This window comes from Canis aureus, chromosome 34, assembly GCF_053574225.1.
Source record: "Canis aureus isolate CA01 chromosome 34, VMU_Caureus_v.1.0, whole genome shotgun sequence".
NCBI classification, from domain to species: Eukaryota; Metazoa; Chordata; class Mammalia; order Carnivora; family Canidae; genus Canis; species Canis aureus.
In genome coordinates, this window is record NC_135644.1 from 17,171,457 (window position 1) to 18,100,320 (window position 928,864).

The 928,864-nt window shown below is 40.4% G+C and overlaps 5 protein-coding genes, 5 long non-coding RNA genes and 2 pseudogenes across 32 annotated transcripts in view; 4 read left to right on the forward strand and 8 right to left on the reverse strand.

The window, feature by feature from the left end:
- SPC25 (SPC25 component of NDC80 kinetochore complex) overlaps positions 1–4,699 on the forward strand; it is a 13,793-nt gene extending 9,094 nt beyond the window's left edge. Inside the window, exons 6-7 of the mRNA XM_077882989.1 lie at positions 1,961–2,059; positions 4,386–4,699. Coding sequence (XP_077739115.1) covers positions 1,961–2,059; positions 4,386–4,510 — 224 coding nt within the window. The 3' untranslated portion in view covers positions 4,511–4,699. The remainder of the gene's footprint in view (positions 1–1,960; positions 2,060–4,385) is intronic.
- A 14,387-nt stretch (positions 4,700–19,086) lies between these two features.
- NOSTRIN (nitric oxide synthase trafficking) lies at positions 19,087–75,132 on the reverse strand. Of its 9 annotated transcripts, none has more exons than XM_077883633.1 (17): positions 74,837–75,112; positions 65,020–65,105; positions 63,871–63,982; positions 54,591–54,674; positions 51,631–51,693; positions 51,352–51,433; positions 48,242–48,304; positions 45,487–45,585; positions 41,140–41,265; positions 32,699–32,797; positions 32,478–32,603; positions 28,099–28,207; positions 27,130–27,218; positions 24,237–24,362; positions 23,228–23,342; positions 22,042–22,131; positions 19,087–19,306 (listed from the first exon to the last, which is right to left on the reverse strand). In XM_077883633.1, the coding sequence occupies exons 2-17, from the start codon at positions 65,063–65,065 to the stop codon at positions 19,170–19,172; spliced, it is 1,566 nt and encodes a 521-aa protein (XP_077739759.1). In that variant the 5' UTR covers positions 65,066–65,105; positions 74,837–75,112; the 3' UTR covers positions 19,087–19,169. The 9 variants fall into 9 exon arrangements, with proteins under 9 accessions (XP_077739759.1, XP_077739758.1, XP_077739761.1 ...); XM_077883632.1 differs by having other exon boundaries at positions 63,871–64,009; XM_077883636.1 differs by lacking the exon at positions 19,087–19,306 and adding an exon at positions 19,313–20,454 and having other exon boundaries at positions 63,871–64,009; positions 74,837–75,123.
- Positions 54,701–58,964, reverse strand: LOC144304962 (large ribosomal subunit protein uL4 pseudogene; annotated as a pseudogene).
- Positions 75,133–88,041: 12,909 nt separating the features above from the next.
- Positions 88,042–91,466, reverse strand: LOC144304507 (uncharacterized). The gene is made up of 2 exons (XR_013371454.1): positions 90,713–91,466; positions 88,042–88,450 (listed from the first exon to the last, which is right to left on the reverse strand). It is a non-coding gene; the product is annotated as an uncharacterized LOC144304507 (long non-coding RNA).
- A 2,379-nt stretch (positions 91,467–93,845) lies between these two features.
- Positions 93,846–395,748, reverse strand: CERS6 (ceramide synthase 6). Of its 2 annotated transcripts, XM_077883581.1 has the most exons (11): positions 395,450–395,748; positions 302,923–303,028; positions 291,165–291,295; positions 226,725–226,782; positions 172,490–172,540; positions 168,628–168,720; positions 151,425–151,553; positions 148,367–148,473; positions 102,261–102,417; positions 101,697–101,720; positions 93,846–99,439 (listed from the first exon to the last, which is right to left on the reverse strand). In XM_077883581.1, the coding sequence occupies exons 1-11, from the start codon at positions 395,617–395,619 to the stop codon at positions 99,287–99,289; spliced, it is 1,179 nt and encodes a 392-aa protein (XP_077739707.1). In that variant the 5' UTR covers positions 395,620–395,748; the 3' UTR covers positions 93,846–99,286. The 2 variants fall into 2 exon arrangements, with proteins under 2 accessions (XP_077739707.1, XP_077739708.1); XM_077883582.1 differs by lacking the exon at positions 101,697–101,720 and having other exon boundaries at positions 395,450–395,746.
- LOC144304609 (uncharacterized) lies at positions 128,655–141,450 on the forward strand. The gene is made up of 3 exons (XR_013371542.1): positions 128,655–128,901; positions 133,778–133,970; positions 138,120–141,450. It is a non-coding gene; the product is annotated as an uncharacterized LOC144304609 (long non-coding RNA).
- LOC144304932 (uncharacterized) lies at positions 394,709–513,567 on the forward strand. 4 transcript variants are annotated; one of them, XR_013371934.1, is made up of 5 exons: positions 394,709–394,988; positions 399,147–399,204; positions 400,926–401,045; positions 401,480–401,659; positions 404,681–405,677. XR_013371934.1 is itself a non-coding variant. In XM_077883583.1 (3 exons), the coding sequence occupies exons 1-3, from the start codon at positions 394,759–394,761 to the stop codon at positions 513,499–513,501; spliced, it is 357 nt and encodes a 118-aa protein (XP_077739709.1). In that variant the 5' UTR covers positions 394,709–394,758; the 3' UTR covers positions 513,502–513,567. The 4 variants fall into 4 exon arrangements, 1 of the variants encoding a protein (XP_077739709.1); XR_013371935.1 differs by lacking the exons at positions 401,480–401,659; positions 404,681–405,677 and adding an exon at positions 471,761–472,127; XR_013371933.1 differs by lacking the exon at positions 401,480–401,659.
- Positions 513,568–520,511: 6,944 nt separating this feature from the next.
- On the forward strand, positions 520,512–836,836 carry STK39 (serine/threonine kinase 39). 11 transcript variants are annotated; one of them, XM_077883571.1, is made up of 18 exons: positions 520,512–520,578; positions 605,966–606,078; positions 619,741–619,849; positions 623,240–623,381; positions 624,316–624,371; positions 647,058–647,167; positions 647,391–647,492; positions 649,604–649,737; positions 659,503–659,551; positions 659,655–659,720; positions 713,281–713,403; positions 713,497–713,526; positions 721,268–721,330; positions 723,089–723,156; positions 775,178–775,230; positions 779,404–779,472; positions 822,485–822,549; positions 835,310–836,836. In XM_077883571.1, exons 1-18 carry the CDS (start codon positions 520,527–520,529, stop codon positions 835,382–835,384), a joined length of 1,479 nt encoding a protein of 492 aa, XP_077739697.1. In that variant the 5' UTR covers positions 520,512–520,526; the 3' UTR covers positions 835,385–836,836. The 11 variants fall into 11 exon arrangements, with proteins under 11 accessions (XP_077739697.1, XP_077739704.1, XP_077739699.1 ...); XM_077883578.1 differs by lacking the exon at positions 520,512–520,578 and adding an exon at positions 545,895–546,031; XM_077883570.1 differs by lacking the exon at positions 520,512–520,578 and adding an exon at positions 546,678–546,949.
- LOC144304933 (uncharacterized) lies at positions 570,790–573,564 on the reverse strand. Its single transcript, XR_013371936.1, has 3 exons — positions 572,899–573,564; positions 571,769–571,928; positions 570,790–571,005 (listed from the first exon to the last, which is right to left on the reverse strand). It is a non-coding gene; the product is annotated as an uncharacterized LOC144304933 (long non-coding RNA).
- LOC144304930 (glyceraldehyde-3-phosphate dehydrogenase pseudogene) lies at positions 576,462–577,563 on the reverse strand (annotated as a pseudogene).
- Positions 766,252–767,310, reverse strand: LOC144304622 (uncharacterized). Its single transcript, XR_013371549.1, has 2 exons — positions 766,768–767,310; positions 766,252–766,590 (listed from the first exon to the last, which is right to left on the reverse strand). It is a non-coding gene; the product is annotated as an uncharacterized LOC144304622 (long non-coding RNA).
- LOC144304934 (uncharacterized) lies at positions 806,946–819,311 on the reverse strand. The gene is made up of 4 exons (XR_013371937.1): positions 819,103–819,311; positions 810,569–810,626; positions 809,360–809,534; positions 806,946–807,096 (listed from the first exon to the last, which is right to left on the reverse strand). It is a non-coding gene; the product is annotated as an uncharacterized LOC144304934 (long non-coding RNA).
- Positions 836,837–928,864: the final 92,028 nt, after the last annotated feature.

Below are 928,864 nucleotides of genomic sequence, written 5' to 3' on the forward strand. Positions count from 1 at the left end.
TTTTTAATTTTATTTTTTTATTTTATTATATTTATTTTATTTTTTTTATTTTTTATTTATATTTATTTTTATTTTTTTAATTTTATTTTTTTATTTTTTAATTTTATTTATTTTATTTTATTATTTTATTTTATTTTATTTTATTTAAGATTTTATTTATTTATTCATGAGAGACACAGAGAGAGAGGCAGAGAGAGAGGCAGGCTCCATGCAGGGAGCCCGACGTGGGACTCAATCCCAGATCTCCAGGATCAGGCCCTGGGCCCAAGGTGGCGCTAAACCACTGAGCCACCCAGGCTGCCCTGAAATAAGCTTTTAATAAAAAGTATTAACCTTTTGATTAGAGGGAAATAAAAGGTCTGACCCTGCATTTTTTGATCCACTGGACTTACTGTTATCCTGAGGTACGTTTTTGAACCAGAAAGCTTTAAAATTATTTTAGATTTAAAAATAGATAGAACTTTCTCATAGCCCTCAAAGTCAGGAAGTAATGTTTTTTAAAGAAGAGAACCCAGATCAAATCCTTCAATGTCTTATAAAGTCTTTTTTTTTTACTTGACATGCATCCCTCCCATAGCTATTAACACTTCAAAAAATCTAGCTTAGTGGGGACACCTAGATGGCATAGTCAGTCAGCTAAGGGATGGACTCGTGGTTTTGGCTCAGGTCATGATCTTGAGGTTGTAAGATAAACTCTACATTTTTTATTCTGGTAAAACTATATTACATATAATTTACCATTTTAACTATTTTCAATGATAGAATTCAGTGACATTAATTATATTCATAATGCTGTGCAATCATTACATTTCCAGAATTCTTCATCACTTTAAAAAAAAATTATGTACCCATTAAGCAATGACTTCTTACTCCTCCTCCCTGAACCCCTGTAATCTCTAATCTTCTTCCTGTTTCTCTAAATTCACCTAAGTATTACACATAGGTGGAATCATATAGTATTTGCTTTTTTGCATCTGAATTATTTTACTTAGCATGTTTTCAAGGTTCATTCATGTTGTAGCATGTATCAGAAGTTCATTCCTTTTTATGACCAAATAATATACCATATTTTGTTTATCTAGTCATCTGTCAGTGAACACGTTATTATCACCTTTTTGGCTGCTGTGAGGGATGCTGTATAAATATTGGCAAAGCTTTCTGAGTCCTCATTTTCAGTTCTTTGAGTATAATGGAGTTATAATGGGTCATATTGTAATTCTTTATGTAAACTTTTTGAGGAACTGCCAAACTGTTTTCCACAGCTGCGCCACCATTTTACATCCCCGCCAGCAGTGTTCTAATTTCTCCACGACTTCTTCCACACTCTTCTTTGTTTTGATTTGTTTTGTTTTGTTATAGCTGTCCTGGTAGGTGTAAAATTATATCTTATTGTAGTTTTGGTTTTCATTTCCCCAGTGATTAGTGGTGGTGAGCATCTTTCCATGTGCTTATTGACCACTTTTTATATTCTTTGGAAATACCTATTCAAGTCCTTTGTCCATTTTTGAGTTGGGTTGCTTTTCTTTTAGTTCAGTTGTTTTAAAAAATATATCCTATATATTAAATCCATGTCAGAGATATGATTCCAAATATTTTTCTCCCATTCTGTGGGTTATCTTTTCACTCTGTCACTAATACCCTTTGAAGGACAAAAGTTTTTAATTTTGATGAAGTCAAATTTATCAGTTCTTTTCTTTTGTTACATGTGCTTTTAAAAATCATATTTAAACTACAATTCATTCAAAACTAATTTGTAACTTGTGCGTTTGGAGGCTTGGTTAAGTGTATATATATTTATATACGTATTTTTTTTTTATTTATTTATTTATTTATTTATTTATTTATTTATTTATTTATCAGTCTGGATATTAAGGACAGAGGTGAAAAAGCTCACCTCCACTGAGAGCCTTGACACAATAAAATGTCTTCATACCAAATAATTTTTAATCTCTCTTTTCAGGTGATAAATTGCAGTTCATATTCACTAATATTGACCCGAAGCATCCAGAGAACCCATTTATGTTTTCCCTCCACCTAAATGAAGCAAGGGAGTATGAAGGCATGTATTCCTATCTCTTAACTGGTATTTAAGATCAGCATCCCCAAATGTTACTAATTCCGCATATAAAGTAATATGAAGGAAAGTAATTCCCACAAGGTAGTGCTTTCTTTGCCAGTCTCACCTCATGGGATAGTGTCTTCTAAAGGCTGTGAGTGTCACTTTGATTTATAGTTATTAGGTGGGATCTTTCTCTTCAGGATGGCATAGTGCCACAGTGGAAGAAAAGTCTTAAAGACCACAGATCACTGCATTTCATACACAAGTATGAATTATCCTTTTAGAGAACTTAAAGCTAAAGCTATAAAAGATAAAACTATGTAAATGTGAATATTATAATTTATTCAAGTAAGTGATTTTAAAAGCAAATGGTAAGTCATTAGAATGTGATAATTTATTTTCCTAAAAATCAATTTAAGAAATATTACCCTCTCCTGAAAGATCCCACACATTGATAATTTAGCTCACTTACTGATTCTCCAGCAGGCCAGGAGGTCATCAATTTATGGGGAATATATATGATTGATAGTAGGGAGAGCAAGAAGAGAATGGAACTATATCTCTTTTTTATTCTTCTAATACCCCTTGTAAACTAATTTTTCATTTATTGGAATTCAGGAAAATGGTTCTTAGCTCATTAGACCTGTGTTCTCATCTTAAGACATTTAGAGCAGACACACACTCAGGAGAACTGCTGACTTGGCTCCCTCATATGCCCTGGTGACTTGTTCCTCATCCTCATGGAATTTATATTTTAGGAATGTATTTTTTTTTAAAGACTTTATTTATTCATCAGAGACACAGAGAAAGGCAGAGACACAGGCAGAGGGAGAAGCAGGCTCATGCAGGGAGCCCGATGTGGGACTCGATCCTGGGTCTCCAGGATCAGGCCCTGGGCTAAAAGTGGCGCTAAACCGCTGAGCCACCCGGGCTGCCCTATATTTTAGGAATCTAATTCACATACAGATTTTTTTTCTCTCTCAGTAAGTATCTTTTAATGACTGCTAAATTTTAAAAAGCAAACTCAGGGCGCCTGGGTGGCTCAGTTGGTTATGCGTCTGCCCCTGCTCAGGTCATGATCCCAGGGTCCTAGAATCAGGCCCCACATCTGGCTCCCTGCTCAGCGGGGAACCTGCTTCTCCATCTACCCTTCCCCGGGGTTGTGCTCATTTTCTCTCTCAAAAATAAATTAAATCTTTAAAAATAAAAAAATAAAGAAAAAACCAAAAACCACATACCTAGATTTGTATTGTTCTCTAAATTGTATATAATCTCTCTTGCTACATAGTATCACAGTATTTGATAGTGTATTAAAATAGGATCTACTGTGTGATTTTGAACCAAGTGCTCCTTGCTTTTCTTTCTCTTGTGGTCATGTTCTTGTTTCCTAAGCAGTCTTAGGCCAAGAGCTGGAAATCTGACATGATTGAATTTCTTCTCCTTGGACAAAGGACCAAATTGTTGGGAGAGAAAGCTGGATCATTCCTTTCCTTTGACCACCCTCACTGGAGACTTGCTCCCAAGATGTACCATTTTGTATAACTACATGTGAAAGCCACCATACTGTTATTTGTGACTTTGTGTCTCATTTGATTAGTAAACCCTATAAATACCACTTTTAGAATAGCAATTACATTTTTTTTTTAAGATTTTATTTATTTGACAGAGAGCACAAGCAAGGGGAGTGGCAGGCAGCAGGAGAAGGAGAAGCAGAGCAGGGAGCCCAAAGTGGGGCTCCATTCCAGATCCCTGGGATCACGACCTGAGCCGAAGGCAGATGCTTAACCAACTGAGCCACCCAGGTGTCCCACAATAACATTTCCTAACGAAAAATTACAAAAGTTTAAATTTTTCCCCATAATTATAAATTACTAAAAGTTGGCATTGAAAGCTCTTTTTTTTTTTTTTTTTTTTTTTGATCCAGTGAATGGAAACTAGAAGTCAAACCAAAGGTTTAGAGAGAAAACTGATTTAATGGTTTAAAAAAACGACTCCCCTGTTAAAACACTTTAGGTAAAGCAAACTTATAGAAAGATGTTGGGAAGTGGCATTCTGTTCTTCATCAGTAAGCTCTTCAATCCCTTGACTACCATCTGTTTAAATTTAAAGTAAGATTGTAGTACTTAAGATTTTAATATTTAGAGATTAAACAAAGAACAGGTCCAAAAGATAGTTAGGATATGAAAATCTAGTGTATCTATTATTCTGTGCTCAAAGCATTTCTGTAAAATGGAATTGAAATTATTTGAATCAGATGAAAGCATCTAAATTAGAAACACTTCTCCATAAAAAAGTCTCATTCAAATTATCTTCTTTTTCCTTCTAGTGTCAGATAGTTCTCCTCATCTTGAGTGCCTGGCACAATTTCAAGAGAATGTAAGGAAGACCAACAATTTCTCGGCTTTTCTTGCCAATGTTCGGAAAGCTTTTATGGCTATGGTTTATAATTAATGAATGTATGAATAGTGTATAAAAACTTTATTTTTCTCCCCTATTGCATATCTCTCTTTTTTTATCATCGTGTATCTCTTTTAAAAAGAATTCTCATTACCCATTGTTTGCTTATAATTTCTTTGTATTTTTGTAATTTCTTTAAATTATTTTAATTAAAATCTTAAGAAATAAAGTTTATAAAGTCAATTGTGTTCTTTTTAAAATGAAAGATAGTATACTGTGTATGTGTGTGTGTGTGTGTGTGTGTGTATGTATGCATGTATATTTTTTAATGGCAGGCATGGGTAGTGTAAAGGCTAGCCTGGGTATGGGAATTTATTCAGCTGACCTGTGCCTCTGGTTTCCAAGCTTTTTAAGGTCATGGAGTAGTAATACCAAAAAATTCAGAATGTGGGCCCAACCCAAGGTTAGCAAGTTTTAAATGTACTTGGCAAAATAAATACTACTAAATACTACTATCTACTATTATTCTAATATCCTAAAGGAGGTAGTATTTTTTTTTCCTCACACCAAAAGGAATCTATAGGTAAAGTAAAGGGCAAACCTTAATATCAGAAGAAGGTTGGCAGGATTCTACTAAGATACTCAAAAAAGGACACGTTTCTGAAAACCCAAATGTAGAACATTTACAATCCTATTTTCATTTTATAACATTTATACTGTTTAATTGTGGTCTGGATTTAAGTTGTACCAACTTGGAATCTTCAACACAGACTAGAGTTTAAATGTCAACTTGTTATAAGATTCTCTTTTTGTCACTATCCTTTACTTGTGAACTTAGTTGTTTTGTTTAAAAATTTTATTTTATAAAGAGCAAAGCAGGAGGAGCAGCAGAGGGAGAGGGAGAAGCAGGTTTTCCACTGAGCAGGGTGCCCAATGCAGGGCTGGATCCCAGGACCCTGAATCATGACCTGAGCCAAAGGCAGATTCTTAACTGACTGAGCCATCAGGTGCTCCATGAATTTGGTTGTATTTAGGTATGCTGTCTATAATGAAAGTCACATAATACTGTTTCAGGATATCTTGGACACAACTAGAAGCCATGGAACAATGGCCTCCATGCCTCCAATTCCTTCTGCTACTCCCCAAAGTCAGATTTTTCCAGTCAGTTATCTGGAAGGAAGAGAGTTTCAGAGCACTTCCCCTCAGTTCCCTCTTGTGCCTAGTACTTGGCTCAGAGCTCTGCTCACCATGATATAGCAGAATTTATATGAGAAGAATGCTACGGGTTGGTGAGAATGTTGTCACTGACCCATCCCAGTGTGCGGACCAGCTTTTAGGAACCATTGATGTTCTCTCTGCGGAGATAAAGGCTAATGAACTGCCCTAGAGATTGGAATGTGTGCTACTAACATTTTATTTCTTTAATATTAAAAAGTAGGTAAATATTAAACAACATACTAATATACAAACAATGGGCCAAATCAAACCTCATATCAAAATATGTCAAAACAAAAAAGATGGGACCCCTGGGTTTCTCAGCGGTTGAGGATCTGCCTTTGGCTCAGGGTATGATCCCAGAGTCCTGGGATTGAGTCCTACATCAGGCTCCCTTCATGGAGCCTGCTTCTCCCTCTGCCTGTGTCTCTGCCTCTCTCTCTGTCTCTCATGAATAAATAAAATCTAAAAAAAAAAAACCAACCACCACAATATTCCAAAACCAGTGAGATGCAGCAAAAGCAGATGATAGGTGAAATTTATCCTATATTGTATTAAGGGAAAAAAGCTCAAATAAATGACATTATACTCCAAGGAACTAGATAAAGAAGAAATAGCAAATTTAGTAGAGGAAGCAAATAATAAAAATCAGATATAAATAGAATAGAGACCAAAATAAGCAATAACATAACACTGGAAATAAGGACCAGTTTAAAAAAAAAAAAAAATTGGCAATGCTTTAAGCTAAGAAAAAAAAAAGAAAACCCAAAATGAAAACTAAAAATAATATAGCAGATGCCACAGAAATACTTAGTGTGATAACAGATTACTATAAACAAATCAGTTAATTTAGGGGAAAAAAAAGCAGATAATTCTTAAAGATGCACAAGTTACCAAGATTGAATCATGCATGAATCTTGAATCTAAGAAATAGGAAATCTTAGACCAATAACAAGAATGAAAGTTAAATTAGGAATGAAAATCTCCTAGCACTGAAAAGCCCAAGACTACATGGTTTCACTGGTAAATTCTACCAAACATTAAAAAAATATTGAAACATTTATTAAAATATTTATTAGAATCTTACAAATAATGAAATACACATTCAAAGTCATTCTATAAGCCAGTATCACCCCAATACCAAAGCAGGGTAAAAACAATACAAGAACAAAAAGGTCTAATTTGTCCCAGATAAGTATTGCTATTCTGGTTTCCTCTGAATATCCATTTGCATGATATATGTTTCTCCATCCCCTCATTTTCAATCTGCAGATGTCTTTAGGTCTAAAATACGTCTCTTGTAGGCGGCATATAGATAACTTTGTTTTGTTTTTATCCACTCTGACACCCTTTGTCTTTTAATTGGAGCATTTAGTCCATTTACAAAATAATTATTGATAGATACGTATTTATTCCCATTTTATTACTTGTTTCTGGAGATTTTCTCTGATCCTTTCTTGTCTTCATCACTTTTGGTCTCTCCCTTGCACTCACAGTCCCCTTTAATATTCCTGCAGGGCTGACTTAGTGGTCATGAACTCATTTAGTTTTTGTCTGGGAAACTATCTCCTTCTATTCTGAATGATGGCCTTGCTGGATAGAGTGTTCTTGGCTGCAGATTTTCCCATTCATCACTTCGAATGTATCATGCCGCTCTCTTCTGGCTTGCCAAGTTTCTGTTAAGAAATGTCCAGTTAGCTTTATGGATTTCCCTTACAAGTTAAAGATTTCTATTGTCTTGCTGCCATTTTTTTTTTTTTTTAGATTTTATTTTTTTATTTATTTGACAGAAAAAGCACAAGCAGGGGGAGTGGCAGGCAAAGGGAGAGGGAGAAGCAGTCTCCCCACTGAGCAGAGAGAGCCCACTGCAGGACTTCAACCCAGGACCCTGGGATCATGACCTGAACCAAAGGCAGCTGCTCAACCAACTGAGCCACCCAGGCATCCCTATTGCTGCTTTTAAGATTTTTTTCTTTATCATTAAATTTTGAAGATTTAATGAGAATATGTCTAGGTGTTGGCTTGCTTTTGTTGATTTTCATGGGAATTCTCTGTGCCTCCTGGATATGGATGCCTGTTTCCTCCCCAGATTAGAGAGGTTTTCTACTATTATTTCTTGAAATACGTTTTCTGCCCCCCTTTCCTTCTCTTCTTCTGGGGCTCCTATAATATAAATTTATTACATTTGATTGAGTCACTAAATTACCGAAGTCTATTCTTGTGTTGCATAATTCTTCTTTCTTTTGTTCAGCTTCATTATTTCCCATTATTTTGTCCTCTAGGCCACAGATTCATTCCTCTGCTTCTTCCAGCCTGCTGTTCATTGCATCAAGCCTGTTTCCAATCTCATTTATTGCATTCTTCATCTCTGATTCTTTTTAAAACTCTTTTATTTCTGTGGTAAGGGTATCATTGATGTCTTCTATTTTTCTCTCAGGCCCAGTGAGTATCCTTATGATTTAAATTCTCCATCAGCACGTTACTTATACTTATTTCACTTAGATCTCTGGCTGTGACCTTATCTTGTTCTTTCCTTTGGGATAACCTTTTCCATCTTGGCATTTTGTCTAAGTCTCTGCCTTCTTTTCTATGCTAGAAAAGCCAGTTATGTCTCCTGCTCCTGAAAGTAATGGCTTTATGAAGAAGAAGTCACGTAGTGCCCAGAGCCTGGCACTTTACAGGGTGTCTCCGGTATATGCTACATGCACTCTGCTGTTGTGTTTTGGCTGCTCTGTCCTCAGGCCAGTGGTCTGCAGAGGTTCTCCTTGACTGCTGTGGGCAGTGTTTGATCCCTGGCCTGAATGTGGTGAACTTTAACTAGGTGTGCTCTAGTCTGCTTGTGAAATGAGACCTGACACTAATGCCACCAGAACTGAGGCCTTACGGAACTCTCTGGACAGGGGATTTTGTGTGGGCATAGGTTTGTGCTAGTCTTCTGGAGGAGCAGCCTACCACACTGGGACGGAGACAAGCTTGTCTGAGAGGGTAGTCCCACTAGAGCATGGGGTGAGGTGGGGGACTTAGTATAAGCAAGTTAGTGTCCAGAATAACCTGCTTCTCTCAGGTGGCTCTGTGTTTATGCTGAGGAGTAGAGCAGGGAAATGGCATCAGTCAGCTCCCTTGTTCCTAGAAAAGCATCTAAGGCTTGTGCTTAAGAAAGTCCTATCCCATTTTACCACGGGCTTGGCCCAAGGTAGTATTTTAACAGTGGCAGTATAATGAGCAAAAATACAGTTTTCCTAAGCAGATCTTCACATTTGGCCTTATTTCTTTTGATATAATGACATTTAAATAAATACATAAAATCACATCAAAACTCAATTTCAGTTTTTGTGGACCTAGCTTGATTTGGAGCTCAAATTATATTAGCAGGATCCATTGCTTAGCTGTTTTTCTGGGTTAAGGCCCTACAGGGTAGACGCCAGCAATTTCAAGCTTGTCCCAATCCCTGAACTAATCACTGGTGATCACAGGGTAAATAAAGTACATACTTTGGATTAGACTAGCTCCCTGCTGAAACCCAGGTGTGGAGGCAGATTGACCTCAACAACAGAGCCAAGTAGGAATGTTATAGTTCTCTAAGGGAGAAATTAGATATTTCACATTAAAAAAAAAAAAAAGCAGATGACTACTACAGTGAGCATATATTTACTGAATTCCCTACCTAAAATACATCTATAAGGAATAAACAACAAACTTGAAAGATCTTTATTCACTGAAACTAGAACTACAAACTCTTTTTTTTTAAGACTTTATTTATTTATTTGACAGAGAGAGAGCACACAAGAGAGGTCAGAGAGAGGCTCAGGCAGAGGGTGAGGGAGAAGCAGGCTGGCTCCCTGCAGAGCAGGGAGCCCAATGAGGGGCTTGATCCCAGGACTCTGGGATCATGACCTGAGCTGATAGCTGACACCTGACTGACTGAGCCACCCAGGCGCCTCTCATACCACAAACTCTTGATGATATAGTATTTTGAACCACACAGTGGAGAGGACATTGACCTGGCTCACCTTGGCAAGAAACTCTGGAGGATTCCTTTCACCTGAAAGTTATAGAAATGAAGATTGGGGATGAGAGAAGAAATGAGTTCTACTTAAGGCCCTTTTCTCTTCAAGGGCAGCCATGCTTCATTTCTAACTGGGGTGGAGGTAGGGCAAGATCCAGGGAACAAGACCAGGTATCAGGAAAGTCCCCAAAGGACAGTGTAGGAACTAGCTTTACTCCTGGGATCCAAAGAAAGATGTACAAAGAAAAGTTCACTATCATAACAAAACAAAGAGCCTTAAGCCGTGGAACTTTAGAGTGATTTGTTTTCTCAGCTGGGAAGTTGATTCATTCTAAAATTGGAATTGGTTAGGACTGGCCACCTTAGAATAATAGTGATTACTTTTTAAAAACCTTTATGCCCTCAGTACTGTTCTAAGCCCTTTACATATATCTACTCATTTATATTTCCTCATTAACCTGTGAGGTAGATCCTAACCATAACCTTGCTCTACAGATAAGGAATCCAAGGTACCAAAAGTTTAAGCAACCTCAGGTCACACAGCTGGTAAGCTTTAGAGCTGGATTTCATATACAGGTGGAAGTCTGGCACCTAATCCATGAGCCTCACCTGGACAGCACCTTATGCATTTCTGTGCTGTATTGCAGGGAAAGTATGTGAAGACAAATTCTTAACAAAGATTCTAAACAACTTTGAACTTCAATAATATAACTTAGCTTTTGTGCTTCTATAGAAGTATAATGATTAAGAGGAAAAAAGTAAGCTGTCTTAAAGGAAAAGAATATATTTTGTCTAGATGTTTAGGAGATAGCTTCACTAAAATGACAAAGCAGCCTCACATTTCAAGGAAACAATGAGCAGAGTACATGGCCTTTGGGAGCTGGATGGCTCCCTGAGAGCAGTCTCTAGGCCTGTGGACTACAGTCATCAACCCAGGTCATTATGGAAATGTCAGAGGGAGGACTGTTGACTAATGCAGAAGTCTTTATCTGTTCAAACATAAAGATTTTCATTTTTGAGGGCCACTGTGTGCCAACCAGGAATATTCTGGAACTGATATTAATTATATCAGTTAATTAAATTAATTAATTTAATTTTTTAAATTAAAAATATATGCACAAGCAGTAAAGTTGATTGAAATGGAATCCAAATATATTTACTGAATTCCCTACCTAAAATACATCTATAAGGAATAAACAACAAACTTGAAAGATCTTTATTCACTGAAACTAGAACTACAAACTCTTTTTTTTTTTTTAAGACTTTATTTATTTGACAGAGAGCACACAAGAGAGGTCAGAGAGAGGGTCAGGCAGAGGGTGAGGGATCAATCAACTTCAGTAAAGTTGATTGAAATGGAATCCAAAAGGAGTACTAATCTAGTCCACATTTTTTAATAAAATGAACAAATGAGATCTTTAAAAGTTAAATTCATTTACTAAATTGTTTAAGAAAAGGAATTGGCGGGGATCCCGGGGATCTCTCGGTGCATGGAGCCTGCTTCTCCCTCTGCCTATGTCTCTGCCTCTCTCTCTCTCTCTGTGACTATCATAAATAAATAAAAAAATAAAAAATAAAAAAATAAAAAAAATATTAAAAAAAAAAGAAAAGGAATTGGCACAAAATCTGCTAGAATGTTCTAATGGATTAAAAATTTCAGTTTCCCACCTAAGGAGGATTACAAAGTATTTTCTTCCAATTCAGAACATTCCTGTACGGAGACAATTAGTTCTGTTTTGATTCGTGTACCGTGACAGTGAATTGCCTATTTTGCTATCACCTAGCATAGTGTCTGGCACATAGTAGAAGCTTAATAAATATCTGTTAATGTTGAACACATTGTGCAGATTCAATAGAAAATTTAATAGGAAATCAAAATTATACCTCTGAAAAAGAGCTGACTTGTTCAACAATACCTGCAGGTGTGTTGCTGCTATGTTCAGTCATTTTTAGATGGTAAAGATGGCTCTACAGGGTTTTCCTCTTTTATTTTTTTTAAAGATTTTATTTATTTATTCATGACAGACACAGAAAGAGAGAGAGGCAGAGACACAGGCTGAGGAAGAAGCAGGCTCCGTGCAGGGAGCCGGACGTGGGACTCGATCCCGGGTCTCCAGGATCAGGCCCTGGGCTGAAGGTGGCACTAAACCACTGGGCCACTGGGGCTGCCCGTTTTCCCTTTTTTAAAAGATCAATTTATTTATCTTAGAGAGAGAATGAGAATGGGCAAGTGTGGGGAGGGACAGGGGAACAGAGAGAGAGAATCTTCAAGCAGACTCCCCACTGAGTCCAGAGCCTGACACCGGGCTTGATCCCAGGACCCTGAGATCATAACCTGAGCCAAAATCAAGAGTCAGACACTTAACCACCCAAGCCACCCAGGTGCCCCTGCGACCGGCAATTCTTGACTTAATGACGAGCTAATAGAGAACAAGATTCTTTCTGAATAAAGATAAGGGTTTTATCTAAGTAGAAATAGTCTACTTTTTAAGTAAACTGGAGGAAATATAAGCTATTTAAAATAATCTCCTTTCTTGGTATCGTTAAATATGTCATGGTGAGAAGTATAAACAACGTACAACACGATATGACATGAAGAATGTTTAGACTTTAGACACATTATTCCTTTCTCTTAGCAACTAGCTGGAAGCAGCTGAGGATAAGGCCTTTAACTGGAAAGACAAGATATTTGAGACTCAAATAAATGTGGTCTGTGTAATGGTAAATCTTGAATACTCTAACTTGTTTTGTAAAAAGTTCCATTTTCCAGGATCAGAATGGTATTGTGGAAAAATCTGAGAATTAAGATGTGGTCCGGTCTACGGGACATGACCTTAGGCAAGTCATTTAACCTCTTTGAGCATCCGCCATCCTGTACTATGAGCAGTTTCCCAAACTTGCCAGTTTACTTTCTGTTGATCAGGCCAAGGAAGTTCGCTTCTCTTCTAGGTTAATTAAAAGTAATTACCATGAATGTTTGTTAATGTTATGTTTTTTCTGCATCTTTATAGCTTTTCATCTTCTGTAAACATGGTGATGTATATCAATAGATTGTTTTAAAATGTTGAATCAACCCTGCCTTCCTGGAATAAATCCAGTTTAGCCATAATATGCAATTCTTTTTTTTAAATAGCATAAGATTCCGTGAATATTCTGTTTTAAATGTTTATATGTATAGCCAAAAAAATAAGATTGGCTTATAATTTTCCTTTATATGTTAACTTTGGTTTTGGCATCAAGTTATCCTAGGTCCTAGACCCTTGAAAATAGTTCAGGTGTGTTCCTTTTTCCTATTTCCTTAAAAAGTCTGAATGATATTATCTGTTTTTGAACTCACATAAAACTATCTGGGCCTGTGCTTTCTTTGTAGGATTTTTTTTTAACTACTCATTGAACTTCTTTTAGTAATTAAATTATTGAGTTATTCTATTTCTTGAGTGAGTTTTGATAATGCATGTTTTTTGAGAAATTTGTCTTTTGGGCTTGCTTTCTTTGCAAATGAATTGGTGTAAAGTTTTCGATAATATATGGTTAGCTTTTTGGATATCAGCTACAGCTGTAGGCTGTCCACTTTTTCCTTATAAATAACATTATTATTTATGCTTTTTTCTCTTAATCTTGCAGAGGTTTGCTTAATTTATGAATCCTTTCAAAGAACCAAAAGATAGCTTTGTTCAGTATTTTATTTTGCTCTATATTTCATTAACTTTTGCTGTTTACTTTCATTTCTTTCCTTTCTTTGGGTTGATTCTGCTGTTGTTTTAATAAATCCATAGTTAGGATGCTTCGTTCATTAATTTTAGCCTTTCTACCTTTCCATATAGCATTTTTTAAGCTGCTTTCCTAGAACTACAGGTTGTAATATGTAGTAGCTTTCTTATTTTTTATTTGTAATATTTTCTCATTTCCATTAAGATTTCTTCGTTGACCATGGGTTATTTAGACGTTTATGTGTGCGTTTTGTGTGTGCACACATACATGTGCTTATGTGCATGTAGGTGCACATATGTATGTGTTCTCCAAATGCAAGTGGTTTTTAAATTATCCTTTTCTTAATGATTTCTAACTTGTATCGTGGTCAGACAATTCTAGAGACTTGCTCTGTGGCCTAGTGCATGGTCAATTGTTGTACGTGTGTATTTTCCAGTGGTTAGGTGTGGTGCCTTCTTTCTCAGCTTCCGGTGGCTCTCCTCACCTTTTTCATTTGCCTAAGTGCTCCTCAGCTTTCCCCGACCTCCTCCATCCTGATTAATGCCCCTCCTAAATGTTCTCATAACCCTCTCGATGTGCCCCCGTTATAGAATTTATCACATTGTATTGTGTTTGTTAACTGTTGTGTCTCCCTCACCAAAGTGAGACTGAGGGCTCTTTGAGGGAAAGGACTTGTTGTTAAGACCTAGTATTTAAGTGCCAGATCTATAATATTCCAGGCACTCTGTACAGTAACTTCTTCTTACCTTTTCAAATTCAGCTGAAAGACCCTACTCTTGACAACGGTGATGTGAGAAGGCTAGACTATTCGGCCCCACAGAAACCATATGTAAACTGGCAAATTATTAAAATGACCATTTCAGGATAAGCAACAACCATTTCAAAGGCAAGGAACAACCTGGGAAATGTTTATTCATGAAAACCTGCTAATGAATTGGATGAGAATGGCAAATTCATAGTCAACAAGCACATGGAAAGATGATCAGCATCATTAATCACTGGGGAAATGCTAATTAGAACTACAGTGAAATTAAAATACACCTGCTAGAATGGCTATAATTTAAAAGAGTGATATTATCAAGTACAGACAAGGGGATGCAGCCTCTGGAATTCTCATACATTGCTGGTGGAAATGCAAAATAAAATAGCTACTTTGGACAACAATTTGTAGATTGTTTTTAAAGTTAAATACACAGTTAACAATTCTACTTCTAGATATCTACCCAAAAGACATGAAAACATTTCCCCCCAAAATTTGCTCATGAATGTTTGTAAAAACATTATTCATATGACCAACAAAATGTTGTAGTTGCCCCCTTATCCATGGGGATATGTTCCAAGACCCCCAGTGGATGCCAAAATTGTATGTAGTACCACACCCATGATAAAGTTAAATTTCTAAATTAGGCGTAGTAAGAGATTAACAAAATAATAATAGAATAATCATAACAACATCTATAATGAAAGTTCTGTGAATGAAAGTTACAGTCTTTCTCTCTCAAAATATCTTACTGTGCTGTACTCACCTTCTTGTGATGATGTGAGGTGGTAACATGTCTGCGTGATGAGATGAAATTAGGTGAATCACATCGGCATTGGTGGCGTGGTGTTAGGTCACTATTGACCTTCCGATCACAGGTTAGGAGGAGGTTTATCTATCCGCTTCCAGACCATGGTTGGTGGAGTAGAGAGTACAGAAGAATGGAATGTGAGGGAAGAGCTGTTTGCTTCTCATTCTCTAGTATCAAGAGAGGCCCCATACCAGGCTTTCCTTTGCCAATGAGATTATCAAGTGAGTGGCTGAGAAAGAGGAAGGAGTCTCTTGGGAGAGAGTGTAATGTAGAGTCCAAAGTATTCCTTTTCCCCTGGACCATGGTCAACATGAGAAAGAAGAAGAAAACGGGCCTGTAGGTAGAGCAGCCCCTGCAAGGGAGAAAGACTTCTTCGACAGCGTCCCCAACACCACTCATCTTTAAAAACTTATTAGATCAGGAGCACCTGGGTGGCTCAGTGGTTGAGCATCTGCCTTTGGCTCAGGTCATGATCCCAGTGTCCTGGGATCAAGCCCTGCATCAAGCTCCCCGCAGGGAGCCTGCTTCTCCCTCTGCCTGTGTCTCTGCCTCTGTGTGTCTGTCATGAATAAATAAATAAAAATTTTAAAAATAAATAAATAAAAACTTACTGGATCAAAGGAGTTTTGATGTTTTGGGGTTTTTTGTTTGTTTTTGTTTTAGAGCTGACTCCCTGGGGATATGGTATTTCTCCTTCAACAGTGCTCCTTCCCTGGAGAGTCTTCTGTAGTTTAGACAACTATTCTCAGGATTCACTCGAGTGAGCAGTGGTTCTCAAACTTAAACTTGAGTTACAATCACCTGGAGCGCCTGCTAAGCCACAGATGGCTGCATTCCTGACGGAGTGTGAAGTGGGAGCTGAAAATCTGCATTTCTAACTTAGTCCAGGGTTCCATCAATGCTGCTGGTTCCAGCACCGCACCCGGAGATTGCGTGGAGTAAGCTTTCAGTCTTTTGCCCCAGTGTCAGAAAAACTCAAGTTACAAACCAGTGAAACTGAGATGAGCCACGCATTTGCCACGGCAAACCCCAGTCCCTCCTAGGCACTCCCTGGTGCGACTCCCTTTGTGTCCTCAGCTCTCCATGTGAGCCCTCAGCTGTGACACCGAGGCCTCTCTCCGGCCAGTTGAGCTTGCTTCCTCTCCCAGGTCAGCCTCTCCTTATCCCACAGTTCCTCTGAGAAAGAGTGTTTCCCTGGAATTCTGGGCAAGTCTCTTTAATCCAGTCCCAGGCCAAAGCTGCTTTCCTCCTATTCCCAGGTCCCCAGGGGAGGTGGCCACTGGGCTCTCCCCCCAGGCAGATCCCCCAGCTGCAGGCACCCACGTGCATCAGCTCAGTGCGATCTGGGCTCCCACCTGCATGAGCACAGCCTGGCTCCCCGGCTTGCTGATCTCTCATCCCTGGTGCTGCCCCGTGGAAGGCGTGGGACCTGGCCCCACCTCCGGATCGCAGCTTGCTGGAATCTCTGACACTGTCCATGCAGCCCCATCCTTGTAGCTCCACTCCCTCTACAAAGGGTTCCTGCTCTTCCCTTCCCTTCCACCCTGGTCCAAGTTCAAGTACCACCTGATCTTGACCCCCCCACCCCCCACCCCCAAGCCCATCTTCCCAGGGTTATCCACTCTTCCTGTGTAACACTACAAAGGACAATAGGACATGTCATTTGATTCTAACACACTTTTCTTGTTCTAAGTCAGGCTGATTACCCGCCAAAGCCATCAAGACTCGGGGAGGAGGGGGCTTTTTTGGAGAGAGGAACAAAGTTACACTATACTCAAATTACTTATCAGTGAAAGCCGTATGATACTATGCAATAAAATTTACTTTACCCCAAACTGGATATTATATTACTTTTTGATAGATCAAAAGGCACTTTAAATGATTAACGGGGTTTTATTATAAGTGTTAATTATTATGGGTAATTGAAAATGAAAAAAACGAAATTAATAGATCTTTCTGGTTGATAGTATGATGGATATATCAGCTTGTATTCTATTAGAAAGAAGATAAAGTACAATAACGCCTTCTGATGTTTTCAGTGAAAATCTGGCTCAGACCTCCACTGCTTATATTTCAGGCTGTCACTGTTGCTAAAAATTTTCCTGACATATGGAACTGGATAGTGGAGTATAATTATGCAAGCCCAATTAAGAGTTTAAAAGTATTAATATTAAAAGTTATTTTATTCTCTGTGGAAGATCTGTGTACATCATTAATCTTCACAATCTTAAATTTTTATCGAAATGTAAAGGATACCATTCCCACTTGTCCCATCAGAAAATTCTTGCCCTACTAAAAAGATATTCAGCAAGTCTATCCTACCCAACTATATTCGTACATATACTTTGACATTATTTCCTTGAACATTAAAAATTATATGTCACGGATGCAAAAAGAAGTTGCAGCAATGTTACAAAACAGAAAAGCCATTTATATTTTCACAGCGTAAAATGGATTTACGAAAGTAGAGGGGCATCTTTCTTTGAAAATTGCTTCCAATGAGTTTCAGGGCCCAGCCACCATTATCATCACTTTTTCTATACAAATGATCCGTTGTAGGCTGCAGTCAATTTCTACGCAATTTTTTATACATCAAGGCTTAATGGAAAGAAGGAAGATGAAGAGGAAATATAAATTCAAATTTTCTGTTCATGGTCTAATGGCCTATTATTCAGCCAACTTTCTACATGTAGAAAGCCTTCATTAGTACACCATTAAGGATGACATTAAAACTTCTGATCTGTTCTTCTAGGCTGTAAGTTATGTCTCACATAACAAATTTTACTCGAGCTCCTTCAGGTCTGGTATCTCTATCTATAAATACCTCTATGTGTTCATTATATCCTGCTATAGGAGTGTAATGGCACAGAGTATAAAAAATATATGTACCTTGGCTTGAAAAACTCCTTTTTGAAAGTGTGAAATTTAATAAATAAATTAAAAAAAAAAAGAGGTAGGTGGCACAAGAGTAATGGAATGGATTTTAATTACTCTAATGTCACACTATTTGGCACAAGAGTAAACATGCCTGGATGCTTCTATCAACACTTTAACCCTCCATTCAGCTGAGTGTGATCTCCAGGATGATTTAGGTCATTATCTGATAGATGCTGCTTGCACCACTTCTCTCCATTCTAAAATGTTCTCCTTTGGGAAAAATCTGAAACGTACCCTCTCTAGTCTCAATCTTTTCCCATTAAAGGGCATTTGGGGAAACAGCATGACACTGCTTCTCTCTAAGTATTCCATTTTAACAGTAAATGTTGGTTTCTAGAACTTTCTAACCAGAGAGACTCATTAGCATGTAAGGTTCCTCTCACTAAGAAATTGCTTAGGGTATTCCTTTCATAATGACCTACTAGGGAAGTGCACATTTCTTATCTCGAAATTGGTATATGAAGTTTCCGAATGGACAAGGGTGCAAGAGATTTCAGGCACTATCTCCTTCCTAACCATTTCCTATCCACTTTGCTCTTGCTCTCAGATCCTGAGCCCTCACTTGCTCACCCCTGACCTTACTTCTACGAGCAGTTCTGGTTGTGCGTAGGTGATAAATAAGAAGCCACTGCCTTGGAAGATTATTGTTGGCTCAGGATGAAACTCCGTTCCACACTGAGCTCCTCCGCCCAGTCTCGAGATCTCTCATCTACCATGCCCTCATCTGCTCATAGGGACTCTTGGCCTCGGCTCTCGATCCTTTATTGTCCCTCTCCTAACCTGGGTCTATCTCCCTGGGGTCTTACCTGGCAGGCTCTGCTGAGCTCTTCATCTCCAGTTCTTCCTCACCTCCCAGGCCCTTCCGGGCACCCCCCTGACCCCCGGCCCAGGCCTGCTCTGGCCTGTTGCCACACAACCCAGTGGAAAAGGACATCAACGTTCTCACCTCTGTTGTGCCCCCAGAAAACTACGTGAGTTCAGGCAAGGGGCTGAAGGATCTGAACTCTGCCTCTCTCCCTGTGTGACACCAGGGGCTGTGTCGGGGCATCTCTAGGGTCTCTTAGGAGTTGAAACTCTAGTTGCCGCAGGGCCTCTTTCCTGCCTCCCTGTGCTCTCCATCTTCTGACTCTGTTTCAAGCAAACACCCGGGAGTGCAAAGTGCCGTGACGCGCAGGTAAGACTCCATGATGTACTGTAAAGGTGACAGCATTTATCTTTATTTTCAGTGCACTGTACGGGTTACTGAGGGGGGCGGTATGGTCGGACTCTTGTCTCAGGCCTGGGTGGCCGGGCTCCCGGCATCCCAAGGGAGCTCCTCCACGTAAGCAGCAGGAAAGTGGCCCCTTTTTCCGTTCACAGATCCAAACCACCATCCTTCTTCTTGCTTCCTGTATATAGTCACAATGTCGCCTGTGAAAATGCACATTTAGTTAGACAAACGGGGCCCTGTCATTTAAGCACATCCCAGGGACGCCCGGGTGGCCCAGTGGTTGAGCGTCTGCCTTTGGCCCAGGGCCTGATCCTGGAGACCCGGGATCGAGGCCCACGTCGTGCTCCCTGCATGGAGCCTGCTTCTCCCTCTGCCTGGGTCTCTGCCTCTCTCTCCCTCTGTGTCTCTCATGAATAGACTGGCAAGCCAGTTTTAAGGAGATGCTGTGTTCAAGGACTTACTTGGCGGCACTCTCTGCACGCGATCCAGATGAAGCAAAATGTACTGACCACCTGGGTAGAGGCAGGCGGAATGCAGAGAATAAGGTAATGGGGCAACCAACTTGTGGCATGAGGTAGTTTCATTAAAAACAGAATCCTGTTTCCCCCTCGCGCCGGATGGCTTACTCTGGATACAGCCTGGCTTGTTAGCAAACTCTTTCTCGGTGTCTGTGTTTTAAGGGTTTCTCATGTTTGTGGCCGAGATAGTCCGGTAGGGTGACTATTATGAGTATGTCTCAGCTACCAGACTTTTCTTTAGCTCAAGACAGCTTCTCTCCATTACATGTGCCAGTTTTACAGTCCAAAGTTCCAATGCACAGCTTTGCACAGGATCATAACTCTCCATTCAATGACTTAGATAACTCGAATCAAATATTGATTTGAAGACCCTACTTTTTAAAGCAATGATTCAAATCCATAGAATTCCTAAGAAACACGCGGCCCTTCTCTAATTCTCTTTCAAAAAATACTATTATGATATTAATAACCCTAACGCTTAACCTGCTGCCCCAAATCCTCTGGCTAAGTCCTTCTCTTGTAAAAAAAAAAGTTCTTTCCCTCCGGCTGCTGCCTGCACATCAAAGCAGAAACTTCCTCGCGTTCCTTCAGGATCCAACAGCTCTTTTATCTTGAGCATCCTTCTGAGGTAACTTTTCGATCTTTCTTTCTTTCATTCTCCTCCCCAGTTATTTTCTTTCTCAGGCAAAGGAGACTGTCCACCCTCCTTCTTTCTCCTCTTACTCATAAGTCACTTTTTAGTCTTACAGGAGATCATTCTCAGCCTAAGGTCTACTCCAATGAGTCCTCTCAGGTCAGCAGATCTCAGGTCAGCATGTTGACACAGCCTACTGATAGGAATTCAAACAAATAATTTTAAGTCTTGTTGCCAGCTTCCCGAAGTCTCCAATGGCTCCTTACTTACAGAACCCACTTATATTATAAAGTATAAGTAGACTTTGCTGCCAACAGAGAACTGAAGACAAAGAAGAGAATCAATTTATTGTGTAACTACGTAACTCAAACTCAGGCCCTCGGGTCTAGGTGGCATCTGGGAAATGCGTTTTTTATTCACAAAGAAAGTGGGAATACAACACTTCTCTTACTCACTTACTGCTGCAGGTAACCCTAGGATGACATCATGAGGAACAAGGTGACTTCCGGAACACTTCCAACTTTTAAATAAGGGCAACGTTGATTTAAGATGAATGGAGGACAGGGTTTATTTTCTATTTCCTTTTCTCTTATCTTTATTTATTTCTGAGCTAGAAGGAAAAGTAGTTGCTGGAAGAAATCTGACTGGCAAACTGAAAAGGAAGCACCCATTAACCGATAGCAAATATGTGGTGTCCCTGTTGTACAGCTGCAAAATGCATCATGACTTCCTGTTGGCTCTGGGTGCCACTCCTGCTCGTAGGTAATGAGCTCTTTCCCACAAACACAACTCTTTCTCACTAACCTTTTGACTTCCGGATCTCTGCCTTAGTTCTAACATCCAAACATGGTTGCTAAGTGGACACACAAAGAAAGTTGAGGCTAGTGACTTTCTTATTTAATGTTGAGGTCTACACTAACCATGACGGCGTACCCTTCCATGTTCAACAAAAATCTGTGGTACAGGGGGTCATTTCCTAGATTGGCCATAAAACACTTTTCTGAGAGGCAAGTGGGAGAAACATTAAGCTGGGAGTCCTCTGACCCTGCTTCTAGGACTCACGCTTAGCCTAAGCCATGAAAGGAAACCATTTCACATTCCTGTGTGTTCAGCTTTCTGAAAAAGAAAAAGGTGGGGCTACCTTTCTAATAACTTTCCATTCCTGACACTCTACCCCAGGTTACCACTGTGATAAGAAGCATGACTCTGGGTTTCTGAGTTCAAAGCCTGCACTATCACTTCCTGCAACTTCAGCCAAAGTGCTTAACCTTTCTATGCCTCAGTCTCCTCAACAATAAAATGGGGATAAACAATAAAACCTGCCCCCCCAAAGGGCTTTTATGAACATTAAATGGGGCAATGTGTTGGGATGCCTGGGTGGCTCAGTGGTTGCGCGTCTGCCTTCAGCCCAGGGTGTGATCCTGGAGTCTCAGGATCGAGTCCCACATCAGGCTCCCTGCGAGGAGCCTGCTTTTCCCTCTGCCTATATCTCTGACTCTCTGTGTCTCTCATGAATAAATAAATAAAATCTTTAAAAAAAAAATAAACGGGGCAATGTGCTTGCAGCAATGTCTAGCACTTAGTAAGATTCGAATGAATGTTAGCTATTTTTATTGTGTAACTTTTATCTTCGATGAGCCTTATCTTTATAAGGATGATTATAAACCTGAGATGATTTGATGTTGTAGTCGCTTGTAAGGCTGTCATAACAAAGACAGAGTTTTATTCAAGTGAAAGATCTCAGCATGGTAAGGCAATCAAACTATTTGAAAATGATTCTTACCTTTCTCCAAGTTTAATTCATCATCTTGTCTGGCTTGAAAAGAATATAAAGCCTTGCAAAGACCACTGCCAATCTGGACCACACCGGAGGCTGAAAGTTGGATCCAGTTATAATTACTAACGCTGCATCAGTAGGCAAGATGAACATGACGGGAAGCTCTTGAGTTATTTAACAATGTGGTGCCCAGCCTAAATATACTGACATCTTCTCAAAAGGAAAATTTATAATTTCATGTAATATTCATTCGTTGGTGTAGGAACCATTTGTGACATACTACTATGTGTAAGGACCAGGTATATTATATAATCAAAAACTATATGATAATGTGGAAAATAATAAGTCTGGAGAAAAAAATAATAAAGATGATAATTTAAAACTGTTTCCCACATGAACTTCTTTATCAACATCAGTTAGCTAATATATGTGGTAGTTGAGGCATATTTTGGAAAACACACACCAGTTTTGCCATTCAGGTATAGTTAGGGGCCACTTAGAACCCATGCTTGTTTCCATCACCCTACGGTTCTGATGGAACTGTTTCTTAAACAATGTGATGATGATTATTTCCTACACCATGTGGACCATTATGTCCCATCCTGTGTTTTCTGGAAATTCTTTTTGCCAATTTCTCGTCAAGAAACTCAAGAATGAAGGTTAAGGAAACTATAGTTAAGCAAGGGACAATGACACGTGGTGTGTGTGTGTGTGTGTGTGTGTGTGTGTGTGTGTGTGTGTTGAAAGGTGGGTGTAGGTTGGCAAATGGCTAAGGTCAGGGGGCTGAATAAAAAGAGTAGGTAGGTCTTAGGATCACCATGTTTCTCGCAGAAAGGACAGGATTTCCATGGAAGTTTGGAAGAGGCTGTGGAAATAGAGCTTCTCACCATGGTTCAGAGGTGAATGTACAGACAACAAATTGCAGACTGTCTGAATAACATGGATGCCAGTCACCTAGGGGACCTTCCCATATCATACATTTCCCCCCCAACCCTCCGCTTTTTGACTCATTCCCACATTTTGGATTCCATCTGCACAGAAAGCTACAAATGCTAACAAATTAATCATTCCTAACTGAAATGCAAATTTCTTTGAGCTGATATATGCCCATGTGACTGTGAAAATAAAATGTAAATGTCACAATGCACTTTACCCATAGAACCCAGCCCCGTCATTGTGGGTATGGGATTACCTGTTGATGAAGAACTTGGGAGTCTCTGCCCCCCAGAAGATATTTTGCTCACAACGTTCTCTAATCTCTTCATCAGAAAAGGCCGGGATATTTTTACATAACTATGTGTCTGTTGCTGTTTAGTTAAAAAAAAAAAAAAAGTCATTTTAACAGTCCCATCATCCAAAGTATTTGCGAGAAGTAACTCTTCTGCAACTGTTTTCCTCAGGAATTTGTTTTTTAATTTTTGGGAGGAGAGTCTATCTAAACTCTACTATAAATCTTTCTTGTTTCTGAAGCCATAATCTTTTCAGAATTAGACAATTACCGTATTTTATAGCCTGTGTTTGCAATCCTGACCTACAACTCAAGGTCAAATAATAACATTCATAGCTTTACTTCCTCAAATTCAACTTTAATTGGCTTTCATGCAAGTGAAATTGCTATGACTGTCTAAATGATTGAGATGGTTTTAGAGTTGAGTCTCATGGAAAGAAAACCATCCCTTTATCACAAGATGGTGACAGCTCCCTCTTCTGACAGGAAACGGAGAAGAGCTGCAAGCAGGAGCTACCCCATGTGTATTCACATGCTCATCATCAGTTCCTCTAGTGTATCACCGGCAAAAATACACAGGTGTGAAGTTTTTAAATTGTACTCACGCTTTACCCGTCTCGTATACTATGTTAAATGGATGGGACTACTGCATATCACAAAATCTTACAATTTAGGTCTGTATGAAATTTTACTTTACAAGCATATTCAAAGAATAAAGGTATGAGGAGGAAGAAGGAATGCAACGTGTTATGAGCTCCTCATATTTAGTCTACCAAGAATGTATTCATTTGTGATTAGCTCTTGTTACTGCACTCGAAAGGAATACAAATAAGTTTATCTTAAAATGCCACAGTTGGGATTTGGATATATGGCACACATGGTTCAGAATAGCTTTTTCTTGCCCTGGTACTACTTGAAGCCACTCCATATAACAAGCCCAGTCAAGAAATTATGAACAATCTTAAATTTTTACCTTTTCTTTCCACCTGAAGATGGAGTTACTACAGGGATGGCTGGGCTGAGGTCTTTGCTCAAGTTCTGCTAACACCGATGCCAGTTTGTAGGAGTTTGCTTGCAAAAGATCTAGTTTCAGATTGGTCTGTGGATACATCATTTGGCCATGTGAGTAAATTTCAAGAAAATGAAGCACAACTGGGCAGGTAACGGGATATCAGGATAACTTCCAAGGTGACAAGGAGGTCTAGAAAGGTACACATTCAACTCATGCAGACAGGTGCAGAAAATGCTAAAGAGAACAAAAAGTGGAGTCTTTAAGCAGCTTAAAGGGAAGCCTTAGTTGTGGAGTGCCCCTTATTCTGTACTCTTCTAAACACAAACTGGAAACCTAGACAGATCAGTGTTCTGTGGCAACAAACAGCATTTCTCAATTTTCTGTTGAGGAGTGAGAAAGGGAATAGTTAAGTGTTGATTATAGAAGGCAGGCTTTTGAGGGCTTCGAAGAGAGGCAGTTGAACATAGTGCCCAGCACTGTGAACATAACCAAACTGGTACTAAATAGGATCAAACTAAAATGGTGTGAGGTGGGCTTTGTTGCTGTTGCTGCTGATGTCACTGTTTTTCTTAAAAAGGTGAGGTCTTACATTACCCAAAACGTTTGTAGTTAACACTTCTGCAAACTGGAAACAATATTCTGAGGTATTTGGGTGTAAAAATAAATGAAGCTAAAGATACACTCCTAGTTCTCAATTTGACCTCCTATTCCCCATTTGATCTTGTGCTAGAAACTTCATAATAGCTTCTTTTTCAAGCTGTGTTCAGTCCGGGTAAATCAAATAATGGAATCTAAACAATGGAAGGGATCTACTTATCCCATCTCTTCCTCACCATTATTTCTTCCTTTTCCACACCTCCAGCATGGGGATTCCTGACCCTAAGAGCCCTGCTGAGGGCCACAACCATAGACTGAACATCTCTGATCAATGGGGAACGATCCACTGCATCATGGGGTGGGCTTACCTAAGATGATGAAATCAAAACCCACCGCAGACCGTCCACCATTAGACCTGGTCTGCACTGGAGGCCGTCATGGGGCAAGTCTCCTTCTCGTCTATGTGATACGCTCCTTCCCATACCTGAAGACACTGTCTACTCTAGATACATGCCATTTCTGCAAAAATTTCTCACAGAACATGCCTTACCAACATTCTTGCTTTAAATATGGCACTCGAAGGACCAAGAGACAATGAATTAGGAAGAATTTCAATGAAACAGAGTTTCCTCCTGCAAGAAACCTTCCCTGGGTAACACAAAGTCTACCCGTAGTTGCCCTCCACCAGATGCAGGGTGTGTAATAACTGAGTTACATGCGTGTTTGGCATCCACTACTTGAAGGTTCATGTTGGCTCCAATCACAAACACCATGGGTTCAGGGGTCAGACCCTCTCCGACCTTGCACCCTCTGCTGTGTGAATCAGGCCAGAGTGTTCCCAGATGATCCCAAGACGTGTTCTATGCTGGTAATGACAAAATGCTATGCCAGAACCACCAAAGAAATCAACTTAGAACCTGACACCATCATAAAATGCTCCATATATGACATTATTTTGGTAAATATTATTTGCATAGACCATGTAAACCAAACATTTCACACCGTCACAGAAAATGTCCGACTGCCCTGTAATTTCATACGAACTGCCGCCATGTTGTTAGGCCTCTGTTCCCAAGTGAACAGAATTCAGGCCTTTCTTTTCACGAAGATTGTTAGGTTTGTTTTTACAACAGCTCCCTCACTAAAGGAGGCCTCTGCTGAAAAATAGATTAAACTGTACCTGGCTATATTGGCCTCCTTTCCTCCAAAGAACTAGTGGAATTGCCTGTTTGGACACAACTCTTAGGTACCTGCTCTCGCAAGAGAATTGGTTAGGCTACAGTCAAGGTATGAACAGCTGGCCCAGCTTCCCGTGTCCTTCAAAACATTGCTAAAGTTTTTTTTGTCTCTTCCTGAATTCTTCTCAGGTATGAATCCCAGTCAACTTCCCCCTCTCTCTAATCACAGCAGAAGACCTATATCTAGCCACACACAGCACCTGTTTGTTTTTGTTCCTGTATAAAATCCACAGGCCTTTGCTGACCTTTCACGGTGGCTTCCTCTGGAGCATTGTCCACTGCTCCCCTCCGTGGGACTGCTGTGGTCCAGGTGCTCAGCAAACAGGCCCAGAGGTGCCTCTCCCTGCCCTCTCCTGACAGTACCCCCCTCCCCTCAAAACCACCCCAGCCTCTAAACTTTTTTTCCCCTTTTCTCAAGTTTTTGCCACACACCCCAGACTACCCTCTTCCTCCTGTGGCCACAGTTTTCTTTTGTCCTGTTACTTTCAGAGGCTCCTAAAAGGAGGGGGATAAATGAACAATGGACTCTTAATAGTTAGCAGGATTTCAGCTCTCCTCTGTGCACGGCGCTGGCACTGTCTAACTCACACTGTATCCCCACAACAACCCTTGGGGGTAGGTACCGAGAAAACTAAAGTTGCCCAAGTCCCTGTAAACGGCAGGGTGAGATCCAAATACCGGCCTTCCCGAATGCAGGCCCTGTGCTTTTGATCACTTTTCTTAACCGGGTTAAAGTACACAGGGTTTCCAGACCTGCATGGAATTATTCTATTTTGGGGAATTCTATTTCAGGCACAATTGGTTTCCTGGAAGGAGGCTAAAGCAAACATTTCTAAGTACAATTTTTCCAGATCCCTCAAACTGCTCGTCAAGGAGGCAACTATAGAAGCTCTGACCAGATTGTTCTGTATCATGAGAAAAGAAAAGCAAGCAGAGGTCAAATGGGCCCAGAAAACAAGCATTCTAAAAATAACTCTTTCATCATTAAATCTAGGAAAGTGGACTCTGCAAATATTTACCTCATCCATCAAGGCTGCTGTGATTTTTTGGCTCTCTGCATCTGGGAAGGTGGAGTCCTTGGAGTAGGATTTCAGCATCCGTTCCAGGCCTGACAATGAAATCATCCTCTCAGTCACCGCTGTCCATCCTGTCCTGGAGGGACACAGCTGAGAGGGGGCATGTGCTGGGGGAGCCTGAGCCCAGAAGGGACACCGAGAGGATACCCCAATGGCTGACGCTCTTTCTCTTTATCATTGTTCCCGACTTTTACTGAAGGGGTGGCCTGTACCTTCGTTTAATGAAAGTTGAGAAATTCTGGTGCTTATAAAATCTTGATTCCCATTTTTCAAGATGAGCTTTCGAATCCTCCTTATGGACCCAGTCCATGGTCGATTCCCCAAACCATCACAGTGTTAGACTCTCCCTCACTACAGAATTTATGTTTCTAAACATTTCACTCTCTTGGATTTCCTATCAGGGATTACATTTCAATGCTTTGTTCCAGTCCATGTAAAATAAGCTCTACATATCAGAATCACAAGCACGGGGTTGTTTTTATTTTCCATATCACTCCAGATCTGCTTCCCATTCTGACATCCCTAACTCATTTAGAAGGATAGCTTCAAAAGGAGTAAACAAGAAAACCAAAGGCTGTGTGCAAAGGAGGTTTACCATATTTTAAGCCAAATGAGCTGTCCCTCATTCCAGCCAATTTCAGATACACGGCAAAATGCTATTATTTCTGGAAATGGAGACATAGTGCTTGCATAGCTCTCTCAAATGGACCAAAATGTCATTTTCAATCTGTTTGCACTCCCCTTTCTCCTTTCTCCTTTTTCTTTATTCACACAAATTAGGTTTGATATATGAGTCTTTAAATTAAGTGATCCCTGCCCCAGTTAGCAAAAATGGAATCACCCGAACTCTGAATGAAACCTCTAAGTAGAATACTTTCCCTTATCAGGCCATTCATAGATATAATTACACACCTTCCCGGTCTCTTAAGGCTTTTTCGATATCTTTTTGCAGTCTCAACAGTTTTGATTTCAGTGAAGACTCTTGTCGCTCTTTATTCATTGCATTGTTGCGATCTTCTTCCTTGAGGAGAAAAAAAATGCTTAACAATTTAAGGAGAAAAAGTAAGGTTTGCTATTCCTAGTTGCACTGAGTTTTCACTGACAGCTGTTTTAGTAGTAACTTGAGGGAAGAAAAAAAGTAAAGTCAGGAAAACCTTTGGTTTTATACAGATTGCTCTATCTGTTCCAGACCCGCTTAATAGGAGAACATCTTGTCCATAACTTGTAAGTACCCAGCTGAGCACTTTCTTTAGTAGAACACATCCTTGTTGGAGAAAGTCTTATTATAGTTATTTCATAGTTTCTTGATAAGTAAATCTATTGGTTGGATACTTTATGGTTTTATCTTGATTCAAGTTAGAGTTCTTTATTTTTTTTAAAGATTTTATTTAATAATTCATAAGAGACATGCAAAGAGAGACTGAGACCTAGGCAGAGGGAGAAGCAGGCTCCCCGCAGTAAGCCTGATATGGGATTCGATCCCAGGACCCCAGGATCACACCCTGAACTGAAGGCAGATGCTCAACCATGGAGCCACCCAGGTGCCTCTAGTTAGAGTTCTTTCAAGGTCCAGATGTGGCCTCATGTGTTTGTCTGGAACTTGGAATGGAACAAATGTTCATCGTGTTCTGTTCTGGATTAGCTGGCCATTGAGGACACATGAGCTCTTTCCAGAATGCGTCTATAAGTTAGTCAGGCCTTGAGCATAACATTCAGACTCCTAGCCTTTCAAGGCCACGTTCATTCATGAGTGGCACAGACAGGAGTGCCTGATTCAGCTGGGGCCAGGACATGGAGGTTTCCAGGGGGCTGGGAGACCAAACCAGAATTTTTCGGTCAGGGGTAAGGAGAGCAGAAGGTTCACTGAGTAGGAGAAGTGGTGCAGCAAAGGGCAGAGGGAGAACTGCAGGATAGGTACCGGGAAAAATAAAGGCCAGTTGCTTGAATAATCACAGTGGAAGGAAAAGTCATCTTAGTAGGTTAGGCCAGATTTTCAGGCTGACGTAGGGATCTTATCTATGAAATGTGAGAAACTGTTAACAATATCCGAGCTTTCACATACATAATTTCAAGGGTCGAATGAAAAAAAAATGAGGATGTCAGGATTGGGTGGGGAGGTGACTGACTGTGAGTGTAGTAGACAGACAAGGAGCCCCTGGAGAAAGAGGGGACACTGATGACTGGAGACAGAAGTAGAGGAGTCAGGACTCTGCTGATACAGAAGGAGAAAAACTAGGATCCTGAAAGCTGAGGGAGAGATTAGCTTTAGATCCACCGCCCTGAAGAAGGGGAAGCGTGAGGAATTAGGGCAGAGCCAATAGCCTTTATGGGAATAATTAAGGTATAGATTAAAATATTTTATTTACACATTGCGAATTACATATTATAAAAGTTGACATCTAAGAGCACCTGGGTGGCTCAGGGGTTGAGCGTCGGCCTTCGGCTCAGGGATCAGGGTATGATCCCGGGTTCCTGGGATCAAGTACCACATTGGGCTCCCTGAAGGGAGCCTGCTTCTCCCTCTGAGTATGTCTCTTTCTCTCTCTCTGTGTCTCTTATGAATAAATAAATAAAATCTTTTAATAAAATAAAAGTCAGTATCTTTATTACATGTGATCCTTGCAACTTTATGATATTGGTTTTATTTTCCCCATTTTCACTGTGACACTCCGAAAAATACATGAAGACCCAAATGAACCAGTTTGAAACCCAGGTCCTCTGAATCCCAGGTCTCTTCCCAATCTGCTACTGCACAGGCCCGGGCCCCTGGGGGCCGGCAGCCCCCACACCAGCCCCGGCTGACCTGCAGGCTGCCTAACTCCAGCCCTCAGGCCATCCTTGCTGGAGAAATGCCCATCATAATCCGGCTCTGGCTCCATGCCAGGCCCAGACTGCATCTGGGTTGTTTGGGGAGACCTATTGTTTACAGATGTATTTCCAGAAGGGCATCACTACTGGCACAACTCTATACTGCTATCCTGTAAGTTTCTTAAATTCATCCTTCTCTTCCAAAGATTTTCAAAAGATCAGTAGTGAAGGTGGCATATGAAACTGCAGATACAATCTCCTTTATGGTAACATCACGAGTATTTTCACACTGGCCACCAGCCCCTCGGTATCTGCACTCGGATTGTTCTTCTGTTTTACCCTCATCCATGTACATTTCTTGGCAACCAGATGTAAACCAGCCTACACTTATTGCCAATGTTTACAAAGTCAGATTTGGGGCGTGTTTTGCTTTGAGGATATTAAGGAAATTCCATTTACCCATTTGGAGATACAGTCCATTCTTTCAGACAACAGATACACAGTCATCAGCTCCAGAGCACCGATGTTCCACAGAAACCAAAAACTCCCATGGGCATGTCAATTCAAGATAAACTGTCATGGTTGCCTCCTTACATTTCACTAGAAGCCTCGTCAAATTTTCAAGGAGAATGATCCCTATTTTACTGACAGGTTAGTCAATAGGGGCACTTTCATAAAAAAGTAACAAACAAATTTTATTGGACATTTTTCCCATCTCAGGGGTCACCTACACTATTTGGAAGGGGGGGGGGAAGAAGAGCACTTTCCCTGTGTAATCAAATCTTCTTTTCCACTCCCATTGCTACCTTGCTTCTACTTCAAACACACATTGCTAATTAGCTTCACATTTGCCAGAGGAGGAAAAAAGATTTTTTTTTTTTAAAGAATTAGGCCTTTTTTAAGATGTTATTTATTTATTCAAGAGAGACACAGAGACAAGCAGAGACACAGGCAGAGGGAGAAGCAGGCTTCATGCGGGGAGTCTGATGAGAGACTCAGTCCCAGGACCCCGGGATCACACCCTGAGCTGAAGGCAGATGCTCAACCACGGAGCCACCCAGTGCCCCAGAAAAAAAGATTTAATTAAAGAACTAGGTGGCCACTTACTGCTGTTTGGAGGGTGGGGAAGGGAGAGCTGGGCAGGAGCCACTGCTGTGTCTAATCTAATTGCCTTTCCTTCTCCTTCATCTCTTGTTCCCTGAGCAGGATCCCTGGGATGTTGACTTCAGCTACACTTTTAAGCCTATAGGAGGCCGTGACCAATAGGCTAGTTCTCCGGACCGGGGGGAGAAGGGGGAATGAACCCTCCCAATCTGGACCTCCAAAGTCTGGATGAAATACAGCAGAGGAATCCTTCCTGCAGATTGTGGTAATTAATGAGCAGTTCCTAGAACACTACAATTAAGACTAACAAGAGGGGAGCAGAGGACAATCTTTGAGGCGTGGCCCAAGAAGACAAAGAATTTCCCCCAGATGTCAAAGGAGTGAGATGCCTGGGTTATGACCAGGAACACAGATTGGTTTTTAGCATGTTCCATATAATAGTAGAATCACCCAAATGCCTTGAAAATAAGCTTCTGTAAGAGGGTGTGAGGTTTTCAAAGGCAAGGATCATGAAGAACACTGATAATGATTCCCACCTTCAAGGAGTCTTCCTTTCGTTTGATCCCCTCTACTTACACTTACTGACTTGTCCTCACACTGTAGGGCTGCACTTATGGACCGGGTTCTAACAAATAGAATACGAAGAGATGTCACTTCTGAGGTCAGTTCGAAAGACTACAGTTCCATCTTGGACGCTCTAGCTCCATCTCTTTTGATCACTAGTTTCTGGGGGAAGCAGGCTGGCCTATTGTGAACTCCCTGTGGAGGAAGAGCCCCGCATGGCAAGGAGCTAGTATCTGCAGCCAGCGTTTCAGCAGGGACCGGAGGCCTGCCATCAGCCACATGAATGAGTTCGGAAGCAGGCTGTCTCCCAGGAGAGCCCTGACACATCCGCACTCCTGGCTGACACCTCGGTGGCAGCCTTGTGAGGGACTCAGAGGCACCCAGGGAAGCCACACTTGGAATCCTGACCCACAGAGACTGTGAGATAGTAAGTGCTTGTTTTAACCTGTTAAGTTTGGGTGTAATTGTTATGCAGCAATAGACAACCAAGAGGATATACAGTGATTATTTATATTTATAGGTCATGAAACATGCCTGTCTGGCATTGCTCTAGAAGACCAAGCAGAACGATTCAGTCTAGAATCCCTTTGGACTTTCTTCCCTTCTAGAGAACACCAGAGACATATTCCTATTGCCTAGTTTGTAAACCACATGCTGTTTCTTTTTTTTTATTTATACAGACTATGAAAAAAATCTATTTTCATTACAAAACAAGATATCTCCTTTACAATTGCTCTCAATTTTCTTCCAAATGCATCCCTCAGAATATTACTAAGGTTCCCCATCAGTGGAATTTTCTTCCACCCCATACTTACAAAGTAATCTGTTAATAGGAACTCAGATTTATTTTCTGTGGACGAAACTGCAGTTTCTTCCATGAGAGCCTGGATATCTTTTTCAACATCTATCTTGCTGATGGCACAGTGAATCTGCGTGTGGCACTGCAATGCCAAGAAAGCATAACAAGGTTACTGGAGAATGTTTCCTGTGAGTTCTTACCATGCTTATCAGAAATAGAGAAATCCGTACTACTCACCGTGGTCAGGGTTTGGCCAAAAACAGAAATATGTTGAGTGTACTGGTTTAAGTTATTGTACAAAAGTTTAATTCTTTCCTTCTCCAGCTCCAGGATGCTCTGAAAAGGTCGGAAAAACCACATAAGATTTACCAGTTGTGGAAAACTAAAGTCACCCACCCAAGCACTGACATGCCCCAAGTCTGAGTGAAGTTTCATGTTAGTGCCTTTCGATTATGTCATACCCAAGATGTCCAGGCCAGGAATGTGATTTGGTACGTGTCGTGTTTGTCTTTATTTAGGGTTGGTCTAACTCACAAAATTTCCCCAGGCTGTTTTGTCCCAAAAGACATATAGGCTGATGTTATGTGTTACCTGGCTTTCACAAAGAAAGGGGAGGAAAGAAATCATTTGAAAAGCTCCTCTGGGTTCTAGGAGAGGAGCACAATGCCCAGTAAAAGCCATGTCTACGTCTTAGAAATGCATTCAGATCCTAAATATTTTTAGAATTGTTTGTGGTGCATACAAAGCATTCTGCTAGTCTCTGCCAGGGAAAGATGATGAACTGCAAAATCTCTGCTTAAGGAAACTATTTGACAAGAGGAGAACCCCAAAGTCTGATCAACTCATAATCCTAGCCTAAAATTAGGCCTGGGGGATCAAAGACCACTGCATGAAGGTGGGAACATAACCTCTCCACTTGGTGTGAAATGATTAAAATTCCACTCTCAGAGTTTCACAACTTGTACCTAGGAAGGTAAGTAAGAAAGTGAGGGATGTCACATTTCCCATGTTACTCATTGACATTTTAGAAAAAGTTAGTTATTCGACTTCGCCACTCTTTGCTAGCTGAGCTGCTGACTGGTTATTTTGAGGGTATGCGGGGAAATTCAGCAGCTAAGCGGGGTGTGAAAGGGTTGGGCCAAGGGGCATTCCTAGGCCAAGTAGGGGTGGTGGGAGGCTGCTGGGTACGTGATCAGAGGACTTCGGGCTTTAACAGAGATGGCAGGTGTCCAAGGCAACATGCTTTCCATCCCATTTTTGTAAGGACAAGGCCCGGGCATTCCTCCTTCATCCAGGCTGGTTGCTCTCATCATGCCTGCCATCCCACCCAATTCCATGTCACACAATAGAGAGGACTCAGCTATACTTTTTCATGAAGAAGGCTTTGGGGAAATTGGTGGGTAGCATTACCATAGGAAGTAAGAAGACTGACTACGTATCAAGGCCTTTGGTAGGGTGGGGGTATGGGGGCAGAGTCACAACGATCATTGGGTTCTCCCATCTGCCTCTCTAGCACATCTGCAGGACCTACTGGCCCGATACAGCATGGTGGCACCTTATATCTCTGTGGTAGACTGTATTCATATTCAGTTGTTATTTTATCAATGGCATATGGTCACTTTAAACTTTTTTGGGGATATATTTTACTTAAATTAATTAACATATACTGTATTATTGGTTTCAGAGGTAGAGGTCAGTGATTCACCGGTCTTGTAGAAGACTCAGTGCTCATTACATCACGTGCCCTCCTTAATGCCCGTCACCCAGTTACCCCCATTGCCCCACTCCTCCTCTCCAGTGACCCTCAGTTGGTTTCATATGATTAAGAGACTCTTAATGGTTTGTCTCCCTCTCTGATTTTGTCGTTTTATTTTTTCCTCTCTTCCCCTATGATCCTGTTTTGTTTCCTAAATTCCACATGAGTGAGATCATACGATAACTACCATTCACTGATTGACTTATTTCACTTAGCATAATATCATCTCGTCCATCCATGTTGTTGCAAATGGCAAGATTTCATTTTTTTGATGGCTGAGTAGTAGCCCATTGTATATATTTACCACATCTTTATCCATTCATCCGTTGATGCACATCTGGGCTCTTTCCATAGTTTGGCTATTGTGGACATTGCTGTTAATAAACATTGGGTGCAGATGCCCCTTCGGATCAATACATTTTTATCTTTGGGGTAAATACCCAGTAGTGCAATTGCTGGGTTGTAGGGTAGCCCTATTTTCAACTTTTTGAGGAATCTCCATACTGTTTTCCACAGTGGCTGCACTAGCTTGCATTCTCACCAACCCTGTAAGAGGGGTCCCCTTTCTCTGCATCCTCTCCATCATCTGTCATTTCAGACTTGTTAATTTTAGCCATTCTGACTGGTGTGAGGTGGTATCTCATTGTAGTTTTGATTTGTACTTCCTTGATGTTGAGTGATGTTGAGCACTTTTTTCATGTGTCAGTTGGCCATTTGTATGTCTTCTTGGGAGAAATGTTTATTCATGTCCTCTGCCCATTTCTTGACAGGATTATTTATTCTTTGGGTGTTGAGTTTGAAAAGTGCTTTATAGATTTTGGATACTAGTTCTTTATCTGATGTGTCATTTGCAAATATCTTCTACCATTCTGTCAGTTGTCTTTTGATTTTGTCAAGAGTTTCCTTTGCTGTGCAAAAGCTTTTTATCTTGAGGAAGTCCCAATAGTTCATTTTTGCCTTTTAAAATTTTATTTATATTTTTTAGTTGTGGTAAAACTTGCATAACATAGAATTTACCATTTTAACTATTTTTAAATGTATACGTCAGTGCCATTAAGTACATTCACATTGTTGTGCAGCCTTAATTATCATCCATCTCCAGAACTTTCTTCATCTTGCAAAACAGAAACTCTGTACACATTAAACCAAATTCACCGTTCCCCTTTCCCCTAGGCCCCTTGGTAACCTCCATTCTACTTTATGTCTTCTATGAACTTGACTACCCTAGGCATCTCATACAAGAAGAATCGTAGAATATTTGTCCTTTTGTGTCTGGCTAAGTTCATCTAGCATAATGTCTTCCAGGTTCATCCATGATGTAGCATATGTCAGAATGTCCTTCCTTTTTAAGGCTGAATAATATTTAACTCTACGCATATACTGCATTTTGTTTATTGGTCTACACTCATTTTAACACTGTTATTAAATGCAAGCAGTAAAAGGCTCAGGCAGTAACTATGAACATCTATGTCAATCACACGCAAATTCCAATTCTATGCCAAGTGTCCTGACACTCAAAGCAGAAGGTCAGAGCTCTGCTTCCCCATGATCACTTCTGTATTGGGTCAGAAGCTGCTCAACTTTTCTAAGTTGGTGGGAGCTAAAACTTTTGTTTCTGTTCTTGGTCCCTTGAGTCTTTCTTCAGTATTGCCAGGCACCAGCCATTGGAAAGTGGTTATGTGCTCTCACATAGTGAGTAAAGACTTAGAAGAGTGGCCTATCCAACGTGTTGCTTCTTCAAAGGTCAGAGATAGATGCTTCCTAACTAATATATAAAACAAATTCTGCTCAGTTGCTTGAACCTCAACTGGAACCATCTTCAGAAAGAGACTTTACACCTTTGAGAAAGTTCTAGAAAGCAGCTGTTCTAGTTTAGCACCATGAACAAAGGACAGGAGAAATAAACAAAAGCTGGGTTTTAGGAACACATTGTATCCTAGTGGGCAGCTATGTCCTTATTTTAACAGGAGCTGAGCCACCAGTATCAATCTGCTACTAGAATATCCAGGAGATGGAGGAAGGTAATGGTTGGAGGAGATGGTAATGGTTAAGAGATTTTAATTACATTTCAGGGAAATCATTAAAATGATCTATGTTTGCTCATGAAAATAGGCAGAGATAAATTCCACTGTGCAAAGGGGAAATCTATATCTCATTTAATGAATTATTGCTTTCTATTATCTTGTTCTCTTTGTATAAAATTGGCAGTAGAGAAGCAAAATACTCTGGAGAACATAAAACTGTTCTCTTGTGCCTTTATGATAGCACATATATGAGAGCGTGGACAGAGTTAGCAGGGAACAGCAGATCTGGAGACTGGTCGGGGCCCAAGGACCGTGATCATTCATACTTTTCATTCATTTTTTTTCTGTCCTGCTGTCCTGTCCTTGGCAGGACTTCATTTTCATCTAAATTGCTTCTATAAAACTGATCAAAGAAATATCATGTTCTTTCTAGAGCAAGAACTCTCAAATTTCAGAATGCTTAGCAATCACCTAGACCCCTTCTGAAAATTATTCAGAGGTTCTGATTCATCCCTTTTAGGGAGGTGCTCAGGAATCAGAATTTTAACAAGCACGCTAATTGCTTTGAGACATTGTCCTGGGACTCTAAAGGGCCACAACAAAATTTAATTTGAAAAGTATTTATAATTCTTCCACCCAGAGATAACCCGTAAGCATTTTGATGTATTTCAGTCTATCTAGGTATGTGTGTATGTACTATTTTATTTTTCTAGTTACCTAGCAAATTATTCACATTGGTATCGTTTTTTCACTAAACAGTGTACAAAAGCGGTTTCTCATGTTGTTCATCTCCAGAAACATCATTTAAAATAGTCCACTGTGTGGGATTGCACACAGCACATTTGATTCATTTAGTCATCCCCTAAAGGTTAGCCATTTGAATTGTTTCCTCCCTTTTGCTTTTAATGTATTTTGAACAGAAATTGGTTTTTTAGCTATTTCCTCAATATATATTTATAGAAAGAAAATTATGTTTTTCACTACGAATGCTGGGAGAGAGTCAAGCCCTACTGTCCTGGGGAATCCGTTGTATGCCGTACATGTCACCATCTCCCCACTGCACCTAGAGAGGTTCAGTCACCACCACCCCTGGGGGAGCTGTGAAAACATTCACTCAGATTATTTTCTGTGTTATGTGGTTCAGATGAGGAACACTGTTGAGAAGGCGAATATTTTTAATGCTCTTGACACGTACTGCAAATGCCTCTCTAAAATAATTCCTTGAGTGCTTACTGTCGGAACCAAACACATGGTTCTTGGTAATTCTTAGTAGCAGGGCTATTATTTTTCAAAATATATTATAATTGCTTTCTACCAACTGAATGGTTTATTCTTGGAAGGGAGGAAATGTGACTTGAGCATAGTATGATTACAAATAGTAAGACTGACATGTGGTGTGTGGAATTGGTTTTATTACTTCATAATGACACTTGAAACTTGACATTTCTCAGTATCTAGTAAACTGCCTTGAACGCAGCTCAATGAATGTTCTCTGAAAGAATTGGTAAATCCAATTTGGAGGGAAGAAGGGGTAAGAGGATGCATTATGGAGTGTTTAAATGAATTCTTATATCCCATTTTCCACAGAAGAATGGTGGGAGAAGAGAAGGGAAAATGAAACTGAACAACTCTTGTCACATTTCCACATCTCACACTTATAATAAAATCCCCCTCGAATTCAATTCAGCCCACTTTTGTTATGTCTTCATGAATATAATATTCTACTTCTGAGTTTGTAAACAATAGAAGATCTAGAACACACAGTGTAATATGTGAGTCAGTCACTTGGGGCGGGGGGGGGGGGGCAGACTGAGGGTACCCAAGCCAAGGGAATACGAAGTAAGGAATCGGTCTTGGTTAGGGCGAGGCGAGGATGTCTTGGCAGAAGTAGTCTCAAGTGGGTCTACAGGGCTGGGCTTGTGCTTGGGAGGCAGAAGGCAGCTCTGAGGGAGCCACAATAAGAGAAAGTATGAGAACGGAGAATGGAAAGAGAGAGGGGCCGGCATGGCCTCTGGCACGGTGGCAACAACAAACCAGGGCAAGAAGGGTGAAAGGAAATTTTTCTTTTCCTTAAGGAGATTCTGATTTTTAGTATATTCTCCATGTGACTTCGATTCTAATAAAAAAACAAACAAACAAACCAACCCTAGGCTTTTAAATATTTTTAAAGCTAGTTGAAAGAGATTTAAAAAAAAAAACTTCAAGTATAATTAACATACAGTGCTGTACTAGTATCAAGTATACAAGATTATGATTCAACAATTCTATATATTACTCAGTGCACATCACGACCAGTGTCCTCTTAATCCCCTTTGTCTGTTTTCCCCATCCCCTACTCACCTCCCTCTGGCAACCGCCAATTTGTCTCTGTGGTTAGGAATCTCTGTTTTTATTTGTCTGCAGAGACATCTTTTGAAATACAGATAAATATATATCTTGTCACCATCAGGGAGACTTTGTAAACAAAAAAGATACTTCCAGGATGTTTTAATATAAAACTTGGGGCTGCTGAAGGAGGGGTGGGTTGGGAGGAAAAGTGTAGGAGGACCCTACCAGGAAAAAAGAAAACAGAAAAAGGAGAGACAGACCTAGTAAGCGCCTCTGAGAAGGGAGTTGGTAATAGCAGTACCTGAGCCGTTTTGAAGGTCAGCTGGAGGTCAGCTATGCCAGACATGCTGGCTGCCATACCAAGTAAGAACCATAATGATTCCCCATTGCTATGACATGGGGAGATGAGGGGGGTGAAGACATGGAGGTTAAGTATTTCTCTCATAGCCCTTGAAGGGCATCTGGAAGATGGCCTGGGAGCAGCAATTTCTCTCCCATAATCTAACAGGGTTTCCAAGGAAGTCAGCCCCTGTGGAAAAGCCACAGGTCCACTGAGAAGTCCCAGGGGGTGAGGCAAGACCAGAGGCCAGGTTGGAGAGCCAGGTTTCAGACGGACAAATGTGGAAATGAAATCCTTGGGCCCGGGCACCTGGGTGGCTCAGCGTTTGAGCATCTGCCTTTGGTTCAGGGCACGATCCCACGGTCCTGGGATTGAGTTCCGCATCGCACTCCCCGTGGGGCCTGCTTCTCTCTTTGCCTGTGTCTCTGCCTCTCTCTCTCTCTGACTCTCACGAATAAATAAATAAAATCTTAAAAAAAAAAGAAATCCTTGGGCTTTTCTCATTTTCATCTAAAACCTATCCAAAATAAGAAAGGAGAGTACCAGGATCCTATGTTTGAAGGCATAAATTAAAGAAGGGTTTATTCTAATTTCGTTCTCTCCTTGACTAGTTTTCATCTCTTCTTTAATTTCCCCACTCTTCCCTAATTGCATCTATCCTACCTTGAGAGCCAACAGCAGCAGATTAAACATGCTCTTCAATTTCCACTTGCCTAGGTCCTATTAGCGCAGAAGCAGAGAGTGGAGGTCAAACTGGGGCATCAGCCTGCCTAGGCTAATCCTGTTGCCATCCTGGGCAAGATACTTCATGTCTCACTTCCTCACTATAAATTAGGAATAAAATTATGGCCTCATCATGATGTTGTGATGGATACAAAATAGAATGCAGTGAACTGTCCATAAGCAGCACCTGTCTCATTATCACATTACTGTGCTTATCAAATTGCATCATGATTGCCTCTTTTTGCAATTGTACCTTGCTTTAAACTTTTTTTTTTTTAACTTAAAATGTGGAGGAAAATAAACCAAAACATTCATGTTCTTAACACCCAGAACTGAAAATTATTTAAGTTGGACATCTTTATGTTGACTTAAAAAACAGAGAGCTAAGCTATTCAGATTATGGTAGTTGGAGTAATTTCTGAGCCTGGGTTTGCTTTGTCCTCCCCATCAGGTTGTCCACACACCGTGTGGCTGTATGTGGCAGCTCTGTTGAATTCTCACCATTTCCCTCACGCAACACAGATTCAATCTCTATGTATAAGTTTACAAACACACACACATGAAAACTCCCTGTAATTTGGGATGTGAGTTTTTTAAATGCTTTAACTTATATAGAGTGTATAAATAGCATTCTTTTCTACAACATCATGTTTTTGAGGTTGATTTGTGTTTATATATAGTTTTAATTAATATTTATTGCTAGATATTGGTCTACTTTTTAAATTAGAGCACGTTTAAAGAGTAATTTCTCTATTGATAGGAAGATTGTGTACATTTTTTCTCATCATGCAATTATAAACAATTCTGCAATAAACATTGTTATACATCACCACATTTGTGATGTATACACGCACATTTCAGTTTTACTAGATACTCAAGTTATTTTCACTCGAGAAGTATAAAAATTCTTGATTCCCAGCAATTCTTGTTGGGCAACACGGGATATTGCCACTTTTTAATCTTTGCCGAATGATTGAGCATCTTTTCATATGTTTATTGGTGATTTTGATTTTCCCTTTTGTGATCTGCTTGTTCATACTCTTTAATTTTTATTGGATGATTTGCCACAATTCCTTCTTTATACATCTTCTTTGCTGCTAAACTGTACACCTCCCAAGTCGAGATGGGATCATTGCTCCAGCGGAACTCTGTAAGTGATTACTGTATAAATGAGCTCTCAGGCCTAAAACTCATTTCTGAGTATCGAATACTCAAGCCTTAATTTACACTTCACTTGGACAGCACTTTTGGAAGTTAGCTGAGTGCTATTGTGTCCATTGAGGATTAGAATTTGGCCAATGATATTCAGTAAATATTCACTGGTTATTGGATCCACAGAGCAATGGAAACAATTGGAAGTTACGTGGTCTCTCCAAAGTCACAGTAGGAGTGAGGGTCATTACCAAGGACAGAGATCATCAAGTCATGTAATTGTAGACCTGACCTTCATTTTCAAGGTGTCACAAAGCTCCACAGAAGAAGAGAAAATTGCCAGCAAACGACTCACCTGGTAGCAGTTTTCCAGGGTATTTTCCCACTTCAGTCTGGCAGCACAGCCAGCTAGGTTTTTTTGGTAGTAGCTTTCATCTTCTTTTGCCAATTTCTCTGTCGATTTTTTCAGTTTGCTGAGGAGCTGAAGGAAAATGTCATTGTTACATACTCATTAACACATTTGTCAAAGCCCTTGGTGATCCCAGGTAAAGGACTGCATACATCCCAGTGATATGGTTCCCATCTCCCAGCTCAAGTCAGCAGCAGTAACTATAGATGACAAAATCAAAAATCTTTCTCAGAGAAAAGGCATATTAGAGCTGAAAGTAGACCTATGGGTCTGTCAGTATGATTCCTTCCATTGTTCACATGAGGAAACAGAGGTCCTTAAGTAGGATGTGATGTGCCCACGTTTATCGAATCAAGGAGGAGGCCAAAAGACTGGGGAGGGAAAGCAAGTCCAGATTGGGAAACTCCAGCTCAAGATTGTAACCCACTAATGATTCCTGTACTCTTTTTTGGTAAATCCTCTGTGTCCCAGCATCTCTTACCAGGACAGGAAGAGATTGCAAAAGTGCATAATTTTAGAACTGGCTCACTCACTGGTGAAAGGCCTGAGGCACAGGCCAATGTTCACTACAAGCTGTGGACTGCCCAACAGCTGCTTTCCCCTCATCCTGCTCCCCAGTGATCTGCTCCTTCACGAAGAACCCCCTCTTGCCAGCCACCAAAAGTGGCCATTCTGATTATGAAGCTCGATTATGAAGCCCTCCAGAAAATCAAAGTGATAATAAAACTCTCTGTAGCGGAGTAGCTAAAACTGATTCTCAGAATGCTCAGACAAGTAATTCCACATCTTTGAGAACAAAGTAAGTTGTTGTACATGAATGATTCTCAAACTTGAATATGTTAAGGAAGGACGTGGGTACTTATAAAATTGCAGATTTTCAGGGTCCCACAAGTAGCAATACTGATCTAGTAGTTCTATACTGGGATAAGGAATTTAGAATTTCACTACCTCTTTAGGTGATTCTGATGCAAATAGATTTCAAAGCACAGTTCAAGGAGCACCAAAGATCCCTCTGACTTAAGCAGTTTAGGAGTTTCAAGGACAAAGGCTTTTAAAAATGACCTTCTTTATGCTTACGGACATTTTGACTAATGTTTTAGTAATGAAGGACGGTCATCCAAATGGTGAATATTAACACCACTTACTTTATTATTCCAATTGATGTGCTAGCTGTTCAACTGTCCCTTGGCTCTGATGTATGACTTACACAGGACACATTTGGTTTTGTATATCAGGTGTAATGAACCACATTTATCTGTGGAAACATGAGCTTGTGAATTTTAACCTGATAATAATAGATTGAAAAAGCTGAAAGTGTGCCATGGCTATCCTTTGCTAAATCATCATCCTTAGATTCAGACTTTATTTGAGGTCATCAGGAAGCCTCTATGGCCTTTAAAAAGAGAATCATATGCTCATATTCGAGTTTCAGAAAAGTCAGAGGAGTCCATAGATGGGAAATAGATAGAAGGAGGCAATGCTGAAAGCCAGGAGACCAATCTGCCGAGTACTCCACACGATGGTGATGTGGGTGGGCCTGGAAGAGAGCAGTGGCAAGGGAGAAAAGCACAAGCAGCAAAGTTCAAGAAGTATTTGGTTCAGGAGGTGTAACCTCGAGGATATGTTAGATGGTAATATTCAAAGATATAGAAAACACAGGAATAAAAGAATATTTTTGGTAGAGAGAAATGATGGTTCCAATCTTGGATGTTCAGTTTGAGATGCTAAGAGGCAGTTTAGAGACTTGTTGGGCTGGAGACATAAATTGGGATATTATCAGCCTGGATATGGTAGTGGAAGCCTTGAGAGTATATTTATTGAGTACTGCCTATTTAGTGAGTACCTGATTTGGAGAATACTGTGTCGGGCCCTGGAAGTACAACAATGAATAAAACAGAATGAGTCCCAGAAGAGAAATAATCAGGAAAAGCAATATATAAAGGTCGGGAAGAAAAAGAGAAGTCCATAAAACATTGCGAGAGAGAAAAACCAAAAGAATAAGGTGTTGCTGAAATCAAAAGACAAGAATTTTCTAGAAAGAGGAAGTCAATAATCCTTAATGCTTCCAAGAAGTTAAATAAGATAAGGGCTGGAAAGTACACATTGGCTTTAGCAACAAGGACGACATTGTTTTCCAAGCAATAACACTCTTCGTAGAATGGAGGAGGAAGCTTGGTTGGTGTGGATCGAGGAGTGAACAAGGATTTTCATTAAATCTTATTGAGAAAGGAAGGAGAGATGATGAAATCTGGAGAGGAACAGGAATAGGGCCATGGAAAGGTGTCTCCCTGACTCTTCCTACTCTCCCAAGATGGGATGGAGAGGGACATGTGGACTGACGAGAAGTGACTATTAGAGAGAGGTATGTCCAAGATACAGGCGAAAGGGAAACAATCAAGGGGAGCATCTCTGAGAGGCAGGATGGGCTGGGAATCCAAGCACACAATAAAGAATTGGCCTGTCCCACTGCACATTTGACTTTAGTAGCCAAGTGGCTGAGCCAACTTCTATTTACTCTGTGAGGAAGGAGGCAAGATAGTCAGTCTGCTGAGAGTGGGTGGTGAGGATGGAGGTGTGAGAAGAATGGAGGTCTAGATCCGCTTCTGCTGAGAACAGGAACACAGGAAGGACTGAACAGGGCAGAGCCAGCTCTGTTCAGGTTGGAGATGATGGGCACTTCTTCTTCTTCAAAAAAAAAAAAAAAAAGCTACCAGATACGGCGATGAAGATGGTAGGGGTCTTGATATAATGACAGTCAAGGTTCCATGGTTACAGGATCAGTCAGAGGAGGGCAGAGGAAGACCATGGGCTTCGACCTCCCAGGGAAGCTGCTAATGAGGGAAGGAAGAGGAAATCCACCAGTTAGCCGCCTAGTGCTTTTCTCTTTGTTACTGCTTGACATCAATGAAGAATAGCTTCTAATGAGGGCTCCCAAGGCTGTGACAGGCCCCCGGTGCTCAGCACTATAGCATACCCTGGTGCCGCCTCCTCAGAAGCTGCCTCATTATTCAATACTTGTTATGATCATTTCAAACTGTGAAGATTGACGTGGAAAGAAATAAGAACGTTGTAAAATGTTGCTAACAATGAACTTAAGTTATTCAACTAATAGTTTGTTCAGACGAAATGATAGCCTTACTTGCAATGATGATTTTCTTTTTCTTTAAGAATGTCTTGTGACGCTGTGGCCTGCATTTCCTTAGGGGGACTCCAGCTTTGGGGGAAGATACTGACCATTTCAGATGTTTCCAATTTGGAGCACACACCACAATAGGTGGGCAAGGTAATCTATCGTATCTCCAACATTATTTGTGTTCCTTTTTGCCTAAACACAAGCTTACTCTTATTTGACATATAAGTCTACACTGGTGCCCACTCATGGACAAAGGTGTGCTTCATTGGGGGGGGGAGGTGGATGTGAGTTTTACAACCTAAGGAACTGACATGGGCTCTTACAAATGCCTTCACTTTCGGTATCCTGGGACATGTGGCCATCTGCACGTGTCTGGGGTGTGGGGATTTACAGATTTATTATCTAGCTTTAATCAGGTCACACACACAAAATTAACAAATATCTTAAAAAGATTTCTGCTAAGCTGTACATTGACATGAGTATTGCCAATGAAAGCACAGGAAAGCCACAAGAAACTGTGAGAGCTGATGCCTTCTCCTGCTCCCGGTTATGTGTACATAACAAAAACTGGGATGATCTGGTGAAACCTGAAAAGTTAACCAAAAAAGCTTTAAAATTATCAAGAGGACTATTAGAAATATGAATTTACATTTACTACGGTCAAGGCTAAACCTTGACCAAGTGCATATTTTGCCTGGAAATGTCACTCAGTGATCATATGAGGGCATCATGATTAGCTAATCGTTTAAAATATTATTTCATCTTCATCTCATCCTTCAAACACTTTTTTGTGTCTTATAATGTTCATAACATATTAGTATAACAAAGTACTATGTACGGTACACGATATTGGTAAAGTACATTATATAATTCATTATATATGTACATATATTTTTTACTTACTTGGACTGAGAGTATTTAATAGGGTCCCTGTGGAAAAATTTGGACACCCTTGGTCTAATTTATCATCTGTCAATAATACCTTTTAAAAATATATGTGGACCAGGAAGGATTTAGGATCCCTCTCATAACTGCGCCACACGACAGCTCTGCAGAGACCCCACACAGAGCAGCGAATCAGCCAGTTCTCTTGTGTTCATAGCTCAGAGGAGGAAATCCATCTCTAAGCCACATGCATGCAGCCGGCCATGACGGGTTACCTTCTGCTTCTCCTTCTTAGTCACAGTTTGCTTGGAGCTTTCTACAAGATGGGAGAGTGCCTCATGCTTCTTGGTACTAACCATTAATTTTTTTTTGGCCTAGAGTCAAAAATATACAAAAAAAGCAAAAAGGGCTCAGAAACAGATATCAAGAGAAAACCTCTTCTGTCCTGGAACAAGTCATGTTCATGTGCTAGCTTAAAGGACTGTGTAATTCCAGTTCTTTATTTCTGCCCTGACCTCAAAATCTGCCTGGAACATCACAGTGGCTAACATTTTGCCCTGAAACCACTGTATGTTTTTTCATTATATCGAGTACACTCAAGAGGGTTATACATTTCTCCAAATCACAAAGGCCCACAAGCCTCCAAAACATTGTTCTAGCTAGCATCAGGAAGGGAACGGCTTTACCACAAAAACATCGCAGCAAACATGGAAGACCACTTGCATCATTCTTTTAAATCGGCCTGGGCCACAGTTGAGGTCATTTTAAGATGCTCTCTTAAAACTTACAGCAAAGGGGTGATTTCATTCCTGATACCCAGGCTTCAGGGCTGCATTGGCAGTGGGGGGCAGGCTTGCGGGGTTGTTAGGAAGGAAGAAGCATTCGAAATCCTCCTACTCAAACCTCAAAGTGGGTTACGACCCAGGTGATCGTTTCCTATCCTAAAGAGTTCCAACTTGGCAGAAGCTGGTGCTCCAGAGATAAAATGAACAAACAGAACTTGGCTTGAGTTGGATCCAGCCTGTTCAGGAGCTGGGTTGATTGAAAGTGTGTTCAGTTTTGCACATCAAGGTCATAAGGACTGTAAAACCAGGTAACGAAGGAAGAAGCTCCCTCTCTCTTTAGGAATCAGAAGCAAAGCCTTCCAAATGTCTCTCAACCCACGAAGCTTCTGCAAAAGTGAATTCAAGGGACAAGGAGCTCAGGGACCCTCTTTCTCTGCCTACAGTCACATGGCCACAGAGAAGGGAGAGCATGAGGGAAGCTTTGGGAACTTTAGGGCTGCCATTTCTGTCTCCCAGATAGATCACACTTCATTACTGACATGCTGAAACCCTTCAATTGTAACGGGGGAGAAAATCATTAGAGCTCAAGAATTTTATGTTCTCCAATTTCTCTGTCACTCTTCATAAAAAAAATAAAATCGTTGCAGTTAGAGAAATTACTTGGTGGCAACTGGGAGGCAATTATAGCTGCCGAGCATGGTTTCTCTCTTTCGGTCCATTATCTTGAATTTCCCGTGAAAGCTGAATATTTGGAGAATGGATTTTTAAAAACAAGTTCTGTTTGGGGCGCTTGGGTGGCTCAGTTAAGCATCTGACGCGTGATCTCAGCTCAGGTCTTGATCTCAGGGTTGTGAGTTCAAGCCCCATGCTGGGCTCCATACTGGGTGTGGAACCAACTTAAAAAAATTTTTTTAAACAAACTCTGTTTAAGAAAACTCATAAAATCAATCAAGAGCAAAACTAAAACTAAATGCCTGGACAGTGATTATGGGACTTTTAAACGTTAATTATAAAAGTGATTCTCGTGAGCATTCTTTTACCAGTACTAATGTTGTGGGTATAGAAATCCATTTATCTCAAACATTTCTTATTAATGTCCTTGGTCTTATGGAGTCCTTGATTTCAGCAGGAGCTTCAAAGGCAACAGTGAGGGCTGAGTTGGGGCTGCCTATTTTTGAGGGTCTCTCTGGTTCTTGCCACTAGCAGCTGTCTGCTGGGGAAAGTTCTCTTTGGGCACCGACAGTCTGGAGATGAAAAGGGAGTTCAACTTTTGGAGCACAAGTTCTCTCAAAGGGGGAATCAGTGGGTTTTCTTAGCAGAGTCCTTCTCTGCTGGCCTCTAGTTCTTTCAACTTGAATTCCTCCTAAACGGGATTGTTCTAGAATTATCTTCTGTACATATATATGGGTTCCATCTGTTATTCTCTCTGCATAAGAACCTGTAATGATATGCTCTAAATTCTCACACCAGATCATAATTCCTCTCCCTAGAATTCATTTACTGTTTCCTGCCCATATGTTATCTAGCCAACTACATTTTAAATTACTTGAAAATAGGAACCATGTCCTAGTACAGAGTGGAGTACAAGAAGTGGACCATACATATTTGTGGAATCAATATATGTATTCCCCTTTACATATGGCTACTCACCCTTCACAGTACTCCTCTCACTAGCGAGACAGAGATCACGAACGCCCTTCTACAAATGATAAATCCAAAACTCAGAGAGCATTTGTCACTTGCTCTAAGTTACAGATTATACAGAGAGGCAGTCAGTGTAGTGTAATGGGTAAGAGTAATGACTCTGGAACCCAACGACTCGTAACAATTCTTGGTTCAACAGTTAACCAACTTTAGGCAAATTACTTATCTCTCAGTGTCTCAGTTTCCCCACCCATCTGTCAAATGCTACATGCCACATTGGGTTGGCTTTTTTTTGGTGGCAGGGGGTGGGTGGTGGTGGTGTGGCGGTTGTTGCAATGGTTGAATATATAAATATATAACATTTGGCACACAATAAATGCTGTCTGTTAGCTATGAATAATAACCATATTTAGAGCCCTGCTGTGCTATCAGTTTAGTTGAAAGATATATCTACATAATAATTCAGGTGAGGAAACATTTTTCTCTGCAGTTAGCACTCAGAAATACTAACACCAAAACACACAATCACATTTGTGCAAAAGCAAAAAGATTCAGTCCTAAAAACTGAGTTTACATAAATGGCATTCATATGTATACTTGCCTTGATTTGTTGATTCCAATTGCCAATGACAAGATTCGCTGCGTTTTCAACTTCGTTATCAAGCTAGGAACAGAAAAAAAATAAAAATGATTTCTTTTGCTGTCTTTCTGTTGAATCACGGTGCTGGCTTGTTTGTTAATTCTGGTACAATCACTATCACAATCCATAGGAATTCCAAAATCCTACAATGGACGTATATCCTGAGAAAAGTAGCCAAACTACCTTTCTCTCATGTCAAAAATCTCTGGACAGGATTTAGCTTGAATGCATTTGGTAAAATAACCCTTTCCGTGTAAACCAGGTAACTCTATATAAAAACTTGTAAAAACATCAATGTGCACAACTTGCATGGAGGGAGTCTTGTGTGGTTTGGGGTCATTTCCAGACCTACCACTTCTTCAGCATCATTCCATGTGGCCCAAACTTGAGCACCGTGACAATCCATACGGTCCTGGCCATGCTAATTCTAAGTCTCTCATTACCCTTGAAGTGAATACTGTTGTAATTGCAGAGATTGAATTCTTAATCATAATTAACTTTTCTCCTGCTTTTTTTTTAAGATTTATATATTTATTCATGAGGGACACAGAGAGAGAAGGAGAAGCAGGCTCCTTGCAGGGAGCCCAGTGTGAGACTTGATCCCAGATTCCAAGATCCCAAGACCTGAGCCGAAGGTAGATGCTCAACCACTGAGCCACCTGGGCATCCCGTTTTCTCCTGCTTTTAAACAGCCAGAGGGATGGTAACAATAATAATAAAAATATATCTAGGCAACCCCCTCAAGGAGATCAGACTTAAGTGAGAGCGAACCTTTTTTTCCTGGACCATAGATGTTTTTTTCCAGGCCCACAGATCAGCAATCACTCAACTGCATGGGATGCCTAGCAATGCCTCCATTTTGTCCAACTGATTGAATTTGGAATATACAATTTATTTTAACAAGCACAATGAAAATAATTTTGGGCATTATGTCACTTTTGACTCTACGTAAAATGCAGAACAAATTCCCTTCAAAAAAAAATTCTCATCTTCCCTTTTTTTAAAATAGGCTTCATAACCAATGTGGGGCTTGAACTCATGACCATGAGATCAAGAGTTGCATGCTCTACTGACCGAGTCAGCCAGGCATCCAGAAAAAAAAATTCTCCTCTTTTATCTTCTGTGAGTGAGTGGACCAGGGTGGTAGGGGTGCAGCGGGGAGGGGCAGTGCTGAAATAAAGACTATGAAACTGGACCAGCAGTTTGAGGGATCACGACATTAATTATTCAAAGCACTATGATAATGACGTGTTACTGTGCCTAATTTATGGTAAGTACTAAGGAAATGCTAGTGATAATCATATTATTATGGGATATGAAAAACACTTTGTAATTAATGAAATACATGACTGGTGTTTGGTTTTTATTAAGTTGGTTTGCAAAGGTGGAAGATTATATTACTTAGTAATAATTACTATAAATTTCCCTCATCACCCCAGCCCTCAGTAGAACATCCATTCTGGTACAAACACACATATGTCCACACAAACATCAATTCCATTTCCTGACTCACTTTAATGAATTTGAATAAAAATGTTTTTATATCATTTCTCTTCCATCAGGGCTTTTACAGATTCCCTCATCTTACTAATTTATTACCTTAAGGAGCTCCTCTATCTGGCTGTGGTCACTTGAAACCGCCCCTAGCCACTACCCCTTCACAAAGGGCCACCAAGGGGTGACTGCTTCTGAACTTCTTACCTGGACCTGGCCTTGACACAACTGGGACCATGACCTCACCCTATCGGAATTGAGTTGTGTTTATTAAACATCCCTTTATGTCAACTAAAAATATATTTTAAAGTGCTTAACGACAGTATAACACTCAAATAAAAAGAAAAATAAGTCTATCAGAGAAAGACAATTATCATATAATCTCACTCATATGTGGAATTTAATAAAGAAAACAGAGCAACATGGGGGAAGGGAGGGAAAAATAATAAGATGAACTCAGGGAAGGTGACAAACCAGAAGAGACTTTTAACTACAAGGAACAAACAGAGGGTCACTGGAAGGGAGGGGGGTGGGGGGATGGAGTAACTGGGTGATGGACATTAAGGAGGGAAAGTGATGTGATGAGCACTGGGTATTACAGAGGACCATGAGTCACTGACCTCTACCTCTGAAACCAATAATAAGTTATATGTTAATTAACTGAATTTTAATTTTAAAAATCTATGTTAAAAAATAATAAAAAGATGAAATTGTCCTGGAAGGAAAGAGACACAGGAAGACTAGACAATATGCTAGACTAGAAGACCAGGTGCTCCCAAAAGAATTGCTTAATTTTGTTTTTTCCCTTTTTTCCAATTTTAAGACAATTTGAGGACTATATCTATTATTGCCTTTACCTGATCTTAAACTGTTAAGCACAGAAAAACATGTCTTTTTAAATATTGCATTTATAATTCTTCTGTTTACAAAAAGAATAGAATGATGAATAGAATTCATTGAAAAACAATGGAAATATAAAAAGTGCCCTAAAAATAAGATGAAAATAAGCTTGAATTCCACTATCTAGAAATAATTCTTATTAACATTCTGGGGAGATTCCATATATTTACTTTACAAAATGGAGATCGTTTTTATTTAACACTATATAGTGAAAAAATTTCCATGTCATTAAATTTTTCTGTCACAAGATTTTTACTGGTTGCCTAATATTCCATTGCTTGAATTTATCATAATTTATTTTCGGATGATGAAGAGGTTTCTGGTTTTTCAGTATCATAAACAATGCTTTAACAAACATCTTTATACATAAATCTTGAGTTTTGTTTTTTTTTTAAGATTTTATCCATTTGTGTTTTATGAGAGACACAGAGAGAGAGAAGCAGAGACACGGCAGAGGGAGAAGCAGGCTCCATGCAGGGAGCCCCATGAGCGACTCGATCCCAGGACCCCGGGATCACAACTTGAGCCAAAGGCAGATGCTCAACCACTGAGCTACCCAGGCATCCTGAATTTTTGTTTCTTTTTATGACCAATTCCTGAAAGCTAGCATCACACTCGATCACGGTTTATTCCTTGGGTTAAAGACAGAAACTTGCTTTAAGATAGATTTAACTCACTGATTTTCTCTTCTTTTCATGTACACTCAGGACTTGATGAGTTGGTTTTATTGCTTCCAACTCAATTGCTTTGCCAAGTTTTCTGGAAATAGAACATAAAAGACACACAAGCATAGTATTAGGATTTATATCTACTTTCCAAATTATTTTCTGGGGAAATAAAACGGCGTGTTCTAGCCTATCTATTCAGGACAAGTTTGGAGAGGAATATTTGTAGCGCCCACTGTAAATGTGCGTGCCTCCCCTTAGGGTTGCAGCGAGCCCGGGTGGAGCACTCACTGATGTAGGTCCGCCGCTGACTTCATGCCCTCTGAGACCCAGGCCCAGGCACTGACGAGACAGCTGGAAGCAAAAAGGGGCGGGGGGGGGGGGGGGAGACAAGAGTGGGGGTCATTTTTCCAGTAAAGTCTGAGAAATACAGCATCACCTCTGATTCACTACATACAGAAATTGCACTCGTTTCCCTAATCTTATTTCAATTTGTCCACAGGACTAAATCCTGCCAACTTATTGACTGCACTATAGTCGTTACATATACGGCTTTTTTTCTGTCGTTTTTCATTTCGATTTTCATTTTCCATTTCATGCCTGTAGGAAACCAGGGAAATAAAGTAGCCAAAGGTGATCAAACATGTGGCCTGGGTGGAAGCTGGTGTGCGAGGTAGGGGTAGGGAGGCCTAAAGACACCCTTAGCAGGCTCATTTCACCAGCGAACAAGCCGAGCTGGGCTCAGAAGAGTCAAGTGGTAGAGGACCCAAGGGCCCTGGGATGTCCCATGTGCTGCTCTTGGGGCTGGGGCCCAGCTACCATTCCCTGCTGGCTCTTAGGACAACAGCTCATATATTTTGTCATCTCATAAGCAGGGTCTCCATTTAGCCAAAGGAGAACACTGCCCTCTCCTAGGGGCCCAGGGTGGGGATGAGGAAGACTGATGCTCTAGTCTCCCAGAGAAGGGGCATAGCTCGCAGCAGCCCACATCACTGGCCTTCAGAAGCCAGAAGGATCAGTTCAATTGCATCAATAAACCTCAGGAACAGAGGCCTGTGTAGACGTGGATGGAGGGGAGGGGACAGATCCGTGCCACTGCTGAAATCAGGAGGGTGCAGAGGTTTTGCCTCCAAGTGGCTTAGCCTGCACCCTGCCGTCAGAGAATCGGAGAGCTAGACCAGAGGGTGCCAGATTCTCTGCGCATCCAAAGCCAGACACAAGACCAGAGACGATAGACTACTTAGTATAGACTTCCTGTTATAGGAAATTGAAAAAAGCACAAAACAAATCTGTCTCGATAGGAAGTAGATCAGTGGTTGCCTAGGTGGGGAAAAGATTGCAAATAGGCACGAAGAATCTTTTGATGTGATGAAAATGTCTACGTTTTGATTTGGGTGGTGCTACATAGCGTATACATCTATCAAAATCAACCAAACCATACACTTAAGAAGGCTGCTGGTTACTGCATGTAAATTAAACTTTAATAGAGTTGATTTTTAGAAAAGGAACCCAGGCACCCTTTGGAGAAGAGAATCTGGCATTTGGTCCTCAGAGGAGCTGAGCAGCAGAGCAGAAAGTCTAGAGCTTCGGCCTCAGAGGTGTCTGCGTCTTTGTTTCCTGTGTGACCTTGGAAAGATCACTTGATTTCTCTGACTCTCGCTCAACTGATCTTTCAAAATAGGAATAAATCGGGTTATGTATACAACACAGATTTGGGTATGGATAAAAGCCCAAATTACTGTTTATTATTAAATATTATTGTAGTAATCCTGGTTAACCAAACTTTCTGGATATGTCAACTCTTTGGGAGCATCCATGCCAGATGCTAGGATTGCAGCACAATTAGACACACGTCCCTGCATCCCTACACCTCTCATTCTTTAGCAAGTAATTAGAATCAAAGTCATAATGAACCCCATGCCAGGTGTTAAACACATTTGTTGTATTATCTCATTTAATCCTCGTGGCAATTACATGAGATAGGTTCTATTTCCATTTTAAATACACGCCAAGAGATAAAATAAATTGCCCTAATTCACCCACCTGATAAGGGGTAGAGGTAGAATTTAAATCAGGGCAGTGTCAATAAAGTCTATACTCAACCGTTCTGCTATACTGGCTGCTTTGCAGTCTACTTACTAAAAATCAAGCTCAAAGTCAAACAATTTCAAAGCCATTATTTGCTGTTACAGACGATGCCTAAGGAGGAGTAAGAATGTGAGATCCAGAAGGCTTCTTCTTTCTTTCCCTCTCTCTTTCACCATCAAAAGAGGTCTTTGCAATGGCACTGCCAGTTTGCGGTGACATCTGCGAGCATCGGTCAAGAAGCTTTGTAACAAATTATCGTTAATGGACCATTTTTAGAATATCTTTTAGAATATCCAGTATCTTTCTTCTCTCCCTCAAAAAGAAAAAAATCAACTTCATTCTGAAATATAATAAGGAAAATGTGAAGCACCAGTTTTTCAGGACCTGATGTGCTAATCTCTACATATATGATCTCATATAATATACACCCCCACACACAGACTTGCGCACATATGCACAATGAAATGCATGGCACTACTCCATCTAATGTATGAAGGAAATCAAGGCGCAGGGCGGCCCGGATACTTGTCAGAGGTCATGGAGTTGAGATAAAGCAGGATTCAGACTTCTTGACTCCAAGACCTTCCAACGAAATGGCACTGCTTCCAAAGTAACATATCATCACCGAGGCTTATTATGGATACAGGCTCAGGAGTCATAAGGGCACCAGATTAGTCCAGTTCTACCGCTTATTATCTGTGTAATTGGGGCCATCTTCTTAAACTCTCCAATCCTCAAGACCTGGTCTGTAATGGGAACAATAATAAGACTTGCTAAGAGTTGCTGAGAGGATTAAAGGAGAGTATCTGTAAAAGCACTTAACGCAGGGCCTGGCACACAGTGAGTGCCCAAGAACTGTAAACCAGGCTTCACATTACGCACCACGTTTTGTAAGAGGAAGCTGGAATCGTACATATGTCACTTTTTATAACTTTTTTTTTTTAAGATTTTATTTATTTATTCATGAGAGGCAGAGATGTAGGCAGAGACATAGGCAGAAGGAGAACAGGCTCCCCATGGGAAGTCAGATGCAGGACTCGATCCCAGGACCCCAGGATCACACCTGGAGCCAAAGTCAGACACTCAACCGCTGAGCCACCCAGGCGTCCCACTTTTTATAACTTTTAGTCATCATTTTTGCCTTACCTGTGTCATATACTTACTTTTTTTGTGTGCTCTGTAATACTTTGCTGAACTTGACTGCCAGTTTCTGAAGTCCTTTGGCATAGCTAATCTCCAAGTTTGCCCTATTAGCAAAGGGATAATTGATGGATAGGATGCTGTGGCCAGATGTCAAACACACACACACACACACACACACACAAATGAGTGAGGGCTCAGGCTGACGATGCAGTGTCTACACAAAGAAAAGAGATAATTTCTTTACTCTAAGGATCCTTTTGTGAAATCCTTAAGGATCTCCAAAAGGACCCTACAAAGGGAAAGTTTTTAATTTAACCTCCTTGTACACTTGTGTTATGGGTTGAATCGAATGCCCTTCGTACTCCCACAAAGATGTTAAAGCCTTTACCCCCAGAGCCAGTGAATGTGGCCTTATTTGGAAATAGGGACTTTGCAGATGATCTAACTAAGATGAGGTCCTCAGGGTGAGCCCCGATCCAAGATGGCCTTAAAAAGAGAGGAAAGTTGGACATAGAGACCAACATGTGGGGAGAATGCCATGTAAGAGATGAGGACAAGAGATTGGAGTGATGCATCTACAAGCCAGGACGTCCCAAAGATTGGTGGCAAACCACCAGAGGCGAGAGAGCGGCAGGGACCAGATTCCTCCTCACAGCCCTCAGAAGCAACCAACCTGGCCAACGCCCGATCTCAGACATGGTCCAGTCTCCAGAACCATGAGACAATACATTGCTGTTATCTAAGATGGCCAGTCTGCCATGGTACCCTGTGATGGCAGCCCTAGCTAACTAATTCCCGGAGTAAGCAATGGAAGGCTTTCCTACTTACTCTGGGACATCAGCACCATCGGGTTAGTTTTGGATGATAATAGCTGGCAATAAAGTGATAAATTATGATGAAGGAGTAGGGTTTTTTTTCTTTCTTTTGTTTCTCACTGCCCTTGATCAAGTCTTTATTCAAAATTAGCTGTCTGAAAAGACTCCACATTTACAGAAGAAACAAATGTACATTTATGCAGCGGGCTTCTTGTCTTTGGGGTGGGTTTCTTTTCTGCAGGCCTCTCAGCTGCTGGTTTCTGGGTCGTGGCAGCCTTTTCCCCACCGAAGACTTCTGCTCCTTAACACCAACAGGCGTCTTTCCTTTCCTTTCTTTCCTACCACAGGCTGCTTGCTGGGAAGCCCCTTCTCATCTGATCTGGCTTCTAGTGATGTTGCTGCCATATGCACCCAGAGTGTGTGCCGCCTGACCTGGCGGAGAACAGTGTTCAGGCACGTGGTCCTGGCATATGGGTTTCCCATCAACAGGATTCTCAGGTTCTTCAGTGGATTGTTTTTCAGGACTCCAAGATGAATCTTCTTGCGTGGTGCTCGGAGGGCTCTGTGGATCTCTGGGCTTTTCAAGATTTGGCTAAGGTGTGTATCAAGCATCTTGTGCATGGGAAGGGTAGTCACTCTTGAGACAGGAAGCCTTACACCAAGTGCCATACAGATCATCTAACTTGCAGAAAGTACTTTCAGTCCAAGTCTGGAAACATCCCATATACCCACCATGAGGAAGTTTCAGAAGGTTTAGTTTGCTGACATTAAGTAGAGTAATTCCAGGGATGTTTCTGAAGGCCTTGGTGACACCATTGTCCTCATTATAGATAATGCAGGGTCGCCCACATTGGATATGATGATGGTTTCCCATTTTGCCATTTCCAGGTCTCATGTGTTGACACACATACTTTTTTGATATCATTCCAGACCTTAAGTTTCTGAAGAAGCAAAATAGCCTCCTTGGTCTCATTGTAGCCTTCAACTTAATTTTTAGCCACCAAAGGGAGTTTAGGAACTTCCTCAGTACATCCTCCTTTAGACAGGAGCAGCTCTGGTAAGGCTGAGGCACCCAGGGCACAGCAGATGACATATCGCTTCTGGATTTGTTCACTCTGTGGTGCCAATGGTGCCAGATTTTGGATGGTGCAAACATAAGGATCCCATGACACATATTTCCAAAAGTACCCTGGCTGCAATAGTGAATCCCAGTGCCTCAGGATGTGGGCATTCAAGCCATAGCTCTGCCAGTACGCGGACACTCAACACTTGTTTGAAGCCCTGCTAATTCACGAACAGTTGGGAGGCTGTCTGTTGTTTTGGCACAAGTTGGTGTGAACAAAGTTCACAGTCTCTGGCGGAATGGGGGCCTTGAACACAGTAGGCAATGTGGCATTTTTGCCAGATGACTCCCCCTTTGCAGAATGCACCGATGCCAAAGGACGAGCACACATCGTGGCAGGGAGAGGAGAGGGCCGAGCTCCTCTCAACCCGGCGGCTCTTCGAAAAGCAAGAAGTAGCTTTTTAATGGAGAAGTGCAGAAGTGGACAAAACCAGATTTAGAAAATGAATTTCTGTTACTTTGTATGCAGGACAAGACCCAGTAGGGAATCTGGGCATGCCTCCAAAAGCAAACTCCTTGGTTCTTTTGAATAGATTGAATCACTGTTATCTTAAGCTGATTTTACCGTGTCCTACTTATAGGCCCATCTATAGATAACATAAAGACATACTCTTATTCATCTTCTCACTTTCACTAAAGATAACACAAATGTAGGAAATTAAGTTCAATTTGTATTGTTTTCCTTCTGAATTGGGACCAGAGCAGGTTTTTTGTTGTTGTTGTTTTTGTTGCATAGATTTTAGTCTTTGAATTCTTTTTTTATTATAACATATCTTTAGAATTATTTATGACTTCATTTCATTTGAAAAACAATCCCAGAGCTCCCTAGTAACTAACTTAATACCTGCATTTTTTTTAGTGCAGTGAAATTAGATTCAGTGTTATGGATTGAACAGAGAAAGATAGCTCTGTTTCATAAAATGGAATCCAGAGAACATGAGCTATTGATCTATTGCTAAACTTCTATTCAGCTGTCCCTGTTAGTAAAGCTGTGTTCTCCTTTTTTAAAAAATTTTTACCACTTTTTGAAAGAAAGAAGGTCACTGTAGAGTGCATGTTAAGGCCTAGGTGCAGAAAATGACATTTGGAATCAGAACTTGCCCAAGAATGGAGTGGGTATGGCAAATACTTTAAAATAATGAAGCCAATAAATATCTCATTCCATTTAAAAATATTTTTTTCTGTGCTCTAGGAGTATGTTCCAGTTGATAGAGAGAGAGAATGCTGGTCAGCAGCAAGCTGGGAAAGACCATCACCTTGATGGAACCTAGATGCTCTAGAAGCCCAGACCTCCACTTCTGGAGTGGCGTTAGGCACTGCTAAAAGGGAGTAATCACACCTACCTCAAGAGGTTTTATGATGATTAAAATGTGTGATCGAAGCCTAGGAGGGGCTGAACGACTAGATCAATTGCTGGACTGACCTGTATAACCTGACTCCTGGCTCCCTCTCTGATTTCCCCTCATCCCCTTGCTCCTCCTTAGTGGCCTAAGGCCATCCTGCCTCAGGGCCTTTGCACTTGCTGTGGCTGGGTAGTTTTTCTGCTACATAACCACATGGCATCTTCATATAAACCCTAACAGGTCTTGTGCAAACAGCACTAGCTCAGAGGCTACGCTGTCACTCTCCCCTATGGCTTTATTTAACTCCTAGAATTTACCGCTCTCTTACATCACATGGTTTCAGTGTATTTCTATGAACAATTCCATATACACCTCTGAAATGTAAGCTCCACAAGGGCTAGGATTTGTTATGCTCACTGCTATATCTCTAGACCTAGAACAGTGCCGGCACATAACAGGCACTCGGTGTGTATGTCTTGAATGAATAAATCAATGAACGGACTTCCCATCAGATCTTGGCTAGAATTCTTACCTGGTCTCTGCTATATTTGTTTTTCCCACCTTTGAAAACTTTAAACCATTTAGATATATTCCTGCCCTGATGCATCGCTCAGGGCTTTCTAGCCTTTACAGTAGCTAGACACAAACCCTGTCCTAGTCCATCGCTAACCAGAGGGCTTTCCAGGACTTTCTTTTCCAGCTTTCCATTCTTACTTGGAAGCAGCACAGAAAGCATCAATATGATGACGCATTCCTACTGCTCAGCTCCGTGCAAGGCACAAGTTCCTAATAAATAGTAATTTTTCTGATTATCACATACCCAAAGTATCTCTAAACACTCTGAACACCCCAAATATACAGAGATGGGAGGTATGGGGGAAAGAATCCACAGTTTGCTCATCCACCAGCTCCAGGACAATTCAGCATGGCTTCTAACAGGATAGGTAACGCCGTGGGGCACAGCCTTTTCCTCGGAATTCGGTTTCACTCTCAGAATGTTCTTGCAGGCTGTCCAAGGAGTCCCAGGGGCCAAGCAGACAAAAAGAGGACAATTGCCAGAAGGAAGTGTTGCTTTCCTTAAAATTGTTAACTTAATCAGAGTCACCTGGGGGGTGGGGGGAAGCTGGGCTTCGGTGTCAAGAAAGGAAGAGGGTCCTGCTGGCTTTGGCCCTGCGCGTTGAGCCCCCGCCTCTGCTCCAGGCCCCAGGCCCCCCAGGGCTTGGCGGGAGCTCGGGGCACCGCAGCTAGAGATGCGACTGCCACGCACAGCACCGGGCAGGGTTTGTACTTTTTCAGTGTGGGGCGGTGCTTAAAAATTTCAGGTTTTTTTTTTTTTTTTTTTTTTTTTTGTCTCTGGACGAATGTGTTGCCATCCTTTGTGATGCGTGGCTGACACTTGGCCTGCATTCCGTCTGCGCCGAAGCAGCGACAGCCAAGGTTTCCCCGGGCACTGCAGCGCGCCAGGCACCGACCCAAGGGCTTCAGGTCCCGTCCTCCTTAGGCCGTGACAACCCCCACCGGGCTGGCCCCTGTCCCCGACCCGTTGCGCGACACACGAGCTCAGCCCGTGCACCTGCCTGGGGCTGTCCAGGGGACGGTGTGGGGGCTCTGGGTCCCTGCCTCTGCAGGTGGGGGGGGGGGCTGCAGATGCAGACGGAGGCCGAGACCCCGGCGGCGGTGCCGGGGTCACCGCGGGGGACCTCCCTGCACCCCGAGCCCAGCTGAGCCTGTTTCCAGGCCTGGAGGCGGCGGGAAGCGGGGAGCCGAGCTATCAGCTGTCACCCCTGCAGCTCCCCGAGGCCAGGCCCAGAGGGACGGGGCACCACACCGTCCCCGCCTCTCCACCTGCAGCGTGACCGTGACCGTGACCGTGACCATCCCCGGCGGGTTGTGTAGACCGAGCTTCCGAACCGACCTAGCAAGGCTGCCAGCACCTGCTCTTGCATTTTCCACCCTAATGACCCGGTCAGAATCCTGAGCGGAGGCCCCTGCCAGGGGGAAGGAAGTGAAAGGCAACGGGTCAGGAGGATGGGCGTGGGGGTGTCAGGAGGATGGGTGTGGGTACGGGGAGGGTGCCTGCGGCCTGCGGGAAAGGCCTGCATCTTAGCAGAGGTTAAGGCGAAATCCCTCCCCAGAGACACCTGCTCCAGGAAGCCGTGATCCAACTGGCCAGCACAGAGAGCTTTTGCTTTTACCAGTGGGAACATTTGTAAATCGAAACAAACACTGGCATGTGGCTCCTCTGAGCTTATGTCTAATTGTGTGTGTGTGTGTCTCCTTCCAGAATGCCTGCTAGACAGAAAGGAACTGACCCCGAGGTTTCCCCAAGGCCAAGGTGGCAAGGTCCCCCCCTACCTACGTTGGTGTCTTCTGGATCCTGTGAAGGGAGCTGCTGTATCATGACGCCCCGCGTGCAAGGGGAGCTGAGAGAGGCTGGGTGAGCCTCGGGACTGAGACAGAGAATCTCATTCTCTCATTAAGATCATCAGAAACAAGCTTGTAAGAACGCCGCCGTGCTTGATGTTCTAGCCCTTTGGCTATCAGAGAGGACAGGAGTTGAGATTTCTTCTCCAAGCAATTGTCTTGGCACATGTAAAATTGATGATGTGTGTATATACGCATTTCAATGGGTAACTCAGGCTCAGAATAGTCCAGGGAGCCCTAAAGATCCCGAACCAGGGAAATGGCATGCACTGATTTTTAATCCATTTATATTCTGATTCCCTCTCAGCATGTGGAGCCAGGTCAATAAATTTTCATTAGTGATAATGAGGACCAACCAATAAGTCAAAGACCAACATTTGTCTTAGATTTTAAAATAGATTACACGTTTGAAAGAAAGGAGAGGGGGAAAAATAGGTGGCACCAGATTCAATATTTTAGATAGAGCACAAATTAAACTGTGAGAATATAAGTGACCCTGTCACCAATTTTAGCAGATCCTGCTCTAGTACAATTAAGATGATAAGAAGTGATACAAAAAGAAAGGAAGAAAGAAAGGCTGTGGCTGGCCCCTGTGTCTATGAGGAACTAATTAAAATTGAACGAAAGCTTTCTTGAGCTTGGAAGCAGCAGGTGACAGAGCCATCCCTTCATTAGGAATTAAGAAGGAATTTTAGTAATCTGCAATCTTTGTTCGCGAATCATCCCCATTTCTGGTTGCCTACTTTCCACCAGCAGCACCTTCCAGCGTGGGGGGCTGGTATGCTGAGATTTTCCACCCCAGGCTTAGCTGTCGGCCTTTTGAAAGACAGGCCCAAGCCCATCATACAAATAGGCTATATTTAAAAGTTATTAGCCACTTAAAGGACACTACTATACGGAGGCCCTGTTATTCAAGCTCAGGCTAGCCTGCCTTGCCCACTTCCTCAGACTGCCTTAATTCTGGCTGCTAAGAACGTTCCGAGAAGTTGAAATGGGAGAAGCAGACCTGGACGACCCCTCCTTGGGTGTCCAGGGTGAAAGTGCCGCTCAGTTGCCACCCATTTCCCGCCCAGGGAGTGCACAGCTCTCCCTGGAACTTCAGATTCTCCATGCCTGGTAATTCCTGAACCAAGTGAGGTCAGTGGAGCCAGGTGCAAGTGCTATCTTGGGAGAAGGCAGGAAAAATGGACAAGAAGGGCCTTATTCCAAACTTTTGAGCCCGAAAACAAAATTTTATACAGAATCTTCCACATCATAGAAATGCTCTTCTGATATCATGGCAGTAGCAGGACAAGGGAGCTGAGCCCTGCCCATCTAACTTCTCCTCACTCCCTGAAGTGGCCCCTGAGGGCTCCCACTGAATCCTGTGTTACTAGGTTTAGATGCTACTGGGCTTAGCGGCCACTGCTGTCCCTTCCCATGGAGGACCTTAAGACTCTGAAGGGAGCTGGACCAGGACCCTTGCACACGTTGGAACACCCGCAGTGGTGTGCCCCACACTGCCTGCCCACTTGGCAGATGCCCTCCACCAAGCCTGGGCAGAAATCAAAATGGATCTTCTTTCCCACATCCTCATTTGTATATTATGAGTGGATGACAGCACGTTCACACTGCACTGGGTTGTGAGAATTAAAAAAATAAAAGAAACCAAGTATAAGGCACATGTAACACAGTGCCTAATCTGAAGATTGTGCTGGAGAAATGGTGTCTGCAGTGTTTTTGTCCTTCTTTTCTAGCTTTTGTTCAAAGTAATATTCTATTTACCATGGAAGTAAATTTCTTTGGCACTTATCCCTCCTCAGAGATAGCCTAACTTGAACTTCTTAAAAGTGATGAGCACCTGAAGTCATTCCTACATTAACACACTCATTCACTCAGTGAACATCCATGGAATGTCTGCTCTGTGCCAGGCTCTGTGCTGGTCACGTGGGATACAGAGACTCTCAAGGAGTTCAGCCTCCAGTGGAGGAGACAGGCAAGTGAACAGATTATAACAGTATAGGGAGGTAGGATCTAGAGCAGAGATGAGCACTAGTTCTATGCATCTCTGACGGGTGCCATTTTGAGATGGGAGGCTCACATGAGTGGGATAACCAAATCTTGAAGATGCATTGAATGGGGACTGGTAACCAAGGTGAAGAAGTGTCTACCAGACAGAGGATACAGCATGCACAAATTCAGGGACCCATGATGGTGGGTGGGAGTTGATGGGAGGAGTGGAAAGGACCCATGGTGGGGGGCAGGGGGGGGCAGTGACTGCCAGTGGTTGAATAGATGCAGGGGCTCATGGATAGATGGAGAGAGACAAGCTGGATAAGAAGCCAGGGCCTGGATCTCAAAGGTCCTTTTATAAAATATCATGAGGGCTGAATTTTATACTGAAGGTCTGGAAGTCATTGAAGAGTCTGAAAGAGGGTCATGGCCACAGAGTGGAAGATGCATTAGAGACACAGGGACAGGGCCCTTGCCAGCTCCCTCGTCCAAATAACTTTGTTTGGATTAGAAAAAGGAGATCCCCTGAAAAGACACAGCTCGGAGCCAGGGTGCAAGGCTCCAGGATGCAGAGTGGGTTAGATTTCTGCCTTCATGCAGCCCCTCAACCAGGTGCCTTTGTGCAGTATACAACCTATGCAACTTCAAGACGGTACTCCTAGACAGAAGAACAGGTTAAGAGATTTTTTTTTTTCCAAAACAATGACAGAGGTCATGAAATGAGAAGAAAGCTATAGATATAAAAGGTGTTTAAAAGAGAGAAGCTTGATCTTGAGGTGTGATAGAAAAAGGAGTCATGGGTGGCTCCCAGGTATTGGGCTGATTGGGTGGGCAGAGGTCCCACCAGACACCATGGTGAAAAGCTTTGGAGAAAAGCTGCTAAGCTCTGTTTTGGTTAGTTGACTTTGCCATTCCATGGGACACCCAGATGGAAATATCCAACAGAGTGTTGGATATACGGCTTGGAGTACAGATAAGACATTTTGCCTAATAATACGCATGTGCAGGTCTTCAATAGGGAAAAAAGAGCTGAAGCTGCTGCGGAAGTTAAGATCACCCAGGCCAGTGGTGGGTTAGGATTTATCAAGGTTTCATTTCAATCATTTCTTCCTTTGCTGACAGCATCCGCAATGAACCCTGGAGGGAACAACAACCAACTACACTTCCTTCCTTGTTTTACTCTTTTCTTTTTATTTATTTACTTTTTAATGTCCAGAGCAGTGGTATTTGCAATTTGAAAAACCGATCTTAAGCTTCTTTACAGAGGAACAATTGATTTTCCCATGAAAGCCTCTTTAAAGCCTAGCGGTGAGGGTGCAGGGGACCAAACCTTCATAAACAGTTTCTGGGCATGTGCCTTTGTCCCTTAAATCCGATCTGTGATTGTGTTAAAGTGAACCCGATGACTGACATCAGGCATCCTAGGAGCTGCTGTGTGTTTCTGGCTACTACAAACAAAGGGAAACTGAAGCCCCTAAACGGATAAAAGAAGCTAAGCATGACCACGAATTGCAGAATTACCAGGCAAAATGATGTTTCGGTAACAACTGCGCTTTTCCGTGGCCACCAATTAGAGCAGCTGAGCTCGGAGGTGCAGCATTACCTGGACTTAAAGCTTGATTGTGAGGCTGTCTCTCGTAGCCAAGTGCTAATGCGGACCTGCCATGCAGAGCCACATTCCAGCGGATTCGTAAGCACCATGTCTGGAGCTGTTGCTATCCAAGGACAGGAAAGACCTTGCTCTAGTAATGTAGGGGTGATAATAAGAAAATAAACCCTTAACTATCTTTCATTTATTTATTCATTTAACCTACAAGTACTCACTGAATGTATTTTATGAGACCGAACCCTTAGTTCAAAGAAGCCCCGTATGCTCCCTCACTATATCTTTTATTACGCTGGCCAATGGATTTGTCCTCACAATTTTCTATGTCCTAACCTTCGATGGAAATGCCCTACTCTGCGTATTCCAAGAACACCCTTTACTTGCCTGATGGCAAGATTTTATTTATTGATTTGACACAGAAAGTGAGCACACAAGCAGACAGAGCAAGGCAGGGAGAGGGAAAAACAGGCTCCCTACCGAGCAGGGAGCCAGATGTGGAGCTTGATCCCAGGTCCCCAAATGACGTAAGCCGAAGGCAGATGCCCAACTGACTGAGCCACCCAGCCGGCCCTAAGCAGGAACTTCTGTAACTTTCTTGACTGAGTTAAGGGTGCTCGTTGTAGCCTAGTCACCACCTTGAGGCATGATCACACCCAGTATTGAGACAAGGTGATACTGCAAATGGTCACTTTTCATTCATCAGACATTTATGGAGGGAGTCAAAAGCCCAGACTCTAAACACTCAGGACACAAAGAAGAGCAAGACGTAGCCCCTGCCCTTGCAGGGGAGACAGAAACGTCAACTCATACCTGCCATCCCTGTGGGAAGCACAACAGTGGCGTGCACATTAGGCACCACGGAGCGCCCCAGGAGTGGGTGATAAACTCAGTCTGAGAAATCAGAAGAGACTTGACTGAGCCCTCCCAAGCAGAATTACTTCCTGTTGTTTCCTGATTTTTGTGGTACCCAAATGATAAATGTGCAATAGTGGAGAATCACCCTTCAAATCAGTCTCTCAAGTACCAGAATATAACATCGAGTTCTGGAAGGTAGGACAGCTTGTAATCACTCCTCCAGTCACATCACTAGCTGCAACTAAAGAGGAAGAACTGTTTATTGCAAATGCTTTTTTTTTTTTTTTGTACCTTTGCTGAAGAATGGATGTGACCTGCTTGCAGAAATTCTCTCCATTTTGAGAAAACTCCTTTAGGTTCTTGTACACCTTATTATACTGAAAGAGAAAAGAGGTACACAAGGGTTATGAGCATCTCCAAAGATAGAACTCCTATGAATTCAGACTGCTCCGTAATGATGCCTGTCACTGTAAATGATCGTGCAGCTACGGGGATGCATGCCTTTTGGAGGAGCTCCTAAAATAAAGATTAAGTCTCTTCTGCCTGGATATGAAATATCCTGGAGAACTTCTCAAAAATAAAGCTAGTCTGTCTGTTTCTCCCCAATGACTCAGCAGTGGGGTGATTTTGAAGTTTGATTTCCTGTCACTTCCATTGTTCCCAGAATGGTTAAAAGTACATTCTGAAATACGTACGCAGAGTAATCATTTTCTGCCTCCCCGCCCCCCCAAAGCTTCACAATAATATTCCTCAGTGTCAGACCCCAAACTCACTCAAGTGAATGTGTTTTGGGGCTGAGATACGAAGATGTAAGTGAATAGCTTGTTAGTAAACTGTGTCCCGGTCCCCCTGTATCTCATCTAACTCTAGTAATGAGAATGTTATAGCTATGAGTTGAACATTTTTGTTGCAGGAAACTTTTATATGTGTATGACTAAGCCTCTAGAAATTCATTTCTATATGAATTTAGTCTACAGACACAAGAATTCCAAGGAGAAGATTTTGTCACTTGATGTAGCACTCCACAAGGTCACTCTCAAAGTTCTACTCGTAAAGGTAGCATTGATGACAATAGGTTTTAAGTGTTCAAATGGAGAGACTAAATGTGAATGAATTCACAGCTTTCCTGACACAGAGCAGCCAAGTCAGGTGGTGGGACAGTCCCCAGCGCACTCCCTCAGAGTTTCCATCTGGGACATATGGTATCTCATTGCATTTTTAAAAATGAAAATTTGCAGAAGAGGATGAAAGTTCCCTATGAAACAAGTGCGTGCCATAGCTCTCTGCTCGAGCGTGTTCCAGCACTCAGGGGCACTCAGCTGGGCACGGCGCTGAGAGCTCACACTGGGTAAGCACTACTACGCAGCCTGCAGGGTCACACAGGAGAATCCTCAGGGCCGAGGTGACCTTTCAGCTGTCACAGCAGGACCCGGGGTGTGGTGCTAGCAGAGTAGCAAACAGAGGACATGGGGCCATGGAGGAGGAAAGGACGTCACGAAATGACCTGACCTGGTCCCTCCCTTCAGGGCTGGAAAGAACCGATACCTGGGATATTAGAAACACAGTCCTCTAGAGACCAAGTTCTTTCATCTTTATGCGGTGGTTTTACTCTCCCCTGAACTTAGCACAGAAGGCCAGGGCAGGTTCTGGTAGACACACAGGAGCAGTAAACAGCTTCTACGAAACTGCCTTGGGCTCAACTGTGGTCAGGGAGCAAAGCTCTTTATAAAGACACGGTTAACTCCAGAAGCGAGGTCTGCAACGTCGTGTGACTGCAGGCTCCTGTCAGCACCCGAGAGTGAGGGGGTGTGGGGTGGGGTGGGGGCGGCCAGATGGGGAGACGCTGTTCCAACAGCTCTGGGCCCACAGGCCACATAGTAAGGGTTAAGCTGAAACAGGGATTGGCATCTGAAACATGAGTTTCTACAAACAATTGTAGCAAACAATTTACAAAGTGTAAAGCTCTCTGCAGAGCCAGCAAAACATACCTAGAGTGAGGCTGTCATGAGGAAAGGATTCTCTTGAGTTATGAGAGTGAAATCACTATTTGACAACCAAGCCATACAAATAACTCGGCAGATGAATGATAGGATGTTACAAGGCCTCCTTCCTCCCCTTTCAGGTACAATGGGAAAGTTTAAGCGAGCACCTTAAAATGGTTTAGCTTTTTTGTTTGCTCCTCTGTTGCCCACATATTCTCACTGAATGGAGTTCCTCCTGAAGCTTTTGTTTTCTTCCCACACCACCAAATAACGTCCCACAAGTCACACAGAGGTATCATGAGAAAAATATAGGTAAATGTGTAGCTGGGCACATGCCCCTGGAATAAAGTGATTTCTCAGTGTCTCTCCCTTAGGTGTAGCCATGGAACTAAATGCTTCCCAAAGAAACATGGGTGAGAGTTTTGTGTGGGATTTCAGTGAAGTCTCCTTCCTCCTCTTTCCTGACACCTGAACTTAGAAACGATGGCTGCCCCGGTGTGTATGGCAACAGTGTCCACAGCAGCCTAAACATGGAAAGAGCCCAGATGTGCATCGACGGATGGACGGATAAAGATGTGGTGTATCTATGCCACGGACTACTACTCAGCCATCAGAAAGAATGAACTCTTACCATTTGCAACGGTGTGGATGGAGCTAGGGGGTATTATGCTAAACAAAGTAAGTCAGTCAGAGAAAGACAATTACCATATGATCTCACTCATATATGGGATTTAAGAAACAAAGCAGCTGAACGTGAGGAACAGGAAGGAAAAAATAAAATAAGGCAAAAGCTTTCAGAAAGGGAGGCAAACCATAAGAGACTCTTAACTATAAGAAACAAACTGAGGGTTGCTGGAGGGGCAGTGGGTAGGGGGATGGGGTGACTGGGTGATGGCATTAAGGAGGGCATTTGAAGTAATGAGCACTGGGTGTTATATGCAGCTGACGAACCACTGAATTCTACCTCTGAAACTAATAATGGTGTGTGCTAATTAAACTGAATTTAAATTTAAAAGAAAGGAGAAGAAGAAGAAGAAGAAGAAGAAGAAGAAGAAGAAGAAGAAGAAGAAGAAGAAGAAGAAGAAGAAGAAAAGGAAGGAAGGAAAGAAAGAAAGAAAGAAAGAAAGAAAGAAAGAAAGAAAGAAAAACAAACAATGGCTGATGCTGATGCCATAAGGCGATCTTGAGGATAGATGTCATGTGCTAAGATGGTAGAACAGAAAGAGAAAAAGAGCCTGGGTCCCTGATGGCCCTGGGGACCACCACACAAGCCCCTCAGCTCTCTACTCTTAGACTTAATTTATGTATGAGAGAAATACAGTAAGAGAGGTTTTTAAAAGCCACTCTTATTTTTGGGTTTTAAAATGTGCAGCTGAACATAGCTCTAACTCATACACAGTCTTTTAACTTTTTATTTTAAATTATGAAACATTTTTATGTTTCATAAAACAATAATGATGCAGATAATAATAATGATACCCATTATGAACTCACTACCTGAGTTATAGAGATATTTAACACTTTGCTTCTGCTTTCTCTTTTAACGACTGTTTTTTCCCTTTCATAATTTCTTTGGCTATACTTGGGCACTTATTCTTCCCCATGAAGATTTATCTAATTACATTTTTTAAAAATCCCCGTTGGGATCCTAATTGGAATTGCATTACAAATATATCATTTGAGGAAATTGACTTTTTTATGGTATTTAGACTTCCATCCAAGGGCATAGTAAGTCTTTTCATGTGTTCAAATCTTATTTTATGTTCAATAAAATTTTATGATGTTCTTCATAAGTCCTATAGCTTTCCTATTTGATTTATTCAGAAATATCTCACAGTATTAAATTGTGAGGTTTTTTTTTTTTTAATGTAATGTCCTATCTGCTTTGCTCTCCTATGTAATGTCCACATCAAAGCAGAAACAAAGACCCAACAAAAACACCAGGGGACCATGTCCCACAGAGAAAGATTCAAATGCATGCTTGCAGAGTGAGCTCTCCTGCTCTGAAACACTATGAGGCTGGGGCTGGGGCTGGGGCTGGGGGAAGACAAAGCAGAGACATAGATTAGAGGATTCTGGAGGTTTCAGAGAGGAGTGAGAAGAACCTCCCATCAAGAGAGCCAGGAGCTCAGGGAAGGGACTCTGAGCTGAGCTGTCCTAGGGGATGGGCCCACACCAGCACCATCACCTGCAGAGTCTGCATCCAGAAGTCCTGGGAAAGAATAGGGTTTCTCAGACCCCATGTGTGAGGATGGGGGCTTGGAGGGGAAATCTTGCCCCTAGTGAATGAAGGTGGAAATGAGCAGAATCAGTCGAGAATTTTTCTATGTGCTCGGCTGCAGGGGCTGCTGCATTTCTCAAATTTATCAAGTCATCAAAACTCTCCAAGACATGTTTTTAAAATACTGTATCCGGGGAACTTGCACTAGGAGGCCAGGCAGCCCTGAAAGTTTTTAAGCTATTGATCCAAAACTCAGTTGTTTTGGGGGGAGTTGGAGACCTTGGGAGAAAATGGAGAGTCCCTGTTTTTCCCCTGTAATTCAAACTCAACTTTTTAAAGCAAGAGGCTGCTCAAACAAGGCACAGCTTATGCTTCAATTGACCCTGGAAGACGATTTCCTGTTACTTAACAGACTGGTACTTCCTAACGTTTTCACATCATGGCACACCTAGAAAATCATATTTGGGGGCACCTGGGTGGCTCAGTCAGTTAAGCATCAGACTCTTGGTTTTGGCTCAGGTTGTAATTTCAGGGTCTTGAGGTCAAGCCCCTCATTGGGCTCCATGCTCAGCATGGAGTCTGCTTAAGACGTTCTTCCTCTCCCTCTGCTCCTGCCCCTGCACACACACACTCTCTTTTTAATTTAAAAATTTTTTTAAAGATCTTCTTTATTTATTCATGAGAGACACAGGAAGAGAGAGAGGCAGAGACACAAGCAGAGGGAGAAGCAGGCTCCATGCTGTGAGCCCGACAGGGGACTCGACCTCAGGACCCCAGGATCACGCCCTGGGCCGAAGGTGATGCTAAACTGCTGAGCCACCCGGGCTGCCCTCTCTCTCCTTTAAATAAATAAATAAATATTTTTAAAAATAAAATAATAATTAAAAATAATGATATTTGTACTGGTTCAGTATGTGGTAAATGGACAAAGTTGTTCAAGGCAGAGGACCTGGCCTGTGATCTCTGCCCCCCAGCCATATCTTGCCAAGATTCATGTCTCAAGTACACCCATAACCCATCCACCAGGGTGCCCGAAGCACACACTAGTCCAGGACTCCTCAATACATTATGTTGTTGTTAACTTAGTAATCGGATGACAGCAGGATGTTCTTATTACAGCAATGGAGAAAAATCTTTATCTTTGACCCCATGTGCCGTGTACCAGACACTCCTCGACAAACCCTGATCTACCCTGAGATAAAGGTGACATTGGTAAATAAAAGAGTTGCCAAGAATACTCCCATTAGTGCAGCATAACCCTCTCTTTTTTTCTTTAAAGATTTTATTTATTTATTCATGAGAGACACAGAGACAGAGGGAGAAGCAGAGACTCAGGCAGAGGGAGAAGCAGGCTCCTTGCAGGGAGCCCGACATGGGACTCGATCCCGGGTCTCCAGGATCACGCCCTGGGCCAAAGGCGGCACTAAACCGCTGAGCCACCCGCCGGGCTGCCCACATAATCCCTTCTTTACAAAGAGTGATTCTGTACCCTTCATCATGTACCATCTACTCAGACTTAAAGACAAAATCTGTGGAAAGCAGACTTGCATAAATATCAAAGCAGAACCAGCACAGTCTTGTGTGCCTGTGTGTGTGCGCGCGCGTGTGGTGATCAGAAAATTTTGGAACATATCTACTTTGAGGTGATGAATCTCTTGACCTTGGCTTTGGCTTCCCCTTTGCTATCCTACCTCTCCTTCCCAACCCATTCTCATTTACCAGAAAGGCCACTGAAGGGATTCCATGGATCACAGCTTGAAAGCCAATAAAGTCTAATCCCTTTATTTTATACTTAAGCAGCCAAAGAGCTGAAAGTAACTTCATTAATTAAGGACAGAACCATGATTAGAAATATTAGGTTATAAATAAATTAAAAAAATAAAATAAATAAAAAGGGATCCCTGGGTGGCGCAGCGGTTTGGCGCCTGCCTTTGGCACAGGGCGCGATCCTGGAGACCTGGGATCAAATCCCACATCGGGCTCCCGGTGCATGGAGCCTGCTTCTCCCTCTGCCTGTGTCTCTGCCTCTCTCTCTCTCTCTGTGACTATCATAAATAAATAAAAAATAAAAATAAAAAAAAGAAATATTAGGTTAGCCAATCAATTAGAGAAGCCATCAGAAATGCATATATTTATTTATTAATAAATATATAGCTATACATTTATTAATATATAGCTATAAATTAATAAAATTATAGCTATACATTTATTAATAAATGTATAGCTATAAATTAGCTATAAATAGCTAATCAGTATAATTGCACTAAGTTTACTCAGAATAATAGTTACCTTTAAGTGTTATAATCAGTACAAATGGCTTCCTAATGTCATCAACCAGCACAAGAAGTGTTTTCTCTAGTCAAAATCCTATAGAAGGTGAATTTTTGGTGTTCTTTCCCCACCCATTGAATTTTCAAAGTACCCATCCTTTACGCATATTCATTCCAGGAAAAGAACCTACTATTGATCTTACATCTCCATATGCATTTTTATTAACACGCTGTCTCTCCTGGGTCTCATTAATTCCTAGGAAAAAAGTTACGTATTTTTTCCCTGATAAAGGGAGCTCAGGCTAGTGGTGGAATATTTGGGACATTTCTGAGCCCCTAAAAAAACTGTTCACAAAGAAAACTGGTACACACAGGCATTTCCCATTCGGTCTTTAAAAAAATATTTCTGCCCAACATTTGTAAGCAAAATCTGTTGTATAAATGTTGTCATCACCAAAAATGTATCAATCAAAGTAACGGGCATGTGGAATAATTAGATAACTTCTAAACGATATAAAATGCAGTGTATCAACCCTGGATTAGCTGTTCTTTCTGATTTTCTACAATTTGAATAATTAAAATTAAATTCAGTTGTTCCAGAAAAGTTCATTTCTATTCTAGATGGCAGTATGGAGAGTTTTTGGACAGTGATATCCTCATAGTGTTTTTTTTTTTTTAAGATTTTATTTATTTATTCATGAGAGACACAGAGACAGAGGCAGAGAGAGATGCAGGCTTCCTGCAGGGAGCTTGATGCAGGACTCGATCCCAGGACCCCAGAGGTCACAACCTGAGCCTAAGGTTGTGAATTAAGTTAAAACCCATTTAAGCTAAAGCCATTTAACTTAAGTTAAAACCCATTAAAAACCAATTTATATTATATATATTAATAAATAAATAAATAAATAAATAAATATTCAGAATTGAAGTACATTCTAAATTTCTTTTTTTTTTTTTCTGATTGCAGGGGAGGTGGGGGCACAAGGGGAGGGACTGAGCATGGACTTAAGGCCCATCCCAGGACCCAGGGATCCCAACCTGAGCCCGAGGCAGATGCTTAACAGACTGAGCCTCCCAGGTGCCTCTGAAGTAAATTTTAACTTTCAGTTAGAAGTTAGTAGAAACAAAGAGGCCGTGTTTTTCCCATTGAATTTCAGGTAACCACGGATTTCCATACATGGATCCGTGGGGCCGAGAGAGAGGCAGAGACACAAGCAGCTCGGCTAAGCTGTAGCTAAGCTCGGCTTCACGAATGCTGTTCGTGCAGCCCCGGGGAGGGAATGGGACATCTTGCCGGTGGTTAAAGCTTGGGGTTCTTTGCAGTTTCCCCCGAAACCCCCCAGGGTTCAGGAAGCATTCATGGGCAGCCAATTCCTTGGTTTTATTCTGTTGCCAAACTGCAGCTTCATCTTCCTACATTATTCCCCAGCACAAGCTAGAACTGCCCCAGGAAATCAACGTGAACCCTTGAAAATGAAACAATCGCAAATAAACAAAGATTCCAGTTTAGAGGATTTAGAAACCCTGGCTGAAGGGATATCCGCCTCCTCTGGACTCCCACACCACCTTCCATGGGTCTGGGCCCAGAGAGAGAACCTTCAAGCTGTGGGCAAGGAGTCCTCGCGGAGATGCTCAGCCGAGGGGAAAGAACCCCTCAGATCCCTAGGGAGGCCGCATGAGGGGCACCTGGTGGCTCAGCGGTTGAGCTCTGCCTTCAGTCCAGGGCCTGATCCTGGAGTCCCGGGATCAAGTCCCACGTTGGGCTCCCTGCATGGAGCCTGCTTCTCCCTCTGCCTGTGTCTCTGCCTCTCTCTGTGTGTCTCTCATGATTAAATAAATAAAATCTTAAAAAAAAAAAAAAAAATAGAGGGACCACAAGGCTGACCCATGCATGTGGTGATGGGTTATCTTGGGGGCTGCTCAGATGGAATCAGATCTGCTGACCCTGGTCTGAAGGCAGCCTTTGAAAAGGACATTAGGCGACTAGTTGTTGTTGTTGCTGTTAACCGGATCCCAGTTTCTCTCTCTTCTATCTCACTCTTCACATGGTCTTCACTTTCTTCTTTGGTGCCGGTTGGAGCCCAGTTGTTGCCTCCACTTACCCCACCCCTGACTCAACCACCCTTATGCAAAAATACGTCATCAAAGTATCAGTGGGAAGAGAGCAGAGGGGTTAACACTTGGTAAGGCGGCAAATGCAAAGAGAGAAAAATAAACAGCAAATACACAAACAATAGAGACTTAAAAAAAATTATCTGTTCTTACCAGTGGAGAGAAGATTGGGATGGAGGAAATTAAAGGGGAGAATTTTCAGCCTTAAAATCTATATACAGCTATATTGTTGGAATTTGTTTTTGCATCAGACACATATTTACTTTTGTATTTCAAAAAAGTAGACAGAACCTGCTATTTTATCGTCATTATTAATAATAGTAGCCATTCTGCCTTCATCTCATTTAGCTCATGTGATTCATGAACTCCATTTTGTGGGGTGGCACTTACAGCTCCACCTTCTCTAAACCTGTGCTTTGTACATTATATACACAAAAATGAAACTAATAATTCTCTGTCGCTCTTCTTCTTTATGGCTTTATTGCAGCCCTCATTTATGTTTCTCCACAGTTTGTTATTGTTGGGTGTTTTTGTTTTTTTTTTTTTAATAAAACACTTGAGGGATGAATGCAAATCCTTGCTTCCGATGTCACCGATTTTAGTTTTTTGCCACCCTTTCCTGGGCTAACATAACACACTGACGATCGACTATTTGATGTCTACAGTAGATACACCCCCACACGCTTTAATTGCTCCTACTTTCCTAAATTTCATCTCTACTATTGCTGTTAACCTCACACACTATCTCTGGATTTTTGACCAATCTTCTGTTTTGGGTAATACCCCCAGGACTAAACAAACATGTTAGTAAACTTGTCTGAGAACCACTATATGCCAGGCAGAGTGGGGGACCCGTCCTTCCACTTACAGGCTTTGCAATCCTTTTTTTCTTTTTTTTTAAATAAGATTTTATTTATTTATTCATGAGAATACAGAGAGGAGAGAGAGAGGTGGAGACACAGGCAGAGGGAGAAGCAGGCTCCATGCAGGGAGCCCGATGTGGGACTCGATCCCGGGACTCCAGGATCACACCCTGGGCCTAAGGCAGGCGCTAAACCGCTGAGGCACCCGGGCTGCCCAGGCTTTGCAATTCTTGACTCTAAATGACATGGGGAAATAAGCCAAAAGCTTCCACCCTCATTTCATTCTCAGAGCCCCAAATTGGCTGCAGGATCTGAGTATTTGTGTCGCCACTCTACACACGATGTTGGCACCATTGGTGTATATCTTAAGAATGTTTTCCAAACAGCCACCATCTGCAAGCAAGTATGATGCTATACCCACTGGAAGTTTTTCCAACAACATGAGAATAAAAGATGACAATTAACCAGCCCTGTCATTTGCTAGAAAGGATTGTTTTAAATCAAACCGAAGAAAAGCCACAAGACTTTTGTATCACAGCCAATGTCTAAACATGTTTGCCGAATGTCTCAAATTTCTTAAGTTAAAACCCATTAATATACAAACCTCCCCTCTGAGGCCACCCTCTCACCACAGGCGCAAAACCACACTGAGCTACTCACCGAGCAATCTGCCAGTGGGTCCCTCATATTGGAACGTTTGTCCTTCTGTCCTTTTACTTACGTTCCAGCATTCAGCACTCAAGAAACTACAATCAAGGTTGGGTGTGTCCTGGGTTTCCCGTATGCAAAGGGCCTAGAGAACGTCAGTCCTTGTCAAACACCCTGAGGAGGAAGTCCCAGCCCTGGACTTTCATCCCGTTTGTTTCCTGAAAAAGCAAAGAACTGCTCTGGGTCAAGAGAGCTGGACTGAGATGCTGAGAGTGACTTCTGTAAATACTTAGAGCACAGAATATTCGAGTCCTACACTGTGTGACCTCTCGAGAAGGCCCAGAAGCCATCAAGTGTCCCAATAATTCGAGTGTTCGGGGTAGATAGGAGGAAGCATGCTTTCCCGGCCTGCTGTATTTACCACATTTTTAAATTTTCCGTATTTCACGATGCTTTGGCATGTGCGGGCCTTTCAGACCTGGGCAGGGACCGCCCTCCCTACAGTTAGCCAATTCCTGGAGATAGCAAACAACTGGCCTGTGAGCGTGACTTTGATATGCAAACTGACCAATCCTGAGCTCAGACCCCCAACCACCAACTTTATCTAACCCTCACACAGAGTCAATATTCCACCCCCCCCACCCCCACCCCCACAACAAATCACCCCAGGGTCAGGTACTAAACAATTAGGGCCACACCCACAGAACTATGACTGGAGTGCGAAAATGTCTAGAAGAGTCCATCAGAGAGCCAGGTACACACTGACCACTTCACAGGGCCTAACTCAACTCAACCCTCACTCCCAACCCAAGAGGCTAAACTATGAAGTTAGGAAGGATTTTCCTATGTTCACCTTTACTTTTTTTTTTTTTAATTATTACTCAAAAGGGTAAACAGAGCTAGAAATCAACAATCAGCAACTGGTCATTTATTGCTTTCTCTGCACCCAGCTGTCAATCCTCAGATTTCCAGCTGACGGCCTGTTGCCTTTCGGTGGCCATTTGCTGGAATGGGGGCAGCGTTCCTATGACCCCCAGGCCCCGGGTCCGAAAGGAGCTCCACCAGGAGAGCCCTGTGGAACATGCTAGAGCTGCCTGGGGAGGGGGCAAAGTCTGATCATCTGCCCTAGGTATGCAGGCTCCATTCAAATCGGAATGAAGAGGAAGGGGTCACAGAGGAAAGAGAAGCTGCCCTGCAGTCAGAGAGGAGCAGTCCGTGGTCCGGTGCCACGACCCGCACACTGAGCAAGGCTCTCCTCTTAGCTTCTCCCAGGGAAGGTTACCACTGGAGGGTCCAACACTGAGCAGCAGCAGCCAGGGTCTAGAATCCGATAAGCAAGCCGGCGTTCTGAAAGCCGCATAGAGACAGGGTGTCCGCTGAAGTTAATGTGTCATTCGGATTCCCATGGGAGGGCTTCCCTGCCACCAGAGACTGCAGACAAACTGGGCTGGAGCCTTGGTCCCAGGGCCTGGGGCAGCTCAGCATCTTCCTTCTGATTCCAGAGGCCCTGGGTCTCATTTCAGCCACCACTTGGTCCCAAATGGGGAGACTGGCCTCCCTTGCTGGTTTGCACAAGAAACGCCATCACACCACGCTTCCTGGGACCTCTGTGGCCCTTTCAAAGATGGGTAGGGGGTTGTGGCCCCCACACTGCTCACGTGTGTTTCTCCCCGCAGGCTGACCAGCGTTCCCTTCGGCTTCCTGGACACCTGCTAAGCTATCTTCTTGCCACAGTAGCCTTTTCACGACTGTTGTAATGGCAGGCAGCAGGGTGTTTGGGATGAATCTAGACTTAACTAGTTTGGCTATTTGTTGAGCTTTTCAGAGAGGTGTTTGAATCTGGAAAAAATAATAGATATAGATATAGATAATAGATACAGATTTAGAGGGTAGAAAGGATTGTATCAGTTACCCGTTGTCACAATGATGCCGTGTAACAAACAGAAGACCCAGTGGCTTCAAACGGCAGAGACCTTCCTTAGTTTACAAGTCTGTGGTTTAGCTGAGCGGTTCTTCTGGTCTCCCTGGTAGCGCTCACGTGAAAGCAGGTCATCCACACGCCCTGTTGCTCTTGGCTGGGCCTGGCAGCGTATAGCTCCTCGGGGTTCTGCTGGGCAGGTGGTTGGCTGTGGGTTGAGGCAATTTCTCTTCAGCCCGGTCGTTGAACCTGGACTGTTCACAGGGCCTGCTGAGGAGCCGTGAGTGAGTGACAGCACCCAAGGCTTTGGGAGGTGCAGGCTTAGGACTGCCACATCATCCCTTCAGCCATACCCGGCTCTCCAAAGCCAGTCACAGGCACCCCAGAGGCATGGAGGTGGGGGAGGTCCACCCCTGGATATAGAAGAGGCAGCGAATTGGGATTAGGTTCACATTAAATTCGCCAGGATGGTCGGTCAACATTTATTCTTGAATGACTAAGAAGATAAAATAGAAAAGACAGTGGAGGACATGGCTGATATTGGTCATCCTCTCCCTTTCCCCAGTTCAGCCTCAGGGAACATGTTTGGGACTCCAGCAGAGCTTGAGTTGGAGAGAAATAAAGAGTTAATTCTCTAAGGACTCTGGACACAGACTTGGAGATTCATTCTTCCCTCCCACGCTCACCCTGGGGCGGGGGGTAGGGGGGAGGACCAAGTAGCCCAGTAGGTTCTCTATGGTGTCTCCAGCACCCGAGGCTATGACTGGTGAGGCACCTGGGAGTGAGGACATCTGTCTCTGCACCTCTGAGTGGGGCTCCTGACCCCCAGAAATGGTCCAGGGAGACCAGGAGGAAGGAGCTGAGTTCCTGTGCGAGCACGAGGGAGAAGAGCCTTGTAGTTTTGGAATTAATATTATGGGGGAGGAAGCATTTCTGCCCCCTTCAAAGTCCTTCTAGTTGCACTAAGAGTCACACTGACATGAGACAGGATAACAGGAGAAAATCAAATTTAATAGTAGCATACCTGGGATGCCTGGGTGGCTCAATGGTTGAGCGTCTGCCTTCGGCCCAGGGCGTGATCCTGGGGTCCCAGGTTCAAGTCCCACATCGGGCTCCCTGCATGGAGCCTGCTTCTCCCTCTGCCTGTGTCTCTCATGAATAAATAAATAAAATCATTTTTTTAAGAAAAAAAGAATAAAAAAGAGTAAATGTTTGGAAAATCAATGTTTGCTGGGCCGCTCAGGAAGAGTGAAACAGAGAACACTTCAAACAAACAGGGCTTATTAGGCTCCTTCCTGTCTACCATCCCTTGTTCATATCATAATGCAGTCATCTATGGCGATGGCTTTCTTCCTAGAGCGGGTCCTCTACCTAGATTCTTTGAGGCAATTGTGGGGGAAGGTTAAAGAGCTTTTCCTGAATCTGCTGGGTTTTGATTGCTTTTTAACTCAAAATCATCTTCCTGTCAAGTGGCTCATCCTGGGGTGGCCTGTCCTCAGCTCCCATCAAAATTAACATAACTCTGTATCTTTAGGTCCATGAGAACTATATACAGCAAAGCATCTCATGGAAGGTACTAAAATATTTGGTTCCCAAGGCATCCTTTTAAGTTCTTTGTCCTCAGGTTTGTCTCTGGATTACACATATTCTCCGGCTTCTTTCCAGCCCAGTCCTCCAGCCTGACTCCCTTCCTGACTGACACCTCCGATGCTAATCTTCCTGCTTCCTTTCCCTCCTCCACTGAGCATTCGCATGCCTGGCATGGCATCTCTGCAGAGAGAAAACCTGCAGTGGACTCCCTTGGGTCGAGCCTGGAAGCCACTCCACTGTACCCCACTCAACCCATTTTGCACTGTCTCCAAGGGGAGTCAACAACACGAGTAACATTTGTTTGTTTGCTTTTTAAGATTTTTTTATTTACTTATTCATGATAGATATAGAGACAGAGAGAGGCAGAGACACAAGAGGAGGGAGAAGCAGGCTCTATTCCCGGAGCCCGACGTAGGACTCGATCCCGGGACTCCAGGATCACACCCTGGGCCAAAGGCAGGCGCCAAATCGCTGAGCCACCCAGGGATCCCACATTTGTTAACTGCTTATAAGCAGTTGTTGGGCGTTGGTAATTCAGAAACAGGGGCTCAAATGTAATAGAGGGTAAGGGCAATTCATAACTTGCCTTAAAAGTTTCTTTAGAAGCCAAAGCATGTGGGCAGCCCCCATGGCTCGGCGGTTTAGTGCTGCCTTTGGCCTGGGGCATGGTCCTGGGACCCAGGATCGAGTCCCACATCTGGCTCCTTGCAGGGAGCCTGTTTCTCCCTCTGCCTGTGTCTCTGCCTCTCTCTGTGTCTCTTGTGAATAAATAAATAAAATCTTTAAAAAAATGCTTTGGCATGTAAAGAATTGGAAATGGCACAAACATCCATCAGGAGGGACCAGTGCAGCCACTGTGGTAAAAAGTATAAGGTTCCTCCAAAAATTAAAAATAGAAATACCAAGTGATCCAGTGATTTCCTACTAGGTGTTTACCCAAATCAAAACACTAATTCAAAAAGATATATGCTCCCCTATGCTCAATATAGCTTTATTTACAATAGCCAAAATATGAGAGCAACCCGTGTCCACCAATAGATGAATGGATGAAGAAGATGTGGTGTACACACACGCACACACACACAGTGGAATATTAGCCATAAAAAAGAATGAGATCTTGCCATTTGCAACAACATGCTAAATGAAATAAGTCAGATTAAAAAGACAAATATTATATGATTTCACCTATAGGTAGAACCTAAAAGACAGAACAAATGAAAGAACAAAAAAAGGCAGAAGACCCATAAATACAGGAAGGGAAGGGGAATGGGAAGTACAGGCTTCCAGTTATGGCATGAATAGGTATAGGTCACAAGGATGAAAGGCACAGCATAGGGAAGATAGACAATGGCATTATAATAGCCATGTAGGGTGACAGCTGGTAGCTACACTTGTGGAGAGCAGGGCATATCATATAAACTTGTTGAATCAGTATGTTGTACACCTAAAACTAATGTAACATTGTGTGTGAACTGTACTTCAATAAAAAATTAGTTAAACAATATCACAACCTGGTCAAATACTTTATGGGAATATGAGCTCACATTTAGAGGACTTACCATCTGTCAAGTGCTATTCTAACTGCTTTATCATATTAACTTATTTAATCACCATGACAATCATATGAGATAGATCTGTATTCTTTTCATCCTTATAATACATACATGGACACCGAGGCATAGATGTTACCAGCTAAACCCCAAGATCTGACCTTACTGCTGACCTGCTTGTACCCCCCCACTTTTGTCCCACATCTTCCCTTAAGCTCTTCCTTCCAGCTTATCTCTCTCTCTCTCTTTTTTTTTTAAGATTTTATTTATTTATTCATGATAGACACAGAGAGAGAGAGAGGCAGAGACACAGGCAGAGGGAGAAGCAGGCTCCATGCAGGGACCCCGATGTGGGACTTGATCCCGAGTCTCCAGGATCACGCCCTGGGCAGAAGGCAGATATTCAACTGGCTGAGCCACCCAGGCATTCCTCCAGCTTATCTCTTAACTTGGAGAAAGGACCCTATAGGTGTAACATCCCAGAAGGGAAACTGAAACTACCTCTTAAGCAATAACGACTGCGAGAGGAAGAGCTCTGGTGGCCCGGACCACCTGGACCAGTTTTAGCTAAACCCCCAATTCTTGGGTGTGCAGATGAACCATGGGGTGACCTCTGGGATGACCGACAGTACCTTTATCTCAATGTTATACTAAAAACTCTGCCCAAGGAGGAGCACAAGCCTCATTTACATAACGTACAATGTTCCTTAAAGCGCACATGCTACCTTATGCCTGCTTGTGTATAGGAACCCATTCACCCTTGTTCAGGGAGTCATGGCTTTGGAAGTTATTCCCTCATCTCCTTATTGGCTGCAAATAAAGTTTCCTCTCTGTGACAACTCACTTGGTATAGTTTCTCTCTATCGCTCGTAAAAGAGAGAACACATTTTGGTTACACAGGATGGTTAAATGACCTACCCAAGGTCATCAGTCAGTAGTGGTATAGCTGCAATTCATCTGACCTCTAACAGTTCCATGTTTAATTATTACGCTCCACTGCAGGTCAACCCAAACAATGGGATACAAAATACCAAAAATTGAGCATAGAATATGAAATATTTAGTTATAGTACTGACTTAGGAGATAGGTTGCAAAAGAATAAGTATGATTCTAGTTTGATACACATATAATAACAAAAGATCTAGACACATATATGCTAGACAGACAATAGCATATCCCTGAAAGTTGAGACTATGGAAGACTCCTACTTGGCATACTCTTCTGTATAATGTTAAATTTAAATCCAACATGCACTGCTTTAGAGACAAAATAAGACAACACTAGGAGAATAACAGGCTAACTTTAATTTCTAAAAAAGGAAAAACTGGTAAGTGAAAATGCTGTCAGCAAGCCTTGTTTTGTTGGCCTCGCTGACTTTTATTTCTCTCCAAAGCCCAGCTAGTGTTATTTTTCCCAGACACACTACGCTCTTGCCTTTGTATACCATTATCCATCCCACATACCTCTTTTGATTCATTTATCCCATTGAATTGAAATGATTAGTATAATGCTCTGCTTCCCACATTCCTCAGCCAGCTTTTTATAACCAAGTGCCTGGAGCAAGGAAATGTTCAATAAATACTTGTTTTCATTTCACTGGATTCCATACTGAGAAACTGGCCTCATTAGCTAGTTCCTTTCCATTGACAAGACAGGGAACGTTGCTGATGGGCAGCCCTAGATCTTCAGTTCTCAGGAAGCGGAGTTCAAAACATTGAGGCTGAAGATAAGTGTGACCTTCTGGGCAGGAACTCTAAAATGGGAAATGGCCCCAGTGCACTTGGGAATCTCTGACACTCTTATTAAAAATGGCCTTGACAAACAGGAAACTGAGAAGGAATCAAAAGAATCCCCAGGGGCCACTTAGAGAACTTTCTTGGAGATTTATTGGTTAAAAAGATATCAACAGATGAGATAAGAGTCTTAGAACCAAAGATAAAATCAGGGTGGCCCCATGCTAAGAATACATTTGAGAAACCTGAAGTCTAAAATGAACTAAGTTTTGAAAACTTTGCTGAGAATGTTCACTATTTCCACAGCAAGGGGAATGTAGAGGGACAGCCCCTGAGCTTGGGACAGCTGACCTGTGTCCCCAATGACAGAGCCAACAGGAAGGCTGAGCCAGGCTGCCAGGTTCTAGAGGTTACCAGGTCAGGCAGAGAGGCTGGCCGCCGAGCACCAATCTTCAAAGCACCTTGACATAGCTCGCCACGGCCATCCCAATTCTGAGTCCTGGACGAAGCCTACTCCCTGGCCTGTTCGAGCCGACTGAGGACCAGTACTATCTTTGCTGCCGTACCAGGCACTTGAGAACCACGGACAGCATTTACGAGACATGACATCACTCCCACCCATCGGCCTCAGAGAGCAGCGTGGAAGCAATCTCGTTCTGACTAAATTACTTTTTATTTTTAGTCTCTGGTTGCTTCAGTGATTAGTTTGCTTAATTTCCATATCTTCCCAAAGCTGAAAAATACATTTCTAAAGCCTTGCCTTAATGCATACATTAAAAAAAAAAAAAAAAAGTAACTTTGCCCAAACCCTCAGGATGGGAGAAAAAAAAAATCTAATTTAGAAGCGCTAATGAGTGTTTTACACTGTAACAGGAGCAGGGATGCACATAGAGATACTGTTATTGTTGACAGCCAGCCGGATTTGTAGCATCTCAGGTAACTCTTATGCTCAGTTTCTATTAATTATATCATATTTTAAAAATTGCAAAAATAGGTGTTTTACCACTTTCCACATCGTAAAAATACCTAATTTTCAATCAAAGTCCAAATTGTCATAAGTAACTTTATAAACACAAACTAGCCTTGCATTCAGTGTGCTAGGGCGAATGGTCACTGTGCACGTCCGAGTTTCATATATATTCATTTAAAATCTCCAGGTGTTAATAGAGAATAAAGATGAAACTAAATAGACCAAATTGCCTAAAACAAATTAGCATACGTTTACTTTTCCTTAATAAACCATAGGAAATGAAGACTAATGGACAACTAATTAATAGTCGAGTCATCCTACAACTATGATCAATGGCTTTAGCTTAAAAAAAAAAGCATAAGAAGAATATTTTACAAATGCAGATTAATCCAAATTATATTACAGCTTCATCTGATCACCTATGTTAATATTCATGTGACATTACTTACATTTTTCTAAGCTCACCTAGGGCCAGTCTTAGAGATTTCAATTAATATGCACATCGGAATGGCCAGTATAGGGCTGCTTTAATCTCCATTTGGCAGCTTTGCATATGTAAATAAAACACCACCTGCGGGATTTATTTGCCTTTCCCCCTTGGTTGCATATCCAGGCTATAAATCATCAATTTATAGTTATTTCCTATAAATCACTGCCAGATTATGAAGATAGCATCTCAGAAAGAAAACAAAAGTACTCCACATGGTTATTGTGATTACTTTTGTACCAGGAGCTGAGGAGCTGGAGATGGGCATGGAGAGCAGAGGGAGCTTTACACATCTGGAATTTTATAGGATGTGCTTGCATTATCTATTTCACGAGTATGCACTAACTTCTTTTCTTTTTTTTTTTATACACTAATTTCTTTGTCAAAGCCACCGCATACCTCTGGGACGGAGGGCACACAGTGTTTGGAGCACGTTTACTCAGAATTTAGGATTTTGGCTGCTTGTTTAAAAAACTGCCCCTGCTGTCTTCCTACTCAAATTTTTTAACCCCTTAGTCAGCTTCTCCCACAACTCTTCTGAAATGGTTCTCCAGAAAAGTCACTATTTTTGTCATTTTGCATCTCTGTAGCATTTTATAAATTGATAATTCATTGATGATTACTCACTCACTCACTCACTCACTCACTCACTCAGTGAGGTCTTTCTGTAGCTCCCTGTGTACATTATGAGGTGTACAAAGATGAACAAGCTCTAATCCCTCTTTCATGGAACTCAATATGATGAAGAAGGTTATATTACACTGTGATAGATTATTTTTTTAATGTTATTTATTCATTCATGAGAGACACAGAGAGAGAGAGGCAGAGACACAGGCAGAGGGAGAAGGAGGCTCCCTGCAGGGAGCCCGATATGGGACTCGATCCCTGGACCTCTGGATCACACCCTTAGGCCCAGAGGTGAAGGCAAATACTCAGCCACTGAGCCATCCAGATGCCCCCCACTGTGACAGATTATATAAAAGAGACACAGGCAGAGGGAGAAGCAGGCTCCATGCAGGGAGCCAGATGTGGGACTCGATCCCGGCACTCTGGGATCACGCCCTGGGCTGAAAGGAAGCGCTAAACCGCTGAGCCACCCAGGGATCCCAAGTTGAGGCATTATTAAAGATGATTTCTTATTACACGTATAAGGCATCAATGAATACAACTATTGTAATTCAAAAACTTGCAAAAGCTAACACAACTTCTCTACTCACGAAACAATTTAGAATTCTTGAGAAGTTTTAGCTAATGTATTTTCTTCTTTCACTTAAATTTCCCTTTAATAGGGCTGAGGGAGACATTTTATATTATTAGTTCATTGCCCTTGGAACTCAAGGATGGTATTCTCATTTTTAAAAAGTATCCTTACTGCATCTAATTATCTGAAAATTTCTCGAGATAGTATTAGGGTTTTGAAAACAAACATATTGATTTTAAAAATTATCTCAAAGTTACAGGCAAGTTGCAAGTTCACAGAATTTTTTCCTTTTTTTTTTTACATCTTAATATTTAGTATGTATTTACTACAAACAAGAACATTCTTCAACAAAACCACAACACAACCATCAAAGGCAGGAAATTAACATTGATTTATTACCACAATCTACTCCTCGGTTCCACCAATTGTCCTAATTACGTTCTCTATGGCAACAGGATCCAACTCCCAATCCTGCGTTGCGTTCAGTTGTCACGTCTCTTTAGTGTCTCCTTCACCCCGAAAGGTTTTCAGTCTTTGGTTGACTTTCATGCCATTGACACATTTGAAGATCGGCAGTTAATTATTCAGTAGAATGGCCCTCATTTTGCATTTGTCTGGTATGTGCCTCTTTGGCAGGAATGTCACAGAAGTGATGCTGCTCCCTTATTACATCCAATCAAGGGACTCATGATTTCATTTGTCCCATTACTGATGGCAGTCACTTGATTAAGATGGTGTCTGCCAGTAAAATCTGGCTGTAAAATCACTACTTTCACCTTTGCGGTTAATAAATATTTTGTAGGGAGTTATCACGAAACTATGCAAACATCTTGTTCCTCATCAAACTTTGGGTTCATTCATTTATTAATTTATATGAAGTCACAGTTTCCCTTTTTATTCGGTGCAGGATAATCAGTTGCTAGGATTAATTTTGGGGCACAAACGGCTCAGATTTGGCCAGTGAGGGGGCACTGCACCTTGGTTTTGTGTCCTTACACCATTTTCCCATCATTTTTGGAGCACTTTCTTGCTTTCTGGCTCAAAAAAAAATCCCTTTCAGTCTGTGCTTTCCTGCCCTGTCCTCAATTAGGCCACTTCTTCCAAGGAGGCCGGTTCCTTTTAGTGGAAAATGGACTTAGGATGGATTAGAAACCAAGACGGGGGTCCTCGGTGCGCTCCCTGGGGAGGCAGTGATGGCAGGCCCTCGGGGGGACAGCTAGGGAGTATAGGGGGACCCACTCCCATGTTCATCCGGATGTGCTTACGTCAGCACCTCTATTGATAGCCACCTATATGTTGACAGCCATGACTTAACCTGGGTACTTATAATAATTTTAATCCAATACTAAATTTAGTCCGTTTTCTCCCCCTCCATGTATGTATTCCCTTTTCTAGGGGTGAGAAACTGACTTCGATTATCCTTAATATATTATGTGTTTGTTCAATTCCCCTGCACGCAGGGATTGTCCCACTGCAGCCACTCTGACTTTCCATGGCCTGACTCCCCATGCCAGGCCGCTCCTCGGCAGCACGCCCGCATCATCCTGCTTAGGCTCGACTCATGTTGGGCCTCCCTCTGGACACCCTCTTCACCCCACCCTGATTCTCCATGCTCTACTATCCTCCTCTGCTGACACTTCCATAACCCCACCTGGCCCCCAGCACTCCACTCTGGGCCACCACGAGTCCCTCACCTGCCAGAAACAACCACTCTGCTTTGCCCCATCCCAAAGCTTTGCAACTGAACAGTTCTGGAAGAGGAGGGAGGGAGAGAGAAAGAGGCAGAGGGAGGCTGAGCATTATCATTAACATAGTGCGTTTCTTCCTATCTTTGTCATCACAGAGCTCGTTCCTGGCTTACCTTGTTCCTCTGTCCCTCTAGTGTAGACATGTCCCGAGGTTCTGCTCTAGTAGGCAAGGGAGAAATGCCTCAAATTCAAAATGTAAAAATTAGCTCATTTTTTTTCCTTCCAAAACTTCTTTAGCTTCCTGAAACTCCTATTTCTGTAACTATATATGTTCATTCTACTAGCACGTCTTGAGTGCTTACTATGTAGCAAATGTGTTGGCTAAGGATCCAGATAGAAAAAGCAAGTTCTTTGCCCTCAAGATGCTTATAATCAAGGGAGGGGGACTGTGATAAACACTCTGATGGAGTCCAATGACTGCACCTTTTCTTCCTTAGGAAAAGCACCTCATTCCAAGTGACAAAGGCTTTCTGAGAGGAGGAATCCCTAAGTTAATCTTGAAGGCCATATGAGAGTTAGCTCGATGGAAAAGAGGACAAAGGTCTTTGAGGCAGAGTGAGGCTTATGTGCTGGAGATGTCACATGGCACAGCCCAGTTGAGACCACAGACTTGGAACCTGGGTTGAGGGCCGTGGGGAGGGATGAAGATAGAGTGAAGGGTATCAGTGGTCAGGCCACGAAGAACCAGAGGCTATGCTATGGGATTTCCTGGTCCACACCATGCCCTCTGTCTGAAACACCCTTCCTCTTCCCATCTGACTCATTCAAATTCATTTTTTTAAAGATTTTATTTATTTATTCATGAGAGACATATATAGAGAGAGGCAGAGACACAGACAGAGGGAGAAGCAGGCTCCATGCAGGGAGCCCGATGTGGGACTCGATCCCGGGACTCCAGGATCACACCCTGGGCTGAAGGCAGGCACTTAACCGCTGAGCCACCCGGGCTGCCCACCAAATTCATTTTTGGCTTTCTCCTTGAAATCTTTCTCATCTGATTCTGAAGCAACTTCTCTCTCCTCCAAAATTTCCTGGCAATCACTATCCTAACAATAGATTTGATATGATGATGATAATAATGTTATGTCTGTAGAGTAATTATCATTTTCAAGAACCCTTTGCCTTCATCATGAAGTTTGATCTGCATAACCGACCAGGTATCATTTCCTTCAGAGCCACCTTGGCCTATTAAAGCTACCAGCGCTCGTGCTCAGCCTCTCTGACCAGCTTGAGAGTCCCTTCGGTCCGCAACTCTGCCTCTGGCTTCCCTGCATCTCTCACGACGCCTAACACAGCAACGTCTCGTGGACCGCTGGTGCTCAGTACATGCGCTGGCTGCATCTTGATGTGCCTCCTCTCGAATCCATTAGCATCGTGGTTGTGTGTGTTTCCAGCCGGCATGGTAGGAACCGTTCACACGTCCTCAGAAATGACTTCTAAGTGAATAACGAAGAAACGGCAGCCCTGGGAGTTTAGCAAGTCAGAGCTCTGTTCTATAAACAGTCTAGTGCCTTCAACACACAGAAAAAAACCACTATTTTTTCAAACTCCAGGGACTCTTTTGAGCTCCTCTTTAGGGATATGGCTCCAAATGGCCTAGCATCCTACATACACATTGTTTGCTGGCTGGCTAACTGGGTAGTTAGTAGCATCCTGCGTCAGCAAAACTAACCGCAGCCAAGAGTTTAATCCTGATGAATCTAATTAACTGCTATGACTCCCAAAGAGAAGAGTTGGTGGCCGCCCTTTTATTTCCAGTATCTTTCTCATCTGTAGTACCCCATCCCTCACTCACCCCACCCCTAGGAGTTCTTCCCTGTGAGATTTCCAGCTCATTCTTAAAACCCAAAGCACTACTCTGGGAAACGAACTAGGGGTGGTGGAAGGGGAGGTGGGCGTGGGGTGGGGGTGACTGGGTGACGGGCACTGAGTGGGGCACTTGATGGGATGAGCACTGGGTGTTATTCTATATGTTGGCAAATTGAACACCAATAAAAAATAAATTTATTAAAAAATAAAATAAAATAAGACGCCTAAGTGCCAATTTTATTAAAACAAACAAACAAACAAACAAACAAAAAAACAACCCCAAAGCACTAAAGAACTAGTTTCACAACCTGCATATCATCATCTATCCTTCTCGTCTGCAATGAACTGAATTCTTGAACTGCTTGAATTGATGCCTTGTGTTCTGGGCTGTTCTTTGACCCTTGCAAGCTCCCTGGGTTAGGTTGGAGAAGAAGGTGTCTGTTTCGTGAACTGGAATAAGACGGTGAACTTTGGCAATTGAATTCAGTCACTGATGTATTAGATTTATTGAAGATATTTTTTTCTGAGAAGGTCTCCTGGCGTAGTTGAGAGCACTAAACATCATAATCTCGAAGAGAGAGAAAATAGGGATGAAAACCACAGGGGTGGAAGTCTGAGATCTGTAAGGAAAATTAAAGGAGGTAGATAAGAAAAAAGCCAAAGACAATTCAAACGCAGTAGGAATCTAAGCAGCCTTCAGAGACAAATGCAAACAGTGGAAGAAGCATAATGTACTAGGAAGGTATGTATAAGTTTTGAGATCAATTGGGTCTGGGTCAAATCTCAACTCTACTGCTTGCGAGTAGGGTGACAGACATGAGGTCACTTGACTTTTTTGAGCCATAGTCCCTGTGTCCATAGGTTACAAGTGGTGCCGGTGTGCAGGTAAATGTTTAATGACCGGCTTACCCAAATAAATAAACCCATGAATAAAATCCTGATTTGCTGGGAAACCTGGGTGGCTCAGTGGTTAAGGGTCCACTTCAGCTCAGTTTGTGATTCCTGGGTCCTGGGATCAAGTCCCGATTCAGGCTCCCCATGGGGAGCCTGCTTCTCCCTCTGCCTGTGTCTCTGTCTCTCTCTCTCCCTCTGTGTCTCTCATGACTAAATAAATAAAATCTTAAAAAAAAAAACAAACCTGATTTGTAGCCTTTGCTGATTCCCATGGAGTAAATACTCTCACCACGGCGGATCTCAAGTTACCAACGCTACGGCACTGAACACAGAATTAGGAAGAAATGCCTAGTAGCACATCACCTTGAGTATTTCCATCAAGCACATACCATATGTGTAAATACCTCAAGAGCATAAGCAGTGGGAAAATGTAGGAAAGTAATTAGATGGTTTTGAGTATTACCTAAATTTTTAGATATAATTAAAAATCATAAGTTTGTATAATTTCTAATAATGTTAGTGTAATAACCAGCTTGCAGAATTTCAGAATATTAAACAATAAGTTGATACAGCTTTGTTCGGGCCACTGTTACGGCGCTTTCAGCTGTGCTTCGATGTTAATGAATTAATAATATGTATTAAAACGTCTTTAAACAGGGCAGCCCGGGTGGCTCAGCGGTTCAGTGCCGCCTTCAGCCCAGGGTGTGACCCTGGAGACCAGGGATCGAGTCCCACGTCGGGCTCCCTGCGTGGAGCCTGCTTCTCCCTCGGCCTGTGTCTCTGCCCCCCTCTCTCTCTCTCTCTCTGTGTGTCTCATAAATAAATAAAATCTTTAAAATAAATAAATGAAATGTCTTTAAACAGAAGCTTGGATAAAACAAGGTTATATCTTGATTTTTTGATAAAAATGTCATGACCAGAGGGTTATGGGAACCTAAGCCTGTATTTCTCATGGAAGCGATGCCTCACGGAGGCTTTCTAGAAGGTCACCACTGCGAATAGCAAGAGTGAGGTGCATCTGCCTTTTTGGGGTCGGCTTGGTTGGGTGGCTGTGCTGGGCCGGATGCCCGCCAGGGGGTCGCCACCGCACTTCCCGTGCCCAGGGGGTGGTGGGGGTGGTGGGGTGAGGTGGGGGGTGGTGGGGTGAAGGGGTTGGGGGGTGGTGGGGTAGGGGGGCGAGGGGGTGCTGTGCCCAGCCACGCAGGCTGGGAGCCCTGCGAACAGTGAGCATTGTCCGAGGCTCGCCTCCTCCATGTGATCACCCACCAGCCCCCCGACCCTGGGGTGCCCAGGGCCACCCGGGAAGGGCGCTAAGCAGCAACAGGAAAGAACGACATTCAGCCGGGGAGTCCGGCCGCTCCCTCGGGTCCCCCTGCCCATGAGGGCCCATCTGTCAGCGGTTTTCCGGCCACTTTCCTCCGAGGCCCCCGAAGCCTTTCCTCCCGGGGCTCGTCACCTCCTCAGCAGAAGCTTCCACCCCTCGTCCTCTGCTCGGACTTCGTTCACTGCCTGTGGGTTGAACCCTCAGGAGCCCTTAGTCCTTCCTGCTTCCAGTGGCCACCTGCTGCCCACGGCCCAGCCCGCTGTGTGGCCCTGTGCACCCCCGCGCGCCCCACCGGGCCCCACCCCAAGAGGCTGGAGCCCTTCTTTCCATCGCGGTGGGGCCGGGCCTATGTCTCCCTCCTTCAGGACGGCGACCCCCCGGGCTATGCTGCTCCCTGCTTGGATTCCTGAAAGGACTCCCATTACTCTTATTCCTAGAACTTGCTCCCCTCCCGCGGGAGACAGGCCTTATATGATCCGACCCTTCCTAACTCCCAACGCTGTCACCCACGCTCTCGCCTTTGTTTCTTCTGCTTCATCACATCGGCCCTCTTGCTGCTCCTTGAGCCTCCGGCGTGTCCCCCCTTGGAGCCTTTGTGCTCAGGGCCCGCTGCCCCGCGTGACCGCTCAGGGCCGGCCCACGCAGCCGGTGTAGGCCCGCTCACCTGTCCCTGGGGGGTCAGAGGGCCCGTCCGAAGAGCCCCGGCCGTCACCGTGCAACGCTGTGTTGCTTCACTAATTTTGCTCTTGCTCCCAGTGCGAAATCGCCTGGCGGGGCGGGCTCTCCCCGGGGCCGCAGGGCCCAGCCCGCCGCCTGCGCCCGGGAGCTGGGATCGCGGCTTTGGAGGGGCAGGGGTCCCTTCCCCCCGGCTCTGTGTGGGCACATCCCGAGGGCCCCGGCAGGAGGCTGCACACGTGACTCACGGCTTATGGCAGAAGACGGAGGATGCGGACTTTCTGCGATTAACAGCACCCTTGAAACTTTGGTTTGTCCCTTTTTGTCGGAAAAATGAGACTAGCATGAAAATCACATCAGCGGTGAAAAGGAAAGAGGCGGGTGAGGTAAAGTGAAGCCTTCCGGGGAGCCCGACCCAGTAGGAGCGGCACCCGCGAAAGGAGGGCTGGGGCGCAGGCGGGGACGCGGAGCGAGACCCCTGACCGTGCAGCCCCGCCTCAGCACCGGCACCGGAGGTCCTGGGTTCAAGGCTCCCGGTCTGCGGTCTGGGTTCCGCGGCCCGAACAACTAGCCCTCACGCTTTTTGTTTTTTGCTTTTTTTTTTGCTTTCTTTCTCTTCCTAGGTCGTCTGTCGCACGAAAGCAGAAAGCACACCCGTGCTCGCCACCCTGTGTCTTCAGGGCCCGGAAGGATTCCCGGCGCCCTGGGGTCCCCCGCGGGGGCGCGAGGGCGGCGCGAGGGCGCAGGCGCGAGCCGAAGCCTGGCTGCTCGCTGGAGCCTTGGCCACAAACGGCCCTGCCGTGCACACGGCCCCACGGTGCACACGGCCCCGCCGTACAATATCCCCGCCGTGCACGCGGCCCCACCATGCACACGGCCCCACGGTGCACACGGCCCCGCCGTACAATATCCCCGCCGTGCACGCGGCCCCGCCGTTCAAGTCAAACAGGCCAAGCCAAGCTCTTGCCTAACGAGCTGCTTCATGGCGCCTCGGCGGCTCCTCCCGCCGCTCTCCAGCAGCCCCGCGCTCTGTCTTCTGGGTTCTTCCGCTTCTAGACACTTCTGCAAGCCCAGCCCCGCCCCCCCCATGCGCCTTCTGCGCGCTCAGGCGGTGGCCCCCCTGCTGGGCCCGCTGCAGCCCCGGGGCAATGCGGGGTTCGGGGCCGGGGCCGGATGCTCTCTCCCGAGGGGCCGGGGGGGTGGGGGGAGCCGACGCCCGACGCCCGGAGCGTGCAGCTGCGCGGGGCCCTGCGCTCCTCCAGCACGGGTGCGCCCGGCAGGCCAGGCCCGGGGGGCTCGGGGGGTCTGGGGGGCCCAGGGAGGTTTCAGGGAGCTCCGGGAGCCTGGGGGTGTTCCAGGGGGCTCGGGGATGGCTCAGGGGGGCCCGGGGGGTTCCGGGGGGCCTCAAGGGTTCCGGGGGGCTCCGGGGTGTTCTGGGGGCCAGGGGGGCCCGGGGGCTCTGGGAGAGCTCGGGGGGGGGGCTCCAGGGCGCACGCGGGCTGCTCTGCCTGTTCCCCCCCAGCTCCCCCCAGCTCCCCCCAGCTCCCCCCAGCTCCCCCCAGCTCCCCCCAGCTCCCCCCAGCACCGACACTTCTGGGCTTCCCAGCGGCAGCCTCCTGGGGGCGGTCGGGGTCTGCGCCCCGCAGGGCAGCCCCGGGGGTCACAGCGCCCCCGCCTGCCGGCCTCGCGGTCTCCCACTCTTGCGCAGGCCTCTCACCGCTGTCCTTTTTTTTTTTTTTTTTTTAAAACACTGATTGATTCATGAGAGACCGAGCGAGGCAGGCCCAGGCCGAGGGAGGAGCGGGCTGCGTGCGGGGAGCCCACGCGGGGCTCGATCCCGGGTCGCAGGGTCACGGCCTGGGCTGCGGGCGCCGCTCACCCCCGCCCCCCCCGCCCCCCGCCCCCCATGAATGCTCCTGGCGGCGCCGGCCCGGCTGCCGGACGTCAGGGCTACCCCCGGCTCTGGAGACATTAGCAGAAGAGCAGCCGGGGAAGAGGGTGACCCAGGGGGACAGGGAGGGGGAAGGAGCCCCCCGCCCCCAAGCGGCCGCGGAGGGCCGGGGGGGGGGGCACACGGAGAGGGATGCTGGGCGGATGCTTCCTGCTGCTGCGCGGTGGCCTCTCCTCGGTGCTGCTTTTTATACTTTGTAAAAATCCGTGCGGGCGGGTATATTTGTTCTCTCTATAAATAATATTTAATACTTTTTTTCCAGAATGAAGCCCTGCATGAAAGCTAACATTAAAGTTTTTATGTCGGGCGCCTGGGGGGCTCAGCGGGGGAGCATGTGCCTCGGGCCGGGGCGTGACCCCAGGGTGCAGGGATCGAGTCCCGCATCGGGCTCCCCGCACGGAGCCTGCCTCTCCCCCTGCCTGTGTCTCTGCCTCTCTGTGTGTCTCTCATGAATAATTTTTTTTAAATAAAGTTTTTATGTCTTAATTTTCAAAGAGGATCTGTGACTTATATATATATAACATATAAATGTTTTAACTATGCTAAGTTACTATTTAAGTGGAGCACAAGGTATCAGATGGTGAAGTTCAGACAACAGGCCACAAGAGAAGTTAAAACGCAGAGGTTTATTATTCACGGGTCACGGGGGAGGTACACACAGCGAGCCCCGAGGGCCTCGCAGGCTGAAGGCAGAGACAGGACCTGGGGCACCTGCCTTTATTAGGGTCCGCGGGTACAGTGCTTCGACTTCCTGGGCTAAGTGAGGCTGGATGGGTCAATTCAAAAGAGTGGGGTTTTGGCAAACCCCGTGGCGCTCTCATCTAAGGGGCAAGGGGACATTGAGGCCCCAGGAGGTCGTGGAGACTGTTGACCCAAGGGCTGCTCCCCAGGACGTGCACCTGCTTGAGGGGCGAGGGTCAGTTCAAGGTCCCCGCAGGCCACCTTGCAAACAGGATGGATGCTCAGGCAGCAATACTGTGGGGCAGCTTGGCTAAGTTCCTGACAAAATAACATACATATGTAACATATAAATATAATACGACCTGGGATTTAAGGGAAGTGAGCCGGAAACTGGCAGCATGATGTGTGCCCGGAAAGAACTGTTGTCCAGGATGACGTGACCTGTACCAGCACAAGCGGAGTAGCGCTGACAAAAGAGGTCATTTACACGTTCCTCTTAATACTTATCTTTATTATGAAAGTGTTTCCAAAGTAAAATGATCCTCATAATAATGATTGCTTCCAGAGATCAAGAACGAATAATTATATTTTCATATAAAAATCAGCAAAACACAGTTAACAATACATAAAATAATTCTAATTGGCTAACAGTACATCATTCCACTTCTGACAGAGATGCTCAAGCACTGAATTGTCTCAAGAAAACATGTAAGAGTTTGTCACCTATCCTATTTCTCACTGCAAATTGAAAAAAAAAAAAATCAAATCCCCAAACGAACCCTCTCCCCCTTGCTTGACAACGAATGGCTACGGAGGTGACCGATTCTGTGCACCCACCAAAAGATGATGAGAATCACAGGCTTAGAAGCTTCACGAAACTTTTGGAAATCAATCTTGGAGGGGGGGATTCCATCTTTAAATTAATGAATCCTTAAGTCAAAGTCCCAGAATTGCCACATAACTAACTGTTCCTATTACAGAGCTAATTTATCTTTGGCAACTAATCTTTAAAAGCCTCTAATTTCTCAAGGGCAGTTTTACAACGACAGTTTAAAAAAATTACTAGAGATCCAAGAGAAAAAAGATGATCTGTATAAAATCTAATTTTTCACTTAACACAGAAATCATACCAATAGCTGTTGTCCCTGGTTTCCAGGCCATGCCACATATAGCAAAATAGGAAACCAAGCTTTCAGGGGCACGAGACTTTTTAAGAAAAATGGAATCAGAGAAAGAAGAGTGGTAAAGCAACGGATCCAAAGTCTTTTGGGAAGTTGATAGCAGATAAGTGACAATATTTTGGTTTCCTCTTATCAAGAGTTCCAGGAGGCTGAGAGGAATGTGGGTGGATGAGATGAGCAACACAGATCTTGGGCTAACCGTCCCCTCCCGTCAGTTCCTGGCAATCTTGATAAGAGTCTTGTGAAGACACTGTAAGATGTGCCATCTGGCTGCAGAGACTTTTACTTCTTGGATCTGATGGGGTCTTAGCTTGTGGCCACTTGCTAAGCCATTCCTTTCAAAGGCTTCAGGCTGAATGAACTTAAGTTAGAAATAGCTGGAAAAGGCTAAGGGTCTCCTTTGGGTGTCCACGGATCTTACAAACTGTTACTTATGATGCTTTATGTTTCCTAGGTAAGTTTTCGCCAAGAAAACCAGCATCGGGTATGCTCCCTCTGAGTACCTGTTAGAGACATTACAACAGCATAGAGTGGACACACGGGCCTCCTCGCGTCTACTAGGCACCCCTTAGGGGAGGGGAGGGGACCATGCACACAAAGGCAGACCACAGCGTCCTCTTCTGGCCTGCTACAATCAAAAACTACACAGTGTGGCCACAGTAAACCAGTACTATCTGCTGCATGTGCATGAATTCAAGAATTGCTTATGGTCACTGAGGGGTTTCCTTTCAGGAGCAGCACGCTAGGCAGCAAGTGCAATAATCAGAGCTAACTGCATTTTCTCTTCCCATACAAGTTACTTAAAAACTAAGTGCCTTGTCATCACTTTTTCATCAGGCTGACTTTGATCTAATTTGTTTTTTTCTTACATTTCAGGGATACTAATACTTATCTACAAAGCAGGAAATCAGCCAAAGGAAAAAAAAAAAAAGCTAATTAGTATCTTAAGACCTCAAATATCCCAGAAAATGTAAACATTTAACCTTTTATTTCCAAAGGATTTCTTGAAGCCTCTCTGGACATAACGACAGCATCACATACACAAACAGAATCTCTTAACACCTTTGGAATTAGTCTGTACACTGCAAATTAAGAATACTCAAATATTCAGGCAACTTTGGCATTAACATTTCTAAGAAAGCGACAAAAATAACTATCGATACAAAGTCATGAACAGAAGGAGAACAATCATGGGCATCCACAAAGTTCTCTCTGAAGGGCTCTTTTGCAAAGATTCAGGAGAACTGAACCGAAATCTCATTTTTTCCTTCAGCCTAAATAACAGTGAGGTTCAAATACACCAAGTGGGAGGTCCAGACCCTTTCTGCCTAAGGTAAAAGCATTCAGTTTGCTCAAATGCAACCTCAATCAAATACTCAGAATGGGATGTTGGCAACAGAACTGGAGATTTTGAGGTTCACCCACGATTTTGGATAAATGCGGTCTGATTTTATCTCAGTGAAGAGTTATTTCTCTCACCCAACTGCTTGCTTTCTTTGGGGAGCCTACCCACCTTCCTAGTTCATCTTTGTCAGTTACTTGTTCCATTATCTGATGGTACCTCAGGACACCATCTGTCTCGCAGCCTGGCAGGAGATGGATGTTAATAAAATCTTGGGGTGAAACAGCAACCAAATTCCTTTTTTCTGACATTCACCTTAATCATCCCAAATACTGACAGTTACTCCTCTATTCTCCACATGTGCACCACTGAATTTGGAAATGTGAACTACATTTGGCTTATATGCTGACCTTAGGCCCTCTGTGATCTTAGCCTAAGGCAAGAGGCTGAAAGGATCCTACCAGTTTCAGCCGGGTGAGTGGCACGAACAGGAAGTTGAGAGGGAGGTGGGAAGTTTCTACTGTACACGGTGGATGGTTTTTAATGAAAAAAAATATGGATAAGGATGAGTCAGTGCTATTTTGGTTTTATCATGTTTTTTGGAGAAACATACATGTAACGTACATAGATCACACATTTTCATGTCATCTATTGACCCAAGGCCAAATTCTACTTGACTTTCTACTTTTTTCTCCACTAAGAGATCTAGAAAAGCTATATAGCATTAGAGAATAAAATATTACTTTTTCTAGGCTCCTTCCTACACACCCCTTGTTACCCTGGAAAGGTTTGAATACGACCAGGAGGAAGGAGGTATCGACATGGGCTAAGTTAATTAATGGGAAACAACACTTTCAGTAACCTACAGTTGAATATACAAAATACACTTCCAAAGCTATGGCCTGGCACAAGTAGAAGATAAGATAACTCACATATTTTTTTTCTCTCAGTCTTATCATGCCACCATGGGGGAGGAGTAGACAGAAATATATTATTTTTCATCCTAACAGGTCTACAAACACCACTTTGATTAATCAAAAAGAACTCTCTGCCCTAAAATGGAAAAATGAAATAAAAATCTATGGATACACTGGGGACTGTATTAATGTATCGGTCACTGAGGCTCTGAGTATTCTCAGTCCTCCTTTGAAGTGACTTTTGGGAAAAACAAAAGATTGCTTAGATTTGTATTTGCTGAGGACAGACTCAATTTACTTCATTTCATGCAACTCTGCTAAACAATTTGCAAGCCGATCTTCTGAAATTATTCTTCTGTGGTAGAGTATCAGATGATCCAAATGTGAACACACTGTGGTTCTCTGGTTTATTTCTCCCGTTGTGAGGACTTGCTCCAGACACTAAAGCAAGATACAATTCACTCTTCTTTTCCATATTTTAGTTGATAAGAAAGGAAACTTTCACCTTCTCAACATTTTTTCAGCTACATAACATGCTTGCTGCTACATTTTATAATATCTGCCTTTTAGCAGATGTTCGGATGACGAACAAGTGTTTTTGATGTTTTATGACTGGTCTCAAGCCATCCACAAATTATACTCCTAGACATAGCCCTGTTTTGTGAAATAAAATAACAAGGCTTTATGAGAATAATTAGTTGCATCGTTTTCTCAATCAACAAGCAGATATATGTCTAAAGCTCTTCGATTATTACTTATGGGCTTTACAGAAACAGACTCATATACAGGTGGGGAAAGATTTAATAACCGGTGTGAGGTTTTGTTTGGGAGTATTATTTTGACTATTAACTCACAGGTTGCAAATTGTGGGCACAAAGATTTATTTCAATGTTTTCAAAAATTTGAACGGCCATAAGAAGACATGCACTCCCTAGGATTTCTGCTCCTGTTGTCTTCAGTATCATCTGACTCACAGATTTATGTTACTACCTTGTTTTCGACTCTTGTTTTGTGTATGAAATAAGTGTTTGTAATACCTCTTTATTCCCTCTTACTAAAAGTTGGAAGAAAAGAGATAAAATCTTTGGCTTATGTGAATGGTTTTCTTATTTATACATACATAACACTGCCAGGTAGGAGACTACAGCAACTTATTTTTTGGCAATCTTCCTCATTGCTGATATTGCCATAGTCTGGCATAATTTTTATCTTTTCTTTTTCTGGAAATAGCTCTGTTTGAATAAAAATTCCTGGAAACTGAACAAGTCTTCAAAGAAGCAAACCAAAGGACTTCAAGTGCAACACTGCTCAGTTTCTAGCAACAGGAGAGTCACTATGGGTCATATTTAAGGAGAAAAGACAAACAGTAAAATCGTCCTTCTCCCGTTGGCTTTATTTTGTTCGGAAAAATCAAAACATCAAGATCAAATACTAGATAGGCACTTCCTCGAATGCCGATTGCAATAAAGTGCTTTGCACTAGAGGTGACCTTTGCCAACTGTTCAAAGTCTCCTTTGCTGTGCCAAATTATACTTAGCTTCTCTTTTTCATGACTGTGGTAATTATGGGGGTAGTGCTGAAACCTGGTTGAAATCAGCTGTTCTCTTTCTGTTATTCTCAGATCACAGGACAAATTCCCAACGGTAAGAGTGACTTCACTGGTTTCAACGATGACCTTACGCAAATGTCTTCCTTCAGAGGCAGAGCACTGACCTCATAATAGGGAATAAACAAAGAAACAAAAAACCCCTCTGTAACCTTCAAAGTTCACCTCCAACTAGTTACCATACTCATTGAAGACATCTTGGCCATGTGCACAAGAAATAACGTCTGTTCCAAAGCAATTCAATACAAAACAATTTTTTCAAGTTCTCAAATAACCATACTGTTTAATTTGAAGTGCTAATTGACCATGAAGAGTGACAATTAAAAAGCCTAGCTCATTCTGTTTAAACTTTACACTGGGAAAATGGTCACTGAGACTATATAGGCAATTTCAAAACAGGCACTGTAACACAAAGAAAGCAAACCTGTTTGGAGCAGTACGAGAATCTTGCGCTGGGTTTTGCTTGCTCTAAGTGACAAATAAAGCTGATGCTCCTATCGAACTGAGTTACAGCAATAGAAAGGGGTAGAAGCAGATGGCACATCTCCCTCACTGTCATGAACCCAGAGAGTAAAAGGAGTGAGGAAACCCTCTTTTGTCCGCAGATTTACAAACAAAAATGAAATATAAATAATATTCTAAGACAGTACAAATGCAAATACTGTTCCCTTGTGTCAATTACATACAGCATGCCTACATATAGAGAATGGTAATTCTTCTTCATTCACAGACAGGACATATGGCAGTGCACTATTCAAAATGCTTTGATAATCCTAATTTTTGTTTCTGGTGCTGAGATATAATGAAAGGAACTGCATTTGCAACTTATTAAATACTTCCAGGAACAAACAGTTCACTTTGTTCGGGACTTGTAGTTTTGAGTAATTAATCATCCACGGAGCAAGACCCAGTCAGGAGGTACCCATTGGTACCACTGGTCCCATTGGTGGTAGTCGCAGTGTGGGGGTTCTTCCCTGGAGGTTCTGAGTCTTCCTCATCTGAGCTAGACTCAATATCACTTCGATCATCCTTGGACACCTGTGGAATACAAGAAGATGAATGTAACCGGCTCCTAAGGAATCATTAAGGTACAGCATGGTCAGAAGTACATGTACATGAAGGGACACAGAGCCAGATGTTAAAAATCGAAGAAGACAGGAACACTGCCACGATAGTTAGTTCTCCTTCAATGGAGATATGCAATCTGAGTGACAAAGTCAGTTATCAAGGAATGGAATGGAGATGGATTTAGGCTTCACAGGAGCATGTCCAGACATGCTGACTTCTTTAAGGTACCTCTGGACAATGAGAATGTACTAGACCATTTTGGGAACCTGCTGGGTAAGGTCTAGTTTAAAATACTTCCCCCACAAAATCTATTGACCAGATCATCATGAATGGGCTTCCATTGTTCCAAAGTTCTTCAATCCTCTACCCAGTCTCATTATATAATGAGGATGGCAAGCTCAGGCACCAGCATATGCATTACCATAAAGGACTCCCCCCCAAAAAGTCACAGTATAGCAAGGAAGTAATTTAGGGAGAGATTAAGAAAACACTCAACTACTTTTAAAATTAAATAAAATTAATTTAAATTAAATATTAATTTAATTTAAAATTAAATAGTTTGAACCTCCTACTCTGTCTAAATGATGTTAAGCATTTTTACCGAACAGGCCTTAAGACCTCTGAGTAACTGAACACCGTTTACTTATTTTCTGAGTGGGGTGGCAATAGGGACCTGGGGACCTGGCTTCATAGAAGCTTTCCCAAATCTAGTTGCCTAGATTAGTTTCTCTAAGAAGTGCATCGGTAGTCTCCTGAAAGGTGTATCAGAATGAACTGGGGGCTTTTTTCCCCCATCACATCCTCTCTGTGCCACCAGTGGCCCCAACTGGAGAAGCGACCTGTTGCTGCAGGACAACACCATCTCTGTCCAGTGGGTGGGGACAAGGTAAGAGCTCAGAACTGTTGCTACTTTCTAACCAGAAACAACCAATCAAATAAATATGGTAAAAATGGACTCTATGCCAATGCCCCTTGAGAGGAGACTGAACACACAAGAACCACCTCCAAGATGATTTAGATACAGAAAGACCAAAGGGACTGAATTATTTAAGATACTTGAACTTAAAAAAAAAGAAAAGGCAAATGTGGGTCACCAAGACAGCATAATAGTAAAGCTTCACTACACTGAGAAATCCACTGGTCAAAAGCCACTAATAAGAAAGAAAATGCCAGTTTCAGAGAGTGACCGATTTACATTTGCATGCTTAGTAAGATTATTTGCAATTGCATTTGGAAAAAAGTCTATACTTATGTTACTTTCAAGGAAGGGAATAATTTAAAACGTCTCAAAATAACTCATAGAAAAACAGAGTCCGTAACCCAAGGCCAAGATGAATCTAACTGTCGTAGGTGAACTGCAAAGGCAGTTATGATATTCTGAAGCCTGACATCCGCAATGAAATTAACAATCGTCTCTCCTTAAGACTGAAGGAACAATCTGGAGAGAAGACCAGAGGTCTGGTGGAAACAGCAATGCAATAAGGATACAAGTAATCGAATCCACCTGCGTCCTCAGTTACTGGTACCATGCTGATAGCATTGTGTATGTTGATGTCATTTGTATCCAGAGGAGGAAAAGGAGTGTTTTTTTTTTTTAACAGAAACACTCTGTGCTCATTTTAAAGAGTAAGAGGTCACAGGAAAAAAAAAAAAATCAACTTCCACCTCTAAACAATTAATTCATCAAAATATTTTGGATTTGTATAAGAGCTGATGCTGAGAACTGGCTGCACAGTACGTGATTGTGATGTCCTGAGCCCCATGGAAGGGGCCAGCTCCATTTACCTATTATCTCACCGAGGACAAGGTGGTCAGGGCAGACCAGGGCAGACCTGTGCTGATGCACAGGCCTCCATTCTGGACCATGGGGATCCTCTCTGCAATTTAGTTCTGCTTCTACTTCACTTTTGTCTATTTCTGTTTTTTTATTTTATTTTTATCTTTTTATTTTTTTAGCAAACACGTTAAACACTAATGGAAATATTCCTCTCCTTCTGTTGGAACATTGGAAAATTTAGCAGAGTGCAAGCTCACAGAATGGGTCTTCAGTGAGCTGTTTCTAGTATCCTTTGTACCTGGTGGGAGCTACAATTCAGTTAAAGCCTCTGGCCAGTGCCAGCTGATTAGCTAGAGCAATATGCAGGGGAACAAAAGCATCTGAGGGCCCCTCCAACAGGCTGAAGTGGCACCCAGAACAAGGACAGAGAGAGAGGTATGAGGAACTTACATGTAAAGGGTTCCACTTCCCAGCCTTCCACGGTAGCAGAAGGAAGAGAATAAACAATGAAAGTAAGAAAATGTCATAGAGAATGTTCTGGAAAAGTCACTGCTCCCAAGAAACATTATTTGAATCAGCCTCATGAGTCCACATTTAAACAAAGAGATTTAATTAAATTTTCTTGGAAAAATCATAAATGGGGATATTGCATCAAGCAACCCTTCTCATAAAAGGGAAGACGTTATTAAATTTCTGTTCGGTACAAGTTTAATCAGAGAAGGATCATGGGAGACAGAGGGAGAGAAAGAACACAACAAATAACATGGCATCATTAAACCTAAAATTATAAATCCAGATCGGTGGGAGTCATCAGCCAAGCAATGCTACAACTTAAAAAAATTAAACAGAAGAAAATGAAAATTTGGTTTGTGTTTCCAGGAGTTCATGATAAATTAATGAAGGAAAACATACAAGTTTTCATGAAATTTGAAATAACAATGTTATTGTTGATTAGGAAGAACCAAAACACCTAATTTTCTGGGACATATCAGAAACAGTTAAGTCTGACCTTACCTTGCCTTTTGAAATAGCTTTGCAAGCTATTTTTACAATCAAGTAAGACCAGAAGCAGTTCAAGCCTTGGATTAGCAACAGCAGTAGATTAAAAACCCACCAGGAAGGGTAAGGTCCAACGATCTCCCAGCTTTCAAATAATGTGGTATTTAACACCCTAAGGGAAAAAGAGAAAGTGATCACGGAACACAGCTTTCACTCTGCTTTCAAAGGAACTTCATTTACTGCACAGAATCTCAAAGCCAGTGATACCCACTAACGGTCCCACCCTGCAAGGACTGTCTGAAGTCTGACCAAGTACCTAGGAGAGTCCTCATTGGAACGATTTCCTGGTGTCCTAACATTCATTTAATTCTAGCCTGAACCTGCTTCCGCTCCTCTTTCACGGGCTGTCATTTCTTCTGTTAATTTCCATCATATATTTGGTTGTGATTCTCTCTATTGCTACTTGTTAAAAGGCCTGTTCCGTCTTCAAAGTTACTTTTGGTCTTTAAGGGTGAGGAATACCATTCAACAACATAACAGTGCAAGAAAAAAAAAGGTTAACTAATTCCAGAAACGCTCGTTAGTAAGTTTAAACTGTATGTGTAGTAGCACAGTGGTGCTTAGACCTAATCCCTGTCCTCAAGTGGTTTACAGTCTAGTTGGCGAGACCCTACAACATACTTAATTCTGTAAGCCTTCCTCTGGGAAAGTGACAATTGAAAGATACCATTTTGAAGTGATGCTTGAGATGAGTATTGGAATGACTTTTTAAAAGATTTTTTATTTGAGGGATCCCTGGGTGGCGCAGCGGTTTGGCGCCTGCCTTTGGCCCAGAGTGCGATCCTGGAGACCCGGGATCGAGTCCCACGTCGGGCTCCTGGTGCATGGAGCCTGCTTCTCCCTCTGCCTATGTCTCTGCCTCTCTCTCTCTCTCTCTCTCTGTGACTATCATAAAAAAAAAATAAATAAAAAAAAAAAAAGATTTTTTATTTGAGAGAGAGAGAGAGAGTGTGTGTGAGCGAGTGAGCACACAAGCAAGGGGAGGGGCAGAGGGAGAAGCAGATCCCCCAGTGAGCAGGGAGCTGGACAGGGGCAGGTGGGCAGGGGCAGGTGGGGAGCATGGGCTTGATCTCAGGACCCTGAGATCATGACCTGAGCAGAGGGCAGACACTTAACTGGCTGAGCCACCCAGGCACCTGGAATGATTTAAAAAAAAAAATTTGGATATAAATGGACATCATTTTAAGAGTGTATACATGAGGTAGGCAAACGTATTTGAAGTAGTTGGTTCTCTCAGTAATCTACCGTCAGGCCAGGATGGAGGAGCGGCCACCTGGGGCAGGTACATGACGGCTGGTTTCAGTGCTGTGCTCTTGTCTCTGCTCTGCTTTCTCCTATGCCTTTAGAAGTTGATTCATGCCTCTTGGACTCCGTTACTGCCATAAGAGAAGCGCGGTGCCCACAGAATTTTGCAATCACTCTGGCTTCCTTGCTTTCCTCCTTAGCTTATGGCAGGACTTTGGAGATCTAAGAATGTTGGCAGAACTCATCTAAGTGTATCTCCACCATCTGCCACTGCAGCGCTTGCTGGGACCCTGCCGGAGATGCTAGGTGGACAACACTTAGTGGCTAAGGGGTAGGGATGGAAACCTTGTAAGACACCGAGCACTCCTGCAAGAACAGAAGGCAGGTATACAGAAAATTTTAATATAAGAAAGAATGTGATGAGTGCTTTGAGAGAGGTTAAGAAAAGTACTTTGTCAGGTCACAAAAGGAAAAAACCTCCCTTGATGTGCAGTTGAGATAAGAGGAAAAGAGAAAAGGAGAGTGAACAGTAGACCCAAACAGGCTCCCCATCCCTAGTTTCAGCAACCCACGTTTACAGGCCAGAATGAGATGCACAGAGTGTGTCTGTAATCCTGTCACACTGGTTGTCTCTCAAGAACAATGAACAATAAACATGGATGCTAAAATCTCAAAATCAATAGTATGGCATTAAATTTGACAATTCATTACAAGTACATTACTCTACATTATAGAATTCATTCTGGTGGAAGGGGACAATATTAGGAAATCTATTAATATAAATGTATTACACGCCCATAGGCCAAATTGGGACAAACCTAATTATTTAAAAAACACTGAAAGACATTTGGTAATGTTCAATTCCCCACTGCTGATGTTTAAAAACTAGAACTAAAAGGATTTCCTTAATATGATTTTTATTCAACTCGTCAGCCATTGTCATCATATTTAACAACACCAAAACACTGCCTTTGTAATCAGGTACAAACCACAGCCAGCCAGCATCACCAGTATTACTTAACACTGTTTGGAAAGTTCTGGCCTTGAGTATGGTAGAAAATCAAAGACTTCATTTCAAATACATAAACATTAAATTTCTATAACTGTTTTTTTTTTTGTTTTTTTCTTTTCATTTTTTTAAATTTATTTTTTATTGGTGTTCAATTTACCAACATACAGAATAACCCCCAGTGCCCGTCACCCATTCACTCCCACCCCCCGCCCTCCTCCCCTTCTACCACCCCTAGTTCGTTTCCCAGAGTTAGCAGTCTTTACGTTCTGCCTCCCTTTCTGATATTTCCCACACATTTCTTCTCCCTTCCCTTATATTCCCTTTCACTATTATTTATATTCCCCAAATGAATGAGAACATATAATGTTTGTCCTCCGATTGACTTATTTCATTCAGCTATAACTGTTTTTGAAACAGCAATCAAAATTTCCAATAATAGGGAATGGTTAAGAAATTAGTTTTTATTCTTATTCCAGAAATTATGAACTCCCTCAAGAATTAAACATGTTTCAAGAGTTTCTTATGATAGAGAAAAATATGTACTATCACCTCAACTTCATAAAATAAATACTGTTGACCCGTGAACAACATAGGTTAGGTATACCAGCTTTCTATGCTGTCAAAAATCTGCGTTTAACTTTTGGCTCCCCTAAAACTTAGCTACTAATAGCCTTCTGTAGGCTGGAAACCTTACCAATAACATAAAGAGTCAATATACATATTGTATATTGTATGTATTATATACTGTCTTATTACCATAAAGTTAGCTAGAGAAAAGTATTAAGAAAATCATAAGGAAGAGAACATTTATTTAAGTACTGTATTTATTGAAAAAAAAAATCCATATGAGTGGGCCCATGCAGTTCAAACCTATGCTGTTCAAGGGTCTACTGCAATTGTACATATATGCACACACACAGAGAAAAAAATTGTAATTTCTTGAAAGGAATTAAAGCCATTATAGACTTTCTTTGGTACATTAGGGAACTTTGCATTTTCTTTACATTCTTTTTTTCTCCCCAAATCCATTACAAATAATTAGAAAAAGCCCCATAAGTTATTTGTAAGAAGGAGTACATTAGGATAAGCCTATATTCTAGCCTTGTTTAGTATTCCAAGAGACAGCCATCTTTTAAAAAATTCATTTATTTATTCATGAGAGACAGAGAGAGAGAGAGAGAGGCAGAGACACAGGCAGAGGGAGAAGCAGGCCCCATGCAGGAAGCCGGACATGGGACTCGATCCCGGGTCTCCAGGGTCAGGCCCTGGGCTGAAGGCGGCACTAAACCGCTGAGCCCCCCGGACTGCCCACAGTCATCTTTTTAAACACCACGTTGCAAGCCAGAGGACAACAGATCTAAACAGGGCTCAACTCCATGGCAGTAAGGGGAGGGCTCACACACCTTATGCTTTTCTATCTCCAGCACCTTGCAAAACACCCAGGAGTAACATGCTCACTAGACATGTTGGTTGATTGTGTGTTTGTTTAGCAATCAAGTAAATAGGCATGTACAAGACAGCTTTGGAATAAATCAGTTTTATTCCAGAACTAGCTCTGCTTCCTGATACAGTATATGTTTTGACATTCAGAAGGAATCTAATTTCATTTGAACAGAAAGAGGTCCTGCAGAAATGGCGACAATGACTGCATTATGCTATTCATTAGAAATTTGAAAATCCTTTGCTGGATTATAGGTTGAGAGCCTTTCTCACCATTATGATTTGCTTGGCTTAATTTGAACAGGTGTCATGCAGTCACTGGCGACATGGCATTCACATTAATTTCTGAAATATGACATCAGAATTCATAGGCTTTGCCATGACAGTCGGTGGCACCTCTGAGATACTGCTCCAAAGTAATGGGATTTCTTTGAAAATTGACTTGGATGCCTGCAGAGACACTTGGGAAAATACAATCAGTGCATCAAGTGGCTATGTCTCTCAGTGAGAGAAGCTTGGTAAGGAAAACAATATGTTAGGAATTTAGACTGGGGAGAGGGATATCATTTTGCCAACTCGACTCTGAAAAACAGCAAACCCAGGAAATGGGGCCTTTGTTTAGCTACAGAATATTTGATAAAGAAATTATTCTTTTTTGGGCAAACTGTTGAAATGGTGAGTGCAAGATTTTCTCCTTTCTCAGAGGTGAGGGTTAGGAGTATATATATACTTTAATGATGCTATTGCAAATTCATGGTGACAGAGTTCTAAAGAGGGGTTAGATAAGCACTGATAGAGGGAAGCTTCCGGGATGCAGGAAATGTTCTAGATCTTGATCTACATGGTAATTATGCAGATTATACCTGCATAAACTATAAATGTAAAAATGTATCAAGCTAAACACTGAACAGTTATGCACTATATTACATATGTGAATTATACATCAATAAAATAAAATGGAAAAAGTCCTCTGCAGGCCAAATGCCACCAAATTGCAACCTCTGGCTTGCATAATTACCCTAATACGTACGGTATTTTCCCTCTACAGTAATTTGGGTTTGACATATGACTTCTAAGAAAATAGATTTTTTTTCCTTTCCCAAATAATAGCCTACAGCGTCAACCCTCCTGCCGCTGCTCAAATCATGTGGTGGAGAGGCTGGAGGCATTAAGGCACCAGAAAGGGCCATTTTTCCTTTTCATTAATTTAGGCTCACTTAGCCACTAGATGGCACATCACGCATGTACAAAACATGCTCGAATAGGTCTATTCTGCCAAAACTGTCTGCCAAGGTGTGGATCCAAGGACAGAAAGCACTGGATCTTTGGGTTACACTTCGACACTCTCCTTTCTAAGAATCTTGCTGAACAATGGAATGAGGAAGCTTCAGTCTGCAGTTATTTCTTTCTGCATGATTCTTGATGCAAATGCATGCCTGCAGGGCCAAGAGGAGCTCCCTGCAATTCATTGGTGATGTGCAGATGCACCAGTTACCACCCCAACAGATTAGCCTTGATGAGTTATTTTAATGGATGTTTAATGAATCATAACAATTTAATTTGACTATGCCTTAGAGTTACTTGTATTCATGCTTACCTTTTATGCATTCTTCATATTAAATTAATTATCACAGAAATACTATTTAGACTGGGGGCGGGGATAGATACATGCATGCAGAAGAGGGAAGTTTACAACCTTTTTGTTTTAGCAAAGAAAACACCATAGTCTCATTTTAATATGATATTTAAGGACTTATATTCTAAGCACTAATGTGACTTCTGCTTTCTCCTTAAGCCCCAGAGTTCTTTTTTTTTTTTTTTTTTTTTTAAATTTTTATTTTATGATAGTCACAGAGAGAGAGAGAGAGAGAGGCAGAGACACAGGCAGAGGGAGAAGCAGGCTCCATGCACCGGGAGCCCGACGTGGGATTCGATCCCGGGTCTCCAGGATCGTGCCCTGGGCCAAAGGCAGGCGCCAAACCGCTGCGCCACCCAGGGATCCCAAGCCCCAGAGTTCTGATAAACAGCTCAGTACAGAAGGACCTCCACTGTTGTCTCATTTGGAAAAGCTACAACCAATGTTTCTTCACTCTTCTTTTTTTTCTTGTTGTTTTTTTTTTGTTTTGTTTCTTCACTCTTATGACTGGCATCTTAAAGTTTAAGTTTGTTATCTTTAATATGTAAAGGGAATGAACATTTTCACTTTTCACTTTTGCTCTAATCTTACTTTTAAAAAGCCAGTCGGAGAAGGACAAACATTATATGTTCTCATTCATTTGGGGAATATAAATAATAGTGAAAGGGAATAGAAGGGAAGGGAGAAGAAATGTGTGGGAAATATCAGAAAGGGAGACAGAACGTAAAGACTGCTAACTCTGGGAAACGAACTAGGGGTGGTAGAAGGGGAGGAGGGCGGGGGGTGGGAGTGAATGGGTGACGGGCACTGGGGGTTATTCTGTATGTTAGTAAATTGAACACCAATAAAAAATAAATTAAAAAAAAAAAATGTGCCAGTGGGCAGCCCCAGTGACTCAGCGGTTTAGCGCCACCTTCAGCCCAGGACCTGATCCTGGGGTCCTGGTATCGAGTCCCACATCGGGCTCCCTGTATGGAGCCTGCTTCTCCCTCTGCCTCTCTCTCTCTGTCTCTCATGAATAAATAAGTAGAATCTTAAAAATAAAATAAAATAAAATAAAATAAAATAAAATAAAATAAAATAAGCCAGTAATTTAGAAGTAGGACCATATAACGGTAATTGAGATGTTAAAGATGAGAGGCCCAGGTGCTCTCATCTTGTGGGTGAGTTACAGAGGGGTGTTAATGAGGAGCCCGAGCTCCTGGCCACTGCAAGCGACCACAGGCTTTGCCTCACTCCTTCCTTCACTCCCACCAAAGAGCTCCATCTGAGCCCTGGGTTGGGGATTTCTGAAATGATCTATGTAAAAACCACAACAATAATTGGAACCATATCTAATATCCAAAGAGAGCCAAGACTGCTTCTCTAGGAGAATCAGGATCAGGGTTTCAGTTTGAGCAAACCTGTGTAATGCAAGAGAGGGTAGATTAGAAAGTAAAATTTGCTTTAGAGTCAAAGTTAAGGTGTTCTTTACTTCAGAGCAATTGAATGGTCTTGGTTTTGCTTTCCCAGGAAGATTCTGGTATGTTTCATGATGTGTGTTTCTCTGGCATATGTTTTCATTTGAACCTACACAAAACATAAATAAAACGTAGATTTGACCTAAAGACAGTCTAATAATCTGCTGGCATGTTTCATTCATTTTAAAATAGACGCTGATAGGGATGTCTGGGTGGCTCAGCGGTTGAGAGTCTGCCTTTGGCTCAGGTCATGATCCTGGGACCCGGGATCGAGTCCTGCATTGGGTTCCCTGCAGGGAGCCTGCTTCTCTCTCTGCCTGTGTCTCTCTCTCTGTGTGTCTCTCATGAATAAATAAAATCTTAAAAAAAATAAAATTAAAAAAATAGATGCTGATAGATAAGCATTTAAAATTTACTCTGAACAGAAATGCTGGGTACCTAACACCTGAAAAAAAAGGAGTCTCATAATTAATTCACTGTGATAAGCAACCCCTCTCTGTCCTGGTCCTCCTAAGGTAATAGAAGCGCCCGGTCTCAACAATTATCTTCATCTAGTGTTGAGTAGTCAAGGCTGCAAAAGGCTTAAAATCATGCTTATTTTCTTTTAACAAGGCAGTCTCACCAGCAGCACAGGTTTCTCCAAGACACCACTGTTTGTGGGCAAGCGTCTTAGGAGGACAGCTCTGGATAGCTTGTAGCCTGAGTACCTCATTATTTTGATCAAGAGACTTACGACGTCTGTATCAGAGAAGCAATTTCTCTCACAGGAAGCTAGAGTTCAACACGGATGAACCATCTATCTTTCATTCAGCAATGGACGTACCTGGTTCTGCCTATATTTCCATTAGAATGTGACACAGTGGGGCCAACTCATGTATTTTTACTTTTCAGTCCTAGCCTAGCCAGACTTGGGAACTGGTCACGTAGACTCTTGCAGGTCGTGACTTCTTGGCTGTGGCAAATGTTTTTCTCAAAATTGGTCATTGCCCTCTGGGTGCTCCATTGCTGTTTGCCTGACCAACCCCTCCACCGCCTGGTCCGCTTGTCTATCTTAATCATCTGCCAAACTGAGTCTCTAGCCAAGGCCACGTTCTTCGGGATGTATTCTGATTCCAACATGGTTGCTTTCAACCCTCTGCCTGGTTCTTTGTTGCCCTCATGCCCCTTAAAACAGACTTTTGCCTGGTCCTCTATAGCTGTTCTTTACTGAGTAATTACTCTGTGCTGAGTACTGTGCCAAACATATTTACATATTTTGTTTCACTTAGTCTTTTCAACATCCCTGTGAGATCACTGTAGAATAGTAATACTTACACTAGCTGGTATTTATTGAGCATTAATTATATGCCAGGAGATGGGGCTCAGGCTTTATATGGGCTCACACAATCCTAAATATTTTTTTGAATTGTCTATTTTATTTTATTATTTTTTAAAGATTTTATTTATTCACGAGAGACACAGAGAAAGGCAGAGACATAGGCAGAGGAAGGAGAAGCAGGCTCCATGCAAGGAGCACACCCTGAGCCAAAGGCAGATGCTCAACTGCTGAGCCACTCAGGCGTCCCTGATTTATCTATTATATAGATGAAGAAACTAAAACACAGGAATGTAAGTAATTACGCCAAGGTCAGATTTAGTAGGTGGGGGCCAGCTGGGATTTGAGCCTACCTGACAACTTGTCTAGGCCTTCAGGTCCTGTCATTCCTATGGTCTTTATTCAGCAACCCCAGACCTTTCCATAGTCCTTGACCCTTGGCCCCGGTACAGGGTCAACCACTGCCATGTTACAACAGAAAAAGTACACAAACACACCTGCTGTTCTAACATTTGTGCTTCCCGTGGCCTGTCATTCCCTGCTCTTTTATCCTGGAATTTTTATCTCTCGGGGTCACCACCTGCTTTCTGATAGCCATACCAGGCCCCTCTTGCTTAAATGACCCATTTAGCTCATTTAACTGTTTTTCCCATGTGACCCACCCCAATCAAATCTTCAATCCTGACAGAATGATCTCCCTTACTGAACATCGCATAATGCCTCTATTAGCTTGTCACGTATACGAAATATTTAAAAGTGAAGATCTTGTTCTCAAAATGGGAGAAAGTGGGAGAGACAGCCTTGTGCCTGCTATCTCTTAGACATCTAACAGAGTCTCAGATTCCAAGAAATGATTCTTCCAGTTTTCTAAAAGAGTATAAAACCAGGGGAACCCTGGGTGGCTCAACGGTTTAGCACCACCTTCGGCCCAGGGTGTGACCCTGGAGACCCGGGATCGAGTCCCGCGTCAGGCATCCTGCATGGAGCCTGCTTCTCCCTCTGCCTGTGTCTCTGCCTCTCTCTCTCTGTGTCTCTTGTGAATGAAAGAATAAATAAATAAATAAATCTTTTAAAAAAAATAGTATAAACCCATCACCCCCATCATGACAGGGTTAGGATGAACCAGGCTCTGAAACCTCCCCAAACCTGCCCACTCTTCCCCTTAACGGCTGCTTTTTGCTCACGTCCATGGTAGGGACCGTTCCTCGGAGAACCAGTGATGGGAAAGTGTGGAACAGGAGAACGTCACTGCTTGCCTTGGGTCTCCTGGCCCTTTCTTCCCGATTTCCTTCCTCTGGGGATCTGAACAGCATTTGTTGTAGCAGTGAGAGAAAACGAGGACCAAGCACCCACCAAGGTGGACTCGGCATGAGACATTCTGTCTTCCTTAGTTTCTGAGTCTAATCAATTAAGTCAAAACAGAAAAGCCTGACCTTTCTTAGAGTTCATGAACTTGTTCCTGAAGGAACCCACCTGGGCTCTGGTGGCCTTATAGGACAGCGTCACTTACCATGTGCTACTTAACAACAGAACCTGGGCCGGTGTGGTTACTTGCTTCTTGGGAATGGGTGTCCTCCATTATGGCTTTCCACTTCAAGTAGTGGCTGAGACCTGGGGCCATTTGTATTTTCTCATTAGCTTTTTAAATAGCAACATCTGTGTGGGAAGGGCTGTTAGGTCAAAGAGTCTGCAGCGTGGTGGGTCTGTGGTTACTCCCTTGACTGCAGCCCACGGGAGTGATGTGGTCTACACATTCCCTAGCGAATGAAATGAGGCACACAGCACCCACATTCACACCTATGTGCTGGGATTTCTACGTAGAGATTTAAAATGAGCATCTCCAAAGACAAACAGTGAGAAAGCATTAGTAAAATATGTCACCATCTAGTCAACTGAATGATTTAAGAGAGCTTGAGTAACAGTAATTCTTACATTGGAAAGATGTTCAAAGAATTTTCATGTTTATTACACTTAGTCTCATTAATAACCTATAAGGTTGGTAGGTCAGATACAATACTGACTTTTCGGTCAAGGGACCAGGATCTCAAAGGCTTATTTAATTAATCAAGGTCACAATACTTTATTTGTTTTTTTTTTAAGATTTATTTATTTGAGAGCAAGAGAGTGAGAGCAAGCAAGTGGTGTGGAGGAGCAGAGGGAAACGGAGAGAGAATCCCAAGCAGACTCCTCGCTAAGTGCAGAGCCCGAGATCATAAACTGAGCCAAAACCAAGAGTGAGATGCTCAACCAATGGCACCACTCAGGTGCTCCGGTTTTCAATTTAAACATATTATCTCTTGGCCTCCTCTTTTTAAAAATTACATCAAAACAGAGGATGTGTACTCTTCATAAAACTTATGAAGCAAAAAAATAGCTAACAGGGAGGTTCAGAAGACATCATGTTTGGGATGGCAGGCTAACAAGACAGGAAGAATGCTGTCCCTCTGCCTCTTAAAAATCTCTTGAGAAGGTTCCAGTAGAGGTTTGGCTCCGGGATAATCTCCATATTTAATTATTCTGGGATCTAAATCCACCCATTTTGTTTAGAAGCTTGAAGAGAGTTCAGCAGTATCTAAGAAATTATGTGTGTACCACAGGTATCAGAACTTTGGTCAGCCCTACCTTCATTAGCCTAGAAGCCAAGTTGTAAGATCTCTCTGTCCTATCAAGAAGTTTTCCTAGAGTAATGAGTCAGATAATAGGTTAATCTGAAATCACCAAAAAACCCAAAACAAACAAAAAACCCCCTCAAAACTGAGCAAATATTAATTCTATATTTTCAATGAAAAAAATACATCCTCCCTAGTGTATACATGTGTCCTCTGGCCCTTTAAGAAAAATAGGCCACTCACCTAGTGTGTGCCAACTGGCTGATAGGTCCAAAGATAAGCTGAAGAGTATCTTGTTGCCAAAAAACAGACCCTCCTTCCCTCCTCCTCATTCCTGATTGACTTCCTTTTTCTCATATCTTAGGTCTTCTTAGCTCTGAGATTCTGACTATAATTACCGCTTCTAACTTCCTGGACCACATATTTCATGTGTGTTTCCTCGGTGTTTGATGCCCGGTTTCCCAACCCTCTGGAATACTCTGGCTTCCATGATGCTCCCTGTTCTAGGTATTCCTGTCCTGACTCTGACCTGCGTCTTCTCCACATTAAACCATGCCAACTGCTTCCCCTTGCCTGTAGGTAGAGAGAGAGGATACAGCAGGGCTTCTTGCGGGGGGAGGGGGAGGAGGGGAGGGGAGGTGGCGGGGAGGAAAGAAGGGTGTGGTCTCTGACTCCTATGTAGGTTGCATTAAATCTCACTTCTAGTAGCTCAGTGTGTGGGGATATGATTTGGTGTGTGGCATTGTGACACATGTTGTACTGAATTCTAATGACCTCATCTCTGGGAAGTGTTACTAGTACCTTTATCATCTGTTTCTGTTTTTACTTAAATGTTTCTAGGATTCAATCTTTAATGTATCTTCAGAAAATATTCCTGAGAATTTTGAAAATGCTACTGCAAAGAGAAAATGTATCCTAGGCCTGCAGCCATTTTTTTTTTAAAGATTTATTTATTTGTTTATGATAGACATAGAGAAAGAGAGAGAGGCAGAGACACAGGAGGAGGCAGAAGCAGGCTCCATGCCGGGAGCCCAACGTGGGACTCGATCCCGGGACTCCAGGATCGTGCCCTGGGCCAAAGGCAGGCGCCAAACCGCTGAGCCACCCAGGGATCCCCTAGGCCTGCAGTCTTAAGGGACACTACACCATATATTTGGTTGGCAAAGAGATACAGTAAATGTATCTGAGTATGGTGAAATAAAGAATTGCCTCCCTAGAGTGAATCAGTTACTAAAACCAAGATTTAAGGAGCTGAAAATCAAGGAAAACAAGCAAATAACTGCTCCCTCCCCCCCGCCCCCAAATAAAAGGAGGAGGTAAGAAAATGGGAAAAAAAACTCTAGGAGAGTGAATGAAGAGATATAGTCAAGAAAAATTTGCTTTTGCAGGTTTCTGAAGTTTGAAGGAAAAATAGCAAATACAAAACTATGCATTGAACAATAATAGGGCAACTGATGAACAAAAACATTTATTATAATCATAGCATTCTGGCTAGAAAATGAATTGAAAACAATGTTAACTACTGAAATTGAATTAATGTTAACTATTGGACTTACTTCCACAGAAAAGACATGCTGGGGGGTGTGGGTGGGAAGCGAGCTTACTCAGAAAAGAATGGATGGTATTGAGTATGATGTCTGAACCGTAAGTCTGAACACTTGGATTCTATGCTCAGTCTTGCATTCACTGGTGCTATGATGTTGGGAGTCTCCCCTGCCCACCCAAACCTAAGATTCCTTGTCTACAAAATCAACCTAGGATAAGATGATAACTAAAGGTTCTTTAAACTTTAACATAAATATCCACCCAGATTCTTATTTTTTAGATTTAGCTATAATTTTACTTTTTCTGATTATTTTCTCCACGTATAAGAGAGCCCACATGCATAGGTGCATTTTTCTAAGTGAGTCACATTCATTTCTCTGAATTTAAAATTGAACAGCTAAGGCCAAAAAAACCAGGGAAAGCTTGGTTTTACTTGTAGAAATATGGGGAAAAGTAAGGAAGTAGAAAACAAGGCAAAATGTATAGTCTCATTTTATGTCCAATGAAGGGCATAAAACTTCGAGAAACTGTTATATTGACGACAGCAAACTTGCATAATTGGCTCTAGTGCACTCTGAAACAGTGGGGACAGCCCTAGCTTTGGGAAAGCAGGGCTATTTACTTATTTAGAATATTTTATTCGTAAGAGACACACAGAGAGAGGCAGAGACACAGGCAGAGGAAGAAGCAGGCTCCCTGCAGGGAGCTCGATGTGGGACTCGATCCCGGGACTCCTAGGATCTGAAGGCAGACTCTCGACCACTGAGACACCCGGGTGTCCCACAGCAGGGCATTTTAATCAGAATACAATGGCTACAGGAGTTCCTTAGTAAGCACTCCACTGAGTTTTTGTTGGGGCTGCCAGCTAGGTGCCCAGGTCCTTGCTCGCACACCATCAGTTGGTTCTCTGTATAACCAGGCAGTCAGGAACACACATGGCTGGTGACTGGTCATTGCAAGTATATCCACAGCCCTTGGCTCACACTCCAAGCCAGCAAAGCTGGAAGCTACCAACAACTTGTTTTACGAGGTTGCTCTCGTTAATTTTCAATCTGTGTGAAAGACTTGAGGCACAGACTATATAACTTGATGCCACTGGACACATACCACCATCAAAAACAGTATTCTTACAATTTTTCCCCCTAAGACTAGTATATACCTCTACCTTACGTTCAGTACAAAAAAAATGAAATCTCCAAAATTAACCAGACATCTTGGGTCTTCCTTCACCAACCCATACAACTGTATCCCTGAGTGGGAGTTTAAGATAAAGAAGAGCTTACAAAATAAGCACGGGAGAATAGACAAATACACTGATTGTTAGGGTTGAGTATCTTATTATAATAGGCATTTCAGGCAAAGGGAGTATTTTGAGCAAAGGCTACTATAGCCTGAAAAGCAGAGTGAACACAAGGAATCCTGAATAGCTAAACTGGGTACCTATAAGGCAGTCATGAGAGAAGGGACGTTTAGTTGGCATGACTGTGTGGAAGGCCTTTCTTGCTAGGAAGAGAAATTTGAACTTACAGTGGAAAACAAGGGAATGTTTTGGGCGATTTGGGTGGAGCTGGATTAAGGTCTTGATCTAAGAAAAGCCTCATAAAAACTGGGATGGTTTCCATCAGGAGAGAGAGGGTGTCTGGGGATGCTGGGTGGAGGCTACCACAGAGACTCTGGCAAGAAGACAACAAGAGGAAGGGAGAGAAGAGTGTCTTTGAGAAACTTAGCTGCTCTTCAGAAATCATGCCAAGGGACTGTAGTTCATGGAAGCAAGTACTCCAGAATGGTGCAGAGCAGTGGGAAAGGGAAAAATAGGAAGAATGAGGTTTTTCATGTGAGAATAAAGCCCTGATTTATTTTTATTGAAACAGCACTGGCTCACATAGGATTTACACCCCATCAACCAGTAGTGCTCTGCATTCTAGCGGTGCCAGGCCACATCCTCAGCCACATCCTCAGTCCTCTTCTCTTTAGGAAGGTGACCAACTCATCTGTAGCAACAGGTTACTAGCATCATGGTAAATGGTAAGTTTCCCGGCCATATTCAAGGCCTCAGATTCTTTTAACCTGATACTTACTGTTGTAACCTCACATGGTGTGTGGGCCTATTAGTATTAGTTCTGAGGTAATAGCATTTTTGATCAGGGTCATTGCTATCGTTGATATTTAGCTGAGTGACACACACCTGTCTTTTGCATAACATGGAGACAACCAATGGGATCAAGAGAAGTTTGGTTAATTATTGGTAACCAGAAAGTTAAATGGAATTAATTTTATTTTTATTAAGTTCGTGCTGGATGTCCAATACTGCCCCCACTGTGTGTGGGGGGTCCATATTAGTGTGCCTCACAGAACTCACCATCTAGTTGCGGAGCAGGGGCTGGAATATAAATTGGCATTCTGTATTTTGTGGGTAGTTTTATAACATGTATCGAAATGTGCACATCTACTGAATCTGTGATTCTATTTCTTTTTTTCTTTTTTTTTTTTTTTTGTGATTCTGTTTCTAAACATTTATCCTAAGGAAGTAATCAGGGATTTGTGAAAAGATTAAGCCCCAAGGATGTTCACTTAAATATTATTTATAATAGCACACTGCTTGAAACATCTTAAATAATGTCCCAAAATAGGACACTCACAAATAAACAATGACCTTTTCATAAGACGAAATACTCTGTAGCCAATAAAATTATGTAATAGAAGAACATTAATGAGACAGAAAAATGCTTATAGTAAGTACAACTGTTAAGTGAGAAAAGCAAAGCTATAAAACATTATGTGCAGAATGATCCCATTTTGGTCAAGAAACATAATTTTAAGCCCATGAAATGTTAGAAACAAAGATACAAATTATGAACAGTGGTTGTCTCAGAACTATGGGACTGGGATTTCTTTTCTTCTCTGTGGCTTTTCAGATCCCATACAATTTCTATAATGAATATTTAACTATAGTATGTAAAGAATCACATAAATAAATTTAATGTAAGTTACCATTTTGAGTAAACCATATGAGAATGGTAATAGAAAGTTAAGTGCCAACAAAAGCCACTAAAGTTCTTAACGGGGGCAAAGAGTACATAGATTTTCCCAGAGCCACATGGATTTCCCAAAAGCCACCTCCGCTAAGTCTTAGAGCAAAGGGGGGTGCGGGGGGCAGCCTGTCTTGGCCAGATGTGCTTCTGCTCTGGACGAGGAGACGGGAATGGGCAGCACTCGTCCTTGGTGGCACCAGCTGCTGCCCGCTGCCCCCTCAGCCTGGCACACTTTATGTGAGTGGAGGACATGGTGCTCTCTGGGAGTACTGAGGAGGAGGGAGGCCAGGGCAAAGCAGGGCACCCCAGCAGTGCCAGGATCCCTGCTTATCTGGGACGGTCTGTTCACAGCATTCACTCCAATGACAGATGCTTTTATGACAACCGAACAAAGTAAGGAGCTCTCTGGAGTCATTCGTCATCATGGGTGAGGGGACTCTGAGTGGGTAGAGGGGTCAACATAAACACACCTCATTAGCCCATTTGATCTCTCTTGTCCCTGCAGTATGGCTGTGTTGGGATGTCTGGAGCTGTTGTCGGAGTTCCTGATATTTTGAGCTTAATAACTGGCTTAAGAACTATGAAACCTGCCTGGCCTCTGCACTCACCTTCTGTTATTTTCTTATTTCATGGTTTTGTGGAAAAATGGATTTTACAAGATACAAGAGCTTCTGGAAACCATGGGTACAACATCCATACAATCTTGTCTTGAGGGGCAGGGGGGAAAGGGTCAAGGGAATGGAGAAAGAGGGAGAAGGGGGGATGGATGATGGGGGAGAGGGGATGGCTGGGGAAGGGAGCCGGAGAGGAGTGAGAGAGCAGCCCTGCTCCCTGGAGGCGGAGGTGTTACGGGTGTCTGTACCTAGCAGGAGGGCTAGGCCTTGCACAAACTCAGCTTGACATTTAATATCGCCGCATTTCTGGGATTAAATGTTACACTAATAAAAAGACAAACAGTCGGGCCTTCGAACTCAGGAGGGAGAAGTGCCTGTGCAAAGCTCCCTTCCCCTGTAATTGCTAGGATGGGAATTTACCTGCTGTGACCTATTTGCTGGCAAACTCAGAGAGGGTGTGTATTCAAACAATTCACCGAGGAAGGAAGAAATAAAAACCCTTTGCCTTGGAGAGAGGGAAGGCGCAAGGAGCAAAGCCAGAGCCCTTGTCTGACTCCAGGGGCTCGCCTCTCAGCCTGGGCATGTAGGCTCAGGAGCTGGAGAGCAAAGGGCTCTTTTGCAGAAATCCCCACTGCAAACACATCAAAGTAGTGGCCCTAGGGGCAGCGGTTTTATTTGGTAAAACTCCTCTTTGAATACTTAAAAGATGGTATACAGTGTTGGTGGTGGGGTGGGGGAGGCGGGAGTTCATCTAAAAAGCAAAAAATCACCACCGGTGGCTCAACGGTTTAGCGCCGCCTTCCGCCCAGGGTGTGACCCTGGAGACCCAGGATCCAGTCCCACGTCATCGGGCTCCCTGCATGGAGCCTGTTCCTCCCTCTGCCTGGGTCTCTGTCTCTCAATAATAAATAAATAAAATCTTAAAAAAAAAATCATCTCGCTGAAAGAACAAGATAGTCTATCTGCTTCTACTGGTTACGGAGTTTAATTGTGCTTATCCATTCAACCCAATTACTTCTTCCCACAGTCCTCCACAGTCCCCCACCAAGAACAGAGTCTGACAGTCAATGAGCCGGAGGAGGCTGCTGCTACTCTTACGGACAGGATGGCCACAGCCACACCTTACATCACAGAGAAGTTTCTTACACCCCCCCGCTACCTGGGTGTACAGGGCCTAGCACCCTGGCAGGAGGCTTCGGTGGCATTCAGGTAGCATCTGAGCATCACTCACAAACGTCACAGATGCTGATGAGACAAGCACTACATCCTGAGGGGAAAAGTCGGCAAAGGATATGAACAGACAGTTCACAAAGGAAATACAAACACAAATGGCCTCTGAAAATGGGTGCAATGTTCCAGGGCGTTTATACTCCAACACATACAAAATTAAAGCAAGGGATACGTATGCTAAGCTTCAGGGCTGACGTGTGCAGCTTTCAGATGATTTGGCAAATGTAAGAGAAGTGCAGTGTGTGTGAAGGCAGGCAATGGGTCTCGCAAGTGCTAACAGCTGATGAATGCAGGTGAGGAGTACATGAGTAGTCACTGCATTTTTTTCAGATGTTTTATGGGTTCGAACACATTCAAACTAACATGTTTATTAGAAGAGATAACATTTAAAATAGAAAATCATCTGATGTGTATAAAAGAGAAGACAAACCACTGTGTTTTCAAACATAAAGTGAAGCAACACCCGTATGTGGCCAGTCAGAGCATAAGTTGGTGAAATCTTTCTAGAAATTCTGGCTGTACATATAAAGGATATTTTTAGATGATTCTTTATCCTCATACATTTATACTTGTAATTGCCTATGTTTAAAGAAATACATTATCAACAAATTTAAAATCAAGAATGTCCATGGGCTACTGTTTTTAGTGGCAAAAAAAAAATACCCTCCCACAAATAAATGGTTAAAAAGAGACATTTTCTATACTTTACAAATACAGAATAATTAGAGAAAATACTTCAAAGTTTTTTTTTTTTTTTTAAAAAAACAAACAGTTTTTTTCAAGGTGATTATGTAAGAAAATATCCTTTCAAGTCAGTTCAAAAACACCTATTTATGTTCTGCTGTCCGAGGGGGAGGAGGCAAAGCCCCATCCTCAGTGCCTTAGCAATGCCCGAGGTATGAAGACAGAGTGGAATGTGAATGTGAGCCATAGTGGTTTGTTTTAGGGTTCCATTCCTAGGAGCTAGTATCCTTTGCACGGCATTCTGATGCTACTGAAAGCACAAATCCAAGAAGGAAAATCCCAGGAGGCCAGAGGGGCCTCAGATTATTGTGCCCAGTTCTTAGACTGAGCTCACACTTGCAACACAAAGATAGAGAGGTGAGCTTCCACATGCACTTCTGTCCTGGGGCCCCGAAGGTGAAGGCCAAGAGTCTGGGGGGATGCATGTAACATGTGCTCTACAAACACCGTTTTCTTTTTTTAAACAAATACTTTTGGTTAATTGATAAACATGCATATGATTTCTGGAGTATGTATACTCCAGAGCTTGGGTAATGGGTAACATCGACTGAGAATGCTCAAAATCAGCTTTTAATTGGGATGGTGTTTTTCAAAGTAAAACTAATCCTCCTTAATAACTCAGAAACCTGGTTTCTCCATTTCCCACCCTGTGCCATGTGCTTCAAGGAGCCAGTTCTCCAGGCCAGCCATTCCCCAGTCTGGTGGCTCACTGGAATTCCCTGGGGCGGGGTGGGGGTGGGGCACCTTAAGAATATTAATGGTTGTGACTAGCCCCCAGACACTAATTTCAATGGCTTGAGGTTGGGCCTGGGAGCTGGAATCTTTAATAGGTTCCCCATGACTTCAAAGTGCAGACAAGTGTGGGAACCAATACAGGAGGGTTTTGTTTTGTTCTCTATTTCCCTTCGGTACTCGTTTTTTAAATATCTACGAGCAATTCTGAATAACGTTTTACTCACCCATTTCTGCTGTCAGTAGACATGATGATTATGGCTCATTTGTGATTCTGCGGGGCTGAAGGATATTTACCAGGCCATGTGTGACATGTTGTAAATTTTGTTCTCCTCCCCCACTTTAATGAGGACAATAGAGTCCTAAGTATAAGAATTCTCAATGTTGGAGGTTTCCAACTGCCTCAATTTGAGATACTTGAGGACCTCACTCTTTGTAACTCCTTATTTCCCCCTCAAAAGTTATGTTTAACCTCCCAGGATTTTGTAGGAATTGCCCTTTGAAGAGAGCATGAATCTGTACACTCATTCAGACAATAAAGAGAGCCCAGTGCAGGGGCACGAGAGTGTCTGTATGGACAGATGAAAAAGCCAGAAAAGATGATGGTGCCTTTATCCTTGTCCACACGTAATTCATATCAAAAATGAGTCCCAGTCACAAAACTGTGTAAGAAAATTCCTAAGAATTCCTTTTCCTTTTTGGCATTGGGAATCAATGTCCTAAGCATACACTTCATCAGTGTGTTAGGTGAATGTTTGTGATTCATCACCCAGTTGTGAGGACTTGGGTCACCTAACATCCATGCTGCTAAAGAGAATATGTTCACTATAGATTTTTACTTAATAAAAATATTCTCCTTTTTGACCCAGTCAGTATTATCAAGTTGCCTAAGATATATCACTGGGCTTATCATGTTTCAAACACCAGAAGAAACTGGATAAAGGGGGAATTTTCATGTTGATTTTTGAGAAGCCACTTTTACAAGGCTCCAGCAAGTAATACAGAATCTCTTTGCCTTCTCTGAGCTGCCCTCTTATTGAAATGGCAAGTACCACCGGGATACAGAGCTGCCATTTCATTACCCTACTTCCTATTACTGGGAGGGTTGGGACTGACCCTAAGGAGTATGAGACCCTGTTGCGAACACTGCCCTCCTGGCCTAAGATATAAACAGGGGAAAATCAGTCCACCTGGAATGGTAACCAAAGTCCCAAATAAGCAACCATCCCGAGGAGACAGGTGTCAAAGGCAGCAAGGAGCTGTCCTACTTTTCTGTAGCAGTGATGCTAAGAGGTTTCAGGGACACTCATAGCTGTCAGAATGACTATCCTGCTTTTTTTTTTTTTTTTTTTTTTAAGATTCTACCTATTTATTCATGAGAGACACAGAGAGAGGGAGGCAGAGACATAGGCAGAGGGAGAAGCAGGTTTCATGCAAGGAGCCCAATGCGGGACCCGATCCTGGATCCCAGGATCAGACCTTGAGCCAAAGGCAGATGCCCAACCACTAAGCCAGCCAGGTGTCCCGACTACCCTGCTTTAAACCTACTAATCATCACCCACTGCAATTAGAATAAAATCCCAAACCATCCAAAGGCCCACAAAAGTCCCTAATCTGGACCTCTTTCCTACCTCTCCAAACTCAACTTCTACCCCTCTTCCACATGTTCATCAAGCTTCTTTCTGTTCCAGGAAGTGGCCATGCTGTTCCCACCTCAAGGTGCTGGCACTGGTTTCCTGTGCCTGGCCTCTTCCTAGGACTTGTCCTGTTGATGTGTGTCCCTCATTTTAGAAATTTTCGCACAATCTCCTTGCCTCCTACTTTAAAGCATAAGCCCTCAGAGTGCAATGACAGTATTTCAGCTGCTTTGGATCTGCCAAGGCATTTATAAATCATATAGTATACTAGGTGTTGATAATGGGGAATGCTTCATCAGTTCCCATTCCAAGAAAACTAGCAGCAGGCATGGCCCTCACTTCAGCAGCCCAGAGCATCCCTGCTGGATACACTGATTTACAAGCACAGACAAAACAGGGCTGCTCCTCACACTTGCCTGCAGTATTTATACCCATAGGCATAACTTTTCAGTGCACTGTGCCTTGATAATTGTTTTTGGCCTGTTTACTGCTAAGGCTTTAGTTTTAGCAAAAGCATTAGATACGCAACAGAGAAAAGAATGGGAACATTAGGCCCTTGAAAATAAAATTATTAGAATGTTAGGCAATAAAGGGAATGAAATCTCACATTGAGGCTAATACAAAGTGACTTTGGAAGCTGTTTCAAGTGAACACCATAACAGGCAGAACTGAAGCAAACTGCAATACCAATGAAATGCTAACGCTGTGCGTTTTTATCATTATCCACTGTGATTTGTTTTCCCCCCCGCAGAGTAAGACAAATGACAGTCAAGTCAAAGCTCACATTTTTTTTCCTTAAACCCCTGACTGAAGTTGGGCCCTCCACAAAACTGTGGAGCTGCCAAGCATGTGCTCATCCTTTGAAATAAATACAATGCTGAAATGGATGTTTTCAGATGCCAGCTGTATAACATTGGGACTTCTATGTCATTTGCATACACCTGTACCAAACAGCTGATGCTTAGAACACTACTGCCGTGGCTCCCTGCAGCACAGTCACGTCCACGGGCTTGGATATGGAAGGGGACATCCCTTTAAAGTGTGCCTGCCTGAGCTGGGGGCTGTAGTCCCCAAATCACAGTTATCTATTTCTATGTAGACTTCGGTTTCATTACCACCTTACTCTAATGAAACAAATGAGCACACGGTCAAAATCATGCTTATGATTCTCCACTTTGGTTTTCCAGCTAAGTTTGTTTCATTTGGTTTTGAAATGCTCCTACCCATACATACAATTGCCAACTTGGCACCTCCTCTTGGATATTTATGAGGCACTTCCAAAACCAAATTCGTATTTTCCCCCTCAAACCTATTCCTATCGTAAATGACACCATTACCACCACTATGCCTATTAATAACCATCATAACTGCAGAGTCATAAAATTGTTTTTATTTCCAATTCTTGCAGAAGAGGTTACAGTGAGTAGGTTAGTCAGCTGGTCATACAGACAGAGAGAGCCAGGATTTGAACACACACCAGGTTTAACAAGAGTCCATCCTGCTAACCACCAACTCCTTACCTTCAGCTAATGGCTTTAGGCCTCACTGGGTGACCTAAAAGTCAGAACTGTGATATCATTCTTTTGTTATACTCCTATTTCCTTTAACCATCCCTTAATAACCAGTGTGCGTACATGCTCTATCTCCTAAATTCCACTGTAGCCCACTTACTTCTGGCTACTACTACTGCTGCTACTATTCTATTTGAAACTACCATCACCAACTCCTCCCTCACCAGTTGCCGTGACAAGCTTCTAACTAGTCCTCCAGTCAGACCCTGTTGCCAGATGACCACAAACAAAAAGACAATGTAAGCAATGAAATCATATGGCACTATTTGGTCAAAAGTGGTCAACCGGATGATCCATATTATTTATACTTAAAAAATGTAGACTATTCTGTGAACAATTTTGAGACCCTTTAATTCCCAAGAAGGTGCACAAACCCCCAGTGGTCAAGCTGACTCTGACTCATTCTTCAGATGGTAGCTTCAGATTCATTCTTTGGGGATTTGTTCTGTTACTCTCAGAATATGCTCTCAGAATATGTTACATCCTCACTGCAACCCATATATTTTCATAATCCCAATGTAATGGTGTGACTGATGTCTGCCTTTCTGGGTTAAAAAGCTTCATAAGGGGGTGCCTGGGTTACTCAATAGGTTAAGCATCTACCATTGGCTCAGGCATGATCCTGGGTCCTAGGATTGAGCCCTGAATTGGGTCCCTGCTTAGTGGGGAATCTGCTTCTCTCTCTCCCTCTGCCTGCCCCCCCACCCCCACCCATCTTGTACATGCTCTCTCTCTCACATGAATAAGTAAAATCTTAAAAAAAAAAATGAATGTTTTATATGGGTAGGGACTGAAATATTTGCCCTTTCCTTACTAGTCTCAATTGCCTAGCAGAGTGTTTGGCAAATAGGAAGTTTGCAAGTATTTGTAGGATAAATAGAGTTTTTCCATAATTAGAATGGCTTTAATATTTTCTAATTCTGAAGGTACTATGTATCATGTAGAAATTGCAAGCTATCTAGGAGAAGTTAAGAATGTAAAGGTCAATTCCTTCCCATTTCTTCTTCAAACTGTGCTTGATCAATACTTATTTTTACCTGTTGTGAACCAACTTTGCGTGGCTTAGACAATGTGCAGGTGATTTAAAGTCCATGGGATTTCCCCTCATTAGGCACCAAATATGCATAAATCCTGAAAACAAGACTAATCTTTCTCTCGCTTTTTTTCTTTTTCTTTTCTCCACTGTGGGTTTCAGCGAGTTGTCCAATACCAGAACTGAGCACATGCTCCTTGTGGCAGGGGTATTGCATGCATTTTTATATCCCTGGTGGCTATCCCTGAGCCTGGGTAAGTTTTTGATAATTTATGCTTGGCTAGAAACAGAACCTTATGAAATTTTCCTTGACCCATAACCTATTAAAGCATCTGAGATGCAAATTCTAAGTTAAAATGTTCTGTTCTATGCTTATTTCAAAGTCCATCCCTCAATGGAGAGTTTGTTTAATTTAATATATTCAAGTTCCCTTCTGAGGAATGATAGTTAACCTTAAAACTTAGTCTGCTTCTAAACTTCCCCAGTCTTAGCAGAGCACACCTGTCAAGGTGTTAAAAATACCAGTTACATAACAAAGGACAATTTAGATGCACTGCCAAGAACAAAAAGTAGCTATTTTCTCTTTGGTTCCTGATGAACTGCCATTGTTTATTGTTTAATAATCACCACCATCTGCCATTTAAAATTTTCACACCATCTGTCAATACGGCATCTCAGAGTAAAGCTGATTCACTGAGCTTCTCCTTGTTGGTCAGCCATAACAAGCCCACTGCACAGAGGACTTGACACAAGTCATTTGACTTCCAACTCAACTTCCTTAAGTCAAACAATTCATAATCTGCGTCTCTCATCCTGTCTACAAACCAGAACTAAATTTCATATTTCGGTTTTTAATTTTTATTACAGAAAATGTCAAATATATACACAAGGGAAAATACAATAGTATAAAGATCCCACCACCTACACACACTTCTCAGCAGCTACATCAATGACCAATTCACGGTCAGTGTGTTTTCATCTCTCTCCCTCCCTCCACCTACCCTGCCTTATTTTGAAACTAATCTCAGACATGGTATTATTTAGTCTATAAATATTTCTAACTCTTAAAAAAAAAAAACTAAACACGATGCCATTATCACACCTAAAGACATCAGCTATAATTCACATTCACCTGTTGAGTCTACTTTGCTCCTGCTGCAAAAATGGATCTTACTGAATATTTTCCTATAAACAGCTTAAAAGCCCTTTATAAACCATACACATGCTGATAAACTATTATGATCTACTTCTGGGGCAAAGAAAAAAAGCTTGTTTCCTGAATGCTGCTTAATACTGAATTTGGTTTTAGGAAAGAGGTTTGCACATTATATTCCTTTATTATTCACATGCAAGGTAAAGAACAGAGTTACTGGCACCCATACTAACGCTCTTCTTTTTGAACCTTACCTAGGGTTACAGGCAAAGATAATTTCATGCTGAATTTCTACCACACATCCAAACAATTGGCTTTAGACACTGTGACCATTCACTTTATAATCTCACATCTCCCCTAATGATTTTCCTATGAATATTGGTATTAAAGAATCTGTAAGAGGTAGATCTTTTTCAAAAACCAAATGCCACATTTTTCTAAAGGTTACTGCAGGTTTTTTCCCCTTATACATAGAGAAAAAAGGACATTTATGAGATGAAGTGTCTTTCTATGAGCTCAATATTGAATTTTCCATTGTTGGTGCTCAGTCTCTCCTGGGAGGCTCTTAATTGAATCAGTCTTGAAAGGTTTTCATTGTGTTTTTCCTCGGGCTCTCTTATGGATTACAGAAGCATTCATAGTGAGTACAGCTCTAATGGAAGATGCTGTCACCCCATTACTCAGTCTGGTCTCTGTCACAATTGCTCATGGCTCTTAAGAGGCTGGCATGCTATCAGGTCAAAAAGAGGTCAAGGTAGCCAGACAGGAAGCAATAGCTCTTCACAGGGAACAGGAAAACAGTGGTAGAGAGAAAGCAGTGGTGCAGCCACCAATAACCCCCTTAGCACAAATTCTAGATGAATTCGCCCAAGCACAGCGTCAGACCCAGACATTTATCCCCAAGGACTACAGGCAAGGTAACAGGATAATGATGGCTTCTGTGGGTAAGGCAAGGCAGGAGTAAAGGAGCTCATGGGTGGGTCATGCGCTAGTGGCATGGCCATCGGGCTGCCACCTGCACACCAGAGTGGTCTCTACACCATTTTAATAGGAAAGCTTCAAAGGAAAATGCTAGCTATCAGGAGCTAATCCTCATCTCTAACAGACTAAATGCTGCAGCTTGTAATTTTTTCTGTTCTGCTTCACAGAGTCTGACTTTTTCTTGACTTGAGCCTTATTCCCTAAAAGAATCCTCCTCTGCCTCAGTACTCTCATCTAAAGCCGGCTGTCTGATAATGCCTTCATCTACATATGAACCACCATTTTCAAATAAGCTAGAAACAGTGCTATACAGCACTTTAAACATGTTGAGGCCCTTTTACATGCATTCCCATTTGATACACACCAAAACTCTTGCCAAGGAAAGCTTTGTTATCCTCACTTATGGTGCACCGTATAGCAAAAGTAGGGAGAAGGGTGGTGATTTCAAACTCACTAAGTAAATCTCCAAATGAAAACTTGAATAGGATTCTTAATTACCAGTCCAATATTATTTCCCTGTTACCTCATTTAAGTCTTTTTTTTTTTTTTTTTTTTTTTTAAACAGCCTCTAGAACTTTGGGAAAGAACCTTCCAAGACCCTTGGCTGATGCGAGTTCAATAACACATTGTACGCATGTATGCATACACTCATACATTTATACACACTGCTCTGTCATTATTATCTGATTCAATTGGGAGTAATATTTTTAGTAATTAAAAAAGTAGCTTAAAGAGGACAATAGTTAAAATGATACATATGTACCTTAAAGGTGTGTGTGTGTATATATATATATAATGAGTGTATATATATATTATATATATATATAGAGAGAGAGAGGTGTGTGTGTGTGTGTGTGTGCTGTCACTCACCAATTTTTTTAATATAGGGCCAAGGGTTTTCCTTTTGAATGTGGGCTCACTGGTGGACCTTTCTTACATTCACCGTTTTTGAAATGCAAAGTCTATAATTTCCACTTTACAAGGGAAAACTAGAGGGATGCCTGGCTGGCTCAGTTGGTTAAGCATCTAATTCTTGATCTGGGCTCAGGTCATGACCTCAGGGTCATGAGATTGGGCCCCACGTGGGGCTCTATGCTCAGTGGGGAGTCTGCTTGAGATTTTCCGACTCCTTCGGCCCCTCCTGCTTGTGTTCTCTCTCTCAAATAAATAAATACATTTAAAATGGAAAACTTAAAGCCACCTTGGGAACAAGCAGGGTGCAGAAGCGTTCTGGATTTTTATGATCTGCCTCTCAGTCTTTGACTGTGTGCCACCTATACATAATTCAATGGCAATTTTTAGATACTTGCTTCTTTGTTTTTACAATGCATTTAACTTGATTTTTATAGTTCCAGAAGAAGCCATTTTGGTTTTGCACTTAATAGTTAATATTTTATTATACTGAGTAGTAAAATCACACATTATATAACTGGCACAAAGAGGTCTGCGGGCAACTATTGGACTCTTGGGAAGCACATGACTCTTCCACTGGAAGAAGTTTGCAAGCATTTGCTGGAGGAGTAGGTGTACTGCAAGTTCTCTGGATGTCATGGGCATGCCTCCATGGGGAAAAGAAGAGTGTCTCTTCATTTAGGGGAGAGGGGCAGGTAAGTAAGAAATGGCTATGTGTTTGTGTTATCTTTTCCTGGGAAGCAGTGCAGTTTGGTAGAAAGAACAGTTAGTAAGAAGACTATCAGAGGGGGCATCTGAGTGGCTCAGAGGTTGAGCATCTGCCTTTGGCTCAGGTTGTGATCCTGAGGTCCTGGGATCGAGTTCTGCATTTGGCTCCCTGTGGGGAGCTTGCTTCTCCCTCTTCCTATGTCTCTGCCTCTCTCTCTGTGTGTCTCTCATGAATAAATAAATAAAATCTTTAAAAAAAATAAGACCATCAGAGTTGTGGCTTGGACTCTGAGAGACTTCAGGCAATGTAACTTTATCTAGGACTGAGTTTCCCATTAGAAAAGTAAGAGAATGGACCTAAGTACTGGTTTCTTAGAGCACTGGGAATGAGAAGGATTCTTGGGCCTGGATTTGGCCCAAAGGGAAATGAGGCCTTGACAGATTGGCAGTGTCTGCTATCTGTGGTTAAGGCTAAGTGGTAGAGCACACACACATCTTCCTGGAGCTAGATAATCACGATCCCTGTGTAACCAAAAGGGCACAGGCTTCAGGTTTGCATTTGTGCTCTCCTGACCTTCAGCAAGTTAGTTACTTCTCTGAGCCTCAGGAAAGCAGGAAAACTCTTTGGAGACCTAAGATATTTTGTATCTAAATGCTACCCCTGGACTCCCCTTCACCCCAGGCCATCACATGTTCCTTAGTTTTTGATGACATCCTGTAGATCCTGTCTTCATATTAATCGCATGGATATAAATTGTCCATTATATTATAATCCTATTGTAAGGGTTTATAATGAAATCATACTTTAAGGGTAAGAAGTGTGTCTTCTTTTTTAAACACTAACATAATACTTGGTACAGTGTGTGCTCAGTAAATGTCAAATGGATAAACAGAACCGCTGTTGTGAGAATCAAGTATAGTGTGTTTAGCACAATGCAGACAACAGGTGCTCAGTAAGTGCTAATTTCCCTTCCTTCCTAAATCCTACCATCCTGGTTGACAAATTCCATGTACATAAAGAACAATATTTCTTTTTCTCTTTTGCTCTTGTATAGCACCTATGCTGTAATGTACTAGATACTTGAGAAATGCTGTAGAAAAAGCTTTGAATGAAGTGTTACAGCATTATTTGACCTTTCTTCTAGCCCCACATAAAATATTAATAGAATATAGGTGCTTGACTAGTTCTCTGGTTTAAAGTATGGTATGAAGATGATTTTAGTGTGAGATGAGTATTTATTAGTTATGTATTTATGTGAACATGTATTTCACAAAAACATTGATGTTATTAATCCTTTTTAAAAACATTTCAGTAGTGATACAAGATACAATGATTTTTTTAAAGATTTATTTATTTATTTAAGAGTGAGTGCAAGAGCCCAAGAGAGAGGCAGGAGAGAGAGAGAATCTCAAGCAGACTCCCTGCTGAGTGTGGAGCCTGACTTGGGGTTCCATCTCATGACTCTGAGATCCTGATATGAGCTGAAACAGAGTTGGAGGCTTAACTGACATCTACTGAGGTACCTTAAGATATGTAATAACTCTTTCAAAGTAAACTGAACGTAAAAAGAAATGAGTCTATTAAAAAAATAAGCAAGTAATAATAGTATGTGGTTCTGGTACAAATCATAATTTGTTAATAGTCAAGGTTTAGGAAACTTGAAAGCAGCTAAAAGCATGAGATTCTATAGCTAATCTGAACTTTGCCTTTCCTCAGTTGTAAAGAGAAAAATTCTCAAGTTATCTGTAAGCCTTTGTCATTTACTATAATTAAAATTAAAGGGATATACAAGAAAATGTAATCATGCTTGACATAGCCTAGGCCTGTATAGTGGAGGTTATAATTTTCTGTAGTCTATATATTGTAAAGCCATTTTCTGCTAGGAAAATCACTAAAAATTGGAATGATGGCATTTTAAAGATGATAAAATCTCGTGATGTTTTATAAAACAGCATTGTTTCTAGATCTTCACCCTCTAAACAACCACTTAATTCAGTGGTTCTCAACTGGTGCTGATTTTCCTCCCAAGAGATATTTGGTTATTTGGCAACATCTAGAGAAATTTTTGGTTGTCATAACTCTGTGTGTGTGTGTGTGTGCGCGTGCAGTGTATACGTGCTACTGGCATCTAGTGAACAGAGGCCAAGGATGCTGCTGAACACCCCATCATGAATAGGACAGTCTTCCACAACAAATGTGGATGACTTATGAATACCCTGATCTAAAACCCGTGAGTGAATGTCTAAAATGGTTCTGATGAAAGTTTTTAAATATCTACTTCCAGGTTTATTTTCAGAAAGCAATAGGGGGAAAAAAGATCTCAGAATTTTAACATACATCCACCTCTCCATTTTTAAATTTTCTCCATTTAGTTTTTGAGAATAAGTGAGTTGGAAAAGCACCTAAGTCATGGTATAAATGCCTACCTTCAGTTTATATGTCAGTTCAAGATATCAGCTTAGGTGTTCTAAGTGTTTTCTACTTTTTATGACAAATGGCCTGGCATCCATGTGGGAGGAAGGAAGGGATATGTCCGTGAACCTAGTCTATATCCTCAGCAGTCCCCTGGCACTATCTCAGGCATCTTATAGATAGTGAACAAATTCTTACTGTGTTTTATGAAATACTGGATGATGGTAGGCTATCTACAGGAAATCAATTTATTTAGGCTTCTTCCTAAGCCTCCCTTCCTTTCCTTCTGAGCTCTGTCAGTCTGGAAAAAACATTTCTTTTCTTTTTTTTTTTTTTTATTTTTTATTTATTTATGATAGTCACACACAGAGAGAGAGAGAGAGAGAGAGGCAGAGACACAGGCAGAGGGAGAAGCAGGCTCCATGCACCGGGAGCCCGACATGGGATTTGATCCCGGGTCTCCAGGATCGCGCCCTGGGCCAAAGGCAGGCGCCAAACCGCTGCGCCACCCAGGGATCCTTGGAAAAAACATTTCTTAAGTGCAATTGGTGACAAGGTCTCATTAGTATTTCATACTCTGTGCCCAGAAACCATTTTAGTCCAAGGATCAAACTCTTAGAGCCCTGAATCAGTCTGATTATACATATGTTCACATTTGATCTAAATAGAAGAAACAAATTAGGGTGTCATTTCCCCTTTTCCCCCACACACCTAAGGAGCAGACCATCTTTGTATAAACTTTTAGGAAACAGAAACGACTTAGGTAGGTATATACTAATTTATAGGCCTAAGTCTATGATCCCCCCAACTGAGTTAGCTACTGATTTTATATACTTTTTTTGCAGGAGTAGGGGAGAAATTTGTCAAAGGCGTCAGATAACATTAAGTTGCATTAACACAGAGAGCTGTGAATGAGCCAGGCACAGAGCTGAATAGTCCTGTATTGACTGAATAATCAAAGTGCTGCACTGTTCCAATGAGGAGGCGTGAAATGTAAGGATCAGTCCTGCCAACCGAGAGAACACATACTCAGTAAAGAACTGGTTGGTTTGGGCACAATGAATGTGCTTACTGCTTTGATCCATGGTTGGCTGATTTTTAAATCATAAGGCCTAATTTTTTTTTTTTTTTGTGAAGATTTTTGTGCTTTATACTTAAGGAGCTGAAATTCTATAGCGTCATTTGCTAGGATACTGATTATGTATAAGTGGGAGATTTTTTTTTTTTTTTATCAACAATAAATGTCTTACACTGTGAAAATAGCAGCTTGACTCCCACATTCATTTAGCAGCAGGAGGCATAAAATGGATTGGCCCTTTTGAATTATTCCAGAAATGTGCTCCAAATGCATATAGATAGATCACTAAATATAAAGCTAATTGCTTCTTTGTTTTGCTTTATCCTACTGCTAAGCAACTTTTTAAACCAAACTGTCTGATAAAGAATGGGCTCCTTCCCATCAGTGTTCTTCAGAATAAAATTAAGTCTGTAAGAAAGCAAAGCAATGTGCGTTCCCAAAATACAATCTGATGAACCCTTTTGACGACTGAAATGTATAAATGATGGACGGCCAAGTGCTGCCATTTTGACGTGCATGGGTCTTTTGTTCCTAAAGGACCTATCAGCCATGAGGAGGGCGGTTAGCTGGCTCCGGCAGCAGGGCCTTCAGAATCTGCCACTGAGCTGAGGCCTGGGGCCTCTCTCTCAGCCAATGACCGAAGATGCAGGGGCATCAGGGGCCCCTTTCTTTCCCACCCAGGGCTCCTCTCACATGCAATCAGTGTCCTGGAGCTCTCCATTGGGCTGGCCGAGGCTGTCAGGTCTCTATCACTGTTGGAAGTTCCGTCGGCCCCACTGATGCTACTTTCTCTTTATCTTTGACAGGTGTAACCACCTAATTAGCCTCTAGTGCTCCTAACTCCATCTCAGTAACTGCTTCTCAGGGGACCCAACTGACACACATCATTTCGATGCTGCTACCAAAATTTGGAAGAGGGAAAACTTCGATACTGCACTTTGAGCCAATGCCCAATGAGCTGCAAACTCTTCTTGACAACCTTGACCATCAACATTAACAACTCAGTTTGTATACTGTTTCATGATTGCCCAAACTGCTATATCTGTTCTCCATGGGCAGTAGCAAAATCCCTCTGGTGTTCCAAGCCAGTAACCATAACCATCTCCTAGAACCCTTAGAATTAATTCTCACATGGCTAGTAAGAATTCCCAAAGAGGATTAGCTTTATTCTCTGTCAGGCAATGTAGAAATTGGTTAGAAAAAGACTTTCATCTGAACAGCAAGATGGGCTGCCTTGAAAGATATTAACTGCCACTTCCCCATGAGATTTAGGGGATTAAACTGATTAAAGGAAAAAGCTCTCACAGAAAAGTGAATCAATGCAAACTCACTAATTTGAACCAATTGTTTACTTTCAAATTATGTTTTTCAGTTGTTCTGCCTCCATGGACAGGAAAGCATGCATCTCTTGCACTGTGGTAAAATATTCTACTTTAAAGTATTTCCCCAACCCAAGCACTTGTCTGCCTGCTGAGGAAAGAATGGAGTCGCTTAAACCCTTTCCAATAGGAGGAAGATGGAAGGATCTCTGTTTCCTTCTGTGATAAATAATGTGAAAACACAAGGTAAACTCAGAAATGAAAACAAAAATCAACACCACGAAAAAAATACAAAGCCTCCCAATACTGGATTCTTCCTTTTACTTGGTCCATCCTGAGAATTGCTGAACTTTCTCCACAGGTTGAATCTCATGGCCAATCATGTCAACTTAACTCCTTTTACCCCTTGGCTGAAGGCTGGCCATTGATGCTGTAACAATCCCCACCTGTTCCACCCTACTCCTTTGCTTGCTTTATTCTATTCCCAGGTTATACAGACAGGATTTAGAAAGTCAGAGAACACTATACCTACTCTACATTCTGAGTATAGGAAGTCCTCCTATTTGAAGGCACATTGCCAATAAGAAAGGGCCATTTAAAGTGAATCCAACCAACAATCAACAAAACTAAGATGCAACCTTTGTAATGGGAAAAGATATTTGCAAATGACATTTCGGACAAAGGTTAGTATTCAAAATCTATAAAGAACTCATCAAACTCAACACCTAAATAATCCAGTTAAGAAATGGGCAGAAGACATGAATAGACATTTTTCCAAAGAGGACATCCAGATGGCCAACAGACACATGAAAAGATGCCCAATGTCATTCATCATCGGGAAAATATAAATCAAAACCAAATACCACCTCACACCTGTCAGAATGGCTAAAATGAACAACACAGGAAACAACAGACGTTGGTGAGGATGTAGAGAAGGTGGGAACCCTCTTACACTGTGGGTGGGAATATGAACTGGTGCAGCCACTCTGGAAAATAGTATGGAGGTTCCTCAAAAAGTTGAAAATAGAACTACCTTATGATTTGGCAAATGTACTACTAGGTATTTACCCAAAGGATAAAAAATATTGATTCAAAGGGACACATGCACCCTGATGTTTATAGCAGCATTGTCACAATAGACAAATGAAATAAAGAGCCCAGATGTCCATCAGCTGATGAATAGATAAAAAAGTGATACACACACACACACTCAGGAATATTACTTAGCTATCAGAAAGAATGAAATCTTGCTATTTGCAATGATGTGGATGGAGCTAGACGGTATTATGCTGAGTGAAATAAATCAGCCAGGGAGAGGCAAATACCATATGATTTCATTCATATGTGGAATTTAAGAAGCGAAACAGATGAACATGGGGCAAAAAAAAAAAAAAAAAGAGATAGGCAAACCATAAAACATACTCTTAATTATAGAGAACAAACTGAAGGTTGCTGGAGGGGAGGGAGATGGGGAGAGGAGTTAAATGGATGATGGGGATTAAGGAGGTCACTTGTGATGAGTGCTGGGTCTTGTATGTAAGTGATGAATCACGAAAGTCTACTACTGAAACTAATATTACACTATATGTTAATTAACTGGAATTTATATAAAAACTTTAGAAAGGAAAAAAATTACAGGGAATCCACTTAAAATGGAATGTAAATTTCATAGAAAAATAGGTCAATCAAGATTTTGAGAAATGAAATAAAATTCATGAAAATGAATCTATTTTATTTTCCATTTAATCAAACTTAGGTTATAATTGCGACTATGTTCTAATTCTTAGAACTAAAAATGAATGAAGTGTTGATTAGGAGGGTTGTGTAATTTTCTCCAAAACTAAGTTGTAGTAGACTATGACCATTTTACAGAAAATGCACAATTATTTGAGGGCTTCAGCATTTCCCCAAAGGTCCCTCACATCCCTTTGAAGTTTGTATCTTTCCTTTTTGAAGTACCTATCATGTTACCATCCCTGCTGATTTTCCCTTTTCCAATTGTCAAATGGTCTTGCCAACTCCTTCTTTAGCAATGGTTTTGGTTTGTTTTCAGCAGAGCTCTGACATCACTTTCATTGACTTCATGAAATCTTGCATATTGTATATTGAGTATAGTTTCACTTGGCAACTGACTTGCTTTGCTTTGGCACTAGTTTGGTGAGGAAGGCAGTAATGGTATAGACAGGAATATTTGAGAAGGGCACTAATTTTTTAATTGGTCAATTCATTACTAAGTGCTTCCTTGTTAGAATGAACTTTTCTTTCTTTTATAACCCCCTAACTGCTAGAAGCCAGTTAGTAAGATCCCAGGGAGTCAGAATTTTTGGTACTTCACTTCGATTGATCCTTGAAGCTGCTGTACATTCTTTCAGACCTAAGTTTTAACTGGAAAATCTTTTTTTTTTTTAAGATTTTATTTATTTGAGAGAGAGAGAGTGAGAGAGAGCGAGAGCAAGAGCCTGAGTGGGGTGGGGGGGAGAGGGAGAGGGAGAAGCAGACTCTCTAATAAGCAGGGAGCCTGACTTGGGGCTCTATACCAGGACCCTGGGATCATGACCTGAACTGAAGGAAGACACTTAACCGACTAAGCCACCCTGGCACCCCTAAGTTGGAAAATCTTTATAAGTCATCTGAGGCCTAGAGATACTGAGTCATCCCAAGCTCAGTGGCAGAACCAAGGCTAAAGCAAAAGTTAGCCTACTCCATGGCTTTATTCTTCAGACCACACTGCCTATTAATCCTCCATATAAAATGAATGAAAGCAGAGAACACTAGGAGAGAAAACAGAAGATGTATTTCTATTCCTGCCCATGATGAACACACTGTGGCCCTGGGCAAGTTACTTAACTTTTCTGGCTTTCAGTTTTCTCTGAAGTCTTATATAACAGAAAATAGTTATGGTTACTGGTTTGGGGTCCCAAAGATACCACGAGAATTTTGCTACCACCCATTCAGGAAAGTCATATACCAATCTGGGCAGTCACTACACAATACAAAGAACTGGGTCACTGATATTAAATGATCAAGGTCCCTGGGAAATGACTGCAGTTCATTGACCACTGACTCAAAGGGCATGACGTCCTATAATCGTTCTGTTCTCATTCCCCAGGACCTCTCACCCAAATCCCAATGAAATCCTCATGTTATGATCAAGTATGACCACCGTTTTCTCGTGAAGAAGAAACTGTATCAGACATCAGATGTATGTCTTTGTCATGTGCACACACCCCTCCATCCCAGTCTTGCACTCTTTTCTCTGTGCCTCATACTTCAGAAGGATAAACTTCCTACTTTCAGAAGGCTGTCCTTCCACCTGGCTGTTAATCCCTGAGACCCTGCTTGCTCAGTTTTTCCTGTTCTTTCTTCATCATCAGTTTCCTCAATCTCTTCCTTTACACTGATACAAGGAGTCACAGAAGTCACCTAATTAGAACCAACGATGGATGCTTGCCTCCCTTCCTTTAGCTCTCGGAAAAGCACGAGTCTCTCCTTTAATTCATGGGTACTTCACAAACACCTACAAGTCCTCCCTTTTCTGTTTCTAAAAGGAAGCACAGATGTCCAGTATTCTATAAAAATCTTCATGTGATACTGTATTCAATCTAATGATCATCTTTCTTTCTATACACTGCAAACTTTTTAAACAAATTGTCTGTGTCTACTATCTCTTCTTGCCCACCACCCACTTGTTATCTCCCACCCCCTTAGAATTCCTTGCACAGATCACTCTACGAAAATTTCTCACTGGAAAATCACCTACTCACTTGTAATTGTGAAATCACAGAATCAAGGAATTTTAAGATACTAATAAAAATAAAAAGAAATTTTAGAGCTGGAAGATATCATTGGTATTTATTCCAAGTCTCTCATTTCACAGATGAAGAGCACACACACAATTCATGTGACTTCTTTCTCATTTGCCTTGATCTCCCTTGTAGTACTTGATATTGTGAATTTCTTTCTTCTGAACAACATAGGTTAAATAAATAAAATACAATCTGATTTTTTTTCTGATCAGTTCGGAAGAAAACCTGAGAAACTTTCCTGAGGATAAACTACAATAGGCACGAGACAAAGGTGACCATTACATGTGCTTGTTTCCGTTTAGATTCTTGGGTGAGGCCCCTATCACCCTTCACCTCCCCCTCTAACCATCACCATGTTTTAATTTACTTTAAAGCTGTTTTCATAATCATCAGAGGCTTTATTTTTTACTGAAATAATTCAATATAAATGTGCTTTGTCTTTCTGCGCTGCTGGAGCTCAGCTGCTTATACCTTTAGAACAAATAACTTCATGTTTTGTTCTTCTACTACAATATATTCATTTGGTTATATCATAACTCTGGTAACTAGTGTACCTTAACATCAAACATTTTTCTTCCTTTTCTGATAGGAAAGTACACCGTTTTTTACTGCCAAGAAGTTCTCAGATGTAGAAACAAGAAGGAGCCAGTCATCACTGCTCATGAGAACAGGGACATGGTGTTAATTTGAAGAAGGAAAACTAAGCTCTCTTCCCACTCTGCTTAAAGGAACATAGTCTGAATCCATTCTCAAGTGCTTTGGAAATCTTCTGGCTATTTTCAAGGTGCTCAAGATCCAGCCCAGGGAAACATATCCTGACCATGGGTAGAAAGGACGGTGTGCCCATTTTAGACCGATTTGTAGCAACAAGACTCTCCAGGTACAGAGAGTGCCAGCAAAATACAGTTTTAATGAAATGGTTAGCTTTTCATATAAATGTAATGGAATTGCCTTATCTGAAATCTCAAAGTCATTAGGGGCAATTTATGAAGAAAATATATCATTCAATCTTATTCCTTTTGCAGCAGGTAGCAATCAATAGTCTCACCACTTCCTAGTTACTAAAAAGAGAAGCCCCATAAACTCATGGAAGCAGCTGTTGTGATATTTACTTGATGCTGATAAGAGTAAGCAAAATTTCATTATATGATATATATAAAAATAAAATATGTATCTATAAATATATTTACTTAGATATAAATATCTATAAATATTTATGATGCATATGTATTTATGGATATAAGTAGTTTATATGTACATATATATATAAAAGATGTACTTCTATATGATGGAGCACTCACTTTATTTCACCTTCTTTTTTTTATTTTTTATTTATTTATGATAGTCACAGAGAAAGAGAGGGGGGGGGGCAGAGACACAGGCAGAGGGAGAAGCAGGCTCCATGCACTGGGAGCCCGACGTGGGATTCGATCCCGGGTCTCCAGGATCACGCCCTGGGCCAAAGGCAGGCGCCAAACCGCTGCGCCACCCAGGGATCCCTATTTCACCTTTTTGTGTGAGGAAAAGTAGGCCAAAAGATAAAAATATGCAATGATCCTAGTTGTGCATGCAGTTATTTTCAGAATAAGGCAACAATTTCATCGTCTTACCCTAACTATTGAAGGATGGATAGAAATCAAGTTAAAAAGAAAGAGTCACAAGTCAGTATGTCCAGTGTGGACCACTCCAAATCCATTTTCCTACATTTTACGCCTGAAATAGAACTTTTCCCAAACTCTTACTGTGAGAGAGCAGGTTGGGTTGGACAAATTATGGTAGGGGAATTAGGGAGGATATGTGGCCTCAAGAGAAGAAGGAATTTAAATAAACATTATTCTGGCATTCAGAATATTTCTTCTTGATTTGGGGAGAAAGAAGATACTCTATTATACTGAAATCCATAAACAAACTACCTGCCTAGGGCGAACACCTTTATGAAAGTGAGTTCCAAATGAAGACCTAGCATAAATCATAGAGATGTGTTAGGGGATAAATCAACACACTTACAGCACACATACAGTGCAGCCCTGGGCACTGAGGAGGAGAATGAGACACGGTCTCAGCGGTTGGAGCTCTCTTGAGTGAAGGGTGGCCAAGTAAATGATGGTTACCAAACAACATCAGAACAGTGCTTCAGGAAGATGTTATATGGTGGCTACTGAGAGTAGGGGACCCCAACATCTAATTAGATGTTTGAAGGGGATGAGGTGGACACAATGTGAAATGAATCAATCATATGGCTAGGAACAGGAAAGAGGGCCAAGTGCCATGAATAATTCACAACTGAGGGAGAGATTTAAGCTCTGTTTCTTCTGTACTTTGTTGCAGCAGCTTTAACCTATTTTGTGAAGCACCTAGCTTATTTGTGGAAGATATTCTAGATGTCATGGATAAGGAGAGGGTTCTGACTCTTTTAAATAAAGGGCTGGCTTTGCAAACTGTGCTTTTAACATAAGGTAGAATGTTAAGAGAATCTCTTCTCTGGGGAAGAGAGGTGATTTAAGAGACCAGGACCTAAAGAAAAATTCCTTTAGTGCTTCCTGGTGGCTCCTGAATTGACTGAATGGGCTGTGTTCACACAGCACTTTAATACTAACTTAAAATATACACTGCTTTACCAAGGTGCCCTTCCGTAGCAGACAGGAGATAAAACAACCCATGTCCAAGAGATTAAAACAGGAACAATTTGGTAGACTAAAATCTTGGTCAATGGAAATATTTTAAGTTAATGACAACCAGCAAATTCTCTTTATTTTGTTTTGTTCACTTATTATTAGTCAAAAATCCTAGGAAAAAGTCACTGAAAAATATTTTACTATTATCGGATGGTTTATAACCTTGTACTGCTTCCAGTTAATATCCTTACCACCAGCTATGATGGCAGAGCACTGCAGGTGACAAGATAGGAGACTAAATTGGAACATCGGTGGCCCAAAGCACTCCCTGGCGACTATTTTGGGAAATAATCCCCAATATTTCCTTATTTGATTAGCACACGCTACTGTGCAGTAAAATTAGAGTTAACAGCCTATTGCACTTCATTACATACATTTTACTATATATACGTTTCAATGAGAAAAACTAAAAATGTTAAGTAATTAAAATACTACTTCTTTATTTCTCAGAATTTTTAAAACATTTGGAATTGTTTCTATCTGGCCATTCAGAGAGGTATGGACAAAGTTCTGAGAATGAAAGGACACAGCCAGGATGGCCTTCACCAACAGTAGCATGGAGCCCTATACACCAGGATTCTGCAGGGAGGTTTCTGGAATGGTGCGTGTACTGGTCCACACTGAGAAATAGGCAATGGGTGGTCCACAGCTGAGCTGTTGAAAGGGACATAGCATGCACAGAGTGGCCAGTTAGCAGGAGAGATCCAGGGAACACAACGGGGAGCTGAGGGAAAGTGCTGGAGGAGAGAAGCAGCCTGGCACACAGCAGCACCTTATAATAACATAAGAGAATGGAAAGAGGGCAGCCCTGGTAGCTCAATGGTTTAGCGCCGCCTTCGGCCTAGCTTGTGATCCTGGAGTCCCGGGATCAAGTCCCATGTTGGGTTCCCTGCATGGAGCTTGCTTTCTCCCTCTGCCTGTGTCTGTGCCTCTCTTTCTCTGTGTCTCTCATGAATAAATAAAATCTTAAAGAAAAGAGAAAGAATGGAAAGTGCTGATACAGGGTTCTTCATCTGTTAACAGGATTTTCCACAAAGCATCACTCTCAACTAAGTGAGCTTCTTGATCAAATACAGAATTTGCAAATCTCTAGCCCTGGCGTTAGACTTTATTATTATAATACTCAGATATTTCTAAAACAAATGAGATGGCCATACAGAATTTTATGAGACTTTGAATAAACATATATTTTTTAAAAGATGTATTTATTTATTTTAGAGAGAGAACATGAGCAGGAGGGGCAGAGGGAGAGAGAAATTTCAAGCAGACTGACTCCATGCTGGGCGCAGAGCCTGAAGTGGGGCTCAATGTCACGACCCTGAGATCACGACCTGAGCCAAAACCAAGCTAGATACTTAACCCACTGCACCACCCAGATGCCCCAATCATATTTTTTTTCTTCTTCCCCCAGCAAAGGGTTCCCTGCAGTGACTGGGAGGGAGGAAATAAACACTTAAGACATTAATTCTGCACAGAGAGCATTACTAGGATAATGCATTTTGTTGTTGTTGATTCAACTCACAAAAGGAAAAAGCTTACTTAATTGGGAGCATAAATCTTCCCATCTCACATATAATATTAAGAATACCTGTGTTTTTTGCTTAAGGTAGACAAAACTTCCAGAGAACATGCAAAGGCTGAATACATGTAACCCATCACTCCCCCAACTGTCTCTTTTTTTTTTTTTCACTCATCAGACTAATTTGCAATGGTCTAGTCTAAGAGTTGCCAAACTTCTGTGAAGAAACAGCTGGTAAATATTTTAGGATTAACAGGCTATATACTCTGCCCCAACTACTCGAGCCATTATAGTAGAAAGCAGCCAAACACAATATGCAACAGATGATCAAGGTTGTGCTCCAAAAAAACTTAATTTATAAAAACAGGCAATGGAACTGATTTGTCCTATAAGCCTTTTTTTTTTTTTTTTTGACTCCTGGCTTAACCTTTCAATCTTGAAATTATATAAAAATTATTATGTTCACATGAAAAGAAACAAAACATTTCAAACAGACTATTTCCATCCATCTCTACTCAACCTTATGAAGGTATTAATGCCAATACACATATTATTAAAAACATACTAAAGTATCTAATAGCTGTAAGATTTCAGATTTCATCCTTTATCTTTAAAATATATTTAAAGCAGACCAGCACCAAGGAAAATGTCAGAGAAATCTTTCAACGGAGTCTAGAAGAACAAAAACAAAAGCAAAAACCCAGCTTTTCCAAATTTGTGAACTCTGAGACTAAGCTTCTCAGATATTCAGAAAAGCACATAAGCCACAGTACTTTGGTAATGTATGTCTTGGAAAATAAATCAGAGAAGATGATGATATTCCCACATGCATCTGGATGAATTTCAAATCTTATTATGGAAAATGGTTAAAGAATGATCTAGGCTCTTTTGTAACATTTTTTTCTTTTTAATTGCAGAAACTTTCAGAGAGTACAAATCAAATAATTCTACTTTGCAGGACAGACATGCACAGAAAATCCACCTTCTCAGATGTCACATGCTTCTGTCTGAATAACAGCAGACCACAAAAGATACATATTTGGCTCTAAACTTCCCATAGCCAATAGGTTAGCATTTGGTGGGACATGAATGGGAATTTGGAAGGTCATCATTAGGACACAGGGAGAGGTTCTGGCAACTGTGGTATGCCCATTCATTTCTGGATAAAGACCTGTCAATCTGTGACTTGTAGCAAAGAACTAATCTGATGTCTATATGCATTTTACAAAATTCTGTGAGATTCTGTGAACAGTAATGGTCACTTCTGGTGATCAGTATTGTCACTTGGAATTTGAGGTAATAATGCAACCTGGTGCATATCTGATGTATGCTCACTGAGTACTGAAAAGAGAATTGATTCAAACAAGATATTCTGAATCTCATAACTGGAGAGAGCAGGTCATAATTTTATTTCAAAACTGTCTATGATTATGGCTTCTTAATCTAGACTAGTTGGAGGCTATAAAATGTAATAAAAATTTCTAGACACTTGGCCATAATGGGAATTTCCATTTTTAATAGTAATAGATTTTTAAAAATCCTTAATATTTACAAAGTACTCTCGTTACGCAACACCACTACAAGCAGCATTTCATTTAATCCTTAACATTTTCTGGTAAAGTAGGTGGAACAATTACTACTATTCTGATTTTTCTGATAGGGACATAGATGTAGAGAAATTATATACCTGGTCTTTAGACATACAGCGAGGGGGGAGAACTATGACCCAAAGCAAGTAGTCTTTCTACTGACTGCATCATGCTACTTCCCGGTCAGGATTTTTGTAGATTTGCCTTTTTTGTTATCCTATATCTAATGTACGGCTGGGGGATGATGATGCTTACAATATGGTGTCTTGGCTGGGCCGGAGTGATAAAAACAATCATTTTGAAATTCCTCTTTTTTTAAATATAACAACTACCAAAAACGTATCTCATCAACAGCTTTATGGTCTAATCCTTAAAGAAGATCATATTGTATTGTATTGTTGAAATGAACTGATGTCAGGAGAACAGAGTCCAGAGAGATGGGGTCAATCATTGACTAAATGAAGTGGTTTTCTCTGTGTAATAAGGGAGAAATTGCCCCTATTTATTTCACAATAATTTAAGAAGCTCAACTAAGAAAACAGATGTGTGACTATTTAGAATGAAAGAGTACCTAATGTACCCAACTGAGTAGCCATTGTGGGCCAGGCATTGTGATGCAGGCATGGCATAAGGATACTACTGGCCACAATCCACTATGTGCCAGTTGAAACCACAGCTTTGTAAAATATGGGAAATTGTTAGGAATTTAAGGGATTACACAGAAATGGAGGTGAGGAAAGACAGATGCAGATCAATGAAAATGGTAAGAGCTTACAATGATGGGTTTAACCTCAAAAATGGTAAAAACACCAACTGTTCAACCACAACATAAAGGCTAAAAACACATAGACTTCTGAGTAAATGCAGCAACATGAAACACATAATTTGATTTCAAAGATTTGGTGTGCAACAAAAGAATGCAAATATCAGTAATTTTTAATACTGATTACATGTTAAAATGATATTATTTTGGATATACTGAGTTAAATAAAACATGTTTTACAAAAAGATGTCTTCTTGTCTTCTTACTTTTTTAAGGTGGCTACTAGAGAATTTAAAATTACCGTGAATTATATTTTTGAATTATATTTCTGTTGGACAGTGCTGCTCTAGAAGGATGTATTGTGGCCGAAAGAAAAATCTGGGCAGTGGATGATCATGAAAAGGCTAATCATGGTGGATGCTGTCTTGGTGATACATGGACTGAAGACACAAGAAAGAACAAGCTGAGTGTTATTAAGCACACAAATTACACAAATTCTGATGGCTCATGTGGGAACACAAGTATAGTCAGGAGGAATCTGGAAGATATAGCTGGTGATTCCAAAGTAAATGGACTGAAAAGTAAACAAAGTCGAGGGCTCATAGAATGGTTTTGTTTCATCTTCCACTTGAAGCACAAGTAAATGAAGGAGAAAGAGGTTTATAAAATGCTTGTTAGAAGTGAAGTCCAATCTGCCTCCAGTACCTTCCCTCTGGTAGCCAGTGACTGTTTCACACACACAATCTCTAGGTAGTATAATGCTCTAGTTAGCTGACAAAGCTGCTTAGTACACTCCACCAAATTACTGAACACTGACAATCCAGTTATCTTATTTATCTCCAGAAAATGTTCAGAAAAAAATTTATAATCTCTAGCCCTTTTCCCTGCCCCCAAATTATGAACCAGAATAATGAAAGGACCTGTTGGGATTCCACTGTAAGTGCCCCAAGGCAGGCCCTGTGTCTAAATGAATTCTCAGTACCCAGCCCTTACTGGTGACACAGTAAGTACCCCATAAGTATTCACTAAATACATTTTTAAAAATGGTGGTATACTGAAGGAAAAGTTCACACCTAAACAATATGGAAAGGCTAAGACTGGAAATTTTAGGCTGATAAGCTCACTACTGCACATAGGTAATCAGATGGATGAGGGTGAGTACCTAGAAATAAAGAGCCAGAAACCAATAAGGGCCTCCTAAAATTAAGTCATGCAGGATAGACCTCATATTCTTTTTTTTTTTTTACCCTGCTTCTACATGTCCAGAGGATGTCTTAAGCAGCACAGTAAATTTTGACTTTCAAAAGGCCTTTGACAAAGTATTTGATTATATCTTTAAAAAATGTGGAAAAGTAGCAGACATGATGGTAGAGCAGTGATGAGACAGTAACAAGCAGAAAAATCATAAAGACTGGCAGTTGAGAGACTGAGGCCAACCCAAAGAGATTCTTCAGTAGTGTACCAGGAGTTCCTCTGGGTCAAGTTTTTTCTTCAGTGAGTTATAGGAAGCATGAAAGGCATATACTTAGGTAGCAGAAAGATGGGAGGGATGAGTATGGCACTGGATGTAGTCCAGAAGACCTTAATTGGGCTAGAGTATTTGAAAACAGCATTGTAAAAACTAACAGGAATAAATGAATGCAGTCTGTATAATTTGGTATACAAATAAATCATAATAGAAATAAAAATACAGAAACATGAGATAAATTTAGGACAAAGGAGATCTAATGTGGTAGGAGCTCAGACGTTTATCAGATCACCAACAATACAATGTCTACATGCTTACAGCTAATGGCAAGCTCCATTAAAAAAAATGCAGTTCTAAATAAAATTTGTTTTTAGTTCTCTTTATTTTGCACGAGGCAGTCCACATTTAGAACATCATGACAAGAGGAATTCTCAGGAACAAACAAAGGAGAGCAAACAACAGGCAGGAATAATTGAAGGGATTAAAGATGCTTTCTGATGAAGAGAAAGCCTACAGACCATATGTTAGAGACCTTCACATTCTTAAGAGTTTTTAATTCAAAGTGGCAGGGTACACTCAGTCTGTTCCCAGAAGCCACTTTTTTGAGGAAGGGAGGGAATCACAGATCTCCTTGAGAATTAGATAAAGCCATACATCCTCCCCTCCAGGAAAAAAATACATACACAAACATGCTTTTTATACAATTTCAGGGGTTTCTAAATGGATTAAGAACCTTCAGCTTGTAAGTTATAAAGACCCAGGTTTCTGTTTCATTTAAGAAACCATTTCTCCTTCCACTTCTAAAGCAATACTCTTAGACTAGGGACATTGACAGAATTCCTATCCTGGGCACAGGGAGTAGAAGAGTCTTGAGCTGATGACCTGTAGTCCCTTCCCAATTCCAGGATTTTCTAACCTAAAAGGATTTTTAAAAATAATTTCACAGTATTTAGGGAAATATTTAAAACACTATTTGCTATTGTTATTCACACTATAATTTTAAATGCTAACATTTCTCATTATACTCTAGGAAACAAAGGTCGTTCAGGCACTAATGCAACTTATTAGGCATATCTGAAAAGGATTTCATTCACTAGATGTACAACTACAATGGGATTGGGTATAGAAATTATTTCTTGTATTACAAACAATAAAATATTTCTCTCCACAAGTTGCCTCTCGAAAAACTTGGCTCCATACGGGGTGTGTGTGGGGGGGTTGCTTGATAGTAGAAGTTCTACAACATTTGCAATGTAATTCTTTTGTATTTGGGTTACAAGGATTTTTCCAAGCAGCTAGGTTAAGGCATCATTAGAGGGGATAGCTATGAGTTATCTTATTGGTAGCATTGCATAATTTCTATATTCTGCAGTCTATGTTCTAGGCAACTCATTGCAGTCTAAACCTAAAGAGCTTTTTTACACATTAGCTAGAGGGAAGGAGAAGGGGTGCATCTAATTTTAATTCTACCCTCAAAGGGAAGTAAGCAAATCAAAGTACTTGAGCATAATGCTTATTTATTTAAAACTCAGGTTCTCCGAAGTCCTAGGTAAGAAAAACTTTGTATCATTCTCTTTAAGAAATATGTCCTGGACTTTACTCAAATTACTTCTATTTAAATGCTTACCACTAGTTCTGTTAATAATCTTGAAAGAGCCCCAATTCTGAAATAATTGCAGATACATTATAGGAAATATTACATGTGTTTCCTACCTACAAGCATATAGGACTATACTGAGGTTTTATAAATGCTTGTTGCTAACGCACAATGTTGCTTCTTGAAATGATTTTCATAATAAGTCTGAGAGCCTCAAGGAGAAGGGGTGTGTGTGTGTAATTTGTTTATGGAATTCCAGTGATAGACATACTCTCTTAAAAATCCCAACTTTATTACGGTTATTTTTCTATTGGGGCAAGTTATTACTGCATCCCTTAATTTCTCAGCTTTTTCCAATTTCCATTGCTTTGATTTCCCATTCAAATCAATTTCTTAAAATGGAAAAGAAAATCTGCCATCAGTGGTAGACTTTAAGTGATATTGAGGGCTCATTTCTTTTCTAGTTCAAGTAATAGCCTTCCAGAAAAAAGATTAATGACATTGGACCTGTTTGCTATAGAGAGAACTGTCAAATTCTATCAAAATCAGTCATATTGTTTCCTTAGCTCTGAGCAGAACAAAAGACATTCAGATATTAAGAGGCCATAGGGAATTTCAGGGGTTAGTTTTAGGTTGTACTTTCCATCTGTTTTAGCTATAAATACAGCTGATGAGGAGAATTACTGACGACATGGTACTCAAACTTCAGTGTGGAGCAAAACCACCAGGAAGGCTTTATCAAAACAGATTGCCAGGACCCAACTCCAAAATCTGTGATTCAGTAGGTCTGTGTTGGGGCCCAGTAACATTGCTAACAAGTTCCCTGGAGATGCTGTTGCTACCAGTCTAGGGACAATGCTTTATAAGCCCCTCGTACAGGAGGATCTCTGATATAGAACTGGTTGCAACATCATTTTTCCTTTATTTATTCAAACTTTCATAGCTAACGGTTTCTGATTCATACTCTAGTCTGAACCCCAAAATGGCACATGGCTTTCTGTTGTCTCCAAACCTCTGTAAGGCACATCCTTCTCTAACAATCCTGCAGAAAATATTAGTAAAGAGTACAATATTTCTGGAAGAGGATATCAAAGCCATTTCTCAAGTTCCTCCCCCACTTTCTTTAAACCTCTTACTAAATATTTGGAATGAAATTCAAAAGCAAAATAGTTCATAAAGTCTATCTGGAAGGGGGGACTCCATCAGAATGAAGATTTATACTCACCAGAGAGGAAATATACCCAGTCGTGTGGTGATAAAAACCATAGCAAACATAACAAACAGAAGATCACAAATTTTCTGAAATTTGGCATAATTTGCCATTTTGGCAGCCTGTGAAAGGAAGGAATGTGATATATTAATTTAGTTAAACTGGTAAATGAAAAGCTTCTTTCAATATGTATGAGTCTCCTATAAGATATAACTTACCAGATGAATAAAATTGCCTGCTACTTTGAAATGTCATGCATCATGCATCAGTATTTATAAATTACCCATAAGTTGACTGAAATGTAACATTAGCTAAAAGTAAAACTACTGACTGTCACAGATTTAATAAAACATTCAACAACCTGAAAAATTCAATTATATGGTTGATCTCAGGAAAACAGAAAAATATGAAAATTCTTGCATTATAGATGACATTAGCAAGCCAAAGACACCAACACAGGAATTTGGCATAACAGGTCAAAGTGAAAGTGCTAGGTAATCCTTTAAAACTCTCTAATGAGTCCCAAATACTGAGGCCACAAACTTTATATAAAATATACGGACGGAACCTTGTTTCATTGTTTTCTCCTTTCTACTTAGAAATAAAGGTTTCCCTTAAACAGGCACAAGGAATATTCTGGGGACACAGTTTCTTGGCTTATTCTTATAAATTTAGAAATAAAGAATATGTCAAGATCATGTTATTTCAATGAATCCATTTAGGTATAATTTTCAAAGTTATGTTAATGGGTCATCTTCTAGATGAAAGTCACTAAGTCACTAATGTTCCAAGTGTCTGTGAGAATTACTCTAATAATTTATGATAGTAAGTTAAGTGACCACTTTTTAAATTATAAATTAGGGAAGAAATTACATCCCTTTTCCTAATGTCTACACTTTTTACAGATGATTCTAAGTAACAACAGGTGACACTGAAAACATAATTTTGCTCGATCACCTTCTTTTTACATTTTCACATAGAATTCACACACACCCACACACAGGGTTATAAACTGAAGATGTCTTGCTGAATTCATAACATTATTTTCTACTTCTTAGAAAGTTAAATTAGCTGAGTCAAACTTGAAAGGACTGTTGATAATATCCACAGACGCTACAATTTTGTAGCTTTAAGTAAAACATAGAGCTATGAGAGCAATGGATTCCTAAGAAAAAATATCTCTTAATTGAGCAGAAGCCAGAGTTCTCAACTTTTAATTTCATGAAGACTTTGAGTATGACATCATGAATTATAGTAAGAAAAAAAGCATCTTCTGCTTCCTTCTGCCTAAACAAAATGGTAAGCCATTTTTCCCTTACATTCATTCAACAGTATTCAATTAAAAAAAGCATCAAACATGGAATTTTTCTGAATGTCTAGGTGATAGATCCCACTTCAAAGAGTTGATGGTTGACATATCTCATTACTTGAATATTCTCAAGCATTAGTATATAATGTAAAAAAAAACATGTGATGAAGAATATTTGCTTTTAAGCCAAATGACTGGCATTTCTGGATTGTTTTTCTTTTCTGGATAAAGTGATAGACAAAGATTCAACCAGCTATTTCCATAGACATTAAAGTTGGCAGATTGTACAGGAGTGATTTCAAAACTGTAGACTGTATAAATCTCCACTTTCAAGCATACTCAGGGCTTAACCGAGTGATTACTGGTTTTCAGGAAACTGCCCTTATACACCTATAATACGTGTATGTTTCTCCTTTAAAAACTATGCTAAATAGAATTTAGCTTAAATCACTTAAAAAAATCATAGTGTCACATTATCATCTGACATATCTAGTCCAGTAGGACTGTTTTTCTCTTTCACAACCTTCTAAGGTGCAGAGTTTTTATTTTTTACTTTTTAAAACATTTTATTTATTTATTCATGAGAGACACACACAGAGAGAGAAAGAGGAAGAGAGAGGCAGAGACACAGGCAGAGAGAAAAGCAGGCTCCATGCCAGGAGCCTGACACGGGACTAAATCCTGGGTCTCCAGGATCACGCCCTGGGCTGAAGGCAGTGCTAAACCGCTGAGCCACCTAGGCTGCCCGGTACAGGGTTTTTAATGAAGCGTTGTATATATTTCAAATCGTGATTAATTATCTTTTTCGTAGATTCAATTTTATCATGTGGAATTTCTGTTTATCCTGTAATAATGAGAGCATCTCTATATTCACAGTGACAGTATATACTTCAAGGCGCAGAACTGTGGGCTGATAAGAATAAAAACTCAGAATACAGATACTAAATGAAATTTCTAGAAGAAATTTGTACTCTGGTAAGTTTATCTTTCACCAGTTACATAAATTTCTTAACATGAAGTAAAAAATATTTTATCTGATTATATAACACTACTGGTTGTATCTCTTCATATGGGCCATAATCAAGAATAAATACTACATCAAAATTTTCCTTGGGATTTTATCTTTTGAAATATGCTAGAAGGATTTTCCTTTCTTTTTTTTTTTTTTTTTGTTACTTTGATAATCCTGAATGATAATGGTTTAGAAAGTTAATCAGAATACAACCAATATTTCCTCAAATACTCTTTATACTTATATTTGGAGAGAACAGTTTTTATATTTAATTGATAATTCATATACATTTTCACTGTAAAAATATTAGGATAAGATGAATATTGGCAGTAAGAACTATGACTAGTAATTAATTTCATCAGGATGTACAACTACCATTAATAACTAAATTGAGTTACATACACTTCCCAGATACATCAGTGTGAAACTTAAACACCAGAAACACAACCTATTCATGTAATGATTTTCCAATTGTAAAACATTCATTTCTTAAGTGTGGGACAGCAAAGGTTTTATTATTCCACTAATAAAGAATGCTAAGATGATGAACATTCTTTGCACAAAAATTAATGGACTAAAGTCTCATTTTACCAATTTAACTTAAAAAAAAAAAACAAAACACTTTGCAGTTTCAAATCCATCATATGCTATCTTTCCCCAGTGCCATCTAGAATAACATGGAAGAGCAGATGGTCTTGGAGATTTCATGAATTCTGGATTTCAAACTCTTAAAGATGAAAGGAAACTTTTACCTCTAGAAGAACATCAGCTGAATCGTGAAGACAGAGGACCAGCGTCCCTACTCGGGCCATATTGTTGACATATGAAAAGGAAATCAAGAAAATAGCTACAAGGTGATGCAGGAACATAATGCCAAAGTCCTTGAGGAAGGAAAAACACAGCCATGTTAGTTCTTAGAGAACAGCAGTATTTCCATTCATCTCTTCCACTATTCAACAAATAATTCCTAAGGTTCTTAACGGACCTAGCACTGGGACTACTAAAATGAGTAAGATGTATTTCCTGCCCTCAGGGAGCTCACTACAGAATGGCAGATACATACAGGGATCCGTGACTATGGAGGATGTGATAAATGCCAAGACTAACACCAGATATAAAGGGTGTTTTGTATGTAAACCAAGGAATTTGAAGCTATGGGAGAAAATGCCTCAGAATTTCAAGCAAAGAAAGACATTACTTGGATTTGTACTTTAGGAAACTCTTTTGGGCAGCATCACAGGTCCAACGGAACCACTTCTCTGACTATCGTGGCTAGGGATTCTTCATCCTTCTCCTGGAATATGTCCATTGGGGTGTTAAAATAATCCTAACATGGCTCTTCTGAAGAATCCTATACAAACAAACTCTAAATTTTAACCTTTACCTGTTCATAGTCATTAGAAAAAGTAATGATTGGCCACCTTTATTTTGGTCAGTTTCAATGGAGCTGGCTGTTGGCCCACAGGAGATCATCTTTCTCTGACACTGATTTATCTCCTAACCATTTGGACATGGTTTCTTATGATATGGAATTTCTGTTGCTTAGAAATACAGACTCTCATTTACTAATATTTTTATTCTGTTTATTTTTAAGATTTATTTACTTGAGAGAGAGAGCATGCAAGTGTGTGAGTGGGGGGAGGAGCAGAGAGAAAGGGAGAGAGAATCTCAAGCAGACTCTTGCTGAGCTCAGAGCCCAATGTAGGGCTTGATTTTGTGACTCGGATCATGAATGAGCTGAAATTGAGAGTTGGATGCTTAAGCGAATGAGGCACCCAGGTGCCCCTTTGCTCATACTTAAATCTATTTCTTCCAAATCTATTACTTGGACTTCTCTGGGATTTAAATGCCAAGATTGGTGTACTTAAAGCCTTAGAAAAATAAGGCTATTCATGAAAAGACAAATAAATTAGCCAAAATGAAAAGCTATTATGACATTGAGAGAGAGAGAGAGAGAAGCACACACACACACACACACACACACACACACACACACACACATCCTCGTTATTCAGTAGCTATTAATGTCATATAGTTTTGGATTTGAAAGGTCAAGCTCAGTGACTTTTAAACGTGTTTGAAACATTTAAGCAATGGCCTTTGTTTAGATCTTGCAAATAACTAATGATAATCTATAAGTAATGAAATATTGCTATTAGGTCTTTGCCACTTATTTCATTGTATAGTTCCTATACTGAAAAATTTTTTAATTATTTTGTTTTAATTTATATAACATGAACCTACAAAGCTATGGATATTTATACTGTTTAAATTCCTGTGATACAGAACCCTTAAAAATGTCTTTTTATGTTTTACAAAACCAAGGTTTAAACAATGATGAAATAAAGTTAAATTTGTACGTTAAACCCAAAAAAACCTTACAATGTTTCAGTGATTCTGTATGTACTCTGGTAAATTTATCCAGAGATTACTTTTCTGGTTGGAAAGTGCCAAACATTTACTGATAACCATACATATTGAGGTATTACTAGGATAAACAATGCATTGGTGTCCTAAGTAAGGTCAAACGATTTTAAAAATGAATTGCAACTATTTCTCCTTTTCAACTAACCTAGTCTCCACATTAAGCATGTTAAATTGATGGTGGATACCACTTTTGAAAAAATCACCTCAACAGTCCATTCCAATTGCCCACAGCAGAACTACAGAATCAAGTCTTGCAAACTATTGACCTACCACTATGCTCCTTCCTTCAGAACCACATTCACTGTACGGTTTTCAGCTCACTGGCAGAAATAATGATCATGCTATTAAATGAGTTTCATGAGTGATCATGTACAGACTCAACAGTTTTACCTACTTCTGATTTTCTGATATTCTTGTGGGATCTAGGATTTTCCTAAATCATTAAAGTTGGACAATACCAAAATGCCTCAGGCATACAATGAAAAAACTGCTCTGATAATGTTTTCCACCGGAAGGTGAAATATCTTCTCTCCAGGCTGTTATTAAAAATTTATTAGGCTCCATTAACCTGGAGTATAGTGTTCTACCAAACAATAGCTACTTCAAAACAAAGCATTCAGTGGAACTAACCCATCAACCAATATTTTAAACTGTTTCCTAAACATAATTAAACGAAAACATACCACACTGAATCCAATAGTTCAGTGAGTTTATGTTTGCCTACGCTCAATACACAGATTTAAAGTCTAACCAGCTGAGTACCTAACCAGAACGACATTTTGCACATTTCCTATTGTTCAGCCCTGAATGACTGCTCTGGATTACTGAAAGAAAACAAGAGTTTTTTTTCTCTATATAGTTAAAAAATGAATAAATATAAATTGATTAGAACCTTACGGGTGATTAGGACCATTTTATAAATTAAGTTTCCTAATTTGTATCTGATAAAAATGTCAATAAACAACACAAAGCTTCTGGCCATATAGCAGGCATCCCTTAAATACAAAAGCCTTGTTTTTGAGACAAAGTTTGCTTTGTGAAGATGATTTCTGCATGTAAATCCCCTGGTCCTGGAAAACATTTATTACTGAGAGACTCAGAGTTATGCCCATGGCAGAAGACCAATTTTCATTATACAGTCATATCTGTATGAATATGAAAAAAGCATGAATAATGAATTTTGTCTTTTACATGTCTGCTTCAGAGAGCATTACAAATACCTTCAATGAAACCATAAATCATTATTTTCTGTGTTACATCTCCTTACCTTGATACTTTTCTTGAAGTAGGCACTGAGTTTGGTCCAAATAACAGTTTTTAAATAAATTGTCAACTCGGACCTTATCAATGCAGGGTAGGAAACTCCCTCCTTAGGTCTGTTATTGCAGAAAATGACTGGTGTGTAGGTAGACACAGGCATGGCTGCAGGAACCTTAGCATCTTAGGTTGAAGAATGTTTTTCTGCATTTTTGGTGGCAGCAATTAGGTAGAAAGATGATGATTTCTTCTTGGCGTTCAGACTGAGGATTGATTCCAAAGACCTTACTGAAAACAGACCGGTCTGGCCACCTGTTTCACTGGTGTGCCCAGCCTCCTGCTGTTCCACCATATTGTTTCTGGGTATCTTCACAGCCAAGATTAAGGGCTCCTTCTATGTTTACTGCTAAATATAGACCCTGACCTCAACCCTCATTCCAGTGGCTGTTCCTATGTTAATTATCAGAGATGGAGGCGGGGGGGGGGGGGGGGGGGGGGGGGGTATGTAGTCATGACTCGAAGTCAATTAGAATGAGTCTGTAATAAAAGAATTCAAGGAAGAGCCATCCATTTTAGAAACTGCTAAGATGATGCTGTTTTTTTCCTTATTACATATTGAATGGCATTTAGAGAACCTAGAATAGCCTCTTGGTCTGTTATTTGTAGCTTCTACAAAAGAAATTCCTGGATTCATGTAAAATTCCAGTTACTTAAGCTCCATTGCCAACTGTTAGAGTGGGAAATGGCATCCTTAATTCGGTTCTCCAGGGGAATTTTTGCAAAATAAAATAGTGGTTAAAGGTCAGAGGGATCACCCTCATGAAAACATAAGTCTGATGTTCTATATGATGGAATTCCCTCTGCAATAATTGGGATGCAAAGATTTGGAAATAATGCTCTGTCTACAGGAGGCACCAGAAATTCATCTTCATGTATAAATTTTTATGAAAGCAAAATCAACTCATTTCTCATTTGGGGAAAAAAATCCTCAAACAATAAGAAACTTGTTCCCTAAATTCCCATTTGCTGGATAAAGTATTCATAATTTTATATAGTTTCTTTTGGGAATAATCTTTGCAACAAATAAAGGAAAATAGTGGTGAACCTTCTGAAAACAGAAATAAGAAGACCAAGATTTTAAGTGATAGCTGATTGTGTATGGATAGTGAAGAATATGAAATATTTCTAAAATGCAGGCAAAGAAAAGGCTCTTCCTTCTCAGGTACAAATGACATGTATTAGCTTTCCTGAACTAAAGAAGTAAAATTAACAAATATAATAAACTTATAATAGAAAATTACCTGAATAGAAATCAGGTAACTAGCACCAGGTTACCCATTTAATAAATTTTCAACTTCTCTAAGGAACAGAAGGACAACATCATAATTTATTTTTCAGAGGGCGAGAACAGAGAGGGAGAGGCCAAGGAAGAGGGGGAAAGAGACAGAATCTTAAGCAGGCTCCACACCCAGCACAGAGCAAACGGAAGGACAGGGGTTCAATCTCACAACTCTGAGATCATGACCTGAGCCAAAATCAAGAGTCAGATGCTTAACAGACTGAGCCACCCAAGTGACTCGGCAACATAATTTAAAACTGATTTCATTATACAGCAACTGCAAAACAACAGTTGAAAGCTCTCATGGCTGTTTTGTTTGGTTTTAAATAGTTGTTGTTGTTGTTTTTTTAATTTGAACGTTCAAGGTAGATAGAAAATTGTGTGACTTTTGACAAAGTAACATATTGTTTTTTATAGAGATCAATAACAAACTGTCTTCCCATATTTTCACTGGGATTTTGCAACCTGAAGGTAAAACTCAGAAAGTTGGAGACAAGCACAGCTGTCCAGGAAGTGGACTACTAGCACATAAGTTGTCAATGTGCAGGAAAGAACGGCCACTCAGGCTCCATCTCCACTGTGGCACAGATGCACAGATGGAGGCGAGGAGGATTTCAGACAAAACTTACATATGGCAAGAATAATCATAGGTACTTTTTCCATTGAGGGGATACGAAAATAGGTTCTCAACCTTTGGCTATAGCTAAAGTCCTGACTAAGAGCATGAAAAAAAAAAATATATATATATTTAAATACATTTTAAAAAGCTAAGAAACAAAAGACTAAAAATCCGTGTAGGTCTTGAGATGATGACTAAAATAAAAATATATTCACAGTGATTTACAAAAATCAGTTGATTCTGATTTGCTCCGTATTAGGCAAGTTGAGGAAAATTATACCTTTCTCTTACCCATATGTCATGTGAAAAGTTCACATAATGTACTTAAAAGATATCAACCTTTGGGTACTTAGAGTCTCCGTCAATTTATTTGGGTATTTTATTTTTAGCTGGCCTTGAATGTTGGTATACTATAAAGAAAACTGGCTAATCGTGCCATTTAAAGAAAGATATTTCAAATAACAAAGCTCTTCAAAAATTGTAACTTGAATTCACTTTAGTTCTCATGGAAAGCCTATGCTTGCTAGGCTTCATGGGAAAATCTGGGAAGGGATAAAAAAAAAAGTATGATTGATTTGAGAAATATTTGTTTAGTTATAAAGTATTCTGGCAGAAATTATTCTGTTATCCCTTCTCTAAAATTCAACCCATGAATAAATCTTCATTTATACTAAATCTACAGTCAAGTCTATTTCAACAATTTTCAACAATAGACTAGATTTTTCCACCTTTGGACTAAATATATACAGACTGAGGTCTTTGCAGATGGTAACTAACTGTCACATACAAACATCATTCTAAAAACGGGTGCCAACACATTGATTAAAGACATCTGAATTTATTAGTTACTATGAAATTATTTTAAAAATATGTACTGGTGTGACGTAAATACCTCTACCAGCCATTCTCAACTCTCAAATCCTCATTATTCAGCAAATAGTACATCTCGGCTACTCCACTTTAGAGCAGAGAAAGGTACAATATGGCCCTCATGCCAAATCTGGCTCTCCATTTATTTTCGTAAGTAAAGTTTTATTAGAACACTGTCACGTTTGTTTGTTTAAACATCGTCTATGGCAGTGTTCTTCCTACAGTAGCAGAGTTGAGTGCTTGCAACAGAGACTGTGTGGTCTGCAAGTTTAGCATGTTTACTATCTGGCCCTTCACAGACAAGTCTGATGGCCCCTACCTTAGAGCCGCATCTAAGGACATATTACGGGAAACTTAAGTCATGGGAGCGGAGATGTGACAAATACATTGTCATGTCCAACTTCATCACATTTTCTTCCAAAAAAGGATGTGCAGGAGATTTAGTTTTCATAGCTATTTTGAAGTAATGTGTAAAATACTACTTTTAAGATTCAGATAAACTAAACTAAAATTCAGATAAACTATAAAAAAAGTTTTGGCAGATAGGTCTGTTGAAACTCTCATGATAAATTAATTACAACTACAACTTCAAGAAGATTTGAAAATCAAGAAGTTTCTTCACTGGTTTCTTAAAACAAAAGCTGTCTGTCTGGAGGCAATATGACTTTCCCTACTGCTAGATGTGCCATTACTTTATAGCTTCTGGGAGCATATATAAAATTAAATAAAGAACCGCTGTCTAAGCAGTGTTTACCCAATCTTTCTCCTGTGTAACATTTATGGTACCATTTCAAGATCAAGAGCTCATAATCTTGTCTCCTATGAATTATTTAGTTAATATTTAATCTTGAATTGATTTTATTACTGTGGAAAGGGATACAATAAAATTTTATTTGTAGGGCAGAAAACAGTAAGATGGTGCTACGAATTCCCTTCCAAGGTGCCTGGCCAGAGAGAAGAACTTAATTTGCAACTCCCTGGAGTCCTCTTTTCATGCTTTCCTTTCCTTTCCCCATTAAGAGTACATTCTCCAAATACACTACGGTTTCAAATGACACAGATATTTTTCTTAATTATATACACATTTTTTTTTCTCCTTGAACTTTGGGTTTTTAGAAATTTTCATCACTAGCAGGCTTGCCAAATCTCAGGTACCTGTAGTTGGAGGCCTTTTAGAGATGCCTTCTGGGCTCTGTTTAAATTACCAGTCATAGTCACTTGTACAGCTTTTAATGCTAGGAGGTCGCTTTTGAGACATTTTAAATATACCTGATATAATGGTCTTAAGTGGTGCACAGGTTTACAGACTTGTTCTCTCTCTCTCAATATTCCTGAGGACAAAAAGCAATGGCAACACTTAAACCCATCTATGTTGAAAACATCCAGAATGATCAGTAGGGGGCAGACTGTGCTCAAGTAAAATCAGAAACATCCCAGGACCTGAAAGCCATCACCTTCATATTTACTACAAAGCCCTTGAGGCCCAAAATGACAATGGGCAATCAAGAACTCAATTTTGTGCTTTAGATGAAGATGAAAAATGTCTCCTTCAGGTCAACTTAGTTGGGACAATGCTGTAAGTTATCAGAAGGGGTTCAGAGGAACTCTGTTACCATAAGTCTTATCTCTAGTCTTCTAACTCCTCTTCCTTCAGCTGCCTGCACTCCCCACTCTTCACAAACAGCCAGAACTCTATCTGTAGAATTCACCTGTCAAGCTTCTTCTTGCCCCCATACAGGCCTCTGGCCATGCAGTTATTTATTTATTTATTTTTCTGGCTGGAACCTTGGTATTTTCTCTTGTCTTCTCCAAGCCTAACTCCATTCGGACTACCTGGTGAACTCCTTTCTATCTTCCAACAACGCCTACTAATCCCCATACTCCAAAGGCTCTGCTGACACTGTAATTTAGTCACATGAAGCAAGTATTACTAGAACTGCATTTTATAAAGAAACTGAGGCACAGAGATGTTATGCAATTATTCCAAAGTCACATAGTAAGAACAGATCTGGCTTCAGAGCCAGATCTGAAGTTGGTTGTGTGTTAGTTGTGTGTGACTCCTAACTACACAGCAGGCTGCTGCTCAGAAACAAATGTGAAAAAAGAGGACTGTGAGGAAGGAAGGGAATCACAGAGAGAGGATGCTTCTGAAAACACACAGAAGTGAGAGACTGACAAATAGAACATGGTCCATATCTGGAAAGCAGGAAGAGAAGAGGATCAAGAGCAAATGTGCAGGGTTGGCCATGAGTGGAAAGGGTGCCCTTTCTTAGGAGGGCAAAAGGAAGGAAATGGGAAGGGATCTGTTTTATTTATGGAGATAGAAACAGAGGGGATTTATGAGTCAGGGAGAGAGCTAGAGCTACAATAAACCATCTTAGGATGACTTGAGAGAAACTCCCCAGAGGCAGCTGAACCACTGTACCTCCCAAATGAAAAGCAGAACCTTCCAAGTGCCAATGGCACCTCCTGCGAGAAGGGGGGTGGGGGGCTCCAGAGACCCTAGACTTAAAGACCCAGAGCCTAGACCAGCCTCACTGTATAGATCCTGGGATGTGAGTCTCTCTGCAATGCAGCAATGCTGTGGCCCTTTGCACTGTACTGGAAGAAGAGGCTCTCAGCTGTCACCCTCCTGCACTGTGGACAGCAGTATGTACTGCTGCCATGCCCCAGGACTGTCCAGTGCCCAGGAGTCAGACTGTGACATCTTTTTTTTTTTTTAATTTTATTTATTTGAGAGAGACTGAGAGAGAGAGATATATATAGAAACAGAGATAGTGAGAGAGCAAGAGCCAGGAGGAGAGGGAGAAGCAGGCTCCCTGCTCACTCTGGGCTCCATCCCAGGACCCTGAGATCATGACCTGAGCCGAAGGCAGATGCTTAACCAACAGAGCCACTCAGGTGTCCCTTGGACTGTGACATCTAAAGATGCTTAAGAGCCCTCCTCTGGCAAGGCACTTGGGAATTTGATTGCCAGATTAAGCCACTAGTTAAGGCAGCCTTTCAATAAAACTCTATAAAATCACCCCATAAAACATTTCTTTTCCAGAAAACACCGTTCCATTGTTCTCAGCCTGCACACAGCACTGAGTTGAAATGTCCTGATCACAGGTGGTATACCTTATTAAAATCAGCAGCCTCTTCTTCCCTTCTTATATTCTGAAGACACAGTAGTGAGAAAGATACAGGCCAAGGCCTAAGCATCAGGGAGATCTGCCTCAGAACCTGGATGGATCTACTCCAATCATAAATGGGAATATAAAAGAGCAACCCTGCACCTCTGTGAAGGAGGTGTTAAGTGGCTTGCCTGACTGTCTCCTAGTAGAAGCTCTGAGGTTGTTACACAGAGAGAATGCCACATCATGCTCCATCCCTCTCACGATCACCAGGTACACACTGGCATGGTTTTAGTTTTTCAAACAAAGAAAGGATACACTGATACAAGCTGAGGCATTACCTTGGAAGTCCTATCTCTAGAAAATACTTAAATAACCTACACTAGCAGTTCTCTCATGTTTTGGTCTCAGAACACTTTTATATTTTTAAAAATCACCGAGGACACCAAACGTGTTTGTTGATGTGGGTTATCTCTACTAGTATTCACCACATTAGACATTAAAACTGAGAAATTTGAAAAACACTTATTAACTAAAGTCTGTTACATGTTAATTAACATAGTTTCATGAAAAATAACTACATTTTCCAAAATTTAAAAAAATGGTGAGGAGAGTGGCATGTTTTACATTACTGCAAATCTCTTTGATGTCTGGCTTAAGACAGGAGAGTTGGATTCTCATTAACTGCCTATACATTCAATCTGTTGCCCTAAGTTACTTTGGCTGAAGTATATAAAGAAAATCTAGTATCAAACTGTGGGGAAAGAGAGAAGTATCTTAATAGTCTTCTCAGGTAGTTAAGAATATTCTTCTTTGATATTGTACCAAAATTTGACAAGTGGGATACTGTTAAAGGTTAGGTACAATGTAGAATCTAAAACCATATAAATATCCTTTTGATATTTTTTTACATTAAAATCCTTTGGTCTGTCTTGACCTTTGAATAGATCTTTTACTCATATATATGACTTCGTAGCATCATACATTAGTCATTTGGAAAATACTGGTTCACTGAGTCAGTATTTTTATTTTTATTTTTTATTTTTAAAAAATCTTTTTTTTTTTTTTAAGGTTTTATTTACTTATTCATGAAAGACACATACAGAGAGAGGCAGAGACACAGGCAGAGGGAGAAGCAGGCTCCATGCAGAGAGCCCCATGCCGGACTTGATCCTGGACTCCGGGATCACGCCCTGGGCCAAAGGCAGGCACTAAACCACTGAGCCACCCAGGGATCCCTGAGTCAATATTTTTAAAAGTCACTTTTATTAATATCCCTACCAATCTCATTATATAAGTCTTTATGGATTGAGATGCTATCAAACTCTCACTGGTGGATACAAGACTTCCAAAAATCTAATTTTGCTCAGAAGCTTGAATTTTATCATTGACAACAAATAACGTCAATTTTTTTCCTGAAACAACTCAACAAAATCAGTTTATGTATTTAAAAAAAAAAAAATGAAAAACACATAAGGTGGAGTAACCACAGCTTGTCAGTCATTCTTCCCAGTAAAAATGAGACTTACGGGAGAAAAAAGCTCAGAACACTTTTATATTTTTAAAAATCGCCGAGGACATCAAAAAGTGTTTGTTGATATGGGTTATCTCTACTAGTATTCACCACATTAGACATTAAAACTGAGAAATTTGAAAAACACTTATTAACTAAAGTCTGTTACATGTTAACATAATTTCATGAAAAGTAACTAAATTTTCCAAAATTTAAAAAAATGGTGAGAAGAGTGGCAGCTTGTTCAGCTCTTAACACAAAGCACCACGTGCATATGATTTTTTTTGAGACACTACACATAACACGGAAAGGCAGCAAAAGTTCTTTATGCCTACCTCCCATTTTATCACACAAGATGCTTTTAAGTGTTTACTCAAGAATAGAGATTTAATAAAATTAACAGTTTTCAGTGCTTCATCAGGAGCATTCATAACTGAAACTGACATTTTTTAAAAAAGATTTTATTTATTTATTCATCAGACAGAGAGAGAGAGAGAGAGACAGAGAGAGAGAGGCAGAGACACAGGCAGAGGGAGAAACAGGCTCCAGGCAAGGAGCCCAACATGGGACTCCATCCCGGGTCTCCAGGGTCACACCCTGGGCTGAAGGCAGCGCTAAACTGCTGAGCCACCTGGGCTGTCCACAGTTTTTCTTTCTGCAAGCATGTGGCGATGAAGAATACAGTAACTACTAGTACCGTTTGGGGCCACCGCCTGCAACTTTGCCCACTATTACTTCTGGACTATGAATACAGTTTCAACACAGTCAGGAAGGCAAATGTCATCTTAATATTATTATGAAAATAGTTTTCACCTTGCAGACCTCTATGGGCCACAGATTACACTTTGAGAAGAGCTGATCTAGAAAAATTATTTCCAGATATTGCTCAAGAAAATGATAATTAGCCAATATTATTAATAACAGCTATGCTAGGCAGGATATACTAGATTATGTGTCAAGAACAAAGCACTTCAAATTTCAGTGGTTAATTTATTTATTTTCTTTTTTTTTTTTTTTGTTTTTTTTTTTTTTTAATTTATTTATTTTCTTTTAAGATTTTATTTATTCATGACAGACACAGAGAGAGGCAGAGACATAGGCAGAGGGAGAAGCAGGCTCCCAGCAGGGAGCCCAAGGCAGAACTCGATCCCAGGACCCCAGCATTACACCCTGAGCCCAAGGCAGATACTCAACCCCTGAGCCACCCAAGAGTCCCTAAAATTTCAGTGGTTTAAAACAAAAACGTGTTTCCTATTCACTGCATATGACCTGGGGGTGGGGGTGGGGGCTGGTACTCTGCTCACCATAGTCACTCAGGGACCCAGCTGATGGAGCAGCTTCCAACTCAAAAGTTACCAATCATGATACTACAGGGGAAAAGAGACACTAGAAGGTCTCATCAGTGATTAAATACCTCAGAGTGACTCAAGTCAGTTCTGCTCACAGCGTACCCATCACCAGGGCCCATCCAACCATAAAAGGGGGCTTGGCTGAGCAGTACAAGTGCCTGGAGGTAGAGAGATGGCAATATTTGGTGAACCATGTTAATTACCGCAGTAATAACTAACATCTATTGGGCATTTATTATGTGCCAGGCACTGATCAAAGAGCATGTATTATTTATTTATGCTCACAATACCCCCAGGAGTTAGTTCTATGAACTCCATTCTTTGGATCAGGAAATCAAGGCACAGAGAAGGAAAGTAGCTTGTTCAAGGTCATACCGCATTACCATTAGTGTTTTTTTTTAAATAATAAATTTATTTTTTATTGGTGTTCAATTTGCCAACATACAGAATAACACCCAGTGCTCATCCCATCAAGTGCCCCCCTCAGTGCCCATCACCCATTCACCCCCAAACCCCACCCTCCTCCCCTTCCACCACCCCTAGTTCATTTCTCAGAGTTAGGAGTCTTCATGTTCTGTCTCCCTTTCTGATATTTCCTACCCATTTCTTACCATTAGTGTTAAGCAGGCATATGGACTCCAGAGCCCATGCCTTTACCTTTTAATTAACCAAAATTACAATAATTTGTGACCAATGGCTTTGGGGGTTTTATTTGTTGGCTGGATTTAGTGCCATGTGTTGGTTCAACCAAAGTTTGGTCATTATATGCTAGGTAATGTTTTAAGCTCTATTCGTCAAGCATCATACCAGACAGTATTCATGGATATTATTTCATTTAATTCCATGCCAGCCTGCTTCCTTATAAAGGAGATTACTGCATGCTATTCTTTCACCTTAAAACTAATTGAAGCAGGGAAGATCTGGAGCATTGCAAGACCCTATTCACAGCACAGGTGCCGGGTATTCTCTGAAGAAGTTACCAGAGAGTAAACACAAGCCAGTCAACAAGTTTCTTGCTAAACGTAATCATCATACCTCTCTCTGTTAGGAATCTTTTACAGGATGTAGTTTTTCTCAGGTTAAAGACCAAAAGAGCAACAAGCTGCTTTCACCAGCTGGGCCCTGGAACCTGGCCATGGATGATTTCCTACAAAGGACTCTGAACACGAGCGGGGTTTATTGGCCAAGGGCCCAGGCTATCAAGCCAAACAGCAGCTTAGTTAAAAGGGACATAGGGCTTAGACATGAGCAAGCTGTTCTGGGCTCCAACACATTTATTAGTTTCCCTTGGAAAATTTAGATGTGCAGGAGAAATGCTCATTGTGAACAGGTGCTAAAGAACAGAATTTCAATAAAAATTAAGCCTTGGGATATAAATGATGTTTCAAATAATGTTGAATACTGAGAATATACCTGATGTTCTAATAAGATCCCTTAACAATTTTGTTCTTACAGAGAAGGAAGGAAAATAGGTAGAGAGGGAAGGAGAAACAAATGGAGGGAAGAAAGAAGAAAAAGGTAAGTAAGGTAAAATCCTCAAAATATCTTGGTAGCACATAACAGAATATTTAAATTGTAAGTCCAAGATACCAAATGACTTTATCTGGGCTTGTCCCTTCACTCTGGGAAGGTTAATAATAATATATCCCATCACTGACTAAATAAGTACCAACCCCAGGAAGGATCAAGAGAAAGGCATTTTTAAATACCAGGTTCTATTTAGAAACAGAGCAACTAAGAAAAAAAGTTGGCAATCCTAGGACACTTCCAGAGGAAAAGAGTTTATGGATAGAAAAGCCATTTTAGAAAGACTTATAAACTCAATGGGTCACAAAAAAATGATTTCTAAACCTCACTTCAGCTATTGATCATTAACAGTTTGAAGCATGCATTTGGATTCAATGTTTATAAATCCTGGTTCCTATTTGAAATGGCCATTCAAGTTCATTGTCATTTAATAGGGAAACTAAAAGAACATTCTTTATAATGTTCTATTAATAATCCTAAGAAAAATCTTCGCTACTGGTCAATGGTGTCTTCATACGGCTCTAGTTCGTAACGAGGAAGTAGGCTGTTGTTATAGGGTTTAGTTAATAGTTGGTAGGGATAATGCAAGATAGGGAATGTATCTGGTTGCCAGGACATTCGATTGATCCTCGCTGATGGATGGAACAGCAGATTGTGCAAGCCCTGGAGCAGTACAGAGAACAACCAGGGACCCGCAGGGACAGTTTGCATGGTGCAAAGGAGAAAAGCAAATGCTACGATTCACTAATGAGAGATGGCAACAGAGAAGAAGGCTCTTCATATTAAAATGCATGCTGAGCTATACATAGGTCTGGGAAGTGTGTGGTGGCTAAATTCCCATTCTGTGCAAGACAGAAGAATAAACCAATGGCACCAGGAATGGACAGAGGTACTCTGACCACCTGAAGAAGGACGAGGTGCCAGATGTCTAAAGTAAGCTATTGGTGTTGATTAAGGAAAAAAAATGATGCTTCATTACTAAACATTGACAATATGTGCAGGCCTGAGATCAACTCCACGGACTTCACTGTAAAATTACCCTTTTTTTATACATCAGTGGTTTCCACACTGATGCAAGATATATTAAGATCTTACAAAATGATACACTGATGCAAGATATATTAAGATCTTACAAAATGATACACTTCAACCCCTGAATATCATCCACTCAAGGTAACTATTAGGTAATGATCATTTGACTTAAAACAATGAAGACTCTAGGCATTCTCTTTGCTCAGTGAAAACATACATTAAATGCATATTGAAGGGGACCTGGGTGGCTCAGTTGGTTGAGTGTCTGCCTTCAGCTCAGGTCATGATACTGGGGTCCTGGGGTGGAGCCTCACCTTATGCTCCCTGGTCAGCGGAGAGTCTGCTTCTCCCTCTCCCTCTGCTTGTGTTGTCTAACTCTCTCTCAAATAAATAACATCTTAAAAAAATAAAATAAATGCACATTGAGAAAGTTCAAGCAAATGGAAGGGGGTTTGGTGACTTTTAGGATAGCAATGTCATGCGAGGACTAGGCTCCTGGGAGCCAAGTACAGTTATAGTCTTGCTTTTATTAACCTATTTGACTCTAGATGGCACACCTAATTCTCACTAAGCAAAAGAGAAACCAATAAATGGCAAAGGGCTGCAAAAGGCTTACTGCCTCTAATGTCGGGAGCATGGCAAGGAAAGATAATGCAAGAATTGTTTACACGTCTAATCTCAGAGTGAATCACAGAACCTTGCTGGATAAACTTGGGCTCGGATTCATTCCCACCTAGCACAACCTTGAGAAATATACTTAAACTCACTATATATCAATTTTCCCAGCTACAAAATGGGAATCTATTCAAACCTCCCTTTTTTATACATTTTTTTTTTTTTTGGTAGCTACCTGGAAAAAGTGCTCCTCAAAAGAAAAGAAAATGCACACTATTCAGCTTTATAAAGTAAGGGCATTCTGATACGTGCTACAGCTCAGACAATCCTGAGGACATTTTGCTAAGTGAAATAAGCCAGCCACGAAATGACAAACGTGGTATTATTCCACTTATATGAGGTACCTAAAGTAGTCAGAATCACTGAGACAGAGAGAAGAGTGGTGGTGGCCAGGGGCCGGGGAAGGGGACCACAGGAGTTACTGTTTAACGGGCACAGTTTCAGTTATGCAAGATGGAAAGACTTCTGGAAACCGGTTGCACAATAATGTGAACGTGTGTAATACTGCTGAAATGCACGCTCAAAATGGTTAAAGACGGTAAAATTTTGTTTTGTATTTTTACAATTAAAGGTTTAAAAAAATAAGTAAAATGCACAAGAAGCCGAGCACAGAGGAAATAACCAGTCTACAAGTACTAAGCATGTGAGTGAAGAAGACTTTTCATATAAGGCAGATAAGATCCAATCTGATTGGCATACCATCACTGAAGAATCTTTAAACCTTTCCATAAAGGGATCCACTGTGACACAATGATTAAGGAACCACTAATTATAGTTGTCAACGAGCTATCTGATAGGCCAAGCTCTAGCCTCACACAGGGACCTTCCCCATCTGAGAATCAAACAACATACATATATCATTAAGGCTGTGCAGCCACATAAGGTAGGAGAGACAGCTGTTTGCCAGCCAAGAAAGCCACTGCTGTAGGCAAGTGGAATGCATGTACCTGGGGAAAAGGCACGCAGGTACCAGGGCCAGGGACTCTGACATGTTCTTCCTCAGCTGCTTGGATACCACTTTGCAATTTAGCAGGTTACTGATCTAACCAAGGATGTTATAGTGTTACCGGATTGTGCTCCTTGGCAACTCACAGTTCTGTTTGCAGAGGAGTTTGGAAGATCTTCATCAGTAAGTCAGAAGACATTCTGATGAGTCCATTTATTCACTCATCCCAAACTTTCTGATCCTCATCACAAGCAGGTACATTGGGAGTCATGATATAAAGACAAACATATTTTGCTCTTTAGCCCTTTAAGGCTAGGGGAGGGACAGAGGCAGGCCACCAGATCCAGTTCATTTGGGGATGTTGTATTTTCATGATGTATTTTGATAGTAGATAGCTCTAATTAAGGAAAAATTCATTCATGGGGCTGGACCATTGAGAGTTTACTCTTTCCCAAGGGTGACAACTACAGTTAAAAAATACAATATGTAAACAGTGGGCACTTGTAAACTAAAGGAGTGGCCAAAACTTTTGGGGGAATTGAATTAGCCTTCAAAGAAGAGATTACTAGGTCGGGTTTGGGAGGAGAGACATAAGATGTGTTCTAGCCAAGGCAAGGCCTTATAAAAAAAACAAAGGTCCATGAAAAAAATTATGTCTGAACAATGATGAAAAGATATTCATAGCTAGGATGTGTGTGTGTGTGTGTGTGTGTGTGTGTGTGTGTGTGTGTGTAGGACACAAGGAGGGGTGATGAGACTGGAGAACTGGCTTCAAATCATGCTGACAACCCTGAATATTACTCCAAGTAGTTTGGCTTTGTCTTGAGGGTTTTAGAAATATAACTCTTAGGTGGCAAATAGGCAAGAATAACTATTTAGATAGGCGGATCATTAACTCTAATTAAGAAAAAATTCATTTGTGGGGCTAGAACACTGAGAATTTACTCTCTCCCAGGGGCAACAAACACAATTTTTCTTCATTATTTAATTTGAAGAACAGAGGGCCTTGTGAACCAGACTGAAGAAATTAACTGCTGTTAAAGATTCATTGATATTTTTTTTTTTTTCTTGGAGAAAAGAACACTAGTTTGGAGGAAGGAGGAAAGAGAGACTATGAACAACATACAAAGCACCACAAACAAAATAAGGAACTTCCTGTAGAAATGCAGAAAGTAGTACAGCCAGAGAGCAGATGGAAGTGAGTGCCTCTGAGACTCTACACCCATCTTCCAAGGGCCATTAAGGACACATATCTGCAAGCACTTTACAACATAACCACTCTTACCTTTCTTTTGATATCAGTGAACTGGGAAAACATTAATGACCAATAAAACGACAGCTCCAGGATATAATAGTAGTGAAGGTCAGTTGTGAGTGGCTGAGGATCAAAGCAAAAAAGGAAAGATTAATAGTTAATAAGAAACCAATTTGTGTCCCAAATATCTTAAGCTCAGAGCTGAAAAGTGACATGGTCTTGTGCTTCTTCAAATTCCAGCCCCATTCTCTCTGTGGAGAAGAAGGGCTTTGAAGTATGCCTTTAATCCACAGCTTGATGGCATTAAGTTTTGTTTCATCACCAACCAAAAAAGTGTCATTGAGTATGAACATTTGGTACCAAATTCACTATTTAACAATAGGATTTATGGTTCCTTGACATAAGTATCTGTAAGATTCCTTGGGCAACCTGAAACAAAACAAAACAAAATACATACACAAAAGGAATAATCCTGGAAAGTGCTATGAGATTCCACAGTACAGGAGCAAGGGAGGTAGGTGATAGAACTGGGGTGCCAGAGGGTCACAGAGGCAGAGTTTCAAGTTCTGCATTAATCGGAGCTTTCTTGTTATTAGGAAATGTGCTGTACATTGCAAATATCAAAAAAGACAATTTAAAAATATTTATTAAGAGACACAGGGATAAGGAAGCTGCCAAGAAATACCAGGCTAGGCCCTCAGCCAGGAAATTTGAGATCAAGTCTCAGCTCCATAGTTTAGTAGGTATAAAATTTGGGCCTTAGTTTACTTATTGTAGAATGGAGGTAAAACCTGTTCTATCTGCCTCAGAGGTCCAGGAATGGGGAGAGGCTCAGAGAGGCAGTAGAAGTCAGGAATATTTATTTTGTTTACAGTGCTATAATGAAATGTCTTACTTTGCCAGAATGAATGAAAGTCCTTTGAAAAGCATCATCTCCATGCTACCCACAATGTGTAATAGCATATCCAGTAACTACGATTGAAATTTTAATGCTTTGTGAACCAATAGTAGCATAACAAATGACTTTCAGGAGAAAGCTGGCACACACTTTACTGATTCTACCGACTAATTTATGCATTGGCACCAAAGAAAAACAGTTGTCCCTCCCACTGATCTTTGGCAACAAAATACATGAGGGGACACGATACAGACCCACCAGCAATCCCAAGCTCTGAGTGACAATGAGCATCAGTGTGTTTATCAAGCTCAGCACACTCTGGAGATAATATATTTTCCATTGAATTGTCCTTTTAAAATTTGCAAGCATTAGCAATAATAAGGGATGGGTATTCAGGTCAGACATATGGCAGCAATGAAGTCTAAAATATAGGGCACTGGCTTCAGGACCCTTGGAGCCAAGGTTAAATTTCAGTTTTAATGAGATTCTCTGCAACACCACCTGTGAAAAGCCATGGAGGGCTATGAAGACAAGTGAGAGTACATCAAGAAACCACAGGGTTCATAAGAGAGCATCACATTACAACACTATCATATTCATGCCGTGCTTTGCAGTTGACAAAGCTTACCCACTTGTTAATTTCTTTGACTCTCATAAAAATCCTATAAAATTAGTACCATCATTTTCTAGATGGTATATTTGACAGGAAATTGCTGTCAGTTAGTGTGGACTGAAAGGTCAATCATAGCTTATGAGGCTCTGTGATCAACACAATAGGGCTTCTCATTCCCAACTCAGGCTCTTTATGACAAACTATACAAGCCCAACTAAAGACCACTTTCCATTGATTAAACTTAAAATATACACATGTATATAAAGATCATCATATAATAAATTATGTATTTACATATATAGTCTTATACAAGCAGCAGTGTGCCTTTAATAAAATTGCAACAGACCACTACTTTTATCTAAAAGACTGTTCAATTATTTAACATACATGCTAACTACATAATAAATATGCTTCATGAGCATGATCTGTCTTTAAAAGTACTTTTAAGGCTTGAGATTGACACTGAACTGCAATCTACATATTTATGGAAACATAGCTACTGACAATGCACTTTAATTGCATGTGTAATAGTTACATGCTGTTTAATTTTTCCCTATACCTACGAAAAGACAGAGCGGATTTTTTTTATTAGAATATGGAGTTTATCTAAGATGACCACTCTTCCCATAAGAGATTGTGAATTAATTAGTCCTAGATTTTGGGGCTGTATGCCAAATTATTCATTTATGAGTGATGATGCGTTATTAGCAGAAGATAATCTGGATCTGAATCCCCACACACAGTATCTTTCCTTCCATACTAATGATATTTCTTATTTTTAGTTTTTATTTTATTATTTTTTTAAGATTTATTTTATTTTTAAATAATCTCTATACCCAACGTGGGACTCAAATTTACAACTCTGAAATCAAGAGTCACATGCTCTACCAACTAAGGCAGGCACCCCAATGGTTCTTATTTTTAAACGTTAACTATCCACCAGACTCCAATTTTCATGTTAAATCTATCTTTTTACCTGTGTCACGGTCTGCAACGAAATTTTGAGCCACTGCCCCAGCAACTAATTATCTCAGAAAAAAGCAATTCCTTAGCTCCAGCCATAAATGTGAAAGTTATTTCAGACTATGCTATAGTTATAAAGAAGAGTGGGTATTAACATTTCATGTGACATTTGTCTTAACGTTGCTCATATGACAGAGTTTACCTCATAAATGCACCTGCTACATCAATGTACGAGTTACAGTTTCTAGAAGGCTTTGATGTTTTTTTATAAATAGAATTCTAGATATATTTGGATTTTTCCACTCAGTATGTCATTACAAGACACAAAGAGAGGTATAATCCCAAATATTTAAGGTAGGAAAACAAAAGAATTACAACTGTACACAGCAAGTGACTGGTTTCAATGTTGTTTCAGTCTCTATCAGAAAGCCCTGGAATGCTCAGTTTTCTCAGCCATATTGCTTGTTTACATTCTTTTCTAATCCGAATAAACTACATGAAAGAGATGGAAATGCAAACTGGAATTCCATTTCAGTGTGTCCCTAGCCCTTGCTGCAACACTGAATGTATCAGAGCAGATACAGAGCATGCTTGCTCCTCATTAATTTTATGCACATCAGAAAGATGAAATTCCTCTAAAAAGACAACCCAAAGAACTGCAGTCAAAAATCCAAGGTGCCTATTGTAACGTATGTCTTAATTTTATCACCAAAATGCCTAGTTGCATTTGATTCTCTTATATAACATATTTCAATTAAACTAGAAATTCTATAAAATTTTCAGTTAAGAAATTACTAGAAAAGACCCAGCTATGACATTCAAGTAGAAGCCGATCTGAGGAACAAAACACATGCTAATATTGAATTCATGGACAGAGGCAAAGGTATGATGGGTGCAGGGATCTGAAATGTTCCCTTTCTGAGATATCATTTTAATCTCATTTTTGATGATGGTTTTAAGTCTAGTGTAATGATACGATTTCTATGCTCAGGGAAATGGTGCTTGATTTACATACTTAGAGACTGCTCTGAAGCAAGAAAGTGGCCTGAACTCCTAATGCTCCCCACAGCCCTATACTTGACCTTTGCCTGCTTGCTGTCCAGACAGACCCTTTCTGGTGTCAGGTCTTCAGGTCCTCTGCAGTGATTATACATAGATCAGCTGTTAGAAGCAGGAATTGCCCAACTATCGAATTGACTGCATCTTACTCTCCAGCAAATGCACCCACCAGCTTATTCCATTTGCTAAAGCAAGTGAGCTTTGATTCTGAACTTCTCTGAGAACACAAGCTACTTCCCTTAACCAGGCTAAGTCTGCATCAAACAGCAGGGTAGTGTAGGCAGGGGCCTAAAACTATGAATCTGACCTAGGGAAGATATTCTGGATGTGTAAAGACCCAGAAGGTAATATTTTCTTACCTGATAGGGGTAGTTGTACCAGCAATGCCTTGTATTCCACAACCAGGGGGTCTGAAAAAAATGACAAACACAGTTTACAGGTTTTGGAAATGAAGCAGGATAAGAGATGTTTATGACAGATTCTTGCCCCCAATATTTTGGGATTTCAATAATATACCTGTAATGGGAACTGAAGGACTTAGCTAGAATTAGGATATTAAAGCATTTAGTATTCCATTATACATTCTCTCTGGGTAATCTTCTAAACTCAATTGGTAGTATTTCTGTGATGGAGTCCCCGCTGGTGTTTTTTTGTATTTAGTTGGTTACACAGACACCTTCCCACTATTTAACCAGTCTCTGCAGCAGAGCCTTAAAGGGTCTCACTTAGACCAGATGCAAATCATCAATCTCACTATTATCAATAAACAATGCTGACAGTTGGTGCAAACTACTTTGAAACTCCTCCAACCTAAGGCTGCAAAGCAACCTTATCAATCAATCCTTTCATGCTTTGATGACTAGTGGTTAAGTAACAGGCAGGTATACTGATTTCAGTAGAATGGCCTAGACTAATTCCAGGCCCGAGGGAATTAACCTTCACAGCCCACTCCATCCCCCAACTCAAGGCCAAGGTCTTCTAAAGACAAAACAATCATTCTTAATTTGACAGCAATCACTAACCTTACAACACTATAAAATCAAATAGAACAGCTAAGTGTACACACAGATTCCAAACATTTATAGTAAGCAGGGAGAGACTGGCATAAATTTAATCAGGCTGCTGAACAATCCAATGACACCAGCACAAACTTTCTCATATTTTCGCATTAACTTTATAATTCTTTTGCATCTCTGACCTACAGTTATCAGCATCTTGCAGCATACATCTACATACATTTGGTCCACATCTGGATGTTTCTTATTAAGAAATATAATCTATCCTTAGCCTAGTCCATGTTTATGCATCTCAAAATGATAATATTATCATTAAAAGATTGTTAGATATATTTGTATGGACCTAACCTCCTTCCTTACCTTGTCCCAGATCCTATGAGATTAAAAGTTGCTGCTGTCTGCAGTAAGATAAGGTACTTGTCTCCCTGAGAGGTACAGATACCCTGTCATCCTATCATCAGCCTCATCAGCCTTGCATTGATGAGGATGATGATGATAACAATGTTAGTATTTGTTCAGTTATCCCTATATCCACACTTTTTTTTTAAAGGCTTTTTCTCCATAATCTGTTATTTACTGAACCAATTAAAAAGTTGTTCAGGTCCAAACTCCCTTACACTTTTAAAGGCTCTCATATATGAACTCACTTTATCCTTAGAATAGCTAGTAGTGTTCGGTTCATTTTATACTTAGGTCAAGTGAGGCCCTGAGTCTGGAAATAACTGTCCAGGTTAAATAGCTGCGTAGTCCCAGAGCCAGAAATCAAACTCAGGCTCTTTGGTCTCCAACCCAAATGTGACTACTATGCCCCCTGCCTCTCGATCTAATAAAAACTGAACCGGCCTCGGTACAGGGAGCCGGACTGAAGCAAAAAGCCATTCTTGGCCCTAAACTATCCTCCTTTCATTAAAGCACTACTGATTTGCCTTTCTTTTTCCTGGCTTTGCCCCTGGCTACCTCTTCAGCGCCGTACTTGTCATGTAACCTCACTGCAATGTAACATCCTGGGTGCCTCAGTCGTTTGCTTATCTGTCTCCTCCATTTCTCTCACCTGTAACCTTGATGTGTATTACTGACCTCCCTGACAGAGCACTTGTGAGGATCAAATGAGAAAGCATGTATAAAAATACTTTGGAGGCTTCAAAGTTTATTATGTTGTTGTCACATAGTTATATGAACACATGTCCATTGAGGAAGACACAGAAAATAATGAAAAATATTGTGTATTTTCATCACTGTTAACATTTCATGTACAGCCCACTTTTGGTCTTTTGTCTATATAATACAGATATAAACATAGATTTATTTTTAATAAATAAATCACATAATTTTTAAATGTGGGCATAATATACCAAAATCTATTTTAAAGTATAGTAGGAATGTTAGTTTTTGCCCTTTTGCTAATAAAGCTGTTTATTATTTCAACAATTAGTTGCAAGTCCTGGAGGGAAAGGTATGTCATATGCAAATGTTTACACCCCCAGCACCTACCCAAATTGACAGTTTAGCATTCATTTAGTGAAATGCCAATGAAAAGGAACACAGAGGGCAGCCCGCCTGGCTCAGTGGTTTAGCACCGCCTTCGGCCCAGGGCATGATCCTGGAGACCCGGGATCCAGTCCCACGTTGGGCTCCCTGCATGGAGCCTGCTTCTCCCTCTGCCTGTGTCTGTGCCTCTCTCTCTCTCTCTGTGTGTGTGTTTATCTCTCATGAATAAATAAATAAAATCTTTAAAAAAAAAAGAAAGAAAGAAAAGGAACACAGAACTAAACGCAAGGACTATGACAACCCCCCCCCAGCATTTTTCTGAATATACTAGTCTCAAGCCAATGGGGCAGGTGTGTGCTTGCCTCCAGATGTGGTGGGAATCTCTCCCTCTGCAGTCACTCCTAGTCACAGGAAGGAGAACAAAGGTCTGACTCCCAGTGACCTAGAAAAATCCATTATTTAGAGCTTTCCTTCCTCTGTTTCTTGGCTTCTCTGTTTTTTCCCTAACATGCATGATTTTCCCTCTGTGCATCATAGACGTACACCACCTAGACCTCTGTTTCTATTATGTGCCGAAACTTGACTGACCTGCAGAAATACTGGATGAGTCTTTGTTTCCCAGTGGACCCTGCCCACTTGAAACAAGAACAAAAGGCCTAGATATCATGAATTCGATGGAGCTACCAGGGCCCTAGCTCAGCCTGCAAACTTATTTGCCAAACAATTTAATAAGTTTTTTCAAATGCACTGCATGTCACATATATCTCTCACTTTGACAATGGTAGATATGAATATCATCTTCTATATGTGTACCACATTTTTCTGCGGTCTCAAGTGATGCACCTCCCCAACACTATGAGACACAGAACAAATATAAAGGTCATCTTTCTCAATTACGGATTAGAAAACTTAAGTTCATGAGAAGATGATTTTCCTAATTTTTGTAGTTCAACATTTGTGTATAAATCTGAATTAGCTGTTTATAATTTATTAGTTTTAATTTCTTTTATTAGTTATAATTTCTTTTATCTGAATTGATACCATGGAGCTATCTTTTCTTAAAATCAATTTTTCCATTTTCCGTATTTTTTTTTTTTAAGATTTTTTTTATTAATGATAGTCACAGAGAGAGAGAGAGAGAGAGAGAGAGAGAGAGAGGCAGAGACACAGGCAGAGGGAGAAGCAGGCTCCATGCACCGGGAGCCTGACGTGGGATTCGATCCCGGGTCTCCAGGATCGCGCCCCGGGCCAAAGGCAGGCTCCAAACCGCTGCGCCACCCAGGGATCCCCATTTTCCGTATTTCTAGGTATCTTTTTCAGAATCATTTCCACATTTATTTGAGATTAAAATCTGCATATTCCAACATGCAAATTAAATAGTAACATAATTCAAAACATAAAAAGCTGAAATAGACATTAAAAAAGAACACTGGTAATTAAAAAAAAATACACTGAAAACCCTCCATTGAGAATTGTAAGCCTAGCATCTTCCTAAATAATAATAAGTCTGAGCTTAGAATAGTGCACAGCAATTCAAGCACATTTTTCCAGAAATAAATATGCCTTTTTCATATGGTATTACAAAATCAAGTCATATTATCAAGATTGGAAAATCTAAAAACCCAAGGAGTCTCCAATCTTGTCATTCCAGTACTTTCAGATTCACATTATTCTGTTATACACATACACTTAAATAATGTCACAAAACACTTCACAGATTTCAAAGTAATTTATACATACTCTCTTATTTAATTCTCACAACAATACTATAAGCGCTCAAACTAACATAGCCAGCAGATACCATAAGAGACAACATGCTGGCCTGAAGCTTCTCAAACCATTAAAATGTAGGTTCTGATTGAGTAGGTCTGGCTTGGGGCTGAGATTCTACATTTTTAACAAACTTCCAGGCAGTGCAGATGTTAATGGGCCTTGGACCACGTTTTGAGTATTAAGGTGGATGGGGAAACTAAGGAGATACCTACCATCTTCTCAGTATTTACCATGTGCTGGGCATCTTTGCTACGCCCTTTGTTCCAATATTCCACAATTTAACGTTGGGTAAATGAATGAATGATTTCTAATGTTAATAATAACAATTTGAGGCAGAAATGGCTAGTAAAACAATACTTAGCTAGAGACATTGCTTCTCAACCAACCTCCCTGTTTGATATAACCGCAGATCTAAGCTCTGGTGGAAGGGATATGAGCAGAACTCAGGTGATGCCCCTAAAAGTTCATGTGAATGAGGTCCCCTCACCCTTTCTCCATTCCTACTGGAAGGAGGTCATGAAAACTGGAGCAGTCACCTGGGACCCTACATCTGTTTCTGTTGAGGCTGGTGTCAGAGGACTCCTACCAGGCCCAGTCTACTTGGATTGTATGTGTGAAAGGGACAAATTCTTACCATTTTTCTCATATCTAAGCTACTGGGTTTTCTTTAAAATATATATATACATATATTATACACATACACACACACATAAAGCCTGTATTCTCACCAATATACGCATCAAGGCAAGTATTGTTAATTGTTTTATAAACAAATAAGTGATCTCAAAGAGGTACCATAATTAATTGAAGACTACTCAGCTGATAACTAGAAAACCTAAGATTTAAACCCAGGCCAGCCAGATCCTTCCACTTCCCTTCCCTGTGGTACCCTGGGTACAAAGAATGGGTAAGGAAAGAGAAACAAGGATGCCTGCGTGGCTTAGTGGTTGAGCATCTGCCTTTGGCTCAGGGTGTAATCCTGGTACCAAGACTGAGTCCCACATCGGACTCCTTGCGGGGAGCCTGCTTCTCCCTCTATGTCTCCATCTCTCTCTCTGTGTGTGTGTGTGTGTGTGTCTCTCTTATTAATAAATAAAATGTTAAAAAAAAGGAAAGAGAAACACCATGGGCATTTGGAATTGATTACCCCTCATTGAGTTATTACATTTAAAAAAAGAATTTCAGGTTAGAAAGGGCCTCCAAATCCTGTTTAACCTACAAAAGAACCCACATATAAATATGAGTAATCAGGCTTCTCACTTTTGAGTTCCACGTTTATCAATCACTGACAAGATCCCTCAAGCTTACTTCCTGTTTTTTTTCTTTGTCAACAGAAATTATATCAATTTTTGTTTGTTTTAGGATCTGCTATGAATTGAATTGTGTTTCCCCCAGAATTCATATGTCAAAGCCCTAAATACCTAAGGGCCTTCAGGAGGTAATTAAGGTTAAATGATATCATAAGGATGAGATGATAATCCTATAGTGAAATGACTGGTGGCCTTATAGGAAGAGGTGAGAGATCTTTCTCCCACGTGTTCAGAAGAAAGGCCATGTGATGAGAGCGGTGAGAAGATGGCCACCAGGAAGACAGGCAAGCCAGAAAGAAAGCGCCCTCACCAGATATCTAACCCTGCTAAAACCTTGATCTGGAACTTTCAGCCTCCAAAAGTGTGAGAAATAAATATGTTTTGTTTAAGCTGCCTTGTCTATGGTATTCTGTTATGACAGCCAGAGCTAAGACAGCATCTTAAGACAATCCTTTATAAACGTGCTTAAACAGCTATTAAACTCCACATCAACTAATTTCAATTTAAGACTTATGAAACATCTGAACAAAACTGAGATGGACCATAATGCTGTGGATAAGAAATGATTTCTAACACACTCAACCTAAACCACAATGTATAATGGGATTTTTCATTATATTATGCACATCTGCTCCCAGACACATCACTTGAGACACAACTCTGAGGCAAGCGCATCCATCAATAAGGCTGTGTGTCCCATGAGACGCTTCTGTGGTTCTACTTCCCATGAGCAAACCCAACCCCAGCACCAGGATGGAAGTCAGAAGTGCCGTGTGTAGGGGGGTGCGAGGGGATATCATCCTATAGGTCTCATTTGCATTCTGACCATATGCCTTAGACTTGTGTATAACTAGTTTTTTTTCTTAAGAGAAAAGTAGAGAAGCCCTTTTAAGGGTCAGGAAATGTGCACTTTTATCAGGTATCTTCTTTTATCTGCTGCTCTATAGAGGTTTCATTATGAACAGAATTAACAAAAATAGGTCAGATCTGATCATTTTACTTTACCATCTGAAATAAGATAGGTTTGGTCTTTGTTTGTTTTTTTTTTTTAAGTTCCATTTGACATACTCCTTAAAAATAATAGTTAAAAAACCCCCACCAAATCTACCTTTCAGGTTCCATGCCACCTATCATGAGGATGGGTCAATCATCAAAAATCAAGGAGGCTTTGCCAAGCCCATAGAATGGACAACACTAAGAGTGAACTAAAATGTCAACTAGAAATTGTGTGATTATGTGTCTGTATAGGCTGATCAATTGTAGTACATGGACTGCTCTGGTGGGAGATCTGATCATGGGACCGACTATGCATGTGTGGGGAAGGGGGGATATGGAAATCTCAGTATATGCTCCTCAATCTTATTGTGAACAAAAAATTGCTCTAAAAAATAACTGAAATCTTAAAAGAAATCAAGGCAAGTAGGCTACCTCAGATTACTCATGTTTACCACGTCACTATAAACCTAAAGTAACAATAGAGTTTGAAGCAAAAGACCAGAGAAAAGAAAGCTAGTTAACAAGTGTTAAATGTAAATATAAATATATATACACACACATATACACTTTTTTCCCCAAGAATCAGTAGGGACATATAGCTGAATGCATAGCAGTTCATTTGAATTCATAACTATTCTGATGTAATAAAAGAATAGGAATCACAAAAAGTATTAAAGAAATTTTGATTTATCAAGGATGTGAAAGGTGTATGGGTCTTTACCCAAGGACAGCATCTTAGAGGCAAAAATTTCACCTTTTCACTGATTTTATCCAAACTCCTATATGGCTTTCAGAAAGCCTGGCTCAGACAACTGACAGTCAAGGAATACATTCTAAGAGACACACTGGCCTCCACATAGTTCATGTACCAAATACAGAGCCTAGGACTGTGTTTTATAATGCCAGGAACCTAGATTCCTGAACTATACTGAAACCAATTTCACTGAGTGACACTCAAATCTTACACCTTTGGCTTATTAAGGACTTACAGTAAGAAATAAACATGACATGCCTGTAATGAATTTATATTAGAAAGGTTACCACTAGTCTACCCTAAGCTGAATGTATAAGTTCCATGACATTTTTCTTTAAAATTGAATTCAAGGGGAAATAAACACTTCCTCTTTGTGAATGCTTAGCATGTTTCCTCTTACCAAATGAGAATTACATTATCGTATTACTATCTTTTTACCTTGGTTTTGGGAAGCTGAAATTGATTTCTAAAGTTTAGTCACAGCAACTGTGATTGTCCCTTAACATCTTTGCTTACTTTTCCCTTTATGTGCAATTTTTGATGTTAATGTCTATGTTAATGTTATTGTACAAACATTGCAAATTCTTTTCAGAAATCTTCAGTTATATGATTTAAATGTATATAAAATCAAATCTATTCAAAATAAGCTACACTTTTAATACATACTGTAAAATAACTCAGAATGCAAAGAACTATTTCATGCTTGATGAGTATAAATACTGATAAATTGTGTTTGGGATGAAAAGAATGAAGCCAGAAGTTTGTCAGCATGAAGGTGCTGCGGGCCACGGGTGAGCAGTCTGGGGTGCTCCCCAGAATGCAAGACTGTACCTTTTCCTTCTTTCCTAGGTCAGTAGATATGGGACTATAAATCTGCAAGGCAGAATGGTGACCGCTCCCCAGAAGCCCCTGGCATCTGCATTACTCTGAAAGCTCTCGTGGTGTGCAAATGTAATTTGGACTTGACCTCCATGTCATTATATAAAGAAAGCAGCCTTCTGTATTGATCAGGCTTTAAAAAAGATACTGGGCTTCAAGACCTGGTCAAGCTGTGTCTTCAGCACATTCAGCAATCAATTTAGAAGGTAATTTGCAGATCTGCCAAGCGTACATAAATAGAAGGATTTCCTTGGAGATGAGCCCTGAGGTCACTGGGTCTCTATGAGAGTTTAATCATAGAAACAAAGAGAAGAGCAATGTGAGTAGCATTTCTATGCCTTCTACAACCTTCTAGCCAGTGGTTCTCACTTCTTCTGCCTCTGCTCAGCTGAGGGACTCCACACATACCCCACAGTAACTGTGGTTGTAATTCTCAAGAGTGGGGATCAGAAAGCTTTAAAGCCATCTATCCCATTGATTTGGATGTGGACTGTCTCCTATACCCAGTGAGGATCACTGCAAAGCAGAATGGACTGATTAATTCCATGTTAGGAAAAGAAACCAAGAATAAAAAAAACCAGATGAAGGAAAAAGAAGATGAAAGAAAATGAGGTGGAAAGACTTGGAGGTAACTTGGTCTTTAAAATCAGCATATTCTTTGACCCAACCTTTGCTGAAAAAAATTTCATTAGATCCACATGTAAAGTCATTTGCACACGGACTTCCAGTATAATTCTTTTCCTAGAAATGATACACTGAAATAAATCTAATTGTTCAATAAAATAAAATAGTTCAAATAAAATAAATCTAATTGGTATGTTCTTAGCTGGGATTTTGTGGGAGCAGATTGAGACGAGAATGTGGGTAGAGGCTGTTTGAGAGGTGATCCCAGAACACAGAACTGGGAAAATAAGGAAGGTGAGATAGATCAGGAACAAGCTGGTTACTTACTGCTGCAGGCAACTGCATCTGAATTCCAGTGGGGGCTTTAGCAGAATGGATGTAGCATGGATCTCAAAACTGCCCCAACACAGGGCTGGGCGCTAGGGCATTTATCCACCAACTTTCATTCCCCACTGCTTGAGCCTTCCATATGAACTACCCCATATTTCTAGGGTGTACTTGCCTGTGTCTAAAAGACCTTTGCAGCTTTGGAGAAAGCAGAGCACATAAAGCACAGCTTGCATTTCATGTGGAACAGGGTGAAAGGGGGCATGGAACTGTGTACACAGCTGGGCTAAATCAGGTGGGCTAAGGGAATGTAACTGGCATATTTATATTTGAAGTTAAAATTAGATTATACTCAGAATATACACTATACCTTATGTTTAAAGTAGTTATATATTTAGACAAAGAGACACGAACACACCTATATATACATGCAGTATGTCTGGCAGGATAGTTACCAAATTACTGATTATCTCTGAGTAATGATTTCTTTCTTTCTCTCTTTCTCTCTTTCTTTCTTTCTTTCTTTCTTTCTTTCTTTCTTTCTTTCTTTCTTTCTTTCTTTCTTTCGAGTAATGATTATCTCAGATGACTTTTACTTTGTTTTTGATGTTTGTATATTGGTACTAAATTACACAAGAAACTGTTGCTATATTTTTTCTGCAATGAACAGGTCTTATTTGAATAATAAAAAGTAGCCAAGTCCATGTATTTTTAACAGGACTTTAAAAAAAAAAAGCCACACTTTTGCTCTATATTTACAAACAACATTAGGAGCATAGTAATATACTACAATCCTCAAATTATTAATTCAAATTAACTTTAAACTAAAACCTAGTATGTGAAATAGCTGCCTTCAGAATATTTACATGTTGATGGTGATATTTTGAGTATAAAAAATTATGAGTAATCTAATTATAAATTCTCAATTAAGAGAAAATAGAGGAAAATAATGAAATGAGCAAATAACATGAAATAAACTTTGCATTCATTACAATGTTGATCAATCACTTTGCTACTTACCCGCTTCCTCCCACTCTGAAGATCTCCATCAACCTCTTCCTTACCACATGTAAACCATTTTGTCTCTGGCCTAATATCTTTGTGCTAATATTATTGCACCCTCCTCACTCACTCTTTTAAATATTCAGTGAGTGGCCATATTCATTATGCCATGAATTAGGCATTCTGTTAGTCACAAAGACACAACAGACAAGTTCTCCACTCTCAGGGAACTTACCATCTCCCAGAAAAACAAAACAATTACAACAGGCTACAATAGGAGTAAACACAGGATGCAGAGGAAGGGTACATAAAAAGACACCCGGCCCCATCTTGGAGGGTAAGGTGGAAGAGGGTAGTTCCATTAGAAGGCATCAAAGTAGTTGAAGCCAGAAGGGCAAGCAGAAGATAGTCAGTAAACAGAAGAACATAGACTTCATTATCCTTTAGGAACCATGTCATATTTCCAACATACACTGAAATTAGTCCCAAGAATCCAAAAATCATAGAGTTAAGTAAAGATAAGTAGAGAAGATTCTTTTCATCAAGGTGGTGATATACGATATGTAATCAGATAATCCATAGATGTGGGAAGAGAATAAGGATTATTACCCTTTGAAACAATATAGAGACTTTCAGGATTTTCACAAGTCAATTTCTTTTTAATAAATCTGCCCTTAAGCAAGGGTCTATCAATATATATGAAACAATATAGAGACTTTCAGGATTTTCACAAGTCAATTTCTTTTTAATAAATCTGCCCTTAAGCAAGGGTCTATCTTTTTAAGAATCAGCATTTGAGAGATCCCTGGGTGGCTCAGTGGTTGAGTGTCTGCCTTTGGCTCAGGTTGTGATCCGGGGATGTCAAGTCCCACACCAGGCTCCCTGCAGGGAGCCAGCTTCTCCCTCTGTGTATGTCTCTGCCTCTCTCTCTCTCTGTGTCTCTCATGAATAAATAAATGAAATCTTAAAAAAAAAAAAATCAGCATTTGAGAACACTTTAAAGAAATTATATAAGAAAAGGGTGATAAGCCATAGCTTGTTTTCTTTCTCTCTTAAAACTATTGGCTTGATTTTTCAAAAAAATTTAGCCTAACGTTATCTTGTGACCATGCTTATGCATTATATCTGAAAATCTACAAGTAACAGGCTAAATATGAATCATGAATCCAAACATGTTAAATATAACTAGTTCTATGCTTCCTAATCTTCTAAACTGCCAGTATTCTTCTATCTAGATATGGCCATATATGGCCATGAAAGACACATATTTTACATGAGTGAATGTTAGATCAAAAAATTGCATCACGCTATCATTATTGGAGAAAACTGTAGAGAAATCAGACACTTGCAAAACTGCTGAATTCCTGCAATGTTCAATTACATTAATAGAGAACACTACTTTTATGAAAGGCAAGGTAATCCAGAAGTAGGGAAATAAAAATTCCTTAATTTCTCAATCCCTGAAAAATACATTATAGGGAAGAGAGACTCAGAAAGGACACAAAAGTTCCACTGTCAGGCCTTAGCCTGCCATTCACCAGCTAGGTGACAGTGGGTTAGTCAATTCATACATCTGCTTGCTCATCTGTGAAATTAGGAGTTGGACTGTCTAATTTTTATGAGCCCGTCAAGCCCTACATGTCACCACTCCCTCTGCCACCTTTTATTTCTCCCAAGACAAAATCCTGGTTTGCCATGCTCTGATCATGTTGCAGCTTCCAACACCCCACAAATGGAAGCCCAACATCAGAGGGAAAGGCTTTTTTTTTTTTTTTTTTTTTTGAGGGAAAGGCTTTTTGTCTTCTTTGTGGAATGACTCCAATTATCCACTGCAATTCAGATTTTTTGAATTACTAACAAAATTAAGTCACTTTTATTAAACACAATCAGAGCATTATTAGTAATTGGTATAATAAAAAAGCTCATTTTGTCCAATTTTATGATCTTTGAGTGATAGTCATAAGTAACTGTTTTCTGATGTGTCCTGTATATGTGGGGCTGAAGTTTTATATTATGGACGGTATTGAAGATTTAAATTTTCTAAATTAAACAACAATGAAAATTTGATGATGATATTTTAATTCAGGAAAATAATTACTCCTCTTTCCTTACTGCTACTTCCATATATTAAAATTTAGAAGGGAACTCACAATTCAATTTACCATTACTCAATACTATTAGGCCAAGTTATTAAACTATACCCTTTAAATGAGTGATACATCCTTATATATTATTTATCTTCTAATTAGCATAGAGAAGTTATCTTTTGTATCTTTTGAGTTGCTGAGTTAATTACAGAGAAGAACTGATCTTTATACAGCTAAGTTTTGATCATCAGTTTCTGATTTTAATTAAGCCTGTCTTCCTGTCCTCCTAGATTTTGATCTTCCAAAACTGGGTAATGATTTGGGAGGGGGGGCAGAGAGGCTGCAAAATATAAGTAGGATATATCAATGCAACTGAATTATATCAAAGGCCTAAGCCAGCAAAATAGCAGTGGCTTTCTGAATATGAGAAAAAAACTTTCCTCTTTTTTTTTTTTTTTAAAGATTTTATTTATTTATTCATGATAGTTACACAGAGAGAGACAGAGAGGCAGAGACACAGGCAGAGGGAGAAGCAGGCTCCATGCAGGGAGCCCGACGTGGGATTCGATCCCGGGTCTCCAGGATCGCGCCCCGGGCCAAAGGCAGGTGCCAAACCGCTGTGCCACCCAGGGATCCCAAAACTTTCCTCTTGAAAGAAGAACAAAGCTAGAGGAATCACAGTTCTAAATATCAAGATATACCACAAAGCTATAGTAATCAAAACAGCATGGTACTGGCACGAAAGAAAGAAAGAAAGAAAGAAAGAAAGAAAGAAAGAAAGAAAGATCATTAGAACAGAATAGAGAGTCCAAAAATAAACCTATGCTTACATGGTCAATTAATCTACAACAAAGGAAGCAAGAATATACAATGGAAAAAGAAATTCTCTTCAATAAATGATGATGGGAAAACTGGACAGCAACATGTAAAAGAATGAAACTGGACCACTTTCTTACACCATACACAAAAACACAAAAAGGATAAAGACCTAAATGTGATACCAGAAACTACAAAACTCCTAAAAAGAAAGGATAGGCAGTAATCTCTTGGGCATCCACCTTAGCAATATATTTATAGACACATCTCTTTAGGCAAGGGAAACAAAGGCAGAAAACTATTGGGCCTACACCACAACAAAAAGCTTTTGCATAGCAAAAGATATCAACAAAACAGAAAAAGGCAGCCTACTGAATGGGAGAAGATATTCACAAATGACATATCCAATAAGGGGTTAATATTCAAGATATATGAAGAACCCGTACAACTCAATACAAAAATAACAACAATAAACAATCCAATTAAAAAATGGGCAGAGGACCCGAATAGACATTTTTCCAGAGAAGGCATATGGATGGCTAAGAGACACATGAAAAGATGTTCAGCATCACTAATCATCAGGAAAATGCAAATCAAAATCACAATGAGATATCATCTCGTATCAGTCAGAATGGCTAATATCAAATAATAAGTCCTTGGCAAGGATGTACAGAAAAGGGAACTCTTAATATACTGTTGGTACGAATTTAAACTCTTACAGCCACTGTGGAAAACAGTATGCAGTTTCTAAAAAAAATTAAAGATAGAGGGACATCGGGGTGGCTCACTGGTCAAGTGTCTGCCTTCAGCTCAGGTCGTGATCCTGGGATTCTGGGATTCTGGGATCGAGTCCCACATCAGGCTCCCTGTGGGGAGCCTGATTCTCCCTTTGTCTCTGTTTCTGCTTCTGTCTCTGTGTCTCTCATGAATAAATAAAGTAAAAATATTTTAAAAAATTAAAAATAGGGATCCCTGGGTGGCGCAGCGGTTTGGCGCCTGCCTTTGGCCCAGGGCGTGCTCCTGGAGACCCAGGATCGAATCCCACATCGGGCTTCCGGTGCATGGAGCCTGCTTCTCCCTCTGCCTGTGTCTCTGCCTCTCTCTCTCTCTGTAACTATCATAAATAAATAAAAATTAAAAAAAAAAAAAAAAAAGATTCTCTCTCTCTCTCAATCTCTCTCTCTCTCTCTCTCTCTTCCTCTCCCCCTCACTCATCCTCTGTACATAAACAAACAAACAAACAAATAAATAAATTCTTTAAAAAAAATAAAAATAAAATAAAATAAAAAATTAAAAATAGAAATACCATACAATCCAGTAATTCCACTACTGGGTATTTACCCAAAGAAAACAAAAACCAGTAATCTGAAAAGATATACATATCTCTATGTTTGCTATAATTCTAGAGTAAACATAGCCAAAATATGGAAGTAACCTAAGTATTCATCAATAGATAAATTGATAAAGATGATGCAGTATGTACACATACAATGGGACACTACTCAGCCATATAAAAAAGAATGAGATCTTGCCATTTGCAACATGGATGGACCTAGAGGGTGTTATACTAAGTGAAATAAGTCAGAGAAAGAAAATTCCATATGATTTTCTTTATATGTGGAATCTAAAAAACAAAACAAATGAACAAAGAACCCAAAACAAAAAGACTCATAAATACAGAGAACAAATTGGTGATTGCCAGAGGAGAGGGATGTGAGGGGATGAACAAAATTGATGAAGGGAATTAAGAGGTACAAACTTCCCGTTATTAAAAAAAAAAAAAAAAGAAAAAAGGCTATTTTTCTCCATGAATAAAGAAAGCTCTTAAAATCAATTAGATAGAAAGGCTGGGTGATTAATGAAACCGGCAGGATATTGAAAATGTAATCTTAAGTTCTCTATTTACCTAGAAGCAAAAACAAGACTGCCAAGTAGCCCCACTATATCACTGACCAACCTTCCTATCCAAATAGAACCAGATTCCCTTTTATCTTCTGTTGTATTTTTGAAACGCTTCTTTGTTTTGTTTACCTCAACACCTATTGAATTTCTGAGTTCACCAATGTCTACAATATTAACCCATCAATGTTTACTTTCTTATAGTTTGGTAAATGCTCTCATTGGGTTGTACTTATTACATGCCAAATAGCCAATTTTTTTTTAAAGATTTATTTATTCATGACAGACACAGAGAGAGGGAGAGAGAGAAAGGGAGAGAGAGAGAGAGAGACAGAGAGAGAGAGAGGCAGAGACGCAGGCAGAGGAGAAGCAGGCCCCATGCAGGGAGCCTGACATGGGACTCGATCCCAGGTCTCCAGGATCATACCCCGAGCTAAAGGTGGGGTCAAACCGCTGGGCCATCGGGGCTGCCCTAAATAGCTGATTCTTCAGGCTCATCTACTATCAATCACAGAACTTGCCTGTGCAAACAAGTGAAAAACAAGGTTATTTATTGTACTAGAAAAGGGCAATACTGACAAAGGCCATAAGGTTGAACCAAGCTGGAGCCACAGGCCTCCAGGCTAAGGTATACCAATAACCTGATGATTTCAGTCTACAGTTCTGGAGGCCACGACTCAGAAAATATGCGTGAGGTAATCTTTAAATGGGAAACAGTCACAGACAATGACATTTTACTTGTTTCAATACAAACAACTTTAGTAACTGAGCTGAGAAGACACACTCTTCTATATCATTGGGAAGTATTATCTCACATCAAGCTAAGAGATTAACTATCCTTTAATGGATGCATCAACTGAATTAAGTGACAATGGTGCTTTAGGTCTTCAATTAGAGTTTCTAAGATACTCTGTTTGAAGGGGTTTTGCCACTATAAATATATTTTCAAATCCATAGGCATATCTCAGTTTGCAGTGCTTAAACATTGCCAGTTACCAATCCTATAAAATATGTGCTTTATAACATAAACTGAGTGAGATTTCATCAATTTACCTTCTCCTTCTAGAACATCCTGAAAGAATTTTGCCCGGTTTTCTAAGCCATTGGTTTCAAATAGAAATAACAGACACCTTTTACCAATAGTATTAGAATTGTATTATATGCAGTTATTGTTCCAGTGATATTTAATCCAAGATAGAGACTGTAACAGTAAATAATGCGACTGACTGATTCTGCCCCTGGAAAAACTAAGAGGACACCCAAGGAGAGGAGAATTAGTTAGTTCAAAGAGGAAGTAAGTAATCAAAAACTGCCTAAATATAGGGAAGATTGGCATCTGCAACAAGCTCCAATAACAACAAAATGGAAATTTAAAAATTAAAAAAATAACAAGATGGAACTAGAAGGTCAGTTGTACGTGGATTTCCTTAGTATAAGATTATGTTTAGTGAAATGACAGCACTGGAGCAATGGTATAAAAATAAACTGAATGCTAGAACAATTAAGTTTCTAATATATTCTTATCATCAATCATGCAATAAAATTTATTTATCTAGCAAATGGTCTGTGCCAGACCATGTTCTAGGCACTACACATTTAGGGATGAACAAAACAAATAGAAGATCACTGCTCTCACCGAATTTACTTTCTGGTGGAGGAGATTACCAAATAAACAAGATAAATGAGCAAAAACACACAGTATTTTATATATGATGAAGGCTTCAGAGAGAAAATCCAGCAGAAAAAGGGATGTAAAGTGTCAGTGGGTGTGATGGGGAGATGATGACATTGACAGACTGGCCAGGGTGGGTGTCACTCAAATAGTGACTTTTGAGCAAGAGCCCAAAGGAAATCATTCTATCCTTCTAGCTTTCACTATTCTGTTTTGCCTACATTACCTTCTAGTTCCTACCTTTATTTATATGTAAATAAAGTAAGCCAGTAACAGATGGAGGGAAAGGCATAGAAAAGTGAAGAGGGACATTAAGCTTTTAACTGGCAGTGACTTCACTGCTGCGTTCTAAAGCTCTGTTTGTGTGCCATTTGCGAGTATCAAGTTGCATCCTTGCTAATTCCTCGTATGACTTTCCTGGAAAGAACACTGAGATGAGGGGAAGTGAGAAGGGATGGGAGGAAGCTGGCCAACACTGGGATGCAGACCTTAACAATGCTGGCATACTCTGGCAAGCTGGAGAAGAAAAGGGAATAAAAATACTGCAGAAAAAAATCTGCTAGGTTTTTTGTTTTTGTTTTTGCATGGACCTGTTTCCCCATTTAAATTGACATGCTGTCAGCCGAAAAAATAGTGTGACTTTGTTTCAATTCTCTAAGCTCTAAAATGGCCATAACGATCATTGTACCAGGTTTTCTATAACTGAAGCAATAGAGAGAGGCAAGAATTTTAACATAAAAACATCTTAGGAATAGAAGTCATTGATTTTATTCCTTAGATTACCCCAGTCGCAACATATTGTGATTATGGAAGACAACAACAAAATGGGTAACAGAGAAATGAATTCATGAGAGACATTATACACATAATCAGAATTCTGAAGCTGTGTTTTTACATCAGAAACACCATATGATGAATACTTAATCCTTCAGTATGCTGAACCAGTAATCAAATCCTTGTAGTCTTTAAAAAAAAAAAAAAAACTGCTGTTCTATATTATACCTTCTTATATTATCACTAGGTTGATCCAAACCTCTTAGGACACTTTCCAAGTTTATGTCTCAGAATTACCCAGGAGCACATACTTTCATAAAGTGACTGTTATTCCTAGGAAATACGTAAGGAGAATAATCATTTTTAATCAAGTGCGGTCAATTCTTGAACGCAATGATCATAATCACTTTTATTTTTTAACTTGCAGATTCCTGGGAGCAACTCCAGACTTACTAAAATAGTACCTTTGAGGGGTTAGTGCTCAGTTAACGTGTAAGGTTCACAAGCTCCCCAGGTGACTCATTTGCTACCAGGTTCAGAGCCTCTGCACTGAGGTAAACTGCTGGAACCTACAATACCTACAATCCATCCTGAGACAAGTGAGGCATTCTATGAAAAAGCAGCTGGTCACTACCTAATATAGCTGCTCTGTATGTTCCTACCTTCCTGTGACAAACGATGCTTGGGTTCGAAGTATCTGAACCCAAGTATCTGAACCCACTTCATGTGACTTGACAAGTCAAGGAGTAGAAAGTGAAACTATAAAGGGAACATACCATTTATTTTAATAAACATACTTTCTGGAATAGCAGCCACACACAGCATTAATATCTGAGTCCTAAAAGAGACACCCAATAAGACCAGTAAGAATAGGCTTATTCTGCCCAGAAAAAGAGTTTTAATCTATCCTGAGCAGAGCCACTGTCCTCTACCAGTTGCCTATACCAACATCATTCTCTCTTTTCTCCTTAGAACCCCAATTTTCAGATGAGCATATTGTCTCCTGAAAATATAAAGAAGACATTTCTCAACCTTCCTGCAGCTACATGGAGCTTTGTGTCTCAGTTCTGGAGTGAAAACGGTGTGTGGGATGTCTATAAAGGCTACTTAATAGGAGATGACTCAGCTAGCAAGCAACTTTTTAACTGTTCACTTTTCCTTCTTTTGGGGGTATTGTTTCATCAACATGACAGCTGGAGTTCTAGCAGCCATTTCATCCTGGAAATAATCTTCAAAACATAAGCTGAGCACTAGTGTAGTGGAGCAGAAAGACATAATATCCCTGCATGGAGCCATCATATCTGACTCTATCTCCTTCCAGACTTATTTTACAAGAGAAATAAATCCTTTTTTTAATTTAAGCTGTTATTTATTTTTTATTTTTTTTGCTATACGCTCTAAACCTAATCCTAACTAAAATAATAAATAGAGAGGAATACCAGGGGACATATGAAGTCAAGAAGAGATTTCAATGGTATAGAGTACCCATCCTATGAATTCCTGATATACTGATATTGCTTCCAGTATCCATAAAGAGCATGTTACATATGGACAGCTTTAAGCTTTTAAGAAGACTTCATTGTATTCACCCTCATTTGCTGAAGCAAAAAAAGTAAAATAATTTACCTAATCTCTGTATACTGAAGAATAATTCCTGCAGTTTAATAGTGCGAAATCTGATAAAAGATCAGAGCTAAAAATGGAGGGAAGGAGATGAATGAGGGTTCCAGGCCACAGAGTCACTGGTATATATGCTGGCCATGGAGAAGAAGGTGAAGAGAAGTGAAGACAAACCCAACATCCTCACTTGGTTGGCTTCTGCAGACGGTGATGTCTATAAATAAGATGGGGAATGCCAGAGGAGGAATAAAGGGGATAGAGATGCAAAGTACAGGACAAAGTCAGAAAACAGGTTGGGAACCAGGTTAACTTGCTCTCTGTCTTTTAAAAACACTTGATGATCCCACACTAATTGCTCCATAAAGCCCAAGCTCCTTCCTGTGATTTCAAGGCAACTTGACAACCTGGCTTCAACCCACCTTTTCAGATTTGTCCTTTAACATCTCTGTCTCTTCGCCCACGAGGCCCCACCAAATACAAACCTACACTATAGTCACTTATGACTGCTCACAGAAGCCTATGCGTATTTTTTTCATAACACGTATTTGCAAATATTTGTTTACTTGTCTGCTTCCCATACTCAACAGAACTATTTGAGGGCCTAGCCTATTATCTTGGATATAGCACATCAAAACAGATAAGTACTCCAATACCTGTTTAATTAACACAGAGGCTCCCACGCCAACCCTCTGTGTTTTTGCTTACTTTGTTTCCCTTATCTGGAACAAAGAAACCAATCAATGATGACCCTGGATTGTCAGGGCTGGGTGAATAATACAGTGGTGGTTTTTATCTAGAGAGACCAGATCAGAAAAGGAGAGAAAAAAATTGCCAAATAGCGATCAGAAAAAGGAGAATTTTATACAAAGAGGTAACAAATACACCTAAGTCTCTGATAGCTTTTTATTTCATGCAGCAAAATACATCAAGAGTGTGGAATCAATAGTTCATGTTTGGTATAGGAAGGCAGGAGCAAGACAAGGAAGAAAGCACTGGGGTGCTCAAGAGGCAGGACGAGGCTGGATAAAGAAAAGCATGACAGGAAACCTCTCTGTGCAACCAGCACAGTCACATCACAAAACAGCCCCATCAGGAGAAGTGGGAGGCAACCAACGATATCAATGGGTCAATGGATAAACAAACTGTGGTACATCCACACAACAAAATATTATTCAGTGATAAAAGAAATGAGCTACCAAAAGCCATAAAAAGATATGGGAGGAACCTTACATGCATATTGCTTAAATGAAAGAAGCCAATGTGAGAAGGCCGGATACTGTAATTTACAGCTATATGACATTCTGGAAAAGGCAAAACGATGGAGATGATAAAGAAAAAAAGCAGTGGTTATCTGGAGTTGGAAGAAGGAGGGAGGGATGAATGAGCAGAGGATTTGGGGGGCAAGTGAAGCTACTCTATAGGATCCTATAGTGGTAGATACACAGCATTAAGCATGTATCCAAAACCCATAGAATGTACGACACAAAGAGCAAAACCTAATGTAACTTTGGCTTAATAACTATAACAAAAGTAACACACTGTTGGTGGGAAATGTTAATAATAGAGGAAGCTGGTGGGGATGCTTCAAGGTTTCTCTAAGCCTAAAACTGCTCAAAAAACACAACCTGTTACATTTTAAAGGATATTACCTTGGAAACTTCATGTCATTTAATAACTAACTCAGGGAAGCATTTTGTCAAATGTTAGAAAAAGCAAGCAGCTTGGAAGACAGGATAGCATATTTCAGAGTAAACTCTTTGAGCAAGGGACATAACTTCTCTATTTCTGTGAGAATTTGTTGAGTGACTACTGCATGGCAGTCCCTGCTGTGGGTGTGGGGCAGACAGCAATAAACACACAAAGACACTTGGTCTTGTTGAGCTTCTATTCTACTGTGCAGAGACAGACAACAAAAAATAAACCAACAGAGAAAGTGAATTATATAACATATGAGAAGTCAGTGAGTGTTAGAGAGAAAAAGGAGCAGGTAAGGGGAATCTGTGAGGGTAAGGGCTGGGGAGTCATTTCCTCGTTTGCTAAAGGGGATATAAGAGGCCCTACCATCTGTGGGTGCTGTGGGTTCCGTGAGACCTCCCAATGTGAAGTGCTTAATGGTGCCAAGCACATAGAAAGTGCTTAGTCAGTAAAGGTGACCTCTTACTACAAATATTGCTAAGCAAGAACTTAGGTAAATTGCAGGAAATTTTTAAATAACCTTTATCATACCCATCATATTTTCAGTCCTGATTTTTTTTTTTTCCAATTGCTGGAGTAAAAGCAATGATCATAGTCTGAGTAAGAGATTCATAAACTTCAGGAGATATGAGCACTCACAGAATTTGTGGTTGTTTACTAGTAAAAACCATCTTTTAATTAGCCATTCTACTCACCTCTGCCAAGAAATCCCTTACATAATCATATGGACAGGTCTTAGAAAAGATACTGGCAACTGTACGTTAGGTTTAGTTGCCTAGGAGAGAACAATTCAAAGCAACAGGGACTTAAGAAAAGGTCGAGGCATTCATTTGTTACATAAAATGTCTGAAAGTAAGCGAGTCGGGACTCGTATCATGTTTTCCCAGAGTCTTGAGGGACTTGCCTGCCTCCTGGCTCACTGCTCTGACCCCTGTAGAATGTGGATCTAGTCCCTGAGATCCAACAAAGCTGCCAGAGCCATCACATCCACGTGGTAGGCAGCAGGAAGAGATAAGGAAGGCCTCGTGTTTTTCTTTGATGAGATTCCCCAACAGGCACTTTCCAAAGCAATTCTTCCGTATGTTATTAACCAAACTGCTGTCCTGGCTCCCAGCTGCAAGAGAGGCAGGTGTTGTTTCACTGGCAGAATTGTGTCCAGCTAAGAGGCAGGGGGAATGGGCTCTGAGAGGTAGCAGCTGCTTTTCAGAGGAATGAAGCACAAAGACCATCCTACTTCTCCAGCTGGCAAAAGGAGAGCACCCACAGCTCCCACGTGAAGGGAGAAAGATCCTTTCTTTCCGTAGATGTGTGTGGTTGCTAAGAGAGAAGGGAATTTGGTGGTAGTAGCTTGTTACAAAACAGCACCCTTCTTTGTGTGTGAGTTTTTAAATAAACTGACCCAAACTCTATTAAACACAAAAAGATTTCAATAAATTTTAAGACTGAAGAAAGATTGAGAGATTTTTTTTTTAAGTTTGCGTTCTATATACCACTACAAGAATACTTAAGTAGCTTATGGTGAATCCACATAATGGTTCATTATCCAATTGTTGAAATAATATTTTCAAATGTTATTTAAAGCCATGGGGGAAATGTTTGCCATGTAAGAAGTGAAAAGGCAATGTAAAATATGAACTCTGCAATATATGTATATGCATGAAAATAAAGAAGTCAATGTAAATTAACTGTATGTAGATTCTAAAATCTCTCTATAGAAAATAAGTTGAATTTAAAATAATTGTTTTAAAAATTCTGCATTCCAATACCAGTCTGAACTCTAGACTGCCTTCATATTTTCCCATGATGTTTTGCAGTATTTTAAAATTATAATCCTTATATAGAATTTCAAAAGTCCAAAAGCCATGAATCACCAACCAAACTAACAATGCATTTTAAAAAGTACAATCACATCTAACTTTGGGGAAAAAATATTCTGCAAGTACTTAAATGGTGAAATGGCAGCATTGATACATATAAGTAGCCCCCAAAGCATCAAGTTTTCAAAGAAAACCACACAGTGCTAAATAAATGTGAAATTATACCAACTTCCTAAAGATTTGAACTGAAGCCAGCCCTATCTTTACCGAGAAACTAAAATACTAACAATATTTATCATTCTCATCCAATTTCAGGCTTTCATTTATCATCAGGATTATTTTTTAAGTCCTCAACCTTATTTTGTTATTCTTGGCTATGTCTGACCAGTCACTACACATGGCCTATTTCAGAAGTTGTCAAGTATCTACTATGTGTCAACATGTTTGGCAGGAGGCTCCAAAGACTTTAATAAACCATGTTCCCTGTTCAAGGGAGCCTACCTTTCTTTTCAGGATTTTGGCTACTTCAGCTGCTCCCTTCAGTCAGTGCCTTGTAGCCAGCCTTTCACTAGCTCTGTTCTTCCTGTTACAACACCCCTTCCTCCCACTGTTTTATTTACTATTACTTAATAGTACAATTGTGCTAACCAGAAGAAATGACTGTGTAAAATCCAGAAATCATTTAATAGAATATAAAATATAAAGAAGTAGGGGAAATGCGGTGGCTCCAGAATGTCTTTTTTTAACTTGGTAAGAAAAAAGCAAATTCTAATTAGCAAAAATAAAAACAAAAGCCAGGGTAATAGAAATAAGAAAAACTATAGATAATTTAAAATAGAGATACCATTGAATGGTACACCAGGACTCAAGGATCTCAGCTGCAAATAATTATTATTGAGCCCTCACTTACTGTTAACAGGCTGTCCTGATGCTTACGCCAGCTATTTTACTAGAGGGCCAAATACTCTTATTTCAAAGAAACAGCAATATATCTGTAAACCAATCTATCTGCATAAATATTGTGATAAAAATAATCTAAAAACTATCCTTTGATCCTAAGCAATATAACACAAAAAGACAGCCAGAAAAAAAGGAGCCTAAGCACACTGCCGGTGTAACATTTTTTTCCCCCATCAAGTCCAGCTGCACGTAGCTTTCTATGCAGACGTTCATACTGCATCCCTGTGGGAAGCCTGCGGTATTGATTCCTCTATATCTTGTTACGCTGTGTATTTGGCTCTCCTCGGGGATTCTGGTTTTCAAAGGTGCCAGTGATTCTTAGCTAAATACCCCTGATAACTTTACATTGCCTGCCCTAAATGCAAGAAAGACAAAATATAATTCTCAATCTGAAGAGTGAAAATGTCAGGATTAAATTTGGTCTCAGGAAAAAATAACCCTCCGAACTACTAATGAATAACTGGAGGGAATACAAGCAGAAGATAAGAAATGTAAAGTATCTTCCCAAATCCTCAAACTGAGAGAAAGGTTTGTCAGTTAGAGATGAAAAATGTGGACCACTGTGCTCCTTTCTATTCATCGCCTACAACCTGTAAATTAGAACCTGTCTACCAATGGTACATTTGGTACTTGGGAACTTACTTATAATTAATAGACATCATAATTCTCCAGCTGATAGTCTAGCAGGTAATCTTATATGCTTAATTGAAATGATTTCTTAATCTTTATTTCACTTAAAAATGTAATTAAGGACATCAATAACAGCAAATTTAGCATTTTTCTAGCATAGTGTTATGATACGACTGTACTTGAATTTCATTTGGTTTCTCCTTTTCCTTTGTCTTTTCCTTTCTGCCTCCTCCCATGGCACAGATACCCCAGGACTGCTGATGCTAAGAAGCAACCCAGACAACCCTGGCTGTACACAACCATGACCCTGACCTCTACTCCAGATAGGAATCCCCTGCATATTTACTGTCTGGACTCAAAATGCACCCTTCTTTGTTCTGTTACAGTAAAATCGGGAGATATTTTCTAATTATCATGCCTCTTTGTTTAAACACCAGATTTCAAGGGATCCAAAGCATGTACTCTGGGAGAGAGGTGGTCAATTTTGAAATTGCTCTAGGTCAAATATTTTCATTCCATAATGCAACAAACATACCTATTAAAAAAAAAAAAGAGGCACAGATAGGTTTCTCTTTCAAAAGAATCCTTTTGAACTGAAGCAAAAAGAAAATAATGAAAAAAGACAACATGAGAGTGACAGACTGTGGAATGTGGAATCTGGAGAAAGTGGACACACCAAGACGACGGCATTGCTATTACTTTTCTCGCAGAGAAGATGTGCTAGTCGAAGATTTCCAATTCCCATGAACAAATCAAAAAAGTCACAGTGGTCAAAATTTTAGGAACACATTTTTTCTTACCATGTTTGCTTTATATTCCTTACAGAAGTTGGAACACAGTCTAAAAACATTTAGACAAACATTTTTAGACTGTGTACTAACCCCATCACTCAGAAGAAAAAAAGAAAAAGAAAGAAAAGCTTCACTGTGACAAGGCAATGCTAGTTACAAGAGAAAAAACTACCAGGAACCTCATAAAAAAAGAGAGAGAGAAAGATTTTTAGAAATTGGGAAAAGAAGAAAACACCATTAGATCATAATCAGGTGCTGTGATAACGAACATGAAAAGAGTTTTTTCAAATCTCCTTTATTTGAGGCAGAGGAGAAAGGGCAGAGTATAAAGCTAGGTTCTAGAGTCTTTTATCTGTAGATGCCTTAAGGGCAGAAACACTAACTTGATTGTAGTGTCCCTAGACCCCAACTCAGTGCCTCATACACAGAGGCTGCTCAGTAGATGTGTGTTCAATGTTTTGCTGAGTGAATCTCCCAGCCTGTAAACATGTACGGGAATTTTCATTTCTATTCCAAAGTCTTTAAGGACCCATATGCCCTTGTTGTTGTACTGGTAAGAGAGAAAGCATAGGTTCACTCCCAATAAGCCATTTCCATATTCTTATTCCATCTAATTTTCTCTTCTATTAAGTAGGAAATAATGTGTCTTCTTGGCTTTGCATCATAATGCCACACTCAGGCTCGATTTTGGCTCTTTTATAGAATGTTCTATACAAAGGAAACAGCATTCACTTCTTCATCTGTATGTTCTCTCATTAGGTTGACTGCCTATTGAATGCTCATTCTATGCTAGAATGAGCACCAGGAACACTGGAACACTGTAATGGCCACCCCACAGTTCAGGATTGCAAAGAGATTCATAGCACAGGTGATTTAAAAACAAACAAACAAACAAAAAACATGGAAAAAGTATTTTTTTTTTTCGAAAAATAGTATTTTAATTAAGGTAAGACATCATGAGGAATGTTAACACTGCATACCTTAGAGAGATGGTAAATGTTGGTTGGGGTTAGAATTAACTTTTATATACACATATTATGATAATTTCTCTAGTTAAAATAGAAATTTTAAAACAATGTGATGAACAATATATATTAGCATAATTTCATTATTTAAAATAATGCACATATATACTGTTCATGCATAAAATGTCTTCTACATGCTCAAGAAGTACTTTAAAAATTAGAGGTAGAAATTGGCATGGGACAGAAGGAAGGAGAGTTTTCATTTTTATGCTCTTCTATACCATTTGAGCTTATTTCCATGTGCATGTATAATTTGAATTTTAAAATGACTTTTTAAATGTGGATTTAAATAAAAAGAAAAGCAAAGGTAATGTGATAAATTAAAGGCAAGGCTGACAAAACCATAATGACACACCAAGGGAAGGCTATAAATACGATTAGCATTCAGTGGTAAGCTTAAAATAGAAAGTTTATAATGTCCAGGAAATAAAAATAGCCTAATTTGCTCAGGGAATTTACCTATTCTCAACAAGAACCGAGAGAAATTTTTTATAGGATCCTTCACAAAGAAGATACTGGGTGACATAGAATATCCTGACATTATTCTCATAACCTTCACAATGACAGGTTTTATAAGGCTGCTTCTCATTTTTATTGAGTACAAATTATAGACGAGGCATTGCTCATTTAATTTTTGTAATAAGGCTTTTAAGGTAGGTCTAGCTAATCTAATTTTACAGATAAGAAAAACAAACCGAGACACAGAGAAGTAACTTGTATTGTGTCAGACATCCAAGTAAATGGTAGAACCAAGACTAGTTCAGCCAAATGGCTTAGCCCACTCCTAACTGTTGCATTGTATCATACCACATACGTGTCAGTCAGTTCAAAGTTCCAATCTCTACTGCTTACTATAGAAGAGCTTTACAATATTTAGGTCTCTTCTAGATAATGAAATACTAATGTCATGTAAAAGAATGTTTATTCCCTATTTTTAGATTGCAGAGTGATGGGGTGACCAGGGGAGGGCTTATATCCAATAACTAATCACCTCATGTCGAGATGAAGAGGCATCAAAAAATGGCTCCTAAAAATGTAAATTGCTCTAAAAGGAGAACATTTCTATTGGTTCTGCCTCTCATGACCTGCTATGGTGTAAGTTCTAGATAAGAGCAAAAAACATGGTCTGTGTTCCGTTATGCAGCTTGGTCTGTAGCAGATCTCTGAACTCAGCCTCCCTGCAGAAGTTCTGTGGGACTTCTTCAAAAGGGGCTAAAACATCTAGAAGGGGTCTAGGGAATACACAGGGTCAAAAAGTCCAGTGGCACTTCCTATAGCTTGGTCTGAGAAATCCACATTTGTAATTTGTCAGGCAAGCAGATTACGTAACACTTAGATGTAATGTACAATATGCTAAAAGGAAAAAGTCCATAATTTGAAGTGAGTAGAAATGAACTGCCTTACAAACACATGCCACGCTGGATATGCTGATCTATCTTATCAGACTTAAAGTAAATCCCTTGAGAACAGAGATGGTATCTTATTTATCTCCATATATACCTAGCACCAGCAGAGTATTTGGCAAATAGCAATTCGATAGTTTAATGATCCAAATGAATTGAAGGCATCCTGATGTTTCTCTAGATTGAGGAGAAGAGATGGGGAAATCATATTCTCACAGCATATTTGCTGTGTTCCAACTCAAAACAGAGTATTTTTACTTCTCAAGCAAATATAAACATGATTACAATAGTATTTTTAGAGACTAAAAAGGCACTGTTACTTTAAAACATAATCTATATGTGGTAGATTATCAATGGACTATTACTCAGCCATCAAAAAAATGAAATCTTGCCATTTGCAACAATGTGAATGGAACTGTAAAATATTATGCTAAGCAAAATAAGTCAATCAGAGAAAGACAATTACATGATTTCACTCATATGTGGAATTTAAGAAACAAAACAGAGGAGCTTAGGGGAAGGGAGAGAAAAATAAAATAAGATGAAACCAGAGAGGGAGACAAACCATAAGAGGTTCTTAATCATAGGAAACAAACTGAGGGTTGCTGGAGGGGAGGGGGTAAGGGGGATTGGGTCACTGAGTGATGAGCATTAAGGAGGGCACGTGATGTAATGAGCACTGGGTGTTATATAAAACTGATGAATCACTGAACTCTACCTCTGAAACTAATAATACACTTTATGTTAATTAATGGAATTTAAATAAATTTTAGAAAACATAATCTATGCCAAAGGCAAGTTCCACACACATTCTTTGGTTAGTTCTCTAATAGTAACGATCATTTTGAAATTCTTCCTGAGATTAAAAAAAAAAATGGACAAAAACCAGTGAAGAGTGCTTTTAATTATGATCATTTATGTTATGGGCTTTTGCAGCATATGAGAAACTCCTAGCAGGGGAAATAGCTATGGCCTCAGGGATTTTTTTCTGGCCAAATCTTGAACACCTCATCCAACAGATGGTCCTCCCAAAGACATCAGCCATTCAATGAGTCACTGCCTCCCACACAACTGGTTTTAAAAGAATGGTAGCCAACAGTATGCACAGTGTCTCCCATAGCTCATTGACCAAGTTGGAAAACCCCATTATTAAGGATCCATTCCTTAAGGATAACACCATCTACTTATTTAAAAAAAAAGCCAATTGTCCTAGGAAGATTAATACAAACCTATTATCAGCCACCAACACAAGGATATCAGAACCTTACTAAGGACAATTGAAAGCAAGGCCCTTCAAGAATTAAAAAAAAAAAAAAAAGTTTCAATGAAAGATTTAGGAAAGAAATAGGTGCCTAGTGGCAGAGATTATAGCCCCAGGGTTCTCTCTCTCTCTCTCTTAAAATTTTATTTATTTATTCATAAGAGACACAGAGAGAGAGGCAGAGACACAGGCAGAGGGAGAAGCAGGCTCCACGCAGGAAGCCTGACATGGGACTCAATCCCAGGTTTCCAGGATCACGCCCTAGGCTGAAGGCTGCGCTAAACCATTGAGCCACCCGGGCTGCCGTCCCCAGGGTTTTCTTAATTTGTTTCAAGTGACCAAAAATTCTCCTATTATTTTATGAACTATCAAAATGTCTTCAAAATTCCAACATATTGATATTCAAATTATATCTCCCAGAATACTTTTGTTCTTAGGAAAAGCATATATATTTTATGTTATATTACATATGTATTTTATATAATACACACACACACACACACACACGATACATTTTTTTGTTAAGTCATGTGTTCTTAGTTTTCGGTTAGAAAACCAAAAATGTTGTCCCCAGGAAGCTAGGTATATGGTCAATACTCAGAAAAATAAAACAAGGGTGCAGAAAAGGGAGGTCATATGACTTTAAAAGCAAATTGTTATTCTGAGTGAAATAAGTCAATTGGAGAAGGACAATCATCCTATGGTTTCACTTACATACAGAATATGAGAAACCGTGAAAGGGACTATAAGGGAAATTCGGAGGGAAACTGAGTGGGGAAAAATTAGAGAGGAAGACAAACCATGAGAGACTCCTAACTCTGGGAAACAAAGGACTTCAGAAGGGGAGGAGAGTGGGGGGTTGGGGTAACTGGGTGATAGGCACTAAGGAGGGTACTTGATGGGATGAGCACTGGGTGCTATACTGTTTGTTGGCAAATTGAATTTAAATAATAGATAGATAGCAAATTGTTTATTTAGTCATTTTTCTCCAGGCAGTCCTGCTAACAATTCATGAAAACATTCATAGGGCAATTCCCTTCTTTTCTCATTGGTTTCCCCTTTGTATCATGTTTATCAATTGGCTCTGTTTGAACACACCAGATATACCATACATACTCTTTAGGTACTCCAACATGAGCTGCTGAATCGATGAAATGAGAGGGTATTACCAAAATTTCCTTCCCCATTAGCATAAACCCTAGTTTATGACACAGCTCGCCCACTATGGTGAAGTTCAGAATAGTTTCTCGACAGAAATTACCAACTAGTCCATGCCTCTGCCAATGACCTGACATTTCCACTTAGAAAGTACATTCAGTTATCTTAAGGGATCAAGTGTAAACCAAGGAGTGATGAAAACTCTTTAATGAGAATAATTCTAAATTCTTCTTCAATTACCTTAATGTATGAAATATAAATATTACATTGACTTTTCTAGGAAGTTCATACTACTGCAATAAAACTGTGATAAACTACACAAGCATATACAAGTAAGTACTGTCATCTGGTCAGCAAGAGTAAAATAGGTGAACAGGTGAAATAGCTGGCATTGTACACCTTAGAAAGAATTCTTGGGCCTCTAGAAGTTCTTGGAATTCTGACTCCTGAGTCTTATTTTTCCCAACTTTGACTCTGCATGCTTTTGATTTTTCTTTTCATTTTACATTTTATCAATTCTGAAGACTTAATGTTCATCCTGAGACAGGTTCCTTTTTTTTTTTTAATGTATATATAATCATAGCTCCAGGGCTTTCACCTGCTACAAAAGGAGAACTACAAAGCCAGAGGAGTTAAGAGTCTATCATGAAAACATACCCTATGTAGGTAGAATAAACCATAGAGAATCCCAAACTCCTTGCTAAACCCAGGTGCCTGAGAATCTTCTTGGTTGGAAACTTCTAAGTGTGCATTTATCCCTTTAAAACTTTCACATACTTCTCACTCTGTACACGAGTCAATACAGTATGAGTAGTATTATCTTTGGATCAGTGACCACTTTGGAGTAAGTGGCCGCCACCATCAAGATAGAATCTCTCTTTCTAATATTCTAGGATCTATTTAGAAGGAAAGGTCCATCAACCTTGATTAGACTAAAAACTAAGAAGCCCACAAGCAAACATAGTACTTTCTTCTCAGAGGCCAAAAGGCACACTGTCCTGATTATTAAGCGTGCATGGCAGCATGTAATACCTAACATAGGATATAACAGGCTTGAGTTAAAACCCTAGTTGTGCCCAGGAGGTGTGAAGAAAGAACCATGGTCACATCAACCTCCCTGGCCTTCAGACACTTCATCAACCACAGAGTTCTTGAGATTATCATTAAGAAAATACGGTCTGTGCTTTGTAAAAGTAAATGTGTTCTATAAAAGCATGAGCTAAGCATTAGGATCATTACTGAACTTCAGTTAACAAAAACTGAAATGTCACGACATAAAATATATTTCTACACAAAATTCTACCCCTAACTGATGGCGCGAGTGTTCTTAGAGCTGGTTTTGCACTGGCGTGGCCACCATGATTCATCCGTATGCCTCTCTATAGGTCTTGCCTCATGAGTTATGGCATACATTTTGAAAGTGTACAGCTCACAGACCATTACAATAGATTGCACCCATAACCCTGACTTTAGTGACATTTTATTTCAGTAACAAAACCCAAAATCCAGTTAAATCATTTTTAACATTCTATATATTACCATATCATGTTGTAATTTCTTTCCCTAGGCTCTGATATCTTTTGATTCCTGAGATGCATAAAGAATCCGGGTTTATTCGTTTAAGTGCTTAATAATTTAAAACCAAAGGTTTCCAACTCTAAAATTCATTAGGAAGATATACTGAGGGAGACGCATTACAGAACAGCTGATAATGAGAGTCATCTCATCCCAGTATCCTTTCTTTCCAACATTAACACGGTGCCAAAAAAAGGCCATCTAACAACCACTTCTAAGCAGATGATATTCTAACTATTTGTTAAAGAGAAAAATTTTGCATGTCCCAGGGCATATTGCTAAGGCAGAGATTTGTAAGTTCCAATTCACTTATCGGTTTTGGCAGAATTTGACTGTCACAGTTGTTAGCTTTGTTGGCAGAAGACACCGCTTCTCTGCTGCAATAGTCTACAGAAGAGATATTCTAGATTGGTGCTAAAACTAGGGAGGCCAAGTAACAGTGAGGAGGATTTTAAAAGTCATGTGTAGCTGATAAACCTAAGGACGTAAGAAGTAATTGAAAACAATAACTCACAAATATTTAAGATAATTAAACTAGTGCAGCATACCACAAAAGGTCCTCAGGCCACATAATTTTAAGACAAGGTTTTTAAATATTTTCTTCCAAAGGAGAACTATAATCCTCTCCTTTGTACTGCAAGAAAAAAAATTCCACATGTACACGAATGGCCTTGTTTTATGAATAGTTCCCTGATGCCATCAAGATGGCTGTTATTTGTGTCAGATCCATCTAGCTGAAAACGTAGCCCATCAATAAAGTGGGGCAGCCACTGGAAATGGTAGCTGTGGTGAGCCCTGTGGGGTGCATCCTAGGGTTTAAATCTCTTAGGGTTTTACTGGATAAAGAGTCATTTACAAACAGAACATTTAATATGCTTCATTATTTTTCTGAGGGACTCACAAACCTTTATATTATTTTCTTTCATTATAATAAAAATATTGTTAAAAATATTCTTTCATATTTCCCTTACTTCCAACAATCTGATTATGCTTTTGCACAACTACTTTTAAAGTAGTTAAGACTTCATGTCCATATAATTCACTCCAAGAATCTGAATAATCAACACATATAAAGGATGACTGTTGGCCAAAGATGTCTATGGATACTGTCAGTATCAGATGGAAAAAGACAACAGTTACCTGGCCACAGAATTAAAAAATGTATCCTAGTTATTTTTCCAACATGACTTTTCATTTAATTTTTAAGGGATGAAAATGAATGAATGTGAAGGAGGGTATATATCTGTGTGTTTGTGAGACAGAGCAATAGGGAGAGTGTGATCCCTTTAAGACAAACCCAAGAGGCTCCCTGTGTGCTTAATGGGTTGGTAAGGAGGGAAGAGCCAGATTCCCTAGGATAAGTTTGCTTGCTTATGCAATAATAAATGGGGGGGGGGTGTTGTTATTTTACTTATTTATTTGGTAATCTTAGCCATCATTTTAACTATTAGTAAATATTCAGGTCTATTTAAACTTGAAATACAACTAATTTAAGGATGACTAAAAAAAACAAAAACAATTAGCAACTCATTTTTTTCTTTTTAATATCTCAACCTGTTCATTCAGTAGGTAAGGACTTGGGACCTAAAAACTATTAATGAGCTATGTGATTTATTAGACATGCTTGAGTTTCTGTTGAAAATAAGGGACCCAAGCCCAGATAATGGCTACGTGACCCAACTCCTATAATCAAGCAATAAATCAGTTACTAAACTAACAGTTCTTTACATTTATCAACATTATTTATAAATTTGCTCTTAATCATTAGATAGTACTCTGTTTTTAGAGGCAACATTTTGATTGTCAACCTGAACAGAAGCAAAAATCCACAGGTCGACTGGCAGCAGAAGGTGACAATTTTCCTATTAATGAAGCTTCTGGCCACAGATCAACTGGTGACCCTAATGACTCGTTTCCTTGAACCAAGTTCTCTTATGTCATTAGCATCATCACTGCATGTTAGTAAATGTGACTGCAAATTGCAGTCACTTAGAGCCACTTTTTTATTTTAATTTTTTTTAAGATTTTTAAAATTATTTATTTATTTATCAGAGAGAGAGAGAGAGAGAGAGAGAGGCAGAGACATAGGCAGAGGGAGAAATAGGCTCCATGCCGGGAGCCCGATGTGGGACTCGATCCCAAGTCTCCAGGATCACACCCTGGGCTGAAGGCGGTGCTAAACCGCTGAGCCACCAGGGCTGTCCTAGAGCCACTTTTTAAACAGGTCTTTCACAAGGTCTAATTATACGAGGCTTGTTGTGAAGCTACAGAAAAATAAATGAGATAATGTATAAGGAGGCTTGGAAGCAATAACAAACCATACAAAAATACTTCACCAGCTAAGAAATTATCAATCCCTACAGGAGCAGGGCTTTGTTTCATGAACTGCCTGGTGACTGGGATATTAGCCATTCTTTCAAAAGATACTTATTCGTAAACAAGATCAGGGCATAGATATATTAGATTGAAATCACACTGAAGTCACTTATAAAACCCTATGCAAGTTCTTTCCTTCTTTCTCTTCTTCCCTCTAATTCACAGAACTAATTTCTTCTTGTCCCAAAGGTGATGGAAGAGATAGTTAACATGCATGTGAATGGCTACTGTGGAAGAGAAACAGACTGTATGGTCCTCATAGACAATCCTTAAGAGGAGGAAGAGAAAAGTGCTATCTTCATTAAGACTCGAAATCCTCATTGAGAATGGAGCTGGGATTGTACAAACCTGCATTGTGGCAACAGGTCCTACTGTAAAGTATCACAAGCCCGACTTCTTTTTTAGCCATCTCAGCACTGCTAAAGGTAAGTCATTTTAGGGAGTCTGATTCTCAGCACCTTTGAGCTTAAGGAAATCTACCGCACAGATCACACATGCCTCCCAGAAAGACCACCTTGTCCTTCACAAACAAAAACCCTTCTCCCCAATATTCTCGCTTTCCTTTCTCTTACCACCCCAGCTCCTCCAGCCACACCTCACTACTCCTCACCCACAGCACCTCTATCCAATCCACAGGGTTTCTACAATCCCCAAAGCAGAAGGAAATATTTACTTTTACCTATATTGTTCAAGAAGAATGATACTGATAAAAATGGGATATGAAGCAATGAACAACTGCTGATGTTCTTACAAAGTTGACCTTATTAGGTACCAGGAAATATAAAAATACACATTCAAAATTGTACGGAATTCCTGCGAAAGAAATTTTCGTGGTAACTGAAGGGTCACACTAATGTATCACAGAGCTACATTCAGCACAGATCTAGTAAGCGGATTTCCAGCAAACCCTCACTCAAAATTATCACTGGGAGTCAGATGAAGTAGATAATAGCCACTGGCTACTGCCTCAGGAATGGAATAAATAGATAAAGGGGGAGAAGATATTTTAAGTTGCCCCAGGATCTCTCTATGAATTAATTTGGTGTTGATTTAAGTGCTTTGGGAATTAGGCTATTTCATTTAAGGATGGCATTGATATTTGCTGGTAAAGCCCAGGCAATGCAAAGGAATTAACAACTGATGAGCCATTCTCAGTGTGCAGAGCAGGAGGGAAGACTATAGAAATAAACTAACCGGCTCTGCCAGTGATTTGCTGGTGAATAGACAGACAATATAACAGAGTGGAGAGCACTTTTCTCACTGGCTCTCTACTGGGACGACTGGACACTCCTTGACATTTGTGACTCCCGTACCCCTCTCCCTCCCTCTCATGAGACACCAATGCCAGTGCTTGCAGGAAAGAACGTGGAAAATCAAGAAATATCCTATCCAAATGGACAGCTGTGTCTTTGGCTGTTACCATCTACTCCCCTAACGTCAGAATGAACTCCAGAACAAGCAAACAACTACACAGAAGACATTAGTATGTGCAACTGCAGCTCCTCTTTTAAAAACTAAAGAATTCGGGCAGCCCCGGTGGCTCAGTGGTTTAGTGCCGCTTTCAGCCCAGGGTGTGATCCTGGAGTCCCAGGATCGAGTCCCATGTCAGGCTCCTTGCATGGAGCCTGCTTCTCCCTCTGCCTGTGTCTCTGCCTCTCTCTCTCTCTCCCTGTGTCTCTCATGAATAAATAAATAAATAAAATCTTAAAAAAAAATTAAAGAATGCTCCCTTTCCCATTTCTTTATTCCCTGCTCTATTTTTGAAATTTGTCTCATTTCTTAATACACTTTATGTGACATATAGCATGACCATCAACCTCCTGGACAAACAGCAGATCTGTTCAACAACTATTTGTTGAGTATTTATTTTCAGGAACTAACCTGGAGGCACTTTACAGTGAGGCTGGGATAGCACATGGGGGACCATGTGACAAGTATGGCGATTGAACTCTTCAGTATCCACCAAGGGGGTAGAGGGTGTAATGGGTGGAGGAGGCGGAGACAGGATGGGTAGCCCAGAGGGAGCTGAGGCATGGGAAGAGGCAATGAAAGGAAAGAAAGCTGAAGCTTGAACAAAGACTTCTGTGATCGGCAGGAGTTAGCCAGGTCAGGAAGGGGTGACATCATTTTTGTCTACCACTGGAAAACAAATGACTTGTCACCAGGGCGGAAAAGCAGATCTCTCCCGTTACAAAGTGAAATGTTCTACTTTCTAGTACAGTAAGAGAAAAGCTTTTATCTGTTGAAAAATATAAAAATAGGATTTCTGGAAACCATATGCTTATGCTTATATAATTTTAGTAGAAATTAAACACTTTAAAACTAAAAATATTCCTGCATCTTTTCATTTCTCTCCCATCTTTCCTTGCCATAAAATATCCACATTATGACATAATGTAATATCAGTGAATAGGTTTGCTTTTTAAGATCTGTCTGAACACTGCGATGGACTATTTTTACTAAGAGAGGACATTTAACAGTCACCAATGTGGGAGAACAATCACATGACCCGGGGCTGAATGCCAGCTCTGCCACTTAAAATTACTTAACCTCTTTGAGATGGTTTCCTTTATCTTTTAAATGGGATAATAATACAAACCTCAGAGGGCAGGAAGAAAAATCAATTAAATACCACAATACAGGGCTGAGCACGGAACAGCACATGGCAGCAGGCTGAGGAAGTGTGTGGGTGCCATGGCTGAAATAGCCTTGTTTCTCATTCCCTAAAAGTCAGCTGCCTTCTCTAAATATCACACAGCGAAGTATATGTTTTTTCTTCTTTGTATCTGTTCTGGTAGTAGCAAAACAAAGCATATTTTAAAATTTTTTGTATTATATACTAAGCATTACATTTTTCAAAAAGTAAGGAGTTTTTGTCTCTCAAAAAAAAAAGTATTCACTATCTTCATTGAAATGTGTATATCCCTTGAATTCTCCCCCCACCCCCCCTTGCTAAGTTAGCGACTTTAAACGGAAAAAAAACCCCTGTGGAAAGCATATAACAACAAGAACAGCTATATTTTTTTCCAGGTAATAAGTAGTCATTCTTCTGGAAAACAGCAGAAATCTTTTTAAACTTTCACTTTTTCTTTTCTCTTATAGAAGTAACTTTTAAATACACCAAAAACATGCTGCCTGTCTCCTCCTTTCTCTTTTAAAAAAATTCAACATTATCCCTTCAGTACTGGAGACGCCTTCACAACAGCAGGCATTACCTGTTTGAAATTGACCTCCTGCCAACTTCTTGGGGCGTACCTGACACCCAAATCCACAACTGATATGCAAGAACCAGTTTTCACCAGCTTATGGACCAAGGCCACCGACGGTGATGGATATCAGGACTGCTGCAGTGGCCAACACAGGGCCCCTTGCCTCCAGGTTTTACTGCTTCTAATTCATTGCTCACACCGCTCCAACTCTAGGTCAATTGTCTGTCATCTCTATTCTTTCTTACTAAACAGGAGCCAAGTTCCTGAACTGGGGATCATGGCCTTCATCCACCTGCTCCATCTCTCTCTCATCATCGTCAGGCTTGCTGCCTCCTCTCCTCTCCTGCCCCCGAACACTAACATGTACACACACACACACACACACACACACACACACACACAGGTTCCAGCCTTACCACTTTCTATTCTTTCCCAACACTGCTCTTCGCCCACTATCTCCATCAGCTGAAGCTTCCTTCATCTTTCATCCCCAAACCACATCCCTCATACAGTCCTCCCTGAGCATCTTGTCAGAGTTCTCCCTTCTTCCTTCTCTAATCTTAGGGGTCTGCTTGTACCACTATTATAGTACTTTTATCACGTGCTGCCTGACGCCAAATGTCCTTGTGAGCAGGTCAGATTTCCCATTAACCTGTAAGCTTTTTAAGGATGAGGAATATGTGGCCCTTCCAGAGAAAACCTTCAGATTGTGTGCTATCCCAGTCCTCCATGAACATTTATTGCAGAAGCAGATGTGTTACCACTTGCTAATCATCTCCAGGTTCATACAAGAGGCAACCACAAAGTGATTCCAACTTCAGATGTGGCAAATGGTATTTCTCTCTGGATATACTAGTGAATGTTGTCTGAGAGATCAAGAAAGACAGATTTTCACAGAATGGTAGGCTAAATAATGACTTCCAAAAATATCCAAGTCCTAATGCCTGAAATTTGTGAAAGTTACCTTATATGGCAAAAGCAACTTGTCGATGTGATTAAGGTAAAGATCTTAGATTGGGGAAGTTATATCCTGTTTTATCTAGATGGCCCTAATCCAGGTGTCCTGATAGGAGGGAGACAGAGGGAGATATGACTACAGAAAGGGAGTAAGTGACATGATGACGGAATCAGAGACTGGAATGACAAGCTTTGAAGATGAAGGGAGAGGCCACCAGCCAAGGAACACAGCAGCCCCAGCACCTGGGAGCTGAAAACACAAGGAAACAAATTCTCCTCTACAGCCTCTTGATGGAACCCGCTCTGCCAGTACCTTGACTGTAGCCCAATGAAACTGATTTTGCACTTCTGACTTCCACGAGTGTAAATTAATAAATTTGTGTTGATATAAGCCACTAAGTTTGTGATTACAGCAGTCATGGAAAACTAACACACACATTAAGTGAGTGTTTAGCCTTTCTGGGCACCATACTGTGACACAGTAGCTCTCAAGGTGAGGTTCCTGCACCAGCAACACCATCATCACCATCTGGGTACAGGGTAGAAATGCAAATTTTCAGGCTTCATCCAAAATTACTGAACCAAAGCTCTGAGGGGAACACTCAGCTAAATCCATGATGTAGTCTTCGGTTGATTCTGGGGTATGTTCAAGTATGAGGACCATTCCTGAAACATTTTCTCTTTGAACTTGGTAATTAACGTGATATCATACATTTTAGAAGGATGAAATACTCTACTAGAACACCACTTCCTTGAAACAAATGCTATGACAACACAATGTGGAAAGTGGCAAGGACATCCTAAATATATTGCAGCACAAATAACCAAAAAAGTCTTAAAATAACACAAGAAGCTACTACCAATATCTAAAGTCTATTTTAAGGTTAAAGGTTTGAATGAGCAACAGTCAGGTATAACCGTTCACTGCTAAACTATTAATTACTAAACAAAATACTTTTTCTTAGAAGCCAAAAAGGATTTAAAATTAATGGAACCACAAACCAGTACTTTTTCTAACAATGCCAATTTCTCTAATATTATTCAGAGGAAGTCCATTTTGAACTTCTATCAAGTTCTTGGCCTATATAATTGCTACAGTCAGCACATGAAGATAAAATGTCCAATGTTATATTTAGTGTGATTTTTTTCCCTTTAAATTCAAGTATATGTCAGGAGTAACTTATAAAGGGGAAAGAATAACATTCCCAACATGATATCTAAAAAATGGTCATTAGGCAAAACTTCTGCATAATATTATTATACAATACCTATTTTTTTAGAAAGCCAGATTTCATACCACAGGCATCTATTTATGAAATGAATAAGTGAAGTCGTATTTTAATAAGAGATGATCATAACAATCAATTAGTATCAAAGCCTAAACTATTTTTAATTTCATTCATCTAAAGGGCTATTTAAGTTACATAAGTAATCTACAGTACTGTGTTTTTCTTTGTGGCATTATTTGGTAACCTGAATTTTGCCAGTCTCTGCTGACCACATTCCATGCTTATCAACACTTCTTGCACTGCACAGAAATCAACTAGAGGAGTCTGTTCTCTGGGATTAAAGGGCTGGTTAACCAGGAATAGCAAGTGGGGAATCATTTCCCTGCCTAGGATCATATAAATTAGGTCAACAGGACCCAAGTCAAATTACATCCACAGCATTTATTAGTTTTGTTTTTACCATGGCTCTGTTTTCATAATTGACATGAAATGAAGATAATTAGTAAAAAGCACCACTTTATCAGATGCTTTACACCTTCAACAACTAGTTTAAAGAAAAAAACTGAGGTTAGGTTGTGAGGAGCCATGATTAGAGACAAAGTGAAAAAAGGGCTGCTTCTTGATTCATGCTTCACATGCCAATGGTGCCTGCATACACACATACACAGTGCACTGCAGTCTAGTTATTACCTCCACCTTTTGTATTGGAAAGCTGGTGCCAAATATAATTTGTCTGTTTATGCTGAACACCATGCACCCTATTATGAAACTCTGTGTTATGATACTTTATCATTTGCTTTTAATCTCCTAATCAAGGATCTGCTATGGAGAGAAGTACACATCCACAAAGGAGAAGCTGATACTCACAACAGGGCTATTGCCTGAGAACAGACTATGTTTACTTATGCTGTGGTTACTAAACGCCCCCCTAGTATCCAAGTCACTATAGAGATAATTCTTAGAATATTACCAGTTAATGGCCTTGAGCGATAGGGGCCTTGACTCTAGAAGTTAATATTTTATTTAATTTTACTGCCAACCCTATGTTGGTTAAGAGGGTAACTACAAATGAAAAAAATGATAAAAATTCTCAGCTAATCTCTATACTTGATTGGTCATTAATTTTGAAGTTCTTTTCCCAAAAAGTTTATTTTTATTTTTTTAAAAGATTTTATTTATTTGAGAGAGAGAGCCAGCATGAGGAAGCAGAAGAAGCAGACTCTTGCTGAGCATGAAGCCAGACTTGGGGCTCGATCCCCCAGAAGCCTGAAATCATGACCTGAGCTGAAGTCAGGTACTTAACTGACGAGCCACCCAGATGCTCCTCCTCCAAACTTTTAAATACAATTATTACAAAATAGCAAAGTTTTCCATGGTGAGGGAGATATGTAAAGAATTAGGGCTGAATAATTCTTTGTGTAAAGATGAGGAAGACCGTTCTAAGTAAATCCAGTGATAATAATGTACCCGGTCTACTTAGGACAAGAATATTTGGAGCAGTGGAAAAGCATACAGGCTGGGGGACCGTTTTTTTTCCTACCTTTGTCTTTTGTCAGAGATGCTGATGATCAGAGGAAACGCTGGGAACCTGTTCAGTGAAGTTTCTATGGAAAGGCAGAGTAGAAGCCTCAAGAATAAATCAAGAGGGCAAATATACACAATGGAGAAAGAGTAGGCTCTTCAATAAATTGTGCTTGGAAAACTGGATATCCACATGGAAAAGTATGAAACTGGACCCTTCACAAAAATCAACTCAAAATGGATTAAATCTTTAAAAATAAGACCTAAAACTATAAAACTCCTAGAAGAAAATCTAGGGTAAAAGCTTCTTGGGGCAGCCCAGGTGGCTCGGTGGTTTAGCGCCGCCTTCGGCCCAGGGCCTGATCCTGGAGACCCAGGATCCAATCCCACGTCAGGCTCCCTGCATGGAGCTTGCTTCTCCCTCTGCCTGTGTCTCTGCCTCTCTCTCTATGTGTGTCTCTCATGAATAAAAAAGTGAAAAAATCTAAATAAATAAATAAATAAATAAATAAATAAATACTTCTTGATATTGCCCATGGCAATAATTTCTTGGTTAGGACATTAAAAGCACAGGCAACAAAAGCAAAAATGGACAAATGGGACTACATCAAACTAAAAGCTTTTGCAGAGCAAAGGAAATTATTAGCAAAGTTAAAAGGTAACCTACAGAATGGAAGAAAATATTTAAAAATCACATACCTGATAAAGGGTTAGTATCTAAGATATATTAAGAAACTCCAACAACTCAATAGCAAAACAAACAAACAAACAAACAGATTTTAAAACGGGCAAAAGACCTGAATAGACATTTTCCCCAGAGAAAAGGTAAATGAAAAGATGTTCAACATCATGAACCATCAGGAAAATGCAAATCCAAACCATAATGAGATACTACTTCATACCTGTTAGGATGGTTATTATCAAAAAAAGCAAAAGGTAAATGTTGGCAAGGATGTGGAGGAAAGAGAATCCTTGTGCACGGCTACTGAGAATGTCAGTTGGTATTTCCACTATGGATAAAAGCATAGAGATTTCTCAAAAATAATATGACACAGCCATCCCACTTCTGGGTACAAGGGGCTCAGGAGAGGAGGAATTAGAGAAATATATGTAGTTTTACTTATGCAAAACAAATAATAGTAAAGATCTACTGTACAGCATAGTGCATATAGTTAAAAATACTGCATTATACTCTTAAGTTTTTTTTTTTTCTTTTTGAGAGAGAGAGAAAGCAGTGGAGGGGTGGGGAGAGGGAGAGAGAGAGAATCTCAAGCATGCTCCATGCCCAGTGTGGAGCCCAATGCAGGGCTCCATCTCACAAATCTGAGATCATGACCTGAGCCCAAATCAAGAGTCAGATGAATAACCAACTGAGCCACTTGAGCACCCTGTACACTTAAAACTTTTAAAGGGTAGATTTTATGTTAAATGTTCTTATTAAAAGGGGGGGTGGGATCCCTGGGTGGCACATGCAGTGGTTTGGCGCCTGCCTTTGGCCCAGGGCGCGATCCTGGAGACCTGGGATCGAATCCCACATCGGGCTCCCGGTGCATGGAGCCTGCTTCTCCCTCTGCCTGTGTCTCTGCCTCTCTCTCTCTCTGTGATTATCATAAATAAATAAAGAAAAAAATATTAAAAAAAATAAAAAAAAATAAAAGGGGGGGGTGCTTGGGAGGCTCAGATGGTTAAGCATCCTACTCTTGATTTCAGCTCAGATCTGGATCTCAGGGTCATGAGTTCAAGCCCTGTGCTGGGCTCCATGCTTGGTGTGGGGCCTACTTAAAAAAAATTTTTTCTTTTTAATAGGGAAAAAGGATAATTCTAGAGATGATAGGAGTTTAGAGTTTACAGCATTGTATATGGTGATGGTTTCATGTGTACACAGTTATCTTCAAACTCACCAAAATGTATATATTACATATGTCCAACTTTTTTATATGTCAATCACACTTCAATGAAAAGTAATTATATAAAATTAATAAATAAGAATAAATTAGTTAGGGACATCTGGGTAGCTCAGTGGTTGAGTGTCTGCCTTTGGCTCAGGGTATAATCACGGAGTCCTGGGATCAAGTCCCACATCAGACTCCCTACAGGGAGCCTACTTCTCCCTCTGCCTCTCTGTGTGTCTCTCATGAATAAATAAATAAAATATTTAGAGAAAAAGAATAAATTAGTTAAATACCTAAATGTAGAGGACACTTTCATAGATACAATACCTAACTGGAATTTGAAAGTGAGGATGTTGGGGCAGAGAAGGGTAAAGCAGGACTACTGGGGAAGAACAGTGGTTTGAGCAATCATGTTGCTTGCAGTGGGTTAACAGGAATAGTAATATAAATATCCGGTGGTCAGGCTCTGAGGGCAAGGATTGAGGATGTAACTTCATGGCAATTCATAGTTAGATGATGCTGGGAGGGTGGAGGTAATTAAAATGACTCTCCTTTATCCTTAGTTCCCAACTCCTAACCATTCACCACTTTGGGTATATGGAGAAAGTCAGGGAACACAGACAAGACATGGAGAAGAGTCAGAGCCATAAGTTAATAAGATGAAAGACTGTAGACTGGGGTCAGGGAGGAGGAGGGATGCCCGTTCTAAACAAATACCAGTTATCTTTACAATGAGGACATGCAGGGGAACTAAGCCATCTTTTCTTTAATGCAAGTCAAGTCCTTCCCAAACACGTTTCCAGTTTTATTTTCTGATTTCCCTTTCTGTATTCTCAAATGGACCCCTTATTTTCCCAGTTTGCTCCATCTAAGAATGCTTTCACCAACCCCCCTATATCAATATCAACCTATTCATTAGGGTTCAAATTAAATACAAATACTACCTCTCTCCAGTTTTTGTCAACTCCCTCAACTGGACGCCTTTTCCATGCCCAGGAAGAACCCTATACTTCTGTCATTTGTCACAAACTGTATTTATAGAGAAATCTTAGCCCCTCTGCCAAATTATAAGATCCTTAAAGGAGAGAACCATGGGCTCCCTCACCTGTGTCTACAACTATGTCTTGGTATAGTAGATATTTAATAAAAGTTAGTTAAACTCAATTAAATTCCTATGCTACTGATGATCCCAGGAAAGGGAAGCACAACACTAACATTAGTTCAAGGACTCAGACTGCCTTGCTAACTTCCTTTTCCATGATGCTTAGAATAGTCCCTATTCAAAGGACAGGTGCTCAATAGGTACTGAATGAAAGAATGAACAAATGAACAGAGATCAGTATTTCCCAGTGGTGATACACAGAGGCTCTTAGAAGAGGCATGAATGGAATGTTTTTGATCTTTCGCTGCCTGTGCCCACATTTCCACTCAGCAACACACAGCAACTGCTTATATGGCAGCTATAGGATTATCAGAAAGCACTAAGTTTTTTTACTTGAAGTATGAATTACATACAATAAGATCTAAGTACCAAGAAATCTGATGCATGTTTACATATGTGTACACTCAAGTCACCGTGACCTGATCAAGATCTAGAATAGTTCCAACACTCTAGTACGCTCTTTCTTGCCCACTCCCTTCCCCTTATAAAACTACTTCTATCAATACAAATTAATTTTGATGGGAAAAAAAGTTATCTTATCCTTTCCACTGTTTACTGCATGATGGAAGTGTGAATTCCTGGAGGACAAAATAGCCATCTTCTCTGTGCTTTAGAATAGTCATTTGAAGGCAAATGGTACCACAACACCTCTGCTCAAAAATCCTAAGCAATTAACAGCAGTGGCCTCTAGCAGGCAGGCCTATTCTCGTGTGCATTAATAAAGGAGAAGGGCACAAAACTAAACACTAAACTGTATGTCCCACCTTACAGCAAACTGCAGTTGACCCAGTATGCAGATGCTCTCTGAACCAGTTTTCTGGAGACACACGCAGAGCTGTAATCAGAGCATGAGCTAGTCCGATTGGGATGCCCGCTGTTCTGCTCCACATCAGATTCTGTCCTAAGTACCCATCCTCCCATCCTCAATACACACAGACAAAACTGGTACTCCCTGAAGAGACAGAACACCAGTTTTAGAAGCAGAAGTAGAACATCTCATTACTTCTCCCAGAAAGCTATTGTTTTTAAGCAATGAACATCTGGTTTGTTTCATTACTGTTGATGAGGAAAATGCTGTATTATGATGACCATTGTATGTGAAAACCATGAGCTCTCAGATTTTATTAAAGCAAACCTTAGTAAGAATAATGCTTTTCTTGTTGAATTCAGTAAAGGATTTTTCTTCATGTCAGATGATGATTCAGCTAATGCAGAGTGAATGTGCAGGTACAGATTTTGATACATGGATCAATATTTCATATCAAATTACCTGAACTCTTCTGAGAGTGACTAGTTTTCTATTCCCCATGGAAACAGGACAGGAATACTAATGTGATCCAGTTCTCAGGCATTGCCCTCAGCCAGAGGAAGCCTGTAGCACTAGCTTTGTTACAGCATATAAATGAGGACCAATGTTTCTCACAGTTAGGCTCAGCCCTAAAGTTTTGAGAAGTATGAGTCTATGCCTTTAGAGAACTAATAATGAACATCTTATGTAAATGAGTGTTATTTTAGTAGCCTCTAAAATAGAAGCTAGCTTTTTATTTTTAGACTTTTTACAAAGTTGACATTTTGTTAAGTGAGCTAAAAAAAAATAAGATTCATGGTTTGATCAAGCACCAAATCCACAAACCCTTGTATAAATAATTACATAAGAGAAAGAATCATTTAGTAATACTTGTCACTTGTACTTAGGAATCGACACAAGCATTTTCTCCTCCTCCCACAAAAATCCATTTCAACTTCATGAGCTCCTGCAAGTCCTGAAATCTTTCTATCTCACCACCTGCAGGAAGTCGTTGGTGTGAGATGTCATTCCTTCAACACAAAGCCTGAACACAAAGCGAAGACAACCTGGGTAAAAGGCTTCTCAATGCTCTTTAGAGAGAAAATTATAGATACCCAAAATTAAACTTCTGCATCTCATTAAAAAAAAAACTATAAGCTATAACCTCAGTGCTGATGAAATGGTTTTATTATCTGAACCTTTTAATTTTTCTGAGGCAATGAACAATTTCACCTAATGCACATTCCCTTAACTGTAGAGCATACAGAGCTGTCCCAACCAGCTTCTTACTGTGAATAGTATATTAATGGTTTGCTAGTCACATTGTAGAAAGTAAATATCATAGAAGGGGAGAAAAAATTGCATTGCATAATTACATAGGCTTGTGTAAAAAGGGACAATCAATCCATACCCATTTTGAAAATTAGCAATTTCTGTTGAGATCCAAAAATACCAAGAATGCAGCAAACCAAGATGCAGCAAGCCATCAGCTTTGCCGATGTGACTTCATTTGCAAGTAGATAAATAAAAGCAAGAATAATGCTTAATTGGGGCCTTTTGAATACAATCACTAAGTTTAACTCTGCAGTCTTCTTAAAATTTAATTTAAATTCAATTAATTAATATACAATGTATTATTAGTTTCAGAGGTGGATTCATCGGTCTTACAAAAAACACCAGTGCTCATTATACCACGTGCCCTCCTTATTGCCCATCACTCAGTTACCCCCTTCCCCCCTCCCCAATTCTGTAGTCTTAATATAAATATAGTCATAAGACACAGTCTTTGCTTTTTCTTAAGTGATCAGTCCTTCTCAGTCCAAAGATCCACTGAGTCAGTAAAGAAGCCTGGATATAAGTAGGCCACAACATCAATGATATCCACATTTAAATTCCAGCCCTGTAACCTTGGGCAATTATTGATCTGTGGTTAGCCTTGGTTTCTTCATTTATAAGGATGAGAAGTTATGATTTATAACACACGAGAAATGAACACTATGTGATCAATATAATGCCTGGACCATATAATGCAGTATAGCTATCATGACTTTGATTATGATATGATTATTTTCAGTGATGCAAACTTTTATCCTGGTTAGGTCCAAGGCCAATAGTGTTTCCAAGTCATTATCCCACACCAAAAGGGGTGGGACTTTCATTATGAGAGTGCTTACGGAAGGAGGAATTCCAAGTTATGACCTGACACGGGCCACATAAATCTGCTATGGAAACAGAGCTTGAATCTCACCAGAATTCCACCAGAGACTAAAAAAGCTCCTTCAAAAGTCAGTACTAAGACATTCTGGGGCATCTTGGTCAAGATGATCACATAAAAGGAGCCCCTGGGAGAAAGAATATTCAAGGACTTGGGCAGTGACAAAGGATCTTACCTGGCTAGGAAGCAACACATTTAAAATTTTCATGTAAAAAAAAAAAATTAAAAATTAAAACATTTTAAGAAAATATTAAGTTTCATGTCAAGGGATTATAGGAGAACTAGGCATTCTAGCCCCCAACAGAGCCCACCCCCCAATCAGTAACGAGTGTTATGTCTTACATTTTCAAAGAACTTTAGAGCTTCCACAGCAATCCTACACAAAAGCTGAGGTCAGGGCAAGCATCATTTTCTCATTTTACAGATGAGAAAAATGAGGTCTCAGCAAAGGTGCGATTAAGCATAACTGGCAGAGCCAAAACTACCACCTCAATCCTGACTTCTCACTTAATATTCTCTTACAGTGATGCGTCTTTTATTTCTTAATAAGGTGAGTTGACTAATTAAAATAAATACACTTGAACTGCTAGATATTTGAAGTTGTTTTCCAAGTCTTGTTATTGTTATTTTAACTTACTTAGAAATTCTAAAGACCACCTGTCTGGCTTCTCTTTTTGCCACAGGCAAGTCAATCCATCGTTCTGAAATTGTTTCTTCTTTTTTGAAATGAGAAATTTGAGATGGTTGATCCTTAGTCTATTCCGCTGTTCATATTCCATTTCATCTGCAATTCTTACAAAATTATTTGATGGTGCTATTAGGTGAAAGTTAAAATCTAGGTAAAACTCCGAATGTCGAACCTCCTTCAACAAGGGGCATACTCCAAGCAATTTCAAAGTTTTTTAAACGACACAAAGAACAGAATTTAAGAGGGACACATATTCTAATGGCTAGACAAATTTTATTTTCACTGTCAAGATGGGCAAAATGGTAACAATTTTGCTGTTTCAATTTCAGAAAGAGTCCAAGCTAACCAATAAGTGAAAGAGTAAACACTGAAGCCTCATACCATTGGAACACTTTGTGGCCTTGTAGAACCTGAGGAAGTATACCAAATGAATAATGAAACTATGAATAATGAAACATATAATGAAACAAATGAATAATGAACTATGCCTTCATTCTGAGCAGACTAAGACAGTCTATGAGAATGCGCAAAGTGCTCATTTGGCCAAGATACTACTTTTCAATGACGGCTTTTCACCCCCTAGTCAGTCATGAAGTATGTGGCAACTTGCATATTTAAAAAATGTAATAAAATAAATTGCAACAAGTTGTCAGAGTACATCAGAGAATGCAATACTATGGGAAGGCTGGGAGAGGCTGCTTATTAAGATACTGCCTCTCCTCTCAGAGCTGGCACTCTGCAAACTCCAATTCAGCTAGCTCTTGGTTGCTGGTCCTTTGTAGAGCTGAGCCTCTAAGAAGCTCTAGAGGGAGGCTGGAAGCCTGCAAGAGGAAGATGGTATGTGCTCCTGTCTCTTAGGCTTCCTGTTCTGGCCATCACTTCTCCCCTGCCCTTTCAACACCCCCCCACAGCCCCCAAGCGATGCATCTTCACCCCAGCACTGGCAGTTCATTCCAATGGCAACAGCAGCTTGCAGTTTGCAGTCTGTCCTCATTCCCAGAACCAGCCTCACTGTGGTCTCTCAGACACTCTAGCTGGTGGAACTTCTTCCCCCTTTGATGTCCTGCTCCACGGCTCCTCCTTCAAGCTTCTAGGTTCTGATAACTCACGTGTTTCCATGAAGCCCCTGGTCCTCTGAGAGGTACCTTCTTCCTGCCATAACTATCTCCATGATACCTGGAGTGCACTGCATATCCAAGTACTTAGAGTGCCAGTCCTTGAAACGGTTGTTAATGTTTCAACAGAATGTAAATTGACTGCATCACTAAGCATAGTGTTTAGTTCAGCAGACTTTTTCTTCATAGATAGACTTTCTCAAAAAAGAGGCAGTGAGCTGATTTACATTCAGGTCAAGTACCTTATCTCATTGCAGACTAGTAGGAAATAGTCAGCAGATCAATTACTTGGAGTAACACGCTCTTAGTGGCTCCCCCACTTAATGATCCTTTAAATTACAGTCACTCCTAAAAATAACTTCTGCACTTGGTGTCTCATAATGGGACCCTGACTGACATAGAAGTTAGGTATAGGTTATATTTGAGCAACTTGTATTCTAATTATATACATGCATGTGTAAAAAATGGATTGTTATAAAATGTACCATATGATCACAACGTTGAATATACACTAGCCTCACATATAGATCATAAGAAAAAAATATTTACCTAAATCCCAGCTGTACATCTATCTCCATTGCCTTCCTATGACACTATATTTAAAAAAAAATAGAGAAACTCAAGGAAAAATATTCAAAGAACTCCACCCAGTACAAATTTCCATCTACAAAGGAGAAAAAAAGGTAACAGTAAATGAGAGGTAGCTTACTCTATTTTGTAAGGTTTGAATGTGGTTTCTTTCAAGACTCAGGAAAATGTGTTAATTTGTGTAAGTACATTGTGTGGTAAGATTTCAGAGTGCCTGAACTAATTCTGGGTTTTCTTTTAAAAAGTACTTGCCCCTGCCAATCAAATTTTGGGCAGAATTGCTTGCGTCTGGCAATTACAGGAACAGACTATTGAGATAGGTTTATCTTTCAACTATTTAAATATTTCTTACTAAACTAGCAATAACTTTACCTAATAGTTCACTAACCTGTCTGAAAGGTCAATGCCTTCTAGAGTTGGCTTCATGATCAAAGTCAATGCTATCTATAAAGGGGGTTCTAAACTGAGAAAGCAGAAAATATATACACATACCTGCACATTATCACCTCCCTGTAAAATATGAGGTGCATTCTTTTATCTGTCATCATGAAACTACAGAAAACATTTTGTTGATTTCATAGCAACATATAGATGAACACACATACTTTACAGGGCGTCTAGAAATTTTGAAAACACAGGGCCAATTATTTCATTATTTCTTTTTAAGATTTTATTTATTTATTCATGAGAGACAGACAGACAGACAGACAGACACACAGGCAGAGGGAGAAGCAGGCTCCATGCAGGGAGCCTGACATGGGACTCGATCCAGGGTCCCCAGGATCAGGCCCTGGGCTGAAGGCGGTGCCAAAGCACTAAGCCACCAGGGCTGCCCTATTTCATTATTTCTTATAGAGCTATTCCTAAGTGACCTACAGTTTATCACCCAAACTGGGTAGATTGTTTTTTTTCTTTTTAAAGATCTTATTTATTTATTTATTTATTTATTTGAGAGACGGAGAGAGAGACAGAGAGAGACAGAGAGAGCAAGTGAGCAGGAGCGTGAATGGAGGGAGGGGCAGAAGGAGAAGGAGACTCCTCACTGAGCAGGGAACCTGCCAAAGGGCTCCATCCCAGGACCCCGAGATCATGACCTGAGCCAACGGCAGCCACTTAACCAACTGAGCCACCCAGGTGCCCCCAAACTGGGTCATTTTGAGTACAAGGGGGGAGGTAACTGCCTAGGACCCTAAGATATAGATTGTCCGGTCACCCTGCTCATGCAACTATAACATAATGGAGATTAAGTCAACACATGTTAAGTAAAATGAAAAAAAAAAGTATGATAAATAGTACTCTATGCTTCTCAGTATCCTCATGTAAAAACATAATTTCTATGTCACACAGGATCTTATTCTATGATGTGTCCTTTGACATTACTCAGTATAGCTAGAATATTTGTAAAAATAAAGCACATGTGGCAATCGTGAGGACTGTGCTTCTTAGATCTTGGACTATTAGGAGGGTAAGTGGCCCAGGGCCCAGCTCCTGTGCTCTAAAATCCACAGCTGCATTTGCATGAAGGCCATATTGCCCATAGACTGCTTGCAGCCAATGACTGAGCACAACAGGAATACTAAAATATGGTCATTTCTCTCAGGTCATGATTCCGGGGTTCTGGGATCGAGCTCCGCAGCAGGCTCCCCGCTCAGCAGAAGTCTGCTTCTCCCTCTCCCTCTGCCCCTCCTCTTGCTCATGCTCGTTCTCTCTCTCAAATAAAATCTTTTTAAAAAATAGATAAAATAAGGCCATTTCAGGGAAACTTAGGTCTCCTCTGATGGCAACTATGGCTCTGGGACTCTGCAACTGAACTTTCCCTAGAAAGGCACTGCAGTCTTGGAGATTCACCTAACCTTTCCTCCTTCTCTCTTTCCCACACTGGGGGTCAGTCTTACACTGTGATCTGAAGGCTCTTCCAGTCTCTCCAACACCCTCCCCATTTTTGGTCACAGGCATTTCCCTGAATCAATTTCTTGCACATTTAATCTCTTCTTGGCATCTCCTCATAGGACCCAAAATAAGCACAAATGTCTACTGGCATAAATCTAGTTTATATGTATTCTAAATACAAAGAATATTTTAAAACTGAGGGCATTTGAATCAGTCACGTTTACACACTGTAACTCTACTATAATGTGGTGAACCCAGAAAAATATGTATCTTCTCCCCATATGATTAAGCCAATTCAAATTGGAAAAGTTACAAGCATTCAATAAAGCTTCAGTACTCAGCCTGAATTTATTTCAACATGGCAGAGAAAACCAAAGCTATTCTTGCACTAGAGAATTGATACCTCCCTGGCCTCATCTATAAAAAGAGGTGTTCAAAAAAAAATAAAAAATAAAAAAAATAAAAAGAGGTGTTCATATGTATCATATGACAATTTGATACATATGATACATACATATGACACATATGTATGATACATATGACAATTTCTACATCTAACACTCTACGGTTTTCACAAAAATTATTTATTAATTAATTTGTTTTTATTTTTTAAGATTATTATCGTAGGTACATGGTGCTTTGCATTTGATAAATGCCTCTAACTGAATCTTTAACAGAATTTCAGGGTAGAAAGGGTTCTAAAGTAACTTAATCTCCCCTAGGAGATGCATCAGGTTCATTTGACATAAAGGCAGAAAAAAATTGGGCAGTGCAAGCTTGCTCAGGTATTTTTCTAATAGCCCATGTAGGAATAAACATTTTAAATGCTGGGAGTAAGAAGCAGCTGTGGCCTCTCACACCTCTTAAAATTGGTTCACTGCCCTGCTATTTTATTTAAAACACTTAGAGTGTTGTAAAAATTTGAATTATCTTATTTTGATTATTTCTGAGGCGGACAATACATATTTCTTCCTCTTGGGTGAGATGGGCAAACACACTGTCCATCCCAAGAAAGTTAATAGAAAATATATTTTAAATATCCATTAAAGAAAGTACTTAAGGTTCTATAAATGGTAACAATGACTACATGAGGTCAAGTCAGCTAACTTCACCAAAGAAGGAAGTCATTTGGAAATCATGCTGAAGTTAGGGCATGCTGGTCGAGCAGAGAAAGTACTGGATTAAGAGACAGCTAAGCATGTTTCATTTCAGATTCAGCTTTTAATAAACGAACTGTGTGACCTCTGTAATGCTACCTATCCTCTCAGGATTTCTGCTCCCCAGCTGTGCAATAAAAGAGGGTTGGACAAGATGGTTTATGAAGTCTCCACAGCTGGTTCAGTCCCTTTCGTGCGTTTTTGTCCCACACATGATAACTAACATCAAATTACACACTCAACCAAAACTGAAAGCTTCTTAGTAGTAGAGGAAGAAACCCCAAATGCAAATAATTGCCAAGAAGAACATCTAGTTTTCTTCCCACTTTTTAAGCATTTGTTGTAACTAGATGCATTCTGAAAGGGAACCAGGACAGGGGCACCTGGGTGGCTTAGTCAGTTAAGCATCCGACTTTTGGTTTCAGTCAGGTCATGATCTCAGGGTTGTGAGATCGAGCCCCATGTCAGGCTCCCAGCTCAGCTCAGAGTCTGCTTGAGATTCTCTTTCTGCCCCTTCCCCTGCTTTCGCTCTCTGAAAGAAAGAAAGAAAGAAAGAAAGAAAGAAAGAAAGAAAGAAAGAAAGAAAGAAAGAAGAGAGAGAGAGAGAGAGAGGGAGGGAGGGAGGGAGGAAGGAAGGGAGGAAGGGAACCAGGATAATTTAAGGAAAAAGCAATTTCCAAGCAAACATTCCACCAACAGGCCCTCTTACTGCCTTCTACAGAGCCACCCAGGCCTAGAGGATAAAAGCTGATCTTGTTCCCTTTGGTCCATTTAGGGACAGAGAGAAGCAGAGCTAAGTGTCAAAATGCTTCCTGTTCTGATGAGAGATGGCCAGGCTTGCTGTAGAAGGGCTAGAGACCATACCCTGTAGATGTAGGGAAGAGGGCAAAAAAATGCTTCTGGCTCTCACCATCTCTCCTTGCTTACCGTAAAAGCCCTTCACCCACAGAACCCAACAATGAATTCCAAACTGTGACCTCTGTTAGCGACTCGCCATTCCCATGAAACACAACTTTCCCTCCACGGCTGACATTCCAACAAAAGCTATTTCCTTTTTCAGGGCAGTGACGTTGTAAGCACAGGAGCCCTAAGTCATTCTTTCCATTTTCTCTCTATGTAAGTATATTTGAAAACTAGAACAGTTGGGTTCCAAAATAGGCAGATTCCACCACATTTATGTACCCCAGTTGAGAATTTGGTCATACTCCGCCTACAGAATGAAGTTCATCCTTTTAAATCTAGTCAAGTGGTCTCTGGGCCATGTAGCCTTATTAAGTGAAAAATCAGTGTAGTTATTAAAGGAAAAAACAACAAGAAAAAAGAATAATCCTTCTAGGAAAATATGACATTGGGTACAACTATTTATGATAGAATTTGCCACAGGCAAACAATATCTTATAACTCCGACCTTAAAACTAAAAATGCATTTGCAAATTTTCACATCAATATTTACATGAAAATTTACTGGTAAGACATGACACTGGGCACAATGCCCTATTTTGAGAAAAATTTTCTACTAAAGATAACATTGATTTCACTTTAAAGCTTAATACTATAAATTTTTTAAAAAATAATTTCCAACTTTCTGCCAAATCAGTATGACTAAGAAGCTAAGTTTCCTGAGACTTGAATTTAAGCAGTATAACTTTTAATAATAGCATTCAGCATTGGAATAACCAGGAAAAATGCTAAGGCAGCCGAGAAGAATTACTTTCATAGCTAAAAGTGCCTCAGTTTATGCAAGAATAGCAAAGTAGGGGATCCCTGGGTGGCTCAGTGGTTTGGCACCTCCCTTCGGCCCAGGGCATAATCCTAGAGACCCAGGGTCGAGTCTCACATCAGGCTCCTGGCATGGAGCCTGCTTCTCCCTCTGCCTGTGTCTCTGCCTCTCTTTCTTTCTCTCTGTTTTTCATGAATAAATAAATAAAATCTTAAAAAAAAAAAAAAAAAAAAAGGAATAGCAAAGTAGTAGCAGAGGAAACACAATCTATGAAAGGAACTCCATTTTCCACCAGCAGCTGGTGTTGCCTTGTTAATACCTACGCAAGACACTAAAACAATAATTTCTGTTGGTGAGAATTACAGTGATAACACACATTACAACAACTGATTCTTTTAATTGTGGAAACTCTTAACTTCTTTCAAAGCATAATATGGATTTTATAAGGCTTCTAATGCCCATATAAGTAATAAGTAACCAACTACAGTGGTCAGAGGACTTGCAACATCTTTCACTGGCAAAATAAATTATTTTCAAAGATATTTTTGGTATATACCTAAAAAATATTTACTACCAAAGATAAATTACAAATATTTTCTGAGCAAAAGAAAAATGCACAAATGTTCTTAGGAGGCCTGTTATGATTGTTTAAAATACTACTACTGTCACACATAAAAAATGAGACATAGGTTTACAGTTATATACGAATTATATAAAGTAACTTGACAGATCCTACCTTTTTTAGGAACCGGACTCCATAGGTAAATACATAAAGGGAAAATGAAAATCTCCACCTGTAGAAGTTTAAAAAAACATTCTATGACAATCAGTTTATATCTTTCACAGCATAGTATTCTGAAACATGTGAGTGAAAAAAGTCTATTGAATTTGCCCCCCCCCCCCCACCACTCCAACCAGGGGTTAAGCTTAATAAGCAATTTCAGTGTTAGCTGAACACATTACACTCATGTGCATGATTTACTGCAAAATCTTAAATATTAATAATTCATAACAAATTTTCTTCCAGTTTCTGTATTTGCCCATTTGTTAATCTTCTCTTTCTCCAACATATAAATTTCCTCTTGTTAATTGCTCATGAAGGGATACAGTTCAACAATATAAAGATACATAAGATTGTTTTGAATTCTTTGTCTAATTCAGATATTAAGTAAACAACTTGACTTATCTGAAGTTCATATTCAGTTTAAAAATAAAAGTCTTGGTATGTTTAAATCAGGTTAAGATTTTTTTCTTCATCTTTCAACAAATACTGATTGACATCTTTGTGGATACTGCTAAAGGAACCCATTTGGAATCTAAATCCTCCATCTGATGTACAGCTGTTAACAACAACCTTACATACCACCGCAAACTATACGTCTAGCTGTTAGTTAGTCTTTCAGGTTTTTAATGAGGAAAAACATTTTTGGTTCTCTTCAATTTTAAATGATTCAACATTTAAGTCTTAAAATATAAGACTTTATGTAGACAGTGATCACGTGATGTTCGGGGGTGGGGCAAAAAGCTGAAGCCCTACTTTTTACCCTATACGAAGATAAACTGTACTTAGATGTAAGACCTAAATTTGAAAGGTGAGGGATCCCTGGGTGGCGCAGCGGTTTGGCACCTGCCTTTGGCCCAGGGCGTGATCCTGGAGACCCGGGATCGAATCCCACATCGGACTCCCGGTGCATGGAGCCTGCTTCTCCCTCTGCCTGTGTCTCTGCCTCTCTCTCTCTGTGACTATCATAAATAAATAAAAATTTAAAAAAATTTAAATTTGAAAGGTGAAACTGTAAAACTAACAGAGGAAACTGTTGGAAGGTATCTTTGCAATTTGGAGATAGCCAAAAACTTCTAAATAGGGCCTTCAAAACTGCTCCTTAGAAGAAAATGAATGCATTTGATATCAAAATTAAAATGGACTTCATAGATAATAGATGAGGAGATGTTTTTTACAATATCAAAAATTATTGGGACAATGGAAAACACTGAATATGAATCTCAAATTAGACTTTAGTGTTATATAAATGTTAAATTTATTGAGTGGAGGGATTGTATTACAGCCCATGTAGGAGAATGTCTTTGTTTTTAGGGGATTTAGAGCGAAATATTCAATGGTAAAGTACCTGAAATTTTAAAAACATACACATAAGACTTTGTATAAATATAAGGACTTTATATAAATTATATATTATATGTATATATGGTTACTACAAAAAAAACTCTTACCCTAGTACCCAATTCCCAATTTTATTTCTCATATCTTCTGAGTGTGAATAGCTATGCCTTTAAAAGCTGTCTACATTTCACCAAATAGCATTTCTGAGGCTATGTTGTTAGTAGCACTTTACAAGTTATAAACAATCACTAAGGAGAAAGGGACTAGTCAATTTCAATCTGTCAGGAGGCAAACTGCTTTATGTGTTTGCAAGCCAAGTAAAATTTTCAAATAAGGTTAAAAAAAAAAGAGGGGGAAGAGAGGTGATTTTAGGAAATGATTCAAATTGTAGACAAAATATTTTAGAAAAGATGACAGCTTCTGCAGGTAAGAGGAAAAGAATATTGGTAGGGGGCCCCTGAGAGCTGAGTAAGGCTCAACAGCAGACACAAGTGTCCCTCAGTTTCATTTCTGGGCTGACTGACCTTTCAAACATCCTGGAATTCAAACCAGAACTAACATTTAGAGAAGAGCTTTGAACTTTATGGTTGAAAATCTTCGACTCATAATTCATAAAACCTGAAGTCAGGAAGAAACGATAAAAATGGACAGAAGCAATATAATAATTCAACAGAAACTTCCAAATGATATAGAAAGGCCCTCTTCTAAGTAAAAGTTCACTTACAACAGTAAGTCATGGACTTAATTTTAACCACTTCTCCATTATTGATTTTTTGGTGGTTGTGGATGAGAGTATAAATTCTAGATCAGAAGTAAAAACCAGGAGCAAAATTAAGGCTGTGTGTGTAACTTGTGCAGTCACCATAGGGTCCCATGATTAGTTTTAATGTTTTGCTGTCACTATCTTGAAATTCTTAATAATTGTTGAACAAGGGGCCCTACATTTTATTTTGTGCTGGGCACTACAAACTATGTAGCTAGTTCTGGTTGGGACATGCAGAACCTCCTAACTTTGAGCATATCCATTATTCCTTGACTCCAGTTTCATCTCTATAATGAGAGAGTGGGTTTATATTACACTCCTTTGATATTATGGCCCAAAGATTTGGTGGCACAAGTAATCTCCACTTTTCTCCAGTTTCTTCCATTCCCCAAAGTATTAAACCAACTTGCTTCATGCATATACAGGTCACTTTTCTGGCCTCTGAAGGCAACTGAATTTGCAACTCTTCGATTAAATGATTTATAACAGCTGTTTCAGCTGTAAAACTCTCCTGTTAGTAAGCAGTGATCAGGCAATTTTTATGTATAATAAAAACTTTATGGAAGTCATTGGAATTCCTATAATCACTTAATATACCTACATTTTATTTCCTCACTAAATTGACCCAGTTTTCATAAGGCCTAGGTTTTAATACAGGACACGGATGCCTCCATCATTTGAATAACAATTTGTGATGAATATTTACGAGACAGAATTTATTTGCACAAAATATCTGTAGGAAGCAAAATTTTCAAGTATACTGCTACATGCATAACTTTTTTTTTATTTGTGTAGTTTTATAGAAGTTACAGTTTTAAATGGTGTCTAGCAAATTTCCTGATGTATATAGTTTCCCCCAACCTTCCACTAAAATATCTATAAAACAAGAGGTAAATAAAGGTATATGCAATCACAAAAAGAAATAATCACCTTCAAGTTATTGCAAGAATCACAGAGCAGAAAACAAAGAATAAAATTAGATTTTAGAAACGCAATTCAAGGCAGAGAGAAACAAACTACAAGTCCTGAAGGAAGTAGGAAAATCTTAGCATATCTCCCTTTCTCCGCTTCTACCATCTTGGATACAAATGCAACAATCAGTATCAGTCAGACACCTGCTCTTGGTCACGAATGGGGCTTTTTGAGGCAGAGGAGAGGCCCCTGACCTTAGCAGTTAGTTAAAAGGTGAGGAGGAAGATAGGGAAATATGTAACACCCTGGAGTTTCAGTTGCAGAAAAGCAAATTTAGAGACAAGATGATCTATGGTGGTATGTATTCTGGAGGTTGGAGTTCTTAAGTAATCCATATAGAGAGTATGGAGAACAAGGCATTAGCAATTGCTGGTTTATATGGCCCCAGTGAAAAGGGGCCAGGGCCTGTAAACATCAACTACTATAAGGTCTGAGTTCTAAAAGAGGACTTTTACTAGCAAACAAGAGGATGGGGAGGGGAGGGCGCAGGGCATTCCATGTACCCTCTCTGTGACCAGGCCTGGATGGATATTGCCAAATTCAGGAATGAAAGTAAGAGCTAAATTTCAACACAGGTCTACCAAGAAGTGGTATATAAATATGGAAAGAAAAGAGCATGCTAAAAATTAAAAGGAAGACCTGTCTCCTCAAAACAACTCCCTAGAGGAACCAGATGTTAATTTTTAGAAAAGTATTTGGCATTGTTAATACGATACAAGAAGACATGTCCCTTAAAGACAAAAGTAAGAAAGCCATAAATCAATAAAGGACTACTGGGTATGATAAAAAGAGATTCTAAGAGAAATAAAGAAGCACTACAAAGATGTTAAAAATGGAGTGATAGAATATTACCCACATGGGGGGAGAGAGAAAAATGTAGATGTGTACTATGTAAAATTAAATCATTGATGTACAAGACAAACACCCTCTTATGGCCAGAGAAAAGAACCAATAGATGAAAGACTAGATCTGAAGGACCAGGAAAATCAAGGCTAATTATAGTTGTTTCCAAGAAAACACAAGTGCAGAACTGAAATAGAATAATTAAAGACCGTAAAAAAACAAAATCTGAACTGAAAAAAAGAGAACTCAATTATATTCCAAATAATATCAATTCAAAGCCAAATTCTGACAAAAGCTATGAATCCCAGGGTTAAAAAAAATTCTTCGGGTGCCTGGTGTCTCCAGTCAGTTACGTGTCTGCCTTCAGCTCAGGGTCATGATCTCAGGGTCCTCAGATTGAGCCCCATGTCAAGCTCCCTGCTCAGAGAGGAGTCTGCTTCTCCTTTTCCCTTTGCCTCTCTCTCCCCCTGCTGTGCTCTCTCTCTCTCTCTTTCTCGAATAAATAAATAAAATCTTTTAAAAAAATTCTTTAGTACCAGGCATAAAAGCAAAAATAAGTCACCATCAAAGAAACAAGTGTCCATTTGGTCATAAATTTCTCCTCTGTATTCCTAACCTACACAAGAAAGGCAAGAGTCAATCAGAGGGGGCCACTGCCAGCCAAACTGCCTTTCATTTGTGAAGGAGTAGGAAAAGCAGTCTCACATATTCAAAGGCTTTGAAAATATATTACTTATTAACCTTTACTAAAAAATTACTTATCTCGTTTCGAACCCGTCAAGATACACATAAAAATTAAGAATTCAAAAAGCCTAATTTTGGAATAAAAGGATTAGGGTTAGTAACATAAATAATTGCCCTAAATTTCATTGCCAGATTAAGTGCTATTGCCCTTTGGGGACAATGTAATTAATATAAAATATTGAACAATAACCAGGGGATAAATCCTTAGATCATACTAATGAAAGCAGGGGATGGAAGCATGAAAGGAAGCATGAAACTTATTCTTACAGAGAAATTTTAAAAGACACTGTTGTTACAGTAATATTAGAAATATAGTTGAACCTTGCCTTAAAAACTTAAAGCCTGGTTGAAGGTGGTTGAAGGTGGTTACCTCTGTGCCTTTTAGGAATGTAGCACTAAACAGGCAGAAAAGGAATTTTGTTAAGTTCCCAAGGCCACAGCCCCAGAACCACCACTCCATTTTAGAGTCTGGAAAGGAGAAAGTAAGTGTCAGCCTGACTGGCAGAACCAAGAAGCTGGATCCTAAGGTGTCAGCAGAGGAGCTCAGAAGCAGCACAGAGCACCAGAAAGACTCCAGGTGAGGAAATGACTGCAAGGCTGCAACCTCTACTGGACACAGAGGCCAAGGGATTAGCTTACCCAAGGCTGAGTCGCTATACTGTTGCTAAGTGGCAAAACCAAGACACCAACCTAGCTCAGCACTGACTCTGAAGCCCCCTTTCAAATCCCACAGAATTCGAGTCCATTTCTTTTGCCTAGAGAAGTCAATATGTTCCATTACATTTGCTTAGACATGGAAACCTTTTATATCCATCAAACCTGAAATTTAGAATGGAAAGCTAGCAAAAACTACCACCCACTGAATCTGGTTTATTGTCCTTATACAACAAGGCTGCTGAAAGGGCTCTCTGTTGAAATCAAGACTAATAAAATGTGCCATAAAAGTACGGAATCAGAGTGTTGACATCTTGTGTCTTGCTGCCAGGTGTCACAAATGGCACCAGGATCCTTATCTCTAAGAGGATGAAGCAGGGAAAACATCCAGAGCAGCCCCCAGAGCTCAACTCAGCATACTGTCCTAGATGGAGCAAGGCAGGCATATGGGGCCATTTTGCTTGCAACAATTATGGAGTACTTCCTCTATTTCACGAGCTGTTCTAAACACTTTACAAACAGGAAGTCATTTAGTGAAACTATTCCAAACAACAAAGTAGGTACTATTATCATCATGCCCCCTTCTCCCTTTTTTTTAGATGAGGAAACAAGTACAGAGTGGTTTGCTAAATTGCTGAAGGTCACATAGCTCAGTAAGGGAGAGACTTAACCATTAACCATTAGGCTATGTGCTACCTCTTCCTGAACTGTATACTCCTAAAAACTGAAGACAATGTGTTCAGCTAAAATACTGATTTTAACCAAGGAGACGTTAAGGGACACCACATAATGAGAATAGTCTCTGTCCTGATGAATAGAAATCGGCTGCTTGAAAGTTCGGAGACAGGGAAGGACTGTACTGGTGCTTTTATTCAATACGAGGGCAGCTAAAATAATACAGAGCTTGCCATGTAGGGTCAACGATAATGACCAGGGGGCCAGTCTCCATCTTAGCCATCCTTTCTACCGGCTAAAATACTATTCCTCCCTTAAGGATTTATGTCAAATGCTAGCCAGTCTATGAATCCACCTTTTCTGAAAGTTGCAACACTGAAAGCACTGTGAGTCTCTCTCTCTGATGGTGTGCTCTTTACCCATCTACCTCATCTTTGATTACAGCCACAAACCTCTGACTTGCTCGGGAGTTCCAAGTAGGTAAAACCGAGTCTTAAGTATCTTTGTACTTCTGACAGCAAACATAGTGTCTTGCAAGGAACAGCTCCTAAACTGACGTCAGAATTTTTATTAAAGGTATAGGTACTCCCTTTATTTTACTTTCAAGTTTATTTTAACCAAAATAGCCCATAATCTAATAATGTTATCAACTACTTCTAGGAACTGTGCAAAAATATAAAAAGGAAAGGGGGGGATGACATGCCAAATATTGCTAATGCAATTTTTTAGATGACCAACATAATAGGAATTTGAGATCAAAGACAGCCAGCTCCAGAACAGTGTACATAATGAAAAATATTGTTATTGAGTGCAATACTCGGATACAGAGCAAAAAAAAAAAAAAAAATCAGCATATAGTTCCTTTAATTATTAAATGGAATTCATTACTTTTGAGACATTTCTCATTTTAGCTGTTCCATCATCTCAACAAACAAGGATTAACTCATGTCTTATCAAATACATGAAGAGAAGTGAGGTTGGGCTTGTATCTTTTCTTCCATAAAATTTAAGATTTAATATAAACCATGCCATTATATCTTGCAAATTATTACAGATAAAGTAAAATTATGAGAAGTGAGAATAGATTTTGAAATAAATAGACTTTATTATGTTGATAATTTAAAATACACAAACCTACCCTTTTACCTCTAAGCACAAAGTAGATTAAATTTTTGTTTCTCTACTAAAAACTCATAGCTGATGACTTTCCTAAGGTACTAACAAAGCTACGGCATAAACATATTCATATTTTATCATTTCCCCAGTCAAGTACAACTGGATTTCTAAAACATTTCAAAGGGGTTTTTGTATTATATCTGACATACTCACTTCCACAAAGTTTTGAAGTGAATTATGGTTTCAAGCTTAATAGCAGAAAGTCTTCCTTACAAAGTAAACAGTATTTCTACTTACAAGATGATCTTTGAGGATCATCAATTTATTTTTAGAAAACAATATCCAGCATCTCTTGAGCACTTACTTTATGCCTGGTTACCATCATTCAGAGTTTTGTATGCATTACCTCATTTATATTTTATGAGAACCATATGGGGCAGATGCTACTGTCGCTTCCATCTTGCAGATAAGGAGAGGCGACTTAGGTAATTTGCCTAAAAACACAGTTGAGCAAGTGGTGAATTTGGTATTTGCATCCTGGCAGGCTGATTCCAGGGACCATGTTTCTCACTACTAAATACTGCCTCTTTAATACAAAAATAAAACTTATTTTTTATGGCAACTTCTCTCCACAGCTTGCTCTCTTTCACCATATTAACACAAAATCAGTGGAATTACTCTGACACCTGCCCACCTCCATTTCAGCTCCTTTTCTATGCTAAGGCAAGAGGGCACATGAGACTTCCCCGGTTGTCTCTGCCTTTCTCTGCATAATGTAAAGCACATACTCAAAGTGCTATGACTTAGAATCCTAGTTGGGGTTAGTGTTGTGAACGTAATGCTGCTTACCTTAGTGGGAAAACAGCTCACCCAAGGCAAGTTTGGTCTTACGGGTCTTACAGAATATCAGTGTATTTCTGTGCACACTAATCAGAGGTAACCATCCCCCATTTTTGTATTTCCTCGAAACTGGGGTTCTTCTTAACTAGGTAGGGGCCCCTAGGAGTCCATCCCCACCCTTGTTCTATAGATGAGAACACTGGGTCCAGAGAATGGTGCCACTCCCCTATACTCTCAGGTAACTTGGTGAAAGAAGACAGGTCTCCTTCATCTATATTTTGTGGCCTTAACGTTAAGACTGGACATGGATGGCCGCACTCTAAGTTTCAGAAAATACTCAACAGACACCAGGTATTACTGCCTATTCTCTGAGGAAGCAGAGTAATGTTCATTAGTGTATAAATATGGAATTTCACGAATTAAACCAACACCTAAATTTTTTACAGACCCACAAATTTCAGAATTCTATTTGTCTGTTTAGGTGACTGGTTGATTGGCTGGATTTAGGGGTTTGTAGAACAAAATAAGGCCCTTGATTAATTGGCATTGATAGGACTGACAAAACCATCAGACATCACTGAATCATGTTAATGATGCAGACACATATTTCTTTCTGGCTCCACAGGCTTTTAGCCAAAGTGCCTCCCTCCAAGAATTAGTTTTTTTACCTACAGGGAGCAGTATCTGGTGAGTGAGGGATAGACCTCAGACTTCGTTAATGACAGGTTTCATCTTAATATATTTTTTTAAGGCTGTAACATATTTTGGTCAGTATTTTCCTTTCAAGCTGTTACTGGGATACTAACTTTATTACCTGCATGTAATAGAGATGTTCATCAACTAGGGGGATTAGAAAACATCCTCTGTATCTCAAAGACTAAAAAAAAGTTGGGATGAAAACTGCCATTTTTTGGAAACTCTGGGATACAATCTAAATTCCCAGAATAGCTTTCAAACTTTCATTAGTACAGGAGTCCAAAAAGAAAACAACAACAAAAAAAAAACCCTTGTTAGGAGAAAAAGATGCTACTCATCCCATGGACTGACTGCACAGACTTGAGTTCTAGCCTCAAAGCAAACATTTCCTGAAATTATTGCTACTTCTATCAATAATTTACTCTGTGACTCCAAATGGTTTTCCTCATTTGCTGAAGGCTCAGCTGTTTCTGTTTGAGAAGCAACAGACTTATCAATGCAAAGTCACTGAGGTTGGAAGTAAGTCAAACCTATTCACTTTTCATTCTCAGGTCAAATGAGAACGTAATTTGAGCAGAAGAGTCTTCGCTAAATCACTGATTTAAAAAATAAATTAAGCCCAATGTAAAGTTTAGTAATTTGTAAATAATGCTATATATTTCAAGAATGTGTATATATATATTTATATACATTCATATACATATGCACACATACACATATATGCGCATCATAAAAATAAAGAAGGAAAAAACTCACCAAATTCAGGATAGAGATTATCTCTGGAAAGTGAAGGAGAACAGAAAAGGAGTATACAGGGAGCTTCAGCTGCTTCCGTAATATTTTAATCCTCTAAAACAGGATTAGAGAAGCTGAGTGGGTCCTTGCTATATTAGTTATTAGTTATATTATTAGTTATATTATATTTTAAAATATTTCATTATAAAAAAGATAGTGTGAATAAGAATTAGGCTCACTGAAAACATGAAATGACTCTATCTTTTCCTTCTCCCAAACCTGGAAACCATGAATGACTTGTTCTTTTTTTTTTTTTTTTTTTAATGACTTGTTCTTTATGTCATCACCCCAAGCATCCTTTTCTCAGCATCATAATTAACTGTACTCTTTTCCTGTCATTACATTTGTAGTTTTAGGGCTAAACTGCCATTGGAAATATCATATGCATTTTACATTTAGTTCCAAATCTACTGCGTTCAATTTCTTAGATTTAACTACTTTGATTTGGATATTTTTTCTTATGCTTTATTTCAAGCTCTATTCACAGTTAAATTATATCGATTCTTTCTTCAGTTTTTTTTTTTTTTTTTTAACTGGGGTCCATCCTTTTCCTTGTCAAGCACCTAGCAAGGGAGAATTCGGCATTGCTGGCATCTGTCCCTTCTCAACATCAGTGCCGATCTCCTACAATCTGCACAAAACACATCTGCCAAAAATCAGTGTCTACATATTACACTTCTGTTAGGTCATTCTGCCTATAAAATATCTCTCATTGCCCCTAGAATTCCCTCGAATATAGACTCAACTTATAATTGTGAGCTTAACATCCATTGGCACTCAAATTTGAACGGCCACGATTTGCAGAAATCAGGAAAAGATAAATAAGCATTTTCCAACTAATGCTTGTCTAGGACTAGGATTAAAAAAGGAATAAAACCAAGACTGCTCCGCTGTTGCCAAAAATAAACTCAGTCAATATGACTTTGGAGCATGCACTTGCAAACGTCACACTTCTTCAGTGTGTGGTTGAGGCAAAACAGCCAAATATTTATTATCATCTAGAGTAAAACTAATGTGATTTGTTCCCTGAACATCAAGTGCTTTCATAGTCTCTGTGTGATTTTTTTTTTTTTTAATATGAAAGCAGACAGAAGACAAAGAGCCATTTGTTCAGCACTGATGCTGTGATTGCACGGGAAAGCAGAAAATAGGAACTAATGGTACTTAAGTTTTCGAAATGTACTTTTGAGTTTAAGAAAGGAATGAATCTGACCTTTTCTACCGACCTGTTTAGTGTTAGTTTTCTGCCACAGGCTCCAATACACATCTCATAACTGGATGCTGGACTGAGCAGCACATCTTTCTCATACATATCAGTGGAGCTCTTTGCTGATCCCTAAAGTCTTACCTATGACTCCAGTATAAGATGTCTTTGGTTTAGTCATCTGAAAATGGGGACTAAAATACTTACTTATCAGAGTTCTTAGAATTCAGTGGGAAGGCGGGGGGGGGGATTAAAAACAGAGAGACCGACAGGAATGGATCCTAGGTCCCTGACTGGGCTCATTCGTAATTTATTTGCCCTAAGAGGGCAATAACATGCAAACATTTAAAATATCTTACCTTCTGGATCTTTTTTTTTTTTAAATCTTTTCTTTTCTGCCCATGCCCGCCCCATCTCCCATCCCCCAACTCCTTCAGCCTGTTCACTGCCACATTCTCCTTCTGGACTTTTAAACAGTCTGTGAAGAATATGTAGTTGTACATATAGATACAGGTATTTAGGTATATTTGTACACATAAATTCACACATGTATATTATGTAAATATATGCATGTCTATGTATGTATCACATATGGATGAATAAAAGTTAAATCCATGAATGTCAAGGATCTTCCAATCAGAAACAAAGACAGATACGTAAACTTCTGACCTACTGTCTTCTACTTGGGAGAAAGATGTTCTTGCTCCTTCCTCTTTTTTAGAGAAAAAGACATAATCAGATTAACAATCTGTCATCACTGAGGTTTTTCCCAAAAGAGTCAGTCAACCCACACTCCTACATAGAAGAATAAGCCATTTCACAAAATTGAGCCCAGTTAACACATACAGCGACATTCTTGGCTAACTGGTTGGCACCATGTGAGTTGCGTGCTGATTGAAAGAGTAATGAGTGGGCCACACATCAGCTATATTCACACGGCAGCACCTCATGTTTTAAATAACTAGGACCCTCTTTTCACTGTGAGCATGGGGATGTGGTGAGAGTGAGCTGCCCACTTTCAAGCAGCAACATAATCTCTCGTACTGGCTAGCAGTACACAGCATCCCACACTAGCTGCACAGCTCTACGAGACAATGGGATAAGCCTGAGATTGCAGCTCAGGAGACATGGTAATCACACCCCAATCCCTACGGGGTGATCTTGGATAAGGTTAAGTCTCTCTTCTGGGGAAGCAGAGAGACCTTTAAGATCTCTTTGACTTCTTAAGCTTTGAGTCTAGGTCTACTATTGTGATCCTACAACCTTTGACAAATGGGCCTCTGTTTTGCCTGAACCACCGCTGCTCTGCTCTTTCACTCTCTATTCCCACTTTGCTGCCTCCCCTGCCTCCTGCACAGACTGCTTGTGCTCCTCTCTGACATCAGTGACACCCTGGCTTCCATCCCCAAACTCTTTTTAACTCCATACTCTCCCTGGAGCTGAACCCACCCACTCTCCATCTGCTGTGCAAGCATTGCATCGAACCAGCTTCATAACCCTGGACCCCCAAAAGGCAGAATGCTCAACCAACACAGGCACTATGGACTCAACCCTCAAAATCAAACATGGGTTCTCTTTCTTCCAGAAATCCAATCTGTTTCTGGCCTTCCATCTCTGTCAAGGACAGAGATGCTCCTCTCAGCTTCCTATCCTTAATGCCTCCTCCTCTTTCAACCACTGTGTCCCATCGGTCATCAAATCTCAAAGGTCTAACTATGCCCCCCACAAGTGCCTGCCCCAGTCCAGCGCATCTAGTTTTCTTTCTCTCATGGTGGATTAGACTTCACTAAACTCCACAGACAGACATTGAAGCCAAGGTGTCAACTGATTGATTTAATCACGAGAAAGAGAATAGTCACACCATCTAGAATATTTCTTTTGGCATGAATGATAGTTTCTCTTCCTACAGGCAAATCTATGCAGAAATCTAGAGTACAATCAGCAGACTGATTACAAAACACAGAAACAAAACAAGAAAAGTTGGTGATCTTAAAATGGCTTAAGGCACTGTCACCAAAAGCAAGTCTTTCCAGAAGCCAACACTCTTTTCCCCCAGTGCTTTAATATATCCAGCCAACCTGGATCTCAGAATGTCCTCTACAACTGGGAAATTATAAGCCTCTGGGCCCCTACCCTTTATTTCTTTTTATTTTTTTAAAGATTTTATTTATTAATTCATGAGAGTCATAGAGAGAGAGAGAGAGAGAGAGAGGCAGAGACACAGGCAGAGGGAGAACAGGCTCCATGCAGGGAGCCTGATGTGGGACTCAATCCTGGGTCTCCAGGATAAGGCCCTGGGCTGAAGGCAGGTGCTTAAACCACTGAGCCACCCAGGGATACCGCCCCTACTCTTTCTTTAGCTGAGTGACGCTAATCAAATGTTGCCCTAGCCAAGCCTGGAATCACCTCTTTAGGGTGACCTAACTAAATCTCATTCCTGATCCATCGTGTGAGAACTCTATCTTCTTGTTTATTTTCATCTTAACCCTATTTTTGGAAATAATGAATACACAGTTGTCTCCATGTATTGCCTATAAATATTACATTTCCTGGGTAGCAGGGCTGCCTTTCATCTCATGAATAGCCCATTCACATTTATGCCTCAGTACCTTGTCTCCTACCTTTCTCCTCTCCTGGGACTGCTTTTCCTCTTTATCCAACTCAACTTTTACTGTGATCTTTCTGAAGTTTTCTCTGGTCTCCACCTACTAAGGCAGAAGTGTTTGTCTCCATTATATACTGTTCTAATATTAAAAGAGTATATGTGTGTGTGTGTGTGTGTGTGTGTGTATATATATATATATTCTAGTTATCTTTTAAGTGACCAACAACCAGATGGATCTTCAGCTCTGAGGGAAAAATCTGTGTCTTAGATCTACCCAGGACCAACACCAGGGAGGTTGTGTTCACATAGCCCGGGTTGGAATTCTGTGTCCATAGTTTCACACAACCTGTGTGGTCTTGGATATGCCCTTTGCCTCTGTCACCTCATCAATAAAACAAGGACAATAATACCTACTTCAAAGGGTGGGGGTGGGGATGAAATGAGGTGATCCCATTTCAACACAGAACACCTGTCCAATAACTCTTAACTATCATTACTAGGTATATATAAGCAGGCATATGACAGGCACTCAATAAATGATTTCTCAGTGAAGTGCTATGATACCTGCAGGGGCCTGTGCCCATGCTAGGCAGACTACTAAACTATAATATGACTCTAGGAGACATTTCATACTACACTTGAAGAAAATATAGGTGTAGAGGAGGCTCTCATTCTACGACAGTGGTTGAGCAGTAGGTCATGTAAATGAGAGACTCTTTGTTGCTTCTTTATCAAATGTATGTGTCAGGATTTGGCTGACTTCTTACTTTTCCCTTGTTTGCAGTTTTAAAGTTATTTAATATTTAATGTTACAAAACCACTTGAGATTGCTACTACACTAAATCTGCACATTGTACAAGCAGCTCTGAAAATGTTAGAGGAGTAAAATTTAGTAGAGCTGGGAAGTGAAAAGTACAGCAGTGAATTTCCATGGCAATGTGGTGTTATAAATAAGATATGATATGGGGAGAAATCGACCACTGAAGACGTACAGATGAACAAAATGAGTTTATGTTTATTCATGGACTTCTAAACTCCACTGCACTCAGATATTTTATAGCCACAGAGAAAATATCTAAACTTCAAGGTCATCATCTGAGACCTTTAAACCTGAAGGCTCTAAACAAGGATCTGCAAGCTCAATCCTGTAGGGACCAGGCAGGTCAAGTAAATAAGGAGAAAGAAGGTCAGGCTTAGCTCTGGGTAGTAGGATGAATGGCTGCTGGTACTCTGGTTCTTGGCAATGTGACAGATGGGGCCAAGGGCTGTGGCAGTTTCAATATCCCATTGAAATAAGAGCCAGTCAAATGTCAAGAAAAAAATGCAAACTCAAGTATTGCCAGGTTTTTCCCATTTTTCAGAGAAATCTGGCAATCTGATATTTCAAATACTTTTTATGAAATCTGTTTTTTTTTTTATAAACACTGGCAATTAACTCATTTAAAAATAAAACACCATGCAAGCCAAACAAAATACATCTTGCAAGCTGGATTCCACTTGAGGTCACCAGTTCACATCTGATCTAAGTTTTTTTACTTTTATATGTGGCACAGATAGGTTGGATACGTTATTCCTAAGTATTATTCTCTAAACTATGTGAATACAGTATAATAGAATTCTCTGCTTCCCTGACACATGGAATTCTCATGGGTAAAATTTCATCCCCATTTTCTAGTGACCTAATGACCTATTGCTCAGTTCTTAGAAAATGTCCAGCTAGTAGAAATGCAGAGACATCAAATCTAAGAAATTCTACTCCAATTACGCTAACAAACAGATACCTTTTCATTAAGGAAAATACACTGAAGATTTACTGAACTTCAAGATCTATTACAAGATGCTGGGAATATAAATACAAATAAGTCATGGTCCCTCCTCAAGGCGCTGATGATCTACAAAGCTGTTTCCTGACTGGGCTACAGACGAAAATCTAAGGAAGCATTACCTATTCTGAGGAGTCATTCACATCCTTTGTCCACACTCCTGGTTTGTGACCAGGTAGTAACCTTCATCTCAAGATTACTGTACCCATGTGTCACTAGGGAAACGTGCCTGGAGAACTGAGTCTCTCCATGTCAGATCTGGAATTCTTGTTAAGATGGAGATGGTGTAACACCTTGTCCCTTTTCTGGGTGAGCTGGGGTGAGAGACTGTGGGATAGAGATGCAGCACGGGACCAATAGAATACAAATAGAGAAAGTCCCATTGGGTTCACTAGTATCCCCAATGTAACATGGAGGAGGGAGAAATGCACAGGGCATTATTTGGCTACAACACAAGAGGAAAGGGGGCAGCCATTCAGAGTCTGGAGGTCCCTGTGCCATTTTAGTGGAATAGTAGAGGAAGAGCTCACGGGAATGGAAGCTCAGCATGGCAGGGCCCATGCTGGAAACTTTTTGAAATGAACAGGACTTGGAGCTAAAGTATTCTTGACATAACCAACATTTATCAGAAAGAACTATAGTATTATTCTCTTTCCTTTTCAAATAAAAAATGTTAGTAAAGGTATATTGATGTTCACACTTTGAAAAACAAGGAATAATTATGACAAAAATATCAGATGGTCAAAGTTTTAATCATAAACATTTTTTGAGTTTGAAAATGTATAAAGAAAGAAGAAAGGCATGGGGCATGGGCCATTGGAGGTGTGAGAGGTGAGATTGGTAGGAAATGTACACCTAGTTATTATAGCAAATCAATCACTCCAAGCATCCCAGCATCTCATAAATGATGGCATGTATTAATGAGAAAACAACTCAAATTACAAAAATAGAATATATTTACAGGTTTTCTAGAACACTGACACTGTGTAATTCAAGGCAGAGATTTACAATCATATGGCAAATTGATTCTCAAGTGGTTCCTTGTAATCAAATGTACATATTTGGGATGAAACGGCTAATGTAATAAATAAGACATTCTCTGCTCCACTACATGCTTTAGAGTAACATTATTTCCTGGTGTTATAAACGCTCTTTCATGTAGAACTTCAGGCAGAATGGGAATAGCACCGCCAAGAAAGAGATAGAGAAGCAAGCATGTCTCTGGTGAAAGAATGGCGTGCAAATTTTCTCAGAACCAAATCTAGATACTAGGACTTCTTTCTAGAGGTGTAAATAATTTAAGCCTACAGTGTCCCTAGAGTTGGTCTCTGCCTCCAAGATTTTGCCCATTTATAGCCAGACTGAAGTTCCTAAAAGAACAACTCTCAAGACACTGTTAAGAATAGAGTTTAGCCTTCAAGGCTTTCAGTAATCAAAGCCCACGTTCTGATTCCTGCCTTGCTCTCCACTAGTTCAAGATCTGTGTCTCCTGAAACATCAGATCTGGGCCTACTGCCTTGACTATCCTTTATCATCTGTCCAAAATCAGCCTCCTCTATAAGGCCCAATCTATCACTTCTCTCCAAAACTTTCCCTTTCTTCCCAATCATGCTGTGCTTTCTCCCTCTGCAGAAGATTACAGGATTCTTTTGCCCTGTTAATCACTGCCTCCTTAACATCAAAAACAAGCCAACAAACAACAAAAAATGTCTACTGACCACCTGCTATTCTCCAGCCACCGTTAAGTACAGCAGCATATGTAATTCCACTTTCTCTATCATAGCAACTTTTCCAGACACTTGGTATTTGCTCCATAAACAACTCAGACTGTGGCACAGAACAAACATGGCTTGTGGGACAGGGCACAGCTGGTAAACAGAAGAGCTGGGAACTGAACTCAAGACGTGCCCCATGATGTCTGATGCTGAAGCTTGTTCTTTTTATACAACAGGACTCCGCCGAACATTTAACAATAACAATGATACTAAAAATGACAGCTAACCATACTGGGTGGGTACGCAAAAAAGAAAAACCTCCCAAAGGTGTGACACTATCACAAACCCTACCACCAATTCATTGCAGGGGCTCCACAGGCTCCTACAAACATCAGTTTGGGGAAAATAATTAATATGAGAAAAAATATTGGAACCTAATTTCATGTCATGAATTCACAATTTACACTTCAAGATGCACTGCCCTTCAAATGACACCATTAAGAAAAGACATAAGCCACAGTCTGGGAAAAATGTTTGTGAGTCAAATATCTGGTAACAAATTTATATCCAGAATACATAAAGAACTCTTAAAACTCAAAAGAAGACACATCCAATTTAAAAATGGCAAAAGATCTAAACAGCCATTTCACTAAAGAAAACATACGAAAATGTCCAATAAGTTTAAGAAAAGATACACATTATTCATGAGGGAAATAAAAATTAAAACCACAATGAGATACCAGTTAATATTCAGTAGAATGGCTGTAATCAAAGACACTCCCAAGTGTTTTCTAGAACACTAAGATTTATTGCTGGTAGGAATTGGAAAATGCTGGTAGGAATCGGAAAATGGTGCAGCCGCTCTGGAAAACAGCTGGATAATATCTTAGAAAGCTAAACATAAATTTGCCATATAGCCCAGCAATTCCTCTTCTAGATATTTACTGAAGAGAAATGAAAACACAGGTCCACACAAAGACTTATATGTAAATGTTCACAGCAGCATTATTCATAATCGTCAAAAAAACAAACGGTCCAAATGTCAGTCTACTCAGTTGATGAATGGATAAACAAAATGGGATATATCCATTCAAATCAAGTATTAATACATCCTATGAGCTATATGAAACCCAAAAACGTTACACGAATTCAAAGAAGTCAGTTGCAAAAGAACATCCACGGTTATGATTCCATTTATATGAAATGTCCAGAAAAGGGCAAATCTATTGAGACAGGAAATAGATTAATGGTTGCCTGGGGGCTGAGGGGAGAAAGAGGGTTGAGAGTGAGAGCAAATGGACACAAGTGTTCTTTGTGGGATGGTCGTTCTAAAATTGGATGGTAATCCTTGTACAACTCTGTAAATTTACCAAAAATAACTGTGTGGTACCCCTAAAATGGATGAATTTTACAGTATAGAATTTATACCTCAATAAAGCTGCTAAAACAAATAACAATGCCTCAGCTCTCAATAAATGCAGGACTGCCCACCCTAGCTGCCTATCATCATTCTGTCCTCTTCACAAGAGAATCAGCTCACAACTAGGTTCTCTCCCTGATGTATTTAAAAGCACAGAACATTGAAGAAGAGAGAAATGGTGCCCCAAGTATCTCATAATGGAAGCAAACACTTAGGGAATGTTCCATTCAGTGTGAGCTTAGAGCCAACTGCCTCATATGGTAGGCATTCTAGAATTCTCTTTGGTACATTTCCAATATTGTGAGGACCACTGGCTGATTTTTAAAAAAGTATTGTACCCCCTTCATTAGCTCCTGAAAAGATTACAAAAAACATGAGATGTTACTATTGAAATATAGGTTTTAATACCTTAGAAAAAGAATTTAAAGGAGTAGAACCAACAGGTACGAATATCTGTTATAATCAACATCAGGATACATGCTTGATTTTCCTGGACTAGAGGTTGGCAAACTTTTTCTGGAAGGGTTAGATAGTAAATACTTAAGGATTTGTAGGCTAACAGGCAAAATGAAAGATATTACATAAGTATTGATATAACCCCTTAAAGTGTAACCACTTAAAAATGGAAAAAACCATTCTTATCTCACAGGTCATACAACATCTGGTAGTAGGCCAGATTCAATTGGCCATGGTTTGCCACCTTCTGGCCTCGACACACTCTATACACACAAACATGAATATCACACCACACCAATATTTTCAAATATATTATCCATGTAGAATTAGCACTGTGTGAAGCCATGTTCTTTGAACTCATACTGCTTACTTACCACTTTTCAGCTAGAAGGGAAACAGGACTAAGGGAAATACGTTTGACATCTTTTTTACCGAATTTTTTCCATTTTAATTCCAAACCATATCTAATAACAGCTCTTCACAATTCCACTGCACAAACCAGAAAAGCTTTTTGTTTCACTACTTATCTTGGGTCCTAAGTGAGTGTTGAGATCAAGATCTAGAGCCAGACATAGATACAAACTCTACACTTAACAGATCATAACCAAGCCAAAGACGAAGCTCACCTGCCTAAACAACATTTCTTAACCTTAGCAGGCTCGAGGAGGCTCCTCATTCTGCGTCTCTACTAACTCAGTCTCCTAATGACCAAGGTTCTTTGGGAATGAGGCCAACAACTACAGACCAGCTTTGCTTCTAAAGACGCCACATCATAGAAGCTATAAATACAATCAGCCCTCTCACTGACATCTGTGACAGAATAGAACCTTAAGACACTACACTTGTAGAAAAAGGTGGTAAAAGGGTGCTGAGAGGCTGCTGAGAGGGCTGCTGCCAGTGCATGGGAAAAATGGACTTCAGTGAATATGGCACATCCACAAACATTAAAATCACTGGTAAAATCAAGGCGTCATTTAGCTAAATTGTTGGATTTTTCTTAACTGTTCAGAATCGATGCCCAGATACTGATCTACCTACATGCTTATTGGTTATCATTTCTGTATTTGTCTTCCATAAATGTTACAATATTCACTGGGGTACCCAGAAGCTCTTTTGAATCCCTTACTTACCAAGAGAAAACACAAAAAGCCATCCATCTAAGTCACTCAACACGATTCTGTGAGGCTGATGGGAAGGGAAATTATCAAATACGGAAGGAAGGTCTGTACTCTTCCCACCTACAATGTGCCTTTGGATACATTTTACTTCTCTTTTCTCTAAATAATAAGATATTCAGCAAAACCACCATGGTGTTACAAACATCACCTGAATATCCAAAGGGGTCAGAAGATGAGTTCTGTGTCTCAGACCTTCAATAGAATAGATAGATCATTGTTACCAGCTCACTATAGGAGGATGTTGAAGTGGAGGGACAGGACGGTTTTTCCAGTCCTTCTGAACTACACAGAAGCAAATAATCTACACATTTCACAAAACGTAAGTTCACAGACTACATTAGCTGTAATGGCTTTCCTGCTGATTTAGAGATTATTCAGTGCCCTAAAGAGTTTCCCTGGAATTGCAGTGTTGTAGGAAACATTCTTCTTGAATGGTGACCAGCTCAGGTCTAAGAAGCTGTGTCTGGGAGTCAAATATTGTCCAGATCCCAAGGAGTGACTACCAAGGTCAAGCCCCAAATTCCATTCCCAGATGCACACACAAATAACATAATCTTGAACTTCACTAGATCAGATTTTACCCTGTTCTTCCTTGATGTTAACTCGTGAGATTAATGACTTCAAGTTAATTTATATCCATTGATGTAGACATATGTAGACATATTTATTTTTCTCTGCTCCCAGGGAGCAAACAACGTATCTGAATTCTTAATGTAAACCCTCTAATTACTAACGTTGTATAACTGAGTACTGTGAAATGTTATTTAACTACACATTCCTCTGTAAAAAAAAAAAAAAAAAAAAAAAAAGTCTATACATATATGTAGGTTGATCTGGGTATTTTTTTTTATTTATTAAAGCTATAAAGACTTGGGTTTAATTAAAGCTATTGCTTCTAGAAATGGGCTAATATTTTAGTACTCATACATTCAGTAATGATGCTGAAATTATAGAGAGTAAAGTACTATAGCAGGCAGATAATTTATATCTTTTCTTGAGTAGCACTCAGATTTATCTATTAAATACATCCATGTTCTTTAATTTTTGCTAAACTAATTTTCAATATGCCACTTGATCTGAAAAAAAGTTCTGAAATCAATTTCCTTGTTAAATGAAGGGGAAAAAAAAAGAATCAAACAATGTTTATATTACACAATACTCTTGGTATTTGTGACCACCATTTTCTGTCTCACTATTACTATCAAAGTATGTACACAGCATACTGACTGCCTCCTTGAAGCCTGTCTGAATCAACTTTGTTGGCTTGGCATTTCATTTAAGGTATTTATGACTTTATGGCTTAGAAGGGCAGTAAATTTTACTTCATCTGTGCCTCCTTTTCTGGAAGTCATTTAAAATATTCTATTTCTATATTTTAAACTTCAAACTTGCACACAAATATAAGACCTGTGAATTACATTTTTTTAAAAAAGTACCAAGGTAAGGGCAAGAAATTGGCATCTAACTGAGAATTTTCTATTTCCTCCCCTACAAAATGAAATGGCTGGACTATATGTTCTCTAGTGCCAGCAAACTATTTAATCAGAATTCACCACTGGTCTTTGTCTTCAGAGAACAGAAGTCAATAAGCAACCAGCAAATGAGCATACAACACTGCCAAAAAAACCACAAATTAACCTTAATTTAAGTCATAAGTTAACATCAAGAAAAGACACAGAGACTCTTTATTGAGAAATAAAGATTTGTTGAGAAATAGAGATTCTGTGTTGAGAGCCACATTGTACTGCAGGCTAGTTCAAAATTGTTTCCCAGATTAGGCCATGACCTTCTGTGGGAGACTGTGCTGACATCTTTTATGGAATTCTAGATGGTAAGAGAAAGCCACCTGTTCTGTCAGCTGACAATGGATATTTTTATCTACCTTTGTGAAGGGGAGTACATTTGGCCAATCTGCCTGGTTGAATCACAGGGCGTAGGCTGAAGTGTAATAAGTACTAGGTGGTGGGGAGTGTGAATAAACGGATAGACAAGCTTCACATGTCATGGTAATAATTCCACATTTCCTCTGGAGAGTGGAGGAAACCAATCCATGAGGTCTGTTTGGGTGGGATGTTTCTAGACACGCTGCAGATATTTTGTAGGATATTGGTAAACAGATGGGTTTAACTTTGCCCAGTACCATAGAAAAGTATGAACTGGACTCAACTGCTATTTACATGTGAGCATTATACAGGCATAAGATCAACTTAATTCACCTTCCAAATTTAATGAGTATAGGACACTGAGCACAGGAAATGGAAAAATGCCTTTAAGGAATATACAGTCTAAAACCTCCAGTCAAAGGGGAAAATGGAACAAATATACAAATAATCACAATTCAGGAAGCCACATGAGATAAATACCAGTAAGGTGCCTTCAGGTTTCAGATGATAACTGGCTGAACAGCAGAAACACAAAACTGAAGGGACATATGAAAAAACCTTGGACAACAACATAGACTTTGCGAGTCTCTCACTTGAAGAGAAGTATGGATGTTTCCCAATCACAAGGTGAGAAGTTGGATAAGTCCATGATTAACTGGACCCCAGTGTCATTTATAATGCTTATGGAAAGAAGGGAGAAAAGGAAAGAGAAGCCTTCCATGTGCAAGTTACAGACATTATAACAACCCAATGAGGTTAGCATCACTATGTCACCAGTAAGTGGGTCTCAGAAAGGCTCCCATGAGGGGAGGCCAAATTTCAACCCAGATGAATCTGACTTCAAAGCCCACTCCGGTTCCAAATCCATACCAAATGCTATCAGTATATGAAAAGCCTACTAATAGAGACAAAAAGCTTTGGTTAAGAAGCGTTTGACTATAAAAATGCAAATATCCTTGTGTCAAATTACACATTAAGGCATTATCAAGTATAAAAATTAATTTGTAAGGAAGCTAGAAGTATACCCTTGAAGGATAATAAAGGATTGGCTGGAGAGAAACAGGGCCCAGTTAGAGATTTCTGTGTCCCTCCTGCATGCCAACTCCTTGGTAGCAAGAGAATTTTAGATAAAAGGAGATACTCATCTGTCAAATCTAGTTTGACATAGTAGAAGCAAACTGTCAGTCACCAACATAGGTATTAAGTATTTTTTCACATGGCTAAAATAACTTTAAATTCAAAACACAGCTTGCTTTCTTGCCTCTTTCCTTCCTTCCTCTAAAAATCCTTCAAGGGCAAGGAAAATTCTCCCTAATTCCATGACAAAGTCAAAATTCACTTAATGGTCACAATTATATTCATTCTTCTTTGAAAAGTGCCATGTTCACAATCACCTACTCTATTTTCTTTCCACCACTCTGAACTCAGTCCTTATACTTCCCTGCTTACAAGCATTTACTCACACCATTTCCTCCAATGAAAACCTCCATTTGTCACCATCAAAAGAGCACGCTTTCTCCAGAGTCCATCACAAACTGTGAGGCTTGTCCTGATATCCCCAACCTGATGTGCACACTCCCCGCTAAACTCTGAAGAGCTTACTTGGAAATCTTATTTTGCATTTATTTTTTCTCCTTTGCATTAGAGTCATTCTTATGCTTACTAGAAGTGTGCTAACCTCTTTTAAGGGAAAGAGCTTGTCTCTATATCACCACCTCTACTTCGTGCTTATATTCAGAATACCAGATTTGTGATACTTAAATTTATCCAAAATTGCCAACCAGGTTGTACATGTAAAGTTCAAAACAATGTTCTTAATAAAGTGGGTGATCCAGAAGGGTTCACATGGTTCTCACACCATATCTAGAAACCTCTATACATGTCATACATAAAACTACATATAAGTCTCAAATAAATGTTACACAGATCTCAGATGAATACTAGCAAATTATGTCTTCCTAAAATTACTTCTAGAGAACAATGTTTTTTAATATAAAAAATCTGGGAAGGGGAATTAGTAAACTACTTAAATTCAGAAGTCAGAGAGAGATAATAAACCCTGAGAGTTCACAGTTGTACTTACCCTGACAATGTTCATTTTAAAATATATTGATGTCTCCTTTGTTCTCAAGTGTGCTTGCATTCTTATTGGCAAAAGTAAAATGCAGAGAGGAAAATATATAAAGGATAAGAATTTACTGCCTTTCTTCAACAAGCAATGACTCACGGGAAGCATCTCTAGGATAATCACCCTTAAAACACATTCACAACTATGCTTTACGTGTCCCTAGAAGGAATGGGAATGAGAAATAGGATTTGAGGGGATGGAAGAAACAAAAACCACGGTGCACCTGTACTAGTATTTTTCCTCTACTCAGAGAAGCTGCCTGGTTCCTGTGTTTCCACCTTCTACAAGGTGACCACATCAATTTGCTTAACTCATAGAGCCTCAGTTTCCTTAAATGTTAACAACGAATCAGAGGAGAAGAAAAGGAAAGGGAGGATGATAAGGTGAGAATCCTTCTAACTCCTCAGTGTACATTCCAGGGCTGTTGAGACAAATTAGATAATGCCCACGAAAGTCCCTTGAAAATTACAGAGCAATACAAATGTCAAGTGACTGTTAGTACAAGATGCCCACTTACTCTCAACCTCTCCTGACACTTGAGAAGAGAATTATCTCAAGAAAATGCTCAGATTTTGTATTAATTTTTCTATGTCATATCACTGTAATACTAGACATACCATTTTAAATGGAAATGGTGGATCAAGAGATAGATCCGTTCTGGAGAAGTAGAGATTAATGAAATCTTATAAGTAAAGTTGTTAGTTTTTCTTTCTGTACTGCTTAGGAATTGAGATCTATTTTTCCATTAAATTCTGTAGTCTCATTTTCTAGAATGGCATTGTATCTTGGATTGTCACACATTAACTATTATGGTTATACAAGCACCATATGGGAACCACTGGCTTACTTAAATTCCCTCTTCTTCCAGTAAACCACATCTTTGCAACTATTTTTTTCATCTTAAAAAATGTATAGCAACATGTAACAAGAAAATAATCAAATTTGCCAGTTGATGTACAAAAAAAAGAAGAAAACCTTTGGTTAACTAATATGCCACATATACTGATGATTTCTTTTCTCTCCTCCCAAAAGAAAGAGTTGCCATATATTCAAGTCCTTGAACAGTCTCTAATTGACAGAGGACTCACGAGTGCTTTATTTTAAACAAAGAAGTATTCTTTGAATGAAGACATTCAAATCTGAAACAATCTCAATCAATGGTAGTTTGGGATGACTAAAAAGGTCAGCTGATGGAATCAGTTATTTTAAGAAAACAAAAAATTTAATAAAAAATTATGGTCATTATCTATATGGTTATCACTTCACATTTATTCATATTAGATGCCATTATAAACAAGCCTTTTAAAGATCTCTTTTAAGATAGCACGGGGGTGCCTGGCCGGCTCTGCCAGTAGAGCATGCAACTCTCAATCTTGGGGTTGTAAGTTCAGATCCCATGTTAGGTATACAGATTACTTAAAGTGAGTACAGAAAATGGTTAGATTTTGGAGACCTCCAATATATACCTATAGGGGTGGAAAAAAAGTTTGAAATGTGTGCTAGGGCCTTGGATAAAATCCAGAAGTAATTTCATACATGAATACCTAAAACATGAATGTCCATGGGAGTGAAGAGACTAGTATTCTGACACACTGACTACAGGACTTCAAAGTAGGTCCAGTGACATCAAAGGCATGATGTCAAAGATGCAAATGTAGGCTTTGAATAAATTACTTCACGAAAGTGAACAGAAAAAAACATTTCTCAATAAACACATTATTAATATATGTATGTTATTAGTGTACCTCCAAAAGTACATGTATTCAGGGTGGTCCTGAATATTTTTTATCTTACTGGAAACTGGGGGACCCACCCCTTATATCTAAGGGTACCCTTTGCCCATGTATAGTATCTGGCAGTTGAAAAAAAATAGAAGTCGATTTCCCAGTGGTGTGAAAGTGAGTCAGTGATTCATTAGAACACAGAATTCAATGCTCAGTTACTAGAGCTCAAAAGACATGGGAACTGAGCATTGTATTATAAAGAAACCAGATAGACTATTTACTACGTTTGCTATATTTAAAAAATTTTTTTTCTAAAAAAAAAAAAAAAAATTTTCTCACACTCAAATTTTCTACTAGAACAAAAAACGAACATACAAATAAAAAAAGGTTGCCTTAACTCCAGAGCATTGCTATTAACTCCAAATTTTGTGTATTAACATGGCCAAGGTCCTAAAACAATAGTTCAATACATCAAGACAAGAAAAAAAGACACCGAAATAAACTTTGAGTTTTTCTTTTAACCTCACATTTTCCACTCCAGTTGTGTTCTTCAGGGGCCATCCATCTACATTTCCCTGGAGGAAGCTTTCTTGAGGGAGGCCAGCAAGTTAGGTAAGAACTAGCCCAAGGGCCTAACCTCCCCATGGAACTTAGCCCCCAACCTATCAAGGTCTCATTTCACATAACCTTGTGATCAACAGTGAACTGAATGCCCTCACTGAGATCGAAAACCAAACCCACTTAATTCACAAGAAACGGAGTTTCTTCCTTTTGTGACTCACGAATAGAATCCAAACCTATTAGCTAGATGTGTGAGAGCTTATCAATAAATACTGAGTTTTGGCAGCTCTCCTAAAAGTAATTTTATAAGTTTTTCCATTTGGGGCACCTTTCTCTTACATCTGGAAGAAAAAACGAAGCCCACTTAGGACTATTTACATGGACCAATAAAGTCTGCCAAAAAGAACACACATAAAAGTCTTCTCTTTCATCTCCTCCAGGAATCTTAAATAACTGTGTAAACAGCAGTATTACTGTTTTGCCAATTATAAGGCAACATTCATAGGACTCAAACATTAGATGTTATTTAATGTCTGTATTTAAAAAAAAAGGTGAAGATGATAGCAATTCAAACCATTAAAATTCATTTACTGTAATATATCTAAATGTGTAAGAATAATGTTTTATGAGAGACACTCTTCATAAGCGCCCCAGCTTTAGATTAAATTTGAGTTCATGTTGTAATGCTATGTCATTCACATCAGTGAGTTAAAGTTGGTATTATAAATAATCCAATGTCAGGAGACACAGGATTTAAAAAAAGAAGAAGAAGTAAAAGGAGAAATGAATGACTGCAATTATGGCATTTACACCTCTGTCTTTCATTCAGTGATTCCGAGAGTGTCCAAAACCTCAACATTTAATTGAACCTTGGTCTAAGAACTCTCCAGCAGAAAGCATGGGGAAGGGAAGTGTGGGCTAAAATCGCAGACGAAACAATAATTCCTCTCTTCACACTGAAAATGTTCTCCTAAATCTCAGCACCTGACAGGACTGAAGTGGAATTATTCTGAAGCACTGCATGTAAATACATCTGCTCCTCTTTCTCTGGTAGGATGCTTCCCCTGCTGAGAGCCAAAGAAACTGGATCCAGCAAACTTTCCTAAAAGCAACCATGAAATGACTTGAAAGTAAGCGTGCTCATGCACGGGCAGCCTGCCCTCCTCGGCATCTTGACTCCTGGCATCCAGCCGTCCTACAACATACCCTGCAGGGCTCGGGCAACGTCGGTCATTTGGGGCCCTGACCTAAAAGCCTCTTGCAAGAAGATGTTTACTTAGCAAGATACTCCTTTAAAAAAAAAAAAAAAAAAGATTTTATTTATTTATTCATGAGAGACCCAGAGAGGGAGGCAGAGACATAGGCAGAGGAAGAAGCAGGCTCCCTGCAGGGAGCCCGAGGCAGGACCCATTCCCAGGACTCTGGGATCACGCGCTGAGCCAAAGGCAGACGCTCAACTACTGAGCCACCCTCTCTCTCATGAATAAATAAATAAGTCTTTAAAAAAAATAATTGTGAGTTTATATTGCTTTCTTCATTTGATGAATAAAGAAACCGAGGATCAGCGATGTGAAGTGACTTGCTGGGGAATCACACAGGAGCTGAATCCTGGAGCCCGGATTTACGCCCGGAGACTACAACAGGGCCTGAGGCAGAGCACAGACGCAGTTAAGTACTTTTGAGCGAATGAATCTTCACCATTCATGCTGCCTTGCTACATGATAAGTATACCTCTTACCAGTAAGTCACGAAATGAAGCAAGCAAACACAAAGGGATTTACATAAGATATTAACAAAAAGGGACTCAGCAACTTTTATAACCACTGCCTCAGAAATAACTCTTGTATAACAGCAGTATTTTCACAAAGCATACTTCTTTTTCTTTATTAAGGGGAAAAATATTCAGGAAGTCATCTTGGTATAGATACACAAGCCTAAAGGCACAGACTCTATAATGAGGTGGAGGGTTTTAAAATAAAACAAACATCTGATAATTGGTAATCCTGAAAGTACAACTAAAAGCAACTGGGCAGCACCATTCTTTTTTTCCATTCCTCCTTCTTCTTCTTCTTTTTTTTTTTTTTTTTTTTTAGATTTTATTTTAGGTAGTCATTCATGAGAGACACACAGAGAGGCAGAGACACAGGCAGAGGGAGAAGCAGGCTCCATGCAGGGAGCCCGATGCGGGACTCCATCCCAGGACCCCAGGATCATGACCTGAGCCCAAGGCAGACACTGAACCAGTGAGCCTCCCAGGTGGGGCAGCACCATTCTTGGAGCTTGTTGACCCATAACGCAGAGTCCCAAGGCACACGTGAGAATGGTTAGGACTCACTCAAGTTGGCAGGGCAGCTGGAATTTCTGCACTACAGCAAAGAAGTCTGACTTCGTTTAGGATCTCATGAATCACTGGAAATTTTATGCAAAGTCAGGAGATACATATACATTTTTCTAGGAAAAATTTTTTTTATCAGATTCTGAAAGGGAATAGAGACCTTTACAAAAATCAAGACGTACTACAAAGTTCTGTAACATAAAAAGAGGAAGAAAATTCCTGATTGTAACAAATTGTTTACAGCCAAAAGACTTATAACAAATGATAGGATATGGACTAATGTCTTCTATATCTAAAAAGAAAAATACTACTATTCCAATATAAAAAAAAAACAAGATAAATAATTCAAGGGAAGAAATCCACATAATTAACTAAAAGTAAATAAAAATCAAAATTGTTTTCTTCATAACATAATGTAACTTTTTAAATACATCATATTGACAAGGAGATAGAAAAAAGTAATGCTTTCAAGCACTGCTTATCGGTATAAATATGGAGAGGATATGAATTTATATCACCTTTTTGTTGTTTGCTTGTTTTGCCTCTTATAGCTTTTTTTTTCTTATATTACTGTAAAATTTCAAAATTTTCTATTGTGGCCATGTGAAAAAAAAGGTTATTTATTTATTGAAAAAAGGTTTAAATTCAAAAGGCCTGTGGTCAAATCCAGATTGTAGTACTGATTTTATTTATTTTATTTTATTAAGTAGGCTCCAAACCCAGCATGGAGCCCAAAGCAGGGTTTGAACTCACAATCCTGAGATCAAGACCTGAGATGAGATTAGCAGTTGGATGCTTATACAACTGAGCCATCCAGGTTCCCCTCCAGCCTATAGTACTGAAGGCAATTCTTTCAACCTCTCTTTTCCTCAGCACCATTTGTTAAATGGAAATATTACTTGTAACTAACTATACCAGTGGATTTTTGTGAAGATTCAATTAGATAACATTAAGAACTCAGCACAGCTCTTGGCAATTGTAGCCTCAGTAAAATTGCCAAAAGTCAAACACCCAGGCATCTACATATGCACAGAGCCCACATGCACACACATATACCCACAAACCATTACTTAAATTTCACTGACAAGTATCATCACCCTCCCTACAAGGCACCATCTGCCTCTCCAGCCTCACCTCCGTTCCCACGGCCTGAGTTCCAACCAGCAGGCAGGTCCAGGCTCTCCAGGCTGTGCCTTGGCTCATGTTCTTTCCTCGCTAGAACACTCTTACCACCCTTTTCTACTTTTTGCCTGTCAAGATTCAATCCATTTTTCCTGGCCTATCTAAAACAACACTACATCATCATGTCTTTAAAAATATAGCTCTCAGGGTGCCTGAGTGGCTCAGTCGATTAAGTGTCTGACTCTGGGTTTCAGCTCAGGTCATGATCTCAGTCAGGGATCAAGCCCCACGTGGGGCTCTGGGCTCAGTGCAGGGTCGGGGGAGAGGGAGTCCGGGGGTCTGCTTGAGATAGTCTCTCTCCTTCTGCCCCACCCCCTGCTCTCTTCTCTCACTCTCTCTCAAATAAATAAATCTTAAAAAAAAAAAAAATAGAGCTCCCTCCGTTTGAAGCCCCAGGGCCTTTTATAAATACAGTACCTAGCACAATGCCTGGTACAATACACATTTTTTTCATTTTGGGGCATTTATTTTATTCTCATCTCATCCCTTGTCTCCAAAATCTAAAGTTTCATCAGAATTGTCTCCCTTGGGGCAGCCCGGGTGGCTCAGCGGTTTAGCACCTGCCTTCAGCCCAAGGCGTGATCCTGGAGTCCTGGGATTGAGTCCTGCATCGGGCTCCTTGCATGGAGCCTGCTTCCCCCTTTCCCTGTGTCTCTGCCTCTCTCTGTGTGTGTCTCTCATGAATAAATAAAGTCTTAAAAAAAAAAAAAAAAGAATCGTCTCCCTTATAGGGACACCTGGGTGCCTCAGCGGTTGAGTGTCTGCCTTTAGCTCAGGGAGTGACCTAGGAGTCCTGGGATCAAGTCTCAGGTCAGGCTCCCTGCGTGGAACCTGCTTCTCCCTCTCCCTAGGTCTCTGCCTCTCTCTCTGTGTCTCTCGTGAATAAATAAATAAAATCTTAAAAAAAAAAAAGTATTGTCTCCCTTACATGTGATGTGATACCCAGCTGACAAGCGCCAACACAAAGTGAAGAGTTGGGTGGCTTTACTCTTAAAAGAAGGAAAGAATACCTCAACCCTGGTATTCCCTATTCTAATACCATTTTGTAGTCCAGCATTGGGGGATCCATGGGGAACACTTCATTCTAGAAATGTTTGTACTTCTCTCTCCATGGTCTCATCTAAAATCTAAGGATAGCTGGGAAAGTCTACATTACTATTCCTTTTGAATTATATTTGTCAGAATTCAGTGTTTCAACCTTTAAAAAAATTTTCTGGAATCTGCTGTTTTGTATCTTTATAACAATAAAATTATGCCAACAAACACTCTCAACAAGGGAAAAATCAGTTGCTGGGGACACTATGATAGCCAAGAGTTAAAATGATACAATTTAAGTGACTATGGAAAAAAAAAAGAGGTCAAATAAGAAAAAACAAATTTTCCTCAGTGAAGGTTTTACTGAGTAAACTATGTTGATTTTAAGATAATGTTAAGGATAGCAGTTGTAGGTGTGTCTGAGTGGCTTAGTCGGTTAAGTGTCTGCCTTCTGCTCACTATCCTGGGGTCCTGGGATCAGGCCCTGCATTGGGCTCCCTGCTCAGGAGGGAGTTTGCTTCTCCCTCTCCTTCTGCTGCTCCCCCTGCATGTGTTTTCTTGCCCTCTGTCTCAAATAAATAAATAAAATCTTTAAAAAAAAAAAAAAGATAGTGGTTGCATAAGCATCACTCACAGAATATTTCAATGATAAGCCACATGTATACTGGTAACGCCACTAACCCAAAATTACTGACAAGTGTTATTTCATTTAAATGCCAATAATCTCAACTTAGGCATCAAACTCTCATGCTGTCAATTTTTCACAGCTACTAGTGAAGAAATTATTTTTCCTCTAGGGACAATGTGAAGTTTCATGCTGTGGACGATGAAGTCATTTGGGTTTTGCTATCTTCTAGAGACAATGGAAAATAGCACCAACAATATTATGTAAAGATTTATGAATTATTTTTAAATCATCATGATCTTTTTAGAAGTTTAGTTATTTTGATTAAACAATTAAATTACTTGGACTCTTTTCCAAGGACATGCAAAATACAGGAGAAAAAATACACACAGAGATGCTCATAATTCAGAGATGAACCTGACACCTGAGTCATTTAAGGCATTTATAATAAGAAAAACTGAATTAAGAATGGTCCTAGAGGGGATCCCTGGGTGGCGCAGCGGTTTGGCGCCTGCCTTTGGCCCAGGGCGCGATCCTGGAGACCCGGGATCGAATCCCACGTCGGGCTTCCAGTGCATGGAGCCTGCTTCTCCCTCTGCCTGTGTCTCTGCCTCTCTCTCTCTCTCTCTCTCTGTGACTATCATAAATAAAAAAAAAAAAATTAAAAAAAAAAAAGAATGGTCCTAGATAATAACAGAATAACAAAAAAATTCTTAGGACATCCATTAGATGCAATATTATATAGCTACTTAAGCAAACATTTAGAAAGAAAGAGTACTGCCAAGGGATGGTCATGACATGTGAAGCAGCATTATGCAAATCACACCTGTCCTTCTGTAGGTAGAGAATACAAACAAGTTATTTTGATTCATTCTTTTTCTAGATTTTCCTGGTTACGGATTTGGGGGGAAGTTCCTCAGGTTCTTGAAGTCTCAATTTCTCTGACTATAAAATGAGAACAGCAGCAACAACAAAAAAACCCAGAACCTATCATAGATGAGCACTGTAAAACCTAAACAAGTTAATGAATATAGGATACTTAGCTCAATGGTGGCCATTAACTCACAGTACACTCTCAAGTCCAGTGCTTTAAAAGAGTGAGAGATATAATTGTATATGCACTATGATACCTCAACTATATTAAAAAACAGAATATTATACATTGAAAATTCTTTAATTATACTAAAATATTCCTCCCATTTTTACTTTTTTATGTTCCAAAATTCTATAATTTTTATATATTCTTACATAATGGGGACAAAAAGCAATCAATTTTACTTTAAAACCATCTTCAGGAGGCTCATATTAAAAAATATATGTGCATACACATACACATTCATACACATATGTGTATATGTTTGATAGTTTAATTCAAATATTTTTATTTAGTAGTAATTTTTCTTTGATAACATTATTTATGTGATAACTTATTTAAACTAATTATTCAGGTTAAGTTAGGAATAACCAAAAGATCCAATTAATCTGTACTATTCCAACAAAAGGACAGGTTTTACTCTTCTAGTCCTTTGAACCATGACCATGACCTCTTCCAGCTGCTCAGGTGAAAGAAATTTCAGAGCAAGAAAGCTCTTGGTAATTGGGACAAACGCAGAGGGTCACATAATTTAGCTGATGTGTTGGGCCCCCTGAAGCTATGCTTGCCCACCTGATACTTCTCCCAGGCTGGGTCCCAGTCATCTACTCAGTTGCCAAGTCTTCTGCCAGGGACTGCACCTGTTTAACAAACCTGAAGCAATCAAGTTCTTTCTTCTGGCTCGGTCTTCTTTCAACTATGGGCTGTGTGAGTCAGCGTTAACTTGAGGACCACACATAAAACATATACAGCCTTTAACGTATTAATTCCATTTTTATTTTTATTCTGCCAAAAAAACTAACATGAAATACATACATAAGAATATTCCTTGAGGGGGATCTGGGTGGCTCAATGGGTTAAGCATCTGCCTTCCACTTGGGTCATGATCCCAGGGTGCTGAGATCAAGCGAGTCACACTCCCTGGTTAGTGGGGGATCTGCTTGTCCCTCTCCCTCTTCCTCTGCCCCTCCCCTGCTTGTGCTCTTTCATATAAATAAATAAAATCTTTTTTTTTTTTTTAAAGAATGTTCCTTGAAGCTCTTTCTAATGGTTATCCCAATAAGGAAATGATAAATAAATCGACCTTTTGCAAAATGCAGTCATTAGTCAAAATGAGGTACATCTATATGTACTGACCTAGAAATATTTTTTTTAAGATTTTATTTAATTATTTGAGAGAAAGAGAGCGTGCACACAAGCACAAGTGAGGGGAAGGGCAGAGGGAGAAGCAGACTCCCTGCTGAGCAGGGAGCCCAACTCAGGATGCATCCCAGGACCCTGGGATCATGACCTGAGCCAAACGCAGATGCTTAATTGACTGAGCCACCCCGGTGCCCCAAAAGATATCTTTAATAAACAGGTGAGGAGAAAAAGAAGTACCAGAATGAAGTGTAAACCATGAACCCTTTAACAATTACACACACACACGTTTGGAAGGAAACACAAAACTTATCAGAGATCAATTCTCAGGCATACACGGGATTGGAAGTAGGGGGAAAGCTCCAGTTGTTATCATAAGCACTTCTCCATTGTTTTAATTGGCTGTAATGCCTGTATAATGAAAGAGGCTGTGGTAGCAGGAAGGTAGGAGCTCCAGCTCCAAAACTACCCTGCCTAGACTCAATCCCAGTTCCACTGGGATGGGTGGTGATGATGGTGGTACAATATGAATATACTTAATGCCATGGAACTGCATGCTTTAAAATGGTTAAGAAGGTAAATTTTATGTTATGCCTGTTTTACCACAACTAAATTTTTAAAAATTGAATTAAAATAAAGCCATTAGAGTAGTACCTTGCCCAAAGTAAGTGGTCAGTAAATTTTAGCAGTAAGAGTATGATACTATCATTATATTCTACTTTTGCATTCTTTTTTTTTTTTTTTAAGATTTTACTTATTTTTCATGAGAGAGAGAGAGACAGAGAGAGAGACACACAGGCAGAGACACAGGCAGAGGGAGAAGCAGGCTCATGCAGGGAGCCCGATGTGGGACTCGATCCTGGGACTCCAGGATCACGCCCTGGGCCAAGGGCAGGTGCTAAACTGCTGAGCCACCCAGGGATCTCTACTTTTGCATTTTAAACATGAAACTAAAAACGTAGGCTAACATGAAAATCCTCACCTAGCCAGAATTCAAGTTCATTTCAATAATTTTATAGTAATCACACTAATTTTGCAAATTCCCTGGCCCATTTGATAAATGCCTTCACTAAAGCTTCTTTTCTCAAACTGCACCCCCTCCCGAAGGCAAAGAAGGATTTTCACAATCAGAAGCTGACACCAGCTACTACCGACGATGGCTAAAAGAAAATAGAGCATTTAACACAATCAACACTCTGCATGGAGGCAGAGGCCAAGGAAACGCTCACTATGCACAGGCCCTTGGCAAGGAACAGCACTATTCTGTTTTCCACTCCATCTCTATCACTTAAATTGGTGTGTTCCAGCCACCACCAAAATAATAGCATTATACTACCATACTCAAGTAGCCAACACAGAATATGATCTCTCTAGTTAACTGTTAACACAGTATCATGAGAGCCATAGAAAATGGTAATATGCATCCCTGCATGGAGAAAGCAAAACCAAAAGACATATTGGTTCAGATTCAACTAACATTTATCAAGCACCCTGTCTCCAAGAATATACACAGAAATCTGACCTACTAAATTATTTAAAGTTCACAACTGCCTCCTTTAATATGTAACGTTACTCCCATTTTCTAAGTCAGGAAATTCGTTTGGAAAATTAAGTGATTTCCTCAGAGGCATGTACTAATAATTTGGAAGATAGAATTAAAACCTAGGTTTCACAACTTCAAAATCAATGATAATGTGCAAAAAACATATGGAAAATAAAACAAAAAAATGGAATGGTTCCTAAATAGTAATTTTGACTACCTGTCTACTGATGGGTAGCTTCACAGTTAAACATTTTCAACAAATGTTGAAATGTTTTCCTTTTAAAACTTCCCTAAAGGTACATAAGGAGGAAAAAAATACATGGATACCTCTTTTATATATTTACACAAAATCTGATTTGCAGTTATCTCAATCTTCCAAATTTAACTGAAATAAAATGACTTTCATCAAATGAATGAGGAATGCTTTACAAAATTTTAAAAAATTTTATAATGGGCAAAGGTGGGGCACCTGGGTGGCTCAGCAGTTGAGCGTCTGCCTTTGGCTCAGGTCGTGATCCTGGGTCCTGGGATCAAGTTCCGTATTCGGCTCCCTGCAAGGAGCCTGTTTCTCCTTCTACCTCTCTCTCTGCCTTTCTCTCTGTATCTCTCATGAATAAATAAACAAAATCTTAAAAAAAAACAATAATGGGAAAAAGAAAGCAATGGTGTTTTAGTTCTGATTTTCTTGAATTTTAAGTCAAAGTGTCATATTTGACTATCTAAAGGACAGAACTTATACATGGTAAGCTTTCTTTTCTTTTTGAAAGTACCTTAACCTGCCACTAGCAAGTTATGCCACTCAAGATAACTTATATTAAAAGACCTAAATACCTTTCTGCAATTGTTCCATGAGGCTAAATATTTGGAAGGATCAACCAATACAGAGATATCTTCTACAAAGAGCCACTTCTATTTCTCCAGCTTTAGGTTCCCTGGCCCAGGCACAGCTGTGCTTAACATGGGAGAAGATCCTGGGTAAACCACACTGCATGTTTCCTTTTCTAACTACCCAGTATTTGAACCTAAAAAGAGTGGAATTAAAATAATGACTGGACAGGGAGAGAAGTTATACCAGGAGATGTACAGTCCCAATTTGCAAAGGCTCAACCTCACCTACTTCCTAGGTGGGCTGGAACTGTATTTTCATGAGCCCCTATTTCTTCTCTCTGACATACCTAACAACCACATTCTTCCAATTTATTTTCCTTTTCCTTTTCCTCAAACCTGAGGCCAGAACATAATTATCACAATGACTACAACAAGAACAGATAAGAGTTTATATCCATGGAGCCTTGTTACACCACAGGCACTGAGAAAAGCCCTTTACCTGCATGATCTGCTTGATGCCCACAGTATATATGGAGAAAGGAAGTCTTATTGAAGCATAAGTGGTTTGGTCAACCTCACACATCTAGTAAGTAGCATCTTTGAAGCCAGATCTGTCTGACTTCACAGACTGGGCACTTAATCATTAGGCCATACCTTTCAGTGGAGACACTGATTGGTGGAGAATGTAGAACACAGTGTTCTTGGAGGGTCAATAGGCAGTTCCTTGAGTGTGGTCTGTCACTATCTCTCCTATACCTAGCACCCAGCAAGTACTTGATGAGTATTTATTAAAGGAATGAAATGACACGGTGATAAGGACAGTGACCGAGAATCTGGTCTTAATCTCACCACCCTTCAGGCAGGTACTACTGCTTAGCATTCTACCAGCATGTTTCACCATTGTTATTAACAGCTGGGCCCCAGACAAGCAATGAGTCATGTATTTCCTGAAACAGGTCAAAGAACACAGACCACTTGCACACTCACTACCAATTCAACTGGAAGAATCAACCACTTTTTGTAGCACAGTAGAGATAGATTTGACCTTTGTTTTTGTTCAATTCTTAATATAGGAGTTAAAATCCTGGTATTTCTTTCTGTCAATTGCTTCCATTTAGAGTATTCCGAAGACTGACAGGGAATGCAGCCATTGATCTGAGGATGTATATTTATCCTTACATATTTTCTAATTCCTTCAACCATTTCAAAGGAAAATCATCTAAGCTCTGCTTTTCACCACCTTTGCATAAAACAAAAAATAAACAAACCAAAAAATATTTCTAGCAGCTGTTTTCGTTTGTTAATGAGTAGGGTAGAAAAAAGGAAGACCGAGCCCCAAGTTCTCCATAGCAAATTGCCAATTAGCACCTCCCACGCCAATGAAATAATGTCTTGAAGTACGTGAATAGATTTGACCTAAAGAGTGTTATCCAACTCCAAGTGACTGATACCAGATCACTGTCTATTTTAACAGAGTTGTTGGTATAAACTGAAGAGTCCACAGGAGCCTATGATAAGGGAGAGATCCCCAGTGAAATTGGGAAATTGTGTAAAAAGAAAGTAGGAAATGTGGTCAAATTTAGTCTTGGTGAGATCCACAGAAGCTCTGCACATGTGCTTCTATGATTTGGTCATAGATAAGTTAATATGCCATTACTATGTTTCTCTCTCTTATATATGCCACACACACAGACTGTACTGTGATGCTTTTCTGTGAACATATGAAAACCATCCGCAAAGGGTCTGGTATTTTCTATATAACAGGCGTCAAAAACATGGGAGGTAAGAGACCTAAAAAAAATTTTTCTATTAAAGATAGAGTCTCATTGCAGCTCACTAGGAATACTCATTATGTCTGTCACTCCAAAATTTAAAAAAAAAATTTTTTTTTATTAAAAAGAGCAATACCTTGAAGACAGCTTTAGAGAGAAGTCAACCCTAATGACAGCTTTGCTAGAAATTACTTAGGAATTGGACTCCATTAAAATTGACTTTTAAAGTTAGGATCTCAGTACACAGGAAGTATAAGTATACAGGAAGAAGCAAGGTATCAGAGTCCATCACATGCAGATTCTGACTCGTTTTCTATACATACACATACTACTTAACCTTTCTGAATTGAGATAAAATTATGTTCCCAGTGGGAGTGTTGTGAGGATTACATAAGATGACATAGGTAGAGATCCTGGTCCATAAAAGGTATTCGCTGAACGTTGAATTTATGGACTTTGATGGCAAAAGGCTGCTAAAATGATCACTACTACAAACTCCTCAGCACAGTCAGCATTAATTTGTTGAATCAGAGAATGCATTCCATATCCATGGATGACAAACTATGATTTATCTGGATGGCAAAGCAAATAATTATATTAATAAACGAATCTTGCAGCCTTTCAACGACAGATTCTAGGCAGTCCAGTCTCCTGAAGGTCCCACTTTGTGCTACTTATCCTAGTCTCGAACTTCAAACAACCCTATCAATATTAAGGGCTGGCATTTTGGGACTGTTCTCTGAAGGCCTAATGACCAGTGTGGTCTACAGCCTGGGGAGGCCACCCACAAGGTCTCAGCTCACTGTATCTGGTTCACCTGCAGCCCTTTCCTCAAAGTCAGAAGAGAAAGGAAATGGGAAGGAAGCCAGAGAGGCTAAACAGATTCTGTGGTTGGCTGAAAAAACAGCAGCAGCTGGGCCTTGCCCCCATCCAGACGGGCCCAGGATGTTTCTTAAATGACAGAACTAGAGTGTTTTCTTCTGCACCATTTTTAGTTGGCTCATTTCTCTACCACTTTTCTGGGGCTGTCTCTATCTTACCTGGACATGCTTGGCAGTCCCCATACGCTACTTGCTCATACCTGACTCTACTCCCTTCTCTACCAGCTCAGATGCCACACTGTCACTAATGTGTATTTCTAAGATGCAAAACTGTACCCAAGATTTCCATCTTCTAAGAGATTTTGTGCCTCACACTACAAACTGGATCAATCTGTGTGGCATGTAACCAGCATTTCCCAAACCAGCTAAACGTGATTAAATTTACATTTGCCAGTGCATTACTTTGTAAGAGCAAGGCTTGTCTGCATTATTACCTGGTGAGTATCAGACAAAAATCTTTTTGTCAGGTTATGTTAGTACACAGCAGAAAACAATGTGGGCAGATTTCTATCTTCCATGTCTTTGAAAGGCCATGCCCCTCAAGACCTCTCTCTCTAATACCATAATTGTACCCCATGGGTGCTTGGCATAGATGGCTATTTCCCTGACTCATAGGAAAGTTGTTGTATGCAGTTTTAGGAAATTGCTGTGGTTAAAACTGGAAGTCACATTGGATACAAGGCCAAACCAACCTTGTTTAACTTCACATCAATATTAAAATGATATATCACATAAAAGTGTAGGAAAACTCTAGTTTTCTTTTTTTTTTAAGATTTTTTATTTATTTATTCATGACAGACAGAGAGAGAGAGATAGGCAGAGACACAGGCAGAAGGAGAAGCAGGCTCCATGCAGGGAGCCCAACGTGGGACTCAATCCTGGGTCACCAGGATCATATCCTGGGCTGAAGGCAGCACTAAACTGCTGAGCCACCCGGGCTGCCTAGACTCTAGTTTTCAAAATGCTTTATCATATTCAAAACTTTTGTATGCATAGCACACGTAATTTTTTTCTCAATAGATAATATTTATTAGATTTAAGGTCTCACTAATACTTCCTTTTCCAGAAATAGCATACTTGGCTATTCAGACCAATTCCTTGCTACCCTGACCAATTAAAAACAACTAAACTTCTCAATTAAAAAAAAAAATCCCTAAAAGAAGCTGAGGTGACAAGATAGTAAGAAGCTATTAGGGAAAAAAAATCTGAAAACAAAACAAAACAAAACAAAACAAAAAAACTTTAGTAACCTAAAAGACCTAAATAGAATATCACAGTTCTTTTCACCTTGAGGGCATCTGCCATAGCCAGTAGTCTGGGTTTCTGTTTTGGCAGCTTTCTGGAGGAAAGGGAAGAGTCAAGGCCTGAGAGCCCACCCAAAGTGAGGTCTATTATAGAGGGCAATGTTCACATAAGCTGGAACCCAAAAGATTATATCCACAGGATGGGTATGACCCACACAGAACCCTCTTCCTATCCCTAACTCTGGGGAACTGGAGGGATGTAGCCTTGGCACTAAGAAAAAGAGGGGGGAAAAGAAATGGGAAAACAATCCCATGATAAATTATGGTCAAAGACCCACAACTGTCACTGCCTTGGTGGTCCTGCTCATCTTTAACCATGGACTCTGTTGAAGGTGATCCTGGACTGGTAGTATCTGAAAATGTTTCACTGAACCTAAGCAATATAGTCTCCTTTCTAGGCCTCAAGAATCACACCAGCAATTTTTAAGAACAAAGAGTAGCACAAAATTAAAGCACACAGGGAAAAATGTTACCATGACTCAGAATTAGTAACAGACCTGTTGATAATGGAACTGTCAAACACAGATTATAGAACAGCTATGTTTATTCTCTGGAAGAGAAGAAAGACCAGGTGAAATGTACCTGCCAAGAATAGAAAATGGTAAAAAGTGACCAAGCAGGTTTTTAAAAGATCACTTCCACAAATAAAAAATGTAACCAGATTAAAAAGTAGGAGGAGAAGGAAATAATAAATTAGAAAGGATTAATAAGAGAAGGAGTGATTTAAAAACTAGGCTAGATGATATCTAATGTTCAGCCAGAGAAACAAAAAAATGGAAAACACGAAACAGAAATTAAGACACATTGAAGATGGTGTGAGATGGTCTAAGATACATTTAATTGTTGCAGAAGAAAAGAGATAGGATAGGGAAGAGGCAATATTTGAAGAGGTAATAGTAAGAATTTTCCAGAACTGATGAAAGATAGCAATCCACAGATTCAAGAAGCCTAGTGAGCTTTAAGAATAAATTTTTAAAAACAACACTTATAACACTGCATAGTGAAAATACAGAAAAACAAAAAAGACTAAGAGAAAACCCTTAAATCCTAAGGGTGTGGAGAAGGCATTACCTTCAAATGAATGACAGATTTACCATCTATTTCTCCATAGCAACAAATCAACTTCTATATAGCAACAATGCAAGCAAGAAGACACCACACTGAAATCACCACTAAGCAGAAAGAAAGAACTACCTATCTACTATTCTCCACTCAGAGAAAAAAACCTTCAAGAATGAGGGCAAAATATACTCCTTTTCAGACAAAACAACAACAACAAGAGATTTCATCTCTGGGAAGCTTCAAGGATCTTCAGACAAGAATTAAGTGATTCTAGATGGAAAGTCTGAGTACAAAAAAGAATAAACAGCAAATAAAGTGGCAAATATGTGTGCAAATTTAAAAAGAACACTGACTCTAGGTTCTTTATGGGGAGTAACATCTCTAAGGCCAAAAGACAGAATAAAAGGCATGAAAACATACCACAAACCAGGAGTAGGTATATGGAGCTAAAAGCATTATACATATCTCAGATTTTCTGGGAAGCGGGTAAAAAGAATGAATTAACCTTCGATTTTGGTAATTTATATAAACCCATTGTAATTTCTAGAGTAACTACCAAGTAATTAAAAACTGACCTTATAATTTCAAAACCAGGAGGGAAAACAGAATCATAAAAATGCTAAGTGCTGAAGTGAAGAAAGGAGAGAAAATGAAACATAAAATGGACAAATCAATAAAAAGCACAAACTAAGATGAAGGTTTAAAAGCATTTAAAAGTGATATTAAGCGTATGTGAGTTAAGCTTCAGCAGAAAGACAACAAATATTTTCAGACAGAATTAAAACAAAATTCTACCATATGTTATCCACAGGAAACATATCTAAGACACAAGAATACAAAAGAGTTAAATAAAAATTTGGAAATAGATGTACTATGCAAATAATCATTAAAACAAAACTGATGTGGCTGTATTAACAAGACAAAATTGACTTTAATGTTAAAAGCATGATCAAATATGAGAATCACTTCATATTAATAAAACATTCAATTTACCAGGAAGTCATTATAACTTTAAATGTTTATATACCTAAAAGCATAGCCTAAAATATTTTTAATGTAATAATTGACAGAATGACTAGAAAAAAACAGAAAAATCCATAATCATACCAGGTTTTAAAAATTTCTGTCAGCATTGAGAGAATAAGTAGACCAAAGAAAACAAAACAAAACAAAACAAAAAACCAGTAAGAACACAGGAGATTTGAGGATCATGATTAAAATCTTTACAAAATAGAAATATATACAACACTGTAACTAGCAATTACGGAATTCACACTGTTTTTTAACCTACACAAAGGACCTTTATAAAAATACACCATACACTGGACTTTAAAACAATCTCAATGAATTTCTAAGGAGAAAAATCTTACAGAGAATCATTTACCATGAGTTAAAAATCATTTTAAAATAAGTTAAAAATGTCTGCATATTTCAAAATTGAAAACAGGGACGCCTGGGTGGCTCAGCAGTTGAGCATCTGCCTTTGGCTCAGGGCATGATCCCGGGAGTCCCGGGATCGAGTCCCACATCGGGCTCCCTGCATGGAGCCTGCTTCTCCCTCTGCCTATGCCTCTGCCTCTCTCTGCGTCTCTCATGAATAAATAAATAAAATCTTTAAAAAAATGAAAATTGAAAACATATTTCTAAATAATTGCTGTATCAAAAAATACTAAAAATAGAAAATAGTAATAAAATACTATGTATTATTAAAATTGTGCGTTATAGTTAAAGCCAAGCTAAAAAATGGGTTTATATTTTCAAATATATCTATTAAAAATACTTAAACATAAGTCACAACTCAGTTTCATCAATGAGAAGAATGCAAATTAAAACCACAACAAGGGGATCCCTGGGTGGTGCAGTGGTTTGGCGCCTACCTTTGGCCAAGGGCGCGATCCTGGAGACCCGGGATCGAGTCCCACATCGGGCTCCGGGTGCATGGAGCCTGCTTCTCCCTCTGCCTGTGTCTCTGCCCACCCCCACCCCCCCGTGACTATTAATTTTTAAATAAAAATTTTAAAAAATTAAAAAATAAAATAAAATAAAAAATAAAACCACAACAAGACTAGTAAATAATACAAAATGTAAGAACACCATGTTGGCGAGAATGTAGAGCAACAGAAATTCCTGCACACTTTGAGTAGGGATTTAAATGTGTACAATCCCTTTAGAAAACAGATTAACATTTTCTCTAAGTTTGAAGATATATAGCCACTTTTAATACAGGACTAAGTATCTCAGTTTGCCTGAGATAATCACTATTTTCACCTATTTCCCTGATGTCAAGTTTAGCACTTAGTCCACACAAAATTGTCCCAGTTGGGGGAACATTTATTTATGGTTACCCTATCTACTCCCAAATTCTCCTATTTATTTATACAGTAGAGATTTCATGATGGTATGCCCAGATATTATGTTTACAAGAATGCTCACAGCATTATTTCTTAAAACAGGCCCAAGCTGGAAACAGCCCAAATATCCAAAAATGACGGAAGAGAGAAATATATTGCAATATGTTTATACCATGAAATACCACATAGTAGTGAAAACAGATGAAACACTGCCAATTGCACAAACACACAGCAGCCTGCATAGGCCTTAGAAGCACCCTGCAGAGCAAAACAGGCAAGGCACAAAAGAAGATAATATATTATTTTACTCATACTAAGTTTAAAAATAGGCAAGAAATGAAACTATGTTGTTTTGGGATACATGTATAAATGATCAGACTGGAAATAAAAGAAAATGAGTACCACAAAGTGATGTAGTACTTCTTTCTTGGAAAGAAAAGCAGTGCTGTGATCTAGAAGAGATTCCTGGGGCGGGGGCGGGGGGGCTTCTAGTAGCAGCAGCCAAAGATGTGGGGCAAAATATGTCCAGAAAGACAGGACAAGAAGTGCAAAGGCCTATAAGGTAGGCACGGGCCTGGCAGGCAGAGAGCACACCGATGTCACTGGAGCCTAGTAAGAGAGGATGAGGTCAGAGACGTAGACAGCCAAGACCCAGACAATGCAGTCTTGCAGGCCAGGCCGACCATATAGATCAGGGCTCTTATGGGAACTCCAGGAGGGTTACACCTGTGCCACAGGGGGTGGCATGATGAGAGGAAACCTCACAGAAGGCACCTGAGCTGGACTTGGAAGAAATGAAAAAGAGTTAAAAGCAGAGAAAAAAAGCGGTTGAGGGGGGGAATAGTGGGACAGAATGTGTGAGAAATAAGGGCGGGGATGCTGAGGCAGAATGTGCAGAGAACTTGCAGCAGTTACTTCTTACCAAAGCATAACATGCAAGCTCGGGGCTGAATAAGAACTGGTAAGCCCTGTGAACTTGAGGCCACTGGGAACTCATCAGGCCATTTTTAAACCTTTGCAGGCCCTAGTTTGGAGGCTTTACCCTAAAGCATATTAATAAAGCGTATTATCTTATATCTACGTCCTGTATATTAATGTTTTGTCTGTTAAAGTTTTTAGTAACTTTTATGACTTCCAGCTTAAGGAGATGGCAAAATGTCTATCATAGTTGAAGCCAGATGATGGATACGTGAAAATTCATTACATATTCTCTCTTCTTTGGTGCATATGCTAAAATTTTGATAATAAAAAGTTGAAATTAACTGAGTTATTTTTTTGCTAGTCAGATTAAAACTTTATTATATTTATACATTATTTTTTTATTCGAGTTGAGCCATTAAATCTGATCTTGCAGACATTTAACTAAACATTTAATACTATTAGGTAAAAAAAGGATTTTATTTTAAATAATTATCAGAGGCATAGATTACTTTTTAAGTATCAAAAAAGTTACACTCGTGGGCTTTTATGAAAATGCATCCCTTACAGTTTTTGATTTGCCTATTTGATTGTCTTCCCAGTGAATTTCTTCTTTTTTTATTTTATTTTATTTTATTTTATTTTTTTGAATTTCTTCTTTTTTTAAAGGAGTAAACTTGGATCTAACACACATAATGGGGATATGATGTGTATATAATGAGAAAAAAAAAGGAGAAAGAAAAAAAACACTGCTTTATTTTTCCCCTCTCTTCTCTCTTATTTATATGCAGATTTGGAAAAATGGCTAGCTAGCTGCAGGCATATCTGGATGTGTTTCTTAAAATTAAAAGCAGAAATTAAATAAGAATACCTAATGCATCAAATCATCCAAAACTCAAGAGAAATCCATGTGGCAGCTTAAGAATCTCCAGCATGTGGTACAGAATTTCTTAGGACAGAAGGGAGTCTGGAATAGAACATCATCCAATTTAATAAGAATTTACTACCTCAGCAGCTCACAGGATAATGAACTAAAAGACACAACAGTGCTTGTTAAGATGGGGACATTTTTCTTAAAGGTAACCTTACAAAGAATAGGCTCCATGGGTCCCTTTTGTCCCCTCAGTCTTTTCCAAAGTTGAGACTGACTGTAGGATATGACTTGCCCTCCCTCCCCTAGGAAACATCTCCTGTAAACACGAATGTGGAAATGATAATGGAGTAAGTGCGTATTAGTTGTCTTAGCTCTGGCTATTCTAATAAAATATCATCAACTAGGTGGCTGAAACAACAGACATTTATTTCTCATAGTTCTGGAAGCTGGGAAGTCCCAGGTCAAATGCCAGCAGATTCAGTGTTGATTCAAGACCCCCTTCCTCATCTGCACGTGGCCACCTTTCTAGCTGTGTGTGAGACAGAGAGAGAGAGAGAGAGAGAGAGAGAGAGAGAGAGAGAGAGAATGAGAGAGAGAGGACTCTGTTGTCTCCTTCTTCTTCTTACCATCACACACATACCACCCTCATGACCTCCAAATAGCATCACATTTGAGCTTAGGGAGTCAACGTAATGTATTTTGGAGAGACATAGTCATTCAGTCCCTAACACTAGTTAACACCAGTTGCAGTCTGGTCTGATAAATAAATGCCTGAGGCAAGGATCTAAAGCTTTGCTTTTAGCTTAGCTTTCCTGTAATGAGCCATTCCCTGCACTATGAGGGCTGATCCCAAACCAGTACTTTTTCTTTTTTAAAGACTTGCACTTATTTGTTTGTTTGAGAGAATATAAGAGAGAGAGAGAGAGAGAGAGAGAGAGAGAGCGCATACACACACCAGTGGGAGGAGGGGCAGAGAGAGAACAAGAAACAGACTCTCCCCTGAGCAGGGAGCCCAATGCAGGGCTCAATGTGGGGCCTGATCCCAGGACCCTGAGATCACGAGCTGAGCCAAAGGCAGATGCTTAACTGACTGAACCACCCAGGTACCCCCCCAATCAGCAACTTTTTGATGAGAGAGGGTGATCTATGGGTGATCACACTCCACTGACACTTCATTCCTAATGCAATCTACTCATGCCCCTTACTGTTCTCACTGCCTGCCACGCCACACACAGATAAACACACTCCAACCAGAGAAATTAATAAATACACTTCAAGACAATTACTTCACACTTTCTCCTCTCTCCTCAAAATGGTAATACCTCCTACTCTCTTATTGCTCTCTGCTGATTACCCTGTTTCCTAATTCACTAAGATTAAAGAGGCAGTCTCTTGACTTGCCACAAGCTCTCAACATGACTCTACCTGCCTGCATCCTGTCCCACATACTCTGGCTTCCCTCCTGTGGCCACAGAGAGCTGTCTACACTCCCATCCAAGACAACTGGGACGCGTGCACTACTTCCCAGCTGCTGCTGTCTAGGCAAGAATAGAGCTCTTACCTCTCTCGCATCTTCAGTTTCTCCCTCTCCTCTGGATCATCAGTATACAAACATGCTATAATGGCTCCCCTTAAAAAAATCTTTAGGGGTGCCTGGGTGGCTCAGTGGTGGAGCATCTGCCTTTGGCTCAGGTTGTGATCCCAGGGTTCTGGGATCAAGTCCCACATCGGGGTCCCCACAGGAAGCCTCCTTCTCCCTCTCTCTCTGTTCTCTCTGTGTCTCCCATGAATAAATAAAATCTTAAAAAAATAATAAGAATTTAAAAATTAAAAAAATCTTTGACTTCACATTCCTCCACCAATTACCACCCTTTCTCCAAACCACCCTTTTACAATACACTTCTCGAGAGTCCCATACTTCAATTTCTTTCCTCCCATTTCCTTTTGACCCCTCTTAGATGGAGGTTTCACTGCCACCACTCCACCCAAACTGCTCTTGTCAAAGAGACCAGGGACTTCTGTGACACCAATAACCACATCCACAGGTCACTTCACCGTCCTCAACTGCCATGACCTATCAGTAGCATTTGATATGGGGGATCGTTAACAGGTTCTCTTGGTTCCTCCTACTCGCATGTCCCTCCTTCACAGTCCCTTTATTGGCTCCTTTCAACTTTGCCATCCGAAACACGAGCTCAGTTCTCTGTCATCCTCTCTACTTACCCTCATGCTCGCTCTTGCTGACCTCACATGCCACCTCTTCACTGAAAATTGCCACATTTATAGCTGCAGCCTCGTCTCTGAACTCCCTATTTATACACCCAGCTGCCTCTGGCACCCCTGTCGATGGACACCCAACAGACAGCTCAAGCTTGACGTGCCTAATATTCAGACCCCAGCCTTGTTCCCAGACCTGTCCCTCCCTCACCTTCCTCAACTCTGTAAACTGCAACACCTTCCTTCTAACTTCTCAAGCCAGAAGCCTGAAGGTCATCCTTAGAAACCTCACTTTCTCTCACACCAAACAACCAGCCTCTAAGCAAATTCTGTTTCCTCTATCTTTGAGGTAAGTCCTATCTGAAACTTACATAGGAGGAATATTAAAGCAAGTCTGATGTAATGGCAACAACGGACGAATCTGGGTGAAGTCTATACAGAATTTCTTCACACTGTTCTTGAAATTTCTCTGTAAGTTTAAAATTATTTCAGATTAATGAAGTGAAAGAGAAACATTTGAGAGACATAGCAACCAAATACAATGAATGAATCGTGACTGGATTCTATTCAGAAAGAAATACAGATACAAAAACCATCTCAGGGAAGGCAACAGGGGAAATCTGAATTTGGTATGATGATGGCATTCCGTTTATGTAAGAGAACAACCTGATTTTCTGCAGATTTATGCTGAAGCCAAAGTCTCATATGTGTAATTTACTTTGAAATGGTTCAAAAAAAAAAAAAAAAGCATAGGTAAATACATCAGATGTTGATGACTAAGTGGGGGTTCACTAAACTGTTGTTTTCCTTTTTTATGGTAGAAATTTTTCAAAATGAAAAGTTGTTTTTTTGTTTTCTTTTGTTTTTTTTGGGTTTTTTTGTTGTTGTTGTTGTTGTTTTAATCCTGAACCTAAACTCTTCTCATTATTTCCACTACCACCATCTTGGTTCAAGTCACCAAGAATTCTCCCCTGGATTATTTCAGGAGCTTTCTGCCTGGTTTCCCGTGCCTGTTTCTACCTCCCCACAATCCAGTCTAAACATATCAGCTGGGGGATCCCTGGGTGGTGCAGCGGTTTGGCACCTGCCTTTGGCCCAGGGCGCGATCCTGGAGACCCGGGATCGAATCCCACGTCGGGCTCCCGGCATGGGGCCTGCTTCTCCCTCTGCATGTGTCTCTGCCTCTCTCTCTCTCTCTCTCTCTCTGTCATAAATAAATAAATAAATCCTAAAAAAATAAATAAATAAATAAACATATCAGCTAGTGTGAACCCATTAGGATGTTACTCAGACCACATCACTTCTCAGTCTAAAACCCTCCTATAGTTTCCTTCTCAGAGTAAAACAGCCAAGTCTTTCCAGGGGTCTACAGGGCTCTGTACAATCTGTCACCCCCTTACCTCACCTTCCACTCTGCCCCCAACATTCTCCCTCAACCCGACACCTGAGACCTGAGACCTCCCGCAGGCCAGGTGCACTCTTCCTCAAGGTATTTGCAGTTGCTCATCCTCTGCTGCATGGGGTTACCTCACCTCCTTCAGGCCTTGGTTCAAACACCATCTTCTCAGGAATGACTTCCCTGACAATCTGTAAATGCTCAAACCCACAGATACTCCTGATCTTGCTGTCAGCTGAATTTTCCTCCACAGTACTTCGAGCCAACTGCTATCTTATATATTTTATCTATTTGTCTACCATCTTCTCCCCATTGAAATGTAAACTATGTCTCAAAGACATAAAGGAGTGCTTGGTATATAGTAGATACTCAAAATACAGTTGGGCAATACATGAAACAAAGACATGGCAAACAATCCCTAGAAAGTCATTAACCCTAAAATATGTGTTAATTCACTCTAAAAAACCTTTATTGGGTACCTTCCACATGCAGGGACAATATTATATGGTGGCTATTCAAAGGGAAGATGTTCTCTTTGCACTGAAAAACTTGATATGCTAGCAGATAAAAAGAAGTAAAAGTGGGGTACCTGGGTGGCTCAGTTGGTTAAGCATCTGACTCTTGACTGGCTCAGTTCATGATCTCAGGGTTGTGAGATTAAGCCCCACATTGGGCTTTGCACTGAGCATGGAGCCTGCTTAAGATTCTCTCTCTCAAACTGAACTCCAATAAAAATTTTTTTAATTAAAAAAAAAAGATTCTCTCTCTCTGCCCCTCCCCCTCTTGCTAGCTCTCTCTCTCAAAAAAAAAAAAAAAAAAAAAGAAATATAAGTAAGAGAGTTGTGAACTCTTCCTGTCATTATTAAAGGGGTACATAAACATGGGAATTATCAGTTCTACTTGGAGAAAAAGAGATCGAACTATGTGCCTCCTTCATGGAGTAGGCGAGGTCACACAAGTTATAATGATCTGTTTCCAAGTCTGCTCTCCAGCAGACATTAAGCATGGCACCTGGCATAAATTTGTCACTTAATAAATGCTTACAGTTTGCTGAATGAAGCTGAACAAAGTCTTAATGGTTGAGCAGCTATCTGTCAAGTCAATAAGGCAGCAGGAAAAGTACTGGAAGTGGGGGTAGGAGATTTGCAGATGGTGACAACATGAGCATAGGCCAAGAGGCAAGAACAAGCATGGCACCACCACCTAGCAGTACAAGCCATTTCTGTAAATCCTCATGAAATTCTTTAAAAAAGCTAAAACTTGTTTAAAAGCAAAGGAGTTCCTTCTTTGCTTCAGTGATAATTATAGTGCCACTACTAATGATCATTAGTATAACAGCTAACATTTATTAAAGTGTGAGTGCCCTGTATGTTCAGAACAACATTATGGCTCCATTTTTCAACCTAAAGTACTATATTGACTAGTTAAGTTTCAAGAATTGGAATCTGAGCAAGTTGGTTAGTGGTAGAAACAGGCAAGTTAGGCTGGGACCCTAGACTCCTACGTCAGCTGGGCCTTGTGTGCCCGGACTCCTTTTCCTAAGATATAAACCTCCTAGCTCCACCACAAGGGTCTTATCCTACTGTTCTAGACAATTAAGACCACGGTTTCAAACTACACCCTACTTTAAAAGTCGGAAAGCCAGAAAGCCATGTTCTTACTCCAACCACCAAGAAGCTTTCCTTTAAAGAAAGTCAAGAATTTGAAACTAAAATGAGCTTTAGTTCCTTCAACAAAAGCCATCACATCACACCTCCCAAGTAATTACATCTTCAGATATTTGGGGATTTAATAGAAATAAAGCCTTGGATAAAACACATGGTGGTAGTATGGTACTCCAGGGTATTAAGCAAACTTGGAATGGTATTATTTGACTAGTGGGGGAATTCAATTCATTTTCCCAGCCTCTAGCACACAGAGATTCAAACTAATCTAATTACTTTTCCTGAGTTCTTACAATGTGGTAGGCATATTCTAAGTGATTTATAAGAATTATTTTATTTAATTGTTATAACAACTCTATTAAGGTTTTTAAGATTTTTAGCTCTGTTTTAAAGATAAGGAAACTGAGGTTTAAAGGGTGAAGCAAGGAGACACTGTCATTTACCCATCAAGGGAAGAGGTCCTGGGGCACCTGGTGGCTCAGTCAGTTAAGTGTCCAACTCTTGGTTTTGGCTCAAGTTATGATCTCAGGGTCATGATATTGAGTCCTGCCCCAAGTTGGGAATCTGCTGGAGATTCTCTCCTTCTCCCTCTCCCTCTGCCCTCGTGTGCTCTCTCCCTCTCTTCCTCTAAAGCGAACAAATAAATCTTTTTTTTCTTTAAAAAGGGAAAGAAGTCCTAATTTTTTTTAATTTTTATTTATTTATGATAGTCACACACAGAGAGAGAGAGAGGCAGAGACACAGGCAGAGGGAGAAGCAGGCTCCATGCACCGGGAGCCCGACGTGGGATTCGATCCTGAGTCTCCAGGATCGCGCCCTGGGCCAAAGGCAGGTGCTAAACCGCTGCACCACCCAGGGATCCCAGAAGTCCTAATTTCCATCTAGCATCTGATACAGAACCCAGCATGTAGTAAATGCTCAAAAAAAAAAAATTTAGATTTTAGTACACTAGAGGTTTAACCAGGATTCATGTGAACCCTTCATAATTTAAGATACAACAATATTTTCTTTTGAATCAATTAAATTGAAATGAAATGATAACCAAAGAAAAACAGGAGTGTCCACTGAAAAATACATGTAAAGAACAACTTTGGAGGAAATTCTGTATTTGGCTACTTCTTGAGATCTGTATGTGCCTAGTGCTAACGGTGCAGACTGGAGCTTCTCAGATCTCAGAAGTCACAGCATGGATCACAATCCCCACACATAAAGAATGTCTTACTGCAAACAGTATCCTGGTCTTCAGATCACTGGGCTGGACCTGATGTTATCTGGAAAGCACATAGACTATCCCACCACTCCAGCCCCTCACTTAACCCAGTTCCCACCCTTCCACCCACAGAGAAGAAAGGATGACAGAAAAGAAAGATCACCGATGGCTCTGGATGAAAGCTGGTTTCACCAAATAACTCTACTTGGAGTCCCAACTAATGTTCCCCGTAAGTAAGGAATTTGCATGCACAGTGACTCTCCAAGCACCCTGAACAGTAATAAACAGTGAGGCTTAATGTAGGAAGTTCTGGCACAATCCCAGTACAAGATGGTCACTTTGTTATTCCACAGATATTACCAAACAAATACTGTGCTTTTGAAAGATAAAAATTCTACAAATAAAATTCAGTATTTTTTATACTTCAATATTAATTCTGTCCTCAAATCCATCATGAAATGCATTCACAAGATGCTGTTTACATTGGCCAATTCTTATTTATCTCCACTTTGGTTTGCTAACCCACAAGTACTCATTACAATACAATGACTCAGCCCCATCCCCAGGGAGAGCTAGATGTGTCTGTGACTCTTTCTAAATTGTTGTGCCTTTTCCCCTCCTACACTCTGAGCACCAGAGAACACTTCTGTCTTTCCTGCCTTTAAATCCCCCAGCACCTAGCCCCTACCCCATAAAGGTCCTCTGTAAACCATTTGGGAAATTGAGGTGAATTAAGTCCTGTGGGTACATGAATTTTGCTGGATTTTCTGGGGGCAATCTTGATTTCTAATATTCAATTGCTCCAAATCATGAAAGCACATTCACACTCTTCTGACTGCACGTCCTGATCTGTTTTGTTTTTTTAATTTGAACCTTGACAGCAGCATGCCAAGTCAATGGCGTACTACCAGTTATCATGGGTCCCACACCCGATTTTTTTCTCTGTAAAATATGACACGGTTGATAAAGCTAATAGTGAGGTGATAATGTAACATGGTTTTCTTTCTTTTTCCTTTGGATGTTTAATTTTTGCATGTTTGCATGGGAGGTGGCAAAGAAAAAGGAAGAGGTCATTATGCTGGTTCCATGCACATTATCCTTTTCAGAAGACAAGACAGAGGCTAGAAGACCAACATCATATAGAACACAGGGGCCTGCTGAAAATCATGTCTATTACATATCTAATCAATGAGAGATTTATGTTTGATGAGCAAGTTTTCTTTCAACAAAAAAATAAAGGAGTTCAAATTGAGTCATACACTGGTAAAACGCGATAGTAGTTAAGAGCCAACTCCATTTGTCACTGAGCCACGCCCTTAGTAAACATGAGATTTTTGTGAAGGCAGGACATTTTAGAGCAGATGGTTGGAGGGTCCTAAATACGTAGACAGGAGAGTGTAGAAGGAGATGCCCACAGCCTGCACTTGGTGTTATGGCTATAGCTGCCTCTTGGTTTCCCCTGTCCTGATTTTCATCACTCAAGCTGAAGGGACTTCCTCCAGCCCACCTTGTTCTTCAGGCCATTTCCACTCCCTGGGGCAGCCTTTGGCACCCTTGTTCTCTTTCTGTACCTGGCCGATGGAATCATCCTTAAAAATTCAGCAGTGTCACCTCGGCTAGAAGGCCTTTCCTACTTCTTCCCTCCCACCTTGATCTTCCTAGGACTATTTGAAAGACATTAAACTTGAGCTGCTTCTTAATTAAATTCAGCCCGTTAGGTTAGTCCCTAGAGGTTCAATGCAATCCCTAATCTAAATAATTGATTTATTCAGTAGACATTTATTGGGCCCTTATAAAGCACCAGGCATTGTGCTGACCCAAGGGGATGAAAAGATGAATGAGACAGTCCCAGCAGTCAAGGTGCTGGACAGTTTAATAGCAGAGAGAAATGCAAACAGTGAAATTAAAAAGTCTCCAAGTGAAGTGCTCTAGTATAACTAAAGGTGCAACTGGTGTGCCAACAAGATAGCAAGGGAATTTAATTCCAGTCTTATAAACTGGAGGGGGAAAGGAAAGGAAACGATGATGAAAACACCCAGGTTCCCCCTTTCTACATTTGCTCTGAATATGGTAACATGTAATGTTCGTGAGCTTTCTCCCACAAGCCCCTGGACTGGGGCAAGCCTGGGTACAAATCCCAGTTCTGTCACTTACTAGCTGAGTGGCGCTGAGTCACCACTCTACCCTGCTTTGCTTCAGTTTCTTCAGGAGTTAAGAAGGGCATGTGACACCTAACATATTACAGAGGGTGGCTGTGAGGATTAATTGTAAAGGCCCCACTACAGTACCCAGAATATAACATAATCTCCCTAGACATTCCTTTTCCCTGCTTGGGTCTGGGCTGCTTACCAGCATTAGGTGCCCACTACATGTGCAAGAAAACTAGCTGTTACTTAATTGTATAGAAGATGAAGATATGCCATTTTATTACATCAGTAGCTAAATACAGGAGTTATCAGAACCCAGCAGGATTAAGTGATGTCTATGTCTTGTGCACTAACCTTTAGTGCCAATTCTGCGGCTAGCCTTAACTGTGGGTCACGATACACCCTATGTAAGAAGCTGCACCAGTGGCCTCACTCACACCATATACTCTGCAGAACGGTATTAATACCCCTCTACATAGCTGAGCCCTAAGAGCAATATCTAGCCTCCCATCAGTTGGCAACTGCTAAGAGTTGGAATAGAGGCAAAATAGGAAATATTAACCAAATTTAAAGAGATTTTTTCTAAAATTCTTTAATTCTCCCAAATCACGACAGCCCTCTAGGCAAAGCCAGCAGCTCAACTTGCATTTAAAAATGAAAGTAAGGGGATCCCTGGGTGGCGCAGCGGTTTGGCGCCTGCCTTTGGCCCACGGCGCGATCCTGGAGACCCGGGATCGAATCCCACGTCGGGCTCCCGGTGCATGAAGCCTGCTTCTCCCTCTGCCTGTGTCTCTGCCTCTCTCTCTCTCTCTCTCTCTGTGTGACTATCATAAATAAATAAAAAATTAAAAAAAATTAAAAAAAAATAAAAAAATAAAAATGAAAGTAATTGGCCTTAATTGCTTTTAGTTAAGTTTCCGATCTCACAAAGGCCTCATTTATGAATTTAGATTTGGGAAGGTCCACACATACCTAAGACCTGCTTCTCCAAAAGGCACTTGGAACCTACCCAAATCTTCCAAAAGGGGAAATAGCTATGCTTCCCATTGCTCTGTCCAAGTGCCTACCCCCACAGCTACATCTTTATACACAAACACCTTCGGCCCTCATCAGTAGGTGCTATATTCAAATATCTGGAGTCATGTGCAATGTACCAAGTTTTAAGACAATTATAGTCAAATTAGTAATGGTTGAGGGTTCTATTAAGCCTCCTGTCCACCCCTGGACAAGGTCTGTGGCCCCCACAGAAGAGTAAGTAGTCAGGAGGAAGCAAAAGGCACCTGCCCCTAAAACACCAGGAGGTGGAAGGGAGAGAGGGAGGCAGGATGGAGTAAAAGAAGAACAGAAAGAGAGGGCAAAGCAGACTGGACTTCCAAGAAGCTACAATGTGCTTCCTTCTCAAACAATCTAAAATATGGTTCTCCTGATGGCATATTAAGATACAAGACCAGAAATCCCCACAGCTGGGGCAATAAGGGAGAGGCTCTAGAAAAGAAACCTTTTCACGCAAGTAACACAGGTTCTATCTCCCTGTTGAAGGTACTGAACAACTTTACTAATATGCCGAACCAATTGTCCCTGTGAGTCCCACAAGATCAGAAACTGTTACTTAACTTTGCAAACCCAGCTGAAAGGGAAGCGGGCACTAAGGGATGCACATTATACCCATACCCTCTCATTTAATCCCCAGAATGACTCCATAAATAGGAGTTCTTTCTCCTTTTACAGAAGACACACCCGGGACCTAGCAAGGTTAAATAGCTCATTAAGGGTTAAACAGTTTGAACCTGGACATGAACCAGGGACATCTGATTCCCAGCCTCAAATCTGTTCTAGATCAATACACCTTCACCTGCTCATGGGAGGTAACCAATAAATATTACATTTAACGGCAAACCTATACCCAGAAGCCAGGCCGACCGCCTAGGGCCGACGGGCTCTCCCGGCCCTAGCAGAGGTGCTTGCGCTGAAGCCAGCCCCGCTGGGCTCCAGGCTTTGTTCCTCTCTCCCCACCGGGAGAGGCAAGCTGTGTCTTCCTCAGAATCACCTGGGCAAGATTTTAGATCTCTGTGGTTCAAAGATATTCACCGTGTGTTCTGACATTTCTCATGCGGTGCTTCAAAAGCCTTGGCTTCTGGCGGCACAGCGGGCACCATTCCCTGCTGGTGTCGGACACCTTTCCTCAGCCACTTCTGTGACACTGCTACGCAGCAGGAAGCCAGAGGGTCTGCCTTCTGAGCTCAGATGGATTTTGCATCTTTCTGTGTGTGTAAGTCAGGCCCCGGCCGACAGTCCTGTGAATCCACAGGATTCCACTTCCTTGGAATTCCACAGAAATAAGAGGGTTTCGTTCTGAATTAAGATCCTGTTCTCCCTGCACCTTCCCGAAGCTCTCCTCCCGCAGCAACAAACACCAGAGCTGCCTCTAGCAGGTAACGCGCCGACAGCTCTGCCGTTGCACGTTTTGACAGACTACTAGCTATTTGCTCCTGCTCGTGTTGCACCAGCTGCACTACCGACAGACAACACGGCGGGGTTGACGGCAGCTGGCATTTCCCGCCCCCGCTGCGCAAGACACCTTTGTAGGCATTTCATGTGTTAACCCGCATGGTCCTCGCAGCGACCCTATGGCGTGAGCACTACCAATATGAAGAAACGGAAGCTTAGGGAGGCCAAACAGAGCTCCCAAATATCCCACAGACTTTTCTGAGAGGGAAGACCCGAACTCAGGCTGCCCGGCTGGCTCCAGAGCTCACCCTGCTGTACCACCACCCTGTGCTGTCTGCCAGTCTTGCTGTAAGGCCAGTGGTGAAACCATGAATATCTCTCACTCTTGTGTGAGCGCAGCACAAATTTTATATTGGCTTATGTGTGATTTCACTTGCCAGGAACACTGGGCGAATGCAGGAATGTGCTGAGTCGACCTGAGCGAAGAAGGAAATACCAAACACGCACACACCCCTCTCAAACATCCCCATGTTACCTCAGTTCACACGTTATGGGACACATCCACCCAGTGTCACAGCTTTGTCTCAAATTTCAGACCCCCTTCCTTGTACCACTTCACAGAAACTTCCGAGCTGTAACTCTTCCAATGTTCCCGTGGGCTGAACTGTGTCACCCCAGAGTTCTTAAGTTGAAGCTCTAAGCCCTAAGCCCCACCATGATTATATTTGAAAATATATGGAGGCAATTCAGGTTAAATGAGGTTAGAAGAGTGGGGTACTGTTCCGATATGACTGGTGTTCTTATAAGAAGAGAAAGGGACACTGAGAATAAACAGGCACAGAGGAAAGACTCAGTGAGGACAGAAGGGATATTCCAACCCTGAGACACTTTGATCTTCAGCTGCCAGCCTCCAGCACTGTGAGAGAGAAATTTGTTTTGTAAGGTGCCTACTATATGGTATTTTGTTATGGAAGTTCACCCAATACACCAACACTGACTTCCAAGTAAACTTCACGTCTTTTTCAAGATAAAATACCATATTCATTATAGTCTTTATGTATTTCTTAACTACTTATACTTAACAGCACAGTATAAAACTGTGCTGTTCTTATTAGGTTCCCATCTCTTTTTTAATGCCGCTGATGCTTTTGACTGTTGTGCCCTGACTGATTTTTCTCATAAATCCTAGGTTGTATTGTGTTGTTGTACAATTTCGCACAGTGTGGCAATTTTTAACAATGTGTGTGTCAGGCTACAGCACAACTGACTGTACTGCCACTAAGCGAATCATGATTTATAGATCCTAAAGGTAAAGCATGAAACATAATGTTCCCATAGCCTTCTTCGGGCCCTATGATGAGGCAGGTTTCATAAGGAAATCTCAAGAAGGGCACACACCAAGCTGAGATACACAGTATGCATGTATATCTGTGTGAGCACATGTATAGAATACAATCTTATATAAGTAGTAAAATCTAAAATATTTATTTCTGGGTGGTAGGCTTTGGAGTATTTTTTCCCCAAACTTTTGGAACATTATGTGTACCTCTGCACATACTCTATAAATCAAAGTTGATTGTAATGATTTTCATGATTTTGTTCTAAATCAGAAATAACTTTTAAAATAGATCAAACAAAGAAATGGTATATAGATTCAAAAATGGCAGACAAGAATTAAGAACACTGGGGTTAATAAATTCAATTATTCCTCTATATACTCTAGTTCTTTTCATCTCCATCCAACTCCATGTTGAATAAAATTCTTGGAAAAATTATCAACAGAGCTTTGCGGAACTTAGGATTTAAAGAAAACTGATCAGCAGTACCTAATCTGTAGCCAGCTTGACCAAAGTTTGGCCTCTCTGATATTTTTAGCAAAAATCTGCTTTCTTTAATTAGCCAGTACACATGAATGAGAGGCCTCACCATATGCCATCAAGGACTGTGAGAGGCTTGATCTAAGTAGAAAACCTGAGTTCACATGCCACAGATGGCAGGGGTGGAGTAGAAAGAGGGAAAAGGTTTCAAAAGCTAACTTAAGGCAAAAGAGCAGACTGTCTCATAACACAGTTCATCAATCTTCAGAATTTTTGTAGGGGAAGTGATACCATCTTCAGAATACTAACAACTTCAAGAGGGCCTGATTGAGTTAAATGAAACTGCACAGCATCGAGGCACCACGTGCCAGGAATATTAGAGATAGGCATTACAGAACTGTTCTAATGGTTCTGTTTTATGGCAGTACTTTGCGCAATGGATGACTGTGTCTTGTGCTCTAAGACCACAGTCTCTTTCCTGAAACTTACAGAAACTATTCTAATGCTTCTGTTATATAACAATACTCTGTGCAATGGATGACTGTGCCTTATGCTAAAGACCATATTCTCTTTCCTGAAACTCTTGAAAGAACTGCTAATAGTACGGTAATCCCAAAGCAGGGTTTAGCAAACTACAGCTCGCTTGCCAAATCCAGCCTGCCATCTGTTTTTGTACAACCCATGAGTTAAGAATAGTTTTTAAATTTTTAAATGGTTGAAAAAAATTTAAAGAATGCTTCATAACATATGAAAATGATAAATTCAAACTTTGGCATTCATTAATAAAGTTTTATTGGAACACAACCACATATATTTGCTTTGTCTATGGCTGTTTTTGTGCTACAACAGTGGAGTTATAATTGCGACAAGGTTTGTGTCTAGCCACTGACAGGAAAAGTCTGCTGATCCCTCTCTCTTCCTCTGCCTCTCCCCTCGCTCATGCTCTCTCTACCAAAAGTTAATTAATTTTTTAAAAACCTAAGAGGTTGTATGATTATGATTATGGCTTTTATGATTTTATGATTAATTTCTTTCCAGACTCATGATCAGCATCAACTCATTGCTAATCATGTATCATAGTACTGAAAACATGAAGATGCCATTTTTCTACAAGATAATATTTTCTTACTCTCTCCTTCAAAAACTGCATCTGTCTTCAGCGGAACTTTGGTAGTAACTTTGGTAGTAAATAATGATCATGTCATGATCTGAAGGTGAAAATAATCAAAACTGAATTTTCTCTTTGGCAAAAGTTTGCCCTTGGCCACAGTGTGGAGTATATAGAAGATATGACAGCAGTGTACAAATATTCAGTCAGTTTTCTTTTGCAAACCAGTGATGGGGTTATGACAACTTGTTGAATATATTCAGCATACAAATTTCCTCAGATTAAAGAATGATTTGAAAATAAAGGGATATGAGACTTTGCTTGTTCTCCGCACAGCCTGTTCTCTTTTCCGCCTCAATCATTAGGCTTCACTTTCTTACTGAGGTCACAAGACAGCACTGCTGACTTGTCCAAGTAAAAAGCTACAAAATAAAAAAGCAGTGACTGAATGATAGCCTGAGGACAACTGGTTAGACTCCTCGTTTCTCACTGCTGAGTTCAGTGGAATCACAAATTAGGATCATGGGGCTTCATTGCAGAAATAAAGTCACAATATCAAAAGGTTCCCAGATTTTGGTCAGTCTGCTGCCTCTGAACAGAAGCATCCAAATATGGCAGCATCTAAGGGTAGTTTTAATCAGCCTCAACTCTAAAATGAAATTCCTAAAGAAAAGACAATTTTGGGTCAGCATTTTACAAGGTTCCATATGAGTAAATGCCAATCCATGTAAATTAGTACTAATCTATAAAGAGTAATATTCCTTGCCCTATATCTTCAGGTTATGATATGGGAGATTTATCTGTTCAGTCAAGTGGAGATTGCTTAAATGAAAGCCATATATAATATTTACTCCCAGGCAGGTGCTATTAAACGCACTGCACAATATTTAAAAATGATGAATGCACATCGGGCACAAAGTAGAGGGAAGCCATTCATTCTGAAAACTTATCTCTGCCCCTTCCTGTTTCATCCTGCGGATATTTTTTTATTGCAGATATTATTTACTTTCCTATTATCCTGATGCAACTGTTGGAGGGGGAGAGGCAAAACTTCAGCAGCTTCAAAGCATGTTCCCCCAGTTAAATGGCTCCCATTTAGAAACTGTTCCTCTGAAAATTTATCACAGGGTATCTCGTTTTTATAAATTCTTTACTCCCTCTTGAAAATCTCTATTTCAGTTGCCAGTAAAGATTTACATGATTTTGGAAGAACTATTCATCAAAACTAATACAGCGGTGAATGACTGACATCAAGCACGAAGGGGGGGAAAAAGCATGTCAATGTTTCAACATATTACTTGTTGAACAACTTCTACTCAGTTCATCTGCATTAAATGGGTGCGCCAGAAGTTGGACATGCCAGCAGATGGTTACAAGCATTGTTTGGCATGCATATTGCTGCCATTCCACACTGCTTAAAGATGAAACACCATTCATTCCCCTGAAGAGACTCTTTTCTAAAACCGTGATTTAGATAGAACAGAAAACCTACAGAAACTGTACATTTGGGCCTTAGACCTTCAAGTCCCAAATCTGTGTTGTCTTGCTTGCTAATTTGATTTTTAGTATTTTTGAACAGCAGTCATCTCTTTTCAGAGATTTAATGCTTCTTAACCATGAATGTGTGTGTTGTAAGTACTACGGGTATTTCTTTTAAGACATCCATGTCCAGACCTCCCTTAGTCACCACACTAAATCATCCATCCCAGGGTGGAGCCTGGGTGTGTATATTTTCAAAAGCTTACCAGGTGATTATGCAGTGCACCCCTGGTTAAGAACAACTACTCCAGATCATTTTTTATACTGATGAGCAAATAACTATGACATACAAACGTGCCTATGATGACCAATATAATTCTGCTTTATTCCTCATAGCTTTATCTAAATGTTCCCTTTTGCCACCCTATTCCTTCCTCTGAATCTCTTTCTTTGGATATAGTCTTGGAGCTTTCCATAGTTTGATAATTTTCCTAGACAAATTTTAGGCTAAGTCAGTGTGTAATAGTCACTCCTCATTTGGAGAGGCAGAGTGCCAACTTAGATCAGCAAATCCTTCCAAAACAATGCCACTATAACTTACGGTCATTTAACCAATATTTATTCAGCAGTATATATGTGGTGGTAAAGGCTAAGAACACAAGAAAAACAAAATGTGGTTCTTGCGCCCTCACAGAGCAAGTATTCTGTAATTAGGGTAAAAATATACGGACAAGTTAAGAAAAGTTAAATAACCACATAAGAAAGCATGTGATTCCATATTAAATTACTAGTACTTACAATGAGGACTCTAAAAATTTGAAAAAAGTAGTGTTCATTCCAGACATTCAACAGTCATGCCACGTTTCTGAGAGGGCCTAGGGTTTGAAGAATTACCCAGGTAGGGGAGAGATGGGCAGGGCAGAGGGTAGAGGTGTCCATGTTAGGAACACAGCATAAACCAAGGCAGGAATGAACAAAGAAAGTATGGACAGTGAAAAGACAACCTTCTGGTAGGAAGAGGTCATTGATACCAAATGCATGAAGGCCAGAATCTAGCAAACAGGCTAAGGGGACTAATAATTTATCCTATAGTTGCAGAAGAATCATCGAGGTTTACAAGCAGCAGAATATGAAGATTGTACCATTTTAGGAAGTTTTTTGTAGCAAAATATATATGAATGGGATAAATAATGAGAGCTATGAGAGCAATTAAGATCTGTGCCACAGCAGTGGCTTTACAAAGAACTAATGGAACTCAGTAAATGACTGGTTTGAGCTGCTAGTCTGTAACAGAATGGAGGCATGCCAACAACAGAAGGGAATTCAGCAGGGGAAGCAAGTCAGAGTTGCCTGTTGGGAGAGAGCAAAACGATGCCTCAGAAGAAACTTCTTCATGGGACAAATGACTTCAAAAGACTTTGGCAAGAGGAAATAACTTCTGCAAAGAGGATGGAAGGTAAAGTGGGGGGAAATAAGAGGCTAAAGACTGAATTTGGAGAAGAAGTCCAATCTAAAAAATGTAAAAATACAGAATAACCAATACAACAGAAGCCCTTGGAAGGGCAGGAGAATCTAGTGGCAATCCAGAGGTTAAGGAATAAGGGAGATCCACCCACAGTGGATCTTTCTCCTCTAATCTGTAGTTATTGACTGTCCATACCAATTGTTTAGCCCCCACACCTGTCTGTTGTATGATACCACTGATGTACACAGTCAGATATTTCTCATATCTCCTTGACACTATTATAATAAACTTCTTTTTTTTTTTTTTTTTTTTAAATTTTTATTTATTTATGATAGTCACACAGAGAGAGCGAGAGAGGCAGAGACACAGGCAGAGGGAGAAACAGGCTCCATGCACCGGGAGCCCGATGTGGGACTCGATCCCGGGTCTCCAGGATCGCGCCCTGGGCCAAAGGCAGGCGCTAAACCGCTGCGCCACCCAGGGATCCCTATAATAAACTTCTTAAGGAAAGAGATCATAATCGATACTTCAGGTACCATCTCTCTCCTGGCCCCAGTTGTACCTTCACATTACCATGCCTTTAGCAACCATTTAGAAATATTTTTAAGGGCAGCCCAGGTGGTTCATTGGTGTAGCGCTGCCTTCAGCCCAGGGCGTGATCTTGGAGACCTGGGATCGAGTCCCGTGTCGGGCTTCCTGCATGGAGCCTGCTTCTCCCTCTGCCTGTGTCTCTGCCTCTCTCTCTCTCTCTCTGTTTCTCTCATGAATAAATAAATAAAATCTTTAAAAAAATATTTTTAACTGATTATAAGTGTGCAGATAAAGGCCAGCTGAACTCAGGGACAAGACATAGATACTGGTATAGTGTTGAGCCTTACTATTCCAAGTGTGGTCTGTGGACTGGTGGCTTCACCTAAGAACTTGTTAAAAATGCCACCTCAGTTGCCATTTCACACCGATTGAATGACAATCTGCATTTTAACAAGATCCAGTGACCAATTCCTCTACCTACTGGTATGTAAACTGGTATAGACTCAGTATAGTATAGAAAGGGCTAGCACTGATACCAAAGTTGTTAGTTGGAGGAGGGGAAGACACACATGAGTTTCAGCATGTGGTTCCTATGCCAAGACCCAGCTTCACCCCTGCTCAGACCTGGAGTCCAATGAAGGAGCCCAGGTCCTTTGCATATACAGTGGGCCAAGGCCAGGAAGCAATTCCACCTTTTGATCTGGAGCCCAGATGCATAAATCCTTCTTCCATAAACTGCCACCAAGTTCAATTATAGGAAGGGCTTTTCAGATTGTATCTACTGCTTTGTTTTTCAGGTTTTATAAATATTCTGACCTCCTCAAGATCCTGGTTGTGCTCCCCATATTTATTCAGCCCTACGAATTTATATTATTCTGCCTCTCACTCATGTTTCCCAGAACATTCAGTTTCCCTCTAAGGTTTAGACTGCAACTGCTAAAATACTTTTTTGGCATAATTGAAAGCTAAACCTGAAAATGCAACAGAAACAGAAACAGAAAGAGCCAGCAACAAAAGGAGCAACATCGACAGCCCTATTGTTCAAATGACCAGGTGTCAGGAAAAAGCTCCCGAAGGACAGAGCTGTTAGACAAAGACACACTCATATCCCAAAGGATGAAGACCAAGTGGACCAATGAGCTCAAGGCACAGCATCTTCTCTTTGTTGAAAATGTGCTCAATGCTTCAGCATTTCTTTTTCCAACTTTCCTATAGGTTAGTGTATTGAGTGTCACTATTTCAAAATAGCACTGTGCTAGTTCTCTGTGAGTCTTTTAGTTTTAACAGCTTTATTGATATATAATTTACACACAATAAAGTTCACATTTCAGAAATGGAAGAGATCTTTATTCCATCCCCCACCTTAAAGGAATGCTTCATTAAATTCAACCATGGAATATAATATAGTTATTTCTTAAATCTTCAGGAATATGGGGCATCATCATGACTCTCTGATAATACATCTAACATCTCAGCTTTTACCAGTGGAAAGAACATCTTGACAAAGTCCCCTCTATTAAAATTCAAACCATTAAGTCATGACTTTTAGTGCCATATTTCAGAGGTGGCTGGCTGGCATCACTGCAGGCCCCTGTAATCTGCCTACTTTGTAGGAACTCCACGAGAACGTGAACTTCACTTACTGAATCCAAAGTGGAAATCACAAATCCTTACAAACTACTATTCCCCCAATTTTTTGTGGACTATTTTTCTACCGGGTGGCATGCTTTTTTAGGGGCTGCTGGAGCCTGCAAGAAACTTTTATTTTTAACCTCGGGGATAGGATGAGTACTTAAGCAGTTTTTTTCTTTCAGAAAGAAAAATAGCAACTTACATGCTCTCGCAGAACTTCCTCAGTGTGCTTGGCTTCTCCTGGTTGCATCTTTGTCGAAACCAGCGTTGAATGCTGCGAACGTCCCAGTCCAGCTGCTTGGAGAGGCCTTCCAGTCTCTTTTCATCAGGATGCTATGAAACAAGGTACCAGCAAAATCATTTTCATCTTCACTATAAACACACCTGCCTTTGTCTAAATTGAGATTTTCTTCCCCCTATACTGACTACTTGCTACTACTGAGCACCTAGTCCTTCCACTAGTAGCATGAACATAAATAACCACTTAGGACAGAAAAAAATCACTCATTAGGAAACATCACTGAAAAATACGAATCTTGTTCTGATGCTTGCACTTCCTATCAGCAACAGAGATGCAATGAAACAGCCAACTGGCTGGGTCAGCTCCATTAGCCTTTAAGGAAGGAGTTAGGTTAAGGTGAATTTGTGAAGAGGCATCTTTCAAAGTTTTTACTTTCTCAGGAAAAAAAAAAATGCTATACCCAATTATCTCAGGGTAAGTTAGGAGAGACAAAAGCATGGAATAATCTCAAGAGACCTCACTTTAGCCTACAGCACCAATTCTATTATAAAACACGTGTTCTCAAAAAAAACAAACAAGCATGTGTTCTCTTCGTTCCTCTTCTCTCTCTGCTCTGCTGTTCACACATTCCTCTTCTATCCCCCTTCTTGGCTATTCCTTTTGACTAGATGCCCATCAAATCTTTCCAATAACTATGCATGACTTTAAGACACAAACGTGGTGAAAAGGGAAGAGACCCTACTTATGTCTCGCCATAGGATGATACTTTTCTCTTTTCTCTCACTCATTTCTATAACACTATGAAGTGCCAACCAGGTTCAATTCCTCGCTCTAATGACCTCTGAGCCTTGGTTCTCTCATCTGTTAGGGCTTTTTATCCACCTAAAGAGGACTGTGGTGAAGACCAAATGTAAAAAATTGGTCTAAGACTTAGTAAGTGTTCATTTCTCCCTTTTCTTATCTCTACTCTCTGATATGTTAGGGACCATCCTGCCCACAATTATGTGAGCATGTCCTGCCACACAACAAACTAAGCTGAGTTAGTTCTACTCCTTTATTAATGCATCTTTCCTTTATTGTTAACGAGATGTTAGTGATCAGAGGAAATAACCAAAAATGGGGTAAGGGAAGGCAGGCTGACCAGCTTCAAGTTACGAAGGTGGGATGTACATATGACACGTTTTCAAAGAATCTCAAGTAACTGAAGATGTCAGATACACAGGGGATGCAGCAAGTGGCCTCAGTGTTGTGACTGAGGTCATAAAACATGCTAAGCTTGTGTCTGTAAAAGTCCTTTGCCCACTTTCAGTGAGATGTGTACTGTAACGTGTTTTTGTTTTCAGTAGTCATGACACCATCTACCATCTACACTCTCCTTTTGTATCTATCTTAATTAAAAAATAGGGAAGACAAAAATTCACATCCTACTATACACCTTGGCTATACCATTTTCCTAGAGGAATTAATCATTAAATTCAATTTGTTTTCTCAGCTTATTGAATAGGTAAAGCATTCACATGGTTCACAAATTAAAACAAAAAAAGTTTTACCTTCCCATTTTATTCCTACTATGCTCTGTCTTCCTACCAGCTAATCAGTTATTAAATCAGTTTATTTTCCAGAGTTATTTTATGCAAATATAAGTAAATTTGAACATGTATTCTTATATCACTTTGCCAAACAAATGGTTGCACACTACATGTATTACTCTGAACTTTGAGCTTTTTACTTTACTATGTATTTTGGAATACCTCCATATTAAAATATAAAGAATGCCCTCCTTCTTTTGTAGAATTGTCAGGATATACTATAATTTACTTATCCACTCTCCAGTTAATGGGCATTTAAGTACCTTCTAGACTTCCACTACTATAAACAATGCTGTAATAAATCATCTTGTCATAGAGCATTTTATACAGGCAGACATAGAGATAAATTCCTGGAAGCAAATGTAGATCAAAGGCCTATGCATTCACAACCTTAGATATTGAAAAATTACCTTCACTAATGATTTTACCAATTTATACTTACACAAACAAGAGTGTGCATTTCCCAGTGCCTCACCATGATCAGATTTCTCAACTTTTTCCCAGTCTGATAATAGTGTCTCAGTATAATAGTGTCTGATAATAGTGTCTCAGTATATTTTTTAACTTGATTTCTTTTTTTGAAAGAGGAAAAACCATTTTCTACTTCCTTTTAATGAACAATCCTTTCATATCGATTGCACATTTTTTCCTTTGTCTGTACCATAGCATAGGTTGCATAATTTGTACCAATGTCTTTGTGTTTTAGAATTTGCCATGGGTTTTCTGCTTGTTTTTTCTTGAAGTTTTTAAAAAGCATATATGAACTTCTCAGTTTTTTTCTGTTATAACTTCTGAATTTGGGGTCATAAGAAAAATTTTCCCTACTCCAAATGTTCGAGAAATTAATGTAGGGTGAACTACCATGTTTACCCAATTTGTCTTTTGTATTCTTCAAAATTACCTACTTATCTTGCACATCCTTGTTACATTTATCCCTAGGAATATTATCTTTTCTGGTTTTGTTCGTGGTAACTTTTCACTTGATTCTTTTACTTTTCCAAGTATGCAGTCATATTATAACATGTAACGAGAATGTAAGCTCTACAAACAAAGGAGATTTTTAGTATCTTTTTTCACCTAAAATATAGTAAGGACTCAGTGAATTCAAACAGCAATAGCTTCACCTCCTCATTTCTAATTTTTATGCCTTTCTTTCTCTTATCTATTCACTATTTCTGTGTAAAACTGAGCACAATGCAGAGTAGTGATTATAAGCATCTCCATTTGTTCCAGACTTGAGTGAGAATACCACTGTTTCTCATTAAGCAACAGGCCAGATTTGGAGCTGACACACAAATGTGTTTATCGTGTTAAGAAAAAGGTAACTTGGTTTTAATCACAATAATGGTAGATTTCAGCATCCATGCAGATGATTACATACTTTTTCTCTTTTGATCAATTATGACGATGTATCATATACATTTTTGTAATACTGAATATAGGGAAGGCCTTGCATCCCTAGAATAAATCCTCTCTGGTGATGATAAATAATTCTTTACTGTGCTGCTAAGTTCTGTTTACTAATTTTTATTTGGGATTTTTTTCATTGATATTAGTAAGTTCGGTTTCTAGTCTTATTTTTTGGGTTTAATCTGTCAGACTTTATTGTTAATTAATGTTTTATTGCTACATAAAAAGAGAATTTGAATGACTTTCTTAATTATCTATGCTTTAATATAGTTTAAAATAGCATTGGGATTATCTGCTCTTTAAGAGTGTGTTAGAATTTTTCTTTTGAGAACATCTGAGCCTGCTACCTTTTTGCAGTTTAGCTCTTTGATTTTGATCTTTATATATACATGCAGACAAACATATATATATGGGGGGGCATGGAGGGAGAGAGAGATAGTTGGTAAATTTTATTTTCCTAGAATAATTTGCATTTTACCCAAGTTTTTATATTTATTTATCTTACATTTTATTTGCCACATTAACAGAAATATATCCTTTTTATTTTCCTCCATTTCTGTGATGTTATAATGCTGCTAATTATTATGTTGTAAATTTATGCTTATTTTTTTATTGGATTAGCTGACTTTCTGTAAAAAAAATTAAACAGATATTTTTGAATTGATCTTCAATTCTATAGTTTAAACACAATTTCTGCATTTATTGTTAACTTTTGCCTTCTGCCTGCCTTCATTTTGTTTTGTTGTTCTTTTTCTAAAGTTTAGAGTTTAGAGTTAGAATAGCAAACTCTATTCATCTGAGCACTGCTTTGGCAGTACAAATGAGTGAGGCTTTCATTATCTCTGTTACCAAATATTCTGAAATTCTATTTTTTATCCAAGAACGGATTAAGATTAGGAAAGCAAGAGATTTTCTGTTTTCTGATTTCTAATGTTAAGTTGTGCCTATTTTTAAAATTAGTGTGTATTTATAATAAAGGTCAATTTTTGTAAATATTTAACAGGTACTTCTAAAGAAAGTATGGTCTCTACATTCAGAATATAAGGTTCTAAATGTACCACTTAGATCTCCCTCATTAATTATGCCTCTTAGAATTTCTATCTTCTGTTTTACATTTTGTTCACTTAATCTGTCATGACTGAGAGGTAAATTAAAATCTCCTGCTATTAAGTTATTTCTTCTTTCATTCTTTTTTATGAGTATATGGATACACTGACATTCAATGCATATTAGTCATAACCACTTTATCTTTTTTATGAATTGTATCCTTTGGCAAGAAAAAGCCAATTTTTCATTTCACTTAATACTTTTTGGCCTGGCTTCCACTTTTATGTAAAAATAAAAATCCTACTTTATTATTTGTATTTGTCTATATACTTTTACTCATCCTTTTATTTTCAATATTTGTATTTACTTTATCTGAAGGTGTCTCTATCAGCTATGTGACCTAAATCTGTATTAGTTTTTATTAGATGATTCAAGCCCATTTACGTATATTGATATAACTGATAAGTTTGCTTACAGTTCTGTCACATGAATTGTTATGCTGTTTTAATTTTTAAAAAAATTTAATCTTGGCAAGCAAATATGGCTTATTTTCCTTCCTTTTTATGGGTAATTTTTGTTCTAGTGGTTTTCCATAACTGTAATTATGTTTGTTTTCAATCAATAATTCCATATGAGCAATATTCAAAATTAGTATGTTTCCTCTTCCTCCCACTTAATACTAGATGATAATTTTATCTCTTTTACAGTTTACTCTTTTATCGTTTAATATGCTTGTACTTCTATTACCCAATTTGGCTGCTTAAACTGATTGGTTTTGACTCCCACCTCCTAGAGATTATGCAATCACTGAATTTATTCTACCTCCTGCCTTCCTTCCCCTCCCCATCTCAAATACTGTTAGTTGTATCACTTCTACAATGTGAGAACATAGAATATTTACATTCTGTTGTCATCCTACTCCTCACATTTAACGGTTTAAATGTATTCAAACCTTAATGACACTCCAGCAACATCTTCATTGGCTGAAATCAATGATTATAATAGTTTTTCAAAAAGGACTCAGGAGAACAATTCCCCCATTTTTGCATGTTCAAATCTGTTTGTCTTTAACTGTTACAGAACAAAAACAATTTGCCTAAATATAAAATTCTTAGTTCACATTTTCCTTAAAAATGTTGGAAATAGTGACGCCTGGGTAGCTCAGCAGTTGAACATCTGCCTTAGGCTCAGGGTGTGATCCTGGGATCCAGGATTGAGTCCCACATCGGGCTTCTTGCATGGAGCCTGCTTCTCCTTCTGCCTGTGTCTCTGCCTCTCTCTCTCTCTCTCATGAATAAATAAATAAGATCTTTTTTAAAAAATGTTGGAAATGTTTCTACAAAGAAGACTAAATTCATGCTGATATTTTTTCCTAAAGAAATGATTAGATATTTTTGGTTGTCTGCTCAAAGAATTCTTTTAATTTTCAAGTCCAGTAATGAAAGCTTCTTGGGTCAATTTTTACTATATTTTCATTAACATATTAAAATAAATCTCTTGGTACGCCTGGGTGGCTCAGCAGTTGGGCATCTGCCTTTGGCACAGGGTGTGATCCCAGGAGTTCTGGGATCAAGTCCCACATTGGGCTCCCTGCATGGAGCCTGCTTCTCCCTCTGCCTCTGTCTCTGCCTCTCTCTGTGTGTCTCTCATGAATAAATAAATTTTACTTTAAAAATAATAAATAAATAAACAAACAAATAAATAAATAAATCTCCATTTATTTTAGAAAATTTTCTTGAATCATATCTTTCAATATTTATTCTACTTTACTTTTCCTTGAGGGATTCTAATAAGGCAGATGTTGGATCTGCTTGAGCTATATATCTAATTATTTTTAGCTCTTTTTTGTTTCATTTAATTCAGTTTTATTATTTCCATCTCCCGCACTCCTTGCTGAATCTTCGGCAATGTCTAGTGTTTCCTGTGTTCTTTCCGATTTTGTCTTCATTTCTGTGCAAGTGTTAGTACATTTTCCTGACCCTCCCAGCTCACACTGCATCTTTCTCTGTTGACCAACTATTTTTTCTTAGGTCTTACATTTCCTTTTTGCAGTCTTCCTTCACAGAGTTATTGCTTTTTTAGTGGTTTGTGGTTTTTTTTTTTTTTTTTAAGATTTATCTATTTATTTGAGAGAGTGTATGAGTGGGGGGAGGGACAGAGGGAGATGGGGAGTGAGAATCAATCTCAATCAGACTCCTCGCTGAGTACAGAGCCTACTCAGGGTTTGATCCCATGACACTGAGATCATGATGTGAGCCAAAATTGAGTCAGGCACCCAACTGAGTGAGCCACTTAGGCACTTCTATTTTTTTTTTTAAGTTTATACTAAATTTTTTTTTATTTACTTACTTTTAAAGATTTTATTTATTTATTCATGAGAGACAGAGAAAGAGGCAGAGACATAGGCAGAGGGAGAAAAAGGCTCCCTGTGGAGAGCCTGATGTGGGACTCTCCGTCCTAGGACTCTGGGATCACGACCTGAGCCACAAGCAGACGCTAAACCACTGAGCCACCCAGGTGCCCCTAGTAAAATATTTAATCACAATTTTCATTTGCCCTGTGGCCTCATTTTTCTAGTGACAATTTCTGTTAATAAACATTGCTTTACATTCTTTTTTTGTCTTTGATGCTGTGTGTTCCTTATTATTCATCATTGAGTGAACTGATTTCTTTGACCAGCTCCTGGTAGTATGTGGAGCAGGGTGAGTGCTCTTGCAGTTCAGCTGCCACAGAGATAGACTGTCTCCTGAAAATGTGCCATCCATATAGTTTTCTGTGTACTTATTCCAGTTATCTGAATTAAACTGAGTCCAGGAGGACATTTGCTGGCCTTGCTCCTATACCTAGTGTTACAAACAGTGGTTAGGGCTTTTGTCTCCCTCTCATTCAAGAGTTGTGTTTTTGCTGGCTTTAGTGACAGCTACCCCCACTGGGCCCTCCATTCACACTTCTTGTTCTTTACTTCCTCCTACTTGGCTTCTGCCCAACCCTCAACTATTCTTTGTTAGCCTTTATATACATTTTGAAATTTAGAGGTATGTATCTACTAGTTTACCAAAAATAAAATTTGGGTGATTTTCTTTCTTCTTTGTGTGTTTTTTAATTGTTTTGCATTTTTTAATTGTTTTCCTTAGTTTATTTTCTTTTTTAAGATTTCCAAGGTGACTGGGTCAGTTAAGGACCAGACTCTTGATTTCAGCTAGGGTCATGATCTCAGGGTCCTGGGATTGAGCCCCCTGTTGGGACGGTCCCTTGCCACTTCCTCCACTTGCGTTTTTTCTCTCTCTCTCCCTGCTGCTGCTCTCTCTCTAAAATAAATAAATCTTAAAAAAAAAAAAAAAAAAAAAAAAAGATTTCCAAGGAAAGAAATGAACAATGCTATATAGACATTTTTATTCCAGAAATACCTAGGTTGATTTTAATATTCATAACAAATACTGGAAGGGAAAAGGAAAGTAAAAAGGAAAGAAAGAGATGGGCATAAGAGGATAGTAAGAGAGAACAAATTACAGGAAATTTGCCTATAATTTTAAAAATACAGAGTAACATACCAAAAGTGGATGATGATATGATTTCTCTGGATCATAAAATCTGGTCTCACAGCTGACATATATATTTTTCCCTCAGTGGCTCAAGAATTGATTTGATTAGAAAAGTGAAGCTGTGGGGATTATACATATGTGCCAATAATATGGCAGGACAATTCCCAAAATGTAAATAAACATACTTAAGTAAACAACTCTACACACAAATTTATTTATACCAAGTATACAGAAAAATAGACAGACATTACCTCAAAAAGAAAGACTGTTAACACAAAGGGATGCAAATTCATCAGATAATTACATAGATGAGAATTACAGAGTCAGGGCTAAAGATAAAGAGATCCACATTCAGAAAGGTCCATGCTTTGGGGTTTCAAGCTCTATGGCTGCTATCCAAATTCTTAATAATTTTGTCATGGAATCGGTATTTTGTATATTAAGTCCAATGAGACAGAAGAACATGTGTCAGGGGCTCAGTCTTGGCTCACACACAGTCAGTCCTACCACTCCCCCTAGACAAGTTCTGGGGAACTTATTTCTCTGTCCCGACTCCCTGAGCTCCTGAAGCCTCCTCCCCCTTCCCACTCTGTCTAGTAACTACTGCTGCCTCAGGTGGAAGCATGGAAAACACTAGAGTCAGGTGTGTGTACCCCACAGTGTCTCAGTATGGGACATGGAGGCAGCCACCTGCACCCTAGGCTGGGTATTGTATTTGATGGGTGAATCAATGGGGACGAGCCTCTTGCTTACCCCAATCTCTTCTGGCCAGAGAAGGGCAGGCATGTCAGGTATTGTATTTGATGGGTGAATCAATGGGGACGAGCCTCTTGCTTACCCCAATCTCTTCTGGCCAGAGAAGGGCAGGCATGTCAGCCTAGTGACTGGCAAGAGACAGTACTCAGCAGGTGGTGGGCTCTGTGTACACAAAGTCAGAGGACTGGGTTCCAGGTACCCGTGAGGTTCTGTACTTGCTTTTCCTAAGTATCCCCATGCCTGAGGGAGCAAGACATTGAATAGCAAATACCAAAATACCTTGACCTTGACAAGTCAAGAAAAAGAACCTATGGAAGAAAAGAAAAAGCTTTATATTTTTATGCCTTGAAGGGTATTTTTTTTCATACTTTTTAAAAAGGAGACCCTGCATTTTCATTCTGCACTGACTCCACAAATTATGTAGCCAATCCTATATATACAGAGCAGATTTTAAGGGTTTTGAGAGTGCATCCCTACACATTTGAAAGATGATAACCATGCCCTACTCCAAAGGTGGTCTGGAACCACAGTCAAGGCCAGGTTGGTGGATGATCACTCAAACACATACAAATACTCTGAGACTCTCCAAGTCCTGCTACTCCTATTCTGGTCAACTGACCTGTTACTTTCTTATATCATAAATAACACTGGACAACTATAAAGAATTCAAGGAAATAATGTTCCAACTTTTGCTACATTTATATTTAACACATGAGGCTTCTCCTCTAATCATGTAAAAATGTCCAGTGAATCACCTTGGAAACTAAGAGAATATGATTAAAATTAGCTAGAAGCAAATATTCTCTAGAGCTGTCAACCTGAGTGCAAAATCCTTTTATTATCTTTATGGGGCAAATTTCTCCAGTAACCATAATAAACATAAGGCAAGGGAATAAAATGTCCACTGCAGAGTTTCTAAAGGGAGACATAACATTTGGGTAGAAAACTCATTTCATTATGCATTTTGAGTAGTTCACAAGGTGAATACAAATATATTATAATCTCATTTTTAAAAAACCTGATAACTTCTTACCCTTCTGCTGTTTCAGAGGGAAAGAAGTGTTTCTTACAGTAAATTGGTATGTTAAATGAAAATACAAGTTTTTTCTTAATATTTTCTCCCTTAAGTACTGTATTGTGCCCCTTCAGGTTAAAACTTTGTAATTTAAAATCTTCCTATAATACTAGCAGAAGAGCTTTTTGTAAAATCTCATACATTCTTCTCTTCTTCCTAGCAGCGGTATAAAAAAATACCTAGTGTTTTCTTCTACCACTCCAAGAAAAATACCATTTGGTGGGGGGGAGGGGAATCTTAGAGAATCTTAACAGAAATAAAGATGATAAAATAAACAAAAATGTTTGAATATTTGAATTAACAGGTTTCAGACAAGAAACAAGGAATGCAAATGGTTAACAATACAAATACCAGAACAGGAATAAAACTTAATACTGTCAAATCACATTTTAGAAGCCTGAGTAATTGTCCCAGAAAAATGAAAAAGGGGAAATGAATCATTTAATATACAGACAACAACACTTCTCCTAGAATGTTACACTTTTCCTGGTCTTCTTTCTTATCCACACCAGAGGACAAGATAGAGAAACGTGTAAGAAGATACTTGGATGCTATGATGTGCTTCCTCATGGCCTGAGATGGAGGGTTTGTGGCTTCCATCTTTCTCCTCCCTTTTTATTTTTTTTTTAAGATTTTATTTACTTATTCATGAGAGACACAGAAAGAGGCAGAGACATAGGCAGAGGGAGAAGTAGGCTCCCTGTGGGGAGCCCAATGTGGAACTCGATCCCAGGACCCTGGGATCATGACCTGAGCCAAACGCAGATGCTCAACCACTAAGTCACCAACCTTAGTCCCAACCCTTCTTTGTTCTTAAGTGTTATCTATCAGCTGAGGAGCAACTATCTGCACCCTGCCCTGCTCTGCTCCCCCAGATCCTACTTTGGACTTTAACTCACCACAACGATTATCTCTTTTCCTATTTTCTCTACAGTGAATCTGTGACTTAAAACTCTCCAGACCCTTGTCCTTCATTCTTTCATGTTGCAACTCTGCTGTTCTTCAATTGTTCCCTCTTTTGTTTACATCTGCCTATGAACCATAACTGCAGAAACAGAAAGACAATGCTATAAGCAAATGGGCATTTTTTCTCACACCTGCAGGTGTACCACATTTTATTGCACTTCATTTATTGCTCTTTGCAAATCACTGCATTTTTTACATATTGAAAGTGTGTGGCAACCCTGCATCGAATAAGTCTATCATTGCCATTTTTTTTTTTTAATGGCATTTGCTCATTATGTGTTTCTGTCTCATGGTTTGGTAACTCTTCAATATTTCCAGCCTTTTGATTAGTATTATATTTGAATTGCTGCCATCTCTTGATAACACCTTAATGGATAAGAAGTTGCTTCTTATGAATGAACAAAGAAAGTGGTTTCTTAAGATGAAATTTCCCCTTGGTGAGATGCTGCAAAGATTACTGAAATGACAAGAAAAGATTTAGAATATTACGTAAACTTAGTTGATAAAGCAGCGGTGGGGCCTGAGAGGATAGATTCCACTTTTGAAAGAAAGGTAAAATGGCATCAAACAGCATTGCTACTTATGCTATCCATGCTACAGAGAAATTTTTCACAAAGGAAGAGTCAACCAACGCAGCAAACTTTATTACTGTCTTATTTTAGGAAGTTGCCACAATCACCCCAAACTTCAGCAACCACCACCCTGATCACTCAGCAACCGTCAACATGCAGACAAGAACTTCTACCAACAAAAACATTACAACTTGCTGAAAGCTCAGATGATGGTTGGCATTTTTTTAGCAATAAAATATTTTTAAATTAAAGTATCTACATTTTTTTTAGACATAATGCTATTGAACCCTTAACAGACTACTGTACAGTGTAAGCATGACTTTTATATGTACTGGGAAACCAAAAAATTCATTTGCCTCACCTTATTGTAATATTTGCATTATTGCAGTGGTCTCAAACCAAACCCACAATATTTCTATGGTGCGTCTGTACATTAATTATATTCCTCAGGTCTACCTTGTCATCTCCGCAAAATCCTATCCAACTGTTATATATGCTGTTTCATGTCATGTGAGAGTAAGAGAGGCACAGAATTAGATGAATCAGTATCTAATCTAGACTGTTCTTTACAGACAAGCATCTAAAATCAATGTTAGAGTAAACAAACAGGTCTCAAACATGCCCACTATTATTCAGCTTCTACCCAGCTTCTTTCAAGCATGAGGATGGGCAATTAGTTCTCAAACTCAGGAGAGAAGGGATCAAATACAGATTAAGAATGGTGGTCATGATAATTCAAACCATACAAAAAGATAATCATACCTTCGTAATTGCAGTGAAGACCTTTTCCAGAATGGCATTTGGCTGGGCAATTTGTGGTCCATTGGCCTGGATGTTGAGGGCTATGGCACATGGTTTGGCTACAAATCTTTAAAAAAAAAAAAAAAAAGAAAGAAATAAAAAGGTCAGAGGAAGTCATTCTTTCTATAACTGCTCTTAATGTCACCAATTAACTACATATTACTCAACTGTCCCAACAAAGTGCTGAGCGAACATACGTTGGTCACTGTAAAGCCAGTTTAACTTTCTTTCTTTTAGTCCTCCAGCAGTAACAGTAAAAAAGAAATCCTTTTATAACATTTAAATCTCCTGATCCTTAAGTTCTCATAAGACTGAACAGGTAAAAAGACTACCAAATCACATATGTGACAGAAGTGAAACAGATAAAAATCATTTTAAATGATTTGTTTTTCTTACTAACATCCGGCTAACAATTGTCATTGCTCATGTATTTTTGCTGTGAAAAAGTATTTGTGAGAAAGTATTTACTAACCATCTGATTATACATGGAAAATGTACCTTTGATCACCTCTACATCATAAAATTGGCCATTTTTGTCTCTATAATCAAAGCACACTATATTCAGCCCCAATTCCTTATGGCTTCTCAAAATTCCTGCTTTATGGTTATTTGTGTCTTTCTCATACAGAGTAATGAACGATGTCAGACAGTATGATGTCCCAGACAAGTTGAAAAGTCTGCAATAATTACAAACATCTGCTACACTGTTTTATCCTAAGCAAATGACTATGTCAAGAAGAATGCAAAGACATAACTTCATTTCTGGTCATGTTTGATATGTGAATGAGGCACTGAAGGAATAGGAGAGGGAGGGCATGGGGCGCCAAAGGTATGGTGACATCTCTAAAGCTTTTTTTTTAAGTACTTATAACCTTAAGAGCTGTTTTAGACTAAATGTTCAAGAAATAAGGTTTTGTGATTGTTTCTCTTCAGTAATGACATCTAACATTTATTTTTTATTTAAATTCAATTTGCCAACGTATAGTATGACACCTAGGGCTCATCCCATCAAGTGCCCTCCTCAGTGCCTGTCACCCAGTTACCCATCCCCTCACCCTCCCACCCTCTAACATTTTCTACTAATACAGTATAATATAATATCCGATGAAAGCATTACCCAAATTAATTTAATGTTGGCCAAAGGCAACAACTGATAAATGTACAAAACAGATCAAGAAGCCTCTTTAATATTAGTTGATGAGATTAAAGGATAGTAGACAAAGGAATTTTTTTAAGTGGGACTAATGAAGTTTACATATATTCACCACATAATACCCTATTGGATCCTATTTCAAGTTAAAGAGAAGACATTTATTCAAACAGGAAAATGGAGTGCTGTACATGCAAGCCTAAACCAGGAAAGAAATATACAGAAAATGTGATATTAATAACCGTTTCATTGCAAAAAAAAAAAAAAAAAAAATACCTGTTTCACTGGGCTTTCTGAGACAAAGTTAGGAAGAAGGACTAACCACCCCTCCTCAGTATGTAAGTGTTCTAGAATCTGAAGTTTTCCCCAAACTTGCGTTCTCAGTTCTTTTTAATGTAAAGTGTTCTAAGATATATTACCTATTCCCCCACCTTCTTAAAGAGAAATGTAATCTTTTTCATTCTGGGTCTTTACTATGAATAATCATGAAACTATGGCCAGAACTAGTGGGGGGGGGGGGGGTGAAGTATGATGGGTAATGCCCATGGAAGAGAGTCCAGAACTTGTTTTCTTTTCTTTTTTTTTTTTTTTTTTTTTAGATTTTATTTATTCATGAGAGAGAGAGAGAGAGAGGCGCAGAGGGAGAAGCAGGCTCCATGTAGGGAGCCCAACACGGGACTTGATGCTGGGTCTCCAGGATCAGGCCCTGGGCTAAACCGCTAAGCCACCAGGGCTGCCCTAGAACTTGTTTTCTTGACAAAGTTTCCTGCTTTGTGGTTTTTTGCCTCCTCTTTGATAGAAGTGTGAAAAGATACATTACAAGGTCCAGCAAGAGTGGGGAAAAAAGGTAAAATAGCAAGATTAAATTGGTATAAGGGCCAACATCAATTCATCATGGGTTGCCTTTATCTTACCTGCTGGATTTCTCCCCAGCCTTCTCTCTTCTTCCCCATCCCCACAACTTCTAAAACAATGTTCAAATTTCCTTTCTGAATTTGCCATCATCCTTGTAATATCCTTCTATTCTAGTACATGGTCTTTTTTCTATCTTCTAAAGAGTTAAGAGTCTAAATGCAGAGGATGATAGTTTCACCTCTGCATACACCATGACAACGCCTAGGCTTACACATAAGGAGGTTAAGAAACATGATCAACTGGTTATCTTTAGTAAATACGTCTTCATTGTTGCTACCACTGTTTTGAGTGCTGTTTACAAGTTAACAGACCTTCTCTGTGGGCAAGCAGTAAGAGAGTCAAGAAATTCAGTCAACAGAATTTATTCAAAAGCCACTTCTTCACCGTTGCTATCATCCTGCAGTAACTCAGAAAACACATTCCAAAAGGTTTTTTAATATCTATTATGCAATACAATGCCTTACACATTTCTCTTCTTCTTAAGCTTCAAACCACTTCTTAAAAACTCTTCTCTAAATTTCAAGAACAAATGCAACAGCATCTTGAAAAAGGCATATTCCATGATCACCAAGCTTATCAAATTTTGGTAATCAAAATTATCAAGTAAATATGTTGCTCTGTAAACCGATTTTTAAAGTGAATTCCAAAGGATAGGGTGGAAATAATCTCTACCACTATCTGGCTGTGCCATCGTAGCTGCAGAAATCTCTCTGTGCCTCAATCTACCCATATACATGGAAATTTAATAATAGCTATTATTATAATAATAATATAAATTGCATGTACAAATACACATATATGTTAAAACATGATGTCACATGGTTTCTTTGTCCAAAACTTTTGATGTGCGACATCTGTATGGTTTCAGATCATATAGTATTTACACATCGTGACTTCTCTGGGCCCAGAGAAGCTTCAGCTACACTGTGCCATACCATGTCTACCCAACACATTCTAACAGTACCAAGCAAACAAGCACAGAAACTTAAACAGGCAATTGAAAAAGACAAGGGTCATCAGATAATCACTTGCCTCAGTCGAAGCTACACACATGGTACTGGTGTTAGCTCTATTACCCCTCACTAGGCGTTTCCATTTCAATTTATCTAGTATGCACAGCCAGACACTTAATTTCCAAGATTTAAAAAACTTCACAAGATAGGCAAAAAACATCTAATTTGAAGTCTCAAATAAGAGAAGATATGTTTTTTTATTTTCCTAACAGTATCCCTAATTATATGAAAATACAAAAATTTTATTTGTGCTTATTCTCCAATTTGTGAATCAAAAAAAAAAAAAAAAAAGAATTTGTGAATCACTCCTGGGCATTTTGTTTTTTCAGAGACAGTATTAAACACCAAATGAAACCCATGACACAACTACTGTCATTTTGTTACCTGGTGCTATAGTCCATTAGAGAAAAGGTGGATTTTTTTTCTTCAATGCTGGCTCTAACAGAAATAAGTTCACCGAAGTTGTCTTTCACAGGTTTGTAGCGACACAGAGATAGATGGGGAACAGGGGGAGGGGGCCTACCTCCAAATACAATAGTTAAAAGGAAACATGTACTTCCAAATTTTGATGATTACCTTTACCAGGAAATGCTCACCTAATTACTTTTTTATCAAAGGTAGCAACACTGCCTTCACAAGATCAAACATTCATAAAGTCCTTTCATGTAGTAGAACATATGTGCAAGGAAACATAATAAGGATGTGAGCTTTGAAAAATACTATTCTCAATTTAAAAGAGAAAATACCTAAGACATTTCTACTTTTTAATTCCATTTAACATGTATTTGTATTTTTTTATTTTTTTATTTTTTTAGATTTATTTATTCACGAAAGAGACACAGAGAGAAAGGCAGAGGGAGAAGCAGGCTCCCCCTCTCTGATGCAGGACTCGATCCCAGGACCCTGGGATCACGACCTGAGCCAAAGGCAGACACTCAACTGGTAAGCCACCCAGGCATCCCTATATTTGTATTTTAAACATGAATTAAACATCTTTGCACAGAGCACCAAAGTAAGCTCTGGGCTGGGATGTGGATAAAGGTACAACAAAACACAAAGTGATCACTGTACTCAAAATGTTTATAATATGTTAAAGGAAATTAATTTTAAAAATAAATACATGTTTAGAGGGTAAATATTAGTTCCAATCACTTAATACCATGTACTCTTCAGGGGGGAACATGGCCAGAAACTTTCAGTTCTTTCCAACTCTAGCATTTCCTGCACTTTTCAAAATAGTTGTAAGACTACAGTGGAGTATACAGAAACCTACACATGATATGAATGCATAGAATTAAATCACACACACACACACACACACACACACACATGCACGCACAAATGAGCATAAGTACATCTGGAGAAATCTGAATAAGTTCAGCAGATTTTATAACTGTAAACATCCTGGTTGTAATATTATACTATAATTTTGTAAAATTTACTATTGGAGGAAACTGGATAAAGAGTACATGAACTTTCAGTGTATTACTTCTTATAATTGCATGTGAATTTGTAACAATCTCAAGGAAGATTTCAATTAAAAAATAATTAGAAAAATTCTGTTTTTGCAGTATGGAGCTCCTCAAAAAGTTAAAAATAGAACTACTCTATGACCCAGTAATTACACTACCGGGTATTTACCCAAAGAATATAAAAATACTAATTCAAAGGTATACATGCACCCCAATGTTTATAGAAGAACTATCTATAATAGCCAAATTATGGAAACAGCCCAAGTATCCATCAAGTAATGAATGGATAAAGAAGATGTGGTATATTTACACAATAGAATATTCCTCAGCCATAAAAAAGAATGAAATCTTGCTATTTGCAACAATAAGGATGGAGCTAGAAACAGCATAATGCTAAGTGAAACAAGCTAGTCAGAGAAATACAAATACCACATGATTTCACTCATATGTGGAATTCAAGAAACAAAATAAATAATCAAAGTAATAAAAGAGAGAGAGAGGCAAGCCAAGGAAACAGACCCTTAATTATAGAGAACACACTGATGGTTACCAGGGGGGAGGTGGTTGGGGATACGTATGGATGAAATAGGAGGTGAGGATTAAGGAGGACACTTGCTGTGATGTGTGAATGGGATGTACAGAAGTGCTGAATCATTATACTGTACACCTGAAACTAATATAACACTGTATATTCGCTAACTGGAATTTAAATAAAAAATTTAAAAAAGAAAAAGATGGAGCACAGAAAAAATGTGAAACTGGATTATCTCTATTACTAAAAAAGACAACTTTAAAAAGATGATAAGCAGAATTTAATTCATTAGCTTTAGTGCTTCTTTGTGGGATTTGTCTATACCTTTAAGTATCTTTGACTTGCTATAATAAATCCACAATTAGGACTAAAATAGTTTTTATGTGAAGATTGAGGTTCTAATACACTGATTTTTTTCATCTTTAAAAACTCTGTATAACATACTAATCCCCCTTAAACTAAACTACCTAGGGACTTAGGAGAATGAATAAAAGCAAGTAGACTTTGGAGAGGAGTTAAAGGTAGGAGCGGGATCCCTGGGTGGCTCAGCGGTTTAGTGCCTGACATCCGCCCAGGGCATGATCCTGGAGTCCTGGGATCAAGTCCCACAACAGGCTCCTTGCATGGAGCCTGCTTCTCCCTCTGCCTGTGTCTCTGCCTCTCTCTCTCTCTCTCTCTCTCTCTCTCTGTGTCTCATGAATAAATAAAATCTTAAAAAAAAAAAAAAAAAGATAGGCAAAGCTACCAGCAGAGAGTAAGTTCCCTGTCTATTTATTTATGTTTATTTTGCAGCTCTGCCCTGAGAATAGACACAGTCACAGTAGTAGATGAAACACTGATAGAAAAACACACTCTCTAGCTGCAGGAACCACAGGAAGGAGCCTGGGAAAAATCAGAGTGTCTAGGGAACCACGAAAGGGGAAAAGCCAGAGAAGCCACTCCCTAATTCTGTATATAAACAAGCCAAGTTCTGGCTGACCTGTGAACTATGTATGTACAAGGTAAACTGAAAGCAGCCAGGAGCTAAGATTTAAAGAACTGAACTGAGGCCAAAGCCACTATTCACTGCAGGCATGATAGGCTACAATTTGAATCCAACTAAGTAAATCACCTGTTAACACAAAACATCAACACTTTTCAGGGCAATATTAAAATAAAAACCTGAGAATCTCCAAAATTTAACCTTCAAACTCCAGGATCAATCTAATACATTGATTAAGAGCAAAGGAAAATATGACCCACACTTATGGGAAAAGACATACAAAGATATTCAGTGAACTTGAAGGTAAGTCGATAGAAACCATGCAATCTGAAAAAGAGGAGAAAAAAAACAATGGAAAAACAAACAGACTTTGAGGGCCTATGGAAAAATTTCAAAAGGTTAATGTATGGGTAATTTGGGTTTCAAGAAAAGAAGGAGACAAAGTGGGGAAGAAAAAGAAGATATTAGAAAAAAAATACAGGGCAGCCTGGGTGGCTCAGCAGTTTAGCACTGCCTTCAGCCCAGGGTGTGATCCTGGGGTCCTGGGATCAAGTCCCACATCAGGCTCCATGCATGGAGCCTGCTTATCCTTCTGCCTGTGTGTCTGCCTCTCTCTCTCTCTCTCTCTCTCTCTGTCAATCATGAATAAATAAATCTTTTAAAAAAAGAAAAAAGAAAAAAATATAGTTTGCAACTTCTCAAATGTGATAAAAGATAAACAGATTCAAGAAGCTCAAGAACCCCAAAAGAATAAGTCTGAAGTGAAGAAAACCAAATATAAAGAGAAAATATTGAAAATCACCAAATGGGGAACCTGGGTGGCTCAGTCAATTAGACATCTGCCTTTGGCTTAGGTCATGACCCCAGAGTTCCAAGATCGCTCCACATTGGGCTCCTTGCTCAGTGGAGAGTCTGCTTCTCCCTCCCCTTTGGTCTCTCCCTCTGCTTATGCACACATACTCTCTCTCTCTCAAATAGAAAGAGAAGAGAAGAGAAAGAAGAGAAGAGAAGAGAAGAGAAGAGAAGAGAAGAGAAGAGAAGAGAAGAGAAGAGAAGAGAAGAGAAGAGAAGAGAAAAGTCACCAGACAAAAATGGCACATTATATACAGGAAACAATGATTTGAAAGACAATGGACTTCTCACCAGACCTTATGGTGTCTCAGTGATAATGAAACAACATCTTTAAAGTGCTGGTGGGGGAGGGAAACTGGTCACCCCAAAATCCTATGTTGGGCAAAATTATCCTTCAAAGAATGGTGAAAGGAAAACTAAGGCAATTTGTCTGGCACCAGACCTCTACTTCAAGAATACTAAAGGAAGTTCTTTAGGCTGAAAGGAAGCACAACCACAGGAAAACTTAAATCTTTAGGAGTGAATGGAGAACATCAGAAATGACAAATATGTTAGCAAATACAAAGGTACTTGGAACTGCGACCAATTAATAATTGATGAAATAACATATATTCCACCCAGACAGTGCTAGAAAGGAATCTGATTATGGACAAGTAAGCATTCCAAGAAAGGACAACTCTGGAGAGGTGATTGCTTCAATCCACTGCTTGACTACCAACACTTCCATAGACTCCAATATTCATCAATAATGGTATACTGTGGCTAGAATCACAGTATTAAAAATTTAAAACTTCTAAGACCGGTATGGATCAAATTTTGAAAGTTAGTATGTAGGTACACGTTCAGACATACAAGTACACCTGTGTCTGTACAAGCAGGCATGTATGTATGACTGTGTTCCATAATCCTAAAATAAAATGTTTCAAGAAAACAAATATTTACTGGAAAGATCAATATGGAGACAGGAGACTAATGCTTATTGACAGTTACTATGCGCCAAGTGTTTTGCAAGGTTTTGTTTTTTAAGCCCAATAAAAACTTTCTGAACTAAATTTTAGTCTCATTTTATAGAAATATAAAGTATATCTCAAAGATATACAGGATCTGCCCAAGGTCTTAAAACTTGAAGTAAATGGCTTAGATAAGATTTAACCCCAGCTAATCCTAGCATAACCTATTCATAAAAACAGTATTTCCCTTTCCTTAAATAAAAAAGGTAAGTTGATTAAAGACACCTCATTAAAATTTTGTGATATTATATACTTTTACTCAGTAATCCCACTTTAAGGTATTTATCTAAGAAAATCTGTCAAAAAAAAGAAAAAGAGCCATAAGCATAATGACTTCCATGCATTTTATTTATAATAGGGAAAAATAGTAAAGAACATAATGATTCACTAACAAATGACTCACTGAGCACCTTCGATGTGTCAGTTTTGCTCTAAGTGGTGGGAATGTAGCAGTAAACAAAGTCCCTTTTATGGAGCTTACATTCTAGTGGGGGAAGGGAGATAAAAAAATAAATACAGCAGTGTATATTACACCAGACAGTAAAAAGTACTAGAGAGGAAAGTAAAGCCTGCTTATTAAAAGGATGGGATGGGGCTGCAATGTTTAATAGACTGGTCAGGGAAGGCTGCTGAGAAGGTGAATAGATTCCTGATGGAGGTAAGGGAATAAACCAGGAAGACAAATGGGGAAGAGTATTATGGACAGAAGAGCAGTCAAGGGCAAAGGTCCTGAGGAAGGAATATAACTGAGGTGCTGAAGGACTATGAAGACAGAGCATGTCAGGTAGGCAGCTGGATAGAGTAGTCTGAAGTTCAGGAATGGTTTGGGCTCAAGATACAAATTCAGTGTCGTCAACATACAGATGCCATATAAAGCCTTAAGACTAACTAAATCACCTGGGAAGTGAGTATAAGTATATGAAAGAGGAGGTTCAAGAAATAAGCCCCCCCTGGGGGGGGGGGGTGGCACCTGGGTGGCTCAGTTGGTTAAGTGTCTGATTCTTGATTTCAGCTCAGGTCATCATCTCGGGATCATGAGATCAAGCTCCATGCTCAGCAGAGTCTGCTGGAGATTGTCTCTCTCCCTCACCCTCTGTTCACCACCCCCACCCCCCAACCCCTGTTCACATGCTCTCTCTAAAAATAAAAAAAATATTTAAAGAAAGAAAGAACAAATGAACGAACCCTAGGATAAGATGACTTCAATGTTTCATGTTTAAGTAAATTAGAGTACAAAACCTCCATGTAACAATACTAGCTATTTAAAAGAATACATAAACTATGTGGACCATGAAAATTTATAATACAAAAGTAATTTTAGAAAGCAAGCTATAGGGGTGCCTGGGTAGTTCAGTCGGTTAAACATCTGACTCTTGATTTTGGCTCAAGTCATGATTTTGGGGTCGTGAGACAGAGTCCCATGTTAGGCTCCATGCTGGACAGGGAGCCTGCTTGGGATTCTCTCTCTCTTTCTCCCCCTGCCCCTCCCATCCCAGCTTGTGCATGCATGTGTACTCTCTCTCTCTTTCTAAAAAAATAAATAATAAAAATATAAATAAATAATAATATATTAGATTTAACATAAATTAATAAAATAAAGCAAGCTATACATTTACAAGAATGGATTTAGAAGGCATAATGTTAAGTGAAATCAGTCAGCCAGAGAAAGTCAAATACAGTATGATTTCACTCATATGTGGAATTTAAGAATCAAAACAAAGAAAAAAAGAGACAAACCAAAAAACAGACTCTTAACTATAGAGAACAAACAGATGATTACCAGAGGGGAAGTGGGTGGGAGGATGGATGAAACTGGTGATGGGGATTAAAGAGTACAGTTATGATGAGCAGTGAGTGATGTATAGAAATGTTGAATCATTATAATGTAGACCTGAAATGAATATAACACTGTACGTTAATTATACTGCAATTTAAAAAATAAGTTTAGAAGCTCCTGGGTGGCTCAGTTAGTTAAGCATCTGACTCTTGATTTTGGCTCAGGTCATGACCTCAGGGTTCTGAGATGAAGCCCCATCTCATAGGCTCTGTGCTGGGCATGTAGAGCCTGCTATGATTCTCTCTTTCCCTCTCCCTCTGCCCCTCCCTCACCTCTCTAAAAATAATAATAAAAAATTTTAAATAAATAAAATTTTAAAAATAATAAAAAAATAAAAATCAGGCTACATATACTAAAAGGACAACTATAAAACAAAACACGTAACAGAACAAAATCTGAAGAATAAAAAATGGTCATGTTTTAGCAGAATTTAGCACTGTATTTCTTCTGTGTTTTCTTTGTTGTTGGGCAACAAAACCCAGGTGGAAAAAGGTGATGTAGTTCATAAAAATACAATGAACTTAAGGGTAAAAGAGAATTATGGACAGGGCCAAGACAATTGCCAACTATACAATGGTCAAGTTCTCCAAGAGCTCAAAAATGCTTATTAACTATTAAAATTCTACTAAGCCTTCATTTTTGTAAAACTTGATTTTAAATGTGGTGTACACTATAGAAAGTGTAAAAGTAACAAAAAACACCTAATAATATTAAACATCACCAGGAATGCCATCACCCAAAGATAAACATTCATTGCCATTTGAGCATTCTTTTGCTACTGCTACCCCACACATTTCAAACATGTTTATCCTTTGTTTACTGTATTTTTATTAAAAATTAAGTCACACCATATATATTCAGTAATCTTCATTTCCCCATTCTAAATATTTCTCCCAAGAAATTACATACCCCTGTAAAACGTGGTACTTAATGGTTACACAGACCTAAGTGTTCTCACATTTTGCTATTGTGAAGACTCTCTCATGAAATAGCCATTAAACCCTTTCTGACAGTACAAAACTCTGCTCAAGTCCAATTACCACAATACAAATTCAAGCAAAGATGAATATGAAAGATTAAATTCTTCAAATTGATTTGAAATAACTGTCATCTCAGGATAATTTTCCATTGTTCCATGTGCTGATCTTTACTACTTGTAATTGTGGATCACCCCTGCAAATATTTCCAAAGCTTCAAAGAAATCAGTCATAAAGTTTTGAATAGGAAAATCTCTAGACTCCTCTACATTCTGAATTTTTATATTTTTAAAGATTTTTGATGATCAGTAGAAAAATGGGCAATCACAGAAAATAGAAATACCAATAAACATAGAGAGTGATATTCAACCTCACAAGGAAAATGCAACAATACCACTTTACAACCTTCAGGCTGGGTCTGACAATATAAAATATAGCTGAGGATTTGGAAAAACAAGAATGCCAATAAACTGCTATGGTAAATGAGGTAAATAAATACAAAATTCGTTAACAACAACCAATAAACATATTAAAAGATGATCCTTCACACTTAATTTTTAAAAATTGGTATCAAAACACTGTATCATTTTCACCTGTAACATCCATACATTTTTTTAATTTGGATAAATTTCAAAACTAGTAGGAGTAAAGAAAAACAGGTACTCTGATAAACTGCTGATGCATCTCCAAACTGGTACTTAGAAATGCAATTTACCAGAACTTAACAAATTATTAAAATGCCTAAGCTCTTGTGTGCTTTACTAGTTATATATCCTACTAGAAATTTACCCTACAGATATACTGGCATTTTTTTTTAAATGAAATTTTTTGAAATACTGCTTGAAATAACAAAAAAGGCAGGAAACAAATACTTATCTGAAGGATACACAGGAAATATGGCACATCTATACAATGGAATTCTATAGGGTTATTAAAATGAGGTAGATTTGTTGTGCTTCAAAACATAACAGTGAAATGTAAAATACAAGATACAGAACAAGTATTACCATACTTGTTTACTTAAAAAACTTTTAGGGGCACCTGGGTGGCTCAGTGGTTGAGCATCTGCCTTCAACTCAGGTCGTGATCCCGGGGTCCTGGGATCAAGGCCCGCATCAGGCTCCACAAGGGGAGCCTGCTTCTCCCCCTGCCTGTGTCTCTGCCTCTCTCTGTGTTTCTCATGAATAAATAAATAAAACCTTTAAAAAAATTTTATTAGGAAGAGTAGTGACAAACTATTAATGATGATAATCTTTTAGATTAATAAGACTGATTTGCATTTTATACCTTTCTGTATTGTTTAGGTTTGTATGTATGTATGCTTTATATTTGAGGGTAAATAATATTTAAATGCCTTCAATCAATATTTAATAATGTAAAAAATGCTCAGAGGCAAAAGGTAAGGCAATGTTTATATGATAACTACTCATAAATATGTAGAAGTTTTTTAAAATTTTGCTTAAATTCAATTGATTAACATATAATGTATTATTGGGGTTTCAGAGGTAGAGGTCAGTGATTCATCAGTCTTATATAACACCCATGTTACATCACATACCCTCCTTAATGCCCATCACCCAGTTACCTCATCCCTTAATCTCCCCCCACCCAACAAGGGTTTTGTTTCCTAGATTGAGTATCTTACAGCCTGTGTCTCTCCCTGACTTTGTCGTTTTATTTTTTCCTCTCTTCCCCTATGATCCTGTTTTGTTTCTTAAATTCCACATATGAGTTAGATCATTAGACACATAAATTTCTGACATATAAAAGAAATTGAAAATATGCTAAAAGGTTAACATGCCTACTGCCAGGTAAAAAGATTGTGGCTTACTTTAACATTCTTTTTTATGCTTTCCTATATTTTCAACATCTTAAAATGAGATTTCAAATACCAAAAGTAAAAAATAAACATCTTTAAAAATAGAGATGAACAGAACCGTTTCTATGCCAGGTAAGATGCAAAACCTTAATGACACAAAAACTGAATATGGAAAGCCCTGAGGCAGCTGCATTTCAGCTAATTCCATAGAGCTCTTTAAGCAAAGGGCCCCATTGTGAATGAGACAAGGAAGAGAAACAGTAGGTGGAATAAAAATAAAATGCCATTTCAGTACCTTGTCAAGTCGACAAAGGATGAAATTTAAGTCAACGGGAGCACCAAAAGATACGAAACTATGAAACTGCTTGAAATTACTTCAAGAAAAATGTTACCAACACTAAATAAATACACTGGGAATTTTTAGATGCCACCAGGAAATAAATTGCTTCTGCCCATGCCTGCAGACACCACAGAACTTCTCTATTTCCTCATCTATATAATGAAAACCATAATTACAATCTATCTCATGCTGGGAAGTATTTCTAAATCATTGGCATCTTGAGACCAATTGGAAAAGGGATAGAGATGGGGGACTGTGGCACACAGAGTGGTGTACATGCAGAAGACAATTTTACAGCATCATACAGTAGAAAGACAAATTCCTTTAGAACAAACCCACATCCACCATGAATTTGCTCTGAGCCTGAATCTTGGAAAGCTGTGTAATATTTCTGAACCTTAGTTATGACATTTATAAAATGGGAGACAATAAAACCTACCTTGCAAATTTTATATGAACACTGAAAGAATGATTATAAACCTCATACCACGGTGTTCAATTGGCTAGTCTTAAATGTTCACATTCTAAGAAGCATTCATTTTGCATATTAGGAGGACCTCTGGTCTGTGCTAACTGGTAACCTGCCATGAGAAATGTGTCACAGGAAGAACATAAAGATGGCAAAAACTCATAAAAGAGACAGAAAACTTGAAAGCTTCTTACGTCACATGCTTTAGCCTTCTTCCTCCAAGCCAGATTTTTTCTCTAAAGACATCATTCAAAAACTTCCTTTGGGTATGAAACCCTCCTGTACATTTCTTTGCAATTTCCTGTGAATCTATAATTATTTCAAAAGAAAAAGAAAAAAAAAGAAAAATCTTCCTTTGGTATCCTATTTTAGTTTTTCATCATGTTTGACTCGAAATATTCTTCCTGCATAATTTTTTCTTGCTGAAATGTAAACCCATTTCCTCTTTTCTCAGCCCTCTGGAGAGATCGGTACAGTCAATAACCTCTCCAAATACCCGAAAACACTGATTAAGTCATTCTGCGTTCTTCTCTCTTCAAGAATCAACAGCCTGGATCCTATAAATCTTTCCCTGTCCATCTTTTTCTGACTTTAAATTTTTGTTCTTTTTAGACTTCAAGGATTCTTTTTGGAATCTAACTTTATCCTATTCCTTACGGTAGTGGAAGAGACCCTCAGATAATGGCTGCTTTTATTCATAAATAATCATTGGCAGAGACTTTGTTGTTGTCAAAAAAATTCACAAGAAGCATTATAAAAATTACAGCTAAATCATAAATACCTGGAGTAAAGGGACTTGTCAATCTAGTCCACACCAGCCTTGTCAGAGTTGCAGATCAGAAACTGGAAGGCCATCAAGTGCCATCAGCTATGAGATGAAATCCTTGGAAAGCCCAAGTTGACCTGAGAAATGTCAAAACTGCCTCTCCTTGTTATGCATTTCCAGAATTCTAAAAACAAAAACTTTGGACTTCAGACATTTCATCATGAGCTCACTGCAACTACTCAAGAAGCAAAGAATCTAGCCTTTACAGATATAGTTCATAAAAAGAAACTGTGTCTTAACTAAAAATACGCCTCTATATTTTGCATAAAATAAGAAATAAAAGGCATTAGAAATATTTATAAGAAAAATCATATAGTGTTTATTTATGTATGAAAATACCCTTGTAGTTAGGAAAGCCTTTAACACATTACCACTAAGCTGGTATTTTCATTATGATACTGATAAAATTACCATAATTGTCAATCCCCCCTCTGGAATATTGCACATGTATGAGTAAGGTATTATATCCAATCCCTCTTTTGGGATCTAATGTAAAGTAAGTAAGGCATTATTTTTAATCTGCTCGTCTTTGTGCATTAAGAATGATGCCATCTAGACCTCTCATTCAGGGATATAACTGCACCTCACAGAATCTGTCGCTGTCAGCTCTGCCTCTTTACCTCATTGACTGCAATTTCGGCAATTCCATCTCTAACTGCTGCTTCCAGCCTAGTCTGTCAGCTTTTGACACTTCTCACAAATCAAGAGCTCGGCCAGAGAGCCTCGGAACTCCTTGCAACTGTACCTCCCAGCACTCTTACAGATAACCTTCCATGTCACTGTCCTCATGCTCTCTCTGTGACGGGGTTTAAGTGCCCCTGATCACTCATCTTCCTTAGCTGACCAGTTGAGGAAAACAGAGCTGCAAGAAGCAGACCTTCAAGGCCTGCAGACAGACTGTCTTACAGGACCTTATTATTGGCAGATCTGTCTCAAGGTTGGCTCCAAAGCAAAATGCGAGATTTTGAAGAGTTCCAAGCCTTCCTTGTATGCATTAAATCCTTTCATTCTACATTTGCCAGGTGCCTTACAGTTCACCATGCATTTTCATCACATTTCATCTCAGTCAACATTCCAAATATCTCTAAGGGATAAGCAAACTCACTTTATCACTGTTCTACAAAAGAAGACTTCAGTGTTTCCATGACTTGAAATACACACTTAGGGGTTAGAGATGCATGCCGATACACACCCCTCTCATTCTATTCCAACAACTGCACTCATTCAACATTTCTGCCTGGTTGATGCTATTTACACATGCTCGCAGGTCTGTGAACAGTTCTTCTGGCCCACATATCAATGCCATAGGGATTGTCCTCTGGTGCTCAAAACCACAAAATTTGATCATCAATAAATGATGCCTGGTTTTATTTCTGATCTACCACTGAAGATTTCTGGGACCGTGCAGAGGTAAAGGATAGTGCCCTTTAGTTTGATGGCGGATCACTAGGAACACAATGACTTTACAGAATTTGAAAACAGACTTAGCAATTCATGAAGGAGAGTTTCCTAAAGGTCTTCAATTAAACTCATGATCGACCAATATGCTAAAATCTCCTCCAGAAGAATTTGAAGCCTAACACACATTTTAACACCAATTACATCATGTGCCTATTTCACCAGCCAAAGATAACTGTGAAAAACAGAATGAGACAGAATGAAGGGTAGTATCATTCACACAATGACAGTAATAGAGAATGATTAAGAAAGCTGACTTTTGGGGCACCTGGGTGGCACAGTCAATTAAGCATCTGACCCTTGGTTTCAGCTCAGGTGGTGATTTCTGGGTGGTGAGATCAGGCCCCGCATCAGGCTCTGCTTTCAGCATGGTGTCTGCTTGAGATGGTCTCCCTCTGCCCCCCTTGCTGCATGTGTGCACTCTCTCACTCTCTCAAAGAAATCTTCAAAAAGAAGAAAGTAAGCAAGCTGACTCAACATCAGCAAAATCAGTCTACTATAACATGGTAAAGGTTGAATGGGAGCATATGTATCACACTGAGCACGATGCCAGGGCAAAGCAGGTACTCAGTGACTGGTCTCCATCACCTCCCAGAGCCCCTGCCCATTGTCACTTACAGGGACTACTATGGTTTCAGCAAACTCCTTCATACATAGACCAAGTCTAACAACAGCATTATAGTATTCATTTAATCATCTTAATAGTTCAATTCAAGGCCTTTTTAAAAAATTACTCCTAATTCCCTTAACTTCATTTGACCTTGTAATTAGTATTCCCTACAATTTAGAAGTGAGAAAGCAGAGACCCAAAGTGTCGTTCCCAAACCTAGAGTCAGAAATGATGCTAGAGCACACGGCTTCCCTTAGGTGGCCACCATTTCCTGTTCTTCTCTCATACAAACCATGCTATCCCAGGACTGAACTGTGCTATGAAAACGTGAACCTAACAAATCTGCTTGCCATTCCCTCAAGTTCTTTTCTGACTTCTGCCCACCTGCCTGATGTCAGCAATGGACAGTGTGTGTTCAGGTCGCACTCAGCATAGCTTAGCAGTTCTCCCTAAGACAGTGTGTATCTGTGAGGATCTCGTCAGGAAGACAGAAACCACAAGTTATTTTAACAGAGAAAGCTTCATGTAAGGAACTCCTTATACTGGTACAGGAGTACTAAAAGACACAACTGCAAACCCTGAGATGTGACAGAGGAAGCAACAACAGCCAGCAGCCCTAGAGGTGTGGGAACAAAGAGCACAGGTTGAGGGGCAGGGGTTACCCCAAGGCTTGACCCAGAGCCTTAAGGAAAGGGCAGCTTCCAACTAGGGATGATGTCCTGGGATGGGGGTGTGGGGGGCATGATGCAACTGCTTCCGGGAATGCTGTGGAAAGTCCGAAGCCACAATCAATGGCTGAAAACAAACCACCTCTACTGGGGGAAGAACTGCTGCTGAGGTGACAGTGTCAGGAAAGGAGGTAAACAGGATAAGCACGTCTGGTCTCCCTCCTCCAGCCATGCCGCCTCCCTCCAGCGTATTGGCAGAAATTATAGGGAGAAAGCTGGCAAGGGAGAAAAGGCGGTTTTTAGAGTCTCAGTCCCAACACCATAAATAAAATGAGAAGGGTGGACTGGTAGCTGAGAGATGATGGCTCAATTATCAGCACAGAGTGTTCTTCACATGCTCAAAATCTTAAGTCTGGGGATGCTCCTGCCAAGTGGACATCATTGTCATTCGATTTTTTAGCACAGCTAATACAAGGTCTGTTGGTGGCTGCTGATTAAGAAGCTAAAAAGATGGTGATTGGCCAGGACATGTTTTTCTTGCTCTCCTACTCAAAACTCTCTGCTGTCACACCACTGGTACATGATGCGGAAACATCTGCATTCCAAAGAATTTGCTGTTTATTTTAAGAAGCCTCATCATATAGAAAGAAGCTAAGTGGCTCTGGAGCTAGGCTATCCTGATTTGACCACTTACCAGCTGTGAGATTATGAGGTTAGTTGTTCCACCACCCTGAGCCAGTTATCCTGTGATGAAATTATACTAACCTGGACCACATGACTTATGTAAGAATTAAAGAAAACGTTAATGTAATGTGCCTGGAACATAGGTGAGCAAATGCTGGTTTCATTCCTTTTGTATGAGAAAAACACACATCAAAAGGTTAAAGAGCTATTACTCATCTGCTTTTCTTTTTTGAGATCTTCACCTTGTCATTTCAGTTGGTCTAAGATCTGCATGTGATTCTAGGAGAGCAACCGTTACTGCCAGAAAACCTAAACCTAAAAAGCAACGTAAGCTCACAAGATGAAAACAAAGCTCAAATAAGAGGTAGAGAGACAACTCTGAAGACAGAAAAAGCAAAACACAGCTTACTCATATGGAGTAAACAGGAGAAAACAGAATAAAATATGTACTCGGCTCTTGATTAGGAAACAAGCATTTCCCATGAGAGACGTTTCCATTTTCTTAATGCAACCTTCTATTATGAAAGCAATGGATACAGATCCATGTTATTTTTAAAAAGATTTGTAATCTCTTGATGTACTATAAGTCTTCCATGGCCACAACCCCAGTGGCATCATGAGAAAGCACAGTCAGTGAGCATAATGGTATTAAACCTTCAAAATTTTTCGATGGGAGCATTTATGAGAAATAACCAAATCTGCAAGTAAACATCAGAGCTCAATTAAATAAAAGAACATGAAGGTCATTTCCATTTAAAGCTTGGTAGTAGATTCGATCAATGAAGTGTTTTCCTGAGGGGCAAAAGCTCTTAGAGTGAGTTAGATGAGTTCTTATTTAAAGACCTGCAAAGAAGGGTCACAAAATGTTAGTAACTATGCTATAAAAATTGAAAGGGTATATTACCATGAAAAAAAATTTTAAGCAAAAGTAACTTTTTCTTTGTATCCTTTGGGGATTTACAAAATAAAATTATTTCAGGGGAGCTCAGAGTGACATCCTCTGCTCTAATTGCCCCCCTGGATGTTTAAATTTCCTCAGGCCTCAGCATTCCCAATGAGCTCTTTAGCCCCGTTATTCATGCACCATGCACCAGTCATTGGTGTCGCCTGGGAAACACTTTCATGCAGAATCCCAAGCTCAACCCCAGACTAACTGTATCAGATTTTGTTTTAACAAAAATCCCCAAGTGATTCCTAGTTTGATAAGCATGTTTTAGCCCAGGGCTTCTCAAACTGTGGACTAGCAGCATCAGCATCGCTTGAGAAATTGTTAAAAATGCAAATTATCGGGCCCCACCCCAGCCCTACGAAATGAACAACTCTGGGGGTGGGATCTAGCAATCTGGGTTTTAACAGACCTTCCAGGGAATTCTGATGCCTGCTGAAGCCTGAGAACCACAGTATTAGCTTAGACTTGAACAGACTGGTCTCAAGGAATGAAGGATTCTCTTGCACCTAAAGCAGCCCATTTCACCTATGGGCAGCACAATCAGAAAATTATTCCTTAGATATGAGGCCAAGTGCACCCCCTCCCCAATAACTCTATCAGCTGGACTTTTCCTACCAAGACGAAAAAGACAACAAATCTCAAACTTTCTTCCACCTGTCAACCTGACAACATTCATAATCAGGTCAAGTTCTGAATCTTCTTTTCTACAGGTAAATGTCTACATAGATAGAGAGGTAGATATAGTTCATTTATATGATATAAATGTACACAATATGGTAAAGTATTTTGCTAAGAGTGAATAAAAACATGTTGCAATTAATTTTGCTGGGTGTGATAATGTTATTTTAACTATGTTAAAATAAATCCTTTTTCCAGAGAAATGCATAAAAGATAGCTTTTATATACCTATAGTATACATACATAAAATCTCATAGTAACTCAGAGAATAATAAAAGTATCATCTTTCTCATTCTAGAATCAAATGTCAACAATCAGCAGCTATATTAACATGGAGTTTTTGGCAGCCGCTTCATTCACCCGGCAATGATCAATCCAATCCCCTGGGTGCTGTATCAATACTACTGTTTTTTATCTTTTTATTACACAGGTGTTTTTTCCTTCTGCAAATACAATTCTTTGAGAGGTCACTTGGCCCTCTCTGTTCTTTCTCCAACTGTCTCCAGTCCCACCTGTTTGGCCGCAGTATGGGGTGGCATTGTGCAACTTGGATGGATGCTTCAGGGAACTCTTGAGACTTTGCTCCATTTATTTCACAATCTCCACTGCTTTTCATTAATTTCTTTCCATACAGAAAAATTAACTCGAAGATTGCTCTAACTGTACCAAAAATAACTTGGTATGGTTTATTAAACATGATTCAAAACAAAGCCTATGTAAGTCATCAGCATTATAAGGCCTACCACAGCTCATTGAGCTTCATGATATTATCACATCCCATTAAGAAAGCTGGACTTGTGATTCGAGGTCCTTTGGGACTTCCTTTAACTTAAAAAATACTACCTGTACCTACATATTACAAACAGACCTCAAAAACACACATGAGTTCAAAGTTCAATTTTATTTTTTTTTATTTTTATAACATTTATTTATTCATTTGAGAGAGTATATGCATGGGCATGTGCATGTGAGCGCGAGTGGGGGGAGGGGCAGAGGGAAAATCTTTAAGCAGACTCTCCACTAAGCACGGAGCCCACCGTGAGGCTCGATCTCATGATCCATGAGATCAGGACCTGAGCCAAAACCAAGAGTCAGATGCTTAAACAACTGAGCTATGCAGGTGCCTCATTTTTAAATGTTGTTGGGAATGGCCCCTGGGTGAGCAGAACACAAGCATACTACCCAGGAAGATAGCCTTTGGAGAAACACCAAGTACTGTACCTGGCATTTAACAGGCAGGTATCCAGAACACACTACGTCACTCTTTCATTTGTCTGCTACCATCACTGCAGCAATGCAGCCACCACCATGATGTGTGTGGGCTTCAAACACTTTCCACCATTACCACCGGTTCTTCTCTTCATACACCTGCTATACAAACCCAAGGTTTTTTATTTTGTAGGTCTGAAGGCCACTGACTGCCCACCTGGTGAAAACTCAGTGCCCATCTCCACTGCTATCTTTTCCCAAGATTTTCTTGAACCTCTCCATTCCTCTCCAAACCTTGCTACAGTATTGCATTTGTACTCCTTTGACACTGTTCATATTCCACAGGTCACTATGCCCATTTGGTCACTTATTTTCTCCCCACCATCAGGCAGTGAGATCCTTGATGACCCTGGCTCACTTGTTCTCTTCTCCAAAAGCCTGGCACATGCTACCACATACACAGTGTTCGACCTTCACCTGACAACCACCCCTCCCTTCCTTGCAAATGAAACACCTCTTTTATTTTGAAACACACCCATGAACTCTGACTGATCTTAGACAGTCATGAAGATCAGGTTTTTTTATTCTCCAAATATCTGCTTTCTGTTTCGCTAGCAGCTACTGGGGTGTAGAAGAGACTGAGAAAGTTTCCTCCCTGATAAAAGGTTTCTTTGTCCACTCAACCTCTTTCTTCCTCTTCCTTCCTGGTTGTGAAAGGTAGTGTTTGGAGCAGTGGCAACCCTTACGGGATCAAGAGGTGATAATCTTGAAGACATAAACCAAACATTGACAATGGCAGAACAGAAAAGTAAAGCAGAAAGGGCCTGGGTTTCCACTGGTATTGTCAAGCTATTACATCTAAACGAGAAACCCCGACACACCATGCCTTTTGTTATAGAAGGTCATCAAATGACTTTTTCATTTTAGCCAATGTCAATCAGGCATTATTACTTTATAAGCAAAACATTTCTAATATAGCTATTATTCCTAATATATAATAAACATTTAATATTTACTGAGATGTTCTGGAGTTTAGTCATTCAAGTAGTTGGAAAATACACAAAAGCTCATGGTCTCCCACTGCTACCATTTTCTCCCACTTCATTCAAAATCTCACTTAGATTACTGGAGAAAACCACTTCCTAACTGCTACTGAATGCTGACACTTCAAGCATACTAATAAAATTATTTTTAAAAATATGACAGGAAAATGTTTGCTCAGAAGGGATTAGGCTCACAGTAACAGAAAGGAAAAATCCGTAAATGTGCAGTTCGAAATGACACCTGCTTTAGAAGATAATTCTTAATTTCAAAATTGCCAATACTTTGCCCCAGATAAAGTAGCTGGGCTGTCTTGAACACTCCACAAAAACCTGCTCATCCAGCTCTTGGCCACCCATGCCTGTTACACAGATCTCAAAATCCAGAATTTTAATTGCCATAGGGTAGTGGCCCCTTTCAGTACTCAAGAACAATGCTATGCAACTATGTCAGAACACATAGCTACAAAATTTTCAATTTGTCAACAGGGCTCCAAACTAGGGAAAGTCTCTCTCTCTCTCTCTCTCTCTCTCTCTCTCTTTCTCTCTCTCTCTCTCTCTCTCTCTCATTCTCTCTCTCAAACATACATACATACACACACACACATTCTTATAATAAATTCCCCAACTGTCTCAAATCAATCACTGCCCAGCACAGAAACCTTAGAGATAACACACTTACTAAAAGTGGCTTTTGTTGAAGGAGCTGGAAAGGCAGGAACAACCGCTACATGGCTTTTTCTTTTTTTTTTTTTTACCTTTGAAAAACTGCCTCTCAGAAATTATAAACTATTTCCATTCAAAGAAAATTATGCTCAGGGAAGCAAAGCCCCTTAGGGCCTGAAGGTTTCTGAAGGCTACCCCATTTTTAATTTAGATCCTTCCATTGTTCCTGTCAGAGATGAGTGATGTCTTAGCTCCCAGACCTTGGAAACCTTCAGTGGGGGAGCCCACAAGCTGCAGGCCGAATTCTTTCCAACTTCTGGCCTTACTAAGATCATTTATTAGCTTAACATGACAACGCCTCATCTTTCACCTCTGACTTAGTGAGAACCCAAGAAATGTTTGGAAGTGCCTCCATTCAAATGCACTCAAGAAGTCCCATTAGTAACTCTCCCTCAAAGCTCTGTTATCATCATCATCATCTCTTCCTCCTCCTCCTTGTCCTCCTCCTCCTGCACCTGGGGCTTGTCAGTGCATCAAAGCCACTATTGTACTCTATTTCATGGGATCCTTGTGATAAATCTATCAGGTCTTTGGAGGAGGCATTCTCTCTCTGTTAGAAAAGAGAAAAACACGGCCCAATTTTGAACCAAATCAATGAGGAATAAATAAAAGTTTCGGTTTCCCCTCTGCCCTACACTGACTGTTACATTTAGCTTATCAATTACCACTCTATCAGGCAGTATTAGCATCCATCCAGGCTGGTCCTTACAAGCTTTAGGAAACTATCTGGATCTCCTCTGCTGCTTTCCAATGTTATGACTGTATAGCTTTATCATTCTTAAATTTTGTCTATCAGATCAAATCTATTTCCCTGAAGAGCTAAGCTTGAACCAATTCTGTCAAACTTAATTTAGTAATCAGCAGAAAATGGAAACAGAAAGTATCTATAGGAAATAGAAAATATTTTAATGCTTTCATAAACATAAACAAATGGTACTCATGTAGCAAAAAGAAAAAACATTTTGAATGTCTTCCCAAAATGTATCCACAGTATGTATTTGAAAGTGTACCATAAATGTCCATTTCTTATTTTAAAATTTTAAGACAACCTCCCTTTGAAAAGAAATCTCCCTACCTCTCAACATATTTTTCTCTATATGGCAGAGTATTGCCAAGACTCTGTAATTTCAGATGTCTGGTCACTATGACTATTTGAAAAATGTTGTCCAGGCCAGCATTCTAGTGAATACCAACCAACGCCAAAACATTTACCCATATTTGTAATGCACATAAAATTATTCTTTTTTTTAATTATTCTTTAATTAGTTAACAAATATTCATTGAACATCTACTATGGGTGCCCAGATTTAAGCCCTGAGACATGCCAGTCACAAAAGGGCAGGAAAGGATAAAGAGTGGGAAAAGGGGGGGAGGCAAGAGGCAGGGAGAGAGAGACAAATACATACACAGAGTTTTCCCACAAAGTGTATAGTAAGTCATGGGGCACCTGGGTGGCTCAGTGGTTGGGCGTCTGCCTTCAGCTCAGGTCGTGATCCCAGGATCCTGGAATCGAGTCCCAAATCGAGCTCCCCAAGCGGAACCTGCTTCTCCCTCTGCCTATGTCTCTGCATCTCTCTGTGTGTCCCTCATGAATAAATAAATAAAATCTTAAAAAAAAAAAAAGGTGTGTAGTAAGTCATTTAGGTGTTCACTATGAAATGATAAGAAATCCCAAAGATTTCAATAATCATTTCTCACACACAAAGCTATTTTTATATTCTTAGAGGAAGAGTTTTAATGATGATCTTACTACACAATTAATCAGTCACAATTTCATAAGACCCCGAGCCCTATGTTATTGTTAAGAGGAGGAATCAAGAGCAAGACTCCCCATCCTCCAGGACTCAATTGTATCCCAGGTCCAAACAACCAAAGATGAGATGATTAGACTATCTAGTAGAGGCTGCCTTACAGCACAGAGATGGGAAAATAAAGCCAAATTCTCAGATTTGGGCCCAAAACTAGATTTCCAATTGAGAATAAACCAACAATGACTAAATTATGATGCATCCTTTGATGTCCTTTAAAATGGTTATGTGTTGGGGCACCCGAGTGGCTCAGCAGTTGAGCATCTGCCTTTGGCTCAGGTCATTTTCCTGGGGTCCTGGGATCAAGTCCCACATCAGGCTCCCCAAGGGGAGCCTGCTTCTCCCTCTGCCTATGTCTCTGCCTCTCTCTCTGTGCCTCTCATGAATAAGTAAAATCTTTAAAAAACTAATAAATAAAATGGTTATGTGTTTTTAACACACAAAACAATCATCCACTGAAGAATTATTCGTAATTATAATTTCTGCTGTTTTGCTGTCATACATTAACATGCCACTTCAATGCATTAAAAACATGCATCTTGGGGTTCCTGGGTGGCTCAGTCCTAGGTAGATGACTCCTCATTTTGGCTCAGGTCATGACCTCAGGGTCCTAGGATCCAGCCCTGGGTTCAGTGGGGAGTCTGCTTCAGGACTCTTTCTCCCAGACTGCCCTCCACCCCCGTCCCCTCTACCCGTTGCTTACTCTCTAAAATCAATCAATCTTTTTTTTTTTTTTTAAATGACATGCATCTTAATTTTTTCTTTAGTCTGGCAGGAACTTATGGCAACACTATTTCATATATACCTGCCAAATAAAAAGTGGAAAGAACACTTTCCCCAAAAAATTAGAGGTTATCTTCCAACAGATAATCAAGAAGGGAATGATCTCTTGTACCTCCACATTCCCTGTGGTTTATTAGTATGGGCTGCTTAAATTAATCCCAGTTCCAAAGGAAAATTTTGCAAGATCTTTAATAGCAGCAACAACAACAACAACGAAAAAAAAAAAGATACACGTGTCTCTTCCTTTCCATGACACTGAGGCTATTTTTGCCCTAATAGCCAAACAAGAGGTATTAAAACGCCTCAACATCCTCCTTAAAACCGTACCTAGCACTTTGCTTCCACAACCACCATTCCCATCCCACATATTTCTCAGCGTGTTCCTAAACCTCAGCAGGCATCCTCCTGAACTTGACCTTTAACCAGAAAAAGAATTGAACAAGAGACCAAGTTCTGGTTCCTTTGGGCTAACAGGGGAAATTTCCAAACGAGGTGTTCCTCCTTTCGTAAAATTTCCAGAGTCCAAACAACACCCATCAAACATTAAACCCATTACCTAACAGTAATGAGGGACAGAACAGGCACATGCTTACACTTTCTCTTCTCTTCATCTTTTAGGACAAAGTACTATATATTGATAGACCTGAGATCATGACTGCAAAGCTAAAAGACGCCAGAATTCAATCCACAAGAATTGCTCATAAATGAAATGGGCTGCCATAACACAGGAGAAGCAGTATGTCTAAAGAACCTGTATGGGTTTCACAGGTGGGTGACTTGGCTTTGAGTCCCAGCCTCTTCCAGTCTAAGGTCACACATCAAATAATAACTTAATCTCAGTTTCTTCATTTTGAAAATAAGAACAGTTCCCCCAATAGCTCTGGGCCAGGCACTCTTCTGAGCTCTTACACAAACTAATTCATTTAATCCTCAAAACTATCCTTACCAATGAAGAAACTGAAGTACAGAGATTAAGGAACTTCCCCCCAAGGTCACATGACAAACAAGTATGGAGCTCCGATTCATTTAGATGGCTTTAATCCAGAATCTGTGCCAACTGCTACACAGTTACTATATCACACAGCTATTAGAGGATTAAATGAAAGAATGTACATGGTACATGAACAGAACACAGCTACTCAAAAACATTATAGCTGCTACTGCAGTTAATTATTGACATTAAAGTAACAATATTGCTTATTATATATTTCATAGTATATAGTATATATGATGGTACTATTAGTATTTAGCTACCTAATGTTAGACATATTCAAGCAGAAGCTAGATATCTCTCCTGAGTGATCTCTAGAATTCTTTTCCATTCTGACTTTATTCCATGATGGGTCACAGTCTGGTTCCTTAAACTTTCTTTTTTTTTTTTAAGATTTTATTTATTTATTCATGAAAGACACACAGGAAGAAAGGCAGAGACGTAGGCAGAGGGAAAAGCAGGCTCCAGGCAGGAGCCTGATGTGGTACTCGATCCTGAGACCACGCGGGATCACGCCCTGAGCCAGGGGCAGTTACTCAACCACTGAGCCACCCAGGCGTCCCTAAACTTTCAAGTAAAATGTTATGACTTCTCAGATCCATATTCATCCCATGGAACAGTCCTCACAACCCCCTTAGCACCTGGAAAACCTCTAGTCAAAGAAAATATAGGTAGTTATGAATATTCTGGAAACTACACCTGCAAGGGAGTCTTGACTACTAAAAACAACTTGGCCACTGTTGCAAATTGCAAAATACAATATTAGCAGTCAATAAAAACATGCTCTAGATGAAGTTCCAGCTCCACCTGAAGATGATCCAACAAAATGAGTTTGAGTTTCTTATTTCTTTTCCCTTATTTTAACTGCAAGAGACAGACATCTCCATGAGCTGGTGTTTCTCCAAAAAAAGTCACCAGGGATGAGATCCCTGAAAGCTAGAGAGTAATGTCAGCTACAATACAAGTTCTTCAACAAAACTGCCTCATTACAGATTCTCTTCTTGGCACAACTTGTACTCTTAAAAATAGTAGCCCAATTTCACAAGCAAATTGGAACCTACTGATCCTGACTTCTACAGTACTGCTTTCCTTCTGCTGCTAGCCATGTTCAAAGTATGTTTCTTAAAATTACTTGTCAAATCGTCCTTTTAACAGGGCCAATTACTTTCCTCCTGAGACAAAAGCATGAAAACGAGGAGTCTTGGAAAACAAGAGAATCATCATTTTACTGACATGTTTGCATGAACATCAACTTAGAGTGGTTCCTACTTACCACATCAACTCCCCTTCCCTCCATTCCATTATTTTGAAAGATGGTAGAGCAAGGTCATCTGTAAATTTATATATATATATATATATATACTTATATATAATGTGTGTGTATATATATATTTATATAATGTGTGTGACACACATTTTTTTTTTTGACAGAGAGAGAGAGAATGCATGAGCGGGGGTGGGGGAACGAGGGATGGGAACGGGAGAGGGAGAGAATCTTAAGCAGACTCTGCACTGAGCATGAAGCCCTACACATGTACAGCTTAATCTCACAGCCCTGAAATCATGACCTGAGCCAAAATCAAGAGTGAGGCAGTTAACCATCTGAGCTACCCAGGAGCCCCATCATCTATAAATTTAAAGAGAATGTTCATATTAGAAAGTTTTTTTACCACAGTGACCACATGGTTCAATAATCAAAAATTACATTTGAAGAGAAAATCAAAAATTACTTTAATAGTTTATACTCGGACTTGGACAGACATTATAATTTAAGCAATACAATTATGTTTTTGTGTGTTTAGAAATATAAGTGTCAAAAATACGTAACTGTCATTTCTCAATTACAAAGTTATGGATTTACACTCTCCTGCAATACTTAAGTACAGACAACTGAACTATTCAGTAAAACAATTAAATGAATTCATGTTCATGACAATGATCATTTTAAAGGTTATTCATGGAAAAAGTCTGAAGTACTAAATTTTCATTGTATTCCTATTTTCCAGCTTCCAGTGTCAGAAATCAATCAGAAAGAAGTTTAAATTATGTTTCCACTACACATACCTGCATGGGAAGACACACATTCATGGACTCTGTGCACAGCGGTAAAAGGAGTAAGAATTGAAACCCAGGTGTGCTTCACTCTGGTTCTGATGATGCTGCAAAGTCAGTCTGGATATTTTGGCCAACTGATTCACTTCACTATGACACAGTTTTTTCAACTGTGAAACTAAGGTACCAGATGATCCCAACATGTCCCCCTAGTTATATAACTGTTCTAAAAGGTTCTCATTTCTTCTCTTCTCTTTCTTATTAATAACTAAATTAATTTCTACTAAACAGACTCATTTTCACTTTCCACTACCTACTGTTCCTCTTTAATTGAAGAGTTCTTTCCTTAAAACAAAAAAAGTATTACTAAACCAAGAAGCAGATTCTTATTTTCCATTCAATAGCATTGGTTTCAGTGGCTTTGAAGAACACATTGGCAAAGTAATCAACTTTTGTCCAATAAATAAATCTCCCCAAAGTCACTTTAATTTGTAATTGTATATCATATTCTCAGGGTGTGTGTGTGTGTGTGTGTGTGTGTGTGTGTAGTCCTCCAGGACTGAAGGGTATGTATCTCCCCCGATGCCTTTTTCCTTTAGCCCAATCCTGAACTTTTTTTTTTTTTTTTAAAGATTTTATTTATTCATGAGACACACACAGAGAGGCAGAGACACAGGCAGAGGGAGAAGCAGGCTCCCCTTAGGGAGCCCGATGTGGAACTCGATCCCAGGACCCTAGGGTCACGACCTGAGCCAATAGCAGACGTCAACCAGTGAGCCGCCCAGGTGCTCCCAATCCTGAAATTTCTATCAACAAAGGAGAGAGCTATTACCAATGGTTTTATCCAATTAAATATAGGAAAAACAAGCCATATCAGAGGTGAAGAGTATCTTGGAATAGTTGGCAGCAATGGGAAAAGCAAAGGAGACATCCCAAGAAAAAGAGATAGCACAAAGAGCAGGTCTGTCTTTCCAGGAGTGGAAACTGGAAAGTGGATGACTACACTTCTTGGAAAATTTTTAAGGCCAGAGGGAGCAAATATTGGTTTAGAAAACCGGCCTGGTAGACTATGACTGTTTGTAACTAAAATATCAAAAAGCTTTTAGAAAAGCATTTAAATTTTTTCAAAAACTCCTGTAAGGATATGGTCAAACTGAAAATGACAAATGACAACACTGTAAATTGCTGTCCTTTTCCTTCTTCATTGTCCTTAGATACAACCCTCAAGATTAACAACGCAGCATAAAGCACAGCCTGCTTTCTACTTTGTGTTTTCGGCCTCGCTCTTCATACGAGGAGGAAGGGAACACAAGGGGAGGACGGTGGCAAGATGATCTCTAATTGAACCACTGCCTTACTCCTCAGTGATGGTCTAGCTCCACTTCAAGCTAAAGTCCCAAGGCATCAAAACCAAAAAGAAAAGGGTGATCAGGGGGCAGGAAGCAGGAAACAAAGGAGAGGGAAGGAAAGAAAGCTAACAGAGAAAGTGTGTTATTAAGAAAGAAGGACGGTCTGTGGGCTCGTTACCTGGTTCTTGGGCTAGGTCATTCTCCTATATTATATCACAAAGCTTCTCACCACCACCGAGAGGTATGTATACCTATGTCCATTTTACAGATTGGAAAACCGCAGCTCAGAGAGATTAAAAGCCTTGCTGAAGTTCACACTGCTTGGGTGGGATTTCAGCTGAGTTGTGGCTAAAGTCAGAGCTCATCCTCTACGAAGCAAGGGAGGGAAGAAATGACTTCAGAGTAGAACCACTGCACGTCTACAATACACTGGATTCTGTACATTCATCATCTGGACAATGATCACGAGGTAAAAAATCAAATGCTATTAGTTTCATTTTCCAAATGAAAAAAGGTGGGCCTGGAAAGGCTAATTGGCTCAAGGTGGTGACAACTGGCAAGTGGCAGAGAGGGCATTCCAAGGCCCAAGTGGGTTTTGTGCTGTGTTTCTTAAGGAAAAGATCACAAAAATTACAGGGGGGAGCTGCTGCCTACACCCAGGATAGGCAGAAAAGTGCTGTGTCCAGGTTGTGACTATTTCTTCTGGTCCTCTGGAGAGGGCTGACAGCAGCAGCTACAGACCCTTCAGAGCCACCTTCAATACTCATGAGGCAGAAATCATAAATAGTGATATCCACACAGAATGCTACCACCCTGTGCAAGCTCATCACCACTATATCAAACTCTTTGGGGGCAATAGGCCTGAAGGTAGGCATAGTCTGCTCAACAATTCATGGAACCCCCATTCCAAGAAAACATCTCAACCCTGACACATCACCAAGTAACAGGTGTTCTTAGCTATTGAGTCACATAAAAACATGGGCAGAAATGTGAAAAAAATATAGCCTCTCCCTAGCAAGGTGGGAATAAATTCTTACCCGTTCTAATGTAAAGAAGTTTTAGGAGGAATGGCTGAAGTATGACTTATTAACATTACTGAGACTTGTAAGCTCAGAAGTCTTTCTACTGATGCAGCAACAGGAAGCAAAGTCTGTCCAGAGAGCTACAAAATTAATATTTCCAGAGAGCTGCACACAATGAATATTTTTCCCCTTCCAAATACGGTTTTTACCTTTTGCCATGTATTTTGCTGGGGTTTTTTTCTATCAATGTGAAAGAATGCTCTAAAAGTCCCTAGTCTTTTAATTACAGAAGTAGAAACGTTTATTAATTTTAAGTGACTCTAAATACCTCCAAACAGGGGATCCCTGGGTGGCTCAGCAGTTTAGCGCCTGCCTTCAGCCCAGGGCATGATCCTGGAGTCTCCGGATTGAGTCCCACGTCGGGCTCCCAGCATGAAGCCTGCTTCTCCTCCTGCCTGTGTCTCTGCCTCTCTCTCTCTCTGTCTCACATGAATAAATAAATAAAATATTAAAAAAAAAACCTCCAAACAATTTTCCAGGTATCAATAAGAGAAGCCACAGTATAAGATAAGAGACGTTGTTACAGGGAAGCAACATCTATAAATTGAAACCTATACTTAGAGGGTACAGAAGGAAGACAGATGAATGTCTTCAAGTTTTTTACTTGACATTTCAGAAATCATCCACTTAAAAGTTTATAACGGGGGGAAACAAAGCCAGGAATACATAGGTATGTTCAAGTTCTACTGTTTCCCTGTGGTATTCTACAGTCATTTCTTCCCAAAAGACAGGGGAGAATCAGGAAACTGCCATCTACAAAAGGTAACAGCAACAAGTGTTGTAGACACTGTTTGCAAAGACCAAGTACTCAACCACCCAAGAAAGAGAAGCAATAACTGCAAATCTCAGGTGCAAAGAGCAAGAATGCAAGTACCTCCAGCAAAATAGCAGCAGCAACAGCAGAAACAAAAGCCAGGACCAGAGACCAGTCCTCAGACAGTGCGCCAGGCACCTCAGCAGGGACTCACCTTTGTTAACCTGGCATTCCAGTGCCTCAGATTCACGCAACCCCTCTCTGCTGGCCCTTTGCCAACTTGGAAATCCCCACAACAGAATTTACTTCCTCTAAAAATAACCAGACCTGGGAGATTAAACACAAAAATCCCAGCCATTGTCTCTAACAACCTTCTGGTCCAGGTTTGGCCCCACATCGTGTGACTATCCACAGAGCTTTATCCCTGACGCTCCCCAGTGCCCCCTCGGAAATAAATAGGTTGCTGCCATTTGCCTCTTGCTCAGCCATGAGATTTCCTCTGGACCAGGCCTAAGCACGGTGTTCTGGCCAAAACATTAGAGCCCTCATCACAAAGAGGAGCTAGGAATTACAGAAGCCCTTAGGTAGGGCTGATTCTCTAGACATCAATGATTGTGGAATCTGAAATCAAGGAAAACACTGAACCTGTCTATTGGTCCTTGAAAGCACCATGAGAAGACATAGGAAAACTATATATTTTTGTGATATTTATCCATGTGGTTTGTACTAGAGTAAATTCATTTTCAGTGCTGTTGATGGGTTTCAGGGCAGGCCACTCCACAATGTGCCACTTTGGCATATGGATTATTTCTACCTGGAGACAATCAAGGCCCCATAGACTCAAGATGAGTCTTTTACCTCCCCATAAATGCCTAAAGGAATTTAGATAGAGGCTCTGTACCAGAAAGAGAGCTATTACCAGAGAAAACTGTTTACATCAGAAAGACTTCTCTGCATCGCATGGCAAACATCTGTTTACCAAACATTTACTCTTCCCAGCTTTCTGTGAATTGTCTTCCTTCTCTTTGAAGTCTCAGACTCCTCCCCACTTCTGCTCAGCTCAGGGTGGCATATAAGCCACAACTGCCTATCAGGGAGCCTCGTACCTTTGGGGTTCCCGTATATACAAAATTAGATTTGTCTTCTCCTGCTAATCTGTCTTATGCCAATTTAATCATTAGACCAGCCAAAGACCCTAGAAGAAGGAAAAAAAATCTCTTCCCCATACTTTACATAGTATTCCATTGTATAAATGACCCCCAAAATATTAAGCATTCTACTATTGGTGGAAAAAAATTTAAAAGGCAGCAATGAGCACATGTGGTATGCAAGTACGTGGGCTTACAAGTGTGCAAGGACAAATACATGTGTTCGTTATTGATAAAATGTAAATGAATTCCAGGGTAATAAAGATCATAAATCTCTTTTTTTCTTTAAGATCATAAATCTCTTGATCATAATCCCTTACTCGCCTCCTGTTGCCCCTTCGTAATACTTTGGAACATTGTAATTTCTCCTTCTTTAGCATAACGAGTAGATGGTCGAGAATGCATTTCCTGCTCTACAATGCATGTTCAGAGTGCCCAGGGCTGGACCATGGTAGAGACACGATCATATGTCCAATGGAAGGAAAGAAGGGAAAACAGTAGGAAACAATGAAGTCTTCAGAAATATCTCCTAAAAAAGAAAGACCTTAGACAGGGCCTCAAGAGAATGATTATAAAAAGCATTAAGAAAAGTGAAGATATTTCTGGTAGTTTTAGCAGCATTTTTAAAGCAATGGAAGATGCGTTTAAGTATGCTTGGCAAAGGGGTTGGTTAGGGAGAAAGGAATAAGCTCTGGCAGTTAAGAGCAGTGTCTGGAGTCCTCACTCTGTGCATTAACCCTTTCCTGGAGAGCCTGTCATCCCCATCTGCTACTTCCTTGGGGCTACAATGCCTAGAGCAGAATCCCTGCCACTTACGAGCTGTGTGGCCTCAGGTAAGTAACTTACTTTACTTCCTCAGTTTCCTCTACTGTAAAGTGAGGATGATGTAATGCTTACCTCACAGGGTCATTGGAAACATTCACTGTTAATATACATACAATTCTTAGAATGGCATTGGCACACCATGCTTAACTAATGTGGTATACTTTACTATTCTTGCTATCTTTTAAAACTGGCTAAGAGTTTCACTTCTCCCTGAAATGTTTCCTAACTCATGCCTAGCAATACTGCACCCCCCCATGTGCCCTACTTAACTGATCACAGCACTTACATATAAATTTAATGCACTTTATATTTGATTCTAGTTAGTGATAAGGGCAGTACTTTACCTGTATGTGAACCCTCAGTGCTATAATTTAAGGAATCAGCTTTATCACCAAGGCAGCTAATTTAAAGTTTGTGTGTCATCTGGGGGGGGGGGGGGAGGAGTGGGAAGACGACAGTAGAATCTGGGGAAAAGGAGGTTCCTAGAGAAAAGTACATATGCTTGGTCCCTTTGGGCCTAACCCAGCTAGGGTGTCCGGAGGGGTATATGTTAAGAAACAGGCTTCTAGGGACCCCTGGGTGGCTCAATGGTTGAGTGTCTGCCTTCAGCTCAGAGCATGATCCCAGATCAAGTCCCGCATCCAACTCCCCATGAGGAGCCTGCTTCTCCCTCTGCCTATGTCTCTGCCTCTCTCTCTCTCTCTCTCTCTCTCTCTCTGTCTTTAAAAAAAAAGAGGCTCTAAGGAAGAGTATGGGGTAATTCAACAGGTCTATATCACCTGTAACATCTATAACTTCTCATATGAGAAGCAGATGTCATCTTGTCTAAACATCTTAAGCTCTCCACAAATGCAATATACTTCTCAAGAGGTGGTGAATTTCTCATTGTGGTAGGTGAACTAATGATGGCCACAAAGTCTCTGGTCCTCCTCCCTTCAAGACATGTGGGTCTGTGGTCCCTCTGCTCAGATATGGGAGACTCTGAGAGTGCTCTGGTCAATAAGATGCATCAGAAGTGATGCTGTGCCAGTGTCTGGGCCCAAGACTTAATAGACTATCTACTTCTTATCAAGTTACCAAGGGATAAACCACCAAGTGCAACACCTACCTATTACGAAACTATCATGCTGTGATGATGCCTTAGCTACCCATTTGGAAACCACAAGGAGAGTTGCCTCAATGGCTCACAGCTGCCAGCTTTCCCAGCCCAGGTGTCAAATGTGTGATTCAAAGAAGCCTTCTGCTATCCCCAGCCTTGGCTCTCTACTGACTCCAACTGCATGAGGAACCCCAGCCAAGAACCACTGAACAGAGTCTTTCAAGCTCAGGACCCTGAGAAATAATGACAAATTTTTGAGTTAAGCCACTAAGTTTTGATGTGGTTCATTATACGGCAATAGGTAACCGGATAACCAGATCACTCATCACTGGAAGTGTTCAACAAAAATTTATCTAGTCACAGGTATTCTGGAGAGATTTAAATATAAGATCAAGGCAGGGACTACGCCACCTGTGAGTTCCAGCCCAGAGCTAACACAACTCTTGATATTTCTTGATTTACATATTAGTGCTCAACAATATGTGGCAGATCTGGGACTTAGAAACAGATTTCCTGACTCCCAAGGAGCCTTAATGTACATTGTTCCATCTCTAGCTTTTTTAGTTACTGAGCTCTGCCTTTCACAAATGAGAGCACCATGAAGCATAATACGTTGATAGAGTACCACTATGTACATGTCCTTATATACACCCACATGCTATAAATAAAATGCATTATTTGAAAGGTTAAAATTAAAACATAACTTTTTAACCAGAATTTTTAAAAATAAGGTTGAAGTACTCCTTTCCTTTTTTTTTTTTTTTTTTGAAGTACTCCTTTCCAATGTTAGAAAACTCACTTTGAGGATGCTCACCCAAAGCTTATATTCAGAATCAGTGACTTATAAACTAACAGCAATCATTATTCACATAAAGGAACATCTGAAAGAGAAAATTCAGGAGATGAACTTATATATGCTATATGTTGCTAAATGACAGGCATATGGCTCAAATAAAAATTTTCTGACAAAAATAAATTGTGTAATGTAGTATTCTAGATTGTTTCCCTGATTAAAAAAGAATGCCAGTGGAAACAATGGTGAATTCCAAATATAGTCAATAGTTTAGTTAATAGTATTATAGTAACATTAATTTCTTAGTTTTGACAAATGCATTATGAATATGTAAAATGTTAATTAACATTGGAGAAGGTAGGGAAGGGTACATATCATTGTAACTTTTCAGTATAATTCAAAATAAATTATTTTTAAAAATAGAAAAAACAAACCTTACTCTGTACAGGCCATAAGACTAATAAACAGGAGATATTTTCATATCTGACCAGTAATCACTTAACTTCATGCTTCTATTATTCCTTTCTCTTAATCTATGCCAGTCAAGACTTAGAAAACCCTTCCTCAATACAATTGTTCCATTCAGCCTTACCTGTCATCTTAAATTCTTTCCAAAATTCTTTTTCAGGGTGCCTAGATGGCTCAGTCAGTTAACTGTCTGACTCTTGATTTCAGTTTAGATCATGATCTTAGGGTCATGAGATTGAACCCCATGTCAGGCTCTGTGCTGGACATGGAGCCTGCTTAAGATTCTCTCTCTCCCTCCCACTACCCCTCCCAGCTGGCCCCACGTGTGCTCACATTCTATCAAAAAATAAATAAAAAACAAAATTCTCTTTTTCTTGACACACAACCCCTTAGACAATTTAAAACCAACATAGACTAGGCTAGTTTCAATTTCCATAATACTTTCTACCTTATTTTTCCTGTTTAAATCTAGAAGATCAGGACAATATTTTATACCACTGGCAGGAAACTGTTATATTTTTTTTATTCCTAAAACAAATTACAAATATTAAATAATGAAAGGTAGTAATTATACCACCTTATATTTTTAAGTCACAGCTTTAAAAGACGACTTTATACTCAGGGGCACCTGGGTGGCTCAGCCAGTTAAGCATCTGCCTTCGGCTCAGATCATGATCTTAGGGTCCTGGAATTGAGCCCCTCGTTGGACTCCCTGCTCAGTGGAGTGTCTGTTTCTCCCTCTTCCTCTGCCACTCCCCCTGCTTGTGATCTCTCTCTCTCTCACCCTGCCCCTCAAATAAATAACATTTCTAAAAATGAAAAATAAAATTTAAAGACTTTATATTCAAAATAGTGGGTTAATCTCTTATTTTCATGTCTTCTGACATCCATGATTAAAACGATAGGAAAGAGGGGTACCTGAGTTGCCCAGTCAGTTAAGCACTGACTTGATTTTGGGTCCAGGTCATGATCTCAGGGTTTTGGGATTGAGCCCCATGTTCAGTTCCACGCTCAACACGGAGTCTGCTGGAGATTTTGCCCCTGTCCCTGCTCTCTCTCTCTAAAAAATAAATAAATCTTAAAAAGTAAAAATAAATAAAATGATAGGAATGGCACATACAGACCAACAAAAATAACAATTAGATTAGGAGACAAGAATCTATAAGCAGAAATTTTCAACAACAAATTTCTGGATGACAAATTTAAGAGAGCTACTCACTGGGAGCAGGCAAAAGAAACCACAGCCTGGAGCACTCCAAGGGAGATGGCAGTGGGGTAGACAGGAGCTAATCAGCCTCACATAAGCTTATTCTCAGGACTTGGCAAAGGCAGGTACAAAAGGACACAGCATAGGTATGGGGTAGTCTGTGATGTTCTTGTATTCAAAACAGAAGCTCTTTTTCTACCCAACCCTTTAAGTAAAATGACCTAAAAATGACTAAAACTTGTTGTTTTCCTCCGGGGGTGGGGGGGGGGGAGGGGAGAGAAGAGAGAGAGAAAAAAAAAAAAAGAGAAGTTACAGCATTCAGGGAGTCAAATGTCAATACATCCTCCCCATTCCTTAAATGTGAGCTGAGCATGGTGACTTCTTTTCGAAGAATAAACTATGGAAAGCGAGACTAACTTCATAGCAGAGAAACCTGCAGACGCTATTTCAGCCAAATGATCAAGATTAACTCAACAGTGGAATGAACTCTTGATGTAATGGGATGAGAATAGCTCTTTACCTCTGTGTCCTCCTCCCCAAAACTCATAGCCCCAGTCTAATGATGAGAAAAACATCAGACAAACCCTTAACTCCAGGACATTCTACGAAATACCTAACCAATCCACTCCTCAAAACTGTCATCAAGAACAAGCAAAGTCTGAGAAATTGTCACAGCCAAGAGGAGCCTAAGGAGGCCTAATAGCTAATTGTAGTATGATATCCCGAATGGGATTCCTGGAAAAGAAAAATGACATTAGGGAAAAAAAAGCTAAGGAATTCTGCATAAAGTACGGATGTCATTTAATAACAATGTATCGATATTAATTCATTAATTGGAACAAATATACCATACTAATGTAAGATGTTAACAATAGGGGGAACCACTCAGCCCAGGGAGGTATACTGACTACCTGCATCTGTGTCTGCATGTGCCTGTGCAATGGCTCCTGGGAGCATTGCCTCCAGCAATACCTCAACTCCTCAACTTCCTTAAGCTCCACAGAGGGGTCGCCTGGGTTGTCTGGGTATGTGCATGGTTCTGGAAATGCTGCAGGTGAGAGCAAGCACCAGGGCTACTTGGTGGTGGCCACCAAAGTTTACATCCTGTAGAAGTACCATATGGTGGCCATCATCTGGCTCAAGGACCTGCTGAAGCAGACCCTAGCTACAGGCATGAACCACAGCCTCCCTGTCAGGCCCACCAATGCCAAGGTCAAGGGGGCTCCTGGCAGCTTCAAATTAGTTTCCAAGCACAAAAGCAAAGTCCAACCCAGGAAGACAACCACCATGACAGCCCCCTGGAGACCCCATGAGGCCAGGGAGAAGGGACCCAAGAAACCCAGCAAGGCAAAGAAGGATCCTCCCAACCCAGGCAAAGTGAAAAGTGGGCGAGAAAGAAAAGGCAAGGGAGAAAAAAAATAGGGGAACAGTCACTGGGATATATGGGAATTCTCTCTACTATCTTTGCAATTTTTCTATAAATCTAAAACTATTCTTAAATAAAAAGTTTATTTTTGAAAAAGTCAACAGACTTCATTCTTGTACACACAGCTGCCAATTAACTTTATTGTGCCAATCTCACATATGCGGGACAACCAAGGAGAACTAAATATTTGAGGGAAGACTGCAAAACTGAAGGGAAAGAAAAACATAAACCAAAAAATCTAACCTCCTGAAAGAAGCAGAAGAAAATAAGAGAACTATAAAAAATTTTTAAGTAGTACTCTCATAGAAATTCAAGAAGACATGCTATGCATAATATATAAGTAAGATTCTTTGAAAAAAAATCAGAAAATATGAAAATACCTTTAAATGTAAAATATTATAATTGCTGAAATTTTATAAGAAACCAATAGATTTTAGGGGGAAAATTCAAAGAAACATTCCAGAATGCTGACCAAAAAGGTGAAGTAATTTTTAAAAAATAAGAGAAGGGTTATTGGGATACCTGGGTGGCTCAGCAGTTGAGCATCTGCCTTCGGCTCAGGTCGTGATCCTGGAGTCCTGGGACCGAGTCCCACATCCGTCTCCCTGCATGGAGCCTGCTTCTTCCTCTGCCTATGTCTCTGCCTTTCTCTTTGTGTCTCTCATGAACAAATAAATAAAATCTTAAAACAAGAAAAAAAAAAAGGGAGAGAGAGAAGGAACTGGGGAAAGGGAGACTAAGACAGTCCTGAGTCTTTTTTTTTTTAAATAAAATACAAATAAAAATTTTACCATTTAACTATTTTTAAAGTGTAAAATTCCGTGACATTATTAAGTCATCCACATCATTAGACAGCCATCACCACCATCCAACTATAGAACTCTTTTCAACTTAGAAAACTGAAACTCTATACCCATTAAAAACAATAACTTTCTGGCTGTATGAATTTGCTACTTGAGGTACCTCATATAAATGCAATCATATAGTGTTTGTCCTTTTTGACTGCTTTATTTCACTTAGGAAAACATCTTAAAGTTTCACCCATGCTGTGGCTTATATTAGAATTTCCTTCCTTACAGGAAACAACAGGTGTTGGCAAGGAAGTGGAGAAAGGGAATCCTCTTGCATTATTGGTGGGAATACAAGCTGGTGCAGCCACTCTGGAAGACAGTATGGAGTTCCCTCAAAAAGTTAAAAATAGGGCACTCCGGGTGGCTCAGTGGTTTAGCTCTGCCTTCAAGCCCAGGGCATGATCCTGGAGACCCAGGATCGAGTCCCATGTCAGGCTCCCTGCATAGAGCCTGCTTCTCCCTCTGCCTGTGTCTCTGCGTCTCTCTCTCTCTCTGTGAATAAATAAAATCTTTAAAAAAAAAAAAAGTTAAAAATAGAGCTTCCCTACAACCCAGCAATTGTACTAGGCATTTTCACCCAAAAAATACAGTAATTCTTATTTATTTATTTATTTATTTATTTATTTATTTATTTATTTATTTATTTTTAAAGATTTTATTTATTTATTCATGAGAAAGAGAAAGGCAGAGACGCAGGCAGAAGGAAAAGCAGGCTCCATGCGGGAAGCCCAATGTGACTCGATCCCAGGACTCCAGGATCACGCCCTGGGCCGAAGGCAGGCGCTAAGCCGCTGAGCCACCCAGGGATCCCCAGTAATACTAATTTAAAGAGATACATGCACCCCAATGTTTATAGCATCATTATCAGCAATAGACAAATTATGGAAAGAGCCCAAATGTCCACTGACTGATGAACAGACAAAGAAGATGCTGGTACATATACACAATAAAATATTCAGTCATCCAAAAGAAAAAAATCTTACCATTTGCAATGACATGAATATAGGAGCTAAAGTATATAATGCTAAGTGAAGTCAGTCAGAGAAAGACAAAGTATGATTTCACTCATCTGTGGAATTCAGGGGACAAAACAAATGAACACAGGAGAGAAAAAAAAAAAAAGAGGGGAAAACCAAAAATCAGACTCTTAAAGTAGGGAAAACACACATGACGATTATCAGAGGGGAGAAAGGCAGGGTGGTGGGTTAAATAGGTAATGGGGATGAAGGAGGACAATTGTGATGAGCATTGGGTATTATATGTAAATGTTGAACCACAATTCTACTCCTGAAACTAATATTATACTGTATGTTAACTACCTAGAATTTAAATAACAACTTGGAAAGGAAGGGGAAAAAAAGAATCTCCTTCCTTTTTATGGTTAAATAATATCCTATTGTTCTAAGGTAGATAGATAAATAGATATAGATATATATACCACATTTTTCTATCTATTTATCCATCAAGGGACACATGAGTTGCTTCCACCTTTTGGCTAATGTGGAGACTGTATCTTAATTGTGATAGTGGTTATACTACTGTATGCATTTGTCAAAACTTATGGAACTGTACAATAAAAGGAATGATTTTTGCAGTATGTAGGTTATACTCCAATAAAATAAAACTTTGAATATGAAAGAAAAAATAAAAAAAAATAATTAAAAAAAAATGAAAGAAAAAATAAGGGCCACCTGAGTGGCTCAGTGGTTGAGTGTATGCCTTCAGCTCAAGGCGTGATCCTGGAGTCTGGGATCAAGTCCCGCATCAGGTTCCCTACAGGGAGCCTGCTTCTCCCTCTGCTTGTGTCTCTGCCCCTCTCTCTGTGTCTCTCATGAATAAATAAATAAAATCTTGAATGAATGAATGAATGAATGAATGAATGAATGAATGAAAGAAAGAAAGAAAGAAAGAAAGAAAGAAAGAAAGAAAGATAGATTGGAGAAGCTCTAGCAAACTGGAAAGCTTCACTTCTAGAAAAAAAGAACAAGGACTACCATTATTTAGTAGTAACACCAGAAGCTGCAGCAAGTAAAATTTCTAAGTCCTTGGACTGGCAGGACCCACAAATGGTCAGCATGATGGAAAACCAACTCTTGTCCAAGCAAACCATCAGAATAGCAGTAAGATGTACAAAGGACACAGAATCAGACTGTCCGAAGACTTCTCATCAGCCACATTATAAGCAAAAAGACAATAAAACAATGCACTCAAAATTTCAAAGGAAAAGGATTTTCAGCTCAGAAACTTTCAGTTAGCCAAACTATCAACTCAATGAGAGATGACAAGTAGATAGCTAAAAAAGCAAATAAAAGGAAAGGGGCACCTGTATGGCTCCATCAGGGAAGCATGCAACTCTTGCTCTTGGGGTTTGAGTTTGAGCCCTGTACTGGGTGTAGAGACTACTTAAAAATTTTAAAAATGTTTGTTTGTTTGTTGTTTGTTTAAAACAAGTAAAAGGAAGAAACACAAGAACCCAGACATTTACTTTTTAAACATCCTTCAGTAAAAAGTTAATTATTGATGTGATAGCAAAATGTAAACATAAAGCTTGAAAGAGGAAGGTAAAGGATCCAGGAAATAGTGGATCTGACCAGGAGAGAAATACTCAATAATTAGTATCTAAAAAATATATATATATATCTAAAGGAAATAGCTGTGTAGCAGACCTATTAAATCAAGTAGTCCAAACTGGGACAGGAAGGTGAAGAAAGGCAGGAAGAGCAAAGGAAACTTGAGAAATTTAGTACTCTGGCTCAATCTGTGGAGAGAGAAAACAGTAGAATGACTAAGAACATGGCCTCTATGTCCAAGTGGCCTATGTTCAAACCTCTGTTTCAGCTCTTAGCACTGTATGACTTTGAATGATTTACTTAGCTTATCTTTATTCCTTGGTCTCACCTGTAATAATTCCCATGTCATACGTTGTTGTGAGGAACAGATTAATCAATGCATGTAAAACACTTAGAAATGACTTGGTGCTTTAATCTCTTACTAAAAGCTGGCCATACTGATGGTAGAAAAAAATAAGTAAGCAATACAAATTTTAAAATCATAAACTTCAGGAAAAAGGGAAATAGCTAAACAGCTAAACAAGGAGGGAAATGTAATCATAGTTCCTGGTTTTATAGAACAGCACTTCCATATTGATGAAAATATATGCAGTGATTATTAAATCAATAATAAAACACATAAGCAGGTAGGGGGAGGAATGAACACAGTTCCCTGGTCATTACTGTTCTAAATGTTATCTGGTTCCTAGAGTCAGTCTTTAAAGAAGACAACTCTACCAAGAGTGAATTAGTCTGAACCCTTATAGCCAGTTTAATTACCATCTGAAAAAATAAACTCTGAAATCAGCCCAAGACAGGTAAGAGACATATAAAGTCACCTAAAGGAGCAAAATGGCCCCTAAATCTAAAACCACTTAACAGCAACCTGATCTGAGACACTAAGGTATCTAAAGGGTATGTGGATGATGCTTAGAGAATAGAAGCTTAGAGGGAAGGGAGGTAGATCAGAACCAGAGTGGAAGTGTCCATTCATGCCTTCTCCAGGGAGAAAGTGAATTTGACTTGAATGAATGTGCTGTCCTAAGGATGCAGGAAACCCAATCTTTTATATATTATTTGCCAACTTTAACTTAGCAAAACCCAATTGTTTCAATTCAGGAGATTGCTATTTTACACAGATTTTGCTGATTCTGCTACAGATACCATACTATGTACCCTGAAGTTATGAATCTGTTCTAACTGATGTCACAAGCCTATTGTAAATCAATACTTCCCAAAGCCATCAGCTATTGGAAAAGGATTTATCAGCTCTTGTGTTTTCTCAGGCACAGGGCATATTCCTTTTGCTGCCATGTACCTGGGACACAGCAGCTCAGGGTCAATCAGAGAAGACAGATGAAAGCCAGGAGGAAAATCAAGAAGTAAGTGCCTTCAGGCTTAGTGATATGATTTTAAATAGGCAACTGTCTAAAATAGAGGGCACAACCTCTATGTCACCTCATTTATTACATATATGTTAAATTTATCTAGTACCTATTCTCCAGAGTGCTTAAGGCACGGCATCAAGAATATCAAATTTGAAATACCTAATAGTTATGAATATGAACGGACTCTCTCAGGCAAGGAAAGTAGGAGGAAAGAAGAGAGAGGGAAAAGAAGAAGGGAGGGAGAGAGAGAAAAAGATCTTTCTTAGAGCAGAATGCCAGCTGAACAATGGAGAATGGATCACGGAAATAGAAAGTAACTGCCATAGAGGTGGTTGGTTCAGGCGGGAGTTGTCAGGTCGGTGGAGATCTGATAAGGAATGAGATGTTTGGCAAAATTCTGGGGAAATCTGCCGACAAAATGCTAATCCACTGCAAAGAAAAGAAAATAGTAAACTTCATATGAAAATAATCTGGCAAGCACTAACGCGACCAGGTTGGTTAGGCTGACATCACCAGTGGCAGGACAGGGCAGCATCTAGTGCCTCTGATGTGATGCCCAAGGACGAGCCCAGCATCATTTTTTGTGGCATTCCACCCCGAATGCGTTAATGGAGTCTGGTCAGGTAGAAAGATCAGAAAGATCTCAATGCTACAATATTAAAGGCATGCGCTTTTTAAAACCGTCAAGGAAAAAAATAATAAAATAAATAAATAGAAATAAAATAAAACCATCAAGGATACAAAAGATAGGGAAAGACTAAGGAAAGTTTCCAGATTGAAGGAGTCTAAAGAGCCGTGAGAATGCAAGGCAATACATATTCCTGGACAGGATCTTGGACCAGAAAGGAAAAGAGCCACTGTTGAGTTTATCATGTTGGCACTGCAAAGTGAAAAGCCCGTTTCCTCATGCGGAGTGCCATGTGCTAGCTGTGTAGAAGAACAGCCCTGTTTGGAGGAAACATGCACTGAAAGTGCTTGGGGGGAAAGTACATCAGGTCAACCTGTAGCTTGTTCTTATAAGGTTAAGAAGAAAACTAATGATCTCTTTCTCTTCCTCTCTCACACACACAGAGAAAGAAAGTGAGAGAGAGAGAGAACACACACAGTGGAGCAAATCCAGTAAAATTATTAACAATTGAGGAATCTGAAGGTAAAGGAGTTCTCTGTTCCATTTGGCAATTTTTCTACAAGTCTGAAATCATTTCAAAATTAATAATTTGAAAATTAATCTCTTGGGGAAAATATATTATTATACCCTAAATAATACATGCAATTGGAGATAAGAATGTCAATAATGAAAATGAGACTAATTTTTTAGCCACTGAAACTTTCTTTACAAGAGGAAAAGTTAGCATTCTAATTGGCTCAAATCTGCTTTAAGTGGAAAAGTGCCTTATTCCTTGTGAAAGTTACTATATTTTTGGCTTTCTAGTCAGAGCTTTTTTGAAGACTTTGAACTAACACAGAAAGAATCAGCTGGTGAATAGCATCAGAAGGAGCAAAAGTGGGAGTAAATGATCTTGTGAAGTCTATTCCATGAATCTGGCAAGTCTGACTCATCAGTTGGATTCAGCACTTTCCAAAGGCAGCAACTGGACCTTGGGCTCTGCTGCCTCCCTCAATGACTGGGACTGCTCCCCATCTGTTATGTCCTGAGGTGGACCACTCAGTTGTGAGATGCTCCGTAAGTAATGGCCAATAGCCAAGGGGTACTCTTCCTTAAATGGAGTCCTTACTACACACTCAGAGATGTGTAAAAAAAAAAAAAAAAAAATTCATTCATCAATTAGTAAATGAATAAATAAAACACTATATTCATAAAACAGAACTGCCACACAGTAGCTAAAACAAATAACCCAGATCCCTATCAAAGAATACTTCAGAAAAGGAGGTTATATCATGATAAGCATATCACCTGCATAGATTTTCACTCTCTCTGTATTTGAGCTGGGACATGGGTCTTCCCCTGCCTCTGGACTCAAACTCAGACTGCAACTTACACCATCAGCTTGCCTGGGTCTCCAGCTTGCCAACTGTAGATCTTGGGAATTCCCAGGCTCCAGAATCACATGAGCCACATCCTTATAATAAATCTCTTTAGATAGACTGATAGATAGAGATCTTTTCATAAGTATCTTTTTATAGATATCCTATGGGTTCTGTTTCTCTGGAGATAACTATATTAACATTGAGATAAAATTTTTAAAATACTAATAAACCTCAATTTGTGAATATATACTTGAATACGCAAAAGTATAAGAAACAGATTAGGAAAAGAGGTACTAAATTCACGATAGTGCCGAACTGGAGGATGCAAGTGGGTCTGAGACTAAAGACAAAGGCAAATTTTATCTGCAGTGTTCTACTTCCCTTATGACAAAGAGATGACCTCAAGCAGCAAAATGTTCACCATTTTTCTTAGTGGTGCCTGCTAGATACTTGTTGCTAATTATAATTATAATTATATAATTATGTTGCTGCAGAAGGACTTGCTCCTGGTAACAGCTCGCCAAATCATTTCCGGGCCATATATTGTAACACAAAATAATGGCACATACCTAGAGTCCAAAGTTAGTCCTGGCTATCCAGTTAGACCATGAACTGACATGAGCTAAGCAGAAAACTCACGTTGAGTAGAATTCAATTTCTGTAGTATGTGATGTGACTTTTAAATGAATGTTCTTATCTTAAATGCTTCAAAGCTTTGCGAATTTTTTGTTATATTTTTTAAGTAACTCAAAAATTAAAATAAATTCTTGATCCACTGCTTTTCTCAGAAGCTCTAAGACTTAACTGGCAAGTTTCAGTTTCCATGATGGCAAGCTTTTTTTTTTTTTTAATAATAGTACAGCAAATATAAAGATAGTACTACACTGGAAGTAAAATAAAATTTTAAATCATTTAATTTAATTTTTAAAAAATAGTCTATTAGATTTTAGCTTTAAAATGCTAACTTAAGGACACATGGGTGGCTCAGCAGGTTAAGCATCTGACTTGATTTCAGTTCAGGTCATAATCTCAGGGTGATGAGATGGATCCCTGCATCATGTTCCACGCTGAGCACAGAGCCTGCTTGAGATTCTCTCTCTTCCTCTGCATCTGCTCCTCCCCCATCCCTCCCTCTAAAATAAATAGAATGGAATAGAATAGAATAGAATAGAATAGAATAGAATAGAATAAAATAAAATAAAATAAAATAAAATAAAATAAAATAAAATAAAATAAAATAAAATAAAATAAAATGCTAATTTAGATACCTAGTGAAACAGGCATCATTGGCACTTATTTAATTTTATCACCTGTATAAACTACCATAATATGCTCACCAGCAAGTATAGAATCAACATATTCTCAAGCATTTATTGTACAAGTGCTATGTGGCCACCTCAGCTTATCCTTTCTGGGATGGAGGAGATATAGGAGATCTCTGATGTTTACATATATAAATAATAATTGCTCTCACTATCCTATCACTGCAGGAGACCTAAATCACTATAATAAATGACCCTTGATAGAGTCTCTTATCACCTAATTGGAGATAAAAACACAAAACAAAAACAACTCGTACTAAATGACAACAGTGACTATCAGGACAACCAGCACCTGAGTGACAAAAAGCCCGCAAAAGAAATGTGATGTGATGGAACTAGGGGAGAAGACAGTTAGGAAGCTCCACAGAGAAGGAAGCATGTGAGCCATACAAGGCACAACTGAAAATAACTAGTGGAAGGCAGGATGTAAGCCTGAGTGTACACATGAACAAGCTTATGGGAAGCTATGATATATATGGTTGCACAGGTGGAATTACAATAATTTGGACTGGATGCTAAGTGAATGGGAAGGCTTGCTGATTTTTAAGATAGAGTTTGCCCATGATTACAGCAGGATTTAAGAAAGACTAATATGATACAATCCTCTGAGGGTTCTCCGTATCTCTGAGGTTGCAAAGTCCTTGCTTGGCCCTACCAGGTGCTATATAATTTGGACACCTGTCCCATACCTGACTTCAGTTTCTATGTCTTCCACCTTCCCTCATTTTCAGTCACCTTGGCCTCCCTACCAAGCCTCACACATGGCAGCCATGCTGTCACCGCAGGGCCGTGTGGAGCTGCCTCCACCCAGGATGTTCTCCTCAGATATCCTCCTGGCTTGCTCCCTGACCACGTCTTCACTCAAAAGTTACCGTCTTGGGAAGGTAAAATGGTGCAGCCGCTGTGGAAAATAATATGGCCATTCCTCAAGAAATTAAAAATAAAATTATCATACGATCCAGCAAATCCACTTCTAGATATATACCCAAAATCACTGAAAGCGGGGACTCAAGATATCTACCTGTACACCCAAGTTCACAGCAGCATTATTCATACAAGTGGAAAGGTAGTACAGCCAAATGTCCATCAGCACTTAGATGGATAAACAAAAGGTGTTACATACATACGAACACGTTAGTTAGCCTTAAAAAGTAACACAATTCTGACACACGCTACAGCATGAATGAACCTTGAACAACTGCTAAGTGAAACGAACCAGGCAGAAAAAGGCAAATATGCCTGATTCCACCCATACAAGGTACCGAAAATCATCAATTTTATATTGAAGAAAGCAGAATGGTGGTTACCAGGGGCTGGAGGGGAGGGGTGAATAGAAAGCTAGTGTTCAATGCATACAGAATTTCAGATGGGGATGATGAAAGAGTTCTGGAGATGGATAGCGGTGCTGGCTACACAACAATGTGAATTGTGAATGTACTTCACACTCTGAATGATACACTCAGAAAAGATTCAAACAGTAAAAAGTTGTGTTAAACCTATTCTACCTTGATTTTAAAAATAAATGTAGGTACATCTGGGTAGCTCAGTGGCTGAGTGTCTACCTTTGGCTCAGGGTGTGATCCCAAGGTCCTGGGATCGAGTCTTGCATCAGGTTCCCCACAGGGAGCCTGCTTCTCCCTCTGCCTGTGTCTCTGCCTCCTTCTGTGTGTCTCTCATGAATAAATACACAAAATCTCAAAAAAATCAAAATAAAAAGTAAAAGTAAAAATAAGTCACCTTCTCTGTGAGCCCTTCCTTACCATCTGATTTTACACTACAAACTTCTTCCCAGTCTGACATTCTTTCCCTCTACCCCTCCTCTGCCTGTCTTTCTCTCCCCTTAGCACCACCACCACAACCATACGTATTTCTCTACATATTTAGCTGACGGTCTTCTCCAAATCCTTGAATATAAGCTTCTGAGGGCAGGACTATTGCTTGTTTTATATCCCCAGGGCCTCCAACAGTGCCTGGCATATAATAAACATCCAGTTAATATTCAGTAAGTATTTGCTAAATGAATTATGACTACTATGCCAGAAGGACTCAGCTCAGGGAAGCTGGAAGCACAACTAGCCACTCATGGGCTGTGGTTGGAATTCATGAGTAAGACGGTAAGGCTGGGGCTGTAGAGTGTCTAATATGAGAGAAGAAAATATAAACCTGAAAGACACTCCAGGAAAAGGATCTATAAGATTTGAAAACAGATTGGAAAAGAAATGGAGCAGAAAAATGTGTCAGGATGGGCTCTATTTTGAGACAAGAGGAGATGTACCAATAAGAGAAATGGGGACAGGAAGTCAGTTTTAATAAAATATAGTCCAACACAGAGCTGACAAATCAAAGCTGGAGGAGGGACTCTGTGAGCCCTGCCAAAAGATGGTTAAAACTACAGAAATAATGAAGTCACCAAAAGAGGGCTTAAAAAGAGGAACAGCAAAGGGTGAAGGACATGGCTTGGGTGGACACACACGTCAAGGGTCGGGGGTGGGGGGAGAATGAAAACAGCATTAGGATGACGTGAAAAGCTGCAGAATCATGGAAGCCAGAAGAGCAGTTCTGAGGGTGGAGGGAGGGGGATTAGAAAGAAGTAAATGCCACTAGGTTCAGCAAGGAAGTTATTGATAATCTTAGAAAACGGTTTTAAACACTGGCAAGCCTTTCAAGCAATAAGATTATTTTCAGAATTGTGATGTGTATTTATAAAACTGGAGCTTGCAAATCAAATTTAAATGTTGTCTGGAGGTTAACCTCTGGCAGGGAAGAAACGGGGACATGAAGACACTGGCCAGAACACTGGGAAGTGCTCAGGATGCAGGGCAGGGGGACACCACGAACCTTCTGTTTAAGATCCATTGCACTTTGCCATCATTATTCATAAGGGCCTCCCTAACTATCTCTTCCACTTACCCAGGCATCCTTAGAGTATTTCAAAGCCACTGTCATCTATTGGTTTCACATGTGTCCCTCTTAACTGCTTTCCCGTATCTAACTAAGCTCCCTTAATGCAGCCAGTCAGTAGGCTCATGTCATTGCTACCCAATACTCCTCTCAGAACCTAGCAATGGCTTCCCATGTCACTCAGAACAGAAGCCAGTGGTCTTGCAGGGGTCTCTAAGGCCCTACACACTCAGTTGCTGCCACACACACACCTCCTCCTGCTCTCCAAAGGGCTCACCTGGCACAGCCACAATGACCCCCTCCTTTTTGTGGATGGCTCAAAGGTACTGCCTCAAGGCCTTTGCACTTGTTTTTGCCGCCCCCCACGTCCACCTCCTTTAGGTCTCTGCTCAAAGGTCACCTTCTTAGAGAGTCCTTCTGACTACTTGTATAAAAATTCATCTGTAGTACTCCCAACTCCCTATGTATGTATTTACATATCTGTCCTTTTTTCTTTTTTTTTCCCCTTTTCTTTTTTCTTTCTTTACTTCCTTATTTATTTATTTTTAAGGTACTTACCAGAACCTGACACACTGTATTTGTTCAAGGTTTGCTAACTGCCCTACATAAAGCATGAGTACATGAAAGGTATTCCCTCAATGTTTGTTGAATTGTTAAATCCAAGTTAATGACTTCTACTGTGACTAGAAAAAACTATTTCCAACATACAACTCAGTCACCATCTTCATACTTAGAATAGCCTCTGTGTCGGCCATACGTTCTTTTCTCTAAAAGAGCATTCTAACTGGGCTCTCTTCAGAGAAAGCTTTTCCAGGCTACCTACATGGCCTTCAGACTCTGTGATTCATCGCAGTTTACTTTTACGTTAGCCACAATTATGAAATATCCAGGTCTGATTTCTCTGCCTACACTGGATTAGAAATATGTTGGATAGAAGACTTATGGAGGCAGGTGTATCACTAGATGAATCAACAGCTCTCAGCCTGAGAAGCAATAAGAAAACTATAGATAGCAGCAATTAGGTCAACACACACACCCACACCCACATGTACATATAAGCGCATACATGTTTCTGGTTTCTTAGAATAGGGAGACACCTAAGAGTTTTTAAAATCTCACCGTTCAATGAACACTAAACAATGTTGATAATAATGGTTCCATATTGTCAGAAAAAGATTAGATTGGCTCCATCAACATCCACTTAGCAGCAATGAAGCTGAAAGTAAAGTTTTCCTTTTAGAATTTAAATGGAAACCTCCAGCTAATCCAGAAAATTCTGATGTGAAATATGTTTTCTGATCATGTTTGCTGGATTCCTCTAGAATCTAAGGCTGCTACTAGAAATAATTAAGAAACACGACATAACTAAGTATGCTAACAACATCTCATATGCAGTATTTTCAAGTTTTCAAAGAAATGTTTTTATATATGTTAAAAGACACCCTGTGACTAGGCATGCAAGCAGCAGAGAAATAAAGAGATGTGCCCACTATCAATTCAACACATCCTATGGAGTGGTGTTCCAGTGCTGGCAATAGCGTGGGGACCTAACAGACAAGCCCCCCTCCCCCTCTCTGAGAATCAAGGGCTTTCTTACCTTTTTTAAAAAATCTCTTATTTAGCTAGCTAGTATTTAGTTGTTTGAGAGAGAGAGAGCACGTGAGCAACAGTGGCAGGGAGGAAGACAGAGGGACAAGCAGACTCCATGCTCAACACAGAGCCTAACTGGGGCTCAATCTGACAACCCTAAGATCATGGCCTGAGCCAAAATTGAGTCAGAAACTTAACCAACTGAGCCACCCAGGCGCCCCTTACCATTTTTTTTTTAAGTAGGCTCCACATTCAAAGTGGGGTTTGAACTCATGACCTTGAGATCAAGAGTTGCATGCTCTACAGATTGAGCCAGCCAGGCAGCCCTTTCTTACCATTTTTTATCTTAAACCTGATGAAGCACCTGCTACCATTCCACTCTAGGAGTCTATGATACGATAATCCCTACTACAGCACAAATCTTATTTTATATAATATCTTACTATTTTATGGTGCTGTTCTGCAAAGAACATTATGACTTTCAAGGCTTCCATCAACTAAAAATTTTTAAAAACGATTATACTAATACCATTGCACATGTGTCAAATCATCTATGTACAAGATTATCCACAGCAGCAGTTCTGTACAGCAAGAGAATGGAAACAATCTAGGCGTTCCCTAGTGGGAGATTTCTTAAGTAAGCGGCATATTAAGCAACTGGTATAAAGAATGTGGCAGGTGTCTGTGCCTCAACATGGGACAATCTTTACAATACCCAGTAAGTGAAAAGAGCATAGTTTTGAACATCGAATGTAGTGCTAGCTTTCACGGAGAGCAGCGGAGATGGGAGGAAGGACGGTAGGTTTGTAAAGGCAAAGCTAACAATTGAAGGATCCGGATAAACGGTGATGGCCTGGTGAGTGGTTGGGGGACAGGGCAGGAATGGAGACTTATGTTTTGGCAAATACCCTATCGAACCATTGAATTTTTGTAGTAGGTGAATACAAATAAATAAAATAAGATTACTATAAAGTCAAAATGACATTAATACACTCCCCTGAAAGAACTGTGGGGTAGATTAAGAGACTGGGAAACATATTGGGAACGACAAAGCACTAAGCACCTATTAGTTGCAATTACTTTGGGGAAAGATCTACTTTGTAATTTTCTCAATTTCAAATTTCAGTGTCTTGACATCATGTCCAAAACACAAAAATATCTTCAGAGGCCGTAACCAGATTCAAGACCTATAAGGAAGGACTGGCTTCTGGCCTTCTTGTGAGATTTTGTTTTGTTATCTTTGTTGTTTGATGGCTTTAACAGATAGCTTTTGCCTCTATACACAGACCCTGAAGCAAAGACTGAGCACAGCAGACAGGTACAACCTGAAAGCGGAAAAGTAGCTTGCATTTTTTACTAGCCTTTCTGACCTCTGTTGGGTTATAAGCATTGAAATATTGAAAACCCAGGAGATCTGTTCCTGTTTTGTCTTAAAACAAAACACTGACTCTAAGTAGAGAGGGTTAGAGTAGAAGGGGTGCATTTTATTGTTCTGTCAGTGAAACACTAGGCTTGACTTTACCTGAATAAAATCCAGAAATTTGTGAGCCAAACTATAACAAGCAAAAAGCTCTATTTCTTGGTTAGTTTGTTCCAAATACACGCATTTTACTCATGAGAGTTCAGTCCTCCCTGTGAAACACTACGTGTCAAAGCACAAGATGACAATATTCCAGGGGAACTCAGCATCTGCCAATGCATCTCCCACCCAGCTTCCCAGAGATACCTGATAACTACTCACCCATTCTCTCACTTAACAGATATAGAGAAACTGCTATTTTTTATTTAACACACATTTATTTCCGGCATGTCCAATACATGTGCTAATTTCAATATTAACATATTTGGTCTGCAAAATAATCCAAAGAGATAGACACTATTTTTGTCTTCATTTTACAGATGTAGAAACCGAGGGATGGAGAAGTTTAGTAGTAAGCCCAGGGTCAAAGAGCTAAAAATATGGGGGCTGAGGCAGTCTGAGTCTAGAGTGCAGGCTCTTCATCACTGAGCTCTACAAAAGCATAAAGGTAAATACTGGGAATTGAAGGGAAACAGACTATACCACCCCATAATATGCCACTTTGAAATATTGATTATTCTGAATTAAAGATACTTAAGAAGCAGCAGGTGCAAGGAGAATACTCTAACCTCCTCTGTTCCCCTGAAAGTAGGCAATAAATCTCCCACATGAAAGGTACCCTCCCTGTCCCAGGAGGAAGAGACTCATCCTTATCATGAGAGAGAATTTAGGGCAGACAAGGTTGTATAAACAAACTTTGGTACTTCACTAATTTACTACCCTCAGCCTAAACCCTTCTGTCTTACTAATTCTTCACAGACGTATTGTTTCTTTGCCTAAAAGCTATAAAAACTGCCTGCTTGAGTCACTTCTTTGAGTCTCATATTTTTATGAGCTCCTCTAAGTACAAAATTACATTTGTTTCTCTCCTGCTGGTCTACCTTATGTCAATGCAATTATTAGGCTAGTCAAAAAATCTGGAAAGGTAGAAAAGTATTTCTTCCCTACAGAATCTACTGGGAAACAGGACAGACCAGTCTCTGCCTTCTAGGGAGCTGACCACTTAGCCAGAAAAGACTGGTAAAGACCAAACAATAGGTAACAAATTACAATGGCTGAAATGCGACACAATGGAAAAGTTGATGAAGTGTCACAGCACAGAAGGGTAAAGGATGATGGAAAACATTCATAGAACTCTCACTGATTCCTCACAAAACCCTGGGAAATTACTAATAATATTCTCATTGTAGGGAGGCAGGCACAGGCCAAGGCAGGAGTTACCAAAGGTTTGAGCAGTCTCTGCACCAGCTTGTTGTCAGGATCAAACTACTTGATTTTCTTCCATCCCTTCCACAGTTGTGTTCTTTTCGCACTACGGTAACTGAATCTCCTCTACATTTTACACTATGGGGTTTAGTGGGGTTTAAGTACTTATCATGGGTGTCTTGCCAGATGCAGAAGCCTAACGCAATGACAACAGTCACTTGATACCAAGCACTCTGCTCACAGTAAGACTGGAATGCATACTGGTTAATGGCATTCACCTAGAATTGATTCCTCACTGGTTCCCTGCAGCTGCCCTGTGCTGGTTGTTGAGGAGCTAAAGAGTAAAGGAAGGATACAAAGAGTAAAAATAACTAATGACTTCATTCCAAGGGCCAGGCCAGGTGTTTTCACAAGTTATCTTATTAAAATGGCTAGAAGGGATCAGATGTTTCAGAGAAGATGGATCTGAGGCGCTTGCTGGGGTTGATGGAAAAACAAACTATTCCTCTGTAGTACTGTAATAGTGATGTATGGTGACAGATGGAAGCTACCCTGGTGGTAAACATAGCATAATGTATAAACTTATGCAATCACTATGTTGTACGCCTGAAACTAATGTAATACTGGGTGTCAACTATATTCAAATTTAAAAATCTAAAAATAAATATCCCTATAAAAAAACCTATTCTTTTATTTTAAAAGCACTGGAAGGAAAATAGAATGCAACCAAAACACCCAATTTTAAGAGAACAGAAATTATGCAGTCATTAAAAATTATGTTTGCAAGGAATTTCTGACAAATGGAGAAATATTTATGTTCTAATAATATTTACACATTCAGAAAAGGAATAAAAAGTAAAGTATACGCTCCTTTATAGAGTAATGCATATACATTTTATGCATAAAACATTTGTGAACCACAAAGAGGGAATAGTATTACTCCTGACTCCCACCAAGGAGTGAAAATGAGAAGATGGTAAGACAAAATTTTAACATTCAGTTTACACCCTTCGAAATGCATAATTTACACCCTTCCAATACAGAATTTTTTTAAATTAAAACAAAATTAAATTTAGGAAGAGTTTTTAAATTATGTGCAAAAATGATGAAAATGCTTAGGTTCTAAAGTTATCTTAAGTGACAGAACTAAAGTTTTTTAATATGAAATAATTTCAACTATGTCCCCTTCCCAATAAAAGAAGTGAGATGGGGTGCCTGCCTGGCTCAGTCGGTGAAGCGTGTGACTGTTAGATCCCTATGCTGGGCATAGAGATTACTTAAAAATAAAAATCTTTAAAAAAAGGAGGAAATAAACTAGAAAATTCCTGAAATGTTATCAAGAATACTTAGCCTGGGAGGCAGTTGTTGCTGTTTTACTTTGTATACTTTCTTATTGTTTGAAATATTTACAATAAGCATTTACCACTTTCATGATTAAAAAAAAAAAACAAGATTAAATAAGAACAAACAGAGTATAGGAAATATATGTAAGTGATAGATTACAGGAGTTGCTTTTGCCGTTTTCTAAAGTCAAAGATAAAGAAACCAAAACTATCACTCTAAAATGAGTAAATTCAAAGCAAACAAACACTAAAAGACTACCTTCTTGCTGAAATACAGACAAATGTGGTCTTAAAGTCCTAGTTCAAGGAGCAGAATTACACCTTAATTTTAAGGGATCCCTGGGTGGCGCAGCGGTTTGGCGCCTGCCTTTGGCCCAGGGCGCGATCCTGGAGACCCGAGATCGAATCCCACGTCGGGCTCCCAGTGCATGGAGCCTGCTTCTCCCTCTGCCTGTGTCTCTGCGCCCCTCTCTCTCTCTCTGTGACTATCATAAATAAAAATTTAAAAAAAAATAAAAAATAAATTTAAATACTTTTGACCTAATCTTCTTTTCCTCCTTATAATCTTCTTTGATACAAGTGTCAACTCTGCTTTCTTTCAAACAGTCATTTGAGAAAATTAGGTGATAGTGGCAATTAGCTAGCGTCAGGTCACAGGCTCCAACCTCAGTGTGACTAGCAACTATCCACAGCCTATGTGCCTCTTCACACACCTCATTGGCACCGTGTGCTTCTACATCTCCCAATTTCTTCTGGACTTCAGTTTTTCCTCTCAGACAATGTTACCTGTTTTTACAAAGTATTGATACATCCTGCACCTTACAAAATAGTGAAAGGAAGGAAATCAGTACTTTAAGTTACCTTGATGCCAAACTTTCGTTCATTAGCAAAATATGGGTCTTCTTTCCCTTTTTGGAAAATGTACCAGCACCACGTTCATTATCATCATGTATTCTCTCCTCTGAAGTAAGAGACTCTTTGCAGAGCAGAAACAAAACAGAAGAGTTCTACTTTCTCCATGGGGGGCTGAACACACTACAACCTCTCTTACTTTTTCCCAGTAAAAACTCTGGACACAACACAAAAAACATCTAGTTGAGGACTCTGAAAAGTAAACAAAAAAGGTGAATGGTGGAAGAGAGTCAAAACTTAGAGAAAGGACCTAAGAGGAGGTAAATTTCCCAGGTGGTGGTGGTGGTGGTGGTGGTGGTTGTTGTTGTTGTTGTTGTTATTATTATTATTATTATTATTATTATTATTGTTATTATTATTATTATTATTATATTCTGGAGGCTTTGCCCTGGAGCAGGACACAAATCAGAGAGTTCCATAGCAGTGCAACTGTATGAAAAGAGAATACTCTAAATGAAACTCCCTTCCAGTCAGAGAAGCTTGGCAAAGAACCCTTACAGGCCAGAGTATGGAAGGAATCATGGAGAAAAAGAAGATAAGAGAGGGGAATTCCCTAATTCTACACAAAAACTTGCACGATTCCCGGCCTTACCCTGAGCTGTACATTCATGAGACAGTCCACAAGTGGTATAGCAAAGGTTTTGGAAACTGAACCAAGATTAAAGCCACTACTCATAGAAGGTGAGACACAAATGCAGTTCAAATCTAACTGGGTTCATTGCCTGCAAAAAAACAAATAAAAAACAACATTGTTCAGAAGATTAGAATAGGACCCAGAATCTACATAGCATAACATGCATGATGTCTGGGCTCCAATCCAAAATCATCCCACATACAAAGAACTAGGAGAACATGACCAGTTCTCAAGGGAAAAAATAATCAGATTCTAACCCTGGGATGACCCAGAGGACAGCTATCATAACATCCTCCATGAGGATATAGAATAAATGAAAAGACAGAAGTTCTCAGCAGGAAACTGTAAACTAAAAAAAAAAAAAAAAAAAAAGTGGAAATTATAGAAATAAAAAATATATCTGAAATAAAAATTCACCGAATGACTTAAAAGAGGAAGAGAATAGAAGAAGTGAGCTTGAAGAGTCAGTGAAATTTCCAATCTGAAGAAAAAAGAGAAGATTTTCAAAAAGAAAAAAAAAAAAGCAGAGACTCAGGGATCTAAGAAAAAAGTATTAGAACTTCTAGTATTCTTGTCACCAGTGTTCTAGAAAAAAAGGAGAAAAAGCTTGGTGGAGAAACTATCTGAAGATATAATGGCCCAAACCTCCCAATTATTAAAAGACATAAATTTACAAATGCAAGAGGTTTACACACTCTAAACTGAATAAGCTCAAAACTAGCCACCCTTAGACACATCACAAATAGCTACTTAGAAGCAGATGTAAAGAAAAAAAAAAATTTACAGCAACTAGAGAAAAATTACACATTATCTACAGGAGGACGATGACTTGGAAGGACTGAAGATTTCTAATCAGAAATAACAGAGACCAAAAAAAAAAAAAAAAAAAAAAGAAATAACAGAGACCAGCAGGCCGCGGAACAACATCTTTAAAGTGCTAAAAGAAGAAAACTGCCAAGCAAAATTTCTATATTCATTAATAATATTTCAGGTGCTCAATAGGAGCACCTGGCTGGCTCAATCCGTGGAGCATGTGGTTCTCAATCTCAAAGTTGTGGGTTTACACTTCACGTTGAGGGTAGAGATAACTTTTTTTTTTTTTTTTTTATGATAGTCACAGAGAGAGAGAGAGAGAGAGAGAGGCAGAGACATAGGCAGAGGGAGAAGCAGGCTCCATGCACCGGGAGCCCGATGTGGGACTCGATCCCGGGTCTCCAGGATCGCGCCCTGGGCCAAAGGCAGGCGCCAAACCGCTGCGCCACCCAGGGATCCCGAGTGTAGAGATATCTTAAAAATAAAATCATAAGCAGTGTCTAGGTGGCTCAGTTGGTTGGGCGTCTGCCTTCATTTCGGGTCATGATCCTAAGGTCCTGGGGTCAAGATGTGTGCATCATGCTCCCTGCTCAGTGGGGAGCCTGCTTCTCCCTCTGCCCCTCCTCCCCCACTCATGCTTGCACTCTCTCTCTCTGAAATAAATAAATAAAATCTTTTTCAAGAAATTTAAAAAATAAAATCAAAAAAAGAAAGAAAGCTAAATAATGATATTTTTAAACAAAGCAAAACTAACAGAATTCATTTTTGGCAGACATACTCTAAAAGAAATACTAATGGAAGTGCTTCAGGCTAGAGGGAAATGAGACCAAGAGAAACTAGGGTTTTCACCAATTAAAGAATAGAAATAATAAATACGAGGGTAAATATAAATAGCTATTTCCCCAAAACTCTTTAACATGTGTATGATTGTTGGACGTAAAAATTATACCATTGTTTGGTGGGGTTTTTAATATATATAGGTGTAATACATATATGATTATAACATAAAGAAAGGAGAGAGGGAGATAAAGGCACCTACATGGTTGTAAGTTTTTTACATTTTACTCTAAGTAGTTCAATATTTACTCTAGTAGATTGTGAAGGTTTAGGTATATATATAGTAACCCTCAAGCATCCACTGAAAAAATTTTTTTCAAAGAGATACAGCCAAAAGAACAGTAAATAAAAATGGAATACTAAAAAGATTCAAATTATCCAAGAAAAGACAGGAAGGAAGGGAAAAAGGAACATAGAGCAGAAGAGACACACAGAAAACAATAAATGGTATATCAAAACCCACTCATATCAATAATTATATTAAATGTAAATTATCTAAAACACCCACATAAAGACAGAGATTGTCAGAAAATTTTTTTTTTTAGAATTTTTCAAAATAAGAAGGAACTAAAGCAACTTTCTTGCCTACAAGAAACTCATTTTAAATATAAAGACCTAGGCTTTATAAGTAAAGGATGAAAACATATATCCTGTATACTATAAGCCAAAGAAAACCAGAATGGCTATGTTTATTTCAACCAAACTCTTATTCTTGCGTCTCCTAATCTTTAATCTCTCTATATTAACATATTTATTTACAGAGGCTATTCCCTCATTACTTGTGAAACCATTTCCAGACTATTAAGCTATGTTTGTCAATAATTTATAAAATATATCAGCATACTCCTGGCTCTTTATTAACTTACCATCTAAGACAGACAACATCATTAAAACCTTATTAATATATTTGACATATATTAATGTATATTAACTTTCCTAGGTACACAGAAAATTTCATAGTCTTTATGAGTGACACGGACTTCTCACTATAGTTTAGGTGGTTTAGAGAATAATGCTGGGGAAGAGAAAAACAATGTAAAAAGCTTGAGAAAAAATATTTTTTCAGAAGCAGCTAAATGTAGATTTTAAGTAATCAAACCTAGAGCAAGTATAAGGCTGTATAGTACATAGACAGATAAGCCGCTTAAAGTTTTATTAGACTCATAAAGATTAGCAACAGTATTAAGCAGATCATGTCTATCACTGCGTCTTACATGATAACGATGAAATTATGTTTTGGGGGCTTATACCTGATAGATGTCCTTCCAATCAATATCTTGTACCTAAACATTCTCACTATGAAATTACAGGCTTACAGGCCCCTCATCTCCTTTCCACTAGTCAAATTCTTATGGTGATAAGGAGGAGAGAAGAGGAGAATGAGGGGAAGAAGGGAGGGAGAAGGAGAAGAAGATACATACAGATGATTACGTAAGAGGCTGGAACCTTCTGCAATGGAAATTCATCAATTGTCTACAACACACAGATCAGGGTCTTTGATGCAAAGTCTTCAGGTATAATTAAAACTAGGGGACCAGACTGTTTTAGGAGAAAGTATAAAATGAAGACGAAGAGTGAAAAACTGAACCCTGTAATACATATGGATCATCACTGCCCTCCCTCTTCATGTGTTTTCACATATATTTTGTGATTTGATTTTTTTAAAAAAAACCACTCTGCTGTATGTAAGAGTATTATTTCTATTTTACAAATGAGGCAACAGACAGACAAAAAGTACTTTATCCGGATAGGCATCCCTTACTTTTAAGATGCAGTTCATTCTTCGAACCATACTATAAAAATCTTTAAGGGGACTGTGTGGAATGTATTAAATTCATTTACAAGAATAGGTTTGACTTTAGCAATGAAAGCTACTGACAAATAAATGGATAAAAACAAGGAGAAGTGAAATACTGGTGTCTTCTTTCACTAGATCACAAGGAATGTCTGGAGGAGTGAAACGCTAGCTACACAAACAAGCAGGAGCCATCAAGAGTCATGGGTATAAATGCTGACCTACACTACAAGAAGAATCAACAAGAGAGATGCAAGGCAAATACTACAAATTTGCAGTTAAAAAGCAAGGCAGTAAAGAGTCTAGAAATAAGCCTACAGAAATACAAACAACTGATCTTTGATAAGCAAAGGGGTTGCAATAAAGAAAAGATAGTATTTTGAACAAATGGTGCTGGAACAGGACTTCCACATGCAAGGTAAAAAAAAAAAAAAAAAAAAAGTAACACAGATCTACATCTTTAACAAAAATTAACTTGAAATGGATCATGGACCTAAATGTAACACACAAAACCTATAAAACTTCAAGAAGATAACATAGAAAAATCTAGGTGACATTTAATTCAGCAGTGCCTTTTTAGATATAAGATTGAAAGCACAATCCAAAGGGCAAAACTGGTAAATTGCACCTCATTAAAATTAAAAATCCCTGCTCTGCACAAAAAACCCTGTTAAGAGAATGAAATGACAAGCCACAGACAGAGATAAAAATCTTTGCAAAACACGAATCTGATAAAAGACTGGCATCCAAGATGTACAACGAACTCTTAACAACACAGCAAAAGAAAACAACCCAATAAAAGAATGAGCTAAAGATCTAAACAGACTCCTCACTAAAAGATATACAGATGTCAAATAAGCATATTAAAAGATGCTCCACATCATATGTCATTAAGGAATTGGGAATTAAAACAATGAGATACCACTACATATCTTTTAGAACGGCTAAAACCCAAAATGCTAACAACACAGAATTTGAGTGAGGATGTAGACATAAACTCTCATCGGCTGCTGGTGGGAATACAAAATGGTACAGCCACTTGGGAAGACATTCTGGCAGTTTCTTATAAAACTAGACATGCTCTTATATAATCCAGCAATCATGGTCCCTATGTAGCATTTGCCCAAAGGAGTTGAAAATTTACATTTACACAAAAAATTACACAAGAATGCTTATATAGGAGCTCAATTCATAACTGCCAAACTTGGAAGAAATCAAGATGTTCCTCAATGACTAAAAAGATACACTAATTGTGGTAAATCCAGACAATGAAATATTATTCAAAGGTAAAAGAACTATCAAGCCACAAAAAAGCACGGGAGTGAATGGTGTTTACTAACACTGTGGTAATCATTTCATAATCTATTCATATATCAAATTGTTACAATGTATATAATAAACTTACACAATTTATATGTTAACAGTAGCACAAAAAAGCCAGGAAAAGTAAACAAAATCAGTACATGATCCTAGACTGGATACTATACTAGAAAAAAAAGAATGTTACGTACATTAAAGTGAGAACGGGGTCAATCCATAGCCTGGAATACAGATAGTAGACTGAATACAGATGAAGGTTTTTTTTAATTATTTGATAATTGTACTCTGTATAGAGACTGTCTTTCATCTTAGGAGGTGACTGGGTTAGAAAAAAACATGAACACTGAGGCGGGAACTTGACAGGATGAGCACTGGGTGTTATTCTGTATGTTGGCAAATTGAACACTAATAAAAAATAAATTTATTATTAAAAAAAAGAAAAGAAAAACATGAATAATATGAATATATGTGAAGAAAGAACAAGAGATGAAGCAAATGGAAAAAATCATCATTGAACCTGGGTGAGGAGTATTACAGGTATTCTTTGTGCTGTTCTCTTTTCTTGTCTTGAAATTACTTCCAAAGCAGGAGTTTTTAAAAGCTTACCCCCACAAAAGGGCATAGAGAAACCTTGAATACATATTGCTAAGTGAAAGATGGCTACAAACTATATGATTTCCAACTACATGACATTCTGAAAAAGGCAAACCAATAAAGACAGATCAGTGAGTCCAGGGATTCAGGGGGAAGGAGGGGTGAAGGGGTGGACACGCACAAGATTTTTAAGGCAATGGCACTATTCTGTATGATACTGTAATGATGGACATATATCACTATACATTTATCAAAATGCATAGAATGGATGAAATGAAGAGTGAACCCTAATAAAGACTATGGACTTTAGTTAAAATAATGTATTGATTACTGGCTCATCAGTTGCAACAAAAGTACTCTAAGATGTTAATCAGAAGGAAAACTGCAGAGGGTCAGAGGCAGAGATGAGAAAGTATATGGGAACTCTCAATACTTTCTATTCACTTTTCTGAAAATGTAAAACTGCTCAAAAAATAAAATCTATTAACTTTTGTAAAGCAAGGCAGTGTGTCACTTTTTTATATTTGTGTTTCATGCTTATGGGTTAAGTTTTTTTTGAGAGGGAGAGAAAGGGAGAGAGAGCGTGTGTGAATGAGTGGAGAGAGAGATACAGGGAGAGAACCCCACGCAGGTTCCACACCCAGCACAGAGCCCAATATGGGGCTCAATCTCACAACCCCAAGATCATGACCTGAACTAAATTAAGAGTCAGACCCTTAACTGACCAAACCACTCCGGTGGCCCTATGGGTTAAGATTTTTAAATGGCACCAAAGGATATTTTAATTTCCTCCAATTTCATAAGCCAGAACTGTAGTATGAAGCAACAAGTTGAAATAGAAATCACCTAAAGAGAGCCTAACACTTTCTATATCGTCTTTTCTCACTGACTTCAAAAGTACCTAGTTGTTCATTTATTTTCATAAAGAAAATGCATTCCACTTCACTGTGAGGGATCTTAAAGCATTATTTCAGCCCTCAAGGATGTATCTGTAGAAAATAGCCCTCTTCACAACCCTTAAAGCCAGAGGCGGGTATCTTCTGATGACTCTTCCTATGGCACAAATACCAACGTGTGAGGCCATATATGCTGAATGCCTCTAACGAGAGAAACTTTGAGTGAAAAGACACTGAAGCCCCTGTTCTCTGAAGAAAAAACCCACACATACTTACCTTGAAAATAGGTGACTATAAATTCTCCCCCAAATGCCATCATCAAGTAGTTAAGGATCTCAGCTGTTAAGGCGGAGTGCTTAACTTAGGACGATGTATGATTATGTGTCTGCAAAGGAACCTATCATCTCACTGGTGTGGTTAAAGTGGAGAGTTGTTTTCTTCCCTACAAAAATTTATGGAAAACCTAGTATTAAAAACAACAGCACTTCTATAGTGTTAAATGACACACAGAATTTTCTCCTGATTGTGCTTTTAATAAGCAGGGTCTAACTTTTAGCTTTGAACACAGTGGTACAATATTTTGAGTGCACAGAGTTCATTCTAGAGTAGTAGTTCTCCAGTGTGGTATCTGGACAAGCAGTATCAGCATTACCTGGGAATCTATTGCAATAAAATTCTAATGCTGACCTATTAATGAGAAATTCCAGGACACCTGTGTGGCTCAGTCGGTTAAGCAACTGCCTTTGGCTCAGATCATGACATCAGGGTCCTGGGATAGAGCCCGAGTCTAGAGCCTGCTTTCTCCCTCTCCCCCTGCCCTGAACCGCCTGCACCCCACCCCATGGCTTGTGCTTGCACGCATACTCTCTCTCTCAAATAATAAGTAAAATCTTTCTTTAAAAATGAGAAATTCTTGCCATCTGTTCTCACAAGTCCTTCAGGTAATGCTGGTGCCCAGGAAAGCTCTAGAAGCCCATAAATTTATAAACAAGTCTTACTTTCCTTTCTCTGACTATAACCAATTATGTTGGCAAGACTGACTCAGGGAGCTCCTCATGCTCATAATGCTAGAATAGCTGGTTAAGAATTTCAACTTTTGATCCTTGCCTCTCTACCATGCAACGATAGGACCTTCATGTGTTCCATGAAGGAAGGAGGAAGACTCATACCCAGTGCCAACTCTAAACCAACATAGAAAGAAATCTGTTTGCTCGGGGGGGGAGGGGGGATCAAAATCTCCTTTCCAAAGGGTTTATTAGTCTTTATTATCATCACAATACCTTATTTGGATAATTTTTATTGGATAATAATTTTTAGCTTACAAAGCACTTCCAGACTGGCACAAAAACAGACACATAGATCAATGGAACAGAACAGAGAAACCAGAAATGGACCCTCAACTCTATGGTCAACTAATCTTTGACAAAGCAGAAAAGAAGATTCAATCAAAAAAGTCTCTTCAATAAATGGTGTTGGAAAAATTGGACAGCCACATGCAGAAGAATGAAACTAGACCATTCTCTTACACCAGACACAAAGATAAACTCAAAGGGGTTCAAAGATGCAAATCTGAGACAAGAATCCATTAAAATCCTAGAGGAGAACACAGGCAGCAATATTTTTGAACTTGGCCGACAGCAACTTCTTCCAAGACATATCTAAAAAGACAAGGGAAATAAAAGCAATAATGAACTACTGGGACTTCATCAAGCTTTGCAGTCCCTGCAAAAAGCTTCTGCACAGCAAAGGAAACAGTCAACAAAACTAAAAGTCAACCTACAGAATGGGAGACGATATTTGCAAATGACGTATCAGATAAAGGGCTAGTATCCAAGATCTATAAAGAACTTATCAAACTTAATATCCTAGAAACAAACAATCCAGTCAAGAAATGGGCAGAAGATATGAACAGACATTTCTCCAAAGACATACACATGGCCAACAAGCATACAAGAAAATGCTCCACATCATTGCCATCTGGGAAATACAAATCAAAATCACAATGAAATACCACTAAATGAGAGAGAATGGCTCTCCTAGAATGGCTAAAATTAACAAGACAGGAAACGACAAATGTTGGCGAGGTTGCAAAGAAAGGGGAACCTCTTGCACCACTGGTGGGAATGCAAGCTGGTGCAGGCATTCTGGAAAACAGTAGGGAAGTTCATCAAGAAGTTAAAAATAGAGCTACCCTGCGACCCAGCAATCATGCTACTGGGTATTTACCCCAAAGATACAGATGTAGTGAAACACCGGGACACTTGCACTCCAATGTTCATAACAGCAATGTCCACAATAGCCAAACTGTGGAAGGAGCCACGATGTTCAACAGATGAATGGATAAAGAAGATGTAGTCTTTATATACAGTGGAATATTAGCCATCAGAAAAGATGAATATCTACCATTTACATCAACATGGATGGAACTGGAGGGCATTATGCTGAATGAAATAAGTCAACTGGAGAAAAACAATTATCATATGGTTTCATGCATATGTGGAATATAAGAAATAGTGAAAGAGACTGTAAGGGAAGGTGGGGGGAACTGAGTCTGGAAAAATTAGAAAGACAAACCATGAAAGACTCCTAGCTCTGGGAAACAAACAAAGCATTGTAGAAGGGGAGGAGGATGGGGGGATGGGGTAACTTAGTGATGGGCATTAAGGAGGGCACTTGTTGGGATGAACACTTTTATACTATATGCTGGCAAATTGAATTTAAATAAAATTTAAAAATAAAAAAAAGCACACACACAACAAAGCATCTCCAGATACATTATGAAATTCAGCTGCCACAAAAACCCTGTAAGGAAAATTCTCCATTTTTTCTAATATTTTGAAAAAGAAGAAGCTGAACCTCAAAGAACCCTGAGTAATTAGTAACCAGTCCGAGATCAGCCAACCAGTACAAGTACAGAGCTTCCACTGTTCACGCCAAACACAATGCTCTAAGCAGTTTCCAAAAAAGAAACATTAGCTACATGATCATGGACAAATTACTGAACCTTCATAAGCCTCATTTTCACATCCGTTAAAAAAAGAGGCAAAAGTAGTACTTACTTTACAGAGTTTACGTGAGTATTAAATGAGATAATCCACAGAAGTCTCTAGGAACAGTGCCTGGCACCTAGAATGCCTCTAATAAATGTTACCCATAATTACTGATCCTCAGAGCATCACTGCTCCAGTTAGTACAATACTGCAGCTACCACTTCTGTTCCAGGGAACTGCATGTTTTTTAACCTATTACTGCTTTTCTTTACCTCTGCTTTCAGACTTCTAATGGTGTCCAAACCATCATATGTTGAGTGTTTATGCAACAGACACAATCCCACCATTTACTGGGTGATGGTAAAGCTCACAATAGATTAAACCATCAAAAACTTCATAACAGGGCAGCCCCGGTGGCGCAGCGGTTTAGCACCGCCTGCAGCCTGGAGTATGATCCTGGAGACCCAGGATCGGGTCCCGCATCAGGCTCCCTGAATGGAGCCTGCTTCTCCCTCTGCCTGTGTCTCTGCCTCTCTCTCTCTCTCCCTCTCTCTCTCTGTGTGTCTCTCTTGAATAAATAAATAAAATCTTTAAAAAAAAAAAAACTTCATAACAAATGAATATTTTTATTAGCAACTATTCCAATCATCACACACTTTTATATTTTAATTTAAAGATTAGCTCTTACAAAGATATACCAGATAGTTATGTCAAATTTACACAGCCTTCATCCCAGAGAGCTTCTTGAGATTCAAGGAAAACAAAAGGCTTAATTAAATAAGGCTGGCAAATTGAAAAGCTGGCTTCGGCTCCTTGGCACTAAATTGATCAAAGATAGTCTGAATCTCTAGTTGTATAATGAAAAACAGAAACTCTTCTCTGAACAAATCCTTCCAGATTTATACCCGATTGCAACCCTTTGAAGTTGACACAGCTGAAATCAGATTTTTTGCATGAATTATGCACTAGAGTGGAACAGAAGGTAGACCACTAAGAATATGACTCATCGCACCAAAAAAAAAACCTAAAGGCACAACTGGTACCGCGTATTTTCTGGAAATCCAACATTCCTGAACTAGGTGAGGGTAGGACAGCAGCAAAGTGCACTGGGCTAATGACTTCAACAATTGCACAGACGTACAATTTGTCTTTTGATGCCTTTTATCCCACTGACTTCCAAGTCCATTGATCCAATCCACCATAACTAATTGCTTAAATCCAGTGAGCAAATGGTATGTTAACATTCATTTTAATTCATCTCAATTAAGTCACTATAAACCCAACAAAAGATTCCCTAAGTCTAAACTTAAAACCTTATTTAATTTTTCCCTAAAATACCATGATTCAAGTTAAAATGCCACAATATTTCAACATAGTATGCTCCATCTATGAATTCTACAAATCAAAATGATTCATATTTATTGAATTTCTAAGGCCTTCGTCACAGAATTTTTGAGTGTCTTTGAAAAATGTTTTTAATGATTTCTCTAAGCCTATTCAACCTAAGCCTAGCTTGTTGTTTCCTGAAGAGAAATAACTTTTAAACTCGAACTTACTTCTTAATCAAATGTATTCATGCTGGTACTATTTCAAATTCATCAAGACCCAAGATAATAGATGTTCACATTTACATATGAATGGCTTATTAACTCAGAAAGTAAATCGATATTTGGGGGAAACAACTGGTCTTTCAGCCTGGCCATGATTTCAGTGTTATTCCTACTTAATTTATAAAAGAGATTAAGCATTTATTTCTCAACACTAAAGTCAAAGCAAAATGAGTCTGTAGGATTACAAAGCAAAGCTGTGGGAGCCGTATGATTTCCTAAAGGCCAGCTTCAGACCTGGAGCTAATGACTAGTCAGGAACTGCCTACAAATTGCTTTATTTGCTCTATTCAATGTTGACACCAAGGAACACGGACCAGCTACAGTTGACCCCAACTGACTCGTATATAAAAAACTTTTGAGCAAAGGCAAAAGAGTTGCTCAAGCACACAGTTGGCTCACTGTTGATGGCTTGTAACTGCCCTTCTCAAACCACAAGCTCTCCAGGACAGGATCCCCCCTGCAGGCACCTCTAAGTGTGGGGCTCACGTTAGTGCTCAGCCTCTGCAGAAGTGATGTTTCCTCCCTACCTGCTTTGTGCTGCATTCCACCTGGCTTTCTGAGCACTTGCTTTTGCCCATGATATACATTTAGGCTTTATCCTTGTCTTTTCAACATGGAATCCACACCATGCCTGGAACTTGTATACAGGTACTTATGTCCCCAACCAACTCTGGCTTATCTCAGGGTCCCGACTTTCCCTTTCATTGACTTCAATATGTACCTACTCTTCCTCCAGTCCTACTTCTCACCCAAAATTTACTGACCCATAACGCAGTATCACACAGTTGAATCTGCACCTGTGAGTCAGAGGAAAGTATCTGGCTCTGAAAACATTAGAGAGAGAAAGAAAAAGTTCAATAGTGTTTCCATTCCTTCAAGCTTATGCACCCTAAACCTACACTTGACTAGGGTCCTAGACATCAGTTTCTCAGGCACATCAGAAGCTTTAGATTTGGACATAAGCAAATATACTCATAAAAAGTAAATAAAAAACACAGAACTAAGAGTTAACATACCTGTTTCCTGATTCTAACTTTACCACTAAGCTCACACCACTGTGTGATCTTGAGTGAGTCACTGTGCCTCCAGATCTATTTTCTCATCTGTGAAGTTAAAGGGTTTTGTAATCTCAAAGTTCTCTTCCAGCTATGAAATTCTGTATTGTATTTGTCAAAGATAATTGTCAAATGAATTCTCAGTCATGCTTAAAGGCTTAAGATATTATCTACTGTTGTTAGTTCATATCATTTCCCCTCCTAACACGGACAACTGAGACTCTAAGGCAAAGACACTGGGGAAGATTCCCATATAAACTTTATTCTACTAGCATATCTGAATGAGCAATCCAATGCCCCTGTTGATTAAAATACTCTGGAAGACTCATCCACATCTACTTCTCTCACAAATTTCAAGAAGCAGAATCCATTGGCTGAGTACCCACCATGGGCCAAGGATTTGGTTAAGCATTTTATTGCAATTATCTCCAATCCTCCCTATCTGAGGTTAATATGATCTCCATCTCACAGAATCAGAGAGATTCTTTAACTTACTCAGCTCCAATAAGTGGTGGTAGAAATCAAATGTGAGAGGCTTCAGGCAGGCCCAGTAGTGAAGGTCTCAGTGAGCAGTTAACATGTCAGTCCTGGGTAAAGGTAATCAGAGCACACTAGCTGCCCGTGACACATATCCATGCAGTACAACTTTCTATTGCATTTAACAGTGTTTGCACTGTACCCTTCTCAGAAGACGGAAAGAAACAGATTCTCCTAGGAATCAAATTATACTAAGTTTCACATTTGTGGTATCTGAGAAAAGAAAATAAAATCTATATGATAAAGTTATATACATATATATGTATGTTTGAGTATATATGAAAAGGCATATCTGCCTTGTGTATGTCAAAAATCTAGTTAGAAATTAAAACATGTTGATGACCCTATCATTTTGAATAAGTAAACATAAAAATGAACTGAATAAAAATGAAGACTAAATAAATGGGAAATAAAGAAATCATTTATTTTAACTCAGAGATAATAATAACTCATTATCAATTTATAATTCTGTCTTCTAAAAATGGACAGGAATTAGTACTACCAGGCAGTAAGAGATATTATAAAATGACAATAAAAAATAGCCAAAATGCAATGGAAATTTAGTATATAACAGAAGACTTCAAATCAGAGGAAAATATGGATTATTTAATAAATCACATTAAGACACTGACTAGCCAATTGGGAGGAAAAACTAAAGCATTCAAAAGGAACAAAGATTCAGACATTTTTAAAAAACATAATAGAGGAGAGAATTTTTGTTAAACAAGGTAAATAAATTTTTTTTAAATCTCTAAGCCTTCTTGAAACCCCAATAAAACCACCATAAAGAATAAACAAGGGATCCCTGGGTGGCGCAGCGGTTTAGCGCCTGCCTTTGGCCCAGGGCGCGATCCTGGAGACCCGGGATCGAATCCCACATCAGGCTCCCGGTGCATGGAGCCTGCTTCTCCCTCTGCCTGTGTCTCTGCCTCTCTCTCTCTCTCTCTCTCTCTGTGACTATCATAAATAAATAAAAATTAAAAAAAAAAAGAAACAAGGTGGGGCACGTGGGTGGCTCAGTGGTTGAGAGTCTGCCTTTGGCTCAGGTCATGATCCCAGGGTCCTGGGATCAAGTCCTGCGTCAGGTTCCTTGCAGGGAGCCTGCTTCTCCCTCTGCCTATGTCTCTGCCTCTCTTTCATGAATAAATAAATAATCTAAAAAAAAAAAAAAGAATAAACAAGGTAAACTTCCAAAAGGACAAAAGACAATAGTGACAGGTAAGAGATCACCCCAAATTTTGGAAGAAGGCAAGCCAACGAGTGAAAGGTAACTGACCCAGCCAATCAGAAACGGCCGAAGCCTGCCTGCCTGCCTGCCTGCCAAAGGTGCGAGTCAAAGAAAGACATCCCACTCTTTCACATGCACAAGAACCACCTGGCGATCCTAAGCATGTCGGAGTCAGCAGTTGTGGGCTAATGCCCTAAGTGCTGCCTGGCTAACAAACTCTGGTGACAGGGATGAAGACTGCTAGTGTCTGCAGTCTGTACTTTGAGCAGTGAGTCTTTAGAGTAGAGAATGCGAGACATATTCAAAAACTAGGCAAGGGATACCTCTGGAGGTTGTGGAACAGAAGGACTAGTCCAAAGTCTGTAAAGGGAACAGGTCAATCTCTAGATTTAGACCTCAATGCAAGGTGACCGGTCTCCCCAGCCCCAGCAGAGGAGGAGTGGTTTATGCCAGGAAAGTCTAAGTCACAGAAGATCTGACCTTTGGGACATTAAGCACACAGTGACCAAAACAAGATCACTTAAATCCAGTGGAGAGTCTGCCTTTGGCTCAGGTCATGATCCCAGGGTCCCGGAATCGAGTCCTGCATCAGGTTCCTTGCAGGGAGCCTGCTTCTCCCTCTGCCTATGTCTCTGCCTCTCTATCTTTCATGAATAAATAAAAGTGGATTAAGTGAAAATCTGCAAACCAAATAGGACCGTCAGTTCCATCTTATTGCTCAGTTCTCAACACGTGGGTCGCAGACTCACCACCTTCAGGCAGGTGGGAGAAGGGCTGTTTTCTGGGGAAACTGACAAGTGCAAGAGGAAGTACTCTAAAGGGAAGACAGTAATTACAATCCCCAGAAAAAACTAAAATATTCAGCCTGAAAAAAAATCATAAAGTTAAAAAGACATATTAAAAAAACATAAGAAATGTTTACAGTATACATGAAAGACAGCTAATTTATTTTTGCATAGAAAGCCTGTATAAATCAACAAACAGCCCCTCCACAAGACAAAAATATCACATAATTCATAGAAAACTAAAAACAAACAGCTTTAAACATATGAAAATGTGCTTAATTTCACTTAAAAATAAGGATAAATTCAAATGATACCATATTTCAATGATCATATTTCAATTGATACATAGTCAATTGGCAAACATTTGAAAACTCAATCACACATATTAGAAATTTTCCTTAATTAGCAGGAATATGAACAGATGCAACCACCTAGGAGAACTTGACAATACCTATCAAAATTCAAAATAACCCAACAACTCCACACTAATAATATATCCTTAAGTAATTCATATGTAAATAAACACATGGGTACAAAAACAGCCATTGTAGCATTGCTTTTAACACTGTATAACTGGAAATGACCTAAAGATACAATGATAGGGGACAGGTTAAATAAATTATAAAAAATATATTTTGTGTATTATATATGTTTTTTATGTATATATGTTAAAAGTCCACAAAATCGCTGAATTGAAAAAGTATGAAAGTATATAGTTTGCATTAAATAACATTTATAGAAAGATACAGATGTTTGGATATGCATAGAAAATTGTCCAGAAAATATATGCAAATGGTCTTTTGTGAGGAGGGAATTTTAGTTTTCACCTGATGCCATATTTTACCATTTGACAGTTCTTCCAAAAATAAGCATGTATTGACTTTTTAGCATCAGTTTCCTTCCCAAGAATTATACAGGGCAAGATGATGATAATAGAATGATAAGAAAAAGAAAATTCTCTGGGGGTGCCTGGCTGGCTCAGTTGGTTAAGCCTCCGACTCTTGATTTTTGCTCGGGTCATAATCTCAGGGTGGTGAGATGGAGCCCTACATTGGCTTCGTGTTCAGTGTGGAGTCTGCTTGAGATTCTCTTCCCCCGTTTCTGCCCCTCTCCCCACTCAACTCACATGTACTTTTTCTCTCTCAAAATAAATAGATAAATAAAATCTTTAAAAAAAAAAAAAGAAGAAGAAGATTCTAGAGAGGAGCACAGTTAATGCAGCAGCTTGAAGCTGAAAGTCCTTCTGTCCAAGAATTGGTTTGGGGGAGATGAGCTAACTTCTTTTGCTACTTTCCTTCTGTACCTGAGAAATGGGAAATATAGTAATTATAAAATACAAACTTACTTCAGCTTATAATTTTAACCTTGCAACATCTACTGTGACCTTTATTTAACAAATGTATATCTTATATATTCAAATCCTTTCCAACTCAATGCCTTGTACTCACTTAGCCAGGAGCAACAATGAGTCTGAACGTGCATTCTGAGGGGGTAACCATACCCTGCTTGTCTGATGTGGAGACTTGAAGCTACCATGCTGCAAGACCAAACATGACCCACAGAACTGTAAACACTACACCAGGGGCAGGAGCCAGTAATCTTCAGAAATGTTTGATGTAAATGAATCCAACAACTTGATTTATAAGTCAATGTGCTTTACATTGATTTTTTTTAAAGCCAAGAAACATTATTCAGGAATAATTACTTAGCTACTTCTTATAAACGTATGGTTTCCCAGCTCAAGCCCTTGGACACAACTTCCATGAAATACCAAGCAAAATACTGCATATAATAACCTACACATATTTCAATAAAGTATCACTTCTAGCCTTATTTTTTATATATTAAATTTAGTCATTGAATCGAAATTTATGGTCTTCCTTTACCTTATAATTTAACCAAATCCATAAATAACTTTCCTACAGCTTTGAAACTATATATTTCAAAGATTTTCAAAAATACATAAATTCTACAATATAAAATTCATTTTCAAAGAGCTACTTTTATAAAGCTATCCTGGAATGTCTTTATCCTTAGACAAAGGATGTATGTTCAAGTACTTAAGTGTGATGTGTCATAATATCTGCAATTTACATTGCATGTACGGGAAAAAAAAGAAAAAATACAGTAAAATACATTAATTACTGAATTTCAGGTGGTGAGCAAAAGAATGTTCATGGCATTATTTTTTTAGCTTTTTGTATATTTGAATATTACATAGTTAAAAAAATTTAACAATTGCCATTCTGCAGGTGTAAGAACACACCTTTTCCCTAAACAGAAAGGCATAATGAGATAACATGGTAACTAGGAGGTAGGATGCTATGGACAGTTGGCTACAATAAAGAATATAATCAAGTTTTTTTTTTTTAAAGATTTTATTTATTTATTCATGAGAGACACACAGAGAGAGAGGCAGAGATACAGGCAGGAGAAGCAGGCTCCATGCAGGGAGCCCGATATGGGACTTGATCCAGGGACTCCAGGATCACGCCCTGAGCTGGAAGGCAGGCACTCAACCACTGAGCCACCCAGGCGTCCCTATAATCAATTTTAATGTAATCAATGTTTAAATCAATGTATTGATTAAATCTTCTCTTGAGTTCTAGATTCCTGGTTTATTTGTTGAATCTTATTATTTGTTGACTGAAAGTTTTTCTGTCAGAGGAGATGAATCATAAAGTAACTACTTAGATAATAAATGATTAGGAAACTTCATACAAGAGATTTCCCTGCTTCATGATTTCTTGCACAAGATAGTAACATTTAATAAACCAGTAACTGCCTTTTATTTGTTGTAAAGAATGTAACAATACATTCACCAGTCTTATTACCTAAGTAAGCCAAAGGCAATGAGTTGGAAAGGGTGTAAACACAAGAGAAAAAGGTTTGTTTTTGTTTTTGTTTTTTTAATTTTTTATTTATTTATGATAGTCACAGAGAGAGAGAGAGAGAGAGAAAGAGAGAGAGAGGCAGAGACGCAGGCAGAGGGAGAAGCAGGCTCCATGCACTGGGACCCCGACATGGGACTCGATCCCAGGTCTCCAGGATCGCGCCCTGGGCCAAAGGCAGGCGCCAAACCGCCGAGCCACCCAGGGATCCCGAGAAAAAGGTTTGTTAAAGAAATGGTTGTAGTAGATGCCACAAAGTTCAAAACTACAAACTTAAGTTCTCATTGTAACTTATGATTATTATTCCCATTTCTCTAATTAAAAAAAATAAAGTGAAAATGTCTTCATGGCAGATACTATTAAATTTCCTTCCCAGCCAGAGTCCCAACCTGCTGTTCCTTGGATATATCATCATGTTAAAACAACTGTTTTCTGTATAGATTAGGGCAGTCTGACAAAATTACTTCATATTTGCAGCAAGTTACATCAGGATGGAAAGATTTTCTCTTTTGGTGTTGCGAGGGTACTGGGAAACATGATTTTTCTCAAAGGTTTTGGTAGCATTAAATAAATTTTAACTTTGTATATCATATGACTTAGAAATTCTGCTTCCATGTTTACTTATGAAAATACACCTAAGTAAAAATAATTCTCTACAAGAATGATGTTATAGAATTGTTTCCAACAGCATTCAGAGAAAAACAGTTAAATGAACTATGAAGCATCCAAACAATGGGATACCATGCCATTACAATAAAAAGAATAAAGTGGCTCTATATCCACCAACCACATGGAAAATCTTCAAGATGCAATATTAAGTGAAAAAAAAAGTTTCAGGACAGAACTTAGAGTATACCATTAATGTTTTAAACAAACTGTGTTTCCATGTGTGTAGGTAGGTAGGTAGGTAGGTAAATGCATTGAAAAGGTTCTGGGGACAGTCCAGGTGGCTCAGCAGTTTAGCGCCGCCTTCAGCCCAGGGCTTGATCCTGGAGACCCGGGATCCAGTCCCACGTTGGGCTCTCTGCATGGAGCCTGCTTCTCCTTCTGCCTTTGTCTCTGTCTCTCTCTTCTCTGTCTCTCTCTGTCTCTCTCTCCCTCTGTGTGTCTCTCGTGAATAAATAAATAAAATCTTAAGAAAAAAAAAAGAAAAGGTTCTGAAAAAATATACATATCAACTGCTAATACTAGTCACATCTAGGGAAGAGAGCTGAATTGAGAAAATAGTGAAAATGAAAAATTTTTGCTTTTTTTCCACCATGGGAGTTTACTTCTGAAATTATAAACATACAACACTAGGAAATTCTTTAAGTAATTTTTAAAATGGAATAAGAGGTTTTATATGTTTAAATGTTCAAAATGTTTCAAATACTAGTTGATTTGTAGCATAATTAATCATGTTAAACACTGAATATTCAAAAATCCACAAATTAAAATTAATAGATTAGAAATTACAAAGTTACCACCAGGATAATAGCACAGCAAGAGATTCACTGTACATTGTGTTTTACATTTCCAAAACACAAAAGGAAAAATTCAGAAGTCCCATTCAAAATTAGTGTGAAAACCCCATTATCTCCAGCATGCATAATTTGGAAAAAATACAGTCATACCACAGAGCTCAAAAAGGCTCTGAAAACTTTGTACATAACTGCCATGCTATGGCCATTTGAACATTTCAGACTCAGGAAATGGTAATTACAAAATACTGAAGGTTTCAACAATAAAAAATATATTTTTTAAAGGTTTATTTATTTATTTTCAGAGAGAGTGATGGGGAGGCCGGGGCAGGGAGGGGCAGAGAGGGGCAGAGGGAGAGGGAGAGAGAATCCTTGCAGACTTTCCACTGAGCAAGGAGCCTAATGCGGGGGCTCGATCTCACACCCAGGAGATCATGACCTGAGACTAAACCAAGAGTCAGCCACTGAACCAATGGAGCTACCCAGTCACTCTCATATTATTTTTATAGAAAACCATTCAGAGGCACCGGGGTGGCTCAGTTGGTTAAGCATCTGCCTTCGATCAGGTCATGATCCAGGAGTCCTGGGATCAAGCCCCCCATCAGGCTCCCTGGTCAGTGGGGAGCTACTTCTCCCTTGCCCACTTGCCCTGCTTGTGCACTTTCTCTCTCTCTGTGTCAAATAAATAAACAAAATCTTAAAAAAAAAAATAAAGCCATTCAATTATGCTGTAAGTCCAAATGCAGTAAGAAATGTTAACAAGCTGACTTTACAATATCTCCTCCTTCATAGAAATAAGCAAAAAATGATATGGTATTTTCTGTGATTTGGACTAAAGGACATATGTAGGACCCTGAACAATATAGGCATAAAAATCACTAAATAATAACAAGTAGAAAGCAAATGAAAATACCCACAGGAACATAGGAGATCTTCAAATAAAAATTTGAAAGCAATTGCAGGTTACATGATCACTTTTCAAAAAAAATAAAAGTCAAAGAAGAGATACTAGAGTTCAGAAAAGTGATTATAAAAGTACAAAAAACATTACAAATGGACATAGCCTTAGAAGAGAAGGTAAAGATTAAGATTAAACAACATAAAAAGCAACAGAAAAAAAAAAAAGATAAACATGAATGAAAGAGAAGCCTGTTATATAGGCTAGAGAAAAATTAATAAAACCACATGGAAAAATTATTTAAATGATAATAGAGAACAGGTGGATATGAAAGACAGACTAAAGAAATCTAACATTATAACTGGTATTCCTGAAGAAGAAAGATGAACAAATGGAATAGAATATATAATCAAACATGGGCTTAACTAAGGAAAATGTACATCAGAAGTCACATGCTTTTGGGATGCTTGGGTGGCCCAGGGGTTGAGCGTCAACCTTGGGCTCAGGTCATGATCCCAGAGTCCTGGGATCAAGGCCCACATTAGGCTCCCTGCAGGGAGCCCGCTTCTCCCTTTGCCTATGCCTCTGCCTCTCTCTGTGTGTCTCTCATGAATAAATAAAATCTTAAAAAAAAAAAAAAAAGAAGAAGTTACATGCTTTTAGGGTGAGTATAATTTTAAAAATACAAACACAGCAAGTCTTAAAGATACTATTTTCAGGGCCCCTGGGTGGCTCAGTCGGTTAAGTACCTGACTCTTGATTTCAGCTCAAGTCATAATCTCAGGGTTGAGCACTGAACATGGAGCCTATTCTTTCTCCCTCTCTCCTTCTGCCCCTCCCCCGCTTAAAAAATGTATTTTCAAAACAAATACAGTTTCTCTAGATCATAACTACTTAGTATTCAAAATACATGGCTTTTTTAAAATCCCAAGCATATGATAGCTCTGATTTCATTGTCTCAAACCACAAATCTTCAAACTTTCCACATTCAAGGAACAGAAAACAGAAGCATTTCAACTAACTTATTCACTTATCCCCTGCTTAATATCCTTGTTTTTTAAAAAAAGATGTAAAGATAGCATATTTTTCTCCCTTTGTTAATGCCTATTCTTAGAAAACATTCTAAGTAACTACATAAGGTGAGAAAGAAAAGGGGTGTTTTGATTTTGGTTCTCTCTCTCTCTCACTTTCTCACATGTTCTTCTCATTCCTTTCCAAATAATTGCTTTAATTTATTCAATTGTATAACCAAACACTAATCAGATTTTGTACATAAACACATTTATCCCAGCATGTGCACAACCTTACGAGAAAGATGGCACTGCATGTGGTGGTAAGTACCAAAGTTCCTTCATAAGGAACCAATAACCTTAAAGTCAATATTGGACTTTGGTGCATAGATTAGGAATTAAGGTCGTCTCTTATCTTCCCACTACAAAAAAGAAAAAGTTTGTTTCAGGAAAAATAAAATACTTCTCTAGAAATACTATATGAATGTTTGCTACCCAAGTGATGATGGCACATGTGAGTGCTGAGTTTACTAATGGATGTATTTGCTGAACTAGGGTTCCACCAAGACAGGATTTTAAGCCAAAGTCAGAGTCCTATGCTCCCTTTTGTTATACACACATAGCAGAGTGTGTTTCTCTCTCTCTCTCTCTCTCTCTCTCTCTCTCTCTCTCTCTCTAGGTCTCACTCTCTCCACAAATCTAAACACTGAGCCTCAAGGCCAAAAAAAAAAGCCTGTGGTTAGCTTCACCTGCAAATATTAAGTATAATCTGTGTCAACTCCCAAAATGTATCCTCATACACTACGTACTTTAGCAGTTCCCATGCAGAGCAGCTTCCTGGCTCTTTTAGGTTGGCTTTTAAAACAGGGCATAAGAAGTTTCTAGTAGTTAAATGCATCCAATTCAGAAAAGCTTTAGACAATGTTAAAGAATCCATAGATTTGACCCCTTAGTAAAGAATTAGACATTGGCTGGAAAATAAAATGGATATTGATTGAGAGAAAGGCCAACCAGGTTTGGTTCTGCTTTTTATGGAACATAATTATCATCTTCAACTCTTGCCAAACAATAATCCACAATCAACAACTGTGGAACTTAACCAGTTCTATTTCTTTCTTTTTCTAATCAGAAAAAAAAAAAAAAAGTCTAAAACCATGAAGTTAGTTTTGAAAACAAAAAAAGAACATTTATGACATATTATTTTTTAACACAAAAAAATTAAATAAGCTGAGGGAAAGCTGATAGCCCTTATTAACTATCCTTTTATATGGATTTGGCCCAAACTTGCTAGTGCCCTGGGAAATGGGAGGAATAGCAGAAGGGCTGGTAACTCCAGGGCTCGGGACCAAATGGTATAAGGTGGTCAACCAATCAGGAGATCCAGTTTGCTCAAGCTATCACCTTGGATTTGAACACAGAGGAGGCTCTGAGCAAGAGGAAGAGCTAAACAGAATATTATGGAAGTGCTAAGCAAAAAGGAGCTAGCAGTTCAAAGGAGGGATAAGCTGCGGTCATAAATCTTACGTGGCTGACTCTAGCCCAAGGCGGAGGCCGACTGGGGGGCACGCACACTGTCACTGCAAGCCGTTTACTGGCTTGAGACCCAAGCCGAAGCCTAGCTCTGAGCAAAGCAATGTCTGAGCCCTGAAATGTCTAAACATTTCCCTCGTTCAACCCTTAAGATACAGTTCACTGCACTCGTTATTGCAGGAGCCCAGTTACTTCAAATGCACCACAGGTACCTACCACGAGCGAAGGAAGCACTACACGGTGTAAAGCTCAACAGAACCATGAACATCAGAAAACCATTTGATGGCAAGAATGCTCCTTAGAAAGAACTGCCTGGTAAAAACCACCCCTCACACACCTATGCACATTCTCTTCCCCAGTCCCCGGACAATCCTGCAGGCAGCCACCCAAGTAGGGGTGGAGGTGGGAGCAAAACACCACGGTGCGTGTGATGCAGCGATACAGGATCCATGTGCCCGGGAGGAGACCCCGGGCCTGGCCCTGGCTGTCCGAGCCCTGAGGTCTGCCCCCCAGAGTGCCAATCCACACTTCACCAAGAGCCCTTCCATTCCCTTTATCAAAAAAAAAAAAAAAAGGCCTCGGAATGTGGTGCACTTCAGGGGGCAGACAGCACGGGCATCCCCACGGAAGCTTCCTCCTACCCACCCTCACTCGCCCTTGGGGAGACGCAGAGCTGTCATTTTCACCGGAACACCCCTGGCTGAGGAGCAGAGCAAGCACAGGCCCGACAGGGCCAACAGGCAGGTGAGGTGAACAACTGTTCCAGTTTTTTCTGGACTGAGGCGTTCCCAGGCCAGCTCCAGATTAACTGAAACCAATTGAGCGCAGGCTGGGCCAGGCCCTGGGGGGGTGGGGGGTGGGGGGGGTGGGGGGGGGTGGGACGGGACGAGTCACTTCATCTCCATGGGCTTCAGAATCCTAAAATATAAAATGGGAGGTAAAGATTCTTAACTCGGCCAGTATTTCTCAAAGGGTGGCTTTCAGAACACCTGTGCCCTAAACCAGCCTCTGGCAGTGGTGTTCCAAGAGGCTGGGAGCACGGCCAGTGGTAGGAGCAGTGTGCCCTGGTGAGGACAGGTAATTTTTTTTAAGATATTATTTATTTATTTTAGACAGAGAGAGCACAAGCAGGGTGAGCAGAGAGAGGGAGGGAGGAGAGAATCTTCAGCAGACTCTGCACTGAGCCGGGAACTCGACAACGGGGCTCAAGTCACAACCCTAAGATCATGACCTGAGCTGAAACCAAGACCGGGATGCTTATCCAACTGAGCCAGCCAGGCACCCCAAAGATGGGTCTTTTCACACTCTACCGTTCTATGTTTAGAATTAGCTTTCCATGGTGCTAATAAAAAGCAGATCAACTTTTAGTCGATTCTATTTTATTTTTTAATCTAAAGGTAATGCACCCCTTATTGCATGTACCCTGTCTCCCAACACCATCCCCCCAATTTGGCTGATCACTATGTCTGACATACAACAGACTCATACATTTTTAAGTGAGTTTTCAATTCCCTTTCTAAGTAGAAACTCTTTGACTCTATTAAACTACTACTGAATTAAAATAGCAGTTTTGGGTAATTTGTCATTCTATAGCACTGCGGTTTCATTTTTGCCTTACTTCCTCATTCAAAATACAATCCAAGACAAATGTCATATTTGATCATCCTACGATACCCTCTATCAATGCCTAAAAAAATTAACAGGCTTGTTAAATTATTTTCACAGCAAACTACTTACAAATTATTTTTAAGTGGTTTAGAGCCAGAAAAAGTGCCTATACTAAAAGGAGCTGCAACCACCTTCTAAACTAACTTGGTGAGGGAAGGTTAGTCATATTCACACCAATGCAAGTTCAAATTTGAGGTGCTTTGTTTCTCTTACAGAAAAAATAAGTACATTTGTTATTTTCAGCAAATTTTGAATGTCTGCATTTTCGTAAAGATAATCCCAGGGATGCTAGACTGATTTTTTTTCTTAATAACGATCAAATCAAGACAATCCACTAGGGTTACAATTCTGAAAGAAACTGACAAATATTCTCAAGGCTTTCCTTTTTCTAGGAGACTCTTATTAGAAAAAAAATATTTCTGAGCCATCTAAATGTAATATACAATCTCAGCAAAGTGCTTTACATGAGCGTGAGGTGGACATGGCCCAGTTCTTTACCAAACAGCTAACAGTTGTTTTCTGCCCACAATTGGAAGATTCAGAATATTTCTTGGAAGGAAAGAGACAGGGAGAGAGACAGAGAATATAATAGGGAAGGAAAAACCCAAACCCAATCAGTAAAAAGCAAGAATGGGGTCTATTGTTCTATACATGTTCATGACACAAAGGTAATGCCAGTAAAGGCTTTCAGAATCTAATGACAAAGCCTGGAAATTTCTGGAAATCAGGGCTCCAACAATCACTCAGAAAGTGATTTGGGGGCGGGGGAGACACGTGTGTGCACTGTGACTAAACTTGAAGAACTAGAAGAAACTACTTCCATCACTAGGCACTGCTCTAAACACAATACTTGCTTGCATTATCTCATTTAATTCTTGCAACAACCCTCTGAGTTGGAAACTAAACATGGAGAGATTCAGTAATCTGTAGCTGTAAGTGGCATGGCTAGAATTCAGCCCAAGTCCTTATATCAATAAAAATGGCCAACTTGATCTTTGTCATTACCAGTAACTGAACACCCAACCAATTTTCCCTTGAGTCGACATGCAATAAAACAAGGACGTTGGGGCCAGATGGGGCAGTGGGAGACTGGGATACTTGCCTAAGACATCCCTCCACTAAATGGCAGCTTCCCAAGCAAAGTCCAGCCACAGAAAGACCGTCTCCCTGGGCCCACTCCAAAGGCACAGCCCCCCTGAGAGAGCTTCAGGCTCCAAGTGGTACACAGCTGCCCATCGCTTGTCCAAAATCCCACCATTAGAAATATGGTTTTCTGTCACCAAACACAAGCAAATCTCTGCCCTAAAATCCACATCAATATTAACAGTTGAGAAGAAAAGGCTAAGGAAGCATTCCCTAAATAGGCAGAGTGCTGAAAGGATTAGGGCTTCGATGCCTGCCTAAAACTCTAAATATTTACGCTTCAACAGAAGTAAATCTCCAGTTTCAGGATCAAATATATAAACAGGTCCTTCTGCCCCTACAAACTGCACCCTCTCTCCACCCCCTCCACACACCTAACACATTAAATCACATTACAGAATGTTACTTCTCAAGGACTAAATATCAATCGTTTTTGATACAATGTGTATTTTTAAGAACCAGTTTTTACTGAGTCCTGCTTAAATAGATTTTCAGAGAGAGACTTCCAATATCACATTCCCCATTTTACAAATGAGGACATCAAATTTCAGATTATCTGCTGCCCACTACTATATAGCTGATCAAGGGCAGTGTTTGTTTGGATTTTAACCCAAGTTCCATAATCTTTGTGATATCCCATCCATTTTCTTTTAGATTCTAGGAATTAGGAATGTACTACATTTGTAATTAATTGCAATAAATGTATGAAACAGTAACAGTTTGAACATATGGTCACCCTTGAATCTACCCACATACTCAAAAATATACACACCCACTGAGAATAAAGCCCTTCTATTCTCTTAATCCCCATAATGGCTAAGCAACTGATTGCTTGGTTCTCAATTTCCCTTTACTCAAGCTATTGTGTCTGAAACTGCTACTCTGCTTAAACCACCAAGTCACTTTATTCTGCTTTGAAATGGTGATCTATGAAGACAAGATCTACAGAGCCACTTAGACTAGCTGGCAGCTTTTACTCTGATACTTGCCAAAGTGCCACAGACTAAGACTTTAGATGGTTTTCTCCATTGCCACCCCCCAACTTTTACCGCTACACTGTTCCTCTGCTCTCAAGATCTTCTTGTGTTTTTAAAGATACCAGTGGTGAGAAGAAAGGAAGGGGAGGAGAGAGGGAGAAAGAAAAAAAAGGGGAAGGAGAAAATGGGGGAGAGACAGCATCCCAATCACAGCTTCAGCACAGCAACAATACCTTTGTAACCTGAAAAACCTCAAAGATAAGATGTGACATTTATACAGACACTGACAAGTCACAAACAAAAGTTATTCCGAGGTCACTGTGTGAACAAGCTTACCTAGTAAAGGAATGCATTTTCCGGTATTGAAAGACCATTTGTGTTATCTCTAACCCGACCCCCACCAAAACAGCCCCCACAATCCAATTCTGAGGTAATAAAAGCAAAAGCAGGAATGGGAAGCAGGAGTGGGGTTCAAGAGAAGTCCATTTTGTTTTTTTGTTTTTGTTTTTAAAGATTTTATTTATTTACTCATGAGACACACACAGAGAGGCAGAGACACGGGCAGAGGGAGAAGCAGGCTCCATGCAGGGAGCCCGAGGTGGGACTCAATCCCAAGTCTCCAGCATCAGGCCCTGGGCTGAAGGCAGCGCTAAACTGCTGAGCCACCCGGGCTGCCCAAGAGAAGTCCATTTGAAGGCTAGTAGTGAGAAAAAGATAGTTCTCCTTAAAACAAAAAGAACTGCCCTCAAATTTTCTCATAGATGAGTTATAGAAAGCAATGTTTTGGAAAATGAACAAATATTAGCATAAACTTTGAAAACTACTTTTCAATAATATGTGCCTGCCTGTGCTTACTACCAATTACCTTATAGTATGCAGCATTTGAGTAAAATCATATTCACATTTTCAAGTATTTAAGTTATTTGCTAATAAAAACAGATGTAAATTTAAACTGAAAGAGAAAAGGGTCAAATCTGATCTTCCCCAGAAGAGCTTCCATTGGATCTATCTGTGGCCTAGGCCACCTACCTTACTAGAATTGTATCCTATCATCCTGGTTTGTTTTAAATGGATTATGAACTCACTGGGATGCCTTTACTTTAATCCTAGAGCTGGATCCTCTGCTTTTCTGTATTCCCTTCTGTACCTGCCTATTTACAGATTATTAAGTTGTCATATTAATGCATAGACTGAAGGAAGTTGTTTGGCTGAAGTACCTTCCCAAAAGGCCCAGGGTACTTAAGTATTCTCTGGACTTTAACCTTCCTTCCATCACTCCTCACCTCCCACCAAACCATGCCAGGTGATTCTGGAGAGGAGGGCTCTCCTGGTCCACAAGCGGCTGATGCATTTTACAAGAAAACCAACACAGAAGTAAAATAGTACCTGATGAAATTGAGATCAAGAGGACTGGGATGTTTGTTCCTACCTAGAAAATTGTCAAGACTAGAAAATGAAACCAGTTATTTCAAGTAAGTGACTTTTTAAAGTCAGTGAATCTTATTTTTTTTTTTTTATTTTTAGTTGTGGTAAAGATGTGGTAAGATGGTAAAATTAAAATTAAATAAGACTATCTTAATTTTTAAGCGTACAGTTGAATTAAGTACATTCACATGGAGCAACCAATCAAATCCATCTCCAGAACCCTTTCATCTTGCAAAAATGAAATATACCCATGAAACATATATACCCATGAAACAATAACTCACCATTGCCGCCTTTCTTTAGCCCCTGGCAACCTTTCCAGCTCTATGAATCCGACTACACTAGGTACCTCATATAAGTGTAATCATACAGTGTCTTTTTACAACTGGCTTATTCAACTGAGCAGAATGTCCTCATGGTTCATCCATGCTTTAGCATATGTCAGAATTCCTTCCTTTTTAAGGCTGAATGGTATTTTATTGAATGTACATAACACATTTTGTTTGTCCATTCATCTACCGATGGACACTAGGGTTGCTTCAACCTTTTGGATATTGTGAATAATGTTGCTAAGAATATTAAGTGCGCAAATATCTCTTTGAGACTCTTGCTTTCAATTCTTTTGGGCATATACCAAAAGTGGAATTGCTCATTATGTGGTAATTCTATTTTTAATTTTTTGAAGATATTCCAAATTATTTTCTACAGTGGCTATATGCTTTATATTCCCACCACCAATGCACAGGGTTCCAATTTCTTCACATCCTCACCAACATTTGTTTGTTCGTTCCTTCCTTCTTCCCTTCCTTCCTTTCTCTCTCTCTCTCTTTCTTTCTAATGAGTGTGGGGTGGTATGTTACTGTGGCTTTGAATTCTATTTCCCTAATGACTAATGTCTAATAAGTCACTTTTAACCAAACATTCAGAGAAACAATATAAGAATTTAGGCTCTGTCTCTGAGTTTTCCATCATAAAAATCCATTCAATCTTAATTCCTAAAACTTCCTCCCAGCGCTTTCTCTCTGCCTCATTCTGCATAATAAAGTCAGGATATTATACTACTTCATCCTCTTGACTGCATCCCTTCCACCGTATAGAATCTGAGAAGCTTTCTGCCTGGTGATGATGACTCAGGTTGTGGGAGGGAGGCTGAAAGAAGAAAGAAATATAAAGTGCAAACACAGGACCCAAGAAACTGACTAAAACATGACCATTCTGCATTTAAAAAAGAAAATTCAAAGGTCACCACTTTCTTACCAAAAAGATGCTGGAAGCTCTTCCAATAAGAAAACATACATGAATTCACAGAAAGTAAAATACAAATGATTAGTAAATATTTGAAACAAGTTCATCGTGAATAATAATAAAAACATATATTACAACAGTAACTTTTTTCCAACTTGCAAAGCAAAAATTTCCTCAAATGATAATAATCTGCATGCTGATAAGGAAGTACAAATGGATATAATCTTTCTAGACACCAATCTGGCAATTTGTATCTCCCAGGAATGCTAAAATATTTACCATTTTGGGCTTAGAAATGCCACTTCTAAAAAATATTCCTTAGGAAGTCATCAGGATTTGAAAGAATTATACACATAAACTGTAAACAGCCTAAATGTCCAACAACAATATGGAGATGGTTAAAGGAATTATGGTAGATATACAATGTGATCTCATGATAGCTACTTTAAAACAGATCACCAAAATTACTAGGAGATCAACAAAACTGATTCCAAATGCCTACCTTTCTATTTTAAGCTGTGTCAAGCTAGGCACATCTCCTAAATTCTCAATCCTTAGTGTCAGCTGTAAAATATTGGGAAAATTAATATCTACCTCACAGGGCTTAGGAGAGGATTAAATGAAGTAGACCATGTAAAGTAACAAACTCATATTAGGAAACATATTAGTTGCTATTATTACTTTCAAAGTTAAGATCAGAAAGTCATTCATTAAAACTACAGTCATTCACAATTGTCAAACATCAGAAAAAAAAATTTGGTGAGCACCAGGTCAGAGGCTTCAGACTGTGTACCCTGGCACTCAATCATCCAGAGCAGTACTAATGAGCCACCCCAAAAAGACATTATGAGAATCACCATTTTGTGTTCAATCAAGCCAAAACATAGGTGTATGAAGTCAACGAAGATTATGATAGTAGGTAAGAGTTACTACAAAAGAGTTTATGAAATTGTTTAAGGGGGTAGGGACACCAAAGAATAAAATCTTAGGAATAAGGGTTCTCAGGGCCTCGCTAGTATAGAAGGATCCTGTGCTACAAGAGACAATCTTGTTTACTTATTTTTAGAAAGAAAGAAAGAAAGAAAGAAAGAAAGAAAGAAAGAAAGAAAGAAAGAAAGAGAAGAGGAAGAAAAGAAAAGAAAAGAAAAGAAAAGAAAAGAAAAGAAAAGAAAAAGAAAAAGAAAAAGAAAAAGAAAGAAAAGAAAAGAAAAGAAAAGAAAAGAAAAGAAAAGAAAAGAAAAGAAAAGAAAAGAAAAAAGAAAAGAAAAGAAAAACACGAAACTCCTTAGGAACGTTAAACGACACAACTCATTACTGGCATACAAAATCTGGGATCCTGATATCCTGACTCAAAAGCACCTAAGAAATGAACTGATCAAATGAAGACAGGAGGGAGGAAAAACAGTAAAATTTTGAGAGTCATGACTTTGTAAGAAATAGATGACCAAAGGCTTTAGAAAATCTAGTTTGGCCTAGAGAGAGAAGAAGGAATTTGAGCACATGAAATAAACATTTAGAATCTTCTGTGTGCCAGGTGGGCCTAGATTCTCATGCTCACCAACAAAGTGTGAACAGGTAAAGTAAAAGAAGTGAACAGAGGGATCCCTGGGTGCAGCGGTTGAGCATCTGCCTTCAGCCCAGGGCGTGATCCTGGAGTCCCAGGATCCAGTCCCACATCAGGCTCCCTGCGTGGAGCCTGCTTCTCTCTCTGCCTATGTCTCTGCATCTCTCGCTCTCTCTTTCTGTCTCATGAATAAATAAAATCTAAAAAAAATAAAATAAAGAAGTGAACAGAGCCCGAGGACAGTGCAGTAATCTCTGATTAGCCTTGGGGCAGGTTTGCTGATGGAAGAAATTCACCTTAAAACCTATTTCCTTTCCACTGACACCTGCCTTTCTCCATCACAGAAGAGAAACCACTTACAAACTAGAATCCAACAGAAACAAACCTACCCAGTCCAGGAAGGATTCAGATACTTTCAACAGCAAAGTCTTAAGTGAACTCAAAGTGCTAGTACCACTAAATCCTTGATGACATGAAATCATTTGTGATAATTTAAAATTCTCTTACCTGCCTTCCTCACCATTCTAAGGAATTGTGCCTTAGGAGTAACATGATGCCCTTTATCCATAAACCAATCTACTACAAGTAGCTAAACTATGGCACCCTGTAAATGCAGACCTTTTATTTTGCAAGATGAGAAAGCTGTACCAAAGCTCTGCAAAGAATACCATCCCTTTGATTTTAGGTTGTTTTCCAACAAAGCATCCAATGTAACCCAACTTTCCTTCCCCTGTCAGAAACTACAGGAGCAACCTATTGTGTCTGACACCAACTCCTGCCTCTAACACCAGTCTGGCAAAGCAGGTGTCCATAGTTTTAATCTGAATCATACCATATTTAACAAGTGAAACAGGTACATTTGTAGAGTTAAATATCCAAGGTTGATTGAATGAGAAAAAAAACATTTTCATACACAAATTGTTATCAAATACTCTGTCTTGGTCTATTTAGGCTATTACAACAAAATATTAGAGGCTAGGTGGCTTATAAACAACAGAAATTTATTTTCCATAGTTCTGGAGACTGGAAAGTCCAAAATCAAGACACTAGCAGATTTGGTGTCTGGTGAGAACACTCTTCTGGGTTCACAGACAGCCATCTTTTTATTGTGTCCTCATGTGGTGGAAGAGGCAGGAGCTCCCTGGGGCCTTTTTTTTTTAATAAGGACAGAATCCTATTCACAAAGCCCCCCCCCCCCCAACGTGGCCTAATCACCTCTCAAAGTGCCCACCTCCTGATACCATCACCTTGACGATTAGGATTGCAACTTACAAAGTTTGAGGAGACAGAAACATTCAGTCCATCGCAATCCCTTCCAAAATACATCCAATGACATCAGTGTCTTCATTACAAGGTACATTATAGGAATACCCTTCAGAAATCAAACTCACCTGATACTTGGCTTTTTCATGGCAGACGTTCACGCCTACCTCTCCCCACCTCAACCATCAGGAATACCTTCACATCCCTTTCCCCTCCCCCTCCCTTCCCCTCTCCCATCTTCCTTCCACAGGGCCTCCCCAAGGCTGCTAGCAAGGCAAAGAAACTAAGTAAATCCCTAAGAAAAAGCTCATTGGAAAGACATCCCCTGAGACAATCTTGTTCCTTGAAGGTTTGAGGGCAGCAGGTCATTTGACAGAATGAGCCAGGCAACATGGTATCCGCCTCCTGAAAAATGATACTTCTCACATAGCTAGGAACTCTGAGAGCCAACCTGCCAGGAATGAGTTTCTCATTTCATCCTCGGTCATCACAAGAGGTGCCAGGTCTCTTCTAGGGTCCATCTAAATACGGTCTAAGGAAAGAGAGCAACTGCTTTTTCTGCAGAATCTTCTTTGTTAATTACTCCGAAATATTGTAGCTCTTCGGAGCACAAATGATAATAGGCCAAATGATTCTTTTAATTCAGATCATAACTGAAAAATACAAGAAACAAAGCCAGTGGCTAAAATACTCGTATGAAAAATATCTCTTTATTCATAGATGACTTATTTCTACCTGCAAAAAAATGACATTGAGCCTGCTCTAAGTTTCATGAGATAATAATTAACAAGCTTCAAATATACAGACTACCTACAGGAATCAAATAATTGAGGGGGTGAAAGCAACCTTAGATTACAAAGGACATCTGCTTCACTGCTTAGATAAGAAAATAAGGCAGAGAGATACTAGGTGGCTGCCCCCGTGTGAGGTAAGTTTGACCAGAATTCGAATGTTCCGGTTCTCAATCAATACTTCCTGCAGCTCTCTCCTAGACCCACAGGAAGAAAATGCATTAACATTACCTGTTATAACAACAACTCACAGAATTTTTGTTCCCAAACAGAAATCCAGTACAACTTTAATCCCACATTTATGAACACTATAGCAATACATTATTTTCAAGATTTTATTTATTTGAGAGATTTGAAAACACATGAGTGCACAAGCAGGGGGGAGGGGAAGAGGGAGAGAACGAGGTAGAAGCAGACTCTTTGCTCCCACTGAGCACAGATGGAGCTCCAGTTGGGGCTCAATCCCAGGAGCGTGAGATCATGACCTGAGACGAAGTCAGATGCTTAACCAACCAAGCTACCCTGGTGCCTTACAGCAACACATTCTAAAAAGTGAATCTGGAAGAAGCATTTATTATAATTCCAGAGAATGGCTTATTAAGCCTAAACAAGTGTTAAATCAAGAAAATTCATCAAATAGATGATAATGCTACATTATTAAACAATATGATCATAATGAGCACTGAATAATGTATAGAACGATTGAATCACTGCATTGTACACCTAAAACCAACATAACACTGTATGCTCACTCTACTGAAATTAAAGTTCTTTAAAAATGTAAAATAATAAATAAATAATATTTTGTTTGTCATCAGGCTAACTACATAACGATATACCCTACAATTATCTTTCTAGGAGAAACTAGGAAGTTTTGTTTTTGGTTTTCGGTTTTTGTTTTTAACAACAGACATTTCACTTTGTCAATCAATATCTATAGTGGCCTTTCCCATCCCACCCAGAGTTAAGTACAGTATAAAGGCTACGCTACAAACCACCAAGCTTTGGGCTGTTCACAAACTCAGCCAAAAGTCACTGAATTTAGACTGCTCCATTTTTAACCAACCATGCTGGGCGTCCATATTGTTGCCCATATGGTCCTATAACACAGCATCATTCTGGCCACCAATGCCTCCACTGTCAACACCCCAACAGTGGAGTGCAAACAAAAAAATAAGCCTGTTCAATGGAGCAAAGCTCAATCCAGTCCGTTCTTTAATGTTTCTTTTTTTTTTTAAGATTTTTATTTATTTGACACAGAGAGAGTATGTGTACAAGTAGGCAGAGCAGCAGGCAAAGCGAGAGGGAGAAGCAGGCTCCCTGCTGAGCAGAGAGAGCTGGATGCAGGGCTCAATCCCATCCTGGGATCATGACCCCAGCCGAAAGCAGAGGCCAATAGAGCCATGCAGGCGTCCCTTAGTTCCTCTCTTTATAAAGAGAAAAACAAGACTAAGAAGGTATTCAAATTCACAATTTGAGCCTCAACAAAGGCATTATAGACTTCATTTAATGGAAATAAAGATCTTGGATAATGAAGTATTTCGTAGATGTGTTCTCAGCTTTGAAACAAATGACAACAGAACTACAGAAAAAATAGAATCCTAAAAAAGTAAAAATGAAAAATACATTTTTAAAATATCTATTTAAGTGATCACTACACCCAATGTGGGCTCAAACTCACAACCCCAAGATCAAGACTTGCATGCTTCTCCGACCGAGCCAGCCACGTATCCCAAAAATGAAAAATATTTTTTTTTTTTTTAGAAAAAGAACAGGGAATTATTTCGATCACAAAAGCATTTCAGTTTACAAAGGGACTCAAAACAGGCTTCTTTAAGTCATCCTCTACATTGCAGACTATCACAAAAGAAAGATTTAAGAACAACATTTAAAAGGGTTCCAAGAGGGAGTGGTATCAATAACAGTATCAGCTGATTCAAGCTCAGGTCCTTGATGGATGCTGAGATGAAGGCCACAGGTTGGATGCCAGAATGTGTTGTTTAGGTGTGAGAAGAAGAGAAACACGCAGAACTTGTAATTCCGGATACAACTGTACACTTGGATTTTCAGACTCCAGGGAGTCTGAATGGTTCAAGACAGAGCTGTCACTACCGCAAGAAGAAACAAAGTAGACACCCTTCCAAAAGTCAGTAGCATCCTGTGGTATATGGGCCATAGTGGATTATCATTCTGAACATTAATCACAAACTTGGGAGTTTCCATACAGGCCATTACATTCACTTCTACTTGAATCCATGGCCTGAAAGAAACTGAAAATCTCTCCATAGGACCACGAGGACATTCATGTAACTGAGAGTTGAAAAAGCAGCTGACCCTTTGTATGAACTCTAGGTCATGGGATTGCGCGAAGGAAGGAAAAAAAATGTTCAGGAAGAGAAATGACAAACTTCCAGTTTTCGACTTAAATGACATTCGTTTTTAAGTGTTTTTTATGGCAGATAAAGTACAAAGTACAAAGGTGAGTTTACCTTTTTTCCAACCTAATGAATAGCTTGGAGTCAGCTTTTTGCATGCTTTTGTTATCCAAAACGTGAGGCTACACACCTTTTCAAGTGCATTAGCTGACTGCAAGCGAGCCCAGCCAGAATTGATCACTTGTCCTTAGGCAACTGTGTGTGGAGTCCCTACCAAGTATCAACACAACAACCTGCTGTTCCTGAGAGGCTGTTTTTGGAGAGACTGCAAAGTTAGATAATGTATTCCTATTTTCTGTAAGTCAACATTTGCTCTAGAAGCAAGTGTAAGCTGCAAACACACCCACTTTTCCACAATAAGAGTCAGCACTGGTTAGGATCAATGAAGTACCCGCGCTGCATTTCAATCGTTTTAAAATAGGTTCTTAAGTCTGTTTCCTTTGTGCATTTCAATCTCTGCATGTGAACAGCTTAGTTCGGAAGCATCAACACTGCCCATTGAAAAACACACCTTCCTTGACCAAAAAAAAAAAAAAAATACTTTTTGCTCCCATGAAGCTTTTTTCTGTTGCCATTTCCAGCAACAAATGCCACGAAAGGCAAATTCCGGCCTCCGCGACCGCGGTTTTAGGCAAACAGAAACAGCAAACAAAATAACAGCAAAAGCTTAAGAAACAAAACCAAGGTGCGTTGGGGGCAGGGCAAGAGAGGTGGAGCAGGCGTGGTAAATGGGAGTCTGAACTCTGTGATCTAAGAAATTCAGCCTCCACCGATGGGGGGCGGGGGGGGGCGGCTGGAAGAGGAGGGGAAGCGGGAGGACAGGTCTTCAGCTGAGGGACAGACACAAGCATGTGCCGCTGTCCCGGTTTTGCTCCCACAGCTCCCGGGGAGTGCACGGCACGGAAAACCTAGTTTTGCGACTGAGACTGCTTTCAAGAAGAGTTCACGCAAGTTTGGCCAGGACGCCGTGGAGCTGCTCATCCCCAATCCGGAAATCCTACGGTACGAACAATAGACAGCAGTTCCGTGGGCTGTTTCAGGGCGTCAGGTACAGCCCCGGAGTTCACGGTTATTCATAGGAAGCATCTCTCCGTCTCACGGCGGCGGGCTCCCGTGCAGAGAGCCGCCGGCCACCGGCTGCTGGACGCCCGCAAAGTCCCCGCCTCCCCGGGCCGCGGGCCCCGCACAAAGCCTCGGCGTCTCCGGCGCGAGCGAGCAGCCCCCGGCAGCCCCCGGCAGCCCCCGGCCCCGCGGGTCCCCGCGCCCGCCCCGCGCCGCAGCGCTCCGGGCCGTCGTGGGGTCGGGGGGCTCCGCGCCCTCTCCCCGGGCGCCCCCCGCAGGACGTCCGCCGGCGACGAGCACAAAGGTGGGGAGCGGCGAGCGTGCGAGTGCGCGTGTGCGCGTGTCGGGGGAGGGGAGGGAGCGAGGGACGGAGGGAGGGAGGCGCGCTCGGCCCCGCTTACCTCTCGAAGAGGAGCCGCACCATGAAGATGCAGAAGGCCAGCGGGAAGGCGAGGTACAGGTCCTCAGCCTGCGGGAAGGTGGCCTCCTCCGTGCTCTTCAGGTCCGCCCAGGTGACATTGTGCGGGAGCCAGAACCTCTCGTTCCAGAACCAGGCGAGGATCCCTGCCATCTTGCTTTGTCCGCTCCGCTCCGGGGCGCCGCGGCCCCGAGCCTGCCTGCCGCCGCGCCGGGCGCCGGGGATGCGCGCGGCCGGCCGAGCCTGTGCCTGTGCCTGTGCCTGTGCCGCCGCCGCCGCCGCCGCGCCCGCTGCTCTCGGAGGCTCGCGGCGAGCCCCGGCGCTCCCCCCTCGGGCCGCGCGGGAAGGCGCCGCCCCGCCCGTCACGTGGCAGCCGGCGGCCGCGCTGATTGGCCCGCGCCGCGCCGGGCAGGAGGCCCACGCGGCCGGCTCGCCCACGCCCCGGGCGCGCGGCGCACGAGCTCGGCTCCCCCGCGGCCGCCCGGCCTGCGCCCGCCGCGCTCCGCTCCGCGCGGGGACCCGCGACCCGGGGCAGCGCCCCCGCCCCCCCCCCCCCCCCCCGCCGCCGCCGCCGCCCGCACATGCCCAGAACGCCGCCGCCTGCCCCCGCGGGACCTTCGGGACTCGGCTTCCCGCGCGCCCGCAGGCGCTGCTGCGGAGGCAGGTGCGGGTCGGGGCCGGAGACTCGGCAGCCGGGGGCGAGGAGCGGGGAGGAAGAGGTGGCGGAGAGAGTCCTGCGCTCCCGCGCTCGGGCAGGCGGGCTGCAGACCGGGAACTGGGGCGGGATGCTTGGCGAGAGGCATCCCTGCCTTTTCCCCATCCCTGACCTTCCCGATCTTTTTTTAAAGATCTTATTTATTGATTCATGAGGGACAGAGGGAGAGGCCCCTTTTACTACTGCGCATCACTACACCAGTCCCCGCCCCAGGGGACAAGGCCCTCTAATGTATGAGGCGGGACGTGGAATTAGGCACTTAGGTGCTGTTTGCTAATGAGGAGGAGGAGGATAGCAACTCACATTTCTGTAAAGCTGCCACGCTAAAGGAACCTCTCCCTAAATGCCACCAGACCGCACGCTGGCTTCACGTGCATCAGTAGAGACCTCCACTCAGCTGATTCTTTCCACCTTTTGAATCTGAAACCTTGGGATCCCCGGGTGGCGCAGCGGTTTAGCGCCTGCCTTTGGCCCAGGGCGCGATCCTGGAGACCCGGGATCGAATCCCACATCGGGCCCCCGGTGCGTGGAGCCTGCTTCTCCCTCTGCCTGTGTCTCTGCCTCTCTCTCTCTCTCTCTCTCTCTCTCTCTGTGACTATCATAAATAAATAAAAATTAAAAAAAAATGAATCTGAAACCTTGAGGGTGTTAGGTCTGCACGGCCTGGCCCAGGCACCTTCCCTCGCCCAGGACCTATTCTCCTTGACACAGTAAACCGTGTGGGTCAGTTCAGTTCAGTGGCCCATGCAGACCTGGTGCTAGGGGTATTTTGTTCATTTTTCTCACACTCATTCCTTTTCTGCCTGGTTCTGCCAGTAAGCTGCAGTGCACACTTCCAAGAGGCACATAAACAGGCCCTGAACACGCACTTCATTCCCTACCCCACCAACCAACACCCTCTTTTCACCCCTTCCTTTTGAAGCAAAACTCTAAAGGATTGCCTATAATTTATTCCTTCCAATTTCTCTCCCCGCCATTCTCTTTTGAACTTCCCTGTGGGCATTCGCCCCCTCTCTACTGTGCTGAACTGCTTGAGCTCAGCAATGACCTCCGTGCTGCTACACCCAAAAGTCACTTCTCGACACCACTATCAGCAACATTTCGCCAAGTGGTTCCATCCCGGCCTCTTGAAACACCTCCTTGTCTTGGCTTCCAGAAACCACATTCTTCTGGTTTTCCTCCTACTTCATGGCCAGGTATGCTGAGTAGGCTTTTTGGTCCTCCTCACCTTCCTAATCCATCGGAGTGGAGTGGTCTGAGTCAGTCTTTTGTCCCCCTCTCTTTGCTAGCTACGTTTATTCACTTGATGATCTTATCCAGTCCCATGGCCTTCAGCGTCATACTGATGGTTCCCTATTCATCTCTCTAACCATGAACTCCTCCTTGAATTTCAGTCTCCTAAATCCACTATCAATTCAACAGCTCCACTTAGATGTCTAGGGGCCACTTCCTCTCCAAACTACTAATACTCCTTCTAAAATCTTTTCCTCTTGTCATCTTGGCTCAGGCCAAAAACCTGGAATCATCTTCCTAATGATTGAGTAATGATCTAATCTCCTCAGGTGTCTTTCCTTATCCATTATAAATCCTATCGGCTCCACTTTAACGTGGAATCACACCATCTCTCATCACCTCTTCTGCGGCCATCGTGGTCCAAACAATCAACACTGCCCACCTGAGTTACACCAGTAGCCTCCTAACTCCCAGCTTCAGCTCGCGTCCCTGTACAATCTACTCAGCCAGAGTGATCCTGTTGAAAGGGAAGTCAGCTCACGTCTGTGCTTAAAGCCCTACTGCTTCCCCATCCCTCTCTAAGTGAAAGCTAAAGATATTTCTATGCCCCAAGATATTAGGCTCCATATTAATTCTCTGACCTCATCTACTCTCTTCCCTCTCATTTGCCTCTCCCTTGCTCTGCTTTGGTCACCCTGGTCTCCCTGGCCCTGGAGTACATCCAGCATGTCTCAGTGCTTTTGCACTTGATTTTCTCTCTCTGCAATTCACTCCACCCCCCACCGCCCAGATATCCATACGTACTCTTGCCATAGTGTTACTCCATGAAGCCTTCCCTGGCCACACTAGTTAATGCCCAACCCTCACTCCCCACCTCTGTTCTTCCTTAATCTAACTTTCCTCTTTGTTTTCATCCAACGCATGTGTCACTAACACAACATATATTTTACCTATTTCTTTCTTAGTCTCAAATATACAGATGCAGGCTAAAATGTAAGCTTCAAAAAGTCAAAGATTTGTGTCTATCACTATTCTATCCCTAGCCCTTAAAATAGTGCCCAGCACATAGTAGGTATTCAGTACACTATTGAATTAATGAATCAACATTATTCAATTGCATAAAAATCCTTCCTAGGAGAAAAAAATATGAATAAATAATTTTTTAAAAGATTTTATTTATTTATCCATAGACACACACACACACACACACACACACACAGAGAGAGAGGCAGAGGGAGAAACAGGCTCTATGCAGGGAGCCCGACATGGGACTCGATCTCAGGACTCCAGGATCAGGCCCTGGACTGAAAGTGGCGCTAAACCGCTGAGCCCCCCGGGCTGCCCTGAATAAATAATTATATTAAATATGTGTATACTCATGTGAGGAATAGTGTGGACATAAAGATGGAATCTATCAAATCTGGAGTCGTGCAGGAGAGGTGTCCTTGAAGTGAGTCTTCATCAAGGAGTAGGTCTCACCATTCCCACGTGAGACCGTGCTGCCAGTTGCTCAGGTGTTACTGATGGTCCCCCAGGATGATGCCTTGGCATCAACTGCATTCTTGTAGGCCACAGAGAGGAGGTTACTAAGGTCACTTGACATCTTTGTGGCAGAAGATCAGGTCATGGTGGAACCTGGTCTGCTGAGCCAGAGCAACTCCCTCCATCGCTGCCTCTCATCCTTCCTGTCACTTTCACATATGACCTGATAGTATCTTTCCTTCTACCCTAGGACTTCTCTGCGTCCAGCAGATTATGCTGTGTCCCCAAGCATACAACAGGAAGTGTTGGTAAGTTAGCGCCCTGGAACCTGAACTTTGACCAAAGGTAGTAGAATCTAGTGGATGAACTTTTATTCGTTTCTGTCCTCTGCCCATGGGATACATATGGTAGCTTCACACAGCCTCTCTGAAAATATCCTGCGATACACAATCAGCTTATTTCAAAACTGTGGGCGGCTCGCTAATTCACTCCCTTATGATTCCTTTTTTTCTCTTACTCTTCTTTTCCCTCATTCCTACTTCCCTGAAATTATACTTCCCTGGAACTGCTCTTTTTTTTCTAGAGAAGACAAGCTAAGTTAGTGTTATTCTCCTATTTGTAACCTTTGAGAAGGTGCTGGGATTTGAGGAACATTTAGAAAGATAAGTTTGTTGAACAGTGGAAAGATAATTTACTACTTATTTGTGAACCTTGCACAAGTCACTTAGTTTCTAAAAACCATGTTAATGCCCTTAGAATGTAAAATGTTAATGTCTACGTTGTGTACCAATAGTGGCTGTCTTGCCTGTGTTACTCTACTGTCTTGAGGCTCACATGAGATAACAAGGGGCTTGTAAACCCTTCACCTCTCTGTACATGTGCAGTGTAGCAAACCTCTACTCTTTTATCTGTCTAGTTTATCTCCTTCGGGCATGAGGCACGTCCTACCACCCTCTATCCAAATGATCACCCTAGAAATACAATAAAGTAAAATGCTGTTGCATGTCTGACCATATTTTATTGGTCCAGAGATGAACTCTTGGCCCAAGATTATAATTAGACTCCTTCTTCAGGTATTGGGGCGTGGAGCAAGACAGGCAGTTTGTTTCTGTAACTTGAACTCTAGGATTTCAAACTCAGAAGTTTCAAGCCCTGTGTTTTATCATATGAATTCAAAAAAATGGAAGCTAGTGGGCACCAAGGAAAAGGAACAAAGCAGACCTGTAGAATTAACTAAGGGTAAGAGACGTATTTCCACGTGGTACCTGAAGACCAACTATTTTCTCATCTTTAGGTTCCATGAGGCAGTCTCGTACCTTCATGGTGAATTCCCCTTTTTGGTTGGCTTGCTGTGATTTTAATCCAAAGGAGTCCCACCCTCTGAAACATTATTCTAAGAGTACACGTCTTTAACACTGTGGTGACCTCAGTTCAGCCCCCAGGGGAAGGTTAGTCTCAAGAAAGACACCTCCCAAGGAGGCTACTTTACCTGTGCAGAAAAGACTTCTAATTGTTGCCCCAGGAAACTAAAATACAATTTATTTATCAGACATGTTTGTAGTTCAATGAAAAAGCCAATCGTCAGTCTGTAAATAGAAGAGATAAGGAAATAGAAAAGGTGGAAAAAGTTTTTGGGGGCTGCAGGAGGGTAACACTGCCTACATTACATATTAGGCAAGCGTACTTCAGGTCCTGAATATGAAACATCATATGAGATTAACCCTCTTTTTTCCAGGCAACTGGGAAATATCAACAAAGCTAAGCATTACCTCTCATTCTTAGGCACACACCCAGGTCTTAACCCTTCTACATATATTTGATTCCCCTCTTAGATGCAGAAGAATAGCCAGTTTAGTTGAATTTCCATCGTAAATGGTTTAACACAAAACTATAGGACTTGCTCTACAAAAAGAATGTAAAATCTACTTGGGTAGCAGGATGTACTTACATGAAAACCCAGATAGCTTACGCACCAGCACTATTCATTAAGGCAGTGGATGATATATGATTAAGTATCCATGTATTGCAGATAACAAGGACTTCCAGCTCAAGGGAGCAAGGAAACATTCTGTGTTGAAGAGGTCAAGGAAAGCTTTGAGGAAGAGGCAGAAATGGAACCAGACTTCAAAGAATGAGGAGGTTTAAAAAGGTATGACCACAAGAAAAAAGTGAGGAGGATTTGCTGACACACAAAATATAGCTGAGAAGCTAGATTACAAATGGCCTTCAGTATGAGGCCAAGGAATAGTCCTACTTAATTTAGTAAGAATCTATTTTTTCCGGGATCATATCATATAAATAACTATTTAGTATGATGCCTAGTACATAATACATGTTCAATTACTGTAGGTTTTTTAAAAGATACAGAAAAATTCATTTATTGCTAAAAACACAAAATAATGCTAAAGGTAGGCATTCAATCAAACACTCAACTCATTAATTTTAAAGAAAGCTGGTTTTCATTGGGAATAATATGGAAATATTGCCAGATTTTATTACTGCAATCATTTCTCATGAATATATAACCTTCTTACTGTGGTTGGCAAAACTATCCTAAATCTACACTCATTTTCTGCTGTCCAGAGAGAAGTCTCCCGGGCTTTCATTTACATCGTATTTGGGGAGAGGGTTGGACAAGAAGCAGTAGGATTCATCCCCATGGTGTGCAAGTCACCCGTAGCAATGCAGTAAACTCAACATCCCTGAGGATCTTGAGAAAAGGATAAGAGTGTTTACCTCACAACATGGGAGGTATTAGTTAGGGTAAGTAAGCTGGACAGGAATTAAATATACTTTATTTTCTAGAAGGTTTCCGGTAAGACTGCTCCCTCACATATTCACAGTCTTTTCTACAAGCATGTCAAGTACTACAAGTCTGAAGATCTTTCTCCTCCCTCCCCTACCTTGACAGTTCCCATCTCTGGAAAACCTTTTCCAGTACTGACAAGCATCAATTAGTCTTGTATTCCTAGCTAAACCAAATCGCTGGCTGGATTTTCTGTCTTCTCTGTAATAATCAAAATCCATTTAAATGTTAATTTTCCCTCTTGAAAATTTTCTTTAAGTTACTAGTGTTATGTCAGCATCCCACTAACATTTTAAGCATGACAAATGTGCTGTGAAACTAACAAAAGAAAAGTGAGAAACAACCAGATTTTCTGACTCTGAACTTCTACTTAGGAATTATATTCACCTTAGTTATATGTCTATACCTTTATAGATGTTGTCTACTAGGTATAGTCAACCATTTTCTAAGTGTTCATACAGACAAACAGCATTAGGGGGCAAGGCTTCCGATTTACTTGCCAGAAACCTTGACTTCTGCTTTCTACTATACAAAGGTTTTTGTAATCGAGGAGAAACATAGACCTCAACCAGTCGTCTCAATTTGTGAGAGGAACAAGCAACCTAAAATATTGCTTGAAATTATTGACTTTATACGGAAACAGAAATTCAGAGTTGGAAGTGGCTTCTTATGCCAATGAATACAGTTCACTCTCTGTGCCCATCCAAACCATGATTAAACATCTTTAATGATAGGAAGCTCACTATTTAACAAACTGACACATACCATTTTCGCAAACCTATGACGATTAGAAAATCCTTTAATGAAGTCATTATCTTGAAGAGTGTAGCAAAATCTCCTTAGGTTTCAAATTTGTAAAATAGGGATAGTATTTTTTCTGTTGGTTAGATGAACCTTAACTCAGGGACAAGACTCGTATCTAGTTACATCACCTTGAACAAAACACAGCACTCTATTTAACTCATCACATAGAAAGGCATTAGGAAAACCTCTGAGTGAAATTCCATGTCACCCAGGCATTTCTGGCCTCTGGGAACAACAACAATTAAAAAAATAATTAACTTGCCTACAGAATGATCAAACACTTGCCTAGTGATTTATGGAGAATTTGGTACTTTTTCCATTTAGGCATATAAGGAGTGACCAGATATCCCTGAAAAAAATTTTTAACAGTAGGCATCATAGGAATTATTTGTCAGCTGTATACACACAGGAAAAATTAAAACTCTTGAAGTTTAAATCCTACAATCTTCATGAATTCTGCAGAACATGAATAGCCTTATAGCATATAGCTTCTTGAATAAAATTTAAAATGTAAAGACAAGCAGAGAACAGAATGGCCATGTTAGATGGAGAGGCTGAGTGGTTAGCTAGATGCACTTATTACCTAAATTACTTCTTGTCAAACAGTAGTTTTAGAGGGCAAGCCATTCATATTCATTCCACAGCAGGGTTAGGAGTTAGCATGAACTATATACATAGTCCCATTGAGTTGCTTTGAGAAGCATTACAGCTATAACTATGAGATCCACGATGTAAGGCAAGACTATACAATTTTATTTAAAAAAAAATAGGGATTACAAATGCAAATGTCTTTAGGGGCCAGATAGGTAACAAAATGGAAGGAACAGTCCAGATGAAAGAAAAAAGGGTAGACCAGAGATGGTACAGGCTTTCAAATTCTCATTTTCCTTCTTATTTTTTGCTTTTATGTTGTGCTATTTGTTTTGTTAAAAACAATGAATTTAAGTTACTTCCTTATCTCCACATCTGGAGGACTAAATGTATTTTAGGAGGCCATATTTTAAAAGGAATGACTTTTTTTTTTTTTTGTAAAAATTAGAATTTATCCAGAGACTAATAATCAAGATGATAATGGGTATGGAAATCTTGAAGAGTCATTTAATATATATTTAAGGTATACTAACTTTGGGGTTGAAAGAAAAGTAAGCTTAAATGCTAGCTTGGCCAATAATAGCCACGTTTTCCTTAGAAAAATTACTTGACCTCTTGAAACCTTAGATTCTTCACATGAGCCAAGGATCTACCACATGGGGTTAATATAAAATTGAAATGAGATCATGTAAAGTGTTCAACATTTCAATACAGGCAGTTAATATTATTATGTACTGTAACAACAGTGAAAACTTCACTGTTTCAAGGAAGGAACAGACTCTGTTGAGATAATCTACCTTCAAGGGAGGCTAAATTTTTTGTATTCTGGATTAGTAGAATTGACTGTCACTCAGCAGACCAGCAGATGAGGGGGAGGACAACATAAGAAGTGGAAGGACAGGGGAATAGAGGGAGGGTTCAGAAGCCCATGCCCTCTGCTGTGTGACTCCTCAGGATGATTTTGCTGCTGCCATAAACATGAGACCCAAACTGCTTAAAACTGGTGACATTTTGTGGAAACTTGTAAGGAGACTAGGTTTTGGTCCAAGAAGCTTCTACAAACAAGGAAGCCAGAGGATATAAACTGAAGAGAATTTGAAAAATTGTGGAGATGGATTTTAAATCTCTAGAGATCCGGGATCCCTGAGTGGTGCAGCGGTTTAGCGCCTGCCTTTGGCCCAGGACACGATCCTGGAGACCCGGGATCGAATCCCATGTGGGGCTCCCGGTGCATGGAGCCTGCTTCTCCCTCTGCCTTTGTCTCTGTCTCTCTCTCTCTCTGTGTGACTATCATAAATAAATAAAAATTAAAAAAAAATTAAAAAAAAAATCTCTAGAGATGCAAGAAACTGGAATTTTAGTGGAGTGTGTGGAGCAGGTATAGGCAGCTCTATTCCAGTCACCGTGGGGTAGCGTTGGTGGGGCGGGGGGTAGTTGTTGACAGACCTAATATCTGTGTTCCAGTAGTGGAAGGGCTGTCGGGGGGGTGTGGGGGGGTGATTTGACTTGACCTGTGCAGATCCATAGGACAGAACTTGGGACAATATGCTAAGATACCTGTAAAGCTGATTTCATCTCCACAGAAGAAATGCTGCAAAGCTGAAGAAAAAGATGAACCAGCAGCTTCATCAAGCAGTGAACTTCCTGTCTTAGGAAGTGCTCACGCAGAAGTCTACCCGTTACAAATGTTGGAAGACTTCTCCCTCTCTGAAACTGACTTGGAAATTAATGTCCTCTAGATTCCTTTAATATTCCGGAATTCGCAAAAAGCGCTATGGAGAGAGGGGCAAGGATGAAACCAGAATCTGCCTTGCCCTAAGAAGTTTCTTCAGTTAGGAAAAGATGCTAGTCAGTGCACTAATATTTTAGGACCTCTTGGTCTTTTTTTTTTTTTTTTTTTTTAAGAAGCAGGCTCCATGCAGGAAGCCCAACGTGGGACTCGATCCCAGGACCCCAGGATCGCACCCTGGGCCGAAGGCAGGCGCCAAACCGCTGCGCCACCAGGACTGCCCCTCTTTTGGTCTTAAACACCTACGCTCTTGAGGAGTAGAAGGAAGAAGGAATGAAGAGAAAAAATGAAGAAAAGGAAAAAGCAGGAGGTGATTACTGTTGGGAGAAGCACGTTCAAATGTTAGAAAGAGAAATTTAGAAGTTTAAAGAAATTAATCACTTCTTGCTTCATCCTGTAAGTCCTGAAGTGTTCAGAGGACCATGTGGGAAGATGTTGGTAGCTGCCTGCAGGATCCTATCAAAAAATAAAATCAAAGAACTTAGGCCACATGGTTAAATTGGCAGTATCTATTAGTTATCAGTTTTTCTCCCTAGCGCTTTGCGAACATTATTCTCTGATATTTTTACTAGTGAGAAATTAGACATTAGAAATCACTCCATTGGGCAGCCTGAGTGGCTCAGTGGTTTAGCACTTGCCTTCGGCCCAGGCTGTGAACGCGGGGTCCCAGGATCGAGTTCCACATCTGCTCCAGGAGGGGAGCCTGCTTCTCCTTCTGCCTGTGTCTCTGCCTCTCTCTCTGTGTCTCTCATAAATAAATAAATGAATGAATGAATGAATGAATGAATGAATATCTTTTAGAAAAAGAAATCACTCCATTATATACTATTTGAGAACTGATACTACCTAAAATGATTGTTCTTCCTTTCTCTCATTAGTTGTTCGAGTTTAAGTTCATTCCCATGTGCAGATCTAAGAAATAGGATAGAATTTCAAAGGTAACTTTCACTTGCAGTCCTTGTTCATTATTTAGCTTTGCCTTTAGAAGTTCATCTAAAGCAAATGTTCATGTCCACGTCTGAAATAATCATTACCAGGATGCCTGGTTGGCTCAGTGGTTGAGTGTCTACCTTCAGGCCAGGATGTGATCCTGCGGTGCTGGGATCGAGTCCTGCATCAGGCTCCCTGCATGGAGCCTGCTTCTCCCTCTGCCTGTGTCTCTGCCTCTCTGTGTCTCTCAAAAATAAATAAGTAAAATCTTTTTTAAAAAATGAAAATAAAATAAAATAATCATTACCTGGCAATCATTAACATACATTAAACTCTACAATGCTCATATTTGGAAAGTACATGTATTTTTAAAAGTCTTCCCCCTAAAATTAAAAATGTGTGTATATAAACCTACATAATAATAAAACAGATCAGTCCTCTTTTATTGTTAAATTAAATTTGGTGTAGCACTGATGCCTAGATAAGAGAAGCATGTCGTAAATATCCCAAGGAATTAATCGATCTCATCTAATTGAATTTGAGACCAATAAACTGCAATACCTTCTGCTGCCCTAATTGCATGTTATGTTGTAAGGAATCAGCTCCATGTGATTGATGTGTCTAGGCTGAGATGTTTCTATTTGTCTTGAATTTTTATGATCTCTAAATTCACTTAAACTTTAAAATGCGATTAAAATATAGCAGAGTCAGAATTCAGGGAGAAAAAAAAAAAAACAAGCTTCAAAATTCTGCCCAAAAAAAAAGCCCCAAACCAAAAACAAAACCCTCTGCACAAATGTGAGTTATTAGAAGATTTAGGTACTCTGAATTTACCAGTTATGTATTTTTTAGAAGGCCTCCCCAGTGGTTGCCGCAGAATTATTCACAAAATCCAAGGCCCTGGAACCTAAATGCTTAGGAATGATTTGGCTTAAAAGATTTGTGCAGTCCTCATTTGCATTGTAAAATGGACTTCAGCTCTAAGTTTTGGGAGAAGTTTTAGAAGCTTTGACATGGCAAGTTGCCATGAGAATATTTTCCCTGTGGGGAAACGAAACTCAAATGTGCTAATTAAGGGTGCTTAATATCCCTCAAAATTAATTCTTTGTTACCTGCAGTGATTTAATTATTCCCTTATGGAAAGCTCAGAAATGCCCTGCATCTTTAAATAGCAGTGGGGCACTCATTGCTACTGAGTCAACATCCACTTTGTGGGTATTTCTCCTACTCACAGGCTGTAGCAGTGGACAAAGAGAAAACTTTAGATGTCACAGTAAAGCAGATTTTCATGGTGGTTTGTGAAATCAGTTTCATTGATGTCATCATCCCTCAAACAAAAGAACCTTCCAGGAAAAAAAAAAATCATTATAACAATAAAAAATGAAGGAGGAGAAGGGTTGTAATTAACACGGGATAATTCTAGCTAGCTCTCAACCACCAGGAGCAGCCAGCCTGCCCTTTCCAGAAAAATAAAAGTCAATGTCCTCAGAGAATGTTGGTTGAACTGAGAAATAACTAACCATATACAAGACTGGCTATGTTAAGCAAAATACTTGAGTGTTATCCAGGTAATTAGCATTCCTCTTGGAATTCTTCTTGAATCTAGTAGCTCCATATAGCTACGGGGCACAATTACAGCTCTCAGTGTAGGTACATATCTTCAGCTCAAATGTCATTTCCTCTGGTAGCCAGCTCTGACCACACAATCTGAAATAGCTGCCCAATCCCTGTATCAAACGCCCCTGGCCCCACTTTATTGCCGTCACATCACTTGGGACCATCTGAAATCATCTTGTGGGTTTACTTATTTACTGAGTTGTTACTGTCTTCTCACCTCGAGCACATGGGCTCTGGGAGAGGAGGGCCTTGGCTGCCTTACAGCTCTGCCCCATGCCTTGAGCAACCCTTTGGCACCATAAGGCTGGGCAATAAATCATTATGGAAGATTTTTTTTTTTAATGCCCAACTAACTTCTCCCTAACAATCAAAAGAAGATTTATTCTGGAGCCTCGGTCAGGAAAGGAGCTGGAAATCCTGTGTGGGCAATGCAGAATTCACGTATTTAATCAAGGTAATTGTGTGTGGACCTAGAGTCACCTGAACACACAAACCTTTGCACTGAAGCTGTCTGCTTAGGCAAGTTTGACCAGAATCAAAGAAAACTTAGTCGAAGTTGAGCACTTGGCAGGACTTGCAGTGTTATTCATTCTCCTGGGCTAGAATGTTCTCAGTTCAACCCTCACCTGTAGTGTCTCTACCACATAGAGGCTCATTTCTAGTAGATTTCCTGAATACTCGTAGACCAACCCTTAAATACTATGGGAATGAGAACATGCTACGGAGTGCTTCAGGGAAGATGGACAGCTCAGTGATGACAACAGGACCTGAAATGGCAGGCTTACGTACTGACACTAAGTCCTGTTCATGTGTGCTGAACTGTGGACCCCTGCAGGTATTTTCTTCTATGACTGGGACCAAGGGAACAAATAGGGGAACCTCCTTAGGTTCCCCATACTCAGGGCCCACGGGGCTCAGGTGAGGTTCTGCTCACTTCAATACCTTGAGGCTCCCAATACATTAAAATAAGTAACAATAACAAAATGGCTCTACACAACTGCAGCATTGACATTGTTAGAAACTTTCAAATTAGCATTATTAACATGCACAAACACCATGCAATATAATATTACCACCACAAGATAATTGTAGAATCTGTTTAAAACCCATGAATTCAGGGGCTTGAGCATCTGACTCAGGGTCCTGAGATTGAGCCCCACATCAGCCCCAAGTTCAGTGAGGAGTCTGTTTAGGTTTCTCTCTCCCCCTCGTTATCCCCCTCCCTGCACTCGCTCTCTTGCTCTCTCTCTCTCTTTTTAAAATAAGTAAGTAGGGGCAGCCCTGGTGGCGCAGTGTTTAGCGCCGCCTGCAGCCAAGGGCGTGATCCTGGAGACCCTGGATCGAGTCCCACGTCTGGCTCTCTGTGTGGAGCCTGCTTCTCCCTCTGCCTGTGTCTCTGCCTCTCTCTCTCTCTCTCTCTGCATCGCTATGAATAAATAAATAAATAAATAAAAATCTTTAAAAAAAATAAATAAAATAAGTAAGTAAATCTTTAAAAAAAATTCTCAAAAAAACGTGAGCCATATAGTCTGGCACATATGCTAAAGGCCAACAAGGAATGTCTCTTCTCTTCACTGTCAGCGAAACTTTAGAACTCTAGATATTATGCTATTTTTGACCTGTATTTGATGAAGTTAAATGTCTAAATTTGAGGCACTTCTTAAATAGGAAGTCTAGGTCTCCTGGGTAGGTCACCATCCCCTGGCCCTTAGGCCCACCTGTGTCCTAATGTACACCTGTACTTCTGCTGCTTCTCTTCTCTTTGTTTGGGCTGCAAAACCAAGAAGTTTATCCTGTTGGTTGGTGAACAGCTTACACAGGTATGCATGTATGTATTATGTCCTCAATTAGTCTTAACTTACTTAAATTTTTGGATATGGTTTTCTTCGCCTTCTATTCAGGGTCCAACCAAAAAAATCTTTTGACCTATGGACTAACTTTCAAGCTTCATGCTAGAGCTACTCAAGGGGAAACATAGCAGCTCAAGTAGAATTAGACCATTTGTCAATTGTAGTGAATTTGAAAAAAATTTTCATGCAGTAGAATGCTTGCATTATCTCCTTGTGAGATCTGATTTCAACTATTCTATCCTAGCAGGAAGCACAAATAGAGTCATTTGCTCAGGCTTTCTAAGATTTGCCAAGGTAAAAAGATAATGTGGTCATTGCAGACATCAATTTTCTGGACTCCACACCATTCTGAGAAATGGTGATTAACTAGGCCTCAACTCTTCATAGAGCTCAGTGAGGAAAATCTCCTCAGCATCAAAAAAGAATAACAAATCATTTAGAAAAACTTTGCAGCTTATGCTTCAAATAAAGGGAATTCATTTCAATTCTTTAAGACTAAAAAAGATGAACAAATGCTATTGCAAAGGCCAAGGGATAAGGCCATACATACCTTTGTGAAGTAACCTACTTCCACCCCCATCCTTCCCCAGGTCCCCTTCAGGCAAGGGGCAGATTTACTCTCCTCCCACACATGTCCTTCCACCTTGCAAACCTTTGTCCCTTCCAGAAATGACTGCCAATGGTCAACATTTGGCCTCTGGTTGAGAATTTTAGTGCAAATCTCAGCCTTTCTTTTCCTGTGCCATTAGTGAGAGCCCTCTGAAAGACAAAGCCACAAAAATCTAACTCAAGGAAACAGAATAAAAACCTGGAGATGAAAGACAAGTTTTCCATGGATTTCTGCCCAATGCATGTAGCCTTCCCTATAGGCTATCCCAACCAGCGTGGCAGTTTGCAAGGTGCATCCAGAAGTCTTACCCATCAGAGGAGTTACAGAAGCTGCCTGGTATCTGAAACACCCATATAATTCTTCCAGTCCTCTGTACAAAAGGCTCTGCATGATTCTCCTTGGCAGTAGGAAAAATCCAGCCTCTTTTGTGCAATCAGGGCCCATCACAACCGCTTCTCATCTCTTTTCCTTTTTTTTTTTTTTTTTCCATCTCTCTTTTCCTAATCCATCTTTGAGGGTCTCACCCAAACCATCTAACTTTTTACCCATTCCCTGATGACCCAGTCATCTTCTCTCATGCCATGTATTTGTACAAGCCCTTCTTTTATTTATTTATTCATGAGAGACACAGAGAGAGGCAGAGACATAGAGAGAGAAGCAGGCTCCATGCAGGGAGCCCAATGCAGGACTAGATCCCAGGGCCCCAGGATCACAACCTTAGCCGAAGGCAGACGCTCAACCACTGAGCCACCCAGGTGCCCCTAGCCCTTCTTTTTAAATTATTCTTCCTTATATCATTTCCCCTGTTTAGAATGCCTTTCCCTTTCTTGTTTATTTTTTTTTTTAAGATTTTATTTATTTGACACAGAGAGGGAGTATGGCAGGCAGAGGGAGAGAGAGAGGGAGAAGCAGGCTCCCCACTGAGCAAGGAGCCCCACATGGGGCTTGATCCCAGGACCCTGGCATCATGACCTAAGCTGAAGGCAAACACTTAACTGACTAAGCCACCCAGGTGCTGCTGCTGTTCCTCCTCCTCCCCCTTTTCTCCTCCTCCTCCTCTTCCTCCTCCTTCTTCTTCTTCTTCCTCTTCCTCCCCCCCCTCGTCCTACTCCTCCTCCTCCCCCTCGTCCTACTCCTACTCCTCCCCCTCCTTCTACTCCTCCTCCTCCTCCTCCTCCTCCTCTTCCTTCTTCTAAAAAAGCCCAGCATGGGACTTGATCTCACAACACACAACTGTGAGATCAAGATCTGACTTGAGATCAAGATTTGGATGCTTAACCAACTGAGCCACCCAAGCACCCCATCCATTTCTTCTTTATCTGTCAAAATTGTATATGTAAGCTAATTCCCATCTCAAAAATCAACTTCTGGAATTTTTCAAAGATCCATCAGAGTTAGAACAAATCCTTCTCTAGTTGATGTTACCATAAGACCCTTAGAGCCCTCTCCATGGATATTGTTTCTTTTTTAAACCACTGGTTCCCTCAACACAGGGACTAGTTCTTCTTTCATCTCTATCATCCCAAGGCCTAGTGAAGATTTATGCACATGATGGGTATTTAATAAAGTTTGGTCTAATTAGGTTTCTTAGAAAAACAATAGCTAACAGCTAATTTGGGGTAGGAGACAATTGATAAGAATAGTGTAAGAATTCAGGAGTAATAATGCCTGAGTAAGAATCTCAGCTTCAACTCCTTACAAGTTATATGGCCTTAGATAATTCACTTTATCTGTAAGCCTGAGCTTCCTCATCTGAAAAAAAAAAAAAGGGATATTTTTACAAAGGGGTATTTCACAGAGCAATTGGGAGAACTCTATGAATGCATTTAGCAAAGTGCCAGGTATTTGGTAAGAATTCAATACGTTACTTCTCCCCTCCTGCCTACCGTCCTCCCCAGTTCCCTCCTCTTCTGCTTCGTTACTACTACTGCTACTGCTGTCTTAATACCCTAAAGGGAGGGCCAGCTGTGGAACGTAAAGCCTTCTGCTACCTCTCCCACCACTGAGCTCCCATTTCTGGCCTATGTCTAAGACAGTATTTCCCTTCATGCAAAGAGAACTATAGCTGTGACCAGATTGTGGCGGAGTGCAGAGAAGCCTGGGAAAACTTTTTTTCACAGCTCTGATTAGAGAATTTGTCTTTGGATTCACCTCTCTCTTGTTTTGGGAAAACTGTTTCACTAGTTCTTTGAGAGATATATGTAAAAAGTAAATGTCTACCAGACATTTTTTGGTTATGTTTGACATGTTTTTGCAGGAAACCATCTAGTCCCCAATAATTGGATGACTTCTGTTTAGCCCTTGAAGAGTTTATGTTCAATGTGTAAATTATTTTATCATTGAGTTGTGCTTCTTCCTATATGGTTTGTTTGTTTGTTTGTTTCAGTTTTGTCATGGAAAAGAAAAAGGTGAATGTTTCTAACCCTTGCAGGAGTGAGTTTGGAGATCCAGGCTGAATTATTGTTTGCACTTAGAAAGCACTAGGCTTGGGAGTGGCTGAGGGCAGTTGTTTTGCTTTGTTTTACTAACATCAGTGACAGAAAAATGAGAAGGACGTGGGGACTAAGTTGAAAGGAAGGCTTTCATGTGACCCTGCAACTGGGAAAGGCAGTACTGCTCTTCTGCCCAGGTAACATGACAAAGTGGGACCCATAGCTGGAGCAAGGTTATTGTTCCCAACTCTGTGCAAAACCAGCTCCCCTCTGTCTCCATCAGCAGCTAGTGAAGGGAGAAGACGCAGCCCCCTTGTCACTGATGTTCTCAGAAGTCCCACCATTGGCAGAGGAAACAACTTGGTAGCTGTGACATAGTGGCTTGGAGGAAAGATGAGTTGGTGGGCATATTTAGGAACTATAGAAATAGTAAGAAGAAAAGGAAATATTTCTAAAAAAAGAGAGAGGCCTTGAGGTCTTGTAACTTGGACTTTAAAATTATTGTGAATTCATATTACCATCCACTCCAGTTTTATGAAATTTGTGGCACACTGTTTAAATAAATAAGTATTTGTGTATTTGAAGTAGACTTTTATTTTTTAAAGTTTAAAGCTAGAAAGAATTTGGGGTAGGAAATATATTGGCATAGTGATTTTTTTTTTTTTTTTTTTTTTAAGAATAGATTCTGGAAACCAAAAGATTTCTCCCTTGGCTTTTCTTTTTACTAGTTGTATTATCACAAGCAATTTACTCTCCATAAGCCTCCGTTTTTCATGTATGAAATACAGATGTGTAGCAGGTTGTATTTCCCAAAAGCCATCCAAAGACAGCTGCATTAATATATATTCTGTCCCACGTGCTGTTCTTACGAACTGACATTGACATTCTATTTTTCTAGAGATTGAGTATTCCCTTCCCTTGAATCTGGGCTGAACTTTGAAATTGCCTCAACCAAAAGAATTTGGCAGAAGTGAGTGAGGGCCAGTAAAGTCATAAGCGGCAGTAAGGTCTGCCTCATGCCCACATGTTCTCTTTGCCTGTCTCCTCTCTTTTGTGGGACACTTACCTTTGCAACCCAGTCACCATGAAGCCCAGGCCACATGTGGGTGCCCTAGTCAACATCTTTGCAGATAGCCAACATCAACCACTAGACATGTCAGTGAAAGTGTCTTTGGATGATTCCAGGGCCTAGCCTTCAAGTCCTCCAGTTGAGACTCCAGACTTCACAGTGTAGAGATATATCAAACTCAGTATGCTTTATCTGAATTCCAGACCCATAGAAACCATTAAGAGATCATAAGGGATTATTGTTTTTGTAAGCCCCTAAATTTTGTGGTATTTTGTAAAGCAACAACAGATACTAAAGTAAGGAGTAATAGTAAGTGATTTATTGTGGTGTTATGAAAATTAAAAGAAATAGATTGTACAATGCTTAGCATAATAATGAGTGTTCAATAATACTGACTGCTAATTATTATAATAAAGATAGTTACTAAGCACAACTTTGAGGTGATTGAAGGTTCTCAATGGACACCCTTTTCTGGCTCTCTTAACAGATAGCCAAAGGGGGAAAAAAAAAAAAAAAACAGTTGAAATGTACCAGGAACCCACTGTAGAAGTCAGAGGTCTGTAGAGTTTGACTTGAATTGAGTCATGTATAGACTTTGATTTTACCCCTCTAGAAGAGGTCCTCTTAAAATTCCTAAAGCTGAAAACTCAGGGTGGGAGAGAGAATATATTTGTCAGAGCCAATGTCATTTCTGGGATACTTTTAACTATCAACCCAGCATCCTGTGGTAAGCCCCGGTCTTTAAGAGAAGCTAGCTTCTATATGCAATTGAAGTGACCTCTAGTCAATTACTCTCTAAGTAACCTGCCACATGGTGGTCTGACATTAGGTTCCCAGAATAGTGCAGTAAGGTATCAGACTGTAATAAAGCCCTTCTAAGGATTACTTTAATGGGAACTTGGGGGATATGCTGATTTTCTCTTGCATCCTAAGGTAATGGCAACCGCATCACTCTTAGAATTTGCTCTAGTTTCCATTCATAACTTTGATGAAGCAAGATGTGGGCCACTGAATATTGCCCAATGACCAAAAAATACCAACAGAGAAAAGAAAGAAAATAGCCTACTAATACTTCTAACCCTCTCCTTTGTACAAAAAAAATTATAAAATATTATAAAGTCAGTAGTGAAATAAGGACAGTGAAAATCAACTGGAAAATGTATCTTTTTTTTCTCTGTTCCTGAATATGCGTTGTATAGAATTTGGGATTCACTCAAATTATAGGCAATGATTTAAAATGGGAGATAAGACTTTAATGGTGGCATCTCTGGCACAGTAGCTGAGTAAATGGCTTTTATGTTAAATGTCACTTTAACATCCTTTAAATCATCCTATAACCCTGCTGATATTCCATATACTAGTGAATGTAGGTACCATTTATTAAGTGCTTTTTCTTGTTCTATGCACTATACTAAACTCTTTGTATACATTATCTCATTATAATCCTCATGATTAATCTTATGAGATAGGCATCACTAGCTCCAATTTTTTCATGTGGAAATTGAGAGTTAGAGAGGTCAACAGCTTCTAAGAGGAGCTGAGATATGAGCCAGAGATTATGCCTTGCCCTTTACACAGCATTGCCTCTCTATTGACTGAGGTCTCTGCTCCACTCTGCACATGCCGAAGCTTATTCAAGTGTGGGCTCCTCTTGGGTGGTTTTCTGCTCACCATCTTCCCCTCTATGTACTCCCCACACCCCCAACACACAAAGTACTCTTCTACTTCTCTCTAAACTTCTGTATCAATGCTAGCCACCTATGTAATTATAGATTTTCTAGAAGCCACATAGAAAAAGTGCAAATAAACAGATTAAATTAATTATATATTTTATTTAACTCAGTATATACAAAATATTGTCACCTCAACATATAATCAATATAAAAATATTAGTGAAATGCTTTGCATTTTTTTTGCACTGAATCTTCAAAATCCAGTGTGTATTTTATACTTACAGTACATCTCAAATCAAACTACCCACATTCAAATGCCAGCAATCAATAACTAGTGGCTATTCTATTGGACTGTGCAGTTCTATGGCATTTAGCACGTTTCCTTCCTACATAACATGATGTAAGTTTCTTGAGGTCTGGAAATGAGGTGAATTCATCTTTCTATTTCCCAACATCCCCAGAATATCATGCATAATAAATATTTGAGTCAGTGTGTGAGTCAAGAAAACAAATTATCACGCCTTACTGAATTCCTGGCAGGGAAGCATCTGTGCCACAGCAAGTCATAGGTAGTTCTCACAAAGTGAAAGTCAGTTTTGCACAGTCTTGGAGCTGCAAGTTCCTCAGAGAAACTAATGAGAATGAAAAAGAAAGAGAGGTTGTTATGGGGGCTACATAAATAAGAAGACAAAGCAACAGATCATTTCCTGGTTAACATTTGAACAAAGACAGTGAGGTAACCAGACGATGATGAGGGGCTACCAAGTGACTCAACCATCTGAAAATAATAGAGCAATAGTTGATGTTGAGTATAAACGGATTCTTTGAGTCTCTCTAGTGTGGCTTACAGGCTTGAAAAATGTCATGAGGGCAGCCCCTGTGGCGCAGCGGTTTAACGCCGCCTGCAGGCCGGGGCGTGATCCTGGAGACCCTGGATCGAGTCCCACGTCAGGCTCTCTGTATGATGCCTGCTTCTTCCTCTGCCTGTGTGTCTGCCTCTCCCTCTCTCTGTCTCTATAAATAAATTTAAAAAAAAATCTTAAAAAAAAAAAGAAAGAAAAATGTCATGAGCAAATATTTCTAGCATATAAAGGTGACGTATTTGAAAAAAAGGACTTTTTTTTTTTTGGTCACTCATGTTGTATCTGATTGATTCAACATCAAATGGGTAAAATCCATTAAAAAAATCAGTCATTAATGAGTGTCCTGAGATATTGCCTAGCTTTTTCAGTTTGCCTTTTTTCAGCTAGTAGCTTGTTACACTATAAAAATATAGCTTCACGGTATATTTATTGTATTGTTTGTTAACTTGTACTAAATGATTTCCTAAGTGGCTGTGACAATTAGGAGCATATTCTAAAATACTTTTCATCTTTGTAGGACTTTACAATTCACTTCAGTATGATTAAAATCTCCAGGACATTTGTGTCACTCCCATGGACCATCTGTTGAGGATTTATTTCTTGAGTGATAAAATCAAAGTCTTAGGCTGTTGATTTTGGAAATCATGTTAATTCATACAGTTTCCAAGTAATTAAAAATCAGTCCTCTTTAAAAATCACAGCTCCCCTTTTAAGTACATACAGGTTGATTCAATTCAGAAAATCCTCAGATGCTTCTGCATGTCAATATGATAAGATTTTGAAAGGCATTTTTCTGATGCCCTTTGGCAAAACATATAAGACTAAGACCATCACCAGCAAGGCGGCTACTAATAAAAAAATATGATGAGGCTCAGATGTTAGGGGTTTTTTTAATATCAAGAAATATTCTCTCTAGAATCTCATCCTTGTAGTTATTATCATTCAAGAGGAGTCCTGAAGCAGGTAAGAAAGCCTCTGGGCACTGTTGGCTGGAGCAGGGCTCCCGTCTGCGATTTGTGCTCAAGCTAACTGAGGACCCCTTGTCCCAAGGAGTCTCTCTGGTCTCACTATGAGGTGACTGCCAAGTAGTCATTCTGCTCAGATGTTCACCAACTGGAATTTGATGGTTGGAAACAGAAAAGCGGGATATAATGAGACTTTTCTTTTTCAAATCTCATGCTAATTTATATTCAAATTCTTTTAAGCATCTAGGATCGAAGGGAAGGTTTGTCCCTCACATGGTCATTAAGGGCACCACGTAGGATGGGTCTCCATTCAGTAAAGTTCCCACAGATATGAGCTCCCAGGAGTCTGCTAGCTTTAAAGCCTATTGCACCCCCTTTTTATCAGCATTTAAAATGGACCATTAGATCTTTAATCAATATCAACCAAGATGTTATAGTTGTAACTTAGCAAGAATAGAGCTGTTTTCTAAAGCTATTTATGTATATAGCAGGAAGAAAAATATGCTATCTAATAAAAATAAATAACATCCTAAATTCTACACCAGTGGATCTTTATTTATTTTAAATTTTTTATTTATTTATGATAGTCACAGAGAGAGAGAGAGAGAGGCAGAGACACAGGCAGAGGGAGAAGCAGGCTCCATGCAAGGAGCCCGACGTGGGACTTGATCCCAGGTCTCCAGGATCACAACCTGAGCTGAAGGCGGTGCTAAACCCCTGAGCCACCCGGGCTGCCCACCAGTGGATCTTTAGTAACATACTGGTGGGAGGGGGTAGGCTAGAAGATTGTGGGAAAATAGGAGAGGGCTTTAGGGCCATGGTTTGCAACCCTATTAGATCAAACATCGTACTCGTATAATAAGTAATTTAGAGTGCTACCTTGACTGTCATGAAATGAAATTATAAAAATCTTTTATAAAAACCTGATATAGGGCAGCCCCGGTGGCGCAGCGGTTTAGCGCCGCCTGCAGCCCAGGGCATGATCCTGGAGACCCGGGATCGAGTCCCACGTCAGGCTTCCTGCACGGAGCCTGCTTCTCCCTCTGCCTGTGTCTTTGCCTCTCTCTCTCTCTCTCTCTCTCTGTGTGTGTCTCAATAAATAAATAAATAAATAAATCTTAAAAAAAAAACCTGATATATTTCTGTAACAATAGAATAAATAATAAAAAGGAAATAATTTATGAAATACATAAAAATATGTATTAAATATGCAAATGCTTGGCCAGGAGGACACCAGAGGATCATAATGAGGGAGTCAGATGTTTGCACTAATCACAGAAGCCAGCAAATACAGCATGAAATTACACTCTGAACCTTTGTGTGTGGCATTGAGTAATGTTGCCATCTTTAATGTGATATCCCTAAATAGTGAAGGACTCTTGGGGAAGTTCCAAACCAAATGCAGTCTTCTCTCAAAAAGTCTAAGATTTTTTTTTTTGTTTTCATATATAAAATAAAGTCAGATTCTAGGTTCAGATAATTATGAACAGGATTTATTTTTACCTACACGAATGCCCAAGAGATATTTGAAAGTAGCAGGAGATGCCAGACAATTTTTCATTGTATGAGACTATTTTGGCATCTCTTCTTCCCTCCCAAATGTCAGCATTTTCCTTAAGCACTGCCACATCCAGGGGTGCCTGGGTGGCTCAGTCAGTTAAGCCTCTGACTCTGGATTTCAGCTCAGGTCATGATCTCAGGGTCCTAGGATTGAGCCCCACATTGGCTCCACGCTCAATGAGGAGTCTGCTTGAGGTCTCTCTCTCTCTGTCTCTCCTTCTGCCCATACCCCCCTCTAAAATAAATAAATAAATCTTTTAAAAAAATCCATAACACTGTAACATCCAGAAATGTCACCACAAGTCCTCCTGTAGACAGAGACCTAAGGAGAAAGAAGTCCTATGAATATTGCTGGTGGCAAGATTCTAAGGAGAAAGACAAGCAGTGAACAATTCTTGGAGGGGTCTTGAATACATTTAAAGCTGTTTCCTGTTTTATACTATGCTGAAATCTGTTTTAGGCCCAGACCTCCAGCAAAACTGGAGAATCAAGCTTAGAGATGATTAACCACAAACTGCCCAAATCATCCTGTGGAGCTAGTTTGGTGAAGACCCTGCCACTGCCACCACAGAGCATAGACAACAAAGCATGCAGTGGCCACCACTGTTAGGATTGCTGCCATCACTGACCTGGGAAATAGAACACAGCTTTCTCCACAGGCGTCACCTTCCACTGCTTCTTCACATCACTGGCTTCTACTTCAGAGTACCATTAATAGATCTGATTGGCTTGGCCTCTATCATGAGTCCTAAGCTTCTGGAGTAGGTGGTGGCTCTGCTTCCTCCAAACATAAAAAAAAAAGGGTTCAGAGGCTGAACAACCCAAAAGAAAGACAAATGCCCACATTTGTCTGGACCACTTAGTTCTATAGAATAGAAATGTCGGGCAGCCCGGGTGGCTCAGCAGTTTAGCACCGCCTTCAGCCCAGGGCCTGATCCTGGGGAACAGAGATCAAGTCCCACATCAGGCTCCCTGCATGGAGCCTGCTTCTCCCTCTCCCTGTGTCTCTGCCTCTCTCTCTCTCTCTTTGTCCCTCATGAATAAATAAATAAAATCTTAAAACAAAAAAAAAGAATAGAAATGTCCTGGACTTTTGGAGCAGAGAATGGTTGCTCTGAGGAGGTATGGACAAGGAAGGCTTTACACAGTAAGTGAGGTTTGATCAAGTCTTGAAGGACGAGAAAATTGGTAGTGTTGTGCAAAGGGATGGGAAGGGGAATTCTAGATGAATGGAATGACATGAGCAAGAATGCAGAACTGGGAAAACAGGATGAGTAATCCAAGTTCACTGGAGCCAAGTGTCATGGGGAGTCACTAATGAAAGAAAAGTATAAAGGACAGGAATGGCATTGAGGTAGGAAGTTTTGTTAACAGTGGTTCAGTGCAGTCAATGTGGTGTTTGATGGGAACATTTGCATATGTTTTGTATTTATTTTCATTGCTTTATCAAAAAATCATGTCCTTGTCAATTTGAATCTCAATCTTAGTCTTTAGGAGAATAGACTTGTTTTTATGAATTGCTAGGAGCCTGTTGGTTTTTTGTTTATTTCTTTGTCATTTGTGATTTTTGTTGCTGCTGCTGCTGTATTTTTCTGAGAGGCTAACTCCTGTATACCTTGAATTTATATTACATTGTATCCACAGAGGAATTTAGCAGGAATCTTTTAGTTGATTCTTTTTTTTTTTTTAATTTTTATTTATTTATGATAGTCACAGAGAGAGAGAGAGAGAGGCAGAGACACAGGCAGAGGGAGAAGCAGGCTCCATGCACCGGGAACCCGATGTGGGATTCGATCCCGGGTCTCCAGGATCGCGCCCTGGGCCAAAGGCAGGCGCCAAACCGCTGCGCCACCCAGGGATCCCAGGAATCTTTTAGTTGATTCTAAGAGTGACCCCTACTTGCAACTTTTAATCAAACTAGGTATCATAATCCATTTTTACAAACACTTCTTATGCTCATAGCATGTGCCAAATTCACTACATAATGCTTTCATCCACATATTTAATTTTATCATAAAATCACTCCTTTAATTATGAAGAAATAGGATCTGAGAGAAAAAGTTATTTGCCCAATGGCCCACAGGAGGTACTGGGACAGGGGTTCTAACTCAGGTCTGTCTAATCTAATTTCTATGTCATCTAATAGCTTCTCCCATCAGAGTGCAATTTGAAATCATGCTTTTTTGGGCTGTGCTGTCTAGAAGGTCTGTGGTGTTTTTATTCTAGTCATTCTGAAGCCAGGAGTGGAGACTCAGTTTTAAAGGACTCAAAGGGGGCAGATCTTGTTTGACATCTCATACAGGATCACCTGGCCTTAAATCAATAGCTCTTTTGTTTTGCCAAGGATGTCCTTTGCAGGTATAGAAGATGAGTATTGGGGATCCCTGGGTGGCTCAGTGGTTTAGTGCCTGCCTTTGGCCCAGAGCGCGATCCTGGAGTCCCAGGATCGAGTCCCACTCGGGCTCCCGACATGGAGCCTACTTCTCCCTCCTCCTGTGTCTCTGCCTCCCTCTCTCTCTCTATGTCTATCATAAATAAATAAATAAATAAATAAATAAATAAATAAATAAATAAGTATTGTCTTTATGCCATTTTTGTTTGGCTGCTATGGCAACTCTACCTTGAAGTGTTATAAACTGCCTTCCTTGGTACTTCCTTTGCAGTACCAGGTACTTAATTAAGTACTGCCAAGCTGGTATACCCTTGTGTGTTAAAGTTACATCTGAAGGGATGTCCCATACTCTTGTCACATCCTCCGAACCAGGGGCTCTAAGTCCCAGAAAGTGGTAAGACAAACCAGCATCCATGGACTAGGCATTATGATAGAGAAGCATGAATGATGGAGGGTCAATGATAACCTAATAAGCTATTGCTGTCCCCATCCTGTCTTCTAACCCCACCAAAATGGAAAGAGAAATTTTAAGGTATGGCCATCCATGGTGACAGGGTGACTTGCAACATTTGCCTTCCCATTTCTCTTTTCTTTCTTTGTTTACCCTTTGGGAGAGTGACCCATAAGCATTAGAATGTCCAAAAAAAGCAGGCAATGGGGGGAAAATGGAAAAATAAGCAATCATGGTTTCAAGCTTGATTGAACTTCTCCCTTGTTCTGCTGACTTAGTGAACCGGACCCTGTAGCAAGTGTCAGACATTCACCACCTGCGTTAAGTCCTTACTCCTAGACCTCTCAATCTGCAGATTGCTTCATCTTGTATTTCACTAAGAAACAGAGGCCATCAGAAAAATTTTCCTTTCCCCTCACCCTACAAACTTCTATTTGGAAAAGTGTTTCAAAGCTAAGCTCCTACTTTTAAAAGCTAAGCTCCCCTCCTGTGCTTCTAATATCACCAGTCTTATCTACCTTCTTCTGTAAGTTGCTTCATTAGCGATCTTTATTTTTGTCTCCCAAGTCACTCAGCCCACAAAGATGTTCAAGGACACCATATCCTGAAGACAAAAAAAGCCTTTCCTACCCCTACACCCACACACGGTCAGTTTACATCTTGCTCCCTTTGCACAGACTTGTTGAAAGGGTAAGGCCCACATGTTTTCTGTATTTTCTCACCTCCCACTCACTCCCTGATGCAATATGGCATCTTCACTAAAACTGCTTCCCCCAGACCAACAGGGTGTTGGACTTCTGGGTTTTTGTTATTGTTTGTTAGTTGGTTGGTTTTTCCTGACTAACACCCCTGAACATAGGTCTCCTAATGGTTGCAGTTTGGGGATTACACATGTATATACTCAGTTAGAGGGAAGCCAATCTAGACCATTTTGTTTTCTTCTCTGGCACTTGATACCTAAGTGGAGACACACAGGGAAGACGTGAATGCTGAGCCATCAGTTGACATCACTGTGAAGAAAAAGTCTTTCCACTCTTCCTCCTCAGATTCCCAGGGGTCCTTTATTTCCTGCCTTTCTTGAGGCTTGGTTGCTCAGCTTTACATGAGACTCTGTAAGCTATACTGTATCCTGGTAGCTCTCTTTCCTTCTTCTTTTTTTTTTTTTTTTTTTTTTTTTAAGATTTTTGTTTATTTATTCATGAGAGACAGAGAGGAAGGCAGAGACCTAGGCAGAGAGAGAAGCAGGCTCCCTGTGGGGAGTCCAATGTGGGACTCCATCCAGGATCCCAAGATCACGCCCTGAGCCCAAAAGCAGATGCTCAATCACTGAGCCACCCAGGCATCCCCACTCTCTTTCCTTCTTAAATTAGAGGGGAGGGAGAGAGGAATGACAGCTAATGGACACAGATTTTGTTTCATGAGGTGTCTTCCCTCACCTACATTCTAAGATTATGGGAATATGGAGAATAAATATCTGACATCAAAATTCTCTAAAAGCCTAGGATTATCAAGCAAAATTTTTTGCATGAATCCATTAGGCTCTACTTTCCCTGAGTTGCCTTGCTCAGATTTTCCCTGCTATAAGCAGCATTCAAAGGTAGAGTGGTGATGGTTGAAAAAAACAAAAGTGGTGTGATAGGGATGATTATTATTATTGTTTTTAAGATTCATTAACTTATTCATGAGAGACACAAAGAGAGAGTCAGAGACCTAGGCAGAGGGAGAAGCAGGCTCCATGCAGGGAGCCTGACGTGGAACTGGATCCCGGGTCTCCAGGATCAGGCCCTGGGCCGAAGGCGGCGCTAAACCACTGAGCCACCCAGGGATCCCCCTCTTTCTTTATTTTTAAAGGTTTTATTTATTTATTTGACACAGAGAGAGGGAGCATGGCAGGCAGAGGGAGAGGGAGAAGCAGGCTCCCCACTGAGTAAGGAGCCCCACACGGGGCTTGATCCCACGACCCTGGCATCATGACCTAAGCTGAAGGCAGACACTTAACTAAGCCACCCAGGCATCCCAGGATGCTTATTATTAAGGATTTAGAATCAAATTGACTTATTCTCAAGCCCAAGAAGCCTGAAGATGCTGTATTCCGGCAGCAATAAATGCCAGCTTTATTGCTTATTCTGAAGTTAGGCTTTGAACTTCTCTAAGCTTCAGTTTCTTTACCTAGAAAATACAGATAATAAAGTTATCTATGACTTTTCAAGAAGATGGTGCCACAATCAAAGAAGGAAACCCCCATGCCTCTCACAGCTAACGGAAAAGCAAAGGCCTTGAAGGCCAAGAAAGTGGTGCTGAAAGATGTCCACAGCCACACTTGACACACATGGCACCTATCTTCAGGCAGCCTAGTATCCTCATGAGAGTGCTCCCCAGGAGAAACAGGTTTGGCCACTCTGCCATCAAGCTCTCCTGACCACAAACACACATCTCTGTTCATTATACTTGTAAAGGCCAACAAGCCCCAGATCAAATAGGTTATCCAGAAGGCCTATGATATTTTTTTCTAAAGATTTTCTTAATTCATGAGAGAGAGGCAGAGACATAGGCAGAGGGAGAAGCCAGCTTCCTATGGGGAGCATGAGGAGGCAGGACTTGATCCCAGGACCTTGGGATCACAACCTGAGCCAAAGGCAGACACTCAACCACTGAGCCACCCAGGCGCCCCAAGAAGGTCTATGATACTGATATAGCCAGGGTCAATACCCTGATTAGGCCTGATGGAGGGAAGAAAGTATGTTTTACTAGCCTCTAACTATGGTGCTTTGGAGGATGCCGGCAAAATTGGGATCTCCTAAACTCAGTCCAGCTGGCTAATTCTAAGCATAATTTTTTCCACCATGAAAAAATAATAAAGATATCTACTGTGTAAAGTTCTTATAAAGATGAGCTGCAAAAATTTTTTAAATGGTTGGCAGAGTGTCTATAAGCCTGTGAGTGATCAATAAACAAAAATTGCTATAACTACTATTTTTTTTAAATGCACTTATAATCTTACTGGCTTGCCATGAGTTAATCTACGAGTAGATGGTTATAAGGAAATCACATTTTAACTACTTTTAAAATTTATTTTTTTAAAAAGATTTTATTTGAGGGCAGCCTGGGTGGCTCAGTGGTTTAGCACCGCCTTCAGCCCAGGGCCTGATCCTGGAGACCCAGGATCGAGTCCCACATCGGGCTCCCTGCATGGAGCCTGCTTCTCCCTCTGCCTGTGTCTCTGCCTCTCTCTCTCTCTCTCTCTCTCTCTCTCGCTCTGTGTCTCTCATGAATAAATAAATAAAATCTTAAAAAGGATTTTATTTATTTGAGAGAAAGCACAAATGGGGTGAAGGGCAAAGGGAGAAGATGAAGCAGACTCCCTGCTGAGCAGAGTCCAATGTGGGGCTCCATCCCAGGACCCTGGGATCATGACCTGACCTGAAGGCAGATGCTTAACCAACTGAGCCACCCAGGTACCCCAAAATTTATTTTAAAATCATCATAAAATTCCTTATAAGGAAAATATTGGTTTTGGATCCTTTAAGAAGAAAAGCTAGATCTGAGTATTCAGTGACAATAGCTGAGCTTCCTAGGAGAACATAGCAACTTAGTTACTAGGGATTTTTTTTTCCTGACTGAGGAAGAAACAATCATGTGTTAACATTTCATTTGAGCTATGTGTCATGTTTAGGGATCCTTATTATTCAAGAAAATAAAAGAAGAGGGACAGCCTTTCATTGTACAAAATAAGACAAAAAGAAAGAGTATTCAGCATAGAGGGAAACTGAAGATTACAAACGGCAATTAACATTTCCTGTAAAGCTGCAAAGTAGACAGGTGAATGCTCTGTGGGTCTCAGGCATAGACTGCATGGAAAAATATAGATGCCACACCCAGAATATACCCTCAACAGTTTCCTAAAAGCAATAAGGGGATGATAATTTTGTGGAGCTGTATAATACTGGGGCTTTAAAACCTGTAACTGGTGTTCCTCCTTTATTTGTGTCATTAAAGCGCAGCGTTGAACAAGTTGCTTGGATTGACTCAGGCCTTACTGCTTAGCAACTGTGTGACTTTGGCCCATATAACCCACCCTTTCTGTCATCTGTAAGGTCTGGCAAATGAAAATATCTGCCTTATTGCCTTAAAGATCTATCAGAAACACAAAAGGAAAGAATGTGAACACACTTTGTCGGTGATAGAGCATGATACAAATGTGTGTTGTGATTATCCAAGACTGGTGGCCATTTAATGGTTAAACACTTTACATTCTATATCAGGGGTATATTTTTATGGTGAAAGCAAAACTGACGTCTTCCCAGACTTATGTAAAATAAAAAGAACATGTGAACTATGGGATCCAGCATTGGACACCACCTGGTGGCAGTTAGGAGTAACGCAGGTAAGCACATTGCCCAGTGACCACAAATGTCACAGAAAACTAAGGTGGGAGGGATCCTGAGAAACTCAAAGAGAGACTCAGACTAAAATAAGCAGAAATGAGACGTGGCCTACCTAGGATTGAAGCTCTAAATGGCTTCAGGGTTCAGTGTGCTATAAACTGCAGCAAAGCCGTTGCTTCACTCAAATGTAGCTAAATTAGCGGTGGGGCGGGGGGGAATTAAGGAAAGGAGGGTCCTGGAATCAAGTCCCCTGTCGGCTTCTCATCAGGGAGCCTGCTTCTCCCTTTCCCTCTGCTTCTCAGGGCTCCCCTCCTCGGCTCCTGCTAGCTCTCTCAAATAAATAAATAAAATCTTTGAAAAAAGACACATTATTTCTTTCCATCTATGCCAAGTCAGCCCTATTTAACTTCATTCAGTTAGCATAGGGTTGGAATTTCTCGAAAGAAACTTGAATGGGCAACCAGAAGAAACAAAACAAAACAAAACAAAACAAAATAGCAAATAGAATGGGCTGGTTTATAGAGTTTCTTTTAAGATTTTCTCTTCCCTTCTACCTCCTTTCCTCCTTTCCTTAGTAATAGAATATAGAGTCCAGAAAAAGTCATAAAACAGTTATTGGAATTCTAATGGGATACACAAAGTCATTGCTATTATGACAAAGGAGCAGAAATGTATAAAGGAAAGCCAGAGATGCAAATTGAGATGGCTGACTTTTTTTTTTCCTTTGGTAACTAATGCTAGCTCGGTTTTGGAAATTAATGTAAAGACTTCTGATACATATTGTCAAATTGTATTCCAAAGTGTGGTAATAATCTACAGTCCTAAACCAAACTCCCAAGAATGCGTATTTCATTAAGCGTCAGACATTTAAGAGTCTTTTCTACTTTGATAACACAAGAAAACAATATTTAGATAATTTTGCATATCGCTGAACATTTTTCTTATGTGTGTCTTTTTCTGTGTATTGAGTATAGTTTTTGTATTTTTAATTATTTTATAATAGTAATAACAACAACAACAACACATGGGCTCATGGCCTCATAGAAACAAATGTGTGACCTGATAAAAGATCAGATGATCTCATGAATTTTTTTTTTTCATGAATTTTTTTTAAACAAAGCTCTTTGAAGCATTTTTCCTATTAAAAAAATCTGTCATCTTAGGGGGGAAAAATTAAATCTTTTACTATTTTAGGGCTTTACTTGCTTTAATTTTTTGTTGATGAGGTGTAAAAAAAATAGAAATGAATAAATTAATGGACAGAAATGGTCCCAAATCTTCTCACATTGATTAACCTGGAAAGTCCCTCTCAGCCAATTTAAACACTTGCCTCAAAGCCATCTCCCCAGTCAACATGTGCTTTCATGCTGAAGCCCTGTGCACAGAGCCCTCTGCCCATGGCACTAGGGAGAAGCCACAGAAACTACCTCCACCGGACTCCTCTGCGCGTGGCTGGGTGTGTGGCCAAGTGCTATCCTGTCTGGAGCACCATGGAAGTCAATGTTCAAACCCATGTTCAAGCGCCTTTGGGTCTTTTGTTGTGAACATGGGGATCTTTTGTAGCACTGAATTGTTGAAAATGCCAACCAGATTCTAAAACTGTGGTTAAACTAGTTCTTCCCAATACTAGGTGAGTGTTTGGGGGTGATTTCATTTTTACTGATCCTTTAAATTGAACTCTCAACTCCCTAGTTGAGAATTATAAGAGGGACTTTTGTTTGTTTGTTTCAAATTTTTTATTTAAATTCCAGTTAGTTAACATATGGTGTAATTTTCATTTCAGGAGTAGAAGTTAGTGATTCATCAATTCCCTGTAACACTCAGTGCTCATCACAAGTGCCCTCCTTAATCCCTATCACCCATTTAGCCCATTTAGCCCACCCACTTTCCCTCTGGTAACCATTCGTACCATTAGTCTGTTCTCTATAGTTAAGAGTCTGTTTTATGGTTTGCCTTTCTCTTTTTGTCCCCCCTTGGTTCATCTGTTTGGTTTCTTAAATTCCATATATGAGTGAAACCATTTGGTATTTTTCTTTCTTGGACTTAATTCACTTAGCATAATACTCTCTAGCTCCATCCATGTCATTGTGAATGGCAAGATTTCATTCTTTTTTTATGGCTGAGCAATATTCCATTATATATATCACATCTTTTTTATCCATTCATCAGTTGGTGAACATTCGGGCTCTTTAAGTAATTTGACTATTATTGATAATGCTGCCATAAACATCGAGATGCAAGTGTCCCTTTGAATCAGTATTTTCGTGTCTTTGGTAAATACCTAGTAATGCAATTGCTGGATCATAGGGTAGTTCTGTTTTTCACTTTTTGAGGAACTAGAGGGAATTTTTTAAAGTACTTTTTCCAAATGAAAATTGTTTGTAGTTATTGTATAGGTACCAAGAAAGCTATAACTTAGGTTTGGTTGTGTTTGATGAGAGCAACCCAAAATAACACAGAGGAAGAAACTTTAGAAATATCAGGGGATTTTTCTGTTAAAATCTGACTAGCAACCAACTCTTCACAGAAACTTTCCCTGCAAAATACCCTTCCTTTTGGGCTGCCCTTCCTTTTCTTTTCTTTTTTTTTATTTTTAATTTTTATTTATTTATGATAGTCACACAGAGAGAGAGGGAGAGGCAGAGACATAGGCAGAGGGAGAAGCAGACTCCATGCACCGGGAGCCCAACGTGGGATTCGATCCCGGGTCTCCAGGATAGCGCCCTGGGCCAAAGGCAGGCGCTAAACCACTGCGCTACCCAGGGTTCCCATGCCCTTCCTTTTCTTAAAGGATTTTTTAGCCAAAGGTGAAGGGAGATTTTTTTCTTACTAGTGTCCAAATTAATTTAAATAGTTTGCTTTTTGTTTTGTTTTTATCAAAGTTGCTTTATTCTCTTTTTAAGATTATATTAAATTATAAGCAGATACAATTCATATTCGTTTCCACTTTTGCAGATGAACTTTACTCCTAGAGAGTTTTCCCTCTATTCTCTCTCCTACTTTTCTCTTCTGTCCCATCTCCCAAAGTTACAAAGAGCTTACAACAAAAGGTTCATCAAATTGAATTGTTGGCAACATAACTAGATTGCTTTTCTCTTCCTCGATGTTATAGGCCTCCCAACACAGGGATGGCATCTAGTTGCAACTTTCTCTTTCACACTTGGGGGAATTGGAAGGAGAATGTTCTCCACTTTCTAATAATAGAGTAGCAAGCATGCAACAATTCTCTTGACCTTGTAGAAAGCCAAGACTGAAAAACATCTTACGCTTTCATTCTCTTTCTTTTTGCTACAACTCGTGTAAATTATCTCCTGGGAATAGGATGCCTTGGGCCTTTCTCTTCCATTCTTAATAATAGTGTGCCATTCTGGGTTTCCAAGTGAGGAAAATATTGTCAGATGGTAATGGCCATGAAGACCCTTTGGCCAGATTATTTCACAGTCTAACTCATACACAGTCCCTGTAGGCTCTGACATTTTAGAGTTTTATGATATTTTTAATAATACTTTAAAAAATAGAGCACCTTTAATCGGCCTGGTGATGAATGCTTTGAATGAGTTCATAAGAATTGTGTACACTATGGGAATTCTATGGTTCCTCCACGCACGTTAGGTCCATAGCATCCAGACCACCTCTGGACTTAACCTACAGGGATATAGGGAAACTCTGGTGAATATCAAGCTCTACCCTCACCTGCTGTTGCCCTACACCTAGATCCCCACAGTTCACTGTGGCTTGGGATTTTGTCTCTGTCCAAAGCTCACGATTCTTTAATTTTTTCTTCTTTTTTTGTTCTTCTTTAATTAATCTAACTACTTGATCCTTCCTGCTTCGTCCCCCAGACTTTAAGTTAGAGGCTTAGTTTGATGGCACTGTATGTATTCTCATGGCTTATAGGGCTTCCAGGGGGAGCCACCATTGCGTTTGAGCACATTTTCAACAATTTCTCAAAGTAAATGTGAACCTGACCATTATTAAGACTTCAAGTAAAGCCTTCAGAAAAGTGAAATATGAGAATAAAACACGGTGATTAGACCACGATTTGCAGAGAGAAGGGGGCTTAAAGTTCAGCCCACACACACATTATGCATCCCACCATCATTCCATGAGCCACCAGGCTCTGTGCAGGGCTGTTAGATCAGGCACACATCTCTGCTCTGAGTATCCTATCTGCCTGGACTTATGGCACCTTCCTGCCCCTCCATGCTTTATGCCATCCTTTCTGAACTTGACCTTTCCATCCAGTTGACTTGCAATATGTGTCAGTTTTCCTCTGGTCTAGCCAAAGTCCTGCTGTGGTTCTCTTCATCCTTTCAACTAAATAAGACAGTCATTCTTCTCAAGTGGTCCCCCAGCAGCAGAACTTAAAACAAGGAGAGAGGGGAGGGATGCCAAAGGAAGGCCACTTAGGCTTGATCCCTTGTTCATGAAGGGACTCAATTAGAGATTTTTAGCATTGTCTTCTCCTCAAGTATTACATACAGTCATAGAGCTACCAACAGGATTAAACGACAAAGACATTCATTATAGACCTTAACATTTTTTTGTCCCATCATTGGAACAGACTTCCATAGTGCACTATGAATTGATATATTTTCATAATTTATAGTCGTCATGACTAGCATACTCACATTTTATTATAATTTGTATTAACAACATTATTGTCAATTATGAACACTTGTTATAGAATACAATTATGTACGTTTATTTTTTAATTTTATTATTTTTAGTGTGCTGGAGCCTCAAAAAAATAGAAGTAGCACAATCTCTCTTGGCCTATGAGAGGCTCTGTAATCCTATAACAATAGGTGGTGGATGCTGGGTGGAGTAGTCTACTATTGTTGCTCATAGGTTAAAGTTAGCATGGACGGGCATACACAAGAAGACTTTCTGGAGAGGTGGACTTTAATCTCTCTCTTCTACATTACCATACCTTACCAGAGCTTTTTACCTTTTTGGCTTTTTACACAGAAAGAGTGTGATATTTCCTATCAGTGACATTTTGCCTAACCTTCAAGGGAGCTGACACCTCCTGCTTCATTTCTTATTTACTCTTTCTGCTCACTAATGCATCATGTCTATGCATCATGTCTATGCTCTGCCAGATGGAGGAGTCTTCAGGGATATAGGGAGAAAGCTCTAGGGATAGCTTTTTTCCCACTTCTCTCCTACTCCACCCCCACACCCCCACGCCATGGAGATTAGGTCTCTAGAAAGAATTCAGATAATTTCCATAATGAACTTGACCTTTGAACTTTTCTCTTCTATTTCCCTTTCCATACCTAACCAGAAATATGCCTGATTATTCTGATCAGATTATTCTAATCGGAGACCTTTATGTATATTTTTAAAGATTTTATTTACTTATTCATGAGAGACTCAGAGAGAGGCAGAGACAATATGTAAAGGGAGAGAAGCAGGCTCCCCACATAGGGAGCCTGGTGTGGGACTCGATCCCAGGACCCTGAGATCATGCCCTGAGCCAAAGGCAAGCACTCAACCAGTGTGCCACCTAGGCATCCCTAATCAGAGACCTTTAGAAAAGAATTCCAGACACTTTGAGGATTTGAACTGCATGTTTACATTGTGTGAAAAGGAATTTATAAGTATATTTTTAAAATTGTGCTTACTTTTGAGAGTCAAAGGAGGAAAAATTACAGAGTAATATAGAAAATATCTTATTCAGTCATCCTGAATTAAACATTGTTAATATTTTGTCTCACTGACTCTGTCTTTGGCTTGCTAATTAAGAAATAATACACTATAGATATAGGTCAGTCTCCTTTAAATGCAGTCTCCAGAGTTATTCTCTCCTTGTTCCCCACACCCCTCTCTTCTGATGTGTTTGAGGTGCTATTTCCTTCCAGTCTATTCTCAAATAGATTTACATTTAGCTTCACATATTGCTGCATAAAATATGTATACATATGTTTCTGTACACATATAATATGCCTATGCTTTTAAATGCTATGCATATATAAGAGGTAAGCATAAAAGCACACGTAGGATTGTTTTCTTTTTTACACATAAATAGTATTAATATCTTGCTTTTCTTCTTCAGCATTGCTTTTGATATATATTTATATTGGTATTTACAGGTTTAAAGACCATTTTAACTGCCTCTGAATTTTGAATTGCATAGATATAATACATTTCATTCATTTATTTTCTCACTGATGAGGGTTAAGGTTTTTCCACTTCTTTACTAATATATATGTATTTTTTAATTCATGAGATACACAAAGAGAGAGAGAGAGGCAGAGACACAGGCAGAGGGAGAAGTAGGCTCCATGCAGGGAGCCCAATGTGGGTCTCCAGGATCAGGCCCTGGGCTGAAGGTGGCGCTAAACCACTGAGCCACCTGGCCTGCCCTTATTTACTAATATTAACAGTGCTGTGAACATTCTTGATGTTTCTCCTTTTTATTTTTTATTTATTTTTTTTAATTTTTTTTCAATTTTTATTTATTTATTATAGAGAAAGAGAGAGAGAAAGAGGCAGATACATAGGCAGAGGGAGAAGCAGGCTCCATGCACCGGGAGCCCGATGTGGGATTCGATCCCGGGCCTCCAGGATTGCGCCCTGGGCCAAAGGCAGGCGCCAAACCGCTGCGCCACCCAGGGGTCCCTGTTTCTCCTTTTTAAACATATGATTTTTTTTCTAAAGTGTGTCTGAGACACATAATGATACATACATTTTCTTTTTTTATTAAAGTATACTTAACATGCAGTTTTATATTAGTTTCAGGTGTACAATATAATGACTCAACAATTCTATACAATATTCAGTGTTTATCAAGATAAGTGTACTCCTAATCCCCTTTATTCCACTCATCCTCCCACTCCCCCATCTTCCTGCCAGTTTTTTCTCTATATTTTCAAGTCTTCTTTTGTTTGTCTTTTGTTCTTTGTTCATTTGTTTCTGAAATTCCTCATATGAGTGAAATCATATAGTATTTGTCTTTCTCGGACATATTTCATTTAGCGTTATATCCTCTAGGTCAATGCATATTGTTGCAAATGTAGATCTAATTTTTTTTTTTATGGCTGAGTGATGTTCCATTGTATACATATACCACCTCATCTTTATCCATTCACCTATTGATGGACATTCAGTTGCTTCCATATCTTGGGCTTGTAAATAATGCTATAATAAACATGAGAGTGCATATGACTTTTTGAATTAGTGTTTTCATTCTCTTTGGGTAAATACCCAGTAGTAGACTTATTGAATCATATGGTATTTCTATTTTTTATTTTTTGAGAACCTCCATACTGTTTTCCACAGTGGCTGCACCTATTTGCAATCCCACCAAAAGTATATGAGGGTTTCCCTTTTTCCATATCCTCAAATTGTTGTTACTTCTTGCCTTTGTGATTTTAGCCATTCTGTGTGGCATGAGGTGATATCTCATTGTGGTTTTGATTTGTGTTTCCCTGATGATGAGTGATGTTGAACACCTTTCTATGGGGCTATTGGCCATTTGTAAGTCTTCTTTGGAAAAATGTCTATTCAGGTCCTCTGCCCATTTTTAATTGGATTATTTGGGGTTTTTTGGTGTTGAGTTGTATAAGTTCTTTATATATATTTTGGATATTAGCCATATATATATAAATCATATACATGTAATCTTCAAATATCTTCTATCAACAGGTTGCCTTTTTGTTATGTTAGTTTTCTTCACTATGCAAAAGCTTTTTATTTTGATGTAGTCCCAATAGTTTATTTTTACCTTTGTTTCCCTTGCCAAAGGAGACATATCTAGAAAAATGTTTCTAGGGCTATGTCAAAGAAATTACTACGTGTTTTCTTCTAGGAGTTTTATGATTTCAGGTCTCACGTTTTTGTCTTTAAGCCATTTTGAGTTTATTTTTATGTATGATGTAAGGAAGTGGTCCAGGTTCATTATTTTGCCTGTAGCTGTTCAGTTTTCCCAAAGCCATTTGTTGAAAAGACTCTTTTTTCCATTGCATATTCTTGCCTCCCTTTTTGAAGATTAATTGACCATATAATTGTGGGCTCATTTCTGGGCTCTCTATTCTGTTCCATTGATCTATGTATCTGTTTTTGTGGCAGTACCATACTGTTTTGATTACTGCTATAACTTTGTAGTATATCTTGAAATATGGATTGTGAAACTTCCAGCTTTGTCATTCTTTCTCAAGATTGCTTTGGCTATTCAGGTTCCATACAACTTTTAGGATTATTTGTTCTAGTTATATGAAAAATGTTGTTCATATTTTGATAGAGATTGCATTAAATCTATAGATTGTCTTGGGTAGTTATGGCCATTTTAACAGTATTGGTTTTTCCAATCCATAACCAGGGAATATCTGGCCATTTGTTCATCTCATCTTCAGGGTCTCTCATCAGTATTTTATAGTTTCCAGAGTACAAGTCTTTCACCTCCTTGGTTAAGTTTATTCTAAATATTTTATTCTTTTTGGTGCAATTGTAAACAAGATTCTTTTCATTTCTCTTTCTGCTACTCCATTACCAATGTACAGAACTGTAACAGATTTCTGTATATTAATTTTGTATCCTGTGACTTTACTAAATTCATTTATCAGTTTTAGTGTTTTTTTGTGGAGTCTTTAGAGTTTTCTATATACAGCATCTTGTCTTCTGCAAACAGTGAAAGTTTTCCTTTGTACTTACCAATTTGGATTATTTTTATTTCTTTTTTTTCCAAATTATTTATTTATGAGAGACATAGAGAGGCAGAGACATAAGCAGAGGGAGAAGTAGGCTCCCTGTGGGGAACCCAGTGTGGGACTCAATCCAAGGACCCTGGGATCACAACCTGAGCCAAAGGCAGATGCTCAACTGCTGAGCCACCCAGGTGCCTCTTATTTCTTTATCTTGTCTGATTGCTGTGGCTAAGAATTCTAGTACTATGGTTAATAAAAGTAGTGAGAGTGCATATCCTTATCTTATTCCTGATCTTAGAGGAAAAGCTCTCACTTTTCCACCATTGAGTATTATGTTAGCTGTTAACTTAAATATTAATCCTTTGTTAGTTATTATTAGTATTATTATTATTACCAAAAAGATTTTCCCAGTTACATCTCTTTTAATGTTGTTTGTAGTGTAACTATGTAGACGTTGTCTCCTCATTCACTACACTAGCACATCATAAAAAATTAGGGGAGTTTCCTAAAATTAAAAACTAAATGTTACTAAAATAAACACATCACCCTAGTAGTATTTTCTTCAGTTTTCATCAATGGAAAATTGTATATTCACAGACCTCAATGTGTCCTATAAACCAAAGCACAATTAAGTAATGATTATTATCCAAGAGTTGTCAAACATCAACTTTTCAAGACCAAAATAAGTTGCCAAAGGCCAGCTCTGGGTGGGGATCTCCAGATTCTTGGGGATTTCAATAGTCAGATTGACAGAGGCAGTTAGCCTTTCATATCTCAGCTCCTTGGAAGGTGCTAGAAGATCTGTGAATAGAAGTGGCCAGTTTTTGGTTCTCTGATCCCCTTTCCCACCAAAGTTTCCTAACTTTCAACACAATTGTTGAAGTTTAGGCCTCGTTTCAAACAAAGTGTTAAACAGTGGACAACTGGTATTCTCATTCTTTGCCATAGATTACATCTTGTGAAAATTTAAGGAATTGTCTTTTTTTTTCTGATTTCTTAAAAGTATAAACATCATAATTAAGACAAGAATTAACCACCTTTTGCCTATAGTGACATAATAAAATTAATTAATTTTATTTTCCTATATTTATATCCAAAAATAACTTGGGGTAGTTACAAATTTGCACCAATTATTAGGCTACCATCAGTGGTTAAATTTATTAAATGCACTGCTAAAATAGTATCATAGTCAAAGTTTGCTAATTTCACAATTACAATTTACAACCCAAGATTAAATTCTAAATAAGTTTTAATTCATTTTTTAAAGATTGATTGATTGATTGATTGATTTATGATAGACATAAAAAAGAGAGAGAGAGAGAGGCAGAGACACAGGAGGAGGGAGAAGCAGGCTCCATGCCGGGAGCCCAATGTGGACTCGATTCTGGGACTCCAGGATCGCGCCCTGGGCCAAAGGCAGGTGCTAAACCGCTGAGCCACCCAGGGATCCCCTAAATAAGTTTTAATTCAAAGGATGATTCATTTTGTTCACAGACAAGAATAAAATTTGTTCATTAAAAATTTTATCCTTTGATTTACAACTTATTTAGGACTTACTGTGTTTTGAAATGTATTCTAAGTGCTGGGCACAAAATATATTCCCTGGTATCATGGAACTTAAAGACTAATAAGGGATTAGGTAGTTTTGTACCGTGTCAACTTAGTTAAACAGAAACTATGCTTCTCAGAATCCTCCTTTTGTGCGTGGTTTTGGTTTAGTGTTGGGCACCAGAAACATCATCTCATAATTTGGAAGAGAAGAGGAAAGGAAAGTAGTAGCTCTAAAAGGTGGTGTTAATGCCAGACATTGCTGCACTCATACATATTATCACTGATCTGCTGGTTCACCTTGTTGTCATGGGGCAGCAAGCCTGCAACTCCTGCTGTTCTTGCCTGATATCCTTCCTCAGCTTCTCTGAGTCCTGGGCCAGACATATGTGCATCTCCACAGCAGAGTACCAGCTTCTTCTGCACATTTCCCTCATTGGAGGTTGCTATAGACTGAATGTTTGTGTCCCATCAAAATTCATATGTTGAACCTTAATCTCCTCCATGATGGTTTTTGAAGATGAAGCTTTGAGGAGATAATTAGTAGAAAAGACCCCAGAGAGCTTTCTCATCCCTTCCAACATGTGAAGTTACAGAGATAAACAGCATCTTGTGAACCAGGAAGTGAGCTCTCACTAGGCAGTGATTCTGCTGGTGTTTTATATATCTTGGGTTTTCCAACATCCAGAACTGTGAGAAATAAATTTCCATTGCTCATAGCCACCCAGTCTATGGCATTTTATTATAGCAGCCTGAATAGACTACAACCGAGGTGGAATGAGATGAACATGGCTTCTAGTCATCCTCATGGGTTCTTGTTTGTCTTTGCTCTCCCCATTGCATATGTAGAATTTCTTCCTTGTACAATGAGTCATACAATTCACTACAATTTGTGTTAAGGGATTTGAAGGAAGAGTAGCAACAATGAGACAATATAAATACAGTGCCTTACTTTAGATTAGAGAAGGAGGTGTCAGCAAAGACTCCTTTGAAGAAGTAATATTTTAGCTGAGACCTGAAGTTTGAGTAAACATTGGCCAGGTCAAGAGTTAGACAAGAGGAATCAGTGTGCAAGAGCTCTGAGGTCTGTCTCATTGGAAGAACTGAAAGAAGATCAGAGTATCTAGAGCAGAGGGAAAGAGGCAGAGTGGTAGAGAGGGCCCCATATTCCAGTTCACAGTCTTGATGCTTCATTCAAAGGGGGTATGACAGGAACATATTTTTGTTTTTAAGAGATTACTCTGTCTGCTTTGTAAAGGAAGTGGTTATCTATATATTTGAAGATAATCATCTGATTGTTGAGAAATACGCATTTTCTATAATGGGATTCAAAGGTTAGCACTTGGTTGCTTTTTGAAATAGAAATTAAAAAAAACTCTGAGCATGCAAATGAATAAAGAGCAGGCCCCAGAGTGCTCCAAATATGTGGAGGGTGGTTTAATTGCTATTTTTGATGAATCATATTGTAGTATCATAGATGCCTTTTGCCTTCGTATGGTTAGCAAAGTCTTGAAGACTCTGAAGTCAGTAAGAAAAATTGAAATAAGTCAAGATTGTGACTGCAACAATGAATCAGGAAGAGATTATTTGAATAATAATTTGAATTGAACCCAGGTTTAATGACATATAGACCTTATTCTGACACAAAGGTCTTAAATATCACTGAATCATGTCTTTTCATTAGATCTTGAGTTAGCTACATGCTGACAGTTTTGCCTGCAAAAACTATCTTGTTCTAGCAATGTAGATGCTTTCTACCACCTCTGTTGCACTAGATTTTTGTTATACATTTTTATTTCTTCTCAGAAGAAAGGTTTTGGATGAATGACCATAATTCCTCCATATCAAATTTGAAAATTACATTCCCAAATTGACTCCTTGTTAGCTTAAGTAGCCCAAATCTGAGTCACACGAAGAAAAAATTAATAGGAGAGGTAATGATAATGGTGATGATAATATCAGTGATGGAATATGGAAAAGGCAAGAGAAGACTGGTTTAATAATAAGCTTTAGGAACACCTGGGTGGCTCAGCGGCTGAGCATCCACCTTTGGCTCAGGTCGCGATCCCTTGGTCCCGGGATCGAGTCCCATGTCGGGCTCCCTGCATGGAGCCTGCTTCTCCCTCTGCCTCTGTCTCTGCCTCTCTCTCTCTGTCTCTCATGAATAAATGAATAAATTCTTTAAAAAAAAAAAAAAAGAACAAGCTTTAAAAGTGGAAAGACAACAAAAATCCAATTATAGGTTTAGATTGGTGGCTTTTCCCAAGGAAAGAAAACTAATAATGAAGAAGTCTGATAAATACTGAAAAATAATGAGATGAGAAACAGGAAGTTATTATAATGGGTCTGGTGATGAAGGGGTTTTAGCAATGGAAAAAAAATGAGAGCAGATGCAAGAATGTTTTAAAAAGTAAGGGCAACAAGATTTGCAGTCTGATAGGACATGAATAGTATAGGAGAAATGGTCACTCAGTAATGCTGAAAAGTTTGAAATTGAGGGTCCTGTGGAATGGTAGAGATCATCTTTATTACAAAAAAATTGAGACTTAACAGTACTAATGAAGAAAGTGGTAACTCAGGGCATTTTCTGTAGGTAAACAGAATAATTGAAACTCCTTTTAAAATGTAACAGAAGGGATGCTTGGGTGGCTCAGCAGTTGGGCACCTGCCTTTGGCTCAGGGTGTGATTCTGGAGTCTCGGGATCAAGTCCCACATTGAGTTCCCTGCATGGAGCCTGCCTGTCTCCCTGCCTATGTCTCTCATGAATAAATAAATAAAATCTTAAAATAAAAAAAAAAGCAACAGAATTTCCATCTTCCTCAGGCATTCAAATGCAATCAAATTACTTCACCCTAGAGATTATCCAGTCCTCAGGTACCTGAGAAGGGAAGGCTTTATTTTTTTGGAATAGCACAACACATGAACAGTCTCTGAAGCCATTATGAATATGGACCATAATTACCTCTGGCCTTTCATTTTTTGTTAAGTTTGTAGCCTTGGCTCAATTAATGCAGAAGGAAAATATTTCAGAACGAAGTTGTCATAATCACATAATTGGTATCTTGATTCTTTGTATTCATATGAATGTATGTGTAGTTGTACCTAAGACAAACAATATTACAAGAATGTGATCAGGCACTTGGTTCTTCCCTCTCTTCACACTGCAGGCTGCCCTTGGTATTCACTATAATTAGGTTTCCCCTAAAAGCACATGTTCTGGGAGGAACGGGTGTGAGAGGAGGATGGCGTTTGCTGTGAAGGCCACCTAGTTCTGCCCACCCCCTCTTCTACTTGGCATCTCTAGTCCCAGTTTGAGTGATCTTTTCTCTTGCACCTCCTGGAATTCTCATTAGCCTCTTCCATGGCTGGGTCTTTCTCTGCTCCTAGACTCTGTAAGAAGGAAAGAAGATTCCATCCTTTATGTGGTTGGCAAAAGAAAAACAGCGATTATTATCTGTGATGAAAACTACTCAGACTGGGCAGGGGGAGGGGGATTGTGAACATTCCATTCCTTCATTCAGAGCAATAAAAGGTTGAAAATCTGGGGCCAAGAGTTAGGTTTTTAAGTTGTAAAATATATTTTGCTGTAGTTTGTTTGGAGGTGGTTACTAAGGGACTCTGGTTCTAACTTAGTGCCCAAAAGGGAAGCCTTACTTGTGAGTAGAGTATGTTGTGCAGTGTATGCTATGATTCTTGAGAGCTCCTGAAAAAGGATTTTATTGGCATATCCCAGTGTGAGGCATTTGGATTCTTTTCTCTTTTTTTCAACATAAAAACAGTATCAGTTTCAGTCTTAATTGTCTTTCAAGGTTACCACAGATATTCAAAATCCTCTAACTACAAAAACAGCCTCAAGCAGCTTCAAATTTTCTACTCCCACATTTCTCCCTTCAGATGATAAGTGCACAAATCCCTGTGTTGCTTTAAAACCTTTTTATCTTTGGAAAGACTAGAGCTCCAGAAAACTTGAGAAATTCTTAATCAAGACTATCCGAAGTGTTATTGTTTAAAGGGTACACAGTTTTCAGTCTGGGATGATGAGAAAGCTATGGAGATGGATGGTGATGCTGGTTGCACAACAATGTGAATATACCTAATGTTACTGAGTTGTACACTTAAATATAGTTAAAAGAGAAAATTTTATGTTACATATATTTACCACAATTTTAAAAAGTCAGATTAGTGGTTGCCTGAAGAAAGAGGTATGAGGTTGTATTTGAGAAGGGCTGGGTGTTGTTCCATTTTTGTTCTAGTGATTACATTCTGTTCAGTAACTATTACACTTACCTTTGCTTTACATATCAGCATATAATTTAATGTTTCCCAATAAGGAGATTAATTAAGAAGTTAAAAAAAACTATCCCAAGTGGTAAGAATGATGAGGTCTTAGGAAGTCCATTCCCCTGTGTTGGGCCTTTTTTTTCTTAATGTAAAATGAATAAATTAGACTAAATGATCTTGGAAGACTTCCGAGTGCTAACATGCTATAATTGTACAAAATAACTGCTTGTGAATGACCTAACTACAAAAAGCAAAAATCCTAGAGATTTTATTTATTTCGGCTGTTTGTTCCCTCAAAGAAATTGGAAGATCAAAAGAAAAAAAATTTAGGACAATAAGACCCACCAACTAAGATGGAGATATAAACTGTCTAAAACCCAGCCTGAGTAAAGTTGGCTGCTCAGAGATACAACATGAAGAGAAAGGAATGTTTGTCACTTAATCGAAGGGAGGAAGGAAAAGAAGGCTCCATAAGAAGTCAGGTGGGATGTCAACAAGGAAGTTGGATGCACCTGAGTTGGAGAGATAGAAAAGACTTTCCACCATCTTGGAGGAGAAGGGGGCTAGCATCTACATTTGCTCTCAACTTTTTCAAATGCAGGCTCTCCAGAGCCAGTTTTGGTTCCATACAACATTACATTCTTCCCCATAAATCTTTATTTTCCAGAATCATCCAAAAAAGGTTCAGTGGGCAACCATACCTAACTGATGCCTTCCTTGTGATGTTTCCATTTTCCAAAAATCCTACTCATGACTCAGGCCTACTTGAAGTCTTCACCCTCCTTGAAATCATAATGAATCACACCATCCTCTTCTGTAGGTTTCTATGACACTACTATCTCCTAATTCTCCTCCTCCTTCTCTGTCTCCTCCTGTTTACATCTTCCTTGACTCTACTTTTTCTCCTATATCTGAACTTCCTAGAACTCCTAATATCCCAAAATATTCGTTTTTCAGAATATTTGTTCGTTCAGAAAAGTACATATATTGTTTCAGGAATTTTACTAACAAAAGCCATGTGACCCTAAAGGAGTCATTGAAGCTCTCTAGGCTTCACCTCCTCATATGTAAAATTGTGATAACCATAGTAGTTCATCATAAGGTTGATGTGAGAAATTTTAAATAAAATAATGTATTTTAGTTATAGCTTTGGTTCCTGGGACATAGTAAACAATCAAAAAATGGTTGGCAGCTGTTATTGCCTTATTGCAATTGTATCTTATTCCCTTCCATCCTCTTTCTCAACCTAATACAAAGTCCTTTAAAAAGGATATGTTGGAGGGATGCCTAGGTGGCTCAATGGTTGAGCATCTGTCTGCCATTAGCTCAGGGAGTGATCCCAGGGTCCTGGAAACATCTGTCTTTGGCTCAGGTGGGATTGCTCCAGGGAGCCTACTTCTTCTTCTGCCTAAGTCTCTGCCTCTCTCTATGTCCCTCATGAATAAATAAATAAAATCTTAAAAAAAAAAAAAAAGGATATGTTGGCATTCTCTTAGAAGTAAAAGAAGGGTGTCAATGGACAGATGAGTTCCTGTTGATTTGTCTTTTCTCTTGCCATAGAAAATCAACAATGATTTCTGCCTAGTAATCAATTCAAAAACTCAGAAATGAAGTAAATGTTTTTTGGAAAATGGTAGCCTACTAGAGGAGTGAATGAGGCATGGTATTTACATTCTGGTTTCTTTTTTTTTTTAAAGAGGGCTTCACACCCAGTGTAGAGCTCCATGTGGGGAGCTCTCATGACCCTGAGATCAAGACCTGACCTGAGATCAAGAGTTGGCTGCCCAACCTACTGAATCATCCAGGCTTCCTGAGTCATGGTCATTTAGAGGATTGAATAGCATATTATACGCTAGATTTCTGATAAAGATAAAAGTGCAACAGAGCTAAAATTAACATCAAGGGCAAACTTGAAGGAAAATTATGTCCCCCCAAGCCAATGGAATAGAAAACGATAATGGTATAGTATTCTACTTTGAGGATAGCACTGTTTGACAAAGTTGATCACTCTTTGTCTTCAAAGTAATCTATGAAGCCCCTTCTATGTTCCACCTTTGTTTTGGATACTAGGTATACATCAATAAAAATAATCAACTGCCCTTGTGGACTTACATTTTAGTGAGGAGAAAATAACATATAGATAATAAGATGAATGGATGTGGATGAACAATGGAGGGATAGATGATAGATAGATAAATAGATTTTATAGGGGGATCCCTGGGTGGCCCAGCGGTTTTGCGCCTGCCTTTGGCCCAGGGCATGATCCTGGAGTCCCGGGATCGAGTCCTGCGTCGGGCTCCCGGGCTCCCAGTGTGGAACTTGCTTCTCCCTCTGCCTGTGTCTCTGCCTCTCTCTCTCTCTCTCCCTCTCTCTCTCTCTCTATGTCTATCATAAATAAATAAAAATAAATCTTAAAAAATAGATTTTATAGCATTAGAGGTGATAATTGCTATGGAGAAAAAGGTAGAGTAAGATAAGAATCAGAATGAGAAAAGAGCATGGAATGTTGTTTGCATTTTTAAATAGGATAGATGACATTTATACAAAATTGTGAAAGATTTGGTGAGTCACCTACAGGGATATCTGGAGGTAAAAATTACAAGCAGAGAAAACATACTGTGCAAATGCCCCAAGGCACAGTATACCCGGCTTGGGCTGAAAACAGTAAGGAGGCCAATGTAGAGACCAGAAATAATGATAATAGAAATAAAGTAGCCAACTTCTGTTGAGACCTTACTATTCTCTGAGTATTCTTCTAAGCATTAATTATTACATATAATCTTCAAAACAGCCACATAGTGTAGGCAAAGTTATTCTTCCCATTTTATAAATAAGTAAATTGAGATTTTTAAAAGATTGAACAAGTTGCACAAGATCATATTGCCAACACCTGCTGGAGTCAGATGTGTCTGATTCCAATGCTCATGTTCTTGGCCACTGCATTTATTACCACATTGTCGTCTGTCTTGGAGATCAAGATTGGATTAGCTCTATTCTATCCCCCCCCTGTCTAAACTGCATAATTCTTTGTGACCATTTTTGACTGGTTAATTTGTCCTTTACATGCATTTTAACTTAAATGGAGAGTTTTAAATGTTAGCTGAGGTTTTCCATGGGCCCTTTGTCACCTTGTGACATTTCCAGATTTTCTCCCCTTCTTTCCCATTCTATCTTCCACCATTTTACCAACTCTGCCTTTGCATACAAACCAGTTCAGCCTCAGGGGAAAATCTATACACCAGGGGGCAGCGATATCCTTTCTGGACTTCTTTCTCAAGAGATCAACTGATATATGGGGGAGCCTCTTCAAAATACTTTTTGCTTGGTAAATAGGACTGTGAACATTCATACATGGAAACATTTTTGCAAGTTATTTTGGTATATTCTTTTTTCCTTTCTTTCCTCCTTTTTTTTTTCTGTATAGAGGTTTGAAGATTCACCTCAGCCTTTGACAGAATTGCTGTAAAAAATCCTAAATTCTCAAACTTGCCTATCACTTTCTTAATAAAATGCATAATATATTAATAATAAGGCCAGGAAATAGTATCAAAATTTTTAAAGTCTGTTCACTTCTCTGTCCACTGATAAATATTTTTTGTCAGAATTGCTATGAGCATCATCCTTGTCCAAATTAATTTTTTTTCTCTCCTCAAAGAAAACACAAGAGGATTAAATGACTTCTTTTCCTTCTTCAATATATTTAAAATATTTCTTCTGGTAAAAGTCTGTGTCAAATTTCAAGCCAGAATGAAAAAGACAGATGTTCATTTCTCTATTACGTTATAAAATCCCTGAGCTAAAAAGACAATGACCATGACAAGAAAGAAATTGATCCTTTTGCAATACTATCTGATGACAAATGGAGAAAAGAGTAGAAAACTTGGATATTTTTCCCATAAAGAATACTTAAAATTGCTGAGGTACTGGTATTTCTGGGATGGGTGTTAGACTAGATATGGGTAGAGGAAAATTAATTTTGTGAATTTTTTTTAAGAATTTACATATTTATTCATGAGAGACACACAGAGAGAGGCAGAGACACAGTCAGAGGGAGAGGCAGGCTCCCCATAGGGAGCCCAGTGCGGGACTCAATCCTGGGACCCTGGGATCACGTCCTGAGTGGAAGGCAGATGATCAACTGCTGAGCCACCCAGGTGTCCCGAATACTGTTCTTTAAAGAAAGTTCTGGTTTTTTTTTTGTTTTTTTTTTTTAAATGGGAAGACTTAAGTATGTTGAGAAAAGTTTGGGGGCTTATAGCATAAATTTGAATGGCAGAAAAACAATCTGCTTCCTTGAAAAGCTAAGGGTACATTTGCTTTTTTAAGTATACGGAAAAATGAGGTTTGGGAGTAACCAAGCCCATCTTATCATATTCCCAGTGAAAGCCAAATGGTTCTTAGATCATGACAGATAAGATGATACCCATAGACATGATCTGGCTAAACTCTTCAATGGAAAACAACTCAAGGTTCCTTGCCCTCCTAAAATGGTTGAAATTAATATACACCTGGGGGTGCCTGCATGGCTCCATTGGTTAAGGATCCAACTCTTGATTTCAGCTCAGATCATGATTTCAGAGTCGTGAAATCAAGCCTTGTGGTGGGCTCTGTGCTCCGCAGGGAGTCTGCTCGAGATTCTCTCCCTCTTCCTCTGTCCCTCCCTTCCATGTGCATGCGCTCTCTGTTTCTCTCTCTCTCTCAAAATAAATAATTCTTTAAGTATATACATATGCCTGAATAAATATAACTTTACCCAATTTTTTTTCTTTATTCTTTCATGGAAATTTTTTTCTTTTTTTTTTAAGATTTTATTTATTTATTCATGAGTGACACAGAGAGAGAGAGAGAGGCAGAGACACAGGCTTAGGGAGAAGCAGGCTCCATGCAGAGAGCCTGATGTGGGTCTCGATCCTGGGACTCTAGGATCATGATCTGAGTGAAAGGCAGACGCCCAACCGCTGAGCCACCCGGGCGTCCCAAGAAATTTTCAAATAGATATAAAATAAGGATATTTTAATGAATCCTCAGTGCTCATCACCCAGCTTCAACTGCTATCAACACATGGCCAGTCTTGTTTCATCTATACTTCATCCTCTTGACATCCTTCCATACAATTTTGAAGTATATTTAAAACAGTCTATCATTTCATCTGTAAATACACATATTTTCTTACATTCAAAGGGTTGTAATCTGAAACATGCAATAAATCAAGGTTAAAAAAAAAAAAAGTGCTGAAAGTCTCTCCTGTGTTTAAATATGCTTCCTAGTTCCCTTGGCCTACCATTGCTTCTAATTTTAGCCAGAGAAGAATAAAAACACAGTTTCCACCAAGTAAGTCTAGTAGTCTATTAGAGAAAAAGTCAAGAAGCCAAAGAGCCACTGTCATACGCAGCAGACCTACAGAATTATTTTTTGTCTACCTAGCATTGGAATAGCCTTTTCTGTCTTTGGATTGATGCTTAGCCATGAGAAACACCTACTACAGATTTTAAAAGAGGAGTGGGTGACCCAAAAAACAGGGACAGAGAGGGCACCTGGGTGGCTCAGTTGCTGGGCGTCTGCCTTTGGCTCAAGTGGTGATCCTGGGGTCCTGGGATCGAGTCCCAAATCTGGCTCCCTGAAGGGAGCCTGCTTCTCCCTCTGCCTATGTCTCTGCCTCTCTCTCTGTGTCTCTTATGAATAAATAAACTTATTTTTTTAAACTAACAGAAACATACCACAGTAGCAGTTTGAATAATCCTGGAGCTTGATGGTGTGGTGGTTAGAGTTTTTTTACTGTATTCTATTTGAACTTTTTAGTTTGGTTATTATTGGTGATTAAGGATGTTCACCAAATAGTGCCTATAGTGGTAAAAAAAAAAAAATGAGGAAAAAGTCACCTTAAATATCCACCAGTTGGACTGGCTACATGAAGACGGACTATACTGTAGCACTTGTCCCATCCTATTGCTCACCAATCCCTCCTTCTACCAAAAGTTAATGGTGAAAATTCATATGTGGCCTTTAGAAAAATGTCAGTGGCAAAAATTGAGGTAAAAAAAATCCTTAAGGGATGCCTGGGTGGCTTGGCGGTTGAGTGCCTGCCTTTGGCCCAGGCTGTGATCCCAGGGTCCTGGGATCGAGTCCCACTTCAGACTCCCTGCATGGAGCCTGCTTCTCTCTCTGCCTATGTCTCTGCCTTTCTCTGTGTGAGTCTGTCATGAATAAATAAATAAAATCTTTAAAAAAAATATTCAAACCCTAACATCAAACCAGATAGAACAGCAGCCCCAAGAATGGCCCCATTTTTACAAAGTACACATTTGTGAAGATGTATGTAAATATAACACAGAAGAACACCATGATGGCTCTCAGTGGGAAGTAGAAATACAGAGAGAATTTTTGTTTTTTCATAGGCCTTGTGTATTCATTTCTAGTTGGGGCTATAACAAATGACCACAAATTGAGTGGCTTAAAACAACACAAATTTATTTTACAATTTTGGAGAACAGAAGTTGGAAATGAAACTTGCTGTGGTAATGTCAGAAGGACTGTGCTTCTTCTAGAGGCTGCAGGGGAGGAGCTGTTTCCTGGCCTTTCCCATCTTGTGTGCCACCTGCAGTCCCTGCATCATGACCTCTTCCTCCATCTTCCACTGTACTTCTCCAGCCTCTGGATCCCTTGTCACATCTCCCTTTCTGAATTTGATCTTCCTGCTTCCCTCTTTCAAGATCTGTTGTGATTACATTGAGCTCACCTGTATAATCAGGATACTCTCCCGTCTCATAAACCTTAACTTAATCGTGTCTGCAAAGTCCCTTTTGCCCTGAAAGATAATATATTCATAGGTTCCAGAGACTAGGACGTGAACATCTTTGGGAGAATATTATTCTATCAAACTTTCTAAAAGCAATTTAAGGGCAGCCCGGGTGGCTCAGCGGTTTAGCGCCACCTTTGGCCCAGGGCGGATCCTGAAGACCTGGGATCGAGTCCCATCTTGGGCTCCCTACATAGAGCCTGCTTCTCCCTCTGCCTATGTCTCTGCCTCTCTCTCTCTCTGTGTCTCTAATGAATAAATAAATAAAATCTTAAAAAAAAAAAAAGCAATTTAATATTATTAAGAACTATTTTTTCCCTAGAATCCTATTCTCATTAGTTTAATAGTTTATAGTATAATTGTAAATTTCCTATAAAATCTCAACTAGAGTGTAATATTTATGCCAAATAGATTGAGTGATTAGGTTTTGGTTTTGTTCTCTTCTCCCCCCCCCCCTTTTTTTTTTTTACAAAAATCATGTTTATTTCAAATCAAATATATTTTTTGGGAATTAAGGGAATTACTGAATTTATAGTTCTTCCTATTTCCTTTCTTTTCACTCATCAAGGATTTATTTTTTGCCATAGTTACATTTCTTTTACTTGACAAAAAGTCTAAAAGTATTGTTCAAGATTGTTAGTGGTTTTTTTTTTTTTTAATTTTTATTTATTTATGATAGTCACAGAGAGAGAGAGAGGCAGAGACACAGGCAGAGGGAGAAGCAGGCTCCATGCACCGGGAGCACGATGTGGGACTCGATCCTGGGTCTCCAGGATCGCGCCCTGGGCCAAAAGCAGGCGCCAAACCACTGCGCCACCCAGGGATCCCCAAGATTGTTAGTGTTGATGTTGAATCTATTTTTTCACCTTTTATTTTATTTTATTTTTTTTAATTTTTTTAAATTTTTTTAATTTTTATTTATTTATGATAGTCACACAGAGAGAGAGAGAGAGAGAGAGAGAGAGAGGCAGAGACACAGGCAGAGGGAGAAGCAGGCTCCATGCACCGGGAGCCCGACGTGGGACTCGATCCCGGGTCTCCAGGACCGCGCCCTGGGCCAAAGGCAGGCGCCAAACCGCTGTGCCACCCAGGGATCCCTCACCTTTAAAGATAGATATTGCACAAAGTGTCAATGACTATATGTCAACAAAGGCCATTAGCAATAAAATAAGTAATAAAGGTGTTAAATTGTAAATGATAATTCATCAAAATTTACTATTTGTAGTAAAGATACACGGCTTTTGATATATCCATAAAATTTGTTCCAAATGGTAGATAATAGTAGAATAATCTCCAGTTCAAGTGTGCCTTGTATTTAACAACAGAACTTCATGATCAATGTATTTTTGTTTAACTACTTGTGAATGTTAATGATCAGGAAAGCAATGTTTCTTTCATTGTGAAAGGATCCTCAGTTTTTGTTGTTGTTATATAAAGTAATATCAAATCTGCACTTTCTGATTTATAGAATACATGGTGGAAAAATACTCACTGATGATAACCTGTACAGTCAGGGATGCTCTCTCCAAGGATGAATGTGGTTAACAGGGCTGGGAAATAACCCTGCCAGAAAGAACAAAAACAAAAAACAACAACAGAAACCCAGACCACATCGCTTTCCTTTGTCAACCATCTTAAAAGCAAATGACAGGAGCAATTTCTCTTATTCTTTTACTAGCGCAACATGAATTCATACTCATTAGAGGGTTGAGTGTGCAGTGCGTTGCAGGTGCTCTTTTGTAACATGGGAATATTAATTAAGTCTTTGTACAATATCCAGTCACTAATTACTATTTAGCTCCACCAGTTCATGTCTCGCGGTCTTTCTGTGTTGCTGTTTTTTTCCAGCTCAGCCACCCTCCTTTGCTTGGCACTGTTTTGCCTTTGCCTTCGCTTTGCGTGCTTGAAACCATTTCTCTGGTGTAGGTTATTCTCCAGCCTTCACAGAACCTCAGCAGCATAGTGGATATTGTTTTGACTGCATTGAAATTCTGTTACAAAATTCTCTCTCCACCTCCTCCCACCGCCTACCATTTTCATGTTGTTTCCAATGATATCTTGCCAACATTCTAGTTTCCTGGGAAACTTTATGAAGACATTTTTTTTGAGCTATATAATCTTAGTGAAAACAATCATAATATTAATAGATGGGTCTCTTATCGTTAGAAAAATGTAAGGAATGATTTCATTCATAGGAAGGAATGTAATTGTGCAAAAGACTTCTGATTATAACATTTTTCTCCCAAGGGTAGAGAGGTCAGAGGTCTGATATATAGAGAGGTTTAATTCTTCTAAGATTGCTGCTTTATGGTTTAGGCTAGCCAGGCACACTCTGGGCAACTGACCAACTGGAATGATTTCAGGGCTTTAAAAAGCTACTTGGCCCCAAATATTTATCTGACCCACGTTCAGAAGAACCACTTATTAAGGGCTTTCTGGTAAAGATGTTTTCTTAGGATTAGTAACAAATCTATTGGGACTAGTGAAATCTATTACCATTCATAGTTACCTTATGGAAAACAGACACTTAAGGAATGTGAACTCCTGGCAGGTTATTTTTTGATGGGAAGGACAAATCAGAAGTGATAGAGAGAAATCTAGGAAAGGCCTGGAAGACAGCACAGTGCAAGGAGATATTTGATCATTCAATGTTCATCAAAGCAAAGGAGAAGTAGGAAAGTTCTAGGGAATATTATACAATTTTTCCATATAGATATACTTATTCTATTCATCATTATTTCACACAGTTCTTAGTAAATGTCTATTTGCTCATGGCCCACTTAAGCCACTCGATGTCAGCTATATAAAGCAGTAGTTTCTCACATATTAAATATAGTGGTTAAAATTTTGCCAAATAAACGTTACACAGATTCCCCATGTGTAAATCAAATGAAAAGAGAACTCTTATGATTGAAATGGGTTGGAGTTCTTAGGGATTACTCTTCCCCACAGCACCTGGCCTGTTCTTTGTCCCCCCAGCAATCCTGAGGCAGCCTCTGATTAAAGGCTGGTTGAGTAGTCAACATCCTTTGAAATGAGGGGCATTTATGTATTCAATAGATTTGTGATTCAAACCACCATTTTGGGGAAGAAAAATCACTCTGTTAAAGTTGGTAAACTTGAGAAATTGCTGATACTCTGCTTCATTAATTCATCTGTTCACTTTTTTCAACAAATATTATTTATAACCTACTAGGTACCAGACACTGACAAGCTCTGCAGATACAAGAGTGACCAATGTAGACATGGTCTGTGCCTCATGGAACTTACATTTTAATAAGAGTCAACTGTGTACTGCCACATGTACTCTGAACAAATCATTTGCCCAAGATATTCTCCATGCATCCAACTACATGTTGCTCAAAGCATATTTTCCTAGAATGATCAGAGACATGTCTTATGACAATTTACCATGCTGTATAAAGTTCAAAAGATTATCTTGGGGATAATACAGAAATTGGAAAGATAATTTACAATATGCTAAAAGATTGCCAAAGCATTACCCGATTCCCAAAGACATTACGCTGTGGTCAAAATGTTAGGAATTAAAAGGTTTTTGCCTTCATCCAATGCTAACTTTTCTCACTTTCCCCCACCAATGAAATTCTTTGAGACATTTAAAATTCATTCTCAGAACAAGCTCAAATATCAACAGCTCATTTCTTTTAGGCTTTTCTCCTCTCTGTCACCAACAAATCATAGAAAAGTAGAAGCCCAGGTTTCTATACTCTATGATCTCAGCAAGTTGTCCAGAGGAGACATGCAGTCAGCTTTATGGAAGCCTCTGGGTGTGTTCCCCCAGAGTCTTTCCTTCCAGAGGCCCAAACTCTCTAGAGTTGCCCGAATCAGCACTTTATGTCTTACCATTTCTCCTCCCTGTGTACGTTCCAAACTATGTACATGTTACATCTTTCCTTTTACAACTATTTGTTGATTTTATTTTGATAACTCTCGAGATAGCTAGAACCAATCTAAAGTGAGGCAAGACAGGGCCAGAAAATGAATAACATAATAATAACTAATGTATAAATAACACTAATTTACAACTCGTTATTCATAATTAATCTGATCTGCACAAAAACATTGTAAGGAAGGTGTTTTAATGAATCTCCTCTGACAGACGGAGAAACTGAGTATCAGACATGTGAATCTATTACCTGTCAACTAAAGGTCACAAAGAAAGCCTCTGAGCCTAAACTCAAAACTGAGTCAAATTGGTACCTGCTACCTGCCTGTACTCTGGACATTTGGGATCATTCCTACCTTTAGGCCTCCACATTTTACCACCTTTAGACTCTTGAGAAAACTTATTAGAGGGATCCCTGGGTGGTGCAGCGGTTTGGCGCCTGCCTTTGGCCCAGGGCGCGATCCTGGAGACCCGGGATCGAATCCCACGTCGGGCTCCCGGTGCATGGAGCCTGCTTCTCCCTCTGCCTGTGTCTCTGCCTCTCTCTCTCTGTGACTATCATAAATAAATAAAAAAAAAAGAAAACTTATTAGAAAGAAATTTTAATCTTGGTTATTATAGAAGAAGGATATAGAGTAATAGAAGTAATTAGAACCCCTCTATAAGAAGGAGATAGACAGCATGGTCGGTTAACAGTGTTGACCTGCTGAATTAGACTGTGCGGCTACACCTGTACAAGACCTGCCCTGCGTCCCTCTTGCCTTCTTTCTGCCCTTTCTCATCTGGTATTCACACTGCTGCTCCTCTGCCTGCTTTCCTGCCCAAGACCTCCTCCTGGCTAGCTCATTTCCATCGTTCCTGTCTCATTCAGATGCCAACTCCTCAGGGAGGCCTCTTTTGACCATTCTGTGTAACCGACCCCATTACCTCCTCTCCTGTCACCTTATTTTATTTTTCTCACACTGCTTGCACTCTCTGAAATTAGATTTTACTTTTTAGAAATTGTGGTAAAGCACACACAACATGAAATTTATTGTCGTAACCAATATTAAGCATGCAGTTCCGTAGCGGTAAGTACTGTTGTGCAACCATCACCACCATCCACGTCCATCCAGTTGCGAAACTGAAACTCTGTGCCAAGTAAATGATAACTCCCATTCCCCCACCCTCCCAGTGCCTGGCAACCACTGTTCTACTTTCTGTCTCTATAAAGATGACTGCTTGTGTACCTCATGTAAATGGAATCATATGGTGTTTTGTCTTTTTGTGTCTGGCTTATTTCACGTGGCCTAATGTTCTCAAGGTTCATCCATGATATAGCATGTGTCAGAGTTTCTTTCTTTTTTTGAGGCTGAATAATATTTCATTGTATGCGTGTACCATATTTTGTTTATCCATTCATCTACTGATTGACACTTGAGTGGCTTTCACCCTCTGGCTGTTATGATTGGTCCTAATTGCTACTAGGAACACAGTCTATAAATGTCTCTTAGAGTCCTTGTCTTCAATTCTTTTGGTTATATACCCAGAAGTGGAATTGATGGGTCATATGGTAATCCTATTTCTACTTATTCAGTAGTGTCTGACGTATAGTAATTGCTCAATTATTTTTTGACTGGACAAAGAATGACCATTTGAACAACAGGGTACATCATTTTTCATTTAATTTAAAAGTGCATAATACATGTAATGGTAGAAGAAAAAGAAGGAGGAGGAGAATAAAAACTTAAAATCTATAATAAGGTTTAATTGACAAGTAAGTCTCTTTCCTTGCCCCAACTATCTAATTTCTCTACTTAAATGCAACAACTTTTACCACTGTCTCGTATGTTCTAATAGAAATATCGGGATTCCTGGGTGGCTCAGAGGTATAGCGCCTGCCTCCAGGCCCAGGGTGTGATCCTGGAGCCCCAAGATCGGGTCCCACATCAGACTCTCTGCAGAGAGCCTGCTTCTTCCTCTGCCTGTGTCTCTGCCTCTCTCTCTTTCTGTCTCTGTCTCTCATGAATAAATTTTTTAAAAATCTAAAAAAAAATATTCTGTGAATATACAAATATATATAATATATTCTCTCCTTTTTCTTTATTTAATGGTAGCATACTGACTTGTGAGCAAAGTGAAGAATTAACAGGCAGGATCAGACTAATCAGTTGGTTCTAGGGAGTTTTAAAACCTCAAAGTAAAAGAAGCAATCTACCAGATCAGAGCTACAAGGAAGAAATAGCACCAAGACTCAGGATCAGAGGCCAGAACTGGCAGTCTTCAAGCAGAGAGGAACATTCTTGCATCTGTCATTTAAGTCCCTATCTGAACGTAGCAGTATATGCTATCTGCCTTTTGCTTACCAATTAAGTTCCCAGTGACTTCCCTATGTGCCAAAGGAAAAGCTCACGTAGCAGGATGGAAAGACGTGATGTGAGTTTGACTGAAGAGTTTGAGGTCACAGCATGAAATGTGAAAGTGGGAAATATCCAATAACACAGTTATGAAGATGGAAGTAGTGGGTATGAGTCTGGACTAGATATAAAGACTTGGGTGTCACTTTGGTGGTGGGGGGAGTGATGAAATTTGTGGGCAACAAAGAGACCCCCAAGAAAGTTCAGCAGGAAGGAAGAGCCAAAGCCAAAGACTGAGCTCTGCCAATGCCTATGGACATCATGTTGGGAAAGAAAATTGTTGAGACAGGAATAATCAGACTATGTCGTCATTAGTAGATGAAATCTACTCATGGGCACAATGATTATGTTTCTTTGTTTAAGAACTTGAAAGTTCATTCTGAATCATATAAGCATTTCCGGTAATTTATTTGCTCTGAGACCAAATGCTTTCCCAGAAAATTGGTCTCTAAAAATATGTAACTCTAAAAGATACTGTTCAGTGATAAGGAACAAGAAAAAAAAAAAAAAAAAAAAAAACAGTGTCCTGGCCACAAACAGTATTCTTAACATGATCTTTTCTGACCAAATACTTGCCATATTTCCAATGTTCCTTTCAGTCCTTCTTCCCTTCTTCAATTTATCTTCAAATATCATGTTTCCTCTCTGATTTATTCTTTTCAAACCGAAAATGATAGCTGTTCTATTCTGCATTGCAATGTCATTTTTCTTTATCTAGGTGGGAACAATCAACTCTTCTTGAATCTTCAATTGCGTTTTTGTTGATTTTCCTATAAAAGTTGTTTGTAGCTTTCTCTTAGGAACCCTGTCCACAGTGACTTATTTATATTTTAGAAGAAAACCTCTGAGTCTTCATTTCTTTCTTTCTACTCTTCCTTCCTGTTTCTTTCAGGCCCAAATATGTAAGACAGCCTCCTGAAAAGCAAGCACATCTCTCATGCGATAATGCAAAGAATGATCTTTGTCTTAAAAGAATCATGGGAATCTGATTCTTTGTTTTATAATGAAATGTCACCATGGCTTTCTCTCTAGTGCTCTCTGAATTTCAATGCTATATTGTTCTTTGAGGGGGAGCAAGAAGATAATTCTGAGTCCTAGTAACATCATAGGCACATATTAGAACTGCAAACTCAAGCTCTCGAACCAATAAACTCTTAAAATGTAAGCCCATGATAGAGAGAGAAAAGAATAATAGCAAAGAAAGAGCCCAATTATTATCCAGAAAAAATATAGCTGGGGAAAGAGTCTAAATATTATTTAAGGCTTCGTATGTGCCTATACCTGTTTGTTTCTATTCAGCTTTCCTTTATTGACAATTTATCATGTGTCAGGCACTCTGATTGATGCTGGTAATGTGTAGGTAAGTAAGTTTCATTGAACATAAGCAGTATAATGCATATGATCTTTCACAGAGAACAGTAAATATAATCCCATTGGTTACAAAGTCCCAAATTGGATTTTGGAATAAGGTGTTAGAAGAGATTTCTTTTTTTCTAGTTCAAAAAAACCTCCAATAAAACAGATTTGTCAAGAAAGTATAAAATCCTGTATGGGGCGCCTAGGTGGCTCAGTTGGTTAAGCATCTGCCTTCAGCTCAAGTCATGATCCTGGGGTCCTGGGATCAAGTCTTGCGTCAGGCTCACCGCTCAACAGGGAGTCTGCTTCTCCCTCTTCCACACCCCCTGCTTGTGCTTCCTCTCTCTTGTTCTGTCAAATAAATAAATAAAATCTAAAAAAAAAATCCTTTATGAAATTCAGAAGAACGTAGTGGCTATCTTTAGTAATGGAAGGCTGGAAAGTATCCTACTTCTTCTAAACATGCTATTCTGCCCAAAGAGGAGCATCTAATAAGTCCCTGGCTAGCTTGCTGACAATCTCTCCTCTGGTAAGATAGAGAAAGCAAAGAGGAAAACAGCTACACTGGCTGTACTTTTAGCCAACATGGAAGACTGGTCAAGGATAGGGAAGTGACAGGAGTCATGAGGGAAAGTGGCCCAATCACATAATGGTAAGGAAGTGGGAGAAGGTGTGAGTGGCTAAGCATGCCCCTAGACTTTGAGAAAGCAGCTTGTAGAATGTTCCAGGGAAATGTATGCATGGTCCATTGAGCCTATGAAGGAATATGACTGAAGAGAGATGGGAGGCTATACAAGGCAAAACGCTGACAAAGTAATCAGAAATTATTTCAGGTAGAAAGAAAATGGGGAAGCAGGGGTGCCTGGGTGGCTCAGTCGGTTAAGTGTCCCACTCTTGGTTTCAGCTCAGGTCATGAGATTGAACTGGGTGTCAAGCGCCCTACTCAGGAGTCTGCTTGAGTTTCTCTGGCTTTCCATCTGCCCCCCACCCCCAACTCTCTCTCTCTCTCTCTCTCTCTCAAATAAATGAATAAATAAAATCTTTGAAGAAAAAAATCTCCTTTGAGATTATCTGCATTGTACCCTCCCTAGTCTTCTATCCAGAGTGATTGGTCCAGGGACTAATGTGATTTATGTGTTTGAGGGTCAAGAGTTTTACATCTTTGTTATGAAGGGCTATAAGGTGTGGGCTTGGGGCAGCCAGCTACCTATTTTCTAGCCATAAGGAGTCTGTTGCCAGAAGAAGAGGGTGAGGTCAATATGCCAAAAGAAGCAGATAATGGTGTGCTGGAGCCAGCTCAAACTGGCTTGTGAGAGCCAATTTAGTTTCATGAAGTTTGTGAGCCATTCATTAAAGATAGCAATTATTTAAAAATAAATTATATGAACTTACCATTAAGTGAAAGCAATACATAATATTGCATACATATCTAAAACTCACCATTTCCTAGGGTGCCTGGGTGGCTGAGTCAATTGAACGTCTGCCTTCGGCTCAGATTATGATCCCAGGGTCCTAGGACAGAACTCCACATCAGGTTCCCTGCTCAGCAGGGTTCTGCTTCGCCCTCTGCCTCTCCCTCTGTCTGCTGTTTCCCCTGCTTGTATTCTATCTGTCAAATAAATAAATAAAATAAAATTAAAATAAAAAAATAAAACTCACCATTTCCTAATTGTTTTCTTACATTTTATTATTATCTATGCTCTCAGAGTTATTTATGGGTATTGTTTCCTAAATGATAGAAATACTACATAATGGTGTGTCACTGCACATTTCCTCCTAATTCTGTGGTCAATGGTATTTACACCAGGAGGTTGAAATCAGCCATAGTGGGAATATTTACACCACAGAAATTGATGAACACTACAAATCAAGGCTTAATTTATTATTTTGTTGATTTCCTAGACCAGAAGTTAGCAAACATTTTCTGTAAAGGAGAAAATGGTAAACATTTCAGGCTTTGCAGACCATATCATCTATCAGAACTACTTACTTAATTAAGCCAGTTCAGTGCAAAAGCAGTTATAGGCAATACATAAACAAATGTGGCTGTGCTCCAATAAAACTTTGTTAAAAAAAAAAAAAAAAAAAAAAAACAAGCAGCAGGCCAGATTAGGACCACAGGGCATAGTTTGCTAATTCTGTCTCTAGATTTAGCAAAGTTACGGAGAAAATGTTATGCAGAGTAAACATAAAAGTATGTCACGCCTAAAGATGTTATATTATACATAGCACAAAGAAATGAGGAAATATTCTAGTATTCAAAAACTGTAATCTGGTTCAGTAAAGAAGTCACTTTCTGCAGAAAAAGTGAAGTTTCCACATATGTATTTATTGTTTCACTTTCATCTTTCTTCTGTGGATTAGTTGGTTTGAGCTGCCAAACGAAATACCAGAGACTGGGCGGTTAAAACAACAGAAATTTATTTCTCTTGGTTCTGGAGGCTGGGAAGTCCAGATCAATGTCCTGGCAACATATATTTTATTCTAAGGCTTCTTCTCTTGGTTTCTAGGCCGCCTCCATTTTGCTAAGAACAATCTTTTGTTTACATACAGAAAAAGATCTCTCTCATATATCTCATAAAGCCACCAATTCTATATGACCTCATTTAACCTTAATTACCTCCTTATAGACCGAATCTCAAATATAGTCATGTTAGTGATTAGGGGTTTGTCTTAATCTGTTAAGGCTGCTAAGACAAAACACCTTAGACTGGTGACAGACTTTTTTTTTCTCAGAGTTCTGGAAGCTGGAAATCTGAAATCCCAGTGCCAGCATAATGAAGGTCCCCTTCCCGTCTTGCAGATGACCGCCTTCCCATCGTTTCCTCACAGTCAGTCCATAACAGGCTTCAATGCATGGATTTGTGGGGAACGCAATTTAGTTTACAGCATTACCTTTCCTGTAAATGAAAATATCAACATTCATGTCAGAACTATACGAATGCTTAAAAACAACCACATTTGGCTACAAGTGCAAAAATTTGGCAAAAATCAACAACAGCATTCTACGAGAAAAAATTAGCTATAGCAAATCTATGTAAAGAGTATCTATATTTTATTATCTGTAAGTCCTTTGTATTAATAAAATTTATAATAAGCTTATGTATGTATGTACATACATAATTTTGTTTTTCTTCAGAGTTTTATTTGCTAAAACATCTATTCACCCACCACTAGGTAGAGACAAGTAGAAGTGAAAGATTAGAGAAGAATCAGGGAGTATTTAAACCCCTGGATCCAGCAGTGTTTATAGCCAGCTCTATCCTTGTACTTTCTAGTTACATGAAACAATAAATTCCTTTTGGTGGGGTTGCTTAAAGCTCATTTTAATTGGATTTCTGTCACTTCCCTTCAAGAATCCTAACATTAAGTGTCATAGACAAGGTCCGGAAATGGATTTTTTTTTTTTTTTTTTTTAAGCCCTGGGAAAGAAGTTTCTGAAGGTCTGAAAATATTGCCTTCCCTTTTAGGATCAAATCAGACTTTAAGTAGAAGGAAATAAGGAGTCCTACTGTGAAACTCTGAAATGTGCATTGCTAGCTTTCTTGCTTCTCTTACTCTGCCTTCATGTCCCACTTGGATGACAAGATCCATTTCTGTGCTCTAACTCTCATCTTTTACCCAGTTCTGCAAATAGGTCTCTTCTGGCTCTTGCACCTGGTGTCAGTACCTTGAGGACTGGCCCTGCCTTTTTCTTACCAGATGCTTGAGGACCCAGTATCCTCTGTGCTCCCAGCCTGGTATGCAGCTTTGTGAAATTTGTTCCTTCCCGATTTCCCATAGCTGTGTTCTTGTGGCGACATGCTCTGCTAGCCCCCTCTGGTGTGAATTGCTATGCTTGACAACTACCTCCGATCTGTAATGTGATCCATTGGATGCAGTGTCCTGTGTTTTGCCTGCTTCACTAGACCCTTCCCAGAGGTTGCTGCTCAGTGGAGCCCACCTAGCTGGCCTTCCCTAACCAGAGGCTTCCTCACAGAGTGGGCTCTTCCCAGGACTCTGCTGCAGCCAGTCAAGCCAGGCCCTAACAGTCCCTTTCAGGACTGTACTGCCTGATGTCCTCTTGTGGAGAAAACAAAACCACACACTCAGGTTTGGAAACCATTGCATGAAGGCTTTTTGACTTAATATTCCTCTTGAATATCAAGGAGAAGAACAGCTCTACCTGTGAAAATGAAACATTAAATAGTCTCTAAATTTATCATTTAAAAACAAATTAATTATAGGTGGTGAGTTGACATGTACTTAGGTAATTATGCAAAAATAAGGCCAAAGACATTTTCAACTTGCTGGTTTGTAACTTTTCCTTCACCCATTCCTTTACCCCTCCACTTGTTCTTTTGAGATGTCAAAGCCACTAAAATCAAGGACGGAGAGAGAAGCATTAATCTTTTTTTAAATTTTTTTATTTATTTATGATAGTCACACAGAGAGAGAGAGAGAGGCAGAGACACAGGCAGAGGGAGAAGCAGGCTCCATGCACCAGGAGCCTGATGTGGGATTTGATCCCAGGTCTCCAGGATCGCGCCCTGGGCCAAAGGCAGGCGCCAAACCACTGCGCCACCCAGGGATCCCAAGAAGCATTAATCCAAGAGTTCAAAGAGCACCTGGGTGGCTTAATCGGTTAAGCATCTGACTTCAGCTCAGGTCATGATCCCAAGGCCCTGGATTAGGATGGAACCCTGTGCTCAGCATCGAGTCTATCTTCTTCTTCCTCTGCCCCTCCTCCCCGCTCCTGCGTGCTGCGCGCACGCTCTCTCTCTCTCATATAAATAAATAGAATCTTAAAAAAAAAAAAAATCTAAGAACTCAAATAACAGCAACAAAACGCTCAGTTCCCCAGTCCACAGGAGAAGAACCATATATATCTCTAGTCTTGATTAGTATGTTCCTTTGCACAGTGGGTGCAGACATAGGCTAGTATCTTAATATTGGGTGCCATCGAATTGCATTTTACTTTGTGCTTAAAAAAATGAATGTAAGCATATACATTATGTTCTAACAATTGTGTGTCAACACCAGAAAGTCTGGACTGATGAATTCAAAAGACTGAAAATAGGATGGGGTGCCTGTCTGGCTCAGTCAGTAGAGCATGTGCCTTTTGATCTCAGGGTCTTCAGTTTGAGCCCCATGTTGGGGGTAGAAATTGCTTTTAAGTAGGGTGATTTGCTTTGTCTCATTTGAGAAATGGGGGTAATGGGGCTAGTTAAACAACCTTAGCCTGTATGGAATTTTTTCAGATGCTATAGGAAAAAAAATGGCTTTAAAAAACATGCTGAAGGGGGAAGGAGGGGGAAATGATCTTTAGCAGGTAAGACAGGATCCATTCAAGATCATGCATATAGTAATGAAATTTTGCAATAGAGAATTTCTTTCTCAAGTCGTACCAAGGCCTCCACCAGGGATTTCCTACAGTAATGGGATTTGTCTTACTTGTTCCTTGGAGCAGCTGTGTTTAACCTTTTTTTGTACTACAACTCACTTGATGGATGACATTTAAATATGTGACACTCCCACAGGCATGCCCAGATTTTAATGAATCAAAAACAATTTCTGTGTGTGCAGAAATAAAGCACTACAATTATTTGTAATGGCCAGGGCTATTAAATGTAGATCAGTAATTGATAGACGAGACTGCCCATGACACTCAATTCCTAATACATTAGTGGTAATTCCACATTTTTTCTTTTCTTCCCACTCAAGCAAGCATTATGGATTTTAGATGATGGAGAGTTATATTATTTGAGGGAGTAACCTTGAATTCACTCAAAAATGTTTTTTTAAATTAAAATATTTGCAAACTTGAGAATCTTTTGCTCCCATTAGTTACACAGTACTGTTACTCACTGGCATCCAGGTGGTTGAGACTTAGGGCCTTGGAATTTTGGTTTTCGAGTGACAAGAGGTAAGGGGGAAGGGAAAAGACAAGTCATTCTGATAAGAAATGGAAATGAGGGGATCCCTGGGTGGCTTAGCAGTTTGGCGCCTGCCTTTGGCCCAGGGTACGATCCTGGAGTCCCGGGATCGAGTCCCACGTCAGGCTCCTGGCATGGAGCCTACTTCTCCTTCCTCCTGTGTCTCTGCCTCTCTCTCTCTCTCTATCATAAATAAATAAATAAATCTTTAAAAAAAAAGAAATGGAAATGAGTAGGCAAGAGAATAGGGGACGAAATAGAAAAAAAAAAGAGTTGGAAGGGGATGTGGAGTGTGAGAGCACCACCTCCTCTGAGTTGTTCCAGTTTAGCAGATGTGGTTCAGAAACAGTGAAGCAAACGGAGTGTCCTTTATCCAGAGGAGTTGCAAGCCTGGGTAGGGTGAGAAGATGGCCTGGATTGGGGCCAGCATGTCCTTGAACTTTTTGTGAGCACACATTGTAAGGTCAGGAGACAAGATACACTTTTGACAACCTGTCTAAGTGACTAAAACGCTTTCCCAAAACACACTGAGAAAGTTAGGATTCACCGTTTTAGTATGAAATGACTTCATTCATGTTAAATGTGTACGTTTTTAAAAAATTCCCCTTTCAAAGCAGCACATCTAATTTGAAAGACTTTCATATCATAACTTTTAAGGATAACATGATTTTTTTGAGAGAGAGAGAAAAAGAGAGCATGAGAGTATACACAAGGGGCGTGACAGGAGTTGAAGGAGAAGGAGAGAGAGGATCCCAAGTGGGGTCCATGCCCAGCTTGGAGCCCATCACTGGGCTCCAGGCAGGACTTGATCTCATGACCCTAAGATCATGTCCTGAGTCAAAATCAAGAGGTGGCTGCTTGACCAACTGAGCCACCTGGGCATCCCTAAGCGTAACATAATAATAGGATATTTAGTAGGAATTTTAACATCGGAACAGGAGTATGTGTCAGAATATAGACGGGAAACAGTTGGCACATCCAAAGGTATAACCGGTGAACCTTAATAAAGGGACTATTGGAAGTAGGATCGGGGTCAAGAGAAAAAAATAAGGTCTACGGAGGCACCCTAGGAGGAGCAACACTGGGAAGCCACTGCCATCCCCAAGCCTGGAGGAGTGAGGGGAGGGGAATTGAACAGAGCTGCAGAGCTGCGGGACAGTGGTCACCTGACGGGAGCATGGTGGAGGGAAAGGAGGAAACCCCAGCCGGAGCACAGCCAGGAAAGAGGGTGCACAGGGACGGCAGAAGGGGTCCGGCATGTAGTATCTTGGTGATGTTCCCCATTGGCTGATCCCGTCAGAAGCCAGAAGGAGAGGAAACAGGAGTGATGCGGCCCATGGAAGTCAACCTCTATGGACAGCAAGCAGGCAGGAGAGCATGGAGGACGGATCCACAGGGGCGAATGGAGAATCACCTGTACAGAGGGTTTCTTTCTACACAGCCTTCTGCCATCCTGCTGCCCAGTTCACCATCACTCCGTAAGGTCCCTGGCCGTGTAGGTAGACAGGAAAAATTGGGAAACGGACTCTTTCTGGATGCTGCAATGCTCTCTATTTTGAATTGGGGAAAATTCTTTTTAATGGAGAAAAAAAGTCAGTGTCAAAACAAGGACAGTGGCATTTTCCTGGGCAATTTGGGCAGTCTAAATCAAAATTTGGTACCTTGTTCCTATAACAAAAATACGCCTGGAATATAGTTTTAAGTAGAATTTGGTTCCTGCAGAGAAAAGGCTGTGGAGGTCAACAAATTGTTCTTAACTTTCCACTTTGCTTAATTGCATGCAGCCCTATATTTTGCAAGACCCAAGAGAAGACCTGTCCTTATAGTTTGGACAGATTGTTCATCAACTCTGAAGTGGGTTAGATGTAAAAATCTTCTTTGCTTAGGGAAGTTCAAAATGTCAAAGAAGGGCAGCCCGGGTAGCTCAGCGGTTGGCGCCGCCTTCAGCCCAGGGTGTGATTCTGGAGACCCAGGATCGAGTCCCACGTCGTGCTCCCTGTATGGAGCCTGCTTCTCCCTCTCCCTGTGTCTCTGCCTCTCTTTCTATGTCTCTCATGAGTGAATAAATAAATAAAATCTTAAAAAAAATGTCAAAGAATAACTCGACTTGAAATTAAAAAGCCTCAATAGATTTTGATTCCATATAAAAATAGAAATTTTAAATTCTGATGTCTAGGCAATCACTGCAAAAACCTCACTTTGATGCCTGGGTGAAGGAGTTTTACTTCTCCAAGAATTGTGGCTCTACTTGTTTCTTTCATGATGCCTGAAAGGCCAGGTAAAAGAGACTGTATTGTTATTCCTACTGGCACATCCTAACTCTAATTTTGTTAAAGTTCATTATATCTCTAACACAGTCCTATTATTACAAAGTTTATAATATCCTGTTAAAAGTTAGAAGCTCTAGCTGTTAAAAGTCATGGGCAAAAAAGAAAGAGTTCTGTGTTCAAAAATAGTTAGAAAATACTTGATTAAACAAATATAAATGGTTTTTATTAGTACAGAATTTTACATATCCTTCGTATTCCAGTGTAAATGAGGAATTGCATGAGGGGGTGGCTAATGGGTTCCGCCTTCCCAAAATTCCTCAACCATGGAAACTTTGTGTCACACATCATCTTGTAAACTGAAGTTTCATGGAATACATTTTTGAAGCATTGTCTTCACAGCAGATCTCCAAGCTCCTAGTTGTCATGTAAGAATGTATCAATCCCGGTAAGATGAGTGGTGAGATTTTAGGTTTTAGGAATGTGTATGGACTAGTGGAAGCCTCTCTAAGTGTAGAGTTGGGAAAGCGAAGTTTATTTTTGATTTTACCACTCCCTGGTTGAGTGTCATATAGGAATGTCCACAGCAGTTTTATGTGTAATAGCTAAAAAGTGAAGCAACTCAGTGTCCATGTACAAAAAAATAGATAAAGAAATTGTGGTAAATTCATAAAATGGAGTACTACTCAGTGATGAAAAGGAATGAACTAGTCACTCATGCAACAACATGGAAAAATCTGAAAAAATTATGCCCAGTGAAGTAAGTCAGGAAAAAAAGTATATGTACTATACAATTACATTTATATAAAATTATAGAAAGTGCAAACTATAGTGACAGAGAAAGGTCAATGTTTGCCTGGAAAGTCAGAGGGAGGGAGTAGCAGGGATTGTCAGGAAGCAGGATTTATAAGGAATCATGTATGAATAAACTTTTGGGAATGATAGGTATGTTCACTGTATTTTTGCTGCAATATGGAATTCTAAGTTGAGTTTTTTTCTTTCAGTACTTTAAAGATACTTCTCCACTGTCCTTGTTGGCCTTGTTTCCAATGAGAAAATTGCATAGACTAGGGGTATATGAAAGATGTATCTTTTTCCTCACTATATAACATGCACCACCACCCCCAATCTCTGACTGTTATACATTTTCTCCTTTAACACTGGTTTGGGGCAATCTGACTCTATGCTGTGGTGTAGTTGTTTTTCTTGTGCTTGCAATTTATTGAACTTTTTAGAACTATAGTTTATAGTTTTCATCAAATTTGGAAAATTTCTGGCCATGATTTCTTCAAATATTTCTTCTTTTCCGCACCTCACTCTTCTCCTTCAAGAACTCCAATTATACCTGTATTAGGCCATTTGAAATTGTCCACAGATCACTGATGTTCGTTTTTTTTTTTTTTTTTTAATTCCTGCATTGGGCTCTGCACTCAGTAGGGAGTCTGCCTGAGATTCTCCCCCTCTCCCTCTGCCCCTCCCCCTGCTCACACATGCTCTCTCTATCTTTCTCTCTCTCCTGAAATAACTTTTCTTTCAGTTGTTATGGCAGCTAAATAATATATATTTGATAAGTTTGTTTATTTCAGTTTGTTTTTGTTTTTATTGATTATTCTTTTTAAAATGTACTTTTAATTTTAAATTCTGTAAAATATTGGGGCACTTGGGTGGCCCATTTGGTGTTAAGCAGCCACCTTTGGCTCAGGTCATGATTCCAGGGTTCTGGGATCAAGCCCCCTATCAAGGTTCCTGCTCTGTGGAGAGTGCTTCTCCCTCTCTTTCTGTCTGCTACTCCCCCTGCTTGTGCTCTCTCTATGTCTGTCAAATAAAATAATAATAATAAAATCAAATAATTATGTAAAATATTAAATGGTTCCAAAGCAACAATGTGCTGATAAATATTTAACAACTGACTTCCTGGAATAAAAGCCCTGATTCTGCCAATTTCTATGGTATAAATGTTACCACTATGACAGATTTTAAGCTACCAATGTCATATCACTGAATGCAGAGTTTGGGAGGTAAACAATAGCACACCATGCAGATACAATCATCTCAGTAGCATAAATAATAGTAAAATGTAGTAAAATAATTAGAGATTGATGAGTTGTTAGTGTTTATCTTTATTTTAATATAATTTATTTAATATTAAGTTCATGTAATTTATTTTTTAATAATGACTATTGTATAAAATTCTTTTTTAAAAATATGTATTTATTTATTTATTCATGAGAGACACAGAGAGAAAGGCAGACACAGGCAGAGGGAGAAGCAGGTTCCATGCAGGGAGCCCGATGTGGGACTTGATCCTGGGACTCGATCCTGGGACTCGATCCTGGGACTCGATCCTGGGACTTCAGGATCACATCCTGGGCCAAAGGCAGGCGCTAAACTGCTGAGCCACCCAGGGATCTCCTATTTTATAAAATTCTTGCAAACTTAATAATTAGCTCTTGCTAGCTGGTGTGACCTGGCTCTTGCACACCTCTGTTCCAAAGTCAAAACCACATAACAAAGGATTCAGAAAAGGATTGGCTTCATACCATTCTTTCTACCCAGTATCCTCCTTTGGTGTCTAGGTAACCACTTTTATTAGATTTGTCTCATCTTTTCACTGTTTATTTTTGAAAATATAAGTAGATTATTACATATTTTCTTACACAAGAGGTAGCACAACTAGATACTGTTCTGCTCCATGTTTAGCGTAGAATTTGTATTCCTGTTAAATAGCAACTTCCCTAGGACAGGTTAAAATGATACTTAAGTTATTACCAACGTCACACTCTGGTAGAAATTAGTTTTCTTTGGAGATGAGAAATGTTTGAGTAGGGCTAGAAGGTTTGATTGAAAATAAAGATGAAACCAGGAATCTGGGAGCTTCCTACACAAACTTCACAAATTCATTCAGGATCAAGGCAATGAAAAGCCAGGCTTTGGCAAGCACTGAGGTGGTGAGTTTGCAAGGATGAATGCTCAAGTGGTGGCTGAGCTTCTTCCATATAAATACAGCTGTTTTCATTGAAGTCATCCTCCCTTCCTGTTGTAAAACTTTTGGCCATCAGAGGGAGTAATTGGTGTTTTAATGTTTTAGTTGGATTTTTCAGCTGACTTAAATATAATAGGGCTGTACTTATCATCCTTGTGACAGTCACTTTTACAATATTTACACATGTATACTGTATAAGACCAAAATCTTTTATCAGTATTCTGTTTCTGATAACTTTCCACTGAGAGGAAATGACTGAGATCTTAGAATTCACATTGTTATCACATGACTGCTTCCCAAGTCATAAGATTTTATACCACTTTATTTCCTGCAATGGTACATCCACATCTGGCATTCATCTTAATAGATGATATCATTAGTGATTATTAGTACTTTCTAACACAATCATACTTGCACAATGAATTTGGCATGATTTATTTGCTGTTGTTAACCAGAATGGGCTCTTTTATTCTGTACAACCTCTCATTATTTCTGGCTATTATTGTGTTTTTCTGTGAATTCTAGGGGAAGATATGCAATGGTGTTTATAAAAAGAACAAATGTGATCAACTAGTAAAAAGATAGACTGATATGGTGTTTTCAATGAATGTTTCCATTAGCCAAGCTGAGGTTAGTGATCCTGGAGCACACAGAGACTTTATGTGACATGAACAGGGAAGAAATGAGTCCAAGTCATTGTATTGCAGTGCTGGGCCAGCACTTTCTATGCTGGAAAGTGGCTGGCTGGCTGGATAATGGATGAGCAGTTACCTGAGATTGAAGATAGAGAAGAGGGTGGAAAAGAATTGATATACTTTCACTGAATGCTGCTTTACAAACCTACACTTGTAGGAACTCAAAACTTTGGCCTACTGTGATTATGGCTGCTCTAGTCTAATTGGTTGGTCATTAAAATTTGTTCCCTACTCTATTTACGTTAGTAACAATAGTTGAAAGAGTGGGCCCAACCTCCAATTGTCTCTCTCATAGCTACTATTTTCCACAATATTCTTGTTCTGAGTTAGTACAATGATTCAAATGTAAATGATTGTGGTTATAATCTAGCACCAAAATACCAAAGGTATAGTGTTTGAGCCATGGAGTGGAATAAAGATCTACCAGACTCCTTACACTAGTCTTCTTCTCTAAGGTGAATTAGACACACCCAGTAAGAGCAGAAATTCTATATTAGAGATGTATAGCATACAAAAGAGACAACCAAAGAATTTAGTGTACTGACATTGAAGGCAGTGTGGCAGACACTCGAGAATGAATATAATTCACATTAAAGAATTGGCATGATTGAGCCTAAAACATTAATTCCAGTCCTGTCTTGTCTACTTATGCCTTAGACAAATTGCTCTGTATTTCACAGAGCTCTGGTGACAATCAAAGAAAATGTTCACATAAGAGAAAGTCTTTAACCTATAAAATATTAGAGCTGTAGAAAGGCTATCATAAGCTTCATGATCAGAATTTTAAGCAAGGACCATACTCACAGTGAAAGGGTGAATCAAGAAAAATTCACCCACTGACTCAAGTTGGCAATAAGGATGCTTCTCTATCTTGGTTGGGCTCTGGGGAAAGAAGTTTCCCTTGAGAATTTGAACCATGGCTCTGGCATTACATTTGTTCCAAGAACACCCAAGCTGAGAAATAACATACCGAGGTGGGGTGATAATTCCCATGAGGCAGTTAACAAAAACAAATGCAAAACCACTTGTTCTGGAAGATTAGGCTCTTGTCCAGGCCTCTCAGTCAGGATTTCCTTCAGCCATTCTGTGTTTGAAGATAGTTCTTATGTTCCACATAAATCTTATACTCTCAAGTTTACATAGCCCCAACTCTTTCAACTAATTTTCATATGATAATTTCCAGAAACATCTCCATTTCCTTTTGTCTTCTCTCTAATATGTCAATATTCCATTTAAAATGTGCCCCCTTCCTCCAGTTCAGACATAAAAGCAACACTCCAGAAACTGTCCAACATGTGTGGGAAAAAAATGGGACCATTCATTATGAAAATATGGTAATAAGGTAATATAGCATCTTATCAATATAATAATTTGTTAATATAATGGCACTGTGATAAAACTTTTATTTTAGGAGCACCCAAATACATAAAACAGTTAATAACAAACATAAAGGAACTAATCTATAGCAATACAATAATAGTAGGGGATGTTAACACTCCACTTACAGCAATGGACAGATCATCCAAACAGAAAATCAACAAGGAAATGATGGCTTTGAATGACACAAAGGACCAGATGGACCCAACAGATATATTCAGAACATTCCATCCTAAAGCATCTTTTCAAGTGCATGTGGAACATTATCCAGAATAGATCACATATTAGGCCACAAAACAAGTCTCAGCAAATTCAAAAAGATCAAAGTCATACCATGTATCTTTTCTTAACACAATGCTATGAAACTAGAAATCAACACAAGAAACAATCTGGAAAGACCTCAAATAAATGGAGGTTAAATAACATGCTACTAAATAATGAATGGATCAACCAAGAAATAAAAAATACATAGAGACAAACAAAAGAAAACACAAAGGTCCAAAACCTTTGAGATGCAGCAAAAGTGGTTCTAAGAGGGAAATTTATAGCAATACCTCAAGAAGCAAGAAAAGTTACAAAAAACAACCTAAACTTATACCTAAAGGAGCTAGAAAAAGAACAGACAAAACCCAAAACCAACAGAATGAAGGAAATAATAAAGATTAGCACACAAATAAATGATAGAAAAATTAACAAAATAATAGAAGAGATCAATGAAACCAGGAGGTTCTTCGAAAAGATCCACAAAATTTATTAACCAATAGCCAGAATCAATGAGAGAGAGAGAGAGAAAGAGAGAGAGAGAGAGAAGACTCAAAGAAACTTCCAAATGAAAGAAGAGAAATAAACACAGAAATATAAACAATTGTAAGAGAATATTTTGAAAAACTATATGCGAATAAATTGAACCTAGAAAAAATGGATAAATTCCTAGAAACATATAACCTACCAAAACTGAAGCAGGAAGAAACAGGAAATTTGAACAGATTGATTACCAGCCAGGAGATTGAATCAGTAATAAAAAAAACTCCCAACAAACCAAAGTCCAGGACTGGATGGCTTCAGAGGCAAATTCTACCAAGCATTTAAAGAAGTGTCAATACCTAATCTTCTCAAACTATTCCAAAAGTAGATACTAAACCGGATAAAGATACCACAAAAAGGAGAATTATAGTCCAATTTCTCTGATGAACATAAATGCAAAAAATCCTCAACAAAATACTAGCAAACTGAATCCAACAATACATCAATACATAATATTACAACCAATACATAACAATGCAATGACACAATAAAGATATCATTTACAACAATCAAATGGGATTTATTCCGGATACAGGGGTGGTTCAGTATTTGCAAATCATTCAGTGTGATACATCACATCAATAAGAAAGGATAAAAACCATATGATCATCTCAATAGGTGTAGAAAAAGCATTTGACAAAGTGCAACATCTATTCACAATGAAAGCCCTCAATAAAGTAAGTTTAGAGGGAACGTGCCTCAGCATAATAAAGGCTGTCTATGAAAAACCCACAGTAACATCATACTTATTGGGTGGAAAAAGAACACTTGTACGTATTGGTGGGAATGCCAACTTGTGCAGCCACTCTGGAAAATAGTATGGAGAGGTTCCTTAAAAAGTTAAAAATAAAACTACCCTATGATCCAGCAATCACATTATTGGGTATTTACCCCCAAAATACAAAAACAGTAATTCAAAAGGATATATGCATTCCTATACTTATAGTAGCATTATTTACAATAGCCAAATTATGGAAGCAGCCCACATGTTCACTGATAGATGAATGGATAAAGAAGATGTGGTATATATATACACAATGGAATATTATTCAGCATTAAAAAAAGAATGAAATCTTGCCATTTGCCACAACATGGATGGAGCTAAAGAGGAAAAGCCAAGCAAAATATGATTTCACTCATATGTGGAATTTAAGAAACAAAAGAAATGGGGCACAGGGTGGCTCAGTCAGTTGAGCCTCTGCCTTTGGCTCAGGGTGTGATCCCAGGGTCCTGGGATTACCTCGTGTTGGGCTCTTTGCTCAGCGAGGAATCTGCTTCTGCCACTCTACCTGCTTGTGCGCACACGCGCTCTCTCTCTTTCTGTCATTAAATAAATAAAATCTTTAAAAAAAAAAAGGACAAATAAACCATAGAGAACAAACTGATGGGTTACCAGAGGGAAGATAGGTGACAGGGATTAAGGGGGAACTTGTGATGAGCACAGAGTAATGTAGGAATTGTTGAATCACTAGTACCTCTGAAACTAATATAACATTGTATGTTAATTATACTGGAATAAAAATTTTAAAAATTTTCGGGGTGTCCTAGCTGGCTTAGCCAGAAGAGCATGCAACTTTTGATATTGGGATCATAATTTCAAGCCCCATGTTGGGTGTTGAGATTACTAAAAAAGAATAAACTAACTTTAAAAAAATGTTTTTAAAGATAAAACTCTTATTATAATAACAACTATTATTAAATGTGTTTAATGTGCTAAACACTCTATTCTCTACATGCATTATCCTTTTAAATACTCCCATAACCCTAAGATAGGTTCTATTATTATCCCCATTTTACAGACGAGGAGAAAGCTTAGTAACTTGGTCAAGGTTACAGAGCTAGTAACTAGGCACAGGGATAGTAATGTGTAAATAACCAAAGCCAGGATGTAAATCCAGATCTATCTGCCTTCAATGTCTTTGTTTTAAACCACTAATCTGGGCAGCCCCGGTGGCACAGCGGTTTAGCACTGCCTGCAGCCTGGGCTGTGGTCCTGGAGACCCGGGATCAAGTCCCACATCGGGCTTCCTGCGTGGAGCCTGCTTCTCCCTCTCCCTCTGCCTGTGTCTCTGCCTCTCTCTTTGCTCTCTCTGAATGAATGAATAAATAAAATCTTAAAAAAAATATTAAAAAAAATAAACCACTAATCCTCCACCTCTTGTAATATGAGTCCTGGTGGGCATCTGAAAATTCAAACGCCATTTTTAGTAACAGTTCACTTTTTAAATTTTTTTAGAGAGAGAGAGTGCAGAGGGAACAGGATGGAGGAGAGCAGAGGGAGAGAGAGAGGGAGAGAAAATCTCAAGAAGACTCTCAGCTGAGCACAGAGCCTGATGCGGGGCTCCATCTCACAACCCTGAGATCATGACCTGAGTGAAAATCAAGAGACTGACATTCAACCAACTGAACCACCCAGGAGCCCCACATTTTTTAAAAAAGATTTTATTTACTTATTTATTTAGAGAGAGCATGAGCAGGGGAAAGGGCAGAGGGAGAGGGAGAGAATCTCAAACAGGCTCCACGCTAAGGTGTGCAGTACAGGGCTTTGATCTCACAATTCTGAGATCATATCATAACCTGAGGAGAAATCAAGAGTTGGACATCTGGGACGCCTGGTTGGCTCAGCAGTTAAGCGTCTGCCTTCAGCTCAGGTCATGATCCTGGAGTCCCAGGATCGAGTCCCACATCAGGCTCCCTGCAGGGAGCCTGCTTCTCCCTCTACCTATGTTGCTGCCTCTCCCTGTGTGTGTCTCTCATGAATAAATAAATAAAATATATTAAAAAAAGAGTTGGACATCTAATTGACTGAGCCCCCCTGACCTCTCAGTAACAGTCATATTTTTTATTGCGTTTGTAGTGAACTAAAATTCTTAGGATTTTAAATTTCTTTAAAATTTAGTCACAGATAGCTTTCCTGAAGGTGTTGTCATAAGAAAGGGTGACGATAAGAGGAAAACACAAAGATAAGGGTGGTTAGGGCCACTGGTCAGGTCTTTCGTTTATTTCCCAAGCTGTGTGACAAGAAGCTATGTGGTCACAGCCAGAATTCTTTTGGGTCTTAAAAATGTTTTGATGCATTTTCTTTCTTATATTTCTTGAGGTGATAGTACTATTGCATTTCTGAAAGCCAACAGTCTGCTTTCATTGGAATCACCTTTTTTTTTTGGAAGGAGCCATGTCTCTGCAACAGAGCCTTTACCTTTGGGAAGCCTGCTCTCTGCTGGATAACAGAAATATTACATGCTATCTTTTCAGTGCTCTCCGAAATTGGATCTAATTTGTGAAGATTCCTAAGCTGCTATTCAGAGGGTTTTGTTTTGTTTTGTTTTGTTTTGGAAAAAATAAACACAGCTTTTTGAGAGGATTTCAGAGGTTCCTGGGTTATTTGTATAAATTTTTGGGTGGAGTTTATGGATTCAAAAAAATGTATCTTTCCCCAAACCTCGAAATAAATGGTTTAAGAACCCAAAGAGGGATCCCTGGGTGGTGCAGCGGTTTGGCGCCTGCCTTTGGCCCAGGGCGCGATCCTGGAGACCCGGGATCGAATCCCACGTCGGGCTCCCGGTGCATGGAGCCTGCTTCTCCCTCTGCCTGTGTCTCTGCCTCTCTCTCTCTCTCTCTCTGTGACTATCATGAATAAATAAAAAAAAATTAAAAAAAAAAAAAAAAAAAAGAACCCAAAGAGATAACAACAATAATGATAGATATTATATCCAGTGCTTTCTATATGCCAGGAATGTGCAAAGTGCTCTGCAAACGTTGCCTCTTGCAACACTCACCAAACCCTCTAAGAGACAGATTCTCTGCAATAACTCCCACATTATCTCCCACATATTCTCTGCATTATCATCCCAATTTGGGGGAGGGCTTGAGGAAGTTGAGCTCACCTCCATCTCCATGCTTATCCACCCAGCCACAGGCTGGGAGCCTTTGAAGCTCTTCTTAAACTACTTCACCCCAACAATTGGCCACAGCTGATTGGACCAGACATAGGTAACCAGGCTTGATTACCCTGGCTCCTTCTCCTAGGAATTTGGAACTGGACTGCAAAGAGAGCCATCATTTGAGGCTGGTCACTTGAACGGAGGTCATAAGAACTCAGGAACCTCCTGTGAAAAAGGATCTTCTTCTACCTTATGTATGGAGAAATAGAAGATGATCAGGAGAAAGGGAAAAGAATAAGAGGATTGCGCAGAGAGAGAAGACAACGCTCTACTCTGTCTCAGTGCCTCGTGAGGCTCCCTGCTGATTTCATGGATTTGGCTTATCGATAGATGTCTTATTCTTCATTTTTAAAAATGTGTAAATAACCCAACCACGGGCGCAGTCGTATGTAAAAATAAACCAAGTCTAATGTTGTAATGAAATAAAGTCTGAAGTTAATATGGCACATTGAATGATGTGCATAATTTTTATTGTGCATCATGGCAATTAGGCTCAAATAGGGAGCAATTAATGAAAATGACTGTAATTATTGTCATGTTAACAAAGCCAAACCAAGCAATTCCAGAGTCAGCTGTAGGGAAGAAAATTTAGAGACTGCAGGAAGTTGTCCTGTAGCTCCTCTCAAGGACCTAGATTTAAAAACCAGGAGGTCAGGGACGCCTTGGTGGCTTGGTTAAGTGGTTAAGTGTGTGGCTTCAGCTGGGATCATGATCTTAAGGTCCTAGGATGGAGCCCTGCAATGGGCTCCCCACTCAGCAGGGAATCTTCTTGTTCCTCTGCCCTTACCCCTGCTCATGCGCTCTCTCTCTTCTCAAATAAATAAAATAAAATATAAAATAAAATAATAAAATAAAATAATAAATAAAATAAAATAAAATAAAATAAAATAAAATAAAATAAAATAAAACCAGGACGTCAAGTCTTAGGAAGAAGCTGTCAGGCTACTTCTATATCTACCATTGGCACAGAGTATCTCCAATGCAGTCCAGTCTAGCTCACCTGGGTTCTGTATTGGGGATGGGGTTAAAATCCTCATGGCAATGAAAAGTGAAATTGTCTGACTTTGCTCTCTGTGCAGATAGATATCTTCCTCAGGTACCCAGGGTAGGCAGTATGACACACTGTTAAAGTAGGATTGGATTTTGGTTGTTGAGATTGCGGGGTCCCAACCATCATCCTCTTGATCTCTTTGCCAAAGAAGTAAGACTAACAAGGAACGCTCAAAACAGTTACCAAAAGGCAGAAACCTAGAGTCCTAGGAGTGGTTGGGCTTAAGTAGGCAGTACTTATGGGAAGAGAAATTCAATGAGTTGGAAATATTTCACTTTCCTCCTTCCACACATGGTTAAGCCCCAGTCTGAGCTTGGACCAGTTAGAGGCACATTTGTATTAATAAGCAAATATGTCGCAGATGTTTTAGATGTATAGCTTTCTTGAAAATGTTTTTTTTGTCATAATTAGGGTATGGTCCTGGCACAGGAAAAGGAGGAATATTATGGAAAGGACCAAGGAAGAAAGGTTTTTCTGGGAGTCATTCAACTACCATGTGTCAGGCATGGTGTCAGGCACTAGAGAAAAGTTATAAAGTAAAGGCTATACTGCAGAAGCTTCATGGGTCAAGTAGTCACCATTAACTAACAGGATGACTTAGGAGAGCATCAAAAAAGGGGCTATTCCATCTCGGAATGTTTTATTTTATTTATTTATTTGAGAGAGAGAGAGCACACACATAGAGAGACAGCAGGAGCAGCAGACTCCCCACCGAGCAGGGAGCCCGATGCGGGGCTCAATTCCCAGGGCCCTGAGATCATGACCTGAGCCGAAGGCAGACACTTAACTGACTGAGCCACCCAGGCGCCCCCCATCTTAGAACACTTTAATAACGACTGCTCATTTTATACAAATAAAATTGGGTTAAAATAAATACAAAGAAGAGTCTAGGAGAGAATGGATGGTGGTGGGAGTGGGAAGAAAATTGCAGGAAAGGGGAAGGTTGTTATCTGGGAGCTGATGACTGCGTACATGTGCATCTGAGGGCTGTTTTTAAACACTGTCTGAATCATCCCTCCACCCTCCAACCCCCACTTCCCACCCCCTAACTCACCCCTCTTCCTGAGTCGCCCAGATTGCCATTTCTCACTTGGGAAGAAGAAAAAGGAAAGGAACGCAATTTGTATAGAATCCCTATGAGCTGCTAGGATAGTTTGTGCCTTTCATCTGCACCCACTGCTGGGCAGTGGGTGGAAGTTCTGCGTAAAGATGGGCAAACCAAAGTGCAAAGAGGTTGCATGACTTCTCCGTATTACCCCATTTGTAAGAGACAATGCCAGAATATGAATTCACATTTAAAAATTATAGTAGGACGTATATATTGCCTTTTTAAAAAAAGTAAAAAAAAGAGAGAAGTGTGAAATACAAAAAATAGAGATCTTCTCTTTTCTACATTCCAAATTGTTTGAGGTATAGTCCATAGACTTTTTGTCTTATATGCACAAAGGTGTCTTTGCACACGTGACCTGCAACTGTGTGTGTGGACATGTGTAATTTTTATATAAACAGGCATCCTAACTCCATTGTTCTATAACTCACTTTGTCACCTAACTCTACATCATGGATGCCCCTACTTGTCAGAATCTATATATTTACTTCATTTTTATCTCGAAGGTGGATATTTGAGTTAGTAAATATATTTTAGTTAAGCATCTCCTTATTGATGAGGATTCCTGTTTTATTTTGAAATTCAAAAATAGAGTTTTCTCAGTGAAGTATTATCTGCATGGGAGTTTTCAAACTTCAGCCATGCAGAGGCATTCTGAAATGGAAAGATTCTTTTTTCTCTTACCCTCCATTGCAATTTCCAGTCGCCAAAGTTTGTTGTTGCTGCTTTTGTGTTTGTTTGTCGGGTACTTCACATTATAACCAAACTAAATACAGATACTTATAGTTCTTGATTTTTCTGTTTCAGAATATGCTGTTGTCTTGCCTCAGTGATGGCTAAGAACTTTCACATATTTTTGCTCTCTACTTCCCTCTTAAAATTGTTGGCTATATCCTATTTTTAAGTTATTCAGTTTAGTTGCCTTTATGTATTTTTCTACATATGTCTTTTGTGCTTTGTTAGAGATTTAAAAAGAATTAAGCCCATCTCAATGAAAAAAATAAGGTATTCTGATTATGTAAATATTATACACTTAGTGTCAAGAGACAAGATAGGATCCACAGAGAAGGAGGTATTGTCCTCCGTGATAAGTCATGCTGACAGCTCAAAGGAGGGGATTATCTTCCTATTTCTTTTCAGTTTCCTTCTGGGCCATTCTGGGCTCCTAAAGCTTTTTGTAGCTTATGTGCAACCTAATGGATCCAAGCCAAAGGGAACCATATTCTCCAAATCCTACAAGAAGCACGAAGGACTGGGGTCTGGGGAAGGTAGACGTTCCACTGTGTCCCTACCGAGGGGACATGGAAGCCCTAAGAAAGACACTGAACTGCTGGCATCCATGGGTTTTATCCAAGAGGTTGCCAAAGGCAGAGACGGGCTAAACCATTAACTTGAGCTCTGAAGTGAAGAGCATAACATCCATAAATGCCAAACAGGACTAGACTGTGTGTGCAGGATCAGGTTCTAGATGCAAAACAGGCATTCTCTCTAGAACCCATGTGGGCTGATCTGAGGCTTCCTTGTCCCAAGCCACAGGGTTATGTAGGTAACCCATTTTCCAGCCCCAAACACCCAGATATCATTTTGGTGAGGATCAGGAGAAGGAAAAATAAATACAGTATGACAGGACTGTTGAACCAGAAGACCCTAATATATTGATATTCGTCTAGTTTAGTTATTTGTACCCCCATACCAAAGAGAAAGAGACTCACAAGGGACAGTTCATGAGACAGAGACTAACTAGCTGGTCATTAAACCCATTTCCTTTCCTCATGGACCATCTTTCCCAGCTTCCTTGCAGTTAGGTGTAGCCGTGTGAGTGAGTTCTGGCCCCAAAAATGTGGGTGGAGGGGACATATCCCATTTCCAGGGCTGGTCCATGAAGATCTCTCTTTTCTTATTCTTTCTCCTCTTTTCTTTTCCGCAATGATCTTGGCAACATGTAATAAAAATGGTAGAGTCACATAAGCAAGGCATCTGGGTCCATGGGGATTTAAGAGAACTGGATGCCAGTTGGAAACTGAGGTTGTGTGTCAGTTATCAATTGTTACATAACAAACCACTCCCAAATTTAGTGGATTAAAACAATACTTTATTGTAATGTATCAATTTTGTGGATTGACTGAGTTCAGTCAGTAGTTTCATTTGGGGTATTTCACATAGTTGAGGTCAGATGGAGGCATCTTTCTTTGCATTCTGACTCATTCACTGTTACAGATCCTTTACTGGTCCCTAGGAAGTGTGTTAAGAATTCAATTTCAAAAAAAAAAAAAAAAAAAGAATTCAATTTCCCAGACCCTGTTTCCAGGGACTCTGATTCCATAGGACTGGAATAGAGCTTGGAGATTTGCATTTTAACCATCACTATTTAAGGAGTCCCCTTGTTGGGTCTTCCCCTTTCCTAAGTCCCTGATTGCCTGGAGAGTAGAGGTCAGTCTCTGCGGACCTGATGGGCTTTGCTCTACCCAACTCTGGATTTCAGGGCACACTTGGAAGACCTGCCATTTTATGAATCACTAGGAACTGGATGCATCATTGAGTCCTTTCAGCCCTACCTTCCAGAGGAGAGAAAAGTGAAACTGCTTTATTCAGAGGAACGTGGGTCCCATTTGTAAAGACCACTGAGGAAAAGTGTGACAAATTAGACTGTTCAAACCCTAGAATTATGGTCAGTTGTGACTGGATTGGTTGACTGACCTCTATGTGTTTCAAAATCAGAATCCTGATCACAGAACAAGCCCCGCCCTTTGCTTTTTCTTTTCTTTTTTCTTGCTTCTTCTCCTTCCTCTTCCTCTCCCCCTCCTCCTCCTCCTCTTCCCTTCCCCCTCCTCTTACTCCTTCTTCAACTGCACTTTCTCTAAGCTCTCCACAGGAACTCAGGTGCCTTACTCAAAATTCTCAACTCATGCTTTCTGCAGCTCCAGGCTTTCTTGCCTAGAACGTAGGTTTCCCACCCTGGCTGTGCTACATTTTTAGCCTCCTTGAACACACGGCAGAAACTGATCTGCCAGAGGGGAGGAATAGGAGCTGAGGAATGAGAACAGCTCCGTTCCAGGTCTGGCTTCGCCACTTCCTGCCTGGCTATGTTATTAGCCTGGCCTTCATTTTCCTTATCTGTAAAGTGGGATTAGTATTAATCCTACCCCATCGGGTTTGTGCTCTAGGCACACTAGCTTTCTTTCGGTTCTTGGAAGAAACCCCCCTTCCCCTACTATAGAGCTTTTGCAAAAAGCTCCATCTGGAACATGGGCTCCTCCCATCCTTAACCCTGGTAAATGCCTATTCTTTCCTCCAGTATCAGATCAGATGTCATAACCTCAGGGCCTAGGCCACATGTTGCTCTCAAACCACCATGGACCTCCCCCTTAGGACAGGGATCACAGTTCTAAATTCATACTGACTTGTGAGATTATTAACATCCGTCGAATGGACTGTAGGCTTACTGAGAACAGACACATCTGTTTTCTTTCACCGTTTTATCTCCAGTGCCCAGTGCTCAATAAATACTTATGAAATAAATGAGTATCAATAAATAATAGCTGTGAAAATAAAGGAGGCCATGCATGTCAGCCACTTACTGTTATTATTAATAATACCTTCTCCAAAGGAGGTGGTTTCTTTTTTTTAAGATTTATTTATGTATTTTAGAGACAGTGTATGTGTGTGCCCACAAGCCAGGAGATGGGTACAGGGAAAGAGAGAGGGAGAGAAGATTCCCCACTGAGCATGGAGCCCGACATGGGGCTTGATCCCATGACCCTGAGATCATGACCTGAGCCTAAATCAAGAGCCAGATGCCCAACCACTAAGCCACCCAGGTGCCCCCAAAAGAGGGTTTGTTTTGTTTTGTTTTTTAATGGTAATACCAATTGTCAAAATCATGAGAACTGCATATGGAAGGTAAAAAAAAAAACAGCTGTTTGTAAATTGTAAAGCTCTAGACAAATATTATTGTTATGTGATCATTGATATCCCTTAGTTCTTTTTCCTGCAAACACCTGAGTAATCCCCAGCACAGCCCTCTCATGCGTATGTACACACAGAGACAATTATGCTTCAGTAACCTGATAAATACCTGGTTTGACTTTTTTTTTTAAGATTTTATTTATTTATTCATGATAGACACACACACACACACAGAGAGAGAGAGAGAGAGAGAGAGAGAGAGAGAGAGGCAGAGGTAGAAGCAGGCTCCATGCAGGGAGGCCGACATGGGACTTGATCTCGGGTCTCCAGGATCAGGTCCTGGGCTGAAGGTGGCGCTAAACCGCTGAGCCACCCGGGCTGCCCCCGGTTTGACTATTAAGTGATTGTCCTGATAAACAAATCACAAGCATCGCAATGGCACCATTCATGGAAGAAGTGATGCGTTTTAAGGAAATGTTTCTCTTAAATCTCAGACACAGAGGTGGTGGTTAGGATGGAGCAGCCTTTGTCACAGAGAGTGAGGCAAGGGCAGAGAAGGTGGAGACTGCAGGCTGGGGACACTGTCCACGGTGGCTGCTCCCAGCAAGAGCATTTACGTAGCCGGAGCACTGTGCCCAAGACGGTGCAGCACGCTCATGAGAAAGTGCTGAGTCCTCAGCACTGGTGCATGATCTGTTGGATGAAGCATGGACACAGATGGGGTCAAGCACATCTCTATTAAGTTGCTCACAGTGTTCTAGTCAACTACAGCAGGACTCCTACCAGTGGTGAAAGCCATGGGGACTTCAGGGAAGGGGAGTCATGGCAGATTAAAGATGGCCTCACACTTTTTGTCAATCTGAGAGATGGAGTCTATGTCCTCTCCCTTGAATCTGGGTAGACTCTGTGACTGCTGTGGCCAACAGAATTGCCAGAAGTGATGCTGTGGCAAGTTTCTGAGCCCAGTCCTTACGAGATTAGCAGCGTCCAAGTCCTGTCTCTTGGAATACTCTCTGAGAAAGCCAGAGGCTATGTAAGAAACCCACCTACTCTGAAATCTTGCAAGAGAAGCCCAAGCCACCATGTTGTGGCTAGCCCTGAAGGATGAGCCTAGGTGAGGGAGCAGGGGAACCGCTGGGAGGGAGAGTTAGAGAGAGGGAAAGAGACGGAGTGGAGGGGGGAAGGACCAGGAGCAGGGAGGCACCTCACCGTGAAGAAACTGTGATTATAGGACACCGCTGCATTTTGAGAAAGTTGGTTATGCAGCAGTAGGTAACTAAAAGGGACCTCCTGGCAAAAGACAGAGACTCCAAGCTCCAACAGGTGAGGTTGGGGAAGTGCTGTAGTCCTAAAGGGAAACTGGACTATTAGGTAACTCATCGGACCAAATCCTAAGGAGGAGAGAATTAGGGAGATGGTTCAAGTTTGCCTGGCACTCAACATGTCCTAAGACACCGGACACAGTTAACACAAGCCCACCAGCAGCTGGGGCTAAGCCACTCACCACACTTCCCTACCGACAGGTGACTGGATGAGACTGAGCTGAAGGTAGGACCAGTCAGGGTGCCAGGAAGAGAAAGACACAGAGAGAGAAGCATGAAGAGTTGTAGAAAGTAAAGATAAGGTAAAACAATGCGAGAGTTGTGGATTCCAGTAAGTGTATTGAAACACATTCTTCATGTTTATAAGACTTGGAATATTTATATATACGACTACTCCTTATTCTTTTAAATTACAAGCTTACCAAAAGCAAGAGGCTTCTGCTCTATCCCTTTTTTTTTTTTTTAAAGATTTTATTTACTTATTCATGGGAGACACGGAGAGAGGCAGAGACACAGGCAGAGGGAGAAGCAGGCTCCACGCAAGGAGCCCAGTGTGGGACTTGAGCCCAGGAATCCGGGATCACACCCTGAGCCACCGGGATGTCCCTGCTCTATCCCTCTTTTTTTTTTTTTCCGGTGTATCTATCCCTCTTTTTAAAATTTCTTTTGTGATGCAGAATTCATATGTTATAGGGGCTAATTGGTTTTTGTTACGAAAATACAGCTTTCTTTTGCCTTCTTTGGGAACACCCCGTGCTTCTGGAAATCACAGCAGTGAGACATGAAACAGAGAATTGCAGACTACTGAGATCCTAAGGGAGATGGAATTCCCAGGACCAAGTTATTTATATGAAGAGTAGGCATAAAGAAAGGCTAGTTTACTTCACAGTATTAAATAGAATTAAGAAAAAAAAACACAAAACAAATTTCTGTATAGCCTGGACTATTTTGCTTACTAATCTACTGCAGTCGTTTTCATAAACATTTTTTTAATTATAGCAAGAGACAAATTCAGTAACATTTTAAAATAATACAAAATTATCCAGTCTAAGATTCCAGATCCAAAATATGCCAGTTCTGTGGGGAGTTTATTTTTGTTTTGAATTGCTTTTCCTCATTTTGTGACCAACCAAGCTGAAAACACAGAAAGGACCTTGTCAAATTTAAACTATTAAGATGCCTTAGAAAAAGAAGTGAGAGCATGCATTTCCCATCACTTGGGGAAGAATTTCCTTTATGTCTGACATGAAAGCTCTGTAGACTCCGAGGTCTTTCTCCTAGATTCTCACATGAATGTACATTTCCACCAAGCACTATTGAGTAGTTGTTTCAAGTGAGCAGATCTTACTGCGCTCATTAGAGTAGAAGATTTACAAGGTCAGTTTCTATAAATTTACTTTTAAATGTTCATCAGATGACCCAATAAAGTATCAGACACACTATAAAAACATTATGAATGTGGTTGAATTAACTTAAAGGAACTCTTACAAACCACTGATGCTTGTTACGTAACTATACTTCTTTAAAAGGTCATTTATTTGAGAGAGAGAAAGCGAGAGGGAGAGAGTCTTAGGCAGACTCCTCAATGAGTGCAGAGCCCGACGTGGAGCTCAATACCACAACCCTGAGATCATGAGCTCAGCCAAAACCAAGAGTCGGATGCTTAACTGACTGCACCACCCAATGCGCCCCTGTCACTACACTTTTTTTTTTTTTTTTTTTTTTATGATAGTCATACAGAGAGAGAGAGAGGCAGAGACACAGGCAGAGGGAGAAGCAGGCTCCATGCACCGGGAGCCCGATGTGGGATTCGATCCCGGGTCTCCAGGATCGCGCCCTGGGCCAAAGGCAGGCGCCAAACCGTTGCGCCACCCAGGGATCCCCTGTCACTACACTTTTAAGGATAATAAAATATTTACTTTATCATAGTAGCTAATATGTGTTTTTAAAGATTTATTTTTCTCTTAATTATTTTAAGCCCAAATTTGCATATTATAGGGCTTAATATTTCTTGCACTGAACAAGATTGATCATCTTTGTAACTGAAAGTGCTAAGATCACTTGGATTTGTAAAGCCCACTATAAATCTATGCTCACCTCTTCCAGATAGATAGGCAACAAGATGGTACTTTCAAATGTAAGTAGGGTCCACACCAGATCAGCTAGATCTCCTTAGTAGTAATTGCATGAATTTTTAAAATTCCATGTTTTGAACACCTGGGTGGCTCAGTGTTTAAGCGTCTGCCTTTGGCCCAGGGCATGATCCCGGGGTACCAGGATCGAGTCCTGCATCTGCTCTAGGAGGGGAGCCTGCTTCTCCCTCTTGTCTGTGTCTCTGCCTCTCTCTCTGTGTGTCTCATGAATAAATAAATAAAATCTTAAAAAAAAAGATCATATCCTTAAAGTTTCCTAAGGTATAAAATATGACTGAAAATAATTTAAGTACAAATTTGATTAGGGGACTAAGGTTAGGAGTATACCTAGAAAATCTTTATAAACTCCTAATGTTCACTAAAATAAAGCAATATATCTATAGCTATGTAATGGAGAAATCTTTGACATTTATACATCTTACAATAGTAGTGTCATTGTTCCAATGATCTCTTGCTACCTAACAAGCCACCCCAAAACCTAGTGGCATAATCCATTTTATTAAGTTCATGGACTCTGCAGCTCCAGAATTCAGAGCTCAGCAGGATGACTTGTCTTGCATCACAGTGTCTGAGGCCTCAACTGGAAAGACTTTAATAAGTGGGAGCTTTGTTAGTCTCATGTCTGGCACCTGGGCCAAGATGACTTGAAAGCTAGGCTCGGTTGAGGCGGTCACCGGAAAGCCAAGGCAGGGCGTCTTGTCATGGTTTGGGCTTAACTCATATGGCAGCCTCAGGGTGTTCAGAATTCTTACATGGCCTCATAGAGCTCGAAGAGCATGTGTTCATTGAACAAGGAAAAAGCCGCATGGCTTTTATGAGCAGACACTGCATAGTACACTTCTTCTATAATTTCTGGCCAAAGCAGTCACAAGCCTCCCCAGATTCAAGGGGAGTTTTACCTCACCTCTAGATGGTAAGAATGTAAAAAAAATTGTGACTATTTAAAAACCAGCACAATCATACATTTTACATCTCCTAACTCACTAGAAACATTCAGGAGTCTTACCTTCCACCTCTATTAGTCAGAGTTCTCCAGAGAAACAGACCAATAGCATCTGCATATCTATGTGTGAATGTATGGACATATGTATGTATATATGTAGATTAATTGTAAGGAATTGGCTCAAACGATTATGGGGGCTCAGAATTCCAAAACTCCTATTCCTGCAGGAGAGGCTGGCAGGCCAGAGACCCAGAAGTTTTTGCTCAAAGGCTGGCAGAGTGCTGTAGAACCAAGAAAAGCTAACATGGTGGGTGAATTCCAAACATAATCTGTGGGAGAATTCTCTCTTGCTGGAGAGAGGCCTGTCTTTGTTCTAATCAGGCCTTCACATGGTTGGATGAGGCCCACCCACATTATGAAGGACAATATGCTTTATTCAAAATCACGGATATAAATGTTAACTTCTTCTACACATTTTCATAGAAACACCCAGAATGTTTGACCAAGTATTTGGGCATCCTGTGGCCCAGCCAACTTGAACATAACGTTAACCATCATATCTATCAAATACTCAGTTATGAATAATACTTAAAAATTCCTTTTGCTTTATTGCCAGATCCTTTACCCACTAAAACATCTTTCTTCTTTTTTTGGTACCTGCCTTTCTGCTTCCATCAGAGCTCAGAGTTATTCTCACTAAAACACTAATTGGCATGACTAGAGAATCACATATATTTGATCCAATAATTCTCAGTTCATAAAGAGACTCATGGAAGAAATCTGCATTACACAAGAATTAGGTAATGCACAAGTTCAGGCTGGGCAGGGATAATCTTGTGTCTCCAGGCTTAAATCATCAGAGAGTAGCTGAGGTGGTAGCTCCATTTTGGTCCTAATGCAGATCCCAGTTCATATTTATTATCCTGTTTCTGTGTCTCTAACCTCCATTATCCTCATCTATATTCCATCTGTTTCCTGCTAGACTGTTTCCTGCCTCACATTAATTAATACTCATTGTAGAGAGCTCTCAGACAGTCAATAATCGTACAAAGTTCAAGCCATAAAATCCAGGCATTCTGCAGCAAGTACACAAAATCCATCATCTGTGTTTATGTTGCTCTTTCTATTTCTGTTTCTGTAGTTATTATAGAAAACATGCAACACAAGAACTGCAGGAGGGGTGACTCTTCCACGTGGCTGCCTTCTAATGGGGAGCAGAGCCTTGGATGAAGGCTTCTATTCAGATTTCTTACAGTCAGAGACATGTTATGGACATCTATAGCCTCAGGCAGGAAAAAGAATCTTCTGGTCTAAGTGGTACCTGGAGAACTCTCCCATGAAGCAGAACCCTACCCCTTACTCACAAAAGACTTTACTTCAAGGAGCTGTATTTTCCTAGAGCTGAGATGGAGGTTATCTTCCCACACCTGCTTTGGGATACCGTGGGCCAAGTGTTCGAGCATAGACTCCTGGGTCCCACCCAGACCAATTGAGTCACAATGTCTAGAGGCACCTGCATGGCTCAGTTGGTTAAGCATCTGCCTTCAGCTTAGGTCATGATCTCTGGGTCCTGGGATGGAGCCCTACATCAGGCTCTTTTTTCAACAAGGAGTCTGCTTCTCCCTCTGCCTCTCTCTACCACTAGTGCTCTCTCTCCCTCCCAAATAAATAAATAAAATCTTTAAAACAAACAAACAACAAACCAATCTCCAGTTGGAGGGCTGCCTCAGGCATTTGAATTGTGTGTGTAAAATATGTGATGTGTATGTATATGTATATAGATGTGTGTGTTTGTGTATACTGGAGCTGGAGATTGTGATTACACAGACACGTGTGTGCGTATGAAATTTACCATTTTAACACTTTTTAAGTGTACATGTCAGTGGTATTAAATACATTCTCATTGATATGCAACCATCACCACCACCCATCTCCAGAACTTTTTCATCATCTCAAACTAAAAGTCCATACCCATTAAACAGTAACATCCCATTTCCCCATTCCCCAGCCCCTTGTGGCCTCTATTCTACTTTCTATCGCCAAGAATTTGACTATTCTGGATACTTCACATAAGTGGAAGCGCACAATACTTTGACCTAATGTGTCTGACTCATTTCACTTAACATAATCTCTTCAAGGTTCATTCATGTTGCAGCATGTGTCAACATTTTTTCCTTATTAAGGCCAAATAATATTTCATTAAATGGAATGCCACATTTTGATTTTGCCCTCACTCATTGTTAGACATTTGGATTATTTCCATCCTTTGACTACTGTGATAATGCTGCTATGAACATGGGTGTACAAATATTTTGTCAAGCCCCTCTGAGTTCTTTTGAGTATGTGGGGGAAAGTATTTGTGTTTTTTATGAGCTTCTCTGGTGAGCCTTTTGCCCTATATTTTGATAGCCACTAGCTTAGAGGCTTTACTAGTAAAGTATTTTGTCAAATCTTATGCAAACATCTAAAATTCAGTTTAGTGGAAGTGTGGATGAATGAGTAGGTTTTTGCGCCATCTCTTGTCTTTTGCTATTCCCTCATCCACATCGTGTTAGGGTCTTAAAACCCTGGGCCTCACCTCCTGGAAGGATCTCCTGTGACAACACTTTTTTTTTTTTTTTCCAGCAGAGTGGTCAGGTGTTCTCCTAAAATACCTCTCTTGTTTCTCACGTTCATCTCAACTTCTTCCAAAACCATTCAGCAGTTCCAGTGGCCTACACAATAAAATCCAAACTCTTTACTTAGCCTGACTGTGGAGCCATTCACAGCCAGGGTCCGCTCTTGCTGAGGGGTTTTCAGAGTCCGATTCCTAACCTACCAGTATCCTCCTTCTCTGGGAATCTGTTAGAAGTGCAACTTCTCAGTCTGCTTCAGACTCTTCCATCAGGAAGGGTGGGGAGGTGTGGAACTCAGCCACATGTGTTCTCTTAAGTTCTCACAAGCCTTTGGGGGTGATTCCAAGTATCAGAACCACTGTGGTAATGGAGCGACTTATGACAGTCTTCCCAAAAACACTTCTCATATTGCCAGCTGTGAATTTGTCCTCATATGATCCCACCTGCCAGAAATCATCCTCTCTTTCTGGCCATTCAAATCCTATGTGGCCTCCAAACCCCAAGTCATTTTCTACCTTCTTCACATGGCCTCCGTTGAATCCCCTGTAGGGAGTCCTGCCTTTAGTTCTACACTTGGATGGGCCCTTTTCTATGAGCCACTTGGCAGTTCATCCTGTACTGGCTTACGTCCTCTGTCTTCCACTTGGCAGGTAGTGACTTAATTTTATTGATTCAAGTAGATTCGCTTTACCCCTAGTGAACTTAAAAGGTAGCTGAGGAACTTCTCCAGCTACAGCCCCCTTCTTTTCAAACCAGCTTGAACACCATGTTGTTAATTCCAGATTATTGATGTGGATAATCAGACACCTCGACAGGAATCCAACCGTGGTGTCCTGGCCCCCAACCAAAGGTGGGTACTACGAGCTGCTGTGAAAGTCAATCAGGTGACACCCTGATAAACATTTCTTTCAGGAAATGACTGGGGCTCAGCTGTAGCAACAGATGGGTAGTGGGGGTGGGGAATCAGATCCCAGCCACATCCACCAGAGGGAAAGAGCTGGAGCAAAGCACAGGTGCAAGGCTTTTGTTCTCTCTCCTGCTCCCTGTGGGTTTATGGAGATGTCTGAGAGCACTTCCCTTTTCTTTCGAGCTTTATGGCACATGCAGTCTACAGGATGCATTAGCTTTCTTGTAATTACTCAAAAAGGAATAAATAGTGAGTTTTGTGTAGAAAATCTAGGAGGGTGTGCCAGGTTCAATTAAGTCTTCTACAAAGCCTGTGAGAAGGAACAGTGGGAAGGCGAGACTTAATTTTCCCCCCAGATGCTGAAGAGTCTCCATAGTCCATGGGGAATGCTATAATGTGTTCATGACGGGAGTATCTATCTTTTGTTCAAGGGCTGCCTAATTCGCTAGAAAATGGTGAGGGAAATGCTTTTCTACACATAACCCGATAAGAGGATTCATTAGAAATACTGTTATAGAATTAATAAAACGTTGAATGATTTTTCCATCGTTTCCCTTCCTAATAGTTTGTTAATGAGGATGAAAAGCAATTATTTTTATAATACATTTTCATGTAATTGGTAGCTAGGTGTACTCAATAGAGAATAATGAGTGTACTGGTTTGAGATGGACTTCATTGAAAGGAAAGAATAGACTTTGAAAGATTCTAGGGGAGTTTACCCTTTGGGCTACAATCACAAATTCTCTGTCAATCATTACCCATAATTTACAATATTTTTAACAGCGAAGATGGTATTATTTTTTTTTTAAGGCATAACTTTTTGAGAGTTCTACATTTGGAATGAGTTCATACTGTTGCTTCAAATTTGCAAGCTATATACAGCGACAGGAAAAAACATGTTTGTTTTTTTAAGTTGGCCATTTTTAGCTATATAGGCTAAATGAAAAAAAACAACCTTAATTGAAATTATGCCACAGTTTCTTGGTATATGAAAGGAAGCCATTTTCACTAAATGAAATTCTAAACTACTCAGTGCCTGTGGGGGATGGAGGCAGGAAGTTCCTAAGTCTTTCTAAGAATTTTTTTTTTTAACCCAGGAAGCTACTGAAGAGAATACTCTCCCAATATTTATAGATTGTGATCACAATAACCAGTAACCATTTAGAACCTTCTAGGAAATTGCTCTGGTTGGTGTCTCTGAAGACTCAATAATTTCTAGGTCCTAGGAAATGTTTCAAATACCCATGAGAATAGAATGTTTGGAGCACTTACTAGTTTCTGTTTATCTCTTCAACATGATTATTTTCACTATTATTTTACAAATACAGCTCTGGGGCTCTTCCTTCACCCCCTCCAATATTTCCTTAAAGTTCTTTCTGCTCTTGATGGAGAGCACTCCTCTGGGGGAGCTGTATGAATCTAGGCCAGATTTGGAGTTAAATAAAGGCATGTCTGTGTGTATGCATTGCAGGTGATGACAGAAGGGCACTGGCACATCGTTTCTATTCTTTCTAGAGGGGAAAATCCTTTGAAGACTGAGAAAGGTTGGAATGCTGGATTGGCCTTTGGAGATAGCAGAGCTTGCAAGGTCTCAATTTTTATTCATTCTTTCTGCAGTTTTGCAAAAGAGAAGTTAATTTGTTAGCTTTATGAATTCATTCTAGTCATACTGCTTCATTTGGTTTCTTCTTCCTATTTCAGAAATGCATTTGAATTTCTTTTTCTCCTGAACTTTTTTCCTACTTGGTTCTTGTCTGCTTTTCTCCTGAGACATGGCCATCTTCAATGACAAGTGGTTTTTAATAAATCCTTGGACGACCATCAGATAGATCTCCAAAAGAATCTCACCAGGCCAGGTGTCAGTTTGATGGGAAATTACTTTACTGCACTCAGCAGCCTGAGAATCAAAATTCCAGTTTGTGGAGTAAAACTTGACAGGGACATTGTGAAATCTTGTATTACTGATGACTGTATTCATGATTCATTTGGTTCCACCAAGCCTTGCATTCATAATGCCATGCTTTATTTATGTAAATGTATTTTCCATAACAATACACTTACTTCTTTCCTTCAAAAAAGGCATCTGGTCCCTTCTGTCTGTCTCTACCTTTGTTTTGTTTTTAAGATTTTATTCATCCATTCACAAGAGACACACAGGCAGGCAGAGGGAGAAGCAGGCTCCATGCGGGGAGCCTGACGTGGGACTCGATCTCAGGTCTCCAGGATCACACCCCTGGCTGAAGGTGGCGCTAAACCACTGAGCCATCCGGGCTGCCCTGTCTCTACCTTTAAATCACTATTATCCTACTTCACACCGTATTCATTTTTTTCCTGTGTATTGTCCCCATCTCCCCACACTATTCTATGTTACATACTCTCATTGAATTGATCTTCCAAAACCGAAGCTCTGTCGTATTTTTTCCTCACTTGCAAACTTTCAGTTTTTCTTTATTGCTTGATGAACTGGCCTCCTTATATTGGCCTCCACGGCTCTGCAGATGAACCAGTTTCCACTCCTATCTCCCACTCCACCCTGCACCCTAAGCTTCCTTAACCTTCAGCCATAGGAAACACGTTATAGCTTCCTGTGTCCGCCCCTTTGCTCATGCTGCCTACAACAAGGGTTGGCAAACTAATGCCCCGTGGGATTTGGTCTGCGGGCGGTTTTTGTACAGCCCCGTAAGCTAAGAATGGTTTTTACACGTTTAAAAGGCAGAGAAGGAAAAGAGTAAGAATATGCAATAGAGACAGGATGTGACCTGCAAACCTTAAAATATTTATTACCTGGCCCTTTACAGAACAGGTTTGCCAACCCCTGGCCTAGAGAACACCCTTCTCTTTCTTGTTGCTGCCATTACCATCGCATTGATCATTGCCTGCCTGTGCTAAATGCAGCTTCGCAGACCCCCTTTCTGTGCCATTGCCCAAATGTCTCCCTCTGTGAACTCCCTTGGGGTCTTTTGGGGCTCTCTCAGAGCTCTCACCTTTCTCTGGTATACAATAATTATGTGTGTAAATTTTTATTAAGCTGGAAACACCTTGAGAATGAGGGACTATTTCTTACTTTTGAAATTTTAAAAAAAGTTTTACAAATTCTTCCCAGCATTACAGCATCTAGTAAAATGAATTATTGACCAAATAAACTTTGTAAATATTTGTAACTGAATCAAATTAGGGTCAAATGAATATAAACCATTTCCTGGGTTCCTAAAAAATGAATGAGAGATTTCCTCTTTGCTTGGGCCTCAGTTTTTGCTGATCCAGGCAGCAGTATTCACTGGAGTGTGGGGTTCCAGAATACAGTGTAAGGATGAGCCTGGAATTGAGTAAGCCCACAGGAGCTACGTGAAATTCTCTCTGGCCAAAGAACAAATGCAAGTTGCAAATACAGCTCATAAAGGTGTCACTGCTTACTCCACAATGCTCTCATGTTCTCTACACAGAGAGAGAATGTCTTTAATCTTTAATTAAGATTAAATTTCTTTTTTCTCTTTTTTTTTTTAAAGACTGGCAGTCTTTTTTTTTAATTTTTATTTATTTATTTATGATAGTCACAGAGAGAGAGAGAGAGAGGCAGAGACACAGGCAGAGGGAGAAGCAGGCTCCATGCACCGGGAGCCCGACGTGGGATTCCATCCCGGGACTCCAGGATCGTGCCCTGGGCCAAAGGCAGGCGCCAAACCGCTGCGCCACCCAGGGATCCCAAGATTAAATTTCTTAATAAGAATTTACAGAGAAAGAGAGAGAGAGAGAGAGACAGAGGGAGAAGCAGGCTTCATGCAGGGAGCCTGATGTGGGACTAGATCCTGGGTCTCCAGGATCACACCCTGGGCTGAAGGCGGCGCTAAATCACTGAGCCACCCGGGCTGCCCTCTGAGTTTACTATTTAATAGTTAGGTGAAGAGTTTGCTACTCTCATTGTAATTGATCTGGATCATTCCTTCTATGAGTTTGTGTGTTGGGATTTGTGTGTTCTGGATGTATGAGGGTCAAAAGTTTGCCAAGCCAGCTACTCCATGAAGCACTCACTGCCGTTCAGTAAACTACTACAAACAGGTGATAGATGTTATGCTAAGTTGTTGAAACAAGTGGAGCTGATCTTACAAGCAACGTTAAGTTTGGTCACTCATTAGATTCAACATGTGCCAGTCATTTTTGCTGAATCAATAAGTTAAGTATAAAAAGCATTCTTCAGACAGGAAACAAAACTAGTGGGTGGTCCAAGGAGAGACATGGATTTTAAAACACCAAGAAGAGCCAGTGTATTTCAGACAGATTTCGAAGAAGGTCACATGGTCATCTATGTGAAGATCTTATCTCATATTCATGACAAATCCAACAAGGACAACACACACACAGGAGAAGCAGAGGAGAAGGGAGAGAGAATCTGAAGCAGATTCTGTGCTGAGCATGGAGCCCAACACAGAGGGGATCCCAAGACCACAAGATCATGACCTGAGCCGAAACCTGGAGTTGGACACTTAACCACCTGAACCACCCAGGCGCCCCTACACATTTCTTATGATGACATATTTTCAAAGAGTAGGATAGAGCCTAATGTTTATTGATTTTGTGTTCCATCTGTGGGAGTTGCAAATAAATATTTTCAGAACCCCATGGTGACAGAAACAGTAGCAGCATGATGTCATATGAAGACTCCAGCAAGGTTAGGAGCTGGGCCCAGTTTGTATCAAGGGAAATGCAAGGGAGAAACCAGCCCAGGGTGAGTAGGCAACTGCCTGCACAGCGAGGATTTCACGGTAAAAAGAATCCTAAATCTCTAAATCTTCTAAATCTCCTAAAAACTACTCCACCTATCCTATCCTAACTCTTAGCCCCTCCCTATTACCCGGGTGAGACAAACACAGGCATGGGGCAGCAGAAGACCCAAATCAGAAAGCTTTGGCTGGTACTTTCCAGTCTAGTTTCTTTTCTCACCAGCTAATCTACCTTCCTGCCTCTTTGATCCAAGTCATGTACTATCCATTTGCTGTTTGGCTCTTGCAAGAGCAGGACCTCTTGCTCTTCCTCATTCTACTTGGACATTCTGACTCTTCCTTGCTCTTTCTTACATGGTTTCATTTCCTCTGGCCTAATCCCAAGTACCTCTAAATTTGGGATCTCTATCCATTTCTTCATTGTGATTGCCTCATATTCCTTTACAATTGCACCTTTGGCTTCCAAACTCTGTCTTTCTCTCTTTTTTTATAAGATTTCATTTATTTCATTTTTTGAGAGAGAGGAGTGAGCAAAAAAGAGAGCACAAGCAAGGGGGAGGAGCAAAGAGAGAGGGAGAAGCAGGTTCCCCACTGAGCAGGAAGGCCACACAAGGCTCTGTTCCAGGACCCTGGGGTCAGAACTTGAGCCAAAAAGCAGACACTTAACCACTTAACCAACTGAGCTACACAGGCGCCCTTGGCTTCCAAACTCTTATAGTGAGAGAACCTTAATATCTGCTTCCACAGCCCAGACAACCTCTTTACGATACCTTCACGAGAGACCTTGAGCTGGAACCACCTAGCTAAGCCACCCCTGAATTCTTGATTCACACAAACTGTGAGATAATAAATGTTTGTGTTTTAATCTGCCAAATACAGGATATTTTTGATATATAGCAGTAGATAATTTCATTTCTCTCTACATTTATCCATTTGATCCAACAAAAATTATGGAGCTCTCTTGGCTCAGTTGCAAAGCAGTCTGTGTCAGGGAACACAGGGATAGAAGCACCCAGGGATAGAAGACAGTTACATCTCAAGACTTATTGCCACACATGGGCAACTTCCAACCTGAATTGCAGAACAGCCCCTATTTCCAAAGAAGCTGCATTTTAATAAGGCACTCCTACCAAAGGGGGGGTATCCTATTTTTTGAAATATTTTAGGGACAGAGATTGTACCAATTCTCTGAGAGTTGTTCTCATATCTTATTACTTCATTGAGGAAGTTTATTACCTTCCTTAGGCAAAGTTCGTGCCATGATTTGAGGCCCTTTATTCCTGTCACTTTGGTGAAGACAGAGAGCATGCTCAGTATAACCCTTCACTGACTCCAGATTACCCAGCTCAGCGACTAAGTAGTTAATTTTTAAAGGGCACAGATCCCACTGTGCTAAGCACAACAGAAATAAATAATGTATATCTATGTGTTTCTTATGCGCTTGTCCCCAGCCATATTGTGTGGATGAGAGATTTAATCAATCCCAATTTGGGCTCAAAGACCATCCCAGTGATGCAGTGTTATTGCTTTTGGTACAAGTATACTTCCTCCAGTATGTAATTCTCTTTAATGCTCAGACCCACAGGAGAAAACTTCTAAGGCATCAGCCTGAATTTCCTGGCATTTGTTTGCTCACATATCCCTGTTGGTACATTTTTGATGCCAACTCTGATGTATGATTCTTCTTTTTCAGTAGCAGGCATTTTAAATTAAGCATGATCTTACATGATACTGCATAGACTGTGCAGTCTATGCTTTGAAGTCTCGAATAAATTATTATAGCCATGGCACATCTCTCAGGCCACTCTATTAGACAGTCAAGGGGAAAACATATTCTTTAAATCAGCTGTAATTTTTCATTCCAGTAGAAAATAATTTGTGACTCTATGCAAATAGTTTCTTCCAGAGCCAGCTCTTAAAGCAAGTTTACTGAAGACGCAGGTATACCAACTGCTTCTTAAAAGACCTACTGACTACAAGTTGCACAAATCACACTCCCTAAATATAGATAGCTTTTCCAAGTGAAATTCTTTAGCCTTTTTGTCACAGAGGCAGAAGTGAATTGTTTTCTTTGTGGATTCACTTTTCAGCTACCCAAAAATGTATAATGTTTGAACACTGGAATTATTCCTGAGTGGTCAGACATTTAAAAAATAATTTTAGAGATTGGGGGCCCAGAAGTATGAGAGAAGATAAATGGATCTCTGGCAACTAACTTTAGCCCCTGTGGCAGAGGATACGATTGTCCAATATGAACATGCTTCTAAAAATAACCTTGGGCAAAACTGTGGCCTTGTGGTAAATTAAAGTACCTCCTACTGAAGACAATCAAGCTCCATATATATTTAGCTTTTTGGGTGGGACAGAAATCCGAGTCAGCCAAACTCAGTCCTGTTTTACTTGAAGGCAAGTTGTCAAAGAGATAGTAAGTCCAAAGAAATAACATAAGTTCACATCTATTTTTAATTTTCAATTTCTCTACACAGTAGGGTCTTATTCTTATGAGGCAAAAAAAATCACATTTCATAAATGAATCAATTCATAGACCAGCTATGTGAGACAGGTTATGTTGACAGAAAGATGGGTTGGGGAGGGTGGAGAATGTCTCTCTGCACTCAAAATTCAGTGTGTGTTAATTTTGGAGGGAAATTATTTATGTTACCACTGCAAATGTTTAACTTATAAAAGCCATGCTGTGGAAGAGGGAAAAGGCCGATGGGTAAGGCTTATCCAGCAAAAATATCTGGTTCTAAAGTTTATAATATGCTTTTGTTTTGATAAGAGAACAAAAATACATATTTTCAACATTTAAAAAATGCCAGATGAAGTATTTTGTTTTGTTTAAAGAGGAATCTATTTAAACTCCGAATTTAAGAAAAAACTCACTTTGGAAATGAATTTTGTTTTTTGTTGTTGTTTTTAAAGATTTTATTTATTTATTCATGAGAGACACAGAGAGAGAGGCAGAGACTTGGCAGAGGGAGAAGCAGGCTCTATGCAGGGAGCCTGTTGAGGGACTCGATCACAGGACCCCGAGATCACGACCTGAGCCGAGGGCAGACACTGAGCCATCCAGGTGACCCTGGAAATGAATTTTGATTAATTCATTCCATAACGAGTAATTAAGGTAAATAAATATTCTTTCTGTCTAATGTTTTAGCTAAAATTTAAAATAAACTTAAAATTTCAGTTTTTCAGTTGCATGTGCCACATTTCAAGTGCTCAGTGTAACTAGCGGCTACCATATGAAACAGCTGACGTACAGAACAGTTCCATCATCACAGAAAGTTCTACTGAACAGCATAGCTCTATACCCTACATGGAGAATAGCCAACAATAGGTCACATCTAAAACTATTACCTAAATTCATTACCTAAGAGAAGATATAGGTAGTTTATTGTGAACAATAGAGATTTTCAAACACAAAGAGGCACCTAAAGATTGTTCTACTACATAATGCTATCAAAGTAGTGGGGCAACCCACTTAAGATTTAACTTCTGGTTTGAATCGTGTTATTGTTGGTAGTACTGGTAGTTATATATTTGTTGCTTCAGCAAGATAGATGCCAGAGTTCCTTTGAATTATCATGGGTAGGATGAATGATCAAGGCAGCAGAGAAAGTATTTCCCACTAAAAATAATCCGGGCCCTTCTCAAAGACAAGCGGGCTCTGTTTTCTGAAGAAGGGTATGGAATGAGCTCTCTGTGTCTTGTTAGGAAAGAACAGAAGCTAGCCAACTCCTCCTCCGGCTTCCTTGAATTTCTGAGACTGGAGAATGGGACAGTTGTTGCGTATTTTGGGTTGGAGTGACCCTCTAATCAGCTCAAGCATAGCACCTCTGGGCAGAAGACTTAGCTGCATGGGCACTTGTATGATTTCCAGGGATCCCAGAGAAGACGCCTTGGGTCAAGGGGAGCCACCTACCTATGTGGCCTCCTTTGAAAACTTAGGCTGACCTAGAAGCTTGGCAGAAATTGGTTGGTGGTAAGTTGGTTGATGCAGCTCTAGACGGTCAAATGGACCCTTAAAAGGGACAGTGTGCAGAAGCAAGGAACAATGACCACAAGGCAACAACAGATCTTAAAACAGAAAGTTCTTCCCCAGGTAGAAGTGAAAGCAAGTGGACCTCTTTGTTGGATGTAAAGCTACCACTGTTTTTGGATGAGCAAAGAGTTTGAGGGACCCCCAGGAATATATTGTAGGATTTCCTTCTCATCTGACATATAAGGGGTTAAGCAATTTTAATTCAACCTGGGAAAAAGAAAACAGACTTCATGTTACTTGTATCCTTGGTGTGGCAGAGCAGTTGAAACTTATTTCATGAAGACCCTGGCAGCTGTAGTCTAACAGCTCACCCCTGAATAATTTGTATAAATATTCTACACTTAGAAATACTCCAGTTGGGGGCAGCCCCGGTGGCGCAGCGGTTTAGTGCCACCTGCAGCCCAGGGCGTGATCCTGGAGACCCTGAATCGAGTCCCACGTCGGGCTCTCTGCATGGAGCCTGCTTCTCTCTCTCTCTCTCTCTCTCTCTCTCTGCATCTCTATGAATAAATAAATAAAATATTAAAAAAAAAGAAAGAAAAGAAATACTCCAGTTGGAATCCCAGGGTGGTCCAGTGGTTGAGCATCTGCCTTGGGCTCAGGTCGTCATCCTAGGGTCCCGGGATCAAGTCCCATATCGGGCTCCCTGCCTGGAGCCTGCTTCTCCCTCTGCCTGTGTCTCTGCCTCTCTCTCTCTCTCTGTCTCTCGTGAATAAATAAATAAAATAAAATAAAATACTCCAATTGGGAGGAGGCCCAAATAATGAGTAAATTATCAATTGGGGTGTGCTTACCTGCTGGGAAAACTTAATTTATTAAAACAATAAAAATTAATTTTAAGACACTTTTTAATTAAATAAAAATTTAAAGATATATTTAAATTCCAATAAGTTAGAATTTTTATTAACAATTTTCAAGCTCATAATATCTCAACAAATAGCATACTTGCAAATATTGGCTTTTTGTTTACTAAGTTCTAAATGAAGTTTTTCAGTTCATTTGGGCAGGTTTGATCTGCATTACAACTAATTGCTTTCTGTACCTGGTTCTGTACATAACAGACTTTGTATTCGTATTAAAATTCACAGAATAATTGCTCTATTTTCCGAGAAGTCAATCCATCTTCAAAATTGCAGTGGGGAATTTATTGACTTAGATTTTGGAAAATAGCTCTATTAATTTAAAATATATTTTTATGATTGTCATAACATGCCTTTTTAAATTATAGTGATCTAAAATATTGGACTCTTTTTAATTCAAATGCCTTTCTTAGAAATTTAATTCCTTTATTTTATAATTATTTATATAATTATTTTATAATTATATAATTATATTTACTTTTGTACACAGAAGTACAATGGGGTGCCTGGGTGGCTCAGTTGCTTAAGTGTTAGAGTCTTCTTTTCTGCTTGGGTGGTGATCTCAGGATCATGGGATCAAGCCCCACATTAGGCTGCATGCTCAGAGCACAATCTGTTTGGGATTCTCTCTCCCCCTGAACCTCCCACCACTTGCACGTGCGTGCATGCATGTGTGGGTGCTCTCTGTTTCTCTCCCTCTCAAATAAATAAATAAAGATTTGAAAAGTAAAGTATTGAACTCATTTTAATTCACAGGCCTTTCTTAGAAATTTAACTTTTTTATTTTATAATTATATAACTATATTTACTTTTGTACATAGATTATTAATGTCACAAAGTTACACTTGCATCAGGTTGACATTAAAGTGCATCATGGTTCCATGCTTTTTCATTCTTCCACTGTTTTCCAATTCTCTGTAACCTGTTGATTGCCTGTAGCTATTTGACATTTCCCTACCTAGTACCATATGAAAGTTTTTAATTATTCAATTCCTTTGTTTACCAGAAGAAATGTTTATCAAAATATGTTTTCAGATTGACTGTGTAAACCTTACTCAATCTCATACTATCTCCAACATCTCCTGCTCCCACTTCTAAATCCTGATTTCAATTACAGGATATTTATGATGATAAAAGGAAAAGAGCTACTGTAATTCTCTTTTAGCTTTATTCTAAAAGCTTACAAAAGTAAGCATTATTGTGCTAGCTGTAGTTACTTATTCATGCAACAACCCAATTTTGTGTATTGTGGAGAATGACTGGCAAGTAAACTCAAAACTAAAATAAAGATGGGTGGGCAGCCCCGGTGGCCCAGCGGTTTAGCGCCTGCCTTCAGCCCAGAGCATAGTCCTGGAGACCCAGGATCAAGTCCCACGTCGGGCTCCCTGCATGGAGCCTGCTTCTCCCTCTGCCTGTGTCTCTGCCTCTCTTTCTCTCTGTGTCTCTCATGAATAAATACATAAAATCTTTTAAAAAATAAAATAAAATAAAGATAGATTATGAGAACTTTCACACTAGAGTTGGCCAGTGGGCTATGCTGAGTTGCTAAATGAGCAGACTAACAAACTTGGGCATTAAAAAAAATGAGTAAGAAAAAAAAAAGTCAAGTTCAGCTTCAATGAATTTATCCAGAACATTGTAATATGAAAATCCAAGGGAAAAATCTATTTTAATTCCTCTTTAATGTAAATTGTGTAGAAGCTGGCTTAATTTGGTTTTTATTTCTGATCATATGTGTTGAAAAAAGGACACCAGTTTTGTTTTTTGTTTTTTTTTTTCTCAAGTGCTTAGAGGTTCTAAAAGCGACCGCTTTAGTAAGTGTCAGTGTCCTGAGGAGATGTGTTCGTACCATCAAGTCAGGCCATAGTAGTCAGGCAATAGTGCATTTCAGGTCAGATATAATCAATACATGTCGCCAGCTATGCCAACCAGGGACTCAGATGGTGGAAAATCCCTGAGGAAGTATTGCTGACTGTCTTACATGTGCCCTGGGGTTTCAGGCCCCTATAGAGATGCTTTAGGTATTCCTGGCAAATCTACATCTATAGTGTCTCTGCTATTGCTAGAATTCATAGATTTTCCTGATCTACCATAACTTGGCATTTGGGAGATTTTATCCTCCAGAGTGGCATTTCTTTCTGGTTTACTTGTACATGAACCCAACATGCCCTAGGTGGACTGGGGCCACAGAAAATACTTCCTTCTTTTTTGAAGAAGGTGTGACTATTCCCAGGTTGCCCCTTCCCCAAACTTGAATCTCTATCATTGCCAGGGGCACCTTCTTTTTCTCTTCTTTTAGCTACTACTTTCTGCCTCTGTCAGTAGATGCTCTACCAAATAAGATGAGCAAATCTCTTCTGGGAGCTTTTAACACACACAATTCAATCATTAAGATTTTATGTGCTGAAAGAAAGATTTGTCTCCTACGAAGAGTTCAAAAAGGAATGACCTTCCAAATCTCTGAACCTCCAACCCTATAAGAAAAGATGAAATTTCTTTCAGTGAACCAACCCAGAATATTATTTCCATTTAAATAGACATGAACAATGTCGATTGTGGTGCTAATAAAGAAACCCCCAATTTTTTCAATCTAAGTAACACTGCTGATGTGAATGACCACTTTTCTCCTAACAGTTTCTGGCCTCAGTTACAGGATGTTTATGATATGAGTCTTATACAATGAATGCAGGCAACACTCCAGTTGATTTAATCTGACAAGAGCTTCCTTAGGTATGAGTATAAGTTTGGGCTTTGAGCCCAGTCAAAAGGGATTGTAAATTTAAATGATTACATCATCCAATGAAGTCTGCTTTTTGGCCAGGACAGAGGCACCTTCTCCAAAATTTATTCAGAATACATTTGAATCATTCTAGTTATGTGACCATTGAAAAATTATTTAATCTCTCTGTAGCTCTGTTTCTTCATCTGTAGGGTGAATAATTATAACACTTAACTTGTAAGTTTCTTTCTTTCTTAATTTTTTTTAATTTATTTATGATAGAGAGAGAGAGAGAGAGAGAGAGGCAGAGACACAGGCAGAGGGAGAAGCAGGCTCGATGCACCGGGAGCCCGATGTGGGATTCGATCCCGGGTCTCCAGGATCACGCCCTGGGCCAAAGGCAGGCGCCAAACCGCTGCGCCACCCAGGGATCCCTCTTTCTTTCTTTTTTTATAAAGATTTATTTATTTATTTATGATAGACACAAAGAGAGAGAGAGAGGCAGAGACACAGGAGGAGGAAGAAGCAGGCTCCATGCCGGGAGCCCAAAGCGGGACTCGATCCCGGGACTCCAGGATCGCGCCCTGGACCAAAGGCATGCGCCAAACCGCTGAGCCACCCAGGGATCCCAAACTCGTAGGTTTCTTAAACACATTAATGTATGTAAAGCATTTGGATTACCTGGCACATTATAAATCTATATAAGTATTAGCTATTATTCATATTAACATTATTTTTGGATTGAGAGGGAAGCTGCAAAGACTATTCTGAACCTATGTAACTACTTAACAATTTTCCCTTAGAGAATATTTTAAGACATATTTTGCATACTTAAATATTTTCTAAATAATTATCTTAAATCAAATATGAACCCCTCTGCAAATAATTTCTTTTTAGAAGAAAAATAATTTGCAAATTAATGTCTTATCTTTGGAGACTGAAGGTAAAGATAAAAATGGAAGAGTTGTACACTGACAAATCTTGACTGAACTCATAATTACCACTTGGGTCTTAATGTTTTGTTTTTCATTGAGCTGCATAAATACCTTGGAGATTTCTTACAATGGTCTCACTGGCTAGGAAGACAGATCAGAGATTAGGGAGGCTGAGGCAGTTAGAATTTGTGGCACACAAAGTGAAAGAATGGAAATTACACAGAATAAGAAATCCAGAAATCTTCATCAGAGTCCCTTAACTGTTCGAATAAATAATAATCTATATATGCATAGGGAGACACTCAATGAGGGCAGGCAAAGACAACTACCAGAGAACTATAAACTGAAAAGCCCCTACAGTTTCCACAGAACTAGAAGACATTGAAGCTTTGTACTTGAACCAGAGTAGAAACATTCTTGAACAGCTGAACATTTAGTAAGAGCTCTAGGAAGGTTCTTCTATAGATTAGAGCTAAATTACCACTATAATATAGGTTACGCTACAAATGCCCTATCAAAGCTTTAAAACAAGCCTCAAAAAAGATCCAGGAGAACTTCAATAGATTAACTGCTCACAAATATAAAACCCAAACCTCTTCAGAGAAAGATAACAAAATCCATACACTCAATAAGGCAACATTCACAATAGAAGGCATACAATAAAAATTTACTGGAACTGCAAGGAAACAGGACAATGTGACCTATAACTAGGAGAAAATCAGTCAATAGGAGCAGGCCTAGAAATGACAGAGACAATTAAATTAACAGATAAGAACTGTGAATCATCTATAATGAATATAATTAAGAATTTAAGGAAGACATGTTCACAATGAAGAAAGAAATGAACACTATAAAAAATACCCGAGTAAACTTCAAGAGCTGAAAATTAAGTTTTGAAATGAAAAATTCACTGGACTTAATATATTAGACACTGCACAGGAAAAGAATAAGTGAACTTGCAGACCAAGCAATGAAAACTATCAAAACTGAGGTAGAGATAAAAAAGGGATAAAAAGTAAACAAATTTCAGATATGTTAGGCTCAGTGAAAGAAGCCAGACACAAAAGAACACATATTGTATGATTCCATTTATTTTAAATGTCAAAAAAAGACAAATCATATAGATAGAGAGTAGATTAATGGTTGCTTGGTACTAAGGGTAGGAACAGGGAGTAACTGTAAATAGGCAGAGTTCTTTTTTGGATGTTGGAAATATTCTAAAATTAAATCATAGTAATGGTATATATCTCTGTAAATCTACAAAATCATATGATTGAATTATATACTTAAATGAATTTTATGATATGTACATTAGAACACAAGCTGTTTTTTTAAAAATCAACAACAAAGCATAAATTGCCCAAGCAACAATATCTAGTACTTTAACATATGCATAATTACTCAGAAAAGAGAAGAGTCAAAAAATGTTTTTTATACTTTAAAAATTAAAAAAAACATTTAATGCATACAACAAATGAGTTTGGAGATAATTTACATCCATGAAACCATCCCCATAATCTTTGCCATAAACATATCTATTACTTCCAAGAGAAAAAAATCTTTTAAACATAACTGAAATTTTTAAGATTTAATTAAAAATATTAACCCAGTAATCTAAAGAGCTCAACATATTCCAAGATGGGAAACCAAGATGTAGCACATCATGATAAAATTGTTTAAAAAAACAATTATGAAGAAAAATTCTTAAAAATAGCCAAAGAAATAAAAGACATGTTATGTACAGGGGTATGAAGTTAGAAATATAACTGACTTTTCATAAGAAAGAATGCAAGCCAGAAGATAATAGAAAACCATTTTTAAAATGCCAAAAGAAAATTAAGTCTGTCAAACTAGAAATTTATATCTAGTCAAAAGATCTCTCAAATAAAAGTAAAATAAAGATGTCCTCAGACAAACAAATCTGGAATAATTTTTGGTCAAACTCATCTACAAAAAATAATGATCAAAGAAGTTCTTCAATCCAGGAATGCCTGGGTGGCTGAGTGGTTGAGTGTCTGCCTTCGGCTCAGGTCATGACCCTGGGGTACTGGGGTTGAGTACCACATTGTGCTTCCTGTGGGGTGCCTGCTTCTCCTTCTGCCTATGTCTCTGCCTCTCTGTCAGCATCTCTCATGAATAAATAAATAAAATCTTTTTTTTTTTTAATCTTTTTTTTTTTTTAAATCTTTTCAGGCTAAAGAAAAATAATACTAAGTAAAAATTCAAACACAAAATAATAAAAAATGTCATAAATAATTAATATATGGGGTAATATAAGACACATTTTACTATTTCTAAATTGTGTAAAAAATGATTGATTTTCTGAACCCAAACAATAACAACTTCTGTGATTAATCACATTTTTAGAAATAAAATTTCTAAAAGAAATTAATAAGAAGAAAAAGGATGGGGAGGGGAAATGAGAAATATACTTTTGCAAATTGGGTTCCTGTAATATGCATGAAATAATATAATAGTAGGTAATGATAGGCTATGATAAGTTAAATATGGATAGTGTAAGCCTTAGAGTAACCAGTGGAAAAAAGTAGAATGTGGGGGTAGAGATTAACAGTCTAACAGAGAAGACTGAATAGAATTCTAAGATAACCTATAACAAGGCATAGAATTAGGGGGGAAAAGAAACAAATTAAAATGGGAGAGAGACAAAACAAGAAACATGGTATTATTAAACCAGTGGTGTGCTGGAGCTGATTGAAGCCACTTCATGAGCATGAATGATGTATACCTTTCCCAATTTTCCATCTAGTGATAACATGTTGGTAGTTTCAAACCAACACTAGTGGAAATATTTACATAATGGAAATCAGCGAAAGCTGAAACTTGTAATTTTATCCTCATACCATCCATAAAATATAACTTAAAATTTATTACAGACCTAGTATCACCCAACTCTAAAAAGGAATAAAGTACCAATACGTGTTACAACATGAATGAACTTTGAAAACCTGCTAAATGATAGAACCAGTCAAGCTAGGCCACATTTTGTATGATTCTATTTATAGGAATTTTCCAGAATAGACAAATCTATAAAGACAGAAAGTAAATTAGTGGTTGCCAAGAGCTAGGTGGAAAGGATAGTGATTGCTAATGGGTACAGGGGTTTCTTTTTGGGGTGGCAAAAATATTCTAATACTAAATGGTGATGCTAGTTGCACAATATTTTAAAAACAACTTGTATACTTTAAAGGAGTTAATTTCACAGTGTGTAAATTATAGCTCAATAAAGCTATTTTTAAAAAATAATGAAAAAACATATTATGTAAACTCTAATCTTAAGCAAGATGAAGTAGCTTTATTAATATTGGACAAAGTGATCGTAGTACAAGAAATATTGCCAAAAATATATTTTACATGAAGAATAAAAGATCAATTTCTCTAAAAGACTAACAATCCTAAATATGTATGTACCTTATAACAAAGCTCCATAATCCATACAGCTCAGTGACAGAACTGAAATGAGAAATAGACAAATTTGAATTACAATCGGCAATGTCAGCTTTCCTCTCTTAGTAATATATAAGGAAGTAGACAGAAAATCATTAAAAGTAGAAATGACTTTACCACACTATCAAACAATTGATCCAATTGATATTTATAGAACACTCTACCTAACAAATATACATTCTTTTGAAATATATATGGAACATTTATCAACATAAGTTATATGCTGGGACATAGAACACATTTCAATATATTTATAGGATTGGGAGCCTGGGTGGCTCAGTCAGTTAAGCATCTGCCTTTGGCCCAGGGCGTGATCCTGGGATCGGGGATCAAGTCCTGCATCGGGCTGGGCTCCCTGCATGGAGCCTGCTTCTCCCTCTGCCTGTGTCTCTACCTCTCTCTCTGTGTCTCTCATGAATAAATAAATACATCCTAAAAAAAAAAAGAAAGAAAGAAACCACCCTCAGGCCCTTACAGACTTCTAACCAATTGAGCCACAGGCACCCCAGAACACCCATCTTAAAGAGGTTTCTCCTTTTGGCTTGACCAATTTGAACAAAATAAATGATGACAATAATGGACCAAAATCCATAAAATAAAATAAATATATTAATTTATATTGATCTACATGGCTAATATATATGTACATATTACATACATTGAAATATATCTATATATTATATATATATATATAGCATTCTATATATATAAACAAATAAATAAATGAGTGACAAAGGATAGCTTTTTGTGTTGCAGAATCCAAGATTCGCTGTTCAATATAGAGGGCATAATAGAAATAGAAAATCACTGTCGGGGCACCTGGGTGGCTCAGTCTGCTGAGCATCTGACTCTTGATTTCTGCTGGGGTCGTGATCTCAGGGTCATGGGATCAGCCCCTGGGTCAAGTTCTGTGCCCAGCGTGGAGTATGCTTGTTCCTCTCCCTCTGCTTCCCTCCCCTCTGCCCCACTCAGACATTCACTGCTCAAGCTCTCTCCCCTTTCTTTCAAATACAAATATAAGTAAATAAAATCCTTTTTAAAAAGAAAGAAAGGGGGATCCCTGGGTGGTTCAGGGGTTTGGCACCTGCCTTCAGCCCAGGGCGTGATCCTGGAGACCCAGGATCGAGTCCCACGTCCGGCTCCCTGCATGGGGCCTGCTTCTCCCTCTGCCTGTGTCTCTGCCTCTCTCTCCCTCTTTGTGTCTCTCATGAATAAATAAATGAATAAATAAATAAATAAATAGAAAGAAAATCACTATTTGGTAACCAACCTTGACAGTAGTAATTGTTTCAGGCAAGAATCATCAATGGATGATGAAATTAGTGGACAAAAAAATGTTGAAAAACCGGTTATTTGTGAAGTCTCTGAGTATCTCCCCTCTGAGATGCAAATTAATTACCTGGGAGAAAATAGCAACTTTATAGGGCTGGAACAATGGAGCAATCCTTCCATCACCAGTAATAGGACAAAGTGCACCATGTTCCTGCTGCGGTGCTGACTAAGGCATAATATCCCCTCCTTCACATTCTTCCCAAAATGTATGACCTGATCCAATCATGAAGAAACATCAGACAACCCAAACTGAGGGACACTGTAAAAAATTGCTCATCAATACTCTCCAAAAATGTCAGACAATGAAAAAGAGAGACTACAGGATGGTTAGAAAGTAAAGGAGACTGAAGAGATACAATTCATGCAAAATATGATTATATATCAAATCCTGGACCCCCAAAAATGACAATAGTGGAACAATGAGAGAATTTTAAGATCTGTAAATTGGATATCATGGTATCAATACTGTTTTTTTTTTTTTTTTTTTTAATTCAGGTAAGTGTACTCTATAGTTCTATAAGAGAATGCCCTGGTTTTAAGGAAATATATATTTTAGTATTTAGAGGTCATGAAAATGCAGTCACTTTAGGCCACCATATTAAGACTAAAGGAGAAAAATTATATGTTTATATTAACTTATGAAGAAAAGTACTTGATAAAATTAAGTACGAACTTATGATAAAACAACAACAAAACTTTCAAACTTATGGCAAACCAGAATAAAACTTCTTCCTCAAGAAGTTTTATTTACCTTTACCTTGACTAAAGGTATCTATGAAAACTCTATAGTTGCTATGTTTATTGGTGAAATACAAAATATTCCCCCCTAGGATTAGGAACAAGACTAAGACATCAGTCCACTCATTCCTAGTCAACATTGTACTGAAGGCAAGAGAAAAATAAAGGGCATACAGTTAAAAGGAAGAAGTAAGGCTGCCTTTATCACAGACAACATGATCGTATATACAAAACCCCTAAATAATATGCCAGTAAACTGCTAGAGCTAATAAATGAATTTAGCATTGTTGTAAGACAAAGATCAATGTGTGCAAATCAACTATATTTCTATATACTAGCAACTAAAAATTTAAAAATGAAATTAAAAAAATATCATTTACAATAGGATCAAAAACTTGAAATACTTAGGATCAAAAACTTGAAATACTTGGGATACACTTAATAGGAATATGTGCAGTGTCTCTGTACTAAAAACTCTAAGATACTGACAAGAGGAATTAAGGAAGACTAAAGAAAATAGAAACCTATGTTTATGGATTGGAGGGACTGGTGTTATTAAGATGTCAATTCTCTTCAATTAACAAGCTGATGCTAAAATCTATATGGAAATTAAAAGTATGTATACTAGTCAATATTTGTTTTAAGAACTGACAGTGAACTTTCAGTACCTGATCTTAAGATTTATAAAAAGCTGCAGTAATCAAAGTGTGGTATTGGTGTAAGAATAGACATAATTCGATCCACACATATGTGTCAAATGATTTTTGACAAGGTTGCATTGTACACCTTCCCGGTCAATGACTTCTCACTGCTCTGGCAGCCACTGATCTGATTCCTATCACTATGAATGAGATGTGCCTGTTTTAGAACTGCTTGTAAATGGAATCAAAGCACAAGGGCTTTATAACTGAAAAGTTAAGGGAATAGTTATGAATTCGGGCAGTGTTCAAATAATTTAATCAGGAATCAGTCTATTCCTTGGCTCTACCTTCTTCTAACTGACGTTATTCACAGCATATTTTCTTTAAATGGTGGCAAATATGGCCATCAGAAGCTCCAGTACTATGTTCTGTTTCACAAACTCAGCAGAAATACTTCCTTCTCTCTCTCTCTCTCTCTTTTTTTTTTTTTTTTTGTAATTGCTACAAAATTCTAATTCTTCTTGTATTTACCTGGAAAACATGCTTATCCCTGAACTGTGGCCAAGAACATGAGATGTGCTGCTTTGCTCAGCCAGGGCACCTGCCTATCTGGATCCTAGAGGGGGTGATCCAGCCTCACAGGACCCCCATGGACTGGCAGAAACGAGGAATGGTTTCCCCAGGTAATCTCTCAGGATCCAAATGTCCACTGCAGGTTGACAAGCCAAGCATCCTAGATTCTAGTCCAGCATCCATTAGACCACAATACTGTAATTCAGTACTTGAGACAATGCATAGTATCCCAGCGGGCCATTTGGTCATATTTAGCCAAGATGTGATAACCGACATCCTATGGCCCTTCTTCCAAATAGAGTCAGGACAGTGGTGCTTGGGCCCTGTGGATTAGGGTTACCAGTGGCAGAGCTGATTATATAAGACAGTGTCATCACTGTGAGGACCAGGAAGCAAAGTAGTAGCATCTTTTGCATCATTTTATAAAAATTGAATTTACAAAACTAAGCAAAGCACAAACGAACTTATTAGAGGGGAGAGAGGGACACCTGGGTGGCTCAGCAGTTGAGCTTCTGCCTTTAGGATCCCCGGGTACTGGATTGAGTCCCGCATTGCGCTCCTTGCAGGGAGTCTGCTTCTCCCTCTGCCTATGTCTCTGCCTCTCCCTGTGTGTCTCTCATGAATAAATAAATAAAATCTTTTAAAAAATAGAGGGACGAGAGACAATTCCTAGACATTTGCTATTGTTCCAACTGAATAAGAACAATAACTATGAAAAGGAAAAGAATAAGAAAAATGGGAGACTGGAGAACTACATAGAATGGTTTCTTACTCAACATGTCATTGACAATGTTGGCAAGCAGTCGTTTTCAGCTGTCAAAAATGTAAGTAGAACAGCTCACTTAGAAAAGGGGAAGGCAATATTAGGATGTCTCACCTGTCAATCAATGCTGACTTGATTACCTGTAGAGGAATGTTGGAAGAAAGCTTTTCAAGTAGAAAAATATATTTATATTTGTAATAAAATTTAAAAACCCGGACTTTAAGAATATTCTACTTTTATATTTTCATGGAAATGTAAAGGATACTACATTTTGGGTTTTTAAAGAAAACCTGTATTTTATCATGGAAATGTAAAGTCTGTCACTAAATGAGTAACTTTCCACTAAAGAGCGCTCTCAGTAATATCAGCTTTACACTTAGTAAACACAGATATCAGCACCCTTATCTCAGGCAAGAAATACCAGAGGAAAAACATAGATCATAGAATTGTAAAGTCTACCATAAGCGAATTTAAAGCCAAAGGATTTCACAGAACTGAACCATTTCTGGAATAAAGCAAGAGCAAAAATATTGTAGCTGTTCAAGGAGGGGATAGAGGAAAGCCTCTGAAAGTAAGGTTCGGTAGTTTCGAAACCTGACTGCGAATTCTTGAACGCTCTTCGCATAGAGCGATGTGAGGTTATAGAGTGTGTGTTCCCTCTACTTGAATTGGAGTGAGCTTGGAAGTACTTCAACCAATAGGAGGTGGGGGTGTGAGGCTGTATAACTTTCAAAGCCAGGGCAGAGGAGCCCTGGAGCTTCTTCTGCCTTGATCACTGGAACACTAGCTCTCAGAGCGGTCATGAAGGAAGGCCAACTGCACTGAGACCATCATGTTGACAAGGCCAATGGTAGGTACCAGTCCATACTCCCAAGTGCACCCAGCCCTGCAGCTGTCCCCACCAAGACATTAGTTATAGAAGTGAAGCTGTCTTGGGTCCTCCAGATCACTGCGTGGCCTCCACTGACACCATGTGCTACAGAAGAATCACCCAGCCAAACCCTGCCCAATTCGTGACTCACTAAATCATGATATTAAACAGTTTTTGTTTTTAGCCACAAAATTTTGGAGTAATTTGTTACGCCAAAAAAAGAAGAAAAAGAAAAAGAAAAAAAGAACAAAGGGGAAGCCATTCTAGAATAAGTGATATATATTTTTCTTTCTTTTCTTTGTTTTTTGTTTTTTGGGTTTTTTTTTTTTTTTTGTAGTCCCTACACCCATCATGGGGCTCAAACTCATGACCCTGAGATCAAGACTTGAATGCTCTTCAACCAAGCCAACCAGCCTCCCCTAATTACTTTTTTTTTAAAGAGAAAATATATTTCTTAATAATGATTAAGGACAAATGGTCCAGCAACATATTATAACAATGAACTCATGTTGAATGTTCTTTCTTTGTTTTTAGGATGTTTGAGGCCCTAAGGGACAGTCAATAAGAAAAGTAAGTTGAAAGGAAATAGGAGGATAAATGCAATAGAATTTCTTAGTATAACACACAATTAAATGAAACTTATATGCATCAAAAATTCAAGTAATCAGGATCCCTGGGTGGTGCAGCGGTTTGGTGCCTGCCTTTGGCCCAGGGCGCGATCCTGGAGACCCGGGATCGAATCCACGTCGGGCTCCCGGTGCATGGAGCCTGCTTCTCCCTCTGCCTATGTCTCTGCCTCTCTCTCTTTCTCAGTCTGTGACTATCATAAATAAATAAAAATTTAAAAAAATTAAAAAATTCAAGTAATCAAAATGCTCAAACAGCAGATAGTGAGTTTTCTGTATCTTCTTTTCCTTTTTATGAAAAAGAGACAAGTAATAAGTAAACAAGCTGATATTATCATTTTATTGGAAAAAAAATCAAGCAATGTCAGGCCTTATCACTGTGACCCAGATTTTTAGAATCCTCATTTTAGGCAAAAGATACCTGAAACTTATTTATGAATAACTGAAGAAACAACAAAAACCTAAAATTATATCTGTATCTTCCACCTTCTACATGTTAGCAAAAGATGTTTATGTCCTTGAAGATCTGTAAGATTCTGGGGGTCAAAATGAACCAATAATTAGAATAATCTCCAAAACTCTCTTAACATAAAACATATTTTTCCTAATTTTTTTGAACTTTAGTTACTCATTTCTCACAGTCTATCAGTTTGTTTATTTTTCAACTCCAATATTACGTCAAATCCACTGAAACCTAATTTTTATTTGTTGAACTTGGCTTCTTAATGTGAAATGCAATACTTTCAGAAACGCACAAGTGAAACCCTCTGATGTCCTTCAATGAAAGCATAACAAGTTAACTAAACACAGGAACACATAGAAGGAAAAACCAAAAGATAGTACTTGTATCTTTTGTTAATCAGAAAATCGAAAACAACAGAACACACAGGATTCACTTATGTTTTGGTTAAGTGTAACACTGTGGATCAAACCAGTTCTATACCACAAACTGCCTTACATGCAGAAGAGATGCTATAAATAATTGTAACATTGAAATGACTAATAGTAACATGCACTAAAATCTTGATTAAAAAGAGACAAATATAGGGGCACTTGGGTGCTCAGCTGATTTGAACCTGACTCATGATTTTGGCTCAAGTCCTTATTTCAGGGTGGTGAGATGAAGCCCCGAGTTAGGGGTAAGCCTCCTTAAGATTCTCTCTTTCCCTCTGCCTCTCTCCACTGCTCAGTCTCTCTCCTTCTGTAAAAAAGAGAGAGAGAGAGAGAAACCAATGTACAAATACTATAATTATCATCTCCAAAACAGTAGTAAATTTTACTGATTGAAAGTTAAGGGATGCCTGGCTGGCTCAGTTGGTAGAGCATGTGACTCGGGAGTCATGGCGAATCCTGTACTGGGTGTAGAAATCGCTTAAAAATAAAATATTTTTTAAAAAGTTAAGAAAACTATGACCTATCACATTTTATGTTTAAATTAAATCTATTTAGGATGGTCATGACCAAAATTTCTTAATTTGTAAAGATTTTTTTTTTTTTGCCTTTCAACATGATTTTCTCCAATTCTGATTTAACATTAGGTCTCTAATAGGAATGCTTCCTTAGCAATTTTTCTCATTTAAATAAGTTTATTAGTTTAACTTATTTCTTTATAAGTTTATTCTGTACTCAGTGTCAAAAATTTGGATCTTACCAGCATTTTTAGAAAAGTCCTGGCAAAACCTGGCTGGCCCAGGACCGTGGCAGAAATCCTAAGAATCTTCCTCATTCTTGGCTGGAGTTGATCCAGAGCCAGCCTGAGAAATTGTTCTTTTTGTGCTACCCCCTCATTTTACAAGTACTCTCACCATTTATGATCTTCTCTGGTCACTGCAATGAAGAAGACACACAGAAAGGGAATTCCATCCATCACTCATAATAAATTAGCTTTCAAGTACCTGAGACTGAGAAGTTAGTGTATAGAAATCTGTTTTGTTTTACACAAAGGGTATGTCTTCCTGAACTCTATAAACTGAATTCGAACATTGTTATTTTTCACAGACAACCCACTCAAAATTTTGTAAACACTTCCTTATATACCAAAGTAATATCCTGCTAGGAGGTCTTCTTCACAAAGTCACATTATCTCACCAAGCCAATAATAGGGGGGAAAAAAGCAAATAATAGAGAAAGAAATATTTCATCATAGATGCCCTCTAGAGTGAATATTTATTCTTCATAGATAAGATATTCTGACACAAAAGGCATTCCGGTAGGAAAGCCTGACATGAAGTGTTGGCAACACTGTCTCATAAACCACCTTATCCGTGTTTCCATGGTACGTGTGTGTCGCTGCACATCCTCTGAATCTCTTAGGGTGGGAAACTTCAAAGTCTTAAGCCACTTCACTATTTGGTTTTTAAATTTCCAGTACATGTTTTTTGTTTTGTTTTGTTTTGTTTTTTTAGCTTTTTTCATGAGTACTGTAGCCATTTGTTTATTAGAAATAGCATTTAATTTAAAGATAGGGAGCACCTGGGTGGCTCAGTGGTTGAGCATCTGCCTTCGCTCAGGTCATGATCCTGGGGTCCTGGGATCGAGTCCCACATTGGCCTCCTTCCGGGGAGCCTGTTTCTCCCCCTGCCTGTGTCTCTGCCTCTTTCTGTGTGTCTCTCATGAATAAATAAATAAAATCTTAAAAACACACACACAAGAAAAATCCCAAGTATTTGTCCTTCCGTCTCATACTTGCGCAAAGGTTCTAAGTTATAAAGTGGAAATGGAGTCTTCAACAGTGTAGCCTCAGAGCCCCATGAGAAGGACCAAAGCATCCAAAGATAAACCTAACCTCTGAGTACTGGCTCCTGAGCTGACAATACTTAGACGGCTTTCAGACTGTACCTGAGGACTGCACTGAGATTTCCAAGACTTTTTTTTGTTCAGAAGCAGGTGACTTTATGAAAACAGACTGGTGATCCAAAATCCAGTGATACAAGAACTTTAAAAAAAAGATTTATTTATTTATTTGTGATAGACACAGAGAGAGAGAGAGAGAGAGAGAGAGAGAGAGGCAGAGACACAGGAGGAGGGAGAAGCAGGCTCCATGCCGAGAGCCCGACATGGGATTCAATCCCAGGACTCCAGGATCGCACCCTGGGCCAAAGGCAGGCGCTAAACCGCTGAGCCACCCAGGGATCCCAATACAAGAATTAATTACATAGAACCAAATGAACTGATGAGGGCATTTAATGTCTTGTTTTTTTTTAATATTATTGGTATTATTTTTCTTTTTTCTGTATATATATTCTTTTATGTATATTCTGTATATATGTATTTACATATATAAATACACATTTATATATTATTTATATATATTTATTTTCTGTATATATATATATATTCTCTTCTTTTTGGTTTATCTCTAACCTTCAGTTTAGCTGAATCAGAAAGCATATTCAAAAGAATCAAATACTCTGAGTATTCTTATTTTCTATCTTATATTACATTTCTACAATACAGTTATCTGCATAAGTTCAATAAGAATCTCTCTTCCTTTTATCAGATAAAATTAGACAAATAATTTGTGGCACTAAGGCTATAGGTGGGATGTCATACTTGAGACTAGTTCTTAGGCAGTCAGGTGTAACTAGTTCCCATGAAGGAACAAGGGATGTATTTTGGAATCAAGAATTAAGTCCGGTTCAGGAAGACTGGCTGGTCTTTTCCTATGGCTGTCAGATGTCAGGATCCCAGCCTCGCTGTGCTAAGCAAAGTCACTTCTCAGCAGGCCGGGGACATTGGCAAATTTGTTGATACTTGAGCAAAGAGGAATTCACCCAGTCTTAGGTAGTGTAGTTGAAGAAAGTTCCATGAATTTGGTTTTATAACCTTAGGATTGAAAAGCAAATAATAGAGGACTTTACAAATCTACAACTTCTTATAGAAATTTCTGGCAGAAATTCTCTGGCTTCAGGAGTTGCTTAATACTGTATGGCTCTAGATTTGCCAAGCAAACTCAAGGGAGGAGGCTTTTTGGTTCATTAACACCCTTGCTGCCCCTAGCTAAATAATAAGCTCAAAACATAATGAGACCAGGCTTTTTTCTTTAATTGAGAATTATTTTGGAACATAATTGGAAAAAAAAAGAGGAGAGTGTTAATAAAATTATTTAAAAGATGCATATTCAATTTTTAAATGTCTTTGCTGGGATCCCTGGGTGCCTCAGCGGTTAAGTGCAGCCTTCGGCCCAGGACATGATCCTGGAATCCCAGGATCGAGTCCTGTGTCGGGCTCCCTGCATGGGGCCTGCTTCTCCCTCTGCCTGTGTCTCTGGCTCTCTGTCTCATGCTCTGTGTCTCTCATGAATACATAAATAAAATCATAAATAAATAAAATCATAAATAAATAAATAAATAAATAAATGTCTTTGCTGTTGAAAGGTTTTATTGAAAAATATAAAGGGTATGAAACCATAAAACAAATTAGCTGTAAATTAATACTAGCAAAAAAGCTGTTCAGATTCTCTATACGCTCTACAGTAGAATGCTCAGTCCCAGTTTCCCAAATTTAATTTCTCACATTTCCTCCTGTCCCCTTCAAGTGGCCTTTTGCTGGCTTTAAGCACCTGTCAAGCGGCAGACCGAGCACAATTGGCTGGAACACCAGGTGACCAACCAACGGAGGCTGCAGTTTGGTTATTTCTCCTACCCCTACTAGAGACAAGGAGCAGTTAGCCTGTTCTAGCTACCTGTGTCAAGGTAAGCCTCACTTTAACAAAAGCCCAACATTTTGTTTAAAGAGGATGGTTATGGGGATACCTGGGTATTTCCATTAGTTAAGCGTCTGCCTTCAGCTCAGGTCATGATCCAGAGTCCTGGGGTGAGCCTTGCATTGGGCTCCCTGCTTAGTGGGGAGTCTGCTTCTGCTTGCCACTCCCCCTGTTGTGCTCTCTGTCAAATAAATAAATAAAATTTCCAAAAAAAAGAGGATGGTTGGTACATTGCTCAGGGAAGAAACTGGAAGGCTGTCATTGGTCATCTTTCACCACATGATGAAGCGAGAAGTCGGCTTGCTGTCCATGTGTCTCACATATAGAAGCCAGATGTGCATGGTGGGGGTCTACCAACCACATTTTGGTTCATTGTCATGCAACTTTAGTAAGAATGCTTCACTGAAAACCAAAAATCAGAGATAAATGATGAACTGCTCTCCAGAATGTGGCCCTCCAGGGGAAATGAGGTAGAGGATGCCTCTAACTATTCTACCCTTATGATAGCCTTCCAATAGCATTTTCAAAACTCAACCCCAGGCTTTGGACGTACTAAGGTGGACCCAGCACCTACCTTGGGGACAGCGGGGTGGGGGGTGCGGGGGGAGAAATTGCAGAGAGCTGAAACACACACCTACACCTATACTCCCCCTCCTACAGGTGAGAACTAGCAGAGGCAGGGTGGTAAATTTTTATTTTATCTTTTTCATCCTGTAAGGAATGGGACAAAGTAAAGATGAACAGAAAGAGAATAGGGGCACCTGGGTGACTCAGTGGTTGAGCGTCTGCCTTTGGCCCACAGTGTGATCCCGGGGTCCTGGGAGCAAGTCCCGCATCTGGCTCCCTGTGAGGAGCCTGCTTCTCCCTCTGCCTGTGTCCCCGCCTTTCTCTATGTGTCTCTCATGAATAAATAAACAAAATCTTAAAAAAAAAAAAAGAAAGAAAGAGGGACGCCCAGGTGGCTCAGCAGTTGAGCATCTGCCTTTGACTCAGGACATGATCTCGGGTTCCTGGGACCAAGTCCCACAATGGGCTCCCTGCATGGAGCCTGCTTCTCCTCCCTCTGCCTGTGTCTCTGCCTCTCTTTCTCTGTCTCTCATTAATAAATAAATAAAATCTAAAAAAAAAAAGAATAGAGAGATAAAGATTGAACCAGAAGGAGATAGGAGCCCAATATCTGCAGAAATAACAGTGGGATCTTTTTTAACACAAGATTTTCTAATATTCACTTTACAATTGTATTAGTCTAAGGCAAATTTCTTTGTTCTTGTAAATCTTCATGGAATTGGACACACAAATGCCTTGCATGTTTTCTTTTTCATTTTGTCTTGTTTAATGGAAATTAAGAGAATTTTTATCTGGGTCAAGAAGAATGGCACATTTAGTAGGCTGAGATGATCCCTCAACCTAACAAATTCAGTGGGAGGGGAGTTCAAAGCCATACAAGTCTCCTGGGGATTCGCAGACACGTTGGGATTTTTAGAGTGCATGAAATGGGGAGAGGAGGCCTGTGGGCCCTCGGCCCATTGTCCACAGATCCTTCCCTTTCCTGCCCTTGCTCTCTGGCGCAGAGGGAGGCTGGCTGTGAACTCAATTTCCCAGACTCCTGTGGCTGCGGCTAATAGCTGGGCTCTGTGGATTGGCGTGCTGGAGGGGCTCAGAGGATTGAAAGAAGGAGAGGGCAGGCTCTCTTTCCCCTTCACCCCCCCGCCTTGTGCAGCTTTCTTCCAGCACCTGCTCGTAGGGTAGGGGGGATTCCAGGCCGGCAGGCCCAGCAGGATCCCGGTTTCCCTTAGGTGACCTTGCACCCTGCCTTGTAACACTGCCTCTTCCCTCTGTCCTTCCAGCCTGCACAGGGTAGAGGCTCCCTTCTGTTGCTAATCTCCAGGTTGCTCTAAGATCCCCATTTTGGCTTCCCAGCTTTTTTTTTATTTCTGTGGATCACCAATGGTCGGCACTAGAGACTCTCTGTCTAAATATTCAGGTGGTCTCTGTTTCCAGGTTAGACTTTGGCTGAAACACCATGTGGATTACATACCCAGACAAAAATGCTACTTATGGACTTCGAGAAAATTCTGCACCACAGGCTGCAGATACTGAGCCCAGTAGAATCTCTGGGAATACACCAGGCACCTGGGGACCAGCATTCTGCAGTGAGGCTTTCTCTGTTTGGGTTGGAGTATGCAGGGACCCACCATCCTGATATATTTTGCCCCACGAAACTGAACTTTTACTGGTCCGCATCTATTTATAGGTGGGATAAAACACCCCCTGGATAAAAGAGAATGATAGCAGTGCCGAATCTTCCTCTCCTCCCAAGCATTTGGTTCTGGCTGGGACTCACATATCACACTCTGTAAAACAAAATACCTGTAGTTAACCTGACATCCTTCTTTGGAAAGTAGGTTAGTAATCCATCAGATATACGTATACAAGGCCTTTGGGGGTTTGATCTCAAATCTCACATTCTGAAGGGTAGCAGAATATGCTGCTCCAGAATATGCCACTTAGGTGCAAGGATTATTTTGAGCTGAGGACAATTGAGAAGAATGACATACAAGAAAAATCTCTCTTCCCTCTGCCTGTTTACAATCAGGACGCAAATTTGTAAATGCATCCCCTTCCCTCTCTACCAGGAGGGACAGAAGTTAATCACCAGAGGTAGTTCTAGACCTTTAGCAACCCAGAGATGATGGCACCAGAAAAATCTAATGAATAAACATTACTAACTAGCTCGCGTCTTCCATTAGTTCTCCCACTTATTTGTCTTCCCACAATTTGCAGCCCTAGAAAAAGTTCTTTTCCTTTGTCCTGTCACTTCTCTAAAAAATTACTGTTCTGTTGTTAAGATGCTATGTAAGCACAAGTTTTAACCATCCATTTGAGTTATTCGTCACTGAGTGCTACCACGTGTATGCATGTTGTGCGTGTTAATAAACTTCTGTTTTTTACTCTTGTTAATCTGTCTTTTGTTAGTCTAACTTACAGGGACCCTGCCAGGGAATGCAAGATGGGTAGAGGAGAAAGTTTTTTTTCCTGCCCTACTGTTTCTCTTTATTTTATTTTTTACCTTTTTTTATGTTTATTTATTTATTCATGGGAGACACAGAGAGAGAGGCAGAGACACAGGCAGAGGGAGAAGCCTTCTTCCCTACAGGGAGCCTGATGTGGGACTCGATCCCAGGACCCCGGGATCACACCCTGAGCTGAAGGCAGATTCTCAACCACTGAGCCATCCTGGCATCCCCGCCCTAAAGTTTCTGAACAAAATGTTCCTCACAAACACATGCGCTACTCTTCTTAAAAAGAGGTCTTGATATATGCATTTTCTCCGTATCATTGCATTTACAGATGACGTGGCCCCTGAGCCAGATTCCATTATTGATCACAGTTCTTTACTCCTCTCTGCTACTATGCCTGTGCCACGGCCTCATTGTAGGTGGACTGTCTTTCCTGCCCTTGACTTTAAATCCACCCTGTGATTTGTTATGGCCAGTGATATATGCGCAGATCTGAAGGTGAGCATAGGCCAAAGAAGCCTGTGCATATTTCTGCATTTCCTCTTGCATCTCGGCCTTCAGCCTTCTCCCCCACTGGCCCAAAGAGAATGAGAAATGAGTAGAGCAGAGCTGCCCTATTGGTTGACCCACAGACTTAAGAGCAAACCCAGCCAAAATTAATGGAATCATTAAACTAACCTAGCATAGATAAGCCAATGCCCAACCAGCCTGCAGACACACAAGTGAAAGTAAATAATTGTCATTTGTAGCCACTAAATTTTGAGATTGTTGTGCAGCAGGAGCTGACCAGTATGGCCCCCCACAATCTTGGCAGCCAAATACCTATGCAGCTGGTTCACTCATTAATCTGGCTTGGGTTTAGCCTTCAGATGGCAAGCGTGGCAGTGTCAGAAAACGAGCAGGGATCAGATCATGGCTTACTGACGCAGAGGGTAATAGTGAGGCAACAAATTGGGATCAGGCCACAGATATCCTCACATGGCTACAGGTGACATGATATGCAAGCATCCCACCATATTTTCCCCTCTATCACTCTGTGTTCCCACAAAATGCTGGACGCCTAAGCTGAATGGGTGTTCAGTACCGGAGTATTACTTGTGTTGGATCTGAGACTTTGGAACAGGAACCTACACAGATTGATGAACCAGAATTGGTTCCAATGCCCCAGTGCTATGAATTGTTTATAGAGTTTCTGGAAGCTTGGTAAACATGTAGTATGTGTCTTTACCTAAAGGTCTAAAGGGTGTGTGAAGTCTTACCTACTGTGATGGGGATTGGCTAGAAGAGCAAAGCGGAACAGCTCAGCTAGTACCTGAGAACCTAAAATAAACTGGAATGCAGCTGTGGATGACAGAAAACTTTCAAATCAGAGGCAGTGGCTGGGAAACTCAGTCTCCTACACAAGTGAAGGAAATTCACTATTTTGTAGTTAAGAATTCTTTCCTTGCAAGCGGCTAGATTGGCCTGTGAGCAGAGTTCTGTGTGAAGCAGCTTTATTCATGTGGAGAGGCAGAGAACTTGCAATGGTCATGGGTTATGAACATGATAATATTTAGCTCCGAGTTGTGAAAATTAAACAAAATGGTGTGTGTAGATCATTTAGTGCAAATCCTACCTCGTAATAAGTGCACAACAAACAGTAACCATTATTATTAGCAGTATGATTAGACCCCCCCTTCAGTTAGAATGATCGAATGGAGAATATCATCAACTATAGAAAATGCTGTAACATTTTTCAAAAGCTAGACCCAATCTGAATCATCACATTAAGCTTTTCCTGAGGAAAGGAGAATATTTGAAAAATTGTATTCTTGCCACAAGTTTCATAGAGGCAGTACATTGAGAAAACTGTAACAGGTAATCATGAAAAAGAAGATAATTGAGAAAAAAAAAAAGAAAAGAACTGAGAGAGGAAAGTGCTCTTGGAAATGCAAATCACAATTGCTGAATTATAAACAATAAAAGGAGATAAAAAGCAAACTGAAGGTGTTAGAGTAATGATTCAGGGAATTAGGAAACATGTTCAAGAAAAGTTCCTGGAATTTAAAAGGGAAAAGATAAATTCAAAGTCTTGAAAGAACAGGTTAAATATAGAATTCAAAGATTTAATATCTGCTTAATAGGAATTCTAGAAAGAAAAGAGCAGATAGAAGAAAAACAACAAAGAAAAATAAGGGAAAATGTTTGTAACCTGGCAGGGAAAAGCATGTAAGTCTAGAAATAGAACTCAGCAAGTATCATTCACAAATTAATTAAAGGCCACAGGTGCTTAGATGAATCATAAAGAAACTTAAATGTAAAAATTAAAGGGAGGGGTGTCTGGCTGGCTCAGTCGGTGGATTGTGCAACTCTTGATCTCGGGTTGTGAGTTCAGTTCCACATTGGCCATAGAGATTACTTAAAAAATTAAAGAGAAAAAGCCCTAAAAGTACACCAAGTCAGGTTAGAGGAAGCTTATCAAAGAACGAAAGTAAGACTTATATCAGATACTTGTACAATATTAAATGGAAGAAGACTATCAAGGTAGTCTTGATATTTCAAAGGGAAATGATTTTCAACCAAGAATTGTAAAATATTTGCAATTTTGCAAATCTGACAGGTAATAAACTACATCTCAGTTTAATTTTATTTTATTTTAAGATTTTATTTATTTATTCATGAGAGACACAGAGAAAGAGAGAGAGAGAGAGAGAGACAGAGACACAGGCAGAGGGAGAAGCAGGCTCCATGCCGGGAGCCCAACATGGGACTCCATCCCAGGACTCCAGGATCGTGCCCTGGGCCAAAGGCAGATGCCAAACCTCTGAGCCACCCAGGGATCCCCCTCAGTTTAGTTTTAATTTGCATTTTTCTTAGTATAAAAAAAGAAAAGCATCTTTTCATATGTATTTCCTTTTCTGTGAACTGTCATGCTTATCCTATGCCCATTTGTTACTTGGGTTCTGTTTTGCTTCTTAACTGTTAGAGACTTTTAAATATTGGGGAGATAAGCACACTTTGTAGTATTAGCTGGAAATATTTTTCTAATTTATTACGTATACTTCTTAAAACTATTCCAGGCAATCAAAGATTGGCCAAAAGTATGAAGAAAATAAAATATGGCAAGTACAGTTCAAATAATTAGTAGCAATTAATAAAACCTGCAGTTGTGATCCAAATAATTGACAAGAAAGTATGGTTATAAAAATTAATATACATTTTGAACATAATTATTTAATAATAATACACATGAAGTGCCTGGCTGGCTCAATTGGTGGAACATGAGATTCTTGATCTCAGGGTTGTGAATTCAAGCCCCACGTTAGGCATAGAGCTTACTTTTAAAAAATTGAAAACAAAAAAACCACATAAAAAATAAAACTTGGAACTTAAAGGCCTGAGTAATCCCACCAAAAAGAGGCAATGGAAATGGGAGGAAAGAATATCTAACATCAAACTTTATGGATATATGTTGATATTGGTAGTAAAATATATGTTCAAATTTATTTTCCTAAAATTAATTAATTAACTAATTAAGATAAAGATTTATTTATTTTGGAGAGAGAGAGCATAAGCAGGAGGGGCAGAGGAAGAGAGAATCTCAAGCAGACCCGACACTGAGCAAGGAGCCTGATGCAGGGCTTGATCTCAGGACCTGAGCGAAAACAGATGCTTAAATGACTGTACCACCCAAGTGCCCCTATTTTCCTAAAAAAAAAAAAAAAAATTAAGGATTTTATTTATTTATTTATTTATTTATTTATTTATTTATTTATTTATTTATTTGACATAGAGATGGAAGAGCCAGAGAGCACAAGCAGGAGGAATGGCAGAGAGAGAAGAAGAAGCAAGCTCCCTGTTCATCAGGGAGCCAGATGCAGGGACTCAATCCCAGAACCCTGTGATCATGACCTGAGCCGAAGGCAGATGCCCAATCAACTAAGCCACCCAGGCACCCCTATTTTCCTAAAATTTAAAGGTAACTCTACAAGTTTCCTAGACTGTTGTAACGAATTATCACAACTGTGATGGTTTAAAACAACTGTGAGTTTAGTCACTCACAGTTCTGGGGGCCATTTTCACTAGGCAGAAATCATGGTATTGGCAGGGCTGCACACCCTCCAGAGGCTCTAGGGGAGAATCTGTTTCTGTTCAAAGCCTCTGGTAAAAGCCAGCATGCCTTGAGTTGTGGCTGCATCATCCCAATTTCTGCCTCAGTGGCTACATTATTGTCTTTGTGTGCTCTCACTCTCTCTCTCTCTCTCTCTGTCTCCTTCTGTGAAATCTTTCTCTTTCTCTTGTAAAGACTCTTCTGATTGTATTTAGAGCTAACTCATATAATACAGGATAATCTCTCCATCCCAAAATCCTTAACATTACACCTGCAAATATCCCTTTTCCTTACAGGGTAACATTTACAGCTTCCAGGGGATTAGGGTCTGATATTTTTGGGAGGGCGGGGGTATTATTTTGTCTATCAACATAACCATTAAGAAAATGAACATTTCATATCACCAAAGGAGGAAAAAAGAAAAGCAAGAATACTAACCCAAAATAGCAAATGATTTTGAAAAAAATAACAGGAAGTATAACGTAAATTAAAAGTTAAGGAAAACCAAATATATCCATTTTCACAGTATATGCAAATAGCTTGAATTCTATTATAAAATGAAAAATATCCTTGGATAGGATCAGAAAACCATCTCCAAGTATAAGCTAATAATGAGAGGCCCAATTAAAATAACAAAAAGAAATAAAAAATAAAGTTATGGGCAAGAGATAAAACAAAGAAAGAAAAAGTGGCATAATTCATGTGAAAAGAGAACTCAAGATAATTAATGATAAGATAATTAAATGAATGGGGCACCTGGCTAGCTCAGTCAGTAGAGCATGTAACTCTTGATCTAGAGGTCGTGGATGCCAGCCCCATGTTAGGGGTAGAGTTTACTTTTAAAAATTAAAAAAAAAAATTAAATGGAGCAAAGAATCATTTTATATTGATTACAAGTAAAATCCACAACAAAAATACAGTATTTAATAATGTCTGTATGCCAAATGACATACTTTAACAATATATAAATGATTGGCAAATACAATTAAAACCCTAGTGAGGATATTTTAAATACCTCCAGCTGTTTTTATAGATCAATTAGACAACAAATAACCAAGGAAATAGAGAAATTGAAAAAGCCAGTATAATTACAAAGATACACAGAAATTTCTTTGAGTCAGTTCTGCCAGATGCCACTTAAGGCTCTCATTTGTAGTATTTGCCCATTTCTGTGGTGTAAATACTCCCGACCATGGCTGATTTCAACCATTGTTAGCTTACCAACAAGCTAACCATGTGAAGACACTGAAGGCAAAGTTGCAAGGTGTACACAATCGACTCCCACAGCAAGTATGAGTTGGCTCCAGCATATGATTGATGCATTTCATTACTTAGATAACAAGCATATTTTGTTTAATGAAGAAGGTTAACAAGCTTTCTGTGTTACACAAGCCTCATGGATAAACAGTGCATTCTTTGGAGACATTAACTAAAACTTTATTTTTTTAAGATGTTTATTTATTTTTTATTAAAGATTTATTTATTTATTCTTAGAGACACACACACAGAGAGAGAGGCAAAGACACAGGCAGAGGGAGAAGCAAGCTCCGTGCAGGAAGCCCGACGTGGGACTTGATCCCGGGTCTCTAGGATTACGCCCTGGGCTGCAGGCGGCGCTAAACTGCTGCGCCACCAGGGCTGCCCTAACTAAAACTTTAAAGATAAACAGCTGAATATCACAAAAATCCAATTGTTCCTGTCATCAAACATGAAACATTATCATCAGTCCCTGATAATAATGCTAATGGGAACAGAGCACATATAGACGTAAGCTTGTTGCTCCTTCCCGCTAATTTCCTTGCTTATTATATTTTTGTGGCCACCAGAACATAAATAAATGTAAAAAGAATAATTTCAACCTAGAAATTCAGTACTTATGTCTACAGATTATTTTCTTCACAAAGCTTCTTACCAGATAAAATTCTCATCAGATAAAACTTAGTCTATATTTTAAAAAATTTATACGCACATACTCACACATTAAAGATTTACACCCTACTGAGTATACATTTCCTTTGAATATTCATTGTTGGTCAGTGTGCAGTTTGACAATCACAAATGGTGAAAAAATTTAGGGAGGACATGATGATATTGAACTTAAAATATAGAGGAATGTCCCTACAAATGTAGAAACTATCGCTCGTTAGTTTTATGGTGGGGGAATATTGATCCAAGGGGAGAGGAGAGAAACAGAAGCAGACCTTTGATGGGAAGAGAAGAAATTTAGATTGGAAAATGGTCAGAAGAAAAATGTTTTAGGCTAATGATGAGTATATAAATGTATTTGCTTACAGGGTTTATAAGCATATAATTATGTAATTGTGTATGCTCAGATGTATTATGTATTACATGGCAATAGAAACAGAATGTAGTAAATCAGTGGATTTATGAGAACACGTCTTGGTCAATTAGATGTACAAAGACACTGGCAGGACAAGGAAGAAGCAACTACTTGTTTATTATCCTGCAACCACAGCTGGCACTCCATGAAATTGGAGCAAAGCGTACAGCTGAGAGTGAACTATTTAGACACCATTCTAACTGCCCCAACAATTAAGGTTAGATCCAACTGAAAACCCAAACTAACAGTCACTTATACAAGACTGAAATGAGTACTTCTTTCTTACAGAGTCTGGATAGGTGGTCCCGGGCAAGACATGCTTTTGTGACAAAGGCCTGAGCTCCTTCTACTTATTCCTCTGGGTGTGGCCTTAACTTTATGATTCTAGGTGGTAGTAACTTGTTCTAAGCCACCAAATGAAGGAAAGGATGAAAGACAAAGAATGTTTAGGAGTTGTCTCTTAAGGAAGGTTACCGGAAGCTGCCATACTGTATTTCCTTCTGTCTCATTGCCTACATGACTAAATTTAGAAGAAAGGGAGTCTTAGAAATGTCTTCTTTGCTCCTGACTGCCATGGACTCAGCCAGATATTTTATTATTGTGGAAGAGGAGAAGGCCTATTGAGGGGCACCTAGGGTTACTGATGAATACTGCCTTTGCAACTACCAAGAACATTCTACTACAGATTTTTTTTTTTTTTGGTATATTTTTAAATCGGAGCTTGATTTGCCAACATATAGTATAACACCCAGCGCTCATCCCATCAAGTGCCCCCCTCAGTGCCTGTCACCCAGTCATCCCATCTCCCCCTTTAGTACAGTAGATTAAGGGACTTTCTCCCATGTTACATTTTAAAATGAAAAATAGTGAAATGTGGAAGCTGGTGAGGTGAGATGAAGAACATTCCAGATGAAGGAACATTCTGGGTCAGCTTGATCAAGAACATCCTGGACTAGTTACCTGACTTATTTTTATTTAATTTTAATTCCAGTTAGCTCACGTACAATGTTATATCAGTTTCAGGTGTACAGTATAGTGATTCAACACTTCCAAACATCACCCGGTGCTCATTACAAGTGCCCTCCTAAATCCCATGACCTAGTTAACACACTCCCACCTCCTCCTGGTAAGCAACAGTTTGTTCTTTGTAGCTAAGAGTCTGTTTCTCGGTTTCTCTCTCTCTCTCTTTCTCTCTTTCCCCTTTTGCTTGCTTGTTTTGTTTCTTAAATTCCACATATGAGTGAAATCATATGGTAGTTGTTTTTCTCTGACTAACTTATTTCGCTTAGGATTATATTCTCTAGCTCCATTCATGTCATGGCAAATGGCAAGACTTCACTCCCTTTTTTGGCTAATACTCCATTGTGTATATATATCTTCTCTACCTATTCATCTGTCAGTACACTCTTGAATTGCTTCCATATCTTGGCTGTTGTAAATAATGCTGTTCTACACACAGGGGTATATGATCCCTATGAATTTGTGTTTTTGTATTCTTTGGGTAGATACCAAGTGTTGTGATTGCTGGATCATGAAGTAGTTCTCTTTTAACTTTTTGAGGAGTTTTCATATTGCTTCCCACAGTGGCTGCACCAGTTGGCATTCCCGCCAGCAGTGCAAGAGGGTTCCTTTTGCTTCACATCCTCGCCAACACCTGTTGTCTTTTTTGTTTTTGATTTTAGCCATTCTGACAGGTGTGCAGTGATATCCCATTGTTGTTTTGGTTTGCATTTCCCTGATGATAAATGATGATGAGAATCTTTTCTTATGTCTAGTAGCCATTTGGATGTCTTCTTTAGAGAAATGTCTGTTTATGTCTACTGTCCATTTTTTAATTGGGTTATTTGATTTTGGATGTTGAGATGTATAAGTTCTTTATGTATTTTGGACACTAACCCTTTATTGGATATGTCATTTGCAAGTATCTTCTCCCATTCAGTAGCTTGCCTTTTAGTTTTGTTGTTGCCTTCACTGTGCAGAAGCTTTTTATTTTGATGTAGTTCCAATAGTTAGTTTATTTTGCTTTTATTTCCCTTACCTCAGGAGACATATCCAGAAAGAAGTTGCTACAGCCCATATCAGAGACTTTACTACCTGTACTCTCTTTAAGGATTGTTATGGTTTCAGATCTCACATTTAAGTCTTTAGTCTGAGTTTGTGTATGGTGTAATGAAGGGGTCTAGTTTCATTCTTTTGCATGTAGCTGATCAGTTTTCCCAACATCATTTGTTGAAGAGACCATCTTTTTCCCATCCGATATTCTTTCCTGTTTTGTCAAAGATTAATCGACCATATACTTGTGGGCTTGTTTCTGGGTTTTCTGTTCTGTTCCATTAATCAACATGCCTATTTTTGTTCCGTGCCATACTGTTTTGATTACTACAACTTTACAATGTAACTTGAAGTCTGGATTTCTGATGCCTCTAACTTTGCTTTTCTTTTTCAAGATTGCTTGGCTAGTCAGGATCTTTTGTGATACCATTCAAATTTTAAGGTTGCTTGTCCTAGTTCTGTGGAAAATGCTGTTGGTATTTTGAAAGGGACTGCATTCAATCTGTAGATTATTTTGGGTAGTTACTTGACTTTTAATTAATGTAGTGTATTTGAACTGTGGTCCATAGACCAATAGGGGCAGCAGCAATCTGAAAGTTTGGCAAAAATGCAAATCTTGGGCCTCACTCCAGACCTAATGAATCAGAATTTCTGGAGAGGGGTTGGGACACAGGAATCGATGTTTTACTAAGCACCCCCGGAGACTTTTAGGCACTAAAAGAAGCATCATGTTAGTAGATGGACTTGAATAATGTGACTAAACCAATTGTTTTTTAATCCAACTTCTTCCCTGATCTTATCACTATCCTTGCATAAAATATTAGGTGGAACTGGAAACAGATTTATTTATTTATTTAGTAAATTTAGTAAAATAAAAATAGAATATTTATATATTTATAAAAATAAGAAATTCTCCCACATATATATAGTATATATAGTATTATATATAGAAGTATTTAGAATATATATATATAGTAGTATTTCTGTATATGTATCTATCTATCAATAGATATATCTATTTACTGGTGTTATGCTTTTTTTAATTAATTTATTTTTTTTAAATTTAATTAATTTATTCATAGAGACAGAGAGAGAGAGGCAGAGACACAGGCAGAAGGAGAAGCAGGCATCATACAGAGAGCCTGACATGGGACTCGATCCCAGGTCTCCAGGATCACGCCCTGAGCTGCAGGCGGCGCTAAACCACTTGATGTGGAAAAATTAGACACTTTCAGTGCAATCGGTTCTTACTATTATTTACTATTTTTTTTTCAGATTTATCCAATAAAATTAATCCCAAAATAAAAATAAACAGATAAATACAGGAAGGGGTGGTACAAATTTATCATTATTTATAAATATGATTGCTTTTTTAGAGAAATAACTTGCTTGAAAGAATTATGTAAAAACCTAGCATTATAAATATGCCAGATGTTTCCACAATCTAATTTAGTTAATTAATGATATTAAGGTAAAATCTCAAAGCAATTTTTAGGAAAAATAAAACAGAATTATCCTAATCTCTGAGCAAAGATAGCTATGAAAATTCTGGAAAAAAAATAGAACCTTGGTTTTCCTTTTATGCACAAAGAAGAGAAAATAAAATATTACAGTAGCCATGCCAGACTAGGAAGGCAAAACAGCAGAGCCAAATGAAAAATAGAAAATCAGGGGCACCTGGGTGGCTCAGTGGTTGAGCATCTGCCTTTGGCTCAGGTCTTGATCTCAGGGTGCATTGGGCTCCCTGCAGGAAGCCTGCTTCTCCCTTTGCCTATGTCTCTGCCTCTCTCTCTGTGTGTCTCGTGAATAAATAAATAAAATATTAAAAAAAAATAGAAAGTCAGACATATACATAATAAACAATTTAATGTGTGATAAAAAGAACATTTTAAGCTAGTAAAGAATGAAGGACTTAGACAATACATAAAGTTCATACCCTTGACACTATTCATATGCTTTTGACTCAGAGATATGTATATGAATAGGTATCCCAAATATTTATAAATATGTTTTTAATACATGACAACAGTGGCAATTTATAGTGAGAGAAGGTATAGTTTATTGAATTCATGGCACCAGGATTATTGATTATATGGGAAAATTGTGTTCATACTTCTTGTCAAACAAATAGCATATTCTGGAAGGATTGAAACATTAACATATTTAAGGGAGAGAAATACAAATACAAATTAAAATGAGATATTTTCTTAAACCTACCAGATAGAAAGTTTGAAATCACACTATGTTGATGAAGAGGTAAGGTCAAGAGGCATTCCTAAATGTTGTATGTGGGTATATAAATTGTTGTAAACCCTTTAGAGGACTACTTGACAATATCCACAAAACTTACAAATACCCTCCTTGACTCACTGTATCAGTGTTCTCCAGAGAAACAGCCAGGAAAACATATATAAAGAGATTTATTTTGAGGAATTAGTGCAATGATTGTGGGGACTAGCAAATCAAAATATGTAGGGCATGCTAGCAGGCTAGAAACTCAGCAGGAGTTAAACCTGCAGTCTTGAGCTAGAATTCTTCCTTTTTCAGAAAACCTCAGTATTTCCCTTTGAGGCCCATCATATTATTGAAGGTAATAGTTTCTTAAAATTACTTAAAGTTAACTCGTTTACAAAGTATCTGCACAGCAACACCTAGATTAGTGTTATAGCTCATCCAGGTGATACATAAAACTAACCATCACCATCACCAATTTCACCTGTAAGAATTTACTTTAAAAATATATTTGTACAGGCGTGCCTCACTGGCTTTGTCAGAAGAGCGCATGAATCTTGATCTCAGGGTTGTGAATTTGAGCCCCATGTTGGGTGTAGAAATGACTTAAAAATAAAATCTTTAAAAAAGATATATCCTTGCACTTGTAAAATTTCATACATACAAACACACAGAAAATCATGTAGCATTTTTTATAATAACAAAAGACTAAGAACAATGTAAATGTACAGAAAAAAAGAGAACTAGTTAAATATTATATTTACTGAGAGGAAATATTGTTAACTTTAAAAAAACCAAAATGCCATTTTGTGTGAAAATATCTTTAACAAGAAGTCATGTTCAAATGCACAATGATATGCAAAGACTATCTCTGCAAGAATATACAAGAAACTGCATAGGTAAGGTAAAGACTAGAACAGAGATTTACCTTTTCTCATGTAATCTTTAGTATCTTTTGAATTCGATAGCTATATTAATTATTCCCAAAATCAAATAGTTAAGAGGTGGACTGGTAATATATCACCACAATGACTAAATTTAAAAAGACTGACACACCGAATGGCAAAGATATGGAGTAACCATAATTGTTATACTTGTTGGTTGGATGCTTTGGAAAAAGTTCTGGCAATTTCTTATAAAACTAGTCTGATAATTTCATACCTGGTATTTACCTAAGAGAAATGAAGGCTATGTCCATAAAAAAATTCAATTGTAGAAGAATGTTCATACAGCATTATTCTCAAGAGCCAAAAACCAGAAACAGCTCAGATGTTCAACAAGAATGGCTAAAGCTACTGTGGTATAGGCATATGATGGAATATTAGTCGGTAAGAAAATGGTAGAAACTACATGTTATAGACTGAATGTGTGTGTCCTCTCAAAATTGTATGTTAAAACCTGTCTCCCAAGGTGTTGGTATTTGGAAGTAGGGCCTTTGGGAGGCAATTAGATCATGAAGGGAGAGCCTTCATGAATGGGATTAGTGCCTTTATGAATAAGACTTCAGAGAGCTTCCTCTCCCCTTTTACCACATGAGGACACAATAAGACAAGAGTACAGGAATTAGGAAGCAAACTTTCACCAGGCCCCAAATATGCCAATGCCTTAATCTTGGACTTCCCAGTGTCCAGAACAATGAAAAATAAATTTCTGTTGTCATAGCAGCCTGAATGGACTAAGATATTACTCAGAGATATAACAGTATAGATATATATTAAAAGCATTATGCTGAATTAAATATGTTTTGAACAAAAGACAACATATGATATCATTCTGCTTGTATAAAGTTATAGAACAGGCAAGAAATCAACGGTGGAAAAATAAGAATAGTGGTTTCCTTAGAAGGGTAAGAGTATTTACTAAGAAACAAATGAAGGAGCTTTCTCGTATTGATGGTAACATCCTATATCTTATTTTTTTTATATCTTATTTTTTTATATCTTATTTTTTAATCTTATTTTTTTATATCTTATTTTTTTAAAAAAAGATTTATTTATTTATTTGAGAGAGAGAGGGTGTGTGCACGTATGCATGGGTGGGAAGGGTGGAGGGAGGGGCAGAGGGAGACATAGAGAATCTTAAGCAGACTTCCCCCACCCTCCCACTGAGCACAGAGCCTGACAGGGAGCTCAATCTCACACCCTGAGATCGGGACCTGAGCCAAAGTCAAGTCGGACGCTTAACTGATGAGCCACCCAGATCTCCCAAGTCCTGTCCTATATCTTGATAGGGGTTTTGGGTTACACGGGTCAAAGCATAGAATGGTACACTAAACATTTAGATATTTCATGTATATAAATTTTACTTTAAAAATAATCTTAAATAAATATTGAACTCTAATTATATGCATGCACAGTTCACATATTAATTATAAATTAAAAATAAATATTAAATTTACATTTAATTTAAATAGTAAATATATTTTTACCTACCAAAGCAGCAAAAGTTTATGTTTATTTTCAATGTAAATATGCAGTATTGACTGGGATTCAGTGAAATGGACACTTTTATACACAATTGAAAGGAATGTTAATGTGTAAATAATGGTTATATTATTATTTATAAATCTAATTAAAATATTGTCAATTTAAAATATTAGTTCTAGTTAAAGTTAATTGTTATTTGTAAGATGGAATATTAAACAAACATTTAAAATTATAAAATATCAATTGCATGGGGAAAGTTTTCATAAATGTTTTAAGATAAAGGTTTTATTAGGGACGCCTGGGTGGCTCAGTGATTGAGCATCTGCCTTCTGCCCAGGGCGTGATCCTGGAGTCCTGGGATTGAGTCCCACATCAGGCTCCTGCATGGGGCCTGCTTTTCCCTCTGCCTGTGTCTCTGCCTCTCATGAATAAATAAATAAAAATTTTAAAAATAAATAAAAAGAATAAGTGAAATTATATAAACTTTTATGTCTATATTTAGAAGGTGGACCAGAAACATACACTAAAATTTTTCAGGTGCTATCTTGCAGTAGTATACCAGATATTATTTTTATTCCATTTCCTGCGTTTCAGTATTTTTCAAATTTTCTACAAATAACATATGTTAAATTTGAAAAGAAAGAAAAAAGTAAGTGCTATTCTTGAAAGGAAATTCCAAGTCGGGAAATTTAAATAAGGTTAACTGAGAATAATAGTTAGCTTTGGCTGCATAACAAATTTCCCCAAAAGTCTTTTAAACAATAACCATTTATTTAATAAGTGGTTCTGCGGGTCAGCAATGTAGCCTGAGCTCAGCTAGGTGGCTCTTCTTGTCTCAGCTTGGCTAGCCCATTGACTGGGACCAGCTGCCAGGTTGGTTGGGGGTAGCTGGTGGTTGGCCAAGGTGTCTTGGCACTCTTCCATATTGTTTCTTACCCCCTCTCCCCCCCGGCAGACTAGCCTGGGCTTCTGCACATAGTTACTTGGTAAGTTTCTAACAGAGGTAGTGGAAATGTCCAAAGACTCTTAAAGTTCTGATGAAACTGTCACACATTGCTTCCATAGCAGTCCATTGGCCAAAGCAAGTCACAAAACCAGCCCAGATTCCAGAGGTAGGAAGAAAGACTCCAACCTGTTAATGGAAGGAGCTGAAAAGTCACACCATGAAGGGATTTGGATACAGGGTGTGAAATAATTTGTGATCCTTTCGCAAATCTATAATATACTGAATGTTAAGGATAAGAATATTATGTAAGATCTCCATCTAATGTAAAAATAAATTAGCAATAAAATTATAAGCAATCAGCCAATTCATATGTAATTAATTATAAGGTTAATAAAAATTTTAATTTTATGATAGTTATTCAACATGATAAATCATACCTACAACTTATTATTTCTTTTTTAAGATCTGGAAAACCTTACTCATGCAAAGTTTCATGGGCTTGATTCATTTTAGAAAAAAAGAAAATAGAAAGCAAATATAAGAATTCAAAACCAGACAAAAATATCAAGCAGAGTCCAATTTGTTGTCAATATCAACTATTTTATTGAATTTTTGCCAGTTTGCTTTTACCTTGTCACAACAAATTTTAGTCATGAGAAAATTTAGTTGACTTGAGTTTACGTGAACAGTACATTCATACATGTATGCACAAGCGTGCACACACAAACACACACACATCCTTATGCAAGTTCTTCTCCAAAGAGTAAATCTAACCTAGGCACCCCTTTAAACTTTAGTCAATTGAAAGTTTACATGATGTTAGCATAGCAATGCTGTAGAACTCTATTTTGTCAAAAAAGTCTAGGAAACTATGTGAATATATACATGTAGAACTGTATTTTTTGGTACAGATTAACATGTGGTTTAAAAATTCAGAATTTTTTAAAATAAATTTATTTTTTATTGGTGTTCAGTTTGTCAACATACAGAATAACACCCAGTGCTCATCCCATCAATTGCCCACCTCAGTGCCCCGGAATTTTTTTTAAAAGATTTTATTTATTTACTCATGAGACACACAGAGATAGAGAGAGAGAGAGAGGCAGAGACACAGGCAGAGGGAGAGGGAGAAGCAGGCTCCATGCCGGGAGCCTGACGTGGGACTCGATCCCGGGACTCCAGGATCGCGCCCTGGGCCAAAGGCAGGCGCTAAACCGCTGAGCCACCCAGAGATCCCCCAAAATTCATAATTTTAAAATCTGGAGTGTACCTTGAAAATTACCTCCGATCTTAGTTTTATACAGATGAAATAACTGAGGTTCAGGAAATTAAATGATTTAATAACTCTAATGCTGGTAATTTCTGAATTCAGTGAAGAATTTAATGAACCCTCTGTAGTAGATACAGTGGATTGATGCTTAACATCTATCCCATTTTCCTGTACTGTGGAGACTAAAAAACTAACTGTACTTCCCAGACTCCCTTGCATCTAGGTTCTGGATGTGCTATAGAATCAACTAATCAGATGCACTTGCCACTGTGAGGCATAGGCTGTGGTTCTGCTGCATTTTTTTCCCTCTATCATTGCCAAAAACAATGATAGTGGTATTTGCTTTCTTTGTGGGAGTTTTTGCTAAGGTTCCGCTGTTCAAAGACCATGCTACAATGTCTTTTTTTAAAAAGATTTTATTTATTAATTTTGAGAGAGAAAATGGGTAGGGGAGGCAGAGGGAGAGAGAGAATCTCAAGCAGACTCCACGCTGAGCGCAGATCCCACTCAGAGCTCGATTCCACAACTTTGAGATCATGACCTGAGTGGAAATCAAGAGTCAGACACTGATGCTGAGCCACCCAGGTGCCCCTCCATGAGGTTTTAATGCAAGATGTAGATTGTTCTTAGCAAGTGTGGCACAATTCTGGAGCCAGCAGCAGTTATGACAACTTCCTGAATATGGTAGGTTCTAATCCTATTGGTTTGCTCACCTTGAAGGCTTATTAGCTACAGAAGTGGAAGAGTGGTTCTGGAACTAGAGGATCCCTGACTATGGAAGATTCAGGAGCTACCCTGGTGCCTATCTTAGTTTGCTACGGCTGCCAGAACAAAAAACCACAAAACTGGGGTGACTTAAAACAAAAATTTATTCTTTTACAGAGGTTAGGAATCTGAAGTCAGTCAGGCCATGCGTGCTCCCTCTGAAGGCTCTAGGGGCACCCTTTCCCTACTTCTAGTTTCTGACTGTTTCAGGCAATTCTTGGCATTCCTTGGCTTACAGATGCATCCCTGCCCTTCTCTGCTTCTAGTTTCACATGTCCTCTCATGTGTCTGTGTCTCTTCTGTTTACTCTTCTTTCAGGACACCAGCCATTCCATTAAGGCCAACCCTAATCCAGAACATCTTAACTTGACCGTATCTGCAAGGTCTCATTTCCAAGTCAGGTCACATTGACAGGTTTCAGGTAGACATGAATTGTGGGAGGATACTATTCAATGCAGTATAGTGCCCCAATACTACAATGTAACTGTGGAATTTTTTCTGAAAGTTCAACCCAGACTCAGTCCTTTTATTCCTTCACCAAGATCTGAAAGTCTTTTAATATCCTGCAATAAATACCTTACTTTCTAACTAGCTAGAATGTATTCCATTCTTTGTGAATAAACTCTGACAATAAATCTTTATACATATTTTTCCTTAAGTCATGGTGCTGGTAAAAGGAAATGCTTCCTAATTTGAAAACTAAATTTTTCATAACCAGCTTTTGAAATCTCAAGAGTTTTGTTTTTATTTTATTTATTTATTTTAAAGATTTTATTTATTAATTCATGAGAGACATAGAGAGAGAGGCAGAGACACAGGCAGAGGGAGAAGCAGGCTCCTCGCAGGGAGCCCGACGTGGGACTCGATCCCGGGTCTCCAGGATCAGGCCCTGGGCCAAAGGCGGCGCTAAACCGCTGAGCTACCCGGGCTGCCCAAGAATTTTGTTTTTATTTTTATTTTTATTTTTATTTTTATTTTTTTTTAAAGATTTTATTTATTTATTCATGATAGTCACAGAGAGAGAGAGAGAGAGGCAGAGACACAGGCAGAGGGAGAAGCAGGCTCCATGCACCGGGAGCCCGACGTGGGATTCGATCCCGGGTCTCCAGGATCGCGCCCTGGGCCAAAGGCAGGCGCCAAACCGCTGCGCCACCCAGGGATCCCAAGAATTTTGTTTTTAATGGCTATTTCTCAGTCTATCAATAATTACATTCAAAGGAGGTGGAAGAGAACTTTATTGGTTAATTGGGCAAGTAAATTTGTTTTTTGAACTTAACAGAAAAGAAAACTAAGGCCCCTCAAAAAGAAATGACTTAATATTTTGCAACAAATAAGCGAGAGTCTAATGAATTCAACAATAATGTTCTTTCTGTTGCTCTGGTGTTCCAGAGGTACTTTACTGGAGGGAGTGAGGGAAGTTGCAGGATTTTAAGTCTCTGACTGATAGATTAAGATAGCAAAAATGATGTAATGAACCAGCAATGGAACCAATTTAAAAGAACTTCTAAATCTAAGGGAGTATTGTTCCCTTCAAATAAATCACATGGGGAACTGCAGTGTTGTTTCAAGTATTACCCCAAGTATTTTGAGTCTTTTCTGTTGAAATTGCCATTAGAACTGGAATCACGCCCTTTTGAATATCCTCAGTGGCAAGTTTTCTTTTCTTTTAGAAAGTTGCTCTGATTAGAGTTGCTCTGATGTTAAAAACCGGCCAAAAGTTGTTCAGAGCAAAATGTGAATAAAATGGATGATCAAGCAATGATATGTGCAGCACACAATCCCACAAATGTTTTAGACTTTCTGCATAATAAGCTTGCCTGACTGTTTGACCTTGAAGATTAATTCAGCATGGACAATACCATTTATGTTGAAGAAACAAATTAGCATTGTCTTCATTTGTGATTTGGTCAAGCATACTTTCTTAGATGTTTGGTTTCTTGGAGTTTCCCATTTAAGATTTGGCATCGTCTTTTCAGATCATACTGAAAATATCAAGTTTTATCAAGTTTCTATTGTCCTCACAAAAACATTACTTTGTCCAGCTTCTCTTGAAAGGTCAGAGTAAATGTCAGGTCTTCTCTGTTACTGTTCATCACCTCAGATGCATGGCCCAGGCTTTACAGCATCTTTGCTTTCACTCACATTGTCTTTTGGAGTGAAGCTGTTTCCTGGCTCTTAAACATAGAAAAAAGATGCTCATCATCCCTCCAGATGAGAGGAAAAAAAACTAAAATCATACATTTTTTTCACCTACCAGATGGACCCAAATCAGACAGTTCTGTAACCATAGTATACAGCAAAGGGAATCTTCATACATTGTTAGCAGGAGTGTAAATTGGTACAGCCCCTATGGTAGGTTCACAGTATCCTTTGAAATTAAAAATGCACATACCCCTTCGTACAGCAATCCTACTTTTAGGAATTTTCCCACAGGTACACTTGGACACATGCAATATCGCATGTGTGCATATTTTTCACTGCAGTCGTGTTTGTAACAGTGGAAGAGTTCATTGATAAAAGTCTGGTTAAATCAATCAGGGCACATCCATGTAATGGAATGTTAATTAGCTTTTAGGAGGAATACTTATGAAATGTTCTATATCTTGCTTTGGGAAGTGATTATTCTCCTGTATTCAGTTCTCAAAATGCATCAAATTGAATCTTGCATCTTCATGAACGCAAATTATAACTTAGTTAAAAAGTAAAAAGAGGTCTGAAAAAAAAAAAAAAGACTCATGACACCTTTCCCAAAACATTTGGTAAGTAAAACACTGGGTGCGGCTAAGGATCAGTAGGTATTGCCATTTATAAAGAAAATAATATGTTAATATAGTTGCATATGCACGGAGTATCTCTTGAAGGATGCAAGGACAAGGTAATAGTAACTGCTTCTAGGAAAGAAAACCACATGGATGGAAGATGAGGGTAGGAAGGAGTAGTGTTCACTCTGCATACTTTCTATCTCTAAATTTTTATAACTTGTAATGTATATTCAAAAGGAAAGTAATTTTTTTAAATGAAGCTCTTTTGTAATTTTGTCATCAGCCATTATTCCCAATGTTAATTGCTTATTGGAAAAAGCAAGTGCTCTAATTCTGTCAACAGATATATGAGCCTTTGGGTTACGGGATTGCTGCTTTTCACTTCACAAAAATATTCTTGCTATCTTTTAAGAAAATATTTGTGCCAATAAAATAATATCCTATTATTTTATGATGTTACTTCCATATGCTCTTTCTTTCAGTATGGAGAGTATTTCACTTGCTGAATTAAATCAGTATGATATCTACATGAAATACAAAATAGGCCACACATTTTCATGGAAGAGGAAAAAATAGTGCCTTTTCTTTATGCACACAGTTGGTTAAGGTAGGGACTGACCTGTTTGAGAGCACAGCCACAAGGAGACAAAATGATAAGCTTGCTATGATTCCCAATATCCAAATAATGTGTGGATTAAATGACTCGACAGTAACACAAGAAATTGTGATTCTTTTTTCAAAATTTTCTTTTATGTTTTAATGAAATTTTTAAAGATTTAAACTAATAAAAATGAAAAAGAATTATTGGGTTATCTACTGAAAAGTGTTTCAAAGTTCTATAATAATACTCGACCTTTTCTAGTCTCTTGAATTGCTTATATATACGACTATCCTTTGTATTTGAGGAACAATTGATTTGAAAATTATTTGCTACTTGACTGAATTAACCGTGCCATTTAGGTAATGGACCATGAAACACTGTCATACAGCTTTTACTTCATTTGAAGACCAAACTAATAAATTATTTATATTGATTATTCAAACTAATGGTTACTTCAGCATTTTAAAAACAAAGATTAACAATAGCCGTTGTTCACAGAGTATTATTTATGGTGCACAAAGGTAGTTTTAGAAGTAATATTTATAATATTTGGATGGAGGTATAGAGGCACATATGGAATATCTGTCTCTAAACTCAAAATTGCCAAAAGTTATTGTTTTAAGAAGGAATACTCGGGGGATCCCTGGGTGGCGCAGCGGTTTGGCGCCTGCCTTTGGCCCAGGGCGCGATCCTGGAGATCCGGGATCGAATCCCACGTCGGGCTCCCGGTGCATGGAGCCTGCTTCTCCCTCTGCCTGTGTCTCTGCCTCTCTCTCTCTCTCTCTGTGACTATCATGAATAAATAAAAATTAAAAAAAAAAAAAAAATAAGAAGGAATACTCCATTCTTGACTATCTACTCTTCTGGCTTTAAGTGTCATTAAACTGCATCACATATCAGTAGTCACTTTAAAATTAAATTGTAATTTAATTTAGTTAATAAAATTTTGTTTAAAAGTTTTAATGTAGTAATAGCAAATATATCTTGTCAAGGGATAGAGGGATAGAGTACAAAGTTTAACTTTCTGACTTTGGAGTTGCACCGAGCAGATTTGAATCCTGGCTCTACTACAGATAAACTGGATTAGGGTTCAGTTTAAATTACTCAGCCATTATAACCTTCAGCTTCTCCATCTATAAAAATGCATAAAATGTGGTCTACATCATCAAGTTGTAGGTGAAGGGCGACTGATAGAATGTAAGTAAAATGCTTGGTACACTGTCTCCATAAACTGTAGTCGTTGATATTATTGTGAAAGGAATTATAGACATTACTGAAAATTACCCTAAAGCAATATATTATGATCCAAAGTTATCTTTGTTATGAGGGTTGAAGTTTCATTCATTTTCTCAGTGATTGATTCACATGTGGGCTTCTGAAACAGTCACACAGAAGTCTTCTATCAAAGAAAAAAAAAAATCTCTTTAAATCAAGGTAAAAGGGGCACCTGAGTGGTTCAGTTGGCCAAGCCTCTGCCTTCAGCTCAGGTCATAATCTCAGGGTGCTGGAATTGAGCCTCAGGTCAGGTTCCCGGCTCAGTGGGGAGTCTGCTTCTCCCTCTCCCTCTCCTTCTGCCTCTCCCCTCTGCTCATGCTCGTTCTCAAATAAATAAATCATCTTAAAAAAATAAAATAAGTGTATGTAAAAGCTTAATTTTTGTGGGTAAGCCTGATTATGACAAGAACATTCTTTCAATACTCATCAGTTTTGAACCTTTCATGTATTAATACCATCTGCAGTTTAAAATTGTCTTGAATGCCTCTTCTTCTCCATTCTGTTCTCTCCTAGCTTCAGGGCTCTCCATCAAACCCAGGCCACCAGAGAGAATGGTTAAAATAGGACCCTGTGGCCCAATAACTTCATGGTCTAGTTTTGGAGTTTTTGAGGCAAAACTACAGTCTTGTACATGTGACTGATCTCCCTGTCCCCGAGGGATATATTATTTGTTTACATGTCTGTCCCATTAGATGTTAAACTTTGAGAGCAAGGTCATGCCTCATTCATCTTTCTATCATTCCACAGTCCTATGCCCAAAGCTCACACATGGTAGATACATAGTTTGTTTCTTTAAAATAATGCACTGAATAGTATTTTATTCTAACCATTTCAATGAAAATATTTTCAAAAATAGTTATTATTTCAAAAAGACTCATCTGTTTTTAATTGGTATTTTGCTTTGAATGTTGTCTGTTACATCTAATTCAGGAAAGCCATCAGGGACCATTGAGTCTTTTAAGGTTGTCCCCTTGCCGGGAACCGCCTGGATCTGGTGCTTTAAGCTATTGTGGCTTTCCTGTATCATAGTGATAGTCTCAGGGCCTTCACAGTTATTTGCAATTTGGACTGACAATTAGAATCCTCTCGATGCCCAGTTACTACTGGCCGGGTATGGCTTAGTAGAACATAGGTGACACCCAGGCCTGAAGAGTTTTAACAAGATGCTCAGGTGATTCTGATGCCCACCCAGCCTGAAAAACACCTGGATCACCTGTGCTTTCCTCCCTGGCCTAATCCGAGCATGGGTTCTATGTCTGTTTTTTTTTTTTTTTTTGAAATACGCTATGCAAAGGCTGTAAAATGGTGCTTCATTGGTCTGATTCAGACTAGAAATGTTTGGCATGCACGTATCACTGTTTCATAATTGTGAAGTATTTCAAAGATACAGCACAGTAGGGATACTAATACAATAAAAATTCATGGACTTGTCATCCAGTCTAACAAATCTTACCACTTTACTGTATTTATTACAGATTTTTATTAAAGTGATAAAACATTACAGATGCCATAGAAGCCCTTTGTGTGTCTTTCCCCTGCCTATCCTCTCCAGATAATGACTACCTTCAATTTGGACTTTATCATTCTGATCCCTGTTTCACTAAGTAGGTCCTTATTCAAAGACTCTGCTTAGTGTTTTCTTGTTTTAACACACTATATATATGGTATCAGATTCCGTGCAGCATTGTATAACGTTGGGCCAATATTTAAAAACTGAAAAATTTCACATGAAATCAGATTTGTTGGCTTCTCTTGAAACAACCGGAAGATCTGGCAACATTGGGCTAGCTTTCTGGCATGACAACATGCCGTGCTGGGCCAGCGCTGTTCAGCGTGACATGGTCCCACTGCTCACACTGTGTAGGCATATGCGCTTGCACCTGGCCTGCGTCTCCTTTGATGCAGGTCTGGCCCCGATACTGAACTTCCTTCCATCCTAATTCTTTTCCTTCTTCAAGGCCATTTCTGCTGTCCTCTTCTGCTTGATTTCAAAGGCATCTACCTCTCAAAGTATCTCTGCCTACCTCTAATATCCACCTCTCCTTCTGCTCTTTTTTGTCTGAAATTCACTTTAGTTTTCTTGCCATTTCCTGCTATTTCTCTTGAGATCCTTGACTTTACCACCCAGAAGGGCATGGTTTTGCTTTGTTGTTGTTGTTTAGATTTTGCCGGTCAATAACAAAGGAAGTTATTTATTTCAAGCAGCGAACTGACCCATCATATGACATCTCTACTATCTCTAGCTGTTCACATGTTTTGGTAACTTTAGGAGGTGGCTGGGTCCCTGGAAGATTGGACACTGGATAAAGTGGGGTATTATGGGTCATACCATTCTTAAGGGTGGAGGTAGTTCAGTCTTTTATTTTCTTACAGCATTTGGCAAAGTGCCATGCAAATTATAGTCCCTAGAAATGTATTTTCTGAATGAAAGAATATTAATAGGTTAAATTACAAGTTTTTTATTACATAGCCCTCCCTACAAGCCAGGCCAGCTCCTGGTCCTCCTGTGTCTCAGAATGCATGTAACCCAAGATACTGTTCCTGATAAAGATTTGAGTTTAAAAAAAAAAAAGATTTGAGTTTGTCAGGGAAGCCAGAGAGGCAGAGATGGAAACGTGTTTAGGGTTTAGGTGTTTTATGTGTTTAGGGTGAACACTTTTGGTGGGAGGAGATATTTTATTTTATTTTATTTTATTTTATTTTATTTTATTTTATTATTTTTTAAAGATTTTATTTATTTATTCATCACACACACACACACACACACACAGAGGCAGAGACACAGGCAGAGGGAGAAGCAGGTTCCATGCAGGGAGCCCGATGTGGGACTCGATCCTGGGATTCCAGGATCACACCCTGGGCCGAAGGCAGGCACCAAACCGTTGAGCCACCCAGGGATCCCCAAGGGAGGAGATTTTTTAATAGAGAGAGGCATTGAGATATCTTTGGTGTTTGGAAAAATCTGAAGGTGAGAGGGATGAACAAAGTATTTTCAGGAAAGTACTGTTTTTGTATAATGAATGGGATTCCTATTTGAGATTCTTCAATGGAGTTAGCACTAAAGAAACAAATTGCTTTTAATTACATTTTAATGTCATTCTACGTGGGACAGGAGTATCAGGTCTTAGATAGATTACATCATGAAAGAAATATGTGTGCCACACAGATTTACCATAGTGCCTTTGGATGTTTTAGAAAATGGGCAAACCTTGCCAAATATGGAGGTCTTCCCCTATTGGTACAGAGATTAGGGCTTCCAGTAAGACCTCTTTCTATCAGAACCAGAGACCTTTCTATCAGGGTCAGAAACCTCTGAGGATTAATGAAGAGGCATTAACTGTCACCACAGAAATTTTGCCTGTAATAACAAATGCAATAGAAAGTCAATTTCAAGAGCTGGTTGAGAAATAAATGAAAACACATGTCTGCAAGTTCTAATTCATATAAGTTTAATTCCTTAATCACATGTGATAAATTTAAGAAGCAGTGTCTTTGCAATAATTCAACTTAAAATAGATTTAAGCCTTTTTTTTTTTTTTTTCCATTTCTGGTGGGGAAATAAGCACTAATGACACCTTAACACTGAATTGTGTTAAGCCTAATAAAATAGAATCACACCAGTTCTGGACTTTAGACGACAGATAGCATCAGCTGTGCTGGTGGAAAGCACATGACATCTCTATCATTAAGTATGCTAAGTGGGTTTTTAAAGCTGGAAAGGTTCATATATTCTTGAATGCATTTTTCAGATGGACATTTGACATCTCTGCCAAGAATTCATTCAGATATTTATTCTGCAGGGTTTTTTTAAAAAATAATATTAAAAACAAGTTGTAAAAGCCAGGGTTTTGGTAATGTGGTGGCTCCAAAGGAGTGGCTAATTTCCATTAGTGCTCTTTGCTAAAGTTGGTCCGAATAAAATGCAGTTGGCTAAAGAACAAATCCTGTAATCCTGCTATATTAGTTCCCTAGGGCTCCTGTAACAAAGTACCACAAACTGAGTGGCTTAAAATAACAGAATTGTATTTGCTCACAGTCTGAAGTCTAGAAATCCAAAATCAAGGTATTGGCAGGGTTGGTTCCTACTGGAGATTCTAAGGGAGAATCTGTTTCATTCCTCTCCCTTAGCTTCTGGTTGCTGTTGTCAGCCTTTGGCATTCTTTGGTTTATAGGCTTATCACTGCAATCTTTGCCTCCTTGGTCACCTGGCATTCTCCCTGTGTGTGTCTGTGTCTCTGGGTCCAAATTTCCTTTCCTTAGAAGGGTATCAGTCATTGGAATAGGGCCCAACCTAATTCAGTATGACCTAATCTTAACTTGATTACATTTGCCAAGACCCTATTTCCAAATAAGGTCATATTCACAAGTATTGGGGTTTAGGACTTCAATATATCTTTTTAGGGGACACAATTCAACCTACAATACATACCTTCCCCTGAGGCCACCACCCCTGAGTCCCTCCTAGTCCAAAATTTTGGAGGCACTAGTGTGTGGGGTGGTTCAGCTGTTTGCACATACCAGCTCATGTCGTCCTTCCAGCATCCCAGTCATCCTGGGGCGATTGTCCTTATTTTAAGAAAACAGGCTCAGAGAGTTTAAGCTACCAGCTAATAAGTGCAGAGCAACTATTTCAGTCCAGCTATTACTGACTTAAACCCATCCCTTTTTTCACTATGCCTTGCCATCACCCTCCCTCAAAAATATTGGATCCTTGTCTTTGGAAGCAATTGCTTAAAAGAAAATCCAGCTCCTTCACAATTTTACCCTCAAACACATTTACTAAAAGAGTCAGTATGAGAGAGTTGGAGATGGAAGATATGATGATAGATTTTCTTCACACCCAAGAACATCTGGCCTTTTCCCACCACGCGATGGCAGTGAGTTTGCAGTAGATTACAGGTTAGCCATGGGAGAAAGACCATCTGTCAATCAAGAGCCTCCCGTTCCTTCAAAAGATGGATTTTTAAAACATTTTATAAATTGTGCTTGTGTACATCTACTTTTTTAACGCATTGGGGCAATTTGATCTTCAAAGGACTCTCATCTGTCATCAAGTTCAATTTCTCTGCTCCTTAAATAATTCTTAAACCTACCCCCTCATCATTATCTTCAATATCATGAGTTTTATTCACATGCACAATTCTCTAACTTGACTCTAGCAGTGGCTTTCAAATAGGTCTCTCCGCCTCCAGTTTCCTCCCATGTAATCCACCCTTGACATAGCTGACTCATTCTGATGTTTAAAAGCATGTTTTTATACATTTAAAAAGTGTTATATTCATTCAACAAATATTTACTGAGTATATTCCGTGCTAGATGTTATTCCAGGCACTGGGAAACAGCAGTGAACCAGAGGAACAAAAATTTTTGCCCTTGGGGAGCTTACATTCAGTACACTTTGCCATTATTATGTATCTTTCTTCTGTATATTTTGTTATGAATCTTGGCAGATAACGATCATAATGATGACATTGATGAGGGTTTTCATTTTATTGAACATTTACTATGTGTCAGCCATTATGCTAACCACTCCACCACACATCTTTTTTTTTTAAGATTGTATTTATTCATGAGAGACACAGAGAGAGAGAGAAAGAGAGAGAGAGAGAGAGAGGCAGAGACACAGGCAGAGGGAGAAGCAGGCTCTGTGCACGGAGCCCGATGTGGGACTCGATTCCAGGACTCCAGGATCAGGCCCCGGGCCGAAGGCAGGCACCAGACTGCTGAGCCACCTGGGCTGCCCTCCACCACACATTCTTCTCTTAGATGTTCAAAGAGTTGTAGAGGAGGAAAAAACTCCCTCTAACCTCCCAAATTTAGTAACCGGAGGCCTGAGAATTGAACTGACAAAAGACAGGTCAACAAAGGAGAGAACAAAGTTTGTTGGCAGATGGCAATGACCATCTATGTGGGAGTACTCAGTGATGAATAACTCAAAGAGGCAGGTGGAATCGGGGGCTTATATACCATTTTAACAAAGGGTGATAAATTGTGGAGTAGTGGTTAGACAAGGGAATAAGGGGGTTGGCTTCTAGCAGGGGTAAATCATGGGAAGGTAAACTACTGATAGATACAGATTGTTCATGCAGACTCATTTCAGTGCCATTTCCTGATAAGAGTCATTCTCCTCTTTCTGGTATGGGAGAGGGGGCACCTTTACAAATGGAAATTTCCTTTATGAATGGAAATTCCATTTACAAAAGGGAAATTTATGCCCTGCTTTTAGGCAGATAGGGGAGAGCAGAGAGCTTTTCCTGTGTCTGTTGTTTCTTAATTGCCTTCAGCTCAAAATAGCTCTTATGCCAAAGTGGCATATTTTGGGGTGGCAGATTCTGATCCCTTCAGGATTTGTGAATAACTAACTGAACCCTATATAAGCTCTTTGTAAAGCAAATAACTACTGCAAGACTCTGTTTATAAGATGACAGTTTTGTATAAATAGTTTATCTAAGGCAGCGGTTTGCTCTTCAGAGGACATGTGGCAATGTCTGGAGATATTTTTGATAGTCATGACTGAGAGTGGGGCTGCTACTGGCATCTAGTGAGTAGAGGTCAGGAAAACAGACCTCTACAACACAGAGAATTATTTGGCAAAAAATATCAGAAGTGCTGAACTAGAGAAACCATGACATATAATGAGGCAGTTGTAAAAGCTTAACAAAATTGAGACTCTCATTTTTTCTGTTTTAAATCTCTAACTGGATGTATTCTTTATGTATTGAAGTAAACCTTGTTTATATTTTAAAGGCTTCCTCCCCTGCCATCTTTCAGTTTAAATTCAGTAATGGGCTTTCAGGGAAAATTGCCTGTCAGTTAAAAATTTTTTAAATACACATTTCTAATTTTTTTTTTTAAGATTTTACTTATTTATTTGAGAGAGCGAGAGAGAGAGAGAGAGACAGAGAGAGAGAGCAAGCACACAAGCAGGTGTTGGGGGAAGGGCAGAGGGAGAAGCAGACACTCCACTGAACAGGGAGTCTGATGCTGGGCTCCATCCCATGCCCCGCAGGATCCTGATCTGAGCCTAAGGCAGACCCTTAACTGACTGAGCTACCCAGGTGCCCCAGTGTATTTTTTAAAATTTTTTAAAAGATTTTATTTATTCATGAGAGACACACAGAGAGAGGCAGAGACATAGGCAGAGGGAGAAGCGGGCTCCCTGTGGAGAGCCCGTTGTGGGTCTTGATCCCAGGATCCTGGGATCACAACCTGAACCAAAGGCAGATGCTCAACCACTGAGCCACCCAGGTGTCCCTCCCTCCCCCCCAAACATATTTCTAAGTTTTAAGTACCACTTTATTCAAGTGTTTATGAAAACATTAACTTAAAATTCTAATCTAGTGCTTATAATTAAAAAATATAATTCATGTTCTTTTCTTTAGATATAAAAAGGATTCCGAAGGCCACCAATAGTAAACATTCTTCTTTAAACAGACTTACAGGTAGTAGTGATGGGTCTGCACTGAGTCATCACCGTTTGCCAGGCGTCATTCTGGTAGCCATTTGGAAAGTGGTGGGCTGGGTACAGATATCTGGTATGTGACTATGGAACAGTTGTTCTTTGTAGGAAACTAAGTGATCTGTGTTTGATTCAAATCCGTGCTATTGGTGCTGACAACATCATATTTTCCAATTAAGTTCCAAGAACTTTCCTGGCCTTCACGGTCTCAGTTCATGATTTGAAATTCAAAATATAAATTCACATGAGGAAATGGGGGTCATATTCCTGTAATCATTTTTCTTTTCCCTTAAAAGTTCTTTGGGATGGGGAGCAGCCCTTGAAAAAGAGAGTTCCCCTCTTCCCTATTCCTCCCCACTGAACACATCAGAGGCCTAGAATTTATTTGTTCATCAAGTTGTATTTCTTGATTAAAATCAATATGCAGTTTTTGAACACCCATGCATAAAAGATGTATACTTTCTTAGTTCAGCATAAATTTCTGCTTATAGACCAGAGCACCGTAGTTGCTGAACCCCATCTGTTCCGTAATGCTATGAGATTAAGCACACTCGGTTTAGTTTAGATCCCTGTTTGATTAGACATATAACATTTCTCCTAATGAATTTCTGACTTTCCTCTTGTCTTCCAAAAAAATATTGAGATTTTTGTGTTTAAACGCAGAAGACAAAGCATTACAGTCTTTCTTAGAGCTTTTTTTTTTTTTTCTTAAGATTTTATTTATTTATTCGTGATAGAGAGGCAGAGGCACAGGCAGAGGGAGAAGCAGGCTCCATGCAGGGAGCCTGATGTGGGACTTGATCTCGGGTCTCCAGGGTCACGCCCCGGGCTGCAGGTGGCGCTAAACCGCTGGGCCACCCGGGGATCCGCCTCCCCCTTTTTTAAATTGGAGTTCAATTTGCCAACATATAGCATATCACCCACTTCTTAGAGCCTTTTTTTTTTTTTTTTAATAATGCTCATTACTCTAATGCATTTCTTCAGCCGTTGTCATGAAAATCACACAAGAAAATTTGGGCAAAATGACCCAGCGGACCCTTGGTTCCCTGCACCGTTTCTGCTTCAGACGAGGGTGGTGTCGTCTAGGTCATCAGGTCATCGCTACGGAGGGAACCCAGGGAACATCAGTGTGCAACACGACACCTGTAATTAGGAAGACCTAAGGTTCAACCACAGCAGCGGTAAAGATGAGGTAATTTCGGGGGGCGGGGGGGGGAGTTGGGGAAAGAAAGCAGCAATGAATGAATCAAAAGTTTTCGGCAGCTCGTTTAGGGCGCAGTGTGCGCTGCAAGAGAGACGCCTGCCGCGGTCGCCGGGGGCCAGTGCGGCCTGCGGCGGAGGCCACAGTCGGCCACAGGGCGCGCGACCCCTTCCATTTGCTCGGGTCCCACGCACCGGCCCTTGGACCACGTCCCGAAGGAGCCTGCGGACCGCCGGGACCCGAGGAATCACGCTGCACTCGGGGGGGGGGGGGGCGGGGGCTTGAACCTCGGAGGCGAAGGTGCGAAGGGGATGCCGGCAGGTGACGCGCGGCGGGGTCCCGGCCTGCGGGACGGCTCAGCGGGCGTCGCGCGAGCCCGCCCCGGGGACCCGGGCGCCGCGGGAGGCCGGGCCGAGCGGACCGAGCCCGCCTGGCTCGCCGGCGCCGGGCGCGGGGCGGGGGGCGGGGGGAGGCGGCGGTTCCCGCGGAGGCGGCAGCGGCGCGCGCGAGGCTCGGGGCCGCGGCGCCCCCCCCCCCCCCGCGCTGCCTCCGCCCTCCGCGCGGCCCGGCCTCCCTGCTCCCTCCCCTCGGGGCTCCGGCGGCGGCGGCGGCGCGGCGGGGAGGGCGTGCGCCGGCGGGAGGCGGCGGCCAGGCCGGGGAAGTTTCGAGTGGAAGGTCGTCCGCCGGCCGCGCGTCCTCCCGCCGCCCGGAGCATCATGGCGGAGCCCGGCGGCTCGCCCGTGCACGTCCAGCCGCCCCAGCACGCGGCCCCGGCGACGGCGGCGGCCCCCGCGTTCCCCGCGGCCCCCGCGGCGCCCGCCCCGGCCCCGGCCCCGGCCCCCGGCCCCGCGGCGCAGGCGGCCGGCTGGCCCATCTGCAGGGACGCGTACGAGCTGCAGGAGGTGATCGGTCAGTGCGGCGGGCCCGGGGCCGGGGGGGCTCGCTGCGTGCTCGCCGGGAGGCTGGCGCCCGGCCTCGGGCCTACCGGCTCCAACAGTTTTTTTTTTTTTTCTCTTTAATTTATTTGTTCGTTCTCTGAGCGCTGCTGCTGCTGCTGCAGGCGGCGGCGCGGCGGATGTGACTCGCACTGCAGACGAGCCGCACGCTGCAAACTTTTATCTCCCGGATCGCCGGGGCGGCGGGTGGCGGATGGGGGGGCGGGGGTGGGGGAGCCGGGGATGGCGGAGCCGGGGATGGGGGGCCGGAGAGCGGGGCGGCGGAGCGGGCGAGCCGGGGAGCCGGGGATGGGGGAGCCGGGGATGGCGGAGCCGGGGATGGGGGGCCGGAGAGCGGGGCGGCGGAGCGGGCGAGCCGGGGAGCCGGGGATGGGGGAGCCGGGGATGGCGGAGCCGGGGATGGGGGGCCGGAGAGCGGGGCGGCGGAGCGGGCGAGCCGGGAAGCCGGGGATGGCGGAGCCGGGGATGGCGGAGCCGGGGATGGGGGGCCGGAGAGCGGGGCGGCGGAGCGGGCGAGCCGGGAAGCCGGGGATGGCGGAGCCGGGGATGGCGGAGCCGGGGAGCGGGGGAGCCGGGGCGGCCGAGCCGGGGAGCCGGGCCGCCGAGCAGCCGCGTCAGCCTCCAGCCGAGCGGCGGGGCCGCAGCCGGTGCGGGCGGCGGGGCGGGCGGGGCGGGCGGGGCTGCGGGGGCGCCGCCCTGGGCTTCCAGCGCCGCCGCGCCCGGGGGGGGCCGCGTCCCGGGGGCCTCGGCGGGCGTCCCTGCGCCCCTGCGCCCCGCGAGCAGCCTCTCGCCGTGGGTCCCGGGGCCCCTCCCGAGGCCGCGGAGGATGCCGCTGCCCCGCGCCCGCCCCGCCGCCCGGTGCGCCCCGGGCCCCATCCCTGGCCCTGGCCCCCGCCCCGGGACCCAGCGGGCGCCCGGTCCTCCCCCGGGTCCTCCCCCGGGTCCGGGTCCGGGTCCGGGTCCTCGCCCGCGCCCGCCGCCACCAGGTCGGCTCCCGGTTTCCAAAAACGTGTCCGGGCCCGCGGCAGGCAGGCGGCGTGACTTTTCCTCGGGCCTCGCACGGGAAAGGCCGGGGCTGTGCGCCGACCCGTGGCCCAGAACCTCTCCCTCGAGGCCCTTTTGCGGAGCCGGGTCGGGGAGCTCGGGGGCCTGGGGGGCCTGGGGGGCCTGGGGGGCAGGCGGCTGCCCCGGGGCCCGGTGTGCACGTGCCGTGATGAAAAAGGAATTTAGGGTATTTATGTTAGGTATGTGTTTTGCTTTTCTTAAAAAAAAAAAAAAAAAAAAAATTCTCCAGACTCCCGTCCCCCCCCCCCTTTAAAAAATTAAAACCGGAGGAATTTCATGAGGCCTGCAAATGAGCCCTTATCACCTGCTGCTGTGGGAATGAAACCGCATGGCCTGAAATACGCGTATATTTCATCTATAGGAGAAAATGATGGGCAGGACGGTAACCAAGGATACCGAAACTTCAAATAATCTAAAATAGGCATCTCTATATAACATTCTTTGGAAACCCAGACTTTTCACAAGTTTGGGCCAGAGATTCTCAGGGAATGTGTCCTTGTGTCACTTTCTGGATTAAATGGCTTTAAGGGCTTCTCAATGAAAACTGCTTGAAGGTGGCATATAAGCCCCCTCCAGTTTTTCAGCTTCACTGCCTGCCCAGCAGGCTTGCCCCTTCCCCTGGTCTGCGTGTATTGATCGCGCCCTGAGCATTGTGTTGTCCTTTGACACATCTGGCCTTCCAGTCCTCCTGTCTGGGTACAGACTCTCCTCTCATCCGAGTGCCCATTTTGTCAGGGAATCTCACTCAGCTCCCACGGCCAGAGGGAATTTCTTTGAGAAGCCTTTTGCTTTTCCTGAGCCGAAGCATATTGGCTTCCTCTACCCCTCTTTTTACACACTTTATAGCATGTAACCCCCTGGTTTTTGACTCGTGCCACAACATCTAAGAGTCTCTTATGTCCTGAGCATTGTGCTGCGTGTTAGCAGTATGCAGTTTCATAAAAAAAGGTTCTTGCCCTCAAGGACCTGGCAACTTTATGTAAATGATTGTATAAGAGGTGATGGGTGAACACTGGGAGAGCACAAAGGGGGGGGTGGTGGGGATCATGAGAACACCAGAATTTAGTTATAACCAATTTATATGATTATTTTTGTCCGTTATTACGTTGAAATGTAAGCTTTGCTTATTGAAAACCGTATTTTGAGCCGACTAGTTTTGTGAGCTAATGAATAAAAATCTTTTAATTTAAGTGATGGGCTTAATTGCAGGGCTTCTTCCTGCTTTCGGTGACAGCACTGTTAATTATGGTTGGTCAGTTTACCTAAGGCATTTGAGAACAGAAATACCTGCTTCTTCTCCTGTTTTTGCACATTCACCCTGTGGAAAGGGCTTTTCTACATTTTAAATGTATCTTCTGTTCTCCAGCTAAGAGATGGTCCATGGGCCATGCTATTGACCAATCAGATTGCTGGCATAGGGGTTTTGCAAGGGCTTAATGTTTATAAGGAATTATAAACCCATTTCCATTTAGTGTTTAATGCTAGTTGAGTGATTACAAGTGAACTTGTGGTTAAGCACTTTTACTTAAACATTACTCACAGAAGTTAGTAGTTCAGACACTGAACTAGTTTCTACACGAATGCGGGTGAAGAGCCTCTGCCTCCCCCTCCGCCCGGCAGGTGTCATATGATAGGGCTCCAGCAGTGTGAACGGCCACCAGCAGGAGGCTCGGGTGTGCCTGAGCAGAAGACCGAGGGAGGCACCGCGTGTTGTGTTTTAACTTTGCAGCGTGGCACAGAGCACTTTTTCTTCATTTCCTTCTGGGCAGAGATTGGGGCCTCAGGATTATGAGAGAGTAGGTTTACTAAAGTTCAAACAAGACAGGTTCAGTTGTTTGACTTCTATTTTAGAAAAATAAACACAGGATTTTGCAAGTGTAAAAAATAAAGTTTTCACTGTTCTTGTGCCGTGAAAAGATCAATGGAGAATTTGTAATGCTCTTATGGGTAATCTGGTTCAGAAGTCTATGCATGACCTGGAAAGGATGTAAAGTCTATTTGGGGAGAGCTTTATACTTAGGGGTTGAAAATGTGAAAATGTTGTGAAGTTATTAAACTCCTTTTAGCCATCGATATTCTTGTCTTAGTAGACTTCAGATATTTCTGTCTCCCACACAAGTAACTGCTCTTGCCAGGTTTTCTTTCCTCTTTATACTCTTCAGCCTCACGAATCTTTGTTCCTCACCTCTCCCCTCTATTCCCCCCCCCCATCAGATTCCTTCTTTAGAAGTGTAAGGGGTACCCAAAGGTAGGCCAATTGAAAAATTATTTGTTGGTGATATGATAGTTGAACTTCTTTGTTGAACAGAAAAAACAGTGAGTCACATAAATACCGTCTTTGGCATCTGTAGTAATATTGAACAACCTTGAGGAACTTCTGTAGTCTCTGCCATCTGAATTTCTGTATTTGAGTCCGGTAATTGCGGCAGGAGCTGTGATCTTTGCTGATTTTCCTCAGAGAAGCCCTAAATAGACTTGTGCCTCAGAAGATGTTTGATTTTCTTAGGTTTTTTTTTTTTTTTTTTCAGGACAAGCCTTTCTTTAGTTTTGTATTTGATTTCTCAGTGTCAATTTATTTTGTCCTGAGTGGTCATTTAGAATGATTTGAAAGGAATACATTTAGGGGCGCCTGGCTGGCTTAGCCGGCGCGGAGCGTGGGATTCTTGATCTTGGAGTCGTGAGTTCAAGCTCCACATTGGGTGTTGAGATTACTTAAAAATAAAATCTTAAAAAAATTAATACATATAATTTTTGGTCCTAGTCAACAAAAATAATTTAGTTCCTAGAATCCTAGCCATAGTTTGACCAAGGACTACGCGGAAAACTTTATTATTCTCCTGTGATGCTTTTTTTTTTTTTTTTTTTAACAGATGCATTTTCCCCAAGCTCAGGTAATGGGGCATAAGGCCAGGTTTTCGAGGAGCAACAGTTTTTCCTGCAAGCAGCCCAGGGTACTCCCGGTTTGCTCTGTGCTCTGAGTTTGTGCAGAGTTCTGTGATTTGGGGTTTTATGGATGTTCTAGAGGGATCTTGACGTTGAGAGCTACACTGGCCCACAGTCGTTTTTGGAGGACCTCAGAGGGCCAGGGCACTGAGTGTGCATCTCCTAGACCTTTAGATGGGGCTGCTTTGCTACTGCTGTTGGCTTGCTAGTTTGGCCTTTTTTGTTTTTCTTACAATATTTTATTTATTTATTTGTTTTTAAAGATTTATTTATTTATTCACGAGAGACAGAGAGAGAGAGGCAGAGACAAAAGCAGAGGGAGAAGCAGGCTCCTTGTAGGGAGCCCGATTCAGGACTCGATCCTGGATCCCAGTATCATGACCCAAGCTGAAGGCAGGTGCCCAATCTCTGAGCCACCCAGGCGTCCATTATAAGATTTTATTTGAGAGAGAGAGAGAGCCCCTAAGAGTGTATTATTTGGAGTGGGGCAGAGGGAGAGGGATAGACTCTGTGCAGAGTGTGGAGCCTCAGATGGGGCTCCATCCCATGACCCTGAGAGCACGAACTGAGCTGAAATCAGGAGTCAGAGGTTCAGTCAATTGAGCCACCCAGGTGCCCCTGGCCTTTTTTTTTTTTTTTTTTTAAACTAAAAGAGGCCTTAGATGCATAGCCTAAAACAGGGCTTCGGCTTTCATTATCATTTCACTTGAGAAAGAGAAAATGCATGTAGAAATACTCTTTTTGTACTTATTTATTGTGGTAAAACATACACATACACATCACATAATATTTATATTTTAACTGTTTTTTAAGTGTATAATTGGCAGCAGGTACATTTATAACAGAAATGCTCTTTTATTTATTTATTTTATAGAATTCACCTGTGAAGCCATCCACACCTAAAGTTTGTATTTACTGTTTGTATTTTGTGTTCTCTTAGTTTTGGTCATTTATGTCTCTCATGAAATTTTTGTCTTTATCAAATTTCTCAGTATGCCTTTCTTCATCACGTTCACTTATGTTCACATCATGTTCACGTACTCTCCCATTTGAATAACAGCTTTAAGAGGTATAGTTCACCTGCCTTGCAGTTCATCCCTATATACTGTACAATCCAGCATAGATTTTTTTTTTTTTTACTATATCTGCTGAGCTTAACAAGGATAATAATTAGTTTTAGAGCACAGAAATGCTCTTTACTTTTTTTTTTTTTTTTTAAAGAAAAGTTCTTTTAAATGTGCTGTTCAAAGTGCCATGTGGGAAAATGTCTCTAGGTGAAAAGAAGCTTTTGGGAGTATTATCACAATACTTTATTTACGCTTTTGATTTGTGAGCGATCACATGCATTTCTCCCTGTCTGACAGTCTGTCATGCACTATGTTTTTGATGATGTTTGAGAATGAATTAAAACACTGCAGGCTCCGGGGTTGGATGGCGGGGTCTGTTTCATATCCTGGCCAAGCAGTCACTGGCCTTGTGACCTTGAGCAAATTACTTAGATGTGTCTGCACTCAGTTTCCTCGTCTGTAACACGCAGATGATAAAGATAAGATTGTGAGGACTGAGAGAGTGGAGAGCACTTGGAAGGGTGCCTGGCACGGGGCCTGCTCTCAATCAGTCTCTGCCGTGACTCCTAAAAATGACGTTTGCTAATCCGTGGCAGGTTATCAGGAGGGCACACAGCCCTGTCTCAGGCAGGAGACCAGTGGCTTGAAGGGTTTCTCTGCTTGGTCCCAGCAGGGAGGGAGCAGGGGGGAGGGCTTGCCTGTCAGGGCCCTCCTCGTGGTGCACAGCTAGAGGGGAGCTCGCAGGCCCCCCACCCGGGCCCGCAGGAGGAGGCTGAGGCCTGTGGAGCTCCTGGCGATTTGGAGAGCTCAGGGTTTCGGTGCCAGGTGACCCTCTGACAGGTGGGGAGAGCATCCTGGGGGAGGTCGTGGGAGGGGCGGCTGTGGTGAGGGGGGCACACGGAGCAACCCGAGCAACCCGCCCAGGGCAGGTGCTGCTGCCTGGGAGGTGCCCCTGGGTCGCACTGGGTCCCGCGCCAGAGGACCAGAGGACCAGAGGACTAGAGGACTCAGAGGACCCAGAGGACCAGAGGACCAGAGGACTAGAGGACCCAGAGGACCAGAGGACTAGAGGACCCAGAGGACCCAGAGGACCAGAGGACCAGAGGACTAGAGGACCCAGAGGACCCAGAGGACCCAGAGGACCAGAGGACCAGAGGACCAGAGGACTAGAGGACCCAGAGGACCCAGAGGACCCAGAGGACCCAGAGGACCAGAGGACCCAGAGGATCAGAGGACCCAGAGGACAGCGGCGCGTGGTCTCAGATCGAGGCCTCACCGCAGCTCCCCATCCACTCCTTCCCCGGCCGCTTTCCCTCGGTTTAAAAATACTCCCAGGTCTGTCTTATCTGAACAAAACAAGAGGCTCACGACCCGCTCTTCTAGCCACCAGCCCGCCTCCTTCCTTCCTTTCCCGCCGAGCTGTTGGAAAGCGCCGCTCGCCCAGCCGCGGCCACCGCCTGTGCCCGGGAGCCAAAGTGCCCGCGCGGCCCCCTCTCTCCGGGCTGCGGGACTTGGCACCGCCCGGCGCCCCCTGCCCCGCGTGGCTCCGTTCAGATGCCCCCCAGAGCTGCGTACCCCCAGTTAACCTCCTTGTCCCTCTACCTGTGCTACGATTGCTTGGATCCCATGAGCTTCGTCCACACCCTCCCGTCTTTCTTAAGACCCTCGAGTGCGAAACAAACAGGCCGGTCACCCCGCTTTCCCATCTTGCACCTCCCTCCACTCGGTCATCAGTCCTGGGTGCTCGGCTCGGTCATCAGTCCTGGGTGCCCCACATACTTGTTACCTTCCTGCTGTGTCTCTAAATCTTCCCCTCGGCCATCACCCATGTGGTCAGGCCTTATCAGCTCCCCCTGGATTACTATAGAAGTTCTAAGAGGTTCCCCGCCTCCGTTCTTGCTCCCAGCTACGGGAGGCATTGTTAGGATGGCCGCGCTATCCCAGCTTTTGTCAGGAGTGGCCCTTCTGTCATCCTTCAGGTTCACTCTAAGGCCTTTTAGGAATGGTCTCTTGCCTCCCTTTCCAGACAGACCTTCCTTGTCATTTCCAGTCTCAGACCCCCAGCAGGTGCGAACGTTTTGCAGTTGCTGAAATGATCCATTCATGCTTTCCTACCCTTGCGAGGCAAGTTTTTCACTCTGCTTGGAACACCATTCCGCACCTGTTTTCATGTATTGAACAGAGACCACTGTCCTTTTACATTTTATTGAGGTCTATACACGTGGACAAGTGGACATGTCATAAATGTATAGCTTGATGCACGTCCATAAGCTGAACACACCCGGATTTGGCCTCCTTGTTAAGACCTAGAACAAATTATTTCTCTTCACAGAAACACTCTCCGCCCCTGCGCCTCCTTTCCCTTTTGCCCCTTGTTCTATTGGGTATTTCACCCCTGGCAGTCCTCACACTCTATCCTCTCACTCTATGCAGATTATTTGCTGCTTTGCCCATCGTGGTGCTAGATGTTAACTCCTCCTTCTTGAGGACATGTCTCGATACCCCACACCTCATATTAAGTATTTGATGAATGTTTTCTGGATTAAAATCTGAACACTGGGGATAAACACTCTTTCCCTTCTTGTGCAAGGAGAACATTGCCTGACTTCTAAAAATTTACCTCCCTGGATCCTGAAAATTTGATTTTGCCTACATTTGATGATGACGCTTATTTAGTTGTGTTTGGGCCAATCAGCTTAAAGGGTTCTGTAGAAATTAGCTCATTAATCCTTTCAGATGAAGAGTAAGCACTTGAGTGCTTCCACTTGCCTGTAGTGTGCAGGTAGGCAGCATGCAGAGGCCCAGCTTTCCTGAGGTCACTGGACTGTGAGGTAGTCTCTCTGGATTAGGACCCCGAGCTCCCTATCACAGTTGTGGCATCCTTATACTTAGTGGCATGCCTTTCCTTAGGCACTGTAGAGCAGGACGGGCGAGGTCCTGGTATTGGTCTCTTCTCTAGAGCTTTCCTTTCTTGGATATACCCATGACCCCTCTCTTGTTGTTTATGTATTTATATATAACCCAACCTTGAAGTTCAATGGGGCCTCTTGCTGGGTAGAAATCAGGACTGTTGGGAGAAGATCAAAGATACAGGTGAAACACAGGAACACAATATCAGGACAGGTGGTTTCAAAGGTTGTTATGATGGCAGGGATTGTATTTTTATAAATAATAAGGGACCAAGGGTAATAGGATTGGTGTGGATAGGACATGGCTAAGACCATAGACCATCATTCCTTTTAAGTCAAAATTAATCTAATAGGCATTATAATTCTTCACAATGTATTCATTGGGGGGAAAAAAAGCCTCTTTTTTTTCTGTCTAAATAGAATTCTTGTAATCCTGTAAGGTTTTGCTTTTTTTGTTTTTTTTCCAGGACAGGTTTTTTAAAATTATACTAAAACAATTCCAAGATGGTTGAAGTGATTCAAGTGTTTTGAGAGTTTCTGTAAATCTGCCATTCATTGGTCAAGTTTTTGATACTAGAGAAGAATTCAATATGTTAATTAAAAAGGCCTTTTAGATGTGACTTAACTGGGAAGCAGAGGAGAAATAGCAAATCTTAAGAGAATGGGTTGGCAGTGCTTTATTTCTAGAATTGATTTAGATACACTTTGGAATCTAAATCATCTGATGTGAGTAAATGCTGATGTAACCCGTTCACGTTTCTTTCCACTTGCCAGTTGCTTGGGAATAAGCTCTGGTTTAGTTTCAAGAAACTTCTTGGACACTGAGGAATTAGATGAATTGCCTTTTAAAACTGATTGTTTATTTAAATATATATGAAAACATAGACTATTTTATTTTTCAATTTCTTTCAATAAGTGACATTGAGTATAACTCTCAGAGGCGAAGTAGTGACGGTGCTCATTCGGCTCTTCCCTTAGTTCATTCCTTAGGTGAAAGTACATGTTTTGGTGACATTTGAAGGGTTAGATTTCCAACTGTTAGTCACTACTAGGGTTATTTACTGGAAAAACTGGTATGGTAAGTGAAGATTGAGGATTTTTCTGCCATATGGATGATAGATCTTCATTTGGGGAGTATTTTTTAAAATTTAATTTTATTTATGTATTTTTAAAGTAAACTCTTCACCCAACATGGCGCTTGAACTCAGGACCCCGAGATCAAGAGTCACATGCTCTACCACCCGAGCCAGCCAGGTGCCCTCATTTGGGGAGTATTTTGAAAGCCAGTGACCTGTGACAGTTCAGAAACTTCTCATAATCTATTGATGGTTGAGGTCTTACAAGAATCTGTGCTCTTGTTTTGAACTGGTAGCATCAGTTTTTACCAGGGTTTGTAACAAGGGGCATTCCCATTGCTTTTTCACTTGCCTTGTTTAGTTTGGAGATTGATAAAAAGATGATATTTCCTGGATTGGTGCCTATTGGCCTGTCTTGTATTACTTGCATTTTAATTTCAATCCTCCCTCCCTCCCTCCCTCCCTCCTTTCCTTCCTTCCTTCCTTCCTTCCTTCCTTCCTTCCTTCCTTCCTTCCTAATTGGCAATGTCACCATCCCTTTGCTTAATTATGGGGTGACTCAAGAAAGCAGGGAAAGAGTGTGCTCAGGGGAAGGAATGATAGGTCATTGTTGGGTTTTATAAGTCAATTCCTAAGTGAGGAATGGCATAAGAATACAGAATCAGGAAGTTTAATTTTGGAATAGACTGAAGAGAAAATCCATTCCTGCTCCTTTGTTTTACGGATCAAGACTCTAGTGGCTTAAGTTCTTCAGTTTTTGTTTTTGTTTTTTTTCTTTTTTCTTTAAGCTCTTGGTCCAGAAGTTCTTAGAATCTTAGGCTTGTGATTCCTACCCAGTTTAGCATTTTTTTTTCTACTTAGATCACGTTGGTTCCTCATTAGTGAGAAGGAAGAAGTTAGAAATATTGACTCAATGAATTTTATAACTCCCATTTTAACAGAATAAATATCTATCTGGAAACATATTTACCATGTAACTATCATAGTAAAAATCTTATTTCCTTAGAGGTGTTAAAATTATCTTTATATATATTTCTTTCATCATGAGGGTGTTTTATTTAACATGTTTAAGTGTGGTGATGTATAAACATAAAGTCGCTCCATTTCCATCATCGTCCTTTGCCTGTTGTTACCAGTGCGATGGAGTTGGGGGTGTGCATGGGTGTGTTGGAAAGTGAAAGATTGAGGAGCAGCAAGGTGATGGGTGGAGAGAGCACGTGAAGTGGATGAACTTCAGGGCTGATCGTTAGCTGGAGCAGTTTCTGCGCTAGAGCCAAGGCCCTCCTGCCAAGCTGATGCTTTGTCGTGGTCAGAGCAGCAACAGCCTTCCTTACAGGGTGTCTGGCTCTAGGCTGCCTACTCCGCAGTCACTAGCCACATGTGGCTATTTACATTTAAATTAATGAAAACGAAGTAATTTTGGTGGAGGTGAGGCAACAATAGGCAGAGTACGGAGCGTGTCTAGGCGGTGACACCACTCTGTGGGATAGCCTTCTGATGGCTGTGTGACATTATCCTTTTCCCCCAAATCCCTAGAAGGTGCAGCTTCTGGAGTGAAGCCTGGTGTCAACTGTGGACTCCAGGTGATAAAGACATGCCACATAGGTTCATCAGTTGGGACAAGTGTAGCAGCCCCCTGTTGGGGGTGTTGATAATGGGGGAGGCTGTGCTTGTATGGGGGCAGAGGGTATGTGGGAAATCTCTGCATTTCTCTCAGTCTTGCTGTAAACTTAAAACTGCTCTTAAAAAAAAGAAATCTTAAAAAATAAATAAAAAAAATAACTGTTCCTCAGTTTCACTAGCCACATTTCAGATGCTCGGTAGCTCTAATTGTGGCTAGTGCAGCTGCAGAACTGGATTTTGTTTCCTTAACGTCAAGTCTATAATCCGCACTATCCAATAAGCCTATTGGGTCGCTCACATACAGACTATTTGCATCACCGCAAAACGTTTTATTGGACAGCAGCGGATGATAATTTCTCCAAAATGTTCAGAAAAATGACTAAATCTTGTGATGGCTGTAAATAGCGTGAGGCCACCTCCTGATAACATGCTAAGACGTTGCCACTGACTTAGCAGAACAGAAAGAAGACAGGCAATGCTAACCTTATTTTATTTTTTTTTAAAAAGCCTTTGTTTTCATTCTGTGCTCTATTTGAAAGCTAAATGATTTGTATTTTCAGAAGAACAGTTATTCTGTGTGTGTGGTGAAACAGATACCCCTGTTGACGTAGGAAGATAGTTTTGAAGTGTGACTTTTTATCTTACCCACTTAACTTGTTCTGAGATGTTCTTGTGATTATTGTGCCCTCCCGAATGAAATCCAGTCTTTTCAGAAGTATCAAAATGTTACATTTCCTTAGAAATCACTTTGGGGTCTTGGGGTTGGATGTATCACTTTGGTTTATTTTATTTTATTTTTTATTTTTTTTAATTTTTTATTTATTTATGATAGTCACAGAGAGAGAGAGAGGCAGAGACACAGGCAGAGGGAGAAGCAGGCTCCATGCACCGGGAGCCCGACGTGGGATTCGATCCCGGGTCTCCAGGATCACGCCCTGGGCCAAAGGCAGGCGCTAAACCGCTGCGCCACCCAGGGATCCCTATTTTCTTTTATTTTTGAAGAGAGAACTAACTGGGTGTTTTTTTGTTTGTTTCTGTTTGGCTTATTTTGGGTGAAATTACAAAAGAGTTGTGAAATTAACTCTACTTAGAAAAAATAAAACCTATATCAATTTTAGTCCCTTAAATGGTGAGCTTGAATCATGGACCCTTCTTTTCTCTTAAGTTTAAAACAGTTTGGTGTCTCAGTCATGAAAAGATTAACAGTTTAACCTAAATTACGTATCACAAAACAAATGAAACCTCCAGTATTTAAGTGAGTACCTTAACAGAAATTCATGCTCCGTAATCCCTGTTTAGGTAGGATACCTGCTTTGTTGGGAGAGAGAATTAATGACTGAGGGATGGGGGGAAAAAAAAAAAGGTCTGTGTAGGGAGATTAACTGGGTTTAATTTTGGGCAAATTCAGGAACACTCTGTACTTTCTCATGTTTGGTGTCCCTTGGGTAACTGGGGCTGTAACAGAATATTTTACTATGTAATCCTTTAAAATTTTTCCTTGTGTATACCCTTTCAAGTTTCTGGAGCTCTTAGTCCAGTGCCTGACCTTCAGGGAGGCTTGTTGTGGAAACAGGTTTAGCATGGCCCCTTTTCTGGGCACTTGGGAAGCTGAAATAGGGCGAGGAGAAAGGTCTCTGTGTAGGTTCAAATTGTGATCATTAGGACTCACTTAAGAAGAGTATTTCTGGCATAAGTCAAGATCCGAGGCTAGGCTGTTTATCTTTACTAAAATAAATACTCATCAGTTGTTTAAAAAGTGACCATCTCTAAGGCTAAGAGATAATGAGCCTCTGAGTTCATTTATAGCCATCTTTCCGATTGTTTCCATAGAAGCAGCAAGACTTTTTAAGGGCTATAATTTCATGTCCTGCTCTTTAAAGCCCATTAGAAATAGACAATAGAGGCATCTTTGATGCTTCTATATTTGCTTAAATAGCCTTGAAGGCAGGTAATTGATGTGCAGTCACCGGGGTGGGTACAAGTTCCAGCCACCTGTTTTGCCCATACTTGCTGATAGCTTATGTCCCGTTTCATGTACCATATGAGGGGTGAATTGTTTTTAGCTGTATACAGTTGTTTATTTTATTTATTTATTTATTTTTGTCTTATGCAGTTGTTTAACTATTCCCTTGTCTCTTGGAGAAGGAGTGTCAAATATATGAAAGATCTTTATAGGATGTGACTGACTTTTCAATTGATCACATCAGAATTTACCTACAACAAGAGGTATTGTTTCCTCTAAGGGGACATGGTAGGAGGGTGTTCACTTACACTTTATAGCTACATTTTATTTTAAATTAAAAAAAATTCCCCATTTCTCTCAGCGTCCTATGAAGAAATGAGACCGGTTTCTAATGTGACATTAATTTGCTCTTAAGATATTTCCAGAAACTGTTTTAAGCAGTTGTAGCTTTATTGGAATAATAATTTAATCTTGCAGAACGACTGTAGCCTGAACAGTGCTGGTGGTTGTTTCGAGTCGTTGTTTTTAAAAGATCCAGCATCACTACTTCATAGAAGTAATGAGATGATCTAGGACTGTGGTTTCAGATTACAATGAGTTGTTTGTCTCGAGGAGGGCTAGCAAAAGCAAAAGCTGATGGTGGACTGAAGAGGACTCACGGTAGGTGGAGGGGGGCCAGGGGGGAGGATTCCAAGATCCGATCTATAAAGCCAGAGACTAGCACCAGGCAGCAAAAGACCTCAGACCTGAGCAGGAGTAAGAGAGAGAGAGAGAGAGAGAGAGAGAGAGAGAGAAACTCAGGCACCTACCCAAGTTTAAAATTTGCAGGGGCTCAAGCAAGGGGCCAAAGCAAGTAGGGACAGTGTAGTTCCCCAGAAGATTTCAGCGGCAACATCTTGTTGAGATGCACACCTCCTTTAAAGCTTTGCCTTCAGGGGTGCCTGACAAACTGAAAGGCCCAGTGTCAAGGATTCTGACAGTCTTTTTTGTTTTTTTTTTAAGATGTTATTTATTCATGAAAGACACACAGGGAGAGGCAGAGACATAGGGAGAGGGAGAAGCAGGCTCCCTGTGGAGAGCCCAGTGTGGGACTCGATCCCAGGACCCCAGGATCATGCCCTGAGCCAAAGGCACCTCTGAGCCAGCCAGGTGCCCCATTATGCCACCCGGTGCCCCCGATAGTCTTTTATATCAGCTATGCATAGTTGTGTGACTGACCACCCCAAACCTTAGCGGCTTAGAACAATGCCCATTTTATTTGCTTAAGGTTCTTTGGGTTGATGGTTTGGGCTGGCCTGGGTGGGGCAGGCCTGCTGGTTCTTGCCTAGGGCCCGTCCTCAAGTAGCTGGGCTAAGGCTACCTCTTTTAAGGTGATCTCACGTGTGTGTGTGTGTGTGTGTGTGTGTGTGTGTGTGTGTGGTGGTCGGTGCTGGTTGTTGGCTGGCCCTCTGTCCACTGATGTCTCATTCTCAAGGAGGCTCTCCTGTACTTTATCCCTTGGCTGCAGGTAGCTGGGGTGGAGCTGCAAGGGCTCTGAGAGGCCGAGGCATGGCACTCACTCCGTGCCACTCTCTCTCATTCGCATCACAAATTCCCTTCCCTGCTTGTTGGGCCTCAGAGTGGTAAAATCACATGGTAGGGAGACATGTATACAGAAATGGGAGGAATTCTTATTGCCATCTTTGCAAAGTCTCTACCACAGTAGCTTTATTTAGCTCAAGAGTGATGAATAGACAATGTTTGATATTCATTTAACTTTCCTTTTTAACTTGTGGTAGGGGACCTCATTGCTCAACTCCCTTCATCTTGGTTGGTAGAGTGCGGTTGATTATAGGTTTCATAAACTAATGTGCTACGTGAACTATCCATCAGAGTGAGTTTTGCTGGAAAAGTGGCTTTAGAAATATATAACTTGCTAAATAATCTAAAGATGTTGATGCCAATGTGACATTTGAAAGGTGAAGGGGTGCACGTGTGTGTGTATAATGCTGATCCTTTTTAGCCCTGAGATGTTTTATTCCAGACTGACCTTCTTAAAACTCAACACCACATTAAAAATATAGATTGTAAAAAAAAAAAAAAATATATATATATATATATATATATATATATATATAGATTGTTTGCATGCGTATGTACTTATTTCTTCTGCCATGTAGAAGCCAGTGAACCAGATCTATCATAGCCCCAAAAATAACATGTTGTCTCTGCATCACTCAGTTTTAAGTGTAGATTGTTGCTTACATAATTATGGAAGTTTCTTTACTTTGAAGTCAGTCCAGCAGTATTTTACTGCCAGTTTTATAATCAGTTTTCAAAAAAGGATTGCCATCCTATTAGGATAAAAAGATGAGAAACTTAGTAATAGTTATTGGCAGAATTTGCCCATTTTCTTTAGTTTATCATATACAAATGGCAGAAATAGTAGATGGATGAGAGATGGGTGAGTATACCATTTATTAAATTGCAATCTTTCTGGTAAAAGCACTTATGAAATATTGTATGCTTTCAGATGTGGGAAGAGGGCTGAGTGTTATCGTTACAAATTTAAATGTGACTTCTGTTTTTTCCTCCAAAGGAGGAGACAGGTGTGTGTGTGTGGATTAGATCCGTGGAATGTCCTTCCTGTGATTGGCCCACACCCCTTTCTCACAAAGGGAAGTATTGAGAAAAGGATTTACCTAGACCTCTGGGTTACTGAAATCTCCAAGCTTGTTTATCTCAAACTTTCCAAGATTATATGGGAAATTTGGTAATACAGATGAGTAAAAGGGGAAAATTCACCAGTTACCTCATTGTCCAGGGCTAGATAGTGTTTGAATTTTGGTGGAGTGTAAGTTGAGATGGGATAGGACTTAAAAAAAGGTATAAATGGATATTTTTGGAGATTGATCCATTTTAGTATTTTCAGTGCCTTCACATTTCATTTGTTTTGAGAAAGAAAAATAAACCAGTGGTAGATTAATCTTGGCAAAAGTGATTTGTTTCTCAAAAATTTGATACATGCCGAAAGTCAAGCATACTTTATGATTGCTTATATATATATATATGTATATATATATAGTATATATGTATTTATATATGTATATATGTATTTATCTCACACTTAACATGTTTTCAGAATACATTTACAGCCTAATCTTAATGTCTGTGTTGCAATTTAGTATTTCTTAGAAGTGTCTGTTATTTGCCTTTGGCCTCTGGGTGCTATGGATCCTACCTTATTTGGTATTTTGGAAGTGAAAACATTTTACAGAAAGTTCTGGGATGGAGGGAACTTAAGAGTAAGTAACTTTCTCATTGTTTGTGGGTGTGCTGGAACAACAGCAATGACTTTTAGATCTAACCTTGACCTTTCGTATCAAACCTAGAGTTGACAGCATGGGAATTTTTTTTGATTGGCTAAATATATGCCATCTTTTTGTAGAACTAGCTATTTGGTTTCATAGGCACACAAGAGAAATGAATCTTTAGGCATTTATTTATTTATTTATTTATTTATTTATTTATTTATTTGAGAGAGAGATAGAGCGTGGGCGCTAGAGCACAAGCAGGGGGAGGAGCAGAGGGAGAAGCAGACTTCCTGCTGAGCAGGGACAAAGAGCTAAAGGCAGATGCTTAACTGACTGAGCCACCCAGGCATCCTCAAAATGTAATTATTATACGTGTAATGTGGTAACTGTGCATAGTAGTCTACACTTAATGATTTTACTTCTGCAGAGTAGTAATATATATTACATGTATATTTTACTTCTGTGTAACTTCTGTATATATTTGTAGTAAAATATACACATCATAGATATTCACAGCTGTCATTCCAGGTCATTTCTCATAGATCCATCTCATTTAAAAATATTGTTTTATTATTTATATTTAAATATTTAAATACTCTTATTTCTATTCCAGGGTCCATGTCTATTCTGTGGATGTACTTTATTTAACCAGTCTTTCATTGATTGACTCTTACTGGTTGTCTCCAGGTCTCTGTACTTCTGTGTGACAGATATCCAAGAGTGGGATTGCAGGGACAAATGGTATTGCATTTGTACTTTTTTTTTTTTAATTCATGAGAGACAGAGAGAGAGAGAGAGAAAGAGAGAAGCAGAGACACAGGCAGAGGGAAAAGCAGGGAGCCCGACGTGGGACTCGATCCCGGGACTCTAGGATCAGGCCCTGGACTGAAGGCAGCGCTAAACTGCTGAGCCACCCGGGCTGCCCGCATTTGTACTTTTGATAGAGACTGTGGAAATGTCCTCCAGTTGTGTTAATTAGCTGCTCCCCTTTCTAACTTAAGGGGGTTAGTCTGAGAAGGCACCTTGCCTTATCCCCTGCTTAACCCAGACCTGAGATATCTAAGACCAGAGGGAGAAATGGTGGATGGGATGGAGTGGTCATGGATTGGAAAAGGAGGAAAATTATCATCCAAGTGCATGTTACACACTCAAGAAATGAACCATCATGGGATCCCTGGGTGGCGCAGCGGTTTGGCGCCTGCCTTTGGCCCAGGGCGCGATCCTGGAGACCCGGGATCAAATCCCACGTCGGGCTCCCGGTGCATGGAGCCTGCTTCTCCCTCTGCCTGTGTCTCTGCCTCTGTCTCTCTCTCTGTGTGACTATCATAAATAAAAAAATAAAAAAAAAAAAGAAAAGAAATGAACCACCATGACGCCTATTACTGTGAACAAACTTAGGGAAAGATTTTTCTGAATTGGTGGAAAGTCTAGATTATAGAATGTAACAAAATTGATTTACTCTTTTGGTTACAAGGTCCAGGGACTCACTGAAGTTACCCCTGAGTAAGAGGGCATTCTCTATAAAGACAGATGGGGGAATCGGAGGACAGGAATGTCCTCCCAAATCCCAGGGCCCTGCAGCACCTGGAAACGATGAGCACCTGGCTTCTTTCTCATGAGCCTGGTATAAGACCCCGGGGGAATTTTGGGGTCTTCACTTGAGAATCCTTTACCGTGGGTGTCATTTAGCCAATCAGGGTGAGTCTGCTCTTGCCCTGGTTCACCTGCTCCTCTCTTCTGTACCCGGTGGTTACTGCAGGGTCAGAATTTTAGTTCATTCATAGCCATCCTGGCCCTTACGGCTTCTCTCTTCCTCTTTCCCTTTTAGGCATAGCTTTGGCTGCTAATTGCCAGCTTCTCTCTTTATTTACCAATTTTAATGCCAAAGATTGAGAATCCAGTTTTTACCAGTTTCTGCATAGGACACCTGCCTGCCTATGAACTGCTGCCCAAAGCTCGGGTGCCCTTTTCAGATAAGGCAGAAACATGGGAAGCTCCTACCTGGGAAGGGATCTCGTGGGTGGCAGACACCGCGAGTCAGTGTTTATATATAACATTGCTCTTAGGTAAGTGACCTATGCAGAATGAGATCCCAGTTAATGTACTTTTGTGTGTGTGTGTGTGTGTATGCACGCGTGTGCCCCCACCCACCCACGCATATACCCTTTGTTATATAAATGTGTATACTTGGGATGAGCTTAAAAAGCAGTTTATTCTTTTATGTCAGGAAATACTTCCCTCAGATGCAGCCTCCCTTTTCCCCCTTGGAGTAAATTGGGAAAATTTGAGCCCCATCTCAGTTGTAGATTGTCTTCAGTTCTGAAGTACTGATGCCTGGATCATGAGATACGGTCTTGCCTTTTCTGCTGGCCTTGGAAGTACCATGAAATAGTTCATCCTGTTTATGACGGTGCAGTTCTGAAAAACAGACCTGGAACCCAGTACTGTCTGAACAGCTCACTTTTCCTATGTGAGTAGTTTTATCTCAGCTGTATACCTTCTCCCAGCTATAATTAGGAAGAGTATCTGGTCCTCCCTAATTTTATTAGGCGTTGGGCACACCAGTGTTTCAGAGGTGAAGGATCGTCTGTATTTCTCTGAGCTGCTTTGTTTTCTTCCTGAGGGTCACAATCAAGTACCCCCCACCTTCTTTGCTTTCCGGTCGTCCCTCCTCAACCCCAGTCTGCTGCTCCTTCAAAGTAATGGCTAGTGGGTTGAATATGTCAGTGACTCTTCAACTCCTGAGCCCTTAAAACCCTGGTACCCATGCCTCTCAGCATCTCAAAGGGCGCTTTTTTAAAATGAGAACCATGCTCATGAAATGCTGTCCTAGTTTGGTTTCAGATCACTTGAAATGTAATCTGATTTGAGAGGCAGCATTTAAGCTCCTGTTTACCAAAGGTTTTGATTATCTCTCATTTGGTAGAAATTTTTGTTGGGAAAAAGAAAGACGAACAATGTATTTGCCTATGGAAAAAACAATCAAATAGTCTTCATTTTAGAAAGTTTCTTCTGGTGGTCTTGAATTCAGTGTTTTAATCTATTTCAAAAGTGCCTCTTTCCACAGAAGCAAAATTAAACATTAAAGTCTGTGCAACACTCTTCATTTTTTAGGGGGAAAATCTTTTAAATGCTCTTTGGTGAAGACATATAATTTAACACTTCCATCTTGACCGCTTGGTTTTAGCTGATAGGCATGTTAATCTCTATTTGATTGCTTTGGTGGAGAGTTGAAAATCACCTAGTGCCTGGCTTAGAGTGCATTTAGAAGTATACTTTTGGTTTTCATTTTGTGAAATAATCAAGTGAATTTTCCTGTATGTGACTTTGTTATAGATCTGTTTATCTGATTACTAGATTTATTTATTTTTCCTAAAAATTTTATTTATTTATTAGAGAGCATGTGCACATGTATGAACATGGGGAGATGTAGAGGGGGAAGGAGAAAGAGAGGGAAAGAATCTCAAGCAGACTCTGCGCTGAGCATGGAGCTTGACTTGGTCCCATGACCCTGAGATCATGACCTCAGCAAAACCAAGAGTCAGACGCTCAACCAACTGGGCCACCTAGTAGGCACCCCTGATTATCATATTTAAATAAAGAGTTTAACCATTTTTCCTTTGACTCTATGTCCTTTTATCCTTTTCTTAATGGTGGTGTGCTGGTGTATGGGTAGCTGCCTTTTTCTCATTTATTTTATAGCATGATAGGAAAGTGGGGTTTTTTTTTTTAAGCATTTCCCATTCTTTTCAAATTTGGCCTAATTTCATTATGTTCTTTCTCCCTTTGGAAGTGTCAAAGTATATGTAAATATGATTATATATATATAGAATGTGTGACTATTACATCATTTTTTTTCTCTGCATTTAGAGGCAAAAGATAATGTGTGTAAAATTATATATGACCAAAGGAAAATTATGGGTAATAAAATCATTTGACTCTTTGGGAGAATTTTAATATATCTTTTGAGATATAATAATCTTTGGGTTTTTTTTTTTTTTTTTTTGAGATACAATAATCTTTGAAGAAAAGTGTTGGCAATTAAAATTCTGGGAGGGATTTTTCCTCTCTACCTGCATGACTTGACACGATAACGCGATTCCAGCCGACTGGATCGTTCTGATACAGACTTCTGGAGTACCTGCTGTGTGTCTCCAGACTGAGTACTTTACATCCTTTTTTGTCATCCTTACCTCATTCTTGCCAGGATTGGTATGATTATCCCAGTTTTACAAATTAGGAAGCAGAGACTTTGGCAATCACATAATCTGTTGGAGGTCACACAACTGGTTGTGAACCCAGTGAGCTCTGGTTGGAAAGCACCCGTCCTTTCCAGGGTCCTCTGCTTCCTCTGGTTTTGCTATTTTATCTGCCTTTAGGATTCTCAAGCTATCAGGGTAGAGTTAATTTCTCGAAGGGAGGTCCCTATTTGTAAATAGCATCATCACATGGTAGTTGAGCTGAAACTTGCACATCAGGCCATCCCAGGCTTAGATTCCATTGGCATCGTTTACCAGCTTTGTGAGCCGGTTCCTTGGCCTCATTGTACTTCGTGGTGTTTCATCATTACAATCGGGACCATCATATCGGTCTTGCCGGATAGTATAATGCATAATAAATAACGGTGATGATGATTGTAATTCTAGCAGTTAGCACTGAGGAGCTATTATGTATCAACCCCTGGGCTAAAAGCTTTTTGAAGTTCAGTTAATCCTCACAGTAACACCAGTGAGGAAGGTTCAGTTATCTCTGTTTTATGTAGAAAAGTCCTTAGTATGTGAAGTCTTTTTTTTTTTTAAAGATTTTATTTTTATGAGACAGTGCATGGGGGAAGGCGAGGGGCTGAGGGAGAGGGGTAAGCAGACTGCTGAGCGAGGAGCTGCACGTGGGGCCCCTTCTCAGGACCCTGAGGTCATGACCTAAGCCAAAACCAAGAGTTGGAAGCTTAACCCATTCAGCCACCCATGCATCCCTGTGAAATCTTTTTAAATTATTTGTATTATTCATACTAGTGTAGCTTTCCATGGGAATGGATCATTGAGGATTCACTAATTTAGAGAATTCACTGTCGTTCGAAAAGCTTGAACACTTATTATATGGTTATCAAGATAAAATTTCTTGGGACACTTGGGTGGCTCAGCGGTTGAGCGTTTGCCTTTGGCTCAGGTCATGATCCTAGGGTCCTGGGATCGAATCCTGCATCGGGCTCCCTGCAGGGAGCCTGCTTCTCCCTTCTGCCTATGTCTCTGCCTTTCTCTCTGTGTGTCTCTCATGAATAAATAAATCTTAAAAAAAAAAAAGATAAAATTTCTCTCTCCCAAGTGTTTTATTGCTAACTTTTTAGTTATATAACTAATACTTTAACAGGTTGTGTTAAAGGTCAATTTTATGGTAACTCTGGCACTAATGTAAACAATCACAAATAGGAAAAGCATAGACAGAAGTGCCTACATTCCAAGCCAATTTTTATGTGTCTTCCAAATAAGTTTATGCTACCATGTTGGTAAAAAGGGCTCTGATGATTATGTGAGAGGACTAGGAATCCTTTAAAAATGCCCTCTATTCATCCTCTCATCTTTTCTTCTCTATCCTACAAAGTACCTAAAAATTCAGTCAATAAAGTTACATAAAGCAGCAATCCTCATGGCCTGTCGTCTATCTGAATCAATGATGGGGTTGCTGGGAGGTTTGAAACTGGTATTAGCATTAATGCTAAAGCGTTGACATGTATAAAGAACACAGTTCCAGCAGTGGACTCAAATACGTTTCATTATAAAAGAGAGAGAATGGTAGTAGGCCTTTTGTTCTTGTACTTCCCGACATTAAAACCAGACTAAAAATTCAGTCAAAACAGCAGACTATTAAACATTTAAAAGGAAAAAAAAAAAAAAAAAAAAAGACCCACAGAAACCCACCCCTGTCTGAATGATCCTGTAATATCCTGGAATCTCTTGTCAGGTAGTGCAAGGCTTTGTGTTGGTTAAGAAGGTTCTTCCTCATGTTGGAGAAGGTGGAACCGTTCCTCTCAGAACATGAAACAGAGGGTGGGGGGAGTGATGAGTCTGTTCTTCAGAAAGACCCGAGCAACCATGAGCTGGCCAAAGGTCAGAATTTCTACCTCCCTGCTTTTATCTGATCACAAGGTGGGTTGATGATCCAACATCTTTCTGGTGTTTGTTGAGCTCCAGCGCGTGCCAGGCATTGCTGCATCCTGGTGATACCGAGGAAGCTCCCTTTGGGATCTGACCTCGAGGAACTTGGTCTACAGAGGATTACCTCTGGTGGAGGCGTGTCACCAGAATTTAGAGCTAATCACTCCATCCCCAAAGTCATCCTTTTTTCATCAGCAGCATGTCACATGTAGTTATTGTCAGAATCTTAGAGGAAGGCATTTCCAATCCACTTTGTTAAATTCCCACCACCCACTGTGTGTTGTAAAGTTTGTTCCAAGACAGAATTGTAGCGAGAGATCGACAGGGCCAATGTTTTGATAAAAACTCGATAATCCTCATCATAAAAACAATTTCTGAAGTTTAGTGCTGTCTCTACAAACATGGGTTAAATGCCAGCATTAGTTGAATATATATGTAAACATGCATCTATGTATAAATGTGTGGCTTTTTGATGTGCGTGTATTAACATGCTTTTATCTTGTAAGTAAACTGTGGACTCTGACATAATCAGTTTAAACTTTCGACACGGAAGAGAAAGAATGAAAAGGAACAATGGTTTCTTTGTTTTCCCAGCAACTACATTTACCATTGTTCTGAGAAGTCAGCAAATGACCACAGGATGTGAATTTAATCAAGTTGTGTCTTTGAACAAAGGTATTCTGGTTCTAGTGGAATTTTTTTACTTCCCATCATCCTGTTCAGATGTTCACTTGCCTCCCTGAAATCAACAGTTCACTATGATTTAACCAAGTTAACAGATAATAATTTCAATACAAAAGAAATGGACTCGGGAAACAAAGGAAAGTATTATTTTTGACTCTCTCTTACAGAAGAGCACTCAAAATCAAAGATTTTTACCTTTTACTAGAAATATATTTTTCTATGTAAGAATTGTCTATGAAGGTATCTATGATTTAAAATATAACTCCTTCCGTATAACCTACATTTAATTGGAGGTGCTGTTTGATTAGCAGTGAGTCAGGATGTAAAAATCTTAAAATTGTACACATGTATTATCTTTGACTATTTTTTTTAAAGATTTTATGTATTCATGAGAGACACAGAGGCAGAGACACACAGGCCGATGGAGAAGCAGGCTCCCTGCAGGGAGCCTGACGTGGGACTCGATCCCGGGACTCCAGGATCATGTCCTGAGACAAAGACAGGTGCTAAACCCCTGAGCCACCCAGGGATCCCCTATCTTTGACAGTTTAAATAGTTTTTTGTTTGTCTGTTTTCTTTTTTATGCATCCAAAAGGAACTAAAACATTTAGTGGAGAACTTTTTAGAACCAGAACTTGCCCTAGAAATCCTGAGTTTCATATTATGGACTGTTTTTTCTTGATCCAGTTGAAAGAGATTTTAACATCTCTTTTGGCATGGCCTGTACATGTCGTCTCTGTGAGAGAAAGGCTCTACCATGTTGGTCATCTCTTACACTTCATCAGTGCGGTATTAATAGCTACTTTGCCAGCTGCTTTACATGCACATCTCATTTAATACTCCTATGGAGCCAGTGAGGAAATTGGAGCCCAAAGATTAAAAAAAACCGCCAGGGTCAGATTCAGTTTCCCTCTCTTTGAAGTCCACACTCTTACCCATGACTGCGCCACAGCTTGGCGTGGTTTACTCCTTGTCCCAGGAGACCCCTCCCAGGTAAGCCAAAAGCATGTTCCCTGCATCACTGTCAAAAGGCTTTATTTGGCATTTATTGCTGCTGCTAATTGAACCGTTTAGTTTCATTCCATTACTTTTTCTCCCATTGAAGGTTGCTAACAAAGAGCAATCTTGATTACCATGATTATTCAAGTACACAAGGAAATGAATGACGACGACTCCTCTCTTTTCTGTGCGAATGCTCCATAGCGCAACATTATGTTTTCAGGTGCCTTCCACACTAGGAGAAATGAATGATGCTTACATAGTAAAGTTTAACAGAGTTTAATTTTGTGAATGAAAATTATTTTTTAAACATGTATATATCTTTATACGTATAAATACATATATAAAGATATATATGATACATATATCTAGATGAAAGCAAAAAAAAAAACGGGTTAAAGAAACTCAACTTGTCCTCCATCCTAACATCAAGGTATCAAGGTGAGTGAGAGCTTGGATGGTATCTGTGAAGTTGTGAACACAGTCTCATATTTTTTTTAAAGGTCGATTCTAGGAAATGGCTTCCTTTGCTCTTAAGCCTGGATATTTATATATCACAGATTGCTATGAAAGCCATTGAGAAACAGAGAGAGAGAGGAGTTCTGGCTTGCTATGGATCACTTGGAGAGAAAATTAGGGATGGATTAGAAGCTTTTCTTATTTTGTAGAAGACATATGCCTGCCTGGCATTGGGTTTGGACATGGAGGGACAGAGGAGACCTGCAAACAAGCCTCTGTGGTCTTGCAGGGAAGTAAAGGAAGCCAAAGGAGAAACCTCTCTGAGGAAGGGGACAGGCTAGGAGAATCTTAGCATAGGGTGGGAGGAAGCCCCCCCACCCTGCCCCCCGTCATGACTTATCTGTACTCTGCAAGGCTGCTGACCAGCAAATTGAGAGTTAAGTGTATATGGAGAGTTAAGTGTGTTCAGAAACACACCCAAGGTACCTGAAAAAATTGTTTTTTACTTGATGTAAAGTAAAGATAGATGTTTGGCTTACCAAGGTGCTTTAGGTACCACTTAGGACTGGTGAGAGGATTGAGATTTTGCCCGACCAGGGTAACAGCAGTGCCTCACGAGGACTGGTGTGTTGCCTTCCAGGGTGCCTGGGATCATTGCTCATCTGTTAGACTGATGACGTGTTCTCTCCTAAACAAATACTGCCGGATGGAAAGGAACAGAGAAAAGCACCAATCATCCCACATGTCATACTGCTGTGTTTGATTTCCTTCTGATGATAGGGCAGTTGGTGATCATAGCAGGTGATACTGCTTGCCCAGGGTATGTCTCTGCTCCTCCTGACCCTGCTGGTCTCTGTGGATTTCTTTTTTCTTCTCTTTCTTTCTTTTCTTTTCTTTTTTTTTTTTTTTGCATATTTTTTAAGTTCCTCCAAGATCTGGTCCCAGTCTGCTTTTTCAAGTAATCTTTCATTACACCTCTTCAGCACTATTTCCTGAAAATAAATGGTGAGTCCCACCTTTTTTGCCTTTGTAGGCCCTCTGGCCACTCTCTAGCATGCTAAGAATCTCTCTTTTCTTCTTCTGATATATGTCCTGTGTCTCTCTCAAGGTTCAAACCCAATGCCTATCCCAAATCCTGATTTCATGCTGTTCTTAGGGAAATCACCTATCACTGGATAATGCATCTGTTTGAGCGTAAGCTTATTTGCTCTAGTAGCTTTTAAGTTCCTTGAGAATAGGCTGGCCCCTGGTTACTCTTGAGTAACGTTTAGTATGGCTCTTGCTACTTGATGGGGGCCAGTCTGTGTTCATGGAGTGGCTGCATGACCAACAGTGTTTTGACTGTGCTGTTTTCTCTATGTCCGACAGAGGCTTTCCCATCTCCCTTTTAGATCTTTTGGATTCTACTTTTATTTATTTTACTATTTCACTTTTTTCCTTTGAAAAGCCCCTTCCGTGATCTTGCCTTTGCTTTCTGTGCCTGGAATTACCTTTGGGAGACATGACATCTTTTTGAGTTTGCCTCTCAGCCCTTCCAGCCTAACATTTAGGAATTCCCGTCACAGTAGTCATGTTCTGCAGGTGCCCAGCCCTCGATCTGGTGAGCCCACCTTGGTTGAGCATTGGCCGTGACCTGGGAGAGTAGAGGATTTCCCACCCCTGCCCTTACCTTGGTCCGTGGGGTGTGTCTGTACCCCACAATCACTATCTTTGGTGGTCAGACTTTGTCCAGTCTGCTTCCTGGAGATGATGATACGTGCAGACACTGTGAAAGTGAACTTTCCCTGGGCATTCTTCTGGGAATTTCCTCTGCTTTCGTGGCTGTGTAAAGGTTACCTGCTTTGGACAGGCTGTTGGACCCTGTGAATGGTGTGAAGTCCTGTGGGACTTCACTGAGTGACAGCAGCAGTGCCCATGTCCTGAAGAGAGAGGCTTTGTAGGGCAGAGCACAGGGTGAGTCCGTGGCCCCTTCTTCCAACTCATGTGGTCTGTTGCTGTTTAAATCTTTTCTTTGTCAGGATTCCCATCAGCAATATTCACACAAGTAATTTCCATTTATTGCCTCCTTAATGATGACACGGTATTAGAAGATGTTTATGTGATCCCTATACATCCTAGTATTTTTCAAGTAGAATGTAAGTGATTTGCTGCTGGTAAGCTGCATCTGTCTAAATCATGATGCTAAATCATAGACTTGACTTTGAAATTAATAGTGATACTTTTTTTTTCTTTTAAGAACATATTGGTTTTCAGGACTGGCTTTGGCCTAAATCTGGACCTATACCTGATTCTTCTGTGGCAATGAAAATTGATAGGGAAATTGGACAAGGTAGCTCTATAATGGAATGCATTCCCTGTGTGACATCAGGAATTCCAGGCACCCTATTGTGGATATTCTTGGGAGAGTAGGATGCTTTTGAAGATACTGGTAGGGCTTCATTGAAACACATGATCACCTCTTTGGGTTTGGGGAGTTTGTTCAGATTCATCAGGAAATGCCTTGTGGCAACATAGCCCTCGCAGGCCTGAGAGAAGTCTGTTTGACCTGTCATGGCACACCTGCTGCTGCTAAGAACTCAGGGCTGGAGCTGACGTTAGCCCAGCCAGCTCCCGCCAAGTGTCTAGGCTGAGTTTTTAGAGACCTTTGTCTCCAGACATTGTTGGGGAAAGCATCCTGGAACTGAGAAGGGGTGAGTATGCAGCTATTCACCAAGCTGGTGAGTGCCTGGTGCAGACGTGTTGAGACCACCTTGGTTGATCAAAGTCCTCTCCTGATCACGAGATCACCCATGGATAAGAGGTATCATGGTGGAATCAGCTTCGTCTTTAGAAGTTTGAAAGCTTATGGATAATTTCTTCTTTTCAAGGTGGCTTCTAACAAAGTTTTGTAAAGTTTGCTCAAGCTAAGCATGGCATCTTGCTACTTCATTAGATGACTCATCTCCCTCAAGAAAGACATTTAGCCCTTTCTCCTGGACTACCCCCAACCTAGGAATTTCTTGCAGGAGTTCCAAAGACCTTTAAACAGCCAAACACAACTATTACTTTGGTGTGTAGGCACACTTCTGTTTCTGTCAAAATAAATTAGGCCATTAAGTCATAAAATTAGGAAAATATTGTGTGACTTGTGTTTATTATTTAACAAGTAGAATCAATAGCTGGCTTCAAAAAGACAAAACAAAAACAAAAATCCAAACCAGTCCCAGGTCGGCTGAGAGAACATCACTTTACTCTGCCAGCAGTGAGGATGTACCTTCGCTGGTACAGGATGGCAAGCCTTTCCTGTGCCCCCCTCCCCCCCCCCCCCGACTTCATTCATTCTTCCCCATCCGTCTTTCTTTGGTCACCTTGCTCTTTTCTGCCTCTGCCCTGTGGCTTGGGAGGGCAGGTGAAAGCCTAGAGGAAAGTGCCGGGTGTTCTTTCTACGTCTCCGTTCCTTCTACATCTCCGAGGTGTATTTCCTGTCTTTCCTTCATGTTACAAAGTTTCTCCTTACTTGGCTTTTATCAAGTCTATGAATGACTCCCTTTGTGGAGTTTATTGGAATGCCCTGTGGGAGGGATGCTATGCAAAAAAATAATTGTATTGCATAACTGCTCAGTCCTCAGAGATGCCAGATCTCACTTGGCACTGGAACAGACCCTCCTCTCCAGCAGGTCCTATGAGGGCAGGGCGCAGTGCAGCTGAGAGGTGGCTCTGTCCTCCACCCTGGTACCACGGGGATGACCTTTATCCCAGCTCTGGGAAAAGGCTTATTTTATTTTTCTAAAATGCTTGTGTTTCCTTAGCCTAGAAGAGGATGTTTCTGTGTGTGTGTGTGTGTGTGTGTGTGTTCCGTGTATGATTCTTTCCAGCTGGCGTTCTTCACAAATGTCACGTTTGTCTCTTGTGTCACCTTGAGGCAACTGACATTCGTGACTAATTATTAAGAAAGGGCAGCCTTTTCATTTATTTTGATGAAAACAAAATCCCAGAGAAGTCTCTTAGATACAGTGTAATTGAGCAGGTGACATGTTGATGTTTGGGGTTTGGTAAACATCCAGAAAGCACAGAGTTTTTGGCATGGTAGTTGACGGAGCCAGAAGCTCCAAGGTGAACTTCATGGACTTGTTACAACACTGTGTGTATCCTCTGAACTAATTCCAGGCCTTTCAACTTAATACCAAACAGCCAGGCCAGGTGGTCACCAGGCTTAGGGAAGGGTCATCTTGGAGCAAGGAATCATGCAATGAACTTCTGTCTTTTTCCTGTAAAAATCAAATTAAATCCACCTCAGTCTGGAGGGCGTTGCAATGGAAGAAGGGGTCATCGCACTCTTTCATCTGTTGGGTGGTGGCAGTGGTGATGAGTGGGCGATGCATATAAAATAGCTCTAGAGCTTAAATTTCTTTCAGAATAGGGTTTTATTTTGGTGTAGGCCGTTGCATACCATGCTGATTCTTCATTGTGAAATCTTCATTAATTGGCATATTATGTATGATCAAGTACAAAAGACCAAGCAAGCTGAAAACATGTGAATCATGGTACATTCTTAGAACTTCAAAACAGTGATAAAGCACGGTGTGTGCTGACGTGAAGAGAGCTCCAAGAGATTTATCAGAGGGTAAGAAATGAAGAAGCAAGGTGGATACCATTTCTTTGGGAAAGGAAGAAAGGCAGCCAACCAAGACGGTGTTCGGGCCCCCGGTGTAGAGGGTTTCAGCAAGCCTGCTTTGCAGTTCCCGGCACCCTGTCATCCACAGGCCAGGCTAGGGCCCCTTGCAAACTGATGCTGTGTTGCATTCGCTTTGCCATCCGCCTTACTCAGTCCTTGTCCCCTTTTCAACCTTTTTGATTGTGTACGTTATCCTTTCAGTTGTATATATGTTCTTATAAAACACATTGTGGTGCCTCTTTTTTTTTTTTTTTCCTGGAGGTGAAATTCATATGGCATAAAATTAATCCTTTTAAAGTGAACAATTCAGTTGCATTTAGTGTATTGACAATGTTACATAACCATTCCATTTAGTTCCAAAACCAGTGATTCCAGAATGAAGCCCTAGACCTGTTCAGCGGTCACTCTTTGTTTTCTTCTCTGCCTCTGGCAAACACTAGCCTGCTTTCAATGTCTTTTGGGGGGGGGGGCGGGCTACAGTATACTTTATTGATGGTACATGACAATGTAGGGCTCCCCAAGCCCCTTCCCTTCTTCAGGGGGTCTGGGATGTAAACTGGTGGTCAGGAGATTCTCAGTGTGTTAGTGGATTAAGTCAGGGCAGGGACTCCCCAGCAGCTGAGGGGCTCTCTCTTCCTCTTGTTCTCACTGGGGCTGGTGGTCCAGGAGGCTCTTACTCCTTGGAGGCCATGTGGACCATGAGGTCCACCACCTGGTTGCTGTAGCCGAATTCATTGTCATATCAGGAAATGAGCTTGATGAAGTGGTCATTGAGGCAATGCCAGCCCCGGTGTCAAAGGTGGAAGAGTGGGTGTCACTGTTGAAGTCGCAGGAGACAACCTGGTTCCCAGTGTAGCCCAGGATGCCCTTGAGGGGGCCCTCCGATACCTGCTTCACTACTTTCTTGATGTCGTCATATTTGGCAGCTTTCTCCAGGCGGCAGGTCAGATTCACAACTGACACGTTGGGGGTGGGGACACGGAAGGCCATGCCAGTGAGCTCCCGTTGAACTCAGGGATGACCTTGCCCACAGCCTTGGCGGCACCAGTGGAAGCAGGGAGGATGTTCTGGGCAGCCCCTCGGCTGTCACGCTGCAGCTTCCCAGAGGGGCCGTCCATGGTCCTCTGGGTGGCAGTGATGGTGTGGACGGTGGTCATGAGACCCTCCACGACGCTGAAGTGGTTATGGATGACTTTGGCCAGAGGAGCCAAGCAGTTGTGGTGCAGGAGGCATTGCTGACAATCTTGAGGGAGTTGTCCTACTTCTCGTGGTTCATGCCCATCACAAACGTGGGGGGCATCAGCAGAAGGAGCAGAGATGATGACCCTCTTGGCCCCATGCTTCACGTGAGCCCCAGCCTTCTCCATGGTGCTGAAGACCCCAGTGGACTCCACGACACACTCAGCACCAGCATCACCCCATTTGATGGTGGCGGGATCTCACTCCTGGAAGATGGAGATGGACTTCCCATGGATGACAAGTCTCCCGTTCTCAGCCTTGACCGTGCCGTGGGATTTGCCACGGGTGGAATCCTACTGGACATGTACACCATGGAGTTGTGGAGGTGAGGTCAGTGAAGGGGTCATTGATGGTGACAGTATCCACTTTGCCAGAGTTAAAAGCAGCCCTGGTGACCAGGCGGCTGATGTGGCCAAATCCGTTTGCTGGGACCTTCGCCATCGCGTCTTGGGCCACAGCGGGCACTGCACCGGAGGAGGCGGCTGTCTGTCCAACGGGGAGCAGCAGGGAGCCTGCTTTCAATTTCTAAGGATTTCCCTATTCTGGGCATTTCATATAAGTGGAAGTATACGATATGTGACCTTTGGTGTGCGTGCATGTATTTTTCAGCGAAATACAGACATCTGTTAGTGGACCTTATGCATGTTTGTTTTTTGCATCTTTTGCATGTATTGACTGCCGCAGTATGAGGGGACCCTATCACCACCCTCATTTTGCAGATGGGGCCCGAGACTCAGGGAGGCTGATTTGCCTTAGGTTGCACAGCTTCTGAGTGGCAGGTGGGATGTGAATGTGGGTAGACTGGCTCCAGAATCCGTGTTGACCATTACTGGCCATGGCCTCTCGGATCTCTGTATGGTTCCAGAGCCTGCTCTTTCACAAGCAGCAGTATGCTATTGCCCCACGTTTGACAAAAAGTGGTTGTGAAATACTTGTATGCACCATAATTGAATTATTTCCTCATTGTTGGATTTTTAGATTGTTTCTATATTTTTTCTGGTCATGAATCGAGAGTAAGATTAAGGACCAAAGAAAAGTATAAAATAATATGTATTTGTTGAAGAAATATGACCCAGTAAAGAAAATAATCCAAGGAGCATGTATAATTTCTCTCCTAGATAAGTACTACAAGCATTTTGAACATTTTTCAATCTTTTTTATGTATTTTTTTTAATAGGGGAAAAGAAAGCTCTTTAGGAGCAAGAATGATACTGTAAATGAGGTTTTGTCATAGAAAATTTACAATATACTGAGGACATCTTTTTATTTAGTTAATAATAGTGAATTTTTGCAAAGTTCGTAAAATGTGGCAGGGGCTATTTTAAGTGTTTTATTCCACTTCACAGGAATCATGTAAGGTGTGTGGATATTGTAGCAAATGAGGGTATTTATGTCTGTTTTAAACATACATGAGTGGTTTTGTGCTCTAGTTCATACTATTTTTTAAAATTTAGAACTATGTTCTTATGATTAATCTATTTAGCTTGATGTGTTTACCTAGACATATGTTCCCCTATTGGTTTTTAAATTTTTTCCTCCATCTCTGAGTCCCCACCCACAGCAGTGCAGAGAATATCCCTATACATGCTGTCATAGATCTATGAGAGAACTTACTGGAATATATCCAAGAACAGGATACAAGGAGTATGGAAACCTATATATACTTAGGACTGAATATTAAATATTCTTTTCCTGAATAGCTATGTTAGAGTCTACATAATTTTGCTATATGTCCTCTGGTTTCAAAAATATGTGCATAAAATGCCTAGAGAAAGGACCAGAAGGATATACACATAAAAACCAGCAATACTAGGAACAAGGGAATTAGGAGGGAGACAAACCTTATCAGTCGTTATTTGATACAGGTTTTTTTTTTTTTTTAAAGATTGATTGATTGATTGATTGATTTTTAGCAATCTCTACAGCCAGTGTGGGGCTTGAACTCACAACCCTGAGATGAAGAGTTGCATGCTCTTCCTACTGAGCCAGCCAGGCGCCCCAGTGATTTGATATAAGGAGAATGTCTTCATGTGTAACTTGTCATTATAATTTACTGTTTAAAAATACGGCCTGAAAACATGACCTTTAGCTAAAATTTACTATTTTATGCTATGAACACTTTTGGAATTGTCAGTGTGGGGTTAAGATTAGTCCTGGCACATCGAATGAGTTCTTTTGCAGCTTGGTGCTTTTAGAAGCATGCTCTAAACAGCTTTCCTAGTGCGAGCTGTACGCCTTCCTCAGACATTTAACCCAGGTCCCCCCCCCCATCTCAGGGTGGCTCAGGGAGGGCACAGGGTCAGGAGAGTTGGGTTGGGCAGGTTCCTTGTGGAGGGGTGGTTCTGGAGTGGTGGGCCAGAGTAGAAGACTTCTTTCTGAAGGGCTTAGTGATTGAAAATCAAGGTTGGGAGGAAGGTGGGTGCTGTTTTCTGGCAGGTGAGGTCGGGAGGAGACATTCTCAGGAAAAGTAAGTTTGAGTAACTACCTTGTATAAACACTTAACTGAATATATGTGTTTGCTGTGTTTACTAGGCGCAAGGTATTAAGATAATCTTTGCCTTACAAGCTGCTTCTCTCTGTAAAATGAAGGTGTGTGTGGTCTTTGAGTCAAGCCTCTCAAGCTTCCTTCTTTTCACTTCTTGTGAAGTGAGAGACCACCAAAGGTTCTGGATGACAGAAGAGATACTTTTTTTTTTAAAGGTACCATTTCTGTTCCTCTTGCATGTTAGTTTCAACTGGGTTGCCTCGTCCTTTCAATAAGCCCACATGAATAATGATCAGCAAGTCACTTTTTTTAAAAAAAGGTTTTGTGTATTTATTAATGAGAGACACACAGAGGCAGAGAAATAGGGAGATGGAGAAGCAGGCTCCCTGTGGGAAGCCTGATGTGGGACTCGATCCCAGGACCCTGGGATCATGACCTGAGCCGAAGGCAGAGGCTCAACCACTGAGCCACCCAGGTGCCCCAGTAAGTCACTTTTTAAGTAACTGTGACAGAGCGGGGCTATTATCTTCAAGGAGCCCTCCCACCTCAGACCCTGTCACCTTGACCCACACCCCGACAACAGGTACAGCTTGTTTTATGAAGGAATCAGCTGGTCTGTGTCTGAATTTTCCTTTCAGGACCAGGGATAAGAGCATTTACATGAATGCCCTGTGCTGAAAGAGGTGTTAGCACACAGCTACGGTGAAGGTTTCCTCCGATGAGCTACTTGGAGCCAGAAGACAGGGAGTTGATGATGCTTTATGAAGTAGACCTATGTTTACTACTTACACTTAGGTAAAATTAAAAAAAGAATACGTTGGAAGGCATATGAAGGTATAAGGTTGTAACTTTATGACAGGAATGTTTCCTACCCTCAAATATTACTCAGAAGTCACTGGTTTTGGGGGTGAAAGGCACAAAGCATGGCTGAGAACACAGAACTTCCGGCTTTTCTGGTGTTCTCAAGGTTGGTGAGCTTTGGAAACTCTAGAACAGCAGTGACGCTTATGAGCAGGTGCACATGGGTGGTAAGTCTTTGGTGGATGTGTTAACCAATAAATAATTAATATTACTTCCTCTTGACTCATTTGGTTGAAATGAAGGATAGTCTGTCTCATTGCAGTATATACTTCTGTTGAGCAGGGAAGTTGAGCAATCCTGCCCTGGTCAGTGATACTCTTAAAATGAAACAGGTGGGGTGGGAGAGAAAACAGTCATGCTTTGCCTTTTGGGTGAATTTTTTTTTTTATCGTCTTGGCTGATAGTTACTGGTCCCTTTTGTCCTAGCTTATTGAAGGTACAAGGTTTTTGAGTTGAGTTGAGAGGAACTGAAGTTTCCATTTCTTCAGTGGGATTGCATGGCCCCTGGGAAGATGGGCTGATTAGGTATCTTTCCTTTTTAAACGATACAATGCCCACTTGTGACTGAAATTTTGTTGAGTGTATTTTTGCCTTATTTCAGAGAAAGGCAGATGGAATAATAATCAAATTGCATATCGTTTTGTGTAGATTGTCCTTCAGATAAAAAGAAAACCTTCCCTGCTTTTCTCAGAGAAAGCAAAAAGGAGGCTAAAGATTTTTCTGAGTGTGGATTTTAGATCCATTTTTCAAAGAGTGACAGTTTGCTTAACTAGTAGATAAACCTCCAGGCTTGTGTGTGTGGCTTGCTGTTTCTGTGTAGCTTGTATGCTCTGGGAGCTGGTAATGAAATTTGCAGTACGTCTAAGCTAGACATTGGTGTGGAACCACAACGTGTATTTCCTTTCATAGCAGTTCTCTTGGCCTTCATGTGTGGGCCCTTTTCAAGAAGGGGTGGGAAAAAATGGTGGGAAGTGACCTTTGAAGTGAACTTCTGATATTTGCATTACAATTCTGTGGGTTTAAGCTTTTAATTTTTACAATTGTGGGTGGTATTTGTGAAGAGTATCAGTTTCTAGTATGTTCTGAGTAGTGGTGATCTAATCCTTGCAAAAATATCGGCACATTTATATGCCTCTTTTATCCGCTTTGATGTCTTTAGAATTGTCATGCCCTTGCAGCATCGGTGGGAATTGAGATTTTTTTCAATTATGTTAGTATGTTATAGCAAGTGAAATGGTATGTATCTAAGTAGACACTGAGCTTCACGATTGAGCCTTTTTTCCCCCCAAATAAACGTGTTTCCTGTGATCTCTCAAGAATTTCCATCATTCTTTTTAAAGTCTAACTTATTAAAATTCATTTGACTTTGCTTAAGATTTTCATCACCGTCAATAAAAATTTATTAAACTGCCTCTGCAATTTCTTCACCCAGGCCTGGGGATGCAAAGGAGAGGAGCAGATTTTTAGAGGTTAACCAAAATAGAAGGTATGTAGGCTGTAGGCTTCTCTGGATTCAGGTGGAAAAAGGTGGAGAATTTGATTTCAGGTGGATTTTTGGTGCCCTTTGATGTCCCGAAGCTTGTTTTCTCAGGCGAGGCTGGGCTATGGTGTAGTAACCTATGGTGCGGTAACAAACAGGCCCCAAATCACAACCGAGGTGCACTTCTGAGAATCTGGGAGATGCCCCATGTCAGCTCTCCTTCCTGCAGCAGCTTAGTGTTCCCTAGGCCGTTGTGGGCCGTGGTCTGATTGCTGACGGAGCGCAGGAGCTGCTGGAGCTTTCCCCCGCCTCTGTGATTGGCAGTCACTCAGCACTGCTCCCATTTCACGGCCCAGGCCTCCACCGGCCCTGTCTATTGCAAGGCAAAACAGTACTTTTGTGCAGAGGAAGGAGATAGAGATGGTGGGTCTGTCACACGTGTGTGATTGCACATTGGTACTGTCAGGAGAGGCAGAAAGGTTCTGTTGTTGATTTTCATGCCGTGTTGACATCAGTTTCTGAAAGTGCACTTGGTCGATTGGTCATTTTAGGGTGATGTGATCTTGTAGGTTAGGACATCCTTAAATGTCGATGACAGGTTGTCTTGGCCAGAGCCTAGGTGGTGAGGTGTAAAAAAATGCATATTAATACTGTTTTTTAAATCTCAGGATTAGGAGACTGTACTCATGCATATTAGACATGATGAGGACACTGGCTTTCTATGATCTTTTTTCCAAGAGTGTTCATTACTTGACACTGATATTAGAATGTGTGACCCTACTTCTGCTACTATACCCAGGACATCCACAGAGAAGGGACCTACTGGCTCAGACCAGGAGCCAGGTGTGAGTGTTTACTGTTCTGGTTCATCTCTGAGATCTTGCCTATCCCATCCTTATTTTTTCTTCTCAGCCATTCATTCATTCATTCTTTCATTCTTTCTTTTTTCTCTCTTTATCTTTTTAAAGATTTTATTTATTTATTTGAGAGAGAGATAGCAAGAGAGTGGGGGCAGAGAGAAGGAAAAGCAGGCTCTCTGCTGAGCAGGAAGCCCAGCTTGACTCTATCCCAAGACCCCAGAATCATGATCTGAGCCGAAGGTGGATACTTAACAGACTGAGCCACCCACCCAGAGACCCCTCAACAGTTTTTTCTGTTTTCCCTTCATGGTTTTGGGAAGTAGGCAGACCTGGATTTGAAGCCTATACCTGTGACCACCTGTTTTGGCATTGGACAAGTCACTTTCCAAGTCTCAGTGACCTTATCTGAAACATGTAGCTACATTGCTGCCTCCTGAGATTCTTAGTGTTTAGTCATGTATGCAAAATACTGCAGCACCTGGTGCATTTTAATTGCTCCATAAATGTTCAGTATTATTGACATTTCCCACATTTCAAGGCAATTATTTAAAATAATTCTTTCACAAAGACTTTTTCTTTATTTCACCAAGCAGTGGATACAATTTACAGATCTTTCTCAATTTATGACGGGGTTACATCCCAATAAACCCACCATAAATTGAAAATACTGCAAGCTGAAAATGCACTTAATACACCTAACCTACCAAACACCATAGCTTAGCCTACCCTACCTCAAATGTGTTCAGAATGCACACAATAGCCTATAGTTGGGCAAGATCAAAACAAAGCCTATTTATAACAAAGTGTTAAACATCTCCTGTAATTTACTGAATACTGTACAGTGAAGCACAGAATGGGTGTGAGTGTATTGGTTGTTTCCTCTCATGATGGCTTGGCTGCCAGGAGCTGCAGCTGCCACTGCCCAGCATCATGAGAGAGTATCCTGCTACATAACCCTAGCTCTGGAAAAGATCCAAATTTAGAATTCAAAGTATGGATTCTCCTGAATGCATACTGCTTTTACACCATTGTAATGTTGAAAAATGGTTAAGCAGAACCGTCGTAAGTTGGGGACTGTCTACACTCCCCTGAGCTGCCAAAGCATTTTTGATCTCTGTTGGCATTTGTATTATTTGTGTGTGTGTGTGTGTGTGTGTACATATATGTATGTACTGAGACTCAACATCCCCCAGGACAGTAGGTATTCTTCACTCATTGCTGTGTCTGCTGCCTTGCTTCACTGTGTAATAGGCAAGTAATAGGTGCTTAATTAAGGGTCAAATTGAGTAAAAATGAGATGTAAGAAGAGAGGGCTCTAATGTGTTTATAAAATAGTCCACCTATTTGGGTGAATTCTCCTACATTGGAAACTATAAGTACTCTTGAAATGGTACTCAGTAACTTCCCCAGTTAGGATATATAGATGATTCTCACTGTTTATGTAATTGAGAATTTTTTTTTAAAGATTTATTTATTTATTCATGATAGAGAGAGAGGCAGAGACACAGGCAGAAGGAGAAGCAGGCTCCATGTCAGGAGCCTGGCGCAGGACTCGATCCCGGGACCCCAGGATCGCACTCTGGGCCAAAGGCAGGCGCCAAACCACTGAGCCACCCAGGGATCCCCGTAATTGAAATTTTAATGCAATAACAACAAAGAAAATTAAAGAAATAATGAAAGCAATGCAAATGGCATAAAAGATTACCAGTAGCAGTTCGTGAGTACTAAGAGGAATGCTTAATCCAACCTCGGTCATTTATATAGCCGAGCAGGTGGCTTTCACTTCCCGTGCTCAGCTGCTTGCAAGGCTCACAGCTTTCTGACTGGTTTTGCACATAGGAAGTTGTACCGGGTAAGGTAAAAGGGTATTAAATGAGTCTCTCCGGAAGTTGGAATCTGATAAAGTCAGTGGATTTACTTAGGGTTATGCTCATATTGTGGATCCCAATTCATGTTAATGGAGTTGGTGTTTCCATTCCCTTGGAACGGCATCATGAGAAGCTTGGAGATGTGTGTGAATTCTCTCTTCCCTCCATACCCACCTTGGATTGATCACTGTCTTTGAACGTTGGATCCTCAAATATATCCTTGAGAAAACTCTTGTTTTTTTGATTCCTTTATTCTCTTGTAGAACTGAGTGGAATGTGAGGTGTCTGTTCCATAGATCTGTAACACTGTAAAATGTTAAAGAATGCAGAGAGACTTCAGTATGTGAGACAAGTACTCTCGTTTTAGAGTTAGGGGTCATGTGGTTTGTTCAGAGTCGGCCCAGCAGCAAGTCTTGATCTCATTTCTGCTACAACACTTAACTCATCAGGAAGTGTGCCCTGGACAAAGAAACATGGGTAGATGTGCCAGCTGTGGACTTTTCTGGAGACTGAAGGAGGCCCTCATGAGAACATTGCTGTCAGGGAGTGCGCTTTGCGTTGGTGGTAAACCAGATGGATGTTATAGGGCAGGTAGGATTTATTCGAATTGGGAGCTTTGACTTGAAAATGTGCTTGAAAGGAACTGAGTGCTAAAACCCATTTCCCTGTTGTCTTCATTGTCAAGAGCAGGATTGTCTTCTGCTGAGTTGCTTTTCCAAAATCTGCTATTGTGGGAAGTGAACCTGTATATACAAAAAAAAACCCCACTGTAACAAAACTTACCATCTATATAATTCTCAATAGTAAGTAATTTAAATTTGGCTTTAGAGATGTTGTTTTTTTTAAACTTTAATATTACCAAGTAATTCCTTTAATTGTAACATGATACATGCTCATTGAAGAAAAATTGGAAAATGTAGGAAGAGCACAAGAAGCAAAGAAAAGTCACCCATAATTCCATCTCCAAAAGAGAAAATAGTATTTTGGTGTTTGCTATATATTCACAAAAGTGGTATTATATTGTACATGATGTTTTATAATCTGTTATTTCTATTAAATATATTATTGATTTTCTCCCTGTCATTACATATTCTTCCAAGATAAATGCTGCAGGTTTATGTAAGAATAGCTTTCAAGGGATGCCTGGGTGGTGGTGTCAGCTGGGCATCTGACTCTTGGTGTCAGTTCGGGTTGTGATCTCAGGGTCATGGGACTGAGCCCCAGGTAGGGCTGGCTCCATGCTCAGCGTGGGAGTCTGTTTAAGACCCTCTCTTTCTCTGCCCCTACTCCTGGCACATACATGCATGCTGTCTGTTTCTCTCTCTCTTAGAAATACATATATCTTAAAAATTGCTTTCAGTATTTTCTTATGAAAAATTTTCAAACATGCAGCAAAGTTAGAAAAATTTACAGTGAATACTCACAAATCCATCACCTATAATCCACCATTAATGCTTTACCATACTTGCTTTATCACTCTTCCATCTGTCCACCTCCTCTGTCCACCCATCAATCCATATTAGTGCTTTTTCCATGCATTTCAAAGTAAACTTCCGTGCAGCATATTGCTTAATTATGTTTGGTTTACACCATTATTCAAAGAATTTGTATTTCCTGAGCACACACAAAGGAAAGCCTAGAAAACTTGCCAAAGAAATTTGTTGGATGTAGTGAGAAAGGACATCCAGGGATTTAAATTTTGCCTTGGAGCAAAGCAAAGCATGTATGCATCATTAGCATCTGAAGTGGCAAATAAAGAACCAGGAAGAATGATCTCCTTCTCTCTCAACTGCTTTTATGTCTAATCAGATTTAAGTATGGGGACTAGCATTTCTCTCTTGTTGACCTGAACGCTCTTGTGCTTGGTGAATAGTGAATGGTGGAGTGACCCTGCTGGTAGGAGAAGCACTGCTGGCCTCCAGGTGGTGGTGGACTCCCAGACGCCCAGCTGCCCTCTAGACCCAGGATCCTGCTTTCCATGCATCTTCCACCTCGGATTCCCTGGGTGGGAGATTGGGTCGCACTCGTTTCTGCTCTGGATAGATTTCCTGTCGGTTTACCTGGCCTTCCTATTTGAGTGACAGATTCTTTCTTTCGTTTTGGTGATGGTGGTGAAATGTTGAGGGGCCAGCATGGGACAACCTTGGCAGGCACAGACCACACCTCTCGTTGGCATGTTTTCAGCGCCCACTTATAAAGTTGCCTTAAGCTGTATGCCCCACGGTGCAAGGCCTGGTGTGGTGACCTTGGCTTTCTGTAGGGTTCTGTTGTAGCACCTTGTGTACTTGCCGATTGACAAGTCGCCTGTCCCTGTTAGACCTCCTGGAATTCCTGTAGTTGTTCGGCTGTGCAAGCACGCGGTGCCTTTCACAAGCATTTCAAGAACACACATTGATTCTCCGAATCTTATAACCTTTTCTTTGGTTTCAAGTGGCTGTGGGCCTCGAAGAGAGAGAAGGCTCTGTGTTCTCCCTTCTTTTTCTCTTCCCATGTTTCACATTCCAGAGTGTTCAGTCTCGGTGTCACGTCAACACCATTTAAAACGATAAGAGGCCTCAGCTCTGACATTGGTGACGGCTGTGACATGTCCTTTCTCGTAAACCCAACCTCGACTAGAAGGCCGTCCTAGGAACTGAGGTCTGTGGAGCCCTGGTTTTACATAACTGGGCCCCGTAAGACAAAGTGATTCCTCTTCCGTTCTTTTATCTCCATTTCTTCCTTTTTGTTGTTTTCCTGAAAGAGGGCAGTGGATCATCCGGTTTCTGGGTAATCTGGGTTCCTCGATTTTTCCCTCAGTTTCACTTGTCAATGACTGGGTTGGCCACGACCTTGATACTTGGAAAGGACATCTGGTTTCTTCCCCACCTCACTTGGCTTTCTTCCCTCTTGTAGGCAGAAACCTTCTGACTCTTTAGAGCTATGGTTGTCAAATGAGGGAGATTTTGGCCTTCTCTTCCTGTATCCTCTGGGATGTTCAATGTCCAAAGTTTGAAAAACCCTGCCCTAGATAGATAGATTCTTTTTTTTTTTTTTGATAGATTCTTTTTTTAAATCTTCCCATCCATGGCATTATCTGACCTTCATGCCATTATTATAATGTTCTCCATCAGAAAGTTCATTGCTCATCTAACTTGTCCCTTATGCTTCACTTAGTTGCTCTGAAGTGGAGATGAAAGTGTGTACTCACCATCTTCTGCATATGTTCTTATTCTCCCAGCCTAATCTCAGCTGTTAAAATTGTCTTATGGCCTCGTTTCTCTCTTTTTAATCTCTCCAGATGTTTTCTTTTTTAATCTTTTTTTTTTAATTTTTTTTATTTATTTATGATAGTCACAGAGAGAGAGAGAGAGAGAGAGAGAGAGAGAGAGGGGCAGAGACATAGGCAGAGGGAGAAGCAGGCTCCATGCACCGGGAGCCTGATGTGGGATTCGATCCCGGGTCTCCAGGATCGCGCCCTGGGCCAAAGGCAGGCGCCAAACCGCTGCACCACCCAGGGATCCCTCTCCAGATGTTTTCCAAAATTTTTTATGAGTCTGTTAAATTGTAGTAACCTGATTCAGAGAGAACGTTCTAGCAGTTTGGAAGCTGCTGCATATGATGGATGTGGTTATCTTTGGAGTGGAATTTGGGGGGGACGGCATCGTGACTGACTATGTAAATGACCAGTAGGAGAACAAGAAAATGGTTAGTTACTTCCCCCGCTTATCAGAGAGAGTCACATGGAAGGAAAACATTTCCACTTTAGAAGAGACCTGGATGCAAATCTTTACTCTGCTACTTAGGGAGTTTGACCCAAGTCTTTGTTTCCTCAGGCAGAAAATGGGAGTGAAATACTTCCTAGGGTTATTCAGAGTAAAAGTGAAGGGGACTATATATGAATGATCTTTAGTGTTTGTGAGTCAGTGGAGGGACGTGGTGATTTAATTTACTCTGCCCATGGTCTGTGTTGGAGAAGAGAGTCAGAACTTTGGGAGATCTGCAGAGGTTAGTTTTGAGTTTGTTGGTGGTTTTCAGACTTGATTTTGCAGAAGAGTTCCCGGGGAGCCTGTTGAAGAATGTGGGTCCTCAGGCTGCACCCCCAGAGATTCCATTTGGGAAGTTTGACCAAATCCCAGCATTTTTCTTATTCACAGTAACTCAGCTGGTTCTGATACAGGGGGTTTGCAGGTGGACAGGGCTGGATCCTGGCTGTGTGCTGCTGGGCGAGCACCGAGGAGGGCCCTCTGTCTTCCCAGGAAGCCCTTCTCAGGCTCTTTTCTGTTCTCTGGGGCCATTGGTAGAGGGTCATCTGTTAGAGCTCTTTGAAGCAGGACAAAACTGTTCTTTGTTCTTGCTTTAATGGCAACTAGAAATATCTTTTTATTGGATGGTCTCCTTGAAGATTGTTTTGATTCAGTCCTAAGTCTTTTGGGAACCAATTCAGGAACCCAGCCTGGGAAAATCTCTTTGTTCATTGGCTGCTAGACTTGTGATCTGGGGGGGTGAGAGGGGCAGGTTGGAGGATAGGTGGTGTATATTCTCAACGAGGGTTTTAGGCAGCTTTGGGGAAAAAGAAGTGTAAGGTGGATGGGTTTTCTCCCACCTTCAAACTGCATTCCTTTAGGAATGAGATAGAATTGACCAGATTCGGTCCACTTGCAAATTATTCTGGTTTCTCTCTTTTTTCACTGAATTGTGCCTGGTAACCTAGAATAGTCCCTGTACTAGTATTTTAAGGAGTCTCTTCCTACAACTCTTTAAAAGGTTGGAGGGTGGGAGGCTGGCTCTCACTGGTCCCTGAGTGGGCCTCTGGTGACCAGAGCTTGCTAAGTCCTGAAATGAGTGTTTGTAATTTCTTGACAGAAGGACCAAATAAACATCCCTGGTTTGCCCAGGGATACATCTCGGTGCTTCTCCTGGGCTGCGTGTGTCTGCAGAGAAAGCCCTCCGTGCTGGGTGTGCGTCACCCGCGCCTTCCCACTGGGCAGTGTCCTGCTGCCAGCCTGAGGCCTGGCCTCTGCGGGTGGCTGCGAATCCAAAATATTTAAAAAGAAAATCTCGGAAGGAATTTCCGTCATTTACTTAATAAATGAAAGTGTGAGGTAAAAATTAAAAGTCGACTGGGGAGTGTCCTTGGAAAATGTAAACCATGTGAGACGCGCCTTTAAAGTTTTAACTCCTTGTTGGCATCTCTCCTTCCCCCTCGCCGCCAAACCAACTCTTTAAAGTCCTGTCACATGAATTTATTGAGTTTGAAACTGAATGTGAATCTTACATCAAAAGTGTGCAGACCAAAGAGTCAGGTTGTCCTGGGCTGATCTCAGTCCCACGGATAAGATGCTAGTTGGTACGCCCTGGTCTCCTGAGCAGCAGGATGTCATTGTTCTGTCCCATAACGTTGGGTCCTCGAGCCCACGGCAGGTAGACGTTTCTGTGGACTTCATCATCATGAAACCAAGTAGGGAAAATATGATTACTTATAAGCTGGTGCAAAAATAAAAGGTGAATGTGTACTGCTTAAATGGTGATAGAAGATGAGAAAGAAAGACTTTTCTTAAGTGAATGGGGTTTCTTTAATTCCAACTTTATTTATTTTTTATTTATTTTATTTACTCATGAGAGACCCAGAGAGAGGCAGAGACACAGGCAGAGGGAGAAGCAGGCTCCATGCAGGGAGCCCGATGTGGGACTCGATCCCAGGACCCCGGGATCACAAGCTGAACTGAAGGCAGATGCTCAACCACTGAGCCACCCAGGCGTCCCTTTAATTCCAATTTTAACTCGTGGTATCCTTTAAATACATTTGTTTCAGGGTTGAGGGTAGATGGTAATTGGGTATGGTCATGTCCTGTAGATTTAGAGTGTGCTGAGCTCTGAGACCAGTGGCATAGCATTTAATATTTCCATGGATTGTTTTTTTTTGTTTGTTTGTTTTTGTATTTAACCACTTCTTAAATATTATGCTATAGAATTTTTGATACACAGATTTAAAAAAAGCCAGGGGAGTGTTAACTTTAACGATCAAGAGAGAAACTGAGGTGAATGGAAATAAAACATTATTTCATTGGCCCTTTTTGCTCGTTTTGCTTCTTGCTGGAGAATATGAGGAATCGTAATGCAGGTCAGATACTATCGTGAAACATAATATGACAGCCACATACTCTCACAGCCCAAACATTTCCAAGACCCTGCTGACAGCTTAATTTTTTCAAGCAATACTGGATATGGCCGGATACCAGCTGTCCAAAGAATTTGGATGTCCTATCGGAGTTTTTGTTCAGTGTAAGTCTTGGCAGAAGATGTGAAAGTCTTCCTTGACACGATGTTAAAGTACAGGGAATCGTCATAGAATTCCTTAAAGGGGTGCCTTTTCACCAGTGCCTTTGAAAAATGAAACCGTTTGCAAAACTGAACAACTTCCTTAGTTTTCCCGGATGGAGTTAAGGGGTTCCTGATGGGACCTGTGGATAGCCATCTCCTGTTCTCCTGCACACGTTCCCCTGAAATGATGGGGACTCACAAGTTGAGGACAGTGTGTAAAATACATGGAAAAGGCGACATTCTGGTGTCCAAGGCATTTGAGAATCTTCACAGAGAGGCTGCTGGTGGCTTCCCTTTAAAGCCGAGAGCAAACTTCAGTGGTGTCGGCCTCGTGGCTGCTGCAAGCGTAACCCTTCAAGTGTCAGGGTATCAAGGGATGTATGAAATACCTTCTGAAGCTAAAGCCCCTGAAAGCTCCCCTTGCCCCTCTGCCCCTCTGCTACTTTTAGCGTTGCCTAAAATACAATGCCGAGGTGAAGAATCCGGAGGACAGCTGGGAAAGTGGCAATTGCAGAGCATATGACACTTTGTGGCCATGCCTTGAGGGATTAGGAAGCCTTAAAGGAAAGACACCTTTAGGGTACAGGATGGTATTTTCTCTATGACATTTATTGGTGTTACATATTTATGTGGTTCTAAATTACCCACACGTGTCTAAATACAGTGAACTCTGTCAGCGTAGAACTGTACTTAAAGCATTCAGAGTCGTCTCCTGCAGTGTTTCACCTGTGGACTCTTACTGGATGAAGACTGAGACTTCGGCAGAATCACAGCGCAGAGAAGGTGACGGTCCTCCGAGTCCGTATTCCGTTCACTCAATAAAAAAATCAGTACACGCTCTCTGGTGCAGGTTCAGCCGATTTCCTGTTCTGCTTTGTGACTTATTCTGGTATCCTAGGTAAATAATCCCTGAATGAAATTGATGGATTTCTTTTTACTCACTTGGTTTGGCAAATCATTGACAGATAAATGATTTTATAAGCAATTTAATGAGTGACCAAATATAGTGACTTTAATCAGAGTCTTGAAGCTTTTGCATTTGGCATTGTTTTGGCTTTTATTTGCACCCAAAGGTGGGTTATCCCTTGGAAATTATTATACAAAACCAAGAGAAAGGAGGATTCAGATGTCTAATCTTAGGTTAAAGGCGAGAGTTTATGGCTCAATAACGTGGAGGGGTGTTGTGTTGCAACTGATTCAATTACAAACATGAAAAATGTTTATAGTCTAATTCACAATGCAAACAGCAGAACATGGAGCCATAATTATTGTGACTAAACTATGTGATTGTGTGTGTGTGTGTGTGTGTGTGAGTAAGGATTAGAGTGTATTATGCGGTCATGAAAATAGTTGTGTTTGGGTAATGGGATTTTAAAAAATTTATTCAGAGTACTCTTTGCCATTGCTATTTAGCATGGTTTAATTTTAAGGGGAAAAAAAGCTTTCATTGGCCTGGTTAATTAGTTCTTTTGAGCCTCCAAAAGAAAAAGAGTGGGATGAACAGGAAAAAAAAAAGCCTCCAAAATACCAAATATTTATATTTCTGTTTTTGGTTTTAAAACCTGTTTCTTCTTAGAAGGCAGTGCACACAAACACTCATTTGTAGGGAATGACTGAACACTTCTTTCTTCCCTGAGAACATCTCTCGAATGTGCCGAAGCACCCACCCTGCTCTTGGGGCGCGGGCAGCAGCCTGGTTTCCACGTCATCTTCCCCTGCATCCTCACCCCTCTGTTCCTGACCTGGGAGATTGGCTGAACAAATACATGGTAGCTCAGGCTTTTTTTAAATTGTCGGCGGGGATTGGGGTGGGGGTTGGGTGAGCAGCACGTGCTCTGGTGGAGGGATACCTCTGGTGCAGTTTTAGAAAGGGTGAAGGTGAAGAAGAAATCAAGCCTATTTATTATAAAATACACTGATGATTATAGTGGAGGCGATCATGCATTTAGTTTTATCACCTAAATGGCCCCCCTCCCCCTCTAGTTAACATCCAGTCAATCAGCAAATCCTGTGGCTCTACCTCCAAATACATCCCTAATCCAGCCACTCTCCTCTCTCCTCTCTTCCGTCACTCTGGCTTTGGCCATCACTAATTTGTGCCTGCCCATCTCTGGCAACTCCCTGGCCAGTCACACTGCATTTGCTCTTGCTTCACAGTATAACCTTATGTCCACAGAGCAGCTGGAACGAGCAGTTTAAAATATATCAGTAGTTCTTGTCAGAATTCTCCAAAGCACTTATTTTGACCAACAGGGCTCGCTCTCTGTCTGCCTGTCTGACTGTCTCTTTCCCCACCTACCCTTTCTGTCAGCAAGCTCCAACCACACTACCTTTGTCTCTCCCTCAAGCCCTCCAAGCTCATTTCTGCCTCAGGCCCTTTGCATATGCTGCATCTTTTCTTAGTATGTTCTACCACACAGATCTTTTGTGGCTCCTTCTCATCAGCCCAGATGTCACCACTTCAGAGAGGCCACCCTGACCATCATAGCTTAAGTTATCTTACCACAAAATGAGAAAATATTTGCTTTATTTTGCCATAACACTTACCACAAAATCAAATTCTTACTCATGATTTGTAAAGATTTTAAAGAATCTATGCCTGATATCCCAATTAAAATTGTAAACTCAAAAAAAAAAATAAAATAAAATGTAAACTCTTGGAGGGCACGTACTTTTTTGCTCTCTGCCTCCTTCCCAGCACCTTAAGTAGTGCCTGGTACATTCTTAGTGGCTCAATAAAGTCTTTGGAAACAATAAACAAACTTAGAGTCTTAGTCATATGATTGAACTGTAAATTGAAGGGTTATTTTTCAACTTTGAGATGCTATTGTCCTGTGTTGAAGGCATTGTTAACAGTTATTATGCATAGTAGATCATGTGCTTTGGTTCTTCTTCCCACTCCATCCCCATTAATCTTAGCTATCCGTCTTGGTCTCCTGACTGGGATTGGAGTGGCTGAAGAGTAACAAAGTGGAACTGGTCGACACATGAGAAGACTGAATCCGAAACCCGGGCATTTTCAGGATTTTGGTCCATACAGTATAGGAAGTGGGGTAACCGCTGGGAGCCTAGACCTGGGGGCCTGGCCGACAGACAGGTTTTTATTGAATTATGTGCAGGAGGGGTCATCTTGGCAGTGAACACAGTACACCGAGAGTGTAGGTCACTGCCTTCTGGAAGCTTAGAATTGAAGGTAGAAGCATTGGTTAACCGGCAACTGGACAGCGAATACATAAACCTAAACGCCTTTATCATTTGGTCAGTAAATGAAACAGAGGAGATAAAGGAGTTTCTCTCTTAAAAGATTGCTTTAACAAGTACTTGGCAATCAAATCAGCCTAGCTATTTAAAAAAGAAGAAAAAATAATAAAAAATAAAAATAAAATTAAAAAGAAGTAATAAATGAGTGACTCCACGTCACGTTGCAACTCCTCGCAGCCCTCTGTAGAATACACGTCTGCTTCCAGGTAGAGGCGGGGCTCACAGATCTGGGGAGCTAGGCCTCACGCTACGGGAAAGGGGTTTCAATGAACAAAATTACTATTCGTAATAATTCTTTTTCTTGAAATGCTGTACGAGGTAATCTGTGTATGTTGAATTTCGACACAGTATTGTTGTTATAAAGTTGAATTGTTTAATGTGTGTTGAATAAAAGTGTTTACGGTGATCTGGTGGTCACTTTTGTTTGCTGTGTGTACCCTTAGTTACCTATAATATTTGAGGAATCATGTTTTCTGGATTAATGGAATACATTTCCAGGTAATTGGAGCCCAAGTTAATTTAAGCCATAGTTGCTGGAAATAATTTTGACGTTAAATTACACTCTGTCTCCTGAGGCAGGAAAGCAGAGTTGGCCTCATCTTTCATTTGTAGCCAGTTTCTGAAAATGTACCTGAAAAATCCAATAATAAACATTAAGGGGAAGAGTGTTGAATCTTCATTTTTGAAGAACTAAATGCACATAAAATTACTAAATGTGGTTTCCTGTAGAGGGAGTTGCTGCCTCTGGACTCCTGCAGGCCAGGGAACTCCTTCCCCAGGCTGGTTGGCGCCTCTTATCCCAGGCTCCCCAGGCATCTGCTTTCCATGGCTCAGGCCACCCTCCCCAGTCAGCCATCGGGAACGAGGAGGTGGGTCAAGAGGTTTCTGAACTTTCTACTCCTTTGTTAGGAGGTGGGCACCTGGAACCTCTGTGGGCGACTTGGGTCAGCTCCCTCCCCATCCTCTAGCAATTCAAAGTGTGGTCCATGGACCAGGGAGCCCTGACCCCACACCTACTGAGTCAGCATCTGCGTATCCATGTGATACCCTGGTGACCCGCTGCACTATCTGCACTTGTTTCCAATTCCTATGTAGTCCTCTAACATTTGGGCCCCAGCCTCAAGACCACGGGAGGGAGAGTTCTGATGTCCTGCAGGCTCCCCGCTGAGGGCACCGTGAGGTCTGGCAGGTGCTTCCATGAGGGCCCCACGAGGTGGGGCTGGTGGAGGCAGGGATCCACAGCATGCTGCCGCTTCCATCAGGGCCCTAGTGGCGAGGAGGGTCCTTTGTGGTGGCTTCGTCAACGTCTTTCTGACTCAGCTGTGCTCTGGGCCCATTCAGATCGCCGAGGTGCTGCTTTCCACCGCACTGGACCTTTGTGTTCCTGTAAGTGGCTCTCCCTTGCACCTTGACTTTTCGGCTGTCCTTCCAGCCTGGGGCTTCACCGCCCTGTTACTGGGTGAGAGTGTGTCAAAAGAGAGGGGCAGGAAGACCTCTACCCTTTAGGTTGTCCCTTACCCCTTGTTGTAGAGGTGTTTCGTGGGAGAACCTCAGGTTGCCAGGGGGGACCAGATAGGCAGCACTGGGATCGTGAGCAAAGTCAAATCAGGGGGAGATGTGGGGGGGAGGTGGCTGGCATGACCACCAGTGGACATTTCCCCCCTCTGTCCTTGAGCTAGGGGAATTGTTTTAGGGGGATTGTTTTAGTTACCTGCTGCTTCATGGATGTGGTAGCCGAGGATAATTACCAGAGAAGTGGGATCATTTCCCTGCATACTTGAACAAGGGATCATTTCCCTGCATACTTTTCTGGACACCCAGTCATTGTCGTATAAAAATTAGCTGTCAGTGCTGTTCCCCCGGGAGTAGGGTTGGAAGAGGTGGACTTCACGGGAACTAAGAAGTGGGGCTGTGTGGGAGCAGAGGTGATCCCAGGGGAGAAGGATAAAAAAAGCATTTTTTTTTTTAAAGAAACTTCTAGTAGACCTAGTTCTAGTTTTTGCCCAGGTGTCTGGGATAATCATACTGTTGATAATAAAGTCAGAACATAGTTAACCACTTATGTGCCTGGCATGCTCCTTTGTATTGCTGTATTTGTGTGTATTATGTAATATTTACAGCCATCCGGTGAGGTAGCTACAATTGCCATTTCCTTTTTATAATTAAGGAAACCAAGGCATTGAGGTGCAAAGCAACCTGCCCAAGGTCGCATTGCTAGGAGGGCTGTCTGGCCCTAGACCCCCCACTCATAACTACTACGTGGCCAAAAGGAAGTCGAATGGGGCTGGACTGGGGTTGCACGTGCAGAATAAACATTTTGGGAGTGTTAGATATTAAAAGGGGCCATTTTAGGAACTTGTGTTTGAAAATAGAGTGAAGAAAAAAAAAAGAGAAAACAGAGTGAAGGAGAATGAAAAGAGCTAGGCCGGCCCTCGCTAGGTGGAGCTTGGGATAGACAGCAACCTCTTGTTAGAGCTGATGGACATCACACTCCCTTGGCTCTTTATTAAGTGGTTGTCTCGAGGCACCAGATAAACCTTTCTAGACTGCCTTGTGTTTTGGGCTGTTGCTCGGCAAACCACGTTCCTCCTCTGCCTGCTGCTTCCCTGTTAAACTCTGCTGATGGGGCTGCTAGAGGGCTTCTGGGGGGCTGGAGGAGGCAGAAAGGACATGATTCGCTCCATTTGCTTGCTGTGCTTTTCAGCCTCATTCCAGAAAGGGTCTTTCACTCTGCTAGCAGCCGTTGGTTCCTGTCTCCAGCTCCTTGCTACTCCTGGCACCCCTCAGAGAGTCCATCGCTGGCCATCCTCATGAGGTTGAGTCCCAGCCCCACGTGGGCCCTCACGGAGGGTCCCGAGGTGCCAGCACCTGCTCCTCAAGAGGTCTGCTCCCAGATCTGTGGGTCTCCTTTCTGCCGTTGGGTTCCCATAACCCCAGCTCCTCCCTTTGATTCCCCTGCCCCTGCCCCAGGGGTGGGAGCTGCTCCCACAGTTTCACCCTATTGCTCAACCTTTTCAGCTCTCTGACACCTACTGAACTGCTTCTCTATATCAAATAATACCTGTTGTGGTACCTAGTGTTGTTTTGATTTTCCCAACTAGCCCCTAACTGATAAATCTTCCTGTGTCCTGGCAGGGGAAGGAGAGGCAAGCTGACACTCAGAGACTGTGGTTTTCAAACTTGAGAGTATAGGGGGAATCACTGGGGAGGCCTGTTAAAACTACACAGTATCGGTGGGGTGCCTGAGTCGTTCAGTTGGGTGATCCGTCCAGTCGGATGAGCATCCGGCTCTTCATTTTGGCTCAGGTCATGATCCTCAGGGTCGTGAGACTGAGCCCCATGTTGGGCTCTGAGCTGAGTGTGGAGCCTGCTTAAGATTCTCTCTCTCTGCCCTTCCCGTCTGCTTGTGCTCATGTGCATTCTCTCTCTCTCTCTCTCTCTAAAAAACCAACAAGCAACCACACATCAGGCCTCCAGTTTTAGTAATTCTGATTCAGTAGGTTGGATATGGGCCCAAGAATCTGTTTTTGAAACAGACACTGTAGGTGTTTCTGATGTAGGTAGGTACTCTGTCTCAGAGACTTTGAGAAAATCTACCCCAATCCAGGGCCTTCTCCTGGGGCTGTTTCTTAGGTCTGTGGTTGTTGTCCCGGGGCTTGGAAGCAAACTTATTTTGGTTTTTACAGGAGGGGTGCTTTGGGTATGCTAATCTTGGTTGCACCGAGGCTGTACGTTTCCCCTAGAGGCTGACCAGCCAGCCCTCGTGCAGCCCAGTGAGCTGTGATGCAGTTAATGGGGAGAAAGGTGCTTTCCCCCCAGTCATGCGTCATCCCCTTGTCAGGCTTCCCACATCCGGGTTCCTGTCCATTCGGAGGGATGCCTTTTTCTTATTCATACAGAGGTAATATGCATGTGGCATGAGATGGGATGAATGGGAATGGACCTCGGGGTAGAGACAGGCTCTCCTTCTTGTATCTGCGGCCTTTCCCAGGGTGGCTTAAGGTTGGGGTGGTGAAGAGCGGGAGGCACCATGTTAGAACACCCTGCTAGAACCAGGACACTTGTGTCTTTTGGCCTTCACCAGTGGGTGTATCTGTTTATCTCTGTGAATAGCAATGGACATTCCTCTGTGGAATGTTGGCTTCTGTTTGGTTGATTTAATCAGCAGAACGAGTGGGTTTTGCTGGGAGGGATTGAACTGCCCCCCTCGGAGCAGAACAGGAAGTTTTTCAGTCCTGCCAGGTCATGGGTTTGGAGCTTGCGAGGGGGCAAGGCCTTGAATTCAACCTTTAAATAAATATCAAATTCAAAATTTGCTCTGTAGGAACATGTGCCTCCTGCAGCCCAGGGCCTGACGCAGTGGTTCCTGCGATGGATTCGGAGGGCGGCCGATGGCTCCTGTCACCTCTTCATGCTGTTAGATTGTTTTGTGTCCCTGCTTTACACTCAGGTGGAACCATCAGAGGCCCTACTATATCAGCCCGCCTCATTTTGCGTGGCTGCTACATGCCAAGCGGTGGCCACAGGATTCGGGTTTTAAAAGCTCAGGTTCCCAACCCATTCTGGTGGAACACAGCTCTTCCTTTCCTTCCACAGTATGACCTTTCCTGTGACATTTGACTGTAAAATTAAAACAGATGTTCCACAGATCAGAAACGCCTTCAGGCAGATGGCCTCCCTAGGCCTGTTCTTGAAGTTCACTGCCACGTCCACCAACTACCTACCTAAAACCACGCAGCAGCGTGGCAGAGAGAACATGTGGAGGAAGGTTGCTCTTCCTCCTTGCTTCTAGATTGCAGAGCCTGCAGGGCCTCATGCTCCTCGCGTAGAACACAGCTTCACCTCCCCGTGTGTAGGGAGCCTCCCCTGGGGATGGGTTGATGTGAGTTTTATTATTCACTTAGCAAACACTGATTCCGGGAGTAGTAAGGCTGGGGCAGGACCACTCCGTGATCCTGGTGTAAGTGCCCGACTGAGGCTGCAGCGGGTCCTTGGGAGCAGAGAGGAAATGACTGACCCTGCTCGGGGTTGTTGGAGGAGGAGGCAGCGTCTCGGGATTCCTCGCCAGTCCCTGGGCCTAGTCGTCAAACACCCCTGCCCCATCAATATAGGATGTTCTTTTTTTTTTTTTCTTTTTTAAAGATTTTATTTATTGATTCATGAGAGACTCAGAGAGAGAGGCAGAGACACAGGCAGAGGCAGAAGCAGGCTCCACGCAGGGAGCCCCATGCGAGACTTGATCCTGGACCCTGGGATCGCAGCATGAACCAAAGGCAGATGCTCAACCGCTGAGCCACCCAGGTGTCCCAGGATGTTCTTATTCTTAGCAAATAAATGCCTGTTCACAGACAGAGCTGTTTCCTCCAACTTTCACATTGGTTAGTGTCAGCATTAGGACTAGGATCCTAGAGCACAGTTTCAGCTTCTAGGGGTCTAATGCTCTGCGGACTAATGAAGTTTTTTTTTTTTTTTTAAACTGGCAAGTAATCATATTTACAAAGCAATTTTTTTGACCTGTATATCCTTAAGAAAACAAAAAATGGGAATAAATCTCAATATTAATCACATTGAATTTGATGGAAATTAGAATCTGTTATTTAAGAATTCCTTATCACGTACTTACCAGTCCCCCCTAACCAGGTGCCTAGAATTTATGTGTACTCCTGCAGTATTCATTATTGGTTTTATTTATATCAGATAATCCTAATCTGTGTACCTTCTGGATTTAGTAAGTGTAATGTAGGGTTTTGTTTTTTTTTAATGTTTGTTTGTTTTCTTTTTTTTAATTGTTGCTTTAGATGTAGCTTGAGGTCCAAGGTGAATTTATTGACGTTCATTTCAATTTGATTCCACATCGTGGTTCCCCTCTATCTCTCTTACGATCAGATCCCCAGGCTACTTTTTGTTTTCCTGTGGCATTATCAGATGGTTTTTGCTGAGTTACATACAAGTGCTGCTTTCCTTTGGTGACCTCTGTGACCTCTAAAGGTTCCAACAAGCTGGGCTCTCCCAGGTAAGGGAGTTTGTGCAGGTTGGTGGTGAAATGTGAGCATATATGCTCAGTGGCCATTTCTCTACCTCACCCTCATCTTCATTTACTTATTTCGTATGAGCTCTGACTCTGCTCCAGCAAATCCCAGAAGGTGGGGCCACCGACTGGTTCTTTTGATGGAGGCAGAAGGACATAACTCTGCCAGCTTGGTTGTAACAGAAACCAGGTCACTCAGGGGGACCTCAAGACACGTGGCCTTGCTGTGCCCTGTCCCGTGTGCACACACAGTCTGTGTGCCATTTATCCAGACGGGCTGGCAGGAGGGTCTGTTTTGTTAGGGAATCCATACAGTAAATTGCATATAACACCTGTCTCACCTGTCTCCTTGTGTTTGACTTGAGAGTTTATTGTGCTGTTCCTTTTCACGTAGAACGTACCAAATGACAGGAAAATAGCCCTGATAGTTTTCTCTTTGTGGGAAATAGTGGGATAAGGTGGATGGCAACATGGCAGCGTGTCTGAAATCAGTTTGGGCCCATGTCCTGAGAGGGTACATATATTATGTTGAATTGTAGGAAATGTGATCACTTTTGATCTAGAAGAATGGCAACGCCTTATGTGTAAGCTAATAAATAGTTCAAAAATTGGACCATCACGTAAGGAGGGTACACTTTGGAGCCAAATAGTAGTTATACAGGGAGGCAAAATACAGCCTGTGGCAACTTTTATGTGGCTCACAGTGCTTTTTATTTAAAAATAAGTAATTGCTAATCTTTTCATATTAGATTACAAATAAAATTCTGAGTTTTCTGTTTTTCTGCAAAAATCAGAATCTTGCCATACTAGGTGGGCAATCCTACATGGCAACATTAGCAGAGGCAGAGTGGCAGCTGTGTCCCTACAGAGCTCACAGATGTGTTCATTCCCACACTGGCCAGCTTCTGGCTCTCATGTGACCTTGACTGGCCTTATGGGCTTGAGGTTGGACACATGATATAGATACAACACATATGGTAAGTTGGGTAAAGAGAGAATTGGAAGAAGTCATTGGCTGGACCAGAGCCATTTATTTTGTTAATTATCCACCACCAACCAACACATCCAAAAAAGCTCCGGACACTCTGCACTGAGAAAGGACAGATAAGCATAATTAAGGAATCCTTTCATGTGCTAAGAGATGGGCAAACTCTTATTAAAAGTTTTGGCTTGGTGCTCCTCAGTCAAGTAGGATGTGATGACAGCTTTCTTCCACTGGCCACCATTCATGTTATAGGCTAATATCTATTTTGTTTTTAAATTCCTGACATTTATGAGAAGAGGTCACTGGACAGTGACCATGTCCTAACTTTAACATAAAGGAAAGTTCTTATGGACAAATATATATATTTTAAAGTATCAGATGTTTATTGCTACATTATCCATATTGGAGGGAAAACTGGAAATAAAGAGAAGACTGATCAACAGAAGAAGGACTGAGTAAGTTATGGTACACCAACATCATGAAATATGTAGTATTAAAACAACAAATTGGCAGGACACCAGTTGACTTGGAGGGATTTCACTGAGAAGTAATACTAACTTAAGATTTAATTAGTGCTTCCTATGTATTAGGCACAGTTCCAAGGGCTTTCCACGTATTAACTCATTTGATCCTTGTAGCTACCCTGTGAGCTCTGTGCTATTCTCTCCATCGGACAAATGAAGAGATTGAGGCATGGAGCAGTTAAGTCAATCGTTGAAGAATAAGCATTTAGTATGTGGCAGGGCTAGGTTATGAACTCATACAATCCAGGTAGGCAGATTTTTAAAAGTAATTTTGAGGTTAGATATCAAAGGACATTACCAATAAGAAATTTAGCTATAGAATATTAATTCATAGCTATTCTAGAATTCTCTGGATTCTTCTATTTTATTTATTTATTTATTTATTTATTTATTTATTTATTTATTTATAAATATTTTAGCAATTTATTCATGAGAGGCACAGAGAGAGAGGCAGAAACATAGGCAGAAGGAAAAGCAGGCTCCATGCAGGGAGCCCGATGAGGCACTCCATCCCAGGACCCTGGGTATCACAGCCTGAGCCGAAGGCAGACGCTCAACCACTGAGCCACCCAAGCGTCTCTCTTCTCTTATATTTTAGACTCTTAGACTCCTTATGCTGTCTCAGACCTCGGGAATCATGTAGTCCTCTGGTTTTCAAACTTAACCCTCCTTTTCCCTCCTTAAACCTACTGTCTTCCTGTAAGCAGAATGGTACTGACCTGGAGCTCCTCTGCCTTCTTTTTCCCCTGGGCGGTCGTGCAAATGACAGATCCAGTCCACCTCCTTTATATTGCAGGTGCAGAGATGAGTTCCAGAGAGAGAGCCTAACATGTGCTGAGTGCATGTTTCCAGGGATATTATTAGGCCTCACACGTAGGTTTTATTATGCCCATGAAGGAAACTGAGATTTTTTTTTTTTTTTTAAAGATTTTATTTATTTATTCATAGAGACAGAGACACAGGCAGAGGGAGAAGCAGGCTCCATGCAGGGAGCCCGACATGGGACTCGATCCAGGGTCTCCAGGATCACGCCCTGGGCTGCAGGCGGCGCCAAACCGCTGAGCCACCGGGGCTGCCCAGGAAACTGAGATTTATAGGGAAATTGGACCCAATGTCACAGAGGAAATTGTTGCCAAGGGTGGGTTGAACCTTCTCTTCTAGGGTCCTTCTAAGCTAACATTGGGAGCTCCAGTGGCCAACCCGAGGCCCTTCAGTTGAATGTCACCTTATCTTGATGTTGACTTAATTAGGCAGTTGTTGTGAACTTCTCATTTCTATGGCATTGTTTGCCATGGGTGATAGTGGAGCAGTGCCTTAGAATGGGTACGGAAGGGCTTTTGTATTAGTCGGCTTGAGCTGTCATCACTGAACACTGGGGGCTGGGTGCCTCAAACAACGGGAACTTCTTTGGCATAGTTTTGGAGGCTGGAAGTCTGTCCAGATCCAGGTGCTTTCTGGGGACAGTGCTCTTCCCTTGTCTCCCTCATCCATAAAGCTAGGGATTGGACTTGATGGTCCATAAACCTTCCCGCCCTTCTCTCATTGTTCTTGATCTCCCTTGTAGTTGAGGGAAATTGTTGGGGTCCAAGTGGTGTCTCCTAAATGTCCAGTGAGTGGCTAAGTGCATTCATGCTGTGACAGTAATCCCAGGATTATTCCCTTGAGAGATAGGAAGCTGCCAGTTGTTCTTTACTCAGTTATAGTTGTTAAGTAATGACAATTCTCTAGTTGTGAAGCCCTAAGAAAAGATTTTCTCTACTGCTACCTCTTTGTTTTTGTCCGTGTTGTTACATGTGTCTGTGGAAGTCAGAAGACTTTATAGTCAAGGATTTGCCTGGCTATGGGAGGCAGCCCCATCTTATATAGGCACTTGTGTTATCCCTTCTGGGAATTTGTTTTCATCTTTCCTGCTTTTTTTTTTTTTTAAGATTTTATTTATTTATTTATTGGTGATTGACAGAGAGAGAGAGAGAGAGAGAGAGGCAGAGACATAGGCAGAGGGAGAAGCAGGCTCCATGCAGGGAGCCCGATGTGGGACTCGATCCCAGAACCCTGGGATCACGACCTGAGCCAAAGGCAGAGGCTCAACTACTGAGCCACCCAGGGATCCCTCATCTTTTCTGCTTTTTATTTCCACTGCTTTGGAAATGTTCAAGGATGTGGATTAAGGATGGAGTGGGGGGGTTGGAATTGGGAGATTTACAACAGGTAGAGCTGAGAATGACTTCCCATCAGCAGCTCCTCAAAGATGGGTGTTGATTTCTCTGCTGGGTACCAGGCCCAGCGCTAACCAGCTACTTATCACTTTCTCTGTGACTCAGTCAGTGATGGCCTCTCGTTCTGGAGACCTTGACTGGAAAGTACACTTTGCTATCAGCAGGGCTCTTTGTAGTATTTGGCTCTGTTATCTAGAGCATTTTGGATTGAACCCAGCATGCTCTGATCTGCAGGGCCAAGACTGATATGGTGGGACTTGGAATAGTAGCCGCGGAGCAGGCAGTGAGATTAAGGACGGGGAGGCCCCTTTAACAACCCCTGCCAATAGCACTCTCTCCTTGAACTAGAGAGTAAGGCTCACTTGACTCTTTCCTCTAGGTGGTTTCTCTTTTGTACAAGCGTGTAGGAGGTTTTTTTTTTTTTTTTTTTTTTTTCCTGTCCTCTAAGGCCAGGTCATGTGAAGAAAGGAAGTGTGGCCTCTGGCATATGGGAAGCAGGGAAAAGCAGGCAGACCTGACTCAGACTCAGACCCGAGCCCAGGTACTTAGCTGCGGGGGCAAGTTTTCCAAGTCCCAGTGTTCTCCTATATAAAATGAGGTTAGGAATAAAATCAATGTATGGGCTTGTAATGAGGAATGCATGAGTAAAGCGCCCACTGCACAGGGGGCACTTAGCGCATGTGGCTTTTCTTTCTCCAGAAAGGTTAGACTTTCTGGAATGGGAGTCTTGAAATTGGAGACCTGGTTTTGGAGCAGAGGGGGATCTGCTTGGGACACCAGGTCAGAGGGCCAGAGCTGGTGTTGAGACCATGGGACGGAAGAAAGGACAGACACCCACTCGGGCACTTCCTTGGTGTGGGAAGGGATTGATTTGCACCAGAAATGTCATGCCTGTCTGTCACATCTGTAAGGAAAGCTAATATTGATCTCCCTTCTGTATTGCCCAAAGCTGCCCCTTCCCCCATTTGATGATATTTGGTGACTCATTTGAGAAGTAGTCGTCGAAGAAAAGCTTTAAGGAGAAAGGTACATGGTCACATCTGGGCCCCCTTTTGCACCATCCTGGGCACAGGCGGTTCTCCGCTTGGCCTCTTGCAGTGGTAGAGGATTTATGTGATCCTAAGAAGGTTTTTGGTGTTCTTTACAGAAGTGAGATGCCTTAACCTAGAGGTCTTTTCGCCCCTGTGGAATATAAATCGGATTAGGAGCTCTGTGTGCTCTGCCGCAAATCATTACACGTCTACATTTTGCTCTTATAAAATATGGATAATGACACGACTCTGTCTCCTAGGAGTTCGAGTGCATTAGCTAATGATCATGAAACCTTAGAAATAGGAAATTCGTATGAATGCCGAGAGCTGTTGTAATTACACATTTGCATCAGTTGCTTGGCATCTGTGCTTTCAACATGGGCATAGTCGGGTTGATTCCTGTTCTTCTAACTGTAGAGCAAGCTTAGCAGAAAGAAGCTCAGAGACCCCGAGAGCGGCTAAGTTGTCACGGTGCCTCGTGGAAACCCTCAAGTAGCTCGGGCTGGACGGGTTTGGTCTGGGCTGAACTGGAAGAAGAGCCCGAGACATTTTAAGGGCCCTGGAGTTAAAGGACCCTGGGAGCCAGGGATGGGAAGGGCCTCGAGCTCATGTCCCCTGTCCCTGTGACCTCAGACCCGTCGCTTTATCAGCCTTGGTTCTGGGCACCAGTCAACATGCTGCACAGCAGCGGGGCTTCTTGGGTGTGGCCCGAAGCTTCTGGAGTATTTGTGTCCCGCAGAACAGTCCGCTTTTCCCTTTTTCTCCCACAGATAATTATTCTCAGACTTAGAGACCCTTTAAAACTATGTTAAAAGGTAACGTTTTGAATGCCTTGAGTAGAAGACTTAAAAAAAAAAAATAGGTGTGTGTTTCTGGAGGGGGTCACGACTAGTGAGCAGGCGTCGGGCCAGCCCGTGGCTGATGCGGTTTTTCTTTGGTCTCAGGCAGCGGAGCTACCGCCGTGGTGCAGGCTGCCCTGTGCAAGCCCCGGCAGGAGCGCGTGGCAATTAAGCGGATCAACCTGGAGAAATGCCAGACCAGCATGGATGAGCTCCTGGTAAGTAGATCGGGGGCCACCTGCCGGGTGCGCCCCCCGCGTCCGGCCGCAGACCCCGCGGGCAGCAGGGGAGCCGAGGGCCAGGCGGCCGCGCGCCCTCCAGGCCGGACTCTCGGTCCCCGGCTCCTGCTGTTGTACCCGACGATCGTGTGCGGGGTGCCCGCCTTCCTCGGCTCTGACGGGCAGGTTGGGGTTCGGGCCTCATCATTCCAGGGGGGATGACCTCGAAGGTCAGGTGATGCTGAGCGCAGAGGGCTGGAGCGCTCCCGGCCCTCCGTCTGAGCCGGACGCCAATAGGGACAACTCCCCGAACCCTTGGTCCGCGCTTTGCCCTTCAGACATTACGAAAGGACCTGCAGACCTCAGTCCTTCAAAATGCTGCAGGGTAGCTTGCATTTGGCCAATACGAGGAGTTTGGTTTTTCTACGTGGCAACTTGTACCTAGGCTGACTGCAGTACGTACGTTACATAAATAATTGGAGCTCTGACTGCGGCTATGACCATAGTAGCATTGGTTGGTTGAAGGAACATTTGCTCTTGGCTTAACTGACTCATTATTAAATGAACAGCTTGGCAAATGGTTATTAGTTGCCCGGCAAACTGTGAAGGGTTTGAGAGTTTAATCTCATAAATATAGTTGTCGTTATGCCTGCCAATTTACTTTTTTTTTTTTTTCCTTTTGGCCATTTATTTGAGGATAATAGGAAACTGCAGTGGAGGAGTTAACTGATTGGTTATCCCAGCCCTAATCCCAGTACAAATATTAGTCCAGTAGCTCCACACAAGCTACAAAGTATAATGACATTTGGCTCCAAATGAAGAAGCCTTTTGTTGTATTCTACATTGGGAATGGAATGTCATTAACAAGAGCTTTTTGTCTTTACTCAGAATATAGCTTTTATTTCAGGCTTAATTACAGCACACTATAGTATAAATTAAGTAGAAGGATAAAGCTGTACTTTTCCAGAGCTGTTTGGCCTCACATTTTAAAGTAGGCTACACAAGGCATAGATTTCGAGGGGACTGAAGCAACAGATTGCCAGCTAAGACTCAGATTGATATAAGGGCTTCCATGATTTAATGTTCATTTCAAGACAAAAAAAACAAAACAAAGCAAAAATCTCCAAAAACCCTACAAAATTTGTACGTATATAAGACTTTGACCTTCTTCAAAATTTCAGCTATGCTTTGCTCTTACTGAAATTACTGTTGCATCCTGTTGTTGCTTGTGATCACACTGACCAACAAAACTGTGCTTTTGTCATCCGGCCAGTTTTTTGAAGGTCACTTTCCCCAAGTGGAAAAAGCACTAAACAAACCGTGGGGAGAGTCAGCTCTGACCTCTGCCACCAACTTGTTTTCTACCTTTGGTCAAGTCACTGTTTAGAAAGAGACTTGGATGGGGAAATCTCTAAGATCCCTTTAGAGGGTCCTCAAATTCTGTGGCTGTACTGAGTATACACTAATTTTTGTTTTTAATTGGAATTTACAGTATGGGCTGCCTCATGTTGCCAGGCTTTTGTGGCCCAGCTATGGGCGCATGAGATTGTGTGGAGCAAAGTTGCTGTCATCCTTTCAATTTCTACTACTGCTGTTGCTCGCACTTTCATTATCTCTCTGGGTTCACATTTTGGCAGTGTTTGGACATCCGGTATCCTAATAATCCTTTAATTCTGTGTGTGTGTATGTGTGTGTGTGTGCATTATGTACAGGTCAGTGCCCTGCATCATTTCACAAACTGTGCCATGTGTTAACTGGAAGCTATTGTTCTTGTGAGAAACAATGGCCACTGGAGTCCTTATCTTGTGAGAGTTTATGTCATAGAAGTCACAGTTATCAACTATTTGCTGCTTGTTGGAACATCTGCCTCCCCTGCTGAAACGGTATCACCTCCCGCTTCCTACTTGCTGCTGTGTCCCTGCCCCCTTGCCTCAACTCCCACAGTAAGGTAGGATTTCCACTCACGAGTCAGATGTGGTGGCGTGGAGCAGTTTGGACAACTGGCCCCAGACTGCTTCTTTGTACAGTAGAGGCTGTTAGATTCTGTGGTCATGTGGATGGAGTTTCCTTCAGGTCTGGCTGAAGGAGGACTCAAGTGGTCATGATTTCTGAAGCAAAGTGATAATTACAGTACTAGCTTCTCTGAGAATGAAGGGAGGAAAAGAAATACTAGGTGAAATCACTGGTGCTAAATAATTGGTGCTTTACATAAGATTTATTTACTGTTGAAATGAGTACTGTAATACTCCTCAACGGCAATTTGGTTCTAGATCTAATACACATTTAGTAATTTATTTGGTAAATATTTAATGAGTCTCTACAGTGTGCTTAGGCCCAGAAGGAGAGTGAGTTTTGGGTATGTGTATCAGAGGACAAAGCAGTATGCTTGCTAAAAATTCATCTTAACAGCAATTAGATTAGAAAACCCTAGGATGGATGTTTTTCTTGGCATTTGGTGGTTATTAATCTAATTCTTTTTCTAGGCATTTTTAAAGTTTCCATGTATGTGTTGGAGTTTGGCCTTTAACTATATCCTAATCTCTCTAGGTATGATTTGGTGGTTAATTTTCTAGGAGCCAAGGGATGTTACTGGTCTGTTCTGGGTTCCTGACCATTCCTACCTAGATACTTTGATAATTTCTGAGATTTGTTAATCCCACATGTTTTAATCCCGCAGTGGAGTAAATGACTATAATAGGCCTAACACTCTTTGGGAGACATTTATAGTTTCAGAGCAGAACTTGCTAACCACATAATTATTAAACCTACTAGATGCTCGACACTGAGCTAGGCAATGGGAAAAACAGATGATTCCTGGTTTCGGGGGAGTCTGGGGACTGGCAAATGAGTTTCTTCATTTTTATATTGAGTTGGTGAGCTTTTTGAGTTAGGGATATCTTTTTGCCCCTTTTCCCTCTATTTATCCAGAAATAGCTCAACAGATTCTCTAACGTGCATTCCGTGGAGGGAGTTCTTGCTTCTCAATGGGAATTTCAGGCTTGCTAAGTGGGTCTGACCCACTGTCATGCAGGGTAGTATATTCTATGTGAAGATGGCCTTGAGGTCTCTTGAAAGAGCTTAGTTCTCTGGTTTGTGGCCAACCACAAAGGTTAGGGATGCTGCTCGAGGGCCCACTTGCCTTAAAATTCCATTTCACGAGTGAATAATTAACCTCTCTTTTGAAGTTGTCTTTCAGTCTCTATCACCAGGTGTCAGTGATTTCCATAAAGGTGACATAGTCATCCTTCCTTTTATCCTAAAACCCACTTTTTCCAGCCTTCAGGAGACTCTTATTAAATTTTTTACCCAGAGACTGATGGACATTTTGGCTCATCACCGTACTTGACTTTACGATTTTTAAACTTTAACCATCTCCTTTTCAGTGTTCTTTCTCTAGACTCGAGTTCTCACATTTTAGTCTTTGGTTCCTAGTCACAGAGAACTCTGTAGCATTTTCTTGCTCCTTCACAAACGTTTGTGCCATCAAAACTTACAGTTTAATTTTTAGGGGCAGGAGTATTGTGTATAGGAGAAACCATGGCCCTGGGGCCAGGCAAAGAGCTTGTTTCTTCAAGGAGAAAAAAATGAAAGGAAAAAAAAAGTCTAGTGAAGGGGCACCTGGGTAGCTCAGTGGTTAAGCGTCTGCCTTTGGCTCAGGTCATGATCCTGGGGTCCTGGGATTGAGTCCCGCATCAGGCTCCTAACAGGGAGCCTCCTTCTCCCTCTGCCTGTGTCTCTGCCTCTCTCTGTTGTCTCTCATGAATAAATAAATAAAATCTTAAAAAAAAAAAGATCTAGTGAAGGGATTCCATTATGAAATAATATGTACTGATCATTATAATGTTTTATCATACAGTGAGTGACAAATGTGAGCAGAATCCTTTCAAAGAACAATGGCTACACATGGTTGCTGAAACTTGTGTGGAGGAGAAGTGGCTTCCTGGTCAGAGGGTCTGTGTTCCTCGCCTGGATCGCAGACTTGAGAGGAATCGCTTTCACCTCTGGCCCTCAGTCTCCTCATTTATTCAGTAAGGAATTCTGTTAGATGACAAAACATATTTTCATCACCAAAGTGATGGTTCTGCGTATTGAAAAATTAATCCTTTTAATGAAATTCCTTTTGATAATCACTTGAACAGAAACACTGAACACTAGCAAATTATGCCCTATAACTCAGGATAGAATCAAGTCACTCCAATATTATAGGATAGCAAAAACGATCCACTGTAAAGGCATAGATTTGGGTACACAGTGTGCCATCTGCCTCTCATGTACATAATGAGTTTCTGTCTTTGGCTGGAAAGAAATCTGGCATCTGCCATTCTCTTCCTATATCATCTCGATAAGGATATTTTGCTGTGTTTCACTGATGGTATTCATAGATAAATCAAGAGCTTACTTCCCTCAGAACAAAGCCACTGCCCTCATTTTGCTTTTTGCTAGAATGTTATTTTATTCTTTCTTCTCTTGATCTGCTGTTCCCTCTCTAGTCATCTCTCCCTTTCTTCCTACTCTCCTTCTTTGTGTTTAAAGGAATGAATGAGCTATGATTTGTAGGTTATTCTGGATACTTACTTTGCCTAATGGTCATTTAAGAGAATAGTTTAATTATCCCCTAAGAGTTTAGTTATCCGACCTAGGCTTCTCCTATACTTTTAAGATTAAATTATATGGGACCTTTGAATAGTTCTTCTAACTTGATGAGTTCACCTTTTAATTGAGGCTTAACAAATTAAAAAACAAATAAAAAAAACAGTTTTGTAATTATGTCAATACTTTTGTAAGCCTTGTTTGTTATAGAAAAAAAATTACACCGGTTTGAGGACGTCGACTTAAAGAGCTGGAAGTTATACTATATGTTGGCAAATCAAACTCCAATAAAAAAAATATACAAAAAAATAAATAAATGAAGAGCTGGAAGCTATAATGTGTGTTCTCTTTATTATATAAACAAAAATATTTTTCCATGCTTTTTGAACGAAAGAATTTTCTAATTAGTGAATTAATTATTCATATCCCAGCTCATTCCTCATCATATGTGGTAACAAATTGCATTTGGCTGTTTCTTGTAGAATCTTTTCTACCAAGCGTATAGCATTAAAATACAAGCCAGCTTCACTGAATGTACCATTTTGAGCATTTCAGGTCTCAAACATTGAATTTTGTACTGCTATTTGTCCCTTGCTTATTTTTTGTAAACATTTTCATACAATTTGGTGTTTGTGTTTACTAAAATATAGTCCAAATGAAGGCAGGATTAAGAATGGGAAATTTTTGGACATTTTGAAGATAAACATTTTTAAGAAATTAGAGAATATATTACATGTGCAAAACTATTGTTACAGCTCTGAAGTTACATTAGCTGGGAATACATATGATTTGGTTGCAGAAAACATTTTTCATTTTGGAACATCAAATTTAAAAGTCATAGTTGATTCGGATAATAAATATACTAATTGAATTTACTTTTAGGTGTTTTTCTACATTTGTTAGGAATGGCTTGCTAAAATATTTAACGTTTTAATGTTTAAAAACATTAATGTTTTTCATGTTTAAAAAATGAGATCATTTTTTTGCCCATAGAGTAAGCAGAAATGAATATTTCAAGGACACATGTTTCTGGATTTACATGTGCTCAGTCACAAAGAGACCCAGCACACTACTGATTTTCAGAGGAGGAGAAAGTGGGGAAAACATGCCTAGATTGGATACGACTTTAGTTATACGTCGTTTATTTTCTATACCTCACTTTTGCCGTCCTCGTAGACTTCTGGAAAATGTTGTTGGCTTGGGTTGAGACAGATGATTTTGTTCTCTCCTCTGTTATCTTTATTTTGGTTTGGTTATTTCCACAATTAATTAGCTGCCGTGGAAACAGAAGGACTGTGGGATACTCAGGGAGAAGGTTGGCGAGTGTTGGGCAGGGCTCTGGCTGCTTCTGCAGGAGGGCTGTTTCCTGGCACAGCCCCAGGCTGCAGACTGTAGTCCTCCCCACACCGCCACCCCCTCCAACCCGGGTGTGGGCCAGGGGGCACCACAGAAAAGACACATTTGACCTCATATTCTCATCATTTGGTGACGAAGCCAAATAGAGCAGCTGTGCTAAAAGTTGGCCTGGAGGTTTCCAGCAACGTCAGTTGGCTGACAAGAAAAAGTCTTCCTGTTTCTGTTTTTAATGAAATCTTCAACTTTACTTTTTCCAGGACTTCCAATCGTAGTCAATTAAATGACCATGCAGCAGTTATTGATAGCTGAATCTGATTCAGATCCCATGAGGGCCAACTTAAGAGCTTCCAGAACCCATAGGGCATCCTTATTACTGTTTGCTGAAGAACTCCTCAGCCAACTCTGGAAGAAATTGGCTTCCCCCCATTGGGTTTTCCGATAGTATTTCAACACCACGTTTTTATTCTTTGAGTTCTTTCCCCCTCCTTGTTTCTTTTGAAGAAAAATACTGTACCAGTGGCTTCTTATGTTTTTGAGCAAAATTCTTCCTTTTCTTTTTTTTTTTTTGGACAGTTTTTGCAGAGTGTCCAACTTTGTGACATCATCACCCAAGCTGTAGGCCCTGGGATGTACATCCTATGCTGTCAGCAAGCAGACATTTACCCATTGTGATTGCCCTGCTGATTTCGAGAGATTTTCCTGCCCTCCATCGCCCATGACAGTCTACCTCTCTAGTTTTAAATACGTCTCTACAAACGCTGATTAAGGCTAGCACAGAATTCATGCTCCCCTCGTCCTCTATTTTTTTTAAACGATATTTCCCCATCTTCAAAATACCTAAACTTTTCCCATTTCTGATCTTGCCTTCAGTGGACGGTACTTGCATAAACACAGATACCAAGTCATATGGAGGTAACTACAAGACTAAATGGCAAGGAGCATTGCTTGATCCGCTTGGAAAGGGTGCAAGTCAAAATATTTGACTTACTCTTTCTTGAGGCGGTTTCTCCCTGTTGATGTTCTTACTCCAAAAGAGGCAAGAGTTTTTGCCGCACAGGTGATATATAATTTTTTTATGGTTAGAAATACCTCCTACTGACATTTTCGTGATTGAAAATGGCAATCCAAAAAATACATTGCTCTTATAAGAGCTTTGTCGATCTTTTCCTCCCATTTTGTGGCGGACATTTGAGATCACTGTGAGGTTTATGGGTTTTGTCTTTGTTTTAATTCTGCTACTTACAATATTGGGGTATTTATGAACAGGGGTTAGGTTACCCTTCATTATGATGCTGATGGTAGGGAATTGCAAGCTGGAGAACCACTTTCTGAAAAGTTGTTTAAGGAATCATTTGGAGAAGGATTCTCATCATCATTTAAAGAATTCTTTAAAAGCTTGCAGGATGTTACATACATTTTAGAGAGGTGTCTGGTTATCTCTTGCATTTAGAAATGTATGTTTCATTTGATAGTGTTTATAAATCACACATGCTTTTTCCTTTTAAGATTAAGTTGCAGTGTGGAAATGTGCCTGGAAGGTAGATGTTTCAGCGTTTCATTGAAGGAATGATGCATTTCAGTGCTTAGCTCGAAAGCAGTGGTTCTCAACTTTGGCTGAACATTAGAATCACCTGGGAGCTTTTGAAAAATTTTATTCCCAGCTTATTATCCTAAACCAATTTACATCAGCATCTCTGGGGCTAGGATCCGGGCCCTGGTATTTATTTTTTTAAAGCTCCCCAGGTGATTTCAATGTGCAACCAAGGTTGAAAACCACTGCTTGAGAATAAAGTTAGAAATGACATCTTCTCAGATTTAACTGCACATACTGGAGGTTGAGAGATTTGATTGCTAACTAAGGCTGAGTAGGATATTTTGCCACCAATATCAGATAAAGAAGAATCTATTTAGGATTTACATAAGCTGCGAAAATATGCTAATTTGGTTAAGTATAGTTTAATATTGCGAATTCAGAATCCATTTAAACTCTTCCCTTTCCCTAATGAAATTTCTTTCCTTTCAGTGCTTTGTGAATTTCCTGGTTTTAGGGACAAAAGAAACAAAGCTTTAACTTTTCCTAATTCTTAGAACTTCAAACTGTTTTCTATGCTTGGTGTTTTATTTTATTTTATTTTTAAAAGATGATATTTTTCAAGTAATCTCTATACCCAGTGTGGGGCTTGAACTTATAACCCTGAGATCAAGAATAGCACACTCTACCAACCCATCCAGGTAGGCACCACTGTGTTTTGAACCCCTTACATCATAAATATATGCTTAGACTCTTTTTTTAAAAGATATTATTTATTTATTTGTGAGAGACACAGAAAGAGGCAGAGACATAGGCAGAGGGACAAGCAGGCTCCCTGTAGGGAGCCCGATGTGGGACTGGATCCCAGGACCCTGGGATCATGCCCTGAGCCGAAGGCAGATGCTCAACCACTGAGCCACCCAGGCACCCCTATGCTTAGACTCCTTATCCTAAAAGGGTTTGAGGCAGTGTACCATCATACATGAAATAAGACCGGGCGGTATAAATTAAACACAGGGTGAAATACAGAGGAAAACCCCAGGTGGAGGCAATGTAGAGTCAGAAATAAAGCTACGAATTCATGGCCCAGTGACCTGTACACACGTTATGGACACTCCTAGAGCCAGCAGGACACACGGGCGTGTTATGTGATGTTTCTGCAGGAAAAGGTGGGCACTGCTGCCCGCATCTCTCTCTGCACCTTCAAGGCTCAGTCAGTAACTTAGGACACTCAAGAGAAGTGATCAGCGTCACCCGAAAAGAGGGCACTGAGACATTTAGACTGGCTTTTAGCATTTGTGTTAAGTGCTGGCATCCTGCAAGGGATTTTCTAGCTCTCATTTCGCTTATTTCACAAAAATCCTATGTAGAGGGCATTAATAATCTCCTTTTACAAAAGGAGGCTGAAGTTCAAGGTCACAGGATAACCTGCCCAAGTAATTGAGCTGGGCCTTGGCTCAGCCAAGCTTCCAAGGCAGCTGTGTCTTAGAGAGGAGCCCTTCCTAAGTGGCTTCTGCCACTCCTGTTAATCACAGTTCTTGTTTGTACTCTACCATTTATAGGAGAAACTTTCTTTTTTTGGTGGTGGTGGCTGGGGGAACAAAGGCCATATAGAAGTATTAGGATATCCACATACATATTTTAAACACATTCCCCCCCCCCCCTTTTTTTTTCCAGTTTTTGGTTTTTTGGTAGCTTTTTTCCTCCCAAGCGATCATATTTCCAGGACATTCTGTGGTAGGATACTTTTTTGTGTGTGTGTTCCCCACCAAACCTGGAATATCCCACCCTAGAGGCCTATGTCATGCCCCAGGAGTACAAACGTGGCGGCGCTGGCACAGCCGCAGCGCCTGGGTGTCCCTCTGGGTCTGTCTTCCGCCCACTTCGTGCCCGCAGAGGGATGCTGCTGTGGCTGTCACTTCAGTGCCAGCAGATGGGAAGGCCTTTCTCTTGCTATCCCATTTTAGGCCGGTTTTCCCACTCCTGTGAAATTTCATTCGTGATGTGTTTCAGAAGAAGCTGCACGAAGCAGATCCAGCTCTTCGATCCACAGGGAAGGGTAAATCCTGTGTCGTAGCTTGGTTTGGCACCTGATGACAATGTCTGGCTAGGCTTCCAAGGGAGCCACTGTGTTCTGTTCCTTGACTGTAATTTCAGCAGATGTGTTGCCTGGACTTCAGAGTTCTCTTAAGTCCTTCCGACTTTGACCTCCTGTTTTTCTCTCCCTTTGACTTTTTTACCCCTTCCCATAGTTGTGAAATTCAAACCACTTTAATAGTAATCTCCCTTTTTTTCTGTCTTTGCTTCCTTACCCTTTTCTTTGGTCACACGCAGCCAGCGGTGCCTCTGGGCTTGCTCCCCGCCTCGGGCTGTGACCCTGTCACCCTCACTTTCACACGCCCTCCAGCCACAGCCATGTGCCTGGCTGCCTTCTACCACTTTGCCACTCGGAGTCTGGTGTTTGGGACCTAAAGGGTCAGCATCATTTGGAAGCCTGCTAGAAATGCGGAATCTCAGGCCCCACCCCAGACTGACTGGGTCAGAATCTGCATTTTCACACAGTCCCTAGGTGATCTGTGCACACATTCACGTTTGAGAAGCATTGCTCCAAATCACACATCTAGGGATTGTGACCTAGTTAGGGGAGTATTAGAGCCCATTCATCCTGTAGGGAGAATTGGAGAAATATATATATGTGTGTGTATATATATATATATATATATGTATATATATATAATCATCCTCATTCATCTTTGGGCAATATTTTTGTCACTTTTAGAGATAAGAAGAAATGAATATGTTTGGGAATAAATGGCTCTGCCTCTCTTGTTGAGTGAAGTTAAGGCATTGGGAAAAGCTTGGATAATTTAGCTGATAGGCTGTTACCAAGGAAGGATTCAAATAGCAGCTATCTTCATTGTTTGGAAAAGAAATGGAGAGCATAGTTCTGTGGAAAGAACATTTGATTCAAGAAATATTTGTATTTTCGGGCACCTGGGTGGCTCAGTGGTTGAGCGTGATCCTGGGGTTCCAGGATCAAGTCCCACATCGGGTTCCCCCCAGGGAGCCTGCTTCTCCCTCTGCCTGTGTGTCTCTCTCTGTGTCTCTCATGAATAAATAAATAAACTCTTTGTTTTTTAAAAAAGAAGTATTTATATTTTCAAAATATAAGATATGAAAAATAATATATTATCATCTTAATCAGTTCAGGCTGCTGTTAGAAAATTCCACAGATTTGGTAGCTTATATACAACAGAAATTTATTCCTCAGAGTTCTGGAGGCTGGAAGCCCAAGATCAGGGTGCTGGCAGGGTGGGGTCGAGTGAGGGCCTTCATCCAGGTCACAGACTTCTCATGGCTTTTTCATGTGGCAGAAAGAGGGGGGACTCCTTGGGGTCTCTGTTGTAAGGCACAAATCTCCATCAGGGCTCCATCCTCAAGACTCAGTCACCCCCAGGAGCCCCATCTCCTAATACTGCCAGTTTATGAACCTTGCAGGGGGCACAAATATTCAGACTGTAGTAGAAATAGAAGTTACATAGATATAAGTGTGGAGCCCAGGAGCCCGAGATCTTGACCCGAGCCCGAGGTAGGCGATTAACCGACTGAGCCACCCAGGCACCCCTGTGTCCTCCCTCTTTTTTTCTTTTAAATCCTCAGGACCTTTACATGTCCAGTTGGTACCTCTTAGACCCCAAATTTCAAAGTATTAGGATTTGATAAGTTCTACCCACAGGTTATTTAAACGAGTTTCTCCCTAGGTTAATTAAAAGTTTCCTCTCTCTCCCTCCCTCTCTCCGTCTCCTGTTCCCCTCTTTCCTTCTCTCTGGTTCTCCCTCCACCACACCGACACACCCATGCATGCACACAACAGCCCCCTCTGCCCCCTCTTCCAGTATGGTTTGCTCACTGCAATGTTGGAGAACCTGATACTCTGGGTAGGAAGTGATACTGGCCATCTAAAGGGAAAGCAAGAGAAAACGTGTTTTTCCAGACTCTGGCCCAATTTTGCTTCAGTGCGGAAGAATTTCCTTTCATATGGGCATTGCTTATTTATTGATCATTTTCAGTAGTGGTATTAAAGTTTGGAGTTAGGGCAGCCTGGGTGGCTCAGTGGTTTAGTGCCCGCTTTCAGCCCAGGGCCTGATCCTGGAGACCCAGGATCGAGTCCCACGTCGGGGCTCCTTGCATGGAGCCTGCTTCTCTCTCTGCCTGTGCCTCTGCTTCTCTCTCTCTGTCCCTCATGAGTAAATAAGTAAAATCTTAAAAAAAAAAAAAAAAAAAAGTTTGGAGTTAGAAAGCTAGACAAGCATGCATTTGCATTCAATATAAAATGGTGAGAATGTAGGGCACCCATACTTTCCAAACAACATTATTCTCATTCATTTCTATGAGCAGTGGGGGCATCTCTTTAGAGGGGACCCTGCCTAATACTGCAGGCCTCCAAAGTGGGCCATCCCTCCCCACAATGAGCAGACACGAGTGACTTGAGATAGGACTGGTCCGGGCAGTGTTCCATTTCTCCTTCAGAGGCATCTTGTGGTATCAAAACCTAACACCAGAAACAGATGGAAACTAGACCTCAGGTTTCGGATCTTGTTTAAAGGACAGGAGTAGCCGAATTGAAAAGTGTCAGATTTAGAAAACCTGTAATTAGCTAAATGGATGAAGGGAATGCTGAAGGGAAGGTGTTGCTGTATAATGAAGATGGAAAAATTCATGATTTTCTTCTATACTTATCTTTGGTCAAAAGCACTTGTGACACACATACAAACCTTAATATATATGTTTCTATATGTCATGGTATTTTGGCCAAGTTATCCGATATACAGGGTCTTGGCAATTTGAGGATCAAGCAGTACTGGATGTGCAAAGATTGCTGCTCAAATTGGAATATTCTGGCCAGGAAATTAGAAGCTAATTCAAAGTTAACTAGATGCTCATTATTATTGAAAATATTTATAAGATGCATAAATTATACTTTTCTTTCATCATAAATACATAATAGCATAAATGAGGTTTCTTTGATGACTTACGCTATTTTTTGTGGCTTTTGGACAGCACCTTGAAAGCGGTTTATACTGGTTTGGTGCCTTTGACTGAGGGTTAGCATTTGACTGAAGATTTAGGGGAGTCATCTGGCAATCACTTAAAACGGCACGTCAAAACCGAGGGGAACTTGAGTATTGGAAGAAAATGTGGTTTATTGAAGTAGCCTATTTGTTTGATTTCAGAACTTTATTGTTTTATGTCTCTGTGTGAAAGCTTATTTCTCTTCAGTAGTAGTTTCCTATACGGTGACACACAAAGCATTATTTAACTACATTGCTAATATGGGTTCAACAATGACTTTATCTACCGCGGGACTTCTCAGAGCCTTTAACAGTACTAATAATTCCCTGTGACCCTTTTATTTATTTATTTATTAAAGATTTTATTTATTTCTTTGAGAGGGAGAGAGCACAAGCTGGGGGAGCAGCAGAGGGAGAGGGAGAAGCAGACTCCTCACTGAGCAGGGAGCTGGATGTGGGACCCTGGGATCATGACTTGAGCTGAACACGGACGCTTAACTGACTGAGCCACCCAGGCATCCCCTGTGACCCTTTTAGAGTGAGGTGTAGGACATGATGTTTATCACTAGCCTCCCTCCCTCCCTTTTCTTTTCTTTCTTTTTTTTTTTTTTCCCCTTGATGGACTGTCTGCCCTGAAATACTTTGGGAAATTATGCTCTAGCATTTTCATATGTATTTGCTCATTACAACATCACAGCAGTCCTGAGAGACCGAAACTGTTTTGCATGAGGGAGGAGCTAAGGCCCACCGAGTGGAGGCTGCCTGTGGGACCCCGTCCTCTGAGGACACAGGCGGTCTTCCCTCTCCCCGGGGAGGCTGCAGAACAGGGGCTGAGCTGGGTAATAGGCCTGCCCCAAGTTGCTCTGTCCTGTGCCTGGTCCCCAGGGCTCTGTGGTCTCCTGAAGAGGCCTTTCTCAGTTCTAGCACGTTGAGAATAAGGGTGAAGTAGTTGCCTGGACCTTCGTTGGGCTAATGGTTTAGGCAGCCCCCCGCAGGCATGCTTCCAAGTAGCAGAGGTGCCCGGGTACTCAATTGTGGCTCCTTGTGCTTTGTTCCCTGATTTTTACCCCATGGTACTATGTTGTTTTTGTTGTTGTTGTTTTTTTTTTATAGAAAGAAATTCAAGCCATGAGTCAGTGCAGCCATCCCAATGTAGTGACCTATTACACCTCTTTTGTGGTAAAAGATGAACTTTGGCTGGTCATGAAATTACTAAGTGGAGGTAAGTAGGTTCTGTTGTTTGCCGTTGCTGTTGTTTTTGTCCTTTTGTGCGAGCCAGCATATTCAGTAAGACTTTACATTTGGCCGCCTCACTTTTGTATTTATAAGTTTTGCTTGTTTATTATTTACATAGAGAATGAAGCCCAGATTACATTGCCTAGAATATCTGTGCCCACTGATGGCCTGGCCTGCCTGGTGGGGGGAGGCTCCCTAAGTACCTGTGCGCTCCTCGGTCTTCCACACCTCACCTGGCCTGCTCCTCGGCCCTCCCTGTCTGTCCTTCCTTCTCCATGTGCTGCCATCCGGAACAGGTCACAACCACCCTGCAGCCACCCCTACTCTCGTCGAAAAAAGTTAACCAGTCCTTCCTCTTTAAAACTCTTTGTTTTTAATATTGTTCAGGTCCTTAACACATTGCAATATAATGAATTCTTTCAGCGCCGGTCCGGGTTCTGTGATGATGGAAATATTCTAGAGCTGTGCTCTCCAGTTTCTAATAGGTACACGTGGCCCTTGAGTACTTGACATGTGGCTGGTGTCACTGAGGAACTGAATTTCTATTCAATATTTATTAGCTTATATTTAAATAACCGCAGAGGGCTAGTAGCTACCGGGTCGGACAGCGCAGGGTTAGATGAGATTGCGGGCTTGCGGAGGAGAGCACGGCCTGATGTCCTCCTCACTTACTGAACCTGGCACCCAGTGGGTGCTCAGTAAATATTATTTCAATTAAAACGGAGAAAAGCTTTCTGTATGCTAAAATATTTACTTGCAGTGTTGATCAGGAGTAGCACTATTTTCTTTCTATATTTGCATTTGAAAAGACAGCAGAACTTTCCCTCTGGCCTCGGATCACTGAAGCTAGGAAAGCCATTGAGGATTTAATTTAGGAGGCTTTTCAACTGCCCATAGTTTTTTTCTTTTAATCTTTTAACATCACTATTTGATAGAGAATGGTAATAATAACCATTAGCTTTACTGGACACTTACTCTGGCTAGAGTAACGACTAGGTCATTGACGGACCTTGTTTCGTCAGGACGGTGTCTTTGAATGGCAGGTGTCACTGTCCCTGCTTTTCCTTTTTTTTTTTTAATAATAAATTTATTTTTTATTTGTGTTCTATTTGCCAACATACAGAATAACACCCAGTGCTCATCCCATCAAGTGCCCCCCTCAGCGCCCGTCACCCATTCACCCCCACCCCCCCGCCCTCCTCCCCTTCCACCACCCCTAGTTCGTTTCCCAGAGTTAGGAGTCTCTATGTTCTGTCTCCCTTTCTGATATTTCCTACCCATTTCTTCTCCCTTCCCTTCTATTCCCTTTCACTATTATTTATATTCCTCAAATGAATGAGAACATATAATGTTTGTCCCTGCTTTTCTGAAAGTTCACCAAAAGCTCAGGAGCATGAGGCGGCTTCCCCAAGGTCACCTACACAGCTGCTGTTAGCGCTGGAATTCGTGGCACTGGCACCTGTTGACTTGAAAGCTATGCTATGCCACAAGAATTACCACCTTCGTTTTACAGACACGAAAATCGAAGTTTAGAAAGCCCAAGTGTTTTCCTTTGTAACACCCAGCATACCCCCATCTCTCACTCCTGTTTCTTTCCCAGACATGAAGTATGGTTTAGGAGCAGAGGAGAACATTCTGCAGGGCCTGGACGAAGCCAAAACGGGCACAGCAGAATTTATATCGTAGAGCCCATTTTCATTTGCAGACCTAGTTCCAGTGAAGGCTGAACCAGGGAGGCATCTTAATTTTTTTTTCTTTTTTTCAAGAAACTCTTGGATCTAGCAGAGGCCCAGGACTGAGAGGACAAATAAGCTGTAATTGCCTTGGGTCAGCTTGTACAGGTCTCAGTGGGGAGCCTGGGAGAGCTGGGTCCCCTTCTGTTCCCAGTCTTGTCAATCCTATTAGTCATTGTTTCCTTGAGTGCCTACTTGGGTTTTAATTAAATACGAAAAGAAAGAAATGAGGGGAAAAAAGAAAAAAAGGCAGCCTGCTGGAGCCAGACCGCAGTGTTTGAGTGTTGGGACTGCTCCTTGGCTCTGAGGAGGAGGCCCGTGCTTTGTCACCAAAGGGACTCTTTTCTCCGGGTTCCACTGGCTCTGCCGAGACTGAGAAATTCTGGTGACCTGGGACCCTGGGCAGCCCCAAATACTCGGCTCCAGCGGAGGACTTTATTTCCTCTCTTGATTCTGATCCCAATTAACCTTTTATAAGCTGGAAAATATCCCCTATCCTCTTGCTTGAGGACTTGAAAGAAAATGTCATTGTCTTATTTTTAAAAGAATCCAATTTAGTCGCTCTCCCTAGGCTTTAGGTAAGAACAGGTTTTAAACAGGTTTCCACAGGTCCGGGAGACCTGGGCAGATGTGGACTCTTGCTCATTTTTCTTTCAGCAGGCCAGAAATGCATACATGCCTGGTATGGTTTGTTCGTACAGGATAAAAAAATGAAACATTTGTGCAAGTACCGTTTTTTAGGTTATTAACAAATTTAAGAGTCTACGAATAAATAGATGTTTTGTTTCCTTGAGGAGGAAATATGCATTTGTTTTCTTTTATGATATTTTATCACATTACATCTCTTAATGAGGGGCAAGCAGCTAGTCTGGTGTAGTAATAACCTGATGGGGAAACTCAATTCTCCTAGTTAATCATACAGAGCCTAGAGCCAAATTCAGGTCCTGAGGTAAGCCATTTGTTAACTCTTCAGAAATGTTGAACCCCCGGGTAATTATAGCTTTTAAAATGACCAGGAGGTTTGGAATATTAATTAATATGTGTTGAAACATGAACTCACAGTGAGGAGGATAGTAACCTGTTTATGGTAACAAAGTACTGTGTATATATTTCATTATGAAAGTCAGCACATTATATGTCAAGTAAAGGAAAAATAAAGATTGCCTAGAGTCGCAGAAAGGAATCTTCTGGTTATAGGCCGGGGTCTGGTGGTGACATACTTTTTCTTTTTTTTCCCTCCCACCTGTGTTCTAGATGTTCAGGAAGATCTGTGCTTCTGTCTCTCTTCACTGCTGTCCATTCCCCTGGCCTCTGCCTCCTTTGTTTTTCAGTTCAGACACCTTGAACCCCCTTTTGAGACTGAAACCAGATCTCAATGTGTGGGAGAAAGGCACTAACCCCCAAGTGACCCTGGACAATCCCACGGTTCCCGACCCAGGATTCTTCACACGCCAGAAGTGCTCTTGCAGGCTTGGATCTAGAGTTTCTGGTTGTGGGCTGCGGCCATGCACATGTATGCGTTGCTTTAAATAAACACGCGTCTTGTGACATTTCCACTTAATTTTCTCAACAGTGGAGCCCGATCTAGAAAGGTAATGGAAATGCTTACACAAAGTTCTCACTTCTCCTGTCTGTCCACTCAGGTTCCATGTTGGATATCATAAAATACATTGTCAACCGAGGGGAACACAAGAATGGAGTTCTGGAGGAGGCAATAATAGCAACAATTCTTAAAGAGGTTTTGGAAGGCTTAGACTATCTACACAGAAACGGTCAGATTCACAGGTAGGATTTCCCCAACGATGTTTAAACTCAGCTGTTTGTATCTTCTGTTTGTATCTAGTTTGTAAAGAATATTAAACACGTAAACACGTATTGCAAATAGGCATCACCATTATTTCCCAGCTAGGCCGAATAGATGTGAAAAAAGTGCTTAAGAAAGAGGCAAGAGAATAAATTTTGATGAAATATATTCATATCCTCTGGATTGGTTTATCTGCTTTCACTGAAATAGAAGCAGAACATAAAAAGTACCGAGTGAACTCATTAAAAAAAAAATCAGTTAACATGCTCCTCTTGAAATGGGCTCAGTTGAACAGGATAACATCTCTGCCTTTCTCATGTAGGCAGAACTGTTCCAGACATTGTAATATGTTCATTACTTTTGGCATAGTGGAATGAAGAAGGGAGGGGAAGCTAATTTCATCTTCTTTTGTGACCTGAATTGCTAATTCCTTCACTAGCCAAATAGCCTAGAATATGAGTATATGTTTCAAAAGGGTTGGCGTTACTTGAACCTTTAGGAATAGCTGTAAGTAAATAACCATTTATTAGTAATACTGATATTGTAATTCCCCTGCCTTGAGCTACCCATATGGCCTGTATATTTAAGGATATCTGTCACGATAGGATGGTGAGTTAACGGACAGTCTCTAACTCTGTAACACAAAGAATATACTCACTAGTGATTTAATTGAATCTGGATATGATTCCATATGAAATATTTGTTACTAAAATCCTAACCATCCCCCAGGAGCAAACTATACAATCACAATTTATCCCTGTAACTTTTAGAATGTGTGATATAATTTTAATATTTATAAAATGATAATTATGTTAAACGGCTACATTATGTGATATATTTTTAAATATTTGAGTGAATTAATGTAATATGTCTCTCTTCCATAATTCATTCTCTCTTTTTTTTTTTTTCTAACAGGGACTTGAAAGCTGGTAATATTCTTCTGGGTGAGGATGGTTCGGTACAAATAGCAGGTAAAGCGGATAAAAATAATTCTTTTGAAAGAAGCGTTACAGTTTCGAGGAATATCATTATTAACATTTCAAGGAATATCACTCATTATCATTCCAAATAAATAATGAATGAATAAATGAATGAATGAATGAATGAGTGCATGTAATCTGTTTTAAGACTATATCTGGGTGTCCTGTTCTAGAACATTTGGGTCTGAGATTATTTTTCCTAGTATTGTTTTTTTTTAAGATTGATTGATTGATTGATTGATTGATTCATTTATTTGGGAGAGAGAGCACGCACTCAAGCAGCGGGAAGGGCAGAGGGAGATGGAGACAGAAACTCAAGCAGACTCCCTGCTGAGTACGGAGCCCAGTGTGGGGCTCAGTCTCACAGCCCTGAGATCATGACCTGAGCTGAAACCAAGAGTCAGATGCGTTACCCACTGAGCCACGCAGGCACCCCCCTCGTTTTTTACCCTACTGTTTTGATGAATTTTTGTTAGATCATCATATAAACAATGCTACTTGAGAACATAGTCTTTTGGTAAAGACAATTTTACTTTCAAATTTACTTTTTCTACCTTTCAGGTTGAATAAAGGTGATGTTTATATGACTGTAAGAAAAGCACTTTTGAGAGGTTTTTTTTTGATGAGTTTGAAAGTTTAAAACACTGTACCTTTTTATTAATTTAAGCCCTTCTGTTTCTGAAGAAGTGGCTGAAAGCACTGTGAACTCTTAAAGTCTAGGGGTTGTTTTGGTCTTAAATCTGACCCTGTATGGTTAATCTTGGCAGTAGATATGCAGGTACAGTGCATGTCTCATTTTGACTTCTTGCAGAACTACTCATTTTCTTATCTCACCTAGAGTAACTGGAAAGGTCTGGGATAAAATGTAGCCATATCTGTATTGACTCTTGTCTGTCTCCCCCCCCCCTTTACCTCCGCCACAAAGGCCTTTCTCTGCAATCCCCTTAGCCATCTCTGCTTTTTGCATTTTTGACTAGACAGTCTTTCCTTGTACTGCACTGTCCCTGTCATCGCAGGGTGTTCAGCCCTCTGGCTTCCGGGCGCTGAACATGTGCCAGCAGCGCGTCCATCCTAGCAGCATCCTTGGCTAGAATCACTGATGTGGATTCTAACTCTGTAACACAAAGAATATATGTGGATTTTGTTGTCGAAGGGTGCTCAAGTTCACCTCAAATGTTTAATCGGCTTGGGCTGCTGTTGAAGTGGAAGAGGCCTCTCTTCCCCTATTTAGGGTTTAGGGCCTTGGCATATCCAGTTATTAGAGCAGAGTTGATCACAGTCCTTGGTTCTAGTCTCGTTTCTCGACAAATGCGAGGATCTGGGGTATTATTAGAAATGTGAGAGCTCAGCAGAAAACAAACACACCCCCAACACAAAGGATAAGCCTTGAGTCATCTCTTTGATTCATTGTTTGTCCCTCTCTAGGTGCCAGAGAACCTGTCAGGTGATGCCTGGCCTGTAGGACAAGCACAGTGCTGACCTTGGGCTCTGCATTTAGTTGGGTGCATTCAAGGGGACTTTCATTTATTTCCTTTTAGAGGAGAGAAAAGATATTTTGAAAATACAAAGGGGAAACTGAGAATTTGTTTCACATTTAGTGTTTCTTCCCTGGAGAACTAATAGTGAAAGCATTATCTTTTATTAGTCCTCTCTTTGAAAAGATAGATGTAGTCAAATGCAGTCATTGGCTTGAGACCGCTGTGGAGACCTCTGTGTATTAGTTGTGAAACACAAGGCCTTGGGATCCAGTAGGCCTGCTTTCAGACCCACTGAGCAGTGCAGGGCAGGTTGGTGCATCACCAAGTCTTAGCTTCCCCATCTGGGACCTGGTGATGATAATGCCTATCATTTGAGAGGACACAGATATCCCGTGCACCTGTTGAAACTTAAGATTCAGGGACGTGTAAGTGCTGTGCGTTTCTGGCTGTTGCAGAGTGTTCTGGGTGGAGAGGAGATGCCAGGTGTGTTTCTATGTAGGCATTTTTGTTAAGTTGTCTAAAATTATTTCAGAAGAAAGGAACTTAATCTTTAGGACTCTAGCGAATTGGCATGACTTTTTAATTTTAAAGAAGTAGATATATTTATACTTTGTATTTTTAATTTTGTGCTATTTTCTTTTTTTCTCTTTTAAGATTTTATTTACTTATTCATGAGACACACAGAGAGAGGCAGAGACATAGGCAGAGGGAGAAGCAGGATCCCTGCAGGGAGCCCGATACAAGACTCGATCCAGGACCTGGGGATCACGACCTGAGCCAGAGGCAGACACTCAACCACTGAGCTACCCAGGCGTCCCTTGTACAATCTGTTTTAAATAGGATTTTCCAAATTGTTTAAGCTTCATGTTCCATGAAACAACTGCTCATGCAGTTGTTAGAATAAGTAAATAAATGTAAGAAATGCTTAGTACACCCAAAAAAAATGTGCAGTAGGCAGGGAAATGTATTATAAGCTTATCACTTTGTGACTGCGATAGTTTGGGAACAACTTAGGTATCCCAGTTAAATATGGTATTTGGTCTATATCCCAGTTAAATATGGTATTTGGTCTATCTGTGTTAGGAGAGACCCACCAGCTGTAATGGGGAATGAAAAGCTTTCACTGACATGAAGGAAAAAATCTCCAGGCTACATGGTTAAATGAATACAACAAGCTGAGATAGAGTGCATTTATGTCACCTTTTGTGAAAGAAATGGGAGAAATTAAGAATATCTCTATATATTTATACAAAGAAACAGAAGGACAATGGGGAGGGGGACTGTCTAGTGCATACCTTTTATAACATTTTGAATTTTGAACTGTGTGAAAGTATGGCCTGGTAAATGACAGGAAATGACTTAATAAACCGTCAATAAGTCAAAGTCCTTTTTAAACCTTTTATTGTAAAAATTTTCATACATATCCTGAAGTAGGAAAGGGTAGGAAGGACCTGATGTACCCATCACCTGGCATCAGTGATGATCATTGATTCATGTATTTTTCTCCTCTCTATGCTGGTGGCTCTTACTACTAACACTGAATTTTGTTCTTGGGGCATCTAAGTTAGTGCCTTATGTATACATACCTTGTTCTGCCTCTATAGAGAGTGGCCCTTTCGCCACAGGCTAGGGACATGGAGGAAAAAAAAAATACTTCAGTGAAACAAGTGACAACTGAAAATATTTGTAGACAGAAGCTTCAAACTGTCTCACCTCAGGTTAAGGGTACGAGGTCTCGGAGGAACTGGCATGGTTGAAATTCCCAGGTCACCCTTCAAGCGCTGTGACAGTGGTCAGGCTACTCAACTTCTTTAAGTCTATTTCCTTAAAGAGGGATACAAATAGAACAAATAGAACCTTCATCTGTTTTTGTGGAATCAAATGAGGCTCTTCACATCCAGCAATCTTTTCATTTTTTTTTTTTTTTAAGGTTTTATTTGTTTGAGAGAGATAAGGGGAGAAAGAGAGAGAGTATGAGCAGAGGAAGAAGCAGGCTCTCTGCTGAGCAAGGGAGCCCGAGGTGGGGCTCCATCCCAGGACCCCGGGATCATGACCCGAGCAGGAGGCAGCCGCTTAACCAACTGAGCCGTCTAGGTGCCTGACACATCCGGCGATCTTAACAGTGGCTGGCACACAACAGCTGCTGTTGAACTTCTGCTGCTCTTCTTACTCTCTGTGCCATTGCTGCTTCTCCCGCGACCAGCAGGCTCATGCTGACCCTCCCTTGCACTGCCTGGAGAGCACATGTACCTCAAATTAGTCTTGCAAGGGGTTCAGCTCTTGTGAGTTATAAAAAGCTAATGCTTATTAATTATGGAACTTGGAAGTTAACTGGTCATTAATCTTGCTCTAAGCTGATAAGGAAGTACAACTAATTTTCTCTCTTTGGTGATGAAATGATCATTTCTCACTAAGACGGTCAAAATAGCAGTGAACTGCCTTTGAAATGCGAAGGCAGGTCAACCCTTGCCTTATCCTGCCACTTGGTACTTTGCCAGTCACTTCATCTATTATTCTTGTCAGGTTAATGACCTGACCTCTTTCTCTGGGCCTTCTGTAGCCCATCGGCCGTTTCCTTTTCTCAGTTGGGATCCCCTGGATTAGTAAGAGTTCCTGACTTTTTCTCTCCCCCTGGGCCTTGGGTATTTTCCCCTCACTGTGGGTGCTGGTGTTGAGTGTCACCCTGTATGGACTTGTACTGGGGGAGCTGCTGGGTTCAGAAGGGCACATGCCGAAAGTCACCCCCTGGCTTGTTGTGAGGATTAGATGGGTCAGGGTGTAAGGTGCTAAGAACAGTGCCTGGCACACAGTGGAAGATTTTATGTACAGCCATTCTGGGCTCTCGTTGGTATCCTTTTCGTGTGTGTAACTTTGTGCTTGTGCCATACTGCGAGCTGGAATTGCCATTTCCTGGAAGTATAATGGTGGGTTAACAGGCTTTTATTTATCTGTTTATTTTTTGAGAGAGAGAGAGTGTGAGCATGAGTCAGAGGAGGGGAAGGGGCAAAGAGAGAGAGGGAGAGAGAAAATCTTAAGCAGGCTCCACGCCCAGCACAGAACCTAACGTGGGGCTCGATCTCACAGTCCTGAGGTCATGACCTGAGCCGAAATCAAGAGTGGGTCACTTAACCAGCTGAGCCACCCAGGTGCCCTGGGCTAACAGGCATTTAAGTTGTACAGTTTCTACGTCTCTGGGGCTGTGGCTTTCTAGAATTCATATTTAATTTTTTCCATATTCTCCCACCTTGAGCACAACATTGAATTCCTATGGTACTGAAAATTATTATTGTTTTGTTTTTAACTATAAAAGATTATCGCTTTAAGAAAACATTTGTAATGCTTCCTTGGAACACACAGATGCTGCTGTTGTCCCCGTTTCCTAGGACTTTGGCTCTCTTGGCCAGGCAGTTGGTTACTGCCTGAACAAAACCTGGGACCAGGAGTCTTTGGGTCTTGTGCTACCATCTTTGTCCAGTGGGTGAAGTAGAGAAGGTGGGTGGGGGGTAGAAAGCTACCTATTATATTTAGATTGATAATACATTGTTTTTGTTCAGGCTATCTGTGCCCTTTGTCCTTACATCTTTGTGTTTGTTAAGGCCAATTTTTTTTGAAGTAAAATATAAGCAGGGGAGAAGTTTGCACTTATTTCCTTGACTGTAAGAAGAGAGTGTTATTCTGAGCATTGTTTTTAAAAAGAGCGTTTGTGCTTTTCTGATAGAACACATAACAATTTTGATTTAAATCACTCTACTATTTATATATTTCCTTCCTCAGAACTTTTTATTAGAAAAGGGGAAATTAAGGTTCTGTGTTCAGACCACGAGAAACTCTTCTCAAGGAGCCGACAAGTGTGGTGAATAAGGCAAATATGCTTCGTTCTGTCTCTAAAAATGCAAATTCTATGGGAATTCTGTACGTTTTTTTTTGGCTGTGGTTATAAAATCAGTAACTAATGTGTACTGAGGCTGGGTTCCGTGCGCTGAGCCTGTTGTGACTCGTTAACCGCGGCCCTGGAAATGTGCCCATTTTACAGATGAGAAACTAAGGTACAGAGAGGGGAAGCGAGTTGCCCGGGTCACAAGTAGGTTTCAGATTTGGGGAGTCTGGCTCCAGAGCCTGTGACCCCATGTCTGTGGGATTTCTGGAAGACAGCCCTAAATTTGTGTATAAATGATCTCAGTTTTGGATGGAAGGCCGATAGCAATCAGCAGTTCTTCTACACGTCTGCGTGACGGTGGCATTGTGAAGCCAGGGACCATTTTCTGCACCTTTTCGCTCTTGCTCCTTCAATTTGAGACACAAGTCTTGGTAAGGTTTCAGGGCATAGAAAAAGCAATAATCTCGGGTGTCATTTGGTGTCGAATTAAGCATAGTAGTGACACCATGCTCTTTTTAGACCGGAAAATGCCAGGTTTGATGTAATCAATTAAAACTTGAGGGCTGACTACTCATGGTTTAAAAGAAAACGCTTTGCTTCTTATTATATATTCTGTGCTCAGAGAACCTCAACGTGTGACTTCCTGATAATGAATCTGGATAGGATGTGAAGGTTCTGGCCACCGTATGTGTTAGCAGGAGTGGCTATTTGAAAGGCATACTCCTCCCACGGCCTAGCATTTTATTTTCCAGTCTGCTGTTCTGTCTTATTGTCAGGAAGAGCTCAGAGCTTGGACTGGCAAGTGACTAAGCCTGTTTGTCTGGAATTATGCTTACTATTCTAAGCAGAAATTCATATGAAATTCATATAATACAGGTCATCTGGGTGGTCACTGCAAATATACTTATCCTAGGATTCTTTTAAATAGTGACCAGTCTTTTTTTTTTTTAAAGATTTTATTTATTTATTCTGAGAGACACACACAGAGAGAGGCAGAGATACAGGCAGAGGGAGAAACAGGCTCCACGCAGGGAGCCCGATGTGGGACTCGATCCCGGGTCTCCAGGATCACGCCCTGGGCTGAAGGCAGGTGCTCAACCCCTGAGCCACATGGGCGTCCCAAATGGTGACCGCTATTAATGCACTATTAAAATACTGATGTCAGAACATTTGCTTTCTGAAGAATTTTCTAGAAGCTTACTACTGGATTATATTAGGTACATCTTATTCTCATTCTCTTACTTTTGCCTTTTAACTGTGAGTGAGTGTGTGTGTGAATGTGAATTTCCCATCCCCGGTTTTTCATAATGAATCTGGTACTGAGCTAAGTCAGCCTGATACTCTAGAAGTCTAGAAAGTTATCATTACATCTCTCTCAATGTATCTGAGACCATCCAGATCAAGCTTATTTATGTAAGCCTTAGTTTTTGTTTTTGTTTTTACCATGCAAGGCACATTGGTATGACTTTGGGTAGTGTCTCTGTTTTCTGGGAGGGAAATTATATCCTTAGTCAGCCTTCGAATACATCTTGAACTTCAGCCTGCGTCTTGAACAATTATGACTAAAACTTTTGCCAGGAAAACATGCAACTAGATTTAACTTGCTTCCAGTACTTTGGTATTATTCTCAAGGAGCCAGAGGAAGATGTATATGGTGGTGGAGTTGTGCTTTTTGTTTTTGTTTTTGTTTTTGGTGGTGGAGTTTTTATTCCCATAGCCCCTAGGTTCTTTTGTTTTTCCTTCTGTGTTCTGGCTCTGGTGAAATGGATTTTGATGGGGGAAGGGGGGTAGGGTGGAGGGAGTATTTCTTTTGCTAGGAGGGGCTACTGCTTCATGCAAGGCAATGCGGGCTCCCTGTGCACAAGAGAGGCAGCAGCTTCTGATTCATATCAGAAAGGTGTGAAGGCCCCTGAGGCATCTGAACCAGGAAATGACGATGTCATTGTATTTGTGGGTGCCTTGGTCTGCAGCAGGGCTCTGACATCAGACTGCTGTGGTTTCACTCCTTTTAGCCCTGTCACCAAGTTATTGAAGTACTCTGTGCCTCAATTTCCACATCTGAACAACGGAAAAATACTAGAGGATTAAAGGAATTAACACACATTCCATTTTAGAATTAGCTCCCAGGGCTTTTGTATTGAAATGGGGGTGGGTCCCTTTAATTTATTTAGGACTTTGTAAGATCACAAGGAAGACGCTAGGGAGGCGAGGCTGTAGGCCCTCTGTCTGGCCTGCCTTCTCATTTTGCTGTCCCTTTTTCTTTACCCCATCAATCTTCCACATATCACCAGAGTGAAAAATCTGCAATGTAGATCTGACCGAATGATTCCTTTGCATGAAGTTTAAAACTGTTGCTGGTGGGATAAAGCCCTAGCTCCCTAATATGGCATACGAAGGCCCTGCCTGTTTTTCTTTTCTTTTCTTTTCTTTCTTTCTTTCTTTCTTTCTTTCTTTCTTTCTTTCTTTCTTTCTTTCTTTCCTTTCTTTCTTTCTTTCTTTCTTTCTTTCTTTCTTTCTTTCTTTCTTTCTTTCTTTCTTTCTTTCTTTCTTTCTTTCTTTCTTTCTTTCAAAAAGATTTTACTTATTTATTCATGAGAGACACAGAGAGAGAAAGAGGCAGAGACACGGGCAGAGGGAGAAGCAGGCTCCATGCAGGGAGCCCGATGTGGGACTCAATCCTGGGACTCCAGGATCACACCCTGGGCTGAAGGTGGCATTAAACCACTGGGCCACCGGGGCTGCCCCCTGCCTGTTTTTCTAGTCTTCTCCTCCGGTGCTTTTCTGCGTCCTGCTGTAAGGCAAGCTCTGCGTTAGCCAGCTACAAATGAAATGATTAATACCGTCAAGGAAGTGTGAAGCACAGCACACGCATTAAGAACAGTGGCGTACTCAGAATATAGAGCACAAGTGCAAATTAAGATCTTTGGAGGGTATAAAGTGCTTTTAGAGTGAACCAAAATGTATGTTTTGGCCTTCAGGAACTTTATAATTGTGTGAATTATGCTTAAATGAATTATGCCAAAACAGTCATACATCCATTTTTTGTTTCAAGAACTAGGGACAGCCACATTGTTGTAGCTCCCTGGATTTGGGGATCTTGACAAATCAAATGGTATCATTTGGTGCGACCCCTAGCTTGAAGCAAGAATGCATTCAATTCTGGAAACCTCATTCTCCATTCCCTATGTACGTCATCAGCAAGAAATGCTTGGGGGGATTTTAGGCAGCTTCCCATCCTTTAACAGCTGCTAGCAGTTGTTTGAGCAACAACTTAAGGACGTCTTACTGGGTGAACGCGATGGGGGGAGTCCTTCGCTTTGCACGTCTGCTGGAATATTTCCCCAGCTGTGCACATTTAGCGCAATGGGGCACAGGCTGAGTCTCAAGGAGGAGCGTCTAGGAGCACAGGGGGCAGATGGAACTCGGGCTTCCTTCTTCCCCTTCATTCCTTCCTTCTCTTCCTTTCTCCCTTCCCGCCTCTGAGGGCCTGTAGTGTCCTTATTAAATTACATTTTATATATTACCACAAACCGAGGTCTGGGAAAAACAAGAGTTGTTAGACTAAGAGCAAAGCAGCCCACCGCAGTTCTTGGTATGATCATTTCTTTATCTATTTATCTGCTTCCCAGAACCTGCATTTGCTATAACCAAAAACAGCCCTTCCCTGGTGAAAACGTGAACGTCCGTTGTTTGGGTCTAATTGCACCTGAAGTGGCTGGTTGACAGATCCTGGCGGAGTGTTTGCTGTGCTGCAGGCCCAGCCCTCCGGGCGGATAGGGTACTCAGCAATAGAGACACCGCGTCTACTGTCCGAGGTTTACCGTTCAGGTGAAACCTGTTCAACAGTCAACTATCGAATTTAGTTTTAAAAGTTTGTAAGAGGAGGGAAATGCATATCCCTGGGGAATCTAGGAGATTGTAAGAGATTGTCACGGGGATAAATCTTAAAAGTATATGGTAAATATGAATGATTTGGGGAAAGGTGTTTGATCAGTAACAAAAGTTACATCTGAATAGAGTTTACATGTATTTATACTCCGTGGAACATTAATCTAACACTTGATTACACACTTGAAGACACAGTAGCCAAGGACCATCTAGCTTTCCTGGTCACTAATTTAGCCTGTGACCCCAGCCAAGTCCTTTGCTGGCCATGGTTTGTATCACCTATAAAATGAGGTTCTTAGCCTCTCAAGTTTCTTTTTAACTCTAAAGCTTGTATGATTTCAGTACAGAAAAGCTCTATAACCCCCGCCCCCCAAACAGAATGCCCTTCTCACAGTCTTCTCGCTGCTTTTAATGGCAGTTCCATCCTTCTATGGAATAAGCCAGGAATTGGTGTTCCCTGCCTTCTCTTTCTCTCATACCCATCCTGTTCAATTTGTCAGAAAATCTTGTTAACCGCGTCTCACCACCTCCCCTGTCATCCCTCATCCTGGTCTGGGCCAACATCAGCTCTTGCCTGGCTTATCGTGGTAGTCTCCTAAGAGATCCCCTTCTGCCCTTGCCCCTCTCTTCTCTACTGGGAGGCCAGCCAGAGTGATGCTGTTAAACCAAACTTGTGTCATGCCTTTACTCAAAGCCTGCCAATGCCTTCCCATGTCAGAGTGACTCAGAGCTCTTACAGTGGCTCACCCAGCCTTACAAGATCTGGCCCCTAACATTATCTTGTTGACCTCATCTCTTCCTTCATCTTCCCCCTCACTCCATTTCAGTCAAACGGGCCTCTTTGCCATGCATGCTCCTGCCTCAGGACCTTTGCCCTGGCTGCTTCAGCCAGAATAGTCTTTTCAGTACCCTCTTCAGGTCTTAGCTCAAATGTCACATCAGTGAGGCTTCCGGGGCCATTCTGTGGTAAATTGCAACCTCCTCTACCCGGTACTCCCTATCCCTGATCTCTTTTGCTTTATTGCATACATCTGTGTACACCGCATTTGTGTTTTCAAGGTGTGACCCTAGACCAGCAGTAGCACCTTCACCTTGGGAACTTGATAAAAATGCAAATTCTTGTGCTCTTCCTCCCTGGACCTTCTGAATCTGGGAACTGATAAAAATGCAAATTCTTGTGCTCTTCCTCCCTGGACCTGCTGAATCTGAAACTTTAGAGGTGGAGCCCAGCAGTGTGGGTGTGAAGAAGCCCTCAGGTGATTCTGATGCTCACTGAAGTCTGAGAAGCACTGCTGTGTTTTGCACTTAGTCATTTTGCTTATTGACCATTTTTACCTCTTCTTCCTGCTACTGCCCCAGCTTAAAGGTCAGCCTCATGAAGGAGTGGCTTCTCTTCTATAGTCCCAGTGATTAAAACTGGAAATGGCACTTAGTAAAAGCTCAGTAAATAGTTCTTGAATGAATTAATGAAAATGTGACTATTTAGTAAGTGTAGATTAAAAGAATACTGAGCAACAGAGTTGAATAATATGATCCTCGTATTTCAGTGACTCTTCAGTGTTAAGAGTTTTAAGGGTGAGGTTTTCTTTATCGCAAGTTTAAAAATCTGCAGGTTCTTTGGAGATTGTGTTAGCTTCAACTAAGCCTTCTCTAGACTTTGTGGAAATGATGTAAATTGTTGCTTTAAATACTTGTGGCAACTGGAATTGTGCTATTTTAATCATCTCCCATAGGGACCATCCCTCGTAGAATGTACAGATGGGTCATTCTGGTTTATTGAAAGCTTCTGATATTCAAGCTAGTTAAGTGGAGGTTTGTATGAAAAAGACCACCTGCAGGTATATGAATATTGCATTGGAAATTTAGACTTATTAATATTTGATCTAAGTTGCTTGTGCCCGTCTTTGCAAATATGGCCAGCCAGGAGCCCCTGTTGACTTCAGAGCATGCCTTTGGCTCAGAAATGATGATAACCTGTCTACTACGCTTACCTAGTGCTCTCCTTACAACAGCTCTGTCAGTTCAGTGGAGTAGGGCCTGGAGATGGGGGGTCCAGAGGGCTGCCGAGCAATTGTGGACACCTCTAAGGTCACCTTGAAGGTCGTAAAAGTCAATCACTCTCAGACCTCCTGACTTCTCTTTCAGTCCTTGGCTCACTCCCTTACCGTTGGGCTCCCCTCACCCCCTCCTCTTCACTCTGGACAGTTCAGCCACCCCGGGCCTCAGTTTTTTTCAGCTGCAGAAAATGGAAGGTTGACAGGACTTTGCCAGGACCTGTCTTACATCAGAATGTCTGGCCCTTCATGAGCCTCAGTCACAAAAGAAATTTCTCAGTCGTATTTGAAAGCATTCAGATCAGAGGATGGTCTTGGGTATGGGGGGGAGAGAGAGCCCACACCCCCACATCTGTCCTGCTACTGCTCTTACCAGAGCATCTTTACAGATATCCTACCCTCACTGGGAGCCAGGGAAGAATAGATTTGTGATTTGGGGATTCTCTGTGGTTTTCCTTTGTTCACCATAATTATCGCATTTGATAGAAAGCTGACCACTAGTGAGTTCTTGGTCCTATCACTGGACTTGAGAAAGCTGGCTCTTGCCTGGCTCCTCCTGCACAGCTGGGAGTGCTACTCCCTTCTTCCTGGACCCCTGCCTTCTGCTGGTGTCCGGCCAGCTGTGGCCTCTGGCTCCACTTGTCACTGGAAAGTCACCTGCTTTGGTGGAGGGTTCTGTGCCTCTGACATAGATGGGCAGATTATCTGTGGGTTTGCTGTCATCGTAAACTAGTGTTCTCCTTCACGCTTTGGTTCATCGATTGCATTAGTCCACTGAACTGTGAACCAGATGTGCGTTGACATCAGCTATCACTTAGTCTCCTATCTTTTTGTCCCTTTTAAGCCTGTGTGTCCCGAGCGTGAGAATGGGGAGAATGAGGAATTAGGGAGTGAGCAGCAGCTTGTGTAGCCTTGGCCCTTTTACCAATAATTCTCCTGTTGAAATTTTCTTGTTGTCTGTGGCATCATGAATGGATGCTGATTCCACGGACAAAAACAAGTGGCTAAGAACTTCTCCTTTATGAGTTATTAATAGCACATTTGAAGAACCCTGCTGTTGGCAATTTTGAGAGTTGACCCACACGAGAAGCCAATCGGGAAGGTTTGCTTCTGTGTGTTTCTTTTATTTTGAAAAGAAAGTCTACCGTTAGGGAACACAGATATGTCTCTGATTTCTTCTTTTGTTGTCAGAAGCTGTCATTTTCTAATGTTTCAAAAAAGACCATGACTGCCTCTCCCTCCCTCATATAGATGGGAAACAGGGGTTTGTTCAGAGCACCTGGGGAGTGACTCTAGGTACAGACTCAGGAAATACAACAGATTGTGTTTTCTGTGAGTGGCTGCTTGGGACACCATGTTGTGGCCGGGGGCTATGGCCTATGGGCCAAAGAAGGCCATGGAACACCATTTGTGTACAAGAATAAATAGAGTTGAAAACCAGAAGTCTGATTAGAGGAAAGGAGATTGGGTGGAGAGGAGGGTTTCAGAGAATTCTTTGATTCTCTCTGGTCCCTCTTGGGGTGCCAGTTTTCCTTCTGAGCAGGACAGGAGGTGTGTCCCAATCTGTAATGAAGTGAGTAATTGATTCTTAATAGTAGATAAGGTGCCAAGATGTTTATCATTTGCTTAAAGATGAGCAGATTCAAGGTTATCACTCTAATAATATATCACATTCACACAATTGCATATCGGAGGTTGAGAAAGGAGTAATAGTGTCATAAACATCTGTGCTGAGAATGATACTTGTCTGCAGCCTGTCTTCTCTGTGTCCTGGCGCTCTACTGAGCAGCTGTTACTGATAGACTGTTAATAAGCATTGTGATCATAAAATATCTTCATGTATTTTAAGAAAAGATTTTGTACAAACTGGAGTGTGCCATGTGTGTGAGTTGGTTTGTCCCGCTTGACACGCCCTTGAGAATCACTGGGTCAGTACTTTGTGGGACATGATTTGGGTTTCTAGTATTGCCCTCGTGCTTACTGTGTCGTAAAATACATGAATGTGCACACACAATACCTTTTTTTCTGCTCTTCTCTTTCCTCTGCTGAAGTTCTCTGCATCTGAGAGGTGAAAGAGGGAAGCCATGGGGTTGGTCATACTTTGAGATCATCCAGTCGTGCTGAATGATGCAATAGCACCTGCTCGGAAGACCATAGTCTTGAGCAGTGCTTCTCTAACCTCACTCAGCATCAGATCAGCTAGGGATCTTGCTACAGTGCAGATGCTGACTCAGTAAGTCTGGCGTGGGACCCAAGAGTCTGCATTTTCTCTAAGGCTCCTCAGAGGTGCTGGTGATTCTGGTCTGTGGATCCCACTTTTGAGTAGCAAAAGTTGAAGATCCTTCCTTCTCTTATTTTCTTACAAGTGTATTTTGTTTGTCTCTGGAAGGTTTATGTAAGTGTAGCCCCAAACAGAAACTATTGGCAAAAAAAAGTGAATTAAACTCTTCTTGCAGTGTTTTTTTCCCCACTTGAGATGCCTGTGCATTTATTTGTTTTGATCTGTGCCCCTGGCATTAAAAGCCATGCTTAATACTAGAGCTGTTTAAAACTCCAGAATTGCACTGTGTACTAAATTGTTTTCTTGCTGATTTTACCCAGTCCTTTTGGGGATTGCAGTGACTTTAGCCTCTGATGCAATGGTTAACCCTTAGTGGTCAGGAAGCATGAATATACTGGCGGGCCTGGGAAAAGACAGGTGGCTGTAGACTTAGGAAGCCTTGGGGTATCAATGCCAGAGTGCTTGATGGGCAGATGATTAAGCAGTAAGGACATTTAATTATCTCAGAAGTCAGAGGCATTTGGTTCCAGGGTTGGTGCAGAAGCCCAGCGACATCACAGAGGTCATGGGCTCCATCCTGTTTTCTGTTCTGCATCCCAGTATGTCGGCCAGAGCCTGTCCCCACAGGCCACCTACTCCCAGCATCTCAGCCTCAATGACAGTGCTCGAAACAGACTGGGGAGCAGACAGTAAGGGAGCCTTGTACGGTGGTTCTTCTACACAGGCAAAGAATTTCCCTGCAGGAGCTTGCACCGTACTCCCTTTGGGTGTTATGGGCCAGCTCTAGGGCGGACCCCCAGATCCTTCACTGGTAAGAGGAACCAAACATCATGATTGGCTTAGAGCAGTACAGTTCGTCCCTTGAGGCCTGGCAAACAAAATCCAGATTCTGGTAGAGAAGAATGGATGGGTGTGGATGGTGTGAGCTCTCAAGGACTGTTAGTGAGAATCTGCTGTATATATTCTGAGCTCCACCCGCTTTATAGCTTGGGAAACCGTTGCTTGAAGAAGTTAAGTAGATGATCAGGGAGGGTAGTTAGGATCGCACGCAGACCTGTTTGATTCCCGACGCCTTCCTGGGAGAGAAGTGTGGCTTCTTTGTACTCACCGTGTCCTTCTTCCTTGGTGCCTCTTCTCAGCCCTTTGGTTTCAAGGACTCACTAGGAATGGTCAGGACCTCATGGTAAGCCTCTGAGTGGGGGGGAGGGGGGCTGCGTCGCCCAGGCCAGGTGTGTCACGTTGTAATAGTTGTGTTCAGATTCATGATGCCCTAAAACACTGCTATTAGAAGGGCGAGAAAACTATTCGCAGGGGCCAGGTGGGCTTCTTTCAAGGGGAGGAGCCCGGCGAGTGGTGGCAGCCACAGGGTCGTAGGTCTTGCCACACGTTCGGCTGGCCCCCTGGGATCTGCGCTCTGCTTCTTGCCCTGGGCTGGCTGCGTTCTGCTGAGCATGGCACGGCTACCAGCCACGTCCAGGTCGGCGCTTCCCGTGCTTTCTCCCGCCGGGTTTGCAGGGATTCCCAGCAGGCAGGCGGGCCGGCCCTCCCTCTTTCCTCTGGGTCTTGGTCTCCGTGCCCGGAGATCGGCTGGCACCCTGAAGACGGCGAGGCTCCAGGAGAGGGAAAAGTTACTCCTGCTTAATTTATAAACAAAAATCCGACAAACAGAAAAACTGGTGGAAAGGCTGGATGTAATCATACATGACAAAATAAACATGGAAAACAGCGATTTGGTCCGTTAAAGAAAAGCTAAAAGCACTCTGCCGGAGTCCGGGATAACTGGGGAGACACTGCGGTCCCGAGGAAGGACCTGATGGCTCCACGCACGGGGGCGGTGGGGGGCGCCTGCTCTTGCCTCGGGAGAGAGATCGCGCCCGGAGCGCGGTGGTCAGAGCTGCACTCGGCAGCAGAGGAACCGCGCGGAGCCGGCGGCCCGACTGGTCGACTGGTCGGAGGAGGCGGCTTTGGGCCCCGCAGCTGCCAAAGCCGGGCCTTGCCCTGGTCTGTATTTCCCTTCCTTTCTCACCCGGAGAGTCGGCGGAATTGCCAGCAAGCAGAAGTGACACCTTTAGTTCCGAGGATCGTAGGTGGGGACACTAATGTTATTGCCCCTATCCACATGTTTAGGTCCTTAACCTTGCTATGTAAGTTACTATCACGGGATGCCTGGGTGGCCCAGCGGATGAGCATCCGCCTTCAGCCAGGGCATGATCCTGGAGTCCTGGGATCGAGTCCCACGTCGGGCTCCCTGCATGGAGCCTGCTGCTCCCTCTGCCTGTGTCTCTGCCTCTCTCTCTGTGTCTCTCATAAATAAATAAATCTTTAAAAAATTTAATTAATTATATCACATGTTCCCACATTAGCTCTCACCAGGAGGCCGGGGTTGTGTCTAAATCAAAGCTCTGGAAGGCTTGTGGCATCCAAACGCACATGGGTTGCAGGTCACTGGGAACACCCCGTGCTGCTTGAACCGTGAGTGGGGTGCTGTACCACCAGCACACCTTTTATAAGAACAACATAATAAGAACTCGAAACGTTAATTTTTTAAAAAAGATTTTGCTTATTTTTTTGATCGAGAGAATGAGACAGAGAGAGAGAGAGGGAGCAGAAGCAGGTAGAGGGGCAGGCAGAGGAGAGGGAGGAGCAGACTCCCCACCGAGCAGAGCCCCTAACCCTGGGCTCCATCCAGGACCCCGGAATCCTGATCGGAGCCGAAGGCAGAGGCTCAACCACTGAGCCACCCTGGCGCCCCTCAAAATGTTTAAAACGAAACAACTTTCCCTAGGTCTGTTAAGGAAATATTTGCTTCTGTTTTATACCCAGGGTTATATAGTTGGCATTATTATTTAAGTCATAATGGGCTTCTTTATATGCTTCTTTATTCATCCAACATTGGTGGCCTGGCATTTAAGGAAACCTGTGGGACTCAGGAAGGCCGGCTGCTGGCAGCCCTGAAAATGTTCCTGGGTGTTTAGAAGCACACTTTGGTTATGCCAGGAGAGTCTTAAGAGTCTCTTGTGGGAAACAAAACAAAACCCCAAAACCTGGGAGTCAAACCAGATTGTGAAGGGATTGTTTTTAATGATACAAATATGACATTTTGGATTAACGAGGGAATCTCAAATGAGTTTTTCTATGTTGGGTAATCACAACTTGATCTTTACTCAGGGAAGAGCTCGAGACTTGTGGAGTATTAACCCCATTATTCCATCTTGCGTTTCCTTTTCAGTACAGAAAAGTACGCTGAATTCTCTCATAAAAGAAAACCGGAGCCAACCAGCTGACTCCTCCATGAAGGGCTGTGGATTTTATCCAGACCCTCTTCAGATAACTTGCTATGTGGTCTTCAGCGAGTCATTTGATCTTTTTAATTCCTCCTTCCTCTTCAATTCCAGTAGCCACTAAATCATTGTATTTTCCTAAGAATTTGTCTAATCTTTTCCATTTCCAGAGTCTCCCTTCAGATACAGGCCCTGTTGATTTTGCTCCTGAACATCCTTGCGTCACTCCTTTCCCCAGATTTCCTCTTAGGCTAGAGAGAGTGCAGCAGTGGCCCAGGGGGTGCTGAGTGGATGGGGCTCAGCTTCCCTTACCTGGTTCCTAGACTCCGGCTGGGTTCCTCCACAGTCTCAGTGCTTCTCTCCTTTTCTAGACCATGGCCACTGGGGAAAAGAGACTGATTCAAGCAAGGAGCTACCAGGGGCCCCTGCAGCTGTGGTGGCTCCCGCTCCCCCAGAACCCCCCCAGACCCCCCAGCCAGCCACTTGCAGGCCTGAAGGGAACTGATCTGTTGTAACCTGTTTTGAATGCGTCTTAGGAAGCTCTGAGCCATCAAATGTAGATGCCATTATTCTCTAGCCAGGTGCTGAATTAACCTGAGCCAATTTCTCATGTGCAGCTCTGGTTCCTCTTCAGAGGTATTAGTAGCAGTTGTGGGGGCCGGGGGGGTGCAGGTTAGGGTTGGCTGTTCATCTGCAACGCCACTCCCAGGTTTTAAGGAAATCAAATTTCAGACCAAATTTTGCCACGCATCAGCAAACGAGCCCTAAAGAGTTCTCAGTTTGCTCTGTAGGCTCAAGGAAGTTCCTGCTCTCTGTTCCTCTAGCTAAATGAAAAATCCACCCGAAGCAGACTTAACTAGAATTCCGGATGCAGTTTTCTTGTGCACATATACTCGGCATCTAGAATGGAACCAGACCTAGAACTGGGGAGGGATTTAGCTTACTCTTGGGCCTGGCTGGATTCTTCTTATTCATACAAGAGTGGGGAATATAGCTAAGATGTTTTAGCCATTCTCTGTGCTGACCACCTTTACTTTCATCAGTGAAAGCTTGTTTCTCACATGTGTCATGCTTGCCAACAGGTGACTGGCATTATTATTCTCCAGTAATAGCCCCTTTTGGGATTCACCTGGCTCATACTTATTTATACTTACAGTCAACAGAAATACTTTGAGCAGCTGCCTCTGGCATCTTTAATCAAACGCTACCAGAACCTTCCAGCACTGGGCATCCAGGGTCAGAATGCCAGTTGACCACCTGGGTCCCGCAGATACACTGGTGTATGTTAAAGTATTTTAGGTAAATTTTAGGCATCATAGCAGCTTAGCAGATGAGTTTTACAGGCTAAACCAGGCAGGCGTAATTGCTTTATTTTGCCTTTCCAACTTTTTTTTTTTTTTTTTAAGTGCATTTGTTGCCAACAACAACAGAAAAGAGATGTTATCCATACAGATCTTGATGTTTGGCTTGCTCTGGGAAAGTTGGGAGATCGGTCACACCAGGGCCTGTTCCTCTGTGGTGACTTTCTTTTGTAGTGGAAGCGAAGCAGCCTGCTTTCCAGCGGAATGGGAGGCACAGAGATGGGGCTCCTGGAGGGGGCTCCTGGTGGGGGGCAGCACTGCCTAGCATCCCCCCTGGTGCTGACACTAAGCTTCACGTGCCCTTTAGTTGTTGAGATTGTGCTGACGGCACGCAGGACCCTCCTCCCTCCTTTATTCCTGCCTGGCCCCTGTGTGTATTTGGGGGTGCGACCCTTGCAGCTGTCAGACGTTTTTTCTTCTTGGCTCAACACTTGTGCTTTGCTCGGGCGGTTTCTTTGTCTGGAATGGCATGTCCTCTTAGGCCTGCCCGTCCAGGTCTTAACCTCTTCTTGAAGGCCAGGTCTGAGGCCCTGGTGGGTATGCAATCTGTCATAGCTGTCGCAGCCCCTAGCTCTTCTGTGTCTACACAGACAGCACCGGGAGCTCTTGTTCATTATTTCCTGGCCTCCCTCTCTTTACTTGTCATAGTCTTAAAGGTCTGCCCTCTGTCCATATCAGGTGGCTCTACCGCAAACGCTGCACGTCTGCCCTAGGCATTCACCTGCATAAAAATAAGACAATTCCCCAAGTTACTTAATCATGCACCACAAATTAGAGGTGTTGGATGCACATCAGAGTAACCACACCCTAACACGAAGGTGGCTGTGAAAAAGCGCAAGGTGCCAAGAGTCAGGGTGCCAGAGATGCTTCGGTTAGGACTAGGGCCGTGCAGAGCGTCCTCTGCCGATGGCCCCCCACTTGGTGGAGCCCAGTGTACCTGGACGGCGATAGAGCATCGGGTGCACAGGCCGCAGCGGTGCTGAAGGTCGGGGCGAGGGCGAGGCTGGTGATGGATCAGGGGAATAGACGGTGAGAAGTTCGGCGGCCGGAGCTCAAGGTCCGTATTTGGGAGCAGGGGCAGCTGAGGCGGGAGAGGCCAAGGGGAGTCAGATGTGCGTGTTGTGCTGGGGGCTTGTGACTTTATCTTGGGGAGCAGAAGGCCCTTCAGGCCCTTGGAGGGAGAAATCAGGTGTGTGACAGAGGAAGGCCCGGGTGCCAGGGCCTGGCCCTGAGGACAGCAGGAGGCAGCTGGGTCTTAGCAGGCTGCCGCCAAGTGGGTGGATTCAGAAGATGTGAGAGAGCCTTTCAGTTCCTAGGATGACAGCATTCTTTCTGGTTTGAGATGCAGCTATTCCTGGAGGCAGAAGATGGGCTGGCTAACTCTGTGTGTAGCCTTTGATTCCGTGTTTCCAGAGAAGTAGTCATGGTTTCTGACCCCAGTGTATCTGGTTGCACTCCCTTCGGCTGCATAGACGTACCTCTTAGGAAACAAGGACTCTTTTCAGCATTTCTGCTTTACCACCTCACTCTCTGTGGCACGCATGCCATCTTGACGGAATATGCCAGTTTTCCTTGTTACCCAGGTACCCTGTGTACTTTGGTCAAAGTGTCGTTTCTTGGTACATATAAATCTTTCTGTATACACGTTGGCCATACATAGGAGCACACTGTGTGTCTACTGTGTAGTCGTAAGGGTGAGTAGATGTTAGGATCGGCGTTTTCTGCTTCTGGAATTTTTATTCTGAGCTTTAAAGACATTTAACCATCTGTTTATGGCTTGAAAGTGAGTGTTCTAAGTGGAGGCTATGAATAAATATGTGAATCATGAAGGATATATTGAAGGGGTATTGTCAATAATAAGTTGCTACTATACATCTCTTTCAGCTGTTTTTGCAGCTTTAAAAAGGTCTAATGTAATCATATGGTGTTTTTAAGGAATTAAAAAACTTTAATGTTAAATTTTTTTATGGATTTTTATCTGGATTCTATCTTTTAGGAGAGACTGGGTATACAGTTGCTTCAACTGCATTTAAAGAAATGTATTTTTCCTTAGAGCAACTTCTACCCATATTCTTAATTATTTACAAATGATATGTACTTAGTGCTTCTTGTTACAAAAAAATTTTTTTTCAAGATTTTATTTATTTGAGGGAGAGGGAGAGAGAGAGAGAGAGAGAGAGAGAGAGAGAGAGAGAGAAAGAGCACAAGCAAGGGGAGGGACAGAGGGAGAGGAAGAAGCAGACTCCCCGCTGAGCAGGGAGCCTACCATGTGGGGCTGGGTCTCAGGACCCTGAGATCATGACCTGACCTGAAGGTAGACACTTAACCTACTGAGCCACCCAGGCACCCCTTGTTACAAAATTATTTTAATATAAGTGGAATGTTGGGTTCATTGTTAAACTTTTCAGAATATAAATTAAGTTGAAATTAGCACTTTTCAAAGCCAATCATGTTGTGTTTTCCTCTAGCCAAATATAGTAGATGCTTACAAATGATTTAATTCACCTAGCTCTTTTGTAAGAATATGAATTTTATTTGCTCCTACCTACAGGAGACTGACTGGTTCACTGATTCTAGAGATTTCTTTTCACAAGGCTTTATTTTTCTGACCAAAATATAAGAATTCAGAGAGTTTTTAGAGTTTGGTACATATGAGCAAATTAAATTATATAGCATTTTCAAAATATGCTTTTGCTCAGTTATTATGTGTGTAGCAGTTGGAACAAAGACTCCATTTGTAAATTTTTATTCCTTTTACTTGTAGTTGAAATCCTGTGGGGAGTTGAGTAAATTTAAATGTAAATAAAATGAAACAGTCAACATATTTCAACGTAGGGAACTGGTTACAGTGTTACTGCATAACTTAATATCGAAGACCTAAGGCAAATGCTAATACATTTTGACCTTGGTTTGTGCTTGATGTTGTTCTTTGGTAATTGCTGTCATCCTGGCAAGTCATCAAAGCAGACCAGCAAAGGAGAATTATAGGAGAGCAATTTGAAAGGGCCCATGCTACATAGCCCATTGCAGCATTTTGAGGTGTTGACTACGTTTTTAATTACAATTTACCAGCTTACTATTGAGCTGTCCTTGAGTTGGCTTTTGCCGGTAGGTCTAGGCTAGCCCTGAGTAGTTGGTACTTTATTAACTAGTTTTAGCTTCTAATAAAAATCTACGCAGAAATGCGTGCATTAATAATCACCGGTGTTCCCTTCTCTGTGGTCACATATGAACATTGTTTTTGCATAAATGCATGTGTGTATGTATGTACAGTATGCCTAATTCATCTTCCCACAAAAATAATTTCTAGTGTGTAATGAATGTTAAGAAGAGTAGCATTTCATTTTACAAACCATTGTACCTATACCTATGAAAATTATCCAGGAAGCAAACATTGGGGGAAAAAAAGGCAATCTTTGCTGACTGAGCTTTTCCTTTGTGTTGATTGCTACATATGTACAAACCTGGGCATGTTGACTTTATGTACCTGGGTTTGTGGATTTGCTGTTATTATTTCTCCTAAGGTGTCAGCACTATTTAAACAAGGCCATGAGAATGTGGAAGATGAGTCTTATTTATCCTTTATTTATTTTTTTAATTGAATTATGATTAACATACAGTGTTATGTCAGTTTTGGGTATTCAGTATAATGATTCAGCAATCCCCTACATTACTCGGTGCTCATCACCATAAGTGCACTCTTAATCCCCTCTGTTTCACCCTCCCCCAAGCCACCTTAAAAAGAAAAACCTATTCCCCAAACATTGATGATGTGGAATTAGAGAGGCTGGAAAATAATCATAATAAAAGAAACACATAGAAAGAAACTACATCATATACTAGTTTTTCTGCTTCCATGCTATTCTTGTAACTGAGTTTTTGAAATGAATCTTAGCTAAAAGCTAAGATTTATACTTAGGGCTCTGAGAATGCATTTTTATTTATATTGATGTAACCCTGTATGGTTAGTTGCAACTTTTGATACCTTTTTGGTAGAAAATATGATTTGGTATGCTGAGGTTTCTGGACTGGTGGGCTTGCTGACCCATTACCCATGATGGTGTTCTCTCTAAAGTGTAGGCTGGGGACCCCTGGGTGGCTCAGTGGTTGAGTGTCTGCCTTTGGCTCAGGGCGTGATCCTGGAGTCCTGGGATTGAGTCCCACGTCGGGCTCCCTGCATGGAGCCTGCTTCTCCCTCTGCCTGGGTCTCTGCCTCTCTCTCTCTCTCTCTCTCTCTGTGTGTCTCTCATGAATAAATAAATAAAATCTTAAAAATAAATGAAGTGTAGGCTGGCAGGTGGCAGGATTGCCTTGGGGTGCCCCAAGAGAACTCCATGGTACTTGGAACAATTCAGCATCATTGGAAAGGTCACTAGGAAACGAGAGATTCATAAAGTTGGAATTTGTAAGCAATAATGTCTTATATAAAATAAGGATGATTTTTGTTTTTCTTTTAGATTTTGGGGTAAGTGCATTCTTAGCAACAGGGGGTGATGTTACCCGGAATAAAGTAAGAAAAACATTTGTTGGTACTCCGTGTTGGATGGCCCCTGAAGTCATGGAACAGGTAAAAAAAAAAAAAAAAAAGTGATGTTTTGTATCATTAAATGTATTAACATTTCATTCAAATCACTTTCCTAGAATGCATCATGTAACTGAGGTTTAGCTGGGCTTTAGCAAAGTAATATCAAAGTTGTGCATACACGCTGTAGACTTCCAACATAATATGGACTTCATGGTGTGTGACATGCCTATTTTATAATTGTGTTTTTCCCTCGTTCTTTTCTTAGGTGAGAGGCTATGACTTCAAGGCTGACATGTGGAGTTTTGGAATAACTGCCATTGAATTAGCAACAGGAGCAGCGCCTTATCACAAATATCCTCCTATGAAAGTAATTACTATTGGAAATAATATATTGGGCTTGAAATAGAATTAACGGAATCTGTTCTGTAATTCTCTTAAACATAGTCATTTTTCTCTTAGACCTGAGGAAAATTAATGGAGGAATGCAGCCAAGTTCAATATGTCTGATGTGGACAGAATAAGACAAAAGTGGTACAGTTCCCAGCTTTGAAGCTCTCTTTACATTCTTAGCACAGAGCTATCTGAAGAATGAGATGGAGGTTGAGAACTGTGACAAATGCTGGTCATTACTCTTTTGATAGCAGAAGACCCCAGACTCCCAAGGAAAATCTAGAAATAGATTATAGTGATATCTTTGCAGATGGATTTCCCCAATTTTTTTTTTTAATGATCTGTAACATTTCACCCTCTGTGCTCATAATGTCATATTGGTGACTCATCTGAAATAAGTGAGGCCAGTGTTTTTAGGCAATAACCTACATTTGGATACTGTGTCCAGATTTTTGTTTTTCCCTTAACTGGCCTACATTATTATTTCACTTATTATGAGGTGGTGGTATCAGAGCTGATTTACCCAATTAGAATTTGTTTGGGGGCTGAAATAATTGGTGGAAATTGTGAAAGTATTTTACAGAGAATACAGTGTTTGTTTCAGTGTTTCCCTAGGAAAATACTGGAAAAACTTAGGAGGATTAAGAAAAACCAGAGGATTAAAAAAAAAAAAAAAAAAGAAAAAGAAAAACCAGAGGATAAACAAAGTTAAATAATTTCACGGATTAAAAAGTTAATACATTCTTATGGGAAAAAATTTGGAGTCCAAACAAGAACAGAGAAGAATATAATCACTCACAATCTCATCAACCACAGACAATCCCTGTTAAGGTTTTAGTGTAGTTCATTTCATTGTTGTTTTCTCACTATATTTATATACATATTTTCAACACACTTAAGATTAGGGTGTGTGTGTATAGACATACCTGCTTTTGTTAGCAGAAAATTCAAAGTTGAGGTGGAAACAATTGAATTGACCTTTCAGAGAAAAAGCACTGAAGCAACTGTGAGGATTTTTCCTTCCATTGGTTTTTCTGTATTACTTTTTCTTAGTTCTCATTTTCTTTCTTCCCCCAAACCTTCGTGTTGCCCACCCGAATCCACAGTCACATTGCTAACCCCAGCCTGGCATCCTGCGAGGCCCTGCTAGGACTTAACAGCTCTCCCACTTTCTTCTGTTTGCTATTATCCTCCACAAACAATAAACTGTCACTTTAATCCTTCATCTATTCACACATCTGAAAGTGTTTGAAAGGAGTCTTGGCATGTATAACTTTTGCATAAATTAAGGCCAATTTATGCATTAATGAGGTTTATTCCTTTTATAGGTCAATACTACAAATTCTACTCTTTTTTTAAACAAGTAATTTTGATGTTGTGAATGAATGGAATTTTTACCTTTTTGATTGGAAGCAGTGTTTTGCATTTATTTTGTCCCCCTCCCAAAGCAACGTGGCCTTTTGCCACAGTTATGGTCTTCAGTAACTCGCATTCTGGCTAACTTCAGTGTCTTACTGTCTCCATTTTAAGTAATATTCTGTAGGTTTTCTCATTTAAAAAAAGGGGGAAATCATGTGTTACATTCTGGGATGTTGTGGATTTATTTTTAGGGTTGGCAGTGTGTTAACAGAAGCCTGGAGTTCCGGGTGGGGGGCTTCCTATTTATGAATGACCTGTACGCAGGACCGTTCCCTGTCGCTCTGGGCCAAGCCCCCCTCACTACCCCCCACTTTCCCAGCCAGAGCCCCAGCCTTCACTAAGCCTGTGTTGGAGCTACGTGCTCCTCCAGGAGGCTGTGTGAGAGCGAGCCAGTTCCCAGACGTCTGTCCTGGCCGCTTTGGGACATCCTTCTTAACACACAGAACAGATTTTATAAGTTCTGTCAATGGAATAACAAAGAGGTGAAAGGGCACGTGAACAGATTTGCAAAGGGAAATAATACTTTTCAGCTCACGCTTTCTGGAAGGTTAAAATCACGGGAAAGCACCTCCTCAAAGATGGTCTTTATTAATGCTTTTGTGAAAAATTAAAAACTCGACCGTAGTGGTGGCTGTACTGATTCTGTCTTGGTGCTTGTTTCTGCTGCAGGTGTTAATGTTGACTTTGCAAAATGATCCACCCACTTTAGAAACAGGAGTGGAGGATAAGGAAATGATGAAAAAGTACGGCAAGTCCTTTAGGAAATTACTTTCACTGTGTCTTCAGAAAGATCCTTCTAAAAGGTATGTCAGACGTGGTGGATGAGTTAATGACCTGGTTTGAATCACGACAAAGCTCTGTTTGTGGCTGGGAAAAGGCTGTGTGAGGACACCTGAAAGGTACTTCGAGTTCAAGGGAAATCCTGCTCTGGCCCCTGGTTTCCAACCTGTTAGTGGAAGACAGGGTGGATCCAAGACAGAGAGGGGTGAGGATGAGGGAGAGAGGTGGAGGAAAATTTTTAGTGCTAATGAGATTCACTGTGTTTGTTAGGTGTGGGCTCTGTCATCAAAGGAAATGAAGGAAAACAGAAATCAAAAGAAATTGGCAGTGGTGCACTCAGAAGCCGAGCTCCTATTCCGTACTGTGTAGGTTGAGCTGACCTCTCAGGATTTGAATATCCTGCTAGCTCCAGTCTAAACCGGGCAGAGCTATTGAATTTTGCATGAGCTTCCTTTTAGTTGCAGAACAAGTTGTGCTGTTTAAAAGATTATCAGTAAAGAAGATTAAGATTTTTGCATTAGAAACATTAATCATATAAACAGAAGCAAATGGTTTGAAGTTAACATGCGTGTCACTCCTCTTTATTCTTGGGCTACTGCCCTGCTCTGTAGTGTCCCTGTTTTTGGAGTTTGTTTCTTCCTTCTTTATTTCTGTGACTTTGAAATACCCTGGCTGGTGATAATATAGCCGTGTGTGTCTTTTATCACTTAAAGAAGAATGTTAATGACGCGAGCCACTCAGGCCTTGCCGGGCTAGAGTCCCTTGGCAGAGCTTGGTCGTGTGCGGCACGGCCCTAGCGTACTGTCCGCAGAGACCACAGATCTGGAGAGGCCTCTGGGGTCACTGGCCACCTCATCCACCCAACGGTTTGAGTTGATACTTACATTTGAAGACGTAAAAACTGGCTTCTCTTTTGAAGCTTTCTTTCTCCGCGAAGTACCCTGCTTTCGGAGGGATTCCAGTATCCTTATATCCTTTATGAAACTTAAGCCTTTATCTTTACATAGTAATCTGCTGTTTGAGTAGGCAACCCTTCTCTAGATTAAACACAATTTCCATTATTTTACCCCATTCTTTGTAGCTACTCTCTGGGTTCCTTTACATTTTACTGCATTTGCTTTGAATCTTTTCTGTATCACGCACCATTTTCGTGGAGCTAGGTCTAAAGACTGTTTGCTATCAAGCACCTTGACGTTATTTCCTGTAAAAGGGATAATTGTTTTGTCACACCAACAGGCTATTTCTGCTTAAACATTTTAGTTGCCTTTTATGTTTGATTTGTAGGGCTTGTTTTTCTTCTGAAGTTACAGCGATCTTTCATTAAGGTTACTTCACACTCCTGTTGGGGGAAAGTACTTTTAGATTCTGATTGTGTTCTGCAACACTTCCTTGTCTTACCTTTGTTTTTTGGTGATTTTTGGCATCACCGAGGAAATAGTTCCATCCTCCAGAGCCCTATGAGAGAGGTACCTGTCTTCCCAGTTGGCACTGGGTTAATGCTCATGGTCTCTGGGATTCTCAAACTAGTTGAGATCCCACCTAGTGGTGGTGATGGGTAATGTCACACGATTCTAGCCCTTTTGGAAAAAAGATCCTGTAGGATAGAATTGCTGGTGTACTTTAATAATACAGCAGTAGATTTCTTTAGGAATTTGTAGTTTAGTCAGAATAAATTAGGTTGTCATACATTATATTTAACAAACTTTCCTTTATTTCTTAATAATCTTGAAATTCTTCCCAGGAGTTATTTATTATATGAGCTCAAATATCAGGTTCCCACCACCCTAAAAAAAAAAAAAAAGAAAAAATTCTCCAAAAGAGCCTTGCACCATATATTTGAATTCTTACAAAGTCTTCCCCTCAGATTACTCTTTTAGTAACTTATTGGTTTACAAAGTATTAATAGTTTTGTTTTGTTTTTTTTTAAAGATTTTATTTATTTATTCATGAAAGACACAGAAAGAGAGGCAGAGACACAGGCAGAGGGAGGAGCAGGCTCCATGCAGGGAGCCCGACTTGGGACTCGATCCCGGGACTTCAGGATCACGCCCTGGGCTGCAGGCAGACACTCAACTGCTGGGCCACCGGGGCTGCCCAGTATTAATAGTTTAAGGACTTATTTTAGATATTTTTGTTATAATCTAATCTAATCTCACTATTGTGCAACTGTCCCCTATAACAAACAGTATTGGTGCACCAAATTCCTGGGGACTCTTTCTTTAAAAAATTGAAGTATAATTAACAGACAGTGTTATAGCAGTTTTAGGTGTACAGTATAATGATTCAAAACCTCTATACATTACTTGGTGCTTATCACGGTAAGTGTACTCTTAATCCCCATCACCTATTCACCCATCCTCCCCACCCACCTTTCCTCTGGCAACCATCATTTTGCTCTCTATATTTAAGAGTCTGTTTTGTTTGTTTGTTTGGTTTGTTTCTTGGATTCTACATATGAGTGAAATCATATGGAATTTGTCATTCTCTAACTTATTTCACTTAGCATTATATCTGCTAGGTCCATCCATGTTGTTGCAAATGGCCAATCTCATTCCTTTTTAAGGCTGAATAGTGTTCCATTGTATATATGTACCATATTTTCTTTATCCATTCATCTATCAATAGACACTTGAGTTGCTTCCATACCATGGCTATTGCTAATAATGCTACGATAAACATAGGTTGTGCATTTATCTTTTTGGATTAGTGTTTTCTTTGATTTTCCTTAGGTAAATCCCCAGTAATAGAATTACTAGATCATATGGTAATTCTGTTTTTAATTTTTTGAGGAACTTCCATACTGTTTTTCCACTGTGGCTGTACCAATTTGCATTCCCACTAATAGAGCACAAAGTTTCCTTTTTCTCCACATCCTCACCAACATTTGTCTCTTATCTTCTTGACTAGCCATTCTGACAGGTGTAAGGTGATATTTCATTGTGTTTTTTTTTTCAATTAAGTTAAATTCATTTTTTCAAGTAAACTCTCCCCTAGCATGGGGTTCAAACTCACAACCCTTAGATCAAGCATCGTATTGTTCTACTGGCTGAGCCAGCCCGGTTCCCCTTGTGATTTTGATTTGCATTTCTCTGATGATGAGTGATCTTGTCATGTGTCTGTTGGCCATTTATATTTCTTCTTTAAAAGAAAAAAAAATCATGAAACATGAGAATGGGAAAAAAACCAATATCGTTGAACTATTTATTATATAGGATGCGGTTTTAAAATATGTATTCATTACTTAAGTAAACATTTAATTGCTACACAAATCTGAAAGAAACCATGAATATTTCCTGTCTTCTCTGCCTTTATTTATGTTGTTTAAAGGTTCTTCCTCTTCCTCTGTCCCCCTTCTACCCTCTTTTAATGCTTACATGAAAGACCCCATGTCCTTAGAGTTAGATAAATCTGGGTGAGATTCCTAGCTCTACTTTCTCATCAGCTACATGACTTAGTTTCCTAAGTCTGTAAATGGGTCTAATAGCACCTACTTCATTGGATTGTCATGAAGATGGAATACAGTAATGCACCAAGAGAGGATAGCATAGGGGCTTCTGGGTAGCTCAGTTGGTTGAGCATCTGGCTCTTGGTTTTGGCTCAGGTCATAATCTTGAGGTAGTATGATCGAGCCCCATCTCAGGCACTGTCCTCAGCCCCATGTCAGGTACTGTCCTCACTGTCTGCTTGAGAGTCCCTCTCCCCTTGTCCCCCACCCCTTTTGCATGTGTGCTCTCTCTCAAAATAAATAAATACATCTTATTAAAAAAAAATGTGGGTAGCATAGTGCCTATGAGTTCTTAAATATTCAGGGAATTGGGCTTGCTGTTCGTTATTTGCTGTTTCCTTCCTGACCAAGTGGAATTATTGCAACTCTTAGTTTTTCTATAGTATGTTGAGGAGATGTCTCTTGTAACACTTACCATCCTCTGTGCATTTATTGACTTACACATCCAATTTCCTCGTAAGATTGTAAGTCTTTTAGAAGGAGAACCTGTGTCATTCATCTTTATATCTTTCTATCCACCGTGTCAGATCTGTATTACGTATTTGATATTTCTTGAGCAACTGGAAACAACTATGAGCTTGCAATTTGGGGGTGATTTGGACTTATTGAAGAGTGTTTCAGAAACAAACCAGATTCAAATGGGTTGAGGAGTAAATGCAAGATTTTTGACAATTTTTGTTTAGTTTCCATATAGATCATCAGCTTATAATCTGAAAGCAACCGACAGGTACCAAAATCCAGATCTAGCTGAGTACCTTTTTAGCAATGAATAGAAACATATCACAGTGACCAGAACAGATCCAGTCCTGTGCAGGAGCCCTCAGGCTAGCTGAGAAGAAGCTGTGTTTTCTGCCAATCCTGAGAACTCATTGAACTTTCCTAATAAAAGAGAGCTGGGGTGTTAGAGCTATTTGCCTCATCCAAGTCTGTCTCTGCATTGGCATAGACTGAGAGGTGCTTATATTTGCAGAGCAGAATGTTTAGTTATTTCTTTAAAAAAATGAGCCATAATCCTGTAGATTATGTACTTCATGTGGATGGCAACTATAAAAGGAGCCAGCATTTTCTTTGAGCAACAAGAGGGTGGCTAGCACAATGATAAATTCATTATACGTGAATTAAACTTGAATATTTCCTTTAAAGGGAGGATAGGGTGAGAGATGCAACTCTGCTTGAGGTCAGTGAGATTTTAAAAATTATAATACAGATTGTTAGAACTACTTAAACTGTATCATGTTCATCCTGAATCCTTTGAAAATTATTTTAAGTCTCAGTGGACTTTGGTTCATCCATATGTGTTCATTGAATTCTTTAAGAGATTTTCTTCTGAGAATGTTGGTACTTACAGACTACTGCGTTGTTTTGAAGGATTTTAAAATGAATTCATCATTCATAGCCTATACCATTATTTGGGTTGCTGGTATAGCATTTTAGCTTTCCTTGTACAGCAGTGTCTGTATTTATATTATGTTGCGTTATTTGAAAATGTTATCAGCCATGTAAGACATAACTGTGCTTGCAGGATTCCTTCTCTTAGGTGCTACTCACTCAGAGGCCGGCCCCATTGATGGCTCCATATTAACCCTGTACTGGTAGTTGCTATAGCATAAAACTAAAACAAACAAGTGAACAAAACACAAAACCCCCAAATTCAGATGGGCAGCATGTACCTCACCTTCTCTCATGCCTTCTATTACTTTCTTCCTCCTTCATTTTCCTCGTTCTTTTCAGTTCCACTTCCCCATACTTTCTTTCTTTTTTTTTTTTTTAAGATTTATTTATTTATTTATTTATTTATGATAGACGTAGAGAGAGAGAGAGAGGCAGAGACACAGACAGAGGGAGAAGCAGGCTCCATGCAGGGAGCCTGATGTGGGACTCGATTCCGGGACTCCAGGATCGCGCCCTGGACCAAAGGCAGGTGCTAAACCACTGAGCCACCCAGGGATCCCCTTCCCCATACTTTCTTATGGAGATAGCTCGGCACTTGTACGGTTCTACTCCAAAGCTATAGACGCTTGATGGCATTTGAGCGCACAGAGGATCTACTGTTTAGTTCTTCTCTGTATAGAGTAGACCTATTATTTTGTATGACCTGTATAACCTATTAATATAAATATTGAGCCTATAGAGGAAGGAATGTAGCTCCTGTAAACCATTTCTCATTTCTTATGTGATTGTATTTATTGATGAAGGCTCAGAATGGAGAGTGCAGAGAAGGGGGTTTTCTCTGTAGCATGCTTTTCCCCTTTATAGATTTGGCCACCATAGAAATGAGGAAGGGAAGGGAAGGTATCTCCCCAGCTCTGTATCTTGAGGTATGTCTGCATTTCCCAGTCCTCTCTCGGTTTTGGTCCTACCCCTGACCCTTAGTGTGTGGAAGGAGGAGGCCGGGTACAGAGGAGCGAGGGAAGCTTGTGTTGTGGCTCTCCACTTCAGGACCTCGTGGACTTAGCCCTTTCCTCTCTCTTTCTTTTCCTGTTTCTTTTCTTTCTTCCTTTCTTTTTCTTTTGTTAGCATGGATATTATTTTCATTACATCGTTATCCTGTTCCCTACTATCTTGAACAGATGCTTAGAATTTGGTGTTGACTAAATTTGGCTCAGAGAATTGTGGTTCTGTGTCCGAATGTCTGGTAGCATCACTTCTACCCCATATTTGGTTATGGTATGGAAATTGAGCTATGATAATTTTCTGGTCTGTGTTGGACATTGGGGATATAAAAGAATGAATACTGTGTAGTCCCTGTCTTGAAAGGGCTTATAACCTAGTGGGGTGTGGAGGCGGGAAGGCATAGGAACAGATAATTCCAGAACAGGAGTGTGGGTAGAAGGGTGTGTGAGCACCGAGTAGGGAGCAATGGGAATTCTACTTGGAGGAGCCGAACAAAGTAGCTCTGAAGATGATGACATGTAAAGTGGTTCTTGACTGATGAGCAAGGCTGTGCCAGTCAGTTACAAAATTTTTTGAAGAAATGCAGTGTGTGCTTTGTCATAAGGAGCAGGAGACGGGTGAGAGTGTCACTGTAGCTGGAGGACAGAGTTCGCAAGGGTTGCCATGGGAAATGAAGATGGAGGAGCCAGCATCTCTCTGGCCACTGAAATCTGTTAGGATGGATAAGAATCGGGTTTTTATAGAGCCAGCTCTGGAGCAAGGTAGACGATGGGTTAGAATGAAGAAGAGAGATGTAGCAGAGAGTCTGGCTGGGGGGCTGTGATGACTGTACGTCATGACCAAGGGTGATGAGGGATTTAACCGAATCAGTGGCCTCAAGTCTTGATTTTCTTAGGTTCCTTTTCACTTAAAAGAGTTAAGTGCAAGTTATTTGGTGTGCCTCTTGGGTTTTAGAATTCTGTTTCATGTTCTGAGGTGCCAAACATGACCCCGGGTCTCGCTCAGTACGGCGTGACTGTCGTCCTGTGTGTTTTCTCTGCGGTCTTCCCCTTCCCCCGGAACTCCAGTCCCGTGTTTGATGTTCTGACCAGCCTCATCCCATCTAACCACACACGCTAACTCTTGTCTGCTAGATTCTAAGTTGTTGGAGGTAGTGTCAGCATCTGTCGTGTTCACTACTGTAGGCCTGGCACCTAGCACAAATCCTGACACAGGATTTGTCAGGATTTGCTTACTAAATATTTACAGAGGGAATGAAGGATGAGTTTGGAGTAGTGCGAGGCCAAAAACATTGCCCACGATCAGTAAGAGTGTACATTAAGTGAACAACCAAAGTTAAATCATGTAAAATAGCAGCATCATTTTTAGTTCTAGGGAGCCCATTTAACAAGGTACGAATTCATTGAATTTGAACAAGCTCGCTGAGGGGATATGGCACGCAAAATGTAAATCGCGGCCCACCTGTTGTTTAGACCTTTATTTACTCAAAGCAGTTAGCAATTAACAGCTGTTTATTGCTGTGACTATGGTGATTGGGGTTCTTTGTCAGGTCCCTCTAGCCAGTGTTCCACATGAAGCTGAGAAAAAGAGCAATAACAATTTAAATAGAAAACTTCTTTGCACCGAAATGCAGTTTAAGGCCCCTGTAGACTCACATGGTTTCGACAGCCATGTACTTAACGACTTTTCCTAATTTTTCCGTATGCTTGGGTTCAGTCCCTGGACACATTTTAATGGAGTTGCCTGGTTCCCAAGCGGTGGTTTCCAATCTTTTCACATCTGAGGACTCCTTTTAAACTTGCACCCCTCTCAACATAATAATGTGTGTACCTTATTCAATAATGCTCCCCAATTTTTTTATTATGAAAAAATTTAAATACACAGAAAAGGGTGAAAAAACAGTACAGTGTTTCCTTCTATGGCACCAGCTAGATGCAACAATCATGAACATTTTTCATATCTGCTGTATCTGCTTCCCCACATTTTATTTGCTGAACAGTTTGAAAGTAACAGACTTAATGTTTCAGCTTGCTTTCCCTACAAATAAAAACATGTTCCTGTATAACCACAATACCTTTCCACACCTAAGAAAATAACCAGTAATTCCTTCAAATGTCCTTCATACCCAGCATATTCACATATATCTACTTATTTCCGAATGTCTTTTATAGCTCCTCCCCTTTCGCCTTCCAATGGCAGGATTTAGACAAGGGTCACTTATGGCATTTGGTTTTGTTTCTTTAAGTCTGTTTTATTTATTATTTTTATTTATTTATTTATTTATTTATTTATTTATTTATTTATTTATGTCTGTTTTAATCTGCAACAGTCCTCTTACTTCTCTCCTCTTCCTCTATGACACTGACTTTTTGAAGAGAGGAGGACAGTTGTCTTATTGATTATCTTCTAGTCTAGAGGTATCTGATTCTATCTGCTTGGCTGTTTGTTTTAGAAGGAAAACTATTGAGGAAGGAAGCTGTCCTATATGGAAGAATGCTAGTTAATAGATGTGGAAGGAATAATAGAAGTAGAAAATCAGCATTCTACTATCTGCTCTGAAATAATTATTTAAGACAAAGAGGCTAAAACCCTTAGGGAATAGAACACTCCTATAAGGCCACAGTGTTACCCCACAGGATACCCTTACAGTGGAGAGGTCTCAGGGCAGGGGATCATTGGTTAAAACTTGGCATCACTCCCAGTGAGATAACCTAACATTATGTGCTTCTGATATACAGTAGGAGGAGTGCATGGTGTCATCTATGAAGCATGCCTCGCCCCACATGCTTCATGCAGCCTGGTCAGGTTTTTTTTTTTTTTTTTTTTACTTTTATTTTTAAAAGATTTTATTTATTCACAAGAGACACAGAGGGCAGCCCTGGTGGCTCAGCAGTTTAGCGCCGCCTTCAGCCCAGGGCATGATCCTGGAGACCTGGGATCGAGTCCCACGTCAGGCTCCCTGCATGGAGCCTCCTTCTCCCTCTGCCTGTGTCTCTGCCTCTCTCTCTCTCTCTCTCTCTCTCTTCTCTCTGTGTCCCTCATGAATAAATAAATAAAATAGTAAAAAAAAAAAAAGAAAAAAACAAGAGACACAGAGTGAGGCAGAGACACAGGCAGAGGGAGGAGCAGGCTTCCCGAGGGAAACCTGACACTGAACTTGATCCCAGGACCTCGGGATCTCGACCAGAGCCGAAGGCAGACGCTCAACTGCTGAGCCCCCCACGTGCCTCCTAGTCAAGTTTTTAGACCTAATTTTTAGTTTATAGGAAATCCAGGGTAGAAAAACAAGATAAATGGCATCAGGAGGAGACAATCAGACCAGTCCGGTAATGCTTTTACAGGAGTTTGCATTTTATGAATCACCATAGCATTTCCCTCCGCCTGAAAACAAGTGGGGCATATACAATTAAGACAGGATCCCTCAGTGGGCAGACAGAGCTTGTCCACATGATGTGGACACCTTGCAGTAACTGCTGTTCTTGGGGAATCATAGAACTCAGTAGACTATAATTTCTTTGACAGGGTCATATTGCACCTTGCAAAGCTTCTTAATAAATACAGGAATTTAGCTCACAGACGTGTCAGTCTGCCACCTTTCAGAAAGACTGAATTCACTTAGTGAGGTGTAAAGATGAAGGGTGGAAAATTGATCATGCCCCAAATATTTAACTTACAGGAGCTTATGTGTTTTGCAGTAGGGGTATTTGGAAAGAACTGGAAAATCAGCCCTGGTTTTATTTAGAGCCCGTTTATGATTTAATTTAGTTTCTGGTTTTGCTATTCCTGAAACTGGTTTTCCAGAAATACTCTAGAACTTGGTTGTTTCGTCAAGGCAGTGTATTTATTGAGTGGTCATTGTTTCAACTCTAATTTATTATTGATCTTTCAGGCCCACAGCCGCAGAACTTTTAAAATGCAAATTCTTCCAGAAAGCCAAGGTAACATACTTAAAAAACCTACATAGATCTGCTATTTTGAAATCACTATGAATTTCTGTGTATGATATTTGGTGTTGAACTGTTGGGAACATTTGTTTTTCAGAACAGAGAGTACCTGATTGAGAAGCTGCTTACAAGAACCCCAGACATAGCCCAAAGAGCCAAAAAGGTAAGCACCACTAGCCTTTGTGACCCAGCAAGGGCTGCTCCCCACCGCCCCCCTCCCAGGGAAATGAGACCCACAGAAACACTGGAAAAAGAATGTCACATACTCAGGATGCGTTATTCAGAGGTTATCTGATTAGTGATTCCTCAGAGAGATGAATTTTGCCTTTCAGGTATCTCCGGCTTGCTGTTATGTGTTGGTGGAAACAGCTTGAATGATTTCATTTTTCCATTTATCAGCTTTGCTCAAAGAGGGTCAGAGGGGAGAGGGGATTGTGACGAGGCTGGGACACTGGAGAGGAAAGAGCCTTGAGTATCTTTCCTTTGGAAATTTCACAGAAGAGGAGCAAGTCATTTTTAAGCAGTTTGAAATGACAAAACAAAAACCCCAATTTGTTTTTAATGGTCATTTTTTCAACTCTGATTTCATTTACAGATTTATTGGTTATCTTGAGTATCTGTGGGATGTCAATCTTTTCCTTATAAAAGACCCTGGCCCCTCTTGTAATTTACCGTATGTTAACTAAATTATGTTAATGATTATCTGAAAAACTTTCCATTCTTGGTTTTAGATTCTTTAGATGGTGTGTGTGACTGCATTTGTTTATGTATTTATCCAGAGTTTTATTTATTTGTAGTTACTGATTTCATTATGGTGTGAAACCTAACAGTTTAACCTCTGGTTTGGTTTCATTTGGTTTTAAAATTATGCTAGATATTTAAAATAAAAAATATTTATGTAATCACAGATTTAGACAGGAAGGTTCTCTTCCTCCCCTTCCCCTTTATTATATTTAATAGTTATGGGGAAAGCTGATATAAATCTGAGTTGTATGCTCTGAAATAAAACTGGCAGAGAAATATGCATCAGAGATTGCATCTCATGATGCCTTGGTTAAGTAACTCTGAATGTTGTTACATTCCAGACATTGCCTTTTCTAAAACATTCTGTATGGAGTTCATTTAGCAGGTGTCTTCACATTGTTTGAAGCGAATTTGGAAGTAGTTTTTAAGAAATGACCCTCTCTGTCCAGGTGTCCGAGGCCCTCCGGGGCCCAGCAGAGTTCTTTGGGCTGTGGGCCCATGTGGCGGCTGGGGGATTGCTGTGTTGACTGCGTAGACCAGAGCCAGGGCTGGTCTGCGGGATGTCTCTGAGGGAAAAGGGAAAGATTGGCGGACGGTCCATCAGAGTGGCACATCTCAAGGGGCGGCCCAGGAAAGCTAAAGCTTCAGTTTGAGGCAACAGAAAGTACCAGTGCCCGACCACAGTCTGAGGGCTCTGCACAGAAGGCCCAAGGAGGACCCAGGAGAGACTCCCTGGGCTGGGCGAGCCTGGCATGGGGCTTCGCTCAGGCACCTAAAGTGTTAGCCAGAGTTGGAAAATGCTGTTAGGGAGCGTTGCCTTGTTCCGTTTGTGCCATCCCCAGAGAACAGTTTTGTTGGTCTCGACTTGTTCTGCTAGTTTTGTCTGGTCTCGTCTGGTAGCTGTTCCCCTGGAGGGGGTGTGCAAGGCCTGTTTTCTCCCCAGAGCTGCAGCCCCCCACCCCCACCCCACCAGCCCTGTCAAGCGGCCTGGTGGCCTCTGAGGTGTAGTTTCCAAGGGGGTTCCCTGCCCTCCCAAACCTAATCTTCCTGTGTTCTGTGTTTCTGGCTGAGTCACCCGACCTCAGGGCGCTGGGATTATTTTTGTGTTTGAGACCTCGTTGCCCCCGTGTCCTTCCCGTCTAGCCCCTCTCCGAGTCCTCTAGCACAGTGCTTGGAACCTTCTCCTCCTGGCTTTGACCAGACAGTTGCAATCCCTCCATTCTGCTCCCCCTTTCTGATCTGTTGTAGGTGTTGTTGCCAGATTAACTCTCTGATCATGTCACTTCATTGCTTAAAAGAAGTTCCCAAAATTAAACGAAAGCGACCCCAAAAACACATAAATGAAAAATAAAGTTCCTATCAAATAAAGGGCAACCTCCTTAGCCTTGAATTCCTGGCACCGTTTCAACTTCCAGCCTGATGCTGTGCACTCCAGCTCAAGTGAACCACCTATACTTTCCTCACCAGCATGTACTTTTCCTTGAAACTCTATCATTTTGAGAAAATGAAGAAGCTCTTCAGGTTCCAGCTTTATTTTCTTTCTTTTTAAAAAAAATATTTAAATTATTTCTTGCACATTAGCGTGCTTGGCGCTCCAAACCCCATTTTGCACATATCTTAAACAGTAAGTAGCTAGAATTTGGAGAGATGTGATTTTTCAAGCGTGTCTTTTGCCGTTTACTTGCTCGTGGATTTTAGACTTAAACCTCAGGGCTTGTTTTGTCGTCCATCCCTTTGAATGGAAAATGTCTACACATCTCAGTCACAGAGAAGAGTAAAGGGAGAATATAAATTAATTCCTTAGGGGTGCCTGGGTGACTCAGTGGTTGAGCGTCTGCCTTCGGCTCAGGGCATGACCCTGGGTCCTGGGTTCGAGTCCTGAATCGGGCTCCCTGCATGGAGCCTGCTTCTCCCTCTGCCTGTGTCTCTGCCTCTCTCTCTGTATCTCTCAGGAATAAATAAATAATATCTTTTTAAAAAATTAATTCTTTAAATGTCTTCTAGGAAAGAGGAGCCAATGGTAATATCATTCTTGCTCTATAGCTGTAGCTTGCTTCATTAAGTTCTGCTGTTTTCCTGTTCTCATTCTCGTTTCCAAGCGCACTTAGGCTCTCAGCCTCACCCCATTCCTTGCCCATCGGTTCCATGGGAGGTATGCTGACCAGAATATCGATCACAGCGCATGTCTCTCTCATAGCAAGTGCCCACAAATGTTTGCTAACCCAGTGAACTCTTCGGCTTGCGTATACCAAGGAACAGCCACCCTAAGCTCTGTTTTTTATGCACCCAAAATGCTGGGCGTACACTTGTTCCTAGGATTCCTGTTAACAGCAGACCTTTCTCCCTGTGTGGGGTGCATGATGTTGGGAAGCTGTTCCTTGCTTGAAACTTCTCTGGCAGGCTTGGCCACGTGGAAGTAAATATTATTTCAGTCACCATGAGCATTGGAAACCTTTGTCATAGGATGTGCTTGTCTTAGGCTTTTACAGCACGTAAGTAAATTCAGCTTGAAAGTTGGTACAGGGGAGTCTTTGTGTTATTTGTGTCATCCATTTTTGGACTTCTCTTTATTGATACCTACTATTGACATCTACTCAGCTGCTTACTTTCCTATTTGCTGTGGCGCCTCCTGGTTGATCACACTCTGGTTTCCTGGTGTACATCTGTTCTTCAGATGCCACTTGTTGCTGATTTTTGTCTCCTTGGTTTGTTGTTTTAAAAATCAAAACAGACAGTCTATTGATATACTGTTGTTTACATGACAGCTGGGCCTGTTGATCAGCTCTCTGTACATTTAGGCAACTTGTGTCGATTGGAAATTTGTTGTCATAAGCAACAGTGTCTGCTTCTCCTCCCTTATGGTAACAAAAATTAAGAGATAATTTTTCAATATGTGTGTTTTTTAAAATATGAATATTTCTCATCTTTAAAAGAGAGAGGGAAAAAAAATAAAAGAGAGAGGGGCCAGTTATAGCTGCTTTCAAGAAGCCCCAGGGAGCCCGCCAGTGCTGTCCTTTGGCGTGTGAGGTAGACGCCTGTCAGATTCATGTTTGGCCAGAATGTGAAGCACTGTTTGGGGGCCATGGAATTCCATGTGGGTAGGTGATCTTGTCTTCATCCAGATGGATTCTTCTAAATCAGGAAAAAAAAAATAGACCAGTGTGGCTTTCCTGGTAATTTAGCGGCATACAATGATTGTGTACGTGTGTGTGTATGTGTGTGGTCATTGCAGAAATCAGAGATATTTGTCTTCTTCCTGAAAGCAGAGTATCTGGTCCTTTTGGGTTTTCTCCCCCTGACAGACAGTTTAACCTCTGGTTTGGTTTCATTTGGTTTTAAAATTATGCTAGATATTTAAAATAAAAAATATTTATGTAATCACAGATTTAGACAGGAAGGGGATCAAATTGATTTTCTTTTGCCCTAATTTTTCTGTCTTTGAAATGGAAATGCTGTTGGACCTCAGGCATGTGGTGACAGGTAATGAGATTTGATTTTCTTGGGCCACAAGACATTCTGGGAGTTCTAAATGAGAACATGCAGATCATGACCCTTGAGAACAAGGTTAAGTACAGCTATCATTTCTTTTTGACTTTTCACTTATCCTCATGCATGAGAAAATGCTTCATAGCCATCACTCCTCCTCGCATGACTTTTTAGGGGCCTGTCCCCAGCCATCTTTAGGGGTTTGAGAGCTTGAGCATGTGCTGTTCCACTACTGGTTTCACTGAATGGGGCAGAGTATAAAGCATTCTGCTAAACTTGCATGCGGATGCTTAGGGCTGTGTGCATTTTCCCTAGGAGCATCTAAGTGTCAGAGTCGGCTGGTGTCTCTGCTTTCGGTTAATGATGCGGACCTTGAGTCACCACGTTCACACTCCTGTTGATACACCTTCTGTAGCTAAAACTCACTGATGCCAGGAAAGGGGCAAAGGGCATCCACAGATATCCAAATGCTGACTGCTTAACCAAAAAGCATATTGGCCAGAGAAGGGATGAAGTGGGGGAAATGCAATGCGCAGTTCTTTTTATGGTGGTGGTTATGTTTTCATGGGAAGAGGGATCGCTGGAGGATTTTTGTTTGAATTTTCTCAATTTTGAAATTGATTAGTCACTATCAGAAAGAGTTGGGTGCCTGGGTGGCTCAGTTGGTTAAGCGTCTGACTCTCGATCTCAGCTGCGGTCTTGATCTCAGGGTCGTGAGTTCAAGCCCCATGTTGGGCTCCACGTGGGGTGTGGAACCTATTTAAAAAGGAAGAGGGAAAGAAAGGAAGGAAGCGAAGAATGAAAGAGATACTGTATCACTGCTGCAATTTGATGGAACCACTGTGAACTGGAAAAAGCAGGGTAGTAGTATTTGTGGGCCTCCGAATTTCTCGTATCAGGCTTATAAGATTGATTTCACGTTAAGGACCTGGGGAGTTGGCTTCATTTGATTCTCTTATGTGCTTAGGAATAAGTGGGGAGGGATATAGGGATATTGCAGTTCTTATTTCTTTGATACTTAATGTATGTTCATACTTTGTCCTTTTTTTTTTTACTTTTTATTTTGAAATAATTTTAAGCTTCAAAAGTTTACAGAAATAGCACAAAAAATTTCTTACTGTCTTTGAAAACATTTCAAATCTATTGCCATGATGTACTTTGTCTTTAAATATACTTCAGTAAAAATCTATCTATCTATCTATCTATCTATCTATCTATCTATCTATCTATATTTCAGTGCATATTTCCTAAAAACCAAGGGCATTCTTTTACCTAACAGTATAATTATCAAAATCAGGAAGTTAACGTCGCCATAATACTATTATTCAAGTTCAGATCTTACGCAGGTTTTGCCAGTTTGTCATTCGTCTGGCCCAGAATCCAATTCAGAATCACTTAGTTGTTGTCTTCATTAGTCTTCTTTAATCTGGAATCGTTTTTATTTTTCTTTTATAGAAACAGTCACATGTTTGAAGACTGTAGGCCACTTATTTTATAGGATGGTGCTCCAGTTTGGGTTTGTCTGATATTTCTTTGTGATTAGATTTAGCTTATGCATTTTCTGACGGGAATACCTTGGGATGGTGCCGTGTTCTTCGTGTATCGTGTTGAGAGGCACGTGATGTTGATTGATGCCTTTACCGGTGATGTTAACTTTGATCACACACTTAAGGTGGCACCTGCCAGCCTCTTCACTGTGATAAACACAATTACTTCCTAATGGGAGGAATTCATTAATATTACATTCTCTCATTATATTATATTAAACATTAAAAGATAAAATGAATGTATTTACTGCACAGGGTCATTAGTCTTTTTTCAAGGAAAACATTTGTGCTTTATGTCACTGTGGCTGAACATGCATAGGATATTAACGATAGGATTTCCCTCTTTCAGACAGGGAACCCTTGGCCAGTATATAATGTTTAGATTTAGGGAGGAAGTGGGAATGGTGCTGCGCGTGCTGCTCCAGCCTCCGTACCTGGTCTGGAAGCAGCAGTAGCTGGATCTGTGTCCTTCACTGGGTGAGCTGGCTAATCTCTCTGAGCCTGGTCCTGTCCAATGGAGCCAAGGACACCCGACGGTGCGTTGCCATGATGGTGAGAGACGATCTCTGCAGCTTGTCTAGCGCTGTGTTTGACACATAGTGAGCGCTCAGCCCAGCACAGGCTGCTCTATCATGTAAGTAAGGGAATGATTAGAATAAGGCTCAGTGGTTGAGCATCTGCCTTCGGCTCAGGTCGTGATCCTGGGGTCTGGGATCGAGTCCCGCAACGGGCTCCCTGCAAGGAGCCTGCTTCTCCCTCTTCCTGTGTCTCTGCCTCTCTCTCTCTCTCTGTCTCTCATGAATAAATAAATGATCTTTAAAAAAATAAGGGAATGATTACTGTGGCTGCAGAGAGGACGTTTGAGGTACGCGGTGAGAGAGGGAGTGAGGAAAGAGTCCTGGTAGCAGGACAGGTGGGGTGGGTGGTGAACATTATTTCCCTCTTGCTGTTGCTCTGGACGAGATGCAGAAGCCCGTGGAAGCCTACAGAAAGAGGGAGAACGATGACAACCATTACTTCATGGCAATCGCCCCTTCGCACGTCTTCCCGGGGTTTTTCCGGCCCCATCACGGTGCGGGCCGCGGGCTCTCCCACGAGAAAGCAGCACCGGGCCTGTTGGCCGAGGCCAAAGCGCAGTCAGAATCCGATACGCATCAGCTGGTACCCACGTAGGGCCTGGAGCTCAGCGTCACGTCTGCGCCCTTGTTCATTCTAAACAGCTGTGTTTGAAGACAGGCCGGGCAGATGTTGCCCTTACACTTGACAGGTGAAAGTGTGGGGTCACCTGCCTGACAAGTCGCACGGTGCCCTGGAGGCCGTTCTTACCTCTGCTTCTGTGCTCTTTTCCAGCCCATCATAGCTCAGAAGGAAGCAAAGAGGGAGAGAGCATGGGAAGGACATTTGGATGGCTGGGCAGCGTGAGGTAGCCGACGTAGGAAAGGGGGGTACCTTTTCCTCCGCGACTGGCCTGTCACTCCACGCGTGCCATCATGGGCACTAGGAGGTGCTGTGAGCATCTCTGTAGGCCCGCAGGTCTGCCCGGGTCCCAGCCGGGGATGGAAGGGCCTGGACGTTCAGAAGGGAAGGGACGTGGCCAGCGGGAGTCGGGGAGCGTGGGCAGTTGCCGCGACCCGCCAGGAGCTCGGGAGCTCGTTCGAGAAATGAGGAGGAAGGACAGCTTCCTGCGCTTTTGGGGACGGAATTCGGGAAAGCCCAGGAGGCGTGTGCCACGGTGGTCGGTTGGCACGAAATGACAAACGGCCCTAGTTAGGATCATGATCCTAGTGAGTTTTTATTACTCTAATCACACCTATTGCTCTGTATACTAGAGTTTTTAAATTTATTTTATTTTATTTTTTTTTATTATTTTATTATTTTATTTATTTTTATACTAGAGTTTTAATGTCATCATTGTTTTTGTAACGGTTTCATGGCCGGGCTGTGGCTGCGCTCGGCGCCCCCGAGAAGGGCCTGCCGTGACTGTGGCCGTGACCGTGGCCGTGACCGTGGCCGTGTACTGCCAGGGCCGAAGGGTGGATGGGGCTCGGTGGGCACAGTGCTGGACACTTGGTGCACGTCCCTGGCAGTGAAGGCCTGAGTAATAGGACAGCCGGGGTATCAAGACCGGCTTTTTGCAAAGAACACCTCTTTTGAAGCACGAGTGGGAAAGAGCACGAACAGCTCGTGGTTCGGGGGCCTTGGGGTTGCAGACCCGGGTTGGGCCCCCCGCACCCTGCCGCGTGGAGGCGGCACGAAGCCAGCTCACCTCCCAGTTTGCTACCGTTTAGACTCTTCCTCTAGTCCATGAAGAGGGAGAGTGACTTTGAATTTCCACACAGTTGCTTCCACTCCCCTCCTGGAATCCTATAACTAGTTTACAAGTTATTGAAGGTTATAGGTTATCAAGAAACCAGAGAATAAATGAAGTGGTTTCACGTGCTGGCTGCCGGATTTTAGCGGTGTTCCCAGGCGGACCAGTAGAGGGCGGTGAAGGGCTTCATATCCGCGTGGCTGTGGCCTGGGACCTGAGCCAAAGTTTTTGGCTTTGTGGAAGCTCTCAGACTTGGAGAAGAGGAATCCAAGGATGTTCGGTACCTACCGAGCCACGAGTGCCAGGTGCCCGCCAGGTGCCGTAGTCAGCCAGAGTGCCTTTTTCTTTTCTTTTCTTTTTTTTTAACTGGGCAGGGAGTGAAGGGCGAAGGTCTCCTTATTATTCTTCCTTCAAATTGCATTTTCTATTAACCAAAGTAATCTAACATTTGTATTTTCCGGAATTCATGTCAAAAACAAAAATCTCAATTGTGAAAACGAGATTAAAGATCTCCTGGTATTTTAGTTCAAATTAATACGGTCCTGGGTGGTTGCAGGCTGTTTCTAGAAGGTTCCTGGGTTGCCACAGTTCTCCGTAAAGCTGGGGAAACAGGAAAGAGGGAGTCAAAAAGCATATGATAACAACGAAGAAGTGAACAGATCTTTATAGTCTGGATTTAACATAAAGTACTCCTCGTGGTTCAGGTAGGCCTGATGCTGCATGTTCTCCTATTACCGTGTCTCCCCTTCCTCTTGTTTGGAAACAGGTGCACCTGTTGGTAACCTGTCTTACGGAGGAGCTCACACGCTCAAAGGGAGATGCACGCTGGTGGTTGAGGAGGTTATTTTTCCTATGTTAATGCTGAGAAAAGTTGTCCGGAGAGGTTGAAATTATGGCTTTTAACTGGGACAGATGTCCCCAGGGTGTAAACTCATTAATGTTTGCATTAGTTTTACATTTTAAATGTTCGGTTTAGCCCTTTGAGAATGTAGAGTTCATCTGTTCAGAAAAGTGCTTTTGGTCACTAGGGGGTGCTGTCGGAATAGCTCGTGGAGGAGCCCGTGGCCTGGGATAGCCTGCTCGGCCGTCTGTAGGATCACTGTAGGATCACTGCGGTCACAAGTTTCTTCCTTTCGCATTGTGCCTGCTGTGTTTGTGCTGGGGGTGAAACAGGCAGAGGTGAGGGTAGAGGAAAGAACAAGGGGAAGAAGCATCATAATTTACTTTCAATTCGATTGGTGAATTGAGTTGTAGATATTTTGTATCTGCTGCATGTATTTTGGGGCCCCTGGGTGGCCCAGTGGGTCAAGCGACAACTTGGATTTCGACTCAGGTTGTGATCTCACAGCCCCTGGGATGGAGCCCTTGTCAGGTTCCAAGCTCAGCATGGAGTCTGCTTGTCCCTCTTCCTCTGCTCCTCCCACACGCTCTCTTCTCTCTCAAATACAATTTTTAAGTTTTTAAGGTTTTTTTTTTTTAAAAAAAAAAACAAAACCTATATATATTTTGGGTAAGTGGCTTCTTTCCGGTGACATTGGCTAGAGCAGAAAGGATCCACAGTAGAGTAGTGATTCGCTCATCCCGGTGGCCCCCCTTCGCGGAATGTCTGTGTTCTGAGATCGAGGTATCTTTGAAAGGTACCAGTTGCTCAAGAGGGTTGAAGACTTTTACAGATCTCAGAGACCCAGTTTTGGGAATTAATAAATTAATTAATAATTTATTTATTTATGGAATTTAAAAATAATGACATACATTCTGAAAATACTGCGAAAGACCCCGTTTGCACAACTTTAGTGTGTGGAGAATTGACTGTTTCCCTTTTACTGGAAAGGCTTTGGCAGAACCCGTGGCCTTATTTCACATCCAGTTAGATTTTGTTCAAATGCTTTCCGTGCTTCGTTTTTGCCTTGGGGAAATTTGCTAACTTTTTCGAAGGCTTGTGTGCATCAAGCCCTAATTGGCGTATGCATGCCGAGGGCCGTCCCCGAGCCTGCTTGCCTGCTCTCCTGCTCCATCGAGGGCTCACTGAGCATCACCGACGACGTACCAGGTACTGACTCCCATCAAGGCGGTTTGCCTTTAGCACCTTTCCAGCTCGCTCTCCCATATCATGGCTTTTAAAAGTAGATGAACCAGAAAGAATGGAACAGAATTTGGAATTTGGCTGCAGTTGCAGCATCACTAGCATAAAAGCTAGTTGATTCTTTTTTGATCTTGTCAAAGCTCCGACGTGATGGATCGATCGTACCCTTCTTTCTGGTTCAAAGCCATTCAGTGGCTTCTTGCCAATTATAGGCAAGTTCCAGGTTCCTGCCACTGATAGGGTGAGGTCCATGCACTTATAGGATGTGGACCAGGCAAGGCTCCCACGTCGTGTGTTTGGGGCAGTCCTCCAGCCTTGCCTTTGGCCACTCACCACCTCACCCTTGATGCACCCTTGCAGAATACCATCCCCCCTGAATCCAGATGCTTCCTCAGTCTTCCGCTTCTGTACCTGGGGCATAATTCCCGTGTTGTACTTACTGTCATTTGCAATTACCCTCCCGACACTTTTGCTTTCCGTACCAGACTGAGGTCCCTAGGTGCAGGGACAGTGCCATACTATTCCTGTGTTCCCAGTGCCCAGGCCAGTATCTTGGTCCATCTGGAATTGAAGTTTAGGAAGCGAGATTGCAAAATCATGATGATGGCTTTCACGGGAGTTGATGTGAGAGCGTGAGGGGAGGCAAAGCAAATCTTGTAGTGTGAAAGGAGAGGAGTTGAGAAGTCTTTTCAGTTGGTGTTATTTTCTTGTATTTCAGGTCTGGGACTCAGAGACTGTCACCTTTTAGTTTAACATCCTTTGTCATCTCACATTTGCTGAGAGTCTTGGATGAACCACTCAGCTTGACTCACCTTTGCCACCTATCACGAAGGGGAATGGTTAGATTTTATTACCTAACACGCAGTCCGCATGTTGGATTATCTTGACAGCAGAAGCTTAGTCCCTGGCACTCAGCGTATTCTGTGTTGTCATTTTCTTTTCCCAGACAGGATGTACATAAGTTTTCCTATCACCGGAAGCCACATCTAATTAGGAAGATATTTTGAAACTAGATTTAAATTAGTTTTCACTACTCTCTAATTTTGGATTGCCTCTTACATATCCCCTCATTTAAGGGGAACAATTTAAGCTTAACTCTTTAGATCATGATCCCGTAAATCTTTAAAGTGAGTATGACATTTTGGAGCAGGGGACGTGCGGAGATAGAAAGTAATGGAACTTTTGCACACAATTGGGAAAGGAAGAAGTCCATGCCGGTGGAAGGGATCCAGGACTTTTACCTTTCTTCCTCCCTGCCCTGTTACACTGTGGCCATTCAGGAGGTGTGGTGAGGCCAGCAGAGGGCATGGTATACATGCTTTAAAAATCAAGTGTCCTGGTGGGGGGGGCTGTGCTTGTTCTATGTTAATCAAAATTGATTGATGTAATAATGATGCATTGTTTTACTGTGCTCTTTTTTTTTTTTTTTAAAGAAAGGCCAGTGTGTGTGTGTGTGTGTGTTTAATATATATATTTTATATTTTCTTTTTACTTTGAAATTAAATTAGTTTTAAAACAAATTAAAATTCAAGAAGTGCAGTTAAAGTTGTACTTTGGTATAGGATTTTCTAGGCTTCCCGTTAAATTACTTCTCACAAATTCAAATACTCATTTAGAAGAGCATGTAATAACTTTTAATTTTTTTTTCTCACATACAGTAAGGAAAGGAGTCCTTGTACAACTTACAAAGTAGTCACAGAGCTAAGAAATTCAAGTAACAGTTTTTATCCAAATTTAAAAGGCCATGTGAATTTGTTTTGGCTGTTTTGCAACTACTTTGTTGGTTGATAGAATTTGGTTGGGGAGGAACTGGGAAGGTCCTGTCTTAAAGGAGTCTGGAAGGGTTGGTTCCCTTAGGGGATAAGGACAGAGTATTAAGAGGTGGGCTTTCTCTGTGACTCTGTAGAAAGTAGGAGGAGGTGGGAAGAGGAAAGTGAGATTCCAAGCCTAGAAAGAGGTAGAAAAGGCCCAAAAGGAGGAGCTCGGGGTCGGGAAGTTGGGATCCACAAGGGTCTGATGCTAGAAGGTAAGTCCAAGCTTGGTGACCTCAGGCCCCAGGCAGACCCTGGCTCCACCACTTGCTGACGGGGTAACCTTGAGCCTCAGCCAACCACCCCCACCCTGCCCTGGCTCAACTGTGAAGTGCTTCTCATTGATCCTCTAGGGTGAAAAGCAAATCCTGAATTGGGCCTCCAGTGCTTGCCATGATCTAGTCGCTTCCTCATCCTTAAGACTTTTGTTCTCTACCCCCCATTCTTCATGTGTCCGTTTGCCCAAGGCTCCTGCGCTGAAGTATTAGTCTGCTCCTCCTTCAGCCGACCTCATTTTCAGGTCAAAGAGTCACTTCTCCAGAACGCAGAAGTGGAACCGTGCTGTGTTCCTTGTTCTATGATCCACCTGCATTTTCATTTAAGATACCTGTGGGCATCTCTTTGTGTCAGGAAACATAAACATACGAAGGGATATTTAGTGGCTGCATAATGTTCTACTATAAGAGTGACCATAACTGATAATCAGCTCTTTCTTGACGAATTTAGATTGTTTCCATTTTTTTTAAAGACTTTTATTTATTTATTCATGAGAGACACACAGAGAGAGGCAGAGACTCAGGCAGAGGGAGAAGCAAACTCCCTGGGGGGAGCCTGATGCAGGGCTCGATCCTGGGACAATGGGATCACGCCCTGAGCAGAAGGCAGATGTGCCACCACTGAGCCACCCAGGTGTTCCAGATTGTTTCCTGTTTTTTTACTGTTAACCATACTGGGTTGAACATGTTGCATACGACGTTGCTGATTTTGTTGGGATGTGTTCCTGACCTGAGTCTCAGGTCTGTCATCTGTGTAAGAATATATTACTCGTACATGCACACATGCATATTTTTAGCTCAGTGCCTAACATACAGTATTTAATATTATTATCCAATTTTTGGTATTGAAATGTTATCCATGTACGTTTATTTTATTTCACCTTTTTCCTAGCTCTTCAGTTAACTCTCTTGTGGAGAGCATCCTGGGTCTTCTGGTAGTTTTGCGACCTTGAGACTTTCAGTAACTGTAGGAGACTAGAATGAACCATGTACTAAAAGCTGATCAATAGGGAGCCCATTATGGAGGTCCCAGCTTGGGGTCCTGAACCCGTAGGGCCATTAAATGCCGTTAGGAGAGCCATCGGTGGTGAAGATTGCGGGGAGCCCTACCATTCTGCAGCTGGTTCTGAGAGATGAGAGAAGGACTTCTTTTCAATGTGAGGACTGGGCTAAGTGTGCCGTGTGATGAGGTATTTTTGCCCATTTTTCTGGCACTGCAATCTCTGTGTCCAGAGCAAACAAATGATAAACAGCTGCCAGCCTGAGAAGTGGTCCAGCCGTTTTCACCATCCCTTGGTTTATGGTGTTTGAGTGTTTGCGTGGAGGTCCAGGGTTGGGTGTTGGTGCTGTGGCCAGTGTTGGTAATGTCAGGCATCCACAGGCAAAGGACAGCACCAGCATTTTGGATGGTGAGCTTTTCTTTTTTTTCTTTTTGTATTTTTATATTTTATTCTTATTTATTTTGATACATACTAGTGTCCCAGTTCAGATCCTTTATGATCTTAACCAGTTACAGCTTTTAGAGTTTGAAGCCTCATTTTTCTTTTTTTCCTGAATCATTGCATAGGATGTTCAAGAAGTATAACCTTGAGATTACATCTTCATTGGCCCTTGGCTGGCTTTGGACCTTGGGTGAGAGTCACCCACCTTCTCTGAGACTCGATTTCCTCACCTTCCCAACTGCTGAGGGTTTTTGTGATGTTCAAATGGGGCAGTTGAGGGCCACCTGGGTGGCTCGGTCGGTTGAGTGTCTGCCTTCGGCTCAGGTCATGATTCCAGGGCCCTGGGTTGGAGCCTCGCATGGGGCTTCCTGCTCGGTGGGGAATCTGCTTCTCCCTCTCCCTCTGCTGCTTCCCCTGCTCGTACTTTCTCTCTCAAATAAATAAAATCTTAAAAAAAAATACATGTGACAGTAGATATCAGATGCTTATGCAGCATCTGTAATATCACAGGGAGTCCACGAATGCTTTCGCCTTTTCCTTTCCCTCACTGTGCATCGGGAAGTGTTCGATAAGGAAGGAGTGATGTGTTATACAAGCGAGCATAAGAAGTATTTAAATATCATGGGAGGATTGTCTTTTATTTTCTTAAGGAAATTAACGTCTAAGGTTAGCGATTTTCACCTTGTGCTTTCCTCCTTTCCTCCCGGCTCCACAGAGCCCCAGAAGCTAGCCCTTGTTCTTCAAATAAAACTGTTTGTTCTTGCTCTTCCACCAGCACATGCAGACTTACTCGTTTCCTTAAGGACTTCAATTTACTGAAGTTTATTTAGAACTGGGTTGTTCACTTCTATTTTAATTGTAAGATTTCCGTCTTCCTTTATTTATGGGTTTTAAAGTTATAATTAGAGAGGCTCCCCCATTTAATGTATTTTTGAACAGATATCATTAATCTGTTAGAACTGTTAAAAAACAAAATTTAGCCGAGTACATTTGAAGACCTAATTGGCCTTATTAAGCAATTCATGAGTTGGGCAGCTTCCCATTCAGCAAGTACAGAGATGCTCAGGAGTTGTGCAAAATGGAAGATTTTTATGGGAAAGAGGGTGGGGCAAGTAGTTACTGGCAAAAGGAAAGGAAGGATTGTTTCAGGCAAGGTCACCTTGAAGGGAAGGGCAGGGGGTCTCACTAGGTGGATTATCTCATCTTCATTTGGGAGATGGAGAGGAGCCACGTGACAGGTGACCTCATTGGTGCTGATCAGAAAATTCCTGACTGGCCAGGTAAGACTACATTTTTGAGGGAGTTTGGAACTGCAGTTAGGGAGGGCAGTAAGCTGAGCTTTGGTGACTTGGGAACTTGGCAGTTCATTAGGCAGTAAGCCCTGGTTTGGTGACTTGGTCCACTTTGGGTCTGTGGTTTTCAGCTATTGCAGTACTATGTATTTACCTAAAGGATACAAAAATACAGATTTGAAGGTGTACACACACCCCAATGTTTATAGCTACATTATTTTTTTTAACATTTTATTTATTTATTCATGAGAGACAGAGGCAGAGACACAGGCAGAGGAAGAAGTAGGTTCCCTGCGAGGAGCCTGATGCAGAACTCAGTCCTAGGACCCCAGGATCACTACCTGAGTGGAAGGCAGATGCTCAACCACTGAATCACCCAGGTGTCCCTATAGCCTCATTATTAACAATAGCCAAACCATGGAAAGAGCCCAAATGTCTATCGATTGATGAATATAATTTAATAGTCCTGCCTTATAATTACACAGACAGTGAAAATGTTTGTATATCATCTGCTGCTTTTCTCTATTTTTCAACCAACATATATATATATATATATATATATATATATATATATATGTATGTATTTACCTACACACACATATATAGAATGGAATATATATGTGTATACACGTACACACACATATAGGTATGGAATATTACTCAGCTATCAAAAGAATGAAATCTTGCTGTTTGCTATGATGTGGATGAAGCTAGAGTGTATTAATGCTAAGCAAAGTCAGAGAAAGACAAATACCATATGATTTCATTCGTATGTGGGAATTTAAGAAACAAAACAGATGAACATATGGGGGGGAAAAAAACAAGTGGGAAGGAAACAAGCCATAAGTGACTCTTAAGGATAGAGAACAAAGTGAGGTGTGATGGAGGGATGTGGGTGGGGACCCAGCTAGATGGGTGAGGGGTATTAAGGAGGGCACTTACTGGGATGAGCACTGGGTATTGTGTGTAAGTGATGAACCACTGATTTCTGCTCCTGAAACCAACATTGCATTGTATGTTAGCTAACTAGAATTTAAATGAATATTTGGAAAAAAAAGAAAACTAAGACTTTAGTGAAGATCACTATATTCTACTCTACCTGCTGGAAGAACGATGCAGAAAAAACTGTGTCATCTTGGATGCACTGGGAACTACCTGCATCTTGGGGTGTAAGCAGCTTTGGCACATGTACCACTTTCTTAATGATTGCGCCATACCAAATGGTCTGGAATTAATTATGTCACTAATATAAATTCTAGAAATTCAGGTTTCTAAGAGCCAGCAATATTTGGAAAAATTGCATGAATTTCTTTCAATATTATCAGTAACTTTGCTATAATAAAGATATGGCTAAATTTAAAATAAAAAAGAGTGGATTATTTCACTTTCTCTTAGGGAAAAGCAGAGAGATTACCTCGCTGGTGTTGATCAGCAAACTCCAGACTGATTGGTTTAAAATTTCACTCCAAGGAGTAGCTGAAACTGCAGTTAGTTTAGGTACATCTTGGTAGGGTTTAGCAGAAGTGACTTCATTTTGGGCCTACTGTTTCTTTTTAACACTACTTTCTTTGATGTGTGGTATAGGAGGGTAGTGTATGGCAGACTAACATTTGAGAGAGGCAAGCTGGGTGAATGAGCCTTTTTCAAATCCTAGTGCAGAGTGAGAGAGGTAAAGTGAGGAGGAGAGTTTCTAATGATGGAAACTATCCAAAGATTAAATAGACTGGAATTGGGACACCTGGGTGGCTCAGCGGTTGAGTGTCTGCCTTTGGCTCAGGGTATGACCCCGGGTCCAGGGATCGAGTCCCACATCAGGCTCCCTGTGAGGAGCCTGCTTCTCTCTCTCTAATGAATAAATAAATAAGTCTTTAAAAAAAATAGACTGGAATTAAGATCATGAAGGACCAAAAGGACTAGAAGAGATCCTAGCTGTCATCTCAACCAGAGCTTCCCAACCAGTGGCCAGAGCACAGGGGTAGGAAGTGAGTGGGTTACAGGTGAGCCACAATATTGATCTCATTCCTCAGGGCACCCGAGCAGGGCTTGAGATGACTGGAATTTTGCAGCCAGTTGCTGTGAATCGCTTTAGTAGATTATCCCAGTGTGCTGTATAAATATTATCATTTTCTGTGTGTGCCATGAGGTGTACAGGTTTGTGAAATAAATCATCCAAATCCCCTAGTAGTAAGATTCTGCAAACCATAAAAAAAATCTCATCTGGAAGTCCAAAAATTTAGATACAGGAGATTTAAGAAAGTTTAGAAGTTCAAAGAATTCAGTTTGAAGACTACTGCTCTGAACCTGTCTGTCCTTCTAGTATAGAGAGCAAATACTGAGTCCTGTGGAGAACGAATGGATTTTTGATCAGTGACTAAGACCTGGATCACTGCTTTTGGCTCCTACTTCAGTACTAATTTTTTATATTGCTTAAGCTGAAGATAGGTGTGAAGAAGAATTGTTAATGGATTGTACGTTCATTGAAGAGCAGGGACCATCCTATGTGGTTAACTTCAGTGTTTACTGTGTTCTGTGATAAGATAGGTGCCTAGTAGGTGTTGGTCAAATGAATGAATGTGATGGAGTTTATTTTTGTCTCTACTGGGAAGTTGGGTCAGATGTCTTTCAACCCTTTTCCATTAAAGATCTAATGAGGTTCTTATTTCTTGTCACTATTTGCAGGGAAAGAGGAGAGGAATTTTTCTTTCGGAATTGAGGATAATGAAAGCTTTTACGTTCTATGTCATATTTAAATTCCAGGAGCCTTAGAAGAATTTAAAAGTGGAATCCAAATCTTAAAAACTTATTTTTGAATTTAAAAGGAGAAAATAGCTCATTTTGGGGAATGAATTTTGCTTAGCTAAGGGTATTTTTCCCCTCAATGTGTGCATGTGATAAATAAAATGAGTTTCCCAATAACTAGATCCTGCTTTAAACATTGATTATATTGCATTCCTGGGTTCACAGAAAGCAGAGTCAGTATGTAAGGATCTCAGGTAAAAGAAAAAAAGCTGGAAGTTGAAATATGGTTGATGCGAAGGTGAATGTGCATATCAGCACTTGAGCAGCAAAGGGAAGAGAGTTGTGTCTAATCTGTTCTTTAACCCATGTGTTGATATTTTACATTTGACAATTAAAAGTTGAGTCTGAGATTCTTTTTTTTTTTTTTTTAAGATTTTAAAATTTATGACAGAGAGAGAGAGAGGCAGAGAGACACAGGCAGAGGGAGAAGCAGGCTCCTTGCAGGGAGCCCAATGCGGGACTCGATCCCAGGACTCCAGAATCAGGCCCTGGGCTGAAGGTGGCACTAAACCGCTGAGCCACTGGGGCTGCCCTGAGTCTGAGATTCTTGAGTTACGCTGATAATACTGAGATTTGAAAGATGGCTAAAATGTCCCCAAGAGGATTTTGTCCCTTGGTCTCCAGCAGAAAGAAAAACAAATATTCTTTGAAGGAATGCTTTCTTCCAAAGATAAATGATACATTAGAAATTAATAACTAATTTAGGTATTCTCTCAAGAAGTTCAGATATTGGAATCATTTGTGTTAGGTATTTTATATAATCATATATGAAATGTGTAAAGAAAGGACAGAATGATAGAAATGAGTGAACAACAAAAAATAAAAAATGACCAGGTAGACTTAAAAAAGAAACAGCTTTTTGGAATGAATCTTATAACTGTTAAAATAAGGGTTAAAAGAAATCAAAGCCCTCCCTGAAAGGATTAGGTGAAAACATATTTGGTGTTTCGACAGAAATAGATACAGAAGAAAAGAGAATTGGTCAACTGAAGAAATTACCAAGGTTGCAGCACAGAGAGACAGGGGGATGAAAATTATGAGAGAGAGAGGTTAATAGATGTAGAGGACAGAATGAGAAATTGTGACATAAATCTAATCAAAGTCCTGGAGAACATAGTAGAGAAAATGCAGAAAAGGTAATATTTGAATAATTTTTCAGAATTTATGAAATATAGCAGTCCACAGCAAGAGGAAAAATACTGTGAACAAGCAAGATAAATAAAAAGAAATCAGCACTTTGGTATTTTCCAAGTATAACTTCAAAAGGAAGATCTTCAAATCTGCTAGAGAAGTAGAACAGATCACCTGTAAGGGAATAGTAAGTAGGCTAACAGACATTTTCTTTAGCAACAATCACAGTCTGAAGATGGGAATAACTATCTTCAAAATACTGAGAAAAAATGAAGAATTTCAAGACTAGGATGAAATAAAGACATTTTAAAATTAACAAAAACTGAGGAAATTTATACTGTAATGTACCTACATTAAAGGCACCTTCAGGTGGCACCTGGGTGGCTCAGTCACCCAGGTTGGTTGTTTGATTCTTGGTTTTGACTTGGATCATGATCTCAGGGTTGTGAGATTGAGCCCTGCATTGGGCTCGGTGCGCAGCAGGGGAATCTGCTTGAGATTCTTTCCCTCTCCCTCTGCCCCTCCCTTGCTCACTGTCTCTTATTGTCCCTCTCTCTCTGGCATAAATAGGTTTGTGTTTTTTTTGTTTTGTTTTGTTTTTTTGTTTGTTTTTTTTTAAGGAACTTTCAGAAAGAAGGAAAAGTGAAAAAATAAGCTTGGCATCTAACTTCATTTAGAAAAAGAACAATATTAATCTGAAGAAAATGGAAAGAAGGTTTTGATAAAGATATGAGCAAAAATTAGTGAAATTTGGAACACCAAAAATATCACAAATAGTTAAACTACAGTTTCAGCAGAGATTAATAAGGAACTGTAACAGTGCAGTGAATTACTTGTGCCATATATCTAGAGGAGATGGATAAATTCTCAGAAAGACATGTCTTACCAAAACTGAGTCAAGAAAAAATAAAAGAGAGAAAGACTGAGTAGTCCTGTGGGTTAACAAGCAGAACAAGGTATGATTTATTATTTCAAGTACCTTATTAAATATGTCTAGCAAGGTGTATAAAAATTTTAGGTGGAAAAATATATAACTTAATAGAAAATATTGAAGAGAACATAATAAAAAAAATTCATCAGTTAGACTCAGTATAATACAGAAGTCAGTTATCCTCAAATTAGTGGATAGAGTCCGTGCTGTTCTAAATCAGACTTCCTACAAAAATCTTTGAGAACTTGACAAGTTGATCGCAAAATTTATTCGAAGAGCAAAAACGTAATATACAAAGAGTGTATGTAGCTCAAGACGGTGCGATATTGGGGATAGATAAAAAAGATCAATGGTATAAAGTTAGGAACCCCTAAACATACCCTTGATTTATAATGGATGTGTTACAGATCTGGGTAGAAAGAGGGACTGTTGTATTAAGTAAATAATTCTGGGACAAGAAACACAGCCATATGGAAAAAAAATTCTTATTCTATACCATAGAATAATTTCTTTCCTAACTGATTAAAACGTTAATATAAAGGCAAATCTAAAACTTTTAGGAAAAAAACCCCAAAGCCTCCACATTACTTTGGAGCAGGGAAGGTTTTCTTAAACAAGATCTAAAAAGTTTAACCCTAAAAGAGAAGGCTATTAAAGTCACCTGCATTAAAGTTAAGGACAGTTGGGATGCCAGTGGCTCAGCAGTTGAGCATCTGCCTTCGGCTCAGGGCATGATCCCGGGGTCCAGGACCAAGTCCCACATTGGGCTTCTTGCAGGGGGGCTGCTTCTCCCTCTGCCTGTGTCTCTGTGCCCCCTCCCCTGTCTCTCAGGAATAAATAAATAAAGTCTTAAAAAAAAAAGGTAAAAAAAAAAGAAGAAGGTAAATTGCAAACAGGATTTATGGCAGTGAGCAGGACTGCAGCAGAGAGGGGCACATGGGTCAGGGCAGCAGCACTTTAAATTCTATATTATTCTTGTTATGCTTCATGACTTGCACGTATGGTAGGTATGTTCATTTGTAGGTGTCCAATATCATATACCGAGAGCATGAGGAGCCACACTGCCTAGAGTTCCAATCACGGCAGCTCTGTTCGCTAAAGGTTCAACCATGGACAAGTTACCATAATTCCTTCAAAGCTCAGTTTCCTTATCTGTAAAATAGGATGATAGCAATGATGTATCTACATCACTGAGTTGTTGTGGTTACTACACGAGACACTCTGTAAGACTGAAGTTAGTTGCCTAACACAAAGGAAGAGTGCAGTATATTTAACTTTTGTCATTTCATATATTTTTCTTAAAACATGACATGTGCTGCTCCATACTTCACTTAGAATTAAAGTAAATCTTGCTTCCATGGAGAATGCACTTCCATTGTGAGAGTACAATAGAATGAGATGTTTACAATATGCTTTTAAATATGCCTGAGTCCTACATACTGATTTCTTCACTAAAGAAGGGGAACTCTGGAGGGAGAAGCAACCTTTATGCCAAGTCTTTTAATTCTGGAATATTAGTGGAAGCGTCCCATCGTTTTTTGACTAGAGTCAAAGAACACTGGAGAAAGGCAGTTTTCCAAAAGCCGGTCGCAGATTGCTACACAGTGGGGCCATCACATCTCCAAACTCTTTGTGCTCTTGACTTAGAGGCAGTGACATGTGAGTCCAGCAGTTACGAGTGGGGCTCAGTAACGCCACAAGAAAGTGCAGTTCCCGTGGGTAATTTGAAGCAGCATGTATGTTCTCTAGGAGGTAGGATTTTGTCAGCCTTGTTGAAACAGTTGTGTTGGAATTAGGAAGGGAATGTTTAAAATTTTGATTTGAAATGTTTTGGCTGCACACGTTGGGAAAAGCTAAGCTGGATTTGTAATAATGGTTTTCTTGGTGCAAGGGCAGGAGTCGCTGTAAAGGAAATGATGCTTGTACCCTTTACCCAAAGCTTTGGAAAGCATGATGCTTTTTATTATGTGGTCACAGGACATAGCCATTGTGAACAGTGTTAAAGTAGCTATTACACTTGTTGGATTAATAAGGAATGTGAAAGTAAGCAAAATTCCCAGGAACATCCCGGATTTTGGGTTATGTTCAATGTAACTGCGAGGCAAAGAACAGAAAGATGTTTCACAGAGCCATCTGTGTGTCACGAACTTGAACATAGGTACATAGATGTGAAGTGATTTGTTTTAAGGTTGAGTAGTGTAAGTCAAGGAGTCCAGATTTCTTTAATTTTGTGGCAGCTCCCTGCTAAGAAATGTTCGAGCTAATTCCACATTTAAGGGCTTTCTATAGGGGCTGACAAACAGAGGTGGTGCATGCCATACACTAAGGATAATTACCCTAATGCCTTTTAGGACAGATGCTTTCTTCTTTCAAGTTGGCATGTGGTAACTAAGGTGACACATCATTCTGGAAAGCTCCAGATTCGCAAAACCTTTCAAAAATGCCTCTCTGTAGTAAGCTGTATTACAGACAAACCCCCCAAGTTCAAGACCTGTGTGGGTTTTTAAAAGACCAATTCATCATGTTGTGAGGTTATTCATCTGGGAATTAGAATCAGAAAAAAGCAGTTTAGAATATTTGAGAATAAGGGCCTGAGGATACAATCACAGTTACCCTCTGATTTTCGGTTTCATAGCCATGAAGTTAACTAATGATTATTTTAAAAGTATTTTAGAAGCAGAGCCACTAATGCTAAATAGATAGTTACGGCAAAATAGCCGAGATAATCTTTAAGATGTAAAGCTGTATCATTTGAAGCAGCTGCCATCCTCCAGGTGACTCATCTGTGGTAAACATAGCAGTCATCAAACACAATGCCACCTCGCCCCCCCTCCCCCCTTGAGTGAGTTTTATACAATCATGAGTTCCACGTTGATTCCATGATTCCGGATTATTGTTTAAGTTTTAACCCAGGTGCAACTTCCTTTGGGGCATAATCTGTTCCTTTGATTTAGTTCTAACACATGTATGTATGGTTAATAGGGGAGAAAGTGTTAACAACAACGATAACAGCAACAAGAATCATAACGATAATAATCTTTTTTGACCTTGAACTGGGCCAAATACTGTGCTAAGTGCTTGGCTGACATTTTCTCATTGAATCATCATAAACTCCTTGTGAAGCAGCTGCCATTAGATCTTTGTATCACAGACAAGGAAACTGAGGTGCACAGAATGTTAAGTAATTTATCCGGAGTCTCCCAGCTGGTAAGAGCTAGCATGGGGGTCTGTTCAGAGGCAGTCTGACTGTGAAGCTAACTTTTTTTTTTTTAAGATTTTATTTATTTGTTTGAGAGAGAAGCAGGAGCTGGTGGGGAAGGAGCAGAGGGAGAGGGAGAAGCAGACTCCCCACTGAGCAGGGAGCCTGACGCGGGCTCCATCCCAGGACCTTGGGATCATGACCTGAGCCGAAGGCAGCTGCGCATGACTGACTGAGCCACCCGGGCGCCCCTGAAGCTGATGTTATTAAAGTATTAGGCAATCCTGACTTTACTCTGGGTATCCTTACTTTAAAAATGTATTAGAGTCTTGATATATTAACTGTTCTCAAGGCCTCTACCCTAAGAGTGGGAGACAAGCCTACCTTCACTTGAAACCCTTACTGTTCTTTAAAGGAAAATAGAATCCTTATCTTGGATGTTTCAGTGCTCAAGTGAGGTTCTGGAATAAATACAGCCTTTCTGTAGAACACAGCTGAATTAATTTCTCCCAGAATTGGAGTCATCACTCATATAAGATCTTGCCCTTTCGGTTATGAATCCTGCAAACCCTGGCCTTAAAAAAAAATCTCAATTAAATGTGTACAGCTCCACGTAGTCCTTCCAAAGACACCACTGGTCTTTCCAGTCTGTAGAAGCTCCTCTACGAAATGGTTTTTGCTTATTGAAAACTTTCCCTGTCATTTCCAGGTTTCCTGGTTACACCTTGTCAGCCCGAGCTTGCATTCAGAATTGACTTACAGGCCCAGACCCTTGCCCAAGACCCATTATTTTTATGCCATTTAGATAACGTCTCATAGTGGGGATTTTCGGAAGCATGCGTGCTGAACCGAGGGACTAGTCTGCCTTTTGCAGACCTGATCTGCTGACTTTATTGTTTTAGGCAATGACTTCACGGTACCTGTTCAGGCTAGAGCTGGGTTGCAGTTTGCTGAATCGTTGGGTGGCATTGTCCCTAATGGAGCACAGGCCTTGTTTTGTTCCCAGTGGATATTGGGTGGGAGGAGAGCGTGTGGAAGCTGTGAAATTTGTGAGAAGGAATGGGGTGAACTACTCTTCCATTCTCAAGATAACAAATTTTCTGTCCAGTAACTAGGGGTTATAATGAAGAAGCACTTTGAAAATCCAGCCTGTGTACTGCTGCAAGGATCACCTTTGTGAAATTGCTTTTGACATGTTTATCTGCCCAGTGTGAATATACAGCCTTCGTTTTCTTTGCCTTGTGTTTTCTCACTGGATACATTGCCACATCTGTATGCAACTTCCTCAATTTTTTTATTGCTACCTAATATTCTATTGTAGGGCGTAATTTATTATTTCCTGTTGTTAGACATCTGAGTGTTTCCAGACTTTTGCAGTCACAATGTTCCATTAATTATTCTTGTATAGTGTTGTTTTGCATGTGTTTAAGTTTTTCTGTAGGTTAAATACTTAAGAGTAGAAATGCAGAATCAAAGGGTGGATGTATGAAATTTGGGTAGGTTTTACCAAATTGTCTTCCAAAATATCATGATTTTTAGAACCCTCACCTCCCTGTACTCTTAGGTCAGATTGCTGAGCTTCAGCTAAAGGAATTTGGAGCTCTAATTAGCGACCCTGAAAAATAGGATATAGATTTCCACCACTGCATGTGTTTTCTGAATTTCTGGAAACATTACTTTCTTCCGTTTCATTCCTCACCTTCCCAAATCCCACCCAGAGGCACAGGAACCCCCTTTGTCTCTTTGGGGCTCCCATCTTCATAGTTCAAGTTGCTTTGCTTTTCTGAATGTTGGTGGTGTGTACACATGCAGTGTGTACTAACTCACACTGAACTAATTTTGAAACTCCCATCTTACACTGCTTGCAACTTAACTTGTTTCTTTACCACTGTCTGGCCTTGCCAGGAGGATTATCAGCTGTTTGAGAGCTCTTAGCTTTCTCTTTCTCATCTTGTATTCCTTTTTATTTTTATTTTATTTATTTATTTATTTTTAAAATATTTTATTTATTTATCCATGATTTTATATATATATATATATATATATATATATATATATATATATATATATATAGAGAGAGAGAGAGAGAGAGAGAGAGAGAGAGGCAGAGACACAGGCAGAGGGAGAAGCAGGCCCCATGTAGGGAGCCCGACATGGGACTCGATCCCAGGACCCCAGGATCATACCCTGGGATGAAGGCAGGCACTTAAACCACCGAGCCACCCAGGCTGCCCTTGTATTCCTTTTTAATGCCTAGGACAATGCTTTGCACATTGTGGGATTCTTTTTTAATCTTCTGAGGAAAATAGATTTATTGTTTGGTAAAATTAATACGTGCTTATTATGAGGAAAAGATGATTCAGAAAAGTGCCAGGGAGGTATATTTAAAACTCCCTGAAATACCCCTATCTAGAGATAGCTACTATTGGGATTTTGTTACACATCCTTCTGGGAACCTATGAATATAGATACATATGTACAGATAGAGGTTTTACACAGAGCCTCATACTGTTTTACCTGTTGGATACCTTACTTTTCTTCAGTGGAAGATCTAGACCTTTCCCCATGTCAACTGCTGTGGTTCTATGTGATTTCTAATGGCTACATAGTAGTTGTTTCTATATACACACCATGGTTTAAAGAGCACTGATTAACTTTCATGGTTTGTAGTTTTTTTTGAGTCAGTTCCTCTGTCCATACTAATGCAATTATCTCTAAAATCTCAGAAAAGAGGGATCCCTGGGTGGCGCAGTGGTTTGGCGCCTGCCTTTGGCCCAGGGCGCGATCCTGGAGACCCGGGATCGAATCCCACATCAGGCTCCGGGTGCATGGAGCCTGCTTCTCCCTCTGCCTGTGTCTCTGCCTCTCTCTCTCTCTCTCTCTGTAACTATCATAAATAAATAAAAATTAAAAAAAATAATTAAAAAAAAAATCTCAGAAAAGAATGAGCTGCGTTAAAGCACAGGTAGACATTAGTACTTTAAAAAGGAAGAAAGTGTACTGGAACGTTGAGTGCTTTTTCCTAGGCAGCTGTCAGACTCTAATAGTGGTAGCCCTCAGTAGCAGCATTCAGTCATAAAAAACTATCAAAACATTTTATACATAAATAAAAGGAAAAAATCTCAGATTCTCTAGGAGAAATAACCTTTGGGTATATTTATGAGTCTACAAATGAATCACTGCTTTCTTCCTTTTATCCTGCTGGGCAGTGACTACCTGTCTTTCCTTCCCCAAACTATTTGGAAAGCTTGTCTAATTTAGAATATTATGAAAGCATTTTCCCTCCTGCCAAGATACAGAGAAGGGCAATGTTTTCTGTTTCTTGGAGAGTAGTTTGCTTAGGAAAGTACACAATCTAATGAAAGGACCTGCAGCTGTAGGCTATTTTAAAACCTACTTGAAAACATTTTGGTGTGTTTATTTCTTTACTACTCTACCTTATTTTGGAAAAGATATGAGATGGTTTACAAAGATGGAAACAAAGGGCTAGATAAAATTTATTTGATAGTTGGGAAAATAAACGAGGTAGGGGAATACAAGGAGGGAAGGAAACAGAAAGCCGGGAGTAAGGTTAGTTCATGAAGTGCACGTGAAATGTGAGTTTGTTGTGTTTGGGTATGGGCAATTTTGGAGGTTTCAACCACAATATTAAGTCCTGTGTCTTTGCTTGAGGTGGACCTCAGATTTGGCCCCGAGCCCGTGTGGTGGGCTCTGTAGCCTTATCCTTGTTGTGGATTAGAACACAAACCTCCTACTCAGAAGCCCAAATATTCCTGATACTGAGGCCAAAGAAAAGTCACCCAGAGAAGAGATTTTTAAACAGTATGTGTATGAGCCCAGATAATCACAGCTGGAAGGGTCTTGAGGGACCTTCCTAGTCAACATTCTTAGGGTCATGGGGGTGCTGGTGGGGGGCGGGGAGGGTGCAACATCTGCCTGTGACTCTGACCTTGAGTTGGGTGCTTAACTTCTCCAGTCTTGTTCCTTGAATACGAGATTGGGGTAAGGATCACCCCCTGAGGTGGCCATGAGGCGTAGATCAGATAATGCAGAGGAGTGAAAGGCAGGTGGAAGGCACAGCCAGCTACCACTTCACACCTACTAGGCTGCCACAGGCGGAGGAACAGACAGGTGCTGGCGACGATGTGGGGCAGTTGGAACCCTCGGGTCACGATGCTGGCTGGAGTTAGGACGGGGCCGCCGCTCGGTAGGGAAGTCACAGAGTTCCTGGAAGGTTAGCCTATGGCCTGCAACTTCCACCCTGGGGACCTGCTGGAGAGAAAGCACCAGAACCTGTACGTGGGTGTCTACGGCAGCTGTACTTAGAAGAGCCAAACTGGAACCACTCCAAATACTGTCAACTAATGAGTGGGGGTAAAAGGGCACCATGTTGCATGGGTCCACTCACTGAAATACCCAGAATAGGCAAATGCCCTGGGGTGGCAGGTAGGTTAGTATCCGCCTCCGGCTGGGGGGCCAGGGGGTTACGGGGAGCAATTGCTGATCGGCATGGGGTTTCTTTTGTATGTGTGTGGGGGGATCATAACATTTCTTCTAAAATTGACTACGGTGATGGTTGTGCAAATCCGTGACTATATGAAACACCATTGACTTGCACACTTTAAATAGATGAATTGTACAGTGGGTGGATTATATTTCAAATAAAGCTGCACATCCAAAAAGGATATAGCGCTCAGCAAAGTTCTTAGTGGAGTGCAGGAAGCGGTGTGATACGTGAACACTCGATAAATGGTAGACTTTTTCTTTTTTTTTAAACAAACGATGAAACCGAGGCCCAGGGAGGTGAGATGCCTCATCCTGCTCACATGAGCAGTTTGGTCTAGACAAGACCCCACTTCCCTGTGAACAGGAACACTCAGCATGCTCTGCCCCTGTAGGAGAACAGTGCAGAGGCCCACAGGGGGCTCGCTGTCTCTTCTAATGTGGTTCTTGATTTTTTTTTTTTTAAGATTTATTTATTCGAGAGAGATAGACAACAGGAGCAGAGGGAGAGGGAGACAAGCAGAATCCCTGCTGAGCACGGAGCCGGACGCGTAGCTCCATCTCATGACCCTGAGATCATGACCTGAGCCAAAATCAAGAGTCAGAGGCTTACCTGACTAAGCCACCCAGGCATCCCTTATATGGTTCTTAAATTTTTTTTCCTTTTTGTTACTTCAGTTGACCTTTGTGTGGTCTTGAACCTTTCCACTGTAAAGATTTTGAAGTCTCCCAATTGTAGATACAATATAGACCTTGAAATAGTCAGCAAAATTATCTTTTTTTTTTTATTTTCAATTAACTGTGATAAACTGTTTGAAAAATTGATTCATGGTCCCGCCTAGTATTGACTTTTCAGAGACTGATTAGCCCATCTCAGAATTACTCAGGCGCTTTGCTTTTTTCCCTTTTTCTCTGTGTGGCCCGTCTTTTTGGCCATTCCATTTTCCAAACCTTTCTGTTTGAAATAGGTTGGGCAATTGAAAGAAAGCAATGGGGACTTCTGTGTCGTAAGTTTTCTCAGAACAAATTTGGGATAACTTGAATTTGTAGTGTTGATGTGAAGTGACATTTGGCTTTCCTATTACAGGGGTTTTTTTTGGTAAATTTATGTTATGGTATTAAAAACAAAACCTTTCTTTGGCTACTGCATCTAGGTATTACCACATCATGTGACATAACAAAATTAGGAAGGTCAGTATCAGCTTGGCATTCTTAATTCAGTGAAATTGGAAGGGTTTTAGATCATTTGAATTATATGAGTTTGCTATAGATTGGTGTTTAAAAACTTAAATGATCAAGAACTGAACAGTGTGTCTAACTTTGCATTAAGTTTAGTGCCTTAAAAGGGAACATCTGAGGGTTTGACAAAGAGTACAGTAAAATGGAAGCTGTCTGAAAACTAGTTTTCAGGAATACTCAGTTTTCCACAATAGCTGTCTCTCTGGCAGTGTTTGGGGAATAACGTATTAGGACCCCTCTTTGGAGCATAAGCATAGCCCACAAAATAATAAAATAAACATTAATGCAAAGTTTTTGGAGATTAACTCTTCAATGGGGTTAGCAGCCCCACCCATGTTTGGATTGATAATTTAACTCTGTTAGATGTTAAGGCCCACACCGATGTGTTAGGTTATTGATTTAGCTACTGGTTATCGATTGCTGTGTAGTGAATCACCCCAAAACTTAGTGGCTTAGTTCAGCAACAGTCATTTTATTATTATGTCTATGGTTCTGGGGCATGACTGGGCTTAGGTAGGCAGATCCTGGGTCCTGTCACGTAGCTGCAGCCGTGAGTGGCCGGTGCTTTTTGAGGCTAGCCCACTCATGTGGCTGGAAACAATTGAAGATAGGTGTTGTCCAGGACCTCAGCTATCTAAATACCTGTACAGGGGCTCCCCACGTGGTGTTTTTTTTTTTTACAGCATAGTGACTGGGTTCCAAGAGTGAGCTTCCCACATGAACCAGGCAGAAATCCTATGGCCTTTTGTGACCCTGCTTTGGCAGCCACATGCCATCATCTCTTCTGTGGTTACAGGGGACATAGGCTCTACACCGTCATGGGATGAGTGTCATGACACATTGTAAAAACAGAGCATGATGTGGGACAGGAAATCTTGTGATCCTGTTGGAAAACACCATCTGTGCAGTCACTTTTTTATAAAAAGCAATGGTAGGAAAAGGAGACCAAAAGAAGGTGAAAGAGCAGAAGAGAAATAAGAAGGAAAGGAACCTCAGGATTGGTAAGAGAGTGAACAGTGAGGAGCAACAGCAAAAATGAGAGCAGGAGATAAAGGCAGGGCACACTGGGCCAGATGGAGGTGTGGGGGAGGCAGGACAGACAGCTCCTGGTGAATAGGGGTCCCTGACACTTACTGGGCCTGTCTGAGGGTGTGTCCTTGACAGTGTCTGGGTCAGGAGTATAAGGCCAGTAGTGTTCAGCAGGTGGGCGACAGCAGAGCCGCTCCCTGTTTGGCCCAGTAGGCTGGCCAGGGTAACATATGGTAAAGTACAAGAGGGCGTAGTATCAAAATTACTAGATGATTGACAGGGATTTCTAGTCTCCCTATAAGGGGAAGTAGAAGATACTAGTATAAAACAATTATGCTGGGACAGCCTGATGGCTCAGCGGTTTAGCGCCACCTTCGGCCCAAGGCGTGATCCTGGAGACCTGGGATCGAATTCCATGTCGGGTTCCCTGCATGGAGCCTGCTTCTTCCTATGTCTGTGTCTCTGCCTGTGTGTGTGTGTGTGTGTGTGTGTGTGTGTCTGTCTGTCATGAACAAATAAAATCTTAAAAAAAAATAAAATGGTATGCAGACCTTGAGTGAGAAATAGACACTTATATTGTTCTTTCTCACCCCTTCTTCCCCTGCAACCAGTACTTATTTTGATTATTAAAATATGTGCACTTGGGGCGCCTGGGTGGCTCAGTTGGTTAAGTGTGCGACTCTTGATTTTGGCTCAGGTCATGATCTTAGGATCCTGAGATGGAGCTCCTTGCTGGGCGTGGAGCCTGCTTAAGAGTCTCTCTCTCTCAGGATCCCTGGGTGGCTCAGCGGTTTAGCACCTGCCCTCAGCCCAGGGCCTGATCCTGGAGACCCGGGATCGAGTCCCACGTCAGGCTCCCTGCATGGAGCCTGCTTCTCCCTCTGCCTGTGTCTCTGCTTCTCTCTCTATATATCTCTCATGAATAAATAAATAAAATCTTAAAAAAAAAAAAGAGTCTCTCTCTCTCTCCTTCTGCCCTTCCCGACATTCTCTCTTGTACCCTGCTTGTGCACATCTCTCTCTAAAAATATATATATAAAATAAAATGTGTGTGCTTGATTTTAAAAAAAGTCAAATATTTATTGGGTGCTTACAGTGTGCTAAGCACATTCTAGGTTGGGGTGTTTGACTAAAGAAGAATGAAAGAATAAATCAAGTAATTACTTCGTACTGTTTTTTGTTTTGTTTTGTGTTTTTAAAGATTTATTTATTTTAAGAGAGAGAGAGCTCAGTGGGGAAGGGCAGAGGGAGAGGGAGAATCGTAAGCCCTGCTGAACGCAGAGCCCAGTACAGGGCTTGATCTCATGACTCTGAGACCATGACCTGAGCTGAAATCAAGAGTCAGAGGTTTAACCAGTTGAGCCACCCAGGTGCCCTACTTAGTACTGTTTTACACAATTGTTTCATTTACCCTGTATGTATTCTGAGAAAAGTTAGTGCTAGCTTGCTATGAGGCCTATGGGAAATCATTTAGCTTCCGTGAGTCTCCATTTTTCAGACTCTGTGATACCCGTTTTTCAAGCTCTTGCAGGTATTGGAGACATGTTTGTAAAATGAAAAGCATACAAGGAAGCGCTTAATAAAAGCTAAATTTTTGTACCATTATAGAATGTGATCCAGTCAGATGTTTTAAAGCAAAATCATGTGACTGGTATACACTCATACTGGTATACACTCATGTATTTAATGATTGTGTATATTTGTTCATGCTACTAATCTTGGCCGAACACTTAGAATGTACCAGTTAGAGTACCAGGCTCCGGGATTCAGTGAAGAACAAGCCAGACAATGTTCATCCTGTGGAACTTACATGAGGAGGGGTCCTTTGTGGAAAAGATCTGATAATGCGTAAGACCTAGTGAAAAAGTGAACTTTGCCCATTCAGGAGGGGGCTTCTATTTCAGATAGATGTGGCATGGAAAGGGTCTCAAGTAGCTAAAAAGCCATCAGCAATGATGCAGTTAGAACTCTGGCATTTTCAGAGCCATCCTCTCTGAGTGCAGTATGTTGCATGAAGAGCTTCAGAGTGCTGGTGAAAATGGTCTACTTGGTGGCACTTGTCAACTCTAACCCAGGCTGGTGTTAGGAGATCTAGCTTAGCGGGACAAGGACACACAGTAGCATGTGGTAGAAAAGGGTCCTAGAATAGTAAGTTAGGTAATCTTGTTCTTCCCTCCACCCTGTGGTATTTTGGGCACAGTTCTATCTCTTGCAAGATTTTTTTCCTATGCTCACTGATTTGACATATATATTTATAAGAATATAATTCAGAATATAAATATGGAAAAGGTCTCATAAGGAAGTTTATCTTTATCTCAGACATTATATCATTAATACTTTAAATCTCATTAGAACATTGTAACCTGAGTGCCACATCGTTCTTCCTGTATGGAGACCTTAGAGAAAAATTGTGGCCTGATGCCACCTTCATCCATTTATTATCGATGTTCATAATGATGATCTCACATATCCAAAAATAGTGATATTAGGCCACATAGTTCTAAGGAAATAGGTAGGTCTTAAACTCCATGCATTTGGGTATAGTCCACAGTAGTTCACTCTCTCAGAGTTCTTGAAGCTGAGGACATACCTACGTTTCAGTTTTTCTAGAGTAGAAGTCAATACAAACCAACATTTTTGAACACAAACTAAGTTTTGGGCAGTGGACTAAATGTTTACTCACATTATCTCATTTGTCCTTATAATAACCCGACAGGGTAGATATTACCAGTCAGGGTGACGGGTGAAGAGGCCGAGACCTGGGATAAGTAATGACATCTACTGAGTGGTCAGGTTGTAACTTGGGTCCTCTCTGCCTGATGCAAAAGCCCTTGTGTTGATAACCTCTCTGTTACGGGGTCACCTTGTGGAAGTAGTCTCACCTCATCCTTGTTGTTTTCTTAATTTCCTAAATTTTCAATAATAAATGTTAATCCATTTTATATTGCAAAAATCTCAACCAATAAGGTTTCAAACGTGTTGTAATACAGTTAGATTAAAAGACATCTCCTTTTGTGTATGGTGTAAAAAACAGAAAACTATCTGACCCTGAACTATAAAACCCATTATTTAGCAATTAAGTAGATACTAATAATTAGTGCTCAAAATGCAATGGACATGTAAAGATTAATATTTCTGCTTCAGTTATTTCTCTTGGGAAAGTAACACCTATTGACATAAGATCTTTAGTCCCAGATCTAAATTGATTTTGTTTCATTGTGAACATGATTAGTGAATTGTCTTTTGACAAGGACAAGGAAAGCACACCCTTCGTCTTGTAGGCATCTGTTAATAGAAGGGTTAGTGGGTGATTTTTGAGGAAGTTTGGTGACTAAAGGAAGAGAGCTACCCTGAGTAGCTAGTAATCTCAATAAAGGTTTCTGACAATAGTGGGGATTTGAGCATTTTTTCCCCTCTTTCTCTTACTGCAGGGCCATTATTTGGTTTCAGAGGTAGCTGTCAGTGTAGTAGGTGAAAAATTAATTTAGATAATTAAATCGGCTAATTTTAGGCTGTTTCTTTAGTTTTCTCCCTACCCACCCCCCAACCTGCTCCTGAAAACTCCTTCCTTTTTTTGGCATTGAGCTTGTCCCGGAGAGCCTCGGTGGGTCTTGAGCAGGGCCTGGAAATTTAACAAATGACAGAAGTAAGATATATGATCAGCCATCTTTCTGGGCAAGGGTAAAGCCTGACTGACAAGAACCAGGAGGGAATGAGATCCTAAAGCTGGATTGAATCCAGAATGTGAAAATCATAAGCCAGGGGTTTGGGACATGGTGCTGTAAGCTATGGGGAGCCAATGATGGGTACTATGTCAGGAGGGAAGCTGCTGGAATCATTGGGTTGGAAGTGGTGGAGAGTAGGGGGCAGTGTGAAAGAGGAGACATGGGCTGGCAGAGCTGTTAAAAACATGTAGGCATGAGATCCTGAGTGTCAGAGGTAGGATTGTGGCAAAGGTGTAGGGAAGGAAAGAACACAAGTACATAGTGTTGAAGGCTGGACTTGAAAGAGCCAGGTGAGTGACTAGATGTGGAAGGGAAAGGTACAGAAGGGAGCGGAGGCAGCAGAAAGCATTTGAGGCCATAGGGACAGGAGGATGGTTGTGGGAGTCTCTTCAAGGGTGGAAGATAGATGTCACGTTTGTTGGCATCTATTTGAGTTTGAAGTTCCACTGGGACCTCCATTTGAAAGTGTCCTATTGACTGAAGGAAATGTGTAGCTCAGGAGAGACTGTGCCTGAAGAGAGGTCTGTTTAGCAGTTTTCTCCATGGTGGTGATTGTGGACACCATGTGACTGGATCAGCTTGCCAAGGAGGACATTACAAAGAGGATAGGGAAGTCCTGCGGGAACAGTTACGGGCCAGGTGGGGGATGGAGAGAGCTGTTAGACGGGAAGGAGAAATGCTGTCACAGGAACCAGGGCAGTGGAGGTGGTCAGCAATTCTGAATTTTGCAGGGGGTAAGGACAGTGAGGTCTTCTAAAAGGACATTGGATTTAGCTCAGTTTTAATAGTAAGGGGAGAAGCTGGACAGGCAGATTTAATGAGTAACGAGATAATGAGGAAGGAGAAATGGGTAATTGTTCAAAGTTTGATGGTAAAGGGCAGGAAGACACTTTCATAGCTCAGGATGTGAGAAGGTTTTCAAGGTCAGTAGAGACTCATGTATATTCAAAAGCTCAGTGCGGAAGAAGAAAAAGAGGAGTGAGGTAGGCGCGTCATGGGATTCTGTTCATGTATCAAGTTCCAGGACTGTGGTAGGGCTGCAGAGAGAAGACTCCATCTCTTTCTGTGAGTAACCTAAGAGAAGAATGAAAGTTGACAGGATGGATTTGAGCCTGGATGACTTGGGGGTGGAGGCTCCACAGACTAGGAGAGGACTTGGTCAGGAGACAGTAATCAAGCAGGAGAGATACTGTGGTGAAACGGTGCAGAACCCTGGATGCAGGTAGAGGAGGGCAGAGGCTGAGGTGGACGAGAGCTTCCTCAAGGACATGTGCTTTAGTTGTCCTGCATGGAATATGTAGCAATCATCCTCCTTCTCCAGAAAGCAAGGGTGCTTATCTCGAGTGGGGGGACCAGCAGGGGCAATACGTGGAAATGTATTGGAAGAGCAGTTTGTATGATTGAAGTAGAGGGAAGATAGAGGTGAGGCTGGAGGAGTGGGCAGGACCAGGGACAAAAAATGTCTTATGTGTCCTGATAAGGAGTTTAGCTTTTTTTGTTTGTTTGTTTTTCCTAAAAGCTCTGGGGGAACTGTGATAAGAATTTAAGCAGAGATGTGTAATGATCTAGTTTGCTTTTACAACGGCCTCCTTGGTGGAAGTGGGGTTTAGAGGGACGAGACTGGAAGCAGCAGCCAGGCGGGTATAGGCCGATGTTCAGTCCAGGAGAGAACAGGTAGGGACCCCAGTCAAAGCAGCCAGAGAACAGGTAGAAAAGATATTTAGGAAGCAGAGTTGACATGACTTAGATTTGGAAAGGTTTTCCGGGGGATGGGAGGTTGAGGGGATAGCAAGGGATACGAAGATTTTGGGAAAAGCTGAGGTTGACTTGCTTTCTGACGTAGAGACTTTGGAAGGTAGGAAGAAACATTCTACTGGGGCAGATACCGGATGGTTTGAATGTGTTGATCTTGATGCACTTGTGGGACCCCTCATCCCAAAGGGAGTTGTAGGATAGACCAACACACAGGAGGGTGTGGCCTGGAGGGAGAAACGTGGACGTCCTTAACACAAGAGTGATAGCTGAGACCAGGGTGTGTGCAAGATATCCTAGGGGTGTGCAGGCTACACATACATGGTCTCTTGACTCAAGAACTCATGATCCGTTTTGCCTTTTAGTTCTTAGCTATTAACAAGTTATTAGCCGTTGGATTCTTGTTACGATTAGGCAAAAAACAAAAAACAAAAACAAAGCAAAAAAAATGATGGCACTCAAATATACTGAGTTTTCTACTGATTAGCAGATGTGATGAGAAGATTAGATTCTCAGAAGAAGAGGATCAGACTCTACAGTGAGACTTGAATTACTTGTGAAGCTCATTTATGTGTCTACACTTGCTCTCTCCCGTCCCTTACCAAGGACTCGGGAGCTTTGATGTTTAAAAAAAAAAAAAAAAAAAGCCCCATGAGAATGTCCAACTGTTTCATTTCTTGGTTTCTTTTTAAAACCAGTGGTTGATATTGTCTTTGTTTGGAAACTACATGATTAGAATATATGATTTTTCAGGATCTTTTACAGGGAAATCTATGTTACTTATTTTGCTGCTCTGGCAATCTCTTTTTAGTACTAAATGAACTAACAAAAATAGAATTTATGGCCCCTTTCAGGATTGAATGCAAGCAGAGTTGAGGCATTACGCCAGAAATAAAACTCCTGTCTGGAGCCATTTTTACACTGGAGCCTTCATCCTAGCTTTTATTTATTACTGAGAATTAATTTTCCCAGTGATATGAAGGACGCGAGTGTTATCCCTGTGGAGGTGGGTGTTTCCTGTAAGGAATGGGAAAATAATGAAGCTCTTACACTGTCCTTTTAGTTGAAAAAGGTGGCATCTGGAGCAGAGCTTGCTGCAGCGCGTGTGATGGCCAGCTTCTTAGGACAGGCCCTAAAAACTGTTACAGACTTAAGAGTGTGGGTTCCACGTGGGTCTTTTTAGATCCTGTTTTGGAAAAACAAACTGAAAAGGCATTTTTGCAACAGTGGGACAAGCTTGAACATAGACTGATACTAAATTCTACTCAGGAATTATTGATGATTTTGTTATTTGTGAAAATGATACCGTGATCATGTTTCAAAATGTCCTTATGTGTGAGATAGTGTGCTGAGGCAGGTAAAATGATACAACTAAGAGTTGCTTGAAAAATACGGAAGCAACGAGAGTGGAGGTATCGAGATCTCAATGGCAAAATGTTGATAATTGTCAGAGGTGGGTAAATAAGGTTCATTTTACTATTCTCACCTTACACACATGTAGGAGCGGTTCCACTGAAATAAAGCCTCAGTGAAAGTAAATATAGTAAAATGTAATAGGCCAGAACGGGAGGGAGTCGAAGGTCTGTTTCTCACCTGTTTCTGGCACCTCTGCGGCATGTGTGCTGCTCTTTCTGCACATGGGGTGATACTCTTTCTGCCACCCTGGCCCACGAATCCGGGAAGACAGCAGCACGGCTGGATCGTGTCTCTATGATGATAATGCTGTAGCCCACGGTGTGGGCAGTGGTCGGGGCAGTTCCTGTCTCATCCTCCTCGGAGGCTTGAGCCTCCTGTGGAAATGATCATATAGGGGATTCCTTGTCCCCATACCTTTTGTGACTTTTGAACGAGTGAGACTTGGGACGCCAGCGTGGGTAGAGTGATCTATAAAAAGAGACAGGGTGGGGGGGCGGGTAAGTGGCTCAGTCATTTAAGTGCCTTCTGCTCAGGTCATGATCACAGGGTCCTGGGATCGAGCCCTGCGTTGGGCTCCTTGCTCAGTGGAGAGTCTGCTTCTCCCTCTCCTCCCTGCCCATGCTCTCTCCTCTTAGATAAATAAAATCTTTGAAAAATAAAAAATAAAAACGGATGGAATGGGAGAGAGTAGAAATTTAAATATGAGGCATGTTTCTGCATAGAGATCCTATAATGTAATCATTGGCTTTTCTTAGCGGTTCAAACTTGTGCTGGAATGAGACCTTTTACTCTTTCAAACCCAAGGGTAAGTCAGTTTTGTGTGTGTTTTTCCAACTAAAATCCATCTGAAGTTTCTACCTTTTGCAGACAGTGGGATAGCAAAATGAGTCGGTTATAAAGGAAACATGATTTCAGCGAACCAACATGGACTTGTTTGCTTCTTTGAATTATTCCCAGCATGGTAGGATATTAACGGGTCGTCTCAGAGGCAGATGGGCCCGTCCATTTTGATCATCAGCTTTGGTGTTATTTGGCATTTGGAACTCTGCCTTTCCTCTCAGGATTTTCAGATGCTTAGAGGATGGCCTAGAGTTTTCTTGACACCAGCTGTTGTTTTGCGTAAAGAGGTAGAGTAAAGTAAGCCTGTTAGCTTCCCTGTATGCTGTTTGCCACGTCACCACAATGACAAGGTCCGTGATGGCAAAGGGTAGTAGTTGTCTGAGGATATGAAAAAATGCTTGGGGTTGCTGGTTGAAGTAGCTCGGTCCAGAACTTTCCTGTGTCTGTATGTTCCAGCCTAGGGTGATGTATTTATCCAACTAACACTGCTTAAGTATCTGTTAATGCACTAGTAGTCTGCATTGGGTGCTGGTTCACAGAGCAAGGTTTTTGTTCAATGCTGCAAAGTCCAGTTATGTTCTAGATCTGGGGATTGCCCAGACATGAGGAGTGGAAAGGGCTTCAGAAAGTAATAGGGTCTTAACTTGCCTTTCCCCTCATGTCCCTTCTGCAACTCTGCAATGCTGTGTCTCCAGCCCCTGACATCCCTCTCAATGGGGAATGGCTGGAGAAGGATGTGGAGAAGTTCTCTCCTGGCACAAGGTTTGCTTTGGCAAAGCTCTTCTTTTCAGCAGAAAAATGTTATTTATTCATTCATCGTATGTATAAATAGAAGGTACTCTAAATAAAATTATAAAGACAGATTTAACTGTGTGTGACCCCCAGGGCGTGTGTTTTCCAAGCTCTTTCCTTAAATGCTGGAACATTTTCTCAGTATCTTTGGAATTTTGTAGCAAACATCAGATGAAGAAAAGCAACAGAATCCATTTTTCTGTAGACATAATCTAGAACAACACAAACTCAACTCACCTACCCAGCGGAGAGAAATATAAAGGCAGAGCATCAGTAAGCACAAACTCCTATCTTCACATTTCCTATGAGTTAAAAAATCTGGTGAGCAGTTCACTGACGAGGCCAATGGTTTATTGTGATGGTGAGTCTTCATTCCAGATTCTGTTGCATAGAAATCAACTATTAAAAATGTTGGAAATCTTAAATTGTCACAGTTACTGTAATAAATGCAGATGAATATAAGTTGATGTTCTTTTTCTGACCCCATTGTCATATCAAAGTTTCAGAAGGTTTTTTTTTTCTTTCTCTCCTCCTTCTCCTCCTCCCCTACCCCCTCCTTCTTTTTTTAATTTGTTAATCAACTCGTCTTTTCATCACTTCCTTCCATCCTGGGAAAAGTCACAATCTTTGAACATGGTTTAGAAGTAGAAAGTGGTTACCCTTACTTTCTGTGTTATACACTGCAGTGTTGTTTGAAAATCTTCAAGGCTTTCATTTCTAAATATTTGGGTTTTGACTGACAGCATCACACAGAATAATGATAAAAACTCAAATGATGCCAAAGTATACCTTGGGTGACAGGCGGAGGGAATAGGTCTTTCTTCTTCACTGCCTATATTCCTTTCTCGAAGTTTTCTTGGCCTCTCTGCCCAGTGACTTACTGATTGGTGAGTTTGGAGGGTGCAGTCAACTGCCTGGCCCTGCCCCTTCCCCTCCCTTTCTCCTGGCCAGCTCACAGAGAGAGGTGCTCGGGGAGGTCAGTGTGGTCCTGCTGTGCGCGGGAGGAATGCGCTGGTCATCCTTGCTGCCCATCAGATAGGTAAGTCTTGTCTGAATCCAGGGTCAGTTTGTCAGGGAAGGCGGCTGGCTCAGCGTTTAAGCCACATTCTCAGGTGTCACCTTCATAAGGAATAAGGGCAATGTTTTGTCCTCTCTCTGCTTATTGGTCGTATTTCTAAATTAGTTCAGAACTAGAGAGGGAGAGAGGGATTTGAGGTTCTTAAGGTATACCAGTTAGCAGAAAAAAGTCCCCCTCTCAACCTAGAAGCCATCACTAAGTCCTGTTAACTCTTTCAGAAATGCTCTGTGCATGTACAGATGTACCTAGAAATGTGTATGTGTATCTCTTACTTTTTCCTAAATACCTTTTCTTTTTTTTTTTTTTTAAAGATTTATTTATTTGTGAGAGAGAGAGAGAGCGCGCGCGAGGCAGAGACACAGGCAGAGGGAGAAGCAGGCTCCATGCTGGGAGCCTGACATGGGACTCGATCCCGGGACTCCAGGATCGCGCCCTGGGCCAAAGGCCAGGCGCTAAACCGCTGAGCTACCCAGGGATCCTCCCTAAATCCCTTTTCAAAGGATTTTATTTATTAATTAGAGAGAGCGTGCATGAGCAGGGAGAGGAGCAGAGGGAGAGGGACAAGCAGACTCACCGCTGAGCACAAGCCCACTGAGGGGCTCGATCCCACGGCCCTGAGATCGTGACCTGAGCCAAAACCAAGAGTTGGACACTTGACCAACTGACCCACCCAGGCACCCCTGTACCTTCCTTCCTTTTACACTGAACAGTGACAAACAGTTTTGGTTCCCTGCTAGCTTTTTCCACTTTGTCTATTTTGATGATCTATTCGATACTTATTATTAGCTGCATACTATTCCGTAAAACAGATGTTGTGTCGATTTTACAACCAAAGAGAATAAACATGATTCCATGAGAGCTTCATGCTGTGATAAGCTGAAACTGTAAGGCTCTGCTGCTGGCCAGCAGGGATACCAGCTCTTTGTCATCCTTTGGTTTTCACAGCGAAGAGCCATATGTGACGGGACCTGGTTTTTGGCAATAGAGAGCACATTGCAAATCGCCTATGCGGGGACCTGCTTTTTCAGAGAACCCGGTGCTGACATAGAAGTAGGAATTATAAGCTGAGTAATAGCTAAAACGTATCTTTAGGGCAGTTAGTAATCATTTTTATGAAGGAACTCTTTGGTACTGACATCTGAAAGTTAGCCTAAAATATTTGTATGAATGTGCATATTTTAAAAACCAGATGTCTTTGTGAAATTGTAATATTACAACCATTCTGTGCATTACATTCTCTGTAAGAGGTACTGAATCTATAAAACCTCAACCCATTTGGATGTCTTCCCTACGCGGATGTAATTGTTGCCAGGACATCTCCAAGATGGTGGTGTTGATTGTAGTACTCAGAGCTAACACAGAGGATGTTTAACCAGTAACTAGACCCTAATCTTTACGTTGGGTGTTTTTTTATGAGGCAGGAGTCTAGTCAGTATTAAGTTATAGTAGTTTGTATCATTAGTTATTCTTCATTTTACTGTCCTTTGGTTCAACTTGTTTTATTTCACTTGGAGACATTAACCTATTCCGGTACCAAAAATCAGTGGATGCTGTTATGGGTTATGCTGTCCTGCCAGCTAACTTGTCTTTTGTTTTTCAGGACCAGTAGGCTGCTGGATTTAGTGTGTGTGGGAGGTAGGCTTCAAGCAGAGAAACAGAACCAGTAGGAGACAAGTAAAGAGATTTCCTGCGAGGACGTGGCTTTAGTGATTAGAGGGGCAGGTGAGGCAAGCTAGGTGTCCGTGGGGCAGGCCATCAAGAAGGGCACACCCCGAGTTTCAGGCCTGGCGGAAGCTGTTCCGGACAAGTGGAATTTCTTCTTCAGAGGAGCCTCAGCTCAGCTCTGAAGGCCTTTCAGTGGATTATCAAAGCCCACCTAGATTATCAAAGAGAATTTCCCTTGTATGAGGTCAATTATGGATTTTAATCATATCTGCTAAATGCCTTCACAGCTGTGCCTAGGTTAGCATTTGATTGAATAGCTGTGGACTGTCGCCTCGACAAGCTGACGCTTAAAATTGGCCATGACAGTGATTCTCTGTTGCTTGTTAGAATTCTTCTGCTTCTAGTGGTCAGTTACGCTGCCTGCCTGGAGCTACGGTCAGTTGGCCACCGGCTCTCCTTTCTCATTCCCACCCCTTCTGCAATGAAGTTAACTTTAGTAACATACCGCTGTGTCCCGAGCAGCCTTGCCTCTGCTCCAGTGCCAGACATTTATTTTCTCTTTTTACCCCCCTTTGGTTTTACATGAAGTGTATTTTCTCATCTGTGTTATTTGTCTTACCAGGACAGAACATTCCCATTGTTTTCTTTATTAGCTAAAGTTACAGATCAGCTTGGCACCCATTCCAGCAGGAGCTTAATTCTCAAAGACAATAGTTGCAAAATTGGATGCTGCTTTCCTGGCTCCTAGTGATTGTCATTGTTCTTTGTCGCCCTGACTTGGGGAAATGCCATATTGGAGGTTTGATAGGACTAACACAGACTAAAAAAAATCTAATTGCTTCTCTGTGTTTTGTGCTCATTCCTCAGAATAGCTCCCTCCCAGCTTCCAGAACATTCTCTTTCAAGACATTGCCCTTTCATGTTGGATGTCCGAAGTTACAAAATTCCATTATCATTATCTGAAGAGCAACATTTATCAAATTTTATTCTTTTCACATTAGAAAATGTTAAAGCATTGTAAGAAACTTGCTACAAGTGTGTCCTTCACCAACTAACCCAGTGTTTTGAATTTGTTATTATTGAATTATTAAAGTCTTTGTTTCTCTAGAACTTTTTCTAATTGCCTGCGGAACATTTCAATATCCTCATTCCTTTATTCTGTCCTTTTACATTCTAGAAAAAGGGGATGCCAAATTTTAGCAGTACTAGATAAGCATTGAATTCCAAGAGGTCAAAAAAAATGTTAATGTGAGTCACTGGCGAAAAGGTCCAAGATTTAGCTGTAGCTACTTATCTATGATTAATGGAAACGGACTTTTTTCTTTTTGGTGTTTTAATGAGTAATAACATGGTCTGATGGAAAAAATTTGTAAGTATGAATTTAAATCCGAGTGTGCAGAGGCCCAGAATGTCCAGAGTCCAAAAGCACAGACCGAGAAGCAAAGTACAGCAGAGTCTGTTATCTGTCCCAGTAAGGGGTATCAAATATGACCTACTAATCTTCAAAAATTTGTAAGTTTACAAGAATGAAAACTAAATAAATTACCTTGTCACCATCTGCATTCTGATTATCCATTGCTGTGTAACAAATCACCCTAAATTTGGTAGCTTAAGACAACAACAGCCGTTTAATGCAGTTTCTATGGGTCAGCGCTTCAGGAGAGCTTTAGCAGGCTGGTTTCTGGTCTCATGTAGCTGCAATCAGAGAGTCAGGTGTTCGCCTCATGAGGCCAATCTGGGCTGCCTGACAGCATGGAGGCCCCACAGCACTCAGACTGCCTACGTGATGGCCAAAGGCATCAGCTGCCAGTATTCCAGTGAGCAAGAGGGAAGTTGCATCATTTTTCCCAACCTGGCCCTGGAAGCCACATCGCTTAGTTCTGTTGGCTACAGGTGAGGTACAAACCCACTCAGATTTAATTGGAGGGTATTGGACTCCATCACAATTGTTAGTGGAATGACAAGATTCTGTGAGAATACGTGGGGGCAGAAGCTATTATTATGGGCATTTTTGGAAAAAACCATTCCGCATGGTCTGCCCCCTGGCTGCAGTAATTCACATCTCTCCTACAAGCAGATATGCTCTAGCATTTCCAAGACCCTCGGAAGCCTCTGCCCATCATGGCTTCAGGCTCAGGTTCAAAGTCAAGGAGCTGGTCATCTGAATTGGGTCTGGGTAAACAAATAAGGCTCCTCAGGGCCAGTTTTCTTGGGTGTAGCTCCTTGAGGACTGTTCTCTGTTCTCTGCCAAAGACACACCCAAAACACAGTAGGAGGACAGGCATTTGAAAGGCCTGCCCCAGAGGGGAAGAATCAGAGACACACAGGTCCCACAGCGATACTAGGATTGATTGGCCAGGTCCAGATTACCAGTTTCTGTCCTCCTGTTCTCTGTGACTCTTGGTTCCAGTCTGTGAGCTCTTGGTTCTGCTCTTTAAGTCAGCCTTCCTTTTTCTTTTTTTATGATTTTATATATCTATTCATGAGAGACAGAGAGAGAGAGAGAGAGGCAGAGACACAGGCAGAGGGAGAAGCAGGCTCCATGCAGGGAGCCCGACGTGGGACTTGATCCTGGGTCTCCAGGATCACGCCCTGGACCAAAAGACGCTCAACCACTGAGCCACCCAGGGATCCCCATCCTTCCTTTTTCATAAGAGAAGTTAGCATTTGCAGCTAAGAAGCCTCAGACTGCTTTCTGCCCATAAATTTTGGGATCTGAAGGCTCTTCTCATTTTGTAATCTCTGTTTCTTTTAGTCTAACTTGGTAATAATTTCATAGTACAATTATGGGTCCTGTGGGTCCTGTGAATCTTGATGGGTTCATGGCAAGAGCCAAGAAGACCCAAAGATGCGTTGTCTGCCTTGGAGTCCCCCTGAGACTGCTGAGGGACAACCCCCATAAGGTTCTCAGAATCCTTGTTATTTAGTGCGGAGTTTCTGTAAGGTACGCTCTTGTTAGATCCTTATAAGGCCTTAGGTCTGTTTGTCTCAACAAAGTGTCAGGCAGTCACACTCTGGATTTGATCCTTGCTGGGAAACCATTTCTTACTTTGAGAATTGCTTGACATCAGGAGAGGCTGGGAGTGAGGAACGGTTTCATATGTACCAGTGTGTTCCTTAGCTCATCTCTCTGCTCACATTTTATCAGGCTGCGAGCAGAAGCCAGGTGTCACTTTAAGTGTGCTGCCTGGAAATCTCCTTAGCTAGATCACTGACTTCATTAGGGACGTTTCCATTTCCCACGTTACCGTAGACAGCAGCATTGCCAAACCCTGTCCCTATAGAGCGGGGTCCTCTCGCCCTCTAGCTTCCAGTAACACTGTCCTCACGTTCCTCTGACCCCTCACTGACAGCCTTCCTAAAACAGACTTTTCAAGATCTTGCACCTTTTTTTGTGCATCAGGAATATGGGAAGGGCTCATTGTGACTCCGGGTCCTTGAGCGTTTGCAGAAGCACCTGTGCCGGGGCCAGGCCACCAAGGAGGCTGAGCAGGGCACCCCCCCCCCCCCACCAGGGCCTGAAGTCACTCACTCTCACGGGGATTCGTTGCCTGCCACTAGGGGCCGGAACAATTAATGATATTATTTTCTTTTTGGCCTTGGTCACCCTCCCGTCCCAGTCCCTCTCCTGCTCCGCTCTCAGGAGTCCAGATTTGATCATTCTGCCTCCCCCGTGCCCACTTGAAAGCCTGCTGTGTTTTTCCATCGCGTGAATTCCAAGCCCTCTGACTTGCTGTTCAACAGAGGGTGCAGACACACAGGCCAAATTTATCCCACAGACACATCGCTTTTAGGCTGTGCAGGGGATTTTTTTTTTTTTTTTTTACTTGACATACTTGTGAACATTTTAAAAAATCAAGAGCTTTCACCTAAAAATCCAAATTATCTGCTTCTCTGGAAGAATTCAAAGATCTGGCTGCACGGGGGCTGCTTCCCTCAGCAGCATTCCGCTGATGCCGGGCGCTCCCTTTAGGTGGGACGGGTCCTCTCCAGACCACCAGGCCTCACTGGGTCCGCCTTCCCTTCCCCGCCTGCCTTCTCTAGGCCTTCGGATTTGCCTACTATACGGGTTCTTCACACAACTTTTCCAGCTTTAATTCTTAGCCATTTCCTTAAAGCCAACCCCTAGGCCCCAGGACTTCATGACCCAGCCACATCACATGAGTGGGGAGACCTCGGTAAGTTCTTACCTTTCTCCAGGTAGAGAGAGGTCTCTGCTTCTCTGTTTGGTGAGCTCTTAACTCGCCTTCACCAACAGGTCTCTGTGCCATCCCTCAGCAGACACCATCCTCTCTTCTGCAGCCCCACGGTGCTCGTATCTTTCTTGGGGCAGGCACATTTTATTGACATCATTGGCTTTAAATGTCTGTCCACCTGTCTGGATCGTGGACTACTCCATGGTGTAGAGTTTTATACAGTTTATCTTTTGTCTCGAGCTTGCCATCTAAGGAGGTATTGAATAAAACTTTGCCGACTGAATGAATACATTAGTGATGCTTTTTAAAAAAAAGGGCTAAGGCTGGGTCTCTGTCCTGAAGGAGTACAAGGTTTGGTATGTCGTCCACTGGATGTAGTACAGAGTAGGACAATATATATATTTTTTTTAAGTTTATTTATTCATGAGAGACACAGACAGAGGGAGAGGCGGGCTTTAAGCAGGGAGCCTGGTGTGGGACTCGATCCCAGGACCCTGGGATCACGCCCTGGGCCAAAGGCAGATGCTCAACCACTGAGCCACCCAGGCATCCCAGAATAGGACAATATAAAGTTGCAGGCACAAATACCACTTGGGGAGAATTGGCTAAAGCTCCTTGGATTCGAAGAAAGGAATAAGAGAACGTAGAAGGGCAGATCAGGCCAGGGTATGTATGTAATGACATGTAAGACGGTGGAGTCCTGCAAGTATGTAATTCTTGTGTAACTGGATTGTGGGGTGTCTTAAAGGACATGGTGGGAAAGAAGTCTTGGAAGGGTCTTTTAGAGCTTGGGTATGGAGAGACTTGAATATTTAGGAATCTGGACTCGTTCTATAGGCAGTAGTGAACTCTTGTCGGTATCTTTGAGAGAGCGCTAATGTGTGACTAGTGGCAATATGAAGGATAAAATAGGAGGTTAGTGGCCAGGAGGTTGATAAGCAACTTGTTTTAACAGGAAAGACAACAAAACCAACTGGAAATATAAAAAAAAAAAAAAAAAACAACATTGAAGGAAGGACCTGGTCAAGCCCAATGGCAGTGGAGGAAGTATAATTTGTAGAATAGAACATTGGATAGATTTGGGTTGTGAGAAAGATGAAATCTGTTAGTGATACCACACCTGTCACGTCTTGAGCGTGTGTTATATGCCAGACATCATGTTAAGAACTTTATATGACTGTGCCCCTTGGCCAAAGCGATGGGGAGGGGGAAGGGAAAGGAATTTCAGAAGCGCTATTTCATTTTAACTCAAAATGGAATTTTTATTTTAAATTCTTTGTATTTGAAACAATTTATAGGAAACATGGGCCTTATGAAGCCACCACAATCTAGTGACTGCTACATGCAGATAGTTTCTACACACAATTTCTAGAGCGAGATGCTTAGTAGAAATAATACATTTATCTATTACTGCTCTGGGGTTAGAATGTGCAAACAGAAATGTAAAGTAGACCAGTACTTTTCTATCTTTCACATGTTACTTTTCTCACATTCTATCAAATAATGAAGGTTCCAAATCGTTATAAACAAAGTGAATGATTTTTCAATGACATCTGTGTTTACTATCGATCTACTGTCATATTAGTATTTACAGAAGTTTGAGAACTTCATTCCATGCTTTAACTGGCAAGGATGTATATTTCCACTTTACAGAAAAGCAATCAGGTGTGAAATTCTTGATCCTGTCTACAGGATTTATCAGACATTCCTAATTGTAAAGGTGACTTGAAAATAAGGGAATGCTTTATTTTCCAGATCTAAAGATTAGAAAAACAAGGGTTCAGGTGCCTTTGAACATATTGAACACTTAGGGACATAGATGAAATAAAAAAAAATCTACAGATAAAACATATGTATGTAGCTATGTTAAATAACACATTATACAAAACATTTTTATTTGTAAATACATCACTTGTTTTCCTTTCTTACTTTGTATTAAACAATATTATTTAGTCTCTTGGCTTGCAGTATTGGCATCAATCATCATGGATCAAATGTTTGCATTGCCTGACATGATTTTTCAGAGGTTACTCTTCTCACTTTTGTGTTTAAAAAAAAAATAGAGCACTGTGTTTCTTTATGACGCTTTTATAATAAATACTATCCCAAGCTGTGTCAGTCTGAGTAATATGAAGATAGTTGCCTCCCTTACCTTTACCTCGGTTGGCATGAGTTTGGTATATAAAAATCAATGTGTGTATTTTAAAGATGTGTTGTTTTTAAAAATGAAACTTAAGAGGCCTGGGTGTAGAATGGAGATATTTGCCGTTGTAAAATAGCTATTCCCAGGAATGACTACTAAGCTCACATGAAATGTCTTGGTCATGTTTTATAACCTTCCCCTAAGATGAGGCTTACCACCTGTGGTGTGCTGTAGACACGGACAACATTTCGGCAGTGAAGCTGGGGAGGGTGCAAATCCTATTTTGTACTATTTTCCAGTAGCTGTTGTGTAAATACCCCTCGGGAGCCAATTTTACGTGACCAGTGCCAAGTCGATTGTCTTGCAAACTTTCTGAAATGTTACCGGCGGACTCTCATCAGCCGCTGGGAGCTCCATGGCTCCCTGGAGATCGAGGGGACGTTCTTACCCCCGAGAACACTTCGACGACAAGACCGAGGGACGACGTTTCCGGGGTCATCAGCTTAGATGAGAGAGGGGAGGCCGTGCCCCCTGGAGGGCACAGAGCAAGGAGCAGCGGGGCGGAGTCGGCTGTGGCTACAGGGGAGCACTGGGGCACCAGGGAGGAGCCCTGCCTGACGCAGGTGTGAAGTCACCGTCCTTGGGGGAGAGGCAGGAGAGTTTTGAATGTGTTCCTGGGGGGTGTAGAGGAGCAGGGCCTGGCCGGAGGGTCTGGGGGCAGTGAGCGAGTGTGGAGATCCACGAGGAGCACGCACGCAGGAGGCCTCGGCTTCCCGAGGAGCAGGGATCCACTTTCCCACGCACGGAAGGGAAGGAGGCCACGGCTGGGGGTGGGGGGAGCGTGAAGGAACGGAGTGGAATCGTGGAGAAGGGCTGGGTACAGGCTGGAGGGCCTTGGCGCTCAGGTGGCCGGTGGGGCAGTTCGAGAGGACCCCTGGGAGCCACAGCCGCAGAGCCCGGCTCTGCAAAGCTGGGGTCAGGCCCTGCTTCCCCCGCTGCGTGGCTGGGGCCAGGTGTCTCACTCCCTGCACCGGAGCCTTCCCTCCGAAGAACGGGGAGTAGGAGGGCTCTCGGCTCACGAGGCTGCCCTGAAGATGAGGTCAGTTAGGGGGTTAAAGAGCTCGGAGCACAGTCCTACCTGATATAAATAACGGCTGGTGTTCCGGCCTGGGGAGAGGGAAGGGCTCCCGGGAAGCCATCAGCACGGCGCTTCTCCATCCTGGAAGACGGTAGGAATCACCTGAAGCTCTTGCTAAAAGGAATATTCTGACTTGGTGGGTTTGGAGCGGGGCCCAAGATCCAGCATCTCTAATAAGCTCCCCGGTGATGCTGTTGCCGGTGGTCCAGGGACCAGGCCTTGAGTGACAGGGTGGTGGCAGGACTGATACCCCACCTAGGAGTGGCCAGCCGCCCTCTGTAGTGGCACCGGGCAGCATCGCTAGTCCCCATTCACTCAGGAACGAAGGATGGGTATTTGGACTGAGCCCCACTCCCGGCCTTCCTCCCACGTGTGACTGGTCCAGGAAGGGGGTTGGGGGTGGAGTACAATAAGTGCGGCATCAGCGAAGTCAGCTGTGAGCTCCAGACCCTATAAGATAGGTGTGAAGCCTGGAGGGGCTGACGGAAGAGGCAGGGGAGGGCCGAGGGCCAGAGAGCACAGTGAGGCCAGGTAGTAGGTGTGGGATGGAGGTGTCAGGTCATAGGACACCTCCATCAGAGTATGGGGGGGGGCAGTAAAATATCTACTGCTGAAACCTTAGTCTAATTTTATTTTTTAAAAGATTTAATTTATTTTAGAGATAGAGAACACAAGCAGGGAGGGAGGAGGAGAGGGAGAGGGACAAGCAGACTCTGTGCCACATCAGAGCTCGACGGGCGGCTCGATCCCATGCCCCTGAGATCCTGAGCTGAAATCAAGAGTCAGATGTTTAACCGACCGAGCTACTCAGGTGCCTCTAATTTTATTTTTGATGACTTCTCAGCACCTCAAAGACATTGTAAACAGCAATTAATTACAAACATTTTTAATACTTCCAGTCAGTAGGATTCCTGATAAGGGAAAGGTTGCTGGGGACTGCTTTCTACCGTGTTGGGATCACTCAGGTTCAGGCTGTGGTGAGGCTGTATGTTCAACAGGTGGAGGAGAAGTGGAGTGCAGGTTTCCCACTGGTGGAGAAATCATTCCAAGGAGACGCTGAAATCTCCCCTCCAGGGAGAAGTTAATGTAGCAGTGGAAGCAGCTGGCAGGGGCCCTGGGAAGAGGGGCCAGGCAGGGCAGGATTGGACAAACGCTGCTAAATTTTGGGTTTTCTTTGGGTCACATTCATCCTCCGTTAGAGAAACCCACTTTAATTTCTAACCTGTTCAGCACCGTGTCTTGATACCTTATCTGCTGACGGTCTTCATCTGTCCTTCATACCTTCTTTGCTGTTCTGTGTCAGAGGCCAGCTGGCCACGGGAGAGGTTATAGAGACCCTGGGTCCTGATTGTTTATCCAAAGCTCCTGTTCAGAGGGACACGGCTGGGAACACTGGTCAGACTGCTCCAGTGACTTCCCCTTGTTGCTGCCATTCCCTGTTGCAGGCTGCTGCAATCCAGCTCTGCCTCCCACGTGGGACCCTGTGGCCACCAGAAGTAGCCCAGGAGCCACGCGGTTTCTGTCTGAACCTAACTTCTTTTCTGGTGGGAATCAGAACTTTGGTTCATTTTTTTTTAATGGATTTTTCAGGGGTGCCTGGGCGGCTCAGCGGTTGAGCGTCTACCTTCAGCTCAGGTCATGGTCCTGGGGTCCTGGGATCGAGTCCCACATCAAGCTTCCCACAGGGAGCCTGCTTCTCCCTCTGCCTGTGGCTCTGCCTCTCTCTCTGCGCTTCTCATGAATAAATAAAATCTTTTAAAAAATGGATTTTCATAAAGACAGGGTTTCAAGAAAGGGAAAGTAAAATAACTCTTTTCAGAGGCATGACGTATCAGTAGAACTGCTCAACTATATTTTACTCCCAGTCTTGGGAATAAGTGTTATAGGTAAAACCTTGTCTAATCTCACTGTTGGACCTGAGGAATTTGTAGGCTTATGACTGAGCTCATTTCTCTGAGAAGCATTGCATTCTTTTTTTTTTTTTTTTTTTTAAACCCCCAACTACCACCTCTTGGCTTTACTAAGTGATTAATTTGTTTAACAGTGAAAGCAGTGCCACCATAACTCCCATCCTTGTCATTGCAGGAGATGGGGAAGGACAGAAGCCTTCACACATCTTTTTTTGGAAAAAAAAATTTTTTTTTAAGGTTTTTATTTATTCATGCAGAGAGAGAGAGAGGCAGACACACAGGCAGAGGGAGAAGCAGGCTCCATGCAGGGAGCCCGACGTGGGACTCAATCCTGGGTCTGGGCCCTGGGCTGAAGGTGGTGCTAAACCGCTGAGCCACCCGGGCTGCTCCCCCACCACACACACACCAAATTTTTTATTTTGGAAAATACTCATTAGTTCCTAAATAACAAGCCCATTTGTTAAACTATGTGAAACTTAGTTGCTTTGGCTCTGGAAGGTTGAAGTTGTTCCCTGGAGTCCCTGCAAGGATGTACCTTTGTGGAATTGCTTTCTGGTCTTTTCTGTGGAGGTCAGTGTCCTATAAATATACCATGAAACCGGGGTTTCAGATTATGCTGCAAGTTCTTTTCCTTCCAGTGAAGCGAGAGGATGCTCTTAACAGATCTGTATTCTTATTCCCGCTGCTCCTGTACCAGTATTTTCTGCTACATAGATTTTATAATGTTTTCGTCTTAATTTCTACATTTATTTGTTCAGTATTTATTACTTAAAGGCCCAAGCCACCATTTCTTTCAGTGTCTGAGGCTATAATCTTAGACATTTTGCTTTATCTTTGTCTCCTCCAGCAAATAAAACTAGGAGGGAGACAGCCAGGGTTCTAAAATAAAATAGAAGGTGGCCGTTTTATTGTCTGTGGTTGGCTCCTGCTTGTAGAAACAAAACTGGCAGATCTTGTAAACAGAGAGAGGAAAAAGGGCATAAATGAAATTTTAGGGTGTGAAGCTGCACTATCTCTGTTGTGAGAGAATTTCCTTGGTGTGATCTCTTAGTACTGAATACTAATTCGTCAACCATGCTTGTTTTTTGTGGTTTCAGTAAAGGTAGAGTTCTGTTTCTGATATATAATTTTCCTTGTTTTCTCACCTCTTAGTTGAAAGTATGTTTTATAATAGATGTGGCTTTAAATTCTTCTAATGCAGTCATTAAACACAGATTTCCCTCTTTTGCTATAGTCACGAATACAGATGTTTTCCCCTCCATGTTGCTATCATCCTGATTGGTATTGTTAGGAAAATAATTTTATTGTATTTGTCAACAGAAAATTATTTTCCCTAGGGGCACCTGGGTGGCCCAGTTCATTGAGCGCCCCAGCCCTGGGTTTCTGCTCATCTGTGACCTCAGGGTGGTGGGATCCAGCCCTCTGTTGGGCTCTGCACTCAGAGTCCGCTTGGGATTCTCTCTCCCCTCCCTCTACCCCTTCTGCTTGTGTGTGTGCACTCTTGCTCTTCTCTCAAAACTTTAAAAAAAAAAATTTTCTCTTTCTCTCTCCGTTTCTTTGTAGTTTTAAAGAGCAGCCTGTTCTGAAAGTCTTGAAGTGCATTTCAGCATTTTTTCCCTACGTTACTTTGCCAGCATCTGTTAGCACATTAAAATCACTATCATTAGGTCTTTTCCAATGATTCAAAAAATGTAAATGGAAAAAATATCTTATGTCAAGCACAGAAGGGGTTGTTTCAAAGGTGAATTGGTTTTTTTTGGAGTGGAGAGAAGCTTTTTTTTCTTTTTTTTTTTTTTAACTGAGCATAACTGTTTGCAGTTATGAAAAAGAACTTTTTATTTTTTAACTTTCCCTGTTGGAGCTCAGATCTTCTAGACCAAGTGGTCAGGCTTGGTTTTACAGGTTTCACATGATAATGTCTTTAAGTCAAGCCCAACCCCGAGCCTGCATTGATTGTGAATGGACTCTGACTGAACACGTGTATAAATACTTACTTTACCCTTAAGGCCTTGGTACTTCCCTCAGGATTAATGAAGCTCCCATGATATAACTAGTTTCTATTATGGAAAATAGTGTTTTCTTCACTCTGTAGTCTTTCCAAATCTTCACAGGATGTTTTGATACAACTTCAGTTTTACAGTGATCATTCAATGGTGTAGGTCTTACATTTGAATGGGAATTGGAAGGCCTTTTTTCTTGCCTTAATTTTGTCCTTAGAGCCGAATGATCTCAGTCACATTCTGGGCCTTCATTTCCTCATCTGTAAAATGAGGGGGTCAGACTAGACAGTCTCCAAGGTCCCTTTCCCCTTGAAGTTTCTCTGAATCAGTGGATCATTGGCCGTTATGTTCACATGTTCATCTGCTACATTGATTTAATTACGTCGAAGTCCATTTTTTTTTTTTTTAAGGCGAATTACTTTGGTTAGAGGCCTGTCCTTTTAAAAGTTTTGCTTTTCCAACCACACCAGGCATTTGGAAAGCATACCCCTGAATCACATCTCTATCTTAGTTCAAAGAAACTTTGAAATCCTCGAGGAAGACTGATATAATCTGTTCAGATTATCTGGCATAGCTGCTGATTATCTTGCTGTGTTTCTAGCAATCCTCCAAGTCTCTCAAGTGTTACAAGGTGGGTTAAGAATAGTCTGATGCTGTTTTGTTTTGCTCAAGTAGTTTAAGCAGAATCCTAGGAAAAGAAGTGCGATGTCAGGTTCTGAAAAAGAGCAAGGTGGCCACTGAAGGGTGTTTGCTTTTTTTTTTTTTTTTTTTTCTGACGTAGGTTTTAGATCGCTGATACACCCCTAGACTTGTATGCTTCATTAGGCTGCCTGATGCCCCTGCCTTCCCTCTGTCAGCAGTCTGTTGCTCGCTTGCATTTCCTTAGGCAGTCTTGAAGCCGACCACATGGCCTTTCATGTGTAGTAATTAATGAAGTGTTGACGTTAACTGAAGCAAAAGTGAAAGATGGGTTTGATCCCGATGCCTGATGTGCGTGGTGTTCTTCCAAAATATTTTGTTCATGTGTGTAGTAATGCATTTCAGGAATATCGTATCTTTAGAAAGAGGAAGCGTGTGGGAGTTTGCGAGCCGTGTGGTCTTTTTGGGTACTAACTGCTATCCCCGAATTCCTAACCAGTCAGGGTATTTTCAGGATAGGCGTGTGCTGTGTAATCCACGTAGCAGTGCCAACGAGCGCTGTTTGTGTTCAACTAGTGAAGAGTTGGGCGGGTGTGTTTTGATTCAGGTGAGAAGAGTTCCTGGGTCGAGTGGTCACCTTCATAAAACCGAGGACGGTGACTGGGAGTGGAGTGACGACGAGATGGATGAGAAAAGTGAAGAAGGGAAGGCAGCCTTTTCTCAAGAAAAGGTAGGTGACCTCGATGATGGTGAGCTAACCTGCGCACGTTTTATTGTTTTACTGGTGTGTGAGTGTATTAATGGATATGCAATTGTTTTACAGTCACGAAGAGTAAAAGAAGAAAATCCAGAGGTGAGTGGTGGTTATTTATTTTTAAATATTTGGACCAACTGACCCCCCGCCCCCGACTCCCCTCCACTGCCCCTTGTGATGTCAGAGTGTGATCCATTTGGGGAAGAGACTTCAAAATTTTATTCTCATGGAGTAGCAGAAGAGAAAAGGCATGTAGACTTGCAGGTCCTGATTCTGTCTGAGTTACTTTTGGGCTTTATAAATTGGGACGGATGATTTTATTCTCTGAGCCTCAGTTTCCTTCTCTTGTCAGATGGTGATGATCACACTACTTTTAAGTTGCTGTGAGGTTTACCACAGTTATGCACATAAAGCGCTTGCTGGGTGCTCAACTTAGTACTCGATTGATCTCAATTCTTCATATTACTGTCATTTAGAAAACACAGTAGGTGTACAGGCAAAATCTCTTCTAGATTCTTAGTACAATACGGCAGATATAAAATGGTTGGAAACTTCACATTGACTCTGTTGGTCTTGGCTTTACCGTCTCCTGGGTAATTTTGTAGGCAAGGAACACTCCTTAGCTTCCCTTTGAGAACTGGTCATCTTTTGATTAACTTTATTTCTTCCATCTGGTTAATTATCCTAATGACTAATGATGACTATAGTTCAAAAGCCTTGCTAATTATTTTAGAGAAAATTTGAATATATTTAAACAGTTCCAAATATTTTATAGACCTAGCAATTAATGTGTGCCTTGCAAATTCTCATTAAGAAAACAGAAGACTTTGGGTTACAAAATGATATCCATCCCAATTTTTTTTTTTTTAATTAGCAGACATTTCTTTTTGGTGAAGTGAAGTAAATCTTCCATTCCACACTAAGGGGCAGTAGCCAACTGGACCTTCTGAGAAGAGCGCATTGGAGCCAGGAGCCACTGTTTCTGTTACTCCGCCCTCCTTCTGGTCTCTTCATCTTTCCTTTCCCACCCATAGGCCTTCCCTAGGGATTGTTCAGTCGGCCTGCCTCCCATTATTAACGGTCCTTCAGTTCCTCTTTCTTCCTGTGTTTCTCACAAGAATTAACCTTTTCATTTTATACATAAAATATGTTTCATCAAGGAAGTGGTCCCTCTCTGTTACAAATGGTGGTGATGAGCTCCACAAGTAGGACCCAGCGGCTACACACATGTGCTGGTCTTTAGAATGATCTTAGCCAGGTATCCTGATCTCTGCCCTCTTCCTGCCCACTTTCCAATTTTACTTTCAGTGAAGTGCAGAGTCAGAGTTTTTTCATCTACTTCCTAGAGTGTCTCTCACTAAAAGTGTCCATCGTGCTTAGAGAACAAAATAATGGGATTCAGGTAGCAGCATGATGCAGAAAGCATTCGTATTGGTTCACTACAGGATGTCTTTATTGGAATGTATTCACTGAATCCTGCCTCACCTGGTACAGACATTGATGGGTGTGGGTCTTTCCTCTTGAGGATTTAAGTTTATTCTGACAGTATCTTTCTATGTGCTTGTTGAAATTGCTCTGCTAACTGATCTGTTATTTGGATATGAACGGCATCTTTTTGGCAAGAGTATTTTCTGCATAAACAGGAAAGAGTAACGGATAGCATGCTGGCAGTTAATTATCATCACTATTGACCTTCTCGGGTGGGATTTGTCTTAGGCTCTTCACTGTATCTCAACTCATTTGATTTCCCAGAGGTGCATGTCTATTCCCATGCTGGTTTATAATTAAGGAAACATAGATAGCCTTATTTTTGTGAAAGGGTTAATGTCTTCGAACGTAAACACTGACGAAATTTTAGGAATAATCAGCCCCACCTGCTATTGCATAGCTCCTCAGGGCAGTTTTTTGCTTTGTTTTCTTTTTCCTTTTCTTCACCCTAGTTTTGTTTGTTTTTCAGGGCTGGCATTTCAATATCCTGAGCTGTGTTAAGAGCAGCTACAATGATGGTTCGTCTGTCCTTTCAGCTTTTAATTAAAGTAGCTCCCTGACCTGCCAACCACCTAAGTTCACTTTTTGTGAGGCAAAAAAATATTTATCTATTACAAAAAGAATTACAACTGTTGGCTATGTAAATAGGCAACAAATAAACACACACACACACACACACACACACACAGGCATACTCTGCGTACTGTTTTAGTAGGTTTTGGGGATTCATCAGTGAGGAAAAAAAACATGAAATCCCTGTGCCTGTGGCTCTTGCATTTTGATGGGAGCAGATAAACAAGCAACAGCTTTCCTAAATCAGTAAATTATGTGGTTTGTTACCATGGAATAGGAGCAATGGGGAGAAACGGGGTGGAAAGTACAGGGAATGTGCTAGGGGATTGTAATTTTAAATGGGTTGGTCAGGGTGGGTGTTATACTGAAAGAGACACAAAGACTTATAAAAGGTATGGAACGATTAGAAAAAAAGAAAAAAAAAAAAAAACCCTGAAGAGCCACTTTTATTTTACGACCCCTCTCGCCCATAGTGTTCTTTCCGTAGAGGTGCCCCTGCCTCTATTTTTAACTGCCAAGTAGTGTTACCCTGGGTGGATTTACATGGCTTATTTAACCATTAACTTCTTGGTGAGCATTGAGGTTACTGTTATAAACTGCATTCCATTAACATTTTGTGTATGCGTTTTCGGGGGCACATAGTCAAGTAAAATAATTTAAAGAATTTAAAGAACTGTGACAAAAATCTGATTTTGAATTTATAATAGCTATCAAAAGCTGAACCACTTTTAATTATCTTAATTTTTTTTTTAAGATTTTATTTATTTATTCATGAGAGACAGAGAGAGAGGCAGAGACACAGGCAGAGGGAGAAGCAGGCTCCCTGCAGGGAGCCCAGTGTGGGACTCGATCTCCGGTCTCCAGGATCAGCCCCCGCCCCCCCAAGGTGGTGCTAAACCGCTGAGCCACCCAGGCTGCCCCTATCTCACATTTTTGTGAATTGTATCACAACAAAGCTGAGAATAAAAAAGCAGTACCAATTTATATAGCCTTCTGACAGTGTACCTTATACTTTAAAAATATGTTTTGAAAAATATTTTATTTATTTATTTGACAGAGGGCTAGAGAGAGTCAGAGAGCACAAGCCAGGTTGGGGGAGGCGGGGAATGGCAGAGGAGAGGGAGAAGCAGGCTTCCTGCTGAGCAGGGAGCCCCTTGTGGGGCTGATCCCATGACCCTGGGATCATGACCTGAGCCCAAGGCAGACGCCTAACAGGCATAGCCACCCAGGCACGGCCTCCCCACTCTTAAACATCTTTGAGGGTGAAAATGCTTATCTGTGCCAACTGGCACATTTAAATGTCAGAGTTTACATTTTAATAAGCTTTTCTAGAATGCTCATCATTTAAATTGCCGTTTATTTACTTGACTAGAAGCCACTAGAAGCGTGGGCTAGTATTCATATTTGTGTTCCTTTTACGTTTAGTGGACACTATACATGTTCATTGGTGACCTGAATATCCACATGCTGAAATAGATATAAAACAAGTGCCTGAAGAGGCATATCATATTTATGAGTAGGTCAGAAGAGAGCGGGGAAAAATCAGAAGATGTTACGTAATTGAGCTGAAGTTCAGAGAAGGTAGCCTTACTTAGTACTTCCATGTTCAGACAGAGTAAGATGCTCCGATGAAGGAAGTGGTGTTTTTAGAAATCCTTAATTTGTAAAGGGCTCTTTGACTTCCCTAGGATAATGTACCAGGCAGATTGTCCAGGTATAGCATTTGTTGGAGAAGATCAAGGAAGTCAAGGTGGGGGGCCTTGGGAAGATATACTTGGTGTGGCATGTTTGGAGATCTCCTAAATCCGGGAAAAATTCCAGTGTAATGTGTAAAGGGCCAGAGTTACACCACCTGTCTTAGGATTTTTACTCAAGAAAATTGGTCCTCCTGTTTTCCTAATCTGACGTTTTAGGAATAGTTTTGTGAAGTATTAGTTAAGACCTACTGGTAATTCAGTTTGTCATAAATAGATAATTTATGCTCATTTCGTTTATTTATTATTATATTCCACTTGGATGGCAGAAGCCAGTGGTGACTTAAAGGTAACTATATTGTTAATAATATAACAATAGTATTAATAATGAAATTAATTAAGCAGATACTTAATCTATGCCTGATTTTTACATGAAGCAGTATTATCAGGTCTGTGGCATTGTGGGAATTCTACAAAAGCAAAGCAGAGAGCCTGCTTTCTGGAAGCTTCTCATCTCTTTGGAGATGTGGGCGTCTGGGGTGGTATTTGCAAGACTGGCTTCCTTAGGTGGGGTTTCCCAGTCTATATGCCATCCTAGCTTATAGAAAACCTGTCAACGCTTATCTCATTATTGATCTTCTTCCTTGACCAGTGATTTGGGAATCTGTTTTTGTCAGATTATGAAAATAATCAAAACATGTTTTATGATTTTAAAAATCCGTTTTGCTTTATTTCCTAATTTTCTATATAAATGTAAAATTGCCTTAATCTTTACATTCATGCTTTCTCTGGGTTTCCTTTAACTGAGGGAGACCTTTGCTAAGGCTTCCACTTAAAGAAGCATTCTTTTTACAGCAGCCCCTCTGTTAGGTGGCATGAAAACAAATGATTTGCAACCCTGACACCACATCAGAGAAACTGAAAGCTTTAACAATGTAGATGCCCAGAACCGCCCCTCAGATTGTGATTTGGTAGCTGGGAGTGATGTCCAGGCAACCGGGATTTTTAGAAAGCTGCTTACACGATTCTGATGCATGGCTAGGATCAAGAACACTGGCTAGGGGCACCTGGGTGGCTCAGTGGTTGAGCATCTGCCTTTGGCTCAGGTTGGGATCCTGGGTTCGAGTTCCACATCAGGGCTCCCCATAGAGAGCCTGCTTCTCCCTCTGCCTATGTTTCTGCCTCTCATGAATAAATAAATAAAATCTTAAAAAAATACTGGCTAGGAAAACCACAACAGTCATTCTGAATCCAAAAGTCCACACTAAAATCCAGAAAGATTGCTTGAAATTTCTGAAGATTTATTATAAATATCTGTCCGAAATCTTAAGAAGAAAAAAGGGAGAGAAGGGAGAAAAAAAAGAAAGATGTTTCAGAACCCCCCAGGAGACGTGGTCCTTATTTAACCACATGTAATGAAGCCAGGTGGTAAGGTTTGTTGGCTGAGGCCTCAAAAGCCCATAAGAGCTACATCGAAGAATTTTATTACATAATCTAGGCTAGGTTAATGGAGCAAATGTTCTGTTTCCTGACTCTGATGGTTTGTTCTAAGGAGAAAATAAATTGGGTGTGGATTTAGGTTGAGTTAATTTTACTAGAGATTAGTCACAATGCAAAAGCTAAATTTATTGCTTATGTTTACTCATTGCTGTTGCCTGATTGTTAGAACTGCTGTTAGCTTTGTTAGTGTATTTCCAGTGATATTGTATACATGTTGTGTTACATACATTTGTGGATGGAGGCAAATATTTGATTTCTCCCTCCAAATTTATTGGGCTTAGCTTTGTCATCACAGATGGCTTTGACTTGATACTTTTCTGCCACCATTTTCTAAAAGACGTTCTTATTTCAGGTGACTGGCTTTCTGACTTTTTGTGATTAATGTTAGATTTGTCATCAGAAATCTTCTGTATTTCTGAAAATAAGCCTTCTATTTTGTAATGATTTTAGATTTTGAGAAAAGTTGCAAAAATAGTACAAAGTTCCTGTACACCCTTCATCCACCGTTACATTCTTATGGGACCCTGGTATATTTTTCACAACTAAGAAACGGAAGTGCTATATCACTATCACCTAAACTGCACGCTGTGTTCGTATTTTACTAATTTGTCCACTAATCCCCCCCCCCCTTTTTTTTGGTCCCGCAATCTAATCCAGGATAACACACTGTATTTAGCCTAGTAATTTTAAAAATAGAAAAGGAGAAGATTAGGAGAAGATTTCTCTATTTTGGGATCTTTGCCCCCTCTTTCACCCAGTCTCAGAGGGCTCTTTCCAGGGTGGGATCCACCCGTAATCTGTTCTTCTCTTCCCCTTCAATCAAACATCCATTCTCTCAAATGTGCTTCTTATAGCAAACTGCTTAAAGCCCCCCCCCATTCTAGTAAGCAAATTTATATTACACTCTGATGAATAATAACACTTGCTTAATATGTTAGCTTTCCTGTAATTTTTTTAATATTTAAAAATATATAGATCCTGAACTGATAGAATGAGGTCCACAGGGTGACATGTGGGTGATTGGTCATCAAGGAAGATGTTTTGTACAGGAAACTTTCCTCTCCACCACTCCTGTGCACCTCTGGATATTTTCCTGAGAAATTACCTGTTTTGCTTGTGTACCGGCAAGAAGCAGAGGCTAGTCCCTTTGCTAGGTGCAGGGTTGCTCCTACAGAGTGAGGTAGCACCAGGGAACTTGGGGATCCAGCCCCCAGTCTGGTTAGCCAGCTTTCCATCCTGATGATGGCCTAGTAAGGAAGCAGGGCAGAAAATGGGACCTTCCTAGGAGGAGGAGACGTTTTCATCTCTAGTAAATGCCATTAAGGATTTTCAGTTTAGAGTAGTCTTTTGACTAGAGGTTAGAATATTCTGTAAGTGCTGATGTGGCTTTTGGTTGTACCTCAAGCCTTAATGGAGATTGTGGGATCAGTCAGCATGAAGGGTTCTTTATAAGGGATCCTTTGGTGTAGGCCCAGGTCCTCTGGCTGGTTAAAGAATACAGGTTGTTTCTTCTTATATAATCATTTTCCCCCAACATTTTACTATGAAAAATTTCAAATATATAGCAACATTAAAAGTGTTGTATAGTGAACAGCCACGTACCTCCCCCTATATCCTACCATTACTATGCTTTATCACGTGCACATCTGTTTATCCATCTGAGTCCATCTTCATTTTTTAGATGCATTTCAAGGTAAACTGCAGACATTAGTACACTTCCCCCTCTTACTTCATTACTAACATAGCTATTTTGAGGAAGCCCAGAGAGTAAGAATTTTACGTCTTCAACTTTAGAAAACTTATGAAAAATTTCTGATGACTTCCGATTATTTTTTTTTTCTTCCGATTATTTTTAGAATTGATAGTAGTTTTAGAAAATAATATATATTTTTCATTATCATTGCTGTTCCTCTTGTTTTTTTTCTTTTTGGTCTTTCAAGTTTTGTTTGAGGGCACAGAGTTCACAAAAGTAAGGGTTGAGGCAAAAATACTTTTGATACCACGTTAGGGTTGGATTTCCAACTCGAGAGAAAAAATAACCTATCAGTTTGCCGTTTCTTTGGGGGAAATGTGCTTTAAAAGTCCAGCTACCCTTATATATTTTTTAAATCCAGTGAATAAATTGTTCAAAGTAATGATTAAAGGTCAAGTAATGATTAAAGGTTGCTAATCCTAACATCCTTTCATTGAAGACCTTTAACTTTAGACGAAATTCTGTGACAAGAACAAATGGTCTTAGAGCATCTTCCTGTTACCAGATTTAAAATATCAAATAGTCCATGCCTTTTCACTTTAGCTCAGTGGCTCTCTGAAAGCATTAGGATCACCCAGGGCACTTGTTAAAGATATGCATTCTTTCTCATCTCCATGAAATTCTGAATCATAGGCTAGTGGGGCCCAGGAATCTTTACTGTGTGTCCTAGGTGATTCCAATGAAGGTAGTCAAAGGGCCACACTTTGGGAAAAACTGCTTTAAAATTACTTCTGTAAAATTGTCTCTGATAATTGGGACTTAGTGTAACCACACTGACCTTAATGTCTCATTTTGGTTGCCTTAAGTACTGTAACGGTGGCTCTCTTAACAGATGGCGGTGAATGCCAGCAGTATACCCGAGCAAATACAGTCCCTCTCTGTGCAGGACTCTCAGGTATGTTTTTCCACTAGTCATTTACGTTTGAGATGATTTGTAGACCTATTATTAGAAAAAAAAAAACAACATTTTCAGAAGATAGACAGTTTCAGGGCAGTCCATCAGATTTGGGGCTTGTAAACTCTTTTTTTTTTTTTTTTTAATAGGTATGGAGAAAAGAGTACTGTTACTCTTGACCATGATTTTCAGAACCTCCAACCTTTAAATGATAGGTTCAAAAGCAAGGATTGATTACCAGACTGCTTCTGAAATTGTTGGTACTGTGTGAAATAAGGAAAGAAAATGACTCCCCATTCTGTTAGATTCTAGCCACAAAACTGTAGAGTTAATTGATAGTCTTTTCTTTTTGGCTCCCTGTTGGATTTCTACAACCTGTTTTCATAATTCTTTTATCATTGAATTTATGGGCCAATTTATCTCTACAACTTGCCTTGTAAAAGTAAAAGTCCAGGGACTGTGGAATGCATTTATATTAAAAGTCATATGATGGAAAGCATATGCCATGAGTTATGTTGGATGCTGATGCAGGGTGCTGAGCAATTCAGGGGAGGGACACGGGCATAGTACCAGAGTTCAGGCCCTTGTTCTGGTTTTGTTGTATAATTCATAGGCAAGCCCTTTTGTTCTCAAAGTCATAATACTATCAAGCATCACCAGCCTTGGGATCACATCTTTGTCCCTCAGATCTGCATATCCATTGATAAATTCATTTTCATCCTACCTGTTGTGTGCTGATGAAAGCAGCCGTAAACCGCGGAGAGAATGATGGGATTTCATGGTTGCGGGAAGCCTCGAGTCAGACATCTAGTCCTTGTCCCTTATTTTGTAGCTGAGGAAACATAGACTTGAAGAGGCTAAGTGGCTCATGCAAGGTTGTATAACTGGTTGGAGGCAGAGCCAGGATTCGGTTCAGGTCTTTTTACTCTAACAGGCAACTCCGTAAAACAACTTGAGGTAAACTGAGGGGACTGGTTGAATGACAAAAGGCAAGTTAGGAATGATAATTTGTCAGAAGGCCAATAGAATGAGGGAAAGAGGATTAGGACAACTTGTATTATATCAATTATAGTTGCTAAATCATTGTCATATACATTATTTATTCTTCCAGCAAACTTTTGAGACTGGTAATATCCCCACGTCATAAGTGGGGAAAAGAGGTTCAGAGAATGACTTGCTCATGGTTGCATGTCTGGTCAGTGGCAGAACCAAGTCTTGACCTAAAATCTCTCTTCTTCTACTCCCGAGGGAAGGTCTACTGTCCAGGGATTTGTAGGAGTAGGGAGGGGCTGTGGAGTAGAGGCATTTGAGGTTTATGATCTATTTTTAAGGAAAGAGGTTCTAGGTAAGAAAGACGGGGAAGATGAACAGTGGCCTAATCAACTGGATCCCACCTCCCTCTGCCTCCTCTGGGGTTAAGGTGCTCGACCTTTGTACATCCCCAGGTCCCAGCGGGATGCCCCTTTAAGAGAGCTGACCCTTCTTCATTGGACTTACTGCAGCTTATACCACTTGTTCATAGGACCCACCCTACAACTGAGGTTTTCTGCTTGAAACATTTGGCTCTCCAGCTGGGATGGGAATTAGGCAATATTCCAGCCTTCACTTTGAGGTGTTACGTGGCCACACAGGACCTGCCATGCATAAAGATCTGGTTTGGAAATTTCCAGAAAGGGTCGTGTGAATCAAGGGATAAAACGATTTTATTCATTTGTTTTTCTGAGTTTATAACAGTGTTTGCGGTTTTGTTTTTTAAAGGGCCTACCCAATGCTAGTGAAGACTATAGAGAAACTTCTTGTGCTGTGAACCTCGTTTTAAGATTAAGGTAAATAATACTGTTTATTTTATATTGCTTTTGCTATAGTACAATATTCTTATCTCCTTCATTAACTTTTCATAATATTAGCATAAAATAAAATTGTTAACTTACTTGATTTCACCAAACAGCTAGTGTATGCGGTATTATTCCCAGGGCTAATTGTTCTATTCTAATTGCTTACTAAAGAAGAATAAGAACGAAAGCATCAGATGAGTGTGTCTGCAGGCTCAGTGTACCCTTCATTAAGTTTTTTTCCTTGCCTTTTCTTTCTTGGGCTTTTTTTCCCGTTTAAAAAATTTTTTTTTACAATGTAAGATCACAGTAAGAGATTTTTAATGAGTTTCTTTCACACTTCGGCAGTCAGTGTGACAGAAATAAACCATGCTTGTACTACAAGTTGCCTGTTCAGAACATTTCTCAGTGGCAGGTTTGATCAGCTACTGTGGAGAAATGACAGATGTATTTTGAAAGAACCCTCAGTCTTCTAGGAAATGGATACAAGTATGGTGCCTGACAGTGCAGGCTCTGTATCTAGTGAACGAAAGTTCTTTCTGTTTCATGGACTTCTAAATTGTAAAGTTCATCTTGATGTGGATTCTTTGTTGAGAATATGGTGTCTGAAGACACACTTGCTTCCACTTAAACAGCTTAAGTCACCAGGTTAGTCAGGATACCATCACATTTTTGAAGGTGTTTTAAAGTAAGTTACACATGTGTTCTCCTTTGACAATTCAACAAATAAAACATATGGCTGATGGACCATTTTCAGAGCTGCGGCTATAAACAAGGGGCTTCGTCTTCAAGGTCGGTTTCCAGCCATCTGAGTGTTCCTGGTCTGTCAGGGTGGATAATCGTGACCATAATCACCCCTTCCTTCTGATGGTCATTTACAATCTGCCGTGTGTTTTCACACGCTTACCAGGGGAACTGCACAGCAAGCCTCGGCGTGATTTAATTCAGAGATGAGTTTCCAGTCAAGAAGTAAAATTATTATGAGAGACTCCTTTCCTTATATTTGAAAGTAGCCTTGATTACGATTTGCAATTATGCGAAGAACAAATTTGCAATTATCCAAAGAACAAAGTAGCCCATTCCTTTCTTGTTGGACTTTGGAACCAGGTGCTACTTTCACTTACTTTTCACATGTTCATTTATTTATTCATTCCACCAATATGTATGATAAAATCGCTGGGCCGAGCTCTGTGTGTGTTCCTGAGATAGAGCCGTGAGCGAGACTGGAGGTTACCGTCCAGCCCACTCGAGTGTGTGGTGTTGGGAGTGACCCTCAGAGTCCTGTCATCCAGCCTCCTACTTTATGTAAGCAGGAATTTTTTTCTTCTATGGTGTGCTGGGTATCTACTCGGCCTCTGTGTGTACTTGAGCTCTTTTTGCCTGAATCGTTCCTGTGATTCTAAAACACTTTGTCATGGTTCACCTTCTTCCTTGAGAGATTCAACCAATCTTCCTATTCTGGGCTCTTATGGGCTCAAATTCTGACCTTGAGAGCAGATACCAGGTTCTCTGGATGAAGACTTTGACTCTCTTCTGGAGAGTGTTTTAAAACACATAGATGTTCCTGAGCCTTACCTCCAGGTACTGTTTTGCTTTAGGTACTAGAACAGTATAGAACAAGCGCATCCCCTGGTTTTTCTAGAGTCATTTGTAGTTTTATAAGACTTATTCCTTTTTTCCTAGGCAAAACAGTACAAGTAAGCCTTGCTTCTCATAACATGCTTCTATATCCTCCTTACAATCCTGGCTGTTCACCTTTATTGACAAATAGTCTGTACTGGCTTTTGTTACCTTGTTCCTCACGGGCCTGGATGGTTTCTTCCTGAGTTTGTGGCTTAGATCCCTAGTCCTACATATCTTCCTACAGAAAGGGTCCACCTTCAAATAAGCTAAGGAACAGTGCATAGTGTCCATCTACCTGTACACACACATACGTACACACTTCATTTTGGAGCTCACAAGGGATATTAACATACTAGAGGTTCTAAGACTTTTTGCAGGGAAGGAATGTAAGTTGGTGTACTCTAAGACCTATTTGACCTCAGAACTTTCTTCATGGAGTCACTTTCCAGTGTAATGTTGTAGCACCCGCATTTAAATGCCGACCTCCAGATATGGCCTTAGCAGGCTAGAATACAATGGTAAGATTATGTGATTTTTTTTTTTCTTCCCTGTTCACAATCTGTATTTCTCCTAAATCAGCCTAAATTTCCATTGCCTTTTGAAATAGCCATGCATCTTGGAGACCGATCTAGCATGACCTAACAGCCAAACAAAACCTCTGACTTTGTTATTTCCACTTGAAGGGCTATCAAGCCTAATTTGAACTACAACTTATGTTTTAAAACTCACTCGGGGGATCCCTGGTGGCGTAGCAGTTTGACGCCTGCCTTTGGCCCAGGGTGGGATCCTGGAGACCCGGGATCGAGTCCCATGTCAGGCTCCCTGCATGGAGCCTGCTTCTCTCTCTGCCTGTGTCTCTGCCTCTCTCTCTCTCTTTATGTCTATCATGAATAAATAAATAAAATCTTTAAAAACAAAAACTCACTCTGTATGTCTTAGCATTTGTCACTATAATAGTGAACCTGTTGGTTTTGACCCATTGCCTGCTGTCCCCCCATCCCATCCATGTTTCACTCATGATTGTCAGGGTTGCATATTAGTTATGTTTGGATATGTGTCTGTTGCCCATCTGACGAGCCTGTCTTTTACGTCTTTATCCACAACATTTATTTAACATGTTCAACACTTCAACAGAGGCTTCTGGCATCTTTTGGATACCACTCACTTTCTACATGGCTTTCAAAAATTAGTGAGTTATTTTTTTTGGTATAGTTGCTCAACCAGAAACAAATCCTATTGACTTTACTGCTTTTTAGTGGATATTTAGCTAACTACTCAGAGGGATATCTATAAAAGGATCCCTTTAAATTATGACTGAAATTAAGACCTACCGATGATTTTTTTCTGAATCTAACTACCTGGAAATACTTCCAAAAAATAAAGATGAATTTTTATTTTTAGAAATTAGCATGACTTTTGGTAAGTATATGTTCATGCCTAATTGTATACATTTTTTTTCCCTAAATGTTTTCAAGGTAAAACATTTAAACCATTTTTTTTTTCTTATTTGATAACTCTCGAATCTCTCAAGATACATACTTGGTTTCCTCTAAGGGCAGTCTTGGATTCCTCTAAGGAATCTCTCAAGATACATACTTGGTTTCCATACTTTGAGAAATAACCTTTTAAAATTATGAGTTAAATGCTGTTAAGTTTTTGTGGTCACCGTGTGCTGACATAAATGTAAGCAGCGAATCTAGTCATTCGTTCTGTAAGCATTTATTTAAGTACCTGCTATGTGCATTGCACTGTCTAGGGGCTATGATGCAACAGTGGGAGGAAAAAGACAAATTTAAATTTCTTGCCTTCTAGGAATGTACACTCTGGAGGCAGGGAGAGGAAATAATTCAAGTATTCATATTAGTTACATGATAAACCAAGTACTCTGCAGGAAAATCTACATCAGTCAGGAGGAAAGAAAGTCTGGGAGTGCTAGTCTGTATTAAGGCATAATAACTTTCTCCTGTTGTATAATAAGTTACCACAAATTGAGTGGCTTAAAACAACACCCATTATCTCCGTTTTAGTAGCTCAGAAGTCTGGGCACAGCTTAAACGGTCTCTCGGCTATGTCTCACAACACTGCAATGAAGGCATGCTCATCTGGAGCTTGAGGTCGTCTTCCAACTAATTTGGGTGTTGGCAAAACTCAGTTTCTGGCATTTGTGGACTGAGGTCTTTGGCTCCTATAGACCACCCGTTACGCACACAGTTCACAACACGGCTTTGCCTTTTTCAAGGGCAGAAGGAGGAAGCCATCTCCCTCCCTTCAAGGGCTCAGTCCCTCTGTTAAAGGTTTTTCACTGGATTAGGCCAGTCCCATCTACATTAATCAAAATCACCTGCTTTGGAACTTGAATTACATCTACAAAATCGCTTTACCTTTGCTGTATCACATTAACTTAGGCATGGGAGTGACAGCAAAGGTCTTGTTCACACCCAGGGGGAGAGGATTATGTGGGGCACGTACACCAGGGGACAGCGGTACTGGAGACCATCAAAGAATCCTGCCTACCACAAAAGGTCTCTCAAAGTAGTATTTGAGCAGACACCTGACAGATGTGAAGAATTAAGCCATGAGATTGTTTGCAGCAAAGGAATTCCAGGCAGAGCAAATGGTGATTGTAAAGATTCTGAGCAGGGAGCATGTTATAAGCAACTATAAAAACAGCCAGGGAAACACTGTGACCCAAAGGGGTTACGGGATCAGGCCAGAGAGTTAGCCAAGGCTGAATCATGTAGGGCCATCTAGTCTGTGGTGAAGACTGAGGACTTCACTGTTGGTGGGAAACCATTAGAGATTTGTGAGCCTGAGTTACATTTTAAAACAAGCAGTGTGATTGAATTATGGAGACTAGACCATACAGAGACCATTTAGGGTAGAAGCGCAGAGCCCATTGGCAGGCTGTTGCAGCCTTGCAGAGAGCTATGATGTGACCTGGACCAGGGCAGGGAGTAATGGAAGTGGCAAAAAATTGTTGAATTCTGGATGGAGAGAGAACTCAAAGATTACTACTCAAGGTTTTGGGCCTGAAAATATGGGTGAATGGAGGAGAAGAGAGTTGGGACTGCAGGTTTGTGTGTAATCAAGAATTCAATTCCAGAAGTATCGAGCTTGGATTATCTAGTGGACATGTATGTGATGTCAAGTAGACATTTGGGTGCAAGAGTCTAGATTTCACGGGAGATTTCATTCTGGGCTAGAGATAATAATTTGAGAATTGTTGGTGCTTATGGTATTTAAAGCTATGAAATTAGATGGAAATCACCTAGGAGTGAATGAAGATAAGACAGGTTTTCTAGCACACTCTCAGGTGGTACATGGATGAGGAGCAGTCAACAGATTGGGAAGAAGAGGCTGGTGAGGTAGAGGAGAGAAAGGCGGTCCTGCAGACCGAACAGAGGAAATGTCTCAAGACAGGCAAGAGGCAAGAGCTGTAGCAGTTGGTATTCATAGGTGAAGGACAATAGGAACTGAGAATTCACATCGTATTTGGCAAAATGCGGTGCATTCTTGACCTTGGCAAGACTTGCTTTGGTGGAGTGTTGGGGACAAAAGCCTAAGTGAACTGGATTCAGGACAGAGTGGCAGGTGAGGACACGAGACAGCATGAATAGATTACCTGTTAGTACAGGTAACTCTTAACAGTTACTGTTCCAGGGGAGCAGAGAAATGGGGTAATAGCCCAATGAAAATATGGAGTACAGAGAGTCATTTTTAAAAAGGCATTGTTTATAAGTTAATGGGAAAGACACACGGAATGAGGGAGGGGACATTGTAAGACTTGTGTCCTAGGATGGATGGGACAGGATGATATCCAGCCATCCAAGCAGGTGAGTCTTAGAGGAATGGAGAAAGTCCCCTGTCGGACAGCGAGCGCAGCCACCACATGGAAGGGCAGGCAGATGTGCAAGGAGATTGAGGAGTGCGGCTATGTGAAGCCAGAAGTCCTCTTCCATTGTTTGTATTTTCTCCATAAGATAAGGAGTGTGATCAGTTGAAAGTGAGGAAGGGAAAGAAATTTGAGGTTTGGGAGACGAAAGAATTGTGTAGGAGAGCTGGAGAATCAGTTTACAGGGAGATGTGGTGGGATGAGCAGGTTACACCAGCGATCACTTGAGGCTAGTGAGTGTGACTTTAAAGTGGAACTGGTAGCTTGATCCCTGAAATGGACTTAACCTGATGTCCCAGAATATAGATCTGTGTGTGTGTGTGTGTGTGTGTGTGTGTGTGTGTGAGAGAGAGAGAGAGAGACAGAGAAAGAGAGATATTGATTATAATTAACACAGAAACACAACATTTGAAAACATTCATAGAGGAGTCTGTGAGCATACCCATGGGCCCCAGTTTTAGAATCACTGTTTAAGTCGTCGGCAAATGTGGGTGATGGAATGGCCTCAGTGATCTCCTGTGTGCAACTCGATAGTCACCTGCCCCTTCTCACCACGAGCACTCCCTCATAGGTCCAATGTCCTTCTCTTAGAAACCTCCAAAGTTATATGCTCTTCAAGAATCAAAGCCCTGCCACCAACAACCTGTTGTTGATCCTTGCCATACGATTTCTTCATTCTTCATTTCCTGTTTGGGAATAACCTATTTCCTTGAGGTCATGTGATCCCTGTCTGGGCCCAGATAAACTGCCTCCCATAGAGCAGCCCACATGAGAGGGAGCTGGAGGATTGTTCTGGCCAGTGTTTATCAGATTAGAAACTCCGTGCTGCCTTGTTTTGTACCCTTCTCATTTCTTTACACATCAAGATTCTGATATATGTGTACACACATAGGTAAATAAACACACATACATACAAAAATATACTCCCCTTCTTTGGCTAGACCAGTGATTCCAATGTGGGGGCTATCTTATTGAGAAATAGTATGCTTGTCTTTATTCCCTGTGGCCATCTGGGCATAACATTTATGTGTATTGTGTTCCACCAGCTAGTGGGTAGAGACTTGCATTTAAGCCAGCCTGTCATCAATCCTTAACTAATGCCATATGGGTAGCTGCCTTCTTACCTCTTGGAAAAGGTCATTCTGACTTCTTTTTGACATAGCATCTTATAGACTTAACTGCAAGGAATATGGCTTCCTTCTCCCTCCTACCCCAGCTCCAGATGCCAGGTAAGCTTCCCCTTCATTTTGTAAGCAGGAAAGTGGGAAATGTTTTACTGCTCAAAAGGTCACATTCTGTAAGAGAAGACAAATACATGGTAGCTACAATAATATATTTGTTTTTCCATTCATTTCTGGCAACCCTAGGCAAAAGACTGAAGAGGTGAAAGCTAATTTCTTCCTTGAAAAAAAAAAATACACTGTTGCTTTACCTTGTTCTTAAAACTGACCTGCTGTGTTTAAGGCTGGAGCAAAAGGGTTAGACCTTGGGTCTCAGTGTTAAATGCTGGAGATAGTTTAAAAAGTAGAGTTTTCTTTTTTTCTTTTGGGTACTTTTATGTAAATGTTTTCTTGCCAATTGTAGATATGGTAGTGTCATCTGTGTTATCAAAAAACTTGAGTAGCAAGGCACAACATAAGGAAATCCCCTTAAACACATCTAGGAGAAAGATCTGAAGTAGGCCATCTCATAATCTATATACTGTCAGTAGATGATACTATAATTTCTGATCTGAGTTGAACATTGTACAAATATTGTTGAATATTGTACAAATATTTTGCCATTAGTATATTTTTCATATTTTTCATAAAACAAAATAGTCATGTATTTGATGTAAAACATATGTTTTTGAGAACCAGGCTCAGTGATTTGGAAAAAATGACTTATCAGTTAAATTGTTAATTCCTTTGTGTAGATGCTGTTGATGCTTTGACAGCTCAGCCCTATGGATTACAGTTAAAGTTTTGCTGAAAGCAACCGTGACAGTTGCCACATACAGATGCTCTGGGAGGGCATAGCCCATCAATTTGCTCATAACAAATGTACCTCATTATTAGGTAGCATTATTATTACACCTTGAAGGGCCAATTAAAGACCCTAACAAAACTATTTTCCTGCTTGTAGGAAAGGATCTCTAGAATAATTAATTTTGATAAAAATCCTTTAGTATGACAATATTGCCTAATCTGACTTATTATTTTAATTTCTCTATTAAGAGGTGAATTTAGCTATTGGTATAGACTTAGAAAATCATAATTTCATAAAGAAAGCTGAAGCTAATAAAAACAATGTTGATCACTATTTTAGCATCACTATGAACTCTAATTTTACATTATCATCATTCAAGGGGAATTAGAATTCTTAAATGGTTCTCTAGCCTGTAAAATTGGGTTAATTGCATAATTTTTACTAGTCAAGTAGTTGGGAGGCTTGATTAATTTTTCCCCAAAAGGCTAAATAGTGTGGGTATAGTGTTCAATTGTGGCAGTCCTTTCAGGCACATTTTTTCCCCCAACAAACTGCTTATTTATGGCTTTCTTTGTGCAAGGCTTTGTTGAAAATCCAGAGATGAGTAAGACAGGGTTTCTGCACTCAAAGAGCTTACTGTGTAGGCGGAGAGATCAGACCCCGCTGAAATGACTCTAACACAAGGTAGAAAGGGATAAAGGCAATAAGGAAACAGATGAAAGAAGAGCTATGGGTAGTTAAAGGAAGGTGAGAACCCTTTTGTCTGAATGTTATCTTTGGTTACTTGTTCCTGCAGTAACTGGTGTTTATTTATTTATTTTTTTAACATCCAAATTCAAGAAAAGTAATGGTTAGGTTGTATCCAGGGGCAATGTTAGGCTGTGGTCTTTGGAAACTGCCTTATCAGACTTAAATTATTTCTGACAAGATCACATTTGTGGTATAGCAGAGTCGTATGCATTATTATGTGGGCACCAAGTTATTTAGAAAAACAGTTGTTTAATGTTAAGAATATTTTGGCATCGTACTTAATTTTTTGGATTTTTTTTTTTTTTTTTTTTGGTAAATTCCTTTCCTCTGAGAATTGGAGTCATAGCTGCACATCTTGGCTTTGGCTTTGAAGTGAGAACCTTCAAAAAGGTGAACATCCTACTATGTACCAGGCACTGAGATAAGCACTCTTTATGCTTTATCTGTATCATCATAGAACCTCCACAACATCAATTCTGTCGTTACTGACATTTTACAGATAAGGAGATTGAGGTGCAAAGTCATAGGGGTAGTTTGTCCAATACTACACAGCACAGAAGTAGCAGACCAGGTGTTGAACTTCAGACTGTTTAACACGCTGGTCTTCGCTCTTCCCCACTTGACTCTCTCTGGCCATGCTCTCTATTCAGTTCTATTTTGGGTGCAGTAAGAAACTCTTAGGATGGTTACATTCAGCTGACCTCTTACTAAATATCATGTAAATATGTATTTTTTTAAAGATTTATTTCAGAGAAAGCATAGAGAGGGGCAGAGGCAGAGGGAGAGGGAGAAAGAGGCTTTAGCAGACTCCTCGCTGAGCTTAGAGCCCAATGTGAGGCTCCATCTCACAACCCTGAGCTGATACCAAGAGTCTGATGCTTAACTGACTGTACCACCCAGGGGCCCCTCATGTAAATATTTTTTAAACAATATTTCCTGATAAATTCATCATTAAATATTGTGATGGGAATACCTGAAAATATTTTACAGATATTGCAAATAGCAGCTTTATAATTTTGTGGGTTTTTTAAGATTTTATTTGTTTATTAGATAGAAGAGGGGAGAGTACAAGCAGAGGCAGAGGCATAAGGAGAAGCAGCAGACTCCCCACTACGCAGGGAGCCTAACTTGGGGGCTCGATCCCAGGATCCTAGGATCATGACCTGAGCTAAGGCAGACGCTTAACCAACCGAGCCATCCAGGAGCCCCACGGTTTTATAATTTTACACGCACTGTCACATCACATGCCTGATTTCATTTTTCCTTTCATCCTATGTTTGCTGCCCACAGATGAAAAAGAGAGATGGGAGATGTTAAGTAACAGTTTTCTGTGGTTACAGAGCTAGTACCATAGACTGGAGACTGGGTCTTCCAGTGTTAATCCAGTGGTATATGGATGGGGAGTTGGAATAAGGGTAGGTGATACAGAGTGGTGGAGGGTGTAGGCCTTGGGCATATATGAAATCCTTCTGCTGGTAAACATGCTAAAGGAAGGGGGATTTATATTAAGAAGAATTTGATAATATAAGGAAAGCAAAATGGGAGAAGGAAAAACCATTCATGGGGGGATAAAGTCCCTTTAAAAAAAATTTTTTTTTTGTAGGGGGGCAGCCCGGGTGGCTCAGTGGTTTAGCGCTCTGGCCTGGGGGCCTGATCCTGGAGACCCGGGATCGAATCCCATGTCGGGTTCCCTGCATGGAGCCTGCTTCTCCCTCTGCCTGTGTCTCTGCCCCTCTCTCTCTCTCTCTCTGTCTCTCATGAATAAATAAATAAAAGCTTAAAACATTTTTTTTTTTTTGACAGTGAAGCAAGAAGACATTTGTGAGTACAATGACTTTCAGCAATAGGGAATGTAAAGAATCCTTTGTTTTTGAGTGGTAAATGGTTTTCTTAGAAGTTTAGGAAATCAAAAGAAAAGGAAAAAATGAAATCATTCACTATCTTACTACACAGGGATGTGTCATTATGAACTTCTTCATGAATATTCTGGTTTTTTTCTACATTTACATTAATATAGGCTTCAAATACTTCTACAATAACGTTTTTAATATTTATAAAACACAATGTTTTATATGAAGGTAGATCTACATAATCCTTTTAAGTGGCTGCCTTATATTTTGATTGTGCCGAAATGTAGTACTTAAAATGTATTATTTGACATTCACAGAGTTCTCAGTTTTTTTGTATGGCAGCTTATAAAAGCTTCTGTGTGCAAAAATGATGTTTGAAAAGTGCCCAGTAGAAAAAGTCTCTTCCAGCATTGGATTTTGACCTCGGCGGTACCCTCAGACTTTGAGAAACCTGGAGATACATAGTGGAGGAAGCCTGGTGTCAAAGCACATGGGGATGGGAGGGGCTGGTTGTGGCTCTTGGTTCAACAGAGGGTGTCACTATCCATGTAGCCCCTCAGGCTGCCTTCTCTCTGTGTTAGGGTTGAGTTCTTAGGACCGGGTTTTAACAAAGGCACTGCACTGAGAAGCCACACCAATGAATGATTCCTGAGTAGGATCGGACACAAATGTAGGTTTCCATTTTGCAGCTGTTCTTTTGGGTTCTTCCTTCTAGTGCGTATTCCTTAAGAGCTGCTCTCTAGGCTGTCGGCTGTGAGCACCCTGGAGTTGGAGTGACACCTGTGGGACGTGACAGTTGGAAGAGATGAGAGAGAGGGAGAGCGCCTTTCTGCTTTTAGAGCCTTACATAACATCCAGCCTGTGATAGACCCTTAATGCGTGTGTGCTTCACAAGTGCCAACTGACCGACTCTTAACTAAAGGCAGGTCTCACAAACTTTTATCAAGATGCTTCACAACAGAGTTTGTTTTTGTTTTGTTTTGTTTTCTGGGGGCAGCTCTTTGTTTTTGAAGTTATAGTAGAAATGGGTACAAAAGTACTCCTTTACTAGGTTCTCTCTGTAAAAGTTCTCAAGCAAGGTAATACCTTGAATATAACCTCTGTATTTTATTTGTAAAATATAGGTAGGCTCCAAGCTCTAAGAACTGCAAGGCAGTTTCTGTGGCAGGGGTACAAAGGAAGCCCTGCTGGGTGAGGATCCTTACAGGAGCACGCGCTGCCCTTCCTACACACCCAGTCTGGATTCCCTCTGGGGTTGCCACCAGGATCCATTGGCCATGCCTGCCTCTGGGTCTCGGGGCCAAGTCTCAATGTGTGAAATTTGAAGTGTCCATATGATATGCTGCTGCTTCCAGACTCCTCCCGGGTACAACTTTCACTGGTTTAAAAAAAAAAAAATAGAGCCTTCCTGGCCCCTATAGACAGCCTACAGGGAGAAGCTGCACACCTCTGTGGAGCTTACCAGTATCTCTAGCTCCGATGCAGGATGCTTTCGGGGAGCTGTCCTCTCACTCAGAGAAGTGCAGTGAATCGTGCCATGTCCCATGCCCCATCAGTGTCAGGAGAAGGACCCCACGACCAGCCTGCCATGGCTGGGGGCTTCCTTCCTCTCCTCTCTCTCCTCTCTCCTCCTCACTTCTCTAGCCAGCAGTGGGTTCTCCCTGCTGGGCCACGTTTCGGGGACTTTCACACCTTTCCTGAACTCTTCTTTCTCTTGAGCTTTTTAATGTCATTGAACAGAGAGGCAAGGAGAGAAAAATGTCTCAAAGGTAGCGGGTACCTTGGAAAGCTTTGGTGGCATTTAAGTCAATGTTAATTACCTGATCTCCTGGCTGAAATTTTATTTTTTTTTATTTTATTATTTTTTTTTCCTGGCTGAAATTTTAACAAACGCCTTAGTATTTAAGTTATCCTCTCTGTCACTATGCAGAGGCTGTCGTCCTTCTCCTTTTTTATTTATATTCCTCCTTTCCTAGCTGCTGATGAGGTAACCTGCTGCTCCTTCAAATTCTAAAAATTCTCCTCTCTAGCCTTCTCAGGGAAGGTTGTCTCTTAGGACTTGTCCTCTTGATCAGAGCTGAATAATTCTGAAGATGGTTTGCGAAGTTATTTCAGTTCTCAGTTACCATATCCCTGGAGATAATGAGTGGTAAGGTTTCTTCCTGGAAATCTTGAGTCTTGGAAAGGTAACAAGCATATTTCAGTTTGGGAGCTTTCTTCATATTAACTTTTTTCTCCCCATTGAAACTAGGCTCCCTAGAATATACTTTCAACTTTATTTTGCAGTTCCCAGAGTGCTGGAAAACTTTGTTCTCCTTGGTAAAATTCATACAGTTGCTAACTGGTGGTGTAGTGGGAAATCTCTGCTGCCAGTGAGTTTCATTGGTTGGTCTTTGTATTAGTTCTCTATTGCCGCTGTAACTACCACCACCTAGTGTTTAAAACAGCACCAATTTATGATTTTATAGTTCAGTAATGAGCAGTCTAATACGGGTCTCAGCCTGAAATCAAGGTGTTCTCAGGGCTCAGAAAGGCTCTAGAGGACAGTCTGATTTTTTTTTTAAGAATTTATTATTTTTTTTGGAGCCGTTTTTAGGTTCATAGTAAAATTAGGAGGAAGATAAAGAAGTTTGCTTTACCACCTGAGCCCACATATACTTCGCCTCCTCCATCATCAGCATCCTCCAGCAGAGTGATGCATCTGTAAGAGTCTGGGAACCTGCACTGACACATCCTTATCACCTCAAAGTCCACAGTTTACATTATGGTTCACTTTTGGCAGTGTACATTCTGGGGTTGAACAAATTTATATAAATTTATTTTTTATTGGTGTTCAATTTGCCAACATATAGAATAACACCCAGTGCTCATCCCATCTAATGTCCCCCTCAGTGCCCGTCACCCAGTCACCCCCACCCCCCGCCCACCTCCCCTTCCCCCACCCCTAGTTCGTTTCCCAGAGTTAGGAGTCTCTCATGGGTTGAACAAATTTATAATGACATGTATCTACATTGTGTTATCATACAGAGTATTTTCACTGCCCTAAAATCCTCTGGGCTCCACCTGTCTCCCCTTCCACACGTCTTTCAACCACTCATCTTGTTGCTGTCTCCATAGTTTTGCATTTCCCAGAATGCCCTGTGTTTGGCACCATACAGGACATAGCCTTTTCAGATTGAATTCTTTTTAGCTGTGAATAATACACATTGTATGTTCTGCAGTTTATCTATTCACCTACTGGAAGACATCTTGGTTGCTTTCAAGTTTTGGCTATTATGAATAGTGCTATATAAATAATCCGTGTGCGGGCTTTTGTGTAGACATAAATTTTCAATTCTTTTGGATACAAGAAGTGTAATTGCTGGATTTTAAGGTAAAATTAGGGTTAATTTTATATTTACATATATACATATATATATAATTATATATTTATAAATATATATAATTATATATAAAATATATAATTATTATATATATAATTTATAATATATAATTATATATATACATCCAAACTGCTTTCCAGAGTGGCTGTACCATTTTGCATTCCTACCAGCAATGAATGAGAGTTTCTGTTGTCCCATATTTTCACCAGCATTTTGCCCATTTTAACAGGTATATAGTTGTATCTTGTTTTAATTTTCATTTCCCTGATGGTATTTGTTGTGGGATGTCTTTTCATATGCTATTTGCTATCAGTATATCTTCTTTGGTGAAGTTTTTTTGGCCCATTTTTCTTTCTTTCTTTTTTCTTTGTTGTTGAATTTCCGGAGTTCTTTGTATATTTTGGACAATAGTCCTTATCAGTCATGTCTTTTGCAAATGTTTCATTCTCTTGACGTTGCCTTTCACAGAGTAGATGTTATTGAGTTTAGTAAAGTCTCATTTATCAATTATTTCTTTCATGAATTGCACCTTTGCTGTTGTATCTAAAAAGGCATCATTGTATCCAAGATCATGTACATTTTCTCCTAGGAATTTTATAGTTTTTTATTTTGCATTCAGGTCTGTGAACCATTTTAAGTTTATTTTTGTGAAGGATGTAAGGTCTTATGTCTAGATTCACTTTTTTGCATATGGATGCCCAGTTGTCCCAGCACTGTTTGTTGAAAAGATCCATTCTGTTGCTCCTTTGGCAAAAATCAGTTGACCATATTTATAGAGTATATTTCTGGGCTCTCTATTCTGTTGCATTAGTTTATTTTTCTGTTTTGCAAAAGTACCACAGTGTCTTGATTACTGTAGTTTTCTGGGGGGGGGGTTTGTTTGTTTGTTTGTTTTAATTTGAGGGGGGTGGAGGGGACAGAGGGAGAGGAAAAGTCTTAAGCAGCCTCTGTGCTGAGCATGAAGCCTGACACATAAGGCTCAGTCTCACAGCCTGAGAATACTACCTGAGCCAAAGTGAAGAGTCACTTAACCTGCTGCACCAACCATGCACCCTTTGAGTACTGTAGTTTTGTTTTGTTTTGTTTTTAAGATTTTATTTATTTGACAGAGAGCACAAGTAGTGGGAGCAGCAGGCAGAGGGAGAAGCAGGCACCTCACCCCCATTGAACAGGGATTTCGATGTGAGGATCATGACTGTCCTAAAGACAGTCACTTAACCCGCTGAGCCACCTGGACGCCCCTGAGTACTATAATTTTACAGGAAGTCTTGAAGTTAGGTAGTGTCAGTCCCTCAACTTTGTTGTTCTTCAATTTTGTATTGACTATTCTGAGTCTTTTGCCTCCATATAAATTTTAGAATCAGTTTGCAGATATCTACAAAATAATTTCCTGGGGTTTTGATTGGGATTACAGATCAAGTTGAGAAGAACTGAATCTTGAAAATACTGAGTCTTCGGGGATCCCTGGGTGTCTCAGCGGTTTAGTGCCTGCCTTTGGTCCAGAGCGTGACCCTGGAGTCCTGGGATCAAGTCCCACGTCAGGCTCCCAGCATGGAGCCTGCTTCTCCCTCTGCCTGTGTCTCTGCGCCTCTCTTTGTCTCTCTCTCTCTCTATCATGAATAAATAAATAAATAATCTTTAAAAGAAAAAGAAAATACTGAGTCTTCATATCCATGAACATTGGATATTTTTCATTTAGTTAGTTCTTTGATTTCTTCTACCAGAGTATTGTAGTTCCCCTCATATGGGTCTTGTATGTATTTTGCTAGATTTATACCTGAGTATCCTATTTTTAGGGGGTGCTACTGTAAATAATATTTTTAATATCCAGTTTTCTCTTATTGCTGGGATATGGAAAAGCAATTGACTTTTGTATATTAACCTTGTATCCTATAACTTTGCTGTAGTTACTTATTAGTTGTCTAGTCTTTTGGATTTTCTATATAGATGATCATGTCATCTGTGAAGAAAAGTAGTTTTGTTTTTGTTTTTTTAAGAGTAAGTTTTATTCTTTCCCAATCTATATACCTTTTATTTCCTTTTCTTATTGAATTAGCACTTCCAGTATGATTTTTTTTAAGATTTTATTTATTTATTCAAGGGAGACAACAGAGAGAGAGGCAGAGACATAGGCAGAGGGAGAAGCAGGCTTCCTGCAGAGAACCCATTGTGGGACTTGATCCCAGGACTCCAGGATCATGCCCTGAGCCAAACGCAGATGCTCAACCACTGAGCCACCCAGGTGTCCCACTTCCAGTATGATCTTGAAAAGAAGTGATGAGAAGGGACATCCTTGCCTTGTACCTGACCTTAGTGAGAAAGCTTTGAGTTTCTCACCATTAAGTATGATTTAGCTTTAAACTTTCCGTAGATATTCTTTATCAAGTTCAGGGAGTTCCTCTCAATTCCTAGTGTACTGCAAGTTTTTATCACAAATAGGAGTTGGATTTTGTCAAATGGTTTTTCTGCATCTATTGATATGATCAGTAGATGATCTCCCTGTGATTTTTCTTCTTAGCTTCTTGATTTGATGGGCTATATTAGTTGATTTTCAAATGTAGAACCAGCCTTGCATACCTAGGATAAATTCCACTTGGCCATGGTATATAATTATTTTTGTACATTGTTGGATTTACTTTGCTAATATTTTGTTGAGAATTTTTGCTTCTTTGTTAATCAGAGATGGTAGTCTATAGTTTTCTTGTAAGGTCTTTGGTTTGGGTGTTAGGGTAATGCTGGTCTCATAGAATGAGTTAGTATCTAGCCACTAAAAGTGGTTGTAGAGAATTGATAGAATTTCTTCTTTGAATGTTTGGTAGAATTCAATAGTGAACTCCTCTGGGATTGGTATTTTCTGTTAGGGAAGTTAATTATTCAGCTTCTTTAATAGATATAAGGCTATTCAAATTTCCTATTTCTTCTTGTTTAAGTTTTGGCAGATTGCATCCTTCGAGGAATTGGTCCATCTCCTCTAGGTTATTAAATTCATGGACATAGTTTCCACGTTATTCCTAGGTTATCCTTTTAATGTCTGTGGGCTCTATAGTGATATCCCTTCTTTCATTTCTGATATTAGTAAAATTTATGTCCTCTTTTTTTTTTTCTTAGCCTGGCTAGAAGCTTATTAATTTTGATCTTTTCAAACAACCAGCTTTTGGTTTTGTTGATTTTTCTCTATTGATTTGCCATTTTCAATTTCATGTCTGGTTCTAATATTTGCTCCATCTCTTCAAATTATGGTTTTTTTTTTTGTTTTGTTTTTTGGTGTGCCTTCTAATTTTTCTCTTGAATGCCAGACATGATGTACTAGGTAAAGGGAACTGCTGTAAATACGCCTTTATAGTGTGGTTGTGAGGTGATTAGGTCTCAGTCTTTTAGTGAGTTTGTGCCTCTGGACTGTGAACCCCACAAGAGTTTCTGGTTTTGTTTTTGTTTTTGTTTTTCTACTCCTTAGGTGGGACAGGATCGCTAGAGTGTGGCATTGGCTATTTCCCTTGTCCCAGGTCAGCGAGGCTCTGATAACCCCAGCAGGTTAAGCTCTGGATAATAACTAGCTTCCCCTGAGGACAGGCTTTGTTGAGAAGAACAGAATGCTCTGGTGCGTTTCATAATGGCTCCTTTTCATCTCCCCCTGCTGAAGCCTGAGAGGATTTTTCTCTGATATTTATTGTGGGGAACTGGTTAAAATTCCTGGAGCTCTCGAATCTTATAATATTGTGGGCCCTCTTATGATTGTATTCCCCTGGGGTTTTTAACTCTCATACTTGTCTACACTGAACCTCTAGCCACTTGTCAATTGCAGCTAAGATGTTCCTATCCCAGCACTGGTTCTCACTGTGGTTTTTACTCCTGAGTCTTTGTTTCAGTAAGCCGTGATTCCCTCTAGTTGCCTCTTTCCCCAGTGTTGGGGACAGTGTTTCTTCTGTGTCTTCTCCTGTCTTACAAATCCAAAGAGACTTGATTTTGTAGTCTGTTCAGCTTTTTACTTTGTTATGATGGAGTGGTGACTTCTAAGCTCATTGCATTGTAGAACTAGAAACTGAAAATACTCCCTTGCCTTTTCCATCTTATAAAGGCTGGCCACGTTCCTCATCTCCTGGCCCCCTTAGCCCATGTGCAGAACTAGCAACTTTATATGCCTTTGACCTTGCTTCTGTCATGTCTTTCTGTGACCACAGTGAGCAAAGTTCTCTACTTACGTATACATGTGATTGAGAATGGGTCCACTTGCGTAATTCAGAATACTCTCCCATCTTGGTCCTTATTATAATTACATCTGCAAAGCCCCTTTGGCATGTAAGCTAACATATTCATGGGTTCCTGAGGTTAGGCCATGGGCATCATTGGGTGGTGGTGGTTCTGTCTACTGCATTATTGAATGGTAGTGACAGTAGGGGAAGATTTTAAGTCTCTCTCTGTAGCTCATGGTGTATAATTTCTAACTTTTGTTGTGCTTTCTTTCTGGTCCCATATTTCTTAGCATTACAGGGCCTAATTCGGTGCCTGCCACATTACTAACATTTAGCCTCCCCAGAAGTTGGGCAGTGAATTAATTATTATGATGGAATGCTTGTTTTGGTCCCTGGTACTTACCAAATGCTACAAAGAAGATGTATGTGTATATGAATCTTACTTTTAATATCTTCATAAATATCAGAGACAATTATATGGAAATGTGTAGTTGCTGTTAGGAGGGATTGTTTGAACATATAAGGTAATTTGTGAAGGTAAGCCTTCCTTACAGTATCCCTGAGATTAAGGGATAATATCCCTGATATTAAGGTCTGAATCCACAGTTCCCATATAGCTCCTTCCTTTAGGATCTAACACCCGGGTCTCTTGGGTATATGTGTAGATTTTTTCCAACTCTTCATTATTGTAACAGTATCACCCTACACATATCTGATTATTTCCCATGGAAGAGCGGTTCTGGTTTCGCACCACTTCTCTTTGTGCATCAGCTGACAGTTCAGAGAGCATCTGGCAAGGGCTTGATGGTTTATAAGACACTCAGTAACCATCCATTGCCAGGACTGCCACTTGTCTTTCATTTTGCAAATGGTGATGAAAACCATTTTCTCCATTGCATGATGGATTAGTCATTTGCTAGAGTTGACAGCGGTTCATCTAGGGGCTGCTGTCGAGGATGTTACACAGGGAGGTCTGTGCCTAGGGACTGGCAATGACCTCTTACAGATGGCAAAGCCTGGCCTAATGCTTATGAAAGACAATGAAAAACATTAACTTACCCAGACTTAAAAGAGGCTGAGCAAGAAGTATAATATATCCTCTATATTTTAGAGAACCATGGCAAAATAAATCCCATCACCTGATAAGGATCTTAATTTAATGAGCATTTGGTTGCACGGAGTAACCAGAGATTATATTCTGAGTTCCCAGCCACTGGCCCAAGTGGAAATCAGACTCTCACACAAATAGGAGAACTACTCTTTTTTAAATTTTTCAGAAAATAAAACCTTACCCTTTCCTCTGGTAATGTACTTGTCTCAGTGAGTTTCCCCGGTGAGGTAAGTGGCTAAGTAACCATAATCTCCAAGAGAGTTAAGAATTTTGGTGGAAATTTTAATAAATTACGATAGTGGAGAACATATAAAGCATACCTGACCACAAAATATTTGTTAGGTCTTTCTTCTTCAAAATCCTTTGGCTCAGGTTTTTTTGTTTGTTTGTTTTGTTTTGCTTTGTTTTGTTTTTTGCTTCTGCCCTGGGTAAGCAAGCAAACCACTTTCTCTGACACAAGAAGGCCCTGGGTGTTGCTCTCCCACACTTAGAGCACACTGTGGTAGGTACTTTAAGATGATTTTTCAATTCTGTAGGTGGAAAATTTGCCAGTGTACCAGCCATTTGCCTCTGTTGTCATAATGGAGAAGCTCCACACATTTGTCTGGAGTTGGTTCTAGATTTTCTTGCAATAGAGGTCAGGTCAGTGAAAAAGTTGTTGTGGTTTTTGTACTTTGATCCATTCTCTTTTTATGGCTTGATTGCACCATTATGCTCCCTCCCTAAAAGACAGAGCTTTCTCTGAGAATGTTCAGATGAAGTGTTAGTCCTTTAAATGGCTTAAAAAGAATGTTTATTACCACAGCATGGGCTATACCATTTTAAACTCTCACGTTGTAAATCACATCAAGGATCCTTGTCAGGTTGGCCTTTTGACTGCATTAGACTAACTGCTCTGTTGCAGGGAAGTATAGTGTTTGCTTAGAGTATTTTTAGCAATATCCAAGTAGCTAAGATGAATCTTTTTTGTTTCTCAAAATATTGTCTCCTTCTCCCAGAAGATCTAAAAGAAAATGAGAAACTGAAAAAAGGGCTAGAAGATATTTAATAATCCTTCATTCTTTTGTAATCAGTTTATTGAATAATCTATACTTTCTAGGGTGAAAAAATGAAAGTTTTATTTTTCTTTAGTCACCGTATTTAAAGAGCTGTGTCGAATCTTCCTTTCCCATCTTTCAGTGGCATCCAGGGCATTAGGCCATAATTCTCCAGGCAGTTAAGATATTAAAGATTCGAGTCTAGTCTAAACCTTAATCTTATATTCAGTTTAACCTTTATCCCCTTCCTTTCCCCATTGATCCCTTCTGGCTGAGGAGGGGGCACAATCAGCTCTTTTATCCTTTCCCCCCTTCTCTTTCTGTGCTACTTTCTCCTCATGGTTGTCACTGTCTCTCACAGACCAGCCGGCTGCCAGTGTCCTCTTAGGCAAGGAGCAAATGTAGGAGCCCTGGTGGGACGCTCTGAAGAGTTCTGAGCCCGCTCCACTTCTTCCCTTCACCCAGGGAGGTGGGCAAGCACCAGGGTGGGCTAATGGCAAGAAAACTTGATTTTGGCCACCTGCCAGTTGACTCCTTTGGCACAAGCCACGAGTGTGTATGCAGGCCCTACAGCTGCTCCTTCTCTCTATTCTGCTTTTACTAGTTCTCTTTTCCTCACTCAGGCAGTCAGGGGGAGGGCTAATTGATAAATTTGTGCCCTAAGCAGATAAACATTTGCTGAGATGCCAACCTTCCTTCCTCACAAACACCTCAGATATACCAAGTGACTCCTGGAGTAGACTTGGTAGTGGGAGTCCCAGCACACACTCCTTGGACTGATAACTAATGACCGAAGGTCCTTTGTTGTTCTGCACCCCCACCTCCAAATTTTATTTATATAAAGGTTGAAGGACTCTGGGGTCGTGGTTGAGGCTAACATAGCCATTTGGGCCGGTTATTAATAAGCTTTAGAATGACTGATCTAGAATATGAGGTACCCTGTGGCTGTTTATCCTTAGTGTAGCATCCTGGGAACCAATTCTGGAGCAACAGGAAAAGATTCACTCAGTAGTTACTGATAGAGTCATTCATCCCCATGTAAACTTGAACTACTCTGGGCAGGTTACCATGGGGAATATCATGACCCATAACCTTTGCCTTTAAGGATCATATTACATTTTAGTTTTAGGAAATAAAGATATAAACATAGAAAATATTAAATAACCATCAGGCTGCATGTGATGATGTGCTCAAATATCATTGAGAATAAATGGTGTGGTTTTTCATGTGTAAGTGTCCCATGGAGTAGCCCACCAAGGCTGCCTCTTTGATGTGTCCTGAAGGCTGTGGGAATGGGTGAGTTAGGAGGTGATTGAGCATGGTGTCCTTCAGCTGTGCTGCACAGCTTCTAGCTAGACTCTACAGATAAGGAGGGGAGGGATAGAGGAAGAAATATGAAAAGGTGCCAGTGCAGTTTTAGGACTAACTTTTTTTTTCTTACCAGACTGAATTTTGAAATATCATGATATTCCTATTTATACCCTTTTCTGCGGAGGGGGTGGTAGGATCTGTATCATAGTTTCAAAATGTAAATGAGCAATGAACGTTTAAAAATTATGCCTTTACTTTTTAAGTGTTAAATAGAAGTTGTAAAGAGCTTGCTGTTTACTGACTGCCTTTTTTTTTTTTAATCTCTATTATGAGATTTATTTCTCTTCAGTGTATTCAATTACTTTTTCCTGTATTTCCTTGAAAGGAGAATTTAAAGTAACCACCCTCCTTGGCCATGGTGCTGTTAGAATTGTTACTCTTTGAGCTTTTACATGTGGTTGGTTGGTTGCCGGTCTGCAGTATGCTGCATTCTCAGTCTTATTTGTCTTCTGCTGCTCTTGTGCTTATTACCTTTCCTTTCACTTGGGACTGTGTTCACTCAATTTCCCCAAAACCTGTCACTGGTCTGTCCCCCTACAATACAGCAGAGACAGTGTGTGCAGTAGGGTGTTGGTAGATCTGGTGTTATGTACATTTCAATCTTCTGCTTGTGTCTCTTTTTTTTTTTTTTTTGTAAATCCCTGGTCTTTCTATACTTTGTTATTTAGAGAATTATTAGAGGCTACTCTGTTCAGTGTTTTCATCTTTTGTATAAACAGACTTCTGGTCCTATTCCAGCATTTTTTCAAGATTACTAATGACAGATTGTCTGATGCTCAGTAATCTCTCTAAGGCTAGAATTTGCTTTATGATGTTCATTAAATCATCACGTTTAAGAACTCTAAATTTGTCATAGTAGCCTTGGACTTCAAGTTGCATATTGAATGATAAGAAAAAGTTGTATTTTTTCTATTTTATTGTCTATTATATTATTAGTGTTGAAACTGTGGAAAGGCCTATTAAGTCTAAGGTTACCTTAATGGGAGGCTATCTCTGCCATTAAACTGACAGTACCTTTGATATACACAATAGTTTCTAGGACCTTTCCCCTGTCCCTCAAAAGTCAGCTGTTATTTACTTATGCCCTTGAATCACTCAGAAAAAAAGGAGCCATGTAGAAATGATACATTTTAAATGGCCTACAGATACATTTAGTGATCTGCTCTCAGGGACATAAGCCATGAATACCATCTTGGTGCTTTCCTTCTGCCTTGCTCTAAGTCACCAGTATCCCCCAGAAAGGAGCCCTGACTTTTGTGGTTGCCACCCAGAGGAACTTCTAGATTGCCTAGATCTGGTGGCCGACAGGATTTAAATATGCTTCTCCTTAGGACTTGTATATATTTGCATGCTTTTAGAAGCTGCTGAGAGTCTGGCTCCCAGTCAGCCTGAATCTAGGTGCTAAGAGGTTCACCTTTGGAACACTGGCAGGTCTTGGCACATCCTCAACTATTGGGAGCTATTAAAAAAATAATAGTTTGCTTGGACAAGCACAGAAATTTGAGAGATGATCAACAGCTGGGTCAGGGCTGAACACAAAGGTTCATCTCCTACACAGGGTCACTCCTTCAAGAGTGGACTGTCTCATCTACTGTATAGAAATCAACAGAGTCCAGTAACATGAAGAAAAGAGTAATACGTTCCAAATGAAAGAAGACAGAACCTCAGGGGGAAAAAAAAACCTTAATGAAATGGAAGTAAATAATTTGCCTTATAAAGTGTTCAAAGTAGTGGTCATAAAGATGCTCACTTAACTGGGGTGAAGAATGGATGAACAAAGAACTTCAGCAAAGAGATGGGAAGTATAAGAAAATAGCAAATAGAAGTCACAGAGCTGAAGAATACAATAACTGAAAAATACACTGGAGGGATTCAACAGTAGGCTAGATGAAGGAGAAGTAAAAAATCAGTCAACTTGACAAAGCCATGCAGCTCACCCAATCAGAGCAACAAAGAGAAAAAGTGAAAAAAAGTGAAAATAGCTTAAGGGACTTATTAGACAACATCAAATGGACTAACATTTGCATCTTAGGGCACCCAGAAAGAGGACAGAAAGGAAGGGGTAGAAGTCTTATTTGAAGAGATAATGGCTGAAAGCCTCCCTAGCTTAGGGAAGGAAACAGACATCTAGATTTAGGAAGCCCAGAGAGTTCCAAACAAGAGGAAAATCAAGACACCTATACCAAAACACATTATAATTGTCAAAAGTTGAAGACAAGAAGAGATTATTGAAAGCAGCAAAAGAAAAACAACTTGTTACATGTAAGAGAGCCTCCACCTTATGAACACATTAGTTTTTCAGCACAGACTGTGCACTAGAAGGAAATGGCATGATATACTTGAAATTCTGAAAGGAAAAAAAACTTCTAACCAAGAATACTCCACCCAGCAGTTATCATTTGAAATTGAAGGGGACATAAAGAGTTTCCAGACAAGCTAAAGGTAAAGAAGTTCATCATTACTGAACTGCCTTTACAAGTAATGTTAAAGGGGCTTCTTTAAGCTGAAAAGAAATAGTATTAGATAGTAACAGGAACACATACAAAAGAATCTCAATGGCAAAGAAAATATATAGGATAAAAAAAAGTATCCCATGCAAATAGAAACCTAAAGAAGTCTGGAGTGGTTATCATTAGTGAAAGAGATGTTGGATCTGATACCACAGAAATGCAAAGAACCATAATGCCAGCAAATTCGGCAACCTAGAAGAAATTTATTTCTAGAAATAAATTCTTGGAAATATACAACCTACCAAGACTGAATCATGATGAAATAGAAAATCTCATCAGACCAGTTACTAGTCAGGAAGTTCAGAACCTTCCAACAAATGAAAGTGGAGGACCAGATGGTTTCACTGGTGAATTCTACCAAATACACAAAGAGTTAATACCAATCCTTCTCAGAGTCTTCCAAAGTATAGAATAGGGGGTTCTCTTCCAGATACATTTTATGACGCCTTCACTACCCTGGTACCAAAACCAGATAAAGATGCCATAAAAAAAGAAAATTATGAACCAATATCCCTGATGAACTTAGATGCAAAAATCCTCAATATATTGGCAAATCAAATTCAACAATATACTAGAGGATCATATACCATGATCAAGTGGGATTTTTTCCAAGGATGATTCAAAATCTGCAAATCAGTTAATGTGATACACTACATTAACAAAATGAAGGTTAAAAAATCATATGATTATCTCAATAGATGTAGAAAGAACATTGACAAAATTCAGCAACTCTTTGATAAAAAGTCTCAAAGTAGAGATAGAATGTACCTAATAAAGAGGATGTACATGATAAATGCTATTTATGAAAGTCTACACATAATATATTTAGCAACAAAAACCTAAAAGCTTTTCCTTGAAGATCAGGAATAAGACAAAGACGTCCACTTTTGTCACTTTTGTTCAACATAGTATTGGAAGCCCTAGCTAACACAGGCAAGAAGAAGAAATAAAAGGTATCCAATTTGGAAGAGAAGAATCAAAACTGCCACTATCTACAGATGACATATTCTAAACAGAAAACCATAGATGCCATCAAAAACTGTTAGAATAAATTCAGTAAAGTTGTGGGATACAAAATCAGTACAGAAATAACTGTTGCATTGTTTTATACTAATGAACTATCGAAGAGAAATTAAGAAAACAGGTTCATTCAAAATGTATCAAAAATTTAACCAAGAAGGTTAAAGACCTGGATATTGAAAACTATGACATTAAAGAAAGGAATTCAAGACGGAAATAAAAGGAAAACTATTCCAAGCCCAGAGACTGGAAAAGCTAACATTGTTAAAATGTCCGAATTTCCCAAAGCAATCTATGGATTGCAATCTCTATCAAAATCCAATGGTATTTTTCATAGAAATCATAAACAGTTGTAAAATTTGTTTGAATCCCCAAAGACCCAAAGCACTCTTGAAAAGAACAGAGCCTGTGGTATCAGACTTCCTGATTTCAAACTAAGTTACAAAACTGTACTAATCAAAACAACACAATTTTGTATTGGCATAAAAATACAGATCAGAGCAGACAAAAAGGGCCCAGAAATAAAGCCATGTGTAAATGCTCAATTTACAACAAAGGAGCCAAGGATATATATCAGAGAGTCTCTTTAATAAATGGTACTGCAAAAATTAGACAACCATGTGCAAAAGAATGAAAGTGGACCACTACTTTGCACCATACATAAACATTAACTGAAAATGGATTAAAGACCTAAATGTAAGACCTGAAACCATACAACTCTTAGAAGGAAACATAGGTGAGATTAAGCTCTTTGATATAGGTCTTGGTGATGATTTTTTTTTAAAATCTGACACCAAAAAAGCTAAAGCAACAAAAGGAAAAATAAGTGACATTACATCAAACTAAAGCCTCTGCACAGCAAAGGAAATGTTCAACAAGATGAAAAGGCAACCTATGCAATGGGAAAAAATATTTGCAAGTTGTACATATCCAAAATAGATAAAAAACCCATGTAACTCAGTAGCTAAAAAACCAATCTGACTTTAAAAACGGGCAGAAGATCTGAATAGATGTTTTCCCAAAGAAGACCTATTTATGATCAACAGGTACGTGAAAACATTATTAATTGTTCCTGAAATGCAAATCAAAACCACACACTAGTCAGAATGGCTATTGTCAAAAAGACGAGACATAAGAAGTATTGGCAATGGTGTGGAGAAAAGGGAACCTACGTGCACTGTTGGTTGAAATGTAAATTAGAACAGCCACTATGAGAAACAATATGGAAGTTCTGCAAAAAATTAAAAACAAAACTGTATGATCCAGCAATTCCACTTTTTGGGGTATTCATCTGAGGAAAACAAAACACTAATTTGGAAAAATACCTGTACCCTCATGTTCATTGCAGCATCATTTACAATAGGGAAGGTATGGAAACAACCAAAGTCTCCATGGATGGGTGAATGGATAAAGAAAATGTGGTATATGTATACAATAGAATACCATTCAGCCATATGAAAGAATGAGGCCTTACTATTTTCGACAACATGGATGAACCTCGAGGGCATTACACTAAGTGAAATAAATCAGAGAATAACAAATACCAGATGATCGCTTGTACATGGAATCTAAAAGGACAACAAAAAAGCAAATGAAAAACAGACTGGCTCATAGATACAGAGGAAAGATTGGTGGTTGCAAGAGATTGTGGGGTCTGAGGTGGGAGAAATGGGTGAGCTGTTTTTTGGTTTTGTGAATTGAATAAAAAGTTTTTTAAAATGAGGCAAAGAAAAAAATGATACTTTTTACATGCTGCAAGTGTGAGCAAGGGCTTTAAAATAACCTCTACAAAGAAAAGAATAACTATTTTTATAAAGTACTGTCTTCTCCCCCAGTTTGGGAGGTTGCTTTCCAGTAGCTAAATCCTCAGTAATAATGCCCGTGTCCATTATTGTTCTGATAAAGAATTGCGAGTGTGGGAAATAGTTTTATGTAGAGGGACCCATATCTAGAGGATTTTTTTTTTTTTTTGTACTGGGTAATCTGCAGCTGCCTGAGCTCAAATAAAACGAAGTTAGAATCCTCTAGCTTCCAAGTGTACATAATCATGCTATTGAAAGTACAAAGTCAGAAATTATGAGAAGAGAAAAATCTTCACAAAGTAGTATGCTTTTGACAAAGTTCAGAGGAGAAACCAAGGAAAGGGTTGAAATAGGACTGGTGGTGTTGGCAGTGGCACGCATCTTTGGCAGTGGCCACTGGTCAACAGTTATGCCTGTTGTACACTTTTGACTTCATTGTAAGCTAATGTACCCCTTCCTGCTATGTCACTCCTGCAAGGAGAATTTCCAAAGAAAATTCACATTTGCATTGCTTCCGTGTTTTAAGGTTTAGAAGCAGCTGCATGATTTAATCAAGCAGGGAAATATTGTTTAGCTATATTTGGGGGGTTGTTTGTTTGCTTTTTTCTCTACATACACACTTAATTGCTCCTATTACTGCAATTTATATTTATTTTCAATTAAAAATTTAGGAATTATCAGCCTCCAGACTTGTCGCTATTAGTTATTGGTGAGAGGTTGTTTTTGCTAGCAATGGCTGATAAATAGAACTCCTCAGATTAATTAATTATATTTGTTCAATGATTTTTTTTTTAGTGCCTACCATATGTCAAGCACTGTGCTTGGGGTGCAAAAATGAATAAAAACAAGTTAAAGGAGGGAAAGGTACTCTGGTTTCTGGGTAAAAAGTGACTTACAACTGTGTTTTGTATTTGTGGTCAAGATTTTGGTAGTTGAAGATTCTGTGGAGTCAAGCAGGGGGAACAGATGGATGGAAAAAGTAAAAGTTGTTAACCATCGTGGGGGGTGATTATAGGCTTTAGAAAATCGAATTAAAGCTGTGGTCTGCCCATCCCTCCCTCACAGACACACAAGTGCAAATTTCACATTTACACAGCATTTTGCATGCAGTTTAGGTGGGCCTGCTGACCCTCAGGAACTATCCACAGACTCCACAGAGCTCCTGGATTAGAAGGAGCTAGACCTAAAACTCATATAACCTGTTGTCTTTCCATAAATATCCAGACAGCATCATAAGCTCTACTTTTGAACTGTGCTAACCTAACTCAAAATATGAGTTGTGTCCTACCTTATTTGTTTGCTGTTTTGACAACGTGTAAGGGAGAGTGTAGGCTCTGTGCAAAGGTAATTTCTAACAGCACTTTCTCAGGTGGATTACGTGGAGGTAAAGCTAACGCAGTGACAGAGGAGAAGAATGGAAACAGTCATAAACGTTTATAAAAATAATTTCTACTTATTTGACCCCTTGGTATTTTAACTTATTTCTTATTAAAAGAATTAGATATTTGTGAAAAATGGCAAGGGTAGGAGGTAGGCCCTGATTCAAGCCAGGAGACACCAAGAGAGAAATAAAATCTCCAAGAAAAATCGATGCATTTAAACACAAGCATCCAGGCACCCACCGAAACCTCACAAGCTTCAATCCGTGTTCTCCTCTGTAGGCGTTTTGCTCAGCTCCCAGGCCCATTGGATCTTCACCTATTTCCTGCTTCCCCACCCCCATCTCCCAGCATCTAAGGGACTGTTCTGGCTTCTTAATGTCTTTTTGGCTGATCTGGATTAGCGACCCCCTTGGATTTCTTTTCTGTGTTCCTTTTGGTTCCCACCTAATTCTTAGCTCTACTTTCCTCTCTGGATTTGAACCTGTGTGCTCCTTAGTCAGAGACCAGAAACATCCCACATGGACTCATCCCAGGCCCTCCATGAAGGGGTGCTGGTGGACTTGGACATACAACTCGTGTAAAATTATGTCTGGGTCCATATGTTCCACACAGTATGTTTTGAGCATATGCCACCTGTTGAAAACGGAAGAGTAAACATTGTGATAAAACATTTTTAAAAAAATTATGTTGTTTTACACTAAGCAAAAGTTACTTAACTAGAGGAGCTTTGTGATGTGCATGGGAAACAGCATATTGAATACCAACTTGGGAAAAGGAAGTTGATGTGACATACCGCAGAGCTGTTTAGATCTGCCAGGGGTTAAGGAAGCATTGATTTAACCACATGTTATACATGAATGATGTTATTTATTTCTGCCTTGCCCTTTTCCAGAGAAGATTTGAGATAACCTACATATGAAAACATAAAGCAGAATAAATAAAAGGAAGCTAAAATGAGATTTTAAAACTATTTAGAGAGTGGAAAGAGGATTGAATCAAGAATCCGAAGTGATATAATTACAGTCCCTAAGAAGTAAATGTAGCGTTCAGCTTCTTAGCAACCAGGAAATTACAGTTGTCTATGTAATTCTCCTTTCATGATAAAAGTAAGCCTATATGATTAAAAGATGATATAGAGAGGTAAGATTTTCCTTGGAACTAAATTCAAGAGAATTCTTCTGGTTCTTTCCATAATGAACCTTGGATAAGATAGCAAAAAACTTGACCTATAATATTTTTGCAAAAAGTGCAAAAAATGTTTTTGAATTGTGTTTTCTTAGATTGTCCTTAGAGGTCAGGGGCTTGTCCTCATTAAATTACAGCATAAAGTTATTTCTCCAGGGGCTAAGCCAGGTTTGGATCTGTTTTCTTCTGATCAACTCTGAAAGAAGAGACCTGAATTCAGAGAATCTAAGGAAACGCTTCTAAGGAAACCTGGAGAGGATAGCGCTTAGTCCAAGTTAGGAGTTTGACAGCCAGGGACCACCTGGGTGGTGAAGTCAGTTAAGTGTTGGACTCTGGGTTTGGACTCAGGTAGTGATCTCAGGTTGTGAGATCAAGCCCTGCGTCAGACTCTGCACTCAGCACGGAGCCTACTTAAGACTCTCTCCCTCTGCCCCTCCATGCTGTTCTCTCTCACTCTCTCTCAAATAATTAAAAGAAAAAAAAAAAGAGTCTGACAGCCAAAGTGGCCCTTTGCATTGTGTTGATCAAACAAAATTCTTAGGTGTAGATACTAGATGAGCAAGTAGTGATGTTGCCATTCTCCTAGGAATATTCAAAAACTGATTTGTGTGTCACCCAGATGGAGGCCTTATTTGCAAACATGCTGCAGAGAGGGAACTGTGGGTATAGATGATGTAATTTTTGTAATGAGCCTCTAATATTTTTACCCAGCTATTCCATTTATACCTCATAATTCTGAACCATACAATGTAGGAGAATTGCTTTTAGCTTGAGCAAATCACTTTTCAAGTAGATGTGATCAATAGCTTTCTCTTTCAAAAGCCTAAAGTATATCCTTTAGAACTTTGATTATGTTAAATGCTGCATTTTAACTACATCTCCAAGAGTTTTGCCTTAAGATTTGAAAGGATTGCATCTTTTTTTCATTTTATGCTAGCAAACATTTATCATAAACAATAATGTTGACTTTAGCATGCTAATATTGTTTAAAACAAAGTCAAAAAGATTAGGAACTCCGGGAGACTCCTAGCGAGAGTCCTATCTTCTTCCAATTGGGCAATAAATTCCTGATAGGCAAGGACCAGGTCTGGTTTTTCAATTAAATTTTTATTTATTAAAAGTTTATTAAATGTTTAACCTTTTCTTTATTCACCTGTGTATATAATCAACATTCGTTTAATTTCTTTTTATCAGGATATGAGTGACATACAGCATATTAGTAGTTATAGGTGTACAACACTGATTTGTTATTTGTATATTATTGTGAAATGATCACCAGGGAAAGTCCAGTTAACATCCATCACCAACACCAGGTACAACTTTCTTTTCTTGTGATGAGGACCTTTAAGATTTACTCACTTAGCATCTTTCAAATATATAATACAGTATTGTTAACTATAGTCAACATGACTATAGGTCTTCTGTTTCATTCACCTCTATATGTTCTGTGTCTAGCACAGTTCCTGCCACAGAAGAGTTTATTAAACACTTCTTAAAAAAGAAAAAAAAATGAAGCCTATTCTTACCTTCCCCTATGTTATGTTAGATAAGCATAATACTAACTAATTTAAAAACCAAGATGTTATTTAGATGTACCAATGAAAGAGAAATTGTGAAAAAAGCCCTTTGAAAGTGCAACTGGCATGTTAAGATATATTAGATGTATTACGTCTTCTTGCCCTGTAACGCATCAACCTGAAGAGGGCAAGTACATGGGCCTGGTGCATGTTAATTTTTTTAACAATGTTCATGTTGTACTGAGAGACTTCTTTTCATTCAGCTTACTTTGAGATTCATCCGTTTTGTTGCATGTATATACATTTATTTATTTATTGCTGAGTAATATTTTATTTTATGGATTGACCACTTTATGGTTCATTCACCTGCCCCCCCCACCTTGTTTTTACTACTATGAATCCTATGAGCATTCATGTGCAATGAATGAGCATCCATTCTTTGTGTGGACTATATTTTTATTTCTCTTGAGAGAATACCTAGTTGTGGAATAGCTGGGTCAGATGGTAGGTGTGTGTTGAACCATTTAAGAAACTGCCAGTTTTCAAAAGTGGATTTTCCATTTTATACTCCCATCAGCAGTGCATGAAAGTTCTGGCTCCACCCCATTCCTGCCAGTACTTGGTGTGGTCCATCTTCTCCAGCTTAGCCATTCTAAGAGGTGTGTAGCATGGTATCCCTTTGTGGTTTCAATTTGCATTCTCTAATTAGTCACATTGAGCATTTTCTCGTGTGTTTAATAGCCATTTATATATCTTCTGTTTAAATATTATGTTGACATTTTATTGAATTATTTTTATTACTAAGTTGTAGTAATTCTTTATATATTCTGAATATCAATCCTCTGTCAGATGTATGTGTTGTGAATATTTCCTGCCATACTGTGGTTTGCATTTTGGTTTCTTAGTGATAGCCTTTGAGAAACAAAATTTAAATCTAGATTTAGAGTTGAATTTATTAACCTTTGGGTTATACTTTTTATATGCTATTTAAGAAATATTTACCTACTTCTAGGTTGCAAAGATTTTTCTATTCTCCCCCATGTTTTCTTTTAGAAATTTTTATTATTTTAGCTTTTACATCTAAGTCTGTACATATTTTAAGTTTGTGCATGACATAAAGTCATGGTCAGTGTTCTTTTTTTTTTCCCCTTACAGATACTCAGTTGTTGCAGCCACATTTGTTCAATGAGCTGAATATTTGTGATAAGTTTGGCATGATAGAAATAATGTGGGGTTTTGTAGGGGGGTCTGGGGATGGCAAGTTCAGAAGAATAAGCTCTGAGATGGTCTCCCACCTGAGCCGTATACCTGTTAACATTTTAGTGACTGATTAACTTCCTCCATGCTTGCACACACGTGCTCGTGTGTGTGTGTAATTATACCATAGACAAGGCTTTGTCACCTGATCTAGCTAACTTCAGGTAACATCCCTGTTTCAGATTATCATCTCAACCTCACCCTATTTCGCTGCTGCCCCCCCACCCCCCACCCAGTGGTGACCAAAAACAATTACCTGGTGTTGCTTTTAGTTTTTAGGGTTTAGCTTAGTTCTCTGCCTTTTCTTTTAAGGCTTCACCACCACCAGCAGCGCCGAATGATGATGAGTCATTATAGCACAAATTCTTTTTCAAATCCTAGTGAATCTTTTTAAAGGAACTTTCTCCCTGCATTATAAAAGTAATGTTCATTAGAGGAAATTTGAAAAATACAGGAAGTTCTAAAGAAAATGATTACCCATCGAACCGTCACTCAGGGATAAGCATAATTAACGTTTTGGTGTATTTCCATCTGGTTTTGTTTTGTTTTGTTTTGTTTTCTCTTTTTTTTATTCTGCATATATTTTTTATTGTCCCAATTATACTACATATGCAGTTCTCTGGCCTGTTTTTTACACTTGGTATTACATTTTCTTATGTCATTAAAAATCCTTTATAAACAGCATTTTAATAGCTACATAATATTGCATGCTGTGGTTATTCCACTGCAATTTATTTAACTGTTTGACTATCATTGAATATTTAATTTGTTTCCAGATTTTTGCTATAGAAGTTCTCTAAAGACTGGTATTAAATAGAAAACTCAGGACGCCTGGGTGGCTCAGCAGTTGAGCATCTGCCTTTGGCTCAGGGCTTGATCCCGGAGTCCAGGGATCAAGTCCTGTATCGGGCTCCTTGCATGGAGCCTGTTTCTCCCTCTGCCTGTGTCTCTGCCATTCTCTGTGTCTCTCATGAATAAGTAAATAAAATCTTTAAAAATAAATAAATAAATAGAAAACTCAGATTTCTAATATATTTTATATGTCAGATTTAGAGCTGTAGAATTTGTAAATCAAAGGGCATATAGTAACTCTTCTAAAATTATGGAAACATGGGCAGCCTGGGTGGCTCAGGGGTTTAGCTCTGCCTTTAGCCCAGGGTGTGATCCTGGAGACCCGGGATCGAGTCCCACATCAGGCTCCCTGCATGGAGCCTGCTTCTCCCTCTGCCTGTGTCTCTGCCTCTCTCTCTCTCTGTCTCTCTGTCTCTCTCTCTGCCTCTCTCTCTGCCTCTCATGAATAAATAAATAAAAATCTTAAAAACAAAATAAAATTATGGAAACATGTTGCCAAACAACCTTCTCAAAAGCTAGTATTAATATATACTCCCAGCAGGGGCAGCCCAGGTGGCTCAGCAGTTTAGCGCTGCCTTTAGCTCAGGGTGTGATCCTGGAGACCTGGGATCGAGTCCCACATCGGGCTCCCTCCATGGAGCCTGCTTCTCCCTCTGCCTGTGTCTCTGCCTCTCTCTCTCTCTCTCTTTCTCTCTCTCATTCTGTCTCTGTCTCTCATGAATAAAATACACACACACACACACACACACACACACATACATATTCCCAGCAGTAAAGGAAGGTCTCATGGATTACATCCCTGCCAGTGTTCCATGTTTTGTATTATCATTTTGTAATCTTTGCTTATTTTATTTGGCAGATTAAAAAGTAATGATTGGATTTTGTAGTTTGCATTCCACTGAGCCATATCTCAAAATCCCCAGGTAGACAAAGCCAGAAAGGGCTTGAAAAGACCCTTTAATTGTTACTGGGTTTCTAAGCCCAGTATAAAATGACTTATCCCTGTATGGGAAGAAATGGATATTTCTATTGCTATTCTAAACGAATTCACACTATGTCCCAAAATGTGCATTAGTCTTAACTAAGCAAGCCTAAGGCTTTCCTTTGAAATTGAAAAGTTCATTATAATAGCAAAGAAAGAAATGAGGTTATTCTGAACTTATTTGTTCTTCCCGATTACCTGCTGAAGTCTAGTGATTATTTCCTCTTTTGAGTGTGCTCTCAAATTACCCTTCCAACACTGAGATGCTTAGGAACAGCCTCTTTGTATCAGTGTCTTTGCTTTTTTCCCTTCCCTAACCTTTCCCTAAAAAGGCTGTGTGCATGCTCTTGCTCTTGCCCTTACTCCCATCAGTGGGCAGCAGGAATCCTGTTGTTGGGTTTCCTACTTGCTAATAGATAGCAGGTGCAGGACATCTGTGAGAAGCCCTGGACTTATGAGACCCAGTCTTAGAGCTCGACCAGCCAGAGTTGCCCAGGTAAGCCCAGAATAGGTCACCTTCTCCCCTTAAAACTTCTGCTCCTGATCCTGTTGTCTAATTATATGGGTAACCATTTTTGCCCCCCTCAGGAAGAGTAAGCCCAGTTTCAGAGAGCCTTTAGCAGAGCTGTTGGACCAGCTATTTTATCGACTCTGGGGCCAGATCATTTGGCTTGCTAGGAGGAAATCAATAATATGGCACTGTTTTCACCCAAAGGCACATAGTGATATGTTTCTGACTCTGAGTCCTGCAGTATAACCTCCTAATGATTAAAAATTACTACGTTGGGTGATGATGGGGAGCCCACTCTTCTTCAGCTTTATCATCTTTTGACCAAAACAGCAAGTCCTTTTCCCATACAGCCTCACAGTACTGTGGCTTGGGTGTTGGCAGAATAGCCACAGGATTTGGGCTAATCACAGACACAAATAATCTGAGTTACGCACTGTTCCTTGGTGAACCTGTCCTCATCAGTCTTAATGTAAGAAACCTACAAAGTGGTGTTGAAATTCTTCATTTTTTCCCCAAGCTTGATAGACCTGAATTTTCTCTGTGCTAAGCATTTATCTGCTGGTTCATCTTAGGAAATGTGAAGTCTGGGAATGGCCTTGGTTCTGTTACCGCTTCCTTCACAGTATTAGGAGTTCCCTTGATTTTTAAATGAGTGTGTTTAAGGAAAGAATGATGGGAAAGGCGAAGGGAGTAGCAGGGGTGATAGGGGTAGACATTTTGAAGGTAAAGAAAGAGGAGTGTTCATGGTTCCAATGTCTCAGATGAGAACTCTCCTAAAGACAGTATACCAAACACCTTTGATACATCGCAGCTTGCTCACCGACGGAGTTTGTTTTCATCTGTGAATGCTGATTGGTCATAAGCTCATCGAGCACAGTCTGTACATTATTTCATCTCTGTGTATCCTGTCCTCACAGGCCTCACATGTTGCCTCTATGTGTCCTACACATGTATCTGAGCTAAGTGAGTGAGTTTTTCTGCCCACCTCATTTTCCACTCACCCATCATTGCAACCTTAGTTCCCAGATAGATTTGGTCACATGGTCACATAGACTCAGTTAGATGGCCTGTTAGATACTTTGTGTGAAGTTTGAAAATTGTATTTGGTGCATATTTTTACTTATTTGTGTCAGAAGAAAGGGAAGGCAAAGTAAGAAAGGCTCAAATTCTCCAAGCTTCAAGAAGAGCCCACTAGGCTATTTTAGAATTGCAAGAGTAGTAATATTTTTATTTTAAATTATTATTCTAAATTTATGAGAACAGATGTGAGTAATCACATGTCAGATACTGAAGTGAAATTAAAGTCTTCATGGATCCCAAGCAAAAGCAAGACCATCATCACAGGCATCCTTATTCCTGCCCTTTAAAACTCCTCGGGAGTGGAAATCTGTTTTTCATTTGTAACCAGTCGAAAGCTTGAACAACATTCTGGATACAGGAGGTTCCCAGAACAAGCTTGAATCATCAACAGTCAACTTTGATATCAGCTCCAAGTCTTTCAAATACACAGCTGTTTGGCAGCCAGATTCAGGCTCTAGTTCATTTAAAAAAAAAAAAAAAAAAAAAACGTTTTTCAGATCATTTAAAAATGTTTTATTAATGGCCACATCAACAGGCTGAAGGAGGTCAGTATGCTGAGGCGCAGATAAAAATGAGTATTGTGTTTTTTTCCTCCCAGTTGGCTCGGTGGGAGATCCTTTTTGTGCTCTAAAAAGTTATATAATTAGCATGGCACCCGCTGCTCATTGGGTAAGCCAAACTGGTTTTTAATGTTCAGAATACAAAACATGGAAATGTCATCTTCATAACACTCCATGCTGTCACTGATAGCCGAGAGCATTTCTGAATGACAGATCTGTAATAACAGTGATGATGAGAGTCACAATTAAATAGCACTCTGAGCTCAGAGCAGTGTTCCTTCAGGCCTTCTAAATCCAAAGAGGCCCTGGATGGAGGCAAGTGTGTAATTTGAATGACATTGTGTGCCGTCTTCTAGTGCAAGGAAGAAAATTGCCAGAAGTGCTGGCCAAAGCACTCACGAACGGGGTGCTTTTCCTGTGTCTCTTTTCTTAGAGAATCCCCCGATCTGGCTGGCTGGCAGGCAGGATCACACACCTTAGGCACGTTTCAATCTTCTGTTGTGCCTTTCTGCCTTCACATAAACTAGGATCTTTGATTTGACCAGACAAAGCAGGGAATTTAAATTATTCATAAGGGAAAGAGGCATGGGATGGATTATCAGGAGAATTCTCAGATCCTCCTGGGTTTATTTTGCTCTCTGGGGATTATCAAGAACTCAAAAGCAGCCCCATTACTAGTCTGTTTCCTTCCTTCAAACCCTGAGTTGGAAAGTACTCTTCTCAGCTCCCAGTGATCAGGCCCATTTATTCAAGCATTACTGGGATGCTTTTTTTTTTTTTTTTTTTTTTTAAGATTTTATTTATTTATTCATGAGAGACAGAGAGAGAGACGGGCAGAGGGAGAAGAAGCAGGGTCCAAGCAGGGAGCCCGACGAAGGACTCGATCCCAGGACTCCAGGCTGAAGGCAGCATTGAGCCACCCAGGGATCCTATTACTGGGATTCTTAAAGAGTTAAGAGACTCATACCACCATCACCTCCCTCCCAACTGAAACCTTGTCACACGTGTTCTGGTTTGTGGTTAGAAGCTATTAGAGGACTCAGTGGACGATTGGACTCCTGTACTCCCGGTGGGTTGGGTAAAGGGGGTGAGAAAGAATCCATCTCTAGGCAGGGGCCCAATAGCTGACATGGAGAACTCAGTGGCAATTATTACTGTTGTTGCTGTGCAATCACTGAATGCTTGCGGTGTGCCAGGCACTATCCTTGGCTGCCTTCTCTCTGAGCTCTCTCTGAGGTAGTTACTGTTACTTCCTCATTTTACAGCTGGAGATAGTAAGACTTGGGACCTTAATTGCCCAAGGTCCCAGGGCTCGTCAATGTTACAAGTCAGTGTTACAAATTTTATTTAAACTCAAGACTGTTGTCTTCAGAAACCCAGCTATAATAAGGCCAAGTGAACCTAGCAAAAAAAGCATTCGTGTTCTCTGACTCCCCATAAAACCAAATCAAAGATATTGGAGTTAGAGGGTGGAAGAGGAGAGGAGGTAGAGAAGTCTGGTGTAATTGGTATAAGATGTGCTCCCTTGCCTTCTATACTTAAATAAAAATAAGTATGCTGTAGACAGAACAGCCTGGAGCTCAGAGCACAGGTGGTGCAGCAGCAGCGCTTCCCAATCATAGATGTGATGCTTTTCCAGTCACCCAGAGCCTTGGTGTCAGGCCGACTGTCCACAGTTTATATTTCCTGTGAGTCTTGGCCAGGTCAATCCCACCACCCTGGACGTTGACTGTTAGCTCACTGCTTGTGAAGAAATAGCTTTTTGGCCAGAAATCTCTTCAGTGTAGCAGGCCTCATTTATTCTCGCAGATCCATTCCTTTTTTTTTCCTTTTTTAAAATTGTATTTATTCATGAGAGCTGCAGAGAGAGAGAGAGAGAGAGAGAGAGGCAGAGACACAGGCAGAGGGAGAAGCAGGCTTCCTTGCTGGGGACCCCAATGTGTGGGACTCAATCCTGGGACCGGGGATCACACCCTAAGCTGAAGGCAGATGCTCAACCACTGAGCCACCCAGGCGTCCCTCCCAGATCCATTCCTAATGTTAAATCTCCTCTACTGATCATGGCTCTGGCCTGCATTGCAACTGAAAAAATGCCTTCAGCTCAGAAACCTTTTTTGGGGGGGTGGGGTGGGGGTTATTTGGGTATTTATATAGGATTGGTTACCTCCATATGCAGGGGTTTTGACTAGTGTAATTACATGTGACTTAATGCCATGCAGCAGTGTCCTGCTTGATGCAATTAGATTTCTTGAATATTTCTTGAGAGCTTACTTACGTGCCAGACTCCATGCCAGGCACTCTGTGGAGGGACATGACATAGCACCATAGCTCCTCTGGCCCATCTTTTGAATTCTGTATATTTACTAAAATGTTCTTAATTGTTGACCTTTACCATCCCTTTATCTTTGTTATGGATATTCACTGTCTTGCTCATTTTTTAAAAATCATCTAGTTCTCTTAAACTTGACAAATAATCCATGTTTATTTTGCCTCAAACCAGCGGAGAAAGGCTCTACTGTCATGCTAATCATTTTGGAAGGGCCCCCTTGACTTTTCCTTCTGAACCTTTTCCTGACTTCCCTATCTGGTGGCACTGTTTTTTGTACTTCCTTATGAAAAGCACACTTGCCAATTTACAGTAAAGAAGCAAATAGCAAGTAGTTTGCAGGGTGTGCTGCATAAATACTTCTGTAGACTAAGAATTGTTTATCCAGCCTGGCCTCCTTTATTAAATTTTCACTGAAATCAAGAGATCTAAGAAGCTAAGTTAGTCTTAAAACCTTGTCAGAGATCAACAGACTAGGTATAACGGTCAGTCACTGAAGAAACCATCCTGAAGGAAATTGCTGGGTACATCTTTTTTATTAGTGACTCTTAGATAAGAAAAATGCATGACCCCCACAGTCTTGGTAAGTTCTGCACTTGATGGTGAAGTCACACATGTGGGAGTTGCTATTGGACGTCCTCAGCGTGTTTTTCAATGTCATCAAATTTTTGAGTATGGCTCTAAAAGATGGATTCCATGACCTACGCATGAAAATCATTTTCGTTATTTGACAGTCCTACAGCATGTGTTTGAACACAGGCCAAAAGTTGTTTTGAGCATTTCGGATAGGATTCTGTATTCCACTAGTTTCCTTTTGAGGCTTGTCCTAGGTACGCCCTTTGTGGTGGAGGTGGTGTTGCACCATTGCAGGGTGAGCTTCATGGCTAAGTCGAGGGTCTTTCCAGTTTTGGTGAGCTATAAATACTTGGAATTTTTCAATTAGGATGGTTTGGTTTCTATGCCAGGTGATGAATGCCATTTACCTTATTGGGTCTGTTGAAGGGAGGGTTCCTTCCTGAAACAGTGTGGTAATGAGCACCATAAATCAATGCTCTAGACCCAGAAAATGAACAAAGTGGTTGCTAAAAGTATGAATGTTGACTTTAAAAAATCTGCCAGGATCAGATGAGAAGGAATCACGTAGCAGTTGCATTGTAAGGACCATCTTACAGCCATAGGAAGAGTTGTGCATTCAGATCAACTGTGGGGTTTTTGAAAAGGCATCCACGGGAAACAGATAAGACTGAATTTCAGATTTCCCGCCTTGCTTGTGGCCATCTTCAGGTTGAAAAAGCAATTTTGTAGAAATACATAGAAACATTTTTAGCCCTCATTTTAAATATCATGCGAATAATGAATGCTTTCACATACTGTTGCCTTTTTAGGATGTGGTAATCCAAAGGAAGCTTCTCGCACTCACTCTCAGTGCGAGTCTTCTTCTTTTTTTTTTTTCTTTTTCTTAAGATTATTTATTTGAGAGAGAGAGTACATGCAAGCACCCTCAAGTGGGGGGAGGCGCAGAGGGAGAAACTCACAGCAGACCCTCTACCCCCACCCCCCTGCCCTGGAGCATGGAGGGCTATGCAGGGCTCAATCTTACAACCCTGAGATTATGACCTGAGCTGAAACCAAGAGTGGGGTGGTTAACTGACTGAGCCACCCAGGTACCCCTCTTCATGCTTTTCAACCCTGTTAGTGTCAGTACTTGGGAGAATCATACAACTCCAAGCCTCAAAAGCAAATGGATGCTTTTTTGGTGGGTGGGGGTGGGGCTAGAGTTTTTTAATTTTTTGTTTTTACATTATTCTGAATAAAAGCCCTGTCCCCAATCTAGCATCCTGGCAAGTGCTGCCTGATGTGCTCTAATAAATGTATACTTCTTTCTGATGCCCATCCACAACCTATCAAATGCCTAGTAACAAGGTTTATTTTCTGTGCAGCTGTGTATTTTATAAATAGCCATTTGCTGAAGTAATTTCAGGAAAGTCCAATTTGAGGATTTATGATGCCTTTGCCAAAGACAAAGGGTCACCCACACTAGACTGTAAATACATTTACTTATAGGCCATTTCTCTGAAATGGATCAAAAGAGAAAATATGTGCTCAATCTCATTTATCATTAAATTTAATCGTCTTAAGGCACTACCTGTGGAAAAAGCCAGGGAAGATTCTGTTTTCGTGTCTCACCGAGAGGACGCCGGTATTAACATTTAGTGCTCATTAGTCCTTCACAGCTTTCTTCTTCATTGGGCGGGTATTTTAAACCGAGTTAGAAGTGATCATGTTCCCTTTAAATTTGCTAATTTTTAACATAGCTTCCCCTGGAGATGATGATACATACAAATTGATAGGAACCTCAAAGCATAATTCATGCTGCTTTTGTGATCACCCCGCTAACGTTTAAAGAATTCTGTGGTTATCTGCTCACCTTATATCATTGTAGCTGTACTACCATGGCTAGCTCTCTTGATTAGGAGCAGGCGTCCTTTAAAATTTGTAAGCAAACAATTATCCTTTCTCACTTCTGAGGCAGCGCATTTGGGTGTGTTGAGCTGAACAACATGTTCAATTTGTTGGCCAGACTCAGAGCTTCCTTTTGAAGTGGAGCCACCCTGCAGCCTGCCCATGTTAGTAGTTGGCCACCTCCCCAGGGCAGGACATAACCTGAGTCAGTCTCCGGTACGTTCACAGCAGAAAGTTACCTCTGCACTGAGGTTTTAGCTGAAATGAGAGATCTGTGTTTAATCAACACCTGTACTAGGCTATCAGATGCTTCCCAGGGCCAGTCAGAGTTCAGTCACAGAATCACCCATCCTAGCACTTGACAAAGACCCCTTTAGGGCATCGGGAAGCAGTCTGTATAGGCCATTCATTTCTCCAGGTTCTTTGGGCATCTTGTATTGAGGTAAATCATCAGGAAACAATGTACCTCGGCTATAATATTTCAGCTCCCAGCAGAAATGCTATCACTTAGGTAAGATTTAATATGGTGCCTTCAGCACATAGGAGAACAAATCTTCATTTTTGCACCACGTAGTTGGAAGACACTTATATGAAAAAAAGTTTCTGCCCTTTACAACATAGAGTTGTTGTAGACATTACTCAGTGTCCCTTATAAAGGGACTTCCATACAGAATTTCTCCTTGATATAAATGCCAAGGGAAAAACATCTGCCTTGCATGTTTCTTTTTTGATAAAGAACCGTATCAGGCAATACTTTCCTTTTTTTTTTTTTTTTTTTTGCCTGAGCTGCAAGCAAACAAAGCTAAATTCAGTGCTCAGTGAGAGTAACTGACATCTCACATATGTATAGTATCTTTTTCTCTGTTCCCTTTAATTTCTGTTATTTTTGATAATCAAATGTTCGGTTGTATAGTTTAGCTTTGAACTACTTACCGTCCTTTTTTGCAAAAATTAATGCAAACGGCAAGGAAGATGATAGTTGCCCATAATGATTAGAGATTGTAACAATGTGTGCCTTGAAGTGAACTGTCATTACCTTGAAACTCGACCCATCCAGGAATGCTGCAGGTATGTGTGCCACCCCCATGTCCCCACAGTTGTCTATTGATCTGTGTAAATACACCTACCATGACGTAAGATCAAGAGCCCAACTGGACATTGATCGAATCCATATCTTAGAGGTGCTCTTTGCATTTTTAGTGTAACTGGCTTGGCATGTTGATTTGGGAACCTGATGCACCGAAGAGTGGTATCTGTCACAGAAACGTTGAGTCTGGGTTTTCCACAGGAAACCCTGACACACGCCAGACTTTCAAACACGAGTGACGTTAATGAAGACTGCTTCTGTACTTCTATCAGTGGATTTCAATCAAGACGCATACACAGAAACCCCTAACTAGCAAGAATGCTTAGTAGTTTTTCCTGCTGCTAAAGAACAGGAACTTTGAATAGGCTGTAATGTTTCTGCTTCTACCAGCTGGAGTCCTGCCTCTAGTTTTTATGTGGTCATTCCATTTCTCTCTTGGCCTATCAGTAAAAATCAATTCCGTAAATATGTCCACTGGACACTCTAAATACTGAAAAGGACTGCCACCCGTGAAAATACAGTTCCACAAACGTGACAGGAAGCAGAGCCCTTACACAATAATCTGTTCACTCATGATTTACCACAGTTAGGACATAACAATCGATTTCGTATGTGTGGGCAAAACAGTATTCAAATTTTATGTATTAAGCTCTGAAATATGACAAAATGTTGCCATTTTAAAAGTTCTAGATGGTAGGTACATGTGAATTTGTCTTATTACTCTTTGAACTTTCCTGTATATTGAAGTGTTTTTCATGATTTTCCAAAGTATGCACCAGAGGAAAAAAACATGTTTGTTTAGGGGGAAAGTGGGCAGAGTGGGTGAGAAGAAACAATCATGTTCTCTATTTGGGCAGCATGTAGATTTTCAAGAGGTTTTTGTTAAAGGAACTTTGTTAGGATTGTTTCCAGGTGAAAACTATTTTTGTAGCCAGCAAAGGCAGTTATTTATGATAATATTTTTGCCTATGATTTATTCACAGGTGTAAGCATTGTACAGAGTATGAGAAATTTCTTTGCAAGGCTCTGCACATGCATCTCTAATTTAGGTGTCAGCTGTGTGAAACCCTGTGCAGTCAGACTGCTTGTTCCCTATGAGCTGTAAATCTAAAAGGTCCTTCAGCCTGCTCAGTAACCAGTGGGATGCGTCAAAGTCCTTAGCCTGAGGTTCCAGCTGCAGAAAAACCTGTAGACACCAGTGTAAAGGTCAAATTCTTGAAGATATATCAAGATATTTTATTTCAAGAAATTGTGTGTGTGTGTGTTCATGCATGTGCACGTGTGTTCGTGCATGTGCGTGTGTTCATGCACATGTGTGTTCATTATATGAACACAACTAGATTAGTCACTGCCCATGTTTTCTTGTTAAAGACAACTGTATGGCTTCGTGATCTATTTATTTGACATCAACCGTAAGCTCTGTGATGCTGCATGGCTTGGTAGAGACTAGAATTCTGGATGCTGTCAGCTTATACTTTGCCAGGCCATAGGTATATTTCTGGGTGTCTGAAGGTGCAATCCTGAAAGGAATTTTCACTTTCACCTTTTAGGAGACTCACTGATCCAAAAGGCTCTTTTGAGGCAAGTTAAAGGCAGGGCCAGGGTGTGGGGGCGATGGGCTAGGTATATGACTCACAGTCCTGGAGCATGGCACAGGGTGTGTGGAAATCTGTGCTTTGAAGAGAGCTTCCATTTCAAGCAGGGCCTTGGGGCACAGTGCTGAGGGATACAGCAGGGGCTCTTAACCTTTATTCCTGCCATCATCGCACAAATCATTATATATGAGCCACACCCCCATCTATAACATCTCCCACTGCACGCAGCGCTTAAGTACCAGGGGCAGGCACGTCACTGGGGGAAAGAAGTCTTCCTTGAGAAGAGTGCACCTCAGCTCACCCTGCAGTTTGAGAACCGCCAGTCTAGAATGAAAAGCAGTCGTCTAGAAGCGTCAGTTCCAGGTTTGGGTGTCATTTCTGCCATCAAAGGCTCCTGGGACAGGCCTGGCGCCTAGTAGGTGATCAATAAGTATTTATGGAGTGCCGAGTGAATCAGCCCCCTGTGTAATCTTACGCAGGCCGCTTGATCTTTTTGGCTTCGGTTTCTTCACCTGAGGAAGGAGGGAAATGGATTAGGTGACCCCCGGGGCCCCTGTCAGTTGTAAAATCATATGATTCTGTGATTGGGCCTTTACCGCAGAGAAGACGAATTTGACAGGAGCGTGAACGATGGAGAGAGTGAGAACAAGAGGGGGGAAATGCTCCTTCCTGTGACTTAGGCCCCGGTTTCTTGTCCTCCTACTACTTTTTAAGCCCTTTCTTGACGCTGGGGCTCCCCGGTCCTTTTACCTCCTGTCAGCTGTCATTCTCTGGGAGGACGTAAACTCTTGAAGGACTGGAACCCTGACTTTCCCCTCCGCTTTGCTGCGCCCAGAACCTCGGGCGCCGGAGGGCCGCGGCGCGGTGAGGGGCTCACGGTGCCTGCGCGCGGCTCCCGGAAGCCCGGAGGGCACCGTTGGCTCCTGTCGCCGGGCGCAAGCGGCTGAAGCGGAGCTGCGGAGCCCAGAGGAAGCTTCCGTGGACCCGGGGGTCGGTGTGGTTCGCTGACCTAAGACTGAGCCCTAGAGAGACGTGCGTGAACCCCGCGTGCGGGCAGCCTCGGGCCTGGATGCAAGAGGCCTCCTCGTTCTCCTCCTGGTGCTTTCGCTTGCGGCCTTCCCTGGTGTCCTTCGGCTTATGGTTGCTTTGGCGTCGTTTTCCACATCTCATTAAATACGATGATTTTCTCTCTGAGCAACACATTCATCTGCCAAGGATTACACCCGGGTAATAGCGCGTCCCCCTCTTGCGGCCTTGTCCTCTTGCGCGTCTGTGGCTCTGGGCGCGCCGCTCTCCGTGCCTAGTGTGTGGTGTGGGCATGAAACAGCCTTTGTTCATCGGGTCGTTTGTTCTCCTCGTGCGGCAGATAACGGGGACGTGCTTTGGTCAGCGATGGCAGAGCCGTAGAGAAGTGGGCGATCTGAGGACACTCAGCAGGCCGAGCCCACAGGTCGTGGCGGTGGCTGTCACGGCCGCCTGCCGCGTGGGGGGCAGAGAGACAAGTGAATCTGAGGAGGAAAGGGATGTGTTCTGTTCTGCCCGTGCTGGGTTTTCCGGAGTCTGCACATTGCATGGAGAGATGCCGTGTAGACAGTTGGATGATGGGTCTAAACCTCTGGGGGGCACGTACCTGGGTTTGGGTTACGCACTTGGAATTACTCCTCGAGAAGGAGAAGGGAGATGAGGGGGGCCGCAGACGGCCGCAGATTGGGACTACAGGGCCGGGCGGACGGGAGTGGCTGGCGCACAGGAAAGGGCGGCCCGGGAGCTGGGGTGACAGGGTCTCGGAAGCCTGGACAGAGCCAGACTTGCAGAATTGTCACTCCTTTGTCTTCAGTCACGCGGGCGTGCATTCCCTCGCTCGCGTGCCAGGTGCTGTCTGTGCTGGCAAGCTGCAGGTCTTTGCCCTTCGGGAGCCTCGCGGCTGGTGGATGGGACGGACACTGAAGTAACACACTGCGTCGGTACGGAACGTGACGTGCTGGGTGTGGGGCTAGAGGCCAGGAGGCTGCGCTGGAAAGCGGCCGGCCCTCGGCTGGCTGCCTCTCCCCTTCTTTCCTGGCCTCCCGCAAAAGGGCAAGTCAAGGGAGGGAGAGGGGGAGTGGAGATTGGCCAGCAGCGAGGGAAGCTGGCTCCCCAGCACGCTGCAGCCCCCCGGGAGCACCTCTCTGTTCCCGCCCTCCCTGTTTCCCTCTTTACCAGGCCTGACCCACCAGCACACAAACGTTTCTCTTCACCCATCTTAAAAAGCCCTCTCTTTCCCCACCTCCGATTATAGCGGTTTCTCTCCAGGCCTTACAGCTGAACTCCTCAGAAGTGCCCCCAGCTGCAGTCCCTTTCTTCCCTCTGTCTCCTGAGCCCACTGGTGACAGGGCTGTGACAGACCCCCTCCGCCCACACTGCGCCTTTGCAAAGCCACCCCTGGGCAGGGAGGGCAGGCCCGAGACAATGAGGAGAGCAGCAGACAGTGTGGGACACTTGAAGGGGGGGAGGCAGGTAGAAGCAGGTCTTCAGGGGGTCATGCCAAGGATTTAAAATTTTAAGAATCCTGGGGGAGGGACACCTGGGTGGCACAGTGGTTGAGCATCTGCCTTTGGCTCAGGTTGTGATCCCGGGCTCTTCCCTCCTGCCTTCTTCCCTCTCTCCCCTCCTTTCCTCCCCACTTCCCTCTGGCTGGCCCACCCCTGCACCCCTTCTCATCGCTGCCACCACCACCATCACCTGTCTCTTCACCAGCTGACGTGCCCTTTTGCCCCCTGCACAGCACCATCCCTGCATTCCACGGGGGACTTGGGCAAGGGTGCCGAAGGTGGGCGAGAGGCACCCAGAAACAACCAACTGGCAGCCTGAGGAGAGACATTCAGACAGAAGAAAGTCTCTCTGCCGCCCATTCCTTCCAAGATCAGAAAAACTTGTCACCCCGCCTCTACAGTGATGCTCCCTCTGCCTGTGTCTCTGCCTCTCTCTCTCTCTCTCTGTCTTTCATGAACAAATAAATCTTAAAAAAAAAAAAAAAAAGAATTCCAGGGGAAGGTGCCAGAGTGGCTCAATTAAGCATCTGACTGTTGATCTCAGGGCTCAGGTCTTGATCTCAGGGTGGTGAGTTCAAGCCTTGCGTTGAGCTCCATACTGGGTGAGGAACCTACTTAAAAAAAATAAATAAATAAAATTAAAAAAAAAAAAAAAAGAGGGGAAGAACAAAATGGAGTCTTTGAGCAAGGGAGTGGGATGATCAGATTTCCAGATAACAAGCTGGCTGGCTCCTGAGCAGATCATGACCTTGAATGTGGCGAGACCAGTTAGAAGCATCTACAGACTCAGACTAGGACTCACAGTGGTTCAGGTAAGGACTGGGCCCTGGAGAAGACAAGGGTTACATTCCTTCAGTTCTACATTTAGTTCAGATGCACTAATCAGCTGTATGATTTTTGGGTATGTCCCTTACCCTCTCTGAGCCTCAGTTTCCTTGTCTGAGAAATAATAGGACATAAGAGCCATCCCCACATCACGTGTTATTTTGAGCATAGCATAAGATAACATAAGTGAAGCATCAAGCACGTACTGGCAGACAGTAAATGCCATTAATTATTACTTTGCCCATCTCACAGTTGAGGAAACAGATGACAGATGCCAGACAAGTAGTGAGTGGATTTGAATGGAGACCTCTGTCCCCACAGCTCCAGTACCTCCTCAGGCTGTGCCAGGCTCTCTGCTGGTGTGGACAGAGATGCCAGCAAGCTTAATGGGCACCATAGTCCCTTTCTCTCCTAAGTCTGTGGGAAGAGACTCCAGTTCAGTGCCAAGAGCAGGAAAGAAGCAAGCTGAACTGGAAATGATGACCTGATAGCCCAGCCTGTTTGAAAGTCTACATCCTGCTCCCAATAAAGGAAAGGTTCCAGGAGGAACATTCCCCCTGGACTTCCTCGGATACTGACTGGCAGCTTCACCCTGACCTGAAGTCCTAGGTTCAAAGAAGGGCAAAGGGGGCTTGGGAGGGAGAGGCCACCTCTGGGCTAGTGTTACCCCAACTGTGTCCTGCAACCTCAGAGCGTGGGAAATTGGCTGGCAGTCAGCCTCACTCCAGAGTATTCTGTGGTGGAGGGTATGCAGTGCCAGTGGCACTACAGTCGCTGATGCTCTTTGAGAACCAGTGGTCCCTGGGCTTCTGAGTACTTTGATCGCATCTGGTTCTTGGAGGGTGTGTGCCCCCAGTTTTTGGCGTGAGCTAAAAGACACGAATGTGAAGCTAAGGAACGCACCTAGTCCTGAGTTGGCATTTTGGCTCTGGAGCCCTCCAGGAGCAACAACTTGATCAGACTGTCCTGACATGGTACAGTAAGAAGTGCAGAAAAATGCTACATCCTATCAGATGCATACTTCATCTGCGCAGGCCTGCTGCAGCTCAGTCACCAGGAACGCTTAAGCGTTTGCTCATGTGATCGTCATCACCACCCTCAGAGCCAGCTGCTTCATTTCAGTGTCCACTGTGTCCCTTGCAGATGAATTGAATGAGCAAGAAGGAAGATGTTACACATGACAATCTAGATCTCTGGATTTGTCACTTTGAATGGATATAGCAAATGTACATATATTTGTATATGACATATAGCATATATGCATTTTATATATAACATTTATATCTGTGTGTGTGTGTGTATAGATATATATATTTATTTATTTATTTTTAAACAAAATTGAGCCCAAATTCCTGCCTGGCTTAACCAGCTGGTGCAGAACAGTAGTTGCTCTCTTTTTTTTTTTTTTTTTTTTTTTAAGAGTGCTCTCTTTAAATAGGGAAGAAGCTTTCCAGCTGGGAGAACACATCTCCCTGTTTTTTCCATATACTTCCTGCTTTACTCATTGAGAGTTCCTGCAATGGTGCTTACAAATTGCTTGTGAGAGTATAAATCGGTATGACTTGAATGAAAGGGAATTTGACAATATCTATAAAATTGCAAATGCGTTTATCCTTTGACCAAGCAATTTGCTTCTAGAAATTTATTTTCATGCCCACGTATTTGCGAAATGACATAAGAACAAGGTTATTCACTGAGCATTGTTTATACTAGTGGAAGACTGAAAACAGTCTGTTCATTGAATGAGAAGGATATAGCAGACAACGGAATACTATGTAACTATTAAAAAAAAAAAAAAGAATGAGAAAGCTCTCTCTGTGAGCCACTATGCAGAAATTCCAAGGTATGTTATTAAAAGAAGAGGCAAGGTGCAGAGCAACGGATATAGTATGCTACGTTTGTATTAAACAGGCTAGAAGGAACTGTGTATGTATATTTGCTAATATATGCATGAAATATCTCAGGAAGGGATGTACAAAAAGCCTATACCATTAAGGGGGGGACCAGGTAGTTGATTAATAAGAGTAGGAGGCCTAGATTTTAGAGAGCACCTTGTTGTACCTTTTGGGTTTTAAACCATGTGGTTGGTATCACCTATTTTAAAAAATAAATACTCTGCGTGAGCCCTGTAGACATTTACCTTTGTGATGCAATATTTGCCTACAATGAAAAATAAGGGTTTGTGCTTACTGAATTTAGGAGTATGTTTTTTGATGGAGTGTTTTTTTTTTTTTCTTTTTGGTTATTTTTAGGATTAAAAGTAGCTTTTTTTTTTTTAAGTATTTTATTTATTTTAGAGAGAAAGTGAGAGCCAGGGCTCGGGGAGGGGCACAAGGCGAGGGAGGGAGAAAACCAAGAGGACTCCTCACTGGATATGGAGCTCAACATAAGGTTCAATCTCAGGACCCTGAGATGATGACCTGAGCTGAAATCGAGAATTGGATCCTCAACCGACTGAGCCACCCGGGCACCCCAGGATTAATAGGGTTTTTAATAAGAGTTATTACTGGTAGCCTGGGTCTTGAAGCTGTTAATTTCAAGTTTCAAACATTTCCTCTATAAAGTTGCACAGACTTAGTTTCTGGCCTTAAATCATACCTATTTTCAGCTTCCCTGAAATCAAGAATATCCTGTGCCATATCAATTAAAGTAAATGTACTTTCAATTAAAGGTGTTAAGTATGAGTCTGAAAAGATTAATTCTTTATAAAAGGATGACCTTCAGTAGTTAGATCCAATTAGGCATTTTTCCAACTATATTTCAACCTGATGAGACAAGTCTACTACTCACAATCAATCACTGTGATCTTTTCAAAGGCAAGTATTTTAGGTTCAGAGTCATAAAAGAATGACTTGACTAGGCAACCTCCATAGCTCGAACCATAGCTGATGTAGAGATTATGGTATTAGATATTACTTCCATAGTCTTAATGAAGAATCAGGATGTGTGTGATGATATGTTGGGTACGGTTCCTATACCTCTCTTCTTATGGCCTTAGTAGGACAAACTAATTTAGACAGGACTGACCAAAAGAAAGAGAGGAAAGGAATTGGCAGTGGCCTAAATTAACATCAAATCAGATTCCTTTTTCTTTTTTCCTCCTTTTGTCATTTCATTATTAAATATAGTATAAATACTTTACTAGTGATCATTTTTTTTTTTTTCTTGTTGGGCTGTTTTAGTTCTAATCCAACCTTTGTTGATATACAACACCTAAAACCAAGGCTATTAAATAAAAGCATGCTTGCTGATCTTTTTATGGTGATGTGCAGAATCTTGAGGAAGATTGTTTTTCTCTCAGAAGTGAAAGGAAGCCACTGAATTTGTAAACCTGGAAAGGCCACTGAATGTGCTTGTCTAAAAAATGAAAAACAAATAATACCTACTTTGCATATCTTAAAGGTTGATTGCTGGAATCAAATGAGATTTGATTCATGAAATTTGCTAGCAGTGTTTCTCAAAAGTGTGGTCCTGTGACCATAGAAGGTGTGTGTGGGGGAGGTGGTCCTTGAGTCTCAGGGAGCCCTTGAGGTCAAACTATTTTCATAATAACATTGAGAAATTATGTGCCTTTTTCACTCTCATTATTTCAACACACTTAGAGTAGAATTTTCCAGTGGCTGGCACTATGATATGTGATCTTGCAGCAGATTGAACATAGAAGCAAAAATAAGAATCCACTTATTTATCTTAAGCCAACATTATAGAGGCTTACCAAAAATAAAAAAAAAATTGAGAACCGCTGATATATATGAAAGTGCTATGTAAACGTGCGGTGACATTGGTAGACCGTGCCATAGTCAAGCAGCTCGTCTGCTGCAGATACTGATTGTGCATGATCCACTCCATCTCCAGGACAGAGTCCTTAGTCTGGGGTCCAAGCTGACATCTGAACCATCTTCAGTTGTCTGCAATGTCATGTATTGGTCATAGGTTTGCTTTTTTAGAGTGAGAATCCACAATTTGCAGTCCTAGGTCCTAAAAAAACAAGCAAAGCTTTAGCCATTTCTATCATCCCCTCATCCCGTTCTATCTCTAAGAAGAATAGTGACAGTCAAGGTGAGAACACTTGCGAATAATGGTTCAAGGCTCTTAGGACTGTGGTCTGGGCTTGAGCATCTCTTGAACTCTTGACCCTTACTTCCCTGCTTGTGGGAGAGTGTAGACTTAGGCCAGCTTGGCTAGGCATGGGAGAAAGGCTTTCTCTAAGTTAATACCATGCCTTTGTCATTTTTCTGGGCCTCCTGCATTTAGTGCAGTAGGAGGTCCTAGGACCTGAAGAAGCAGCCTCAGGTTGTGGACCAGAAAGGGCCCACAGACTGGTGGCATCATGATGTGGGCACTGAACATAGAGACCAGGAGTTATTACCTCGAGTTTATTTGGAGTCCCAAACTGGAGAATTAAGCAGGATTATATCAGATTCTCCTGGCACCAGACCAAGGCTGTTTGGAATGGGTATTCACGCCATCTCTGTCTCTATCTCGGACCTTTGGAAGCTGAACAAATAGTTGGGTGTCTGTAGAAATTATTATTTCATGTTTCCTACTGCAGTTTCTTATGGTATTTTTATTAACTTTAATGGTAGCATCTGTTGAGAGTTTCTCATATTTTAGTATTCTTGTGAGAATTTAAAACCATTCTAATTATAGCTCACTGCCCCATATCATTTCTTGAAATTAATATTAATGGAAAACTCATACATATCTTAAGTATTTACTTGTTTTATATTTCCCTAGTATCAGTTTTTGGATCAGATATACATACAAATGTATATATTACTGTTTCATGTAAGCATTTTATATTTATTTTAAAAAAGTTTATATATTCAATGGATAACTTCACAACATTCAGGGGTCCTGTGTAGATAAAATTTTTAATAACAAAATATATATCCTTTTTTGAGCATTTTGTTGCATGATTCAATGTGTAGTGTTGTCATAAACTTTACCACTGAGACCATCTTTCCTATTTGTTTCACTTTTAAAAATAATTGATAAAATACTATTTTTAGGAAAAATATGAAAAATGTGTCAAGTCATTTATTTTAGACTAAAATCTTCTGAAATGATTAACTATAGAATTATATGTAAGGTTATTGGTTTAGTGTAGATTTTAGAAAAGAACACTTTATTTTTGAATTTTTATGAAATACACGTTTATATAATGTAAATTCAATCAGTTCTCCCTTTGTTATTGTCATAACTCTCTCTTCTGTTTGAGGAATTACTCAGAGGTGACCCAAAGCTGTAAATGCTGTCTACATGTTAGTAACATCTTGTAAAAATTGGAATACATTTAGTTTGATTAAGCTGTAGTTCATTGGATTTTAATGTGCTATATGTTATGTATTTCAGAAACTCCAGAAAGGAACTTAATGACATACGGTTTGAGTTTACTCCAGGAAGAGGTAAGCTTTAATTGAAATTATTATTTTATTGCTCCAAAGAGCATTGAAGAAATTGATTACAAGCATGTGGTTATAATTTGCTATTCAAAAATGCTTTCTCTGAAAATGAAGAAAGGAGGATGGAAGGAAGGTAGGGAGAGAGGAAGGATTTGCAGTAATTGGGGGTAATCCAAACCGAACCTGTACTGACTACAAGAATTCCTGTGACATGCTGTATGGTTTATATACACATACACATGAAATACATTAGCTCAGCCATGAAAATAAACTCTGGCGTGGTGACACAGGGCCTAGAGGATATTGTGATGAGTGTAGTGAGTAACATAGAGCAGTCCTAGTGAGAGGTGAGCAACAAACAAGACATCACACAAAGAAGTGCTATACTTTGGCCCTCTGCTCTCAAACCTACTGCTTGGTCGGAACCCTGCCATTCTTGCAGCTTCAAGGCTAAACTGGTTGCTCTCTCAGCTCCTGGATGCCTAGAGTTCACAGAACCATGTCTCATTTCTTGTATCTTTAGCACTTGACTAAGTGCCTGCTATTCAGGAGGCACTTGTTTTGGTTAATCAGTGGATAAATAACACATATAAACAGGCTTTGGAGACCACAGGATTAGTTGTTAATAAGCATGTTAAGCAAAAATTGCTATTTCCACTCTTTAGTTCATAACCAGAAGAATCCAAAAAGGTGAAAATCAGATGCTAATGCTGAGACTTCCTGTTCTCCCTGACCTGGTTTCCGATTTTTAAGTATGTGAAAGCAGCTTCAATGTGTTTATTGAAAATCTTCTAAAATACCTTCTATTATTAAAATAAAATACATTAGGCTCATACATTTGAATATATTAATATACATTAAGCTAATAATACTCTGTAATTATTTTATGTAGTAGAGCTCTATGTGAATTTTGATTTGATTAAATACATCATATTAGCTAAAATTTTGAAAATCTGAACCTTCCTAGTGTGATATCTGGTCAATGAGTTAACTGCTTTGACCTCCCTGCTGTTAGAACCTGTAAGAAGGCACCAACTCAGACATGGACAGGAGCCAGAGCAAACTGTGGGGATTTCAGGAAACCATGTCTATTCATGTTCGGTTTTAAAAAAAAAAAAAAACACTATTGGCCAAGCAGAATATGTTCCTGGGCCAAATGTGGGCATAGACTCGCTGACCCTCATGTCTAGTCCCCTGTCAACATCAAGATTTAATGATTCCTAGTACGTTTAAATTAAAGTAACATAGGAAGTATTTGTTACAAAATATATGCAGATAGGGCCCCAGTAAATTTGCGAATTGATCTTTCTTTCTGGGAACATCCCCATCTTGGGAGTTTAGAGTCAGTCTGTGAAATTGTACAGCACTAATTTCTATTACCCAGAAGCATTTTGTTTTGTCATAACATAAGAATATTGACCAGTCAGTAGTATGATAAAGTCGGTAACTATATGCTAAATGCTTTCAAGTACAGTAAATAAAAGAATAGATTCTTCTTTCAAGGTTTTTTTTTTTTTAATTTAATTATTTAAAATTGGCAGCAGCAAAATAAAAGTTAACTTGAATTTCGAGAGATGACAAAGAAATGAATTTCTAAGTTGAGGATTTTAGAGAAGATGGCCTTCTCAACATTACTGGACCTCTTTGCTGGCTTTAGCAGCCTTGTTTGACATTGTAGGCTGAATCTGCTTTTGTTTCCCGGATAGAAATTGTAATGTTGGCTTCCTGATGATAGCTGGCCTTCCCTGGCCAGCTAGTAAGGGGAACACCATGGATGTGTCACCGTACTTCTGTGACTACTGAAGCTGTCTGCATTCAGGTGGTGTCTGCACTGGGCATGCATTGTACTGTGTCTGTGCTGTATGCACACATAAATGTGTAATATGGCATAGAGTGAATAACATAAACATACTGAATATTCTCTGCCTTCACATGAGAGCAAGCCCTTTGCATTTATTGTGTTGCCATATATTCTGGAAACCAGAGCAAATATGATTATTTATGATGATTTTAACCTGTTTACTATTAGGCATGTTAAGCAGCTTAAAAAAATGTTACCAATTACCTTCCAGTTTCTGTTCTAAACCATTGCTGATCTCTTACTCACATGCATACAAATAACTAGTTAATGGTATACAAACATGGGATATTTCTCTTTTGGGCCAAAAATGGCCAGCATGACCCTTGTGCTATTTTAACGTGACTGATCTGGTGTTTAGGAGTCCTGAAAATCATAGGCAGTGCTATAAACTTTAATCATTTGGGAAAGTCCTTTGCTTTGGTACTGTTTTAGTGCTAGCCCTCAATGAGGATTTGCTTGATTATTCCATTTTCAACTACATTCTGTGAGCATAGCTCCTTACTCAGGTGTAAGATCTTACTGATACTTTCGAGGTGGTAGTAACACATCCAGATACTTTAATAGATGATCAGTCCATAGAAATGTAATCACTGCCTACTGTGTGCACTGTGCCTACTAGGTAGGCACAGGAATTCAGTACACTTTTTGTAGAGAAGTTTCTAGTGGCATCCAGGAGGATGAGATTATGAGGCTGAGTTTTCTAATCCACTTCATAAAGCTAAATCGAATGCAGAGTAGAGGGAGCCTCTCACCCTAGATTCCATGCTATGGGATCATTTTATCCCTCAGAGAATTTTATAAGGTGTTTTTTTTTTTTTTTTTTTTTTTTTGTACTTCTAGTAAGAACAAGACCCAAGATAAGCCTGCCTTATATGGTATCTCATGGTTGAGAAAGATTCCTTTATTTTTCTTTTCCATTTCTTTCATGTTATTTCCATATCTGTCTGTTATTCATTATAATGTGGAATGAGTAAAATGATGGAATGCCACAATTTCTCTACATACAACGAATGTAGAGATTTTTTTTTTTATGAGACGAATGTCTCAGATTTTTTTTTTATTGGAGATCCTGGAAATTTCGCTGTGTATGAAAGGAAGAAAGAGTGCACTAGAGAATGAGGTACATTTTAGATGATCCTTGGCCGATCATCCTTATCACAGCTACCACTGATTGAGTAATTACTATGTGTCAGACACTGGGCAAAGCACATTAAAGCCCACAATGTGAAAGACAATTTTACCTTCAGCAACACACTCAAGTGGGTGCTCACAGGTGTGCATGCACACAGACCATGGGGGCAGCCTTAGGCATGCAAACTGCAGTGCAATTTAGATGCTTGTTTGGTTCAGCAGCAATACTTTGAGGTGCTCCCTGACTTTGGGACACTCAATCACTCAAGTCAAACCTTCTTTTAGGTTGTTGCCAGCTGCTGAGCCAGTTTTCTTCTCACCCAGTTGTGGTTCTGGACATTTGCGATAATGTCAGAAGGCCGTGGGGACCGTGTCATCTCCCCTGTAAAAACACAAGAGTTCATAATGGTTCTTTTGAGCACATTGCCATTTATCAGTTTCTCTTCACAGAGTCTTCAGACAGACTTCTCACTTATTACCATGTTCATTCATAACCTTTCAATTAAGTAATTTTGGTTATATTCACTTGCTACAGCCTGTTCAGTCCCATCTTTATGAGATTTCTAACTCCTGTCAGTTATCATCGAGAAACCACATTCTTTTATTCAGCCACATTTTCAGAGGATGAATCTGTTGCTATCAAATGATCAATGTCATGCTAAAGGAGTTTCTTAATAGCATAAATTTAAATAGCTCATCTTAATAGTCCAACAGGCTCAAAGGCTGTTTGTACCAAATATAAGGCTGTGTCAAGTGCTACCTGTTCAACCTTTGCCATAAATTCTGACTCAGTAGCTACTAATGATAGAAAAGGATTGATGATGGCTGGAATTAACCTTGGCAGGAACGAAAAGCAGTGTCATTGGGACCTGTTAGAAGCTAATTTATAGAGGTACATTTGAGGATTAATTCAGGTGGTAGCCAAAAGGGCGAATGTTTTTTGGTTCACCAAAAATGAAATAATAATTTTGCAGGACTTCCGTTGAATAAATATCAAGATGCAAGTTCTATATGGCAAAATATATTTTACATTGCTTCTGATTTTTCCTTCTGATAGAATCTGAATTGTTGAATTAAAACACATGTGGGTGATTTTCGTAAATGAAAAATATCTTTTACATTGTACTGGGTTGTTGATTTTTATTTTATGGTTACTAATACATATTCATTTCACATTTGGACAGATACGGCAGATGGTGTATCTCAGGAGCTCTTCTCTGCTGGCTTGGTTGATGGTCATGATGTAGTTATAGGTAAATCACTTTTTAGTATACGGTGTCATTTTGTTGATCTATCAAATAGAAATGCATTTGGAAACAAGTTTTCATAAAGGAATAATTTACTCTGGATTTTTGAAAATTTCTTGAATTATTTTATGTGGAAGAAGTATATATGAGTCATATTTAATTTTCTATTTTTAAAAACTCATAATTCTGCCCCATTTAATAAGAACCTCACTTATTGGAAATATAACAAAGAGCCGAGAAGACCCAAAAGTCCACAACATAACAAAAATATGATACTATAAATTCCATGCATCAGAAGTACGGGAACCTCTGAGGTCCTTTGTCAGAGTTTCTCTGTTCTTTCTTTGGGCACAGTTCTAATGAACTTAGATATTAATTTTCCTAGCCATTAACAGGATTCATCACAAAGTCTGAAGGTTGGATGGGACTTAGGGATCATTCAGGCCTGTTCTTTAATTGTGTGCACAGGGACACGAATTCCTAAAAGGGTTCCTTCCATGTGTGTTGTCTGGGGCCATGCAGCTGGGTTGGGGCAGAGGCGCTTCCCTTTGAACATGGGGCTCTTTTTACTGCTTTGAGCATGAACAGATAACTGCATGGAGATAGAAGAGCCAGCTAGACACAGATTTGCTGTCAGGAGCAGGATGTGACTGGCGGCCTCTGCAGAGTGTATGGGAGGCAGAGACGCTCTAAGAGGCCAAAGCTGTCATCTAAGAAAAAGTGTAGCCTGGTTCTACCCAGGGGGAGGGTGAGAAGCTCCACACTCCTTAGATAATCCTAAGTTTGTGAAAATTTTATTTAGTCAGTCCATTGCTGGGTATTCATGTTGATGACCCTAAGTAATTAAGATTAGTTATTAACTTTTAATGTTAACTATGGCATTAATTAATTATATTGTTAATAATTACCATAACATGGTATTAGGGTAATATGCATTATGATAAAACTTTCTTTAGCAATAATCAAATGAAAATTGATGCTTAACGTGACTTGGGCCCCTTAAATGATGTGTTTTAACTTTAAAAAATTCATGTGCTCAAAATAAATCCCTTCCCCAATAATGCTGAAGTTTGTGACTGCGGGAGCTTGGGGTGGATATGCTTACCCATCAGAGTAATCTGTTGTTATCAATTCGATAATATAGGTCATTATAAAGTGAAATTTTTTAGTGAGTATCTGAGGTTTTAGTGGGAGATTAGGATTCTAAGTAAAGCATCAGTATCTTAATTTGTTACAAACAATATGTCATTAAATGTGGAAATACCTTTATAATTAGAAATAACTGAGCTCTTTTTCCTATTATATATGGTGTACATACTGATTTCCTAGGAAGCTCTGATTCCTCTGCCAAGTGATGCATATATAATGAGATAGACATAGTTTAAAGAAAAGTGGCATATACAGATATAGACAGGTGTGTGTGTATTTCCTTGTCCATTCTACCTCTCACACTTTGCTGTAAAATCTACTAAGATCTCATGGCCAGCTAAATTCTTACCAAAATGTTCTGCTCAAATGCAAGGGGGAGCTTGAGCAACGAGGTCAGCTCAGCTTTGGTGTCTAAGTTCCCTCTCAGAGTTCTTTACGTTAATGGTTCTTTGATAGACTTGATAAACTTTTTCTCATTAGAAAAAATGAGCACACATGCTTGTGTGGTAGATGACCTGACAAAATGAGGAGAAAACTTAATGGCTTGATCAAGATGCCTTGTAAGATATGTTTTCCTTGATAAGAACTATGGTCCATACACGAAGCAGCCTGAATTAAAAATTAATAAAGTAATAATTTAAAAAAAAAACTTCTTTTAAACATCAACTAATGTCTGTTACTGGGTGAGCAGTTAAGGATGAACCAGTCTTTTGAGTTGAGTTGATCCTGGCAGGTGATTGGGAATGTGGAGGCTAGAAGAGATTCTTGGAAAGACACTAGATGACATCTTTTTGCGAGCATGGGCTGACTTCAGGCCTTCAGTCAACTGTAATGCACTGGTTTTTGTTTTGTTTTGGGTTTGGGTATTTTTTTTTTTTTTTTTGGCCCCAGGCTCAGCTGAATCTATCTAAAGGATTTTTGACTGTTAAGCTTTGTAAAAGTGGAAATTAAGGCATGCTTCCTATACAACTTATTGAGTGTATCTTAAATACAATAAGAAAGCTTCCATTTTTTTCATACTTTAATGCCCCAGATTTTTCATTTTGCCTTTGCTCCCCTCCTTGGAGCTAAAATGGAAGGTGTTGGAATTAGACCAAGCACATACAATTCCTCCTTCTCTGATAGCGCTAAAAATGCCTTATGGGGATATAACACTACTAAGAGTTACCGTGTTTGTGTATTTCATTTGATTATCTCATCAATTTCATGAGGTAGAAAGGACAGGTTGTTTTTAATCCATCTTAATGGATGTAAATGGGGAGGTCAAAAGAAGTTTCTGGGATGTTGTATCTTGTCATGGTCTTTGAACTTGGCTCTTATGACTCCAAGCCCAGAGCCTAACCCTGACTGACCCTGACACTCTGTGTACAGTCAGTTCAGTATCTTCAGCCTTGAAAAGTAGATCCAGATCCTTTTAAATGACGTTTTTTGTGTCTCCTAGCAGGGAAAAAATAGCATATCCTTACTTGTTTTTCATACATCAGTGGATGATTTATATTTTAATTGCAGACTGTTTGACAAATGATAAAGTGTGTTTATTTTTAAAACTAAAGATTTTATTTATTGGTTGATTCATGAGAGACCCAGAGCCATAGGCAGAAGAAGCAGGCTCCCTCCGGGGAGCCTGATGCAGGACTTGATCCCAGGACCCCAGGATCAGGACCTGAGCCAGAGGCAGACGCTCAACCACTGAGCCACCCAGGTGCCTCGATAGTGTTCTTAATTCTGTCTCCCTTGAACCTGTCCCAGCAGTTCTCTGTCTTCTCCATTATCATCTGCTTCCCTCTTTACATTTTTATTTCTTGAATCTCACAAAAAGCCCCCTCACCCTCCACCCCCTGTGCTCCTGCTATTCCTCTCCATGGCTTTACAGCTAAACTCCTCAGAAGAACCGCCACCCCCCCCCCCCCCACCCCCGACTGTAATCCCTTTCCTCTCTCTATCTCCTGGCACAAGATGTGTCAAAGCAGAGGTGGCTGTGGCTGGAGCAGATTGAGCCAGAGGAGTGGAGGGAGGATTCGTGGTCTATGAATGATGCTTGCCACGTTCCTGGTTCCTCAACCCAGTGGTCTGTTCTCCGTCCTCGCTCTAAGTGGTACATCAGCCCCACTGGGCAGTTGACAGTGCCTTTGCCCATGATAACTTTTTTCCTTTGGGTTCCAAGATTCCAGTCTTTGTTCTCTTACCTTATTGATGTTTCTTTCTCAGTCTTTTTCACTGGTTGCTCCTCATCCCTCTCAGCTGTAAATATTAATATGCTGAAGGACTTTATCATTGGGTGTTTTGTCTTTTCTATAATAATCACTCACTCCCTTGGTGATCACTTTCATTGTATTAACGTCTTCATTCTCCTATTCCCAAATGGGCTTCATTCTCCAGCCCAGTGAAGAATTCCAGACTGCAGTCGAGCTCCCTCTGTGCCATCTTCCCATGGAAAGCTGGTAGCACCCGGGATTTATTTAGCATCACAATCCAGCACCTGCTGTTTCCTCCCAGGCAGTTCCCCGCCCCCCAAACTCTCCCCTGGCCCTAATCCCTGGGTTGATGTCAGCTCCATTCAGGTGCTCCAGCCAAAGATGTGCCTTATCCTTGTCTTTTTTTTTTTTTTTTTTCCGTCTCATACCTGACCTCCAGTCTACCCAAACATACCCAAAATCTGGCCATAATTCCCATCTTGCTTCCATCCTGTTTCAGACTTCTTTCATCTCTCACTTGAATTACTGCATTCATCTCTCCGCTGGTCTCCCTGCTTCTGTCTTTACCTCCTTCCAGCCTGTACCCATCACAGTAGCCAGAGACATCCGTGGAAATAGTAAGCCAGATACAAAAGGCCCCATGTAGGATAATTCTTTTGATATGAAATGACCAGAATATGCAAATCCATAGAGTCAGAAAGTAGGTTACCAGGGCCTACTGGGGGTGGGGGGTGAAGAAGAGGAATGACTGCTAATGGGTATGGGGTTACTTTTTCGGGTGGTGCAGTTGTTCTGGAGTTAGAAATAGTAATGATTGCACAACCTAGTACTATACTAAAAACAGCTCAGTTGTGTACTTTAAAAGGGTGATTTTTATGATATGTGTGACTTATATCTCAATAAAAAAAAGTAAGCCAGATCACATTAATACTTTAAATAAAAACTCTCTCATGGCTTTCCATCCCACATCTCAGTGGCTTACAGTCCCCAGCCTGATCTGTCCCCTCACTTCTCAGACTTCATGCCTCATTTCTGTTCTCCCCGTTGCCCATTTCAGCCCAGCCATACTGGGTTTTGTACTAGGAGGAATGCTCCTTCCCTAAGTACACCTGTCTGGCTCCTAGAGCATTTAAGCTGCTGCCCCTCAGAGGGGCCTTCTTTGACCACCCTACTTAAAATTGCAACCCATCCACTGCCCTCCAACTCCTTCCTCATTTAATCATTTTACCAAGTCTCTCCCTGTGTAATAGGCTGTCTGTTTCATTTATTTAGTTAACTACACAAGATTTTCCCTAGAGTGTAAGTTTCCTAAAGGCCAAGATTTTTATCTGTTTTGTTAACTGCTATGCTCCCACTGTCCCTGACTTCGTACCTCACATGGTTGGCACTCTGTAAACACTTGTCAGGGAAAAACAAACACTATATTTTTAAATTATTTATTCATTCATTCATTCATTCATTCATTCATGAGAGACACACAGAGAGAGAGAGAGGCAGAGACACAGGCAGAGGGAAAAGCAGGTTCCATGCAGGGAGCCCAATGTGAGACTCGATCCCAGGACTCCAGGATCGCGCCCTGGGCCAAAGGCAGCGCTAAACCGCTGAGCCATCCGGGCTGCCCAACAAACACTATTTTTAAATATACAGGTATCTCATAAACATTTATTTTAGGAAAAAAAGGATATTTTGAGTATAGGATCCTCGTATTTTAAGAATCTTTTTTGTTTTTAGGAATCTTTTTATTTTTTTATTTTTTTCTTAAAGATTTTATTTATTTATTTGTGAGAGACACAGAGAGATGCAAAGAGAGACGCAGAGACACAGGCAGAGGGAGAAGCAGGCTCCATGCAGGGAGCCTGACGTGGGACTCAATCCTGGGACTCCAGGACCACACCCTGGGCCGAAGGCTGCGCTAAACCGCTGAGCCACCTGGGCTGCCCGGAATCTTTTTTTAGACTGCAGAATTCAAGTACCATTGTATAAATATGAAATATGTTCAACTTGACAACTGTACAAAAAAAAAAAAAAACATAGTCCAGTTCAGCTTAGAGCTTTGGCATCTAGAGGTTTGAATGATTTCTTAGTGTGTATTTTTCCATCTTGCATAATAGAAACTAGCAGCTAACATTTAAAGAGGTTAAAAAAAATCTCCCCCCACCCCCATCAGAATATTCTCTTGAATTTGAGTAAATGCTGAGGGCAACATAAAAAAAAACAAAAACCCAAAAGAAGCAATAGTATATGTTATGGAGCAGTGAATGTTATGACTTTTACTATAATGTAACAAACGTGTTAGAACAGCACCTAGCTTCAGGGCAATCTGCCTTCAGTGGGGGAACCTTTACAAACCACACTTTGGATTGAAGAAGGAATGGTACAGTGACATGGAGTGATGGCTTTTGTGCAAAAGCACAGCCGTGCGGAGATTAAATGCACTGTTTGTCTATTGAAATCATAAACCTACTTGAGTTGTGCTCAAATGCAGCACTACCATGAGGCAAGAAACAGGAGACATTTTAGGCCCCCGTGGAAGTAGAAACTGCTAGGAGTGTCAAGGCCTCCTGGACGAGTGTTGGTCTAAAAAGATAATTTCGTAAGAGGCCACAGTTGGTGTCATGCATGTATAAATTTTCGTGTCTCACCTGGCCGGGAGGACTGCTAAATCCTAACAGACCCACCAGATCTGAGTCCTTCTTTCAGTTGTTTCAGAGAGGGATCCCAAGGATCACGGATGTTGTAAGGCAGCAGAAAAAAAAACTTGTTTCCTTTGCCTTCTAGTTGAAAAACAGCCAATCAGAAGTTTTCTCTGCAGTAGTAGCACAGGGATAAACCAAACAAAACCCCGACTCATGTATGAAAGACATCAGAAGTTCTGAATTTTGTCAGACCTTGTGAGACGTGGTACTTTTGCATCTGTCTCACTTTTTTTTTTTTTTTTTTGGCTTTTCAAGAAGATATTTATTTCTCAGAGAATAAACATTTTATGTAGTTGTATAGCCTGTATTTTTTACTGAGTATATTATCATTTTCTTATTTATTTTTTAACGTTTAAATTCAATTTGCCAACATAGAGTATAACACCCAGTGCTCATCCCATCAAGTGCCCTCCTCAGTGCCCATCACCCAGTCACCCCATCCCCTCACCCACCTCCCCTTCTGTAACCCTTTGTTGTTTGCCAGAGTTAGGAGTCTCTCGTGGTTTGTCTTTCTAATTTTTCCTACTCAGTTTCCCTCTTTTCCCTTATAGTCCCTTTCACCATTTCTTATATTCCCCATATGAGTGAAACTATAGGATAATTGTCTTTCTCCAATTGATTTATTTCACTCAGCATCATACCCTCCAGTTCCATCCATATCAATGTAAATGGTGTATTCATCCTTTCTGATGGTTGAGTAATATTCCACTATGTATATAGACCACATCTTCTTTATCCATTCATCTGTTGAAGGACATCGTGGCTCCTTCCACAGTTTGGCTATGGTGGACATTGCTGCTATGAACATTGGGATGTAGGTGTCCCATTGTTTCAGTACATCTGTATCTTTGGGGTAAATACCCAATAGTGCAATTGTGAGTCATAGGATAGCTCTATTTTTAACTTTTTGAGGAACCTCCATACTATTTTTCAGAATGCCTGCACCAGCTTGCATTCCCACCAACAGTGCAGGAGGGTTCCCCTTTCTCCACATCCTTGCCAACATTTGTTGTTTCCCGTCTTATTAATTTTTGCCATTCTCACCAGTGTAAAGTAGTATCTCATTGTGGTTTTGATTTGTATTTCCCTGATGCCAGTGACGTGGAGCGTTTTGTCATGTGCCATGTGTACATGTGCTATGGGGTTGGCCATGTGTACATCATCTTTGGAGAAATGTCTGGTCATGTCTTCTGCCCATTTCATGACCAGGTTGGTTGTTTCTTGGGTGTTGAGTATGATAAGTTCTTTATAGATCTTGGATACTCTTTTGAATGAGTATTAGGAGGAGGAACACTGCTGGGCATCTGAAGCTAGCCAGTTGTCCATCCTACTCAGCAGCTCCTGCAGAGATCCAGTCCAGGGGCCCAGATTCCACAGTGAGTGATCACTGGGAGAGGTAGCTGCTTGGCAGCTGCCTTCTGAAACAGTGCCTGCTGCCTGTTCTTTGCTGGGTTTTTATACCACCACTTCCTGGCTTTTAACAACCTATGTGTGTATCTTTTTCCTTTAAGTGGAGTTTAGAACCAGATGTTGGAATTTCTGTTTCCTGAGAAGGGAGCTGTGTTTTTGCATTCATTTACACAATTTTCTTTGGTAGCATTTGAACCTAGCTGAGTAGTTTTTACTGTCCTGGAAGCAAATATTAGCTATATATATTCTCAAAGCTGTCTCGGTGGACTTCTGGACATACTCTTCATTGCCCTGGAATGCTCTTTTCCTGCACATGAGAATCCTGCTTACAACCTGTCTGCCCTTCGAGATACGCCATAAATGCCGTCTCCGTGAAGGCTTCTCTGATGCTTGCCACCTCCATAGCAGATTCAGGAGAACAGCTTTCCCTTGTCGTGAATGCCAGAGGAACTGTATTTTACCACATTTAGGGACATGTGGCTTTCATCCTGCTGTCCCTCCTGGTGCCTGCCTTCTCTGTCTGGAGTTTGAGAGTGCCCTTAGGGCAAGACCTGTCTTCTATTTTATTGAATCTCTGCCATTCTTGTCACACTTGGTAAATATGCCTATGGATAAATATCCATTTAATTCATTCAATTCCATTTGGCAAACTTAATGTTGGAATTGATTGATCATTGCAACAATACAGATATTATTGTACCTCCTCAAGAATGAAGAGTAATTCACCATAATTGATGTTTTCCTATCGCTCTGCCCTGTCACCTTTTTCTTTCTCCTAAGAATTGACTTCTTGGGACGCGTGGGTGGTTCAGTGGTTGAGTGTCTGCCTTCAGCTCAGGGCATGATCCTGGGGTCCTAGGATTGAATCCCCTCATTGGGCTCCCTGCAGGGAGCCTGCTTCTCCCTCTGCCTATGTTTCTGCCTCTCTGTGTGTTTCTCATGAATAAATAAATAAAATCTTAATAAAAAAAAGAATTGACTTCTCCTGTGACTTTTGAGTCTTGGAAAAGAAACACGTTTGGTCTAGAAGGCCTTTTTTTCCTCTTGGACCTGTTGAGGCCAGTGTCTGTCTCAAAGCACGCACCCTGAGCTGTGTGTGTCACTCTTATCTTAGATGCTTATTAAGAATGCACATTTCTGGGCTCCAGTCTAGAGCCACAGAATCTAGAGTCTTGGGCTTAGGAGTGTAGAAATGTGTATTTCTAAGAAGCATCCCAGGTCATTGCCACTTCTTTACTTTCCGCTTGCAGGAGCCTTTGGAGACTGTTTTAGCTTACTTGCATCATCTGTATCTTTTCCAGTCTCACTGATCTCTGTTGCTCTTCCGTCTCATTTTATTCTGTCCTCTCTTCTAAAAGTCTATGTTAAAACCGTGCCAGTTAACTTTTTTAAATTGAGTGTGTATAAACGGTATAGATGTGTGGAGATACCTTGTTGGTATCTTAAACCAACAGTGGGGTTTTTCTTAAAACCCTTGCTGCTCAGGATGCAATGCAGCCTCCTGGTGGCCTTCAGCTTTTCTACATCTATTTAATGGCAAGCTTCAAAGTGTGCAAGCAAACAAACCTTTGCTCATTCAGAAGCATATAGTTGGGTGTGTAAAGTGCTTTGTTTCCCTGGCTCTAGCCAGGGATAGTACAATCTGCTACAAGTTATCTGGAATTTCTTGGGCAGCAGTATGCTTTTTCAATGAAAGTCTTGGGAAAGCTGTGAACGTATCTCTTATATTTGCTTCAGTGATTATGCTGTGATGTTTACTGATGTTGAAATTCAGTAAAGGAAAACTTCCATTAAAAAATATTGTCTCTATTATACAACTGGACCATGATTTCAAAGTGGTGACAGATAATAAAAAAGGAAGAAAACTCCTTAAGCCCTTTCTGGGTTTCAGACAGGCTTGGGGTTAGTTGAATGATGTCAATAAATACAGCTGAGTGATTCCTGATTAAAAGTTGTCTGTATGTTAAGTTTAATAGTCTAGGGAATTAAGGATTGTGAGTGGCTTGGGAGAACTATACTGATTGCTTTCCTTATATATACTTAACCAGAAATAAATGTTGACCAGTTTAATATGGAACAGGGTTATCATTTTCAGAAATGCACCACACTACAAATTTGATTGTAGCTCATTGCTCCTGGCTTCCCAAGTATCTTTTTTTTTCTTTTTAAAAAATCTGTATTGAGGAATACAATAGAGGAAAAGTTATTTTAACATGAAAAATTAGTATACAAAAATTATTTTAAAATACTTAGAAGTGTTAAACTGGACTATCTAATATAAAACTACTGTGCTTTCAGATGAAGGACTATCATTTTTAGCTGAATTAAAATACTCAGCAATTGAGCTATTTGGAAAGGGCTGTTTGCTCTGTGCAGCGCTGGAGATAGGTCTGTATAAATGTGTAGAGTGCATACATACACACTTTGAACATTAATTTAGTCACAGACCTAAGTTAATGTATTTGTAAGTTTATTTGATTGCAGCAGAAAGACAGACTGAAGTAAAATGTAATTCTTATTTTAACAGACTATAATTTTTATAGTCTGGTGACCATCCTCCTCCTGGCCCCAGAAATTCAGAGGAATTAAACAGAAGAAACATTTTCTTAGGAAACCAAGTCAGAAACTAAAAATAAGCTGCCTACACCTGTGGTGAAATTCACTGTCAGCCCCATCCACCCCCTCTGCTTGCTTATCTGCAAATTCTAATGGGAAGTGATTGACTTTCAGAGAGAAAGGTTGGAAGACTTCTTGTTTTAAAGACATCCTGATTTAGGAGGGAGGGGGCAATTTAAAATTACCTTTCAAAATAATAGGCAAACGTTATTTCCAGGAATTTTTAGAAAAGCATAAAATAGCACTTGTAGTTTCCTCAAAGGTGTTCTCAGTTTCTGTATTACAGGATTATGAATTGGCGCAGCAGTAAACCACACTGTAAGCCCTAATTTTCTAATTAACTTTGTCACTCTTTATTTGGTTAGGAGTTGTGGATCCTTTTTAAAACCACCGATATAGATTCCAGTTAAGATCTGCACTTAATTTCACTTAAATGAAACAAGAGCCTGCAAGTGGATTAGTCTTAGATATTCACTAAGTTAGCAGTCTTGCTCTTTTCAATCACTTTAAATTGTCTTACTTTATGTTAATCTAGATTTTAACTCTAGAATCAGATATGCCTGAGGATTACATTCAGTCTAGCCAAACTTTCTGACTGTAGAATTACAATAAACTCCCCCAAATAACCAGTTCCTACTTGTAGTGAGAATATCTTTAGTAGGTTTATCCTGGTGCAAGAAACGTAGTCTTTCTAATATGCCTTTTTTGTGTGTTTTTTAACACTACCAGGTACGTAGGATTTAAATTAGATGGCTTTTTTCCTAACAGTCTGCCCTGTTAGTAAATTGATTTGTCTTTGGCTAGAGTGAATGAGTGAGTGTGTGTGTGTGTGTGTATTTACCCACTTCAGAAATCTCTGAGCCCACATGAATTTTAACTATTCCATCAATAGTATAGTATTGTATATACATGTACATGCCCAGTTGTGCTTGTTAATAGACTGACAGGCAAATCTCCTAATCCCAAACCAAATCTTGCTATTTTTTTTTCAGTCTACTAATAGAGATGAAAGAGAAGATACTGGCTCCTAATTTCTTATATAACAGAAAATAGAACTCCTTGTTTACCCAATCAAAACAATTTTAAACCAAGAAAGAAAATTAGGTCAACATTTTAGACGCAATATGGATTTGTCATCACTATTTTCAGCTTCATGTCTAATTATAATCTTAAATTTGATCCTGTAGCTTGCATTTGCTTACCATTTTTTAAAAACAAAGAAGACCAGCTTGCCAAATCTGAGAAAATTTTTCTTCTTGCACTCCTTGAGTATCCAAAAGGCACATAAGAATGTTTTCACCCCAGATTCATTTTAAGATCAGGAGAGACCTTGACCCACCACATTGACACTTTCCCCATTGACATTCGTGTCCAGTCATGTTCCTGAGCTAATGTTCATTGAAAGTAACCACTGTCTTGGGTAAGCCATGGCAAGCATTCCATAAATTCAGGTCTTCCTGGAGGATTTCATGTCTGGGGAGACATAGAACCACCCAGTAGGAATTTGTAGTTAGGGAAGCATTTGAATAACCACGGGTGCATGCTCACGGGCCTGGCTCTACAGTCCTTCCACTCAAATACCCTGTGGCACACCATAAAAAGGAGCTGCCCATTAGACTGGGGAGGAAGATTTTTTTTTTTTTTTTTTTTTTGGCCTAACTTTTTAATAGCAAAATGCCTTCATCTTTACCCTTAGGGAGCCTGGTCAGCCTTAAAAGGTTTATTACTGGAAATGAGAACATCCCATTCAGAGTATCTTTTCAGTAATAGACCCCCAGGAGGACCAATTTATAACAAATCTTGAGACTTCTTATCCATTTGTGATTGTTAGCTAGATCCTTAGAAACTCAATATGTTCATGACTCTCTTCACTGGATGAATGGATCTGGGGTCATCACGCTGCCAGCTCTCTTCACTTTTCTCATCTGCCTGTGATATGCAAGGTCAGAAGGACAGGAAAGGGCTTCCAAATTGCCTAGGCTCTAACCTTGGTTTCCTTCCCTATGAGCTCTCAGTTCCTCACATTTTTCTTAATGTTTTGCTGCTTGTAGTTGTCAGTGGAACTGAGTGGGAAGTTGAGAATGGTATGCACTGAAAACTTAACATCTAGTAGAAAAACGGAACACAGATTAGGGGATGTGATTTAGACAACACTATACTTGGGAAACATAAAAATGTTATAGATTGTTCTGACAAATGGGCTTCTCAGCCCCTGACATGGTAGGCTTGCTGGAGCTCTCAGGATTTCTTTCTTTCTTTTTTTTTTTTTTAATTGGCTTTTTTACTTAGTGCTCATGAAAATTGTTATCAGGTAAGGAATGAATATGAGATAATCTTGATATATTTTTAGGATAGATTTTTTTTTGTAATGTCAAAAACACAAAACTTTATACAAAATGAGCAATACTTTTTATAGTTCATTACCAATAATTAAATACAACAGTTCAGGTGGCTTGGCATAATCTGAAATATCCACGAACATCAAATGTCTTCAGACTAAATAGTTGTTAGCCAATAAGAACAGATACTCCCCTGGGCTAATACTGAGAGTCCCCAAAGGGCTGTGGCCCAGGGGCCCATAAGTCACCGTGTCAGTGCTGGTTACCATGTAGTGGGCTCACTCTCTTCCCCTCCCCTGCCCAAGAGACTGAAGCGTCCTCACTGGTATCACCAGCCAGCATGAGGGACCTGGTGCCCATAACAGGGTGCTGCTTTCTGAAGGTCCTGGGATGCTTCCTATTACTGGGCCAGAGTGGTACCTGCTTCCATGCAAAAGTGGGGACAGGAGCCTTCTATCCCACTTTGTCATCCAGGTCCAGAAGCTGCCCTACTCCATTTGTTCAATAAGTAGGGCGTCTGATCTACTCTGTGCCAGGTATACCAGGTGAGCAAAACAGAGTTCTTATCTCCAGAAAGCCCCTAGTCTAATAGGAGAGGAAGACAGACACAGGTCTGAGTAAAATTACAAACCGTGAGAAGAAAAAAGTGCTCTTTTGTGCTATAAAGAAAGTAATAAACAGGGGTCCTCATTTAGATTCAAGAGCAGAGTAAGCCCCTCTGAAGAGGAACCTTGTGAGTGAAGTCTTCGATTTCAGCCTGACCACGCAGGGCAGAGAGGCACAGCTTGTGCAGAGATAATGAACTTGGTAAAAGATGGCCAGTGTGACCAGATCAGGTGAATGAGGAGAGGGTGACACGAAATAAGGCAGAGCAGGAGGCAGGGGCCAGAGAGTGCAGGACCTTGTAAAAGGCCATTCACCGCAGTGCCTTGTTAGAACCAAATCCTAGCCTTTCCACTTGAATTGAATCACTTTGTAGGTAATATATAAAACTTAGCCTTTTTCCTATCAAAAAGGGCAAGTAAATGCTTTCCTCTAGCCTCATTCATTCTGCAGGGAGTCTACGTACATAGTTTACGTGGGCTCAGATCCTTTGCTGCCTGGACTTGAGTCCCATCTGACCGAGGTGAGTAGGACAGGACAAGACCCCTGGAGGACTTGAGGAAGCAAAACTGAATGGTGTTTCAGCACTCTGTGTTCATTTACGTTTGAGGGCATTGAAAAGTGAGGTGTAACTTAATGTTTGGGGACCAGGAGAACTTCAGAGATGCCTTCTGGTGATTCCGAGTCCAATTATTCTATCAAAGGGAAGATAGGAGTTCTAGAAGGGGGGAAAACTTGGGCATTAATTGCAGATATCTGCTTCCATGTGTATTCCCAAGGAGAATGAAGTATATTTTTCATTTCATAATATTGCCTTAATTATGGTGTGGGCTAAGGTAGCCTTAAATATACAGTAGAACTATTATCATTATAGTAGAGTACAGAAGACATAAAATATTCATGTTCTTTGGGTTACAGCTTAACTTGCCATTTTGAGTCCACTAATTGTGGGTGAATTTAGCAAATTTTCTTTCAGGGACCAATACTCTAATTACCTAAATTAAAGTAGGCATTCCAGTTAGCCTTATGTTCAGAATCAGGCATAGTAAAATAAGTTCTTGTTTAGCTGACCTTTATCTTGGTGAACTGGATGTGGAACTGAGACCATGTTTTCTCACAGTGGTGATTTCTAGAGTGTTTATAAACTAGTAAAGCCATCTGATAGTCCTGGTCATTCCTTTTTTTACCCTCTATTTACGGGCTTTATTCTCTATGCAATACTTTCTTTCCAGGAAAAAAAGCTTTCCAAATTTCTGGAGTAGGGGAGAGTAGAGACAATAAAAACACTGAATGGCATAGAAATTACTATACAGAACTCTGTCCAGGCTCCATTATCATACAGGCTCCATTAACTAACATCTCCTGTAATTATTTAAATAACCGATTGCGGATTGATTGGTTATTGTCTCTGGAGTGGCCTTCTGGCTTTCCACATTGTTTACTGATTTTTGTGATTTAACTGAGCAAACATCCCCATCCTGTTAGACTCTCACCAGCTGAGACACACAGAGACCGGGTGGTATAGGCAAAGAGCACCAGCTTTCAAATTAGATGCAGGTTCGGATCCCAGCTCTGTCGGTTAGTAGATGTGACTTTGGGAGGTTACTTCATCTCTTATCCTCCATTTGTTCTTACTCACAGAGGGACTCACTTAACCCACAGAGCTGTGATGAGTCGTATTTTGATTACATGGAAAGGTTAGTGTGATAGCAAGCCTGTAAGAGCACTGGGTACATGGTGGTTCTTTCCTCTTAATACTTGGGAGTCTGTTCATCTGGCCCCCACATAAGACTTCTTTAGTGAGATACCAGCGAGAGATGGAAGGCAGCCCTATGTATTCCCCGAGGGAAATGAGATTCCACTCCTCGGCAGGGAGTGGAGATAGAAACTCTACATGAGGAGGAATGACTGAAGCCCTACAGTCTACATAGTATCCATGAGAGGCACCAGATTTACCTCTGCTGCCTTGGTGCCGGGAGTGGGAGTTCCTGCTCTGGCCCACACAGCACAGCACAGTGGTAAACGGACACTCAGGAAGAGGCAACAGGATGATCGGTCCTACCAAATGGCTTACTTGTGGTCAGCCTGGAGGTGACTCTAGGGACACTTCGTTTAGTTTTCTACGTGTTTCCCTGTGACTGAGATTGCCCTGTCCTCCTGCCGGGGAGGACATCACATGTATGTACTGCTTGACCCCAGCAAGAGCAGTCAGGAAAGAAATGTGAATCTGTCCCCCTCCCCGCCCCCATCCCTATGAGGCCTGCCTTTTGAGCTCTGCTTCTATAGCCTAGGATCTAGCTCTTTCTCTCTCAGGTTTTGAGGGTTGTTTTTTTTTTTTTTTTTTAGTTCTAGTTCTTTCCCCCAGAGACTTACATCTTCCTCTGATACTTGGCAGCAGTAATGCCCATCAATCAAAGGGAGTTTATATCCTTGTCTCAAGGAAGCTCATGTTTCTTTTTCCAAGGGGGTGGAGCCATGCCCGTCACCTTGACAGGACAACTCAGAAGACGTTGCAACAGGCCTAATATTTTTACAAATGAGTAGCCGACCTCTGTGAACTTGACCCATTGAATTAAGTAATGCTCTCAGTTCCCTTGCTAAAATGCACTGGTGATACCTAATATCCTAGGCATCTCCTGCTCCCCACTAGGAGATAGAGATAATACTCAAGTATTCCCCCCACCTCAGCTCCATGTCTGCTCCCACCAGGTAAATTCTAGGGTTTTTTGGTTTTGTTTTGTTTTGTTGCTTTTTGTTTTTTCAAGATTTTATTTATTTATGAGATAGAGACAGGCAGACACAGGCAGAGGGAGAAGCAGATTCCCTGCAGGGAGCCCAATGCAAGACTCGATCCCAGGACCCCAGGATCACAACCTGAGCCGAAGGCAGATGTTCAACCACTGACCCACCCAGGTGTCCAGATAAATTCTAGTTTTAACAAGCAACTTAAACCTGTCTTCATAGATTTCTTAACGATTATTTAAATGATATAATTTTAATAAGATAGTTCAAAAAGTGCATCATTTCTTTAAAAAACAAATGGGATGCTTTGGGAAATCTGATAAAGGCACATTGTTAAATTGTTAAATTAAGTCGGGAACAGATAACTAGAAAGATTTTTTTTTTTTTAATATAGGATTTTTTTTTTTTAAATAGCCGTGGCCCCGTGTCACAAGATTGGTACATTGGTACAATGAATGTACATTGATATGATTTCAGTGAAAGCATTAAATTTGAAATCTCTTTGTATCATAGTTTTATGTTTCCCTGTTCAAACTGTCATTTTACATTAACCAGTTAACCCATACCACTGCCAATGTTATCAGATAAGAATATTTCTTCTGTACCCACACACAAGACTGACAATGCAATTTGCAGGCAAAATGAAAATGTAGAGCCCCTTGTTCTAAAATCAAAGAGAAATTCAGAACGGTCTCAACAGAGGATCATGGCCAGCACAGAGCCCCTCTATGCCTGGGACCCCATGTGTCTGCACAGCCTGAACCCCCTGACAAAGGGGCTGAGAAGGAGCAGTGGCGTTTGAGGATGTCCCTTGGCGCTCTGTTTCCAGTGCCAAGGAGCTGCGCACCTGCCCGTTGCTGAGTTATGGGTTGGGAGGTCTTTATACTGAGCCAGATCCATTCTACTTTAATCTCTGCCCAAGGCAGAACATATCTAATCCCCTTTTCAAATATTGATTCAAAACCTACCTTAATTTCATCTTCTTAATGAACTTTCTTCAGTGGCTATGTGGTTTTATTTTATATTTTTTTAAACCTCCTCCATCTCCTCTCTCTTGCTACGCTCTCTGGTTTTTCTGTATCCTTCTGAAGGGCAGTGCCCATCCTTATCCTGTACAGATGCCAAACTCCTAATGTGATATGGGGATTTGGAGCTTAAATGCGACTAGAATACCTCATTTTCACTAATGGCATCAAATGTTATATTAGAATTTTAGGTAATATAAATACCATTACTTATACTGAACTTGATAGCAAAGAAACCTACTTACTTTGTTAAAAAATTGTTAAATGTTTTATTATGAAATAATTCAAATTTGAAGGGAAGTATGTAAAAGGCTACTGATTTAACGTACTTCTCATTGAGGTTTGTTATTGACGGAATTGCAGCATAATTGCTCCGTGACACATCCCCATTTACAATCTTTTTTCAACTGGCTGCTACTTACCCAACATACTCTTCCTCTGTATTAGTATAGTTGAGTTTTACAACCTGAAGGCCTTAACTCTGTCTAATAGAACTTTTCTTCGTTTGGGCCTATATACATGGAGTGCCTATAGCTGTACTGGAGACCTCCTCCGGGGAGTTCTAAAACCAACATTCTTTCCAGCATAATTTTTAAGTTTATTAAAATTCTATGAAATGAACCTTGAAAGCATTATGCTAAGTGAAAGCAGCTAGACACAAAAGGTCGCGTATTATATGATTCCATTTATATGAAATATCCAGAATAGATAAATCCGTAGAGACAGAAAATGGATCAGTGGCTGCTGGGAGCTAGGGGGGAGGCAGGAATGGGGAGTGATGGCTTAAGGATATGGGGTTGTCTTTTGGAGTGATGAGAATGTCTTGGAACTAGATAGAAGTGGTTTCGTATTTCCAGTGTACTAAATCACAGAATTGTTCATTTTAAAAAGAATTACTTTTGTGTTATGTGACTTTTGTCTCAAAAACGCTCTATGAAATGATATTTAAATATTTGGAATTCAGCATTGTATATAGTATGGAACTCAATAATGTTGATATTTCTTTACTAGTAACTGATGAGTATTGTTTACTATATACCCAGTCTGACGTGCTACTTTTTCCTGGTAGGCATGAAGATGGTTATTGACAGTATAGCAATTCTTGCAGATACATAGTGTTTTAAGAGCAAATTAAATTCCTATAATATTTGAGACTGTCATTTCATTGTGCTCCTAGCAAATGGAAAGTTCTATAACTCTCTAGTAATGTCTTAGGTGCTAGTATATTCTCTCTGGCCATTCACTTGAGCAGTTCACTGCTTGGTGTAAGACTATAATATTCCACACTGGCAAATGAAAGTGTTTGGGTCAAACCTAGAAAATTTTCCTCTGGGGAGACTCCAAACAGGAATGTCTTTTGAATAGAGTCATAAAAATGGCATCATTTGTATTTACTACTAACATTCATTTCCAAATAAGATATATCATTCTTGGGATCCCTGGGTGGCGCAGCGGTTTGGCGCCTGCCTTTGGCCCAGGGCGCGATCCTGGAGACCTGGGATCGAATCCCACGTCGGGCTCCCGGTGCATGGAGCCTGCTTCTCCCTCTGCCTGTGTCTCTGCCTCTCTCTCTCTCTCTCTCTCTCTGTGACTATCATAAATAAATAAAAATTAAAAAAAAAAAAAGATATATCATTCTTAACAGATAATGGTATTTTAAGAAACGGGCAAGAGATCGATTTTTTTTTTTTTTGTAGTTCTGTGTTTTTGTATGGATACAATCAATACCTATTAGAAAACCACACAAGATAAAAGTTGGCTCTTAGTGTTTTGAAGAATTTGAATGAGTCTCCAGGAGAAAGTGCATTTTCAGTTGGTGTCATTTTAGCTAAAAGTAATAAAATGATTAAAATGATTTAAATAAGAACTGTAGCTCCCAGAACCGGAAATCCAGAGGACAGGGAGGGTTTAAAGTTAGTGTGCTTTTGGTGCTTCCTTGCTGATTGTGTTGTTTTGTTCCATTTCCCTAACCACATTTGGTAGGCGAAATTCAACCTTAATTATGTATTATAGACTTTCCCCTGACTTTAAGCCATGGCTCCTTTTGTTTGAATAGGTTTAAAAAAATAAATCCCAAACTGTGAAAAACTGATTTTTAAAATTACTCTAGTCCACATTTTCTATCTCAACTCTTAATTTAATCACAGTTCTTGAGGAAATGAACCTAGGCAGTCTTAATTGAATGTCTCTATGCCTGTGGAATTCTTTTCCTCTGATGGCATACCAAAAGTGAAATCTGTTGAGCTTTGAGTTTTTGCCACAAAGCCTCTGAACCACATTTTAGTCAATAACTCCTCTCACACCTTTTTTTTTTTCCTGCTCTGACTCCCAATTCCCAACTGTTCTTCAGCATTTTGCTATCGTGCAGAGGTGCATCCCACTGGCCCAAGGCTGGGATCTTGCCGACAAATGTATTTTTGTTTGGCTTGGACATTGTTTTTAAATTTTGGAATAGCGGCCAACATTTTTTTTTAATGGGAAAATTGACATAAGACTCCAGTTTTACCTTGTCTTCAAAAACCAGATCTGAAAACAACTGGACATGAAATCCTCCAAGGCAAAAATTCTGGCCCATCCTCTCTGACTGTTTTATATTCTTTCCCTGGCCCCTGAAGACATTTGAGTTTCCACCCCCGTAGAGTGCATTAGTGCGAACTGGTGCCGTCCTGTTTTCTAACTTCATATATAGCGTGCCATCTCCTGCAGACCCAGATAAAGTTAAAGATGATTTTCTAAGCAAAACACAAGCCTGATTGTTCCTGCTTTGATGAGGCTATCAACATATAAGGCTCTACAGCTTTTTGAAGACTCCCATACGCTTTTAACTCTTTGGAAATCATCAACATCCTTAGACAAGATTTTGGATCAGAAGAATTCAATGTGCACTTCATAGTCCAGTCTTGGAAAAGGTTTACAACCATTAGGCCAGTAAAAACGTAAAGTCCCACACCATTTCCTGTGATGGAGGAGGAGTTGCATCATCCATGAGGACTGACCCTAGGTAGCTGAGGAGACACAGAATCCTCAGGGAGCCACGCCATTTAGTCAGTTGTGGTTTGGGTGCCTGCAGGAGCACCCCCTCCAGAACACCCACTGTGAGTGTCACTCCTGCTGATACTCTGTCTATGCAGATTCCCTGGTCATTTATTAATACTTCATCACTCCAGCTCATTAAGGCCAAACCCAATCAGTTTGTGGTCCCCACCTCACATGTAGAACTGCAGCATCAACATTCATACCATATTCGTATGAATATATAATAAAGCAGCAGCAGCAAGGCATGGTGTTCTTGCTCAAAGAGGAGTACAGTGTCAGTCTCACATTTCCTATTGCTCTTGAGGGTTATAGTTTTGACCTAGCTCCAAGACCTTTTCCACCCCCATCAGACAAACTCATTTTAAAACCCAAATGCACATCCCTTTATATTTTTCCAGCAGACTGTCACCCTCTCCTTTCCCCTGACCCCCTCTGACCTGCCTGTCCCACACACCAGGGTGATGCCTGGGGCCTGAGTATACCAACACTAATAACAATCTCAGACCACACAACTTAATGTTCCATTCCTGGCTTAGTGTTTCTGGTCTGATTTAGATGTTTATCATGGAAAGTCTCATCATTGGGGAAGCATGTAAGTTGGAAGAAACCCTCATGTTCTCTTAGTAGTGACTTAGTTGGCCATTATAACATTTTTATGATTAATAGGATTTTGCAGACAGACAAGTTTTGGGAAGTGTTTATAACTACTAAGCATTCCCATATAGTCAGTGTTTGTTACTTTACCCACCTAGGTAATCTGGATTGTCCTTAAAATTGAAACTGCTTTGCACTATTTCACCATGGCAACCATTTGAAATCCAAGTTCTCAATAGGTCATTGCCACTTTGGACTCTATTTAAGCACTGTGGGTAGTAATGCCTAGTAAAATGTAATTTCTGGAAGATGCTGGTCGTTCAGTGCCTTTGTTGAGTGAGTTCACTAATAACTAAACTCCATGCACACAGGTTTTTTGTCTGCTTTGTTGACTGGTATATCCCAGAACACTCAAATAGAAAAACAGAATAATACTGAGTGCCTTGTAGATACCTGATAAATGTTTGTTGAATGAATGAAGGATTGACTTAACACCTACCATTCTGCATACTTAACACTGATCATTCTGCATAAAAATGTATGAGGTTCTTTGTGCTATTAGCTTTCATAGGTCTTTATCACATCACTGGCATGTGTTAGCAGCAAAAAGTCTGGGGGGGGGCGGTCTGCACTTGTACAATTCAGATTTATAGACTAAGCAGGATGGGCATTCCAGAGGTTTCTGTCTTCCAGAATTGTTTCAGAAACCAGAAGCTGGAATGTGGTCGTTTCTTACTACATTACCCAGGCAAGAATAAATTCATCATTTTTATCTCACCATTTCTCATTAAAAGCCCAATGCCAATATCTCGTCCAGAACAGTACCAAATTTCACATTTGGCTAACCTAAGAGCTGAATGTATGTTTGAATAGCACGCTGTAGGCCTATGGCAGATTAACTCTCTGGAAATGAAAAAATATATGTATTTAACTGACCTCCAGCCAGTTAGAAATAAATCCTCTGCATAATCTGCCAAAATGTCATTTGGTTGTGAACAGGGCATCTCATTTGTCCTATGAGATCCTGCATCTCAAATGTCAGGCCACTGCGGTATTTTCTGCTTCTGTTTTGTTCTTTCAAGCAGCTGTATCTATGATAAGGTGGATCTGTGACAAAATACAATTGTCATCCTTGTGTCATTAGCTACATTTTTGCTTTATTGAACTATCTGTGGGATGAGGAATTTTTTTTAAATGTAGTTTCTAACCATTTAGTTGGTGATTATGTTTCTGATTTCTTCTTAAGCTTTCAACCTATGGCTTCCTTTCAGTTAGCCCCTGGTATGATCTCTCACATCAAGTTCTATTCAAACAGCAACTAGAAATTTTAATCTACTATTACCACATTTAAAAATAAGATCTCGGGGCACCTGGGTGGCTCAGTGGTTGAGCACCTGCCTTTGGCTCAGGTCATGATTCCGGAATCCTGGGATCGAGTCCCGTATCAGTCTCCCCGCAGGCAGTCTGCTTCTCCCTCTGCCTATGTCTCTGCCTCTCTCTGTGTCTCTCATGAATAAATAAATAAAATTGCTTTAAAAAAAATAAAAAATAAAAATAAGGTCTCATGCATCTGGGTGGATGCCTTTAATCATGATTTTCTCATTGCTTAACACCTTATGTTTTGACCTATACTTCTGATGGATGATTGATGCATTTCCCTTTTTTAGTTCAGAAATTTCGTACAATTCAAAAAATTCTCTAATATGTGGGATCGAAATAACACTTAACAGGACGAAGTCACAGTTTCATTTTTGCTCTTCTAGAAGAACATACCTGTTTCTGGATATATAAATAGGGTTTAAAGTTTACAAACAATATCCTTTTTAAATTTCTTGAATAATTGTACACTTAGAATCCAATTGACATCTTGGTCTCATTAACTCCCATCACCCACTGCTGTCTGGCCATCCTCACCAGGACCTCCTAGGTGTCAAATTTACCACCACTCTTCCAGCATTGGTTGAATGTTTAGCATATCGATTTTGTTTTTTTTCTTGTTCTTGCATAAAAATCAAATGAATTCTCTGGTACTGTAGGTTCTTTAACAATGGATAGGAATGTACTGGGTAGCAGAGGGAATTTCGCCTGAGAAGAGCTACTTTAGTGAGGACGATCTATGTGATGATTCACCCATAGGGATCAATTCTCTGACAGTGTTACTTTTAAAACCACATGTATGGGGCACCTGGGTGGCTTAGTCGGTTTAGTGTCTGCCTTTGGCTTGGGTCATGATCTCAGGGTCTTGGGATCGAGCCCTGCATTGGTCTCTCTGGTCGGTGGAGAGCCTGCTTCTCCCTCTGTGCTCTCTCTTTCTAATAAATAAATAAAATCTTAAAAAAAATAAAACCACATGTATGGTCTCACATTCACCACAGATTTTTTTTTTAAGATTTTATTTATTCATGAGAGACACACACACACACACACACACAGAGGGAGGCTCCATGCAGGAAGCCCAATATGGAACTCGATCTCGGGACTCCAGGATCATGCCCTGAGCCAAAGGCAGATGCTCAACTGCTGAGCCACCCATGTGTCCCTCACAGATTTTTTTTTTTTTTATTCCTTATTTTGGCGATGACTAGCTTTGTTGCTGAGAGGATGATCCAGGTGGCGGTTCCTTATGCTGGCTTGGTTTAGAGCCCTGAAGCACCCGACAAGTGATGGAACATTGATCATACTCTTCAGCCCTCGCTAGCCCAGTCTCAGCTGTACCAGCTAACAGATGTCACTACTGAGGGAAAAAGTAACAGCCCAGAGTGCTGCTCCCCTTGACCTGTGGGGGGCTAAGCGCTCTGGGCAGATAGTGTCTTCAGTGCTGCTCTTGGTTAAAGCTGTAGATTGTTCCCTGTTATCACTATAGCTACCCATTACACAAAGCATAGAGCATAAGGAGACAGTTAAGCTGCTTAGCCTGCTGGGGGTGGTATTCGAGTATCCCTAAATACCAGAGTTCTTTAGGTGGTTTTATTTTTTTAAGATTTTTTTTTTCATCAGAGAGACAAAAAGAGGCAGAGATAGGCAGAGGGGAAAGCAGGCACCTTGCAGGCAGTCTGATACGAGACTCGACCCCAGAACCCCAGGATCACACCCTGAGCCAAAGGCAGACGCTCAACCACTGAGCCACCCAGGTGCCCCTTTTAGGTGGTTTTAAATGGTTCATTCTCTCTAAAGAATTTTACGTGTGAGCTTCTAAAGTTGTCGTTTAGTGTAAACTAAATCAGCTCTGTCACCATGTTCTATGCTGGCAATGCGTTTTTGGTTTGGTTCTGTTTTTTTCCCCCTCTCCTTATATTAATATGATGAAGCCTTCATCCAGGGAAGAAAGTGGTGGTGGTTTTTTTCCCTTAAGGCAGGAAATAAGATGTAGAAGTATCAACGACAAGGTAGTCCTCAAAGCAGCTTTACCTTTCCGTAGCTTTAACTGGGACTAGCCGTCAAGTTTTTGAGTAGTTGAGGTGTTTGAAAATCTTAGCTAAAAGGCACGAAGATCTGAAAGGTGATAGTATTGTATGTTGGAAAATATCACCATAATTCTTTCTAAAATGGTTGTGCTGGAGAACAAGGAGGGCATTTTGATAGTGCTTCACTTCCTCTTTTGGTTTACTATTCAGGTGCCCAAGGAGACCTTCATATAGGCCTCACGACTGCTTTGCAGGAGCAACATCAGCTTTTAGACAGAATGGAAGCCACCCTGGTGCCTGTAGGGGGGGATTGGTGCTTGTGAGGGGCACCAATAGTGCCTCTTAAATCCTGATTTTTATCTTAAATACCTGCCTTAAAACAATAAATCTGTTTTAAGATGGTAGCTATCTGGGTAGCATTCACTATGGTTATGCATACAAGTTCTGGTGAGCCGTTCAGATCCTACATCAGCCCCTCCCGAGGTATGTGACCTTGAGCAAGGTACTTCCCTCTGTGCCTCAGATTCCTCTGTAAATATGTTATCATTAATGTTTTTTAAAGGTTGTATTTATTTATTTCAGAAACAGAGAGAGAGAGAGAGCGCACAAGTAGGGGGAGAGGCAGATGGAGAGGGAAAGCCTTAAGCAGATTCCCCACTGAGCAGGGAACCTGGCACGGGGCATGATCCCTTAACCCTGAGATCTTGACCTGAGCTGAAATCAAGAGTCGGATGCTTAACCTACTGAGCCACCCAAGTGCCCCATTATCATTAATTATTAAGACTAGTTTTATTTATCCAGAGTGGCAATATCACTATTCTCATTTGCAGAATTCCTCAAGGTCAAGATGAGGAACTATCAACCCAAGGACTTGCTCAGCCAGTGGTCATTAGCAGTCAATGAAATTAAAATCTTACTAAAAGGAACTACAACAATATGATTGTTTGGGGGTTTCAGTATCCTTGGGTGACTTAGTGCAGACTGGTCTTAGTGAAAACATCAGGACCTCCCCCCAACTGGTGCCGTGCCATCCTAGGATCTGATTGTAATTCCGGGTATCATCTCCTTAGTGGTTTGTTTTATGAAATGATTGGACAGCCATGAACACAGTACATCCGTAAAAGAGAAACATTATTTACCTTTTGTCTCAAGATTAGCATATCTTCAGATTTCTCATAAATGCTCTGCTACCCTCCATAGTTAATGAACTCTACTACCACAGATGTATCTATGATGAGGAGGGATGTTATCAAGAAGTTTACATCCCTGCTCCTTGCTCGTCTCAACTTGGCTAATCTACATCTGCTAACACTCTTCTTAGCACCCTGGAAGTATAGGATTATGATAAGTCTGGAGACGGGGGTGGGGGTGAGGTGGGGGGAGGCATTAATTTTGTAGTAGAGCTGTAGTTGGGCCAGGAACTGCATTGTCATCGCTTGTGCCCTGTCTTTTGAATCAGGAATCGACTTTCAGTTGCAACTCGCAGCTTTTCACTCGATTTCTTCCACTGGGTAGGAAGAGCCAGATCTTCCCAGAGCTAATGAGATCTCGCTGCCTTAAATAGCAGTGGAGTAAGCAGTACTGCCTTGTTCTCTCTGAGGCTACACGTTACAGCCCACAGTCTTGTTTGCCCTTTTCACTGCTGTCAAACATTCTTCTGATTTTTATTCCTCAGTGCATTATTGATGATCATCCCCAAGTCAGCATCTCTTTCCCAGCTCCTCTTCTGTATTTTGATTGCTTGTGACTCCTCTTAGTCCTCGATCTCATTACTGCCCACGCCATGAGCCCCTTTTCCACATCCTCCTAAGAACAGCTCCCTTCCCTGAGAACATCAACCGCTTTGTTTACATGGATAGCAGACTACGTGTGCCTCATGATGACCTCATGGTGTTCCTCTCTTGTCTCGTCCCTTGCCAGAAGTGTTTTGTCTGTCTCCTTCTATTCTTTATTCCTTGAATCAATGTGACACCTATTCCACTTATTTTTCTTTTTTTATCTGCTACCTGTCGTAAAAAGTCTAAATCCATTTGTTGTACTCCGCTATCTAAGGCTGAAAGACAGCAAATTGGTATCTTCTCTTTTTATTAAAGGAGGGAATGGAAATCTGAAATTCAAATAGTTCTACTGTGTTTCATATACTTGTGAGGAACTTGTGATATCTGACCCCTTCATAAGTACAGAACATTTCTGCAAGTTTGGTAATCTTCTCATTCAGAAATTCCAATATCATTGCAAAGGACTAAAACAGAAATTGCAATCATTGTTCCCTGGATTACCTTGGTTGCTATTTTTAAGCATAAGAATGATTTGGTCCCCCTGCAGTCCTTAGAGACCCAGCACATCCTCACTGCTGGCTATCACATTTCCCCAGCCATTCTTCTAGTAACTTCTGATAACAGCAAAAACCTTTTTGATAATTATCTTGACTGTGTCTGGCATTAAGGCCAAGGTTCTTGAAGCATACATTCAAGATTGTCTCTGCTTTCCCCATCCCAAAGAAGATTGGAATTTCTAATAACTCCGTTTATTGTGCAAGGAGGTGGTGCTAGTCAAGCACATATAACTGGTGAATTCGAATCTAGAGAAACAGAAGTGAGATGAAGACTTAGAAAAGCTGTGCCAAGTAGCTAAGTACTTGGCAAACTCGATATTTCCTTCCATCCCAAAATACTGCATTTTATTTAATGAATAATATAGAAGTGCAGGTCCATTACAACAGTGAATCTTAGGCTGCTAAGAGTTTAAAGTTAAGGTGGTTTGAAAGCTACTAAATTTCTAGGATATTCATTTCTTGAAAGTACCTTCTTATGACTTGTAGGAGGTGGTGAATGACTATCTTGATACCCTAAAGCATGTAAGTTAGTATTTATTATTAATAGTAATGCATACATGGAGTCTTTGGGGCTGTGTCTTACTATTTGGGTGACTCCTTTTCCTCTGAAGTTACTGTCACATTTTCACCAAGAGTTCAACAAGGCTAGTGGTTTCATCACAGTGTACTAGCAGGTAATAAAGTTGTAACAGGGCAGCCCTGGAGGCTCAGCGGGTTTAGCGCTGCCTCCAGCCCAGGGCGTGATCCCGGAGACCTGGGATCGAGTCCCACATCAGGCTCCCTGCACGGAGCCTGCGTCTCCCTCTGCCTGTGTCTCTGCCCCTCTCTCTCTCTCTCTCTCTCTCTCTCTCTCTCTCTGTGTCTCTATGAATAAATAAATAAAGTGTTAAAAAATAAATAAAGTTGTAACAGTGTGTGCTGTGGAAATAGGTCACAAGGAGATGGGAACTGCTTCCGTAGATACTCTCAAATGTAAGACACACAACTTCCTTGGGTCTGATGGGAAGATGTACAGACTGTTGTGCCTGAAGAAGGCTGGCTGAAGTCAGTAGCCCCGGGATGTCCCTTCTTTTTTTTATTATTTTATTTTTTTTAAGATTTTATTTATTTATTCATGAGACACACACACACACACACACACACACACACAGAGAGAGAGAGAGAGAGAGAGCAAGGCAGAGACACAGAGGGAGAAGCAGGCTCCGTGCAGGGAGCCCGATGTGGGACTTGATCCCTGGACTCCAGGATCACGCACTGGGCTGAAGGCAAACGCTCAACCACTGAGCCACCCAGGCATCCCCCCTTCTAACCTCAAGACCCATTATAAGCTGCTTTTCTGCTGCCAACTTTATTCATAGCGCTTTGGTAAAACAAAAGTACAAACAAAAAAATCAATTTGGAATTTCTTGCACTGAAGTTGATTTTTTTTTTTTCCCAATGTTGTTTTTATCTTCATTGCAATAATGGCTCTTCCTTCTCCATTACCCTGGTGGTAAGAGAACAATGTCAGGAGAGAAAAATGAATTTGCTGATAGAGGGTTTCTTATCTGTTCAATTAGGATAACTAATATAGTAAGATACAGTGATTTCTCCATTAACGAATCATCTGGGGAAAAGAGCTCCTCTACATAATGTTGGTTGCCTTAAACCCACTCCCCATGCACAGCAACATCTTAGACTAGCTGAGACTGCCTGCATGAGAGTACCCAAGTCAGGTATTTTAATTCCTCCTTTAATTTATCTTAATCCAGGCAATGTACTGTATTAATTTTTTTTCACAGTCTCCGTGAGAATGTCATTTTACATGGGCAGTAAACACGAAGACTGGCTGTACACGTATAAAGCTTTTCATTTTAAAGCATATACAAAAATCAACATATTTAATATGTTCAATTCTAATCAGCACATCGCATGACTATTAAAATCTTTTCACTTTTCCAAAGCCCCAAACCAGAATTTTAGATTTTTTTGTCTAGACTTTAGTCCACATCACTAACTGGTGTCATACTAAAAACTCCTTTCCTGGAAGATAAAGCCTATCCTCGAGAGAGGACAAGGTCCAGACGGTCAGTCCCCGCCAGCTTCCTCACCTGTGTCTCCCGCCATCCCTCTGTTTGAGGCTTGCTGCAGCACGCTGGGCCCTCAGTGGCACTCTCACACTTGCCCTGCTCTCCTCTTTTCATGTGCTCTTCCTCTACCTGGAATGTTCCCATTCAACTGGCAAACGCCTATTCTTCTTTGTAGACGTAGATTAAATATCACTCTTCCTGGAGTCTTACCCAGAACTACCCTCCAGGCAGTTTGCCTTTGCTGTATTTACACCTTATTCCTACCTGCCAACAACACTTATGGGATCTTGCCCACGCACTAGACATGGCAAGTGTGTTTGTGTCACTTGTGTTTGTATCTCCCCAACATACAGGAACACCAGCTAGATGGTACACACTTTCATAGGAATTTGTTTAATAACTGAACGTTGTACATGATTGGAACACACATCTGCTTTTAAAAAGTCATGGATCTTAACAGGCCACAGCTTTTCTTGTACACTTCGCAACACACCATCCCCTCCCTCCGTATCCCCAGCCATTGGGTCACAACATGGAGGGTTCAAGTTCTCTGGTCTCCTCATGAGCTACTTTCTCATGATAAAACATATGTGTGAAGGATCTTTGAAAAGTACTACTTCCCACCCCCTTTTGAGTCTTGGAAGGGTTGGAAACAGTAGGTTAGAATCCAGAAGGCTTTGAGTTTTCAAGTTGGGATGAAGGCAGGCACAGGAAAGTAGGAAAACATAGTCTAAATCTCAGTTGTAATTGAAGGAGAAAAGACCCAGGGCATGTTGTCATGGCGAAAGGATAATCTTATAAGAGTGAGTGCTATGTACCCAGCTTCTAGCATCTGGAAGACCTAGTGCAGAAGGGAGGGATGAGGAGATCTGATGTTCACTGTACTATAATCAGAAAGTACATATAAATGCCTGAATTCCTCATAGGTTTCATTGTATTTTAAGGACAAAGAGAGGCTAAATACCCCTTCCTTCCACCATAAAGGAGAATTCCATCTCTACTACTTTCTAATTATCTAAAATTTGTTTTCCATGAAATCTGTCCTTCTATCCATAATGAGAGATCAAGCTCAATTTTAATTATAGGTTCCTGGAAGAGTTAACATAATACCCTTGACAAAATGTGCTGCTAGTTTATTATCATTCATAATCATGGATTCATGATTATTTACGTGCACCTTCTGTGAGCCAGACCCTGTGCTGGGCGTTGGGTGTAGAACAGTGAGCTGAGTAGACCTTGCCTCTGTCTTTGTGCTGCCTTGGCCAACTGGAAAGGGGGAAGAGTTTCTCAAGCATTTAACAAGGTCAAGGAGTTACTTCTATATCATGGGGTAGGATTATGTAGAGTAAAAGCTGGAGATCTGAAAGGACCAGCCTTATGTCACTCTGATCAGCTCTAGTTCATTTTATCTTTGTGGGCTTCTGAGAAACTACGTCCTAATCCTGTTAACCAGGTACTTGTAGATCTTGATTTTGTTCATTTATTTAGCACCTCCCAGATGCCAGGTTCAGTGTTGGGTACTGGCTGGAACTCTGGAGGTGATAGCTGGTATCGGTTTTCAAGGAGCCTCAGTCTAGATCCCTCGTAAGCAGGATGACCATTCCACTGTATCACATAAACCAAGACATTTTGAGGGTACAAGGCGAGAAGGCTCTCTAGCAGGGTGATATGTAAACATACCTCCTGCATTTGTGGCCGTCAAGTCACTTTCTTCTGGGAACAGCCTTTGAAAAGTAATGGCTGCCTCTTGACAGAGGTTCTGATGCTTTGTCAGGCAACTTGTGTCTCTTTGGGAATCTACAGCCCCAGGATGGGTGGTAAACTTTGACAAACGTTATGTGCGGGTTCCTTGGCTCTATGGAAAAAGAAAATCAGGACCTAACTTTTTATTAAACAGGTACTTTTTAAAAGCTTATGATGGGCAGCCCGGGTGGCTCAGCGGTTTAGCGCCGCCTTCTGTTCAGGTTGTGATCCTGGAGACCGGGGATCAAGTCGCATTTCGGGCTCCCTGCTTGGAGCCTGCTTCTCCCTCTGCATGTGCCTCTGCCTCTCTCTCTCTCATGAATAAATAAATAAAATCTTTAAAAAAATAAAAAATAAAAGCTTATGATAGTGTCAAAAGAGTTTAATAAAACATTTTAAAAAAATAACTAAATAAGAAAAATAGTTGTAGACCGACCCCATACACCAAATCTGAGAACCAGTATAATAGGCATCATGTTCAAACTATCATCTCTCTGTTGCATGTTAACCTTTAATATCTGCACGTGGGTCCCTAAACTCTAATTTCACAGTGACTCTGCCAACTGTGCTTTCAGTTGTGCACACTGCCCAGTGGACCTTAGCACAACTAGCCAGTACCTCAGATTTCTAGCAGGAGCATCAGCATTGACTATTACTCCTACTAGCACCCCAATCAGAGCAGTTAGCTTCCCTCGGCCACTCCGTTTGTGTTATCAAGCTCTGCATGCTCTCCTTCAAAGATGGGTGCAGTTACCTTGCATGGGGAAAGGGGAATTGGTCAGGGGGTAAGGGAAAAGATTATGGAGATGATCTTTCAGATTTAATCGTGTGTAAAAATGAGACCTTTGTTCAGTGCAATTAATGTCTCACATTTACTAGATAAAATCAAAGCTGTAGGTACAAAGTAAAAGTCTGCCAAACTCATGCCAGCTTATTTTCATGCAACAATTAACAATAAATTGTTAAAAATTAAGAATAAAGAACAAATGTTAAATTGAATATGACACTGTGACAAGAAGCTGCTTTATGAAGTGTTTAAATTTATTTCATAAGCGTTTTTTCCACATTCCTATTCTCTCTCCATCTTTTATTCTATCTATCATTGATTGTGAAGTTTCTGCAAAAAGTTCCATTTAAGTATCTTACCTGTTGTTGGAGATACTATATAAAACAGCCAGTTTTCTTAGACTTGATCCAAACCAATCTATCAAGAATGGTGGAGGAAGGGAGGGGGCAGGTTAGTATTATTCATGGAATAGTCCAAAGTAGTCCTGTTTACTGTGATTCATGTACTGGCTTGTGCCACAATAGCAACCAACATTATTAAGTACATCATGAAGTTCAGCTAACTTTTGAGGGTTGGGTTGAGGGGGGAGCGGAAGTAACAAGACTCTCTCAATGAAGGAAGCAATGATTGATTGCCATGTAGTGCACACTCCATACCTTACATGGACCTGTAAACATTTTGGCAGCTGACTACTTTAAGTTTCATTGGTCTAAGGCACAGGGAAAGTGATTTTCCAAGGTTTATATTATGTACTATAAATAGCATTAGATTTTAGGTCCTTTATTGTTTAGGCTATATCCTGATCTAGAGTGAAGTCCCAGTCAACCCTTGAATCAGTTTGATTTCATGTGATTAAAGAGGTGAACTGGGGCACCTGAGAGATTCAGTAGGTTAAGCATCTGCATTTGGTTCAGGTCATGATCCCTGCTCAGCAGGGATCCTGGTTCTCCTCCTTCTACTTCTCCCCTCTGCTTGTGCTTTCTCTCTCTCAAATAAACAAAATCTTAAAAAACAAAACAAAACAAAAAAAAAAACGAATTGTTCTGCCTTGGTCTATACCTTTCACTGGCTACTAAACTCTTCAAATGCTTTGGAATATACCACAAAGAAGAAAATAATTCCAGGAATGAAGATAAAATAGGTGTTCTCCTCTGGGGCAGTGCCACATTAATGTATGAGGAACGCGAGCTCTCCTCCGTGTAGGATGGCCACATACGTGTGTGAGAAATGTTTGTGTTTGAAAGGTGACTGCCACGTGCTGGGAGTCCTTCGGGTTTCTTCAAGCTTTGTGCTTACACCAGATGGCTCTGCCTCAGTTGGCTGCATTGGCCCATAATTTAAATAGCATTCCTTTTATCGATGTGTTTACTATCTCATTGATTTTAACTTTTCCAAAGCTTTTCCCAGTCCAGAAGCCACTAGGTTAAATCTCAGGCTCTGTGTCCTTAAATTAGTATGTGGCTACTGAAAAGCCTTATTATAAAATAAATCAAGATAAAGGAAAAGTGACAATAAGTTGATTCTATGAATTATTTCATTTCCCTTTGGTGTATTTCCTCTGACTGATTAGAACTTTTCTAGAATTCATATGATTTGACAAGGTCATAGAGGCAACTTAAAGCTTATTTCTGTGCTTTTGTTTTCAATCAAGTGACTATAAGCACTGAGGAAGACACAAAGTGTCCTTAGTCTTATGCATAGAGGACAGTGGAGAGCAGCTTCCCTGTTGTCTTACTTTGCAGTATTTGGTACAAATAAGTCGTCTTTTAACAGTATTTGTGAGATTGACATTAAAATCCTGGAGTATATCTTGCTTTCATGCCTTATATACATATAGTCTTATTAATACTTCCAGAATGTGCTCTTGGGTATGAGACTCTTCTCTTGGAATCTAAACATCAATTAAGTAAGACTTATTTCTGTAAACAGGGAAGACTTGGACATGCTTTTCTTTTTTTACTTCTAGAAATCAAAATCGGGTGGATTTCCTGTGTCTTATTTCTTTTGCCCTCCATGGTATGATGATTTCCTTCTCTTCTTTAATTCTGCTCAAACTTGTGACCTACACATTTAAAAATCTGTAGTAGGGTTGAGGTTTTTGAACTCTATAGGAAGCTCTTGGAGATTTTCCAAGATGTAGACTGATGCTGCTTGAGCTCTGAGATCTTTATATTTGTGTTTTTATCATTTACTAGATGAGCTAGAAGATCTGAAAAGTTTACCTCTTGGATGAAGAAACACCTATAGTTCCTTAACAAAGGTTTCTGGTTCTTTTTAGAAAAAAAGCCTTCTACTTAACAGAGATAAACCACACGTGCATTTATGGAAACTCTTAATTGTTAGAAAGTGACCTTAAGAGACTACACGAAACATGCACATGGAAGGATGCTCTATCAGGGAAATCCAAGTTAAAATTACAATCAAGTGTTGGCAGGTGTGATAAGAAACTGGAACTCCTTCACACTGCTGGTAGGAATGTGAAAATGGTACAGTTGCCCTAGAAAACATTTCAGTAATTTCTTTAAAAATTACACACAAATCTGCATGAGCCAACCATCCTACTCCTAGGCACCTACCCAAGTGAAAAGACAATGTGTGTCTACACAAAGACTTAAACAAGAATGCTGATAAGCTTTATTCATAACGGCAAAATTTGGAAACAACCCAAATGTCCATCAAGAGATGAATATGTAAACAAACTGTGGTATATCCATACGATGGACTACTGCTAAAAAATCAGAAGGAATGAATTACTGATACATGGTAGAACATGGATGAATTTCAAAATAATTATGGTGTAAGAAAGAAGCCAGACTCATAAGTATGCCCTATAAGGCTCCATCCCTATGAACTTTTAGAAATGCAAATTATAAAAAAAAAAAAAAAAAAGCAAATTATAGTGACAGTAAACAGATCCGTGGTTTCCAGGATAGAGTGGAAAGAGCAACAGAGTGTCAGGGAGGTGGAGGGAATTACATAGGATTTGATGAAATGTTTGTGTATTTTGGATATGTTCATTATCTTATTTGTAGTGGTTTCATTGGTGTATATGTGTATCAGAACTTATCAAATGACACACTTTAACTACGTACCACCTATTATATGTCGCTTGTACTTCAGTAAGGCTGTTCCAAAAATAAACAAAAGGCCCCACCCCTAAGTTGCTTGTGTTAGAATGGGAGGATGTTAGTAACCATTCGGGATAGCAGTTTAAGGATATCCAGGGCATGATCCCAGTGAGTATCTGGTAAAAGCCAAACACCCTCCCCCAAGAAATTTGCACACAAACTTTTACCTACAATATAGAGGGTTTCAAAACTAAACGCCCAGGTTAAGGCACCTGTTTTTTGAAGAATCCAAGCACATTTTAACAGCTGTGTCTCCCAAAACAGTAATCCTCTTTGATTTTCCGAAGCAAACACATTCTTACTATCATCTCAGGTGAATTTTGGATACGTGTAGCAAGCCCAGACTTTAAAGTTTAGTCATTCTTCATAACACTATTTTTAGTTTTTTACTGTTTTCATCCTCATTCTGAAGAGGAGGTAAGCCATAAACATACTGGTATATCATCTCCACCAGCTAAATGAAGCTACAATTTCATTGATTATACCATTCTATTGCTTTCAAAATGAGCAATAATAACATAATGATTATTGGACACTTCCATTACTACACTGTGGTCCAGTTCATAAAACTCCACCTTAAACACAATAAAGGAAATTCAGGACCAACAGTAATTTTACAATTATATTTTAAGGGACAGATTCAATACCTGCCAGTTTAGCTATTCCGAACTGTTTCCGGCTTTCCCATTATGCCAAGGTAATAGTAAAAAACTGGGATTTACCCAAACCTTAAGGAGAATGGCAAGTGTATTTATTTCTTTTATTTCTCATAATCTTTTTCCAATATAAGTAATGCTAATACTCCAGTCTTTTTGATATTTTTGTCTCAAAGGCTGGTTGCTTATGATAACTGTAACATTCCTAAAATCTCTTCCAGTGCTTTTTCTCACTATCCACAAATCTAATGCAGAGAAATGGCAAATAATGTACTCATCCCCCCTTTTCCTAAAATATTTTATTGATAATTTGTACTCTTTTTAACATGTCAGTAAGGCTACTGTTTTATTATTTTAATTCTATTATAGTTAACATACAGTATACAAAATAATGATTAAACAATTCTGTACATCACCTGCTACTCATCACAAGTATATTCCTTAATCCCCATCATCTGTTTCACTCCCCCCGACTTCCCCTCTGGTCCCATCAGTTCTCTATACTTAAGAGCTTGTTTCTTGGTTTTTCTCTCTTTTCCTTTGCTTATTTTTGTTGTTGTTTCTTAAATTCCACAGATGAGTGAAATCATAAAGTATTTGCCTTTCTCATACTTATTCCTCTTAGCATTATACTCTCTAGCTCCATCCATGTTGTTGCAAATGGCAAGATTTCATGCTTTTTATGGCTTAGTAATAATCCATTGCATATATTTACCACATATTTTTTAAAGGATTTTATTTATTTTAGAAAGAGCAAGCAGAGGGAGGAGCAGAGGGAAGGGAGAGGAGATAATCTCCAGCAGACTCTGCATTGAGTGCAGGGCCTGGTGTGGGGCTTGATCCCACAACTCTGAGATCATGACCCGAGCTAAAACCAAGAGTCAGATACTTATCCAATTGAGCCACCCAGGTGCCCCTGTACTACATCATCTTTATCCATTCATCAAGCAACAAACACTGTAGATAATGCTGCTATAAACATTGAGGTGCATGTATTCCTTTGAATTAGTGTATTTTGTATTCTTTGGGTAAATACCCAGTAGGGTGATTACTGGATCATTGGGTAGTTCTGTTTTTATCTTTTTGAGAAATCTCCATACAGTTTTTCCACAGTGGCTGCACAAGTTTGCATTCCCACCAACAGAACAGATGTGCTTTGTCAAATGCTTTTTCTGTCTATGTTGAATAAGTAGTGAGAGTGGACATCTTTTGTCTTGTTCTTGACCTTAGCGAGAGTGCTCTCAGTTTTTCCCCATCGAGCATGAATTTCACTGTGTGTCTTTCATACATGGTCTTATTATATTGCCCTGCTTTGTTGAGGGCTTTTATCATGAATGGATATTGTACTTTGGCAAATATTTTCTCTGTGTCTATTGAAATGATCATATGGTCTTCTTCCTTTCTCTTATTGATGGTGATGTATCTTGTTATTTGATTTGTGAATATTGAGCCACCTTTGCATCCTGGGAATAAATTCCATTTGATCATGGTGAATGATTTTGTTAATGTGTTATTGGATTTGGTTTGCTAGTATTTTGTTGAGGATTTTTTGCATTGACCTGTAGTTCTCTTTTTTTGTGGTGTCTTTATCTGGTTGGTATCAGAGTAATACTGGCCTCATAGAATGAATTTGGAAGCTTTCCTTCTATTTTTTGGAATAGTGTGAGAAGAATAGGTATTAAGTCTTTTTTAAATGTTTGGTAGATTTGCATTTGAAGCCATGTGGTCCTGAACTTTGGTTTGTTGGGAGTTTTTCAATTACTGATTAAGTCTCTCTCCCTGCTGGTAATCAGTCTGTTCAAGTTTTTATTTTTTCCTGCTTCAGTTGTGGTAGTTTATATGTTTCTAGGAATTTATCCATGTCTTCTAGGTTGTCCCATTAGTTGGCATATAGTTTTTCATAATATTCTCTTACAATTGTTTGTATTTCTTTGGTGTTAGTTGTTATCTCTCTTCTTTCATTGGTTTTGTTTGAGTCCTGTTCTCCCCTCCCTTCCCCTCCCTTTCTCTCTCTCTCTCTCTCTCTCTCTGGCTAGTGGCTTATCAGTCTTTTTTTTCCCCAGTCTTGTTGATCTTTTCAAAAAACAGCTTCTGGTTTCATTGAACTGTTCTATTGTGGTTTTTTTTCATTTCTATATAATTTATTTCTGCTTTAATCTTTATTATTTCCTTCTTCTAGTTTTAGGTTTTGTTCTTTTGCTAGCTCCATTAGGTATAAGGTTAGGCTGTTATTCAGTTTTTCTTCTCAAGGTAGGCATCTACGACTATAAATTTCCCTCAGAGAACTGTTTTTGCTGCATCCCAAAGGCTTTAGACCATTTTGTTTTCATTTTCATTTGTTTCCATGTACTTTTTGATTTCTTCTTTGATTTCTTGGTTGACTCATTCATTGTTTAGTAGCATGTTATTTAACCTTCATGTATTTGTGGTCTTTCCAGTTTGTTTCTTGCAGTTGATTTCCAGTTTTATAGCATTGTGATCAGAAAAGATACATGGTATGACTTTGATCTTTGTGAATTTGTTGAGACTTGTTTTGTAGCCTAATGTGATCCATTCTGGAGAATGTTCTGTGCGCTTGAAAAGAGTGTGTATTCTTCTGTTTTAGGATGGAATGTTCTGAATATATCTGTTAACTCCAGCTGGTCCAGTGTATCATTCAAGCCATTGTTGCCTTATTTTCTGTTTGGATGATCTGTCCATTAATGTAAGTGGGGCGTTAAAGTTCCCTACTATTATTGTATTACTATCGATCAGTTCCTTTATGTTTGTTATTAAGTGTTTTATGTATTTGGGTACTCCCATGTTGGGTGCATAAATATTTACAATTGTGATATCTTCTTGTTGGATTATCTCCCTTACTATTATATAGTGTCCTCCTTTGTCTCTAATTTTTAGAGATTTTGTTTTAAAGTCTATTTTGTCCAATATTGATATTGCTACTCTGGCTTTATTTGACATCCATTTGCATAATAAATGTTTCTCTGTCCCCTTGCTTTTAATAGGCACATGTTATTAGGTCTGAAATCAGTCTCTTATAGGCAACATGTAGATGAGTCTTGTTTATTTATCCACTCTGTCATTCGATTGGAGCATTTAAGCCATATTTATTGCCATTTTGTTACTTGTTTTGTGGTGTTTAGTTTTTTTATCCTTTTTTCTTTCTTTCATGGTTTGCTGGTTTTAGAGGTATATTTGGATTCCTTTCTCTTTATTTTTTGCATATCTGAAACTTTTTTGATTTGTGGTTACCAGTTTATATATAACATCTTCTGTGTATGGCAGTCTACATTAAGCTGATGGCCACTTAATTTTGAACTCATTCTTTAATCCTCTCCCCTCTGCATTTCAGATACTTGGTATCCTATTTCACATCCTTTTGTGTTTCTCTTTCATTTGCACTGTCTTACAAATTTGCTAGTAGAAATGCCTTCGAAGGCATCAGGTTTCCAAGGGGATTTCCCAGTGACAGACAAAGCTAAGAGTCTTCAGTCAACAATAATCCCAGCAGATGGGAAAACATTTGCCTCATTCCTAAAGTCTGGGCTGCACACCAAAGTATCCACAATAGTCCACCCCTTGGACTGCTTGGATCCACCTGGGAGTAGTTCCTCTAGCAATGGTTGATTTCTTTTCCTAGGGAAAGTTCTAAGTGGGAAGGTTAATAGTATGACTTAGTCCTCATTGCTGAGGGTGGTTTTGAGGCCAGTTGATGCTCATCATGTCTATCTTCTACTTACCATTGTAGATTCCCTTTGTTGGGGCTATGACCTATGCTAGTCTGGATGGTTTATCTGCAAAGTGACCTAGACTCTCATCTCTTGAAAAACCATGACAAGTAGCCAATTTTGCTGGTTCCTTATAGATGAAATGGGATGGAAGTAGTAGATATGAAGAAAAGTAAACAATTTCAAATAGAGTAAAAGCAAACCTGTTTGAGGAGGCTCCTCTGACTGCTGGGTGGAGGCTGAGCCATTGAGGGACAAGGATGGAAGCAGGGAGACAGTAAGCTATTGCATGAGTCTAGACAAGAGATAGTGGCAGCTGTACTTGGGTAGTAGCAGTAAAAGTGGTAAGATGTCATTGGTCGCTGTAGATGTGGGTATATTTCAAAGATAAACCTTTTGCAGAGGTGAATAATATTTTGTCTGGGTTATCAAAGAATTTGAATTGAGTGGGGAAATGAGCTCTGTAATTAGTTGTTTCAGCACATAATGATAAAGAGTCATGGTAGATATCTTGAGGAGGGGAGTGGTTATAGAGCCCTTCCTGGGAAAATCTCGGGTAGGACTTGGCAGAAAAGGACCTGGAAACATACGTTGGGCCAGACTATGAAGGGGTATCATAGACCACATTAAAAACTTAATCTTGGGACACCTCGGTGGCTCAGTGGTTGAGCCTCTGCCTTTGGTTCAGGGCGTGATCCCAGGGTCCGGGATAGAGTCCTACATCGGGCTCCCTGCAAGGAGCCTGCTTCTCTCCCTCTGCCTAGGTCTCTGTCACTCTCTCTGTCTCTCATGAATAAATAAAATCTTAAAAAAAAAAAAAAAACCTTAATCCTTAAGTTGATATGAATGGTTACATGGTATTATCTAAGGAAGTAACACATCCCAGCATATGACTTAGATTCTGCAAGTAACTCTGGTGAGTGTAAGAGGGTTCATGAGTTAAGTAACACTGAAGGGAGGGAAAGCAGTGATGATATGCCATTGTCCAGGGTAGAGATACCAAGCCAACATTTGTTACATACTTGCAGCACATCAAGCACCAGTCTGAACTCCGTAGATGTGTTAACTCAGTCCCCAAGAGAACTCAATCAGGGAGGCACTGTTAATATCCACATTTTACAGGTACGTGGACTGAAGCACAAATAGGCTAGAGTTAGAGCCATGTGGCCCTGTGAAGTTGGCTAAGTGGGAAGCAGGATTTTAACCCAGGCACTCTGACTGGAGAATTCACGCACTTACACACTGTGCTACACTCTTCTCCTGAAGGTGAGAGCCTGGAGATTTAGGGAACATAATAGAGCAAAGCTCTTGTATTTTGTTCCAAATATCATAATTAACTATAATTTTGCATTAGCATTACCACAGTACCCATAAGGAGACTCACCCTCCTATCATTTCCTCTCTTCCTTGCTTAGAAGCTTGGATTCTCTTTTGGTACATGTGTCCCTTTCTTGCTTTGCAATCTTATGTGGCCTTTTCTGCAGCAAATGTTCAGGATGTGTCTTTAGATCAAACAGTATTGTGACATCACTTTAGCAGGCAACCCAAGTCTGTGCTTTTGTCTTCTCTCAGCATTTCCTCTCTGGGGGAATGCGTTGGATTTGGTGTTCACTAGGGTGCTTTTCTTCACAGCTTTTGTTTGGGAATAGCTCAAATTAGATAAATTCACTTACAGTCCCCAAAAACATCAGTGCTATATGAGATTGTTGTGAAATATGTTGGTATCTAGGGAGAAAAGTGTATCTTTCCACTAATCACTTCTAATGCCAAAACAGACTCCAAATAATCATTATGTACCTGTTCCTTTTCTGACTGTCCAAATGTGGAGAATATTACGGAGAAAACAGTGTCTGGAGAATACCTGACTTAGTTTGCCAAAGAAATGTCGGCTCTGCTGCCCTTGCCTCTAATAGATTATGCCCAGGACGATCTTACTTCCTTCTCTGTTTGGATTCAGGGAGGTACTGAGCATCAGCAACTTTTTCATGTGGTTGTTAATGATACTATCACAGTTTCATAAAGCACAATACCTACCATACCTTAGGTCAGTGTTATCCAAAAAGAGCACATAGAACCGACACGGATTCAAGCCTAAGTGTAACACAGAGACACAAAAGTCGCCGAGAAATAGATGGTTCACACAAAGGTATCATGTAGCCACAGCCGTAGAGCAAGAAGGTCACAACCCCTGGTACCTCGGTACGTGTTTACCGTTTCCTGTGTGCTCAAGAACCAGAGAGAGCACTTGTGACTGAAGAGAGTGGCCTGGGGAGGCCAGAAGGGACCAGCTCAAAGAAGAAAAAGTCTACATCAGAAACTAGGAGAATGAGTTCTATTTGGGAAAGCCAGGAAGGTTTGGAAATAAGTCGATGGCCACTGAGTAGGGTTTAGAAGTGCCATAAGTGGGGGAAACCTATAACACCTTAAAGCATGAAGTTCAGTGTTACGAGCACATACTTGAGAAGCTCTAAAGTTAACCAGCCCTATCCAACCCTTCCTTCTCAGCTCACGTCCCAGGTAAGGAACACTTTTATTTTTGAAATCCAGCTGCACAGTCAGGAGAAGGGAGAAAACCGTTGACACCCATCTTTTTAATGAGCATTGCTAGTGGAAGATAAATTAACATCACCTTGAATTTTATGTGATGTCAGTTAAATGAAGGTATTTTATAGCACTTTACAACAAATTAGAATCAACGAAATTGAAAATAAGCCTAGCAGCTGGGATAAGTAATCAGGTAAGTGGCCAGTTTTGCTATTTTTGCTTTGAGTTGAAGACAGAATTTGAATTTCTAATATCCCTGAGGTGTAGGGCTCACAATTGAGGAGTGTGGTTTCCGGGATGATTGTTTGAGATGCTAGCATTTCAGCTTTGCCCTCCCAAGTCTGCAACTTGCCGAGCCATGTCCCTTGGAGATCAGCCCTAGGACATATGTGTGCACACCAGAGAGCAGGCTGTGAAGTAGTGAAGGACAGAGCTCAGCTTTTGGCGGAACGTTACAGAGCAGACTGGAAATAGATGACCCAGAACAGGGCAGTAAATCATCCACAATAACTGAGAGCCTCTAATGAAAGGACTGAAATTCCTATGAAAACTTTATGGCCACTCATGAAATCAGCCCACATCAGGGGAACTATTACAACACTTCTATATTTTAAGAAAATAGTGACTGTGTGCACTTGCTGCAATTTGCATCCAGTCAGAGTGCCCTGACATCATCATTCCTGGCCCCGGTGGACAGAATTTCATGGCCGAGCTTCTCACTCCCAAGAGCCAGTGTTTCTTGTGTGGGTTACCTGATGATTTTTAGGATGGGGAATATGCTCAGGAAACTGCCGAGGCGGCTGAGGTGCTCGGCGATGATAACGATATGGAGGTGGATGTGCCCCAGGATATACCTGACGTGTGTGCAAAAGGAAGAGATGATGATGGGGCATGGGATGGGGGAGGTTACCATAAACAAAACTTTGCAGATCACTCAGAATGGAAGTATCAAGGGCAATGAATAAAGATAAAATGATGCCTGTAATTATGGTTTATAAAGAGAAATAGGCCATATTGAGTACATAATTTTCATTTTTTTTCTTCCTCTGCAGCTGATGGTTTCAATGAAATAAACTGATCTGCAGAAAATTCATGTCTCTAAGGTGGTTTTTAGTCAACCTCAGAGAAACATGAGATACGCAGATTTCTTTCTACTTTCTTGCTTTCTGAAACACCTTTCTCAAAATATTATCTTAATTTTTTAAGTCTTAAAATAGTCACATGACTTCTCAGATACCTAGTTACTGAAGCAGCAGATAACTTTTTTTTTAATTCATTTTTTATTGGTGTTCAATTTACTAACATAAGCAGATAACTTTCCACGTGAAAAATAAAAATGATAAACAGAACTTTACTTCCATAGTCTTCTCTTTTTCCCCTAACCAGCAGCGCTTACTTGGCTTTCGAGACTTTACGCTTTAGATTTGGTTGTGGAAAGAGTGAGACTAGACTTCTGTCACCATCGCCTTCTGATAATTCTGTAGCCTAAACCAGAGAAGTGAGCAGGGAAAACAGACTTCTCTGCGAGAGAATCCAGTATATCATGACACCATGGAAAATGGGACGGGTCTCTGATGAATCCTGCTAATACCGAAACATATCTTCACAATTGAGCTCCAAACTGACAGCCTCTAGTGCTTGACCCTGTTCAGCCACCTTGGGTATTGTTCAAGGTGGCACTCCCCTGGTTTGACGGATCATCGCACTCTGAAAGCATTAACACACATGCCCGAGCCGTAGGGGTTATCCGCTGTGTTTGGTGCTTTGTTAAAAATGGGTGCAGAGAATTGAGTGGATTTATTAGGAGAGGGGTTCAAACATACTCAGAAAAACCACCGTTTGCAATACCTCGCCTCTATTTTGTGCTGCCCTCTGCTGGCAAATAAATTTCATAGTAACGGGTGTTGAGAAAAACCAAGGGGTAAAAAAAAAAACAAAAACGGGGTGCTGTCCCTTCTCCTTTCCATTAGAAAGCAATTTCCCATTTTATTTTCTGAAAGGGGGCCCAATGTATAGTGATTAATTCAGATGCACTGAAGATATAAATTGTAGAAAAATGTATGAGACTAATTTGGTTGTTTATATGGACTTTGTAATGTCTGTGAAAGAAATAATTTTGCAGCTTATTGCATGATTAGTCAGATTTTCCAAATCATTGATGTGAAAATCCAGTGTTACTGTACATGATTTGGACGCTTTTTCTCCACGTTTGTATTTTTCAGTGGCTGCTAATTTACAGAAGATTGTAGATGATCCCAAAGCTTTAAAAACATTGACGTTTAAGTTGGTAAGTTGAAAGTTCTGGAAAGAAGGTAAATATTTCGCCATGCTCTACTGGCAAGGAGTGATAACAGTTTAATACCCTGCTCTGTAATTCTGTTGCTGTTTGTCGCTTTCTTTGGGGATCCGTTTTTTGCATTTGTCATTGGCCGGTTTAACCTTTGGGAATGTTTTCTGACCATGACCGGGAATTTCCTCTTCCATGAGCGTAGCTCATTTCCCAGTACATCTTGAAGAGCAGCCATCTGAGAAATCTTGGAGCCTGTACCATTTTGCTTCCAGTTTGTATGGCACCCTGACCATATAGACAAAATTAAACTTAATTCCAACCAACACTCTTAATAAAGCTTTCCTAGAATGAAAGCCAGGTGGTTCTAACTTTTAAAAATTGAGGCTGATTGTTGTAGAAATGGTTTAGGTAATTGGAAGCGATTGTGGAACTACTCACTAAAGGCTAGTGAACAAAGACATAACATTTTAACTCCACATTTCAAATCACAGTAATAGATTCTCGTAGAGAAGAGGTGTTCCAGCAGTTTTTCTGCACTAGTCGACTTTAATTTTAAGAACTAGAGAGGCCTCAGAGATACAGATACTGAGCCTTCCGGCCTCATTATGAAGCCAAGAGATAGGGTGACCACGGCTGGAAATGGAAGGCAGGCCAAACCGTCAAAAGGGACTATTCTGAAAGTTTTAGCGAACAGTGCTTTAAGTGACTCATTTTAAAATTATCAATCTTATCAAGAGCCAGTCGGAATGCTGCAAGCAGTTTAAGATACAGATGACTAACACTTTGCTGTGTACAATATATATTGGTGATCTGTCGTTTTTAGTTCTTGTGAGAATTTAATGGAAAATGTGCGTGGCCAAAGATGTGAAATGATTAGTTACAGTAAACGACAGCCCTTGGCTAATCAACTCTCTCTCTGGGTCTTGCCTCACATCTAATGTCAGATGACTAGGCTGTGTGACGGAAGACAAGCACAAAGATTCTCACAGAAAGAATTTACCTGAAGAAATTTGTTTTGTTTTCAAGAACAAAAAGAACATTTTGCGCAGGCAGAGAATGATAAATTAACAAATTGAAAGGTTCGGCTTCTGCTTTAGGTCTTGTCTGTCACTTCTATTATGTTTCCAATTCACCTACATCTTTGTAAACATATTTCATTTGTATGAGAATATATTGATGAGAAGATGGTACCCTGTGTCAGGATTTCAAGCCTGTTAATATTTCTTTACTCATTTTTTATACCCTAAGAAAGAAATTATAATAACACACCACCTCCAGAAGATTGGCCTAATGCGAACAGGGATAAGAGGTTAAAGCTTTCCTGCTGGCTTATCCCCACACACGCCAAACTTGCTGCCTGTGAAACAGGAATGGCAACCCTGGCCCCTTCCTATTACTCAAGGTCTTACAGAAACACCTACTGTGTCCTCTCTAAACAGTAGGGATAAGGTCAGACTCCCATCTCCTGCTCGAACCAGTTTATTCCTTCTGCGGATTCTCTCGCTTGACTCTGTCCTCTTCTCTCCAGCCCCATTTCTAGTGGGATCCTCTCATCTTCCCACCCCGATCTTCCTGCCTCAGTTTACCAGTGCCCTGCTCCATTCACCACACTGTGGCTGTAGCCAGAGTACTTACTACTTCTATGTTGCGGAATGCTCCGGATACTTGAGTGGTTCTCCATGGCCCTCTCCTAAAACTCAGCCCCCTGACCAGATCTCCCTTTCGGGCTCCTGCTTTATTACCCTTCTATATCTCGCCTCATTCTCTCCGCTCTCATTGTCCGTCTCCTCCCACTTCTGTCTGCTGGCCCTTTGTAACTGCTTCCACTCTCTTCCTGAAATATCCTTCCAGCTTCTCCAGGCTGCTGCTTTGGCTCCTCAACACCTAGGCATGTTCCAACTTTCTGCTTACCTTTCACTTTCTCCAGGAAGCCTTCTGTGACGTCCTCTGTTCTCCCCACCACAAATTCACATCTCTAAGGAGTCTAGAGGCTTCAGGGGTCAGAGGCTTCTGTCTTGGACTCCCAATGCCTAGCACGGTGGCTGGCACACAGCAGGGGCTTGATAATTAAAATAAACCTCGTTTAGAAAAGCTCCAGCCATCATTTTTTTTTCCTTGACATTTATTTTACTCCCTGTAAAATAATTAGGATGGTGACTTGTGCCTCATGCCCTCTTTTTACAGTCCCTTAAAATTCCTTGGCCTTGCCTGCAGAAATAACAAGGATTACTTTCCCAGGCATCCACTATTTGCTAGACAGTGCACAAGGGGCTTTACACACTTCATCTCAGTTAATTTAATCCTTAGGATCCCACAAGATGGTGATGTCATTAGGTTTATTTTATGTCCTGGGAATCCAAGACTCTGTGGGGCTAACTTGCCCAGGATCCTACACTGTAGATGCTACAAATTCAACTCCGGTCTAGCATCACAGCCCATATTCACAGTAACCGTTCATTCTGAGAGGCAGGGCCCTGTAGCTCTGTGGTTTTATGGTTTTCTGTTTCCTTGTGGATTCTTCCTTTTGGATGACTGGATCCGTGGACAGTGGTTGAGATGGATTCTCTCCTGTACTTTAAGCAGACTGAATAGTATTGGCCCATCTGGCACAGGAGTCCTGAGGAGAACCCATGCAAGTCCACCGTGCCTCTGATAGCTTGAGAATGTAGTAATGTGGCATTCCCAGAAGAAGGAAATTAATGGCCTTTTCCCAAAAGATAGCTAAAGATATTAAAGCCAGACTCAAGAGTGACCTCCTGTTTCCGTAACTTCACTCTCTTTCTAGCCCTCGTTAAACCTGAGGGGGTTTCTTTGTTGTTATCTGTTGCCAGCCAGCTTGAGATCCACTTGATAGAGCTCATTTGAACTGCTTCTTGGCCTAATCTTCTTTAGAACACCGACATCCTGGTTGAACCACAGAGATTTAAATGCATTTGCCTTTGTTCTTGAGTTTGGCTATTTTCTTGAAGAATAAAAGAAAGTATTTCAGAAGCATTTTTTCCTGACAAACTACTGCTTCTCCTGGTCCTTTTATCTCTCAGCTGTTTATCATTTTTATCTCAGAGTTTGCTTTGCTTCCTAAAGGAGAATGGCACGGGCCTGAAAACTGTCTGAAGAACACAATTGTATCTTGGTACAGTGGTTCTTTTCTCACAGAAGAGTGGTTTACTCCAGGGGATGGTTGAGGCACTTTACAAAATTACTGCTGTCTGGGTCCTATACCAGATATCCTCATGTAATTGCTCGTGGGACCACCTGGGCTTTGGGCATTTTAAGTGTCCCCTGGTGCTTCCAGTATTTAGCCACGGCTAAGAAACATGCTGTCTGTAGATAGCTCAGTCTCCAGCCTCTCCACTTTCCCACCGCTATTCGAAACACTGGGCTCAAGTTTGAAAGGTACGCGTCCCTATAGATCTGCTTATATAAGACAAACAGTGGCCCAGGGAGCCAAGGATCTTGGTTATATCAAGAAGTGCATTTACATTTTTCCCCTGCCAATGAGATCTTTAACTTCGTTTGACCTATAATAAGTGAAGTATGATTTCCATTGTTGGCCTGGCCAGAGGCAGGGCGACCAGAAACCTTTTTTTATAGATAGCACTTCTAACAAAGTGGTTCAAGCATAAAGGGCATTTCAGCTCAAATGTAACATGCTTTGACTTCAACATCTCAGTACCGTTTATTGTCGATTGTTGTAAGCATTGCCTTGAGACAAGTCTTCTTAAATGTGTAAGGCTTTTTTTTTTTTTTTAATTTGCTACCTTGCAGTTTTTATAAAGTAATTGAGTCTTGCTGTTTTCGATGCGAAGTTTTTGAAATTGCATTAGGAAAAATACGAAATAAGATAATTCGCCCTTAGAGATAGAATACAGATTGTAAGTGCGTCTAATTAACATCCAGTTGGTACACATTTACATGAGCATTACAGATTTTAGCTACTGAAGTTAAATAACATGCATTACATATAGCAATTTCGTAAGCATTTTGGCAATTCATGACTAACGGGCCTTATTTTTAGAGGCTTTCGTCTTAGGCATAGTTGGAGGCTGCATAACTGAGGCAACATGTCCTGAAGTCCAGGTAAAGCAGAGACTAAAATGAGATTAAAACTACTTCACACCCCCTCTCCCCCCCCCACTGAAAGGAGAGGGAGGCTAAGACAGAAACCTTAAGGGAACCTATCAGTTTGAGAAGATCCAGGTAGCAGCTCTGGGTCTCCTGCTCCAGTCTGAGACCATGGTATCATCATACTGATGGTATCAGCTTCATCTGGAAACTGATAGAAATGTTAGCCTACAGAATCAGAATCTCTGGGAGGTGGGGCGCTGGAATCGGAATCTGAGAGCCACTGCTTGATAGGAAGCTTACTTGGTGCTTCACACTTTGGGAAGCATGCAGGTAGCACAGTGGTTCTCAAACTCTAACCTTTGAGTCACCCTGGGGAGCTCAAAAATCCCAGTACCCTGGCCACATCTCAGACCAATTCCATCACAACTTCTGTAGATTTTCAAATTTCCAGTGGTTCCAAAGCACACCCAGGCTTGGAGTGGAATATACTAAATCCTTTGTCGTCATCATGGCAGTCTTCATAACATCCTTACCAGAAGTAGGTTCTATCTCAATTAAAAAGCCAACTCCTCATCTGTTCAAGTTTTATTCAGTCTCATCCTCAGGTTCTCCTTCTAATTCTAGTTCTCTTGCTGTTTCCACCACATCTGCAGTTACTTCCTCCACTGAAGTGTTGAACCCCCGAAAGTCATCCAGGAGGGCTGGAAGCAATTTCTTCCAAACTCCTGTTCATGTAAGACATTTCGACCTCTTTCCAAGAATCCCTCATGTTCTTAATGGCATCTAGAAAGGTGAATTTTTCCAAAAGGTTTTCAAATTTCTTTGCCTGGATCCATCAGAGAAATCACTGTCTGTGGCAGCTAGAGCCTCATAAAATGTATTTCTTAAATAATAGGACTTGAAAGTTGAAATTACTCCTTGACCCATGAGCTGTAGAATGGATGCTGTGTTAGCAGGCATGAAAATCACATCAATCTCATTGTCCCATCTCCATCAGATCTCTTGAGGAGTACATTGTCAATGAGCAGTAATATTCTGAAGGGAATCTTTTCTGAGCAGTAGTTCTCAACAATGGGCTTCAAATATTCAGTAAATCATTTTGTAAGCAAAGGTGCTATCTATTATTCCATTTATAGACCACAGATTCTATAAATAGATCTAGCATAATTCCTAAGGGCCCTAGGAATTTTGGAATGGTAAATGAGCATTGGCTTCAACTCAGTCACCAGCTGCATTTACCCCTAACAAGAGTCAGCCTGTCCCCTTTAAAGCTTTGAACACAGGCACTGACTTCTCTATGAAAGTCCTGGGCAACATCTTATAATAGAAGGTTGTTTTGTCTACATTGAAAATCTGTTGTTTAGGGTAGGCACCTTCTGTAATTCCCTTAGCTTCTCTCCTTAAGCCTCAGGAACCAACCTCCACCAGCTTCCAACTTGTCATCTGTAGCCTCCTCACTTCTCTCAGCCTTCAGAGAATTGAAGAGAGTTAGGGCCTTGCTCTGGATTAGGCTTTGACTTATAGGAATGTGGTGGCTGGTTCGATCCTCTCTCCAGACCACTAAAACTTTCTCCGTATCAGCAATAAGACTGTTTTGCTTTCTCATCAATCATGTGTACACTGGAGTAGCCCTGTTCGTTTCCTTCAAGAACTTCTCTTTTACATTCACAGTTTGGCCTGACTGGTGCTAGAGGCCTAGCTTTTGGCCTGCCGTGACTTTCAACCTGCCTCACTAAGTTTAATCATCTCTAGCTTTTGATTTAAAGTGAGAGACCCGCAACTCTTCCTATCACTTGAACACTTAGAGGCCATTGTAGGGTCATTAATTGGCCTAATTTCAATATTGTTGAGTCTCAGGGAAACAGGAGGCTTGAGACGAAGGAGATGAGACAGGGGTATAGCCAGTGAGTGGAACAGTTAGAACACATTTATGGGTTTAAGTTCACCATCATATTTGGGCATGGTTTGTGGGCCCCAAAAGAATTGCAAAAGTAACATCGGAGATCACTGATGTCATATTACCATAACGAATACAATGAAAAACTTTTAAAAATTGTGAGAATTACTAAAATGTTACACAGACATGAAGCGAGCCAACGCTGTTGGGAAAATGACACCAATAGACTTACTTGGTACAGGATTGCCACAAACCTTCAGTTTGGAAAAAAAAAAAATCCAGGAAAAGCAATAAGGTGCAATAAAGCAAGGTATGCTTATATACTGAAGTACAGTGATTGTCTCCAGGAAAAGCTCTTGTGAGATTAACTTATAGCCTGAACTAGCCACTTTTCCCCCCATGGAACACCATTTTTACTTGGAAGAATAACTGACAAACTGGTTATTCAGACTAAGGATTTGGCAGGTATGTTTTCAAAATGAACCAAGTAAGCCTGACACTTCAAGGAAAACAACTGACAATATTTGTCATCAGTAATAAATTGCAGCACCCGAGCAGAAAAAGGATTTAGAAAACTTGCATCTGCCACTGTAAGCTTGACAACATACCACTACTTACTTTTTCTGATGAGATTAGTCATGTGTGATAGGAATGAATATGATTGGTTGACACAGAATATTGAAACACTGAGATTATATAACAAACTGTGTCAATAGAGGATCTGCATAATTCAGTGATGCTGAAAAATTATATTTGGGTAAAAGATCACTTCAAAATGCAAGATAGACCAATGGTTCCAATATAACAGAGTATGAAAGTCCAATACTGTGGTGTCAGGTTCCACAATGCAACTAACTTTTAAGAGACTCCAGTTGGCAAATCTTGGTATGGTAACAAACAATATCTACAATTACTGGAAAGACTTTTAAAATACTATTTATTCCCTTTTTCAACTATGTATTTATATGAGGCTGGATTTTCTTTATATACTCCAAGAAAAACAGCATAATATTTTGAATGCGAAAGCAATAGGAAAATCTAGCCATCTTCTCTTAAGCAAGACATTAAAGAGATTTGCAAAACATAAAGCAGTGCCACTCTTCTCAAATTTTTGTTTTGGTAAACTGTGATTATTTTTTGGTAAGATTTTATTTATGGTAGCATGTAATGAGTTTATTATTAGATTTAATGAATTAGTAAATGAATAATTTAGAAATTTCTCAGTTTTAATTTCTCATTCAGTATCGTATAACTTACATAAGCATGTTTTTAATTATTTCAATACTTTAATATTAAAATCATATTTAAAATATTTAAATTTGTTTTAATTTTTTAAATAGTCAACACAATAAATATAACCTGCAAAAAAATAAGCTTTTCCATTTTTATTTTAATTTAAGCAGTTAATAGTGTTATATCGGTTTCAGGTGTACAGTATAGTGATTCAACAATTCTGTACATCACATGGTGCTCATCACAACAAGTGCACTTCTTAATTCCCATCACCCTTCCCCCCACCCACCTCTTCTCTGGTAATCATCACTTTGTTCTCTATAATTAGGAGTCCGTTTCTTGATTTGTCTTTTTTTTCTCCCCCAGATTTGTTTTCTTATCTTTTTGTTTCTTGTCTTTGACTCATTTTACTCTAGCTCCATCCATGTTGTTGCAAATGGCAAGATTTCGTTCTTTTTTTTAGGGCTGAATAATACTCCATCGAATATACATACGATATCTTCATCTATCAGTAGATACTTGGGCTGCTTCCATATCTTGACTGTTGTGAATAATGGTGCTATAAACATTAGAGGGTATATGTATCCTTTGGAATTAGTACTTTTATATATTTCGGGTAAATACCTAGTAGTGTGATTACTGAATTGTAGGGAGCCCCCATACTGTTTTTCACAGTGGCTGCACAAGTTCGCATTCCCGTCAACAGTGCACAAGCACTTCCCTTTCTCTACATCCTCACCAACATATGTTATTTCTTGTGGTGTTGATTTTAGCCATTCTGACAGATATGAGGAAATAGCCTATTGTAGTTTTGATTTGCATTTCCCTGATGGTAAGTGATGATGCATATCTTTTCATGTGCGTGTTGGCCATCTGTAGGGCTTTGCAGAAATGTCTTTTCATGTCTTCTGCCCATTTTTTATTTGGATTATTTGGTTTTTGCATGTTGAGTTTTATACTTTTTAAAAATATGTTCTAGATACTAACCCTTTATTGGATATATTATCTGCAAATATCCCCATTTAGTAAGTTGCCTTTTACTTTTGTTTCCTTTGCTGTGCAGAAGCTTCTTATCTTGATGAAGTCCCAATAGTTTACTTTTGCTTTTATTTTTCAGGAGACAAATTTAGGAAAAGTTGCTATGGCAGATGCCAAAGAGGTTACTGCCTGTGTTCTCTTCTAGGATATTTATGGTTTGAGATCTCACATTTAAGTATTTAATCCATTTTGAATTTTTGTGTATGGCATAAGAAAGTGGCCCATTTTCTTCTTTGCACGTGGCTGTCCAGTTTTCTCAACACCTTTTGTTGAGACTTTTTCCCATTGAATATTCTTTCCTGTTTTGTTGATGATAAATTGATCATATGTTTGTGGGTTTATTTCTGTGTTTTCTATTCTGTTCCATTTATCTACAGGTCTATTTTAAAAGATTTTATTTGAGAGAGAGAGAGCACGAGAGACAAGCAGACTCCATACTAAGTGTAGATCCCAGTGTGGGGCTTGATCCTAGGACTGTGAGATCATGACCTGAGCTGAAACCAAGAGTCAGATGCTTAACTGACTGAGCCACACAGGTGCCCCTACATGTCTATTTTTGTGCCAGTTTCATACTGTTTTGATCACTGCAGCTTTGTAATTTAACTTGAAGTCCAGAATTATGATGCCTCTAGCTTTGCTTTTTTAAGATTGCTTTGGCTGTTCAGGGTCATTTGTAGCTCCACACCAACTTAAGGATTTTTTGTTCGAGTTCTGTGAAAAATGCTGGTGGTATTTTGATAGGAATTGCATTAAATGTGTAGATTGCTTTGGGTATAGACATTTTAACAGTATCTGTACTTCCAACCTGTAAGTAGAGCATATCTTTGCCTTTCTTTGTGTTGTCTTCAATTTCTTTCATCAGTATTTTATTCTTAGGTATCTTTAGTGCAATTATGAGTGGGATTTTGTCAGTTTCTCTTTATGCTGCTTCATTTTTGGTGTATAGAAATGCCACAGATTTCTGTACATGTTGTTTCCTGCAACTTTACTGAATTTATCAGTTCTAGCAGTTTTTGGTGGAGTCTTTTGGATTTTCTCTATATAGAGTCATATCATCTGCAAATAGTGAAAGTTTTTCTTCATCAATTTGGATGCCTCTTATTTTTTTGTTGTCTGATTACTGTGGCTAGGACTTCCAGTATTACGTTGAATAAAACTGGTGAGACTGGGCATCCTTGTCTTGTTCCTGACCTTAGGGGAAAAGCTCTGTTTTTTTCTCCATTAAGGATGTTAGCTGTGGGGTTTTCATAGATGGCCTTTATTATGTTAGGCATGCTTTTCCTCTAAAACTACTTTGTCGAGGGCTTTTATCATAAAGGGATGTTGTACTTTGTCAAATACTTTTTCTGTGTCCATTGAAATGATCCTATGGTTCTTATCCTTTCTCTTATTGATGTGATCAGACAAATTGATTTATGAATATTGAACCACACTTGCATCCCGGGAATAAATCCCATTTGATCATGGTGATTGGCTTTTTTCAAAAAGCATAAGCTTTTGAAGTCCTTGATAATTTTTAAGAGTCAAAAGGGTACCTGAGACCAAGAAGTTTGAGAATGTCTGCTTTTACGGGTCTCTGGTCCCTTTGCTCTAGAATCCAGAATCCTTTGCATATTGCCCTGAGTATTTTGCAGGCCACAGCGAGCAAGACAAGGACTCAGCCTTGGTTAAGATAGAGTCAGCTGGGTAGTGAGGGAAGAAGAGCCTGAATGAAAGCCAGACGGCCTGTGCCTCTGCCAGGAAACCGAATGTTCCAGTGTAGCTGCAGGAGGCAATGGCACAGAGGGTGAGAGATGGATTCCCTGTGTGATATACCCACAGTAACCACTGTTTGATCACCCACTCACATTGTAAATCCTCACTTCCATTACTCTTCACAAGAAGGATTTCAAATTTTTCTTTTAGCTCTCATTGGCTTAACCCCTAGTGGATATTTTATTTCTAGTCCTTTCAACCTCCTACCATCTCCATTGCCAAATTCCTGATGTGGTTCACATTGGCTAGTCCCTCCTTGGCGCTGCCAGGAACCATCAGTGCTCCTACGGTGTTTGTCATTTGCCTGTTAATTACTTACATTGTGTCTATTGATTTTCTTATATAAGCATAAGTACAGACACCATTACTTTATAAAGATACTCAAGTAGTATGTTCTAATTAGCTGCTTATTGTAAAGAAAAGCATTGGGGTTGACAAAGACCAAGTTTATGTACTGGTTTTTGGAGCAAAGGGCTTTTTAAAAAAAAACAAAAAACAAAAACATGGGAAACTAATCGTTTTGACAATAATTTAGCAGGAATTAGGCCAAGAAAAGATTTGTATGGTCCTTTGCTGATTAATTGCCCATTCCCAGTCACTTATCAAACTTTTCTCTCCCCACTTGTACTTACCCAATATCTGTTCTGATTTATGCACTCTGAAGAGACAGCCTGTGATGACGATCTGGGTCCCATGTGAGTGCCTGCCTGCGTATGTGGAAAAGAGAGGGAGGGGAAAAAAATAACTTTTGAATGAGGACAAATGAGAGTTTTGATGAGCAATGACTTGTTTCTAGTTCTTTTTAATTTTGAAGAAATATCAAAGTATTTGACACACTGTAAGTTAGGCAATAAATGCCCTAAAATAATCAAAATTCTATTACGGAAAAACAAGTTATCTATCATGAGCTCTTCTACTTCGAAGCCACTTTTTTTCTTGCCAGCTTTATAAAGGACACTTTTTGGTAATAACCATATCACCCTCAGTGACTTGTCTAAATTGCTTACAGTTTTTTTTAACTGAAAATTTGTACATCTTAATTCCTTTCACCTATTTTACCGATTCCCCCTGCCCCTTCCTTTCTGGCAACCACCAGTTGTTTGTTTGAAACACTCTTAAGTACAGAAAACAAACAAACATTCTTATTTATTTTGTGTTTTAGATTCCACATAGAAATGAAGTCATATGTTATTTGTCTTTTTTTGGCTAACTTTTCTTATTTAGCATAATATCCTTTAGGTCCATCCTTGTTGCAGATGGCAAGATCTTACTCCTTTTTGTGGATGAGTAATAATTCCATTGTATATATATTCCACATCATCTTTATCCATTTATCTGTAGTGGACACTTAGGTTGGTTTGATAGATATCTTGGCTACTATAAATACTGCAATAAACATAGGAGTGCACATATCCTTTCAAATTAGTGTTTTCATTTGCCTTGGGTAAATACCTAGTAGTAGAACTACTGGATCATATGCTATTTCTATTTTTAGTTTTTTGAGAACCCTCCATCCTCTTTCCCACAGTGGGTATACCAACTTGGATTCCCACCCAGCAGTGCACCATATCTATTATTTCTTGTCTTTTGATATTAGCCATTCTGACAGGTGTGAGGTGATACCTTGTTTTTTATTTACATTTCCCTAATAATTAGTGGCATTGAACATCTTTTCATGCATATGTTGGCCGTCTGTATGTCGTCTTTGGAAAAATGTCTGTTCAGGTCCTCTGCTCATTTTTTTATTGGGTTATGTGTGGGGGGTTTTGCTGTTACTGAGTTGGAGTCATTTTGGATTACTAACCCCTTATCAGGTAGAGGGTTTGGAAGTATCTTCTTCCATGCAATAGGTTGCCTTTTCATTCTGGTGTAGTGCCAGTAGTTTATCTTTGCTTTTGTTTCCCTTACCTGAGGAGACAGACATCAGCCTTACAGAGTTTCCTGGACCTAAGAGATTACCGCCTGTGTTTTTTCCTAGGATTTTTGTGGTTTTGGCCTTCAATTCACTTTGAGTTTATTTTTGTATGTTATAAGAAAGTTGCCTAGTTTCATTCTTTGCATGTAGCTGTCCAGTTTTCCAAGCACCATTTATTGAAGATACCATCTTTTCCTCATTGTTTACTCTTCCCTCTTTGTTGTAGATTAACTGACCATATAAGTATGGACTTGTTTCTGAGCTGTCATGTTCCATTGATTGATGGGTCTGTTGTTGTGCCAGTACCATACCATTTTGATTACTATAGCTCTTAGTCATCTTGAAATCTGCTATGTCCTTCTTTTTCAAGACTGCTGTTTGGAGCCAAACTATGATTATTTGTTCTAATTCTGTGAAAAATACTGTTGGTCTTTTGACAGGGATTGTACTGAGTAATATGGATATTGTAGTAACTAACTCCTCCAGTCCATGAGCATGGTATATCCATTTGTGCCTCAGCTTCTTTCATTCATGTCTTCTTGTTTTCAGAATACAGGTCTTTCACCTTTTTGGCTAAATTTATTCCTAGATATTTTCAAATTAGTGCTTCTTAATCAGTTTAAAGTAGATTTAAAATCACTTTCTTGGCAGTCAAGCCTGGAGCCTCCGGTGTTTTAACAGGAAATTTTTTGCACTTGATAGCATGATGACCAGATATGTATTCCAGTAGTCATTCAAGAGGGTGATTCCTTCTCCTGGAAGAGATGGGACACTGGCGCGGTACAAGACTGTGCCTTTGCTTGAATCTACTGGCCCTGAAGGTATCTTTTTTTGTCCCCCCTTCTTTTCAGGCTTCAGGCTGTGATGGGTCGGAGATTCCTGATGAAGTGAAGCTGATCGGGTTTGCTCAGTTGAGTGTCAGCTGATGTATGTTCCTTGACATCTCCCTGATTTGTCATGCCCCCCACTTCACAACATGCCCCTCAATCTTCCTCCCCCACCCTGCCTCCCACCCCCTCACTCCCAGTTCCCACAAAATCAGAAGATTGTGAAGAGTCTGGCTTCAATGAAATGGGATAAAAAAAGAATTTTTTTAAAACTTAACAACACTCCGAGTTCTGCTTTATTCTCTAGCAATCCACAGTATGAGAACAAGCAAATGCCACAGCTGCACGACTGTTGCTAATTTTTCCAAAAGCTATTTAATATTCTTAGCAATCAATTCGGATATCCCTTAAGTGAAAAGAATCTGAAATACACTCAGGTGGTCCTATTTATTGGCAACAAAAGGAATTTTTTCTATCAGAAGCCTATTTCTTCTTCTTTCATTGTTCTTTCTGTTCTACTTTAATTGTACATCTGACAATACTGCCTCTTTTATGTTGTATTTAGAAATTAATATACTTATAAAATTAAGATTTATTAGCCAAACTTGAATTCTAGTTTTAAAACTGACTGTGAATTTTATTTTTCATATATTTATGCATTACACACCTTAGCTATAAGAAGAAAAGTTTTTGATTATATGCTTCTTGCAGTTAATCTCTTGTTATTTAAACAAAAAATTTCAGGTCTATCTTTGGAGTATTTATAACTTTTGATTTTTGAAATGACTGAATTAGGAACTAGGATGCTTATTCTTTTGGTTTGTTTGCCTAAAAACCAATCCACAATCTGATTGTCTCTTGGGAGAGGGAGGTGCCTTGCAAACTTTCATATTAAGAATGTGCCTGAGGCTGCTTTATTCTGGAATAGTCTCAGATCTAAAATTTCCTCTACATCAAGTGGCATATGTAAGTTTTGCTTCATTGGAACGTATAGAATGCTATAGAAAATGTTGCCCTTCTATTAGACTGCTAATTATGTACCCACCTCTGATTTGACTTCTCCCTTAAGGGACAGGATTTGTTGTTCCAAAGGTGATACACTTGAAGATTTTACTTGAAATTCCGACGAATACCCAGATGGAGTGAAAAATAGAAAGGGTTTTGTGCAATGACTAAAATGCTGTTAAGTTTCAAGAATAAATACTTTCAACCCAAGTAGCCCTCTGCTTGACTATATATTATGGAATAGTAACCCTTAGGATTTTCAAAATTGGAGTCTAAACTTTCAGGGGAGGTGGGCTCCCAGGATGGTACCATTGCTCTTTCCTAGCTAACCCTAGATATGGCAGCTCTTTAATGTACTTTAAAAAGCAAATATATATTACTAAGGAAAGAAAAAGTTATTTATAATTGCCTTGTCATAATTGTTAAGGTGTTCTAGAGCCATTTGCATACAATTTAATGTAATTTCATTCCATTCTATTGTTTACACAACGATTACTCAAAGATGACTGCAAAGGTAAAAAGGAAAATAAACGTGTATTGCACAAAGCCACTGTGTCACCTTGTTTCCTTCCTCCTCCAGGTGTTACCCGCATGACTGTGGTGCTAGTTAGCACTTTCAGGCCTCCTAAGAACTAACAGTGAAAAGTGCCCTAAAGGGAACAAGGCCTCCCATTCAGTCAGAGAATCTGGTTTGACAAATATTCACACTCCATGGAGACTGACTGTTTGAATTAAAACTATACGGCTGCAGGGAACAAGAGAAAAATAATTCCTTACAACCCCTTCCTTTGAGCCCAGAGGCTTTTCCAGGGCTCTGGTTCTGACATCCAGAGCCGATTCTTTTAGTGGTTTTGTCTTTTATTTACACTGTACAACTTGGGGACAAGACCTTCATCTTTACTGATATTATATGAATATATATCAAGCCCCTCAAATTATTTTAAAATGAAATTAGGCTGAAGGGACCAGAAGAACTGGTTACAGGTATGGACATGAGGGTCAAGTCCATTCAGAGACCACACACGAGGTCCTTGCAGAACTGCTGGAAGAGCACAAAGCTTGGATCAGAGCATCTAACCCACTGGTAGCAAAGAGGTGTCCGACCGGATACAGCCCACTTCGTAACAGGTTTCTTTTTAAGGTTAGGAGGGATACATTTTTTCCTAGTACTAAAGCCTGAAATGAAATTTCTCTAGGAAATTGAATTCAGAAACTTCAAAACTCTCAAAACAATCCTACCATACACACATAGTAAGTTTTGAACCCATAGATTTTCTAGTACTTCCAGCAGATGCCCAGAAGTAGGTTATAGGATAGGAAGTGTCTGTCAGCAAGGAGCTGAGAGCCTGGGCCAAGCAGTTAGGGTAATGGGACAGGTGAAAGGCAGGAGTGCACTATATATCCTTTAGGCCATCCTCCACCACTGTTTCTCTTAAGCCAAGCTTTTGATTAAAGAGGACATGCAGCAATGCAGTGTTGCGATTCTGTCCACTGGCAAGAACCTAAACTTCACTGAACATATATTTGGTATTATCTATTTGGACAGATTCATATGCCTTGACCAATGGGTGGATTCACAACCTGTAAGTAAAATCTCTGTATCTAAATACATTAAAAAACTGTTCTGCATCCAGTGTGCTTCTATAGTGGTAAACAATATATTGTCCTTATGTGAACAAAATGGTTTTCTGTATTTGTGCCTGGGTGGCTCAGTTAGCTAAGCATCCAAATCTTGATCTCAGGTCAGGTCTTGATCTCAGGTCAGGTCTTGATCTCAGGGTCATGAGTTTAAGCCCCATGCTGGGCATGGAGCCTACTTAAAATTAAACAACTTTTAGAGACACCTATAAATTGTATGTGGTGAAATTTTACTTTTCTACAAAAAAAAAAAAAAAAAGCATCCTTGTAAAGTTCCCTCTGTGTTCCATATCATGTGCTAGTGGTACACGTGGTGGATGGCCACCTCATCTTCATGTCTGAGCAGGGTGAGGTGGTAGTCCTTAGTGGAAGACCCAAGAATTCCCTTAAAAAAAAAAATAGTCCTATGTACAATGATCGTAGCATGTAAAAATTTCACACTAGTATTTTTCAATCACACATTTCCATAATTCACCCATGGTCTATTTAGTTTTAAGCAGTATACCTCCTGGGTGAACCCTCCAAGTTAAATTACAGAATGGTGAATATGAGCCCATTCACATTGGAGGATTTCTGCCAAAAATTAGGATTTGCATTTGACAGTAAATGATCTTAGGTTGTCTTTTTTTCTTGGACGTATATTTGGTAAGAAGCTTTTGCTTAGTGAAGCCCATTTACATTGTGATAGTAAAATCATATGATCAATTTAAGAGAAAATTGTTCTCGATTCCCTAATAGCCGAGAACATGCTTCTAGCTCATCCAAACATGGCTTTATAAAGATTCCACTTAAAGGGAACTCAGATACACCTCGGTTTTTCTGAGGCACATATTTATTGTCAAATATGTTAGGCAATCCTAGCTAACAACTCTGACTCTCACCAGGATATTAAAGGGGAAGGTGTGCCATGGTGGGTGATACTAGAACATTCCCCCTCGGGGCCAGAATGTTCCAGCCTAGAACCACAGCAATGCTTTCCAGGGTTCTAAGATTCAAGAGGCTTATTACTAAGCCTAACAGCCATAAACAAGTCGCTTCGTAGTGATAATTTCCATTGTGTAGCTGCATGAGCTAAAAATTTGAATGTCATGAGTTTGATTATAAGCGAGTGGATTTTTGTTTTGTTTTTTAAGATTTGTACATGAGAGACACACAGAGAGAGGCAGAGACAGGTAGAGGGAGAAGCAGGTTCCTGTGGGGAGCCTGAGATGAGATTCCATCCCAGGACCATGACCTGAGCTAAAGGCAGATGCTTAACCACTGAGCCACCCAGGTGCCTGTGAGTATAATCTTTAAGCTGATGCAGTCTGCCTGGAGTTTGGGCTTGGGCTGTGCACTCTCAGGAATAATAACATTTTGGTGCAGACAGTGAGAACACATGTTGAAAGTGATGAAGTGGCTGACGTCCTCAGTATATCAGTTAACACCCAAACCACCACAAAAAAGGGAGTGGAGGCTGCACTCCACTGAAAAAGACAAGGCATAATAAATAGTCAAAAATATCTGTTTGCAAAATGTCCCAGGGGTTGACTCGGTGACATTTTGCAATGGGAAAAAATGCACGGTCAGAGGACAGCGATGTCCTTTTAGCTGCTGTCTTGTACATTGCCTACCAAACCTAGCCAGGGAGGTTGGGAATCTAAGAACAGCGAAGAAAAATTCACACAATTAGATTATCAGCCACTGTGCATCGTGTGCCAAACCAGCGGATGTGGTTTTTAATCGAGCATCCCCAGGTGAAAAAGCTAAGAGATACATAAAAATTGCTCCTACATGAGTTATAGCATACAAAACATCATTAGCTGAAGTTTATTGAGCCCATATAATTTAGCTCATAACTCATCAAAGGGCAGGGAATGTTATTAAAAGTTACAATCTTCTGCTATTGTTATTTGAATTTGCTACAGAATGATAAAGGGCAGTAATGGAACAATCATTCCTACAGTGTGTTTATCCCTCCTGTAGAAAACTGGCTTGAGAAGCCAAGACTTGTAATTTGTCACAGAGGAAGCTGGCCTATTGTCTACATAGAAATATTCAGTAAAATAGCAAGCACATAATCTGGGAGGAGGTGGAGGCTAGAGTGCTTCTTTACAAAACGGTCTAGACAGTACTCTGGGCCACGCTTCACCCTGATGAGCAATTTGCTACCGAACAATTCTGGCACCACTTACATGTTTTAAGTCACAAAGTTCAAAATGAACAGTGATCAGGGTAAGGATGCACACACTCAGATTTTCCACACACCTCAGTCTTTTTTCTCCTTTCTCCAAACTCTGTGGGATTCTGAAAAAGGAAACAAGAGCATCAGAACAAAGGGAGGAAGAAGAGGCACACTGAAATGCCAGCACTGTTCATGCATGTTATCAGGAAAGCCTGAATCCAGATCCAGCGCTATTTTCCTGTGCTCTAGAACACTGTATGAAGTGTGGCCACCTGTGTTATCCAGTCTGACTCACACAGATCTGTGGTGATGTTTATACGTACACGGAGTAACAAGGTAAGATCTAATCCTTACTGTGGGTTGTAGCCAGTAACTTTGAAAGCCACTGCTTTAAGCCCTTTTGAATGTTTTTTTTATTGGCCTTGCAGCCAAAAGCAGTCACTTTGCTAAGCACTTTTCATCAACTCATTTAATCTTAAACAGCTCTGTTGGTTGGGTTTTAACGCCCCACGTTAAACATGAGAGAACTAAGCCTTGGAAGGCCGAAGGTGCCCAAGGTAGCACAGTAAGTGTCAACCATGAGGCAGGAACTTGAATGAAGGTAAACCTCGTTCTAAAGCCCACACTCACAATCATAGACGACCTCCCTATATGATATAGGACACATGTTACCACACGTTTTCTCTGGACCAGGTGCTCAACCAAAGACTTCCTACCTCACTTTGTTGAAGCCTCTCAACGCCTCTGGGAAATTGGTTTCATTATCTGCAGGTTATAGATGAGGAAATAGTGGTACAGAGATATGAAGTAACTTCTCCAAGGTAGGCCAGCCAGAGCATTTCCACGTTACCCGAGAGAGCTGCCCCTCTCAGGGCAAATCCAGATTTTGTGGGGCCTGAAATTAATACAGTTTGGAGTAGGAAACTGGGCACAAAGTTATTCCTGACAAGTTAGGTACTGAGTCTTGCAAGGGGCCCTGCCCCTTATTCCTGGTAACTCCGCCACTGAGTGACAAATGTTACACTTGCTTTTCATTTTGTGATTTGTATTACAACTTCTGTGTTCGTCAGTCTTTTGTGATGTGGCTTCCAAATCCAGGAAAGTAAGTAATTTTTCCAAGATCAAAGAATGAAAGAGTTGTTTGAGAAGGGATGGTTTCAGTCGGATTCCTTTAAGTGCCTTTAACAAAATAAAGGAATCCAAACAACAACAAAAATAAACCAATTACATTCCTTAGTAATAAAATATAAAACCAAAATAGCTTCTGCTCAGGCTTCGTTGCTGTCTGTGTGACCTCACCCAGGTTGTATTTCACTCTGTGACCCATTTTTACATTGAGGGGGATTAATTAGTTGATCATTAACTTGCTTCCAATGTGAACATTCTAGGGGCCTAATTGAGAGGAGGAATGAATAAAGCGGTTGCTACTTGGCTGTACTGGTCCATCCATTCAGCTGTAACAGTTGAGCTGTTGGTGAATTGGGTTTTAGAAATTCTAATCAGTTAATTAGGATCCTTTGTTCTAGCAAAGAGTTGTACAGGGAGAGTCAGGACCAACCTACTTGAAGTTAAAAAGATGGATATGTTCATTAGCTTGATGGTAGTGATTATTGCACAATCTATATGTATATTGGTTGTACACCAGGTTGTACACCTTAAAATATTTAAAATATTTCTGGGGCTACACCCTAACCACACAGTACTTCAACAGGAGCCATTCCACCAAGCTCGCTCTTTTCCCATAGAGCTCCTATTGGAGAGGCAGGAAGTGTGTCCAGGAAAGGAGAGGCAAGGAGGGAGACACCTGACCAACCATCCTACCCATTCACACTGCCATAGGTGGGTAAAAGCAGGCACAGCGTCCCTGTTGACTCAGAAATTACATATTCCTATCATTTCTAGCATTTCTGTTTTGTAAATAGTTAATAATTAAAACTATTAAAAATAGTTGACATTATTTTTTTTAATTTTTATTTATTTATGATAGTCACATAGAGAGAGAGAGAGGCAGAGACATAGGCAGAGGGAGAAGCAGGCTCCATGCACCGGGAGCCCGACGTGGGATTCGATCCCGGGTCTCCAGGATTGCGCCCTGGGCCAAAGGCAGGCGCTAAACCGCTGCGCCACCCAGGGATCCCAATAGTTGACATTATTAAAAATAGTAAACAGAGTAACTAACTTATTTTAAGTGCTTTTCATATGTATTACCTCTGAGTCTTATTACAACTATGCAAAGCAGGGATGCCTGTGTTCAAAATACAGATAAAGGAAATGAAGTTCAGAGTTCAAAAACTTATCCAAGATCAACAGCTAGTAAAAGGCAGTACTGGAATTTGAATCCACGTGTATCTGCCTGCTATGCCAATCGTCTCCCAGTTAAATCTGCATTTTCCCTATATTATACTGTTTTTTTTTTTTATTGCCTTCTAACCAGCCAATAGGATATAAGCTTTTTACAGGAGTAGTTGTAAAGGAAACTTGGTAATGTCTGGTACAGACTCTTATTCAACATGTGTTGGAAAGTAAAATATAACTGGCAAGAAAAAAATATCCATTAGGAGACATACATTGTTAAAAACCAATGACTGCAATCAGACCAGCAAAGAAGCCAGACATAAAAATTGCAAATGGTAGTCACAGGATGATCAAGAAAAGGACAGTCTGGCAGGGTAGTAGCATTTTCAGCTGTTTCTGTGTTGGCAGCCTTTCAAACCCACACAACTACTAAATGCATTAGTATAACGAAGACTGTGATAACAGTACAGTCAGCTGTGTAAGATGAATTTAAAAGTGACAGATAAGTAGACTTGAAGTAGCAAATTGCTGAAAAGATCAGTTGAGAACCGTGAAACAGAATGATGCTTCAGTGTGGGTTAAAAGAGAAAGGGTTGACATGTCCATCACTAGAGTCACCTTGGGGATCAGTCAATTATTTCTTCCACTTCTCAGTACCAGCATGGCATAGAATAAGGTTCAGTAGTTGAACCTTACCTTGTTGAAGTATCACCTGGACAATGCTCACTTCCATAAAATTCGTCTTTGCCTCTAAATCCTTTCTGTTCTCATTTTGTATAGCTCTTTGCCCTCCATCAGGAAGATAGGAGACTTGTATGTTAAGCACTGATATAATGCTGGCCTCTATCTGGTAAACCCTGTACATTTCAGGAAGTAGGCTGGTGTTGCCTCTTAAAAAGAGTATCATCAAAGTCTGCTCCATTATTGCAAGGAGACTTAGCGATTGGTCACTGAGCTTCAGAATATTTTACAGCACAGCAATCTAGACAACCAAATCAATTAGACACTTAGAAAGCTGAACCATGGAAATAAGAGCCCTGTGACTATTCTATTAACAGCCATATTTGTAAGACTTAGAGAACTTGTGCAATAATTGAATGCTATAATTATACAATTCCCTCAAATTTAGACTTATTGAACATGTTTTTTAAAATCACAGGATTTCAGAGGTCAGTTGTTCTAATCTCCTGGCAATCTTTCTTAGGACATAGGCTTCCTAACTCCTAGCCTTGTGTTTTTTTTTGTACTATGCATAGAAAGAAATTCCCTTACTATTAAAAAAGAAATATCATACAAATAGGAGAACAGTTTTTTGAGTGAGACCAATGTTTGTGCTTCTGAAGATTTTAATCTTAGAATATATTCAATGCAGATGACCCCAAAGATACCATCCAGAGAGACAATAGGTCAGGTATAACCATATTGAGTACACAGGAGGTATTTGATATGTAAACAATGTTTCATCAAATCACCTTGAAACCCTTAGCTGCAGAAAAATGATTATTTTTCTGACAATGACTGATCCAGGGAAGCTTATCTACTCCTGTGTTCTCTGCAGAAGACAGGTAAGGCTCCATATTCATTCTTTGTCCTTGAGTTTGCAATTGATGTCTATGAGGTGGCTGTATTTGGAAAGTCAACCTCAATCGAGCCCTCTGACCAAAGCCCATTCACAATGAGGAAGGAGAAAGAGGCACTCAACGATGAGGACTTTGTCTTCAAATACATTCTTAAAAGAGCACATTTTCTCCACCTAGCTCAAAACAAGAGGATAGAGGTGTAGTTTAATAATTTTTATAGCTTCTTATGTGAATATGGAACCTTATAATACCTTGTATTGGTCTTAAGAAAATACAAACAGTCCCTGGTCTCCAGAAAAAAAAAAGAAAGAAATCTTATGTACAGATTGAGTTCTTTCTCCTTTCCCAATGCTACCGTCTACCAAGACCTACTTGCTGTCCTGGGACTAGAGTTAGAGTGCTGAGGGTCTGGTCTCTAAGTTGTCTGGTTCCCCAGCACCTCCATGATCTCTTCTTTTCCTGTACTCAACTTCAACCACACCCAACTTCCTTGTTGCTCTTTTAACCAGCACGCACTGCTTTAGTTATTTCTTTGCAGACAGGCTTCTGCCAGTTCTCCTTGGCTGATTCCCTAATTAATGAGTCAACCAAGAAATCAAAAAAGGAAATCCAAAAACACATGGAGACAAATGAAAATGAAAATACAAAGTTCCAAAATCTTTGAGATGTAGCAAAAGTGGTTCTAAGAGGGATGTTTATAAGCCCTACCTCAAGAAGTAAAAAAAAAATTCAAACAACCTGGCCTTATACTGAAAGGAGCTAGAAAAAAAAAAAAAATCAAGAGAAACCAAAACCAGTGGAGGAAGGACATAGTAAAGATTAGAGCAGAAATAAACGACATAGAAACTAAAAAAATAGATAAGATCAATGAAACAACGAATTCGTTCTTTGAAAAGATCAACAAAACTAATACACCTTTAGCTGAACTCCTAGAGTGAGAGGACTCAAAATCAGAAATGAAAGAGAAGAAATAACTGACACCAGAGAAATACAAAGAATTATAAAAGAGTATTCTGAAAAATTACATGCCAACAAATTAGACAACCTAGAAGTGGGTTCATCCCTAGAAAATATAACCTACCAAAACTGAAGCAGGAAGAAATAGAACATTTGAATGGACCAATTTCCAGCAAGGAAATTGAATTAGTAATTTTAAAAACTCCCAGTAAAAGTCCAGGACCAAATGGCTTCACAGGTGAATTCTACCGAGCATTTTTTTAAATAAATTAATTTGTTTATTGGTGTTCAATTTACCAACATACAGAATAACACCCAGTGCTCATCCCGCAAGTGTCCCCCTCAGTGCCCGTCACCCATTCACCCCCACCCCCCGCCCTCCTCCCCTTCCACCACCCCTAGTTCGTTTCCCAGAGTTAGGAGTCTTTATGTTCTGTCTCCCTTTCTGATATTTCCCACACATTTCTTCTCCCTTCCCTTATATAAAAAAGAGTTAATACCCATTTTTCTCAGACTATTCTAAACAATCGAAGCAGAAGGAAAGCTTCCAAATTCATTCTCTGAGGACAGCATTACCCTGGTACCAAAACCAGATAAAGACTACAAAGAAAAAAAAGAGAGAGAGAGAGAGAACTACAGGCCACTATCTTTGATGAACATAAATGCAAAAATCCTCAACAAAATAGTAAACCAAACCAAAGCCTTAAAAAAAAAAAAAAATCATTCACCACAATCAAGTTGAATTATTTCTGGGATGCAACAGTGATTCAGTTTTTGCAAATCAATCAGTGTGGTTCATCACATCAATGAAAGGATAAACCATATAATCATTTCAATAGATGCAGGAAAAGCTTTTGACAAAGTACAACATATATTCATGACAAACACCCTGAAAAAATAGGTTTAGAGGGAACATATCTCAATATAATAAAGGCTATATGTGAAAAACCCACAGATAAAATCATACTCAATGATGAAAAACTGAAACCTTTTTCAGTTGTCCACTTTTTCAGAATGGCCACTCTTACCAGTTCTATAACATAGTACTGGGAGTCCTAGCCACAGTAATCAGGCAACAAAAAGAAATAAAAGGCATCCAAATTGGCAAGGAAGAAGTAAAACTTTAAATATTTGCAGATGCTATGATGTTATATTTTTAAATTTTTAAAAAAGATTTTACTTTATTTATTCATGAGAGACACAGAGACACAGGCAGAGGGAGAAGCAGCCTCCTGCAGGGAGCCCAATAAGGAACTCAATCCTGGCACCCCAGGATCACACCCTGAGTCATAGGCAGATGCTCAACCACTGAGCCACTCAGGCATCCCACTATGATGCTCTATTTAGAAAACCCTAAAGACTCCACCAAAATATTACTAGAACAGATAAGTGAATTCAGTAAAGTTACAGGATACAAAAACCAATATATAGAAATCCATTGCATTTCTATATACTAATAGAGTAGCAGAAAAAGAAATTATGAAAACAATCTTATTTACAACTGCACCAAAATAAAATACCTAGGAATAAACTTAACCTCTGGGAAATGAACTAGGGGTGGTGGAAGGGGAAGAGTGTGGGGGGTGGGGGTGACTGGGTGGCGGGCACTGAGGTGGGCACTTGACGGGATGAGCACTGGGTGTTCTTCTGTATGTTGGCAAATTGAACACCAATAAAAAATAAATTTATTATTTAAAAAAAGGAATAAACTTAACCAAAGGGGTAGAAGACTGGTATTCTGAAAACTATAAAACATTAATGAAAGAAATTGAAGATGACACAAATAAATGTAAAGACATTTCACGGTCATGGGTTAGGAGAACAAATATAGTTAAGATGACCATACTACCCAAAACAATCTACAGATTTAATGCAATATATGTCAAAATACCAGCAGCATTTTTCACAGAACTAGAACAAAAAAAATCCTAAAGTTTGTATGGAACCATAAAAGACCCCAAATAGTCAAAGAAAGCTTAAGAAAAAAGAACAAAACTGGAGGTTTCACAATTCCAGACTTCAAGTTGTAGTACAAAGCTGTAATAATCAAAATAGTATGATAATAGCACAAAAATAGATCAATGGAGAATAGAGAGGTTATTTACAAATAAAAAATATTTAATTGACCATATAATCAAATAAGTATGATTATATGGTCAAATTATCTTTAACAAAGGAAGCAAGGATATGCAATGGGAAAAGTCTCTTCAATGAACAGTGTGGGGAAAACTGGACAGCTACAATGCAAAAGGATAAAATTGGACTTCTTACACCATACAAAAACAATGAACTCAAAATGGATTAAATACCTAAATGTGAGACCTGAAACCATAAAGATCCTAGAAGAGAGCACAGGAGTAATTTTTTTGACCTCAGCAGTGACAACATTTTTCTAAATGTTTCCTCAGGTGAGGGAAGAAAAAGCAAAAATAAACCATTGAGGTTACATCAAAATTAATAGTTTCTATACAGAAAAGGGAACAATCAACAAAGCAGTTTATTAGATGGGAGAAGACCTTTGCAATGGACAAATCCAATAAAGGGTTAGTAAAAATTTATAAAGAATTTATACAACACCCAAAAAATCCCCAAACAATCCAATTTAAAAATGGTTAAGATATGAACAAACCTTTCTCCAAAGATGACATACAGATAGCCAACAGACATATGAAAAAGTTCTCGACATCATTCATCAGAGAAATGCAAATCACAACCACAAAGAGATATCACCTCATACCTGTCAGAATGGCCAAAATAAAAAACCAAGAAACCACAAGTGTTGGCAGGGAGCCCTCAAACACTGTTGATGGGAATGGAAACCACTGTAGTCACTGTGGAAGACAGTCTGGAGGTTTGTCAAAAAAAAAAAAAAAAAAAAAAAAGATAGAATTACCTTATGAGCCAATGATTCTACTGGGTATTTACCCAAAGAAAATGAAAACACTCATTTGAAGATATACGTACCCCTATGTTTATAACAGCATTATTTACAATAGCCAAGATATGGAAGCAGCCCAAATACACATTGATTAGCGAATAATAAAGAAGATGTGGTATCTGTGTGTGTGTGTGCACGCATATATATATAATGAAATATTACTTAGTAAATATTACTCATAAAAATAATGAAATCTTGTCATTTGCAACAACATGGATAGATCTAGAGCATAACACAAAATGAAATAAGGCGGTCAGAGAAAGAAATACTGTATGATTTCACTCGTATGTGGGATTTAAGAAAACAAGTGCACAAGGAAAAAAGAATAGACAAATATAGAGAACAAGCTTATGGTTATGAGAGAGGGGGTAGGTGGAAAGATGGGTGAAATATGTGAGGAGTACACTTATGATAAACACTGAGCGATGTATCACACACACACACACACACACACACACACACACACACACACACACACACACGAGGGACCAGATAGAAAAGAGTAGGAGAGGTGGAGATGTGCCAAAAACAGGAACCCGGCCCCTGATGTGGAGTCCTCCTTCGGTAAGGAGAGTCTCATCTGCCCAGGTGCCCATTAACATCTGGCTTTGAAAATCAATGTGGCTTAACTCTGGGAGAGCCAGAGAGCTACAGGAAGCGAGACTCTGCTCTTAAAGCACCAGTGCCCTATATCACTCATACTGAGACCAAACACAGAGGAAGCAGTTTGAAAAGCACTTAAGTTCTACATGAGGGAGATCTATTGACTAACATTAGGGCATGTTCTGAAAGAGCAGAAGTTGGTTTTATCTGAGAATGGAAGTGCTGGCAGGTGCTAGCCTGACTGACAAAGGGCAGGCTATTTTCCTGCCCTTTGTCAACCAAGCTAGCACTTCTCAACCTGCCCTACAGACCCCCAAAGAAGTGCCTGTCTTGCCACACCTGGTGGGCAGACTCAGATGTGAGTGGCATCACCTCAAAGCAAATACCACCTGCCACATCGGTCAGGCAGCCCCAGTGGGGTTGGCAAGCTTCCAAAGTGACTCCAGTTCTTGGGAGAAGGGGAGCCAGCCTCACCCAGCAGCACCCCTGCAGTAGCTACAGCAGGACCTCTCAGCTATAGCTGAGATAGCTGCACTGGGAGCTAACTTCTCTGACCCACCAGCAAGCCCAAAGGAACTAAGAGCCAGGCCTCTCAGCCAACTGCTCTGGGGGCCGGCACTACCAACCACTACACCCAAGGAAGCCGTGATCAGTCATTGCAGGCAGCAAGCGTTGATGGCCATGCCTACCCATCAGCATACCCCCAGCAGCTACAGCTTTGCATCTCAGTAGGCCACACTGAGGTGCAAGCTCCACCACTAGTATGCCTTTAGTAGTCACAACTGGTCATATAGCCCCACCCACCAGTGCACTGCAGCATACCTGTCCCAGTCATAACAAAAGGGCCCATTGCAAAGGTGCCTGGATGGCTCAGTGGTTGAGCATCTGCCTTTGGCTCAGGGATCAAATTCCACATCAGACTCCCTGCAGGGAGCCTGCTTCTCCCTCTCCCTGGGTCTGCCTCTCTCTGTGTGTCTCATGAATAAATCTTAAAAAGGGAGGGCATGCAACTCACACAGGAAGCACCCTTAGACCACCTGAATCTGATGATCAAGAGGGATTATGCTACTGGGTCCCACAGGACACCTTCTTTGTAAGACCACTGCTTTCAAGACTAGGAATAGTAGCTTACCTACCCAATACATAGAAACAAATAGAGAGAATCTGACAACATGAAAATACAGAGCCATATGTTCCAAATCAAACAAGAGAAAATCCCAGAAAAAAATTAAATGAAACAGAGCTAAGCAATCACCTTAAAAGAATTTAAAGCAATGGTCATCAAGATTCTCACCAGACTTGAGAAAAATGGATGAACTCAGGGAGAACTTGAAAAAAAAGATAGGAAATATAAAAAAAGAACCAAAGATGAAGAATACAATAAGTGAAATGAAAAATACACTATAGGGCATAAATAGCAGATTAGAAGAAAAGAGTCAGTGGTCTGGAAAGAGGATAGTGAAAAGCAACCAAGCTGAACAGCAAAAAGAAACAATTTTAAAAATAAGGATAGAAAAAAAAAATAAGGATAGATTAAGGGACCACTAGGACAACAAATGTACTAACATTCTATTATTTCTTCCAGAAGGAGAAAAGAAAGAAAGGGGCAGAAAACTTATTTGAAGAAATAACGCCTGAAAACTTTCCCAACCTGGACAAGAAAACAGACATCCAGGACAAGAAATCACAGAGAACCCCAAACCCAAGAAGATCCACACCAAGACACATAATAAAGTATCAGAAATTAAAGATAAGGTTAGAATCTTGAAAAGCAAATAGTTACATACAAAGGAAACCCTATAAACCCTATCAGCAGATTTTTGAACAGAAACTTTGCAGGCCAGAAGAGTAGAATATAATCAAACTGCTGCAGAAAAAACCTACAACAAAGAATACTCTCCCTGGTAAGGTTATCACTCAGGATTGAAAGAGATAGAGTTTCCCAGACAAGCAGAAGTTATAGGAGTTCATCACCATTAAACTAGCCTCATAAAATTTAAGTGACTTCTTTAAGCAGAAAACGAAAGGCCGTAACAAGAAGTAAGGAAAATTATGGAAGAAAAATATTTCAGCTCTAAAAGCAAACAGAGTAAAGGTAGTAGGTCAATCACTTACAAAGCTAGTATGAACATTAAAAGCCAAAAGTAGTAAAAATAAATTAAAAATTTAGTTAAAGGATACGCCAAATGAAAACATGTAAAATAGGAAACCATAAACATTAAATGTGGAGAGGGAAGAATAAAAATGTAATTATTTTTTTAATTTATTATTTTTTTAATTTATTATTTTTTAAAGATTTTATTTATTTATTCATAAGAAACAGAGAGAGAGAGAGGCAGAGACACAGGCAGAGGGAGAAGCAGGCTCCATGCAGAGAGCCTGATTCAGGACTCGATCCCAGGACTCCAGGATCATGCCCTGAGCCAAAGGCAGGTGCTAAACTGCTGAGCCACCCAGGGATCCCCTAAAAATGTAATTCCTTTAGAATACATTTGAACTTAAGTAACCATCAACTTAATATAGACTGCTATATACATAGAATTTTACCTAGGAACATCATGGTGACCACAAAACAAAACCTATACTAGATACAGAAAAAAGAAAAAAAAATCCAAGTATAACACTAAAGAAAGTCACCAATCACAAGGGCAAGAGAGCAAGAGACAAAAAGGAACAGAGAACTAGAAAACAAGTCACAATGGCAATAAGAACATACCTGTCAGGGATCCCTGGGTGGCGCAGCGGTTTGGTGCCTGCCTTTGGCCCAGGGCGCGATCCTGGAGACCCGGGATCGAATCCCACATCAGGCTCCCGGTGCATGGAGCCTGCTTCTCCCTCTGCCTATGTCTCTGCCTCTCTCTCTCTCTCTCTGTGTGACTATCATAAATAAATGAAAAAAAAAATTAAAAAAAAAAAGAACATACCTGTCAATAATTACTTTAAATCTAAATGGTCTAAATGCTCCAGTTAAAGACACAGGGTGACTGCATGAATAAACAAAAACCAAAACCATTTTCATGCTATTTACAAGGGAGTCACTTCAGACCTAAAGACACATTGGCGTAAACGAAAGAGATGGAAAAAAAAGACATTTCACAAAAATGGAAGCAAAAAACCCACTGGGGTAGCATTAAACAAAATAGACTTTAAAACAAAGACCATGGGGGAGCCCCGGTGGCTCAGCAGTTTAGTGCCGCCTTCGGCCAGGGGTGTGATCCTGGAGACCGGGGATCGAGTCCCACATTGGGCTCCCTGCATGGAGCCTGCTTCTCCCTCTGCCTGTGTTTCTGCCTCTCTTTCCTTCTGTGTCTCTCATGAATAAATAAAATCTTTTTAAAAAAATAAATAAAACAAAGGCCGTAACAAGACATAAAGAAGGACATTACATAACGATAAAGGAACCAATCCAACAAAAGGATATAACAATATTTGTATTATGTACCTAACATGGAAGCACTTAATTATATAGAGTAAATATTAACAGACATATAGGGGGACATTGACAGTGATGCAATAATAGTAGGGAATTTTAACACACCGCTTACATCAATGGATACATCATCCAGACAGAAAATCAATGAGGAAAGAGTGGCTTTAAATGACACATTAGACCACACAGGTTTAACAAATATATATTGAACATTCCATCTCAAAACAGCAGAACCCACATTCTTTTCAAGCGTACAAGGAATATTCTCCAAGACAGATCACATTAGGCCACGAAACAAGTCTCAGTACATTTAAGAAGATTGAAATAATTTCAAGCATCTTTTCTGGTCACACCAGTATAAAACTAGAAATCAATTACAAGAAGGAAACTGGAAAAAACAAACAGAAAAGTTAAATAACTTGCTACCAAATACCAATGGGTCAATAAAGAAATCAAAGAGGAAATAAAAAAGACCTCAAGACAAATAAAAATGGAAAAAATAGTTCAAAATCTTTGGGATGCAGTAAGAACAGTTCTATAAGAGAAATTTATTAACAATACAGGCTGACCTCAAGAAACAAGAAAACTCTCAAACAACCTAATCTTACTCCTAAAGGAATTAGATAAAAAGAATAAATAAAACCCAAAGTGGATAGGAGAAAGACATAATAAAGAGTAGAATGGAAATAAAATAGTTTCATTGATCTTTTCTACTTTATAGTCTCTAAGATCTTGTGTGAAAATAAAATTGTTAAACGTTTAGTCAGACTCATCAAGGAAAAAGGAGAAAGGACTCAAAATCAGAAATGAAAGGGGAGAAGTTACTACTGACACCACAAAAATGCAAAGAATTATAAGAGATTACTAAGAAAAATTATATGCCAGACAATTTATCAGAAATGGATAAATTCCTAGAAACATACAATCTTCCAAACTGAATCGAGAATAGAAAATCTGAACAGACTAATTATTAGTAACAACACTAAGTCATTCATCAAAAACCTCCCAGCATGGGACACCTGGGTGGCTCAACGATTGAGCATCTGCCTTCAGCTCAGGGCATGATTCCAGGGTCCTGGGATTAAGTCCCTCATCAGGCTCCCCCCAGGGAACCTGCTTCTCCCTCTGCCTATGTCTCTGCCTCTCTCTCTCTTTCTGTCTCTCATGAATAAATAAATAAGATCTTAAAAAAAAACTCCCAGCAAAAAGTCCAGGACCAGATGGCTTCACAGGTATATTAATCAAATATATAAAGAGCTAATACATATACTTATCAAACTGTTCCAAAACGTAGAAGAGGAAGGAAATCTTCCAAATTTTATGAAATTTGGAACTACCCAATTACCCTAATACTAAAATCACACAAGGACATCACAAAGAAAGCAAATACATATTAATATTCCAGATGAATACTATTAAATGCAACAATCCTCAACAAAATATTTGCAAACAAATTCAAAAATACCTTAAAAGAATCATTCACCACAATCAAGTGGGATTTTTTTCCCCAGGGAATCAAGGGTGGAACAACATCCACAAATCTGTCAACATAATACATCACATTAACAAATTGAAAGATAAATATCATATGAGCATCACAAGATATGCAGCAAAAGCACTTGATGAAGTATAACATCTATTTATGAAAATAACAGTCAACACAGTGGGTTTAAAGGATATATATCAAAACATAAGAAAGGCCATATATGACAAACACACAACTAACACATACCCAATGATAAAAAAATTTCCTGGCTTTTCTCTAAAACTAAAAATGAACAAGGATGTCCAATCTTGCCAGACTTTTCCAGCACTGGAAGTCCTGCCCACAGAAATCAGACAAGTAAGAGACAAAACCCACCTAAATTGGTAAGGAAAAAGTAAAACTTCACTATTTCCAGATGACATGATACTGTATGTAGAAAACCCTAAAATCCCATCAAAATCTTAGTTATTCCATCAAAATAACTATATTAAGGATAAATCCCAGGATACAGGATCCAAAATTAATATACAGAAACCTATTATGTTTCTATATATTAATAACAAACTAGGAGAGAACTTAAGAAAATCCCATTTACGAATGCATCAAAAATAATATCTAGGACCAAACTGAACCAAGATGCTGAAAGAACTATACTGTGAAAACTATAAAATACTGATGAAAGAAACTGAAGATGACGCAAATAAATGGAAAGATATATTATGCTCATGGATTGGAACCATTAATAGTGTTAATGACCATACTATCCGAAGCAATCTACAGATTCAATGGAATCTCTATCAAAATACCAATGATATTTTTCACAAAACGAGAACAAATTATCATAAAGTTTGTATAGAACCACAAAAGACCCCAAATGGCAGAAGCAATCTTAAGAAGAACAAAGTAGGAAGTGACACAATCCCAAACTTCAAACTACACACAAAGTTATAGTAATCAAAATAGTATGGTACTGGCACAAAAAAATAGACATGTAGATCAATGGAATAGAAGAGAGAACGTAGAAATAAACCCACACTTATTTGATCAATTTACAATAAAAAGACAAGAGTATACAATGGGGCATAGATAGTCTCTTCAACAAATGGTGCTGGGATAGCTACATGCAAAAGAATGAAACTGGACCACTTTCTTACATCATACACAAAAATAAACTCCAAATGGATTAAAGAACTAAATGTAAGACCCCAGATCATAAAACTCCTTTTAAAAAAACATAACCAGCAAACTCCTGGACCTTTGCCCGGCAAAAGTTTTCCAGGTCAGTCTCCTCAGGCAAGGGCAGCAAAAGCTGGACAAACAGGCAAATAACTACTGGAACTACATGAAACCAAGAAGCTTTTTTGCATAATGAGGGAAACCAACAAAACACAAAGGCAACCTACGAGTGGAAGAAAATGTTTGCAAATGATATATCCAAAAAATGGTAAATATCCAAAATATATTAAAAACTCTTACAACTCAACACCAAACACTCAAATTTAAAAATGGGCAGAGAACTGAATAGACATTTTTCCAAAGAAGACATACGGATGACCAATAGATACATAAAAAGGTACTCAACATCACTAATCAGTGAAATGCAAATCAAAACCACGATATTACTTTGCAGCAGTCAGAATGGTTAGTATCAAAAAGACAAAAAATAACATGTGTTAGCATTGATAAAGACAAAAGGGAACCCTTGTACAATATTGGTGGCAATATAAATTGGTACAGTAGATATAAAAAAACAGTATGGAGCTTCTTGAACAAATTAAAAATAGAAATACCAAAGGAACAAATATTTCCACATCTTAGTATTTACTTGAAGGAAACAAAAGCACTAATTCAAAAAGAGGATTAGAAGAATAAATATTGTGAAAATGTCTATGCTTCCCAGAGTAATTTACACATTCAATGCAATCCCTATCAAAATACCATGGACTTTCTTCACAGAGTTGGAACAAATAATCCTAAGATGTGTATGGAACCAGAGAAGTCCTCAAATAACCAGAGGAAAGTTGAAAAAGAAAACCAAAGCTGGGGGCATCACAATGCTGACTTCAAGTTGTATTACAAAGCTGTGATCAAGACAACATGGTACTGGCACAAAAACAGACACATGGATCAATGGAACAGAACAGAGAAACCAGAAATGGACCCTCAACTCTATGGTCAACTCATCTTCAACAAAGCACGAAAGAAGATCCAATGGAAAAAAGATAATCTCTTCAATAAATGGTGTTGGGAAAATTGGACAGCCACATGCAGAAAAATGAAACTGGACTATTCTCTTACATCATACACACACACACACACACACACAAAAAAAAAAAAACTCCGAATGGTTGAAAGGTTTAAATGTGAGACAAGAATCCATCAAAATCCTAGGGGAGAACACAGGCAACACCCTTTTTGAACTAGGCCACAGCAACTTCTTGCAAGACCCATCTATGAAGTCAAGGAAAACAAAAGCAAAAATTAACTATTGGCACTTCATCTAGATAAAAAGCTTCTGCACAGCAAAGGAAACAGTCAACAAAACTTAAACAACCTACTGAATGGGAGAAGATATTTGCAAGTGACATATCATATAGAGGGCTAGTATCCAAGATCTATAAAGAACTTGTCAAATTCAATATCCTAGAAACAAATAATCCAGTCAGGAAATGGGCAGAAAACATGAACAGACATTTCTCCAAAGAAGACATACACATGGCCAACAAGCACATAAGAAAATGCTCCGCGTCGCTTGGCATCAGGGAAATACAAATCAAAACCACAATGAGAGATCACTTTACACCAGTGAGAATGGAGAAAATTAACAAGACAGGAAACAACAAATGTTGGCGAGGATGTAGAGAAGGGGAAACCCTCTTGCACTGTTGGTGGGAATGTGAACTTGTGCAGCCACTCTGGAAAACAGTGTGGAGGTTCCTCAAGAAGTTAAAAATAGAACTACCCTACAACCCAGCAATTGCACTACTGGGTATTTACCCCAAAGATACAGATGTAGTGAAACAATGGGACACCTGCACCCCAATGTTCAGCGCAGCAATGTCCACAATAGCCAAACTGTGGAAGGAGCCACGATGTCCTTCAACAGATGATTGAAAAAAGAAGATGTGGTCTATATATACAATGGAATATTACTCAACCATCATAAAGGATGAATACCTACCATTTACATTGACGTGGATGGAACTGGAGGGTATTATGCTGAGTGAAATAAGTCAAACAGAGAAAGACAATTATCATATGGTTTCATTCATATGTGGAATATAAGAAATAGTGAAAGGGACCATAAGGGAAAGGGAGAAACTGAATGGCAAAAAATTAGAGAGGAGATAAACCATGATAGACTCCTAACTCTGGGAAACAAAGGGTTGTAGAAGGGGAGATGGGGGGCGGATATGGTAACTAGGTGACAGGCATTAAGGAGGGCACATGATGAGAGGAGCACTGGGTGTTATACTATATGCTGGCAAATCGAATTTAAATAAAATTTAAAACCCCACTAATTCAAAAAGATATATGGAGCCTATGTTTATTGCAGCATTATTTACAACAGCCAAGATTTCAAGTCAACCTAAGAGTTCATCAATAGATGAATCAAGAAGGTATGATACACACAGGACTATTAATCGGCCATAAAAAATAACATCTTGCCATTTGCAGCCATATAGATGGACCTAGAGAGTTATCATGCTAGGTAAAATAAGTCAGACTAAGAAAGACAAATGCCATATGATTTCAGCTATATGTGGAATCTAAAAAAAAAAAAACAAAACATCCACGTTGAAGCAAATGGTGGGTATTTGTCATTTCTAATAGCTGAGTAATATTCCATTGTATACATAAACCACATCTTCTTTATCCATTCATCTTTCGTTGGACACCGAGGCTCCTTCCACAGTTTGGCTATCGTGGCCATTGCTGCTATAAACATTGGGGTGCAGGTGTCCCGGCGTTTCACTGCAACTGTATCATTTGCTTCAACGTGGATGGAACTGGAGGGTATTATGCTCAGTGAAGTAAGTCAGTCGGAGAAGGACAAACATATGTTCTCATTCATTTGGGGAATATAAATAATAGTGAAAGGGAATAGAAGGGAAGGGAGAAGAAATGTGTGGGAAATATCAAAAAGGGAGACAGAACGTAAAGACTGCTAACTCTGGGAAACGAACTAGGGGTGGTAGAAGGGGAGGAGGGCGGGGGGTGGGAGTGAATGGGTGACGGGCACTGGGGGTTATTCTGTATGTTAGTAAATTGAACACCAATAAAAAATTAAAAAAAAACAAAACAAACCAGAAACAGTCTCATAAATGCAAGAAGAAAATGGTGATTTCCAGGTGGAAGGGTGGTGAGAGTTTAGATGAAACAGGTGAAGGAGATAAGAGGTACAAACTTCCAGTTACAAAATAAAGAAGTCACAGAGATGAAATGTACAATATAATGTAATAAATATTTTAGTAACTTTTTATGGTGAATAGATGGTAACTGCACTTATGTAGGTGAGCACTGTGTAGTATTTAGAATTGTTGATCACGGTGTTGTACTCCTGAAACTAGTATACTATTGTATGCCAACTTACTTCAATAAAAGTAAAATAAACCAGTCTACTTGAAGAATAAAAAAACTTGTAACATTTTGAAATCCAAAAGTTCACTACAATTTTTTAAAAAAGAAATTAGTTTCAAAGAATAATAGGGAATCAGCTATTTGTTTTCAAAACTAGAAAATGAAGGAAAAATAAAATCAAGCATTTATTGTGCATCTTTTTTTAAATTTATTTTTATTTATTTATGAGAGAGAGAGAGAGAGGCAGAGACACAGGGAGAGGGAGAAGCAGGCTCCATGCTGGGAGCCCCACACGGGACTCGATCCCAGGACTCCAGGATCGTGCCCTGGGCCAAAGGCAGGCGCGAAACCGCTGAGCCACCCAGGGATCCCTTATTGTGCATCTCTTATATGAACTGTACTACTGGATAGCCAGTAGAGGAAGGGTCTCTTTATAAACCTATTCCAATAAATAAAAGAAAAAATTGCAACTTCAAATAAATTAGTGGATCTAGGGCATGTGTATCAATGGCTGCTGACATCTCAAAAAGAGAGACAACAGATATTATGTTTCCTTTGAGAAAACATAAAGCTGCCTACAGTCTTGCCAAAGAGATCAAATAGGAGTTTGATCAAGCCCTTGGATCTAGCTGACAATTTCAGGAAATATCAAGGACATGAAAATACATGGAGCCACACCAGGAATATGAAATCAGAAAAATCCAGACTGCATGAAACTTTGTATGTCACATGGCCTGAATTCCTCAACAGATAAGTTATCAGCAAATGAAAGGGATAGAAGAGGAGCCTATAATTTAAGAGCCATTTACTTTAATTATCAATTTTTTCTAAGAGGCAAAGCTAAAATACAAATGTTTAGGTTAGGTAAGTATGTCGGAACAATATTATTTTCAAAAATATATTAAAAATAAAACCTAGTGGTTTGAAAGGCAACTGGACTATAAAGAAAATCCATGTATTAACCCTAGAACATCCACCAAATGGGTGGGAAACTTCTGGAAATCTAACTAGGATGAGTGGTGCCAGTCAGCACCTTTTTTTTTTTTTTTTTTTTTTTTTTTTAACATTCCCCCTCCATCTTGATAGTGCAGATGGGAGCAGAGTCCAAGCACTTCAGTTAGCCTGCTAGGGCCACTCCAGCAAGTCCCAGGCCTCTAGCCCACATCAGCTCCATCCAACCCAACCATTTTGCCAAGCATGGCATGCCCCAATAACTCCTGGCCCACACCTAATGCAACTCCAGTTGTCCTGCCAGTGGCTCCAGGGCAATGCACACTGGGACAACTCCAGCCCATACCTGCTTCAGTCCCAGCTATCCTCCCAAGATAACTCTGATGTGGCACAGCATGGCCCAAGAACCCCTGTTCTTCACTGACCCAGCTTCCTAGCCATAGTAGCCAAGGTATGGCACACTGGGATCTCTACACCTGCTCCAGCCACCCTGCCAGTGTTGCCCTGAAGCAGTGCACCCTGGCCTGTGCTACAGCCATCCATCAAGGAGTCCCTGGCACAACACATACCGGGACACCCCAGCTGATGTACACCCTACTCCAAGTTGTCCCATTAAGGTGGTTCTGGTGCAATGCACACCAGAACCACTGGCCCACACATACTCCAGCCACAGCTATCCTGACAAATTGGCTGTGACACAACAAGTCCTGGAAACTCCATGACCTATACTCCTGTTACTCCAGTCAGCCTGCAAAAGCTGTCAATCACATGCAGTCTACACAGGATACACTACTACACAAGGCCACTCCTTCAAGATTGGGAGAGCTGGCTTTTCTGCCTAATTTATAGAAAAGAAAAAAAAACCACACACACACAAAGTCAAACAAACTGAGTAGACAGAGGAATATGTTCCAAGAGAAAAAAGAACAAGATAAAACCCCAGGGGGAAAAAGAAAACCCTAATGGAAATAAGTAATTTATCTGGTAAAGAGTTCAAAGTAAGAATCATAAAAATGTTTATCAAACTCAGGAGAAGAATGGAGAAGCACAGTTGAGAACTTCAACAAAGAGTTGAAAGAAAGAACCAATGAAGGGATGTAAGTTGATGCAGCCACTGTGGAAAATAGAACGGAAGTTTCTAAAAAAAATTAAAAATAGAAATACCATATGAGGGCAGCCCCGATGGCGCAGCGGTTTAGCGCTGCTTGCATCCCAGGGCGTGATCCTGGAGACCCTGGATCGAGTCCCACGTCGGGCTCTCTGTATGATGCCTGCTTCTCCTAACCTCTGCCTGTGTCTCTGCCTCTCTTTGTCTCTGTCTCTATGAATAAATAAATAAAATCTTTTAAAAAAAGAAATACCATATGATCCAGTCATTCCATGACTGGGTATTTATCCCCCACCCCAAATGAAACACTAATTCAGAAAGATATTTGCATTCCTATGTTTATTGCAGCATTATTTGCAATAGCCAAGGAATGGAAGCAAACAGTGTTCACTGATAGATGAGTGAATAAAGAAAATGTGATACACACACACACACACACACACACACACACTGAACTATTACTTGGCCATAAAAAAGAATGAGATCTCACCATTTACAACAATATGGGATGGACCTAAAGGGTATTAAGTTAAATAAGTCAGACAGAGAAAGACAAATATGATTTCACTTAAATGCGCAATCTAAAAAAACCAAACTAATGAAAAGCAGAAACCCATAAATACAGAGAACTTATGGTTGCCAGAGGGGAGGGGTATAGGGGGACAGGAAACATGGATGAAAAGGAGTGGGAGGTACAGGCTTCCAGTTATGGAATGAACAAGTTACGGGAATCTGATAGGGCAGTTGTGAATATTTTCTCCCATACATTGTCTTTCAGTTCTGTTGCGGTTTCCTTTGCTGTGCAAAAGCTTTTTATCCTAATGATGTCCCAGTCATTCTTTTGCTTTTGTTTTCCTGGTTTTTGGAGTCATGTCTAGCAAGAAGTTGCTATGGCTGAGGTCTAAGAGGTTGCTGCCTATGATCTCTTCTAGCATTTTGCTGGATTCCTGTTGCAGAGTTAGGTCTTTTATCCATTTTGAGTTTATTTTTGTGTATGGTGTAAGAAAGTGATCCAGTTTCATTCTTCTGCATGTGGCTATTCAATTTTTCCCAACACCATTTGTTGAAGAGGCTGTCTTTTTTCCGTTGGATCTTCTTTCCTACTTTGTCAAATATTAGTTGACCATAGAGTTGAGGGTCTATTTCTGGGTTCTCTATTCTGTTCCATTGACCTTTGTGTTTTTGGCCAGTGCCATACTGTCTTGATCATTACAGCTTTGTAATACAGCTTGAAGTCTGGAATTGTGACATCTCTAGCTTTAGTTTTCTTTTTAAACACAGAATACACTTTCTGCTGTCCATGGAATGTTCTCCAGGGTAGATCATATGTTAGACTGTAAAGCAAGTCTCTATAAATCCAGAAAGACTGAAATCCTATCAAGCAGCTTTTCCAACCAAACAATATGAAACTAGAAACCAATTTTTTAAAAAACATAGAAAAACATGAACATGTGGAAACTACACATATATTTCTAAACAACCAATGGGTCAATGAAGAAATAAAAGAGAATTAAAAATATCTTAAGACAAATAAAAATGAAAACACAAAGAATATGTGATATACATATGTACAATGGAACATTATCCACCCATAAAAAAGAATAAAATCTTGCCATTTGCAACATGGATAGAGTTAGAGGACATAATGCTAAGGGAAATAAGTCAGAGAAATAAACACTGTATCATCTCACTCATATGTGGAATTTAAGAAACAAAATAAATGAGCAAAAGAAAAGAGACACAACCACAAAAACAGACTCTTAACTACAGAGAGCAAATGGATGGTTACTGGGGTAGAAGGGGGATGTGCGTTGAAGGATGCATAGAATAGGGGATTGGAATTAAACAGCACATTTATCATGAAGAAATGAAATAAAATAACAAAATAAGGAGAAAACTTGCACTTGCATTACTTACAACCAATGCAAATATTTTGACAAAAGAAGCATGAAGTCAAATTTTAATTAATTCAGAATATATTTAGAATTTCTTCAGATAGGGGCACTTGGGTGGCTCAGTTGGTTAAGTGGCTGCCTTTGGTTCAAGTCATGGTCTCGGGATCCTACGATCCACCCCTGCATTGGGCTCCCTGCTCAGCAGGGAATCTGCTTTTCCCTCTCCCTATGTGCACACATACTCTCTCTTTCAAATAAATAAATATTAAATAAAATATTAAAGTTTTTCAGATAGAGAAATATTTATGCAGTTGATGGAATGATAAGGAGCTCTGCATAGCAAAATTTCAAAAAAGTTTCTGAGAATTAAATGGAGATATGATCTATGCACAGTTTAACACATAATAAATGTAATTTATGAAAAAAGAAATATACTTGGCACTAATAAGTTTACTGGAGCCCCCAAATAAGCATGTATGTGTTATTTTTAAAAAAGAAAATTAAAGCACAAACTCCCAAAAATCAATGGGACATAGGAAAAGCAATGTATAAGAGGAAAGTGTATAATTAGATAGATCTAATTAAAGAATCATGAAAAATCCCAAGTAAACAATCTAACTTTACACCTAAAGGAACTAGAAGAAGAGCAATCAAAGCCCAAAGTTAAAAGAAAGAAGGAAATCATACAGATCCGATTGGAAATTAATATAATAGAGACTAAACAACAATAGAAAAGACCAACTCTTAGTAAAGATAAATGAAATTGAAAAATCTTTAGGTGGTGGGTTCATAAACAAAGAGCAAGGGCAGCCTGGGTGGCTCAGCAGTTTAGCGCTGCCTTCAGTCCAGGGCGTGATCCTGGAGTCCTGGGATCGAGTCCCACATCAGGCTCCCTGCGTGGAGCCTGCTTCTCCCTCTGCCTGTGTCTCTGCTTCTCTTTCTGTGTGTGTTTCTCATAAATAAATAAAATCTTTTTTAAAAATGCAGAGCAAAGGCCCAAATAAATAGAATCATAATGAAAGAAATCTTACAACTGATACCACAGAAATACCGAGAATCATTAAAGATTACCAAGAGCAATAACCTCTCAACAAATTGGATAGCCCAGAGGAAATGGAAGTCTTCGGAGGTGAATTCCACCAAACATTTAAAGAAGAGTTACTCCCTATGCTCAAATTACAATGGACAATGGACTCTTAATAATGTGAGGGTAAGGGGCACAAAGCCCTTATCTTTTGACACTCTAAAAACTTAACTACTAATAGTCTACTGTTGACTGGAAGCCTTACTGATACCATAAAGTCAACATGTATTTTGTATGTTATATGTATTATCTATTATATTCTTACAGTACTAGAGAAAAGAGAATATTAAAATCTTAAGGAAGAGAAAATACATTTACTGTACAATACAGTGCAAGGAAGCACCCCACACACCCTTATCCCCACATGGTTAGGAAAGCTGGATCCTGGAGTGACCTCCACTCCTTACTTCTCTATCCAGAGGAATGAGGCAGACTTCCTTGCAAGCAAAGTCTGGGGGAAAGGCAGAGAACAGGGGAAGGAAGAATGCCTTTGTCCATCTCTCTGGGTCACTGATTCCACCTGCCCTCCTTTCTGTGGCTCTAACAGTTTTTGCTTATGGAAATGCTGGCGAGCGGTGAGCAGCTAGTTCCCCAGCAGTATTAGCTCCCTGCGGAGAGGACTTTCAGCACCACTGACAGCACCCCTGTCCCTGTCCGCTCTGTGGCTCAGGCTCCTGCCTGGTGTTGTCTTGACCCCAGTGTTGTCTTGAACCTCTCACCTTGGGGGCAAGTTTCTCATTCTGTGGTCCTTGACCAGCGACTGGCCCTGACACTTCGGCAAAAATCCTCCTCAGAGCCAGTTTCCTTGCATCTTTCAGTTCAAGATCTCAATTAACCAAGCTTTGCACACCTGTGAGTACCCTGCTGTTCCAACCTTCCCCACATCTTTCTTCCTTAATAGGTCTAGTTATTCAGCAATTTCTATCTGTTCAATCATAATGTAAAACATGTGTTAAAAGCAAAAATCCACATGTAAGTGGATTAGTGCAGGTTAAACCCATGTTGTTCAAGGGTCAGCTATACTCCAAAAAATTGAAGAGGAAGGAATGCTTCTGAACTCATTTTTATACAGTGAACACTATACAGATGCTAAACTCAGACAGGGGCACACCACACAACAACAACAAAAAACAAAACAAAACAAAAAAATAAAAACAAAACTACAGGCCAATATCTCTGATAAACATAAAGGCAAAAATCTTTAGCAATATCAGCAAACTGGATTCACAGCACATAAAAGGATGATCAACTGGGATTTATCTCATGGATGCAAGGACAGTCTGACATCAGCAAATCAATCAAGATTCACCACATTAACACAATGAAGGTTAAAAACTCATGATCATCTCAATAGATGCAGAAAAAGTATATGAAAAAATTCAACATCCTTTTATGACATAAACTCATCGGGTCAGTGCAACACTATTAACATAATAAAGTCCACTATGACAAACTCACAGCTAACATCAGACTCAGTGGTGAAAAGCTGCAAACTTTTCCTCTAAGATCAAGAACAAAACTGTACAAAGGAACAGTGCCTACTTTTGTGACTTTTATTCAAAACAATATTAGAAGTCCTAGCCAGACCAATTAAACAAGAAAAGACATCCAAATTGGAAAGGAAGAAGTAAAACACTTCCTGTTTACACAGGACATGATCCTACACATAAAAATCCCTAAGGACTCCACCAAAATGCTGTTAGCATAAATGAATTCTGTATAGTTGCAAGATACAAAATTTACATACAGAAATAAGTTGCATTTCTATAAACTAATAATGAACGATTAGAAAGAAATTAAAACAATTCCATTTATAATTATATCAAAAAGAATAAAATATGTAAGGAAATGAAAGATCTACACTTTGAAATCTAGAAGACAAATAAATGGAAAAATATTACATTCTCATGGATTGAATTAATATCACAAAATCCACACTCAAAATCCACACTACCCAAAACAACCTACAAATTCAATGCAATCTCTGTCAAAACACCAATGTTTTTTTTTTTTTTTTTTTTTTTTTTTTTTTTTTTTACACAAAACTGGAACAAATAATTTTTAAGTTTGTATGGAGCCACAAAAGACTCTGAATAGCCATAGGAATCTTGAAAAAAAAGGAAAGAGCTGGGGTATCACATTCCCTGATTTCAAAACTATATTACAAAGCTATAGTAATAAAAAGAACAGTATGGTACTGGTACAAAAACAGCCACATAGATGGATGGAAACTGGAAATAAACTCACACTTATTTGGTCAATTAATCTATAACAAAGGAGGCAAGAATATACAATGATGAAAACAGTCTTTTCAACCAATAGTGCTGGGAAAACTGGACAATTATATGCAACAGAATAAAACTGGACCATTATCTTACACCATATACACAAATAAATCCAAAATGGATTAAAGGCTCTGAATGTAAGACAAGCGATTAAACTCCTAGATGAAAACATAGGCAGTAAGCTATTTGACATTAGTCTTAGCAGGATTTTTTTTTTAACCAGTCCCCTCAGGCAAGGGCAATAAAAGTTAAAACAAACAAATGAATTATATCAGTCTAAAAAGCTTTTGCACAGCAAAGGAAACCATCAACAAAACAAAAATGCAACCTATTGAATTGAGAGAAGATATTTGCAAATCCTACCAAAATAAGGGGTAATATCCAAATTACAAAGAGAACACATGCAACTCAAGAGCTAAAACACAAACAACCCAATTTTTTAAAAATGGGCAGAAAACTTAGACTTTTTTTTTTTTTAGATTTTATTTATTTATTCATGAGAGACAGAGACAGAGAGAGGCAGAGACACAGGCAGAGGGAGAAGCAGGGTCCATGCCAGGAGCCCAATGTGGAGCTCAATCCCAGGACTCCAGGATCACACCCTGAGCGGAAGGCAGATGCTTAACCACTGAGCCACCCAGGCATCCCTTAAATAGACTTTTTATAAAAGATTTTGTTTATTTGACAGAGAGCACAAGCAGAGGGAGTAGCAGGCAGAGGAAGAGGGAGAAACTCCCCACTGAGCAGAGAGCCTGATGTGAAGCATCAATCCCAAGACCCTGGGATCATGACCTGAGCCAAAGGCAGATGCTTAACTGACTGAGCTACCAAGTCACCCCAAATCGACTTTTTTCAAAAAAAGACATACAAAGGCCAAGAGGCACATGAAAAGATGCTCGACATCACTAATCATCAGGAAAATGCAAATCAAAACCACAACGAGATATTTCCTCATTTCTGTGAGAATGGCTAGTATCAAAACAACAAAAATACCAAGTTTGAGTGAGGTTGTGGGAGAGAGGGAATGCTTATATCTTGGTGGGAATATAAATTAGTGTAGCCAGTATGGAAAACCATATGGAAGTTGAGGTTGGGCAAGATAAATAAAGGTGATTAAGAGGTACAAACTTCCATTTATAAAATAAGTAATTATGGGGTTGTAATAGACAGCTTAAGGAATATAGTCAATAACAATATAACTTCGTATGATGATAGTAACTAGACCTACTGTGGAGATTATTTTATAATGTATAAAAATATCTAATTACTGGGCAGCCCTGGTGGCTCAGCAGTTTAGCACCGCCTTCAATCCAGGATGTGATCCTGGAGACCCAGGATTGAGTTCCACATTGGGCTCCCTGCATGGAGCCTGCTTCTCCCTCTGCCTGTGTCTCTGCCCCTCTCCCTCTCCCCCTCTCCCCCTCTCCCCCTCTCTCCCTCTGTCTCTCATGAATAAATAAATAAAATCTTTTTAAAAATATCTAATTACTAGGATAAGGAGATATTATGTCAATTATACTTTAATTTTAAAAACGAATTTGCAAATCAACCCATCTACCCACCACTCCTAATTTCCCTTACTCTGCTACTTTTTTCTTTTCCCAAAGCCGGTATCAACTTTCTAACACTTTATAAAATATACTTATGTCTGGTATGTAGTCTCTCATTCTGTTCCCCAGGGTTAGAGATCTTTGTTTTGTTTACGGATATATCTAAACTCCCAGCATAGTAATCACAATATTTTAGTGTCTTAGTAAATACCAGTTGAAGAATAAATGATTTCTTAAGGAAAAACATGTAAAAAGCTATGAAACAGCAGCAATAGTTCAGAAAAATCTGACCAAGAGACCTGCCTTCTGAAACTTTATTTTTCTTTTTTACTCAGCCTGAAATCTCACCAATTATGAGTTTGACTTAAGTGATGTCTTCTTTTAAAATGCGAATACTATAGTAGTGGTGCTAAGAACTCAGTTACTAATGCATTATTGTGAATTGATTTGAGTTCATCACTCCCTTTCAATCTCTAATGGAGAACAGCTTCCTGATGACACACAGAGAGGGTAGAGGAAGCTAGGACATTTTGGAACATAGACCACACTAGGGAGTGTGGAAATCCTGGGTTAGAGTCAGAGTAGGGTGGCTTACAGCACCATAATATGGCTCAGCCTGAGGTATGGGAATGGCAATGCCACATTTACATAGTAATGCTTAGTTCTGTAATGATCTTTTCAAAATCCCTCCAAAAAAGCTTGTTTAGATCAATAACTGCCTCATTAAATTGATTACATCTGTTGGCCAAGTATAACCTAATTCCCAAAATGCCCATCAGAAACTTGTTTAAAGGAGTAAATGGGAACAGGGATGGGCTTTTGGTTTCCCAGATCTCTCAACGTGACTTTTGCCAGGAAACTGAAAGCGCTTATCAGATTTGCTTCATCTAGAAAGAATGGTTCTATGTTTCCCTTTGCAAGTCTCTACAGGCCAGTCAATCTGATGAACTATCCAGATTTCACCGCCCAACACTGTGACAGTTCCATGATTTATTGGCCACCATGAATAATGCCAGTATTACAACACACACAAACATCACTTTATAGCTATTTTATGATTGTTGGATTGTTGATGGTCAAGCTGTTTTCATCCCTTGGTGTCCAGAGATTTCAGACCCATTCAAAGACCTGAACCAAACAACTTTGGGATAATGAGGAGATGCTGTGTAGGGTTGGCATGAGCAGTGGTTCATTGAAGAGCTCAGGCTTAAAAGTTTTTGGCCATTAAAGTTATTCATAATCTATATGGCAGCAGAAGCTTAATGATATCATTTTCCTCCTATCCTTCCTGGAACCCAAATGACTATCTGTAACATCATTTGAGGTGTGTGAGAAAACAAGGGAAAGAGAATAGGATGAGAATGATTCCAAATAACCTCCTTCTCCATCTTAAGGAATAAGAAAAATAACTAAGCCCAAAGTTAGCATAAGAGGAAAAAATAAAAGTTAGAGTAGAAATAAATGAAATAAAGAAATGTAATAAAAGATTGACCAAACTAAGGGCTGGTTCTTTGGAAACAAATATAAAATTGACACACACTTAGACTAACCATAGAAAAAAAATAGAGGAAACAAATCAATAAAATTATAAATGAAAAAGGGATGAAATAACAGACACCACAGAAATAAGGATCATAAGAGGGTACTATGCACAATTTCATGCCTACAAACTGGACAACCTAGTAAAAATGGAAAATACATAACCTATTAAGATTAGAACAGGAAGAAATAGAAAATTTGAAGACATCACTTACTAGTAATAAGACTAAATAATATAAAAAATCTCCCAGCAGGGGCACTTGGGTAGCTCAGTTGGTTAAGTGTCCAACACCTGATCTCAGCTCAGGTATTAATCTCAGGTTCATGAGTTCAAGCCCCACATTGCGCTTCACATGGGGCATGGACCCTACTTTTAAAAAAATCTCCCAGCAAAGAGAAGCCCAGAGTAGATGGCTTCACTAGTACATTTCCCCAAATATTTAATGAAAAAACTAACACCATCCTTCTCAAACTCTTTCAAAAAATCTTAGAGAAGGGAAGAGTCCTCAATCCACTTTACAAAGCCAGCATGATCCTGATACCAAACCCAGATAAGGATACTACTACAAAAGAAAATTAGAGGCCAATATCATTGATGAATATAGATGCAAAAATTCCCCCCAAAATACTAGGAAGCCAAATTTGGCAGCATATTTAAAGGACCATTTACCATGATTAAGTGGAATTTATCCCTGAGATGCAGGAATGGTTCAACATATGCAATATGCAAAAATCAATGTGATTCATCATATTAATAGAATGAAAGAACCATATAATCATCTCAATAGATGCAGAAAAAACATTTGACAAAATTCAACATCCATTCGTGATAAAACACTTAACAAATTAAGCATAGAAGGAACATCTCAACATAATAATGGTCACATATGACAAGCCTGTAGCTAACGTCACACTCATTGATGCCAGTTTGAAAGCATTTTCTCTTAGATCAGGAATAAGAGAAGGGTGACTTCTCTCACCACTCCTATTCAACACTGTATTGTAAGTCCTAGCTTGCACGACAGGGAAAGGATTAAAAAAAGCATCAAAATTGAAAAGGAAGTAGTAAAATTGTTTTTGTGTGCTGATGACATGATTTTATATGTAGAAAATCCTCAAGACTCAACCAAAAAACTGTTAGAACTAATCAATAAAATCAGTAATATTGCAGGATACAAAATTAAAATACAAAAGTCAAGAGTGTTTCTGTAACAATAAATTTTCTGAAAAGAGGGGTACCTGGGTATCTCAGTCATTTAAGTGGCTGCCTTCAGCTCAGGTCACGATCCCAGGGTCCTGGGATCGAGCCCTGTATGGGACTCCCTGCCCTGTGAGGAGTCTGCTTGTCCCACTCCCTCTGCTGCTGACCCTGCTTGCGCGCGCGCACTCTCTCAAATAAATAAAATCTTTTAAAAATTTTCTGAAAAGGAAATAAAGAAATCAATTCCATTTACAATAGCATAAAAACAGTAAGATGCTTAGGAATAATTTTAACCAAGGAAGTGAAAGATCTCTACTTTGAAAACCACAAGATATTGATGAAAGAAATTGAAGATGATACAAATAACTGGAAACGTAGGTTTACAAATAAGAGTATTATTAAGACACACCCAAAGCCATCTACAGAATCAATGCAACACTCATCAAGATTTAAATGGCATTTTTACAGAAATTGAAAAAATACACCTAAAGTTTATATGGAATTTTAGGAAAAGATTCTGAAAAGCTAAAGAAATTCTGAGAGAGAAGAACAAAGCAAGAGGCATCATAATTCTTTTTTCATGCTATACTGTAAAGCTATAGGAATTAAATCAGTATAGTATTAGCAAAACAAACAAACGACCCAAAACAGAAAGGCCCATGGAACAGAATTGAGAACCCAGAAATAAACCCTAGCATATAGGTCAACTAATATATGACAAAGGAGCCAAGAATACTCAATGGAGAAGACAATCTCTTTAATAAATGGTACTGAGAAAATTGGACATTCACATATAAAATAATGAAACTTGACTTACTGCTCACAAAAATTATCCACAACTGGGTTAAAAAGTTAAACATAAGACCAAAGTCATGAAATTCCTAGAAGAAAACAAAAGGAAAGAGCTCCCTGGGTTTTTAAAGTAATTTTTTGAAAATCACCCCTAAAGCCCAACCAGAAAAATAGAAAATTATTAAAGTGGGACTACATCAAACTACAAAGCTCTGTACAGCAAAAACAAAGTAAAAAGACAACATACAGAATGGGAAAACATATTTGCAAATCATATCTGATAAAGGGTTAATATCCAAAACACATAAAGAACTCATACACTAGATTACAAAAAATAATAATAAATTAGAAAATGGGCAAAGGGAGGTAGGATCAAGGTGGCAGAATAGGAAGATCCTGAGCTCACGTCCTTGTGTGAACATACCAAGGCCACAATTATACACAGAGCAATTCGAAGAATGACCTAAAGACTAGCAGAATAACTCTTCCACAGCTACAGATATATAGAAAAATCCATATGAAAAGAGTAAGGGGGTAAAGATTCCATCTTTCAGGACTCATACTACCCATGTGGTGACTCATGAATGGGAGAGATATCTCAGGTGTGGAGGTCCCTTCTAAGGAGTGATGATTTCAAGCCCCACATAAGGCACACCAGCTTTGGGGACCTACATCAGGAAGATAAGCCCCATAACATCTCGCTTTGAAAACTAGTAGTGCTTACCTCCAGGAGAGCTGAAGGCCTATAGGAGACAGAGACTCCACTCTTGAGGAGCCTGACAAATTCACTCCTTCAGAGATCCAACACAGAGACATCAGTTTGGAATGCATCTAACCCATACATGAAAGAGATATATTGGATAATTTGACAGAATGTGCCAGAGGGGCAGAGATCTGTAGGAAATTTCTCTGGGAATGGAGATTCTGCTGGCTTCCATTTTTTAAACACTTCTTCTACTTGCTGGCCTGGCACTGGGGGGGGGGGCACCATTTCTAACACCCTCCATCTACCTTGCTACCACCACTTGCCCCTCTCTGGCATTCCCCTGTGGACTATCCAGTCTAACACATCTGCCCCAGCAGGCACCTATCCAAAGCAGCTCCCACCCTCCTGTACCTGGCAGATGGCCTTGGTCTGGATTAAGGTCCTGCCATAGAAGCTCCTGCCTGAGGGTTATGCCAGCTTTGTCCACTAGCACACCTAGAATAGTGACAGCCAACCACACTCATGACTATCCTTGCCCACCAGTGCACCTGCAGCAGAGCCAGCTGGGCCTCTTAGCCAGCTGTACCAGGGGCCAGCTTCACACACCAATGTACCCACAATAGTCATGGTTGGGCAAAGAGCCAGCTAGGCTGGGGGCTGTCCCACCCACCAGCATACCTGCAGTAGTCATGGCCCAGTCACAACAGGATGGTGCACACAGTCCACATCTCATACATCCCTGGAGTTCCTGGTCCCTTGACCAGGGGATATTGTGTTTCTGTGCTATGGGACACAATCTGTATAAGACTACTCCTTCAAGATTGGGAGATGTAGCTGATATACCTAATACATAGAAACAAATATAGAGATTCAGACACAATGAAAAGAGAAAGGAATATGTACCAAACAAAAGAATAAGACAAAACCTCAGTAAAAAACTCAATGAAGTAGGAATAAACAATTTACCTGATAAGAAGTTCAAAGTAATGGTCATAAAGATGATCACTGAAGAATGGATAAATGTAGTGAGATCCTCAATAAACAAATAGAAAATATGAAAAAGAACTAATCAGAGCAGAAGAATACAGTAACTGAAATGAAAAATACATCAGAAAGAATCAACAATAGATTAGAAAATACAGAAGAATGGGTCAGCAGTCTGGATACAGGGTCATGAAAATTACCCAAGCTGAGAAGCAAAAATAATAATAATTTTAAAAAATTTAAAGGGGTCTTTGGGAAAAAATTAAGCATATAAGCATTAGTAACATAAAGGTCCCAAAAGGAGAAAAGAGAGAGAAAGGAACAAGAAGCATATTTGAAGAAATAATAGCTGAAAACTTATCTAACCTGGGGAAGGAAACAGACACCCAGGTCCAGGAAGAACACAGAACTACAAACAAGAATTCCATGAGGTCCATACCAGGAGAATAAGTAAAATGTCAAAAATTAAAGATAAAAAGACAGAATATTAAGAGTAGCAAGAGAAAAGCAAATAGTCACATACAAGGGAACACTCATAAGGGTATCAGAGGATTCTTCAGCAGAAACTGCAGGCCTAGAGAGTGTGGCATGATATATTCAAAATGCTGAAAGGAAAAACATAAAACCCAGAACTATACCTAGCAAAATTAACATTCAGAATTGAAGAAAAGATAGTTTCCCAGACAAGTGGAAGTTAAAGGAGTTCATCACTAAACCAGTCTCATAAGAAATGCTAAAAGGATTTCTTTAAGCAAAAAATAGTCATTATGAGAAAAATAATTATGAAAGAAAAAATTTCACTTGTAAAAGTTATGGTAAAGGTAGCTGATCAACCATTTATAGAGCTAGTATAAAGGTTAAATTACAAAAGTAGTAAAAAATCAACTAACTCTACAATAATCAATTAAAAGGGACATAAAATAAAGAAATGTAAAATATGATGTCAAAAATATAAAATGTAAAATATATATATATAAAATGTAGGATGGCAGAAGTAAAAATATAGTGCTTTTAGAATGTATTTGAACTTAAGCATCAACATAAAATAGTCTACTATATACATAGGATGTTAAATATGAACTGCATAGCAACCACAAACCAAATGTCTACAATATATGCATAAAACAAAAAAGAGGAAAGAATTTAAACATAACACCAAAGGAAGTCATCATTTCACAAGGGTGGAGATCAAGAAGAGAAAGGAACAGAGAAGAGCTATAAACAGTAGAAAACAATTAACAAAATCACAGTAAGTATATACCTAAATAAATGTAGATGGACTAGACATATTTGCTGCATATAAGAGACTCACTTTAGATCTAAAGAGACCTACAGACTGAAAGTGAAGAGATGGAAAAATATATCTTATGCAAATGGAAAGAAAAGCTGGGGTAGTAACATTAAACAAAATTTATTTTTATTTTTAAAAATGTTTTATTTAATTTCAATTTGCCAACCTATAGTATAACACCCCATGCTCATCCCATCATGTAACAAAATGTATTTTAAAACAACACTGTAACAAGACACAAAGAAGGAATTATATAATGATAAAGGGATCAATCCAAGAAGAGGCTATAACAACTGTAAATATCTATGCACCCCTTAAGAGCAGCTAAATACTTAAAGCAAATATTAACAGACACAAAAGGAGAAATTTATAGTACTAATAGCAGGAAATTATAATACTTTACTTATATCAATGCATATAGATAGATCATCTATATAGAAAACCAACAAGAAATTGGGACCTTAAATAACACATTAGACTAGGGGATCATTAAGATATATATAGAACATTCCATCTGAAAACAGCACAATGCACATTCTTTACAAATGCACATAGAACATTCTCCAGAACAGTTCACATGGTAGGTCATAAAATATGTTTTAATAAATTCAAGGAGAATGAACCCCTATCAAGCATCTTTTCCAACCCCACCTGTATGAAACTAGAAATCAATTACAAGAAAAAACAACAACAACAACCTGGAAAACAGCTCCCCCCACCTCACCCCCCCCCCCCCCCCCCCCCGCCAAAACATGTGGAAGCCAAACAGCATGCTGCTAAACAACGAATGGTCAATGAAGAAATCAAAGAGAAAATTTTTAAAAATACCTTGGGACAAGTGAAAATGGAAACTAACTTTCCAAAATATATAGGATACAGCAAAAGTAGTTCTAGTTTCTAGTGATATAGGCCTGCTTCAAGAAATAAGAAAAATCTCAGGCAATCTAAAGGTATCCCTAAAGGAACCAGAAAAAGCAGAACAAAGTCCAAAGTTAGTACTGTGAAGGAAATAATAAAGATCAGAGCAGAAACAAATGAAATAGAGACTAAAACAACAATTAAAAAGATCAATAAAATCAAAAGCTGGTTCTTTGAAAGAAATAAATTAGATAAACCTTTAGCCAGACTCATCAAGAAAAAAAGGGAGGGGTTGGGGGCTCAAAATCAGAAAAGAAATGGGAAGTTACAACCAATACAAGAGATTATGAGACAATTACGAAAAATTAGATGGTAAAAAATTGGACAACCTAGAAGAAATAGGTAAATTCGTTTAAAAATACCATCTTCTAGACTGAATCATGAACAAACTGAAAATTTGAGCAGACATTAATGGGATTGAGTCAATGATCAAAAGTTTCTCAGCAAAAGTCCAGAGCCAGATGGCCTCAGAAGCGAATTCTACCAAACATTTAAAAAAGAGTTTTTGGGACGCCTAGGTGGTGCAGTGGTTTAGCGCCTGCCTTCAGCCCAGGGCGTGATCCTGGAGTCCCGGGATCGAGTCCCACATCGGGCTCCCTGCATGGAGCCTGCTTCTCCCTCTGCCTGTGTCTCTGTCTCTCTCTCTGTCTCTCATGAATAAATAAATAAAATCTTAAAAAAATAAAGAAGAATTAATACCTATCCTTCCCTATTCCAAAAAATTGAAAAGGAAAAAATGCTTCCAAATTTTAGGAGGTCAGCATTATCCTGATACCAAAACCAGACAAAGACGCTACAAAAAAAAAAAAAAAAAAAAAAAAAGGGAAAATTACAGGCCAATATCCCTGATGAACATACATAAACCAAAACCCAACAAAAAAATCCCCCCAAACCAAACTCATCAACAAGATTAGATTGCTTACTACCAGAGGCAAAGGGTGGAGAGAGAGAATTGGAAGGAGGTGGTCAAAAGCTACAAACTCGGGGTAGAAGATAAAGAAGTACTAGGGACATAACATACAACATGATGAGTATAGCTAATGTTGCTGTATGATACGCAGGGAAATTAAGAGTAGATCCTAAGGGTGCTCATCACAAAGAAAATATCTGTTCTTCTCTTTTTATTGTATCTAGAGGAGAGGATCATAAAAGCCTGTGCTGTAATCATTGCACGGTATATGTGAATCATCATGCTATACAATTTGAGCCTTATGCAGGGTGGGAGGTCAATTATTTTTCAGTAAAAGTGGAAAACAGCTGAAGGAATTAAAGAAAAGTAGTAGTGTATTTTTGGTGGGGGGACAAAGTGGTTCATATTAAAAATATTGAATTCACTGAGATGAATAACATAGGAAGAAGATTTTTTTTAATAAAAAATGTTTACTCTTCATCTGAGATAGACTATTCATGATCAGGAAGGTTTGTCCAGCCCCCCACCCCCACCCCATCTAGAAATGAAATTCTTTTGTGCATTCCTAGAGCTGCCTTTCTACTCTCATTTAGCAAAGCACCTTCATCATTCATCCCTGCGAGCTTTAAAGAAAGGAAGACAAAGCAGATGAGGCAAGGTCTCAGTTTCCTTCACAAAATGAACCAAATGTTTTCTCTTCTGAAGCAAGAGCCCAATGAGTTGTCATTAGTTGGTAGCACTGATGTGGGGATTAGGCGACTTCGCATAGTCTCAAGCGTTTACAAAATGGGTTAATGTGAATGAACATTACATTTCTCTGTTGCCAAATGCCTTCAGGGATGTGAAAATGAATAGTCTGGGTGAAAACTGGGAAAATATCTAAGATAAATGCTTCTCTTTGATTGAACAGGGACAGGATGTAAGAGCCCTAATGTGCTATAGTTTGGAAGGGCTTCTGGAGAAGAGCCAGGTCTTTAAAAATTAAGTATATGTTCAGCTTTATGGTAAACTTTGTAAGTACTTATGCCACTGGGTATCACAGAAGGAAAGTTGAATTAGAAGGCCTAGTAAACAACACATGCGCAAAACAAAAAAACAAAAAAACAAAAAAAAGAAAGAAAAAGATAAAGAGTAAAGTTTTCTCTTAATTTTTCTGACCCACAAAATGCCCTGGGTTCATCGGACTATTTCCTGAAGAATTTCTTTATTCCATACACTTTCCTTGATACTACTTACATGGTATAGCTGCTGTGCAATGGTTTTGTACTACTAAAAAGTCACAAAACCCAATCTATAATGAAAACCACAAAAGCCCACAACTCAGAAAGGAACCATATAGATTTCCACATATAGTAGTTTTTCTGAAAAGTGAACACATAAATAGCACATTTCTAAACTTTATCAAATGGTAAACTAACTGGATGATAGTGAAATGTTGCTTTTTAGTGAGTGCATTGAGCCTTTTGTCTTGGACAATCCTAAACAGGGAACTTCATTTCTATCTTATTCCTGCAATTGTAGCTTAGAAGTAGGCTTTTTTAAAAAAAATTTATTTATTCATGAGACACACACACACACACACACACACACACACACAGAGAGAGAGAGAGAGAGAGAGAGAGAGAGAGAGAGAGAGAGGCAGAGACACAGGCAGAGGGAGAAGCGGGCTCCATGCAGGGAGCCCGACGTGGGACTCCGTCCCGGGTCTCCAGGATCGCACCCTGGGCTGAAGGCGGCGCTAACTGCTGCGCAACCCGGGCTGCCTGAGGTTTATGTATCTACCCTAGTCAATATGTATATATATATTTTTGCTTATATTACAAAGTGTGTAGCCAGTAATTATTTTTAAAATGGCACCCAAACTGAGTGCCAAGAATCCCTGATGCTTAAAAAGAAACTAATATAGAGAACATTAGGAAATACAGAACATCTAGCCAGCCAGCCTCTCCATTTTACTAAAAAGAACATAGTACTCTGGATTTTTGGATTCGACTAAAAGAAGAGGAAAAGAGAAAATTCGAAACTGGACACGCTGCACTATTGACCTGCTTATCTGTTCAAGGTGTCCTGCTGGAATTCCACACGAACAGAAGCCAGACACCTGCTTTCTCGTCCACAACCTCAATTACCAACACAGAACTGGAGCAAACTTTGAATAGGGTATAGATTCTGTGCATAGTCAGCAATCACGTTTTTCTCGAGCACACTATGGGCTACCCTACACAAGCTGGCACCCAACAAAGATTTGTGCGGAAGAGAAGGAATGGAAAAAGCAGAGTGATTGTCAAACTAAGTTCTTTAAAAAAAAAAAAAAAAAAAATCTGTCTTTTCCCCTCATTTCTTCACTCTTGAAAATAACGGATACATTATAATACCTGAAAGCTTAGACTCAGGAGAACATTCAGACTGAAGTAATACATTTGAGGAATGGGATGTTCCAGTCACACCTGTTTATGTTTGAAGAGGGCTGGGCCCAGCGAGATGAGGCTCACTGCCCACGTCCCACACAGCTGGGGAAGACAGGCCCAAGCCTAGAACTCAAGGAAGTTTACCCCCAGGCTCATGCTCTTCTCCCCCCCCCCCCCCCACCGTGAAGCTGCCCAAGGCCAGGGTGGCTGTCTTAACTAGATGATTCCTCCCCTAGTGCTAGTGTCGCAATGACTTGCCGGCCTCCTGTAAATGCTAAGTCACCTGAGGCATTAGTAAAGGGAACACCTCAATTCTAAGATGTGTAGCCATACATCCTGTGAGCCCGGATTCTTCCAGAGTCTTCAACTGCCAGGCCGCTGAGTGGACCCAACTCGAACACTAGACCCTCATCAGTTTATGTTGGGCCTGCTTTTTTGTCGCGGATTACATGGTAAACTTTTTTTCTGCTTTTCCAGCTTCGCTGAAATATAGTTGGCAAATAAAAATTGTATATACTTAAGGTGTGCAGCTTCACGTTTTGATAGATGTATACACTGTGAAATAATCAACACAGCAAGTTTTTATGGTGGCTTATAATTTCATAAGTTTCAACCCCAAAAAAGAAAATACCTTGTTAATTACCATTGATTCCAAGAGGACAGCGCTAAAGTAGCAAAAGAAAGAAACCGTTTACTAGGCACATTTTCATATGGAGAAAGTTTATTTTTTTCCTGTGGAAGCTCAGGTATGCCTATTTAGCATACTAGGTTTTTGAGGTGGCAGTTAATGTAGTAGCATGTGTCAGCCATTGTATGTGCGACAGAGAATGGAGCACATGTAAATGGGACCTTAAGGAAGTTTCTAATTCCAAGTCCAATAAATGGACTTCTAAGTCCATTTATGTATGGACTGGGATCCAGAGAAAAGGCAAAGCAATGCACCTAAGTCTAAATATGCATGACCGGTGGCAAAGTGATGTTCAGCTGTCTTTTTGGTATCCATGCAGCCAGTTGAACCATGTAGATATTTCACACAACTTAAAAAAAAAAAAACAAAAAAAACAAAAAAAACATGGAAGGTGTCCATTTCCTCTAAAGCCTGTCACTTCTGGTCATTTTCATTTGCTGAGTGGATAGGATTCTTTTTTATTTTGGGGGGGTGTAGGATTCTTAAGCAGCTTTACCTTCTGTATTAGTTTGGTAGGGTGGCCATAAACCACAAACTGGTAGCTTAAACAGAAGAAACCTATTTCCTCACAGTTCTGGAAGTCCTAGATTAAGGGGTCATCAGGGTGGGGGCCTTCTGAGGGCTACGGGCAATGTCTGTTCTATGCTGCTCTCCTAGATGCTGGTGGCTCGCTGGCCATAGTTGCCATTCCTTGGCTGCTGCTCAACACTCCACTCTTCTTCGCAGCTTACAGCCATGTAAGGAAATTCTGGTAGATGACACTTGAGTATGGACAATGAGGGCAGGTTCTGGGTGACATCCTTGTGAAAGCTACTTTCCTTCCATTTCCTGTACCCCTGCCCTCTCCTCGAACATGGACGTGGTTGTGAGCCAGCCTCCACCTACACAGGAGGGCAATCCTTCGGGCAGTGGTTCTCAAACTTTATACTTTCTTATACTTTCTTCTGTACATTCTTAAAAATTATGGAGGACTCCAAGGAGCTTTTATTTATGTGGGTCATATCTATTAATAATTATCATTTGAAATGAAAAGAGCCTTTAAAAATATTTCCAAACAATGAACCCATTACATGTTACCATAAAGAACATTTTTAAAGATAAAGTTAAAAGAACTCTCTGAAAAGTATTGCATTGTTCCATATTTTTGTAAAGCTCTTTAAAGTTTGACAATAGAAGACAGACTCTCAGGTCTGCTTTTGCATTTAATTTGTTGTAATATTACATACACGTCGTGTAACCTGTGGAATACTTCACTATAGCCTCATGACAAAATGAAAAAAAGACAAAACCACCTCAATATTCTCCTAAAAAATTATTTTAATCTTGTCAATTCTTGAAAGGGTCTCAGAGACTGCTTAAGAGGCCTCAGACCAGACATTGACAATGACTCACTAATGAGGACAAAAATGGAGGACTAGGGTCCCAGTGTGACCACATGGAACAGAGCCCTGTAATCCCACACACCCTAACCACCTACCCACATAGATCTTCGTGCAAAGGACAAACAAGTCTTCTATCTTAAGCCACTGTGCTTCCATCTCCAATGAAGCCAACACGCTATTAAGACAATCATTTGACTGGCAGGATTGTTTTCCTTAAAACAGAGTTAACAGTGAAGTGATATTTCTCGTACCAAGTGTGAACTAAAAGTGGGAAACAAACTGTAGACTCAGAGAGCCCTCTACTTTCAAGATAAATGGGAGAAAGTGCATCTCCCTACAGAGCTTACAAAGATTTCCAGGTTTTCAGATCCAAAATGTGTCTGTTTTACTTTGACCCGCTTTGTTCACTTAGGACACTTGCTGGCCCCAGCAGGTAATGAGGCGGTAGAGAGCCAGTGGGAACTTTGTGGTAGGAAAGTGATCAGAACAATGCTTCAGGAACATCAATCTGAAGGTCCTGGGAAAAATGAACTGGAGAGGAGAGAGGCTAGCAATGGGAGAGCCAGGTGGCCCACTGAAGGCTACCATAAGATTCCAGGAGAATTAATGAGCAGTCTGGATTAGGTCCAGGGAGGAGGGTCGGAGGAAGGGGGTGCATTAAATGTATTCACGCCTGAACCTCGGTTACCTACACTGTACTGGTTATAGAGAACCATGGACCAGAGCACAGCCCGACTCTCCACCCAGACTATTCTTTATTACGACTTGTTTTCAGAACACTGCCTGCTGGTCTGCACCTGGCAGAAACATGAAGTGTCCCTCTAAGTCTTTTCCAAGGCTGCCCAAAGCTAGACCCCATAATTCATTCCCCAGAGCCTAATGACGCACTACAGCAACCCATTCCCCCATGTCAAGGAAATCTGAAGCAGAGAGCATGTCTGGCCACGTTTCACCTGTCAGCAGGTGGCAAAGAAAAAGTCGCTCCCTCCGGGCTGTCTGCGTTATAATCCCACCAAAACGTTTTGCTGACCAGTCCTGGGGAAGGAGCAAGGGGACCACCACCCTGGGGGGTGGCCCTTACCTGTATCCAGGATGGCTTTTATTTTTTTGTTTTGTTTTGTTTTTGTTTTTGTTTTCAGGATGGTTTTTAGAACTTATCCTACCTACTCTTTCCTGAAAGCTAGAATGAAATAGGAGAAAGGTTATGTGCCCAACAACAGCAAGAATAGCAACAGCCTACATACATAGATCGTTTATAAATGTGCCAGGTACACATTTCTTGTTTTGGGATACATTAGGTTGTTTAATTCCTATAACAATTTAAGACCGGTCTTAATATCATCCCGTGTTACCAATGAAGAAACAGAGGCACAGAATGTTGAATGACTTGCCAAGCTCATAGGTCTAATGACCTGAGAAGCTTGTATTCAAACCAGGTCGTCTGTCTCCAAAAGCCTGTAGCCTTAACCATATGTTGGTTTGCACACAGCAGCCCTCTTGAGAGCTTCCCTGGATATAATCTGGAACCAGCCCCCATATGCAAGAGGTCAGGGAGCAACCAAAGAGGCAGGCCACCCCAGGTTGGTAGGTAGCAGTTTTAATAAGCAAAGAGAGGGCAGCCCAGGTGGCTCAGCAGTTTAGCACCTGCCTTCAGCCCAGGGCCTGATCCTAAAGACCCACATCTGGCTCCCTGCACGGAGCCTGCTTCTCCCTCTGCCTGTGTCTGTCTGTCTGTCTGTCTGTCTCTCTCTCTCTCCTTCCCCCCGTGTGTGTGTCTCTCATGAATAAATAAATAAAATCTTAAAAAAAATAATAAGCAAAGAAAACCTACAGAGAAGGCTTATCTTGGGAAGCCACAAAATGAAGGGCTCTCCACACCCGCCTGCTAAATCTTAGAAGTTACCTTAACTGGGATCAGTCAAGCATACCGTGCAGGTGTTTTTAACACCACGTCACTATCTCTAAGGTATGTCCTGGGAGCAGCCTCTGAGAACAGGAAAGGCAAGCCGAATGCACGTTCCAAGGACAGGGGAGGGAGAAGCACCTTTAGCTCACATGTCAACTGGAGGTCACGTCTTTGATGACCTCCAACACCGTAGCATTTTATCATCTCAAATACAGTGCCAAGGGCTCAAGCCTGAGTTGTGGAGGATGGCAGTTCCCAAGAATATGAGCAAAAGAGAAGGCAAGGAGGGCTTGATATTCAAAGCGCTTGATATCCAAGCAAACAGAACTGGAGGAAAAAGAAAATCAATTGGATTTGATCCATTGTGCCAAGGAGAGGACGGAATAAAAAACAAGTCTAGAGTGATGAGTCTGGAGCACTGGATAATCGGTTTGGAATCCAATCAAGAGCTTTCATTTATAACCTGCTGAAGAGCAGAGAGATGTGACCCTGGTTCTAGGTTACCACGGAGCTTCTAATCACACATCAGTCAAAGAAAAATTTGTCAGCGGGGCCAACGTCTTGGCGCATTCACAGTCCTACCTGCGTGTCTGAGGAAGCCGGCAAAGCCCTCTACTCTCTCGCCGTCAGGCGCTGACTGATGGCCAGGGTCCTGGAGTCTCCAGGTTTTATCAGTTGATAGGGTCAAATTTGGCACAGCTGGCCAAGGGCCATCCATGTGTTTTCCTTCTGGAATGACTGTGGGTTCCTATTTGCTGCATCCAAGGTTATGTCCTTTGTAATCAGGCCAGTTTTCTACTTCTTTTGAAAATACCAACTCAAATCTTACTATGCGATGCCTTTTCTCCTGCAATAGGCAGAGTGCCCTTCCTGGGGTTTTCATAGCACCTTGACCATAGCTTTACTTACTAAACTGCTTTGTAATTGATTGTCTATATTTTTTCTTCCATCAGATTATGAGCCTAAGACCGGAACTGTGCCTCTTCCATCTTTGGGCCTCTGCACTGAGTAGAGTGGCCTGACACATGGCAGGCTCTATGGTTGATGAAGGAAAACAAAAGGATGGAAAGTGAAAAGAGGCAGAGAATGATGAGAGCACCTTTATAATATGGTTCAAGGTGTCCTGAGAATAACACTCCTATCGCCCCAGATCCCCTTTCTGGTGCTGCCTCCGTATGTGATGTTCTACCATAATCAAGGAGTTGGAAAAATGCAAATAGCTTTGGGAAAATAATTAATTCTTCATCAGCCCATAGCTATTAGTATGGGATGGGATGATTTTTAAGAAGGTGAGTTTCAGGGAAGAAAGAGCCTGGGGAAGATGAGGTTGTTGATGGGACCCACAACGGGTCATCCCAAGCAGAAAGGAAAAAGCCAGAGATATTGAGTGTCTCTGCTGGTAAAAGAGGGAAGGGTAAAGGTAGGGGGGTAGGGAGACTTCAGAAAAATGTCCTTACATAATTGTCCCCAGAACTAGTAGCCCAGAAGGGGAAAATATGATTATCCTGCATATCTCCTTGATGTATTTTGGAATCCTGGTGCTTATTTCAGTATCAAGCTTATGTGTAGATATCACAGTTATATCAACTAGTCTAATTTCTCTTGGCAACGTGGGACTCAATGAGCCAAACTGTTCAAGTATATAATTCAGTGCTTTCAAGGCCAAAGCAAATGCTGCATATTTAGCATTCTTTTTTTTTTTTTTTTTCGGAATAAACTAACTGATCAAGCCACTGGATGAACCACATTTCCTTTTCACAGCCAATCCCACATAATGTGATGATGTTCCAGCCCCCCAATGGTAGTTTAATCTGGAATTGGTTGTGCTGATTTGGTGGCTTCTTAAGCATTTTAAGAGACCTCCATGACTGTATTAGACCCAGGAAAACAAGCCACGCTGAGCTGCTGTGAACTGTGGATGTGAGGCTCATTTCTGCGGGGACTCTAGTCGTCCTGCTCCTAACCACCAGCTCCCTTCCTCTGTCATTTGCTCCCCCCTGCCTACCTTCGGGGTCATTTACTCTTCTAAAGCCACCTGCTCCTCCTTGCCTTTGAGTCCCCAGGTGCCAGCTCTCTAAGACTTGACCTTGGGAACTGCCAACTCAGAGCTGGGATGCCTTTTCCCAGCTGCAGCAAAAGCCATTTCAAAAAGCAGGGAGAGAGCTGGGCTTCTCATATTTTCCTTGCTGGATGTGTTTGTGGCTGCAAAAACCAATTACGGAAGCTCAGCTGTAAGAAATGAAATGTATTTAGTCACAGGTAAAGTTCATGAACACGTTATTAGCTGCAGAATGTGTGTGGTGGCATCTTTTACAAATGAATGCATATCCTAGATCCTGCTCCTTTTACAAATAAGCCATCTCCAGAGCGATATTGATGGCAAAAACAGAAGCAAGTCTAATGGCCAGGCAGCCTCAAAGCTGCTCAGAATAACGAGCTATGGCACACAGCACTTTATCTTCATCAGATTTCCCCCCCTGCTTGTTTAAAGCATCCGAAATGCCCATATTCCTCTGGGATCAAAGAGGCTTGCAAGTCCTGCAGGACAAACTCTTCCCTCCACACTTTTTTGTTAACATTTGAGGCTGTTTCACCAAGAGAAATTGTTGCATAGAGAGAAGTCAGGAGGCAGATGAAGGCACATATGGATGGCATTTTGGCTCTACCAGCACCATTTTTGAGAATGACTATACCCTCCCTTCCAACTGGCCAAAAACCATTTGGGAAACAAAGGACAAACCAACAGATTTAGTTGGCCTGTTCCCACTACATAAGACCTTTGGTGAAAATGAATTTTTAATTGAGAGAGCAATTTCCGTTTGGTGGTTTGTGGTTCCATAGAGATCTGAAACCTGGAAGACCACCCAGTATCAGATGTTATTCTAGGTGAAAAGGGAAAGCTTTCTAGAACCACAGATCTGAAAAGACCCTGGAGAGGCCTTGAGAAGTCAGGCTTTCCAGGCTGTTGGTTTATTGTTCAAGCCATTAGATGAAAGGTATTTGTGTGATTCACTTGGATCTTTGATCCGTGGACTCTGCTGTAGTTGGTTTGCCTCCCAACAGGAGGACTGACTTCCAGGCAAGGCACTGGCTTCCACTGCCAGCTCCCTTATCAATATTGCTGGCTGGGTGGCACCAGGTTAATCCTACAATATTTCCTAACTGCTTATAATGCTCCTTTGTTCTTTACTTTCCACTTGGAGCCACAAAGGGGTAAAAAAAAAAAGAGTCTGAAGGAGGTCTAAACTTGAAGAAAACAGAATTTGTTATGAAACCTTGCAAATGCTTTGAGATCTCTGTCCCTCTCAGCTCTTCTCCCTTTTGGCCAATGACCTAATTGCTTCCTTTACTGGGGGGGAAAGAAGTCCTCAGTGTCTGTTTTCTTGTTTTCCTCCTGGTTTTTTCAAAATTCCATCTCTGTATGAATCCTCTTCTCCTTTTTTTACGGTCTCAGATGGTGTCTTGCTTTCCCAGACTAATTAGCCAACCTGAATTCATAAACCCATACACTCCTCTTCTTCTCCTCAGTAACTGTTCTTTTACAGTTCCCCTTCCCCAAGCATCTTCAATTTTGATTTCTGCCTTGGCTCCCTTTCTCAGCTGCCTGCAGATAGGCACACACCTGTGCCTGGGAAGATTTCCTAAGCCACTCTGCTAATCTGCTTCTGCTTCTCCCTACCAAGACTCTTGGCCAAATGCCACCCAGTGTCTAGTAATAGGAACTCTAATAACAAGAAATGATAAATGACATTTGAGTGCCTACACTGTATCAATCGATTTACATACACTATCTTTTAGCCTCACAAAAACCCAATAAGGTGGCTATTGTTACCACAATTATCTCTGTTTTAAAGATGGGGAAATTGGGATGTCTGGGTGGTTCAGTGGCTGAGCGCCTCCCTTTGGCCCAGGGTGTGATCCTGGAGTCCCAGGATCGAGTCCCACATCGGGCTCCCTGCATGGAGCCTGCTTCTCCCTCTGCCTGTGTCTCTACCTCTCTCCTCTCTCTGTCTCTCATGAATAAATAAATAATATTTAAAAAATAAAATAAAGATGGGAAAATGGAGGCAGAAAGGAGTTAAGCAGCTTCCACAAGATCCCACAGTAAACTTAGAGCAGAGATAGGACTGAAATCTGGGGCATCTGGTCCCAGAGCCCACAGGTTACCCCACTGTCTCATGCTGCTTTTCTCTCTTGTTCTGCAGTCAGGCCTCCCAGCATTCTGGATCCATATGCAAGAATTGCATGACCTCAAAAGAGAGGAGTCCACTGACATTATCAATTTTTCATATTCATCGACCTTTCTGAAGTATCTGATAGGGTTGATCTTTGGTACCCATCTTCCTTCTCATCATTAACCTCTCCTTTGGCTCTTACAGCACCATACTCTTGTGGTTCTTATCCATTCTCTCTCATCACTCTTTCTGTCTTCTTTGCCAGCTGCATTTTCTTCTCTTAATGCATATGAGCGTGGCCCGAGTTTCAGTCACTGAGACGTGGCCTCTCTCAATATATAGTCTCTCATATCGTGCCTGATTCAGTTGTATCATCTGCCATTGAGCTTACTCCTACAGTTCCGGCCCCACTGTCTATCCTGGCTCCAGGCTTGCATCTCCAACTGCATGGTGAACTTTTTTTTCTAGATTACTTCACTTACACTTCAAATTCAGTATGAGTTAGTATACATGAATCATATCTTCCCCAGATTGCTAGAATATTGTTCTCCTCTGTCCTCCATCTCTGCTTTAGTTCAATGGTACTTGTCCAGTAAGCTAGCTTAAAATGTGAATGGCAAGCCTGAAGACTCCCTCATTGTCACCATTCAGCATGATCTAATCAAAATCAGTCTCTTTAGTTCTTTCCTGATTCTCAGAACTTTCTTCGCTATTCCACTCCCTGTCTACCGCCAGCACCTAAGTAGAGGCCCTTATTAGCTAATGCTTGGCCTACAGCTGAAGTCACTATCTGACCTTCTTGCCTCTCTTGCTGACCCCAATCTATATGGCTGGCTGCCAAAATATCATCAGTCTAAAACATTACTTCCATCACCATATTACCCTGCTCATAAATCTGAAGGAGCTTCCTATGAGCAAAACCCAAACTCATTAGCCTGGCATCTAATGCCCTCTCTAATCTGACCACAATTTATCTTTCCAGCTCTCTGTCCTCTAGTCCAGGTGGGCTCTTGCCCATACCTAAACATTTCAGCTCACTCTTGTGTCCACACCATTGCTCTCTGTGCGTGGGATAACACCCTGGTCTTCTCCACAGACTACTTACTTTTCAGGATCTAGCTTCAGTTCTCATTTCTTCAATCAATATGTTATGACCACATCCCCTAGATATGATCTCCTTCCTCTGAATTCTATAGTAATGATCATACCAACAATTCAGTACTTAGCATTTCCTGCCTATATTTTCATTTGATATGTATTTCCTCTTCAACTATATATATATATATACATATATATTTAATATATATATATATATACATATTTAAACACACTGAGCAGTTGTTAAAGTCTGGGCACTATATTAGGTGTTTTAAAGTCGCCACATTGGGGCAGCACCAGTGGCACAGCGGTTTAGTGCCACCTGCAGCCCGGGGTGTGATCCTGGAGACCTGGGATCGAGTCCCATGTTGGGCTCCTTGCATGGAGCCTGCTTCTCCCTCTGCCTGTGTCTCTGCCTCTCTCTCTCTCTCTCTCTCTCTCTCTGTGCCTCTATGAATAAATAAATAAAATCTTAAAAAAAAATAAAGTCGCCACATTTTAACAACAGTCTTGAGAAGTAGGTATTTTATCTGTATTTTATAGATAAGGCAATTGAGTCTCTGAGAGGTTAATTGGCTAAGGATGTTGCTAACACAAATCCAAACAGAGATATTATCCAGGGAGCGTGACCCTAGGGCTTATTCTTTTTCTGCTGTTCCACATCATGTCCTTTCAACTGCTTGATGGCAACAATCCAATTTTATATCTCCCAGTCCACCCCCTGGTATCCACCACAACCCTTGAATCATAGCATTCAAAATATTGCTATTTGAAAGATGTGCTGCCAAAAAATAATAATTTCTTAACATAAAAAGACATTAATAAAATTTGTAGGAAAATTATAAAGTGGAAATTTTATTGTCATACTGCAAAGAATAAGTTACTGCAGGAATATGGGGGGGAACAAAATTTAATTAATTAATTAATTTATTTATTTCAATGTGGGACTTGAACTCACTACCCTGAGATCAAAAGTCAGATGTTTAACCTATTGAGGTACCCAGGAGTCTCCCCAGTTTTTTAAATTTAAATTTTATTTAGTTATATATAAATTCATTTATATAAATGCCCCCAAAAATATTTTAAAAATTTCAAAAGAGCACTGTCTAGGTTGGGTTTTAGGGAAACAGATTCTTAGAGATTTAAGAAAGCAAATCTACTGGGGAGAGCTCTGGTTGTCTACATCAGTGGGAGAATGAAGGAAACCAGGTTGCGCAGGGGAAAAAGCTGAACAGGGATGCAGAGAGCAGTGTTATCAGCTGAACAGCACATCAGCTTAGCTGAAAACACAATCTCATGACCATGAGGAGTCTTGGAGCTGAGGTCTTGTTTCAAATTTGTCCTGCCTTGAGGTAAGGGGGCCGGTGTTTATAACTCTCTCTCCCCACCAGTTTCATTAAAGCAGGCTGTCCAGACCAGCTGAGGCAATTTCCAGAATGGGACTCAACACTGCTGGCAGTTGGGGACATGAGAGCCTCTCCTATGAAGAAGAATCTGGTGGCACATCACAGCATCCACTACAGATACCAAGGATGATAGATAGATAGATGGATAGATAGATAGATAGATAGATCCATGTTCCCCAGGCACCAAGTTACCTCCTACAGAGGTAACCAATGTTAATCACTTCCTTTTGTATCTTTCAAGAGATGTTTCATAATATTTAAGCAAACACAGCTATTATTTTTTTAAATGATTTTATTTACTTGAGAGAGCGAGAGACAGTGAGAGAGATCATGAAAGGGGGGAGGTGGGTGCAGAGGGAGAAGGAGAAGCAGACTCCCCACTGAGCAGGGAGCCCAACCTGTGGCAGGATCTCGGGACCCTGGGATTATGACTTCAGCCAAAGGCTGACGCTAAACTGACTGAGCCACCCAGGTGCCCAACAAATAGGTAAAATTTTTCTCCTTTTTACAAAAACAAATGGTAGCATACTATATGGGTTATTCTGCTCTTGCTCTTTTCACTTAAAATACATTGGCTTTCATTTATGCCAGTTTTTAAAGGAAGCTTCTTCATTTTTTTAAGGCAGCATTTCATGTGGATGCATAATGATTTATTTAACCCATTTCCTACTGATAAATACATAGGTTGTTTCCAATCACTTGTTATTACAAACACGGCTGTAATGAATAACTTTGTATTTGTCTTACTTCATTCACTGGTGAGTATATAGGTACAATAAATTCCTAAAGGTAAGATTGCTGGTTCACAAGAGTTGTAGACCCTACAATTTTGATCCATCTGGCCAAACTGCCTTCCATGGAGTTTGGCACTGTATGAGAATGCCTATTTCCTCATACCCTCATCGACACAAAGCATTATCAAATTCCTTAACCTTTGCATATCTGATAGGCAAAACAATGGCATATCACCATAAGTTTGCATTTATTTAATTTTTATAGCATTTAGATGGCTCTTAGTATGTGCCAGATATTATCAGCATTTTACAAATATCATCATATAGAATATCATCACTTCCCTAAGAGGTAGGTTATACTATTCCCAATTTATTGATATGAAAACTGAGACACACTGAAGTTAGGTAATTGCACATGGTCATACAACCAGTAAGAGGTGGAACCAGAATTAGAAACACCATTAGAAATTTTGGCTCTAGAGTTCTTTTATTATGAGCGTGGTTGAGGAGCGTCTGGGTGGCTCAGTCGGTTAAGCATCCTACTCTTGATTTTGGCTCAGGTCATGATCTCAGAGACATGAGATCAAGTCCCAGGGTTGGGCACTGGGCATGGAGCTTGCTTAAGATTCTCTCTGTCCCTCACCCTTTGACTCTCCCCCACTACCATGCTCTCTTTCTGAAAAAAAAACAAAAAAACAAAAAAGCAAAAAATAGTGAGGTTGAATATCTTGTCATATGCTTAATTTGGATTTTTTTTTCTGTGAATTCTCTATGTCTTTGTTCAGTCTTTTAAAAAAAACAATGAATTCATTATTCATTCCCAAATATGTAAATTAATTAAATTAGTTAATTTATTAGTAATAAATTAGCTATTCACCCCCAAAATATGAAATACTGTAAAAAACACTATGATCAGATTGAATAAAAATATTTAATGGCTTAACAAAATATTTAAAATACAAGGATATTTTATATGCTTTATTAACTATATTCTGATAAAGCCAGTTACCATATAGATGGCGTAGTTTGATCCCCAAATCTACATACTCTCCCATATTTTGATACCTGTGTATCAATAGAATAAAGCTATGTAAGTATTGGAAGATGTGTATAAAATATTAACAGTCATTATCCCTACATGGTAGTATTGTCACTGGTTTTATTTTTCTATTTTTATTTTTAAAATATATTATTTATTTATTCATGAGAGACACACAGAGAGAGGCAGAGACACAGGCAGAGGGAGAAGCAGGCTCCAGGCAGGGAGCCCGTTGTGGGACTCGATCCCGGGACTCCAGGATCAGGCCCTGGGCAGAAGGTGGCACTAAACTGCTGAGCCACCCGGGCTTCCCTTGTCACTGGTTTTAATTTTCTACTGTGTGCGTCTGTATATTTTCTTAAGTTTTAACATTAATACACATTATTTTTGTAAAGTCTGAAACTTGATTTTTTTTTTACCGAAAAATGAAATATGAAAAAAAAAAGCCGACAGTCTAATTATTTGGCACCCAAATCCTGGCAGCAGTTATACAGCAGGTCTCCTCATTACCTGTCACACTCACCCAGCTTTCTGGCAGATTCTAGAAAATATATGGTTTTCCTTGAGTAGAGTCCTCCAGACTCTGGCAGCTGAAGGATCTCCGTCACTGTCCTGTCTTCTGGAGGCTTCTGTCTAATTGCCTGGAGCAGGGTGGGGTGGCTTATTCCCCTTCTAGGGTCCCCGTTTGCCATCAGGCCCAGGGTTGTAGCCTCATTTCCCCTATAGGTTTCTGCAGCTCCTCATTTCCAAGAATTCCTCACAGAATAGTTCTTAGGAGAACAGGATATTCTTTTTCTTCCCTGTTTTCCCCTCACTGGTCTTTGTCTACTTGAGAGACAGGAACATTTCTTTGACTAAAAACCTGTCAATTTTGCTTTTCAGCTCCTTCAAAGGGTAATTTTTTACCCATTAGTTTTTTTATGCGTGGATTTTAAGAGAATTCCTTTGAGTTTTTGTTGTCCTTTTACCAGTTGATGTGGAGACACAAGCTATCATTATAAAGCCTCTTAAGAAATTAAAACCATTTCTCTGAAACAATCTCTATAAACAAACCCCAAGACTTGTGTTTTGCATCTCAGGCAGGAATTCTCTTTGATTAAATACTTCATTTGTCAGCTTCTGAGGCTGAAGAGAAGTTTGCTGGTGTTTTGGTTATATTTCAAATTTTGGGAGGAGTGGCATGAAAGCGCTTGCAGTGTGCATTTTTTTTTTTTTTTGGTTTGATTTTTGCTTCAGTTTTGTGGTATTCTTTATTGATGATCCTACAGATGCGGCTATTTCCATAAAGGTTTGGGCAATTGTAGCACCACTAAAAGAAAAGAACTGTCTAAAAAAGAAACTAGACAAAACAAAATGCAATCCCTCAAACCATTAATTTCAACTTCTCTCAGTAATTTGGGGTTGAGGTGATATTCAGAGTCAAAGCCTATCATTTTGTTCTAAGTGTATTATGCTCCTTCCTCCTGTTAAGTTTCTATATCCAATTCCCCAGCGAGTTCTTAAAGCAAGTGCTGTATTGATTAGGTTTTTATACCAAGTCCACCACTAGTCTGAGATAAAGCTGACCTCGCTGATAAAACCGGATACTTCTTTTTGTTTCAGAACCAGGGTCAATCCTAGAAAAAAAATATCAAGCAGGCAGATTGTTATTTTCTTGTCTCCTCTTTTGGCCCTTGCTTGGGGTCCCCAGCAATAAATCTCAAACATCGTTTTGCCTTGGAAAACTCCTAAAGCAAACACTGCTGACAGGCTGCATTTTGTCTGGCAGAAATATTTTGTGAAGCCTGTATGTTTAATAATTGGTAAATGTCATACCTTTTGTGTGTGTAGTGAGAACGCTTGAAATCTACTCTCAGCAAATTTCAAATATACTATATATTGTTATTATCTATAGACACTATGCTACACAATTAGGTCTCTAGAACATATTCATCTTGAAACTGAAATGATCAATGTCACTATTTTTCACATTCTACCTCTGTTCCTAGGAGTGTCATCTTTTTCTTTCTTCTTCTTTCTTTCTTCTTTGTTTCTTTCTTTTTTTTTTTTTAAGATTCCATGTATAAATGAGACCATGCTGTGTTTGCCTTTCTAGGTCCAGCTTATTTCACCTAGAACCTGTCTTCCATGTTCATCTACATTGTTGAAAAGGACAGAATTTCCTTCTTTTTTTAGACGAAATAATAATCCATTGCGTATTTTCTTCATTTATCTGTTGAGGGACCCAGATTATTTCTGTATCTTGGTTTCTGGGAATAATGCTGCATTGAATAATGGGGGTGCAAATATTTCTTCAAGATAGCAATTTTATTTCTCTCAGATACACACCCACAGGTGGGATTGCTGGATTCAATTTTTAATATTCAATTTTTAATGTTTTGGGGAACCTCAATAATGTTTTCCGTAACTGCTACACAAATTTACATTTCCACCAAGAGTGCACACATGTTCCTTTTCTCCACACTCTTGTCAACACAAGTTATCTTCCAACTTTTTGATGATAGCTATCCTAACAGGTGTGATATGAAACCTCATTGTGGTTTTTATATGTATTTGCCTAATGATTAGTGATGTTGAGTGACTTTTTATAAACTGGTTGACCATTTATAAGTCAATTTTGGAAAAATGTATATTCAAGTCCTTTGCCTATTTTTGAACCTGATTGTTTTTGTGCTATTGAGTTGTATGTTACTTACGTGTTTTGAATACTAACTCCTTATCAGATATATGATTTGCAAATATTTTCTCTGATTCCATAGGTTTCCATTCCATTCATTCATTATTTCCTTTGCTGATCAGAAACTTTTTAGTTTGATGTACCCCCACTTATTTATTGTTGCTTTTGTGGCCTGTGCTTTTGCTGCCAATCCCAAAAAACTATTGCAAGGCTAATGTCAAGGAGCTTTTCCCCTATGTTTTGTTTTAGGATTTTTATGGTTTCAGGTAATTAAGTCTTTAATCCATTTTGAGTTGACTTTTGCATATGGTATAAGACAACGGTCCGGTTTCATTCTTTTGCATGTGACTATCCAGTTTTCCCAACACCATTTATTGAAGACACCTTTGGTGTATTTGTGGAGAATTCATCATATACACTTGGATTTATTTCTAGGCTATTTTGTTTCAATGGTATGTGTGGCTGTTTTTATGCCAGTACTATATTGTTCTGATTATTATAGTTTTGTAATATAATTTGAAGTTAGGAAGTGTAATGACTCTAGCTGTGTTCTTTCTCAAGATTGCTTTAGGTATTTGGGGTCTTTTGTGGTTCCTTGTGGATTTTAGGATTGTTTGTTCTGGTTTTTAAAATTTAATTAATTAATTAATTAATTTATTTATTTATTTATTTATTTATTAAGAGAGAGTATGAGCAGGGGTGGTGGGAGGAGCAGAGAGGGAGGGGAAAAGAATATCAAGCAGACTCCACCTTGAGTGCAGAGCCTGACATGGGGCTCAATGTGGGGCTCCATCTCAGGTGCATGAGATCATGACCTGAGCCAAAACCAAGAGTTGGGTGCTCAATGGCTGAACCATCTAGATGCCCCAGTTTGTTCTGTTCCTGTGAAAAATATCACTGGAATTTTGACAGGGATTGCAATGAATATTTAGATCCCTTTGGGAAGAATGGACGTTTCAACAACTTAGTTCTTCCATTCCGTGAATGTGGGCTATCTTTCCATTTATTTGTGTCGTCTTCAATTTCTTTCATCAGTGTTTTATAGTTTTCAGTGTATAGATCTTTCATTTCCTTGGTCAAATTTATTCCTAAGTATTTTATTTTATTTTTTTGATCCTATTGTAAATGGGATTGTTTTCTTAACATATTTTTTGGATATTTCACTGCTACTGTAGCGAAATGTAACTGTTTTTGCATGTTGATTTTGTATCTTGCAACTTTATGGAATTCATTTATTAATAGTTTCATTTATTATTTATAAATAAATGTTACATTTATTAACATGTTTTAACAGGGTTTTTTTGGTAGATTCTTTAGAGAATGCTATATATAAGGTCATGCCACCTGCAAAAAGACAGTTTTATATCTTTCTTTTTTAAAGATTTTTATTTATTTATCTTAAGATTTATTTGTTTATTTATTCAGAGAGGGAGAGAGAGGGAGAGACACAGGCAGAGGGAGAAGCAGGCTCCCTGCAGGGAGCCTGACGTGGGACTCGATCCCAGGTCTCCAGCATCACACCCCAGGCTGCAGGCGGCACTAAACCGCTGTGCCACCGGGGCTGCCCTATATCTTCCTTTTTGAGAAGGATAAATTTTATTCCTTTATGTTGTCTAATAGCCCTGACTAGGACTTCTAGTACAATGTTGAATAGGAGTGGGTACACATGTCTTGTTCCTGATCTTGAAGGAAAAGCTTTTAACATTTCACCATTGAGTATGGTGTCAGATGTTGGCTTGTCATATATCATCATTATTTGAGGTCTCTTCTATATCCATTTCGTTGGAATTTTTTTTATCATGAAAGGATGTTGTATTTTGTTAAATGCTTTTACTGAATTTATTAAAATAATCATATGAGTTTTATCTTTTATTCTATTAAGATGGTGTATCATATTTACTGAGTTGCATACATTGAACCATCGTTGCATCTTAAGAATAAATTCCACTTATCATGGTATATGATCCTTTTATTGTGCTGTTGAATTCAGTTTGCTGGTATTTTGCTAAGGATTTTTGCCTCTGTGTTCATCAAGGATATTGGCCTATAATTTTTTTTCTTACAGGGTCCCTGTCTGGCTTTAGTATCAGAGTAATGTTGGCCTTATAAAATGAGTTTGGAAGTGTCTCCCTCCTCTTAAATTTTTAAGAAGAGTTTAAACTAAATACTAAATAAATACTAAATACTAAAGGATTAGTATTAATTCTTCTTTAAATGTTTGATAGATTTCCCCATGAAATGATCTGGCCTAGAATTTTCTTTGTTGGGAGATTTTGATTACTAATTCAATCTTTTTACTTGTTATTAGTTTATAGTCCAAATTTGTGTTTCTTCATGATTCAGTCCTGTTTGGTTGGTATGTTTCTAGGAATTTATCCATCTCTTTTAGGTTTTCTAATATGTTGGAACTGTTCTAAGTACTGACTTATGATCTTAGTTTTTCTGTGGTATAGTTGTAATGTCTTCTGTTTTATTTCTGATTTTATTTGAGTCTTCTCTCCTTTTTTATGGTTAGTCTACCTAAAGGTTTGTCAGTTTTATTTATCTTTTCAAAACTCAACTCTTAGTTTTATTGATATTTTCTATTGTCTTTCTAATCTTTATTTCATTTATTTCTCATTTTTGTTATTTCCTTCCTTCTACTTACTAACTTTGGGCTTAGATTGTTCTTATTTTTCTCCTAAAGGTGCCATGTTAGGTTGTTTGAGATCTTTCTTTTTTCTTATTTTAAGCATTTATCACTATAAACTTCTCTCTTAGAACTGCTTTTGCTGCATCTCTTAAGTTTCGGTACATTGTGTTTCCATTTTTGTTTGTCTCAAGATATTTTTAAATATCCCCTTCGATATCTTCTCTGACCCATTGGTTGTTTGGAAATGTATTGTTCAATATCCACATATTTGTGACTTTTCCATGTTTCTTCTTGTTATTGATTTCTAGTTTCATAGTATTGTGGTGGGAAAAGATATGTGATATGATTTCAATTGAGTTTCTTAACTTTGTAATGAGGCCTAATGTGTGTTCTATCCTGAAGAATATTCCATGTGCAGTTGAAAAAAACCTATATTCTGCTGCTGGTCTGCAGGGTATGTGCTAAGAAATCTGCTAGTAGTCTTATGAGGGATTCTCTTTTATATGATAAGCTTCTCCTCTCTCACTTTCAAATTCTTTGATTTTTTTTTAAAAAGGGGTTTTATTTATTTATTCATGAGAGACATACAGAGAGAGAGGCAGGGATATGGGCAGAGGGAGAGGCAGGTTTCCTGAGGGGAGCCCGATGTGGGACTTGATCCCAAGATACTGGGATCATGACCTGAGCTGAAGGTAGACATTCAACCACTGAGCCACCCAGGTACCCCTGTCTTTGATTTTTGACAGTGCTATTATAAGTATCGTGATGAAGTCTTTTGGTTTAACTTGATTGGAGACCTTTGAGCTTCACATACCTGGCTGTTGACATCTATTCTCAGATCTTGGAAGTTCTTAGTCATTGTTTTGTTAAACAAGCTATCTTTCCCTCTCTGTCTCTCTTCTCCTTATGAGACTTCCATAATGTGACTATGGTTTGGTTTGATTGTCCTGGAAGTCATACAGGGTTTCTTCATTCCTTTTCATTCTTTTTCTTTTTTGCTCCCCCGACTAGATAATCTTAAATGACCTGTTTTAGAGCTCACTGATTCTTTCTTCTGCCTGACTGGGTTTCCTACTAAAGCTCTCAATTGTTTGTTTTTTGTTTTTGTTTTTTTTAGTTCACTCATTGTATTCTCCAGCTCCAAAATTTCTATTTGGTTCTTTTTTTTTCTGTTTGTTGAACTTCTCATTTGTTCTTATATTGTTTTTCTGATTTTGTTACATTGTTTATCCATGTTCCTTTGTGGTTCTCTGAGCTTCTTTAGAATAATTATTTTGAATTCCTGGTTGGGAAATTCATAGATCTCCATTTTTTTTTTGTGGTTACTGGAAGTTTACCTTTGGGTGGTGTCACATTTTTCTGATTCTTTGTAATCTCTGTAGACTTGCTTAGGAGTTGGCACATTTGAAGCAGCCGTCACCTTTTCTAGACTTTATAAGTGACATTGGTAAGGAAAGATCTTCATTTGTAAGTAGGGACATGCTGGAACATGCTATGGCCCTCTACTGGGGTGGGGTATCAAGTGTTGGGGCCTGTGGTTGGTCTGGATCTGCAGGGAAATGGTGGGTTGTTGGCTCAGCTGGCTCAGCTAGGATCCATGATATCAACAAATACAGTCCTTCTTGGCAAGAGCTGCAGGGTGTTCCCAGTGGATGCAAGAACTGTTGGGGTCCTCAGCAGCACCTCCAGGTTTCATGCCATGGAACCAGAGTTGGTGGTGCCAGTTGGTGGTAGCCAGAGCTGGTGGTGCATATAATGAACTGTGGGAGCCGGTTTCAGGTGCTTGTGGGGTGGCAGGGTGGCAACAGACACATGCACAGTAGCAAGGGCAGTGGCCAGTGGCAGGGACTGAAGCCAAGTATGGATGCAGCAGGGCCCTAGCCTGTTGTATACTCAAGCGGCTGCAAGCACTAACCATGTGTGCATGCATGGCAGTGAGGGCCAGTGATGGGAGTTGGGCTGGTTTTGGCATGCAGGTGGGAGGCTTCATTGTTTAGCTGCAGGCACCTGCGGCAGTACAGGCCAGTGACAAGAGTCTGGGCTGGCTCCAGCTACCAAAGGAGCTTCATGGTCCCAACCCGGCTTTGTGTACACACATAGTTGCAGAAGCCATGGCTAGTGTGGGTAGGGTTGCTGTGCTGGATCCTGTGCCTAGACTGTCCAGAGTGGTGTTGACTGGGGTGGAGAGCAAGGAGGAACTCAGGCAGCAAGAGTCTGCAAACACAAAAGGCTATGGGGCCTTCAGCAGTGAAAGCTGCAAGGAGTCTGTAGCAGCTGTGTTGATTGTTGGTTTCCTCAGCAGCAGAAGCTGTTGGGATCCTCTGTAGAGCAGTCTGCTGAGCTCTCTGACAGGATCCTCTGTGATGAAAGCTGGGAGTCACAGCATCCCTGAGTGCTGTTGGGAATCGCAGCAGTGAAGGCTGCGGGGTCCTTGGCAAAGCCAGCCACTTGGGGCTGTGGTCGCTCTCGCCAAGTGGTTGACATTGGTAGCTCCTGCTCTTCCTCTTTGTTCCTAGACATTTCTAGATGTCTCAGCTATGCCAATCTCCAGATGGGGTGAGACCGAAGCGGGTCCTTCCTTATAGTGCTTCAAATGCTGGGCAAGTGGTTGCTCACTCTACTTTTCTTTTCCCAGTGAGAGGAGTTCTGTCTTGGTGCTAAGCTGTGCCAGCCTAGAGGATGGGCAGATGCAGGCAAAATGACTTTTACCCCTTTTATGTGACAGTTGGAGGAACCAGGGTGGGGTCTCCTACTGTGCCACATCGGTGATGTCACTTGGGCTCACCTCTGTAGGGAGGGCATGTGCTCTTACTCTATTTTACTACATCTCCACCACTCCTTATTGCATCATACTTTTTCCTTTTATGTCACTCATTTATGCAGCTTTCACCATTTTTGTAGGCATTTGAGTCTTTGTTTCCTTCCTTGAAGCAAAAAACTGATGAAGACTTAACTAAGGTGTGGTTCTTAAACTTTAACATGTATCAAAACCATCTGAAGAATCTGTAAAAGCGCGGGTGGCTGGGCTCCAGCCCCATTTTGTAGGTCTGAGGCAGGTCTGAGAATTTGCATTTCAATAAATTCTTAGATGATGCAGATACTGGGACCACACTTTGAGAACCACAGCTTTAAAGTGTTATTTCTCTGAGTGGTATCTATATCTTCATTCATTCCCTCATTCATTTGCATGTTCAATATTTATTACAAAGTGCTTTGCTTTATATTGAAGATTCATTAGTGATCAAATATATATAGTTCTCATTTTGATAATCAGGCAAAATTTTTAAATTTTATTCACACTGTACACAGGTATATAATTACAGATGTGATAGTGCTGTGACGAGTATTCAGAATGGCTTCCTTAAGGAATGACAAGAAGCAATCTATAGAGGACAAGTAGGACTTGGCCAGACAGATTAGGGAGGAGAGAGGAGCTTTCTAGGTCATTGGAAGAGCATGTGTAAAGCCAGGCAAAGCCGCCTTGCAGATCTAAATGATAAACCTCTGATGGGGGTTTCAGAGACTGTGGGAAATATTTCAGGTTGGGATACTTCCCAGTCATCATTCCAAGGAACCAGGTGCCTATTCTGATGACTTCTGAGGCTGATTGTTTCCAAAACTGCAGAGTATGGAGCCAGGAGAGAGGGAGATGTCCATCCTGGCAATCTCACCTGTCAGCTCTAATGAAGTGGGCCGCATAAAGGAGCAGTGGCAAAAGTTATTTTGAAATCCTGTACTGGGGGGAAATCCCAGTGGCATGTTGGCAACTCATTCCAATTTCTCTCTATTCCAATTTCTGGGCCTGTGAGCATTGCTAGATAAAAAAAGTTAAAAAGATACCAACTGGAAGCTCAGATCATCAAAATTTCAGGCTCAGTCAGCTGTGCCTCTGCCTTGGCTAATCAGTCCTTTTATTCCTCATTGCATAAGCTGTCCATGCCACAGTTGTCCCTCATACCTCCAGGTCTTATCCCGGCCCACTTACCTGTGGCTGCTGACCTCCTACATCACCTGTGGATTCTCCTTCTGTGCCACCTGAAAGCATTTGGTTTTATTTCCTTGGCTTTATAATTCTTTCTTCTTATTCTCAGATGTCGAAATGTAAAAGCATTTGTTTTTGTTTGCCTTCTGTCTTTCCTTTTCTCTTTTTGCCAAAATCTACAAATAAGAATGCCTTCTATTTAAAAAAATATTTTCCTCTGTATTTCTTCTCAAATTTCTTCATTTTTTTCTATTTATACCATACACTTCATCTACAAATAAGAATATCTAAATCAGCTCTCCAAGCCTTTGTTTTCACTTTTTCCTTTGAGAAAGTGGAAGGTTTTCGATGTTGGCAACCACTGTTGTCAAAAGGCTGATTTGCTTTCTGCCTCTTCATTATTCCTCAAAGATTGTCTTACGTATTTGTTTTCTAATACAGCAGTAGCATGAAATGTTCTCTGAGGTTGCTTTTAGTTCTGAAATATTATAATTACAAGAAATTTGCTCCTCTTCCATATAAATTGTAATTGAATTCCCAGCTTTTAATAAATTAGTTTTGATTATTTTCATAGCATCATTAAAAAAAGAATATGCCTTTCACTCACATTTTATGGCTTCTCTCCTACCTTGCAAATTAATTGCATCAATGCTACTATACTAGCCAACTTCTTTTTATGTGACTTTATTTTGGACTCTTTTAAAAAATATATTTATTTATTCATGAGAGACACACACACACACACAGAGGCAGAGACGCAGGCAGAGAGAAGCAGGCTCCATGCAGAGAGCCTGATGCGGGACTTGATCCTGGGACTCCAGGATCACGCCCTGGGCCGAAGGCAGGTGCTCAACTGCTGAGCCACCCAGGCATCCCTCTTTTGGACTCTTTAAGTGGGTACCTAATAATATGTCCTTTCCTAAATGTGTATCATACACACTGATTTTATTTATTGATTGATTGATTGATTTTTATTTAGAAAGATTTTATCTGAGAGAGACAGCATGTACACACAAATGGGGGGAAGGACGGGAGAGGGATAAGCAGACTCCCTGCTAAGCAGAGAGCCCCACGTGGTGCTCCATCCCAGGATCCCGAGATCATGACCTGAGCTGAAGACAGACACATAGCTGTAGCTGGCTGAGCCACCCAAGAGCCCCCACATTATTTTACATATTTAAATTTGGAGGTTATTTTGTTCCCATTTTTCTCAAAGTGGTGGAATCTTTATGCTATCTTTCTTGTATGCAGAAAGCCTAATCGAGTTTCAAATTACTTCCTTCTTACACATCTTTCGGGTATGTGCATGCATTTTGCAGATACAATCTTGTGCCCTTCCCAGTTCATACCTCTGCAATCTCTTTCCAATACAGATCTCTTGGATCTTCCGGTATCTGACTGATAATCCAAAACTTTACCCAGGAACAAATTCCCTAGATTCTTCTTTTCCTAATATACCATTTGGTGTAGATGCAAATCTGTCTCTAGTTTCCTTGTATTCAATAAACTTTTCTCTCTCTGGTCAAATATGACATTTGCCATTTTCTTTGTATTGAATAGCATTGGCAATTTTGAACTTCCTTACCCTGTTTGTAATATTTTTTCCAGTTTAGTTATTTTTATTTATTTGGCCAAGATTTCCTTTGACCTCACTCATTTCTTTTGACTCCTTGGTTTCAACTTCAAGTTCTGAGGGTGCCCTTATTCCCTTCTCTTATATTTGAATTTCTTTTATAGTTTGTCTTATTATTTTCATTTACTTTGATATATTTCTCAATATTCTTGCCTTTTCTTCTCCCTCTGCCCAAGGATTTCAAGGATTGCCCAATGGCAAAGGTGTCATTATTCTCTGATAACTTATAATGCACTCATATAAGTTTAAATTCTATTGCTGATAATTTTTATGTTGAACATGTTTTAATTCCTATTTCTTGAATTGCTCAAAACACACAAAAAATAAAGATCTTTGACACTTGTCTAGATAGGCTAAGGAAATTAGCAAATTTTAATTTCCCCTCATCTTTTTAAAAAAATACATTGTGGTGTTATAATACCTGACTTTCATTCAGATTATTTTCAAATCATTATTAACTTAGTAATGCATCTTAATTTTTATTTTTAAAATATGTGTTTAGTTATAACAATTATCTTACTTAATCGTTTGTTTAAATACTTTCAATGCTAACTGTTTGGATTTTTCCAGTCCTGAGTTCAATATTTGTATTCATCTCTAGATCAACTCAAATATATCTTTAACTTTATCAGAGAAATTCAGTCAAAATACCTAGGAATCTTGTATTGTTGATGATTTTTTCTAAGAAAGACAACTTGAGGGATCCCTGGGTGGCACAGCGGTTTGGCGCCTGCCTTTGGCCCAGGGCGCGATCCTGGAGACCCAGGATCGAATCCCACATCGGGCTCCCGGTGCATGGAGCCTGCTTCTCCCTCTGCCTGTGTCTCTGCCTCTCTCTCTCTCTCTCTGTGACTATCATAAATAAATAAAAATTGAAAAAAAAATATTTAGAAAGACAACTTGAATATGAATAAATTTTTGAAGGTAGACTTTTTCACCTTGAAAACTCTGTTAAGTAGAAAGGGCACAGATGTTCACCAATGTGTTAACTCTATAGAGATCCATCAATATAATAAAATTTTATGATATTATTTTTTAAAAAAGAAAGAAATGAAAAGCTCTTCATACATAATGTGAAAAGATCTCCAAGTTATAACACTGATAAAATGAAAATGTCATGGTACATTCTATGTCCATGTTCACGATAGCACTATTCACAATAGCTAACAGGTGGAAGCAACCCAAGTATCCATCCCGGGATAAATGGATAAACAAAATGTGGCATATACATACAACAGAATATTATTCATCCTTAAAAGGAAGAAAATTCTGACATATTCTACAGCATGGATGAACCTTGAGGAACAGTATGCTAAATGAAATAAGCCAGTCACAAAGAAACAAATACTGATTCTATTTAGTTAGAGTAGTCAAATTCATAGAAACAGAAAGTACAATGGTAGTTACTGGGGCCTAGAGGAAGGGGAAATGAGAAGTTGTTGTTTAATGGGTCCAGAGTTTCAGTTTTATAAGATGAAAAGTTCTGGAGAATGGTTGCACCATAATGAGAATGCACCTAACACTATTAAACTATATACTTAGAAATTGGCTAAGATGGTAAATGTTATGTCATATGTTTTTACCACAATAAAGAAAATATGGTACAGATCATAGAACCTTTGAGGTTAAAAAAATGGGTTAGAAAATTTAGAATCATTTGTAATTGTCTATGTACAAACAATATAGTATACATAGGAATGTGCCAATAGAGTTATAAGTGGGTAGAGGTTTGGAACAGACAGACGTGGGAATCAGCCTTAAGGGGGCTATTTTTCACTAGATATTTAAAAAATCTTCTCTTTTTCAACTATGAGAATGTATTACAGATTCATTGAAAACAAACCAAACCAAAACAGTGAATAGGTAACATTGACATTTATGGTCCCCAAATCAATCTCCCACTTTTTAGTAGAAGAGCCTGTGTATCTGATGGAGAAGGAACCCTCTCCACCCTCCCCCCCCGGCCTTGGAAGCCCAATTCTCAGTGTTCAAAATGTTTATTTTTACTGATAAAGCCTGTTTACTGGCTGTGGTATTTAGAATAATGGCACCCACTCCCCGCAAAGACATCCTCATTCTGATATCTGGAACCTGTGAATATGTTACTGTACATGGCAAAGGAGAATTAAGGTTACTAATCAGCTGACTTTAAGATAGGGAGATTATTATGGATTATCTGGTGGGTTCACCATTATCACAAAGGCTCTCAAAGGGGGAAGAGAAAGGCAGGAGAGGAAATTGGAGTGATGCAATGCAATGTCAGAAAGACTCTACCTACTGTTGCTGGCTTTGAAGAAGGAGGCAGGAGGCCATAGTCCAAGGATGCAGGGAGTCTCTAGAAGCTGGAAGAGGCAAAGAGACAAATGCTGAAGAAATGCAGATTTCCCAACACCTTGATTTTAGCCCAATGAGACCTGGGTAGAACTTCTGACCTACAGAACTGTGATGTAATAAATTTGTATTGTTTTATTCTGCTAAGTTTCTGATCATTTGTTACAGCACTAGTGGGATATAGTGATTATGGAGTGGGCTGAGGCAGCAACTGGGAACAAAATAATCAAACTTGAATAGTTTCTCTAAAAATCTCAGTATTTATTCATTTTCTGAATTAAATTTGAATAAAGATGGAAAAGAAAATACTCCATGGATATTGGCACATCATCATCTCTTTAATTAGGAAAGGACCAAAATCAGAATGATTCTTACTTTAAAAGTAACATATTTTTTATTTTCCTAATTGTGGGATCCCTCTTTTCCTTCAACCATCAAATTAAAAAAAAAAAAAAACCCAAAACTATCATTACTAATCAGAAAATAGAAAATACAAAAAAACCAAAAACCATTCTTGAAATTAAATACAAATCAAGACATGCCTATGCAGGGATTTTTTTTCCCCCACAAATGTAGCTATTTTGGAGTTTTTCCTTGGTGTCTGGCACAAAGCTTTAACTCCAAAAATGACCATATCAAGTAGGAATGATGAGTGTCCCCATTTCATAGATGATAATCTCGAGATTAAAATAGCTGAATATTTTTTTTTCAAGCTAATCAGTCTGAATCTATGCCTGTTGACACAAAGGCCCATTTTCTTCAATCACCAAGGTTCCCTGCTCTCATGTTGTGCTTCCATTCCTCCTGGTTATCCTCAGGAGCCCTGCCCTTTATACATTCCTCTGTAGCCCTTGACCTCTCCCTAGGAAATATTCCTTATCCATAGACTTCATATTATCCTCTTCCCTCACACTCTGTCTTTCAAATAATTGAACCCTATTTTTCTAATATCATCTCTGCTCTTTACTACTTTCATTGTAGATTTTAATATACTATTATACTTTTAGTGTCCGTGTGTGTATGTGTGTGCGTGTGCGTTATATGGCCTTTTTTAAGGCTAATTGTTTCAAATAATTCTGTGTTTGAGCTTCTTCTCTCTATCTAATCTCTTGATTCATAGAAACACATAAGAAAACATGAAGTACAGGCACACCTAGGACATATTGCAGATTTACTTCCATCCACTGCAATAAAGTGAATATTGCAATAAAGCAAGTCAAATAGATGTTTTGGCTTCCCAGGACGTATAAAAGTTATGTATATACTGTATTGTAGGCTATCTTCCTTTCATGATTTCTCTGTAGCATGTAATGTTGTTTGATAGCATTTTACCCATAGTAGAATTCTTTCAAACTTAGAATCAATCCTCTCAAACCCTGACATTGCTTTATCAACTAAGTTTGTGTAATATTCTAAGTCCTTTGTTGCAATTTCTACAATCTTCGCAGCATCTTCACCAGGAGTAGATTCCATCTCAAGAAATCGCCTCTTTGCTCATCCATAGGAAGCAAGTCCTCATCTGTTCAAGATTTATCATGACCTTGCAGCAATCCTGTCCATCCTCAGGCTATACTTCTAGTTCTCTTGCTATAACTACCACATCTGCAGTTACTTCCTTCACGGAAGTCTTGAATCTGTCAAAGTCATCCATGGGGGTTGGAATAAACTTCTTCCAAACTCTTGTCAATGTTGATATTTTTGACTGTTTCCTGTGAATCCTTCATACACTTCACGACATCTAGAATGGTAAAGTTTCCCAGAAGGGTTTTAATTTACTTTGCCCAGATCCATCAGAGGAATCACTATATATGGAAGCCACAGCTTATGAAATGTATTTCTCACATTATTATTTCTTACAAATAATAAAACTCAATAGTTGAATTAACTCCTTGACCCTTGGGCCGTAGAACGGATGTCATCTTAATAGGTATGAAAAGCACACTAATCTCATTGTCTTTCTCCTTTAAAGCTTGTGGATGACCAAGTACCTTGTCAGAGCAATAATATCTTGAAAGCGTCTTCTTTTCTTAACAGTAGTTCTCAATTGTAGGCTTAAAATATTCAGTAAACCATGTTGTAAATGGATGCGCTGTCATCTAGGCTTTGTTATTCTAGCTGCAGAGCACAGGCAAAGTCGATTTAGCATAATTCTTAAGAGCCTCAGATTCTCCAGCTGGTAAGTGAGCATTGGCTTTAATGTAATGTCACCAGGTGCTAACAAGAGAGTCAGCATATCCTTTGAAGCTTTGAATCCAGGCCTTGGCTTTCCCTCTCTAGTTATGGAAAGTCCTAGATGGCATCTTCTAACAGAAGGCTGTTTTGTCTACATTGAAAATCTGTTGTTTGGTGTAGCTAGTTTCTTTAATTATCTCAGCTGGATCTCCTGGAATACTTGCTGCTTCACATTGCAGTTATGTTATAGAGCTGGCTTCCTTCCTTAGACCTCACGAACCAACTCTTCTAGCTTCTACCTTTTCTTCTGCAGGTGGCCCACCTCTCTCAGCCTTGAGAGAATTGAAGAGAGTTAGGGCTTTGCTCTGGATTAGGCTTGGTTTATGGGATTGTGGTGGCTGGTTTGCTTCTCTATCCAAACCGCTAACACTTCTTCCATATCAGCAATAAGGCTGTTTCACTTTCTTATCATTCATGTGTTCACTGGAGTAGCCCTTTTAATTTCCTTCAAGAACTTTTCCTTTGCATTCACAACTCGGTATAAGAGGCTTAGCTTTGGGCCTGTGACTGCTTTCAACGCGCCTTCTTTACCAAGCGTAATCATTTCTAACTTTTGATTTAAAATGTGAGACACCGAACTTTTCCTTTCACTTGAACACTTAGAGGCCCCTGTAGGGTTATCAACTGGCCTAATTTCAATATTGCTGTGTTTTAGGGACCAGAGAAGCCTGAGGACAGGGAGAGAGACAGGGGACTTCCCAGTGCGTGGGGCACTCAGAACACACAAAACATCTAGCAATCAGATCGGCTGTCTTCTAAGGGTGTGGTTTGCAGTGCCTCCAAACCAATACAGCAGTAACATCACTGATCACACATCACCATACCAAATACAGTGATAATGGAAAAGCTTGAAAAATTGTGAGAATTACCAAAATGTGACACAGAGATACGAAGTGAGCAAATGCTGTTGGAAAAGTGGTGCCGTAGGGTTGACTTGATCTATACAGGGCCGCCACACACCTTCAATGTGTAAAACAAGGCAATATCTGCAAAGCACAGTAAAGCAAGGAAATTTCCACAAGTGCTTTCGAATTTTTTCTTTTGTTTTCTATGAAAGATTTCCCTTCCCTCCTTCAAATCCATGACACCTTTTCACTTCTTCTAGGTTTAAATTCTATGGAAGACCGCTCTGTCAGCGCAGCAGGTTGGGAAGGGTTGGCTCCCTGGCCTTCTAGAAGCATGGAGACTCTCTGGCAGACCTTGACTTGCAAGGACTATCCAGTGCCGACTCTGACAGATGTGATCTAACACAGCTCTCCTGGACCTACCAAGGGTCGTCTACTGCTTCCTCCTCTTCTCATTCATAGAAGACCACTCGTCCTTTCATATTAGAAGTTGTCTGAACATTTACTCTTGAATTTTCTCTGACAGTTCAAGTGGAAGCATGGCAAATACAGTCTCCAGAGTGCATTATGCCACGAAGCTTCCTGTTTCTACCCGATTGAAGCCTGATCACATGTGACAGTGTCATCTACCACAAGTCTACGTTTACCATGTTCTCATTGCACGATAGGGCATCTCTCCCTGTATGGGGAAAGAAGTGTCCCCAAGGATCCTATCGACGTGCACACACGTGTGCGCTGCTTCACTCTCCATAATAGGACTTACGTCCTTGAGGTCAGGAGCCACGCAGGACAAGAGGGGTGGGGAATAGTGTCTCTCACTCCCTCTGCTGCCCTCTCACCCTCCCGTACAGACCAGCCACTCTGTCTCACATGGTGAAGCCCCTCACCTGGGCTTTGTCTAGCAGAAAAACCTTTCAGTGTTGGATTGTTGATATTTGTTTCCAGTTTTCAGGGCTGCCACAATGCATTGTGACCTTTTATTGCTATTGCAGGGGGAAATGGGAAGGTGCCTCGGTGCCACCATCACGACCCCGAGGTTGGCACCACAGAGGTGTCTTTGCTGTTTGATGCTTCTGGTTTCTGTCCTCAGCTGGAGCCCTCGTCTTCATGGACCTCATTTCCATCCCAGGCTTCCTGCTCTATTTTCCTTTGCTTTCCTCTTCTTTACTTCTCTCCTTTTCTTTTTGAACCTCACCCACGCGATGTGCTCCCACAGCGCTGGAGACTGTGTGTTCCGTTAGGTAAATGCGTTCGGTCACTGCTTGTCCTCTTTAATTGCAAGCCTTTGAGGCTGGCGCTGCTTGCCCGTCCCCCGTTTGGGGCCTTGAGCACTTTGCTTATATATGGTCCCCCTTTCATCCTAAAGGCTGCACGTGATGCTCCTCCCAGGAGGCCCTGCTCAGCCTTTTCTCCATCCTACCATGCTTTTCCTGACTATAGCTTGTACTCAGATGATTTATTGAGCCTCATCTGTAATATGTCTTTGATTCCCTTCTACTCACTGAGAACCTTCTGTGTCCCTAAATGAAAAGCACTTGGCAGGCAGTTAACCTTATCTTCCTTTGCCACAGTTCTATTTCATGCTTGTATCAATGAAACCAACTCCTAAACTGTCTGCTATTTTTACTGAAACCATCCATATGTCACAATCTCTTCTTAACAAGTCATAGAATCATTGATCCTTAGGGTTGAAAAGGGCCTTAAAAGTAACTCTGTTATATATGATGACATGAGGATAGCATGACAGAAAATTAAAGTCATGATGTGAAACCATATACACAATGTGGCCTTTGTGTGTGTGTACATAGGTGTGCTGTGTGTGTGTCCTGGGAAGGTACATATCACAGTGTGAACAGGGTTATCTTTGGGTAGTAGGATTACCATTGCTTTTAATCTTTCTTTCACTAACCCACATTTTCCAAATTTTCTTTATTCAGCAATGCTAGATGTGATGGGAAATACTAGAGAATTGCCTTAAAAATTCCAAGGGGAAAAATCTTCAGACTCAAATTCTATACTGATGCTATTAATCGTCAATAGTAAGCTACAATAGCAACATTTTAGAAATGAAAATACTAAAAAATTTAGCTTCGATTTGTCCTTTCTAGGAAGCTCAGTGAAAATGACTAATTACAAAACAAGGGAATAAGACAATGAAGAAGACGTGGATGTAGGAAACAAAACACCCCCCAAACCCCCCCACCCCAAATTTGAAGAAATTCCTAGGATAACAGACATTCTAACAGTCAGAGGAAGTAATCCCCTTAGAAAGGAACAGGCTGAGAGAGCTCTTTTGCCTTTAGGAGAAATAAAGAAGAAATTAGCTCTCACAGGTCCCTAGAGGTCAGTTTCAAAAGACGGCGGCGTTATCCACACATTCATTCACTCAATACCTATTTATTTAGCACCTATTAGTGCCATTGCTATGCTAAGTGCTGAGGACACAATGGTGAAGCAAAAAATCTTGTTTTTATGTAGCCATTAAGAAGACAAGGGCAGGGTGCCTGGTTGAGCCTCTGCCTTTGGCCCAGGTTGCGATCCAGGGGTCCCAGGATGGAGTCCCACATCAGGTGCCCGCAGGGAGCCTGCTTCTCCCTCTGCCTCTCTCCCTGTGTCTCTCATGAATAAATAAACAAAATCTTTAAAAAAAAAAAAAAAGAAGAAGAAGAAGAAGAAGACGACAACGGCTACCATCTCCTTTAATTTCCCCCTCCAGCCCCACTTTATAAATGACATCTTTGCCCTTGTAAGTTAAGAAGCCAAGTCTGCAGCGTTTGCATACCTTGCTCCTGGCTGCCGATTAGCAAGTGCCAGGGCTGGGATTCAGATGTGGACTCGAAGCCTGCGCTTTCTTTGCTCAAAGCAGAGTTTTTTTCTTCAGGGGGAGAAAACGTCTTTGCCAAGAAACCTGCTTTCTTAGAATTGTATGCTTAGCAAAACTGGTGAGGAAAATAATCTTGAAAACTCTCCTGGCTGGCCATTTGGTGGATGATGTGTCTGGCTACACCCGCACCTGATGGTCTGTGACAACCCACTCTGTGCAGATGGACGCTGAGCAGATGATGCTGCAGCAGGCCTCCCGCCTCCCGGCCCGCAGCGCACTTCCCAAAGTGTCTGCTCAGCATAACTGCAAATTGAAAATAAACTTGTAAACCATTGTCAGTGATGTAGCTCAAAGACTTTATGTGCTGAAGTGTCTTTAAAGTTGTTTTTCATTACAGCCTGCCCTTTTTCGATGGGCAGGATTCATTTTCTCCTCTTTAAGTGTGCTCGGTGAGGGGAAAACGGATCTTGAAAGGGAGACTTGGGTCTGATTTCCTGGTGCCGTGTGTGAAATGCAACCTATTCTTGGGAGCTGGGACCATTTCTTTCTCTCCCCTCCCTGTCTCACAAAGCTTCTCCAAAAGTCTATCACGCTCAGGCAAGCTGCTCCAAGGTACTCAAACTCTGTGCTCACCAGGGGACAGTTGCTGGGACCCCACGGCCAGTGCCAAGGCAGGTTACGGAACCTAGGTTATGAGCCCCTAAGCCCTCCTCAGCTCTGGCTGACCCAGTGGTTTTAGGTTTTGACTCTGAAACCAGGACTTCCTGGGTTCTAATCCTAGCTCATCTCTAACTAGCTCTGGGACCTTAGATAAGCTACATAATCTCCCTGTGCTTTGGCTTTCTGTAGAGTAGGAAATATTATTAACAGTCTCTTCTTTTATAGGATTTTAACAGGAACTAAGTGAGGCATTCTGTGTATAGATTATATACATAAATATACTATATCAATGCCTGGCAAAAGGTGTGAGCGATTGGAAATTATTTCCTCCCCAAGGACTTCTTTTCACCATGCCTTCCTGTCCTTAAAATAATTTGCTCCCAGATCTCAACACAAGATCCCCTCCCAGAGGCCAGTATGATCTGTTTGCTTTTTGAATCCAGAATCAAGGACCTGTAATCAGTTTTCCTCCCCAGTCTGTTCTCCCTAGGTCAGATCCTGTGTCCGGTCAGGGGGTGGGAATTCCTGTCCCCTCTAAGTCCTTGGAGCCGGACTAAGACTCAAATTGACAAGAAGACAGAGTCACAGGAGAAAATAAGATGTAATCGCTTATGTATGAGGAATCCACACAGACATGGAATTTCTAAGGGCCATCAGGCAAATGAGGTATCTGTGTCATCCTGAGCCAAGGGAAAGGGGGTCGGAGTCTGGGACTTTAAGGAAAGGAACGCACTTCACAGGGTGTTAAGAGCAGGTGTTTGGCAATCGGACGTTTGCCCTGCGTCCCGATGGGCCACTCAGATCGAAGCATCCCTGCTAATAACCCTTCTGAGAAGGACACCCTCTTGATTCTTCTATGTGGTGAAGGCAGGAGCAAAGGTTTCCTTTGAGCCCGGAGGGTCTTGGCTGCCTGTGGCCCAGAATCATCTTCATGCCGAAGAGGCCCATCGTGGGGCGGCCTGGCCTGGGCTTCTCGAGTCTCTGCAGGGCAAGCAGGCAGAGAAACATCTGGTGGATGTTTGCAGGTGCCTCGCCTCAGGTAGGCTTCCTCTCCGGTCGTGCACATCCTTAGCCGCCTCTGGCCCACCCGAGCCTGGGTGCCTGCCCCTGTCTCCCCACGGCTACTCTCCCTCCAGCACTGTGCCTGCTGACTCCGAACACCCGTGTCAAGGAGTCCTGCAAGAACTGGTGACTTTCTCAAAGTCTGACACTCTTAAGAGGTGTGAAATGGCTAAACCAGGTTTCAAACAGGGAAATGCTTGCTCTGAACCCCAGAATATGTAACGAGGGCTCTGTACCAGCCGTAAAGGCTCTTCCATCTCCAGCCTCACCCCTCACCAACCTGCTCTGGGCGCCTCCAGGGCGAGCTCAGGACCCCAGGGCTTCCCCCACCGGTAAATGAGACGAGCCTCCCTCTGTCCTGCCTGCCGTGACCCTTCAAAGGCTCGGAGAACCAAAGCCAACGCAACGTGTGGAGGGAAAGAAAGCCTGCCCTTCCCGTAAAGATTGGCGCTCCCCCACCTGCACCCCGATGTTCGTAGCAGCAGTGTCCACAATAGCCAAACTGTGGAAGGAGCCTCGGTGTCCATCGACAGACGAATGGATAAAGAAGCTGTGGTCTATGTACACACTGGAATATTCCTTGGCCATCAGAAACGACAAATACCCACCATTTGCTTCGACGTGGATGGACCTGGAGGGTATGATGCTGAGTGAAGTAAGTCAGTCGGAGAAGGACAAACATTATATGGTCTCATTCATTTGGGGAATATAAAAAATAGTGAAAGGGATTAAAGGGGAAAGGAGAGAAAATGAGTGGGAAATATCAGAAAGGGAGACAGAACATGAGAGACTCCTAACTCTGGGAAACGAACTAGGGGTGGTGGAAGGGGAGGTGGGCGGGGTGTGGGGGTGACTGGGTGACGGGCACTGAGGGGGGCACCTGATGGGATGAGCACTGGGTGTTATTCTGTATGTTGGCAAATTGAACACACTAGGCCCATCTGTATCTCCCGCCCCTTCTCCTTCCTCCCCTCCCCGCACCCACCCACCCTGGTGGCCCTTCCCTCCTTATCCCTCTCCAAGGCACAGAATACTCTGCTAAAAACTGGCAAAAGTAGGAGAATCACTGCATGCTGGAAGGTCAGTTCATGGCTGCGCCTCTTTTCACTTGTTTCTTCCTTTCTCCTGGCTTGAATACTCAATACCGACTCTCCATCAGTCACGAGGAGAGGCCCTGCCCCCTTGCTCCATGTCTCCTCTCTGTGCAGCTGCCCTGGTTGGCTGCCCCAGGGCCCACTGCTTCCAAGTAGACCTGGCCACCATCTGCTGTCCTCGTGATTTGCCTGCACTTGCTTCTCTCTCTTCATCGTGGTCAGTGTGCCCAGGGTCTCAGTCCAACTGTGCACGGGGTAGAGACTCAGCCCTTACTCTTTGTCTCTCTGCTTCTCCCTTGTGGCTACTAGGCTATGGCAGCTGCTGTAGTTGGGGCTTGGTTGCTTAAGCAACAGCACTTAGGAGCGCCCTGGGTGGCTCAGTCAGTTAAGTGTCTGCCTTCGGCCCAGGTCTTGACCCCAGGGTCCTGGGATGGAGCCCCTGGTCATGCTCCCTGCTTGGCCAAGACCCTATTCTCCTCCCTCTGCTTGTGCTCTCTTTCTCTCTCTCTCTGTCAAATAAATAAATAAAATCTTTGAAAAAATACCCCACAGGATTTAGGAACAAATGTCCTTTAAAAATATTGTTCTGTTTCTTTTCTTCCTTTCTTTAGTTCAATTGTCAAATATACTTTTTACTGCTGTCTCTTTCTCCCTCCGGATCTGGTGGGTGTTTCTTAGTTGTATTTTGCATGAAGTCAATTGACGTTTATTAGCTTAGAACAAGGTTGCAATGAACCCCTTTAGTTTTTACTTCCTAGGACCCGTTCATGCTCCAGCTGAAGACAGTTACCCAGTTTATGTCTGGGAAGCTGCCCTTTCCCTATCCTCCATTCATGTTCTTTGGGTTGAGCTCCCATCCTCTGGGGCAGGTGGCTCAGGTCTGGGCAATCAGGGCACTGTTTTGTCCTGGCCACAGTGCTTGTTTCAGGGATCAGAAACCAATGATACCTTTTCTGGCACCGTTAAGGAATGTTCTTTTCCACTGGACTTGTGATGGGAGGATGTGATGTGGGACCTTCCTGCATCCATCTTCAGTCACAAGGGGACAGCCTGCCTGAAAACAGAGCTGGTATGCGGGGATGTGTTAAGCGATGGATGGAAAGATACCTGGAGAATAAGCTACACGGGACAAAGTATCCCCACAGCCAGCTCCACCCTTGAACTTTTCTTTTTTAAGATTAAAAAAAAAATTCATGAGAGACACAGAGAGAGAGGCAGAGACATAGGCAGTGGGGAGAAGCAGGCTCCCTGCAGGGAACCCCATGTGGGACTCGATCCTGGGATCCAAGGAAGGTAGACGCTCAACCGATGAGCCACCCAGGTGTCCCTGAACTTTTCATTTAAACCTAGTAAACTCTCTCTTTTTAACTCTCATTTGAATGAGATTGTCTCTCACTTAAAATGGGAAAATGTGCCTACTAAAGAGAAGGAGTTTAGTTCCAAGATCTCTCCTTCAGTTTGCCAGAGTTTCCGTCTTTCAGAGTTGGGGCCCATACCCAGTTCTTCATAAAATGGTGTTATGATTTCTTCAGATATTGTTCCTTGTGCTTTTATCTTCCCTAGGGTATTGCTAATGAGGCAGAATTTGAGTGTTCCTCTTTAGATCCATATTTTCAGACCAGACTTTGGCCTCTTCAATTTAGGCCTGGGATCCATGTTGAGTTCATTTTTGTGTACAGTGTGGGGTAACAGTCTAAAATCATTTTTGGGACAGCCCTGGTGGCTCAGCGGTTTAGCCCCGCCTTCAGTCCAGGGTGTGATCCTGGAGACCCAGGATCGAGTCTCATGTCATGTTCCCTGCATGGAGCCTGCTTCTCCCTCTGCCTGTGCCTCTGCCTCTCCTGCCCCCCCCCCCATGTCTCTCATGAATGGATAAATAAAATATTTTTAAAAATTAAAAAAAGATTAAAAAAAATAAAATCATTTTTGTTGCATGAGAGTATCCTCCTGGGGCAGATCGTTTGTTTAAAAAGACTTTTCCTCCTATTGACTTGGCACTGATGTTGAATATTCATGGACCATAAATGTAAGGATTTTTGAACCTTCAGTTCCATTGGTATATGTTTCTATCCTTACACTAGTACCGCACCCATCATCTTGACTTGCTTTTTAGTAGGTTTGGGAATTGAATGATGTAAATTCTCTGGGTTTTTCCTTCACAATTATCTTGGCTACTCTGGGTTCTTTGCATTTCTGTATAAATCTTAGGATCAAATTGTCAGAAAAAAAAAAGCCTGCTAGGATTTGGAATATTGAATTTTCTAATCCATGTACATGGAATGTCTTTCCATTTATTTAGATCATCTTTATCTCAGAAATTCATTGAAGTTCTCAGGGTATAGAACTTGCACTTCTTTTGTTAAATTTATTCCTAAGTATTTCATTCTTTCTGATACCGCTGTAAATGAATTGTTTTTAAAATTCTATTTTTGAATTGTTCCAACCTTATATCTTCTAAACTTATTAAGAGAAGACAAAAAATGTATATAGGTTGTTAGTGGTCTTCATTTCTTTCTGTAGAATCTCCTTAACATCTGGTGCCATTTCCTGTCATCCAGAAGGACTTTAGTATTCTTATAAGGCAGAACTGCTAGCAACATGTCTCAGTCTTTGTTTATCTAGACATGTTTTTATTTTGTCTTCATTTTTGAAGAATAGTTTTGCTGGACATAGATTTATTTACTGACTTTTTCTTTTCTTTCTTTCTTTCTTTTTTTTTTTTTTTTTTTTAATTTTGAATGTCACTGTAGTACTACCTTCTGGTCTCTACTGTTTCAGGTAAGAAGTCAGCCATTAATAACACAGCTACTCCAAGAACTCCCTGTTGAGGTTCTAGATCATCTCTGGTCACAGTAACCTCCCCAAGTAGAATTGCAACTTCAGGCTACTGGAGCTCTTGACTGCCTTGGCAGAGCTGCTGATGACCAATACTGCTACTTTATTGATAGCATAAGGAAACATAGGTTTTCACTTTCTGCTCCAAATCAAGTCCATTCCCTCCAGCAGTAAAGCTCTTCTTTTCATGGCTACCCTCGCCCTGGCAAAGTTAACTTACTGACTGAGCCTGGGGGAGGAGAGGAATGAATGGGAATCACCCCAGGCAACGAAGACTCCCTTGTGTTCTTAAATAGAGTTCTAGCAGCTTTTTAATGAATAAACATTACTCAATGAGTTGTTTGCCTTAAGTCCATTTCTAGAACCCTGAAATGGATGTTTATGAAAATTTGAGCCAGTTTTAGAGTTGTAATTTTGGGGAGAGGATTTGCCAACCTCTTCACTCTCCCATAAGCACTTGTTTGGTGATTTGAGCTGCTACAATAATATGTACTTATACATATATTCTTATCTTTTATTTTCTTTGATCATTTTTAAATCAATAGGAAATGCCTGTTGGTCAAAATCTTTCTGTTGTAATTGTGTAAAAGCTTTAAAAGTTTGGTAATTCTCTATAATCCACTCACCGTAACACTAACCATACTAAAGAGAAAATTGCCTGATTAATGATCCTTAACCTTCACCGGTAAGGTCCACTTTGGTAAGGGCTAGGTCTTCTTTGTTCATCAGCTATATTCCTAGGACCGAGTACAATCTGATGTATTACAAGGTACTTAGATTTATTTGTAAATATTTGCTAAGTAAACAAGTAAATTTCCCCTACTGTTCTTCATCTTATGTTGGTGACGTTGTGCTGAGGTAACAGGGAAGGGTCTAGAAAATGTAGAAGGCATTTTAACTAGAATTCTATAGCTAAATAATTAGTCACTGGGGTCTTCTTTGTTTAGGAAAGCACTGCTCTGCCCTCAAAATGAGTGATCATTTAGCTTATTTTGGTGAACCCTACACTTGTTTTTGAAGGCACTTAGCAGGTAGCCTTGGTTTTAGGAAGAAAATATAACAGCATGGGAAAATTAGGACTTGGAATTTTGATTTGCCTCTGTCAATAATTGGTTGAATGTCATCTCTGGAAATCCATTTCCTCATTTAAAGTGAGAAAACTGGACTATATTTTATTGGTTTGTGAACACGACTGAGCAGAAGAATCACCCATTAAAATTGTCCCAACTTTAGAATTTCCAGGGTTAAGGTGTGGTAACTTATTTTTAAAAGCTTCAATGATAAGGGTTTTTGTTTGTTTGTTTGTTTTTGTTCTTTGGTGTGTGTGTGTATGTGTGTGCTTGTAGTTACCTAAGCTGGCAAATGGATGGCATTTGAGAATCGCTGGATTCTCTACAACTCTCTTCGGACTATGTACCCAGGGTGATCCCAAACCTCTGTAGGGAGGGAAAGTCTTTGAAGATGTAATTCACTCAGGCAGCAAAAGAAAAGACAGGTTCTGGCTTGTTTTTATGGAGTCATACAAAAACTTTGGTTGCATGTGAAATGGGAATTGCATAAAGGGCGCTTGTATCTTTTTTGGCTACTTGACAATTGATATAGGTAGAGAACTGCTAATTACCTAATAAGCGAGGCTGGCAGGGTATTTTGATCACTTTTCCCTTTCTGAACCTGCAAGTGACTGTCTGCAACTATCTCTGTCATTTCTCATCCTTTAAGAAAGCAACCCTTCCCAGCATGAGTTTATTTTAAAATAAATTGAATAAGACTTTACAGGAAAAGAGGGTACATTGGGCCCTGTGCACAGGTCTCTTTTTCTTGACCTATTCCACAGTCTGTTTTCCTGGGAATAAAATGAAATAAACTTTGAGAAAAGTGTGGCAGGTAACTGCCTCGACTATTAATGTTTTTGCTCAAGCATAAGCATTTGATTCCTTTTTATCTGTAAGAAATAAAGAGCTACCTAGGTCCCTAGGAGGAAAGCTGAGATCAATGTGATGGTCTAAAATGCTGTGCTCTCTGTGTTGCTAGAAGAGAATGCTTTCTTTAGATGCCAAAACCCAGTATTTGCTGAATTAGATTTTCACCAGGCAAACCTAAGTGTGTGGTAGAATGACTGCTCCCAAAAGTACCAGAGATATGCTCTGTTTAGGGAAGTACACAGCCTGTATTTCCCTGTCCATGGATCCTAGTGAACTGGGTGCTTTTTCTAAAAGGTAGAAATTCTATCTTGAAAGAAGAAAATAATAAATAATTTTAATATACAATTTCCCAGTGATTTTGTCTTCTTGGAACAAAACCACTTTGTTTGACAGAAATGTTTGATCGTGGTAGTCATGTTGATTAAATTGTAATATGTGCCCTAGCAGAAATGTAATCTATCTACTAAAAATAATATATACAAAGAGAGGAACAACATATAAAATGTTTATAGCTTTACATAGTAAAAATAAGATTCAAGAAAGTATGGAAAATAGTTAATATGGAGAAAGAAACAGGAAAATTATTTGAAGGAAATATATAGAGTAACTGTATTAGAATAGTGGAATTTTTTTCTTTTTCATACTTTCTGTAAGGTGGTTTAAAAAAATTAAAATATAATGATAGTTAATTAAAAATGAATGCTGGGGTGCCTGGGTGAATCAGTTGATTGGGTGTCCTACTCTCGGTTTTGGCTGAAGTCATCATCTCAGGGTCATGAGCTTGAGCCCTGCATCAGGTTCTGCACTCAGTGCAGTCTGAGATTCTTTCTCCCTTCCCTCTCCTTTTGCTTCTGCTTCTCTCCCTCTCTCTTAAGTAAATAAGTAAATAAATAAAAGCTTTAAAAAATGAGTGCTAATTGAATGAAGATCATCTAATGGTCTGAGCCCCTCTTCCACTCTGAGTTCCATCTCCTCACATACCCCTTCAATCAAAAACAACAACAACAACAACAAATGGAGGGAACAAGTGCTCATGTATGGGAAAAAGAGTTAGGGGGCTGAGTTATCTCAAACTGAATATGGGTCTGACTGTCCCAGGTTTAGGTTATTTAGGGGTGATGGACCACTAACCTACATCTAGACTATTGTACTAAGTATGAGAGCATCTATATTACAAAGGGTGTTGACCGCTTATGCTGGCAAGAAGGAACGCTGACAAATGAATGCTGAAAACATTGCTCCATCTGCTCCCTCAATCTTGCACTTAAGTGGCCATCTATACCTAACCCAATCTCCACTGCCACTACGTTGAATACCCCATTACCACCACGAACTCTGCATCAGAACCTTTCGGTTACATCTATATTCCACAGCAGCTGCTTTCTAATACTATTCTTCAGCCAAATGAACTTTCAAGGCATTTTTCTCTTCTGTCTTTGCTCACACCATTCTATCTGGTGTGTCTGCACTCTTCTTTTTCTTTTTAAGATTTTATTTATTTATTTATTCATGAGAGAGAGACACACACAGAGAGAGGCAGAGACACAGGCAGAGGGAGAAGCAGGCTCCATGCAGGGAGCCCGATGTGGGACTCGATCCCGGGTCTCCAGGATCGCGCCCCGGGCTGAAGGCGGCGCCAAACCGCTGCGCCACCGGGGCTGCCCTGCACTCTTCTTTGATTAGCTTTTAGCCATCCTTCTTTTTTTTTTTTTTTTTTTAGCCATCCTTCTTTATTTAGCTTAGATGTCACCTATTCTACAGCACTTACCACAAAGCTTCCACAGAGTGATGTGCTTTCTCAGCTACGCTTTCAATATATTCTTTTCATACCTCTGTTGCATTAATAATCACATTATATCATCAGGATTTACTTCCAATATTTCTTCCCTTTGTACCTACACACTCAACTCATCTGAGAGAGTAACCTTGCCTTATTAATTTTGGCATACCCCTACTTAGTAATTTTTGACACACATTGAATAACAATAAATATTTACTGAGTGAAAAAACAACCATTTATCAGTTACTATATGAATGAGTGAATGAATCAATGAGCTGTTAACAATCCTTTTCCAGAATAGAATAGGAACCTCTGCAAATCTGCTCCTCGATGAAAACAATGAGAATATTGGAAAAACTGTCAACTGTCACAATAAACTTTTGGAACTCTCTAAGTAAACTAAAGGTTTACAACAATCTGAGGGTTTATTTAAGAAATATGATTGGATCTTTATAGGAACAGTGAGGTTTGTGGGATTTTAATTTGCCAATTTCATCCACCTCTTCCTAACTCTGTAGTAGTATTGAAAAATGGCATCCCCACAACTATGGTAACTATGGAAACCAGCAGCTTACAAGCCACTGGAAGAGATGTGATGGAATACCCTCAATACCCCATTACCAAAGAATTGTCACTATTTAACCAGACAACTCACCGAGGGGCTCCATTTTCAGGGCTTGCCTTTATTGAACCTGACACAGTTCTCACTCTGTAAAAAGAGTCCTAGCCACAGAGCATTTGTCAAATACAATCAGTGGCAACTGTTTAACATTGCAGCTGCCTGAGACAATGTTACCAGTTGGGAATAATAAGACATGACCAAATTTTTATAATGAAAACCTGGAGATTGAGATATCCATAGGAGACTTTGAAAAGTTCTGGCATATTCCTGGAATTCTAAAGAGTCACACACATACCAGACTATGCACATACCCAGGAATGACCTAAGAAGGTCTGATGGTCATAATTCTGGCTAACTTGGAAGCTCTGTGTGTACAGGGAGTAAAGACTAGGGTGGAGTTGCAACTGCTTGTCAGAGCATTTAAAACATGCATGCTCCCACATCCCCCCTACACAGCCCCTCTACAAAGAATGGAAAACACATTGATTCAAGGCATTTAAAGACATCTCTATCCAGTTGCTAGCTGGTTGCTAACCTCACTGATTAGAGACTTCAGTGGCCACACATGATAAAGAATATAGATTTAATAAAGTCACTCCAGGAAAGCCAGTAAACAAACAGTTAACAACCACCATAAGAGACAGCAGTAATAACAGACCCTGGGGAGGGGACAGAAATCGAATATCTGGAATTCACAAATTGTATTATTTAAAATGTCCAGTTTTCAACATAAAAAGAACATGCAAAAAAACAGGAACCCATTTAGAGGAACAAAACAGTCAATAGAAACTGTCCCTAAGGAAGCCATGTTGAATTTACTAGATAAAGACTTTAAACTAGCTATGATAAATACATTAAAAAAACTAAAAGTAACTATATCTAAAAAAGGAAGCAAAAATATGGGAATAATGCTTCACCACATAGATAATATTAATAGAGTAATTATGAATAAGAACCAAATAGAAATTGTTTTTAAGAGTACATGAAATATTTTCCAGGATAAGCAAAATACTTGGCTATTAAACACAAATGACATAAATTTAAAATAAATGAAATATTTCAAAGTATATTTGTCAACCACAATGCAGTTTAGTTGGAAACCAACAATAGAAAGATATTGAAAATCTTCAAATATTTGAAAATAAAATAATACTCTTTCAAATAATATAGGAGTCAAAGAAAAATCACGGAAGATGTTAAAAATATTTTGAACTAAATGAAAACAAAACCAAAACATATCAAAATTTATGCAATACACCTAATGCAGTGATTTAAGAAAAATATGTAACCCACAGAAGCCTATATTTGAAAAGAAGGAAGGTGTAAAATAAATAATCCAACCTTCACCAAAACAACAACAACAGACAACCAGCACCTTAAAAAGATAAAATGAAGCAAATAAACAAAACTAAACAATAAGCAGAAGGGTGGAAATAAACCAGACCAGGGTGGAAATCAATAAAATAGGGAAATAAAAGCAATAGGGGAAAAAAAAAATCAATGAAGCCAAACCTGGTTCTTTGTAAAGATCAATAAAATTGATAAGCCTTTATTTAGATTGAGAAAAAAAGAAGACACAAATTTCCAAAATCAAGAATAAAAGAAGGAACACCGCTATCAAGACTGCAGGAATTAAAAAAAAAAAAAAAAAAAAAAGACTGCAGGAATTAAAAGGGATTGTAGGGAAGAATATGAAAAATTCAGGTAAATGTGGTATATCCATAAAATAGAGTGTTTATCCAAGCACAAAAGAGTGAAGTTCTTGTATGTGCTACAACGTGGATGAACCTTGAAAGCATTACACTAAGCCAAAGAAGCGAAACACCAAAGGTAACATACTTTATAGTTGTATTTATGCAAAATGTCCAGAATAGGTAAATCCATAGAAATAGAAAACACAGTAGTAGTTTCCAGGGGCTGAAGGGACGAGAATGGAATGTGACTGCTGATGGATATGGGGCCTCTTTTTGGGGTGATGTAATGTTCTGAAATTCAATAGTATTGATCAACATACAACTATGAGAATATACTGAAGGCCCTAAATTGTACATTTTAAAAGAACCAACTTTATTGTACATGAATTATTTGTTAATAAAGAAAAAATATACATGGCTATAACAGAAAACTGATTAGGAAAATGATTTTCCCATACCTCTACGCCCCAAAAAAGATGCCCATGGTTTTCAATTTGCTTCTCTCGAGTTCATTTTCTGCACAGCACTCCAGATGGTTAAAACTTAACTCAAGCCATGTTATTGCCCTCCTCAAAACCCTTTGAAGGTTCTCCAAGTGTGATCTGTGGCCCACTTGGGATTCTTATTAACATTGTAGATTCCTAAACAGATTTCTTATTAAAAATACAGATTGCTAAAAGCTTATAATCTCTGTTAGAATCTTTATTTTTCAAAAGTCTTCTCTTTCAGTTTTCACACTTGGAAAAATTTAAGAACCACCAAATTTGATTTCAATCTAAACTAATTTGGCTTCCAGGGATTTGTATGATTCGGTTCTCCCTCCCATTCCAGAATTATCTCTAATTCCACCTCCAGCTCACCATTTTTCATCCACATCAGGTATCTTTCATTTCCTCGTATGGTTCATAGACAATTTATAAGCAAATGGCCATGGCTGTGTTCCAGTAAAACTTTATTTATAAAACAGGTGGTGGGTCATATTTTGCTGACCTCTACTCTAATGAATAAAGATGTGATATTTCAAAAACAGGGCATAGAATAAATCACCTTCTGAAAAGTAGCCAAAAACTCAGTTTTAAATATTTGTATATTATTAGCTTGAAATTTGTCTCCTTTAATTAATTTAATTTAATATACACTCTGTGAGAGTAAAGATTGAGTTTACTTTGTTCAGTAGTATATTCCCTGCTCCTAGTGCAGTGCTCAGTATATATTTATTGAATTAATGAATGAGTTAAAGAACATATACTATCAGTACTGTTGTAAGAATTGGCTCTAAAATTATGAACAAGGGGAAACTAGAAAGTATGAGGGCAAGGATTTTTTGAATGTTTTGTTTATTGCTATTTTCCCAGTGATAAGAACGGTCATGGTACATAATAGGTGCTCAATCAAAATTTGTTAAATAAATGCAAAACTGACTGAATAAATGCATAAAGGTGGATGCAATCTTTGCCTTTATGGAACTCTGGGGGGAAATAGAGATAAATCAATGGATAATTACCATGAAGTTGGATGACCATCAGATTTAAAAAGACAGGGTACATTGAAAGCAAATAGAGTATAGCTCAGAGTTAGTGGAGAGGGGTGTCTAAGAAGGCTTTTAGAATGATGGTCTTCTGAGCTGAGGATGAAAGATTGGGAGCAATTATCCAGATGAAGAGGTGGAAAAATAGCAGAAGGAAGAGGGAAGAAGAGAGGCTCAAGCAGAGAGGATAACGTTAAAAAGCCCAGAGACAAGCGAGGGAATGTATGGAGTGTAGCCAGAGCACAGAGAAGTGAGAAATAATGCTTGAGAGGAAAACAGGTTCTGGTAAACTTATTTCTAAAGGTATTTAACCTTCATTCTGCAGCCATAGGGAACCTTTGGGTTGGGATGAAATAATACGATCAGATCTGTGTTACAAAGATTACATAAGAAGAAGCTTAAGGGAAAAAAGAAAGGATGAAGGGACAAAATGATAATTATTTTCTAATAGCTAAAGGAAATCCAGTGACCTGTCCAGGAAGGGAATCGGTGGCTTAGGAATGAATGAGCTCCCTGTATCTGGAGTTAAGTAAAGCAAAGTGGGATGAGTACTCATCTGAACTGAAATTTGTTGAATTAGGACATAGAAGCCTCTTCTGGCATTCTTAGATTTTATGATTTATGACCTTTATCCTATCAATCTTAAAGGATGAAATAAATTAAAAGAAAAATTAGAATAGGGGAAAATTAATTTTATTTTGAGATCTGTTTGAGACTTAGGAATTTTCCTTGAGATAACAGAAAATTTAGTTAATTTAGTTATTTATTAAGTGCTTACTGAGTACCTTCTTTGTCTGACTCTGTTTTGGGTGTTGAACATACAATATGGACAGAGCAGACACCATCCCTGCCTTTATGGAGACCATGGTCTGGAAGGGGATGTAGATTAGAATCAAATAAGGCTGGTTCCCAGATTTCCAACTTGAACTAGAGCTAATAGGCCCAATTTTAGAGGTGGGAAAATTGGAAAGGACCAGATTTGGGGAGAAGATAAATAATGTCTGCAAAGTCTAAGGTTGGTAATCATTGTTTTGATCCATTCTAAAGGAGCTCATCTACTCTTTAAACATGAAAGGCAATGACCCAGGAAATCCTCTTCTTATAATAATAGATTGACAGTAGGTGGTATTTGTGACTTCAGCATTATATTTGGTGAAACTTCTATTTAGAGAGACTATATGGTCTAATCAAATGAATTTGTGAAGGATTTTGTATTTTGAGGAGCCCTACCACTCTCATACTATGGTTGTCCATACCTGCATGCTTTTTTTTTTGCATGCTTTTTTTGAGTTATGAAGGGGCAATAAAGAATATCAATCACTAGCATTTGACTTGAGTCTTGAAGGTTGAGTAAAATGGAGGTATAGGGTGGGGAAATCACCCCAGACCACGGAGTAGCTACCTTGATATAGGAGAGAAGACTTTATTTTTAATTTAAATTCAATTAGTCAATAGGGGAGAAGACTTTAAACAAGCCCTTGTTGAACATTTCTGTAAAGTTAAGTGACAGATGCCTTCACCCTAGTTGGGCAATTGCTGAATGGTCTGGAGATTTCAAACCATATCCAGTTGCCCATGCATAGCTGTGAATACAGACTGCATATGGCTGCTGATTCAGGATAGGGGGCTGGGACAGGTTTGCTAGCTTATAGCTTTTCAGCAAATTTTATTGCCCATGGTGCAATCTGCTTTTCTTAATTTCATAGAAATATAGTTTAACTCTAAATTATTAAAGCTATTTAGAGTTTTGTATAATTTTCCATTTGTTTGAAGAAATGAAAGTATCAGTGCATAATATAAGTGATACTTACTGGTTTTGGGTTGGGGTTGGGGCTCAAACACAATTTACATTGCAATAAGAATGGATTTAGTATTTGAGAGACTTAAATGTACAGAACTACATACCCATTAGTACGTTTCTTTTCTGGTTAATAGACACTAATCAATCATATTCTAATCCATTAGGTTTATTCATGAAATAATAAAATGCTGATTCCATGGAGCAAAAATGCTGGCTTGGAGATCATGGGATCACAAGTTCTTCTATAGTGAACTAGTTCCCACTAAATCATCCAGGAATTAGAAATTCTAAGAAGCATATCTTGATTTTAAACAGCAAGGAAGATTGGGCTGTCAGGAATATTCAACAATCCACTCCTAAATGTGTAAACACTTGGTACTAACATTGTGTCTGATTTCTGGTTAGCCCTCAGGAAATACATACTGAATTAATAGTTGAATGAATGAATGAATGAATATGCCTCCATGGACTTCCATCAACATTCTACCATCTACCCAAGAGTAATAAAGCAAAATGATAGCTTTCTCAACTGAAATTGATCTTATAGTTTATCAGAAACCTAATGTGTATCTTTTAATTTTGCTTTTGAGTTTTATTTTAAGATTTTATTTATTTATTTATGAGAGACACACAGAGAAGCAGAGACATAGGCAGAGAGAGAAGCAGATTCCATGCAGGGAGCCTGATGTGGGACTCGATCCCAGGTCTCCAGGATCACACCCTGGGCCGAAGGCAGGTGCTCAACCACTGAGCCACCAAGGCTTCCCTTGAGTTTGATCTTAAAGCTAGTCTTTAAAGCGAGTTTGCCTTAGGTTGTGCCTGTCTTCCAATGTGGAGAGAAGAGTATCTAATGATCGCTTTTCCACTGAAAAGGTTTCACTTAATCCGCGCCTGTGGAAATCCAAGCAAGTCCAACCTCTGGGATTTAGTTATAACACACCTGCAAAACTTAATGTAAAAGACTGTAGCATTTCTGGTCCAGGTATCAGAACCAACTGAGAATAATTATAAAACTGAAGTAAGGAAAGGAAAAGAAACTAGCAAAAAAGGAACCTGATATATAAGAAAATGTGAATTGATAAATATCATCTTAGAAAAAAGCACAGAGGGGCAACCAGGGTGGCTCAGTGGTTTAGTGCCACCTTCAGCCCAGGGCATGATCCTGGAGACCCAGGATCGAGGCCCGTGTCAGGCTCCCTACATGGAGCCTGCTTCTCCCTCTGCCTGTGTCTCTGCCTCTCTCTCTCTCTTTCTCTCATGAATAAATAAATACAATATTTTAAAAAAAAGAAAGAAAAAAGCACAGATTGACAACTGCCTCTGCGGATTCACCCCCCTGTTTGAAACTTCTCTACCTAGAAAAAAATTTGATGAAAAGTGGCTTGAAATCTCTGATACCTAGATACTTTTCACAATGGCAAAAGCAAAGTAACATTGGTCAACATAATCTGAAAACAGGTGTTTTCTTCATCTTCACCTCACTCTGAATTACTGTTTTCTGTTCTCTTACTTACTTTCCTTCCTTCCTGCTGCTCCTTGTTCACGGTCCGTTTCAGAAGTTCTTACTGTCTCTATTGCTGACTCTCTTCCTTTGTTACTGGAGTCATTTTCTCCTCCTTCCATTTGCCTTGAAAATAAAAAAAGCATGTGCAAAGCCTTTGCAAAGTGCGCTCTGTGTTCTTATTGAAAAACATTTATTTCGTTTGTGGCTACATCTGATGTAGGTTACTTCTAGATTCAAAGTAGAGGTACAACCCTCCCTCAGGATCCTGTAGACAACCTTGCTCATGGCAGTTAGAAGCATTCCTGGATGAGGATTTCTGCCAGAAAAATCCAGTTCTCTTTGTTTTGCCATTTAATATTAAGTAATTCTGATAGGTGTCCTAAACTTATTATTATTTTTTTTACTTTTGCCTAGATTTTGAAATTGTTATATCCGCTATTTACACAGTCTTTGGGCGGCAAATTTGGATTCTGGATCTCTTTTGTTTTGTGCTGATTTTCCAGACTTGTTTGTTACTTCAAGCATGGACTGTCCATTTGGCCTTGGGTATATTGCTAATATGACCTTTAATGTGTATATACTTGAAAGCCAGAGTTTCCCCCTCTTTTGTTTTAAAAATTGTGAATGGTATGGAGAGCAGTAGGATATAATGGAAAAAGCATATGAACTCCAGTCAAAAGATCTGGGGACTGAATACTATCCTTCTGGTTATCAACTGACAATTTCTCCAGCTCCTATATTCCTCAACCTCAAAATGGTGCCAACAATATATGCTGGATTCCTCTATGGGAGGGACCCCCTAGTTTCTGGTATCATGCCAAAAAAGCTTCCTTTCTCTCACCCTGATCATCGTTTCTCCACAAGAGGTCAGATTACTAATCTGAATGGTCATATTCTATGATGATGATTAGTCACATTTATGCCTATGGGGGAGGGTCACTATTTGTGGACAGATGACATATGGGTTTCTCTCTCTGCTGCTTTCCTTCTGTTTCTCTTGTGTCCATGATCTGGTAGCAGTTCTGTAGCCTGCACATGCATCCTCCCTCTCTCCTCTCTGTGGGCTATGAAGTCTTCCTACCTTAAGCTTGTGTGTGATTGGTGGAAAAGATGAAGCCATCTCTCTTTCACCAGGACCTAAACTAGGAGTTCCAACTTGTGTGTGTTTTTTTTGTTTTGTTTTGTTTTGTTTTGTTTTGTTTTTACAGCGAGAGCAAGCAGGCAAGCAAGTGAGAGCATGAGGTGGGAGGGGGGCAAAGAGAGGAGAGGGAGAAGCAGGCTCCCTGCTATTCAGGGAGTCTGATGTAGGCCTCGATTCCAGGATCCTGGGATCATGATCCCAGCCAAAGGCAGATCCTTAACTGACTAAGCCACCTAGGTGTCCTGAATGCCAACTTGATTTTAAGATAGAATCCTTTATTGGGCTAATAGGCACTGCATCAGCAAAATAATAGTGTGATATTTTAAGTAGATTGTTCTGCCTCTCATTGTTTTTGTTTCTTGGGTGTGTATTGCTTCCTCTAGGACCTTAACCTTCTCCCATAAGGTCTTAGAGGAAATATATACGAGAAGGAAAAAGAAAGAGTTTTTAACCCAAGACGGCACTAGAAACTCAAACCTCACCTTAATCCTTCATACCTTTTAAGAAGTTTTTCTGAAGATTTAGAGGCAATATGTGAAAGCCTTTGGTATGGTCCATAATAGATGCTTAATGAATGCTAGTATCTCCATCGAGAATCTAGCCTTGAATCTCGATTCAAGAGTATCGGCGTGGTCTGAGAGCTTATCAGAAAATCAGAACCTTGGCTGTACCCTGAACTACTAATCTGCATTTTAACAAGATTCTCAGGTAATTACTAGGCACATTACAACCTGGGAAACATTGCTGTAGAGTGTATGTGTCCCTCATGCTGTTCCCTGTGCCCCCAGGCTCCTGTTTGCTCCCACAGCCGTGCTGCTTCCAGCTTGGATTGCCTGTAGGAACCGAGGAGCATATTGTTACAAATGGCATGCTTTCCAAGTTAACTCACATACTTCTGTCGATAAAGTTTGAAGAGAAACCTGTAGTTGTGAAGTTCTCTTTTCCTAAAGGAAATGTGGAGTAGCATATGTTGAAGAGACCAACAGATGCAGAAATAGAGCTTGTCTGAGTGTGGTTTGAGACCGGTGTGGAGACAAATCCCCCAGTGCAGAGAGGGCTTGCCTTTTTAATGAGCTAGCCAGTGATGGATGCCTCTCCAGAGGATCCTTTGCTTCCAAGAGGGGAAAAAAGTATAATTGAACTTATAGATTGTTCTTTCTACTTTACAGAAACGTAGTGTGTGAGCTCTGAAGAAGTTCTGTTAAAAGTTCCTCTTGAGCTGAGCTAGACTCAGAGAGAGGGGTTATAGATTTTTGACTTGCACCTTCTTACTACTATGCATTAGATTTGGATATTATCCAATCAATCAAGAATTTATTTTTAAATTCTGGAATTTTTACCTGTGTTTTCACATTAATTATTATTATTATTATTATTTTTTAACTATTTCCTTAAGCTTTTTTTTTTTTTCTTTTGTCTTCTACTCTCTTCCTTTCCGGGTTTTTCCTTTTCTTTGTACTAAATTGTCAGAATAGGTTATCTGAAGAAACTTTTTCTAAACATTAAGCATTATATATGACGACTAGTAAGTGAAATGCAAATCATGTAAAATAGAAGTTTGGAAAGAGATCAGTGACTGCCAGGGACTGGAGAAAGGGGCTGATTATAAAGGGGCAGAAGAATTTGGGAGGTGATGGAACTGCTCTTTATCTGGATTATGGTGGCAGATCATCCCAAATGTATCATTTGTCAAAACTCATAGAACTGTACACTTAAAAGGGGTGAATGTTAAAGTGCTTAAATTATAACTCAAGCAAAGTGGTGGTGGTGGGGGTAGTTCTAATCTGAAAACAAATTGTAATAATTACACAGGTCAGGGTGATGGGGGTTGGGGTATATGTTCTTACTTTCAGAAGTAGCGGGCTGAGCTGGTTATAGACACATACTTTAGAGCCAGAGTGCCTGAGCTCACTCTGTAAGTCACACAATTCTCTGTTGCCTCAGTTTCCTAATCTGTCAATTGAGATAACAGTAACACTATCTCATGGGGCTACTGTTAGGATTTAACAACAGACCAGAGGAATGGACACTGAAAATTTAAGGCTTTGTAATG

What these genes read in the sequence shown, in the direction of transcription:
- NOSTRIN (XM_077883632.1), bottom strand. Translation starts at nt 65,065, where the DNA reads ATGGAGAGAATTTCTGCAAGCAGGTCACATCCATTCTTCAGCAAAG. An exon ending in CAGCAGCCTTGATGGATGAG is followed by an intron (nt 24,363 to 27,129) that starts GTAAATATTTGC and finishes ATGTATCCACAG; the next exon opens with ACCAATCTGAAACTAGATCT. An exon ending in CCCAAGTTCTTCATCAACAG is followed by an intron (nt 22,132 to 23,227) that starts GTAATCCCATAC and finishes TCCAACTTTCAG; the next exon opens with CCTCCGGTGTGGTCCAGATT.
- LOC144304932 (XM_077883583.1), top strand. Translation starts at nt 394,759, where the DNA reads ATGGGGGGCGGGGGGGGGCGGCTGGAAGAGGAGGGGAAGCGGGAGGAC. An exon ending in CCCAATCCGGAAATCCTACG is followed by an intron (nt 394,989 to 399,146) that starts GTACGAACAATA and finishes CTTCTACCCTAG; the next exon opens with GACTTCTCTGCGTCCAGCAG. An exon ending in GCATACAACAGGAAGTGTTG is followed by an intron (nt 399,205 to 513,432) that starts GTAAGTTAGCGC and finishes GTCCCCTTCAAG; the next exon opens with TGGCCTTTTGCTGGCTTTAA.
- CERS6 (XM_077883581.1), bottom strand. Translation starts at nt 395,619, where the DNA reads ATGGCAGGGATCCTCGCCTGGTTCTGGAACGAGAGGTTCTGGCTCCCG. An exon ending in TCACTGATATCAAAAGAAAG is followed by an intron (nt 151,554 to 168,627) that starts GTAAGAGTGGTT and finishes TCCTTCCTCAAG; the next exon opens with GACTTTGGCATTATGTTCCT. An exon ending in CAGCTGATGTTCTTCTAGAG is followed by an intron (nt 148,474 to 151,424) that starts GTAAAAGTTTCC and finishes TTCCTTTCACAG; the next exon opens with GCTGCCAAAATGGCAAATTA.
- STK39 (XM_077883570.1), top strand. Translation starts at nt 546,757, where the DNA reads ATGGCGGAGCCCGGCGGCTCGCCCGTGCACGTCCAGCCGCCCCAGCAC. An exon ending in CCAGCATGGATGAGCTCCTG is followed by an intron (nt 606,079 to 619,740) that starts GTAAGTAGATCG and finishes TTTTTTTTATAG; the next exon opens with AAAGAAATTCAAGCCATGAG. An exon ending in TCTCTGTGCAGGACTCTCAG is followed by an intron (nt 721,331 to 723,088) that starts GTATGTTTTTCC and finishes TGTTTTTTAAAG; the next exon opens with GGCCTACCCAATGCTAGTGA.